This window comes from Carettochelys insculpta, chromosome 20, assembly GCF_033958435.1.
Source record: "Carettochelys insculpta isolate YL-2023 chromosome 20, ASM3395843v1, whole genome shotgun sequence".
In the NCBI taxonomy this organism is placed as follows: Eukaryota; Metazoa; Chordata; order Testudines; family Carettochelyidae; genus Carettochelys; species Carettochelys insculpta.
Genome location: NC_134156.1, coordinates 164,442 through 1,074,687, shown reverse-complemented (window position 1 = coordinate 1,074,687; position 910,246 = coordinate 164,442). Strand labels below are relative to the sequence as shown.

Sequence of the window (910,246 nt, the reverse complement as noted above, 5' to 3'; positions counted from 1 at the left end):
AGCAATGTCCTGCTACCCCACCGCATCAGTCCCTGCAGCTTACGTTTGGGAACATAGCCCAGCTCACCCTGGCTATTAGCCACTGATAGACCCATACTCCAGGAATTCTTCTAGTTTTCATTTGAACCTTACCATAGCCTTGGCCCTCCCAACACCCTCTGGCAACTCATTCCACCCCAATGACATTTCTGCCCTTTTCCGAACCTCTTCCGATTCCAATGTCTCTCTGGGAGTGGGTAGATCACAACTACACACAGTGCTGAAGATGTGGGAGTGCTCTTGAGTTCACACAGAGACAATATGCTATTTTCTGCTTTATTATCTATGCCTTTCTTAATGATTTCCAACATTCTGTTCACTTTTGGACTGATGCTGCACATTGAGTGGATGCTTTCAGAGAACTACCACAATGACTCCAAGAGCTAGCGCTCTCTCTCTTTCTCTCTCTCTCGGGAGTGATTACCTTAGATCCCATCGTTTTATATGCATAGCTGGGATGATGTTTTCCCATGTGCACTACTTTCTATCTATCAACTTTAAATTTCATCTGCCATTTTGTTTCCCAGACACCCAGTTTTGAGAGACCCTTTTGTAGCTCTTTGCAAACTGCCTGGGACTTAACTATCTTGAGCAGTTTTGTATCATCTTCAAATTCTGCCACCTCTCTGTTTACCCCCTTTTTCCAGCCTATTTCTGAATGTGTTGAATTGGACTAGTCCTAGAACAGACCCTTGCGGGGCATCACTACGTACCTCTCTCCATTCTGAAAACTGAGTGTTTATAAACCAACCCTTTTAACTACTTACCAGACCCTGAAAGGATCTACCATTTTACCCCCTAGCTGCGTACTCTGCTCCTCTTCAGAGCTAGCAATCTGGAGGGGATACTGGATCCCAGCTCTTGGGAGATGATCATAAACCCTGTAGCATTTGTGCTGTGCAAGTTCATTTGTGCTGGACTTGTCAGTTTCTTTTTGTGGGGTGAGGAGCTTGTTTCTGTAACTCCTGCTGTTATCACTGGAGATTAGAGTACTGCAGAGCACGCTCAGGGGCTTGGCCTTAAATCAATCCAGAAACCGAGACCAGCGCACAACACAGTGCATCTTGGCAACAGGGCCTGACATCAGTGCTCTGGGAGCTCTATGAGCTGCCTACTGGCTTCCAGGCAGAGTGCAAAGACTCAGTACCACCCTCAGTTAAGGTTAGGACAATTATCCCTCCCATTTTTCACAGGACAGTCCCTTATTTAAGCTATCTCATGGGCATCCCAACTATTTCAAGAAAATGGACAGGTTGTCCTGTATTTTGTGGGGTTCCTATTCCCTGGCACCTGATGTCTCAAGGCAGCCGCTTTGACTGCCAGAGAGCTCCTCTGCTGGGCAGCTGCCCAATTCCCTGGCACCCCACGGAAGCAGCCCCCACTGCTGGTGAGTTCTGCAATGGGGCAGCCCATCCTCCACACCCCCTCATCAGGAGGCTGAGGAGCCCCCACCCCCATGCCTCACCCTGGGGTAGCAGCCCCCATTGCCAAGGAGTCCTGACCTTGGACAGCAGACCCCCCCATCCCCCGAGGCCAGTGTCCTGTTTTTGCCATAGGGCAATGAGGTCACCCTGGTGAAGGTGACCTTCTCTAAATGGTCACCACCTCAAGTTGTTATCAATAGGGCTGAAGCCATCAGTTCCTCTTACCAAAGATGGATGCTTAATCCCACTCTTCCCAATGGGAGCGAAGCCAGGCTGGAGTAGCCAGGAGCAGCAGAAAGCCGATGTGGGCTCACTGCTAGAAGCAGCCTGTGGCTTCAGTCCCAATGAGAACAAGAAACAGCAGCTACTTGAAAAGAGGATGATTCTTAATAAGTTTCTCGCAGCAGAACTTTATTCTTCAGTCTCTGCTGAAGGAGAAACTTTCACTTATGAGAACTAATGGGTAACGTTACCATTAATCCTAAAGACCTAGGCCTCCAGCTAGATCTTCAACACAATGAATTATTGCACCCTAGTTTCCCAAGATTCACCCCTCTGCCAATTTCTGTGCTAACAGACAAATGACTGAGTGGAAACTAACAAGCTGCTGAAGTTCTTAAAGGACCCATCCTTACATTAATTTTAATTCATTAATTAATGGATTTACATTTAACTTCTCTGACATACCATGTGAAGCTCCAGGAGCAAGTACTGTGCTTGTGGGGAAGGTTCAAGAAAGCTGTCACACATAACAAAAAAACTGAGCCTTTGTCACTGGTTGGAAAAAAGAAAACCTTAATTGCTGAGCAGTGACCACCATCTCTGCATGGGAGGAGAAGGAGCCTCCTTGGTCTAGTCTTTCTGAGCCTGCCTCTGTCTGCTAGAAAACCAGGAAATTCAAACACAAATGACACTGTGAAAAACCATCTCAGAAGGGGTTGCCATGCAAGGCTGTAGCTTCACAAACAACAAGCAGTCCTGTGGCACCTTAGAAACTAACAAATTTATTAGGTGATGAGCTTTTGTGGGTAAAACCTGCGAAAGCTCATGACCTCATAAATGTGTTAGCCTCTAAAGGTGCCAGAGGACTCCTGCTTATTTATGAGGGGGGAAAAGTTCAGGTGGCTGAGGGACAGCAACACAAAACCCAAACAAACAATGCAAGGAAACAGAATAAAGCCCTTAATCTACATCCATCCCTTTTCTTTCACACACACACTGCTCAGTCCACCAGCCAACCGGTCCTTACTGTCAGCTGTCATCACCCTGGTCAGACACTTAACTCGACCCTCCACAGAATGCCCCAAAACAATGCTTACAGCTCCTGGACAAAAGGCCCTGTAAATAAATGTGCAGAGCAGAGATCAGCACACACACCCTAGTCACAACACATGACCACATCAGTCTAAACCCATTCGTTTCAGGCACAGCCCCAAAAACATGCATAACAGCTGGGGTTTACAATTCCTCTCCTATGTTACCTGCCACCATCTACAAAGTCACATCACACAAACATTGCAATCTGTGCAATTATAACTTACCAAACTGCAGAACTCCGCAAAAGACAGAGCTGTCATATCGCTCCACACAAACAAATATGCTACCCCACAAAACCAAAATGACTTGGCTGGCAGCCCACAACTGTGAGCTGAAGGTTCAATGTCTTAATGTAACAAAGCCAGGTACAACGTGCTGTCACATTTCCGAACTTCAAGTCTTACTGACCACACCCAAATAAATGTTTATTTTTAGAAAAACCTCAGGAGGCAGCACCCGGCCTGGCCAGACCACTGGGGGCACACACTCCTGCACAGGAGTGATTACAAGCAAAGGGATACATCCATTGTGATTCCTGCCAGTTCCGAAACAGAAGTAATCCAGGAACACTGGCACTGAACAAGCCCTACCTAGAGCTGTGCTTTGGGTGTGGCAAACACCTCCCTCTGGGCTAGTCAGGGCTATAGGGCCAGAGTTGAGGTTACCTGGGCAGGCTGTGCGGCTGTGGGAGCGGCTGGTGTGTGGGAGCCGGGATGCGGGGACAGGTGCACGGCGCTGCACGGCCTTACACTGCTCGCTGGGGCTGCAGGTTTGCGCTGCTGGCCCTTGGGGACTAACGTTACTTACGTGGGCCCCCCGCTTCGCCGCTGCTTTCCCCGCTGGGCCCCCGACCTCCTGCTCGCTGTTGGCCAGGCTGAGCGCGGGGGGAACCAGACCCCACCCCCGCCAGGCCGGCCCCTCACCTCCTGCAGCAGCGCGGCGAAGTGCGGCAGGGCGGCGGCGGGCAGGTCCCCGCACAGCAGCGTCCCGGGGCCCGGCGGGGTGCGGAGCGGCCCGGGCGCGCCGCGCAGGAAGAAGATCGCCTTGCCGGGGCCGGGGCCGGGGCCGGCGGGGAGCCCCGAGCCCAGCGCCAGCTGCCCGGCCGGGCTGAGCGTCGCCAGCAGCAGCGGCGCCCCCGCGCCCCCCAGGAAGGCCCGCAGCAGGGGCCGCGCCTCGGGGCTGTGCGCGCAGCGCTCCCAGCGCCCCGGCTGCAGCCGCAGGCTCCGCGCCACGCGCTCCCCGAGCAGCCGCGCGCGGGGGTCCGAGCCGGGGGCGTCCTCCGCCGGGGCCGGGGCCGGGGCCGGGGCCGCGGCCGCGTCCTCCTGCGGGCCGGCCATGGCCGGGGAGTAGGGGGCCGGGCCGGGCCGGGCCGGGCCGAGCCGAGGGGAGCTGGGCTGGGCTGGGCTGGGCTGGGGCGCTCCGCTCCGCTCCGCTCCGCTCCGCGCTGGAAGACCGCCCCGGGGCTGCCGCCGAGGCGCCTTGGCGACCGCGTGTTGCGGCTGCGGTTGCTCGGGGGACGGGCCGGGGCGGGCGGCGAGGGAGGGGCCTGGCTCTGTGCCGCAGCGGGGCCCGGCCGCTACCGGGGCGATCCGTGTCACCCCGCGCAGCAGGGGCCGGGCCGGGCCGGGGGGCGCCTGGCTCCGCGGGGTCCCGGCGCGGCGCTCGGTGCGGAGCCGCGGGCGGGCCTGGGGCGCGGGCTCGCCCGGCCGCGTTCAGCTCCCGGGACAGCCAGGCCGGCTCGCCCGGAGCCCAGCCGGGGACCTGGCGCCTGGACGCCGACAGGTGCGGGCTGTTACAAGCGGGAGCCCCGATTCCTGCTTCCGGCCCCTTGCTCGCCGGAGGGCCCTGCAGAGCCTGCGGTGGGTACCCGGCCCCCAGGCGCACCTCCTGAGCGCCCCCGGGCCCTTGGGCAGTTAATTACCTGCTGGAGCCTCCTCCCAGGGCTGGGGACGGCCCAGGCTTCAAGGGGCTCCAGGCGGACCTACTTGCCTTCATGGGGACCGGCTCCACCAAGGGTCATGAGGCGGGCTGGGTGGCCCCCGCCACCGCCGCCTAGAAGCGGCGCGGGGATGGATCAGCTTCTGTTACTTCCCTCGGGAGCACCTGGCGCCCTTGGCAGACGGAACAGGCCAGGCTGACCCTCGGCTTTGGTCCTTGCCTCGCCCCCTCAGAGTTAGGGCCCCTCCTTGCTCCCTGTGCCTGCAGCAGTGGTAGGGGCTCAGGCAGCAGCTCCTCGTGGGGCAGCTCTTTGGTCTGAGCCAGAGGGGAGCCCTAGGCCACGCCGCCGGGCTGAGGGAGCAGGGCTGCCTGGCAGTTAGGGCTCAGCTCGACAGGCAGTGCCGCAGAGCGCCACGGAGCCCAGGGAAAGGCAGGCAGGAAGTTGTTTATGGGGACAGGATAAGCCAAAGTCAGCGTCCCAGACAAGGCCTGGCACCCCAGCACAGCACAACAGACACAGTATTGTGGAGGAAACACTGGCCACCCCCAGCGTTCACTAACTCTTTCCATCCATGGGGGAATAAGCTGTTAGGAGCAGCTGTGCCCCAGCCCTAGACACTGTGCTCTGCTCATCAGCCAGCTGGCACCTGAATGGCTGTCACTCCTGTGCTTCCATGCCTGGGCAGGGCTGGCTCAGGGAGCCACGGGAGAGCAATCCCTCTCCTGGTGAAGGCATTAGCCCAGCAGCCCTGGAGGAAGGTCCCACAGGAGCAATTCAAATGTGCACTGCAGAACAGCCCCAGCCCTTTGTCATTCCACCAAGGGCCGTGCCCACCCCACCCTTCCCCCCTACAGCTTTCCAGGGGTTCTGGACCACAGGAGCTGTGAGGGTGATGCCAGGGTTGGGACTGTACCCAGTGACCTGCTGCCCTCCATGCCCGAGGGGCACATGGAGACTTGCCATGGCTGTAAGCTGCTGGCAAGGGCTCCTGGGGGTGGTGTGACCAGGACCATGGCAGGAATACAGATGGCCTGAGCACACCCCTGCCCAGGGGCCATTTTCCTTAGGGCCTGGCCCTACAGGGCACCCTGAACTGGAGTAAAAGGACCAGGGCCACAGGCTGCATTTTGACCACCCCCCTTCCACAGGCTTGTGAAACAGGTTGTACCCTCAGTCAGAGCCTTCTTCAGTGGCTGGGTAAAGATTTTTCAAGCAGCTCCTTTGCCTTCATTTGAGTAATGGCATTACCTAAACCAGCTCTGTAGTACTGCCTGCAACTCTCAGCCTGCTCACCCCCATGCTATTGCTCTGCCTGGTCAAAGAGCAGGTATTCAACACCACACAAGGCTGCAGACCCACCCAATAATAAACAATGCGGATTAGGTTACAGCAGACGATTTACCAAACAGGAGCCATGGAACAGAGGCACTAGGTGACTGTTTGCAATAATGAGTTATACTGTCAGTACATGTTCACACCTGAAACCCTGTTACAGCCCATCTGCTCCACCAGTGACTTGTCATTGAGTCAGTTTATTAAAATTGTCAGGCTGAGTGAAAACCGCAACATGCTTAAAGCTTTGCTGCCACCATTCCTGAGCACACTCTTCAGGATTATTTGCTAAAATGTAGCTTTCAGTGCATGAAAAAACCCAATTAAACCAGGCAGTTAAGCAAGGTCTGCACCCAAATGCGGACAACTGTTGCTGTAACCAGCCCACTGAGGTGAGCAAGAGGAACACCGCTAGTCTGATGGCACAGATGTAGAGGTTCAAGGAACCACTATGATCTAGTGTGACCTCCCATAAACCACAGATCACAGAATGCCCCCTCCCTTGAGCTACGGCACGTTTTTTGCAAAAAGCAATAATCCTGCTTTGAAAGTTGTCAGTGATGGAAACCCTGGCCCGTGACAAACTGCTCCACTACTGAGCAGAGGCGAGCTCCTCTCAGTAGCACACCTGCTGGTGGGTTAGCTCACTTGGAAGCCTTCCCTTTCCCCTTCTCCACTGCCTAGATGGGACTCAGTCCTATGGGGTCCAACCAGCCATGTTGTCCTACTGCACACTTGGGTCTCTTCCCAGTGGTGCAGTAAAGGAGAAGCATCCACCTTAGGCATCACCTCCTTCTCTTGGACGCCTGAGCTACTCCGCTACTCCCAGCATCATTCACATCTGTGTGACGAAGACAACATCAAGGACCTGCTAGAGAACAGAACTTATGGATGCAAACTGAGAAAACCCACCCTAGTAACAAACACTGCAAAGCTACTCAAGCCCCAGAAGAAACTGAATTGGGTCCATTTTATTGCAGAATTACCTCCTCTTGCCAGCCAGGTTCAGACCCTTTTTTACATTGTTACATTCCCAAAATGGCAAGCAGGAGCTTTCCCAACACACTCTGGAGACTCCACTGCACGCTCCCCCCACCCCCCGGGTTCTGTGGGCCACAGCTCCAGCATCGTCCTGTCCTGCAACAGCTGTTACTCTCGACAGCTCCAGTCTAAAACCAAAAATAAATAAAAACCCTTGAGAGGGAAGAAAAGCAGCTGCAAGTTGACAGGTGGTCCAGTAGCACTGGCGAGAAACCAGATTGGTTGTGGCAGAATGACCCAGGGGCCTGGTTGCTTACTGTAGGCTTGTAACATCAGATCCCCAAGGATGCAGCAGCTGCAGGCGCCAGCCCTTCACCACCAGTACCCCCGGTCCTCCTGTGGGGGTCTGCAGCACTCCTTGCTCCCTAAGACCAGAAGGGAGCACGGCACGTGGCGCGCAGCATGTTCAAAGCCACCTTTCCACACATGCCACTTGTCTCAGTTCGTGGTTTTAAGCTTCTTGCTCAGCCCTCCCTGATGGTTCTCATCACGTTCTCGTTTATTCAAGGCTTGGCTCGGCTTGCTGGCCTTGTTTCCACTGTCTGCCAGCTTCTCTGAAGCCATGATGGCCTCTTGCAAGATGCGCAGCTCCCGCTTCTCCTTCCGCTCCTCCATTTCCACGATCTCGTCAGCAAAGAGAGCCTTCAGGGGCGGGATCAGCCTGGGGATTGCTGCAAAGTCCCCAAAACGCACCTGAAAGGCAACCACTCAGTGACACTCAGTGGGCACATGGCAGAGGAACAGCATTCTGCTCTGTGCCCGGGTTTCCCTTTCACTCGGCATCTCATCCATTCACACTGCACACTTTCTAGACCAGGGACTCCAGTGTTGTATCTATCCACCACCGAGTGCAGGGTGTATTTAGGGCAGGGGTCCTCCCCTCTCTGCCCCATTTATCTTGGAAACCCCACTGTCTAACAAGACCTCTTCTGTGCACAAGGCAGGGAAGATGCAACATGCACTAAGCCTTCAGGCCCTTAGCACTTGTCCAATTCAGTGAGGGCAATCAGTCTCCACTGAATTGCATTTGCCATGTAGAGAGGCTCCCCGAAAGGAATCCAACAAAGTGGAGGGTGGCACAGGGCACACATCCCACCAAGCAGCAATTACTCTTTGACATGCAGGGGCACACTGAAGAGGACAATGACCCACTGAGACACACGCCGGGGAGCATGTCCAGAGGGGCCCAATGCATGCAGAGGCATCTTCCTGGGTGATGCACTGACCCGCTTGGAGGCGGTAATTGCTACACAAGTGCTGCGCTGGCAGCTGAAAGCACTGGAAGTGGAGACAGGGGCCATGCTCTGTAACAGGGCAAGGCTGGAGCAGTTTGCTTTGCTATCGGAAACCAGAGGCCTTTAATCCCAACCCCGCTGAGGATTAGGTCTGTGTTACTCCCGGTGCTGCCAGCACAGCACACAATGAGATTAAGGTGACGGCGAGTGTGGAGGGACATACTGCCGGCCCCACACATGGCTCCTGGGAGATCACCGAAAGCCAACCACCCTGGGTTCAGCCTGGGCCTGGTTCTCCGCCCAGCCCAGTCCCAGAGAGCAGCAGCCAGGCTCCCAACTCACCCGCATGTGGTCAAATGCGATCCCGACTCTGTCCGAGAAGTCGCCACTGAAGAGCGGGATCTTGGCGTAGCGCTGGCTGAAGTGGTTGAGCATGATGAACTCTGCGCCCATCTGCATGCCGACCCCGATGGCCTGGGATGTGGTGCTGCAAAGGGAGCAGGGACCGGGACAGTTACAGAACTCTGGTCCCTGCCCCTCCACAAGGCACCTGGAGACAGCATTGTGAAGGGCCAACACCCCCGGCCTCTACCCAGCACATGCACAGCGGGCCAGCCAGAGCAGCTCATTTTATCAGCTAGCACCTGGAGGCAGCTCATCCCTCAGCAGACCCGGTGCACGGTGAGCAGGTCGCACTCGAACACCAGCAGGGAGGAGACTGCAAAGCTGCTATGAGCTGGGCTCACCAGTTTGGGGAAGGATTCTGGGAGCACGGGGCTCAACCGTATGCTGGTCACTCATGGGGCCAGCTTTTCGCTCCCTTTCCCACAACCCAGCATCATGCCCACGTCCCTCTGAGTCGAGCATCCTGAATGCACAGATGGGTCCAGGACATGCTGCTCACATGGGCCCCAAAGTGAACTGAGCCAAGGGCTTGCCCCACTACCAGCCAAGTGCCCCTCCAGCAGAGCAGCCTCCTCCAGCCAGCCCACCCAGACAGTACCAGCTCCCTGTGCTGAGGTTGCCAGATCAGTTAGTTCACAAGAAGAGGCCAAACCATCTAACAGGGATTCTCCAGAGCTCTGTGCACACCCAGAGCAGCATGGGATGTAGAAATCACCTTCCTCCAGAGGGCAAAGCCCATCTCTGTGTCTCACTCCTAAGACGACAGAACCTGTGTCCCAAAGATACTCACCTGTGCATCTTCTCCACTGCCTCTTCTTCCAAGCCATCCTCTAGGGTTGCTTCGTGGATCAGCAGCGTGGCATCTTTTCCTGCATAACATCAAATATTCCTTCTGTTGGAACATACCAGGGTGAGGCAGGAGCAACAGAACTTTATCAAGTAAACGGGTATTATGTTTATTAGGGGAAGCGTGTTTCTCTGCCCCCATATTTCCAGCAGTGAACCCACAAAGAGGCAGAAATGCAACCCAATGCTTGTCTTTCTAGCTAGGGCTACTTATACCGGTAGCCCATGGGTTAAGGTACAGGGCTACGCCGCTGCTCCAATTAACAGTTTCTACTCGGAGCCCCACAGCACCGCCCTGCAGCAGTCTGACACAAGACACATTTACACCTGTAAGAGCAAGTTGGGGGGTGGGTGGGGTGTTTATTCAGATATGTTTCACTCAACTAAATAGGCTAGTGGCAAAGCCATTCCCATGCACTTTCAGCCAGCTGCATTTCCCACTTACCTATTTTGACCAAGGCCTCACAGGGCATTGTGTCACCGGAATAGACAATCTTCCAGCCAGATCTGTGTTCCAGCAAACAAGCAAAGGCGTGTCTACAGTGCCGGACCTCACAAGTCTGGAACTGAACAAGACCACAGTGTTATCCACCGCAGGTTACCCTACACTTCACTCAATGCCTTCTCCTGGCCGACAGCCAGCTCACCTTGGCCAAATCGTATTTCTTCAGCAGCAAGTTAATAAGCTCTTCAACTTTAGGCCCAATGACTTTTGCTCCTTCCACCAGAAACTTGGCAGGAATCAGACTGCACAGCAAAAAGGGGAGACGTTTAGGAAGTCAAGATGACAATGAAAATTGTTCTCCATGTTAGCTTAGCAGCACACTCCACTTGAGAAACAGCAGCCCAGTGCCAGGCACTGAGCTCTCCCACGACATGTCTGCTAGGTCTGTGCTGGGACATCCACGTCAGGAAAGACTCCTCCACCAAGTGCCTTCTTCCCATCTTCCATTTAATTTTTCCCTCCTGGAACCCTTGCTACCCCATTCTCCTACCCTCTTGCCCAGGCGGTTTCACACCCATCTGTTTGACCTCTATTGCACCAGGGCAGTGGTGAAGCAGTGGAAAGCTTAACCTAAAGAGTCCTGGCTGGAATAATTTAGTTGGGGTTGATCCTGCTTCAGGCAGGGGGCTGGACTAGATGGCCTCTTGAGGTCCCTTCCAGCCCTAGAATTCTAAAGGTCTCTGCCCAAGTCTTGCTGTGCTGCTGGAGGGCCATGGAAGTTTTGAGCCATCTCATAAATGGCTGGGTACAATTCAGCAATCCCAAGCCACATCTGCCCTTTCCAAACTACAATAAAGAAACATGCCCTGGGGACAGGGCAGAGCATCCTGTGCTGCGTTAATGCAGCAGTCAACAAAGCAGACATTCTGCAAACACAGTGGCCCTACCAGCAGGAGCTCCATGTCTGAACAGCTCTAAAGAGCGCCCAGGGCTAGGAGGAGCCAATTCCAAGCAGATCTCAGCAGCTTCCAAAGCCATACCTTGTTGGACTGCTTCTCCCGACCCCTAGTCTGTGTCACAAGTCCCTGGAACTCCAGGCAGCCTCCAAGCTCACAAGGGGAGCCTGGCTGACAAAAATTGAAGTCTAGCTCCTGGTATGAAATGGCCAAACCTGAAGCAATCCTTGGACATAAAGTCTTGGCATTTACACATCCTAGACACGCAGGGATTTCCGAGTGCTCTGCATTGGCTTGAAGCTGCCCCTACTGAAGTGCATGGGGATTTGCTCCTAGCTGTTGACAAGGGCGGAAGTAGGCCAATGCTGGCAGTCTATGAAAAGCCCGCCCAGTAGAACAGAGCAAGGAAATACTCCACACAGCATGGCGAATCACATTCTCAAGTTGTGTTCACCAGTTATATACTAAACACATCCGGGAGGTTAAATCCCCCAGCAGCTCGGCCCAGCCAAGGGGTGGGTAGAGCCCCAGGAGCTATTGGCAGGCCTTTACACTCATTACTGGCCTGGGCTAGCGAAGGGGAAGGAGGAGAAGTACATCAGACCTGTATCGCTCAATGCCACTCCAACCCGCTAACCAGTTCCATCATGGCAGCGCTTTCCAAACTTCTTGGGCTGTGTACCCCTTTCCAATAACCCTACCGCCTACCCTCAACTGAGACAGGCAGAAGCAACGTGTTGGGGGGGTGTTACAGAATCAGCAACGCCCCCCCAAGATTTCCACTTTCCACTTAGCAAGAGCCCCCAGAGGTTTTCAAACCATGCAACACTCCCCCGACCCCCCCATGGGGGGCACAGAGAAACACTGAGAGGGCAACAGCAATGCAGTGCAGCAGGACTTAGAAATGGAGCATCACTTTCACCCCACTGAGATGGGGCAACCAGCCTGTCTGGCCAGGGGGTGGTGGAAGGAGGAATTATACCAAAGGGAGGGGAAGGCGCTGAGCTCACAAAGTGAGAACACAGCAGCCTGGCATCACTACTCACTCCCCCAAACATTCCCCACTCCCCACAGTCTAAACGCTTCCATTTCAGAACTGCACAGTGGAAAGGAAACTTTTGCCAATTTGGTTGCAGTTTGATTGAGAGCAGATTAATGTTGCCGAGTCCAACACCACGCACTACCCACCAGGGCAGGGTTTCTGACCAAGGTCCGTGTACCTGTTGGAAAACCATTGGATGAGAAGCTGTCTACAGAGCAGGCTGTAGGGCTACATTGCAGGGTCCCAGAAATCTACGCAGCAGTGGAATAGCCCTGCAGCCTGAGCCCCATGAACCTCAGCTGGCCAGCACAGACCAGCCAGGGGTGGGTGTCTGCTGTATAGATACATCTTAAGTGAACTGCCATGGGGCAGGATTACAAGTCTGGTTATCAGTTGTTTGGCCCATATCACAGCATAACTATTACTGCCTGTGGGCCAAGGCTGGGACTTGACTTGCACTGGGTCAGGACACAGGAAGTAAGGGCCTGCTACCAGAGTTATTGGACAAGAACTTGCACATGGACCCCTGGGGACAATAGCCGCGTCTACACGTGCACACTACTTCGAAGTAGCAGCACCAACTTCAAAATAGCGCCTGTTACGGCTACACGTGTTGGGCGCTATTTCGAAGTTGAAATCGACGTTAGGCGGCGAGACGTCGAAGTCGCTAACCCCATGAGGGGATGGGAATAGCGCCCTACTTCGAAGTTGAACGTCGAAGTAGGGCACGTGTAGACGATCCGCGTCCCGCAACATCGAAATAGCAGGGTCCGCCATGTCGGCCATCAGCTGAGGGGTTGAGAGACGCTCTCTCTCCAGCCCCTGCGGGGCTCTACGGTCACCGTGTGCAGCAGCCCTTAGCCCAGGGCTTCTGGCTGCTGCAGGTGGGGATCCATGCTGCATGCACAGGGTCTGCAACCAGTTGTCGGGTGTGTGGATCATGTGTTGTTTAGTGCAACTGTGTCTGGGAGGGGCCCTTTAAGGGAGCGGCTTGCTGTTGAGTCCGCCCTGTGACCCTGTCTGCAGCTGTTCCTGGCACCCTTATTTCGATCTGTGCTACTTTGGCGTGTAGACGTTCCCTCGCAGCGCCTATTTCGATGTGGTGCTGCCCAATGTCGAAGTTGAATGTCGACGTTGCCAGCCCTGGAGGACGTGTAGACGTTATTCATCGAAATAGACTACTTCCATGTCGCTACATCGAAATAAGCTATTTCGATGTAGCGTGCACGTGTAGACGTAGCCAATAGGATTTCCCTCAGAGAACCCCTGCACTGACAGTTGGCAGGCCTTCGTAAGGACCTGAGATGCAGCAATAAGCAGAGCCCCCCCCCAGTGGCACACCATGCTATGCGTACACACTCAGCGGAGTGAACATTCAATGCCAGAACCTGCTGGAGGGCATCAAAGTTCCTCTGCGCTTATGCAGCAGCCAACAAAAGGAACAGTCTAACTGCCAGCATCATCCTGATCAGGCCCAGGGGAACGCAGCCAGATACACTGGCCTCATGTGCCAGAGCAGCTTCAGTGTTACCCTGGGCATTTGCACTGCAAGGATCTGTGCTTGATGCTAGTGCACAGGCTCTCGGGGAAAGCTCCCAGTGCCCAGACTCTTCTGCTCAGGTTTGGCCCAGGGGGCCCCATAAGGTACTGAAGTCATCAGGGGATTTTGTTTCATTATCCACGCTTCGGGCCCCACGCCTGCCCAGCTAGTTACCACCCATTTCGAGGGGCTGACGTGACTAGATGTGGCAGATCCTCTTAAACGGATGTTTCTTCGCAGCCACGGTTCCCAGAGCTGCTCTGGGCAATGGCTCAGACTCAGAACCTCTCCCTTGGGTTCCCCAGACTCCAGGCTGCAACTGTGATTGGTTGGGAACAAACAATGCTCTGTGAAGGAAAGTCAGCGCTCTCCTGCCCAGCTGCTAATACGCACCTCCCAGACATGCGCCTTTGGTATATACACACACACACCTAACACTACATGCTGTCCAGGGGAAGACGAAGAACAATCACCTCCAAGTACTCTGACTCTGAGCTACGTCCCAGCCCCATCAGCGTCTGCCGCAACCTCCCTCAACCCCCCATGCGCGCTCAGGCCCCAGGGAAGGAGGGGGCATGAAGAGAGCAGTGTCCGAGGGGACGTATTTGAGATCAATCCTTCTGTCTGGTTAGTTTTTGCACAGAGGTGACATTCTGCTGTTAAGATTCTGGGACCTGCTGCACTGAAGTGCTTGTCTATTGCAAAGATACACTGAAACACGGCAGATTTGGCCTGTACAGCTACTGTGCTGCAGCAGGTGCAAGGGAGCAGTTTGCCCAGACCTGGGAACAAGGACACAGCCAGAATATTTCCCATTAACTCAACTACCTGTGACAGCCCAGGAGCACTCACTTGACATGACCAAGAATCTCTTGGCAGTTGTCGTGGTACTGGTGTAGCCATGTCATGATCTGCGTGGGCGCTATCAGCAGCAGTGGGCTGGCGGGTCGGCCAAGGGACGCCTAAAAGAACACAACAGGCAAGGAATTGTCAGGACTGTGAGACACCTGACACAGGGCAGGACTCAGTCTGGGGAGGAGGTGCTGCTCCACTGTCACCAGAACCACACCCACCTGCACCAGCCCACACTGCTTTAAATGGCAGCGAAACCACAGCGGTACTTACGAAAGCTCGTTGTCTCTGCAACAGAATGTTCAGCAAGCCCTAGAAGAGAGAACACAGATGCACCTTTGTCGGTCAGGTGCAGTGTGACAAAGCCACCTCACTGAAATGGGGCCATTTCCTAACAGAGCCTACTTCCCAGCCATTCCACCAGCTCAGTGAAGTGCCGGGCACGGCTCCAGAGAGGAACTCTCCTCATAGCCCTCCCCACCAATGTTACCCTTGCCTAGACAGCCTCTGCTCCTGACAGCAGCTGAGAGGAGGTGATCCATTAACCCATTCGTCATCAATCTGTGCCCTACAACCTGATGTCTGAAAACTACACCCTTACAAAGGAGGGGGAGGAAGAAGAGAAACGCTGCAGCTACAGCAGCTTCAGCCAGGAAGGAGGAAACTCATAGCTCCTTTCAGAGTTCTGCGTCACTGCGCTGGCAGCAGAGAAAACTCAACTTCAACACTCTGTGGTTTGAGAGCGCTCTGACAAATCCCTGAAGTATGAGACGTACCCCGGTTCTGTTGTCCCTTCCCCACAGCCACTGGAGAAAGGGCAAGCTATCAGGACCTGGCATGAACTTGCCTGGAGTGGGGCACCTGCACATTCCAAGCAGCCATGAGTGCTGAATTTACACCCCAGGGAGCTTGAGTTCCCCATAGAAACAGGTACTGCAAAATTCGAAGTCTTCTCCCCCAGCCCCAGCCACAGGCCTGAACCCAGCTTGCAGGAACCACGGCTAAGAGGAGACAGGGTTAGTAGCTGAGCACAATTCTGCAAGGCTTGGGTGCTCCACAGTGGGCAGACTGGCCTGAGATACAGCTGGGAGGCTACAACCCACACTCCAGGAACAGGCAAGACAATTGCACAAGCAAGGCAGGACATTTGATGGGGACACTGGAGGAGCCAGAGCCACAGACATGGAACGTTTACATGGTGGCACACTCTGCCATCCCCGCAGTGGATACAACCCATGCCCAGCTGGGATAATGTCTTCTTTAACTCCACTCGCCGCCGCTCACCGTGTGATGATCGGCATGCAGGTGAGACACAAACACGGCTGCTGTGTTGCACAGGATTTCATCCACCTGGTCCCCATAGTGGCGACAGAGCTGGCCAAATGTTCCCTCCCCACAGTCCAGAAGCAGCGACTGGGTGGAGCTGCAGAGAGGAAAAAGCAGATGTACTGCTGGCAGTAGCCAGGATGCACACCAGGAGGATGAACTTTGCTCTGGGCGCCACCTCAAGGGGAGTGATCCGGGAACGAGGCAGCTGGAAGTGCCTCCGCAGGGGCCAGTGCTGAAAGTTCAGGCTCCATCACTACTTTCGCTCTCCTCTGCCCAGAGGGTGGCAGGAACGGGGACACCTGACACCAGTCAGAGCAGGGTTTGAATTGGCCCTGCAAAGGCAGTCACAGAATCATATGCAGGAAGCACTTTGCCCTACTACAGGGAAACTCTCAAGCACCATTTGAACTAGTGACCTCGGTTCAACACTGCCTGGACCATTTCCAAGCCCTGCAGCACCTGCAGGGCTAACAGGTCCATGAACTCCAAAGTGAGGGGGACACGGCAGGACCTGGCTTCCACATGCCTGACAAAGAAAACTACAGAACGCCAGCTCTCACCTGGTATTAATCAACGTGGAGCTGACATTCCGGATTTTCATTGGGATTGCAGAGCCTGTTCCTAGGAAGACTATTTCTGGGTAAGGCTCAGCTTTGCCTAGAGAAAACGTGACATGCTTTGCATTAATGTTGGCAAGAGCCTGCTGCTTTGCAGTATGTTCAGCTCCCAGCCAGGTTAGTAGTTCATTATCTGAGCATAAAACCTCCAGATCCTGACACAGGCTCACAGAAAGGGGTGCTGACCCCCAGCTTCGAAACTGCCCACAGCATGAATGCTAACGGAGTGAGGGTGGGAAGGCAGCAACAAAATCCTCTGTGAAACGACAGGGCGCCTTGCGCTGCACCTCCACCAAGAACGACGGTGGGCACGGACTGGGCTCGGTGGCCACTGCCACAGGCTGCCATCCAATGAGGAGGGACACGCCCCATGGCAGGACAGTGGACAGGCTGTGCTGGTTTAGATGTTGACTCGCTGCCCGCGTCCAACACCTAATGGCATTAGTGCACAGCCGGATGTGAATCAGATGCCGCTCCTTCCACACTCTCACTTGGACAGCCTATTGGAGGACGAGCCCTGAGCAGAGCGTGAGCACAACAGTGATGCAGAATTCAACGCAGGAGCTTGCTAGGGATTAAATCTTGCCCCCCTGGAGTGCTGGAGTCCCAGGCCCAGTATCCTCCAAGATCCAAGGCGGCAAACTGGCTTGTGTCATGCTGAGTAATGAAGAACCCCCTGAGGATGAACCCATACTCTGATGGGCACTTGAAGTGACCCAGAAATAGGTAGAATTCATTAGCTCGCAGGGTAATGGGAATATTTCACCCAGGCGGCATCCTCTTTCACCCAAGCTCCCAACCAACTCCACCCACCACCCCTATCACGCTAGGCCTATCTGCTGCCTCAGTCAGAAGCTTTGCACAACATGCTCCTCACCTGACCTGACAAGCCCGGCCTGCAGACTCTCTCTGCACTCCTTCACACAGTCCTCAAACCCAGGCAGCTCCAGGGCTTCAGCCACGAATTCACTGGAATTGCAGACAGCAACCATATCCCTGAAACAATCCACAGGCCACAGTTCAGGGTACGGGGGGGAGGGGCAGCTAAAGAGAGTTTAATTTAAGGGGCAAAGCATCAAACTACACATTGGACAGGAACCTAGCACAAGCATTTCCTCATTAGTCCCCAGAAACATCTGCATTAAGACTACCACCCTCCAAAGCACAGTGCAACTCCTCACATCCAGGACTGTCAGCAGACTACAGAGGTGGATGGGCTCTGGGAAATGGGAATGAACTCCAAAAAGAGGAAATCATTGCACAATCCCAGGATTCAAGGGCTACATGCTCCACTGGGTCCCAGTGAGCCCTGTGCAGCTCAGGGGCAGCCCAGAGCACCATTTGCTGAAAATCTCTCTCCCCCATGCCAGTTTCAGAGTTCACCATCTTGCACCTACAGGAATATTTTGACAACTCTCTGAAACCTTGCCATGCAGACAGACAGACTGAAGTCTAAATGTTTAAACAGAATCCCTTCCCCTTCCCCACAACTAAATTTTAGACTTCCCCCCTCCTCTAGAGCCATCAGCCATGGGCCACAGCTGGGAACAGGACATGAGACAGGGAGGAAGAGAGATACAGAGGATGCCTGGCAGGCGGGGCTTGGTCCTAACAATGTGGGGCTTGGAAGGAATTCTGTCCCCCTCCTCATCACACTGACAGGCTTCATAAAATGCACTAGCAAAGTCAGTACAAAGTAACATTCCCTGTGATGGCTTGTTTCTCCAGCTCTAGGTACTGTATGCTGAAATGTAAGTGCCGTATTTCTATTCCAGTGGGTTTGATTTATAATTAGCTGGTCAACACGAGAAAGTCAGTGACTGGTCAGTATGTGGCAGTGTAAGCTTGTGGTTTCTCAGGGATATGCAAGACAAATCAGACTTCCAAAAGGGACAGTGCAGTCTGGACAGACAACCACTGGATTAGATGATCTAATAATTCCTTCTTGCCTTAAAACTAGGAAAAATCTCTGGCAAAGCACATACATTTGGACATCCACTACCTCCCAGTCTTAGTGCAGGACAGGCCAAATACACACCACAGGCCAGATTGGGCCTGCCAAATCACCATCCCGCGGGTCAGCCAGAGCTTTGGAGAGGCTCCTTGCCTGCCAGACCCCGCAAATTCACTCAAAGCAGCCGGCTGTGGGGGCCTCATGCCTCAGGCAGTGGGGGCTTTGCATTCTGCTCCCTTTGGCCAGTTTCAGGAAGCCTGACCGATGGTCCTGCTGGCTAGGCTGGGAACCCCCTAAGGTTAGCACCTCCCAGCCAGTGCCTGTACCTGGCACCCCACCTGAGCCTATCCTTTCCTTCAAGCCTCAGCATACCTGGTCCTACACCACAATCCCCTGGCCCCAGGTCACAACCCTCTCCCGCCACAAGGAGGGGAAATGCTTACCACACTCCCTGGTACTGCCCTTCGCTGCTCTCATTGGCTGAAATCTGGTTAACGGGTGTAGCAGGGAAACCCTCCCCATGAGGGCTTTTCCAGTACGGCATTTCCCCACAGCTGGGAGAGGGAGTGGCAGCGCACAGTGCTCCTCCAACACGCAGCCCTGGGAAGGCCAGATGTGACCTGGGGGACTCAGAGCTGCCCCCTGCTCACAGTGGGAAGCTGGTGCAAGGAGCTTATGTGGTGGGGGGGAAGGGGACACCACAGGGCTGGAACACCAGCATGGGCTCCCCGCTGGGGGACAGGAGTGGGGGTGAGCCCCAAGCCGTGCAGCCCCTCTGCAAAGCAGTCATGGGCTGCAGTTTGTGAGTCAGTGTACGAGAAATCTGCGTAGCACTCAGCAAAATGGGGCCTTGAGGTTTTAAGGGACAGCACAATGGAAAACCACCCCACCCCTGTGCCCCACAAGTAGAAGGGGCAGTCCCAAGTTTCTCCAAGGGTCTGTCCCTGCACAGGCTGGCCCAGAATAAGAGCCTAAGGATGACTCCAAGACACCTTTGCTGCACCACCATTCAGGTGCTGAATGCTTCTTAGTCCCAGCTTATTATCAGATCTTCTAAAAAACCTGCTCCCATACAGGTGCCCCAGAGCCAGGAGACCAGATCTCTCTTTAGTTTACATATAACCAAGGGTATCAACCTCTGCCACTGTGGCTTAGGTCTCAGCTGGTATTTCAGGAGAAATTCTCCCCGTACAACAGGAACGCTGAAAGTGGCCTCTTCTTCCTGGAGATGAGACAGAAGGAGCAACATTTAAGCGTGTGCAAGCTCACCTCTGCGGACCCTGCACCGCAGCACAGCCTCTTACCCGATGCTGACGGCTGGCTAGAAGTGGGAAGATTTCTGAATGAATGAGATTCAGCTGGGTTTGGATCTTGTGGCTGCGCAGGCAGTGCACAGTGTTCGTATTTTCATTCAGTATCAAGTGTTGAGTTGTGGAGCCAAACCTGGAAAAAGATGGAATAGTAAGAAACATGTCCAAATACAAGATTACTTCAGCTCCAACCTACTGCTGGGGACCTGAGGCCATTAACTAACCACTGCTTTCTGACCCTATGCATGCCCAGGCCCAGAGCAGTTATTAGCCAGAGATCACAGAGAGTTTGTGACTAAATAACCTTGAAGGAAGCGTAAGTCAATGTAACTCAGAAGTCACATACCTTTCCAGCCACTCTTTGTACCGGCTGTCTTGAAGCACTGTCTCTGGGGTGATGTGAACAACCAAGGCCACACGACCCTCAGCCTTCCCTTCTTGGTACCTAGAAGAGACAATGAAGATCAAAGATGACAACAGTACTTGACTTCTATTACACAGCGATCTCGCCTCCTTCCCAGACATGACAAGGTTCCCCTGCAGAACTTATTTACTACTAAGCACTCCATGAAGCACAAATGATTTCCTCCAGGAAGGAAGCCCAGCGAAGAGGTTACAGCACTGACCTAAGAGTCACAGAAGCTGGTTCTACTCCAAACTCACCCAGATCAGCCTCGAACAAGCCATTTATCATAGACCCCATGGCCTCCCTCCATATGAGGATGACAATTCCTCACAAGCAAGAGAATGACCAAGAACAGGATAGGCCCAATACTCAGTGAGCATGGGGGTTGGAGGGATACGAGTGTCAACAGAAAACACAGATGTGGGAGAAGTGCTAAATGACTTCTTTGTTTTAGTAACAGAGGGAAAGCCGTGCTAGTCTATATGCTATCAAAACAAAAAAAGCAGTAAAGTAGCACTTTAACAAAATAATTTATTAAGTGAATGTTCGTGGGACAGACCCACTTCTTCAGACCATAGCCATACCAGAACAGACTCAATATTTAAGGCACAGAGAACCAAAAATAGTAATCAAGGCTGACAAAAATCAGAAAACCAAAAATACCCAAACAAATTAGAGGTCTTCAAGTTACCAGGGCCTGATTAAATGCATCCCAAAATACCCGAAGACCTGATGGAGGAGCTAGCTGAGCCATCAGCAATTATCTCTGGAAAACTCAGGGTCGATGGGGGAGATTCCAGAGGACTGGAAAGGAGCGAACAGTGCCAGTTTGAGAAAGGAGAGTAAGAACAGCCCAGAGAATGACAGACCAGCTAGCTTAACTTCAGTACTAGGAAGATAAAGGGGCAAATAACCAATTCGCAAACACCTAGAGGATAAAATGTCTGCCTGTGCTGGGGTATTGTGCTGCACTCCAGAAGTGGCCAGCAAGTTCAGCTCCTGGGGACACAGGGAGAAGGTGACTATGCGGTGCTGCATCATTTCCCCACCTCGGAGCCAGGCCTGCTGCGATGGCCATCTCCCTGGAGTTGATGACATCTAGAGGTGCCTTCCAGTCCTATGATTATCTTTGCAAGGTGGGTGTGATATTCAGAACAGCCCATGTTCAGCCAACTGCACTGAAAACAACTAAATAATTTACATTTTAGCAGATAGCCCCAACAGGGAAAGAAGCGATAAGATACATCCTTCAAAGCAGGCTCCATGTTGCCTGCCCCTAAGCTGAAACCTTCTGAACAATCCACTTCAAAGATTCAACAGACAACTTGGGATTCCAGTCCTTTCTGTAGTCTGTCTGTCACCTCAGACAAAAGGACCAACTTTTCCCCTTGGAAGGTAGATCCTAACCCAGGAGCTTGGTTAGCGATACTGATAGAAACGTGGTGAGGGGATTTTACCTTGAACCCAGCCTAGTCTGTCAGGTTTTAGGTTCCAGGAAGTCTCTTCTCTTGTAACCTTTTCTGACTTTAATCCCCACACTCAGGTAAAAATCTCTCTAGAAGTCAAAAAACTTAAATATAGAGCAATCCAGTGCTGAGTTTGAACTGAGCTGTTTGGTGACTTTAGTTACAGCAACAAACTGCTGGATGTTAGTCCTACATAAGCAACAAACCTTAATTCCCCCTGATTGTTCCAGGAGAGGGCTGGACACTTTAGAACACATTTTGAGGAAGTGCAGGGCTGAGGAGTCACTCCTTACTTGTTATTACCCAAGGCAGACAGAGACCAGTACGAGTCTCATGTGCTCCAGTGTTGGACCAGGGCTGCTGAGAAAACTGACCAAGTACAGGCTTGTTGCAAATTGCAGGCATCCCAGACAACAGGTCAGCAACACATTAAGACACTTGGAGTAAGAGGTGGTATCATCATCAATCTGGATCACACCTCGGGAAAGTAGGAGCGAAGCAGCTCATTGTACGCAAAGACCTTTGAAAGCTCAGTTACTAAGATGTGTAACAATCCACAACAAAGATGCATATTATTTAGTCCAGTCACACGACTATCTAAAACTAAAGTAGCAGAAATCCTAAAAAATACAGGAACTGACGACATGCTCCAGAGAGAGCATCATAGATAACTAGAATTGGAAGAGACCTCAAGAGGTCATCAAGTCCATTGCTCTGCCCTCACAGCAGGGGCAAGCACGTTCTATAAATCATCCCTGTTATTTAAGAACAGATTGGATAAATACGTATCGCCAGTGACGGAGATTCTACGACCACCCTAGCCAATTCATTCCCGTATTTATCCATCCTGACATTTGCAAAATTCTTCCTTAATGTCCAACCTAAACCTCCTTGCTGCAATTTAAGCCCATTGCTTTTTGTCCTATCTTCAGGGGCCAAAGACAATCATTTTTCTCCCTCCTCCCTGTAACACCCCCTCTTATGTCCCCTCTCAGCCTTTTTTCCCCCAAAACTAAACAAACTCAATTCTTTTAATCTTCTAGACCTTTAGTTATTTTAGTGGCTCTTCTCTGGATCTTTGTCCTTATCGAACTTTTCATCCTATTTTTCCACAAGACCATTTCTCCAGTTTGTTCACAATTTGAATTCTGACCCTATCCTCCAAAGTAGATGCAGCCCCTCCCAGGCTGGTGGTAGCTGCAAACTGGGTAAGCGTACTCTCTATGCCATTACCTAACTTGCTGATGAAGATATTAAACAAAACTGGCCCCAAAACTATTCCCTGTGGGACCCCACTTGTTGTTTCCTTCCAGAATGACTGTGAACCATTAATAACCACGCTCTGTGATCAGAGTAGCCCCATCCAGGTTGCATTTCCCCAGTTTACTGATAAGGTCATGTGATAGTGTAGCAACTGCCTTACTAAAATCCAGGTATACTACATCTACTTCTTCCCCTTTATCCACAAGGCTCGTTATCCTGTCACAGAAGAAATACCTCCTTCTCCAGAAACACCCCTTACAAGATGCCTTGTATATAACATATCCAGACTGGGGAGGAATGAGTTCTAGAGTCATGCACCCTACACAGAGCACACCCTGCCACAGCCCCACCCCTCATGCTCCAGCTTCTGTGCCTCATCTGATCCTTTTCTGGGGGCTCTGGATCTCGGGATGCTATCTGCAAGCTTTGTCAACAAGTACATTCAGTCTCTGGCCCTGCCATGGCCCGCGAAGCACACCATATTCCATTTGTAACCAGGCTAACGATTTTCACTGTCATAAAGAAGTGCTGAAGCTTGATACCCCACAGCCCCATATTCCAGGGAGCACCCTCCCTTTCCCATCACCCCACCGTACCTGCGGAAGATGTCGTTTTCACAGACCGCATCCACAAAGCCTTCATGAGGACATTCTACTACCATGAACACAGGGCCTGGCTCAGGAGGGGTACAGACCTCTTCGGGCAGGATCTGCAGTGAGGCACACAGGGGTTATTCAGTGGTCAGACCATAGTACAGGCTGTCAGCAAGGGCCCGGGTAGGCAGCTCCCCTTTGGCAACAGGATGCAGCAGCACATACTGTGGATCCCCACCTCACTTCACTGGCTGGGGACATCACAGAACTTGGCCCCCGCTTTCCCAGTCTTGCAATTACTCCAAGAATTGATTTTGCTGGATCACAAGGTGCAACGTCCCTGACAATGGCCTAAACAAAGCAGGATGCAACTCAGCTGCGGGAAGTCCAGCTGCTTCCTCACTGGGCACTGGGGTATGCTCACACGAGTGCCTATAGGGAGTGGGGCCCTGAGGGGCACCGATTTTATTTATGGATCTACCAGAAACACCAATGGCTGGATCGATCCCCCTCACCAGTCACTAGCCTGGAAGACTGAAGTCTTTATCTGTCCCCCGACATCAAAGCCTTTCAACCACCCGGGGAGGGGGCCCCCCACAGATGGCAAATGAGCGTGATCAGTGATAACTGCTGTTCATAGTGGGTCAGGTGAGGACACTCTGGGTCTGGGACAGACACACCTCTACTGCCAGAGTGGACTGACCATCTCCATGAGCTCATGGGCTGTCAGACTCAAACTGCTGTAACTGGGCCAGCGTTGGCATGGGATACACATGGAAATAACCACATATTGCCTACACTTCACCTGTAACAGCAGATATTGAATGGACCCCACAAGAAGCTAGGGGATCCTGGGACAAAATGCTAGCAGGAACAAGCCTGGGAAAGCTTGAAACTGGAACATGCTGCCAGGAAGGTGAGGGAACCCAAGGGAACATGCTTGGCTGGCACTTGCCACTATGAGGCGTGTTAAGGGACAGTTCATCACTCCTACCACACAGCAGGAGCAATGGGAGGATTGAACTGGTCACAGCTGATCCAAGAGGGGATGACTGTGGCTGGCATAGAGCAGCATTTAGTTACAACCTTCTGGGTGAGCTAGACCCCATGAAGAGTACTGGTTACAAAGCCTGCCTGCAGCCTGGCTGGGATAGCCGAGACTGAAGTCGTACCTCTCTGCCTTCAAACGTGACACTCTTCCCATCTTTGACAGCTGCAATGATTGGGCCAATGGCTGCAGTTCCACTAAGGATGAGAACACAAGGGCCACATTAGCATTTGCACAAACCGGAGCCCACCCCCACCCAGCACCCCGGCAGGGCTCTCTTACTTACACTGGCAGGCCCAGCTCCTTTGCTTTAGCCACCAAGAAGTTCCCTTTCTTTGCGTGAAGCTGACAGTAATTGAAAAGAAAGAAGCATTTCATTCAAAGTTCCCATGTAACAAGTCACACCTCTTTATAATGTTTAAGCATGAATGGAAAAAAAAAAGGGGGGGGCCAAAAATGTGGCTCAAACCCTAGGTGGTTCTGTACTAAGCCATGAAAAGAGACAGCAGGAGAAACTTTCCTCCAGATTTATTTTTTTAAGTCTCAGATACATCAAGTTCCTTTCTGCCCTGCTTCAGTGGCTCATCTGCCCAGAGGTCTGGCTCTGGCACTCCCATCCATAGAGGTGGAGAGTCAAAGAGATTTTCCTTCAAGTGTTCAGCAAGAGAATTACAACGTAGTCTCAGAACCCTGCCAGTTCTCTAGTCGCCGACAGAGCCTTCCAGGAAAAACAAGGAAGACAAGTGTAACAAGCAAGCAGAAATACCACCGTTCTGGCCCTCAGGAAGGAGCAAATTAAAATGTTTTTTTCTTTTGTAGGTAACTTCTCAGAGTCAAGTGCCAAGGGGAACCATTCCAGCCCAAATTCTCCATGTCTAGATCTGAGAGCAAGGTTACTGAATACCAATGTTGGCATAGAATAACTGACCCAAACCCCCAACTCTACTACAAGGTGGTATTGGTAATTAAACTGGTCTAGATAAAAGAATACGAAATTCCTATTCCATAGGACACTTCTTACTTTGCAGATGAAAGCCACCACCAGGGTTGGGTCTCTGCTGCCAACTCTCCTGTTGCCATCTTTAAAAAAAGTTACATAGGAGAATGTAGTTTGAACATCTTTTTCCTTAATACAAAAGGGGGCAATTTCCTGCAGTGTCCCATCCCTGCTCTTCCTGTGATTTTATATGCACGGCCTCTCAGTAAGGTATTATCAGTACAAGTCACAGACAGGCAACAGGCAGTAAGAAAACACATAGCCTGTAGCCTGTCTATGACCTGACTAAATTTTAGCTGCCGAAGGCCACCCAGGAAATGACTAGCTGCAGAGCTGCTGAAGCCCCATGTTGGTGGCTCCAGACGCCCTGGGGATCACAGAAAACCATGGAGTACATGACCTCTGTGACAGATATGCAGCTTTAGTCACAAGTGACCATTACGACCATTTAACTCCAACCTCTTGCACAGTTCATGCCAAAGATGACCAACCCAGGGATTCCTCCATCAAACCCAAGACATCTGGACACCCTGGACTGCTTTCACAACTTGAGGGAACAGAATCCACTCAGTACCAAGGGAATTAAACATTGGAACAACTTAAAACCAGCCTCTCATTTCTACCCTGAATTGTTTAGCTTCAGCAGTCAGCCACTGGCTCTCATTTTCCCCGATGCTCAAATAATCCCTAAGAGATATTTCAGCAGAGTGTACCAGCCCTTTCTTATCTGCGCCAAGAATAACTGGGTAGGGAAGAAATTACACCAATATATCAGTTTTGCTCTGACTACGTGATGAAAATACAAGCTCCTGTACCTGTTTTCTTTGAGGCTTCTCTACTCTTGCTGTCCTCTGGACATTGCTGCTCAGTGGTGGGAGATCCAGTCTCTGGAGCACTTTTATGGCTGACTCCACCTTGTACTGACCTCTCGGGACTCTGATGCAGCAGGTGCTCACTGGCTAACTGCCTTCCTGTCCCAAACACAGGGGTGGGGGAGAGAGGAAAAAGTCTTGCTCAGGAGACAGACATGAGAAAACACAAATGGAGTTTATTCAGAAAATTTCTCCAAAACCCCCTGAGCAGTTTAAATGGGAACAACGGAGCTCCTGCTTCCTTGTTTGTGCACATTGCACATTACTCATTTCAAGAACTCGCCTCAGCAGAGTCTCCAAGAACAACATCTCATCAAGCTCAAGTACGTACTTAAAGTACAGTCGCTTGCACGAATGCACTTAATCACATGGATCAGAGATGCAGCCTTGTTAGTCTGTATCTGCAAAACAACTGTAAGTCCTGTGGCACCTTATAGACCATCAGATTTTTGGAGCATAAGCTTTCATGGGCAAAGACCCATTTTCTCAGATGAATGTAGTAGATATTCCAGAGGCAGGCAGAAAGCCAATCACTTCCCTTCCACAGACTATCATCGGAAGGAAAACACCAGAGTTCTAGGCCTGGTCTACACTAGGAGATAAAGTCAAATTTAAGGCTCTATGGTTGATTTTAAAAACTCTCCATCTATTCCCCTGCACTCAGTAAGTCAATCCTAAGTGGCTGTAACACTGACTTCTATATTGTTGACTTCCCAACAAAGTTACTGAAAAAAAAATTGAATTTGCAATGTTGAGCTAAAACACTGTGGATTAACCAGGGTTAAAATCGATTTTATTAGCCCAGGAAACTGTCCTACAATGCCCCTCTAGGTGTCCTTTCAGGTCACCACTCCAAGTAAGCAGGAAGTAGGAAACTAGAAGCCCAGCATTTTGTATTAAATTTCTTTACAATCAGCTTGGCGATGGCATGTAGCTACTTTACAGAGCTCCAGCACGGACCCATTAGGAGAGCCAAGGACTCATTTCACCTTGTGGGCAAGTCCCTGCCCCAAGACAGCACGTGGCGGCTCAGCTGTGAGGACCAGGCAGAGGCGCATGGGACAGTTTCCTACCATTCAAACCAGATCTGTACTCACCCACAAGAGGTACTTGATAGACAGTCAAGGTCTCGTCTTTGTACTCAGGCTCTGCATGGGACCGCACAGCTGAAAACAGAACAGTCAAAATATGGGAGGTTAGCCGGGATATTCACCCCTCTAAATCAAGTATTAACCGTTACTACAGACAGATGCTTCACACACCAGAGCTGTTCACAAAGAACCCTAGAAATCAAAGACATTAAGGAGCATGCATCTCTCATGTGAGCTACTCATCATGCAGTTCCCTCAGGCCAGACACTGAAACTCTACTACTGCAGAGACAAATACACACAACTTCAACAAAGAGCAACTATAGTACACTTCTCTAAGCAGCAGAGATTAAAGCAATCCATCACTGCACGTCTCCAAACAGGCCAGGGCTTCTGTGGCTGCAGGATTCTTACAAGTTTCCATTCTGCCTTTATACAACCTCAAGGAAGCGCTTAAAGCAGGAGCAGCATGAAGTCTGGCTCCATAGGGAGCAGAAGTGTTACATATTTATGAACCACTGCTTACACTGTGAAGAATAAAATAGGCAATCAAGTAACTGCAAGATGGTTTTTAGTATGACGTCAGTAAACGCAAACTACACTGCAGCCCCAAAAGGGTTGATTTATTATAACCAGCTAACATTTTATCTACTTTAAACAGTACATTACACTAGGAAGTTGTATTGTCTGTAATACATGTAATGAATTTGCTGCAACAGGACCAGAAACAGATTTGTCACAAGACAACATAAAAAGGAATAATGGAACTCTGCAATGCATCCATTCGTCCAGAAGGGTGCTAGTTACAGCAAGGGTGGTTTAGGCCATTAGAAAAAGCCTTCCAGTCAAGATGGAGAAACACTTGAATAAATTGTCCAAGAAGTACGTGAAATCTTTGTCACTGAAGATTTTTTAAGAGCAGGTTAGATAAAAGCCTGTCAGGGATGGGTTTGATAATACATAATCCTGCCATGAATTCAGGGGCTGGCTTTAATGACCTCTCGAGTCTGTTCTATGATAGGACTGGAAGAGAGGTCCTATAATATCATGATCAACAGGGACAGTACTTCAGATGTGTTCCCCAAAAGGGAAATCTATGATGTGGGTATCTCCAACTCAGACTCAGCAGTAAAGATTAAATGAGTTCACTTAGCTTTTCTGCAATGGCCTTATCATACTTAAGTGCTCCTTTAACTCCTTACACATCGTAAGACTACTGTTCAGAGAAACGTACACACAACAATATATGAACATCAGAAACAGCAAGTACACACAGATTAATGTTGTACATACTCAAGTCTATTCCTTTCAGGGGTCCAGAAAACACTTTGATAGCTTCCAGGTAGTTTTTCTGGGGGAAAAAATAAATAAAAAAAAAAATAAAAAAAAAAACCACCACCTTAAGAGAGATCATTGCCTACTTATTATTCAGATCAAGTATCTTTTTCACACAAAGATTTATGTTTAATGAAGTAAGATTCACACTCAGGTGCAGAGAAGCCCATAAGCTCTACTCCCTGTTAGGAGAAAACTGGACACCACATTAAACTTTGTACCTTGTAGTTTGATCAAGGTATAACTAGCCGATCACTCTCACCTTATTTTTAAGAGAAAACAGTATGTTCCTGCCTCATCTTTGAGATGTTTATACCATAATTTTGTATTCGGTGTTCTGGCACCACCCTTCTGGAATATATTTACAGGGGTATCCAGTGCCTTGCACTTCTTAGGAGTGTTTTTGCAACATCAGCCACGTTCTTGCCAAGTGCATGTACCAACAGTGAATCTGCTTTGTCACAAAGCCTGACATTGTGCATGTGTTCTTGCCAAGTGCATGTACCAACAGTGAATCTGCTTTGTCACAAAGCCTGACATTGCATTCAGACTCTTCCTAACTTTCCATGTCAGCAGGACCTGCCTGTAAGCCCTATGCCACACCTCAGGTTCTTTCTACTACAGGGGGACAAATGGCCCCTACATTTCTTCTTACTAGATCAGTCAGAAATACCTTCAGTTTTGTACACTAGTAGTTTAGTGCAGTATCTCTCTGAAACGAACAGTTGCAGAGTGAGCAAGCTGGCCAGAGAGTTCTCCCTCCCAGCAAGCGCTCTCTTTTTTGGTCCAGGGATCAGGAAAATAAATACCAAAGTCAAGGAGAAGGGCACCTTGACAAGCAGACAATTGGTGAATGCTCATAGATACTGTAAGAAAAATTCACTGCTGATCAGTGGAACCAACAGCCCAGATACTGAGACCAGCACTCGAGCTATATAACTAGTGCCTCCTGCCAGGCCTAAAACTTGTTCAGACACTGGCAGAGAACACCAATTGCTGCTTTAAAAAGGAATATCGTGAAGAACTGCCCTATCAAACTGTTTAGGGAGACAGGTGGAGAACAGCTGTTTCACCTATGAGTTGAGACAACAGCAACCCAAGCAGTGGCAGTTTGCTGCTGCCCAAAGCCAGTTTCAATTTGGACAACTCACAAGTGAGCTGTGCACCACATGAAGCCAACTCTGAAATAAGACTAAAACAATTGCAGGATGGCCCTTAACAATGCCTCCTGGAAGGAGCACTTTACAAAGTCACTCAGCACTTAGCAGCAGCTCTTTACCCACAGGTTAAGGTCTTGGATTTTCAGAGGCTCCCCACTTTTCAAATCAAACAGCTACTCACCAGTTGTGGTGGTCCAGAGAGCACACACTTTGGGAGTCCTATTTCCTTTAATGTAAGGATCATTCCTGGAAGAGAGAGAGGGAAGAGTGAAGCTTTGGAAACAGCTCATGGGAGCATCTCCACAGCAAAGGCTGTAACTACAGTCCTTAGCAGATACAAAAATTGGGATCCATACTTGCAAATTGATCTGTGGATATCTGCATCCACATCTGCAGATGCCTGTCGCTATGCAAGAGATATCCACAAATTTGAAGGGCTCTAGATAGAGAATTTGTAGCCACATCTTTAGAGACAAAAGCAAGTAACAGACATCCACATCTGTGAACGCAGATAACCTCGACTACAAAGCAAATACCTGCAGATTTGCAGGGCTCTAATTTAACTCGCTTTCTGCTGTCTGTCCAATTTCCAGCTTTCTTCATAAAGAGGTGTAACATCCTCTAAGGCTCTTGGTCAAGTCCTTGGTTCTGCTTTGAGTGATCTTGAATAAGCCACTCATCTCTTTGCACCCATACCCCTTCCAATTTTGCAAAACCAAGAGTACCTCATGAGGACAGTGGGAAGATAAATCCACAAGCACCGGTAAAGCACTCAGGTACCCACTGCAGCAATGCAAACTATATACCCAATCAACACTAGAAAAACAGGCTGTAGTAGAAAGTACTTCCAAGTCCCAAATTTGGGGAGTTTACAAATATTTACTTCTAAAATACCTTTGTGGTCTCTTTTTTGGGTTGGTATCCCTTATAACCGCATCCTCCCAGAGCTGCATGTTCTGCAGGAGGCAGTAACACAAACTCTGTGCCTCTGCTAGGGGAGACAAGAGCTTCTGGCCCAGGACAGGGAAGCCCCAGAGGGTAAGGTGGCAGCCATCAGGGGCATAATCAGCCATCAGGGAAAACTTCAAGGGGACATCGGTGATCTAACCACTCACATAAGCAACTACAGGAGGAAACTTTAGGAAGACATGCCTTTTTGAGTACAATTTACACCTTAGCTGCTCTGATACAAGCACTAAAGCTACGTTACAGAAACAGGATAATACTATATTACAGTTGTGCACTCAGTAAAGAGGAGACAACAAACCAACACATAAGGAACAAGGCTGGCAGCAAGTGTTTAATAACAGACTCTGCCAACACATTAATTGACCAACCTTATGAGTCCAGACGCTCCACTTAAAAGTGCTTCTCTGTCTATAATACATCACATTTTGACCACCATATGTGATCAAGTTCAAAATTTCAGAGAACATTCTAGTCGTCAATAAGCAGGAACCTACTGATGACGGAGGAAGACGAGAAAATGGAAAGTGGGAAAACAGGGAACACATGAAGCCTCCAATAGCTTTTAAGTAGAGCCACAGCTGATGTCACCCACTAATACCTTCCAGCTCAACAGTACAATATTATTTTTTCTCGCACTACTCACCTAACAGAGCTTAATTAACATGGTGATAGCCTTGCTGCAAGTTAGGCAGGGTCAGATGGTGTGCGAAGAACATACAGTCCTCTTGGCATAGGATGAGAACAGGGCATCCGGGAAAAGGTGGAGGAAACAATGGAAATCAGACAGAACCACTGGTGAGGAGTGGTGCCTGGGGGACTCTGGAAGGGGAAGAGGAAAATGGAGCGCAGACAGCGCTGCTGCCATGGGGGAAAAGAGGGGACACACCCTGTGACAGGAGAGAGATTAGAAGAACCTGAAAAGGGACGGGATGCATATTGGGACATTGCTATGAAGGGAAGAGCAAACAGATACAGAATCCCTTGTACAACAGGGCAAGGATGGACCCAGATACATGGGTGGGGACGCTCACTCCCACCACAGGGAGACTGGAGGAACTGCAAGGAGACCCTGAAATAGATGGGGCTATGAGAAATGCATACAAGAGCCTTTCACAGCAAAATGGAGAACTGCAAGGAGCCGTCCTCTGATGCAATACACTTGGCCTAAACAAACCGTGCAGCATTCACCCCCTAGTTGCACTTACCAGATAGGCCACCAACATTCGCCCAGTTCATGCTGGTGAGAAAGATGTTGTCTAGCCGAGCCACTTTTAACCTGACAAGACAAAGGTTTGGATTTTGGAAAACTGAAGTTCGGCCTGTACGTTGTCACAATTCCTCTCGTTTAACACGGCGGGAAGGGCGCTTACCGGTGCTCCTGCATGTGGCGCTGGACCCCTTCCCCGCAGTTAAAGAGATACCTGGGATGGGATGAGCACACGTATTAGCTGAAACTCCATCCCCTTTCTAACGTGGAAGTAGTTTAGCTTTCCTTGCCCGGCGTCAGGAGACAAGCTCAGCACCAGCGCGTGCGGAGGGCCTGCAGCAGGGACCCGGCTGGTCGCAGAGGAGCGTCCCGCCTTGGGAGGCGGATGGAACAGCGAACGCCCACTGCGGGGCTCCTGCGCCGCCCCCCGCAGCGCGCGGGCCAGGGCTCCGCGCGCGCAGGCGAGACAAGGCAGCGCGGCGCGCAGGGCGCCAGGCGCGGCCGGCAGCAACAGCGGCTGGGGAGGGCGCCGCCCCGCAGGGCCCCGCCGGTGCCTCAGGCGCTCACCAGTTGTACTCGGAGTAGACGCAGAGCGCGGCGCCCGCCTCCCGGCTCCCGGCCGCCACCACCTGCGCGCAGAGGACGCTGGGCCCGGGCCCGGGCCCAGGCCCGCCGTGCTCCGAGCCGCGCCGCTTCTCGCGGGTCCGCAGGTGCCGCAGCGGGTCCTTGGGCGGCCGCGGCCGGCGCGGCGGAGCGGGGCCCCCGGACATGGCGCGGCGGAGCGGGGCCCAGCGGCAGCCCGCCCGCAGCCCTAGCAGCCAGCCCCACATTCAGCCCAGCCACCGCGCGTGCCCCAGGCCCGCCGCACGTGACACGTGCCGACCAATCGCGCGCCCCTCCAGCCAATAGGCCCCTACGCCTGAGACAGGCTTCCCTCTCATGTGACCCTACCACCCAATGGGAATCGAGCATTAGGGCCCCCCCTTCCCTCACGTGACACCGAGCGCTAATAAAAATGGCGCCTCTGGGCCTCGCTCCATCTCCTGAAAGGGGCTGTGGCGCGGGCCGGTAGTGGCTTCCCTGTCATGTGACGCAGGCTGGCCAATAGGGCGTGTCGGTGGGATCGGGAGGCGGGGCTCGCTGCCTCGTGCGGCGAGCTGGCGGCGGCAGCTGCCTGTGAGAACCGCTGCGCTGCGGGCCCCGTCCCCCTGCGGTACTGGCAGCGGGGCCCGCCCGCCCGAGCGAGCTACACCGCGCGGAGCCGCCGCCGGCCCTCAGGCGGGTCCCCTGGGCGGTGCCCACGTCATGCCTGTGTCGCTTCCCGCGCTGCCAGCGGCCCGCCGCGCCCGGCCCCGCCGCTCTGCCGGCCGCCCACGTGCGAGCCGCGCCCGGCCGCCACCGACGCAGCCGGAGGCTGAGGGCGGGGTGGAACAGACGCCTGCCGCGGGGGCCGGCCCTGGCCCTGGCCCTGGCCCTGGCCCTGAACGAGCCCAGCAGGGCCGCTGGAGTCGCCAGCGAAAGGGTTTGTGGCTGGAAGCGGCGGCGCGAGGGGGAGCGCGAGGGTGACTTTGACTTTGAGGGGCCCGGAACGGAAGAGGGAAACTGAGGCAGGGTCACTGCAAAGCAGCATCAGATTACACGTGCGTGACTGGGGGAGGAGTCGGTCTATGACTTTCCTTGGGGGGGGGGCGCATTTAGATTAAGTGGCTGAAACTGTAAAACATTAGTTTGGGTTATTGAGCCTGGGAGCACCAACTTCCAAGTCTGATGTGGGTTCTTATCAGGCTAATAATTAGAGTAGAATTTCTCAAATCAAGGCATTTGCTTATTAAAAACAATTCTTCATTTTGCTCGGAATCCCCTCAATATGTAATCAGCAGTTCACACTCAATTGTGCTGTTCTACACACACCATGCAATGCTGCAAGCCACTTGAACAGGCTAAAGTTGAGGCTCAGTAATTATATTGAAAACTAAGGCAAAATTGCCATGATTTCTTCATCCATTTACTTATGATCAACAATTCTTTAGTACCAAACACATTATCACACTTCCAAGGGTCACTGTCTTTAAAGCTCTTGGAAGAGGTGTGAGTACTACTTTGACTAGATTTGGCCCAAAAGGGACAAGATTAGAACGTTAAAAGCAATTGCTTACCACAATTCGTTTCAATCCTTTTTAGGCCAATTTGCTTAGACATATAGGGTGCGTCTACACTAGCTGTCTACTTGGAAGTAGCTGGCACAACGTTGGAATAGCACGCGTTGTGTCTACAATGGCAAAGTAGGGCGCGTGTAGATGATCCGCATCCCACTACTATGAAATAGCTGGGTCCTCCATGGCAGCCATCAGCTTGGGTCGAAAGACGCTCTGTCCAGCCCCTGTGGGGATCTGTGGTCACCGCGTGCAGCAGCCCTTAGCCCAGGGCTTCTGGCTGCTGCTGCTGGGGGTCCATGCTGTATGCACAGGGTCTGGAACCAGTTGTCGGCCCTCTGGATCTCGTGCTGTGCAGGCTGTGTGTGTCTGGGAGGGGCCCTTTAAGGTAGCGGCTTGGGGCTTTGCTGGTCCCTTATTTTCACGGGGCGCTCTTGTGTGTGGGGACGCGCCGTATTTCCTTCCAGGGCGGCTCCTTTCGACGTTCTCCATCACTACTTTGACGTTGAACATCGATGGCACCAGCCCTGGAGGAAGTGTAGCCGATATGCATCGAAGTAGCCTATTTTGATGTCCTTACTTGGAAATAGGCTGCTTTGACGTAGTGTGCCATAAAGAGATTAAAATCTGAAATATGGTCATTTGAGTCTCACTAGAGAGTGCAGACTCAACAAGATCACCTGTGGTTATTTACACTAAAGACTAGAAAGGGAAACTATTTCACATGAAATCTCACACTAAATCTTGGGCTGGAGGAAGAGCCCTGTCCACATGGCTGGACTGGGTGGTAGATACACTTAGTATGTCACATCTTTTTGTGTTGGGTTCAGCCCACTCTCCAGAGCACAGAGTTGTGCTCTGCATTATTTCTTTTCCTTTGTGCCCAACAATTCTTACTACTTCTACACTGCAGCAACCACTTACAATGAAAACCAACGGTATCATGATAGCCATGTGAATTTGAAGGCAATGCTCCACACAGCCTTAGGTTGTACCTACACATTTCACATTATTTAGGACTTAAAATAGAGCAGGAGATGTTTTGCACATAACAAAGGAATGTAGGTCTGACTCACCAGGCAAACACTAGCAGAGAGGTAGCTGTGTTAGTCTGTATTCTAAGAAAACAAAACAGCAGAAATGTAGAACTTTAAAGACTAATAAAATGGTTTATTAGGTGATGACTTTTCGTGGGACCGACCCACTTCTTCACATCTAATGAATTTCCAGTCCAGACACAGATGTATAGTGCAGAGGTCCAAAAAATTGCAATAAAAATAAATCAAATACATGAAAACTAACAAATCAAATACAGGCAAACAAATCTGCAGGTTCTAATTTGGGGTGAAAGATTATCCACAGCATGTGTGATTTATAAAGATCACGATGCTAACTTATAGTTGGTGAGGGGCAAAAATACTCTTCAAAGGAAGCTGCTTTTGACGTGTGTGGTAATGGAGTTTTTAGTGAGACTGGGAGGAAGAAAGTGGATTATTTTAGCAAAATAGGAGATTCTTGCCTACTTGATTGCCTGTATCCTCTATTAGCCATTTGAGTTTCTGTGCTAAGAAGGGGAATGTCTGACCACTACTCTAGTGCTCTTTAGACACTTCAGACAAAGTGTCTCACCTGATGTGAACAATTTTCTGGACCCTCTAGGACTGGGCTCAATTTTGGGATAAGCAGAGATCAGAGCTTGTGAGCTGGGGAGAAGTGGTAGAGCAGGGGTGGGATCTTGGGGAGAAGAGGTATAGCAAGGTCAGAGTCTCGGGGCGCCAGTTACTAGCCATTAGAAAGGTGGCAGCTCTGCTTGCCTGTGCCCACAGCAGGGCTGCCTGACAGGCAGACGGATGCTGGTGCTAGCATCCAACCCTGCCTGCCAGAGCATGACAACAGAGGAGGCAATCTGAGGGCTGGGCAGTCCCTAACGGGTATGTTAGCAGGGGCCAAGGGATTACTTGCTGCCAGAGTTGGCACTGCAGTGCGAGCTCTCTCTCTTCTGGTCACAAGCTGGATTTACAACCAGCACTTTGACCACTTACTCGGCATGTTCTCCCTGCACCCACATGGCGGGTGCCAGTGCTACCCATGGCATTGCAGGTTTTCAGGCTCCAGAGGAAAGGCCTAAGGGCCAGAGCATGTGTGTTTCCATGTGTTGGGCTCTGAGTCCTGGGGTTCTGACAGGGTATGTCGTGTGGCCAGAGGACATCACGCTGACATGAGGCTTCTCACCCAGGGCCCTCTACAAGCACCAGGTTCCCTTTCAGATGTTGGACAGTGGTGCTAAGTGCAGATAAATACTTATGGTACTGGTGTCTGGGTCTGGTACTGCCATTGCCTTTCTGGCCCTCATGTGCATTTGGCAAGCAGGCAGGATGCATGCTATATGGGTCTAGTGCTGGGCTGCAGAGAAGAGTAAAGGCCGGGCCCCTGTGCTGTGTACAAAGGGGAAGGAGAGCACCAAGCAGGCAGGCGCTTTCTGGAATCCAGGTGCTCAGGGCTTTGCTTGCCTCTGATGATAATACTAAATTAGTCTAGTTTCTCCCTACTGCTTCCCCTTCTCAGCAGGTGAGCCTCACATACTATAGTCAGCCCCAGCTCAGGGCGTTGTTAAGGACCTCAGAGGGCCAGATGTTGCCCGAAATTAGAAGGGTAAGATTTGAAATAAGCCCCAGCTGGGTCATTGGTGCTTAAATCCCACACAGTAATGCCAGGTTCGGTTAGTGGCTGTGATGGCAGTGCAGTGCTCATAGAGAGAAGTAGTAAAAGCACTATCCCACTCCACATCATGAGTGGCCACACGGGAGAGTTAACAGTGACACTTTCCCCTAGTGATGCTGATATTTCTGTTTGTTGCTGACACAGAGGCAGTTTGGGACAGTGGTTATCTCCTGTCCCCCTGAAGTTTGGGCTTTATTGGAGGAACAGATTTCCGTAGAAATTAAATATGACAGAGAACAATATAAAGAGCCTAAGTGGCTCAGGCACCCTTTGAACCCCTTATGAAATTGCTCTTACAGGCAATTGACAATGTGAGAAGCAACAGGAGCAGAGGAGAGAAGGGACGTGAAAGCCACGCAATAGCCACAGAGCTGTTATGGGGGACCTCCTGTGGGCTCAGAAAGAGCAGTAGAGAGCTCAGAGAGACGCATAACTCACTTATTCCTGGTGCCAGTACCACCAAGGCCACCTGGCTTTCCCAAGAAGGAAGTCATGTCCCTGCTGGAATGAAGTGTTTCTGGAAGATTTTATCAGAGTTGCCTCAATTGCTGCTTTTTATTTTAAACACTTTCATTCCTAAATTGATTTTATTCTAATACTCAAGGTAGTGGCCTTCCCTAGGGACTTTCCAGGGGAAAGCTGCTAATGAAAGGCCAGCTTGCTGTCCCCCAAAGGACAGATTCACGCTTCTGATCAAGGACTGGAACATGCAATATGTTCTTCAAAACAAAAATCATATTTCTTTAGAAGTAAAATTATAATAAAAGAGGAGCAATAAGTATTATCATTACCGTTTAAAAGAAAGCCATGCAGTAAATAGACTCAACACAGCAATAACAATTTCCTTTAAAACATAATTTATAACAATGTCTATTACATATAACAATTATGCATTTAATATTTTATAGCAATGGCCCACCTTAACAAACAAGCATATTGCACACTGTTACATCTACCAGGACAGTATAGCAATTAAACATGTAACAATATCGCTTTCAATGTTAGTAGCAATGAGAAATCTTGTAGAATATCGAATTTTTTCTTGGCATGGATGGAGTGATGATATCCTGCAAACTTTTTCCTTCTATCTGCAACCTCTGTTTCTGTTCTTAGTTTATTCCCGACACTGTGCTGTACTTCTGCTCCAGGACTTGACTGGTCATAGGGCACATTTATGTACCTGAGGTTTCATCATCCTAAGATCCCTTGATGCTGTGCCAGGTATGGCTGAGGTTTGTAGAAATTTTATATGCAACACCATCTTATGGATCAACAATATGATAGAGCCAAGGGTAGTCATTTTTTGTCAAGGTCCCAATTTCTTGGTCAGTGTATAGTTAAGGTCTGGGCTCCCTCCAGGGAAACATTTTTCACATCAGAAGTGCTTCTGTTCAATGAACACATAAATGCTGTGACATATACCCAAGGCCTATATTTAGAACCCTGTGTGGGTATAAAATTTTCACCTGCAAATACAAAAATCTGCATCTGTAGCCCCAAAAAAGAGCCACAGATAGCCACATTGATGTCCTCAGCTGTTGATACCACTACAAAGACTTTCAGACAGCTGTTTTAAGTTTTGAATGAGCTTTGTCAAAGACAATCATTGACGTATCTGCAGGTAGATAATATATTCAAAACTTCTCAGACTTTTGTGGTTTATTTAATACAAAGATCAGAGTTTAAAAGAAAATAACAGTACAGTACACAAGTATCAGAGAGGTGCCAGTGTTAGTCTGTATCTTCGAGAACAAGAAGTCCTGTGGCACCTTATTGACTAAGATATTTTGGAGCACAAGCTTTCATGGGCGAAGACCCGCTTCATCAGATGCATGTGTAGTACAGTATACAAGAACCTTTTATGATCCAAGTCTTTTCAATAACAAATATCCACCACACATGTATTAAGCAAAGAATCAGGAATAATTATTGTGAAATAGCTGTTAAAACTTAACTATCCCTGCTGAAAATGCAATTTGATACAGCAACACAAATTTAAAATAAAAGATGCGTGAATAAAGTGTAACAACTCAGCATTGGGGGGGAAAGTGACAGGTCCTCTGCTGCACAAGGCCCTTGAAGTTTGGCATGAGCTCAGTCAAGGCAAGATGAAGGCAATTGCACAGATGATTATCAGTCAGAATAGAGTGATCATTTGATTTAGTGTTGTTCTTTGTCGAAAATGCTGATTCAAACACACATGTCAAGCCAAACACACGTGTTGAGCCACCTTCCTCAAGTGTGAACACCTGAAGTCCAGCACAAAGGTTGTCCAGAACGTTTCTGATGCAGTTCCCATGTGCCACATCTGAAGCACTTCACACGCTTGTCGATCAGTAAGATTCAGCTGTACTTTTGTTTTTTCAACATTTGGAAAGGATGCTTTTGTTTGATCACCCAGCATGCCATTTTCTAGCTCCACAGATGGGTAAACTGAAATCATGTCTTTAAGACTCACATCCTTAGAACCTCTGTTTCAAGTTTGGAAGAAGCCTGTCTAGGGATGATGCCATCTGATTCATATCCGTAGTGCCCCGGCAGCTTAACAGCCTTGGGAAATGCAGCATCTTCCCAGTTTATAAATCATTTTTGAAGAGAGTGAGTTTGTTTGGAATAAAGTGATACTCTTGCGGAGATTCACTACATTGCCATTTCACCCTTGTAACTTTAAGATGAAATCATTTAAATAGCCTTTTAAATCAACAAGTAAGGTCAGGGTGCTCATGCTTGTGGCATCACTCAAAAATGCACGTAGTTCTGCATTTTTCCCTGGAATGTTATGTAGATATTCTTCCACATGAACTTGAATTTCCCACAGTCTTCTAAGCACTTGACCTCTGCTTAGTCAGCCAATGGCATTATGAACCAACAGCTCATAGTAATCGGCAGACACTTCTGAAAGAAAGCTTCTGAACTTTCTATATTGCAGTGATGACTTGGACTGAAGTAAGTCAATGAGTTTAATCACCACTGGCATTGCATTAGCATAGTCACAGCTAAGGTTTGTACAAAGTATGGTTTAGTGGATTAGACAGTGATGGGACATCACATTTGGGTACAGATCTTGCAATTTCTCACAAGTCTTTGGTAAGTACTAATCATGGCAGGAGCATTAGCTGTTGTAATTAAGACAATCTCAGTCATATCAAAACTTTAATTAGACAAAACAGTTTGGACACAATTGAACAATGCCCCTCCCGCCCCTTTGTGCAACTGTCATGCAGTATGGGGACAACAACTTTCCAAATTTCTCTCAATTTAAAATGGACGTGCAGTGCTAGATGCACTGTCCCTGATATCACAGGATTTGTCCACTGCCATGGAAAATTCTCCAATTTTCTGTTTCTCACACATCTGCCCATGGCACCACCTCTATGAGCCTAACTGATATTGTGTCCAAGAGCAGCAATTGTCTGAAGGCATCGACAGTATCTCTCTTTTCTGCAAAAAGTACGTCAGCTAATGTCCACGTCTGGAAGTTTTTCTGAGTTTTGTAATTACACATACACGCCTCAATGCAGCTTCAGCTGCCTGTCCCTGAGCACAAACAGCCTATGAAATAATATTTATGCTCTGAAAAGATGCATCCTTTAGTAAAGCAATCTTGTCAGATTTTAAAGGGGAAACCTGTGGATATTTGTGGGCAAAATCCATGTGCTTCCTTTCATAGTGCCAGCTGATGTTCTCACTTTTAACTGCAGCGATGATCTCTGTACAAAATAAACCTATTGATTGTTGTGGCAAAATAAACAGTAAATAAACATCTTCCCACTCTTCAAGTGGATGCTTTCCAGCGTCAAGCACATCTGTAAGCCTGGGCTGGCTGGACTGTGTGTCCCTGGAGTTAGGTACCTATGCAGTGCCCTTTGTATCCCAGCTCTGCCCATCACTCGCTCCGTGTCAGGCCATGCAGGTCAGCTGGCGGTGGCATGACCCTGGGCAGTCTGGGCCCTGATGTTGTGGGCTGCTTGGAAGGGCTTACAAAGCTCGCTTCATTCCCTTGTAGGCATCCAGACTCTGCTCTAGGTGGCAGCATTTACCACTTGTTCTGGCAGAGCCTCTGCCAGCCATGCCGGCACCACCCTGTTCCAGATGCTCCTGAGAGTTGTACATACACATACCCTGAACCCAGGTATCGCGCTGAGGGCCCAGTGCAGGAGGTGTCCACATTCCCATAGCCACACAGCCAGACAGGGAATCTGACACTAGGCCCGTGCTGGGCACTGCAGAAGTCACTGGCCCCCAGAGACAGAGGAGGAGCCCAGGGTCAAAGAGCTGGGCTCATGGGGGACCAGCAAAGCCCCACAGATGGGGGCCCAGAACCTGACTTGTCCCCACAGCTGGAGGTGTCCATGGCAGTGGCTGCCATGTCATGGGGAGCTGTGGGCTCTGCCTGGCTGGCCTGTTAGTTGGGGTGGGCACTGCCCCGGCAAACAGCTGCTCAGACGCAGTCTTTCTGAGTGATGCTGAAGCCTCCTCCCCAGCCCTTGCCCTTCCTTCCCTCCAGCTCACAGCATTTCACCCCTCGACCCTACAGCACTGGTGCCAAGCAATGACTGAGCCCTGCCAACAAGCAGGGCCGCTCCTCTCTGGTGGGCAGGCTGGGGCAGCCCCACTCCCTGCAGCTCTGTCTCAGGCAGCCTTGTGTCTCCAGGTCCTGGGTTCCCAAGCTCCATGACTGGCAGCACTTGGGATGGCTCTTGCTGACACTCAGCCTCCTGGGTCCTGCTTTTCTCCAGGCCCAGCGATTTGGGGACCCCCCCAGTGACCCAGCAGCTGCTCTTGTTTTCTCCCAGCCCAACAGGCAGCAGGCCCCAGCATGACCCTGGGACTGACCACCTGCCCCGCGAGAGGGTGAGCGTGGGGGTGACAGACAGTGCTGGAGCAGGAGGTGAGGGGGTGCTAGTGAGCCTAGAGCTATAGGAGTGTCTCACACAGGTGCTGGCCCACTGCCTCCAGGCTCCCTCCTGCCCCTCTCTCTGCCAGCCTGAGCGCTCAGGCACTTGTGCACTGGGGGTGGATGTGGGGGTGCAGGAAGCAGCAACCCAGGGCAGATCCCCTCTCACTGCAGTGACAGGGAGCTGCCTGCCCAGCCTTGCCAGCTCTGCTCACTCACCTCCCTGTGCAGGCCCTGGCATTCATCAGAACAGGAGCCCCTGGAGACTAATGCCCCAGCTGCCCCCTTCCTGGGGTGGGAGTCACACACAGAGCCATAGGGCTGTACTGGCTGGTTACAGCACCAGGCCCCTGCAGCCATGGTGCCTAGGGTCACCCAGGTCCAACTGCTGATGGGAGTGGCTGGCCGAACAGGGAACCTCACAGTGTCTGGTCAGGTGCCTGAGGGATCCAGGGCAGAGGGCCAGGGCAGCCTGTTGCCTAGCCCTGAAGTGGCAGTTCCTGCAGCAGCTTGGGCAGTCCCTGTGAGGAGCAGAGGCCAGTGGGTTAAGGGGCTCCCAGGGGGCCTGGGATGTTCCTGGGAGAAAGGAGCTGCCCCACCTGCGCTTTCCCTGGCTGCACTCCCAGGCAGCACCAGCGCAAAGGGGCTGGAGCCACGGAGGAAGGGGGCTGGTGGGAGGCCAGAGTATCGTGGCCTAGCTCCATGGTCAGTTCCTTCCTCCTTCTCATGTACTGCTGGGCCTTGGTTTCCAGCATGTCTTCGTGCAGTGGACCGTCTGTGCTCACGTCCTTTCCCTCCAGCACAGGGGCCTCCGCAGCCACGGCTCCCTGCACCGTAATGCAGAGCTCAGACACAACCCACGACTCCCACCCTGTCTGGGAGTCTCAGCACAGGAAACAAGACTAAACTATTTTGGGATATTTTTCCCTTTTCCTCATACTTGGGTGCTTTCCCATGTGGCTGAGTCGCAGCGCCCTGGGGAGGGAGAACCTTAGACACTGTCCCAGAGCTTCCCCTGAGCCAGCCACACAGGTTAACCCCACGCTGGCCAAGGCTTTGTCCCACACGGGGTGCATGCTGGGCACCCAGGAAGTAAGCCAGGAAGCAAGTGTGAACATGGATCGCACTTTCTCCTTGTCCGGATGAGCCCCCAGCCCCGAGGTTGCTGGGCTGCGACAGGCTTCCCCCTGCGTTATTTCTGCCCTCCCATAACCTCGGGAGGAGCTGCAGGGTGGGATGGGCCAGAGTCCCAGGGCATTGCTCTGTGTGCTCCCTGAGCCCAAGAGAGCCCAGACTTTGCAGGGAGAAGTCCCACTTTGGACTGGTTCTTACTGCACAGTACAGCCTGCCTTTGCAGCCAGGCAGACTTGGTGTCATCGTGAGTCAACAGCAAATGTTGGGCAGTGGGTGCAGACTTCTCCTTGACATGCCAGGCTCCCTGGCACGCTAGTGGTAACTCAGCTCTCTGCTGCCAAGCCCCTGCGAAGCTGGGCTGGGGCATTCTGGGGTCTGGCAGCTGCTGTTCGCTCCCTGCTGTCAGGGCTGAGCTCCTTCACTGTTCAAAGAGAGAAGTGGAGACCTGCTAAGCAGCTGCCCTTTGACTTTGGCGTGTGCAGCGGGCAGGGAGCAGCACACACAATGATAGAACATGTCTGGGCCACCATGCAACCTGGCCACGCCATCCTGGAGGGGCCCTGGCAGCCAAGGGGTTCATGCTGAAGTTTACTTAAAAAGCTAATAAAAATTTTAAACTGGAAAAATCTTGAAGTGGAGGTTTCATTTTGTTTAGAGGAAAAGACCAATAAAGATAAAGCTGAGCACGAGAGTCACTCTGTTCCCCGTGCCAGCAGCGACGGGCCGGGCAGCACCGCGCTACGCCCCACGGCGGAGGAAGAGCTTGTTTGCCTCACGAGAAGGTTGAAGATTAAAGGGGAAAAAGTCAGCCCCTTGGAATCCTCCACTGACGCTGCAAATACCCTTCGGAATAGATATGTCTCACTTTGTTACCTCATTTTAATTAATCATTACACGACAGCTGCCAAATTTCAGCCCTGGCTCTGAGCCCACAACTGCCTCAGAGCCCTTGAAAAATAGACTATTTATGGTGCCTGGGTTTAAAACTTAAATGTCTTGTGTAAACTTTCCCTTTCCTAAGAATAGCTCAGGGAGCGCACTGCTGGCTCTATCTGCAGTGCCCGGCCCCGGCCCCAGCCCCGGCCACGCTGCCGGCTGGGTGAGCCCCGATAAGGCAGGAAAGAGCCAAGTGGCCTTTCCCCAGGAACAGCCATGCAGTCACTTCCACAGAGGGAGAGGCTGGTCTGGGGAGGGGTAACAGTGTGGCTGGGCTGGGTGTGCTCTGAGCACTGCCGGGGCCCATTGGCAGCAGGGGCAGGAGGACAGGGGTCCATACCTGGGTGTGTGGAACCCACCTGGTCTCTGCTGTGTGTGAGGTGAGGGGAGCCAGAGCCCAGGTTCCCTGTCCCTGGCTGGTGCAGGGCTGCCTGCAGGCGGCAGTATGCTGTGCTCCTGCTGGGGATGTGGTCATGCCCCCGTCTGCCATACTTGGAGTGCCCTGCCTATATCTCCTTGCAGCTTCCTACTCTTTGTGGGGAGTCAGGCTGGTCGCCCCCATCCAGGCACCAGCCCTGAGGCTGCAGGGGGCACAGCAGGCTCCTGTGGCGACGGGCGAGAGCTGCCCAAGATCTGGCAGGCTTTGATCCCTAGCCAATCCCCTGCCACGGCTGGGAGGAAGTGGCAGGGCCCTGGGGCTGGATTCCTGCCGGAGGCTGTGCACCAGGCAGGCACCCCAGGGAACGTAAAGTCAGCCACCACTGAGCTCTTGGGGACTCTGTTCATGAAACTCATGGAACCGCTGAGCCAAGCACACGGTCCCTATGTGAAACGCATTGGGAGGGCCGCAGGTGCAACTGGGTTCCATAAAGAGTGAAATATGTTAATGCAGGAGAAGTCCATTTGTGGCTGTTAGCTCAGATGGTCCAGGATGTAACCTCCTGCGCGGGGTGCCCTGACCCTCTGACTGCCACAAGCTGGATGATGGATGGATCACTCAGGCCCCTGAGCTGGATGGATAATGAGGCTGGGTCAGTAGGGCCAGTCTTATGTTCTTACACTTTTCCCAGGGCCCCCGGGCACCACCAGGTAACCAGGAAGTACCTTGCCATGGTGGGCAGTGCCTTCAGGTGGGAACACCAGGCCACACTGCACAAGGGAGGGCTTTGAAGCAGCTCAATACAGGGGGCCCTTGCTGGTGCCTTAGGACAGATTTTTGCATTTTTAAGTCCCTGGATGAGCCACCAACAGCAGCGACCCTGCTCGCTGAACTGCAGGCCAGAGCTGGGTTAACAAACTCCCCTCTGCATTGTCCAACCATTAGAGGGGATGGACAGCCCCCACTGTGCAGTCCGTGCTAGTGGCCACTCCAGGTATAAAGGTTTATGAGCCTGGTCCCGTTCATGCCCTAGGGTAGCCGGACTCTCCAGTTCGAGAAGTAGAGGCTTGTGCTTTGAGGGCCAAAGATCCAGAGTCATCCCTATAAACACCCTGCATTGGGACACTGTGTTACCAGCACACATCCCTGCCTTTACCCAGCTGCCCCTGCACACACCTGAACATTCCAGGGGTCATTTCTAAGCCTTGGGCCCTGGCTCTCTGGACCTTCTTTGAGCACCAGACAGTGCCTGAACCAGCCTGAGGCTGTCTGAGCTGACACAGGGCAGCTCTCATGGATGGCTCCCTGCAGTGACTGTGCTTGAAGTGAGAAATAAGCAGGGCTGTCTGGGCTCTGCAGGCTGCTGCCACTCGGGTCTTCCCTGTTCCTTGGCTGACCAGGGCCAGATACAGCTGATCCTGGGTGGGGTGGGAGGCAGTGAATGCCCAGCAGAGAGGAGTCTGGTGGCAGAAGAGCAATTCCCTAACGCTGCCTTGGGTGTGCCCCTCGGGACGGACTCCCCATTTTGGCCAGGCCTCGACCCTGGCTGTCATGGGCAAGAGCCCCGCCTCAGATGGCTGAGACTGAGAGAAGCCGGTGCTGCTTGTGTGTGAGGTGAGGGGAGCCTGGTGCAGCCAGAAGGGCTCCGTCAGTGCTGGCAGAACCCCCTGCCTGTGCTTCCCTGCATGCGCCCATGGCTGTCTCCTGCGAGACCCGTTGTGCGGCTGACTCCCGCCAGGAAGGGCCAGGGGCAGACCTGCCTGTGGGTTGTGTCACCTTTTGGGCCCCATTGTGCTACACAGGCTGGTCATTGATCAGCAGCTGGGGCCCCCACTGGGTACTTAGGGAGCCACCTGTAGTGCAGTGAGCTCACCACAGCTGGAGGCTGGTCCTGGGACTGGCCCTGCTTCTGTCTGTGGTCATTCTGCCCCTGGTTAGGATCTAAGCCCTTCCCCACCGCCCAGTCTGAGTCAGAATGGTGCAAGGAACCACTGGAGCATACTCCTCTATCCCTTAGCTGCATGGCACGGTAAGGGGCACAGGCTGCCTCCCTGAGCACAGCAGCGAGTGAGTGCTGCAGACAGCACAGGAGCACCAGGCGCAACAGCAGCCCAGGGGTTGGGACATGGCTACTGGCCCCTGAACAAGGGACACCCACCAGAAGAAAGGCTCCTCAGGGGCAGCTCATGGTTTGTGGCAGGCACAGACTCGAGGGTGACCCTGGAACACAAACGCAAGTTGCTCACTAGACGCTAGTGCAGTCTGAGGGTGATTAGGGTGGCAGCGGAGGAGGTTCAGGAATGGTGGCTGCTGGAGCTGTGTGGATCAAAGACAAATCAAGACCGATTTGGAAATTCAATCAAGAACTAGATCCATAACACCTCCAACAAGGAAAGTCAGTCCAAAGTGAGGCAGGCAGTCTGTTCTGCTGGGGCTGGCTGCACATCTGAAGGGCACGGCTGCAGCTACTGCTGTTATCTGAGCCCTGGGAGCGGAGACTCCTCCTCTTCCTTAACTCTTCCCGAGCTGGGACAGCTGCGGGTACGCCTGCCATGCTGCTCCAGTCTGCCTGTACTACCAGCGGTGGGGCACTGGGAGCCTTGTGCTAAGCGCTTGGTTGTCACAGTGCATGGTGCAGTGAGGGATTACAGCTCTGATGCTGCAGTCTGTTGTGCATGGTGCATTCACACCCCTGTATCCGATAAGACAGACTGTTGCTCTCCCTGCAAGCTTGGATGTGTTCCCCATCCCTCCCCTGGTGAGGTGGCTCAGCAAGGTCAAGGGCACACAGACAGCCCCCACTACAGCAGCGGGGAACCTGTGCCAGGTGAGTCCTGGACAGCCCTTCGCCTGCACTGTGGGCTGCAAGAAGTTAATTTATTGTTTGAAAAGCAGCTTCCAGAGTTTGTCTAATTCCACCCGCACCAGCTCTGTTCATTCTATTTTAAACCAGTTCTTACTCTGCTTCAAGTTTAAAAACCATTCCCTGCTCCCTGATAAAACTGGCCTTACGCCTTGGAGAAATCGAGGAGTCACAGCTCCAGCACCTCGGCCAGGAAGCAGTAGCTCATCTGAGAAGTCTGCAGGTAATTTATGTTTAATACTTTATCATCTTTCTGTTCTTCCTGTTGCATGGGTAGTTATCTGCACACATAATGCCTGAATGATGTAACAATGGGTTTGATAGATAGATAGATAGATAGATCTTATTTCTATCTTGTTTAATATTGGGCTATCCCAGAGATAGCAGTGCTAGCCAGTGCAGCTGGTGGAAGCTGGATGAATTGCATCCACACATGGAGCATGTGGAGATTTGGCAGTCATTTAGGATGGAGAATATGTTGTATTTTGCACCTTTAAAGAGCTGCTAACTGAAGGTCGCAGACACAGCCATCTGCCCATCAAGAAGCTGTATGGCATCGAAGGCTGAAGGGACTCCGCAGCTGGGTTTGTAAAGGAAAGATGACAATGATGATGATACATGTGACATCCCATAGGAGTCTAAAAGCTGTTAGGAAAGTTAACTTAACCCCCAGCATGCCACTGTGCTGGCTATTCAGAAAATGTCCCTCCGAGAGGGTTGGTCTAGGTGTGATGGACACTGGAAGGGGCTGGCCCAGCTGGTATTGATCTAGTTTACCTGTTAATGTCTTCTATGAGCTCGGGAAGCAGCGGACATATGGATAAGGCCACAAGATAATATTGACCTCCCATGGTCCTGCAAATTTTCCGGTTCAGCACCCATTGGGTCCCGAGAGTGCCAGACTACAGAGGCTCAATCTGTAATGCAAAAGGCTGGTTGACAAAACTATTGGTCTCCCTTGCTCAAGACAAAAGCATATGAAAACCGCTCCCTCCCAACTGCTGTTAACAGATGACTGAGGTTTTGGGCAGTCCAGGGAAATCCTTGTTGAAACTCTGTCTACACAGCTGTTGAGTAGCTACTTTTTGCAAAGGGTAAAGTGGATGGAGCTATGAGTGCAGCACTCCTGAAGCAGCATGGAAAGTGGAGGCTGCTGGCTGGGCACCCAGCTCTGAAGGCAGCACCACCACAAGCAGCAGAAGTGCAACAGTAAGGATAGCAATAACATATCATGCGACCCTTCTGTCTGATCTTTGTGCTGGGAGGGGTGGCTACAAAGGTGCCAATGTGAATTTTTGGGTGTCTGTAGCCCCGAAAAGCACCCCCCTGTGCTGCCCCTGTCTTCGTATGGCTCCGCCACAGTGAGGAGGGACTAGTCTTGGTTGCTGCATGCCTCGGAATTTCAGTGTCCTTGAGTCCCTTGGGCTGCAGATCAGCTTTCCTCCATCTGCTAATAAAGCTTCCTTGTGTGCAAACACCTTCCAGGAAATGGGGGGTTCTTCCCCCAGCTGTGATTAGCAGGATTCTCCTGCAAATGCCTGCATGTCTTCTGGTCCAAAGGCTGGGTGAACGTCTGGTGCTCAGCAGACACACACCAATACGTCTTCTACCACTGCCTTGCACTGCATTCTAATGTCAATGGCGGTTCAGTACAATGGAGAAGCCTGTGTTGGCTCTTTCGTGATATCTATAGGCTACCGTTCCCCGCCTTTGCTCCACAGAAATGACAGCCACAAGTTACTGCTGAGAGACTTGTCGGAAGCTCACTTTTAAATGTCAGAGAGAAAATATCTGAGTTCTGATTTTCTTCTTTGGCTGACAATCGGAAAATATCTAAAATATCTAACTTTGTTCTCTCATTTTCCCAGATTTGTGTAAAGATTCACCCAAAATCACATGCCAACAGTATTTCACAAAACATGTAACTGGTGAAAAACATTGACCCTCATGCTGTGATGTGACGGGGTTAGACGGGCGGCTCCGTGGAAGTGTCTCCCAGGCATGTTCCCACTACTGCTCCAGGCCAATGGCTAGTCCTAGTAAAAATGTCAACTACATTTTTCTGGTCACTGCCCTAGAGACATGCCTGGCATATTGACCAATTGCACCCTATGGGCTGGCTGGCTCTCAGGGCTGGTTGGGCCTTGCTGAGCCCTTCATATTGCAATGGTTGGAGAGTGCAGAGCTGAGTATCACAGCAGTACCAGGAGGTAGCTGCATTGCTGGTTCTAGCCTAGCCTGAGTTGGTCACAACTCAAGTTCTCCCTGAGAGCCATGTGGTAGACTCTGTGACGGACACTCCCATTCCTATCGCAGTTGCAGCTCGAAGCTCATCAGCCTGGGCCTCCTTGAATGAGGCCCTGTATGAATGTATGGAAGATGACAGCTCCTGCCAAAAGAGCTGAGAGTCAGAACGTGATGGGAGAATGAGGATGAGCAACCAGCTGGGGAGCTGTTCCTGTGTGTGCAGGGCAGCTGCGCTGGCAGGAATTCAGAAGGGGCTTGTAGGGAAAGTCGAGAGGAAGAGGATGCAGAGAAGCATCAGGGTGGGCTGAACGGATCTGATCTGGGAGTAAGATGTCAGCGAGGGTAGGCTAAGCTGTTGGGGGCTGTAGCAGGGAGGAGGCGGGGTTTGTGTCTGATGGACAGCTGTGAAGGTGGAGCTGCTGGTCAGACTGAACAGGGGAGCCAGTATCCAGAACCACTAGCTCTGTGAGGGAGTTAACACAGAGACTAAGAGGCATTGCAGAGTGGAGGTGTGAGGGGGCTTGGGCGAGGCTCATCTCCAAAAGCTTTTTCAGCCCACAACCTGATGCCTGGCCCCATAACTGGTCCCCGCTCAGGAGAAGCTAAGGGCAGGATGGGCCCTGGAGTGGGAGCTCTGGACTGGCCTGATGCTGCCCCCACATTTTCTGCAGTTGAACAGGAGGCTTCCTTCCCCAGGGTCTCTTAATCAGGCACCTTTTCCCACTCTAGAAATGCAGTGATTGGACTCTGCAGCAGGTGGGGCCCGGGAGCTCGGGAAACCCTGTGTTACTGTATGCTCCCCAGTTGAGCTGCCCTGCCCTAGTCCCAGGCCAGGGCACACATGGTGGGTAGCCAGTCTTGTTGAAAGTTCAAGGCACTAAACTTACACTCCCTCTCCTGTGTGGCAAATGTGTCGTCCGAGGAGTCATGGCTGGAAGTGATTCATGCAGTGTTTGGTGCATGAGAATTTTTGGAATGTACCTGCTTTATTTCTTGGCTTTGTTGTCTACTGTTGGAGAATAGCCAAGTTTCAGTGAAAGACACAAGAAGGCCAGGAGATCCATACAGCCTGCCCCACCTGCAACTGGGCAAACATGTTAGTAAACGGGATTGGACGAAACTCCATCACCGATTCAGATTATGTTGGGATCTTGTCCTTAGAAAGAGGCACTGCAGACACTTTCCAGTTCTTCTTGTTATTATCTGTTTGATGGTAGGACCCCACAGCCCTGTTCCTGGCCACATTGTGCCAGGTGCTGTGAGAAAACCACATAGAAGAGTGGTCCCTGTCCCAGACACTCACAATTTCAGTGTCTCGTTCTTGTGATCTTGCCCTACTAGACATACAGAAAGAGGAAGCAGGTTTCTTTGGTTAGGGAAGGCTCTGGAAAAGCTATGTGGCCTGGAGATAAAGTGCACAGGTGAAATGCAACACTGCATCTGGAGGCTGAGCTAGGAGCCTCAGGTCCACCCAGTGTTTGGAGGCTAGTTATGTGGTCCAGGTGTCATGGCTCTGGCAGGGCAGCCAGGTGTGAGAGTAGCAGGAACTACTGTCACCAAAAGGGCCGTCTGGGATGCTGCCCAGAAGATGGCCCTGCGGCACTGATGATCCGCACTCAGCACCACGGCAGCAGCTTCCCAAAGCATGCTGCAGACACCGACTCTGCCTAGTGCTGCTGTGTACACCAGCATCCTCCTGCCGGCAAACACGGAGAGCAGGAGGAGTCCACCCTACTGAAGCAGCTGTGCAGCTGAGCCCTCTTCCCTGGGAGGCTTCTTCAAGAAGCTGGGACACAACTAGAATTTTGCGAAGGAGAGGGCTTAGCTTACCTGTTTGACCACCCCACATTTGAGCAGCATTGCCCTGTGCACCCAATCACCATGCCACTCACTCAGCTTTGGCCCCCAGCACCCCTTCCATCACCTGTACCGAGGTCAAAGGGGGGCCTGCACCACTGCCAGCTGGGCAGGGCTCACATGCTGGGAAGCTCTACATGTCTCTTAGCTATTGCTCTGCCTTTAGTTGAGCACTCAGGGCCAAGGGTTGTGTATCTGTCCCTGTGGGGACAGACTAGTGGTTTCCTCATCTACTCCCCATGCCAGTGGCAGCTGGCTGCTGAGCTGACAACATGTATTGGGCACTGCTCCTGCTCCGTATGAAGCTGTGAGTCAAGTCCCTTGTCCCCTGACGGACTCCCGCTGCTGGGAGGCTCTTGGGTGCCTCACCATACTCATGTGATGGCACCTTGCCGCAAGGAGAGAAAGGCCAGTTTGCCCCACTCCATCCCATGTGGGGCTCATTCGCTGCTGGGCTCAGGGCGGGGCTCTGCACATGGCTCAATGGCTGCAGTGCAGAGTGTGAAGAGCAGGAGTTCTCAGTTCTACCCTGTGGCCAGAAGAGCTCATGTGATGCTGGGAGGCGTACACAGGCATCTCCAGGAAGAGCAGAGAGGAGATTTTTCCCTCTGTGCTTAGCACCAGGGTAATGGCGGCTAGAACCGTGTGCCCAGTTCTGGAGGCCATGATTCAAGCAGGAGGCTGGTAAATTGGAGAAGGGCCTGGGAAGACCCACAGCAATGATTAGAAGTTTAGAAAACCTACCACGCAGTGCCTGTTTCAGCAAAAACAAGGAGCTGCGTGACCCATGAAAGAACCTTTTGTGAGTTGCAACTAGCGTCCTTAGATGCCACGCCTACTCTGAGTTAGCCCTGACGTTACTCCCACCTCTGTATCGCTGCCCTCTGTTTCTTTCACTTCCTGCATGTGACAAAGTGAGTTGCAGCTCACCAAAGCTTATGCTCCAATACAACTGTTAGTCTTTAAGGGGCCTCCAGCCTCCTTGTTGTTTTGCCTATAGTGATGGGCCCTAAACACACCCTATACTGATTGATGCAAAAAGCTCAGTCTATTTAGCTTAACAAGGAGAAAGTTAAGGGTGATGTGGTCACAGTCAGTCTGTAAGCACCTTCTGGGGGAACAAATATTCACTAATGGGCTCTGCAGTCCGGCAGGCAAAGGCCTAATATAATTCAATGGCTGGAACTTGAAATTAATCAAACCCAGACTGGACATAAGGCATAAATTGTTACTAGTGCCAGCACTTAACTGTGGGACCAATTAACCCAGGATCACGGTGATTCTCCATCCCTGACCATTTTAAAGTCAGGCTGGGATGTTTTCTAAAGGATCTGCTCTAGAATTGCCTGTAGGGCAGGCTGGGACCCACAAGGGCTCAGCCTCAGTGATCACACTGGTTCCTTCTGGCCTGGGAATCGTTCACTTACCTTCTCAGCCCACAACCTCTTGGGCAATAGCAACATGTGCCCGGTAAGTGCCCCTTCCAGTCCTACCCCGTGGCCCTGCCCAGCCCACGTGCCCTCAGTTAGGACCATGTTGGTACATGCTGTGCGCAGCAGTTAATGACCCCAGGCCAATGTCTTCCCGAACTGTGCACGCTCTCTTTTCTGTCGATGTCTGCCGCAAACTAAACAAAACAAAATGACCCTCTAGTTTGAGTGTCCTGAGAGGCAGAGCCTCGGGGCTTATCTGCTGCCAGCACGGGGCTTCCTGGTTCATTCCCGGGGTTAGCCTGGTCTGTGACTGTGACAATCCTGGAACAGGGCTGCGCTCCGGGTGAGTCCCAGCCTCCCGCCAGCAGGACCACAGTCCCATGGGACTCGTCCGGAACAAGCTGATTACACAAGGGGCTGCTTGTAAAGATCTGTGCTGGGGAGGCAGCCCCCTGCCCACAGAGATGTGGGGATCTAAGCCCTGATTCTCAAAGACAGCTCGGACTTGATTGGAAAGATTTCTTGGCTAGCATGGAGGACTTCGTGTGTTACCATCACGGCAGGCACATGCCATGGACCAGCAAACAAGTCCTCTGCTCTGAGAAGCGTTTGTCACTCACAAAGCAGAGCACCCTGTAGATCAGGAATGGACAAAATATGTCCCACGGTCCGGATCCAGCCCGCAGCACAGCAGGAGTCTCAGCCAAGCCCCCTGCCTGCCCCACCCCCACACACAGCTCAGGGAACCCGATGGCCATGTGCTTCCATGAGCACTGCCAGCCTGCGGGAGGGTGCTCAGAGCATGAGCCCAGGCTGCGGGACGGAGAAGGGACCTTAGCCCCACAGTCCCCACTCCTGTGAGCAGAGTGGGGCCAGTGTAAGCCAGTACAAGCTGGCCCCTTCCCAGTGGGCATGCTGGCCGTTGTGGCTCCTTCAGATCTAGGAGAGAGAGTTGCTGCTGCCAGCAGCTGCTGAGCTGGGGCATCTACCACTCCTCTCCCAGGGCCACTGAGTAACACAGCTGTTGTTCTTCCCCCAAGGAGAACATACCATGGAGGGGCCAAGGGGACAGATAGATAGAAGGTGCCGTGGGGCTGATCTCCCTTACCCATGGAGCTGGCCCTTGGCAGAGGCTGGGCGAGGGGAACACCAGAGTGGCCAAGCCACATCTCATGGAGCTGGACAGTGGAGAATGCTGCACATTCAGGCAGACAGGAGTGCGCGGGAGCATGGTGGGACCTCTTAGCCCTGTGTCCATCAAACAGGATCCAGGAGAACAGAGGTATACCTCCACAGCAGTGGTAGCATGGGCTGCCCCACAACTCAGCTGAAAGTGGTCCACCTGTGGGTGGTCGCTCTCTTGTAGCACCCTGCCCTACCCTCTGAGCTAGATAGTCTGGCAGTAATAGGCTCAACATCTTTCAGCATCTCACAGGCTTGGGAGTGTTTGTCTCAGAGGCCATTGGTCACATGAGCCTGGGGCTTCCTCAGCAGGGAGGGAACACAGAGAAAAGGCCCGTGGCTCCCTGATAGGAGTGTCCGTTTGCGTCACCCATGCCAGTGCTTGTGGCACCTGAAGTCTCTGGGGTGGTACAGTGGGCCAGAGAAGCTCTTTGAGGTGTCTGTTCCTTTTGCAAGTCCCTCATCTGATTCTACCTTGTGCTGTAGTTCCAGCCTGCCCTTATATCCACATTTGGGCTTGTTTCTGCCCCTCTGGGGGACCCCGGGGTCCTGCCTGTGAATAGAGTGCCCCAGGTAGCGTGGAACTCCGGTGAGACTGTCCCATGCCACAGGCCTAAAGCTCTGGGGAGGTCCTGCTCACAGCAAGGGAATCACAGGCTAGAGGTGAGACCCTCTGGAGTAAGAGGGTCACTCCTGGCTTCGGAACCTGGGTGCTGTGTGCAGCTGTACAGCAGCTCTAGTGGCTGCTGGAATCTTGTCTCATTCCTGCCGGGAGGCTGACAGAACCCCTGGAGAACTGGGGGCTCTTCTGGCTCCTTTGACAAGGGCTCAGCCACTGTTTCATGTTCTGCAGTAGGTATAATGAGCAATCTTTGGCCTTTAACGTCATTTCTTGCCGAGGCCTTTATATGTATTAACAGCACATGTCTTCTGATCTGTCACTAGCTTGACATTATCCAGACCCTGAAAGTATCTAGTGAATCTCTCACATGCCCATATGTTTGCCAGACATTTCTCCAGTTGGCTGGGATCTTGGCACCTGATAGCCATCTCTTCAGAGCAGCATGTGGTTTGCTCACAGGCACTTCCATGTAACTGCAGAAGCACGTGCCACAGCATAGCTGGGGCGTCTGCCAAGAGGGCTGTAGGCTTGCGTTGGTCATAAAATGTCCACAGGGTCAATAGGTTCTGTAAACCCTCAGTTGTGCCTCCAGGGCTGGGTCCCAGTATCACATGGTTTGCTCTAAGCAGCACAGAAAGAGAAAGGGCCAGGACAGACAATCAGATAACTTCTGTGCCAGGAAAGATAGTGGACCAAATAATGAAGGGATTCATTAGCAAACATCTGGAAGATTTTAAGGTGATAAGTACCAATCAGCATGGATTCATAAAGAACAAATCATGTCAAACCAACCTGATAGCTTTCTTTGATAGGAAAACAAGCCTTGCGGGCAAGTGGCAAGTGGTGGATGTGATATACCTAGACTTTAAGTAAAGCATTTCATACAGTCTCACGTGAACTTCTTATAAATAAACTAGAGAAATACAACATAAATGGGGATATTATAAGGTGGGTTCATAACTGACTGAATAATCCTTCCCATAGAGTAATATCCATGAATCACGGTCATGCTGGAAGAGTATAACAAGTGGGCTTCTGCAGGGATCAGTTTGGGGACCAATTCTGTTCAATATCTTCATCAAGGATTTAGATAGTGGCAAAGGGAATTTGCTTATAAGGTTTGCAGGTGATACCAAGCAGGGAGGGGTTGCAAGTGCTTTGGATGATAGGATTATATTTCAGAATAATCAGGACAAACTGGAGAAATTATATGAGGTAAATAAGATGAAATCCAATACGGACAAATGAAAACAATCAGTTTCACAAATACAAAATGGGAAGTGGCTGTCTAGGAAGGAGTACTGCATAAAGGGATCTAGGGGTCATGGTGAACCATAAGCTAAATATGAGTCAAAAGAGTGAGAGTGTTATTAAAAAATACTATCATCCAAGGATGTATTAGCAGAAGTGTTGTAAGCAAGACACAAGAAATAGTTCTTCCATTCTACTCCATGCTAATTAGGCCTCAAATGGAGTACTATGTCCTGTTCTGGGCACCGCATTTCAGGAAAGATGTGGACAAATTGGAGAAGGTCCAGAGAAGAGCAACAAAAATTACTAAAGATCTAGAAAACATGACCCATGAGGGAAGATGGAAATAATTGTGTTTGTTTAGTCTGGAAAAGAGAACACTGAGAGGGGACATGATAAAGTACCTAAAAGGTTGTTACAGGGATGAGGGAGAAAACAATGTTCTCTTCAACCACTAAGGATAGGACAGGAATCAATGGGCTTAAATTGTGGCAAGGGAGGATTAGGTTGGACATTAGGAAAAGTTTCCGGTTGGGCAGTTAAGCACAGGAGTAAGTTGCCTATTGATGTTGTGGAATCTCCATCACTGGAGATTTTTAAGAGCAGGTTAGACAAACACCCATCAGAGACTGTCTAGATAGTGCTTGGTCTTTCCATGAGTACAGGGAACTGGATTTTATGACCTCTTGAGGTTCCTTCCAGTTCTAGTTGGATAAGCATCCTCTGAAGATCCATGAGACATGTCAGGCAGAGTGTTGCCCAAGAGCCACCAGCCTTCACAGGCCAGGGTGGTCAATGTTCATCAGTGGCACTCAGGACAACATGCCCTGAAAACTACGCATTCCAACATAAACATTCATAAGGACTCCACAGGCCCTTGTATTTTTGTGTTTCATAACCAACATCCTGTGTTTGATGGTGGACAGGTCAACACAATGCTAGCTTTAGTGAACCAGTCCTGCAGCACTAATGCATGTGCAAGTGTGAAAGACGGTTAATTTTATGAATTGCCTGGTGCCAGTTAGATTTTAATAATGGAATCTAACAATTTAGAGTTGCCAATTTGCTGAGTGGTATAGCCAATACAGAGTGCTAGCTGGAAGGAAAACCTTGTTTTATTGAGTTTACTAGTTTGTGCTAGGTTATTTTCAGCTCATCTTTTATCTTGAACAGTATTTCTCAATTTGGGACACTTGGCTATTCTTAACCAGTTAAGAATTTATTAATTTACCCAGAATCATATCAATATACAGTCAACAGTTCACTACTCAAGTGCAGACATAGGCATTGAACACACTAATACAGCCTTACAAGCAACTGTCAAAGATTAGGGCTGAGGGCTCAGCAGTTACACCAAGGAACAATGCAAATCATCAAGATTTCTTATGACATTACTTATGACATGGTCCCACACCAAAGGCTTTTATGTAAATTAGGTGGTCATGGGATAGGAGGAAAGATCCTTTCATGGATCGGGAATTGGTTAAAAGACAGAAAACAAAGGGTTGGAATAAATGGTAAATTTTCACAATGGAGGAGGGTAACTAGTGGTGTTCCCCAGGGGTCAGTCCTGGGACCGATCCTGTTCAACTTATTCATCAATGATCTAGAAAATGAGGTAAGCAGTGAGGTGGCAAAGTTTGCAGATGACACCAAGTTGTTCAGGACAGTCAAAACCAAAAGGGATTGTGAAGAACTACAAAAAGATCTCAGCAAACTGAGTGATTGGGCAGCAAAAGGGCAAATGAAATTTAATGTGAGTAAGTGTAAGGTAATGCACATTGGAAAAAATAACCCAAATTACACGTACAACATGATGGGGTCAAATTTAGCTACGACAGATCAGGAAAGGGATCTTGGAGTTATAGTGGATAGTTCTCTGAAGACATCCAGGCAGTGTGCAGCGGCAGTTAGTAAAGCAAATAGGATGTTAGGAATTATTAAAAAAGGGATAGATAATAAGACAAAAGATATCATACTTCCCCTATATAAAACTATGGTACGCCCACATCTCGAGTACTGCGTGCAGATGTGGTCTCCTCACCTCAAAAAAGATATATTGGCATTAGAAAAGGTTCAGAAAAGGGCGACCAAGATGATTAGGGGTTTAGAACGGGTCCCATATGAGGAGAGGCTAGAGAGACTGGGACTTTTCAGTCTGGAAAAGAGGCGATTGAGGGGCGATATGATAGAGGTATATAAAATCATGAATGGTGTGGAGAAAGTGAATATAGAAAAATTATTTACCTTTTCCCGTAATACAAGAACTAGGGGACACCAAATGAAATTGATGGGTAGTAGGTTCAAAACTAATAAAAGGAAATTTTTCTTCACACAACGCACAGTCAACCTGTGGAACTCCTTGCCGGAGGAGGCTGTGAAGACCAGGACTCTATTAGGGTTTAAAAAAGAGCTCGATAAATTTTTGCAGGTTAGGTCCATAAATGGCTATTAGCCAGGGGTAAAGTATGGTGCCCTAGCCTTCAGTACAAGGGCAGGAGATGGATGGCAGGAGATAAATCACTTGATCATTGTCTTCTGTTCTCCTTCTCTGGGGCACCCGGCATTGGCCACCGTCGGCAGACAGGATACTGGGCTGGATGGACCTTTGGTCTGACCCAGTATGGCCATTCTTATGTTCTTATGTTCTTATGTTCTAAGCTCCTCAATTATTCGGTATCTAGCACACTGCTCACTCTTCTCCCAGGAGTACAGAGGTACTTGGCTGTAAGGCACTTTTAAAACTGTGGTGCCTGATGGTGGAATATCCAAAAGGGACAAGCTTAGAATTTTAAAAGCAATTGCTTAAAGTAACAGGTCAGATGTCTCTGAGGGCAACTGGCTTAGACTTAATGGAGGGCATTCATATTGTATTCATTCAAAACTAAAATGTGGTTACCTCAAGCTGCAATGCAGACTGAAGACTCAGCCAGATAACCTACAGTTATTTATATCAAAGAATAGAAGTAGAAATACAAATCTTGGGCTATGTCTACACTAGCCCCAAACTTCGAAAAGGCCATGCAAATGGCCATTTCGAGGTTTACCAATGAAGCACTGAAATACATATTCAGCACCTCATTAGCATGTGGGCGTCTGCAGCACTTCGAAATTGACGCTGCTTGCCGCCGTGCGGCTCGTCCCGACGGGGCTCCTTTTCAAAAGGACCCTGGCTACTTCGAAGTCCCCTTATTCCTATGAGCAGATGGGAATAAGGGGACTTCACAGTATGCGGGGTCCTTTCAAAAAGGAGCCCCATCTGGACGAGCCGCGCGGCGGCAAGCCGCGTCAATTTCAAAGTGCCACGGATGCCTGCATGCTAATGAGGCGCTAAATATGTATTTCAGCGCTTCATTAGCAAACTTCGAAATGGCCATTTGCATGCCAATTTTGAAGTTTGGGGCTAGTGTAGACATGGCCATGGAAATGAAAACTCCCCACTTCTGCCATGTTTACCCTGGGCTGAAGGGAGAGTCCTCTCCACATGCCTGATTTAAGCATCTATCACACCCCAAGATGCTGCAGCTTCATTATATGCCCAGTCAGCTCTGTTTTACATGCCCTCTTCCTCAGGCTCCTTGAGACTGTTCTCTAATTTCTACAGGGCATGCGCCAACTGCTTGCTGAGCTGTCACACTTTCTCTGCTGCTTCCAGATGCAGCAGATGGTGCTGGTGTATGACATATCTCTTCAAGCCTTTTCTTATCGGAGCCTTTTTATGTTTGGTCCAATTCAAGGGCTGTATTTCAGTATCAGCCCACATGGTTAACTTGACTTTCCTCCCCTTTGAACAATTTCTTTTACTAATTCAAAGTTCTGTGCTATTTTATATCTTTCAATATTCCTTCTTCCTTATGCCACACATTCCTATTACTTCTAGAGTATCACAATTATTTATAATAGTTAACAAAGTCCCTAACAATCTTCCAATTTGACAGACATAATTCATACCTTCTTTGCATGCAGGAAAGCATTTCATGTTATCCACAGTCTGTAACAGAACAAGAGACGTTACCCACATATAGAGAGATGTTGCTCTTAGAAGGCAAACAGATGTGCGGTTTCTAATGATAATCTAAATAGCACTATAATTTCTGGTAAAGAAATGTGGTTTGGATTTCTGCAGGGGTAACATCTAGTTTGCTCTGTTTGACCTTCTATCTCACAGGCAAGTTCACAGAACCATAGAATCATAGGGTTGACAGAGACCTCAAGAGGTCATTCAGTCCAAGACCCTGCTCACAGCAGGACCAACCCCAACTAGATCATGAAGGTTATTTATAGTGTAATGCCCATCTGCCCTGCCCTGCCCATCTCCTGATCACCTCACAATGTGCAATTGGCCACTTCGCACAGCAACACTGGGTGTTACCCTTGCCAGTTCTTTTTACGTAGGTTGGCAGGAAAATGAGATTTTCTGCATGTGCAAATTAGGAGAGATTTCTGCCTAGGTGAGTACACATCATTTCATGTAAGTATTTTATCTTTAATTCTCAGGAAGCAGAACCTATCTGATCTGTAGGTCCTTAGGCAAAGTGCTTCACTCTTCTCTGATTGTCTTTACTTCCTTGGTGGATTCTGTTTTGAGATAAACAGCAATGGAGAGCTTTTCTGATTGCTCAGGGGCAGGTGGAATAACAGTTATTAATTATTCAAAGCACGTATTCACTATACTTTACACATATGATGGAAGCCCCTACTTTTGGATGTGGGGAAAGGGGAGTTGTATTTTGTTTTGTAGCTTTTATGTAATGCTCTAGAAGTCCAATGAAGATAAAGCTGAATGTGAACTGACTGTGAAAGCTTTTTTTAAAATTTTATTTTTAAACAAGAACCCTGTGCAGGAGCTGCAACCACTAACAGAATACTTTCTGTGTGTGTGTGTGTGTGTGTTGGTTGCACCTGTGTGCAGATGTGTGTGTACATCTGGAAACAACAGCACATCTGTCACCTATTTTAAAGCTATAGAGCTGAAAATCAGTTTCTTCTCAATTTGCCTTGTGGAAGTCTGTTTTCAGTGGCTGACTGAAGACAGAAACAATGAAGGAGCAGGACTCTATTTGTGGGAGGTGTCTGTTGTAGGTGTCGTCAGGTAAACCCAAATTAGTTTTAGTTAAATATTAAACAGCTGATCTCCTGATCTTTCTGCTGATACAAGCCCCTGGTTGATTTGTGGGCTTACATCACTTGTTACCAGTGATGATTCAGGCAGCTGCTGGGTATTTATGAGACTGTTTCTGAATCCCAAATATTTCATGGTTTGTAGTAGAAAGATTATTTGTTTGGAAACTCATGCAGGGAAGTGTGTTATTCTTTATGGGTCAACTGGCTACACCAGGAACCGAAACAATGCTGCGTGATGTAGAGGACCAACCGTATAGCCTGAAAGGAATGAGCAAACAGCCAAAGGAAACAGGTCACATCTGGTCAGCCGACTACTTGGCAAATACTTATGTACAGCCAGTGCACCCACAGACACTGCAGACTGTGTGTGACCAGCAAAAGCATTATGTTCACTGAGTATTACCCCCAGTGGATCAACAGAGCAAGCTGTAGCTCCTGCCTTAAACGCCCGGAAATGAAGGAACAGCACTGGAAGGCTGCTTGGTTCTGATATAGAGCTCTCAGCCAGCGCTGGACCACGTGTGGAATTTAATTAGCTCAGGCCCACAGCAGCTTTCGCTGCCTCAACTCAGGCGCTAATTTACCAGGGACAGGAGCAATAGTAGTTCAGTGTCTCAGTGCCATGTGGGACCCCTCTGAGGCCCAGCAGATGTTCCTGGGAAAGGCCTTTCCTTCCCAGTATTATAAGGGTTTAGGGTTTGGTTTCATTATTAGCACAGTTTGACCTGGAGCTGGGTTATAGCTATTCAGAGACACCTCCCCCCCACCCCAAAGGCTATGACTGACATGTAACAGTGAGCTCCAGCTCTGACTTCCTTGCTTTTTTCTGCTGGTGTGAACCCTTCAGCCAGTAACAGATGGGGGTAATTTCTATAGGAACACATGCATTGCTGCATGAGATCTGGACAGGTCCCTCTGGCCCAGTGTCCTGTCACTGACCATATCCAGCACCAGCTGCTGCAGAGGCAGCTGTGAGAATCCTGCAGGAGCAGATGGAGGGCAATCTCCTCGCTTGTTGGGTCTCATTGTCGTTTCTGATGATGAGACACTGGCTGAAGCCCTGAAGCAGCAGGGTTATTAACCTTTTCACAAAGCTAGAAATCATTAAGGGAGATAACACTGGATATCTGAGTTACCCACAGAAATGACCAATCCTTTTTTCAGTCTCGCTAAGTTCTTAGCATCATTGATTTTCTTTGGCAGTGAGTTCCACAGGCTAATTAGGAAAATATATGTCCTTTTCCAGGTTTGAATTTACTGCCCTTCAAACTACAATGACTGTTCCTGATCCGGGCCAGGGAATGCAGAAATCCCTGACTTACCTTCTCCAGATCTCCGTATTTTAGACATTTTTATCAGGCTCCTTCTAATGTGCCTCCTCTCTAGAGTAAATTACCCCAGTCTTTTCAATCCCTCTGCATGGGAGAGATTTCTGAGGCCCCGATCATTCTGGTCTTTGGAAGAGGGTGTGACCAGCGCTGTACAGGACCAGCTGAGGCTGCACCACTGACTCATACAAGGACATTACCACATCGCCTGTATTCTCCCTCCTGTTCCTCAGGTATCCTAACAGTTGGCTCTTAGTGGTTTCATTGCTGTGGAATTCTGTGGGACTTTCTGGTAAGGTGGGGTCAAGGCTACATTCAACTCCCCCTTTTTATTCCAAGGGCACAAGAATGGTGAGAGTTAGCAGGGCCATGGCTCTTCCCTGAGTGGGGGCGTGTTACTGAGCTCAGCTGTCAGACACATTTGGAACACAGTGGAACGTGTGATGACAAAGGAGGCCATGTCCAAGAGTGCCTCCAGCCTCACAGGCCACAGCAATAAGCAGCCAAGCTGGCTGGAAAGCTGTCCCTATGGGCAAGAATTGGCTCTTGTCCATGTTTGTGCAGTGCCCAGCCCCACAAGACCCTAACACCAGAACAGAAACATCTAGTAACTTTCACTCCTGCTTTGAACGGTCAGAAATGGCTTTCAGCACCAGCACAGCGCTGACCACTGCCAACTAAGCCCTGCCCACACCACGTACAGTGAGCTGCACTGAAGAGGCTGTGGCAGAAGCATATACCTTCTCCCCCACGCCAGCCAAGTCCCACATGCTGTGGGGGTGGGGTATCAGTGGCCTCTCTAAGGACACAGAGGGGAGCTGCCTGTTATGGAAGTGTTTCAATAACCCATCTGGCAGGGAAGGTTTATGGCCCCCCTCGAGGGATGGGAACCAAATTCTACCATACTCTCCTATTAGGTCACAGCAGGATGAATTCTCTTCTGATACACCAGAAAGAGGGGCTAACTGTCAGGAGCACTAACCAGGATTTCAAGTCACAGGGGTAGCCATGTTAGTCTGTATCTGCAAAACTACCTTAAAGATTAACCAATTTATCTGGGCATAAGATTTTGTAGATAAAAAACAATTTGTCAGATGCATGGACTGGAAATCACAGTGGTAGGGAGATCGAATGATGGATCTATCTATCCCCATCCTCTGCCTCTCTCTGTCTCTCCCTACCTCCCTCTGTCTCTCTCCTCCTCCCAGGATATCCCCTTCTTAGCATGTCAAAAGAAGGGAGGCTCTTTTCAAGTGTCGGAAAATAACTCTTGGAAAGTAACACCTTTCTTTAGATATGCTCATATACTTATGTAATATAACCTCACCTCTGTGAGAAAAAAGCTAGATACGAAAGCTTAGGCCCAAATAAATCTACTAATATTTAAGGTGTCACAGGCCTCCTTGTTGTTTTAACCAGGGTTTGAGAGTCAGAGTGTTTTAAAGCTGAGAGAGGAGAAACACGGCAGTGACACAATGAACGCCTGTGCGCGTAGCTGTGAGAGGCACAGTGGTATACACTGGGCATGCACAGTTAGTGTAACACACACTGACTGGGTGTTCTGTCAGGCTGTATGGGTTATATTAATGCTCTGTACACTGTCTGAGTGTCCTCCCAGGAGGTGTGGTTGTAACAAATTGAACCTGTGTTGTGTTGAGCTGCAAAGGTTACATCAATATAACACATACTGACTGGCTGTTCTGTCAGGGTGTGATGGTTACATATACTGACTGGCTATTCTGTCAAGGTGTGAGGGTTACGTAATGGTTACATATACTGACTGGGTGTTCTGTCAGGGTGTGATGGTTACATATATTGACTGGCTGTTCTGTTGCGTGTAAGGAGACTGTATGTAATGTACACTGTGTGGCCATTCTCTCAGGATGTTTGGGTGATACCAGTGTAACAAATCGAAGGCATGTGGTGTTGAGCTGCAGTGGTTATATCAATATCACGTACACTGACCGGGTGTTCTGTCAGGGTGTGATGGTTACCAATACTGACTGGGTGTTCTTTTGGGTGTAAGGAGATTATATTAATGTAACGTACGCTGCCTGGCCATTCTCTCAGGATGTTTGGGTTATACCAGTGTAAGAAATCGAAGGCGTGTGGTGTTGAGCTGCAGTGGTTATATCAATATCACATACACTGACCAGGTGTTCTGTCAGGGTGTGATGGTTACCAATACTGACTGGGTGTTCTTTTGGGTGTAAGGAGATTATATTAATGTAACGTACACTGCCTGGCCATTCTCTCAGGATGTTTGGGTCATACAAGTGTAAGAAATCGAAAGCGTGTGGTGTTGAGCTGCAGTGGTTATATCAATATAACATACACTGACCGGGTGTTCTGTCAGGGTGTGAGCGTTACATATACCGACTGGGTGTTCTGTCAGGGTGTGATGGTTACATATACTGACTGGGTGTTCTGTCAGGGTGTGAGGGTTACATATACCGACTGGGTGTTCTGTCAGGGTGTGATGGTTACATATGCTGACTGGGTGTTCTGTCAGGGTGTGAGGGTTACATATACCGACTGGGTGTTCTGTCAGGGTGTGAGGGTTACATATGCTGACTGGGTGTTCTGTCAGGGTGTGATGGTTACATATACCGACTGGGTGTTCTGTCAGGGTGTGAGGGTTACATATACCGACTGGGTGTTCTGTCGGGGTGTGAGGGTTACATATGCCGACTGGGTGTTCTGTCAGGGTGTGATGGTTACATATGCTGACTGGGTGTTCTGTCAGGGTGTGATGGTTACATATACTGACTGGGTGTTCTGTCAGGGTGTGATGGTTACATATACTGACCGGGTGTTCTGTCGGGGTGTGAGGGTTACATATACCGACTGGGTGTTCTGTCAGGGTGTGAGGGTTACATATGCCGACTGGGTGTTCTGTCAGGGTGTGATGGTTACATATACTGACTGGGTGTTCTGTCAGGGTGTGATGGTTACATATACTGACTGGGTGTTCTGTCGGGGTGTGAGGGTTACATATACCAACTGGGTGTTCTGTCAGGGTGTGATGGTTACATATGCTGACTGGGTGTTCTGTCAGGGCGTGATAGTTACATATACTGACTGCCTTTTCTGCTGGGGTGTGATCGTTGTTTTAGTATAACTTACATTGAGTGTGTGTTCTGTTGAGGTGTGAGGGTTCTATTAACGTAACATATGCCGACTGGGCATTTTGTCAAGGAGTGAGGGTTATACTAATGCAACATACACCAACTGGGTGTTCTTCTGGGATGTGTGACAGGTTATATTCTGCCCTGGTATAAGCAAGTGCATTTCGATCACTGCTAAAGCAAGAAATAGGTTAATATTAAAGATCCTGGTGGCCAGAAGGTGAATGATTTGTATATAGAGAGTCTTACAGTGACCAGCCCAAAGAGCACAGTAAGAGCCTTGATAAAAGAACACAGGCAGCTGAGGAGCTGCACGTGGGATAATATCACCTTGGGCAAAGGTGGGATTTACGTGCCGAAAGCACTTGCTTTGGGGGACCTGATGGTATTGTTGGTCCTGTTAATAAATCCATGGAGATTTTTAAATGGGGTCTTTTCCCAGTGTCTATTCTTCTGCACTGCATTCCCCATGACTATCTGACCAGGGCACTGGCACTCTATGCAGCACAAAGCTCTGAATGTTTGTCACTAAGAAATTTAACTTTCTGAGGTCTGCAGGCCTGCTAAGAATAAACGTAATAAATTAGCAAGCGTATTGAAAGTGCATCACTGCGGACTCATCTGGCATTTTAATCTGCTTGTGAAGCTATCCAGAGGGTTTGCTCAGCGTGTGGCCAAGTTCTGAAGTATTTGCATACTGCTTTTGTCAGTACATCTCCTGACCCTTTGCAGAATGATGGCAGGCAGAGTGAATTTATAAGAATCTTCCACTGGCGAAGGTAGCAGAGCTGTTCCTTCTAACACACTCAGTAGAGTTATCTCCCTTAGATCATCATCCCCTGTTATTCCGATCTGGCTGATGAGATGCTATTAAACAACACAGCTGTATTTTATGCTCTGCAGGGCTGCAGATCCTCCTTGCTGACACAAATTCTTTGCAGGTCAGTTGTAAAACATGCTGGAAGTTGGCACAGATGTTGCCTGAGCAAATCCAAGCAGCTTTCTCCATTTGTACATGGCAACATTTTAGAGATGGCTAGTGCAGCCTCTGCCCTGCTCTGCCAAGCCAGGTCTGCCACCCTTATGGTGCCATTTCCATCTGCAAGCTGAGGTCTTGGTGCTGGCATGTGGATGGAAGGAAGAAAGAGAAGCACCCGTGTTTAATGCCACTGGAGCTGGTGCCAGGCTCTACACAACCCATTGCACATTCACAGCCCTTGGTGTGCACACAACACAATGAGAATGAGAGCACTCATGGCCCCATTAACATAAGCCCCTGCCTTTGGCGACACCCATGTGACTTGGCCTTAATTCACCACCCATTCCTGTGGTCTCACTGCGTCCCTGTAATGAGGAGGAAGGGGGCCTAGGCCACCAGGGTGACCTGTTACTATGATCACTGGTCTTCTTGTTGCTCTTTCAGTGTGAACGGCTCCCTCACAATGTTCACCCCCTCCCCACCTCTGAGCAGAACTTCCTTCTTTTTGCATGTCTGCAAGTAGGAGCCAAAATGTAAAGCAATTCATGGTTATTGACCAGCCAAGCCCTGCAAAGCATTATTAGACTTTTCTACACACAGCACAGAGAAGTAAAATGAGCTTGTTATATCACAGAGCTTGGTGACAGAGCTGGGAATGGAACTTAAGAGTCCTGTGTGCAGCGAATGGCCTTTTGTTATCACAGCACACTGGGAGCTGCCTCCTCCTGGTAACACTTCCTCGGAGCCACCCAGGTTCTATGCTTCCTCTCCTCCAGTGCACTCAGTTTGGGGCACAGCCTTCCAGCTGGCAGGGTATCAAATGGGAATGTTAGTGTTACTGGAAGGTGGAGTCAGACACCGTGTTGCGCAAGTGCCAGGCCCAATCCTCATGAGTTGGAATTATTTGTGCTGCAGTAGTACTTCATAATCCACTCAAGGATCACGGCCCCACTGTGCAGGGGGCTGCACACAGAAATACCAGTGAAAAGTGTCCCTGCGCTGGGGGCATAGAGTCTACATCTCAGCCAGGATGGACTGGGTGGGTGGATACAGGCAACAGGGAGGGAGGGCAGCGGGGAGGATGAGAGAACAGTAAAACAGAGCTAAGTGGTGAGGCAGGAGTGGCTCGCTGTCCCTGATGCCAAGCTGATCTGATCTGTGGGCATCCCAGCAAAGGGAGATTCTAAGGAGGGATTTAAAACAGGGGAGGTGGCAGCTTTACAAACACTGACAAGCAGTTGTTCCCCCGCATAGTGGCTGACGCAGATGGGCGTGGTGACTAACGAGGAGATGCCAGCACAGCCATGGCAGGACTCCATGGCTCTGTCAGCTAGTAGAGCTAATGGGAGCAAGGCCACAAAGACAAAGGGCTGGAACATGCAATGGAGGAGGCAGGGTAGGGGGAGGGAGCAGAGGCAAGCTGCACACAGGCAGGTGCTTGAGTCAGAGCAGTGAGTCAGGGAGGGAGCCCAAGGGCAGCAGCTCTTTGCAGGGAGTCGGTGTGGCTGGCGTCAGGGCCAGGGGAGGAGATGGAAGTGGTTGAGGTGCAAGGTGATGAAGAGCTGAGCAAGCTTTGGCAGCCTGACCACACAAGAGGCCAAACCGGAGAAGTTCTAGGAAGGTGGGAATTGCAGGACCTGATCGCAGCTTGCAGCACTGGAGAGAGGTCCAGCCAAAGGTGACAACCGGAGCCTGGAGACTCATGTAGACACTGAGTTGCTGCGTGTCAAGCCAGGCTGTCAGTCTGTAGTGTGCTTGCTTGTCACGCAGCAGCATCCAGTGTGGACACTGCCCTAGTGCAGTCACTGTCCTGCAGGGCCCAGAGGAGGTCTCTGAAGGCCCTAGCGAAACCAGTCTTAGGTGAGTGAAGAGACAGAAATTAGATCAGATCTTCTTCCTGACATGGACATCATGCCACTGACTTCAGGGCAGTTAGTCCCCACTTACACCAGGGTCCCCAAGAACAGAAGAATTAGGCCCCTAAAGATTTGGGTCAAAATTGACACTTTATCAGTGTAACACCTCCTCCCCGCCCACACACACACTTTCCTCCCTGGGTTACGTGGGAGTGGGCAACGCTCACCATGTGCATGGCCACTTGATGTAGTTGATATTACAGGAGACCCTGAGTCTTCCAGTGGTGTTGGATAGGTGGGGATCCTCTGTATACCCCTCTGCCTTACTTCTAAAACAGCTCATAATCAGGAGGCTTCCACCTGTCTGGCTCCTGTACACACTCGGGGCATGCTTTGGAACCTCCAGAAATTAAATGTATCTAACTGTCATTGCCCACCCCAGCGTGTGCCTGGTTTGGGATATCTGAGTCCCAGACACTTGTGTGGGCTCATTTGAAGATCTACAGCTGCAGACAGCACTGTGCAGGTTCTGTGTATCCCCCCCATCCCTCTGAAGACGAGCTGGGATCACCAGTGGCCAGCAGCTCTGGGTCCCGCCTCATGGGAAGATTGTTCTGCCTCTCCTCAGACTCAGGCTCCATCTCTGCTGCGCTCCCTGCCTTTCAACGACCTCCTCAAACAACAGTCACACCTGCTTGCTGTCCCTTCCCTGCAGGCTGGCCTCAGTCAGCTCCAGGCCAAACAACAACCTCTCCCCTGGCTCCAGAGAAGCCACCAAAAGCCTCTGAAGCTCTCAGATCCACCAAAGCTCCCCTGCACTTTCAGCAGCAGTTACTGGTCTGGACAGAGCTCTGCAGCAACCATCTGGCTCCTCTCCCCAAAACGGAGACCCTGCCTGCTCTGCCTGCGCCACGTGGAAAAGAGCAATCTCCCACCCCAACTTTTCCCAGAGCCTCATGGCAGCTGAGGATCTTCTCCAGGAATGACATAGGCTGTTACAGTAAGAGGGGCCTTCACCAATAACAACCTGAACATCAGCCTAACCTTTCTCCACCAGCCTGGCTGCTCCTCAGGCTTCCCTGCCAAAGCTCACTCCTGTCCCAAGTGAGGCACCCCCAGCACGCTGCCCCCCCAGGCCCAGAGCCAGCTAAAAGTACTGAATCAAACATACCTTGGCAGCTGCGCCCTGGGCACCACAGCACAGCCTCATGGATCTAGCCATCCTGCTGCAGAGGGGAGGCCAATGAATAGGGTGAACATCCATCCTGGTTTCGGTGGGACAGTCCCGTATTTGAGATGCCAGGATGGTGTCCTGATTTATTTTGTCAAAGGTGCTAATTGCCCTGTATTTTCAGGTGGCTGCCCCCAGCTTTCCCCAGCTGTGGGAGCTGGACCCGGCTGTGGCTACCTCACCTTCAGCTTCAGAGCTGGACCCACGCGGAGGTCCAACTGCCCCCCCAGCTTCCCTTAGCTCCCCAGTCATGGTGCAGCTGCCCCCCAGCTCTCTCTGGCTGTGGGAGCCAGGAGTTGGACCCAAGATGTGGCTGCCCCAACCCCCAGCTTCCCTTGGCTGTGGGAGCCAAGAGACGGAGCAGCAGGACAGTGGTCCCCCAGCTGGGGGAGCCAGGAGCTTCACTGACAGGGTGAGAGCCCCCACAGCACAGCCACCTCCTGACTCCCAGATAGGGAGACCATCTGTCCTATTTTGGCTGGGACGGCATCATTCCCCTCATCCCTTATTTGGGCTGGGGAGATATGGTTACCTTCCAAATGACGAATCTTTGTGGGCAAAGATTTCCAACTTGCTGTTCCATTTAAAAGAGTTTTGGGGAGGCTGCTGGGCCCTACGAGTGTGTCTGCATGTAGTTAGACGCCCCCGGCTGGCCTGTGCCAGCTGACTCGGGTTCATAGGGCTCAAGCGAAAAGTCTGTCGAACTTTGGGGGAGATGTTACAGTTGGGGCAGCAGCCTAAACTCTGGAACCCTCCTACCTCTCAGGGCCCTAGAGCCTAGGCTCCAGCCCCTTTGCCTGAGCCTTGTCAGCCTAAGTCAGTGGGCACGGACCAGACGCAGCTTCCAAATGCAGCTCAAACACATTCTAAGAGCCCTCCTGGCGGCATGAAGCCAGGCTGTCCCCAGGGGCCTGGCTTCCTGCACTGGAGCCAGTTCCTTGTACAATTAACAGGAAACAACTTGTCAAACCGATTTTCACTCCTAAAAAGAGCCATCACTTGGATGAAAACAACCTTCCTCCTCAAAGCCAAAGTCTTTGGCAGCAAGCTGGAGTGGGGTATCTATAAGAACATAAGAACATAAGAACATAAGAATGGCCATACTGGGTCAGACCAAAGGTCCATCAAGCCCAGCATCCCATCTGCCGACGGTGGCCAATGCCAGGTGCCCCAGAGAAGGAGAACAGAAGACAATGATCAAGTGATTTATCTCCTGCCATCCATCTCCTGCCCTTGTTATGAAGGCTAGGGCACCATACTTTATCCCTGGCTAATAGCCATTTATGGACCTAACCTGCAAAAATTTATCAAGCTCTTTTTTAAACCCTAATAGAGTCCTGGCCTTCACAGCCTCCTCGGGCAAGGAGTTCCACAGGTTGACTGTGCGCTGTGTGAAGAAAAATTTCCTTTTATTAGTTTTGAACCTACTACCCATCAATTTCATTTGGTGTCCCCTAGTTCTTGTATTATGGGAAAAGGTAAATAATTTTTCTATATTCACTTTCTCCACACCATTTATGATTTTATATACCTCTATCATATCGCCCCTCAATCGCCTTTTTTCCAAACTGAAAAGTCCCAGTCTCTCTAGCCTCTCCCCATATGGGACCCTTTCCAAGCCCCTAATCATCTTAGTCGCCCTTTTCTGAACCTTTTCTAATGCCAATATATCTTTTTTGAGGTGAGGAGACCACATCTGCACGCAGTACTCGAGATGTGGGCGTACCATAGTTTTATATAGGGGAAGTATGATATCTTTTGTCTTATTATCGATCCCTTTTTTAATAATTCCTAACATCCTATTTGCCTTACTAACTGCCGCTGCACACTGCGTGGATGTCTTCAGAGAACTATCCACTATAACTCCAAGATCCCTTTCCTGATCTGTCGTAGCTAAATTTGACCCCATCATGTAGTACGTGTAATTTGGGTTATTTTTTCCAACATGCATTACCTTACACTTACCCACATTAAATTTCATTTGCCATTTTGCTGCCCAATCACTCAGTTTGCTGAGATCTTTTTGTGGCGAATCCCCCAGAGAGTGGTGCTGGAGGAGAGTGAGGTAGGACCCAGGCACACCAGGGGCAGCAGGCTGAAGCTAAGCCACGGTTAATCAAGCTCCAGCAATGTGTGGCAGGCAGGCTGGTGTGGGGTGATGAATGTGTAAGGATCAGTTCTGCTGCCTCTTCTGCTGTAGACATCGGAATGTGTTTTGGGAAGAAGGGGCTTTTGAAGACTGGGCGGCTGTTTTGAAAGGCCCCCGCCTACACGGGTGGCGCGCGATTTGAAAGCTGCACTTTCGAATCACTGTGACTGCCATTATGCTAACAAGGCACTGCATATTCATGACAGCGCCTCATTAGCGTATTTTGAACTCCCTCATTAACATGCCCCTTCTGAAAGGAGGGGGCTCATGTAGACCCAGCCTTAGAGCGTGGACTATTGAATATATGGACTGCACAGAAGAGCCACTCTGAGAAAACCATTGAAGTCTGTGGGAACCTGCATGGGTTCAAGCCCATAGAATCAGTCCTAATGTTAACCTACATTTCCACTCCTGAGGCCAGTTGCTTCCTTCCAGGGGTGACTACGAAGACTGACTGATCCCTCTTCTTTTAAAACAGCCCTGTACCCATTTGCAGGCAGGTGTGTGAATCTGTGGGATTCATGGCCAGTTAGATCTGGATATTTATGTGACACATGAGCTGCGTCTACACGTGCACGCTACTTCGAAGTAGCGGCACCAACTTCGAAATAGCGCCCGTTGCGTCTACACGCGTCGGGCGCTATTTCGAAGTTAACTTCGACGTTAGGCGGCGAGACGTCGAAGTCGCTAACCTCATGAGGAGATAGGAATAGCACCCTACTTCGACGTTCAACGTCGAAGTAGGGACCGTGTAGATGATCCGCGTCCCGCAACGTTGAAATTGCTGGGTCCTCCATGGCGGCCATCAGCTGGGGGGTTGAGAGATGCTCTCTCTCCAGCCCCTGCGGGGCTCTATGGTCACCGTGGGCAGCAGCCCTTAGCCCAGGGCTTCTGGCTGCTTCTGCGGCAGCTGGGGATCTATGCTGCAGGCACAGGGTCTGCAACCAGTTGTCAGCTCTATGTATCTTGTGTTGTTTAGTGCAACTGCGTCTGGGAGGGGCCCTTTAAGGGAGCGGCTGGCTGTTGAGTCCGCCCTGTGACCCTGTCTGCAGCTGTGCCTAGCATCCCTATTTCGATGTGTGCTACTTTGACGTGTAGACGTTCCCTCGCTGCGCCTATTTCGATGTTGGGCTGAGCAACGTCAAAGTTGAACATCGACGTTGCCGGCCCTGGAGGACGTGTAGACGTTATTCATCGAAATAGCCTATTTCGATGTCGCAACATCGAAATAAGCTATTTCGATGTTGGCTGCACGTGTAGACGTAGCCATGGAGTCCCCTCTTCTATTTGTGTAGTATCCATAAACAGGTTTCCACCTTTACTAAGTTGTCCTTCAGGATTACCAAGCCAGTGGTTTATGGTGCCCTGTGTCGACTGATGGGTCACTCATGTCCCTGGCTGTGAGTATTAGCTGTCCATAATGTGTATCACATAACTGGACATTAAGTCACACACAATTGTTTGTGCTCTCTGTCTGGCTGATACCTAAAGACACAAAGAGCTGTCAGTCTGGCCATAAAGAACACTTCTGCCCTGAATACTTCTCGGGTTCATGCAGCGAGGAATTCACACAAGCATGCACAACATATTCTCTTTCCACAAACATTTTTATTAATGAAAGTTCCTGCTTTCAAATGTTGTCTGAAAGTTCCAGAAGGAGATGCAAACACCAGCTAAATGACTCTACCACTCACTCATTCAAAGGAGGGTTCACAACTCCCCTGGAGTTTTTACTCCACTCTCTTATTGCTCAGACCCCCACATAGACCCCCATGTAGTACAGACACCATCAGGTAACCAGTTTACAGACCCACAAAGCTTTCTCTGGACACAGATTACTCACAACATCTGGGGCAGGATTTCTCAGGTCAAAGGGACTTGTGATCCCAAGCCACGGGGGCACTTTGGAAAATCCCAGTCTATATGCTTATACAAAACAAGTTGATTCCAATGCCAGAAGGGATTGTTGTAACCTCCTGCCCTAATGCAGGCTAGAGAACATCACCCAGAGATTCCTGAATCAAACCCAGAACTTCTAGTGCAGTTAGAATATCTCATTTAGAAAGAGTCATCCAAGACGTGTCAGAGGATCCACCATGCCCGTAGGCAAGTAGTCCCAACAGTTGATAACTCCCAGGGCTAAAAATTTGTTCCATATTTCTAGTTGAAATTTTGTCTAGCTTATGCTTCCAGTGGCTCTTGTTCTGCTTTTGTCTGAAATGTTAAAGAGCCAGTGCCATCAGAAATAAAGCTCCTCTGATGGGAATTAACAGACACCAGCATACATCCATACCCAGATCCAAGCTTACCGGGAGAGGGCTCTTAGTCCACCCAGGCACATAGAGTTCTGGAGGCCCTGAACTATCACCAAGGGCAGCTCATCCAGGGTTCTCAGTCTTCCTCCTGTCTCTGCTGCCTGTGGGAGTTTTGCTTCCTCCAGTACATGGTGCAGCAGAAGAGGCTATTGCCTCCAGGGTCACCAGAACACCCATTGACATCTCCCCGCTCTTCTCGGGGAGAGGGGGACCTGCTCATCTTGGAGTGGTTGCCCCACCCAAGCATTCATTGTTGCCTGTCCCACCTCTTGTTTAAACTGGAGCCCAAAGGTGAGTACAGAGCTCCAGACAGGGCCTGCTCATTGCAGGCTGAGAGAGACAAGCGTGAGGCTGTTTCTACACAGACTACCCTGGTAGCATTCAGCTTCCTGGCAGGAGCAAGGCAGGACTGGCTCATTCCTTTTATCAGTTCCCACTGTACTTCATCCTCCTGGCTGCCAGTGGGACCATTCCATTGTGGGGGCCAACACAGACACCAGGCCAGGCTCAGGCTTAGCCACCTTAGCCAATTTGGCCTTTACTTTAGATACCGCAGCCAGTTCCTGTTTACTGTTGGAACTCCTGGAACCTCATGTTCTGGACAGCCAGGTGCAGCGCTCAGAGGGGTGGTGTCACACTTTGGAATGCTCTGGGCAGGGGTGAAGCAGCATGACAATGACAGGCAGATGTGGATGGACATGGGAACCTGCTGGCTGACCCTAGTCCGTGGCAGGGTTTGGGATATGCCAGCATGCTGTTTCCTGCAGCGGGATCAGCCCATTGCTGCAGTGGGGGTGTTTCCTTCTCCTCCCCTCTCCCAGCACCCTTCAGTCACGTAACCACTCACTCTTGGGGCAGGCCAGACAGACTCTGGCAGACTCTCTGGCATCACTTTCTCAAGCCTGATTAATGTGGCCAACGCTCCTCCAGTCTGAACTGAAGAAAATACCATTATCTCTTGTGAAATGACTCAGATATTGTGCTGCTGCATCTTGCTGGTAATGTCAGATCTGAGGCAGCAGTATTAAAAATGAGCATTTTACCCTGGGCATGGTATTAACTATGAAATTAAAATGGTATTTATTGCCTTTAGCCATCAGTCTCTAGACTCTTCCAGAATAAATGTTTTTAGTTCCATGCAGGAAGATTCTGGCATTTAAGGGGGCCAGACATTTCTAAGTAGAATATATACGCTGCGTGTAGCGAGAGAGTCTGAGGGTGTGCACTGCCGTGCCATGTGATGTCATGGGAGATAAGGTCTTACACCTCATTAAGTCACACTGAGATGGAATGCCCACCAGGCCCTGCATCTACAAGGAAAACATTTGTTTCCGAGCAAGTATACACTATCAATATGGAGCCACTATCTTTGCCTTAAAACTTTTGGCAAAGACCTATGAAAGCCAAGTGTGTACACTTGTGAATGGAAAGGCAGTTAGTGGAAAAGGCTCAGCATCCCATTAGCCCTGTATCCGGGCCTGGCCTACCCCATGGAAATGGGCACCACCAGCCTTCAGCTCCAGCATCTGTCTGCTTGGAAACATAGGGCTGTCTCCAAAACTGGGAGGAGTCCTGTGGCACCTTCAAAGCTCACAAATGTAATTGGGCCTAAGCTGAAGTCCACATTAATGCTCTAGGCACCCTGTTCTTCTCCTTCAAGCATGGACCAGCTGGGTGCCAGGACAAATAGTCTCAAAGAAGTGGCCATTTCTAGGTCCTGCTCTGCTGGAATCAAAGAGGGAGCCGTGCTAGTCTATACACTATCAAAACAAAAAGCAGTCAAGTAGCACTTTAAAGACTAGCAAAATAGTTTATTAGGTGAGCTTTCGTGGGACAGACCCACTTCTTCAGACCATAGCCAGACCAGAACAGACTCAATATTTAAGGCACAGAGAACCAAAAACAGTAAGCAAGGAGGACAAATCAGAAAAAGATAATGAAGGTGAGCACATCAGAGAGTCTTTAAAGTGCTACTTGACTGCTTTTTGTTTTGCTGGAATCAAGGGTTTTAAACAGAAGGTTCTCCAACAAAATGCATCTGACGACATGGACTCCAGCCCATGAAAGCTTATGCCCAAATACATGTGTTAGTCTTTAAGGTGCCACATGTCTGCTTGTTTTTGCTGAAACAGATGAACACAGCAACCCCTGTGAGACTTGTCCCAAAACCAAATTCATTGCATCCATTACAATTACACTGGAATCCCTGATAACAGTGCATAATAGCGCTTCAGTGACCAAGCTCAATTTCCCCAGAAAGATCCTGGCACCCGCTGAAAGCCTGAAATTATAAAGGTCTGGTTACACAAGAGCACACCTGAACCTTCTTCTAAACCCTGCGTCTTGGCTTAGACTAGAGGCCCTGTGGTCCCTCCTGACCCTATGGTTCTATGAGTATCTGATCAGAAGCTTCGTGGTTCGAGAAAGTTCTGCTTAAAAACCTTGACTGCAGCAGGGCAGGAACCAGAAATGGCCCTTTTACAGAAGCTCAGCTGCAATGCTGCAGGGTGTGTAGCATTACAGGAATGCAGGACTGCACCAAGCCCAGTGCAAAAGCACCTGAGAAGGGTGACATTCAACCTGCATGAGTGTCTGCACACAGCCTCATCATCATTGCATTGATATGCTGATCATGCAAATGTGACATGACCCTTATGTTGGGCTTCTCTCCAGGGAACAATGGGGCACGTGGTACTACAGGTTGAACTTTTCTGGTCCAGCACCCTCAGGACCTGACCAGTGCCAAACCAGAGAATTTGCTGAACTACCAAAGGTCAATCTTGTCTAGCAGCATTACCAGCTCCATTGCTTCATGGGCTCTTAGAAGACATTCAGGGGTGAACTGGAGCTAAATAACAGCACAGAACACTAAGAGGCAGGACTGATGGCTGTAAACAAACTTTATGGGACCATGGGAAACTTGACCACACCCAAGGTAGGTGGGTCTCTGGCTAACTAAAATCTTGCTGGACTGGACATGGGGACCAGAGAATGCAGGACTAGAGAGTTTCAGCCTATACAAGGGCCATGGAGCCACTCGTGCCAGGGGCTGCCTGGCCTGGGTTACTCTCTATTTCACAGACAACATGGTGTGGGGGGCAGTGGATATGAGAAGCAAAGGGAGGCAATGTGTCCGCTTGGTCTTAGTGATCTTCCTGTCCCTATTCTGACCATTCCTGAAGGCTCCCACAGCAGTCTGTTGCAGCCCTGCAGCCTGGTGACTCTTACCCCAAAAGGGATCTGTTAACTTAAAAGTCAAAACCCTTCCAGCTTGCCAGACCTATTAGCATAACACTGAACCAGTGAAAGAGCCATTAAGTTAGGGCAAATATGGGACAGGAAGATATGGGGAAAGGAGCAGCTCCTCCCAGCTCTGTCAAGCCCCTGGGGAGCTGGGAAGGAGGCAGCAGCCACCAGCACTCCCCAGGAGCCCAGGGAAGTGGCAGCTGCCCATGCTCCCCGAGTGTCGCCAAGGCTCAGGGAAGTGACTTCCTCCAGCTGCTGGAGGAAAAGCTCGGGGGGGGGTGCTAAATATGGGACTATACATCCCATTTAAAAAAATTAGTTGGGACACTTTTATCATCCCAAATACAGGACCATCTCCCCCAATACGGGATGGATGGTCACTCTCCAGTAAGTGGTAATGAAACCATTTAACAGGCATGTGCCAGCCCTGTTTACTGACAAAACCAGTTGTTCATTACCATGTCTGCAGGAACTTAGTTTAAAATGTGCTTTAAATATTTCGTTATTTTGTGGCTGACGATTAGGAAATCATATCTCTAGAAATCCTTGTGAAGATATTTAAATGCACAATCTCCTTATTCAGCTTTAGCTTCTAATGCTTGAATCATCAAACATGCAGTTTAAATTCTTCAGAAGACAACTCATCTAAAATACTAATTTTAATTGCTAGAGTACAAAAGCTTATTTCCAAAGTCTTCCTGTCCTTTCTGTCTACCCCAATCTCCTTCCACTCCCTTCTTGAAAAGAATCCTGAAAGGGACAAAATTCCTTTTCTTTCAGATAGCTGGACAAATGAGTTTCCCTTGTACTTCTCAGTATTTGATGAATGAGCTTTAAGAGAACCCTGCATCAAAATCAGTACCTTACCAAGATATTAAAATCCTTTGATATGCCTAAAATCTTTGGAAACATATTTTAACATAAACATATAGTAAAATTTCAAAACATGTCTCGTTATGAAAATCACACAAAATAAATTTTTCCCTTTTTCTAAAAGCAATGAACTTTGTTATGAACACACTAAACTGCTCTGATGGATTAATTTAAAATAATGTACTTTGTTTGCAGTAAGTTTAAATATGTAGTAATCTGGAATGATTATTTTATGAAGGCTTAAGAGCACATTTAAAACATAAAAATCAGCTTAGAACTATTGATGAAGAAAATGTATAACAGAGAAGGTCTACATCATGTATTCCATAGTATTTAAGGTTGTATTCAGCAGGACAACTGACCTCTCCTTGCTACACAGCTTTTGCAACTAAATCTTTGACAAACTTCAGAGTATATCAAAATATCTGTGAGTGACACTATTAATTCCCAGGTATAGTGCTTTAATTAACTACCTCCTTCATGTCCAGTCTTCACAGTCTGGCAAGCAGTGAAAGACATGCTCCATTCAAAAGAACTTTTAGAAGAGCTATTTTTTCCAAACTTCATTTGCTACGTTTGGGCTCAGAGATTTGGTAGCTCAGTAGAGAGGGGACGGAGCAGTGGGGAGGAGTCTGGGGAGGGGGGCAAGCTTGAACAGAGCAGGAGTGGAACATGGGTGAAGCTACAGGCTGAGCAGCTTGCCACCCTGTTTTTTCCAGGTGCTGCTAAGTGAGCCAAACCATGTTAAATGGCTTAAAACAGGGCTACCTGCATCCCAAGTCTGAGGGTCCTCCACTATAAGGCACCAAACCAGTCACAGAGAGTGTTCCTGTTGCCACACTGGCCAGCAGGAAATCACACAAGCAATTCCCTTGCATTCTGTAGCTCCCCTTGCATCACCACCAGTACCCTCCTTACACGGATGAGAGGTTATGAAAACCAGTCTCACCAAATCTGAACAGGTTCTTCTGCATCCAAAGGACCAGCCACCTCCCCAGGTCAACACATACCTCCGATCTTACCCAAAAGAGCACACTGTTCCCATCCTTCAGAATCTAAAATCTAAAGGTTAATTAATAAAAAGAAAGAATAGGCTGAGAGCAAAGTTGTTAATGCAATCAAATTACACACATTAATCACAAAATGCTTGGTGCAGGCTTGCAGCAGAGGTAGAATAGGCTGCTAAGTTAAAAGTCTCTGGAGTACATCCTTTATTAGGATGGGTTGTCAACCCTTCTGGGCTCAGTTCATAGCAGAGATCCTCCTGAAGTGATGAGCCTAATTGAAGACAAAGATGGAGGAAACTCAGGGCCTCCTTTATACCCTTGCTCATGTGGAGGGAATTCCATTGTTCCTCCCTGTGTGGAAGCATATCCAAAATGGAGCCTGTCATGTGAGCAGGTTGCCTGGCCATGTCCTCTTTAGGCTGTCACTGGCCCTCTGTTCTGTTGCATGTTCAAAGCCAAATTCCTCAGATGTCGATTGGAATGTGATAAAGCCGTTTGTCTGTCAGGTACTGCTTCCTTTGACTAGGAACCCTTTGCCCCACCTCCTATTGTGGTCTCCCAGAAAATAAAATTTCAAATACAAGCACAGATCCAATACTTATAACTCCACATATAAAAATAATACAAACATATAAGCAGTATAAACAGATTCAGTGAATCACCAGCTTCTGATAGACACCTTATTTGACCCAAGATTTGGTACAAACTTAGGACAGTGGTTGCAACAATGTTTTATGTGTTCATTCAAAAATCCAGTAGGCAGCAGCTTCACCCACTGCCCCTGCCAGAGAAGATCATTCCCCTACACTGTACAAAAGAAGCAGGATTTGGGATCCTGGGCTGTCTGGCTCCCATCATGAGAACACCCAGCCTATGGTACTATGATGCTGCTCCACCTTGGAGCAGCCAGGTTCAGAATAATTGTTCTCTCAGAGCATGCTGCTCTGTGTCCTAGATTCTCTGTTAGACGGTCAAAGATTTGGTTTCAGGATGGTTTCCCTGAGACTGACACTTTTCACAGGGAAATGCCAGTTCTGGCAAGAAACTACGATTCCCCTCAGGAGATGTCAAACGAACCTCATTACTCCTGATTGAAAGTGCTGCTGTGTTCCAGCCTCTTAGCTGACAAGCCTCCCCAGCTGGCCTGTGGTACAAGATGTCACCTAATGCCTCAGATGTTTGTAGGTCAGGAAGTGGGGACTGAAGCCCTACAAAATCAGCCGTCTGATGAAGCTTCCAGTGCTACATTGGATTGGCTGGGTTGGAAATGTAGCAAAAATGGCTATTCTCACCCCAGTTTTAATTCCGCCAAGCAGTGGCCCCATGAGGAGAAAGAAAATGAAGGGAAAAAAAACAAAAAAAAAACCGACCAGTGTGTCTTTACAATTCAGTTTCATCCACTCCGGGTCCAGAACACTAAAATGCTTAAATCATAATGGCATGATTCTTGCACAGTCTCACTAGGGGGCTGAATTAAGGTATCTTTCTGCTCAAGGAGACACTTCCAGTTTTCCAGAATGGATGGGAAGTTACCATTCATCTTTTTAAATGATGCCTTTGCACAAGGGTTCAGCAGTCCAGGATCTGGGAAGTTTGTGTAGCCTGCTTAGAGACGAGAGCTAAGGTTCTTTGTGCGCCTTAACTTTGCATTTCCAGAACTTAACATGTTTGTATTTTTTATGTAGAACCATGACTGTCAATTCTGTGGGTTTAAATCTTGCTTTTGGCTTAAGTGCAACATCCCTCTAATGCAGTGGTCCCTAAACGACTCAGATGTATTTTCAGCCTTCATTCCATCTTAACGTCGTTTTGTCTGGCAGTTTTCTCTTTTTTAATTAAAACATGAATCCATGACCACTAAACCAGACACGGAAAGAGAATGTTCCCAAACACAGAGAGAATGGCACTGTGGCCTATCTCTAACAGTTCAGCGACACGAAGCATCCGCAGTAAATCTCTTCTTTATTTTACCATTTATGGATTCCCTGGTTCACCTGGCTGCTTTACCCCACTAGAGAGCAGCACGAAGTAGCTGGTTAAACTGGCTTTACATCTCTGTTTTGTCAGCATACTGCAAAACAACAGCTGGCACGTGCACTGCTGTTCCCTTCTCTCCCCTTTCTCCGCTGCCCCGGTCTACAAACGACTGGAGGTTGATGCTAGACAAATTCAGAATGGAAATAAAGAGAAAACACTTAACAGTGACAGTAATTATCCATTGGAACAGCTTGCCACAGGTCATGGTGGATTCTCCATCATTAACAACATTTTAAATCACATTGGAATGATGCTAAAAGCTCTGCTTTAGGAATAATTTTGGGGCAGTGCCCTGCCTGTTCTGTGCTGGAGTTCAGACTGGATGATCCTAATGGTCCCTTCTGGTCTTGGAATCAATGAAATCCTCACATCATCTTCCCCATATTCCACCCCATGTACCCCTCCACGCTGCACCCCTACATTCCCACCCCTCAAATTGCCTTCACTCCTATATTCCCTAAATTCCACTACATGCCCTAATTCCCCTGTTTCTTGCACCCCTACATTCCACTGCATGCCCCCCCAAATTGCCTTCCCTTCTGTATCCCTACATGACACCCTCCCTGCCCTGGGCCCCCCACCCACCCCCATGGCTGCCAAAGGACATGGCAGCTCAAGGCTGTGGTTGCCATGCTGCTCACAGTGGAAGGTTTCCCTGAGCTCAGTTCTGCCCTGGCTGAACGGACACATGGGCCAACGCCTGGCCCACAGGGCAGTTGGTGGCCCCTGGCAGTGGGGCAGAGTCACTCCAGCCTCTGAGAAATACCCTTGTTGCCAACACAGGAGCTGTGGCAGGTGCGGGCTGGCCCCAGGAGCTAGTCACTACTGTGGTGGGGGGTGGGAGGGGTGAGAGCTGTGAACGCTCTTCTGTCTCCTGCTCGTGCCGTGGTCATCTTCGAATAGCGTCCCTGTGGGTGTGGTGCTGCAAGTGCTCACACCTCTCTCCAGCCCATGAGGGAGGACTGCTAGCGGGCGGTCTCCCTTCTGCTCACACCTCTGCCCAAAACCTCCTCCTGGCAGACACTGAGGTTTTGGGAGTGCTTGGGCAAACTGCTCGATCTGCTGCCAATGCTCCTGCCAGGCCCCCCCCACTAATACCTACCCCTGGGTTCCCACAGATTCTGGCCCTTCTGGCTGCTGATCAGCTCCTTGCCCCTCCTGTCCATGGCCCCCTTGTGTCCTCCACATATTGCCCCTGAATCCAGCCCAACATGTTGGCAACGACAGCATACTGTAAACCTCAGCCAATGCTTCCCGTACCTCTTGTAGGACTGGCTATTGGAGAGTCTGAGAGTGGCAGCCACCCTTCACCAGCCTGGCCGTCTCCCCTCCTGCAGGCTGCACGTTGCTGGGAGTGTGCTTTCTGCTCCAGGCTCCCACAGTTTCACTTTCCTTTAGTTGTCTTTGGCTCCAAAAGCGTCTTTGATGCTGGGGTGAGGTTTGCATTCATCTGCTCAGAAGCCCAGCAACCAATGATTCCAGCAGAGAATTGCAAGGTGTATTGGGATGTGTTAGCAGTTTTCAGTGTGGATTGATCATTAATCACATCCTGTGCTATTGGTCGTGTCTCTTCCGCCACCTCATTTGACTGTTCATAATGAGACCCTGAGTTAACATCTGAAAGACAATGTGCCAAAATAAGCGACGCCTGCACATGGACCATTATCTCCTAGTAACTCATCTGGACTCTCACGTCCAGCAAGCTGTGATTTACAGTGTGTTATTCCATTGCTACTTCATGCATCATTCAACAGCTTCATGTACAAACAAAGCAGAGCAGTTGTCTTTGCCTCAGAGATAATCTTTCCCATTTAATTCCAAGAGAATGGATGGGTTTGGAATCTCAGGCACTTTTGGTGGTTCTTTAACTTTGTTTCCCCAGTGTTTAGTGACAGTTTCACCCTTGGATTCTTCCCTTTTATGCCTGGCCAGAAGAGAACATTCTGGCACTGGTGTCTCCTGGCTCAGTGTGCCGATGGGCCCGGTGCCTCTGTACTATCGCTGAACATAGCCCATGTGGTCAACTGGGCCAAACAGTTGCCTTCACGTAGAATTTCATCATTGTAGTCCCCATTAATTGCTAGGCTTAAAGGCACCTGGGCTTCTTCTACTGCCCAGGCAGTCAATTCTCCTTTCCTCTGAAGCTGTTGCAAGACTGAGCTGGTGTTTGGTCTTCGGTTTTGCAATGGGTAGCTCTTACATCAAACGCTTCTTTCCCCCTGCACCTTCTTGCTCTTGAGAGTTATAGGTAGGGTTGAAACCAAGTTTTTCATCAGAGACTCCTTACTTGCCCTTGGGTCACCAGCCCTTTGTTCCCAGAACAGTTCCTTCAGAGCATTGTGAGTGTGGCTGTTGTCTTGGATGAACATTGCACAATGGTTTCTCCAGTTCGCCCACCAGCTGACCAATGAGCACGCTGGCCAGTGTTTCATGTTCAATATGGGCATTGTGCTTGCGTCTTTCAACCCATGTTGTGGAAGCACATGTCCTTGAGCCACCATCTCTCAGAAGGACAGCCCTGCAGATGTTCCTCAGCTGAGCGCATAGGCTCTGGGTGCTAGTGGGAGTTTACACCGTGGAAATATATTTACAGCAACACACTAAAGTCTGCCCTACTGTTGTAATTGTGTCACTTGTGCGTCCCAATCTGGGAGTGGATATTCAATACCTTAGGAGCCTTCTGCATTACATTCAGTAGGAAAGTTATGCCACCCATTGGAGCTTGGCCTTGGCAGACTGCTATTCAACCCAAGATTTCCTCCTGTGGCTCTGTTTCAAATTCTGCTGAGCGGTAGTTTTTCTTGCACGCACAAACCAGTAGCACCTTGTAACATGGCTTCATTTTGTCTTGTTATAGGAAACAAACATCAGTGTATTGTGCACCCAAGGCAGAGTCACACATCTGTGTGTTCACTATCTGTATTTGCATTGCACTGGTCTCCAGACAATGGTAACGGTCTATTACTATATGAAAACAGCCACACTGGATCAGACCAAAGGTTCATCAAGCCCTGTATCCTGTCTTCCAACAGTGTCCAAAGCAAGAAATGGTAGAATTATCAATAATAATGCAGAAAAAGCAGTTATGTTCAATAAATATTTCCATTATTTATTTCAGAGAAAATAAATGATCAACATTTTTAAATCAATCATCATCATCGTCATCATCATCATCATCAATAACCGTGGACTCAGATAGGTCCAGCTAACTTGCAACCAAGAGTTTTGAAAGATCTGGGTAAGGAGTTTGCTTGTTCATTAATGCTGATTTTTCAATAAACCTAGGAGCACTGAGGAAGTTTCAGGAGCCCGAAAGAAGGCTAATATTGTGCCATTTTTTGAAAGAGTAAGCAGTATGACTCGGGTAATCATCAGCTGGTCAGCCTAACATTGATCCTAAGCAGGATAGTGAGTGGCTGATATGAGACTTGATTAATAAAAAGTGAAAGGAGCATAATACAACTAATACTAATCAAAATCAATTAATGGAAAATAGATCATGTCAAAATAACTTGATATCTTTTTTGTTGAGATTACAAGTTTGGTTGAAAAAGGTCATAGTGTTGATATAAAATACTTCGATTTCAATAATGCATTTGTCCTGGAACTGCATGACTTTTTTTTTTAAAAAACAAGAGCAATATAAAATTAACCTGGCACATATTGAATAGATAAAAATTAACTAATTGATAGGTCTAACATATAACTGAATGGAAAATCCTCATTGAGAACCTGTTTCCAGTGAAGTCCCAAAGAGGTTGGTTCTTGTCCCTATACTGTTTTTTTCAAACCAATGACCTGGAAGAAACCAGGAAATCCTTAGGGATAAGTTCAAAGATGACATAGGAGTTGGGGAAGTGGTAAATAACAAAGAGGAGAGGTCAGTGAGTCAGAGTGGTCTGGATTGCTTGGTAAATTGGGCTCAAGCACACAATCCATATTTTAATACGGCTACATGTAAAGGCATACGTACAGGAACAAAGAATGTGGGCCACACTAACAGGATGGGACCTCTACCCAGAGAAGCAGGGACTCTTAGGAAGGTTGGGGTGTTTTGGTGTGTAATCATCTGAACGTGAGCTCCTCATTTGACACCAGAGCCAAAAGAGCTAATGCAGTCGCTAATGCAGTCATTGTAGACAGAAACAGGAGGAGCAGAGAGGTAGTTTTACCTCTGCATTTGGCACTGGTGCAATGGCTGCTGGAAGTGTGTCCTGCACTTGTGCCTACAGTTCAAGACAAAAGTTGATACATTGCAGAGGGTTCAGAGAAGAACCATGACAAGGATTGAAGAATTAGAAAATCTGTTGTATAGTGACAACATTCAAGGAGCTCACTTTGTTTAGTTTAACAAAGAGATCACAGTATTTGGCATATTTTTTCTATTTTATATCTATTCATCTTTTCGTAGTTGCACATTATGAATTATAAGCCTTTTTTCAATTTGTAATCATTTAAATTTTACAGCTGTGCAAAATTATGGGCAGACCAGAAAATAGGGTGTGAGTCAATAAGGCTGAAATGATACAAGATGCTGAGATTCAAAAAGCTAATGCTTTGTAACTGGTAAAACACAGATTGTCAACGTCACTTGTCAAAAATGCAACTAAAATAGCCTTCAACCAAACTGTAGTAAGCATTCATGCAGCAGTTTTCTTATTCTGTCTATCTGTGAATTACAAGTGGTACACAGGGCAATATTTTTTCATTCAGCCCAATGAGAGGTTGTGTCTCCGCTTGCCCTGCAGCTCTAGGCACCTGAAATGCTGTGCTGTGGAGCTCACAGCTGAGCACCAATAGCTGGCAGACAAGTGCGTAATTCCCTGAGTGTCTGTGTGCAGTGCAGTCCAGCATCTGCTCTCTGACCCCAGCAGCTTGTCTACCACACCATGGCCCCACCCTGCTCTCCACCCATGTGGGTTACTCCTTGCAGTCTGGCTCCAACACACCCCCAGTCCTGAATTACCTGAAAACCATCTGTGCTGAACTGTCCATCCAGCTCCTTGAAAACACAGAGAGATAATGAGGTTCATTAAGCAGGTGGTGAGACAGAAGTGCAGCTTGTCACTTTAACTAGAGTTCACAATCATTTCAGTTCAGATGCAGCACTGACTTGCTTAATATTAAAAGTAAAAGTAGGTTGTTAAAAGAAGCACATAGGTTATGTGATACCAGGTTGAAGGGCCTGAACTGGCTGCAAACAAACAAAAGGAAAACATGCTTTCAAATAGCTCAAACCTAATGTAACAACCTAAAGACTTTGCTCAAGATTGTTTTCTTTCCAATCATTCTTTGTCCAGCCTGGCTGATCAGACTCTTTGGCCTGGACCCAACACACATAATGCACATGGTTTCTTTGTCTCTTCAGGTGTCGGTTAAAACATAGTGTCTCTCTGTCTCTTATATTCCTAAAGGAATTGTCTTTGTCCTAATTCTCTGCAAGGCCCCCTGGGAATTCAGATTCCTGTGTCTCTTCGGAGTGCAAGAGACACGTTAATTCTCAGTCTCTCAAATTCAGTCTCAAGATAATCCCTGCTGGTTTTGCTCCCTGCCAATCTTTAAATGGAGGTAAACCCACATTTCTGGTCAAGGACAAATTGGCTTAGTCCTATCACCTGTGCTAGGCCCTTGAACTTTAAACACGCTCTAGTCATATCACACAGGTAGAACCCACAACTTTACATATCACTTTGTTACATGTAAAACGTTAGCACCCTCCTGGCCATGTTATACAATGGCATTACTGACTGGCATGCTGTTGTTTCCAACGATAGCTCACAGGGCCTAGTTTGTGCAAGCGTCACTGCAGCTGTGCGGAGCGTGTGAATATGGGGTACTAGGCCTGATGCCCCACGTCAGGTAAACTCAAGGGCCCCACTGGCCCCTCCCTCCCTGGCATGCCCTGCTGAAGCAGGTAGAGGGACAGGACTAAGGGGGCAGGCAAAGCTGGGTGCTGCCCCATTCTCCTGTTGGCCAGGGGAGGGGTAGGAGAGCTCCCTCTGCCTCTTGGGATAGCTAGAGAGAGTGTAGCTGCTGGGCTATCTAGCTGGGCTGGGCTGGGCATGGATGGGGCAGCGTGGGTGCTACCGTAGGCATATGTTCATGGTGCTTCAGCTAGCGATCTGCTCCCCTCTGCTTCAGGCCGCAGCCAAGCTTGGAAAGCCATGTAACTCTTGGGGGCTTTTCAGACACGCCTCCCTGTGCATGACCCTGCAGGTGGTCCAAGCCCCCAGCTTTGCCCTCAGGGTCAGGCCTGAGTGACTCCAGCCAGGCTGGAGACAGCTGCTTTGGATGGAAGCTGTGGAGGCTCTGGTTCCTTCTGGAGATTGGCCAGCCTGTAAGGACTCTGAGCTGCCTCAGGATTACTTCTCTGTGCTCGCTATTGCAGAGTACAAGGGGCCCAGTGTTCCTCCAAGGTCCCTCTATGGAGGCACCCACTGCTTATGGTCTCTCCAAATCACTGGTGAGGATTCTTCCACTTCCGCCTCAGCATCTTGCTGAGATCTGCATGGGCAGGGAAGCTCTGGGAGGAGTGGGGAAGGTGTACGCAGTCCCCTACAAGCCCAGGAGGGCTCAGGGCAGAGGGAAGGTACAGAGCACAGCAGATCCATCCCAGGAGCTGAGCTCGAAGGCTCCAGGTGATCCCATCTGCTAGGGACTTGTTTTCCTCCCAGGGCCAGGCCCAGAGTCATAGGGCAGGAAGGTGTAAGTTCCCTGTGGAGATTAGAGCCTGGCACAGCTCTTGCCTCTGGATGGCAGGCTCTTGAGCAAGCCCCCAACCTCTGCTCTAGCCGGGTCCCTAGCCAGCTGGCCCTCCCTGCAGAAGGCAGCCACATCCCACTCACCTTCACTGCTGTGCTGCTAATGCCACTAGCTCAGTGCTGAGCTGCTGCTGTAAGCAGTGGGCTGTAACTGGGGTGGTGGCTGTGGGGAGGGGCCAGCTGGTAAGTGGGTAAGGGCAGTCCCATCCCAAGGCTGGTGAACCCCTCATTTATAATAATGCCGCAGTGCGTGTGCTATCAGTTTGCGCTTGGGATCTCTTCCGCCCTCTCCCAGCCGGTTGAGCTGTGCTGCTAGCCAAGCCCTGCTCTCCCACCCAGACAACACCACTCACCATCAGTCCTGGCCATTGCCCTTCCCAGCTTCAGGGGCAAAGCAGTAATGCACCAACCAGTGGAGACTCCTCTCTGGAGAGCACTTATCATGGTGTAGCCTGGGCCAGGACACTCTTCTAGCTTTATCTAGGACAGGGCATTTCTGAATAACTCCTGCTTTCCTTATGCTGGGAGGCACCAACAGGCAGTGAGGCAACATCGCACAAGTCAGTGCTGCCGTGCACATGCTTGAGAAGAAACAGCCATGGAAAAACTCTGTAACATTCCTCGGCTGGGCCATGGCATTGATAGAGCTGATATCAAAAGCTTTTCCTGCACCACTTCCACCTTTGAATCGTAATCCAATAGCTTTGGAGGAATTCTGGAAAGGAGGGGAGGGGGAGGAAGCCCTGCTGTGGGCTCAGTAAGTAGAAGCTGGAATGGCTGAGCTGAGTCATGTTATCTTTGAGACAGGAGGGGAGGGAGCCCTTGGCTGAGTGGGCCTGGCTCTCCAGGAGATCTATCACCTGTGATGCTCATGCCACATTGGGGCTCAGCGTGCTGGTTATCAGAGCCAGGGCAAACCTCTGTTAATGGCAGCCGTGCTCCTTAGGGAAGCACCATAGCTTATCGCTGGCCCTCAACCCAGCAGTCCAAGAGGTGATTCCCAAGTGTGCAGCTGTGTTTCTGGGCTCGGTCTGGGCCAGGAACGCTGTGCTCCTCTGAGGTTTACACAGCTCTGTCTTCGTAGGGCCACCCGGACTGTTTTCAGCTGGCCCAGCCAGGCAGGAACTGAAAGCCAGGGGCTTATTGTCTTACTTCCGATGCTGTTTGTTAGTAAGAGAGACAGCGGCTCTTGGGGGGTGCAGCTGTTCAGCATGGTCAGCCCTGAGTGCCAGCTGGGCCCTGGAGTGAGCCCTGCAGCCCCCGGGCAGGCAGAGCACTTGCTGGTTCCTGGTGGGGCCTGGTTCAAGACAGCTCAGGATGTGGGCTTCTTGGATCAGTGGATACTGGGCCCTTTGGTTTGTGAGGACCCTCAAAGGAACAGACTTTCTGTTGGAAAATGGGGCCTTGTGGATCTGGGAGGAGAGTGGCTGGAAACCTCCAGCCCTCTGGAGAGTGACCTGCCTCTGGAGAGGCAGCTCCCTGCAGGGTGCCAGGCAGGTGTTGTGGAAGGAGTGTGGGTGATGGGGCATCATCCCCTCTTCCATAGGCTGCCACCCTCACTAAACTGCACTCAGCACCTCTGCAGGGCCTCCCAGGGCCCCGCTTTACAGAGCCTTTTCCCCCTGTTGTGGAAGTGCTTGGTGGGATGGTTGAGAAGCAGTGGGCATGTTACTGTGGATATCTGCAGTGCACGCCAGGTGAAGGCTTGGGTGCTTGCATGTCTTGAAAGGGAGTGGGGTGGTTTGGGATCCGCCTGAAGAGCTGGCTGTATGCGCTGGGTTCTTTGGCACTGGGGAGGTGAGAAGGACTACAGGGACTAGGTTAAAGGCTTGCTGTAGCTCTCTCATGCATCTGAGTGGGGCATATGACCAAGTCACACAGCTGCTGTGTTCTGACCCTTTTCCCAGACCTGTTGTGTGGGCTTTGGGTGGTGACTTGAAGAAATAGTTCAGGCTAGCACAGAGGGTTTGTGTGTGGGTGTGTGCGCACATGTTCTTCCCAAGGCACTGGCTGTACCACTCACCTGGACCTTGCCCACTAGTGTGCCATGGACATTTCCTCCTCCAGGTCTGCAGTGGGGAGGGCCCAGTGAGGGCCAAGCCACCATGAGGTTCATGCTCCCTCTGCCTTCCCTTTCCCTCTGTCTCCCTATCAACTCCTCCATGGCCATTTCATCAGGAAATACTAAGCTCACAGGACTCAATGCAATACTCCCAGACCAGAGTGTTACCACTGTAAAATGGAGATCTGAATCAAACCAGCTTGAGCTCTGGGACATGGGTCCCAGGTGGGGGAGTACAGGCAGTAAAATGTTTCCTGCTTGCAAATTTGGGGGGGGTCTTTTTTTTTTGTGGTTTCATTTGGTTTTTGGTTTTTTGGATTTATAGTAAGTAACGAGGATCAGATGGTGTTCAACCAAGAGTTCTGAAAGAACTCTAATGTGAAATTATGAAACTACTAACTGTAGTTTGTAAATCATCTTCTGTACCAAATGTCTGGCATCACATTAGCTATTTTCCAATCTCTGAAATGTTTCTAGCAGTGATCTTGGCAATTACACGCTGGTAAGTCTAACATCAATGACCAAATTAGTTGAAACTGTAGTATTGAACAGAATTGTCAGCTACATGGGTGAACATAATTTGTTGGGAAAAATTCAACATGGTTTCTGTAAAGGGAAATCATGCCTCACTAATCAACTAGAATTCTTTGAGGGGGACAACAAGCATGTGGACAAGCGTACTTAGATTTCCAGAAAGTGGTTGGCAAAGTACCTCACCAAAGGCTCTTAAGCAAAATAAGCCATCATAATATAAGAGGTAAGGTCCTTGCATGGATTGACAACTCATTAAAGAAAAGGAAATAAAGGATAGAAATAAATGGTCACTTTTCGGAATGGAGAGGTTATGGTGTCCTGCAGGGGTCTGTATTAGGCTCAATCCTATTCAGCATATTCATAAACTATTTGGAGGAAGAGGTAAACAGTGAGGTGGCAAAATTAGCAGATGAGGCTAAATTGCTCAAGACAGATCAGTCCAAAGCAGATGGTGAAGGGTTTCAAAAGGATCTCACAAAACTAGGTGACCAGGCAAAAAAATGGCAGATGAATTTTAATGATGATAAATGCAAAGTAATGCATATTGGAAAACAATCCCAAAGATACATACAAAAGGATGGGGACTGAGTCAGCTATTACCACTCACCAGAGAGTCATTGTGGATAGTTCTCTGAAAACATCCACTTAATGTGAAGCAGCAGTCAATAAAGCAAACGGAATTTTTGGATTCATTAAAAAAGGAATAGAGAACAAGACAGAGAATATTTTACTGCCTCATTATAAATCCATGTTACACCCCCCTCTTGAACACAGCATACAGATGTGGTTGCTTCATCTCAAAAGAGATATCTTGTCATTGGAAAAGGTTCAGAGAAGGGCAACAAAAATGACGAGGACTTTGGAATGGTGCCACATGAGGAGAGATGATAAAGACTGGGACTTTTCAGTTTAGAGAAAAAGAGACTAAGAGGGATATGGTAGAGCTCTATAAAATCATGACTGGTGTTGAGCAAGTGAATAAGAAAAAGTTATTTATTTGTTCCCATAACACAAGAACTAGGGGGCACCAGATGAAATTAATAGGGTGCAGATTTAAAGCAAACAAAAGGATGTATTTCTTCATACAACGTGCAGTGAACCTGTGGAACTCCTTACCAGAAGATGTTGTGAAGACTAAGAATTCAAAAAAGACAGAAAAAACTGAGGATTTTCAAAAAAGAGCTAGGTAAATACCTGGAGGATAGGTCCATCCATGGCTATTAGGCAGGAGGGGCAGGAATGGAGTCTGTAGCCTCTGTTTGCCAGAAACTGGGAATGGGTGACAGGGGAGGAACCACTTGATGATTACCTGTTCTGTTCATTCCTCTGGTACACCTGGCATTGGCCACTGTCAGAAGAGAGCAACGAAGGGTCCTGTGGCACCTTATAGACTAACAGAAAAGTTTAGAGCATGAGCTTTCGTGAGTTAACTCACTTCTTCAGATGTCAGAAGAGAGGACACTGAGCTAGATGGACCTTTGGTCTGACCCAGTGTGGCCATCCTTATGTTACAAACAGGCAACATATTTGTGTTGGGGACACACTGATATTTCAGGACACAATCCTGGAGCAAGCCACTTAGCTTCTAGTTCAGGAGACCGATTCACCCCTGGGCTCTGCACTAACCTACTGAGGGTGAGAGTGAGGCTCTGTCCTTGCAGATTTGATAGGGTTCAATGCAGGCACATGATTGAAGCTCAGACCCGTCGCTCTGCCTAGCAGTCCCTCACTCACAAACATGCCTATATGCCCAAGCGTGCCCCAGCATTCCCCTGGCTCAACAAATGATTAAATCTGCTGGCCTGTGCCCAGCAGCACGGCATCCTTTCTGGGCTGCTGCAAATGCCCCAGGAGGCTCTGCTCTGCCACCTCATCCATTAGCCAGGCCAGCTTGCTGAGAAAGTGCTGACTGCTATTTATTACCATGTGCCTGGAGGGTGACATTTAGCCCCTGCCAGGCCACACCAAGACGCTGCCCGCTGGCTTCATTATCTGTGCAGATTCACTCTCTGAGTCACTTTGCAGCTTGATGCATTATGGCCAGATAAAAGATACTTTATCCCTATGATAAAAATGCATACAGATGATGTCAAAATAAAAGAATGTTTTTTCATCCAGCTACAAGGAGAAGTTGTGGTTCTGGGGATATTTTGCCTGAAAGCTCCAGAGAAAGCAGGACTTTGAGTTTTTACCATTTATAGTTAGCTTCAGAAAATGCAGCCATGTACATTTGCTATATTCCCTCCCCCGGCTCAGTAGGAGGCATTTGTAGCCTGGCACAGTTTGGGGGGAACAATGCATGTGCTGCACCTAGAGAACCCCACCAGTGACGTATGCAGAGAACTCAGGGGTATAGATCCTCCTCCGATATCGGAACGCTCCTGTGCCTGGGCCAAAGGCCTGCAGCCTGAGCCCCATGATGCTGGGAGCATTCTGAGCACAGACACACCAACCAGCGCACTCCACACCATGTGCATCCAGTCCACTAGCAGTGTCTGATGAGGTGGGAACTCGAGTGGGTGTCCCCAGAGACAGGGATGCAGCCAGCACAATGTCAGCTCCAGTGGGGGCGTTCAAGAGCTCATCTGAATGTCTAGAGCCAGCTCCAACCCCAGAGATGCAGCCTCTTCAAGGGAGGAAGCCCACATCTAACCAGGTTCTCATTCTGGTTCTCCGGTGGACTCTCTACCAGGTTTGGACCAAGACTCCTGCTCCTTAAGTCAACGGACCTGCAGCTCGCTGTGTGCAAAGCACTGAACAGCTGCTGTTAGTTGCAGCTCAGTGGGCTCCTCTTGGTGGCAAGTCTGCGGTGGGACTGAGGGGAAGTTCTGGGCAGAGTGCAGCCAGTGACTGCTGGAGATGCCAGCGATACCGCACGATATGCACAGATACCAGGGGCCTCCAACCAGCACTAGAAACCATGTAAATGTTGAACTTTGCCATCCGGTCGGCACATGGTAACATGGGCCCATTGGGCTTCAAAAGCCACGTCCTCACCATTGCTGCATGCCCTGCACCTCCGCTGGCTGCCCAGTGCTCCCACTGTGCCGCGAGGAGCAGCACCACCAGCCGAAAGGGAGAATCTGGTTCCTGTGATTGTCCTGTCAAGGATGCAGGCACAAAGCCTCAGTGCCACTCAATGCCCAGGCAGGGCTCTGGCATCATAAGATACAGACTGGTTGGGAGGTCGTCTAGTCCAACCCCGCAGACGTCAGGGCCTTCCTCGCTGTCCCCAGCCCTATCTCTCCGGGTCTGCCCTGGGGCAGAACACGTCCAACGGTGGAGCAGTCTCCCAGCACAGAGCTGTTTGTCTGAGGGGAGCCAACACCCTCTGCAGGCCCCTGGGCAAGGTGTGTGTGTGTTTGGGGAGGGGGGTGGGGGGGGTCCATGATCCCGGAAGGGGCAGGGCTGAGGGCAGAAGGGGCGGGGCCAATGGCAGCCAGCTCTCAGCTCCGCCCAGAGGCCACCCTGCTGCCCCCCAGCCCTTAGTGCTGCCTGGAGCGTGAGCACGGTGCTCCGTCAATGATTTAAAGGGCAGCAGCAGCAGTGGTCAGAACCTGGCCCCATTGAATTGCCAGGCCCCAGGGCAACTACCCCCTGTACCTCCCTCTACCGCCATCAACAGGCCTGGCTCTGCGTGAGAGTCACACAGCTCAGCCTGTCTCTGAGACTGAGGTACCAAGAGACACCATCCTCTCCTTGTGCCTGGCTGCTCTAGACTGCCCGTGGCTGGTTCGTTCCTTGGAGGGAACCTGCCCCCCACCGTGGGCTTAAAGGGCAGGACCAGAGCTTCACTGCTGCCTCATCTGCCGAGTGCCACCCCTGCTGGTGCTGGCGCCACCACCCTTCCGCAAGGCGCCTGGACAGGACCTGTGCCAAGGACCTTCCTGGCTCTGCAGGCTGTGACGAGGATCTCACGGCCAGATCACACCAGGCCTCCAGCCACCCCCTCCAGCCCCAGGGTGCAGTCTAGCCAGCAAAGGTGTACGTCGGGGGGTGGAGGTAAAACGTCATCAGAGGTGTGGAGACGCCGCCTTTCTGCCCCGGGCAGCACTGCGGGGGCTCACAGGTGGACCCTGCCCACGGGGCAGGCTTTGCAGGGCACTAGGGTGGCCACGGCACGGCAAAGGGCTGTGGTTCCTACTCTGTACCAGCACTCCCAGCCCCAGGCCAGGTGCTGCTGCTATTCTCTTAGCCCTGCTGCAATGGGAGGGTTTCCTAGAGCAGCCATTGGAGGCAGCTCCCATGCCCTGCAAGCATCAATACAGGGGACTGGCCCCAAGGCCCATAGACCAGCCATGAGCAGACTGCGTCAGGCCTCAACACAGGAGCATGGGTAGGGGCTGCAAGGGGGTGTTGGCTCCCACCCCCCCAGGGCACAGATCACTCCTATGGCATGGGGGGAAACAGCCCCTCCCACACCCCTGTGTGGCCAGGGACTCCTGTGCAGGGGGCAGGGCACTGTACGACCCCCCCCCCCCGCCCCGCTGCAGGCTGGGGAGCTGGAAGGTGCACACGCTCCCTCGGGGAGCAGGAGTGTGCCTGGGTGAGCAATGCCAGGTGCTCAGGAAACAGCACATAAAGGCAGCATGCGTTCAGGGACCTGGTGTTCCACACCCCCTGGCCCACACGTTTCACCTGTGGCCCTCACGGCAGCTAGCGGGCAGGGGGCCTGGGGGCGAATCGATCCCCTGAACCGGAAGCTAAGTGGCTTGCTGCAGGATCGTGCCCTCAAATATCAGTAGGGTTCCAGCCAGAAGGGGTTTGTTGGCAAGCAGGACGTGCAGCTCTGCATCTGTAACAGCTAGAATAAAAGGCTTTAGCAGCTGTGGGCCCCCAAGCTTGAGGACATAGGCCAGGTACTAACTCTTGAGGCCATGTGGGAGACTCCCCATAAACACGTTACAGCACCGTCCTGTGCAGCGTCTCCTCCTGGCCACTGCTGGTGAGAGGATCCCAGACTAGAGGGACCATTGGGGTGACCTGGCCTGGCAATTCCTACCTTCCTAGGCCGTAGCAGGTGACGTAGGGCTGGGGGGACAGACACCTTCATGGAGCTAGCAGACCAGAGGAGGTGATCAGAATGCGTCAGACATTGGACCCGAAGAGCCTGAAATCTAGGCACAGCAAAGCCTGGCGGCTGGTGAGGGCAGAAAGGGTTACAGGCCGGCTGGAGCTGGGCACTGTTTGCGCTGCGCGTACAGAACCATGCAGAGGGTGTTTGCCAATGAGGAGCTACAGGAGACTATGAGGAAGAAACAGTCACAGAGGTTTAGCTCTGCCTCAGCCTGGAAATGAAGCCGACTGTTGGCAAGCGCAGAGGCACACGTGCCGAGCTGGACTCGAACGGCCAGGCAGGGAGGGGTGAATTAGACAGAACGAGAGTGAGCGGACGCTAACTGCTGTCTTAGCCATTTCAGTGGAGGCCTCATAAATCTGCACAATTAGGAGAGGCTGCTGAAGAGCCCAGCACAGTTGTGCTAGAGGCGAGGTGAGATCAGTGGCAACACAGCACTTTCCAGCACCAGTCTAAGCCCGCAGGAGTGCGGTGTGACTGACATTAACCGTCACTAGCGGCACAGGGAAGGGCCAGCGACTGCTGAGGGGGCTGGAAGCGGGAGCTCTGGTAACTCAGGAGCCGCAGCCTCAGTAACTGCTCGCTGGAGACATGCCCTGCACGCTGGCTGGAATTTGGAAGAGCTCAGCCCCTGGCCAGTGCTGTGACCACCAGGCAGCTTCTGTGCAGCGTGGGTCTCCATCCAGCTCCTAGTGGAGAGCCGAGCCCAGCCCAGCACAGCTGCTGCTGACTGAATTCCTTGTTCCCCATCAGCTGCAGGCCCCAGGTCCACAGCCGCACACACTGACTCTTCCTCCCACATCCAGAGGCCGCCTTTGGCCAGGCGTCCCTGCTGCACAGCAAGCACATTTCAAACGGGAACAAGCCACAGCCCCGGTGTGGCTTTCACCGCCTGCTTCCAGTCTGGGGAGGAACAGGGCCAGGGAGTTTGTAAGGCTGGAAACCTGCTAGTGTGTAGGGTGGAAGGGGGCAGTAGGGTGTGCACACCAAGTGGGTGTGTGAGCTGTGTTGTGTGTGTGTGTGTTCAGTGTCCATGCACATGCAATGTGTGTGTGGGAGTGCGCGGTGCACAGAGAGTATATGGAGGTGTTAGAGGTGAAAATCTAACCCAGAGAGGTTTATCTGGAAGCTGGTGGAGCCAGGCTGGGTCTCCCACGAGGCACCACCAGCCTGTGCCAGGGCCGCACTCCTATCGTGTGATGGGGTCAGACCTCCAGCTCTCGTTTTGGCCCCAGCTCTTAGGGAGCCACAGGAGACGTTTGTCAGCGTGGTGTGCAGGAGAGCTGCCGGACTCTGCGGGCAGCTGGAACCAGTCGCTCCAGGAGCTATGACCTGCCCCAGGCCTGATGGACGAACTCTGCTAGTGCCACGGGGAGGACAAGGTCCAGTGGTGGGGAGGAACGAGGACACGGGGGCACCCTGGGGATTGTGCCTGGGGCCCTGGATGGCTGTGCCCAGCCTGGGCTGGCGCCTGCTGTCTCACCTCTCTCTGGGAAGGAGCAAGGCCCAGCCCCAGGCCAGGCGCTGCCTCCTGGGCTCACACACCTCCCTGGCTGGCTGCCAGCGCAGCGTCCCCAGGGGTGCGGCTGTGGCCGGATGTCCGAGGTGCAGAGGGAGCAGCAGACCTCTGGTTACTGGGCCAGTGTGGTGGAGGTCTTACAATGTACAGCAGAGGCCTGGCCTGGAGTCTGGTCACTGGGCAGCACAGCACAAAGGGGCATGGAGTCCCAGGGGACCAGTGCAGCAGAGCAGGCTTGGGTGTTGTGTGTGGTACCTGCTGGCGCTTTGTTCCCACCTGTGAGCTGCACAGTCAGGCCAGGGGACAGGGAAGCCAGCTCACAGGGCACTGACTGCCGTGTCTCACCTTAGCCAAGCGGGCTTTGGCTCCAGCTAGGAGCGTGGCGTCAGCAGCCTGCTTAGCCGCTCGCGTACGTAGCCAGGGCCCAGGGGTACTTCCTCTGCAGCTGCGCCTTGGGGGGCCCCAGTAAAGCCAGCTGGGGTCTGTCTGTCTGCACCTGCTGAGTGCGGACAGGCCCCAGTGGCCAGGGCTGGGCCTGACAGAGTGAGGTCCCATTTCCAGCCAGCCACAGCCAGAGGTGGGACTTCAGAGGTGCTGCACAGAGAAGCCACAAAGCCCCAGGCCTTGCAGCAAAACACTGCAAAAAGCAGTGTGACGTCATGGCACCAACGGAGGAGCTGGCTGGCCCCTGCGTTCTTCCTGGCTTGGAGTGCAGCTGGCAAGCCTGCACTTCCGCCCCAGCTGCAGCCCCCAAGCTACTGCTTGAGCTTTCCTGGGCCACAGTCTGGCCCTGGAGGGGGCAGGTTGATGAGAGCCAGGCGGAGGCAACTGATAATGCCCCTGTCCTTTGAACACATGGCAAGAGCCTGCTGGGGAGTTAGAGGAGCTGTCTCCAGCCAGGGTCATTCATAAATGGGAGGGGGTCTCCAGTCAAGGTCTACGAATGGAGGCCTTGGTGGCAGGCAGAGCCTGTTCCTTTGCCCTGCCTCACCAAGCCGGTGTGGGGCTCTGAGCAGCTGCAGACCCTGGCCCAGCAGTTCTGCAGGAGCTCTGGCTGCTAGGGACCATCCCCTGTACTCATACAGTGATTGCAGCCTCCCACAGAGCACACCCAGGGCATTTTCTGCTCTGTACCTTTGGTCAAGGAAGTTTAAAAGCAAATTTGGCCACTGGCTTTGAGGACTTATTCTATTAATTCAAACACCTTGGACAGAGCAGGCCGGGGCAGGCTTACCCATGACATTTCCCTAAAATGACTTACAAACAACGTGCATTACAAGTTTGTTCCTTCTCTGCAGAATGTTGGCTCCGAGGTGCGTCTCACAAGCCATCTGCTGCAGGCGAGCTGCTTATCTTTGCTATCAGAGCCCTCTTCTAAATATTATGACCAAACAGAATTCCAAGAACAGCATCCATCGCACTGCACAGCAAATGCACAAAGCTGATAAACTGTTTATATATTATCAGCTAAATAAGTTGGGTTTATCTGGGAGAGTGGGTGGAAAAATCCTGTCTGCCAGGGGTGAGGAATGCTGCGGGCAGTGAACATTTGACAGGGCCATCGAGGCTAGTCAGGGCACTGCCCTCCAGAGAGCTGTACCTGCAAGGACTGCTCCTGACCCTGGAGGGCCAAGCCAGGCTGCCGGGAAAGCTGCCATGTGCCCTGGCCCCCCAGAAGGCTGGCCAGTGGCTGCCAGTCCCTCAGCAGAGTAGGAGCTGGGACTCAGCTGGCTGTGCCACACTCAGCACATCTGTCACGGTGACCCGTGGAGGGTGGTGGTGGTGTTAGCTTTGAGCTAGTGCATGAAAAATGGCAGCGTGGCCTCTGCGGTTCCGACTGGAGGTCAGGCAGCTCGAGAGCCCAAGAGGCAATGCCCAGGCAGCTGTTTTTAACCTTAAGTAGAGTTTGTGTCCCCTGGCTGCAAGGCTGATGCCCTGCCACAGCAGTGACCCCCGCAAGGTGCTGGCCTGCCCTTCTAGTCCCACCCTCTCTGCTCCAAGAAAGGACCCTGTGTGTCAGCCCCCCGGCCAATCCCTCCAGGGCAATGTACGTCAAAGCAAACTGCTTGAGAGAAGAAAGGCTGGTTCGTCCTCCGGGCTCCAAAACCACAAATCTGGCTTGGTGAAATATTTGTTATGTGAAATTCCATGAAAAAGCAAAACAGTGCAAACCCCCAAATTCCAGCCACATAGGTCACACCCACCCCTGCCCCATCCTACCCCAACAGCCCAAGCCTTGACCCCACCGAGCTCCTCAGCCGAAGAGCCCACCCAGCGGGAGGCCCCTGCAGACAACGGAGCTTCTCCATTGATTCTACGAGGCTTGGCTTCAGATCATACTGAGAACCTTCCCAGCGTGCATTACTGGTGCAATAGGTTTCCACCAGGCCAAGGTCACAATCACACCATACAAAATTCTTACCCCGGCCTCCCAAGTCGGGGAGTGGCTGAGTGGTTGCAGCAGGTCTCCGTCTGCTGGGCATCTCTGCTGCTCTCCCAGCCAGGGGTGGTACAGGTGGCAGTGCTCATGTGGTGATGCTCCAGCAGCGTGAGGAGCCACAGCTGTGCCAGGTTTCACACCAGTGTTCGCCATAGCAGGCTGTAGGCCCTGCAATGATAGATAAGTATTTCCATGGGGTTCAGTGAGAGGGAAACTATCAGGGCTCCTTGTCACCTGGTCGCCCGTCTGCCCGCTGGAGTTGCCAGCAGCAGGGGCAAGGGCAGTATCTGAAGGTTTCTCCTAACAATACAACTCAGAACCAAGCTCCAGCCTGCACCCAGAAATCTGGGAAATGGAACCCCGCCTGCCCGGGGCCTCTCCGAAGCAATACTTCCCTGCCCTGCCTTGAGGTTGGGTATGACAGGAGAGACCTGTTCTGAAAAGGGAGGGAGAAGGAGCTCAGCATCAATAGGGGAAACCACCACAGTAACGGAAGCCATAAGTAACCACCCCTCCCACGCACACACACGCAGGTGCAGCTTCCTCTGGGCCCAAGTGTGCTCAGCCCCCTGCCCTCCCCAACCCTTTCCCCAGGCCTCCAGTCCCGTCTTGCCTTCTTCTGTCCCTGCTTTCCCCACCTCTCTCATTCTCTCATCAGATCCTTCCTCAGCTTCATTGGCTCTGCACCCTGCTCCCTTGCCACGCCCCCACCCTGCGTAGCCTCGCAAGCCCTCTCCATTGCATGCACAGGGTTGTCTGAGAGCTGAGTGTTTGCTGGCCTGCTGACTCAGGTCGCTGTTCCTTTGGGAGTGCAGCATGCCGGGGAGCTGGGTGGCTCAGCTGGACAATGGTTCGTCTTTCGGGACTGCACTCTTGGCATTCACAGGTAGAGGGAAAACTGGTAAGAACTCCCACCCCATTTCCAATGTGTGCCTGGTCTCGGGGATGCGTTGTCCCTGCAGGACTTGGGAGCACAGCAACGTGGGTGGGCAGAGACTCCCCGGGAGCAGAAGACACTTCTGTGGGTCTCTGCCTGTGGTTCAGCTCGTGCCAGTTACACAGCTGTCTCATTTAAACAAAGCTAATCCAAATGTTACTCAGTGTTCTGAGCACGGCTCCGCCAGCGAATCGCTCAGCTCCAGTGGGTGACCTTTAGCACCTGACTAGTTGGGGGGACCCAAACTGAGATGCTAAATCCGCAGGGCTGGGCTTTGGGGCGGTGTGGAGAGAGGTCAGTCCCCAGCAGGTCCCAGGCACTGGTAATGAGAGAGTCTCCACAGGTTTCATGGAAACCTCAAACCCTCAGTGGTTGATCTCACCCCTTTGCTCAGTGCCCCTGCTCCCCTTAAACACCTGTTCCTCACCACCCAGCTCCCTGACCCCCTGTCGGGGCACCCTCCCCGCCCCCGCCATTTGGCCTTTTAGTGGCACCAAGTGGCTGTGCCCCCTTGGCAGGCTCCAAGTAATGGCTGCTGCCCCCAGTTCTTAGCATGGTCTATGGCAGGGTGGGACAGTTGCACCTGTCCCCACAGTGCAGCAGGAGGCAGGAGATGCTTCCATTTTCCCTGGCTCCCTGACTGGAGGGGAGCTGAGAGGGGCCCTGGAGCCCCTCGAATGTCAGCTCTAGAGAGTGTGGCAGAGCCAGGGTGTGGGTGCAGGAGAACCCACAGAGATGCACTGTGCTCTTGGGGGAGGAGTAAACGCCCAGCCTGACTCCAAAGACCCTCCTAACAGATGGGAGAAGCAGGAAGGAGCAAGGAAGCTGACTAGTGGATTAGAACCCAGCTGTGGCATGAGAGCCTCGGCCCTGACAGCGTTTAACTCAAGGCGGGCTGGCTTCTACAAGCCCTGCCGTGGTTCAAGCCGGAGTTACGGGGGTGGGGTCAGGTGTGTGCAGTCCTGAGGTCAGAGCTCCCGGCCCTGCCTGGCAATGGGATCTAGCTCCGCTCTGGGAGCCCCAGGGGGAGGTGGGGGATACTGGACGATGTCTGCAGGTGAAGGCTGGGTCATTCCTCATAGCCGGTAATGCTCACAAAGTCTTCCAGCTGCAGGGCTGATGTTTACCCTCAGCACCCCAAGAGAGCCTCAGGACAGGATCCGTGGGATGCTCTCACCAGCCCCAGATGCACTGATGCTCAACAGCCTGCATGTGCACCCTGCTGTCACACCAAGCATTGCCTGCGCTCCCTCATGCCCTTACACCACATGGAGCACAGGCACCGCTGGCTTAGAGGGCCTGGTGCGCTCTCGCTCTGTGAGCATTGCCAGGAAACAGCGGGTTAACATATTCGTGGAAAAACAGACTTTCCGATGGTCCCCGAATGAGCCAGTTGCAGAGCCCAAGCAGAACCACACCAAGCTAAGGTTCCACCTGCTATAGTCCTGTCATGACAGCCAGGCTATCGTCAGCTTCTAACCACTGCACCCCACTTTGTACCGTTCAGCATCAGGCGCATCCATTCCGTACTGAGTGGCAGCTCCACTGGGGACCTGTTTTTTAGTGAGGACCAAGGCGACTGCTAAACAGACAGAGAACAGTGTTGGAGCAGAAACACTGTGAATGGTTGGATCACAGACACCCACATTAAGACTACCACCTGATGGGCTCAACCTACCCCTGAGCACACCTGGCCAGCTAAGGGGCACCCCCCGCCTCCGGAGCTAGAAGCTGTGGTCTCCCCACACCAAAGACAGCCTTGCTACAGCCAGGCAGCCAGACACTGAGATCCACTCTGGGAAAGCTCAATCCAAGGGCCCAGACACAGCATACAGGCGTGTAACTGCCCACAAGCAGACTCAAACCTGGGACCGCTGGAGCTTAATGCAGGTACCTCTGCAGCTTGAGCTAAAGGCCAGCTGGCTCGCAACCAGGCTGAAGAGGACACTCGTTCTTCCTCTGTGCCGTGGCCTAAGTGCCACAACATAGGTGTGTGGGTTACAGGTGCACAGCCTCAGTGGGGCCAAAACCTCAAATAAATCCATCTTACTGGGCATAAAGTTTATACAGAGTGAGCTCATAAGATGCTCACTCCCTTTATGAGTGAAAGAGAGAGATGCACAGCTCCCCCTCCCGCCCTGATAACAGGTATTTACTTTTGAGGCATAAAAGGGCTGAGATAATGACCAAAGAAAATAAAAGAGAGAAGTTCATAATCTAAATCTAAACCTTATTACTCCTGGTGGAATTTAAATGAAGCACTTTTCTCACCCCGCTGAATGTTATGGGCTTCTCTTTGAGCCTGGATCAGTCTCCTCAGTTGAAGTCTCTTGTCTTTCCAGTGATCCTGGTGCTCTCAGGTTAAGTGCAGGAGGAGAAAGGCCAATGCAGGCCAGCCCTGTCTCCTATGATACCGTAAACTCTTTCCTATCCAGCAGCCCCAGGACCAGGAGGCTGCCGGACATTCAAATATTCTGGATAATAGAGAGGTCTACCTAGCAATGCAGATCACTAAAGAAAAACAAGATTAGATATTAAGAAACAAACAAAAACACGTATGTTGAGTACTTTATTGACCAACAACAGCAGTATGGTACACTGTAAACGTATACAGTGTTTGCTGTATTTATTTGTATTTACTTTCACTGTACTGTACTTACGAAAATGTAAGTAACATTTACGTAGGGTTAAAATGCTGGTTATTTGAGAGTTCCAGCTAATAGAATGCCGGATATGAAAGAGTCTCCTGTATGTCCATCGTCCATGTGCCTTAAGTCATTGGCCCAGGCGTGTCCGGGTGGTCTCTGCTGAGTCACAGGATTGAGCAATCCCTCTGGTGGGATTGTTTGCAACTGAGTAATAGAGTTGAGCAGCCTCCATTGTGTAGTGCTTATATAATTGTCACTGAAGTGTAAACCCCTTGATTACACCCCCCCACTGATTAATGGTTCATTAACACCCTCCTGGTCTTAGGTCACACTCTTGTAATACAGACTGTCACATTTACCATATATTTCACTAATAACCATACCGCAAACCCTCTTAACTTCATACACACTGACGATGACATACATATTTGGACAGAACAGCAGGTTTCAGAAGATCATGACATTTCATACAATAGCTTATATGGCCTGCTCTGCAGGAAACATTACAAGCATCTATGAATGATGAGTATAGGGTTTACAGGGTGCTGTTTTGAGGTACAGTTTGTCACAGGATTACAAGGGGTTTATGGTCTCTTCTCAGTGTAAACAAACCCAGTCAACACAGATATCTGTAAACGTCAGTTCACTTGCCAGGCACTCTTCTTCAATCTGCACGGATCCCCGTTGAGCTTGTGTAAGTGTGTGAGAGCAAAATGCACCTGGCTTCCCCTCTGAGCCTGGCTGTTGCAACCAGACATCACTTAGGCCTCAGCTGCTTGCATCTCTCCTGACGACTGCAGGTTTGTTCACATCACAGCACTGGAGAACTGGAGCTGCTAGGATAATGTCTGTTACTTTTTTGGAGCTAGTTTCTTGATTTGACCACCACAGTCAAGAGGTGTTTAACAGTTCATTCAGGGGTTTTGTCACTGTCTAAAGATCTTGAAGGTATAAACCAAAATATTTAACTTCCCCATTATAGGTCTCAGTTATGGCACTTCAATAGGTACATCCAATTCTTGATGTGTGTCTCTTTCTGGGGCTAGACCTTCTTTACCTCTCTCCCAAGCCCAATTTGGGGTCAGCAGCAGATGTTTTTTAAAAAAATTAAGCTTCAGTCCAGACTGAGTGATTTGGCTTTAGACTTTGTTAAGGATTTTGGTTTTTAAGTCCGTCCAAGATCCACGTATCAAAATAGTGTCCATGAAAACTACAACTCCATTTGTGTCCATTAACAACTCTGCCATTTTTCTTTGGAAAATATGAGATGTGCTGTTAATCCCCCAAGGTAATCTTTGAAAGCAACATCTCCCAAAGGGGGTGGTAAATGAAGCCAGTTTAACACTTTCATTGGCTAAAGTAATTTGCCAGAATCCGCACAAGCCTCAAGGTTTCAAGAACACAGTAACTACTCTCAATGTGCTGAGAAGTCAGCCAGCGCTGGGAGGATACAGTGGTGTCTGATCAGTACCAGAGGGGTAGCCGTGTTAGTCTGTATACGCAAAAACAACAAGAAGCCCTGTGGCACCTTATAGACTAACAGATTTTTTGGAGCATAAGCTTTCATGGGCAAAGACCCACATCAGCAGAAGAATCTTTGCCCACAGAAGCTTATGCTCCAAAAAATCTGTAAGTCTATAAGGTGCCACAGGATTTCTCATTCTTTCTCTGATCACTGCTTCATGAACCGCTTTAAAGCTCCCCACAGATTCACATTTTTCCATTTTTCTTTACAACGTGTGCATGTGGTGCATCCGCTGACGTTGGCTCAGAGATCTTTCTCTGTGACAATCCACTCCATACCATGCTTTGTAACACCGTTTCCGCTCTGTGAAGTAAGGGGATGGGAATCCCCTGAGGCTGATGTGCACTAGATGAGTGAGTGTTGTCGTTTAAGCTGATTTGGACTGGAACTCCATTCAGAAGTCCAGTATCACCACATATTCCATGAAGGTTGCTCCCTGTTTCCCATGAGGGTCGTCCTCACTGCCCCGCAGGAGCTGAGAGGGCTATTGGTCTGAGATCCGTTGATCACATACATTGTGAATGCACAGCTTCTGGTTTTGTAATTTGTCTGTGTGGCAAGCAGGCTCCTGAACTTCAGAACTCCCCTGGGATGAGTCAGAGGTGTGTCAGGTGCTGTCTGCGATGGGCAATCCCTTCTGAGATGACAAAGACATCAACTCCTGAGTCAATTTTAAAGTTAACAGTCTTGTGCTGAATATTCAAGTTCACTTTCCAGGCATGATGCATATCTGCACAAGTGCCAGATCCCAGAACTAGTATCTCCTGATGATCTGTAATATGAGTGAACTTCCTGACTGCTTTGGTGCAACAAACAGCTGCCTAATATCCATATTTCATCCACTTTTTGCATCACTCTCCTAAGGCTGGACATGCCTCATCTCTTGGGATATGACTTTTTCACACCTTTTGCATGTAGGCTGAAGTATGTCCCCCTAAACCTGGGAGATCACTCTCACTGCCTCAGGGGTTTTATGACAATATCTTTTAGTGCTCCTGCTGCATCTATTAATGACTTTTAATATAGCATCTTGTTTTTTCAATTATAACAGAGAGATAGCCATGCTAGTCTATATACTATCAAAACAAAAAAGCAGTCCAGTAGCACTTTTAAGACTAAAAGAATAATTTATTAGCTGATGAGCTTTCGTAGGACAGATCCACTTCTTCAGATCATAGCCGTACCAGAACAGACTTAAATATTGAGTCGGTCTGGCTATGATCTGAAGAAGTGGGTCTGTCCCACGAAAGCTCATCACCTAATAAATTATTTTGTTAGTCTTTGAAGTGCTACTGGACTGCTTTTTTGTTTTGTTTTTTCAAGTTTGGCAAGTTGCTACTGCTTTTGGTGTCTCACCAGCTCAGACTGCTTTGAATAGTGAGGCTCAGGTTAAATCTCTCTTCAATAGTCATTGCTGTGAAAGGGTTTTATTTGTTAACCCGCTAGTCAGTCTGTCTCTGACATTTTCATGGTTTGCATGCCCAAAATCACAGTTTGCAGCTAATGTACGAAGAGCTCTTATACAACATTTAACATTTGCCCCGGGTACTTGATTTCTGTGGTGAAAACTTATTCTTCCATAAACCAAGTTTCTCCTGAGGTATACATAAAACATAGGCAGAACGCTTCCTAGTCAGCTTTGTGACTATCTTCTGTAAAGTGGAGGATTTAAAGACCTGTGCTGCTTGTTTCCCCATCGTGTATATTGAGAAGACACCTGTGTATTGCCACTTTCTTTTCAGACGTTGTTTGTGATCTGGGACTGGATGCCCAACTCCCATTAGTTTCAAAAGTGCTTCTAGCGTACACTGGGCCTTTCTTGCATAGACCCTGTAATTTCCATGCTGGCCAATGATCTGCAGGTTAATTTGACAAAGTATATCTAAGAAGGGAGCTGCAGTGAGTGAGAAGCAGAGACCAGGAAGCTTTTCCTTTGTAATACAATATACAAAACTTGCCACTGAAGTGAAGGGCTCCTCAAAGTTTGGGTAGTTATGGGTCCCATTCTGCGAAGTCTGCTTATGTGAAAAGATCCTGTTCAGAGTCTTAAAGAGTAAATGGGGCTTAACTTTGCTAGCCTGATGATTTCCAATGCCTCTCATAACCAAAGTCAATGGATGAGCAAACCTCTATCTAGAATGGCATACAGAAGATGCTTATCAAATTTGCAAATGATCCCAAGCTGGGAGGAGTTGCAAGTGCTTTGGAGGACAGGGTCACAATTCAAAAAGACCTTGACAAACTGGAGGAATGGTCTGAGATAAAGAGGAAGAAGTTTAATAAGGACAAATTCAAAGTGCTCCACTTAGAAAGGATCAGTTTCACGCATACAAAACGGCTGCCTAGGAAAGCATGCCACTGTTCCCAAAAAAAAAACATTAAAAAAAGCAAAGCAAACATGATTTTGGGCATGCATGAACGGGAGAGTTGGTGAGCAAGACATGAGAAGTAATTTTTGGAGAATTGTGTCCAGTTTTGGGTACCACATTTCAAGAAAGATGTGGAGAAATTGGAGAAGGACCAGAGAAGAGCAACAGGAATGATGAATTATGAGGGAAGACTGAAAAAACTGGGTTTGTTGAGTTTGGAAAAGAGAACACTGAGAGAGGACTTGATAGCAGCTTTCAAGTACCTTAAACGGTGTTACTGGGTTATTCTCCGTAATCTTTGATGGTAGGGCAAGAAGCAATGGGGCTTAAATTGCAGCAAGGAAGGTTTAGGTTGGACATTAGGAAAAACTTCCCATCACAGGGGTTAGACACTGGAATAAATTGCCTAGGGAGGTTGTGGAATCTTCATCACTGGAGATGTTTAAGAGAAAGTTGACATCTGTTGGGGATGATCTAGATGGTGTTTGGTCCTGCTGTGAGGGCAGGTAATGGGATTTGATAGCCGCTTGAGGTCCCTTCCATTTCTAGTACTTTATGATTCTATGGCTGCGTCTACACGTGCACGCTACTTCGAAGTAGCGGCAGTAACTTCGAAATAGCGCCCGTCACGTCTACACCTGTTGGGCGCTATTTCGAAGTTGAAATCGACGTTAGGCGGCGAGACGTCGAAGTCGCTAACCCCATGAGCGGATGGGAATAGCGCCCTACTTCGACGTTCAACATCGAAGTAGGGACGTGTAGACGATCCGCGTCCCGCAACATCGAAATAGCGGGGTCCTCCATGGCGGCCATCAGCTGGGGGGTTGAGAGATACTCTCTCTCCAGCCCTTGCGGGGCTCTGTGGTCACCGTGGGCAGCAGCCCTTAGCCCAGGGCTTCTGGCTGCTGCTGCTGCAGCTGGGGGTCCGTGCTGCATATACAGGGTCTGCAACTAGTTGTTGGCTCTGTGTATCTTGCACTGTTTAATGAAAGTGTGTCTGGGAGGGGCCCTTTAAGGGAGCGACTTGCTGTTGAGTCCGCCCCTTGACCCTGTCTGCAGCTGTGCCTGGCTCCCTTATTTCGATGTGTGCTACTTTGGCGTGTAGACGTTCCCTCGCTGTGCCTATTTCGATGTTGGGCTGAGCAACGTCGAAGTTGAACATCGACGTTGCCAGCCCTGGAGGACGTGTAGACGTTATTCATCAAAATAGACTATTTCGAAGTTGGGTGCACGTGTAGACGTAGCCTATGTGTGCGAATGCTTGAGTCCTAAGTATGGAGACTGGTAAAGGTGAGTGCCTGCTATTAAATGGGGATATCAATATAATCAACATCAAAGAAACTTGGTGGAATAATGATAATCAATGGGACATGGTAAGGCCACAGTACAAAATATAGAGGAATGACAGAGTAAGTCATGCTGCCTCTAGGGAAGTGACACAATGTGTGAAAGGAAGCATACACTAAAATACAGGAATATCTGAAATGACTCGTATTGTACCAGAGAATCTCTGTGAATAGAAATTCCATTCTTGAATAATAAAAAGTATCACAGGGGGAATGCTCTACCGACCACTTGACTAGGATGATGATGGTGACTGTGAAACACTGAGTGGAGGATTTCATGTATCTGCACACTGACAAATTGCCATTGGATGGAATGCAGAAATAGCATTTCTATGCATTATTAATGATTGCTTCTAGGAGCAGCTAGTCCGGGAACCCACAAAGTGAGATGTCGTTGTTTTAATCCTGAATGGCACACAGAGGATCTGGCCCAAAAGCTGCTCAGTAATAGTGACCGCAATGTAATTAAAAGTAACATTCCTGGAAGGGGTAACACCAAAGAACTCACAGTACTATTTAACATCAGAAAGGGGAACCACACAAAACCAAGGAAGCTAGTTAAATGAAAAAGTGACCTGAGTGAAATGCCGACAAGTTGCATGATTTAAAAGAAAAAAAAAAAATAAAGCACCACAATGGAGACTCAACTTAAAGGTTTATCCTGCATAAAAATATAGCAAGAGGACCAAAAGAGTGCTGCCATGGCTAAACAACAGTATAAAAGAGTAAAATAAAGGCCAAACAGCATCTTTTTTAAAAATGCAAGTTCCTGATGAGGAAAATAGTAAGGGGCATAAACTCTGGAAAGACAAGTGTGAAGGTATAATTAGGCAAACCAAAAAAGAATTTGAAGAGCAACTAGCAAAAGACCCAAAAAGTAAAAGCAATTTTTTTTAAGTAATACAAATTCCATTTGCCATTTTGTTGCTAAGTCACCCAGTTTTGTGAGATCATTTTGTAACTCTTCACAGTCAGCTTTAGACTTAACTATCTTGAAAAACTGTATCACCTACACAATTTGCCACATCACCTTTTTCCAGATCATGAACATGTTGAACGGCACTGGTCTGAATACAGATCCCAGCTATAATGGGGCCACTGGACAACTGAGGTGCTGGTGGAAATATCAGGCCTTTGAAGAGACGCTAAATCAATTCTTCACGTCTTCCCTACTGAGGCTGTGAGGGAGCTTCCCGTACCTGAACCCTTGTTTTAGGTGACAAATCTGAGGAACTGTCCCAGGCTGAGGTGTCATTAGAGGAGTTTTTGGAACAAAGTGATAAACTAAACAGTAATAAGTCACCAGGACCACACAGTATTCACCCGAGACTCCTGAAGGAACTCGGATATGAAATTGCCGAACTGCTATGTAACCTATCATCTCTGTTTCAGATGACTGGAGGACAGCTAGTGAAATACCCATTTTAAAAAAATGGATCCAAAGACAATCCTGGCGATTACAGATGGGTTAGCCTAACTTCTATGCCAGGAAAACTGGTTGAAACTATAACATAGAACAGAATTATCAGACACATGTGTCAACATAATTTGTTGGGGAAGAGTCACCACAGCTTTGTTCCAGGGAAATAATATCTCACCAATCTATTGGAATTCTAGGGGTGTGGGTCAACAACCTTGTGGGCAAAGGAGATCCTGTGGATATAGTGCAGCTGGACTTTCAGAAGCCATGAGATGCAAAGGAAGGTCTTCTCATGGATCAGTAACTGGTTAAGACACAGGACATAAAAGACAAGAATAAATGATCAGCTGTAACCCTGGGTGGGCACTTCATTGCCCTTCTCCAGTGCCTTAGAAAAAAAAAAAACCACAACTCCCCTTGAAAAGTAGCTGGAGACCCAGAGTTCAGTCTCTAAAGATTTTCAGCTGGTCATCCTTCTGACACTCAAACTTCCAAAGGATCTAAAGAAATAAACTGAATCACATAACTTTATAAAATCTTATGATGAAGAAACAAATCAGTCTAATCTTTTCAATGTAACTATTTTCTAACCCACAGACTTTATCTTCCCAGTTACAATAAATATAAACAAAGATAAAACAAAAGTAAAACTTGAACATTTCAGGCCACACAAAAGACAGTAAGAAGAAACTGAGAGATCCCAAAAGCTTAGGATTAGCTCACCAAAGTCTCAGTTAATGTCTTTGATCACCAAATCTGCACAATTTGCTGAACCTGACCCTCTTCCATCCACTTGCTTGTAGGAATCCTCCTACATAGTTTGGCCAAAATCAAAACAACCTTCAAAGCAGACAGCTAAAACAAAAAAGTTATTTTCCCTTCCAGTTCCTCCTGGCGCTCAGTAACACTGCCCCTGTTCCCTATTAGGGGGTTAACATCATCACTATCTGCTGCAAAGTGCTTCAGAGTGAAGGGCACCAGCCAGCTGCCTGTTCCTGAGCTCAGCTTCTCCCAGCTCACTCAGAGCACATGGCCTTAGAACAGCAACTTCTCTCACTGCTGGCCCTCATGGAGTCTGACCCCACCAACAGACACAGCGCCTACTGGAGGAGACCCCCCAGCTATTACCCCCAATTCCAGAAGCGTCTGAGTATGGAGAGCTAAATCACTTGAACAACAATGACCAGACACAACTCACCCCTATTCTTACAGAGATACCTCCTTACTGGGTACTTGGGTTACATTATCACACTGTGGAGAGGCAAATAGCAAGGTCCCCCCAGGATCTGTACCCAGGGCAGTGCTGTTCAACATGTTCACGATCTGGAAAACAGTGATGTAGTAAATTATACAAATGATACAGAGCTACTCAAGATAATTAAATCCAAAGCTGACTGTGAAGACCTACAAAAGGATCTCACAAAACTGGGTGACAGGGCAAGAAAATGGGAGATGGAATTTAATGTTAATTAAGGCAAAGTAATGCACATAGGAAAACATCATCCCAGCTTCCTCTACGGAATCAAGGAGTCTGAATTAGCTGTTACCACTCAAAAAAGCAGTCATTGTGGATACTTCTCCATGTATTCAGTGTACAGTGGCCTTCAAAAAGCAATGAAAATGTTAGGTACCATTAGGAAGAGGATGGATAAGACAGAAAATATCATAATGCTATGAGATGAAGTAATGATACCCACACCTTAAAGATTGCATGCAATTCCAGTTGCTCCATCTCATAAAAGGTGTATTAGAAATGGAAAAGGTACAGAGGAGAGCAAGAAAAATTATTAGGAGTATCAAACAGCTTTCTTGTGAGGGGAGATTAAAATGTCTGGCACTTCTCAGCTTGGAGAAGAGATAGTGTAGTGAGGATATAATTAAGGTCTATGAAGTCACAAATTGTGTGGATAAGCTGAATAAGAAAGTATTATTTATTCCCTCATATAATACAAGAACCAGGACCTAACCAATGAAATCAATAAGATAGAGATTTAAAACAAACATAAGAAAGTACTTCTTCCCGCAATGCATAGTTAACCTGTGGAACTCATTGCCGGGGGATGCTGAGAACATCAAAAGTTTAACTTGGTTCAAAAAATAATTAGGTAAAGCTCATGGAGGATCGATCCAGCCAAGAGCCAAAATGGTCAGAGATCATGCTCTGGGTGTCTAGATTCTGGGACTGGGTGACAGAGGTGGATCACTCAAAAATTGCTGTGTTCTTTTCATTTCCTCTGAAGCCTCTGACATAGGCCAATGTCAGACAACAGGCTGATGGAGTAGACAGACAGGCTGCGGGGGTAGATGATTCAGTACAGCTGTTCTTATGTGTTGAGTTTGAGTCTGGAGAAGGAAAGCCAGTGTGCTGGGAGCAGAGAAATTAACATTTCATGCCCTTGCTTTTGTCGTTTGATGCAGGGCTATTGGGCTTGTGGCACCCATAATGGTGCACAAGGAAGTATTCTGAGTATGAATACAGATATAGGTGTGCGTGTGTGCACACGCTTGCATACGTGTGTCTGTTATACCACCATCTATGTGAGAAAGCACAGGATGTTTGTATGCTTTTATGAATACACATATATAAAGAGGGAGGGAACCAAAATATGTAAAATCATTTCCCATAATTAAAGGATGTTTTAGAGCAGAGTATTTCCATTTTAGGCGTAGGGACATCAATTTTATAAATACAAGATTAAAATAAACATTAACATGATTACATCAACTGACACACACACGTGCACACTTAAAATAGGCTCCCACATGACCATCTGAAATAGCACAAAACAAATGCATTCCCCAAAAGTTGTTTAAACTGGCACAGGGCTTTATGATGTCAGCTCGGGAGTAATCACAACTTGTTTTCCTGCGGTAAATAGGGCTGTTTTTCTCATTAGCAATTGATTAGATGTTTCGGTCTATGCGCGAGTAATATGGCCGTAATTGCTGCAGGCTCCATGCTAGCGTGGGGGATGCGGTCAGTGAGTGCTACGCTTTGCTTATCTTTTCACTCTTGGCACTTTGGTCTGAAGCAGAGTTGAGATCTCTGCGGTGTGTGGCTGGATTCCCAACAGGCGGCTTGTGAGTTTTGCCATCAACTTCCCTGTCCCCAGAAAAGCTGCCTTTGGCCCAGAGCCACTCACTGGTTACGTGTTTTCCACTAAACTCTACCTCATGTCAGCTCATCAGTTAGCAATGCCACCTACATCCGTGTCCCCAGTGAGTGCTATTGTCTCCAAAACCCACTGTGACCTGGATCCCCCGCCTACCCCATTTCAGGCACTGCCTAATTTGAACAAGATGCTTCAGAGCTCAATGGCATCAGCTCCTGGAATGTACGATGCACACAACTTTGAGGGCTATTGTGGGCCCCTTGCCAGATTGCAGGCATGCTGGTCCCTCGCCTGCTCCCTTTGGAGTCAATGTGCAGGAGCAGACCTTTAGAGCCTGAATCAGCTGCTCTGCATCTCGCATGCCAATTACATCAGGCAAAGGGGGTGTGCGATGCTGCAAGTCTGAAGGGACACACGGGGTACAGTGCCGGGGGGAGCAAGCACAGTGCCTGGAGCTTGCTGGAGACCCAAGTGGAGACACAGCTCCTCGAGCTGTGCAGAGGGATGGTGCTAGTTCTGTAGACAGCTTTGCGCTGAATCGCAATGTGCAGCTTCTCAGTTATGGGGGCCCGTGTTATCCCGTGTCCTCATATGCCCTCTGGTAGGAAATGCCATTCTACCGCATGGGCACAACTTAGAGTCGTGTATTCAGTCACAATTATTACACTAAGGCACCCATGTCTGTGAATGACTTAGAATGATATTTGGAAAAATCCATGTTCAGTTTATTAGCCCACTAAACCTTTAAATCTTTACAAGGGCCTTAATTCCAAGGACTCTGCTTTGCATATGTGCCCCGGGTTGAGCAATGCGGTGACATGCAGGCAGCCAAGTTCTTACAAAGCCCTGTCCCACTGCCTTTAAAATGCTTAAACAACATCTCCATGCTGGCAATCTGTTTCTGTTTAAACGGTGAGCCAAGGGGCTTCAGAGCCTGAGCAGTGGCCTCCTGCAGGGCAGCGCCTCCAATTCTCAGGCGTGGCATATTCTGGGAGTTATTAAATGATGTCTCCCTCTAATTAGATTCTAAGCATATTTGTAAGGTTTTTATGAAGGAAAAAGGCTCGTCTCATTCCTGCGGCAGTGTGCCAAGCAGCTTCTCATAAATTGTCTGTCCTAGCGCTGCTCTCTGTGCCCCAGAGGACTCTGGCAGAGGAAACCAAGCAGGCAGGAGGATGCTACATAGAGGCACATAACTAGGAGCAATGGCACACAGTGAAGCCAGAGAAGCTGCAGCTGGACAGCCCACAGAACTCCCGTCGGAAGCTCGACTCACATGCTGGACACCTCTGCCCATGACATTCAGGGCTAGGTCAGAGCAGGGAAGGTGGGAAAGAGCACCTCCCTCCCTCCCGCCAGGAGGTTGATCTCCTCAGCAAGGGGACTAAGGAGCGGATTCCAGAGCCGCCTGTGTCTCTCACAGCTTTCTCACTCGCTGCCAGGGCAATGGTTCATCTCTTCTCAGTGAGGGGAAGTATGGGCAGGGTGTGGGAGCCCAAGGCATAATGATCTGTGCAATGTCCCCTTGAAGCTTGCCCAGGGTGTACTGGCTCCTGTCTCCTAGGGAGCATAGAGGGCCCTCCAAAGGACCGGTGTGGCCGGAGGGTCAGAGAGTCAGTGGGCCCTGGGGCTAGCTGGGAGGGAGGCAAGGGCAGAAGAGGTGGGGCCAAGGGCAGTTAGCTCTCAGCGCTGCCTGGACTGCCCCCCACCCCCAGCCATGCACAGCCAGAGCAGAGCTGCTGCAGCTCTTGCAAGGCTCCAGACATGTGCAGCCCTTGAATGAGGGTTCACCGTCTTTGCTGCTGGGGGAAGGGGGCACCTCTGTCCTGAGGAGCTGTCCCAGTGACAGGTCTCCTCACTCTAGCAGGCAGCTGGAATGGTGGGCATGGCCACTGCCCATCAGAGACCCTGAGCATGTGCCACAGCTGCCCTGTTAGTGGGTGCTAGGTTGGTCTGAACTAGCCCAGCTTTGTCCCCAAGCCTGCCAGGCTCTGGTGCACACGTGGCCAGTGAGTGGCACCTGCTGTGCTGGGCATTCACAGACTAACTAGCCTTCTGCCCAGGACGCCTGAGCCAGCAGGAGAGCACCCAGAGCCAGTGAATTTGCAGCTTGTCACAGAGATGCAGCCCTGGGCAAAGGTGAGAAAGGCCAAACAGTCTGGCAAGGCCGGCACATCTTGGCACCAGAGTGAGGCCCTGAGAAGCTCAGCACTGAAGAGGCAGGGGCAGCATCTTGGCTCATAGGCAACACAGAGTGGGTGTGAGGTTTGGGGTGACAGATGAACTCCTGTCAAACCGGCACTGCATGCTTGTGAGAAGATTACCATGTGACTAGGAAAGACCACAGTGCGGGTGTAGCAGCCTTAGACTTCTGTCAGGCCCTTGGCTTGAGCCCATGGGACATTTCACATAACAATATACACAGCGCATGGCATGCCCTCCTGAATTAAGCTTTAGCTAGCTCATAGGCCTCAAAACGTAACTGTAAAGAGGGCACCATCACTGAACGGGTGTTTCTAGTGGGTCTCCCAACACTCGTTGGCACATTCATCAATGACCTGGAAGAAGGCATATAATCAGCACTGAGAACATTGGCAAATGACACAAAAATGGGGGGATGGCAAATACTGCAGAGGCCAAGTCACTGACTCAGAGCGGTTTGCACTGTCTGGGAGCAAGCAAACCATGTGTAACTTAACGTGGCAACGTGTGAATGTACACAGCTAGGAACAAATCATTTAGGCAACTTGGACCGGAATGGGGTCTGCGTCTTGGGAGGCATTGACTCTGTCAAAGTTTGGGGAAGAGTGTTTGTCACAAGGGGTAGTCAGCTGAACATGAGCTCCTACTGCAATGCTGGGGCCAAACAGGTGAACGGGAGCCTGGGGTGAACAAACAGGGGAATCACAAGCAGAGATGAGAGGTTCTTGTACTTACGTGTTCAGCATGGTGCGACCACCCTGGACTACCCTCTCTAGTTCTGGTGACTGCAGTTTGAGAAGGACGTTGGCAAATGGGAGAGAGGTTAGAGAAGAACCCAGGGAAGGATTAAAGGGTTAGAAAGCCTGCCTTAGAGTGACGGCTTCAGGAGCTCAGTCTGTTTCGCTTCACAAAGACAAGGTGACTTGATTCTTGGCTCTTTGCTCTCACAGAGAAAGGTCTAATGCAGTCCAGTGGCTGGGTGTTAAGCTAGATGCATTCACACTGGTGATGAGGGTGTAAATTGTTAATGGTGAGCATCATTAACCACTGGAAGAACTTACTGAGCTTGTGATGGATTCTCCATCACAGGCAGTTGGAAAAATGGGATGTTCTATTCCTGAAAGCTCTGTGCAAGGAATTGTTTGGGGACAGGTCTCTGCCCAGCATGATATAGCAGGTCACACTAGATGACCGCAACAGTCCCTTTTGGTCTCAGAATCTATGAATGGCAGACGTAACAAAGATGGAATGTGCCAACATTTCCATGCCAATCTTTGGGAGAAAGATGCTTGTGGAATTTTCCACTGGGAAATTGGCAAACCCAATTCCCACTTCTCTGTAAGAAGTGGGTGGTTAATTAAACTGGTGGAACTGTTTTGCAACATCTCATCCTCTTCCTCATGGGAAATTCAGGTGGTTTCTTCTGGGCAGCCTTGAGTTGGGTATGGGAGGGGTCATGTTTCCCAGCAAATCTCTCCTGATTGTCCCTGTCCCTGCCCCTGCACTGGTGGGCACCCCCGCCCTGCTGATCCTGTACCTGTAGGAAGCAGATCTGTGCTCAGGGCATTTTGCTCAAAGCTTTTGGGGAAGGGGGCACATTAGTTCATCTGGATCACAACTGTTGCACAGAGCAAAAGGCCATTTCTCGCCCGCGTGGCTGTGGAGGAAACATGGCCCCAGTGTAAGCCACAGGCTCAGAAACCGGACTGCGAAGAGAAAGATGCCAGTTTGTTTTTTCGAAATCGGAAGGGGTTTAGTGGGGCCTGACTCTTGTGGCTGACAATGCCGCCTGCCCCTCCGCTGCATTGCACTCCACTCAGCACAAGCATCAGGCTGCTGTCTGTATTCGGAGGTATTCTGTGGGGCTCATCCTCATGGGACATTTCCATCTCCCTAATGTTTGTAATTAAAGCTTACAAGACCCAGCCAACAGGGACAGGGGACATGACTCGCCCAAGGTCACACAGGATCTGTGACAGCTGGGAGCAGAAGCCAGATCCCTGTCTCCCATTGCTGTGCTTAAACCACCAGGAACAGGTGAGTTCTGCAAGGAGATAAATTGCACCAGCACTGGGAAAGATTTACCAGAACTTCTGCACCCCTGTCCTCTGCACTGCAAGAAGCTGTCCTTCTCGATGTGAACACCGGGTCCTTCTACAACCACCCTTCAGCAACAGCACTATTATTAGTGAAGTTAGGCTGTGCATTTGGAGAGTAGTAATGCTTTACCCAGACACATTAGGTCAAGTGATCTGAACTTCTGGAAGCAGCAGAAAATACCCCAAAACAAGGAGAAGGAAAATAGCTGTGATTTGCTGTGTTGTCTGCATGTGAATATTTTTGCACTGAAGGAATGCAGATGCAATTATTGCTTTGTTACTGCACAGCCTTCGGCAGCCCAACAATGAGACACTGTAAACAGACCATATGAAAACACAAAGTCCTGCTAAATCTTTCCCCCGTTTTCTCAAGATAGTTATGTTGTATGTCTCTGCACATGCTTGGCACAGCCGGTAAATAGTGCACCTCCCAGTGCATGAACAGCAACGTGGTGGCATTTATCTTAGAAGCTCTTTATTTAGCAATATCGCTGGTGACTGCCCTCAGCCCGCCTGGGCTTGCAGTGTAGTCGTGCCCACTGCAACAGTAAGGGGAGCGGAGGTACCAGTGTGTTCCCCAGCCATGCTGCTGTGTTCCAGTGGGAGTGACTCTGCCAGGCCCGCTGCGGGGAGAGGGGTGGTGGTGGCAGAGAAGCAAAGGGAGAAGTTGCCCTGGGGTCTGTAGATTCAAAAGGGCCTGGGACTCCCAGCCACCATTGCTGTGGCTACTGCGGCAAAGGCAACAGCCAGAGCCCTGGGCCCTTTAACCGGCTGCTGGAGTGCCGTGTGGGGTGCTCCAGGCAGCTCTGAGGGCTGACAGGGGAAGGGGAGCAGCGTGGCATGGAGCACTCTGGGCAATGCTGTGATCACTGATCCAGAGTGGCCTGGAGTGTTTGGTAAACTGGGTGCAAGCAAACCGTGTGCTTTTTAACGCAATAGTTGTAAATGTCTGATCCGGGCACAAAGAATTTAGGCCATACCTCAGGCTGGGGGATGCTGTGCTAGGAAGCAATGACCCTGGAAAAGATTTGGGGTTGAGATTATCACAGAGGATTGTCGGCTGAACATAAACTCTGCCTCTGCACTTGGCAATGGTGTGACTGCCGCTGCAACACTGTGTCCAGTTCTGGTGCTCCCAGTTCAGGAAGGATGTAGCTAAGTTGGAGAGGGGTCAGAGAAGAGTCACAGGAATGACTAAAGAATTAGAAAACCTGCCCTGTTGTGTTAGACTCCCAGACTCAACCTATTTCATTTAACAAAGAAGGTTTAAGGGGTGGCTTGGTTTGTAACAGCCCTTCGACCCAGCAGAGGAAGAAAAGTGTAACAAAACCAATGGCTAGGAGCAGGCACTGGCCAAACTCAGACTTGTAAACAAGGCATATGTTTTTAATAGTGAGACTAAGGGTTGTTGGCAGAATTTACTGAGAGTTTTGGTGCATTTTCCATCACTGACAATTTTGAAATCAAGGTCAGATGGTTTTCTAAAAGTGCGGCTCTAGGAATCAGTTTGGGGACCTTTTCTGGATTGAGATAAAGAAGAGGTCAGGCTAGGTGGTCAAATCCATCCATTCTGAGGGGAGGGGGCAATGGAGCACTAGAACCCACATGGGGCAGGCCTGAGATCGGTCCCATGGTGAGAACGCTGTGCCCTTCAACATGCTCTGGAAACTCCAGCAGGAGCTGGCTGCAGAGATCACAGAGTGGGCCTGGCTCAGCGACTGCAACATTGATTCACCCAGACAAGTATCTGCCTGGGGCTCTCCAATGTGGGGAACCCCGTGTAGCTGCTCCCTGAAGTTGGGGCCCAGGGAGCTCCATGGAAGGCCACTGATCTCCCTTTCCCACCACACAATAGCAGGATTTGTTACAAACAGGCAACCAGCTGCAAATGGAGCAAATACCCAGATTTGTCAAAAAAGGTGGGAGAACCCAGAATGGACTTCAGAGTGGACCGTCCCAGCCAAAGCCATCACCTTCACCATCTCGCCTTCCAGGGTGTGCAAACTGAAAAATGTGGCCAATTTTCTGAACTTTGAACTTCTTCTGAAAAACAAAAAAATCCATGGAAAATTTAAACAAAAACAATTTCCTTCATTTTCCCCCAAATTTTCTTTGTGAAAATAAAATGACTTTGACCAGCAGTAGACCCAAGGTGTGGAGACCTGCAGTGACTCCCCCCAGAACACACAGAGCTAGGGGCTGCCTGCAGACCTAGGAGTCCCAGGTCAGTGTTAAGACCACAGGATAATTCCTTCTTCCTCATACAGGTGCTTTAGGCTCAAGTGGGGTGAAAAGTGTGCTAGGGCCAGTGGTGTGGTTCTGTCCAGCCCCAACACACAAAGAACTTGCCATTTTCTAGAACAAAATGGAATCTTCTGCACAGCATAACCCCACACACCCCTACGCGGGAGGCCATGTTACACAGAGATGCCGTTTTGTGTGTGAGTGTAGCATTGCATGCCTGACTGGAAATATGCCTCTGGCGACCAGCTTTAGATGAGGATATTGCTAATCAGGGCTGCGGAGCTCTTTTGATTGGTTTACTCTCCTGTACAGGATCTAAGACTAGCTTTGTCCAGCTAAGAGTTACTAGGAAGGCGTCACAGGGCCATGTGTGATCAATATCGGACTGTCTGGTATACAGCAGTGTTGTGTGTGTGTGTCACCCTTCCCAGCTGGTACCCTGCAGTCATACAGATAAGAAGGTAAATAAAACAAATCCAACTATGCAATATTTTTAGCAGGGTCTCGGTCAACTTAAGGGTACTTAGGTTGCTTGCACAATCAATTTTCCCAGGTGTCCTGTGTTTGCAGAGGGCAATATGGTCACCCCAGGCAGGGGAGTCCCACTGCGCAGCCCTGGCGAGACCCAGCCAGAGCACTGTGTTCATGAGCCATCAACAGACTGAAGGAAAGTCAGAGCCGGGAACAAAACTGTCGCTGGGTTGGAGCGAGGTAGGGCTGACCCAGGTGGTGGAGGTAAACGTGTAATTCAGCTAAAGGACTGCAACGGAGCTTGGGCGGTCTGCAGTGGGGACAAGGTGAGGACCAGCCTGTGGTGTGACGGGGAGGGGCAGAGGCAGAAGCTCGGCAAAGGAAAAGGTGGGCTGGACCCTGGGGAGATCCTGTTCTCCTAGCTGGGCAATCGATGCACATGGGGAGCTGGGTCCTGGGGAACATAGCAGAAGCCGTGTCGCAAGAGCAATTGAATGGGCTGGCGCGCGTGGGCACCTGCTCTAGACCGAGGCGTGGAGCTCCAATAGGCTGGGGAGGTAACCGTCCGCTGGATAGGAATTGATCAGTACATCGCTTGAGCAGATAAGAGAGCAGGGAGGCCTTTCTCTCGAGGAGCATTTCATGGCACAGGGCCCAGGCCCTGCTGGTGTAGCCCCAGAGAGGACTACTGCAGAGTGCGATTCCAAAAGGCTTTGCTGAAGAATGCAGCTGCAGGACGCTGCTGCTCCCAGAACCCTGCAGACTGAGATATGGGGTGCTGCTGCTTATTGACAGAGTTTAGAGCCAAGTCTTGATTTATTAACTCCCAAGCAACCCCAGCAGCACAGGCTGTGACACAACACAGTCAGCACGAGGGGATGCACTTGGTGTCTCTTGCTCTGCTAAGGGTCCCACGTTACTGACCCAGGGGCCCGCTCTGCCAGGGACCTGCCCCAGACCTTACTCCTGTTCCGCTCCTGCATCTCTAAGGAGAGCAGATGGCTCTCTCGCTTCCTTCGCCCCCTGGTTGTGTGTGGGCTGCTCTGTGCGGGAGCGTTTCTGCAGCGCTCAGCCAGCCGTCCCCACCATGATTTACAGCATTTTGCCCAACAGCTTTAACCTTCAGGCTTCCTCTTAAAACAATAACAATAAACATCCCAGGCTGGAAGTACTCTGCAGAGCCACAAAACCACAGGCGGGTGTGGAGTCAGTCCAGCCCCGGGCAGGGCTTGCACATTGCTCCAGGGGCTATGTAACGCCACGTAAGCCCCTGAGGTTTGCCGTGGTTCATATGCATGTGGCCAGGAGGCTTTGCGCCTTTGAACTGTCAGAAGTGTGACCAGCTGGCCTCCCTCCCGGCCGGCAGTGCCGAGCTCTTGCTGTGGCTGACGAGTAAGAGGCTGTGAGGTGTCTGAGCTGGAGCACTGAGCGGGGGGGATGTGCACTCCCCACTCCCCAGCCCTGAAGGGCAGTGTCTCCTGCACACCCAGCCTGTGATATTTGAGGGGGCCTAGGGCATGCAATGGCTCTGATGGGCACTGGGGGGAGCTGTGAGTGCCCTACCAAGGGATTTCTCTGTGGAGCCTGGAGACTGAGCTGCTACCTTCCAGTAAGAAAACAAATTGCCTCCTGCCCAAATGTTCCAGCCACACCAGATGCTCACTCACATCCAGTGCTCCCTCTAATTCTTTCCTTCACGTGCAGAATAAATTTTGTTACGTGTCCCAAGGCATGTGTGGCTTTGCAGCACCAGTAGAAACACTCACCACCAGCTGTGCACGGCTGTGGGTGCTCTGCTAATCAGCTGGGCGGCACCTGAATCTCTCCTGGGCAGCCGCCCAAGGGCTCAGCTTGCAGGGAACCCTGCTCGTGTCCCAGCACAGGGGTGGGATGGCTGCTCTTCTGGAGGCAGCACTGGGCTGTCTGTGCCCTGCCTTTCTCTGGGAGGCACGTGCCATGTCTCTGACTTTCTATCCACATGTGGCACCCTCTCTACTCCCTCCCTGTGGCACTGAAGGACCACAGTGTGGGTGCCCCACAGTGACAGACTAGCTCCTCCTCCACAGCCTCAGCCACCCAGGGCTTGGCATGGCCTGAATAGTGGAACTCTGGAGCTCCACCATGCAGATGGCACCGTACACTATGTGGGTCCCAATGGCTGGAGGCAGCAGCCCCTGGGAAGAGGAACTGCTGTACACAGCCACTGTTTTAACTCTGAATCCTTCTGCTTGTTCCATTTCTCTAAACCAGCACCGCACCGGGTACATGCTGGAGCTCTCCTGGCTCACTGCTTCTCATGCTGCTCACCGCCCCACAGACCTGGGACAACTGCGTTCACAATGGGTGAAAGAGGGTGCCAGGACCTGGTGAGCCAGCTGATGTGGGGCAAACTGGGGCCTGTCGATTGGAACGAGTGGAGGCAGAGACAAGGACAAGCTTTCAAATGCAGCTCGTCCCAGTACTGGAATAGCATCTGCCCCACTAACAGTTCCGGTTTTGTCCCTTAGGTTGCTAATCTGCAGCCATTGTCCTGTCTCCTGCTGGCCCCACTGTTAAAATAAAGCAACGCACACAATAGCAAGTGCAAGGCAGCGTGCACAGTAGGGAGTGCTGGGGAGCAACCCAAACCACTGGGAACACGGCAGTGGTCAGTAAGATTGCAGCATGTCCTTTGGCATGTGCCTTGTGTACACACCCCGATAGCCCATAGACCCAGCAGCCAGGTCCTATATGGTAGTTGTACGTGAGTGCCGGTCTGTTCCACCCTTCGTGGCTGGGTGCTATGCATAGGCTCCCTGCTGGCTGTCGGACTCTCCTGGACACCCACTCTCTTCCAGACCTTGGTAATGGAAAACAAGGCCTTGCTTTCGAGTGGACGAGGCCTCAGCAGGACGTCTCTCCTGGTCCAGGGTGTTGTCAGGAACTGCTGTGTTCCAGAAGCATCCAGGCAAGCAGCAGGCAGAACAGACCCCATCCAGGAGGAGTCCTCAGTCATCACAACAAAACAGCAAATGTGCAGCCCTCTCTTGCCACCAGTGGGAGAGCAAGGCAGTGACCAGCTGACAGCCTGAGCCTGGGATGCTTCACCAGTAGCCCCATCAGCCCGGGCCGTGGGCAGGTCCACCTCAGAGGGCAGGCTGTGTGCCTCGCTGAGACGCCTGGCTGTAGGCAAAATGAGGGGGCCCTTCTGGGTAGGTCATGCTCCATTTCTGCAAGGGTTGTACATGTGGGCATACCTGCAATACCCGACCGGGGGTACCTGCACTAGGGATGTCAAAATGGTTAACCAATTAATGCTTAACCAGTTAACTCTTTGAATTTAGGGCCTGATGCCCAGCCCTCTACCCAGTCCTGCCATGGCCATGGGGTCCTGCTGCAGCTGTGGGATCCCAACAGAGCCCCAGGATTCTGCCACATATGTGGGGTCCTGCCACCATTCCCTCCATGGCTGTGGGTCCCACTGCCCAGCCCAGTGCCCAGCCTGCACAGAACTGCTGGGTCCAGCAGCCTGAGAAACTCATTTGCAGATGATCAAAGGCTCCACGAACAGAGCTCTCGGTCTGGACTAGATTTCACCAGTGCACATTAGTTATCTGTGGGCCAGGAGACAATGACTGTGGTCTGGCGGAGGGCAAAGGTAGCACCAACATCCCTCAGAGTCATCTGCAAATCCCTTGGCCTGGTGCATGTGACCCTGTGGCGCTGGTTGCAGTGACTGCACAGCTGGGTATTTCTGGAAGTGAGAGGCACACTCGTGGCGCAGGTGTTGGTGTGGAAGGGCCCAGCTGGGAGCATTCATGTCTGTATGGGCCTGTCACTGCTGCAGGGAAGGGACGGCTATCGTGGAGGTAGGGCCAGGATTAACACGCCTCCCTGTCCTGTGGGCAGGCGTGTGAGCCACTAACAAAAACTAGAAATGAATGGAAAAAGTGAAGTGTTTTTTCCCTAAGGCAAACAGCTTGCTGGGAGGAGAGGCTGGAGCGCGCCTGGGCTATTAATACATTCCTCATCCCTTCAAAGTAAACAGCTGCACTCCACTCCAAGGGCATAGAAACAGCCTCAGGCCCAGGGCAGGGCAGCATGTCGGCCTGGAGAGCTGCCTGTGGGAGGGGAGGCTGCAATGGCTCCTGGCTGGTGTGAAGGGCCAGCAGCCCCGAGATGCTGCCTAGCAAGTGGGCTCCCCCTCCCACCCCGCAATGTCCTGGCTGGGATGCACCCACAGAGGGGCAATGGGGAGGGGTTACTGCCCAGGAGAAGCGGGAGGAGGCACTGGGGGCACAGCCAGGGGCTGCCAGGGCCAGCAGTCTCTGTTCTCTGGGTAAACCCCAAACAGCTGCTCTTCTCCGGCTCTCTCACTCCCTTCCCCTGCCCTCTGTGCAGCAGGGCTGAGCTAGAGGTGAGGGCAGCAGCTGCTCTGAGCCTAGTTGCTGGCTCTGGGACAGCGAATTGGGGCCTACAGCCAGACCTCACACCTGGTGCTGCTGCTCTGCCCAAAATGAAGGGATGGTTGGGGGACGGGGAGGCTCTGACCTGCCTCCCCTGCCTGTGGGTGCCCCCTGCTCCAGTAACGTCCAGGGCTCTCACCAGTGTTGTGACAGGCCCTCTGCGCACCCCGACTCTTGGCCACTGACTGCCTGTTCCTGGGCCAGGTGGGCTGGGCTCTGGCACCCAGTGTTCTGGGGAAGCCCAGGGGCGGTGCCACCTCCCTCTGCTCACGCTCACACCCACACCCCCACGGGGATTTCCCGGTTCCTGGCCTGGGTAACTAGTGCAGAGTGCGACAGCTGCTTGCCAGATCCACACAGCTGTGTGAGCCATCTGCAGCGCATGCTGCACACCAGCAGCAGCTGACCGGAGGGAGAACCAGTAGCACGCTCAGAAACACTCTGGGAAACACCCTCTGCCCAGCATGCCCTGACTGGGCCGTGAGGACGTGGCAAAGCAACAGCACGAAGTGGGGAAGGAAGCAGCATGGCCTCCAGCTCAGTGACACACGCCGGGCTCAGGCCTGGGTAGCACACTGCACACCCATCCTCAGAGCAGGGGATGAGCGGCACCCTGCCCCCCAACTGCCACCCTGCAGCCGTATCCTGGGGCTCAGAGCAGGGGACGAGCGGCACCCTGCCCCCCAACTGCCACCCTGCAGCCGTATCCTGGGGCTCAGCGCTCCTGCCCAGCTGGCGCGAGGGTTCTGCGACAGACCGAGTGAGTGCTGCCCTTCCTGCCCTCTGCTATGGGCTAACCCTGGCGCTGGGTTTTCCTCTGCTTGTTTTTGCCTTGGGCCTGGCCCAGACAGCGCCTGTCCTCGCATCGCTACGTGGGTTGGAGGCTTAGTTCACAGCAGCCAAGCTGAAGTGGCAGAAGTCCTACTGTGGAGCCTGCTCCAGCCCCACTTTCCTGAGCCAGGGCAACCAGTGCTGCAGGGGCTGGGACACAGGAGGGGAAATATGTGCCCCTGGGCCCAGCAGCTGCCTGAGAGAGAGCCCAGCTGGGGAGATGATGGCAGCCCATCCCTCTGAGCCCAGGCCTGGCTGCTGGGGATGGGGCCAAAATGAGCTGGCCGCTGGGTCACTCCTGATGGTGTCTGTGCTGAGTTCTGCTAGAGGCGTGGGGCTTTTCTCTTTGCAGTCTCTGGGCCTGGCTTTGAGCCCCTTGGCCAGAGCAGACAGGGAATGCTGCCCCCGGTGTTGACCTGTGCAGCGCCTTGTGCTGTGCCGCACAGACCCATACACAACGCACCAGCAGCTAAGGGGGGAGTTAATGCAGCAGGTGTCTCTTCTGAGGGAACGTGGCCATTTTCCTGAAAACTTATTGGTTATGCTTCTAGCTTTCCACTCAAACAGAACCTGCTGGTTGGTTGGTTTGTTATTTGTCAGGTTTCATTACCATATGCCAGATAAAATTCTGTAGACAAAAAGAAAATACGTGGCATGAAACTTTTGAAAATTTTAAAATTTTTGCAAGTTAAAAGCCCTGAAGCAATGTAAGTTATACTAATGTTAATTGTCTACAAAGAGAAATAGCAGCCCAGGGCTCAGCCTGAGGTCTGCAGCATGGTGTTTACTCATTTCTGTGTATAGACATGAGTTGTGCTCTGACCCAGAGGCCAGGTGAATATATTTATGTTCCCAGCTGCAGCTGTAAAACCACTCTGCTGACAACTGCAAGGCAGGTAGGATGTGCTTCACTCCTGAAACCCCTTCACTGTAACATTTCTTTTTCATTAGCTATGCGTTCAGGGCCAAAATCTAATCCATTTTGTGAGCCAGCAGAGGTTGGCTGTGTTCCTTTTGGGCGAGTTTATTAGGAACGCAGTTTGTGATACACAACTTGCACCAACATACTGTCAATTAGTATTTGGCTTCTCAGAAATAATGACTCATGCTTTGGCTGTATAGCAATGTACCCAGAACATAACCTCTCAACCCTTAATGCCAGACAGCTCAGGATGAGCATGGACTCGGTGCTGCCTAGCTGGCTGGCACAGCAAGCCAGATATGGAGCAGCACTTTGAACTCAGTCATGTTGCACTGCGTGGGAAAGACAGACCAGGGTAGGGTATATCCCAGAGGTCACTCTGCTCCCAGACCACGATCTATCAATTCATCTGTGATCAGTTCCTCCCTCCATCCCCCAGAGGAGTCATGCTCCTGGGTGAGGCAAGGACCTGCATGTATTAGCAAGAGGGGCTGTGACGAGGATTCCTGCAGCTCTCGATTACTCTGCAAAGTGACTGTAATAATGGCCCACAGCAGCCATGGTTATCACAGCTCAGAGGAAGGTTTTGCAGATGGCTGCCCTGGCAAACCCTGTGGACTGTGTTCTGGCTCCTGCATCATCACCAGCAATAAAGGGAGACCGTTGACTAGCCAGGCGCCCAGCTCCGAGGGCAGAGCCAGAGGTTCAACAACTCCCATGAGGCACTGCAGGGCCCTAGGCAGATGCTTTTTAATGCCAAATTGGCTCAAGAGGCAACATTTTGCTTTTCCCGAGCTGGACTTTTCCAGAACAGTCATTCTGCAAAAAATCGACACGTTGATTTTTCAGTTCTCTTTGGGACAACAGAGTGTCAAAATTCCAGACCCCAGGGCAGGATTCTATCCCTCACACGCACTACAACGCGCTGCAGGCCACTCCCAGCTCTGTGACAGCCATGCGTGAGCACCCGTGACAATGAACCAGACTTGCTAGGGCTAGGCTAAGGACTGCAGACTGTGCGCTGGATACTCGGATGCTGCTGAGAAGGTTTTGGGCCTGCATTCAAAGATGGAGTCCCTGCACCCTGTTCCCACCATGGCTGTTCTGAAAGCCTCCTGCAAAATCAGCCCATTTTCCCTTTTGATAGCATGAGCCAAGATCCGCTCTCTCGCCCTCTAGCCCCACATGTGGGGTTGCCGGGCAGAGCAGGATTTCAGCATTGCCATCCTCACACACTCACAACAGATGGGCCCAGCCTTTGTGTTGCTGGCCAGGAACTGGATGCTCCTTATCTCCTGGAGCCCATAAGCACTGGGTGGCTGCCTGTTCTCCTGTCCTTGCCATCACCCTGTTCAGAACCCTGATGTAGTTGGGTTCCTCAGCAGGAGCTGTGGGGTGCTGAGCTCATTGAAACCCCTCTCCAGCCCCTGCTTGGGGCTGTCTGTGCAGCTGTAGGGCTCATGGTGCTGAGCATCAGAAATGCCAGTGAAGAGATGGCAACTCCAGTGTTCTGCTCAGGGGTTGGAGAGAGGCAGTTGAGTGGGGAGGGGCTGCCCATTGGATGGAAATGGGGAACTCCTGCCCCATTCCCTGAGCACTGTCCACTCCGTGCAGTGAATGAGGCAGAAACAACAGTCCGTGTGTTGGCAATTGCAGACTGGCTCAGAATGCACAAGTCCCAGAGACTGGGCCCAGGTCTCAGGGGCAGCCCCTGTTTGGGCATTTCCTATTTACTTTGCAGCCCAAATGTCACGGGGTTTGCACATCTCCTTTTTGCGTGTGGATGTGCAGGGAGGTTTTTACAAACACAAACTGAAAATTTCCACCCTGTAGGGGCCACATGCACCTCCCGTGGGCCCCCCACAATGGCAGGGCACATAACCCTACACACCAGCCTAGGTGCGCATCGTAACTCAGCCAAGGTGGAGATGACTGGCCAGGCCCCTGCAGTTCCCAGGTGGCACAATGATAGAAGCCATCATCAGACACCCCCCCTCACCCCCCGGGCTGCAGGCCAGGCAGCTCCTCGGGGACCTGCACAGGCTCGAGAGCTTCCCCTGTGCAGGCTGGAGGTGGTTGAGAGAGAGAAGAGGGGGAACCTGCGAGGCACATGCGTGTGTTCACACACAAGCACGAGCACATAAACACGTGCATACAAATGCACACTCATGGGCACATGCACACACACACGCTGCCCCCTCCCCCCCGGCCTGTGCGGTGCCAGGCAGAGCCCAGCAGAGGATGACGGGGTGGGATGACAGTCCCATTCCTGGCTATAGGGGTCCGTGTGGGCAGAGGCTTGTTCTAGCACAATAGCTCCAGGCAGGTTATGGGCAGGTCAGGAGAGGGGATAATGTCAACCAAGCAGTCCTCAGTAACAAATATAGACTTTTCTCAGTACATTTGCTTTGCTGCCCGGCCTTGGCATGCCCCAGCACAGGGCCCTGACGTCAATCCAGGTTATTCTTGGCCAAGAGAATTCCCAAGAAGATTGCCAGCTTCTGACTAGAACGGCCATGGAGACGGGCCTTCAGCTCACTGGCGTGAGGAGATGTAGACTGCTGCTGTAGGCAGTGGTTTGGCCTGGAGCACACATGAGACTCAGGGCTGGATTCTGCTCTCCCCCGCAGCAGTGTAAAGCAGGAGCGACCACACTGAAATCTATTCACAGCTGTACAGCTGAAGGAAGATTCAGAATATTAACCTCCCTCTGGACAAGAAGCAGCTCTCTTCCAGCCCCCGCTGTGATGAGTCACAGGGGTCCCAAATAACCACCACTTGGAGGGCAGCAGGAGAGAAGCCTGCAAGTCCTGAATTTCAATCAGCAGAAAAACTCACTAACCCCCTCCCCCCCCACTCAGGCAGAGTTGAGTGTTGCTGTGAACATCAGGTACCTGCTGCCTGACGAACAGAAGCTATTGCTCCACAGCATGTTCTGCGTGCACCCGCTGCCCTCCAGCTGTGTGACCCTCACAGACATCTGGAATGGAAATACTCAACAAATGACTTGTCCAAACCCCAGCAAGGCCTGGCTTCTGCTCTCTCATTCCTCCTCAATTGGATTTTCTAAGTGTCAGGAGATACATTTGATTCGTCCATATCCCAAGGGTCTGCTGAGCCCCAAGCAGGACTCCTGACTGTGGGGCAGGGCCCAAAGGAAACTTGCTTCATCCCGGGCTCTTCCGTGAATGGGGAAAGACAGCAAGGCTATAGCTGTTGAACACACCACTGTGAAATGCGACATCTCTCATTGGGCAAGTTCTTCTGGCTACTCAGAGCTCGTGCCAGAAATCAGAGTGGGGAAAACAGAATTTCAACGTTTGGACATTTGGTTTTGTCCCAGATTGGCAGGAAAATGCTGAAGTAGCACAATTTCTTGCAGAACAAAACGTTCCTCCATAACCTCATTTCAGAAATGTCAAAGTGTGACTCCCTTGGCACTCTGTGGTGCTAGGTCACAGCGGCACAGCAGTAAATCATGGGAGATGTAGTTCAGCAAAGGGCCCGGGCCTGTGGGCTACAGCTGCTGTTGTGCAGAACAGAGGACTCACACCACTTGCCCCTTCCACATTTAGAGCTCCTAAGTCCATCTCTCTTGTGTCACTGGCTCTGCATGGACTGCAGCCATGAGCTCTCCACACAGTCATTGAGCGCACCCATATCACACAGGCTTCCTGGGAGTTCTGATTCCAACACTGTTTGTCTTTTCCATGCCCGATTAATTTGACACCACATGCAGCACTGAGATGAAACCCAACATTTTTGTCTCTGTGCTATTAATCAGTAGCAGCTTGGGAATCTGGAAGGGCAGCAAAAGGGCCATTTCCTACAGGGCTTTCTGTGATGCAATGCGGCCTGGTTGATCAAAGAGGCCTTGAGGACTGATGTGCAGCACATTAGGGCTACGTCTACACGTGCAGCCAACATCGAAATAGTCTATTTCGATGAATAACGTCTACACGTCCTCCAGGGCCGGCAACGTCGATGTTCAACTTCGACGTTGCTCAGCCCAACATCGAAATAGGCGCAGCGAGGGAACGTCTACACGTCAAAGTAGCACACATCGAAATAGGGATGCCAGGCACAGCTGCAGACAGGGTCACAGGGTGGACTCAACAGCCAGCCGCTTCCTTAAAGGGCCCCTCGCAGACACAGTTGCACTAAACAACACAAGATACACAGAGCTGACAACTGGTTGCAGACCCTGTGCCTGCAGCATAGATCCCCAGCTGCCGCAGAAGCAGCCAGAAGCCCTGGGCTAAGGGCTGCTGCCCACGGTGACCATAGAGCCCCGCAGGGGCTGGAGAGAGAGCATCTCTCAACCCCCCAGCTGATGGCCGCCATGGAGGACCCAGCAATTTCGACGTTGTGGGACGCGGATCGTCTACACGGTCCCTACTTCGACGTTGAACGTCGAAGTAGGGCGCTATTCCTATCTCCTCATGAGGTTAGCGACTTCGACGTCTCGCCGCCTAACGTCGAAGTTAACTTCGAAATAGCACCCAACGCGTGTAGACGCGACGGGTGCTATTTCGAAGTTGGTGCCGCTACTTCGAAGTAGCGTGCACGTGTAGACGCAGCTTAGATGGTCTGTGGGATTCCAAGACTTCAGGCTTTGGCATCATGTCAGTGGTGCTATGGGAATGTGTTGGGGCCTGGAGAAGAGAACAGGCTGCAGAGCATGGATGCCAGTGAATCACACTGCAAAGCATTTGGTTTCAGTTTGGTGGCACAGAGCTTCTGTGTAAAGATGGTCCTGGGCAGATGTTCATTCAGAACCATCAACAGCAGGAGCAGGAGAAATCTAGCCCCCAGGGCCGCATGTGGCTCATCGGGGTTAGTGGCCAGTAGGCTGCAAGACAGTTCGTTTTCCTGAGCCTCTGCAGGTACAGAGCCACGCACCTCCCGTGTCTGTGGCTTACTGTTTCCAGCCGATGGCAGCTGCAAGAGCTAGGCCACCACTTCATGCAGCTCCCATGGGAAAGGAACAGTGACCTGCAGCCACTGGGGGCTGCGCAGCTCTGTGCCTGTGGATGCTCAGGTAAACAAACTGTCTTACAACTCACCAGCCACTAACCTGACGAACCACGTGTGGCCCACGGGCCGGAGATGCCCCAGCACTGATCTCTGGGGTAACAGTCTTGGATATCAGACACTCTGCACTAACAATGGCTGGGGAAAGTGTCAATGTTTCTTGGGGAAACTATCAAACAAAGGCAAAGGATGCAAGCAAATCTCTGATATTATGGGGCAATGCTGGCGGTCTCAGGGCAGGTATCCAATGGCACAGCACAATGCTGGCAGGTTCAGGGCAGGTATCCAATGGCACAGGACAATGCTGGCAGGTTCAGAGCTGGTATCCAATGGCACAGGACAATGCAAAGAAGGCCATTCAGTATGGGTCTCTTATTCCTTGTGGAATGGAAAGACCCAGAGTGAGCTGTGTTTAAAGACTGTTGCATGTGCACAGCTCGTCTCCACAGGAAGGTCTCACTGCCCGGGTTCCTTCTCATGTTTCAGTCCATGTATGGAGTAAATTTTACATGCGCTGAGGCGTGTGTAGATGTCCACCACCCATAGGAGTACACGCAGCCAGCCATGGGCAGCTCTGGGCGCTCTGCTAATAACCTGGGCAGCAGCTGAATCTCTTCTGGGCAGCTACCCACGTACTCAGCATACAGGGACGCTGCCCACTGTCCTGCTGCCCAGACACAGACACAGACACAGACAGACAGAAGCAGCTAGCACAGCTACCGCCGAGGGTGCCTCACTCACAAGCAATGCCCACGGCAAGCACGTGCTCACGCATTGGACTCGTGTTGCAGCTCATCTCTAAAGCCATGTGGAACATGCACAATGGTCCAGTGGGCAGGAAGAGAAATGTGTTGTAAGGAGCCATGAACGTGAGACCGTGCGTGAGGTGGTTCTCGTACTGGATCAGCTTCTACACAGCTCCGAGCAGCTCGCAAGCTTGCCTCTCGCACAAGGATGGTACCTCGCCCACCGGGGCACTCTGACATCCTCGGCCTGATACAGCTGCAACATCACTGCCTAAGGTGAGGCTCCAGGGCTGCACCAGGGAGCCAAATGGAACCTCTCGGCCGAGCAGAAAGCCCCCTCACTTGCTGTGAACTCAGGCTATCTTAACAATGAGTGCTTAGGCACGGCTGCTGGGTGGCTGCCAGTAACACTTAGGAGCCATGCGACATTCGGCTTGCTCCTGTCCAGGCTTGGCAGTGAGGCCTGCTCTTTGTTGAGGCCTCCCTGTTTTGCAAGGGCCAGTCCAAGCGGGAGGTCTCTCCGCATTATTTGCAATGTATTGTTTTACACAGCTCCATGCATGTTGCTTTTCGACATCCAGCGTAATGTTTAGTCACATTTAATAACAATAAACGTCTCCTTCATAGTCTCACCCTGGAAAATGGGGCTGATTAGACTAAAAACAAGGAATGTAAATAGTTCATGGTCTTCTCGCATTACAGGAGATTTATCACATCTCTTGCATAATTTAATCTCTACATCTGTGGGACACGAATGTTTTACATTTCTAACATTTATGGGCAGACATAGAAAACATCTGTGCAGACCCAAAGCACAAAACATCTGGAAGATGTCTCTGCATTTTTATGGCACGTGTACCATGATCTTTGCCTGGAACAAGTGTGCTGCTAGTAGCTCTCTGTGTTTGCACTGGGCTTCCTGTTGGACTTTGACAGGCACAGGGAAGTCCAGGACTGGGTCTGATGTTAACCTCTCACTGCTAGTCAGGCAGCCGCTAAGGAAAGTTCCCACCCCACCTGTGCAGAAAGAGTCGAGACTGGAACTCAAGCAAACCACAAGGTTTGCTGCTCAGCCTGTGGAGTGAGCAATATCTGAGGGAGCTAAAATTTGGTCATTTCTGCTGAGGACCGCAGCCCTGGTGAAATGGGTGGTGTGAGACTCCAAGCCCCTGGGGCATGGGCAGGCCGTGCAGGGCCTCTGAGGAGCTGGGATCCATTATGAGGTCTGAGAGCTGAGTTCCAGCCTTATCATGCAGCAGGTAATGTATTTGCAGAAAATCACTCCAGCTTCCCAGGTAGCTGGTCCACAGGCTACCTGAAACTTTCCACCCATCCAGCCTGATGCTGGGAGAATCTCTGCAAGCTCTGAGCCTTGTCTGCATGATAATGTTGTACTACAAGAACTTCAGTCAGTGTTTAGGTGGATTCACTGACCTGCTGTCATCTCCAGTGTAGACAGGGACATTGTTCTGGTGTCCATTCTGGCTGTTCCGGTGACCCTTTTCTGGTGTCTCACATCAAGAACCAGTTTAAGCTAAATTGAAACAAACCAAAATAAGTAGATCCACACAGGACTTTGAACCCGCCAATGAACTCAATCAATTTAAAATCACACCTGATGTCAAATTCGTGCAGCTTCTGCCTCAGACCACCTACAGATCCTGGTCTTCAACCAGGACCATCATCAAAGCTACCCCACTTGCTGGATCTGTGGGGGGGCGGGGACAGGATGGGCTGTGTTTCCCAGCCCTGCTCCCTGACAGACCTGGGTGTGGTGCCATCTAGGGCCCATTCTAGGGTTCTGTTACTGGGGGATGAGGGGAAATCGGTGTTTTGAATCCCCTCGATGATGTTAATGTCAAACAACCAACCTTCCAGGAAGCCAGGAGGCAGTTAGAGCCCTGAGAAATCCTAGATGTGAAGAGATTAAGAATTAAGATTTGGGTCTGGCTTCCAGGTTTTGCTGTGATTTGTAATTCATACAGAGAACGGTGACTCTCCGAGCTGCTGCTGCTGCTCCGCTCTTTACCCACGATCACTTTACATGTATTTTGGATTTTCAGACAGTAGTCTGGAGCCCTTGAAGACCATTTGGGGGACAAATCTCCCCTTTGCCTCCCACCTGCAGTGCTGGACTCACACACCAGCCAGGTTCCAAATGGAGCTCAGGGCATCGTGTGTTTTTCAAATTCTGGGGCCAAACAATCATAAATAAATAATTGTTGGTTACATGAAATGTTTTTATTGGAGAAAACAGCAGTCCTGTAGCACTTTAAAGGCTAACAATAATTTATTAGGTGATGAGCTTTCGTGGGACAGACCCACTTCTTCAGATCTGGAAAATTCTGTTCGGAACAGAAGATTCTGTCCAATGAAAGCTCATCACCTAATGGGTCATTTTGTTAGTCCTTAAAGTGTCCAGGACTGCTTTTGTGTTTTGTGAAGATACAGACTAACACAGCCACCTGTCGAGTTCCATCTGGGACAAGCCATGGGAGAACATGCCTCGGACACTGTGCTGCCAGTCCAGGGCCTGGCTGGGGCTCATAATGTAGCCACTTCCTCCATTGATTGAAGGGGGTTTCCACCCCCTGTAGGCAGCTCTTTTCATCCCGGCAGCCTCTGTCTCCCTCTTTTACCCTTCACCGTTCAGTAGATAATCTGGCTCCAGACGCTGCTCCTCTCCCATTTTAGATGAGTTCCCTATAACCAGCCACCTACAAACACCACGCGAAAGAGAAACCAAAAAAGAAAAAAAATCCTAAACTAAAATGAAAACATTTCATCCCACCCAAAGCAATGTTCCCACTGTTTTTTTCCACCCATGGGCAGAATACAGTTTGTTCTGGGCAGTAAGGCCTGCGCGGCTGCGTACCACCAGTAGAAACACACGCAGCCAGCTGTGGGTGCTGTGGAAGCCGTGTATAGCAGTACATGCAGTAAGGCACAGGTGTGTGATCACAATGAAAAATGAGCTGCTGTGCTGGTTATTATTAGAGCCCTGCCACATCAGGTCCACCCTGCACAGATACCTACGTGGGGCCAACAACATATTAATCCAGCCCTCATCAGAAGGGGTTGTGGTGCAGTGAAGTTTGAAATCCCCTGCCCAATGGACAGGAATGCATCTACCTAGACAGAGGTCTGACTGTCTCAAACCCAGACCTACTCAGATCTTGGGAACTAGCCTGGGCCAGCACCTCTAGTTACCTGGGAATTCACAGACTTGGGTGGGCCAGCTTCAAGTTCCACTACCTGCTTCCTGCTTGGCCACGTGGCCGTGACTCTGAATGGCTCCCGCCCATCTATCCACTTCCTTCTTCCTTTTTGGCCTTGTCTGAGCAAGAATGCATTGTGGCTAGTGGCTGCGCAAACCCTGCCTTGCTGCCTGGCCTAGCCCCACTAGCAGCTTCGCTGCATGTTCCCCTGGGATTGGATATCCTGTTTACTGCTCTCCTCTATGCCCGTGAAGAGGGGATATGTAGGTGGACTAGTCCCTTCAGCTTGAACTCCAGGGGAAGGGAATGAAAATCCCTGACAAGAAGAAAGTGCATCTTTGTGCTTTTAGAGGGAATGATGACCAAGTGTAAGCAAGAAATCACCAACTGCTTAGCCTAGATCAGTCTCCCTGACATCTGTTGGGTCTTCCTGGAGTGACATAGAGAGGACCAGCTCTCTAGGGCAGGGGGCCCTTGCCCTGTGGCACCACTCCAACATCACTCAGCCCCTGCACTGCAAGGCCTAAGTCTTGAGCTCAGACTCCCTCTCTGCCACAGGCTGGGCTCCTGTCCAGCCAAAGCCAGTGGTACAACTTTTGGCTCAATGGGAGCTGAGTCAGAAATAACGGGTTTTTGCCTGCAAAGTTACCTGCGGACAGCAAACATCCCGTCTTTCTCATCCACCCTGGGCAGGTTTCACACTTTGCTTCTTGGGGTTTGGCAACTGAAAAGAGTTTGTGTTTCAAGTTTTCAGTTTCTCAACACCGGCCCCACTCCTGATGTTTAACCAAAACGGAGGTTTGTCAGGCAAACCCAGGCGTGTTGAAACTTCCCTTTTCTAGCAAGAAAACACTCTGACAGGAACAGTTTGCCCAGGCATAAAAGCCAGTGCAGTCTCCTGACAGCGTCAGTGCCCACCCAAACCTCTGGCCCAGACAAATGACCCATAACTCCCACATTTGGGATGGTCTTGGAGGCTAGCAAGCGGGGTGGCTCTGCGCCATTCCAGGAAGCCTCCCCCAGATTCTTGGCTGAGGCCAGCCCGGTGATCTGGCACTGACCCCCTGGAAGGCACATGGAGACTCATTACCGTCTGCTGACCCTACTCCTGTTTTCATTCCTCATGACAGCAATCTGTACAGTGTTTCATCCAAACCGAGAAAAGGCACTCATTGCCCTTTCTACAGAACTCTGATGTTACAACGCCACATTCAGAAAGGCAGCGGGGACTCGGGCTCTCTGTTTCCACAGGATGGACTCAGAATCGTATGTGTACTTGGGTTGGAAAGACCTCTCTGCAAACTCCTTCTGAGGAGACAGCTCTTTTCTATGAGCTGGACCTACGTGGAGAGGTTGCTGGACAAATATCAGGTCAGGCAAATGATTAGTTCACGTGAACAAAAAAGTTCCGTGCGGAAAAGAGCTTTTCTGCTGTTATTTGCTTGGTCAGAAAACAGCGCTGGAAACACCTCCCTCTCCCAGCCAGCGGCTCCTAGACTGACATGCAGATGCGGCCCTGTCGAGACTGGAGGGCACCTCGGGCTGGCCACCTCCAGCAAACTCACTAGCGAATGTTTTTGTGACATCTTTACCTCCATCCGCTGCCAAGCAGTGCTAATTAGTCAATGTCAGCTAACACCTCAGCTTCCTAGCCTAGACCGGTTGATAATCTTGTAGATGCCCCTCTCCTTACCTACATCTGTGCACAGATTCACGCACACAGCAAATGGCAGCTTGTGATATCCCCATGACAGCCGCTGGCGTGGGGCCCAGGACAGGGTGACCAAGGAGAGCACAGCTCTGACAAACACGGGCTAGTTCATTGTTAGGGGAGAACGTGACCTGCAGCAAGAAAGCGACTTTGATTTCCAAGGGCATAAGACAGCCAAGGGGGGAAGCTGAGTACTGGGGGCCCGGCGGCTCTGCTGCACGAGCAGAGCGTGTGCTATGTGCAGGGCTGTGCAGCACAAAGAAGCAGGTGTTGCCGTGGGTCAGTCAAATAGACCCATTCCCCTCATGAATAACTTCTTAGCACCCTGGTCCCAGGTTCCCTGCAAGCTGAGCTCTTGGGTGGCCACCCAGGAGAGATTTGGGTACTGCCCAACTGATTAGCAGGGCGTCACAGCACACATGGCCTGCAGCAGGTGTTTCTATTGGTGGTGGACATAACAAAATTTGTTCTGCCCACCCATAGAAAACAATTAGAGAGATCCCTGCTCTGGACCACAATTAAATCCCTGCTTTGCTCTGAACCTTTCCAAGCACCATGGATGTGCTCCGATTGCTAGGCAGAGTGGCTCAATGGCTCCCCCGCAACAAACACCTGTACACTTCCACAGGGGCTGGCTAAAAAGTTCTTAGCTTAACTCCAGAGTTAGTTCAGGCTCTGTCCACAAATGAAATTGAGGTTAATTTCTGTAGTCATTTTCTGAAGTCCTGCTGATGCTGACACTGGGCAAGCCTTTAACTGCCGTGGTCTGAATGACAGGAGGGCTTCCTTTTCATGCCCACTCTCACCGAGGCGGATGGGCTGGACCCTTGGGCTGGGGCACTTTGACTATTTCACATGGAAGGGTTGCTATTCTGTTGGGGGTTTGCACAGGTGAAGGGACAAAGGTGTTTTCAGTGTAAGTCTTCTCAGGTGTGTAAATTACTGGTTCACACATAGTGGGCCTGATTCTAACCTCACAAGGCTCTCACACTGGTGCAGTCAGTGCCATTGGCTCCAGCTGAGTCACTCTCACTGGTGCAAATGAGCTCCAAATGCAATCTTGAGAGTGAGCACAAATGTGCTGTAAACGAGTGAAATGGTCTCTAGCAACCAAGAGCGCTGGAGCAGAGGCAGGTTGCTGGGGCTGGGGCTTGGGCTGGGGCTGCCCATGGGACTGGCCTCAGGGATTTGCACTTTGAAGCGAATCTAAGAGGAAGATGGTATTATTTTAATCAAATTAATGCTCTGGGCAATGCTGCTCATAGTGCCTTGCAGGGTAATGCATTATGATGGAGGCTCTTTACTGCCATAAGTGCAGTGAACTGTTAAACCGTGTCAGAAAACCCATTCTGAACAGCTTCAAACACAGCTGCCAGTCTTAAGAGTGTCTCAATTTCAAAAACATCATAGCAGAGCGATTGGCATTTGCTTCCTTGCAAAATATCAAGGAATATAGCTTAAATATGCAGCAAGTAAGGCCAAGCCAAAACGATCATTTCTGCCACAAAGAATCACACCCATGCTCTACTGCTGCAACAGCCTGGCTCTGTGGTTCCTGCTGCACAGCTCACGTTTCTGACTAGGGACAGTAAAAGTCATTACTCTGGTAGCACGTAGTTTGAACTGGTCCCAGGTGCCTGACCATGCAAGATGGGTAGTATAGAAAATACTTGTGGAACACATGCAGGTGACCAAAGGTCCCAGTTCAGGAAAATAGAAAGTTAGTAGCTTTGCTTAACTATTTTCCCCAAGTTCGGTATGGCTGCATGTCATCACCATTGTGTTGCTCACTGGAATGCTGAACTTCCCTTCTCTTGGTCATGTTGGTAGCATTTTGTATAACTGAAGGGGTGTACATCGCCAGTTCCTCAGTGAGGGGCAGCTTTGTAGCCCCTGGTGGCAGAGAGCTACCCCACCGATGTTAGGAAGAGACCTGGAAACATAGACCTCACAAATTTTGCTTCTTCCCTTAAGGGACTTACATAGCTTTTATGAGCCACAGATGGAACAAAACACTGTCACAACTCACCTGGATTCAGAGTTGCACCCTGTCCTCAAAGTGTGTGCAGTGCATTGTGGGATACTGTATCTGTGTTTTGATTTTGTTGCTAATAAAGTCTTGATTTTGAAAAAGAAAAGGAAGCTTGCAGCATTCCTGCTGTGAAGGGCAATGTTCAGTTTAAGAAAGAAAACTGAAATTAAGCATGAAGTAAAATTGGCAGAATTAAAGTGGGTTCAGGAGTGGAAATCGGGAAGATGATACTACAAACACATGTGAAGTGTGAGGAAACAAAGTAAAAAATGTGTGAACCTTCTGCAGCAAACGTGTATCGCATTACAAATCATTGTGTGTGCCCTGTTCTTAAAATAGGAGTTACAAGAAGCATGATTTGATGTTATTTATTAAGGAGCATCTCGTATTCACATGCATTGCAGCTCTTGAATTATTGAGATTTTTATTGAATTGGAAAAAAATGGCTCTTCTTGCTATTTTGGTTGCTGACCCCTGGCTTAAGGGAAGCAGTTATAATTCAAGTATTTAAGTAGGTGCCTGTGTAATTGAATTTCACGCTCATCCTGTCCCTCTGAAGTGGTGAACACAAGCAGTCATTTGCTCAAGCCCTTGGGGAGCTTTCATGAATTCGGCAGAGTCTAATCCTTGGCTGTGGCAGTTGCTGCAGTGGATGTTGTGGGGAAGAAGACATTATACAGAGATCACTTTCAGAACAAGGGCTCTGTGCAGCTCTTATGCCCAAATGACCATGAAATGTTTTGCACATGTCAGAAGTGTTGCACACATGTAAATGAACTGCAGCCTACACTGTTGCTGAGTAGGCAATAGAGCAAAGAGGATAAGCTACTCTTCCCTGCCAGAGTGGCCTTTGTAACATGCTTTGATGTCTTCAGATGAAAGGCTCCATGTAAGTGCAACGCATCACAGTTATTTGTGATCAAAGTGTGATCGTTGTAACCACGGAGCTGAACAATGAGATGGGATCTGCTCAGGACCAGGACTCCACCGCCAGTGCACAAGCAGTTGCAAAGGAAGCCCTGTCAAGCTCAGGCCAGCAGATCCAGCACAGACAGGAGTGCTGCTGGTTTGAACATTCCCTACCTTTTGGCACTCCCCCTCCTCTGACAAGACCCTGGGCCTGTGTTTTAATGGCGGCAGCAGCAGCAGCAGCCAGTTGGAGCTCAGTGCTGCAAGGTTGTTCTGATTGCAGAATGAGGATTAGACATGCTGAATGTCCTGCCCAAACAGCCTGCAGCTCCAGAGTCGCTGCTCCACATTTGCTTCCAATTATTTGTATGAGGGATTTAGGTAATTATATACCACAACCTTCATTATCTTCAAAATGGATGGAGGACAGCCAGCGCTGTGACTGGCACATTAAAACATAAGAACTGCCATCCCGACTCTGTCCAGTGGTCCATTTAGCCCAGTATCCTGTCTCTGTTCATGGCCAATGCCAGATACACCAGAGGGAATGAACAGAGCCAGTAACCATCAAGCAGCCCACCCCTTGTAGCCCATTCCCAGCTTCTGGCAAGCAGAGGCTAGAGACAGTCAGAGCATGGTGGTGCATTCCTGCCCATCCTGACTTGTGGTCGTTAAGGGGCCTATCCTTCATGAACGTATCTACTTCCGTTGGGAACCGCATTATATTCTTGGCCTTCACAACATCCTCTGGCACGGAGTTCCACAGGATGACAGTGCTGTGAGAAGAAATACATCCTTTTGTTTGCTTTAAACCAGCTGCTTATTAATTTCATTAGGTGACCTCTGGCTCTTGTGTTATGAGGAGCAGTAAATTGCATCCTTATTCGCTTTACCCACACCAGTCATGATTTTATAGACCTCTAGCATATCCCCTCTTAGTCATCTCTCTTCCAGCTGAAAACTTCAGATCTTTCCATCTAGCCTCATATGGAAGCTGTTCCATTCCCCTGACCATTTGGGTTGCCCTTCTCCTAACTTTTCCCAATTCTAATATATCTTTTTTTGAGAAAGGGAGACCCTGTCTGCACACAGTATTCAAGATGTTGGCATATCATGGATAGAGAGAGGCAAGATGGTATTTTCTGTCTTATTAGCTATCTCTTTCCTAATGGTACCAAATATTCTGCACGGGGATGGTAACAGCTAATTTAGACCCCATCATTTTGTATGGGTAGGTCGGATTTTGTTTTCCAATGTGCCTCGCTTTGTATTTATTAACACTGAACTTCACCTGTCCTTTTGTTGCCCTGTCACCCAGTTTTGTGAAATCCATTTGTAATTCTTTGCAGTCTGCCCTGGACTTAACTATCTTCCATATTTTTTTTTATTGTTTGCAAATTTTACCTCCTCCCTGTTTATCCTTTTTTTCTAGATCATTTATGAATCTATTGAAATGCCCTGGTCCCAGTCCTGGCACCTGAGGGACATTGCTACTAGCCTCTCTCCTTTCTGAAAAATGACCTTTCTACTACCTTTTGTTTCCTGTCTTTTAACCTGTTACCAATCCAGGAGAGGAGCTTCCTTTATATCCCATGGCAGCTTACTTTCCGTAAGATCCTCGGTGAGGGACTTTGTAAAAGGGTTTCTGAAAATCGAAGTACAAAATATCTGCTGGATCACTGCTGTCCAATGTGTGTTGACCCCCAGAAAGAATCATAGCAGACTAGTGAAGCATAGTCTACACAAGCTATGCTGATTCTTCCGCAACAAATTATGTTCATACCAGGCAGTCATAGTGACTTATTAGTCTTTAATTTATTAATTAAATTAAATTGGGCACTAGTTAATCACTGTACTTGGAGCCTTCATCCATTTCACAGGGCTCTTGAAAAGCGAACATATGCAGACATGGGGCAAGTCATGGACCTTCCCAGGGATGGCCTGTGAAATAGCTCTGCACAACGACTAGGAGGAAGTGAGTTAATTCCATCTTTGCTTTGTGATAGAATCAGACCTGCGAGGTGTCTCATCAGTGATGGGGAAAAGCTGTGGGCGTTTGGAGAAGTACCCACAAGTCCTAATATTTTTCCCACCTGTCCCAGACACCTGGATCTGCCTCAAAGCCAATAGGAACACTGCAGAACTTGTGACTCTAGTTGCTGAAGGGCACAGTTCTGTACACCTGGAAACAGTTCCTGGAGCCTGGTGAAGCTTGGGAAGGGTGAGGGTTGAGGTGTGGACAAAAGCTGAGGGGTGAATTGGTGAGCTGGCTTAGTTTGAGCCCTCAGAAAAATTAGGATTTATCTGCTTAAAACATGAGGTACCATATGACTGGCACATTCAGTTTCTAGAAGTCTAGTCAAGGATTTGTGGGAAAAGGAGACAAGCTGGAGCTATTTTCTGAAGGCAAACCTGGCACAACAAGTTCCTGTGCTCTCCCCAACTCAGGAGAGGAAGCAGTCAGATGCAGCAAGCGATGCTACAGAGACCAATGGCCCATACAGCCCCATCTCCTGGGCTCGAGTCTGCAAGTGCTGGCTCATCTGCTTTGGAAAAGGAGGGTTCTAGCTAAGCAGCATTGCAGGGGTGGTACTAGGGAATACGGCAATGGAGTCCCACTGGGAGAGCAGCCACCCCTGCTCCTCAGCACAAGGCTCCCGCTACCTCAGGGGGCCAGGGAGAGCGCAGGACAGATTGTCAACTGGGATAAGGGTGAACTGCAGAAGGATCTTTGCTAACAAAAGAACATCAGGTGATTGCAGCTGAGGCAGGCCTGCCCAAGAGCCATGCAATCTTTGGGTGTGCTGAGCTGTGCTGTTCACTTTGGTTTCTGTTGTCACCATGCTTTTAAATGGCAAAATAAAAGTTGCTTTTAAGATAGAGCAGCTGACTGGTATGGGAGAATTCACCCAGCCAGCTGGCAGCTTCACACTGCATCCTGCAAGGGATCAGCTGTCTGTGCACTTGGCTCCATCTTCTGTTCTCAGCCTGCCAGTGGAGGAATCACAGGGTTCAATCCCAGTGAAAGGTGAGGCAAAGGCCCTCACCCGGGTGACTCCAGGAGCCCCCAGAAGAGCTAGAGATACAATTCCCTCAGAAAGGGTAACAGACCTGTTCACAAACCAGCAGTTATGTAGCACTTTAAAGACCAACAAAATAATTTATTCGCTGATGAGCTTTCGTGGGACGGACCCACTTCTTCTGATCATAGCCGTACCAGAACAGACGCAGTGTATAAAGCCCATCTCTCTGATAGAACACGTGAATCTATTTGCTGAAGGGCACAGTTCTGCACACCTGGGAAGAGTTCACAGCTATCTCTGTCCCTAAACCCATTCACCTCTCCCTGTGCCGTCTGCCCTCTTGTGGGGAGGTGTGAGATGCTGGTTCAGAGTGGAGCACTATGGCTGCTGAGACGATTCGGATGGGTTTGTGGGAGAGCTCTCTGAGAGATGATCTTCTGATCTAGCAAAGCTTTTCAATTATTTATTAATTTTCTTATCCTGAATTTGCACAAAAAGTTTGAAGTTGAAAACGCCCATGAACCAAAAATCTGTTTCTGTTCAAATCAGTCAAAAGGGTTGTTTCTGGGCTAATCGCATCATTTTGAATTCCACCATCTATTTGTTTTTATAAAGTTAAAACCAAAAAAAGCCCTCCAAGCCAGAAAACCTGAATTTCTGACTTCAAACCTGGCCAAGTATGTTTCAACAATAAAAGAGAAAAACCCTTTTAAAAAAAAAAATTGAGCACACGACAGAACCTGGTGCTTTCCCAAGCACAGTTTTGGTTTTGACAAATTGGCATTTTCTTACCCCAAAAAAATATTTTGCTCAAACATTCCTAACCAGTTTTACTTGCTGAATTTTGCAAACTGTGGGCATGCGCTGAAGCCCAAGTGGAAGGCATGCGTTTGTGATCGGCCACTGGTGTTAGAAAAGAGCCATTGGACAATGCACATTGGAGATGCACTTTGTCCACCTGGAGCCAATGCTGAATTTTTACCACCTGAGGATTTTCTGGTGTTCTGTCTACTAGCTCTAAATGTTCCTGTCATGTCTGGATGAAGATGTTTTATATTTGATCAATATTTTATCTCCTCATCTTCCCTCATTCTGCCCACTGCTTCTGTTGCAGCAGATTCCCAGAGCAGCACCCGCTCAAGGCACTGGCACTGCCAATGCCCCTGTCAGCCAGGCACTGCTGCAGGCAAAGCTGAGAAAATCAGACCATTAGAATAAGAAGCCAAGGGGCTAGTACAAATCTCTGCTCCGGCATGATGGCCCCAGTGGTCAGCGATGCCGTGTGGAATGTCCCTGGCTGGGGGCCAGGAAACAAGGGCCAAGGGTTTCTCTCGGCGAGACAAGATGGGGGAAGTGATATCTTTCATTGGCTCAACTTCTGTTGGAGATGAGCTTGCCAGTACACGGAGGACCTGCAGAAGTGCTCGGTGTGGCGCCAAAGCCTGTCTCTCTCGCCACAGAAGCTGGTCCAATGAAAGCTCTGACCCTGTCTCATACCCGGGGCCTGACACTGCTCCAACCAGGCTGCAAACCGCCTTCCTCTCCTCAGTCCTTTGTGTGCATTAGCCAGAATCACGCTGCTGAGTTCTTCTCCCCGCAGCTGTACTGACAGGAGACGTGCCTGCTGACATGTCGCCATCCACTGGGCTGGAGCTGTGGTTTGCAAACATACTCCTTCAAAAAGACTAGCCAACCCCGGCCCACCAGGTGTGCAGCCAGGCAGCCGGCTGGACCTGTGCAGGCATCTGCTGGGAAAGAAATCCTTCTTGTGGGCTTTCTTGCTCTTTGCACAGCCTTTGCCACAAGAACTAGTGAGCTACGGATGGGAATAGACAGTGGCCCCACAGCACAGACCTGTGCATTGGGAGTCTACGTAACCAGGCGAGAGCACCCTGAGGGACGCCTGCTCACAGCATGGCTCCTCAGTAAAGGCCAGCAATTTGCAAATGCTATGCCAAGGAGCATCTAGGCCCAGCACCCCAGTACTCCCGGGGCTAGGTGAGCTGGGGTGGGGAAGTGGAAGGGAAAGTGTCCCGATTTGCTTCATTGGTCTCAGGTGTTATTTTATCCTCTGGAGTGGCCATGGGGTTTGTAACACCACCTTGCACATGGAGCTGTGGAAGGACATGGGGCAGCAAAGGGTGGGTGGAGGGTTGTGGTGAGCAGAAGTCCTGCGATCCCAGCCTCCTGCTTTCCCATCACAAGAGGATGTGCAGCACCTACATCTCCACGGCCCTCCACGAAGTGTAGCTGCTGAGGTGGCTCCGGCTGGCCAGCCACTCCTGCACTGCCAGCTGGTGCAGTCACGTGGAGCAAGTCTGCGCAGACTCAGCCAGCCCTTCTCACTCCAGAGTATTGACAGAGTCTCAGCTGCAGCAATTCCCACAACACAGGAGGTTAGACGAGGCCACAGCAAGCGGCTCGCTCCGAGCAGTGGCTATCACTGGCTGGGCAATGCCACACGCTGAGCCCTGGGCCTGATTCTGACTGCAACACTTTCTCCTGTTCCAGCTCATCCACTGTAGTAAAGAGTGTGCTTCCCCTGCAAGGCCCAGAGGGAAGGCTGTTTGCTGCAAGGACTAGCCACCTAACCCAATGGCTCAGCTGATATTGTTCCTTGAGGAAAGCAGAGCGTCCTTGTGCCCAGAGCTGGGTGATGCTGAAGGCACAACTGAGGTCTGCATTGTGTTGTTTCCAGTAGACATTTGACCGGCACCCCTACACATGACATTTGTTTGTTCGAATGTAACACAATTCATAGGCTCTGCGGGAGAGTGTTGATGCTGTGACATTAAGCAGCAGATTACTCTGGGGCTTGGCAGGCTCTCAGGCCTGCTGCGAGATGGCTTGCAACCAAGCCCTTCCCCAGCGAAGTGCGCTGGGATAAATATGCTAGCAATGCAGGTGACAGGCGCTGGGGCTCTGGCTCAGCCCCATTGCTTTTATGTAATTTATGCTCTGAAAGTAACTGTGCTCAATCTTGTCTGTGTACTCGAGTTCTTTCATGTGGTCTCTGCGCTAAGGAGATTAAATCAGTTTCAATAGGCACCGTTTTAATGGAGATGATAAACTTTTATTGAACTCGAGCACATTAAAATGAAATGTAAGCAATAGGTGACTTTAGCATCAGTCCAGAGACTCTTCCGTTCCCGACCAAGACAGAGTTCCTTCCCTCTTAATGCACCGCCATCACCCCAGCATGTGTCATAAGCTTAATTAAAAGGTATTGAAACCTCTTATAAAAGGCCCACAAATTCTTCTCCTCTGCATGTAGCAATTCCATTGAAGACTACAGGAGTATATTAATAGGAACGACTTCATGACCCACAGATGTGGCTATGAAATGAGGCATAAACATGGCTAAGTAGAGGACTTTACATCTCACACAAACAGGAAAGCAGAGGGATGGGTAATGTGGTGTTTTACAGCAGCTCTGTCTGCTAATCTGTGATCTGTTTGGTCTGCCAGTAGGGTTATTAGGGTGGGTTTATTGAAGAAGTGCCAAAAGCGATATTAAATAAACTGTTTACACAGGGTAACTACAGGCTGAAAAGCCAAACGCATCCCAAACTCAGCCCCACTGCAGGTTGGAACAAAAATAAACTGCTTGACACTTTGTGCTGGATATTGCTGCTTTGCAGAGGCTGCTCTGTTTGTTGAATACAAAACCAAAACATTAATGTGTTTCCCCCTCTCCCTGGGGCTCCTTCCAAAGGTCTCTGGGCTGGAAACATGAGCAGAACATTCTGAGCTCCCTGGCTGTCCATAGAAATGGCTGTGATCAGCGTAAAATATTCACTTTTCAGAATCCCAATAGAAAACAATACCATTCTGTAGAGGTGAGCCGTGTAATGATATTTGAAAGGCGCATCGCTTGTTCTTCAAGAGGAGAAAAGGAGTAAAGGAGGTTATGGGTGAAAGAGCAAGGCAGGGTACAGCACACAGGCTCCAGTCTGGCACGTGGAGAGGCTGGGCTTGTGCAGAAACACCCCGTGGCATAAAACTATTGTCATATTTACCTACGGGTTACTAAGCCAGGGACAAGATCCATCTGGTAACACAAAGGCAGGCCAAGGACACATGTGATTTGTTACCACTGCTCTACAGTTTTACTTGAATTTGAGTTGACGACGCTGAGAGCTGAGCAGAGCAGTCATTCAAACGCACAGATGAATGAATTTAGACTTGTTCATGAGACACGCCTGATTGCTGTATATTTCTGTAACATTGACCCAACAGAGCAGACAATTTTCAGACTACAGCTGGTCACAGGCTCTCCCCTACAACTGTTACTGTTTGTGGCATGCAGTTGGGCCTGTGGTATTGTTTCTGCTTCCTGACTGGCTGACAATACCTTTGTAATAGGAAAATGATGAATGGCAAAGAGCCAGCAATAAATACTAATTAATTGTCCTGTGGTATAGAATCATAGTAGCTTAGGGCTGGAAGAGACCCCAGCAGGACATCTAGTCCAACCCCTGCTCAGAGCAGGACCAACCCCAACTAAATCATTCCAGCCAGGGCTTTGTCAAGCCTGGTCTTAGAAACTTCTAGGGATGGAGATTCCATCACCTCCCTAAGTAACAGAGAGGAAGTAAGTAAGTAAGTTACTCCCTAAGTAACTCATTGCAGTGCTTCATCACCCTCCTGGTGAAATAGGTTTTTTTTTTCCTAATATTCAACCTACACCTCCCCCTGCAACTTGAGAGCATTGTTCCTTGTTCCGTCATCTGCCACCACTGAGAACAGCTTAGCTCCGTCTTCTTGGAAGCCCCCTTCTGGTAGTTGAAGGCTGCTATCAAATCCCCCCTCATTCTTCTCTTCTAAACACTAATTAACCCCAGTTCCCTCAGGCTCTCCTCACAAGTCCACTCCACTGCACTCAGGTCAGTATTAAGTATTATCTAGATCATTCCTGACAGGTGTTTGTCTAAACTGCTCTTAAAAACCTCCAATGATGGAGATTCCACAACCTCTCTTTGCAATTTATTCTTGTGCTTAACTATCCTGACAGGAAGTTTTCCTAAAGCCCAAACTACACCACCCTTGCTGCAATTTAAGGCCATTGCTTCTTGTCCTATCCTCACAGGTTAATGAAAACAATTCTTCTTGCTCCTCTTTGTAACAATATTTTTTACTGCTCTTCTCTGGACTTTCTCCAGTTTGTCCGCATATTTCCTGAAATGCGGTGCCCAGAACTGGACACAATTCTATAGCTGAGGCCTAACCAGCAAAGAGTAGAGCAGAAGAATTACTTCTTATGTCCTGCTCACAACAGTCCTGTTAATACAGCCCAGAATGATATTTGCTTTGTTTTGCAACAATGTTCATTGTTGACTGATATTTAACTTGTGATCCACTATGGCCTCTAGATTCCATTCCACTGTACTCTGCAGGATGTGTTTGTTCTCTGAATACATCCCCTCAGAGTGCAGTGGTGGCCAAAAATGTTAACCTAATGTTAGCAACTACTAGAAAAGGGATGGATAATAAAACAGAAATACTCGTTAGAGTTTGTCTGTCTGTTTGATCAAGAGCTCCTCCTGAACGGCCAGAGCTAAGACTGCCAAACTCAGTATACACCTTACTCTTATCATAACTGAAAGCAACATAAGGGTTTGATTGTGCCAGGAAAAGGGGATGTGCCTGGAATGGGATTGCTTCTCATCATCGAATTGCTTCACCTCAAAAATGACATAGCAAAGTGAAGGCAGAAAGAAACAGAACCAAAATGAGCCAGAAAATTAGGGTGATCCTGGAATAGGATTGCTTTTCAATAAATCTTATGGAAAAGAAATAAAATGGAGAATTTTGGAGTAGTGCTCTGTTTTGGTGCAGCTAAATCCATGCTTAAAGTTTGAAAACTAAAAAATGTTATTGGAAACTATATTGACTAGAGACCTTTCTTGGTAAATCATAGCAAATGATAAAAATTTATAAGTATAAAGAAAAATACAGTTGATGCCATTCCCATTTTAAATATTTACTCAAAAAATAAATGGAAAAATATTAACAATAAAATGTACTTCATAAAAATAACACTGTACTTTTGAAAAATAAGATTATTTAAATGATTCATGTACATTTTCCTTTTACTAAAAGAGAAACAAAAAACCCTGAATTGAGTTAAAAGCCCAACCAATGCTGGGTAAATCTGCTACTAGATAAAACAATGGTGAGCCCACAGTTTGAATACTGTGTGCAGTTCAGGTCACCTCATCTCCAAAAGGTATTCCAGAATTGGAAATGGCAGTGAGGAGGACAATAAAAATGACAAGGGTATGGAACTGGACTCATATGAGGAGAAATTTAAAAGACTAGGATTGTTCAACTTAGAAAAGAGACAGCTACGTGGCCTATAAAATCATGACTGGTGTTCATAAAGAAGACTAGAGAACCATAGACTTGGAAGGGACCTGAGAGGTCATCAGGTCCAAGCCCCTGCACTCATGGCAGGGCCAAGCACCATCTAGTCCATCCCTGAAAGGTGTTTACTTAACTTGCTCTTAAAAATCTCCAGTGATGAAGATTCCACAACATCCTGAGGCAATTTATTCCAGTGCTTAACCTCCCTGACAGGAAGTTTTTCCTATTGTCAAACCTAAAGCTCCATTGCTGCAATTTACACCCATTCTTTTCCTATCCTCAGAGGTAAGAAGAATAATTTTTCTCTCTCTTCCTTGTAACAACCCTTTAGGTACTTCAAAACTGTTATCCTGCCCCTCTTTGTCTTCTCTTTTCCAAAGTAAACAAACCCACTTCTTTCAATCTTCCCTCATAGCTCATGTTTTCTCAATCTTTAATAATTTGTGTTGCTTTTCGCTGGACCTGCTCCAATTTGTCCTCATCTTTCCTGAAATGTGGCACCCAGAACTGGCCACAATACTCCAGCTGATATCTAATCAGTGTGGAGTAAAGCAAAAGAATTACTTGCATCTTGCTTAGAGCACGCCTGCTAATACATACCAGAATGATGTTTGCTGTTTGCCTTTTTTTTTTTTTGCAATGGTTATTTAGCTTGTGAGCCACTGTGACCCCTAGCTCCCTTTCCACAATACTCCCTCCAAGACAGTCTTTCCTATTTTGTGCTTGTGCCACTAATTTTTCTTTCCTAAGTGGAGTACTTTTGATTACTTTATATAAGCCATAATGTGCCAACAATGCCCTGCCACTATGCACGTTGGACAGACTGGGCAAAAACTTCACCAAAGAATAAATGGACACAGAGCAGACATCAAGAAACTCAGTATACATAAGCCTGTCAGCGAACACTTCAATGGAGTTGGCCATTCCATTAAAGACCTGAGAATTTGTGTCCGAGAGCATAAAGAATTTAAAAACAGATTAGAGCAAGAAATTTGTGAGCTGGAGTTCATGTTCAAATTCTACACCTTAACACATGGTAGGAACAGAGACATCAATTACCTCACACATCACAAGGACTGCTTCCCTTCCTTTGATGCTCATAATTACTTCAGGCGGGACTATTAACACCCCCCCCCCCACCCTTCTCCTTCAATCCTATTTGATTTGTCAGTTTTTATTGCAATTTTTTTTTTTGGTCCTCTGTACTTATAAATGTCAGTCTGTATTGGAAATGAGATTGATCTGATGAAGTGGGTCTGTCCCATGAAAGCTCAACACCGAATAAATCATTTTGTTAGTCTTTAAAGTGATACATTTCTGCTACTTTTTGTTTGTTCTTATTGAATTTCATCCTATTTGCCTCAGACCATTTCTTCAGTTTGTCTAGGTCATTTTGAATTTTCATCCTTTCCTCCAAAGCAGTTGCAACCTCTCCCAGCTTGTAATCATCTGCACACTTCATAAACATACTCTTGATGCCATAATCTAAACCACTGGTGAGGATGCTGAAGAGAAGCATTCCCAGAACTGATCACCACAAAACCCCGCCCATTATGCCCATCCAGGATGACTGTGAACTTTTGATAGCTACTCTCTGGGAATAGTTACGCACCCAGTTATGCACCCATCTGATAGCAGCCCCATCTAAGTTATGTTTCCCTAGTCTGTTAATAAGATGGTCATGTAAGACTATATAAAAAGCTTTATCAAGTCTAAGTATACCACATCTACTACTTCCCCCATATCCACAAGGCCTATTACCTTGTCCAAAGAAAAAGCTGTCACCTTAGTCTGACAAGATTTTTTTCTTGACAAATCCCTGCTGACTGTACTTGTTACCTTATTATCCTCCAGATTTTTTCAAATAAATTCCTTAATTATTTGTTCCATTTTCTTTCCTGGTACAGAAGTTAAGCTGACTGGTCTGTCATTCCCTGAGTTGTCCTTATTTCCTTTTTGATGGATGTGCACTGTATATGGTTATTCTGTCTTTACATCATCCCAAATCTCTCCTGTCTTTCATCACTTTTGAAAAATAGTTGCTAATGGCTCAGATATATCCTCAATTAGCTCCTGAGTATTCCAGGATGCATTTCATTAGGCCCTGGTGACTTGAAATGATCTAACTAATCTAAGTAACCTTTAACTTGATCTTTCTCTAGTTTATATTTGGTGAACCTACCCCAATTCCACTGGCATTCCCTATGTTAGGAATCCAATCACCACCATCCTTCTTGGTGAAATCTGAAAAAAAGAAGTCATTAAACACCTCTGCCATTTCTACATTACCTGATATTATTTCTACCTCTTCACTGGTTAATGGGCCTAGCCTGTCCTTGGTCTTCTTCTTGCTTCTAATTATTTGTAGAGTGGTTTCTTTTCACCCTTTATGTCTCTAGCTCATTGGAGCTCATTTTGTGCCTTGACCTTTCTAATTTTGCTCCTATGTACTCGTGTTATTTGTTTATATTCATCCTTTGTAATTTGACCTAGTTTCCACTTTTTATGGGACTCCTTTTTGATTTTCAGATCATTCAAGACCTCCTGGCTAAGCTGGGTTGATCGCATCCCATGCTGCCCATTTTTCCTACACAGTGGAATAGTTTACTCTTGTGCCTTTCATAACGTCACTTTGAAAAACTGCCAGATGCCTCTAAGGCTCAGCAGCCTGGGCTCAGGTTGCTGTGGGGTCCAGAGCCCTGCAGAAGAGCTGAACTCCAGCCCTGTCCACCAACAGGAGTCTGAAGGCTGTCAGTGTTTTCCTTCCTTTCCAGACAGCATCACAGCTAGCCTCACTGCGGTGGCCAGCACGTGCAGGCCCTACCCACAGGCTGCTTCAAAGCAGCTTGGAAACCATGTAATCTGCAAGATCAGTGCAAGCGGCTGGGCTGGAGCTGCTCAGGAGCTCATGCTGGGAAAGCAGCCTTCCTGGAAATGGCTGTCAGCAGGTGGCCAAGTGAAAACCTGTCACTAGCCAGGCTCCTGGGGAGGCCCTCTGGCCAGCGCTGTGCAGGGCGTCAGAAAAGAGCTTTCCAGCTGTCAGCCCTTGGGCCAGACTCTCTCTGGGTAAACCTTTGTGACACCCCAGAGCTCCAGAGATCTGCAGCCCAGCCTGGCCTCACCGCTGGCAGCCCTGCCCTGGGGGAGCTGAAGGTGAGGGTGAGGAGCCAGGTGTGTGGGAGGAAAAGGGGAGGAAGGTCTGTACTGCACAGGGGGTCTCTCTCCGCCCCATAGCCTCTGTTCCCTTCCTGCCCATCCCAGGACTGGGGCTGCTCCTGCCCTGGGGCCAGGGCAGGGATAGTTGTTAGCTCTTTCTGCTCCCCTCAGCCCCCAGAGGCAGGGAACTCTGAGGCTGTCTTGCCAAGGGCCCCCGTGCCACTTTGTCACCACACCTCCAGCAATGCAAGGCAGGCCCAGGCCATGTGACTGGCTTCACAATCACAAGGGCTCAGCACTCTGCTCTCCTGTGGTCTGGGCCTGCTCTCCTGTAACCCACCTGCTCGTCTGCCCCCCACCCTGGTCTGTGCAAGAGCAACTCGGGGACAAATGGGCCCACCCTCTGCTCCATGCGCCTCTTGGGCAGAGCCATGCACAGGCTTTCCCTGCTGTTCAGTCCAGCCTCCAGGAGAACTGTGCACCTGTGCTCTCAGCTTCACCACTCCACCACATGACAGGGACGTGTGGATTCTGGAGAAGCAGAGGTGGAACCAAGAGCCATTGCTAACAGAAAAACTCATGGCAGGAATTAGATCTGTTCCCTAAAATAAGCAGCATGAGTCTCTGATTTCTAAACAAGCCCCAGCAGCTTTTCCCCCTCCCCTGTTGCTGATCAGCTGTGACCAATCATCCTGGTAGGTGTTGGGTCAGACTCAGCAATGAGTCTCCACTAAGGTCATTTACTTTCTTTGTTTATATGGGTAATTTTATCCCTGCTCAGAGTGGCTGATGTGTTCATTATATGCCTAGCAATGATAAATGTCGGTGCTGAATGAAGGCTTCCTGGCGCAGGGCAGGTTGCGGGCTGATACGGCAGACCCAGAACATTATCAGCAAAGGAATTAACATAAGAACATAAGAATGGCCATACTGGGTCAGACCAAAGGTCCATCCAGCCCAGTATCCCGTCTGCTGACAGTGGCCAATGCCAGGTGCCCCAGAGAAGGAGAACAGAAGACAATGATCAAGTGATTTATCTCCTGCCATCCATCTCCTGCCCTTGTACTGAAGACTAGGGCACCATCCTTTACCCCTGGCTAATAGCCATTTATGGACCTAACCTGCAAAAATTTATCGAGCTCTTTTTTAAACCCTAATAGAGTCCTGGCCTTCACAGCCTCCTCCGGCAAGGAGTTCCACAGGTTGACTGTGCGCTGTGACACCCCGTGACAGGTTTTCTTCTCTTCACCAAGCTCTGCACTTAGGAATGGGAAATGGTGTTACCATCCCCTGGCAGGCAAGCAGACAAATGGCATACGGTACCATGCTGAGCTGTGCAGGGAATGGGAAGGCAGCTTGCACCTGGAGGGGCAGAGGGAAGGCAGAAGGAAGTCCACATACACCTGTACTCTGAGCCTGGAAGGGAGCCAGCGCTCAGACTTGTACACCTGAGAACACAGGGCTGGTGGATGCTCACAGCATGCCAAGTGCAGGGTCTCTGCTGATCTTGCTGGACACAGGTGGATGGCTTGTGTCTCCCTGCCTCATCAGCTCCTACGCTAACAGAACAGCTGGTCACACAGGGGCCCCCTAAGTGCTGGCATGGAGCGAGCATCAAAGATGGCACTGCTGAACAAGGGGGAATGACAGGAATTGCACCCACAGCTAAGCAGGAAACATGGGCATTTTCCAGGGAGAATTTTGACTTTTGTTAAAAATATTGAAAAACAAGTTTGATTAAATGGTTCCGATAAAAAATGAACATGTTGATTTAGAAATGCCACATGCAGTGCCTCAGGGGAGCTGGCGTTCTGGTTCTCATGCCCCTGTTCTCCTCAGTATCAGAGGGGCTGTAGTGTTAGTCTGTATCCACAAAAACAACAAGAAGGTCTGTGGCACCTCATAGACTAACAGATATATTGGAGCATAAGTTTTCATGAGCAACCCACATCTGACGAAGCGGGTCTTTGCCCACGAAAGCTTATGGTCCAATAAATCTACTAGTCTATAAGGTGCCACAGGACTTCTGGTTGCTTTGATTGTCCTCTGTGGGTTGGGCTCCCTGTTGGATGACATCTCCCGTGGTGGGCCCTGATCTCCCCTTGTGCTCAGCCATTTCAGCCCATTCAGCAGCAGTGGGGAGAGGAGTGGGGCTAGCTGTGCTGCATCATGAGATGTGTAACACAGGGAGGAACCTCGCCCTCAGAGGGGACTTGGGACATGAGACATGCTGCACTGGCATTTCCAAATCAAAACGTTCAGTTTCCAGGGGCCTGTTTGTCCATGACAGGCAGTAACTGTCCCCAGAAAGCAGGCGCCCTGGGACAAGGGGGTGTAGTGGAAAATGGAGTTTTCTGTTGAAAAGCAGTTCACATGGAAGTTTTGACCAGCCCTCCGCATAGAAAGAAAAGTTACTTTGGGAGGTGCGAGGAGGGGAGGGGGAGAAGGCGGGTGAGTCAGGGAAGGCAGGCCAGGATGATGCACCAGCGGAGAAAGCGTGGGAGGCCAGGAAAGCCTTGGACCGCGTGGCTGTGTATCTTTACGAGAAGCAGAGCAGTGTCAGGATAAACTCTTTGTTATGAGCAGGAGCCCTGTCTAGAAAGAACTATCCCACCCATCTGTGTAGCTGCAACAGCCTTGTCCTGCATCTCTTTGTTTCATGCCCTTCAGGAAATGTCTCAACAGACCGAATGCGTCTCCTACCAGGTCTAGGAAGTGCAGCATCTCTGCACATCCCAGAGCACTCTCTACCCTTCTGTACAGCCCTTTTACATTTCTTTCCGCAGCGTCTCCCAAAGTGTGGTCTGCGGCCCAGTGCCAGCCCTTAGAACATATACAAATTATCACACGCAACCCTCTTTATTTGCTACATTTCATATCTTCTCATGTAATTAAGGTAATAACAATAAATTAGGCACTTAAGTATTTTATATCAAGATTTATATTATTATGTACTATAATTATTGTGAATAAATAAGAAACAGTGAAAGTTTATTCATTTCTCATTCACTGTTTTTTTGTTTTGTTTTGTTTTGTTTTGTTTTTTTATATATGTGCATTTATATTTTTGGGCCACAAAAAAGATACTGAAAAAAACCGGGTTCCAACTATACAAAGTTTGGGAAACCCTGTTCTGCGGAGCTGAACCACCACTGAACCATCACAGTGACAGTGACTGGCTAGTGCCCTCCTGCCACATTCGTGCACAACTTTCTGTGCTAGCGGTGGGAGAGATCTTTCTCCAAGGGTGCCGTTTCACACTTGTGGGGAGGGGGCAACCAGTGCATGGCCACAACAGGGAAGGGGCAGTGGGGAGACTGAGGGCAACGGTGTCAATAGCGTTACTGAGCATGCTCACTACAAGCCAAGCAGCAAATCAGCGAGGAAGGGGACCGACCCTGTCTACCCTCCACCTACATCACTTCTTTCCAGAAGCTACTAAGGCATTTGGCAGATAATCTGCCAATTAGCTGACAGTAGCGCTGTATCTAATTCCTGTTGAACAGTTCTAATACTAACATATTCTGACACCTTGTGGCAAGTCACTTAAGAGACACTGGTTAACCTTAACATTTTAATATATATTTGTATTTTTTATTGACTCTACAGGGAGAACAGCAAGAAGTCTTGTGGCACCTTTATAGACTAGCAGATATTTTGGAGCATAAGTTTTCATAGGCAAAGACCCACTTCATCAGATGCGTGAGTGAGGGGGTTTCACAGGAAGATTTAAAGAGGGAGTCTCAATAAAGCGGGGGGGCAGAGCTGACAAGGTCTATTCAGTCAAGGTAGAAATGGCCCATTATCAGTTGCTAAGTGGAGGTGTGAACATCAAGAGCGGAGAAGCTGCTTTTGTAATGAGCCATCCATTCCCAGTCTCTGTTCAATCCTTGGTTGATGGAGTCAAATTTGCAAATGAATTACAGCTCTGATATTTCTCTTTGCATTTTATTTTTGAATTTTTTTGTTGTTGTAGGACTGCTACTTTTAAATCTGTTACAGAATGTCCAGGGAGATTGAAGTGTTCTACTACAGGTTTTTCTATGTTACCGTTCCTGATGTCTGATTTATGTCCATTTATTCTTTTACGTAGAGACTGTACAGTTTGGCCAACATAAATTGCAGAGGGGCATTGCTGGCACATAATGACATATATTACATTATAGAAGTGCAGGGAGAGGGACACACTGTCAGGACTCCTGAGCTCTGTCTCAGCTCTGGGAGGGGAGTGAGACCTACTTGGTTACAGCAGGAGACAGATACCTGCCTTCACTCCTAGTTCCAGCACCTGTCATCCATTTCCAGCTTCTGGTAAGCAGCAGCTAGGGTCACTATCCCTGCCCATCCTGGCTAGTAGCCATCAATGGACCTGTCCTCCTCGAACCTATTTTGTTCTTCTTGAAACCCTTGTTGAGTTTGGGCTTTTCCACTGTCCCCTTGCAAAGAGTGCCACAGGTTGACTGTAAAGAAATCATTTCTTTTGTTTAGTAACAAAGAAGCAGCCGTGCTAGTCTATACACTATCAAAACAAAAAGCAGTCAAGTAGCGCTTTAAAGACTAGCAAAATGGTTTATTAGGTGAGCTTTCGTGGGACAGACCCACTTGAAGAAGTGGGTCTGTCCCACGAAAGCTCACCTAATAAACCATTTTGCTAGTCTTTAAAGCGCTACTTGACTGCTTTTTGTTTTGATTTCTTTTGTTTGTTTTAAATCTGCTGCCTGTAACTTTCATTGGGCGACCTCCTCGTGTTATGTTAGTGAAGGAGTAAATCACAATTCTTTATTCAATTTTTCCACCCTAGTCATGATTTTCTAGACCTCTTAAATGTCCTCCCACCCTTAATCATTTCTTTTCCAAGATGAAAAGTCCCACTCTTTTTAATCTCTCCTTCTGTGGAAACTGTCCCTTACCCCTACTCATTCTTGTTGCCCTTCTCTGTACCTTTTCCAAATCCAGTATATGAGGGGGCAACCAGGTCTGCATTCAGTACCCAAGATGTGGGCATACCATGACTTTGTCCTGAGGCAATATGACAGTTTCTGTTTTATTATCTATTCCTTTCAGAAGGATTCCCAATATTCTATTAGCTTTTTGGATTGCCACTGCACATTGCACGGATGTTCTCAAGGAACTATCCACAAAGGTTACAAGATCTCTCTCTTGAGTGGTAACAGCTACTTTACACCCCAGCACTGTGTATGTGTAGTTGGGATTATATTATTCTATGCGCATTACTTTGCATTTATCAACACTGAATGTCCACCTGCCCTTGTGTTGCCCAATGACCCAGTTTTGTGAGATGCCTTTGCAACTCTTTGATTTAGTTTTGAATTTAACTATTTTCAGTAATTTTGTATCATCTGCCAATTCACTGTTCACCCCTCTCTCAAGATCATTAATGAACAAACTGAACAGCACTCATCCAAACACAGACCCTGGAACGCACCGCTATTTATTCCTACTTTTTTTTCCCTGAATAGTGACAGAGAGACACCTGGGCTAGTCTGTATTCTATCAAAGCAGCTAGGCAGTCCAGCAGCACTTTAAAGACTAACAAAATAATTTATTAGGTGATGAGCTTTCGTGGGTCTGAAGAAGTGGGTCTGCCCCAGGAAATCTCATCACCTAATAAATGATTGTGTTAGTCTTTAAAGTGCTACTGGACTCCCTTTTTTTTTTCCCCTATCTTTTTTTTCATGGTCATCTTGTTATTCAAGGAATTGAAGGGTCCTTCAGTTCCCTGAATGACAAGCCCTTTGTTAGCTTGACTACCCTGCTGTCTCTCTCTGTTTATAAACAAACTCCCTGCCCCAAAGGCAAAGCTGGGAGCAGCACAAGTTCTGTTGCAGTTCAGAGCTGCTTCTGAAGCTATACCAAGTGCTTTAAGCAGGACTCAAGTGTGAAATCCATGGGTTCAGACTTTTGGGGCAGGGGCTACAGACCCCCCTAGTCTCCCTGAATGGTGCCTTTGGCTCATTCATTATAATACCTTGTGCCAACCAATTGTACTAGGATTAAAAAGTAACATTTTACAAAAGGTAGATTATACCAGACCATTCCGAGGGCTTGGTTTGAGACGGTAATCCATTTCTAGACAAATTAACTGCAACAGGCCTAATCGGCTTGGATTTCAGTATGGCATCTAACACAGTTCCACATGTGAAATTATTAGTGATATTAGAGAATGTAATATGAGATTTGAAAGGTGGGTAAGGAAGCGGTTAAAGGGGAGAGTAGAATAGGTCATGCTGAAATGCGAACTGTCAGGCTTGAGGGAGGGTACGAGTTGAGTTCTTCAAGGATTGGATTTAGGTCCAATCTTATTTGACATTTTCATTAAATATTTTGGCATAAAAATGGGAGTATGCTAATAACATTTGCAGATAACGCAAAGGTATTGCCAATACAGAGGACAACCAGACTATCATATAAGAGCTGGCTGATATTGAAAACTGGATTAATGGAAATTGGATGAATTTTAAAATGAAAAGTGCAGGGACATGCCTTTGAGATTGTGGAGGTCAATCACAAGACAACAATGATGCACCAATGGGATGCAGCTGTGAAAAAGGCTAATACAAACCTAGGTGAGGTATTTCCAGTAGAGGAATACCATGTGCAATTCTGATCTCCCACGTTTAAAAGAGAAAAACTCAAAGTACAGCAGGTGCAGAGAAGAGCTACTTGGATAATCAGAGGAACAGAGAACATACCTTAATGGAGAACCTATCTTTAGCAAAATAAACAGTCATGGATGTGAAGGAAGGTCCTTTTGAGAATCATATTAAAAGACAGAAAACCAAGACTAGGAATAAACGTCCGGTTTTCAGAATGGTGAGAGGTCAATAGCAGCATCCTTCAGGGAAGAGTACTGGGCCCAGGGCTGTTCAATCAATTCATAAATGATCTGGGAAATGGGTAAACTGCATGGTTTGCAGATGACACAAAATTGCTGAAGATAGTTGAGTCCAAAGCAGAGTGCAAAGGGCTACAAAAGGATCTCACAAAACTGGGTGAGTGGGCAATAAAATGGCAGCAGATGTTCAGTGTTGGTAAATGCAAAGTAATACATATTGGGAAACATCATCTCAACTGCGCATATAAAATGATGGGGTTTATTGTAGTTGTTACCACTCAAAAGAGAGATCTTGGCGTCATTGTGGATAGATCTCTGAAGACATCCACACAGTGAGCTGCAGCAACCGAAAAAGCAAACAAAATCTTAAGCTCTACTAAAAAGGATCTTAGGCTAATAGGAGAGTAAATATCATCATGCCACTGTAAATCCATGGTGCACCCATGCCTAAAAGTTTGCCTGCAGCTCTGGTCACCCCATCTCGAAAACAATGTATTAGAAATGGAAAAGGCACAGAGAAGAGCAAAATGAATTAGGCTAGGGAGCATCTTCCGTAGCAGGAAAAAGACTGTGACTCTTCAACCTGGGAAAGATTTGGCTTAGGGGTGGCATGATAGAGATCTATCAAATCATTAGTGGTGTGGGGCAAATGAATAAGGAAGTGTTATTTACTCCCTGCACATACTGCGAGAACCAGAGTAACTCAATGAAATGAACAGGCAGCAGGTTTAAGCCAGGAGGCAGTATTTCTTCAAATACTGCATTGTCGGTCGGGGGGACTCATTTCCAGGGGAGGTCACGATGGCCAAAGGTGTAACTGGAATCGGAGAAGAGTGACAAACACTTAGAGAACATAAGTCTATCAGTAGCTGTTAGCCAAGATGTTGAGGGATGCAGTCCCATGCTCTGGGTAACCCTAAGCCTCTCCCTGCCAGATGCTGAGGCTGGGCAGCCTCATGATTGTCCTGTTCTGTTCACTCCCTTTGAAGCAGTTGGCGTTGGGCGCTGCTGGAAGACAGGACACTGGGTGGATGGACCATTGGTCTGAGCCAGTCTGTTCTTAATGCTGTTACCTTCTGAAAGAATAATGAATGGGCTCGGCTTGTTCAGCTTAACCAAGACAAGGCTGTGGGGAGATGCGATTACTCTCTACACATACATCAGAGGGATAAACACCAGGGAGGGAGAAGAGTTATTTAAACGCTAATGTTGGCACAAGAACAAATGGTTATAAACTGACCATCAATAAATTTAGTCTTGAAATTAGAGGAAGGTTTCTATCCATCAGTGGAATGAAATTCTGCAACAGCCGGCCAAGGGCAGAAGTCAGGGCAAGAAACCAAGCTTGTTTTAAGACTGAGCTTGATAAATTGGCCGAGGGGGTAGTATGATGAGATTATCTCCAATGGCACGTGGCCCACATTAGCAAATATCTCTAACGCCCGGAGATGGGACACTAGATGGGGAGGGCTCAGAGTCAGTACAGAGAATTCTTTCCCAGGTGTCTGGCTAGTGGGTCTTTGCCCACACTCTCAGGGTCCAATTGTGCACCATATTTGGGATTGGGAAGGAAGTTTCCCCGAAATGAGATGAGCAGAGGCCCTGTGGTTTTTGCCTTACTCCGCAACACAGAGTCTCTGGCTGGTTTGAACTAGACTGACTGGAGGATTGTCTGTAACTTTGTAGTTTTCAGAGCTAGAGTTGAGGATTTCAGTAACTCGGTCAGAGGTTGGGGGTCCATTAGAGGAGTGGGCGGGCTAAGTTCTGTGGGCAGGATGTGATGTGCAGGGAGTCAGACTAGGTGATGACGATGGTTCCTTCTGGCTTTAAAGTCTGAGTCTAAGTCTGTCTTCAGTGGACATGGAGCTCAATTAATTACTATCAGTTGTTACTGGTTTTTAAAAACAGACCTTCACCTGTCCGAAGCCGTTATCAGATCCCTTCAACCCCCCTCATCTTCTTTTCTTGTTTAGTTTATTAAGCTGTCCTCAGTGGGCATGTTTCCTAACACTTTGATGATTTTTGTTGCTGTTCCCTGGATTCTGTCTTCTTTTTCTGCATCTTTCTTCAAGGTCGGCCACCAGGGCCAGACACTACTCGTGCCATGGCCTCACCAGTGCAGAGTCAGGACAGGCAATCCCCTCCCTCCTCCAAGTCTTACTTATGACACCCCTGAAAATATACCCGGAGTGAAATTAGCCTTCTTCACAATTGCAGGACACAGCCCTCACCACCTCCCGTGTCTGTGCCACACTCTGCAGAGCTCTTATAGGTGCTCAGTAACAGTAGCAAAGTAGCTGATTTGTTCCTGGCTGGGCTCCTGGGCAGCAGGTCCCCTTCGCCAGATGAGGTCTGAGCCTCGCCTAAATCCTGAGAGCCATAAAGGCATCCCAAGTAGAAGAGCCAATGGAATTGTGTTGTAGCCTATCCGTTGGTGGGGTCGCAAGAAATTCTCTGCTTGTACAATACCTGCGTTCTTTACATTGCACCATCTGTTCCTAGAACTAAGGTGAGATCCACTCCAAGCACTCAGCCCTAGGGTCTTCTCTCTTGCTGTGGCTCTTGATCGGACTAATCAGTGAAGTAAACGGACCATTCATAAAAAGGTCCCTGCCCAGTGTAGCCAGTTTCATTGTGCTAATGGGTCTGGTCTGCCCTGGGAGAACCAGCTCAGACACAGCTCCTCTGGCAGGTTTGCTACGCCGGTTGTTGAGCCCGGCCTGCCTCGTGTCATTGCAGTCTGCAGCGGAGAAAGGCAGCGGCTGTTTCCACACATCACTGTGTTCTCTACAGGCTTTGGGGAGACAGTTCAGCCGTTTGTCACGTAACTGTTTGCCGTTAGGAATGTGCTGGTGTTATTTTCAGGGGATTACTTGGTCTTTCCTGTCTTATTCTTCCCTGGAAAAGCCCCTTCTGTCTGCAGGGCCCAGCTCGGCTCTCCAGGCGGCGTACAGCCTTGTACTTATGGCAGTGCGCGCAGCCCTTGTACCTAGCACCTATATATCCATGTCAGCAGAGGCAAACTCTGTGCGCTGGCTGTGAGTAACTATCCTCCTGGAACAAGAAGAGACACCTACCAATCAGGCTGATGCCTGCTTTGTATAACCGAGGCCGGGAGGCCAGTTTGCTGGCACTATCACTCTCTCGTCAGGTCATCCACTGGCTGCATGTGGGGTTCAACACTCGGCAGTACCGGATGAGACCTTTCATTCAACAGCCATGTGCGGCATGTGGCGCTGATGCGTTGCTGCTGCAGACAGGGGGAATTACTGCACTCGGGAGTACCACTACACCCAGCTGACTGCCCAGGAGCATGCGAATGAGGTGCTGGACTGCCCAGGCGCGCTGACAGTGAGAGCTCGGCCCCTGTCAATCTGTGCAGGTGGGATCATCAGTCCACTTTGCCTCCCTGCAGGCAGCACCTTTGTTAATGGCACACTCTGAGCTGAGCACAGTGTCCTGGCTTATCAGTGGGGACAGAAGCCCCCAAGCTACATGGTCGGTTGAGACAACAGTTCCCTCTTGGAGAGTTTCAGGCCTGAACCAGCAGTGAACAGGTCTGAGAGTGCTGTCTTTGGGGCTCCCTAGATTCTAAAGCACTTTGTGACTGGAGGGGATGGGAACACAGCCCCATCCATTGCAGGAAGCTGCACCGTGACCGAGCTTTCCCTTCCCAGCATGCAGAACAGGAAGCCAGTGCTGGGTGATATTTGCTGGGACTGCAGGAGATCTCCCATGCTTCCCTGGGGCCATAATTGTCATTGCTGCTGGCTTGCAGTTACCCTTCAGTTCGCTTTGTGTGATGTGGAACTCAAGTCTGCCTCGCTCACCTCACTGGAAAGAGACGATGTCAGTAAATGGAGTGACACTGCGCGCTCCATAGCACCTAGAAAAGCTCATTATCACTCAATGTATTCTGGGAAACTATAAGCAGAACCCTGCTGGGGTGGGATGGCCGGACTGGGGGTAGGCAGCTGCTGGGATGAGGATAGGATAGAGATGGGACAGAACATTCAGGGGCTAACCTGTGCCACATCTAGAGGTGACACGTGGGAGGGGGACACTAGATTTTAATTGCCGAAGCTCTGTGCCCTTGCTCTGTCCCCACTCTCTGACCTCCTTTCCTTCACAGGCATGGGTCACCTCTGCCCATTTACCACAACAAGTTACAGCCACAGGCCTAATGCAAACATGTGGTGATCTGTAACAAAGAGGAAGCCGTGCTAGTCTATACACTATCAAAACAAAAAGCAGTCAAGTAGCACTTTAAAGACTAGCAAAATGGTTTATTAGGTGAGCTTTCATGGGACAGACCCACTTCTTCTGGCTATGGTCTGAAGAAGTGGGTCTGTCCCACGAAAGCTCACCTAATAAACCATTTTGCTAGTCTTTAAAGTGCTACTTGACTGCTTTTTGTTTTGATGTGGTGATCTGTCTCCTTTGAGGATGAGTGGCTGACCTAGCTGCATCTCTCTTTAGGTTTAGGAATACTTGAAAGGTATGTAAGACACCTTCTAATGTAGCCTATCTGCTCTGTCCATCTAGTCTCAGGGGATCACCATGTTAGTCGGTAGCTTCACAAAGAGCAAGCAGTCCTGTAGCACCTTAAAGACTAACACGTATATTTATTAGGTAATGAGCTTCCGTGGGTGAGACCCACTTTTTCTAGTTACGTTTTATCCCATCCCCATGGTATCAGGACTCTTAAAGTTCCCTACTAGTAACTCCTCTGAAGGAACCCAAAACACAGCCCTAGTGCTTCCAAAGGCCATCATAACATATGGCCGTTGAGTCCACTCCCACCTCATGTTAAGCCTGTGCAGGGCCGGAGACTTCATTGGGGTTGCATTGATGTAACTCAGGTTAGAGTGACTCAGACTCCACCTGTTCTGAACGGCTGCTCATTCTGACCTCTTCCCTAAGGCTTAGGTCTCGCCAGACCATGTCCCCAGGTCTGCAGGGCTGGCATGCTTCTGCCGACAGCTCTAGCCCGTGCAGTCCAGCTCAGAGAGATTGGGAGTGGAAGGGTCTGGACAGGAGGCAGGACTGAGTTCTAGGCTTCCTGTGACGCTTTCCAGTTTTTCTCTTGGTTTCTCCATTTAGCAAACAGGTTGCCTTTCTAGATCCTTGTACCATGTCTAGGGAGCCTGCAGCTGGACTGTGTGTACCTCAGGGCTCCAATGGTTCCCATACTGGTCAGGGAGCTCTTGGAGGTCCCCTGTGCCCTGCTGAGAAGTGCATGTGAGCACACGTGGCACATGGGGAACGAGGGAGCATCTGAGGATGAGTGTGGGTCCTGCTGAGGAACTAGCCTGTGCCACACACATCAAGTCCATTTTCCCAGGGCAGGACAGCACAGCTCAGAGATCCACAGCAGCAGCCCTTCGTTGGCCGCTGTGGTGCTCCTCAGAGCTTAGTTTAAGGCTTGGGCGACAACTTTTTCCAGGCCATTAAAAAGCCTGCAATTGCCTGGATCGCCCTACGGGGATGGCTGCCACTCGATGTACCTCTCATGACTGCCAGAAGTGAATGGCCATCAGTCACTCCTAAGGCTCCCTCCCAGTGCCTTTCCTTCCTGCAGCATGGGCTCAGCAGTGGCCAGCCAGCACAGAGAAGCCCATGCTGGAAGGACAGCGCTTGGTTCAAAAGTTACAGAGCTAACTCAGGCTGGGCTCTGCATTGTGTTACGGGATTTGAAAGCCAAGCGTTTCGGCTGTTTCCTCCTATGCAGCGCAGAAGACAGATGACTGTATTATGGTTGTGTCTAGCGCAGTCCTTGGCCTGAGGCCAGTGGATTTACAAGGGCAGGGTGAAAAGTCTAAAGGGAAGGCCATTCATTTTTCTGTGGACAGTTCTTATGGGGTCTTTGAGGACCGATGTAACAGCACAGAGGAGGCTCCGTTCAGCTCCAGGAGGGAGTCCTGCCAACAGAATGCCGCTGGAGAAACCGTTTGCTCTGTGCCTGAAACATGAGGCCAGCAGGACTCCCTGTGTCCCAGCCAGCGCTGCGGAAGGGTGAGAGCAGAGCTCTCTGTTGGGCTGGGGAAGGGATCAACGTTAGGGCAGTTTTTTAGCACAGAGGTGGTTATATGGTACTTTATGCACAGGAGAAGCAAAGCCCTGTCTCAGAATGGGACAGCCCGATGCTCCCCACCCAGTCAGCTTAGGGAGGGTAAGCCAACTGTCTCATTCACACCTGCCGTAGGTCTAGTGGGCTGCACATTCAGGACAGGGGGCCTGTCAGGTCCAGGGGACACCCCCCTTTCTTGGTCACTTCACCTGGTGCACTGAGACCATGCCAGCTCCCAGCTCCAGAAGCAACCCTCCAAATGCTCATGGGCCTGGTGACCTCCCAGTGCTTCCTTAACGGCAGCTCTGTCCAGGCTCAGAGCAGGGACAGAAGAACTAGCGAGCCACAAGGCCCACTCAGCAACTCCTGGCACCAACCCCCTTCCCCTGACTCCATGAGGTGCTGGGACATCCTGCAACAGGAGGGAAGAGCACCCGAACACTGGGCGTGAAATGGGGCCCAGCCCAGCTACATGACAGCACAGAGCACTACTCGGGCAAAGGAGATGCCAAGAGGTGGCCTCCTCCTCTGCCCCAGAGGCCACTCGGTCACACCCACCCAGTCTGTTCCAGGCCATGGATTGCTTCATCACCTCAGAAGGTCTTTGCTCAGGTTCGAACATAGACACTGGCCACACTGCATCCTGAGGGACCTGCCTGTCTTGTCCCTGAGTGCAGACATAGAGCTGGAGTTCTGCAAAGTGCTTGATTCCCCAGATTCCTGGCTCCCCTCTTGGCTATGTCCCCTGTGACTCAGTCAGGAGGATGCAGAGGAGCCTTGGTTAGAGCTGCGCCAGCTGAGCCGAGGTGCTGGAAGCTAGGTTGGTGGGGCTGCAGGAGAGGGAGCACCAGTGGGAGGGGACTGGGAAGCAGTAGCTACAGAAGCAGGAGCAGAAAGACCCTTGTGTCTGAACTGTGGACCTCAGTAGTCAAAGACCTGGATAATACCAGCCAGCGCCCAAACAGCTACCTGGCACCAGAGGCGAGGCGCTGCCTTGCAGGGCATCCGAACTATACCATGCATAAAACCAGCCACACCAAGACTGAGCTGCTCATCCAGATGGGCAGAGTGCAAGTCAGGGCTCCCTGGATAAGCCTGGTGCATCTGGACAAGGTCAAAGGCTGGTCCCCTTCCCAGTGGCCACAGCTGTTGAGATCCACAGGGGCCAGGAGGAACTTGCCTTTTGCAACTAGGTTTTCCATCCTGTGTGAAACGTGAGAGACCAATTGCTGCGTAACCTCCCTGTACAGCAGCAGAGAAACCAAGACAGGAGCCGCAGTGGGAAGGGTGTGACCTGAGCACTCTCACGGTGCTTGCTCATGTCCTGCTTAGCAGAAGGCTTTGCACCTCTGTTCCCTTATCTCCACGAAGTCTAATGGTACCTGGACTGCTCTATGGATGTCACCCCCTTGCCATTATCTAGGCCCAAGGCTAGAATGTAAGATGACTTGAAATGTCCCTAAATTACTGGTCAAGTCTTACTTCCCCAGGGGCAGGTGCAAGCTGGAGGAAAGTCAGCAGAATTCATCATGCACCTGGGAGCAGAATGTGGCCCTGGGTCGGGATGCAGCATTTCAGAGGTGAGGGGGCAGGAAGATGGCCCTCCAAAGGCTGAGGCAGGTGGGTTAGGACTGGAAGGACTGGCCACAGGTGTGATCCCTCCAGGGGGCTGTCCCAGAGCCCAGGGTGAAAATGGCATCAGCAGACGTGCGGTTTCCTGTGATAAGAATAGCTCTGCTGGCTCGGAAAAGTGCGAGCAAGCCCTGAGTTGCATCCAGCTCCTCAGGAAGTTTTATAGCACTCGAGGGGGGGTCTTGCCCTGCCTCCCCTCCACCCCCGTTTTATTGGCTAGCGATCGCATTAGAAAAAAAGGCACCAGGAGAGATTTCTGCTGTTCATCACTGTGGAACATCTCTCATAAATCACCGACTCCTTGGACCCAGTAACATTAAACACCGCGTGTCTCACTTCAACCTGGAGATGTCAGGGAATTCCGGGACCCAGCCAGCGTTCCCCTGTAGCTGACCCTGTTGGGCTGCAAACGGCATCAGACTTCCCCGCAGACACTGCAGCCCACACAAACAGGTATCATTGGCACCTTCCCCACTTTCCGGCTGGGATCTCGCCACTGGGGCACAACGGAATGCGGAGCCAGTAGTGTCTGAAGGAGACGCTGTGCAGGAGTAGCTGGGAGCTTTCTAGGGGCCAGACTGGCTCCTGGATCCCAGGAGCAACGTCCTGTCTTAGTGAATGCAGGGCATGAGGGTGGCTCCAGTCCCTGCTCTGATGCTGGCTGCCTTACCAGTGCTGAGAGAGCTCATCTGGCCGGCGTGCCCGGGCTTCAGTTTGTGGAGGCTAACTCCTTGGGGCCTGGGGTGGAAAGTCCCCAGCATATCAAGAACTTGTGCCTAGTCCAGGCCAGTGGTCAGAATCCCTCCCATTTCCTGACCACCCTCTTGTGTCTCCCTGTTTGGATTCTGACCTGGCTTTAGGGACTGCAGGAACGAGAGCATCAGGGAGCACAGTGCCCCTGCCCTGGGGCATGTAAGGAGGCTGTTCCTGGCACCACTTCTTCAGGCCAGTCTGCTGTGACAGTGGCATGGACCTGAGGCTGGGAGGAGGGGACTCCCTTACCCTCCCCACCACGTTGCTGGTAAATTGCCCTAGTCGACAGAGCAGAAAGTCACACTCCCCCAGTCTCCACGACTGCACCTTCCTGCCTGTCCCCACAACTCCACCTCATCTGGGCTGCTCCACGCAGCACCCTGAAGCAGGCAGGACACCAGTACCAGCTCTCACAGGTCTGGGCAAGCACCCTTCCCTGCCACCCCCGAGCACTGCTGTGAGGGGAATCCAAGCCTTGTATTGTGCATTCCAAGGGTGTTTCCAGCCTCTGGCACCAGGATGGAGCTCAGCATTGCTCCATCTCTGGCCACCTGGGCACACTTGCAGGGGGCACCCCGTTTGCCTGGCAGCCCATCACCTCACCCACGGGCCCTAGTAGACAGGCTGTGGTTCATTGCATTGGTGCCCCCACCAGGGAGAGCCGGGGATGGGACAGGTTGTGAAGGTGGCTTCTAGGAACTGGCTTTTCTAGGGAGGCAGGTAGAGAGCAAGGAGAGGAGCTGTGCTGGTGAGCATCTGCCTGAGACAGCAGCTCCTAAATCCACCGATTACTCACGTTAGCCTCAACACAAGAGTTACTGCCCAAGGAAAATCTTCAATGGTCAAGAGCATGAGTAATAACGAAGCTGGCATTTAGCGGTTCAAACAGCAGATAAGTGCTAAGGCCGGCTTCTTCTGGGCCTTGTTTTATCTCCTTCATATATGTCACAACCAAAGAAATGAAGAATATAAAAGTTATTTATTAGCATTTTGTTCCTGCAGTACGTTAAACATGTGCCTTGTGCCGTGACCCCACAATGCCACTGCTCTGGAGCAGGAATTCACATGTTAAGGAAAGACTGTCTCAGTGGGGTGGGCACGGGGGGATTGTTCAGAACAGGGCCCATTTGCAGCCCCATCACATCTACCCTCCCTACCCTTCACCCCCAGGGTTCTTTACAAACCGCCCCCACCCACCGCATGTCTCTCTGAAACAGCAAAAAAAAAAACCCAGCCTTCCTCTCTGCCACATCCTTTGTTAAAAATTGTCCTATTTACCCCCCAAAATGGCCTTATCTGTGCAAGGGGAGTTCAGAGCTGAACAACTACACAGCCCTAGAAAGTAGTAGTGCTGAAGATGACTCAGGATAATTGAGGGACAGCAAATTATGAGCTAGATTTTCTGCTGCAGGTAGCATCTGCTGATTGAAGGGATTGTTTATTACAAGCTAGTTTGGATTCAACCTGCTTTATGTTCCTGTGACAGATATTGTGCAGGTGTCATTAAAAGCAGAGTGACAGTTCAGCGTACAGCGTTGTCAGTCTACACAACCTGCAGATTCATAGATTCCAAGGCCAGAAAGCACCACTGTCATCATCTAGTCTGACAGCCAGTGTAGCGGACTTCACTGCAACGAAACTGTGTACATTAATTCCAGTCTGAGTTTGTTTAGCTTCAGCTTCCAGCCATGGCATTGTGTTATGTCTTTCTCCAGTAGACTGAAGAGCCCTCTTTAAAGATATGTTCCCCATCTAGGTGCTTACAGATTGTAAACATTTCATCCCTTCACCTTCTTTTTGTTAGGTTAAGTAGATTGTCCACCTTAAGTCTTTCACTATCACACACGCTTTCAAATCCTTTAATCCATCTTGAGGCACTTCTCTGAACCTCCCAAATTTACCAACATCCTTCCTGAATTGTGGACACCAGGACAGGACACAGGATTCCAGCAGGGTTTTTTTTATGTATATATATATATTCCACTTGTCTTCACTTCCTGCCTGAATGATATTAATTTTAACAGCATAGTCTTCTTCCTTAATTGTGGAATTGTGGCTTTCAGGGCATCCAATTACAAATTTCTTAATGGTTCCCAATTATCAGTCACATTTCTCTAAAAATCAAGGAGCAACCCAGCATTTGGAGCATAAGTTCTCATGGTCAAAGACTCACTTCATCAGATGCGTGACATGCATTTCACAAAGTGGGTCTTTTCCCACAAAGATTATGCTCCAAATGATGGGTTAGTTTATAAGGTGCCACAGAACTTCCCAGTGTTTTTGCAGATTTAGACTAACACTGCTACCACTCTGTTACTTGTCACATTTTTCTGATTAAATTCTTCATTTCAGATTAATTGGATCATAATTGTTTTCAGCTTTATGAACTTGGTCCTATTAAACCACCAAACATATTCATTACTGGTCTGGACTTTATTCCGCTTACACATTATAATTGTGATCATATGATGATGCCTGTATCCAAGCTACCATTAATTTTAATTCTGTAGCTTGTTCCTCTTTAGGACAAGGTCCAATATAGATTTCCACCAGATTGACTGCAACAATTTTGAATTCAGAAATTGTCATCTGTAAAGTTTAGAAATTCCAAGTTTAGAAATTCACTATATGCCATTCATACTGAAGGCTTCCGTGATCCCACTGCTTTTTTCCCTACAAATTGTAGGTAGGTGCATAAGGAGCTTGTCCTCATGTTCCGTAGTATGATTTGGTGCCTGTGGAAGACACCAGGTAACCCCTCTTCTTGTGGTTTAGTGTTCCCATCACGCGGACTATTGCATGGTTGTCTGAAGACACCAAATTATCTTACTGGGAGCCCTTTGATGCAGGCGCAGAATATTCTTGCCTTGATCTGAAGGTGCTCAGAATGGTGGAGACAGTCATGCAACGGAGACAGTCACATGCCAAGTTTACCATTTACTTACCTGCTTGCAGATATTTGGCCAACAGCCTGTTGTGCACAGAGATATGCGGTGCAGAAAAGGATCAGGCAGGCAGTAGGGTCCTAGAGAGAAGACACTGCTGATGACTGTGATGAATCAATGTTCTCACTCTGACATGTCAAGGCTCACTTCTCTAGGGTTACCAAAACCCAGTGTCACTTTATGTCAGCAATGCAGCCCAGTGTGACAGTAAAATTTTAAAACATTCAATTCTAAGCATTGTCTTGAATTGACACGTTCTGGGTTTGTTGTGTGTAGTACCGCTGTGCATAGAGAGAAAGCACTTCCAAATGATGCTCAACTCAAATGAATTCCGGAGACCTTAGCTGTGTCTACATGTGCACGCTACTTCGAAGTAGCGGCACCAACTTCGAAATAGCGCCCGTCGCGGCTACACATGTCGGGCGCTATTTCGAAGTTAACTTCGACGTTAGGCGGCGAGACATCGAAGTCGCTAACCTCATGAGGGGATCGGAATAGCGCCCTACTTCGACGTTCAACGTCGAAGTAGGGACCGTGTAGACGATCCGCGTCCCGCAACGTCGAAATTGCTGGGTCCTCCATGGCGGCCATCAGCTGAGGGGTTGAGAGATGCTCTCTCTCCAGCCCCTGCGGGGCTCTATGGTCACCGTGGGCAGCAGCCCTTAGCCCAGGGCTTCTGGCTGCTTCTGCGGCAGCTGGGGATCTATGCTGCAGGCACAGAGTCTGCAACCAGTTGTCAGCTCTGTGTATCTTGTGTTGTTTAGTGCAACTGTGTCTGGGAGGGGCCCTTTAAGGGAGCGGCTTGCTGTTGAGTCCGCCCTGTGACCCTGTCTGCAGCTGTGCCTGGCACCCTTATTTCGATGTGTGCTACTTTGGCGTGTAGACGTACCCTCGCAGCGCCTATTTCGATGTGGTGCCGCGCAACGTCGAAGTTGAACATCGACGTTGCCAGCCCTGGAGGACGTGTAGACGTTATTCATCGAAATGATGTTGCTACATCGAAATAAGCTATTTCGATGTTGGCTTCACATGTAGACGTAGCCCTTGTGTGTTAAAATTTCCAACAACCCAAGGACTTGGAGCTGAGAGCTGTGTGGGGGAGGGCAGCAGTGAGTCCCTCCTGCCACACTGCAGCAGGAGCCACCACTGAAATTATGACTGTAGACTTTTACCAATCCAGTGACACCTCCCTGCCCTTTCCATCCACACCAGGTATGCTCCAGCTTCAGGCTGCAGGGAACTGACCAGGGTTCTCCTAGTGACTCCTGCTGCTGTGGACCATGCCTGCCCCAGGTCTGGGCACTGGAAGTAAAGAGGTGGAAAAAGGCTGAACCTGGTTGTCGGAGGTAGATTGGGAAAAGGAGCGTGGGAAAGGAGACTGGACTGGCAGGTGACAGGGGCAGAGGGGAGCTGGGATTGGGCACTGGCATGGGGAGAGATGGAGACAAGATGGGAAACAGGCGGTGGAAATGGGCCTGAGTGCCAGAGAGTGGGGTGGAGAGGGGGGCTGCTTGGTCTGGCACTGACAACCAATGTGCCTTGGCAAGGAGATGAAACAGGGTGGAAAGGCAGATGTGATAAGGAGCCAGGCTGTGACTATCACAGCAGAGACACTAGCAGTGACATCAAGAGTGCCCAAGCTCCAGGCTGGGAGATTGAGACTGGGAGCCAGTGACGAAGGAAGACTGGAGGAAGGAGGAGGAGGAGGTGGACCTGGGGAAGGCAGATCAGATGGGGACATGGGCGGGGAAGAGCAGGTGGGCTGGACAAGAAGACTGAGGGCATAGAGCTGGGGCAGGGGTAGAGGTCTGGAAGCAGTAGGAAAGACAGGGAGTGGGGTGGAGACTAGTGCTGGCAGGGCAAGCAGAATGATCGTGGGAGGAGAAGCCTGAGAGCTGGAGACTGGACTGCTAGGGGAGGAGAACAGGACAGGGAAGAGGAACCAGGGGCGGGGGAGAGACAGGCCAGAGACACAGACAGGCTGGAGGGGACCAGGCACAACAGCACCACTTTAGGGGAAGTGGGCAGAAGAGCTTGTGACCACTAGGGAGCACTGCCCTTCAGAGACAGGGGTGGGTGTCATGAAGTTCATCGTTCAGCTCTGCCAGCAGATAGCTGTGCAATCCACTGTGTTGCTCTAGTGCTGGCCCTTCTGGAGCATGACGTCTGCCCCCAGTTACCCTCTCTGTGGGAGTGGCAGACTGCTCTCATGGGAGCTCCCCGTTCCAGACCCTCTGACCGCGCGCGTGGGTGCTACAGGAAGGACACTCTGCTTCTCACTTTGCTTTTTATGACATTTGGCAATTATCCCAAAAAGCTGCATGGGAACGTCACCAGTGAGGTGCAAAGTCAAGGAAGTGCCAGAGCCAAGGTGGCTTGTGTGACATTAGCCCCACCCATTGGTCATTTGCACATCACTTTCTTTGCCATGTACAGTTTTAATACCCGGGACAGGGCACAGAGGTGTGTCCTGTCATGCTCAGGGCTTCTCCTCTAGGTGGCTGGGGCCTGGAGTGACTGACCTCGTGTCCAGGAGCAGCAGGGCAAGTGGAAGGCCAGGGCTCAGCGCCGTCTCCGCAGTGTGGTAGGGACAGGAGGTCCCCTGCATGGCTACGAGCAGGGCTGTGGCTGTTGAGCCTTCTGTCACGCCACCTGATCAGGTGCAGTGACTAGCGCTGGCTGGAGAAGTCCTGGCAGCAGCCTGGGGCAGTACCACCCCCTCCTGGAGTCCGGCTTTGGAAAGAGATCCCTGCCCCCACTGGCCCCCTTGTCATCTGTGCCCCAGTCAGCACCAAGGCAAGCGCTGCCTCAGTCACTGAGAGGGAGAGAGCTCCGGGGAGCGGGGCTTCTGCTCCATTTCAGAGGCTACTGGGACCCTGAATCTGACCCTGCTTACCCAGGGGAGGACAACTCCCGCTAGTGGAGCTTGATCTGGACAGCAGGTCCCTCACACCCCCTCCTCTGCCCTGCCCCGGCTGCTGGCCCTGCTCTTAGCCGGGGTGCCCTGGGTTCGTCTGGCTGCATGGAACAGTTGGCACCTCGATCATGGCCATGGAGCCCTGAGGCAACTGTCAGTGCTGTGTGGTCGGGCCTTGAGCCGCTCGGTGCACCCCTACCGACGCAGGGCAGCTGCCTCACTTTGCGCTTGGGGCCCCAGCTGCAGACATCTCACAGCCTGAAGCCCTGGCTGTTCAGGCGGAGTCCATTGTGGGTCCCAGCCCGGCATCATCAACGGCCCCCGTTCCCTCAACCACCGTTCCTGGTGAGAGGGGCTGTGCTCGGGGACTTGCTGGCGTGGGAGTGCGGTTCCGGGCCCATCCCCACACCTAGTTCTGCACCTCATCTCAGACCCAGTCCCATTCCTGATTCCTCCCGTCCACCTCTCAGTGTGTGGCTGCCCCTGGGGTTGTCGTTCCCTGTCCAAACAACAGTCCTCAGGAGGTGGCTTTCCTGTGCCCCTCTCCTGGCCTCTCAGGACTCCTGTTTTCTCTCTGCCATCCCCGTGTGTCCCCACACCTGAGATGAGCTGTGCACCACTGGCAGAACAGCCATTGCGTCAGAGAGCTGCCCTCGGCCTGCCCATCTCAGTAGGCCATGGGAACCCAAGCAGAGGACATCCTAGGTTCTGTGAGCCCAGCCCTTTGATGGGCTGCGAGACAAGCTGTGCGTCTTTCCCCTGGACATCCATGGTGCCCAGAATAAGGTGCAGCTCACTCTCTATTACTGGGGGTATTTCCACTGTGTCCTCTCCCGCCATCCTACCCACACACCTTGAGCCAGCTGTGTGACCTGCAGCTGGCTTGCTTCCAAATTGCACCCAGGACACATCTGTACACGCTGATGACACATGCTCTACATTTCAGACCTGCGTCATGCCCCAATGCTAAATGGCAGGACCTTTGACTACTTACTAAGGGTGAGGAACTGTGGTGGCCCAGCCTCCATCCCACCTTGGTTCTACGGCCCACCAGGAATACTCGTAGGTGTCCAACCAGCCCTAGCGATAAGCAAGTAAAACCCAAGACTTGGTGTTCTACAATGGAAAGCACTGGACAATCTGAATTATATAGGCAGCATATATCATAAACCTTTACCTTTATATGTCAACCCTTCCAAGCCCCTTAATCTTTTCTGCTGGTTTCATGGTGCTTTGCTTTGGCTCTTTTGCCCACATTCTTAACTCAGTTACCCTTTCTCATTTTTCTTACCATTTATGTCTAGCTGCTTCCCCTTCTGCTCTTCTTCATCAGGCACTGATGGAAATGGCGTGTGTCTGTAGCTGAGTGCAAGCTGCTTCTACCAACCTGGGTGATAATTCACGAAGAAGCACACCCACTAGTTGGAATCCAGCACTTTGCTGCCAGAGCCCTCCAACCCAAACAGGAAATAGAAGTTTGAGAAAGTTCCTCTCCCTGTGCCGCCACTGGGCCAGAAGCACAGCCCGCACTTTAGTTTTTCACTGATTTTCTGCATTCCACCTTGTGGCTGAAATGTCCAAGGTCAGCAAGGTCCCACTTAGATCCTGTTTAGGGTCAGATTGTGTCTAACTCTCACAGAGGTGCTCCAGGCCCAAAGATTTCTCCACCCCATGCAGATCTGCCAGACACAGTAGCAGTCCCTGTGCATGGGACAGCCTGTGCCTTCCTTGTGCCTTGGGTGGGAGGGGAAGCTCCCAGGTGGGAGGAAGGCATATGGTCCTGATCCCTTCTGTGCTAGCCCGTGGTGTGATGTATCTGCCTGCTCTCTCCCTGTGTCTCCACTCAGCCCTGCATTCTGGTCAGGAGCATGGACTGCAATGAGGGCAAGGACTCTCTGTGCTCATGATAATTGTGCTGGCAGCTCTAGGAAGTGTGTGACACAATCTGTACCTCTGGATTTATAGCTGCTCTGCTGAAGCACGCAGAGGCTGATATGAAGCATCCTTTCTGCACAAGAGTTCAATGGATCCATAAATTCACAGCCCCAGTAAAAGGCACGACTGCTCTCATATCTGCATCCTGACCCATCTGGGATGGTGTTATTCAGCAGAAAGGCTACTAGACTAAACTATGCTACTCATAAAGATAGTGCAGCCTGCTGCAAGAGCGTGCTGCCACCGTGCCAGCATTCTCCAGTCAGGTTGGCTGTTCTGAGTGCGGTCTGACCGGAGATGAGTTGGGTTGTATTTACACACCAGGGGTTTGCTGTAGAATTAAAGGGCTGGAGTGTGAGGGAAGGAATTCGGAACACAGTCTGGATGGACAGCAGGCTTACCTTGTGTCAAATTGTTTTTAGAGCTCTCAGCACCTCCGTGACCAGTCAGACAAGTGCAGTAAGCTGTGTCCGGTGCTGGACAGCAAAGGCACATACCAGTGCAGTGGCACTGGGCTCTGCTCTAAAGCACTGACTCCTGCTGGGAGCTGCTGAGCCCCAGGACTAGTCCCTCTCAGTTCAGTCAGACACTAATGCTGAGTCCTACTGCTGAGCACCAAGAAAGCTGCAGGAGTGGGCCCATCGTTCTCTCTGCCGTCAGCAGAGCAGCCAGGCTACCAACAAAACAATGTTCTTTTGTTGTGTGAGGAAACCTCACTTTCACTTAATGGGTTCAGTTTCTCTCCTTTTCATGCTCCCCAAATTGCTTGAGCACCTTCTGATAATGAGTTATGAACAGTAATATAGTCTGACCTGATATTTCTAATCCATTTCACCTGCAAAGCAAAGCATTGGACACCAGGGAACACAGCCCATGGACCAGGGATTCCACAGCCTGGTTCCAGCTGGGCAGGCAGAGGGGTTCATTCTGAAGGTGCATGGATTGTAGATGGTGCCCCTTTGCTGCTCGTGCCATACCAAGCTAAGCCATGCTGTGTCAGGCATTTACCTTGAGTGCAATCTGGATGATGCTTTTTGGTAGCTTTTCATAGTGCTTTATCTTTGGGGTTCCCAGGCAACTGGTCAATATGTGAAATACAAATCCGCCATGCCAGCTGCTCTCTCCTGCAGGAATGCTGAATTTAAGCTAGTTGCTTCTTGTTCTATGTTCAGAGATTAAGGGGAACAATTTTCCTCCCTCTGCCTTATGACAGCCTTTTAGGTACTTTTAAGCTGTTATCTTGTCCCCTCTCAGTCTTCTCTTTTCAAGACTAAACAAACCCAGCTCTTTTAATCGTCCCTCACAGGTTGTGTTTTCTAGAGCTTTAATCATTTGTGTTGCTCTTCTCTAGACTGTCTCCAGTTTGTCCACATCATTGCTGAAATGCAGTGCCCAGAACTGGACACAATACTCCAACTGAGGTCTAATCAGCATGGAGTAAAGCGGAACACTTACTTCTTTTGTCTTGCATATAACACTCCTGAGAATACATTCCATAATGATATTCACTTCATTGCGGCCACGTTACTCTGTTGATTCACATTTAGCTTGTGGTTCACTCTGATCCCCAGATCCCTTTCCATAACACTCCTTCCTAGGTAGCCATTTCCCATTTTTATGTGTGTCATACATTGCTCCTCCCTAAGTACAGTACCTTGCATTTGTCCTCATTGAATTTCATCCTATTTACCCCAGTCCATTTCTCCAGTTTGTCCAGATCATTTTGAATTCTGACCCTGTCCTCCAAAGCACTTGCAACCCCTCCCAGCTTGGTATGATCTGCAAACCTTATAATATGCTCTCTAAGCCATTATCTAAATCATTGGTGTAGATATTGAATGGAATCAGGCCCAGAATTGATCCCTGCAGGTCCAGAAAACTTGCATCCAAAGTTTTACAAGAGCAGTCTGGGGAGCTGACTATTGATTTTCAGTAAGTCTTGGAACAATGGGGAAGTTCCAAAAGACTGGAAGAAAGATAACATTGACCCAATTTTTTAACAGGGTAGATGGGATGACCTGGTAAATATGGGCCTGTCAGTCTGACATTGATCCTGGTCAAGACAATGGAGCAGCTGATAAGGGTTTATGGAAAACAGATTTTGTTCGACTGAATTAGTATGTTTTTCATGAGATTACAAATGTGGTTGATAGAGCTAATAGTGTTGCTGTAATAAAGAGACTTCGGTAAAGCACTTGATTTGATAGCACAAGACATTTTGATTAAATGACTAGAAAGATATAAAATTAACGTGGCAGACATCAAATGGAATAATTACTGGCTAACTGATAAGTAGTCTCAGAAAGTAGCTGTGAACCAGGAATTATGACTGAAGGGGTATGTTTCAAACGGGATCCTGCTGTGATAGCCTGTTGGCCTTATGCTTCTTGTAATTTTTTATTAAAGACTTGCAAGTCAACATAAAACCACCACTGCAAAAGTTTGCAGAGGGCAGAAAAAAGGTGGGAGTGGTAAACAATGGTGAGAACAGTCACTGCCACTGAGCAGTCAGGAGTGCTTGGTGAGCTGGGCACAAGCAGACGGCCTGTGCTCTCATGTGGCCAATGGAAATGTGTGCATCTGGCAAAAAAGAATGCGGGCTGGACTCACAGGGCTGGGGACTCCATCCTGGAAACTGAGGCTGGATGAGACTTGGGTGTCATGATGGATAATCAGCTGAACATTGAGGAATCCTGGGGCATGTTAAAGACTAACAAATTTATGGAGGCATGAGCTTTTGTAGGCTGGATCCCACTTTCTTAAGGTGCCACAGGACTTCTCATTGCTTTTGCTGAAACAGACTAGCCCAGAGACCTCTCTAAGAGATAGCTGAACATTAGCTCCTTGTGCTCTAAAATGTTAATGCAATCTTTGGATGCATAAACAAGGGGACCTCCATGAGATGTAGAGCAGTTATTTTACCTCTGTGGTTAGCAGTGGATTGAGTGCCACTGAAATACTGTGTCTAGTTCTGGTGCTCACAATTTGAGAAGGATGTTAAAAAATGGGAGAGAGTTCAGAGAAAAGCCCTGACTATGGTACAGGATTAGAAAACCTGTCTTACAGTGATAGGCTTAAGGAGCTCAATATGTTTAGCTCAATGAAAGTGTTTAAAAGTGACTTGATTACAGTATCTAAGTATCCACATGGGGAACATTTATGTAATAAGTGGCTTCTGAGTGTAGCAGAGAAAGGCATGACATGATCTAATGGCTGGAAGTTGCAGCTAGATAAATTCCAACTGATAACAAAGAATACCTTTTTAACAGTGAAGGTAATTAAGCACTGGAACAAATTTCCCCGGTCATGGTTGGTTTTCTATCACTGGCTGTTTTTCAGTCAACGTTGGGTGTCTAGAAAAGTTCTTCTCTATGAAGCCGAGTGGAGAAATTCTCTCACCTGTGCTCTATGGAAGTCAGATTACAGGAGCACAAGGCCCCTTCTCACAAGGGAATCTATGAATCTACTGAGTCCGATTGCTTACAATTGGTATTCTGGTGGAGCTGTGATGTTCTGCTTGTTAGTGTTTGTGAGGAACTCAGACTCAGTGACGGAGTGCCATAGAAAAACACACACAAGGAAAGTGCTCATATTCGTACAGGTTCGAGTGTGTGGATTAAGGTAGCCTGGAACCACAGGTCAAGTGTGGCCAACACAAAGAAATCCCACCTATTTGCCCGTTCAACAAGCACTGTTCCTCCCATGCATGACAATAGCTCCTGGCCATGTCATCAGAGACGGTATCACAGTAAGAGCCAGAGAAGGGTCCTGAACAAATAGTGTCAGTTGATCCTGAACTACTCCCCACTTTACCCCAGTTCACAGCTAGTTTGGGCCCCCACGTTATTTCAGATTGGATTTATGCGGAGGCCAGAGGAGGTGCTGCCCAGGTTAGAACCTGTAGCCCAGTGGTCCAGACACACAGCAGAACGTGGGAGACCCAAGGCCTGCTGAGGCCCAGGGATTTAACCCTGACTTTCTGACCTCCTGACTCTGGGCTATTCAAGGGCAGGCTTTCCTCAGCCTCTCTTGATGATGCTGTACCACTGTAAACAAAAGCCTTGGATAGCCAGTGGGCCAGTGCAAAGGAGGGGGTGGGACCGACTCTGTCGCTTGGAGGGGCCAAGCGCTGGGCTCCCCTGACTCTGGCTCCAAAAAACAATGCAGAGCCATCAGCTGTAGATCAGCCATTCAGCGACTCCAGGGACTGGATGGATGCAGCAGCCAAATCTTGCCCTTAGCCTGAGAGGGAGAGTTTTACACAGGAATGAGTTTGCTTCCAGCTAGATGGGCCCCTACATTTAGCATGAGCTGGGAAGGACAGGCAGTGATGGGACTGTGAGAGCCCAGCCTAACAGCTCCTCCCCAAGTGGTGCAAATCAGCATCCAGATCAGTCTGCTTTTCACCACTAGTTTGGGGTGACTGCATCGCTTTTGCTCAAGAATTTGTCTGCAGGTACCCCAGTGTCTGCCATCCAGGAAGGTGGGGAGAAGGACGTGGGGGGTGAATTGCATATATGCCCAGGGCTGCATTAGATCCCGGGCAGCGACCATTCAGAAAGACCTCCCGATGCTGAGCCTGCTGTCTATTGAGAAAAGCCAATACCCTTCTGTCTGTCAGATGGCACTTAGCTGCTGCCGTGAGTCTAGATGAGTGAACACTTGTGTTACATTTTCCAATAGCAAAACCTGGGGTCACCAGGGTGTCTGCTGTTTTAGCCAAATCCAGATGGGGTTTTCCTATAAACAAGTGCACCCAGAGTATTTATATAGGCAATGGCACCTGACGCCTTCCCTCTCAGGGCATTCTATTGAGTAGCCACTCATCCTATAAGTCACTGTGGAGCACTAAGTAAATATTTTAATATCGTCATGTCACTGTTTATTATATAATGGCGTGGGCCCAAATCTTGCCTAATGCTTGGTTAAAAAGTCAGTTTACACCATCCTTTACAGTGAATCAAAGAATGCATAAACGGGGCCCTTTTGTTACTCAGAGCTCTGTTTACTTTACTTTTCTGTAAACCTTTTGAAAGACTTGCTTATAAGAGCTGATAGAACCCAGATTTTCCCTGGCCCTGAGGTGTTCATGATGTCAGGAAGGTAGCGCACAGAGTAATCAATGGACTTTCCACTCCACATACCCCAGCCTCCTGGGTGATGTATCTCTCGCCAGCACTGTTGCGCAAACAGCCACAGGGCGACATGAAGACACAGCCTGTGAGCGAAGGGGGTAGGAACCAGGAACAGAGTACACCCGTGCCCGTTTCAAGCACACACCAGCAGGGACAGCGCATTGCTTATCTGACAGCAACCGGCACGTGCCGCGGGCTTTGTAAGATTCTCCATGACTGGTCGTAGGATGCGTTGCTGACAGATCTGCTCTGGTTCCAGGAGGGGTGAATTCCAGGCAGTCCTGTGGCCTGTGTCAGGCAGGAGGTCAGAGGAGGTGGTGCCGGGACCCATGGAGTCTACGGCACAGAATCAGCATTTTGTGGTGGATGAGTGTTCTTTGTGTTCCTGAGGGGCTGTTGGAACACAGGAGGGCTTCCTTTCTTGGGGACCGTGTCCCTAGCCCACAGGCCTGGGGGCACAGCTCCCTTGGCCAAATTTCCCCATTTTTCTTCAGCAGCTGCCCTGGTTTTGCAGCTCAGCACTGCCCAACACTGTGCTTGGCCTTCTCCCGGTGGGGTGTCAGATAAGGGAGCTGAAGGCCTTGGTTCACCTCCCCTTAGACTGGGAGCCCCAGAGACATTGTTTTCCCAAGGCAGGCCTGAGCATGGGGTTTCGTGCTCCCATGGCTGCATTCAAAGGCACCTCTGACAGGATAAAGGCTGCAAGCGCTGCAGCTTATGCCTGGCAGCCTGGCACTGACCTTATCAGCTCAGCTAATGGGCCTGCCACTCCCCGCGTTCCCAGGCCCCCGCATGCTCTGCTGTGCGTAGCCCAGCGTGAGCTGGGCCAGAGCGCGTGATTCCTGACGGTGACTCTATGGAGGCATCTGTGGGAGCTGCCCCCACGTCCAGCTCACTGCGCCCCCCCACCACTGCTGGAGCTCTCTAGTGGGCTGGTGATGAGCAGTACCAGGGGAGAGCCATGGAGCAGTGCTGCCCACACTGGCACTTGCTGGTAAGCGACCTCACATTCAGTTCTTCTTGTATGTCTAGAGCAGTCTGGGCCCAGCGGGGCAGCCACTCACTGCAGCACAAAGCTGGTCTGGTCTGGGTAGAGCATACGGCCCGTGGTTCATGTTCTCACTTCCCTGAGAGGGCTTTTGGGGCAGACTGTGCTGGGGTGCACAGCACGGAGGCAGGGGCCGTGGTGCAGGGCTGGGCTGGACTGGACTGGGGCAGCTCTGGAAGATGGCGCCTCCTGCAGAATCCTAGTGCACAGGCTGCCCCATCCCATGGCATGCAGGACGAGCTGCCTGGCTGAAGTGGCAGGTCCAAGGGGGACGTTCCCCACTGTGAGCAGAGGAGCACACACCCTAAGCCCCTCTTCAGTCCCATGTCAGCTGACCAAACGAGGTCAGCAGTGCCCAGGCCTCCTGCTGACCTCTGCCCAGGGCAACTCAGCTGGAGCGAAAGTGCTGGAGAAGGTGCCGACGGCAGCCCCTCCTGTGCCCAGTCCCATGGTGCTACTAGAGGCAGGGGAGTCTCCACTGAGTTGTCAGGTGCTGAAGGAGGCAGGGTCTGGATCTCTGCCAGAGCTGTCAGTGAGGTGCGGGCCAAAGGAGAAGCTGTGCTTAACTTCAGCAGAGGTACCCGCCATGGGAGAGGGAATGCTGCAGCTGGCTGGGACTGGGACCTCCCTCTTGCCCCCTGGGATGGCCCAGGCAGTCGTGAGCAGGTGCTGTACAACACCTGCTGCAGCGGGACACAGTGAGGCATGCAACAGGCAGGGAATAGCTCCGGGCACACGGCTGGGCAGCTAGCAGACGTTCCCAAACACGTTTCATCCCTTAGCACGTCTTTGGAAGCATGGTGCATTTGCAGGGCTGCTTCCCATTCCCTGTGCCTGGCCCAGCAGAACGGCAGCCATTTTACAGTAGCACTTCCAAGAGAGCAGTGGGCTGACAGGGCTGGTGGAACCTGGGTGGGCAGAGAGGCAGCTGCAGGGCTGTTTCTGCGGATGGTAACCAGCATCTGGTGAACAGAGCTGTGTCACTGACACGCCAGCTTTGAACCTCACAAGTAGTTTAGGTAGCCAGAATATATTCCCTGTTATTAGTTCTCCTTTTGTGCAGGGCTCTGTGTGCACACAGGGAGTTCTTACGCTCCCTCTGGCTGCTCCTGCCAACATCTGCTTCTGCTTACGCTGTGCAAGCTGCAAGGCCAGATGTAACTTTCCAGCATCGGTTCTGGATTTGATCTGAATCAGGAAATCACCCTGGGGTTCTTCAGGTACTGCTGTTTGTGTCTCCCTCATGCACGCGGCATTGGCTGTACTCGCTTGCACCACTTACACCACACAGGCACTGGGAGGGACAGCGCACAGACACCGCAGGCTCCAGTGGCACTTGAGTCTTCGGAGCGGGGAGACATGGGCTGCAAGCTGCAGACAGGGAAAGTGAGGTGCTGCAGTCTGTGCCGACCTCCCGCTCAGCCCAGCCCAGCCCAGCCCAGCCCAGCAAGCAGCTCTGAGAGCAGGAAGCCACAGTGCTCTTGGCCTGACCTGCTCTTTATTCACAGTCCCCGTTGGCCTTGGTCTGCCAGGCTCGTTCCCTTCCTCACAGCCCTTTGCCTAGGTGCAGAACATCCACTCCCGGGCTCGGTGCGGTCCTTGGGTAGAACTTCCTGTAGTGTGCAATGAACAGCCACCGGCAAAGGCACAGAGGAGGATGGGAGCAGGGTCCCATGGCGTCAGGGCCACACCACCCTCCAGAGCTACAGGCACAAGATGGAACAAAATAGTACAAATAACTCTGTCCTTCCCCCACCCCATCTCTTCCCCAGCGCCTGTCTCAGACCAGGAGGCAGACTGCTCCCTGCATGAGGCCAGTCCCACCTCCATCGTGAGCATGACCTTGCTTGCGTTCCGCAGGGCACCACTCTACACAGGCAGGGTGAAAGCAGTACCACCTGCCCAGGGTGGGCACAGCTGTAGTAAGCAGCAAGAGCGCCATTTACGGGAACGCCAGGGGGCTGTAGTGCCCCCCTCCCCGAGTTTCCAATCACAGCAAGAGGCTGTTCTCCTCCCTCCACTTCTGCCTGGCTCCCAGCTGACAGCAGAGCCAGGAGGGTTCAAATCACAGCTCCTGGGATACAGGCTCCATCTCCGGATTGGCACGAACACAACAGCAGCAGCAAGCGCACAACACAAAGGGGAGCACATGCTGCTTGCTGCCTCCCTCTGCTCACTCCTCTCCTCTCCCCTCCCCAGGCAGCCGAAAGCTAGCCACACGCTGTGCTCACCCTCACCCCACTCAGGCTCAGCCATGCTGCTTTAAAGGGCAGCCCGCACCCCACACTCCTTGCTGTACCCAAAGGAAAGCAGAGGCGTATCAGGCAAATCCAATAGCTGGGCCAGTGACTTCTGCAGCACTTTTTAAAAATCCATTGCAAGAAGCTCCCAGAATGGAGGGGAAGGAAGCACCGTGCTTAGGGCGGTTGCTGCACATTTCATGAGGATCTGCCCTTCTCTTCACTGTTGATCTATTACAAAGGCTGTCAGGAGCAGCCCTGTGTGACACCAGTAGACACAGGGTGGCTCCGGCAGGGGACATGGCTGCTGCCCCAGGCACATTCAGCTCAGGCCAGCATTGGATGTCTGAATGCTTCACTCCAAGAGCAGCAGAGCTAAGGAATGACCCCTGGTTTTTCCCTGCTGTCAAAAAACAAACAGGAGCTGTCAGGCCACACCCATTACTTAAATTACACTGAAAACTCTCCCGCTCTTTTCCAACTCTCTGCTTTTGGGAGGAATGACAGTACCCACGATGACCATCTATTCTTCCAGGCAGTGCCACTTGTCCAGGAGAGTCTTACCGCTGATGGCAAGGCTCAGGCCCCTGCTGACTGTTACACACAAATGCTGATTCCTCAGCAAGGTTGCAGTTGCACTTTTCAGTTCTAGGACTTTTTCCCAGAACAGCTTTTGAGGACCTGCTTGTTCTTTACGTGTGCAAATACAAACAAATGTTGCCCTAAGCAGCCAGCCATTTTATAGCTCTGTGTCTGCTGCACTGTGTGTCCTTCTCTTCCAAGTAATTTTATCTCATGCTTACTCATTCTTTAACTTTTCAGAGGATGGTGGAGTCTCACAAACTTGAGTACTGTCAGTGAATGTCATGGAGGTGATATTTACGCTCTCAGTTCCTTACATCAACACACGGGGAACCTCCTTCCAACCCGCTGTATTTAGTCATAATTATTTGCATAAACCATTCAGTGCACATAAGCCCAAGCCAAGATTTCGCTGACAAAATTTGTTTGTTGCAGAGTTATGCTGCTAGCATCCATCATTTAGTTACACTCAAGATAGTGGGTTCTTTTTAAAGATATAGATCGGGGTTGGGGAACATGCAGCCTGTGGCTTGCTTTGATCTGGCCCGCCAGGCTCAGGGCTTGCCAAAATTCGATCATGGGTTCTGTCCAGTGGCAGGAGGATGCAGGAACCATGGCCAATGGGAGCAGTGGGGGATGATGCTTGCAGCAAGCACTTCCCTGCAGCATGCAAAGGCACACGAAGCCACCTGTGCTCCCCTAGGAACTGCACGAGGTAGGCGCCCCGTCCTCTGTCCTCCCCACCCAGATCCCCCAGCCCGCTTCTGTGTCCTACCACCCACCTGGACCCTGTACTCCCCAGGATCCCCTCCTACAAACTAAACCATCTATTTTTGGCCCCACACCAGAGCTGGGGGGGGACAAAATCTACCAGCCCAGGGCCCCCCCAAAGAATTAATCCAGCCTTGGAGGAAAGCCCGAGGCCTTGGTCCCCCCACCCCATGGGGATGGAATATGGGGGGAACCCTGGCACCCCAAGTTGCATGAGTGAGGTGAGTATCTCTCTTTCTTTCGGCTTATCAGCTGGAGACCACATCCACAAGGTGGGTTTTTCTCATTTGCATGTGGCCGCTGACTGATTTTTCCATGGGTAAGTTGCCCCCAACTCCTGGTAGAGATCAATGTGGTAATGAAAACATTTACACAAGAAAAAAGTTGGGATACTTTTAGTAAGTGACTACGAAACATTGATTCAGAAGAAATCTATTTTTACTGTGGGTTTTTTTTCCTGCTATTTTATTTACAGTTGAACATTCTTGCGATAAATGAACTCTCTCATTCTCCTCTTCACAATTTGGCCCATAAGACATTTTAAATACAACAATAATTAGAAGGATAAGCAGGCTTTCAAGCAGATTTTATTTATCTCTACCGCACGTACTGCACAAAGTATCAAATGCATGTGTCAGACATCAGTGTTCAGGCTACAAAACTCACCCCTCAAGGTTAGAGATTAGAAATACCTTGCTGTTGATGGTCTAAATTTACAAATAAACTTAAAATATGGCTTTAGTTCGTGTTTGTTATAATTTTTTCTTTCTTTATATAGAGTTAGGAACAGATTTCTTGTCAGCTAATTTCTAAGTTACCATCTGCCTAACACACCACCCACCAGTTTTGAGGTGCCTCGGTAGCCCCTGGAATAGAGTCGTAGTTAAAGTGGCTCCTCTCACCACAGTCCGAAATGGTGCCCTGGTAGTAGGACTTGTGCCAGGGCAGACGTTCTGGGGCACAAAGGGGACAAGCCCTGCTGGTTTATGGCCCCGTTTCCCTGGGCTAGCAGCAGGCTCGTTGCGGGGTGCTACCATCACATGTGTATTTGTAAAACATTACCCCCACCGCCAGCCTGGTGCAAACCCTGTGTGCGGAGCTGTCTGTGTGCCCTGGACGTGGGGCTGGCAGCCTTCCATTCATTGAGCACTAACACTCAGGGGATAGAATTACTGGCCCACAGCTGGCAGGGGTGGCAGGGAGGGGAGCAGAGCAGTAAATTGGGCCCTTTGTGCACCCCACTGCCTGGTGGCTGACAGCCATTGTCCAGGGGAAATGGAGCATTCCGGACAGGAGAATGGCACGCTGGATCACAACAGGGCCTAGAGGCCCTGGTTCTGGCCCATGACACTGTTATGCTAGGCGCTGCACAAACATGCTGGACACAGGGCTCCAGCTGAGCCTGGCAAGCAACTGTGCTTTTCCACTGCCACAGTGCTCCATGCGTTGCGACTGACTCTGATGTCTGACAGCAGCTGGGGGCAACGCTCTAGTCACCCACTTTCTACCACAGCTGTCTGCAGATGGCTCTGGTTGTAATTAAAGCTGTGAATGCCAGTGTGAGGGGTGTAGGAGCCAGGGTCCTCTGGCCTGCCCCTCCCTGTGACCCTCTTTTCCCCATCTCCCTTGCACTGTGCCTACTCCCAGTTCAACCCCCCACCCCCAGTACGTCCCTGCCCTGTGCCTTGCCCTCCCCGCATGCCCTCTCCACCCCTCACCCTGTGGTTCAGGGCCTGCTGAAGCCAGTGCTGCACAGGACACGGGCTTGTCAGTGCCTTTTATTACTGCTGAGTGTCACAGAGGCAGAATAACAAAGGCAAGGCAGTGAATATGACAAAGACAAGCTAACCCTGTAGGCTACGCCTTTCACATCAGAGCTCAAGGAAGCCAGTCACTCCTGCTCTCTGGGCCACCCAGCTAGGCACTGGGCTCAGGCTCATGGTGGGCTTGGAGCCGATCCGGCCTTACTGCTGGTTCCAGCGCACAGCGCTGAAAGGAACAGGGCATTGCTGCTGCAGGGGCACGGCACTGGCTCAGCTCTGAGCCTTCCGGCACTTTGCCCTGCCAGATAGTGAGCACTTCTGGGGGACTCTTGTGTGTCCTCTGCACATCACCCCTCCTCCATGCTGCTCCTTCTTCTGCAATCTGTCCAGCAAGCCTCCGTTCCAGCCAGGTCCTGATGCTGCCTGCAAGTAATCAGTGTGCTAGTACCACAGCCAGGCCCATCAGAACCTGGCCAGGGCCCCGCCATGGGGACAAGCCATGTCAGTGACAGGTGCTCTCACACCCAGCTGAGTAAGCTACATCTCTGTCTCTCACTGTGTGCTTTGTTTGTGCTTGGGAGCAGAGACCTGTTATGTATGGGTTTACCACGAAATGCTAATATGTCTGTATGCCTCCTGACCTGGGCATGCTGCCAGGACACAGCTGCAATGGGCACAAATTAGGGGCATTGCCAGCAGACCAAGGGAAGTGATTATTGTCCCTCTTCTCAGCAGTGGCGAGGCCTCGACTGGTGTATTGCATCTAATTTGGGGGGCCCCCACCACTACTGCAAGGATGTGGATATATTGGAGCAGGTCCAGAGGAGGGCAACAAAAATGATGAGGGGGCTGGGGAGCTTGACTTATGAGGAGAGGCTGCAGGACTTGGGCTTATTTAGTCTGCAGAAGAGAAGAGTGAGGTGGGAGTTGATAGCAGCCTTCAACTACCTGAAGGGGAGGTCTAAAGAGGATGGAGCTAGGCTGTTCTAAGTGGTGACTGGTGACCAGACTAGGAGCAATGGCTCCAAGTTACAATGGGGAAGGTCTAGATTGGATATTAGGAGAAACTATTTCTTTAGGAGCGTGGTAAAACACTGGAATGGGTTACCTAGTGAGGTGGTGGAGTCTCCATCTGAAGGTCTTGACTGGGGTGATTTAGTTGGGATAGGTCCTGCTTTGAGCAGGGGGTTACACTCAACGACCTTTCTGAGGTCTCTTCCAACCCTCATCTTCTATGAGACTCTGACCCTACCAATATGGCCCGTGTGCTTTGCATACGCTGGGGAGCAGACGGGGAAAGGGAAGCTTGGCCACCCGTGGGTGCTGAGCACCCCCAGAGTCAGTGCCTCTGAAGCATGCCCCCCCGCCCAAAGCATGGGCCATTGCTCCGATTCACCCTACCGAGGGGACGGCTCGGCCACTGGGGATCGGTGGGGCTAACGGCAGCCCTAGCGAGGTCGCCTAGGTGGGCTCTAGGGACAACGCTATGCACCTCCCCAGCCCCCAAGGATCCTGCACATTGGGGACCTGCCTGTGGCTGCCATGCCAGCTCTGAGAGCATGCTGTACCCATGGTGCAGGCAGGGAAGCCTGTGAGCTGTGGGGTGAAGTGTGAGTGCTGGGAGGTGCTTTGTGCTCACGCAGGGCCACGTCTGAGTGCCGCTCCTTGTGCCATGGCCAGGTTCAGGTGCAGGGCCCCAGCACTGTCCGTCGCACCCTCTCGGCATTCAGACAATTTACAAAATCACTGATGCAGCCAAGCAAGCTGGCTGTGCGCATGACTTGCCCCTCACTGGGTCGCTGAACAGCTTTCCTTAGTGCGGGGCCCAGGGAGGGCTCAGCCCTGCACCGGACGCTCTGTACATGGCCACTACCCTCGCAAAGGTCTGCCAGACCCTGGCCCTGTGTGCCGCAGAGCAGCACGTGTGCAGCCGTCTCTGGGCTGGTCGGAGGCAGGCCAACAGGCAAATGTGTCCTGAGGAGGTTGTCTTCCCTCGGGCTGCTGGGGCTCCAGCTAGGCTGCTGCTGGCAGAATCCTGTTCTTTATACAGTAAACTCTTTCTATCATCCACAACTCTCAAATAACCAACATTTTAACCCACAGTAAAGTTCAGTTACGTTTTCCATAAGTACAGTGCTGTGAAAGTAAATGCAAATAAATACAGCAACCGCTGTATACGTTTGCAGTGTACAGTACTCTGGTTGTTGGTAAATAAAGTACTCAACATGTGCTCTTGTTTGTTTCTTAATATCCAGTCTTGTTTTTCTTTAGTGTTCTGCATTGCTAGGTATCTTGGCAGTCCGTCATGTCCAACGATGGCGTCAGTTGCTAGATAGACCTGTCTATTATCCAGAATATTTGAATATCCGGCAACCTCCCGCTCCAAGGGCTGCCACATATGAAAGAGTTTACTGTAATACCTTTTCCCACATTGCCTGAGCCACCCACCCAGCCCTGGTGCCAGGCAAGCCTTGGTCTGAAGAATCTCTTCCCCTTGCCCATGCCCAGGGTCCAGTTATGCTCTCGCTCCATCTCACCCTTGAGACTCTGGTGGCATTGCCCCTCGAGTGGCACCGCTCAGGGCTGTCCTTAGGTTAGACAGAGCCATCCCCCCACATGCCCCCTCACGTGACTTGTTCCTGTACCAGCCCCGCACACACACCCCTGTGTTCTCCCCAGCCCCTCCTCATGGCACGTTACCTGGTGCCAGAGCAGCACAGCAGGAAAGGGGGTTGCAGGCCTGAGTGCTGGGGAGCTGCGACTGGGCTCTGCAGCTTGCTTGGCGTCAGAGCTTCTGCACAGGCAGCAGGCACCTGGTAGCTCCCTCTCCCCAGCAGGGCATGGGCAGTTCGCCATTACTCAGGGCACAGCAGGTAAAGTGGGCTCACTCCTGCCTGAGCCAACCTGCTCACAGCTGCACAGGCTGTGTACACGAAGGAAGGGCATTGGAACTGGAGTCAGTGAGAGCAGGCACAGACTCCTTCACCCGGTGGGGGCGATGCAGGTCCCAACTCCCTGGCAGGCATGGCCCTGGGCTGTGGTGATGGAGCTTTGCCAGCTGACTGTTGCTGTGGTGCTGACAATGCGCCCATAACAGTTAATCATAGACCCACAGCAGAGAAAGGGTGGAAGACACTCCAGGAGGTCTCTAGTCCACGCCCACTCAAAGCAGAACCAGCTAACCCACTAACTCTTTCCAGCCAGGCCTTTGTCCAGCCAGGCCTTAAAATCCTCTAAGACCGGAGACTCCCCCGCCTTCCTGGGGAACCCCTTGCAGTTCTTCACCACCCATGTGAGCAGCTGGCAGAAGGAAGTTAATTACATGCCCAGCAGAGGGAAGATGGCAGGGGAGATGTACTTGTGACTTATCTTAGGCAAGCTGGTGCCACCTGCCCTAGTGTGAGCACTGCAGTGCCATTCATGTTACGGGGTACGGTGTCTCCCATATGGGCAGGAGTGTGTTGACAACTGCGCTGCTCTCAGGACCCGTACCTGTTTTTCACCAGAGTTAACACAGCACCTTCCCCTGTGCCTTTGGCACCTTGGGGCCGGCTCCAGGAGAGCCAGGGAAATGAGGGGCACCCTGGCTTTGGTTCAGAGGGAGAGCTATAAAGTGATCACACCATTAGTGCTCTGTCAGAGTTTGCTGAAGATTACTTTGAAAAGCGGGGGTGGTCTCAGGGCTGAGCTGACTCAGTGCCAGTTCCATGAACTGTCAAACCGAGACTCAAGTAAATTTTCTGTTTCTCAGTGATCGTTTCCCCTGTTATTGTCTAGAGCACACGCTGCCAAAAATTCAAGTGCAAGCAGCCACAACAGGTACAATTCTTAAGCTGTGCTGGCCCCACGCCAAACAGTCCACACCCAGCACAACTCAGCTCCTAAATGTAACAAGCCGGATGCAAGAGCACAACGTCCCATGGAATGGCATTGCCCTTCCATCACCCAAGCTCCTTCGCCTTTGCTGGCATGGCAGGGCTTGCCCTGGTTATGGCTAGTCACTTGCATGCCTGTTGCACACAGGCTGGCTGAACTCCCGCCTCAGCTTCTCCTCAGCTGCATCCCACAGTACAGGCATGTCCTTGGGGAACTCCTGGGCTCTGACGTTTGGTGCTTAGCTTTCTGGCACAACACGTTAAGGCCTCTGATTTTGTCTGGGCACAGAGATCCTGTTTGTTAGACTCCTGACTCGGCTGTTTTCTTCAGAACCTCGTCACATCTTGGCTTTTTTGGTTCTTGTCCTGAAATCCTGGGCCCTGTTGCATTGCTCCCGAGAGCACCTAGTACACTGGTGTCTGGCCAGCTGGCAGCACAGCAAAGTCTTCTCAGGGGCTCTGCTGAGGAGATGGAGGACGCAGTGGCCAGGACTGGAAGCATCATGAGTGAAGGGCAGCACACTGCAGGCCTAGCTGCAGTGACAGGTGACTCCGGCTGGGAAAGAGAACAGCGAGATGAGAACAGAAGGGTGGGAGGGGAGGGGAAGGGACCTGGGGGAGGAGGCGCAGGGTTGGGCGTTGGTTTTGGAGAGATGGCAGCCCTTGATGATTGGATCACAGCCCTGGTCTATGGGCATGAAGTGAGAGAAGGGTCACTTTAGCCACTGTTGTCAAGTCAGTGACTATTGATGGAAGCTGGTTCAGGGTCTGCCATTGAGCCAGACTTGCTGGCTAACACCTGTTGGGCTACGTCTACACGTGCAGCCAACATCGAAATAGCTTATTTCGATGTTGCGACATCGAAATAGTCTATTTCGATGAATAACGTCTACACGTCCTCCAGGGCCAGCAACGTCGATGTTCAACTTCGACGTTGCTCAGCCCAACATCGAAATAGGCGCAGCGAGGGAACGTCTACACATCAAAGTAGCACACATCGAAATAGGGATGCCAGGCACAGCTGCAGACAGGGTCACAGGGCGGACTCAACAGCAAGCCGCTCCCTTAAAGGGCCCCTCCCAGACACAGTTGCACTAAACAACACAAGATACACAGAGCTGACAACTGGTTGCAGACCCTGTGCCTGCAGCATAGATCCCCAGCTGCCGCAGAAGCAGCCAGAAGACCTGAGCTAAGGGCTGCTGCCCACGGTGACCATAGAGCCCCGCAGGGGCTGGAGAGAGAGCATCTCTCAACCCCCCAGCTGATGGCCGCCATGGAAGACCCAGCAATTTCGACGTTGCGGGACGCGGATCGTCTACACGGTCCCTACTTCGACGTTGAACGTCGAAGTAGGGCGCTATTCCTATCTCCTCATGAGGTTAGCGACTTCGACATCTCGCCGCCTAACGTCGAAGTTAACTTCGAAATAGTGCCCGATGCGTGTAGACGCGACGGGCGCTATTTCGAAGTTGGTGCCACTACTTCGAAGTAGCGTGCACGTGTAGACGCAGCTTTGTTTGCATGGGGGACAGGAGGCTCATGTAAGGACAGAGGTGAAGTCAATGAGGACATGTTGTGCTGTGTTAACTCTGGTGAAAAACAGCCTGGAGCCTATGCCCTCCGGAGGGAGTGAGGGGTCATTTCTGTGTACTCCCTGCTCTCAGCTTCACTATGAGCAGCCCTCCAGCCACTGGTCCTTTTCTTAACGCCTGGGGACTACTCCAATTTTCCTTCTTCCTGCCCGGTTCTAGAGCAGAACGTGTTCGACCACTGTCACTGCTATCAACCCAGCAGGCGTGCTCTTGCTCCATATACCCTCCACTTTCTCTGCCTGTCTTCCTGGGGCTGGGGGAATGTCTCAGCAGAGTGCTGGCTTGCAGATACTCCTTTCCCTGGACAGTGGCAGTGCTGGCGGCTGTAGCTCTGCCGATAGAGAAGAGAATTCTCTGGGAGGGCTGATGGGGCTTTAAGCTCTGACATTCAGCTCTCAAGCTCAGTGCAGGTACATTGGTACACAGAGTCGTGTGCCTGACTTGCCCAGAGGAACAAGGTCTGAGGCTGGTAGTGACAGCTGTGCTTCTAGCACTGTGCCTTTGTGCGTGTGTGTGTGTGTGTGTGTGCGTGTGCGTGTGCGATGAGTGGCGTGGGGAGGGGCTGATGCACTGCACGATGTGCCTCACAGGTGTGATAAATGTGTGTTGCAAGAAAGGAAGAATTGCTGTGAGCCAGGATCCTGCTCAACACTCAACGTCAGGTCAGCCGGGAACAAGCAGTAGTGCCCACCAAGCCCCATGCGGACACCCATCTATGAAACTTTTGATTTCTGGGCTGGATCTATTTACCTGAAGCTGCTTGTGCTCTGGGTTGGATCAGGCAGTTGGCGCTGGGCACCAGCCTGGATTCCACGCAGATGTCAGCAGAGGGATTTTCCATAGCCCAGGCCTCCTCCCAACATCCCCCAGAGAAGCCTCATTGTTTAACAAAGGTTTCAAGCCATTACCTTTGGGAAGGTAAATATTTAATCATCTGGATTTCTCCAGCCATCAGGGGGTCTTTTGGGGGCCCCATGCATTAGAGAGCACTGCGCAAAGCTGAAATAACACCAGCTTTTCACACAGCTGGATTCTGAACAGCTAACAGACTCTTCAGTCACCAGAGGTATTTTTGTTATGCACCATCTGACAGGCAGCAGGAACATCTGGGGCCCCATTAGTGAAGCCAATGCACAAGGGACCACACCCTGCCGCCCCCCACCAGGTCAGCAACAGGGCCAGAAATGGGAAGCTGCCAGAATGGAGCCCTTGAGGCTGTAGGAATAAGGGCAGTGTCTGCACTGAGGCTGCATTAGCCCAGCCTGAGGGGAGTGGCGTGGCTCAGGCACAGGCTGAACCTCGGAAAGGTCCCATACTTACTTACCACACTTTATCAGATGTGCACATCAAACACGCTGGTTCTGTGCCTCAGGTCAAGGCCCTGGGCCCCCAGTCTGTCCACGTCACATTCCTCCATGGCTTCCCCCTTCCCCATCAAAGTCTCTCCCAAGGCCTTTCTCAGTTCTGCACCTGCCTGCTCATCTCCCTATCTCGCATCACATCACCTGTCTGCTCAGCCCACACGCCCCTCCTGCCAACTGCCGAAGCACACAAACCCTGACACCCTGCCCTGCCCTTTCTCTGAGGCCTGCCTGACTCACTCCATCACCCCACTCCGCAAGGGTTGGGATTGGAGGGGGCTCACAGCTGGGGCACAGGGTTGTGTGGGAGGGGGGTGAGCGGTGTGCACCCCTGCAGGGAGTGCTTACCTTGGGCAGTTCCCAGGTGGCATCACAATGGAGCTAAGGAAGGCTCCCAGTCTGCCCTGGACTTTTATTGGCCTAAAATATCCTGGTTTGGCTCAAGTAGCCTCCAGGAGACCGGGCCCAGTTCTGGGAGACACCCAGGGAAACAGGATGGCTGGCAGCCCTAGGCCTCTGAAGCTTCCTGGGGGACCTCACCCTATCTGCCCTTGCTGTGAGAAGGCTTTGTCTGTGTGAGCTGTGGATCAGGTCCCCAACTCCACAGCCTCTGGCGACACAAACACAGCCTCCCCATCCTCCCAGGCCTCACTCGCTCTATGTTCAATAGCGACAGGTGCACAGTAACGTCAGCTCCTCAGGCCCTGTTCCTCTGCCCGCTCAGAGAGCACCCAGACTCGCTGCTCCCAAAGGAGAAGTACACACCAACATGCTAGTTAACTCAGGGTCACCGCGCTGCTGACCCGACAGCACTAGAGAGAGAGAGTGATAAAAAAACAAGAACTAGTTTATTGTCAAATATCAGAGATTCAATTGTTCGTAAGATGAATTGAAACAAGTGGCTACTTACAAAATAAGATCACAGCGCTCTTGCTGCATTTAATCACGGGCCATTCAGTCTCTGATGGGATAGTTACCCCAATTTCTTTTCCCAGCATTTTTATCCAGGATGGCTGAGACTAAACGCCGGTGCCTTGTCCCACATCTTGCAATTGCTGTGGTGTTTCGTGTGACCTGGGTTTTCCATAGTGACCTTCCATGGCCCGCTTTGTGAGTCTGGAGATCCCTGTGCCCCTGTGTGCCCACATGTCTTCTTCTGGTAGCATAAGGAGATCCAGGGGTCACAAACGCCCACTCCACTTTGGTGTCTTCACTGAGCTAATGGGCAAAGCCCTTCCCGTCGTGCCTGCTGCTCCCTCCTCCAGTCCCATTTCCACTGCGCCGGCTGCAGCCCGCCAGGACGTGATGGCCAGAAGGGGTGACAGCAGGACTGGGCTCATCACATTTTATTTATAATCTCCTTCTAAAATCCTTGAGATGCTGTGTATCCAAGAGGTGAGGAGAGCAGCCGTGGGCCCATTTTACAGCTGCTTGTTGCTAGTTAACTCACCTTGGCGTGAGGATAAGGAGCCGCAGAGCCAGCCCAGAGGGGCCAGGCCGGTGGGCGGTGGATGCTATAGTGAATTGGACCATGGGGCCCTGAAGGTATGGGATCCAAGGCAACTGCTCTGCTCACCTGTGCGTATGTACAGCACTTAGCACAAAGGAGCTCCACTGCTGGCTGGGTCCTTGGAACGCCAGTGCTCTGATTTCAGCTATGGGAGCACCGGCTCTGGCTCCACAGGTTAGGCTGAGGTGCCTTTTGCAAGGAAAGCAGGAATTCAGCTTCATTGTTCAGCATGGAGACTACAGTGTGTCCTTCACAGAATTAAAGCATTTACGCTTTAGCCATGGAGTGAATTGTGGGAGAATTAACCAGTAAATCTGTTTATTGTTAGTTAAAATTAATTTTAAAGTGGGTCTTTTAAGGAATTTAGCACCCAGTGTCAGGCTGTTTTCATACAGTATGAGCTCAGTGTATTGACTCAAAACTTGGCAGAGAGGTGAACCTCAAGCAGATCTGATATAACGGCTAGTTTTGCAAAACAGATTTTTAGGGTTAATGGTAATTTTTTCCATTATTTTTAACATCTAAAAGCAGATGTTGAGGGATAATATTCTTCAGATAAACTTCTGCAAACTTTCCCTCTTTGCAAATACCCTCCATCTCCCACTGTTTTCACTGGGACTGAGGCCGCAGGCTGCTGTCAGTGAAGATGGCCTTCTAAAAACGGACATCATCTTCCAACAGCCTCAAGGGGATGGAGGCCACAGCCTACTCAACCACCTTTATTCACAGGCTCACCATAGAGCCCTTCTCTACTTCCTAACAATACAGGTGACCACCATAACCCCTGAGGGCAACTTGGCTTTACTTCCATTGGGTCTCATGGGAGGGAATAGCCACCTATTGTGAGAATATGTGGGAAGAGGAGCTGCTGCGCTAAAGTTTTGTTGAGGCACATCAAAAAATGTGGTGACCTTTGGGCTCATAATCAAACTTGGAAGTGGACTCATTTGCCTTGATTTGGGGCTTTTTTGCTGCGTGTTCATGGAGTTCCACTCAGTTGTCCTTGGCCCCAAAACAGTGCATGGTGCAAAGTGATTGTGTGCAAAAGCCCCAGTGGGATTCGGGCTTATAACAGGTTTGCTCCTGTCTTTGTTTCCCATCAGCTGTGGAAGTATTGTGACTTTCCCAAACAATCTCGTGGAGCTGTGGATCCTGGTGCAGAGATTGGGATAGTGGATGTTCACCCACCGCTCAGGCTGGAAAGAATGACCAGCTCTGTGAGAAACAGCGTGTAACTGCCAGACAAAATGGCCCCATTCCACTCATGGCCACTGCAGAGCAGAGCATTGCGCCCCTTGCAGGAGGCACCAGGGAGTTCAGCAAACAGTCATCCACACGTAGGGTGCCAGGCATCCTGCCCTGTGCAGGACAGTCCCAGATTTCCCTGACAAGTCCCGTGTCCTGCTGGGCATTTTTGCATAAATGGGGGATGCAGGACTTGGCAGGGAAATTCTCTGCCCCAGCCAGGGTTCCCACAGCTGGGGCTGCCTGTCCTGCATAAGTTTTCTAAATATCCAGCAACCCTATCCAGACAGGACAGTATTGGAAAGAAAACCGAGAGATTAAAGCCATTCCAAGGCATTCCACGGTGCCCCAGAGGGGGTTGGAGCAGCAGAGTTCACTTGTTATTCCAGGTAAAGAAACTACAATTAGCAACCATGGAGCTGTTTTCTCCCTTCCATACAGGGCTCCACCAATGCCAACATGTTGCTCCTTGAAGCACATATGTAACAGGGTCTGACCAACCTCCTCTCAACAAGCAGTTACAATGTGAATTACAACTGGCTCCCTCTCGGCATCTGCCCACTGGAATCCAGAGCTCCTCTTACTGTCTAGTGCCCTGCAAACATCAGCTAAAAACATAAAAATCCATGTTTAGCAAGGCTGATTTATCAGCAACATTCTTGTGAGCAGAAGCCCACGACTACAAACACACCACAACAAACATGTGAAGAATTTGATAAGGCGGAATTGCATCTGTGTACATGTCTCTCCTGGCTTTTCTCCAGGGGTATTTCAAGTTTTACAGCAGGACAGGATTGCTTAATAGCCAGGCCACAGGCAGTGGCACTAACCATGTTTACTTCCACTTGAACTTTTGCTAAACAAACAGGGACACGGGAGGCTTTGGAGAAACTCGCCATCAGACAAAGTGAAAGCAATGTTTATTTCCCTCTTGGTGCCCTCAGAAGGCGTAATAGGGAAAGAAACTGAGCTGGCAGCAGGAGAGTAATATTCGAAAACCAGCTCTGCAGAGAATTCACGAGACCTGGCTCCCCTCTCCGTCCCATGGGCCTAAGGCAGGAGAAGGACCACTGAAATCCACTGAGCTCCACAGGTCAAACCAGGGTGAACCCTTCGAGAACCAGCCCCAGAATGGTTGTAATTTCCCAAAACGCTTCCCCCCACAGTGTGAGGTATGAGTTGGGGTTGGGAGCTGTGCTTGATCCTACATGTTGGAGCACTGAGAAATGCAATGGTCAACTTTAAAAAACAGGACAATTCTCTTTGAATGGAAGTCATGTTCACAGTCTGTGCCAATTGTTATATGGGAAGAAGGGATACATGAGTACATCAGTCCCAGCACCGCAGCCAGCGTCACTATGAGTACAGTGGAAGATGTAATTTCCACCACTAGTAGGCATGCCCATGCTAGCTCTGGCGTGAGCAGCTAACCACCCTGAGCACCCACCTAAGGCGTGGGGTGGCCTCACATTTGGAGCTCATGCTGCAACAGCTAAACTTGGGGGTTTGGCATGCTAACTCAGACCCAGTGCAGCATGTCTGCCTGACCTGGGATTACCTTAAATGTACCCCGGTGGCCCTTCCCCGATGCATGTGCGCAAGGGGCACCACGCCATTGGCAGTCCCCAACTGCCAAGTGAGTAACTTTGCCAGAGTAGTTCTTCGTATGCCCCTGTCTCTCCTCTACCTTACCCCTAAGTAAGACTGTAACCCCCACCCTAGAAAACACCCTTCCCTTTTATGAGTAAGTGATCAGAGACATCACGCAATGCCACTTCAGTCACAGCCGGGGAAAGGATGCATCTCTCTGACATGGCAGCTGCAGGTCCCAGTCATTTGCCTTTCAGACTGACCTTTCCACATATGTGGAGCCTGGTTAACCTTCCTGTAGCTGGCTTCCCCGAGCCAGGGCAAGAATCCAGGATTCCTAATGCATATTGCTGTCTAGCAAAGGCTGTGCCGCCCTCTGGAGCAGCCTGGGTAGGGTCTCGCTCTGGCAAGTGGTGCAAAGGGAGGCTGAGCATCAGTGCTGTGGTTTGTGTGGTAGTGGTCTGAATTGGGAGCTAGAATTCAAATCTGGCTGGCACCCAGTGGGTGGAGAGGTGTTATGGGTGCCCATGAAGAGGCTGCTATTCAACAAGAAACCCTAGTGTATGCCCGTCACACAGGGAAAAACCTTTGCTGGAGCAAGGTAATCGTCGTACAACCCGTCACAAGCTGTAAGGAGGTGTGGGACTCACCCGTGCAGGGGTCACATGTCAGGCTGTGGCCTGAATAGCTGGTAGGTGTCACACTGGCAGATTTGCAGATGTGGGTGGTGGGATTTACTCCACAGAGAATGGGTGACCCTGATGAACAGAGCAGTTGTTAGACAGCTCTGTTGCTGCTGCCAATCCAGACTGTACCCAGGACTGGCTGCAGCACACCTGGGAAGGAGCGATAGCTGAGCCTATAGGGAGGCAGACAGGCCTGACGCTGGAGAATATGGCACTTTTTTTGTGCTTTATGTGGGAAATCTTATACAGGGTGAACAATTGTAGAGCCGGGCTGGGTAACTGCACTCTTTTGTTGAGCTAAGGCCTAAGCAAGTCTGAAATGGGCCAGGCGAGCCAAGTATCAGCCTGCCCAGCTGCAAAATCTAGAGCAGGCCAGGAATTTTCCAGCTATCGATGTTTTACGGGCCAATGCCTCTTTGTCAGAGCAGCCCTGCTGGTGGATGGGATGGCAGTGATGAATATGCTGGTCCAAACATTTGGAAAAGGGGTTTGGAGGGGCTACAATGCTGGGGTTCCCCAGATTCTGAATGGCAAGTTTCATTTCCCAGTTCAGCATGACTTATTTCAAAATTGTAGTTTATTTATAGACAAAAGTATTTTAAAAGGTTGAAATTGAAGCAAAACATTTGCAAAACATCAGGACAGAACATTGTCCTGATCAGAGCTCGTTTGTTGTCCGATTATCGGCTTATAAAAGAGTTTGAGATATTTTATTTCTCTTCCTGAATTTGAAATCTCCAAAACTCTCAGAGCATGGAAAACCATTCTCTGCCAGGCACTAGCAAACGGCCAGCAGACTGCAGAGCCAGGCATGAAAAGCACTTGGGCTGAGAGGGGCTCTGGAAAGCTCACTCCAGTTTAATCACATGGGTGATTTCCCAACAGCTCTTCTCCAAATCCTGCAAGGCACCAGCCACCCGAGCCCAGGCCGTCCCCCGCATTGCGCTGTGAACAGCCAAGCCTTTGAAATGGAGACAGCGTGGGTTTTCCCAAGGCTCTATATTCATACCCAGTTTAGTGGAGTGATTTATACCCTTATTGGTAGGAAATCTTACATCTGGTCTGGGAATCTCTCAGGACAAGTCTGGGCCCAAAGCTGTAAGATAGGTTGTGAAAACTGAAGCTGATCAGTGCTGAGCACAAGTGTTAGGCAGCAACACGGAGCCAGGCAGCGATCGCATGGAATCACAGCCCACTTGGTCACCGCATGGCCTGTCCCTGCCATGCTAAATGAAATGTAGGTGCCAGGGCACTGCAAGGGAGCCTGCCTGTGGCTGGCCAAGGGGCTCAAGTTACTTCTTACCGCTGCCACGGCTTTTTTTCTCGGTGAGGGCTGGCCCACTAGCCTGGGGCACTGCCATTGCACAGGGACAAGTCCCGTGTCTGGTGTCCATTGGCTGGCCTGGAGCTTGGGGCCGTCAACACAGCCAGAGGATGGAGGCAGAGTTGGTGCCTTGTGCCTGGGCTGTCAGCAGGGTGTCAGTTGGACACTATTCAGGGGAGGGACAGAGTGGTGTCAGAGTGTGGAGGTGGAAGAGGGAGAAGGGAGACCCCGCGGGGTGCACACAGATCTGGAAGAAGTCTGGGGGTTGGGCATGCTCCAAAGCAACTGATGCTTCTGGTTATGGCCCCACACTGTCAGGTCAGGATCCTGCCCCCGCCAACCAGCCCCCGCTGCATTCCAGGGCCCCATCTCAGCTGCTTCAGCAGTGCACTGATGGGTGGTTACTGCAGCCTGCCTGCAGTGCCCCCACCAGGACAGGGCTGTGGAGCAGATCCAAGGGATGAAGTGGCGTTGAGGATGCTGTTCAGGTCCCACCGACATGGGACCAAGCCCGGCTGCACAAGGAAATTGGCTAGTGAGCAGTGAGCCTCTCCCCGGCACTTGCTCCACAGGTCGTGCCCGGCTGTGGTTTGCCATACCTCCAGGTGGGCCAGGAGTGCCCCCTTTCTAAGCCCTGCCCTGCCCTGCTGGCCCGATGAGCTGGCGAGACCCAACAGAACAAAGGCCCCTTTTGTCAAAAGAATGGGGTGCAGAGGAAAGTGCAGGCAGGGCAGTGGACTGTCAGGCCCACGTGCGAGGCGGGGAGAGGAGGCAGGGTGTGAGCAAGCAGCAGTGCCATCCCCAGGCTCAGACGCGGGCAGTGCCACTAGCTCCACACAGGGAGGGGCTGGGTTGAGTGACTCGGTCAGACGGGCTCAGGCCAGTGGCTGGGGCCAGCCCTGCGTGGGGGGAAGGGAACTTGGGCGAGGCCCACACAGTGTCCCATTTCACTTTGGGAAATACGGCACAGTGGTGGCGCCAGGGAAGAGGGGTTTTGGCGTCGGAGCCAGGGGGCGGTCTCCAGTCTGGGGTAGGTGGGTTGGATGCAGGGTCCAGATGACACTTACGGCAGCTCCCAGGAGGCAGCAGGAATAGGTGGCCAGAGAGGCACCATCTGCCCTTCGGCCTATAGATGCTGCCCCTCGCAGCTCCCACTAGTTCCTGGCCAATCAGAGCTATGGAGCCGGTATTTGTTGGAGACAGTGTGAGGAGACCCCTCTGAGCCCAGAGGCCACAGGCACCCGGTGGCTGCATCTGGGAGCAGCACAGACCCAGAACAGGTAGGGAGCCTGCCTTGGCCGCAGGCTCCCGCTGTGCCACTGATCCAACTTTTACCGGCCCATTGGGCAGCGCTGACCCTCACCGCCTGGCTCCCTTTGCAATGGGGTGTTCCAGTCTAAACCAAGCACCTGGCCATGGTCTGTGGTGCCGTGCCAGCAACAGTCTGGGTTCCCGAGCTAGATGTCTATCCTGCGGGAGTCTCTGGCTGCGTCTACACGTGCACGCTACTTCGAAGTAGCGGCAGTAACTTCGAAATAGCGCCCGTCACGTCTACACGTGTTGGGCGCTATTTCGAAGTTGACATCGACGTTAGGCGGCGAGACGTCGAAGTCGCTAACCCCATGAGCGGATGGGAATAGCGCCCTACTTCGACGTTCAACATCGAAGTAGGGACGTGTAGACGATCCGCGTCCCGCAACATCGAAATAGCGGGGTCCTCCATGGCGGCCATCAGCTGGGGGGTTGAGAGATACTCTCTCTCCAGCCCTTGCGGGGCTCTGTGGTCACCGTGGGCAGCAGCCCTTAGCCCAGGGCTTCTGGCTGCTGCTGCTGCAGCTGGGGGTCCGTGCTGCATATACAGGGTCTGCAACTAGTTGTTGGCTCTGTGTATCTTGCACTGTTTAATGAAAGTGTGTCTGGGAGGGGCCCTTTAAGGGAGCGGCTTGCTGTTGAGTCCGCCCCGTGACCCTGTCTGCAGCTGTGCCTGGCTCCCTTATTTCGATGTGTGGTACTTTGCCGTGTAGACGTTCCCTCGTTGTGCCTATTTCGATGTTGGGCTGAGCAACGTCGAAGTTGAACATCGACGTTGCCAGCCCTGGAGGACGTGTAGACGTTATTCATCGAAATAGACTATTTCGATGTCTCAACATCGAAATAAGCTATTTCGAAGTTGGGTGCACGTGTAGACGTAGCCTCTGGGACCTGGGTCCTCACCAGTGTGGGCTGGCAGAAGGCTCAGTCTTTTTCTTGGGACAGCCCTTGGTTGCTGTGGGCGCGTGCACTCTGGGCTGAGGAGAGTGCACCGGTGTGGGAAGCAAAGCGGTTTAATGCCATGCTGACAGCAGGCCTTCTGCGTACGTCTGGAAAGCAGCCAGCCTTGCAAAGGAGAGAGGGAGCTTGGAGGTGTGGCCTCCCAGGACACTAACTTCCAGAGAAGGGCCAGCAGGGTGCAAAGACTCCATGTGACTTCTGCCCACGGGAAGCCGTGCCTGCTCCTCTCAGAACAAGCTGGGTAAAGAAGGACCCACGACAGTTGCTGGGCAGGGAGAGACAGTGAACCCAACTGAATTGCAACAAAGGGGGCAGGGTGGGTGCCAGTGTTAGCAAGAGGTCAGGGGCCTGCAGATCTCAGCCTGTAAGTGGGGCATGGTCCTTGTGTCGTCCTGTGCGAGTGTGAGGGCTAAGGGGGTCAGCAGTCCGCCACACCTGCACCGCCATGGCCCAGCAGAGGGCACCACGCTTGTGCCGCATTGTGTCTGATTCCACTGGCTGCGACTGGGCAAAATACTTGTCCGGGTCCCAGCCGGCTCATGAGCAACAGCCATCCCTACCGTGCACCCACTGCAGCTGGGCTGCCCTGCTGTGGAGCTGCTGGGCTGCTCCCAGGCCTAACCCTGAGAGGTACTGCCCCACGTGTGCTGACTCCAGCCTGGGGTCCAGCCGGGCCACATCTACACAAGTGGCGTTGCAGCTCACAGCTGGGTGAGCAGTGCCACGTGCCACAGAGGGATGAGCACAGCCAGCCTGAACACAGGGAGCGGGCTGCATGGCTGTGTATAGGGTCCCACGCCCCTCTGCATGCAGGTCCCAGGCGCATGCCTCATTTGACCATCCCAGAGCCAGCACCACCCTGCGGGACCAGCTGACACATGCGTACGCTCCCGGTTCCAGTTCACAGATTCTTTTTACATCGGGGCTGCTGAGAAGTCTGCAGGCCTTGGATGAAATGTCTGGTTCAAACCAGAGAGGTACCCAGGGCAGCCCCAGCTCCAAACCCTGCTCTGTGTGCTTCAGAAGCCATCTCTTGTGTCCCAGGCAATAGTCAGTCTCCTTCTGACTGGCCCAATGACCTAGTCATCCACAATGGAGACACTGCAATGGGAGAGCCAACCAGCAGCTGACCCACCCCCCAGGTGGCTGGAGCCCTCAGCTGGGACAGCAGAGCCCCTAGTTCCAACCCCTGCTCCTCTCTCCTGGCACAAATCTCCCAGTGTCCATGGAGCTACCTCAGCTGAGACACGCTGCCAGGCAGAGGGAAGGCAGGCCAGGTCCCTGGGTGGAACTGCCCAGGCATTGTGCTGGCACACTAACCCACCAGTTAAACACCCTTGGGCTGAGTTTCAGTGGGGATGTGGTTGGACTGATTTTCAGGTGCTTCCTTGCTCCCTGGTTTTAGGAACGAAACTGTTGGAATCGAGCCTTGTCTCTCCAGAGCCCTTCATCTCTCCGGGAAGTGCCATGGAAAGCTACCAGCAGAAAGACTGTACGGATTTAGTGTTTATGGGCAGAGAGAGACAGCGTGTTGCCTGCACTGTGTATTGGCTTGCAATTTATGTGCTGGCAGCCGCAGAGGATGTGTTCCGAGGCTCGAGCGCGTGCTGACGCTTTGTAAATACAATTGGTTCAAGCTGAAGCGAGTGAACAATGTGGACTGTTTTGAGGCCAAATCTGACTTTATGAAAAAACCACCACTGAGCCAGTGCTACTAGACTGCCTTGTGAAAGCATGTGGCCCTACGGTCAAGACACAGCCTCCTGGCTCAGAAATCAAGGAGCCCAGCACACAAACTGAAAATTAAAATGTTGCATCTGCTCACAGTGCAAAACACCCCCCAACTGTACACAGAGTAAGGAGACCTGCTGAGCCGCACCATCCTATGCTGGTGGTCTGCAAGCAGCAGCCTGGCTTTCTGGCTCACTCGCCCTATTCTACAGAAACATTAATAACCATAATCCATATAAAACTGTCATTTCGGTTCAACATGGACGTCACCAAAGCCCTGACTCATTTATCAAAACTGAGCATTCAGTTGCACCAAGTCTCGTTTTTGTAAGCAGATGCAGTGTGATGGAATGTCTTGTCATCACCCACAAGTCTTCACTGGAAAAATGCATCATAGCAGCAACTTCTAAACATTAAAAATGTGCATTCAAACTAGTGAAGTGAACAGCTTGTGTGAGTTCAGTGCCACTTATTAATGAAATAAATTGCACTTTGGAGCCACTGCTGTGTGTGCTGAGGCAGGTCACCACTACTGAGCTGTGGCTGCATTGCACAGTAGGTGGTAGCGTAGCTGCAGAATGCACCTTTCCTGACCTCATGGCAAACAATGCTGATAAATGATCAGTCACTTAGCCTAGGGTTCCAGCCTACTTTGTCTGTAAAGCCTCCCCTGGCTGTAATCACAGCCCAGGTACTGGCATGGAGCAGTTGGTGGGCTGGGAGGTAGGGCCCCAGAGAGCTGGTGAACAAGCAAGCAGTGCTTGCTACAGCTGGCCACTCTGCACAGCATCAAGGGAGCTCTGTTCCATGCCTTGGGGAGGAATGAGCCAGTGACGTGCAGAGGGGCTGGCAGGAGGAGACACAGATGGCTGGAGTGTGAGTGAGTCGTGGCTGGGCAATGGCGTGGTGGCCGGTGTGAAGAGGGGGAGAGGAGATGGTGGAGGTAGCAGGAAGTGTGTCTGGGAAAGGAGGAGAGATCCTGGGAAGGACATGGTGTGTGCAGGGAGCCAAAGGGGCATTGTGGGGCATGGGGGTTGGTGGGCTGAAGAAAGTGGGGAGTTTGGTGAGCTGAGCTCACACAGCTACAGAGAGCAGAGAACTTGGGCTCCAGGATGGTGAGAGAGGGGAAATGCCAAGCATCCCTGAGAAGGTCATTGGGCTGGGGGAGCTTTCCTGGTATCAGGGAGAGGCTGGTGCTGGTGTGGCAGGGAGGGTTCAAAGGCTGGCTGCTGCTGGCTGCTGTTGGCTGCTGCTGGCTGCCACAAGGAGGTGGCCAGGAGTCGGAGGTCCTGCCAGCGTGGTGGGTAATGGGAATGGCAGTGGGGAGAGGCAGCACTGTGTCTGAGGCATCCCAGGGGCCTGGTGCAGTCAAGCACCCAACACTGCCCACAGCCAAGGGGGTTAAGAGACTTGGGCTGCCAGGCAGAGATTGCTGGCTGGGTGCCCAGCACAGGCCATTCTCCACTGCGTCGGTGGAGCAGAGGCCTGGTCGATAAGCCCCAAAGAGGCTGAGAGGTCAAAGAAGAGCCTGAGGTGCTGGTTGGGGGCAGATCAGGGAAAGCAGGGGAGATGTGGTCACAGGCCATGAGCAGGGCAGGGGACAGCCACATCTGTGGGGAGGTCCTGGCTGGGGTCTTACACACCCACCAGAGGACTGTGCTTGTGGTGGCTGGAGCCCCTGGGCTGGGCGGGGGAACCAGGCAGCACGGCTGCGTCCAGGTGATTGCTGCAGAACTGGGACTGTCGGCTTGAGGAGAAGGGGCGGAGGGTGTCTGAGGGATGGGCCGTGATGTACCCAGAGAGGGCAGCCATGCTGCTGTCTGCTGCAGTGAATGGGGAACAGGAACCGAGGCTCAGGCAGGCTTGTCTCAGGGCAGGTGCCTTTGGGCTGAGACAGCAGAGAAAAGGGCCAGGGCAGGCCGCAGGTCACCTGCACACATTCTGCCTAAGCACTGAGGCTCTGCTGAGCAGCCCTCGCAGCTGGCAGCATTACCAAGAGGTACGCAGCTGCTGAAGCACAGTGGAATTGGTGGCATGTGGAGGATCCTCCCAGTGGGAAGAGGGCTGGAGGTGAAAGTGGTGGGAGGGAGCAGGGCAGGAGGGAGGCAGCAAAGGAAGCAGGGGCCTAAGCCACTTGTCAGAAGGACCCTGAGCGCGTGGTGTGGAAGAGACGATGTCCTGTCCAGTGTGTTATTCTGACTTCCTTATAGAGTAACTTGTAATTGTTAGGAACTTTTTTGTACCAAACCAGCTTTTATCACTGATTCAATCTTGCACTTTTATATTCTTGTTCTCCACAAATGCCCTTTTTTAGCTTTCCTCATCTTTTTCCTGATGGGACTCATTAGGGGCTGGGGCTGATTCTTGCTGGCATTCAGCTTCACTTATCGTCTTGGGAGTTTTTGGCCACCGCTTTGTTAAAATGTCCTTGCAGCTTTTTCTTCCACACTCAGTATCCTCCGTTCCTGCCGATTCAGAGGTCTGCATCCCACAGAGCACATGGGCTTCTCTCTTCAGGCTCAGGACCCAAGCAGCTCAGGGTGCAAGGGGCTGAGAAGCACCCACAAACTCAGGTGCTTATTTGAAGCAGGCCTGAACAGCCAGTTTCTTGGGGTTGCAGGATTTGCCAGGGTGTCTCCTAAAAGCCAGCTTTCTAGGGTTCCCTGCTTTTGTCCAAGCTGAAGGCAGGAGCTGAGTGTCTCATGCCAAGGAAAAGCTGCCTAACTAAAGCCACTCAAACCCTGCCTCAGGGAGAGTATTATCTGCAAACAAGCTGTGTTTCTTGTTCCTAATTGCTGAGCGCTCACTTTCTGTGCACATGTTGTAATCCCTAGATTGTTTGTGAGTCATGAGTAATGCTGTGCGGCATGCGACCAGCAGCCCTCTGTAAGACTCCTGGCTGACTTCTGTTACCCAGTTGGCTTGGCCAACCTGAGCATTGGAAAGAACTGAAGTCTCTTGTTCTGTACCTGTTCAATTAACTGACTTTTGTGCTCCAGTAGTACATGTTCCCGGCCTGACCAAATGATCTTGCCTCAACAAACTTTCCTTGCCTGTGGGCACAAAGAGGGTCATCATCTAGGGAGCCATCAATATAGCGGCTGCAGGGTCGAATGAAGCCAGTGTGCAGGCGCTATTCGCCCAAATTTTCACACCTCTTGATTACTGTATGTGCCCTGCACTAGGACTGCAGGCATCTGTGTTCATCCTAGAAGGCTTTGGCTGCGTTTGCAGTGTGACATGGCAGAACCCTTAGCACTATTTTCATTTAATGTGAGCAGGCTCCCCCATCTCTCCAGTACTTAGAAATCCCATGGCAGGGCAGGGCTGGGAGGACGACACACCACGCTGCTAATCTGGTCCTGGCTAAATAGAACAGAAGGTCCAAATGGTGAACTGGTGTAACTCCACTGAAGGCAGTGGTGTTACATCAGGAGTGCGTATGTCTCAAAATATCTCCATCACACAGAGAACTATCAGCTCTTTTGTATCACAAGGCTCCACCTTTGTTCGCTGTCCCTATGAAACATCAGCTGGTTTAGGGTCTTTCTGTGTCTGGTCTTTTCCAGAGCTCTCTCTGAGTTCGGATCTACTGGAGACTTCTCTTCCACAGTGGAGCAGCAGGACTCTGGATCAGTCCTTTCAGGCATGGTAATGAACAGTGTGATCCAACAGGAGCCCTCAGACCAGAACAGTGCACCACCTGGGAGCGAAGCAGAAAACACACACAAAGAGAAGGGTGTAGATGAAGCAAAAGACTTAACTGTACACACCAGTGTCCAGCCACCCCCCTTTACCAAGAGGCAGAACGGTGAGTCCCTTTTACATGTTAGTTGGATAGGGAGAACTGTTGTCCGAGAAACCTCATACTTGATGACAGCTGTGGAATGTGGCTAACACAGGGCAGGGTTTAATTGGGATGGAAACTGTTTTACTCTGGTGCTTTAGAAGACTGTGCTTTAAACCTGCACGTAAATGGGAGAATGGAAATTTCTGTTACATTCAGTACTTCTCTGGAAGCTTGAAATGCCACCATCAGATTGTCCCAGACCTGCAATCATTTTGGTTGTTCTTCCCTATATTTTACCTAATTTTAATATATCTTTTTAGAGTTGGGGTGAGCAGAACTGTAGGAGTATTTGGTAAGTGGGCATACCAGGGACCTGTACAGTGGCTATAGAGAACTATCTACAGTGGTTCTAAGATCTCTTTCTTGAATGTTACCTGCTACTTTAGACACCATCATTTTGAATGCACAGTTGGGACTATTTTTTCCATTGTGCATCGTTTCACATCTATCAACACTGAATTTCATCTGCCATTTTGTTGTCCAGCCACCCAGTTCTATGAGATCCTTTTGCTGCCCAGTTTGGACTTAATTTTCTTCAGTAATTTTGTGTCATCTGAAAATTTTGCCATCTCCCTGTTTACCCCTTTTTTCCAGGTCATTTTTTCTGGGAGGATTATTTTATCTCCTTCCTCTGAAACCTCAGGGGTGGCCACAGCTGAGACAGGACAGGCACCCAGGGTAGGCCAGGGTTCTGAGATGGCATAAACCAGTGGTATGCAAATGGAAGAGTGCTCTCTTCAAGAGGGTCTCAGGATGGGTACGAAGAAACTTCAGCATTTCACCCTTTTATGAAATAAACAATCAAATGTCATTTTTCACAGCTGACTGTAGAGCCCTGCAGCTGGACAAGGATCCCTGAGTGTGTCAGGACCCTTGCTCTGATATGACAGCAGGACCAAGATAATCATTCAACAAAGAAGCTGGGGACAGGGGAGTGACACTTGAAAGGCTGGACAGGAATGGGGTAAAATGGTCCTCCTGTGGCTGCTCTCCTGTGGTCCTCCTTCTGTGGCTGCTCTCCTGCTGCCCAGCTCTGAAGGCAGCACCGCTGCCAGCAGCAGCAGCAGCAACAACACAGCAACAAAGCTGGCAATGGACGGGAGGTGTGACAAATTCCCTGAAAAGTTAAGGGTGGGTGGAGAGCATTATTGGAAAAGTTTGCATACCAGTGGCATAAATGGTTCCATCTCCCAGGACCTCAGCTGGCTGGTTCACGCTCACACGTTCCAGAGCTAAGTCACCTCCACATGTGCCATAGGGAAGTGCTTTTCCTCAGGCCAGACTGGCAGTGACCTCTGCTTTTCTTGACTTCTTCTTCAGTACATGGGTGTAGGTCACTTGCCAGGAGTCTCTGGGTGTAACTCAACCATTTCCCTGCCCTTGCAGGGTCAGCGAACCCTGCTGCTCTCAGTACCTCCTATTTAATGCCTGCGCACATGCTAGGCTAGTCTCCTGCAGGGTCACTAAGGACAATTGGGTTACCCTGAGGTCACTGAGTGCCATGTCTCCCCTCATCTCTTCTCCAGCCCATTTCATGCCCCAGTGGAAGAGCCCTTTCTCCCACATCCACCTCTCTCTGTCTTCTGCGTCCAGTTTTGACTGCATGATGCTGCTGCTGTAGGTCAAGGTTTAGGATGGGGGTTGTAGGACCAAGGCTTCACCACGGAATCTGCAAGTTTGGTTTTAGACTGAGATCTCCAGCAATGATGTCATTGTGTCAGCCATTGTCAGAAGAACTCACAGGTTCTCAGGCCTTGTAAGTGATGCACCATGTCAGACAGCTTCTTGGGAAGCTCTAAGTGTTTCTTGGGTCTACTCAGTGCAAGAGGAGTTGGGCACATCACACCAATTAAGAAGGGAAGGCAAAGTCTCTGGTACAGATTTGCTTTCCCTTGTGCCCTGTTCCCTGCCCTTCCTTCTCTGGTCAGGCCATGGGTGACCACACAAGCTCTGCGGCCTTTTGCCTAATTGTGTACAACATCTTCCAAGCCGGGTTTCCCATTGCACGTTATGGGGAGAAATGCAATCAGATTCTATTGCTTATTTGTCTAGTGAAATAGACCCTTGGACTACCACACAAGCTCAGCCCCCTGCACCAAAGAGGAGAATTTGGAACTGCTCATCTTGTTTGTGTTTAGCATAATGTGCAGAAAGGTTGCACATTTTCAGGGACCTTGTTCATAAGCAGTAGATTGTACAACTGTTTATTACTCAAATGAGGCTTTTTATTGCTGAGCTTTGTTGAGCTGCCAGTTGGTATATCGAACACAATGTGCTACATGGTCCGGATCAAGGAAAACTAGAGAGCTTTAAATTCTGCTCAAACTATCAAACATTAGCGAGCTGGTAATCCAATCCAGGAGATGCCTGCTGATGGAGGGTCAGGGCTGTCTTGATAGTGGTGCCCTTCCCCTTATTAAAACGTTAGAAAAATATACATAGACCTCTGACCCCACAACACAACACAAAATGATAAGCCACGGGCAAAAAGGATGTGGTCCCTGTTAGTTTTGAGGTGTAACCTGATCCCCTCCTCCCCTGAAATCTAGTTGCTGATTCCCTGGTGAACAGCCTGTTCTACATGCATGTGTTTCAGTTTAAAGTTATATTGGAATCCATGTGTGGTTATTAAGCTCATACTAATTCCCCAGGTAAGAGGTGTCTCTGCAGGAACATTTTCCAAATTAGCTTTAGATCCAAATCAAATAAATATTACACACAGTGTATCGAACCCAAGTGATCCCCAATGAACTATCAGCCTGCCGTCTTGAACCTCACAGCCTGACTTTAATGCCACTTCAATCTGAGTGTAAGAACTGAAAGAATTCCAGGAATCCAATGATATAAACTGTATTTTTAGAACTGCAAGTGACTTGTGAGACTGAAACCCGGCAGTGACTAAAGATAGCACAAGTCAGTTTTTCCATGATTTATCACAAGAATGTTTGCAGCAAGTTAAAGCCACTGAAAGTTGCGATAGCAGCACATACATGTTGGCATGATTTCAAGGCAAGTCATTCATAACATATTTGTCACAGAACAAAATTTCCGTAATAAAACTTTGAACTGCCTCTTATTTGTAGAGGCACCAGGCGAGCCACTGAGAGGCTCATTTGTTTTCAAGTACGCTGTCTCTCCTCAGCCACAGCCAGGAGGTCAAGTCACCTGACTGCAAGTTCCAAAATCTTCCAAAATGCTGCTCCTGGTAGGGCACAGCTGAGCCTGTGCCAGGATGGAAGAGTCTCTTGACATTTTGGCTAAAAGCTTAGGCCAATATAAAGCTACCCCGTTACAAGGGAATGGATGAGACGCTGGCTGGCTGACAGGACACACAATGTGAAGGCCACACTTAACGGATGCAGCGCAAGCTGCTTGCCACAGTCCAGCTACATGGAGTTCATAGCTCCCCAGGCCAGACGGCGCCAAGGAGGTCACCCCTTGACTGAAAGTGATCAGAGATGGAGACTCCACCATGCTCCTTATAAGTGGTTCCAAGGTTAATTGTGGTCACCATTGCACATCCACGCCTTGTTTCCAACCGGTACCTGTCTAGCTTGTGTCTAGCCATTGGCTCATGGCAGACCTCTCTCTGATGGACTGAACAGCCCATTTCTAGACATTTGCCTGTCATGTTGGTGCTTGTAACCCAAGGGCAAGTCGCCGCTTCACTTTCTTTTTGGTGAGCTAAATATTGAGCTGTTTGGCTATGTCTACACGTGCAGCCAACATCGAAATAGCTTATTTCGATGTTGCGACATCGAAATAGTCTATTTCGATGAATAACGTCTACACGTCCTCCAGGGCCGGCAACGTCGATGTTCAACTTCGACGTTGCTCAGCCCAACATCAAAATAGGCACAGCGAGGGAACGTCTACACGTCAAAGTAGCACACATCGAAATAGGGATGCCAGGCACAGCTGCAGACAGGGTCACAGGGCGGACTCAACAGCCAGCCGCTCCCTTAAAGGGCCCCTCCCAGACATAGTTGCACTAAACAACACAAGATACACAGAGCTGACAACTGGTTGCAGACCCTGTGCCTGCAGCATAGATCCCCAGCTGCCGCAGAAGCAGCCAGAAGCCCTGGGCTAAGGGCTGCTGCCCACGGTGACCATAGAGCCCCGCAGGGGCTGGAGAGAGAGCATCTCTCAACCCCCCAGCTGATGGCCGCCATGGAGGACCCAGCAATTTCGACGTTGCGGGACGCGGATCGTCTACACGGTCCCTACTTCGACGTTGAACGTCGAAGTAGGGCGCTATTCCGATCCCCTCATGATGTTAGCGACTTCGATGTCTCACCGCCTAACGTCGAAGTTAACTTCGAAATAGCGCCCGATGCGTGTAGACGCGATGGGCGCTATTTCGAAGTTGGTGCCGCTACTTCGAAGTAGCGTGCACGTGTAGACGCAGCTTTTGAGTCCATCATGGAGGGGAGACAGGTTTCCAACACTTTCACCATTCTCATTGCCCCTCTCTGACCGTTTTATCAACATCCTCCTTGGATGAGGGGCCCCAGACCTGGACAGAGGGCCCCAGCGGCACTCACACGGGTACCAAATCCAGAGGTAACATACCCTCTCTGCTCCTCCTCAGTTTTCCCTTGTTCCCCTGGTCAGCCAATCCTTGGCCACATCTCTTTCAGAGTCACTGCTGCCCAGGGCAGAGCCCTGCACCTTGTGAGCCCGGCCAGGATTCCTTGCTCCCGCAAGTAAACACATTGCATTGAAATGTGTTGTTTGCTCGAGCCCCGTTTACCTGGCTGTCCTGTTTATTAATCCAGCAGCCTGGCTTCTCCCGCAGCTGCCGCTCCGCCCATTGTTGTGGGGTTTGCACATTAGAGATGATTTTGTGTTCTTCCAGGTGATTTTATAAAAATATGAAATAACATAGGGCCAAGAACATCTGGTCCCTAGGGGACCCCACTGGAGACACAGTGCTCAGTGGAGATCCCCCTTCTACAGCTACTTGGAGATCTCCTGCCTAGCCAGCCTTCACTCCTATTGATGGGGGTATGTAACAGGGTGTGCTCACCACATGGCACCTTCACCTGGGTCTGCAGTCAATAGCACCTTCCACAGCCAGTGCCCCTTTCTGCCATGCCTTTGTAGGCCCACAGCCTCAGTCTCCTGTAGCTTGGGGTGCTGTCTCTTCAAGGCTTGGCCCTCCAGCCATATCCCTGTCTGTGCTTCCCCTTCCAGTGGGTGTCTCTGGCTGGCCTTAAAAACTTCCCGTTCACTGCCTAGCATGTGCCATTTCCCCGTGGCTGCTAGCAGAGCATGGATTCAGCCTCTGCTCTGGGTTCCAGTCCAGGGTCCCTCTTCCAGGGACCAAGGTGTGCACCACCATGGACTTTGCTGCCATTTGCCTGAGCCTTTTCCTACCCTTTGCAAGTCTGCAGGGAGGCAGCAGATCATCTGTCCTGCAGCCCTTCTCAAACCCCTGGCCTTCCAGCTCCTCAGCCTGCCCCCATCTGGCTGGACTTCTCCTCTCGTTAGGGCTTGTCTGGCCGGACTAGTTCTCCATCAGGTGGCCTACTGGCTTAATTGGCCCCTTAAGTCTTTCAGGAGTGGAGGACACCCCTGCCAGTGTGCAGTGCTCATTTTATAACTCTGTTTTGATGGCACGTGCTACCAAGTCACATGGCTTATGGAAGTTAAAGTGAGTTACTTCACCATGCTGCCTTTTCACAGCCAAACATGTACTTTTGTCAACATGAGATAGCAAGTCACTTGCACAGCAGGGTCTGTTTACCATATACACATGCTGATTGGCATTAATTACATTATCCTCCTTTAATACTTCATCATTCGCTACATTAGCTTAGTTCCAGTCTCCTGGAACTTACCTATGGTTCCAAGATTTATTAAAATCCACAGTCCGTCTCTTTTGAAACTCTTGGATGCAAATTACCTGGATGTGCCAATTTATTAGACTCTGTTTAAAATCAATCCATCAGTCAGTGCCTCCCTTTGGGCCCTTTCCATTCCCCTGGGCAGGAAGCCAGGGCCTGGCCCTGCTACCCACCTGGCTGGGCTCTGAAGCCCCATGACAGGGCAGGTAGTCCAGCCAAGAGGTAGGGGTTTGGCAGCTTCACTTACTTGGCAGCTTAGGCTGGGCCAGGGCAGTGTGGGCAGGATATGGCAGTTTGGAAGCAGGACAGGGACCAGTCAGGGTGCAGAGACAGCTCTCTCTGTGCCACACTGTCTGGAGCAGAAACATCTTATTTCAAATATCCCCCAGATGGAAGCCAAAGGATGGAAAAGGAGGTCAGTCCAGGAGAAGCCGAATAAGTGGTAACCCTAGATATGACTGCCTCATCTGTTCTTTCACTCAGATACGGAACAGAAATATTTACCTTTTCTACATTTTTATTGATAATGCTGCCATTTCTATCAAAAAAAGGGACCGGGAGCATTGTCAGGCACTTGTTATTCCCTATATATTTAACAAACTCCTTTTTATTGTCCTCAGCTCTGCTGGCCATATTTCCTTCCTTGGGTCCCTTTGCTTCCCTTATTAATTTTCAACAATTGCTGACTTCTGATGTAAGCTCATATCTATCAACATCACCTTTCTTTCATTAATTAATTATTATTTATTTATTTTGTATCGCTGCCTTCACTGACTCTGTAAACCCAGTTAGCTTTTCAACTAAGACAGCCTTCTTCCTCAGCTATGGGGCTGTGGGTTTGGGGTAGCTGGGAAAGTATTCCTAACATTTCCCCAACATCAGTCATGTTTTTCTGATTAAATTCTTTCTCCCAGCTGATTTAGCTCATAACTGTTTTCAGCTTTGCAAAACTGGATCTTTTAAAGCACCACGTACGTACATATATGTCTGACTAATCCAGACTTTATTCTTCTTGCACATAATAAATGTGATCAAGTTATGATGGCTTGTACCTAATTGCTGTTCAGTGTTCACTCTGCAATCAGTTCCTCTTTAGCTATCAGGATGACACCTAACCTGTACTTCCCTTTGTTGAATGAAACACTTTCTGCAGCTATCTCTGGCTGCTTTTGTTGTCTGCCTGTGGCTGCTCACACTCGCACACATGGAGGCCCACCAAAGCAACACCCAGGCCTCTGTGTTCACATGCAGCCCACAGGGAACGCCCACAGCCAAGCTCTCGACCAGCTTTGCATGGCCTGTGTTCTGAGCAGTGGCACCCATCGTTCCAGACATCGTACCCCAAACGGAGTTTAACTGCAAAGGCTGCCAACAGAGGGTCCACGGAGCATCCAGACTGGCTTTCTCTGGGCACTGAGATGAGGCTAATCAGTCTGTACTTCCCTGGATCCTCCTTCCCTTTTCTGGAAGATGGGTGCTACCTTTGCTTTTTTCCTGGCCCAACTGTCATGAGTTTACAAAGATTGCCAGTGGCTCTGCAATCACATCAGCCAACTCACTCAGCAGCCTCGGTGCATTCAATCCAGCCCCATGGACGTGTGCATCCAGCTTTTCTAAGTAGTCCTGAACCTGTTCTTTCATCTCACTCATTCCCATACTGTGCTGCCCAGTGCAGCAGTCTGGGAACTGACCTTGTCTGTGAAAATCAAGGCGAAAGAGCATTGAGTTCTTCAGCTTCTTCCACACTGTCTGTCAGTAGGTTGTCTCCCCCATTCAGTAAGTATTCAGCCACTTTCCCTGACCTTCTTTTTGCTAAGAAACCCCTCTTGTTACCATTCACATCATCTGCTACCTGCAACTCTTTATTGCACTTTGGCCTTCCTGATTATACCCCTGCGTGCTCAAGCAATATTTTAATGCTCCTCTCTAGTCATCCGGCCAAGTTTCCATTTTTGTAAGCTCCTTTGTATTTACGTTCACCAACGATTTCTCTGTTAAGCCAGTTTACAGAGCACTGCCTACAGCCCTGAGCTAAGGGGATCTTGCACCAGTCTATAAAGGTTCTGCAAAGAACAGGGGTCAGGGATCCTTCATTAGCAGTGACAAGATTTAAGGCAGTGCCACTGGTGTAACTTCACTGGGAAGGAGGAGGCGTGACTGTCAGTGTTATCCGTCCTCTCTCATTTGCTGTTGATTCTGACGAAGCCAGAATTTCAGCCCAGTAAAGCCCACGGCAGGTTTTGCTTTTCATTGGTTCTGAGGCTCCGCTTGCCTTATTATCCACACTTGACTGGATGGATCACATTCCTGTGCACTCTTGGGCAATTGAACAGTCAGTCAAACCCAGCTGAAAATAGATTTCTGTGCTATCAAATAGACTATCAGGCTGGCGTGAGTCCAAAAGAATATTAAAAATAGCTTACTAAGTTACACTGTGAAAATCACTAATATAAGATGACTTGTGTGTCGTATTCCATTAATAAAGGATGTCTAATGCCATGCTTTAAGATGATACTCATACAAAGCACTGAGGAACATTTCTGGAAAAACATAATTGCTGGGGTATCACTTGCCCAACTCAGTAGAAGTGATTCCCACCCTTCAGACTTTGGTGCTGGTGAAAAACAAAGCGAGAAGAGGAGGGGTTGGCGTTTGCTTCCCCAGCTCCTTCCTTCACCATTTGCCAGGCCCAAAGGTGAACAGCGCTTGCTACAGAGAAGGGCTTGGAGCCACCTCCTGGCCACGGCCTGGCACATATTCAGAGCCATGCTGATGTTCCCACTTGGGCTCCCAAAGCTGGGGTGGGAGTGGGCTTCAGCAGTCAAGCTCCAGGTGGAGCGAGAACATCTACGCAGCTATTTTTAACACCACAACATGAACCTGAGTCTGTAGAGCTGGACTCCTACTCTTGGAGCCAGAGGCCTGCTCGTGTGGAACTGTGTGGTTCCCTGGGGTCCAGCCCCCTAACAGGGCCAAGGGCCTGGTTACCGATGGGGATGTAGCCTGGGCCCTGTGAATCGGTGACACAAAAACGCAGCAATATTTAGCCACAAAGACTATCTCCATTCCTTGGGAACACCTGCACCCCTCCTACCTACAGACATGCAGACCTAGGCCACCACACCCCTGTAACTGAGCACATCAGCCACCAGTGGATTTACTTTCCAACCTCCAGGTGACTCAGAGACACGCAGACCCATCAACAGGTGGGAAAGTCAGATATGGCAGATTCAATGCCTTGCCCCAGCTCAGACAGGAAGCCTGTGGCAGAGCCAGGAAAAGACTCCCGAGCTCCTGCTCTTGAGCAGGGCCTTGACCACCAGACTTGCCTGCCTACTCTGCCTGAGAGGAAGGGACAGTATCAACCTGGAGGGCTTTTCCCGGGGAGATTACCCACCACTGCCTGCCTACCAGATCTCCAGCCTTTCGCTGTTGGATGTTCCATAGCTACAGGCAACTGCCGAGGCTGAGCCCATATGACACAGGCCAGAGAACCTCCCCAAGACACTTCCTCATGCAGTGCTTGGAGCACAACAACCTCTGTCAGAGAATCCTCCACAACCCTGGACAAATTGCTCTAGTGGTGATTTAATGTGCACCTGGTTTCCAGTCAGAATATGTACAGCTTCAGCATCCAGCTACCGCACCCTGTGAGACCTCTCCCAGCTAGGGGGACGAGCTCTTTGTCAAACATTTGTTCCCCATGTAGGTCCTTGTAGACTGTACGCAAGTGGCTGCTTCCCTTCCTCTTTGGGAAGCTGTGAGTGGCGCTCTTTGGGAACACAAGGCAGGTGTGCTAACCCTTAAATCATTCTCACGGCTGCTGTTCATCTTATAACCACATTCTCGAATTGTGGACACCAGACCGGCCACAGGGCTCCAGCAATGGCCATGGCTTTGCTGGCTCTGCCGAGGGCCAGCAGGGACCCTCACTGCTATTCTGGACAGCTGCACACAGCCTTGCAGGGAGCCATCAGTCAATATGCACAGGAGGTAGCCACAGTGTGCATCACCCTGGCCCAGGCTTCTCTGTAGGAGTGAGCAGGAGCCAGAGTGCCTGTAAGTGACAGTCCTAAATGCCCCGTCAAAACAGAAACCAGGGCAAGGAGAAGGCCAAACGTTGGGCCCTTCCTGTGGCCTGGACGGAGATGAATGTGTGTCTTTCGTGCCAATGCCAAGATGCTTCTGCCACATTTCCTTTTAAACACAGCTGGCCAGACTGGCCGGGCGAGGGCTGGTAACTGTGATGGGCCAGAGCCAGAGGGCAGCCAGCTCAGCAGCCACGTCTTGGCGGCAGGGTCATTCTTGGGGTCATCCAGTAAGGAAGCTGTTAAGCCAGGCTGGGATCTCAGTGACATGCCCATGCCATGCTGACATCTCAGTACCAGACAGCAAACCTGGCAGCAAGCAGGGAAAGGAGCAGGGTAGTTCTCAGAAGGGTTTGCATGAGCTGTGGTGCACATCACAAGCTTAACTCCCTGCTGTTGGAGAAGGCTGGGAACAATTGGCTGGCGGGACAGTGACACGCATTTCTGACCTTTCCTGGAGAAAGCACAAGCATATGAGACATTAGTTACAGGCAGAAGCAGCAATTGCTGAGGAGACATTCCCCAGCGCTATCTGCTCAGCAGGGAGCTGGAAGGGCAGGAGCTTGTGAAATAAAGTCTGCCCAGGTGAAACAGCTCACTTCAGAGCCAGGAATATGTATAAATTGCACTGAGAGAGAAGCTGTCATTCGTGTAGAATTCCCTGTGGGGCTCCAGTCTCTCTTCTCTGGGAGCTCACATCTTGCTCCTCACCACAGCAGCTGACCCTGCCAGTCACGCACTCAGCAACACGCCTCCTGCTTTGTTGTCCTTCTCATTGTCTCCCTGGTGTGCAGGGGTAAGGGGTAGATTTGTTTTGCTTTGTTTGATGTACATGCAGCTCTGCGTTAACACTCTTGTCCCTTTAGCTACAACAATTGCCAGACACATGAAACATTGCCCAGCTACAACTATCACTGCTGCACCAAACAGAAATTTGGTAGCCAACTTAAGAGGGTGCATGGTGCAGCTCAGTGCAGCGATCTGGTTCTTAAGGCCCTTGTGTCCTCCAAGTTCTGGTCAACTGCTAAAAGCACAGACCACTAGGTCTGGGTTCCATTCCCAGCTCTGCCATTAACTGCTGGTGGGGATCAAGCATCATTTCCATCCCTCTGCCCCATCAGATGGGGATAAGTCTTCCTTTCCTTGCAGCGGTTTGGGAGGGACTCAGACCTGGGGAGGGACAGCCCAGGGAGCACCACGTCTCTGGACACACTGTCAGGGGAAGTGCACAGGGAGATGGAGCAAGAGGAACCCAGAGGGGTGTAGGAGAGTGCTTGAGAAAAATCCTATGGCTGATCTTGCAGCCCAACCCACTTACCTTCCAGAGGTACCAGTATAAAAGCCAATAGAGTTACTGTGTGATGTTGCTACATATGCAGAAGTTGCCTTATGGATAATGTACACTCTTGAAGAGTTAGCACACATGAAATTTACGAGTGGGTCCCAAGCACAGCACATAGGTCAAGCAGAGACTCGAAGGAGATTTAAGATCAGGTAGATGATAAGGGATAGGTTTGCAGTCTGTCATTGTGCCTTCTGGTCACTTCCAGTGGGATAGCCCCACATGGGTAGGAAGAAAGAGCAACCAGTCCAGGGCTATATCTACACTAGGTAAAGTAAGGCAACCACAGATAAACAACTCTAGCTATGGAAATTGCATAGCTAGAATAGAGCTATTTGCACTTGACTTACTTGGTCTTTGCTACTGAACAAGGTTGATGGCGAATTTCTCCCATTGACCACCCTTACTGCCTGCATCTCACGAGGAATACTGAAGCCAACTGTGACCCTTCAGAGGTCGATTTTGCATGCCCCTATTAGGGCCAATCTTCCAAACTAGTGTAGACATAGCCTAAACCTTCCCACCTCAAGTCCCTTGCTGACTGTCGTATGGGAATCCCTGGCCTGGAGGAAACTAGGAAGGAGAGACATATTCCAGACTCATCTTGAGCTGTGCGAAAGCTTTGGAAATATTTACACCCAGCTTTGTCAGGTGGAATGACCCAGCTTAGGTGCTGTGAGAGAAATACAGAAGTGACAATGAAATGTGAGAAAGCCAAGGAGGAGAGGAATCGCTCCACAGAAATTCTTCGGTGAGGAGGACCAACATGTTTGAGCAGCGCCCAAGCCTCAGCTCATCTATGCTGAGGTTTCTGTGTTATTGGGAAGGAAAAGGGAAAGCAAGAAGGAATGGAGGCCTAATCTAGATGTGTCAGAAGAGATGGCAATTCCCGTGGGATGAGCTCTCTCTCTCTGTCAAGGGGAATACTGGAATCTCCAGCTGATGAGGGCTAGAGTGCCAAACCCCTTGGCTCAGGGGCATGATTGCACCCGAAATAGAAGGGCCAAATGGGAAGAAAGAAGAAGGGTCTATGAATTAAACTATCCTCTGTACACACAAAAAGGAGGCAATGGCGTCAGACTGAAAAGGTGCCCTGGAATTCTGCCTGGGACCTGGGAAAGCCAAGGGGAAGCTGGGCTCAACCATGCAGGATTTCAGACAAACACAGTGTTTAGGAAATGCCAGATTTGCAATACTGCACTGAGCAGAACACAGAACAGTCCTTTGGAAGCCTGCCAGCTCTGGCAGGATTTACTGTTCGATTTCCAGAGATTGATACATACCCTGCCACAGCAGGTCGCAACAACATCACTCAGATTGCATTACAGATTGCAGTTTGACAGTGCAAACATGCGAAAGGATCTGGGAATCGGCTGTTGCTCAGAGACGAAGGAGAAATGTAAGCTATAGCTGGACATGGAAGGAATTGGGAATATTTGAAAAACCTTCATAGAAGCCTAAAAAGCCACAATGCTACACTTAAGGAGGAAACCCACACTGGCTACCAACTTGGTTTGGAGGGGAAGTGAAGACAAGTATAAAAAATTAAAAGATATTCTATAGCAAATGGAAAAAAGGGAAAACGAATAGCGTGGAATATAAACCAGAAGTCAGGAACTGCAGAAAACTGAGAAGGGACCCAAAGGCAAACAGAATTAAGTACAATAAGAAGTTTTTAAAATGTATTAGAAACTAAAAGAACCCTGACAATGGTATTGGTCCATTACTAGCTGGAAATGAGAGAATTATCATTAATAAGGTAGCAAAAGGCAGATGTGCTCAATAAATATTGATGTTCTGTATCTGAGGGTAAAACAAATGGTATAATTTCATCATATCATGATGATAACATATTTTACCATTCCAGTAGCATGTCTGGAGGATGTTAGACAGAAATTACTAAAGTTAGGCATGTGCAAATCAGGAAGTCCAAATAAATTATATCCAATAATTTTAAAAAGAGCTGGCTAAGGAGCTCAGAAATGCCTACATGGGGAACAAAGATTCAAGAATCACCTCTTCAGTCTATCAGCGACAGGTCTAACACAATCCAATAGCTGGCAATTGAAGCTAAACAAATACAGATGTGAATTAAGAAGAAAATTGAACAATTTACAAAGGGCTGTGGGGGAGTCTCTGACACTGATCAGGTTTTAATCAAGACAGGATGTTCTTCTGAAGACCTGCTCCGGGGAGGTGCTTTGGCCATTTAGTGGGTGACAGTAGCTGAGCACAATGGTCCTTGAGAATGGACGAGTCTTTGACCCTGAGGGAAGAGGGCCGTGAGTTTTTCAATACTTACTTCTGTGCTTTTATTGCCACAGGCGACACATGGGGGAGCCAGGGGGCCACACACATACCCAGCATCCTCCTGCAGAGTGGTACAGTGTGAGAGCAGACCCAGCTACTCCTTGGTCTCACCGCTGCCGGGGGGCAGACAATGACGCACTCCTCCATGTGCACTGGAAGTGGTGGGTGGCAAGGGGCATGGCTGAGGAAAGGGCAGAGCGGGCGCATGTGGCCAGCTGCCCCCTTCAATCCCTGAACCGTCTGTCTCTGTTTATTGCTATTTCTGCTCACAGGCCCACCAACAGCAATTCCGGGCCCCAGGGCCGGACAGTCCATGGGCCCCAGGCAGGCACAAGTTGTGCCCACAATCCGCCAGACATTTGGACCAGGTGTGGGAGGGAGGTGACAGAATGGGTGGGCTCCTGGGCAAAGCAGCCCCTTATCCATGCTCCCAGAGGGGGCGGAGCCCTCAGGCAAAAGGGGCGGGGCAGAGCAGCCAGCCCTCTGCTCCGCACTGTGCCATGACATGCTGCCCCCGAAGCCTGCCCACAGAGGTGCCCAGAGAGTGCAGGGCAGCACGCCAGCAGCAATGTCAAGTGCACGGGCTCCAGCCACTTCTGCTGCCACATTAGCAGTAGCAGTGGCTGGGAGCCCCGGGCACATCTGAGTCTCTGGAGCCCAGAGCAGTTCACCCCTTTGCTCCCCTATCAGCAGGCCTGTGCCGGACAGTGCTGCACCTGCCCTGGCTGGTGTGCAGCGAGCTGCCAGCCGCGCTGCTGGCACATTCTTCCTGTGCAGCCAGGGCTGCACTAGGCAGGCTGGTAGGGTTCCCAACTGTCCGATTGCACAAACCCAAAGGCCGTTGCCCCACAACATCCATGAGGACACGCTGCTGTCCTAACCCCTCTCTGCAGCCCTGCCCCAACTCACTCCATCCTTCCTGCCTCCCTCCCTCTTTTCCCAGGCTGGGGCAGGAGGTGGGAGCCTGCTTTAGCCTGCCTGCTCTGCTGGCAGTGGCTGGGGGACCCTGCGCCCTTTAAATCACCTGGGTCTCTGGGCAATTCCCGCTTTGCCCTGCCCCATCAGCAGGCCTGTCTATTGCCAGGCTGAGGCGGGGGGCTTCTAAATTAGTAGTTTGCAACAGCCAGCAGGTACTTTATAAACACACTGAAGCTGTGATCAATATGTAGGTCAAGCACAAAAAATCCTGGGAAAAGAAATCAGAAAAAAAACCCTTTTTTAAAAGACAGCTGAGGTGGCTCAAAAGCATATTCCAAGCACTGATCCAAAACCTTAAAAGTGCTGCATTGTAGGGAACGCCCAGCTTATTCCACAGAGCTGACCTTATTCATAGTCAATAGGTCACTGCCACAACCCGCCACAGAGGGGCCTCCACTGAGAAAGAGCAACAGATACGCAGCACTGGCCATGCTGTAAATTCTTGCCCCTATGGTAGCATCAAGAACATGGTCTTCGAACATGGACAAGGCTCAGCTCCCTGCAGAAGGTGGGAAAATCTCATGAGGACAGCATGATGTCAGAGCAAGCACCAGTATCAGCCTTGATGCTGCATCCCAGCACCCCACTGTACAAAAGAGACCTTGTACATTTGCAAAGAAGCCCATCACCTGCCTTCTCCTCTTCCCAGGCTATCTCAAACATGGACACACAAGACTAGGTCATAGTTTGCTCCAGATGTATCTTTCATAGGGTGGGGCAGGCCATGTTCTGCCCTGAAATGCACCCTCTGTTTCCAATGGAAATCTAGGCAATAAATCAGTTCCATGAGGTGTGAATCTGAGTAGAAATTGAGCCAATCCCAGGGATGATAGTGGAGACAGACACCTGGAGTCTGTCCTTAATAGATAATGTGTAACCATGGAAAATAAGTATGTGGGTGGGGGTAAAGACAGTCTGGAGGAAAACGTGAATGCCTATTGCAACGGCAATAGGAAAACCAGCTGGGACAGGAACACACAAGTTGGTCTGTTTCTCCGCATGGCCAGTGAGGCTTTGAAAGGTGGCTGTTCACCATGGCTGAATGCCTCAGTGGGTCCCCTCTTAGAGGGATCAGCCGGTGCAAACCTGAGTGGCAAGTGGGCAGAACTGGCCTGGAGAATGCAGGGAGGCTGCCCTAGACCTACAACCAGCTGACCTGGCCACAGGGGCTCAAGAAAAGAGAGCTCTGGAGGCCATGCGAGTAGCTGAGAGGCTGAGCCAAGTGGTCAGAGGGCAGAGATTGGTCTCTGGAGAGGTAAGCAAGACACATTCCTTTGACCAAGCAGAGAAGGCCTTGTCTGGCTGAGCCTGGGAGGAAGGGAATTACAGATGAGTCCAGCAAACCCTTTCTTTGTTTGAATTCCATTTCTGCTGTAGTTGACCCATCTTGATGCTTTAAGGTTACTACCATCTGGGTACTCTCTGGCCAAGGTCCCCAAGGGAAGAGAATCCCACAGCCTTCTCAGGGAGCTGCAGAAGAGGGTAGAGCACCTAGACTCCGCAGCCCATCACGGTTGAGCCTTGCAGACCTGCTGCCAGTGGGGTGTGTTGCCATGAGGCTGTAGCAGATGAACAAGAAGGGAGGAAGCAAACAACCAGCAAGACGCCAGTGCTGGTGCTGACCCCTGTGATGCACTCAGAACATGAGCTAGCCCAGAGAAAGCCACTGGTTCTCACTGCGCTTCTCGTCCCACACTCGCAGCATCCCATACCCTGTGTCACACTCTCAGCCAGCTCCCACAGCTCCACTTTGCAAAAGTCCCAGAGGATGCACACCCGACTCTCCTGTAACAGGCTCTGTAGAAGGAAAGTAAATGCCCTTCTCCTGGAACAATGCTTTAATTACCGAACAGAGGTGCAGGCACAGTCTTCGGCCAGCCTTTATGCACTTCAACCCGACTTCACACTGGTGGAGGCGAAGAGGCCAGGTTAGCCTTAGCTACGTAGACATCCTCAGTGTGTACCCTGGTATCACCCCCTGCAGGGCAGCAGGTATCTGCTCTCTGCTGAGAGCCAAAGGCTCTGCAACCAAGACAGAGGAGAAGGGACCAAGGGAAACTTCATTCACCATTGTTGTTACATGCAACTAATAGCTTCTGCTCCTTGTTATCGCTGGTCTTTCTCCATTATCTCCCACCCCCTTAACGCCCCCTACCCCCAGATGCTTGGGCTCAGCAAGGGGCAGTGGCATGCTAACAACCAGGCATGAAGCTTCTCCACTTCTAAAGAAAATCACCCTTCCTTGATGTGAGCTAGCGGCAGCCCGTGGAGGAGCGAGGGGCACTGGCCATCTGATTCTAGCAGAACAAAACAGACATCTTGGCACCCCCAGCCTCTGACCATATATAGGCTGAAATAGCCTTTGGATGACACGGTTGATAGCTGTGATCAGTACAGCGCAATGAGAGAGCAGAGTTGTTATGAAGTGACTGTGTCACTGGTGGTGTACAGACCAATCTCTAAATGTGCTTTCCCGGGGCACTGCGGGGGAGGGGAGGTCAGCTCGCAGAGCCAGAGAGGAGGCAGTGGGTTAGTTTTGAAAAAGGTTCTTACACTGAGATGCCCCAAGCTCTGAGCAGTAATCACACACTATGAGCATGCGACTGGCAGAGCGCTTGTTCCAACCTGAGCACACAGCTCACTGTGCACCGGTCACACTAGCCTAAGCACACAGCAAACTCTTGAGCCCGTGCCCTGCAGAAGGAAATAAAAGGAGGGCAAGGGACTTGGCTTGGGTGCAGGCTTCTCTGGGGTCGGTACAAGCTGAGCTCCCATATTACAGCTTAAGCATCCATATGTTTGCTCTGTGCTAGCTACTTAGGGACATATTTACTATTGTAAACTGAGCAAACCAATGACCAACTCCAAGCAGCCTCCAACCTTGCTAATAACATGACCATCTGCAGCTAGTACACAGTGGTCTCATCTGGCCTCAGTCATTTCAGTGCCATTCCTTTTAGTAGCATAGGGCCTACGATGCAGAGGTGAGCTGCTCTGATCCCAGCCAGTAAAGGGCAATGAGTACCCATGCACATTAGCAGAACTATCCCAGCATTCTCCCCTGGGATGCCAAATTTTGTAGGACTGCTCAGGCATAGCTGATTTTTCAACTCTTGTGCCTTGCCATATACAGGACTGTGACAAGGAAAGTCTCAGCCTGAAAGTGCCTGGTCGTGTGGGTGTCATTCACACTTTGTTATTGGAGCAGGGGAAAAAACATAAATAGTTTATTCACAGAAAAAATTCAGTGCTAGGTCAAATAAAACTATTAATAAAATTGGGTCAAATCTGGGAAATAATTTCAGCTGCAAAAAGTGAAAAGAATTCTAAGTCAAATTATTTACTTTGAAATGTGGCTGGATTTATTTATTTCTGAAAGGGTCAGAATACATTTGAAAGTGACACGAGACTTGGTCTTTAAACCAAAAAATGGTTTAGTTACTTTTTCATTTTAGCACAAAAACCCAAAACACCCGTCATATTGAAAGACCAGTTTGTTCAGCTCTGTTTGTGAAGGCTTTAGAGTCCACACTTGAAAAGCTCAACATGTGTACAAGAGCACAGAAGGCAAATAGCGATGGGTTGCAAAGGGCTGAGACAGGTCAGAACGGGACAGGGCATAAAGACAGCAGTGCAAGAAATGAAACCAGGGGTGGTCCTGCTGCTATGCTTAGGTTTGGACATGGATTTTCTTCTGTGAGTAACCCACAAGTGCAGTATAGTACAACATGTTCAGCCTCAAACCAAAACAGCAATTTGGTCTTGCAAGTGAAAACTGCTATAGTGAGGTTATCATCATTTCACCATGTGAATTGAAAGCATGTGCCAATTAACTAAGAGCAAAGGCCTATGCCTTGGATGGGGCATCCCTGGAGAAGAGCCATGGTTTGGAAATTCCCATATTCTACCGTTGGTTTCACTAGTACATGCCAGTAAGGGGCGCACCCACCGGAAATTCCAGTTAAAATCATAGCACAGTAGACAAGATGTTTGCTGCGGATCCCCTCTCTGAAGTTCCTGTAAGCATGATGCTTTGTGTGTGGGGTCCCATGGCTAGACTAGCATTTCTCTCTGACCGTATTGGACAGCAGCCCAGGAGCAGATTTGATATCAAGGATTCCACTTGGAAAAAGTGTGAAAGCTAGCCTAGCCAGGCATCAAAATCCTCAAGCCAGGATGAGCAGAAGAACGGCTTGTTTTCCAAAGTTCCACAAAGAGAAAATTGTGGTTGATGAGAGTTCTCAAACGTGCTACCCGCACGTGCAGCTGGTGGTTGGTTTCCCTTGCTTTCAATGGTGAAGCCAGCTCAGTACTACAACTGCAGAAGTTGACACAATTCGTGTTGGAAGTGTTGTTTCCTGCCATGTGATAAGTGGTTTTATATTAGCAGCTGGAAAACACTCTTGGTTTTTATACGTCATGCACCTACTGCTCAGCGAAACGAAACGAGACGAAACGAAACGAGACACCTTGGTTTTTATACGTCATGCACCTACTGCTCAGCGAAACGAGCCTAGGGCTGTGGAGTTAAACCACACAATGTTCTCTGGCAAATTGAGCTGGCCGCTTAGTTTGATATAGGCACTGCTTCTTTGTAGTGGTCTATAAGATGGCAGGATGAACACAGGATGTTATCGGGGACTGCCACAACTCAGACTGGCACAGGACTGGCAGACTGGCACAGCTAGAACTGGCATTGAAAGACAGGGATCTGCACCTGTTATTTAATAATATTTCAGTCTAGTTGCACCCAAATACATGCACCCCGCTGGTACGGATCTCAGGAAGAAAAGCTGTAGAACATCTTGACACATCCCATGACTCTAAAAGCAGAATGCTGGAGCAAGGTAACATCACTGCTGCGGGTCTGAGTATTTCTTTCAGCCAGTCATGAATCTGGCTTCTTGTCCAGTCAATACGAGCCGCAAGGCTCCAGTGCAGAGGTGTTCATGAAGTTAGTTTCTCTCCTTATGTCTATCTGTTCAAACATCTTTTTGGCACCCCTGTGCCTGCTGCCAGAACACTATATCAATTTCTGGAGGAGGGCCTTGGTAAATTGGGGAGGGATCAGAGAAGAGCTGTGGGAATGATTAAAAGACTAGAAAACCTGCCACACAGTGAGAGATTCAGAGATCTCAGCCTAGTTAGCTGAACAAAGAGAAGGCTAAGAGGTGACTTGATCACAGTCTATAAGTACCTACATGGGACAAATATTGAATAATGGGCTCTTCACCTAGCAAGCTGAGGGTTAACCCTGTCCAGTGCTGGAACGGAAAGCTGGACACATTCAGACTGAAAATAAGATGTATATAACCATTGGATCAATGTCCAAAGAGTCCTGGAAGATTCTCTGTTGTTGACAATGTTTAAGTGAAGATTGGATGTTTTTCTAAAAGATCTGCTATGGTTCCAAATGAATTCTTGGTGGGAAATTCTCTGGCCTGTCTTACGCAGAAGGCCAGACTAGCTCATCGCCACAGTTCCTTCTGGTTTTAGAAACGATGAATCTAGGGACACCTGTTTCAAGAACTGCTGTCTGTCCTACGCCAAGAGTATTAACAATGAATTCTCCATCATGTCATGGGGACGGGAGAGGCTATCCTTTCAGGTAATTCACACTTGGTACTTATCTGCCTAATACAATGCAGAGATTAGCTTTCATTACACTTCCACCTTCACAATTTACATTTCATTTAAATGGAGCCACCACAACAGTCTGCATTAGCTTGTGTCCATGTGTTCCTAATACATTGTATATGCTGTGATATCAATGTTACTTGCTGGGCCAGAAAGCCTGATCCTGTGAGGTGCTTGCTGCTTCTTAGCAGGAACAGACCTTGTTGGGACAAGCTGGTCCTGCACTCAAGGAGGGTCAGCTTGCTTCTGGTTCATTCAGCAGCTCTGAATAGCAGTGAACTCTTAGGCTAGAATAATGCTGCAGAAAGCCTTTTCAGCTTCCTTGATGTGTATTCAGAAAGTATTTTTGTTTCTGAAGTGCCTCTAAATTAAACTCCCTCCCTATGTTTGCTGAATCCCCATGGGTGAGGTTATGGTGTAAGTACTTCCTGAGCTGAACAGAATTCTTTACTTGACAGCCAACATTTCAGATCTGGACACTCTCAGCCCAGACTGACATGGGGACTGGCATTTCTTCTCTGCACCATTCTATTGCTGATTGTTAACTGAGACTATTTCAGGTATGAAACCCTAGGAAGGGTATATTCACAGTTAGAAAACTGAGCAGTGTAAGTTACTGATGGACAATATTTCTTATTTACTGTTGCAACACAAGACAAAAATACAAAACCTTCCCAAAAGATGGCTCTCAGGGTCATTTGTTACTGACTGGCACCAAAGTGTAATTTAATTTTAGCAGATAGCGGTATTCAATGTGAAGAGTATTATTTTCAGATGGAGAAATGTTTGCTTTTTGCAGACCAAAAACATTAACATAATACAAGCTTTCACGAATAGATAGATAGAGGTCATGGCTACACTAGCCCCTGCCTTTTGGAAGGGGTATGCTAATAAGGCACTTCGGCAGATACTAATGAGGCACTGCCATGAATATGCAGTGCCTCATTAGCATAATGGCAGCTGCACATTTCAAAAGTGCCACTTTCAAAACACACACCACCTGTGTAGACCGGGACCTTTTGAAAAGACCTCCCCCGAGACTTTGAAAGCCCCTCTTCCCATTTGGTTTTGGGAAGAAGGGGCATTCAAAGTCCGGGGGCATCCTTTTGAAAGGCCCCTGTCTAACCAGGCAGCATGCATTTCAAAAACAGCACTTTCAAAATGTGCACAGCTGCCATTATACTATGAATATGCATCACCTTATTAGCATCTGCCAAAGTGGCTCATTACCATGCCCCTTCCAAGAGGTGGGGGCTAGTGTAGCCACAGCCAGATAGATAGATAGATCAATAGATATATTTTAAGGTCTACTGACAAAAAGCACACATAAGATATCAATGTATTGTTGTTGTTATTAGTGAAATGCCTGCTGTTCCATTTAACTGCATATATAAAATCTTTGAAGCTCATTTTGATCTAGATTAAATTTCACATGTACAGACTTACAGAACTTCCTTGTTCTACCTATGGAGGAAATACAAGATAAACACTCTGTCCAGATGGTCTTAAAGGATTTCTAAAGGTTCTGTAAGGAATGTGGCAGCAAGAGCTCAATACTGCTGAGGGATTTGAGGACTGTGTCCTTTAGAGATTATTTGCATGAAAATGCAAAGGTGTGCATAGGTAAAGCCTTGCAAACAAAGCCTGATGGGTAGCAGGTGAAGCAATGTTGTTGTGTCTACTGTAAATAACGTGGTGTTGTGAAGTCACAATTTATAATCTCATCCAGCGTAACAATTGTGGAGTCTCATCAAAGCATGAAGTTTTTGTGGGGGGCACAGGTTAGTCTTTATTGCTGTGTAAGATATGGATCGCACAGGGCTCCCCTCATTTGAGCCTTATGAGACAGCAATTGAGGAGTGGTTACCGATTGTTTTAGTTGGGTTGAAGGCCAAATTGATCCCTGGTTGTATTGCATAAGCCTGGTTTGACTAGTCCTTCCCACTGCAGGTCAAAGATAGTACTAAATACTGGATGCTGCAGTCTGCATGTTTTTGGTGGAAGAATCCACCCTGGGGGATACTGAGATTGAGAGCTGAAATCACAGGGTTTTGTCTCCAGACAAACCCACAAAGCAGTGGACAGGTGGCTAGCAGGCAGGAGGTGGCCAGTGGGAAGCCACAGACAGGTGGACAGCTAGCAACTCCATGGTGATGTACCTGTGGATTCTGGGGTCTGGACTGCATTGTAAAGAGGTATACCCTATAAGTGGGGTGTGTGCAGATAAAGTGCTCTAAGCATGAGACTTGGTTCAGCAAACTCTGGAGAGAGCACCTTGCTTAATGAGGGTTACCTCTCCTTTGTTTAGGCATATTGCATCTGCCACTGTGTAAATTTATGTTAGGCTACTGTCATTAAACAAGGTGGTTCTACCTCTGACTCTGCTTGTGAGAGGGCAAGAACTGCCTTTACAGGCACCCAGCAGGTGGGTGGAGATTGTCCCAGGTTACTGGGTGGGGGCTTGAGCTGGTTGGTTGCATTATTAATGGAAACCTCTAGGAACTGAACCCAGCCCTTCTTGCGGTCACCTGCCATTAATAGAAGGGTTACAGTTTCACAGGTCCTATTAAAAACAGGTGACTCCCCCTCTTTTTTGCCCTTCTTTCCCCTCCCAACACCCCTACTATATGAACCCTGGATTCTTATATCTGCTCCATAGCTGAAGAAGTGGGTCTTACCCATGAAAACTCATTACCTAATAAATACATTTGTTAGTCTTTATGGTGCTACAGGGCTGCTCCTACTGCTCTCCTTTCTTTTGATTTCACCCGCTTCTGTCCACAAGGGAACACAAGGGACGTGTTCATTTCTGCCCCGTGTAAGGCTGCACCTACACAGCAGAGAGAGTTCCTACAACTGATCTCTTGTCAACAGCACAGCCTGGTACAGACTGGGTGGTGAATAGGTACAGAGAGATTCCCAACCCTTGGCTGAGTAGGAGAGATGTGGCTAAATCCCCAGGACATCTGGGAAAATCCCACCCACCCTTGCTTACATGAGGATCATTTCCAGTGAAACGGGCTTTGCTGTAACCCGTCCCTCTCCCTAAACCATTTCTTACAATGCCTGAGAGGGGTCAAATGTTTAAATAGCTGGTTTGAGTGGGGTCCCTTTGCAGAAGCACTGACCCAGGCCTGCATTTCAACCCTTTAAGGTACCACGGGCATGCAATGGATGTCTCAGCAGATGACTTCACTTGCTGCCCTCACAGGCTCCTTCCCATTCATGCAGCTGCCTTTGGAGAGGGGAAATAACAGCTCCTGTCCCAGTAGGATTTCATAAATCATGGGAGTTCACAGCCTGTCCCTCAACTACCACACACTCACTGCTGCAAACAATCACCCTCCGTAGTCTGCTGTCCCTTCGGGCCCCACTGGGAAACGCAGTAGCTCAGGGAGGCTACACTGTTTTTATTTCAACCACACAGTCCTACCCTCTCTGCCGCCGTGCGGGAGGCAGCATAATGCCCCAAACGGGGATATGACAGTTAAAACAGCGCCTCCTCTGGGAGACAAGATTAGCAAATTAAGGGAAGCCAGTGAAAGGTCACTTGGGCAGGAGTTGTCGAAGCTTCACCCAACACTGCATCAGACACTTCCCGGTCCCATTGGTCAGTGATGCAGGCCAGGTTCCCCGGCACTTATCACTGCTTTATACTTCAGGAAAAATCGACTGGCTCCTTGTGTCCACAATGTTGCATCAACTCAGAACGAAAATATTGTTTAGGGGCAACTTTGTCTTCCAATTAGCAGGGGCCAGTTCTACAAGAACAGGGCATCATTTCCTAACCCTGCGAAGTACCTGCACCTTTGAGCGGGTGAACTGAAGTCTTCTGCCAAATAGAAGCAGCAGGGAGCAGGCTCCATTTTCTGCCTTTGCCCAGCCCACTGCTCTGGGTGGGGGACTTGGGCAGGATGGGCAGGACACATCCTGCACTGCCAGGGAGATGTCCTGAATACACAGACCCACCTGGGAGAAGAGGTCAGAGCCACCCCTGGTCACTGTCTCTGCCCCTGCTATGCTTCTGCTTGTGGTGCTGCGGTGTGTGGATCCCTGCAGCGGGAGGGCTCAGCACCAGCATGAGCAACCCTGGGGGCTCCACAGAGTGCAGCAGATACGTACTGCCCATGTCCTTGTCCACTGGCTACCACACAGATTTCCCACAAGCCCCAGCAGCTGGCAGCTCAGCCTGAGGGAAGCTAGCCCAGCCCTGGTGCTCCCAAGTAAGTACTCCGGCACAGTACATGCACCATGGAACACGTGCACTGCCCACCCCTGAGCAGAGCCCTGTGCCACAGGGGGCTGTGTCGTCTGCTGCATTCTGCCAGCAGCCTCAGGTAGAGCACATCTCACAGACCCAGCCTGCAAGGTGCTGAGTGCCTCAGCTCCTGCCGATTTCAACTGGAGCTGAGGGTCCGCTGCACTTTTCAGGATCAGGCCTTCGTTGCCTTCTGGAATGCAGATACGTGTTCTGGACCTGCCTGGGGCTGACCCAAACCCACAATTCCTTGGGGTCCTTTCCACTTACTTTAATGGGCCTGACCAAGCGGACATAAAGAGTTAGGTAATCTGACCTGAAATGACCTCAGGAGCCAGGAATAACTTCACCTGGGTAGCTTCTCTGCCTTTTCAATATACCCAGGCTGAGCCCATCCCCCTGGGGCAGGGGACTTGGCAGAGACTGCACCTCATGCACCAGGTGTGGGACTGCAGCCGTGCCTGGGCCTCGCTCCACTCAAACCTCAGGGATACACTGCCCCTGCAATCTCCTGAGCCTCCTTCTCACCTGTCTCTGTCCATCTCCACGGGGCTGGTCTCAAGGGTCGCCACACGGCTGGAGCTGTTCTGGCTGACTCACTTGTGTAACGCTGCCCTCCCCTAACTACCACACAGAGAAGCCCCGGAGCACCCCAGCTTTTCTTACCAAACAGAAGTATATGACCTGCTGCCAAAGTCACGCCCCCCCCTTTCCCCCCCCCACAGAGCCCCCCTGCCACTCCCCTGAAGTGCAACGTACTCACTTGGTGTCCTGGAGGATTGCTGTGCCCCTCAGGAGTGTGCTGCAGCTGCCCCAACTCTCCCCCGCCAGTGTGTGCTCTGTCTCTAGAGGATGGGTTCTTCCTGACAGATTTAAATAAAAAGAGAAATGAATTCCTCTCTAGGACTGTCTTCCACCCTGATACTCTGGAGCCCAACGCCAGCTCTGGAATGAGCCTTGTGGTTTTTTCTTATTCCTTTAATTCTGGAGACTCGGGGTCACAAGACTAGAGGTCTGGGGCACTGCATGGAGTCACCTTTGCACGAATAGCATTTACCAAAGATCACTAGAACCCACAGCAACCTGACACAGTCCCGTGGGACTGAGCAGCCACCAATGGCGCTTGGGCCATTAGCAGTGCCAGGCCAAAGAATCGCAATAATCACCACTGGGGAACTTGGTCAAACTTCTTATTTCAGCTGTAGTTGACCAGACCTTGGGGCCCAGCTTGGACTGAGATCCCCACTGGGGCTGTTCAGAGCTTGGACATGGCCCAGAGCTGAAAGTCAAATCTCTATCAAAGCCTGATGGAAACCGGCCTGGGCTGTGACCCACCCAGCATCCTGGGTGGACTGGGAGAGCGAAATTCCTCCCCAGGCAGACAGCCGAGGTTTCTGTTCCACTGATGTCAGATGTAAACAGCAGCAGAGCCCAGCAATAACAGGCGAGCCCCATGTCATGCAATGTGGTTTGAGGGAACATGGATCAATTTTCATGTGGTGCTCAGGAGTCATCAGGACCCAGCCTGAGCTGCAGAAGCTAATGATCCAATCAGTGGAGCATAGCCTGTGACAAATCTATGTTGTACATACACTCAGAAGTAGGTCAGTCCCCACCTTCATCATGGAGAAGTTGCATGCGGTGCCAGCTGGATGAGACAAAGGCTCCTCCAGGGAAGCTCTGGGGGAAGCTGCACCATTGGCAGGTCCAGGCACGCAGCAGGCAGCTCTAACTGGAGATCCCGGATGGGCTTATGTACCACAGAGATAGCAGGAGTCAGACAAGGGAGATCCCCCCAGATCTGGGAGGTAACATGTCCCAAAAGAGCCAAGAACATGGACTGATGGGTGGCCCCATCAGACAGCTGTACTAAAGATGTAACGTGCAATTGTAACCTGGCCGAGAGCTCCATGAGAATGAGGGCCCAACAGCAGTGTGTGCCAGGTCATCGCCACTTCCAGGTCAGCAGGACTGTCCTGTCTGGGTCTGATGGTGGGTGCAAGATGTTCCAACCTGTCCGATGGCCTTTGTGAGAGAGCCTCACGGGCTCCCTGGAGCTCCAGTGAGCTGGGGTCCGGAGCCCCAACCCATCATTGTATTTGGTACTGTTTGCAGGCTCTGGTATCCCACAGCTGCTTCCAGAGACAAACTGAGGTTTGAGTGGCCCCAGCAAATTCAAGCAGAGTTGGCAGATGGCTCCAAAACTACAAGCCCCACTGCACTGACCCAGACATATGACCCTGACCCTAGTTCAGAGCACATGAATGATCTGGCCCACAAGGAAGCAGCTGGCAGAAAAGAGTCCCGTGCTCTAGAAGCCCATCCCTAAGGCACGAAGAGGAGGAGAAAGGTGGCTGCTGTCCTATGCAGGTGGCTTCCATCCTCTCCCTGTACTTCATGCCCCATCTGCTTTGGGTTTGTCCACCATGAGTACAACTGCTTCCTTCCCTACTGTGTGTTCCCTTCGAGGAAGGGCTAAGCCACAGAACAGCATACGGAAGCTGGCCTTGCTACGTGTCCTGTACCTGTTTTGCAGCTCACATGAGGATTTCAGTTGTCAGCACTGGCATTCCAGCACCTTCCACCAGCAATAAATTCACTACAAAATAAAGCAAAGTGATCCAGATCCATTGTTACACATAAACCCTGGAGTTCTACAATGTCCTGCAAACATCAGATAAAACAATAACTCAGAAAGGGTCGTAACAACACCAGCCATGTCATGAAGAGCAGCTACAAGTAGCAGTCAGTGACTGATTCAGTCTAAGATGAGAAAGATGAAAAGATAGAAATGCTGTTGGCTTTAATCCTTTTGTAGTATGTTCCAAACAGCTTTCAACTGCTGAAAATTCCAATGTCCAAGACCTCCCAACGGGAAAGAAAAGCTTTGCAATGACCAGCTTCAAGAAAACATCAGATCTGAGAAGAGGCAACGATGGGAAAAACACAAGAAAATTCAGCCGATAAATTGAGGGTTTGCCAAGCAATGTCCTCTAGATAAGCCTGTACCAGTGCTTTAAAGTCATGTGCTTAACGAGCCCTAGGTCATTAGATTATATAAATCAAAGGGCTGGATATGGAAAGAAGTACTAAAGGAGTAAATAAATCAATCAATAAATAATAAAACACTCTAGGGAAGAATAAATTTGCCATAAACAATGCCTGTAATGTATTTGACACAAACGAGACCTCCTTTAGTGTCATCCATGCTGTTCCCACTGTCTTAGTCTACCACCAGCACCCCATGAGAGGTTTGCTCTGCCCCACAGTTACAAGTCGGAAAGGCGCTTTAGACCAGTGGCACACCCAATGGGCAGCATGCCCCTCGGGGGGGGGAGGCAGAGGGGTACAAGAGGTTCAGGGGGAGGGGGCAAGGCTCCCATGGGTGCTGCAGGATCTGTTGTCATAGCAGCAGGAAGGGGATAAAAATAGAGTAGGTATCACACCACAGACAATGTGAGTGCCCTGGTCAGCAGCTGCCCCCAGGCCCATCAACAGGAGCATGGAGGGCAAAGTGGGCAGTTGCCACTGGGCCCAGCATTTCAGAAATATTCAGGGGTGGGAGTGAAAACCTGCCAGGTCTATGGCTAACCCCCCTTACACTCCCCATCCCCATGATGGACACACCCTGAGTCCTGCAGACACCAAGGGCAGCTAACTGCTGGGGTTGGTGAGCAATGTGAGGGAATCTGTAAGTTGCCAACTCCTGGCACTGGGCACATCCACCCCTGGAAAAATCATCCAGAAATAAAGATCTGAGAGCTTTGCAGATGTGGGTCTAGTCGGCACCATAACGCTGTGAAGCAGGCACTGAGTGGGGCATTTCTCTCCATTAGGCTCTCAGCTCACTGTAAGAGAGCGTTTATACCTAGTTGCTTGATCCTCCATCACTGTCCTGACCCCCAACACAGCTCAGAGCAGCCACGAGGGGCTCAGCTAGCAACCCTGACCACCCCAGCCCCTCAAAGCACTGCCCAGAGTAGGGTTTGTCAGTGCTGTGGTGCAAGAGCCAGTGTGTAGCTCTGCACCACCACGAGGGATATAAGGGGGTGGAGGAGGGCAAGGAATCTGCCCAATGAGTCCAGTGAGTCAGCTGAAAAGTAGAAAGATGTTTGCTTTGTCAGAGCCACAAATGTGGCCTGTTCTCAAGGAGCCATGCTAGGCTTCTGCCAGCTTCTCCACTGTCAAGAATGACAATCACTCTTTGGGACTCCTCAGCCCCGAGGTCAGCTCCTGTTTTCCAGGGTGTCTATGGTGCTAAGCATCCATGTGCGGCTGCTGGGTGCACAATAGCTGGGTGTATTTTATCTGCTCCCGTTGCACCATCCCATGGATCAAAGCACACTCCAGAACTTTTCATGCCAGCTGCAGGGTCCACCCAGACAGTTAGTCCCCAGCAGGTTTGCGTGAGGTAGCGAATAGTGCTTTCTGTGCATTCACTGATCACTTGGCCAGCCAGCAGTACCCAGGTATGGCCCTCTTCCTGCATCTGCCCTGGGGAGGATGGAAGCAGGACCTCACACAGAGCAGCCTGACTTGAGCAAACAGTTCTCTGGAAGAGGCATAAGAAGGAACAGGTGGCGGGGTGGCAGTCAAGACTTGATGATGAGCTTTCGTGGGACAGATCCAAGACTTGACCCCCCACCACCACCTTCTGTCCCTCTACTCTCTGATTTGATCACCTTGATAATATTTTTCTGATTTGTCAACCTTGATTATTATTTTTGGTTCTCTGTGCCTTAAATATTGAGTCTGCTCTGGTACGGCTATGGTCTGAAGAAGTGGGTCTGTCCTACAAAAGTTCATCACCTAATAAATTATTTTGTTAGTCTTCAAAGTGCTATTGGACTGCTTTTTTGTTTTCATAGTATATAGACAGCACAATTTTCCTCGACTGTATTATCCCTCAAAAATGTGAGGCATAACAATCTCTAGACATAGCACTGTCGCCCAAAAGTGCAGTGCGGGCACTTCTGTCAACAGAGAGGGGTTCCAGTTGCGGAGCAGCCCTCTTTGCAGAGCTGCCATTCCGTTTTCTGGCACCAGAGGGCAGTGCAGCCTGGCCATTCTCTGTCGACAAAGCAAGTTGCACGTAGACGCAATCCATCGACAGAATACTGTCGAGATTTCCCTGTCGACAGTACCTTTGGCAAGGGGTGCTTCTAATGTAGACATAGCCTACACAACGTGTGCTGTCAACAGAGAACTACCAGGCTGCACTGCCCTCTGGTGACAGAAAGCAGAATGGCAGTTCTGCAAACAGGGCACCCGGCAACCATAAGCTCTCTTTGTTGACAGACGTCTCTACACTGCATTTCTGTCGACCACATGCTGTCGACAGAGTGTTATGCCTCAAATTTCTGAGGGCTAACACTGTCGAAGAATACAGCGTTCTGTTGAGAAGTTTTGCAAAGACTCTGTAGACAGGACACTTTAGCCGCATCTACACTAGCCCCTTCCTTTTGGAAGGGGCATGGTAATGAGCGAGGTCAGAAGATGCTAATGAGGCACTGTCATGAATATGCAGAGCCTCGTTAGTATAATGAGTGAAGCTTTCGAATCACATGCTATCTGTGTAGACAGAGGCCTTTTGAAAGGACCCCCAGGACTTTGAAAGTCCCTTCTTCCTATTTGCTTTTAGAAATAAGGGGCTTTCAAAGCCTAGGGGATCCTTTCGAAAGGTTCCCATCTACACAGAAGGCATATGAGCAGCACTTTCGAATAGCTGCAGCTGCCATTATGCTAATCAGGTGCTGCATATTCATGGCAGCACCTCATTAGCATCTTTCAACCTCGCTCATTACCATGCCTCTTCTGAAAGGAAGGGGCTAATGTAGACATAGCCTTTATGTTGGTAGTGGCTCCCTGAGTTATGTCAACAGAAGGCCCCTTCTGTCGACAAACCTCTCTAGTGTAAACACAGCCAACATGTTTAGGTAGGATCCTCCTACATCTTTTACTGATGTGGATTTGGCAGCCCAAAGGGTGCAGCTTAAACCTGCATCTTGGTCTGAGGATGGTGAAGCACTGCACTGCGTTAATTTAGAGATGGGGTGGAATCTCCATCCCTCGAGGGCTGTAAGGCCCAGCTTGACAAAGCCCTGGCTGGGAGAATTTAGTTACAGTTGATCCTGCTTTCAGCAGGGGGCTGGACTTGATGGCCTCATGAGGTCCCTTCCAGCCCTAGGATTCTAATTCCTCTCCACATCTGTTGTGGGAGGACCCATCGCCAGGCCTACTCACGTAGCTCACTGGATGCCAATGACCCACAGATTTTTCCTAGGGAGAATATTTGGCTCTTGGAACCTTGCTGTACTGATGACCTGTTAGAACAGTGAGAACTTCTCCTGTTTCCAGCTGTCATTGACCTGGCTCCTTAGGATCTTCTCCACAAAAATAAATAGCAGGAGGGAGTTTTGGGGCAATCTTAAGCTATGACCAACAGGGAGACAGAAAAGCTCTTTCCTCCCTGTCTCTCCAGGCAGTTGACATGGGAGGTTGATGATTTAACTGATCCTGGTTGCCTCTACGAGACACAGTCGGTCACAGAGCACTAGCTGGTTTTGGGGTGAGCTCGGAGGGAATAAATATGCTGGCTATTTCTACATCTGTCCATGGATTGCACCTACACAACTTGCTCTGTCAACAGAGGGCTGCCAGGCTGCACTGCTCTCTGGTGCCAGAAAGCAGAATGGCAGCTCTGCAAACGGGGCTGCCCAGCAACTGGCACCCCTCTCTGTCGACAGAAGTGTCTACACTGCACTTTTTTCATCAACGGTACTCTGTCTAGAGATTGTTATGCCTCAAATTTTTGAGGGATAATACTGTCAAGGAGAATGCAGAGTTCCATCGAGACTGTCGACAGAATGCTTTACGTGGGTGGACGCTCCCTGAGTTATACCAGAAGGACCCTTCTGCCGACAAAACTCTGTAGTGTAGACCCAGACACTGTGTTCTCAGGAGTAATTCCAGCCACTGCATTCAGCAACAGGCTAGGGGTGCTGAGGAAGTTCTGGGCAGCAGCTGGAGCCCACGCTGCAGGGACCAGTGAAGAGCAAAACAGTTTTGTATTAGTCCTGGGCCAGCCCAGTTCCAAGTCACCCAACTAAGCTTCCATGGTGCTAAACCAGGGGCTGCATAATAGGCATCCCCAGGACATTTTTTCAGTCAAAACTTCCCTTGGCCTAATTTCACCACCTCCCTGCTGCGTGGGCCTTCTGGAGTGCACCAAATAAGCCTTCTCCTCTGCCACTGTAGTGTTGTGTCATTGAAATCAGGCCAGAAGCATCCTCACTCCCAACCTGAGAGAGGGGTTTCCTTCTGCACCTGTGTATTGCACAAGCTGTGGGAGTTTGACAGTCCTGCGCCATAGGGATAGGTGTGCACTGAGAGAAGCTGTCATGTGTTCTCCATCGGAGTCGTGTGCATTCTGTTTGGTCTGCTTGGTTACTGGCACAGTCATTTCTCACAAGTTTCACAGGAACTGATGAAGTCAGACAGCTGGATGAAAGCAAGTGAATACACCAAATGACTCAGGAGCTGAAGAAAGGACATAAATAACTGCACTCTTGCTTTCTCGGACAATTAGGACAGCAGCATATTTGGAGTAAATAGTCTCATATCTGAACGCAATACGTGATGGGAGTTTACCTCTTGTTATGTTTTGAATAATTACTCAGGAATTGCCATATTTCAGAGAACCCCAACTCTCATCTTCCCCAGAAAGGAGGCTGAGCTGGAACGTTTGGGAGATAGCCTGGAAGGCTATATTTTGTATTTCTGAAAACCCACAGACCTCCTTTGAAAGTTGGGCAGCATAGTTTCTCAGCCAGGCTTCTGACTGCATCTCTGCACGTGAGTGTGCCACAAAGAGCAGCTCTTCAAAGCCCTGCACCCAAACACCCCTCAGCCATGGTCTGTGGTGTTATGGATGTGACCTGCACTGGGTTGCAGATACAGTCCCATGCTGATGGCCTGGTATCCATCTCTGCATGCCCCCAGCAGGCTGATGTCCAAGGCTGCTCATGCTGATGGAAAGGTTAGCATGGCCTTTTCTGTGAGGGGACAAGAGGGTGGTCATCACGTGTGGCCGAGTATGATCATATTCCATGAGCGTTGTGGATCCTCAGGTGTCTGGTAAGGCCTCTCCCTGAAGCACAAGTTCTATTACAGTGATGACAGATGTTTCCAGGTATGGCCAGAGGCTGTTGGCCATGACTGAAAGCCAGTCTCTCCTTCCTCCTGCTCCTGTTGTCCTCCTCAGCTTGTCAGAACACGGAAACAAAAATGATAAGGGGTTTGGCATGGGTGCCATATGACAAGAGATTAAAAAGATTGGGACTTTTCAGCTTAGAAAAGAGGAGACTAAGGGGGATATGATAGAGGTCTATAAAGTCATGACAAGTGTGGAAAAAGTGAATAAGGAAACGTTATTTATGTGTTCCCAGAGCATAAGCACTAGGGGGTGACCGAATTACATTACTGAGTAGCGGGTTTAAAACTAACAAAAGGACGTTTTTTCTTCATGCAGCCCTCAGTAGGCCTGTGGATCCCTGTGCCAGAGGATGTTGTGAAGGCCAGGACTTTGACAGGGTTCAAAAAGAGCTGGCTGTATAGAGCCAGGATGGTTAGGAATGTGGGCCTTCGCCTCTGTTTGTCAGCGGCTGGAAATGGACGACAGAAAAGGGATCATAGATGATTACCCGCTCTGTACGTGCCCGTCTGGCATTGGTCACTGTCAGAGCCCAGGAGACTGGACTAGATGGACCTTTGGTCTGGCCCAGTGTTGCCATTCTTATGTTTGTGATTTGGGAAGAGTTGCTGCTTCTCCTGGGCTGCTGCAGAGTTCCTCAGCCCAACCCTCGCCTGCTACCCTGCTAGGGACACTAGAGGTAAGACACAAGGCCCCACGCCTGCATTTTCCTTCTGGGTATGCAAAGCATGCCTCTGCTAGGGCCCACCGCCATGCCATGGGCAGGCCAGGATGCCATGGGGGGCTTTCCCAGGGTCTCACCAGAATGCTAATTTATTTAACACTTCAGTGCTGGAGCCTGCCCTTTTTTGCAGCTTCTGCCTTTGCCCTGATCACAGCTCAAAAGGCAGCAGGAGGTGGAGCAGGCAGCAGTGACAGAGAAGTTGGGGGCGGGGGCGGGGGACAACACCAGACTTTCACTCTCAACTCAGTCTGTTTCCATAAGGGATCCTTGACAATGATCTGGGAAAGGGTCAGGAATTACCACTGCTCCCTTGGCTCCATCCTGCATTCAGTGCAACTCAGTCCCAGCAGCTCATGCAATTCAGAGTACAGCGTTCTTTCCCTGCAAGGAACTCACTCAAACATGCAGGTTGCATTTGTTGACACATCTGAAAAAGATCTAACTGGTAATGTGCGGTATCTTTGACACAGGCTAAGAGCATGAAATCCTGAACAGGGCTTAGCTCAACAGTAACATCATAATACACAGATGCTGTGTTCCTGAAATAGTAACTGAGCTAAGAGACACAATCACATCAGTAGTCAATTCCCTGGCCAGTTGTGATCACCTTTTCATTTTGTTGTGGGGGTGATGGGAGGGGGTGGTTCCCAGTGCAATTTAAACCTTCCTTAATGCCTGAGGGTTGGAGCCAAGCTCTCAGCCTAAAGAGGCACTGTCACTTTCAGGGTGATGTCTCACTGGGTACTTCCAATGACTCTAGCACTTTTTTAAACAGCAAGAGGGTCTCAATTGCTGCCCACGTAAGTAAGACATTGCAGATGAACAGGAAGGTCTGAATGTTACTTTTCTGGCTTTTGTCCACCTGTTCTGCTTCCCTCTAACCTGAGGTTAGTTACGGAGAACAACAAGGTTGTCATTTATGAGTCTGATCAGGTGGAAGAGCTCACAGCATTGCACTTCAGGTAGCAGAGAAGGGGGTATGTGTTGAGTGGGGCAGATAAGGAATTGTTAGCTGGTGATGCTTGTCTCTCTCATTTGTGCTCACTTTGTAACACTCCACCCCCTGAAGCAACAGCGGGTAAATCTTCTCGTGAAGATAGAGATACATGAAACAATGAACTCTTACTACTTTGGGGTAATGATGATCACTGATTTGGCTCCTGAACAACTGAGGGCTGAATATCACTGTTCTAAATCATTGCTGAAAGTATTGAACTGAACTGGACCCAGGACTGACCTCTGAGGGCCCCCACTCAATATTCTTCCCACTTAACCGTGAACCACCAATAACCAAACAGAAAAAGCAAAAGCAGTTCTGTAGCACTTTACAGACTAACATAATTTATTAGGTGATGAGCTTTTGTGGGACAGACCCACTTCTTCAGATCTGGAAAATGCTGAGCACTGATAACCAGTGCTCCCTCTTTTCCATCCATGGGTGGAATAAATATTGTTATGTGCACCAAGGCATAAGCATAGATGCACCACCAATAGAAACACATGCTGCTAGTTGTGGGCATTGAGCAGCACCTGAGTTTCTCCTGAGTGGCTGCCCAAGTGCTCAGTTTCCAGGGAACGCTACTGCTAACTACTCTGTGGCAACAGTTTGCCAACCAGTTGTGGGTCCATCTTATAGCAGCTCCATCTAGACCAGGGATTCCCAACCAATGGGTCAGGACCCAAACATGGGTCACCGTTAGATTTTCTAAGGGTCACCATCTGGGCAGCTCTGAGCTTCTTTAAGGAGCCATTTGCAACTCCTGCAGCTGCCACTGCTCACTCCTCCGGCATCTAGTTCCTGCCCTGCCACACTGAAAGAGAAATCAGTTTAAATGGTTTAATGGCCAGCAGAAGGGATCTGGCCATTAAATCTATTAAACTGAGTCCCATTTCAACCCAGCAGGGCAGAGAAATGCCCACACTGCAGGTGGGGGAAGGGAGTAGGACAGCTGTGGGGAGCCAGAGGAGGTGGAAGTGGCCTGGCTAAGGAGCAGTGAGGGGCAGTAGTGGCACTTGTGTGAGGTAGGTGTGCAGGGCGTTTTGGGGCTGCAAGGGGTTCAAGTCTGGGGCAGGGGGAGGAGGCTATGACGGGTTTAAGCCAGTGGAGGGTGCAAATCAAGATTTATAGAAGTATTTTTCCGGGGGCAGGGAACCTCCCCAACCCAGTTTTGAATTGCCTTGGGTCACCAAGTCCTACTGAATTGTCAAAATGGGTTGCTGTCTCAAAAAGGTTGGGAACCACTGATCTAGTCAGTATTTCCCTAGTTTGTTTATGATGATGTCATACAAGATAGTATCAAAAGCCTTATAAAATCAAGATATGCCACATTTACTACTTCCCCCATCCACAGGGCTTGTTACCCTGTCAAAGAAAGTTGTTAGGTTGGTTTGACATGATTGGTACTTGACAAATCCATGCTGACTGTTACTTACTACCTTATTATCTTCTAGGTGTTTGCAGATTGATTGTTTAATTATTGCTCCATTAGCTCTGGTCTGTAATTCCCTGGGCTGTCCTCATTCTCTTTTTCACAGGTTGGCATCATATTTGCCCTTTTCCAGTTTTCTGGAATCATTCCCACCCTCTGTGGGTTCTCAAAGATAATTGGTAATGGCTCAAATATCTCCTCAGTCAGCTCCATGAGTATTCTAGGGTGTATTTTATCAGCTCCTGGTGATTTGAAGACATCTAAATTGCTGGAATCATTTGTGTCTCGTCCTTTCCCTATTTTTGTTTTAGTTCCTACTTCACTTTCATGGGAGTTTGCCATGGCACACTTCCCATCACCACTAAATTTTTTGGTGAAAACTGAAACAGAAGACTCATTTCACTCTTCTGCCATTGCCATATTTTTCTGGTATTTGTTTATTCCCCGTCACTGAGTAAAAGGCCGATTCTGTCCTCAATTTTCCTCTTGTTCCTAATGCATTTGTGGAACATTTTATTGTTATCCTTTATAGCGCCAGCTAATTTAATCTCATTTTGTGCCTTGACCTTTCTATTTTCGTCCCAGCTTACTTGTGCCGCTTGTTTATATTCATCTGTTCTAATGTGAATTGGTCTCACGTTTTGTAGGATTCTTCACTGAGTTACAGCTTACTGGAGATCTCCTGGTTAAGCCAGGGTGTCCTCTTGCTATGCTGCCTCTTCTTCCTATACCCTCGGACACTTTGCTCTTGTACCCTTGATAATGTCTCAGAAAAAGTGCCAACTTTCCTGACCCATTCTGCAACAGTGCCATTTAGGGAGGGCAAGAGTGGGCTGAACACACCCATACCCACACGCCCGCTTTCTGTGCAGCTTCCACACCCCAGCAGAGTGAGACCAGCACACACACACACACACACACACACACACACACAGAGCAGCCAGGAGGAATGTGGTTCACTCTTCTCCCTCCTTCCCTCCACGGACTGGCAGTTTTTTGCTCAGCCAACAGGAAAGCAGAGATGTATTTGGCAGAGCCAATAGCAGGGCTGGGAACTTTTGCAGCACTTTTTCCAAATTCATTTTCTGGAAACAAACTGGCCTCGTGGGAGTGTTGGGGAAGTTGAAGCTCAGGGCTCACGTCAAAAGATGCTTGCTCCAGATTTCAACGTGCTCTGCCACTCACCTTCACACGATGACATGCTGGTGGCAGGAGCCAGCCCCTTGTGTCACCAGTAGACACAGGGCTGTTTACTGGGGGTGGATGGCGGCTGCCCAAAGCACAGTCAGGGTTGTTCTCTGCACAGACAGCCCAGCTTTGGGACTGTCAGGCTGCAAGAGCCGGGCTGCAGCCGGGAGCTTTCCTGAGAGCTTTCCTATGGTCAAGAAACAAGCGTGTGCTGTCACACTGCAAATATGGTTTAAATTACACTGTGAATTTCCCCCTTCTTCCAGCTCTCTACATTTTGGGGACTGGCAGTACCCCAGTGCGGCATTTACTCTACAGCTCTCCTACTCACCTGGGAGAGTCTTTCTTTGCCTACAGTGGGCTTGGGGTCACACTGACCGTCACACACAAAGGCTGGTTGCTCTGGGAATGCCTCACTGTTACCAAATCTCCCCAGAGATGCATTTTTCTAAGACTTTTTCCTTGAACATCTTTTGAGGACCTGCTGCTCCTTTACCTGTGCAGGTACTTTACTGCAGCCCTTCAGCAGCCATTGTCTAGCTACGTTCTGCTGTGCTGCATCTCTTCTTCCATCAAGTAAATCATCGGAGCTCCTGCTCATGTACTCTAATATTTGACACAGTCTCACAAACTTGAGTGCCATGTCTGACTGTCATTGCAGTGATGGTTACAAGCTCAAATCCTTCCAGCAACTACTTCTATTAACCCTTCAGTGCACACAAAGCCAAGCCAATCTGAACAATGTGGAACCCAGAATCATACAGCCAGGCTACTAACACCTGTCATTTAACTACACTCTATATAGTTACTTTTAAGAGATTTTTTTGAAGTTTGGTCCCTGTGCTACTTTTGAGTCATCATTAATTTCACCCCTTTCGTTTGTTAATTAATGCATATACTTTGCCTGTAATACCACTTCCCCCCAACAAACTTTTAAATGTTAATCTTAAATCCTGCAGTTTAGCAACAGATCTTTTATGTCAGTGGGGAAAGATCAAGTTACAACATCTACCTGTAATCTGAAAAAGAATTCATGATGAATCAGAAAGCTCTCCAAAAGCATCATGTCCAAGAGCAGTGCAGCGATCATTCAGCCAGTGTGCTGGCCTGTAAGTCATGGAAACCTCCATCAAGCCAGAGGGGGCTGTAGCCCTAGCTCCGGCTTATATAACTTATTTTTTAAAATAACCTACATTTATAAGCATCGACTCCCAGAAGGCTTTTCCAACTCTTTCTTAAAGGATTAAGTATCTCACTGAAAGTAGTTCTAGGACCAAGATTCCTGGGCAGCATTTGAAACCCAAACATTGGAACACCAGGCCACTGAATGTGAAAGTGAAATGATTTCAAAATGGTAGAATGGATTTTTTTTCAGTGTGCACACTTAGATACAGGGGGTGTTGGGGGGCAGGAGGGGAAAAGGGGGCAGTTGCCCAGGGGCCAGGGTGTTTCAAAGGGGCCCAGTGTTCCAGCCATCACTGCTGCTATTTTGGGTCCCTTTGAAAGGCTGGGGCAGCACTACTTCAGCTGCCCACAGCTGTGAGGGAGCTGGGGGTCAGGTCCTGGCCCTGCCCTTTCCAGGACACGGAGGTGGGCCCCACTCTCCCTCTCGGCCTGGGGCCTGGTTGGGTACGTGGAGAAAACAAAGCACAGCCCGGCTGTAGAAGCGGAGCTGCAGAATAGAAAACCTTTCCCTGCCCACCTTCCCCCAGGCAAATTCAAGGGCAAGCACTGGTGATGGCTGGTTTGCCAGGACCCTCTCTGTCCAAGGCACTGGCAGTTCCCATGGGAGTCTCTGAGCCATGGAAGGCAGGTTCCAACTGCCAGCCCACCTGGAAGGCTCAGCCTGCTGCAGCATGTCTTTTCCTCTGGACCAGGTAGGGTGGAGTCTGGGGCTAATGACACACAACATCTCACACGTACACAGTGCTTTTCCCCTGCTGTCTCAGCCTTTTACTGACTCCATAGGCCCCCCACACAGAGCGACAGTAGCCATCCATGAAGGCTGACCACCTGTTCCCCACTGCCAATCTCAGCTGTGAGGAGAGACTGCAAAATCCAAAGCACAGGTGCATGAGGTACCCCAGCCTTCAGCTCTCTGGCCAGCACCCCCTGAGGCTGCACGGCCATGTGCACGTGGGCCTTTCTGCTATGAACTCAGACTGGAGTCCCCAGCCCCCACCTCCCAGCACCACCATCATCTCCAGGAAGCTGCCTCCCCATAAGACTTCTCTTGCCTGCTCTGCAGCAGAAGACACTTTCCCTTCCCTGGAGGGGCTCAGTGGAGCTTGGAAAGCCCTTGGTGGGGTGGGATGTGGGAGTCTGTTGTTGATGTACAGAACAGAATTGGGTGCATCTAGTACTCGCTGTCATGGGGAATGAGTCACTCAGCCTGTTTAGGGAGAGCTGGAGATAATTTCAGAATTCCTCAAGTCTTCAGACCAGCAGGGGCAGCTGGTGGGGACAGAGGGGCATCAGCAGAGCTGTTTGGGGAGGGGAGCCCAGAAAAGTGGGAGACTGCAGACAAGGGAAATTGGCAGAGCTGCGAGCTGGGAAGCCAGGCCAGAGATGGAATAGGAGGTCATGGGTCAGGCATGAGGGGCACAGAGCCATGTTTTTGGAGAAGTCCCCAGGGTTCCCAGTGCAGGGGCTGCAGGTGAGGTCTGAGGGGCACAGTGGTGTTTGTTGAAACAGAGAGCAGGGCTAGAATAACAACCGGGTTTGGGTCTGGACTGAGGGGCATGAGCAGAGCTGTAGGGGTTAGGGAAGCCCAGGGCATGGTGTAGGCCAGGTTGCAACACATCACAGGTCACAAAAAATGTCTAAGACGGGAGCCATGGGATGGAGGGGCCCATTTCAGTAATGTCTGGGGAAAAACCTCTGATTAGCAGTCTGCTCCATGGCCCTGCCTCCTCAGGAAGATCAGCCACTGAGATGTGCTATAGGCGTTAGGCAGTGTTAGATGCTGTATCACGACAGTCACACCTCATGGTTGGAGCAGAGGGTGGACCCGGACATAGGGTGGGGACTGGGCTGAAACCAGGGATCAGAACCACGATCAGAGTCCATGGACAAGAAAAATCAGTCTGTAGCCAGAGTCCAGCTACAGGCCAATGGTGAAAGCTGGCTGGCAAGGGCTAGGTCATGGAGGCAAGGTCAGAGCAGAGTCGGGAACAGGAGCAGGGTCATTGTCAGGCCCGGGAAAAGGCTGGAGTAAGCTGGGACCAGCAGCAGGCAGGGAGTCTGAAGAGTTTGTCACATTGGGAGGCAGCAGGAGGATTCCCAGTGGGTAGTGCTGTCACACAAACTGGTGGGCAGCCCTGCTGGGGTGAGGTCAGCACCAAAGCCTGGAGGTCATCCAGCTGGAGCCCTGCTCAGGCATGGGCCTCAGTGATGAGTCACTGCAGGCCCTAATGGAAGGGAGAGTCAGTGCAGGTGGGCGAGAAGCCCAGGTCAGGCTACGGATTTGCCTCCCCTCCTCTCCCATGCTGACCCTGCCAGCCAAGAGCACCTCCAAATGTCCCTTGGATGTGCTTGTCAGGGTGCACTGCTGGATCTCACAGAGCAGCTCTGGGGCATGGATATTGCTTCTCCATTCCCATTAGTTCTCCTCTGGTCTGTAACCCAGATGAATGTCCAGTACTGCAAAACCCAGAAGGCACTGGATGTCACAGATGGAGCTTCACAGGGCCCCGTCTGCAATGGATAAAACTCTCCTTGGTGCCATGCTAAGTCTCTCTGGTAAGAGAACATCACCTGGGAGATGAGCAGTGGGGCAGTCAGGTTCTGGCTTAGTGTATAGGCCATATTTCCTAGGGCATTCCAGCATGTGTCAGATAATCCAGTTGAGCACAGCCTAGCTCTCTGCAGAGCTGAGAGTGCCATCCAAGCAAATCCCAACAACTGGTCTAGGAGAGGCTGGAAGATCTCATTCATGGAACACGGGCACATGGCTAGGATGAGGGAAAGGCTGAAGGACGTAACCAGGTGCTCTTGGTGGGCATATGTGGGGCAGCAGAATGTCTTCTGCTCCCTGCCCTCCCGGGTGCAGACCCAGCTGTACCCACTTCCCAGGTTGAACCTGATGAAGTTAGCCCCCTTGGAGGGGCTGTGGATTAAATGCCTCCCATTGCCAGCCACAGAAGAAATTCCTTTATACTCTCCCAAGCAGTAGACTTGCCAGTGGAGGGGGGGGTGGGTTTCATCTGGATCTTGCTGTCACTTAGAACATAAGAAACATAAACTCATAAGAATGGCCACACTGGGTCAGAGCAGAGGTCCACCTAGCCCAGTGTACTGTCCTCCAACCATGCCAATGCCCCAGAGGGAGTGAATCAAACAGGTAACCATCAAGGAATCCATCCCATGTTGCCCAGTCCCAGCTTCTGGCAAACAGAGGTGAGGCCACCCTCCCCAGCCACCCTCGCTAGTGGCCAGTAGGGTGTCTTCACAGAAAAGGAAGTGTGATTGCACAGGTTGGCCTGGTTGTGCCAGCTTGTGCTAGTGCAGACTCCAGTGGCAGTGAAGAGGTGGCAATTTTTGAGGGGTGCAGTTTGGCTGGGGAGGAATGGGAAGGCCTTCTAGGCCCCAGGAGCAGGATGTTAGGGTCATGTGAGAAGGGTGCCGAGGTGTGTCAGGAAGGGAGTTGGCAAGAGGCTAGGCCACAGGAAGGACATTGGAGGAGACGTGAACGGAGTGACATGGGAAGGCACAGCGATGGGAGGAGACAATCGTGACAGAGGTGCACTCTTGGCTGGCAGCGTCTGGTCCTGCTAGGTGCAGGCCTGCACCGGATTTCCATGGTTGTTGGCTGTCTGTGCCTGTTCAGTGGAGGGCCCCAGTAGTGCACTGAAGGGCATTTGTTGTGTAACTGTGCTCTTGTACATCAGAATGGCCTGCGTAGCAAAGCTATCACTCCCCCGTGGCCTCCCAATACAATGAGCCAGTTGGGCCTTTTCCAAGGCATCGGCAAATCTAGTCTAGGTTTTAATTATTTAACTCTTCAGTCAGCATTCTTCCAGGGCGATAAAGGGTGAATGTCTTCCCTCGCAAACCTGTCCCAGCGCACACCCCTGTATGTGGGGAGCAGTTTGACCAGTACCTACATGGTTTCACGTGTGAAAATGGCATTTTTTCTCTTAGACCCCAAAACAAATCAAAGCAAGCGTGATGCTGCCCCTGGCATGGCAGTGCCTGTTCCTGTGGGCTGGCCGAGATGGGGAAGAGTAGGTTTGCTTGCGGACAATTTTTCAGCATCTCGTACAAGGATTCTCCCATGTCTCCTGCTCTCTCCTCAGGGACTCATTTGTCCTTTTCTTTAGCTAACTTCTTACTGGTTTGTCAATTACGTTTGTCTTTAAGCACAGAAACTGAACACAGAGCTAGTAATAAGAAAAACTTGGTTTCAAGCCAGACCCTCGTTCTTGTCAAGATTCCCATCTATAAATATCTCAGGAAAGGACAGGGAAGTTTAGCTTGGCATGGAAATGTGGGTGCCAGGAGGAATGCCAGTGTGAAATGTTACCCAACCTAGCCCTGCTATGGATGCATAACATCCTGCTCAGAGAACAAACCTGCCTTACTTCAAGTAAGGCACCTTGCCCTGTGCACAGCAAACCCAATGGGGGCAGGGGGGTGATTGGCCATGTACCGACAAGGCAGCAGGAGCTTTTCACGCTGAGACCCCCCGGCACACAGCTGAGGAGGGGAGGTGCTGATCCCATTCTGCAGAGGGAAATACAGAAGGGCTAGAGAAGAGATGTATCAGGACAGCCATACAGCAAGTCATGGCCAGGTCCAGGGTTAGGCCCTTAGCTGTCCCCCGCCTAAAGCTGCCCTTTCCATTTTCCTGTGACTGTCACCCCTCAAGGTCACCCTGCCCCAACCAAAAGGAGCCCCCTGGTGCTGGGCACTGTGTTGACATATAGCCCAGGCTGCCCCCTTCCAGAGCACCAGGGGCAAGACCGGACAGCAACAGCAGGAGATAACTGGCACACACCATCCAGCAAATCCGTGGCAAAGCTGAAACTCAAACCCAGCTGAGTGATCACAATGAGCAGTGCCCTGGCCATGAGCCCACCAGCCCACTGCTGCCTGGGCACTGCCACCCTCCAGGTCCATCATGGACCACAAGCAAAATATGAGTCGACAGTTGCAAAAAAAGCCAACATCATTCTTGGCTGTGTTTACAGGAATGTTGTAAGCAAGACACAAGCAGTAATTCTTCCACTCTATTCAGTGCTGATTAGGTCTCAAGTGGAGTATTGTGTCCAGGTCTGGGAGCCACGTTTCAGGAAAGACGTGGACAAATTCATTGGGAAACGTCCACAGAAGATCACCAAAAATGATTTAAGGTCTAGAGAACATGACTCATTGGGACAGATTGACAGAACTGGGTTTGTTTAGTCTGGAACGGAGAAGTCTGAGAGGGGCCATTAGAACCACGTTTAAGAGCCTAAAAGGTTGTTACAAGGAGGCGGGAGAAAAATTATTCTCCTTAATCTCTGAGGACAGGACAAGATCCAATGGGCTGAAATCGTTGCCAGGGAGGTTTAGGCTGGGCATTAGAAAACACTTCCAGCCAGAGAAGCACAGAGGCATTTGTGTAGTGCTTTCTCCTCGGTCACATCTGACAGGTTCATTTTGCTTTTGGACTGTGATGTCAGGTGAGCTTTGGGCAGTTCTCACCCTCCATGATATGGTCTAATTCTTAGGAGTGGGGCTTAAGCCCCCCAATGCTGATACCAAATGCCCTCACCTCCCTCCTTCCCACTGCTGCTTCAAATTGAACAGATGTCTGCTCTGCCTCTCCAAGATGATCTTTCTAGTGCATAGCATTGGAAGCCAGCAACTACCTGGCAGGTATCCCTAATGTCTGGGTTACAGGTCACCATCCTGGAGCAAGACATGGGGTATTCCTCAGCATGGTCTCTTGGGGATGAACTCCACAAGCTGATGGGAATAAGGGGACTTTGAAGTAGGCGGGGTCCTCTTGAAAAGGAGCCCCGTCTGGACGAGACGCGCAGCGGCAGCAGCGTCAATTTCGAAGCGCCACTGCCACCCGCATGCTAATGAAGCGCTGAATATGCATTTCAGCGCTTCATTAGTAAACTTCGAAATGGCCATTTGCGTGGCCGTTTCGAAGTTTGGGGCACATGTAGACGTAGCCAGAGATACAAAAAAATTGAAATAAAAACTGACAAATCAGATACATAGGACAGAAGGGGAGCAAAGAGGAGGAGGAGAAGGGAAAAGAATTACAAGGTGTAATTCTGAAGAAACGAGTCTGCCCCACAAAAGCTCATCACCTAATAAATTATTTTATTAGTCTTTAAAGTGCCACAGGACGGCTTTTTTGTCTTGTTAGGTTACAAACTAACACAGCTACCTCTCTGTTACTACATACGCAGCTTGTCAGTGACTGTCCTTAATCAGCAATTTAGTTTCTGAATCCAGCCTTAAGTTCTCCTTGCAACACTCACATCACCACCCTGAATGTCTACTGCATCTGGCTTCTCCTGGGCTCATCCCAGATCTCCCGGCTGGAGTCAGCTGCTCCCAGGTCGGTTCCCTGGGTCAGGCCCTGGGCCGCAGGTTGCAGCAGTCCAGCTCCCTGCTCTCGTTGTAGCACCCACAGCCCATGCTGTCTCCGGTTGCCCACCCTCACAGGAGACCTTGCCCCAGGGGGCTAACAGAGCATTTCCTGCCATCTCTACTCCAGGGCCAGGCATAGCTTTCCCAGTGCTGCTGCTGCTGCTCTGTGACATGGGAGTTCCCCTCACCAGTGGGCGCCACACTGCAAATGCTTTCAAAGCCAGCAGAGGCGATGGGTCCACCTGTGGCCTGGCACACGTGCCTTTAAGTCAGGCCTTGCTGTAGCTGAACAGAGCTATCCTCAGCCATCATGCTCCCCTGTGTCCGGAGGGGCCAGTGCACTAGGCGAAGGCCACTGAGTTACAGGGGCATATTGCGCTGGGCCTTCTGACAGTGTGTGCTGGCATGCAGGGGAGCTCTCCAGCCACTTGCCTCTTTACTCCACCACACGCAGAGGCCCACCACAGCTACAAGGCCTGCACTGGCCCATGCTGCTAGCCACTGGCCGACCCAGTAGGATCAGGAAGGAAGTGGACCGGCCTCTCCCCACACACTCCTGTTTCTGCAGCTCTGCTCCTGGAAGTCACTGCACCAAGGTGCCCATTCCACAGGACTTCTTGGGGAGTGTTGTGAGTCACAGAGTCAATCTCCCTTTAGCAGGTCGGATGCCAGGGACCCACACAGTCCATGAGGCAGGCCATGGGCCTCCACAATGCCAGGACTCGTCTGTGGGCACCAGCAATTCCCGTCTCTCTGGGTGGCTCCCTGCAGCAAATCAGCCCAGCTGGACTCCTGCAGGAGCTTGTCCTGCCCCTTCAGGGCACAGGGCTCATCATGATACAAGCGGCCTTTGCAAAACATCATCTGAGGATAACCCAGTACAAGGACTCTTTTACATACTTTGATGTTTGATCTAACACTTACTGCCCCCCCCAATCCTGCTCTCTCTGCTCTTCTATCTGATTTGCTGACAATGATAACAATTTTTTCTGATTTGTCAACCTTGATAACAATTTTTGGACCTCTGTGCTTTATACATTGAGTCTGTTCTGGTAGGGCTGTAGAGCTGCAGAAGTGGGTCTGTCCCATGAAACTCATCACCTAATAAATTTCTTTGTTAGTCTTTACAGTGCTACATGGCTGCTCTTTTGTTTTGATCATCTGATGAAGTGAGTCTTACCCACGAAAGCTCCTGACCTAAGAAGTCTGTTAGTCTCTAAGATGCCACAGGACTGCTTGCTTTCTATAGAACAAGGCAGCCTTCATTAGTCACCCGGCTACAGACTCTGAGGTCAGGACAGAGGCAGAAGGTGAAACACAATCCATGCTGGTTAGCCCAGTGCTCAGCCAGCTCTCGTGAGCCCATGTCCAAACCCTCCTGCCCACTCTCTCATCGCATCTCAAGCTGGGACCTTTTCTCAGGTTCTCTCAAGAGCAGCAGAGAAATCCATCTCCCTCTACGTCACTAGTGGCTACGTGGGTTTGCCACTGAATTCTCAGATTTCCCATTGATGTGGAGTTATTACTGGGCCACTCTGCTCTGGCAGCCACACACAAACACACCTCCTGTACTGAGAACAAACTTAGTCCTTCCCCCTACCCACCATGTAGCCATGCAAAATACTGGGGAAACTGAGGCACGCCTAGGGTTTATAAGGATATCTCCCAAAATTCCTTCTTTGTCCAGGCAGCACTAAACCACCAGAGTCCAAAGCTCTGGAGCCCAGCGGCCAGTTCCACAGCCAGGTGCTTGTCCTGAGAGTACCTGGAGAGGAAGCAGGTGTGAGGCCCATGGCAGTCTGGGCACAATACAAGCAGCAACCACAGCAGAGACAACACTGGAGTGAGACCAGCAGTAGGCGAGGGTCTTCAGGAGGCCACAGCCAAGCACTCAGCTGTGGACAGCCCCTGCTCCCCGCACACAGCAAACTCACCCTGTGGCAGGCGACACAGAAGTCAGGATATTTGAGAGAAGGGCCAGGAGGACAAAGCTCCTGTGAAGTGGCAACCAGCTCATGGTTCAAGCAGTGGAGTCATTTCAGAGACAGCAGCTCCATTCCTGACAGCACCAGGGAGCCTCCGTGATTGCCCAGCAAAAAACAGACTCTCACTGACCTGCAGTAGGGAAGCCCATAGAAATCTGTGTTTGTTCACCGCCTCTGTAGAGAAAGGCAGGGCCGGGCCATAAGCTAATACTGGCTGTCAGTGCCCAGAACTTCCTGGACTAGACTGCTTTGAGGAAGAACATTTCCAGGAGAAAATGCTGGGATCTCCTATTGGAATTTCTGCAAGTGCGAAAGCTTAGCTTCAAGCTGGAGTAAGTTACGGAACCCTGAGAACCGTTTTTCCTTTCTTCTGTCTTTTGTTTCCCCAGATAAATGAGACTCCAATGGGAACATTCTGATGGCAAAAACAAATATGCTACCGTCAAACAAGGGAAGTCCATTCCTCCCACCCAACTAGCCCCTCTGGGTGGCACACCCTGCAACCCCTCACCAGACCCCACTGTGTCTTGGTCAGAGGGAAGCTGGGGGTGCCCTGCACAGAGAGAGGCACGAGCTGCCCTGTCCTCGGGTGCACACATGCCGCTGAACTTGTTTGGGGAGCACAGCACCTTTCTCCCATGTGCCAGCCAGAGGGCTTCAGACCCTGAGCCCAGCTGCCTTTCCCTGGCTGCCTCTTCAGAAGAGCCCAGCCTTTATTCTGGGAGATTTCCTTCCCCACTCACCACTCTGCCCCCACCTACTGACTAAGCAGCAAGTTGCCTTTCCTGTTCCCCCTTCTCACGAGGGGTTACCTGGGCCACAGGGCCAGGGAGAGTCTTTGGGCCCACAAACTGGTGAGTAGAGGGCTGGTGCGTTCTCCCAAAGAGTCCCAAAGACACGGGAGCTGTGTCTCCAGCACACCTTGGGCACCAAAGAGCAGAGGCCCTGGGTTGTGGTGAGGAAGAGCAAAGCATGGCCCATCCTTTTTCTTATCACGGGGGCCCTCTGGGAAGGGCTGCAGCTTTGACGGCTGCCGCTGGTGTTAGGGAAGTTTGGAGGTTGGAGCATTTCTGAATAAAGCCTGGTGTCAGCAGCCGAAAGCTTTTCCCTGCAGAGCCCATGTGCCCTAGGCAGGAGCCGTGTTTGGCTAATCTCCCTATTAAGGACACCGCCACTAAAAAGCACAGCTGACACCCGTCAGAGATAGGAGAAGGAGGTTCCCAAGCAGCCTCTCCTTGAGACCCTCAGAGGCTTGGCAAAAAGAAGCACATCCCTTATCGTCCAGCCGCCCCAGGAACCTGAGGTGTGTGAAGGCAGGTTTATCTCAGCAAGTGACAAAAAGCCCTGAGTAAATAAGCTACTGGGGCAGGAGGGCTGGCAGCATATTTCTGGGGCTGGAGGGCCAGGCCCTGGGAACAAGGCAGATCAGTGCTGAACAGGGAGTAAGGAGCAGCAGGGGCCACCCCACCCCACATATACATCATCCAGCTGCTTGCCCCAGATCCACCCAATCACATGCCAGTGATATTGCTCCAGCCTGCTCCTGGCTACAGGAACAGAGAAGCTTGTGCTGCACAGGGACTGTCATAGTATGTGTACCTTGGGGCATGTGGGGGCTAAGCCACTGAAATGGGATGGGGAGGAGGTGGGGCCCTGACTGTTTCCTCCCGACTTTGCACTCAGCCGCTCCCCAGAGGCCTGGACCATTACATGACAGCCTGCTCAGGTAATCGCTGGAGCCTGGCTGCAAGCAGGTCAAGGCAAGCGCTCTCACCATGGAACCATGAGACAGTCTCATCTGGTCCAACGAGTCCTGCGGTGCTGGGGAAGTCCTGCGGCCCCTGGGTCACAAGGACTTGCTCTCATCAGGAGCTCAGGCTGATGGGATTACCCATGGCAGGTGTTCACTGAGACCTGGGGAAGCATCTCCCCATTCATCTCCACTTCCAGCCAGAATCTCCAAACGGCAGACCCTTCAGAGTTCCCCATCAGCAGTGTCCAATATGGACAGAGTGCCCCAGGCTCCAAACCCAGCATCCTCACACTGGCCTTTGAGATGCAGGCCAGCCTGTAGTACCAGGCAGTGAGTACTCCTCTAGGTCACTTTTACTGCCCACAAAACGTAAAAACACATCCCCAGAAGGCAGCAGCTCTGCCTCCCACCACAGCCCTGAGTTACTCCTCAGCTGGCCTGGGCTGCACCCCAGGTTCCTGACTGTGCACGGGTTACTACTCCAGAAGTGACTAGGAACTGAAAACCTGTCAGTGCCAAGTAGCTGTGACTGGCACCGCATTGCCAAGGCAATGCTTGCCCTCTGTTATTTCTCCCTAGTGCCACTATCTTTTTCTTCTGAGAATCTTCCCGGGCTGCAAGGTCAGGGTGGCGCTCAGGGCAGCCAGCCCTGCAGTGACCTGAGTTTGTCATTCCGAGGCAGAAAGAAAACTCAGGCTTTTTACTTTTTCCCCTCCAAAAGTCATTTCCATTATGTCATCTATTTCAGCCAATTCAGGCTCCTATCAGAATTCCCACCAAATTTTATATCCACTATTTTAAGGAAGAGTTTTAAAAAGTAGAAGAGTTTTACTAAAATTAAACATGACTTTCCCAGGGGACCCTTAGAAAGCACACACAGTCAGAAAACCTTTCCCGTTTGAGGAGCTCAAAATAACATTCCAGAAGACATCATCTGAAAAATGTCCCTGTGCCGGTCCCCTTCCCTGCCCAGGGCTGGGCCAGTGCCATTTAATACCCACATTTGTTTTTTAATTTCGCGCTCCAACCCACATTAAAAATAAAATCTCAGTAAATGAATTAAACCAGCCCGCATGCTTTCATTTTCAACACAGTGAGGGCATATTAAAGAACCAGAGCCTTTCCATTCGCACTCCCAGGAAGTTCAGGCTCAGCAGTACAAGGGTTCGAGCTCAAAGCCCACCCTTTGGCCCCATCACACTGGGAATCAGGGCCAGATGCAGCGTTTGCACACCATAAACAGTAACTGGCAGTTCCAGCCCCTGAAGCTAGAGCTGGCAGGAGTGTTTGCTCTCGCTGTGACCAGCACACCAGGGCTGTCCCATTCCACCTGCACCAGGGAAGACCACCAGCCTTATTCATTTGCCCTAGGAAGAGTCAGCCTGCCCTGGGATGCAGGGTCTCCGGCTGGACTGGCTCAGAAGAGAATCCCTGCCCCATTCCAGGGCTCCATGGCAGGTTGCCAACCTCCTAATTGCACAAAACTGAGCACCCTAGTCCCACCCCTTCCCTGAGGCCCTGCCCCCTGCCACAACTCTTCTCTGAAGCCCTGCCCTTCACACACACACACACAAACACACACACACACACACTGGTTCTCCGCTGCTTGCTCTCCCATTCTCAGTTTCACCCCACTGGGGCAGGGAACTGGGTTCTGGAGTTAGTGAGGACTCCAGCTGGGAATGCCAGTTCTAGGGTGGGGCCAGAAATGAGGGGTTCTGGGTGCAGGAGGAGGCTCCAGGCTGGGGCTGAGGATGATCACGCTGGTTGGGGCTGGGAGGAGGACTTTGGGGTACCAGAGGAGGCTCCAAGCTGGAGCTGGAGGTTTCGAATACGGCAAGGAGTGTATGGTGTGGTGTGGAGGCATGTGCCAGCAGTTCTGTACAGTGCGTGCTCCTGTTGCTTCGGGAACCACCTCCGCAGCTCCCAGCTGGCCACACTTCTGAGCCAATGGGAGCTGCAGAGGTGGCACGGGGCGGGGTTGCTGAGGAGGGGCAGCACACAGCGCTCCCCTGATTGCCCTGGGCCTAGAAAGCCAGGGCTGGCAGGGACCTTCCTTAGCCCCAATGCACCTCCGATCGGACTTTTAATGGCTCAGGCGAAAACCAGATACCGGGCAGCTCTATCTCCATGCCCTGATAAGCCCCGTTTTGCTGCTCTCCTGCTGGGAGCCCTTTGCATGACTGCGGTTTATCTCCTAGTGCAGTAGCCCAGACTGAACTATATCCAAAGCAATGCCCAGGACAGTTTGATAAGTGGAGTGTTTGGGGGGTTGCTGCATCTGGGACTAAGCATCAGCCCAGCCAGCCTTATCAGCATCACGCAACACCAGCAACTGTGTCCCTGGGGCTGCTGAAATGGCAACCGCTCCACCAAGCCCTCTGGACAGAGCAAGAGAGGGACAGCTGCCCTGCCACCGGCTCCGGGGGTGAGCAAGCGGCACCCTCAGGACTTATCGCTCACAAATGACAACCCCCAATCCCCACGGCAGCCAATCAGAGCCCAACATACCAGTCTAGCATTATTAGAACAGAACAGAGAGGCAGCCCTGAACTGGGCTCTCTATGCAGTGTGAACTTGGGTGGCTGCTCTGAGCTCTGGGGTCGAGCCGCAGGCCTCAGGAGCACCCCTGATATTCATGGCAGAACAGGTGGAGGTCAAGTGGCTGGAACAGGTGTGCGCTGCAGGAGTCCGGGGCTGTTTGCCTGGGCAGAAGGGCAGTGCCAACCAGCCTGGGGAGAGGGGATCAGTCAGAGCCCTCCAGGACTGCGTGGCTAGTCTGAGCAGCAGGAAGGCCAGGCTGACTCTGTGACTCTGCATGGGCCACTGACCTCCTAAGCCCCAGCAGGGGGAGGAGGGGTGGGATACAGACACACTCCGGGGCCAGCACAGCCAGGCAACGGCTCATGCTGCAGTGAGATGATGCAGCTAATCCTCTGAGTAACTCTAATGCCTCTAGTGTGTTTAGAATGTGGGCAAACAATTGATTTAAAATAATTGGTAAATTATGATAAAATAAAAACATTTATACAAAGAGTTTGTCATTGATACAGTTAAATAAATATTTGTAGAAGTGACTTATGCTCGGCCCGGTGCCGGGGCGATGCTCTCTTGGATTGGCAGTGGTCGCATTTTAATACAGACCAGAAGGCATTCCAGAGAGACACAGCGCTCCCAACCCGCCCACACTACAGCAGGGGCTTTTGTGCTGTTTGCCAAGAGCCCAGGCCTGGCTTCGCTTGGCATCACTGAGTACTGCCGGTCACAGCCCTCTGGGACCAGGAAGCCCTTCCTGAGGGCTGAGCCCCAGAACGCACAACTGACAGGCTGGGGTGGTGTGGGAGTAGGAGGGCCCAGGGTACTGGTTCTTTGGCAGGGTGACTGAATCTTCAGACCAGCACTGCCGTGCTTAAGGGGGAGGCGCTGGGGCAGTGAAGTAGTGCTGTAGTTATTGGTAGGAATGGCTTGTGCTCTACTCTGCCACTGCACCATTAACACTTGGGTCAACAGCACCCTTCACGTGCCCTGTGTAGCCTCAAATAGCTTCACCATTAACCAACCAGAGAGCAGAAGTGGAAGGGAACTGAGCAGGGTCATCTGAAGGGACAGAAGCCAGCCCCCATGAACCCTGCCACTGCAGGACATTGGATCCTGCCTCTCCTCTACCCAGGAGTGTGAGGAACTAGGACACTATTTATGTATCTCTGGCTCAGCTGTTTCTCTGAGGCGCCCTACCCCCACCCCACCAGCCACACTGATTGAAGAGCTTGTGCACTCTTCTTGCTCCTCATGTTCTCCGCCCCCGAGTCCCACGCCAGGCTGGCTATTCTTTGCTCTCGCCCTAGGAATGCTTCACGGTAAGAGCAAACAGAGCTAAAGAACCACCACGTGCTGGGATCTTTCCCTGCTGGCAAGGAACAAACATGCTATGGCACCACAAACAGTGCTTCACTTACACTTACCATTTTCCTTTTCTTCCCCAACTCTCTGATTTTGGGGAGAATGACAGTACTCCAAGGTGTGGCATCTGTTCTTCCCTTTCACACGTCTGCAAGACTCTTCCCTTTCCAAGGGGCTGAGTCACACGGCCAGGTGGGGCTCAGACCCCTAGAAACAAATGTTGATTCCTCAGCAGGCCCGCAATCCACATTTGAACCCTAAGGACCTTTTCCCAGAACATGTTTGCTTCTGGTTACTGTGCAAATACAATAACTCTTTGCCCTAAGCAGCCAGCCATTTTATAACTGTGTGGTGTCCCGTGCGACCCCTCTTTTCTTGCTGGTAGGTAATCTTAGTGCCTGTCCACTTTCAATATTGCTGAGGGTCGCAGAGTCTCTCAAGCTTGCGTACCATCAGTGAATGTCATGTGATGTTTATACTCTTGCATCCTTAGAGAACCATTAGGCTTTGTATCTCCTTCATTCCTGTGTACTTTTTTATAACCAGGGATAAATAATTAATTTCTTACAGGTAATGTGCTATCGATTGAACCTCTCTAATCCAGAACTCTCTTGTCCAGCAACATACATAATCCAGCATGATTTTAGTTAGCTGCATGATCACTTTTCATGGGTGTGACCAAGTTTCCTGTGGTCCCATAAAATTTTTTTACAACCACTAGTCCTGGCTCTAAGTGCTCTGTGCTGTTATTTAGCTGTAATTTACCCCATGTGTCTTCTGATGTGTTGGTAATGCTGCTAGAAAATACTGACCTCCCGTGGTCTGACAAGTTCTCTCATCCGGCACCAGTCTGGTCCTGAGGGTCCCAGATTAGGGAGGTTTAACCTATATCACAATCTATCCCTCCTCCTCCCTTATGGAGGCCTGTCAGCCTGGTTAGCCTGATGCAGCCAAGGGGCAGCAGCTCCTAAGACCAGCAGCAGCAGCAGCAAACAAGACGGCCTTGGCACCAGAGGTAGTGCGCGTACATGAGCCAGACAGTGCAGGGAGAAAGGCAGAATGGGGCGTGGTGCTGGGTCCCAGATGACCCCAACCCTGTCTCACACTGTGCCAGTCAGTCAGCACACTGCCCACTGGCCCAGCCCCAGCAGGATGAGTCTAACATGACAGGCACCAGCAGAATGCTCCCCATTTAAATACCCACATGCCTAACCAGGAAAATGTCTCTCGCTCTCTTCCCCCAAATCTATGCTTTTCCACCCAAACGTTATATTGGCCCAAAGCGCACGATGGGCAGTGTAAGTCCCTGGACCAGGGAGAGGGATAAGCCAGATGCTACTCCCTGAACATTTACCCCCTCCAAATAATGATTGTCAGATTTCCCTGTTGTCTGGTTCCCCCACAACCACCACTTCATTTCCTGCAACTGTGAACAACTGTGAATCAACAAAAGGGGGGCAAAGAGCTTAAAATAAACGGACGCTATGCATCAAAATGATTTTCACAAAGAAAAGGGAATTCTGCCAGGCCTAAGCCTGGGCGATAGCTTCGTGTGGCCCGGAGCAGAGCTGACTGTGTTCTTTAGGATACCAGTGTTTGTGCACCCTAGGCAGTACATCTGAGCCTGTGGCCTGGCACAGGAGTTTCTTTTGCATACACTGGGTGAAGTTGCAGGACTTGCTGCCTCCTGGCTCGAGTGCCTGGCCGGGGGGTTAGGTAGCAAAGCAAGGTGAGGTAGGCAAAGGAACCTGTGAAATGGGCCTGCAGTGCATGCAGTGACTGGCCTCACACCAGTAAGCCATACTGAGGAGCTGTAAGCCAGTTACTGGAGTAGCCGGCAGCTGTGGCGTTTGATGGACAGCACTGTGGGAGGTACAGCACTAGGCCGGGCTGTGGCTCATCCCAAGGCGCTGCAGTGTTGACAGCTCCAGCTTGGTTTGTGCAGGGCTGGATGCTGCAGCCAGCGTGCGCAGAGCAGGGCCGTCCCAGCCCAGCTGCCACTGGGAAACCACTCCCCGGCGTGTCAGTTCTGAGGAATTAAATCCCTGGAAATCTGCCTACCCAGAACACACAGACTGAGGCAAAAGAGGCGCAGAAGCAGCCAGGGCTGGCACCGCAGATGTTGGCTTGGCCCATATGCCCCCATATTCACACACGAAGGCTTTGCCTCCGCATCCTGTGCCAGTCCCCTCAGGGCCAGGCCCCGTATCACCATTTCGGCCTTCTGAGAGGAGGAGCCCACAGGCCTTCCACCACCCTAGGATCTTCTGGGGCGGGTGCAGCTGGCAACTGCTTTGAGTGCAGCCAGATTGGGCTGTCCCCTCCCTCCCCGCCCCGAAATGCAATGAGATGCGGTGGTCCCAACAGCAGCAGCCATTGGAGCCTCCACCCTTCTGAAAGGGAGCACCCGCAGATTACCCCATGCTCAGTCCCTGCAAGGCAGAGGTGGATTAAGCTTCTGTGGGGCCCTGGGCCAGTGCAGGTGGGGGCCTCTCCTCACCCCTTCCACCTGAGGTCCCCCCTCACTCCCTCCAGCACTCCTCACAGGGAACAGGGTCAGGGAACAAGGGCGCCCATTTTTGCATTACCCCACCGTTGGTCAGGGACCCTAAGCATGGATTCCATTGGCCTAGTGACTAATCTGCCCCTGCCGCAAAGGCTGTCCTTGCCCCTGGGCTCAACCTCCAGCACCTGTGGCACCCCTGTCCCTCTGATCTGGAAAGGGGAGCGCTGAGGAGCCCAGGGAATGGGTGCCCCTAAAGCAGCACATTGAACTTTTTCCAGCATAGCTTGTCTGGCCTCACAGAGTGCTCGAGCCAGAGCTGCTTGTGGCAAGACCCTGCCTTCCAGGGGACACATCCAGGCCCAGATTTCGGAGCCCCCTCGTTCTTCAGAACCCAGCACAGCTAACGTGAATGCGAGGCCTTTGCTGTGCCAAAGGGGCTCCGGCTTTGCCACTGACGCTGGCTCAGAACAGCGCCATTGAGCGAAGCAGCCAGAGCATTTTGACTGCCTCGGCCGGCTCCCATCCCCCTGCACATGAGCTGTGGAGCACAGCCCAGCTTGGACGTGTGGGCAGCCCAGACAAAGGCTCCACCCTGCCCTCGCACCCCCGGCACAGCCCTCCTCAGTAAACACAACAGACTGAACATTCGACAATCAAATATTTATGCTAGTGGAAAACATTTTACATAATCTTTAAACAGCCAAGTCATCTCCTCAGTTTCATTCTCTGATCTTTCTGTTTTGAAACAGGATTGGGGAATTTAGCCTATTTACAAAGAAGTAAATATTATGATGAAAACATCAGGCAGCTTAATAGTAGTGTTAGGAGACGTATTTTCTGTGAGTGTTGTGAATTGCATCGCATCCCCTGGCCTATCATATATCCAGGGGACCCACTCAGACACTCCTGGCATTGGGATTAATAGTTCTCTGCTCCAAGTCATGGGAGGGCTGGCTGCTGTCAGCACGAGGCCGACTGTAATATCGCTGTTCCCATTGTAAACTCCTCCTCCGATGGGCACTGCTGGCTCCTGGAAAGGAGCAAGACCCTGCCCAGGCCTCACTGATCAGCTGGTCCCATGCGTGCAGCTTGGTGAGCATGAGAACCAGGTAAGCACCAGGCTCAGACATCAGATCGCCCATGTGGTTAGAGTGGAAGCGTGAGTGTGTTCTTTGCTGAGCCCCAGATATATTCCCTGCTCATCTGCTCAACTTGGCACTGCACTGGGCTCTGTGCACACATCTCTTCCACACATCCCCACTACCCCAGGAGAAGAGACCTGGCTGCTTCCCAGAAGAGCCCTGCAGCCCGGAGCCCATCCCCAGCTTGTAAGGAGAACAAGGCAGGTTATTTCCTGCAGCTGTCCCAGGGAGACTCCATGCAGCAGACCAGTGCCAGGAGAGGGCGGTGGCAGCTCAGGATCTTCCAATTCACTGTTGTAACCAACACCAGAAGCAGAGCTCTGAGCCCATGGGCTGTGGGGGCAGCCTTGGCACGTCCCAATGCAAAGGGTCAGGTGGGTCTCCCGAGATCTCCACAGCTCCTGCTCCTCATAAGCCTCAAGCCCAGGTTTTACCCAAGATACACATAAGTTGGGCTGTGCAGAGCCATAATGTGCACTGTCTAGGTCTGTTTTTCTGTCTGCCCAGCGCACAATATGGAGCGTCAGCAGAGGAGAAGGTCACAGACATGCATCCAAAGGTGCTGCCAGGAGCTAGTGGAAGGAAACCAAAACCAAATGCCCTCCCAGAAAAGTTGGCAATAATGGGCACAGCTGGGAGAGGAGGCAAACTCCAAGTCTATACGAGAAGCTTTTGCTGGTGTCACTACATCAGCTGGAGGGGAATTTGGTCATTGGCACAAGTCTCAATGTGTAGGCACAGTTGTATTGGGAAACAAGTGCTCTTGCTGGCCAAAACCTCATGGAGATCCTGACTGACCGGCAGAGTGCACCTCTCAGAACAGAACTCATAGCTGGTCTAATACACTCATTGTCTCCACTCACTGCTGCCAGACTCTGTATCTAACCAGTGTCAGGTCAGGTAAGGTGTTGGATATAAGCTGGCAACACACGGATCGTTAATTTTACCTGTGCTGTACGTACGGGCAAGATGTGCTGAAAAAACAATCTCAAAAGGCGTCTCTCAGGCCAGGACTGCTACCCAGTCCAAGACAAAGGAGTGTGGTTCTTTCTGCTTGGACACATCTTAGGTCAGTCTTAAGGAGGCTGCAGACTATGTGTTCGGTTTCCAAAGGGGTCTGCATTTCCATTTGAAATGTTTGAGGGGTCCACAAATGAAAAAAAGGGTGGAATTGATAACGAACCCAGTAACTATGAGTCATCTGCACATTTTGCAGCCTCACTACTCATGCCCCTCTCCAGCTGATTAATACCTGTATTAGACAACACCAGCCCTAACAGGGAGCCATGAGGTCCAGGCCGTTAACCCTGGGCCAGGCTGAAGATTGACTGTTCATTCCTACCCTTCCGTCTGGGCTTTTAGCCAGATTTTGCCCCTCATACAGGATAACTTAGTTTCTTTACTGACCTTTTGCTCAGGACCACAACAAATGCCTTTTGATTACCTTGTCAAGGTACATCACCCCTTTGTTGACACATTCATCCTCTTCCAATGGGTTGGTGGGACAATAGTGATCTTTACAGAACCTGAAAACCTTGTGCCCTGAGCACCTCACAGAGTAAATTATCCCTTTAAGTTTTCAGCAAGCTCTGTTCTGCAGAAATGGCACTGACAAGAGAACGCCATGTTCCTGCCATGTTCCAGTGAGGCTGAAGTCCCCCCCGCCCGAGCCCCACAGCTCATTACCCACAGGAACAACTCTCCTCCGCCTCACAGGCTATAATGCAGTCCCAAAGACCCCCTCCCCTCAGTCTCACAGCAGAGGGAAGAGACATTCAGCCACCCAGACTGGTATGGGAAACTTCAGGTAATGCTTTTGGGGAGAAAGAATCTGGAGCATTGAAAGCTCACCATAGGCCAAGAAGCAAGGCAGGCTGGGAGTGCCAGGGGCCATAAAGTAAATATGTGTTTATAGCACAGTGAAGCTGGGGGAGAGATGTGCAATACTGGGTTGCCGATATTGAGAGATCCTGGAAGCAGCAGGATTCCAGCTCCACTCTTCATGGCTCTCCATTCACATCAGGGCACAGCAGGATGACAGAGCAATGGAGCAAGGCAGCTTTGGGGCAGTGCAACACAGAGGGTAACACATGAGGAGCTGGGGAGGAGGAAACATCCAAAGAGGCAACCACAGAGTTTAAGGGACCATTAGGTCCTCTAGTCTTTCTGCCTGCATCTCACTGGCCATTGCGTTTCACTCAGGTCCCCCTGTGCTGAGCCCAACAGCTTGTGGTCAGCCAAACATGAGCAGTTTAGTTAGGAGATTAGACACTGACAGAGGAGATGATAACAGAGTTCTGCCTCTGGGAAGCGTGTAAGCAAGTCCCATGGGAGGGTGGAGGGGAATTCCTCTGCGTGAGGAAAAGTGAGGGAGAAGTCTGGGGAGCGTATTGAGCTGCATTTTTAGGCGGGGGGATGGCCGTTCCAGAAGGGAGGGCAGGGGGCTGTGGAAAACACCCTAGGACAAAGCACCAGCAAACATACAAGGAACAAGCTCCTTGGAGCACAGAGCTCTCCTCGCTGATTTCCCATTCTGCGACATGCTTGGCAAATTTATCACTTCACCAGTCTCACTCTGGTCAGACACTGAAAGCAAAACCTCCCTTCCAAACCCTGGTAGGGACGTCTGCCTGCCCTCTTTTCCATGGCACAAACTGTGCACAGATTTGGACCCAGCTCTGGGTGCTTGAAAAGGCACTGCCAAGTCTGAGATGGCAGACAGGAGTTGGGGAAACACCAGCGCGGTTCTACGTGGCCAATGGCAGTCCCTGCTGTGCCTCACCTCGATCTCTGCAATTGCTGTCTCGTTTGTCCTAAATACAAAGTGGCATTAAGCTGCTGTATCCTCAGCACACTGCACAAGTCAACTCGAGACCAATTTTGTTCATCAGACATTTAGGGCCTGGAGGGTCAGATGACCATGTAGTTACTGGCAGACTGTTTCCTCAACAAGCTCTGGTTTTGGGTAGTTCCTCTTATCTGCAGTTTATCGGTAGCAGAATGAGATTGCTCGGGTTGAGCCTGAGCATAAACCGACCCTACTGCGCAGGCCACCAGCCTGTTACTGGGAGCCCCAGCAGAACCATGCTCAGGAGACACACCAGGATACTGGCAGTGGAGTATGATCCATAGGGACTCTTGGACTCTTCTCAGACAGAAAAAGGCACAACTTGGTACATCAAAAACCATAAAAACACAACGAATTAACATCTCATCCCATCCCACTTCCCGCCGAAGCAGATGGGACTCCAGGTAACGTCCCTGAGTGTCAGAGAACAGGAGTCCCCGATTATTTTCCAGTTGCAGCAATTAACACACACACACACACAAATCCTCTAGGTCCTATGCAGTTGAGTCCCCTCACGCTGCACTTCCATGCTGGAAAGAGTTAAGCCCTATGTCTGTTGATATTTCAGAGCAGCCCTGAAGCCAGCAGTCTGAGACAAGGAGCCTCCTGATTGGCCAAGTTCCTGTTGGTAGTAATAAGGATCAGATATCAAACTTGTCTTCCTTAAGACCCTTTAGTGATAGTTGCTGCTCCCTGCTAGACTATGACATCAGCCAGGACACCCAGTGATGCTGCTGATAGTAAACTCTGAGCAGGAGGAGGGTCCTGCTAGCTCCAAGTTATTTAGTTCAACCCAGCACAGGGGAGAGCAGTTAGCTTCTGTGGAGGGACAGTGCTGGATGGGACCAAATCTTTCCAAGTCACTTCCTGCTTTCTACAAGCCCAGCTCTGGAGAGCCGGGTGACTCCTGGGGCCCTAGCTGTGGCCAGCTTGTCTGCGGGGAGCCAGTTCATGCTTTCAGTGCAGGGGCTTCGGGACCTGTTCGCAGAGAGTCACCATGACACTGCTGGGCTCTGAGCATTCTTTGCTGATTCGGAGCAAGTTCAGATCAGGTAGGGCTAAGCATCAAGAATTTCATCTAAAGCTTTCCTCTCCTGCAAGCCTCAGCCGTATGCTGGTTTTCATTAAATGTTTGGAAGCCGCATGCAAGTAAAATAATCAGGGAGTTGTAAAGCTGTCATGGCTTTGCTCTCATAGAGTCTGTTCTGCAAAGGAAGAAATGCACTTTCCTTCTCGATTACATTTTAACTGCTTTTTCATTGCTTTCAATTTATGTCTGTGGTGTGTGTTGGTAAAGCTTCACTTCCCAGTTTTCTTGGCCTGGGCCCTGTTGGAAAGGACTGGGTCAGAAATCCAAAAGAGCAGCAGTGAAAAAACAACTTACCTAACCCCCACCATACAGTCTAGGTGCTGTCCTATACTTGCATGCTGGTCAGCAGGAAGACAAGCCTGACATTTACTCTGACATCCAGGCAATTGACTTTGTTCCATTAAGTTGTGACTAATCTGATAAAAATGAATTTGCAGAAATGCGTCATTTTTAGAAGTAAAAATAACAAATGGAACATGCAAAATATTTTAAGTGACATCATCAGAGCCATAAAGCCAGAGCCGCCCTGCTGAGTGCCACTTTTACAGGGTTTGCAACTAAAAACATATCCCATTCTTGGGAGTCAATGGAAGCCCCAGGGAGGGGGCTTCCCAGAGGGCATTTTGCGTGGGTGAAGGTGAGTGAAGATGAGCTTTGGGATGGTCATTCTGACTCAGCCCCTCTGCTGGACACGCTTGACTTTATCCGTGGTCTGTATTGACAATAAATAAAAGGTGGGTGGATGTGGGAGTGTTGTTCATTCTTTTAATTAATTGATCATGTAAATGAATTGATCATAATGCTAGAAAAATGTATTTGACAACTGGCTCTTAGCTTCAGTGGGAGAGTTCTCTATAGTTCTACAGTACGTGGGAACATAGGGACAAACTATGTTTGCACGTACCATATACAATCTTGTAAAGCCCATTCCAGACCATAACCCACTCTTGTTTTGCCTTTGTGAATGCTGTGGGTAATAAGGTCAGACGCTTCAGATACCAATGCTAGACGTGTGGTGTTATCAGGATCTCTTAGATAGCTGGGTGGTCAATTTAAACCATGTTCTCTTAGCAAATACAAAGTTGGCAGTTGGTTAAAAAAACCAAGTGTGTGGGGAGGACAAAACATGGGTCCTAGTCTAGCTAAGTTACACACAACTTGGGGCCAGGACTTTGGTGTGGGTTCCATATAACTGTGATCTGACATTTCATTAGATTAAGGCGTTCCATAGATTTTGTTGGTAAATTAATTATGGCACATTGCTGTTTATTTGAAGGAAGTCTCAGTTCCTACCAATTCATGCAGCAATTCCAAAGCAATACTGCCACCTTTCTGAAAAGAGGGGGATGGGGATGTGTTCTGTGTCACCACATTCTTTTCAAATGAACCATTTGTGTTTTTAAGACTCATTTCTGGGTATTTGTAAGGGGGTTTCTTATGGTGCTGAGCGCAGAATTTCAAAATATATTTTGCAAATCATGTAAACTTTATGTGTCTTCCCTTCCATAAATCCTCATGGCTTTCAGCAATGCTGAAGCAACTGATTTATGGCGCATTCTTCATTTTGTGGCTTTTGTTCCCAGAACAGCTCTTTGGCTGTTGCAAGTGACAATGCTGATTTGCCAATATGTTGCCCATTTATTATGTTAGTGCAAATCTCCCCCAGATCCCAGCTTTGTGTAGAATGGTTTTAGCCATGATGCAGCTAAGTGCATGAGATGCTTCAGGGCTGGCATTAACAGCAGCCCAACCCCAGCTGTTGATACATCCCTGAAACCAGAGGGAGGGGGTGGGGGCAGAAGGTGAATGTCGGCAGAAAACAAGGAGTCCTACTGACAGGGTAAACTGGCGCATGACGTGCACTAAAGGAAAAAAACTGAGTAAATGACAGCAGAAATGGTCACTCTCAGTTTGGTACAAGTCATTTATAGGTCTGACCCACCATATGCACTTGCACAAAACTTGCTCCCGCTAGCTGTAAAATGCTAGTGCTGGTGTTAGAGAGTAGAGTATGCGGCCTGTGTTGGGCCACACATCCAATCTGCACAGGTATAAATGACAGACAGGCAATGGTGAACCAGGCCCTAATGGGACTCTACTGCCTTGAAAATGGTGCTACGCAGGCCGGCATCAGGTGAGAGGCTGTGATGATTTCCTCCAGTTCTAGAAAGGATGACCCATGCTTTGTGACTCTTGACCTCGGATGTCTTTGGAACAGTTCCGTGCCGCCTGGCTAAGGTGGGAGTATGAGTGGGTTCCTGCTTTATGGTCTGAGCCAGGCCAGGCTCACTAGATAGTCATTTATAATATTGCCTTGTGTCCTGTGCCCAGAGCATGAATGGCAAGTTTCTCCTTTTCCAGCAGCCCTCAGTGGAGGGGAAGGGCTCGGCCCAGAGAGATCATCTGCAGAGCCTGCAGCAGTCCTCATGCAATGCAATGAGTAGCTGCGCCAGGTGGAATTTGGGAACCCTGGCTGTGGTTAAAGATGCAGAATAATCTACATGTCAGTAATCCCAATGTGTTGCAGGCACTAAGGTTTTTCTCTCCTCCCATTTCCTAGGAGTAAGAGACAAGGCTTTGTCTGTATGCTTATTTTGTCTATTTTGCCAGAGATGAATATGCAAACCTGAGGTCATCCTGACAAATTTTGCAGGAACAATGATTCTACTCACTTGCCTGGCTGCCGTGCTGTCCTTCAGGCTCCAAGTATCAATGGGATCACATTAAATCAGCTGGGATGCTCAAGCGGGCATCCCAGGAAGTTTTCTCCCTGGATGCTTTTAACTCTTCCCAGAACCAACCATGCCTATGGACAGAGCCATTGCTCCAGATCAAATCAGAGGCACTCAGTCATTGTCAGAATGCCATAGCACGTGCTGCATACAAACCTTGGCTGCCGGAAAACACAGCATGAAACAACCTTCACTCCCAATCTGTTTCTAGAGCCAGGCTTGAATATAAAATGTGCATCTGAATCAGACCTGTGATCAGCAAACATGGCCCATGGAGGCAGATCACTATGGCTATAAAGTAGATATCTGCAAATTTGTACAGTTCTGCTCGTTTCTACCTTCTCTGGTCAACCAATGAGGAAACATTGAAAAGGTCCTACGCTGATAGTACCGCAGTTCTGGGACTGAATGTATAACATTCTAGACGCAGCTCAGCACAATGGACCCCAAAGAGTGGGCAGCTGTCTTGGGCGGCCAGGCAAAGGTACCAGTGAGCATTCTTTGGGTGACACTAGAGAAGCAGGAGGCATTCCAGTCTGACTGTAGCAGGTGAAGATGTCTTGAGGCCTCCAGGTTATAGTGCAGCGGCACACAGGAAAGATGTTTTCTCTGCACTGCGCAAGCAGAAGGTCCCCATGAGTATCTGAGTGAATGCCTGACACTAGGGCTACATCTACACTAGCCAAAAACTTCGAAATGGCCATGCAAATGGCCATTTTGAAGTTTTTGGCTAGTGTAGACACGGCCTAGACTAGGCAGAGGGGGAGAGTAGATGAGCTATGGGAACTGAGAGCAAGGTTGTTTCTGGTGATCGTTTGAAGATGGGTAGGGGACACAATCCCTCTTAAGGCTGTTCATGGAATCTTGGCTGGCCATTCCCGGGTTTTTCAACTGTGTGTTTTAGTTTAAATTTCAAGTAATTATTTTTTAAATCCATGTATGAGTTGACAGTCAAAGCCTCTCTTCATTGTTGCCTGAGGGTTCCCTCTCCCTGGCAGTATTTAAAAACAGACTTGTGCAAATGCAAAGTATGTTGGTTTGTGTCTTGTTTTCTCTTAATATGCATCGTGACCCCGATGGATTTTTAGCTGATGGATCTAATTACCCCTCTCCTGCAGTGGGTGGGAGGGAGGTGTACACATCCTGGCACTGACAAGGTTAAATGTATTGATTTGGGACTGGGGAGCAAATATGTGAGCTCTGGGAGGAGATGATGATATTACCTACACTCCAGTGCTGAAAGGGTTACGCCTGGCCAGGAGCTTCAGTAATGTAAAGGGTTAACAACTGTAGGATTAACAGGTGACACTTTCAACTCTGCTGAGCTCTGGGGGAGAAGTGGATGAATGGAAGAGGGGCTGACGCTCCGCAGAGTGTAGCCCGCTGGTACCTTCCGAAGGGCAGGCCTGGCTTTCCTGGAGCTGTGAGGGACACCCACAGCCCAGCAAGGCTCCTGCAGGCCAGGACGGCACAATCTTGTACTCCGTGCCTGCCCTCCACAGCTTGCAGGGCCAACATTCGTAAGCCAGGGAGGGAGATCAGCAGGGGTTGTCATCTCTGGGACCTCCTCCGCAGGGAGCCCAGGCCCCAGATGAAGGGGGTGTCTGGCATTCCCCCTTCAAAGTCTTGGAAAGCTGCTGAGGAAGTGACTTACAGGAAGACTAGAATGAGAAATACTCCTTGTGGAATGGCTGGGTGCACCCTTCCTTGGGGTCATGCCCATCAGCAGTGAGCCAGGCAGAGGGTTTGAGGGGAGCAGATGATCCCCCGAGGTAACCCCTGTCAGCAGGCTGGGCAGCCCCCTGGGACTTGGACAGGTGGGATGGGTCTCGTGCCCTCCAGCAGGGAGGCAGGAGCGAGGCTGATGGAAACACTCATCCTGGGGCTGACGTGCACTCCTCCCGGTGTTGGTGAAGTCGGTTCTCAGGCAGTCACAAGGATGGTCTTGGGCAGGGTCATGGACGTGGGACAGATTTGTCCCCAGGACAAAGCAATTGCCTGCAATGCGCCTTTTAACTCCTTATTCAGCCTGACTGGACGTGGGTGCAGAGCATTGAAGAGTTGAGCTCTGTACCTCACCAGGCCATGTGGGTCCCCTGTGCTGCATGCTCCATGAGCCACCACCCCGGCAGGCAACACTGACTGCTGCTCCCAATCGAGAATGTTGCTTGGGCCAAAAAGTACAAACAATAGGTGCCCAGACTCAGGTATGCGCAGGTACAAGCCTGGCCCTTGCTTCTGGTGTCTGGGTTTCCCCTTCAGAGAGCAGGGACAATTTCACTTAACTGTCTGGACGGAATGTAACTGGACGATAGGTGAGAGCTGTGGTGATGGCCTTTGTGTTCTGCACGAATGCTTAGCACCATTATGTTATGTGCCATAGTCCCAGCGTACTAGCTCCACTGCACTGCTTGGCGTGCAAATGGCTTTGCCTGCTACTCTGAGCTGCCCCGGCCACATGCACACCATTGGTAACAACAGACCCAGGTGAGCTGCCGGGCAGACCTTTTGCATGCAGGAGCTGCTCCCAGCTGGGCGTCTTCTCCCAGCACAGTCACTAGGAGCTGTGCTTAGCTGGCAGTCTCCCCATAACAGCTGCTCTGGGCTCTTGAAGGCTGGGATTCTGGCTGAGGCCTAGTTGCTGTTCCCAAAGCAGAGGGAGCAGGAGTAGATCTCAATCTGGTCTAAGCCAGGCTGAGGCGGCAGGAGCATGTGGCACTGCTGGGAGCAAGGAGTCACTGTCCTGGATCCACACCAAAGAGGGCACTTTGGCACAGGACTGACTCTGACCCCTAGCTCCATCACTGCCCCAGAGCAGCAGGTTCTGCCCCTCTGGCTGTACCATGTTTGGGACCTCTTCTCATAACAGCTGCTGCTTGTGATGAATGTTGTACCAAGTCCCTGCTCTGTGGCAGGCTGTGCGTCTCTTGGTGGGCCTCAGGCTGGGGGAACTGCTTACTCTCTACTGCCGAGCTACAACCTAGCCAGAGCAGCTCCTGAACAGGCCCTATGGACACAGTCACCCCAGGCCTGGCCCAAGCTGAGGACAAGCTGAACGGCGGCAGAGAGAAGGCACTGAGGTCTCCAGCCAGCCAGCATGCTCAGGCAGAAACAGCCCAGCTGCAGATGCCTTTGGGCACAGCCCTGTTCACAGCAGCCTGCTCCTGTGCCTGTGCCCAACCCTGTCTCTCACCCTCCTCCCAGGGGTGGCAGCTCTGATGGGAAGTGTGCTCCAGCCCCTCAATCATTTTCATTGCCCTTCGCTGAACCCACTCCAATGCATCCGCATCCTTTCTATACTGGGGACCAGGGGAGAAGAACTGAACGCAATACTCCAGATGAGGCGTCACCAGTGCTGAATAGAGGGGGATAATAACTTCTCTAGATCTGCTGGAAATGCTCGTCCTAATGCACCCCAGTATGCCATTAGCCTTCTTGGCTACAAGGGCACACTGCTGACTCATATCCAGCCTCTCATCCACCGTAATCTCCAGGTCCTTTTCTGCTGCACTGATGCTTAGCCAGTCAGTCCCCAGCCTGTAACAATGTTTGGGATTCTTCTGTCCCAAGTGCAGGACTCTGTGCTTATCTTTGTTGAAACTTATCAGATTTCTTTTGTCTCAATCGTTCAATTTATCTAGGTCGTTCTGGACCCTATCCCTACTCTCCAACATATCTATTTCTACCCCCTAGCTTAGTGTCATCTGCAAATTTGCTGAGGGTACAATCCATCCCCTCATACAGGTCATTAATAAAGATGTTGAACAGTACTGGCCCTAGAACCTATCCTTGGGGCACCCCATTTGAAACTGACCACAAGCCAGACATTGAGCCATTGATCACTACCCCGTGGGCCCAACTATCTAGCCAGCTTTCTATCCATGTTACAGTCCACATATCCAGTCCATACTTCCTTAACTTATGGGCAAGAATGTTGTGGGAGACTGTATCAGAAGCTTTGCTAAAGTCAAGGTGTATCACATCCACTGACTTCCCCGTGTCCACAGAGCCAGTTACCTCATCATAGAAGCTGATCAGATTGTTCAGGCAGAACTTGCCCTTGGTGAATCCATGTTGACTACTCTTGATCATTTTCCCCTCTTTGAAGAGCTCCAAAATGGATTTCTTGAGGATCCCCTCCATGATTTTTCCGGGGACTGAGGTAAAGCTGACTGGTCTATAGTTCCCTATATTTTTCTTCTTTCCTTTTTTAAAGATGAGCACTACATTTGCCTATTCCCAAACATCCGGGACCTCATCTCCATGAGGTTTGGAAGATAATATCCAAAGGCTCTGCAATGACATCTGCCAATTCCCTCTAACCTTGGATGCATGAAATCCAGATTTGTGTGAGTCTAGCTTTTCTAAATAGATCTTACCGCATGTTTATCTCACCAAAGGCTGCCCACCTCCTTCCCATAGTGCACTGCCTACTGCCATAATCTGAGAGCTGACCTTGTCCATGAAGATTGAGGCAAAGAAAGCATTGAGTACTTCAGCCTTTCCCACGTTATCTGTCACCAGGTTACCTCCCGCATTCAGTAACAGCCCCACACCTTCCCTGATAACCCTCTTATTGTTAACATGCCCGTAGAAACCCTTCGTGTTGCCCTTCACATTCCTTGCTAGCTGCAGTTCTAATTGTGCTTTCACTTTACTGATTACTCCCCAGCATTTTCCAGCCATATATTTATACTCCTCCTTAGTCATCTGTCCAAGTTTCCACTTATTATACACATCCCTTTTGAGTTTAAGCTCACCAAGGATTTCCCTTGTAAGCCAAGCTGGTGGCCTACCATATTTGCTTTTCTTACTGTGCATCAGGACAGTTTGTTCCTGTGCCTTCAATAAGACGTCTTTAAAATACTGCCAGGTCTCATGAACTCCTTTCCCCTTCATATTAGTTCCCCAAGGGATCCTGCCCGTCAGTTCTCTCAGGGAGTCGAAGTCTGTGCTTCTGAAGTCAAGGGTCTGTATTTTACTGATCACCTTTCTTCCTTGTGTCAGAATCCTGAAAGCTACTGTCTCATGCCTTGCTCAGCCTCTGGTAGCAGCAAAGAAGCCCAACAGATGTGGGATGGTTTAACAGGTTAAGCCAAACTCTCCAGAAGGCTGAAAGCTCCAGAAGCACTGGGCTGGAATTAGGAGCCTGGCACAAGGACCCACACTGTCTGCAGGGGCAACACCAGGACTGGGTTGTGGGCACCAGCAATTCCTGCCTCTTGGTGGCTCTCTGTAGCGAATCAGCCCAGCCAGACTCCAGTGGGAGCTTATCCTGACCCTTCAGGGCACAGGGCTCACAGTGATACAAGCAGCCTTTGCAAACCAAGGCAGCCTTCATTAGTCACCTAACTGCAGACTCCACAGGGCCTTTGTTCAGCACAGAGAAGAGGAACTAAGCGACACCGTCATTCACTCTGGTTAGCTCAGAGCCCAGCAAACTGTCGTGCACCCCAGGATCAAGTGCTGTCTTTCTCTCAGCTGGGTCTTCTTACTTCACAGACACCAACCCTCATCACTCACCTCACACCTGCCAGTCTTTGGTCACTCAGGGGTTGACTGCTTGCCTCACTCCCTCTGGAGCTCCTGGCATTGGCCGCTGTCTGATGACAGGATCCTGGGCTGGTGACACTATTGATCTGACCCAGTTTGGCCATGCTGGGGGTCTCAGGTCTATTGTTCTTGAGCTGGGGGTCTTTGCTCAGATTCCCCAGTGGGTCATTGATTGCTGGATGTGAATGTCCAGGGGCTTGGATTCTCATAGCTTGTCTGGGGAAACCACACAAAATACATGGGAAACTGAAGCATGCCTAGGCTTTGTAAAAATTGTACAGGCAGCTCCCACTTTGCCAACGTGGCCCCATCTGGTGGGTGTTCTCAGGGCATGCCTGACCCACACGAGTGTAACGTAAGACAGGCAGCGGGAAGGGAAACTGCTCCAATACCTGCTCTGGGTAATGTTTCAGCATTTGCACACAATGGTCCAGCTTAAACAGGAAAGCTTGTTTAGGAGTTCTCCGCCTTCACTCGGTGGCTGGGGCACTCTCTGGGATACAGGCGAGCTGGATTCAAGTCTTACATGCCCTGCAGAGTCATAGCAGCCATTGCTTACAGGCTGCCTGGCACATTCTTAGGAAGGAGGGGAATGAGCTTCTCCTAAGGCTTACTGGTTTTTCTAGGGGCCTGTTACCTTGCCTAGGCTCTTCACAGCTGACTATCTGACTGGAAACCTGCCTAGTGGGTGTAACTACATTTGAAATCCAGACACATAGTCAAAGTTCATAACGTCAGATGCAAAACTGATACATCTCTACAGCTAGGATAAGCCTATTCAGCAAGTCATATCCTTTGACTGGCAGCTCGCATGACAGCTTGTACAAAATGCATCCTAATTATGCCATAATCATATCAGGTCACTGTGAAAAATACAAGTCCTGATGTCACACCCTGTTCTCCCTGAGCAGCCTGGCGCCCTCCCCAACAGATCCTCCAGGCATGGGGGATCAAAGGCTGGCAAGCTAGAGCTGCATTAACGAGCTCTCAGCCCTGCTTAGCAGGACTTTGGGCTCAGGACATAACCCCAACCAGACCGCACTATAACTTCAGTCCGGCAGCACATGGCTGCAGCTAGCACCCAACAACAAACGATCAGATGACCAACTCACTCCAGGGCTCTGTAGTGGCTGGCTCCAGTTTCACTCGGAGAATTCCCTTGCAAAAGTCCCATTTGCTGTCCCTGTTCACTGGCCAGGTGAGCACTTATCCTTGACACCTCCGTCTAGGCAGTTCTACTCGTAGTCTGCAAGGAACAGACCGGCAGAACCAGAGCTGGCTGTATTTTGTGTGGAGGAAAAGGCTGTTGTGTGGCTCCTGCTATCACACTCCTTCTTCCATGTGCGAGCGTGGACTGACGATAGCGTTAGTTAGGATGGATGGTCTAATGGCACTAGACTAGAACTTCACCGAGCTGGGTCTGTTGCAGAATTGCTGTGCAGCTCACCCTACCCAGTTCCTGGTCTGTTAAATAGGGGCAGTGCTTCTCCACTTCCCAGAGGTCTGGGAGGTGAAAACGTATGAATTGTTATCAGCGCTCACATGCTGTGGTGACGGGGCCTTGCTAGACTCTTTCTCTGTGACAAGAACAAGTGTTGCTTGGCACAGTGGTGTTTTCTGGTTAAGAAACAGGATAAACTTACATGGGGAATACTTGGATCTTTTTGCATAGAAGAAGTCAGTTTCACATTTGAGTGTACTAGGCTAGCCATGTGTATATGGACTGGCTGTGTGCTGAGACCACATAATTACTCTCAGAAACAATCTAATGTGGGTTTCTGAGGAAGGCTGGAATTTGGCAGGAAACCATCCTCCCATGTAGGGTTTTCACGAAATATTTACTTTTGAATGTATGATGCCACTTGTTTCCAGAGCATGGAAAAGTACAAAGTGCTGACATTTCAAGTAAGAGCATGCTAAGGAGCATGTGGAAGCACTGGTATTATGTGGCTTCAGTTCCCTTCTGGATACTACCAGTTGCTGGCAGAAATCAAGGGCTAATGAAGAGGAGAGCTGAGCTGGTCTGGACTCCCCCAGCATTATGGAATCATAGACGTTTAGGGTTGGATGGGACATTGAGAAGCCAGAGAGTCCAGTCCCCAAAGCTGGGGTAGGACCAAGTAAAGGTAAATCTTCTGTGTCAGGTATTTGCCCAACTTGTTCTTAAAAACCTCCAGCAGCCTCACTGCCTCCTAGACCACATTGGGGTGGGCAGGTGGTGTCCAGTTCTCCTGCTTCAGACCATGAGCTGTGGTCAGTGAGTCCAAGTCAGACAGAGCCCTGGTACAGACTTTTACCCACTGCAGGACTCATGCAGCTCATCCAGCATTTGCTGGACACCCAAACAGTCAGGGTTATTAGTCAGCTGGATACCACATTAGAAGTTGTCCAGGTAGCCTGGAGAAAGGAAAGTTAAAGTGTAGCCCATGTCTGCTCTGGTTAGCCCAGAGCCCAGCTGGAGTGAACTCCACATTCAGGCTCTGTCCCTCTGTCAGTCTGACCTCCTTGGTCAGTGCCCAGTGGAAAACCAAGGCATGGGGCTGAAGTACCTTCGGAAAAAAATAGTGGGTCCTCAGCATCCGATGGCAACCCTGTTAATCAGGTCCTCCCCTCTCCCCAGCACCTCCCACAAGCCAGTGATCAGCTGTTCATCAGTATGAAGCTGGCATGGGAGGGGAGGGTAAGGAGAGGGGACAGGAAGAGGGAGGTCAGTAAGACCCAAGGTGGGGATTAGGCCTTGGGGGAACCGATGGACTGAGCAGGGTGTAGAGCAAAGTGGGGGTTGAGCACCTCCAGGGAAATGAGAAAGTCAGTGCCGACCAGTGACAGCCACAACTCTTTCCAGCTGCCAACTCTAATGTCCACACCTCGTACCTTTCCAATCCTTTGATCTTGAGGGCTCTTGCCCTGGTTCTGTGAGGAGAGGTGGGAAAATTCACCTACCTCAGGTCTATTAGGAGTGGCTTTGCCACTGTCTTCTTGGAGTTTCCATTACTATGGGCCAGTTATTTGTACTATTTAGAGTCAGACAGCCCAGTGGCACTCAAACCCTTGTCTCTCAGCCTGTCCCACCTCTAAACCTTTTCTGCCACGCTGGGTATCCATGGGGACGTTCAAGAACACACCAGCTTCATAAACATATTACACCAGTTCTCTGTGTATCACATGGGGAATCCGTAACTTCCCCAGTGTTCATAACTTCTGATACAAAGATGATACCTGCATATAAACAGGACAATCATATCTAGCAGTTCATAACTTTGGTATTGATGCCTTACATGACATACTTTATACTAAGATTGTGTGCTGGTGGTAATAACAATGACCAATGGCCTGCTTTCTTACACACAGCATCACACCTCAGCACAGGAGTGACGCAGGAAAGGCTGTCCAAGACACTGCTGAATACGTCCTAGAAAATTTCCATTTTTGACAATGCATTATTCTAACTTCCAATCCCATATTAAAAGTATTACCGTGTAGCAGAAATGGTTTATCAAAATTATGTCTAACTACAGTGGGCTCTTTCATTTGTGGCAAATGACCCACACTGCTGCTGCAGGTGCTTCTTTTTTGCTGTGGTGGGTCAGACTGCTACCCCATGCCCCATTTGTTGCACATTGTGGGTTCCACTACTGTCCTGTCGGGTCTGTTTTCCTGCTCTGGGTCCCAGCCCCTGTAGCTTTGTGGGCTCCCTAACCTCTCTCCCTTTGTGTTTCCTTCAGTTCTCTGGGCTGGAGTTGTCCTTCTGCTCTGCTTGGGTAGGTTGTCTCTTCCCCTGGTCCTCTGGTGCACAACATTACACCACCAAACTCCACTCAGCTCTCCTCCCCTCCCTTTGACTGATGCATGGGGGTTTTATTAGGCCTTGGATGTGGCCTTAATTATCTCCAGGTGCTCCAATTACCTGGTTATAACTTTTCCCTAGTCCAAAAGGAATAAGGCCTTGATCATCCTAGGATTTACATACCTCCCACTGACCTCTCTCCTGCATTGTGTTCTGCCTGGATGATAAGTGGCGGGACCTTTTGCCAGCTATGGAGAGTGGGGAACCCGAGTGGGTCAGCTTGTATTCTATCTTAGTCCTGCTGTCCTCCAGGGATATCAACTGGCAGCTCCGACATGGAACTGTGAGCATGGATGTGTACCTGACACGTGTAAGCAATCAGAATTAGTCACAGCAAAGAAGCCATTACATGCAGCCTGAGGGAGACCCTGGCACCTACATCTCTTCAGGATGCCAGGATGCAGCCTCTTTTCCAGCTCCTCCAGAACCTCTTATTAAGGTTCTGGCTTCACTTTTCCCCTCACTTTTTCATATGCACCTATCCACGGCCCGCAAATTTGTGGGACCTCTTTTTGCAATCCTAATATATCATTTTTGAGATGGAGCAGGCATATGTGCATGCAGCATTCAAGAGGTGGGCATATAACCAATGGCTTTTACCTAGGATAACCATAGTTCCCTATGTGAAATACAGGATACCTGTTAAATTGCTTGGAATTAGGCCAGTTCAATGGCAATCCATTAGAACTACGCAGTGCAAGCATTCAGTATAACATTAAGTTGACTGAACACCCACTTAAAAGATATACTGCATTATTATAACTGAAACAGGTAAAAATTAAAAATATATATCTACAAATAAGTGGTTATTGCTTATGAAAGTGCCTGCCTTGTCCTAATCTTGCTGTCCTTCAGAGTGTGGGGTGGTAGTGTGTGTGAGAGAGAGGTGCAGGAGACTGGGGATATGTGAGTGAGCTGCTGGAAATCAGTGCTGGATGTGTGGGCAGGAGTCAGGATAGGAGGCTGGAAGTGGGGAGGAACCCTGGGGGTGGGATCTAGAACAATGTGAGCTTTTTGATATTTTTGCAACAGTATAAAAAGAGAATTAAATCTACTAAGTCGGTTTCCCTCCTTTCCCCACCATTTAATTTCACTGGAGTCAGTGGATTTACAACAGATGAACCCTTAGCTTTCAGAGCAAAACAATATATTATGCCATACCTGATATCTTTCAGTACCTTAGTGTGTTCAATACAGCCCAGCATATCTTCGAGCCCTGGCTCAAAAAGCTATATTACAATTACAAAAGGTACAGAGAAAGACAAAAACAATGTTTAGGATTGTGGAACAGCTTCCAGGAAGGGCAAGGTTCAAAAGACTGAGACTTCTCAGGTTAGAAAAGAGATGACTTAGGGGGTGGGGTTACTGCAGCCTATGAAATCATGAAAGGTGTGGAGAATGTGAAAAAAATGTTATGCCCCCACCCTTGGCATAGCACAGGAACCAGGGGTAGTCCAATGACATTAACGGGCAGCGGATTTAATGTAAAGAGAAGGCACTACTTCACACAACACACTGTCAAACTGTGGAACTCCTCGCCAGAGGATATTGTGAAGACCAGGACTTTGACAGGGCTAGCTAAGGTCCCTGGATGGCTGTTAGCCAGGATGATCAGAGATGCAGCCCTGTGCTCTGGGTGTCCCTTAGCCTCTGACTGTGATAGAGAACCAGTTATTGAATCGTTGCTTTGTTCTCTCCATTCCCTCTGAGGCACCTGACACTGGCAACTCTCAAAAGACAAGTTACTTCCTACAGTACAGGCTTTCCTGTTCTTATGTTGCAGTTTTAAACTGCATCACATCAGAGCCCAGAACTGACCCCTCTGGGCCTCTGCTAGATATGCCCTCCCATTCGGACAGTGGGGAATCACTGGTCCTGACTTTTCAGGTTTCCCCTTCCTAATGGATGCCCCCTTTGTGTCCCCCTAACCAGGGCTTGACATGCTCCAGCAGGCCCCACGCTGCTGGAAGCACTAGCACACACTGCGAATGGCAGAGCAATGGGTACCATGAGCCAACCCTGATTTACTGACTGGGGCAGCTCAGAGCTCAGCTCCGTTTCAGGTTCTCTGCAGCCTTGAGGGTCGTTGAGGTGTCTGGCCCATTTGGAAGGTTTTCTTTCAAGCATTGAGGGCTACTGAAAACAAACTGGAGAGCAGTTATGAGGCTGTGACTGTGCTGTGCTCGCTCTCTCTCTCTCTCTCTCTCATTGGTCCTTCTGCCACCCCCCCCCCCCCCCGCTCCCCACACACACACACACCAGGGAACGGTGCACTGCAGACAGCGAGGAAATAACACAGATCACCGGGATGCCTCAGCACCTGCTTTTCAGGAGCTCCTGGGCCATTTTTCAGGACCCCCCCCCAGAGGGGATTCCTCACTCCCCTCATGCCAAGGGAAAGCCCAGCTTTCCTCCTCCATGACTGAAAGGCTTTGTGCATGTTGCTGAACTGCTTTTCTGGGGCTGTCTGCAGAAAAATTCGTTCACCTCTTCCTGACATGCTTTCTCTAACAGTTTTACAGTTACGGCTTCAGCAGAGAAGGACGCGTGAGCAGCTGGCGGACCAGGGCATCATGCCACGTGAGTATCCCACCTGCTGCTCTCTCAGGGGCCCTGACTGTAAGTGTGAACAGTCAGGACGAAGTGGAGGGGCAATGGTGGTTACATAGGACAAAGCCCCAAGTATCCAGACAGTCCCTATAACTTCAGGACATGTGATCACCCTCCCATCTCTATGCCAGACACAGCAGAGGACTAACGCATGGCCGCCCTTAGTGCCGGCTGCATTAGTCCCCTGGTGCTGACCGAAAGCTACTCTCCAGTAACGCCCCGTCCCCACCAGCTGGGTTTCACTCTATGCCGTGGTTGGTAGGCTGGGCTCTTGGTGTTTCCACCTGCTACCTCCCAGCTGCCCCAGCTGGTATTTAAGCGCTGTGTCTGAGTAGCTGTCATATGGGTTCCAGTGCAGACAGCTCAAAGTGAGTGTTGCTGCTCCAGCTTACACTCTCTGAGGCTCTGGCCCACTAGCCATCACCCTTCATGAAGTTGTAGTCCCACTCTCTTGTTGTGTATTGCAGATCACCCACCTGTTCTGTCTGAAGTCTTCATTGTAAGTTAGCACAGGTGTGGCGGGGCCAACAGTTTGCTGCATGATCAGAGCTGGAGTCTGATAGCACATTTGAACCTGCAGAGTGCTGGGTCTCTGCTGGAGGTGCTTATTATCTAGTAGGGTCAGGCCCAGTGGCGGCATAGAGGCTGGAAAACCACTCGCAAGCTGCTGGGAGCTGTCTGGGTTGTCTGCTGGAATGAACTGCCTTGGCAAGGGGAGACGGGGTGAAAGTGCTCCTGATTGTTCTCCACACATCAAGGGCAGCACTGTGCAGTCACAGCCGACTGGCTGGCTGTTTGATTTACAAGAGGCAAGAGTCAATAAAAGCAGTGAGCTACATTCTCCAACCTCAGTGTCAGGGACAGCCCATGAGTGAGCAGGGACTGAGCTTCTCCATGGGACTAACATTCAGCCCTTTTCCCAGGTGCAGCCAGAACTCCCCATCAGGTGCATTGCTGAGTCCGTGCATTTCCTAGGGGCCACACCTGCTCTGCAGCCCCCACCTAAGGCTGCCCACATCAGGCCTCGGGATGAGTGGTGTTTTGCCCTGCTCTGAGTCCCCAACCTCCTAAGCAGATTTCCCTGCCCAGGGTCAGTTGTGGGATCCAGTCTAGCACTGGCAATAGCCCACTGGCTCAGAAAGCCAAAACCAATGGCGCTGTGTTAGCATGTGAAAGGCAGGAAGGGCAAGAGCAAACGGGGCCAGCCTGCTGCACCAGCACTGCCTCACAGCACAAAGCTAGAATGTGATCCTCCCTTCTGCTGTCCTAACAGACATGTTTCTTCCCAGTCTAGAAGAGCCCTCCACGTACAGGAGCTGCACTGTTAACTGTAACCCAGGGCGTGGCTTTGTCTCTTCATGGCCCTTTTGAATCATTGCTAACGACTACAGCTTCGCAAGGCCTAGTGCACGTCTTACATGTTCCTTTTGCTCTCTGTTTTTGGCTACTGTACTTTATAATATGGACGCCCATAAGGACCTTGCTTCCAAACAGCTCTTAAACCCCAACAGAGGGTAGCGATAGGGATGCTGCACTCCAGGACCAAAACATTTCAGCACTAGCATGTCTGCAGCATTCCAGTCAATCCCTTGGGTACCTCTCCCACCTTCTCTTTCTCGTTCTCTTGCTTTCCTGAGTTTGTAACCAGAATGGTTAGCAGCAGCAGGTCAATTGGTGTAGTATCACCATCCTCAAGCATGCAAAATTCAGAAGCCAAGCTCCAAATCATGAACGTGTCACAAAAATCATGAGCTTTTAAAACATGCAAAATGCTGAGTTCCTTTGATTTGCAGTCTGTCTTCTGAGCCTATTGGCTTATACTTTCAAGCTTTTCTCTGCAAACAGGATGTCTAGATATTTATTTATTTTAATTTTTAATGGAATTTGAGATTTTTGTGTAAATCCAGGAGCCTGGGGCTTTCAGAAAAACACCTAATATTGTCAGACTTGTGACTGAATTGCAAGAGCTGGTGACTCAGTTTCCTGTGTAACAACTCCTGTTACCTGATACGTCCACACTTTAAATGGGACACACTCAAGATGAGAGTGCAGAATGTTCCATTGCATGTGTGTAAACTGGAGTTCTGTGCACATGGAGATCCCCGAAGGAGTGGGTGCGTGGGGTGCCTGCACTCGTGCAAGTGGAAATGTAAAGCTTTCTAAAGCATTCCTGCATTGCACAGAGCACCAAATTGCACAGCACAGGCACCAGCACTAGTGCAGAAATGTCGGAGGCCTTTTCCTCTTGCTTAGTGTTTGGTCACACTCTCATCTTTGGGACTGGCATTTTGCAGGCTTGCATCCAAGTGGGTCGTGCGGTGGGAGACAGGCCACAAAGAGTTCCAGCATTTTCACAAATGAAGACAGTAAAGTACACCTTTGCTATAGTCATATGTGCACATTTCTTAACAGCACCGTTATATCACAAGGAAGAACAGAAACTAGCTGTCTGGCAGAGAGCTTGTTGCTGCATCCTGCAGGTGCCTTTCAATAGTTCAGCAGGCAGAGAGTTTAAACCTTGCTTTGGGCATATACAGTCTGTGTGTACTAACAAGAAGAATCTGTTCCTAAGGCTGTCCCCCTGTTCTGCTGGCACTGATCAGACATATGTAAGTTGAATTCCTGAAGGTGCCTGTGGACTGGATCCCTATTCCACACACTGAGGTGAGTGTGGAGTGAAGTGGGGTTGTTAATGCACAAAGTGTGAGGCCTATAATAGACCTGCATCTCACAGAGCTGGAAAGGACCCAAGGAGGTCATTGAGTCCAGTCCCCTGACCTCTTGGCAGGACCAAGCACCAGCCCCTGACATTTTTTTTTAAATCTAGTTGCCCCAAATCCCTAAATGGCCTCTGTCAAGATTGAGCTCACAACGCTGGGTTTAGCAAGCCAGTGCACAAACCACAGAGCTATCCCTTCCCCAATCAACCTGCTGTTCTTTAAATCTGGGTGTCATGATGTTAGCATTTGAGATGATCGCATAAGTCACCCAGCTGGATATGATTGATTTACACAATACGTTAGAAAGCACCTCAGTGTGATACAACACACTTACAGAGACAAGAGATAGCAGCCCTTAATTCAAAACTGTCCAAGAGTGGACATTGTGGCTACGTCTACACGTGCACCCAACTTCGAAATAGCTTATTTCGATGTTGCGACATCGAAATAGGCTATTTCGATGAATAACGTCTACACGTCCTCCAGGGCTGGCAACGTCGATGTTCAACTTCGACGTTGCTCAGCCCAACATCGAAATAGGCACAACGAGGGAACGTCTACACGGCAAAGTAGCACACATCGAAATAAGGGAGCCAGGCACAGCTGCAGACAGGGTCACGGGGCGGACTCAACAGCAAGCCGCTCCCTTAAAGGGCCCCTCCCAGACACACTTTCATTAAACAGTGCAAGATACACAGAGCCAACAACTAGTTGCAGACCCTGTATATGCAGCACGGACCCCCAGCTGCAGCAGCAGCAGCCAGAAGCCCTGGGCTAAGGGCTGCTGCCCACGGTGACCACAGAGCCCTGCAAGGGCTGGAGAGAGAGTATCTCTCAACCCCCCAGCTGATGGCCGCCATGGAGGACCCCGCTATTTCGATGTTGCGGGACGCGGATCGTCTACACGTCCCTACTTCGATGTTGAACGTCGAAGTAGGGCGCTATTCCCATCCGCTCATGGGGTTAGCGACTTCGACGTCTCGCCGCCTAACGTCGATTTCAACTTCGAAATAGCGCCCAACACGTGTAGACGTGACGGGCGCTATTTCGAAGTTACTGCCGCTACTTCGAAGTAGCGTGCACGTGTAGACGCAGCCTGTCAGTCCTGGATTGTGAGCAAGGATAATTTTAAATTCCTGGGTCAGATTTTCTGCTGGCATAATTGTATGGCAGAGAATTTGGCCCCTTCTTTATAACTGAACCATTTCTAGATTTCCACCCAGAGAGGGCAGAGAGACAGATTCATATTCACAATAATAAAAAAATGTCTGGGCAAAAGTGTTGCGCAGTTCCTGCTGGGTACCATGAGTTATGAGCTGTGTTCCATGTAAGCTGTGCACTCAGGCAGCCACCCCGGAGAGATTCAGATGTCACCCAGTTGAGTAGCAGAGTGTGTGTTTCTGCTGGTGGTGCTGCACATCCACATGTGCTTCAGTGCACGTAACAAAATTTATCCCACGCAGGGATGGCAAAAAATAGAGGGAACACTGGTTATGAGTGCGCTCAACAGCAGCTGGAGGTGCTGAACACCACCGTGGTCTTTAACTAGTTACTGAAAGATCATTAAAGTGAAAGCCTCAAACAAATACTATGAAACACACTGAGCTGATGCATGTTGGATAGGATGTAGCATGCATGTCTCTTGGGGCAGCGGAGCTCACACCAAGGGTGGGAACAGCCTGATGCTGTGAGAACTCGGTCTGCGCTCAGTGCCAAATGGGATGGCTAAAGCCAAGACTAGCGTCTGCCTTCCATAGCCTGTGGGGTGGACTGTGACTGAAGAGCAAGGCAGGCTTGCAGCCCAGCGGAGAGATGGTGATGGCGTGGGTGAGAATAGCACAGGATCAAATCTCAGCCTTGCTCAGGGGCGAACAGCTGAAAGTGAGCAGAGAACCAGCCTCAGCACCATAGCTCTGGATTCACACTAAAGTAACAGCCTAGTGAATGGGAGGACCAGAGCAAGAGGATGTGTTACTGAACAGCTTGTCCAGATGCTATTTTATTGGCTTCATGAAAACGTTTCAGACCTGATTTACTGGGCAAATTCACCCTGGGAAGCATGTGCCACAAAGCCAGGAGCACGGCAAACTGCAAATCTTTCATGATCCACCCACAGGCAGACTGTTTGAGTATGTGTCAGACCAGGGAAAGACTTCCCCTAGCGACCCTGCCCAGGGGTCAGCCACAACCTACAAGCCAGACTCTGCTAGCTGGCCCAAAAGGGAGGCTGGAACTGCCCTGCACTGCACTTGGTTGTGGATTCCCAGGAGCTCCAGTAGAATTCTGGCCTAATTCTGCTACACGTAGGCTCCTCCTCTCCCTCTTGAAAACAGGGCTGTGCCTTAAAGGCAAAAACCTAGTCTTAAAAGTGGCATGTCAAGCCCAGCAGCAGCTTCATCCATCTTCTGGACTGGTTGCACTTCCAGACTGGTGAACCGCATCACTGGTCTGTCCTGACATTGTCTGAAGAACTGGTTTTAGCAATGCCTTTATTTGTTTTGCAGACTAATACAAGCTGCAGCAGCCACATAATTCCTCCAAAAGCTTGGTAAATGACTAACTTCTACAACGCTTTCATTATGAATAGCATGACATGACGTTTGACCTGGTCAGTTCCTGCCCACAGAAACCTCATAACACTAGGACTTCATAGTGAACTGGGCAATAAATGTAACGTCCCTTACTTATTTCATTTTTTGTTGACTCATTTTACTTTGCTTTTGACTAAAAAGGCTGTCACCATCCTCATGGCTGCTCACCACAGCACAGCACAAAAATCCTATGAGCATGTCTGCCTGTCTGTCAGCACCTGAAATGCTGGAAGCAAGAACAGGTTCCCTGTCCCTTTCTACTTTGCTGTGATCCATCCCGCTTTTTCACTGGATCCATCCCCTTCCACGAGCCGAACCACCCACATTCTCCTTGGCCACCAGCCCCTTCCCCTCCATGTTTATTTGTTCTGTCCAAACTCCCCACTTACTCCCACATTTCTGGGATTTAGACTGGCTGCTAGCATCTGATCCCTGTACAAAATGAATTTCTATCCCCTTTTTTGTTCCTCTCAAGGATCAAGCCTTAAGTTAGCTAAATGAAAGGTGCCAAAAAAAACCCGACCCTGGAACCCCTCACTTTAGAATGTCCCCACCTTTAGTGCAGGCACCCGAGGAGATGGTTGAGTCTTTTTTCCTTTTCTTGCCAAACAAAGACAGCAATTCCCTGGAGACCCTGAAAGACTGAGTCTTGCCTATAGATGTCACGTGCAGAACCAAACGCTCTTGTTTGTGTCCTGCAAATGGCGAATAATTTGACACGGAGCAAACCATGGCCTTGCTTTTGTCCACAGCCTTTGTTTCTGCACTTTGGAAGCCATGGGTTTCAGCCACCAACATAACTAAGTGATGGCAGAGCATTGACATAAAGCTCCAGATATGGGCTCTAGAGGCTTTGAGCAGCATTGGAAACAGGCTCCATATGCTCAGTGCTCAGAAGCTGCTCCTGACACAATACTACCATGCTTATTGCTGAATAGTATTTGGAAGTACCCAGAAATAACAAAAACAGCGCTCTGAAATTACCCGTATTTTCAACCCACGAGCTGTACATCATCCCTAGAGCTGTGGGCCTTAGCATGGGCCTCAGGAGCCCTCATCAGCCAGGATGGCCTCCCCTGCATGGAACAACATTCTGAAGAGGGAGCACGGATTTGTGCAGACGTCTTCTCTTGGAAACCCCTCCCCCAGGGAAACCAAATTCCCATGGGAAGTGTCTGAGTCCGGTGGCCAGGGCAACCTGCTGGCTTTGTCTCCCAGGCTGGGTCACAGGGCCACCTAGTGCTACCCCTAGGCACGGTTCAGCTGCCCAACACCTTTCCTGGGGCTCTGGAACAGAGCAGCAGGGAACCAGTCAGTGAGTGTGGGATGCTGCAGAGAAGGGACAGTGTGAATGAAGGTTGGTGGGCAGTAAGGGGAGGAACTGGGGAGGAGAGCAGAGAGGAAAGCTGCCATGTCCTGTGTTTCGTAGACACTTGCAGCCCAAGTGATGAATGATGAGATACAGCTTTGTCTTTCCATGTTCCTTGGACTTGGCCTCCCAGTCTGAGCCAACTGCAGGCCCACTTGCTGGCGGAGTCCCGTAACTGAGGTCTCCTCTCTTTGGGCCCTGACCCTTTGCTTTCTACTCCCCACGCTGTCCTGAGGCCTCCTGGTGCTGTAACACACAGAGAGCTCACAATGGAAGAGCCTCCAGGAAGAGGAAGTGTCCCACTGAGTACTGGTTGCACATCCTGCACCATCTCTCCACCTGCGTGGCTTCTGCTCTCCCCGTGCGCTCCTTCCCCTCTGCTCTCCTGCCACGGCCTGGCTGGGAGACTGGGATTTCCCACAGCCTTTCCCGAGTTTTAGTTAGCTCAGTAAAGACACTGGCTCCTTTGTGTTGCTATTTTTACACCACTTGTTAAAATTCTATTACTGCATAGGCCAGTGGCTGCTTGCTTCCTGGGTTGTGCTGATTGTGCCTCTGTTTCCTCTTGCAGCACTGAAAAGCCCCTCTGCATTCCATGAACAAAGGGAAACCCTGGAGAGAGCCAAGGTAACGTCTTGCACACACGTGAATGGAGGGTGTATGTATTAGCCTCCAAGCTTGGGCACACTGCTGGAGACCCAGACAGGGAGTTGGCATTAAAGCAACATTACAATTGTGGGGCATAATACCCTGCTTCCACTGAAATTAACACCGCTTCATTTACAGCAAGTGTCTTCCCTCCCACCCGCAATGTGGACCTCAGCAGCATATTGCCTAGGGGAGAGGAGTGCAGGAGAGACCCCTGGGTGGAAAGAAACAAGACAGGGATTACAGAGCTCCTCCAGGGTGGAATGGAGAGACCCCTGAAGATCACAGGTATCTACTGGGTGGATCTTCAGACAAAACAACCAAGAGTCTGCCTTCCATTTACAGGCATTTGCATAAATTGATTCAGGCTTTGCCTGGACAGTTACAGACATTGATGTATTTACAGCAGCGCAACACACAGGGTAGACAGGCAAAATGGCTAGTGGCATCACGGGCTTGTACCCACTTACACCTGTACCAAGTCCATCCACGCAAACAGCGACTTTCTGCCTAGAGCATGGTAGCATGAGCACAGGTACCCTGCTGACTGCAGTCAGGACACAGCCCTGCTCGCAGCACATCCATAGCAGGCTTGCCATTGGTGGAAGAACCAGCAACCCCACCAGAGAGGACCTGCCATGTGCTCCCACACTCTAGGGCCTCCATGCAGTGGTCCCTGCAAGCTGATCACTTGGGTGGCTGCCCTGAAGAGCTTAGCAGAGCACTCCCAGCCATACACAGTCAGCAGCAGATGTTTCTACTGGTGGTCCACATCTACACATGCCTTGGTGCATGTAACAACATTTATTCTTCCCAGGGATGGAAAAAATTAGATGGGGGATTGAGCGGGACTAGGGGATGGGGAAGGAAGTCGATTGTGCTAATAAGGGGAGCAGGAGTTGGTAGACAGGACTGGAAGGCTTTGGGCTGGAGTCCTAAATATTTGACAAGTGTCCCGGGAGCAACTGAAACGCCCTGTGCTGTCTGAGTGAGCCGTCCCCAGGCAAGTAGTACTTTCATCACCAAGCAAGGCCCCAACCTGTGGTTATGCGGCATGTCCCAGGAGCCCCCTGGCCTCGCACAGCCTCTCTGGCAGCTAAGGACCTCCTCAGAATGGGCTGTGCTCCCACTGGCCCCAGCTGCCCAGCCCGACTCCAGCAGGTCGCAGGGCAGCTAGTGGCAGAGGTTAGATAAATGGCCATTGCCAGAGAAGTTTGGCACTGCCTGGGACTAGATCAGTTTTGGGGACCCATGCCAGCTTTCCAAGCCCCCAACATTGTGCACTGTGTCCCAGCCAAGCCTCGGGTGCGTCCATGTCTGGGGCAGAGGCAGTGAGTCAGACTCAGGGAGACATGCCGGCACTAGCTCAGAAGGAGGTAGGGTGCCAAAAATAGAGTGCACGCAAGATGGAGGAGCGCACTGGGTGACTGGAGACCATAGACACGAACTCCAGGTGGGCAGCCCCTTCCACCAGGCACGTTGCCAAGACTGCACTATTTTCACTCACGAGCAGTAAGCGCAACCCAGCCCCTATCTGGCTGCAACCAGGCTGCTGTTTTCTGCATGCCTTATGGAAGAAGTGAGTTTTGAGGAGGGCCCTGTGATGGCCTTAAAAAAGTGACCAAGGGATTTTCCTTGCAGCGCAAGAAGCATGGGAGAACTCATAGGGCAGCAAGAGGGTCCATAAGATCTAGGCAGTATTGTGTTATGCTGTGGGTACCACAGTCACACTTCTCCGATGCGATGTAACTGGATGCTCTCATTATTCAGATAAAGCCTCGTCCATTTTGGAGCCCTCTTTTGGAAGCTCTTGCAGTCAGCCATTCATGGACCTGTATTACCCCTCTGTGGCCCACCAAAGGCTCCTAGCACCTCAGCCGTCAGCTTTCCTGGGCAGCGACCCATGTCGCTGTCCCTCCTGACTGGCTTTTCCAAGCTGCACACTCCCCTGCCTTCAGCCTGAGTTTCCCAGGAAACCAGGTCCGCAGCATTCCCTCTCTTTTTTCCCCGCTCACTTGCAGAATGAATTTGTGTGATGTGAACCTGTATGGAGGTAACGTGGCACATGGAAAAACCTACTGGTGCACATAAGGATACTCGGGGCCAGGGGTGGGGCCAAGGGGGTTTGGCATGTGGGAGGGGGCTTGGGACTAGGGCAGAGGGTTGGGATTCAGGAGGAAGGGGCTCTGGCTGGGGATCTGGGCTCTGGAGTGGGGCTGGGGATGAGGGATTTGGGATGCAGGCTGCTCCAGGGCTGCGACGGGGAGAGAGGACTCCCTCCAGCTTCTCTTCCTGCAGTAGCAGCAGGGCTGAAGGGAAGCAGTGGCCACTCCCCAACTGCAGCAGCTCCGTAGCTGGCCTGGCCTGGCCTGGCCTGGGGGAGAGAATTTCTTCCTACTGCAGCCCTGAGTTCCTGCACAATACTTAACAGACTGCTACAGGGCCACACAGCTTACAGGGGCCTTGGTTCAGGTGGCCTAGGCAAGCCAGCTTTGCCTTCCTTTCACAGAGGCTAGAAACAGCTTAATTGCCCTCTCCATTAAAAGTCACCACACAGCCCTTTCTAAGCAAGCATACTCCTTCCTAAGGTGAAACACTAGAGAGAAGATACTACTCTTGACCACTACAAGAAGCTACACCCATGATAGAAAGGGATTCAGAAATCATCCCCATTCCAGCAAGGGCTCTGGCAGGAGTCAGTAGTTCAAACACCACCAAGACAGTTTTCTGTAGTTAGCTGAAAACATCTGTAAGCCCAGAACAAGCCCACCTATGAATCTGTGTGTCTTCCCATTACACAGCTTGGGCCTTTGAACCTTACAAACCAGCAACATATAATCAGCAGATAATGATTGTTTCCACAGGGCATAGCTTCACTTTTGAGTGAAGTGGTATGATTGCATTCATCTATCCCACCTAACTTGGCTTGTCCCAAAACTTCATTCTTGTCTGCCCCATTGTTTCTATGGTCCCTTTAAGTTCATAACACTGCCCAGGGTTTACTTTGGCCCTGTCTCCACATACATTACATGCAGTTTCACAAATAATACATGACCTTTGCATTATTAAAACAATGGCCTACAAGGTATTTAACCTTAACTCAATAAGATTTTTCAAAGCTATTACAGGAAGTTACTATCTCTGGCACAACACCTTGTTGCAGACAGTTCCCTAGGTTACTGGTGCATTATACAGAAAAACATTTTCGTTTATTCATTTTGAATTTACCAAGCAGTTTCACTGGCCTCCCCTTGTTCTTGTGTTATAAGACCTCAGTAATTCTCTGTACCACCCATGAGTTCATATCACCTCTTTTAGTCACCCCCGTACTACCCAGTCCTGTTCTTTTCACTCTCGCCTGATAAGAAAGTCTTCCCATACCTCTCATCATTCCCACTGCCTGCCTCTGAACCTCTCTCTTTCTGCTAGCTACGTTGCTAGATAGAGTGACCAGAATTTAACACACCATTCCAGAAGATCCATCCTGTATTTATAGACCTGCAGAATTCTGCCCAGTGTTATTCTCCATCCCTTTTTTTAGGGATTCTTGATGTTATGGGGTGGGGGTGGACAGCTAATGCCCACAGTGACACCCAGGTGTTTTCCCCAAGTGTTTACAGGGGATTTAAAACCTAGTAAGGTGAAGGATCAGCAGAGTTTCTTCTCTCCAATGTGCATTACACTGTCTTTGTCAATGCTGAATTTCATCCACATTCCTGCCACCCAGTCTCCCAGCCTGGTTAAGTGCCTCTGAAGCTCCTCACCACCTGTTCTCATCTTAACTGACCTCAGCATCACTAGCTGTGTGAAGATTTTTCCACCTAACTGCTCCCACTTTTTCAAAGTGCTCAAGTACCTGAAATAACACCACCCTAACAGAGGAAAACTTTGTAGCATCTCACCCTCTGCCTTCTGTTAAATGACAGATTGACTCTTTCTTCCTGTGGGCTGATTTCTACCTTTATTGTTTCTAATCCTCCCTTAATGGTGGCAAATTTAGTCATGTTGGGATCACTATCACCGGGCAAGTCAACTACAGCTGTTTCTGGAACCCCCGGCTGTGTTACTTAGGACTCAGGGTAGCATAGTCTCTCCTGTTCACATTCTCAAGGATCTAAAGTGCAAAGAAGTTGCTTCTCTACATGCAGATTTGAAAGGCCAGATTTTCAAAGATATTTAGAGCAACGAAGGGTCCTGTGGCACCTTATAGACTAACAGAAAAGTTTAGAGCATGAGCTTTCGTGAGTTAACTCACTTCTTCCAGCATCTGAAGAAGTGAGTTAACTCACGAAAGCTCATGCTCTAAACTTTTCTGTTAGTCTATAAGGCAGCATCTGAAGAAGTGAGTTAACTCACGAAAGCTCATGCTCTAAACTTTTCTGTTAGTCTATAAGGTGCCACAGGACCCTTCGTTGCTCTACAGATCCAGACTAACATGGCTACCCCTCTGATAAAAGATATTTAGGTGTCTGAAGATGCTGATAAGCTCCCAGTAGGAATTTCAAAAGCCCTTAGGCATCTAATTGTCATTGACCTCAAAGGGAGGTAGGCATCTAACCTGCTAAATGCCTTTTGGCCATCCCAGCTGGCACCTCTCTGCATCATTAGGCACCTAACAGCAACGAAGGGTCCTGTGGCACCTTATAGACTAACAGAAAAGTTTTGAGCATGAGCTTTCGTGAGCACAGACTCACTTCATCAGATGCTGCTTCTGAGTTTGTGCAAGCTTCCTTGCGAGGTTGATAGATTTCCACTCCATACGACTAAATGCAGTGCCTTGCATGGTGTCAAGTACCGGAGGGGTGAAAATAGGGCCATTTGGTCCATGTTTATGCAGGTCTCCCTCAGCAGTGTGCATTCAATTGCATTTTCTTCAGCTGGAGATTGGTGGCATCACTGATAGATTTGTATTCCTATCATCTGGGATTCAGCTATGTGGGCCTCTCTACTCAGAACTGGTGTCTCACGAGGTTCCATGGAGTCTTTCAGATCAGGTGACTCCCTCATTTATTTGACTTAATCGTGCCTTCCCGTATACTTTATAAGCAGGTATTACAGCATCCCATTGTTCATGGTCTTTCCAGCCTGTTTTCAGAAATGCCGCTTGTGTCACTACCTCTTGCAACGTGCATCCTCTTGCACCTGCTTTTGCTTACAAGTTTCTTCCATTGATAGCCAGAAATCTGTATCTGGTACACTGCTGAGTGACAGAATGGCCTTTAACTAATTGTCAGTTAGAACTCTCTTGGCTCTGTCTGAAGGTCAACTGGACAACAATGACAGGCTGGGGGTGGGGGGGGGTACCATACATATAATGTATAATGTGTACTGTAATAATACAGTTCACTATGTGTGTGAGTAGGTGTGTATTCATTAGTACACTCAGGCCTTTGCTGTACCCTTCCTATTTGCCTTTATATCGCTTATGTAACAGATATAATTTCTTCTTTATTTAGATAGGATCTGGCATTTTCTGGGCATTCTATTTATAATACTAGCTTGTCTCTCAAGTGCTGTGCTCAGTGAAGGTCTCACTGTAGAACAGTATCTAGCTACACAGCTATTGCTAAGGCTGGCTGTAGCTGTGATGATGTCAAGATATCAGAGACATCAAAGGTGGAGCAGGAGTTGGTCCAGTAAAAGATGTTGCCCTCACCTCCCTTGACTAGCAAGTTCTAAGGCATGTATCACCTTGGTAAGTAAGACAAGAGCCTGACTTTGTCACCCTGAGCTATTCACAGGTGGAATTCAGCTGTTAATCAAGTGCAGAGCAGTGTGCTGCATCCTCTGGGAATTGGGAGGGAGAATAGCCAGCATTCCCCTTTCTTGTAAGCAGTGTTGGAGAATCACTATAGAGGGGTCAGGCTCCTTGTTTTCTATCTCCTCCAAATGCTGGCACCTCCAGCAGCAGGGCACCCTCTCGCACCTTGCAGGGGAGTTAATTCAATGCTAGCTCTGCAAAGGAAATGTGCTGAGCTGTCCTGTGGGGAGAAGATCCAGGCATGCACCATGCACAATCCTTATGCAGCAAACAGGGCTCCAGTAGACTTCACATGGGACAAGGCTACACTACAGCAGAAGATTGCATTAAGGTACATAATTCCAGCTGTGTTAATTATATAGCTGGAGTCGATGCACCTTAATTCAGGTTTCCACACTATCTCCACTAAGGCAGGTCAACAGGAGCCTTTGCTCCCATCAACTTCCCTTACTCCTAGTGAGCAGCAGGAGTACTGGCCCTGATGTGGGCACCGGATAAGTTCGATTTAGCACATCCCACCAGGCGCAGAGAATAGAACTCTGGAAGATCAACCGACTGGGTCTGTTTTCCCAGTAATGAAGACATACCCATACTGTCAGCCTGGGGGGCCTTCAGGACACACCTTACAAGGGCCCATATGTTGAACTGTCGACACTGATTCCAAGAGCATCACAGTGCCTCATAGCCATCTCATGTCCAGGTGCTGGTTAGTACCTGGCTGAATAAGGTACCACTTAGCTCATGCAGCGGAGATAAGCAGTTTTTCCTTCTTCCTGGGAAAACACAATTCCAACAGCTGCGCAGAAAACGCCAGCAATGTATAATTTACTGGAGCTGATGGATCTAACATTCTCTGTATTTCCATTCTGCAGACTGAGGATTACCTGAAGCACAAGGTCAGAAGCAGACCTGAGCAATCGGGCCTGGTCAATATGCACATTTTACAAGGTAAGGCTGAATAAACTTCTCCTCGTATATTTGTAGATTTCTCCAACACTTCATCTTTCTTGTTGCCCCAGATCCTCTGCTGCTTTCCTGTTCCTCTGAGAGATGCACGCCTAGGGTTACTTTGCCCCAGCTGTTGATGGCAAGCTGACTATGTTAGGGGCTTGTAGCATGCGGAATTACGTGCCTTGCCCAATGCAGCCCCCGTCCTCCCCAAAGAGGGAACGTAGGCAAGGACAGACTGGATCAAACCTGCAATCCACCTCGCTCAGCCTCCAGTGACTAATAGTGGCTCACACCAGGTTCAGCAGAAGGATTCAATGTTTAGAAACACAGATAACTGGGTTTGTGATGACTATGGAAACGGCCTGATAACATGCTTACCCAGTGCAAAGGGCACAGATCTCCTGAAATGTTTTAAAACAAAAAGCAGTCAAGTAGCACTTTAAAGACTAGCAAAATAATTTATTAGGTGAGCTTTCGTGGGACAGACCCACTTCTTCAGACCATAGCCATACCAGAACAGACTGTAACAGACCATAGCTATAACAGAACAGACTGTCCTGGTATGGCTATGGTCTGAAGAAGTGGGTCTGTCCCACGAAAGCTCACCGAATAAATTATTTTGCTAGTCTTTAAAGTGCTACTTGACTGCTTTTTGTTTTGATAGTGTATAGACTAGCACGGCTCCCTCTCTGTTTCTACTGAGACGTTTTAGATAGACTTCAGTGTAGTGCTGAGGTGGGGCCGGTGCTCATGGTACATGTAGGTAACGGTGACATAAGGAAGAAGAGGAGAGAGGTCCTGAAGGCAAATTCAGGCTGCTGGGTAAGCAGAGATAAGCATTCTTTGAAATACTACCAGTTCCACATGCAGGGCTAGGTAGGCAGGCAGACCTGCAGGCTCTCACTGTGTGGGGGAGACAATGGTGTAAGGAAGAGGGGTTTAGATTTATTAAGAACTGAGGAATCTTTTGGGAAAGGAGGCGCCTGTGCAGGAAGGATAGACTCCATCTCAACCAAAATGGAACCAGATTGCTGGCACTGGCAATTAAAGAGCAGGGAGCAGTTTTTAACTAAGGGGTGGGAAAAAGCTCACAGAGTGGCACATAAATTGGAACAGAGGCATCCATTATTAAAGGAGCTAAGAATGGAGATTCTCTATAACCCCATAAAGAAGAGGCTGGAAAATAAAATGGTGATTTGGAGGGAAATGGTGAAATGATCTGACGAGAAACGGTTGAACAAAAAAGAGCCCTATTCAATTACACCGTGCACCAGCAAACAGCTAAAAAGTGATGCTTTAAAGTGCTTACATACAAGTGCTAGAAGCCTTTGGAGCCACTCCAATTCAACATGGTCATACTCTTTTTTTGGAAAAAAAGGGTAGAGGTGGCAAAATTTGCTGGTGATACAAAACGGCAGGTGAAATTCAATGTTGATAAGCACAAAGTAATGCACATTGAAAAACAGAATTCCAGCTATACATCTAAAATAATCGGGGCAGCCACTCCAGACCCTGCGATAGTGGGGCTGGCCTGGCAGCATCTGCCCCAGCCATCCTATGAATGGGAGGGACCCCCAGGATTACAGGGCTTGGTGTGGTGGCAGCAGCAGGGGTTGCCTCCCATCCGCTCATCATGGGGGTGCCTGGAGCCACAGACCCTGCAGCCTGTGCCACTTGGCCCCCACTGCCCTCTCCTGGCTCACTGTGCATGTCATCTCCGTGGCGTGAGGAAGCAGAGCACTCCAGCCCTGGGGGTCTCTGTCTCCTGCCACTGTGGGGAAGTGGGGCACAATGGGCGGGAAGAGTGGCAGGGCAGGGCAGAGCAGAGGACAGCAGCCTGCCAGGCCTCCTGCTCCTGCCACCCACATGGAGAGAGGTCGAGGGAAGCCCCTGCTGTCTCCACACCAGGCCCTGTAGCCCTGCAGGCCACGTTGCTTGGGGCAAGGGGTGGAACGGTGTAGGGGAGGAAGTAGGCTGCAGCACAGGGACTTGCTCCAGGCCCCATGCCTGCGACACTGGGTAGGAGGGTGCCCCAAGCCCTGCAGCCCCCTCCCCTTGGATTATCTCTGGGGATAGATAAGACGACAGAAAATAAACCCATAAACCCCTGGGATGCCCACATCTTGAATACAACATGCAGATGGGGTCACCCCATCTCAAAAACGATCTACTGGAGCTGGAAACAGTTCAGAAAAGGGCAACAAAAATCATTAAGGGTATGGAACAGGTTTCAGATGAGGAGAGATTAATAAACCTCTTTGTAGCTTAGAAAGGAGGCGACTAAAGGGGGAAGTGATAGAGATGTACAAAATCGTGACCAATGTGGAAAAAGTAAATAAGGAAGCATTAAGAACTCCTTCTCGTACCACAAGAACTAGCAGGGCCGTAGCCTATCACAAACACACAGAGCAGTCTGGGCAACAAGGCTCCCGGCCCAAGGCTGGGCCAGCTCAGCCAAAGCTGCCAGAGCAGCCACTGCTTGGCAGGTTGAAATGCTGGCATGTTCTGCGCAGTCAGCAAGTTCTTCTCTCCCTTTGGTCTTAGCCCTTCCTGGGCACTTCCCTGCTGCCTCCTGCGTACGGGGAGCTTTTTTTCACAGACCCCCTACAGCCTCCCAAACACTGTCCCATGGGAGACTCTATCCCCTCTCTGATGCCCCCACTCAGGACAGGGCTTGGGCAGCAAAGGGCAAATGTAGGACTGTTACACTGACTGCCACGGGGGGCGGGGGCAGATGAAGTGGCTCCTCCAGGGTCCCAGGTGGGCACAATTCTCCTCTCCTCCTCATGGGGCTCTTTCCCTCCAGGAGGGTTTGAATTCTGAGTCCCCAGCTGTTCACACCTCTGATTGGACTTTGTCCTCCTCAGCCCTGCAGAAAGTCCCCAGCTCTCTGGAGCTCGGCTGGGGCCCACAGCCTTCCAAAAGAGGCCCCCCACAGCCCCCGGTGACACCTCCTCCTGGCCTCTCACAACAGCCTCCATGTCAGCAAGGCTCTTGTGCAGCTCCTGTTCCCAAAGCACCAGGAAACTAGTCCCACTCCACACACCCCATCCCTGCCTGCTGTCCTCACAGAGACCAGGCCCTGTGGAGCCCTCGCGGAACAGCTCCCATGGGGCAGAAGGAAGGAAGGAGCAGACATGCTCCTCAGCTCCCCTCCGCCTGGAGAGAGAAGAGGCATTTGACTCTGTTATGGCCACCATTGTTAGCGCCTTGCTCCTTGCGTGGGAAGAAGCAGAGAATGACCCTTCCCCCAGTAATGGAGGCCCACAGATCCCAATACAGGTGATTGTCCCTCACGTTCCTCGGCAACCTCCTATCAGGGATGTGTGTCTGAGAGCACCATGAATAGGGACGACATCTCAGAGGGAGTCCTCAGCTTTCCTTGTTCATGTGGCTAATCACCCTCCCTGTTAACATTTGTGCCTACTCCCAGTTTGAATTTCTAGCTCTAGCTTCTGTCATTTGTGGCTGTTCCACTTTTCTCTGGTAGAACAACAACCCTTTAGTATCCAGCGTTTCCATAGGACCCACAAGGGAATTTCTCCACTTTAATCGAGATAGTGTCAATCCTCCCGTTGAGCAATGGAACAGGCTGAGCTCTGCACATCTCCCCCTGTACAGCGAGAGCTTCCCCAGCCCTGGAATCATTGTTACGGTTCTTTCTACGCACATTCTGATACCGCAGCATCCCAAGAGCCAGTCTGCTCCCGTTAACCAGCAGAGCCAGCCCAGCCTGGAGAGAGGAGCTGGAGGCTCTTCTGCTCCTGCATCACCCGCACAATTTTTAATTACATTTCACTGCAGACTGTTTATGGATCAGACAGGACCCGGAATAACTCGAGGGTCCCTGGCTCAGTTTGCACAGCTGGAAGCTAGGGGGGAAAATTCTCTTATTTGGTAACTGAGAATTTTGACCTGGAAACCACATGGAGACACACTATCCGTCCCACACACAGCCCTGTGCCTTGGGATCAGTTTAACAGCTAGCGTTCTAGGCCCAGACCGCTGGAGCTGCTCTTGCTGCATTCACTGCTCCAGCCTGAAACGCGTTTTGTTTTAGCTGCCACCCTGGAGGGGGAATTTCCTTACCGCTGAGCATTCTGTATCCAGAGCACAAGTTCAGCAGGACATGGAACTGATGCTTTCCATGTTGGCCTTTTAGACTCAGCTGCAGAGGGCTCCATTCAAGCTACTCAGATGAAGCTGAAAAGATCCCGACTAGCCGATGATCTCAATGAAAAAATTGCTCTCAGACCGGGCCCATTGGAGCTTGTGGAGAAGAATATCATTCCTGTTGACTCTGTTGTGAAAGAGGCAATAAAAGGTAAGTCCCAGGAGCGGCTCCTCTCATAGCCTGCATGCGTGCCTGGCATGCGGTACTGAGCACCTGGATGCGTAGCGCACAGAACACAGGCCTGAGTCCCAGCGGGACATTGCCAATGTTAAGTGAAGAGCCATGGCAGCACCTACGCTAACCTATGTTATTTCCCCCCCAACCAGCCTCAAGGGCAGCAGGTGTGTTCTCCTCAGCAGGTCTCAGAGGAGAAAGGGACTTTGCCTCCCATGAGTGTCACCCATCAAGTTGCCTTGCTAAGAGATGAGCATTTTCAGTCACCTCTGCCTGGGGTCAGCATCCCCTCCGCAAGACCCACAGCAAGCCCAGGACCTGCCCTGTGGCTACAGGCCCAGAAGAAGCAGCTGCTTCCACCAGGCTGAGCTGGACAGCCTCAGTATGGCTGGGCTCTTCCTGCCATCCCTGCACCTCACTTCCCCTGGGCAGTCTGTTTCCCTTCTTAGTGAGCCAGAGGACAACATAGATATGGGCAGCCAGGGCTCGGGAGGCACACACTACCACCCCTCCTCTGCTGCAGCAGTGCACAGCTAGCCGTTGCTTGTTGGTGGCTGGATTTTATGCCTCTTCCCAAAGTGCCTGTCTGCGAAGAGGCAGGCTGGGGGAACATCTGCCTGGGGATGGGGACGGGGACGGGGACGGGGGGTTGGGCTGTGTGTTTTGGGCGAGCCTGGTGCCCACACCTCTCCCTCAGGTGGCATTTCCACTTGTGCAAAGCAGAGGTCAGATGGGGGTGCTTTGCACCCACTCAGCACTGGTGTAAACAGTCTCAAGGCCGCAGCTCAGCAGTGCCCCAGGCGGGAGCGGCCAAGCTGTGGGGCTGTTCTCTGACACAGAGGTCAGAGGACGGACGTTAGGCTTCCCTTCCTCAGGGGACAGGAGACACACACACTGCTGCCCCTACCCTTCCACCCTCCTGCCCCGCCCCAGTGCCTGCCTCTCCGACTCACCTGGAGACTTGGGAGGGCCAGCCCAGGCTGTGCAGTTAAGGCATGAACTGCTCGCTCCTGCAGACTATGCTGCCACGCTGACTCACAAGGGGACCGTCATTTTACTGTAAAATGGACAGGGCCACATTGCACAGCCAAATGGCTGGGCCCCACAGAGTTCTCTGGGACGCAGAGGGGAGGTGCTGTGGCACGGCACGGCCCCCTGACTCTATCACTCTGTGTTGGGACTGGGCACTGGCTGGTGGGACTGGAGGAAAGACCCCGGATTCTGCAGGCCAAGCAATGCAGGGTGCAGTGCTCAAGCAGTTTCAGGGTCAGAACTGCTACAGCTAGCAGCTGTGAGGGATGGAGTCCAGCCCAGCTGCGAGTATTTCTGCCTGGGGCTGGCACTTTTCCAGACACCCACATGACAATCTACTGGTAGCCTGCTTGGCTACAAGGGCACACTGCTCAGTCAGTCCCAGGTCAGTGTCTGCAGCACTGCTGCTTTCAGTCCTGCCAGGATCGCTCCCAAGGCAGGGAGGGATTTGAAAGAGAAACTGGGAACTCAGCAGCTCCCGGCAGGGATGGGCTACGGCAGCTCATCAGGACAATATCTAGGTCCATTCACGGAGGGTTGGATTCAGCACTCTTAATCAATAGCAGTCTTGCCATGACCTTGAGTGAGGCCCTCAGAGCTGGGCCCAGGCACCCTAGGTTCCTCATTCATGGCCAATGGCTCTGCAGTCACTTCAGCCAATGGTCCCAGAGCCCTCGGCTGCTGTAGCTCTGACCCCCAGATGTGTGCATGACCAGCTTTTCGAAATCATCCTTAGCCTGTTCTTTCTCCACTGCGGGCTGCTCACCTCCTCACTGTACTGTGGTGCCCAATGCAGCAGTCTGGGAGCTGATCTTGTCTGTTAACAAAGGCAAAAAAAGCACTGAGTATTTCCATTTTTTCCACAGCACCTGCCAGTAGGTTGTCATCGTTCTCTGTAAGGGCCCCACACTTTCCTGACTTCTTGTTGCTGACACACCTGTAGAAACCCTTTACATCCTCTGCTAGCTGTGTCTCCAGCAGCACTTTGGCCTTCCTGCTTACACCCTGCATGCTTGAGTAACGTTTTTTATACTCCTCCCCTAGTCATCCAGCCCAGGTTCTACTCCTTGTGAGCTTCCTTCTTGTGCTGAAGCTCATCCCAGATTTCTCAGTTAAGCCAAGCAAACCACCTGCCATATTTGCTGTTCTTTCTGCCTGTTGGGATGGTTCATTCCTGCCCCTGCAATAAGGCTTCAGTTGAGCTGGAGCCAGTGGCAGGAGTTCTGCTCCCCAGGAACGTGGACCACATGGCTATTTTGACATTACAATGAGCCAGGAAGAAGTGTGAGAATCACGAAGCCCTTTGACTCCGGGTTCAGCTAAGAACCCAAGATATCACAGCCCATGCTGAGTCAGCTAGGCAGAGCGAAGGGAAGCCTGCAGATATTCCATTCTGTCCTGTGCAGAGGTTTCCTTTCTGGTCCCCAGCTATTGCTGCTGTCCTGGGCTTGGCATATTCTGCCCTGGTGAACTGCAAGGTTGTGCTTTTAAGGCTCAGTGTTAACCAGGACAAATCACTATAGTTCAGGGGCCCGTGTCATGTCACGCTATCTCCTGCCTGTCACTTTTCAGTCCACTAGACTTTGAAGCTGACATGTTCCAGACCTGGTGCCTACTTCGAAGGGATTTTTAAGGAAAGTTTAAGCAGAATCTCTTCAGCCATCTTTAAATGATTGAAGAGTGCAAAAATACATTTCCTGCTTTATAAAAATCTCCAGAGCCCTGTCTTCGAATGTAGCCAAGTCACAGAGAGCTGAGCTTTGGCAGGAGGAGTGCTTGGGGGCCTTTGCTGACAGGAAAACAACCTATGGTAGGCACATGTGCAAGGCATCCTGGGCATGGCCTGTGCCCACTACCCTGCCTGGGGAGCAGGGAGCCCAGAAGACCCCACAGCATGAGGGTGGGGGCAGAATAGGGCCCTGAAGGACAGAGGCAGCGTGCGTGGCCAGTAGTTTGGGGAAGGTTGTGTTGGAAACCTGGGATAGAGACCAGTGACACCTTCGGGCTTTGCTCAGTCCCTGACTCTTCTCGCCCACCAAGCACCACTAGAGTGTACAATAACCTCAGGCCTTAGAGCGGACCCACAATGGGCAGGAACAATTTGCGCTCTGTGCAGCAGCCTGCATGGTTTGTCTTCCCCAGCATTTTCTGCTCGCAAAGCATCTGTCATTGCACGGGTTTTTCTGCCCTTGCTGAGCGAACCTTCACACTGACTCCAGCCTGCATCAGCAGTAAGTGGAGCTAGCAGAGTGTAAACGTGGTGTGAGCTCAGAGTCAGACTTCTGGCCTAGGACTTTCTGAGCTCAAGTAACCTGGGCAGGCGTCTCTGAATCTTTAAGAAGGAGAGCCTTTCTCCTCAGGGCTCGTTAGGTGCTTGAATTAAATAGGGATTAACAACCAAAAGTTTTATGCTGTCTGACTGAAAATGTCTTCTCCTGTGAGAAGCTTGGGAGGCCTTGCAGTGACATCATCAGGGTAAAAGTGTGAAGAAGAACAATGTGTCCTTAGCCTCAGTTTAATCTATGCTAGGCCCACCCACACCAAAGCACCTGATCATAACTCTATGGTTACTGTAGATATCAGTGTGGGACAGAGCTTGGTTGTGCCTTACCTGTGCTTCCTCACATCTCAGTGACTTTGAAATCCTACAGAGTATTTCCTGGGTTTATGACACTATATTAGGCTAATTACAACATAGTGGTAATGGATTTTTGCCCTGATTAGTAATCTGTGCTCTCATCCTTAGCTCCAGATGAACATGGCTTGTGTCTGGAAATTAATACCTTGTTATTTGAGAAATCATCCATGGCCACATCATTCGAAGTGTGGACTCCAGCCAGCCTCAGTGCCTGCCAGCAGAAATGCAACAAGCCTTCCTGCTGCAGGCTCAGAAGGGTGGAAGGTGCCTACAGTCCTTACGCCAAGGAAGCTTGCAGCTAACTGATGGGATAGCACAGCCCAAGGAGAGGTGTGATTGCGGCTGTCTCCCGGACAGCTTCCCTGCCATGGATTTAAGGTGTCAGTCCCAGCAGAACAACCAGCAGCAGATTTGCCTCCCATGTGCAAGAATCTCACCTGGGCACAGCCACCTTGACTCTACCCCTTGTTTGCTGTTGATACACATGGAGGCAGAGCCAAGGGCACATCTTGAATAAACCTTCTGAAGTTCTTGACAGATGAGCAGTGAGTTGTGCGGCCAGAACATGACACAATGTCAGTTCTTGCATTTAGATTTATGTAGCAAAGTGCCTATGTCAAAGGAGGAGCGTGGTGTGTTTGCCAGGTCTGTGATTCTCTGGGGCCTGCAGCCCCGGCCCAGATACAGAGCAGCAGAACATTTATTTCTATTTTGAAACTTTGAGTCTTTTGTTTTTGCAAAACCAGAAAAATGATGGGATCTAAAATCATCTTCCTGTAACCTTGGAATTCTAAATGTTTACACAGCAGAAAGTACAGCTGACATATTCCTCCAATCTCTTCCAATGGGGCGAGAGGAAAGTGCTGAAACCAGCTTAGATCCCTAACGTCCTAGCAACAGGCATCAGGAGACTGGCCGTGCCCCACATAGCCGAGGGGTGAGCTAATAGCCTTCTTTTACCAGGTCCCTGTCATCACTCTGTCCAAAGCACTCAGGAGGACAATAGCCAGTGCACTAAAAACAGCCCCGGGCAAACACCTCCCTGCCAGAGATTACAGCAGAGACATGGGATCAGCGTCAGCTTTCTGGGAGCGCAAGAGAGATAAGCCCAGCATTTCCACTCCACGCCCTGGGCAGGCCCTTGGCATCAAGCAGGGAAGCAAGAGGCAGCACATTCCTGTGGTGCTCTGAATGCAGTGCCCTGGTGGGCCTGACCAAGGGCCCTACTGCTCATTGGTTTGCTGTGGAGGGGGTTTAAATGCCCCTAACTGCCAGCCCAGCTGTGCTCTGTAGCCGAGGTTAGCAATGTGCTGTGCTGCGAAGGGCTCAGGGAGGCTGGAGGTGGATAACCAGCCCTCTGCCACACTCGGTTTCCTGGCTGTCAGGACAGTGCCCACAAGACAGCAGCTGTCACTGCCTGAGCACCCTGCCCTTGGGCCAGCACTCGTGTCACACAGTGCACAGCACTTGTCGCCTCGGCCAAGGTTTGGCATACGTTGCTGTTGTGGTGCTCCAGGCCCCTGCCTGAACACCCTTCCTAGGCCTCCCAGCGTATTTTAAGACCAAGATGTGCCCCCCAGAAAAGGTTCCTTTCCATGGCCTGCCCAGAACCACAGGTGGTTTCATCAGACCGAGAGCAACTGTTCAGTGCGGCACGATCCTGATGTGGGTTGCTGGGTGTCAATGACTCCTGCAGCTTCCCAGGCACATTAGTTCAAAAGGCTTTTGGTGATGGAGGGAGTCTTCAACCAATCACTGTCTCAGACAGGCTGCCAGGTGCCACGGAGTATGTGAGCTGCTGGCAGAAGAGAGACAGGCAGACCGTGCCTTCTTGTGGAGAGCGGTGCCCATCTGCAGCCTAGAACGTACACCCTCACCTCCTGGAGAAGGGTGTGCAGACCATCGCTGGAGGAACAGAGTAGCAGCTGCAGCAGGCAGAGCCAGTGCAGAGCCCTGGAGGCAGGGGGATGGCATGGAGGGAAGCCCCCACGGGGAAAAGTTTACCCTATTGTCCCTCTCCTTGGCTGCCCTGGAGCTGAGGTTGAGGGGTTTATTCCAACCATCAGAGCCCTAGTGCTGAGGGTATTTGCACCCCGAAGTCCCTGGCAGCCCTAGCAAACCACTCATGTGTTACTCGTGATACATGAGTGTTAGTGGCGTTAAGCCCTTAGAGCCCAGTCTTCAGCGCACTATGGCTCACTGCACAGAGAGCAGCTCCCAGACTGCTCGGGGGAGTGCCTGGCCCAGCACTCAGCTGTACTCTGCATTGCAGGACCTGTCACTCTGGTAACCAGCCAAGCTCCTGTGGTATCTCCTCCCACCATGTGCCTTGGGCAGGTGGGCTCAGATTCCAGGAGCTCCTCCGGTGCCTCCCTGGGGCCAGCCAGACCAGTGACTGAGCTGGCTGTCCCACCCATGGAGCAGGTCTCTCGCCTCCGGAGAACACCTACCAGAGCACAGCCAGTGGGTGATCACGTCCATCTGGTCAGAGAGAAAGCAGAGGTCAGAGTCCATTCAAAGGGTGTTGGTGAGAAGCTGCACACTGGAGCACAGACAGGTGGATGCTGTCCCCAGCCTGCTCCCTGCCTCCAGTTATCCATCCCTTTGCTATCTGAGTGCAAAGCTGCAGGATAAGACTGAGTAGTAACGTCTGAAGCAGCAGTAACCCTTCAGTTACCCACCCTCCTGCCTGCAGCCTTCCTGGGGGCTTGCACAATAGCCTTCCTCTCTCCACACTTTGCTTATCTGCACTACCCGGGGCCAAGAACCCGTGTGCAGCGACAGTGGGGCACTGAGCTGGGCATCCAGAGGAGTAGTGCCTGGCCCAGGCTTTGCTGGGATCCCGAAACACAGATGACGGTTTGGAACATTTCTTCGGACTCCTTGTACTTTGTGCTGAGAAGCCCACGAAGGATGGGGCCTGGAGATTTGAGGCCACAGTTCCATTCAGTCTTTGACATCTCTGCAGAGGCTCCAGCCAGGCTCTGGGCCTCCCTGGGTTTCATGATTTAGACATTTGTCCCATGGGAGGAGGACTGAGACCTCACAAAACTCATTTCACTCAAACCATTAGCCCCTCTGCTGTGAAGAGTTTCATATACCCTGGAGTGGAGCCAGATTCAAACCAGCCCGTTCCTGGAGCTCCTGCCAGAGACGCCCAGTCCCTGTGTTCTTTGGAGATGAACAGCACACGTGTAGTTGCAGTTAAGCACCACTCCGTGTCCAGGCACAAAGCCCGTGGCCTGAGATGCAGAGATGCTTCCAGGGGCTCCACATCATCCCATTCATGGGAGGGGAGCAGTCACCATGCGGCATTTGTCCAGCCGTGTGCTGCCACCACGCAGTGCTGGGTCAGGCCAATGAGGGCAGGCGCCTGGGTCGCCTAGGATTTGCACAGCCATGTGGGGAGCACAAATATTGGGGCTTACTGATTGGAACGCCCCAAGTTTCCAGGGCCTGGTCCCCGCAACCTGCTCTGGGGCAGATGGATGCAAATGGGAAACAGACAAATCTCAAATAAAATTCGCTCAAGGGACAACAACCAGGAGAAGCCATGCGGCCTCTGCAGCAGAGACCAGGACCAAGATTTCAGTGGGGCAGGCTTGTCACAATCACCGCCTATTGTCCTCTTTGAGCTCTTCCCTGTTTTGTACATGAACCTGCACGGCCTGCTCCTCTGGAGCTCCAGCCATCCGTCTGAGCCGCTTGCTGACCTCTCCCGTCATGGGCTCTCCCGCTCAGCTCAGATCTCAGCTGAGGGTCTGTGAGCCCCTTACTAAGCACCTCCTCCCCTCCGGCTCCCTTCCTGGTGCCATCTCAGGTGGATGGTAAGCCAGGGCTGAGGCCTGAGGAGGTGCACTGCTGATTTGTGGCACTGGCTGGCTCAAGTAAAAGCCCTATGGTTTTATTAGGCCCATAAAATGGGCCCAGAGACACCAAACCCTGAGGTAGTTTTCTGGGAGTTGTTTCTTGGGCATGTGCATGGGAGGCCCATGTTCTCCCACCCACCTGGCTGAGCCCTTTCTGAAGCAGCAATCAGAGCATTTGTACCAAAGATGGAGCACAAAAGGCTCGACCTCCCAGCCAGGATTACCTGAAATGCCCATAGGGAGTCAAGGCTCTGTTCTCTGGGGCTATGGCTCATTCCAACAAAATTCTCCGCACCTCCTCAGCTGTGCTCAGTGTGCTCCCACGCCAGGAGCCAGGGGCTGGGCTCGTGTACCATTCGGGGTTGGTAAAGATGCTGAGTGCTAAGACTGTCTCTGTTTACACACACTGACCATTGCCTCTCTTTCACTCATGAAGGTGCCCAGGAGAGCTTCTCTAAATCAGCTGATGCCTTTTCCTTTGAAGAAGACAGTAGCAATGATGGCCTGTCTCCTGAGCAGGCCAGGAGGGAGGATTTGCAGGGCTCCACAGAATCGCCAGCAGGCACCAAAAACTCAGAGGCAATTTCCTCCACCACATCAGGGACAACTCAGGTAAGAAAAAAGCAAGTGTTCTGTGGGCAGGCCAGGGGAACCAGCTTGGGGATGCCTGTCCCACTGGCCCAGTGAGGCGCCCACCCCACACTGGGAATGCAGGAATAGTCTCCTTCCCACGGAGCTGCCCATCCCCTTGAGCAGGTGCCTTCATGCGCCAGGACTCAGGGACTTACTGCTGGGTTACTATGCAGAACCCTCCTCAAGCCCCTTGTAGCTCTGAATACAAACTCTTCTCTCTCTCCCTCACACGCACCCTTCAGCAGGGGTGGGGTCACAGGCCATTGAACCCAGAGAACCCATCAGTCGTGGCCCACACACCTGTAAAGAGCAACTTAATTTGGGGGGCGGGGGTCAGAGAGAGAAATATAAAACGTTCAGCTCACCGCTGTGGGCTTGGGTCTCCCCACACAGCAATGCAAGCTGGTGCTTGCATCTGCAGCCCTATGGGGGCACTGAAGCGCAGGGTGTCCCAGCTGCAGCATGCCAGGCCAGCACTCGCCATTCCAGTCCCTGGGCCAAGACTTGCCACGGACTGTGTGAAATGAAGTGACAGGCCAGATCCAGCCTGTGGGCCGTAGGTTCCCTATCCCTGCTCTGGAGCAGCCTTCAAGGGGAGGCTTTAAACACCTGAGGTCTCAGTGTATACAGAATGAGCTCCTCCCCACACGCCCACAGGGCCTGGGGGGGCAGGTGGCTACTAGGGAGGGGCCTCAGGAGACCCTCCCTATGCCTTGAACCCTACAGATGGCCATGAGCTCAGAGAGTCCCGCCCCGGGTGAGCAAGAGAGGCAGATTCTGGCTGTGGGGAGCTAGCATGGGGCCTCCCTCCTCGGAGTGGAGCCAGGGCAGCAACACCTGGGCTGACCACCCCTGGGAGCAGAGATGAGCCCTGCCAGTCCCAGCCTTCCTCAGCCAGGTTTCAGGGAGCTGCCAGGGGAGCTAACTGCTTCATTGCTGCCGTTGGCCTGCTTCTTTCCTTGAAGAGACAGAGTGCGAGCCTCTAGCTGGATGGCGCAGGCTGTGGCAAGGCTCCCAGCCCAGCCAGCCCTGGCCAGGGACAATCAGGTCAGAGAGTGAGAACGGGGGCTGGTGGGCAGTGTGGCCATGTGGGCGTGGAGGGAAGAAGAGAGGCCCTGTGCTTGGGCAGGCGTGACAGCTGTCCTCAGAGAGAGGCCTTGCGGGACCTGTGCAGCGGGAAAGCCCAAGTGCTCTTCTGTAGGTGCCAGATGCGTTCTGGAAGCTGCTGAAGCAGAATCCCACTCACTGAGCATCAGCAGCCTCCACTGTGAGGGTGCCATGCGTCTACTTCAGCCCCTGCCCTCACGCAGGAGGGGCGAGGCCACACACATGCATTTCTAAGCCTGTCAGAGCCTGGCTGTAGAAGGGCATATCTCCCTGTCCTCTAGTGGTTTAGACAGCAAATGCCTTTGCTGTGGCTTCCCCTCTGCCCTTTCTCTTGCTCATTCAGCATTTCGTGTGAGTAGAAGTTATTTGTATCACCGTGGCACCCACATTTCCTTGTGGCTTTGGTGACCTTACGCTTATCTGCAGCTTTTCCATTGGAGCCCACAGGCAGGAGAGGAGTCACAGCCAGAAGGCCATGAGGTGGCACACCAGGGTGAGGCTTTCCAGGTCCAAGGCTCAGCAGGGGCCATTGAGAGTGGGTACAAGCAGACAGTAGGACTGGCGAGCTGTGGGACTGTAGGGCACTTCCCCAGGCAGCTCAGCTGGAGAGCTGGGATTTGGTATTGAGAACAGTAGCATCACTGTAAGCTGGGTGCTGGAACAAGCAGGTTGGCAGTTAGCAGCTCCCCCCTGTTTGGCATTCCTGGGTCATGGTGCACCTCCGTAAGTGCAGCCAGAGAGAGCAGCTGTGCACGTGGCTTCCACTTTCTATTTACATCCACTTGTGAGGCATGGGCTAGTGCAAGAATTTGGGTGAGACCCACTCCGAGGAAAGCAGGGGGCAGCCAGCTCTGGTCATCCCAGAGAGCACTGGGGTGTTCTGCGCAAGATCCTGAGCAGCGGTTAACCTGCCAGTGATGGATTCTTGGCTCAGCAGCCCTTCGCCATTCCCGTGTCTTTGTTACACAGCGTACTTGGCATCGGGTACCTCCATTTTCCAAACACTTATGGCAGGTAGCCACGTGATTGTCCATTTGGTTTGCCTAATTGTATCAGCCCAGTACAACACTCTTACATACACCAAGGCAGGGCACAGAGAAGACTCACACTGACTCCCCTGGAGAAACCCCTGTGTTCCAAACACACGTCTAGGAAAAGCTGGATATGATTGCACGTGCAAGCTGCCCATGGGAGACACTCCATGAGCGTGACGGCAGCCAGGGCGCCAGGGGGACACAATTTCATCCCGTGTCTTTGTTCATCTCCTCTGTTTGACAAACGAGGCTTTAGTGGGTTGAGTGATGTAAATTGCCCCGGTCAGACTCTGTTGGTGCTCGGGGTGCTGGAGCATTTCATTGCTACTGGCAGGTCACCACCAGCTGTCCACATACAGATGCTAGTGTAGTGGCCGTGTTTGGGTCTCGAATGAGGTTTGACAGTGAGCAGCCTCAGGCCTCATCCGCTCTCCCCTTTACTCCCAGGCTGGAGCATGGGCAAAGGACAGAAACGTCTGAGGAGACACCAGCCTCAGCCGTGAGATCCAGGCTTGGACCTCACTTCTGATACAAGGAGCCCTGGAGGTAACTAGTGGCTCTGCAGCAGGGCTCTCAGTAGCGCAGGGCCAGGGGCCTCTGCCTGGAGGGCTGAGAGCCATGCTAGCTCAGAGACACCCACAACTGCCAACGCAAGCAACACAGCCGCTGTGGCACGGGGAGAGGAAGGGGCCGGCCACCCCGAGTATGACCCATCTGAGATGCTAGGTACATACCCAGGGTGACTGGACCCGCCTGCCATCTCCTCTGCTATGGCTACGCTTTGGTTTCCAGTGAGCTAGAGTGAGTATGTTCACCTGCTCTGGAAATGATGTCCCTGACTCAAAGAATAGCTCCATGCGCCAGAGGACACAGCCCACATGGCCTCTGCCCTGAGGCAGGCAGCTAATGCACGTTCAGGAGGATCCCCATCGACACCATGCCAATCAGCCACAGACCATGGGGGTGCTTTCACCTCTTAGGATGCTAGCTCCAGGACTAGGGAGGGAAAGATTTCCCACACAAGGTTTCTTAATCCTGCTTCATGTACTCCTCATCTCTACATGCCGCACCCTAATGGAGACTAACTCTCACTTTCAGGATCATTCCCACAGCTCTGAAAATAACATGACTGACCTGCCGTCTGTGCCAAACAGCCAGTGTGAAAGCCCAAGGCAGATGAATGGCCATCAGAGCCCACCCCTCCCAGTGCCTGCAGCAGTGAAGGTAACATACCTACCCCATCACCTTGCAAAGAGAAACAGCACAACCAGCTGAGTTTTGCTGATTAAAGTTTAGCTCTGTTTTCTTAATGCATTTTTGCAACCAGTTCCAACCCCACATTAATGAAACCCTGCCCATCCCCCAGCTGCATAGTCCTTTCAGAAAATGCTGCTGCCCACAAGGAGAGGAGCTTTGGATACTGCTGTGCATTTCACACAATAGCGGGCAGGTGGGCGGGCGGACGGCTTACACCTCCTTTCTTGCCTTCCAGTGGTTGCTATCACTAAGATTAGGAGTGGCTTCTCACTCTCTTCACATGGGCTGGGTCCTGGGTTATTTTGTGGCACCTGGTGTCTCTGCCCAAGGTGCCTCTGCACTGTGAGATCTAGCTGCATGGACCTGGCAGCTCCAGCCCCAAAGGGACAGCATCCAGTATAGAGGTCTGGCCAAGGTACTGAGAGCCAGCTGAGACCCCGGGAGGATCCCACACCACGGAGCAGTGAGCGGGGTAGGAGTCGGCAGACGGTCCTGCCTCTCCCAGTAGTTAAAAATAAAATCATAGGACTTTTATTTAAGCCAGCCAGTGCTACAACTCTGCTGCGCTCCTCCATGGGACTTAGCTAGATGCATGCTGGGAAATGGTATCCAGAAGCTCTGGTAGCCATCCATACACACGTAGTTGCAGTCCTTTTGCTAGGGCCCTCTCGTGTATGCCAGGCCTATGTGTTTGGTGTTTCCAAGGCCACCCGTGAGCATCCATGCTGCTTTGTAAATCTGGGTTTACAATTGCGGTGTCTCAGCAGGACTCAGGCTTTGATTAACCCCCAGCAGAGTCCTGGATGCCAGGCGCTTTCTGACCAAGTCAGACTGATTTGTAAGGTGGTGGAAAGGAGCTGGTGCTGTGCAGACGCACCCCTAGATACTCAGTCAGATATGTCAGGAGCTGGCAAAGCCAAGAAAATGCTCTTCCCCCACCCACCCTCCAGATGCACGACTCTCAGCTCCACACGAGTGCATTGTCTGTTTGTGGCTTCTGAGCCAGAGGGAGGAGGGGGCTACGACCAAGCCATGGGACAGATTGCCTCTGCCCCATCCTGAAGAGCTTGACGAGGAAACAAAGGCAAGGCAGACCCCTGGCCAGCAGACCTGAGCTGGGGATGGGAGGACTCTTGATGAGGAGAGGACACAGGAGGCTGACTGAAGAGAAGGGTGTTACGGGAGAAGCTCTGAAAGGGAGGTTCTGGACAAGTAGGCTTTAAAGATTAACGCCAACACTCTGAACAGCAGAGAGCAAGGAACTCCTGGGTGCTGAAGAGCAGGCAGGATGTGCTTACTGTGCCCAGCAATGCAAAGAAAGCAGACAGCCACGTTCTGTACCTGGACCAGGTTCTGGGTGGTCTTTGAGGGGACCCCCATACATCAAGGACTGCAGTGATCTAGTCTTCAGGTCCCCAGCAGAGATACCACGCACCATCACCCCATCAGCCATAACAGGCCCTTCTGGTCACTTCTCCCAGGTGGGAGCATAGGAGAAATCCCAGCTCCAGAAAGGCGCTGCCTGGTGCACCTCACACAAGAATTAAAAATGTACTGTGCTCCTAAACGCAGATCATCAGTCGTGGGATTCCATATGCTACCAACGAGAATCTTCTCTGCCTTGTCTGGACTGAGCTTTGCTTAGCTTATTGCCAGGCAAGGAAAACCTAGAAAAATTTGCATAAACATTCCCCCTGGACTCACTGCCAAAGACATTTCTCACAGCACATGCTGCTGCCCTGAAAAAGCACTTGCCCCTTCATGCTGGGATCATATCATCATGGTCATTGTTTTATTAGCGCTATCAGCAATGTTCCCACTAATCTTTTCCAGCCATGTGTGGATTTTTCCATCCATGCATGGAATAATTTTCATGAGCATTGAGGCAGGTGCAAATGTGCACCACCAGTAGAAACAAGAGGCCTATTTGTGGGTGCTCTGCTAAGCAGCTGCACGGCGTTTGACCCCCCCCCACTCCCGAGTAGCCATAAAAGTGCAAAGCTTACAGGGAGCCGTAGTTATCAGCATGCCAAGCCTCCAGGATCACACAGAAGAGTTTAGTACAGTGCATTAGAGGGCAGTCAGAACAGCATGATGAGTAGTGACTGTGCAACTTCTCAGTCCCCCATCCACGCACTGAATTGGAGTAAGCAGTGTAAATGGGTAGGTAAGAGGACTGGCCTCAAAGGGACATTTTAGTTGCTTTAGAAAGAGCAGCTTTTGGTGCCTCTCTGAGTAGGATTTATGCCATGTTGTTGTAGCTGGATCAGTCCCAAGAGATACGATTAGACCTGAAGAAGAGATCTGTGGGGCTCACAAGCTTGTCTCTCCCACCAACAGAAGCTGGCCCAATGAAAGATGCCACTTCACCCACCCTGTCTCTCCAGGCCAGATGTAGGCCTTTTGGACTAGCAGCTGTGAGAAGAAAGAATGTTCATTATTAAGCCATATTACCTCTTCTTACGTTCAGTTCTGTTCTGCTTAGGCAGATCTCCCACTGCAACAAGATTAGTGGACACATGGTGGGAGATGCATGAATGGAAAGAAAGCAGAATATCAAGGTCACAATCTGCCTTGCTGAACTGTAGCCCCAGGAATGCAATTTAGCAAACGTTAACCGGGTCCTTGGTGCACATGTTATCTCTAGTGCAATGAAATGCATTAACTCAGTCTGTCAGTAATCCCCAGGGCCCAAGCGACTGATGGAAAGCATGTTTGCACAATCAGAAATGACAGTGAGGCCTGTCTGCCTAGTTGTTGCAAGTCCGTTTCATTTCCCATTGACTCTAATCACTTACATAATTGCACACAGGAAGTTTTAACAGATGGCTTAATCTCAAAAGAGTTCAAACCCCAACTGTCCTGCTCCACAAAGAGGACTTGAGGGTCCAGTGTGCTGCTCTCTCTGCATATTCCAGTTAACAGCTGCCATGAAGGTCAGGAAGTAGGCTTGTGTGAGAGGCCCCATTCTGACACTGTCCAAACTGAAACTATTCTCTAGGTCCTGAGTATTAGGCAGCTACAGGGAGAAGAAGAAGAACTCAAACTAGGAATGCAAAAGTGAAGGTACAGGGACAGCTACTTGGATGCTATTGGTACATCTCACTTAGCTTGTGTCTATACTTGCTCAACAAAACTTATCATTCGCTGGTGCTTAACTGCACTCTTCTCCCCCAACACATTAGGAACATGGCAAGTGCGCATGTGAGTGCTGCTTTGCCAGCAGGAGTGCTCTCCAGCTGAGAGAGCAAAAAGGTGGAATATTTTGTTGGTAAAAGTACTGACGGACAGTGTTCATGCCTGCCAGCTGTCAGCCGCGGGACAGAGCTGCTGACACAGCCCTGTCACTAAGAGTGGTGTAGTGTAGACACACCCTTAGAGAAAGATGTGGTCTTCAGATGTGGACCTAGGCATATAGGAAGAGCCCTGGAGGGAAGGACCACTTAGGGATCACCTTTAGGGTTACATAACTGTGATGGGCTCGGGACATGCCCATCCTCTGGTTCTAGGCGTCTAAATTGGCAAAGGTGACTTATTCATCAGTTAGTAACTCCAGCTCAAGACCTGATTTCTCAGCTAACCCTCACTTTTTTCTCCGTGTGACTCAGACAAAATCATCCAGTGACAGCAAGAACCGCCACAAAAAGCCCAAGGACACCAAACCAAAGGTGAAGAAACTGAAGTATCATCAGTACATCCCACCTGATCAGAAAGCTGAGAAGTCGCCCCCGCCCATGGACTCCGCCTATGCTAGACTCCTCCAGCAGCAGCAGCTCTTCCTGCAGCTACAGATCCTCAGCCAGCAGCAGCAGCAGCAGCAGCAGCACTACAGCTACCCTGGAATCCATCAAGCCCATCACAAGTGAGTCAGCAGCCTGTAAGGAACAATGTCTGCCCCATAGTCTGAGGCTTTCTAAGCACCCCAGCAGGTCCCTCCTCTGTGCCTGCATGCCCGCTGGTGCAGAACTTTAGGGATCTGGGACTACATTTGGAAAACAGGCCTGGGCACATCCAAAGCCATGTTCTGACCGGCCAGATGGAGGGATGGCAGCCACATAAGGCCTCCTTTGATCCCCCTGAAAATGGGCAAGGAAAGATAAGTACTCTCAGTCCTCTCTCTGCATCCCCTCCCAGGGCCAGCAAGAGGGCTAGCATTGTACAGGCTCTTGCTCAGCTCCATCGTAAGGCTCCCCATGCCCTGCTCTAGTGTCGCCAACATTTGTTGCAATCACCTCGAGATGGAGCATTGTACACTGAAGCTGTGGGTCATCCCTCTAAATGAAGGAGAGCAGCCTTGATGTAGAAAGTCACTGTGTTTTAGATGGACAGGGATTTTTTTTTGGTCACCTTCCATAGAACCACAGAACATTAGGATTGGAAGGGACCTCGAGAGGTCATTGAGCCCAATTTCCCTTCCACAAATTGGTCCCATTTCCTATTAGCAAATGTGGCCAGATCTGGACATTGTTACCAAAAAGCTTCCTTTGGTCATTGCAGGCAACCAAGTGAGCAACTGATCAAAAGTTCAAACTCTTCATCAGCTCCAGTCACCAATGTGCCCCTTTCTCCAGTGAAAACCACCTTTTCTGGACAGACTTGTGTGCCATCTATCAAGCCAGGCCCTCTGCCTTCCAACCTGGATGATCTAAAAGTGAGTGCAAACGCCCTGTTAATTAGTTGCTCACAATGACACAGCACCTTACAATGACAATGCTTTGGACAGGGCCAGGAATGCCAAAGTGAAAGTGCATCAGACAAAGCAGGTCTTTGCCCACAAAAGCTCATGCTCCAAAATATCTGTCAGTCTCAAGGTGCCACAGGACTTCTTGTTGTTTTTAAAGTGAAAGTGATGAGCTGGCAGGAAAATGAACTTGCATGTTACTGAACAAGTGAATGCAGCAAAACGTGCAAGGCGTGGTGAAAGTGTAAGTGCCTCAGTGTTTCATAAAGGCTGTGTCTACACTTGCACACTACTTCGAAGTAGCGGCGCCAACCTTGAAATAGCGCCCGTCACAGCTACATGTGTTGGGCGCTATTTCGAAGTTGAAATCGACGTTAGGCGGCGAGACGTCGAAGTCGCTAACCCCATGAGTGGATGGGAATAGCGCCCTACTTCGAAGTTGAACGTCGAAGTAGGGCACGTGTAGACGATCCGCGTCCCGCAACATCGAAATAGCAGGGTCCGCCATGGCGGCCATCAGCTGAGGGGTTGAGAGACGCTCTCTCTCCAGCCCCTGCGGGGCTCTATGGTCACCGTGGGCAGCAGCCCTTAGCCCAGGGCTTCTGGCTGCTGCTGCAGCAGCTGGGGATCCATGCTGCATGCACAGGGTCTGCAACCAGTTGTCGGCTCTGTGGATCTTGTGTTGTTTAGTGCAACTGTGTCTGGGAGGGGCCCTTTAAGGGAGCGGCTTGCTGTTGAGTCCGCCCTGTGACCCTGTCTGCAGCTGTGCCTGGCACCCTTATTTCGATGTGTGCTACTTTGGCGTGTAGACGTTCCCTCGCAGTGCCTATTTCGATGTGGTGCTGCCCAACGTCGAAGCTGAACGTCGACGTTGCCAGCCCTGGAGGACGTGTAGACATTATTCATCGAAATAGACTATTTTGATGTCGCTACATCGAAATAAGCTATTTCGATGTAGCGTGCACGTGTAGACGTAGCCAAAGTGTCTGATGTGGCAAATGATGCAGTGGGACTAGAGAATATGCTAGGCAGGAGTCCCTTGATTGCCATCAGACTGGAGCTGGGGTCAGTTGTGCACAAGGTTTGCAGGAGAGCCCAAAGCGAGAAGCCCTTGAGGAGCTGTCTGTGGGGAATAACTTCTAGTTGAACAGCCTGAGCTCCTACTGCGTGAACTTCAGCACTAATCCTGCAGCCAGACCAGCCTCTGCTGAGAAGCCTTTTGGGGGAGGGAGGTGTGTGTGAAGCCTCCCACTGGGTTAATGTGGGTGACGTACTCTCACAACTCTTTCAATAGTCACAGAGATGGCCATCAAAACAAAAAAGCAGTCCAATAGCACTTTAAAGACTATGTTAGTCTGTATCTTTTTTGTTTTGTGAATTCTTTCAGGCTTTCTTACTTACACTAAAACATAACTGAAGTCCCAGACCAGTGTCTTGCAGAAGCAGGGACGTAAAAGAACTCCTATTATGCAGAGCCGTGGGCAAGTCACCCGGGAGACCTGAGCCATATGGGTCTAAAAGCACTAGGTCCTTTGGTTTAGCTCATGGCTGATAGCTGACACAAACCTCACTAGGAGGGCCAGCTGCTAGCAAGGAGACCAAGCCCTGTCAGCCTGCATTGCAGGTGAACTGCTGCGCTCATCACCCATTCACAACTCTGGCTGGTGGGAGGAGGAGGGTGTCTCCTCTGCTAGGACACAAGGAGGCTGGTAGACTGTGCATAGTGCCTCTAGTGACTGTGAGTAGCAGTGCAGGCTGGTGCTCAGCCCCATTAGGCAGAAGGCCAGGCGAGCACTCATTGGGGAAACAGCTGCATAAGGTGTATACGGCATATGACAGGAACCGTGTGTGTGTGTGTGTGTGCGTGTGCGTGTGCGTGTGCGTGCGCGCACGGGAGTGACTGTCACTGAGTGGCTGCTCTGCTTCTAGGTGTCTGAACTGAGGCAGCAGCTCCGAATAAGAGGCCTCCCTGTATCTGGTACGAAGACGGCACTGATGGAGCGTCTGCGGCCCTTCCAGGCCTGTGGTGGAAGTGTGGGACCAAACTTCAATGAAATAACGACAGTCACCTTTCCAGTCACCCCAGCAAACACGGTGTCTGGCTACCCATCCCAGCCGCCGCCCAGCATGCTGTCCAGCAGCTTCTACCAGTTTGGCAGCACCAGCTCCACCCCACCCATCTCCCCAGCATCCTCTGACCTGTCTGTCAGTGGCTCTTTGCCAGACACATTCAATGATGGGCCACTGACTTCACCCCAGTTTGGTCTCCAACCGTCCCCGGTCCAGGGCAGCACTGATGAGAGCCTGCTGGGCAGCCAGAATGGGGGGAACGCCCCACTGGAACTGGAGGGGATCGACACAGAGAAAGACAAGATGTTGGTGGAGAAGCAAAAGGTCATCAATGAACTGACGTGGAAGCTACAACAAGAGCAGAGGCAGGTGGAAGAGCTGCGGCTGCAACTCCAGAAGCGCAAAAGGAGCAGCAGCCTGGAGGAGGAGCAGCCACCGCCCCAGCATTTCTTTGGGGTTCCCATCAAGCAGGAGAACCCAGTGTCCAGCTGTCCCTTCTCAGCCAAACAAACTGCCTTGGAAGCCCAAGCCAACGGCGTGGACAAACTAAGTAACTGTGGCACACGTGTGGTGAGTAGCCATTGCCGGGAGTCAGCGGGCCAGAGCACCAGCACCTCCTCCTCGTTTCTAAGCCCCCAGTGCTCACCACAGAATTCTCCACTGGGGGCTGCAAAGAGCCCCCAGCACATCAGTCTGCCACCATCTCCGAACAGCCATTACCTTCTGGCCGTGTCGCCTGGCTCGCAAGGAGAGGGACGCAGCATTTCCCCACAGGCCAGCAACCGACTTCGCCCAGCACCGGTAAGTTGGGGAGGGACCAGGCTAAGGCCATTCTGCCCTTGCTGTGGTGAATGCACTGCTAGACAAGGCTGCTTCGGGGGCTGCTTAGCCACATCCCTGCCCTGGGTATGAGGTTGGGCACAGGCCATCCAATGGGCTCTCCAGCGAGCTCTGGCTTTGACTACCCTGAAACAGCAGAGGAACAGCTGCCCTGCAGCACTTCCATGGCCTTGCTCCCTGTCCTGCCCAGAAGCAGAGAGTGCAGCTGCCTCTAGAACGCCTCTCTCAGCAGCCTCTTCTCTGGCAGAACTCCAAGCCAGCCCAAGTGAGCACAGCAGGGCCACACAAAACAAGCCTGAGCTTTGCCTGGAGCTCAGCGCTCGCAGCTGGGGCAGAGTAGCTGGCTGCAGGAGCCCAGGCTCAATGCACACGTGCAATGGGAGGAGTTCTTTGGCAGAGCCAAAGGTTCCATCCCAGGAGCAAACAGGGCTGTGGTGAGTGGAGCAGCACTGGCTCCATGGCTCCTTGCCAAGCTGCAGGCTGCATCTTTGCATCTCTACAGACAGCTGCACCCCAGGCCAGGAATCCTGGGTTCTCCTCTCCAGGCCAGGCCAGCCGGCACACTACCCTCCTCAACAGCCCAGCAGAGAGCCGCTGGAGCGCTCATCCCCTAGAGCCTGGGCGTGCTGCCCCCTGCCAGCTGCCTCCGTTGTGCCTCCAGCAGGCAGGCTGAGCTCAGAGTACCTGGAAGGGCCAAAGCCAGAGCACATGCAGTGAATGGCCCCAGGGAGACTGCCAAGAGCCCAGAGACACTGCTCATGTTCACAGAGCTGCTCACTGACCAGGCACATTTAGGAATGAAATCACTGGGGGATTAGCCAATGCAGGAGCCAAAAAGAGAAGGGAGCTCTGGGACTTGGGGCCATGGGCAGGACTAACCCCTGGGGGCCCTAAACAGGAATATTTTGGGGTCCCCCAAGCAGCACATATTAAAAAGCAAACCGTGACACTGGCAGGGGGAGGAGCACTGTGGGGGTGACAGGCAGGGAAGGGAGAAGCTGTGGGGGTGACAGAGACAGGTAGAGGGGCACTGTGCAGGTGACAGACAAGTGGAGGGGTGCTGTTGTGGTGATATAGGTGGAGGGGGCACTGTAGGGGTAAGCGACAGGGGAGGGGGAAGGTGTGAGAATGACATGGGGACTGGCAGGGGATGCTATGGGGTGACAGGCAGGGAAAGGGGTGCTGTGGGCTAGCATAGGCATGAGGTGCTGTGGGTGTGATAGGCAAAGGAAGCTGGGTTCTGTAGGGGGTGACAGGCACTGGGAGTGGGGTAATATCTGAGGTGATACAGGCAGCAATGTCAGGGCTGTATTGTGGGATGTCACAGGGAGCTGAGTTGCACTGTGGCAAGCAACAAGACCACACCCTGGAGCAAGTGTAGTTATGGGGGGTTCCTCTGCACCCAAAACTCATGGGGTGCTAGCAGACTGCCAGCTGGACTGCAGCTCAGCGTCAAGCTGCTGTTGCTAGGCCTCGACGCCTAGCCCTGGAGGTTCGCACACACGCACAGGCTGGTGGCTGAGGGGAAGGGTGACCTCAGGCGGGCAGGAAAGGGCCACAGTTGCAAATAACCAGCTAGGGAGGGTTGTAACCTGGGGAGCCACAGGGTGATGGCACAGGGTGCCAGCTGGTATGCAGGGAGCAGTGGTGGGAGGTTGGTGTTAGCCCAAGGAGCAGTTGGGTGATGGCACAGGGAGGTGACAGGTGAGGTGATGAACCCTGGGGAGCCATCAGGTGAGGGCACAGGCAGGAGAGGCCTGGTTTCACTATTTTTATTGCCAGCGTGGCCTCTAATAATGGCCTGTGTTTTAGGCCTCTTGCGTTGGCCCTCAGGTCAGCTCTGCACCCAGCTATGGGTATAATTTGGAGTGCCTGACTCTCCCGCCTTGCATGGGCAGATACTAGCATTGGGGGCAAGCCCAACATTTCTGATTGAACTCTTTGGCAAGGTGGGCAGAGAGAGCTGCACGTGGGGGCGGTGGGAGCCCCTCTCCCTATTGCAGGTGGCTGGCCACATTCACTTCCGGGGGCTTAAAACCAGACAGTCTTACCCCAGGCCCAGCGGCAGATAATGTAATCAGAGCCACTCTTCTGCTCTCCCAGCTCCGTGTCCCACAGCAACCCCTTCCTCTGCGCTGAGGGGAGCAAGGCCCTTTGGAAAATTCAGAGCCTCATTCTTCGGGGAGTGAGTCCTTCCCAGCTGGGGTTGCCTCTCAGACTTCCTGTCGGCATGTCCCAGCCATGACAGAATTGTACGAACAACTTGTGCTCTGTGTCACCCAGGGAAGGAGGCACTCCTACTGCTGCTCAGCTGTGTGGGCTTCACTCCCATGTTAACGGACACCCGGAACTCACACGGCCCACCACAGCCGTGCTGCGCGTTGCCGTGATCATGTCATGGGAGCAGGCAGGGAGGGCCAGCCAGGAGCACAGCAGTTTTGCAGGGAAGTGGAAGGAAAGGGAAAGGAATTCGTTATCTGCAGGGAGGGGGTTGGCAGCTAATCTCTTCACACATTCCTAGTTCTTCAGGCCAGAAGGGACCATTCTGACGGCGTCTAGCCTGCTGCATGACTGGCCACAGATTCAGGGTATCTGTATTTCCCAAAGGGAAAATGGGGCTGGCCCAAGCCCCCCAGCACCCTCCTCACCACTGGCCCCAGCCACTCCCCCAAACCTCCACCCACCCTCCAGTGCAAGGCTGCTGCTGATCGCTCAAACTCTACTGATCCCTCAGCATAAGGCTGTCAATGGTTCCTGGAACCCCCAACCCTGTCTTTCTCCCTGTGGGTCTGGCATCTCTGCTCACCTCTCCCGCAAGTCTTGTTGGCAAGACCAAAAAATGTTAAATGCTCACTTTTGCCAACCAAGTTAGGACAGCTGGGACAGAGCTTTAAAAGGGGTATCCTGGCCAAAATAGGATGTCTGGTCGCCTCTCATTCACCCAGTACAAAAGGAACAGGTGTCCTGGCAGTCCCTCAGAACCTCTGCCAAGAAACTCACCTTTCAGTTGTAAGTCCATCAGTTTTTCCATGGCTGCCACAGGTGAAGGGCAGGAGATTTCCAGCTGAGAGGTATCAAATGTGAGAGTTTTGCAAGGATGCTCTGATCCATGTCAACCAGATTTCCAGGGAAGCCCATAGCATTGACCCATGGTGCAGCTGGCGATCTTTCAGCCAGGGGGATCAAGTGGAGGCAGAAAGGCTGCACCTTCTCACTGGCACATTGTCCAATGCTGCAGCCAGTCGAATCAGACAGCTGACTCTGGGCTGGGTGTCGAAAAAACAGCCTTGTACCAATTAGTCCCAGATCTGCTGTGTGAGAAGAGCAAAGGGCAGGGGAGGTGGGTTCACAACATCATTCATGCCCTATCTTTGTGCCCTTGCCGTCTAACTTTGCCTGGTATTTTTCACCAGCATATTATTTTGCCTGTTTTTGCTCTTCCTCTCAGTCTGGTGTAGGGATGTTCAGAGCTGAGCTGAATGGGGATGCTGAAAGATAACCTGCTCCAGGCCACTGCCTGTTAAAATGAGCAGGAACTGTGCACACAGAGGGCTCTGAATGAATTTCCCCAAGCCAGGGGAATTCATGACCAGTCTCATGGAGCCATCTGGCCTCACTTAGGCTGGTTTGGCACTGGTGTTCTACACTTGACTCCAGTGGAGTTATTCCTGGTTTTCACTGGGCTGATTGGCAGTTTGGGCCCCAAATGAAGGCAGAGGGGAGCGTAACCATGTGCCTGTGGATTGATTATTTTCCCTATATTTCCCCCATGCAGATGGCTACGCAGGCAGGTCAAAAGTTTCCTATTCCATCCCCAAGCTTTTGTAAGTCAAGCCCAGCCCTCTCAGAGGGAAAGCAGCCTCCGTCTTATGCGGATGCAGTGAAGCAGGTAACTGCATGGTTTTTACTTTCTACAGGAATAGCTTTTACCATTTGGAGCTGGTTCTGTTCTGACTGAGTTTAATGCGGCTAGTGGCTGTGCGACTGCAGCAGCTCACCTGGTCGGAAGCAGCACGTTTCAGAAAGAGGCTGAACTGACATCTTAGGCTGAAGTGCATAAAAGGTGTTTTTGTGCCTAGAAAAATCACTGGGACCCACCAAGTCAGAGCTGGGTGCCCTGACTCCCTCGCCACTGCATGGGGAGAGTTAGGCATCTAAGGCGGCAGTCTACAAAAGCCAGCACACTGGGCATGAGTTAGCCAATAGGAGAGGCCAAAGACAGAGCACATGGCTCAGAGTAGGTGCCAGCGCTCTCTTGGAGGTAAGTGCCCATGCTGTCAGCAAGAATCCCCAGGAAGGAGAGTACTGATGTTCTGTAGAACCTTTAGCCCAGTGGTTGGGGGCCTCACCACTGATGTAGAAGGCCCCTGGGTCAAGTCCCAGTGGCACCTGAGGGAGGTCTTCCTTGATGGGAGCTCACTTGAGGCTCTGTTTGGCAGAAGTGGGCTGCCTCTGAGTGCACCTGCCAAGCTGGGCCTCTCTTGTGACTTAGAGGCAGCCAAGCACCTCTCTCTTCCCCCAGTTTATGACTTTGCTCCAGGGCTTGGACAGGATCCTGGTGCCCCGACACACACGGGGCAGATGTCCATGCTTGGGGGGCAGGAAATTTTACTGCAGATTGTTAGGCGCGGAGTGACCCTAGGCACCTACAGAAGCAGCAGGAGTTTTGTGCATCACCATGGTCTAAAAACTGCGCCGTAGCTGCCTGACTCCTCCTGAGCGCCCAGGCACTGTACCAGTGTGACAGAGACACATTGGGACTGATTGTATTTTAAGTGAATACTGGGCTCGTGAAAGCTGCTAGGCTGACAGCACTGCACACTGATGGGACTAGTGACACGGGAACTCCAGTTTTTGGTGCTGAGATTGAGACACCTCAACTGGATGTGAACTCCAGAGAGGGACACAAAGCCCCGTCTGGAAACCTGGCCCCTCAGGAGGGTGCCAGCTTGGGGAGCCCAAGGCACTAGCTGCTTTGGAAAATCTTTTCTCCAGTGGTTAGTGCTGGTGTACGTGCTACGCCCTGACATAGTGCCTCAGCCTTGAGCCTGGGAGAGCTCCCCGAGATGGAGGGGGCAGCTCAGGCTATAGCCTGTTTCATCCCTGGCATCTCATGAGGCTACAAACAGGGTGAGCCTTGGTGCCGGCTCCGATGATGGGAAGTTGTTCCTTTGGTAATTGGACTGAGACCACCAGACTCACCCCACATGAGTCATTAGGCAGCACTAAATAGTGGCAACTCAGGGCTAGAAGAAGGGGAGTCATTTTCTGTTTAAATCAAAGGAAACAATAGGAAAAGTCCATTGTGTCAGTCAGGCTCCATTGAGCAGCGAGGGTGGGGCCATGGTGGAGCAGGTATTCTGCTGGGACAAGCGCTGGGTGTGCTGGATACAGGAGTCCCAGGGGGGCCAGGTGCATCAGACTCAGTCCTCAGGCTCCCAAAGCCCAGCTGCAAAGCAGAGATGGAGTTCAATGACTCTGCAAGGTGGCAGTGTGGTGCCCATGGTGCTGGAGAGCTCAGGTCTCCCTCCAGGGAGAGAGTCCTGCTCGCTGCCCCTGAGTGCAGCAAGTTAGGAGATCAGGAGCCAAGTACATCCATGCTGCATGGAGAACCCTCTTGGTCCAGGCATCCCCTTGGTCTTCTCTATCCCTAGCTGCCAATATGAGTCCCACCTCAGGGTTTCAGCATAGAATGGGAGCTTACCTTTCCTGCACTCCAAGGATAGCAAAGCTGCATCTTGTGCTCTGGCCCTGGTCTGAGAAACTGCTTCTAACCCCTGATCTCCTCTGTGGTGTTTTGCTGCAGCAGATGACGCGAAGTCAGCAAATGGACGAGCTCCTGGATGTGCTGATTGAGAGTGGAGGTAGGCAGAGATTTGATACCTTACACACAGGGCCCTTGCTGGAAAAGCCTGCTCAGCACAGCGGTGATGAACATGGGCCCTGCAGAGCCCCTCTGGGACACCTCTCTTGGAGGGTGCCATTGGCTGTCCCTGAGGAAGGAATGGCTGAGGCTGGCTTTTAAACTTCCCGTTACTCAAGCAGATCAGTGCTCTGGAGATGCCATTCAAATGTCCGCCGCTGTTGGGGAAATTTCCAGCGAACAAATCCCCATGCCCTTTTTATTATCCTGTAGTTATGAAAATACCCTTCCCTTATTGTCAAGGCTGCTCCCCACTCAGACACTCCAAGTGCAAACCTTTAAATCCCTTGCCTCTAGAGGGTTCTGCTTAAAAGCTTCCCAAGGTCACAGATTAACTGACCCTGGGAGGTAGCTGCCACCCCCCATATGACAAAAAAACATTTAAAGCCAAATATCAGAGGGGAGCTACGTTAGTCTGTATCCACAAAAACAACAAGAAGTCCTGTGGTACCTTATAGACTAACAGACATAGTGGAGCATAAGCTTTCATGGACAAAGACCCACTTTGTCAGATGCATCTGGCAAAGTGGGTCTTTGCCCACAAAAACTTATGCTCCAATAAATCTGTTAGTCTGTAAGGCGTTACAAGACTTCTCGTTTTTCAAACCAAGGAAGACACACTTGGCGTGTCTCCCTGTGGGGTAACCCGAAGCTCTTAATCCTCCCTTAGCAGAGAGTTTGAAAACAAAGAGGAAGAAATTAAGCTGCAATCTGACAACTGACCTCTCAGGCATGCATAGACACAGATCCTTCTCAAGGGCACAGGAACCAAATCATTGCCTTTAAACCAAAAAGTGTGATTTATTAACAAAACAAGAGTTATGTGATAAAGCATACCTGGTGTTACAGAGCAACTGGAAAAAAGAAAAAAAAAGGCAGGTTAAAGCACAGAGAATAGCTTCCCTGGGATTCAGTTTAAAAGTTACAGGGTAGAGGGGAATGGTAACAGAGAATTGGCTGTGTTAGTCTGTACTCCAACAAAACAAAGCAGCAGAAATGTAGCACTTTAAAGACTAACAAAATGATTTATTCAGCGATGAGCTTTCGTGGGACAGATCTGAAGAAGTGGGTCTGTCCCACGAAAGCTCATCACCGAATGAATCATTATGTTAGTCTTTAAAGGGCTACACTTCTGCTGCTTTGTTTTGTCAGGGTAGAGGGGAGTATATCAGTTAGCCAGAGAAGTCCTGCACCAAACCCAAAATAAAAAAATAACCTGATTGCATGTGACTAAACATACCCTTTCCACTTCAAAGCCCAGATCTCCTTGTGGCCTGGATTTTTATTGAATTCCTTAAGCCCTGCTCAGGCTTACACATCTCCGTGCTTCTCTCTTCTGGCCACACAAAAGAAAGACCCCTCAGCAGGTAACTGCTTCAGTTCAAAAGATGCCTTTCTCTCTTCCCATTGTGTCACCTGGCTGCTTGCCAACAGAGACCCCACCCTCTCTGGATTGAACCCTTTACAAGCACTCATTCGTGTCGCTTCAGGGAATGTCCCACCCACATCCATGCCTTAGAGCGGGGGTGAGCAAACCTTCCGCATCAGGCCCACTTTTTGTCCCTGCAACTAGCAGGCTCCCCACCCCCGCCCTGCAACCTAGCTAATGTAATCCAAACGAAAGGGGAAAAAGTGGCTACAGAGACATAAAACCAGTCACACATTTCAACATTTTAATGAGATGGATGAGCCTGAGACCTAGCAGCCAATCACGCTGCGCCCCCTTGCGAAATGTTATGTCCCCTGAGGTAGTCTGCCCTCCCCTGCCCACTTCGCCCACCCTGCCTTAGAGTGCTCTGTCGGTGCCCATTCCTCACCCAGTACTAGGATGCTTTCTCAGGGGCCCCAGGACAGCTAGTCACTCTGTGACCCTTCTGCCCCAGTCAGAGGGAGATGTGCTGATGCTAAGCTGTTAATCACACAAGACACACTTCTCAGGACTCTGCCAGACCTTACTTTGCCTTATAGGTGACACTTGGTGTAGTACCCCAGTGCCTGAACTCCCTACAAGTGCTTTCCCTTGGAGTTTGCAGCCTCTGCCATTGACCAAGCACAGAAATTACAAAGTTTACTATCTCCAAAGAAACGGTGAGCTCACCAGCCTCTTTGATTCAACTAAAATGCACACTTTGCTTAATATTACAGCCCCGAGAGCTTCGTGTGATCTAACGAGTTTATTAAGAAAGGCAGAGATTCCAACAATGTAAAAATGGACAATGGAAATAGAAAAGGTTACAAATAGAGCAAAGTGTAGCACTCCTCAGAGACAAACATAACGTTAGCAGGCAAACTCTTGGTCTCAGATAAGCAACTCACCTAAAGCAACTTCTCAGCATCTCCAGCCACCAGGGATAGAATCCAGCTTTCACAGATACAAGAAGTTGTGCTTTTTGCTCAACAAAGGGTGAAGCCCTTCTTAAAGTGCAGTAAACCTTGGCAATGTAACCTTTGAAAGTGTGCCCTGGCCCCCATAAAGTCCTTCTTTGCTGCTGCATCCTCTCTGGGGAGCTGAAAGCCTGTAGCTCCTGTTAACATCTTCATCCTGTTTGCCTCAGATGCAAATGTAGTTCCCACTGACGTAGGCAGGTGTTACACCTGAGACACATGGAGCCAGTAAAGCAACATTTCTTTGACGGGGAGCACCTGAGTTATCGGCCCTGCCTGTTTACCTTGTGCAAACCTATTTTTAGAACATACGCACAGCTTCTCGAATAACCCCTGCCAAGGCGTCCCATGATGCTTATGCGGATCAGGAGGATGTAAGTTTCCGTTTGGCAGCTCCTATGACAGATCAATACTATCCCAGCAGTATGCTGGCTAAAGAGCCTTTGTCAGGCTTTGCTCACACAGCGCAGTGAACCGCTCATGGGTTGTGTGTCGCACAGTGCCCATTCCCCATGGCCCTAGCTGGCAAAGCATTGCCTAGGCCCATGCGTTTGGGAAACATTGGTTTTGCCCCTTGTCCATGCAGCCCATCTGCAAAGAGGCAGCACCTGCTGTGATGATGGCCTATGGGGCCACTGGCTGCACCCGTCCTGTGACAGGTTCCTTCTGGGATGCCACCTGAACTGGGGTACCACTGAGCCCCCAGTACACCAGCCAAGGCTCCCTGTTACTCTGTACTGCTCTGACAAGCACTGCACCTGCCTACATACAGGTGGGGGGGACCCTGCTGGAGTTGCATTCAAGTATGCTCTTTGACGAGCCCCTGCATGGGAAGGCTTCAGCTAGGAGACCTTCCAGTTTCTGTGGGATACACACCCCTCTGGAGTATAAACCAAACGTGAGACCATCTTGTACTGCACAGGGACTGGTACAAAGTGAGCCCGTAACACGTGCCCCCTCCCTCAATGCGAAGAGGAATATGCAACAACTTTCTGCCCTGAGTTATGGTTTCCACAATAAACTGGACTAACTACTAAAGATAGAGTTTACTTGATTATAAGAAAGAGAAAACTCATTAAAGCAGGTTACCTAGCAAATAAACGAACGCCACAAACTAATACACTAATTAGACTGAATACAAATAGCAGCCACTCACCCTCAGCAATGATACAAGCAGGCTGCGGACTCTGAAGGGACCATTTGCACTTGCCTTCAGCTTGGAATCCCCAAGTGTTCCATTCACAGACTAGAAGGCCCTTTCGCCTGGCTCCAGCACTTGCCTGCAGTAGGCTTTGTTCCACCTCCTCCTCTTTCTCAGGCAAGTCTTTAACATTTCCCTGGGCGCTCAGATCTTTACTAGGATGCCATCCTGTCTTAAAGAAACGGAGATAATTTGCATAAGTACATCAGGAACAGCATTTTGCAGAAGAGATCTGGCCTGGGATAGCCCCTGTCCCCTTCTCTTTGTTCCCAAGAGGTCAGTTTGGGACTGTGTCCCATCAGTTCCCTCTGGACACCTGAGCCACAGGTTGTGTTCCTGGGAGCACAGACTCTCACCCAGCAAACCTGCCCTGGGAAAACTTCCCATGTAATCAGTGAGGGACATTCACATGCTCCTCCAACTTCCTTCTTAACTTTCTCTTGTGTCCCCCTCGAGGACGCACCCTCTGTGCTCTCTAGAGAGGGATCTAGCCCCTGCTCGGTTGTGACGAGCTCACCTATGAGGGGAGGGGCAAAGAGACAATTGCCCCAGGGCTGGCCATTCATTTGGACCCAGAGCTCCTGGCCGCTGAGCCACAGGCCCCTTTGAAGAGCTGCCAGAGCGCCAGCTGTGTGCTGCACAAGGGGGCTGGGGGAGGCAGGCCCGTGCAGCAAGGTGCCGCAGTCTGGACAGTGCGAAGGGCTGACTACCTGAGGCCCTGCCCCTTCTGGGGGCACATAGCCAGAGCAATCCTTTCACTGGCAGGCACTGTACCCTCCTTCCTCTCTGCACTGGGTTGGCCTCCAGCCATGGAGCCCAGGAAACCCTCACCCATCTCAGTGATCTCTAGGAGTCCATGACCTCCTCTGGGCTTCCCGCTAGGGCACATCTCCCTGTGCATGCTAGAAGGGAGTCTGCTCCTCGCTCCTCTTCAGCCTGCCGGCAGCTAGCCACCTGGGCAGGCAATACATTCCACGCCTGGGGACACCCTACCTTTAGTTACTGAGCACCAGAGCTGATCTCAACTATGCCCACCCCTGGGAACGTAAAGCTTCCCACTGCAGGCAAGGCATTAAAGAGGTGCACTTCCATTCGGCCAGCGGCTCCTGAGACTTTCTCCTTTCCCCTGGCCCAGCACAATGTTCCTCTTGGCTGCAGACAGGCCTCTTGACAGCCCAGACCACACTGAAACAACCATCCCCCACCAGCACTGGTGGTGGGTTATTGGGTACCACACTCACAGACAGCATAGGTGCCAAAACTTCAGTCCGTGGGTTGGCACTAGTGTAAGATATGAGGGTTTTGTGACGATCCGCTAACAAAAGCTCTGCCACCTGTCCTGGCAACATGTCTCTCTCCTGAACTGTGCCTCTCCTAACCACAGAAATGTCTGCCCCGGGGGCCCTCCACCTGAGTGTTCCTTGCCATTAAATTCTGGCAGCTGTTATGTGCCTCCTTCCTGGCTGTTCAGAGGCTGCTTTTACACTCCACGTGATCCGTGGCCATTGCCTGAGGTGCCTCTGGGCTCTGGGTTGCAGCCTTTCCATGTGTTGCTTGTGCGACAGGGCACTGATTCCTCAGGTGCCCTGTGGCATTACAGCGCTGGCCCCTGCTTGGTGCCTCTGTGCTTACAGGTTTCACCAGGGTTTCAGCCCTGCCCATCTGTTTCAGCAAAACCAACAAGAGTTTAAGGCATGACCTGCCATGACACAAAACTCACTTCTCCAGATGCAGCACAACACTGTATGCCCTAATACATCTGCTCCTCTAGGGGATCTGGGATGAGGACTAGAGTCATGGGCATGAGTACCCAGCCTCCCATTCCCTCTTCTTCCCAGGGGTAAAATGGGAACCCCGCTTTTCACCAGCTTCAGACCCCTCTGTCTACGATTTACATCTAATAGAGGCTTATGTTCATTCAAATGCATCAGCTAGCATAGCCCATTCACCAACTCTTTTCACCCTTTTATCCCATAAGCACTGGTTCAGATCATGGTTGCATATCCTCAGGAGTTATTCGTGAGCAAGAACATCACACATTTATCCACACTTGTAATACCCTTTCTCCTTCCCAACTTACCCATCAAAGCTTTTGAACTGAACTCTGTATGTGTCGGGTGTAATGTGTAATGGGTGCTCAGGTAAACAAAGAGTCTGGCAGCCCACCAGGAGCTACCTGTGGAGACCCACATCCAGCCCACAGGCTGCTTACTGCCTGCCTCTGTTCTACTTGCTTCAGTTCCAAGCCTCTTTGTGTGCCACTTCTTGCGCATTCATTTCCAGTGCTTTTAATTCTGTTTGTCTTTTGCGTTCATTCTTCTCATCTTCCTGTAACCCGCACAGCTCTGGCTTCTTACTGCGTTTACCTTCATTCGTGTTCCTGCCTTTCTGTCTCGCCTTCCTTTTCCCCAAATAAGGACACAGGAAACGACCAGTCAGTCACCTCGGACTGTGTGGAGCCACCACATTTAAATCTCACTTAAAATCACCACACCCGCATGACGTGCAAATCTCTCTCAGAGCCAAAAGCTGTGCATATGATGTCACTCGCTGCACCACTGTGACGGGTCCCCCATCACCCGGGCTCCACCCAACCCACCAGCCTGGGCTCTCCCATACACTGTGCTGCTGTGACAGCCTCCAGCCTGCCCTTTCACCAGCACACACACAGGCAGGGATACAGAACAGTGGCACATGGGCACAAATTGGGGATCATATTCAGCAAAACAAAACTCCCCCAGTGACACCTCACATCAAACACATCACAACTGTGTCATGACCCTAGCTTAGGGCTATGGGTGCCCAGGCCACATGCCATTGCCTATCAGGAAAGCATCACTGATTCTTTGTCGTTAGCTGCCTCCCTGAGAGGTCATCGTGCTTTAAACGCATCTCCTGGCACCCACTCCTGAGTTGGGCTGGCTCCTTCTTCTCGGGCATTGCTGATTGGGATGTTCAAGGAGTGGGCCTAATGAGGCTTTTGGATGCTGAGCGGTTGTGCCATGGACCAGTCAGGCCACGCTGGGTTTTGGGGAGATTTGACAAGACTGCCCAGGCCCCAGCTGCCTGCTGACACCCTGAGTCGCCCCCACCTACAAGTCCATCGGCCCCTCCACGCAGTGCCGCACTCTCCTCGGGCTGGCTCACCTTTCAGCAGCAAGACCGTGAGATCAGTGATAGGTTTTCAGAGGTCTCTGGGGAACTCCTCCCAGGCACAGGGGCAATGTGGGGCACAGCACATAGGCTTGTATTGGGAAATCCCACTCACAGACTCCTTGGCCACAGTATGACTGCAGAAAAAAGTATAGATCAGTAAGCCAAGAAGGGCCCGACACCTAAAGACAGGCAGTTTGTGTTTGAGGAGCTGGACAAAAGGGAGCCGGTCCTTACATGCAAAGTGGGGGAGGGGGGGCGGAGGCGGTTCTGGGAGGAGGGAGGTCTTGTTGGTAAACAATGCTGGTTTTTGCCCTGATAAGCCTCTGGGGCACCAAGTGGAGCAGAGTCGAGAGACAGCTCTGAGGGAAAGCAGGTTATCACAGGGCTGTTGCCAGTGCAGATGGCTTGGGCCTAACCAACCCATTTCCTTTGGCAAACAGAAATGCCAGCCCATGCCAAGGAAGAGCGGTCCTGCCTTCAGAAAGTACCTCAGATAACAGTGTCTTCAGGGAACTCTGGCACGTCACTTCCAAAGGCCTCCACTCCTCTGGACCATGTTTCCTCTACCCAGCTCTCATTTGACCACTGCACAGGTGGCAGTGAGACTCACCTTGAAGTCCTAATAAATTCCCAGAGTCCCCTGGGAAGGGTCAGCGAAATCTCCCTCCTGAAGCTGGGAGGTGAGGAGCCCCACTTTGATGGGCTGATGGATGGGTTTTCCAGCAAGGTTGCAGATGAACTTCTGACCTCCCAGGAGATTCCCCTCTCGCCCATGGAGACCCAGCTGTCGCCCTCTCCTGCAGGCTCTGCCTTACAAATGAGTTTCACTGAATCACCCTGGGAAACGATGGAATGGCTGGATCTCACCCCCCCCAGCTCAGCCACATGCTTTGGTTCTCTGACCACCACGGGGCCCAGCCTTTTCAACATCGATTTCCTTGACGTCAGCGATCTCAGCTTAAACACCACCATGGACCTTCATTTGCAGCAATGGTGAGAGGTGGTGGCAGGAGAGATGGAAATGGTGCCTGCATACTGTACTGCAAACACAACAAACCACAAGTGCCTTCATTCAACTCTAGACACACCAGGGACTGAATCCTGGCCCAAAGAGCTTGTGTGCCAACCAGTTAGGGCAAACTGGAGTCCTTTCCCAGTACAGCATTTCTGTCCTTTTTCAGTGACTGAGAATTGTCAGCACAATGACTCTGACCCCTTATTTTTCACACCTACGTGGCTACTGGTGCCTTTGAAAAATGATTTCTCTAAACCAAGACTTTTCTTGACTTTTGATGTTGTTTCAGTTTGAGTGGCCGTTCGCATGAGAACTGGAGTAGCTCGTGACATAGTGTTTGGAAAGGAGACTGCAACAGGGAGGAAGCATGCCAGTACCCAGGGCATTGCTCCTGAAAGCTGCCTCATCTCCTTAGGAAATACTGCACGGCACACCTTTGCCATAGAGAAAGGCCCTGTCTAGTTGGGGGTGGGAAAGGGAGGAGGCCTTCTGGGCAGATGGGGCCATGCTTTGCCCAGCACAATGCCAAAGTGCACTGCACTGGGCACCTCTGTCCACCTCACAGAGCTGCCTTTCCCCAGCCCCATTAGTCACTGAGCCACTGAAGCCAAGTCCTTAGCACAGACCCAGCTGCTGCCCAGCCGCAGGCAGTGAGCACTGCCGTGGCAGAGATTTGCCAGAAGTCACCACTATATCCCACCTGGGCACTCCGAGGGAGCCAAAGCCACAGCGTGGTCCATGCTGCAGAGGCCCATTTTCACCTTTAACCCCAAGAAGGCCCAAACGACAGATGCCCTGAGGGCAGCTCTAGCTGCTCAGAAAGCTGCTGAAAGAACCTGCTACCCTCTTGCTGCCAATTTCCTTCTTGTGCTGTCTAGCTAACTCCATAGAGATGGCACCAGCGGAGGGTAAGCAAAAGTGTTGACTTGGGAGGTAAACAACCCACAGCTGGAGAGGATCCCTGGGGCTGTTCTCTGCAATGAGAACCGTAGAGTGAGTGACTCCTCAACCTGAATATGCAGGAAGCCCTGAGAGGAGGAGTGGGAGAGCCACAGAAATTACACTGCAATACATAGGCCCACGTGTGTGCTCCCCAGGAAATGATGCAGGCTGGAACAGGCCCCTCATTGTGCTGGAGTCCCTGTGACCATCTGCTTGTGCCATCTCTGCCCCCTCTACTAGCTGTCCCTCACCCTTTTTCTGTGTTCACTGCTACGCCACAGCTGCTCGGTACAGAACAAGGCCATCTGGAGACCAGCTGTGAATCCACAAGGCTAGAGGAGCTTGTTCTTCCCCACTGATCAGAGATGGGCACTTTGCTACTGCTCTGGCTGCAGCAAGAAGCCATTTGCTTTTCTCCTCTAAATCGCAGTGCAATATTGTTTGCAGGGCTCTCTGGTGAGACAGGGCAGTGATGTCACCCTTTGGCTTCCACCAAAAGATTTACTGTCTGCTGTTTTAGGGCTGCATCTACTTTTTAGGACTTACCTTTCAGCTGTTTGCAAAAGTAAATATTGTTGCGGACAAAGATGGTTAAAATATTTACAGCCTGTGTGTATTTAATATTTTTAAGTCTTTACTCTTTGCATTACTGGAAGGGCAGTAAACAGGCCATTCAGTCATTTGGGGACGAGCGCTGAGCAAAGGGACTGTGGGTGGCGTTCTCCCAGGTGGGAGACTTGCTGAAGTTTTGTTGGAGCCTGAGAGGAGTCTCTGCAGCCTTCTTTGGCATCCAGTGATGAAGTATTACGTTGTTGCATGTTGTATAGAAGAACACATTCCTAGTTTCTTATGGTCACTATTTAAAGCACCACTTTTCTAGTGTACAAGTGTTCACTGGGCACTAGTAGTTAGAACCATCACAAGCTGAAATTCATTAAAAGAAGTGAAAGACTTTAGAAACCATTCCCTGGCGAATTTTAATAGCACTTGACTCCAGAGTCGTTTAGCAGCAGCACTGCCTAAATGAACAGAGCTTTCCAGAGAGTCTTCTCCTCTCGACAAATGGTTTTTTCTTATTTCAAATGATGCTGTCAACTTAAAACTTGTAAACAGACACGGTTCCTCAGCTATGTTACCAACACTACCTTCACTATTAAATACCTTCTTGTCATTCTCTCTGCTCTCAGGTTGCTGCTTCATTATGCTTAGCTGGGACAAGGACAGCCACTGAATTAATGTAGTGTTCTGCTCACCGTGCATTTCAGACCTGAGGGGCTGTGCATTTATGTAAACTCCACATGGTACCTGGCAGGTTCATAACAAGCTCATAGGAGCATTGCATTTGGTCAGAAGGTTGCAAGAGCTTTGGAGCTTTTAGCAAATTGTCTCTCTGGATCAGACTGGTGCTCCAAGGGCTGGCCCAAACACCTTCCCCGGCATGCTGTGGAAGCCTCAGGCACTAAGCTGCTGGTACTCAGCGTGACCAGCCTCTGTGGCAAATGTCTGCTGGGTTCTCTCACCAGGTCAAGCTGTATTCTGTTATGCCCTGACCCTGGGTTGCAGCAATGTGCCGGGGGCGCCCTGCCTGCCAGCTTTGCCTGAGTGCTCCTGGCTTCCTTGGACACTGAGAAACGGGGAGAATGGCATCGCTTTGCCATGAACCCAGCAAAGCCTTTGACATGTTCCCAGGCCCAGCTAGAGACTGGATTGTCAGGGAGCTCTGGGTCCAATTCCCTGATCATGGTGCAGGCTGGAAATACTGCAGTCTTGGGTTATCATTTACTCATGCTGTGAGTAGATTAGACAATCAGAACCCATCCATGAATTATCAGAATTACCCTTATTAGTTGATGATAAAAAGTGAAGGTTTCTCTTGGAGATGCCAATGCAATCTCTGAACCCTCTGCCTGGGCCTGGCTCTTCCAAGGAGATCGGCTTGATGGCAGGCCAGCATTCACACCAGGCCTTAGGCACCTAAATTCCAGCAGCTGGCCTCTCTGGGGCTCACCAAGGCCCCACCCAGCTTCCCTCGAACGCTCACTTGCTGCCTGTTTGCAGCAGGTGCTCCGTCAGTGCCTTGGCTCTGGGCCTGCTCTCTGCAGCCTCACGCCAGGCACCAGCATGAGCCAAGCGCCACAAGGTGTCCCCTGCCTACCGCAGCTGCAGCCCAGAGCTCACAGAAAACTGCAGGGAGGGTGAGGGCAGAGAGCGAAGCCTTAGCTCCGGCATAATGTGTCACTTAGTGAGTGGAGCATGGGGAACTGCTGCTCACTCTCACTGCTACTTTACTGCTTTTTTGTTTTGATATATCCCAGGCCTTTACCCTCCACTTGCACTCACTCACCACCTAGGTGTTTATCCTCCACTCACACACACACTCGTTCACACTCACATCTCCCAGGCCTTTACCTTCCACTCACGCTCACACCTCCCAGGCCTTTACCCTCCACTCACACTCACTCACCCCCTAGGCGTTTATCCTCCACTCACACACACACACTCATTCACACTCACGTCTCCCAGGCATTTACCCTCCACTCACACTCACTCACCACCTAGGCATTTATCCTCCACTCACACACACACTCAATTCACACTCACATCTCCCAGGCATTTATCCTCCACTCACTCACCGCCCAGGAGTTTACCCTCCACTCACACTTTTTGTACACAGACCCATAACTGCAAAACCAAACTCATGTACTGACCCAGCATACACCCTGTGTCTACCCACAGTTCTATGTAATGACTTCATGACCTCTGGACAGAGGCCCAGGACCCTCACCCTTGGCAGGCTCCTGCCAGCTCCACCTGCTGCTCTGCTTCTGCTGTTCAATTGGGGTAGATCTCTTCAGTGTGAAAGAGCCAAAGCTCCACCATGCCTTGAGTGGCCCTCATTTCCTCCCAGCACCGGGGCTCACCTAGCTGCTCCTCTGGCAGTAGCCCGTGTAAATGGGTGCCTGGCCCTGGCACACACTGAGCGGATGGGGTTGCTCGCCCTAGAGCATGTGACTGCACAGTCAGCTCTGGTTTCCGCCTCCTGATGTGAGACTTTGAAGCTAGTGAAAAAACCAGAGCCCAGTGGCTGCTACAGGAGGGTGGAGTGCCTAGTCACCCCACACAGATCTCCAAGAGCAAGTGCTTGTGCCCAGGCCAGCAAGCCATGTTGTGCACTAGCAGAATGCTCCTTGGCCCCTCAAGGCAGAGGAACGGTGCCAGCTGAGAGCACAAGAACACGCAGGTGGCCATCCTACTTCAGGGCCTGTGGGAGGAAATTGCTTCTCCTTTCATCCACTGCACAAAGCAAAGAACAGTCACGGCATTTCCCAAGGGCTTTGTCCTCTCCAGGGAAAGGGCCCGTGCTGTGTGAACATCCAGGGAGTGGAAGTTTCTGTCCGTGGCAGGCAGAGAGCCTGAGACATGAGCCCTCGTACCAGAGGCCTGGGGTGAGGAAAGACCTGGTCACACAATCCAGTAAGGGCAAGGCTGATTTGGCAGAAACACACATGCCAAAGAGGTGCTAGGCATGGCGCACTAAGCAAATGCACCGCAATATCGAGTGATACCAGAACATCCTTATATTACACATGATACAAAGATATTCCCCAAGAACAACAGAAGGACACTGGCCCCTCCTAAAAGATACCGTCAGGATGACAGTACATAATAGAGATCTTTTTATTCTACTAACACATGCGAGGTGATGGGTGATAACTAGTCCCATCAGGGAGCAGTCACTAACTACATCAGAGGGAACTTGTTTCTATAAGGGTACAAAGCTGTGTAAAGGGGGAGAATTTTGGACCAGCTGAGGGGAGAAACAAAAAGAACATGCACTAACTGAGCTGCATCCGTTACCATGGGCACACCTGTCTCAGTATCCTCCTACAGTCTGGCAGGTGTTAGTACTATACTTCGCCAATAATGAACCTGGCCTGGTGCCTTCATATCTTGATGGTCATTGTGCTGTTCACTTGAGGTCTGCTGCAGGTGTGTGTGTGTGTGTGTGCACACGCACACACACACGGGAAGAACACACATCAAACACATGCTGCCCTCTCAAGTGTTGTGCAGTTTGGGGTGAATTGTCTGATGGTGGTGAAAAGCCAAGGGAACGTTGGCAATGGTCAGGGCTGCTCCCCATTCCACACTCGAAGTGCAGAAAGTGAGGTCTTGCAAAAGTCTTTAAAAATACCTTGCCTGTAAAAGGTTTTTGCTCAAAAAGCTCCCCAAGGTCAAAAATTACCTGACCCTAGGGGAGTAGTTCACCGCCACCACCTCCGTGGGACATCTTCCGGGGGGGGAAGGGGGTGCCCCAAGCTCTTAACCCTCCCTCAGCAGAGAGCTTAGACACAAAACTGTAATTTAGCAGATGACCTTTCAATTTAAGGCAGACCCTTTATTCACAGAACAAGAGGAAATAAATCATACAAGTTATAGCACAGAGAATTACTTCTCTGGGATTCACCTTAAAAATTACAGATTACAGGGGAAGGAATCAAATTATTAACCAAAGTCACTGAAAAAAAAAGATTAGTCAGCCCACACCAAATTGCAAATAACCATAGCCTGAGCATGGCTAATGACACATTTCCCTTCTGCTTACACATGTATGGCAGATTTTGAGACAGGATATTTATTGGATTCACTCCAAATGCTTGGGCAAAACCATTGCTCTGTCCTCCGCCTCAGACAAAAGAAGCCTCAAACTGCACTTGTTCTCAGTTCAAAAAAGTTTATTTTCCTCCCATTGGCTTACCTGACTGCCCCCTGCTGAAAGCCCTATTAATCCTTTCACAGGCAGGCATTCATTCAGGACAGCAATAAACGTGGGATGCAACCTCAAAGCACCCTTGTCATTGTGGAAGACACTCTGACAGAAGGGGCCTGAACTCACCTACTGCTCGGCTGAGCTTATCCCTGGCAGAACAACCACTTTCTCTGATAAACACAAGAGGCAGTAGGAAGCCAAGGGGTCATAGGTGCTGCGAGCCCTAGGCTCAGATCCCACAGGGACACAGGTGTTGATACTGGCCAAAATATTCCAATGGTGCCTTTTAAGAGGCTCCCTGGTTTTGGGGTGGAGAAATTTGAGCAATTCTCTACCACCAAGTGCAAGTTGTTCATAACAGTTATGCATACCTTTAATGTGATGATGTCAATGACAGCAGATAATCCTAGCTTGGGGGAATCCCAAGTTCCTCTGTGAAAGATGCTACTGCTGGCGCCACATGGAAATGCACTTCCTCTGTCAGTGTACCAATTCCGTGTAGGAGTTTTCCCTGCTGCTGAGCAATATGTATTGGACCGCCATTGAGCAAGGCCCTTCAATGACCGCTGCCCATCCAAAATCCAGGCTGCCAGGTGGAAGGATACCAGGCTGGGATGACTGGTTTAGCCCAGCTGTTCTGCAACTGTAGGCTGAGAAACAGACATACGTGACCACCCCAGCAAGAGACAAGTGGAGTTTTCTAAATTTACTTGATGAGTCAATGACTGGCATTAGTTTAGTAGAGTGGTGGTCACCCCCTCCTACTCCTCCCACAACTCCTCATAGGGTTGTTTGCAGAACTGCTTCTACTACCCACTCTCTTTGTGCTGGATGGATAACTACATAAAGAGATGTGTCTTTCACACTGAGAGCCACAAACCAATCATGTTCATTCAAGGAGGGGATCATGGCAGTCAGAGTAATCCTGAATCATGTGTGGTACTGGTTCAACTGCTGAAAATCCTGGATGGGTTATCAATGCCATCTTTTTGGGGACCCAAAAGTATTTGGAGTAAAAGCCTTGCCCCTTGTGTTCAGGATGCATGGCCTTTATTGTTCCTCCTTGTAGCTGTGGGGCCACTTCCAGCTTAAGGCTCCTCTCCTGAGAGGAGTCCCTAAGGAGGGATGGGAAAGTGGCTCTGGAGGCAGAGCAGATAGGAACTTCGCTGTGTGGATGGTAGAAGTGACTTCCAGAACCAAGTTTTTGGAGGTTAAAAATTGCCACCTGAGAAGAAAATGGGCACGTGGCCATTGAAAGGAGGTCAGATTGGTGGTGCAGGAGGCAGCAGGGTCTGGAAAAGGGAAGATGCTGGAGCAGTGTGTCCGCCTCACTGTACTCTCGGGTGCTTCCATGACAGTTCGCAGGCTGCTGGTGGTAGGAAGGTTGCAATCTAGACTCATTACCCAATACACAGTGAGTTCAGAGGTAAGTGGGGAAAGCTCCCTGGGCTCTCAACTCAGTGCTGCCTCCTGTTCCTGATGCTCTTGCAGACATTTTCCAACAATAAGATCAAGGTGAGGCTTATCAGCTTGTTGATTAGAAGGGGCTTGGCTTGGGCCTCCCCACTCCTTGAGAAGTCCAGTCCCTCTTGAACAGGTTTGCAGAACATTCCTTGCAGTACTGGTGATCTTTGATGATTTAAGTTGTACATGTACCACACAGGCTGTTCCCAGCCTCCAAGGCACGATGCCAGTCAGCTACCTGCTGACATCCAATGCCTACAATCAGGGACAGAACGGGATGAGGCTGCTCGGCGTCATCATTTTTAGCATGGTCTTTATTGCAACATTACAGATGAGCTAGCTCGGGTAAAGATTCCAGTCGGCCTGGACACTTTTTATCAATATGTGCATTAAAAAATGACAAACGCCTATCTGAAACCTGCTAAGAACGGAGGGTAACAGCAACTTTGACAGCCCCAAGCAGTCAATTTCCTGTGCCCATCTGCAGCCCCAAATCATGTAGGTCAACGTGGCCCAGATCCATGTCTCTGAAGGGGCAAAGGGTCAATGCTAGGCAGGAGTCTTTATACTGTGGACAACCAGACCATTTTGCTTTGTCTTGCTCAGGTCTCAGGAAACACCATCCACTGGAGGAGACCAGAGCTGGGCCAGTTTCCCCCACATTTTAGCATACAAAGACTACACCTGTTTTAGCAACCAGTCAATGGCCAACACCTCTCCAGCTTCTGCTTTTTCTGTGGCCAAGTAAGAGGTCAGTCAAGAAAGGCTGGTCACCTCCAGCACCTTTATAAACTTGATGGACTTGAAGTTTGCCTGGGTCCATAGGATTCCAACACGGAAAAGGCCATTCCTCATCTCATGGAATCCACTGATGGCTCCTGCCTCTCATCGGGCCTGGCCATTTGAGAGATAATGCCATTGGAAGTCACAATCTTTCAAGTCCATCACAAACTTCTGCAGTTCAGCCTGGTTCACTCCCTGCATTTCCCAGCAAAATTTCCTTGGAAAAAAGTGAATAATAATTGGGAATTGTTTGAGAACATTTTACCCAATGTCCAAAAAGCCACGATACCATAGAAGCATGAACAGCCATGTGGAGATGTGAAGAATGTTATCTTTATAAATTTGGCAGCTGTTTGACTCTTTGTCTACTGTTGCCACACTGTCTACTTCATGGGTGCAAAATGTTAATTCTGTCTGTGGTGGCTTTTGCAGGTACCTACTGTTCATTGCTGTAGATAGCTCAATCACTGGAAGCTGTAAACCAGCATTAAGTAACAATTCCTTTGAAGCTTTACCCCAACAGTGACCTGATTTTGAAGGCTTGTTGGTATAGTCCTGTATAGTTAGTTAAGGAAGAGGCTGTCAAGAGGGGAAAAATGAAACAAAGATTTTGGAAGGTGGGTGGCCTTAAAAGCCTGAACCCTGAAGCTGAGTGGACATTAAAAGAAAGCAGTGACTGCTGTGGAAATAAAGCAGCAGAACTGTAGCACCTTAAAGACAAACAAAATGATTTATTTGGTGATGAGCTTTCATGGGACAGACCCACCTCATCAGATCCATGAATGATCTGATGAAGTGGGTCTGTCTCACGAAAACTCATCACTGAATAAATCCTTTTGTTAGTCTTTAAAGCGCTACATTTCTGCTGCCTTGTTTTCTTGGAGTACAGACTAACATGGCTACCCTTCTGTTACTGTGGAAATTTTGAGCCTCTCTCAGGTGTTGGAGTACAAAGGGTAAGTTGGGCCTACCTAAATCAAGAGAGAAATCTCGGCTAAGGTCGGTAATACCTGTGTAGGCCTTTTGGCATTTTAAATCCATTCTTTATTTGCTATGTTGCTATGGACAAATACATAATACTTTGTTTTCTCAGGCCCTAAAAAGAGCTCAGAAGCTTGCATCTCTCTTGCCAATAGACATTGGTCCAGAAAAATACTTTAGCTCAACCACTGATCTCTCGTATCCTCGGACCAACACAGTTATAAGAACACGGTGTACAGCTTTGTTTGAAAGACAGATTTCAGAGTCACTGATTTTTTTCGTACCGGTTACAGCTCACAAAAGGAAGTCTATGGCAGGTACCAAATTCAGCTGGAAGTGCTGGGGAACTGTGGAGAGTAAACAGGAGTATTGTAACCTGGAGACCCAGCCTGAAAGTTGGGTGCAGTGCAGGTTTCCATGCTGAATGAAGCACAGGAGCTGAGCACGTTATTTAGATAGGCAAAGCTAACTGAGGGCTCAAACCACAGCTCCCCCTAAATCACAACCACTGGCTAAAAAAACTCGGCATCTGTAGATCCATATCTAACACATGGGGAAAAGGGGATGTTGATAACTGTCAGCCACCAGGCTTAGTCCTGGAGCCTGGGACTGTGCTCGGGCTTCACTAGGTCCATGCCCTGGTTCTGGGCAAGGCAACAAATAGTAGTTCACTGCAGAGTCACTAGGCTCAGGCCCTGGGGCAGGGTGGGACAGCAAAGAAACAGTTCAGTGTACGTCCCTCACATGACAGAGGGCTGGATGCCCCAGGCGTATGCCTAGAACAATGGGGGTGAGGACTGCCATCCACAGGTTGAGGGGAGGTGGGGGGACACTCACAAGCCTGCCCACTCCAGTGCACCCCAATCCAGGGCCCTATTGACAGCAGAGCCATCTGCTGCTGGGGTCAGCGGGGATACACACCACAACGCACTGATCCTGGGCCACGCCCAAAACTCCCCCTTGGATCATACCTTGCTAGGTAGCTGGTCACGTTCATCTGGGTTTGGGCAGAGTGGGGTCTCTGTCCTGGCTGGCAGCTCCTCCGCAGTGAGATCTATCTGTGGGTCGAGCAGTCTGGCCAGACTTCACCTTCTTGAAGGGAGCATCAGCATCTGGCTCCTCCAGTGGCTGGGTTCCAACTGGGCTTCTGGCTGTAGCTTTTATACCGGTAGTTGCAGCCCCTGCCTTCGGGTCATATGAGGGGGTGGGGCTAGGCTCAGCCCACCAGGGTTCAGGGAGGGTTCTGCCCCCTCTTGCTCAGTGAGTGGCCCTCCTGCTCACTACAACAACAAAAGTAAATTAGTGATGCAAAATGGTAAAACATTTATCCTAGAAGCAAATGGACCCAAGGAGAAATCGATGCCCAGACAAGTTAAATACAGTAAGAGGTAGTCTTTTCAAGTGTATTTGGAACAAAAAGAATCCCAACAATTGTACCGATCTGTTACTAGATGGAAATAGTAGAATTGTCACTGCTGTGGCAAAGGCAGACATGTTCAAGAGCTATTTTAGTTCTCTCTCTGGGAAAGAAGCCAAATGATCGAGTTATATCATATGATGATGAAACATTTCCCATCTAAGTTTTCAGCAAGCTGGCAGAGCAGCTCTCTGGACCATTTATTCTGATTTTCAGTAACTCTCAGAACACTGGGGAAGATATAGAGGATGGAAGAAAGCAAATGTGTTAATAACAAAAATGCACAAATGGGATGAGTCAGTGCAGGCCTGGCAGCCTGACATCAGTACTGTACAAGCTAATGGGACCATTGACATGGGACTCAATTAATGAAGAATTAAAGAGGGAAACAGAATTCATGACAATCAACATGGCTTTATTGAAAATAGAACTTGTCAAATTAAAGAGATGAGAAAAGCAGCATATGACAGCTGTACCCACAGAGGAAGGCCACAGAGACAACAGTGGCAGCTTAGAGACCAGAGTGCTCACTGCAGTGTGTGGGAGGGGCAGATGGTGCATCACACGATTTGAGATACAGGAAAGAGCTCGGAGAACTGGTAGTTGCCAACACACCCACAAAGAGCGTGAAGCTGTAGAAGCTATTGAGAGGAGAATATCATCAATATTCACCAGGAAAGAGGGAGGCGTGTACAGCTCAGAGAGACGCACAGGAACCATGTGTTACTTGGTGGTGTCCCTTGTATCAAGAGCGCAGCAGAGAGCAAGTCAAAGCAAAGGGCTGCCTGACTCGGCACTGGACAAAACGGAGACGCTGCAATTGTCAACAGTCAGAAAAAGGCACAGCACTGCTAGGAAAACACAACAGGTAACCAGGATCCTCATGAGCCACATGGCCATCAGCTGCCACAAGGTCAACCTGGAGTGGTGCAGATGAACTTCCTAGACACTGACGAACCTGGGGCTTTACTGTGCCATTTTGTGGATAGACAGGCACCCACCCCACTTGCATGAGGTGAAACTTCAGTCTGGAGCCCAGTCTGATGTAACTAACTCCAGAATCCGATGTTCCTGAAGACCTGTGCAAAAGGTGCTCAAGGCCAGAGGAGCAGCACTATGGTTGCCTGTAACAGCCAGGCTGAATGAATGCAAACACAAATCACACCCATGGGGTGAGTTTAATAAAAGACAGGGTAGGAATCCCTCCTTGGGGTGAGGAGGAGGAGGAGAGAACTAGAAAGGACTGAATCTGCTTCTGCAAAGGGAGTCATGGCTGGCAACTCAGCACTGGACAGAGGCCAATAATCATGTTTACAGCTAAAATCACTCTGATAATACAACGGACCATGTAAATTAGCTGTTAAGTGTAGTGCAATTAGTAGATATACATCCGGTTACACCGTATGAGAGATCAGAACTGGGCCCATAACATAGCCAGGCATGTTATGCTGGAAAATGCGAATAGCTGAGTTGGGGGTTTTGATAATGAGACAAACACGTGCACCCTTCCTTGCAACTAAATGGAGGGAGCAAGGAAGCCCGCTTTACCTCACAATTGCTGGAAAAACACAAGAGATGCCATCCAATTCAAGGGACCACATGCCAAGGCCTAGCAGGAATTAATCCAGATGAAAAAGAAGGGTTTCCTTGGGACTGGTTGCAAATGCAGGGGCTTAACAAATGCTGGGTAAACAGAGAGAAAGAAGGCAGGAGACAGTGAGCAGACACTGAGAAACATGCAGGGCTTCTGGGCACAGAACGGGCTGGAAAGGCAGCAGGAGGATTTCTGAGCAAGGAAACTGTCTGCTACTGATTGCATCTTTCACACATAGGGAAACTGGATTTCACATACATTCTTTGCACAGGATCGTACAAAAAATGACCCTGATTCATGATACTAACCTCTGCTCCAAACAGAAAGAGCCCGTCAAGGCCCCAAATTGTTGCTAACTGCTTGGCAACTATAGTTGATAGGCAATCTACAGCAGAGGTCTGACCCTGTCCTTCTGGGGAACACATCTAGTGCCTTAAGACAGCAAAATGGTTTATGGGAAAGCAAACAGGAACAACTACCCAGTTTGCTACCCAAAATCCTTAGAGTGGCAGCTGACAGCACACAGCAACTGCTGGGCCAGCTGAGCCCTGTCTGACACTGCAGGTGAAGCAGAAAGACCAGGGGAGCCCTGGACACTTGAGATTTATTTGACAACAGATTTAGAAACAAAGGTTGTAACATATATGAGTAAACATCCCCAGAATCCAGCTGTAAGATAGTGATTTTTATGTGTCAATAGCATTCACTAGATCTTCCCACTGTGTCTCTGACTCTACAAAATAAAAATAACAAGGTCACAGTCGCATCCTAGTTTTATTACAACTGACCTGCAGGCAAAAGTATAGAACTATTACATAGACACTCTGATTCCAGATATAATATCTTAAATAGAGGAGGAAGTCAAACCAGAATATAGGAGAAAATATTCTGAAGATCTTTGAAGCAGTTTACGTTACTGAGCTCCATGGTACAGACAATAAGGCAACATCCCTGCACATCAGCTTTGTGATCATTTTATACATTTGTCTATGGTACAAGAAGAAAAATAACCAGCGCTCACAATATACAGTTCTTACACTATTTTCACAGCTTCTGAACACTATACACCTTTAAAAAAAATAAAGATACATTGTAATAAATGCTGCACCCTTTCGAGTTTATAATAACCTATGATTAATACGTTAGATTTGCCCTCTGGACAGCCATCCATGCCACAGCACATTTCAAACCTGGCTTTAACCCTGGGAATTGAAAGCATCTAACTTCCATTTCCCATCAGCCGCAAGGAAACATGATGATACTGCTAATGAAGTTGGGATGTGGTTAGGACAGGGAGCAAGGCGGTGCATGGTTGCAGGGGATGGCTACAGATACTGGGATTTGCCTACTAAATGTGTGAAAATTTCCTAGTATGAGGGTTCAGGGAGAAGTTGTTACCACAGCAATGCCAGGGCAAGAGTAGATGAAAGGTTGCTTTGCTCTCTTGGTATTTTGCATGGCTAATACTTTCAAGCTAGTCGTATCTGATTAATTGAAGGTGTACTGTAGGAAACTAATTCATTGGGTAAGAGAATTTGGTTTTGCCCTCAGCAGCAGAGTCAAAGCTTTAGCTCCCCACCCCACTGCATGATGTTCTGACCACACAATACTGAAGGGCTTCAGGAATGCAATACAATGAGCTTGAGCCTGTGCAGGGATCAGAACCCTCACTTCCTAGTAGGAGCTGAGGACATTCTGTGCCCTGGAGAAGCAGGCCCAACATGGTGGCTGTGAATACTCAGCAGTGTGAGACAGCAAGGGGTCAGGAAGCTAACACATCAAGCTTGGAACAGAGCTGTGCCTCAAGGCCACACACAGATACATCACTGAAGAGTCTGGAGAAGTGCTGTGAGTCAAGGACGAAAGTACAGTCACAGTCCAAAAAGGACAGTGTGCTGCCTTTTCTGAGCTGAAAACATATGGAGGACATGGGGTGGGGGCTGGTTTCTAACTGTCTTGTCGGAGTCTGTGTGTTTGGTGGAGCTGGTTGAAAAGTGGGGAAAACATTCCACAATTCTGGCAATGTAGCAGTTTTCCCCATTATGTTTCTTACCCTCCAGGTTTTGTTCTCCAAATGTTTCCAAGAAGTATTTGCAAAAAATGGACCATTCTGATTTTGAGAAAATCGCCCTAGAGCGGCTGGGCCAAACAACTGGATATTGCAAAACTGGGGACACTTTTCCAGGCCCAGCCACAGGTTCTGGTTTGTAATTTCTGAAAAACAGCACATTTTAAAAACAATCAAAATGTCTTCATGAAATTATGTCATCATTAAAAAAGTGATCAAATTTCAAAAGCTGAATACTCTAGAGTTTAACTGGTGGATAGAACAGCATATCTGGATGGATTTGCTATGTGGAGCTAAAAGCCAGGCTGATTTTCAGGGTACCCAGCCCTCCAACATGCACTGAACAACTTAAGTGTAATTCAGACCTGATACAACAATTAGACCCACTCAGAATCACAGAAGAAATTAATGAAATATTAGACAAACAACACAGAATAAATTATTTAAAGCAGCCTGCACTGCCACAGCCAAGTTGAGGACGACGACTCTGGATCCTAGTCTTGGATACAGGTGGCTGGAAGCAAAGCCGTAGAGATCAGGTCATGAGATGGATACTAAGCTGATAAAGAGAGTTGGGCGGTCTAGGGAAGGTGATAGACTGTGGTTTTGGAACAGGAGAGAAATTCTAAATATTTACTGAATAACCACAATTGATTAAATTGTGGCTTATCTAAATCAGCTGGAAAGCCTCTACACTGCACTTTTTGGAGTAAAAGCAAAGCCAGCCAGTGAGCATTGTGCAGCTATAAATCAGGTCACAAGCGGGTTAAATTCAATCGAGTAGTTTAATAATTTTTCAGGTCAAAGGTTGTATCTTAGCAGGTAACAATTTACAGGATGCCTAGTTATAATGAAAAGTGGCTGACTTGGTAAAGGGAAGAAAAATACATTATGTCCCAACTCTGAATATTTTAGAGTTAGCCTCTTTCAATGCAACATGTTTTTGGTAAAGACATATTCACTGTATTTAACATGATCTCTCTTTAACAGGAAGTTCAGCTGAGCACTGTCCCAAAAAATACACTGTGACTGTAAAGCAACAGAATTTCATAACAGTAAATCTATTGCACTTTGTGAAGAATAAAATCCTCCTTTGCCTTTCCAATTCTGGGAGGTAAAGTATCTCGTTGGTTATGCAAGAAGTTCTTCTTCCAGGCAAAGTCTCCTCATGTTCAGACACACAATGCCTAACTTTTTATTATTATTACTTGAAACAATAATTGGAAGAGTTTGAGAGAAAAATCTTTCCAGTAGCCTCTGAGAAGTCTCCAAGTTTTGAGTCTAGAAATGAATTTTAGGTGCTGTCCAATCACGTTCAACAAATAAATGTATTTATCTCCACATTTCATGAGTATGTCCACAAAAGAGCAAGACGAGGTCTCTCTTTGACCAACACTAACACTGTGTGATCAGGTATTACAGGGATGCACTTTATATGTGACAAAAGTATACAGATAGGATGGAAATAACACCAATATTATTGCACATGGTGTCTGGGCGAGCATTAAAAACACTGCAATATGTGATGAAAATTCTTTACAGCCTGTTTTCTCTCAGCCCTTTCTCTAGAGTTGGATGAAGCAGCAGTGTCAATCGACGTACATCGGAGAGCTGGGAGTTGTTGGCATCTGATCCAGGATTTTGCAGACGTAGCATGCCACATCCACAACGCGCTCCTCGTACATCAGAATGAAGGGATGTTTCTAGAAGCCAAAAGGGAAATAATAGCATTCGTTTTACTTTGTTATGGAAAAATGAGGCCCCAATAGAAACTCATTCAGCACAGGCCCCAGATACAGTGGGGGCTGGGTGGTAATATTGTTGGACTCAAGGGACAGACTGCTCTGGTGGCATTTAAAGGATGGGAACTCCACTTCTGAAACCCACAACATAATTAATTCAATATGTTTCTGAGGCAACTTACAGTGGGATGGTGATGGATCAGGAAATCCTGACTCAGAAGCAGTAAACTGGCAATAACAACAACAATATTACAGTAGCATCTCAGAGTTCTAAACACCTCATGAACGGAGGCTGTTCAAAACTCTGAATAAAACATTATGGATCTGTTAAAAGTTTACAACTAGACAATGACTTAATATAGCTTTGGAATGTTACGATGCAGAAGAAAAACACAGAAGAAAAACACTTCTTTTAACCATGCTAATTTATATGAAACAAGCACAGAAACAGTTTCCTTACCTTGTCAAACCGTTTTTTTTTTTTTTTAATTTTCCATTTAACTGTTTACATTTAACACAGTATTGTACTGCCCTTTTCTTTTTTCTTTTTTTTGGGTGGTGAAAGGAGAAGGGCAGGGCCTCTGTTGCTCCCTAATTGCATATTTCCACCGCCAAATGAAATATGTAGTTGACTGGTCAGTTTGTAACTCTGAGGTTCTGCTGTAACACCTATTCCTTGTTTCCCCAAACCATTTCAAAATGCATTACAAAAAAGACCAGTATTAGTTCTGCTTTACAGATGAGAAAGCTGAGACACAGAACAGAAAAGGCCAAGAAGTAACTAGGAGGAGAGTCACATGAAACTGGCCAGGTAATTCCAGGAGAGTGTAATTAGCAGGTTGCTAAAAACCAATGATTTCTTTAAAAAAATTAAAATAAAAATCGGATTTTTATTTAAATTGTATTGCTTTGATTTTTTTAATTGTCAATAAAATACTAAATTTCTCATTTAAAAATAACAGTTACAATGAAATCTCATCACCAACATACTACACATACACTTACAGTCTCATAAAAATGAATTAATGGTCCTAGTCTGTCTAGCCTAACTACTAGCTCTCACTCTGGAAGCTCTAGGGTGTCATTTTCTGTTTCTCAGCAGACTAAAAGCTAACATGTGCAAAGAAAGGCACACGCTGGATAGGATTTGTTTCATTCTGTGGTTATTTGGTGATGGACCCTGGCCAAGAATGGCAGAGGAGTTAGTTAAGACACTGTCGTAAAGACAGAGATGCTATATAGGAAAGGACAGAGGCAGCATAGAAAGGAACAGTGGAGTGGGCTGGAAAGAAAAAGGGAAGACATTATTCAGCACACACAGCTTCCTATATTCCCCCACACGTTTGCCACAGAAAAAATCATCATGGCTTCTGAGCAGAAGAGAGACCATAAGTGGGAATATTTTGAAGAAACACTTTCCAAGGGTAAAAAAGGAAAATGTGACAACTATCATCACTGCAGGAAGACAGTGCAGAGCCTAGCTGCAAGGATGAAACATCATATGGAAATCTATTTCTTGGGAGAAAGTGAGGTGGACAAAGATGTGAATGTGGCTGAGTGAATCAACTGGTTAGTAACTTAAATAATTTACTTCACAATCCATCATTCTTCAAGACTTTCTCTATGCCTTTTAGTAAAAGTGTGATTTGACAAGTAAATTCCAAAACCGTTTGCAGTGTTGGATATTGCTAGAAAAAAGATTTTTCTGATTTGTCAACCTTGATTACTATTTTTGGCTCTCTGCGCCTTAAATATTGAGTTTGTTCTGGTATGGCTATGATCTGAAGAAGTGGGTCTGTCCCACGAAAGCTCATCACCTAATAAATTGTTTTGTTAGTCTTTGAAGTGCTACTGGACTGCTTTTTTGTTCCACAGTTGCCAGTTGCCACTGAGTGTCATTTTCTTATTTTATGTTACATAATACATGCCCCTTATTTTGGAATGTCATGGCTCCAGACCATAACTGTGATGCCATCAGTCTAGTCCCTATTTTACTTCAGCAAAACTCAGCTCTTCCAAGGAAACCCCATTCCATACTTTTTCTCCCAAAAAAACCACACCCAACCAGAAGTACCAGTGAGTTCAACTGGGCTCCAAGCACAGTCAGTTTTAGTTTTTTGGGTAACTTCATTTAAATCAATTCGTCCTGGGGGCCAGAGCACCCTCCCCACCTATGGACAAACTGTGGGTGATTGTTAGTGACTTCCAAAACCAGACTTGCCATCCAGAGATGCAGATTCCTGAAGCCAATGCCCCAAATGCTCTGTTGGAAGCTTGGCACTCATTCAACCATCTACTGAGTCACCTGCATCTCTTAATGCAGCAACGTGAGCTCCCCTTGGGAGAGAGAAAAGCCTGCTCTCCAATTATCGCCTGGAGAAGAATCCACTTGTAGCAGTTGTGATTTGGTTTGCTGTGCACTCATCATCAAATCATGGGACCCCCATGGTAAAAGAAACCTGCATTTTACCAAGTTCCCCAACCTGAATGGAATTGTGGTGCAGACGACTTTAACAACATATTCCTGAGTGGTGTAGCCATGGGACTGTGTTGTACTGTACGTTTCTTGGGGCACACCAGGACTATTTGATTTGTGACAGTCTCCCAGCCACGGTGGTATCCTGGGGGCGGGGGTCACATTTCTGTTTGAACCTGTGTCCAATTCAGTGTTAATTCAGTAGAACCTGAGTTCCGTTAGCCGATTTATTATAATATGATAATTTGCAGAACTCTGACACCACTAACATGAAAAGGGGTGCTGGTTTGCTTCCAATATTCCTATTATTTATTGCACCCCTGGAAAAGCTGCATGGGATAAGTTGATTATTACCTGGAAATTAAAACTGATGGACGTTTACACAAGTTTTGCTGAACAGAAGTTTTACCTCTCCAGCTTCCTTTATGCATCAGCCCTAAAACTGGCCAGTTAGTGATCTGCTGCTGCAGAACCACTAGGGGACGTGCCAGACATTCTCCAGGGGACTTTTTAACTTGGCACTTAAATGGATTTATTTATGGATTTATTCAGCATTTAGGTCCTGATTCACCAAGTTAGGTAAACGTGAGTCTAGCTGGACCCAGGGGCACTTCTCACTGATGTCAATTGCAACTGCTTAAAATTAGGCACATGCTTAAATACCTTTCTGAGACAGGGCCTTGGGATCCAGGCTTTTTCAAGGCAAAGCAGTCACTCTGGCAGTGACCAGGATGCAGTAGATACTGGGTGGACATGGCACCTGGAAGCTTCACACACGAGAGGAGGAAGTCCCTGTAGCTGGGAGAGGCGATCTAAGCCCATTTCATGCAGCTACTCAGGCACCACAGTGCTCCCCACTGAAGGCAGGTGAATGGCATTTACGGAGCTAGCTCCCTGTAGGTGCAGAGCCCACACTGTGCTAATCACCCAAGAAAACAACACTTTCAGACGTAAGAATTCAGCCTTGAGTCCACTGTTTGATATCAAGCAATACGGAGCAGCCACACGCCCTCCGTCCCAGCAGCTGCCCACTCAAATCCCTTGACTCACCAGGAGCTCTTTATACTTTGGCCTTTTGGACTCATCCTTCGTAAGGCTAAAAAAGATCAAAAGAAGTATTAGGAAAAGGCAGATTTGTAACCACCTTCCAAAGCAATTGACCTTGGGACACGACACTGGCCCCACTACATAGACCCAGGACCCGGCCAGCCGCACAGGAAGCCCCACTCAGTACCAGAGGCTTTCTCAGTCTAACAATTTGGCTCTTGGAATATGCCCAAATGCTAAAACTCTACACAATACTTGCCTCCTATCGACGGTATGGGTAGCACGTTGATACTGCACAGCTAGGCTCCAACCTGCACTGCTTGAGGACCTTTCAGGGCCAGGAATGCAGGGCAGAATTTGCCCATGCGTTATGTGCAAATGCAATGTACTGAGCCCCAGCAAGGCAGAGCATTGTTTCCACAGGCAGAGTGCTAGCACAAAAGACAGCTGGGCACAAGACCTATTTCTTCAGGAGGCAGACTGGGAAGGTGCCATTCGTTAACCACACATGCCCAAAGGGCTAGAAAGATGCCACCAAGCCCTGCAAACAGACTGCAGAGCAGCAGCACTAAACACACCCTGCCAGAGTGAGGGCAAATGGGGCCTGCAGAGGTGTGTGCGAGAAAAGAGGTGCCAAACCCACAACCCCTTTCCCAAGAGAGCCAGAGTGGATCTGAGAGAATGGACAGACACCCCACTCCCCACCCTGACCCTCAGGGAACCTCCAAGGGAAAGAGGCACAGTCACACAAGGGACCAGCAGATGGCAGCAACATCCTCCACAAAACAGTTCCTACAACAGCATGGGAGTGAGTCTCTGAGGGAAACTTGACAAAGTCTGACAACTGACTGTCTTTGGAAACCAGCTAAAGGGACCAGAAATGCACAGCTTTAGTTAGGAAGGGGAGCCACACACTGGCAACACAGGTTTGTTGAGGCACATCAACAACCGACAACGTAAGCTACCAAGGAAAAACAACCCTGTGAAGAGAAGCAGTCACAGGAGACCCCTTGTGATGTTCCCTGGTATCTAATCAGTCCACTGACACCCGCCTTCTTGCTCTGAAGGGCTACTCAACACCTGTCCTGCCGAACCAGATCCCCTGTCTTCCACAGCCAAGGCACAGAGTTGGTGTTACCATGCTCCTGCAGAGCAGTGCAGGAGCTGTTTAACCAGAGCTCTGGGTGGATGCAGTTCTAGGGCACAGCACCCACGGAATCAACCCTCAAAGGGATTAAAACCCCAAATATATGTCTCTCTGTGCAAAAGATTTGCACAGGGAGGACTCTTTAGGTAAGCCCTCTTTATCAATGAAAGGGAGATATGCACAGTGGTAGCCATCTTCAGGTAACAACAATTTACACTGGGCTTAATTATATATGAAAGAGTTTTTATTAAGCAAAGCAGTACGCTTTAAGTGACTATAAGGAAAAAAGGCAGATCAAAGTGAGTTACAAATTAAAACAAAAAAAACTGCATGGCTAGTTTTATTCCACTAAAAATCTAGTAACTTGTGAGTTCTTACCCTAAACAGCTGTCATTATATCAAAGTGAAAGCTTCCAGTCAGAAAAGATCCTATCCTGACCTGGGTCTCCAGTAAATTGTAAAGCACTTCTGTTTTTCCTTAGGGTGTCTCAGGCAATTTCCAAGGCAGGCTGAAGACAAAAGATGGGGGAATTCCAGAGACCTCTCTATAAGTTTCCTCTGTGTATGAATTCTATTATTCTCTTTGTGTGAAAGTAAACTCCAAGACGGAGATTGTCATATGAGTGAATCACCTGTCCCTGTCCTTTGTAGGCAATCAGCCATTGCCTACTTCCTGGTCAGAAGGTAGACAGCAAAGTTCTACACGTGTGGATTGGCCCCCATTGTTAGTTAAATATTTCTAGCCACTGACAAGTCTTATTCTCACAAAAGGGTAACCACACCTCCCTTTGAGGTCTTCACATAGACATTTGGAACACAACTATGTAGACAATGCTTATAACTTCAACTACAGAAATGACACATGCACAAAAATAGAATTTACAGATCCAAAATACTACACCATCGAAAACAAAAGGTTACAAGAGGAAGTTTGTCCAAAGCACCTCTGAATTGTGCATATTTATATTCATAATTCAATTTCCATAAAGCAAGGAGGGTGTCCATTACCTATCCTGACTGCATATCAGACACTGAGCTGCCAGCCACACCTATTTGTTAAGGCTGCCCAATACTTCCATTTTAAGATCCTTTCCCCCTGAGGCTCAAATACATATATTTATGAAAATGACCAGATTAAGAACATTTAAAAAAACAAAAATAAATTTAAGGTGACTGCTCTCTGTAGGTCTCCTGCAGGCTTAATGTGGCTTCTGGGTGATAACCCTGAAGGGGTTTATGCACCTGCTGTGTGGCACCAAAAACTAGAGTTCAAAAAAAGATATAGAAGACATGTACCGCATTTCAAGTAGCATTACAGGCAGAGTGCAGCTGCCACAGCGTTACTCACATGTCAACACACACCACATCTATCTCATCAGACACACATGGCCGCAGGGCCACTGAAGGGACTGCCAGGTTCCTGAGCAATAGAGAGAGGGTCTCTCCACGCTCCCAAAAGCAACAGGGCTCTGGAATGCGCTGCCAGGTGTTCTGGTGGCAATTCTAAGGGGCACGTTCTTCTGTCTCCACATGAAGCCAACACCAACACGGATAATTTTAGCAAGAGTTAGCTGTCTCCCAATTTCATGGATTCTGTGTTCACATATGCACCCGCAGAACCGCAGGAGAAACAGTCCTACTGCAGGCACAGTGTGCAGGGAAAGCCTCTATTGATCGCTCTGATCAAAGCACCAAGCAATCTTCACATTCAAAAGAATTTTCCCTTAAAAAAAAAAAAGGGATTTCAGGTGCTCTGCTCCCTACCATGAAAAGTTATCACAGAGAGGAAACTAATGAAACTGGAAAACCTGGAACAGAGCTGAACTTGACTGAGCATCAGCTACCGGGGGACTCGTCCTCATGTTTCACACAGACCAGCTGCCATGGTGCTTGTACCTTGCCATACTGATGCCCTGCCTGCCATAGGCCCCAATGATGGCTGTTCGGAACCCCCATGTGGCACAGGGCCTGGCCCTCACTATATAAACTGGTGGACCCGGGACCTGGACAGCACAAGTCCAACAGGCGGACGATCCTGCGGCTTGATCTGACTACCTAAACAGGCTGACTGACATGGGGTATGGCTGACAAACCATCGAGACAAAGCATCTGTCACAGAAACTGACTCTCTCCACCTAGCAAGACCAACTGCCACAGAGCACAATAGTTGTCATGCACACCAACTGCCAGAAAGCCCAGCCCTCAAAATCCTGACTGCCATACTGACTGCCACAGGACCACACCACAGACCTCCAGGAAAATGAACTGCCACGAGGCCCAGCTCTAGTTGCCACACACACAGACCGAGTGCCAAAGGGCCCAGTCACAATCCTCCAGACTGACTAGTTTTCATGGGGTCCATGGTAGCTGTCCCAAACAGACCGAACGCCCTGGGGCCTGACCACAGCCATCCAGACATACCAGTTTCCATAAGGCCTTACTGCAGCCATTCAAAGAGAGCCAGGGACACAGGCCCAAGCCCTGCCATACAGACGGACTGACTTTCCTGAGCCCCACCCCCACTACGAAGACTGACTGCATTGGCTCTCAACAGCTGCCATAACATCTGACTGACTGCCCTGGGTCCTGACTCCATCCACCCAGACAGATAGCAGAGAGAACTGGGTCCCATCTCCCTCTGTACAGGTAGACTGACTGTCTTGATTCCCAGCTCCCTCCAGACAAGTATCCATGGGTCTCATTCCCTGTTACACAGTTTGTCCTAAATCCAGATGCCCACTGGCCAGACTGACTGTCTGCTACTAGTTCCAGACACTCCCATACACACAGGCAGGCAGACTGACTGCCCTAGGTCTCAACCCTTTCACACAGGCCAGCTGCCATGTGTCTTATCCCACCTTCCTCTAAAAGAAACTACTCAGGTCTCTCCCCGCAGCTTCTCTGGGCAGACACCATTATGGGTCTGTCTTTAATCCCTGCCTCTGGACAGAGACTGATATGAGTCGCCCCTTGCTTTCCCAGCAGGGCAGTCCCTAATTTTGCACACCTAAAATACTCCATGTAAGTTAAATCAAATATAAAAATGTTGTGAGCTTGATTTCAGCCAGTTGAAAAACATTCATATGATTATTCTGCTCCAAACCTCTAAAGCTGGAATCACTTACCACAGGTTGACAAAGTTGATAAAACTTGGGGAGAATTCCCTTTCCTCTGAGTTATTCAACTGTGGTGGGTCTCCTTTTACTACTTGTGTCAGCTGATCAAATACACTGTTCCATTTGGGATAAGGAAATCGCCCCGTGGCCAGCTCATACTGCAGAGACAGCAAGAGTGCAGGCAGAGTTAATACAAATAACACAAGGGGTTCTTGCAAAAAGGGAAGAAAGATGTCATCCCCTGATACCTAAGGAACCCCCACTAGTTCTCGAGCCTCCCAGACATGAACCCCACCTTTTTAGTGTCCTACGGACAGTTGGCTGCATGAACATTCTACCTGCGAGAAAGAGCATTTCAGCCTGGAGGGCATGGGGCAGGGGAGAGGGCACATTTGTATAGCTCATTCTACAAACGCAGTAAGCAAATTCTACTTGCTCCTTACTAGTCACTCCCCGAGTCACCAGCTCCACTCTCCTATGGAGTAAAATGGTGCTCTCCAAGATCACAGATGCAGACACCACAGTAACATGGTTAGCTACGGGGGAGCCAATGGGTAGAATGAAGAACTGGTTGAAACTTGCTGAGTAATAAAGGTCCACCCAAAGCCAGAGCTGCCGTTTGGGTTATTCAGGCAGACCCAATGCCATGGCCCTCTAGCAGGCCACAAGGGAAAACAGCATTCAAGATCCACGCCCTTCCTAGTGCTCTCTTGTCTTTATGCTTCAAGTTGTTGTTTCCATTCCACAGCGAAGTGTGGACTGTAAAGACTGAGGAAAGCCATCATTAGTTCAGGAAATAAAAAAAATATTTAATAGCTATGAGGTGTCTATTTCCATATCAGAGTGCAAAGGGGTTGGGCCCCCTAGACCCTATTCGTAGCCAAGGCAGGGTGGGACTGGAGCATCAGATGGACAGGGACCCCAGCCTCTTCCACACACAGAAGAGTTGGACTGGTACTGGAGCATCACATATATGAGCAGGGCAGCTCAGAGCAAAGGGGTTGGATATTGTCACTATGTGTTTGCTTGAGAAAGCTGGCCAACACTCACTGTGTAAAGCAAGCCCATAACATTACCCAAAATTACAAACTTATACTACAGAACAGTTTAAAGCACTCACATACCAATGTAATTCCCAAGCTCCAGACATCTGAACGTACATCGTAGCCTTGTCTCGAGGCACTGGGGTCTATCCTTTCAGGCTGAAACAGAAGAGGAGCCACAGTTATGCAGTGTGCAGCACAGGAAGGAAGGGATTCATGCCTGCAAGTGTAACGGATAAATAGCTATCCAGGGACAAACACCACGCATCCCCAGCAGAATTCAGTGTGACAGACACCAGCCCCCAAGGAGGAACAGATCTCTGAACATAGCTGCACTGAAGATGGAACAAGGTGCCCTGAAAAGGAAATATAATGGAGCTTGGTCTCTTTTAGCATGCAGAAAGGTGGCCTTTAAGCTGTTTTATTGTTTTACTATTTGAGGTCTTGTACCCTCAGAAATTCTCTGGCTTAAGTCTGGCCTTCCTGGGTTTGCAGGAGGACTCCTTGGAGCTGACATGAGCACCTCCTCAGCCCTCTGTTGTCAAGGCCAAGGAGCACTGAGCATATCCGTTTCTTTCTGCCTGTCTGCTGGACAGTGAGTCAAATGGATGTTAACCAAAAGCCAGATCAAAAGGTTTTATGCTGTCTATCTACAAATCCCTTTGCTATCACTGTCCCAGACTCACTTTCAGGTGTTTGGGAGACCATGATGCTAACAGCCCTGCCGACATCCCAAAACAGAGTAACCAGGAGCTGAATGTGTAAAACTCCAGTAGAATTACACAACACCTAGAAGGCAAACAGACACAAGCCCATCTTCCCCCCGTCTGCAAGGTACCCTACTGAAAAACTCTGACTTGATTTTCTCTTTCTGAGCAATAAAAATGCCAGAGGAGGCTCTCACACAGATTCTATTACAAGGTTAAAGCTAGATATCATTTCCATTTGAACACAACATCAAAATTACAACCAAATGCTTATTTATCAGATACAGAACTGAAACATCAGAGCAAGAGGGTAAAACAAAGCTGTTAGCCAGCAAGAAGTGCATGGCTCAGACAAAGAGGTGGAAGGAGCCTACAAAGCTCTTCTGGTAGTTAGAGGCATATAATAGCACCAAGAGCCTGTTCCAAAGCCCATGCAGTCCCTGGGAAACTTTCCACTGGCTTTGTAGTGCTTAGGGATTAAGACCTCCTGTGTCTGTGGATTGAAGACCGTCTGAAATGCACTGCCTGCCACACTTCAATCCCCACTACCAATCAATCAGATTGCGTAGGCGGAAAACCAGGGTAGAAGGTTAGCTTGAAAGCGTTTTCAGGATTATTTTTAAAATTCACTTCCTGATGCACTAACACACGCTGCAGAGAGCAAATGCACTTACAAGTTCATGTGGAAAAACTACCAACTCTACCTACATCAATCCAAATGTTCACAAGTTATATTTCAAATCCTGAAAATCCGAGGTGGAAGAGATGACATTCCGAACCTGTTGCTAGAGCCTACAGAGGAGGCGGCTCACTTGGAAATCTAAGCTCAAATGTGTATTCAGTTTGGGTTCTTGAGAGGGTAAATGGTGCAGGGATCGAGAACAGTGCTAGGATCAGGACCACATCGAGACAGAGTGAGTGTCAAGGCAAAGCTCCATGCTCCGAAGAGCGGTGCCAAGGCGAGGCTTTACACTCAAAGACTGGCACCTAGAAGGGTGGCACCAAGGAGAGCAAAAGCTCCAAGTATGCCCGTGGCGCTTGTAAGAGTCAGAGCTCAAACAGTGCTGGGGTCTCCAGAACCATAAGGTGCTAGTCACTGTGAAGACAGCCGAAAAACTCTGCAACTAGGCCAGGGTCTGCTCCCCACAGTGCTCTTAAGTGGGAATGGCTCCAAGTGGACCAGCTGTGAGAAGGGTGTCATGTGTCAAACTGACATCATGAGTCAGACCCATGGCGCTCTTGGGAGCTGAGCTAGGGCAGCAAGCAGAGCTGGGATTCCAGGCACAGATGCTAGGACCAGAGTGTGTGGACTCAGCATGGCTGGTTTCCCCTGTGAAGACTTGGGGGAGCTGGTGGCCTATCCTTGGGAGAGGACCAAGTCTTTTTTATGAGGCGCCAAGCAGCCTTGAACTTGTCCGGGAAGATGGGCCAACCAATACTGCTTCTAATCTTGGGGAGTACAGAAGGACAGGACTTGGGGTGCAAAATGAGCATGGCACCTCTGTGTCTTGGGGCTACAGTTTGTTAGGACCTCCAGATGCAGCTGGTGTGGATGAAACTGGGGTGTGGTTGGTGCTGACAAGGAGGATTTAGCTGTTCTTGAGGACCGCGCCAGAGAAAGTGACTGGTGCTAAATGGAGGCCTATGGGGAGCACTGGTGCTGGGAGGAATCTTTCTTTGGTGCCAATCCCTGAACTGAAAGATGAGAGCTATGCACAAAGATATGTGATATCGGACACTGACTCTGAAGCCGAAGCAAATTCCATAACGAGCTGCTTCAGATGAAAGTCCCAGTTCTTTCCGGTGTGCGGTTTGAAGACCTTGCAGATTGTGCACCTGTCTGTCTGATGAGCTTCCCCCACATGCATCTACACATGTAACCCAGCTGTAGAAGCACCACATCTTAAAACTGAATTTATTACCTTCCAGAGGTGCCCTGTATGTAACCCACAATGCCACTCAGTGCTTCGCTCTGGCTGCTGCTCTCGGGTGTGCAGGAATTAGATAACAAGAAGATCATGACTTTCAATAGGGACCAGAAAGCCTGTGGCTGTGGGGTCATGTTTGTATGAGAGCCTGAGAAGTGTTTCTTTCTTTCTTTGCTATTAGCACTGTGAGTGCATCTACCCATTACAAACAGCCCCAGCACGGAGCTCATGGTTCTGTCGCTACACTTAGGTTACATCTATACTAGCCCAAATCTTCGAAATGGCCATTTCGAAGATTACTAATGAGGCACTGAAATATATATTCAGCGCCTAATTAGCATGCTGGCGGTCGCGGCTCTTCGAAATTGCCATGTCTCGCTGCTGCATGGCTCGTCCAGACAGGGCTCCTTTTCAAAAGGATCCCGGGAACTTTGAAATCCCATTATTCCTATCAGGAGATAGGAAAGGAGACCTGTCTGGAAGAGCCACGCGGCAGCGAGATGTGGCAATTTTGAAGAGCCGCAGCTGCCAGCATGCTAATGAGGTGCTAAATATGTATTTCAGCGCTGTATCAGTAATCTTTGAAATGGCTATTTGCATGGCCATTTTGAAGATTTGGGCTAGTGCAGACATGGCCTTACGTGACACAGAATTTCTTTTCAGAGTTATGGGTTAATCCATTCCAGATTACTGATCTGGAGCAGGAAGACCTTATCAAAAACATTGGGTTCAACAGGCAAATGCTCTAACTGCTTTGCTACCCTCCCCGCCCCCCCCTCCTTATAAAGAGCAAATCATTTAGACAAACAGATTGCACTTGGAAAAGGGATGCTTGCTTCACACAACAGGGGAAAAAGGGAAATGAAATCTAGGAAAATGTTGTTAGATACCCACAACCACTTGCCAGTCATTTTTTTCCCCATGCTACTTCAGTGAAAATACCCAGAATGCTGCGGAGCTCCCACAATTTACTGCTGCAACAGTTGATGTTTGGCGACTTGTGTGTGGCAGAAGTAAGTCGAATTTGTGGGGCGCCTGTGGGAAGGTGAGAATGCTCAAATTCAAATTTATAAAACCCAGCATTAAAAAATCAATTTTAATAAAGTCGAGTATATCTCATAGTGTAGCTGCAGCCTCAGTGTTGACAAAAGCAGTATAATGCATGCTGAAAGGCAGAATCTGCACTCATCATACACAGTACTAAGTTCTAAATTAACCACCCAGAGAAGACACCTGGGTGTGTGGTGAGATCTATGCCTTGAGCTAAATCCACAATGTGCCACCATGTTGATTACTCGGCTCAGTTCAAAGTGCCCCTGAGCCAATGCCTCATTGGGCTGATGAAACTAAGGCATACCAGTTTCATAGTGAACAGTACACAAGCTACTCAAGGGGGAATTCTGTAACAGTGTGCAATGCAGCATTTGTGCAGAATTAAGGTTATGTGCAGAACCATTTTTTTTCCACATAATTGATGCTGCAGAGCAGCCAGCTGCCATTAAGGGACACTGGACTCCACAGACCTTGGCTCTCCAGCTCGCTGAACATGGTTTCCCAAACTGGGGGGCATGAAGAAATTCCAGGGTGGGCGTGAGGCAACTCAATCACTCCATCATTCCCCCCACCTAAAGAAAGAGCCAGTGCCCCTGTCATTTTATGTCGGTGACCCAGCACAGACACTAGAAAAAGCAGGCAGCTGGTAAAGACCCATGTGCAAAGGCAAGTGAGTGTGGGTTGTGGGGGAGGAGGAGGAGGAGGAAGTTAGACGAGGGGATGAGGGTGCCTGTCTCGGGTGAGGCGGATGTGGATCAGGTAAGAGCAAGGGGCCGGTGGTGCCTGGCTTTGTGGGAGAGAAGGGGCTCGGACAGGTGGCTTACAGAGCTTGTGGGACTTGTGGGGCTTGGGCAGTTGGCCCTGGCTTTGCAGGGCTTAGGCATCTCAGGCTGGTGGGGAGGTGGCTGGCCCCAGCACCACAGGGCTCAGGCAGATCGGGCTGGTGGGCAGGTAGCTGGCCCCAGCATCACATGGCTCAGGCGGCTAGGACTGGTGAGTGGGCGGCTGGCCCCAGAATTGTGCGGGTTGGGCAGCTGGCCCTGGCAGCACTGGGCGCGGGCAGCTCGGACTGGTCGGCAGGTGGGCTTGTTCCAGCATCGCAGGACTCAGGCAGCTTGGGCAGACCGGCAGGTAGCTGGCCCCAGAATTGTGGGGCTTGGGTGGCTCATGCTGGAGGGTGGCTGGTTGGTCCAAGCAGCATGGGGCTTGGGCAGCTTGGGCTGGCAGGCAGGCAGCTAAACCAGCATTATGTAGCTCAGGTGGCTTGGGCTGGCAGGTGGGCGGCTGATCCTGACTGTGTGGGGCTTAGGCAGACAGCTTGCCTACGCTGCGGCTGGTGAGTGGGCAGGTGATCCCGGCAGTGCGGGGCTCGGGTGGCCAGTGGGTGGGCGGGGAGCTGACCTCAGCAGCACAGGGCTCTGGCAGCTTAGGCGGGTGGCTCAGGCAGTGTAGGTCTCAGGCAGGCAGGCGAGCAGCTGGCGTGGGCAGCTCTAGCAGTTAGCATGGGGCTCAGGCAGCTGATCAGCTGGGGCCGCACCAGGCACCCACAAGGGCCAAGAAAAACTATTTGCACTTATTTTTAATTTTAAATAACATTTTAATATCAAGTTTTTGTGTTTATTTTAAATTACAAATTGAATTTTTTGTTAAAAGGGGGGGGGTTGGATGATGGTAAACAAGAGGTGAGGTGGCGGGGGGTGTGAGGGTTTCTCAAAAATCAAAAGGAGGGCACGATGCTGAAAAGTTTGGGAATCACTGGGCTAAGAGACGCCACTTCCAGGGGAAGAAGGGTCTGAAGGGTTGGAACTGCAGTTCCCAGCAGGGCTTCAAGAAGGAGGTAGTGTACAGGAAATTCCATATAAACCTGAGAGCCAACATCAGTACGTCTCGGTCTTTGGATTCCTTGTTGCAATGGGAAGGGGTAATTAGTGTCTAGTTCCACACCTGAGTTCTGGGGAGAGGGTTTGTGGACACTTGGGTTGAGGTACCCCACAGCTGAGTTCTGGGGAAGGACAGGGTCCTGGTGTAGGCATAAGTAGGTGTGTGGGCCACAGGACCCTCCCAAATATCCCTCCAGACGCTGCCAATTGTACCCTCCTCCAGCCCCTTTTGCCAGAACATGTAGGTTAGGATGGGGGTGTGAAGCACAAACTCCAAAAGGGACTTATGAGTCATACTGAATAACTGAACATGAACTCCCAGTGCAATATTGTAGATAAGAGTGCTAATGTGGTCCTGGGTTACATAAATATGGGAATATTTGGTTGGAGTAGGAAGATGCCATCACCTCTGTACATGGCACTGGGGAGACCTTGTCTAATTCTAGTGCACAGTTCAGAAACACAAAAGGGTTCAGGAAAGAGCCTGATCTAGCTCTGGAATGTGCTGGGAGTGAGAGACGTAAGAAGCTCAATCTTGTTAGCTTATGAAAGAGAAGCTGAAGAAATAAGCATACATTTATCCCTTTGCACTATGCAAGGTAGCTATTCTTTACAGAACCCTGGGAGCCTAGACAGCTGCCCAGAAAGCCTGACTATGGTGCACTAGCAACATCACTAGAAGGCAATGGCCACTGAGACAACAGCCCAGCAGACGGAGGTGTGATATGCCAATGACACAGCCCCAGCTAAGGCCTGGGATGGAGTGACTACAGCAGGCTGGGACCTGTTATGTTAGCCCAGTACCTGGGGCTGTGCTGAGGCAGGGCGCACCTAGAGCCTTGCATCCCTTGATGTCACTCAGCAAGGTGGCTTTGTGGAATGAGGGTACCACAGAGGCTCATGAGCCTTGAACTAACCCCAGTGGGGACAAATGTGGTGAGGACAGTGACCTTACTAAGCTCTCTATTCCTATTACTCAAGTCTATACTGCAAAACGATAAACTGGAAAGAATTCAGGACAGAGCCACAAGAATTCTTTGACATCTGGAATGTTTGCCTTGCAAGAGAGACTTCAGGAGCTCTGTCTATTTACTCTATTCAAAAAAAAGTTACCGGGAGATGGGATCACAGTTTGTATGTAGGTACCGAGAAAGCTGAGGGTGATCATTCTGATCGTGGATAGTGCTCTATACCACACTGCGTTCTGAGTGAGCACAGGGCCTGAAGTGCAGAGTTGCATCACACTGAAGCTGAGGCTGGTAAGGTGTAGAGGGCCTCCACTAGCAGGTCAGAGCGGCCTGCAGACAGCCCTAGCTCACCCTTCCCACTCCTGTAGTCCCTCTGGGCATCACTGTACCAGGAGATCCTTGTCATTAAGGCTACCTTGGCCATGATTTCTCCCCGTCTTTGATCTGCCACAGAACACCCTCTACACCACAGTAATCCTAGGGTGGCACAGAACTAGTCAAGTCAGCTTTGTGCCTGTCTGAGGGGCATGCTGTGTTCACCTGGTGGAGCCATACAGCCAAGTCCAGATTCACCCCCATCTGCATACCCAGCAGGTGTGCACTCTCTCTGAGCAGGAGACACTCACCTGTACCAGAGAGGAATTTCTTTGTGTCTTTGACTCACTTCCTTGGACAACTGAACATAAGAACATAAGAACATAAGAATGGCCATACTGGGTCAGACCAAAGGTCCATCAAGCCCAGCATCCCATCTGCCGACGGTGGCCAATGCCAGGTGCCCCAGAGAAGGAGAACAGAAGACAAGTGATTTATCTCCTGCCATCCATCTCCTGCCCTTGTTATGAAGGCTAGGGCACCATACTGAGTCTTTGACTCCCTCAGGGAACTGATGTGCAGCATCCCCAGGAGATTAATATGAGGAGAAAACAAGTCCAGGGGAGCTGGCTGTATTTTAAAGAAGCCTTATTGAGCGAGCAGGAACATAGCACCCCACGGAGCACAAAGAACAGCAAATATGGCAGGTGACCAGCTTGGCTTAACAGAAATATCTTCAATGTGCTTAAACACAAAAAGGAAGCTTACAAGTTGTGGAAACTTGGACAGATGACTATGAAGGAATATAAAAATACTGTTTGAGCATACAGGGTTGTACTCAGGAAGGCCACGGTGCAATTAGTTGAAGCTAGCAGATGATGTGAAGGGTAACAAGAAGGGTTTCTTAACAACAAAAAAGTGGTCAGGGAAAGCGTGGGACCCGTACAAAAAGGGGGAGCAATCTAGTAACAGGTAATGTGGAAAAAGATGACGTACTCATTGTTTTTATTGCCTCAGTCGCCACACAGAAGGTCAGCTCCCGGACTGCTGCACTGTACAGCAAAGAATGGAAAGGAGGTGAGCAGCCCTGTGTAGTTAAAGAACAGATTAAGGACTATTCAGAAAAGCTGGCATGCACAAGTCCATGGGGCCCCACCTAATGCATCCAAGAGTGCTGAAAGAGTTGGCTGTTGTGATTGCAGCACCATTGGCCATTATCTCTGACAATTCTTGGTGATTGTGGGAGGTCCAGGATGATTGGAAAAAGCCAAATGCAGCACCTATCTTTAAAAACAGGAAGAAGGAGAATCTGGGGATCTATAGAGCTGTCAGCTTCACCTCAGTCCCTGGAAAAGTCATGGAGCAGGTCCTCCAGAAATCCAGTTTGAAACACTTGGAGGAAAGAAAGGTGATTGGGTGAGAACAGTCAACATACATCTTCTTTCTCTTACACACACACACACATTTGGCCAGGAAACCACCCTAGCCAGCCGCAGTAACCATGGTCATGCCCAGGTACCCTTAAACCCGCCCACTATGTAATGCTAACATTCCTGTGGGACTAAACCAGTTTGTGGTTTTAAATCGGACATTAGTCATCTTTAGGCATCTTCAACTCTTTCAAATGAGTGGATATCCCCACTAGCATGTGCAGTGTGCTGTCAATATTCATATGTAACCACCTACTGTCTACATAGAGGTGGATAACACCTCATCTGAACTTAGTCACTGTCCTACAAGTTTGGGTGCTGGAGCTGCACGAGCCCATATGCCTGATAGTGAACATCACGTGGATGCTCTTGGGTCATTCCCAACCTTAATTTACATAAAAGGAACATGAATCACCATCAGAACACTGAACTTCCTATTCTTGTAAAAACATGGGCTGCATTTATGGACGTGGCAGTGCTTTTGTAGAGTAGCTATTTCTAGGAGCCAATTTTTACACACTGCGCCTGGCTCTCAGTGACCGAGCAACATCTTGCCTCTGCAGAGCTCACACCTTGCCCTAAGCGACAAGGTGCTTTGGGCTGAATGGCCTGCCCATGCACACGGCTGGCAACAGTCTTGTTCATTTTGTGTAAATTCTCTCCACAGAGTGTAAATGTACAGAGTGTAAACAATGTTCCTGCTTTCTTCCCCAGAGAGAAACGTGGGGCAACTGAAATGCAGATGTGTCCTGTCTCCAGTGGAAGCCAGTCAGTGATGGCTGCGCACCAAGTGATGCTATGAGCTAAGGTTAGACAGGAGACACTGGGCTAACTGCAGCAACGTTTTTAGCTGATGAATGAGTAGGCGGAGGTATGTTCTCAGCCTAAATCACTGTAGTATGCAAGTGACATCACTGGCATGCCTTTGACCAAAAGGGTTTGCTCAGAGCTCAGGAATCTCCCGAGTTATTCACTACGTTGCTTCTGTCAGATGCATGGAACCATGCCATGGTACTCCAATCAGAATGTCTTCTACTGCATGTGTCTTAGGTCCTACCAAAAAATAAAGTTATTAATCATAGAGCTGTTGCTGGCTGCATAACTTCAGAGAAATAATCATTTCATTCAAAAGCATCTGAGAGGATTTTAGCTGTCTGGCATATGATCAAGAAACAGCCTGACTGCTGTTAAGTGAACCACTGAGTCCAAAAAGAACCAGGTGATCAGATGAGGAGTGTGAAGCTGCTGCTGCTGCTGCTCAAATGTAGAATCTTGCTGCAGCCAATGCTGCTGCTCTGTCCATACAGATGCATCACAGAGTTCAGACATCAGGCACATGAAAAATCATGGGAAGTGCACTACAGAGGCTTCACTGTTATCAGTTGAGGAACTTGCCCCTTTCAGTGCTTGTGCTGAACTCTGTCATACCCAGAGTACCAGCTATCTGAATGCAGTGGCAGGGTTTCCACGTGGTCTCCTCCTTGTCAATGGAGAAATGAGATGCTGCAGACAGAGACAGTGAATCCTAGTCTAATTTCTCTCTCAGGAGGTACGTCTCATGTGCCTCACACTGCAGTGTTTGGCTGTCTTTACTCCCTAGTAGTGCAGAACATTGGCAAAAGCAAAATGCATGTGATAGACCACAGATACAATATCCACATGCAGAAATATCCACAGAGGCAATATTCACCTGCAGCTTTGTAACCACACCCCCCAAGCCAGGTCACTCCCTCTCATACTGTCACCTCTGTCCCCTTGTTGCAAAAATCTGCTGGCTGTGCAGGTATCTGCTTGCACATCCTTTGACCTTGATGGCTCTGCAACAAGAAAGGACCACCACCTTAATTCAGCTATCAAAACCTCTCCCTCTCGACAGGAGTGTGACAACTGGATCAACATGTTAACAGATCATACTTGATCTTGGATTTCTATAGGATTGTTTCACTGGAATTAAGAAAACCCTCTGTTGTCTTTAAGAATGGGATTTTGAGTCTGTGGACCTCAAGACTCTACATTGCAGCCTTCACAGTGGACAAATCAATAGGAAAAGCAGCAAGGGGCACTTCCTTTCCAGTTGCCTCTCTCTGAGGTACCAGGAGCAGCTCCAGAGTGAGTCCAAAGCTCTCTGAGCAGCTGCTATTCTTTCCCTGGTGCCTGCTACACCTCTCAGATGGGAGGAGAGTAGTCTGGTTGGTCCATCGTGTGCCTCCCTGCCAGACTAGGAATCCCACGTAGAACAGGAAGGGAGCTGGAGTCTAGGGAAACCACTAACAAGGGACAGTTTCTTATGCCATAGCCCCCAGGAAGTTCATAAAAAGACAGGAGAAACTAGAGTAAAACAAAGCCAAACAGTTTCAGTTCCAGGTCATGCACAGACTACAGCCACCTGGATACAGCTCTAATTTGTGCCAGCTGGCAGGTGCAACATACAATGTAGTGCCGCCACTCTCCAACGTGACTCATGTGTCAGGGCCCATGGTGATGCATAGACTGGCCCCACAGGTATTGGTGCCTGAGAGGCACAAAGAGAGCCAAACCAGACCATACTCTTTCCCAAACACTCACTGTGTCCCTCTGATCTTTTTATCTCAGGTCAAAGGGCCCAGAAACCCCTTAGCTCTGCTGTTACTGACAGGAGAACAGTAGTAGTAGTAGGCATCCTTCAGTCTGTATAGACTATGGATTGCGCCCTTTAAAGTTTCAATTGAGGACTTCATTTACAGCGTCTATTGTGACTATGAAGACCCACACGAGAGTGACAGTCCTTGCTGCATCTCTTGCAGATGTAGTGGGTGTCTGGCAAGTCCTTATTGTGTTTTCTGTGCGCTCGCTTCTCCTCTGCCAACTGTCTGATCCTCATCTCGCCCTTCTGAAGTCCCTTGTGTAACCCCTGCCTCCATCTGCTGCAGTTGTCTGCTAGTTCTTCCCAGTTGTCCAGCTCGACGTCTACCTCTCTGAGGTCTCTCTTGCAGACATCTTTGTAGCGCAACTGGGGGCGTCCAGGAGGTCTTTTGCCAGAGGCTAGCTCACCATACAGGATGTCTTTTGGAATCCTTCCATCGTTCATCCTGTGGACGTGGCCAAGCCAGCGGAGTTGACGCTGCCTGAGGAGGGTGTGCATGGTTGGGATTCCAGCTTGCTCGAGGACAGCGGTGTTGGTCACTCTGTCCTTCCATGATATTCCGAGGATGCGCCTGAGGCAGCGCAAGTGGAAGACGTTCAGCCTCTTTTCCTGGCGGGCATACAGGGTCCAAGTCTCGCTGCCATCAAGGACGGTGCTGAGGATGCAGGCTCTGTAGACTTGCATTTTGGTGTGAGTGTACAGCTTGCTGTTATTCCACACTCTCTTGCTGAGTCTGGACAGAGTTGTGGCCGCTTTTCCAGTCCTCCTATTTAGCTCAGTGTCCAACGACAGGGTGTCAGTGATGGTGGACCCGAGGGAAACGAACTCGTGGACGACCTCTAACGTATAGTTGTCAACGCTGATTGATGGGGATTCAGCAACATCCTGACCAAGTACGTTTGTCTTCTTTAGGCTGATGGTAAGCCCAAAGTCCTTGCACGCTTTGGAGAACTGATCCAGTAGTTTTTGAAGCTGGTCTTCTGTGTGAGACACTACAGCAGCATCGTCTGCGAACAGCATGTCTCTGATGAGGACTTCTCGCACCTTAGACTTAGTCATTCCACAAAGACTTGAGAGGAACCATCCAATATGATGGCGCATTATCGGATGCTTTCAGAATCAGGAGCGGTGTCAAACAAGGATGCGTGCTTGCTCCGACATTGTTCGGGATCTTCTTCGCACTCCTCCTGAAGCATGCCTTTGGATTTTCAACAGAGGGCATCTTGCTGCACACAAGATCTGATGGGAAACTGTTTAACCTTGCAAGGCTGAAAGCTAAGTCTAAGGTGCAAGAAGTCCTCATCAGAGACATGCTGTTCGCAGACGATGCTGCTGTAGTGTCTCACACAGAAGACCAGCTTCAAAAACTACTGACAGGAGAACAGGGCTCATTTTAATAGTTCAAGGAGAAAGACAATGTACACCCCAGGGGGAAAGCTAAAGAGAGCTCTCCTGGGCAAATGTAAACAGGACAACTCCCATGGTGACATGAGGGATCTGAAGAAACACATGCCTGGAGTCTCTCCAGATATATGGGGGGGGAGGCAGAATACCAGAAAATGAGACCCAGCACTGGGTAGCGTGAGGGCTAACGACAGAGTGAGACCAAGAGGCGCGGCAATGATGAGGGGCCCTGTGCACAGCTCCCCTCAATGTTCCACTCTTGGAAACATGCTGTAAACTGAATCCTGCTAGATGAAGAGTCAGCTCTGCAAACTTAAGGGCATCACTTTGGACAGCCCTGATCCTTTGCTTTGCATTTCTTGTGTGGTTTTCTTCTCAAAGAACTAATGAAATGCAAGTTTCTGCTCATGGCAAGAGCATCTTTTCTATTTCAACACACTGGCCACGTGGAAAGCCAAAAAGACAGATGCGAAGAGTCCTTTTCAGCACAGGAAACGCAGACTCAGATCCTCTGCTGGTGTAAATCAACATACCTCTGCTCACTGCAACAGACCTACTAGGCTGGCTGACACCACATGAGGATCTAGCCCTCAGGGCCTAAATCCTCTACCATTCATTTACAAAAAAAGAACCTTTGGTTAATAATGGCAAGGGGAGTCCTGCTCATTAAAGCACTGGTTTACAGGCTGTTAACGTCAGCAGTCATCCAAAGTTATTATGTCCACTGCCTGTTTGGAAGCCTAGCAACAATGCCTCACCCTTTCCTGCCCCTGGGATCAGGTGCCCACAAAGCAAAAATGGCACAATTGGAAGAGAAACCAAGGGCTGGGTGGGCCACGGAAATGAACTTTTTTCCACCTTCAGAATGGGCCCTTCTGGGGAAAGCTTATATTGATGTGGTCATTGCTGTACCCTCTTAAAAGACATCTACAGAACATCCATCTCGAGAAATGCAGTCTCAACCTGTGGGACAGAACTCCAAAGTGGGCTGCAGCCTCATTTTAATGGGGTGACCAGGGCTGACTTAGGTTTGCTGCCCATTTTGGTTGAATGTCTTCTTAGAGATTTTGTCACCTAACTTAATCTTTAAAGATTAATCTTTAATTCCTGGACACTCCAGGACAATTCTGGAGGGATGGCAATCCTACCCATCACCTGCAGTCAAAGCAGAAGCATGAGGCTTTCAGCCCAGGGTGGTTTGGCTTAAGTTCCAGGTCTTCTGCAGGGGACTGAAGCTGCTGGACCCAGGGTGGAGGGAGCTCAGGGGAATTCACGATTTGGTCCTGCCTCCTGGGGTAATGTAATAGTCAGAAGGGGGTCATGGTGCAGTGAAGTCCAAGAGCCCCTGCTCTACACTAAATGACCTTCCAAAAGGAAACAGGAATGAAATTTGAGCCGGCACACCCGCTCCTAAATAGAAGTCCCTGAAGTACAGGTATGGCCACAGAAACAAGAGCAAATCTTGAACTGTATCCAGACTAGGGAGCACGGCTGTAAACCCACCTCTACCATCATGCAGAATATTGGCAGTAAAGCCCAATTCCTGAAGTTTCCATTACTTGCCTGCCCCCTCAGCTCCCAAAGTATTATTGAACAGAGCAAGCCCCAGTGTGCTGGCCTTTCCCCCAAATTACAAACCATGTGAAAGCTCTTACCAATGCCAACTACTTTCTACTGTTTTTTCTCAACAAATGTGCAACTGCAGGCCTGACCTGCTTCTAAAGAGCTTGCCAGAGAACACAGAGGTGTAGGTGAATCCTTCTCAACATACCTCATGATGAGGGAAATGAGGCAGCAGAAATACAACAACCACGCCTTTTATCTTTAAAAAGAGCTACCACGCCAGAAGCCTAGAGTACGCTAATGCTGTACCACCTTTAAGAGTAAAATAATAGCCCACTGAGCCTCACTTCACGATAATGAAAAACAGATAAGAAAATAATTACAGAACAAGTTACAGAGCAGCTAGGCATGCAGGATATGGGAGGGCCAAACGAGCACAACCTTGCTAGCAGTGAGCTGTGCAGAACGCCCAGAGATTGTTAAAAAGATGCACAAGGACTAAGAAGTGGACACAACTAATCTGACAAAGACTGACTGTTAAGGATACAAGAAAGCACAACGTAAAGCCCCCTGGAATTCAGTGTAGTAAAGGGAGGTGCTTTGGAATCAAAGTAGCAGTGACAGCCACGATCCCGGTGGACAGGGTTTCACGCAATCACAGAATACAAGAACAGTAAGGACCTCAAGAGGTCAAAAGGCTTCATCTCTCATGGCCACCCCAGTCCATCAACAAGACTCTCAAGTCCCACTTACTGCCATGTATGGTCTGCATCCAGCATCTCTTGTTTTAGCGATGGAGTCCACAAGTTGTCCACTAATGCCAAAGTCACAGAGTTTAATATTCCCATTTCTGTCCAGAAGAATATTGGAAGGTTTGATGTCTGTGAGTGAAAGAGAGAGAGAAATACCATTCTGAAAGTGAATGCATGTGGTGTTACAGACGGGTGTTCAGAAGTAACTCTGTTTCAGACAGACGAACATACTGTGAAATGCCAGGAAATTGAGAGTAGGGCCTTATGTTGTCCAGGAACAACCCTTGTTCAACACAGTTGAGGCTGCAAGAATTTACGATTAAAGCAAACAGATAAACAAATGAAATAAAACTTTCAATTTTCTAACAAAAACACAAATATTAGAAATTCTGGGAAATGCAACATGAACATTCCTCTCTACAGCCCTGCTCCAAACATGTGACAGTTCACAAGGGTACAGCTAAAGTCATTCACATGACCTTCTCTCTCCCTCTAGAGCACAACCCCTGAGAAAAAACAAAACTGTGAAACAATTTGATCTACCCATTAAACAGGCTCCTCATCAGAGACCACAGCCATGAAAATCTTGTAGAGAATGTGCAGACACAGGCTTTTTTTCAGCCACACAGTGCCCCCAGAAGCAACATGCAGCGCCCCCAGAAGCAACATGCAGCATCAGCTCCCAGTTAGACACACAGCAAGCTGGCACACACTGCACACCGTTCAGAAAGCTTCAACATTCTGACAATGATTCCAATGGCATTAGACACAGATAGAGCACATCTGCGTACAGAGAACACCCAGCTAACACGGGGTGCTGTGGTAACTTGCTTAAAAAAGAAAAACATAGATTAATATGGGAATGATGCATCCCACTTACTACTCGACATGTGTTTGTATGAAACAGGTTCTACACCCAGAGATCCACAGTTCTCATCCACATCACCCCACACATGTCACGAGTATACAAGACAGGTTTTCCCCTTTAGAATGTCCATAGACTACAACTGTGCACTTCCTAAACCTCTTCTGAGATAGATAATGGGGAAATAGGAAATACTGGTGCTTGTCGTCATTGTATCAGGTCAGTGGATTTTCCAATGGAAGATGTTCCTAGCAGCAAGTCAGTCACATATGTAAACAAGCCCTAGAGCATGTGGCTAGGTTCCTGGGTCTGCCTTTGCTGAGCTGTTCTGTGAAGACGGAGACCATCCTCCTGCTTTCACACCTTTAGTAATACAGAAGAGCTGCCTTTACTGAATCAGACATGTTTGCCCTCATCTCCTCCACGCTGACCAACTCTCCTGAGGCTGCAGTTCCTCTTCTCCCAACACCTATGTCTGAGAATCCCAAGACAGGAGGCTGGGGCTCTCAGCTAAGTGCTAGGACCCAAGGGAAATGAGGAAAAGTGTGGTCAGGGGATGGTCTGTTCCTCTTCTCTTGTGCTGTTGCAATACTGCACCCTTGGTGATGAAGTCAGCTAAACTGACCATTGGCATTTAGTGCTCACACTCTAGACTCCTTGTCCTTGCCCTGGCACAAAGCACAGAGCAGGCAGGCAGGAACAGAAAGGACAGCGAAAGGAAGAGCACCAGCACATCTCCAGCTCTACTCATGCTTTCTTGTCACAACTCCATAGGAGTGCAGGGATTGAAGTCAAGGCAAAGAACTGCAGCTAGCTAAGGTGTCCAAGGTGAAGACAAGCTGAGAACTTCGGAGCTAGGTTGACACCCCTATTGAGCCTTAGTGATACAGGCTAGAACAATGGGTTAGTTCCAGAACATTGGAAGAAAGCTAATCCTGTGCCAACGTAAAAGAGGGTAACAGGATAGGCTTGTCAGCCTGGCATCAATCCTGAGCCAGAAAACAAGGTGGATAATATGGCTCAATTAACAAAGATTCAGATGGTTATATAATTAAGGCAAATCAACAGAGGTTCATGCAAAACAGATCCTCTCAAATAAATGATTTTTCTTAATGATACTACAAGCTTGGTTGACAAAGGTAACATATCAATGTAATATACATCTTCCAGTGTTGTTTACAGTATTGGTCCCATGGTGCTAGGGAGAGAAGGTGGGCTGTGTAAGCTGGAAAGGTTGTCTCTTTCACCAGCGGAAAGTGGTGGTGATAAAACACATTACCTCTTCCACCTTTCCTCTGAGGTAACATATGCAAATTGCAGGAATCTGTTTGACTTATTACCACAAGACATTTTGTTTTGTTTTTTTTAAAAAAAAAGATGTAAAATTAACAGACCACATATTAAATGTATTACACAGGGAGACTGTTAAAATTCAAACTGTAACCATAAATAGGGAATGATCAGCGAAGAGGTTTTTCAAACAGAGTCCTACACAGAATGTTTCTTGGCCATAGGCTATTTAATATTTTTTAATCAGTATCCTAGAAGAAAATACAAAATCCTGGCTGATTAAATCTGTAGGTGATGCAAAGGACAGGAGAACAGAAAATAATGATAGTCATTGGACACAGAGTGATATAGACAGCTTCACAAGATGCACACAAGCAAGCAATCGTGTATCTAGGAACAAAGAATACAGATCATACTTATAGGTCTGTTTGTAGGAGCACTGGCTTAGAAAGTCTCAGGAGACAGCCACCATTTTGTACAACACTTATTACCTCCAGAGTCTGGGCCATGCTTCAACTTAGTTAATAACATAATGCCTTCTCAAAATCTGTCTACATTTTCAACTGGACAAAGCAATCTTCATACCCTGCCATTAACTGGGGTGAACTTGTATGAAGTCATATTACAGAGTAACATTGTTCTACCTCAGCAGTGGTTTCACTGGAGTTGTCCAGAATATGGCTCAGTTTTCTAGACTGTGTATAAAATGCACAGCCAAAAATGTGCATCCACATATATAAAAGGAAGCAGCAAAATGACTTTGCAGTTGCAATTTAAAGGCCAAGTTGAGAAGATTGGTATAATTTAATTTGTAGATAATATGGTGCCTTTGAGATGAAAGGTGCTCTGTACAGATGTATGTTCTCATTATGTGTATTTATATACTTCAAATGTTAAGGGAGAACGAAAGGCAAAATGACTGAAACCATCCCAAACAAAATATTATGAATGCTAAGTATTTGATATAGTTATAGAACTAATGTTAATTATGCACAATTATAATTTTACTGTAAATAGGGACCAACCATGACATTTGAAGAACTTTTTATTGTACTTAAGAGGAAACAACTGAACATATCTTTACAGAAGAAAAAACCTACAAACTTACCTCTGTGAATGATTTTCAAGTTTTCTTTTAAGTGGTTTAGTGCTTTCACAGTCTAGGAAAAAAGAGGCAGATTTTATGGATGAAAAACAAGCTACTGCAATCAGATTTCTGTGCTCATTAAACAATATGAGCAACACGAACCAGAACAATAGGAAAGGACAATGAGTGTCTGAAAGGAAACAATGTAAAGCTCTCTATACCTGTCATGACCACATCACTCTCAAATCTTCTTTTTGGACACAAAGACTTTTCGAATAGGGGCCATTTTGAATTTTTCATGGGAGCATTAGGACTGCGTCTGTCTGTGCTTTTTCACATTTACAGCTATTTTTAAGATTTTAAGAAAAAACAGGCTTTTACAACTATTAAAGTTTAGTAAACAGAGGGATAAAGTGTTAAGGCAAGTATGTTAGCAGACCTTTTTGCATATTTGTATGCATTTAACACCTTTATTTCAAAAATATTGGAAACAGAACATGCATGATTAGAAAAAATAATTTTATGTCTTTAGCTTGTTTAAAAATAAATACTAAAAAGAACTATTTAAAATAAAGATATTAAATATTAGTAACAGATTTCGAGAAAATAAAGTGTGGTAGGTTTTAATACAATACAGGGAGAGGCTACAGAATGGCCAAAAAAAGTAAAAGCTTTTTAGCCTGACACAGAAACTCCACAGAAAATCAATTTAGAGGAACAACAAAAGAAATTTAAAACAACACAAAAGGAAGAAAGCCATACTCACTGACCAAGAGGCAGAGTGAAAAGAAAAGAGCTTGCACTGTTAGCTGCCCAACAGTCAGCCAGTAATTCCATGACAATCTGCCTTGGACAGGCCATGTCTTTTGGCTGAGTCAGTCAGAAGCTATTCTTTAGACAAACCATAGAATCATATCTTCCACAAGCAATCATCACATCCCAAGAGACACAGCTTTTGCCAGCTGGTCTGTTTAAGGATGGAGGTCTTTACTATTCACTCCCCTCTCCCTGCTCTGCTATTATAAAAGATTGTGTAACACAGTGGGAAAGTGGTACTTTGCAAAGGCTAGTGAGGGGTGTGGGGTGGGGGCCTGCAGTGTGCAAGGAGAAAGCAGGACAATATAATTAAGAGTTAACATGAGGCTCTAGACCACCTGTCCCCCCTATGCCCTTCCATCAACCTCACACAGAGAGGGGACTCCACATCACTCAGCTCACTGGTAAAAAATCTTCCTCTCAAGGCTGTGGGGCTAGTGAGGGAGAAGAGTTTAGGGGGCAGTTCAATGTGTCCACAGAAAACCAGTCTAAACCAAATCAATACTAAGCACAACCAGGAACACACCTTCCTTTTGTCCGTACCTCAGGCTTTCTGGTACTTCTAGGCTAGAGGAGATGCGGTGGATTTCGTGTGAACCACTCTTCCCTGCTACAGAGGAACAGTCAGAGAGGCATTTTAGGTCAGTTTTCAAACTTTAGCTCCTCAGGCCTGCACCAGCTGTCTGCACTCCTGCCCAGGGACCCAGTGGCTGCAACGTCCATGCCCCGGAACCCTGGGGAAGCAGCCGCTCATGGCTGCTTGCGAATAATTGACTTTGTGAACCTTAGGTTTGGGAATGCTGAGACCCTACTGTACAGAATTACAGGCTTAACTTTGGGGACCGAAGTTTGAAAACTGGCTGGAGGAAAAACTATGCACACTCAGAACTGGGGGCTCATTTTAAATGCGAGAGGGTGAAGTGCTAGATCCACTGCAGCAGCAGGCTGCAATTCAGTCAACCTCTGAAAACAGTGTACTTTGGCACTAGCGGTAGACTAGCACTTATAAACCTCTGGAGCTACTAATGTCACTATGATTTTACTATTTTTCCCCACCCAATCCCCTTCTCTCACAGATACACAAGGTAACACTTTTGATTAATGTGGATCATATGGTCATGTTAACTACCTGACTATCAAGCTACTTCTCTCAGCGTGGCTAGTGAAATATTCTTCCAACATTTGCAAAAGGAAGGTCAGTAAAGCCCTGCAAATCTGTGGGGATCCACAGACCATGTTTATAGATGGCATGGTAGATGCTAATAACTGTGATATTTTATGCATACAGCTCCTGTTACCCCTGGTTCTTATTGAGCAGCATCCAAGGCCCTAACAAAATGACACATATACACAGGGTTCTCCTTCTGTTACTGTCCAACTGTTCTGCAAGGCCAGCACCTGGGTGTGCATGGTGGGGGCAGGAGCTGGGGAGAGCTGTTTTTGCTTGTGTCACTGTCCTATGCTGCTACTGTGGAAGGCTGTTGAAGAAGCCAGTCGTGTAACTGGCTGAGGTTCACTGACCTCCTGATTCCATTCAAATGATGCCTCAGTGCTCTTGGAACACGGGGAAAGATTCAGAAGATGCCAGCTCTTCCATGCAGCCAGCATGCCTCCCACTGTGCCCACAAATCAAGCAATGGGTACTAATAGTTCTCTACACCAAGTTAATCATTGCTAGGGTACGAAGGAGAAATTGTCCTCACGCCATTGCATTAGGTGAAATGCAGTCTCTGTTGCCCATGCAGTTTTTGCCATCCCTCCCAAAGCTACAAACAAGTCCCACTGGCCCTGTACTGACAGCATGGCTCTGGAGACAAGGATCCTAAGCTCATGTGCCTTAAATACACAGGTGCCAAACACAGCTCCAAAAGCTCGACTTATTTTTGAGAATTTGCAGTAACAATAGCAAAAGAGAGAAAACCCTGTGAACTGGATACCAGGTGCCCATTCCAATACATGCACACACCCCATCACTTCTACTCTGTCCTGGACTGGACTTCCCTTTTCACTCACAAGTTTAATGCAATGGAGAATGTAATCAAGTGCGTAACTCTCGTTTACCTGAGTGGCCAGTATAGGTGGAAGAAACAATCAGAAGAAAACACAAAATGGCCGAAATTTTGATATTTTGTATTTCACTGAGGATTCAAAATCCATCTTACTATTCTTTTTTTTAATGAAACTCAGCAGGTAAAATATGATCACTGCCACAAAAATATTTTCACTTCAAAAACTTGCTTTTTTGCGATTTTTCAGCCAAATTACCATTTTCATGAATTCAAGATGCACTGAAAAACTTGGGAGCAGCATGAAAAGAGGACAAACTAGAAGAGTTCAGGTCTCCATTGGCTCTGCCTAGAACAGGAGCCTCCTGCTGAACACTGAACTAGCCTAGGCTAGTGTCATCTGCTAACATGACAATCCAGAGTGAGCATTACTGTACTGTCAATGAACCAGCACAAAAAGGGCCTTCAGATTCAGTTTGAATTTTAGACTAAATATTTGGGGCATTTTTTTCAGTGAAGCCTGTCCTCTCAGGACCGCTGACTGAAATTTGTCCAATCAATAAAGGGTGAACATAACAATAAAACAATGGTAAAACCTGAAGAGAAAAGTTACTCACCGTAGTAATGATGGTTCTTCGAGATGTGTCCCTGTGGGTGCTCCACAATAGGTGTTGGGATCGCCCCGGCGCCGCAGATCAGAAACTTTCCAGAAGTTTCTCCTGGACCACGCATGCGCCGGCGCGCGCCGTTCCCTTGCGCATCCCTGGCCACGTGCGCGATCCGGTCCCCGCCAGTTCCTTGACCAACTGCCTCGGATGCTCCTGAAAAACACTAAACAGAGATCCGAAGCGGGGAGGATGGGCAGGTGGTGGAGCACCCACGGGGACACATCTCGAAGAACCATCGTTACTACGGTGAGTAACTTCTCTTTCTTCTACGAGCGTCCCCGTGGGTGCTCCACAATAGGTGACTACTCAGCAGTAACCCAAGTAAGGAGGTGGGTAATCAGTTTATGTGCAGCTTGCCCTTGAAAGGACTGCTGTCGACAGACGGGTATCCTCTTCGAATACCCGGTGCAGAGCATAATGCTTGGCAAAGGTGTCATAGGATGACCAGGTCGCCGCTCTACAGATGTCTTTTAACGCGATGCCCTTGAAAAAGGCTGTTGACGCCACCACTGCCCTGGTGGAGTGAGCCCTAGGCGGGGCCAGCAAAGGAGTCTTTCGAATTTCGTAGCACATTTTTATACAGGACACAATGTGCTTCAACATTCTCTGTGAAGAGAGACCCTCTCCTTTTGACTTGGGAGCGAGAGAGACTAGAAGTCTGTCCGTTTTCCAGAAGGACTTAGTTCTGTCTACGTAGAAGGCCAACACCCTCCTCACGTCCAGGAGATGTAGGCGTGCCTGCTTGCTGGAGCTGTGAGGCTTCGGGTAAAACTATAGGTTCGTTAAGGTGGAACTCTGAAGAAACTTTTGGAACAAAGGCCGGGTGCAGCCGTAAGGTTACCGCCTCCTTTGAGAATACTGTGCAGGGCGGCATTGCCATAACTGCTGCGAGCTCGCTCACCCTGCGAGCTGACGTGATTGCAAGAAGGAAGGTTGTTTTTATCATAAGGAGATGTAGGGGAACTGTGGCTAAGGGTTCAAAAGGTGGGCCCGTTAGCGCGCTGAGCACCAGGTCCAAGTTCCACAATGGTGGAAGCGGTTTCCGAGGGGGGTACAGGTTTACCAGCCCCTTCAGGAACCTGGTAACAATAGGATGAGCAAATACCGTGGGCCCCTCCTCTTCATGCCGAAAAGCAGATATAGCGGCGAGGTGGACCTTTAGCGAGGATAGGAAAAGCCCGCCCTTCTTGAGGTCCAGTAAGTATTCTAATATTACAGGTATAGGAACATCAAGGGGAGCTAACTGCTTGGCAGAACACCATGCAGTGAATCGAGTCCATTTCTGCTTGTAGGTCTTCCTGGTGGAGGTCCTTCGGCTATTCTCCACGACTTGCTGTATTCCCTCCGTACATGTGCTCTCTAGGGAGCTGAGCCATGGATTAGCCATGCTTGTAGGTGCAGACCTTGAGGGTGTGGGTGCACTATGGACCCCTGGGCCTGCGTGAGTAGGTCCGGCGCCACCGGAAGGGGGAGCGGTGGGCGGTCCGACATGCACAGAAGCAAGGGGAACCATTGCTGTCGATCCCACGTTGGGACTACTAGAATCATGCAGGCTCTCTCTCTTCTGGCTTTCTGCAAGACCTTGTGGATGAGCACTGTGGGGGGAAACGCGTAAAGTAGGGGCCCTTCCATGAAATCGCGAATGCGTCCCCCAGGGACCCCCACCCCAATCCTGCCCTGGAGCAGTACTGGGGGCACTTCTTGTTGTGCTGAGTGGCAAACAGATCGATCTGAGGAAACCCCCATGTATGAAAGATCGGTCGTAGCAGATCGGAACGGATCTGCCATTCGTGCGTGAGTGCAAAGCGCCTGCTCAGCTGGTCTGCTTTCACGTGAGCGCCCAGCAAATACGAGGCTTTCAACGTTATATTGTTGGCGATGCACCAGTTCCACAGCTGGACTGCTTCCGCACATAGGGCACGGGATCGAGCTCCTCCTTGTCGATTTATATAAAACATGGTGGAGGTATTGTCTGTATTGATCCTGACTACTTTGCCTTGTATGTGGTCTCGAAAGTGTTTGCAGGTGTTGAACACTGCTCTGAGCTCCAGTATATTTATGTACAGTGACTGTTCCGTAGGGGACCATAGTCCTTGAGTCACTTTGTCGCCGATGTGAGCTCCCCATCCTACGTGGGAAGCGTCTGTAGTAAGAAAAATAGAGATTTGTGGTTGGTGAAAGGGTACCCCTGTCAGCATGTTCTTGGGGTTTACCCACCACTGCAGGGATCTGCGCACCTCTGTCGTGGGCGACACCCCCCTGCGGACAGTGTGGGATGCCGGCTTGTAGACGCTCGCCAGCCAATGTTGCAGGCTGCGCATATGCAATCTGGCGTTCTGCACCACAAACGTTGCCGCTGCCATGTGGCCTAGCAGCTGCAAGCACGTTAAGACCGGCACCGTGGGGCTGTACGTAATGACTTGCACCAGCGAACTGATGGCACGAAAGCGGGCGTCAGGTAGATAGACCCTTGCTGTAATAGAGTTTATACGTGCCCCTATGAACTCTATGTCTTGTGTGGGGTCGGTCTTGGACTTCGCGAGGTTGATGACCAGGCCCAGCGAAGAAAACGTGTCTGCTGTTACGCGTATCATGAGTAGTACCTCTGCCTTCGAGGCCCCTTTCAGTAGGCAGTCGTCCAGATATGGGAATATAAATACCCCTTGTCTGTGCAGGTAGGCTGACACCTCTGCCAGGGTTTTGGTAAAGACTCTGGGGGCCGAGGAGAGGCCGAACGGAAGAACCTTGTATTGGAAATGCTCCTTGCCGACCATAAAACGGAGAAAGCGTCTGTGTGCCGGGTTGATCGTTATATGAAAATACGCATCTTGTAAGTCGAGGGCTGCAAACCAATCTCCATCGTCCAGTGCCGTGAGTACAGAGGCGACTGTGATCATCCGAAAACGCTGTTTGCGCAAGTACCGGCTGAGGCCCCAAAGATCTAAGATGGGCCTCCAGCCTCCTGTTTTCTTCTCTGTAAGGAAGTATCGTGAATAAAAACCTTTCCCTTGGAATCGCTCCGGCACTCTTTCCACCGCCCCTATGAACATAAGGTGGTCCACCTCCTGTTTGAGTCTCGCCTCGTGGGAAGCATCCCTGAGGTGGGGCCTGGGGGGAGGTTTCGGCGGTGGAAGCGACTGGAAGGGGATCACGTAACCCATGGCTATGATCTCCAGTACCCATTTGTCTGTGGTGATCTTTTGCCATTGGGGTTGGAACGGTCGGAGGCGATGATGGAACATTAGCTGGGGATGGCATTGCGCGATGGTAGTGATAGTGCAGCCCTAGACCTGCCCGTCAAACTTTTTGCCTTTGGACCTGCCCTGAGGATGCACGGCTTTGTTGGAAACGTCGCCTAGGAGTTCTATATTGTTGCTGCTGTTGATGTCACCCTTGGTCGTAGCCCCGTTGGTACTGAGCACGCTGTGGTTGGTACGGGTATCGTCTTTGCTGAGGGTAATACTTTTTCTTCCTGTATGGAGGGGTATAAATACCCAGGGTTCTGAGTGTAGCTCTTGAGTCCTTACTGGAGTGAAGGACCAAATCGGTTGAATCTGCAAACAACTTCTGCATGTCAAAGGGGAGATCAACAATCTTTGCCTGCAGATCCCTCGCGATACCCAATGTCTGAAGCCAGGATTCCCTGCACATGACCACTGCTGTAGCCGTTGAGCGTGCTGCCGTGTCTGCCACGTCCAGGGCGATCTGGACTCCTGTCCTCGAAGCTGCATAGCCCTCTTGCACAATCGCCTTCAGCACCGGCTTCTTATCTTCCGGAAGCGAATCCATGAGAGAAGGAAGCCTGGAGTAATTGTCGAAATTATGGTTCGCTAGATGTGCTGCATAATTTGCCACTCTCAACAGCAGGGTGGAGGAGGAGTATACCTTTCTGCCAAACAGCTCTAGCTTCTTGGCATCTCTGTCCATACCCCCCGCTTTGTACTGGGAAGTCTTTGATCTCTGCTGAGACGATTCTACCACCAATGAATTTGGTTGTGGATGACTAAAAAGGAACTCCATGCCCTTCGCCGGGACAAAGTATTTCTTATCCGCTCTCTTGTTTGTAGGTGGAGCGGAAGCCGGGGTCTGCCATATGGTGGTGGCTGACTCCATGATGGCTTCGTCGAGCGGGATAGCGATTTTGGATGAAGCCAGGGGTCTCAGATTTTTGAGGGGTTTGTGATGCTTCTCCTGTACCTCTGCTGTTTGGATGCCTTGCGTGAAAGCCACCCTTTTAAACAACTCATGAAACTGTTTGAGGTCGTCCAGTGGAGCAACATCCCCGGGGGCCGTAGCCTCGTCGGGGGAGGACAAGGAGGAACCACTAGGTTAAGCCTCCCTCGAACTCTCAGGGTCTTGCGGTCGATGGTACACCCGCTCGCTAGAAGCTTGTGAAGGAAAGTCTCAGGGTTCCAAAATCAACTCCCCTTGAGACAGCTGCGTTTCCGTCCCCGTCCAAGAGTGTCCGCGGGGGTATTGGACGGTCAGGGGGGACCTGCCCCTAGGTGTATGCCTGGGGTGTCTGTGCCCAGCATGGTGAGAGCGACCATGGCAGCACGGGCACGGTTCCTGGGATGGAGACCTGGACCACTCTCGGGGTACGTACCCCCGGTGTCTGGGAGAGCAAGATCTCTGAGATGATTCAGACAGTGGTGAAACTGGTTTGTGATAGTAGTCCAAGGGATCCAATCCCAGAAAAGGCGAAGGTGGCCCAAGCCATGGTGATGCTGGTTGGAGGAACGGAGAAGGAGGCTCTGGGTAGGCTGGAGGAGACCCATGTCTTCTGGGTGGCGTGCGCAGCATAAGGGGAGGGCTTGTTGAGAGTAGCATTGCAGCCCTGTCCGGAGAAGGGCTGCGGTGCCGGGTTTTTGCTCTTGCCTTACCCCTCTCCTGCCGGGGATCTTGGCGCCGCGCTCAGCACACTCAGCTGCGGTGCCGCACGGATAACGCCCTCCGGTGCCTGCAGGCTGCGTGCCTGTTGGCCCTGCACCGCTGGTGCCACGGGGGTCGGTGCCGCCGGTTCCGGCGCTTGCCTGGCCGCCGCTCTGGGAGCTGCACGTGCCGGCTGTTTAGTAATCTGAGGCTCAGCCTCTGCCACGTGCGCTGCTGCTTGTTTGGATCTGCGGCTGGGGGCTGCGTGCCATGCCCGTCTCGCTTGCTGTGACCACCGACAGGGATTGGGCTGGAGAGAGCTTCCTCCGTTTCTGCACCGAGGGAGTGAGGGAAGCAGCCTTCCTTTTATGGAGCCCAGGGGGTCCCTCCAATTGAGGCCTCTCCGGCACGTCGGGCTGGAGGGCCTTATCAAACGACAGCATTTTCAGCCGCATTTCTCTGTCTTTTCTGGCCCTGGCTGTGAGCTTTGCACAATGGGAACACTTCTGGGTGACGTGTGATTCCCCCAGGCACCTAATGCATTGACTATGGCCATCGGAGGCTGGCATAGCTTCGCGGCAGGACTCACACTTTTTGAATCCTGAAGAGGACATCGCGGTGAGTCTTTGAGTTGTTAATAGGGTACTTAGCAGTAGATTTGTGCCTGTTCCCCTTTCGCAGCCCGCAGCCCGCAGCGGCCGGAGGCCTACTGGCCTTCACGTCCCCGCGTCTTCTCCGCTCCTCTCTCTCTTTACTAAATCTTTATATATATATATATATATATATATTTGTCCTTTCTTCTTTTTCTCCCTTTTTTTTTTTTTTTTGCAGGAAAAAACCCAACAGTTTACACTAAAAAAACTCTAACTAAGCTGACTCTGGCCGTAGCCTGAGCGGATTCCGTCTGCAGCCGATGGCGGCTGAGAAGGAACTGGCGGTGACTGGATCGCGCACGTGGGCGGGGATGCGCAAGGGAGCGGCGCGCGCCAGCGCATGCGCGGTCCGGGAGAAACTGCTGGAAAGTTTCCGATCTGCGGCGCTGGGGCGAGCCCGACACCTATTGTGGAGCACCTACGGGGACACTCGTAGAAGAACAAAGATTCTACAGAATACAAATAAACCAGAGGGAACAGGTCTAAAAAAGTACAAACTTTTTAAAAGATCTTTAAAAATATGAAGAAAGGGAGCAAAAAAGTCTAAATACTTACAGCTAAAGTGATTTTGCCTAAGATTTCTTCTGGAATAACGTCATCTAATACACTATATACATATTTGTAAAACTTATCAAACGAGGTAGACATGAGCTCCATACAGATCCAACAGTCACCCTAATAAAAGAACAAACATATATCATGGTAAAACAATACATAAGAATCAACAGAATGCAAAGACTTTGTGAATTTGATCAGGTTCATGAACAGGCAACATTTATTATTCTCCAACAGTCTGGCCCATGAGAGGCCTAACACCATGTTGAAGTCTTGGATACACCTTCTATGGTGTACAGTGAAAACAGAGACGTTCCCTTTCAGTTTATGACAACCTTGGTCTACCAGAAAAAAAGACGACCACAGACAGGAGAGGCAATTCATTCCCTCCTGTGTGTTAAGGTCCCAAGCCACTGAAAAGGATTTGGCTACATGAGCCACTTTCCATGATTTACACCATTTTATTTAAAAGACAGAATGGCTAAAAAACAAATTACATACCACACAGGACACCAGATAAAATATTCAACCCCAGAACTGAAGCAATCCTCCAAGAAATATTAATATCCCTGACTTGCAAACAGTACTCATGCCCAGGCGCAGTTACATGAGTACAGAGAGATGGGAATCTTTTAAGGTAAAACAAAAAAGTAGTCATGGAAATTTCCAGATCTGAAGAAGTGGGTCTACCCCATGAAAGCACATCACCTAATAAATTATTTTGTTAGTCTTTAAAGTGCTACTTGACTGCTTTTTTGTTTTGTGAAGATACAGACTAACTTGGCTATCTCTTTGTGACTATCTTTAAAGGTGATTTCCTATTTCCTATTTTGTATTTTCATTCATTATATCAAATATAATGATAACAGCAAAATGTAATCTGAACTGGGTTACACAGGTGGGGCTGCAACAACTACCAGAGAAAAAGGTGTTCATAAAACAAAGACTTTGAGGCTGCATCATTGTACTAAGTTACAGCAAAACACTTAAGGTATTTATACTCAAGTTATTTTAAATTGTGATTAAATTAGACTCTTTAATTGGAATAAAAAGTCCAGAATCTACCAACTCTCAGTCCAAACTAAGGGCTATTGCTCCAAAGTCTTTTGTACTATTACAAATGGCAACAGTTTCAGCTGTTTATGGTGGATTTTGGCATTCGGAAGGCACATATTCATTGCTGAAAATATAAGAACAAAAATTTTCCCTCCAGCAGCACTGTGTTCTTGAGCATAAACACTTTCTAGGATAATAAATCATGTATGCATGTGAGCCCGAACCATCAAATAGGCACAGAGCCCAGGTAACGTTATTTTTACGCATTCTGGTTAAGCCCTGTACAGAGCAGGGGCAGAGGCAGCACAGCTACAAGGCAAACTCGTCAGAAAAGCAGTTCAGAGCGCTGGTCACACTGAGGTCGTAATTAAAAGGTGAGCAGTTGAGTCTATGCTTATAAATATTGTGCGTTGCTGCTACAAACGGGTACTGCAACGGACATGCCTACCGTCAGAGGTTTAGGACCTTGGGCCCACGACTGGCAATCAGAGTACAAGCATGGTAGTGTGTGGTTACGAAGAGGGTACAGCTCTTTTCATATATGTCAATTACAGTCCAACAAATGTAGGATATTCCTCCAAAGAAGCCTTCTCAATTCTGTGGTAGAGTTTTCTTGATTATCCCTCAGCAAAGCTCTTGCTTGCTAACATATGGGGAGGTGTCCAAGAGAACACTAGAACTTTAAGTTATTGAAAATTCAATTTTTTTAATCTCAGGAGGGAAAAAAAAATCTGACGTGTTGTAACTCTCTTGTTCCCACTTCACAGAACTGGGACGGTGTTCACCTGGCCAGTAACCCCAGGGGTCCTGCAGGGATTTTGAAGCTATATCCAGATGTTCATATTTTTGTATGCTGATTCATAGATTTAAAGACCAGAAGAGACAGTTATGATCAGTTGCTGCATAAACAGGCCAGAAGCTTTGCCCAGTAATTCCTGCATCAAGCCCACAGCTTCTGGTTGCGGGAGGGATCTAGACCATATTCTAAGAAGTCCCATGATAAAGTCTTAAATGATGTTTCAACAGCAAGGTTTGCTAGGAAATGACAGGATCAACCCAATGAAGAGAGGAAAGAGCATCTTTGCGGGCAGGCTTGCAAATCTAGTGAGGAGGGCTTTAAACTAGGTTCTTCGGTGGATGCTGACCCAAGCTCTGAGGCAAATGGGGAAGGAAGAAGGCATAACAAAGGAGGACCACTCATTCAAAAAGAGTAGGCCAATCAGCTTATTATCTAAGGTGTTTGTACACAAATGCAAGAAGCCTGGGAAACAAACACGAGGAATTAGAAGCCCTGGCACAGTCAAGGAAGTATGAGGTGATTGGAGTAACAGAAACTTGGTGGGATGACTCGCATAGCTGGAGCACTGTCACGGAAGTGTATAAACTGCTCAGGAAGGACAGGAAGGGGAGAAAAGGAGGAGGAAGACTTGTGATTTATGTGAGAGAGCAGTATGATTGCTCAGAGCTCCAGTGTATGGAGGGAGAAAAGACAGTTAAGTGTCTTTGGGTAAAGCTTAGAAGCAGAAGCAACTGAGGCAATGCAGTGTTTGGTGTCTGCTATAGGCCACCAGAACAGGTAGATGAGGTAGACTAGAACTTCCTCAGACAACTAAGAGAAGCTTCCAAATTAAGGTGCTGGTTCTCATGGGAGACTTTCAGCACACAGACATTTGTTGGGAGACCAATACAGCAGCACACAAACAATCCAGGAAGTTTTTGGAGAATGTTGGGGATAGCTTCCTGGTACAAGTGCTGAAGGAACTGACCAGGGGCCATGCACAAATTCACCTGCTGCTCACAAACAGGGCAGAAATAGTAGGAGAAGTAGAAGTGGTTGGCAACCTGGGCTGCAGTGATCATGAAATGGCAGATTTCAGGATTCTGATGAAAGAAAGAAAGGTGAGCAGTAAAATACAGACTCTTGATTTCAAAAGAGCAGACTTCAACTCCCTGAGAGAACTGATGGGCAGGATCCCCTTGGAAGCTAATACAAAGAGGAAAGGAGTTCAGGAGAACTGGCAGCATTTTAAAGAGGTCTTATGGAAGGCACAGGAACAAACCATCTCGATGTGCAGTAAGAAAAGCAAATATGGTAGGCAACCAGCTTGGCTTACAAGTGAAATCACTGGAGAGCTTAAACTCAAAAAGCACGTGTATAAGATGTGAAAACGTGGACAGAAGACTAAGGAGGAGTATAAATATATGACTGGAGAATGCCGGGGGTAATCAGGAAAGCAAAAGCACAATTGGAACTGCAGGTAGAAAAGAATGTGAAGGGCAACAAGAAGAGCTTCTACAGGTATGTTAACAATAAGAGGGTTATCAGGAAGATTTTGGGGCTATTGCTGGATGACGGAGGTAATTTGGTGGCAGATGATGTGGGAAAGGCTGAAGTACTCAATGCTTTTTTTGCCTCAGTCTTCACGGAGAAGGTCAGCTCCCCGACTACAGCACTAGGCAATGCACAATGGGAAGGAGGTGGGCAGCCCTGGGTGGGGAAAAAACGAGGTAAGAGCTATTTAGAAAAGCTAGACGCACACAAATCAATGGGTTTGGATTTAATTCCTGCCAGGGTACTGAGGGAATTGGCAGATGTCATTGCTGAGCCTTTGGCTATTATCTCTGAAAACTCACAGAGATTGGGAGAGGTTCCAGATGATTGGAAAAGAGCAAATGTAGTGCCCATCTTTAAAAAAGGAAAGAAGACAATCCAGGGAACTATAAGATTGGTCAGCCTCACCTCAGTCCCTGGAAGAATCATGGAGGGAATCCTAAAGAAATCCATGTTGGAGCAAATGGAAGAGTAGAAAGTTATTAAGAGTAGTCAACATGGATTCACCAACGGCAAGTTCTGCCTGACCAATATGATTAGCTTCTATTACGAGGTAACAGGCTCTATGGACATGGGGAAGTCAGTGGATGTAATATACTTTGACTTTAGCAAAGCTTTTGATACAGTCTCCCACAATATTCTTACCCATAAGTTAAGGGAGTATGGATTGGATACATGGACTATAAGATGGACAGAAAACTGGCTTTACAGACAGACCCAACGGGTAGTGGTCAATGGCTCACTGTCTGGTTGGCGGTCAGTTTCAAGTGGCGCGCCCCACAGACCAGTTGTAGGGCCAGGACTGTTCATCATTTTTATTAATGACCTGGATCGGGGATGGATTGCACCCTCAGCAAATTTGCAGATGACACTAAGCTCGGGGTCACGTAAATACATTGGAGGGTAGAGAGTGAGCCTACAGTGACGTAGACAAATTGGAGGATTGAACCAAAAGAAATTTGATGAGGTTCAACATCGACAAGTGCAGAGTCCTGCGCTTGGAACGGAAGAATCCCAAGCACTGTTACAGGCTGGGGACCGACTGTCTAAATAGCAGTGCAACAGAAAAGGACCTGGGGATTACAATGGATGAGAGGCTGGATATGAGTCAACAGTGTGCCCTTGTAGCCAAGAAAGGTAATGGCATATTGGGGTGCATTAGAAACATTTCCAGCAGATCTAGAGAAGTTATTATTCCCCTCTACTCGGCTCTGGTGAGGTTTCATCTGGAGTATTGCATCCAATTCTAGGGCCCCCAGTATAGAAAGGATGTGGACACATTGGAGAGGGTCCAGCGGAGGGCAACAAAAATGATTAGGGGTCTGGAGCACATGACCTATGCGGAGAGGCTGAGAGATTTGGGCTTATTTAGTTTGTAGAAGAGAAGAGTGACGGGCGATTTGACAGCAGTATTCAACTTTCTGAAAGCGGGGGATGTCTAAAGAGGATGGAAAGAGACTGTTCTCAATAGTGACAGATGACAGAATAAGGAGCAATGGTCTGAAGTTGCAGTGGGAGAGGTGTAGGTTGGATATCAGGCAAAACTATTTCACCAGGAGGCTGGTGAAGCACTGGAATGCATTACCAAGAGAGGTGGTGGAATCTCCATCCCTAGAGGTTTACAAGTCCCCGCTTGACATAGTCATAGCTGGGGTAATTTAGATGGGGATGATCCTGCTTTAGGCAGGAGGCTGGACTAGATGACCTCCTGAGGTCCCTTCCAGCCCTAGAATTATGTATGGGGAGAGAGGAAAGTGAGGGGCATGAGCAAAACATACAGATTTTGAAGCTCAGTGACCGGGGTAGCCTAATACTGGTAATGGAGCATAGCAATGGGGTGGGGAGGTAATTCCCTGAGATAGGGAAATCTAGCCATTAAACTACTTACAAAATATATACATATGTATTTACACATCTAAGAACAAAAGACAACAAAGCTCCAGGCACTGGATGTTTCAACCTGGGCCATGCTGCCTTAAGAAAGAAATGAAGAAGCAGTCAGTGTCCTTCACGAACCATCTCCTCAGCTGGAGGCACAAGGAAAGCAAAAACACATGCGTGAAACCAACAGACACTGTCCTCTAGAATGCTCTGGCCCCAGGTACATGGAATGCATGTGTCTACACCTTGGACATGCATCAAGACCACAACTCAAAGAAGGCTGACATGCCTCTAGCACAGTGATTCAAGTGAATTTCTCCAAACCTGTGTGGCAGCAGAGGACAACTTAGCATTTCTCCTCTCTTTTTCTCGTAGCAGCACCCTTTCCTTTAAAAGGTTATGAATAACATGAAGGAAGAAGCTAGGTTCTCTCCAAAATAATGTCCCTCATAGCTCTTAAAATGTATGTGTTTGTCATGCCCCCCTCCATACTTTCTGAAAACTGCCTTATGAATATGAATTTGCATAATTCAAAGATCCTTTATGTAAAAAAGGTTATGTAACATTTTTAAAGTTACAATCTCCCTTTGTATGTGCTATTTTTGTGCATATATCTTACTTGTACGTAAGGTTAGGAATATGACTATGAATTTGTTAAATTCTAAGTGTGCTAATGAAGGCCATTAGAGATCCTTTAGGAAATTAAAGGCTCAGTACTAATGGCCCATGAATAATTTTCTTCTTCCTGTAAGCTCAAACTGTGGTTGGTCCTAGAAAGATATGTGACCATGCCACATGGTACTGGTATCCATCTTGAATCTGGTATGTTTCCATGTGGATGGAGAGTCCAAAACAAACAATTCCTGCCTTGGGGAAAGTATTTAAGGAATGGAAAGCAATCGGTCTTTTGTCTTCAGTTGGCTTTTGAAACTGCCACCCCACTCTATGAAAATACATATGAAAAGACCTGAAAACAAAGAACTGTAGCAAAAAGGTGAAAGCAAAGCTGCTGGGCTCAGGTCAGAAAAAGATCAACTCTGGCTTGAGATAAGAAAAACTGTTTAGGGAAGAATTTACATGTAACAAATTTCTGAGGGTGTTAGAATTAGTTGGTGTCTTTTATTTATTTTAAATTTAGTAGCTTACTTTGTTCTGTCTTTTCACTTGCAATCACTTAAATCCTACTTTTTATTTACTTAATAAAAATACTTTTGTTTATTATCATGCCCATTGACAAGCTGATTATAAAACTGTTTGGCCAAATCCAGCATTGTGTCTAGCCTGTTGAGTGATAGCAAAGTAAGAAGCATTCTCTAGCCATGTCTACAAGTGCACGCTACTTCGAAGTAGCGGCACTAACTTCGAAATAGCGCCCGTCACGGCTACACGCGTCGGGTGCTATTTCGAAGTTAACTTCAACGTTAGGCGGCGAGACGTCGAAGTCGCTAACCCCATGAGGGGATAGGAATAGCGCCCTACTTCGACGTTCAACGTCGAAGTAGGGACCGTGTAGTCGTTGCGCGTCCCGCAACGTCGAAATTGCGGGGTCCTCCATGGCGACTATCAGCTTAGGGGTTGAGAGACGCTCTCTGCAGCCCCTCAGCTCAATGGTGGCCGCGTGGAGCGGCCCCTTAAAGATCCCCTCCCGCTCCCTTCCTGTGCAGGAAGCTGAGGGAACGTGCAGGCAGCAGCCCAGACACGTGGCCAGCCTGCACGTCCCTCAGCCACCCAGAACAGGGCCAGCACCTGCCATGGCTGCCCGGCAGCCCCCCCAGCGGACCCCCCCCCCCAAGGGGAGCCAGGGCAGCCAGGCTGGCAAGCGGCAGTGGGGCCCCTCCTGGACGGAGGCCGAGCTACGGGACCTGCTGGGGCTCTGGAGCGAGGAGGAGGTGCTCCAGGTAATGGGGAGCAAGAGGCGGAACGCGGATGCGTTCGCTCGGCTGGCCGACGGCCTGGCTGCCCGGGGTCACCATGCCTGCACTCCTGATCACGTCAGGAGTAAGGTGAAGGAGCTGCGGCAGGGTTACTCCCGGGCCTGGGATGCAGCCGGCCGATCTGGGGCCGCCCCCGTCACTTGCCCCTTTTACAGGGAGCTCAGGGACATCCTGGGCCCCTGGCACACCTCCTCCCCTCCGGCCACCCTTGATACTTCGGCCGACGAGCCCCAGCAGGACCTTCAGCCGGAGTCCGCCCCGGAGGTAAGCCCCGCACCCCAGGGGCACCCCCCCGGAGCCCACCCCCGGGACATTGCGGCAGGAGGAGGAGGAGGAGGAGGAGGGAGCTCCTCCTCCGCAGAATCTGGGCTGCAGATCCTCCTCCTGCCATCCCGGAGCAGCAGCCGGGCCTCCGCCCCCCGGGGATCTCCGGACCGTGGGAGTGGACCGACAGGTATGTACCCCCCTCTGGTGTACACCCCTGGGCTTGAGGGGCGGGGGGTAATAGATATGTGTCCAGGGCCCCCCACATGCTCACATGGCCATGGCCCCAAGGACAGCAGGGCCATGTCCCTCACAGCAGTGCACCAGCCCCTGCCCCCGCCCCCACCCCGCACGACAGTGCCATGCCCCATCCCCGGGGCAGGGGGGAGCGGAACCTCAAGGGGCCCCCGGGAGGAGGGGGTGGGACACCCCGCAGCAGCAGCAGCATGTGATGGAGTGGGGGGAGTGCAAAAGGGAGACAGGCTAGATATGAGCAACAAGAGCCGAATAGCTCCCAGGGGCAAAGGATGATCGTGGGGCTACAGCTGGCAGGTGACACCTCTGCCCTGAACAAAGAGGAGGGAGGAGCTGAGCTGGCTTGGAATTGGGGGGGGAGGGCAGGGGCCACAGGTAGAGGCTAGGGGAAGGGAGAGCTGGAAGGCAGTCAGCCTGAGGAGGGGGAAAGCTGCATCCCAGAGGGGCACCCCTTGGGGTCTTCTCCCCAGGACAGGTTGGAAGGACTGTCTCTTCCGACAGCTGGTGCTGTCACTCCTGGGAGAAACTGGGCATCTGTGGCCTAAGAAACCTCTCCTGTCAGACCCTGCGGAGTGAAGTGAGAGTCGCTCCCACCAGGGGACGGGGTGCAGTGCAGGGGGACCCCTGAACCCCATCCATCACAGCAGCATCTCCCGGGGACGGGGATGGGGAACTTGCAGCACAGGGCTGGGGGGACAAAGGCCACGGCTCGGGGCCCACACTAACGCCTGTCTCCATTCTTCTTCCCCCCCTCCTCTCCTGTGTCCCCCACCTGCACCATTGGAAGGACCGGAAGAGAGCGCCGGCGAGGCATCAGTGGTCCCGGAGACGCCTCCGGGGCCATCGCTCCAGGCAAGCCCCTCGGCCGAGGACCGACCGGCCCCACGGCGGGCTAGACGGCGGACCCCGCGCCACCACCAGCCGACGGCGACGGACCCCCAGCTGCTGGCCATTCACCATCGGCAGCTGGAGGTCACGGAGCAGCACCTGCACCTGCAGGCGCGGGCGCTGGCCTGGCGCCAAGAGGCATGGGGGGCCTACATGGAGACTTTCAACTGCCTGGTGGACTACCTGGCCCCGCATGCCGCGCCGGCCGCTGCAGCGTCCGCCCTGCCTGCTCCACCCGCTGCTCCGCACGTCGCCGTCCCGTCCGCCGTCGCCCCGCCACCCACCGCTGAGGGCTGGAGCGCCGAGGGACCCCTGGAGCCAGCTGAGACTCACCGGGCATATCTTCCGGTCCGCCCCGCCCCCAGCCAGCCCCGGATAGGGCTGCGGCCGCGGCGGGGCTCCCGGCCGCCCACGCCCAGTGCCGGACTTTAGGGGCGAGGGGCCCAGGACGTGGCCCCCCCCTTGTATATAGTTGGGACTTATTATTTTGTGCCCCCCCTTTGCCCCATCCCCCCCATGTAAATAGTTCTCCCCTTTATCATCCCCTGGTTTTCTTTTTATTACTGAACACACTTTTTTATTACTATTGTTTTATTTGTACATATTACTTTGGTTCCACACGTTGTATATAGTTTGTTCTTGTTTTATTTATAGTTAAAAAAAAAAAATTCTAAAAGAAAAAGCAGTTTAAGTTCAGCCACAAGTGCGTGCTGTCATTTGTCCAGGAAAAATGGGAGGGGGGTGTGGTTGGGTGCTCCATGGTGTGGGAGTTGGGGCAGGGAGTGTGGTGGAGGAAGGGGTGGGCAGTGGGGGGCCTGGCAGAGTTCACCCCGCGGCCTCATCATCGAAGTGGGCCTGCAGGGCCTCCCGGACCCGGGTCCCTTCGGGGTCCACCTGCCAACTGGGGGCAGCGGGTGGCTGCACGTCGGCCCTGCCGGCCTCCACAGCCCAGCCCTGGAAAAAGGCCGCCCCCTTGCTCTCCACCAAATTGTGCAGGGCGCAGCAGGCACCCACAATTAGGGGGATGTTGTTGGGGCCCGCATCCAGGCGGGTCAGGAGACATCTCCAGCGTCCCTTCAGGCGGCCAAATGAGCGCTCCACCACCTGGCGTGCGTGGTTCAGGTGCTGGTTGAAGCACTCCTGGCTAGCGGAGAGATGGCCCGTGTACGGGTGCATGAGCCAGGGCCGGAGGGGGTATGCCGCATCTGCGATGACGCAGAGGGGCATGGTGGTGTCCCCCACAGGGATCTCCCGCTGGGGGATGTAGGTCCCCGCCTCCAGCCGGCGGCTCAGGCCCGAGTTCTGGAAAACCCGGGCATCGTGGGTGCTGCCAGGCCAGCCCACATAAATGTCCTGGAAACGGCCCCAGCTGTCCACCAAGGCCTGGAGGACCACAGAATGGTAGCCCTTGCGATTGATGTAGCGTCCTCCACTGTGATGCGGGGCGCGGATGGGGATGTGAGTCCCATCCAGAGCCCCGAAGCAATTGGGGAAGCCCAGGGTGGCAAAGGCCGCGATGGTGGCATCTGGGTCACCCAGCCTCACGAGCCTGTGCAGGAGCATGGCATTGATGGCACGCACAACCTGCAGGGAAAGCACATGGGACAGCATCAATGAGGGGTGAGCAGGGTGTGCGTGGCCCTCCCCTCCCCTCCCCTGCTCTGCCCTCCTCTGCCCTGCCCTGCCCTCCTGTGCCCGGGGGCCCCCCTCCCCTGCCCTGCCCTCCCCCCGTGGGTTCTCTTACCTCCATGAGGACAGCCCCGACGGTGGCCTTGCCGACACCAAACTGCTGTCCCACGGATCGGTAGCTGTCTGGAGTGGCCAGCTTCCAGACAGCGATGCCGACCCGTTTCTCCACTGTGAGGGCACGCCGCATGGCGGTGTCCTGGTGCCTGAGTGCCGGGGTGAGCCACTGGCACAGCTCCATAAATGTCTGCCGGCTCATCCTGAAGTTCCTGAGCCAGTGGTCGTCGTCCCACTCCTCAAGCACCAGCCGCTCCCACCAGTCGGTGCTGGTGGGGTAGCTCCACAGCCGCCGGCATGTGAGGCGGGGGTGGGGGCAGGGGCGGGGTGCTGCAGGGTTGGGGGTTGAGCCCTGCCGCCCTGGGGGCAGCTCCTCCTCCGGTGTAGCATGGAGGTGCTCAGCTGCCTCCCGCATGGCATGGATCAGGGCAAGCCCTGCTACTGCTGGGAGGGCTGGGTGGACCTCTGGCTGCTGCTGCTGCTGCTGGGGGTCCATGCCTGCGTCGCCCGGGGTCTGTGTGCCTATGGCTCCTCAGACCGCGTGCTGTGCAGGCTGAGTGTGTCTGGGAGGGGCCCTTTAAGGGAGCGGCTAGCTGTTGCCCCGGAAGCGCTAGTCGGCCCTGTGACCCTGTCTGCAGCTGTTCCTGGCACCCTTATTTCGATGTGTGCTACTTTGGCGTGTAGACGTTCCCTCGCAGCGCCTATTTCGATGTTGTGCTGCGCAACGTCGAAGTTGAACATCGACGTTGCCAGCCCTGGAGGACGTGTAGACGTTATTCATCGAAATAGCCTATTTCGATGTAGGCTTCACGTGTAGACGTAGCCTCTGTAAGCTGAGCACTCAGGTGGCTACCCAGGAGCATTTCAAATGCTGCCCAGCTGATTAGCAGAATCCCCACACTGTCTGCAGATGGCAGTAGGTGTTTCTAATGGAGGTGCACCTCCTCACATGCCTCAGTGTTCATAACAATATTTATTCCACACATGTACAGAAAGAATTAAATGGAACACTGATAATGAGACACAAAAGTGTGAAGTGGCGACCATATTGCTGCTCTACAAATGTTCTGGATAGGAACCTGTGCAACAAATTGAGCCAAAGATGCTTGAGTCTTTATGGAATGTGCTGTCAGGGTAGGAGCAGTGCCCTTTGCTAGACTGTAGCATGTGAGGATACAGGAAGTGATCCACAATGAAATTCTGTGGGCTGAGACTGGAAGACCTTTCATCCTGTCTCTAACAGCCACAGAAAGGTGAGTAGTTTTCCTAGATGATCTCCTTTCTACGTAGAAGGCTAATGCATGTCTATGCCCAGTCAGTGAAGCCTCAACTCCTTTGTGTTGGCTTGTCATTTCAGATACAAGATGGGAGGAATACATCCTGGTTACTATGGAATTGTGAAACTGCTTTTAGGAGGAGGGCTGGATGAGGACACAGATGAACATTGTCCTTGAAGGATAATGGGTACAGAGGTTCCAAAGTGAGGATTCCAATCTCTGAGACCCTTCTGGCTGAAATAATGGCCAGCTTTCAGAACAAGAAGAGCAGAGATCACACTGCCAGCAGTTCACATGGTGGACTCATGAGCCTCAACAATACCAGGTTGAGATCCCAGGGAGGAACTGGTGGTCATACCTGGGAGTGTAGCCTGTTAAGTTCCTTTAGAAAACAACTACAGGTGATGTTTGAGAACATGGAAGGGTTGTTCACTCCTGGTGAAATTCTGAGTTTGCAGCCGAATGGACCTTAATAAATAGCACCAATAATCTGTGCTGCTTCATATGTAGGTAAGTAGCCTGTAATGAATGGTACTGATAATTATGCAGTGAGACATCCTTTTGCACAGACCAAATTGAGAACCTTTTTTCACTTTTGATGGGTAAGCAGCTCTAGTGGATGGTTTTATGCTTCCTAAAAGAACTTCAGGACGTACCCCTGAGCAAGTTAAATCTGAGGAGTTCACCCATAGAACTTTCAAGCCATGGGATGCAGGGGCTCAGGGTGTGAATGCCACAGACAACTAAGGCCCTAGGATATCAGGCCTAGAATCCGAGGTAGGCAGGTTGGTGTTTCCACTGACAGGTTCAGAAGCATGGTGAACCAGAGCTGTCATGGCTAGACCAAGGCTTATAAGAATGACTCTCACCCTATCCTTTTTGACCCTCCACAGCACCTTGTGTATGACTCAACATCTGCTCCATTAGTTGGATGGTGCCATGTGATGGCCTGATGCAGGTGACACCCTGGTAGCATCTCTCTGTCCGGCCAACCTCAGGGTTGGCAATCAATCTCTGTCGGTCTTTTCCCGCTTCTCTCTTAGCACTGGTGTTGGAGATTAGTACTGAGGGTCTCTCACCAGAGCACCTTTTTCAGCATCGAGAATGATGGGTGCTGCTGAGAATCTCTAGACACAGCGAGAACATCTTTTCTCAAAGCTGGATATAAGGAACAACATCATCATCCCAAAGAATAGCAGGGACACTCCTTACATCAAAGCCCAAGTACTTAGTATTGAGTCTGAATGACCCTGCTCTGACAGAGGCTGAAGAGCTACCTCCATGAAGACAGATCTGAGTCTAACATCTCTATCCTTTTTGGTGTGGGGCTTAAAGTCTCTGCAGATCTCACAAATGTTCCCACCTGTGAGTTCTCCCCAGTTATCCGAGGCGGCTGGAATGGGAATCACTCAAAAGCACACGTGTGACAAGGAGCACGAGGCTTAAATCTCACAGATCAAGACATGCCCCAATGCCAGGCAGGGATTAACCCCACTTACTATTTATCTAACAACTGACCTGACATTTGACTACCAAGATTAAGATAACTACATACAGTAAGTTTGTAAAGTCCACTGAGCAGTTCATGCAAAAACAAGGTAGTTCTTGTGACTGCCACAGGTGGTAAGAAGGAAGAGTATTTCAGGTGGGTGAGTCCCTTTATGACAACACTATAAGCATGCAACTCCAGGGGGCACCAGAGCCGACCCAAGAGATAGCACTGAGGAAAAGCTTTCAGTTAAATAGAGATAAGCAAGCACTCAACAAAGGAAAGCCCACTTTCCTTTCAAGCAGTTGCAGATCTGCTTCTGCCAGTATCAGATTCTTATAATCTTCTTTCACAGCTATTGCCACCTGATCCTAGGAGCTGCCCATCCTGGAAGTAAACCCATGCAGACTAGCTTGCAAGGAGGCTGGCATTTCAAAATACTTTGACTTCACACTGGTTGTTAAATTCAGGGCAAGTTCTTGCATTCCTCTGTCATTTCATGCTGATCCTGTGCACCATTCACATCTCGAATATGTCTTGGTCTGAGTCTCCCTTCCACAGCTCTGTGCTTCATTTCAGACTCAGAATATTTCAAGTAAGCTCTTGTTTGAAGTTTAGATTTCTATGGAGAGCCCAAAATATTAAAGAGTCAAAATCTGACAATTCCTTTGACTTTTCCTGAAGTGAGGCCACATCCTGCTAAATCATGCTGTGGTCTGAGGCACATGGCTAGGAGAAAGGGGGAAGTGGTAGAGTCTTCTCCCTGCTTCTCTGGCTGGACTGCACTTTGCCTGGCTACTGGCTGGAGACCAATAGGCTAAGCAGCAATTCTGCACAAAAGGATGTGGGAATTACAGTGGATATTTTATAATGACATGTAGAAGCTGTCAACCAAGACTGAGTCCCACTGTGCTACAGCTTGTACCACATACATAGTAAGAGAATCCTTGCCATTAAATGTTATGAGACAGAGAAGACAGGAGAAAGGATACTCCGGTTCTAGTGTCTTCTCTTGTCATCACTTCCTGCATCTAGAGCAGGGGTTCTCTATCTTTTTAACTCTCCCTCTTCACCCCCCCAAAGGATGCTATAAAAAAAGTCCACAGCCCACTTTTGCCACAACTGTTTTTTCCACATATGCAAGCCAGGGGTTAGCTAGCAGGGCAGTTGCTTAAGGCACCAAGCCACAGGAGTCACCACAAAAATAAGTTGTTCAGACTTCGGTGTTAGTCCCAGAGAGCAGGGCTCAGGGCCCTCAGCTTCAGCCCTGAACAGTGAGGTTTTGGCTTTCTGCCCCAGGTTCCAGCAAGATTAAACTGTCCCAGTTGGTGAACCCCATGAGACCTGCTCACAGCCCCAGAGGGGGCCCTGATTCCCTGATCAAGAACCAATATACTAGAGAATCTAAATGAGAAGATAAAACTCATGGCACATCTAAACTATGCCAGCATAGCTACATTGCAAGGCTGGATTGTGCGAAATGGAACACGCCTGTTCAAAAAAAGTCAGCAACGAACAGGAGCAGCTAACAGGGAGTTTGCCTGGGAAAGCATCCTCAAGGAGCTCAGGTGAGTATGGCATTTGGGGGGCTGCATTGTGAGCTGGTGGGTTGAATTTCTTGTCTGTGCATTTGTTTGATTTTGCAGAGAGGGGCAGTTTGAATAGCTGCCTATGTGCCTGAGCATCTGTTTTGCAGAGAGGGGCAGCTGGAAAGCGTGTTTGGCAGTTTAACAAGTCTGCAAGGTGTGAATTGGGAGAGCTTCCTTCCAGGTGGGCCTTCAAGAGCTGATTAGATTGAAGGCAAAGGCTTTGAGCCAGGCCTAACCAGCTAGCAGCTCTATAAGGCGGCAGCCCCAGCAAACCCTGTGAGCAGTGAACAGGAGCAGCTAACAGGGAGTTGGCCTGGGAGTTTGCCTTCAAGAGGAGCCCCATACCTGTTTTCCCTTTCTTAGATGGTGTTTCTCTTGTGCCCTTCAAAGCGGCACTAGAAACAAACAGGGGATCTCTGAAAAGGGAAAAAATGGACAGCGACATGGCTGGTGAGAGGTCTGTTGTTGTGACCTGCATGTCATGTGCCATGTTTGTCTTCCTCCCGGACGATAGCATGGATTTTCTATGTACCAAGTGCAAGCTGGTAACCATTTTAGAATAGAAGGTTAAAGGACTTGAGACCCAAATATCAACCCTTGGGTCCATCAGAGAGGGTGAAGACTTTCTGGATAGAAGACAACAGATCATACTGCAGAAACAGCAGACTGCCCAAAACAAGGAGGAGAACTGGAAGCATGTTACCTCCAGGAGGAGAAAACCAGTTCAGGTCTCTCCAATTCCAGTGAAGTTAAGTAACCACTTTCAGCCTCGCTCCACAGGTGATACAGCAGAGATAATTGGGGCTGATACCTCACAGGGTTTGGATCTGAAAGAATCCCCATGGTTTCTAAGGCATTGGATGTGCAGTCCTAGGGATGGGAGTTCCATGACCACCACCCCTAAGAGAAAAAGACGGGTGGTGGTTGGGGACTCCCTCCTAAGAGGGATGGAGTCATCCATCTGCTGTCCGGACCTAGAATCCCAGCAAGTTTACTGCTTGCCTGGAGCTGGAATCTGAGATATTACAGAGAACCTGCCAAAAATTGTTAAACCTGTAGACTATTACCCCTTCCTACTTTTCAACGTAGGAACTAATGATATAGCTAAGAGCAACTTTGAAGAGATCACGGCGGATTATGTAAGCCTAGGAAGGAAGATCAAGGAATATGGTGGACAAGTGGTGTTCTCGTCTGTCCTCCCCGTGGAAAGAAGGGGTCCGTGTAGCGATCGTCGAATCACAGAGGTAAACGCATGGTTGCATAGGTGGTGTAGCAGGGAAGGATTTGGTTTCTTTGACCATGGGATTCTCTTTTGTGAACAGGGATTGCTGGGAAGAGATGGGATCCACCTAACAAAGAGAAGAGGAGCATCTTTGTGGGCAGGCTTGCAAACCTAGTGAGGAGGGCTTTAAACTAGGTTTGTTGGGGGAAGGTGACACAGGGCCTGAGGTAAGTGGGGAAGGAGAAGGGAACAATCAAGTGGGTTTCCTGGGTGAAGAGGAGAAAGTGGGCCAATTGGCCCCTTCTCTAAGATGCTTGTGCACTAATGCTGGAAGCCTGGGGAACAGACAGGAAGAATTAGAGGCTCCGGCACAGTCAAAGAAGTGTGAGGTGGTTGGAATAATGGAGACTTGGTGGGACGATTCGCATAACTGGAGCACGGTCATGGAAGGTGATAAACTGTTCAGGAAGGACAGACGGGGAGAAGAGGAGGAGGAGCTGCGCTCTGCGTGAGGGAGCAGTGTGATTGCTCAGAGCTCCAGAATGAGGAAGAAGAAAATCCAGTTGAGCGTCTTTAGGTTAAGCTTAGAGGTGGAAGTAACAGAGGTGATGTTGTAGTTGGTGTCTGCTATAGACCGCCAGATCAGGGAGATGAGATAGATGAGGCTTTCTTCAGGCAGCTAGGTCAAGCTTCGAAATCACAGGCTCTGGTTCTCATGGGAGACTTTAATCATCCGGATGTTTGTTGGGAGACCAATACATCAGCACACAGACAATCCGGGAAGTTTTTGGAGAATGTTGGGGATAACTTCTTGGTACGAGTGCTGAAGGAACCGACCAGGGGCCGTGCGCAACTTGACCTGCTGCTCACAAACAGGGAAGAACTAGTAGGAGAAATAGAAGTGGGAGGAAAAGAGAAGTTACTCACTTGTGTAGTAATGATGGTTCTTTGAGATGTGTCCCCGTGGGTGCTCCACAGTAGGTGTCGGGCTCGGCCCAGCGCTGCAGATTGGAGATTTCCAAGCTGTATCTTGTCGGATCGTGCATGCGCCAATGTGCACCGGTCCTTCATGCACTTTCAGTCACGTGCGCAATCCAGTCCATGCCAGTTCCTCAACGAGCCGCCCCATGTGCTCCTGAAAAATATAAAGCAGAACTCCTAGGAGGAATGGGTGGGTAGTCAAGCACCCACAGGGACACATCTCAAAGAACCATCGTTACTACACAAGTGAGTAACTTCTCTTTCTTCTTCGAGTGGTCCCCGTGGGTGCGCCACAGTAGGTGACTAACCAGCAGTGACCACAGAAAAATGGAGGTGGGTACCAGACTTATACCCAGCTTGCCCTTGAAAGGACTGCTGTTGATAGACGTGTATCCTCTTCCAGCATGCGATGAATCACGTAGTGTCTGCCGAAGGTGTCATAGGACGACCATGTTGTCGCTCTGCAGATGTCCTTTAGGGAAACTCCTTTAAAGAAGGCTGTCAAGGCCACCATCGCTCTGGTAGAGTGAGCCCTGGGCGGAACTAGCAGGGGGGTCTTACATACTGTATAGCACATCTTTATGCAGGATACAATGTTATTTGAAATTCTTTGTGATGATAGCCCTTCCCCTTTTGATCTGGGTGTGAGAGACACCAGTAGTCTGTCTGTCTTTCAGAAGGGTGTACTTCTGTCTATATGAAAGGCCTGTGCTCTTCTCATATCAACTGAATGCAGTCGTACTTCCCTACTCGAGGTGTGTGGTCTCGGGTAGAAGGATAGTAGAATTATTGGCTCATTAATATGGAACTCTGAAGAGATCTTCGGAAGGAATGCTGGGTGTAGGCATAGAAGGTTGTATAGGGTGGAGTCGCCATTACTGCGGCCAGCTCACTCACCCTGCGAGCCGATGTAATCGCGAGAAGAAGGGCTGTTTTCATGGTAAATAGACAGAGGGAGACAGTGGCCAGTGGTTCGAAGGCTGGCCTAGACACTGTGTCAAGGACCAGATCTAAGTTCCATGAAGGCATCGTTAACAGCCATTCTGGCATGCACACTTCAGGAGGAGAACTAGGAGAGAGTGGCATGATGAAAAGATCTGGAGATGGACTTCAGTGCCAAGTTTTAGACCTTGCCGTTCCCGGTTCATGAGACTGCTTAGTTGGTGCCAATGCATGTGTTATGTCTGGTGCCTGAGATCTTGGTGCGGGTATCGGTGCTGGCAGTGCCGCACCCGGTGCCTCTGCCTGTAGCTCCACACACATGGCGGTCTCCGGCACCATTGGGTCCCGTGCCGGCGTGCCCGGTTCCAGAGTTCTCGGTGCCGCAGTCTCTGGTGCCTGCAATTTAGGTGCTTGCGTGATCCTCAGTGCAGTCTCTTTACCAGTCTGAGCGCCAGGCACTGTCTTATGACCTCCGGCCTTTGCACTGACCTTAACAGCGAGCGCTTCCAGGATCTGTGCCTCACTCATCCTGCTTGCAGGTAGTACCAGCAAGGATCAAGTAGGGGATATTTTCTTCCTCTTATGCGCCGAGGAGGTCAAAGAGGTTGCCTTCCGCTTATGTGGCCTCGAGGGTCCTTCCCTCTGGGGTGTCTCAGACGGCTCAGACTGAAGAGCCTTGTCAAATAAAATCATTTTCAGTCTCATTTCCCTGTCCCTTCTCGTTCTGGCCATCACCTTAGAGCAGTGAGGACATTTCTGTGGGACATGGGTCTCTCCCAGACAACGAATACACTTGCTATGGCCGCCGGAGGCAGGCATAGCTTCGCAGCACTGAGTCTCATTTCTTAAAACCCACCAGAGACATCTCCTTCTTAGAAATACTTCGCAACTGTACTTTAACGAGGGTACTTAACAGCTACTAACCAGATAAGGTTCAACAGTCTACAGCAGAGATAAGCAGGCCACAGAAGCGGCTGTCCTTCTCTCTCTTTTTCTCTCTCCTTCCTCCTACTTTAAAAAAAAAAAAAAAGCTGTATACAGGAATAACTTTAAGAATAGTTTGTAAGAGAAAGATTTTTAACAAAAGGAACTAATAATGGTAACTAATAACGTATTTATCTGTCTTAGGCGTTGGAGCCGAAGCGAAGTCCATCTGTAGCTGCTGGTGGTTGAGAGGAACTGGCATGGACCGGATTGTGCATGTGACCAAAAGCGCGCAAAAGACTGGCGCGCATCGGTGTATGCGTGATCCAATGAGATACAGCTTGGAAATCTCCGCTCTGCGGCGCCAGGGTGAGCCTGACACCTACTATGGAGCACCCACACGGACCACTCGAAGAAGAACCTGGGCTGCAGCCACCATGAGATCATAGATTTCGGGATCCGGACAAAAGGAAGAAAGATGAGCAGTAACATACAGACCCTTGATTTCAGAAGAGCAGACTTCAACTCCCTGAGAGACTGGATGAGCAGGATCCCTTGGGAAATGAAGATGAAGGGGAAAAGAGTTCAAGAAAACTGGCAGTATTTTAAAGAAGTCTTACTGAAGACACAGGAACAAAACATCCCGCTGCATAGTAAGAAATGCAAACATTGTAGGCAACCAGCTTCGCTTAATGGGGAAATCCTTAGTCAGCTTAAACTCAAAAAGAATGCATACAAGAAATAGAAATGTGGACAGTTGACTAAGGAGGAGTATAAACATACAGCTGGAGAATGCCAGGCAGTAATCAAGAAAGCGAAAGCACAACTGGAACTGCAGCTGGCAAGGGATGTGAAGAGTAACAAGAAGGGTTTCTACAGGCATGTTAACAATAAACGGGTTATCAGAGAAGGTGTGGAACCGTTACTGAATGAGGGAGGTAACCTAGTGACAGATGATGTAGGAAAAGCTGAAGTACTCAATGCATTTTGTGCCTCAGTCTTCACATACAAATTCAATTTCCACATGACGGTCCTAGACAATGCAATATGGGAAGATGGAGGGCAGCCATCTGTGGGAAGGAAAAAGTTCTGAGCTATCTAGAAAAACTAGATGTACACAAATCCATGGGTCTGGATTTAATGCACCCCAGGGTACTGAGGGAATTGGCAGAGGTCATTGCTGAACCATTGGCCATTTTATCTTTGAAGACTCTTGGAGATCGGGGGAGATATCAGATGACTGGAAAAAGGTAAGCGTAGTGCCCATCTTTAAAAAAAAGGAAAGAAGGACAATCCAGGGAACTATAGACCGGTTAGCCTTGCTTCAATTCCTGAAAAAATAAAGGAGGGAATCCTCAAGGAATCAGTTTTGGACACTTGGAAGAGGGGAAAGTGATCAAAAGTAGCCAGCATGGATTCACCAGGGGCAAGTCCTGCCTGACCAATTTGATTAGCTTCTATGACGAGGTAACAAGCTCCGTGGACATGGGGAAATCAGTGGATGTGATATACCTTGAGTTTAGCAAAGCTTTTGATTTGGTCTGCCACAACATTCTTGTCCATAAGTTAAGGAAAGAGGGTTTGGATCCCTAGACTATAAGATGGATAGAAAGCTGGCTTGATGTTCGGGCCCAACGGGTAGTGGTCAATGGCTCAATATCTGGATGGTGATCTGTTTCAAGCGGAGTGCCGCAAGGCTTGGTTCTGGGGATGGTCATATTCAACATCTTTATTAATGGTCTGGATGAGGGACTGGATTGCACCCTCAGCAAGTTTGCAGATGACACAAAACTAGGGGGAGAGGTAGATACATTGGAGGGTAGAGAGAGAATCCAGAGGGACCTGGATAAATTGGAGGACTGCATCAAAAGAAATCTGATGCGGTTCACCAAGGAGAAGTGTAGAGTCCTGCACTTGGGACAGAAGACTCCCAAACATTGTTACAGGCTGGGGACTGACTGGCTCAGCAGCCGTACCATGGAAAGGGACCTAGGGATTATGGTGGATGAAAGACTGGATATTATTAAACAGCGTGCCCTTGTAGCCAAGAACACTAACGGTATACTATGGTGCATTAGGAGGAACATTTCGAGCAGATCTAGAGAAGTAGTTATTCCCCTATATTTGGCAGTGGTGAGGCTACATCTTGAATATTGTGTCCAATTTTGGGCCCCCGAGTATAAAAAGGATGTGGATTTGCTGGAGCAAGTTCAGCTGAGGGCAACAAAAATGATTAAGGGGCTGGAGCACAAGACCTATGAGGATAGGCTGAGGAATTTGGGTTTGTTTAGTTTACAGAAGAGAAGACTTAGGGGTGATTTAATAGCAGCCTTCAACTTCCTAAAGGGGAGCTCTACAGAGGAGGGTGAGAAACTGTTCTCAGTGGTGTCAGATGGCAGAACGAGGAGTAATGGTCCAAAGTTAAAGAGGGAGAGGTGTAGGTTAGATATTAGGAAAAACTGCTTCACCAGGAGGGTGGTGAAGCATTGGAATGCGTTACCTAGAGAGGTGGTGGATTCTCCATCCCTCGAGGTTTTTAAGTCCCGGCTTGACAAGGTCCTGGCTGGGATGACTTAATGGGGTTGATCCTGCTTGAAGCAGGGGTCTGGACTGATCACCTCCTGATGTTCCTTCCAGCCCTATTATTCTGTGATTCTGTGTGAAGGACTGGGGTGGGAAGCGTGTGAGATGGAACACCCCTGCCATATGTGAAGGGGTGCATGGTGTGTGTGTGAGAGAGAGAGAGAGATGGAACACCCCTACCATGTTGTGAGAGGTCAGGTGAGGTGCACGGTTACAGGGAGACTTTTTTATTCAGTATCTGTGAATGGTTGGCAAGGTAGATGCCGTGGGATGGTTCTAAAGATGTTACTCGCCTGCTGTGAAATGTGCTACATAATCTCAGTTCTACTGGTTTACTCTCAGTACTACTACAGTGGTTTTAGTTAGATGAGTTGATGGCAAAGGCAGATCTTGGAAATAATCTTACTGATAGGGCCCTACCAAATTTGCAGCCAAGAATTAAGTGTCATGGACCAGGAACTTGAGTCTCGTGTGCTTTACCCTATACTAAAAGGATTTCACAAGGGAGACTAGATTTTCTCAGACTAGTGGGCCTGACCCAAAAGGGATAGCAGGGCAGTCATGGTATTGCTGTCCCTACTTCTGTGCTGACTTCAGAACTGGGGGGCCAGAAAGTGACAGCTGCTGCCTAAGGGCCCAGCTTGACAGGCAGCAATGCAGAAACAGAGATGGGAATGCCATACCATGCTACCCTCAGTTCCACGCTGCTGCTAGTGGTGGCTCTGCCTTTAGAACTGGGCTCCTGGTTAGCAGCTGCTGCTCTCCAAATGTCCAGCTCTGAAGACAGTGCCATCACCAGCAGCAGTGGAAAAGTGAGAGCACCATTACTGCAACCTCCCCAACGTTAACCTTATGAACTCCTCTCCTTTTTGGGTCAGGATCCCTATGATTACAACTTTGTGAAATTTCAGACTTAAAAAGCTAAAATAATTAAATGTACGATGTTTAAAATCCTATGATCATGAAATTGACTAAAAATGGACCATGACTTTGGTAGGCCATATTTATTGAAGACGAGGCTTTTGTCTACTCTCTCTTGGATAGGTTAGGGGTCTAGGCATGTTGCTTATGTTTACCGATAACAGGGTCTGCAGGCAGAGAGAGTTGAGTCTGCTAGCTGTACAATGCTCATGAAATGGCAGAGACTGTAACAAAGTCTGTAGCGATACAGGTGTTCTGTGCACCAGAGTACAGAGCTGCACACACTCATGCAGCAGGCCTCCTTCTCTGTTGCTTTTATGCTCACCAAAGAGTGGATTCCCTTGACACCTGTGGGTACAGGACATGGAGCAAAGCTAGAGCTCCTCACTTTTACATCTCTATTGTTCTTCTCTACACCCGGGAATTACATTGCCTGAAAACACATTAACTACGGTGATGGTAAACACTCAACATAGTCAGGACTCGTAGCGTTTAACTTCTCATTGCCATGTGGGGGTGAACACCATGCTCTGTTAACCTTAACCAGATGACACAGTAAGTAAGGCAGTCCTTACCCTGGTTACCCAATATGATGTAAATGTGTTCTACATGATGGCATCTCCCAGGGCAAACAAGCCCAGCTGTAGGGAAAAAGGTAATTACGGGCCTTAGACAGGGAAGAACAGAACTGGCACCCTACTAGTGCCCTCCAGTGCAAATCATTACAAAAAATGTGCCCTGGTCAAGAGGGTTTGGCATGTCCATGGTGCAGTATGCTTGCCCAGCAACTTTAGCAAGGACTACGTCTCTAAAGCACCACACCCTCCCTTCCCTGCTGTAGTGACTCCTGTTGCTTTGCAGCTCCAGCCCTCCCCAGCACAAAGCAGTGTGAAAAGCACAACAGCTGTGACAGTCTGTGTGGTGTGTGTCTATAAATCAGGAGCACAGAATGTATCAGATATCTGAGTGCCATGCAACGGTCTAGACAGTCAAACCACTGAAATGCCCCCAAATCCTAATGTGAGTAAGATAGATTTGACAGGAAAGCAGCAATAACCATGGCAGTGATCGCATAAATGAACACAGCAAAAAATATACATGGCAGCAATGAGACCTCATAGTCTTTTCCCTTCTAGTAAAGTGTTTGACTACAACTTGTGATACAAAAATCCCACTAGAAATTAACTCCTTCCTCTTACAGTAAACTGAAGTCTTTTGTAAATTGAATTTTAAATTAAAATACAACCTCTGATACCAATGAAACAAGCTCTGAGTGCCCACCTCTCTGAAGAGCGCTCCATAAAACTGAACAATATAAGGGCAGTCACTACTCCGCATCACTACATCCAAGTCCATTAGAAGCTGTTTTTGTTCCTTTTCATCCACTGTTGACCGAATTCTCTGAAAGAGCAAGGAATGGCAGAGATTTTATCACCAGTATGCTACTACTACATCAGCAGCAGCCAGTTTAAGAGAAATGACCAGGATCCCAGTCTTACGGTGGGCCATAGAGTCCCAGAGACATGAAAACAGTATGCTTTATAGAAAACTAGGCCATATTTTTAAATGAGAAAAACATTACAATCAATAAAAACCCAAAGCAAGATAATTCAGATTATGAAATCTCTGGCCAAATTTTACATCAAATCTCAGCGTCATCAGGTGGAGCATCATTAGGCAGCGAAAGACAAAAGATTTTCTTTATTCTCTTTAAAACCCACAGCAAAACAATATCCAGGGTAATGTACAGTGGTTAGTTAGCCACAGTTCTTATTGATGCTGGGAACTTCTTTGAAATGTAACCTTCAAATATTACGTTCAAATTTGCTAAAGGGAAGAAATTAAAACAAAGGCACTCCTAGACTGTGCATCCACCACAGTTTCCTTACAGCTATTTCAGATCAGTTGGTCATTTCATGCCATGGTTTATACTGTACATACTAGGCCAGCTACATAACCAAACAACTTTGCATTTCTTGCCTATTAGTGGCCACTGTAGTTAAAGATACATAATGGGTTGCTTTCTATTATAGTTTTCCAAAACATGTGTTTCAGGATAAACGGTTTCCATGCTCAGTTTCTGAAGGAAGATTTTTCTTTTTTTCAAAGCTTCAGCACATACAGTTCAACTGTTTTCCAGCATGAGAGAGGGAAAAGGGAAGGAACCAATTAATGCCCAAACCTGTAGAAAACCTGTGATAGTAGGGCTTTATCCTACCAACAATACTGAGTATTGTACTCACTACTGAGTGTAGACCCATGGATATCAGTGAGACTACTCATTACTAAGTACTACACATGGTTGTAGAATGTGTTTTCAAGGTGAGGCTCTTCTACTGCACTGTCTGAGAAATAGCATATGATCATGTAATAGCACACTGTCTCATAATGATACTTACACAGGGGATAGAGTAGCTATTGCATAATTCTTCTTACCTTAGACATTTCCTGATATTCTGAGTGCTTCACCATGCAGCCTTAATGTTCTAGTAACTTAAGTTTTAGCCTAGAACAATAATTCCCTCCTTTCCACATGGATCTTACAGTATTCTGCAAAACTGACAAGCTAATTGCAAAATATACACAGGAATCACCTCTCACACACCACCTAGTGCAGTCAAATGGGTGGGATACAGCAATTGTAGGCACAGAGAGTGGACGGCTCAGGGGATTAATAATGAAGCTGCAGAAATTTTCATGTCTAGGTCACTGGTTCAAATCTATTGACAGCAGTTCAGTGGTGTAAGTGAAATGAGTTTGGTGAGTCTCTACCATGCATCATCAAATGTACACATCATAGAAGACATGCCTGCAACTGTCAGTATCCTGACCCCTTGTAGGCTGTCCCTAAAGGGGCGCCAGGTGCTGAAAGAATTCAACATCTCTCTCCCGACTCTCATGTGATCAGGGTCTGAAGAAGCTGCAGTATTGCTGCTTTTGCTCTTAGCTATGGTGTTGATTGAGGACATTAGCAGACAGGACTGTCACCCCAGCAGCTTTGAAGAACACTGAATGTACTGATCTCTTTGGGTGGGCAGCTCCCAGGCCAGACAGCTATTCACGTAGAACACAGCCATATCACGCCACTGCTTGGCTCCAACAGGACACTACACAGCAGATGAACAACTGGGGCTCAGGAATTAGTTTTTCTCCAGTTGGAAACTTGGCATCAGAAGCCACCCCCTCTGTCTGCATTCTCCTTCAACAATGATGTCTGTACTCCATATTTGTTTTAACCCTCATTCATAGCTCCCATCCCTTCCATACTACAATACACTTCTCAATGGGCCCCAGTTTCTCCTGGCTCTAGCACATACACAACGTTGTGATCGGCCTTCCCACACCATGAAAGGTCAGCTGTGTCTTTCCATCCCATATAACAACATGGACTTCCTTGCAGACTACCCTTCTTGTTTTTAAAACCTTCCTTGGATTCAACCCAGTTACAAAGTGTTCTTTTTAGTCATCTAGTACTGGTCTCTTCTTGTTCTGGTGCACAATCCCATCAAAGGAAATGGAACAACCTCCTTTTCTACAGTTCGTGCCATTCCTGTATATCTCTGCCTCTGGCCCCCCACTGCACTTCAAACTCTAGCTCATAATAGCTCCTTTCCCAGCCCTCAACTCCTTTGCTGCTATTCCTCACTTATTACTGTAAATCACTTGAAAATGTAGTTTATATGGAAGATACTATTGTAATAGTAAACTGAAATGAATGTCAAGACCAAGAACCCACTCTGCCCAGCCTTTTCCAAATACATTCTCACCAGGAAGGGAGGAAGAAGAGACAGACAGTAGGTCCAGAGGAGGGAAAGTGTTTCAGTTATATTGGAGAACTCTTTCCAACAGACAAACACATTACAAGAAAACCCGAAGAGACAGCAATGGTATTTTAGCGAGTGCAAAGGAAGATCTGATGATGGGACCAGGAAGAGCTTCAAAAAAAAAGTGCTGGAGACTGAAGACAGGTGATCCCAATGGGGGAAAGGAAATGTTGCATCCAGCACTGCTTTAGGCCATGTGTGGGCCTGGCCAGAAAGAGACAATCCCACTTAGTCAAAGTGCACTAGGGATATTCCACCACAGCCCAGTAGCCTTGATTAACTAGCTGAGGAGCAAACATTTAACATGTAACAAGAACAAAAGAAACTGTCTGAATATGCAGCAGAATCTTGAGTGATCATCAGCCCCTACCCAACAGCATGTGAAGGCTGTACTAAACAGCTGCCACCTAATACCACACCAGAAGTGCAACATGATGCAGCCTCTTCCCTCGGGAAAACCCTCATCAGCTCAAAAGTAACAGAGGGGAGAACAAGGAACAAATCCAAGCCTTGTGGATGGGGAGAAGCAGTAGAGCTGGTATATATTGACTTTAGTAAGGCTTTTGGTATTGTCTCACATGACCATCTCAAATAAACTAGAGAAATTAAGTCCCAACGGGACTACAATCAAGTGAATGCATAACTGGTTGGCAAAGCATTCGCAGAGGGTAGTTAGCATTGGTTTGCAGTCAAGCTGGAAGAGCATATCAAGGAGGGTCCCAAAGTGATTGGTCCTGGGTCTGGTTCTGTTCAGTACCTTCATCAGTGATTTCAATAATGTCATACAGAGTACACTTAAAAAGTCTGCAGACAATACCAAGCTGGAAGGGTTGTAAGTGCTTTGGAAGATAGGATTAAAATTCAAAATGATCTGGACACAATGGAGAAATGACCCGAAATTCAGTAAGGACACATGTAAAGCTCTGAATTTAGGAAAACAAAAAAGCAGTCCAGTAGCACTTTAAAGACTAACAAAATAATTTATTAGGTGGTGAGCTTTCATGGGATAGACCCACTTCTTCAGACCACAGCCATACCAGAACAGACTCAATATATAAGGCACAGAGAACCAAAAATAGTTATCAAGGTTGACAAATCAGAAAAATTGAAATCAAGGTGGGCATATCAGAAGAGGAGAGGGGTGGCAGGAGCAGGGGGAAGTCAAGAGTCAGATAAAACGAAGTATGTAAAAGAGTCCTTATAACTTAGGAATTTTGGAAGGAATTTAGGAAGGAACTATCAGTTGCATGCGTACAAAATGGGAAATGACTGTCTAGGAAGGAGTACTTTAGAAAGGGATTTGGGGTCAAGTGACTCTCCAGCTAAATAAGTGTCACTGGTAAAGCAAGACATGAGAAGTAATTCTTCCACTGTACTCTGCCCTGGTTAGGCTTGAACAGTGTATGGCATGGACAATGCTCAGCACTGATGAGATTATAACCCAGAGATGGACTCAAAAACAGAAGAGGCTCCATCTATTCTTAACATAGAAGAAAACTGTTTTAACTGTGCAATGTAAGCAGCTGCAAACGCCAACAAATTAAAAACAATGAACATGCTAAACTGAATGACAAACCCATGCAGGGCTACTTACAGCAGCCATCTTGGATTACTTCAGCGTGGAAGAGAAGATCAGAAAAACACTCATGCTGGGGCAATGCATGACAGAGAGACAGACAACATCTGAAGGCTCCTCAAGTTGTCAATCAAACAAAGTTTTTGTGGGTGGGAGGACTTTCTGAACTGTCAGTTGACAGAGGGATTCAATGGCAAAGAGGGAATGGAATCCTTGACACACACACTGATCCAGAAAGATAACTTCTACTTACTCAGCCATAAGTGTGCCTTTTCTGAAGTGGACACTGGTTCTCTGTGTTCCAATACAACTGGCTCGAGGTTCCTCATGTTCCAAGGATAGAGATTCCTTCCTCTGTTTTAAACCTCTCTCTAATTTGCTTTGTTCTGCCAGCAGGTAGACCTGCTCAGAAAATTGATGTCCTCTCTAACTCCCAGCCAACTGTGCAAGTGAAGACAGCAAACTGTAAATTCTGATTAATCCATGTAACAGATCAGCCATCTCCAGGCAAGCTGTTTTATTGGCTCATTTATTATAATACAAACAGAATAATGGAAATGAAGACCTGAAGCATAATGATTGCAATATGAGGGAATCCTAAGATTTCTCCATTTCTCTGTAGGAATACTTTTTAAAGGGGAAAGATTGAGATTTTCCCCCCACCAGCCAGTACTGAATATAAATCTGGGGACATCCTGGGTGGGCTGCACGGAGCACTATGTTCTCTCTTCAGAAAAGGAAGAATTGCAAATAGGTAGTACATTGCACCATTCTCTCGCCAGAAAATCTGGTGCTCTGTGGTCTACTTCAAGTGGCAGGTATCCAGCAGTAATACAATCCCTATGAACAGGAGCAGAATGTAAAGCATCTATTCTAAAGTGAGGGCAAAATTACCGTGCGTGAAGCCACTGCACTATTCTGTAGTGAAGTGCCTGATTAGGTCGGGCTTCACGCAGCGAGCATTTGTAGGTCTAACTAAATACTAAATGTACCTTCTTGCAATAGCGAACATGGACCCCTTCTCTGATCTAATAAAAAAAATCCTAAAACTGTATTTGATTTTTTTCAAGGATCATTTTCCATATACAGAATTTGAATGACCTCACCTCATCTAAAACATGCAATGGGCTTTCCTAGTCATGGAAGGACTTGGCAAAGGGGGCAAATAAACAGATTGTTTCAAGTGAAAAACAATGTTGGGAGACAGAAAATTATGGTGCAGGCACCAGAATGTATGGGATCATATGATCACTCAGCACAAAAATCAAGATGTGGAACACAAAGTTAATCAAGGAACCAAAAGACATGAAGAGAAAGCATCCTTCTATTATCTATGCTCCAGTGCTTAAAGCCTGGGTAACCAGAATGAGCATAAATTTGATTGAGTTGGTATTACTGAAATGTGGTGGAAAGATTTCTGTGACTGGAATTTTAAAATCATTATTTATATCCTATTTAGGAAGTACTGAGTGGGAAAAGGGAGTGACACTCAATCAAAAATGACATTACCTGTTTCTGAGTTGCTGATAACTTTGAGGAAAATTATCTAGAATGCTTAGACGCTTGGGGAGCAATGTATGTTCTTAGTAGTAACAGATAAAAAACAATATGAGGTGCCATTTAGTCTCTGTTAGTGATCCCATTTCCCACAAGGGAACAGGATGACTGATTCCTGATGCCTCTATCTATAATGGGTAAGAAAAAAGCTTTGAGCTCATGAGGGCTTAAATCTGAGTGACATATACTGGCTGTCTCATGCTGTGAATATTAAAGCATTCTTAGAACTTCTAAATATAGCTGACAATTTCCTACCTCAGAAACCACTGTATTCAACATGGAGGAATTGTAAATTAGACCTCATCTTGACAGATAAAGAGGAACTGATCACAGACCTAAATATTAAGAATAACTCACATACAAGAGCTCATGATTTGATCATGTTTACAATGTGCAATCAGAATAAAGTTCACACAGTAATATACAAACACTTGGTGATTTAAAAAGCTGGTTTCACAAAGCTGAAAACATTTATGAGTCAGATCAGTTGGGAGGAAGAATATGATGTTTAGGAATTGTTTAAAAATATCTTCCTAAATGACAAAAAGCCACAATATCACAATGGAGGGAGAAGGCTCTGACTGCTTTAAAAAAACAAAAAAAAAGCCCTCACCTGGTTTAGAAGGGAAGTAAAGTCAGCTATACAAATAATATACATCAAATGAAATAATAGGGAAGTAGATCATTATCATCAATCAGATGACAGGGACGAGAAAACTGACAACGGAAACAAGCACAAATCTCTAGTTAGCAGAGTTAAGGACAATAAGAGGGCATTTTTAAAGTACATTAGAAAAAACTCAAGTATGGTAAAGGAGTATTACTAGAATTATCATGAATAATGAACAAAAGGCAGAAGCGTTCAATAACATAGCTTTATCCCATAGCATACCTTCCATCCCATTAGTATCGCAGGAGAACGCTAAAGAGCAGTTACTAAAGTTAGATATTTTTAAATCAGCAGGTTCAGATAACCTGCATTGAAGAATTTTAAAAGAGTTGGCTCAGGAGCCTGCTGACAGTTAATGCTTATTTTCAGTAAGTCTTGGCATATAAAAGAAGTTTCAGAAGAATGAAAGAAATATAATGGTGTGTCAATTTTTTTAAAAGGGAAAAGGTGATAAAATAAGTAATTGTAGACTGTTGGTCTGATCCCAGACAAGATCACGGAGCTACTGATATAGGACTCAATTAATAAAGAATAAAAGAAGGTAAACATAATGAATGTTGGTTGATGGGTTTATGGAAAATATATACTATTGAGCTAAATTGGTATCATTGTGATTAGATTACAAGCTTGGTTGATAAAGATAATAATACTGATGTAAAATATAACTGAACCTGAATGACATTTCGTTTAAAAGTATAAAGATATAAAATTTACATGGTATACAATAAATGAATTTAAAGATGGCTAACCAGTAAGTCTCAAAATGTAACTACAAACATAAAATATTCATCAAATGGGTGTGTTTCCAATGGAGTACCACAGGGACTGGTTCTTAGCTCATATTTTCTAAGAAATGAAAGAAACCATAAATTTATCATGGATAAAATCTGCAGATAAACTGGAGGAGTCATACGTAAAGACTCTGATACAGATACATTTGGGTAAATGGGTAAACCGGACACAAGCAAACTATGTATTTTGTTACAACCAAATGTAAATATTTGCATCTAGGAACAAAAAATGAAGGTTATACTTACACGGCTGGGGAACTCTGAGACTGAAAAAGACTTGGGGGAGCCAGGTGGAGAATCAGCTGATAAAATGCAGTGGTCAAAAGGGCTAGTGCAGTCCCTGAGTTCACAAAGAGTGGAATTTCAAGTAGAAAGGAAAAGATTACTTAATCTCTGTATATCTATTTCTACTTTTAGCAACTTCTGCTAGAACAATATGTCCAGTTCTCGTGTTCACAATTCAAGGGTCATGATAAATTGGGATTCAGAAAAGAGCCCTGAGGTTGATGAAAGGATTATAAAACACTGACTGACTCAAAGGACTCAGTCTATCTGATGCCTGGTTTATAGTTTATAAATATCTACATGACAAACAAATATTTAATAATGAGCTGTTCAATCTAGCACCAAGAAGTACAACGTGATCTAAAGACTGGATGATGAAGCAAAACCGTTTCTGACTAGAAATATGACAGTACCCGTAAATAATTATTAGAAACCAAGTGTCATCGTAGGTTCTCCATTACTGACCATTTTTAAATCAAGACCGGATTTTTTTTTAAAGATACATGCTAGAAAATATTTTTGGGAAGTTCTCTGGCCACTGGTAAGCACAAGATAGAGTAGATGTAGTCTATGAATCACCACATGAGCAAAAGAACTGTGGAAGGATTTCAGTTTCCAACCCTTTCCTCTAAAGAGGATGGAGAGAGGCTGTTCTCAGCTGTGATGGATGGCAGATGAAGGTACTGGTCTCAACTTACAGAGGGGGAAGTGTAGGTTGGATATTAGGAAAAACTGTTTCATCAGGCGAGCGGTGAAGCACTGGAATAAGTTACCAAGCAAGGTGGTGGAATCTCCATCCCTTGAGGTTTTCAAGTTCCGGCTTGACAAAGTCCTGGCTAGGATGATTTATTTAAGGTTGATCTGGCTTTAGGCAGGGGGCTGGACTCAATGTTCTCCTGTGGTCCCTTCCAGCCCCAGGATTCCATGAACCCTACTAAGTCTCCTGGTGAATGCAACTGCAGTCAGGAAAACCAGTTTACAGGAAGACTGGGGAAGACTCCGCCATACATTTCAGGGATTACCCTAAGTAAACTTCATTCTACTAGTCTTCCAACAGCATCTCCATACACATGTATCTTCAAGGAATCAGGAAACCTGAGGTTGCTGCACAAAAGGGCTAGAAGCAGAAGTAATGTGCTACAAGGCTTTGATTTGGATCTAGAAGGAGCTTCAATACATGCCTGACTCTAAGACAAAAAAGTATTCTTGTTCTTTTAAGTGTCCCATAAAAATCATTCTCTGAACCCCCTGAGAACTCCAGATATGTGAACAGTTTTTGGAACAGAGGAAAGAAAGTCCCTGAATATTCTTCAGAAGGTAAAAGGGCCTCAAGGGCAAGATCCACAGGTACTGTGGGTCTGGGAGTCTAAGAATACTACAAGAAAAGTTGCCCCACTCCAGGAAGTTCAAGGATACTGAACTGACACATGTAGGAACCTCAGAGACTACAGGTGCACTGAACCATTAATTTCTGTCAACTGCTTAAGGGGAAGGCTCAATAATTTAGTTCTTATTCTCATGTGCCCAACTGTTGGTGCCTACTTAGTCGACCTACAGAGCCGGTCTTTCGCTCCAAGGTAGATTGTTTTAATCAACAAATGCCTTTATTGTGAGCACCTCTCAGTAAAGAGACAGTCCTTATTAAGAGCTTGAAAAACAATAAGCAGTTTGCAATTATTTATTTTGTTTCTTTATAGTAATCCACAAAGCTCCCTGCACTGAGAACAAGATATTTCTCAGGTTTCACTCAGGATCTGGAACTTGCACATTCCCATTCCATCTGGAAGTGTTAGTGTCCCACAAAAGTCCTGTTCCTTAGTGCACATAAAGAAATTTATTCTGCACATGGATGGAAAGCATTAGAGGGAACATTGGCTATGGCTCTTCCTGGAACAAGTGGGCAAAAATACCTGGTAAATGTGTCAGCCTGAGTCCTGCAGCATGAATTTTTCCTGGCTTTCTTTCAGCCTCTCACAGATTCACAGCTACAGCCCTATCAATTTCACAGCCATGAAAAACGCATCATGGCCCATTAAATAAGCCCTTTCCCATGAAATCTAATGTCTCTTTGTTCCAAGGAGCACCCCAGAAATGGGGCTTCTTAGATCTGACTAGGCAGTGAGTTATCTATCTTCTGCATAGCTGCAGGGAGGGAGAAACCTAACAGGTCCACCTCTGGGTACCTCCCTCTACTGCAGGATGCTTTCTGTGACTGGGACTCACGCAGCCTGAGGTTCCTGCAGCTGAGTGTTGAGTCAGGGGCTGCAGAGCATTCAGAGAGCAAGTATTGTCCCTCCCAAACTGGTCAGGACTAATAGTGAGAAGTCCCACACTGGGATGCTAGACCCACTTCTATGCCTTGGAACCTCCTGCAGTTGCTTCCTTTAAAATTCAGCTCTGAAAGCAGCAAAGAAGTAAGAGTAACAATCCCATGACCTCCCTACAACAGGTTCCCCACTTCCCCCCCAGCAATCTCCCTTTGGGTCAGGACCTGATCATTACAGTGCTGTGAAATTTCAGATTTAAACAGCTGAAAATGTGAAATATACAAGTTTAAAATCTGATGGCCATGACATTGGCCATAGTGCACTGTGAATTTGGTAGGACCCTACTCATAGACATTAAACCAGAAGGGACCATCAATACCATCTAGTTGGACCCCCTGCACGCTACAAGCTACTCAGCCCTGTAATAGACTCTTCACCTCCGGCTGAGCTACTGATGTCCTCAGATCACAGTTTAAAGACGTAAAGTCATAGAGAATTTCCATTTATGGACACATTCCTGGGAACTACTTCACCCCAGTCAGAACAGAAGACAACAGCGATAAGCCTCTGGCTTACTGCTTCCACGCCATGTTCTGCAGATTAAAGGCCTCTTTGCCCCATCACTGCTATTGGAGTTGATGCTTTCCCGTGGTTTGAAACACCAAGCAGCTGAGGGTGCCTGGCTTGGAGAGCCTGTGAAGCCAACTCCTGCTGCCTGCCACCCTGTTGTAAAGTGGAGGATGTGGCACATTGCTGTGTAGCTAGGCATGTGCAGAGCACTTTGATCTTACCTGGCCCAGCTGCCTTGCCATGTTTTCTCTTGAAATACAAGTTTGCTGTTCTCACGAATCCTCTTCCTGTCATGGGCGGAAATTGAGCAGAGTGATAAAAAACAAAATATAACAGGAAAGGCTCTTGCCTGCTGACAGAAAGTGGAGAGGCTTAGAACACCATCCCACTTGTTCCTTCAAGCAGAGGCAAGACACTGGGAGTTGGATTTGAGTCAGCTGCTGGTGTTACAAGGTGAGCTAGGGAGAGAGGAGCCTCTCTCTAGGTAAGGAGGGAGGGGAGAGATAAGCCAGTGGTGACTGATCATGGAGCACCAAGCACCCATGTGTCACAAGAGGGTCTAGCTGACCTGAAGAGACAGATCCACCTCCCAGACTGCCCAAAGAGCAGCAGCCACAAAAATCAGAGAAAGCCTCATGCCACACCCTCCCCAGCATTTAGCTCAGGTTTGACTTAGTGTGGAAAGCTAATTCTAAAAAGTCCGATGTCACAACTCATTGTCCTGAGATAAGTTTTGGATTGATACATCTTTGTCATTTTTCCATCCAAGTTCCCCAAGCTTAATTTAATCTCTTTCTGACCGCTTAGACCATTTGAAATAGACCCCTGCCTCCCTGCTTTTATCCTGTTCCAATGCATCTAGATGGTTCCCTCAAACCTCTAAAACCCAACTAAAAAGCAAAGAAAAGAAGAGCTACAATCTTCACTGTGTAAACTGAATGGAGGTGATGCACCAGATGGACAGCAGGAGGCACCAGCCAAGGCCTGGACCACAGCAAGGGGTGGCCACCAGCATCTGGGAAGCATTCTCTCCTTTGGCATACCAAGATTCACTCACTGAGAAACATAAACGGGCCAGTGAGCCAAGCCCAGCCCAACTCAGCCTCACCAGGCAGGGGATACCAGCTTATGTCTCACAGCAAGACGGGTGGCAGAGAAACATGGCACACAGCCCACCAGCTGAGCCCAATGGTAAGGGGTGCCTCACAATGCCCTCCAGCGTCTCCTTCCATCCACTACTCACTGGGCTTGATGAGGCCAGGAGTGCTGCAGCTGTACAAGCTCTGTCGCTGAGTAAGGGAAAGGTGCCAGGCTTCAGTTTGTATGCTCACGCCAGTAACTCCAAAAGGCGTAACTGACCACTCCCCTGCCAGAAGATGGATGGGTGTCCCAGGCAACAGGGGACTACAAGAGCATTTTTGTTGTTCCAAGAGGCAGCACATACCACAAATCTCAGGCATCTGTGTCTTATCCACCTCTCTTGCATACGGAATGATTGCTAGGAAGAAGGCTGCAACACACCTCCAAACTGGCTCCAACCAGTATATGAACCCAATGGAAATCAATATATCCAGACCCACTTAGACTGTGTTCAGAGAGAGAGAGAGAGACCGAGACCATTAAAGAGCGTGACACGTACTTCTAAGTAGTTTGGGTTCAGAGTTCACTTCTACTCTTCCAGTGAAGCCAGTAGAACATGTGTCACTATTTTGTACCTGTAACTAGATTTAAGAGGCGGATATCATTAACTGTTACACAGCACAAGCACAGAAGAGAGAATTCATCACTTCCAGAGTGAAACAAAATCCAATGCCCACTGCACCCGATCTGGACTGTCAAGTGACTCACCAAAAATCCCCAGCTATGTGCAGTGTTACAGCAAAGACAAAGATTATTTTATGCTACACAACAACTTGGAAAACAAGATTTAAAAAACAAACAAACCACCTGTGAGTTTGGTGCTACTATAACACAGCAAATGGAAGGCTTGGGAGGTAGATACCTTCTGCATCTCCAGACCTGGGTCAGCAGTGGTGGCACTCTATGCTGTCACAGTAGGTTGAGAGTGAGAGAGCAACATGCTCTTTAAACACATGCCCAGCCCACTCACTTCCTGCCCTCTTTAGTGAGGCTGTGAATTTCTGCAGCATGGATACACATTCACTTGGAACTAGTCTTTAGTCACTAACTCATTTCACACAGGACACCAAGCTGCCATTGGAAGTTAAATTGTGCTTACTATCAACCTACGCTGGATTTGAACCAGTGATCAGCAGGTGAAGGGCTCATATCCCATTACCAGTCTCCAGGACCATGCCACCCCAACCCTGCAGCAGTTGCCTTCTGAGAGACAGAGTTAGTTCTTTTAAAGTGCACAAGCAAGGTATACGACCTTTACATTTCACTTGACAGATAACCCCATTATATACTGTGTTTTCCAGCGCAAGTACCCTTTACCCTGGAGATAAACAGAACAATAGACGGGTGACAGACGGATGAACATTAATTCTCCATCACGTTCCATCCTTAATGAACTGAAGTACAAACACAATTATGGGCATCACCTACTTTAACTGCCATAATTTGCCCACTTGGTTTGTGGACCATTTTGTTGACTGAACCATAAGCTCCTCGTCCAATTTCTCCAAGGTCTTTCAAGTCCTCTGCAGTAAAATCCCAATGTTGTTCAGGGGAAATCTTCAATTTTCCTGATGATTCAATGCTGTGTGTTCTCAGTCTCTCTCTGTCAAAAATATTGGGAAGCAATTTTTCCACATTTTAAATTGGTTTTAACTTTCTCTTTTCAGCAGCACTCGATTAAACATTAAAAGAGAGGGGTTCACATAGGCTAAAGCAACAATTTGATTCCAGGGAGGATTCTGGTTGAGGATGCAGGGCTGAAGGAGAATATTAAATAAAAAATAAATTAAAAAAAAAAAGAAATACATTTTGGTCACAGCTTTAATTAGCTATATGTTTTAGCTGCAGCCTAAGGCTTAATATGTCTCTTAGATTAGATTCATACTAATTACTCTCATTTACATGGCTAATTTCTATTGTGCATAAAAGTACGTCAGGCTTGTAGCAGGACTTGGTATGGCATGCAGAACAAGGATTCTTGTGAGCACCTCCAGTGCCCTGCACAATTAGCTACGTGCGTCACCTCCAATGCAGTACTGCACTTGCTGTCTCACTTTTGCACCTCATGTTGAACAGACATTAAACTAAATCTCCTGTTTGTATTGGCAGGTTTATGAAGAGTCTGTTGATCTTAACAGAAAACTGTAACTTATTTCAAAGACAATATAATCACTTCAGCTGGTTGAAAAAGGCACTGAAGAGCCCATTTTTATTATAAAATATTGTGCAAATTGACTATTACTGAAGAAACCAGAAGCTGCGAGACCAAACGTTTCTTAACAAAGTGCCTGAGCCTGGAGTCATCAGGCAAAGATAGGCCCACAGCCTGCAATGGGAATTTGTCTGTATAAGGAATTCAGGATGACGCCCACAGTTCATGGCAGAAGCTACAGACTTCCACAGCTGTTTTAATGTGCTTCCTATTACCTGTTTTCAAGTTTTGTTTTTAACACTGATTTCACAGGAGAAGTGTGTGGATATTCTACACTTTGTTCCTAGCAAATAATAGTGTTCAACTTACAACAATTGCAAAAGTCTCCACTGTTTCTCCTGCATTCATCTGCTGATTTGCACTACCGAGGTCATAAATTATGCCAAGAGACTGGACTTCCCAGTTTAATCACATTGATCAAAAGGTTGCTCACACCATAACTCTCCAGTGTTATGGGGGGCATGAAATCAGAAAGGCATTTATAAAAACCAAGGAGATCCCGTTATACTAGTCACCTGGACACTGAACATATCATTCTGGCATTTGATCAAACAACTGACAATTCCAGGATTTGGTCAAATGAGTAATAATGGAAGGAATAGACCTTTGAGCCAATGCTCAAAGATTCTCAAATTAACCAGCCAAAGGAATAAACATACTCCAGTGTATGTTTAAACATACTTTCATGCTGTTAAGTACACTAGAATATCTGTCAGCCAGCTCCTGTACATGCCACATACTATGGAAACTACTACAGGCCCGCTCCTGAACTCCTTGGGTATGTTTGCATAGCTTCTACCAGCAAGTTGTTCAGATGATGTTGACAGACTAGCGTTAATTGGCTCACTGTAGCATGCAAAAAACAGTAAAGTGAACATTTTGACTTGTGGTGGTGTTTCGGCTCTAAAGTCTAGGGATGGAAATTAGCTTCAAAGGCTGAACTTCAGGCCAAGCCTACGCAGCTATTTGAAGTACACCAGCCCAAGGCCCACCAGCGCAAATCTGTTGACTGGGCTGAAAGACTCGCTCCCAGCATCTGTGTGAAATACTCCTTCGCACTTCACTGGAACACAATTCAAGGGAGGTCACGCTGAGGATGGTCTTGACATTCCTTGAATTCTGTGTCTAACTCCTCAAAATAAACATTGCATTAGCATAAATTTTATGTGGAAACTGCTTAGCACAAAGCAAGTAGTGAAAAAAAGGAAACAGAAGACAAGAAAATAATTAAAAAAAACAGAAGAACAGAACAACAGAAGAAACCTCACCTCAGACTGACACCAGCCCACATCAAACAAAGATAATTTACCCTGGGAGGTGGATTATGAGAGCTGGAGCCTTCCCTGCTGCTCACACATTTTCATTTGACAGCAATCTGAAAATGGGTCTGCTTTTGCTGGAAGAAGCTAACAGATGAGAATTACTGCTTTGAAAGGTACCTCCTACTCATGTCTTCTCAGCCAGAGCAATAGCAGAAGGGAATGGAAGGCAGAAACACAGTGTGTGGACACCAAACCCTGCAGGTGGTGCTCTGTTGCTGTGGGGGTGGAAAATTTTCTGAGGGAATGTTTTCCCACTGGAAAATGCCTTCATATCATAAAACTGGAAGAGGCCTCACAAGGTGATTGAATCCAGTCCCCTGCTCTCACAGCAGGACCTATTCACCATCCCCAACTTTTTTTTTTTTAATCTAACCTACCCCAGACCTTTGAAGGGCCCCCTCAAGGACTGAAGTCACAACCCGGCCAATGCTCTAAGCACTGAACTACTCTCTCCCATGCCAATTCATCAAAAGAGAAATATGTCAAATATGATACAATTTTGCTTCCAGGGGAAGGTCACTAAGATAAAAATGTTCAATTTTTTAAAACAAAAAATGCTTTGATTGACTTCAACTTCCTTTTTTTGTTTTCCCCAGAATTCTGTTTGGAGGCAAATTTCATTTTTTGGGGGGTGTTTTCATTCCTTTGTGGATTGAGAAAGGAATTCAAACTCTCAGAATTTCCTGCAAATTGGAAAACTAAGATCCTGTTCTGCATCAGCCAAAAGCAAATTGTGCTACTGTCCCTCCAGCAGCAGGGGGAACCCACAAGCATTGGGGGTGGGGGTAAGAAGTCTTAACAATCCCTCTCTACCTACAGAAGGGACTACAGGTGCCAAGAGAGTGGTATGAAGCAAGAGCACACCATGGAAATATAAACACAAAGCAATTTGCTCTACTTTTAGTGAAACTCCACTAACAGTCCTGATATATTATCAGCTTCTCAAATGCCAGCATGAAATGGTCATTTGGCCAAATGACATGTTTAACAGAGTGGCACACATCTTATACACACTGTTTTCATGTAGGTAAGGTCTTAGAAGTAAATATTGACATTTTCCGGTAAGCAGCATGGTCTGGATCTCAAACACTCCTTTTCTCATTAAAATGTTATACTTTTTACAGTGATTTATTCAGTGTAAAGGTAATGTAGGACTTGCCTTATGCGTGACCTCTATGCCAGAATAACTGCACACAGATGCATACCCCTGATTAAATGCACTGCACAGGTGTCACATGGGAGTGTGCTGGCATAAAACCAGGATAAATACAAACCCCACATAACTCCAGTGCAATGCATCTACGATAGGGTTGCCCCATCAGCTATATCAATGTAAAAACCCCATAACGTAAACAGGCACTTAGAGACCACATGTTCAAGTCTGCCCTAGAAAGCCAACACAGTGAATTGGCAATTAAAGTAATAAAAGAGTAGCTCTAGAGAACAATATGAAGGTCAGAAGTAGTTAATACCAGATTTCTGCTTCATTGCTGAATGTGGGGATTTCAATCTTTTGCTTAATGACTTTATATGCCAATTTTCTCTTCCCCCATTCAATTCTACTTTCTGACAGTGCAATCAGGGGTATCAGGCCAGGAAATTGGGTATACAGCCATTTCCAAACAACCCTTGCAAAATCAAGATGAACTCCAAGGATGCCCCAAGATGCACTTTGGAGTGGTTATTTTATTTATTTAATACTATCACTTTTCATACCTACACAAGGGGATAGCTTAACATTTCAGTCTCAAATAATTATGGATGGGATTTTTAAAGTAGTCCAAGAGGTCTTTGTAGTTCAGTTCTCAATTGAATTAACTGGAATTTGGGCTCCTAACTCCACTTAGTGTCTTTGAAAAGTCCAGTCTAGAATATCAATCTAAAAATATTAGAGGCCTGGCAGTTCCAGGGGGTTCAACAGAGTAGACAGCTAGTGCTATATGGAGTGTTGCATTTGTAAAATGCCAACATATAGCCCTTACTACAAATGGTTATTTTACTTTGTCACAGCAATTATATTCAAGGGATTAGGAACATCACCCAAGGCAATTATTCCTCTCAACAGCTGCCTTTTGACATAAGGCAAAACATTCATGGGTCTAGCTTGGCATGAGCCACAAAGACTGCTGGAGCCAGGCACCACCATTGGGGGCCAAGGGGAGTGTCACAAAAATTCAAGGCCTGAAGTATTCTACTGTAAACTTGGTGATCTCGACCAACACTCGAAAGCTTCCCATGTCTAATAAGCCTACAAGACTCCAAAACTCTACTGACAAATAACCACAAAGATGAGGGCCCTCAATTAATCACAGTTAACACGAGTAAGTCAAAAAAATTGTGATAAAAAATCATGACTCATCAGTTTTAATCACACATAGAAAATAACAAAATACCAACATAAATGTATTTAATATTGTATTAATATTGTATATGAATGTATTTAATATTTTGCATGTTTCTCTACATTTTCAAATATATTGATTTCAGTTACAAGACAAAGTGCTCTCTTTATACTAGTATTATTACAAATATTTGCACTGTAAAATGACAAAAATATTATTCTTCATTTCTCTGTGCACAAGCATCATATTGCAATCTCTTTATCGTAAAAGTGCAATTTACAAACGTAGATTATTTTTGTTACATAACTGTACTCAAAAACAAAACAGCGTAAAACTTTAGAGCCTAAAAGTCCACTCAGTCCTACTTCTTGTTCGACCAATGACTAAGGCCGAATCTACATGGGCAGCTTTTGTTGACAAAACTGGGCTTTTGTTACCAAAACTCACCAAACGCCTACACGCTTAAAGTATTCTGTTGAGAGTTTTGTCAACAAAACTCAGCTATTCAATCAACAATGTTATCCCTGTTCCTGATCAGGTATAATGCCTCTGTTGACAAAGTGCCCCTGCAGATGCTTCTGTCGACAGAGAGGGCTTCCAGCTCCCCGGGCAGCCGTTTGCAGAGCTTCCAGTCAGCCATTCTGTCAAGAGAGGGCAGGGCAGTCTGGCTGGTCTGTCAACAGAGAGCCTTGCTCTTTCAATCCGCAGTTGAGTGTAAATGCTACCTGTCGACAGAGGTACTGCCAAGGTTTCACTGTCAACAGAGACTGCCCATGTAGACGTGGCCTAAGATAAACAAGTTTGTTAACATTTTGGGGAAATACTGCTGTGCACTTCTTATTTACAGTGTCAGCTGAAAGTGAGAACAGGCATCTGCATGAAACCTTTGTAGCTATGTTAACCATTTGTATGCCCCTTCATATTCCCACCATACCAGAGGACATGATTCCATGCTGATGACACAAGTGTTAATTAAATTTGTGGCTGAATTCCTTGAGGAGATAATTGTGTTTCTCCTGCTCAGTGTTTTACCTGAATTGTCCCATCTATTTCGTGGTAGGGAAGTCTGAGATGATGACTGAGCACACATTATTCGTTTAAGAACACTGTCGCTATAGATTTGACAAAACACAAAAAAAGTGTTAATGTGAGATTTTTAAAGATTGCTACAGTCCCCTACCCAAGGTTTAAGAATCTGAAATGCCTTCTTCCTAAGTCTGAGAGGGATGAGGTGTGGTGTATGCAATGGTCTGATGCGGAAACTATGGAACTCAAACCACCAAAAAAGAAAATCAACCTTCTGCTGGTGGACCCTGATTTAGATGATGAACACCTGTTTTCATTTGAAGCGACACTGCAAACAAGAAGTAGACAGTATCTTCTCCCACAAATACAAACACACTTTTCTCAGCAACTGTCTGAATAAAAGGTAGGATAGGGCAGACTTGAAAGCTCTAAAGTTTCACACTGTTACTTTTGAGTGCAGTTTTTGTTCATAATTTTTCATTTGTAAGTTCAATGTTCATGATAAAGAGACTGCACTAAAGTACTTATATTAGATTAAATGAAATACTCTTGTTTTTGTTTTTACTGTGCAAATACTTGTAATCAGAAACAAATATAAAGTTAGCACTGTACTCTTTCTCTTCTGTGTTGTAACTGAAATCAATATATTTCAAAACTTGGAAAACATCTGAAAATATTTAAAATGGTATCGTATTATTTACAGCACAATTAATCATGTCTAATTTTTTAATCACGTGATGAACCATGATTAATATTTTAAGTGCTTGATTTCCTTAAAGACATTGCACATGTTTGGAAATGCATAAGTTGTATAGCCGTAATTAAGATTTACCATTAGTATCTTAACATAGTATCTTAACATTTGTGTGGTGTAGGTGAGCAGCCCTATAACAGGCAAGTACAAAGACGGGGTAATTTCAGGCAAACCTGAATGTCACATGACAGCACTAAGGCCCTACATAACAAAGCAAGGTGGCATACACAACTAAGTGAATCTTCAGCAAGCTCCTGTCCGCTATTGTTGGTAACAGCACAAATAAACGTAAGATGGAAGGGATGAAATATTGTGGTGGGAACATAAGAGACGACAAAAGAAATTCCATAAAGATGTCAGACATAAAAGAAAGATTAAGGCCAGTGTGGGTTTGTTGCCCCATGGAGAAAGTGACCCGGAAGGAAGGCAGAGCTGCTCAACGTCTCCTTTGCTTCTGCCTTCTCACAAAAAAAGAGACAACTAGTGAAGTTCCCATAAACAATAAAGGGAAAGGCGCAGCTCAGGATAAGTAAAGAACATGCCAGAGATATTATGACTAATTTGAATTACTTCAAGAGAGCATGGCTTAATGATTCATCCCATGGTGCTGAAGGTACTAACTGAAAAAATCTTGGAGCCACTAGCTATCACATGGTTTCCCAAACTGAAGGGAATGCTACCCTGGGTGAGGGGGTGAAGAAATTCCAGGGGAGGTGCAAGGCAACCCAACCGCCCCATCATTCACCCCACCCAAAGAGCCAGCCTTTGCCTGTGGCTCTCAGCCCCTGCCATTTTATGTGGATGACCTGGCCCAGCTGCTATAAAAAGCAGGAAGCCGGTAAAGACCCACTTGCAAAGGTGAGTGAGTGTGGGTTGGGGAAGAGGAAGAGGATGAGGTCAGATGAGGGTGCCTGGCTTGGGTGAGGGGGATGGGGTAAGAGTGAAGGGCTGGTGGTGCCCAGCTTTGTGGGAGGGAAGGGGCTCGGACGGGTGGCTTGCGGGGCTTGGCTGGCTGGCTTGCAGGACTCAGGCAGCTGGCCCGGGCAGCTGGCCCCGGCATCGCAGGGCTCACTCAGGTGGCTCAGGCTGGAAGGCAGGTGGCTGGCCCCAGCAATGTAGGGCTCAGGCTAGCGGCTGGCCCCAGCAATGTAGGGCTCAGGCTAGCAGCTGGCCCCAGAATTGCGGGGCTGAGGCAGCTGGGGCTGTCAGGCAGGCAGCTGTCCCTAGCAGCACAGGGCTCAGGTGGCTCAGGCAGAAGGGTGGGTGGCTGGCCCAAGCAACATGGGGCTCGGGCAGCTTGGGCTGGCAGGCAGGCAGCTGAACCCAGCGTCATGGGGCTCGGGCTGGTGGGAGGGTCGGCGGCTGGCCCTGGCAGTGTGGGGCTTGGGCAGGTGGCTTGGGCAGCTGGCCCATGAATGGGGTGGGCAGCTTGTGGGTGGGCAGCTGGTCCTGGCAGTGAGGGGCTTGGGTGGCTGGCGGGTAGGCGGATAGCTGGCCCAGGCAGCAATGGGCTCAGGCAGCTCAAGTGGGTACCTCTATCAGTGCAAGTCTCAGGCAGGCGGGTGGCTGGCACAGGCAGCTCCTGTGGCTAACATGGGGGTCAGGCAGCTGGCCAGCTGGGGCTGGGCCAGGCACCCACAAGGGCCAAGAAGAACTATTTGTGCTCATTTTTAATTGTAAATAACACTTTATATCAAGTTTTTGTGTTTATTTTAAATTACAAATTGAAGCTTTTGTTAAAAGGGGGGTTGAAGGATGGTAAAGAAGAGGTGGGGGGGCATGAAAAAATCAAGAGGAGGGTGTGATGCCGAAAAGTTTGTGAACCACTGGGTTATAATGTCTGCAAACTCTTGGATGATGAGAGGTCCCGGAAGACTGGATCAGAACGAACATAGCGCCCATCTTTAAAAGAGGGAAAATGGAAGAACCTGGGAACTACAGACCAGTCGGCCTGACCTCATTAACTGGGAGGCTATTATAGCAATGTATAAGATATTCAACTTGTGAATAAATACCCGGGAGATGAAGGGGTAATCACTAGCAGCCAGCATGAATTTTCTTGTTTGACAGGGTGACTGGTTTGGTGAATCAGGGAAAAGCAGTGGACACAGTGGGACTTAAAAGCTTGCTGGGCCCCTGAGCAAGGTTAGGGGAAGAGACAGGGAAAGGGAGGCAGCTCAGCACCCCCAGAAAGGTGGGGCCTCCAGCAAAAGGGGTGCACTTGGTCTATCTTCCCTGAGCTCTGTCAGGAGCATGCTGTGTGGGGCTTTGGTATTGATCTGAAGAGCCCCAAATCCTTCTGAATTGCCAGACCCTGGGGCAATTGCCTCTTTTTAGACATCCCCCCACCTGGCCTGGGTGAACATAATATACCTGGAGCTCCACAAAGCTTTGGACATAATCCCATGTGACAATCTGAAAAATAAACTGGAGAAATGCAGGCTTCACAGAATTACAATTAAATGGACACATCATTGAATAAACAATTGCAAACAACGAGTAACAATTAATGGAATGATGTCATATTGAAGGGAAGTCTGAAGTAGGGTCCACAGGTATATGTTCTGGGTTTGGAGGTCTTAATATATTTATTAATAACCTGGGTACAAGAAGAGAGAGCTTCTTGATCAAATCTGCAGATAACACAGGGGGTGGGGAGGTTTCCAAACACATTGGAGGATAGAGCTAATATTCAAAGGAATCTTGATAAATTGAAGAACTGGACTACAGACAAGGAAATGAAATTTAACAAAGACAAATGCAAGGGGCTATCCTCAAAAATAGACAATAGAGGATAACAAGCTCAGCAGCAGCACTGCTGAGAAGGATTCAGATTGTTGTGAATCACAACCTTCATATGAGTCAGCAATGTGACACTAAAAATAAAGCAAATGCATTTTAGGTTGCCTTAGCAAGCAAAAGCTGAAGGAACTAGGTAAATGGAAAGAAAGAGGAGATTAAGCAGGGGAGATGATAGTGGTTTTCAAATACTTGAAAAGCTTCCATAAAAAAGGAGAAAAGTTGTTCTCTCTTGCCACAGAGAGCAGGGCAAGAGGCAATGCATTCAAGCTACGGCACAGCAGGTTTAGATTAAATCTGAGGAGAAATTTCCTAATTCCAAGAACAGCAAGACGATAGAACCAGATGTCTAGGGAGGTCATGGAAGCTCCTTTGTTGACATTTTCAAAAGGAGGCTGGAAAGCCATTTGTCTTATATAGTTTAAATATAACAAATCCTATATCTTGGTGGGGCAGGGGAGGAGGAGGGGCTTGACTAGATCAGCGGTTCTCAAACTGGGGGCAGGGAGGATGGATTCTGGAGGAGCATGAGAAGTTTTATGGGGGCAAAAATACCTTAATGTGCATATTCAGAGCTGGAGGGCCAAAGAATGGCACCTGTTGGCGGGATGCCCAGCACTGAAGGCAGTGCCACCTCCAGCAGCACAGAAATAAGAGTGGCATGGTATTGCAATCCCAAGTTCTGCACTGAGGCTGGAGGAGGCACTGCCCTCAGAGCTCCATGTCTAACCAGCGGTCACTGATCTCCAGCCACACAGCTCTGACAGCAGCACTGCCACCAGCATAAATAACAATGTTAAGATGGCAATAGCATATCATGCCACCCTTACTTCTTCACTGCTGCTGCTGCCCATGATACTGCCATTAGAGCTGAGCACCTGGCTGGCAGCTGCCATGCATCACTCTGACTTCAGAGCTGGGTGACTGAAGTGCGACAGCTGCTGACTGGGTACCTGGTGGTGTGGGCATGTAAACTATGACAGGCACAAAGAAAGGAGGCATGATCAAATTAGGTTTGGGAACCACTGACTAGATGACCCTTGTAGTTCCAGCTAACTCTGCTGCTCTAAAGAGCCTCACAGACATATTATGCTTCACAAATTGTTCTGAAGGAAGTCACGAACTGGTCAGAGGTTAGTGGACATAATACACGTTTTACTTCTCCCCATGCCTAGTAAAAAGATGCTATTCACGATGATATTTCAGAAGCCAGTTTCTGGACACTGTGCTGACAAGCCAAATTGGTGACCAAGAGTAAACCCTCAAACTCACAAAAAAAATCTTTCACCCTAAGATTCAGCTTCTAATAAGGCAGTTTGGATTGTTCACACTTCATATGTAAAAGCAGGTTTATGATTCTGGCTGATCAATATGCACTGAATCTGCTGCGCATTTCTGTAGGCTGTTTAAATGTAGCTTTCTTTACTGAGCAATCTATAACCAGGGAGGCCAACACACATTACTTAAATGGTAGCCATGTTTTGTAATGTATGGGTGGAGAAAACCTCCAATAGCAGAGCTGCAGAATTATTTCAAGTGTCCCAAAAATGTCAGCTCCCCAGTGAGTTTTCATCAGAGTCCTAAAAACAATATCTTCCTTACACTGAACAAGCCAACAGATTAACAGGGATTTCTGCCTCAGGAGAGGACACAGAATACAATGGTTTTGCTCCTACTTGTTCATTTATAAGTCTTTCTGCTACTTAGCCTACTGTTCTATGTCTACAACCCACTACTATAGCCTTACGTGGATACAAAATTTGTGTCCATATCCACAAAAATGAGCCATGGATATTCTCACTGATATCTGCAGATAGAGATACCTGTGGATATAAAGTAGATAACCACAGATTCACAGGACCGCTCCAATCACTGATTAAGAGATTCAGCAAAAGCCTTAAAAGAAGGAATTAATTCCATTCAGCATCCCTCACCAACTAAAACAAATTAAAAAACAAAGGCTAGGTCCCTCATTTTCATCATGAAGAAATAGCAGAAGCTCAACTGAAGCCTATTCTGGCTCTTCGTATTCCACCAACATTATTCAAAGCAAAGATCTCAGCAGTGCATGGAACACTGTACAGAATGTATCACAGATCTTGCAGCTGAATTCAATGTCCATTTAAATTCACAGAAAACTCCCACTGATTGAAGTGTGAGTTGGATTGGGCCTTCAGAAGCACCAATATTAAACTTTTGAGTGTATTTAGTTAACTAGCTAGATTCTGTCCTCAGTTTACACTTGTGTAACTCAGATTCCAAGTATCTTCAAGACACCTGAGCCCTCCCAAGTCACTGGTGTTAACTCACACTAGAATCTAGCCCTACATATGGAGCCCCAGAACACCAAACCAATTTTTGTTTGGAGTGAAACATGCAGCCAGCCTTGTCCAGTCTACCAAGGATGGCCAACCCCAAACTAGTGTTGGATTAAAGCACTGTAGGTTAATATGAAAAATCTTTCAGCTAGCTACTTTAACAACTCTTCCTCCTGAGCCACTGCCAACTATCAGAAAGAGAACAGAAATGAGAGATATAACACATCATTCAGAGTCAGAATAAGAATAAGAAGAAATAATATATATATATTTAAAAATCATACTGAAATGTGATCATATCATTATATAGAAATAACTCATGGAATGGCACAGTATTGCTGAGACAAATTTCATTACTTTATAGATGTCATTTTTGCTGACATGGAAAATATTTGACAATGGCTAACAGACAGTTAATCTTACTGTAGCCTGCTGGAAAGTTTCTGGATGAGGTCCGCTTCTCTCCTTTTGAAAGTGAACGGGACAATGTGATTACTACCCAGTGTTGCTTGTGTATCACTTCAGCCAGGAAAAGAGTTGTGAAAATGACAGGAAAACATGATGCTGTTATCACATGACACAATAACGTATAACAAACTCATCTAAACATACTGCCTTTGCCATAGCTAGCATCAGAAATTAATGCACATTATATTTTTCTTTCCCATTAAACCTAACACAGCAACGCACTAGTTCTTGCATTTGAAGATCTTTGAGCTGCACTGTTACTATTAATTCATTATATTGTACTTTTTTTTTTTAATACAATAGAAATATTATTTTCAGTTGAAATTTTAAAAACTCCAATTGGAATCAATTTACTAACAAAATACCTCAATATTGATATCATTCAGACGACACAGATTCACCACATTGATCACGATCACATAGTTCCTCTTGACTCTGATAAAGGAGTATTTTTTACCCTAAAAATGCGTATACCTTAAGAGTGATGGTCCCCTTTAGGTTTGTCAGTCAAAGTGAATCAGCCTATCTACTTTTGAATACTATTTTATGGCTTGGGCACTCTATACCCAAAACTTTTATTTCCAGATCTTTGCAGCTAATAGAAGAGCCCAAAGCTAACTACTCCTGTACACTGAGATCAGGCTTTGGATTAGAGCTTCTCACAAGCATTCCAGGTAAGAAATTTCCCTTTCCCATGACTAGGATACACACTTTCAGAATTGATGGATTCTGGGTTGTACACTTTACTAAGGACTATAGGGAGGACAGACAAGAAATGATCCCTTAAATACCTGTATATACAAATAAAGCAATGACCAACAATGTTCAGAACAAATACATTCCTTTGCTCAGCTCACCATCTGCAAATGCCCTAGAACTAAGATTGTCTGTTATGACTGCTTGCTAATGTACCCCTTGTGACATTTCTTACATGCTTACATAAAAAGTTCTGTAAGGTGCTCAAGCAAAGGAACTTTAACAGCTCTGGTTTCTCTGTCTGAACAGGATATGGAAGGTAATGACACTTCATGGCTAAGTCAAATTCAGTGCAACTTTGGAGGAAAACCTAACCCTGAAAGTAACACACTGCTATCTGCTATGGAAAAGGACATGTCTGAAGCAAGGGAAGCATCCAGCCAGGAAAGAGAAGAGGGATTGCTTACCCAGAAGACTGTACTAATTAAAACTAATACAGTGATTGCAAGAGAGGCCATAGCAATACCAACCGGAAGATCCTAGTACAGCACCAAACATAACATGTATTTTGAAGGTAGCCCTCAAATAAGTCATGGAATTGTGGAGGTGACTGACAATCAAATGTATTAATGCTCTGTAGTCCAGTACTATTGTGACATTCTTTAAATGTGGGTCCATCTAAAATGACTGTGTCTGCTTTATTTCAGATCTACAAAGTACGTCAGCTAAGCAGCAATGGGAGGATCTCCTGGAGCAAGGCCAACAGCTGCCAGAATATCATGTTCCCTTTTTTAATCTATGAGGACTATTACTAAAATGAAAAGGGAGAAAGCATCATTCCTGAGAGAGATACCTGTTTGGAACATGAAAGGCAATGCATACGTCCACTGGATTACACTGCATCCCACGTCCCCCTGGAAGTCAGCTGTCACCCCAAACGAAGCTGTCCTATCCTGGCAATGAGAAACTATTTTTGGGGAACACTATTCATCTCTCAGGCATTGTGACTACTTGCCAGCCAAAGCTAAGTATGAAGGAGAAATGGTCTGTCCAGCTCTACTCCAAATAATGTAGTGGTTCCACAAAGGAGGGCATCAGGCCTAACTCAAGGAAAGATCTTCCCAGTACTGCATGATATCTATTGGAGAGCGGACTGGGACATCTGACTCTGAGGATTCCCAACATGCAAAGCCTTGATGATGAAGCATAGTTTCACCTCTTTGAGATTCACAGAGTCACCTATAGTCACCTAATCACATTACATAAAGAACCTAATTAATTTTAGTTCCATTCTGAAATCTATTTCCCCACTGTGTGGCCTGGCTAAATAATTTAATTATGCTGGCCAAAAAATAAATCCATCCAACTACAAAAAAGCTCAATAAAGAGCTTGTTGTGTTACTATGGCAGAACAGCTCTTCTGCATGGGACCTTTTTTTCTGATACCACTGCAGATTTTTCTGGTGCATCTTTTCCATCCAGCTCAGTTTATTTCAACCTCTCACACAACAAAGAGCAAACATAACATAAAGAGAAAAAAAAAAACTAGCAAAAGTGGCCTGGAGGAGTGGGACATGGTTCTTAGAGTGTGTAAATTTTTGTTTTTCTGTTGTCCATTTCATGATGCCTGGCACAAGACAAAGATAGGACTTCAGAGGAAACAACCTGTCAGTTTTGAATCTGTGGACCAAAGGATTCAAAACAGCTTTGAGTAACAAAACAAAACAAAACCAAACTACAAACTGCTGCTCAAATGACAATGAGATTATTTGAATGTTTAAAGAATGAAGTACTTGCTTTCTGTTTTGATTAAATTCATCAGGACCAGAATATCAGACTGTCAATGACAAACTTTAATTCTTAGAACAGCATGGGCATACCTTTGCTTTATATAGAGACAATATGGTATTTTCTGCCTCATTACTTATCCTTTTCCTAAGGATTACCAACATTCTTAACTTTTTTCACTGCCACTACACATTCAATGGATGTTTGCAGAAAACTATCTACAGTGATTCCAAAATCTCTTTGCGTGGTAACAGCTAATTTAGACCCCACCAATTTATATGTGTAGTTGGAATTATCGTTTTCCAATGTCCGTTACTTCGCATTTATCGACACTAAATTTCATTTGCCATTATTGCCTAGTCACCTTATTTTACATTCTGCTCTGGATTTAACTATCTCAAGAATAGTATCTGCAAATTTTGCCACCTCATGATTTACTCTTTTTCCAGATTCACTAGCCTTCTCTGGAACCCTGGGTATCAAACCATCTTGCGTACAATGCTTACAACCGCGCTCAGACTGACATTATCGACAAACAATACCAAATGAGACACAGCGTCAACTATGCTGAATGTTATGCTGTCCAGAATCTCAAAAATAACCCAGACATTATAATCAAACCAGCTAACAGAGGGGGTGATCTTGTCATCATGAATAAGTCAGACTATGAACTGGAGGCAGCCAGACAACTCTCCAACACCAAATTTTACGGACCTCTCTCCGCTGATCCCACTTTGGAATTCCAAAAGAAATTACAACAACTACTTAAGGAACTCCCTGCTGCTACTCAGCACCTTATTCACTCAGACACACCATCTGAGCCCTAGCCTGGATTATTCTATTTACTTCCCAAAATCCACAAACCTGGAAACCCGGATGCCCTATCATTTCAGGTATTGGCCCCCTTACCGCCGGACTATCCAGTTACGAGGACTCCCTCCTCAAACCCTATGACACCCACACTCCCAGCTATCTCCAAGATACCACTGACTTCCTGAAGAAATTACAAAACATCGGAAAAGTTCCTGACAACACCATCCTTGCCACCATGGATGTAGAGGCTCTATACACCAATATTCCACACAAAGACGGATTACAAGCGATCAGGAATACCATCCCTGATGTCACCACAGCCAATCTGGTGTCTGACCTCTGTAACTTTGTTCTGACCAACAATTATTTCTGATTTGGGGACAATTTATGCCTCCAGATTAGTGGAACTGCTATGGGCACTCGCATGGCCCTGCAATATGCTAATATATTTATATCTGACCTGGAACAACAATTCCTCAGCTCTTGTCCCCTATTACCCCTCCTCTACTTACGATACACTGATGACATCTGTGGTACAGAGACTCTTGAAGAATTCCACAGAGACTTTAACAATCCGCACCCCACCATCAACTTATGCCTTGACTATTCCACATGAGAGATACGTTTCTTGAACACTACAGTACAAATCATGGATGGCCTGATCAGTACCACACTCTACTGGAAACCCCACTGATCACTATACTTACCTACACACTTCTAGCTTCCATCCTGCACACGCAGCTAGATCCACTGTTTACTGTTAAGCCCTTAGGTACAATCGCATTTGCTCTGATCCAACTGACAGACACCAAAAATTACAAGATCTTTACCAAATATTCATAAACCTGAATTACCCACCAGGAGAAATAAAAAAACAAAATCAACAGGGCCAGATGAATACTCAGAGACCAGCCACTCCAAGATAAGCCCCAAAAAGCCAAGAACAGAACACCACTAGTCATTACCTACAGCCCCCAACTCAAACCACTGCAACGCATTATTAAAGACCTACAACCTACCCTTAATCAGGATGCCACACTCCAGAAGGCCCTAGGTGACAGGCCTGTTCTCTCCTACAGACAACCTCCCAACCTTATGAGGATTCTCACCTACAACCACAGTTTATACCATAGGAACACCAGTCTTGGAACTTTTCCTTGCAACAAAGCCTGACCTGGTTATTCACAGAATCAGGGGCACATTCTCATGTTCCTCAACTAACATCATATATGCTATAATGTGCCAACAATGCCCAGATGCTTTGTATATTGGACAGACTTCAAACTCTCTTAGACAAAGAATTAATGGGCATAAAACAGACATAAAAGCACCACTGATCCATGAACTGGTCAGCCACCAATTTAATGGAGTGAGCCATTCTGTTAATGACCTGAAAGTTTGCGTCTTACTAAAGAGGAATTTTCACAACAGTTTGGAAAGAGGCTGCTGAACTCGCTTTCATATTCAAATTTGATACATTAACACATGGTTTGAACCAGGATGCGAATTTTTTAGTCATTATAGAGGCTCTTTTGCATACTTGACTTAACTTAATTCTTGACTCTCCCTCCACCCCACCCCCATCCCTCTACTCTCTGATTTGCTCACCTTGACAATATTTTTCTGATTTGTCAGCCTTGATTTTTGGTTCTCTGTGCCTTAAATATTGAGTTTCGTCTGGTATGGCTATGGCTGAAGAAGTGGGTCTGTCCCACGAAAGCTCACCACCTAAGAAATTATTTTGTTAGTCTTTAAAGTGCTACTGGACTGCTTCTTTGTTTTGATAGAAAGGAGTGAGAGTTTGAAGTGGAGGGTGTCCCAAGACAGCTGCAGTCTATCCCTCTTTTCTGTGGTTCTGAGTGCAGATAACTTGTGGAAGCACTTACGACATGCACTGACCCCTTAAACACCTGCCAAAATTTGAACTGCTAAATGGGAAAACCTCACATGTGTCCCTTGCCCCCATAGGAGACTCATGGTAGCACACAGGGGTTGCACCTCTTCCACCATGCCCTCACCAAAATTTTAATTGCTAAATGGGATGCTCCGTCATGCCCCCTCCTGTTCCTCTGAGTGGCCCTCTATGTACCCCATCCACTTTGCAGGCACAAAGAATGTCAGCAAAAAATGGGAGGGAAGTTACCTTTGAATGTATCTATTCCCATCTACAGTAGATGTGGACTTCAATCTCACAGCTAGGTTTGTAAAACACCTAACCATGGGGATAATTTCTTCATGTCCTTCCACAGCACGAAACACATTGCGGGCACTCAGAAAGTAACAAATAATCAGCAGCAAGGAGGAAAGATTCCCACAACCTCAGACACTCATTTCACCCCAATCAAAGAACACATTGAGCATCTGCTGGTTTATCAGGGAATGGCTAACCTCTACGGCACTGGACTGGCACCCATTTACATCATGTAACAGTAATGTCACTATGATATGCAGGATACACACTAGGCAAATGTGATTTCTCTTTTGATTAGGAATACACACTTGGTAGCAGAAGGGAAAGCAGCCGTTCTTACTTACCTGGTAGCTCTCTTATAAGCTACATCTACACTACAGAGTTTTGTCAACAAAACTTGTGGAGCGTCCACACTAAAAATGTGTTCCGCCAAAAGTAAATTGACAGAATGCAGCACTTTTTGTTGACAGACTTTTGTCTCTCCCCCATGGCGCAGAATGCCCTTCTCAAAATATGGACGATTCAGGGGGCTCTCTGTCGACAGACAGGGCGTCTGGGTCACTGCACAGCCCTGTCTGCTGTGCTTCCAGTTGGCTATTCTGTTCAAAGAGCGGCCAAGCAGTCAAGCTGCTCTGTCAACAGAGTAGATCGACAGAGCAATCCACTTGTGTGTGTGGCTGCAATCTGTTAACAGAAGTTTTTCTGGAAGATGTCTTCTGACAGTAACTTCTTGCTGACAGATCGCTCTAGTGTAGACACAGCTCTAGAGCACAATGTGTTTTTATGCTATAAGACTCAGGGTAGTAGGAGAGGGCCTAAGGGATGGGAAGTTGACTTCTCCTCCAGCCCTGCTGTTGCAGCACCATTTCAGGCCCTTTTTTAAAAAGGGAGTAAAATACCTTACCAGTGTCACTATTCACCCCTGCTTACAATCCATGAATTCCTATATTTATGATTAATGAAATTTTTTCACTGCTTTTCAACATTTTTGAGGTAGATTGGCAAAACTTAAGAACATAAGAAGGGCCATGCTGGGTCAGACCTAAGGTCCATCTAGCCCAGTATCTTGTCTGCTGTCAGTAGCGAATGCCAGGTACCCCAGAGGGAGTGAACTGAACAGGTAACAGATCTCTCTCCTATCATCATTGAGCTAATGTAATCAATGTGAGCAAAGATAGGCTTTGTAAAAGTAGTCAGCATTACCCTGCCCTTTGTGTTTTTGCTAACATATTGCCTTTACAATTGTTCCATAAGGTCATGTCATCTATTCAGCAGGTCCTTCACACAAGAGACAAAGATTTAAAAAAAAATCATGGAACAGTGCTTCTACGATCATAAATAAAGGCAGAAAACATATAGGCTGGCCAAAAATTACTGATAAGTAATTTTTAGTAAGTTTCAAGGTTGGGGTGTCCCTTTAAGAATCATGATACGGTGAACCCTCGAGTTTCGCAGAGGTTACGTTCCTCCAACCCCCGTGTATCTCAAATTTTCACACAAGTCAGGCAGGGAGATGGGAACCAGTCTGGTTTACACTGCCACCGTCTGTTGACAGATCATAGCCACACTTTCAGCTCTCCCACTGACAAACTTCAGGGAAAAATATTTAACAGGCTCCTCATTCTGGCAGAGAAAGGCATAACACAAACCAATGGCTGGAAGTTGAAGCTAGACAAATTCAGGTGGAAAATAAGGCATATCTTTTTAAACACTGAGAGTAATTAACCATTTGCACAATTTACCAAGGGTCATTTTTACATCAATATTGAATGTTTTTCTAAAACATTTGCTCTAGAAATTATCTTGGGGCAGGTCTCTGGCCTCTGTTACATAGCACATCAGACTAGATGATCACAATGGTCCCTTTTGGCTTTGAATCTCTGAATCTTAAGTATATTATTGAAACAAACTTTTGGGAAAAAGTGGGGAGTAGCAGTCTTGTCCATCTCCCTTCCAGAGTGAGTTATTATTTTGGAGTTAGTATAACCTCTCCAATATTCCTTCCTCAACATGCCAACAAGTGATGGCTCAAAGACATACTGTGCAGAATTCCATGTCACAACTTTTACAGCTTTTGACAATTAACAACCATTTTCCAGATCTCTCTCAGCCTGCTGGAGATGACTGCACCCACATATCTCACTGCTAGTTGGTCTTGCCTGTGACTAACTACACCAGTGAACTTATTTCCTCCCGCTAACAAAAATACATTCAGCATCTGTTTTTCCAGTCTGCAACATACTTAATTGACCTATCTTATCACTCAGTGCAGGGCAACTACTCAGAAGTAATGAGATTCAACAGACAGACTCTGCTCTAAGTCTGATGTACCGCTCCAATTCTTCCAATAAGTAAGGGAATAATCATTCTCCATGACTCACTCACTCTCCAGTTGCTTTTTCACTTTGCAGAAAAGCCAGAGGACAGACCTGGCAGTCACACTGTAATTCCACAGCTCAAGGGCAGACATTAGTCTTCAAGGTAATAACTGCTAGATCATATGCCCACCCTTCAACTATCCAGGTTTTGACTACCGTAATGCAAGCTGGGCTCCTAACTACTGCAGACCCAAGTAATTAAGATTAGGGTCTGACAAGCCAGCAGTTAGGGCGCTAACTTGGAACTCTGGAGATCTAGTTTCAATTCCCTTCTTTTCCACAGACTACCAGTGTGTCCTTAGAGGTCACTTATTCCCTTTTGTAAAACGGGATAACTAGCATTGCCCGAGCCCTTTGGAGTTTGAGAGGATAGAGACATTGAAAAGAGAACCAAGCATTCACGTGATAGAAAGCAGATTGGTACCTCCTATCACATTACGTTAAACTTAGGCATCTGAATATGTGTCCAGATTTTCAGGTGTGACAAGGTTCCATAAATCGTACTGGAGTGAATGGAAACTGCAGATGATCATCTCACAGGTGAAAAAACCAACTGGCAATAGAGCAGAAAGACCAGAAGTTCTGGCAGCATTGTGCTTTGTGATATTTATAAGTCAAAACCAGTGAGAAAGAAGAAAACAGTCCTTTCATGTTAATGTTGTTGCTAGAGCCATAAGGATTTCTGCAGCAAAACACTAAGGCATAGCAAACACCAAGAAGCAGGACAACAGCAGAGAGCTCAGAGACTCACAGTAAAAGAAGTTAAACAGCATACAGAGTAATTTAATAAATAAAAAACTATTAAGCACCACCACTCCCCTGACATCCCTCCCTATGTTAACACCAGTGCACTATCTCTGCTCTGTAAGGTGGCCGTGGTAGAGAGAATCCTAAAATTTAGGAGGAGGAAGAAAAACAGCTACTAGAAACAGCTTCAGGTAGCACTTGCAATCCAGACCTCTAAAGAGGATTCAACAATATCTTCCTCAAAGAGGAAGGCCAAAAACACTAAATAAGGGTGTTTTGCGCACCACATCAGCTTTTCACAATCTTTAGCCAGAGAGGCCTTGGCAACTGATCTGTCACTAGAGAGATGCAACTACCCAGATGCAATTCAGCAACTTAATCAGGAAAAATCTCTCTCATGAAGAATGAAAAAAGGGAAGATTCTACTGATTCAAAAACTGCTGTGAGTTCTGCTTGGCCCTTCAGGGAACAGAAAGGTATCGTATGACCTGTGCCCAATTAACAGCACCCAATTAAAAGTATTGGATTATCAAGTACATGTGAAAAAATATTGCAGACTAGCAACAGACCCAGCATTATTTACAAGCAATTTTTGGCAAATTATTTTGAATCAAAAAATTTACAAAAACCCCACTTACATTCTTGTACAATTTCTAAATAGAGATGAAATTTCTCTAATAATTTACCCATCAAGATTTATTCACTCAGATGCAGGTACCTCACCTACAAAGCAGCTGGCAACCATGTATTAAAAAGCCATGAAGAATGCACAAAGTATGAGCTTTGTGACACTTCAGCGAGATTATGGCCCTGGGCACAAAAGACCTCTCCACCTTAATAATAACCTCCTTGGTATCTCCTTAAATTGAATAACAGAGAAGAAGGATGAAGAATTTCTCTCATAAGAGCATCTGAATTTGCTCAGAAAGGATTCTGGACGATCTGGTTGACCCTTCTGGCCTTAAACTTTCCGACTCTAATCTTGCATCACTAGAGGAGGCTGTGACAGTGACTACGGTTCAATCGGGTAGCCAGCTGCAAAATCTCTTTGTGAGTGCTCCCAGCTTCTGTTACGGGAGAAGGGGGACACGGTGCTGCCAGAAACCTACATAAGGATGAACTACTTCAAGTTCGACATCGAAAATCAGATGCTCAAATAAGATGATGATAAGCAACAAGAAAACTGACAGGCAATCTAACAGGTACATCAGATGACAGGCTCACAACTTTTATAAGAAGAGACTTAATGCTGGCAGCTTTCTACACTAGCTTGTAATGGCACATGTTCAGATACCCTAGTGACAGAGGGGGCCCAGAATTGCAGGTAGCACACAAAGCACATTGAGGATTTCTATGCTGAAGAAGAATCAGTAACAAAGCACAGTCCTTGCACCTATTCTTTTATTGGTACACAAGGATAAACTGTGTGGTGTGAACCTGGTACCAGAATACCAGTACAGTAAACTCTTCTCTATCCAGCATTCTATTATCCAGAACTCTCAGATAACCAGCATTCTAACCATGAGTAAATTTTAGTTACATTTTCCATAGGTACAATATAGTGAAAGTAAACACAAATAAATACAGCAAATACAGTGCAAGTTTACAGTGTACAATACTACTGTTGTTGGTAAAGTACTTTACACACATTTTTGTTTGCTTCTTAATATCTAATCTTATTTTTCTTTAGTGTTCTGCATTGCTAGGTATACCTCTCTATTATCTACAATGTTTGAATATCTGGCAACCTCCCGGTCCCCCTGGCTATGAAAGAGTTTACTGTAAACTGCATGAATAATAACCCTGCATAGAAAGCCTGTACCAAAACCTAAATCACTACATTCAAAAATAAGCTACTGAATCTGTTCAACTAAGCTATTCAGCTCTAACAACTCTAAAAAGAGCTAGGTATAGTGCAGACAGATGTAACGCAGTAATTCCATACACCATTACACTTGTCAAAGGCCTAGTCTACACTACATCTCCCGCTCCCGGTTGACCTAAAATACACAACTTCAGCTATGAGAAACATGTAGCTGAAGTTGATGTACTTACCACGGGGTCTTCCATGCAGTAAGGTCAGTGGGGGCTGCTCTCCCATCAACTTCTCCTACTCTTCTTGTCCTGGTGGAGCATCGGAATCAACAGGGGAGTGCTCAGAGGTTGATTAATCACATCTAAACAGACATGATAAATCGACCACCAGCAGACCAACTGCCGCAGTGTTGATCCACTACGTAGTGGAGAAGAGCCCAAAGAAACCTTCCTGTATTAGTTCTATTTACAATTGTCTTCAGCAGGGACTCTTAATCGCACGTTACTGTAGGTCTTATGTAATGTGTACTAATAATCACTAAGTATGTGGCTGAGCTGACTACATTAATTTTACTTGTGCCCTAAATCATATTTGGATACAGAAGACAGAAGACAAAAGAGGCCACACCTTGCATTAAGGGTCCATTTATAAACACTTTAGAAAGAAAGAATACTGGATTTGTTATTTTGTTATGGGGTCCAACAGACTGATAAATTGGTTATAATCTTGGCTAATAAAACATTTCTAACACCTACCAACAATGCTTATAATTATATGTAATACATATTACAAACATCTGTTACATGTTGTAACGTGGTGCACCATCCCCACACTGGCCAGGAGGGAGGGGGCCAGGCTTGCTGGGTGGAAAAGGCCCTTCCCCTCAGGCCCTGCTGGGCATGCTCCAACTGCAGCCCAAGTATAAAAACCAGGAAGGCCAGCTGGGGTTGGTCACCAGCGGAGCAGGAGCTCCTGCTATAGCTTCGGAGCACCAGCAGCTGGAGGTGGACCAGATGCTGGAATCCATGAATTCCATAAGCTCCATGATGAACACTAAGCTCTACTTATGATCCAACAGCCTTGCTTGGCAGTAAGAACTAGAATCCATCTTCACTCTAAAATTCTTCATTCTAATCCCTTCCATTAGATGCTTCATGTTGATCCTCTAGCTGGACTTCCCATAAAGCAGCCACACCAATGTCCTCTAGAACAAGAGCAATTATCTTGGTTTCCCAGAAGCACCCAAGCTTAGCAGCCACAGGCCCTCTATTCAGTGGAAGAAAGTTTTTAAAAACAAAATCCACACCACAAGCTGTCCATGAAAGACCAGCCCAACCAACCCAACAGCACTTCAGAGAAATCCCACTCTAGCCAGCCAATCAACGGGAGCTAGATATTTCAGATGAGCTGCATCCCCTGCCCTCAAGTCAAAATCCAGCTTCTGTCAAACCAGGGTGATGACTTCTCTCCTCCCTCCGATGACTGCATTAAGGTGGTGTTGCACCATGGATAATACAGGGGATTCTGTGAGACAAGCTCCAAACTTTCTAGGGCTTTGTTTTGCAATACCTCCCAGTCTGTAATCTCAGTCCAAGACACACTGAATCAGGCTCCTATTTAAAGGTGATTCTAACTCCTCCCAGATCCTAACAAATTCACCCCAAATTTAGAAAATGTTTAAGATCAAATTCTGGCTCCACTGAGGTCAATGCGAGTTTTGCCACTGACACCAGTAGGTACTACCCTCCATTTTCTGAACTGAACAGGTGCTCAGTGTATTTGGTTATTCAGCAGCCTCTTCTCTCAACTTTCTGGTAACTCCTGCAGCAGTACCCACACTGACTGCCCCAATAGGCTAGGAGCAAGAGCAAGCTCCCTCTATCTGTGCACATAGACTCCTGTTTTGGGGCTTGTAAATGCTGACGACCCCCTATTTTTAAAGGTAGTTGGGCATCTAAATACCTCTGAAAATCCCATACACAGTCAATTTTCAAAATAGAACTTAGGTGATTTTGAAAATTTTACCCAAAGTCACATGCTGGAGTCCCTCCAAAAATCTACTCTCTTTCAAAAACAAACAAACAAACAAACAGACACTTTACTTACTCTTAAAGGAAATTATTGGCTACTCACAGTGAACTGAGCCAAGCACAGCACAGCTGTCACGTTAGCTTCCCTGTATTCCTCAAACCTTTAGCTGAAACACTTTCAGCTGGTTTTGTGCTGATCTTTCTTCTCCCTCTGGTACTGTTCCACCAATGAACATAGCTACTGATCTGCCGCAAGATCACAAAAGCTAAAACCCTGCAAATCTTTTCCACGCTGTTCTCCATTGTTTTAAAACAAACAAGATGACAGGAAGAGATCACAGATGGAGACTGTAGGGGAGGGTGTCTAAACTCTGCCCAGTGGTAAGAGTAGAAAGGCCACACCTAGGCTGCATGAAAATGGACTGGATTGCAGCCATCCTCATATTCTATAGAGCTATGGCTTACAAAGACTGCAGAAATTGACAGGCAGCTCCGTCAGATCATTTGGCTCAATATGTAGCACTTCCTGCTAAGAACTGTGGTCTTTGGATGGCGCTGCTCTGCATGAAACACAAGTGACTTCAGACTCCACTGTGGAATTCGGAAGGATTCATTTGGCCTGTGGAATGTTCTTCTGCAGTGGCTTCTTTGTTTCAGTAGCAGAATTTATATAGACACTTCCTCCCTTCTGACAAAAGCCTGAGCAGAACAGAAAACCCCCTTCATTACCCTTCTCTCCAAAATAAGAAATCACAATTTCTTACCTGAAAATCCACCAATCCAGCCTGATCAGTTCCCCGATCACAACCTGTCAATCAAGCAAAATATAGCTAATAGGCAATTACATTTTGTGGCTCCATCTGGTCACTACCAATCACTCCCTCTGTGCTTTCCATAAGTTATTTCCAAATTTCAGAGAAGAGAAAAGATAAATAATAATAATAATGACAACAGAAAATTCTGCCCTTTTTGAAGCAGATACAATGGGACAGCCTCCAGACTGGTGGATCCAAGTCACAGAAACCTAAATTTCACGCAAGAAATTAACCTCTCTGTATATTCAGATCCACCCATCTGGACCAATGTGGCCTATACAGCAAAATCCATCAAGATGGGAGAGGTCAGTGATACTGTGTTGAGTCAGCACTGACACATGAAAACAAAAAGCCCACCACCATTCAATCCACCAGGCTTGGAAAAGAAGTAGTATAACATAATAAAGAGAAAGCAACCTCAGTAAGGATGGCTTTTGAAAAGTGGGAGCCAGATGGTCTGAAATAGCCAATCCATATCAATCATCTATTAATCTGTTTGATGAAAAGAGAGAAAAAAAAAAACTTCCAACCCATCTCAGGGCCAGGAGAGGTGTCTCCACAGAGGAAAAAGGGAATTCAGAAGCACAGGACTGTAGCCCACCAGTGTTTACAGGACCATGGACCTGTGGAACGAGTACAATCACAAGACAAGAATGCTGTCTCTGAAAAGCCAAAAAGGAGCAAAAACTTTTTTTTTCCTTAACAAAGATGTTCTCTCAGCTTGCCCAGACCCCCCACAGCAAGAAACAATCCAGAGAACACAATCAGAGATGAGGCAGGTCACGCACTATGTCCATACAAATGAGCTATCCCATCCTTTAAACAGAAAGGAGCATTACACCTCTTATTCTTGATGCAGACACATCATAGAATCTTCCCCTTCTGTTAGTTTAACTCTGTATCTGACCCTAAAGAAGTCTAAATTCACTGTGCTCCAGAGAACATAGAATCATACAGCTGGAAGGGACCTCAAGAGGTTATCAAGTCCAGCCCCCTGCCCCAAGCAGGATCAACCCCATCTAAGTCATCCCAGCCAGGACCTTGTCAAGCCAGGACTTAAAAACCTCTAGGGGTAGAGATTCCACCACCTCCCTAGGCAATCGATTCCAGTGCTTCACCGCCCTCCTGGTGAAGTAATTTCTCCTAATATCCAACCTATTTCTTTATTTCTGTAACTTCAGACCATTGCCCCTTGTTCTGCTGTCTGTTACCACTGAGAACAGTGTCTCTCCATCCCTTTTAGAGCACCCCTTCAGGAAGCTGAAGGCTGCAATTAAATCAGCCCTCAGTCTTCTTTTTCACAAACTAAATAAGCCCAAATCCCTCAGCCCCTCCTCATAGGTCATGTGCTCCAGCCCCTGAATCATTTTTGCTGCCCTCCACTGAACCTGCTCCAGCACGTCAACATCCTTTCTATAGTGAGGGACCCAAAACTGGACACAATACCCCAAATGTGGCCTCACCAGTGCCAAATACAGGGGAACAACCACCTCTCCAGATCTGCTTGCAACGCTCCTCCTAATGCACCATAGTATGCCGTTAGCCTTCTTGGCTATAAGGGCACACTGTTTACTCATATCCAGCCTTTCATCCACTATAACCCCTAGGTACCTTTCCTCTGTACTGCTGCTGAGCCAGTAGGTCCCCAGACTATAACAATGTTTGGGATTCTTCCGTCCCAAGTGCAGGACTCTACACTTCTCCTTGGTGAACCGCATCAGATTTCTTTTGGCCCAATCCTCCAATTTATCCAGATCACTCTGGATCCTATCTCTACCCTCTAACGTATCTACCTCTCCCCCTAGCTTGGTGTCATCTGCAAACTTGCTGAGGGTGCAATCTTATCCCCCATCCAGGTCATTAATAAAGATGTTGAACAACACTGGCCCCAGAACCAAGCCTTGGAGCACTCCACTTGAAACTGCCTGCCATCCAGATACTGAGCCAATGACCATTACCCGTTGGGCCCGATCGTCAAGCCAGCTTTCTACCCATCTTATAGCCCATGTATCCAATCCATACTTCCTTCACTTATGGGCAAGAATGTTGTGGGATATTGTATCAAAAGCTTTACAGAAGTCAAGGTATATCATATCCACTAACTTCCCCATGTCCACAGAGCCTGTTACGTCATCATAGAAGCTAATCATTTTGACGTCCAGCCCCCTTTATAACGGCAATGTGCACATCACCACCAGAGTATGCTTACCGAAGAGCAACATTACCGATATCATTTGCCTAAATATGGAACTTAAGATATCACTGCTACTGGCAGAAGATTCTTCCATGTTTGCCAGGAGCAATTATTTCCCAGACTACAAGAGAGAGCACATTGGTGGTAGGTATATTGTGAAGGCAAGCTATTAGAGATGACCCTCTGGGGAGACCAAATACCTGATGAGGCAAGTTCGAGAGAGGGGCTGAAAAACAAAAGGCTACAAGATAGCCTACTTTGGAAAACCATCAGAGACTGACACAAAGAAACTGTAACTGGAAAAGTCTGGTCTCCTCCACTCAAAGACACAATCTGTTTGTGTTTAAAAAGGGAGGTTCTAAATGTAGGGCATTTTAAGGAAAGAGAGCAGGAGAAAACTATCTTAGTTCTGGGAGGATGATGTCCGTGAGATTTGCTGAAGTGCTCACAGAAAGTTTCTATACTTTTTAACCTACCAGCAACAGCTACTTGGGTTTCTGAAATATCTTCCTAACTCAGCTGAAACTTGCTTTAAAAACTCCAGAACATAGGGAACCATCAGAGACAGGAACAGACCTCAGGGAAGATATTCTGGGGAAGCAGAAGGCACTGAGCTAAAGAAAGGATGCAGCAACATGCAAAGCAGAAGCATACTAAAAACAAAATCACCACCAAAAAGCAACAAATACTGCTAGGAAAACTCCAGGGAAAATCTCTGCAACTGAAACCTGAGGAGGAAAAAGTAGGGACATCTTTGCACACACTAGCTGAGCTAAGTCACTCTTACCAGTTGTGGATGGGTCACTCATCAATCCAAAGTGATGGATCTGAGGATACAAAGCTAGTATTTTCTATGAAATTTTATCATGCTTAATGTCAGAAGCAGCTCTGTTCTCCACTTATATTGAACTTTTACATAAAACTCTCCCTCACTAGCTTGTTAGGAAAGTCATTGAGATCTGATCAATAAGTAATTTTCCAAGATGTGGATTTTGGTACAATTACATTCTTCAGTTTACTATTTTTCATTTTAATGTTGTACAGTATGTCACACATATGTCTTTCACAAAAAAATAGAGGAACAAAAACTTGTCTTTAACAAAAAGCACTAAATAGAGAAAAGGAAAATGACAGCGAACAGAGAAATTAGTCACAGGCACAACCTGCTTGTAATCAGCTATAATTTAACTGACAGCTCCCTGGTCTTATTCTGAAAGACAGTAACCTCAGCTTATTTTTTTTCTAATTTATTAAATATTATTAAAATAAACCCTTTTACATTAATTCAAATTTGCATTTTTGAACAGCCTATAGTATAAGTGAACAAATGAAACAGCTTTTCAATTAAGATTACATGTTTGCAGAGTAATTTCAGAATTATTTCATTATTGGAGCCTTGATATTATACTCACATGTGAGGATTTTGGAAAGGAACTCCAGATGTATTTAGAGTAAATCTTGCTGTGGATTTGAAAGGTGGATTTGCAAAATTCAACTTCAGTGCTTTACGTTTACCTGGGAGAAATGAACAGAAAGTAAAATTTTGCAGACAAAAAAAATCCTATTCTGCACACATCTGGAACTAACCAGAACGAAAAAATTCCCAAAACCATACAATGTAAGAAAAGGGAAATGCATTTCACATTGGCACATAACACTAGTAGCAAGAAAAGAAGAACGAAGTCAGAATTCCTGCCCTTTCTCTCCCCAACTCACTATATGACTTTGGGTGCTTCACTTTGCCTCTAGAACAAGAAGTCTTGTGGCACCTTATAGACTAACAGATATTTTGGAGCATAAGCTTTCGTGGGCAAAGACCTGCTTCATCAGATGCATGAGTGAGGGGTGGTGGTTTCAGAGGGGTATTTAAAGAGTGGGGTCCCAGTAAGAGGGAGGGCCAGAGCTGACGAGGTCTATTCAGCAAGGTGGAAATGGCCCAGTATCAACCGTACTTATCAAAAGAGGAAAAAACAAGACAGATCAGACAGGGGGATGTGACCCTTTGTCACCTTTATTTTCCCCCTCACTTTGCTTCTCTGCACCTACGTTTCCCCCCTCTGTAAAATACACATCACAAAATTCTACCATGTCACAGGAATGTTGAGATGCCCAGTGACACCTATGAAGCACTTAAGATCTGTGAATGAAATAATCTATAAAAATAGTGCAACTCTTATTCCTTCCTGCAATGCGCTCCAGCAACTTCTAGAAAAAAAATGCTAAAATAGAGTTAATGTTGACAATACATCACAAAGGTCAAGCTTCCTCTAGGACATAACTTCCTCTACAAACTCTGGAACACTAACTCGCTTCCTTGGAACACCATCCTCACCAACCCAAGGATGTCACTTCTTTACATACCACTATCCCTCACAGTGACAGCATACTTGCCTGCCTCAATGATTATTTACAAAACAACAAACACTCATATATTCTCACCAACACATATCACCAGAATCATCTATTTCATCCTCACCCACAAATAATGAGCTCAGTGGCACGTTAAAGACTGACAAATTTATTAGAGAATAAGCTTGGGTAAGATACACCACACTTCCTTGGACGCTTGACGTGAAAGAAAGGCTTGGATACATAGATGGGAGTGCAACATCAGTGCTAATTAAATCAGGGTGGATGTAGCTCACTTCCAACAGTGATGAGAGTAACAAGCAGTCCTGTAGCACTTTGAAGCAAAGTGGGTCTTACCCATGAAAGCTCATTATCTAATAAATAACTTTGTTAGACTTCAAGGTGCTACAGGACTGCTTATTATTTGTGACAGGACAGACTAACATGGCTACCTCTCTACACTAGAGGGTTTTGTTGATAAAATAGCTGTTTTACCAACTAAACCTGTTGAGTTGGGCTCCCTACTTCAAAGTCCTTACTCCATTCCCAGGAATGGAATAGTGCCCCGCTTCAAAGTTTAACTTCAAAGTAGAGCGTGTGTAGGCGCTCAACTTTGAAGTTGCTTACTTTGAAGTTGTATTTCAAAGTAAGCAACTTAGACATTATTTCTGTAGTTTAGACATAGCATAGATCTGCTGGAAATGCTTCTCCTAGTGCTCCCCAATATGCTGTTAGCTTTCTTGGCTTCAAAGGCACACTGTTGACTCATATCCAGCCTCTTATCCACCATAATCCACAGGTCCTTTTCTGCTGCACTGCTACTTAGCCAGTTGGTCCCCAGCCTGTAACAATGCTTGGGATTCTTCTGTCTCAAGTGCAGGACTCTGCACGTGTCCTTGCTGAACCTCATCAGATTCTTAACTTCGAAGTAAGGGAAAAATGTGTGTTGACTCTCTGCTGGCTACTTATAAATTAACTTCGAAGTCAGTTCCTAGGGTAGACACACCCCTAGAGAAGTTATTATTCCCCTCTATTCAGCACTGGGTACCCTCTTGAGTACTGCATCCAGTTCTGGGCCCCCGGTACAGAAAGGATATGAACAGATTGGAGTGGGTTCAGCAGAGGGCAACAGAACTGACTGGGGGCTGGAGCACATGACCTATGACAAGAGGCTGAGGGATTTGGGGTTATTTAGTCTGCAGAAGAAAAGAGTGAGCGGCAATTTGATAGCAACCTTCAACTTCCTGAAGGGGGCTCTAAAGAGGATGGAGAGGCTGTTCTCAGTAGTGACAGATGGCAGAGCAAGAAGCAATGGTCTGAAGTTACATAAGGGAAGGCGTAGGTTGGATATTAGGAAAAACTATTTCATCAGAAGGGTGGTGAAGCACTGGAATGTGTTACCTAGAAAGGTGGTGGAATCTCCATCTCTACACATTTTTAAATCCCAGCTCGACAATGTCCTGGCTGGGATGATTTAGTTACAGCTGATCCAGCTTTAGGACGGAGGATGGACTAGATGCCCGCTTAAGGTCCTGTAGAATGATAGAGTCCTAGAATTCTATGAATCTAAGTCATTAAGCACGTCAGCCATATCCAAGTTTCCTGATATTGTTTCTCCCTCCTTACTGAGGAGTGGACCTACCCTGTCCTTAGTCTTCCTCTTGCTTCTAATATAGTTATAGAATGCCTTCTTGTTACCCCTTATGTCTCTAGCTAGTCTGAGCTCATTTTGTGCCTTTGCTTTTCTAATCTTGCATACATGTATTATTTGCTTATTTTGATCCTTTGTAATTTCTCCTAATTTCCACTTTTTGTATCACTCCTTTTTAATTTTGAGACCATGCAAAATATGATAGCATCTTTCTATAACTACAGCAACCATACATTTAAACACAATATTTGCTTAAAGGCACTATCATATTATAGATGACATACATGAATGTATTTACTCCAATAACTCTCAGTAGCCCTCTCTCTGCAGTTTTCATAAATGATGCTGTAGGCGTTTACAGGAAACGAAGAACCTTGACATCCGAATTTCTTCCCATTTTACACATGAATCAAATTCTTCTTACATTTATCACAATTAAACTTCATGCCATATATTCTATATTAATAACTTTCCAAGAACCTGCAGAACTTGAATGGTCTTCCATAATACTAGCTTTGCCCATTAGCTTTGTATTTTCTATGAATCTGATTAACATAAGATAGTAACCTGGGACATTTCTATCCATGACTCAAAACGAGAACAGAATGGCTTACTGCTGCCTGCCAGGTGCTAGGACAAATGATTTTACAAGAAAAGCAAAGGATATCCTGAGGAATGCTGCAAATTTCCACTTACCATAGATCACATGGACACCAACATAACAAACAGAGAGACACAGGACATAGCAGATTAAGATGCTAACTGAAGACAATGCAGATGGTCTCCTTCTGGTGCTAAGCACAACCAAAAACAGAAGGCTAAAACTAGAGACCAACCGATGCAGAAATCAGTTGTGGGGGAGGATTTTGGATCTGAAAGTAGTTAGACTTCCTATTTGGGATGCAAGTCTACACTTCCTGTATATATGACATATCAATTCCAGGGTTTAAAACCAGCTGGGCTTCTTACATGGGATAAGTAGAAAGATCATAGACAGAAACTTTCACTCAAAATTCTGGGATGCACTTATACACTGAGGCTTTGACTGTACTTCTAAAACTGCTGAACCACTACTGCAGCACTTTTAAAGTGTGGCCACATCAGGAACACTGGGAAAGCACTCTATGGGCTTGTCTACAATGGATTTTTTTTTTCCTTTCGAAAAACCCCTTTTTTCCTGAACCCTCCCCCCCCCCACAAAAGCATTCATGCAGCCAAGCAGGATAATTCGAGAGAAGAGGGCTTTTCCCTAAAAATAATTACTCCAGTTCTGCAAATGACTTTTGTGGACCCCCACTTTCAAGGTCAAAAAGGAATGTTTGAGCAGAGCACAGCTATTATGTAAAGACTCCTTCTGCAATGCTGTGGCTGTGACCTGTGGCTGTAAACAAGAACACTCCCTTTCACAATGGTCTGGCCACGCGAACACAATTTTCCAAAATTACTTATTTAGACATCAGAACGTCAGTCCATACTGTAGTTTCACACTCCCTGAACCAGAAAACTGCAGCACAGTAAAGTGGCTGTGTATAAATTAGGCTCAATAAGTCAGAGTCTAAAAGTAAAACTCAGAGAAATAACAACCCTCTGTCACTGAGTCCATCTGGCACCACGCGCTGCAGTCAGGTTCTGTTCTCTGCCTTCGATTACTGTATGTTATATTTTTACTTCCGCCAATATTTCAATATCTATAAATTTCTGCCTACAACTTCACGTTTTAATGTGTATTTATTATTAGTCCACATAAAAATTTTATTGGCTGCAAGAGAAGACTTTGTGAACAATTAAGACATCACTGAAAACCAAAAGATAGGCAATGAAAAATTAACAGTTGTATTACAAGCACATAAGAAACATAACATTCTTCTGTACTATGTCAATAAAGGGATAGCAATTATTCTCTGTAAAATATACAAATTAATTAAACAAGAGGTAGATTTAGCTTTAACTATGGTGCTTGAAGTCAATGGAAAAACCCCTGTTGACATTAATGACACGTGACCAGGCCCCTGCTGATATGCAGTTTATTCCACGAGGAAAAAATATAAAATTTATATTAGTTAGGAACACTGTTAAATACACAGTATCGCTGCTTTTTTTTTGTGGCAAAAAAGAGGAACCAGTATTAAGCAGGCTCCCCGCCATGGGGCTGCCAGAGATCCCCACCTCCTGCCAGGGTTGCTACAGCTGGGGTTGCATGCTCCAGCTGGCTCCCAGCAGTGGGGATGGCAGGGTCCCCTGACATCCAGCTGGGAATCTCATGGCTGGAGCTGCTGAGGTGCCAGTACATACAGGCACAGAAAAAACACTACACAGTATTATGTGAGTTGCAATTGTAGATAATTTGACTTATATAGTGACATAAGTAGCATACAATATGCATTGTAATAGTAATTAAAACATTTTCTTTGCAATTCATTACAAAATATATTTGTAGAATTTGCACCAGCAAACAACTTATCAGTGGCAAGGCTGCCTCTTACTAATGCTGTGTCTTTTAGAATAAATTCCATTTTGTTCCTTTATATACAGAGAGTAAAAGTAACTTAACCCGACCAGCATGTCATACATTTCTCATTCACATAACTTGACTTTTCATTGCTCATATTTTAATTTTTCTCCAAACAAATATAGGAAGTAAAAAAAAAAATCAGTAATGTCCTTGTTGGTCAACCAAATTTACTTTTAACCTAACAAGTTTTTTTATTTGAATTACATTTCCAAGAGTTAAATCCTGACCCTGTCCGTGTCAATGGAAGATTTGCCATTCACTCTGACAGAAACTGGAGTTTACCCGACATATGGCAGGGAGGCATAGTTCAGTGGTTAGAACACTGGCCTGGTAAACCCAGGATTGTGAGCACAATCCTTTAAGGGGCCATGTAGGGGTTTGGGGCAAATGAATGAAAAAAAAACCCAACCTGTCAGGGATGGTAATTGGCCCTGCTGTAAGTGCAGGGGACTAGGTCCCTTCCAGCTCTATGAGATAGGTATATCTCCATCCTCAGAGGTTTTAAAGGCTTTTTAAAAATCAAACAACAGTTTCACAAAATGGGCGCAAGTATATATATCTGCAGGCAGAGAGTCTCAGTGAGGTAGCCATGTTAGTCTACAAGCTTCATTAAAAAACAAGCAGTTCTGTAGCATCTTAAAAACTAACATGTATTTATTAGGTAATGAACTTTCATGGCTAAGACCCAGTTCATCAGATTTGGATGCTTCAGATCAGGCAGAGGGCAAGTTCTGTGAACCAACAGATTTCCACCTTAGACTAAGCCCATCTTCACATCTAAGTCCTCTCTCTTGTCACTTCCTTTGCAGGAGGAGGAAAGTCTTGTACCCTTGTTTGCCTTTGATCAACCTAAAGATCAGCCTTTCCCTGTGTCACTAACAAAAGCAAGGCCTGGCTGAGGTTTGCAGACAGGAGAGTTTTAAGAGGGTGTTTAATAGAGGGAGAGTGACAGAGGGGGATCCACTATGAGTAGGAAGAGCTTCAACACCTCTGCCAGCACTGCTCCTATCTCCTCCACTTGTGCCTGTAATCAGACAGACCTCTGACCAGGGATGCCTCCACCCAGACCCTGTGTGGTTTTGCAGGGATTGTGATTTGCAATGCCCACTTACCGAAGTCCAGGCTGGGGGAACCATCACTTCTGGAAGGTGTCTTCTGATGGAATCTCTCAGGAAGAAGGTGCGAGAGCTACAGGAGGAGGTGGCTAGGCTAAGGAGTATCCATATTCACAAGCAATTTCTGCACAGTATTCAGGTGGAGACAGGTGAGGTTAAGACAGCTGTCCCACCACAAAAGAATACTGACAGACCATTGGTGGAGGAGGAGATGGCTCCGGGGGTACACTGGCAGCTGGTCACTTCTGGCAGCAGGCAGTGCTCCTCTCCTGCTCTCAACCCTCCTACCATGGCACTGGGAAATGGTTATGCCATTCTGGATACAGGAGATAAGGAATCACCCCCTAGAGCAGAAGCAGAGAAGCCTTGTACCCCCAAGGTTGTGAGGTCTGCTGCCACCACTACGAGGAAGAAATGCAGCACAGTGGTAGTTGGTCACTTTCTTCTAAGGGGAACAGAGGCACCCATCTGTCACCCTGACATGTCATCCCAGGAGGTGTGCTGCCTGCCAGGAGCCCATATCTGAGACATTACGGAGGTGTTATCGAGGATTATCCAGCCTACTGACTACTACCCCATGCTGCTCATCCATGTGGAAACAAATGATACTGCAAGATGTAACCTTGAGCAGATCAAGCGTGACTACAGGGCTCTGGGAGTAAGGGTGAAGGAATTGGTAGCACACGCAGTGTTCTCCTTCATCCTTCCTGTCAAAGGTAGGGGTCCAGGAGAGACAGGTGCATCCTTGGCTAAGCCAGGTGAATGTCTGGCTTCAAGGATGGTGTCACCAGAAGCACTTTGGTTTCCTCAATCACAGGATGCTGTTCCATGAAGGACTGCTAAGCAAGGATTGAATTCACCTTTTGAGGAATGGAAGGACCGTATTTGGATACAAACTGGATAACCTAGTGAGGAGGGCTTTAAACTAGGTTCGACAGGGACAGGTGACCAAAGCCCACAAGTAGGTACAAAACCTGGAGACCTGGGAGCTGGGTTGGAAATGGGAGGGATCATGGGCTATAGTAAAAAAAGAGGGCTTAGGCTGAACTGGGAGGCAAAAGCAAATCAGTATCCTAGATGCCTATATACAAACGCAAGAAATATGAGTAATAAGCAGGAAGAACTTGAAATCCTAATAAACAAAAACAACTATGATATAATTGGTATTACAGAGACTTGCTGCGATAATACACGTGATTGGAATTTTCGTAAAGAAGAGTACAACTTACTTAGGAAGGATAGGCAGGGTAAACAGGGAGGAGGTGTTGCCTTATATATTAAAAATGTGCACACCTGGACTGAGGTGGAGAGGGATGCAGGAGACAAAGATGTTGAGAGTCTCTGGGTTAGGTTAAAAGGGGTAAAAAAACAAGGATGATGTCATATTAGGGGTCTACTATAGACCACCCAGCCAGGTAGAAGAGGTGGATGAGGCTTTTTCTAAACAACAAACAAAATCATTCAAAACACAGGATTTGGTGGTGATGAGGACTTCAACTTCCCTGATATAAGCTGGGAAACTAACACAGTGAAGCACAGACTATCCAGAAAGTTCTTCCACTGCATGGATGACAATTTTTTATTTGAGAAGGTGGAAAAAGTTACTGGGGGGAAGCAGTTCTAGATTTGATTTTAATGAATAGGGAGGAACTCATTAAGAATTTGAAAGTGGAAGGTAGCTTGGAAGAAAGTGACCATGAAATCACAGAGTTCATGATTCTAAGGAATAGTGAAAGGGAGAAGAGGAAAATAGAGACAATGGTTTTCAGGAAAGCAAATTGTGGTAAACTCAGAGAACTGGTAAGTAAAGTCCCATGCGAAGCAAGACTAAGAGAAAAAACAACTGAAGAGAGTTGACAGTTTTCAGAGGGACATTATTAAGGGCCCAAAAGCAGGCCATACCACTGCATAGGAAAGATATAAAGTATGGTAAAAGACTGCCTTGGCTTAGCCAGGAAATGATGAGCTATGAGAGAAAACTGAAAGAACTGAGCTTGTTTAGTTTAGAAAAGAGAAGACTTAGAAGGGACATGATAGCGGTTTACACGTACCTTAAAGAGGGTTACAAGGAGAAGGGAGAAAAATTGTTTTTCTCAGTCTCTGAGGATAGGACAAGGAGCAATGGGGCTTAAAATGCAGTAAGGGAGCTTGAGATAGACATTAGGAAAAACTTCCTAACTGACAGGGTGGTTAAACACTGGTATAAATTACCTAGAAAGGTTGTAGAACCTCTTTCACTGAAGATTTTTAAGAGCAGAGTAGACAGACACCTATCAGGGATGGTCTAGACGGTGCTTGGTCCTGCCGAGCAGGCACAGAACTGGACTCGATAACCTCACGAGGTTCCTTCCAGTTCTAATGCCCTATGATTCTGTGACCCTTAGGTGTTTCAAGAACTGAATTGCAACACACTTAATAAGGCATGTACTCTGCTCTGCACATCATATATAGAACATGACATATCCTCAGGCCTGCCCCTTCCATCTGTGGCTTCACTTCTTCAGGGTGCTTGCAGTCACTCTACCCAACTCGCCCAGGAGCCTGGCAAGTCTGCAACTCCACTGTTTTCCCATAACTCTCCTCATCGTTGTATTCTCCTCACCTCTTTTTTCTGCTCCCTTGCCTCTGCAAGAACAACCATGTTTACTACATGTCGGGAAACTGGTTTGGTTGGTAATACCATCTTCAATTAACACTGAGTCAAAGGAATGCTGAAAACCAGCTTCACAGAACAGGGTAACCTGAAATCTTCCATTATAATAACTACTGTTGGGAAACTGCTCAACCCCTTTGTCTGAAACATGGGGCCATATTAATTTCTGTTGTGAAAACAGTGTCACTTTTGAAACTATATAAAACACTGAATTTGCCATTGCTAGTGCAGTAATCAGCACGTAGAGGAGACAAAAAAATGAGAGCAGCAGAATATCAAGATATTAAAGATTGCTGAAGGGCTCCAAAAAGAGTGAGAGACCTCATTCAAAATAATAAAATGGTATTATTCTGTGTGCATGACTTGCAACAAATGAATACAGAAAATTCAAATTCTTTGACAATGTTAATGTCTATGTTTCATTTATGGCCACTTTTTAGACAGACATTCTTTTTCTTTAGATATGTTACATACTTATTTTTGACTGGACAGTTAAAGTCAGTGGTTGTGATCAACTGATCAATCCCCAAGTGTATCCCAGTCCATTGTGGTGGAGCAGGACCACCCCTAAAGAAGGCTCCCTTCTCACCCTATCCCCATGCCACCAGCGCATTCCCAGAAGTGGCCAGTGCTGCCCCACAGCCTGGGTGGAGCAGAATGAGTCCTGGCATGCTGCTTCTGCCTGCAAACACCATTCCTCTCCCCTCCCGCCAGCTCCCATTGGCCAGGAACAACGAACGGTAGCTGTGGGAGCTGATGTCACATGCTGGCAGAGGAGCCACATACCCCCAACATGGGGAACACTTCCTCAGCTGAAATCTGTATTCATACCAGGATCACTCCCTGCCGTAATTACATCAGCTCCCTCCTACATTCATCCAAAAGTTCTACTTTTGCAGTTCTGGTGCAGAAAGGGGTGTCGAAGAGCCTGCACACACTCTAAAAGAGAGGTCCCCAAACTGTAGGGTTATGCCCCCCAAGAGGGGCTCAAAGACATGTTTGGGGAGCCATGGTAGTGGATAGAGAGGGAGTGCAACACAGCTCCACTCCTGTTCCTGACTGCTGGCCACTCACCAGAAACTTGCTCCCAGTCCTTCACCCCCGCTGTCAGCCTGTCACCAGTCAAGGTTCCTGGACACAGTCATGCCATCAGCTGCAGTCTACACCCTCTATCATGGGGAATGTGTGACTAGGGAGTCAGGAGGTAATAAGTTTGTAAATCTACTCTAAAAGATGAGGCTAATCTCATGTCCCAGTCATTCTAACCACTGACTGACTCCAATTTCTCGCTCAGACTTGCCTTTATATTTTTCAGAGCTCCGCCTGCCACAGCTTCTTGGTCTCAGTTGTTTCCCAGAAATTGTCCAGGTTTGGCTGCTTAATTTTCAATTGCTTGTTTGTTTGGGGGTGAGAAGCAGAGGGAGGAAATTGTTCCTGTCCATTCTACTTGCAAGGTGGAACCACCAACCTGATTGTACACAGAATACAGTAACCTAACAACATGGAGCAACAGTCTACAATGGTTTAGTACTGGGAATAAGATGATACCATAAGCATATGAAAATGGAATGCATTGAGTGTAAAATGTAGTTATTCAAATGGGGACACTAATGTTAACCATTACAACTCCAGCAGAAACATATGAGATTCATAGTGATTACAAACATTAAAACAGTAATGGACAACTTGCAGCCCGGCTCTACATATGACCCGCTAGACAATTTGTTTACCCTTTCCCACATGCAGGGTTGCCAGATTTTGCTGGTGTTCATCTGCATTTTTTCCCTGACTTCTTTCCGCAACTGCAGTGACAGGCATGGAAAGCAAGGACACAGGAACTGAGGTGTGGGTTGACTGCACTTAACAATGAGTGAGAGCTGTGCAGTCCACAGCATCTGAAGTACCGCTACTATTCAATCAGCAAAACCTGCAAATTCTAGGTAGGTAAGCACAGGTAGCACAATTGCCCTCTCCCAGGAAGTTATCTTCATTATGACTGAGATGGAAGCGGGCTGCATGAGGAGTCCCACTGGCGCAGGTTGTCCACTGCTGTGGTAAAGGCTTTGTTTTTAAATTTCAACCCCAAGACTTCACTCAGCTTGGCTCCAACTCTACATGGAAACATTGCTCAAAAGTAGCTCCAGGAAAGGCTGTCATTACCTACACAGTATGCTTTGCTATATCCTGAGGTGTTCTTGGAGGGTTCCAACCCACACATGTACCTGGACCCTCCCTGTTACAGCTCTGAAACAAACCACCCTATGATGTATCTAGTAGACGTGTTTCTAGTGGAGTCCTACAGGGATCAGTTCTTCACACTATGCTACAATATTTCAATGACTTGGAAGAAAATAAAATCATCTGACAAAATTTGCTGATTTTGTAGCCGTGTTAGTCTGCAGCTTTACAAAGAACAAGCAGTCCTGTATCACCTTAAAACCTAACAATTTTATTAATTAGAAGTGAGCTTTCAAAGGTACGACCCACTTCATCAGATTTGGAGCAGATAATAAGAATCCAGGGTTAACACGGTACAGGATTGGGGAGCGGGGGTAGGAGTGGTGCTTGTGGTTGCTTGTTCCCGCTTTATGGCATATGAAATTGTGAGAGTGTGTTGCATGGTTGTCACTAAAACATGCTGTAAGTTGGGGAATCAACCAGATGTTAGCTCTCTCAAGACAACAGCAAAGAATGTAACCAATGCCACAACAGGTGTCACACAAACATTAACAGCCAGTATCCAGCACAGGAGCTATAATTCAATGACTCACCTGCAAAAGATCACAAGAGAGGAACTGCTCAACCTTGTCTGGGGATTCAACAATGCACGTCAGAAATGCCCAGACATATTCTACAAGCACATGGTCTTAGGATATAAAACAGAACATATAGAACCTACAATGGACCTCTCCCCACAACTGTGCTGCAAGCAACAAGAAACCTGAGAAAAAGACTGAAGACTCCAATGGGGAGGCTGGCTAGACAGTCTAGATATTACCCAGCCAAATAAGTCTGAGAATTGAGACTCCAACATAGACTCACCCCTCGTTAAATGAGTACTTTACTTATGAGCATGCGCTTAAACGAGGGACACGTATATCTACCTTAGTTCGCTAGATGAGTGAACTCCCCCAGCTAATACGAGCCTAACCCCCTCCCTGTGGCCCCAACCCACTATAGTCTGACCCCTGCCAGCCCCAACCCACTGCAGCCCGACCCCCGCCGGCCCCGCACACCCCAAATGGCCACAGCCTGAACCCCCCGCTGAACCCATGGCCCCAAACCACAGCACCCAGACCCCCCCCGCCAGCCCCACTGCCTGACCCCCCCCGTCGGCCCTGCAGCCCCAAACTGTGGCAGCCTTAATCCTCCAAAGACCCGCAGCCTGACTCCCCGGCAGCCCCAAACCACAGCAGCCTGAACCCCCTGCTGCCCCCGCCCCATGGACTCCATGGTCCCAAACTGCCGCAGCCTTAACCCTCCAAAGCCCCGCAACCTGACCCCCCACCAGCCCCAAAACACGGCAGCCTGAACCCCTGGCCCTGCGGCCTGACCCCTCCCCCACCAGGCCTGTGGCCCGAAACCACGGCAGCCTGACCCCCCCACCCCCACGCCACCCAGCCCTGCAGCCCCAAACCACAGCAGCCCTTAACACCCCCCCCCCGGCCCTGCAGACCTAAAGCACTGCAGCTTTAACCCCCCTGCCAGCTGTGCCACACACCCCAAACGGCTGCAGCCTAAACCCCCACCAGCCCTGCACACCTAAACCGCTGCAGTCTGAACTCCCTCCCACCTGTATGCCTGCCCACCCCACCCCTCCCCTCACGGACCGATCCCGCCACCAAATTTTAACCTTCTTTCCCACTCACGTCCCCAAACTGCCCCCAGCCTTTAACCCTTCCCAGCTCAAGGTTCACTCACCTTTCACAAGCAACGCCACCTGCTGCCACTCCTTCCCCAACTCAGGAGCCCTACGAACCTATCAGAGACTTTTTCATGTAATTTAATAGGAATTTAGTGTCGCTCTTATGAGTTTTCACCTACAAGCAGAAAGTTGGGAACGAATTGTGCTCATATAGCAAGGGATGAGTGTAATATTTTATTCTGGTAAACACTGTTGACTTTTTCCTATCACTTACAGGCACATAAGATCCATCCTTTGCCATCAATGAACCTGTCTGACTGTTTATCTTTCATCATCATCATCATCAACTGTGGGCTCAGTGCCAGGAAGTTTTCCTGAAGTGTTGGATAAACCTGCTCAAATTTACAATGGCTGGTGTACACCCACTTTCCATTGATGAAGTGGTGAACCAATTAATGTGTTCTACTCTTCTTGAGCAATGCAATACAGTATATTCCTAAGGTACAAGTCTGGAAACTGAGGGGATCTGGCTGGTGTGTCTCTCTGTATGATTCATGAATGGTTCTGTGAGCATTCATGAAATCTAGCACAGGTGACAGGGGCTCTCTGTGTTCTGGTGCTGAGTAATAACAAGCTGGAAGCGGACTTTAATAGTACCCTGGAAGGTAAGAGAACTTTAATATGACATGTTCAAAGGATTAAACCACAAAGAGGAAAACACTGCAGCTTCAGGAGCAAGAAAGTCACTGAGTGAGTGAGTGAGCAAGTGAAATGAAGAGCTGAGCAACCACAAGAAGGGGCACCAGACCAGGTGGCAAGCTAATGCCCCATATGGACCACGCAGAGGTGCCACCAAGTGGTGTTGCACTCAAGTACCCAATGCACAAATAACCAGAGAGACAACGTCTCCCATCTCTGATCTGGCAAAGTTTAGCTCAAGGCACACTACCTTTGCCAATCCTGCCTTTAACTTCAAAGCCTGGAGAAATGGACCTTACTTACTGCAACTGTAAGTTTTTCAAGATGTGTGGTCTCTACTCCACATGTGGATATGCACATGCATGAACCTTACCCCAGAAATATTCAATGGCATGTCTGTTGACCACATGTACAGTAGATGCCCTTTATCTAGGATATAAAAGGCAGTGTACATCACCACCTCTCTAATTCCTCTTTTTACTGTAATCCAACCATATCTGAGGAGCAGTTATGGAGGGCAGGTAGCGGAATACAGACAGGGACCATATATCTTGGAAAAACCTGCAGTTACAGTTAAGTAACCCCTATTTCTCCTTCAAGTGATGGTCCTTATATGTATTTCAGCCAAGCAGGATTCACACTTGGAGGAGAGTGTGAGCAGGATAGCAGCAGAGATGCTTTTATTACTGCCATCCCTATGTCTACATCTTCAGTTGGTGCTTGGACTATAGTATAGTGTCTTGTGAGCATGTTAACAGAACTCCAAGTTGCTGTCCTGCAGATATCCAGCAGCAGAACATCTGATAGTGGTGCCAAGAAGGCAGCTTGTGCTCATGAGAAGTGAGCTGTAACAGCCCCGCAAAGGGGAATTTTTGCTTTTTTTTTCATTCAAAGGTGAATCCCAGAACCCATTTAGAACCCCACTAGGAAGATACGGCTCAGTCATACAATCTTTCTTCTATAGCAATAGAGAGTTGTGAACTTTTTCCAGTGGGTTTGGGTTTTTTGCCATCAGAACACCCAGACATGCCTGACATTGAGGGAGTAAAGTCTAGTGTCTTCAGAAGAAGCATGGAGTTTCTGGAAAAACACAGGCAAATATACTGTTTGAAGTGAAATTCAAAAACAACCTTGGGTAGAAATCTGGGGTGTAACCTAAGGAAAATCATTTCTTTGTGAAACACTGTATAGGCAGAGCCTGACTTAAGGCTCCTAGTTCACTGACGCTGCCCAAAGTAATGACACTCAAATTATCACATTCGTGGCTAGGTGGCTTATGGTGTAAGTTGACATAGGTTTGAAGGGAGGACCTGCAAGTGACGACAGAACATGGTTAAGTTCCTTTTGAGATGCAGGTTTAACAGGTGTAAAGGTTCTAATCAAGTTGTTAATAAATTAAACAGTTGCTGGGTGAGTAAAGAGAGAATATTCTTCTATAAGAGGGAGAAAGGCACTAATTGCTGCTAAGTGTACCCACAGCAAATGAAGGGCTAAACTTGCAGTCCTTAAGGACTTAATCTTTAGTTCTGTATAACTGGAATGCTGATGAGATCTCGTAAATTTTGGTGGAGTTGTGTCCAGTCCAAAAAGCACTTCCATTTCCTTTCTACTTTGACTAAGAACACCCTGAATGAGGTGGAGCATGAATGTTTTATTTCCAATATCCACCCAAATGTGAGCCCAGGCACTTTTATTTCCAATATCCACCTATTATGTGAGCCCAGGCAGGGAGTTTGATTTTTCCAATTTTCTGGGCTAGGAAATCCAGGAAGTGGTAGGTCTCAACAAGTCAATGTACGGACATTGCTCGAAGTTCTGTGGCTGTGTTGCAACTGATCATCCTTATGACTTGTGACAGTAGTGGAACAGGAGGAAAGCTGTATGTGAGGCCATCCATCCGGGAGAGTGGGAACAACAGAGCTGAAGTTCTCTGTTCATCTGGGACATAGAGGTCACGTAATGGACTAGTCCACTGCATAAGTATCTTGATTAGTACTGTATCATAGATCTCGCATTTGAGAGCTGAAGACAAATTTCTGCTTACTTTCTCTGCCAGGGAGTCGTGACCACCTGAGAGGTATGCAGCCTGTACTGTGATGAGATTTCTGACACAACAGTTCTGAAGTCTGACTGCTTCCAGGCAGTAGAGAAAAAAAATCTCATTCCTCCTTATTTGTTTATATATGCCACCATGGTGATGTTGTCCAACATTATCTATCCACAGATTGTATGAGGGAATGGAGAGGCTTGCATGCAAGGCCAACTGCCCTCACTTCTAATAAATGTATATGTAGCCTGGCCTCTCATGGGATCCCCATACCCTGAGTAAAGTGGTAGTCTAGGTGAGTTCCCCACCATGACTTTGTTTGGATGCAACCTCCGAGAGAGAGGTGTGATCATCGACTCCAAGGCGGTTGTTTCTATGCGAGAAGTCTCTGGCCAGTAAGCTGAGAAGAGCCAGGCTTGCAAGCACTGCAAGTGGAGTTTAGTGAACGAGTAAAGTTTGGAGTAAAACATTAGTAGGGGTGAATTTCCTAATTAAGGTGGAATTCAGATGAAATCTTGGGAAGGAAGCAAGGGCATGGATACAGACACGCCATATCATGGTAGAGCATCTTGTACAGTAAGTTTGCCATTAGATTTGCATGCTTGTACCTTATTTTGGGTGGTCAGGATAGGTAGGATGTTCTACTTGTATATCATTCACCTTCTTATATCACAGATGCTCTGCCTGAGCTGGCCAAACTCAGACATGATGTTGAGGACCTCAAGGCTTTTGGTCTTGGGGACTTTAATATTCACATTAAGGCTGTCCTGTCTGGTCCAGCCCGAGATTTTATGGATATTATGACAATGTTAGGACTATCCCAAGACGTAACTGTCCCCATGCATGTTGCAGGTCATATGCTCAATTTGGTCTTTTGGACTAAGGGTGACAGAGTTCTTGGGATAAGGGAAGTGGTTACACTCCCTTTGTCATGGACTGATCACTACATTCCCTACACAGAGGTGGGGGACTGACAAGATGGTTCGCCCTTAGAGGCTGATGGACCCAGAGGGCTTCTTGAGGTCCCTGAGATATTACTCAGCTGTTAGGGCAAATGGTCCTGTCGATGCACTAGTTAATATATGGAACACCAAGGTAGCCCAAGCAGTTGACATCATTGCTCCTCAGTGCCCTCTTTGAGCTAGTCAAGCCAAGTTTGCCCCCTGATTCTCTGGGGAACTGATGGCAGCAAAATAATCCATGTGACAGAGAACCAGGACTGAGTCCAACCAACTGCAGCATAGAGCTGAATTGCGAACTTACTCTGTAGCTGTGTTGACAACAAAGAAAAACTATTTTTCGATACATATTGTATCTGCACAAAGCCATCCAGCAGAACTGTTTTGAGTGGTGCAGGGTCTGTTACAGTCCGGCACTTATGACAAAATGGAGGCACTTTCGGCTTCCCACTGTTTGCAAAGCACTTCACAGGTAAGATCACTCACATTTGGTCTGACTTAGACTCTGGTTGCTGTGTAAGTGGGGTACAGAATGTGTTGAGCACACCATCCATTCATTCTTCTTCAGAAAAGTTTCAGTTATTACAGACCGAGGATGTGGGCAAGGTGCTTGGAGGAGTCATCCGACTACATGCTCGCTTGACTCCTGCCCTTTCTGGCTTATTAAATCCAGCTGGGAAGGGGTCACTGGCTGGGTCCAAAGGATTATTAATACTTCTTTTAGATGTGGTATAGTTCCAGCTGCCTTGAAAGAAGCAGTGATAAAACTGCTACTTTAAAAGCCTTCTCTGGACCCACATGACTTGAATAACTATCATTCAGTTGCTAATATTTCATTCTCAGGCAAGGTGTTTGAGCAAGCAGTGGCACTGCAACTTCAGACATTCTTGAAGAAACAGACTATTTAGATTCATTTCAGTATGGTTTTAGGCTGGGCTTTGAAACTAAAGCCATCTTGGTCGCCCTGGTGGATGACCTACATTGGGAAGTAGATGGGGGAGTGCATCCCTGTTAATTCTCCTGGACCTCTCAGCGGCTTTTGACACCATTGACCATGGTATCCTTCAGGAACCCCTGGAAGAACTGGGTATTGGAGGCACTGTTTTATGGTGGTTCTGATTTTACCTCTCAGCACGTTTTCAAAAGGTGGAACTAAGGGGCTGTTATTTGAACCCATGGCAATTGTGCTATGGAGTCCTGCAAGGTTTCACATTGTTCCCTATGCTGTTTAACATCTGTATGCAGCCGCTGGGAGAAGTCGTAAGGTATTTTGGAGGACGGTGCCAGCAATATGCAGATGATATCCAAATTTATTTCCCTGCGACACCGGAACCAGGTATGGCAGTGACTGATCTAAATCTGTGTCTGGAACTGGTGGTGGACTGGATGAAGTCTAATAAGCTGAAGTTGAATCCAGGTAAGTATGAGACCATGTAGATCGGGAAACCATGTGTTTAGGAACGTGGCACGGTGCCTGTTTTAGACAGCATTACTCTTCCCTGAAAGAACAGGTATGTGGCTTGGGAGTCCTCCTGGACTCTTTTTTTTAACATGCTAATGGTCTCTGGAAATCCCATTTATCTCGGCCATGGAGTTTTAGAGATTCAGCACATAAGAACTAGGTCCTTGCCCCTCCTTGCAGATTGATATATTGGAATATTGTTCTTTTGGCCAGCATTCTTCTGATAAGTTAGCCCTTGATGCATGGTAGAAATCACTGGTAAGCATAATGAACAGCTCTGGGCTCCTCTGTGTCGATATCAAGCTTTGCCTCCTGCGGACTATGTTTGCCACTGAGCTCTGAGATTCTAGAAGACTGCACCCCAACATACTGAGGAAGCACCTACAGTGATAATCCTTGTGGAAGAAGGAGGTAGGAATGCACTGTTTGTGAGTCCTTACAATTCAGAGAAATGAGGACCCTTGGAAATACAAACACCTGCTTGTAGAGACAGCATCTGTTGGGCATGTAGATAGTTCTCAACTGTGCTTGAAGACACAGAGTGAAGTCTTGATAACACAGATGTGACAGGCACCACATAGTCCAATAGTTGTAGGCAACCCCTTCGGTTGTGGGCTCTTCTGAACTGTTGAAACAAGGTTGGGTATTGTGGTGAATCTGTCCTTGGGGAAGTATGTTGTAGGAAAAGAAGAGAGTGGAATGGACCTGAGGAAGTCAGCATCAGTCTGTATAGTCAGTGTTCGGGTGGACTATTCCACATTGAAACAAAAGTGAAAGACAGTGACTTGCTAGTTGCATTCTGTGTTTCAAGAAGTGAATGACCCTTTAAGGAGCCAATTGTCTAGGTAGGGGAAGGTGATTATGCCCATTTGGCAAAGCTGACAGATCTTTCATAAAGACACCTGCAGTGGTGCAAAGCCTAAATGGTAAGATACAACATTGATGGTGGCCCCTGACTACTACAAATCATGAGAGAGATGAATGGCAACGTGAAAATAAGCATCCTGATGGTCTAGAGAAATAAACCAATCTCTTGGCTCCAGAGAAGAAGTTGACATTGCTAGGGTTACCATTCTGAACCACTGGTAGTGGACAAAGATTTAAAATCCTGAGGTCCAGAATTTCTTTCCATACAAGGTGGCACAGATAAAGTCTGATGAAGTCCTTTGGAATAGATTTGAATAGCCCGCCCAAGAGATATCTCTTGCCTTAAGAGATCTTTGTAATAGGGATCCCGGAAGAGAAATGTGGGGAAAGGGAAAGAGTGGGGCTGGTATGGAACTGAACTGTGTAGTACCTGTACTAGAATATGACATCTCCTGCGACTCAGCTTCAGTAGGTGCCTTTCCCTTTTCTCTTTCTGAAGAATGAGGTCTTTTCATCTTGAAGAGAGACTCACAAGTTGGTGGCTCCAATGTATATAAAAGGAAGATTTGAAACCTGCTGGTCTCATAGAACACACCATAAGCAGATAAGTCTGTCTTCTTTCAATTTTTTATATATGCTTTTAAATCCTAAGCAAAACTTACATTTTCAAAGAATGCCTCTCTCTCTCTCCCAGCCAGTGGAAGCACTTCAAAAACTATGGATATGGAGAACTATGGCAAGCCTGGCAGGGTTTGAAGCCTAATGTCTTGGCTTTCACCTGCACTCGCACCCACGGTTCTGGTCCAAAAAAATGTATCTAAAGTCCATGATGAGCCAGGAAGGGTGAGAGTGTATCTGCCTCAAAGCACAAACTGACAAATAAATAAAAAGAAAAACCAATAACTAAGAGAAAAGGTAAAAAAAAGCAAGGCATAGAAAGACTTGTTACTCAACCACAAGACCCCGTGATGCCCCATCTCAAATCACAGGTAATTGAGAAGGTACTGGAATGACAGTGGACCCCTCTGTACTCTTATATAGGAAAATGAGAGTATTTAAGGCACGTGCAGATACATCTAACAAAACTCTTTCATCCGGGGTGCACATATCTTGATGTAGAGCATCCACTGGACCATTACTAAAGAAAATTTTTTTTCCAAAGTCATTGGGGGTAAAATTGGGAATGCCAGTGTTGTCCACCCAAAGTGATACATTACTGACAGTGAAATACGCAAGTGCAACAGAAATAGCACAATGGATAACAATCATTAAGTTTTTTCTTAAAAATAAAAATTACATTATTTTTTTAAACTGGATCTTTTTTGCTTTTAAATCTTCAATAAAATACTAACATTTCTCATTGAACAGTTACATCTTATCACAAACATGCTACAGCTACACTTACAATCTCACACAAATGAATTAATGGCTCTAGTCTGTCCAGCCTAACAACTAGCTCTTGCTTCCTGAAAGTTTCGGGCTTTCAATTTCCATTTCTAAGGAAACAAGTAACATTTGCAAAGAAAGACATAAGTATATTTCCAAGCTGTTTGTTATATTGGCTGTTGCTAAGAAAAAAAGCTAAACCCGATGGCTTATTTAATTAGTTAACTAGGTTTAGAATCTAACATCCAAGTATACAGTATAGAAAGCTACAGTAAGAGCAATCTAGCATTGCCAGTGGCCACTGTCATTCTCTTATTTTATATTACATAATACATGCCCTTTATTTTGGAGCATCACTGCCACAGCCCATAATGATAGGGTAACGACATTGTGCTGTGGTGGATATGGGACACCGGCTTCTGGGGATGGGGGGCTGCTGTCCCATGTCAGGGCTTCTTGGTGATTGGAGTTGCTACCCCATGGTAAGGCACCAGGAGTGGGGGCTCCGCAGCCTCCCAATGAGAGGGGAGCAGAGTCTGGGGGCTCCACAACCTTCTGGCGGGGGGAGTGCAAGAATAAGGACTTTGCAGCCTCCCGACGGGGGGACAGAGAACATGGCAGCTGCTCAGCAGAGGAGCTTCCACCCAGCAGAAGCTGCCTCCTCAAGGATGGGATGCTGGGAAACGAAGCAAGCACCTCATGAAGGGGATCACTGGCAGCAGAAGGTGCCCTCCCTAGGTATGGGATGCCAGGGAATGAGGCAGCTGCCCTGTGGCAGAGCTTGTCGGCAGTGGGGGTTGCCACCAGGGGTGCTGGGGAGGGGGGCAGATGCCCCAAGGAGAAGCTCCCCCGCAGCAGGGACTGCTGCCCCAAGACATAGGGCACTGGGGAACAGGGCAGCTGCCCTGTGGAGGGTGCTCTCTGGCAGTATGGGCTGCAGCCTCAAGACACAAGTCACCAAGGAACAAGAGCCCTGCAAAATACAGGACAATTTGCCTCTTTTCTTAAAAAGGTCAGGTTGTTTATGAGACAGCTTAAATAACGGACTGCCCCAGTAAAAACGGGACAGATGGTCACTTCATATAACGATAGTGCACTAAGTCTATTCCCTATTTTACTTCAGCATAACTCAGCTTTCCCAAAGGAACCCCATCCTACATTTGTTTTCAATGGGGCTTACTCAAAAATTAAGCGCACTGTAAGCAAAATCAACCTTCATTTTTTTGGCAATTTGGAATCAGATCTACAACAAAATGACAGAGACACTGCGGTAAAAGAGCGCTAGCTGTAGAAGTTTCAATAACGCTGTATATTTAGTGTTCGGAGGATCTGTCTCTGAGGCCTTGTCTACACTAGCCAAAAACTTCAAAATGGCCATGCAAATGGCCATTTCGAAGTTTACTAATGAAGCGCTGAAATGCATATTCAGCGCCTCATTAGCATGTGGGCAGCTGCGGCACTTCGAAATTGACGCGGCTCACCGCTGCGCAGCTAGTCCAGATGGGGCTCCTTTTCGAAAGGACCCTGCCTACTTTGAAGTCCCCTTATTCCTATCTGCTCATAGGAATAAGGGACTTCGAAGTAGCTGGGGTCCTTTCGAAAAGGAGCCCCGTCTGGATGAGCCGCACAGCGGCGAGCCGCGTCAATTTCGAAGTGCCGCGGCCGCCCGCATGCTAATGAAGCGCTGAATATGTACTTCAGCGCTTCATTAGTAAACTTTGAAATGGCCATTTGCATGGCCATTTCGAAGTTTTGGGCTAGTGTAGACGTAGCCTGTTAGAGTTAATAACATATGAAAACTTAAAAAAAAAAAAAAAAGACAACAGCCATCAGCCAGCAACTCAGGAAACCACTGCAACTGCAAAGGTGAAACATTTATGCCATATTTAAGATTTCATGAATTATAAGTGCTGTTGTGCTTCTGTGTATGATTTAGGTCTTACCATTCTTAATGTACTGCTGCTGCATCTGCATCTTGGCAACGGTAGTGAATATTATCTACCATGTCCTAATTAATAAAAACCAACTTATCTAAAAAAATTGCACAAAGCATACCCTCTTAGATGTTGTAAAATGCTGTAGTGAGCTGTAAACTAGCGTATTTTAATGATCAGATTTGCACCATTGTTTGAAGAAGCATGTGATGAAGAAGCAGAAAACAATTTAAATCAATGTGGGCTTTTTTGGTGATTTAAATCAATTATTTAAATTTTAATTTAAAATCAATCCACACCGATTTTGAAAGGTGAAGGATGCACCTCTGCCACTTGGCGTGAAAGATGTATCTCCCTTCCTACTCCTTCCTGTAGGAATTAATGACACAGCCAAGAACGACCTTGAGCAGATCACTGCAGATTATGTAACTCCGGGTAGAAAGATCCAGGCAGATGAAGCACAATTTGTGTTCTCATCCATCCTCCCTGTTAAAGGAAGGGGTCCAGGTAGGGACCGTAGAATCGTGGAGGTAAATGTGTGGTTGTGCAGGTCATGTCAGAGAGAGAGATTTGGTTTCTTGAACCATGAGATTCTGTTTCAGGAACAAGGATTGCTAGGAAGAGATGGGATCCACCTAACAAATAGAAAAGCATCTTTCCAGGCAGGCTTGCAAACTTAGTGAGAAGGGATTTAAACTAGGTTCATCAAGGGATGGTGACACAGGCCCTGGAGTTAAGTAGGGAAGGAGGAAGGAACAAAAAAGGAGAACCCCTGATTTGAATGAAGAATGTAGGCCAATCAGCTTATTACCTAAGGTGTTTGTACACAAATGCAAGAAGCCCGTGAAACAAACAAGAAGAATTAGAGGCCCCGGCACAGTCAAAGAAGTATGAAATGATTGGAATAATGGAGACTTGGTGGGATGACTCGCGTAACTGGAGCACAGTCAACAAAGGGTATAAACTGTCCAGGAAGGATAGGCAGGGAGGAAAAAGGAGGAGGAGTTGCACTGTATGTGACAGAGCAGTATGACTGCTCAGAGCTCTAGTATGTGGAGGTAGAGAAGCCAGGTGAGAGTCTTTTGGGTTAAGCTTAGAGGCAGAGGCAACAAAGGTGATGTTGTGGTTGGTGTCTGCTATAGACTGCCAGATCAGGTAGATGAGGATTTCTTCAAACAACTAAGAGAAGCTTCCAAATCACAGGCCCTGGTTCTCCTGGGAGACTTTAATCACCCAAACATTTGTTGGGAGACCAATACAGCAGTGCACCGACAATCCAGGAAGTTTTTGGAGAATGTTGGGGATAACTTCATGGTACAAGTGCTGAAGGAGCCAACGGGGAACCACGTGCAGCTTGACCTGCTCCTCACAAACAGAGAAGAACTGGTAGGAGAAATAAAAGTGGGTGGCAGCCTGGGCTGCAGCAACCATGAGATGGTAGATTTCAGGATCCTAACAAAAGAAAGGTGAGCAGTAAAATACTTGCTCAGACTCAAAAAGTATGCGTATAAGAAATGGAGACTTGGACAGATGACTAAGTAGTATAAATATATGGCTGGAGAATACCATTTGAGTAATCAGAAATTTCTACAGGGAAGATAACAATAAAAGGGTGATCAGAGAGGATGTGGGGCTGCTACTGGATGAAGGAAGTAACCTGGTGACAGATGATGTAAGAAAAGCTTAAGTACTCAGTCTTTTTTTTTTGTTTGTTTGTTTGTTTTTGCCCCAGTCTTCATAGACAAAATCAGTTCACAACTATGGCACTTGGCAAGGCAGTGTGAAAAAGAGGTGGGCAGGCTCGGTGGAGAAAGAACAGGTTAAGATCTACTTAGAAAAGCTAGATGTACACAAATCCATGGGTCCGGATTTAATGCATCCCAGGATACTGAGGAAATTGGCAGATGTCATTGTAGAGCATTTGGCTATTATCTCTGAAAACTCATGGAGATCAGGAGACATCCCAGATGATTGGAAAAAGGCAAATGTACTGCTCATCTTTAAAAAAGGACAATCCAGGGAACCACAGATAGTCAAGCCTCACCTTAGTCCCTGGAAAAATCATGGAGGGAATTCTGAAGCAATCCATTTTGGAGCACATGGAAGAGTGGAAAGTGATCAAGAGTAGTCAACATGGTGGTTCACCAAGGGCAAGTCCTGCCTTACCAATCTGATAAGCATCTATGAGGAGATACCTGGCTCTGTGGATGTGGGGAAGTCAATAGATGTGATACACCTTGACTTTAGCAAAGCTTTTGATACAGTCTCCCACAACATTCTTGCCCACAAATTCAGGAAGTATGGACTGGATACACAGACTGTAAGATGGACAGGAAGCTGGCTTGATGGACGGGTCCAACAGGTAGTGGTCAATGGCTCAATGTCTGGTTGGCGGTCAGTTTCAAGTGGAGTGTCTCAAGGATCATTTTTACAGCTGGTATTGTTCAACATTCTTCTCTCTCCCCAAGAGAATCCTATTGAACACTTTTCCTGGAATAGACAGCAATGTGATGCCCCTCCAGTTCTTGCATTCATTCAGGTTGACTTTCTTTGGAAACTTAGTAAGTTAGCCATGTGTCCTATCTTGGGATCTCCTCAGTGTCCCAAATTTTCCCAGATAGATTATACATCATGTTGACTTATGTCTCACTAATTGCCTTGATTGCTTCTGCAGCAGTGTTGTCTTCTAAGAGCCCAATAAGCAATGGAAGTGTTGGTAATGCTGCTAGACAACACTGACCTTCCATGGTCTAGGAAATTCTTTAGTCCAGCATGGGTCAGATACCAAGGGTGACAGATTAGAGACGTTCATCCTGTATCTAATCTTGATTTAAAATTTTCCAGGGATGGAAAATTCACTTCAACCTTTGCTAAATTGATCCATTGGCTATCTACCTTCAATGTCAAAAATACTTCCAGTCTGTACTTGTCTAACTTCAGCTTCCAATCACCAGAGCAAGTTCTACCAATGTCTACCAGATAGTAGTGGGCTCTTTAATCAAAAATCTTCTCTCCGTGTCGCTATTTATAAACTATGATCAAGTCACCTCTTAACGATCTCTTTGATAAGCCAAGTGCAATTGAGCTCCTTGCATCCACCATTAGAAGGAGTGTTTTCTAATTCTTTAATCATTCTCACTTCTCTTTTCTGAAATTTCTCCACTTTATCAACAGCCTTCTTGAACTGTGAAAACTAGAATTGTATATGGCATTCTAGCAACAGCTGAAACAGTTCAAATCCAGGACTACAATAATATCTTCACTCAAGTATCAGAGGGGTAGCTGTGTTAGTCTGTATCCGGAAAAACGAGAAGCCTGTGCCACCTTATAGACTAACAGATTTTTTTTTTTTTGGAGCATAAGCTTTCATGGGCAAAGACCCGCTTCATCAGATACATGTCACATGATTCTCCTCAAGATTCAGAGATCACATTAGCTCTTTTGGTCACTGCATGGCAGTGAGTGCTTATGTTCAGCTGATTATCTACCAGGATCTCCACATATTTTCAGAATCCAACTTTTCAGATAAGAATTATCCAGTATGTAATAAACCCTACATTTTTTGTTCCTCAACATAGTAACTCCTCACTTAATAATGTCCCAGTTGTAGTTTCCTTGTTATATTGCTTATCTATTAGAGCACATACTCGTTTAAAGCTGTCCAATGCTTCCTTACAATGTCATTTGGCCACCTATTTTTTCTGCTATGCGCAAGATTTTCTGGAAAAGCAGCCTGTCCTTGTTAGGGTTTGGAACAAGGGTAGAATGGCATCCCCCACATCAACTCCCCTAAGTTCCCTGTAAAGTGCGTAGCTAGGCAGCTGCAGTTCAGATGCCCCTCTCCCAGCTGCTGTGCTGCTTCTGCCGTTGCCTCAGAGCTACTTCCTGGAGCCTCCTGCTTGCTGTCTATGGGTGGACCCCACTCTGTAGCCCATCCCCACAAAAGAGAATACCATTACTACAGAGTCCTGTGGCAGGACTGCCTTGGTCAGAATGGATTGATTGAAATCAAAGCAATTTAAATCACTGATTTAAATCACCAAAAGAAAAAAGGGGGGCAGGGGTGATTAAAACCAAGTTACCAAAAATGCTAAGACTGACTATGGTTAGAGCTCTCTTAATTTTGAAGTAAGACCTACTGAACTCACTGGTACTTCTGGTTTTTTGAGGAAAAAGCTATAGAATGGGGTTCCCTTGGAAGAGCTCAGTTATGCTGAAGTAAAATAAGGTCTAGACTTATGGCATCACCATTATGGTCGGTAGCCATAATAGTCCAAAATTAGGCGGCAGTTGTTATGTAATGATACATTACGAAGTGAATTATTGAAGTTCATAACCAGTTGATTCATTCAGCCACAACCACATCTTCATCCACATAATTTCTCAAAATAAGTTTTCCTTATGAGGTTTCATCTTTGAAGCTAGGCCCAGCATCATCATCTTCCACTGCTTATATTTGACACCCTCTCCTTTTTTATCCAGGTAAAGAATTTTTTCAAAATACTGCCAGACAGGGTGGGTCTCACTTATGCTTCAAGAGCATAAAAGAGACATTATATTTGGACAGTTTTTTCTGTGGCAAAAGTGTGGTGCATATAGGAAGCTGAACTTTTGAGAAGCAAGAGCTAGTAGTTAGATTGGACAGACTAGAGCCATTAATTATATGCGTAAAGTATGTGTGATGAGATTTAGTTGTAACTGTTATTTTTAAATGAGAAACCTAGTATTTTATTCATTTAAAAAAATTCAAAAAAATCCAATTATTTTTTTTTTAAAATAATAGATTTTTACCCACCCGGTTTCTGGCCTACTTACAAGGGTAGTGTACTTGAAGTTGAGTCAGCATACTTAAAGGAGTATTATATGTTTCCGTGCCTCTCTCAAACACAAATACACATAATGTGCATATCTGTATCGGTCTCTCTCACACACAGTGTGCAGGTCTATGCCACACACACAGATACCTTGGCACTATGCAGCCAGGTACATACCCCTTTGGAGGAGAGAGTAGTGCATTCCAGGAGGACAATGTGGGTTCATCATCATGTTCAGTTTCTGCAGGGCAGAGTTTCCAGCCTCTGCCACATATCCATCGTGCTTCCTCCCTCCTGCCTCAGTCCATGCTGCCTCTAGAGCCTGAGGCTCAGAGGAGTGCTAGTTCATCACTAGACCAGGGTGAACAGGGCTAAACAAACATTTTAGGTCGCGCCCCTACCTTTTCAGTCTTGCAATTAGCCAGGGCTCCCCCAACCTGTGGGAGGACCACAAGAAGGGATGAGGGGGAGGGTGCTTCAAAAGGGGGTGGGACACTCAGAAAGGGGCTCACGCACTGGGCAACTGGCAGCTCCTCCAGGGGAGGGAGAGAAGCGCCGTGGGGCCAGGCCATCTGCAGTACCACAGGGGGAGCCTTAGCACTGGACACCTCCCCACCCAGCCAGCCAGCCTAACCCCCACTGCTGGGAACCACTTGCCTCAGCCCAGTGGGGCAGGCACAGAGGGCTGGCAACACAGCAGAAGCTGCAGCGGATGGAGTGGAGCCCCTCTTACAAAATGTCATTTCCCCTACTTTGTGCACCCCTGAGCTAGACACTCATTCCCTGCGGAACAGTCCACCTTCTCACTCCACCATCTCAACCAAGCTTCACAACCATCATTGCTGTGTACAGTATTAAATTATCTATAACTTATTCTGTGTATGTATATACTTCCATTTGTCTGCTGAAAAAAAATTCCCTGGAGCCTAACACCCCTGCTCTCCTCCAGTTACATTAATTCTTAAGGGGAAATTGGATTTGCTTAACACTGTTTCATTTAAAGTAGCATTTTTCAGGAACATAACTATAACACTCAGTGAGAAATTGCTGGATAACTGTACGTTCAGCTGTATTACAAAGGGTTTTGTTTGCATGTTCTCTATTTACCAAGCAATCTAGAACACACTCTATTAGGGTATGTTGTCACTATGCAGAAGATCAACCAGGTCAAGGTCGATCTTCTGTAATTCAATTTTGCATGTGTAGTAGGGACACGCAAAATTGAACTATCTGGGGCCAGCAGTCAACCCCTCAATATTGTCTCTTCCATCGACCTCCCTCTGTGAGGACGGCCAGGTAAGCTGATTGTAGATAAGTCAATTCTAGCTATGCAACTGCCATAGCTGGAATTGCATATCTACAATCGACTTTAATGTCTAGTGCAGTGGTTTTCAACCAGCATGCTGTGCTTTTCCTGTATTTTTCTCTCACTCTTGTCTTCGTACCTTCTCCCATGCAGCCCCTTGTTCTTCGGGCACACCCTCCTTGCTTGGAAGTCAGGAAGCTATCTTTTCTTCCATTTAGACCCCACTCCCACAACATGCACTCTTTCCAAGAGGCCTCTCAAATATGACTCCTCCCAGCTCCATTACTCAATGAGCAATAAGCTACATTACAACACCCTTCACCTCTTGGAGCATGTACTCTTGGAAACATTGTCTGTCTTAGAAAGTAAGCTCCTTGGGGGCAAGGACTATGCATTCTTCTGTGTTTAGCTGACACTGAGCACAGTAAGTAATATCAAGACACAACCGGATATTCATCACCAATAAAAAGAAACAGTGCACAGAGCAAAACTAAAATCAAACAGCCTCAGATGGATGCAAAGATACTTCGGTGATTAGTAATTTATAAATACTATACAACGGGGTGCGAAACTTTTTAGGTCGTACCTCCCTTTTCGGCCTTAAAATTAGAGGAGCCTCCCAGCCTTCCCTCAACCTGTGGGAGGACCACAGGAAAGGATGCAGATGGGGGTGCATGCTGGCCAGAGGATTCACTTGCTGGGCAAGTGGCGGCTCCTCACAGGGAGGAAAGGGGGGACCACTATCGGGCTGGGCGAGCTGCGGTGCCCGGGGGGGGGGGGGGCCTTAGCACCATGCCAGGACAGCCCCTGCTGGAGGGAACCAGCTGCCTCAGCTTGACAGTGGGGCGGGCACCACAGGTGTGTCGATCAGCTGCCCACCCTCCCCACCAGCTTCCACAGTGTCACAAGCCTTCTGATACAGCAACAAAGGGTCCTGTGGCACCTTATAGACTAACAGAAAAGTTTTGAGTATGAGCTTTCGTGAGCACAGACACACTTCATCAGATGCTGGTCTTGGAAATCTGCAGGGCCAGGTATAAATAAGCCAGAGCAAGGGTGGGGATAACAAGGTTAACTCAGTCAGCAAGCGTGGGGCTTACTACCAGCAGTTGATCTGGAGGTGTGAACATCAAGGGAGGGGAAGCTGCTTCTGTATTTAACCAGCCATTCGCAGTCTTTGTTTAAGCCAGAGCTGAGGGCGTCGAATTTGCAGATGAATTGTAGCTCAGAAATTTCTCTTTGGAGTCTGGTCCTGAAATTTCTTTGCTGTAAGACAGCTACTTTTAAGTCTGCTACTGTGTGGCCTGAGAGATTGAAGTGCTCTCCTACGGGTTTTTGTATATTGCCATTTCTGATATCTGATTTGTGTGCGTTTATTCTTTTACGTAGAGACTGTCCAGTTTGTCCGATGTATATAGCAGAGGGGCATTGCTGGCACATGATGGCATAAATTATATTGGTGTAGATATGTGGCAGAGCTGGCAACGAGGTTTGTTGCATGGATGGGTCCCTGAGTTAGAGTGACTGTGGGCCGGTGTATAGTTGCTGGTTAGGATTTGCTTCAGGTTGGCAGGTTGTCTGTGGGCAACAGGAGGAGCTCAGTGGGGTCCTGAACCAAGCATTAGGGGTAGCTGGTCTTTGACTTACGACTATAGTCAGCTTATCTCAAGAAAGGCATATGACGTGTTTGCAGAGCCTTTGCATAAACCATATATGAAGTGTCTGGGGGTAGAGATAGTGATCCTACACAACTGCACAATCTGGTGCTGAAACTCATTCCATGCTTTCAGGAGGTTAGAAGGGGACCAGATAGCACTGTAGCCCAAGCAGATCTCTGGAGACACCCTGGCTCTGTCTAGACATGCCACTTCTTCTGGAAGTGACATGGTAATGAGCTGTCTGGAAGATGCTAATGAGGTGTGGATGTAAATGTCCTGCACCTCATTAGCATATGGGCACGTGGTTCAGAGTTACACGTGCAGATCCACCGCCTGCAGGGATCTTCCAGAAGCCCCCTCTTCCTCAAAATTTACATCCACGCCTCTTTTGGCATCTTTGGGAAGGCTCATTACCATGCTGATTCCGGAAGTGACATGTGTAGACATAGTTGCTGGTTAGGATTTGCTTCAGGTTGGCAGGTTGTCTGTGGGCAAGGACTGGTCTGCTTCCCAAGGCCTGTGAAAGTGGGGGATCATTATTCAGGATGGGTTGTAAATCCCTGATGATGCGCTGTAGAGGTTTTAGCTGAGGACTGTAGGTGATAGCTAGTGGTGTTCTGTTGGTTTCTCTCTTGGCCTACAGCCACACCATCGTGGGTTCATTCAGCTGCACATCTACCAATATAATTTATGCCATCATGTGTCAGCAATGCCCCCCTGCTATATACATCGGACAAACTGGACAGTCTCTACGTAAAAGAATAAACGCATACAAATCAGATATCAGAAATGGCAATATACAAAAACCCACAGGAGAGCACTTCAATCTCTCAGGCCACACAGTAGCAGACTTAAAAGTAGCTGTCCTACAGCAAAGAAATTTCAGGACCAGACTCCAAAGAGAAATTTCTGAGCTACAATTCATCTGCAAATTCGACGCCCTCAGCTCTGGCTTAAACAAAGACTGCGAATGGCTGGCTAAATACAGAAGCAGCTTCCCCTCCCTTGATGTTCACACCTCCAGATCAACTGCTGGTAGTAAGCCTCACCCTTGCTGACTGAGCTAACCTTGTTATCCCCACCCTTGCTCTGGCTTATTTATACCTGGCCCTGCAGATTTCCAAGACCAGTATCTGATGAAGTGAGTCTGTGCTCACGAAAGCTCATGCTCAAAACTTTTCTGTTAGTCTATAAGGTGCCACAGGACCCTTCATTGCTGTTACAGATCCAGACTAACACGGCTACCCCTCCGATACTTGAAGCCTTCTGATGTGGAGACAGAGGGCTGGCAATGAAGGAGAACCTGCAGGGAGGGAGGGGGCAGCTGATTACACTGCGCCCCTCAGTTTGCGCACCCCTGCAATACAACACACTAGATCAGGGGTCTGCAACCTGTGCCTCCAGAGCTGCATGTGGCTCATTAAGGACTTCTTTGAGGCTCCTGACTCTATAATTGCAAAGTTAAAAAAAAAACCAACAAAAACAAAAACCTCCTGAATATTTTTGATAAATGATGAGCATCCTGCAGTAAATATGTATTGCGTTACAAATCATTGTGTGTCCACTGTTCTTGTATGAGTTACAAAAAGTATAGTCTGACAACATTTATTAAGGACTGTCTTGTATTCATGTGCACTGTGCCTCTTGAACTGAGTTTTTTACTGAATTTAAAAAAAAATGGCTCTTCTTGCTATTTTGGTTGCTGACCCCTGCACTAGATAATATGGAAAAGATGATGTATTAAAGAAGAAACCTACAGAATAGCCAACAACTGAAAACAGCTAGCCAGAAAAAGAATTCTTGATGATAATGATGATGTTTCTAACAGCTATGAGTAAATGCCTCAGCTTCTCACCCCAAAAATATAAAGTTAAATTGGAACATACCTTAATTGTCAAAGAAGAGGTACTACAAATTGTTTAAACAATCATCCCAGAAACAGAGAAAATGCAGATAAAAATATAAAAGGTGATTTGACTACCTTCCTGGCTGTTGAAGGCAGACAACACTTTTCCTTTTGGCTTTCCACACACATATGCTATCAGCAAACAGTGATTAACGGAAAATGTGTGTAGAAGAAGCGGACTGGGGAACTCCACCAACAGTTTTCAAGAAAGCAAACATATCAACTTTTAAGATATGAGGCTATGCACTCAGCCACAAATGAAACCCCTGAATTGGTATTTAGAGGATTTTAATATTTTGGGTATCGTCTTTGGAGAAAAATACAAATGGAAATAAGTTAAGCTATATTTCTCTGGGGAAACAGAAGTTGTATGCTCAGTCTTGCATTCAGTTACTCCCTGGAGATGTGCCTAAGTGCACTAGACAGAAACTGCTGGCACAAGTGCTGGGAAAAAAGAAGTTGGATTTATTTTCTTGGAGATCAGGACATTGATTGCACTGCAGCCTCTTCCCTCATGTACTAATACTAGTAATAAGACTGGTTAGCACAATGGTGGTCCACACACAGCTGGGCAGAAAACCACGATTTCATCTGCCCCAGTCAGCAACCCACAATCAACAGTTTAAATAAAGCACCATAAGTAGGCAAAAAGTTAGGAGTGTAGCACACCAATTGAATTCAAGAAACAGATCTGCAAAAAGATTGTGCAGAACTTAAGACCAAATATTGCAAGTTCCATTAGTCTTAAAACAATAATTCAGGCTTCTGCTTCGCAGATTAGAAAGGGAGAATATGCAAACAAACTCAGATTGCATAACTTTTGCCCAGAACAAAATATCAATACCCATTTGCTTCAGCTTTCCACCCACAAACATGCAAAACTGAGAGAACATCTGCAACTAAACAATCCAACTTGTATTTCTTTGGCAGAAAAATAGATCTGCCCAATAAATAGATGCTCATCTGCAAGGAGGCAAAGGAGAAGGGGAAGCAGGGTTCCCTGCTATTCAGGCCTAACAAGTCAAAGTAAAATGCTGCAATAGAATTGTAAATGCAATTTGCTTTCCTCCTACTTAATTCTTATATTGTATTCAGAGAAATGTAGGGACAGATTTTTAAGTGTTCAGAAGCCAACAGCTCCAGTAACTGTCCAGGGAAGCTGCTGGGTGCTGAGCACTTCTGAAACTTTTGCGCACAAAGCCAAATAGCCTTTGATTAGGTAAACAATATCGCAGAATGTTTTCATGGTCTCTCAATTCTAAAAGGACATTACATTTGTGACAAATATGCAGGCAAAATATTCAGCTAATATTTCTGCCAACATTCTTCTAAACCCAACTGTGAAGAGAAAATACATATGGAAATGACTTTAATAATAAGTTTAAATGAGCAAAATTTTTAAATGGTAGCATTTGGCATTTACACAGGGAAGCGCTCAGAAGCCTGCCACTTTTAATACACACTAAACTTCTCTGCTGAAAACTTCATTTATGATGACAAATTCTGCTGGTCAGAAAGTTCCCTTGATATTGTAACTACTCCGCTAATTCATCGATTAAAATATTCATCTTACAAACTCAAACTCCTTTCAGCACAAAATACTCCTCAGATGATAAGCAATGATTTGCAAGAAGTACTGCAGATATTTATTCATAAGTATTTTTAACCATCTTTTCTCAGAGGGCACGCTGTGCTAACAAGTAAAATGTCTATCGCAACAAAACACATTAGAGATTTCCCTCCCCAGTCTCTACCACTGAACAATTTTTCCCAATTCTGTTATGCAGATTTCTAAAGCGGAAAAGATGGTATACAATTTATTTAGAAGTCTATAAGCATGGCAAAATTTAGACTCTTCTAACACTTCCCTCTGAAGACTACTGAACCTTCCACTTTTTGTCACTCTATCACAACAATTAGAAACTGAATTATGAAATCAAATGAATTCATTTCAGGAATGGACACCAGCAACAGTCATAATATAAATATTTCACTTTACCTGAGATCACAATCATTTTCAGTTTTCCTAAGACTGATCAAGATTAGGGAAGCATAAAAACTCATTTGTGGGCCTTGCACTTTTTGCCAGATGTGACACGCTCATGGGGAAGTTTTACATGTCACGTTTTCAGTTCAAAATTATTTTTACCAACATTTCCTGTAAATGCAATAATTGAAGCAGATGAGTGTGCAGGAACCCAAAGGTCTACATGCACAGTACCTCATTGGCAAAATGTTCTGAATACTGATCAGTTATTTTTAGTTCATTTCTATTATTTTACACCTGCATTTAAAGATGAACAAAGCTGCTTTGCTAAATGGTAAAGAGGTTTGAGTTCAGGCCCTATGAATGCCTCTGAATTTCCTGATAGATTCTGATTCTGCAAAATCTTTACATGTGTAAACAGATTCACTGACTTTAATGGGACTAGTCTATTAAAGTTTAAAGTGACATACACGTTTGCACAGCTGGACCACTGCCTTGTAACTTTTCCACTCAGCAACTTCAAGAAATTCACAACAGATTCCCTACATCCTTCATTTCAATCATATACTAGGAAAACTGTATCCATTATCCAAGGTGAGTGCACATCACTGCCAAAGAAGGTTGTCCTAAATCACATTTCAACCTTCAGACACACAGATAAAAAAAGATAAAAAAGAGCTTTCATCCAAAATATAGGCCTCAAAATACACAGTAATGACTTCAGAGAAAACTTTTGTTGGCATCTCCACTGGCTGGTTTAGCACAAGTTTCCTGGGATGTTTGACATACTTGGTATATGGATCTTCAACAGAAACACAGCACAGATGACTTTTTCCCAATCTCTTAGATTATAGGTATATTTTATCCCACTGACTTGTCAAAGATGTCTCCCTTTTCTTCATTGATTTACTGTGTTCTTAGCATATTTGTACCTGAGAAGGCTTCAGAAGGCACAATAACAACTTCCTTGCTTTGTGGTGCTGTCATCAACTCTCTGTCAGAGATCCTTTTCTGCATGCTTGTGCTTCCTATGAAATTTTGGAATGATCCTTCTTTTGTACACAAACCATTCTTCTGGCAGAGCCCATAGTTCGGTTTCATTTCATGACCCATACTCTGTTTTAAGAGTTCAACTGCATATTCCCTTCATAAAGCCAGACTCATCAGCCACAGAAGAAATGCAGGTCATGGAAAGGACTCTGTATGTCCCTATGAACACAGGATTCTGGCTGCAGATGGGGAGTAAGAAGTTGGAGCAAGTGGACTCAAAACAGATCCTAGTTTTATGCAAGAGTCCTAGTGCAGACAGACAGACAGGGACAGGCATATATAAACAAACTTCGCAGAAGTATTTCTGATCAGAAAGCTTTCAGTGTCCATGGGACCAAAAATAATCCGTAAGAGCCTGACACAAGATTAAGGACAGCCTTCTGTACTAATATTATGGAATATTATTGCTACTTTTCCAATAAGATCAACTTTGAAGGCAGAGTTTAGCATGCCAGCTTTTCTCAGAAACAAATTCCCTATGTAACAACCTCTTTCACCTGGGGTCTAGGAACATCCATTTATCACCACAGCAAACTAACTCTATACTATGCTTGAATGGTTTTAAGAAAACATTTTTTGATCTCAGCAACAATCAACTAGGCATTCACTAAAGAGCTGAGGAACCCCCACCTAGCCCATGGTCCAGTTCTGGACTGCAGCTTGTCTGGATCTGGACTCCGAGGCTCAGGGCTCCTTCCATAGCATCCAGCCTGCAGGGGACTCGGGTGTGTGGAACTCTGAGCCTATGGGCTAGATCAGGCTAGATGGGGCCAGCTAAAGACCACAGGCTCTGATGGGAGGCAGGGGGCAAGAAGCAGCTCCAAGTGCTGTTGCTGCTGTTCTCCCAGCCAGGCACAGAGGAGAGGAAGCAGCAGCAGCTTTTGCTGGCCAATCAGAGCAGCAGAGGGTGGTTCCTGGGAACACAGGGAGGGGGTACAAAGTTGTTTGCATCCCTGTCACCTAAACCCCATGGTCCTTGACCTCTCCTGCACCCCCTCCTCCCCACCCTGACGCCTTCCTTCTCAGACCCCGCATCCCAAACCCTCCAACCTTCTCACCTAGACTCCCCACCTGCACCTTGCTCCTGTCCCTCCCAGCCCGAATCCCTCATTGAGACCCTGCACCACAAATCCTCCTGCACCCTTCCTCCCACCTTGACCCACACACCATTTTTTTCTTTTTATTTCTCACTTGTGTGGCCCCCAACTGATTTGTTAAAGGACACATGCAGTTCAGTCTCACTGGTGCAGTCCTGACAAATTGGCCTGCAATACACCAAACTTTTGCAAGTAGACCTCTTGTGAAAGTTTTCTATACAGCTATGTGCACTGTGTGTCTGTCAACAGAAATATAAACCCTGTCATCCTACAATGCAGGATATTCTCATTAGAACATCTCAAAATAAATTAGTTTATATTCATTTTCTAGTGAACATGTACATTGGATATCATTCTTTAAATTCCAAAGCACCAATTATTGAATATTAGCAGTTAACTCTAGACATTAAAATTCAGTTAAAATAAATATCCATATCCATCAAATTCAATAAAAATATTTAGAATGCAAAATGAGATGTAAAGTGTATTTTTACTGAGCTACAGAACATTCACCAAGCAGCAGGAAGATGTGCCATCAAAACTATGTTTTGGTCTTCAATAAAACTTCACTAACTCAAGACAGGCAATTGTGAAGGGTACTGTAAATTGAGTGAAATAGCAATGCAAAGTATGAAAAGCCATGAGAGAAACATTAACAAAATTAATCCTAAAGAGCTTCCATTAGTCATTAAAACATTACTTTGCAATGACTGATTTTAACCTACCCTTTCAAGCATCTAGCCTAATTTGAAATAGCCACACAAGTGTAGAAAGCTATCTACACTGCTCCCCTCCTCCCACAGAGGTGCACAGGTAGTAACAATAAGCCAAAGCAATATCAGTGAGACCAATTCTTACAGAAAGAACTTTTTTCAGGTGTTCAGACCTAAGCATGTTGCACTCTCCAATGTAATTCATTTTCCTTAATATAAAGTTATATAAAAAGCAAAGTGTTCTCCAGGAAGTATTTCTAATTTAAAGCAGCTGCCATTCAAAAAGTCAAGTCCCACCTGATTCATACTACACTGGAGGTTAGCAGAATGTGGATCTCCAGTAAATAATATGACTATCTGTGCACTTCTAGTTCATTAATCACTTGTTACAGACATGTAAGTGTAAAGGACATGCACAATTTTTACAACTGATGTCCTAATAGAAAACCAACTGCATGTGCTCTTGTTTTACATTTTAAACAATATGAAAAATGGAAGCTCAATCAATGTATAATTGCCATGGTTGGTTAGTTGGAATAACAGAGGATACATTCCCAGAACCAAGACTGATATAAACATATTAAAATAAAAGTAACATAATACTATAAAATGTGTAGCTTACTTTGTGCCTTTTCACAGAAGTTTATCTGAAAGCCTAAAGCAAAAAAGATAAGTTCTAGTTCATTCACTGGAAGTCACAGAATTGCATAACTAATACAAGTCACATCTTTCAATGATCATTATTAAAGTCTAAAAATTCTGAATTAAACTCATTTCAGAGGCAGAGTCTTATCCTGAGAAATTAACAAGTATAGTCATCTCACTCTTCCTCAATTACAGCTCAAGCATTTTCAGCAGCTCTGCCTTGTCCAAAATGCCAACAGAGGAATCAATGCATTACCAGATCAGGTCAAGAGGGAATTAGCTTATGATAGTACTAGTTTTGTTGTTATAGTAATAAAAATAAAAGTCATAACTCCTTGGATTCCTTTGCAAATCCATTCAAACAATTTCACTCGTATAGGTCTTTTGTAGCAGCAAGTCACGTTCTTGACAATTATGACATTATGGAGATACTGTGTGCTAATTAAGCCAATTTTTAATTAGTTTCTGAGGTAAGCAACATTTGAAAATATTTCATCAAGTCAAAGAAGGTTTAAGCTTAGCATTCCCACCAAGTGAACATTCTGCTTGTTAATATCCAAGCAGCAATGAAGGACAAGGTCTGTTAAAACCTGCATTAATAAAAATATCAGACTAAATCAACAAGAAGTCCTGTGGCGCCTTATAGACTAACAGACATTTTGGAGCATAAGCTTTCATGGGCAAAGACCCACTTCATCAGATGCATGAGTGGGTGGGGAGGTTTCAGAGGGGTTTTTAAAGAGTGGGGTCCCAGTAAAAGGGAGGGCCAGAGCTGACGAGGTCTATACAGTCAGGGTGGAAAAGGCCTTTATCAGTAGTATGTATGAAGAGAGGAAAAAACAGGTCAGATGAAGCTGGGGGAGGGAGTATGGCCCATTCTCAGTCTAATGTGGAGATGTTAACACCTAGGGCAGAGAAGCTCCTTTTGCAAGGTGCGAGCCGCCGCTCCCAGTCTCTGTTTAATCCTTGGTTAATGGAGTCAAATTTGCAAATAAATTACAGCTCAGAGATTTCTCTCTCCATTTGATTTTTGAAATTTCTTTGTTTCAGGACTGCCACCCTTAAATCTGCTACTGAGTGTCCAGGGAGATTGACGTGTTCTCACACAGGCTTCTGTACATTGCCATTCCTGACCTCTGATTTATGTCCATTTATTCTTTTAAGTAGAGACTGTCCAGTTTGGCCAATGTAAATTGCAGTGAGGCATTGCTGACACATGACGGCATATGTATTATATTAGTAGATGTGCAGGTAAAGGAGCCCCTGATGGTATGGCTGGTGTTAGGTCCTATGATGATATCACTAGTGTAGATATGTGAGCAGAGTTGGCAGTGGGGTTTGTAGCAGGGATTGGTTCCAGGCTTAGAGTTACTGTTTTGTGACCTATAGGGGCTGGTGAGGATTTGTTTAAGGTTGGCAGGCTGTCTGTAGCCAAGGACAGGCCTACCTCCCAAGGTCTGTGAAAGATCACCGTTCAGGATGGGTTGCAAATCACTGATGATGCATTGGAGAGGCCTTAGGTGGGGGCTGTACGTGATGGTCAGTGGTGTTCTCTTGTTTCCCTTGAGAGGCCTGTCTTGTAGCAGGTGGCTTCTGAGTACCTGTCTGGCTCTGTCAATCTGTTTCCTCAATTCCTTAGGTGGGTACTGTAGTTTGAGGAAAGCTTGGTAAAGGTCTTGTAGATGTTTGTCTCTGTCTGATGGATGAGAGCAAATATGGGTGTACCGTAGTGCCTGGCTGTACACAATGGATCATGTAGTAGGCCCTGGATGGAAGCTGGAGGTGTGTAGATAAGCATAGCGGTCTGTGGGTTTTTGGTATAGGGTGGTATTTATGTGACCATTGCTTATCTGCACAGTAGTGTCCAGGAAGTGAACCTCTTGTGGGGACTGGTCCAGGCTAAGGTTGATGGTGGGGTGGAAACTGTTGAAATCACAGTGGAACTCTTCAAGAGCCTCCTTCCCTTGGGGCCAGATGATGAAGATGTCATCTACAAGACCTTTACCAAGCTTTCCTCAAACTACAATACCAACCTAAGGAAGTGAGGATACAGACTGACAGAGCCAGATGGGTACCCAGAAGCCACCTGCTACAAGACAGGCCTCACAAGGAAAACAAGAGAACACTACTGACAATCACATACAGCCCCCACCTAAGGCCTCTCCAATGCATCATGGTTACATCTACACTAGCCAAAAACTTCGAAATGGCCATTTCAATGTTTGCTAATGAAGCGCTGAAATATATATTCAGCGCCTCATTAGAATGCGGGCGGCTGCTGCACTTCGAAATTGACGAGGCTCGCAGCCACGCGGCTCGTCCAAACGGGGCTCCTTTTCAAAAGGAACCAGGCTACTTCGAAGTCCCCTTACTCCTATGACCAGATAGGAATAAGGGGACTTCGAAGTAGCCAGGGTCTTTTCGAAAAGCAGCCCCGTCTGGACGAGCCACGCGGCTGCGAGCCGAGTCAATTTCGAAGTGCCGCAGCCGCCCTCCTTCTAATGAGGCACTGAATATGTATTTCAGCACTTCATTAGTAAACTTCGAAATGGCCATGCAAATGGCCATTTTGAAGTTTTTGGCTAGTGTAGACATGGCCCATGAGTGATCTGCAACCCATCCTGAAGAGTGATCTTTCACTCTCACAGACCTTGGGAGGTAGGCCTGTCCTTGGCTACAGACAGCCTGCCAACCTTAAACAAATCCTCACCAGCCCCTATAGGTCACAAAACAGTAACTCTAAGCCTGGAACCAATCCCTGCTACAAACCCCACTGCCAACTCTTCTCACGTATCTACACTAGTGATATCATCATAGGACCTAACACCAACCATACCATCAGGGGCTCCTTTACCTGCACATCTACTAATATAATACATATGCCGTCATGTGTCAGCAATGCCCCACTGCAATTTACATTGGCCAAACTGGACAGTCTCTACTTAAAAGAATAAATGGACATAAATCAGAGGTCAGGAATGGCAATGTACAGAAGCCTGTGTGAGAACACGTCAATCTCCCTGGACACTCAGTAGCAGATTTAAGGGTGGCAGTCCTGAAACAAAGAAATTTCAAAAATCAAATGGAGAGAGAAATCTCTGAGCTGTAATTTATTTGCAAATTTGACTCCATTAACCAAGGATTAAACAGAGACTGGGAGCGGCGGCTCGCACCTTGCAAAAGGAGCTTCTCTGCCCTAGGTGTTAACATCTCCACATTAGACTGAGAATGGGCCATACTCCCTCCCCCAGCTTCATCTGACCTGTTTTTTCCTCTCTTCATACATACTACTGATAAAGGCCTTTTCCACCCTGACTGTATAGACCTCGTCAGCTCTGGCCCTCCCTTTTACTGGGACCCCACTCTTTAAAAACCCCTCTGAAACCTCCCCACCCACTCATGCATCTGATGAAGTGGGTCTTTGCCCACGAAAGCTTATGCTCCAAAATATCTGTTAGTCTATAAGGCGCCACAGGACTTCTTGTTGTTCTCGAAGATACAGACTAACACGGCTACCTCTCTGAGACTAAATCAAGTTTTCCTGGCTGAAATAAAGTAAATTAAATTTCCCTTTTAAGAGGTGGACACTGATCCCCCTGGTTTTGATGATGTAAAAGTAATTTACTTGGCTTACATACCCATCATTTGTGAGAAATATATCCTATTTTTGATTTTCAGAATACTTCTCGATACAGACAACTGCTGTCTTTCCTCTCCCTCCACTCTTACTGCCACACCACCCTCACCCCCTCCACAACTAGGCTTCAACCAGGAATAATTCACAGTACTAGTGATTTGTTAATATTTTTTGATTATATAAATGGAAAGAACTTGAGAACTAATGTTACTCCAGTTCACTTTCACCAAACAAAATATCTAGGGGACACACAGCATTACCACAGCCCAGATCTGACTTAGTAGGGAAATATGGCACAGCAACTGACTGCGACGTATGCACTAGAATTTAGTGCTGAGGCACTGGCTGTAAATTAAAAAGTTGCTTTTGTAATCTCTATCTTTCCAACTGAAAACTTACAAAGTATGGAAGACTATAGGTATTGCTGTAATTGTTAACAAGGGATTCTGACATCACAGCATATTCTGCCATCACTAGAGTGACTATCTGTCCCAAGTCTGGTGGGATGGTCCAGTATCTGGGATGCCAAAAAGGTGTCCCTACTTATTTTTTAAGAGGAACTAATTGTCCTGTATTTGGGTCCTTCCCCCACGGACCTTTTCTGCCACCAGCTGCACAGGTGCAGCTGCGGGCTGGAAAACACTAGGTCACTTCCCCGAGCCTTGGGGAAGTGGGGGATGCATGGGCGGCTGCCGCTTCCCTGGTGCTCCCAGGGAGGGCTGCCGGCCGCTGCTTCCCCAGGGCTCCAGAGGAGTGCTGGGGGCTGCTGTTTACCTGAGGAGGGACAGCAGCTGCCACTTCCCCAGGTTCCCAGGGAGGACCGGAGGCTGCCACATCCCCAGGGCTCCCACAGAGTGCCAGCAGCTGCCACCTATATCCCGGCTCCCCAGGGCTTGGTGGAGCCTGGAGGAGCTGTCCCTCCCTCCCCAAATCTCCCTGCCCTGTATTTGGTACAGGGAGATATCATCACCCTAGCCATTACCCCATCAAGGCTCCTGCCAACAAGGAATCCTGGGCATGTGATGGAAGCTAGAGAAGTGGTCATCACCACATGTTGAAGAAGCTGCATATCAGGCATCTTGTAACCAGAAAGAGAACTTGACCCCAACAAGACTTCCATGATCCTTTCAAGCATTGCCTGTGTCTGACCTCCTCCCCAGATGAGAGAGAGACAAGTATTCTTCTGAGTTTTGGAGAAGTGTTTAAAACACCCTCACCAAGTTTTTCACCCTGGCCGTTTCTACACAGACCACTTCCGAAGGAAGTGGCATGCTAATACAGGGAGCAAAAGATGCTAATGAGGCACGGATGCAAATTCCCCACACCTCATTAGCATAACATCACATGATTTGGAGTCTGGAAGACTGTTCTTCCGGACTCCAAAATGCCGTGTAGAAGCACGGCCGCCGGAGGGGCTTCCGGAAGGAAGTCCTCCTTCCCCAGGCCCCTTCTTCCCGAAAATTTTTGGGAAGAAGGGGCCTTCGGAAGGAGGACTTCCTTCCGGAAGCCCCCCTAGGGCCATGCTTCTACACGGCGTTTTGGAGTCTGGAAGAATGGTCTTCCTGACTCCAAATCACGTGACGTTATGCTAATGAGTCATGGGGAATTTGCATCTGCACCTCATTAGCATCTTTCGCTCCCTGTATTAGCATGCCACTTCTGAAGGAAATTGCCTGTGTAGAAGAGGCCCCTGAGATTAGGATTCCAGCAAATATTTCACATCCATGCTGTCATATGAAGGAAAAGCTGTCTGAACAATAGCAAGCTACATAAGGCTCCCACACTACCCTATGAGGCAGTAGGATACAAGCTATATTCCACACAGCCACACCATCTTTAAGAACAAAAAACAAACCCTCACTGCCAAACAGCTGGTTCAGTTCAGACAGTAGCAAAAGTAAGCAGTTAGACTTCATCTTACAAGCTAGCAGCCACATCAGAAACATTTTCAAAAATGCACACTAACCTCGTATCCTCAGCGCCTGACAGCACAAAATACCACCTTCTTGTAACTAAGCCACAGCTTGGAATATGCACCCCAAATTCTGAGATTTCATTGCTCAAATTAAATCTGGCATTTAAGAACTAGAATATCCTCAATCCCCTGCTCATTTATCCTTTAACAGTTAAACATTTATGAAAGCACAACTATTCTTGGACTCAAATGTGAGCAACAAGTCACACAAAGGCAACATATTCAAAATATTGAGGAAGTCAAAGAAAAATCTGGAAACCACAAATGTTAGGTCGATTCACATTATACCAATCATGAACAGTACAGCCAATCTGCACTGTAGTAAATACCTGTTTTGTAACATTAATTTCTCAGCATTGCCTACGAACAATTTATTGTGATTCTTGCAATATTTGACACTTTTCTGATAACCCCAGCTTCTAGAGCCCTGTAAATAATTAAAAGTCTCAGCTTTTCCCCCTAGTCTTTATAATTTCAGAGAAAACCTGGAAACCATGACCCCTAAAAGGTTTCAAAATCTCAAAGACATAAAAGGAATAAACAGTTAAGCTCAAAAATCTCATTATTTTGTGGAAAAGTGGAGGACTGATTCATTATTTTTGAATACTTGACATTTGCAATACTGTATCCCCAAATAAGAAATATAAATCCCTAATACAGAAGTGCAGTCACTTTTACTATGCAGTAAATAAGCTACTTACCCACATAACAACAACAAGTCCTGTACCATCCTATAGACTAAGAGATATTTTAGAGCATAAGCTTTTGTGGCCAAAGACCCGCTTCGTCAGATGCACGAAGCAGATCTTTGCCCACAAAAACTTATCCTCCAAAACATCTGTTAGCCTATAAAGCGCCACAGGACTTCTTGTTGTTTTTGGAGATAGAGATTAACACTACTACCCCTCTGATACTTGTTACCCAGATAAGATTCACTGAACACTAAATAATCAACTATACTACAGTGTTAAAAAGCTGAGCACGTGGAATTATCAGTTAACTATTTGCAAATTAAATTTCACACTAAGTAGCTGAACTCTCCAGGATCAGCTGACATTGTGCTTGCCCATTCTTCCAATTCACTAAAAAGATACAGTAGCAGCTAAAAAGATTCAACAGGTGCAAGTTCTAAAAGAAATCATGCTAACAACACTGACACAAACATAATAGGGTATTGTTAATGTTGCAATCAGGATAAAAACTGTAGAAATCAAAAGTAAACAGAAAAGCCAGAGCCACCCATCCGTGCTATGGAGGAAGGTGCAGGGGGAGGGGAAAAGCCTCCTAGAGGACAGCTTAAGTCCCCATGGGGCCGGGGCCAGCGCCTCCACCTAGGCAATGCAGCCCCCTCCCCCGCCCCTCCTCGCTTCACAGCAGCCGCCAGAGCCTGGAGCTGTGTCCAGCAGCGCAAGTGCAGCTCCCCCAGGACCTGGCCCAGCTCTCCACCTACTGGGACCCTTCTGGCCTGAGAAGTCTGGGGGAGGACCCAGAGCACACGCAGTGAGAGAGCAGCAGGTGGGCAAGTAAGATCCAGATTCAGTGGGCCAGCTGAGGCAGGTTAAACCTGGGAATGGGGGATGTTGGGGCTGAGAGGGGTTAAGCCTGGAGATGGCGGGGGCAGGTTTGTGGGATGAAGGTAAACCTTGGAGATGGGGCAGAGTTGGCGACTCAGGTGAGTAAAGCCTGGAGATGGGAGTAACACCTTTCCAACTGGTACAAATCATTGTGCTTGTGCACTGTTCTTAAAATAGGGGTTACAAAATGTACAGTTTGACATTATTTATTAAGGATTGTTTTGTATTCACATGCATTTCAGCTCTTGAAGTATTGGTTTTGTAAATGAATATGAAAATATGGCTTTTGTCACTATTTTGGTTGCAGACTCCATTTCTGGGCCCTCTAAATCTTTGCCTGAATGCCCAGTCCAATCACCTAGGCCTGCATTTCCCAGAGCTACTTGATAACTCCAGATCCTTTCAGTTCAGTTTCAGGGTTTTTTTTCTTGCACTCACCCATACTGAAAACTGAGCACCTCTTTAATTCCATTTCCCGCTGTGTCGTTTCAAGCTCCTGAGCCTGCCATGGTTCTGCTGGTCACTTATACAAGACCTCAGGTTCTCAAAATCCCGGGCTGTGAGGAGTCCGAGTGTCTCCTTTAATGAATGCACATTCTAAGCACTGCTGCCATTTGCCCAGTTTGGATGTTTGCTCCCAGGACTGTCTCTGTTTTGTCTGTTCCTGGGACCACAAGCCCATTTGCCACTGTCCCTCTTCCCAAGGGCGAAGGCCTCAGTAGGTCTGCAACTTTTAGCATGCGCTGCCTTCCCACAGTCAAGACAAACAACATGGGAATTTCTCTGACTTTCCAAAAGGCCTAGCCTCCCTCTAAGACCTGTTGTACACAGGCACTGTGTCTACACATGCCACTTTCAGAATCAGCATGGTAATGAGCCTTCCCAAAGATGTCAAAAGAGGCGTGGATGTAAATTTTGAGGAAGAGGGGGCTTCTGGAAGATCCCTGCAGGCGGTGGATCTGCACGTGTAACTCTGAACCACATGCCCATATGCTAATGAGGTGCAGGACATTTACATCCACACCTCATTAGCATCTTCCAGACAGCTCATTACCATGTCACTTCCAGAAGAAGTGGCATGTCTAGACAGAGCCAGGGTGTCTCCAGAGATCTGCTTGGGCTACAGTGCTATCTGGTCCCCTTCTAACCTCCTGAAAGCATGGAATGAGTTTCAGCACCAGATTGTGCAGTTGTGTAGGATCACTATCTCTACCCCCAGACACTTCATATATGGTTTATGCAAAGGCTCTGCAAACACGTCATATGCCTTTCTTGAGATAAGCTGACTATAGTCGTAAGTCAAAGACCAGCTACCCCTAATGCTTGGTTCAGGACCCCACTGAGCTACTCCTGTTATGGGTTCTCTGAACCCACAGTGTATGGTATGCCTCAGTTTACCACTCTTTATAGAAGCAAAATCACTCAGGCCTAGTGAGGCTCCTACCTTGTTGCTCAGAAAGTGGATCTTACTCACAGCTCCTTTGTGTCACTGCCCATTACTGATCCAACCATTGTACTGACGTGGGGTAGGTTTGCTTTTGGTGTAAAGCTGCTACTGCTATACTGGTAAGTGCTGGATATCCATCCCTAGCTTTGGGGAGTGCAGTGTAGTACACTATTTTATTTGCAGCTTATGGTGTACATTACCTTATAATTGATAACTATCTGGAGCTAAGGTCACAGTTTTCATTATTATTAATTAGAACAAAGAAGTACACACAGATCATTCATGACTGGGGGCTCATGTACACTACCAGCTGGACTGATGTGCCGTGATTGTTCCTGCAGGGTCGATTTATTGTATCTAGTATAGACATGATAAATTGACTGCTGACCACTCTCCCATTGACTTCACCAGAACAAGAAATGCAGGCATAGTTGATGGGAAGGCAGCTGCCATCAACTCATCATGCTGAAGACACTACAGTAAGTAGATCTAAGTACACTGACTTGAGCTACCTTACTATATAGCTTAAGTTGCATACCTTAGACTGATGGCCCACAGGGGTGTAGAACAGGACAAAGATCTTGCAAATGCTAAAAAAAATACCCTGTGGCCACTAAAATATTTGCTCTCCCTCCATCAACTGGAAAGCTCATGCTGGGTTTTACTTTTGTGGGGCAAGGCAGGAGGCACTAGCTATACATTCCAAACAGACTGAATTTTCAGTGTTAAGGAACAAGTGACCCCAGATCATTTCCTCAGTTTACACAAACTTGCCTCCATAAAACTTTTCAAACAGTCCTGCCTCCCAGGGAAAGTGTGCTGAGAAAGAAAAGCAGAGCTGCCAACTTTACCCAATGTTTCAGCTTGCAAACCACCTCCAATTCACTGTCTCAGCAGCCCCTGCCTGATTCTTTTCCCCTCCTCCCAAAATCAAATTTGGTCCCACTACAGTCCTATAGCATTGTAAGTACATCACTTGGGATGTGAAAAGTGAAAAGTCCACCTCCCCAGCAACATAGTTATATATAGCTTAGATCCCATGCAGGCTGCACTCCATCAATAGAGGAGATTTTCCTGCCAACACAGCTACCAGCTTTTGGGGCGGGGGACTAACTATGCTGACAGGAGGGATCTTGCCCCTGAGTGTAGGAAAAGCTTCACTTAGCACACCAATGGTGCAGCTGCACTGATGGAGAATTTTTAGCATATCTCTGCCCTCAAAACAAAACAAATAAAAATTGCCATCACCCTTGTCAGTAGTCTTAGCAGAGAGGCTACAGATTAAATAAACTACAGAGCTGAACTCTCTTCTGATTCCTAGAGGTGTTCTGAGTTAGACCTCAGGCACAATGGCAAAGCTTTATATGCAGGAAACTTATTTTGTCACCTGCTGTGTTATAACCAGTTATGCAGACTAATCAGAAAATTTTAGACTCCAGCATTATTAATTCAGCTCCTTTCACTAACAAGAGACCAATCAGACTTTATGTATCCATAACCTGATTAAAAAAAGTCTTCTTATGCCACACCTGAGCTTGGTACCAGTTTGCCCAAAGTGCTGGCATAAGCATTTAGTCTTCATGCTGGTGCTAGGAAAACAGATCCCTGGAAAGCTCAATGACTAGGGCCCTACCAAATTCATGGCCACAAAAAATGTGCCATGGAGCATGAAATCTGGTCTTCCCCTGTGAAATCTGGAGGGCAGAAGGTTGTGCACAAACTTGGGGGCCTTATTTAAAAGGGTGTTGCTATGGGGCACAAAATTACTTTAGCGGGATCATGGTATTGCCACCTTTACTTTTGTGCTGCCTTCAGAGCTATGAGGCCGCAGAGCAGCAACAGCTGGTGATGGCTCTGCCTTCAGAGCTGGGCTCCTGGGCAGCAGTCGCTGCTCTCCAGCTGCCAAACTCTGAAAACAGCACTGCAGAAGTTGAGCAGCAGTGGCACAACATCCCTCTTTGCTCCCCTTGCAACCTCTCCCTCCACCCTCTCCAACACCTTTTGGGATCAGGACCCCTACAATTACAACACTGAAATTTCAGACTGAAATAACTGAAATCATGAAATGTATTACTTTTAAATTCCCATGACCGTGAAATTGACTAAAAATACTAAGAATTTGACAGGGCCCTGCAAATTACTGGGCAATCCAAGTTCTCAAACACACATCTAAATTATACTGAGCATAAAAAATTGGGAAGCATCTAATGAAAAAGACACAAAAGTTGCAATCAGTAACTGGGGACACATTTTAGAGAAGACAACTGGTATAGAATTTGATTAGATGTAGAAATATTTTTATTTACATGCACAGGGAAACCAACTTTTAGACAAGTCCTCTAGGAGTGTATCTACACAGCATTGTCATTTGAGCATGAGCAAGCCTTTTAGCTCAGTTCAACAGACTCAGGATAGTGGAGCTTGCCCTAGTACAGTAAAAAAATATTCTTCAGGCAGCACTTTGAAGCTGCAGCTTTGCCTCTGAAGCCTAGGAAGTGGGCTCACTAGGATTCCCAGGTTGTCTGTCTTTACTTCCATCAACGGTCTTCTTTTCTCTTACAAATGTACATTATTAGTTTTCTTGGATGCTAAGGAGAATTTTTGAGAAATCTGCAAGAGATTCATGGACACTGTCAAGGGCCATTTCCTGGCACACCTATGAAAGAGGGCCAGACAAAAAATGTTTTCGGTGCATTAGTTCTTGCTATTTCAACTCTCTTCTCACTGTATACGATACAGAAGGTGCCAACTGCCATCTTCAACAAAATGCGAATACAAAGGCTCTGATTCGAAAAGGAGGGGAATCAATGTAGCAAAAAAGAAGCATGTGTAAGGTAAATAAAAACTTCTGTCTTCCCTCGTGCTTATTCAGCAGCAGATAAGGTTCCTACCCTGCAGAGGTGTAAGACTGCTTAGCTCCATTCAAGGCAGGGACAAGGGCATAGAGGTGGAGACAAACTGTGCTACACACCATGCTGTCAAGTAACTACAATTGCATTAAAAACAATAGCGGGTTATCAAAATGATTAAGTCTGGGCCCCTGCACCAGCACAGACATTGTGCACATTGACTTAAACTTGGGCCAGGCTCATACTGTGCAGCGCAGTGGAGGGCGATGCCTGGGAGCAGGTGGTAGGGAGCACAAAGCCATGTGCACTCAGGGGTGCTACAAAGGCAAGCAGCACCTTTGCGGCACCCCTGTTACCCAGCTTCTGCACCTCCCTTCCATCGAGACCCCCCTCTTCCACCTGTTCCTGACACCTCTCTCCCAGACTCCACAACCCAAGCCCTCCAACACCTCCCGACCAGACCCCACAGCCCCCTCCTGCAACCCTTCCCCACCCAGACTCCCCACTCACACCCAGGTTCTGCCCCCGCTCCCAGACCCCTTATCCCCACCCTGACCCCTCCCTTCCAGACTCCACACCCAAACCCTCATGTACCCTTCCTTTCACCTAGACCCACACTCCTAGCCTGCTCCTGCACCCCTGCTGTCCAGACCCCCATCCCTCCTCTAGATCCCCTTTCCACCCAGATCCCTCACCCACAGCCTGCTTCTACACTCCATCCCGGCCCAGGTCACCCACCCCCAGCCCACTCCTGTGCACTCCCTCCTGCTCAAATTCCAAATCCCTGGCCCTCATACAGTCAGGGACCACATCCATGAGGTGGGTGGGTTCTTTTTGTTGCTCACTTCTGTGGCCCATGACTGATTTATCTATGGTCAGTGGCCCATGACCCAAAAAAGGATCCCCACCCCGGCTCTACAGTTCTACATTGTTTTATTTTGAATGCAGCTTTTATTTACATAATTCTACACTTGTAAGTTTACCTAGCATGATAAAGAGATTGCACTACAATCTCTATCACTACAATGGTAGAATCGAAAAATACAATTTTTTTTTATGGTGCAAATATATGTAATCAAAACTAAATATTAAGTGAGCAGTTTACATTTTGTATTGTGTTGTAATAGAAATCAGTATCTGAAAACATAGAAAACAGTATATAGTCTATTTTCGTATAGTCCAAAAATACTAAATAAATGATACTTTAGTACAGTGAGTCCTTGACTTAAGTTGCTCTAATATAGGGTGTTTTGCACTTACACCATTAAAACTTTGAGTCACATGATATAAAAATTCCTTGCACTTATGTCGTTTAGAAAACAGAAAATTAGCATACCCTGCCAGCATCCTCTGTGACTTTCCTTAGTCTCGTACAGCACATAGGATAAAAATGATTTAAAAATTTATTTTGAGTTTGGATCATTTCTTTAAATGTTGCTTAAAATGCTTTAAATTTTTGGTACCATGTGTAGTACATTAGAATTTAAATGGTCACAAAGACAAAATTTACATTCTTACAGTCCCTCTCCTCCTCTATTTACTTTATTTCTTAGGAGGGAAAATTCCTCAGTACAAGTTGTTTTGCTTTAAGTTGCAGATTTATAGTCACTACTGCTGAGTATACGGAGGACCCCAATTAACAATTAATTTTTAATTGTGGAATTAATCAAATTACAATACATTTTTTAAATTGCTTAACAGCCTTTGTTTAATTACAACAGTGGCTATATATGAACCTAAGTTAAAACAACTTAACTTTGTAGTGTAGATATTGTACAAGCCTCTAATTTTTGCAAAGGTAGAGGGTCAACCCCCAGACACTGTCAAAAAAAAAAAAAAGTCACCTACCCTATAACAACATTACAACAACCTTATGCAACACTGAAATCATGCATCTGACAAAGTAGATCTTTGCCCACAAAAGCTCATGCTCCAAAATATCTGTTAGTGTATAAGGTGCCAGAAGACTACTATTTTTTCTTTTTTATTGAAATCTTAGCCGCAACCAAAATAAGAGATTAATATTTTAACCATGAGTTATCATTGAAGTATTCTTGATCAATTTTCTCAAAGCAAATATTAACATAACAGACAAAAGAAATAAAAGCAATCAAGAAATAAAGAATTTCTCGGTGACTGGGGATGTAGTCACCAGGAGCCAAATCAGAACTGCTCCTCCCGAATTCAGCAAGTGGCTGGCTCATAACACTTGACTCACGACTTGTTGACTCACAGACCTTGCACTAATTTAACTGCATCCATTTCCATTTGGTTTGTTACTGAATTAACATACAAGACGCTACAGCATACATTCAGAAACAAACCAGTAAAAATATTTTGGGTTTCTAAAACACATTAGATAGTGCAAATTTTAAAAGAATGTTGTACCTAGTGCAGACAGGCTATGTTTAAGAACATACTAATAGTCTATGATCACCTATGGAGATAACCCAGCATTTACAAGGATCAACTAACATTTTTAAACATTGCTGCCTTTGTATTAGGTACTGTGTGTAAATACCCATTCCTTAAAGCACATTATCCAGTGTGTCAAACACAACCTTTTTGCCTACACTAGACATGCTTGGAAAGTGATATTTGGGTAGAGTCGCGGAGTCACCACTTACAATTTACTAGGATTACAGTTTTTGCATCAACTGACAGACCTATGCTACATCTAGCTCTTCATTAAGTAACCAGTTCTAAACAAAACTGTATCAACTACTAGACGAAAAATTTTCTGAGCCCTTGTGTTAAGAAATTCGGGATGCATTGAGCCTGGCTGTTCATACTACTAGTTTCCAACTATGCTCATAGAGGGTCAAAAATCTATGCCTGTCATTACCTTCCAGCCACAGAGTTTGTGTTGCAAACACACTGCTGGAAATTCTACAGGAAGTCACTCCAGTCTAAACGAACACAACAAAAGTAAAGCCTTATATCCACTCTTCCTCAGCTCACCCTAACAAAATTTTGAGAGATCCCAGTTCAGACCTCTGCCCAGAACATTACGCAAAGAACAGCGAGACTGGGATAAGTCATTTGCACAAGAAATTATTAAGAAGTAGTCAGAACACTGATCTAATAAGGTATAAAATCCAGACCAAAACTTTCCTATTCTTGGCAAATGTTCACTTGTTTACATAGTTTAGCTCAACTACTCTTCTGATGCAGATCTTACATATGTTAGTAAGTAGAAAATGCAGGTCTCACATGAATATAGCCTGCTATGAAAGAACAGTAAAAAGAAGGGAGCAATATCTAACCTATAAATTCATGCTTAAAAATCAAGAACCTTTTTGCTGCTCATATAGTTGCCTAATAAAAGCTTAAGGGTCTGAAATCAGAAGTGATTGTCTTCCCAAGAATGTATGATTTCTTATTCTGTTTGGAAATCTTCAGAGACAGACAAAATACACTAGCAGGATCTAGTCCCTACAGAGGAATATATTCAAGTATATGTAACAGTTTTTTATCTACATTAAATGTATATTTCTCAGCCTTTAGCACCACCCACACAGAAGCCAAGGCTCCAACCTCAGCTCAGATTTACATGGTACAAATAGGTTTTTTTTTTCACCCATGCACCTGACAAAGTGGGTCTTTGAACACTAAAGCTTATGCTCCAAAATATCTGTTAATCTACAGGGTGCTACAGGACTTCTTGTTATCTTAGTATTTTTTCTGCTAGTCACTACAGTGTGGAAGGCAAGTGGAAGCATCAAGCAGTCTCTGAAAAGCACAGCACTGCCAGCTTACGTATCTGGACATCCCCATCACTTCACAGACTAGTCACCAGACATAGCTATGAACTGCGTCCTGTGTGCAAATACCCCCAGCCCCCAGGAAAATAGAACCAAACACCTATCATACTCGCCCAAACCCAGCCTGGCGCACCTGTCCTAGGGATGCAAAATCTCTTTTAATTAAATTAGGGTGGGGAGTGGGGGTACAGTTGAGCTTCCCCCACCCCAACCCCTCCAAACTCTCCCAAAAGCCAATGTGGACCCAGGCTGCCCTGGCTGGGCTAGAGAGCCCTCACCTGTGGCACATCTGGGCCTCCCACGCTCTCTTGCTCTCTCCACTCCCCAACAACACATGCTGGGGCGACACTCCTGATGCCACCCAGACACACATGGCTCCCCCACAGTCCTGCCACCCCCACCAAACACACACACCATCATGCCATACACACACACATGCTGTGGCCACACTCCTACCCGCACACACACATGCACACGCATTCCCACCACTCCCCTGCACACAAACTCCCGGCACCCCCTTGCACACACACTCCTGTCACCCTCCTCATCATCCCTTCATATGTACACTCCCAACACCTGCACACACAGAGTGAGCACACTCCCACCATTCCCCCTAACATGCACAAACATGACCAGCACACTCCCACCCACCACCACAGGTACACTCCTGCACCTACCATATGCACACTCTGCAGGAATACACCTGCCCCCTCACCACACATACAGGGGGAATGCTCAGCCCAGGACCCTAGAATGCAAGAGGGGCAAACTCCCAGTTCTGTCTCTCTCTCACACGCATACACTCATTCACTGTGGACACACTCCCAGCTCTCCCACACACAACAGTCACACTTCTGGCTTCCCCCAACACATTCCTACACCTTGGACACACCCCCAGTCCTCCCCCCACACACAGAGCAGGCACACACAAACCTCCTACACACACACACACACACTGCAACCACACTCGTGCCCCTTCCATACACATCGCGTGAGCACTATCTCACCCTTTACACACACACCCCCCCACAGGTGCACTCCCATCCCTCACAATAGAGGCACACTCCTGCCACCAGACACACATACACACAATGGACACACTCCCGCCACCAGATACACACACGTGCACACGGGCAAACTCCCACCACCAGACACACAAACATACAGGCACACTCCCAGCTCCCCCATCTCCCACACACACCTTGTGGGCACACTCCCATGCCAGCCCTCCTACACACACCAATGGCAGGCACACTTCCTCCTCATCCCCACGCTGCAAAAAGCATACTCCCCACACACACACTGCAGGCACCCCCACACTTCTCCCTGCACATGGCAAGCATGCTCCCTCTACACACACATTACCAACACATGCACAAATTACACACACACACTGTGGGCAAACACCTGCCACCTCCCACACACACAGCAGGCACACACCCAAGTCCCTCCCACAGACATGCACTACAGGCACACTCCTAGTTTAAAGACACACACTCCCCATGGGCACACCCCCAGTTCCCCTCACACACAAACCCTGTGAGCACTCCTCCAGCTCCCAGGCATACATACACCAATAAGCACACTTCCAATACACATGCACACCATGGACAATGCTACTCCCTCACATGCACAGCCTGTACACACACTCCCCAACATGTGCAGCCTGTAGGCATACTCCCCACTCCCCCACATGCAGGACCTGCAGGCACAACTCCTGGCTTCTCCATGTGCACCACCTGTAGGCAGACTCCCAGCTTCCCCACAAGTACTCACACTGTAGGAACACTCCCCCTGCACACACTGTGGGCACAATCCCAGCTCCCCCCCCACCAGACCCCACAGGCACACTCCCACCACACACACACACTTCCCCAATACAAACACCTTCTGGACACACTCCTATCTCCCGACACACACCTTCTGGGCACATTCCCACTCCCCAGATGCTCTCATCCTGCAGGCACACTCCCCATAAACATACACACTACAGACATACACACCCTAAGGGAACACTCCAGTCCACAACAACCACACATAGCCCGAAAGCACACTCCTGCCCCCACACATCACAATGGGCACATGCCCCCACCAACACCATACCTGCAGGCACACTCCTACTCCCCTATGCAGATCCAGCTCTCTACTAAGTTTGATCTGGCCCACAGCAGTTCATACCGTGGGCTGGAAGCCCCAAGCCAAGTCAGCAAGGTTTTGTTTTGCTTAACTTTGCTTTGCTTCTCACTTGGAAGCCAGGTCAGCGACGGTTATTTTATTATTTTGTTTTGTTTTCCTGGATTTTGATTTTTGGTTTTTTGCTTCTCACTTGTGTGTGGCTCGCAACAGATCTTTCTGTGGGTCAGTGGCCCAACTCCAAAAGCGCCCCGACCCCTACTACACACGCGCACAGCGGGTGCACACAACCCCACCTGTACACTGCAGCAAACCCTCAACTCCCTCCAGACACGCCGTGGGCACACTCCCCCTGCAAATGCAAAACCCGCGAGCACACTCTTGCCCCCCCCCATGTCCAGACTGATGGCACACTGCCCCAAACGTGCCCTGAGCACACACGCACAGCCCTCAAACCCTGGGGGCACACTGTTCCCCACGTGCACCCCCTGCGGGCACACACCCCACGCAACCCCTGTACTCACTCCCCCCACACGCACCTCTTGCGGTCACCCTCCTCCCTACCCCCTCTCCCCACGCGCCCCCACAGGCACGCTCCCCCTCACGCGCAGCCAGGGCCGGGCCGGGCCGCGCCGTGCCGCGCCTCAGGCCTGTAGACCGGCGCGCCGCCCCAGGACCGGAGCCGGCAGCTCTCCCGCGGGCCCCTGGTCGGGCGCTGAGGGGAAGCTCGGCGCTGGCGGCTCCAGGGCCCGGCCGGGGCCTAGGCGCAGCCGGCTGGCGGCCGGAAGCTGCTGGGCCGCGGCACTGAGCGCTGGCCGGCGCCGCGGCGGGGGGACCGGGTTGGCGGGCGGGGCCTCGCGGGGGTCGCTCACCCTGCATGCTGCTGAGCGCCGTGTGCGCCTGGGAGCCCGGGGCGCTGCCGCCGCTGGAGCCCGAGCCCGAGCCGGAGCCGCCGCTGGGGCTGGGAGCCGCCATTGTGCGCGCCGAGCCCGAGCAGCGCTGAGGCTGCAATGCAGCAGGGACCCTCCCAGGCAGGACACCTAGAGCCCCGACTCCGTATAGCAGGCGCCGAGCCACGGGCCGGCCGCGCCGGGCTCCTCTAACCCCTCCCAGTGCCCAGCAGGGCAGGGCCCGAGCCGGCTCCGGGCTGGGGCGACGAGCCGAGCCGTGCTGCTGCTGCCGCCTTGGCGGGGGAAGGGGGGGCTCGTCCCGCCAGCTCGCTCGCGCCGCGCTCTGGGCACGGCTGGCGAGAGGCGCAGCCCGGGCTCCGAGGGCTTCACACCTGGGGGAGTCACAACCCAGCAGCGGACCTTCGGATTCCGCCGCCCTCCCACCCCTGGGTCCCTGCACCCCAGGCCCCCTCTCTGTCCTGCACCCCTGCTTACTCCCTCCCCGCCCCTTGCTCGGCTCCTTCGGAACGGCCAAACAGCTCCTGTCAGCCATTCCCTATTCGCTCGAGCTCCCAGCCCTCCATGGAAACCTGAAACACTCTCGCTCGCCTACCATGTCACCCCAGAAAGCCTCTGCGTGGGTGCCAGACATCTGCCCCGCTCCTCCCTGTCACTTCCAGCCCCCTTGCTCCATCTCGTCCTTCACTGCTTTGGAGCAACATTTCAGCAGAGTCCCTCACCTCTTCCCCCTTACTCCTCCTGGGACTGGAATGTAAGAACAGCCCCACTGGCTCAGACCAAAGGTCTATCTAGTCCAGGGTCCTGTCTCCTGACAGTGGACAATGACGGGTAGCCAGAGTGGACAGAACAGGTAATCAAGTTAATCCATCCCATCACCCATTACCAGCTTCTGATAAACAGCAGCTAGGGACACCTTCCTTCTGGTTATCCCTTATCCTCTTAGTCTCTCATCTGTGTTGACCCCCATCTGACCTAGTCCAAGAGGTGCCTGGTTCCTTGTCCTCATCTCCACTACAATTTTTATCCATGTTCTCCCTTCACAGCATGTTTACTCATCAAAATGGCCACTCAGCTTTCTTATAATCATTAAAAAAATCTGAATTCCTTTACTGTTACAACGCATTCAGCTTCCCTCTCCATCAGACCCTCCATAAGATCCAGTCTCCTGACATCCCTTACTTCTGGGCCAACCTCACACTTTCCTGCCAACCTCATTCTTTACTTCATTCTACTGTTATTCATTCCTTCAGGGCCTTCCTAAGGAGGAGACAAGGCCTGGGGCAGTCAACCCACCACCGCAATGCCCCAGGTGCAGGGCCCAAAGCAACCTCCCCAGTGCTACAGGCCTTGCCACTCCCTGTCCCTTTCCGCCCCCCCAGACTATGAGACCGGGGGATTATTTGGGGCTGAGGGCCAGGCACACCAGAGGCAGAACAGGTTACTTCCCCTCCCTCCTGCACTCACCATGATGGCAGTGGGAGCAGCAACCTGCTCCTCCATGCTGCATCTTGCTTCTCTGCAGGCAGGTGGAACTGGAGGGGCGCTCCACTTCCAGCTCCTACAGAGAAGTGATACACAGTGGTCTGGGAGAGTGCAGCAGAGCGGAGTAGGCTGCTTGGTCCCACTGCCCATGTGGGGAGAGAGATGACCCCTGCTGCCAACCCACAGCTACAGGTAATTTCCTATCCCTCCCCTCCACAGGATGGTGGGGGCAGTCACCACAGAGCCCTCAAAAACACAGGACCCAGGGTGGCTGCCCCAGTTCATCCTATGGACAGGAGGAGTCTGTACTCCCTCCCCTCTGACTCCCACATGATTTACTCACTGTAACATATTCCTTGTTAGCCCATAGATCTATCTTGGGACCACAGTGCAGCAGAGGTGTGGCCAGGAAGGAACACTTGTGTGGGCTCCGACTTCAGATGGGTGGGCGATAACGGAGGTGAGCAAGAGAGGGCAGGAGGGGTTAGGACTGGCACCTTCCAGCTCCCTCCAGCCTTGTGGAGGTGATTGACTGTCTGGCCAGGGCCTCCTCGAGACTGCCCACCCAGCACTGCAACTGTTGAGTGGGGTCTGGATACAGGGGCTTGCAGCAGTGCAAGTCCTCGCACACTGACCCTGCTCCTCGGTTGATGTGTCAGGCAGGAAGACAGAGGTGGGCAAGCCTCCATCCCCACCCCCCAGCTGGAGTGCTGGGTGGGCAGATGGAGCAAGGCAAGCACTGGAGCCAGAGCAGAGCTAGGACTGCATCAGAGAATCAGAGCTCACCCATTGCTATGCCTCTGTACAGTGGCCTAGTAACTAAGGCATTGGACTAGGACTGAGGAGATGTATGTTCTAGTTCCAAATCTTCCCCTGGATAATTGTAGGCAAGCCCTTCCATCTCTCTGTATTTCCATCTCCCATTTATAGGTGCAAATATGCATCCCCCTTTGCAAAGCACTTTGAGATTCACTGTTGAAAAGTGTTATAAAAGACCTACATATTATTAATATTAACTCCCAGCACCCTTTTCCTTCACTGTTAAGGTATCTGCAGAAAGGGAAAAAGGGAACTGAGGGAGGACAACAAGGTGAGAATGATCAATGGTAGTAGTGGGAAGCCTGGACTCAACTGATTAAAGGGGGACACTTACCTCCCTTCCTGACCACAAGAGAAAGAACAATACCTTTTCTGCAACTCTCTATCGTCTTTCATAATCCCCCCAATCCCTGGAACCTCAGCATGCCACTGCCTTCCCCTTACTCACTGCCTGAGAGAAGCAGGTCTTCACCTGAGAGACTCTTCTCTTCTCCCTTACCAGGCCAGAGGGCAGCACCAGCAGGGTACTTGACAATCCCCTCTTGGATAGGGACATGGGCACAGGAGTGCTGGGAGCAAGCACAGGAAGAACCGAGCAGATCAGATCATCCATGCTCACGCCCGCTTTGCTCCTGTGGAGTGAGGATGGGCCTGAGATACACACTTGTCCCATGACTGGAGGGAGGGAAAGGGAGCAGAATGAATCCTAGGCCACTGGCCTTTTTCTTTTCCTCTCCCTGTGTACCCCCCCTCCCTCCCAGTGACAATGTTAAAGACCAATCATCCCCCCTCACCTATCCCCATCATACATTGCCTTGGTGGCTCTGGCTGCCTCTTGAGGAAGTGGGGATGCTGCCACAGCAACAAGGCATCAGAAATCATGAGTAATGCTAAGACTGTCACAATTTTAAAAAGTCATGGACGAGATCCTGGGCAATAATTAAATATATTCATGACAAAAGGGGAGCCTGGATAGCTATCAGTGGGCTCCAGGATCGACTGGTGGCTCTGAGCTCCAGGGGCCCCCCTGCTCCCATGGTGGCAAAGAACTCCAACAGTCCCCACTTCAGCACTCAGCAGTGGGGAGCTGCAGGGGCCCCCCAAGACATTCAGGGATTAGCACCTGTAGGGGTCCCACTGCAGAGTCCTGTACATAGGATGGATGGGGGCAGCTTCCCCAGGCTCCTTGCTTTGGTGAGTTACACAGCGACAGCCTCAGCCATGCTATGGACAGGGCCCAGGGAATTACCTGGGGGCAGCCTGGCACAGGGTAGCAGCAGGTGGCCCTCCCACACTCAGCACAGTAGCCTGTTCTGATGTTCCCAAATGCCCTCTCCCAGCTTACTGTGCTCAGCTTCACAGCAGCAGGCGCATCATTTCAGGTTTTGGTGTTAGGGCTGGGTAGTGTGATTGATAATCAAACTGGGCTCCACAGCAAGGTGGGATGAGGCCCAGATTTATACCTCCAGAATGGATGGGACTGAGAGCAGTCAGCCCTCAGTCCCCCTTCCCAAGTTGGCAGGGTGACAGTATGTATGTGGCTGGGCTGGGGCTCCCTCCTTCCCCACTACATGCATCTGTGGATGTGGCTGGCCGGGGCTCCTCCCTTCACTAGCGTGTACATAGCTGGGACTCCCCTCCTCACTCCAGGCATGTATGTGTGGCAGGGCTCTCCCCTTTCCTCTGGGTGTGTGCACGTGTGGGTGGTCTCCCCCCATCCCTCTGGGTGTTGGAGGAGGTGAGGGCTAGGACTGCCTGCCCTGTGGGTGTGTGTCTGTGTATGTTTGGGCTCCCTCTCTTGGAAGGTATCAATGGACTGTTTGGGGACAATGATTGGGTCCCCACTAGAATCCCATGCAGCTGCTCACAAAACTGGCATGTTTGCCACGATGACCCAGAATGTCCATTTGCTTCTTTTGTCTTCTAGTATGCCTGCCTGAGCTCCTTTATTTTCATAGTGCTTTGCTGGGCATCCCTGGCACATCCTTTTTCCACCATGCCCTGTGTGTTCTTGTCATAAATGTCTGTATGGATTGATTGCTTAGAAAAAAATCAACCTAAGTCAGCTAAATTCAACAACCTCCTAACCCTAGGTAACTTGATCTCAATGGTGTCCCATCTCTGCTCATCTCCTTGCCTTCACTGCCTGATTGGATTTAAAGTAATGTAACAATTCTCCTACTCACCAAGGTGGCCACTTATTCAAGCCTCTCTCAATTAAGCACTATTTCTTTTCTGGCATCTCAGTTTCTTTCTTCCCTGTGTCACCTCCTTCCTTTTTAATAGTATCTACCAATCCCTTTTTCCACCATGCATATCCATGACTTATCTCCACTCTCTGTTGTCTCCCAATCTCTCCTCTCAGGGCTAGATTAACAAAATGGCTTTAGAGGCTGCTGCTTCAGTCCCCAGACTAAGGGGCACCCTCAGAAAAATAAACTCATAAATTAGTGGTCAACAGCCATCAATTGTGATTCTCTGCCAGTTGGTTATGATCTCCAGACTGCTAAAAGTCCACCAGCACAGCAGACTTCAGGCAGCCTGCCTGCATGCTGTGGCCCCATGCTGCTCCCAGGGGTGGCTGGCTGCTGGCACATCTTTGGGGGCCCCTGGCAGCAGGGGAGAGCCAGCTCTGCATGCTGATCCCATTGTAGGTGCATCCCCAAATCTTCCCTGCGCTGCCTGCAGCTTGCACTTCCTCCTGCACCCATGGCCCCCACCCCATGTCAGATGCCCCTCTTGACGCCTGCACCCCAACACTCTGCCCCAGCACGGAGCCCTCTCCTGCACGCAAGATCCCTCCCCACGAGGAAGTAAGGTAGCCGCCAGGGCACGGAAAGAAGCAGGCGCTTTCCAACGAGCTTTACTCGGTACGTTCGGGACTGAGCTGTAACCACCGATCGGCTTTGAAAGGACAACGCGGCTTCCTCACGGCTGCCATCGCCTCGTTTCCAATTAGGAGCCAGTCTTGCATCCCGGGCTCCGCGAAACACCACCCACAAGAGCGGCCGGCCCACAGCCCGCGCTCCGCACCGCCGCTGCCTCAGAGCTGGTCGGGCAGCCAGGCGCGCAGCCTCGTCGACTGCGCGACCACGCCGGCTCGGAAGGGCCCCCGCCCCGCGCCAGCAGCCGCACGACCGGCTCTGCCGCTTCCGGTAGCGTACAGCAGCACTTGCGCGCCGAGCCTGCTCCGCCCCGGGCTAACGGCCTCCCAGCAGCGCCCGCGTCTTCGGCGCGCCCCGCCCCAGGCTAACGGCCTCCCAGCAGCGCCCGCGTCTTCGGCGCGCCCCGCCCCGCCCCGGGGAGGAGCCGCACCATGGCGGGGAGCTGCCTCGCGTCGGGCCGCCTGTGGAGATTCTGCAGTCTCCTCATGGCCGTCTTCTTCGGGCTGGCGGCAGCCGTGCAGGTGAGGCCGGGCCGAGAGCGCCTAAGGCGAGGGGCGCAGGGCCCGAAGGGTGAACGGGGGCGGGGTCGGTGAGGTGAGGGGGCGGGCGCGGAGTCAGTCAGGCTTGGAGAGGGGTGAATGGGGCGGGGTCACTCAGGTGAGGTGAGGGGGTGGAGTCAGTCAGACTTGGAGGGGGTGAATGGGGCGGGGTCAGTCAGGTGAGGGGAGAGAGGTGGGGGCGGGGTCAGTCAGGTGAGGGGAGGGGGCGGAGTCAGTCAGACTTGGAGAGGGGTGAATGGGACAGGGTCAGTCAGGTGAGGGGAGAGGGGTGGGGGTGAGGTCAGTCAGACTTGGAGGGGGTGAATGGGGTGGGGTCAATCAGGTGAGGTGAGGGGGTGGAGTCAGTCAGACTTGGAGAGGGGTGAATGGGGCAGGGTCAGTCAGGTGAGGAGAGAGGGGTGGGGGTGAGGTCAGTCAGACTTGGAGGGGTGTGAATGGGGGTGAGGTCAGTGAGGGATAGCTTAGTAGTGTGAGTACTGTAGTGGCCTGCTACCCCCAGGGTTCTGAGTTCAATTCTTGAAGGGCCCGTTTCAGGATTTGGGGCAAATACTTTGGTCCTTCCCTTTACTGAGACCTCCTCTGAACCCCGCCCCCCACTGAGGAAGGGGGTCTTTGCCCATGAAAGCTCATGCTCCAAAATATCTGTTAGTCTATAAGGGGGACTTCTTGTTTGTTTTTATTTTGTTTTTGTTTTTTAAAAAGGGCTGGTGCTTGGTTCTGCCAAGAGGGAAGGGGACTGGACTCAATGACCTCCCAAGGTCTCTTCCAGTTCTATGTGATGTGCAGATGGGGGTGGTGTCAGTGCAGAGGGGGAGTGAATGGGGTGGGGTCAGTCTGGGGAGGGGCTGGTGGAGAAGTTAAAGGCCCTCAAAAATAAAACAATACTGTATTTGTAAGTTGCATTTTCACCATCAAGTGCACTACAGTGCAGTACTTGTATTGAGTGACTTTAAATAGTGAGGGTTTTGTTTCTTTTTTACAATGCAGATATTTGTAATAAAATAAATAGAAAGTTAACACTGCACATTTTGTGTTCTGGGTTCTGATTGAAATCAGTACATTTGAAAATGTAGAGAACATCCAAAATATTTAAAAACATGGGATTCTGTTATTGCTTGACAATGTAATTAAAACTGAGGTTTTTTAAAATCTTGATTAATCACAATTATTTTTTGTAATTGTTTGACAGCCTTATTGATAACCTGTTCCTTAGGATAGTAACTGAGGGAAAGCCATGCTAGTCTATATACTATCAAAACAAAAAAGCAGTCAAGTAGCACTTTAAAGACTAACAAAATAATTTATTAGGTGAGCTTTCGTGGGACAGACCCACTTCTTCAGACCATAGCCATACCAGAACAGACTCAATATTTAAGGCATAGAGAACCAAAAACAGTAATCAGCGTTGACAAATCAGAAAAAAATTATCAAGGTCAGCAAATCAGAGAGCAGAGGGGCGGGGGAGTCAAGAATTAGATTAAGCCAAGTATGCCAAAGAGCCGCTATAATGTCCCAGAAAATTTGCATCCTGGTTCAAACCACATGTTAATGTGTTGAATTTGAATATGAAAGAGAGTTCAGCAGCTTCTCTTTCTAAAGCAGACTGAAAATTTTTCTTCAATAAGACGCAGACTCTTAAGTCATTAACAGAATGGCCCACTCAATTAAAATGTAGACTAACTGGTTTGTGGATCAGGAATGTTTTGATGTCTGTTTTGTGCCCATTAACTCTTTGTCTGAGAGAGTTTGAAGTCTGTCCAATACACAAAGCATGTGGACATTGTTGGCACATGATGGCATATATGATGTTAGTTGAGGAATATGAGAATGTGCCCGAGATTCTGTGATTAGCCTGGTTAGGTCCAGTGATGGTATCGCCAGAATAGATACGTGGACAAAGCTGGCAGCGGGCTTTGTTGCAAGGAAAGGTCCCAGGACTGGTATTCCTGCGGTGTAGACTGTGGCTATTGGTTAGAATCCTCATAAGGTTGGGAGGTTGTCTGTAGGAGAGAACAGACATGTCACCTGGGGCCTTCAGGAGTGTGGCATCCTGATTAAGGATAGGTTGTAGGTCTTTAATAATTCATTGCAGTGGTTTGAGTTGGGGGCTGTAGATGATGACCAGTGATGTTCTGTTCTTGGCCTTTTTTGGGCCTGTCTTGGAGTAGCAGGTCTCTGGGTATTTGTTTTTTTTATTTCTCCTGGTGGGTAATTCAAGTTTATGAATATTTGGTAGAGATCTTGTAGTTTTTGGTCTCTGACAGTGGGATCAGAGCAAATGCGATTGTACCTAAGGGCTTGACTGTAAACAATGGATCTAGTTATGTGTGCAGGAGGGAAGCTAGAAGAGTGTAGGGTGTAGGCGGCTTTTTTGTTTTGATAGTATGTAGATTAAGTCAAGTATGCAAAAGAGCCCCTATAATGACCCAGAAAATTCACATCTAGGTTCAAACTATGTGTTAATGTGTCAAATTTGAATATAAAAGAGAGTTCAGCAGCCTCTCTTTGCAGATTGTTGTGAAAATTCCTCTTCATTAAAACACAAACTTCAGAGGTTTCAGAAGGGTATTTAAAGAGTGGGGTCCCAGTAAGAGCACACTGTGGCGTTTGTGATGACTGGGGCTCCAGGCCAGAGGCACCTGAGAGTGTTTGACTCTCAGGGGAGAGCTTACTTTTGCAAAGCTAGAAAATCATTGACTGAAATGAAATCTGGAAAACTAAAAGTCCTCTGAAGAGGTGATGTGTTTTACAGATGGAACAATTGAGGTACTGAGAGGGGAAGTGACTTGCCTGAGTAAAGTTGGGAACAGAGCTCAACTCTCTTTATTCACAAGCTAGTACTGAACCAAAAGTACTGTATGTTATTTCTTGACTGAGTCCAAACACAAGCTGGCTCAGATTGGCGGTTTTGTTCTAGTGTTGACACTGAAAGCTTTCTCCAGTTCTTATACTTTGATGTTATCAAGTGTCATGCTTAATTCTGTTTAAGTTGTTGACAGGGAAAATGTGCTCCCTGCACAACAAAATTTTGATCTCTGGATTCTCTGCAAGCGTGTCCAGATGATGACGGCAGCAGGGTACCTATGCATGCATGCTAGCTCTAACCAACTCTCTTCTCCAAAATAAGAGAAATTTGAGCCAGGAGAATCCTTTAAATAAAGTAATTGTTATTCTTGACCCAGCTGGGAGGACAAAGGTAGGTTTGAGATTCCTGATACCAGGTGGAAGCCCATGAGATTTTTGGCTGAGTGCTCATTCTGACTTGTTTGTCATTCCAGATAAATGACCCTGATGCAGAACTATGGATTGTGAGTATGACTGCAGACTTTCCTAGTTGCTGAAGAATCTGGAGCATTTTATAGGAGAGAATCCTTAATACTCTTCTTTGTTGTACATCTGTCCCTTTTTCTGTTATGAAAGTTTAGCAGTGGCTTTTCTAACTTTGACCTGACTTGTGGTGCACAAATTCACAATAAATGTATGATTTCAAACCACCTGAATGGGCTCCATAAGTTTGCCTGGAGCAGGTAAAACCTGAAGCCTGATTTGATTTGGGTTTTACATCCATTTTCTGGATAAAATAGGCATCTTTTAAGAACTACAGCTTTTGGAAACATAATCTTCTTTCTGAATAGTGGACAAGTTATCAAAGCAGTGGACAAGTTATCAAATTGAATTACCTTCATGGCACTTCCCAGGTTTTTATTTCACTTTACTTGGCCCCACCCCTTACCATCTTTGTCCTGGGCAAGCAGCAACTTTTTCTTCTCCTCCTTACCTTGGGTTCATGTCTCCTGACTCCTCCCTCTGGGCTCTGCATCATGTCTCTGTATTGTAATTGCTCCAGATTACCTACTCTGCTGCAGTGTGTAAATGATCTGGAAGGGTTGTGGCTGCTTTTCTGTACTCTGCCCTCTCATACGGAGTGGACTTCGTATATCTCACTAACAGGTGATCTACGTTGTACCTGCTGTCCTTACACTGCTTGTTGGCCTTAACCCATCAATTACAGGTATGATATTGACATTCTGAATGGACTCACTGGTCAGATCTTTACCCTAAAGAAATTGGTTTTTCCTTTGTGTCATGGCAAATCCAGGGTTGCATGGAAATGTGGTCAGCTGCCCAGAACTGCAGGCAGTGAGATGTCCATTCCCAGCAATGATGATGACTGCTTTCCTGTTTGCAGGTGTACGTCCTGGAAATGGATGTAGTCCATTGTCTCTGAATAAATTCCCCGTCCTGAGATTTCCTTGTTTCTATACCTATGCTACACCAATCTGGTTCTAGCACAGAATGATGATCAGTTGGGCTGAGCATGAAACTGAGCCAGAAACTTTCATGTTCTAATCTTTGGCTCTGCCACTCTAACTGGCAAGCCACAGAACTTCTCTCTGTTTCCCTATCTGTAAACTGTTGCAAAACACAATGTGAAATTCTGTGGCACCTTAAAGATTAACAGGTTTCTTTAGGCATAAGCTTTGGTGGGTAAAACTCACTTCATCAGATGCATATTTTCTTTTTGTTTTTAATCCTTGCCTGTTGCCTAGAAGGGCTAAAGTTAATATTTTTACCATGTTCGGAAGAGAGAGGGATATAACTACCATAGCGTAGAATGCAATTACCAAACAAGTGCACATACAGTAGTCTAATATTCTTAGTAATTATAATATGGCATGGGAAGGCATTTTAAAATTGTACAGTCAGTGGGAGATGGTATGTGCTGGTTGAGATTGGTGTATATACAGAGACCTCCTCAGGCCAAATTTAGCCCAGAAAATAAAAGTAAGATTTATACAATCAAAGATCAATATATGTCTTTCCTTGATCTTTTTTATTTAATTGGAAAGAATTTTGAAAAAATTGTTTTCTGGATGCTAATTTACAACTTTGTACACTGAATAACTTTTATTGTGGATTAAAGAAAATCCAGACAAAAACAATATAAAATCTCAATGAAAGAGCTCAGTGTTTTTTCTGTAACATGCTGCATTAACTCTACCTCTCAAAATGAGGGCTGTGTTAAATACAAATGTAGCAATTTCTGCTCATAAAGAAGCCAGGCTCTGCAGTGTTTGCACCCTCAACATTGCAGCATTTTACTAGTGCATGAGAGTCTGAAAGTGAAACAAAGTATATTTTCAATGCCCAATTTGAGATAAATGGCAAATGTAAACAAACAGGAATGTTAGAAAGTGAAATAGCTTTTCCAGATTCGTTTTTGTTTATACAGCCTGAAGTTTATTTTCAGCATACTTATGCATTAGAAAGACACTTGTTTTTCCTAATTATTTTTGTCTTAATACTGCCAAATTAATTAAGAAGAATTTCACATTAGGACTATGAAAAACCCTGAGCTGTCACCAGTTCAACATAACCATCAGCCTTTTATGTAGATCTATTGCAAACTTAAAAATAATTCATAGCTCTCTTCTGTATTGGAAGCCTGTAATGGTCATTCTTGCCTGGAGCTTTCCTTCCACTGGAGGGTTCAGCCCTGAAGACATTTTGTTTCATTAAGCCTTTTGATTTATTGACTTGTCATTATGGAGGTCAACCAGAGACCTATTTGTCATTCACTCACCTCTGCCTCCCATGGCTCCCTATCATGGACCTGTAAGTGTCAAGAGCCTGTGTCTGGGCCCCTTCTAAACTATCCTGGAATATTTTGTCTTGCTTGAGGCAGGGGCATCTCATGCCTTTAATGTCACTGCCAAGAGCTTGACAGTGGGCACAGAGTTGGAAAGTCCTGCTCTTGCTGTATGGAGACTCTGTGGCCTTTTTGGAAACCATTGAACAGTGGAGCATTTTTGTTTTCTAGGGAGGATTTGTTACAGCCTTCATCGCTGTGGACCTGACAAGGAGTTGAATTCTTGGGAAGTAGAATCTGAAATTGACCCAGAGCTTGTGTTTGTCAACAATATTTCTAGACCATCTTTCCTTCACCATTCCAAACATTTGGATACTTAAAAAAACAAGTCCTGCCTAGTATTTCAGCAGACACTCCTACAGTTCTCCTTCCTAGTGCATGTATGTTTGTTAGAGTCCACGTTCATGGAGCTTCTTTACAGTGTGAAACTTGTTAATGGGATATGTTCTTAGACATATAGTAGCTCCAGTCTGTTCTTCCCCAGATAACATTGTGTGGAGGAGCCTGTCCAATGTGTGTTCAGCTGTTTGTTTACTTGGGACTGTTGCATTGGGGTTCTCCTTGTTAACTTATGCAGAAAGTAACATCTTGCACGAAGAGGAAGGAAGGTGAGTAACTAATTTGTTCTGTACTAACCCATACTTTGGGTTTAAACTGCATCAAGGGATGTTTAGGTTGGACATCAGGAAAATAATAAATATAGTCAACCCCGATTTGGAGTGTGCTTACAGTTCACTCACTCGTGAACGTAGCACACGTGGCCAACAGTTGTTGGTCCAGTTATCTGGGAAAGTGATCAATCCAACTGATCTACATAAACTCCTTTCCCACAACCAATGCTGTGAATCCATGGAGATATGGTATCGTCCTTGACTATGACGAAGGCGTCCTGGGTTCGAATCACGCTATATACAGTAGTTTACACACATCTGACGAGTTCCAATAAGAATGAAACCGGTCACATGCTAACGTGGTTTCACTGGAACCTTATTCTAATTAGGAAAAACTTCCTGTCAGGATGGTTAAACACTGGAATAAATTGCCTAGGGAGGTTGTGGAATCTCTAGCTCTGGAGATATTTAAGAGCAAGTTAGATAGACATCTATCAGGGATGGTCTAAACGGTGCTTGGTCCTGCCACGAGGTCAGGGGACTGGATGCGATGACTTCTTGAGGTCCCTTCCATTTCTATTGATTCTGTACAGGCTACGCATGAAGCAGCTTGTCCTCTGGCAGCTCCTTCCTAAGCAGGGCAAGCATCTCTTCTTTGGTTGATGTAGTGAGTAGGTTGGGTCTCAAAAGAAGAGTTAAGCTAGTGAGGAATTCACCCAGGGCGTTGGTAGTCCAGCAGTATTTTGGACAAGCAATTGATGAAGGGGTCAATAAGCCAAGTTGTAACTTGGCTGAATCCTCTGTTTGCTTTGCTTGGATCAGTCCTCGACGATGTTAGGGTTGGTTTTGGCTTTCAAAACTCCCCAGACTGGCACTGTGCACCTTGTAAGCCCCCTTTGTTCTGACTCCAGAGCTTTAGAGGCAGGAACTGGGTAAGTTTCAAGTCTTGTGTTCAAGGCAAAGTGATGATTTAAATCACTTTATTTACATCATTTTAATATACCTTTTCCATTTAGACTTCCTTTATTTTCTGAAGAAAGGTGCACTCTCATTGGTTGAGACAAGCATTACAATATGTTGATTTGTAACTAAATAGAGCCTTTTTGCTAGATTTGTTAATTCTTTTTGCCGCCTCATCGAGTGAACTATTTAATTTAATATTTTTCAAATTCTTATAAACCATACATTTTAGTATGTCAGAAATGGTAGATGATATACTGTTGCTTGTTTATAGGTGAACTTTTTGATCAGGATCTACCTAACTTCATTAGGATGCTAACTGGAATTTAATTAAATGCACACAGTAGCATATAATGTTCATTTTTACTAAAACAAACTTAAATATTTGGGGTACATAAATTTCCATTGGCAAAACATGTTTCACATTTACAGCTAAATGATTCATTAAACAAAAGGATTAACTGTGGTCAGTGAATTAAGAAGATTATTTCAGGTCAGTCTGGGAAAGTTTTCAAATAGGCCTGTATAAAAGTGACAGGATATTAAATTCTGCAGCCTGCTTAAGACTTTTGAAAATGAGACCGTCTCCTAAATTAGTTAATCTGAACTATTGTGCCACATTTATAAAGCTTGATCTCAAAAGTTAGAAGCACGGTAAAATATATTTCTCTATATAGAAAAGCAGGCATACAGGCTCATGGATTCAGTATATAATTGTTTGTTTAAATGTTTGAATAATAAATTTAGGCCTAAATATATTCCATATTAAATTCAGATTTCATTTCAAACTAGTTTGTTTTTAATAAGAAAAACTTATTACACAGTGAACTCTGTCTTAAGCGGCATTCTATCATCCAGAACTCTCAAATAAGTGGTATTTTAACCATACATAAATTTTAATTGTGTTTTCCATAAGTATAGAATAGTAAAAATAAATGCAAATAAATACAGTATAAGTTTACAGTGTCCAGTACTACCGTTGTTGGTAAAGAAAGTATTTGGCATACTTTTTGTTTGTTCCTTAATATCCAACCTTGTTTTTCTTTAGTGTTCTGCGTTGCTAGGTATACCTCTGTATTATCCAGAATATTTGAATATCCAGCAACCTCCAGTCATGGGGCTGCCAGATATGAAAGAGTTTACTGTAATGTACATAACAAAATAGATTTTTTTCCCCCAGAAAACTCATCAGTTGCTATCCCTCCTGCTTTTGTTTGGATGGTACCATGTACCTAGTATTCTGGGCTGGCATACTGTCCAACTACTGGAGACATGATGGCATAGTCCCCACTGCTACCAAGTCTGGGGTGAAAGGTTTGAAGGTGGTGGAGGAAATCTCCCCTGAGGCAAAACCTCAGAGATTCCTTTCTTTGAGTAAGCAAAGTGCTTGCTTGTGTACAAAGGGATGTTGGGTTATGCTGCTGTTCAAATGGACAGTGGGCACCATCAGGTATATCTTATAGGATTATCTGTATTTCACAATTTCAGTCCAGCAGCCATGGTGTACGTTTGTTCGTATTCAGCTATCATGTCATTATATAAATGCAAAGTTAGGAGTGCAGTAGAAAACAAATGCAGAAGTCTCTGTTAATTCTGTAGATAGGTTGCGTGTAGGTAAAATGAGGGGCAGGAATTCCATTCAGAGTTGTTAGCTGAGACCCTGATTTAATAATAAATCTAATTTCTCTTGGGTACACTTGCATGCTACCTTTTTTTTTTTTTTTTTTTTTTGGGCAAATAATTTGTCCTTTGGGTAAGCAAATGCTTGTGCACATTGTACTCAGATTTTTTTCTTGATTTGTTTTGTATAGGGAATTGTTTGGTCTGGTGATTATTACAGTATGGATGAGTCTTTGCCGCAATTCAGCAAAGTAAGTCTTTTGTATATTCATGGTAAATAATGATTAAAATGGTACAGTAAACTTTCATTTCCAACATTCTATTATCTGGAACTCTCAAATAACCAGCATTTTAACCATAAGTAATACCAGAGAGATAGCTGTGTTAGTCTGTAATCTATCAAAACAACAAAGCAGTCATGTAGCACTTCAAAGATTAACAAAATAATTTATCAGGTGATAAACTTTCATGGGACAGACCCACTTCTTCAGATCTATAGGCCTACTAGAACAGACTCGATATATAAAGCACAGAGGTCCAAAAATTGTTATCAAAGTTGACAAATCAGAAAAATTGTTATCATTGCTGGCAAATCAGATAGAAGAGCATAAGTAAAATTTAGTTACGTTTTCTGTAAGTACAGTATAGTGATAGCAAACACATAAATACAGAAAATACAATATCAGTTTACTGCACATAGTACTACTGTTGGTAAAGTACTCTGCATACATTTTTGTTTGTTTCTTAATATCTAATTTTGTTTTTCTTTAGTGTTCTGCATTGCTAGGTAGACTTCTCTGTTATCCAAAATAGTTGAATATCGGGCAACCTCCCACTCCCGAGGCTGCTGGATATGAAAGAGTTTATATATACTACAGGGCTCGCTGCAGCCGTTTCCCAGTCCATAGGTGATTTTGGTTTTGTGTTACATTTTTAGCTGGCTGGATCCTGCCTGCCCTGCCCTATCTCCACTTTATGTTCAGAACAGCTTTCTGAATGCTGCCAGTCTGAGGGAGGAGGGGGAGGCTTCACATGCTGCCCCCATTTTTGGCCAATAGGATCTGCCTGTTTGCAGGACAGACCACTTGTGAAGTACCCCTCTCCCCTCCTGTCTTGGCATTCAGAGTCAGCCCCAAATGGCCCCTGCAGCCAGTGTTGGGACATGGAAAGCAAGGACCCTTGTGAGGGCCCAGCTGGGCTCTTATCTGGGAGTTGCCCAAGTAAGTAAGAGCCTGCCTCTGGCACCCTAGCCCCTCTCTCTGCCCAACCCTCTGCCACCTTCTTACATCTCTACCCCACATAACCCAAGCCATTTGTGCCCCAATCCCCTACCCTCATCACAACCCAAATCCCTGCAGCCCTTCTGCACTCCTACCCATGTCACAGCCCCCTCTTTCTCCCCAACTCCCTCCCAGACCCCACAGCCCCTCCTGCACTCCAGTCCCTGATCCCAAGCTACCTTCTGCACCTAACCTCCATCCCACACTCCACCCCTCCTTCACTGGTATCATGGAAGAGTGTGGCTCTTGACCACTTTCAGAATTCTTGGAGAAGTTGAAAGTTCTTTTGCAAAGTATTGCCCACTGAAAATGTTTATAACAACTTGTTGCATTTCTGGAAGGACAAGGTCTGATGGTCATTTGCAGCATAAAGGGCTGGGGTGGGGAAGTCTGGATCTGGCCCACAGCTTGTCTGGATCCAGCCTGTGAGGTTTGGGATTCCCCTTCCCTGCATCCAGTGCACTGCAGGGTGGGGTGTGTGGAGCCCCAACCCTCATAGGCTGCAGTCAGGGAAGTCACGGCCTGGATCTGGTCCCCAGTCTCTGCCTGGTGGGGGCCAGAAGCAGCTCCATATGGTGCTTGCACTCCCACTCCCCGCTCCCACATGAGGGAGCAGCAATACCAAGAAGCACTGCCTGGAGATGCTTTTTCCCTGTCACTCTGACTGGCTGGAATTGTGGCCAATTGGTGCAGCTTAGAGCAGTGCCTTGGAGTGTGTGCCCCTGTTGAGCTATGACAGGTAAGCACCCCACCATTGCCCAGACCCCAACTCCCTGATGGTGCCTGCACCCCCACTTGCTAAGACCTCCAGCATCCTCCTGCACCCCTCTCCTGCCTGGACCCCACACCCCAAGTTTGCTTCCTGGCAGCTCCTCCCACACTGTCATCTTTTCATTTATTTTCTTTCAGTCAGGGACATCATCAGTGAGGGGTTTTGTATTGTTTTTTTTGTTTCCTTGTTTTGATTCTCATTTGTGTGGCCCCCAACTGGTTTTTCTGTGGGTCAGTGGCCCCCAACCCAAAAAAGGTTCCCCACCCCTGCCCTAGGGGGACATACGTACCTCTGTTTCAGAACCACTGTCCTAGAGAGTGGTGCGTGATGTCCAGTAGGGGTCTTATCTTGTGGTCTGCCACATTAGTACTGCCCTCTTCCATCAGAAATCTTTAAGAACTAGGACTGTTCTATTAGAACTGAAAAGAGCAAAGATCCTGGAACCCTGCAGAGATGCTGTCTTTAGAGAGCAGTACCTGCATGCCATGCAATGCAAAGAAACAGTGTTTGTAATAGGCCAGACGCCAGTATTTGAAAGAAAATAGCAAAAGTGGTTATCCATCTGCTTTATTTGTCTAGAGAAGGGTTAAATGACAGTGTTTACTCAAAGCTTTTCTGGTGAGTTAAAATCAAATCCAGACCCAGTACAAATGTGGTGATCTCTAGTTATGCAACTAAATCTCAGTGTAATTCCACAAATCAAGAAAGGCCAGGTCCTGGCATAGTAAGGGGTGCAAAGAGTATGCTTGCTGTTATGGAGTACCATCAGCTCTCACTTTAAAGATTAAATTATAGCTTTACTTCAAAAAGAAGCACAAAAATGCTCTTCTGTGTCTTTGTTCTTGTGGTATTTGCTTCCCCCAGAAGTTAAAGAGGCAGCAATGGACGTGCAGCATGTATGTTTGCTGTGTTTATACCAGGTCATTAAGAATTATACTTTGGTATAGGCCTACTGAAAACATAGTCTGAGGAATCTTTATGTGGAAGCTGAAAAAAAAAGTACATGCAAACTGTGAGTCTAACAAAATCTGGCTGCTTGAATCCCTGTCTCCATTGTGCCCGTTAGCTGAAGTCCCAGCATTTCTTCCCTTCAGTGCCCTGATGCTGCCTGGATTCTTACTTGCTGAACAGAGATTTATCTTTGCTGTTGCTGCAAGAATGGTAAGGGAGTCTGATGTCAGTAACTGAAAGTTGGGTGGCTATATGTATTTGGTACAGCTGAGCAGCTCTTCAAAGCAGATGGAAAAGGAACAGAGAAGAGGAACAAGTAGGCAGGATTGTGGACACATGTTGCTGCCTGCTCCATTTTCCAGTCACAGTAAAGAGCAGGGTTTGGGAGCAGGCACAAAAGTTTCAGAGAAGACACCAATAGTAGCAGCAGCCAGGGGACTTCTGCGGCAGCTGTAGCTTTAGGCAGCTTCTCTGACACCTCATTGTTCTAGGTGGCAACTCATTAGCACTGCTTTTCTCTAGGTTCCCCCTAACTGATGATGAATCTTATCCCAAATTAAGGCACCTCTTCTGCTAGCTGGGTTTGATCTGAAGTAACACCACTGTCTTTTGTTCTTTTTAGAAATCCCCTGTGTGGAATTAGTCTGATGGTTGCAGTTTCTCTCTCTCTCTTCCCATTTGTAACATGGCTATACATTTACATGAACTCAGAGATGCGATCATCCTGGCCCATTCACTGCAAGACTGTGATTTAACCAGGCAGGACCAAACAGGCACAATAAGTATTGGATTTCCAACCTACTTGCCTTCAGCTTTTGATTCTTAGTTGAAAACTGTTAGTGAACCAATAGGAACTTCAGCTATGGACCAGCAACATCTTTGCTACCTCAAAGAGTGCAATTTCAAGATTTTTTCTTATCATTATCCAGCTATCTGCTCCATCCATGGACCAACCCCTGGATTTCTAATCATGTCCTTCATGTAGCAATGACACCACAGCTCCTGTATTGCTGTCTCCTTCAGTAACACAATGAACAGGAGCAGAGTAGATTCCAGTAAATATGTGCCTTATGTGGATAAGCAATTGTACAGCAGCATCTGCTAGGTATTCATAGAAAGGACAGAGGCATTCAACTGTGGTCCTCCCCTCCTCCATCAGATCGTGCAAGTGTACAATCATAATTGTGTGGACAGTGCTGTCAGTGGCTGCTGGGATATCTGAAACAATTACCGTGTTATCTGTTCTCTCTGTCCACACAATGAGAAGAGCTCAATCTCTGTCATTTTAGGCTGAGGTGGAAGGTGGACAAGAAATTGAGAAGGTTTTTGATTGATTGACTGTAGAGTTGCTTCTCAGATGAGTCACAAATTTCTTAGAAATCTTTTCCACAAAGTATTAAAGGTGTCAAGCATGCCTGTTGTGGTCTTTATTACTCACGGGCCATCTAAGTGTATGAGAAGGATTGACAGGTATCATGGTCTAAGAGCTAGAACTCTGGTCTAGGAGTCTGACACCTGCATTCTATTCCAAATGCTACCAGTGACCTGCTGTGTGACCTTACCCAAGTTGTTACATTAAGTTGTTCTTTTATTTCTCTTCCTACTCTTTGTCTGCTTGTCTATTAGGGCATACCAACTGCAGTTTTATAGTTGGGATAAAGTTTGATTTTGTACTAAGAGCAGGGATTCGGCCTCTGTATGAAAAATATAGTATGTGCTCTCCAGGCCTGATCATTTGAGTATCGAATGAATTTTTTAAGAATTTACAACTAGGGTTAAAATTTAATGGGTGTGTTTAGAAATTCAACATCTTCTATCAAGACTTTCCTCCCTCATTGATCATGTTAATGGAATAACATGGGTTCTCTGTGCAGGGAATTTTAGGGAGGTTGACTGTGAAGTCCCACCATTTCCAAAATGGTTATCTCAGTCTCACTAAAAACAGAAGCTGCCCTTAGCAAATATGGCAGTACTACTACTTCTCATGGCTTTTCTGTCTGCCTCCCAAAAGCCTGCATATTGTCTTCCCTGAGCTTTGGTTTATTTTATTCTCACTTGGAAAAATGGGAGGCACTTGCCATTTTAAGAGAGCACGTCCTGATTGAGGACGTTTGTTCTTGGGCCTATTGAAAATAACGAAAGATGATGGGTATTTTGGAAAAAGGAGCAACTCTTTGTGAGCTTCTCTGAAGGAGATTTCAGGTCTCACTCCCTACTGACAAACTTCCAGCTGTGAAAAATAATAGCAAACAATGACCATTAAACTTTAATATTTTATTTTGAGGGACAAGCTCTTTTCTTGCCCCTCCTTTTACCATTTGGCTGTATCCTCCAACCATTTGCTCCCCTCCTTTAATTTTGGAGTTGTCTGAAAATCAGCATAGCTTAACTTTCAGAAAAGAGTCACTCTGCAAAGAAGGTTACAAACAGTTCTGCAGAAAGGGGGCTAGGTCCTTTTAAGTTATTCTTGAAGAGCTGGGAAGCCAGAGAGGCTCCTGGTTTGGGCTGCACTTACCAGGGAGATTCACACACTGGCAGCTGACAGTCTGACCCAGCTGTGGTGTAGTTTCCCCTGCTGGATGCTCTCCAGAATGTTCTTTGGGCCTCGTGCTTAAGCTTCCCTTGGTCTGGGAATGGTCCAGCAAGCTTTGACTTTTGATTCTTTGGCCCTTTGGTCATGCTTATTGGGCACAGGCATTGTTAAGTGGATCTTGTGGTCAACGCACCTAGCCACACATCCGGCTATTCCTGGCCCTACAAGATACACTACTATAACCCCAGTAAACCTTTCCTAGTGCACCAACCTTATGGGCAGTCAGGTTTATTATTTATCCCTTTGCATAACACAAGAACTGGTCTCCCAATGAGTCAGCATGTTTAAAAAAAAAAAAAAAAAAAAAAAAAAGGTAAATCTTCACACAATGCTCAGTTAACATGTGGAACTTGTTGCCAAGAGATATTGTGAATGCCAGAAGTCCACGTCTACACAAAAGGGCAAGGTTGAATTAAGATATGCAGCTTCAGCTCCAGCTTCATTAATAATGTAGCTGGAGTGGATGTACCTTAATTGGAGCTTCAGCTCCAACTCAACTGTGGGAGGTCGATGGAAGCAAATGTTCTTACGAACTTCCCTTACTGCTAGCACTGGGTAGGAGTACTGCACCAATGGGGGCGCCCCATACGTTCAATTTAGCATGTATTTACAAGATCTGCTACACTGAACTCCACAAGATTGACCACGGTAGCATCGATCTTCCTCAGAGTGAAGACATGCCCAGGATTAAGAAGAATTAGGTACGTTTGCAGAAGATAGGTCCATCAGTGCCTAAGATAGTCAGGGACACAGCTGCATACTCTAGATGTCCCTAAACTCTTCCTGCCAGAAGTGGAGATTAGAAACGGTGTGAATCACTTGCTGAGTGGCTTGTTCTCTTCATTCCCCCTAAAGAAGGAGAGTTCAAAGTGGGGGGCATAAAATTTTGTAAGCAGGGGCACAGAGCGATCAGGGTGCCCCTTCTCCTCCACCTCCTATGCAGACTCCGTTACCTTCCCCACAGCCACTCTGCTCCTATTATGCTGAGCTCTTTCACGAGCTGTCTCCTAGTCTTTCCTTTCTCCCTGCCACCCAGGCAGCAGCTTGCTCCATGCCTCTTTTCTGGGGGGAGGGTGTGACCTTGCTGCAGGAGAGCAACTTGATTAATCACCCTCTTGTGGAGAAGTGAGCAACGGCTGAGTGTGCAGGAGAACTCAGGCTGAGCTTCCCACAGCACACAGCCAGCCCCACATCTTACAAAGGGCTCTGCTTGCAGCTGCTATCAGGAGAGGCTGGGGAACAGTGTGGTTAAAGAAACAGGCAGGCTTCAAACTATATGCAGACTAGACAGCTCAGCTCCCAGGCTAGACCAGATCAGTGGTGTAGGTTGCATATTAAGAAAAAATATTCCAGCAGGAGTGGTGAAGCACTGAAATGTGTTACCAAAAGAGGTGGCGGAATTTCCATCCCTAGAGGCTTTTAAATCTCGGCTTGACAAGGCCCTGGCTGGGATGATTTAGTTGGAGTTGATCCTGCTTTAGGCAGGGGGCTGGACTAGATGATCTCCTAAGATTCCTTCTAGTTCTAGGATTCTGTGAACACTTGCCAGCTGCTCCCACCAGGCAGGGCCCTCAGGAAAAGTAAGTCCCCTTTCAGCAGCATGCTGAGATCTCCCATGCACTGGCTCTGGGCTCAAGCTCCCTCAGGGGCTTTGCTTTACAAATGCTAATTCTATATTGTAAGTCCTGTTCAGCCTTAATTCCTTGAGGCACTCCAGGGCTGTGCTTGCTTCAAAGCTTCTGAGAGTCTGATATAAAGAGAGAGGAATATATTTTGTTTAAAGTTTCATTGCTGCTGTGACTTCTTTACAATAAGAAGCAGTGTAACTTACAAAACAAGCACAGTTAGTATAAACTGCTTTCTGCTTAGTTGCAGGGTCAGAGAAGTGATCCCATTGGTCCAGTCCCTAAAAGAGGAAATGTATAAAATTTGTTGGTCTCTCTTCCTTGAATAAACAAAAAATGAAAGCCAAGCTTTTCAAAGGAAAAAGTGGCATTTGGATAGCTGACTTATCCCCTCCCTCCCCACTTGGCCCTGGGGCCTCTGCTGCCACCATTGCTGAGAGAGCACAGCACCTCGCTTCCCAGAAACCACCGGCTGCTTCCAGGGGGGTGGAGGAGTTGCTATTTGCAGGGACAAAAATGGGGCCCAATGTAAAAAACTTGCTCAACCCTGCTCTAAAGCACCTGACTCTGGCTACTGTCAAAAGACAAAATACTGGGTTAGATGGATGACTCCTGCTCTGAGCCAGTATGGCCATTCTTATGAATTTGTGGCTAAATTGAGGTACCTTGTTTTGAACTTTGTTGTCTTTTTGGACAAGAGCATTAAAACCAGAGTTCTAGAACAGAGAGCCCTAGAGGGACATAGGGCATCACTTTTAGAACTGGGAGGGTATAGCTCTCTTTACTAGCAATGGAAGGAAAGGATGGGCATGGAATGGGAGAGGTGGGACTTTCTTCTGTGCCCAGTCATGGTCCTGCCGTGCTCTGCCCCTCATGGACCCCACTAGACTGCACCCACTGAAGGAGGGGCCCACCTGCTCATCTGGACATGGAAAGTGTACCCCCAGGGCACAAGTGGGAGGGAGAGCATGTTTCCCCCATCCCTTATCTCCAGTTGCTCCCAGCTCTTTCACTAGAACTCCCAGAGTGCCACAATAAACAACAAATTGTTCACTCAACTATTTCAAGCAGAAGTTGTCCAAATCAAATTGCATTTATTACATACTGAGTTGTTGGAGATCCCTTCTCTGCCCTACAGCAGGAAGATGGACCTTGCTTCTTGCAGAAGTATGCCTCTATGATACTAGCTCTGAAAGGGGAAAGTAGGCAGCACTGAAGCTCTATGTATCAGATGTCAACCAGTATCATTGTGCAGATTTTCTATAAAGGGAAACACCGTAGCTGCAATGATCTGATGTTATTACTCATTTTTGGAGCATTATACATATCATGCACAGTTATGTTTGCAACCCTCCTATTTTGTGTAATACATTACTTTGTCTGGAATTCTACCTCTTCCCTTTAATACCAGTTTATCATTATAGACGTATATTGTTCCAAAGGCATGGCTCTGTGGTGGAGTTTCAACAACCCCTTCCAAAGTAAGATGATGGACTCCATGAGAGTCTAAATGATAATGACCATCATGGAGGTGCCCTGCGAGAAAGCACACCACACACTGATGAGAATGAATGACGGAAAGGGCATCTTTATAATTCCAAGCAAGGCACGTACTCTCTGTAGAACCTGGATGAACGGGAATGTGACCTGCAGTTGGGGGGAAAAAGGCAGAATAATGGTAAGAGAAATCACTGGTGACAACCACAGGTAAGTGTATTTTATATTGTCTCTATCTGAAGCTGGATTATGGATGCTGGAATCTTAAGGGCTTGGAGTGTAGTGAAACCCCTAAAACCTTTCTTTAAGTTCGGTTTTGCATGCAAGTTGTAATGTCATATGGAACTGGAAATAGACCATCACTTGACCTAACCACATCAGTTACACGACCGGGGGCTCCCACTCCTGCACTTCCACCAATGTGATATATGCCATCACGTGCCAGCCATGCCCCTCTGCTATGTATACTGGACAAACGGGCCAATCACTTCGCCAAAGAATGGACACAAATCAAACATTAGGAATCTGAATAAACATAAACCTGTCAGTGAGCATTTCACTCTAGCAGGTAAGATGTCCAAAATTTGAACCTGTGCATTCTAAAACAAAGAAACTAACACCAGATTAGAAAGGGAGATCTCTGAGTTGGAGTTCATTCTCAAGTTTGATACTTTTCACTTCCAACTCAAAGATATCAATTAACTTACTCATTACAAGGAGAGTTTCCTCACCTCTGATATTTGTATTGATACCAGGCAGCCCGCTTAATAGACACGGAGAAACTAACTTTCTTCCCCTCTCCGCTCCCACTTTTGTGTAGCTGATTTGTCAGCTTTTATTTCATTTTCTCCTCTCTTAAATTGTCTGTCAGTTATCGTTCATCAGGATTTTCCAGATCTGAAGAAATGGGTCTAGCCTATGAAAGCTTAACACCTAATAAATTATGCTGTTAGTCTTTAAAGTGCTACAGGACTTTTGTTTTGATTTCCAGAAAGCCTTTGAGATTTCCAGAAAGCCTTTGACACGGTCCCACACCAAAGGCTTTTATGTAAATTAGGTGGTCATGGGATAGGAGGAAAGATCCTTTCATGGATCGGGAATTGGTTAAAAGACAGAAAACAAAGGGTGGGAATAAATGGTAAATTTTCACAATGGAGGAGGGTAACTAGTGGTGTTCCCCAGGGGTCAGTTCTGGGACCGATCCTGTTCAACTTGTTCATCAATGATCTAGAAAATGAGGTAAGCAGTGAGGTGGCCAAGTTTGCAGATGACACCAAGTTGTTCAGGACAGTCAAAACCAAAAGGGATTGTGAAGAACTACAAAAAGATCTCAGCAAACTGAGTGATTGGGCAGCAAAATGGCAAATGAAATTTAATGTGGGTAAGTGTAAGGTAATGCATGTTGGAAAAAATAACCCAAATTACACGTACTACATGATGGGGTCAAATTTAGCTACGACAGATCAGGAAAGGGATCTTGGAGTTATAGTGGATAGTTCTCTGAAGACATCCACGCAGTGTGCAGCGGCAGTTAGTAAGGCAAATAGGATGTTAGGAATTATTAAAAAAGGGATCGATAAGACAAAAGATATCATACTTCCCCTATATAAAACTATGGTACGCCCACGTCTTGAGCACTGCGTGCAGATGTGGTCTCCTCACCTCAAAAAAGATATATTGGCATTAGAAAAGGTTCAGAAAAGGGCAACTAAGATGATTAGGGGCTTGGAACGGGTCCCATATGGGGAGAGGCTAGAGAGACTGGGACTTTTCAGTTTGGAGAAGAGGCGATTGAGGGGCAATATGATAGAGGTATATAAAATCATGAATGGTGTGGAGAAAGTGAATATAGAAAAATTATTTACCTTTTCCCATAATACAAGAACTAGGGGACACCAAATGAAATTGATGGGTAGTAGGTTCAAAACTAATAAAAGGAAATTTTTCTTCACACAGCGCACAGTCAACCTGTGGAACTCTTTGCCCAAGGAGGCTGTGAAGGCCAGGACTCTATTAGGGTTTAAAAAAGAGCTTGATAAATTTTTGCAGGTTAGGTCCATAAATGGCTATTAGCCAGGGATAAAGTATGGTGCCCCTAGCCTTCAGAACAAGGGCAAGAGATGGATGGCAGGAGATAAATCACTTGATCATTGTCTTCTGTTCTCCTTCTCTGGGGCACCTGGCATTGGCCACTGTCGGCAGATGGGATGCTGGGCTGGATGGACCTTTGGTCTGACCCAGTATGGCCATTCTTATGTTCTTATGAAGATACTACTTCTGAGACAACTCCCTCATGTATTTCTAATATATCTATGTACTGCATCCCAGCTGAGTTATACTCAGATTCTCAAAAGATCACTGCCTTTAGTCAACTAAAACTGTGCACTGAAGTTATGTCTACATTACAAATTACACTGGTCTAATTTACACCACTGACATTTGTGAATTACCCACACCTGAGTGATATGAGTTATACTAAGTGCCAATGGAGATAGTGCTATGTCAATGGGAAAGCTTCTCACACCAACATAAACTATCACCTCTCAGAGGCAGGCGCTATTAAGCTTTAGAGCAGGGTGGGCAACAATTTTTGATTGTGGTGGACAGAGGTGCTCCAAGACTTCAGAAAGTGGCAAGGGCTGCACTCTTCCATGATATTAATGGTGGGGGTGTGGAGGTCTGTGATGGAGATTGGATGCAGAAGGAAGCTTAAGGGGAGGGACTGGGGTCTGAGAGGGAATTTGGGTGAAGGAGGTGGTTGTGACCTGTGGCAGAGGACTGAGATGCAGGAGGGTGAGCAAGGGTTTGGGCTGTGACCTAGAGCAAGAGGGAATGTGACTTGGGCAGGGAATTGGCATGCAGGGGGTTTGGGCTGTGACCCAAGGCAGGGACTGGGACACAGGGCAGAAGGGGGTTGTGGCTTGGGGCAGGGGACTGGGGTGTAGGGTTGCAACCTAGGGTTAGGGGGGTTGTGACATGGAGCAGGGGATTGGATGCAGGATCTGGGATTGGGTATGGCTGCAGGAGGGGCAGAGAGTTTAGGTTATGTGGGCTAGGGGAGACAGAGGGTTGGGGGAAGGAAGGTCTAGAGTACCAGAGGCAAGCTCTGGCTGGGATACTTACCTGGGCAGCTCCTGGCCAGCAGGACTCTAAAAGCAGGTTCTCTGCATCTCCAGACTGCTCAAAACTGCTTCCTGGTTCATGTAGCTCTCTGTTCCAGACCCAAGGGAAGGGGACAGATTCATGTGCAGCCTCCACCCCCACCAAGAATCTCTTAGCTCCCATTGGCCAGAAATTGGAAACAAGACAGTTGGAGCTGAGATATTTTGCAAGGGGTCAGGAACAGAACAAAGTTTTCCCCCTTCCTTCTGGTGCCTGGAGTAGAGAGCTACGTGGGACAGGAAACTATTTAAAGCATTGACTGGCTGCTCTGTGCCTCAGATGGCCCATGGGCTGGACCTTGTGACTTGGAGGGCTACATGTGGTATGGTGGGCTGTTAACTTGCGCACCACAGGTTTAGAACATCTTCATCACTGTAAATACGCAGTGAAGACATAGCCTGAACAACATAATGCCAGTCCCCAAAGGGGTCTTGCAACACTCAGTACTGGAAGAACATTCTGATTTACATTTCTATTCACAAAGCTCGCATAGCGTAAAATGATTCTTTACTAGGTGCAGTCATGCTGTTCCAAGAGTAAATCAGGTATATTCTTGTGCCAGTTATGAAGTGTCCTCAGTGACTATACCTGTTTTTGCTGTGCAGCCAGCTTGGTTGCCATACCCTTATTCTGGCTGTGCAGCTGGCTTGGCACACAGCACAGTGCCATGGCTATTTCAAAGTGTCAACTGAAGCCTAGGGAGAGGAGGAGGAAGATTACTCCAACTGTAGCTACTGTTGTTCCCCGGCTCAGTTGTTCCTGTACTTTTGATGTATTGCCTTTTACCACATGGGGCACTTGGCTCCAAGAACAATATTCCTGCTATTTGAATCAAGGAATTCCAAGATCTAGATGCCTTCAAATACCAGATCTTTCCCCTTCCCAAATTTCTAATACACCCCCCCACCCACCCACCCACACAAAATCCCAGCATGACTGCTCTAACACAGCAACTTCCAATACAGGGTAGTAGCCAACTGCCACCCGACTAGGATCCCCTCAAATCTGCAGATCCCTTTCTTGTTCCTGTCCAGCATAATCTCTTCCTGTTGTGGAAAAAGTACGTGTGAGGGAGAAACTGAATGACTCTCGACTATAAGATATGGTAGGAAAGCCCATGAATGAGGAAGACTGGAGTATGTGCAGCATCCCATCAGGCTATCACTGTGGCTTATTCCTTCACAGATCTCAATTCACATTCATTCACATACACAACAAGCAGACCTACCTACAACCACAACTTTCTCTTGATTTGTGTCACAGAATGTAAGAACCTCATTGAGCCAATCCAGCTGTGCTTGGCTAAATCCTCCATTGAACGCTACAAATTGTGGTTCAGGAAGTCCTGTAATGAAGACAGGTGGTCAAGCATGCACACGAAATAACTAAAGCAGGTTGGAAGCAGCTTTCTATGCAGGTCTTATGTTTAGGATAAAACAGCTTCCTTTCCCCTGAGAAGCTCTTATATGCCTTCTGCCTCCAAAAATTCACAGCTGCCTTGAGTGAATGAGAGAAAGGGATTCACTAGTAATTTTGCTTTGGCATTGCCGCACGTGCAGGTGTCCAACACTTGCCTCACAGCAACTAAGCAGGACAGAGGCCAAACTTTGTGAGTGGCATTCTGAGCTAGCAGTTGGACATGAGCCCCTTGCATGTGTTGAGTTCCATCTGCCACTGCCTCAGTTTTGTCTAGTACCCTCTACAGGAAAGTAGTAAGGGCTCCTCCAAAATGCAAATGAAACAACAGCATGAGTGTGAATTTTTCAAAAGAAAAAGACAGCTTTCAGGATCAAAATAACCTTATAGTGTGAGGCAAGACTGCCCCTCTGCCTTGGCACACCTGTGCAAAACTAGGGAAGGTAAGGGTAAACCTGGTGTGACATAGTCAAAGCAGCAGCTCTACAGGTAAGTCAGTCGCCCATCTTTAAAGACGCATAACAGGATTCCATTTTGATCAATAAACAGCTCGAAGGTGTCTCCTGTTAAACTGATAAATGTACTTCACGGCTACATCTACACTAGCCAAAAACTTTGAAATGGCCATTTCAAAGTTTACTAATGAGGTGCTGAAATACATATTCAGCGCCTCATTAGCATGTGGGCAGCTGCAGCACTTCAAAATTGACACGGCTTGTCGCTGCGCGGCTCGTCCAGACAGGGCTCCTTTTCGAAAGGACTCTGGCTACTTTGAAGTCCCCTTATTCCCATCTGCTCATAGGTGTCACCTAGATTACAGTTGCCCCAAAGTCTGGCATGTAAGAAGCTTTAGAACAGATAGTATTCAGTTGCTGAAATCTAGCTGGCAGACAGCTCCTGACCTCTATATAACTTACGTCCTGTCAGCAGGATCACCTCTGCTACTCCCCTCCAAAACACTCACTGAAACAACTGGCCTGCAACTGAAAAAGCAGGCTAGCCAATTTAAAAGGTACAAGGGGGCACCACAAAGACCAGTCCTGGACTGGTAAATTCACTGGTGAACTGTGCTCTCAACACTCTGAATGAAAATTTGTAAACCATACAAATTTATATTATTTCATTCTGCCTGGGAAGACAGCTCCTGTAAAGTATAGAAATGGGATTATCCGAGAAATGTTACTTTACGCTTTCAGCCTCTGCATGGGCCTAGAAAATGTCATAGCATAACCAAACCAAGGTATTGAGGTTTAGCAGAATAGTTCCACCTTCACACCAGTCATAAGAGGGTCTGTCAAGGCATATCCCCAAAGACCCTCTACGGTCTTGTGCTTTAATACTGATAAGCCCATGAGGTTAATTGATGGAGAAACCCCACAGAAGACCATGACATCATGGAAGATAGCGTGGAGTTGCCTAAAATAAGACTGTCTTAAGGAGCACTTGAACAGCACTGGGTAAGAAACATCTGTTGTGCAGATTATGTGGGGAGCTCTTTTGCTGACTCTGTTCAACAAGAGCCTCAATGATAAAGTTGACCTAAAACTTCGAGAAGAGACTTGTGCCTAATGGTCAGTAGATCACAGGACAAAATAAGATGAGTTAAGATCTTTCTAATTTGCCTTGTATTGAGAAGTTGATGCCCAGAGATGGAATTCTAAGTATATACTTAGAGGAAACAATGAACTTTACCCAGTGGTATGTTGAGTCAAGAGCAAGGAAGCTCACACTAATTTACTATCCAGTAGCATTTCTTGCATTAATTATAATTAATTCTACTACAATGACATCTGAAGCAGAATATTGGGAATGCATGTTAACTTCACTCAGGCAGTACGATACCTGTGGGACTGTTCAGATTCTCATTGGGGTTTTTCTCCTTCAGCAGCTTCAAAGAATCCCGATATTTTTGGGTGGATTTATCCCTCCCAAGGATACTTAAATCATAAGAATCAAGTAAGATGAACCGAAATTTTGGGACTGGGCTAAAGTGATAAGCATAGTAATGTTCTGCAGCTGTGTCTCCAGGAGAGACCTGGCCCCAGGCCCCAGAGCCAAGGAAGTGCTGATCTTCTAAACACTTGCTGTTAAGTTCAGATTGCATTAAATAGTCTCTAGTAAAGTTGTACAATTCATGATTTCCCCATGTGTGATGGACTGGGACACTAAGCTTTTTAAACTCGTTCATAACTCTTCTCAGAGCACTTTCTGATATGTTATGTTGAGCATTAAAACCATCAATAATATCACCAAGCTGCAGCACAAACTCAAGTTGAGTGCCTTCCTTATTCCACTCATCAACTGCACTCTGGAGAAGATGAAGGCTGTGTCTGTAGTATCTCCTCCGGGATCCCCAGAAGTCATAACCATCCGCTAGATCAGCATATTGAATATCTGCTATGATCCCAAACGAAAAGCACAGCTCAGAGTTCCCTTTGAAAGCATCAGGTCTCCCTGTAGAAGTTGTATCCATAACTGTCAAACCAGGCTCCTGAAATCTAATGCAGGAAAAAGACACACAAGGCTTAGTTCAAACAAAGCTCGTTGCTTAACAAAGAAATCAGCTGCAGCACCCAGAAGCACCAATCTCTCCAAATTCCCCCCCAACGCCCCCGCCGCGAGAGACCTGCAGAACTCCTTGGCATAAGCTGTCACTTTCAGAGAGCAACAGACGCCTGCTACTCTTGCAAAAAGCAAAGGGCATATTTGCACAGTAGTAAGGCAATACTCCTTTAACAGGCAACACTGCCAGGCGAAAAGTGATGGGGAAGAGTTGAGCTTACACCTGTAACGCAAAGCTACGAACACGGTAAGGATGCTGCGATTGGCCCCAGGACGCGTACTGCCAACCCAAGGAATTCAAAGCAACGGCCGATTTAAAAACAAGCCCTCCTAAGAGCGCGCTCCCCGCCTGGTCTAAACCAACATGCAACGAAGCTTCGCCCTGGCAGTCGAGGAGAAGAGCGTGAAGCCGGGAATCCCCGAGGCTCCCGCATCAGGAGGCGCAGAGACCCAACTTCTGTTTAAAACCCGCGTGGCTTTTCCGCCAAACTGCTATTCCCCGCGGTCTGGCTCCTCGGGCGGGGCAGGGTTCCGGACCGCGCTCGGCACTGCTGCCGCCCGGGCTCTGGCGATGGTCCGGGAAGGCCCGGCGGGGGCAAGGCTCGCTGCCAGGCAAGCGCGAGGCAGCAGCAGCCCCGGCCCCTCTTTCGGGACGGTTGGGGCCATCACGTGTTACCTCATTTCCGCGCTCTTTGCCATGACGTCATCTCCCTCAGAGGGTGGAACACCCTCCACCCCGGGTGTGCGGCCGGGGGCGGGTTTGCCCGCAAAGGGGCGCTGCGGCGCATGACGGCCGCTTCCCGCGCCAGCGTGCGCTCGTCTGCTGACCGCCCGACGCCGCTGGATTGCGCGCGCTGACCGGAAGCGAGGGAGCCGGGCGGAAGCGCCGCGTGCTCGGCTGTGGCGGCTGCAGGATGGTGGGAGCTGGGCGCTTCTCCCTCCTCTGGGCGCAACGACTCCGGGCTCCGGGACGCTGCGGCGCGTGGAGGGGCCCGGTGAGAGGCACTTCCGGCGTCGAGAGCGGGCTGAGGAGTAGTCCGCGGCCAAAGTCCCGACCTCTCACCGGCCCGCCCCGCATCTGCCTTGTCGCGGCCGGTCTGAGCCTGTGCTCCGCCGCCTTCAGTCTCCTCCTTCTCAGTCTCCCCACAGCCCGTCCGCACACCCAGCTCTCCCAGCCTCGCGTCCCTCCGCCGGCCTGCGCCTCACCCTTCCCGGCTGGCGGCTCCAGGGCCAGGCCGGACCCGAGTACGCCTGACGCTTTAACCCAGTCCTCTCTTGTCCTTGTAGGAGCTCGCTGTCAGCGTGGCTCGCCGCTCACCGCGCCGGGAGCTGCCCCCTGCCTTAGTCCTGACTGCCCACCTGGCTACCACATCTCCCAGAGATGCAGCGAAGACGGGCCCCTCGAAGCCCGGGGTAAGGAGGCCCGGTCCTTAACGTCAGTTCTAGCAGGGCTTGATGGCTAAGGCCTATGTCTCCCACGTGACCTGGCCTGGTGAAGAGGGAAAGGAGGGTGGCAAAGTCCCTCTGTGGCTGCCAGAGCTGGAATTTCTTCCTTGGGGTAATAGGTTTATGGAAGTGTTGGTGCTCAGGAGCTTAAGTCACTTCCACCCACGTGCCTAAGGCTCTGGAAGGGGCTTTGGGTGCATGGTACAGGCCCTTGGCTGGGGATTTGGTGACAGGAAAGGTGTGGGCTGCAGAAGGGTGTGAGGCAGGGGTCAGCAACCCCATCATGGGTGCCAAGAGTGGCATGCAAGCCAGGAGCTCAGCCCTGATCTTCCCCCATACAGCTTGGAGCTTGCTCAAAGCCATGCCATCTGCGGGTTACAAAAGATCAGCTAATGCTACCAACCACCACCTAAATGGTAAAGCTCTGCATCTTCATTTGTTTATTAATGAAGCTGTAGTAAGTAGGACTATGGATGACTTTAAAAAGTATCATCAGTATTTCGACTGTACATTCAAGTCAAGAGGTTAGATTTCAGCATTCTGCCCCAGAAGGTTGCTGAACCCTGATGTGAGGAGTGCAGACTCTGACCTGAATTGGGGTCGGGTTCTGGGGGCAGGCTGTGGAAGGGAGTTTGGGTACAGAAAGGGATGGGGGAGAGAGGGTGTAGACTCTGGGCAGGAGTGGGGGAGTGCAAGAAAGTGTGGCGGGAAGGGGTGCCGCACTTACCTGGGGCAAACTCCCCTCAGGCAGTGGTTTCTGTGAGGTGAGGAACCCCACATGCTGCGGCCCATGTCCCCCGTCTGCCTGCACGCTGCATCCCCCAACCTGCCTTCTGCCCTCTGGGGGAAGCACATGGAGGCACACGCTCCCTGGAGCTTCAGGGAGGTGAGTGAGCCACAGGAAGCCACCCTAGCCTCACTGTGCTGGCAGTGGGTGCCCACAGTATGTTTTAAATTGCTTGGGGGCTAGAGAGAAAACAATCCCTGAACTTCAGGCACATATAACACTACAGATCTGGGCCGCATAACTGGCTTCCTATGTCTGTGTAGTGGCTGTATTTGTATGAGTAGAGGGATTTGGTTTTTGCTGGTTGTTTCTTAAATAGGATTTTGATTAATCTCACCTGTTGGTATTCTGTCTTTCAGTAAGAGCTGGGTGTTTATTTCATGAAACCATACTGGCATCTTTGCCTGTTTAAAACAAAAAAACAACAACACTTAGTTGAAAATGGTGAAATTAATTTTTTATGGAATCTTTTTCCTAGTAGCCAGTTTCCTGGAAGTCTTTGGCGATCACATTTGCGATTGGTGGAGCTTTGCTGGCAGGAATGAAATACTTCAGGAAGAAAAAGGAAGAACGTATGTACATGTCACATTATCATCCCCAAATTTTAGCAATTCCCCATCCAAGTCTTTATATCCATGCAAATGAAAACAGAACTAGTATGGCCGCAAGATGGAACTGTGGTTCTGAAGGGTGGCAATTGAGACAGAGTGCGTGGGCAGCCTGCTAGATACTTCATGAACATACGAGATGACAGCTCCCTGCCCAAAAGAACTTCTGGTTTAAATATACATGGAAATAAGATGCAAAACAAGGGGTTTTTTTGCAGATTGTCTTCTTCTGTTCTGCCTGTTTTACTCAATGGCTATGGTTACACTAGCAAGTTTTTCTGGCAAAATCCCAGTTTTGTCTACAATCTTGTGGAGTGTGGTGCACACACAAAATACATTTTGTTGACAGTATCTGGACAAAACAAAGCATTTTGCCGGCAGTGTTCTGCCTCAAAGCTTTGAGACAAGACGCTGCTGTTGACAGATTCTGTTAACAAAAAAGCTGTGTGTCTGCTCTGGGGGGACTTCTCTCGACAGACAGTGCATCCACAACAATGGGCAGCCCTGTCTGCTGTGCTTTGGGGGTGCCTGCTTTGTCAAGAGAGCAGATGGGCAGTCCAGCTGTTTTGTCAACAGAGCTGAGCATTCTCCCAGTTGGTGCGTGCGCGCGCGCGCGCGCGCGGTCACACTCTGTAAGCAGAAGTTTTATTGGTAAATCTCTCCTGACTAACTTCTGTTAAGGGTGCTGTAGTGTAACGGTAGCCACTTAGTTTTATTACCCTTTTCCTTTAGCTGTTGAATTCAGGGTCATATGCTCTTTGTGTGTCAGTCTGTATTTTTACCTTGTATGTACATATATATGTACTTACATATTTTATATTCTTAGCTGTTTTCAGTTTATTCAGTATTTTATTTCTTTCCTGCATTTGTTTTAATTTATCATCTTCTTGCTACTTCTAATTTAAAATTTGTATTGCACCTTAGTGTGCCTTTTTTAACCACATACTATTTAATGTGCTGTGAAAACTTACTTAGTTCTTTTCTTTTTGTTTTGATATTCATAACCAGTTAGACTGGTAGATCAGCAGTTTCCTTCCATCTCTAAAAGATGCTGACTCCTTAACTGCAAATTTCCCATCCCAATTCATATTTCCTAACTTCAGCATGTGAGGTCAAGGCCATCTTGATGATTATAAACCACTGTTGGAGCACGATAGGACGTAGTTTCTATGAAAAATGTCACAAATATTTGTTTTCTAAAAAGTTGTCTTTTCCATGTTGTCATGTTTCACTGTGGGCTTTGAAATTAGAGGTGTTACATTACTGTTGACATACTAAGCCAATGGTTGTCTTTGAAAGCCTTGTGACTCAAACTGTCTTTGGTTTTTGAGATCCTTTCTTCTCTTGTGTGTGGCGTACATGGTAGTAACCCTTCCATTGCTCCCTTGTTTCAGAGCTGGAGAAGGAGAAGAAGCGAGCTGTTGGGAAGGCATTGCTTGGAGGCCCTTTCTCACTTGTGGATCACCAGGGACAGCCCAAGACCAACAAGGACTTCCTGGGCGAATGGGTGTTAATCTATTTTGGCTTCACACACTGTCCTGATATCTGTCCAGAGGAACTGGAGAAAATGATTCTAGCAGTGGATGAAATTGGTAAATCCAGTTAGAATCCTAACTCTATGTAGCAGGAGGTTATCATTGTTACAGAACAGCACATTTATATTGATTGAGAGCAGTATTACTCAAAAAATGGATTTTTTTCAGCAAATTGCTCTATGTTTTAAAAAAACAAACAAACAGCATTTCATGTAATGAAATACTCTAGTGCAGCATTTCTCAAACTAATTTGGCCATGGACAATATTTGAGCTTGGAATATATGAAGGAATACATACCTACTGGCTGGAAGGGGAGAAGGGAGTGGAGGGTTTCATATTGAAAAACTGCCATACGTAATGCTTAAAAATTGATTTAAGAGTTTAGTTTTTTTTAGCTGTCTTTCATTTTACCAAGAATAAGAGAAAATCTTCTGAATGAACTGATGTCCTGATAGAAGAGAGCCATCGACAGCATTGCAGCAGGAAAGGCCCCTGGTCAGGATGGTATACCACCAGAGGTAATCAAATGTGCCGCGGACACACTCCTGGAACCCCTACATGAGCTACTGTGCCTGTGCTGGAAAGAGGGTGAGGTTCCACAGGATATGCGCAATGCTAACATTGTAACGTTGTACAAGAACAAAGGAGACAGAAGCAACTGCAACAACTACTGTGGAATCTCCCTCCTAAGCGTCACTAGTAAACTGTTCGCTCGTGTCATCCTTGGCAGACTCCAGAAGATTGCTGAGACGGTGTACCCCGAATCACAGTGCGGATTCCGCACAGAGAGGTCTACCATAGACCTGGCATTCTCTCTAAGGCAGCTGCAGGAGAAGTGCAGGGAGCAGAGAGAGCCACTCTACATAGCCTTCAACCTGACCACGGCCTTTGACTTGGTCAGCAGGGATGGTCTGTTCAAACTGCTCCACAAGATAGGCTGTCCTCCACGGTTACTCAAGATGATCCAGTCGTTCCACGAAGACATGAGAGGAACCATCCAATATGACAGCGCATTATCAGATGCTTTCAGAATCAGGAGCGGCGTCAAACAAGGATGCGTGCTTGCTCCGACATTGTTCGGGATCTTCTTCGCACTCCTCCTGAAGCATGCCTTTGGATTTTCAACAGAGGGCATCTTGCTGCACACAAGATCTGATGGGAAACTGTTTGACCTTGCAAGGCTGAAAGTTAAGTCTAAGGTGCGAGAAGTCCTCATCAGAGACATGCTGTTCGCAGATGATGCTGCTGTAGTGTCTCTCACAGAAGACCAGCTTCAAAAACTGCTGGATCAGTTCTCCAATGCGTGCAAGGACTTTGGGCTTACCATCAGCCTAAAGAAGACAAACGTACTCGGTCAGGATGTTGCTGAATCCCCATCAATCAGCACTGACAACTATACGTTAGAGGTCGTCCACGAGTTCGTTTACCTCGGATCCACCACCACTGACACCCTGTCGTTGGACACTGAGCTAAATAGGAGGATCGGAAAAGCGGCCACAACTCTGTCCAAACTCAGCAAGAGAGTGTGGAATAACAACAAGCTGTACACTCACACTAAAATGCAAGTGTACAGAGCCTGCATCCTCAGCACCGTCCTTGATGGCAGCTAGACTTGGACCCTGTATGCCCGCCAGGAAAAGAGGCTGAACGTCTTCCACTTGCGCTGCCTCAGGCGCATCCTCGGAATATCATGGAAGGACAGAGTGACCAACACCTCCGTCCTCGAGCAAGCTGGAATCCCAACCATGCACACCCTCCTCAGGCAGCGTCGACTCCGCTGGCTTGGCCACATCCACAGGATGAATGATGGAAGGATTCCAAAAGACATCCTGTATGGTGAGCTAGCCTCTGGCAAAAGACCTCCCGGACGCCCCCAGTTGCGTTACAAAGATGTCTGCAAGAGAGACCTCAGAGAGGTAGACATTGAGCTGGACAGTTGGGAAGAACTAGCAGACGACCGCAGCAGATGGAGGCAGGGGTTACACAAGGGCCTTCAGAAGGGCGAGTTGAAGATCAGACAGCTAGCAGAGGAGAAGTGAGCGCACAGAAAGCACAATAAGGACTTGCCAGACACCCACTACATCTGCAAGAGATGCAGCAAGGACTGTCACTCTCGTGTGGGTCTTTATAGTCACAATAGACGCTGTAAATGAAGTCCTCAATTGAAACTTTAAAGGGCGCGATCCATAGTCTATGCAGACTGAAGGATGCCTACTACTGATAGGAGGATGTTTAGCAACCCTATAATTAACTGTAAAAATTAAGTACAAACCCAAAACAAAACATCAATATAACAGCTGAAGGAAAGGTGATTTGTGGTTTTCTTCTGTACAAAAATAGAAAGAACAATATTATTCAAAAAAGGACTGTCCTTCCGTACAGCTTAAAAATCATTTTTATAAAAAAGAAATGCAAAACAATTTAGGTATGGAAAATTTCTTCAAATTTTGTCGTTTTATAAGTTTGTTTCTATAGAAAACTATTGGAAAATAAAGTTTAACAGTTTTTATAAATGGGAAGATTGTTTTTGTATCTTTTGATCACAAATCTGCTTAATATTAGGAATGATGCTGAAGAGTTGGATCCTCATATTAGGTGTAGCATCAGGTGATTTCTCTGAACACGACTCATGCCAAAACAATCCAAATTGACTCTGATTGTTTTGTTTTGAGTCATATAGCAACTACTATACTATTGTTAATTCATTATAAATATTAATGTACCTACAATCTAAGTACTATTCAAATGCCTTAGTATTTTTGATACACAATTTCATATTTAATATTTTTAGAAGGAAAAATATCGCTAGCATCAGAATTTCTTCATGGAACACCAGTGTTCCACTGAACACATTTTGGGAGCCACTACTCTCATGTTTCTCTCAGCTTACTAAACGGCAGTGGGACCTGCTGCTTAATGTATGTGAAAATGTCCAACTTTTTTAGGTGCTTTCTCTGCATCATATCAAAATAGATGCAAAATTATAGCAGCCCAAGTCAAACTGCGCCTCTTGCTTTGATCTTGGGGAAGGACTCATATGGTGAGTCATTGTTGGGTTCCTTTAATTTTTGTACTTGGCACTACTCTTTGGAATGTGGCATGGTCCTGTTAGAAGAGAGTTTACTTGTAAATGAAACCTTGGAGTGACTGCAAACCAAGGCTACCTGTTAGTTAAAGGGCAGCTAAATCTGTTCTGGGTAACAGAAAGAGAGGGAGAGCTTTGATACCCTAGGGTGTGATTGTAGATGGAAGATTGAGAGAGGTCCACATCTGTTTCTTGAGGAAGGAGGTATGGGCTGTCCAGCAGTACCTTGAGTAAAGGAAAAAAACGTGGGAGGGTAACTGCCAGCAGACAGTAGGCTTTCCTAGCAGGGAAGAAATTAAAGTGCTCTGGTCGAAGCAGTGGGGGGAAGGAAGAAGGCAGAAAGATAAGTCCAGCTCTTGTGACAATGACAATAGTTGAAAGATGGCCTATGGATCAAGTGGGATATAGGTTTTATTGGTGACAGGTTTTCCAGTTTTCCCAGAAGTAAACCTAATACATTAAGGAGAATGAGGAGAGGCAGATAACTTTTCGTCCTCTAGGAATGTGCAATGCAGCAGCAGAAAGTAGGTTTTGCTATTTATTCTGCTGCTGTTCCAGGAACCTTCCATGATCTCAGTGGTGTGGCATTGGTCACTGAAAAGTGTGGTGCACAGGATAGGTGATCCTGTATTTTGCATTTCATCTCCTTTCAACAGGGAGGAGTGCTTAGTTTGGTTTTTTTTCCAGCTGCCTGGTCTTGGGTACACCCTGAATTCTTTGCATTTCAACTGACCTGAGGTGCAGGGCCTCCATGTGAAGAGCAGGGGCTGCCAGAGCAGACACCAAAATTTGGAAAACTCCGTTTTATCTCATTGCACTTGTTCCATGTCCATGTCCTTTAAAAAAGTCCTTTAACCTTCCCAGTATCATTCAGCATTTCAATCTGTGCCAAAAAGGGTCTTCTGGGCTTTGACGATGTGTATTTGAGTTTGTCAAAACCCTCACTGTATGGGAGACAAGCTGTGGCATTGGGCCTGCTGAGAGCAATATTAATTCTTAATCTTTGTGATGGCAGACAAGATCCCATCTCTACCAGATGTCACTCCACTCTTCATTACAATTGACCCAGAGAGGGACAACAGAGAAGCCATTGCCAGATATGTTAAAGGTACCATTGCCTTTTCCTTGCATTGTGTATCTGTTCTGTCCTCATTGTTTCTTTTGTGACTTAAAAGATGGCTCGGCTCTCCCAAAGCTGGTTCTGGGTGGCGGAAATTTAGTATGGCTGATGTATTGCATTTCTGTTTAGAGTTTTCTCCCAAACTGATTGGACTGACTGGTACCAAAGAGCAGATTGAGCAGGTGGCAAGAGCCTATCGTGTATATTACAGCTCAGGCCCCAAGGATGAAGACAATGATTACATAGTGAGTAAAAGCAGGGCCTGTGCCCAAGTGCTTTATTATTCATACATTCCTTCACAGATTTTATAGTACAAAGAGAGAATTCTGGTAATCGAATTTAATATCCTACATAAATGCTTGCTTATATTTATTGCTGCAACTAAATGTTTAAATTAGAGGGGTTAGCCTCAGCGACCTAAATTGGGACCAAGTTACCATTGTGCTGAGTACAGTATAAACACAGGTAATGGGTACGTCTACACAGAAAATTAAAACCCATAAATGGCCCGTGGTTGCCACTGTACTGGTCTTGACGTCATGTCTTGGACACTTACTTTTAAGCAAAACTCTGCATTTGATATAGCCTGTCTGTTTTTCATAGCATAACTCTTGCTCTCTTTGATTCATGCCTCCTGCCTTACACCAGGCCTCATGCTTCGGCTCTATCATTCTCTTACGTCCTTTCTGAACATTGGGATGATCTGTTCCTGCACACTCAATAAAGATTCTTTAAAATACAGCCAGCTTTCCTGGATTCCTTTCTGCCTCATATTTATTCTCTCAGGGAATCCTGCCATCAGCTCCCTGACAGAGACAGTCTGCTTTTCTGAAGCTCAGAGTCTTTGTTCTGCTGCTCTCCTTTCTTCCCTTAGCCAGGATCCTGAGCTCAACCATCTCATGGTCACCGCTGTCCAGGTTGCCACCTACTTTTACTTCTCCTACAAGTTCTTCCCTGTTTGTAGGCAGATGGTGAAAAGGAATATGACCTCTGGTTGGTTCCTCCAGCACTTGCCACCAAGAAATTGTCCTCAGCACTCTCCAAAAACTTCCTGGATTGTCTGTGCACTACTGTACAATAGGGTTGCAACATTTGTGAGAGTTGGGTGTTGAGAACCCTCGCGAATGTTGAATTTCATGAATATGGTGAAGTGGCAGCCACTGGCGCTCCCTGCCTGGAGCCCCGGTGAGGCAACCCACTTCTTCAGATGTGGAAGTAGTGCGGAAAGTGAAAAACTTCAAGTTCATCCTGTTTGTTTCCTAGGCTTTTCATGTTTGTGTCTTGGCACCTAAGATAACTAGCCGATTGCCCTACTTTCTGAGCATGAATCAGGAGGCTTCCCCTTTTGTTTCCTCTTGGTAGTCCACTTCCCGACTTACCTCAGGACTTCCGTCACCATCCCCTGGAAAACCTAGTCTAAATCATTTACACCTTAAATTGCAATAGCACATTTTAAATCTTTGCTAGCACCGTATAGCCAGCAGAGGGAGCCTCATATCAAGGCACACATGTCTGTCCCTTTACACACCTCCATACTCACTCACTCCATAGCTCTCTGTTTTCAGTAACATTATTGCCCTTGCTGTCTGCTCTGAGTGTTGAGTTTGAGTTACTGGAGCCTCCCCATCATCCTAACCTTTTGAGTTACATAAGCTGAAACTCTCTCTCCTGAGTACCTGTCTCACTGCAGGAGCCAGGGTTGTAGCACAGTGGGAGGTCAGAGATGTTAGGCTGACAGGCACTTAATCCAGGCATCAGAAGAGTTAAGGAGGGAAAAGTTATGGGAAAACAGGTCAGGTCTCATCTTTTCATCCCATCTTGTCCTCTCCGCTTATTATGCTTGAAGACTGGAACAGAGGGAAGCTGCCTGCAGCTTCTGCAAGGCTCCCCTACTTGCGGTGTTTCTTCACTCTGTTTACAGCTTCAGAGAGATAGCTGTGTTAGTCTGTATCTTCACAAAACACACAAAAAGCAGTCCTGTTGCACCTTTAAAGGCTAACAGTATTATTTATTAGGTGATGAGCTTTTGTAGGATAGACCCACTTGTTCACATCTGGAGAATACTGATAACTGAGATGATGGGAATTTAAAAGCAATATAAATAAATAAATAAATAACTGACAAAGTAGCTAGATAGGGCCAAAGGAAGGAACGGGAGGGGAAGGGGCAAGAAAAGAAGCCTCTGCAAGTGTCATATTAATTAGTTAAATGGAATGCCTGTGGTCACTATGAATATCAAAGGTGGGGAAATTGTTCTTGTACTGCATAAAGTGATTGATATCTTTGAGTCCAAGGTGATAGGTATCAAACTCGAAAATAAATTTCAATTCACATGTGTCCCTTTGTAATCTGGTGTTAAAGTTTCCCTGTTCTAGAATTTCCTCCTATTTGGCCTATTTCTAATCTGTAACTAGAGTCTCTTCTTTGTCGTAATTCTTCAGGTACAGATAATCGTATTGAAAGGCTAATGAGAGCACTAACCTTTGTCTTCCTGAATGGCACTCAGAACCTGCACCACCAATTTGCTCCCTGCTGTCTTACAGGTGGATCACACGATTATTATGTACCTCATTGGGCCAGATGGAGACTTCATGGACTACTATGGCCAGAACAAGAAGAATTCTGAAATTGCCTCTTCTATCGCTTCACACATGAGACAGCATAAACCCAGCTAAAATTTAAAAGCTGCAAAGGATGTTGCAAAGTCCAACTGTAAGGCAAGCTTACAGCTGCAATGAGCTTTTAACAACATGCCCTTATATCACATTTCCTCTCCAAATAAGAAGGTATATTATGTTGATTTCTGTGAAATGTAGCTGCTTTATCAGAAATCTGTACATAACCCTTCCCATCTGGCATTAATGGCAGCAATTAGTTTGGGACTCTTAAAATTTTTACATAACTTTTTTTGTTGGTGAAGGTACCTTTGCATCAGTTACGCACTCATTCAAGACCTTTTGGCCAGAGATAAGTAAGAACTGTTCTCTTCAGGGAAGGCTGTTCTCTGATTATGTTGAAGACTTGGCATACCAAAGGGCTCTTCCCCCTTTTCTTGTCTGCAGTGCCTTTATCTCTTGCGCAGGTAATGAGCTTTAATAGCAGTCCTAGCCTGTGGCTTACTGGAAGGTGAAGGGCGCTGAAGGCATGTCCTCTTCCAATTGTAGGACCAGCCCTGTACAGTGACTGAGTATCGTTTGGCTTCAGCCAGGGGATGAGGCATCACTTGTAAGCAAGATTTTTTTCAATGATTTAGAACGGTGTTACTCTCACTAGTAATCAAGTAGCTTGAGTTGTGGGTGGGTTTTCTCCTGGTGTAATCAGTCTTCTGCAGCTTTAGTCTGACAGTTTTGAAGCACTGAATAATGGAGTGGAGGAGTGATCAGGGATTCGTTTGTGTGTCCTGGTTTGCATACATAGGGCTGTTGATCAGGTAAAATGTATGCAATGCTCTGACTGTAAAATAAAGGAATTATTCTTACATTGCGTGCAGTTGATTTCTGTGGACTTGCCAGCAGCTAGCAAATCTGAATACTGCCTTCAGAGCGAGCAGAGTGTCACTTATATCTGGTGCTGCACACTGAGAGTAGAGAATCCAGTGGTTTCTCACACTGTCTTGAAAGTTGCTTTGGGTAGGGTAAAATCCATATTTACATGGGCATGTGAATAGTCTTTGTGAGAGGTGCTCAGTGCAGCCTTATAGGTAGTAAAGGATCTGGGGAAGTAGGTCTCATCACCTAGCAAATTATTTTGTTAGTCTTTAAAGTACTACATCACTTCTGGTTTGTTTTATTAGAATACAGACTAACATAGCTACCTCTCTGTTACTATTCAGTGTGTTGCTTGTCACTCTGGCACATCCATGGTAGAGAGGTTTTCCTCTTAGCTTGGCCATCTAGAGCTGTCTTATACGGTTACTAGGTATGAAGGGTGAGGGAGTAGGGTAGGAGGTGGGAGGAAGATGAAGGTGGAAGGAAGGAAGATGGATAAGGGCAGGATGGGTGAGAGGGTGGAGGAAGAGGCAGGGGGAGGAGAATCACAAGGGCAAGCAGGAGACTGGCAGCTTAGCATCCTTTTTGCAGCAGCTAGTTCTCCCACATTAAGTAGGCCCACTGAACCCTCACCCTGGTAAGCTTACCCTCTTGAACCCCTCTGCTGAGCCCGCCACACCCAGTTCCTCACCCTACTAAACCCTAGCCAGATGCTCTTGCCCCCCCACATCAAACTCCACATTGGTTAACTTATACACACCCACACACCAAGCCCCTATACCCAGGCACCTGTCTCTGAGGGCCATTTACTATCACCTGGATTCCCTATGGAGTCCCATTACTTCTGCACCCAAAACACCCTCCCAGGAGCCTTTGTGGATCCAGACATCCCACTCAGCTGCTTGCACCCAGAAACCTTTTATCCCATACATGGGTTCCCTCGCACTGAGCCCTTTACTTGGATTCTATTTGGCTGAACCCACCCAGACAACCCGAACCTCACAGGTCTGATCCAGGCAAGCTGCAGGATGGATCTGTCTTGGGAGGGAGAAGCAGCTCTGTGGCTGGGGGAATGGCAGCCCAGGGAAACTGAGTGGCCTACAACCCAAATAATGTTCCCGACCCTGGTCTAAAGGTATTATTGGTCCTGCCCAACCATGCAGGACAAAATTTGATTTTTGAGATCTTTCAGCTCTACATTTCTATGTTTCTATGTACTTCTTGTACTGGGCCTAGGAAGATGGCTAATTTTCTGATCTGTGGGGAAGCTGCTGTGGTTAATATATGTTTTTGTTTTGTTTTTCCATCTTTCAATAAACCTGTATAACTGGATGAAAACTAAGCTTGGAAAATAGAGGTGCCATTACAAAGCTTTAGGAAATGGTAATGTGCACCCGAGGCCTACTTTTTCTCCAGCAGTTTTGGGGAACAATTAAAAGGTTACTTTGTTTACAACAAGTTGCACGTCAGAAAGGAATTTCAGATCTGACAACAGATTGTTGTCAAAAGGGTGTATTCCAATGTAAGAAGATTCTTGTGGCACTCTTTTCTGCCTCTGAAATGCCAGATAGACAGATTAAAGAAGATTTTTTTTTGTCCTGTTTTAAGTGTTCACCAAGAATATGCTTGGCTCAGTTTGAATTGTGTGTGTTTGTGTCTTGTAGAGTTTAGCCTTCATTCTCAGCTGTTGAGGTATGGTGGCAGGTCTAGTAGAGGGTGCCATTCGTAATATTGGAGGTGAAGAGATTTCCAAAGGCAGTCTCATGCTTTAAATCTTGGATCAGTCCTAGGATCTGTTTGTAGACACTGACTGAATTCAGACTGATATTGCTAATGAGAACTGGACAGGAGATTTACTTTGAGTGCCTCCTTGTGTCAGTCCCATTCTAGGTGTGCACACACCCATATGTGTAGTAGTCAGATTTTTGTTTTGTGCTTTCTCTGCAGGATCAGATTCAATAAAGAAAAGTGGAAGGAGTTACACTTAAAAATAAACAATTGAATGCACAAATGGGGAATAACTGACTAGCCATACTACTTCTGAAAAAGGTTGAGGGACGTTGGGCCTGTAGTAGATTGTAGGGGGCATGCTTTGAAATGGCTGGCCAGTGATGCAGCCGCTCGCTGCGCTCAGAGGAGTATCTGGCCAGTGTTCTCAGTCTCTGCAAAGGCTTTGCTTGAGGGCTAAAAATAATTGTCCCTTACAAGACTCTTGAGCTGACTCGTGGTTGCTTGTGTGAGTTACACTGTTCCCCTAATAAACATAGAAGACATTCCTCAAGGGCCAGATTATCTCCTGTATCACACTGAAATGTACCATGATGTCAAGATGTTGGCAACTGTGTCATGCCTTAAAATGGCAGTCTATTCTTATCTCAGTACGAGGTGCAAGTTAACAGTTCCTTTCTCAGCTAAAGTGTGGTGTAAATTAGCAACAGGCCTGGTTATGCTCTCACTTCCAACAATGTAAGTCGGGCGTAATCCCTTTGGAGTCAAAGGAATGACCCCCACTGTCAGTGCAGAATATCATGAGGACTCTATTGATGCTGTCTTCCATATGATCACAGAACTGTCCATCCATTTCAAAGGCAGAAAAGCTGCCTCAGTATTGGAGACAGCTGACCCAGAAAGCACCAAAATAGAAGGGACCTTGGTGGGCCATGTGCAGAGTTGGGGGTGGGCCTGTTTGGTGGGGCTTTGTGTAGTCACCATCACTGGCAGTTTTTAAGAGGAGGTCTAGAGCAGTGTTTCTCAGTGACTGGGCTATGGGCTAGTACTCGTCTTTGAGATCTCCCTTATGCAATCTGGGATGGCAGCAATCTGGTCCTGGCGTCAAAAAAAATCTGAAAAGCACTGCTCTAGATAATACTCTTACCACAGTGCAGAGATCGGGGTGAGCAGAATTGTTATGTCTCGTCTCATTTTTCATCCCTGCAGTTCACAGCCCTCTTTCCCCCAACCTGGCTAATGTAATCCAAGCCAACAGAAATTTTGGTTGTGTTCATATGAAAAGAAATCCCTTTCGGCCCACGTGAGAAAATAAGTATGTAATGTAAAAACTTTATTAATTGGTATATACGTATGAATGCACATACATAAAAACAGTAACATATTTCAATATTTTAATTAGATGGATGAACCTGAGACCCAGTAGCTGATCGTGCTTGTGCCCCCTTATGAAATTTCAAGCCCCCCACTGGGCCCCCTTGTTCTAGGCAATTGGTTAGGCTTTAATAAACACTCCCACCTGTCTGTTCTCATTCAGTAGCTTTTCCCCCAGAAGAACAATTATTATATTTGATGCCACCTAAGAAACTGTCAACCAACATTATGGGTTTTCTTCCCCGTTTAAAACCTCTCTCCAGCTATACTGAAAGACAACAAGTGCTGTTGTTGAAGTCTTTCCCTTCCTTTTGTGTATCATTGATAAACAATTAAAAAGATGCTTCCTAATGTGTTTGTCATAGTTCTTAGCAGGCTGAGGTCCCTGTAGAGAGAACCTCAAACCTTGTTTCAACTCATTTAATGTTGGACAGTAACAGGGTCATGTTACCACCTTTTACAGTTTGGACCTACTTACTCAATCTGAACTAACACAGTAGTGCTCTGGTGGTAATAGTTATTTTTTCACTTGAACAATTGTTACTGTATTGCAGAAGGACACCAAAGGCCAATAAGAATTGGGATCCCACAGCACTAAGTGTATACAAACAAACTCCCCTGTCCTAAAAAAGGCTTAGGAGATAGGGAAACTAACAATAACAGGTGGGCATTGAGAGAGAGGAGAGGGGAGCCAGGTATTGGTGATGGGAAGGTGGGGGATGGCAGGGAGGCTGCAGGTAACAGTGACAGGAAATTGGGGGACAGGAAGGTAGATGCAGGTAAAAGTGAGAAGCAGTGAGGGGTGGGGAGGAGGAGGTGGGTAATTGTGACAGGAAGACATGCAGGGTGACCAGAAGGATTGTTTCATGGGACTAGCATCGGGCATTTGCTCTGAAGACTGTTTGTAAGGCAAAAATATAAAATTGCTTTAGTGAAGAGAGGCTGCTACATTTCATTTACAGTGTGCACATTGGAGACTTTAGCTTCTCATTACTGGATTATACCTTAGTCTGATAGATTAAAGGTCCCGCTAGTGTCAGAGATGATCTTCCTATGTAGTTATTTATAGTCAATGCGTAATCTTCTCTTTTGTAAAATAAATGGTTTACATTGCTTTTGCTTCTTTTTGTAAGTAATGTTTTCTAGACCTTGAAATTATATCACATTTAGTTTTCATCTGTAGCTGTGAAATTTGTGGAATTGCTACTGAACTCATATAAGAAAAAACGATGTGAGTCTTGTTTAGCTTTAACTATATGGGTATTTTCTATGAAGCACACCTTTAAATGTACGGTAAACACACTAGCTGGTCTGCGGGGCATATCTTGTGGAATCTCCATCTTGAGAGGTTTTGAAGGCCCCCCTGGACAAAGTCCTGGCTGGAATGATTTAGTTGGGTTTGGTCCTCCTTTGAGCAGTGGGTTGGGACTAGATGACCTCCTGAGGTCTCTTCCAACCTTGATGATCTATGATTTGAGGAGCTTCTGAGTCTGTTTAAGTTGGCTTCTGTAACAGAGTGAGTCCCACACATCATGCTCTCTCCCAAAGATTTAACATGAATTTTGTTTTGTTGTTCCTTTGAATCGAAAAGGAAAAAAAATTCTCGTGAGATGCACAGATTTGGTTTTGGTCTGAGGAAGAAACAGCAAAAACAAAGAAATTATGAAGTTCACGTATAGTTCTCATTTCAGGGATATGTTTGTTTAGCTGAATGCAAAAGATACTGATTAAAGTTCAAGAAATACATTTAGAGCCAAATTAATTCATGTTAATTTTGGATAACATTTTAGTGGTCGTCTGGAGTCGATTCACTGACAGATATGACTTCTCTTTAAAATGATCTTGAAGTCTGTTTGGAAATATTTAGCTTCTGTTTTCCAAAATGATTATTTTAGAAGAATTTCATTCTTATTTTAAACATGAAACTGTGAACTTTGTAGTTTATCTAATCTGAGCTAAAAACCTAAGTCAAGGTATTTTATGCTTAATTGTCCCTTTAGGAAATTCTCCCTAGTCCTGTGTATTTTGCTGTGCTGAGCTGGTTATGTCACTGAATGGAGGATCTTATAAGCATGCTGTAGTATCAGAATCAAAGTGAAACGTTAATGAAAGGGAAATGGAAAATTAATTTCTCCTCAGGTTGTGATTTGCTGCTATACATGGAGGACAAGAATCATTTTGTATCAACAACTATTTCTGGACTCATCCTGCCATAATGATCCATACCGACCATAAAGGAACATCACCAGGAGAAAGTTTAAAATAGATGTCGCTAATGTGCTACACCCAAAGCTGCTGTACCATTTGCACTACAGCGGCTTTTAAATTCTCCAATGTGAGAGTAGTGTATATTTCTTATTAAAATAATGAGAATTTATGCAAAATAGCCTATGGTTGCAGAAAGACATTTTCCTTCAGAGGCTTCCAGTCTACAAAGCCAAAGTCAATGATTCAGTGTTCTGTACACTTTCTAACGGTCTGCTAGTACCTTAGCAAGTCTGCGTGTTGGAAGGTTGAAGTCTCTCTTACGGATAAAAGAAAGAACAGAGGAATGAAAGAAAGGCAGGGTTGTCAAGCAGTTGAAGTTTGACTTTGGGGTTTGTCTGCTGTCCCTACTCATTTTGGCAGCATTCACACTTGTGAGTGGTCCCTTTGAAGTCAACAGGGATTGTGGTGTGAGTAAATGCTGTTTAGTATAAGCAGTGCTTACTGAATCTTTCCTAACAGACAAAGTTGAAGGGAGAAGTGTGTAACGGATAGAATCCAGGAATCTTTGGTAACTTCTTCCCATGGGATCACCTGTGTCTAAGAAAGTGCCTACATCTTGCTCTCTGTCTGTACGGTCATTCTGACCCATTATTTTATTCCCATTACCATGGAATCATAGAATCTTTGACAACTAGGGACAGAAGAAACCTCATGTGAATCATCTAGTCCAGTGTTGCCCAATCTTAATATCTGCATACCCCATTCAGGGCTTTGGCCTTTTCAGTATACCTGCTCCCAGTGCTTATCTCCTGATTTTTAGTATTTTATTTTCTGCCGCATACCCCTTGAAATCCTTTCTCGTACCACCAGTTATACTCTTTGGGAAACAATGATCTAGTCTCACCCTCTGCTGAAATAAAAACTGGGCTAATGCTAACTAAATTATCTAGCCCGGGCTTTGCCAAGTCAGGACTTAAAGACATCTAGGAAAGCAAATTCTACCACCTCTTCTAGATAACCCATTCCAGAGCCTCGCCACCCTCCTGGGCTACTAGTTTTTCCTAATATCCAAATCAAATATTTCCCCCATCACAACTTGAGACCAGTGCTCCTCATTCTGTCATCTGCCACTGCTGAAAATGGCCTGTCTCCATCCTTTTTGGAACCCCACTCCAGGTAGTTGAAGGCTGCTATCAGATTTCCCCTAGATCATGATATGTAGATTCACATTGTGCCTTCAGGTGAATGGTGTCTTTAGAAACAAAGGTGGTTTCTGAATGTCTGCTTTCTCTTGTCATCAGAGACGTAAAAGCACATAATTCCTAATTTTCATTTTGTGTCTGAGCAACAAACAATTCAAGGCCACTAGTTAGAGGAAAATCATGGGCAGAAACTAATAAAATGAGAGTGAGCCTGCCAAAATGAAAGTAATTTATTTGGGGTGTGTGGGCAGAAGTAATTTGGAGGACACATACCCAATGGGAGGTAGGAAGTCTGTCAGGAGGAATACCTGAGAGATGCCTAGAGTGGTGATAGGCAGCAAATTAGATACAAGTTTCCAATGTGATCATGAAGAAGAAAGGCGAGTGTGTTACCATGCTCATGGGTTGTGGCTAACCCCAGGGCTTTGGAAGACAAGGACCCCCAACCCTGCCCCCGACGATCCTCTGCCCCCACTGTGGCCTCTGGCCTCTGCTCAGCCACCCCCACATATAATGGGGTCACTGGCCCCCAGCCTGGGATAGTGCAGCCTTGGAGCTCTGGGGAGCTGGTGGGTGGCACAGCTGCAGCCTCCTCCGGCTGAGCCACCAGTCCCAGCACTGGGAGGATAAGTAGCATGGCACAGTCCTCATCCTGCCTAACCCAGCCTCTTGCACTGCAACAGCATGAAGATGCCAAGTGAGGCAGTTTGGGAAGACCACCACCCATGGCCGTGTTTCACACAGAAAAGCACAAAGTCATAGTGTTCATAGAGCACAGGACCTGACGGGACCACTGTTGTCACCTTACCTGGCCTTCTGTATAACACAGGCCTAAATTAATTTCTGATTTACAAATTGACTGTGATTAATCACCACCACTGTTCAGAAATTGCTCCTTATTTGCTTATCTCCATTATCCAGTTTTTGTTCCTCAGGTAGCTTCTGTGATCAGGTCAACCTTTAACCTCTTCCTTGCTTAGCTAAACTGATAGAGCTCCTTGAGTCTATCCTTAACCCTAATCGTTGAATCATTTCTGTATCTCTTCTCTGAAACTGTCTCCAGTTTATCAGTGTACAAGTAATACTGGGTACACTTGGCAACAACAGCTGAGCCTGCACTCTGGTCGCAGCAGCTTCAGTCAAACACTGCAGAACTGACCTGCTGGACCAGAGCTGTATCAGATTGGTGGGTGGAGTGGTGCTGGGAGGTGAATGATGCCAGCAGGCAGAAGCTGCATATAGGCACAGAAACACAGTAGAAAGGACAGAAAGCAGGCAACAGAAAAGAGAAATGGAGACTGATTGCTCTTCCCTGCTTATTGCAGGAGATGGGGGTTACTGTGGCCTCTTGGAAGATAGTTGTATATTGTACAAAGAGGGTGAGAACCCACATTATAAACAAACTGCACATCAGTTTGTGGGCCTGACCAGAGACAAGAGCAAGAGGGCCCCAGCACAGGGCTCTTCAGTCTAGCGGACAACAACGTAAGATCCAATGGCTGAAGCCAGACACATTCTGATTGAAACTGATTGAAACTGGATGCACTTTTTTAACAGTGAGGGCAATGAACCATTGAAGCAACATACCAAGGCTCTGGGGGATTTCCAGCACAGGCAATTTTTAAATCAAACTTGGATGTTTTTCTAAAAGTTCTGCTCTAATTCAAAAACTAATAATTTAATGCCTATGGCCTGTGTCATGCAGGGAGTCAGACTAGATCGTTACAGTGGTTCCTTCTCACTTTGGAAAGGGAGTCTATGAAGCATCCTTCTGGGGCTGAGGCAATGGGTCCTTCACTGTGCTGTTTTGGTGTGGCCTCAAATGCAATATTAAACTCAGTAGTACTAGGCTCAATCTTCCACAGAGATCATGACAACATAGAGGGAATTCAGAACAGAGCACAACCAGGCTATATGGTAGCAAGCCACATTGGCAGAGGCTAATAAGGCACTTCCATGAATATGCAGCACCTTATTAGCATAACATCAGCCGCACGTGGTTTGAAAGTGCAGCTTTCAAATCGCACGCTGCCTATGTAGATGGGGGCCTTTCAAAAGGACCCCCCCAGACTTTGAAAGCCCCTGCTTCTTAAAATCAAATAGGAAGAAGTAGCTTTCAAAGTCTGGGGGTTCATTTTGAAAGGCCCCTGTCTACGTAGGCAGCATGTGATTTGAAAGCAGCGCTTTCAAACCATGTGCAGCTGGTATTATGCTAATGAGGCACTGCATATTCATGGTAGCACCTCATTAGCATCTGCTGATGTGGCTCATTACCATATCCCTTCTGAAAGGAAGGGGCTAGTGTAGATGTAGCGCCAGAGGGGCTGATTCAGAGGAAAGGAGAAATCTGCAGCTTGGCAAAGGGATGATTAAGTGCCCTTGCTTGGGCACTGCAATTCTTTGGTTACACAATGAAAATAGTAATATGAAGTTAAATAACGACCTTTGAAGCTGAATGCCAGAGGATCCCGCTTGCCATTGTGAACTATGAAGCTGTAAATGAGTTTTCCAAAGAAGTGAGAGAGCCCCATTGCTTGAAACTGTAAAAGCAGACTGTAGAAAGGGCACTGTAGGGACCAGTGTATCCTTGCACTCCAGAAGTGGCTGGGTAGTGTCACAGGTATTTTCCCTCTAAGATTCAGTGTGGCCAAGTGGATGTTAAAGGCTGGGACGAGTTGCAGTGCAAGTACATCATCCATTAGCAGCATCCACAATGAGACTCCAAAGCTCAACCAAAATTTTTTCATCCCACTATGGAGTGTCAGGGAAGGGACATGTCACCTACTCACACTTTTTCTAGAAGCCAGTTGACAGCACTTGCTGTTGCTAATATTAGACCCCTACCCTACTTCGCTTCTTGTCACCTCAGTGTCCCTCTTCTCCTCCTCCTGCTCCCTCTCCGCACTCCCTCTCCTACCCATAGGCTTCTCACTCACCTGTCCTGTAACTGGAGCTTATCAGCTGTTCTGGCCTGTGATTGAAAGGACGCTTTGGAACTTCATCCTCTTATGCTAGGACTCGTTGCCCAGACAGCTTCCTCTAGAGTTTACTGTAGAGGTAGGAGAAGTTTGATTAACCAGAAAACTCTGATGCATAATCAAAAACTGCTGCTCCTAAAATCCCACTTATCTGGGTTGTTTACCTGTTTTTCTTCTGTTCAGCAAGTTGCCTCTGGACCTTCCTGCCATTTCACTCTCTCTCATTCTATGGTTCACAGCAGAAAACCCCTCAGATGACATAACTGGAAACAGACAACGTCACTCACATGAAAATCCTGCACCCACCTGGCAGTGGGGCCAAAGGCAAAGTGTTCATGAGCCTTTCTAAGAAAAACACTGAGCCAAGGACAGAAAAAGAAGCCAAGAAGGCCTTGTCAGTCTCCTTCATGCCCAGAACCTGTGACACAGGCAAGGGTTCAACAGCTACACGCTTAGCAGGATTACATTTAGTCTCAAAAACCTTAGCTTTCATGTGCCATGAGTCAGAGCAAGGGCTGGCCCATACTGCTCTTTAGCCAGGACAGTTGGTTCATTAGCTTAAGTCTCTTGTTAGTTATGTGCCTCAACTTATTGTCCTCTGAAATCAGTTAATGTTTCCAGCCCCGCTTTCAACCCACTAGCATGGGTCTCTGCTCAAATGTTAAGTCAGACCCCAAGGACTTTCCTTAACCAGATTGTATAGTATTCTGGCAGCAGACATAACAGTCTGTTGCCTTATGGAATACAAAAAGCACATTTTGTAAGACTTAATCTGACCCAAGACATCTCAGCAGCATAAATAGAGCCTTTTAGTATGAAAAATGCATTCTTACCACTTCCACATCCAGTGCCCAGCAGTGTCTTAGCAGGAGTGTAGGGATGAGACGTTTTGCTGGCAGGATCACGATGCCAGAATTTCTGCTTTTCTGATGCCAAGATTTCTGGTGGCTCTTATATGACAGAGAAAGCAGAAATGCTGCTGCAATCTGAGGCTGTGCATTCATCTTTGCACTTTCCATAGGGGAGTTGCAGGGCACAGAAATCTCTCCAGGAATGCCCTACTAATACTGATAGCATGGCAGACAGCAGCATTTGCAAACTGCAAATCCCACAGGGAATGTTTTTAGAATATAATTAATATACCAGCTAAACCAAAAGCTGTATGGATTCTGGCCAGGGTCTCACAGTTTGCTTGGAAACCTCAGAAGTTCTGCTTTGTTTTCCAGAGTGTTTTAGTGTATGCTGATAAAAGAAGTAATGATGCCCAGTTTCTGCTCTTAGTGGATTATGGTTTTATTCTTGTATCTGGGAAGCACCATACCCTGATCCCATTGCTCATGGAACGAGTAATTCCATCGATTTCACTGGCATAAAATATTTTCATGTCAGGAAGAGTAGTAAAATCACTCCCAAATTCAGACTTTTTGCAGGTTGATTTCACTGGGATGTTTGTATTGCTGGATCAGTATCAAAGCACTGAAACAAAATGATAGTTTTCCATATAATAATAATTTTAAAATCTAACATTTTTGTAGAGGTGTACCCAGGCTCAGGTTAGATGTTTAAAAACAATTCTTGATCATATTAACTACAATCTGGACAGACTGGTGAGGGCTGAGGCTGCCATGGTAACCTAGACTGGGGGTGAACAAACTGTTTACATCAGGCCCTACTTTTCATCCCTGCAGTTAGCAGCTCCCCCACTCCCCATCTCTCTGATGTAATCCAAATTGATGGAAATTTCAGTTATGTTCTTATGAATAAAACCCTTTTGGCACATGTAAGAAAATAAGTATGTAGAATGTAAAACCATTATTAATTGGTCTGTAAATGTGAATACACACCCATAAAAACACAAACATATTTCTACATTTTTAATGAGATGGATGAGTTGCAGACCTAGCAGCTGATTGTGCTGCATCCCCCTTACGAAATTTCACACTTCTCCCCCCCATGGGGGCCTGCCCCCCACTTTGCACACCCCTAACCTAGACCCCGTGTACATTGTTGTGCCACTGATTTTCTTTCATTTTCCTTAGAGAGAAGCCTGAACCACAATGTGTCTCTCTGAACTTGGGGACAATACAGACTCGGGTCCAAGAACTCTATCACAGCACTGAACTAAAACTGCTTCAGCTGAAGCTGTGCCAAAGCCATTGAGGACCCCTCTGCTGACAAGCCTCTGGTGGATGGATCTCTCTTTACTCTGGTTTCATGTAGGCTTTCTGTTCAGTAGGAGTAATGAGAGTGGTAATAACACAGTCTGGCTGCCAGAGAATCGTCCCTGTTGGAGTTCAGACTGACGTAATGACTGGTCAGTTGAACTATTATTATTAGGAGCCATGGAACTTTTTGTAAGTTTGTCAGGGTCGATGCAGCCTTAGAGAGCTTTTCATAGGATAGATGGTGAAAGCTTTTTAACAGTGTCGGGGGGCTCCAGTGATTCCCCAACCACGGCCCTTCCCTCTTACCACCCCTTCCCTGGAGACTCCACCCTGCACTATCTGTCCCCTCAAAGCTCCTATCCCTGCTGCTGCTTTTAAAAGTGGTGGGGACCTGGTCCTTCCTGTTTTGCCCACCGCTGTGCAACCTGTGACCTGTGGGCTGCATGGGGGTTCTGTGTGTGTCCCATACACGTATTACCAGATTCTGTTGCTTTCCATCTACCTAATTTTCTTCCTACAGATATCACTAGAGTGGCACACATGTAAACAAGGGTGTGTGAAGAGCAGTGCTTGCTGACTGCACACAGCATTGGTTGTGAGCACCCCCTCCTCCATCCCACAGGACTGACCTGAATCAATTCCTTGGGAACTAGAACAGATGTTTGAGAAAAACACCCTGGCCGTGTCTGCGCTAGCCCCAAACTTCAAAATGGCTATGCAAATGGCCATTTTGAAGTTTACTAATGAAGCGCTGAAATACATATTCTTCTTCAAGTGGTCCCTGTGGGTGCTCCACAGTAGGTGTCGGGCTCGCCTGGCGCCGCAGATCAGAATTCTAGCAGTTTCCACTGGATTGCGCATGTGCTGATGCGCGCCGCTCCCTTGCGCACCTTCGGTCATGTGCGCGATCCGGTCCCTGCCAGTTCCTTCTCAACCACCAACGGCTGCAGACGGAATCCGCTCCGGCTAAAGCCTGAGACAGACAAGATAGTTGTTTTTCTTGTTAGTTCATTGTTTGTCACTATTATACAAAAAAAAAAAAAGAAAAGACCATACAAAATAGTAGAGAGAAGAGGAACGGAGGAGAGAGGGGCAGACAAAGAAGGCTGTTAAGCCTTCCGCTGCCCTGAAGGCCGTGAATGTTGTTTTGGGTTGTAGAACGCATTGATTAGCGGCTAAGTACCCTATTAACAGTAAGTGAGTGCATTCGTTGCCTGGGGGAGTCTCATGTTACCCAGAAGTGTTCGCATTGCGCTAAGCTTACAGCCAGGGCCAGGAAGGACAGAGAAATGAGGCTCAAAATGATCTTGTTTGATAAGGCCCTCCAGCCTGAGCCGCTGGAGAAGCCTCACACAGAAGGGCCCTCTAGGTCACATAAGAGGAAGGCAGCCTCTTTGACCCCCTCTGTGCAGAAGAGGAGGAAACTCTGCCAAGCTCGATCCTTGCCGGCGGTCCCAGCGAGCAGGATGAGCGGAACGCAGAGCCCCCAGCCGCGAGCTGATGAAAGCGGCAGCGCAGTAGCGCACGTGGCTGAGGCCAGGCCTCCGACTATACAGCAGTCGGCACGGAAGGCACCGCGAGTGCTAGCGTGGCAAGCGCCGGAATCGGTGTCGCTGCCACACGTGGCACTGGCTCCTGCGGCGCTGACGGCGCAGGGGCACCCAGCACGGGCCCTACCGGCGCTGGAGGAAGCTACCCGCGCGGCACCGCTGTTGACGGTGTCGAGCGCGGCGCCAACAACGGGGCCGAGATCCCCGGCACGGGAGGGGGTGGCACTCACCCTGCAGGGGAGGGGGAAGGCTAGAGCTAAAACCCGGCACCTCAGTCCATCTCCAGGCAGGGCTGCGGTGCCCTTATCACCCAGCCCCCCTCCCAAGATATAGACGCCGCACCGCTGGGCGGCAACTCCACCAGCTTATTTTGGGCCTCCCTCTCCGTTCCTCCAACCACTTTCACCGTGGCTCAGGCCACCTTCACCATTTTTGGGCATGGATCCCCTTGAGTACTATCACAAACCAGCTTCACCACTATCAATGTCGTCACGGAGATCCCGCTCTCCCAGACATCATGGGTACACTCCCCGATCGTGGTCCAGGTCTCCATCACCAGGCCCTTGCCCATGTTGCTATGGCCGTCCTCATCATACGGAACACAGACATCGCAGGTCCAGATCCAGGGGCAGATCCTCTCCCACTACTCGTCAATACTCCCGTGTACACTCTCGCTCTGGGACAGGAATGCAGTTGTCCCAGGGGGAATTAGGTCCAGAGTCCCAAGACTTCCCTTCACAGCCCACCAGGGAGCAAGTATACCAGTGAACTCGGGAGCCAGAGGACCTGGGGGAGGCTTACCCCAGCGGTTCCTCCTCATCCTCCCCAGATGAGGCCATTGCCCCCGGCGATGTCTCCCCTCCGGATGACCTTAAACAATTCCAGGAGCTGTTCAAAAGAGTAGCTTTCACGCAGGACATTCAAATAGCAGAGGTGCAGGAGAAGCACCATAAACTCCTGAAAAATTTGAGACCCTCGGCTTCATCTAAAATAGCTATCCCGCTGGACAAAGCCATTATGGAGTCAGCCACTAACATATGGCAGACTCTGGCCTCTATTTCGCCTATGAACAAAAGGGCAGATAAGAAGTACTTCGTCCCAGCCAAGGGCATGGAATTCCTGTTTAGCCACCCACAACCCAATTCTTTGGTGGTCGAATCGTCCCAGCAGAGGTTGAAGACGTCTCAGTACAAATCAGGGGGGTCGGATAAAGATGCTAAGAAATTAGAGCTGTTCAGCAGGAAGGTCTACCCCTCCTCTAACCTATTATTGAGAATGGCAAACTACGCGGCACATCTATCAAACCATAACTTTGACAATTACTCTAGACTCACCCCTCTCATGGATTCACTTCCGGAGGACAAGAAGCCAGTGTTAAAGGCAATTGTCCAAGAGGGCTACGCGGCATCGCAAACGGGAGTTCAGATTGCCCTGGACGTGGCGGGCACAGCAGCACATTCAACAGCCGCAGCAGTGGCAATGCGTAGGGAATCCTGGCTCCAGACGTCTGGTATCCCCAGAGATCGACAGGCGAAGATCGTGGATCTTCCTTTTGACAAGCAAAAGCTGTTTGCAGACTCAGCCGACTCGGTCCTCCACTCCAGCAAAGACTCGAGGGCCACACTTAAGACCTTGGGTATCTATACTCTCCCATACAAGAAAAAGAAATTCTATCCTCAGCAAAGACGCTACGCTTACCAACCACAGCGCGCTCAATATCAGCGAGGCTATGACCAAGGGCACCATCAACAGCAGCAGCAGTACAGGGCCCCCAGGCGACGTTCTCAGCAAAGCTGTACACCCTCGGGGCAAGCCCAGAGGCAGCAAGTTTGACGGGTATGTCGAGGACTGCACTATCAACACCATTGCTCAATGCCATTCTCATCTCATGTTCCATCATCGCCTCAAACCGTTCCACTCCCAATGGCAAAAGATCACAACAGACAATTGGGTGCTAGAAATTATAGCCACAGGTTACACGATCCCCTTCCAGTCACTTCCACCAACGAAACCTCCCACCCGGCCTCCTCTCAGGGACGCCGCCCACGAGGCGAGGCTGAAGCAGAAGGTAGATCACCTCGTGTTCATAGGGGCGGTGGAAAGAGTGCAGGAACAATTCCAAGGGAAAGGTTTTTACTCACGCTACTTCCTAACAGAGAAGAGCACAGGAGGCTGGAGGCCAATTTTGGATCTACGGGGCTTCAACCGTTACTTGCGCAAGCAGCGCTTCCAGATGATTACAGTTGCCTCCATACTTATGGCACTGGACGATGGAGACTGCTTTGCAGCTCTCAACTTACAAGACGCTTACTTTCATGTAACAATCCACCCGGAACACAGACGCTTCCTCCGCTTCATGGTTGGCGGGGAACATTTCCAATACAGGGTTCTTCCATTCGGCCTATCCTCGGCACCCAGAGTCTTTACCAAAACCCTGGCAGTGGTATCAGCCTACCTGCACAGGCAGGGGGTGTTTATTTTTCCATATCTGGACGACTGCCTACTGAAAGGGGCCTCAAAGGCCAAGGTCCTACGCATGATACGTGTCACCGCGAACACGTTTACTTCACTGGGCCTAGTTATCAACCTCGCAAAGTCAAAGACCGAACCCACGCAAGATATAGAGTTCATAGGGGCGCGCATAAACTCTATCGCATCAAGAGTATACCTGCCCGACACCCGCTTCCGCACCATCAACTCGTTGGTGCAAGTCATGATGTACAGCCCCGTGGTGCCGGTCCTAACGTGCCTGCGACTGTTGGGGCACATGGCGGCAGCTACGTTTGTGGTACAGAATGCCAGGTTACACATGCGAAGCCTGCAGCATTGGCTGGCGAGTGTTTACAAACCGGCGTCCCATACCATCCACAGGGTAGTGTCGCCCATGATGGAAGTGCGGAAATCGCTAGCGTGGTAGGAGAATCCCAAGAACCTGCTAGTGGGGGTGCCCTTCCACCAACCACAAATTTCTATTTTTCTTACAACCGATGCCTCCCACATAGGATGGGGAGCGCACATTGGCAGCAAGGTGACACAAGGGCTATGGTCCCCTGCGGAACAGACACTGCACATAAACATACTGGAGCTCAGAGCAGGGTTCAATGCGTGCAGACATTTTCGGAAATACCTGCACGGCAAAGTAGTCGGGATCAATACCGACAATACCTCCACTATGCTCTACATCAATCGACAAGGAGGGGCACGATCCCGTGCGTTATGCGCGGAAGCAGTCCGATTGTGGAATTGGTGCATTGCCAACAACATAACGTTGAAAGCCTCGTACTTGCCGGGCGCCCACAACGTGAAGGCAGATCAACTGAGCAGGCGCTTCGCACTCACGCACGAATGGCAGATCTGCTGCGACCTGCTACGACGCATATTTCGTGCCTGGGGGTTTCCCCAAGTCAATTTGTTTGCCACCCAGTACAACAAGAAGTGTCCCCAGTACTGCTCCAGAGCAGGAATAGGGCGGGGGTCCCTGAGGGACTCATTCATGATCTCATGGAAGGGCCCTGTACTCTACGCGTTTTCCCCCACAACACTTATCCATGAGGTTCTGCAGAAAGCCAGAAGGGAGAGGGCTCGCATGGTACTCATAGTTCCAACTTGGGACCGGCAACAATGGTTTCCCTTGCTTCTGCGCATGTCGGATCGTCCACCACTCCCCCTACCGGTGGCGCCGGACTTACTCACGCAGGATCAGGGGTCCATAGTGCACCCGCACCCTCAGGGACTATGCCTACAAGCATGGTTAATGCATGGCTCAGCGCCTTAGAGAGCACGTGTATGGAGGGAGTACGACAAGTCTTAGAGTGTAACCGAAGGACCTCCACCAGGAGGACTTACGAACAGAAATGGACACGCTTTACAGCCTGGTGCTCTGCCAAACAGTTAGCTCCCCTTGACGTTCCTATAACTGTAATACTAGAATACCTATTGGACCTCAAATGAGACGGGCTCTCTCTATCCTCGCGAAAGGTCCACCTCACAGCTATATCAGCTTTTCGGCACAAAGAGGAAGGACCCACCGTATTTGCCCACCCTATCGTCACAAAGTTCTTGAAGGGGCTGGTAAACCTGTACCCCCCTCGAAAACCGCTACCGCCGTCGTGGAGTTTGGACTTGGTGCTCCACACGCTATCGGGACCACCCTTCGAACCATTAGCCATGGTACCCCTCCGAGTCCTTACCAAGAAAACAACCTTCCTTCTTGCAATTACGTCAGCCCGCAGGGTGAGCGAGCTCGCAGCAGTGATGGCAACGCCGCCCTGCACAGTATTCTCAAAGGAGGCGGTAATCTTACGGTTACACCCAGCCTTCGTTCCAAAAGTTTCCTCGGAGTTCCATCTTAACGAACCAATAGTCTTACCGTTGTTTTACCCGAAGCCTCACAGCTCCAGCAAGGAGGTGCGCCTGCATCTCCTAGATGTGAGAAGGGCGTTGGCCTTTTACATAGACAGAAGTAAGTCCTTCTGGAAAACGGACAGGCTTCTGGTGTCTCTCGCTCCCAGGTCAAAAGGGGAAGGCCTCTCTTCCCAGAGAATTTCAAAGCACATTGTGTCCTGTATAAAACTGTGCTACGAGCTTCGAAAGACCCCTTTGCTGGCCCCGCCTAGGGCTCACTCCACCAGAGTGGTGGCGGCATCAACGGCCTTCTTCAAGGGAATCGCGTTGAAAGACATTTGTAGAGCAGCAACTTGGTCATCCTACAACACCTTCACCAAGCATTACGCCCTGCATCAGGTGTTGGACGAGGATACCCATCTGTCGACAGCAGTCCTCTCGGGGGCAAGCTGCACACGAATCGAGTACCCACCTCCTTACTTGGGTTGCTGCTGGGTAGTCACCTACTGTGGAGAACCCAGGGGGACCACTCAAAGAAGAAAGAGAAGTTACTCACCTGTAGTAACGATGGTTCTTCGAGATGTGTCCCCCTGGGAGCTCCACCACCCGCTCATCCTCCCCGCTTCGGATCTCTGTCCGGTGTTTTTCAGGAGCATCCGAGCCGGTTGGTCAAGGAACTGGCGAGGACCGGATCGCGCACATGATCGAGGGTGCGCAAGGGAGCGGCGCGCATCGGCGCATGCGCGATCCAGTGGAAACTGCTAGAAGAATTCTGATCTGCGGCACCGGGCGAGCCCGACACCTACTGTGGAGCACCCACGGGGACACATCTCGAAGAACCATCGTTACTACAGGTCAGTAACTTCTCTTTCAGCACGTCATTAGCATGCGGGCGGCCACGGCACTTCAAAATTGACACAGCTCGCCTCCGTGCGGCTCGTCGCAACAGGGCTCCTTTTCGAAAGGACCCCGGCTACTTTGAAGTCCCCTTATTCCCATCTGCTCCTAGCAATAAGGGGACTTCGAAGTAGGCGGGGTCCTTTCGAAAAGGAGCCCTGTTGGGACAAGCCACGCGGCGGCGAGCCGTGTCAATTTCCAAGTGCCGCGGCTGCCCGCGTGCTAATGAGGCGCTGAATATATATTTCAGCGTTCATTAGTAAACTTTGAAATGGCCATTTGCATGGCTGTTTCGAAGTTTGGGGCTAGTTTAGACATAGCCTCTATCTTGATTTTAAAATTTCCATAATGGAGAAGCTACCACAGCCCTTGGTCAGCTGTTCCTTGCTTTATAAATCTGACACTTATTTCCAGTGTGAATCTGTCTAGCTGCAGCTTCCAGTCACTGGCTCTTTTTACATGTAAAAACACCAGAACAGCCAAGCTAGGCCAGACCAATAGTCCATTTAGTCCAGTGTCCTGTATACCAACAGTGGCCACTACTAGATGCTTCTGAGGGAGTAAACAGAACAGGTGATCCATCCACTGTCACCAGTCCCAGGTTTTAGCAGTCCGGTTCAGAAGACATCCACAGCATGGGCTTGCATCCCTGACCCCCTTGGCCTATAGCTATTGATGGACCTATATTCCACTAACTTAGCCAATTATTTTTTTAACCCAGTTGACCTTCACAACATGCCCTGGCAATGAGTGCCGCAAGTTGGCTGTGCCTTGGGTGAAGAGGAATAGCCTCATGTTTGTTTTAAACCTGCTACCTATGAATTTCATTGGGTGATCCCTGGTTCTTGTGTTATTGTTATATACCCTTGTTTGCTAATTTGATTTGAAGAGCCTCCATTTTCAAATTCTGTTCCCAGGTGGGTACTTACAGTCTGTGATACTCATCATCCCTTAACCATCTCTTTGTTCAGCTAAATAGACTAAGCTCTTTGCATCTGTCACTATAAGGCATGTTTTCCAATCTTCCAACCATTGTTGTATCTCTTTTCTGACCCCTCTCCAGTTTGTCAATATCCTTCTTGAACTGGCCACCAGAGCAGGACACAAGATTCCTGCAGTAGTTACAACAGTGCTAAACACAGAGGGAAGATCACCTCTCTGCTCCTACCTGAGATTCCCTGTTCATATATCCAGGACTCACATTAACCCTTTTGGCCACACCATCACAATGGGAGCTGCTTTTGGAGTGGTCTTTTGGAGTTTTGTAACACCCCCCACTCCCCAGGAATAGTCTTGGAGCCACTACAACTCGGGCTTTGTAGCCCAGTTTAATTAGGCTTGTTAGGGTGAGAAAAATCCACCCTATTGAGTAGCATTGTTAAGTCAACCTCTGCTCCTGCTTACACAGCACTTGAGGCCTGAGAGCTGGAGGAGATGTGCTTAAACAGACCAGGAGGGATCAGATGTACAGTTTGCCTGGATTATACTTTCTGATAGGAGACCTTCTCACTGGCGTAGGTAGTGTCTACAGTGAAGCACTGCAGTGGAGCAGCTGCAGTGCTGCCTCTGTAGTGTTGAAGGGTAGACAAGTTCTCAGAAGCCCCTCTCATGCAGAGTTCCCTTCCCTGCTTCCCCCTTGCTCCAGGGTCAGGTAATTTGTTGCTGCCCTCACATAAATTCATGGCTGTCGCTGCACAGAGGTACGGAGAAAAAGTAGTAAAGTTGTGTCCATTCCCTGCCAACTCTCTGCTCTGGGGCTGAGTGGGGAGTATGTGGGTGCAGTGCCCCTGGACTCAACACATAGGTGCAAAGGGTTTTTATTTTACCCCGCTCCCCCATTTATTCCCATTCTGGTGCACAGTATTTTCTGCCCCAAAATCTCAGAGTGAAGGCGTGATGCCCGCATGTCTCTTGAGGCAGGGAGGTAAGTGGGCTGTCATTTTGAAATAAAAAAACGTTCCAAAGCATTTTTACCTCGTTACTGTCCATTAAATTCAGGGCAAGGACAATTTGGCAACAATTTGTCTCTGGCATTAATATTATCTTTAATAGATAATTATATTACCTTTCTAATTACCACTAGCCCAACATACTGTACCGCTCCCTGGTCCTCAGTAGAAGCTTGCAGGGGTGGCATTTTCTACCCTTCTCAAATAAAGAAAATAAATCCTGCTGATATTCGAAGATCACTAGTCCGAAAATGTCTGAATAAGATGTCTTCTGCTCATGTCATCCCAGGAAGATGTTCCCTGTGAGATAAGGTACATGCTTCCATTCCTAAGGCTAGTTTTGGACATGTTGTTTAAAGCATTCAGCTAGGAATGATGAATGGGGAACTGAAATGGAGAAATAAATTCAGCTTGTCATTGGTGCTGGCCTACAGTGAGGAATCTTTGTTGTCTGAAATGTTTGTTAAGAGATTTCTTCCTCAACTAGGCTCTGCAGTCTACATCACATAGCAAGCTCTATTCAAAGGAATATTTGGAAGCCTTATAAATGGTGGAGGAGGAGGTGAAGAGAAACTCATTACTTAAAAAGAACTTGAAATGTTTGCAACAAATGTATAAATCCCTGAGTTCATATATTTATCCCAGCTCATATTCCCTCTGCAGTTGTCAAAGCCATGTGCTGCTCTCACTCACTTCCCTGAGAGGCCCAAACTCCCCCACAAGTATGAAGATGTCAGCGAAAAACAAGCTTCTTTCTGCTGAAACCTAACCCCAGGGGCCATGGATACCAAGGCGCATAAAAATAGCATGTCTGATTCCTTTGAGACATGCTTGTGAAGGAATTGCTGATCCCAGGATAGAACATGGATTTTCATACCAAATCAGATCTTGGTAGGTCCCTCTGGTCTGGGATGCTTCCTGAGGGGGAGATTTCTGCATAGCCCTCAAGCTGGGGACAGAGGGGTAGCTTTCCCTCCTATCTCCATGTGCACCCAAGTCAAAACACTGGTGGTTCTGGGGCATGCTTTGTCACCTGTCCAAAGAAAGTGGGCTGTTGAGAGATATTATTTCCCTTGAAAATGGTCCTGCTGCTGTTACTATTAATCTTTTTCTTTTTGGCAGTCACTTGATAATGAGTTGGACATCTTCATGTCATCTTCCTATTTGTAAGCCTGTTGGTGGCTGATCAGCCCAATTCTGGAGCAGCAGGTCTTATCACAGAAGGAGCAGGTGTTGGCAGCTGTCTGAGGGGTGTGGGGCAGTTTTTGCCACTCTTGTTCTCAGCCTCTCCTTGTCTGCTTCATTGCAGGACCTCTCAAATTGCACCTCCTGCTCACAGATTACCATTCTCCACTGGGGACAGTCCAGGCCAAAATTCTCCTAAGTGTTGACACCAATGTTGCACTTAATATTACCATTAAGTCTGCAGCAAGTGCTCAAAGGCCGCTTCTCAGGATCAAGCCCCATTGCCAGTCCTAGGCCCTACACAAATGTAGCTAAAAAGACAGACCGTCCCTCAAAAATGTTAGGATCTATTCGCTGCTGGTTCCTAAAGCTGAAGAAGACATTGCTCAACTGGGCTTCAGACAAGGACAGAACGTGCAGCCCCTGTGAGGGGCATGCAGATTGGGCAAAAAGAATAGTTTGATGGTAACGAAGGGCTCCAAATGAGGTGTCAACCACTGTGAGGTGGAGTACATGAAGCACAGATCTGGGGGCCGATAGCCACTTGACTCCAAGAGAAAAACAGGGCAGAATTCTCTTGCTCTCTCCAACTGCATAACGTAGCTAAGCTGTGTAGGAATTCCTGCTTTCACAAGGACAGTGACGCAGCAGATGCTGAGCAAATGCCAATATATCGGTATGTTTTCCCATAGCAAATACTTTGTGAAGAATTCAGGCTAGATACTTCTACCATCACCTCTCACTCTGTCAGAATCTTAGCCTCCTCTGTCTTTACTTTGGGAGCCACAACTATTTGATTGCGTCAGTGAGAGCGGGACATTCAGTGGTTCCACACATGCATGTAGGTGTGTATGTGAGGGCACCTTTCATCTCTGGTCGTAAGATCAGATACACTGGCTGTCAGCTAACTGTGCACATTAGACATTACTTCCTCCTCCAAAGAAGGGGCCTCTCTGACCTGCACTGAGCAAGCATCTCCATGCACTGAAGGTAAAATGAGAGGAGAGCTACAAAGGAAAATAGAGCTTTATGCTTCTTATTTCTTCCCAGTTGTGTCTGCTGAGTGAATGGATTGTAAAACCAGCCTGTTTGCATCTGACCTATGTGGGAGAACCTGTGGCAATCTGATGCTTGGAGTGCAGGCTGAGGCAGGAGGGGTAGAAATTGTGATCCCACTAACACCTGGTGGCTGGTTGGTTTCTTAACACCTATTGAACTACAGGGCCCAGGGGAGGTGAGGATGACATGATGGCTCAGAAATATTCAGCACCTCTCAGTTGTGCTGTAGGGGAGGTCCCAAGAGCATCCTTAGAGAACCAACAGTAGCGGGGGCTTGCTATTTGGGAGAATCCCAGTGCAACTCAGATAGACTGTCATGGTTTCACCTCTTCCTCCCCATTGCCTTTCAGCCCCTTTTGAGCAGCAGAGAAGCAAACCAGGGGAAATAACCCATGGCCCACCTGGGTCTCCAGACATAAGGGATGTTTGCATGGCAGCTGGGAACCTGGCTCATGCTCAAATAGCAATGGCTGATCTAACTGAGGCTGGAGCCTGGCCTGGGTTCTTAAGCCCACTCCACTCCTAGTCAGCAGTCCCAGCTGCACCATCCAGACTGCTCCTCTGTGCTCCAGCTCATACCCCACCAGCAGTCATGCTTCCGTCCAGCGAGCTGGGAAGTTCACGCCCCCTAGCAGCGCACCCCCCAGCTAATGGGCAAGGCAATTATAGTCTATCCCACGCTCCTTTGGGCAGGTGGGGACATTCCACTCTGTGGAGAGCAGGTGGCACTAGCCAGTATCTTCCCTGCCGAGCAAAGGCAGAGCTCCTCTGCTAGCATCTGGGTTCAGAGGAAATCAATCCAGGAGCCAGGCACCCCCTTACCAGTCAGAACCAGGGGCCTTCTCATGGAGTTAGGGCCAGAGAGGGTCACTAGACCATCCTGTCTGACCTTCTGTGTATCACAGCACCTGCATACGGAACAACAGAAATGAAACCCAGCATTGCAGACTGCTGGAGGCGAGGCTAGGCTAGGCTAGTATGTGCCACAGGCAGTGAATAGGAGGTACCAAGAGCAGCAGAGTCTGTCAGGGAAATGGTTAAGTGAGATCAAGCTGGAAAATGACTCACAACCCATGCTGCACATGAGGGTGGACTCCCTCACCAGCTGAGCCCACGGGCTCTGAACAGTTAGACCCCGAGTACAAGAGAAGAACCAGCCAAACACCTAGGAGAGCGACTGCTCAGTGCCAGTTGAGAGCCCTGGCCCTCCTACACAGTTCCCTGTCTCCAGCCATGGCCATCCCTGGTGCTTCAGAGGAAGAAGATAAAAAACCTTCCCAGAAAGCCCTGAGGGGAGGTCCCTTCCTGACCCTGGCTGGTGACTGGCCAACACCCTGAAGCATGAGCTTTAGAAACACAAGTACACTGCTCCCACCATCATTATAAATAACCCTGTCAAACAACTGCACTAAAAATTCACCCAGCTTTCCCTCAAAATGACTTAAGCTGTTTGCTTCACAACTGCTACTGACAGGCGGCTCCAATACCTCACTCCTCTGATGATTAGAAGCCGCCTAATTTGTTCATGGCGAGGAGATATTTGTTCTTGTGCCAAGATTGATCTTTAGCTGAAACAACTTTTACCCTCCCTGCTGGTGTTTGCCTTCCAAGATTATTTCTAGCAGGCAATCCCATTTCCTCTCAACCTTTTGGCCAGGCTAAAGAAACCCAGCTCTTCCAGATGCCTTTCCTCCGAAAGGTCCTCCATTCCCCCGACCATCCTAGGAGTTTTCTCTGCACCTCTACCAGTTTGAATTCCGCTTCTGCATGTGCTCAGACTGCCTCTCTGTTACACATACACCTCCTGATTGTTCGCTAGATGACTGATGGATTTTGCATGTGCAGCTGGGAGGAGGGTGGGCCTGTAGCTGTGGCAAGGAGTAGTTCCGTCCCAGAGTTCGGGCTTCGTGCTGAGTTTTCAGTTTCATGGACCAAGCAGGCTGTGGTGGAAAAGAGTGCCTGGAAGCTATAGCTCTCCTCTCAGGCTGAGTGTGATCTTCATCTCTTTCTGCTTTCTTGTTAAGCAGAGTTCCCTGCATGTCTGTCAGCCTGTGCAGGGAAGAGCTGTCACAGAACAGAGAATGTGCTTGTTTCATACTGGAAAGGCACCGTTCATTTATTTTTCTAACTAAGGCATCCCACCATCTGTCTTGAGACCACCACCTGCCCTGTAGCTAGGTAACATCTGTCCCCTTCCCTCCAGCTTCCTGTGGAGGCACCAGAGCTAAGCTAAATCACTCCTCAGCTGCAACATGGTCGTTTCACCCTCTGGCAGGCCCACCAAGGCAGGGCAGGAGAGACACAGGGGGCAACTGCCCTAGGGCCCAGCAATTCAAAAGGGCCCAGGGAACCTTTAAATCACTGCTGAGCCCCAGGTGGTGCCCTTCAGGTGGTGCTAAGGGCTGTGAGTGGCACAGCACAGTGTGTAGTGCTGAGGGATGTATGTCACCAGTCCCACCCCTTCTGCCTGAGTCTGAGCCCTTTCTGGGAGCACAGAACCAGCTCCCTCCTCCCCACCACAAGTCTCTTGCTCTGATACCCTGCAGGTTTGTCATCCCCCTGTCCCCATCGCCCCCTGGCTCTGGTTTGGGCTTTGGTTTCATCATTTTCTGTTTTGATTGATGGGTAAGCAATGGATAAAAGCCACTTGGCCTTGTTCCCAGCTGAGAAAATTGAAGTTTGCTGCTAGTTATTCTGTAGCACCATCATGCCTACTTGGGTGGCACAATCCACTTGCACACAAAGGAAGGGTGCACTATTGCTCAAGGGAATAGAAACAGCAGGTAATTTCTGTTCCCTTGGACTAAAGGTGGGAAGCATGAAGATTCAGGACAGGAAATTGTGGGAGTGACTGTGGGTAGAGGAGAACAATTCACTGTGTCATTGCTACATCTATATCACAAAGTGAGCAGGTACAGAAGTGGGTCAAATGCTGATGCACAGTCTTGCCCAAACCCTGGACAGTCATCTCCTTTATGTTCTACACACCCCTGAGGGCAGGGAAGAGGCTTCCACTGTGGCTGCTGAGCAGGTAGGAACAAAAACCTGCAGCTCGCCACATCAAAAGCTGGAAGCATAGCTAGGCCTTGCAGGGAGGGGGATCACATTATCTGAACCCAGAATCTGGAAGCCTGTCAAGGAAAATACAGTTTATCCCTTCTACCTTCTTACAACTGGAATCAGCTTCTCTGATGGTGCTTAGGGCTGAGTCTGTCACTGCCCTATGTGTATGGATGAGGGCAGCCATCACAGACCCTAGTCAGGCAGAGAACTAACCTCTGCAGCAGAGGCATGCTTTATCCCATGTTTGCCATCCATTGCTCAAGACAGGCTGATGGAGAGTCTAGCAGCCCCAGGGCTCTGCACAACAGGCATAGTTTAGGTTGGAATGCAGCTTCCCTTTACTTTGATGCAGAGCAGTGGCCCTTAGATGCTGTATGTTTCAAGCTGATGGCAAACCTTGATCCAAAGAGATAGAGCTAACTGCATCTCCTTTACATCTGCATTTGGTTTGTATAGTCACTGACCCCTTCCAAAGCTGAGTTCCTTACTCATTCAGACCCATGCCAGCCTTTCCCAGGCACACGGTAGAGGTGGCAGTACCCACCCTCACTCTTGGGCCCTGAGCGCCAAGGACCTGACATGTGTCAGAGATGGGAGTAGCTCCAGCAAAATGGGAAAACTCTGCAAGGTGCTCCTGGGCTGGGATGTCTTTGGAGAGGAAGCCCAGGGAACCTGGGAAGGGGAACCTGCCCATTCAGGCACTGGAGGAAACAGTCCTGAAAGGAGCAGGCTGCGTTTCAACACTTCCTTCCTCGGTTCAGGGATGATTTTCTCCTACCAGATGAAACTTTTCTGCAGGCTCTGGAAGACCCTCAGACTCCAGCAACTGCCTGTAGGGAGGGCAGCACAGAGCTCCTGAAGGTCACAGACATGCAGCTTGCTCACCAAACCGGGCAGGCTCCTGGCTGTAGGGAAAAGTCGCAAGCATGCCTCAAAGGGCAAGAGCCCTGCTTGGGATTTATGTTCCTTGAGAACTGGAGATGGGGCCAAGTTCACAGAAAGGAAACAACCAGCATGACACATGGGCTCCCACTTCCTTTAGAACAACCAGTGCTGTCACCAGGTACTACTCAGCTGCTCCAGATACTGCATCTGAGCTAAACCCCTAATGGGGCAAACCCCAGACCTGCCCTGCACCCCCATCCCTGCCCCTTCACTCCCTTCCCCACAGTCCCTGCCTCCCTCCCACACTGCCCTTTTGCTATCCCCCACCCCATCACTGCCCCCTCACCCCCTTCCCCACAGTCCCTGCCTCCCTCCCACACTGCCCTTTTGCTATCCCCCACCTCCATCACTCCCCCTCACCCCCTTCCCCACAGTCCCTGCCTCCTTCCCACACTGCCCTTTTGCTCTCCCCCACCCCATCACTGCCCCCTCACCCCCTGCCACACAGTCCCTGCCTCCTTCCCACACTGCCCTTTTGCTATCCCCCACCCCATCACTGCCCCCTCACCCCCTTCCCCACAGTCCCTGCTTCCCTCCCACACTGCCCTTTTGCTCTCCCCCACCTCCATCACTCCCCCTCACCCCCTTCCCCACAGTCCCTGCCTCCTTCCCACACTGCCCTTTTGCTCTCCCCCACCCCATCACTGCCTCCTCACCCCCTGCCACACAGTCCCTGCCTCCTTCCCACACTGCCCTTTTGCTCTCCCCTACCCCATCACTGCCTCCTCACCCCCTTCCCCACAGTCCCTGCCTCCTTCCCACACTGCCCTTTTGCTCTCCCCCACCCCATCACTGCCTCCTCACCCCCTTCCCCACAGTCCCTGCCTCCTTCCCACACTGCCCTTTTGCTATCCCCCACCCCATCACTGCCCCCTCACCCCCTTCCCCACAGTCCCTGCCTCCCTCCCACACTGCCCTTTTGCTCTCCCCCACCCCATCACTGCCCCCTCACCCCCATCCCCACAGTCCCTGCCTCCTTCCCACACTGCCCTTTTGCTCTCCCCCACCCCATCACTGCCCCCTCACCCCCATCCCCACAGTCCCTGCCTCCTTCCCACACTGCCCTTTTGCTATCCCCCACCCCATCCCTGCCTCCTCACCCCCTTCCCCACAGTCCCTGCCTCCTTCCCACACTGCCCTTTTGCTCTCCCCCACCCCATCACTGCCCCCTCACCCCCTTCCCCACAGTCCCTGCCTCCCTCCCACACTGCCCTTTTGCTATCTCCCACCCCATCCCTGCCCCCTCACCCCCTTCCTCACAGTCCCTGCCTCCCTCCCACACTGCCCTTTTGCTATCCCCCACCCCATCCCTGCCTCCTCAACCTCCGCCACACAGTCTCTGCCTCCCATCCCAAAATCCCCATTACTATTCCCCAGTCCCTGCCTCCTTATCCCTTCACCCCCCCCGTCCCTCACCCCCAGCCAGTGGCCAAAACTGCCTCATCATCCCCCCTGCCCCAGACTCTGCCATTGCTTCCCGTCCCACTCACCTCCCATCACCACCTCCTCCTTCATCTACCTCACACTGCCCCATTGCTGTCTTCTCACCCTCACCGCTTCCTCTTCTCCCTGTCCTACATACCTCACACCACTATTCCTCACCTCACCCCCATCACAACCAGCTTATCCCCTGCCCCACACTCCATCACACACCCCACACCGCTATCCCTCACCTCACCCCCATCACAACCAGCTCGCCCCCCTGCCCCACACCCCATCACCCACCCCACACCGCTATCCCTCACCTCACCCCCCATCTCAACCAGCTCACACCCCGCCCCACACCCCGTCACCCACCCCACACCGCTATCCCTCACCTCACCCCCCATCACAACCAGCTCAACCCCCACCCCACACCCCGTCACCCACCCCACACCGCTATCCTTCACCTCACCCCCATCACAACCAGCTCATCCCCCACCCCACACCCCATGACCTGCCCCACACCACTATCCCTCACCTCACACCCCGCCCCACACCCCGTCACCCACCCCACACCGCTATCCCTCACCTCACCCCCATCACAACCAGCTCACCCCCCTGCCCCAAACCCCATCACCTACCCCACACTGCTATCCCTCACTGAGGAGCTGATGAGTTCTGCTCCGAACCCTAAAGAGACTAGGGGTGGATGGCGAGCATAGCTGGGATAAGGGGGCCCCCTTTTACCTGTATAATATATTGTATAGTGTGTTACCAGGTTTGTCACCCTAATGTAACTATAATTGGGGTTTCCGAGTCAGGGATCATGGGTTCTTTCCTGTTTATCAGTTTTGAGCTGAGGGTAGGGGTGACAAAGGTCACAGACATAACCTGCAGGCAATTTAGCTGATGTGACAAAAAATAGTTTAGGCCTGTCTCTCCTACATTTTGGTTCCTCATTTCTTGCCCTAAGGATGGCAAATATTGCGGGGTTGCTTTTGTATGCTAGGTTAGCCTCCCTTGTATATACTGTGTTTGTCTCCATCCCGTGCACCACCCCCTATCTCGCATACCCCACCGTGTTGTTCAAGTGCCTATGCAGTTCACCCTAACATGCCCAAGCGTGGCTGTTCACTTCAGGGTCACCAGGTAATTTTGCACACTCACCCCACCCCCATCACAACCAGCTCATCCCCTGCCCCACACTCCATCACCCACCCCACACCACTATCCTTCACCTCACCCCCATCACAACCAGCTCATCCCCCACCCACCACTCCATCACCCCCCCACACCCCATCCCTCACCTCACCCCCATCACAACCAGCTCAACCCCCACCCCCACCCCACACCCCATCACCCACCCCACACTGCTATCCCTCACCTCACCCCCATCACAACCAGCTCAAACCCCGCCCCACACCCTGTCACCCACCCCACACTGCTATCCCTCACCTCACCCCATCACAACCAGCTCAACCCCCACCCCATCACCCACCCCACACCGCTATCCCTCACCTCACCCCCATCACAACCAGCTTAACCCCCACCCCACACCCCATCACCCACCACACACTGCTATCCCTCACCTCACCCCCATCACAACCAGCTCATCCCCCGCCCCACACTCCATCACCCACACCACACCCAACTCTGCTATCCGTCACCTCACCCCATCACAACCAGCTCCTTCCCTCTGCCCCGCACTTCATCACCCACCCCACACTGGTATCTACTCACCTCCCACCCCTCGACACCGTCTCCTCAACCCCTGCCCCACGCTCCCTGCCAACTATCCCTGTCACCCACTGCCATCTCCTTACTGTGTTCTTGTTCCACACTCACACCGTCCAGCCTAAATATTTTGTCATTGGCTCCTCATCCCCATCCGCTCTGCACTGCCCCATTGCTGCCCCAGCTTTTTACCCCTACTGACGCCACATAGCTTCATTTTCCCCTCACTTCCCATCCACCTCTCATTGCCACCCTGCCTACACCTCCACCCTCCCCTCTTACCTGCCCTGCAGTCCCCCATTGCTACGTGTGATGCTGCAGTCAAAAGAGTTAATGAGATCCTTGGACCCATAAACATGGGAACCCTGAGTAGGAGGGAAGCGGTTATTTTACCTCTGCATTTGGCACTGCTGGGATCCCAGGTCCTGTTCTGGTGTCCCCAGTTCAATATGGGCCTTGGTAAAGTGGAGAGGGTTCAGGAAGAGCCTTGGAGATGATCGAAGGGCTAGAAACCCTACCTCAAGGAGCACAGCCGATTTAGTTTAACAAAGGGAAAGTTAAGGTGAGACTTCATTACAATCTGCAAGCATCTGCCCAGGGAACAACGTTCACTCACAGGCTCATTGCTGTAGAAGAAGATGCATAACATGATCCAATGGCTGGAAGAGGAAGTCAGACAAATTCAGGCTGGAACTGAGGGTAATTAACCATTGGAGCTTTTTACTCTTAATGGAGCCTGTAGCTAGTCCAGGTGTCCACACTTCAAAAAGGATGTTCAACTGGAAAGCGCTCAGAAAAGAGCAGAGACCCCACCTGACTTCAGGACTGAGCTTGATGTGTTTGTAGAGAGGCTGGTAGGATAAGACTGTCTGCAATAGTATGTGGCCTGTCAGCGACTGCCAGTAGCAAAACTCCCCAGCAGCTACAAATGGGACGTTAGGTGGAGAGGGCTCAGAGTTACTACAGAAACTTGTATCCCATGTGGCTGCCTGGCAGGTCTTGCCCACATGCTCAAGGTCTAACAACCACCATATCTGGTATCTGGAGGGAGAATTCCCCAGACTGGGACACACTGGGAACAGGGGGCACTTTCCCCCACAGCATGAGATGTAGATCATTTGCAGATCTGAACTAGAGCAAATGGTGGATTCTGCATACTTTGAAGTCTTTAAATCAAGATTTGAGGTGGCTAGTGACTCGGACCAGAAGTTATGGGCAGGGAGGCTGACTGATTTCGCTAGGCCTTGGGCAAGGTGGGTGGGGCTGGCTCCAGGCCCCAGAAGGTGTGGTACCTCCAGTGACAGTGGTGGGGCTAGGGCTAGCCTCCCCCAATCAGTGCTTCTGCATCCCCTGGCTCTGGCAGCAAGTTAGAATGCAGGGGACTCCAGCTGTTCCCATTGCTGTGGTAGTGGCAGTGGCCAGGAGTAAGTTAAAATCACTGGGACACCTGCCCTTTTTGCCCCCTCCCTGGCAGTGGGCCTGGTTATGGGCTTATAACAAGAGCAGGGGGCAAGGCTCTGGGGCCTGCAATGTGCAGGGAATCAGACTAGCTGGTCCCAACTGAGGTTAATGTCTGTGAGTCCAAAGTGGGGAAAATTAACCACTGGACCAGCTCAGCCAGGGGCTTGCTGGGTTCTCCATCAGTGGGAGTCCTTGAATGATGGCTGCATGCAGGGATCTCTGGGGAGGTTCCCTGGCCTGCCTCACACACAAAGTCAGACTAGAAGGGCGCAGTGGTGCTCTTCAGCCTTAAAATGCAGTGACTTTATGAGACCACTGTAGGAGAGCTGGAGAGATGACATAGCATTTACTTCCTTGCTTCATAAGAGATATCCAATGGTGTTAAGGAGCCCCCCGATTGCCTAGCATGCAATGGAATCTCCTGCTCTTGCTCCAGACAGCCACATATATCTATCTTCATGACTTGAAACCTGGCAAGTAAATCTACATGAGTCAGCAGCAGGCAGTGGTTCACTTTGAATGGTCTTCCTACTGTGCCCTCTTTCTAATGTTCAGCCTGTTATGGGCTCACTGCAGCACCTCCAGCCCTTTCCTGGCTCTGAGTGCACCCAGACCAGGCCCTCGGGGCTCTTGCCCTTCCCTTCCTGGTGTTGGATCTTGTGACCCTTCCACTCTGCAACCAGGACTCAGGCCTGGCTCTGCAGCATGCCAGGCACGGACCAGTGCAACTGGGCTTTGGCACCCTATTGCTTCCCTTGGGTACCTGGGAAAAGCAAGGCTCCCCTGCCTTGGAGACCTCCCCGCAGAACACCTGCGGTGGATCAAAGCCTAGGAATCACCACACACATTATTTTAGTGGCAAATAAGGCTGAGCTAGGTTCTTTAGTCCCACTTGTACACCTGCTTGTGCAGTTGTTCTTTCCTCTGTTCACACTCTTACCTCCAACACTCTTCAGCATCTGGGGCATGGTGGCCTTCCCCTGGCTTCACAGGGATGGGTGGCAGCCACTGGGAGAAGCCCTGTTGTATTCCCCTTGGGGAACCATCAGAGCCCAGTGGTAACACCAGGTATGGTGAGCAAATTACCCATGGAATCTCTCTGCAGAACAGGAGTTGCATTCCTGACACAGTTTCCCCAACAGGAAATTCAGTGAAGCTTTTACATAGTGTACAGTGCCCCTTTAGGGTCTACTTTATTTGATCAAAGGCCAAACTGTGACACACAGGCATTTGCCCCCGCACCCTAATTTGGAGGTGGGAGAGCTAAACTTTGCCTGACCACTTTCAGTGAACCCACCCATCTCCTCCATCTAGGCATCATAGCACACCCAACTCCACTCAGACTTTCTCAGGAACCAGGTCTCTTGCCATCCAGTGGGAAGGACTCCTACAGAGATCAAACCACAACAGCTCTCCTCCAGAGCACTGGATAAGTCCACTGTGATTTGGACTATCTTCTGCTCTCTGGTAAGGCCCTTTTACTAGCACCAGACTTCCCTATGGGCTTGGCATTTATAGCTCTCCCCTTTCAGGACCTTGTCACTCCAGATGGACCTCTACTAGGTGTCCTTTGCTAATAAGCTGCCCAACCAGCACCCCCAAGAAGACCATCTTCTCAGGAGCACCCTGTCTTCTACAGGCGTTCTCTCTGAGCTCTCATGATGATTCCATTAAGCCCAGGTGTTCCTTAGGTACTTGACCACTGACCCAGCCATCTAGGCAATTAACTACTCACAGGTGGTGCTGGGGTGGCTCAGCACAGCCTGCCTATCCCAGATAGGCTGAGAGCTTGTTGGCTTGGGTGAGGGAGGTATGATAGTTGTTGAGCTGGAAGACCAATCACTGTGCAGTTGTAGGGTGGTGGGGGATTTGTAGGGAAGGCCTGTCCTCCCCTGCAAGGCCCTTGGTCAAGGGTGGTAGAGGGAAAGACAAGACAGAGGAGCACTGTGAATGGTGAGAGTAATGGAATGGCTCAAGGGGAGGTTATGCAGTAAGTTTGGGTCAGTGTCAGAGGTCTGGGGAAGGGGAGAAGGTACCTAACACCAAAGTGGGGAAAAAGACTTCTCTGGGGAGCCTCGTCCTGCTGCCTCTCCAGGATAGTTCTTCCAGCCAGTACACCAAATGGCTCCTAAGAACAGTGAGTATGTGATAAGCCAGGGTAGGGTGTTGGGGCTCAGGAGGATCAGCAGTCTGGAGAACTGTGGTAGTAAACTGGGGAGAGGTTGAAGAGCTGATGTGCAGTAACAGCCCCAGGACTAGAGTTGGGAAGACAGTGGTGTTGTGCAGGGCTGCTGCTCTGAATGCTATAGAGCCAGTTAAGCCAAACTTACTGGCCCATCAAGCCATATGTGACATGCTTCAGAAGCCCAAGAGTGGGGCACACCTGCAGGGAGCCAGGAGTTGTGCAGCTCCAGCTCAACTCCCACTGACACTCAGACTTCCCTCCCTACAGCACAGAGGCTCCTACCTCACCATCCTGCTACAAGGCAGAGGCCCTGAGCACCCCTTCCCCACTCTGGGAGCTGGAGAACTGGGGAGCAGAGGACTTGTGAGCAGAACTTTAATGGTAAAGAAGCTGCATATGGCTTGTGAGCCCCTCTTTTCCCCCAGTTATGGAGCTAGAGTCCTGTGGTTTGGCAGTAGCAACAGATGCTGATGAGTGAGGAAGCAGCAGGCAGCAGTGGCAGAGGAGACTGATTTGCAAGGTCAGTGCAATGGCAGAGGCTTGGGGTGCACTGAGCTGCTCCCTCAGTATCTAATGAATCACATCTGGTGGGGGGGGGCCCTTTAGGGGCATTGGGCTGGAGGCAGATGGTACTCCTACAGAGCTTGGTTTGAGGACTGCACTGAGCAGAGATGCAGATGTGAATAGTGGAAGCCCCAGGTAACACTCCCAGGAGAACCATCATGGCTACCCTATAGTCACCCACAGACAAACCATGGAAACCCAGGAGTAACTCCTCAAGGGAACCCTGTAATAACAGCCCCTTGTAGTCACCACCTGCCCAAACCATTGGAGCTTGGTAATAACACCCCCAGGGGAAACCGTTTTAAAATGCCACATCTGTCTCAAAAGAACTAGTTTAAGGTACTCTGGGTCCAGAAGCACAATAAAGCCTTAAGCATGCAGTTACAGTAAACCCTCTAAATATTTGGCTTCAAGTTGCATGTAACTCACTTTAATGCAAGTTAAGCACAACTTAAAGCTGCTCTTTGGCTGTCAGAGCCCCTTCTCTCTGCCTTCCCCTAGCCCCAAAAACAGCCCTGCTGCTGGGGGAAGGCAGGGAGAACCAGCAAGGAAACTGACCTGCCCTGGTGGGCTGTTCAGTTTCCCAAGTTCCACAAGTGGCAGGGAGCCAGGAACCAAGCCACAACCTGGTTCCTGGCTTCCCATCCCAATGTGCATGGAAATTTGAGTTACGAAGGGGTTTCAGGAATGCAACCCAATGTAATTTGAGGTTTGTATGGTATTGCATGGCCTCACTGTAGGAGAGAGTTAATTTTGCCTGGAGACCCCAACTAAGTACTTCAGGAGCTTAACTTGCTAGGGTTGCTTTTAAGTGTAGCGCTAGGCTGAAGTTTCCTGACTCTGTAATGCTTCTTTTGCGATTAAAAAAAAAACCTTTACAGGTATATATATTTTAAACCCTTCAGTTATTGGTAAATTCTCTCAATCTTAACAGATGCAGTGATGCCTGCCTGAATCTGCAGAGAGCCTGAAACTACAGTTACAAGAGATTTGAACTGCTCCATTCTTTCTATTCAAGTGCCTGTGGACTCTGACACGTGGCATTTTTCATCCATGTGACACTGAGCATTCCTTCCACCCCCAAAGGAATGTGTCACTTTTCTGCAGTAGGAAACCCAACATTTAGGTTTGTTTCCCTGCCTTGCTGGGACTGGCCTGCAGTCAACTCTTCCCACAAGGTGAGTTGACTACATTACAAAGCATGTTCTCTGCATTGATCCATGAAGCCAGGAACAGGGGGGATAATCTTACTCTTTCTTCCCTCTCCTTTAGTGCCATTGGACCAGAACCACAAATGGGGCATTTATTCTCCTAACTTCCTTGAAACACATAGCCTCATGGGCACCAAATTGCCATTGATTCTAAATACTTTTGTGATTTGGGTCTGCCCTGGAGGTCTGGAGCAGGGGAGATGGTGCCCATCTGCTTGCAGTCTGGATTAATACACCTGAGAATGCTTGTCAGCTACTTCAGAGAATTAAGGTGGTAACTGGTAAAGGAGGACATGTGTGCAGCTGTTAGAAGGAGGGACACTAATTCATTTCGGATCATGCATCTTGGCATTAAAACCCTGTGGAATTCCTCTAGTGAAAGCTTAAGATTTACAAAATCAGGTGACTTTTATTGTGGCAGTGATGCAAACAGGAAAGTCCTTTGGCCATGAGGCCTGGTGTTACTGTGGCTGCTAAGAGCCACTAATCTGAGCGTAATTAGGGCAAGCAGTGAGATGAGACTCAGGACCTAATTAATGTTATGCTACTGGTCAAGGCACATCAGCTCCCCTCTTCAAAGGTGCCATCAGGTGACACACTGATGCCATAAGTACGGTTAAGGGGTAGAGCCAGTACTTCTCCATGCATTGGGTGAAGCTGCAGATGTCTTCTGCTGCTTGACTTTGAATGTTGGTCCAGTATGAGTGGGATAGTCAGACTCAGAGTTGCTGTTCTGCTGTCACTCATGGGGTGGGGGTCCTGAGAAAGAAAAGAATAGTTTTATGAAGTATTTGTGCCTTTCCCCAACTTGCATCCCAGAAGGTTTTGATGGGATGACGGAACAAGATCCTGGATGAGGCTAGGTGAGCCTGAGACATGCCACTACTACACTACTCTATAAGCAGAAAGGGGTGCTCATTGGTGGCTCCCCTTCCACACAGTGCGGGGAGTGAGTATATGTCATGGGGCACAGTCTTGAACCACATACTTGAGCTCAGGGAAGGTGCAAGGATTTCCCTGTCTGAGGGAGGATCTGTCCTTGATAACTGCATCACTGACAAGTTCTGGCTTACTGCCAGCAAAGACTAGCCCACTGGGTTACAAACGAGTCAGAGTTGTGACTACCCTGCCACTTCCCCGGTGCTAAATGGGATGGAGGTCCTAGTTAGAAGAGCTGGGAACACCAGTGGGTTCAGGGGTGGAGAATCACTGCATTAGCTCTAAGGCACACAAATCCATCCCCTCAGAGCCTTCCATTATCAATAGAGAGGTTCCTTCTAATGATGGGAATGGTATCTAGCAAGCACAGACTGGGCCAGGGCTGAAGGGAAGGCCACAGACTGGGAGTCTGCAGATCTATCCACCTTCCCTTTTAGGCTTTATCTCCACATCAGTAAGTGTTACTGTCCTCCAGCCTCTCTTGTACTCCCAGGGCTCGGGGAGGGGGAATTCTCATCTTATGGCATGCAGCAAGCAAAGCAGCTGGCTGATCTCCGTCTCAAGAAAGGATCTATTTTCAGCATATCTGAATCCCCTTCTCCTCTGTGGAGAATGTCAGCATGCCAGCCACATGCCCACACAGTGTGACTTTGCAGGACATGCTGTAGCTGGACGTAGCTCTGCTGCTGCTTTGCGTTCGATGTTTGTTGTGCTGATTTAGACAGCTAGGAACAAGAATGGGAACCCAAGCAGTGGCTGTCCAGGTGATGGCCACTTCTGTGTTTCATTCCCTTTGCTACCTAAAAGACAAGCCTGGCAGTGACTGGCCCATGCCCCACCTGGATACATTTTGTGGGCACACTGGGACAGATTCTTCCCTGTAGTACCTCCAGTGGAGTAACTCCAGAGCAGAATCTGGAACAAGCCCTGCAGCATGCAGAGCTTTCCTGTCTAAGAGATCCCTGGGCCCTGCATTGCCCATGCTGCAGATGTGAATCAGCTGGCCTGCCAAAGAGGTCTGTGCACCCTGGCAACCCAGGGGATGCTCAGTAGAGTGGCCACATCACAGAACTCCCTACTTTTTGTGGCACAAGGTTTCTGATCTGTGGAATAAGGACTCAGCACAAATGCTGCCTGCAAAGATTCCTGGCAGTTTTCATTACTTTCCAAAGAGGAGTATCATTTATGCTCACTGTAGAGGATAAGTGTACTTGTATCTTCCCCCACTAGAGGTACTGAACTAAGATCTCCTTCTAGTATTTGCCTCTGATATTTTACTGTGGAATCCCCTACCATCTCTTTGTGCACACCTAGAGGTTTGGAAGCGTACAATCTACCTGAGCTTTTTCCCTGCTAAACTGCAAAGCAAGCTCATATCTCTCTTGCTGTTGACACCAGTCCACCATCCAGAGTCGTCCTCCCAGGGATGCTGAGAAAAGCTAGTTGAAAGATGTTTCTTTTCTCTGGAAAGTTTCAATGTAATCAATTTTTTTGTTTGTCAAAATTCTCAGTAGAAAATGTTTTCCTTAAATAGTCCTTTTTTGTGTTTTTTAGTATTCCAACAAAAACTCAAGATTCAAGGAAAGCAGAGACTTTCTGTGAGTAAATATTTAGTGAAAATCCAATTTTTTATCAACAAAATATGGTAATATTTGATCAGCCTTAGCAATGAGGTATTAGGTGAATTTTCAGGCAGAATTTCGTTTCATTATTTTTTTCTTTTGTTCTTTCTTTCTGTCTGTTTACTACCATGGCCAGTGCACTAATGAGTGTGACTACTCCCTGGGGGCCTTTTCTACACTAGACCTGTTTTTCCAAAGTTTCCAGAACTCTCAAGTACCCAAAGCTGCCTCCAACGGCTGAATCCAGAGAGCTCGACTTGCTGCTGCTGCTTCACCAGATGCACAAAACCAAACTCTGGAAGATTGACGTCAGTGTGTTGATCTTCCGGTAAGTATAAACGAGCCCTAAGTTGATGATCCTGGTACTGCCCAGTTCCTTCTTTCTCTGTGGATGACTATGCACTGCATGGTGGACCACAGTGGAGAGTCTCAAAGCTGAAGACCACTGGCTGGCAGGACAGAGCACAGCGTTCAGACTTCACACAGACATGCTAGATGGATGAATGTTCTTTTTGAGTAGAAGACATGGCACTTTTATAAACCCAGTATATAAGTATCTCAGACAGATACACAGCCACAAATGCACCTGCATGAATGTTAGATGGAGTACTTGACCAGATTCTGAACAGTTACACTTCACTGTCTCTTGAGCACCTTGTCCCAAAATTCATTTCCTCTCGCTGTTCATTGAGCCAATGATTTCTCAGGCTAATGGACGGGCAGGAGCTTCTAGACATCATTTCCTCTGTAGGAACAACCGAAGGATTATATTACTCCAGCAGTTCATAGGCAGCATAATCTAACATTGAGCTCTGTATCAAGAAAGGAGCTTAAGTTTTACCACACCGAACTTTTAGGCACCTTGAAAATTAGGGGGATCGGTAAAGGCTGAGATAGGGAACCTGGGTGCTTATATAATGCATGGGGCAAGAAAGAGGTGACTGAGAATTGACTCAAAAGCTAGCCAACATAAAATAGTGAACTGGCCATGAAAAAAGTCATGTCATATGGCCAATTATGGTGCATGGAGGCATGATATTCACAAGCTTGTGGGCCAATGAAGATCAGCTGTCATCTACATAGAGATCAGTCTCCCAGGAGGGGCCATCACCAAAACGGACTAGCTCCTGGATTTCTTCAGAAAACTTGAGGTGAACTGACTAGATTGGGGGAAATGGGTAATTCTGCTGCTGTGGTTCTCTTCCAAAACCAACCTCATGATACTCCAAGGCATGATAGCCTAAGATCTTCGTATTTAGAAGGCTTCTGCTGTACCAATGTCTGGTAAAAAATTAGCTTAGCCAAAGATGAGCTAGCGCTGGCCCAAAGCAGATCCAAGCTGATCGGGGATTTGTCTTACTACCCACTAATACTGCATTAATTTCATCCCAAGAGAATCTGAACCTCTGCTGGCCAGAGGCTGCTGAGCTAAATGGAATTTGGACTAAACAGCTGTATAGTCACTTGCCCTGACCACAAAATTTGTGCCTGCCTAGCCACCCATGCAAATAGTCACAAAGGAGACAGATTTGGTATTGCAATGCCTAATTTTTAGATGGAATCCTTAGCCCCAAGTTAGCCACACAGGTGCCTCAGGCCATGTAATGTGATGTCTAGGTACCTAAATGAGGGGTTCATAGAGTAGCCAGGAGGAAATGCTGAGGAGGGGAGGACAAAAGGAGTTAGGTGCTGGAGTTTGGGCAAGAGGGGGACCCACCACTAACATGGGATTCTCAGCCATAAGCACTCTCCTGGAAGTAGACACAAAGCCAGATCAATCTTTTCTGATAAGAACTGAGATCCAGGTGCCCTTGCCCCCCTTATGCCCAATAGCCCATTGATTAAAGCATTGCCTGTGGGATGTGGGAAACCTGGGTTCAAAACCTCACCCTATCCGATATGGAGCAAGGGACATGACCTCTCAGGTGAACATGTGAGCCCTGGTCAGTTTTGTTCTGGCTTGAGGAATAGTTCATTACCTATATAAATTAGAACAGAGCCCCATCCCTGAATAGTTCCCTCCACCACATCAAACAGGGGATTTGGACCTGAGTCTACTGGTGGCTTGGGGCATGCACTAGCCATTGGGCTGGAAGGGTTGTGTGTTTTGTTAGGCCCAGCCTATTGGGAATGCTCTGAGGTGGCCTTTGAGCTTGACTACCAGATTCGGCCCTGCTGAGGAGACCAGCAGGGGTGGGCTAGTTTGTGAGTTGCATGGTACAGTTGGAATTTAGGAAGATCTGCATTTGCCCACCAGCAGGAATTTAGGCATCTGGGAAAATTTACAGGTAGCAACTTCAGCACCTAAAGGCTTGGGTAGTTGCTCACCAGGGCTTTTGTGAATGTGAGTGGCACTTAATTGTGAGACTTAGGCAACTAAAAGGGCAATTAGGTACCTAAGACTCTTGTGAATCTGGAGAGTCCAGAGAGATAGCCATGCTAGTCTATATGGTATCAAAACAAAAAAGTAGTCCAGTAGCACTTTAAAGACTAACAAAATAATTTTTTTAGGTGAGCTTTCATGGCACAGACCCACTTCTTCAGACCATAGCTATACCAGAACAGACTGAATATTTAAGGCACAGAGAACCAAAAATAGTAAGCAAAGTTGGCAAATCAGAAAAATATTATCAAGGTGAGCAAATCAGAGAGCAGAGGGGCTGGGGGCGGGGAGGAGAGTCAAGAATTAGATTAAGCCAAGTAGGCATAAGAACCCCTATAACAACCTAGAAACTTCCTATCCTGGTTCAAACCACATGTTAATGTGTCGAATTTGAATATAAAAGAGTTCAGCAGCCTCTTTCCAAACTGTTGCGAAAATTCCTCTTCAAGTAAGATGCAAACTTTCAGGTCATTAACAGAATGGCCCACTCCATTAAAGTATTGGCTGACAGGTTTGTGAATCAGGAATGTTTTTATGTCTCTTTTATGCCCATTAATTCTTTGTCTAAGAGAGTTTGAAGTCTCTTCAATATACAGAGCATCTGGGCATTGTTGGCACATGATGGCATATATAATGTTAGTTGAGGAACATGAGAATGTGCCTGTGATTCTCTGAATAACCTGATTAGGTCCAGTGATGGTATCTCCAGAACAGATATGTGGACAAAACTGGCAATGGTCCTTGTTGCAAGGAAAAGTTCCAGGACTGGTGTTCCTATGATGTAGACTGTGGTTGTTGGTGAGAATGTCTGTAGGAGAGAACAGGCCTGTTACCCAGGGCCTGCTGAAGTGTGGCATCCTGATTAAGGGTAGGTTCTGGGTCTTTAATAATACATTGCAGTGGTTTGAGTTTGGGGCTGTAGGTAATGACCAGTGGTGTTTTGTTCTTAGCTTTTTCTTTGTTCTTACAGTTTTCGATCTCTACAAGATCTTTACCAAATATTCATAAACCTGAATTACCCACCAGGAGAAAAAACGAAACAAATCGACAGGGCCAGATGAATACCCAGAGACCAGCTACTCCAAGATAGGCCCAAAAAAGCCAAGAACAGAACACCACTGGTCATTACCTACAGCCCCCAACTCAAACCACTGCAACGCATTATTAAAGACCTACAACCTTCCCTTAATCAGGATGCCACATTCCAGAAGGCCCTAAGTAACAGGCCTGTTCTCTCCTACAGACATTCTCACCAACAACCACAGTCTATACCGTAGCAACACCAGTCCTGGAACTTTTTCTTGCAACAAGGCCCACTGCCAGCTTTGTCCACATATCTGTTCTGGAGATACCATCACTGGACCTAACCAGGTTATTCAGAGAATCACAGGCACATTCTCATGTTCCTCAACTAACATTATATATGCCATCATGTGCCAACAATGCCCAGATGCTTTGTATATTGGACAGACTTCAAACTGTCTTAGACAAAGAATTGATGGGCATAAAACAGACATAAAAACACTCCTGATTGACAAACCTGTCAGCCGACACTTCAATGGAGTGGGCCATTCTGTTAATGACCCGAAAGTTTGCATCTTACTTGAAGAGGAATTTTCACAACAGATTGGAAAGAGAGGCTGCTGAACTCTCTCTTATATTCAAATTCAACACATTAACACGTGGTTTGAACCAGGATAGGAATTTTCTAGGCTCTCTGATTTGCTCACATTGATAATATTTTTGATATGTCAACCTTGATTACTATTTTTGGTTTTCTGTGCGTTAAATATTGAGTCTGTTCTGGTACGGCTATGATCTGAAGAAGGGTGTCTGTCCTACAAAAGCTCACCCCCTAATAAATTATTGTGTTAGTCTTTAAAGTGCTACTGGACGCTTTTTTTTGTTCTGGAGAGTCCAGTGTATTCAGCTGCTTTCCCCTCATGAAAAAAGGTAAAGTCCTTTTGTCCCCTGGTGCCTTCTAGGTAGCCTGGTTGGCTGTGGTGTTACAGGTGAGGTGGAGAAGTGCCATTCTTTCTATTGCAGCTCCTGATGCTTTTGTTCCAGGTGTTTCTTTTAGGTTGAGCTATTTGGTTGCAATCCCAACTGAATTACTCAAGAAAGGTGCAATGGAATTTCCTGCTCAGAACCCAATTGTTCATGCACTGTACTTTTTTCTCTCCAATGGTTAAAGAGTGACTTTGCCTTGAAATCTCACTCAAGAGTGCAGTCTTTGCTAGGAGTACAAAGCATCAGCCTGGAAATAAAGTTCTGAACATCTGACAGCACAGCTTGCATGTTGTGAGTAGCAAGTTGAGCATGTGCTGTTCTAGCAAGGTATTTGTGTCCAGCAAGGAAGTCTGTGTAGTGTAAAACAGGCAAGAGACTTCATTCAGGTATCAGGTAGTATGGAAAGGATGAGAGAGATCATGACAGATTCTGCATCTGGTTGCTGGGCAGCATAGCTTTGAGTAGGTTTATCAGTGGCAGGAGAGAAATGGGGTGGGAGCCACATCATGGGTTTGTCACTGGAGTAGGAAACAATTAGGTTGCAGGAAGAGTCAGACTGTCCAGTCCTTAAAGAAGAAGTTGTTTTCCTTCTCTGCAGTGAAAACATTAAAGAAATCCTTTAACCATGTTACTCATTTTTCTGATGGGTTTGGAAGTAGTTTTCTGGAGCTTTTAAAGATATTTTGAAATAACAGCTATTCTGTTCTGGTCTGTTTCAAAGTACAGTAAACACTTTCATATCCAGGGGACTGGGAGGTTGATGGCTGTTCAAATATTCTGAGTAATAGAGAGGTATACTTAGCAAAGCATAACACTTAAGAAAATCAATATTAGATATTAAGAAACAAACAAATGTATGCAGAGTACTTTATTTACCAACAACAACAGTATTTACTTTCACTATACTGTACCTGTGAAAAATGTAATTAAAATTTACTTATGGTTAAAATGCCAGTTATTGGAGAGTTCCAGATGATAGAATGCCAGATATGGAAAAAAAATTACTGTACAATGAATTGATAGGTATAGATGGTGTCTTCTAAATGCATTTCCATTAGTATTAGATCAATGGTGCAGCTGCTAAAACATCAGCTTCTAGTTAGTAGGTGTAGTATTTGGAAATGAGTAACTGATCTAATGCTATTACTCAGTTACTTTATCACAGCGTGTGCCAATGCAAATAATTATGCTACCCGAAGATGATACTGAACTGCTACTGCACTGTGTTGCTGTTCTTAGAGAATGAAGGCTGCCTTGCCTCCAGTTTCCCTACACGTTACCCCATCAGATGTGGCCTTGCGTGTTTTGCTCAAAGAGTGAAGAGATTCTATCAGAAGATTTTCTGTAGGGTTATAAATTGGCTGAAAACATTCAAAGCCCATAGGCTTTCTATGTAACTTGGCTTTTGGTAACTTGAGCATAGCCACTGACACCGTATCAGGTGCATCATAACTTATAGCTCTTTGGTGGGAGACACTGACAAGGAGCTAAAATAAATTTTCAGTTTTAAAAGGTTGAGAGCACACAACCAGGAGAAGTTCGATGCTACTGACAAAACCATAAGTTTCTCTGTTTGGAGCTACTTAAGTTTCCAGTGGGCAGAGAACAGCTGCCACGGAAACTAGTAGGTAAAACAGAATGTAAAATGAGCCTTATTTACTATGCATGTGTGTAGTGATCACTGTGGTCACGGTACTTCAAACACTTAAGGACAGTCCCTGCTTTGAGATGTCACAATCTCAAGACACTGCTCAGGAAAGGGATAACAATAGGCAGGTTATAAATGACCTATCTGCAAATGAAGCAGCATCAGTAGCACTGTAAGGCTACGGCCACACAGCCAACTTATTTTGAGATAACAGCTGTTACTTCAAAATAACTTTACTGTCGTCTACACTATGAACGTGCTATTTTGAAATAAATTCAAAATAGTGGGTGTGTTGTTTTGAAATTGGTAAATCTCATTACAAGAGGAGTATCACTTATTTCAAAATAGGTGCTGTTAAGATACGGGATAGAGCTTATTTTGAAATAAGTGCTATTCCCTGTCTTAACAGTACCTATTTAGAAATAGCCCTTATTCAAAATACGTGCTGTGTGTGACAAGGTGAGGAGTGCCGTGTTTTATCATTTGGTCACTTAAGTATATGATTTTATAGTAACCTGAGGGTAGAAGTCTAAATTACCTACAGTCACACCTGCTGGTGCATTGCAAGATAACGTGGAGGTGGGTTTGTATCCCCCAGTCCTTGAAAGATTTACATGTGCTTACCTGTATGCATTGACTTCAGTACTGTACTCATGCATAAAATGCAGCATGTGCATGAGACTTTGCACGCTCTGGTTGTAAGTGAACAGCTGGAGATCGTGTGCAATGATTGTGCAGACAAGGGAATGAGAGCACCTGGGCTCTGTGCGATCCTCTTGGGAGGCAATGCTGATTAGTCTGCGTGCCAGTCATTAAGTCATTTAATTTCTAAAATTCTAATTTAGTATTTCCTTTGGTTTATCTGTAACTGACAGTCTCTTTACTTTTGATTAAGATAAAGTATGACTGGCAAATCCATGCCAGCCTGTATTAAAACTCCATAACTTCATATTGGTAACAAAATGACCTCTCCGGAGTCAAACAGTGGCATGACTTTACCACTGTGCTAAAACTTAGGGTTGCTGTGAATTGAGCAGTTAGTGCTTGACACAATTTAACAGTCATGCAGCTTTTAAACACCATAATACAACCAACTTTATTTTCTCTTCTCAAATTTCTTGTTTAACTTGATTTTCTGAGTAATAATACATAGACTTATCAGGATTTTTGTGCCTGCACTTTAGTTAAGTCCCCTGAAATATAATGAATGTGACAATAAGTACTAACTGAAATTGCATATTAATTTTTACTGTTGTAAAAAGTACTATTCTTGTACTGGTGTTGCTTATTAATTTTACTGTTGTAACTCCAGTGCTTTTGCACCAACCTGATTTTCCCCTCCTATACTTTATTCTATTACAATTAAATCCCATTGATCTCATTACATTCTTCCTCTCCTTCCTTTGGATTTGCAACTGTCTAATACATTGCTGGCAGACTGGCATGACTCTTCTTTGCTTGTTGCTCTCACAAGCTATTTTTAATCTTTAAATGCTTTAATTTTTCAGGTGATCTTTGCAGGAGTATGAGAACTGGGACAGGAAAGAAAGCAGTAGCAATCACTTGATTTCTTAGCATTGGCATTTAAATACCTTGCTAGTTGTGTATTTTTCACATGTTTAAGAAGGTAGTTTAAACTGGAGTTGTGCTGTACAACTGCAGCAGTGCATGTGATTGGTAGTGGGGTCTCAATGGAGAAGAGGAGGAGGTAGAGTAAAAGAGACTGGGGACAGAAGAACCCAGCCTGGTGCAGGCAGCACACAAGGGCATATAGAAGCATATGTTGTTTCAACAGGAGGAATAGACATCAAAACACTCCTGATCTACAAACCAGTTAGTCTACATTTTAATGGAGTGGGCCATTCTGTTAATGACTCGAGTTTGCGTCTTATTGAAGAATTTTCACACTGCTTTGGAAAGAGAGACTGCTGAACTCTTTCATATTCAAATTTGACACATTAACGTGGTTTGAACAAGGATGCAAATTTTCTGGGACGCTGTAGGGGCTCTTTTGCATACTTGGCTTAATCTAATTCGTTCCTTCCCCCCTTGTTCCTCTGCTCTCTGATTTGCTCTTCTTCATAATTTTTTTTCTTATTTGTCAACCTTGATTATTATTTTTGGTTCTCTCTGCCTTGAATATTAAGTCTGTTCTGGTATGGCTATGTTCTGAAGAAGTGGGTCTGTCCTATGAAAGCTCACCTAATAAACTATTTTGTTAGTCTTTAAAGTGCTACTTTACTGCTTTTTTGTTTTGATTAGTATATAGACTAGCACGGCTTTCTCTGTGTTACTAACCGATAGGAGGAAGTGTCTTAAAGCAGAGTTGTGTGCCAAGTGTCCCATGAACCCTGCATTTCATGGTTCTCCTAGTGGCTGTCCAGGCAGAGTGAGTGTTCGAGGGGTGATGGGAGACCTCTGAACGCAGCTAGCAGACATTTGTCCTGGGGATAGCCTGGGGTAGAACACTTGTGGAGAAGGTGAGATGCAGGAGTGGCTCTGTGGGCACGTCTGACTCTCCTCTCCATGGTGGAGCTAAAAGTCAAGAAACCCCCAGCATTGTTCAGTTTAAGTGTAAACCTAGCTATGTTGCGCGCACTAATTTTTTCTTACTCCATTTCGTCTCTTTTCACTAAGTCGTCTTTTTGTTAAGAGATGCTGGGGGAGGAGGGTGTAGAAACTTCACTCAGTCCATCCTCAAGAAGAGAAGTCGCTGGCAACTCTAAAAGAGTGGAAGTGGAGCTAAGAGGTTCCAGAGCCCAAATCCTCACACTCACTTTAGTCTATAAGGTCTAGGCCAGTGGTCAGCAACCAATTTTTATTGGTACACAAGACAGGAGTTCAGCCCCACCCCTACTCCCTCATGATGTCAGGAGCTTGCTCAAAGCCGTGCTGCCTGGGGATTAACAAAAGACCATCTAATGCTACCAACCACCACCTAAACAGTAAATCTCTACACCTTCATTTATTTATTAATGAAACTGTTGTAATTATGACTATTAGTGACTTCAAAAAGTATCTTCTGCACTCGGACTGTGCATAGAGGTCAAAAGATCAAATTTCAGCATTCCACCTTGGAAAGGTTGCTGACGCTTGGTCTAAGCAACAATGCACAAGTTCCCATGAGCTCAGTGTTCCCCATAAGCTGAGCACTTGGGCAGCTGGCCAGGAGACATTCATATACTACCCAGCTTTAGCAGAGTGCTCACTGCCAGCAGCATGTGTTTCTATTGGTGGTGGTACATCTGCATATGCCTTGGTGCACATAACAAAATTTATTCCACCAATGGATGGAAAATTTGGAACACTGCCTGAGGTGTGTTACTGCTGGACAGTAATAGGCTAACACCTGGGAAAATGCTGATGGGACTAAGGAAGAGAAGAGGGTTGGAATGTGGGTTCAGGGCACAGGAGGAAATCCTATTGGCAGAAGGGTGTAATAAGTGGTTCTGACTTTTGTGAAAAAGTATCTGAAAAGACCCTGCTGTTGCAATTCCTTTAGTAAAGCTGGTTGCTTCTGCCAGCTGGGCCCATGTGTCATCAACAAAGCAAATGTCCTTTCCTACAAATATTTTTGTTCAGTAGTGTTACATCCACCTAGGATGCACTGCTCTCACAAGCATGGTGGTTACTGCAGGGTAGACTCATGCACTGTAGATTCACACTCTGGCTTGCCGTGCTCTAACCCCCATATAGACAGGACCTTATATGCTACACATGTAGCCAAGAGGTATGCAGATTTACAAGAATATCCGGGCCTTCTTTGGGAGGAGAGTTTAACCAGCGAGATAGTGCTATACTAGAAATCAATTGTTCCTATCTCCCAATCTGAAGAAGTGGGTCTGCCCCATGAAAGCTCATCACCTAATAAATTATTTTGTTAGTCTTTAAAGTGCTACATGACTGCTGTTTTATTTCATCCAAATCCATTTTTCTAGAAGAAAGTCCATGAAGGAGAGATTCCAGAACATGCAGAACAGAAGGGATACATTGTTACTTATGAGCAGGCAAGTGTGTTAATTACTGTGCGAAGGCAGCAAGACACTGAAAATTAGATCATTAGCTTATATTGCTGATTTTGGTGAGTCAGTGATGATTTTGTTTATCCTCCCATGGGAGCTGTCAGATGTTAACGGTGAGAACCACAAAGCAAAGAACGGCCTCCCCTAGTGAGGCAAACAGTGAGGCAAATAGAAAGGGGAATAAAGTCTGGCAAGTGACTTGTAAAAAAAGAATTCGAAGAACAGTTATCCGAAGACTCGGAGTAACAGCAAAAAAACTTTTAAGTTGATCAGAAGCAGGAAGCCTGCCAAATAACCATGGGGCCACTGGAGGATCAAGATGCTAAAGGAGCATTCCAGGATGATGATACCATTACAGAGAAACTATTATTTGCAATGGTCTTCATGGCTGCAGATGTGATTTAAATTCCCAAAGCTGATGTATTGTTTTTAAGTGATAAATTTGAGAAACTGCCCCAGACTGAGGTTTCGTTAGTGGAGGTTTTAGAACAAAATGATAAACTAAACACTAGGAACTCACCAGGACCACATAGTAGTCATCCAAGAGTTCTGAAGGAAATCAAATATGAAATTGCAAAATAATGCATGTTTGAAAATAAAATCCAGCTGTGCATAGAAAATGATGGGATTTAAATTAGTTGTTGCCACTGAAGAAAGAGATCTCGGAGTTACTGTGGATAGTTCTCTGAAAACATCCTCTCAGGATAGAAAATATCATATTGTTTCTCTATAAATCCCATTATATGTTCATATCTTGAATACTGTGTGCAGAGGTGGTCAACCTATCCGAAACAAGATACTTTGAAAAAGGTTCACAAGAGGGCAACAAAAATGATTCGGGTTATGGAACAGCTTCCAAATGAGGAGTGATTTAAGATTGGGACTTTTCAGCTTGGGAAAGAGATGAGTAAGTGCCGGGGGGATACAACTCCGGTCTGTAAATCATGGAGAAAATCATGGTGTGGAGAAAGCAAGCAAGTAAGGAAGTATTAATTCCTTCTAATAACACAGGAACTAGGAGTTACCAAATGAAAATAACAGTAGGTTTCAAATGAAGAAAACGAAAAATTACTTAACATAATGTACAGTCCACCTGTGTAACTTAGCCAGATGTTGTTGTGAAGGCCAAAACTATAACAGGGTTAAAAAAAGAATTAGATACATTGATAGGTCCATCAACACCTATTACCCAGGATGGGCAGGAATTATGTTGCTAGCTTTTGTTTGTCAGGAGCTGGGAATGGGTAACAGGAGGCATCACTTGATGGTTACTTGTTCTGTTCAATCCTCCTAGAGCATCTGGTATTGGCTACTGTAGGAAGACAGGATATAGGACTAGATGAACCTTTAGTCTGTCCTGGTGTTTCAGTTCTTAAGTTCTTGTAGTCTATTAATGAAATAATGGACTTTTGTTGAGACTATATTGGCCAAGATTTTGGTGGGAAGTACAAGATGCACATTTCCTGGGAAACTCTGGAGGGGCTGGCTACAGCTTGCATTCAGTATAGCTGGCAGGTGATTAATATGCTGAAGGTTGTGCGTGAACAGGCCAGGTGTGGTTGCTTTCACAATGAAGCAGTGTAAAAGGCTGCAGAAGGTAGGGGACACAGCTGTTCACCAGTCCAGATTGTGCCCTGGGTAGTAATATTGACTCTCCCCTGCATTTCCCTTTGGTCACTGACCAACTTCTGCAAGAAGGTTCAGAGTGCCACATGCCATGGTAGCATCCTGGCTAAGTCTTTTAGCTCCGAGCTCAGTCTCTGGGCATCTCATGCCGTCTGTGCCCAGATCCGGCTGCTTATTTCATTCAGCCCTCATGGTGTAACCCAGCAAGTGCCATACTTCAGGATCAGACCCCAAAGATCACATAGCCGTGCACAGACTGAGGTTTTTGAGGGTAGGTGGATCTTGTACGTCCTTTGCAAAGCCACCTTTGTTGTCTTAGCTGAGCCCAGTTTATAGGTCTTTCACAACACACTGAGCTAGCTGTATACACCACATTCATCTCCAGGTGTGCATCAGTACACTATACCTGTGTTCTATAGCTAATTGTTCCGTGTGTATTTTTTTTCCCTAAACTGGTTTAATAACCTAATGTTTAATGAGCCAGGTAACAACTTGTTTGTCGTTAGACAGGAGTTAAAACTCCACAAACAAGGCTGCCATTTTCTTAAAACTACACCAGTATGGTCATGTTCTGGCTTCAAGTCCTACCTTTCTTATGGTAGTAGCTTTTATAACTCTCTTCCATTCACTGATGCTGCTCTCTAGATAGCAAATGCATGCAATATGGCAAGCATTTTGTGTGCATATCTTTTTCTGGGTGTGTATGCAGTTGAGAGTAAGTCTGCCAGGTCCATGTGATGGTTGGTGGGAGTGTTGGCTGGAGGGCAGAGTAATACTGGGATCTGTATTTTCATGTGGTCTTTGTGTGCATGCACATAGGAATGGATGAGGTGTGAGAGTGTTGGGTTTTTGATTTGCCTGAGTGAGTTGTTTGTGTGGGTTAAAAGTGGGACTATGGATACAGGAGATAGAGGTTTAGGGAACAGGTGTTTGTGTGTGTTAGGAGGTGATTGTTATTTGTTTGTGGATTAAGCATGTGTTTGGGGACTGTACGAATGCATGAGTCACCTTCATGCTTCAGTCAGTTTCCTTCTGGAAGGACAATACAAGGAGAGAATAAAAGGAGAGGCAGCTGAAAGAATTTTGACTGATATGGGCCCTGTGTAACACCCCCTAGGAGTACATAACATGAGCTGTTAGGATGTGATACATTTCTATGGTCTGAGCTCTGTATCTCAAGCATTTGCTCTATTTGCTGTCCAGGTCACCAGGAATGTTTGAGGAAAAAGGACAAGGGGAAGAAAGAGGTCCCTTTCACAGTTGTCCAGGAACACCTGATTGAATATGGTTGTGAGGTTGAGGTCAGAAAGGTCTTACAGCATTTCTTCATAAACTTCACAACAGCCTTGAGGTGGAAAAATACCATTATGACAATTTTATAGCTGTGAAGAATTGAGGCAGAGTAATAGTGAGTAATCTGCCCAAGGACATTCCAAGAATTAGTGGAAAGCCAGCAATAGAACTTTGGAGCCCTGGATCCAGTTCTCTAGCTGACCCATTAGGGCAAATTCCCTTGTCAAATTATTTATAGGAGATTAATTCATATAGCCGGTAAGACATCAAAATTTTCTAATTATATCTAGTCATGTCAAATGACAATTATGCCTTTAGTTAAGTATGCCAAACAATACTTTGCCAGAGAAAGGTTAGCCAAAAATGCTTTGACTAAAGATCTGTTGCAAAGGCAGACCGGACCTTATAAAAGGACCCCTGGGAAAAAATTTGCCTTGGCTGTGCACAGAAAGCTTCAAGGTAAGCGTATGGAGGGACCTGGGCTTATGGACAAGGGAAGCTTTCCCCCTGCTTTCCACTCATCCACTGCTAGTAGTAATTTCCATCAGGGATTGGATCTGTTAGCAGTGTTTTTAAATCTACTTTTCAAATTGCCTCTATATTTTCAATGTGTAATTTGTTACTGGAGTTCCATGCAGAAGTAAGAAATGAATTTCTGTTTCTGTTTTACAGTAGTGTTCAGTTTCTAGACTGCATACCATCCGTCTGGTGTCACAAGAGGTAAATTCCTGATTTATTAATTTCAAGGGATAGTGAGAGACTATTCGGGTGGGATTTCTGTATAGCTGAATGGGCAGTTGATTTATCCTCCAATATTTATGCCTGTTGTGCAGATATATTGTGTATTGTGCTTGAGCTGTGCTGCCTATGGCAGGTCATGTCTCCAAAGGGATGGAACTTGAAGCCACTGATGACTAAGGCTGGGACAGCCAGTGCTATCCTTGATTCTCACTTCTAACCGATCTGTTTGATCAGTTCTAGACTTTAAATCTTTAATGGGATTGTATATGAAGTGGCTAGTGCCCACCAGCTGAGAGAATGTTGCAAAATCTTACTCTTTTCCTGAGTATTATTACATCTACTGTTACATGTATTATTACAATTATTATTTTGTCAAGAATTTCGTATGTGAAATGTTACTGAAAAAATTTGCCATCTGAACATACAAGTAAATTTGTAATGGACTACAAAGGCTTCATTCTCAATACTGCTGGGAACTCGGCTCTTCCCTGTTGTTAGAAATCCATAGTTTATCTAAAAGCCTAGGAGTGGTTAAGAATTCCAAGTCCTATTTTTGAAAATCTTGGCCTTAATTGTTTTGGTACATTTTACTCCTGTACATATACTAGTGTTCTAATAAATTAAAATTGAACAATGACATTTCATTATAAAGTTGTGTTATTCATGTTTTTTATTGTTCACTTTCATTGTTTGAGTCACTGAATACATGCAATTCAGTAATTCACAATGGGTTGCCAGTCATAAGTGCAACATACCAAGGATTGTCATTGTTTGGGCCCAGATCATTATACCATTGCTCTGCTCTGCAATGCCTACCTGAGTTAGAAGTCAGACTCCAGCAAGTCAGTGGATCAACATCAGGCTGATATAGATAAAGCAGGTTGGTTTTATAGCTAGCAGTACACAAGGAAGCAGCCTCAGGTGTGGTTACTCCAGGGAATGGGGAGCCAGTCTGCAGCTAAGTGAACTCAAGGTGGCCTTTGTCAGACAGCAGGGATGACTCAAATCTTCAGGACTATAGTTCATCCGCTGCCTACTCATTCTCATGCCAGAGAGGAGCTTTACTCCTGCTGATTTTCAACAAATGCTTTTGAACAATTTACCCCCACTAAGCCATCCAAAGTGTAGAAAATGGCAGAGGTGTCTGAACTGATGCATCGGTATAATGTTTTCTCCTCATCAGAGCTCACTGCTGAGCTGCCCTAGATAAACCGCAGCCATGTCTTCAGACTCTGAGATGGCCGTTTTTGGGGTGGCAGCTCCTTTCCTCAGAAAGTCTGAGAAGGAGAGAATTGAGGCCCAGAACAAGCCTTTCGATGCTAAGACATCAGTCTTTGTGGTGCATGCCAAGGAGTCCTTTGTGAAAAGCACAATCCAGAGCAGGGAAGGAGGGAAGGTCACAGTCAAGACTGAACAAGGAGAAGTAAGTAAAACGAAGGAGTAAAGAACAGCATCTTGCATCTTATTCCTCCTGTGATCTCAGCTGATATCAACGATCCCTTGTTTCCTTCCAGACTTTGACTGTTAAGGAAGATCAAGTCTACCCCATGAACCCCCCCAAGTTTGATAAAATCGAGGACATGGCAATGATGACCCATCTCCATGAACCTGGTGTCCTGTATAACCTCAAAGAGCGTTATGCAGCCTGGATGATCTATGTGAGTACACGCTCAAGCCTTCCCTTAGCTCACAAACTAACAGCTACACTAACCCACGTGGAATTCAATTGCATTATCTCCCTTTCTTTCAGACCTACTCAGGTCTCTTCTGTGTCACCGTCAACCCCTACAAGTGGCTGCCTGTATACAACCCTGAGGTGGTGCTGGCCTACAGAGGCAAGAAGCGTCAGGAGGCCCCTCCACACATCTTCTCCATCTCTGACAATGCCTATCAGTTCATGTTAACTGGTGAGTGGCTCAACTCCTAAAACATGATTGTATGGTTAACAGTTTTATGGGAGGAATCACGGTCACTGAATTTCAATCAAAGTAGGTGCATACACCTGTGAGCATATGTCTGTGAGCCTTATTTTCTTCACAGCCGTGATCAGTATGAGTACAAATGCAAATGACGTATTTCTGCACCTACTCTGGCTATATGTTATGTGTTTGATTTTTAGAAAAAGAGATGAAAGGGGTTAATAGTAATAAGCAATGTGGTTCAGATTAAACAACTCATCCAAACCTGGACTGAAACTAAAGCCTGATTAAACCTACACCTGACCCAATATTTCACATACATACTTTTTGATAACTTATTAGACGGTGAGCTTTCGTGGGACAGACCCACTTCTTCAGACCATAGCCATACCAGAACAGACTTGATATTTAAGGCACACGCCGCCTAATAAATTATTTTTAGTTTTTAAAGTGCTACTTGACTGCTTTTTTGTTTTGATCATATATAGACTAGCACAGCTTTCTTTCTGTTACTATACTTTTTGATGTTCTAGAAAGTTTTATTACTTTTTCTTAAAAACCAACCAATCAGCCAAACAAAAAAGTCCGGTTAAATGGGTTCCCTGGTTTCAATCAGACCTAGAGCAAAAGTTTAAAGGTTTTGATCAGATGTTTGTCTCATAGTATTTTGCAACATAGTTGGGTGAAGACAGTACAGTAGGGTCTCAACAGAATTGAAGTATTTGTGCGCAGCCTCAGCAGCTGCTTCCCCAGGGCTCTGGGGCACAGAACGCCAGCAGCCGCTGCTTTTCTGGGGTCTCAGGGGTGGGGAGCTCCAGCAGCCAACACTTCCCCCAGGGCCCCGGCCAGGAACGCCAGCAGCCAGGCTCCAGGCAGGAGCGGCATTTGCAAAATTCAACATTTGCAAGGGTTTTCAGTGCAAAATCTGCACCCCCCCATCACCTCCCCCCAGCTCTGGTTCAAACCCCCTGCAGCTCAGCTCACCACCCCCGCACTTGGCTGTGCCTCAGTCCCCACGCACGTCTCCGGCTCCAGCTCAACTGCCCATATGCAGATCTGTCTCACCCCCACTACCTGCAGCCCAGCTATGGGTCAACAACCCCCTGCAGCCCTAACCCACCCCAGGTTTAACCCCCTGCCCCCCTCCTACCGCCCCAACCTACCACTAGGTTTAACCCTCCCCAACTGTACACCCCAACCCCAGGACTTATCTTTCAAAAGGAACTTCAGGGGTTCCTGCTGCTTCCCTGCCTGCAGAACCTGCATGCTGCCAGGGAAAACACTGTCCCCCAGCTTATGCAAAATTTGAGTCATACGAGGGTGCATGGGAACACAACCCTCACATAACTCGAGGGACTAATGTGTTTTTTACATAATTATTTGCCCTACAGAGATTTAAGGCATGTGACTGACTTTCTGAATAATAGAATTTGGTGAGAGAAAATGTGTATAAGTTGGTCTAAAGTCCAAGTACCTCATGGTTCTGTCAGTCCATATGAGCTTAACTCAAAACTTAAATATCATGGAACTGATACACTGATTGAGACAAAAAAAGATAAAATGGCTTCAAAATGAGATTTGTTTCATGAACTATTTTATTCTAAAAGTAAATGAATTTCAAATTTTGATTTTAATTTTTCCTTTCTCTCTTGTCCTTTTACCAGGGAATGCAAGAGTATGGGTGGCCTCCTTAGCTTTGGTTTACAGTCACATTTTCGTTTCTTTTTTCTATTTTGATGCTGTAACTTTTAGAATGTTCCTCAACTCTAGAAGGTTACAGAGAAGTTAAAATGAAGGGAAGGGAAAGACTAGTCCTAAGGTGAACAAAAGGAGAAAAGAAGATGAAAAAAGTGATGAAAAACCCCTCCAATCCGTTCTGGTCACCAGACAGTCCATTGCCTTCCGTTACACAAAGGGGAAAAAGTAGGAGAGAAAGGATGTCCTCAAAACTCAAAAATTTCCAGTGCTGACAAGAAAACAAAAATCTCAGGAAATAGTAAGATACTAACTAGAGAAAGTGTCTAGCTTCAAGAAAAGGCTAGTTTTTATTGAAAAAAGTTTCAGATAAAATTTTTGGCAATCTCGTATTTTCTTGAAACACATTTTAGTGAGGTCAGTGTTCCTCAGTACCTCTTTTAAAAGTCTCCTTTTGTTTTGTTTTTCGCAGATCGGGAGAATCAGTCGATTTTGATCACGTACGTATATTTCACTTCTCTGGTTCATGCTGCCTTTGCTGTGCGTTGCAGGAAGAATTCTTTCGTTATGCTTTCTCTCCTTCTCTGCTTGATTTGACAGTGGAGAATCCGGTGCAGGAAAGACTGTGAACACAAAACGTGTCATCCAGTACTTTGCAACAATTGCAGCTAGTGGGGAGAAAAAGAAAGAAGAGCCAGGCAAAATGCACGTGAGTTGGTAACTAGAGATGGGATTAAATGCTCTGTTCTGCAACTGCCATGTACATACTGGTCCACAACAACACAAATTTAACAATAACTTTTGCTTTGTAGGGGACCCTTGAAGATCAAATCATCAGCGCCAACCCCCTGCTGGAGGCCTTTGGTAATGCCAAGACTGTGAGGAATGACAACTCCTCACGCTTTGTAAGTCTTTTTTGACAAAATTGCTCCTAATCACAAGTGCAATGCAATGGGCCATTTACGCCCCTATCATAGAATGTGATAATGTAAATCTAGCATGAGTTTTCAAACCTGTTGAAAGGACCCAGGGCAGCTTTGCAAATCCCACTCCTGGAGTCTGCCTCAGAGGGTTCTAAGATAGATGACTTTTTTCTATTAAAGGGTAAATTCATCAGAATCCACTTTGGTGCCACAGGGAAACTGGCTTCTGCTGACATTGAAACATGTAAGGCGCCTGCTTTGAAAGGCCACAATTCTCTATTCCTTTTTCTTTCTCATCATTTTTTTCTGGTTTGTAACTGTGCTTTACCTGCCTTGCCAGATCTGTTGGAGAAATCTAGAGTCACTTTCCAGCTCAAGGCGGAAAGAAGCTACCACATATTTTATCAGATCATGTCCAACAAAAAGCCAGAGCTTATTGGTAAGAAAACAATACCTCTGTCCCTAGAGATTTTTAAGTCCCTGCTTGACGAAGTCCTGACTGGGATGATTTAGTTGGGATTTGTCCTGCTTTGGGCAGAGGGCTGGACTTGATGACCTCCTGAGGTCCCTTCCAGCCCTAGTATTGTGTGAAGTGTTTTGACTCCTTTGGTGGAACTGAGTGCTGAGTAACACCTACTAAGGGGCTTCATTTCATGGGCAATTATGTGCATGTCTGTGCTGCATTGCTACCCCAGGCTCGGAGTCAGGCTTTAGCTCAACCCCTCCCATAGAATTCACAAGCAAAATCTATCTGACTTCATTCAATATGTCCTCATGGCCAGGTTCTAGGACCCATATCCAACCCTAAGTCCCATTGTGACTCTGAGCCAAGCTTTGACATTTCACAGTATGGATGCAGCCCAAGCCTGGGTCCCTCACTGAAGTGCATTTGCATCTGTGAGCATTATGGATGCATCAGCATAGTTCTGAGAACTAGTTTATCATCTGTAAAGTGCATGCGCACAAGCTTGGAAACATGGAGTCTATAGATGTGGGGCCAGAGAGTTAGGTTTACAATGCAGTGTAAATATACCTTTAAAGTCCTGTGTTACCTTGAGCAAGGTTGGGAATGAATACATGACCAAAGGCCAAATTACACAGTCGATATCTATCCTTGTTTTCAGAGATGCTTCTGATTACCACCAACCCATATGACTACCCCTTTGTAAGTCAAGGTGAGATCACTGTTCCCAGCATTGATGACCAGGAAGAGCTGATGGCCACAGATGTGAGTAACTCATAAGAATTATTTTATGGAGTATTAACTTTACTAGACAAGATCTTTACTTTAGTGATTCTGTTGGTAGAGTGCCATTGACATCCTTGGCTTCAGTTCTGAGGAAAAAACAGCCATTTACAAACTGACAGGGGCTGTACTGCACTATGGGAACATGAAGTTCAAGCAGAAGCAGCGAGAAGAACAGGCAGAACCAGATGGCACGGAAGGTAATCAACAGAATTTACATTCTCAATAACGCAAGCAATAAATCAATCCATAGAAGATGAATTATGTCAGAATGTTAAGCTTCGGTTTTCTGTTCTGTTTGCGAAGTCTTTTAAAAACATCCTTTATTGTTAGATGCTGTCACAGGGTCAGGCCAGCAGACCCCAGCTGTACAGGTGAAAGGCAGCTTCAGTCACAGCCTGGGTTAGGGGAAGAATAAAAAAAGCTAGTTAAGCTCCCAAGTGGAGGCAATAGGGTGTGGCAGCAGGGAATCAATGAGGACCAGCTGACCTCACTGCTGGCAAGCCAACAGAGCTTAAGAAGCAGTTCCAGCCAAAAGAGGGAGGACAGAGTAAGAGAGGAGGTGCATATGGTAGGGACATGGAGGAGATGGAGATAAGAGAGATCTGTGAGGTGTGGGGAGTAGCCTGGGGGAGAGTGCCTGGTGTCCCCTCCCCCCAGTGATACTGAAACCCTGGGTGTGTCCAAGGGGGAATGGACTGACCAGCCAGCCCAGACCGACAGAGGAGGGTGCAGCCTAACATGCCTTTTCCACCTTCCCCCACAGAAGAGAGAGGCACGGGATCCTGGCAAGACCCAAGGATACCCTGCCACAATGCCTAGAGGTACATTCTCAAAGGCACTGGGCACTTAAATCCCACTGACTCTGAGAAAAAAATTAATTTTGAATTTTCATTGATTTTATGTCTAAAAAAAATCTCCACTATCAGATAAGTAGTAGAATTTCATTAATATGATGTTAAAAGTTCTGTTTGCTTTTGAGAGCCTCTCATACACCACAGTCCATTTGTCATCCAGTAACTGATACTGTGTCCATTTAGTGGCTGACAAAGCAGCCTATCTGATGAATCTGAACTCAGCTGACCTGCTCAAAGCCCTGTGCTGTCCTCGTGTCAAGGTTGGGAATGAATATGTGACCAAAGGTCAAACAGTGCAGCAGGTAACAGTTGTTGATCTAGAACTCATGATTTGAATTAACACAGCAGGGCTTCTTTCTCTGCTTTGTATAGTAACTCCAGTCCTCCTCCTGCTGGTTTAGGTGCACAATTCGGTGGGTGCTTTGGCAAAGGCTGTCTATGAGAAGATGTTCCTGTGGATGGTCATGCGTATCAACCAGCAGCTGGATACCAAACAACCCAGACAATACTTCATTGGTGTCCTGGACATTGCTGGCTTTGAGATCTTTGATGTAAGGAACAGAGATTTGAAGGGAAGGGACGTACGATGGTTGAGAAAATTCAGAGAATTTTTTTTTTAGCTCTTAGAATATTTGAATCATTCAGATCATAAGAACAGCCACACTGGGTCAGACCAAATGTCCATCTAGCCCAGTGTCCTGTCTTCTGAAAGTGACTAAAGACTGGTGCCCAGAGGGAGTGTACAGAAGTAATCATTGAATGATCCCTCCCTGGTCACCCATTTCCAATCTCTGACAAACAGATTGTAGGAACACCATTCCTATGCATCCTAGCTGATAAGTAATGATGGACCTAATCTCTGTGTTTATGTCGAGTTCTCTTTTCAACTTGAATAAAGTCCTGGTCTTCACAACATCCTCTGGCAAAGAGTTCCATGGATTGACCATGTGCCATGTGAAGAACAACTTTTTTGTTTGTTTTAAAACTGCTACCTATTAATATCATTTGATGACCCCCTAGTGCTTATGTTGTGGGAACAAATAAATAACTTTTTCCTTTTCCTTTTCTCCATAAAATCTCATGATTTTACAGACCTCTATTATATTCCCCCCTTAGTCTCCTCTTTTTACGATGGAAAATCCCAGTTTTTAAAATTTGTCTTCATATGGCACCCGTTCCAAACTCCTAATCACTTTTGTTGCCCTTTTCTGAACCTTTTCCAATACCAATATGTATTTTTGAGATGAGGTGACCACATCTGTGCACACAGTATTCAAGATGTAGGCGTTCCATGGATTTATGTAGTGGCTATAAGATATTTTTTGTCTTATTCTCTAGCCCTTTCTTGTTGATTCTGTTGCTTTTTTGACTGCTGCAGCACATTGATATTTTCAGAGAACTATCCACAATGACTCTAAGATCTCTCTCTTGGGTGGTTATTACTAAATTAGTCCACATAAATTTGTATGTATAGTTGGGATTAAATGTGCATTACTCTGCATTTATCAACTTTAAAATTCATTAGCCATTTTGTTGCCCAGTGACCTAGTTTTGTAAGATTCTTTTGAAACTCTTCACAATTTGCTTTGTTCTTAACTATCTGGAGCAGCTTAGTCTCAGCACCAAATTTTGCAACCTTTCTGTTTACCCCTTTCTCCAGATCATTGATAAACATGTTGAATAGGATTGGTCTCAGTACGGACCTTTGGGGGATAACACTATTTACCTCTGTCCATGCTGAAAACTGCAAATCAGTTTTCCAGAAGAGCCTGCTATTTCTGGAAAAGTGCCTGTTTTAATTACTGCAGATCATGATGCTCCACAGTTTTCACTTTTAAAAAGATGGATTTAGGACATCACCAGCTCAGGCCTAACCTACAGGGCCATCATAGATTCACACTGGCTGTTCCATGTTTCATATGCACATTTATTTTTCCTTCTCTGCAGTTCAACAGCCTGGAGCAGCTGTGCATCAACTTCACCAATGAGAAACTGCAACAGTTTTTCAACCACCACATGTTCGTGCTGGAGCAGGAGGAGTACAAGAAGGAAGGGATTGAATGGACATTCATTGACTTTGGAATGGACTTGGCAGCCTGCATTGAGCTAATTGAGAAGGTATCTCAGTTCAAATGCCCAATTCATTTAAGATTTCTTTAGTTGCTGGGGTTATGTTGAATTTTAGATGGACTTTCCTCTGTTCAGTTCCAGACATTTGGCTCAAAGTATTTTTAATAAATAAAGCCATATTTTAATATATTTTGGAATAGAGACATTAGTTATACAATCATGGACATGAAGGGCTGGAAGGGATCATGAGCTGTCCTTTAGTATGGCTTTCTGCACTGAGGCAAGACCAGTGATGGGGGCCTCCCTTGGAAGCCTATTCCACAGCTTGAATACTCTCATATTTAGTAGTAGTAGGCATCCTTCAGTCTGCATAGACTATGGATCGTGCCCTTTATAGTTTCAATTGAGGACTTCATTTACAGCGTCTACTGTGACTATGAAGACCCACACGAGAGTGACAGTCCTTGCTGCATCTCTTGCAGATGTGGTTGGTGTCTGGCAAGTCCTCAGTGTGCTTTCTGTGCGCTCGCTTCTCCTCTGCTAGCTGTCTGATCCTCATCTCTCCCTTCTGAAGGCCCTTGTGTAACCCCTGCCTCCATCTGCTGCGGTCGTCTGCTAGTTCTTCCCAGTTGTCCAGCTCAATGTCTACCTCTCTGAGGTCTCTCTTGCAGACATCTTTGTAGCGCAACTAGGGGTGTCCGGGAGGTCTTTTGCCAGAGGCTAGCTCACCATACAGGATGTCTTTAGGAATCCTTCCATCATTCATCCTGTGGACATGGCCAAGCCAGTGGAGCCGACGCTGCCGGAGGAGGCTGTGCATGGTTGGGATTCCAGCTTGCTCGAGGAAAGCTTTCATATCTAACTTAAATCTCCCTTGCCGAAAATTAAGCCCATTATTCTTGTCCTATCTTCACTAGACATGGAAAACTATTGATCACTGTCCTCTTTGTAACAACCCTTAACATATTTAAAACTTATTTTCAGGTCCCCCTGCATCTGCTTTTCTGAAGCTAAACATGAGATCTTTCTGAACCTTTATCATGATTGTTGCTTTTCTCTAGACTCCCTCCAGTTTGTCCACATCTTTCTTAAAGTGTGGTATCTGGCTGAGGCCTCACCATGCTGAGTCAAGTGGCACAGACAGTAAATAGTTACCTCCCATAGTTACAGACCACACTCCTGTGTCTTACATATGACAGTCCAGAATATTAACTTTTTATCCAACTGCATCATATTATTGATTCCTATTCAATTTGTGACCCGCTATAACCTTCTCTGGAGGACTACTAGCTAGCCAGTAATTCTCAATTTTATAACTGTGCATTAGATTTTTTCTTCATAAATGTAGTACTTTGCACTTCTCTTTATTAAATTTCTTTTGTTGATTCTGGATTAGTTCTCCAGTTGGTCACAGCGATTTTTAATTCAATCTTGTCCTGCAAAATGATAGCAACCCTTCTCAGCTTGGTGTCATTCACATATTTTATAAGGATGCTCTTCAATCTGTTATCCAAGTTATTAATGCTAATATTGAACAGTACCAGCCCCCTGGCTGGGGTCCACTGGCTACATCCTCCAAGTTTGATAAGGAATCCTTGATAACACATTATTCTGGTTTGGTTACAAGTATGTCTTGGGGACTAAAGTCAAAACCATTCTAAAATCAAGATATATTCTGTCTACAGCTTCCTCACTATACTGCATAACCTATTCTGTCAGAGAGAAATGAGGTTGATTTGGCATGACTTGTTGTTGACAAAGCCATATTATCTATTGATTATTGCCCTATTATCTTCTCAGTGCTTACAAATTGATTGTTTAATAATTTGTTCTAGTATTTCTTCCAGGTATCAAAGTTAAGTTGACCGTTTATGAATTCCCAGATCCTCCTGGGCCCCCTTTTAAAACTAGATAGTGTGTTTGAATTTCTCCAGTCTTCTGGGACCTCATTTGGTCCTCCATGATACCACATATAGATTTATGGTGGTAAATCTGCAATTTTCTTCTTCCAAGAAAGGAGAAGACCTAAATTACCTTGGACCAGGGCCCTTTTCAGAAACCTAGACACAATGTCCAATTTATAGCATGTTACTGTACTCTTTAGAAAAGAAAGACTTCATTCTTCAAAACAAATTTGAGAAAAAGTATATTTTGCTCTCTTAGTATTATTGCCCAAATAGCATGAAGATTATGTCAGTATGATTTCGTTAAAGGAATGCTCTATGTTGGTGCTCAGCAAGCCATCAGTATAGTATCAAATCAATCATTTCCTGGGTAGTTTGGTGAGAAAGCAGAAATGTAATATTCTGATCAATTTGACACCATCCTCAATGGTTGAAGCTAACAAATTCTGTGCACAGTGAATGTATAAAGTGGAAAAGTACAGTTCTGGCCAATGTGTTCTCTTTCTAATATATGCATCTTTTGAGAGAAATGGTGATTTTGGATGTAGGACATGTTCAGAAAATTTGCTGGAGATTCACTTGAAGAATATTTTTTTCTGAACTGCATCTCAATTTCTAGACTCCGTCAGTATTCTTTTGGTTGAGGGATGGCCACATTGTCCAGGACAGTTGTTTGTAATCAGGCTCTACCTCCCTCTACTTGTGTGTGTCTGTTCCTTTCAGCCAATGGGTATTTTCTCCATACTGGAAGAGGAGTGCATGTTTCCCAAGGCAACTGACGTTTCTTTCAAGAACAAGCTCTATGACCAGCACCTTGGCAAGTCCAACAACTTCCAGAAGCCCAAGCCTGCCAAAGGAAAGGCTGAAGCCCACTTTGCCCTGGTGCACTATGCTGGCACCGTGGACTACAACATCACTGGCTGGTTGGAGAAGAACAAGGACCCACTCAATGAAACTGTGATTGGTCTGTACCAGAAATCATCAATGAAAACACTGGCTTTGCTCTTTGCTACATATGGTGGAGAAGCAGGTATTCATGTTCATCCCCAATACCCAATATACACTGGGCTCCTTTTAGAATCACAAAAGGGAACATCAAAAATTCAAAACGTGTTTTCTTTCTTTTTTTATTCTGCAGAAGGCGGTGGTGGCAAGAAGGGAGGCAAGAAGAAGGGCTCCTCTTTCCAGACAGTGTCTGCTCTTTTCAGGGTATGGTACCACAATCATTATCATTTTCTTGATGAAGACAATAAGATAACGCCCTGTAGTTCTGAAGAAGCTATTTCCCAAGTGACTCAGGCATGGTAAACATCCCTTGAAGTCCATGGCTAAGATTCTGTTGGGAAGTTAACCTCCAATATCTCCATTTAAGCTCCATTTCTCTGTGTGCAGAGTCTGTTGTTTATCTCCTGCATGTGACACTGAAATGGAGTCACTTCTCCCATCTGGTTAGGTATCTGCTTCCTCAGTTTCCCTTACTCTGCTCCCTGAAGAATGCATTTTCGCTTTTGTGGTTTGGGTTCATCTCCTTCCTGATGTGGTATTTAACCAATCATTTCAACTCTACTCATCAGAAACCTTCCCCACAGACTGTACAATTGCTTCCCCATCCCAGCCCCATTTGTCTCGCCTTTCTTAAAGGCTCTCCCCACACAGCCTCTTTTCCTTCTCACTGCAGATATCTCCTGCCAGGTCCTTCTCCTGACCCTGGGTCACACTCCACTGTGTGGACTGGCTCCTTAATTATCACTGATAGGCCACCATCATATGATACTTGGTCCATACACTGGCTAAAGTCTTGAACCAGGGTACATGGAGCAGCCCAATTTTACAGGTCCAGTCTGATTTACATTTAAACCTTCTGAAAAATTAAGTGCCTCAGTTCCCTCACTGCTCTGCCCGTTTCCATTCTATATGCTGTGTTTTCTCGCACATATTCCTCATAAAACACACAGGATCTCCAGGGCCCCCTGAAGAGCACTCTCACCCTTTTGTCACCCATGGCCTGTCCTGCTTTCGTGAACATTTTCTGCATTGCCAACCCAAGAATGAGTTGGGACACCAAGACTAATGAGACTGAAATATAACTTCAAGAAGTAGTGCCCTCTCATTTTATGATCTTTAGGAAACTTAGCTCACATTTTCTAACTCTTCCCTACAACCCTGAGGTTCAGAAAGATGTAATTTTAAATTGAAAATTGAGTCTCCTAAAATCAATGATTTCAGGAACCGGGGCATAAGAAAATCACCAAATATAGCAAGACTGATGATAAAATGGTGAGGTGTGAACATTGCATTTCCCTCTGTTAGGTAGTGCTATTTCTGCAGTTTTATATCTCACTTAAATGACTGTCTTCAGGATCCAGAGGAAGAGGACACCTCAGGTTAGAATGACTCCAACTGGCAAGATTTGCAAGATAGTTTGTTTACATTCGTTAGGTGCATGATCCTATTATAACAGGTTTACCCCATCTGTAGGTGTATATGCAGAGGTCACATTGGCTAAACCTAAACCTTTGCTATGGTGTCACAGGAGAATTTAAACAAGCTGATGACCAATCTGAGAAGCACTCATCCTCACTTTGTGCGGTGCATCATTCCCAATGAAACAAAGACACCTGGTAAGAAGCTCTGGTGCACAGAGATTTTAGTTAGATGTAACTGTTCCCTGTGGGCTGCACAATAACGTACTGACTTATGCTGTGATTTGTTAAGGTGCCATGGAACATGAACTTGTACTACACCAGCTAAGGTGTAACGGCGTGCTGGAAGGGATCAGAATCTGCAGAAAAGGATTCCCCAGCAGAATCATTTATGCAGATTTTAAACAGAGGTCAGACAGCTCCACTATAATGTCCCATTATGTTTGTTGAGTAGCTTGCATTTCCTAATTATTTCAGGTACTATATTCTTTACAGTATTCAGCATATATTCTCTTTACTCCGATGTAAATATCAAATTAAAGTAATTTAGAGTGGGCTGCTAATGATGTTGATGTCTTTGGAGTCCGAGGTGCTGTGTCTGGAGAACATGTGATAGGACATAGTTGCAGTAGCTTTCTCACACAATCCTAAAATTGTGTCTTAGTTTGACAGTTTCTAGGCATGAGAACTGGTCCAGTCAGTCCTCCTTCTGGCTTCCAGTTACAATATGGGAGGTAGTTAATGTGAACGGTGATGGTGGTTTTGCTGATAGAACATCCTTGTACTCTGTTTTCTCCTACAGATACAGAGTTTTAAATGCAAGTGCCATTCCAGAAGGACAGTTCATTGACAGCAAGAAGGCTTCTGAGAAACTACTTGCATCCATTGATGTTGATCACACCCAGTATAAATTTGGTCACACCAAGGTACAGGCACTCTTTGATTCAAATGCTATTTGTAGTATATGCAGGATGAAAGTGATGTTCTGTAACACTCTCTTCCTCAAGGTGTTCTTCAAAGCAGGACTTCTGGGTCTTCTAGAGGAAATGAGAGATGATAAATTGGCAGAGATTATGACCCGCACACAAGCCAGGTGTCGTGGCTTCCTAATGAGAGTGGAATATCAAAGGATGGTGGAAAGGAGGTAGCAATATGTTATCTTGCATCACTGTATTTGGGCTATTGCAGCTGTATTCATCACCCACAAAGACTTAATATGTTTCTGAACTACATTATAGAGAGTCCATCTTCTGTATCCAATATAACATTCGCTCATTCATGAATGTCAAGCACTGGCCCTGGATGAAACTGTTCTTCAAGATCAAGCCTTTACTGAGGAGTGCTGAAGCTGAGAAGGAGATGGCCAACATGAAGGAAGAGTTTGAGAAAACAAAAGAAGAGCTTGCTAAGTCTGAGGCAAAAAGGAAGGAACTGGAGGAAAAGATGGTGACTCTGCTGCAGGAGAAAAATGACCTACAGCTCCAAGTGCAGACTGTGAGTATCCACAGTGAATTCAACCCTTACTGCACTTTGGAACTAAGCCTGCAATTTCTAAATGCAACTTTCCCAATAAGAGAAGCACAAACAAAGGGATGGTTACCTTCCATTAGAGAAACATTGGAAGACAAATTGAGATACCGGATTTAGATTCAGCATTTTAAAATTTAGGCATGTTTAGTTGGGTACTATCAAAAATGTATGTGTCCAAGAAGCTAAAGTATACACATATGTAAGCACATAATGACACCACTGGGTAAGTCATCTCTGGGGATGAAACTAGAAGTTCCAAATCATTTGTTTGATTGATCTTAATCAAGAAAACATTTTTTAGATGGTGTAGCTTTCGTGTGTGTGTCCTAGATTTTCATGCATCTGCTGTCCTTCTATAGAGCAGTAGTGGGCAAACTGCACCCCATCAGGATTCTATATGTGGTCCACAAAACATTTTGTAACGTAGAGCGTTGCTGGATTCTGGGGGGTGTGTGTGTGTGTGTGTGTGTGTGTGTGTGTGTGTGTGTGTGTGTTCCTACTGGTATTACTAAAGTGACATGCACATAAATCCAGGGCACCTGAATTGAGGCACATGCTGATGGCTCACAACATTAACTGTGACAGCCATGCACTCCCCCTGCAGCCAATCAAAGCACTGCTATGGTTCAATCAGCATACCCTGGAAATGCTAAATACTCAAGCATGGTTAGCAAAACCACCATGTTCCAGGAAACTGTCTTGGTTATGGCTACCTTGCAGTCCACTGAGATGGAGGGCTACTCATGCAGCCCACTCACTAGTCTATTGCTGCTGTAGACCATGAGACAAATATAGTTTTGAAAATTAAAAGTTTTGTTTATCCAAGAAGAAATGATTTGCTTTGTTCATGAGTGACATAGCCAAACTCTTTAAGGGGTTTAGCATGTAATAAAATAAAATGCCTTGCATTAATAAACTGAAGAGTTCAAATCCACCTTCCATCCTATAAAAACTACATACTGGGGGCATCACATGTAAGTAAGTGGCTAAAAGACAGTCACCTACTTCAAGTGTGTTAGACAAACAAGGTAGGTGAGGCAATATCTTCTATTGGACCAACTTCTGTTCACATTCCTTTTCTTCAGGTCCCTCAGAAAAGCTGTGTGTAAGTTTAAAAGCTTGTCTCTTTCTCTTTCACCAACAGAACTTGGTCCATCAAAAGTTATCACCTGACTTACCATGTCTCTGTAGTATCCTGTTTTCATAAATGGACACCTCATTCGACTATAAGAATGATCACATTGAGTCAGCCCAGTGATCCATCTAGCCAAGTACTCTGTCTCCTGACAGTGGCCAGTGCCAGATGGTTCAAGGGAACGTACAGAACAAGGATTACTGTGTGTTCCCATCCCCTGTTGTCCAGTCCCAGAGTCTGGCAGTTAGAGGCCCAGGGATACCTGGAGCATGAGACTATGTCCCTTACCATACTGGCTTATGCCCATTGATGGACCTATCCTCTCAAAATATGCAAACAAAATCAATTATACTTTGTGCTGGGATGAAATGTAAGAATGTGATATTTAGTGCGATATAAATTAGAACTAAAAGTCATCAAACAAACTAAAAAAACTGCATTTTTGTCCCAGGAAGCTGAAGGCTTGGCTGATGCTGAAGAAAGATGTGACCAACTGATCAAAACCAAAATCCAACTTGAAGCTAAGATTAAGGAGCTGACTGAACGTCTAGAGGATGAAGAGGAGATGAACGCCGAGCTGACAGCCAAAAAGAGAAAACTAGAAGATGAATGTTCAGAGCTGAAGAAAGATATTGACGACCTTGAGTTAACATTGGCCAAGGTTGAAAAAGAAAAGCATGCTACAGAAAACAAGGTAAAGGAGATAGATATGGAAGATGGGGAATGTGGTCAGGAGGAACAAGTGGGCCAGGGAAAGGCAGATCAGGGGAAGATCTGAGAAGGCAAGAACGCGGACTGTCTGTGGAATGAGACAGTGTATCGTCTACTCTCTGAACTGAATGAAGCAGGGGTTGTAAGATGGTACTATAATTTAAAAAAAAAAAGCACATAATCATGTAATTGAAAACTGTATCATAATGATTATGTTGCACAGGCAACCTTAATTCAAGAATTTCCTAACCTTCAGAGTGCTTGACTTTGAAACGTTAATTTTCTTTTAACATTTTTGTTTGAGATAGAATTATAAAGATACATAAACATACACTTTCCTCATTTACATATCTATTTTATACTTTGAATTAATTTAATAAAAATGTAAGTATTTGATAACCTATTTACCTTTGTTTATTCTGCAAAATAAGGAATAATAAATACATTAAACCACTCACACAATATGATATGCCAGCAGTTGAGTAGGTTCCTTTCCAATTTATATTTCAGTGATAATCAGATTTTCAAAGATGCCTAGACACCAAGTGGAGTAGAAATTTCTATTGTTCACATAGTGCTAAACTGTCCAATGGAAACAGGTTGTTGCTCTAGACATATTACTTTGAAATAGCTGAACACACATTTCTGTGCCTAAAAGTTGTGAAATGACCTCCAATGAAAAGTGAGCGTTAAAGCTTTTATCCCCTCTCTTAATGTGGAGGGGCAGCTCTTACCTCACACAGAAACTGAACAAGCCAGAGCTTAGTTGGGCAGATGTGTGAGTTTTCAGTTGTAAATGACTATGGATTCATGAGAATCTCTTTGTAGCTTTTTCTGAGTACAACCTGAGAAAAGATGATGATGAAGCTACAGTTTCAGATGTCAGTTCTTTCTGTTAATTATATAAATATATTTCTATGCCACCAGAATCAGCTGCTTGAATCTTACAAAATCTTGATAAAAACGTCAAATGTAATAAATCTAAATGTAAACGAAACTATCATTTCACCAACTATTTTATCCATTTCCTTCATTTGCCTTTGTTCAACTCCAAAGGTGAAAAACCTCACTGAGGAGATGGCCGTCCTGGATGAGACTATCGCTAAACTGACAAAGGAGAAGAAAGCCCTCCAGGAGGCCCATCAGCAGACCCTGGACGACCTGCAAGCAGAAGAGGACAAAGTGAACACACTGACCAAAGCTAAAACCAAGCTGGAGCAGCAAGTGGACGATGTAGGCACAATAACATGTGGAGAGAATACAACCAGTCTGAAGTCAGGCTTTCCTAGCAGTGATTTTTTATGACCTTTTTCTCTTTAGCTTGAAGCATCATTGGAGCAAGAGAAGAAACTCCGCATGGACCTTGAAAGAGCTAAGAGGAAACTTGAAGGAGATTTGAAGCTGGCCCAGGAATCCACAATGGATTTAGAAAATGATAAACAGCAGCTGGAGGAAAAGCTGAAGAAGTAAGTTTGGTTTGCAGGGGGCATCATGGTGCTGTGCAATTGTTTGGATTTGGTTCTGTTGCTAACTTTGTTTTTGTGTGTGAGAAAAGGAAAGACTTTGAAATCAGTCAGTTCCAAAGCAAAATTGAGGATGAGCAAGTCCTGGGCATTCAGCTGCAGAAGAAGATCAAAGAATTGCAGGTAAGTCATAATTTATCTCTCTTGCAGACAAAATATGAGCTCAGTTTAAAGGAAGGTATCTGTCTTAATGTTTCTTGTTGTTCTCTAGGCCCGTATTGAGGAGCTGGAGGAGGAGATAGAGGCTGAACGTGCCTCTCGGGCAAAAGCAGAGAAGCAGCGCTCTGATCTCTCCAGGGAACTTGAGGAGATCAGTGAGCGTCTGGAGGAAGCTGGTGGGGCCACTGCAGCTCACATTGAGATGAACAAGAAACGCGAGGCAGAATTCCAGAAAATGCGCCGAGACCTTGAAGAGGCCACTCTGCAGCATGAGGCCACAGCCGCCGCCCTCCGGAAGAAACATGCAGACAGCACAGCAGAGCTTGGGGAGCAAATTGACAACCTGCAACGAGTCAAACAGAAGCTGGAGAAGGAGAAGAGTGAACTGAAGATGGAGATTGATGACCTGGCCAGTAACCTGGAGGCTGTCACCAAAGCCAAGGTGCATAGATTTATAAGGTGTAGCAACATAGCTGTCTCTAGCTATGTTTATTGCATTACACAGACTGTACCATCAGATTTGGACTTTGTTGTAGTAGTCTTAGATGATAATAAAGATGAAAAATTAACTGAAGTTATTACTGTAATGTCACCTACATAAGACAGTTATTACTTTGCTATTTACATAATATTTGGTTTTAGGAAGGGTGAGATTTCCTCGCTAATTGAGCCCATTTGTCATCACAGAGTTCCCACTGATCTCAGGGAACTGGAGATCCCCTGTGTTCACCCTCTCTTTTTGGTCCTTTTTGCACCTTGCAGGCAAACCTTGAGAAGATGTGCCGCACTCTGGAAGATCAGCTTAGTGAAGTTAAGACAAAGGGAGAAGAGCATCAGCGTACGATCAATGAGCTCAGTGCTCAAAGAGCTCGTCTACAGACAGAATCAGGTCAGAGACACACATATTGAGTGCACAAAGGAGATGTTGGGATAATAGACAATGGCCATCTTATGCATATCTGATCCACCATACTGTTTCACACCTGCTGCTAGCATGTTTATTACGTCAGATAACATCCTCAAAAGCTTATCCTCCAATGTTTTATCATCTGTTTTAAAGAAATAAATTACTGTCTTATGTGCAGTTAACTGTAGGGTGACCATCTGCCCAGTTTTGGCGGGACAGTCCCATATTTGGGACGCCAGGATTGCATCCTGATTTATTTGGTCAAAGGGACTAATTGCCCCGTATGTTCAGGTGGTTGCCTCCCCCAGCTTCCCCCGGCTGGGGGAGCCGGACCCAGCTGTGGCTACCCCACCCCCAGCTTCCCCTCGCTGTGGGAGCTGGACCTGCACAGCTATGCAGACACACCCTAGCTTCCCCCAGCTCCCCCTCAGTGGCGCAGCTACCCCCACCAGCTTCCCCCAGCTGGGGGAGCTGGACCCACGCAGCAGCGCAAATGCTCCCCAGCTTCCCTTGGCTTCCCCACCATGGTGCAGCTGCCCCCAACTCCCCCCACAGGGGAGCCAGGAGCCAGACCCTGCCGCGGCTGCCCCACCCCCCAACTTCCTCCAGCTGGGGTAGCCAGGAACTCCCCAGCTTCCCCCAGTTCCCCCACTATGGTGCGGCGGCTACTCCAACTTTCCCCCACTGGGGGAGCCGGACACATGCCGTGGCTGCCCCCCTAGCTACGCCCGGCTAGGGGAGCTGGGGGGGGAGCCGGACACATGCCGTGGCTGCCCCCGCAGCTACGCCCGGCTAGGGGAGCTGGGAGCTGGAGTGGCAGCACAGTGTCCCCCCAGCTAGTGGAAGATGGGAGCTTCACTGGGACTTCTCTCCTGACTGTCAGACAGGGTGACCATCCATCCCATTTTGGCCAGGACAGCATCATTTCCCTTGTTCCATATTTGGACAGGGGAGATACGGTCATCCTAGTTAACTCCTATTTAGCACAACCTGTCTGGAATCTCTCTTAGGTGAATTTTCACGCCAGGTAGAGGAGAAAGATGCTTTGATTTCACAGCTCTCAAGAGGCAAACAGGCATTTACCCAACAGATTGAGGAACTGAAGAGGCAACTAGAGGAGGAGATAAAGGTCAGGATTTTTCCAACAGTCTTTTCTGTGTAGCTATATTCCTGTTATAGTTTTATTTGTGGTTAAAGCACCTTTTCATAACACCCTAGAGAACAGAAGGAAAACGTCCCACTGAGTCAGATAAACCTGCCCCCAACCAATGCAGGAGCATACCGCAGAGTATATCTATGAATGTTTTGTTCAGTTCCAGCTGTATATTGGCCATTCATCATGCCTAGCACCACTGTCCTTGGATAACATTCCACACTCTGATGTAGCTCACTGTCAGGTGCTTTCCCAGAATATTTACCTACATCATGGTGCTGCTCCTCTTGTTTCTTCAGGCTAAGAACGCGCTGGCCCACGCCCTGCAGTCTGCTCGCCATGACTGCGACTTGCTCCGTGAGCAATATGAGGAGGAGCAGGAAGCCAAGAGTGAGCTGCAACGTGCCCTGTCCAAGGCCAACAGTGAAGTTGCCCAGTGGAGAACCAAATACGAGACAGATGCCATTCAGCGCACAGAGGAACTGGAAGATGCAAAGTACGTGCTGGGGTAGAGGAGAACTGGGAGAAGCCAAGAACTAAACAGGAAAGTTTACAGAGGCCATTGATACGCCAGAAGGTGACCAAAAGAGGCCAAGAATGTGGATTTGGTAGGGGTGACTGGAGGAGATGCACTATATTCCATTAGGGGGCTGGGTTGGCATATTGGGGCTCCAAAAGCTGAGAGAGGCTGTTTATTCCAAAATAATATACATGTGTTTTGAGGGCAGAGGGACTGTCAGAGAGAATATACTGTATGGCTACGTCTACACGTGAAGCCTACATCGAAGTAGCCTATTTCGATGTGGCGACATCGAAGTAGGCTATTTCGATGAATAACGTCTACACGTCCTCCAGGGCTGGCAACGTCGATGTTCAACATCGACGTTGCACGGCACCACATCGAAATAGGCGCTGCGAGGGAACGTCTACACGCCACAGTAGCACACATCGAAATAAGGGTGCCAGGCACAGCTGCAGACAGGGTCACAGGGCGGACTCAACAGCAAGCCGCTCCCTTAAAGGGCCCCTCCCAGACACACTTGCACTAAACAGCACAAGATCCACAGAGCCGACAATGAGTTGCAGACCCTGTGCCTGCAGCATGAATCCCCCGCTGCAGCAGCAGCAGCCAGAAGCCCTGGGCTAAAGGCTGCTGCACACGGTGACCATAGAGCCCCGCACGGGCTGGAGAGACAGCGTCTCTCAACCCCCCAGCTGATGGCCGCCATGGAGGACCCGGCAATTTCGACGTTGCGGGACGCGGATCGTCTACACGGTCCCTACTTCGACGTTGAACGTCGAAGTAGGGCGCTATTCCTATCTCCTCATGAGGTTAGCGACTTCGATGTCTTGCCGCCTAATGTCAAAGTAACTTCGAAATAGCGCCCGACGCGTGTAGACGTGACGGGCGCTATTTCGAAGTTGGTGCCGCTACTTCGAAGTAGCGTGCACATGTAGACGCAGCCTATATGAATTGGATAGGACTGACTGAGGAAGGACCTAGATGATTTATGCACTGAGATCAGAGCCTTGCAGAGATGACTTGTGCTGTCACAAATGTGGGAGCAGCTGCATTCAGTTTGCTTCCCATACTGCACCCTAAACAGGAGTTGGATTTATAATCTTCCAGGAAGAAGCTTGCCCAGCGTCTGCAGGATGCTGAAGAACATGTTGAAGCTGTGAATTCCAAATGTGCTTCCCTTGAAAAGACGAAACAGAGGCTGCAAAATGAAGTGGAGGACCTGATGATTGATGTGGAAAGATCTAACGCTGCCTGCGCAGCTCTAGATAAGAAACAGAAGAATTTTGATAAGGTATTTCAGGCTCCAGCCTTGTGGGTGCCGGATGGCACACCCTCTTGTGATCACCCTTGCTTAGACTAAGGTCTGGTTGTATTTCAGGTTCTGGCAGAATGGAAGCAGAAATATGAGGAAACGCAGACTGAACTGGAAGCTTCCCAGAAGGAGTCTCGCTCTCTCAGCACAGAGCTGTTTAAGATGAAGAATGCCTATGAGGAAACCTTGGATCAACTTGAAACTCTGAAGCGGGAGAATAAGAACTTGCAGCGTAAGTGCCCCCCCACCCTTTCCTCTATTCACATGGGGCTTCTGGAAAGTTGGGCTGCACACCTGCTGAACCCGTCTGTGTCTGTGGTGTGGCACTGCTAAGGAGCGGTTCTCCTTGGGCCCTTTGCTTGACTATGTTGTTTGCATGCTACCCAACAGAGGAGATTTCTGACCTCACGGAGCAGATTGCAGAGGGGGGAAAGGCTCTCCATGAGCTGGAGAAAGTGAAGAAGCAGATTGAGCAAGAGAAATCAGAAATCCAGTCCGCACTGGAGGAAGCTGAGGTACACACACCATTACTCACTGCCTTCCAGAGAGCAGAATCAGAAAGACTTGGAGCGGTGTCCTGTTGTAACATGGTGGGATACTTGACAGGGACACAGCGACATCACGTGCTGCGCTGCAGGCTATGGACTCCGTGTCCCAGCTGTACACAGCACTACGTTCCGGTTTTGGGTAGCATTTAACACTGTATTTGGGAGGAAAATACTGTTTTTGCCCCTTTGTTGACCCTTCACTTGCTCTTGTTAAGGCTTCACTCGAACATCAAGAGGGCAAAATCCTCCGCATCCAACTTGAGCTGAACCAGGTGAAGTCAGAAGTGGACAGGAAGATTGCAGAGAAAGATGAGGAAATTGAACAGCTGAAGAGAAACCACATCAGAGTGGTGGAGTCCATGCAGAGCACCCTGGACGCTGAGATCAGGAGCAGAAACGAAGCCCTGAGGCTAAAGAAGAAGATGGAGGGAGATCTGAATGAAATGGAGATCCAGCTGAGTCATGCCAACCGCTTGGCTGCAGAGGCGCAGAAGAATCTGCGAAACACACAAGGAGTGCTCAAGGTACATTAAGCCAAACATGCCTGGTCCATAGCTCTGCTGATCTTCTGAGTGTGTCCAGGGCTGTCCACACCCCATTGTCATTGCTCTCACTCCTTTCACAGGACACCCAGATACACCTGGATGATGCTCTCCGAAGCCAAGAAGATCTGAAGGAACAGGTGGCCATGGTGGAGCGCAGAGCTAACCTGATGCAGGCTGAAATTGAGGAGCTGAGGGCAGCTCTGGAACAGACAGAGCGGGCCAGGAAGGTGGCTGAACAGGAGCTTCTGGATGCAAGTGAACGAGTGCAGCTCCTGCACACCCAGGTCAGGCCCTAGTGTGAAAAGAAACCTACCAACACCAGAGCAGGAGACTGCTACATAGATACTAAAGAGCACATGCTGGGTGACGCTTAGCAGAGGCTTGTTTCTGAAATGACATTTATCCTATTGTCTATAGGATGGACCTTGACTAAGTGTAAAGCATGAAGCTGCAAAGCCATCCTTGATTTTCCTCCTGTTGCTCTGCTGAAAGGGGCATAGGGATGACAAGGTTATAAGTACAGTAGTATGGGGTTGGGGGTTTGGCAAGTGTCTCCAAGGCTCTGGCAGTGCTTACTGGCCTCTCTCTCACAGTTTCCATCATTTGATACTTTTCAGTCATTTCTGCCGTCCCAAGGGGCACAGGGAATGTTTCTAAGCAGTGAATATTTTGTTTTGGAATGGACCAGATTACAGCAATTGCACACGAGTAGTCCCCCATTGGAGGGGGACATAATGTTTCTGAGAGCCCTTCAGATATTCACAGCACATCACTGACCAGTTGTCCATGTCCTGTAGTGATGATTTGGAAGCGAATTCTAATCTAGCAGAATATTAATTGTAATCTGTGCACAAAATACAAATATTGAGCCAGGCCCTACAGCCAATAGTTTGGGGCTAACAGGAAATACATTGTCTCTGTTGTTATGAAACAGAACACCAGCCTGATCAACACAAAGAAGAAGCTGGAAACAGATATTTCCCAACTCCAGAGTGAAATGGAGGAGACCATTCAGGAAGCACGTAATGCAGAAGAGAAGGCCAAGAAGGCCATCACTGATGTGAGTTTACGGCTCCTTTCTTTGGAGAACATGATCCCCTTTTCACCTGAAATGGCTGGTTTTCTAGACTAGTTTCCTTTGTTTGTGCACTAGGCAGCCATGATGGCAGAGGAGCTGAAGAAGGAGCAGGACACCAGCGCCCACCTGGAGAGGATGAAGAAGAACCTGGACCAGACAGTGAAGGACCTGCAGCACCGCCTGGACGAAGCAGAGCAACTGGCACTGAAGGGTGGCAAGAAGCAAATCCAGAAACTGGAGGCCAGAGTGCGTGTTTCCCATAGTTGTGCATGTCAGAGCATTTTCTACATGCAGTCCCAGTAAAACACAAAGATGTTTTTCTCATTTCAGGTGCGTGAACTGGAGGGTGAGGTGGATAATGAGCAGAAACGCAGCACTGATGCAATTAAGGGTGTTCGCAAGTATGAGAGAAGAGTAAAGGAACTGACCTACCAGGTAAGGAGGGAGACCCACTGGGCTTTTACGTCCTTCTCTAGGGAACACAAATTGTTGGCATGTGGATCTGGAAGTGAGATTTTTATTTTATATGGTTGGGAAATGAACTAATCACTGCCCTACTATATTAACTGTTTTTAGTCTGAGGAAGACCGGAAGAATATTCTCAGACTCCAGGATCTGGTAGACAAGCTACAACTGAAAGTGAAAGCTTACAAGAGACAAGCTGAAGAGTCTGTAAGTATCATTTGGAGGAGCAATGATCGTTATTTGCCAGTGAGTTGGGAATTGTACTGACTAGTTGGCTGTAAGAAATTATGAAGCTGTATTTGTTCAGCACAACAAAGTTTAAGGATCAGCAGAGTCTTGAAAATTCACACTTATATCTGAGGAGCAAATTTCTGATAAAGTAAGAAAAAAAACAATGCAATGTCATAAAAGAATAATATATGTAAGTATATTTGACAAGCACAGTTTGTCAATGTTTAGGTTGGTAGTACATTATATACATGATTTAATAAATGGTAAGAAATCTGAGTAATACAAGAATTCTACAGCATTTTGCAGTTAAATCTTTGCTGATTTTGTATATGCCAGCTAAGCACCACTGCCTAAATCACTAATCACTAATTCAAACAGCTGAAAACAGGATGTTCTAGGTAGATACGTTTTTTCATCTGTCCTCAAAAGAGATTTCATCTAATTGAAAATTTATTTTTGCTATTCATAAACTTTTCAAAATCTTTTCAACCTTGGAAAAGTTACTGAATGGAAAGTTACAGAATGCCTTGTGCCACTTTTCCAAAGTTGAGAACAGTTTGAAAAGTTACCAAATGCCAAAAGGAAAAAGTAAACAAAGAAAAACACAATGTCATTAATTGTATTACATTCAATTTGCCGAAGAGAAAAGGGGGAAGAACACAAATGGAAATGTTTTGAAAATTCAAAATTTTGAAATGTGCAGTGAAAATGTTCAGTGTTTGAAAGATACCTGTGAAATAATTTGTTTAAAAAAAAAATAAGTAATTTTTACTGAAATGTTTGGAATGAAAAAAATTCTGTCAACTCTACTTTGTCTAGCTCTACTAGAACTCAATAACAGTTGTAGAAAAAGTCAGCCAAATTTAGCATGTGCTTAGTCTGCCATGAGGCAGATTCTTCTTTCTGGTTTTGGGCGGGGGGGAAGATTAAAATTAGGTGATAAGCATCTGAAAGTGCACACCAGAGTCATCTGGCAACAGCTAAAGCTGTTAGTGTGGCCTGATCAAGCCTAGCATCTTTGTGTTGCCTGTGCTGGCCCAGTGTACAGATAAGGATGTCTAGTTTCTGCTGAAGGGACAACTGCAAGAGAGAAATTGTGAAATGTCTCAACTTCTCCAAATCTCTCCCTTCCTCTCAGGGACAGCAGGACAAGAAGGTTGAACAGAATGGGGACATCCCATGGTTTAAACTCTGATCATTTTTTCTACATGTCACAATTTTCTGCCAATCCTCAGCTTTCATTATAAACAGAATCCAATTTCATTGTCCTCTGTAAGGATCCATCCTTCTAAGAAAGAATGTTCCATTGCTGTCCTGGCAACACAGAGAGCTGCTTGCAGGACAGGGAGGGCCTGAGAGGAAAGCTGCCTAGTTGAGAGTGAAGGCAAGACAGAGGACGCTGCCTGATCTGAGTCTATGCTGCTTGACTAGGAGAGGGAAGAGCTTCCTCTGGGAGTATGTGATTCAATACCAGGCCAATGCTCAAACCACTGAGCTATCTCTCCCCTGCTCCAAACATCTCTGGAATTAATATCAAGTCTCCACTTAACTTCAGTGGTCTTTGGATCAGGCTTTTAGAATGGAAGTTCCTACTTCTCTTTTGAAACCGCTCCTCGTTTTCTGATTCTGTTCAGGGCAAGCTGGCTCCTTGAATATCCCATAATGATTCTGAGTACCCAGACTGCCAATCAAAGGATCACTTTCATGAACTGCAGTTGTGTGCCCATGAAACGTGGCATGTCTGACCATGTAGCTCAGTAGTAGATTAATAGTGCTAATTCTACATCTTGCTCACTAGAATGCATGTCAGCAAGGTTGTGCCTCCTAGAGCTCAGCTACAGGATAGGTGAGATGAGCTGGTGTTTGAAGCTGCTATGCAATGAAAGCTAGGTTGTTCATGGTCCAGTCCTGAATTGTAAGCATATGAAATGCAGGCCTAAAACTCACAAGCTAGAAGAGTTAGTACTTCTCTTCTGGATTTTGTCACTGCCCAGTCCCCTGGTCATGTTTTTCCCCCTCATAAAGTAGACTTTCTATAACAGCAGCAGGTGCAGCATCTTTCTACATTTACAAATAATTTCTCCTAATTTTTAACAAACTTTCTAACTGAGAAAGCAGTGAGCAGGAGAGGGTGTGTTCTTAGTTTCCAGATAAGAAATGGCAAGAGGGTGACAGAGTCTGGGCCTTCTCCGGATCATGCCCTCGAGAAGGGTGTCGGTGAGAGGAAAAAGCACAGACCCGTCTAGTGGCCAGAGCAACAGTTAGACTTAGTGGTAAGACTGCTCACTTCCAGCCAGGAATTGGAACCCAAGGTCACAGCTGCAGTTAGAGTCCAGATGCTGGAGCCAAGGGCCATGACCAAAGTCAGCGATCAGAAATTGCAGCCCAGGGTAGAACTGGCTTACATGGGGTGAGGTAAGGCAGAAACAAGACTGGAGTCAAGGCAAGACCAGGATGGGAACAAAGCAGGAGCAGGCACTACCACAGCCATGTGCATGTGCGTTGAGCAGTTGTTGAATTGCTGCTGAGTTCAAGAGCCAATGAGCTGAATCTTCCAGCCAATCAGGCAACCTACTATAGGTCAGCTGTGCTTGTTACAGATTGTCGAGATACTGATTCTGCTTCAAACCCTGCTTCTTGGTAGGGTCTGCTGCAAGCCCTGATTCCTGACCAGACTTTGAGGGTACCTTCTAGGGAGCTGGGGGCTGGTTTCTCAAGGTACTACTGAAAACTCTTGCAATCGCAGGTTGCAGATGTTCTCTCCTGGTTCCCATGACCACTTCTCTAGCCTGTAGCCTTCCCAGGCCATCAGGTACTGGAGTCTTCCTCTAATTTGCAAGAGTGAAGATTTAGTGGACCAAGTATTCTGCCTGTCCATGGATTTTTATGGATGGCAGTAGGGGTCTGAGTGGTTTGTGTATGAGTTCTTGATGTAGGGCTTTAAAAGAATTGTGAAAGATGGGAAGTATCTTCAAGGACCTGGGCAGCTATAACCTGAAAGGTATTGGATTTATGCATTGTATAACCTTGAAGGGGCTTGGGTACGGATTGTGTAGTTTGGCAGATGGGCAGTTAAATTTAGGGTTCTGGGCAGAGAATTGCATCTTGTCCCAGATGACCAGACTGGGAGTAGCACTTATTGTCTTAGTCATTGTGATATTTAGTGGCAGATTGGAAATGTTCCTGAGTTCCTGGTGTACATGAGAGTTTTAATACATAGCAGCTGGTCCTGAGGAACTCAAAAGCAAGTTGGGTGGAGCAGGGATGAAATCTATGTTTTGCACAGAATGAGCTATCTTGGGAGTTGATTGCATTGTCTTATGTAAATTTGATATATCACAGTAGGGAAAGCCAGTCATTCTGGTGATAATTCAAAAACAGTGAAGATATTGCTCCAAGATTTGACTGTCCCTCTCTGTTTGCCCATTAGCCTGTGGGTGATAGGCAGATGAGGTGAAGGATTCAATACCAAGAACTCTAAGAAATTCCCAGGAGAGCTGGGAGAGGAACTGGGGATGCTGGTCCAATATAGTGCCCTTTGGGTAACTAGTGGTAATAGAGAATGTATTTTCCAGGAACAACAAGGCCATCTTGCCTGTGGAGAAACCATATGAAACAACATCACGTGTGCAGTTTTGTTAGGCTGATGATAACCAGGATTCCTGAGTGTCTCCAAGTACAGGAAATCTGCAGTGAAATCCGTTGATACAATACAACAAGGCTGCAGAGGAAAAGGCAGCAGCTGACAGAGCTCTAGGGACTTTAGTTGTAGGTTCTTGGTCCGAGAGCAGAGGTTGCAGGACCTTAGAGTCTTTGATGCCAGCTTATAGGCCTTTGTACCAGAGGCTGCTCAAGACAAGATTCCAGCATTTGAAATGGCCAAAACGATCCACTAGTGGTGATTCATGGCATACTTTTAATACATGACATCTGTGTTCTTCCTCCAGAACACACAACCCTTGCACAGATGAGAATACGATTGACTAGATGATCTTTAATGTCATTACTGAGGCCAAGTGAGAAATGATTGTGCTGTTGTTCATGTTCCACTTGTCTACAACCAAATGTCAGGACTTTGCTGCACACATAACTGCCTGGCATCCTTGCCATAATATCTGAAGGCAGCATAGTCCTTAAGCTCAGGACAACAATCAGCACCAGAGCTTTAACAATGTCCTCAAATTGTCACAGAAGTTGGATTGATTTTCCAGAAGCAGAGGCACCCAAGCCCCACCAAGTTGACTGATAATCAACCTGATTAGGCTTTGTAAGGAGAGTACAAGTGTGGGTGAAGCAGAAATGGGAGCTGACGCAGATTTAGAAATACACAAAACTGGCTGCAACTGCCATTGACTTTGTCACGCAGGAGGGAGAGGGGGCTTGGTCTCTGGGGCTTTGTGGGGGTCAGACCTGAAGACAGCACAGCTTGAGCTTGCAAGGTAAGATTCTGAACCTAAAGGATGTCAACCTGTTCCTGCAAGTTGCAGGGCTCCTTCTGGCTCAGTCAGAGCACTGTTGAGTTTTGGGGAGTTCATGCATTCTGTATCAGCTCTAGTTCTCATATTGTTTTGTGTGGGGCTGCTGAAAATGTCAGTGATGGAGGCATGGGCAGTTGTCCTTAGTGCTCAGTGCAAGAATCAGGTCTACTAGTTAGAACAGCTTTTAATAGTCAGGAATTGGAGCCCAGGGTTTGAGCCAAAGTCTGTGGTTAGAAGTCAGATGTAGAAGTCAGTACCAGGTAACCAGGAGTGAGGCTGGGCAGGAGCAAAGGTGGGAAAGAACAAGAGATATGGCTGAATGCGCTGAGCAACTGTTGGACTCCTGCTGCTGGACTTAAGAATGGATCTGCTGATCCTTCCAACCAGTCAGGGTGTTAGCCAATTTGGAAGCCTGTATTAGATCAGCCACATTCATTACAGTTGCCAGGAGACTGGCTCTAGTGCAGTTACTGCATCCAGAGTGGATCTCCTGCAGGCCATGATTCCTGACAAAGGGGACTTTGATTTTCACAACTCTCTCCATCTTCAGGAGGAACTATCCAACGTCAACCTCACCAAGTTCCGCAAGATCCAGCACGAGCTGGAAGAGGCTGAGGAGCGGGCTGACATCGCAGAGTCCCAGGTTAACAAGCTGCGGGTGAAGAGCCGTGAGATTCACAGGAAGATTGAAGAGTGAGGATGTTACCATGCTGCAAAGTGACTGAAGAAATGCACAAAATGTGAAGCGCTCTGTCACTTTGTTGTATTTATTGTCTATTCTGTCCTCACTGTCTAGGAAATAAAGATTGTAGAGACCTTTGCATACAAAAAACTAGTGGCTTTTGTTTTTTACAGATTCTTTATTCTTATTAATATTTTGTGTGTTGTAACTTTAACTCGTCCCTGACATGCATCCATTAAAATACAGTATTTATCTGATCAGCTGGCATTTCACCATTATAAATTATTACATTATTTGGTGAGAGGAAAAAGAGTGTTCACTGTGATGAGAGAGTGCATGCTCAAGAGTAAGAAATTCCAAAAATTAATGTTGGAAGTTCAGTGTATATTTCTATTCTATTCTATGCTACCATTCACATTGTCATGGTTTCTGAGCACCTCCCAGTCATGTATTATGTGATAGGATTAACTCTTGTTACAAGTAGTTTGTTCTTTTTCTCAGTCTCTCTCCAGGAAGAACAGTCTGTGCAGAGGAGTGTTTACTTTTGGTTGAGCTAGTGAACTGGAGAGCTTGGTGAGGGAGTTTGCCAGATAAAGGAGGAGAGACTGCATGACCAGTGGGGCATGTGCAGTCCTAGGGATGGGAGTTCTTTGACCACCACCCCTAAGAGAAAAAGACAAGTGGTGGTGGTGGTTAGGGACTCCCTCCTAAGAGGGACGGCGTCATCCATCTGCTGCCTGGACCTAGAATCCTGGAAAGTTTGCTGCTTGCCTGGAGCTAGAATTCAGGATATTACAGAGTCACTGCCAAAAATTCTTAGACTATTACCCCTTCCTACCTCTTCATGTAGGAACCAATGATACAGCCGAGAACAACTTTGATGAGATCATGGCAGATTATGTAACCCTCGGGAAAAAGATCAAGGAATACGGAGCACAGGTGTTCTTCTCGTCTGTCCTCCCTGTGGAAGGAAGGGGTCTGTGTAGGGATCATCGAATCACAGAGGTAAATGCGTGGTTGTGTAGGTGGTGTAGCAGCGGAGGATTTGGGTTCTTTGACCATGGGATTCTGCTTTGTGAACAGGGATTGCTGAGAAGACACGGGATCCACCTCACTAATAGAAGAAAGAGCATCTTTGCGGGCAGGCTTACAAACCTAGTGAGGAGGGCTTTAAACTAGGTTTGTCGGGGGAAGGTGACACACCTGGCGGTAAGTGGGGAAGGAGGAGGGAACAATCAAGTGGGTTTCCTGGGTGAAGAGGAGAAAGTGGGCCAATTGGCCCCTTCTCTAAGATGATTGTACACTAATGCCAGAAGCCTGGGGAACAAACAGGAAGAATTAGAGGCCCTGGCACAGTCACACAAGTATGAGGTGGCTGGAATAACGGAGACTTGGTGGGATGATTCGCATAACTGGAGCGCGGTCATGGAAGGTTATAAATTGTTTAGGAAGGGCAGACGGGAGAGAAGGAGGAGGAGCTGCGCTCTGTGAGGGAGTAGTATGAAAATCCAGTTGAGTGTCTTTGGGTTAAGCTTAGAGGTGGAAGTAACAGAGGTGATGTTGTAGTTGGTGTCTGTTATAGACGACCAGATCAGGGAGAGGAGATAGATGACGATTTCTTCCGGCAGCTAAGTGAAGCTTCCAAATCACAGGCCCTGGTTCTCATGGGAGACTCTAATCATCTGGACATTTGTTGGGAGACCAACACACAGCACACAGACAATCCAGGAAATTTTTGGAGAATGTTGGGGATAACTTCTTGGTACAAGTGCTGAAGGAACCGATCAGGGGCCATGCGCAACTTGACCTGCTGCTCACTAACAGGGAAGAACTAGTAGAAGAAACAGAAGTGGGAGGGAACCTGGGCTGCAGCGACCATGAGATCGTAGATTTCAGGATCCGGACAAAAGTAAGAAAGGTGAGCAGTAATATACAGACCCTTGATTTCAGAAGAGCAGACTTTGACTCCCTGAGAGACCAGATGAGCAGGATCCCTTGGGAAATGAAGATGAAGGGGAAAAGAGTTGTATTTTAAAGAAGTCTTACTGAAGGCACAGGAACAAACAATCCTGCTGCGTAGTAAGAAAAGCAAACGTGGTAGGCAACCAGCTCGGCTTAACAGGGAAATCCTTAGTCAGCTTAAATTCAAGAAGGATGCACACAAGAAATGGAAACGTGGACAGTTGACTAAGGAGGAGTATAAACATATGGCTGGAGAATGCCAGGCAGTAATCGGGAAAGCGAAAGCACAATTGGAACTGCAGCTGGCAAGGGATGTGAAGAGTAACAAGAAGGGTTTCTACAGGCATGTGAACAATAAACAGGTTATCAGAGAAGGAGTGGGGCCATTACTGGATGAGGAAAGTAGCCTAGTGACAGATGATGCAGGAAAAGCTGAATACTCAACGCTTTTTTTGCTTCAGTCTTCATGGACAAAGTCAACTTCCCCATGACAGTCCTAGACGATGCAGTATGGGAAGGTGGAGGGCAGCCAGCTGTGGGGAAGGAACAAGTTCTGAGCTATCTAGAAAAACTAGATGTGCACAAGTCCATGGGTCTGGATTTAATGCATCCCAGGGTACTAAGGGAATGGGCAGAGGTCATTGCTGAACCTTTGGCCATTATCCTTGAAGACTCCTTGGAGATCGGGGGAGATACCGGATGACTGGAAGAAGGCAAACGTAGTGCCCATCTTTAAAAAAGGAAAGAAGGACAATCCAGGGAACTATAGACCCGTCCTCCTTTCCTCAATTCCTGGGAAAATAAAGGAGGGAATCCTCAAGGAATCAGTTTTGGAGCACTTGGAAGAGGGGAAAGTGATCAAAAGTAGCCAACATGGATTCACCAGGGGCAAGTCCTGCCTGACCAATTTGATTAGCTTCTATGATGAGGTGACAAGCTCTGTGGACATGGGGAAGTCAGTGGATGTGATATACCTTGACTTCAGCAAGGCTTTTGATATGGTCTCCCACAACATTCTTGTCCATAAGTTAAGGAAATATGGATTGGATCCTTGGACTATAAGATGGATAGAAAGCTGGCTTGATGGTCAGGCCCAATGGGTCGTGATCAATGGCTCAATATCTGGATGGCGGTCTGTTTCAAGTGGAGTGCCGCAAGGCTCGGTTCTGGGGCTGGTGCTATCGAACATTTTTATTAATGACCTGGATGAGGGACTGGATTGCACCCTCAGCAAGTTTGCGGACGACACAAAACTAGGGGGAGAGGTAGATTCATTGGAGGGTAGAGAGAGAATCCAGAGGGACCTGGATAAATTGGAGGACTGGGCCAAAAGAAATCTGATGCGGTTCAACAAGGAGAAGTGTAGAGTCCTGCACCTGGGGCAAAAGAATCCCAAGCATTGTTACAGGCTGGGGACTGACTGGCTCAGCAGCAGTACGATGGAAAGGACCTAGGGGTTATGGTGGCTGAAAGGCTGGATATGAGTAAACAGTGTGCCCTTGTAGTCAAGAAGGCTAACGGCATACTAGGGTGCATTAGGAGGAGTATTTCAAGCAGCTCTAGAGAAGTAGTTATTCCTCTTTATTCAGCACTGGTGAGGCCACATCTGGAATATTGTGTCCAGTTTTGGGCCCCCCAATATAAAAAGGATGTGGATTTACTGCAGCAGTTTCAGCGAAGGGCAACAAAAATGATTAAGGGTCTGGAGCACAAGACCTATGAGGATAGGCTGAGGGATATGGGCTTGTTTAGTTTACAGAAGAGAAGACTTAGAGGTGATTTAATAGCAGCCTTCAACTTCCTGAAGGGGAGCTCTAAAAAGGAGGGTGAGAAACTGTTCTCAGTGGTGTCAGATGGCAGAACAAGGAGCAATGGTCTGAAGCTGAAGAGGGAGAGGTGTAGGTTAGATATTAGGAAAAACTACTTCACCAGGTGGGTGGTGAAGCATTGGAATGGGTTGCCTAGAGAGGTGGTGGATTCTCCATCCCTCGAGGTGTTTAAGTCACGGCTGGACAAGGACCTGGCTGGGATGACTTAGTGGGGGTTGATCTTGCTTGAAGCAGGGGGCTGGACTAGATGACCTCCTGAGGTCCCTTCCAGCCCTCTTGTTTTGTGATTCTGTAAGTCTGTTGTCTGCTGTGTGTGTGTGTGTGTGTGTGTGTGTGTGTGGTATGCTTGCTGCTTGACTGAAATATGGTCTATTGGGAGAGCATGTGCTGATCCTAGAGGTCTTAAAGGCAAGGCTAAAAGCTTCTTAATGAGGCTTTAATCTCTAAGCTCTTTAGCACCCATTATCCCTTAACCAGAGGGTGGGGCTGCTCGAGATGAACAGGGCTTTAAAAACCCTACTCCTAAGTGGCCAGAGGAGCTAGGGAGCAGGAGACATTTGCAAGGGGGCTTAGAAGGGGAGTGTGAGTGGTTGAGGGAAAGGGGAATAATACACTTAATGTTGTTACAAGAATACAAGTTTTTTGTCTGTGTCATTTATTGGAATCTCCCTGTCTGTTAGCAAATTGGACAGCCAGCTGGCGGTGGTAGTGGGATGGGACACGTGGGGAAGGGAGGAGTTGAAGGCACAAGTCCATCTGAGACTCTGGGTTTCCTGGAGACTCCTGGAGCTGGGCTCCATCGCTAGGCTTCCCAAGCAGACTTCTAACTCTGTCATTGCTACTGATAGGCAGTGACTTCTTTGTCCCGTGGGAACTCAAAAAGTGGCACTATAGTGTGATATTCCCAGCCATGCAGAGGGTGTCCTGCACATGCACTAGTGGCTGTTGCAAGTCACAGAGCCAGATGCTGGTTTTGGAGAAAACAATCCCAGCAAAATCCCTGCAGCAGGAAAGATGCATACTGGTGGAGGAGGCTGAGAGAGCAACTCCTACTGGTGGGAGTAGCTCCTGCAAGTCAGCAAATCCAAGCTGGGCATCTCGTGTGCAACAGAGGTCACTGAGTGATGGGCGGGTGGCCCGAGAGGAAATGGTTTCATTCACTCTGAGCAGATGTGGCACAGGAGGAGGGCAGAGGACATGTGGGGAGGAGGGGCAGGGAACTGCTATTCAAATTATGGAGCAAATTTGAAGGAAATGTGGGTGTGGGGAAGCCCTGCAGAGCCTGGACATTTGTGTTCATACAGAGTAGTAGTTAAAAGTCACACAAGACCTTCAAACACACCACATGACAGCAGAACCTCCAGGTTTTCTGTCTCATCTGGCAACATGGACTGTAAATATATTTTTGATGTGCATAATTAGCTGATTTTAGTGTGTTTTGAACAATCATCAGTTACTGCTAAAAAGCTGTCCTGGTGCAGGAGGGGATGTGAGCAGTAGCTTCCTCCTTGGCATTTTTGAGTCACTCCCGTGCCTCATGGTAAGGGAAAAGCACAGCTCTTATGACTGAGATGGAAAGATAAGAAAGTCTGAGGCTCAATAGAGAGCAGTGTATCATCAGCCTTGGTGGGTATTAAGGTGCAGTCTTTCTGCTGTTTATGTAAATAAGAGCAAGCATATTCTCCAAATATGTAAATCAATACACCAGGTCATTTGCATGAAATCTCCAGATTTCTGGACCTTCAGCACTAGCAGGCATGGCTGCAGATGGAAGAGGGCAGAGAGCTCCAGGCTGCCAGTGCTGAGCTCTCAGGCCAGGGCTATGGCATAGCTCACAGCAATGTTTCCTCAGTGGTGGCTGACAGGGACGATGGTATCTCCAAACCCCTGACTATCCTGACAGGCCTGGGAGGGGAGGGTAAGGAGTGATGGTTGTGCGTGCAAAGTCCATGATAATTGTAGAGAGACAGCCAAGGCCAAGACTGAAAAGAAAACAACCATCACCACAGGCTGTAAACTGTTTCAGAGAGACAGACATAAAAAACCTAATTGAAAAAGAACCAAACATCATGCCAAGTCCTCAGTGGGAGCCAGCATTCCTATGCGACAGCTGTTCATGACCTTGCTCCTTACAGATCAGACCGTAGAGCTCAAGAGAACACGTGAGATGCCTTAGTGGCATAGTTGGATAGGATGGAGCTGCACCATATGCGGAGAGGTGGGAGTCTTGGGAGAACACAAACAGTGCTTTCATTCTGGGTTTAATTTCAGAAAGACAGAATGGAAAGAGGAGAAAAGACTAGCTGGGTCTGATGAGTTATGTATCATCTTCTGTAGTAGGAAATATGAGCCCTTGGGATTTGATTCTGTTTCATGGGCTGTTTGCAATGCAACTCACTACACAAGCTGACATCTACAATGTGAGGCATAATGCCTGAAATTAAACAAAGTTACAATCAGCCATTGCAGTATCCGTGAGCGGCTTCCAAATGCAGCCAGGCAAAAGGAGTCTACCCAACCGTATTTTTGGCACAAAAGTGCAGCTTCCTTGACACCTAAACATTTTGTGAATTCATGCCAATATTGCTGAATTGTTTTGGTCAAAAGAAAACTGTAAAATCTGGAATGTTTAGGTTTGAAATTTACTAGCAAAACATTTTAATTTTTTTGTTTCAAAATTTTCTTTGATTTTGAGAAAATAAAAAATGTTCAAATTCTACCTAAAATGGTATTACTGTCATCATCATTATTAATTTATCTGGGTGAGACCCTAGGCATGTGTGTGGCTGGCTAGTCCTTCCCACTGCTTTTGATGCCACAGCTATGCTGCAATGGTTAAGGCATTAGCTGAGCTGTAGGTATAGTGCCTTGAGTTGGAATCTGTAACTCCAAATCAAAGTGCAGACATACCATTTGCCATTACAGGGATCAGGGCTATTCCAAATTTATCTCCTTTTGCTTTATTGCAAGCTTCCCAAGACCACAGTTGTCAAAAAGCCATAGTAATGACCACTGAATCTTTACTGAGGTCTGTGACACAAAAATCTGAAGTGTCAAAATGTAAGTCAGTGGCAGAGCCAGAACTAGATGCTGGCAGACCTGAGTGCTCTGCTCTAACTACTAGAGATCACTTCCTCTTTTCAAATTCCGAGTCATAATATTTATAGGAGACTTATTCACATAGCTGGTAAGACAACAAATATTTCTAAATATATCCATGTCTTATATGAATGACAATTATGCTCTGAGTCAAGTTTGCCAAACAATGCTTTGCCAAAAATGTCTTGACCTAAGAAAGAGGAGGAGGCATGCTACATGTGCAGATAAGACCTTATAAAAGTGCCCCTAGGATGAATCTGCCTTGTCCTTGCACAGAAAGCTTTAAGGTAAGTGTATGGGGGGGCTCTGGGCTTGCAGAGAGGAGAAAGTACCCCTGGATTCTACACATTCCATTGCATTCCTGCTGCTACTAGCACTCATTTCCAGGAAGGACTGCCTGTGCCAGCCGGGCTTTTAATCTTCTCAGGGTACCTATCCATTCTCAAGCTATACTTATTTACTGGGGTTTCATGCAGCAGTAAGAAGGGAAATTCTGTTTTTATTTGACAGTATTGATCAGCTTCCAGCCTGCATACTGTCATCTGGTCATCTGAAAGAGGTAAGCTCCAGATTTAATGAATTCCAGTGGGGGTAACTGACCCTCTAGTGTGGCATACCTGTATAGCTGCATGGCACTCAGTGTCTCCCCAGTACCTATGCTCACTGTATATATTCACTGCATACTGTGCTTGGGCTCCGTTGCCCATGACACCCAGCTCCCCAAAATGGCTGCACTTGAAACCAGAAATCACTAATGCTGGGCCAGCCAGTGCCCTCCACAAGATACCTCCGGTGAACGCACATCTTGCACTGCAATAGCCCTCAGTGTGCTCCTTCCCCCGCTGCTCTTAGGTCCCTAACCATCCAGGCCAGAATGGCCCAACAGAAAATACCTGCCAGAGAACAGAATCTAATGACGTGTCCTGAGAATAAATCTGTTCTTTTAATGATCAGGTAGCCAGAATTTCCTCCCCCTCCCCTCACCCCAGACATCACTGAGAATAGTTGTGCCCCAGCTGAAAGTGACACACGTTTCTATGGTAAATGCCAACAAGCATTTCATCCCTTACCACCCTGCGTAGCTTAGTGTGTGCCCCGTAGGTGTTGTGAGTGAGCTGCCTTCAGAAGAGGGTTCTGGGCGGATTTTAAGGCAGCTGGTGGCCCATTCACACTAACCCTCTGACCAGTCTGACAGCGCCACTAAAGCACTGCAGGGCTGTCCTACGCACGCTGAATACCTGACCCTGCTTCCCCATGCGGAGGGCTGTGCTCAGGGCTGTGAGGTAGGAGGTGGGGGTGGGGCGGACAGGAACAGACCAAGGAGTCTGGAAGGGAATCAGGTGGCAGGTGGGGAGCAGCACAGGTGGATTTGCGAGCTGGGAGGTGAGCAGGGGGTGGCTGCACAGCTGGCTAGACATGGACTGAAGAGGAAAAACACCAGTAAGTGATGGCTGAGCGAGGCCCATACAGGGTCAGGGATGTGGCACTACCCACTTTAACTACTTGATGTCTGGTGCCCATGGTGGCCCTATATAGGTGCCCTATCCAACTGGAATTGCATGACCCTAGTTATAGAGATCTGAAGAGGTGAGGTGAAAAAGGGGAGGGACTGAAAAGTTTGATGAATTGAAAGACCAAAGAAGTGTCTGGGTCTAGTGTGTGTGTGTGTGTGTGTGTGAGAGAGAGAGAGAGAGAGAGAGAGAGAGAGAGAGCCTCTCACTCATCTGTGGGGTTTCTTTTACTTAAATACCTGATTCAATAACGTCACTCATTTTCTTCCGATCAGTATTCATTGCTGAGGGGTCCTAGATAAACCGCAGCCATGTCGTCAGATGCTGAGATGGCTGCCTTCGGGCCAGCAGCTCCTTTCCTCAGAAAGTCTGAGAAGGAGAGAATTGAGGCCCAGAACAAGCCTTTCGATGCTAAGACATCAGTCTTTGTGGTGCATGCCAAGGAGTCCTTTGTGAAAAGCACAGTCCAGAGCAGGGAAGGAGGGAAGGTCACAGTCAAGACTGAACAAGGAGAAGTAAGTAAAACGAAGGAGTAAAGAACAGCATCTTGCATCTTATTCCTCCTGTGATCTCAGCTGATATCAACGATCCCTTGTTTCCTTCCAGACTTTGACTGTTAAGGAAGATCAAATCTACCCCATGAACCCCCCCAAGTTTGATAAAATCGAGGACATGGCAATGATGACCCATCTCCATGAACCTGGTGTCCTGTATAACCTCAAAGAGCGTTATGCAGCCTGGATGATCTATGTGAGTACACGCTCAAGCCTTCCCTTAGCTCACAAACTAACAGCTACACTAACCCACGTGGAATTCAATTGCATTATCTCCCTTTCAGACCTACTCAGGTCTCTTCTGTGTCACCGTCAACCCCTACAAGTGGCTGCCTGTATACAACCCTGAGGTGGTGCTGGCCTACAGAGGCAAGAAGCGTCAGGAGGCCCCTCCACACATCTTCTCCATCTCTGACAATGCCTATCAGTTCATGTTAACTGGTGAGCGGCTCAACTCCTAAAACATGATTATATGGTGAAAACTTAATAGGAATATAGGAATGGCCACATTGGGTCAGACCAAACGTCCATGTAGCCCAGCATGCTGTCTTCTAAAGTGGCCAGTGCCAGATGTTTCATGGGGAATGAACAGAAGAGGTCAATTTGATTTAGTTGGGCTTGGTCCTGCTTTTGATTAGAAAACTTCCTGAGATCTCTTCTACCATAATCTTCTATGATTCTATGAGTTATTGATTGATCCAAATTCTTTCATCCAGTACGAGCTATTTGCAGCCAGAGATTTAGGTATGTCCAGAGCGTTGGATTGCATGCCTGACCATCTCGGTTAACAGTTACCAGTGAACGTATCCACTATGAATTTACCTATTTCTTTTTTTTGAACCCAGTTAGATATTTTGCCTTCACAACAGCCCCTAGCAGCAAGTTCCCAAAGTTGACTGTGTTGTGTGAAAAGTACTTCCTTATATTGCTTTTAAATAGGATGCCTGTTTATATAATTACATGACCCCTGATTCTTGTGTTATGTGAAGAATTAAATAACACTTCCATATTCACTTTTCATCTTTTGTGATTTTTGGTACCTTCTTAAGGCAAATCAAGATGGTCTAGCCAGGAAATATGACATGCAGCTAAAGATACCAAAAAGTTTCAGGACTAGCAAAGTGCAAACAGGAATTCATCCAAACTCAAACTGAATGTGACCCAGACATTAGCTTGGCATTCAGAAGTGATTCAAAGCTTCAGCAAGAACCCAAATCAAACTTCTTTGTACATTTCAAGCATGTGGCTAATGGAAACAGTACAGAACATCCTTACGTCCTCCTGCACATCCTGGCTTTAGCTGGGCCCAGTGAAGAATCATAGAACACTAGAAATGGAAGGGACCTTGAGAGGTCATCAAGTCCAGTTCCCTGACCTCTCAGCAAGACCAAGCACCATCTAGACCATCCCTGATAAGCATCTATCTAACCTGCTCTTAAAAATCTCCAGTGATGGAGATTCCATAACCTCCCTAGGTAATTTATTCCAGTGTTTAACCACCCTGACAGTTAGGAAGTTTTTTCTAATGTCCAACCTAAACCTCCCTTGCTGCAGTTTAAGCCGAGTGCTCCTTGTCCTATCCTCAGAGACCAAGGAGAACAATTTTTCTCCTTCCTCCTTGTAACCCTCCTTAAGGTTCTTGAAAACCATGATCATGTGCCCTCTAGGTCTTTTCTTTTTTAATCTAAACAAGCCCAGTTCTTTCAGTCTTCCCTCATAGCTCATGTTCTCTAACAAGTCATAACATTCTGTTCTTAGGAACCTTGAATCTCCCTGACTTTCCATGTTGTGTGTCATTTAAACTGGTGCAAAGTGTCACATCAGAGCTGTCTACTTCTCTGCACCATGACTGGAAATTCATGTAGGCTTCATGCTCTTTTTGCACTGGTGCTATGTAGATGGCTGTGAAGCGAGGATGGGGCCATTATTCCATATTTGATTTGCTGTGCAGAGGAGCTGCTTGATCAGATTTCCGAAAGAGGGAATTCTGTGAAAGGGAAGTGGCCACAAGTATCCAGTGATGGCTCTATTGATCTACACGAGTTTATATTTATCATTTATTATAGCCAGGATCTTTAAAGGGGTGTGAGGGAAGATTACCAATTCCTATGGTTTTTAGCTAGTTGTCTGATGATGTGAGGTCCTTTGCAAACCTCAGCATTTATTGGTTTCACTCAGTTTTCAATCAGTTCAATGTTATTCAACAACTCTTTTAAAAGTACCTTTTGGTTCTGTTTCGTTCACAGATCGGGAGAATCAGTCAATCCTGATCACGTATGTACATTTCATTGCACTCATTTATACTGACTTTGCTGTGTGTACTAGAAGAAACATTTCGGTTATGTGCTTTCTCCTTCTGTGCTTGATTTGACAGCGGAGAATCCGGTGCTGGAAAGACTGTGAACACGAAGCGTGTCATCCAGTACTTTGCAACAATTGCAGCTAGTGGGGAAAAGAAGAAGGAGGAGACAGGCAAACTGCAGGTGAGTTGTCACTAGAGATGGGTGTACGAGCAAGAGAGCCTGAGTCATAAGCCCTTGTATCAGAGGCACAGTATGAGGCCAGAAGCCTGGAATAAAGTAGCTTCCAAGCTTCACTGATATAAATCAGGTCCTGCTCATAGAATTTGGCAAGAAAAAGGCTGATATTGCAGAAGGACATATACCTCAGAAGTGCTAGCCAAAGAGCACTCACAAAAATCCATTCCAGAAAGATGGTCCCAGACCACCCTAATAGCAATGCATTCCCCAGAGATAACAGGAACACCCTGACCCGTATGAGGACAGAAGGACAGTATGATTTTTTTATTGAACCAACATGTATAAGGTAATGGATGTCACTGAGAGAACTCAGGGGGTTTCATCTCACCATGTCAAAGGAGCAATACCTAACTTGTTTGTAACTGGGTACGAAGATATATCTCAGAAGGTGTGTCTTTGGCTGACTTAAGGGATAAGGGAAACTCCTGCCATTAACCAAGATAGACTATTGCAATAGGCACACATTAGTGCAAATGTAGACATTGACCCAGGGCATTTGGACTCTGCTTTATTGACAATAAACCTGACCAAGTGCATTTGATATGAACAGAGTCTGCTTATCAAACAATTCAGCTGAGATCTGCTATGCCAATTATCTGCACAGGGCTGAGACAGCATGCAGAGACAACATATATAGAGCCCAACATCTAACAACAATGGCATCAAATGGTCTTCTCTGAAACTACCATGTGATTTAAAACAAACAATTTGAAAATGTAACAGAGAGATAGCCGTGTTAGTCTATATTCTATCAAAACTGCTTTTTTGTTTTAATTCAACAATGATTATTACATTGTAGGGGACCCTTGAAGACCAAATCATCAGCGCCAACCCCCTGCTGGAGGCCTTTGGTAATGCCAAGACTGTGAGGAATGACAACTCCTCGCGTTTTGTAAGTCTTTTTGATAAAATTGTTCTTATTCACAAGTGCAATGCAATGGGCCATTTACACCCCTATAATAGAATGTTACAATACAAATCAATCATGAGATTTGAAACCTGCTGAAAGGACCCGGGGCAGCTTTGCAAATCCCACTCCTGGAGTCTGCCTCAGAGGGTTCTAAGTGAAATTATTTTTTTCTATTAAAGGGTAAATTCATCAGAATCCATTTTGGTGCCACAGGGAAACTGGCTTCTGCTGACATTGAAACATGTAAGGTGCCTGATTTGGAAGGCCACAGTTCTCTATTTCTTTTTCTTTCACGTCATTTTTTTTTGTTTCTAACTATGCTTTACCTGCCTTGCCAGATCTGCTGGAGAAATCTAGAGTCACTTTCCAGCTCAAGGCAGAAAGAAGTTACCACATATTTTATCAGATCATGTCCAACAAGAGGCCAGAGCTTATTGGTAAGAAGTGTTTTAACTCTTTTGGGGGAAGCCGACCACTGAGGAGTGCTTTACATGGTCAATTAAATTATATCCATATGTATCCTACACTTGTTTTCAGAGATGCTTCTGATTACCACCAACCCATATGACTACCCTTTCGTGAGTCAAGGTGAGATCACTGTAGCCAGCATCGATGACCAGGAAGAGCTGATGGCCACAGATGTGAGTAACTCATAAGAATTATTATGTGGAGTATTAGCTTTACTAAACAACATACTTACATTACTGTTTCTGTTGGCAGAGTGCCATTGACATCCTGGGCTTCAGTGCGGATGAAAAAACAGCCATTTACAAGCTGACTGGGGCAGTCATGCATTATGGGAATATGAAGTTCAAGCAGAAGCAGCGAGAAGAGCAGGCAGAGCCAGATGGCACGGAAGGTATTGGCAAAATCTGTATCTAAAGTTCCAAGCAACGGTGTTCTGGATGTTCCGTGCAACTCTAGTATTGCAAATGCAAAATTAATTTGGCTTAAGTAGATAATTTGGTTGAGCTCCCGTCTCCTTTAGATCACTGGAACAGCGCATAACAACCAAAGTTTTCTAGGGGGTTTGTCCTGATGGCTGCACCTATATTAGAAGGTGATTTGCCATGCTGTCATCAATTTTACATCACTGTATAACCACTAATCAGTGGCGTTGCACTCGTGCGAAGCTAGGGTAATGCAGTGAAGAATCCTTCCAAAATACCCACCAGAAATGGTGAAGAAGCAGAGGGTCTGAATTTACATTGCCTCGTAAAGTGAGTTTATAGTTTTGCTTCAAGGATATGATAGCAGAGAATTAGCCAAGTGTCACATCCAACTTGCATTCATTTTGTACAAGATGCCAGGCAGCAGAGACCTTCATTTGGGCTGAGCCTGGAAGATCTCAGGAAAGGCAAGGGGGACAGAACACCGATTCTGCAGCTTGCAAGGGCCACCCTGATAACAAACACAAGCTAGTGTGGCCAGCAAGCTTCTGTAATGTATGCTCAACTTATAGCCACCTTCAAGGGCTCTTATTTCAGCTGAGAATATCAATCATGCAGCAGTGCTGCCACAAAACCTTTTTGTGCGGTACTGCTGGGATGTTCATAGCTTCTGGGCTGCAAGAGGAGCACTGCTTTGCACCTTCCAAGCAAATCCCTTATAGTGAGGATATTTCACATTTCCTGAAACTGTCACGTCTGTGGCTTTTTATTTCAGTAAAGTGATGGTGTAAGGGCATAGTAGCTAGGGCCAGACCTGGGGAGCTTATGTTTGAGAGCCTTCTGTCAGATCCATAGATAGATGCCATGTGTTGTCTTTGAAGAGTGAGCCATCTATGCTTAGCCCAGGATTATTAGCTTCCCCTTGGTGGGATGTGTCTCTCTGGAAGGGAATGCAGGAGTGGTTCTATAAATATACATTATTCCAAGGTCACTTGTTCACTCTGTCAAAAGCTAACTGCTCTTTACAGCGTGAAAATATTGCACTTGCTTGGGGGGTTGATGTGTGAATGCAAATATAAAGGGAGCTATGGCCATTATAGATCTGGTTATGATATAGTCAGTAATAATATCACAGGCATCAGTAACAAAATCATTTGTGATTTCAGCAAACTCTGGAGGCCATAAAGAGATGTGGGAGCTGAACTCCATGAGATTGTATAGACAAGATCAGCACAATATTTCACCACTAACCCATTTCCTTTGGTCATTTAGACACCAGAATCTATGAATAGGTAGCACAATACAGTGGCAAAGAGAGAACTTAAAGCTATATTTTCCTTCTCTCTGTTCATTTGCTTCCTTCTCCTCACCAATGTTCTTTATTTGGCCTTATAAGTTACTTGTGAATAAATTCTTACAATCACTTGTTGTACAAACACTCATAATCCAATGCAAAACAAGACAGTAAGAAATCAAAAATAAAGGAAGCTCTAAACACCATAACTTCTGAAGTTATTAACAGTATGTGGCAGCTGACGAAACACAAACAGATCACATTGCTCTTTTCTAGTCCTTATAAAAGACACCAAAGCCTATCTTTGAGCTACTAAGTCATTCCTCTCACTGTTTAGTGGCTGATAAAGCTGCCTACTTGATGAATCTGAACTCAGCTGACCTGCTCAAAGGCCTGTGTTACCCCCGAGTCAAGGTTGGGAATGAATTTGTGACCAAAGGTCAAACCGTGCAGCAGGTAACAACTGGAGATCTCTGGAGATCTAGAACTCATGATTTGAATTAACACAGCAGGGCTTCTTTCTCTGCTTTGTATTGTAACTCCAGTCCTCCTTTCACTGGTTTAGGTGCACAATTCGGTGGGTGCTTTGGCAAAGGCTGTGTATGAGAAGATGTTCCTGTGGATGGTCATGCGTATCAACCAGCAGCTGGACACCAAACAGCCCAGACAGTACTTCATTGGAGTCCTGGACATTGCTGGTTTTGAGATCTTTGATGTAAGGAGCCAGGACTTGACAGCAGGTTCTTGGAAGGGGCAAGCTTGGGCTCTGAGAACTTTGAGGGTTTTTAACTATATATATATAGATATATATATATATATATATATATATATATATATATATATATATATATACTTTTATTTCAATAATTCCCTGGAAAAGCCTGACTTTTCTGCCCAAACGTGTATTTTGATTTTCCCCGAAGGCACCATGACCCTTCTAAAAGCTCCATTTTTGGAGAGGCTTGTGTGGTACACATAGAAACAGCAACTGCTTTGAAAGTGCCTTTCAATTGTTAACTGGTGGTGCCTAATAGCAAGAAATTATTCTGGATCTAATGAAAATTATTATAGGCATTTACGACAACTAGTGAGAAGTTAGTTACTTCTTGGGCAGACTTGGAGCTAAGTGGTTGAAATGTCTGGGTAAGTCAGACTGCTGACAGCTGGGAGCAGGCCAGTCTCAGATCGAAATTCCTGGTCAGGATCAGAACCAAGATCTGGGTAATTTCTAAACAAGCCTGTGCTCAGAAATATGGGGACAGGCCTGGGCCAGACACTGCAGAAATGTCTAGGCAGAGCTGAAAATAGAGCTCCCCAATCATCTGCTGGCTCTAGGGAGAAGAATTCAGAAATTCTCCTAGGATTTGTTTAAAAATAGAAGTATTGTTCTTCTTACTTCAGCTTTCTCACACATGCATCAAAATTAATCAGTTTCTTTGTATTTGTGCAGTTCAACAGCTTGGAGCAGCTGTGTATCAACTTCACCAACGAGAAACTGCAACAGTTTTTCAACCACCACATGTTCGTGCTGGAGCAGGAGGAGTACAAGAAGGAAGGAATTGAATGGGAGTTCATTGACTTTGGGATGGACCTGGCTGCCTGCATTGAGCTTATTGAGAAGGTATCTCCTCAAGTCAAACACCTGATTTGTTAAAGAATTCTCCAATTATGGTGGATTGCTGTGAATTTTTAGATTGATAATCTGCACTGAGGGCCATAAATAACCTATAATGCACTATTTTTTCTTTTTGAAACATGAAGACGACCACAAATAGGTTTATGGCAACAATATGGCATGTTCTTCTTTCCTAGAGCATAAAGATGGCAGAGTTTACAGTTAGCAGGATTTTCTCAGAATTCTGGACATTTTAAAGATTACCCAGAGAGCCCTACTATCATATCTGAGAGTATCCTAGAAGCAAAATTTCTCTTTCTGTCAGTAGAATAGATCATGTTTCTAAGGAAAACCAGAAATAATTCCTCAGAAAGATATAAATTGTTCTTTCATGATAGGATTATTCTACACGTACCAGTTCTGCTTCAGTGTATTGTTTCAATAGGACATCAATCCTGCTGAGCACACACTTTTCACAGTGAAATATATGTTGATTATTTTGATGTCTTTCTTAATGGACAGTGTAACAGTTTTTTATAAGCTGAACATTTGTAATGCACATTCATTATTATTCATCATTACTATTTGTAGTTCAGGAGTTCCTAGGACCCTTAGGCTACGTCTACACGTGAAGCCAACATCGAAATAGCTTATTTCGATGTAGCAACATCGAAATAGGCTATTTCGATGAATAACGTCTACACGTCCTCCAGGGCTGGCAATGTCAACGTTCAACTTCGACGTTGCACGGCACCACGTCGAAATAGGCGCTGCGAGGGTACGTCTACACGCCAAAGTAGCACACATCGAAATAAGGGTGCCAGGCACAGCTGCAGACAGGGTCACAGGGCGGACTCAACAGCAAGCCGCTCCCTTAAAGGGCCCCTCCCAGACACAGTTGCACTAAACAACACAAGATCCACAGAGCCGACAACTGGTTGCAGACCCTGTGCCTGCAGCATGGATCCCCAGCTGCCGTAGCAGCAGCCAGAAGCCCTGGGCTAAGGGCTGCTGCCCACGGTAACCATAGAGCCCCGCAGGGGCTGGAGAGAGAGCATCTCTCAACCCCCCAGCTGATGGCCGCCATGGAGGACCCAGCAATTTCGACATTGCGGGACGCAGATCGTCTACACGGTCCCTACTTCGACGTTGAACGTCGAAGTAGGGCGCTATTCCGATCCCCTCATGAGGTTAGCGACTTCGACGTCTCGCTGCCTAACGTCGAAGTTAACTTCGAAATAGCGCCCAACGCGTGTAGCCGCGACGGGCGCTATTTCGAAGTTAGTGCCGCTACTTCGAAGTAGCGTGCACGTGTAGACACAGCTTTAGTCACTAACTGGGACCCTAGATACTGAATACCTGTTATGCATAATGTGCATGATCGGCCTGAGACACGAAAAAGTATTTTTATTTACATGGCTTCTTCTATTCTTTCCATATTTCCTTTGCACTGAGATAGCTTACAGTTGTGCTTTTATGATGTCTCCTTGAGAAACAGCCTCCTCTCTGAACTCCTTTACCTCTTCCCATGGGATCCTTATCTACCAGTTCTCTGAATCTGTTACTCTGCTTTGCTAAAGTAATTTATTCTTATTCTGCTGTTTTCATGCCTTCCTTTTCTTCAAGTCATGAAATCTGTCATTTCAGGATCACTTTCGTCTAAACTGCATTCCACTTTCAGATTTGCTACCAGCTCCTTTCTTTTGATTATAATCAAGTCCAAAATAGCTGCCCCTCTGGTTACACCCTCCAGTTTCTAGAACAAAAACTTATACGCAGCACATTCCTAGACCCTACTGGACATTCTGTGTGCTGCTGTGTTCATTCACTTTTCCAATAGACTCGCGGGGGTGGGGTGGGGTGGTAAAATCTCCCATTATTACCTGATTTTGTTTTGATTGTCTGTTTTTTGTTCTACAAATGCCTCATTCATCTCATCTTCCTGATTTGGTGTTCTATAGTCAACCCCATGTCGTGACATCATTCCTATTTTTATCCCCTTTATTTTTACCCAAACACTCACATTTGTTTGTCTCTGATCTACTTCGGGACTTCAGATCAAGCGTATATAAATTTTTGATGTGTAATGCACTATGTCCTCCCTTTTTTCTCTGCCTGTCCTTCCTGAACAAGTTATACCCCTCTGTACCCATATTTTCAAGCATGAGGTTTATCCCTTCAAGCCTCTGTGATTCAATTAAGTAATAATTTAGCTGTTTTATTTTTCAAACATTTCTAGCCTAAATTAAAATTAACTGTCATGAGCCATTAATATATCTATGGCTGATTGGAAAATAGAAAATGAATAATTTATAAAAACAAATCTTCATTTTTCAAATTAATAATTTGATTTTAAAAAAGTCTTCGCTCAGCTCCATTAGTTACATGCAAAGCTGAAAATATGTAGTATTCAGTTGATTTAATTTTGCTGTGTAAGTAAGGGTAAGGGTTTAATTGAATTTAAGTTCATAGAGTCATAGATTACAAAACCAGCAAGGACCATTGTGATGATCTAGTTCAGGGACAGACAAAATATGGCCGGCCAGCCAGATCCAACCCACCAACCCTTCTGATTCGGCTCACCATGATACTCTGGGCTGCCTATGTCTGAGCAGGACCCTCAGGCAGGCTCAAACTGGCCAGCTGCTGTGGCCATATGCCCCATGTGGGGCTCTGCTTGCTACTTGCAACCCCACCACAACCTTCACAGCTCCTGTTGGCTGAGCTGGCCATGCTAGCAGTGCAGGCAGTGTGCAGTACCCCTCCCAAGGGGCGCACAGCGCAGAGACACACATGATGGCCATAGCAGCTGGCCACTTTGAAAGGCATGTGAGGCTGCAGTATGCAGGAAGTCTGCCAGAAGGTCCCGCTGGGCTTCTGGTCAGGATTTGCCTACTGTGGTAAGTGCCTCCAAGCCAGAGTCTGGCACCCCACCACCTCTCTCCCCGCAACTCCCTGCCCCCTACCACAATCCAAACCCTCTGCACCCTCTGCTGCATCCCTGCCCCTGTCACAACTCCTTCCCAAACCCTGCACCCCCCACATACACCTCCTTCAGGTCAGAATCAATGTTCCCTCTGCTTTCCATCCATGGGCAGAATAAATTTTGTTATGTGCGCTAAGGTATGTGCAGAGGTGCACCACCAATATAGATACATGCTGCTCACTGTGGGTGGCTGTGGGCACTCTGCTCATCAGTTGGGCAGCACTCAAGTCTCTCCTGAGCAGCTGCACAAGCACTCAGCTTACAAGTAACACTGGTCAGAATCCTCTCCCTCACCCTTCCCACCTCCCAGACCATGAACCTCTTCCTGCTCCCCAATCCCCTTCCCCAGGTCACAACCCCCACTTCACCCAAATTCTCTTCCAGACTCACAGCACTTGCTTGTACCGAAGTCAAATACCCAAGCTCTCCTTTGCACCCAGCTTCCATCCCAGATCCTCTACCTCCTCCATTAATATCATAGAAAGTGCAGCCTTTAGTTTACAGAAGAGAAGACTTAGGCATGATTTAGTAGCACCCATCAGCTTCCTGAAGGGGGGATCTAAAGAGGATGGAGAGAAACTGTTCTCAGTGGTGTCAGATGGCGGACCAAGGAGCAATGGTTTGAAGTTACAGAAGGAGAGAAGTAGGTTGGATATTAAGAAAAACTACTTCACCAGGAGGGTGGTGAAGCACTGAAATGCATTGCCTAGAGAGGTGGTGGAATCTCCATCCCTAGAGGTTTTTAAGTCCTGGCTTGACAAGGTCCTGGCTGGGATGACTTAATTGGGGTTGATCCTGCTTGAAGCAGGGGGCTAGACTAGATGACCTCCTGAGGTCCATTCCAGCCCTATGATTCTATGAACTACTCTCTTCTCTTATCCCCCTTTCAGCCAATGGGTATTTTCTCCATCCTGGAAGAGGAGTGCATGTTCCCCAAGGCGACTGACACTACTTTCAAGAACAAGCTCTATGACCAGCATCTTGGCAAGTCCAACAACTTCCAGAAACCCAAGCCTGCCAAAGGAAAGGCTGAAGCCCACTTTGCCCTGGTGCACTATGCTGGCACCGTGGACTACAACATCACTGGCTGGTTGGAGAAGAACAAGGACCCACTGAATGAAACTGTGATTGGTCTGTACCAGAAATCATCAATGAAAACACTGGCTTTGCTCTTTGCCACATATGGTGGAGAAGCAGGTATTCACATTCATCCCCAATACACACAGAGCTCCTTTTAGAATTAAAAAAAGGGAACATCAAACATTTTAACCATGTTCTCTTTCTATTTTCTTATGCAGAAGGTGGTGGCGGCAAGAAGGGAGGCAAGAAGAAGGGCTCTTCTTTCCAGACCGTCTCTGCTCTCTTCAGGGTACAGAGTTCACTATCACTTTCACTACGAAGTTGTGTAGGAAATACCCTTTAAATCAAAAAAGTCTATTTTCCCAGTGGTCTCAGTTGTGAACTTTTTAAGTCAAAATAGCCTCTTTCAGTTGCCTCACCCAAAGCCCATCAAAATCAGGAAAGGGCACCCTGTTTTGAACAACGTCTAAAGTACTTGGACCAGATTTTGTTCTTTCACACAGAAGTAAATAAACAGGCTCACATTATGCCCCCTACCGCAAGTATTAGTGGATTTGGCTGCGCATCTGAGGCTGGCTGGCTCCCTCGCATAGGGGAATTTGCAGAAGAAGCAGGGCTTCACAGTGAGCCAATACCACCTGCTCACCAGCAACTGACACAGGGGATATGGCAGAGGGACAGAGACATGGTCCAGATGATGGAAATTCTGGAAATCAGAACAGATTGTGTCTCAGACCAGCCTTATAGACAACAATGCCTCCTCTCTCCTAATTTGTGCCAAGTGCAGCAGAAGCAGATTGGAGGAGGTGGCTCACAGGAACTCCATTTTGTTCTGTGGCGTGGTTACTCTGAATATACATAGGTGTAGTGGAAAGCAGACTGTGTCCTTTTGTCTCCTTCCCCTGGATGAAGATGTCAGAAACAATTACATCAGACCAAACCAGTCTGAAGAGAAAACCCCCTGAGAGGCTCTTAAGGGGTTTAATATCTTCCTGATTCATTCACTTTCAGTGGAAATTGTATTAGGGCTATGTGAACCCTTCCACTTGGCTATGGATTAAAGGGAGGTACAAAGAACATATTGCCTACCTTTCAAACACCTGAGAAGACACAAGTGTGTCATTTATTACTTACTTTGACCACTGCATTTGCTGCCTTCCTCTCTGCTCTCATTTTCTACCTGTAATAAACAGAAATAAATGCCTTATTCAGAATGGCAGCCAGCTGTTTGCAGATAATAATCATCCTTTGTCTTCCATGACAATCTTCATGGCCGTTTCTCACCAGTTTCTGGTCCCGTCTCAAATCCCTTTTCCAGCTTGTTCAAGAGGTGCTACTTTCACAGTTTTATATTTCACATAAACAACTGTGTTCAGGCTCCAAAGGAAGAAGGCACCTCAGATTAAAATGACTCCAATTGGCAAGATTTGCAAGCAAGTCCATTTGTTTGTTTATGTGCATGATCCCATAGCAACAGGTTTACCCCATCTATAGGCGCATATGCAGAGGTAATATTGGCTAAAACCTAAACCTTTGCTTATGATGTCACAGGAGAATTTAAACAAGCTGATGACCAATCTGAGAAGCACTCATCCTCACTTTGTGCGGTGCATCATTCCCAATGAAACAAAGACACCCGGTAAGAAGTTCTGGTGCATAGAGATTTTGGTGAGATGTAACTGTTCCCTCTGGGCTGCACAACAAGGTACTGACTTATGCTGTGATTTGCTAAGGTGCCATGGAACATGAACTTGTACTACACCAGCTAAGGTGTAACGGTGTGCTGGAAGGGATCAGAATCTGCAGAAAAGGATTCCCCAGCAGAATCATTTATGGAGACTTCAAACAGAGGTCAGATATCTCCACTATACTGTCCCATTAAGTTCATGTTGAGTAGCTTGCATTTCCTAATTATTTCAGATATGTTCCTTATAGTATTCAGCATGTATTCTCTTTACTCTGATGTAAATATCAAATTTAAGTAACTTAGAGTGGGCTAATAATGAGATTCATCACTTTCAAGTCCAAGGTGCTCTCTCTGGAGAACACATGAAAGGATATAGTTGCAATAGCTTTCTCACACAATCTTAAAATTGTGCCATAGTCCGACAGCTTCTAAGCTGTCAGTCCTCCTCCTGGCTTCCAGTTACAACATGGGAGGCAGTTAATGTGAAAGGTGATGGTGGGTTTGGTGATAGAACATCTTTGCTGTTTTCTCCCACAGATACAGGATTTTAAATGCAAGTGCCGTTCCAGAAGGACAGTTCATTGACAGCAAGAAGGCTTCTGAAAAACTACTTGGGTCCATTGATGTTGATCACACCCAGTATAAATTTGGTCATACCAAGGTACAGGCACTCTTTGATTCAAATACTGTCTATTTTTAGTGTATGCAGTACAAAAGTGATGTTCTGTAACACTCTCTTCCTCCAGGTGTTCTTCAAAGCAGGACTTCTGGGTCTTCTAGAGGAAATGAGAGATGATAAATTGGCAGAGATTATGACTCGCACGCAAGCCAGGTGTCGTGGCTTCCTGATGAGAAAGGAGTACCAGAAAATGCTGGAAAGGAGGTAGCAATAATGTGTATCTCGTCTCTGGAGTCTGAGGTGAAGCCACAGAGGTGAAATGAACAGAACTGTAGGATGCAATTCCTTTCTCTCAGGCTGGTTTAGTTCTCATTAAGCCATTAGATGAGACTTTGGGAGGAGAGGGGGGCAAACATGTTCAGACAAATAATTTCTATGCTGACAAATGCAGCTTCACATGGACCAGAAATATTTATGATTTTTCTAATAGATTAGGCCCAAGAAAATGTCTAAGCAAGATTCAAAAGGCGACATGGGTGCCCTTCATCAAACAAACTGACAAAGACCCCACAAGTGCTTGTCAATAGAGCACTTCTGGGAGGTAAGGGATCTAGTATAATCTTCAGTTGGGAGCATCAGCTTGGATGGGATCTTCATACTTACTGCTGAATGCTGGAGCCACCAGGTTATAGATAGGGGCCTCTCAAGTTCATGGTGCATTTTGGCCAATTTCATGGTCAGAGGATTTCAAAAACCGTAACTTTAATGATTTCAGCTACTTATATCTGAAATTTCACTGTGCTGTAATTACATCGGTTGCATGAGTATTGTAGGGAGTATTGCAGTAGTGCTACCTTATTTCCACACTGCTGCTCACGGTGGAGTAGCCCCTAGGGCTGGGCAGCTTGAGAGCAGCAACTGCTAACCAAGAGCCTGCTCTGAAGGCAGAGTCACTGCCAGTAGCAGCAAAAAAAGTAAAAACGGCGTGGTATCATCCTGCCACACTCACTTCTGCACCGGTGGCTGCAGAGCTGGACCCTCAGTCAGCAGCTCCACTCTTCACCTGCCCAGGACTGAAATCAGCGGTGCAGAAGGATGGGGTGGCACAGTATGATATTGCTGCCTTTACTTCTGTGCTGCTCCTAGCAGGCTCCTGCCTTCAGAGCTGTGCACCCAGCCAACAGCTGCCACTCTCTAGCCACCCAGCTCCGAAGGCAGCACAGAAGGGTGGCAATATTATGACACATACACCCCTGGCAAAAATAACCCTGTGGTCCCCACGTCAGCTCTCTTTTGGGTCCTCACCCCCAACTTGAGAAATACTGGCCGCCCTTGTTAAATATAGGTAGCTTAGGGTGAAAAAATGAAGACCAGATTTCATGGGGGAGACCAGATTTCATGATATGGGATGCATTTTTCATGGCTGTGAATTTGGTAGGGCTCTAGTTATAGGCTATTCAAGTGGGACAGAGCAGATCTCTCTGTCTTGCTGAAACTTTCCATCTAGTATAACTAATTAAATTGCAACAGAAATAGAGACTTGAATCCAGCTCTGCCTTCTTGCAGCTAAGAGCAGAACCATCAAGTTCCAGAAGTGTTGGTGGTCTTCATCTGTGGTCTAAAGACTAGTCATGTTTTTTAATACAAAATGTAACTACTTCAATGGGAGTATCAATTGGCAGCAAGTTACAAATCTTGCTGGAGAAAAAGACAAGGGTTCAAATTCCTGTTTCGTATCCATTAGTCTCCTTTGCTTTCAGATGACAAAAGACTGAAATGTCAGCTAGCATAAGAAAGTGATTTGTTCAATTCAAGAGGAAATTTTTTGACTTTTTCCATTCACTGAAAATTACAAAAAAATTCAGGTTTGGCCAAAACTGATTTTATTTTATTTTTATTTTTCAAAACTGCTAGTGAGCCAACAAATTAGTAATTTGTCCAGCTCTCTCTGGGTGTGCAAACTGCCAAAACTGATATGCCAAGCAGCGGGAAGATATAGGAAAGTGTGATCTAGATTGGGGTGGCCAGCATTACCTTATACTTTTCAGTTCCATACTTGTATGCAAAAATCTTTCTGGCTACACAACATGTAAGTTACATCACCCCCAACCTACAGAGTCTCCAAAACACTTATCAGAGAGTGGGGTCAGTTACAGATATGGTTGGTGTATGAAGAGGGAGTGAAATTTCAATCCCAGTCTAAGCATGAATCTACCGAGAACATACATTAGTTCAACATGCTCACTGAGGACCTCAAAAGTAGAGTTTAGCACACCCTGCTTAGACTTTAAGACACAACTAACCCAGATTCTATAGTTCTGAGAGTAGTCCTTTTTAATTTGAGGCTACATATGACTGGATAAATAGTACTGACAATTAGTAGCATTGCAGAATCTGGCCTTTGGATTCATGCAATTTAGCCAATAACATCAACCATATATTTTGATTACATTATAGAGAGTCCCTCTTCTGTATCCAATACAACATTCGTTCATTCATGAATGTCAAGCACTGGCCTTGGATGAAGCTGTACTTCAAGATCAAGCCCTTGCTGAAGAGTGCTGAAGCTGAGAAGGAGATGGCCAACATGAAGGAAGAGTTTGAGAAAACAAAGGAAGAGCTTGCTAAGTCTGAAGCAAAAAGGAAGGAACTGGAAGAAAAGATGGTGACTCTGCTGCAGGAGAAAAATGATCTGCAGCTCCAAGTGCAGTCTGTGAGCATCCACAGTGAATTCAATCTTTATTAGAAACCCTCAGTAGAAAAGTCCCTGCTTGAAAGTACCCTTTGCCATGAAGCATCATATTAGCAGCATCAGGCAGTGGAGCTAGAGAAATTTGTAGAGTGAGGGGTGTGTGTGTGGGGAGGGGGGTGAGAGCTACTAAATCAAACTCTAAACCCTGGCTTGGCAAGGGTAGCATATGTGCTTGCATGCCCTTCAGTTATGTCTGTTCTGTAGATCCTTACTCTGGGCCTCCCTGTCTGCACTGCTCTTGTTTGCATGTTCAAGGGAACCTAGCCGGGTATGTATACTATACACAGCAGAAAGAAACATGCTGTCTAGGTACATCCTCACAGTGGCAGTCACAGTATATTCACAAACCATGCTGCATGTACACACATGCTGTACTATTTATATTTATTGTGTTAGTGATGTTACTATTCAGGGCTGGAGTAAGGCAGTTGGGTGCCCTACCCAGACCATGACATGGGGCCTTCAATGCTCCATCCCTACAGCTCTACTCCGTAATGTGGTCTTTCCACATAAATACACAGAGTGGCAGTGGGGCTACTCCCTGGGGACAGCGTCTTTATTGCCCACAAGCATTGTATGTCTTGAGGCTTACACCATATATAGACAAATGGGGCCAGTCTGCCCTTTCAGAGGTATCATTTTAAGTTGTCTGCAAACTCCAGCAGTTGATATTGCAACAGTTATGCCTGAGTCACATTTAAACCTGTTCTTCAAAACTGAGAGAGCTAGAAAATTATTTTGTTTTCTTGTGTGCTGTGATTTTGCTGTACTCACATGACTTCAGAGTAGAGGCAATATGCATGAATTTACAGTTATGTCTTATTGTGTATGTGTTACCACCAAGTGAAAATGATGAACCATACAGAATGTTGTAGAGCATGAGTGGTTGGATATGTATAAAAGATTAAGAAAAGTAGATCAGTGCATGCTCAGTAGCTGATTTTTGCATTGGCTGCACCCTGTTATTAGGGAAGAAACAAGATGACTATTCCTTAGACAAGTTAGATGTTTTGAAGTCACCAGGGCCTGATGAAACACATCCTAAATACTCAAAGAGCTGACTGACAAGATAGCTGAGCCATTAGCTATTATCTTTGAAAAGTCATGGAAAGCGGAAGAAATTCCAGAAGACCAGAAAAGGACAGCTTTTGTGTCCATCTATAATAAGAAAAATAAGGACAACCCAAAGAATTACAGAATGGTCAGTTTAAATTCTGTAGCTAGAAAAAATAGAGCAAATAATGAAGGAATTCATTTAGGATGATAAGTAATAGAATGGATTTGTCAGAGAAAGTAACAAACAAGCCTGATAGCTTTCTTTGACAGGGTAACAAGCCTTGTGGATAATGTGGAAGTGGCAAGTGTGGCACACCTAGACTTTGAGTTCTGATACATTCTTGCAGGACCTTCTCATTAGCAAACTGGAGAAAAATAACCTAGATGGAGCTACTGTAAGGCGGGTGCATAACTAGTTGTATGACCATTGCCAGGGAGTAGATATGAATCACAGTCATGCTGCAGAGGCTTAAAGAGTGAGGATCTACATGGATCAGTTTTGGTTCTAAGTCCCTTCAATATCGTCATCAATAAGTTAGATTTTGGCATAGAGAATATGCTTATAAAGTTTGCAAATGATAGCAAGCTGAGAGGGGTTGCAGGTGCTTTGGAGGATAGGGTTGTAATTCAAAGTGATCTGGATGAACTGGAGAAATGGTCTGCGGTATATAGGATGAAGTTCAATAAGGACAAACTCAAAGTACGGCTCTTAGAAAAGAACAATCAGGTACACACATACAAAATGGGAAGCAATGGTCCAGGAAGGAGTACTGCAGAAAGGGATTTAGGGGTCATAGTTAACCACAAGCTAAACATGAGTCAACAGTGCGACAATGTTGTGGGGGCGGGGGGAAGGCAAATATAACAGGAAAGTTGTAAGCAAGACACAAGAAATAATTCTTCCACTCTACTCAGTGCTGATTAGGCCTCAAACAGAGTTTTATGTCCAATTCTGGAAGCCATGTTTCAGGAAAGATATGGACAAATTAATTAGGAAAAGCCCAGAGAAGAGCAACAAAAAAGATAAAGGTCTAGAAAACATGACCTGTGAGGGAAGATTGAAAGAACTGGGTTTGTTTAGTTTGGAAAAGAAAAGACAGAGAGGACATAACATTCTGAAGTACCTAAAAGTTTGTTACAAGGAAGAGAGCGAAAAAATATTGTCCTTAACCTCTGATGATAGGACAAGAAGCAATAGGCTTCAATTGCAGCAATGGAGGTTTAGGATGGACATTAGGAAAAGCTTTCTAATTGTCAGGGTGGATAAGCAGCCTTACATTCGCCAAGTATCTTCATCATACATCTGGAGAGAGCAATGGACAAGATCAAAGAAGAGGTAGAAGGGATATCTGTGCATGTAAAAGAATTAACAACTTGAGGTTCTCAGATGATATAGTTATCATTGAGGAAGATGAGGAGAAGCTAGTGAAAACAGTGCAGGTGCTAAACAAAGAAGGGAAACAGCATGGACTGATTATGAACATGGGTAAAAACAATGGTATTTGGAGAAAAGGAAGTAGGAAGGAAGATCAGCATAGATGGCATTGAACTAGAAAATGTAGAGAAGTTCATATATCTGGGGAGCAACATAGTGTATGATCTAGACTGTAAAAAAGAAATAGTGACTAAAATAGCGAAAGCGAGAGCAAGTTTGAAGGCAATGGGTAAGATCTGGAAAAGCAAAGCACTTAGCTTAGGAACGAAGCTGAGCGTCTTGAAAACGTATATTCAGCAGCATGTTGTATGGATGTGAGACGGGTGATAAGAAAAGAGTCAAAAGGAAGAATACTGGCATTCAAAAGGAGTTGTTATAGAAAGATCCTGAGAATAGGATGCATGCAGTAGGTCACCAATGAGAAATTATATAGAAAGATACAGCTGAAAGAGAACCTGCTGCAAAAGGTTATAAAATGGAAGCTACAACTATTTGGGCATATTTGCAGAATTAATGACTAACGAAAAATCAAGACCCTAGTATTCGACATAATGGATGGTTCAAATAGGAGGGGCAGACCCCAAAGAGAATGGATAGGTGATATAGTAGATTGGTGTGGAGCTAGTCTACAGAAGCTAAGCCACTCTGCACTGAACAGGGAAAGATAGAAAGGAATACTGAGAGAGGCATCAGACACCAACGGGCACTGAGCCCACAGTTATTGATGATGATGATAAGCAGTGGAATAAATTATATAGAGAAGTGGTGGAATCTTTGTCATTAGTGATTTTTAAGTGCAAGCTAGATAAACACCCATCAGAGATGGTCTAGATGGTGCTTGGTCCTGCCAGGAATTCAGGGGATGAGACATGACTTCTCAATGTTCCTTCCAGTCCTATAATTCTATGCTTATGTGATCCTCAGACAAGCTCCTTGAAGGATTATTCCTTATTTTTAATACCATGCAGATCCAAAAGAAGCTATGCCCTGCAAGAGTATCTGGCAACATGAAACCTCAATAACTTCTGTGGGGCTCTGTCTGAGTGCAGAGTTCACCTGTATGGAATCATATGAAATCATGGTCTCCAGCTGAGTGGATGAATTTGCAGGATCTAAACACAAGTTTGATACTCAAAGCCTAAAGATATTTACCAAATATGTCATTTATGGCGAGATATTTGAGAAAATATTTGTTCTTCATTTTGGGGTTGTGTTAAAGAAAAATTTCAGGTTAAATGGTTGTTTATTGGAAAAATATTATGAGTGATTGATAACAAGAGTTACAAAGGGAAGGGCCATCCCAGCAGATGCAGTGAAAAACAATGAGACAAGCAACTGTGTGTGTGCGTGTGTGTGTGTGTGTGTGTAATATAAAAAAACGTCTAGAAAATATCCTAATAATGGTTCCCCTATAGGAAGCTGATGGCTTGGCAGATGCTGAGGAAAGATGTGACCAGCTAATAAAAACCAAAATCCAACTTGAAGCTAAAATTAAGGAATTGACTGAGAGAGCAGAGGATGAGGAGGAGATGAACGCGGAGCTGACAGCCAAGAAGAGGAAACTTGAGGATGAATGTTCAGAACTAAAGAAAGATATTGACGACCTTGAGTTAACATTAGCCAAAGTTGAAAAGGAAAAGCATGCCACAGAAAACAAGGTATATGCCAAAAACCTGAGCAAACATTCTGAAATATGGCACTGTCGTTTCACAAACAAAAATATTTGTTTTCCATTTTCATTAATTACCTTTGTTCAACTCTGAAGGTTAAAAACCTCACTGAGGAGATGGCCGTCCTGGATGAGTCTATTGCTAAACTGACAAAGGAGAAGAAAGCCCTCCAGGAAGCCCATCAGCAGACCCTGGACGACCTGCAGGCAGAAGAGGACAAAGTGAATACACTGACCAAAGCTAAAACCAAGCTGGAGCAGCAAGTGGACGATGTAGGCACAATAACATGTGGAGAGAATACAACCAGTCTGAAGTCTCTTGTTAGTAGTGATTTGATGGCCTTTTTCTGCTTTAGCTTGAAGGGTCATTGGAGCAAGAGAAGAAACTCCGCATGGACCTTGAAAGAGCTAAAAGGAAACTTGAAGGAGATTTGAAACTGGCCCAGGAATCCACAATGGATTTAGAAAATGATAAACAGCAGCTGGAGGAAAAGCTGAAAAAGTAAGTTCGGTTTGCAGGGGGCATCATGGTGCTGTGCAATTATGTTTGGATTTGGTTCTGCCACTAACTTTGTTTTGTGTGTGTGAAAAGGAAGGACTTTGAAATCAGTCAGTTCCAAAGCAAAATTGAGGATGAGCAAGTCCTGGGCATCCAGCTGCAGAAGAAGATCAAAGAATTACAGGTAAATCATAGTTTCTTTCTCTTCTGGGCTTCAGAATGAGTTCCCTTAGATTTCGTCTCAGGTATGCTCAGCCATATTGGCCAAGGGTTTGAAAAAACCCACATCCACGACTGATGCAGGGAGGCTTGTTGGTGGAAAAACGCTTCCATCAATACAGGGTCATGAGAGGAGGGAAAAAGGAGTGACGATTGTACAGAGTCCCAGAACATCTTTAACCTCTGTAGAAATAAAATGAAATAGAAAAAGGTGGACAGTGCAAGTGATGTACCAGGGATCTAAATTTCTCTCAATGGGCTTGGATGTGGCTATCCTCTTTCAGGGAAGTGTTTTTCCTTTGCCACAGGAAATCCCTTGTATCGGTGTAGGCTGCATCTCTTCTGAGCTGCTGTGACAACATAATTCTGCTGATATAGCTCTAGTGGTGTATTCCCCGTAATGATGTCTTAGTGTTTTCCTATGTTCTCTAGGCCCGCATTGAGGAGCTGGAGGAGGAGATAGAAGCTGAACGTGCCTCTCGGGCAAAAGCAGAGAAGCAGCGCTCTGATCTCTCCAGGGAACTTGAGGAGATCAGTGAGCGTCTGGAGGAAGCTGGTGGGGCCACTGCAGCTCAGATTGAGATGAACAAGAAACGCGAGGCGGAATTCCAGAAAATGCGCCGAGACCTTGAAGAGGCCACTCTGCAGCATGAGGCCACAGCTGCCGCCCTCCGGAAGAAACACGCGGACAGCACAGCAGAGCTCGGGGAGCAAATCGACAACCTGCAACGAGTCAAACAGAAGCTGGAGAAGGAGAAGAGTGAATTGAAGATGGAGATTGATGACCTGGCTAGTAACATGGAGACTGTCTCCAAAGCCAAGGTAGACCTATGTATAGAAAATACTCTTTTCAGCCTAAGTGTTATTGTAGGAGAAATGAATGCTTTTAAAGAAGGAAATGCTTTTAATCATTATTTTATCATGTTTAATTATACAACGTTTTGCAAGAGCAATTGCAAAAACAGAATTATTTACAGCTTGATTATTATAAGATGTACGAGAACTTTCAAACAGGAACAAGAAGCTCATTAGGTCCAAACATACTTATTACTGAATTAACAGCCATCACTTTTAGGGGATGATGAGAACTCCAGTTATACTATTGAATTGAATTATTAAAACGTATATGAAAGAGATATCTTTACCATAAAATACTGAATACTATATGTTGGTTCACACATATAGTTTATTGATACCTGTTTAAACTACCTTAAAAGAATATTAAAGGTGCAGAATCAAGCATAAGCATACAACAACAATCAATATGCCAGAATTAGGGCTGCCCATGGACAGGCAAACTTAATTCTGGTATCATCTAATTTTGGAGTGCTCACTTTGCAGTCATAAATCTCTTTTAATGTAGGAAGTTGATGTTGAGCAAAATCTTGGATTTTTATAAAGTTGATTGAAAAATCAGAAATAATATTATGCAGAATCATGTTGATTCTTTCTTTTTCCCCAAAATGTTCACCAGCAGGTTTGAAATCTAGATCCACAGCAGTCTGAGCTAAATGAATAACTTACAGTAATACCAGGCTCTTATTCTCTGTGACTACATCTGCATTTACAAAAACTTCAAAATGGCCATGCTAATGGCCATATCAAAGAATACTAATGAGGTGCTGAAATGAATATTCGGCGCCTCATTAGCATGCCGCCAGCCAAAGCACTTCAAAAGTGCCGCAGTTCACTCCTGTATGTCTCATCTACAAGGGGGTCCTTTTTGAAAGGACCCTGTGAACACTGAAATCACCTTATTCCTATCAGCTGATAGAAATAAGGGGATTTCAATGTTGGCAGGGTCCTTTCGAAAAGGACCCCTTTGTAGACGAGCCACAGTGGAGCGAACTGTGGCACTTTCGAAGTGCCGCAGTTGGTGGCATGCCAATGAAGTGCTGAATATTCATTTCAGCATCTCATTAGTATTCTTCAATATGGCCATTTTAGAAGTTTTTTGTAAGTGTGGGCCAGCCTCTAAAGAGGGATGAGACACACATTTGGGTCATACAACTTCATTAGCTAACCAAGGAATGTTAGGTATAAAGAGGCATGGCAGAATTAGATTTTTATTTTTATATAATTCAGATGGATAATGTTGATGTATATTTTGAAGCATTTTTCAAGTTTTTTTTTATTTCTTGCATTTTTCACAGTTGTACAAAACTGTGGGACATAAGCGTTTTGTAGGTATTTTTAAATTTTCACAATTGCATATAATGATGGGCTGATCAGGCAATTGTCTAATGACTGGATGTAGAGATTCAAAAATGTAAAGCTTTTACCTGTTAAAACACAAACTGCCAGTATCACATGTCAAAATATACTGTCAGTAGCCTTAAATTAAACTCAAATAAGTTCTCAATAAGTATTTTCTGACTTTTCCTATCTGTAAATTTCTATTATAACCAATGGAAATGTTTTGGTGGGTTTGTGTGCATGGTGATATGGATGATTATCGACATTTACTCATAGAAATCTAATCCTTTTCAGTCTAGGTGTAGAGTGGAAGAAGCTTGGATTTTTTCATATTAATGCACCACGTTGCATGTTGAGGTCTGCTTGAATGATTTGTGATGCCTCATGATTCCCATACGTAAAATGGGGGAAATGTTTACCCAACTCCCAAATTTGGAGTATGAATCTTGGTTCAGTATTAAGAGCTACAGAGTTTTAATCAATCCATAAAAGACCTGGAATGGGAACTCCAGACATGCCCCAAAGATCAGCAGCCCCCCACTCTATACACCTAAGCACAGATGTCAAGCTCCATGTAGCTCCATGAGTAGGAAATATTGACTTATTTGTCACTTAGCTCCAAGGCACTCTGCAGCAGTGGGAGCAGAGTGGAGGGAGGGAGGAGCCTACTTTTCACATTGGAGGGCATAGCTGGAGAAGTCTTTCTGGAGCAGTCTGCAGAGAAGAGAGACCAGGGACCTTCATTGGATGGTGATAGTGCTGAGGTAGATTCTATCATCCCATGTCTACTTCCTATGACCATGCTTTCTGCCCCATTCTACTAGGTTTCTAGTCCGTCCCTTCTCCACAGACCCATCTTACCTCCCCTTCCCGACATTGTATCTCTCATTTTAATTTTGCACACTTTTTTTTGATCAAAGATATAGGAAGGGTGAGGTATGCTCATTAATTGAGCCCAGATGTGTTCATCATGACAGGGCTCCTACTGATGTCAAAATCCTGGAGAACACGTGTATTTATCCTCTTTCTTTTGTTCACTTCACTCATTGCAGGCCAACTTGGAGAAGATGTGCCGCACTCTAGAAGATCAGCTTAGTGAGATTAAGACAAAGGAGGAAGAGCATCAGCGTATGATCAATGACCTCAATGCTCAACGAGCTCGTCTACAGACAGAATCAGGTGAGAGACAGACATTTTCTTCTGTAGAAATGTTGACTGTATGGAGGATATATAAGGTACAAAAGGGAGAAAATTCCCATTTCGTGGGAAAACTGCATATCCTTCATGCTGTTTGACATCCGATATTAGGAGATGTTTGTACAAACAGAGAACTCAAGTTATTTCCTTCTCTCCAAAGCATCTCCGTTTGCAGTTAATAAATGGCTGTTACTTTCTGAACTACAAGAAGTCCTGTGGCACCTTATAGACTAACAGATATTTTGGAGCATAAGCTTTCGTGGGCAAAGACCCGCTTCATCAGATGCATGAGTGGGGCGGGTGGTTTCAGAGGGGTATTTGAAGAGTGGGGTCCCAGTGAAAGGGAGGGCCAGAGTTGACAATCTATTCAGTCAGGGTGGGAAAGACCCTTTATCAGGAGCATGTATGAAGAGAGGGAAAAACAGGTCAGATAAGATGGGTGGGGGATATGGCCCATTCTCAGTCTCATGGGTGTCCAATCTTTTGGCTTGCCTGGGCCACATTGAGTGAAGAGGAATTGTTTTGGGCCGCATATAAAATATATAATATAGTTAATGTATATAAATCACATAATAATGTTAAAAGTTTATGATCTTGTTGGGCTACATTACTAGCTGTCCAGGGCTGCATGCGGCCCACGGGTTGGACATGCCTGCTCAGTTTAATGTGGAGATGTTAACACATAAGGCAGAAAAGCTCCTTTTGTAAGGTGCGAGCCACTCCCAGTCTCTGTTTAATCCTTGGTTAATGGAGTCAAATGTGCAAATAAATTGCAGCTCAGAGATTTCTCTCTCCATTTGATTTTTGAAATTTCTTTGTTTCAGGACTGCCACCCTTAAATCTGCTACTGAGTGTTGAGGGAGATTGAAGTGTTCTCCCACAGGCTTCTATACATTACCATTCCTGACATCTGATTTATGTCCATTTATTCTTTTACACAGAGATTGTCCAGTTTGGCCAATGTAAATTGCAATGGGGCATTGCTGGCACATGCTGGCATATAATATATTAATAGATGACATATAATATATTAGTAGATGTGCAGGTAATGGAGCCCTTGATGATATGGTTACCTGGTAGCTGACACAGCTACCGCTCTGATACTTGTTACTTTCTGGTCAGTCAAATTAAATTTCTCCTGTTCCATGTTGACTTTTTCAGGTGAATTTGCACGCCAGGTAGAGGAGAAAGATGCTTTGATTTCTCAGCTCTCACGAGGCAAGCAGGCATTTACACAGCAGATCGAGGAACTGAAGAGGCAATTAGAGGAGGAGATAAAGGTGAAGATTTTTCCAACAGTCTTTTCTGTGTAGCTGTATTCCAGTTATAAGAGAGATGCTTGAACTACAGCACCCTAGAGAACCAATGAAAAAGGTCCTTTTGGGACACCTAACCCTGCCTCCCACCAATGCAGGACAGTTTCCCACAGTATATTTATGAATGTTTTATTCAGTCCCAGCTGTATATTGGCCATTCATCATACCTAGCATCACTGTCCTGGGATAACATTCCACGATCCAATGAAGCTCACTGTCAGGTGCATTCCCAGGATATTTAGCTACATCATGGTGCTACTCTTGTTATTCTTCCCAGGCTAAGAATGCGCTGGCCCACGCCCTGCAGTCTGCTCGCCATGACTGTGACTTACTCCGGGAGCAATATGAGGAGGAGCAGGAAGCCAAGGGTGAGCTGCAACGTGCCCTTTCCAAGGCCAACAGTGAGGTTGCCCAGTGGAGAACCAAATATGAGACAGATGCCATTCAGCGCACAGAGGAACTGGAAGAGGCCAAGTACGTGCTGGGATTGAGGATTAGGAGAGGCCAAGACTGAATAGGGAAATTTGAAGAGGCCAATGATATACCTGGATGGGACTGGAACAGGCCAAAAATGTGGATTTGGTAGGGGGAGTGGAGGAAATGCACTATATACATTTAGGGGACTGGGTTGGAAAATAGCAACTAGGCACATCAGGTTTCAAAAGACTAAGAGAGCCTTTTTATTCCACAGATAATGTGTGTATCTTTTGAGGGCAGAGGGATTATCAGAGACAATATTCTGTATATGAATTGGACAGGAGAGACCAAGGAAGGACCTAGATCAGGGTTTCCCAATCTGTGGGTCATGACCCAAACGTGAGTCGTGATTAAATTTGAAAAATTTGAAAAGGGTCCCTGGCTGGGCTGAGCAGCTCTGCAGGTGGCTCTGAAGAAGCCATTCACACTGAAGTGGTACTCAACTTCGTAATTAGCTTAACAGTTGTCAGGCAGTTAAACCAACCATTTAAATTGAATACCATTTCAGCTGTGCAGGGCAGGGAACTTCCCACCTGCGTGGGAAAAAGGTACAGGGCAGAGAGCTAGGGAGCCAAGGGGCAGCACTCAGCTCAGGTGATGGGGGGGCAGGTTCAGAGGTTGGGGGTTGGGAGGCTTAAGACTGGGAGAGAGGGCTGAGAGCTGGTTAGGGCTCCATGCCCAAGCCAGCTTCCAGTCTCTGCTGGGGGTTGGGGCTCCCCTGCTTCTAGACAGGGTTCCTGTGCCCACACACAGGGTTCCGACAGCTGGCACTTGCCAGATAGGTCTGTGCCCTGGCCATCTTCCAGCTGCATTGGTTGGGGAGCCCCCCTCCACTCTTAGCCAGGGTTCCCACAGCTGGTACTTGCCGTCCAGGGCTCTATGCCCCAGCCGGCTTCTAGCCATGGGTTCTCCACCCACCCCCAGCTGGGGTTCCCATGGCTGGCACTTGCCTGTGTGAGTGTGACTCTCCTAGCCCCTGATTGTGATTCTCCTACCCATGAGTGACAATCCCTTAGCCCCCTCCAGCCCCTGAGTGTGACTCCAGCCCCAACCCACAGCCCCTGAGTGTGGGGTTTAAACCAGGGGATGAGTATTTTTCCCCAACCACAACTCTGATTTACTATAGTAAATATAGTGTTATTTTATTATTTAAGTATTTCCCCTTTTTCTATGAAATAACTACTAGGAATATATAAACGTAAGTGGGTGCAATTTTATATTCTTGCCTCAGATGCAAAATTAGCTAGTTATGGCACTGTTCTCAATCCCTGTTTTGGAATTGCTTTGGATCACCAAATCTTCCTGAATTGTCAAAATGGGTCCCCATCTGGAAAAGGTTGGCAACCATTGACCTAAATGATTTATGCACTGAGATCAGAGCCTTGCAGAAATGACTTGTGCTGTCACAAATCAAGGAGCAGCTGCATTCAGTTTGCTTCCCATACTGCACCCTAAACAGGAGCTGAATTTATAATCTTCCAGGAAGAAGCTTGCCCAGCGTCTGCAGGATGCTGAAGAACATGTTGAAGCTGTGAATTCCAAATGTGCTTCTCTTGAAAAGACGAAACAGAGGCTGCAGAACGAAGTGGAGGATCTGATGATTGATGTGGAAAGATCTAATGCTGCCTGCGCAGCTCTAGATAAGAAGCAGAAGAATTTTGATAAGGTATTTCAGGCTCCAGCCTTGTGGGTGCCGGATGGTACACCCTCTTATGATATCCCTTGCTTAGACTAAGGTCTGATTGTATTTTAGGTTCTGGCAGAATGGAAGCAGAAATATGAGGAAACGCAGGCTGAACTGGAAGCTTCCCAGAAGGAGTCTCGTGCTCTCAGCACAGAGCTGTTTAAGATGAAGAATGCCTATGAGGAATCCTTGGATCAACTTGAAACTCTGAAGCGGGAGAATAAGAACTTGCAGCGTAAGTGCCCCCACACCTACCACACCCTCCCCACCCTATGTCTTCTGCTAAAATGGGGCTTCTGGAAAGTTGGGCCACAAACCCCCTGAACCCATCTGTGTCTGTGGTGTGGCACTGCTAAGGAGCTGTTCTCCTTGGGCCCTTTGCTTGACTATGTTGTTTGCATGCTACCCAACAGAGGAGATTTCTGACCTCACGGAGCAGATTGCAGAGGGGGGAAAGGCCCTCCATGAGCTGGAGAAAGTGAAGAAGCAGATTGAGCAAGAGAAATCAGAAATCCAGTCCGCACTGGAGGAAGCTGAGGTACACACACCATTACTCACTGCCTTCCAGAGAGCAGAATCAGAAAGACTTGGAGCGGTGTCCTGTTGTAACATGGTGGGATACTTGACAGGGACACAGCGACATCACGTGCTGCGCTGCAGGCTATGGACTCCGTGTCCCAGCTGTACACAGCACTACGTTCCGGTTTTGGGTAGCATTTAACACTGTATTTGGGAGGAAAATACTGTTTTTGCCCCTTTGTTGACCCTTCACTTGCTCTTGTTAAGGCTTCACTTGAACATGAAGAGGGCAAAATCCTCCGCATCCAACTTGAGCTGAACCAGGTGAAGTCAGAAGTGGACAGGAAGATTGCAGAGAAAGATGAGGAAATTGAACAGCTGAAGAGAAACCACATCAGAGTGGTGGAGTCCATGCAGAGCACCCTGGACGCTGAGATCAGGAGCAGAAACGAAGCCCTGAGGCTAAAGAAGAAGATGGAGGGGGATCTGAATGAAATGGAGATCCAGCTGAGTCATGCCAACCGCTTGGCTGCAGAGGCGCAGAAGAATCTGCGAAACACACAAGGAGTGCTCAAGGTACATTAAGCCAAACGAGCCTGGTCCATAGCTCTGCTGATCTCAGCATTACTGAGGCTGATCGCACCCCCATGTCACTGCTCTCACTCCTTTCACAGGACACCCAGATACACCTGGATGATGCTCTCCGAAGCCAAGAAGATCTGAAGGAACAGGTGGCCATGGTGGAGCGCAGAGCTAACCTGATGCAGGCTGAAATTGAGGAGCTGAGGGCAGCTCTGGAACAGACAGAGAGGGCCAGGAAAGTGGCTGAACAGGAGCTTCTGGATGCAAGTGAACGAGTGCAGCTCCTGCACACCCAGGTCAGGCCCTAGTGTTAAAAGAAACCTACCAACACCAGAGCAGGAGACTGCTACATAGATACTAAAGAGCACTTGCTGGGTGGTACTTAGCAGAGGTTTGCTTATGAAATGGCATTTATGCTATTGTCCATAGGATGGACCTTGACTAAGTGTAAAGCATGAAGCTGCAAGGCCATGCTTGGTTTTCCTCCTGTTGCTCTGCTGAAGGGGACATGGGGATGACAATGTTTATAATTTCAGTGATGGGGATGGGGGGAATGTCTCACAGACTCTTGGAGAGGTTTTCCTGCCCCTCACACAGTTTCCATCATTGGATACCTTTAAGTCCTTTCTGCCATCCCCAGGGGTGCAGAGAGCGTTTCTAAGCAGTGAATATTTTGTTTCGGAATGGACCAGATTACAGCAATTGCACACACAGAATTTGCCCCATATTTGGTGTGGTGGTATTGGGGGATGTAATGTTTGTGAGAGTCCTTCAGACATTCACAGGACATCACTGACTAGTTGTCAGTGTTCTGTAGTGATGACTTGGAAGATCATTCTAATTTAGAAGAATGTTAATTGTAACCAGTATATGAAATACAAATATTGAGCCAGGCCCTACAGTCAACAGTTTGGAGCTAATAGGAAATACATCATCTCTGTTGTTGTGAAACAGAACACCAGCCTGATCAACACAAAGAAGAAGCTGGAAACAGATATTTCCCAACTCCAGAGTGAAATGGAGGAGACCATTCAGGAAGCACGTAATGCAGAAGAAAAGGCCAAGAAGGCCATCACCGATGTGAGTTTAAGGCTTCTTTCTTTGGAGAATATGGTCCTCTTTTCACCTGAAATGGCTGGTTTTCTGAACCAGTTTCCTTTGTTCGCTCACTAGGCAGCCATGATGGCAGAGGAGCTAAAGAAGGAGCAGGACACCAGTGCCCACCTGGAGAGGATGAAGAAGAACCTGGACCAGACAGTGAAGGACCTGCAGCACCGCCTGGACGAAGCAGAGCAACTGGCGCTGAAGGGTGGCAAGAAGCAAATCCAGAAACTGGAGGCTAGAGTGCGTGTTCCCTGTAGTTTTGCATGCTGGAGCATATCCTATATCCAGTCCCAGTAAAACACCACAATGCTTTTCTCATTTTAGGTGCGTGAGCTGGAGGGTGAGGTTGACAGTGAGCAGAAACGCAGTGCTGAAGCTATTAAGGGTGTTCGCAAATATGAGAGAAGAGTAAAGGAACTCACCTACCAGGTAAGGAGGGAGGCCCATTTTGCGGTCAGATCCTTGTTGGAGAAACACAAATTGTTTGCATCTGAACCTGCAAAGGAGGAGTGTAGTGAGATGCCATTACTGGTGGTGTCCAAACGTCTTATCTGCTCCAGGTTGTGTTGCTAACTTTTGGCCATGTGCATATTTGCCCCCTCTGAATGCCAGTTCTGGCTCTGATCTGTGAGCCTGCTCAGCAGACTTCTGAGGGCCCCCAATAACCAGAAACCAAGTGAAGTACAAAGGAACTGGAACCAGGTTTATTGTTGACACATGGGCTTTAGTACCCTGGGTGTCCCCATTTGGATGCCAGCAGTTTTACACTAATACATGCATGTGCCTTGATGATGGATGTGACTCAGTTATGGAAAGGGGGCTCTGTCGCCCCTAGGTTGCACGATATGGCCTCTGTTACACACACTTTTACACACAAGTATAAAAAAGTTATGTATTTGTGACGTATCTCAGGTACAATCCCTGATTATAATATGTTATAATATATTGACACCCTTCCCCCTTCAGGGTGGGATAGCTCAGTGGCTAGAGCATGGGCCTGCTAAACCCAGGGTTGTGAGTTTAATACTTGAAGGGACCATTTAGGTATTTGGGGTAAATAGATTTTAAAAGAGAAAAACCTGTCCGGGGTAGCAATGGGTACTGCTGTAAGTGCAAGGGACTGGACTCAATGACCTGTCAAGTTCCCTTCCAGCTCTATGAGATAGCTATATTTCCAATAACTAGATTCTCCTCATTACCTTGTAGATAGTGGTACCATCAAAACAACACTATCCATCATGTTGTCATAACAACTCTGTACTGAACCTGGGTCAGAATGTACCTGGTGCTCTCGTCTATGAGAGGGTCCTACCAAGCAGACTGTCCTGTTATCTTCCTAGAATGTGTTTGTGTATTAATTAGTCCTTTTGGATAATGTACTGATCAGACTTGTGTGCAGAGTCTACGTAGTTCACAGTTTTCGCTTTAACCCTATGTTGTTCAGGCTTGAGGTGCTTTAGCTAGGTATTGACCATTGTTTAGGCCCTTAGCCTTACACCAAGCCTGATTGTCAGGTCCTCTACAGGGAGTTTTATTGTCATTCTCAGGGCACGTCTTCACTATTGAGAAAATCGATGCTGCTGCAGTTGATCTTCCAGAGTTTGATTTCATGCATGTGGTAGGGAGCTGCTAAATTGAACTCATAGGGTGTCCGCATCATCTCTGGTACTTTTGTGCCTTGCAAGGAGGAAGGGAAGTCAACAAGAGCATTTCCTGCCATCAACCTCTCGCAGTGGAGATGGTGCGGAAGTTCTTATTAAGGTTTGTCAATTCCAGCTACATCATTAACGTAGCTAGAATTGTGAATCGTAATTTCCCCATTAGCATAGACCTGGCCTAAGATAGGAAGACAGTTTACAGTAGTAGTACAGGAAAAAAAAACAGTACATCAGGTAATCATTTGAAAGACAATGCTAAAGTTAAGTTGTATTATTATATTATAATCTTTGTATCCATCTTTCATATTTACCAAAATATTGTATATGGAATGTGTCTTTCACTGTTTAAAATGAAGAAAAATAGACAAATGATTTGGAACTAAATTGATTCTCTTCCATTGCAAACTGTTATTAGACTGAGGAGGATCGCAAGAATGTTCTCAGGCTCCAGGATCTGGTTGACAAGCTACAATTGAAAGTGAAAGCTTATAAGAGACAAGCTGAGGAGGCCGTAAGTATTGTTTGGAGGAAAGGTTTGGGGATAGCAGAATATACCATTCCTGTAAAAATGCTTGGCTTTCATCTCATTAACACACACTTAACGTGCTGAGCTTAGAGAGGAACTCTGTTTCTCTCTTACTGTTTTCTAAGCTTGTGAAATTGTTGATCTGAAAGACTCTCAAACTGGAAGGCTGTACTTTCCTAAATTGTATCTTTTTCATTTCTGTATCTATCACACAGCATATTATTGGTAACAAATAAACATTTACTGTCACTTATCTATATTTAAAAAGTACTATTGCTTTAAAGCAGTGCCTTTTTCACGTGTGTAGATAAAAAAAAAAAAAAAAAAAAGAGGTGCTGGTACTTAGACAGCTCCCCATGCTGTCCCTCCTACCAATCCCATGGCTGGGGCTGCAGAAGTGCCAGTACTCATTACCAGCAAGTACCAGCACAAAAACACACTGCTTTAAAGTGGTCTGGTTAGGTAAAGGGAGTTATAATTTAACGCGTAAATCTAAAGGAAAAATTGCTCTAAAATCTTTGGAAATCTATTTTCAATTTGTTTTTAAAGATTTAAAATAAATTTTAAGAGAGCAAAAGTCAGAAGATCTGACCTTAAATTTTAGATAAGAAATAGTCAGTGAGGGACTGTTCGGGCCTTCCCATTTCCCTCTGCAAACAAACACATGCTAGTAAGTCTCAACTGCAGGGGAAGGGGAATGATCTGGCTGTCTTCACAACTCTCTCCATCTTCAGGAGGAACTATCCAACGTCAATCTCACCAAGTTCCGCAAGATCCAGCATGAGCTAGAAGAGGCTGAGGAGCGGGCTGACATCGCGGAGTCCCAGGTTAACAAGCTGCGGGTGAAGAGCCGTGAGATTCACAGGAAGACTGAAGGAGAAGAGTGAGGATATCACCATGCTGCAAAGTGACTGAAGAAATGCACAAAATGTGAAACACTGTCACTTTGTTGTATTTATTGTTTATTCTGTCCTTGGTGCCTAGAAAATAAAGATTGTAGAGACCTTTGCACACACAGAATCTGAGGTGGCTTTTTGTATCAGATACATCTGCACAATCAAATATACACTTGTCCCTACATTTTCAAATAATTGCTCAGGTTTTAGGTTTGGAACGCCTATTGTCTGAATGGATCAGACTTCTTGTATGGAGAAAAATCCCAAAGCCTTCTGAGATCATTAATGGCTTTATTCTTTCAAGCCCAAGAAGCATTCTCTGGCTGAGTGAAGAGTACAGAAGAATCAAAAGAATGTTCTGCAAAAGATAGGTGAAGAATGGAACTGTGTATTGCCTTCCTGAAGCTGTCTCTCTAAGATTTAATAGGGTCCAGAAGCTGACAGGCAAGTATCTATTAGTGGGGTGTCTTGAAGATAGTAGTTTACTTCAGAGGATTGTGACCAATGCTGAATAAGAATACCCAAACAATCTTCTCAGGGATCTTTCCTGTCCCATGAGTGAAGGAAGACAAGCATAAGATTCTAGAAGTGAAGTACTGTAGGATGGAAGCTTTGATTTTGTGGGACATTGGTTAACTTTGTATGCAGAGAGGGAGCTGCACATTCTGGATGGACTCCACCTCACCTGGAAGGGGACCAATGTTTTGAGGGAAAGGTTGGCTGCAGTAGTCAGGAGAAAATTAAACTAAAAGGAAAAAAGGGGAGTAAAAAGAATGAAGATAGGAGTACTTAGCTCAAAATTGAGATGTTGAGGAAAAAATAAATCCAGAAACCAAAGAATATGAAGAAGACATTTTTGAATTTCCCCTACGTCATGCTAGAAGCTGGGTAACGCATAAGAGGAACTGGATTTGCTCATATATGAGCATTAGTGTCATCTAGTTGGTATTACTGAAACCTGTTGCATGCTTTGCACAACTGGAATGTTAAAATCAGTGGATAGAACTGTGACCCATATTGTTGGGATAGCCCACACTGAAAAGTCCAGCATCAAAGCAGGTTGACAAAAGAAAGCATTTGCTTTCACAACTAGTAGTTAATACTGAATTTAGATTCATCAGTAAGCCGCAAAATGCTCCTAATCCTCCACACTGCTTATCAAGAAGCTGAAAAAAGAACTCTCACAGCCCCCTTTATTGCATGCCAGTTCTCTGGACCCCACAAGTAGCACATAAGTACAGGAAAGCAAGAAGTTATTTATAACTCTGCTCACTATATACAGTCATGCCCCGAGATACACCCATTCAAGTTACGAGAATTCGACTTTACAAGGAGTTTCATTTAATACCCCCTACTTCAGCTTATGAGGCATTTCTTCGCATTTATGAGGACCAATCTGGAGGATGGTGGCTCTCGTAGGCAAGCAAGGAGGGGCTGGAGTCGGCTGTGTTGGTCTTGACGAGGCCGTGCAGAGGGGCGGCGGTGCCCTGTGAGAGGGTGGCAGTCTGGTGCAGGGACGTAGACTCGTCCGAGTCCCGGCAGTAGATCACATCGCTCTGCAATACATGGATGCTGGGCACGCAGCCCATCCAAGCCCCGCTGCTGCCGCTCACCCCCTGGGCAGCCAGGGGGCTGCTGTCACCCGCCCTGTGAAGCTGTGCCTCGGGCGCCGCTCGCCGTTTGTGGCGCTCCCTCCCATTTAGCTCCTGGCTCACCCACCGCTGCTGCCTCAGCTGCCCCTGGTGGGGCCTCTCTGCCACACAGCCCCGCACGAGAGAGGCATCACCCCTCACCAGCCGGGGGCCCCATGTGCCTGCCTAGCTCCCCACGCGGCCAGCCCCTGGCAGCACCCCCTCCCCACTTAAGCTAAGCTAAGCTGCGCTCAGGCCAGGCTGCCTCTCTGTGCCCTGCTCTGCCCTGCCTGCCCCCTTGCACTGGATTTAATGGGATTTGGTGGTGTTTTAGCATAAATGGGTGTACATTTTGGGGCTCAGGAATGCATCAAATTTTTTCCCATTGAAACTAATGGTAATTACATTTTTGACTTACGACAATTCACCCTAAGAGGGGTTTTTCAGGAACGAATTACCCTTGTAAGGTGGGGAAAGACTAGAAATTGTTCTGATACCCAAAAGGCCAGCGACATTACCAGATCAATACTAGTTTGGAAATTACCCAAAATACCACATTGTCAGCCAATACTTTAGCATCTTAAATTAAAACTTTTTTATAAAAGGAAAAACAAGAACAAGGAAAGAGTTGTCAAATGGTAAAGCACTCAGACACATACATAAAACTGTCTTAGCAAGCACCTCTGGAACACATCCAATGCTTTGATAGGTCATTCAGTCCTCTGCTAAATTATTCAATTTGTAGAGAATTAGTGCCAGTGGTAAGAAGCAGAATGGAAGAGAAAATGGAGATGATGCAGCTGCCTTTTATATTATTTGGTTGTACATCTGTTGGCCCACACACACATTCAGCACATGGGCACAGAAGATCCTTTGAATCACCTGATCAGAGGCATACCCTTATATTTCTTGATGTATATATGAAAATAGGGGTAACCCTTGCTTTCCCTCAGTGGGTGCATTGTACAGTTGATTGCCTTTGGCGTTACTGACGCCTTGAACAAAAATGGTCTTGAATGCGTAAGGATTAATATTTTAAAAGATAAAGCAGAAGCTCAGGTATTAGCTGATGTCTGCAACAGACTATCAAGTCATGCTAGAGAACAAGATGACTGTGCCCTTATGCACCTATCTATAATGGGGAGAGAAAAAGACTAAGTGATCATGGAAGATTTCTACTTATGTGGCATCTGCTCTAAGTTTAAATTCTGCCAATACTAAAACATCCTTGGACGTCCTAAGCATAACAGATGACAATTTCTAAATTCGAAGAGTTTTGCAGCCAACAACGGGGAATTATACTTGTCCTAGAGGTGCAGGAAGTAGGGCCCATTAATGTGCTGAAGGACCCCCAGGTTTTACGCCTGGAATTCTGACTCCACATTTCTGCTGCCATGTGTCCTGGTCACTGGGCCCATTGCTGCTAGGTCAGCAGCCCTTGAGCTCCGCTGCCGACCCTAGAGTCCTGGCTGTGGCTCCACATGTGGGAGTCCTGCCCGCCAGCACTGCTGGCCCCAGGGGCTCCACTGCCACAGTAGCCACCTGGTTTGCTACATTGGACCACAGTCCAACATAGCCACCAGTCCCGCGGTAGGGGGTTCTGCTGCTGGCGACAGGGTCCCACCCAGCCACCGATCCCACATGTGGAGTCCCAGCTGCCAGCCCCAGTCCTGGAGAGTGGTGAAGGGGTTTGGATAGGGGCAAAAGAGAGATGCAGCTCAACACCTCCACTCCACAAACTATTCCATTACCGCTTCCCTCTCTTAACACTTAAAATGGAACTGATCACAGAACTAAAAATTAATTGTAGGCTAGATATGAGGTTACAACTTCCTCACATTTATAATGTAATGCACAGGCACACACAGTGGTTTACAACCAGTTTCAGAAAGCTGAAAACAATTATAAGCTCAGACAGCTGGAACGAAGAATTTAATTAGAAAAATTTGAATGATAATTGGGAATAATGTAAGAAAACCATGCTAGATACTAGAGTTGTCAAACAATTAAAAATTAATTGATTTAAAAATTGCCTTTACTCATAATTTTAAGTGCACTGTTAAACAATAACGGAACACCAATTTAAATATATTGCAAACATTTTTGGAAGTTTTTCTGCATTTTCAAATACAGGTTGAAATTCCCTCATCCGGCAACATGCCTCATCTGACAAGAAAATGGATGATGTTGGAGGAGAGTGAGCACCTGGATCAGAGAGCTCCTGCCGTGCATGGAACAGCGAAGCCCTCCTGGTTTCAGGGGCCCTGCTGCAAACCTGCTCTGGGCAGCCCCAGCACAGGGAGCTGGTTCGAGGAGCCCCACTACCAGGAACCCAGCTGCGGCTGGGGAGCCCCACTGTTCTTTATGGTGTAGAAAGTCTGGCATTTAGCCATGCACGCAAAATGGTGGTTTGCTTCAGTTTCCCTTTTCATACCATACATTAGTCCTGGAATGTCCTTTCTCATGTGAGAAGTTGCAAGGTAGTTACAGGTACCAACTGTAACAGCAACAAAGGGTCCTGTGGCACCTTATAGACTAACAGAAAAGTTTTGAGCATGAGCTTTCGTGAGCTCAGACTCACTTCATCAGATGCACCAACTGTGCACAGGTACCAACTGTGACATTTTAAAATTACAAAGTCTTTCAACATACAATCTGTGATTATGTACCAATTTTAACACGTTTCAGGGTTTTTTCCCCCCAAACATCATGCACAAATACACAAACCTGTCAACCCACACTTCAAGGGAGTGGGCCATTCTGTTAAAAACCTGAGTTTGTGTTGCGGAGAAATGAGACTTTAACAACCCTCTACACTACAGAGAGAATGTTCAGAACTAACACATTCAAATTTGACACATTAACACTTGGTTTGAACACGGACAGCAATTACCTGATCCATTAATAGGACTCTTTCACATACTTTGATGTTTGACCTAACTCTTAACATCACCATCCCACACCCGCCGCCTCCTGCTCTTCCATCTGATTTGCCAACCTTGATAACAATTTTTCTGATTTGTCAACCTTGGTAACAAGTTTTGGACCTCTGTGCTTTATATACTGAGTCTGTTTTAGTAAGGCTATAGATCTGAAGAGGTGGGTCTGTCCCATGAAAGCTCATCACTAATAAATTATTTTGTTAGTCTTTAAAGTACTACATGACTGCCTTTTTGGTTTGATAAAATACAGACTAACATGGCTATCTCTCTGTTACTGTTCATCATGCACACTGAACATGTTTAGTTTGTGGTATCGGCAGCACATAAGTTACAAAAGTTAACATCATTAACACAAACAAATGCATTGCAAGTGTACATTTATAATTCTTCCTGTCATGCCACACCTTTTGCTCAATACAGTTGGGGTTCTGGCATTTCAGGGTTAAACTATGGCTTCCCTTCGCAAACCAAGTTTTCTTCCTTTCTCCTGGCCCTGTGGGCTCAGATACTGACCACCTTTGCAGGCTGGTATCAGAGAGGTAGCCATCTTAGTCTGTATCTTTGAGAACAACAAGAAGTCCTGCGGCACCTTATAGACTAACAGATGCTTTGTAGCATAAGCTTTTGTGGGCAAAGACCCACTTCATCAGATGCAGGAGGACCCCGGACTTCTTGTTTGCAGGCTGGGTGCGTCCTCTCTGCTAACAATGGCCCTGGGAATGCTAAATGCCATGGCTTCTTTCTCCCCTCCAGTCAGGTCATTTGCATCAACACAGGCTGCTCCTTTCCTCAGTTTTCAGGTTCTTAACTGTTACTTCTCTAAAGCTTCAAAACAAAAAAAGCAGTCAAGTAGCACTTTAAAGACTAACAAAATAATTTATTAGGTGATTTTGTTAGTCTTTAAAGTGCTACTTGACTACTTTTTGTTTTAATAGCATACAGACTAACAGGGCTCCCTCTCTCTCACCGTTCCCTAAAGCTTGTCTCTGTCTGGAGGAGACAGGGTCCATTTTCACTGGCCTGGTCAGACGCAGGTCTGTTGTCCTTTCATCACCAACTTCTGCTTCCACCTGAAATTAGATGTTCAGTTTACTAAACAATTACAAGTGTCCACAGTGTCTGGAGATGGGAGTTTACCTGCCTCCTTCCCCTGTATTCTAGAGAGATTAACTGCACAACTACCATCCAGACTGTTCCCTGAATCTGAGATACAGTCTGTCCACTTACAGAATCAACATGGAACTATTCCTGTCCCAACAACACAGTCTTCCCAGTAAGCTGGGCAAACACAGACACTTGCTCATCATAGAGCTGCTCAAATTCCTTGACAGTTTTAGCTTCATTTGAAATAATTTTCAATTCATCTGAAACCTCCTCTAAGCTGTCCACACTGGACCCTTCTAAACCAAAGTCAGTGGTTTTACACATTACAGAAGACTCATGACGGTTAGGAAACAAAACAGTCTCTTAACAGAAAAGCTTCTGAAGACAGACATTTCTCCCGAGCTCTCTGAATCAAATCACTTCCACTCCCTTCAGCCACAGCAAAAGTGCTTGCACAAATGACCATTTGGCATCTCTTCCTTAGGAGCTTCTCCAAGAAACAATTCACCTTCACCTGGCTTTACAGGAGCACTGCTCTGGAGTGCGTCAACCAGCTCCTGCTGAGTTTCTCTTAGAATTATCTCTGGCCCATCAGGCATATTTCTGCACCATCCCATTGCAGGCAAATAGTCAGATTCACTAGATAAATGGTCAAAGGTGCTCTCCTTCCCTTTGTAGCCTTCCACATCTCTGCAATGAAAGTTACAGGCACTTCCTTTTTCTTTGCAGCTTTCCTTGCAGGCAAAAATGCAAGTTTCCTGGTTCAGCACACACATGAACAGGAACCACTTCCCCCTTGCCACAAATTTCCACAGTCTCATTAGGTGCCACAATCAAATCACCCCTTCGCTCTCCTTGTCCCCTGGCTAAGGTATCACTTTTATTAGGCAGGGTTGCCTCATTTCCTCCTAGTAACATACAAGCACCAGAACTGTTTGGTCTCTGGGATTCCATCATGACACTTAACTAGATGTAACTGAGTTACAGTGTCATTCTTCCTAGCAGACATAAACTTAGGACCATTCCCTTCCTGGGCATCCGTTGTATCCACAGCCAACTCTGGTACAACTGCACCATCCTCAGCAACCACAGGCTGAGAAGCACCTTCCTCAGACAAAGGAGTAAGAAGTTTGTCCTCCACAGGCATGCTGCTGCTGCTCAACACAGACAGACAATTCGAGACAGTCGCAGTACCCATTGCTAGTTTCAGACATGCACACCTGGAAACTGAGCCATCTTTCTTCACAGACAACATGCTACACCCAGCAGATAAACGTCTAGTCTCCACAAACAGGCTGATAACACTAAGCTCCCTTAAACAAATTATTCTTTCTTTGTTCAGGTTCACTTTCACAAGCTTTGCTAGCCAACAATTCATCACTATCAAAACTTTACTCTTTCCTTCAATAAGATTTAAACCTGATCATCAAATCTCATCTCATCAGGCAGCGTACAGATTTAATACATCTCCTCTCTTCTGGCTTGTGCACTTAACTGCTAGAAGTTATGAGGGAGGCCTTCTCCTTCAGCCCTTTTGTGTGAATTTCAGTCCACTAACTGGCCTCTAAGCACACTTACTGGATCATTGTCTTCGGTTCACCTCCTCTGGGGCACCTGCCATTTGCTACTGTCGGCAGACAGGATACTGGGCTAGATGGACCTTTGGTCTGACCCAGTATGGCAGTTTTTACATTCTTATGAGTCCCGCCATGACTTAGGGGGCACGGGCTAACCAATTGTCTTCTCTGGTTTGTGCATAACTCTGGGGCTTAGCTGGAGAAAGCCATCCAGACACCCACAGAGAGAGAGCACCCTCAGAATGTTCATTTCAAAACTTTAGGCACCAAGTGAATATAGGTGGGTTCTGCAGGAATTGTGTTGGTTGCATTGGAGCCAAAACTGTTGTGTGCCTGGCAACTAAATGCTTTTATGAATCTAGCCCTCTGAGGGTTTAGCTCAGTGGGTGGCTGGGGCACAGCTGGTGTGGAAAGGGAGAGTTGAAGAGCATACAGAAGAAGGTGTAAAGAGCTGGTTAAAAAGTCAAAATTCTGTTTCATGAAAGATGTTGAAGATGATTCTATTTTGCAGAATTCAAAATTTTTAAATTGACTTTTGTGCAATATTTTATTGAAAAATGTTCAACATTTTAATTTAAAATTCCTGAAACATTCCAATTTCAACCATTTCATCCCCCCTGCTTTTTTTTTTGTGCCATTAATGCAACAAAAAAAAATGGTATCCAGGTTCTGCCCTTCCACCATTTAATATTTTACTTCCTCCTAGACTCCTGCCACTGTTTTTCATTTTTCTACCTGTAACTGTTCACAGTTTCTCCAGCTAAGTTGGAGAAAATTACAGGGAGAGTTTAATTTTTCATTTTTGCCATTATGGAAATTTTCCAGAGGTGCAAAAAAAGAGAAAACCAAACAAAAAGCCCCAAGTCCCAAATCCTAAGCTTTCCGGTATGATTTATGTTAAGGAATTCAGTGGTGAAAAGCAGGGGAAGTGGCAAAGGATGAAGGGCCCAGAGGAGAACAATCCCAAAAACTCAAACTCTTAATTTTCAAAATGTTATTTTGAAGAAAAAAATAGAAACCCTTTGAAAATCAGAAACCTCTTTGTGTAAGGTTTAGCTTTGAAAAAAGTAATTGTTTTATTTCTATATAGAGGTCTGACAGAAGGATTTCCTCCAGTTCTAGGTTTTATGCAGGTGTGGGAATTATGGAGATGGCAGCAGTGTGTGTGCTAAGATACACGTGAGTTATTTGGTTTTAATCATTTTCATTCCAGCACAGGAGTGAGGACAGCTCATCGTGATTGGTATGCTGTCTGAAATCGTACACCTTTTCTAGGCCCATATTCTCAGGAGGTGCAAATCCATTACAGTCAATGAAGCAATACTGATTTACACCCACTGAGAATCTAGCTTATAAGCTGTAAGGTATTAGAGCTCAATATCTTCAGCACATTTTCAAGATGGTTTACACCAAATGTGAAACTTGATCTCTGCAGGGCACTTAAGGACCCAACCTCCACTGCCAGCACTATTGTGCTGTACCAGCAGACAGCTGGCTTGAAGAAACAGAGGCAAGAATTTCCTTTTCCTCATACCCGGACATGTAGGCTGACCTCTGTAGTGGGGTGTGCAGCCCAAGCCATATGTGCTAATGGGGGTGTCTGCTGTGATCCCCTTAGCGGTACCGTGATATGGTTCCAGGCACTGATCCATGTCATACAACAGTTTGCCTGGGTTCAGGCTAGACACTGCCACCTACTGAAGGACAGATAGGAAAGAGAAGACCTGTCAGTCTGTGGTACATGCAAAACTAGACCCAGAGCTCCTCTGCATCCAGGAGTGGTGTGGGATACATCTGACCTCCCAAATGTTGTGGAGTGCACTTGGTCTCCCCATAAAATAGCCAGAGAAACCTCTTTCAGGGTTGGATGCACACAACCTCCCACAAATCCATGTAAGCTGTTACTGTCCCCGCCCTACTCCAAATTAGTTTGGTGTGCCTCTTCTCCATCCATAACAATACTGTGAGCATATGCTCTCCCTCTATCTGGGGTAGTAGAACCTAGCTCCCTAGAACAGGTTGGGGTAGCTGCATGTCACATGGTGTCTTTTAAGGGGGGGCGGGTGCTAGTCCTTGTCCCTTTACAATTGAATGTATGTACAGTAGTATCTGTCTAATGCTCCCCATCCACACTGTCCCCAGGGTCCTGCCCCTTGAAACCACTCACTTTGTGACCACCCTCTTCAGGACTCCTGCCCCCTCCCCCCGCCCCGACTGTGGACATCCACTTCTTTGCTGCTTCCCTTCCACTGGTCCCCATCTCCTACCTGCTCGAGGATCCTTGCTCCTTCTTAACTCATGGATCCCCTTCTGGCCCTGGATTCAACCCTTTTGCCCCTCTCACTGCCCCAAGGATCTCTGTTCTTTGTTTCCCCAGCCCCAAAACTTCAGGTCTCTTACAACCCAGACAGCCATCTCTTCTCTGGTGCCTTGCTCCTGTCAGCTTTGGCCCATTCCCAGACTCCCTCCTGTTAGACCAAGGGACCTGCTTCCACTCCTAGATCCCTGTTCCTGGTACCCCCATTTCCTCTTCTGCAACATACCCTTGGACTTCTCTCCCCTAGTGGTCTACCTCCTCTCTCCTTCTGCTCTGAGTTGTTTCCTATTACAGGAACTGGCTTCTTTACAGTCTCTCTTCTTGTACTTAATGTCAGGATCCCCAAACCAAAAACTCCAAGTAGCCCCTTTCACCTCCCCAAACACCCACATCTCCAGCTCCCTTGTCAAAGTATTTATAGGTGATTGATTCATGGACCTATGTCTAATTATATCCATTCACAGCTAATATGAATGGGAATGATTTTCGGAGATAAGATTTCCAAAAATGCTTTGACCTAAGAAAGAGGAGGCGGCTGCTGCGTATGCAGCTCACTCCCTATAAAAAGCGCCTCAGACCAGTCCGTCTTGTCCTTTCACAGAAAGATCTAAGGTAAGAGAATAAGAGCCTTGGCTTGGAAGGGGTGTGGGGGGGCATCCTGCATTCCATGCATCCCAGTGCATTCCTGCTGCTGCTAGCACTCATTTCCAGGAGGGAAAGCCTCTGCCAGCTGGGTTGATAAAGCCACTTCTCAAGGCATCTGTCCTTTCTCAACCTTTACTTGATTACTGGAGTTTCATGCAGCAGTAAGAAGAGAATTTCTGTTTCTATTTGACAGTACTGACTAGCTTCCAGCCTGCATAGTACCCGTCTGGTCATCTGAAAGAGGTAAGCTCCTGATTTCCAGTGGGGAGGGGTGACTGACCCTCTAGTGTGACATAGCTGCATGGCACTTGGTGTCTCCCTAGTACCTATGCTCACTGTATATATTCACTGCATACTGTGCTTGGGCTCTGTTGCCCATGACAACTAGCTCCCCAAAGTGGCTGCACTTGAAACCAGAAATCACTAATGCTGGGCCAGCCAGTGCCCTCCATGAGATACCTCTGGTGAACATACACCTTACATTGCAATAGCCCTCAGTGAGCTTCCCCCCGGCCACCCCCGGCTCTTAGGTCCCTAACCAGCCAGGCCAGAATGGCCCAACAGACAATACCTGCCGGAGAACAGAATCTAATGATGTGTCCTCAGAATAAATCTGTTCTTTTAATGAGCAGGTAGCCAGAACTTCCTCCCCCTCCCCTCACCTCAGACATCACTAAGAATAGCTGTGCCCCAGCTGAAAGTGACACACGTTTCTATGATAAATGCCAACAAGCATTTCATCCCTTATCACCCTGCGTAGCTTAGTGTGTGACACTTAGGTCTCATAAGTGAGTTGCCTTCAGAAGAGGGCTCTGGGCAGAGCTTAAGGCAGCTGGTAGCTCTTTCACACTGATTCCCTGACTAGTCACAGAGCCATTCAAGCAATGCCCAGTTCTTATATAGTTACATAATGAAGTTATAAAAAGGAGTAAAAGCAGAAAAGATATATTGGTAATATTCGGTTAACTGACATGAGAGAGACAGGCAGACAGAATAACTCTTAAAATCAAATTGCTTAAATTGGCAGCAATGCTGACTTGTACCCAAGTGTATGAAAAGAATTGGCTGACGACCACTCTGAACAATTCATGATGATTTTTAACAAATCTTGGAAAACTGGAATAACTTCAGAGGAACAAAAAAAGCCAATATTGTGCCAATATTTAAAAAGGATCATAGAGATTAACTAGTTAGTCTGATGTTGATCCTATGCAAAACCATAGAAAAGCTGGAAATATAGTCTATTTAAAATATAATTAATAAACATTCATTAATACCAAACAATCTGTTCTCATGGTAAACAGATCTTGCTAAACAAACTTTTGATTTTTAAAGAGCTCATGAGTTTAGTTTAGAAAAGAAACTGTTCACATAACAAAGTCTTTAGTAAGGCATTTGAGTGAGTCACATAACATTCTTACAATACAAAATAGCACTGTCTGTAGCTCATCTGAAATGGTGTAAAAACAAGTTACCTAGTAGATTGCAAGCAGCAATTGTACTTGTTGGCTCCTCACTCAGGACAGATTTATGACAGAGGTGCAGGGGAACTGTTTTTGACCCAGTGCCATCCAATCTCTGCCAATGCTCAAGTCTGCAGACGACAATGATGAGGACAGTTTTACGGACCAGACTGGATCACTCGTAAAGCTGGACTCATTTGATCAACTTGTGTTTTAATACAGCCACACACAAAGAATGGATACACGAGGGAAAGAATTCTGTATTCCTGGATTCCAGGAAAAGCTTAAATTACATCCAAACTGATACCTTTATTATTCAATACATAACAATACTAGATCAAAACAGTAGTTTCTGTCTTGGCCCTCTCGCCATGCCCACTTGCCACTGCCCCCAGTAATCCTTTTCCTGTGACTACAACACACCATCTAAAATGTCCTCAGAAAGAGGACCTAAGAGGCCTTTCAAAATTCCTGCAATGTTTTGGCTCTTTCTAATCACTCCTGTAGGGCTCTCTGTATCCTGTTCCTATCAACCAATGTCAGTGGACAATGGTAAGCATGCCACTAGAACTGTAGGCTTCTGGTTTTAGAGATATGAATAGGTAAAGTATAAATAGGAGAACGAATTAATGTCTAGATCTAAATGGGCGAGAGAGCCTCTCACTCAACTCTCTTGAGGTGCTGTTTAGAGTGACATGGCTAGTTAAACAAGGGTAAAAAATGGACAGGACAGAGTATTCTAAATGAACAGCATGTGGTTCAATGTCACACAGTTTCTCCCCATCAGAGCTTGCTGCTGAGCCGCCTAGATAAACCACAGCCATGTCTTCGGATGCTGAGATGGCAGCCTTTGGGCCGGCAGCTCCTTACCTCCGAAAGTCAGAAAAGGAGAGAATTGAATCACAAAACAAGCCTTTTGATGCTAAGACAGCAGTCTTTGCGGTGCATGCCAAGGAGTCCTATGTGAAAGGTGTACTCCAAAGCAAGGAAGGAGGGAAGGCCACTGTCAAGACTGAACAAGGCGAAGTAAGTAAAACCAAGGAGTAAAGAACAGTATTTTCCATTTTGTTCCTCCTGTGTTCTTAGCAAACAGCAATGATCCCTTTTTTCCTTCCAGACTGTGACTGTTAAGGAAGATCAAGTCTTTGCCATGAACCCTCCCAAATATGATAAAATTGAAGATATGGCAATGATGACCCATCTCCATGAACCTGCCGTTTTATATAACCTCAAAGAGCGTTATGCGGCCTGGATGATCTATGTAAGTACACGCTGAAGCCTTCTCTTGGCTCCCAAACTAACAGCTACACTAACCCATGTAAAATCTAATCACATTATCTCCCATTCTTTCAGACCTACTCAGGTCTTTTTTGTGTCACTGTCAATCCCTACAAGTGGCTGCCAGTGTACAACCCAGAAGTTGTGACTGCCTACAGGGGCAAGAAGCGTCAGGAGGCCCCTCCGCACATCTTCTCCATCTCTGACAACGCCTATCAGTTCATGTTAACTGGTGAGCACCTCAGCTTCTGAAAAGTGATTATATTGTGAGGAAATATGATGTATAGTTAAGGACACAGAAAACATTCAATACAACAACATGCTAACAAGAATTTATGCAGAAGCAAACTGAACATGAATCAAACATTAGTTCATCTCTCTGAAAATCCAAATCAATTCTTTTTGGGAGTTTACAAGTGTACGGTTAATAGAAAAAGTACTGAACATCCTTACCTCTTCCTTCACATTCTGGCTCTAACTGGACTCAACGAAGAATTATCAAACAAATATTAACACTCTGTTCACAGAAGACCCAATTCTCCCTGACTTTGCATGTTGTGTGTCATTTACACTGGTGCAAAGTGGTGCATGAGAATTCTCCACTTCCCTACATCATGAGTGGAAACTCACGTACACGTCACACTTTTGGCACTGGTGCTAAGAAGTGAGGATGAGGCCATTGTTCTGTATTTGATTTGCTGTGCAGAGAGTTGCTTGATCAAATTTCTGTAAGAGGGAATTCTGTGAAAAGGAAGTGGGCATGAGTATTCTGTGATGGCTCTACTGATCTACATGAGTTTATAGTTCTCATTCATGATGGCCAGGACCTTCAAAGGGGCTCGACAGAAACAAACGCCTGATTCCAATGGATTTTAGTTAATTCTCTGATGTTCCAGTGTTCTTTACAAATCCCATAAGTTACTTGTTTCACTCAGTTTTCAATCAGTTCAATGTTATTAAACAACTCTTTTAAAAGTCTTTATGGTTCTGTCTCTTTCACAGATCGGGAGAATCAGTCAATCCTGATCACGTATGTGTATTTCACTTCTCTGGCTTATGCTGGCTTTACTGTGTGTTGCAGGAGGAACTCTTTGCTTATGTGCTCTCCCTGTTTGTTTGATTTGACAGTGGAGAATCCGGTGCTGGAAAGACTGTGAACACAAAGCGTGTCATCCAGTACTTTGCAACAATTGCAGTTGCTGGGGAAAAGAAGAAGGAAGAGCCAGGCAAAATGCAGGTGAGTTGGTCATTAGAGGTGGAATTAAATGCTCTGTTCCAAAACTGCCACATATATTTGACAATAATTATTGTTCTGTAGGGAACCCTTGAAGATCAAATCATCAGCGCCAATCCCCTGCTGGAGGCCTTTGGTAATGCCAAGACTGTGAGGAATGACAACTCCTCACGCTTTGTAAGTTTTTTTTGCTCCTACTCACAAGTGCAATGCAATGGACCATTATTATTACACCCCTATTATGAGAATGTGATAATATAAATCTAGCATGAGATTTCATATTTGCTGAAAGGACCCCTGGGCAGCTTTGCAAATCCCACTTCTGGAGTCTATCTTAGTGGGTTCTAAGTAAAATGACTTTTTTTTTTTCTGTCAAAGGGTAAATTCATCAGAATTCACTTTGGCACCACAGGGAAACTGGCTTCTGCTGACATTGAAACATGTAAGCCACCTCCTTTGGAAGGTCACAATTCTCTGTCTCTTTTTTTCTTTCCCATCATGTTTCTTGTTTCTAATTGTGCTTTACCTGCCTTGCCAGATCTTCTGGAGAAATCTAGAGTCACTTTTCAGCTCAAGGCAGAAAGAAGCTACCACATTTTTTATCAGATCATGTCCAACAAGAGGCCAGAGCTTATTGGTAAGAAACGGTACAACTGTTTTGGTGGAACTGAGTGCTGAGTAACACCTACTGATGGGCTCCATTTCATGGGCACTTATGGGTATGTCTATGCTGCATTGTTAGCCCAGGCTCAAACTCAGGTTTCAGCCCCATCCCTCCCATAGTGTTCACACCCAAATCTCTCTGACTCGGGTCAGTATGCCCTTCTGGCTATATCCATCCTCAAGTCCCTTTCTGACTCTGGGTCACGCCCTATCATTTTGCAGTGTGACTGCAGCCCAAACCTGGATCTCTAGGAGCAAAATGTCCAACTCAGCTCTGAGAGCAGTAGGGATGCATCAGTATGGTTCTGAGAACTAGGTCTATGAATTGTAAACTTTGGTTTACAGTGCCGCATGATGCACCAATGCCAAGTGGAATATATGGAATCTGTAGGCATGGGACCCACAAAGCTGGGTTCATAAGGGAGTGGGGATAATGGAGCAGGTGATTAAACAAATCATCTGCAAGCATTTGGAAGGTGGTAAGGTGCTAGAAAACAGCCAGAATGGTTTTGTTAAAAACAGATCATGTCAAACCAATCTAATAGCTTTCTTTGATAGAATAACGAGCCTTGCGGATAAGGGAGAAGCGGTGGGTGTGGTATACCTAGACTTCAGTAAAGCATTTGACACGGTCTCACATAATATACTTATCAATAAACTATGCAAATACAACTTAGATGGGGCTACTATAAGGTGGGTGAACAACTGGCTGGATAACCGTACCCAGAGAGTAGTTATTAATGGTTTTCAATCCGGCTGGAAAAGTATAACTAGTGGGGTTCCGCAGGGGTCTGTTTTGGGACCGGTTCTGTTCAATATCTTCATTAACTATTTAGATATTGACATAGAAAGTACACTTATTAAGTTTGCAGATGATACCAAGCTGGGAGGGGTTGCAACTGCTTTGGAGGATAGGGTCATAATTCAAAAGGATCTGGATAAACTGGAGAAATGGGCTGAGGTAAACAGGATGAAGTTTAATAAGGACAAATGCAAAGTGCTCCACTTAGGAAGAAACAATCAGTGTCACACATACAGAATGGGAAAGGACTGCCTAGGAATGACTACAGCAGAAAGGGATCTGGGGGTTATAGTGGACCACAAGCTAAATATGAGTCAACAGTGTGATGCTGTTGCGAAAAAGGCAAACATGATTCTAGGATGCATTAACAGGTGTGTTGTGAACAAGACACGAAGTCATTCTCCCACTCTACTCTGCGCTGGTTAGGCCTCAGCTGGAGTATTGTGTCCAGTTCTGGGCACCGCAGTTCAGGAAGGATGTGGAGAAATTGGAGAGGGTCCAGAGGAGAGCAATGAGAATGATCAAAGGTCTAGAGAACATGACCTATGAAGAAAGGCTGAAAGAATTGGGCTTGTTTAGTTTGGAAAAGAGAAGATTGAGGGGGGACATGATAGCAGTTTTCAGGTATTTAAAAGGGTGTCATAAGGCAGAGGGAGGGAACTTGTTCTTCCTTGCCTCTGAGGATAGAACAAGAGGCAATGGACTGAAATTGCAGCAGGGGAGGTTCAGGTTGGACATTAGGAAAAAGTTCCTAACTGTCAGGGTGATCAAACACTGGAACGAATTGCCAAGGGAGGTGGTAGAATCTCCATCACTGGAGCTATTTAAGAAGAGGTTAGATAGATGGCTTTCAGGGATGGTCTAGAAAGTGCTTGGTCCTGCCATGAGGGCAGGGGGCTGGACTCGATGGCCTCTCGAGGTCTCTTCCAGTCCTATTCTTCTATGATTCTATGACATACCCTTAAAGTTCTGTGTTACTGTGAGAGAGGCTGGGAATGAATACAAGGCCGAAGACCAAAGTGCAGCAAGTGAAAATTAGTAACTATGCTTTTTTTCAGAGATGCTTTTGATTACCACCAACCCATATGACTTCCCCTTTGTAAGTCAAGGTGAGATAACTGTCGCCAGCATCGATGACCAGGAAGAGCTGATGGCCACAGATGTGAGTAACTCATAACGATTACTATGTGGAGTATTAGCTTTACTAGACAACATACTTACTTTACTGATTCTGTTGGCAGAGTGCCATTGACATCCTAGGCTTCACCACTGATGAAAAAACAGCTATTTACAAGCTGACTGGGGCAGTCATGCACTACGGGAACATGAAGTTCAAGCAAAAGCAGCGAGAGGAGCAGGCAGAGCCAGATGGCACAGAAGGTATTAGTGGAATCTGAGCTAAACCTCAGCAACACAACCAAAAACTGAAGCCTCATTCATCACTTGTACTGAGCTCAGTGCTAGCACAATTTGAGGCATGGGGCATGTGGCTGCAAGGGCTGATCTAAGTTCTATCAGTTGGCATTGTCCTCTGTGAACCATTATGCTGGTAATAAAATGCTAGTGTACAAAGGGCTTTGGTCCCATTCCCTCCAGGCCCCAGCATAGTTTCTCTGCATCCCTAAGATGCCCTTAGCTCTACCCACACCAACTTTACACCACAAAAATCACAGACCACCAGTTTAGGGCACCTTTCTTGGCTTTGGGTAGCCTGAGCAGTCAGAGATGGGACCAAAGAACTACTTCTTGCTCTACACAAGATAAAAGTGATTGAATGCTAAAGTTTAGATATTTACATTTAGTGCTTCTGAGATCATGCATCTGATGAAGTGGGCCTTTGCACATGAAAGCTTATGCTCCAATATATTTGCTAGTCTATAAGGTGCCACAGGACCTCTTGTTGTTATTTGGGATACAGACTAACATGGCTACCCCTCTGATACCTGAGATCTATTCAGCAAATTAATAGAATAAAATCCTTAAGGAGCCTATTTTTGTTTTGAGATGGAAACGTCCATAAACTTCAACAGAGTATGTATACTGGTAACCAAAGGTAAAATGCAGTAGATGAAAAACAATTTTAACACAGTTCTTCACTTGTGTGCACACTTCTTTGTTTAGTCTTTTGGGAAACAAGATTTACAACCTATTCCCTTTTAGTGTTACAGTAAACTCTGCAATATCCTGAAGCCCTGGGACTGGGAGGTTGCCAGATATTCCAATATGCAATATATTCCAATATGCTCTCGGTGGGATGCCGCATGGTGATTCCCTCTAGGCAGCTCATGCATAGCCATGCTGTAAGCCACTCTGGGTTGGGCACCATACCGTGAGCCACTCTGGACAGGGCTGTGCTCAGTGTAGGTGCAGTGCTTGGGTGGTTTGCACATGGCTGCGCCACATGCCTCTCTGGTTGGACGGGGCACGAGGGACAGGGCACCGTGCCATGCAGTGAGCCATTGTGGGCGCTGGGTGGGAGAGCAGTGGACTTGCCAGTTGCTCGCACAGGCCAATTAATTGACAAATCTGGCTATTCGAATATTGGTTAAAACAGAGTTTACTGTATATTGCAGTGACAGAGATGCTGTAGTTATTCTTGAAATGCATTTTTTTTGTCACTTAGTCTCAGATTTATAACTGTATTTAGACACCTAAAGATTCAGATATATGCCTATGAAACTTCAAGAGTGCCTAAACACGGGAGGCCCCTACTTCCCATTGAACTCAATGGGACCTAGATACATAACTTGCAGAAGTGGTTTTGACAATTCCCCCAGGAGCTATCTTCACTTTTGAAAATCAAACCCTGGTACCACTTCTAACAGGTACCCCTGGAATTGCAATTTATCACTTTTGTCTCAGCCAGATGCTGAAGTTGTGGTGCTGGGTCAGCAGAAACCTCCCTTTTAGGTCACATTTACACAGAAGCCTATCTCTGAGCTACAAAATTGAAACCTCTTACTCTTTGTTTAGTGGCTGATAAAGCTGCTTATTTGATGGGGCTGAACTCAGCTGATCTGCTCAAAGGCCTGTGTTACCCCCGAGTCAAGGTTGGGAATGAGTTTGTGACCAAAGGTCAAACAGTGCAGCAGGTAACAGTTGTTGATCTAGAACTCATGATTTGAATTAAAACACCAGGGCTTCCTCCTCTGCTTTGCATAGTAACTCCAGTCCTCCTTCTGCTGGTTTAGGTGCACAATTCGGTGGGTGCTTTGGCAAAGGCTGTCTTTGAGAAGATGTTCCTGTGGATGGTCATACGTATCAACCAGCAGCTGGACACCAAGCAGCCCAGACAGTACTTCATTGGAGTCCTGGACATTGCTGGCTTTGAGATCTTCGATGTAAGGAGCAAGGATTTGACAGCAGGTTCTTGGACAGGACAAGCTCGAGCTCTGAGAACTTTGAGAGTTTTTTTTTTTTTATTATTATTATTTATTTAAATAGTTTCCTGGAAAAGCCTGAGTTTTCTGCAGAAACGGCTTTCTCTTGTTCATCCCCCATAGTAATATGACTGTCCAATGGCTTCATTTTGAGGTAAATTTGGTGTGATACACATAGAAATGGCAATGTCACTGAAACTGCCTTCAAATTGTGAACAAGTTGTGCCTAATAGCCAGCCTAATCCTTCATCTAATACACATTATTTGTAGGTATTTATAGGACCTAGAGCATAGCTCACTAATTTCCAGGCAGGCTGAGGGCTGACTATCTGCATGTGTCTGAGTAGGTCAGAGAGCTCAGAAGAACCTGTGCAGGCCCACACTCTATTCTGACTAGGATTAAGAGTCTGGATCCCAGAGCATAGAAATGGTTGGACAATCCTGCTTCTCACATGGCAGAAATGTCTAGGCAGAGCTGAGAACTGAACTCCCCAGACATCTCCTGGCTCTAGAAAGAAGAATTCAAAATCTTACTGAAGCCATGGTTAGTTACACAGACCTGATGAGCTGACAGAAGAGCCATTTTTATGTATATTGGAAGGCTCAGAGTAGGAGTGCACATAATTTTACAAGTAGATAAATCTCCTTTTTGCCTTTGTGCAGTTCAACAGCCTGGAGCAGCTGTGTATCAACTTCACTAACGAGAAACTGCAACAGTTTTTCAACCACCATATGTTCGTGCTGGAGCAGGAGGAGTACAAGAAGGAAGGAATTGAATGGGAGTTCATTGACTTTGGGATGGACCTGGCTGCCTGCATTGAGCTTATTGAGAAGGTTCTTATGCTTTACATGCTCAAGGGTTCTTTAGCTTCTAAAAGACTTTTGCAAGCTCAAGGCAATGAATGGATGCATGCTCAAGTGCATGCCACTCATTTCACATGCTCTGAATAATTAAATACACTGGACATTGAGTATGGAAGAAGTCTCAATCCACAATTAATGAATTTTGGCATAGGTCCCAAGGTAGCAGCACATAACTGTGTGGCAACACTCCATGTCCCTGCTCACTCTCGTGGAGTAAAGGGTAGTTTAAGCTTTTTAGAGCTCTGTTCAGCAACTGGGACATATTACCTATTTGAAGGATAGCTGAATAGTTGCACTTCCTCATCCCCAGACATAGCAGGTTTTGAATTATTCCTGTTTCATTCACTTTATCTTTTTATCATACAGAAAGCATGTCTAGAACACACGAGGTGAATTCCCAGGAGCTCTATCTTTGTTATTTTAATACCTACAAATAGATACAATAAGTAGGCTGGCCTAATTTCATCTTTTAGAATGCACATCCACACATGCATTTTTCCTTCTGAACACAATCAAGAGATGCTCACGCTGCCCAGGAGGCTGCTTTGTAAAATCTTTTTCCTCTCTCCTCTCATCCATTGCTGTTCATTTCAGCCAATGGGTATTTTCTCCATCCTGGAAGAGGAGTGCATGTTCCCCAAGGCAAGTGACACTACTTTCAAGAACAAGCTCTATGATCAACATCTGGGCAAATCCAACAACTTCCAGAAGCCCAGGCCTGCCAAAGGAAAAGCTGAGGCCCACTTCTCCCTGGTGCACTATGCTGGCACTGTGGACTACAACATCACCGGCTGGTTGGAGAAGAACAAGGACCCACTGAATGAAACCGTAATTGGGCTGTATCAGAAATCATCACTGAAAACATTGGCTTTGCTGTTTGCCACATATGGTGGAGAAGCAGGTATTCACATTTATCCATATCTGGTATACGCAGAACTCCTTCTAGACACATAAAAGGGAACATAAAATTTTAAATCTTATTTTCTTTTTCTTTTGTAATGCAGAAGGTGGTGGCAAGAAGGGAGGCAAGAAGAAAGGTTCTTCTTTCCAGACTGTCTCTGCTCTTTTCAGGGTACAGTACCATGTTCATTATAAATATCTTTTAAAGGTTATGACTACACTGACCCAAACTACCAGCAGCAGTATGCAAATAGGTGGTCTCAGAAATGCAAATAATTGCATATTTGCATATTTGCTTACCGGCAGACACTGCTGCTGGCAAAAAATAAAACAGTGTAAACATGGTTCTGCTGGTGAAACACCCCTGCTATCGGCAGCCACTTATGTTGAACCAGACCCAGAACCAATCCTTGGGGTACTCATGCCAGCCACCATCCAGACATAGAGCCATTGATCACTACCAGGTGAGCCCAATGTTCTAGCCAGCTTTCTATCCACCTTACAATCCATTTATCCAAGCCATACTTTAACTTGCTGGCAAGGTAGCTGTGGGAGACTGTAACAAAATCTTTGCTAAAGTCAGGCTATGTCATGTCCACCACCTTCCCCATAAAAGGCAAAGAGCTTCTGTCCCCAGTCAAACAAAACTTCCAGTCAGGTCACTAGGAGCTCTGCCTAATCAGCAACAGAAGAATAAGAGGAGAGTCACTGTCTTCTCTGGATGATGTAAAAATGATATCAAACAAAATCCTTCTCTGGTATAGGGCTTACTGTGTTCCTTCCCTCTACTTACCCTTTCAGAGAAGATTGATTTGGGATCATAACGTATGCAGTACCCCCTACACATGTGGACATTTATTGGGGTCAGGTCTATAGGTGGCCCATCATGTCTAATCATAACATCAGAGATCAACAAATTATAAGCCTGTCATTTGTATCTCACTTCTCATCTGCCTCTCACTTCCTTCATTTCTCATCCTCTCAAGCATCCTGATTCCCTCAACTTGATACCTTAGGTGCGCCTTTGAATGGTGCACAGGAGTGCAAAGAGAGTGTACAATGCTCCCAAATCAGTATTCCTCCTTCCCTCACATGAGAGGAGACCCACCTTGAGCTCACCTTGTTCAATAACAAGATAAGGTCATGTGAAATGCAGAGTTGGCATTCAGGCATGGGTTTTATCCTCACATACAATCCATTCTCATTTAAGTTCAGAGGAAAATTGTTCCAGATATTTGAAAATTGCTTTGTTTCAGCAACTCCAGTCATTATGACTATTGCCCAGAGGTTCACTTGTGCTATTCTTAATTACGTCATTTCAATTTATTAACAGTTTCAAAATTACAAGAAAGAGGGAGGTTTAGGTTAGAATTGCTCCAGCTGGAAAGACCTCACAGCTAGTTTGTCCGAATTTCATACACTGGTCAACACTTTGCTACAAATCATGATCCCATTATCAAAATTTTACTCTATCTATAGGAGCATTTGCAGATGTAACAGTGGGGCTACGTCTACACGTGCACCCAACTTCGAAATAGCTTATTTCGATGTTGCGACATCGAAATAGCCGTCTACACGTCCTCCAGGGCTGGCAACGTCGATGTTCAACTTCGACGTTGCTCAGCCCAACATCGAAATAGGCACAGCGAGGGAAAGTCTACACGCCAAAGTAGCACACATCGAAATAAGGGAGCCAGGCACAGCTGCAGACAGGGTCACGGGGCGGACTCAACAGCAAGTCGCTCCCTTAAAGGGCCCCTCCCAGACACACTTTCATTAAACAGTGCAAGATACACAGAGCCAACAACTAGTTGCAGACCCTGTATATGCAGCACGGACCCCCAGCTGCAGCAGCAGCAGCCAGAAGCCCTGGGCTAAGGGCTGCTGCCCACGGTGACCACAGAGCCCCGCAAGGGCTGGAGAGAGAGTATCTCTCAACCCCCCAGCTGATGGCCGCCATGGAGGACCCCGCTATTTCGATGTTGCGGGACGCGGATCATCTACACGTCCCTACTTCGATGTTGAACGTCGAAGTAGGGCGCTATTCCCATCCCCTCATGGGGTTAGCGACTTCGACGTCTCGCCGCCTAACGTCGATTTCAACTTTGAAATAGCGCCCAACACGTGTAGACGTGACGGGCGCTATTTCGAAGTTACTGCCGCTACTTCGAAGTAGCGTGCACGTGTAGATGCAGCTTGGGTAACCTAAACCTTTGCTATGGTGTCACAGGAGAATTTAAACAAGCTGATGACCAATCTGAGAAGCACTCATCCTCACTTTGTGCGATGCCTCATTCCCAATGAAACAAAAACCCCCGGTAAGAAGCTCTGGTGCACAGGGATTTTAGTGAGATGTAACTTCCCTTGGGGCTGCACAACAAAGTACTGACTCATGCTGGGATTTGTTAAGGTGCCATGGAACATGAACTTGTACTACACCAGCTAAGGTGTAATGGCGTACTGGAAGGGATCAGAATTTGCAGAAAAGGATTCCCCAGCAGAATTATTTATGCAGATTTTAAACAGAGGTAAGACTCATTTCATAACAACTTTATCTAGTCATTGCAGCACCCAGCACATTCCGTATTTATAGAAAAAATTTAGGCTCAGATTGGTGTAGTCCAAAGAGAAGAAAACAGACTACACTTGTTGTGGGGAAGGGTTTGTACTGGGAAGTGGAGTGGCCATGCCACTTGACTTTCATGATGGGTCTGTTAGTGAGAACTCTCAACAGGGAATTCATGGGAGGAAAAAGTCATGGACAGAGACATGACTAGTGCATCAAAGAATTGTAAGCGATGTGAGCATCTTCATATTTTGTTTTCTCATACAGATACAAGGTTTTAAATGCTAGTGCTATTCCAGAAGGACAATTCATTGACAGCAAGAAGGCTTCAGAGAAACTGCTAGGGTCCATCGATGTTGATCACACCCAGTATAAATTTGGTCACACCAAGGTACAGGCACTCTTTGGTTCAAATACTGTCTATTTGTACTATATGCAGTATGAAAGTGATGTTCTGTAACACTCTTCCTCAAGGTATTCTTCAAAGCAGGACTTCTGGGTCTTCTAGAGGAGATGAGAGACGACAAACTGGCACAGCTGATCACCCGCACACAGGCCATGTGCCGTGGCTTCCTGATGAGAGTGGAGTTCAAGAGAATGCTGGAAAGGAGGTAGCAGTAATGTGTGTCTCATCTCTGGGGTCTGTGCACAGGCCACAGAGGTGAAATTAGCAACATTGTAGGTTGCACTCCTTTTCTCTCAGGCTGACTTACCTCTCATTAATCCACTGGATGAGAGTGTGAGAAAATGTGCACACAAATAATTTATTTGCCGACAAATGCAGCTTCACATTGACCAGGAAAATGTTGAGCAAGATTCACAAGGGGACAAAGGTGCCCTTCACAAAACAGAGGAAGACCCTGAATACCGGGCAGGTAAGAGATCCAGGTTATAATCCTCACATTGGAGCATCATCCTGGAGCCCAACTTGGAATGCAGAGCCACCACAAGGAGCAGTGCAGCAATAAGGAGGGCATGGTATTGTACTGCCATACTTCTGCTCTGATGCCTGCAGAGCTGGGCCCTTCGTCAGCTGATGCCACTCTCCACCTACCCAGCTCTGAAGGCAGCAAGGCAGAAATACAGTATTGCTACCCTTGATTCTGTGCTGCTACAGTTGGACCTCCCTGGTCTGGCATCCTCTGGACCAGATGGGTCCCAAATATTGGAATTTGCTGAACCAGATATGGTTCCCTGCTGCCAGTTGCTTGGACTGCCTGACTCAAATTCTGTCTGGATGTCACCATGCCACTAGTCCCAGCCAATCAGGCTGCCTGCTAGGCTGCCTCAGCCAGCCAGGCTGCCCTGGTACCCAGCCCTGGTGAAGGCTGCCGCAGGCCCCCGGTTCCACAGTAGTTGCCGCAATCCTGGCTGCCATGGCAGGACCAGGGGAAGGGGCCGCCACAACAGTGCAGAGGGCTGGGCTGCCATTCCCTGGGTGTGGGTCCCCAGCTCATCAGCCATACTGCTTAGCTGCTGCTGGACTGCCATTCCTTGGCCCTTACTGTGGTTCCCTGGCTGATGTGAGGCAGCTCCCCCATCACTACCTGGCCCTGCCAGCAACTCCTCTGCCACTGCTGGGCTGCTGCTCCCCAACACCAGTGGCAACTTCCCAGCCCCAGCTAATCCAGGGCCACTGAGCTCTCTGGGCTAGCAACATCCATGTTCCTGCAGGACAAGAGAGTACAAGATTTCAGAGGTGATACCTGTACTAGGAGGCCTCTGCCTCCAGAGGTGGGTGTCCAGCCAATAACTGCCACCCTCTGACTGTCCGGCTCTGAAGGTAGCATAGAAGGGTGGCAATACTTGACCACTCCTAAAATAACCTTTTGACCCTCTGCAATTCCCCTTTGGGTCAGGTCCCCTAATCTGAGAAATGCTGGTCTCCCTGTGAAATCTGTGTAGTATAAAACCCCACTGAAGACCAGATATCAAATAGGGGGAGACCAGATTTTTTGGCCCAGAATGCACTTTTCATGGTTGTGAATTTGGTAGGGCCCTAGTAATAAGCTATTCAGGCAGGAGACAGAGCAGGTCTCTCTTGCTGAAATTTTCCATTTAGTATAATCAGATAAATCGGTACAGAAACAGTCGCTAGACTCGAGCTCTGCCTTCTCCCAGTTGAGCAGAGTCATCAAGCTCCAGAAGTGTTGGTGGTCTTTGTCTGTGGTCTAATGACTAGTCACACTGTTAAAGAAAAAGTGTAATTGCTTCAACAGGAAGGAATAAGAGCATCATTTAGCTGCAGGTTACAAATCTTGCTGGAGAAAAAGACAAGGGTCCAAATACCTGCTTCATAGCCATTTGTTTATTTTATTTTCAGTTGAAAAAAGACTGCAATTTCAGATAGCACATGGAAAGAAGTGTTTTATTTGACTCAAAAGGAAATTTTCTGACTTTTTCCATTCACTGAAAATTCAGGTTCAGCCAAAACTGAATGATTTTATTTTTCAGAACGCCAGTGAACCAACAAAATAAGTTATATGTCCAGCTCTGTCTGGGAGTCTGAACTGTTGAAACTGATGTGCCAAGTAGCACAAAAATATAGGAATGTGTGTTCTAAACTGGGGTGGTCAGCATTAATTTAAACTTTCAGTTCGATATCTGTATGCTAAAATCCTTTTGGCTCCTCAGCATGTCAGTTACTCTACCCCCAACTTACAGAAACTCCAAAACACTCATCAGAGAGTGGGTCAGACAAGATATGGTGTACGAATAGGGAGTGAAAATTCCATCCCTGTGTAAGCATGAATCTACCGAGAACATACATGAATTCAACATGCTCATGTAGGACACCAAAAGTGGGTAGTGCTTTTTCCCTTTGAGTGGCCCCATTTGAACTCAAATGAAGCTACTTGACAGCATAAATAGTACTGACAATTAGTAGCATTGCAGAATCTGGCCTTTGGATTCATGCAATTTAGCCAATAACATCGACCATGTATTTTGATTGCATTATAGAGAGTCCATCTTCTGTATCCAATACAACGTTCGCTCATTCATGAATGTAAAGCACTGGCCCTGGATGAAGCTCTACTTCAAGATCAAGCCCTTGCTGAAGAGTGCTGAAGCTGAGAAGGAGATGGCCAACATGAAGGAAGAGTTTGAGAAAACGAAGGAAGAGCTTGCTAAGTCTGAAGCAAAAAGGAAGGAACTGGAGGAAAAGATGGTGACTCTGCTGCAGGAGAAAAATGACCTACAGCTCCAAGTGCAGTCTGTGAGTATCACCAATGAATTCAGGCCTTTTTGCACAGTAGAAGTTCAAGCTGAAGGTTCCAAATGCAACTTCCCATGAATCACCACATTAACTGTATTGGGCAGGGACGCTGGAGCGATTTACATAATTTACATAAGGGAGATATTATGGAAACCACTTCTGCCCTGGGGGCAACAGAAGTACCCTCCTATGCTCCAGTTCCAGGACCTCTGGCACTGGGATCAGTTTTTGGCCAAGATACAATATTTCCCATGTTTAAAATGTGAGGTATAAGAGAAAGTTTAGGTGTAGAAACAAAAGCCTATCATAACACTTCCAACCACGCATGACAGGTCATGCCCCACAACAATATAACAAGTGAATTTGGACAAGCAAAACTATATTCTTTAAACGCTCCTGCCTCTTGTATGGCAACTTAGGCTACATCTACACTACAGACTGTGGTTAGTGGCATGTAGGGTACAGCTTGTAGCTACATTGTGGAGTGTAGCTATGGGTGTCAGTGTAAGATTCTGGCAGAGAAAAGACAGTAGGAAAATGTTTCAGCTGACCTTCCTCTGCCAAAGTCTTACACACATCTGAAAGAAGTGTGCTGTGTAGATAAATCCTGGTTTAAGGCAGTTGTAGATCAGCCATCAGTGGAGAAGATCCCATGTTATGGTCTAGGTAGGGCTGCTCCACCCCTATAGCTCTACTCCAAAATGTAGTCTTTCCACACAGTCAAGGAAGCGGCTCCCTGAGACAGCGTCTTTGGTGGCCACCAGCATTGCAGGTTTTCAAAACGCACATTGTATACAGATGAATGAGGCCATTCTGTCCTCTCAGAGTTATTGTTTTATGCTGTCTGCAAATTCAGGCAATTGACATTGCATCAATTACACATGAATCATGTTTTCAACATGTTTTTTTATAACTACAAGGGCTAAAAACTTACTTTAATTTCCTTTATACTACAATTTTGCCATAATCCCATGATTCAATAATAGAAGCTTCACACATGAATTGATAGTGCTTATGGTTTCATCTGTCTCTGTTGTCACCCCCTAAAAATGATGAACTGTTGGGAAACTCATGGAGCAGGAGTTGCAGGATATGCATAAAAAGTTAAGAAAAGTAGACGAGTGCATGCTCACTAGATGATTTTTGGTTCTATGAGTCTGATTATGAAACAAGATCTTTGAAGGACTAGTCCTTAGGCTCAATTCATTACAAATGTCAAAAAAGCTACATCTTGCAAGAGCATCTGTCAGTAAGAACCTCATCGATTTCTGTGAGGCTCTGCGGGTGCAGAGTTCAACTATGTGAAGTCATATGAAGTCCTGGTCTCCAGGTGAGTGGATCCATTTGCAAGATATAACCACAAGTGTGATATGCAAAGTAAAGCCATAAATGAGCTACCTGAGGCCTAAAGATATTTGCCAACTAAGTCATTTATGGCTAGATATTTGCAAAATATTTGTTTACATTGCTGTGTTGTGGTGGAGAGACAGAAATTTCAGGCCAAATCGTTGTTTTTTGGAAGAATATTATGACTGACTGATAATAGGACTTAGAAATGGAAGTGTCATCCCAGCAGATGCAGTGAAAAACAAAACAATACGAGACAAGCAACAGTAAGTGTGTGTGTGTGTGGGGTATTATATACAAACCTTCTAGAAAAGATACTAATAATGGTTTCCTGGTTCCTCTGTAGGAAGCTGATGGCTTGGCAGATGCTGAGGAAAGATGTGACCAGCTAATAAAAACCAAAATCCAACTTGAAGCTAAAATTAAGGAATTGACTGAGAGAGCAGAGGATGAGGAGGAGATGAACGCGGAGCTGACAGCCAAGAAGAGGAAACTGGAGGATGAATGTTCAGAACTAAAGAAAGATATTGATGACCTTGAGTTAACGTTAGCCAAAGTTGAAAAGGAAAAGCATGCCACAGAAAACAAGGTATATGCCAAAAATCTGAGCAAACATTCTGAAATATGGCACTGTTGTTTCACAAACAAAAACATTTATTTTCCATTTTCGTTAATTACCTTTGTTCAACTCTAAAGGTTAAAAACCTCACTGAGGAGATGGCCGTCCTGGATGAGTCTATCGCTAAACTGACAAAGGAGAAGAAAGCCCTTCAGGAGGCCCATCAGCAGACCCTGGACGACCTGCAGGCAGAAGAGGACAAAGTGAATACACTGACCAAAGCTAAAACCAAGTTGGAGCAGCAAGTGGATGATGTAGGAACAATAACATGTGGAGAGAATACAACCAGTTTGAAGTCAGGCTTTTGTTAGCAGTGATTTGATGGCCTTTTTCTGTTTAGCTTGAAGGGTCATTGGAGCAAGAGAAGAAACTCCGCATGGACCTTGAAAGAGCTAAAAGGAAACTTGAAGGAGATTTGAAACTGGCCCAGGAATCCACAATGGATTTAGAAAATGATAAACAGCAGCTGGAGGAAAAGCTGAAGAAGTAAGTTTGGTTTGCAGGGGGCATCATGGTGCTGTGCAATTATGTTTGGATTTGGTTCTGCCACTAACTTTGTTTTGTGTGTGTGAAAAGGAAGGACTTTGAAATCAGTCAGTTCCAAAGCAAAATTGAGGATGAGCAAGTCCTGGGCATCCAGCTGCAGAAGAAGATCAAAGAATTACAGGTAAGTCATAGTTTCTTTCTCTTCTGGGCTTCAGAATGACTTCCCTTAGATTTGGTTTCAGGTACTCTCGGTCATACTGGCCAAGGGTTTGAAAAAACCCACACCCATGACTGATACGGGGAAGCTGTGCTGGTGAAAGCATAATTCTGCTGACATAGTTCTACTGGTGTAGTCCCCATAATGATGTCTTAGTGTTTTCTCATGTTTTCTAGGCCCGCATTGAGGAGCTGGAGGAGGAGATAGAGGCTGAACGTGCCTCTCGGGCAAAAGCAGAGAAGCAGCGGGCTGATCTCTCCAGGGAACTTGAAGAGATCAGTGAGCGCCTAGAAGAAGCTGGAGGGGCCACTGCAGCTCAGATTGAGATGAACAAGAAGCGTGAGGCAGAATTCCAAAAAATGCGTCGAGACCTTGAAGAGACCACTCTGCAGCATGAGGCCACAGCCGCTGCCCTCCGGAAGAAACACGCGGACAGCACAGCAGAGCTTGGGGAGCAAATTGACAACCTGCAACGAGTCAAACAGAAGCTGGAGAAGGAGAAGAGTGAACTGAAGATGGAGATTGATGACTTGGCTAGTAACATGGAGACTGTCTCCAAAGCCAAGGTACAAAGCTGCTTGTAGAAAACAGCGTCATTGGAGCTGAAAAGAAAAGAGGATTTATTTAATTATATCCAATTTAGATGTAAAAGAAGGGTAAAAGGTGTACATATAGTTCGATGGGTTGATGTTTAGTAATAATATAATGACAACAAATGAGTACTTTTTGTTTGTAAGCCAAGAACCAAATGCAGGTCTGAATACAATCTGAGGTTGACAGTCAATGTTTCGGTAGGAAAGAAGCCTGCAAATCAAAGGTGTCTCTATCTATTTGTTAAATTAGTATCAGGGTAGCATGAAAGACATTCAAAATTATTATTACACTAAAACTTTATTTAAATTATTAAAATTTAAATAATACCAGAAAAAAATTAAAGCTTTTGGCAGATTTATTGTCTCAACTTGTGATCTCAGAATAGAGCAGAGCCAGACGTGTAGTCTCTTTTCTTTATTTCATTTCACACCTTGCAGGCAAATCTTGAGAAGATCTGCCGTTCTCTGGAAGATCAGCTTAGCGAGGTTAAGACAAAAGAAGAGGAGCACCAGCGCCTGATCAATGACCTGAACACTCAAAGAGCTCGTCTACAGACAGAAGCAGGTGAGACGCTTCAAGATAGAAATTTAGTCAGTCCATGCTTGAGAATTGAGATGCTTCTGAATGGTGGACTTCCTGCTGTATGGTTTAGAATCGACCTTAATCTATGCTAAGTCCAGTTCTGCTGATCCTGGGCTTCATTGTATTATGGACTGACCTCTAATGGATAAGTTGTTATTCCTGAGGTCCACAGTTATATGGGAGGAAAAAAATTCTAAGTCCTATGGCGTCCAAGGTTCTGAAGACAACTTTATTGTCAACAGTAAAAGGAAGCAACCAAATCTCACTGCAGAGGTACCATGTTATTTGGGCATGTATAGCACAGGCTTGCATTTTAGTACCACGAGGTTGAGCTGAAACTTGCATGGCTGTGTAGTAAGCTGCAAATTTCCACTCAACCCTGAAACGCAAATCCATGTTCTACACTGTAATCAATATAAGTACAAGAGGGAAATGATTGTGATACAGCTACAATTTCCCCATTTCTCAGACATCTGTCTATATCTCTCCTTCTATACATAAGTATAAAGTCATAGAACATGAGTGTGTCTACACTAGAGAGTTTGTTGACAGAAGGGGCCTTCTGTCAACATAACTCAGGAAGCGTCTACAGAACTTCTCAACAAAACTCTGCATTTGCCTCGATTGTGTTTTCCCTCAGAAATCTGAGGAATAACACTGTTGACAGCATACTGTCAACAGAAGCGCAGTGTAGACATGTCTGTTGACAGCAATGGCTTATGGTTGCTGGGCAGCCCTGTTTGCAGAGCTGCTGTTCTGCTTTCTGTCACCGGAGGGGAGTGCAGTCTGACAGTTCTCTGTCAACGGAGTAGGTTGTGTGCAGCAGCAGCAACCTGTCGACAACGGTTCTGTCAAGATTTCTCTGCCGACTGTAACTTCTGTCAACAGATCCTTCTAGCGTAGACGTGGCTTAGAACTGGTTGGACACTCAAGAGGTGAAGGAGTCTAGTTCCCTGCCTTCTCGGCAGGATCAAGCATCATCTGACCATCCCCGATAGCTGTCTGTCTAACATGCTCTTAAATATCTCCAGTGATGGAGGTTCCACAACCTCTCTAGATAATTTATTTCAGTATTTAACCACCCTGACAGGTAGGTAGGTAGACATTTTTCTTAATGTCTAATTTAAACCTCTTTTGGTGCAGTTTAAGCCATTAATCCTTGTCCTATCCTCAGAGGCCCAGGAGAATAATTTTTTCCCTCTTCCTTGTAACCTTCTTTGAGGTATTTGAAAACTGCTGTCATGTTCTAAGTCTTCTCTTTTCTAAACTAAACAAGCCCAGTTCTTTCAGTCTTCCCTCATGGCTCATGTTCTCTAGATCTTTAATTATTCTTGTTGCTCTTCTCTGGACCTTTTCCAATTTCTGCACATCTCCCTTGAAATGTGGTGACCAGAACTGGACACAGTACTCCAATTGAGGCCTAATAAACACTGAGTAGAGCAGAAGAATGACTTCTCGTGTCTTGCTCACAACACTCCTGTTAATGTATCCCAGAATCATGTTTGCTTTGTTTGGAACAGTGTCACACTGTTGACTCGTATTTAGCTTGTTGTCCACTATGACCCCTAAATTCCTTTCCACAGTACTCCTTCCAAGACAGTCACTTCCCATTCTATATGTATGAAGCTGTTTATTTCTTCCAGAGTGGAGTACTTTGCATTTGTCCTTATTAAACTTCATCCTGTTTACCTCAGACCATTTCTCCAGTTTGTCCAGATGTATTAATAATCATTAGAGTCTTGGCACAATGTCCAGATGGCTGAGATACTATCATATACTGACTGTAAACCACATGCTATGTCTAGTTTAAGGAAGGTAAGGGGCCCCAGTTTCCCCGGTGCACAGGCTCCCAAAATCCTTTAACCCAGTCCTAACCCAAGAGGCTGAAGGAACAAATAATGAGAAATGACTTATATATACGGAATATGAATATTTGAGTCTGTCTGTGAATCTGTCCATCTTTAGAGTCTATTCATTCAAGAATTCTTCCAAAATGATAAGAGGTAGGATCACCAAATTCAGTGTGCAACTTCCTCCTATCATAACTTAAATCAAAGTCGGGAAGGGGGACAGAGTTCAAGAGCAGAGTTCAAGGGGGACAAAGGGGGGGAAGAGTTCAAGAGCAGGGACAGCTATGCTCCGAAATGAGCACTGGAGACAGCAGGTGTGGGGAACAGTTATACTGCAGAGTGACCACATGGGTTCAGCTGCATCATTAAGAGAGTGGCCAGCTGGTGCCATGGCTCTCCATATTGTTGGCCACCAGCCATAGGTAAGGGACCTCTCTGCTGCAACCACTCCCCACCCTCAGGCAATGCTGCAAGGAGGTTGGAGCCCTGCTTGTCAGCAGCGCTAACAAGTCAGCCCCCTTGGGAGAAGCATTGGGGCTGGGCAGCACAGGCATGCACGTGGGCATGCACGCGGGCACACACACACACACACACACACACACACACACACACACACACCCTGCACGAGCTGTGGGCCAGGGCTAGAAAAAGCTACTAGAAAAGGTAGGGAACAAGAGATTGGCAAAGTTTGGTTAACACAACAGGAGTTTCTTGTAATCTAACACAATATTTGTCTCATTTGTTAAAACAAAACATTGTGTACACCATTTTCAGTTGAACCACATTAAAGCACTCTTATTTTGTCCTTTTCAGGTGAATTTGCACGTCAGGTAGAGGAAAAAGATACCTTAGTTTCTCAGCTCTCAAGAGGCAAGCAGGCTTTTACACAACAGATTGAGGAACTGAAGAGACAACTGGAGGAGGAAATAAAGGTGGGTATTGTCTTGATGTTGAGGTTGGAGGTTTCATTTGATGTCTGATCCGTGGTCTACAAAGGTGTATACACTTTAACATAATATAAAATTATACAAGTTTGGAATCTCGAGTGGGATAACACCTACTAAGTCACCCAGCACAGTTGTTGACAATGCAGGTAAATTTTTTTGCAGTGTATTTATATACATATATCCATCAACTTTAAATGTCCCCAAACACTGCTGTTTCTAGGACTCCTTCCACTGAAGGAGCTCACTGTCGGGAGGATTCCAGGATATTTATCTACATCATTCTCCTACTCCTGTTGCTTCTCCAGGCTAAGAACGCACTGGCCCACGCCCTGCAGTCTGCTCGCCATGACTGTGACTTGCTCCGGGAACAATATGAGGAGGAGCAGGAAGCCAAGGGTGAGCTGCAGCGTTCCCTTTCCAAGGCAAACAGTGAAGTTGCCCAGTGGAGAACCAAATATGAGACAGATGCCATTCAGCGCACAGAGGAACTGGAAGAGGCCAAGTACGTGCTGGGGTGGAGAACTGGGAGAGGCCAAGAACTAAATGAACAAATTTGAAGAGGCCAATGACCTACCAGGAGGGGACCAGAAAAGGCCAAGAATGTGGATTTGGGAAGGGTGACTGGAGATGCACCATATCCATTTAGTGGGCTGGGTTGGAAAATAATAAATAGGCACACTGGGTTTCCAGAGGGTGTTTATTCCATATATAATGTGTGTGCGCTGAAGGAAAAGGGATTATGAGAACCAATGTACTCCATATGAATTGGATAAAAGTGACTGAGGAAGGACCTAGATGATTTATGCACTGGGGTCAGAGCCTTGCAGAGATGACTTGTGCCGTCACAAATCTGGAAGCAGCTGCACTCAGTTTCCTTCATATAGTGGTCACTAAACAGGAGCTGAATTTATAATCTTCCAGGAAGAAGCTTGCCCAGCGTCTGCAGGATGCTGAAGAACATGTTGAAGCTGTGAATTCCAAATGTGCTTCCCTTGAAAAGACAAAGCAGAGGCTGCAGAATGAAGTGGAAGACCTGATGATCGACGTGGAAAGATCTAACGCTGCCTGCGCAGCTCTAGATAAGAAACAGAAGAATTTTGATAAGGTATTTCAGGCTCCAGCCTTGTGGGTGCCGGATGGCACACCCTCTTGTGATCACCCTTGCTTAGACTAAGGTCTGGTTGTATTTCAGGTTCTGGCAGAATGGAAGCAGAAATATGAGGAAACGCAGGCTGAACTGGAAGCTTCCCAGAAGGAGTCTCGTGCTCTCAGCACAGAGCTGTTTAAGATGAAGAATGCCTATGAGGAAACCTTGGATCAACTTGAAACTCTGAAGCGGGAGAATAAGAACTTGCAGCGTAAGCCCCCCAACCCCTCCCGCATCCCCACTGAACCCACAAACCCACTGAACCCATCTGTGTCTGTGGTATGGAACTGCTAAGGAGCTGTTCTCCTTGGGCCCTTTGTTTGACTATGTTGTTTGCATGCTACCCAACAGAGGAGATTTCTGACCTCACGGAGCAGATTGCAGAGGGGGGAAAGGCCCTCCATGAGCTGGAGAAAGTGAAGAAGCAGGTTGAGCAAGAGAAATCAGAAATCCAGTCCGCACTGGAGGAAGCTGAGGTACACACACCATTACTCACTGCCTTCCAGAGAGCAGAATCAGAAAGACTTGGAGCGGTGTCCTGTTGTAACATGGTGGGATACTTGACAGGGACACAGCGACATCACGTGCTGCGCTGCAGGCTATGGACTCCGTGTCCCAGCTGTACACAGCACTACATTCCGGTTTTGGGTAGCATTTAACACTGTATTTGGGAGGAAAATACTGTTTTTGCCCCTTTGTTGACCCTTCACTTGCTCTTGTTAAGGCTTCACTTGAACATGAAGAGGGCAAAATCCTCCGCATCCAACTTGAGCTGAACCAGGTGAAGTCAGAAGTGGACAGGAAGATTGCAGAGAAAGATGAGGAAATTGAACAGCTGAAGAGAAACCACATCAGAGTGGTGGAGTCCATGCAGAGCACCCTGGACGCTGAGATCAGGAGCAGAAACGAAGCCCTGAGGCTAAAGAAGAAGATGGAGGGGGATCTGAATGAAATGGAGATCCAGCTGAGTCATGCCAACCGCTTGGCTGCAGAGGCGCAGAAGAATCTGCGAAACACACAAGGAGTGCTCAAGGTACTGTAACCCTAACTTAACATCAACCTTACCATCAGGGGCTGCTTTACCTGCACATCTACTAATATAATTGATGTCATTATATGCAAGTAATGCCCCCCTGCAATTTACATTGGCCAAACTGGACAGTCTCTACATAAAAGAATAAATGGACATAAGTTAGACGTCTAGAATGGTAATGTACAGAAACCTGTGGGAGAGCACTTCAATTTCCGTGGACACTCAGTAACAGATTTAAGAGTAGCAGTCCTGAAACAAAAAAATTTCAAAAATCAAATGGAGAGAGAAATCTCCAAGCTGCAATTTATTTGCAAATTTGACTACATCACCCAAGGATTAAACAGAGCCTGAGAGCGGCTGGCCTCTTTCAAAAGCAGCTTCTCTGCCGTGAGTGTTAATAGCTCCCCATTAGACAATGGGTCACATCCCCCTGTCTGATCTGCCTTGTTTTTTCCTCTTTTGATACATACTATTGATAATGGGCCATTTCCATCTTGCTGAATAGACCTAGTCAGCTCTGGCCCTCCCTTTTACTGGGATCCCACTGTTTAAATACCCCTCTGAAACCCTCCCCCCACACTAATGCATCTGACGAAGTGGGTCTTTGCCCATGAAAGCTTATGCTCCAAAATATCTGTTAGTGTATAAGGTGCCACAGGACTTCTTGTTGTTCTTGAAGGTACAGTAAGTCAAACATGCCTGGTCCATAGCTCAGCTGACCTCCGCATTACTGAGGCTGATTGCGCCCCCATGTCACTGTTCTCACTCCTTTCCCAGGACACCCAGTTACACCTAGATGATGCTCTCCGAAGCCAAGAAGACCTGAAGGAGCAGGTGGCCATGGTGGAGCGCAGAGCTAACTTGATGCAGGCTGAAATTGAGGAGCTGAGGGCAGCTCTGGAACAGACAGAGAGGGCCAGGAAAGTGGCTGAACAGGAGCTTCTGGATGCAAGTGAACGAGTGCAGCTCCTGCACACCCAGGTCAGGCCCTAGTGTGAAAAGAAACCTACCAACACCAGAGCAGGAGACTGCTACATAGATACTAAAGAGCACATGCTGGGTGGACCTTGGTTAAGTGTAAAGCATGAAGCTGCAAGGCCATCCTTGATTTTCTTCCTGTTGCTCTGCTGAAAGGGACACAGGTGACAAAGGATATAATTGCAGCGATGTGATAGGGGGGCTCTCCAAGGCTGTGGGAGTGACTTCTGTGCCTCTCATAGAGCTTCCATCTTGTTTTGGAATGGTCCAGATTACAGCAATTGACACACACAGTTTATCCTGTCCTGGAGGTTAATGTTTGTGAGAGCCCTTCAGATATTTACAGCACATCACTGACTAGTTTTCCATGTTCTGTAGTGATCATTTGAAGAGAATTCCAGTCTAGGAGAATATGAATTGTAACCTATACATGAAATACAAATATTGAGCCCATGTCCTATAGTCAACAGTTTGGAAACATGTCTTTTCTGTCGTTGTGAAACAGAACACCAGCCTAATCAACACAAAGAAAAAGCTGGAAACAGATATTTCGCAACTCCAGAGTGAAATGGAGGAGACCATTCAGGAAGCACGTAATGCGGAAGAGAAGGCCAAAAAGGCCATCACTGATGTGAGTCTAAGGCTCCTTTCTTTGGAGAACATGATCCTCTTTTCACCTGAAATGGCTGGTTTTCTGAACTAGTTTTCTGTGTTGGCTTACTAGGCAGCCATGATGGCAGAGGAGCTGAAGAAGGAGCAGGACACCAGCGCCCACCTGGAGAGGATGAAGAAGAACCTGGACCAGACAGTGAAGGACCTGCAGCACCGACTGGATGAGGCAGAGCAGCTGGCACTGAAGGGTGGCAAGAAACAAATCCAGAAACTGGAGGCTAGAGTGCGTGTTCCCTGTAGTTTTGCATGCTGGAGCATATCCTATATCCAGTCCCAGTAAAACACCACAATGCTTTTCTCATTTCAGGTGCGTGAGCTGGAGGGTGAGGTGGATAATGAGCAGAAACGCAGCACGGATGCTATTAAAGGTGTTCGCAAATATGAGAGAAGAGTAAAGGAACTCACCTACCAGGTAAGGAGGGAGGTCCACTGTACTGTCCCACCCTTTTCTGGGGAACACAACTTATTTGCACCCGAAGCTTCTGGAGGTGTGGGTGGAGGGAGTTTTACTGTCATTCCCAGACAGGTCAACAGTTCACAGTTGTACTATGGAAAAAACAAAGATTTCACCAAGTGGTCATCTGAAAGACAATGTTAAAATATCAATGTTATAATCTTTATTACTCATCTTTCACATTTACCAAAAGATTTCATATTTCTCTTTAATATGAATGAAATAGACAAATGAGTGGTAAATTAATCACTTCTCTTGCATTGCAAATTTTGCAGACTGAGGAAGACCGCAAGAATATTCTCAGGCTCCAGGATCTGGTTGACAAGCTACAACTGAAAGTGAAAGCTTACAAGAGACAAGCGGAGGAGGCTGTAAGTATTGCTTTGAAGCTTTGCAGAAGGAAGATAGTCATCCTCTGATGGGGTAAAAACTTGGCTACCTGGAGCAGAATCATATTAAATAGTGCTTTAATATTTCTCTATATGTCACCCTATCTGAATCCCTGAAATTTGTTTGATGTCTTATGGTTTCTTTTTGCACAGCAGCTCAAATGCACAGAGAATTATTTTTTATTTGCCATTATAACGTCCCTTATGGTCACCTGGACAGGTTCAGAACACCATTTTTGGGTGAGGGCTTCCCAGACACAGTGCTGAACCCAGAACAATCAATCTGGGAGGTACAGTAAGCAAAATCTCATTCAGATACAAATAATGCTTTAAACTGAGATTTGTGAGAGCCAGAAAGTGCTATCACATTACCAAAGAACTCTTCTTACCCTGAGGCAGTAGCTGATGGACCTTAATCATGGAATAAATCAGTATTTGTGTATTCCAAGCAATGAGGAAGTTACCACATTTGTGTGTGGTCATAACAGCAGAGCTTGCATAGTCTTTGGCCTGAACCTGTTCAGTTTACCATTCTTATAAATTCTTTTGCATGGTAGTATTAATCTGGTGTGGTATTTACACTTATCTGTTTTCCAGGGATGCCTGCACACTTCTTGAATAACTGCTTGCCGGGTTTAAATTTCTACTTGGCTCACTAACAGTGCCAGTGGTTATTTTGATCTATAGCTGTTCCGCTTCATGCCTTATTTAACCCATTTCCAAGCATGATCTTCTGAATCCAGGTGTCTTAACATGGTTAATGCAACTTAACTGAGATATCCTCACTAAAAATGGTCAGTGAATGACAAAGCATGGGTCTTCCCCTCAGGAAATAATCACTTCCCCTCAAGTCCCAAATGTGGGGGAAAGGGAACTGTTAGCTTTTTGGTTTTCACAATACTCTCCATCCTCAGGAGGAGCTATCCAATGTCAATCTCACCAAGTTCCGCAAGATCCAGCATGAACTAGAAGAGGCTGAGGAGCGGGCTGACATCGCGGAATCGCAGGTTAACAAGCTCCGGGTGAAGAGCCGTGAAATTCACAAGAAAACTGAAGGAGAAGAGTGAAGATGTCACCGTGCTGCAAAGTGATTGAAGAAATGCACAAAATGTGAAACTTTGTCACTTTGCTTTGTAATTATTGTTTATTCTGTCTCCTATGTCTAGTAAATAAAGCTTGCATACAACAAACTGGAAGTAGCTTCTGTGTTTCACTAGCTACGTCTACACGGGGATGCTACATCGAAATAGCTTATTTCGATGTAGCGAAATCGAAATAAGCTATTTTGATGAATAGCATCTACACGTCCTCCAGGGCTGGTGCCGTGGACGTTCAACGTCGACGTTGGGCAGCACTACATCGAAGTAGGCGCTGCAGGGGAGCGTCTACATGCCAAAGCGGCCCACATCGAAATAAGGGTGCCAGGAACTGCTGCAGACAGGGTCACAGGGCGGACTAGCACTTCCGGGGCAACAGCTAGCCGCTCCCTTAAAGGGCCCCTCCCAGACACACTCAGCCTGCACAGCACGCGGTCTGCAGAGCCACAGGCATGCACACCCTGTCGAAGCAGTATGAACTCCCAGCAGCAGCAGCAGCAGCAGCAGCCAGAGGTCCACACACCCGCCCCTGCAGGAGCAGTGCTTGCCCTGCTCAGTGCTATGCAGGAGGTAGCTGACCACCTTTTACTCATGGAAGAGGAGCTGCCCCCAGGGGAGGAGGAAGCAACCCCAGACCCTGCTGCCCTCCGACCCCCTCCCCCTCCGCCACACACGCTGCCAGCTGTGGAGCTACCCCACGAGCACAGACTGGTGGGAGCGGTTGGTGCTCGGCAAGTGAGACAATGACCGCTGGCTCCAGAATTTCCGCATGAGCCAGCAGACATTCCTGGAGCTCTGCCAGTGGCTGACCCCTGCCTTACAGCACCAGGACACCTCCATGCGACGTGCCCTCACGGTTGAGAAACGGGTCGGCATCGCTGTCTGGAAGCTGGCCACTCCAGACAGCTACCGATCCGTAGGGCAGCAGTTTGGCGTGGGCAAGGCCACTGTTGGGGCCATCCTCATGGAGGTAAGAGGACCGGGGGGGGGAGCTCTGGGGGAGCCCTGGGGGGGGAGGGAAACCCTGGGGTGGAGGGCCAGACACACCCTGCACACCCCTCACTGGTGCTCTCTCATGTCCTTCCCCTGCAGGTCGTCCGCGCAGTCAATGCCCTGCTCCTCCACAGGCTCATGCGGCTTGGGGACCCGGATGCTGCCATCGCGGGGTTTGCCAGCCTGGGCTTCCCAAATTGCTTTGGGGCTCTGGATGGGACCCATATCCCCATCTGTGCCCTGGAGCACAGCGGAGGACACTTCAACAGGAAGGGCTAGCATTCGGTGGTCCTCCAGGCCTTGGTGGACAGCCGGGGCTGCTTCCTGAACATTTATATTGGCTGGCCTGGCAGCACCCACAACGCCCGGGTATTCAGAAATTCGGGCCTGTGCCGCTGGCTGGAGGCGGGGACCTACATCCCCCAGAGGGACATCCCTGTGGGGGACACCACCATGCCCCTCTGCGTTGTTGCAGACGCGGCATACCCCCTCCGGCCCTGGCTCATGCACCCTTACATGGGCCATCTCACAGCCAGCCAGGAGCGGTTCAACACACGGTTGAACCACGCGCGCCAGGTGGTCGAGCACACTTTTGGCCGCCTCAAAGGGCGCTGGAGGTGTCTCCTCACCCACCTGGATGCAGGCCCCACCAACATCCCCCAGGTTGTGGGCACGTGCAGTGCGCTCCACAACCTGGTGGAAAGCAAGGGAGAGGCATTCTTCCAGGGCTGGGCTGTGGAGGCTGGCAGGGCCGACGTGCAGCCACCCGCTGCCCCCAGTTGCCAGGTGGACCCCGAGGGGATCTGGGTCCGGAAGGCCCTGCGGGCCCATTTCGACCAGGCTGCGGGGTGAACGCTGGCAGACCACCCACTGCACCCCTCCATCCTCCACAACACTCCCTGCCCCCACGCCCACACCACAGAGCACCCAAGAGCACACCTCCCCCCACTTTTCTTGCAAATAAATGGACCTGTTTTTTGAAACCAAAAACAGTGACATGTCTTATTAATACAAATATATATATATATATATATATATATATATATATATATATATATAAAGAAAAAAAGGGGGGAACTATTTACATGGGGGGCAGGTACCATAACAGAACAGGGGTCCAACACAAAGTATATACAAGTAACGGGGCATATGTACAAAGGGAGAGGGGGGGGCCACATCCTCAGCCCCACACCGCTACTGTCCGGCGCCCAGGGTTGGAGGGCGCAACCCTCGCCTCGGCCGGAGCCCTGGCCGAAGCTGGGTGGGGGCCGGGCAAACTGGCAGATACGGCCGGAGGGTGTCTGCAGGCCCCAGGTCCCCCTCGGTGGCAGGCCCCAGGGTGGCAGACGGTGGTCGGCGTGGCGGGTGGAGTGGCAGGCAGAGCAGCGGGCGGCGCAGCATGGGGGGCCAGGTGTTCCGCTGTGCGCTCGAATGTGCACATGAAGGCCCCCCATGCCTCCTGGCGCCAGGCCAGCACTCACTCTTGGAGCTCCAGCTGCCGCTCCTCCACCCGCAGGCACCGCTCTGACACCTCCAGCTGATGCTGGAGGGTCGCGAGCAGCTGGGGGTCCGTGGCCGTCCTCTGGTGGCTCCGCTGACAGCACCGTCGTGGGGCTGCTCGGTGCTCCGCCAAGGGGCTGGCCTGCTGGGATGGCCCCGGTGGGCTCTCCGGGACCACGGACACCTCACCAGCGCTCTCCGGGCCCTCTGATGGTGCAGCTGCAGAACGCAGGGGGGAAGAAGAGTGGAGACAGCCATTAGTGTGGGCCCTGACCTGTGGCCCTTGTCCCCCCACCCCTCTGCTGCTGGTTCCCCATCCTCGTCCCCAGGAAATGCAGCTGCTGCTGCTGCTGCTGATGGCTGTCCCACCCCCCGCCCCCGGGGGACCCTAGGTTCCGCTCCCCCCGTCCCCAGGGATGGGGCATGGCGCTGTCCTGCTGGGGGGCAGGGGCTGATGCACTCTTCTGAGGGACATGCCACTGCTGTCCTTGGGTCCATGGTTATCTGGGCATGTGGAGGGCCCCGGTCATGTCTCTTGTCCCTGCCCCTTAACCCCGGGGGTACGCACTGCGGGGGTACATACCTGATGGTCCGCTCCCACGGTCGGGGGACATCCTCTGGGTGGACGCCCTGCTGGAGCTCCAGGACAGGATGGCGATCCAGAGCCCCCGTCGCTGGAGGAGTCCCCCTCCTCCTCCAGCATCCCAGGAGTGGGCTCCTGGGGGGTGCCCCTGGGGTGCAGGGCTTGCCTCCGGGGCAGACTCCGTCCCCGGGGCCTGCTGGGGCTCGTCGGCCGAGGTGTCAAGAGTGGCCGGGGAGGAGGAGGTGTACTGGGGGCCCAGGATGGACCTGATCTCCCTGTAAAAGGGGCAAGTGGCGGGGGCAGCCCCAGATCAGGTGGCCGCATCCCGGGCCTGGGCGTAACCCTGCCGCAGCTCCTTAACCTTACTCCTGACGCGGTCAGGAGTGCGGGCAGGGTGACCCCGGGCAGCCAGGCCCTCGGCCAGCCAAGCGAACGCATCCGCGTTCCGCCTCTTGCTCCCCATTACCTGGAGCACCTTCTCCTCGCCCCAGAGCCCCAGCAGGTCCCGGATCTCAGCCTCCATCCAGGAGGGGCCCTGCTGCCTCTTCCCTGGCTGGCTGGCTGAGAGCCCTGGCTCCCCTTGGGGGGGTGCCCTGGGGGTGCTTGGGGAGCTGGCGAGTGGCCATCAGTGCAGGGTGGTGGATTGGGGCTGCTGCGGGCGTGCAGGCTGGCCGCATGGCAGTGCTGCCACCTGCATGCGCTCTCAGCTTCCTGCACAGGAATGCAGGGGGCGGGGAGCTTTAAGCTGTGTCTACACGTGCATGCTACTTCGAAGTAGCGGCACTAACTTCGAAATAGCGCCCGTCGTGGCTACACGCGTCGGGCGCTATTTCGAAGTTAACTTCGACGTTAGGCGGTGAGACGTCGAAGTCGCTAACCTCATGAGGGGATCGGAATAGCGCCCTACTTCGACGTTCAGCGTCGAAGTAGGGACTGTGTAGACGATCCGCGTCCCGCAACGTCAAAATTGTGGGGTCCTCCATGGCAGCCATCAGCTGGGGGGTTGAGAGACGTTGTCTCTCCAGCCTGTGCGGGGCTCTATGGTCACCGTGTGCAGCAGCCCTTAGCCCAGGGCTTCTGGCTGCTGCTGCTGCAGCTGCAGCGGGGGATTCATGCTGCATGCACAGGGTCTGCAACTCGTTGTCGGCTCTGTGGATCTTGTGGTGTTTAATGCAAGTGTGTCTGGGAGGGGCCCTTTAAGGGAGCAGCTGGCTGTTGAGTCCGCTGTGTGACCCTGTCTGCAGCTGTGCCTGGCACCCTTATTTTGATGTGTGCTACTGTGGCGTGTAGACGTTCCCTCGCTGCGCCTATTTCGATGTGGTGCTGCGCAACGTCGATGTTGAACATCGACGTTGCCAGCCCTGGAGGACGTGTAGACGTTATTCATCGAAATAGCCTATTTCGATGTCGCCACATCGAAATAGGCTACTTCGATGTAGGCTTCACGTGTAGACGTAGCCTTAAGGGGCTGCTGTACGCAGCGACCATAGAGCTCAGGGGCTGGAGAGAGCATCTCTCAACCCCTCAGCTGATGGCCGCCATGGTGGACCCCGCTCTTTCGATGTTGCGGGACGCGGATCGTCTACACATGCTCTATTTCGACGTTCAACGTCAAAATAGGGCGCTATTCCCATCTCCTGATGGGGATAGCGACTTCAACGTCTTGCCACCTTACTTCGAAGTTGACGCGGCTACTTCAAAGTAGCCTGCCTGTGTAGACGCGGTTACTGAGTGCCTTTTGTGTTTAAAAAAAAAAAAAAAGAGGTGCTGGTACTCAGCCAGTTCCCCACCCCCTCCTCCCAGCTGCTATAGTGCTGATACTCACTACCAGCAAGTACTGTCACGAAAAAAGCACTGGCTTTACTCAATAAGTCTCATGTCTTATTTAAGTTTGCACACTTACATTTCTCTAACTACACATCTACTAACCACCACTACTGTACCTGAGATCGGCACCTCTGTAAGAGCATTTGCAAGACGGTGGACAAGGAGGAGGGGAATAGGTAGCCGGAATGCAACGCAGGGAGAAAATAAATTCTCTGAAGTTCATGCATCATGAAGTGGAATGCCTGAAAGCTCATCATCAACCCATCATCAAACTCCTATTATGAGGAGTTTTACCAACTGACCTGTGGATATTTGGAAAAGCAATGGACATGCTATGCCTTGACTTTAGCAAAACTTTTGATGAGGTCTCTCACGGTATGCTTGCCAAGAAGTTATAGTAGTATTGCTGGATGAATGGACTATATGTTGGATAGAATGCTAGCTAAATCTCTGGGCTCAATGGTTAGAGGTCAACAGTTCAATGTCTAATTGGCAGCTGCTATCAAATGGCATGTCCCAGGGGTTTGTTTTCAGTCAAGTTTTTTTCAGTATCGTCATTAATGAGCTGGATGAGTTGATGCACTCTCAGCAAGTATACGGATGACGCTAAACTGGGGGAAAGAGGTAGGTAAGCTGGAGGTCAGGGATAAGGTCCGAGTGACCTAGACAAATTGGAAGATTGGGACACAAGAAATCTGAAGAGGCTCAACAAGGACGAGTGTGGAGTTCCACACTTAGGACAGAAGAATCCCATGCATATCTAACCCAGTATCCTGCCTTCCAACAGTGGCCAATACCAGATGCCCCAGGGAGAGAGTGAACAGAACAGGTAACCATCAAGTGATCCTCTCCTATCATCCATTTTCAGCCTCTGACAAATTAAAGCTAGGGACACCATTACTACCCATCCTGTCTAATAGCCACTGATGAGCCTAACCTCCATGAGCTTAGCATGTTCTTTGAACCCTATTAAAGACCTGGTCTTCACAGCATCCACTGGCAAAGAGTTCCCAGGCCTGTGGTGGGCTGCGTGGAGAAAAGCTTCCTTTTTTTAGTTTAAAACCTGTTATCCATTAATTTCATTTGGTGACCCACCTAGTTCTTATGTTATGAGAACAAGCAAATAACTTTGCTTTATTCAATTTTCCCCCAAGTCATGATTTTATAGACTTCTATTATGTCCTACACTCTTAGACTCCTCTTTTCTAAGCCAAAAAGTCCCAGTTTTTTTAATCTCTCCATCTCTTCTAAAAGATGAAAAGCTGAATATAAGGAACAGTGTGCACTTGTTTCCAAGTAGCCTAACAGCCTAGTGGGAGCATTACCAGCAGATGGAGGGAATTGAGACCACATCTGGAGTACTGCATTCAGTTTTTTGCCCTTCTCCCCAAAGGATGTTGAGAAATTGTGGGGTCCAATGAAAGGGAATGATAATGATTAGGGAGATGGCACACGTGACTTATGAGGCGAGATTGAGCGAACGGGTTGTTTTTTAGTCTACAGAAGCAAAAAGTCACAAGACATTTCACAGCAGCCTTCAACTACCTGAAGTGTGGGGTTCCAAAAAGGATGGAGGCAGGATACTCTTGGTGGCAGATGATAGAACAAGGAGCAATAGTCTGAAGTTGCAGTGTGGGGAGGTCTAGGTTGGATATTAGGAAAAACTATTTCCCTAGGAGGGTGATGCCTAGGAAGGTGCTGGAATTTCCATCCTTAGAGGCTTCTAAGGCCCAGCTTGACAAAGCCCTGGTTGGGATGATTTAGTTGGGGTTGGTCAGGCTTTGAGTATGAAGTTGGACTACATGACCTCCAGAGGTCTCTTCCAGCCCTGATCTTCTATGATTCCAAACTTTTGAGCTACAGACCTGAGGAGGCGCTCTGTGGACAAGGTAGTCAGAGTGTCTAGAAATAAATGCATTGCATCTTCCATCTTCAAAAAACAATTGCAGGTTGGTGTTGCTGTCTTTTCACAATACATGAGATTTTTGGAGCCACACAAAAAAAATTGGACAATATTTAACTGAAAAATGCAGATTTGCATTAATTGAAATATTTCGTGATGTCATACTGAATTCACTCTGTTTCCATCAAAACTATTTTAAAGGAAACATTTCATTTTTGCATGTCAAAGTAACTTTGTTTTGAATTTTATTTTATTTAATTTTGAATTTTATTTTATTTTATTTACACACGCGCGCGCACACCATGACTGCTCTGGGCAGTGGGCTGGGTGTGGGGCAGGCAACATGTAGTTGAATCACATGCCATATTCCACTTAATGTCAACAAGTGGGAACCTTTAATCCTGTGGGCAGAGGCAAAAATCCCAGCAGACCCCTGAACTTTTCATTCAGTCCTGGTGGTGGGTGGGTTGGAGTGTAATGGCAAATGTACATCTTGTGGCCTTGGTTCAGCTGAGACACCTAAGGAAGTGTCTGTTTCTCAGCATGTCTCCCTGAAGTCAGTGCGGGTACCTGTCTGCTTGCAGTTAGGCATGTTCTGAAATGCTTTGCTGAGCCCAAGCCAAGCAGGATGCTATGGAATTTTGTAGCTGCTTGTTTTGTAATGTCTGTGTGCTGCACCTGGGGAACTCTGGAGGATCATATCATCCAGGCCAACCTGCTCCTGGAGGCCTTTGGCAACTCTAAGACAGTAAGGAATGAGAACTTGCACTTTGTGAGTTCAGTTCAGTTTCCTGTTTGAAATAGGATGCCCACGGTAGCTGCTCAGCCCACACCATCTGTGCTGATTCAGGTTTGCATAATTCAATAGGGCAAATTCATGCAGATCCACTTTGGGACCAGCGGGAAGCTGGCCTCAACAGATATTGAGATTAGTGAGTGGCAGCAAGCAATTCTGGGCAGCATTTGAATAGTCAGGGTAAAGAATTTGCTTGACACAATAACTCTGGCTCTTTTCCCATGAGCTCTCCTGGAGAAACCCCTAGTAACATTTCAGCTGGCTAGTGAAAGAAGCTATCATATTTTTACCAGATTATGTCTAATAAGAAGCCTGAGGTCACTGATGAGTGCTGGCCCTGTGTTGTTTAGTTGGATAGCATTAGATCCATGGAACCATTTTCCTGGGCCTGGGGCCCCCTTGTAGGATCCCAGCCTTGCCCCCCAAGCTGCAGCCCTGCTTCTCTCCTGAGCGCTGACGTGGTGGGAGGAACAGACAAGACTAAGGGAAGAGAGTGGGAGGTAAAACATTGGGTGGGGCCCACTGGGTTTCAGCACTGCCACTGTAAAAATGTCACAGCACCTGCACCCACCTCACTTCCAGCCTGCACCTCGCCCGCTCCCTCCAATCACTCAGCAGCCCGATAACCCTCCACACGCCTGGAGGAGCTCAAAGTCAACCTCGCCTTGAGACACTGACCCCACTCACGCATCTGAGGAAGGGGGTCTTTGCCCAGGAAAGCTCATGCTCCAAAATATCTGTTAGTCTATAAGGTGCCCCAGGACTTCTTGTTGCTCCCCCAAGTCACTCACCGCCAACCCTGAGACCCACCCGTGACAAGCCCCCGGTCACTCCCAGCCCCCCCGCCCCCGGGACACCCCACGCTGGCGAGTGGCGCAGGCCGGCCGGCTGGGGGCGCGGCTCGGCTCAGCTCTGTTCGCTCCCGCTGCAGCGCCCGGCGGCGGCATGTCGGGCCGGCGCTGCCAAACGCTGTACCCCTTCTCGGGAGAGCGGCTCCGGCAGGGGCTGCGCTTCGCCGCGGGGGAACTGCTCACCCTGCTGCAGGAGCCGGACGGCGGCTGGTGGGAAGGGCAGACGGAGGACGGGTTGCGCGGCTGGTTCCCGGCGAGCTACGTGCAGCTGCTGGAGGTAGGAGACTGGCGGGGGGCGCGGGTCTGGGGGGCAGCGGTGAGGGGCAGCGCGGGGTGGTGGTGGTGGTGGTGGTGGTGGGGAGGTTGGAGGGTGCCGGGGTGTACGTGGTGTTGGAGAAAGTGGGAGCGGGGTGCATGTGGGGAGAGGGGGAGCGCGGTGTTGGGGAGGAGCGGAGGATGCTGGGGCCAAGGGGCTCCGGGGAGTTGGGGAGAGGGTGCCAGGGCGTATGTGGGGTTGGGGGCAGCACAGCCCCGGCACCAGGACAGTAAGGGGTGCACAGGTGAGCCCTGTGATGGCACACCCCTACAATGTGCCAGTGCCTTATGGAACAGTAACCGCGTGGGGGGCTTGCTCAGGGCTGAACTGTTGCCTTCCTCAGACCTGTGACACTGGGTCCTGGCTCTGCTCACTTTGCCTAAGCTGTGGGTAGAGTTAGTGAAGGGATAGCTCAGTGGTTTGAGCATTGCTCTGCTAAACTCAGGGTTATGAGCTCCACCCTTGAGTGGGACACTTAGGGATCTGGGGCTTAAAAAACAAGGAACAGTGCTTGGTCCTGCCAAGAGGGTAGGGGTCTGGACTTGATGACCTCTTAAGGTCCCTTCCAGCTCCATGAGATGTGTATCTCCATATATTAATTAATAGTAGAGTTGAGCCCAGGAGGAGCTGTGTTTTGTGGGCCATTGTCCTTCCCAGGACAGATGATGGGAAGCAACTGAGCTTTGGTATTCCTGAAGTTGCTGATCATCAGGTGTAGCCTCAAGGGCTGTTTGCAATATGACCAGACTCAGCCCTGGCCAACTGGCAAGCCAGCTTGCTGAGCTGAACATTGCACTGACCCCCCACTCCCAGGGTCACAGCTATCCTGGGGTCTTTGATGCATACAGGCTGCAAAGGACAGTGAGCACCAGCTATGCTCTGTGGATCTGGAGAGTCCCAGGCTGGAATTCCAGCTGAGGAGTCTGGAGCAGTGTTCCCTGTAAGGTGAGCACTTGCGTGGCTGTCCAGGAGCAATTCAGGTGCCACTCAGCTGATCAGGAAAGCTCCCAGAGCACCACAGCCAATTCGTGTTTCTACTGGTGGTGCGCATATACCTTGGTGCACATGATAAAATTTATTTGGCTCATGTATGGAAAGAATTACAGGGCAAGTTGGTCTGGAGACTCAAGTTTTCATAGCTTCTAGTGCAATGACAGCTCCTGTCACTCTCACATGGATGGTTGCTTCCATTTCACCCAGTTTTATTCTGTACCAGATGTCTGACTTCATTGAACAGCTCCCTGGGCATGTAAATGAGGGAGGTGAAGCTCAGTTGAGACAGTGCCACAGCCAGTTGTAACTGCTCTTTCACTTGCTGCAAACAACAGCCTTGGAGAGCTTCACAGCTGGGCCAAACCCCCTGATGCTTGAGCTAATGGGGAACCTGTGCTCGCTGTGAGCAATGTAGGGCTGGTGACAGCCAGGGGAGCCACCAGTAGTACACGGTGCACCGGCAGACCAACCTTTTCTTTACACAACCTGCCTAGGCACACAAAGTTTGTTCTCAGAGCCAGCTCTTCTGACATTGGTGTCCTCAGATGGAATCAGAATTGTTCAGCTGTGGCTTGCCATTGCACTACCAGATCAGTCTTTGTGTCAAGTGCTTCCACTGGTAATTTCCAGAGCCATTGCTTGTGCCAGAGGAGGTCCTGGGAGCTGTCATCCCAGATTCAGAAAATTCTCCCCTCGAAACTTTGGGCCCCTCATTGATTGTGGCACCCCCTCCTCACTTGGGACTTTATCCTGGCCATGGGGATTGAAATGGACCCCTACCATTCCCAGTGCACAGGTAGGGAAGGGGCCTGTTGCCCTGGGATCTGATGCTTCAAAGGGGCCCAGCATTGCTACTTTGGTGGTAGCGGCATCTGGAGATCCATGCTCTTTTGAAGTACTGAGGCAGAGCAGCTCCATGCAGCTCTGAGGGGGGAAGGCAGGCCCAGGTCTGGATGGCACTGAGGGCTGACTGCCTTAGGCCTTGCCCCTTCCACTCCTGGCCCCACCCTCCCAGGGCAGGGAGCTAGCCTCCCACACCTTGCCTCAGGGTCTGCAAGAGCTGTCTGCCCAGCTGCCACCAACGGAGCCCAATGAGGGTCTGAATAGTTTAGTAGCAGGATACAGCGTAACTGTTCTGATTTCATCTGTAAATATTCCTTTTGACATCTATGTTTGCCTAGAGCAGCCTGCTGGATTAACCCAGCTCACCCCAAAGAGGTATTGTCTTTAGCTGTGCCCCAGAACCTGGGAATGCTTCGGAGGGAAGAGGCATGTCAGGGCTTTGCCCATAGATTTAGTATCACCTATTTGTTCTTTTAGTTCAAAGGCAGAAAAGGGCTGAATGGCATTTCTGTTGCTCTTGTTGATCTGCAACTCTACATCTAGGGACAGCAGGGATGTAGGATGCCAGCCTCTCTCCCAAATGCTCAAGGAGCTCCTGGTCAGTGTCAGATCCTCACCTCGAGACCACTGCCAGGTTCAGGCTGTGGGAGCTTTATTTCTGATAGGGCTCTTCAGCTGTAAGCCTCTCATCCCCCTCCCAACCCTCTGGTGGGTTCTCATAGACTTCACAGCCAGAAGAGGCTACTGTGATCATTTAGTCTGACTTCCTGCATGTTGCAGGCCACCGAACCTCACGTCCCCAGCCCTGTAATAGACAACTAGTTTCTGGCTGAAGTCTCCAGACTTCCAGTTACAGAGAATCCATTGATTACCCTATAATTCTACAAGTGATCCGTGCCTCATGCTGCAGTCAGTGGAAGCCAACCTCCCACTGTCCCCAGTATCTGCCAGTGCAACGTAGGTGAAAATTCCTTTCAAATCCCAAATATGAGCATAGGAGCAAGACACCCTAGCCAGACACCTGGGAAAGAATTCTAACTCAGGCTGCTTCTACACATATGCCACCTCCCATCAGAGGTGGCAGGGTAATGAGGCAATCCGAATCAGGCTAATGAGACTCTAATGTGCATATTCACCACTTTATTAGCATAATTGAGACCAGGTAAATTTCAAAATGCAGACTTCGAATTGCAGATTGACAGTGTAGATGGGGGCAAGTTTGAAATAAGGGCCCCACTTTGACATTCCCTTACTCCAATCTAGTTTTGTGGGAGAAAGGGAATGTCGAAGTGGGGCGCTTATTTCGCAGTTGCCCCCCTCTACACTGTCAATCTGCAATTTGAAGTCTGCACTTTGAAATTCGTGCAGCTGCCATTATGCTAATGAGGTGCTGATTATGCACGTTAGAACCTCATTAGCCTGCTTCAAATTTCCTCATTACCATGCCACCTCCGATGGGAGGTGGCATGTAGAAGCAGCCCTCCTGTCTTATGTCCTGTCACTAGTCATTGGAGATATTTGCTGCTAGCAGTCATACATTAGGTATATGCTGTGTCATCATGCCACCTGCTTCATGAACATATCATGCTCAGTTGTGAAGCCAGTTAGGTTTGTTAGGCCACTGAACACTTGTAGTTTTACATATTTCTAAATCTTTACAATTCTCTCTGGGTCTCGCCCCATCCTAGGAATCAGTCACTAATATGTGCTGAGACAAACTGTTGCCAGTAAAAGGCAATGGTTTAATCATTCCTCTAAAACCCTGCGATCTACGATGTGTTCCTCACCCTGCTTAAGTCACTAGTTGGAGCCATTGTGCGATGGATGAAGTGATCATAGCACCCTGGTAATACAGTGCTGGAGTTCACCAAAGCCATTCATTCTGCAGTGTGAGGCTGTGTTTCACCACACTCTTGGGTTAGGCAGTACGTTTACTGCACAAGTAAGTACCACTCGCTGGTGAGCATGTTTGCATCCAGGGTGTACTGATCCACACCCTGAGGGCAGACTGGATTTGCCCTAGATTCGTTACTGTGTTATATAGCATCTTGGTGCCCAGGTGACCACCTACTTGCTGAGAAATTTGTCCGTTTCTCTGGCTGGTGCTGCATATAGTGACAATGACGACCTGCCACTAACATAAGAGTTCTTTGATGAATGGAAACACCTCCTTTGTAGGAGGAATTTCCATTTTTGTCACTAATATGGACATTTGCTTCCACCAGCAGATCTGAGCTGTCTTCAGGGCAGTTCAGCTTCAGATTTTAGTCCTCCATTGAAACTCAGCCTGAAGTACAATTTAACCACCAAGCACTTGTGTCTCATTTGCAATAGCCAAAGAGCTGCTGATAAATTCTCTGAGATGTGTCTCCAGGTGTGGTGTGATATAAGAGCAGGATAAACTTGTACAGCCACATGTAACCCTGAGAAGCTCCCTCCTCTCCTACAGCTTGAGGTAGGCGCAAGCTGAGAGAAGAAAAAGGAATGGCCTCAGGACCACTTTCATGCCAATGTCTGTGATAGCCTCTGTAGCAGCCCACCCTATGTAGGGTGTTAAGACGACAGGCAGTGCTTGCTCTGATATGTCCCCAGGAGCTGTCACCTGTTGTGCTGGATTGTTTTCTAGGAGCTGACTAGCAATGTGCCTTTGGAGTAGAAGAGTGTCTCCTGTTTGTGTGAGTTTCGTAAAGGAGAGGTGTCTTCAAAGGCTTGTTTAAAAGTCCATTTCAGGGTCTGCTTTTCTGATTTGTGGTTAGTCAGAAATCCCTTATATAAGCAGCAGCATATGCAAATTCTGCTTCACTGAAATGTGTCAGAACTTTTTATAGCTACTGTCATCTCTCCTAGCTGCAGAGTTGTGTGGGGCACAAAATGTGCATTCCATCAGTGCTGGAGATGGGGCAGGGAGTGAGCTGGCTGGGACAGCAGCCACTTCACCCAAGAACTGCCCCAGTTTTTTGCCTTCTTTGTGTGGCAGGTGGGGAGGTGCTGGGAGGGCAGCACAGGGGGAGACACATGGCGGGATGCCATCTGGGGAGGCACCGGGAGGGGTGAGCTGGAGGGGTATATCGGGGCTGTCACAGACTGCCCAGTAGCTGAGCCTGGCAATGCTGTGCTGGCAAGCTGCAGGGAGCCCCTGCATCCCAGCTGGTCTCTGTGTGGGGCAGGAGCCTGTTACCCCAAATGCCCTCCTGCTGTCCCAGCCTCGGGTCAGAGCACTGGCAGTCGGCCTAGCTGCCTTCTGCCTCTCCCTGGTGGCTGGGAGTTGCTGTTGTTTCCTCTTCTCTATTGGCTGAGCGAGGAGTAGTGCCAGGTACGTGGGGTTTGCAGCCTCTGCCCTTCCCGCTTGCTCGTGAAGGATGTCAAGAGTGCAGTGCTCTGTGGTGGATCACTTGGGATGTGTCCCCTTCTCTCTGAGCTGTGCCTCTTTGAGGAGGGATGGAGGCTGCATCTGCTGGTGGAGTTATTTTGGCAGGACTGTGGCCTGTGCTGGAGGTCGGACTACTTGATCACAGGGCTTCCTTCTGACCTTGGGATCTCCAAACGCTGTTAGGTGAAGGAAAGATCCCCCTGGTACAGCCGGAAGCTGGTGGACATGAACAGCTGTGCAGTGGGATTTTGGAGAATTTGGGAGGCCTGGACTTGTGAGCAGTACTGGGCAGCTGCGTTGTGTCTTGCCGTAGGCTCACGTGCTCAGCTTTTGTTTTTCATGGCTCTTATGTGAGCTAATCATCCCCCTGCCACACAGGGAAGTCCATAGAAGAGGGAGTCAGGGCAGGGATATGATATTCAAGTCAATATAACCTCTGCAAAGCAATGAATGCCTCTGATGTCACTACATAGTTCACTAGCTTTAGTTGTCAGGCTCAAGGAAATGTCCATGTGAAAGTGTAGAAATGGAAAATCACTCCAGACTGAAATTCAGCCTTGGTATTTATGCAACAGAGATCCGCAGAATGTTGATAAACCCAAAGGAAATCATTTTTCTAAGAGCCATGAGCTCCTGCCCCCCTCCCTGTCCCTTTGCCAAGAGGTGGAGAGTGGAAAGGGGCATAGGGGCCTCCCTGATCTGCACTTGAACTGCAAAAGAGCCATTGCTTTACCATTCTGACTCTGTGCACTAGAGCTTGCTGAGCTGCTTAAGCAGGTGGTGGCATAAGGTCATCAGCACTATGATTAGCTGCTCCTGACACTACCAGCTTTATTGCAGTTAAGCTTTTTTGCTCAGTAACAATGTGGGTCTACAATCCATGGCAGGTTAGAAATGCTCTCATTTGCATAATCAGTTCAATGCAAGGAAAAGTGAAGCATCAGCAGATCTGGGTTCAAATCCCTGCTATGCCACTGACTTATTTCATGAATTGTCCAAAACATTTGAGTTACAGACTTTTAATTTTCCTCTCTGGAAATATGCCCAGTGCCTTTGCTTCCCTACATCTGCTGTGGATTTATAAATCAAGGAGTGTGTTAGAGGTAAGGTTACCATCCTGTTCTCAGGACATGTGTGGTTCCCAGCTCCTTGATAGCACTGCAGCAGTCACACCTTAGCTGCGTCTACACGTGCACGCTACTTCGAAGTAGCGGCACTAACTTCGAAATAGCGCCCGTCACGTCTACACGCGTCGGGCGCTATTTCGAAGTTAACTTCGACGTTAGGCGGCGAGACGTCGAAGTCGCTAACCTCATGAGGAGATAGGAATAGCGCCCTACTTCGCCGTTCAACGTCGAAGTAGGGACAGTGTAGACGATCCGCGTCCCGCAACGTCGAAATTGACGGGTCCTCCATGGCGGCCATCAGCTGGGGGGTTGAGAGACGCTCTCTCCAGCCCCGCAGCTCACTGGTGGCCGCGTGGAGCGGCCCCTTAAAGGGCCCCTCCCCCGCCCTGACTGCAGGAGGCTGAGGCAACGTGCAGGCTCGTGCCTGCACACACCCTGAGCCTGCACAGCCCTCAGCCCCTGAGACCAGCCATGGCTGCCCAGCAGCCCCCCCAGCGCCCCCAGGGGACCCCCCCCAAGGGCAGCCAGGGCAGCCAGCCCAGCCAGAGGGCCACGCAGTCTGGGAAGCGGCAGCGGGGCCCCTCTTGGACGGAGGCCGAGCTGCGGGACCTGCTGGGGCTCTGGAGCGAGGAGGAGGTGCTCCAGGTAATGGGGAGCAAGAGGCGGAACGCGGATGCGTTCGCTCGGCTGGCCGACGGCCTGGCTGCCCGGGGTCACCCTGCCCGCACTCCTGACCACGTTAGGAGTAAGGTCAAGGAGCTGCGGCAGGGTTACGCCCGGGCCCGGGATGCGGCCAGCCGATCTGGGGCCGCCCCTGTCACTTGCCCCTTTTACAGGGAGCTCAGGGACATCCTGGGCTCCCGGCACACCTCCTCCCCTCCGGCCACCGTTGACACCTCGGCTGACGAGCCCGAGCAGGCCCTGCAGCCGGGCTCCGCCCCGGAGGTAAGCCCCGCACCCCGGGGGCCCCCCCTGGAGGCCATCCCCGGGACATCACGGCAGGAGGAGGAGGAGGAGGAGGAGGGGGGCTCCTCCTCCACCGATTCCAGCCTGCAGATCCTCCTCCTGCCATCCCGGAGCAGCAGCAGGGCCTCCGACCCCCGGGGATCTCCGGACCGTGGGAGCGGACCCACAGGTACGTACCCCTCTCGGGTGGACACCCCGGGGCTTGAGGGGCGGGGGGAACAGAGATGTGTCCAGGGCCCCCCACACGCTCACATGGCCATGGCCCCAAGGACACCAGGGCCATGGCCCTCACAGCACTGCAGCCATCAGCCCCTGCCCCCCGCCACCCTGCATGACAGTGCCATGCCCCATCCCCGGGCCAGGGGGGGAGCGGAACCTCGAGGGGCCCCCGGGCGGAGGGGGTGGGACACCCCGCAGCAGCAGCATGCGATGGAGTGGGGGGAGTGCCAAAGGGAGACTCAGGCTACATATGAGCCACCCGAGCCGAGGAGCTCCCAGGGCCAAAGGAGGATCCTGGCGCTACAGCTGGCAGGTGACACCTCTGCCCTGAACAAAGAGGAGGGAGGAGCCGAGCTGGCTTGGAATTGGGGGGCGAGGGCGGGGGCCACAGGTAGAGGCTAGGGGAAGGGAGAGCTGGTAGGCAGCCAGCCAGAGGAGGGGGAAAGCTGCATCCCAGAGGGGCCCCCCTTGGGGTCTTCTCCCCACGACGGGTTGGAAGGACTGTCTCTTCCGACAGCTGGTGCTGTCACTCCTGCCAGAAACTGGCCATCTGTGGCCTAAGAAACCTCTCCTGCTCTCAGACCCTGCGGGGTGAAGTGAGAGTCGCTCCCACCAGGGGACGGGGTGCAGGGCAGGGGGACCCCTGAACCCCATCCATCACAGCAGCATCTCCCGGGGACGGGGATGGGGAACCTGCAGCACAGGGCAGGGGGGACAAAGGCCACGGCTCGGGGCCCACACTAACGCCTGTCTCCATTCTTCTTTCCCCCCTCCTCTCCTGTGTCCTGCACCTGCACCTGCACCATCCGAAGGACCGGAAGAGAGCGCCGGCGAGGCATCGGTCGTCCCGGAGACCCCTCCGGGACCCTCGCTCCAGGGCAGCCCCTCGGCCGAGGAACCACCGGCCCCGCGGAGGGCCCGACGGCGGACCCCGCGCCTGCTACCGGCGGCGGCCACAGACCCCCAGCTGCTGGCCATCCTCCGCCGGCAGCTGGAGGTCTCGGAGCAGCACCTCCGGCTGCAGGAGCAGGCGCTGGCCTGGCGCAGAGAGGCATGGGGGGCCTTGCTGGATACCGTGAACCGCCTGGTTGATTACCTGGCCCCCCATGCCGCGCCGGCCGCGCCACCGCCCGCCATGCCCGCTCCTGCAGCCCCACCACCGGCTGCTCCAGCCGTCGCTGGGCCGTCCGCCGTCGCCCCACCACCTCCCCGCGAGGGCCACCGCGCCGAGGGACCCCTGGAGCCACCCGAGACTCGCCGGCGCCAATACCTTCCGGTGGAGCCCGCTCCCACCCAGCCGCGCACCAGACTTCAGGCCCGCCGCAGCTCCCGGCCGGGCACGCCCACTGCTGGGCTCTAGGGGCGAGGGGCCCGGGACGTGCCCCCCCCCTTCTTGGACTGACTTTGGGGACTGGGTGGGGGGTGTGGGTGTTTCCCCTGTTTGCCCCGTCCCCCCCTGTACATAGTTCTCCCCGTTCTCCTCCCTGCTTTTTGTTTTTCTTTGGATGGCGCACAGAGCTTTCATTTTTTTATTGTTGTACATAGTTTTATTTGTGCCCATCTTGGTTTTGTTGAATGTTTGTTCCTCCTTTTTGGTTTCTGTTTCACATACATATATTTTTTTATTTAAAAAAAAAAAATTCATGAAGACAACAAAAAAAACATTAACGTTCACCCACAAGTTCGTGCTGTCATTTCTCCTGGACAAGTGGCGGGGGGGCGGTGGGGTGCTCCATGGTGGTGTGGGCGTTGGGGCAGGAGTGTGGGGGAGGAAGGGGCGGGCAGTAGGGGGGCCTGGGCAGAGTTCACCCCGCGGCCTGGTTGTCGAAGTGGGCCCGCAGGGCCTCCCGGACCCGGGTCCCCTCTGGGTCCACCTGCCGACTGGGGGCAGCAGGTGGCTGGAGGTGTGCCCTGCCGGCCTCGGCGGCCCAGCCCTGAAGAAAGCTCTCCCCCTTGCTCTCCACAAGGTTGTGCAGGGCGCAGCAGGCACCCACAATCTGGGGGATGTTGTTGGGGCTGGCATCCAGGCGGGTGAGGAGACATCGCCATCGTCCCTTGAGGCGGCCAAATGAGCGCTCCACCACCTGGCGCGAACGGTTCAGGCGCTCGTTGAAGCGCTCCTGGCTGGCGGAGAGGTGGCCCGTGTAGGGGCGCATGAGCCACGGCCAGAGGGGGTAGGCCGCATCTGCGATGATGCAGAAGGGCATGGTGGTGTCCCCCAGAGGGATCTCCCGCTGGGGGATGTAGGTCCCCGCCTCCAGCCGGCGGCACAGGCCCGAGTTCCGGAACACCCGGGCATCGTGGGTGTTGCCAGGCCAGCCCACGTAAATGTCCTGGAACCGTCCCCAGCTGTCCACCAAGGCCTGCAGGACGACTGAATGGTAGCCCTTCCGATTGATGTATCGGCCTCCACTGTGGTCCGGGGCGCGGATGGGGATGTGAGTCCCATCCAGAGCCCCGAAGCAGTTGGGGAAGCCCAGGGTGGCAAAGGCGGCGACAGTGGCACGTGGGTCCCCCAGCCTCACGAGCGTGTGCAGGAGCATGGAGTTGATGGCACGCACGACCTGCAGAGAAAGCACATGGGACAGCCCCAATGAGGGGTGAGCAGGGTGTGCATGGCCCTGCCCTGCCCTGCCCTGGCCCCCCTGCCCTGGCCCCCCCTGCCCTACCCTGCCCTGCCCTGCCCTGCCCCGCCCTGGCCCCCCCTGACCTGCCCTGCCCTGCCCTGGCTCCCCTACCCTGCCCTGCCCTGGCCTGGCCTGCCCTGCCCTGCCCTGCCCTGGCTCCCCTACCCTGCCCTGCCCTGCCCTGGCCCCCCCTGCCCTGCTCTGCCCTGCCCTGGCTCCCCTGCTCTGCCCTGGCCCCCCTGGCCTGCCCTGGCCTCCCCCTGTGGGTTCTCTTACCTCCATGAAGACAGCCCCGACGGTGGCCTTTCCGACGCCAAACTGCTGCCCCACGGATCGGTAGCTGTCCGGAGTGGCCAGCTTCCAGACAGCGATGCCGACCCGTTTCTCCACAGGGAGGGCACGCCGCATGGCAGTGTCCCGGTGCCTGAGTGCGGGGGTGAGCCACTGGCACAGCTCCAGGAATGTCTGTCGGGTCATCCTGAAGTGGCGGACCCAGTGGTCGTCGTCCCACTCCCCAAGCACCAGCCGCTCCCACCAGTCGGTGCTGGTGGGGTAGCTCCACAGCCGCCGGCGTGTGAGGCGGGGGGTGGAGCGGGGTGCTGCAGGGGTAGGGGCTGAGCCCTGCTGCCCTGGGGGCATGTCCTCCCCTGGGGCAAGAAGGTGCTCAGCTGCCCCCAACATGACAAGAGCCAGGGCAAGCCCTGTTCCTGCCAGGAGGGCTGGGTGGACCTCTAGCTGCTGTTGCTGCTGCTGGGGGTCCATGACTGCGGCGCTCGGGGTCTGTGTGCCTATATGGCTCGTCAGACCGCGTGCTGCGCAGGCTGAGTGTATGTGGGAGGGGCCCTTTAAGGGAGCGGCTAGCTGTTGCCCCGGAAGTGCTAGTCCGCCCGTTGACCCTGTCTGCAGCTGTGCCTGGCATCCCTATTTCGATGTGTGCTACTTTGACGTGTAGACGTTCCCTCGCTGCGCCTATTTCGATGTCGGGCCGCGCAACGTCGAAGTTGAACATCGACGTTGCCGGCCCTGGAGGATGTGTAGACGTTATTCATCGAAATAGCCTATTTCGATGTCGCAACATCGAAATAAGCTACTTCGATGTAGGGTGCACGTGTAGACGTAGCTCTTGTGTGCAGAGCACAAGCAGAGCCAGAGCAGAGTGCAGAGCACAAGCAAGCCAGAATGGGGCATACCAGAGTATTACTAGGGTGACCATCCATCCCATCTTAGCTGGGACTGTCCCTTTTTTAGCTCCCTGGAGAGTGTCCCAACTTTGTTTTGTTTTTAAAACAGGCTAATTGTCCCCTATGTTGCAAAGGGGGCATTTGAAATTTAAAGAGACAGCTGCTTAAGCAGCAGGGGCTCTCTGTTTAAAGAGCTAGCTGGTGAGGCTGGAGGAGGCGAACAGGCAGGCTCTATAAACAAGATGTTGCTGGCTTGCCCGCAGCCCCGGAGGCAATGGGAGGGGGGATGGAGGAGGGGCAAGAGGTCAGATTGGCTGGCTGCTGTGCCCTCTATTCACACTGCCTGAGAAGGACAGATTAGGCTGTGTCTATAGTGTCTGTATAGTCCATAGTGTCTGTGTAGTCCAAGGCTGTGTCTCAGATATCCCCCGCACCACACTGCTATCAGGTAATAGGATTGGGGTAGGGAGGACAGGGCCGTATGAGGTGGGGAATGGGGGGAGCCGCTGCTGGTCGGGGGGGTTGCATTTAGCTTGGTAGCCTGCAGGCAGCAGCAAACAGAAAAGTCTCTGGAGTAAAGGACAGCTTGACCCAGGCCCAGGGTTAGATGGGGGATCAGGGGTTTGGAGGAGTCCCATGAAGGGTGGAAAACAGGACTCAGGAGGGAGCAGAGACAGGAAAAAGGGGACAAGAAAGGTAAATCATGGAGGAGGGTTGGTAGGGTTGGTTTAACTCTTCTGGAGTTCAATCCTCAAGGGGGCCATTTAGGGATCTGGGGCAAATACATTAAAAAGAAAACAAAAGCCATCAGGGATGGTGATAGGCCCTGCTGTGAGTGCAGGGGACTGGACTTGATGACCTCTGAAGGTCTCTTCTAGTTCTGTGACATAGATATATCTCCTGGAGGTGGGCATCTCCCTGAGGACCCTCCTTTTGGTCAAGCTAGCTCTTCTGAGGCATCTACTTGTCAACCATTCAACTCCAAGCCCCACTGCAGCAGCTCTCTGCGCAGGTGGTGGTGACCAGGAACCCTGCTATCCTCCCCTGAGCTTTCAGGGTGCCCAATGCTCTGAATTGCAGCTCTTCTATCTGCCTGAGGTGGCTGGATAGGCCGAGTCTGCTCTTGACTGTCTAGCTCCTAGATGTGCTACTAGCACACACAGACCTTGGGAGGCTTCTCGCAGGTTACATGTGCTATCTGCCTTTGGGTGGTGTGTAAATAAAGCTTTCTGAAACAGAGGGAGGCAGCTGCTGGGTGCTGATGAATCCTGTTTGGTGCAGTTGGTTGGAATTTGGAGGGGTTTTGCTTTCTGGCTTCATTTTATTTATACTTGTGTGGTAACTGGCCAATCAGCATTAATGAGATATAATACTGATAGACTACTGGGATCCATTGTACATCTGTTTGCTTAGGTTAGCATTTATTTAGTTTGCACAGCAATGGCAAGTTGTCAGGGCCCTGCTTTCCTAAGTATGAACTTACTCGGCTTGTTTTTATGAGCATGCGGTGTTTTGGGCTGCATTGGCTGCTCTCAGCTAACACTGAGATTGCAGAGGTAAGCTGTTCTTTTATTAGGGCAAGCTCCCATACTTCTGGTTTTAACTCTGCATTACAGTAGAATGGTTTCTGTGGGAATCTTTGGGATGGTTTCATTGGGAATTTTGCATTTGTTTATACTGTGGAAAGAATCAGGCCTGTAACTTAATATGCTGAGGAAAACAAAACAGCAGTCATGTAGCACTTTAAAGATTAATAAAATGATTTATTGGGCGATGAGCTTTAGTGGGACAGACCCACTTCTGTAGATCTAACTATGCTGAGGGAGTCAGACTATGCTGTTGATTTCTGTACTTCTGTTGGTTTGCAGTAAGGTGTGGTGCCTGGGGTGCATGACAGCTGCTATGGAGGTCATTCTTACGGCACTGCTAATTTGCATCTCACTGATACTTGATGGGCTGCTAGATTCTCCGTTGCCCTATACCTTGTGAAACTCTTTACCAGAGTGCAAACTGAATGTTCCCATCTTGGATTTATAACCAACTACACAAGACTCCGGGCAGCTGACAATCAGGACCAGTAGCAGTTCAGCAGCTCACTGCACCTGCTTCCTGCCATTGCAGAGTAGCATAACACAGCAATATGCCTCTGTCTTGAAAAATCAGTATATGACTTAATATAACTGTAATTTTTTGGTTTGGTAACTGTGCTGTTCAGTGTGAAACACTTCCCATGAAAGGTGTCATTGTGCAATGAGCTTTGTGTGCACAAGAGACCTGAGATGGTAGCTACTGCCAGCTCAGACCAGTCCTATGTTGAACATTGCTGCTGGCACAGCTCAGTTGGGAGTGGAGGGGTGACTCTGGATCAGTAGACCTGTGCCCGTTGATCTCTAGGGGAGATGCAATTATAGCAGCAAAACTGCCTCTTTGTAGCTTATTTCCCTTAAGCGCTTGCAATAAATTTACCTATAAAAAGCAGAGTGCTTTGCCAATATCATACACCTATATATATATATATAATTTCCAGGGAACAGATTCAAGGACTTTTAGCTACCCCATGCCACCATCTCTAGCCGTCTTGTGATGAGAAAAGCCTCGGCAGCAGGCATTCCCATCCAACTGTGCACGCGCGCGTGCATGTGTGTGTGTGTAAGTGCATATATATATATATATATAGGTGTATGATATTGGCAAAGCACTCTGCTTTTAATGGGTAAATTTATTGCAGGCGCTTAAGGGAAATAAGCTACAAAGAGGCAGTTTTGCAGCTATAATTCCATCTCCCCTAGAGATCAACTGGCACAGGTCCACTGATCCAGAATCACCCCTCCACTCCCAACTAACAGAGCTGTGCCAACAGCAATATACATACTGGCAAAGCAGTCCCTAGTAAGGGTGCAGGTTATAGCAGGAAAATAGTCTATTGTCACAAAAGTCCGATCCAGTATACCTTATTGCTTTTGTTGGATGGGAATGCCTGCTGCCGAGGCTTTTCTCATCACAAGATGGCTGGAGATGGTGGCATGGGGTAGCTAAAAGTCCTTGAATCTGTTCCCTAGAAATTTAGGTGTTCATGGATACATCTCTCAGGGGTGGGGATTTTCACACCTCCGGGGGACACACATAAACTGATTTAAGATGTAAGTTCTGGGGGACATATATACACTGATGGGACAAGTGTTTTTGTTTGTAGTAGATGTGCATTGTAAATTACCTGAATTATTCTGTATGAATTCCAGGGGCTCTGTGGTCATGGCAGGACTAGGCAGACTCTTATTTTCATGGATGAGGGTTCCTGAAGAGAGTGTAAGTGACAAAGGAACTCATTGCGCATCTAAAGTATTTAAGCTGGTTGTTGAAGGAAATGGTATCAAGCTTGTCACATCAGCTCTTCACCATCTGCCACAAATGGGTTTAACTGAGGAAAGATTTATCCAAACATCCTACCAACTGATTCAGGCCAGATATGGTAACTTACAACGCACACAAGGTTATAAGAATGCAACCTTTGCTACTAAAATCAGATGCTAGCCAGCCATGGGGATAAATTGCCGAGGGAGCTTGTGAAATTTCCATCATTGGAAATGTTTAAGAGCAGGTTAAACCAACATCTGTGAAGGACAGTCTAGATGTTGATTGCTCCTGTCATTAATTCAGGAGACTGGACTTGATGACCTCTCAAGGTCCTTGCAAGTCTCATGATTCTATATTATATTGAGTACCGTTTAAGATCTTGCAGGAACTTAAGACCTGATGTAAAGAGGGACAAAGTTAAGAAATAGGGGGATCAAATGGCCACAGTCATCCCTGACTGAAGGCATGAGAAGCACGTGGGCTGTTAGGAAGGGAAATGAAGCTCACTGCAGTGGAAATCGCATAGAATCATAAGGCTGGAAGGGACCTCAGGAGATCATCTAGTACAGCCCCCTGCTTCAATGGATCAACCCCAGCTAAATCATCCCAGCCAGGACCTTGTCAAGCCAGGACTTAAAAACCTCTAGGGATGGAGAATCCACCAACTCTCTAGGCAACGCATTCCAGTGCTTCACCACCCTCCTGGTGAAGTAGTTTTTCATAACACTCAACCTACTCCTCTCCTTCTGTAACTTCAGACCATTGCTCTTTGTTTTGCTATCTGTCACCACTGAGAACAACTTCTCTCCATCCTATTTAGAGCTCCCTTTCAGAAAGTTGAAGGCTGCCATTAAATCACCCCTCTTCTCTTCTGTAAAGTAAATAAGCCTAAATCCCTCAGCCTATCCTCATAGGTTGTGTGCTTCAGCCCCTGAATCATTTTTGTTGCCCTCTGCTGAACCTGCTCCAGCACATCCATATCTTCTTTATACGAGGGGGGCCCAAAAGTGGACACAATATTCTATATGTGGCCTCACCAGTGCTGAATAGATGGGAACAATCACTTCTTTAGATCTGCTTGCAATGCTTCTCCTAATGTATGCCATTAGCCTTTTTGGCTACAAGGACATGCTGTTTATTCATATCCCACCTTTCATCCACCATAACATCTAGGTCCCTTTCCGTTGTACTGCTGCTTAGCCATTTGGTCCCCTGCATATAACAATGCTTGAGATTCTTCCATCCCAAGTGCAGAAGTATACTCTTCTCCTTGTTGAACCACATCAGATTTCTTTTGGCCTAAACCTCCAATTTATCCAGGTCACTCTGGATCCTATCTCTACCCTCCAACGTATCTACCTCTCCCCCTAGCTTATTGGTGTCTGCAGACTTACTGAAGGTGCAATCCAGTCCCTCATCCAGGTGATTAATAGAGGTGTTGAACAATAGTGGACCCAGAACCGAGCCTTGGAGCACTCCGCTTGAAACCAACTGCCATTCCGATATTGAGCCATTGACCACTACTTGTTGGGCCCGACCATCAAGCCAGCTTTTTATCCATCTTACAGTTCATGGATCCAATCCACACTTCCTCAACTTATGGGCAAGAATGTTGTGGCAGACTGTATCAAAAGCTTTGCTGAAGTCAAGGTATATCACATCCACTGACTTCCCCATGTCCATAGACCCTGCTACCTCATCATAGAAACTAATCAGATTGGTCAGGCATGACTTACCCTTGGTGAATCTATGTTGACTATTCTTGATCACTTCCCCTTCTCCAAGTACTCCAAAATGGATTCCTTGAGGATCCCCTCCATTATTTTCCCAGGGATTGAGGTAAGGCTGACCGGTCTATAGTCTCCTGGATTGTCCTTCTTTCCTTTTTTTAAAGATGGGCACTACATTTGCAGTCATCTGGGATCTCTCCTGATCTCCAAGTGTCTTCAAAGACGATGGCAAAAGGCTCAGCAATAACATCTGCCAATTCCCTCAGTACCTGTGGGTGCATGAAATTCAGACCCATGGATCTGTATAATTCTAGTTTTTCTAGATAGCGCATAACTCGTTCCTTCCCCACCAATGGCTGCCATCCCCCTTCCCATACTGCATTGTCTAGGACTGTAGTGTAGGAGCTGTCCTTGTCCATGAAGACTGAGGCAAAAAAGGCATGGAGTACTTCAGCTTTTCTTGCATCATCTGTCACTAGGTTACCGCTCTCATCCAGTAATGTCCCCACACCTTCTCTGATAAACCTCTTATTGTTAACATACCTGTAGAAACCCTTCTTGTTACCCTTCACTTCCCTTTTCAGCTGCAGTTCCAATTGTATTTTCGCTTTCCTGATTACTGCCTGGCATTCTCCAGCCATCTATTTATACTCATCCTTAGTCAGCTGTCCACGTTTCCATTTCTTACATGCATCCTTTTAGAGTTTAAGCTGGCAAAGGATTTCCCTGTTAAAGCCAAGCTGGTTGCCAACCATATTTGCATTTCTTACTATGCAGCGGGATGGTTTGTTCCTGTGCCTTCAGTAAGACTTATTTAAAATACTGCCAGTTGTCTTGAATGCTTTTTCCCTTCATCTTTGTTGCCCAAGGGATCCTGCCCATCAGTTCTCTCAGGGAGTCCAAGTTTGCTCCTTTGAAATCAAGGGTCTGTAATTTACTGCTCACCTTTCTTTCTTTTGTCAGGATCCTGAAATCTGCCATCTCAGGGTCACTGTGGCCCAGGTTGCCACCCACTTCTATTTCTCCTACTAGTTCTTCCCTGTTTGTGAGCAGCAGGTCAAGTTGTGCATGGCCCCTGGTCAGTTCCTTCAGCACTTGTACCAAGAAGTTACCTCCAGCATTCTCCAAAAACTTCCCTGTTCCAACCACCTCATACTTCTTTGACTGTGCATGAGCCTTGGTGTGTTCAGTTTGTGGTAGCAGTGGGCCGTGCAGATGTGTGCCTGAATAGAGTGGAAGCTGAGACTTGGAACAGCCAGATACTCAGCTGATGAACACAGTGCTGATCATACTCCTGGAGAAATCTGCCTGTGTTTCTAGGGTGGGGATGGGGGTGGGAGGGAAAGTTAGTTGAAGAAATCTTTCCAGCACAGTTGGTTGATTTCAGCTTTGCCAATGCCTAAGCAACAGATTTGCTTTCCCTGCACCAGCTGTTTTATAATAGGAACTTCATTAAGTCATTATCTAAAGCCAAGTAATCACTTTGAATATCAAGACTTAGATGTGAGTCTGTGATTTTTTTTTCACCCTGCTACAGCATTGCCACTGGTGTTTACAGTAGTAGCCTCTCTTTAAGATTGGGTTACTGCTATCAGCACTGCTCAGATACACCTTTGTCAGGCTGGATAATTGCTTTGGGAAGCCACCTCTTTGGCATGGCTGTGCCAGAAGGGATAGTGATAATTGTCTAGACTCTGGATGAAGGTGGAGATGCTGATGCAGACATGGCCTCTTTGGCAGTGGGCCTGGCAAGGGTCATGCCAGCATCGTGATATTGTCAGTGGGTGGATGTTGGACATACCTGTCAGCCCCCAGCAAGCAGCTCTTGGTCGCTTGAAGGCTGAGAGTTAAGTGAGCTGAGCGGTCTTTCCTCTGAGCAGATCAGTCAGCCTTCTCGGTTCTTCCTTAAGAAACACTGGGTTCTGAAGTCTTTGAGAGCTGGGGCATGCTGCTCTCTGGATCTGGGTTGTTTTCTGATCCTATGGATTTTGGTCCAAAGGCCTTTGAACTGAAACTGGAAGAGGTGCAGGGCTGAAGTTGGCAGCCCTCCAAGCCAGGAGTCGCGTGGGGCTTAGGCAGGCATCCCCATCTCCAGCCAGGAGCAGGTTGGAATTGAAACTGGGAAATGCAATGCCTCCCTGCCAAGCAGGGAGCCACTTTGGGAGGCCCCCACCACACACATGCAGCCCCTAGCTACCCCCTTCCCTGAATTCAGAGTTGCTCAGCTGCCTGTACCTAGCTCCTAGTTTACCCCCTGCCCACACCCAGTGCCTAGCTTCCCCCTCCCTGCATCCTGAGCCATTTTCAGCCATTTTGCATGGAGCCCCTTCTGAGTCATATTTTAGGTTGTGTCCTTCCATGGGCCCAGAGGGCAGGGTGGCCTTCAGGATAGAGGTGATGCTCCTCCCTGGTCCCCACTGTGCAGATCTTGCTCAGGCCTTGCTAGCCCTCCCCTTCCTCCCACACAGAAATAAAACTATGCCTAGTCTCCAGAGTCCAAGCCACTCCCCTGACCCACCCATCTCTGCCTGGAGCCCTAAGTTTCCCTTCCTGGGCCCTGAAGATTGATAGCATGTTGAGAGTGGCCTCAGCAAGGAAAAGGCTAAGAACCAATGTGTGGGGAGAGGTTAGGACATTTGTCCAAGGCCCTACAGCAAGTCGCTGGTTTAGTGAGAAACAGAGCCCAGGAATCCTGATACCAACCCCCTGTTCTTGGCACTAGACACAATTCTGCTGTATTACTGCCAAGCACAGTTTGCTGTCTATGACTGGGAGCAGCACTGTGCTCAGTGTTAGAGCTTTTTAAGTTGTTCTATTAAACACGTTCTTCAGAGGAGTTTTGTAAAGAGCTGTGATGCCTCCCTGGTTGCAACAGAACTTTGCCATTTGGCATGGGGTGGTTGCGGCTCAGGGAGGTGCAGATCTGGATGAGATGAGCTATAACAAACCACCATTTTTCATCTGTGTTTTCATCCGTGCAGCCACTGTGTGGCTTGTTGTCCATTCTGAGCACAGAAGAAAGGAGACATTAATTGTCAGGTTGAGTCAGAAGCACAGATGTGGAGAGGCATTAGAAACTGAAGGTGGCATTGAGTCATGAAACCCCAGAACCACTAGCAGCTCCTATCAAACAATTTGGGTAAATGTATCACAGGCCCCTGTTTGGGGCAAGGCACTGCAGCTGAGGTGTGTTGCTTGCATGTGCAGCTTGGGCCCGCAGTGCTTCATTATTTGACTGGAGGTGGGAGGCCCATTTGAGTAAGTCCAGTGCTTCTGGTGGCTCCATCTCTCTCACGCTTGGCTTGACTCTGCAGCGTTAGTGTGCTCTGACGAAGTTGTCATGGCCAGGTCCTGGGCAGCCAGAGTGAGGGGTCAGAGCCAGAATCCACAGTCACAACACAGAGTCAGCTGGATCAGGGTATCAGGTAGTCAGAAGACAAACTGGAGATCAGAACCAAGCAGCAGGAACCAGACTCAGGCTGTGTCATATCAGAGTATTGAAGTAAGGAGACAAACTAGAGGTCAGGAACCATGAGTTGGACACTAGGAGCCAAGCTGGGGAAGCAGGAGCAGGACCCACAAGATGTATAGTCAAGAGCAGGGTGAAGCCCAGTTGTTTGAATGACTTCCTATTCCTGCTGCCAATCAGCCCTCCTACTGGGGCTGGGGTCCAGGGTTTGCCAGCAGTTTGCCATGTGGAGAGTTTGGGGCAAGTCTGCTCCCAATGGTTTGGCTTAAAATCTATGGCCCGTGACAACCCATTAGAAACACGTGGCTCAATGATTCCTCTTTGATGGTTACATGTTGAGACTGGTCAGCTAGCTGTTTTAATCTATTCAGTGTGTGCCTTGTTGATTTCATGTATGCAATGTAGTTCTAGTAATGCCAGTCACCACATCGCTGAAGTAATAGCTTTTATTGGAACAACTTCTGTTGCTGAGAGAGAAGAGTTCGCATGTTAATTTTATATCTTTTTTGTTTTTTAATCAAAATGCCAGAAAGTCCTAAGTCAAACAACTTGCAGCCATCTAAATATTTTACATCAACACGGTTATCTTTACCGACCAAACTTGTAATGTAATTGAAAGAATAGCTCAAGTAAGTTTAACAGGCTCTATTTTCTGCACACCCATGTTGATTATGTTGTTCTCATTTAATTCTTTATTCCTTGAGTCCCGTATCAGCCATTCCATTGTTTTACTAGACATAGTTGTCAGGCACATAATTACCCAGGTGTCCTGTATACTCTTCTAAGTATTGTTACAAGGGTTGTCTGGGACTTGCATGGGGGTTGCAAAGGCTATTCACCACCACCATGAGTGGTCCTGTAGTCCCCTCACCCTGCTTTTTTAAAAATCTCGGATGCGAATTATCTGGTCCTGCTGATTTTAAAACGTCTGCTGTTAGTAAATGCTGTTTTACATCTGTAGTATCGTGCAAGCAAGGTACTGTACTCACAAATTTCCACAGGACTTTATTTACAAACGTGAAACTATTTACAGCACTGTAGAATCATTCTGTAGCTCTCCTAAACCCCCCAGTTAATCTCTTCCCTTCTCCTTCCTGTTTCCTGTGCTTCCAGACTCCCAGCAGCCAGTGCTGCCAGTTCCAGCAATTACAAACAGTATGATATCTAAAGACCACAACATCCTTCCAAGTTACTAGTGGAGTGGAAACATTTTGGCATCATTGCATCATATGATTACTTCAGGGGTCAGCAATGTTTCTGAGGTGGAGTGCTGAAATTTGACCTTTTGACCTGTATGTATGGTCCAAATGATGGTGATAAGTCATTAGCAGTCCTACTTACAACAGCTTCATTAATAAATAAATGAAAATACAGAACTTTTACTGTTTAGGTGGTGGTTGGTAGCATTAGCTGGTCTTTTATTAATCCACAGGCAGCACGGCTTTGAGGAAGCTCCTGGCTGCATGGGGGAGGAAGGATGGGGCTGAGCTCCTGCCACATGTGCCGATGAAAATCAGTTCATGTGCCAGTCTTGGCCCCTGTGCCAGGGTTGCTAACCCCTAGATTACATCATGTTTGTTTCCCAAGTACAAACCAGAATTATTTATAGAATACTTCTGATTTTTTTGCATTATTTTTCACAGTTTATTTCCATGTGGTAATGGGCCAACATTACTGTTACGATTTTGGTGGTGACGATGATTTTTTTTTTTTTTTTTTTAAAGCAAAGTAGCCTTCTTTCTTGATTGTGGCTCTTTGGCCATCTAGTAGAACGTTCACAAATAGTTCCCAATTATCACTCACATTTTTCTGTTTACAGTCTTTGTCAACTGATTTGGCTTATAATTATTTTTATCTTTATGAAATTGGTGCTTTAAAGCTCCAAACATATGTATTACACGTTATTCTCTTTGTAAAAATGATCCGTCATGATCACTTGTACCTAAGTTACTATTGGTTGGTTGGTTTGTTTTGTCCTGCTGCACCACTTAGTTAGAAAACTGTCATCAGTAGAAATTCCAAGGATGTTTCTCGCCTTGTGGCATGAGACTTCCAGCATATGTCCATCAGACTAAAGTCTCCCATGATCACACAGAGGTTCTTGTCGTCAGATGTCACCAATATGATGTCCTGACATAGTTCTTGCTCTGTTGACTGTTGATAACCATTCATCTGCATGCATGTGCTCCCTCTGAATGCTGCCCCGGCTCTGCACCAGTACTTAGCACAGACAACCCCAAGAGAACCCCCAATGACCACACAACATAAAGGCACGTGGCCAGGTTTATTGTGAACAAAGCATGATCCTAGTATTCAGCATACTCTGCCAGGCCACTAACACATGTATGCCTATGCCATGGATGCAGCTCAGTCAGTGGTAGGACTTCCCACTGCACCCTAAGCCAGACAAAGACAGTTCCTGTGAAATACATCTTTATATGTTGATACAAACTAGTTACATATCACTCCAAATGTCTGAGTGCCAGCCTCTGTCCTATTTGGGTGCCACCCATTCATTATCTTGTACCTGTTGATTTGATACAGACATCCATATCCATCATGCTGACATTCAGAGAAATCCTGTTCTGAGTCTGTGTGTGTTCTTGTTATCCAGTGCTTTTTCCCTAGAAAAAAAGGTGCTGGAACTCCCCATACCCCCAAACTGCCCCCTGCACCCAGGTTTAACCCCCTCACCGCCCCAAACCATCCCCAGGCTTAACCCCCTCACAGCCCCAAACAGCCTTGCCTGTCCCCAGGCTTAGCCCCTCGCAGCCTCAAACCTTCCCACTCCCAGGCAGCTTACTTCCTCCCCCCACAACTCCAAACCGCTTAATCCCCTCCCACCACCAAGAAGCTTAAACCTCCCTGGAACCCCAAACCACTTTCCTCTCACCTCCGGGGGCTTAAACACCCTCCCGCCCCACAGCCCCAAACAGCTCCCTTCCTACCCCCATGTGGCTTAACCTCTCACCCCCTGCAAGGCCCAAACCACCTCCCCATCTACCTTCAGGCTGCTTAAACCCCCCCACTGCAGCCCCAAACTGCCCCCATCACCCTGAGGCTCAACCTCTCACTGCTCCAAACTGCCCACCTCCCCGCCCCCTGGCTTAACCTGCACCCCTGCAGCTCCAAACTGCCCTCTCCCAAACCCAGAATTCAGTGACTTACCTTACGTAGCTCAGGATCTCCGGATGCGGCTGGGCCATCTGTTCTTCACCACAGTTGCATGGCTTCCCTCAGCCCTCTGATTCCCCCCACATAGAGTGTGGCAGGGGCAGCTTCCAGTGGCCTGCCATGCTGAAATGACTCAATTTAATTGGTTTAATGACCATTAAATCAATTACATTGAGTCTTCTTTCAGCATGGCAGACGGGGAGCGAGAAGAGAGCAGCAGCAGCAGCGGGAGCCACAAACAGCTCCTTACAGAGCCACATACAGCTTGTATCTGCCCAGCTGCCTTCCAGAATGGTGGCACCAGAAAAAAGAAGTGCTAGAATGCCATTTGTTGGGATTCTGGCAGAGAAAAAAAGCCCTCCTGTTATCTATGGGGAGCGTGCTGGTGTCAAAGTAGTCTAGTTCTACTCTGGAATGTGTGTGCATGACTTGTGCAAGTATCCCTTAGGTATGTGTGTATTTGCAGTATCAGCCCTGTTCTTGCCAGATTCTGTGAGCAGGGCCTGCCTGTTGTTTACAGCTGAACTTTGCTTAATAGTAGCAAAGCCTGAACTTCTTTCATTCAGGCCTTACCCCAAGTGTGTGATACATGAGCTTATTTTTCTGACCCTCTTCTTACGATAGTGATAAGACTACTGCCTCACAGGCAGTCATATCATTCACTGGCCAAGTGTCTCACATGTCATTCTCTAGGGGCTAGCTGCCCCAACGCTTGTCCGTTCTGTGCTCAGAGGGGGTTATTTTAAAGCAGAAGTTTATGGATGTATGCAAGTTATTTGTGAATATGCAAATTAACTCATTGAATAATGCATATGCAATGTGACATGTGGCACTGGCAAATTACCACAGAGGCTTTCAGATGTGGGCTGTTGAATGGGACTGGACGGCTGAGGCACAGACGAAGGTGCTATCTTCATACCAGTGCTATTCTTGATGAGCTCTGCTCTGCCTGATCATCTTCTCCCAAATTTTCAGTTGAACTCAGTGGGTTTTGGATCAGGCCCAAAGATTTTACCCTCAGTGGGTTTTACTAAAATGTTCTAGCTGGCTATGAACAGGCTTTTCATTGCTCCCGCACACTGTCTCAACAACCAGCATTCCAATACAGGTGGGCTGGGCAGTGACAGGTGCTGCTTGTGGGTCTCCGTTTTTATGTACCCATGCAGCCATCTTCATAGGGAACTAGGGCTGGTTCCAGTTAGTGAAATGATTTGACCGGGAAGATGGGAGTTTTGATGACAAGTCTTTGAGATGGGGACATGGCCGGCTTAGTGCTCCTGTGTGGGTGTTCTATGTTTCAACAGCTGTGTGTGGGAGCTGGGACTGGCTGTGTTAGGTGGTAAGCATCAGGATAAAGGCTCTGAGCCCTTCCAAGCCTGAGCTGCCAGCAATGAAATCAGACTGCTCCAGTACAAGCCAAGTTTCATGATACATCTGGAAACCCTGCTGCTACTCTGCCCACTTCCCCATTCTCACGCAGGATGCAGTGCCTCTGAAGTCTCAACAGAAGAGTTTCTATTGTGCTTGGTAGAGGTCCAGCTTTGCCTTGCATCTGGGCTCAGGTTCTTCCCCATGCCCTTTTTCACAGCCATGCTCCTAGCAGGGCATCAGCAGGTTGTAACTTGTAGGCTGGAGATGGTAACAAGAGAGCCTGGCTCATTCAGCTGCCCATGTCAGTTGCCCACCCGCTGTTTGCAGCTGTTCACTTAGTCTACTCCAACTCCTGCATTTTTAGGCAGGGAGTCTCATATTTAGGCTTTCTAGGAACTCGTGTGAAGCTGTGCAGGGCACATGGATGTTACTTTGGTACCCAAAGAGACAGTGAATTGTGGGACTTCTTTACTTACCACAAAAGAGCAGCTGTTGCAGGGTGTTTCTGGGGAATGCCTGTCACATCTAGTGCTTCCAGGCATTTCACCAACAGTGTGATGAGCTGGGACCCACCTTCTCTGCCTCTTTTGGGGTTCTTGGCCACTGCTTGCCTCATTATCTCCAGCAGGCCATTTCCTCTGAGGACTGGGTGACTCTGAGAAGGGTTATGGAGCTAGTTAGGTTGTGTTCCCAGAACTGACAGCCCTTCCTGGGACTCGGAGGTCAGGCATCTGCTCTGAGAGGTCTGGAATACCAGGCCTGCCTAGACAGGTGCCACTGCACATGACTGACTGAAGAAGCCTGCTTGCTCTAGTGAGGTTCAAAAGGCCTGTTATATGGGTTTGTGGTCTCTGAGTGCTGCCCAGAAAGCAGACAAAGGGTTTGTCTGATTGCAGACCTCCAGACCGTGTAGACATACCAGAACTTGTTTGCATCTACCTAGCACAAATAACTGTAGGAGTAAAAAGCTATGAGAACATGAATGGTAGCACTGGCTAGCCATCCCTCCCCTGGACCCTGGGTATGGACTTAAGTGGCTAGCCCATGCTGCCACCCCTCCAGCACTGATTTCATGGCAGTTGTTACTGAAGCTAATGAGAGGAAAGCTGGCTTGGATGTATCTCACTTGATAATTGAGATGATTAAGAATATCAACCTGCTTCAGGCCTTCTGCATGACTTGCCAAATCACCCTCAAAGCTGAAAAGAGAGAAAAGAGGAAGGAAGAAGAAAGAACTTTCTCCCAGCAGGCAGCTGGCCTGCCACAAAATGTCTCTGTAGCAACTGTAGGTGGATTTGTAGTTCCAGGATTGGACTTCAGAGTCAGCTCTGGACCCTTGTAAGCATCATGGTAGAGATCATCCTCGAATTGAGGGATTGGCAGTGATGAATTAATTAGTAAGTCATCGGAATGTGAGAATTGTCATCTTCCTGACTTTGGCAGCATCTGCCCTCAACACAGTTCTGAACCAAAGCTTTATGATAGGGACCATTTATGCTACTGGTGGAAGATTAACGTTTCCTTTAATTTAGGAAAGGTTTCCATTTTAAGTACATACCTTCTTTACTTCTCAGCAGAGATGACCACACAGAAAACTCACTGTGACTCTATTTAGTTGCTGGTTTATTGTTGAGTCTGGAAGCATGGAATGTGTTTGCATGGTTTTATCTGGTTACTCCTGTACTTCAAAATACTTCAAAAGATTTAGTTCCCTGATCACTGGCAGAGAAGTGGTCTGCAAGAGGGAATGTGATAGCAGTGATCAAAGCTGCTGCATGTAAACTGTGACATCCTAGGGATTTGCTGCCATTCGTTTGGTGCGTGTGGTCACCGGGTACCTTCTTCAGGAGCCCTCTGTGCCTAGCATCCCTAGCACAAAGCTCAGGCATCAGATGTGAAGAGCGTGAGTAAGCACATAGCAGAGGGAAAACTGAAACAGACAAACTGGCTGCAGGATTCTTTTGACGCTAACAAGCAAGTATCTGAGAGGTAACCGCGTTAGTCTGTAGCTTCGAGAACAACAAGAAGTCTTGTGGTACTTTATAGACTACCAGATATTTTGGAGCATACGCTTTTGTGGGCAAAGACCTGCTTCATCAGATGCATGAGTGGGGGTGGTGGTTACAGAGGGGTATTTAAAGAGTGGGGTCCCAGTAAGAGGGAGGGCCAGAGCTGACAAGGTCTATTCAGCAAGGTGGAAATGGCCCAGTATCAACCGTACTTATCAAAAGAGGAAAAAACAAGTCAGATCAGACAGGGGGATATGAGCCTTTGTCAGAGTCTAATGGGGAGATATCAACACCCAGAGCAGAGAAACTGCCTTTGTAAGCTGCGAGCCACTCCCAGTCTCTGTTTAATCCATGGTTAATGGAGTCAAATTTGCAAATAATTTGCAGCTCAGAGATTTCTCTCTCCATTTGATTTTTAATTTTTTTTTGTTTCGGAACTGAAACCACCCCCGACTCATGCATCTGACAAAGCAGGTCTCTGCCCACGAAAGCTTATGCTCCAAAATATCTGTTAGTCTAGAAAGTGCCACAAGACTTCTTGTTGTTAACAAGCAAGTGTTCACACTGAAGGTCCAGAAGTAGAATTTTTGAGCAGCTGCAGCTGCCATGAGCCATAATTAAAGATCCAGTCCAAAATTTTAAACAGCCATCAGCAGTTTTAAAAGCCTCCTTTTTTTGAGAGCCCAGAAGGAGACACCTTCAGATGTCTAATTTTCAGAGGCCCTCTGAGAATCAGGCCTGGTTAAGATGTCTTGAAGAGAGCATCCCCTAAATCACTAGCCCTTTTTGAAAATTTGAGCCCCAGACAAAATCCTTTGTCTTGCTTTAAGGGTGTTGTCTAGGTGAAAACTTCACACATTTCTTACTGAAAAGAGAAGCCCATCTTCTCCTCTCCCAGCTGCTAAGGCTAGCAGGAGTATGGGCTCATCCCCACTGCTGCCAGGACTCTGACCCTGTCAATGACAATGTAGCCTAGATATAATAAACATTGGTGTGCACTGTGGTATGCCATGGTCAGAGTTGGGTTGGTTTAATTCATTAGTGCTTCTTCATTATGAAAGGGAGCCCACTCATGGAAAGCTTCCTATGGAGAAAACATTTGTAGCAGGGCTCTTGAAATATTAGCCTTCTTTTAACTGAAAGGTGAAGGGTCAGATCTTGATACTGGAGGACTCATGAAGGGCCCATGTTGCACAGATAGCTGCTGTATTCGGACCAGTAGACACTTCCCACCCCACTGCCTTGTTCAGATGTGTGGGTGTAGAAGTGATTTACATTCTCAAGACAGAGATACTTCCTTGCTTGCCATAACTCTCCCCCTTTGATTTATGGCTGTAATTTGTTTCCACATTTTAGTTTGGAGATCAGATTTGTACATCTCTGCAGAACCTACATCCTCACGTTTCCTTTGCACTTGCCCTCACTTCTCCTTCTGTCTGTGCTCTGCTGCCTATCAGCTCCTTTTCACAGGGCAGGTGACAACTAGCAGTCAGATAGCAGGGGTTAGTAATGTAAGGGAGTTAAACCTATCAGCCAGTAACAGAGAGATAGCTGTGTTAGTCTATATACTATCAAAACAAAAAAAGCAGTCCAGTAGCACTTTAAAGAGTAACAAAATAATTTATTAGGTGGTCAGCTTTTGTGGGATAGACCCACTTCTTCAGACCATATCAGCCAGATGTGTGAGGTGTGCTGGCTCTGAACTTAGACCTCCTGCTTTGTGAACAAAGCATTTTCTCTTTCAAAGAAGATCATAGCATAAATTGTCACATTTTCAGTTGCTCACCAAATGCAGGAGTAACTGCTTTCTCTTCTCTAGCCTCGCTGCCCCAGAGGAGTGAGAGGCACAAGTCACAAAGCAAGTTGAAATGCTACATGCTTATTAAACACTATTCTTTGGAGAACAATAATATTAACTGTGTTGCCATGGTTTAGTCTGGGCGTGGCTAATTAGAGAGTCAGTGTGTTCCGATATCCATGGTAACAATCAGAACAATAATACAGTAACTCAGAATAACTTTTCTCATATAATGTAGTTCTTGTTTTCCCTCACATTGTGCAACATTGCAGCTGCATCTGACAGAGTTCCCACTCAATGGAGACAGCTGCAGTCAGCCTAGAACCTCCCCCATCCCAGCTGGTGAAAACAGGCATAGGGTTACAACAGAGTACATTTGCACTCCAGAGCTCCCTACCTGAAACACAGATGGAAATGGAGCTGCAAAGGTGTGTGTCTGTGTGTCTTGTCCTCCCTGTGGGAGAATCAAGCGCTGTTCATGTGCCTGTGAGTGTATTTGTGTTTGTGTATTTGTGGGTGCGTTTCGCTGTTGAGGAAGTGAGAGCTGTTTGTGTGTCCTGAAGGCAAAGTGAGCCCTGCACAGTCTGCATGGGGGGGCAGGAATAGCTCAGTGGTATGTGCATTAGCCTGCTTAAACCCACGGTCATGAGCTCAGTCCTTGAGGGGGCCATTTAGGGGTCTGGGGCAGGGCAGGGATGGTAGCTGATTCTGCCAAGAGGGCAGAGGATTGGGCTTGATGAGCTCCCAAGGTCCTTTCCAGTTGAGATGTGTATCTGCACATAATATTATTGTGTGTCTCCCTGTTAGTGGAAGTGAGCCCCTGGTGTATGTCTCCATCTCTCTGCAGAGAAAGTGAGCACTGGTGTGTGTGTGTGTGTGTGTGTGTATGTACATGTGTGTTGGGGGGGTGACTGGCACAGCAGGGAGTGTGCTCACAGGCTGAGCAGTAGTCACTTTTCCTTTGTTCCTTGGCAAGACCAGTTTGCATTAAAGCCCAGGGTGTGGTCCCATCCTCAGTCCAAGGCTGCAAAAGGACAAACATCACCCAGCCTCAAGAAGGAATCTCTGCTATCCGGCGTCTGGAGTCTCTGTGGGTTCCAGGTGGTACAGGGGCCACTGAATTTCCAGTTGGGAACGCCATATCTGTCATGCACTGGCCATCACCGTATTGTGCTATTTTTAATTCAGAATCTCTATTTTAGTTACCCTATAAAGCAAATCTAGGCCAAAATATTCAGGGTCCCACTGATCCTGAGTTCCTTAGTGCTTTGGGGTCCAACCCAAGAAGGCTGTGGCCTGACTTTCAGAGATGCTGAGCACCTGCATCTCCCAAAGAAATCAATGGAATTGGGGATGCTCAGGTTTTTGGTAATACAGAGTGGTCAACCATCACTGAGGAAATCGGAATCAGTGTAATAACATGACCCTCCAGGCCTTGTAAAGCTCCATTTCCTACTAATAGTTTTGACAGCAAAAGGCTTGGAAGAAACTATTATGAACTCGTGTTTTGAACCTGTTGTCCCTTCTGGATCTTGCCATTAGGCTGGAGGTGTTTGGTATAACAAGGAAAGTGAAGTTTCAGGGCCCATCAGAGCAGGGATCAGGAGGGCCTTTTGACCTTGGCCTCAAGATCAAAGGGAGCCTCAAATTTAGACACTTGTTAATATTTTGGTATTTGATAAGTTTCACTTGTTTTTATGCACATCCCTGCATAATTAGTGCATTTGCATAGAAAAAGCTAGAAAGTATTTGTTAAGTAAAAATATTCAGATTATATCTCAATCCATTGTAGCTGGGGGCCTCAAGAGCTGGAAGTGGCCCTGGGCCTGAACATATGCATTTGCTCATGCTATGGCATGGCTCTGATTGTCACATTCTATCAAGTTCTTCACACAAGGCTGCTGTAAGCAAGTGTTAGGGATGTGAGGCCAGTGTGCCCAAATCTGGAAATGACTCTGCAGCGCAATCACTTTGTCAGCACCCACGCTCACAAACTCTCCTTTTTCCAGGCAGCAGCTCTGCCTTCCCGGACTACAGCTAAGGGGGCAGGACAGTTTCTGAAGCAGCCAGAACCAAGCCTGTGGAAGGCTTGGAGAGTCAAACTATGACTTGGTCTGGACTCATGTTCAACAAGGAGTCAAGCCAATGTAGAAAGCATTGTTCTCTGGGCAAGTCAGCCAGCTCCCAGGGTGGTGTGCCAGGCAGCAGAGGTGGCAAACTGGTGTGCTCAGACCATTTTGGGGTCCATTTTTGTGTCTTGTGTGTTGAATTGCTGCACAAGTATGTACAAATTGTGTAAATGGCTGTGCAAATGGTCAAATCAAGGAAAGAGAGAGCTAGGGTCACTGCAGAAGTTTTTCCACCATTGTGGGATACTGAATACAGTGATAGCTATTCCGAAGCTGAGCTACTTCTCTCTTGATGCCTGTGTACCCTACCCTTGGGGGATATGGGGCCCAGGACAACTCCCTCCTCCACCTCAGGTCCCATCCCCACTCCACTCTACCCCCAAGTCTCTGTCCCCACCATGCTTCTTTCCAGCTTCCACCTCCTCCCACAAATGACAGTGGGAGCTAGTGGGGCATGCTGGGGCACTTGCTGCTGCTGGCACCAGGACCCCCAATAACCCCCAGGCTACCCTGAAGCATAGGCCCCCCCAAAACTCAGGGTCCAGAGTGGGTTCCCCAGTCCTCACAGCTCTGCCTGCCATTATTAGCAGGAGAGCTGCCAGCAACCAAGGGTAGTCCACGTTTTTGTTATATGTAGTCCCCAGACCACAACTGAGAACAGAACACAGCCCTCTCCACAGGGTGAGTTTGACAGACTAGGTCTAATGCAGCCTTCTACAGCTTTGATGTGCAGATGCCACCCAGCCAATCTTTTTCCCGGCACACACTAGTAATCCCTGTGGTGAGGTGCCCATGGGATCTCCGGGGGAGAGGAAGATTGCTTTGGATTGCTTTTTGGAGTGCAGGGGAGTCAAGTAAGTGGGATGTGCTGTCTACAGCGAAAGGAGCAGGCGCTGGAATTGGTTGGGGCTGGGGGACGGGAGTCCCCTTAAGGCAAGCATATCAAACGTGGCCATTGACTTTTTTGTGGCCCTGGGGCTGAGAGCCAACTGGGGTGCAGAGCCTGGCTGTCACCTCCAGCCCAGTACCTGACTGGGGCCAGGAGCCACTGTGGGTGCTGAGTACCTTAAATTTATATTTAAATTAAAAATTATTAAATATGAGCAAATAACAATTTTACATATCAGGTTGTATGAACTATTAGTTAAATTATAAAACAATAACATTCATATTAAGTACTAAATTCTCAATTAAAATTATTCTATTATATTCAAACAAGACCTGAAAAATATTATAAAATATACCTAAAACATAGTGTATAATAAAAAATAATTGAGACTTTTTGATAGAAGTACATTTTCTTTGGTGGCCCTGAAAGCTATCAGAGGCAGGGTGGCTGGGTCCCAGCGCAAAGGCCAACATGGGCTTGAGAGAGGTGGAATGTGGACTGGGCTTGAAGAGGTGGGGCCTGGGGGGGAGGGGCATAATTAGATGAGGCTGTCCTGCCAGGTGACCAGGTTCCTTGGCTCTGCCAATGGAGCTGCAGCCCAGCTTGTGCGCAGGATGTCACTCATTGTTTATCAGTGTAAGTCTAGCTCAATTATAGGTATTGTGAATGGCTTGTTAAGACCCAGGCTTGGTGCCTATTCCCTGGGTCCAGCCTAGGCTCTAGGTGTGGGAAGGTCCAGAATGTCAGCCAGTGTCTCTTCTGCCTTGGTGGGCAACCAGGAGACTGGTGCACGCCCATTGTGTCCATAGGAGGCTAAGTGCAGTGAGATTAATCAAGCTCCCGACACCCTCAGCCCAACACCAGTGCAGTAGGTCCCTTTGTGGAGCTCAGACACTGCGCTACATGGGCGAGCACAGCAGCCAGGCCTAGTCCAGGCGTGAATGAGCTCCAGCAGACACACAGTGGGGACCATTGGGATATCCCTGGAGAAAGCCAGCACAGTTGGGCTTAAGGCAGTGCCAGGGTTGGGCACAAGGAATCCTGCAGCCTTCTCCATAACAGCACAGACTGTGGTTGATGCAGGGTCCCTGTCTGCCTAACATTAGAGGCAGAGATATGTCATGGTCTGGTCATGGTGAAGTTTGTCCTGGAGGAGTCCCCTTCTCTACCAATATGTAGCCAAACTGCTGCGTGCCAGTCATCTGGGGTACCTCTCCTACTGGCAGCATGACCATTGCATGCAGGCCTCCTAGATATGCTCCTGAGCTAGGACAGCCCTGCAGCCTCTATCCTTGGCTCCTGGGAGGGACTCTCAAGGCTCTGAGTAGGCAGACAAAGCTGCCTTCTCCCTCTGCTCCACGCTGACCCTCTGCTGCCTCCGTGGTGTTTGTGGGCCACACAGCATAGAGGTAGGAAGGAGAGAAATTGAGGGCTGATGCTGTGCTAGCTGGCCATGGTGGAAATGGCCATAGTATCACACTGGTCTTCAGAACTTGCTTCCCCAAGCCTTGTGTGAGAGCAGGGCTGGGCTGAGTCATTGTTTGAGCCGTCGACAAGACACAGTCCAGCAGAGTCCATCCAGGGAGGAGGATCATCTTCTGGGAGCCCACGAGCCCCGCATCCTTTCTATGCTGTTCTTCTTTAGCTTCTTTACTGCAAGTTTTCCTGCCTTTCCTCAAATCCTGGTGGCTTGGGATGGGCAGGGGCCAAGCTCCTGGGGCTGCATTAGAACCTCTGCTGAGCATTTCACTGCTGTGTCTGGTCTGTGTCCCATAGTGGGCTTTGGTCTTTTGGTGGTTACTTAATGCAAGGCCTTACTCCCGCCCACTGAATAGCTGGCTTTCCTTATTTTTTCCCCCAGCAGCATTTTTCCAGCCTGAATCTCATGTTGTTGTTTTCTGCCCTGGTTTATGACCTCCCTGCTTTGCTGTGCAGTGTATGGTATGTCTATCCTGACTGGAGCTCATTACTTTACACCTCAGGATCATCCAGGACGGTTTCTCCCAGCCACACATGAAGTTCATTGTGGCCTCTCCAGGCATATTCCCCTAGTTTTGCCTTTAATCTTCCCTGTTGCCTAAAGCCAAATTTGTAGACTCTGCTAGTGCTCCCATTTGTTCTAAGCCAGACTGAATAATTATGTACTGTATGAAACTCCAGACAATCACTGTTTTTCCCTGTGGCAGCAATTCTGCCATTGATTAAAGCAATAAAGAAAATGTATCTCGTATAAACTTCTGCTTTATAAACTTGTCTGCAGCATGCATTGGAGAAATTGGGTCTTACCCTTTAAAGCTCAGTATTGACCATCTTATGAAAGCAACTCCTCCTAGGGACAAGCTTCTCCTGTTGGGTGACTTCAGCGCCAGGGTTGGCAAGGACTGTCGGACCTGGAAAGGAATGCTGGGGCATCATGATGTTGGTAACATGAACACCAATGGCCGCCTTCTGCTAAGCTTGTGTGCAGAAAATGACCTGAGGATTACCAACACTCTCTTCAGGCAAGCCGATAAATACAAGACCTCATGGATGCACCCGAGATCAAAACAGTGACACCTGATTGACTATGTCATCAGTCGCAGGCGGGAAAGTCAAGATGTTAAGATCACCAGGGCCATGCGGGGAGCTGAGTGCTGGACTGATCATAGATTCATCAGATCAGTCCTTATGCTGCACGTCACACCACTGTACCTCAAGAAGCTCAAGGTTGTCAGACCCTCCTTCAGCATCGGGAAGCTGCAACATAAAGGTCGTCATGAGAAATTCACAGCCTGCCTTGACAAAGTGCTGACATACCAAGGACCTCTGACTGGAGACCCAACACAAAAGTGGGACCAGTTCAAAACCCTGGTGACAGAGTCAGCCAATTCAACACTAGGGCTGAAAAAAAGAGTTCACCAAGACTGGTTTGATGAAAATGACGAGGCCATCATGAAGATCTCAGAGGAAAAACAGAATGCATTTCTGCTATGGCAAAATTATCAGTCCTCAATCTCCAAACGTGATCGTTTCAAAAACCTTCAGAGCCAGGCACAAATGGCACTTCACAAAATGCAAGCTAAGTGGTGGGAGAGTAAAGCTGATAAAGTCCAATACTACGCTGACACCAAGAACTCCAAGATGTTCTTCAGTGCTATCAAAGCTACATATGGACCTTCAAAGCCAAGTACTACACCTCTCCTGTCTGCAGATGGCATGACCCTTCTGAGGGAGAAGAACAGCATCAGCAATAGGTGGAGAGAGCACTTCAGCAACCTTCTCAACAAACCCTCCATTGTCGACCCTGTGGCCCTAGACCAGAAAAGCACAACAGGCAGTCTTGACCTGCCCCCTACAATGGATGAGGTCAAAAAGGCAAATCAGCCAGACCAGCTCTGGCAAAGCCCCTGGGATGGACAGCATCCCTGCTGAAACTTTCAAAGTGGCAGGACCAGTGTCACTTGAAGCCTTTCACAACATCTTGATCAGCATCTGGGTAGAAGGAGACATGCCCAAAGACTTTAAGGATGCCACAGTCATCTTGCTGTTCAAGAACAAGGGCAACAAAGCTGACTGTGGATATTATTGGGGCATCTCCCTTCTCTGTACTGCTGGGAAGATCTTGGCTCAAGTAATCCTCAACCATCTGATCACCAGCATCTCAGAGGAGAACCTACCAGAGGCACAGTGTGGTTTTCACCCAGGCCGCAGCACCATTGACATGATCTTTGCTGTTTGTCAGGTCCAGGAAGAATGCGTAGAGCAGAACTTGGATCTGTACGCAGAACTTGGATCTATACGCTGTCTTTATAGACCTGACCAAGGCGTTTGACACCGTCAACAGAGAAGCCCTGTGGATTATCCTGTCAAAACTTGGCTGCCTGAGAAGATTCATTAACCTCATACGTCTGTTCCACAATGACATGACTGGCTGTGTTCTTTCAAATGGCGAGTCCTCAGATCCATTTGAGATATCCAATGGTGTGAAGCAAGGATGCATGCTGGCTCTAGCGTTATTCAACCTCTTCCACGTGTGTCCTTGGCCACGAAGTTAAGGACCTGGACCACAGAGTCTACATAAAATACAGACTTGATGGGTCACTTTTCGACCTTTGTTGTCTGAATGCTAAAACCAAGATGCTTGAGAGGCTCATCCTTGAAGCCCTTTTTGCTGATGACTGGGCACTTATGGCACACAAGAAATTTGATCTCCAGCTCATCGTCAACAAGTTTGCTGATGCCATTCGCCTCTTTGGTTTGACCATCAGCCTAGGAAAGACTGAGGTACTGTTTCAGCCTGCTCTAGGATCTGCTGTTCTCCCCTCTTCAATCTTTATTGAAGGAACAAAGTTAAAAACGGTAGAGCAGTTCAAGTACCTTGGCAGTGTGATAGCCAATGATGGCTCCCTTGACAAAGAAATCAATGCCAGAATCTGCCAGGTCAGCTGGGTACTAGGATGTCTGAGAGCGCGAGTGTTGAATCAGCACAATATCCAACAGTCCTCTAAACTGAAGGTGTACAAGGCTGTAGTCCTGACCAGTCTCCTGTATGGCTGTGAAACCTGGACCTTGTACAGAAAACATATAAAACTGCTGGAGCGCTTCCACACACGCAGCCTGAGGTCAATACTGCACATTCGATGGCAGGACAGAGTTACAAACCTGGAAGTCCTGGACAGAGCAGAAACCACAAGCATCAAAGCCATGATTCTGAAAACCCAGCTTTGCTGGACAGGGCACGTTGTATGAATGGAGGAGTCAAGAACCCCTAAGCAACTCCTCTACGGTGAACTGTCCCAGGGCAAAAGGAGTCAAGGTAGGCCTCACAAGAGGTATAAAGACTGCATGAAGGCCAACATTGGTCATGCTGATTTAAAACCAGATCAGCTAGAGCAGCATGCAAAAGCCTGAACAGGCTGACGTGCTCTCATATGACACACGTATGACAACTTTGAAGAGCAGCGATGCGTACGCCTCATTGATACTCATGAGAGGAAGAAAGCAACAGCAGCAGCCACACCAACAGAGCCAGGACAATTCCCTTGCCCCCACTGTGAACGCCCATGCCGTTCAAAGCTTGGACTCCTCAGCCACATGCGAGTCCACAACCAATGAACTTGTGCAAGCTCAAGACGTCATCATCGGACTACCTATATATATACATATATATATTTATATATATATGTAATAAAAATTTGTTAGTCTTTAAGGTGCTACAGGACTGCTGTTGTTCCTTCAGTGGATAGTTCATGATTCTTTGTTGTTCACTGATGTTTCTCTTAGTAGTTATTCTGTTGTGTTTCTAGGCTTGTTTACACTGAAAGTTAAGGCAAATTAACTAGAGGTGTGCCTTGAAACTGCATTAGGGAAGGTCTGTACTAAAACATTGACTCAGCTATGTTGCTCAGGTGTGTCAAAAATCCAGATCTCTGAGGCATACTTAAGCAAAGCTATACAACCCTCCCCGCATCGTAGACAGCAGTAAGCTGACATGATCTAAGAATTTTTCTGTTGACCTAATTACTGCCTCTTGGAGAGGTGAAGAGCCTACAGCAATGGGAGAGCTCATGTTGACATAGTGAGCATCTACCCCATGCTCCTCAGTCGGTGGGTGGCCTAATCAGCATAGGGTTGCAGCCCATGTAACAGCCTCTGGGCCATACAAGTAGTATATGTATGTAACACTGAGAGAGCTGTGTATGTGGCCCACAATGATAAGTAAGTTGAGAACTGCTGATCTACACTGATGCAGTTCAGCAGCATATTTAAGGCCTATCAGAGACAGAACTTCAGCCTGCCTGGTAGGTAGCAGACAGTGTGCTGCTGCCACTATAGCTATCTTGCCCTCTACTGCTTGTGGCTAATGCTCAAATTTTGTCATGGATAATTTTAGTAAAAGTCTCAGACAGGTCAGGGGCAGTAAAGGAAGATTCACTGATGTTCGAGGGCTTTCCCTTTACTCTTTCCCCTGGTTCTTGTCACACACAAAGCAGAAGACCAGAAGTCTGAGATGCAGGCAATGCCATGCTCATTGGGGGGTTATTTCCAGCAAGCCTATCCATCTCTTTGCTACTACAGAGCTTTGCTTCCCAGGGTTCCAACCCTTCCTCCTCCACACACATAATTACACCCAGAATGCATGCTCACAGGCCCATCTCTTGTAAATTATACTCAGGTTCTGTTTGCGGGGCTCGAGGATCAGGAATCTTTGTCTCATCTCTTTTGTACCCCATGTATGGGGGAAGGAGAGTGATTGTGCTTAAGCAGGGGTGGAGAACCTTTTTTGGGTTGGGAGCCACTGACTCATAGACAAACCAAACCTCCCTCACTGATGTGGTTCCCTGGCTGAAAAACAAAAAAAGCAAAATAGGAGACATTCCCCTTGCACACCAGCCTGAGCGTAGGGGGGCCACGGCTACTATATTTGTGGTAGGGTGACCATATTTCCCTAAGTTAAATGTGGGACACCTGGTAAAATTGCTTGGAATTAAGTCAGTTCAATGGCAATCCATTTCAGCACCTAGGCATAAGGTAATTGCTATCTCTAGTGATAGAGACAGCTGCTGGAGACGGCAGCTATCTCTATTGTTAGATATCTGCCTGAGGCAGTAGTGGTAAGAAACTGCAAATGGCTTCATTAGCAGCCACATGGAGCTGGGAACTGCCCAAATGGCAATCCTTAACAAATCTAATGGGGACCCATATTTGGGGCCCAACCCATATGTTGGGAATCCCTGGAATAGACAGAGAGAATGGAGCAGATGGTGAGTGTTCTCAAAGGCTGGGTGCAGGGGGCAGTTCTACCTGCTTGAGCAATTTAAAAGGGACTGGGGCTCCCAGATCCTTTCAAGTTGCCTGTGGTCCTGGGCACTTGCTCTGTTTGCCCCCCAGCCATCAGTGGACCAGGCTGAGCCCCCTCCTATACTCCAAACCCCTGGGACCCAGCCTGGAGCCCCCTCCGTCTGCACCCCAAGCCCTTCATTCCAGGTTCTACCTCAGGGCATGCACTCCTAGCTGGAGCATGCTCACACCCTCTCACACTCCAGCTTTCTGGCCCAGCCTGGAGCAAACCCTCCCATATTCTGAACCCATGACTTTTGTGCTCACTCCATATGGGGAACCACAAAATCTAATAACCCTGGCCTCCAGAAGACTTAGTACAGCCCTACCAGCTCTCCCCCATGGTTTACCTTTATTGTCCCCTTTTTCCTGTCTCTGCTCCCACCTGAGTCCTGTTTTCCACCCTTCATGGGACTCCTCCAAACCCCTGATCCCCCGTCTAACCCTGGGCCTGGGTCAAGCTGCCCTTTACTCCAGAGACTTGCCTGTTTGCTGCTGCCTGCGGGCTACCAAGCTAAGTGCAACCCCGCCCCCCAACAGCTGCTCCCCAATTCCCCACCCCATATGGCCCTGTCCTCCCTAGCCCAATCCTGATAGCAGTGTGTGGGAGGAGGGGATATCTGAGAGACAGCCCTGGACTATACAGACGCTATAGACGCGGCCTACTCTGTCCTTCTCAGGCAGTGTGAATAGAGGGCACATTAGCCAGGCAATCTGACCCCTTGCCCCTCCTCCATCCCCCCTCCCATTGCCTCCAGGGCTGGTGGCAAGCCAGCAACATCGTGTTTATAGAGCCCACCTGTCCGCCTCCTCCAGCCTCTCCAGCTATCTCTTTAAACAGAGAGCCCCTGCTGCTTAAGCAGCTGTCTCTTTAAATTTCAAATACCCCCTTTGCAACATGGGGGACAATTAACCTGTTTTAAAAACAAAACAAAGTCGGGGCACTCTCCAGGGAGCTAAAAAAGGGACAGTCCCAGCTAAGATGGGATGGATGGTCAAGTGCAGGAGAGGTCAAGGAACGTGGAGTCTGGGCAAAGGAGGGTGCAGCTTACTGGACACACATGGCTCTACGTCCTCCCACCATTCCCAGGCTGACCTCCATTGTGCTGATTGGCTGGAATTCTGGCCAATCAGAGCAGTGGAATGAAGCCTCAAGAAAGTACTACAGTTGCTGCTTCTCCTTCCTTTTTCTTGGCTGGGGGAACGGCAGTATGGAGCTGCCTCTGCCCCACTCCACCTCCTGGCAGAGCCCATGGGCTGGATCTGGCACTGGTTTGCCCGGTCCAGCCCTCAAGGCTTGGGGCTCCCCATTCTCCTGCTTGCCTTGGGTTGGATGCTGGGAGGGGAGCCCCAAGCCTTGGGGTGCAGATCTAGAAAAGCCATGGTCTGGATTCAAACTACAGGCCAGGATCCCACTCATGTGCTTAAGGATGTTAAATGGTGCTTCCTTTTGGTAGATTCAGCTATTGGCCGCATATAGCCACAAGTTACAAGAGGTGAGCCTGGAATGGTAGACAAGAACCAGGGGAAAGGGTGAAGGGAAAGCCCTCGACCATGATAGATCTACAATGGCCAGCACAGCATAAACCCAGCAGGACAGAGGAATTTCCCAGTTATATGAGAGAGCAGAAACAGGAGGAAAGGCATGACATTAAGCAAGGGAACAGATAGAGCCAGGATTGTTTTCCTACTGTTCAGCCTGGAAATAACCTCCAAACAAGGGGTGACAGCTGCTGCAATGCAGATCTTTGCAGATCCCTGGACACAGCACTAGAAAGTGAGATGTAGGGGCTCAAGGAGGAACCCGCAGACACTAATGATGCATGTCAGGCTACTTTCAGTAGTGCTTACCCTGACCATTAATTGGCTGTTGGCTCCCCTCCCAGCCCCAACAAGTCCCTGCCAAAGGATTTAAACAAATTACATCACTTGTGTTTGCCATAATCCCACCAATTGGGCTGCTTGTCTAGTTCATCCCTTCTTTGATTGTGTGTCGCGCATGTCTGTGTAGACTGTAAGCTCTTTGGAGGCAGAAACTGTCTCACTCTGTACATCCTGCAGCAAAATCAGGCCCAGCTCCCTGAATGCCCCAAGGCCCAGAGGCAATCTTAATGGAGGTTTTTCGGCTCTTATTGTACATGGGGCAATATGACCTAGAGCAGTGGTTCTTAACACATTTACCACCACAGGCTGTACATGCAGCTTTCTGTGTGTTATATGGACCACATCCACACAATATATATATTACCTGTATGGGCCTGATGATGTCACAGGGGACTCCACCGGTGTCAAGGCTGTGGCTGCAAGCTGCCCATAGACTGCGAACCACTGACCTGGAGGAGAACTCAGGAGGTGATAGGGAGGCATCTAGAGTTCTGCTTTGGACACTGACACACTGTCTAACGCAGTCAGGCTCACAGTGTCGTCTGGCTGTAATTCCCCCTCAGGAATGGGGCAGGAATGTATCCTTTCCCTGGAACTTACATAATGTGCTGATGGGTGATGTAGATGACACCACACAACTACAGGAGGGAGGGAGCACCCGAAGGGTTGTAGTACACCTCTTTGACAGTGGTGAGTGGCATATATCATTATGAACCTCTGTGGAGACTCCATCTGCAGTTAGTTGACAATATAAAACAGCCAAGAACGAAGCCAAGTGTCCTTGTGGATTTTCTGAAGGCTCACTCTGGTCGAGATTCTTTCTTTGCTGTCCACATTAATGGGATTTCAGAGGGGGTCATAAGGACAGAATGAAGCTCCTCTAAATGCAGATGCTCAGCTGAGTGTGGGAACTTGCTTTGTTCAGCCCTGGACATCTGCCAGAAAAGTTTTGCCAGGGTCCCAGAACTCAGAACCCATTTAAAACTCAGCTATTTCTCAAAGCATCAGGGTTAGCTGCCAAAACATAGGGAGCTCTTCCACACAAAGTGTGGGTCAGGAGATATCTGTGCTCCAGTTCATGGGTGTGATTCTGCTGTCCGTCTAGCAACTTTTCATGTGAGTTCTGCCATTTCAATTACTAGTACTTAGGACCTTTTTCTCTCTTGGCTTATATTCTTTCCAAATTTTGTATACAAGCCAAAATCCATGGTTAACATGCTATAATCCACTTAGAAGTCCAAAAGGAAGGTAAGGAAAGTGGGAAATGTCAGAGTAAAAACATAGTGCCGTCCCAGAAAAACCAGATGATAGTGCAGAACACAGATGTCAAGTTAGCACTATTGTGAGAATAATGGCACCGACTCAGCACACCCAGGTATAAATCTTTTAGTGGGTTCTACATGCTAAGCATTGCACAGAGAGTCTGGCATGTATTTCATACTGCCACTGGCCTGGGAAAATTCATTGATCACTCCAGTATGTCATGGCCCTTTATTCGAAGCATTGCCTTATTTGTAGACCTGTGCTTTGCAGCTTCCCAAACATGATGCCCACAGCTTTTAGAGGTTTCTGCAGGCCAACAGCCATTTACTACACAACCTTATTCTTTCTTATCCTACTACCAGGCTCACAGGATTTTAAGGCTGACTTTCTGTATTTTAAAACTCCATTACAGGTATTTCAAAGGGACTTCATCAACTTGAAATCTAAACAATTTTTTTAAAATAGTGAAGGTAAATTCGGGTTCAACACCTGCCAGCATACTTCAATTCTACTTTCTCACACTTTAAAATGAGATTTTTCTTTCTCCTATTTCTGTGCAAAAGACCCACACAAACAAAGAGGGAAAATGACTATGCAGGGAAACAATAAACTGACCAGAAACAAAGTACTATCACATGCACAAAGCAAACAGGATAAAGAGAGGAACTGCCACCTGAAATCTTTCTTGGTCACAGGCATCAATTGGTGCGTGGACCATGCATAGGAATAGCATTTTCAGACAAATGGGATACTTAACATTTTATTTGTATTGCTGTAAAATGATACAGTGCATGGATCTGTATGCTGTTGGTGTCTCTTTACCAGGCACCAGATCAGCAGCTTTGGCTTTTATACATTAAAGTAAATGTGTGTTTGTATGCCCTGTGGTCCTTGTCCCCCTTTTTGCAGTGGCAGTTTTCCCATCTTGGAAAATCCTTTCACCTGAGAGGCAGGAGACAATGGCAACAGGAAAACATGTTCTCTCCTGTTTTTCCCTGGCCTGGCAGAGGTTTCTTCTTTCCAGTCCTACTTGGTAACTCTGTTTACTGGGTAAATGCAATAAAAGGAAAGCACGTGCCCCTCTGGGTCTGACCTGTTTGCCTGCCTCGTTTTGGAGCATGTGTTAATAACACCATAGAGTGGAATCTTGTAACTCCACACACAGTGTAGCCCCACGTGGTTAAACAAGACAGAACAAATTATGAGTTTTCAGGTGAGACTTCACAGGGCATAATTTGTACAAATGTTATTACAACAGCATGTAGGGTGTGGACTTCAGTACATTTTGTTACATCCTCCCTAGCAAATCTTGCCATGAAATACTGACAGGCTAAACCACTAAGGCCAAAAGGAAGTGTCACTTCTTGCCACCTCCCCTGCCCCTGCCTTTTAACCATACTGAGGCTGCCTTGCTCATCTAGGGTCATCGGAAAGAGAGGAATCACACTCAGGTCTTCTGCATCATGAGTCAAGGGTCCTAACTACAAGGCTAACATCTTTCAAAGGTACTGGGCTCCCGCCACAATAATTGAGTGCCTGATGTGTGTATGTGATATTAGACACATGAAGAGGCTTACAAGAGGATGCGGGGGGTAACATTTGAGGTGACTTGTGCACCAGAAAGTGAGTTTTTAACATAAAGGGGAAAATATTTTTATATGTACATACCAAATTACTATTTCAGATTTAAATCTACCAGATTTGCGTGTGTGTGTGTGTGTGAGAGAGAGAGAGAGAGAGAGAGAGAGCACAACAGCCACCACTGGGGTCCGGTGATCCCAGCAAAGAGTGCTGCAGCCACAGGGAGTTTTCTTCTCCACTGTACCTGTGGCACAGGCATGCCACAGCAACTATGAGTAGGCTGAAGCACTATTGGATTCTTTGTCCAAGCTCCAGGCTGTGTTGTGCTCTCACTGCCCTCGGTGGGCCTACTCTATGGCACTAGAATGCACCAGCAGGGTTTATTTGGGGAAGCTGGGGCACAACATAGAGCCTGTGGGTTGGGTGAAGAATCCAGCACTCCAAGCCCCACTGAGAATCACCAAGGCTTGGCTCCTAGCAGACCTCTGCTACACAGTCTGCATGGAGGAGAGGCAGGAGTGGGTGCTGGAAGAGGATCTTCCCAGGAAGGCTGTTCAGGCCCAGGACTGGCCAAGGTAATTGTGATGACTCCCAAGAGGAACCAGGGCTAGCTATTTCACTATAACCTGCCTTTAGTGTGAGAAAGTCTTGTCTGTGCCCACTGTGGATCAGATTCCTGAACCACCCATCTCTGACAAGGCAAGCCCAGGCCTTATTCTCTCTCAGAGGTTAGTGACTGGTGTACACCATCAGCTCAGCATCCCTCTGGAGTGCACAGTCCCTGTTCCATTAAACAGTCATAGAACTCTGATCTCTGCTATTCCCAAAGAAGAAGGTCACAGCAACTTAGATGATTCAAGAGAGGACCTGCACTTCACTTAACAAAATGCATTTAAATAGATCTATAGTTAAAACAGGTGCTAATTGAATTATAAAAGAGCAGAGATTCAAGTGGTGACGTCAAACGAAATGACACGTTTTCTAGAGACTATACTTAACTAATATGTTGTTCTATGTTTAGAAAATCTTATCTTGACCAAAGCTTAGCTTGCCTTTTCAACAAAGCCCAGGTGAGACTCCTTTTTTGTGAAGCAAACTCGCTGCCTGTTTAACTTCTTAGGTGAGGGATACCAGTGTGGCTCTTTTGCCCCCCAAATATACCACGACTAACTGCAAGATAGTTTTCTGGCCCCTGGTCTGCTACCCCCTTTTACTGTCTTTCCAAAGTCCTTGTAAGCCCTTCATTAGTATTTGACTTAGAATGGTAATGGTTACTTATTATGGACAGGTTATATTCAGTGTACCTGTAACCATCTCAGGCGTGGAGTGAAATCTGCTTTCATCTCTTCTGGTGGCCCACTTCTGCTGCATATCCTAAAACCAAATTTCTAGTCTACAAACATAGCTCCTTGCACAGTGTCAACATGTACATTTCTCAGTTATACTGAGAACCATTGTGACACCAGCTTTCCATAGTGACCTCACATTGCACAGTTGGATAAACTAGCATGAAAGTATGAGACCCAGGAGTTCTAATAACCTTCATGTATCTCTTATGCCCTTTGCCAGTTGGCAGCAAGAGGTCTCTGGTCTCAGTAATGAAGGGCCCTAGGTGGATAGATGGTTAGGTTTCCTAAGGCTGACACTTGTCTCTCCCTGTTTGCTTCCCTTATTCCTACTTCCAGTGAAGTGGAGGCGTAGGGAGTCCAGCCTTCTAGCTGTAGACAGGGAGGGACAAGATCTTGGTTCCTCTGGGAGAAGAAGGAACACAGTGAGTTCCAACCAACTTCTTTAATGTTTTTCATAAACATCCTAAAAGTGTCAGACCAAGGCTGGCATCTTCTTACTAGGGCACTCTCCCAGGGTGGGGTCCTTCTCCTTGGCCCCTCAGCTCTGTCAGGCAGAAAGCAAGTCCTGCGTGAGGCTCAGCTTGTCCCCAGTAGGGGCTGCAGTGAATGGGGCTGAGCCCTAGCCCCAGGAGTGCGGAAAGCTGGAGATGAAGCAAAGTAGTGGGGCCTGCACGGGATGCCTGAGGGAAAGAGAGCCCTGATGGATGGAGGGGAGAACAGGACAATGTCCTGTGGGGTATATGTGTGTGTGTGTGTAGAATTGGCCAGGAGAGAGGCCCCAGAGTGTGTGGGGTGTGGACACCCTGGGGCTGGGAGGCCCTGTGGGGAGCCATCCTCTTTAAAGGTCAGGTAGGCAGAGATGAGCACATATTCATTCAACCCACTCCGCACACATGCAGCCCACCAGGGAGAGCAGTCACCCCAGTAAGGGCACTCCTGGAAGGTGTTCAGGTACTGCAGAAATTAGGTGGTCAGGAAAATCCAGGCAAAATGAAGGACAGCACAGACTCTTGCAGGGAAGGGGAAGGAGGAGCGTCTTGGATGGAGCACAGAAAGGGGCAGAGGTGACTGGGAGGAATGGAGACTGCAGGGGAGGAATGAGTCTGGGCTGGGCCCAAATGGTTTAACAGGAGTGTGATCCTGAATTGGCTGGGGCAATTGCAGTACACAGCTTAGCCCAGATTCCCAATGGTCAGAGGTTTGAGTCTCTGAGCATCAGGGCCATGGCACCTGCAAGGACCGGTCTCAGCTCAGCATGCTCTGGGGTAATGACAGGTGTGTATGAATGGGAGGCACTGCTTAGCACCCGTGGGCTGTGTCCTGCTGTTTGTGGTGATGGTGCCAGGCCCCATTCTGGCCCTGGAGCCCATACTCAGGTAGCAGTTTCCCTTTTCCTCACATTACTGATACAGCCATTACTGATACAGCCCTAGTTTCAGCAGCTCCCCCATTAGAGTAACCAGTACCCCAATCACAGCAATCATCTGGCCACCCACAGTGCAACACAGATGTCTCCCTTCTGGTCATGCCATTGCTCCACTGCTGAGGCCAGTAGTCTGTGTCACAGGCTGCTTGGCACCCCACATTCAGCTCCATCTTTTCCCTTTCCTACAGTTCCACATGTTGACTGCCCTTCAGGCACACACCAGCTCATCCCTCCCCACGCAACAGCTGCCATGCAGATTGTCCTCATAGGAAACAGCTTTATCCTGGAACCCTGCCCAGAGGCTTGTGATCAGATATGAACGCAAAGGATGTTTGATTCCCTGAAAACAGGAAGGGATAATAAAAGGGGGCAAATAAGCCTGCTTGTTTTATTGAACAGTGATTTGAAGATCTTTCTGTTGAATTTTCCTAATCTAGGTACTTTAGCATGTGGGTCATAACAAAGAGCACTTTTATCTGCCTGTCAACAGGACACATCATATGCCCCTAAAGCCTCAATCCCACAACTGAGAGAAAAGACGGTGCTGGTTTAAAAAAAAGACCTGGTTTAGAGAAGTAGATAGAGCTAAAAAAAACATATAGCACAGGGAGAAAGGGGAAGCTGATAGCAATGAAAATCGGAAGCTAGGAACTGTAGAAAATTGATAAGGGACACAATGAAAAGTGTTGGCCATCAGAATTAAGGACAATCAAATGGAGCTTTTGAAGTAGATTAGAAACAAAAAGCCATTATTACTGTTTGATTTTCCACTGTTAGCTGGTTGGGGCTAAGAGGGAGCCCAGGGCAGATCGCAGGGGCTCCTGTTGTCAGCCCTGGAGCAGTCAAGGATCCCCTTGTCAGCCCTGTGTATGGCAGGGCTCCCACTGTCAAAACAGTGCTGGAAACACACACATTGGACGAGTGGTAAGTGATGAAGTGAACAGTCATTGACACAGAGCAATCTTGTTTCCTTGGTAAATTGGGCCCATGCAAACAGTACATGTTTCAATACAAGGAAATGTAAACAAGTATCTCTAAGAACAAATATTGTAAGCCATGCTTTCAGGGTGGAATACTATCCTGGGAAATGGCCATGCTAGACAAGATTTGGGGCTTATGGTGGACAGTGTGTTGAACAGGAGCTCCCAGTTTGAATCCCTGGCCAAAAGAGCTAGTGTGATCCTGGGATATAGAAACAGGGAATCTGGAGTGGGTATAGAGATGGTTCTTTCCCTTCTGTCTTGGATGCTGATGTGTTCGCTGCTGGAATCCTGTGCTCAGTTCTGTTGTTCACAGTTCATGAAAGAGCTTGATAAATTGGAGAGGGGTCAGAAAAGAGCCATGGGATTGATTAACAATTAGAAAACCTGCCTTATATTGATAGGTTCAAGGGGCTCAATTCATGTAGCTTAATGAGCAGAGGGTTCCAGAGTGACTTGTTTATAGTCTGTAAGTACCTGCATGGGGAAAAATCTTTACCATGGTCCAGTGGCTGCAAATTGAAGTCAAACAGAAATGAGGTGCAAATTTTTAACAAAGTAATTAACCATAGCAACAATTTACCAGGGGTTGGGTGGATTCTCCATCACTGGCAATTATTAAATCAAGATAGGCTGTTGTCATCTGAAAGCTCTGCTCTAGGTTGGGGAAGTTCTCTGGCTTGGTTTATACACAGTGGTCCCTTGTGGCCCAAGAAGCTCTGAGTACCATACATGAGGGGATAGCTCTCCACCAGATTGCTAATGAGACTTGGCAAGAGCTCTGGTAGGAGGCTGTATGCTGGGCCTGTTTAGGTTATAGAAGGTCAATTGGTTTTCATTCTGGAAAAGCCCATTGTGCCCAGCCCATCTGAACTCCTGCATTACCCAGCCAAAGAATGCAGGCAGCAACTCCTGCATCCAGCAAATATCTTGTGATTGAGTGAGCACTTATCCTTTAGAGAGACATCCAGTCTTGCTTTAGAGATTGGCTGTGCTGGAGGGTCTGCCAGGTCCCTTGAAACTCTGTTTCAGTGGCTTTGAGCCCACACTATTAGCAGTTTGCATCATATTTCTAGTTTGAACTTAGCTTCCATCCATTGACTCTCATTCTGCCTTTGTGAGATGAAATAGCCTGTTGCTGTCAGACACCTCTTCCTGTTGTGGTGATACAAAGAGGATGAGGATGAACCACAGAAGGGTGAATGGTGTTCAGTGTAGGATGCCTGGAAATGACGCCCTGGGCATCCATGGCCGGTGCTAGAGCAGCATTTGTGGCTTCTGAGAGGGAGGTGAGGTTTCCTGGCAGCAGGCAATGTGTGTGGTAAGGCCAGTGGTCTAAGTCAGGCAGGTTGGAGAGTGAGGTTGGGCTCTACTTCGGGGTAAGGGGGTAGGGTCAGATGGGCAGAGGGGCTTTGAGGAGCAGTTAAGCTTCCCAGTGGAAGTTGGGAAGGGAATTGCTCGTTTGATGCAAGATGTCTCTGTTGCTGTGGTTGAGCAAGTGGATTCCCAGCACTTTGTAGGTGAACAGGCGCTGCTCTGACTAATGAATCAGCTGCATAAGGAGAAACGGAAGTTAGTTAGGCAGAAAAAAATTAAGAAGAGTTGGAGGAAGATGGCCATTGGGAAATCCCCAAGGCTGTACACAACAAAGTTTCAGTGTGGATAGTTGAGGATAATGTGAAATCATGGGGCAAGAAACCGAGGCCTCCATTGCTCTGTGAACCTGGCCTGGGGCATTGGATCAGGGCCTCCATCACTCTGTGAGCTAGGGTGAGGGACCAGAATGGAACATCTGTGAGCTTGGCCGGAGGCTGGGTGAACAGGCTTGGGCATGGTCTAATGTTTGGCAGGGGAGGGTGGGGTGGGAGCTGTATTTTTTTCTTCCAGTGGCATCTGGAAGGGATGACATGGTGTAAATTGGGCAGGGGTTTCAGTCTCTTGCAGCACTTGAAGGTTGGGTGCAGAGCCAGTCTGTTTGTTTCTCTGGTCTGGTCGTATCACACTGCAGCCAGAGTATACCAAGAGCCACAGTGGGAGGCCAATCCCAGCTCAGGAATCAGAATCTATTGGGCTTGTAGTAAGTAGGAGCTATGTTGGTTGTCATAGCAACAGCTCCAGTGTACTGATGAGCTCACATGACATGACCCACTTCACTTTCTAAATATAAACCTGCTTTCACACAGCTTATGTGAGACACAGGGCCAATTACTGTGCCTGAATAGGAAAGCAGGGGAAAGGAGAAATGCAGAATGGAGAAAAACACAGCGGGTACCCTGTTCTGGGTGTTGTGGATGCCTAAAGCACTAGCTGTATCTGACAACCCCCACCAGGTTCTGTGGGTGCCAGGGCATTAGCTGTGGCTGGCACTCATCTCAGTGTCTACAGATGCCCAGGATGCCAGCTGTGGCTGGCACTCCACACTGGGTTCTATGGGTGCCCCAGGTAGTCCTCCTCTTCCCCCTCTGTTGCTTGTTGCCACAGTGGATTGCACTGGCTTGTTACTCTCTGAGTCCAGGCAGCGAATGCTCCAGGCTGCATGGCCCTAGAGCAGGCAGCAGCAAAATGGGCAGCCTGCTCTCCTAGCCCACTGGCATTGGTGGTGGGGCTCCTGAAGAGGAGCAGACTGCAGGGCTCCTCTTCTTCCTTTCCTTCTGACGCCTTGCCCACTGTTCTGGTGACATGAACTACTTTTAGCTTTGCTCTGGGTCCCCCCAGGGCATCTGATCTTTCCTTGCCTGCATCTGTGAGCTGGCAGGATATCAGGAGCTCTCACTGCATATCTGCTATAAGTACCAGTGTGAGTGTCCCCATGTTCCTGGGATGAGGGCAGGCAGCCTGAATGGAGCCTGTGATTCAAGTGTGGCCCAGCCCTGTCTGTGCATGGAGATTCTCTGCCCTTTGCTCTGCCCTGGCTGAGAGCACTGCTCCCTGTGGCTGTGTTTGCTGCCATTCCATAGCTTTTACTTTGAATAGGGTGGGTTTCAGCTGGTCCCCCACCCTGAGGTGGGGCATTAAGAGAAGGAATTGCAGGCAATGCAGGGGTCTCTCTGCTGCTGTGATCTCCTTCCTTCTGCCTTCACACTACTACTTTCCCCCAACACTGGTGCTGGTGGTGTGAAAATACCCAATGCCTCCAGCTAGACCCTGCTGCCCCACTCCTCTTTCTGCTGCCCATGTGTCTGCCCTCATCTCTGCTGCTGCTGCCTCCACACCCAGTTGTCCTCCCTTTCCCTCCGACCTCTGTTCTTCCAGTGCTCCATGTCTCTCACTGCCATGCCCATCTCTGCCTCACTGCTGCTACCATTGCTCAACTCTGCCCCTGTGCCTGGTTCAGCAGTTCCTGCAAACCCTGTGCTGTGCTGTTTGCTTCAGTGATCTCCAGGCACAGAGGTCAGTGATGGAGTGGCTCACCCTGTCTGCTGTCTAGGGGCAAGGTAGGGTTGGACCCTAGGATGTGCCTGTGGCTGGCATGTTCTCTTATTCCATTTGATAGGCCTAGGAGCTGTGCTGGGGCATTGATTCCTTCCATAGGGCCTCCCCTTCCACACCTAACACACCTCCAGCCTGGAGGGGACATGTCCTCATTGAGGTTTCCTCTTCTCTAACTTTGTCCTGTCACGGGGCAAGTGGTGCAATGGGAGTGCCAGGCCTGCTTTGTACTGCTGACTCTGCCTCATGCTATTTTGAGCCAGCCAAGCAACACCCTTGAGCCTGGGGGATCACAGGTTTCATCTACACTATGGCCATAGCCCTGAGGCAGCAGGCCTCAGAGACTGGCACAGCTCTCTGGGATTTGTGGGGCTTGTGCTAAAGCACTAAAAACAGCAGTGTAGACATTCCCTCACTCCGCAAGATACCCACAGCAACCTGTCCCAAAAGGCTGTGAGTGGCAAGTCCTTCCAGCTCCTCGTCTGGGATGGGGTAGAGACAAGTGCCAGTGGGCAGTTCTTGTTACTCCTAGTCCTACTCCTTGAGTCCCCAGACAACCCCTCTCCAGCCTGCACTGTACCTGCAGCTATTTGTCACAGGCTCCAAGCTTGACAGCTCCCCTGGTGAGCAGACCAAACTGCCTGAGACAATAGGGGCCAGGGACTAAGATCTGTTTCTTCAGGTTACTTTGTGTATCTGCTGCCTTTCTGTGAATTGTTCCCATGTGGTCATTATTTTCCCAGCCATGAGTTGCCCAGAACAGACCCCAGAGATGCAGGTTCACTTGCACGCAAACCCTGTTCAGAGGAATGGATCTGTTCCCCGGATGGCTGTGTATTGCAGCTCAAGTATGCATTTACCCTTGCGTCCTATCGCATTGCAAACTCATGTCTAATTGGATCACCGGGATCCCTGCTGCTGCCTCAGCTTTCTGCCTCCCATGCAGCAGGTGCAGGGGGCCTGTTACCTTCAGAGTGATCATCGTTGCTTATCAGATGACACTGCTGCTTGCGGGGGTGTTATTTGTATTGTTTCTCAGTTCCTACCGAAGGTCTCAGATGCTTGTAACTTAGTTCCCTGTGCAAATGTCACTGATGCCTTCTCCTAGCTGAGTTGTGAACATGTGTCATCAAGTGGAACTTAGCACACGGGAGCAGGTCTTAGTTGCATGCCTCTGGCAAAGCCCTAGCCCTGACTTTACCAACATGTTTTGTGAACTACCACAACTCTGGTGAGTTACACAGATGTTTCCTCTCTAGGATCCCTCATTCCAGTGTGGGTTTTCCTGTTGTTTGAAAATAGGAAATGATTTTTCTCTCTTGAGTAAGCTGAACTCAGCTCATAGGGTGGCCCAGCTTGGAAGGGCTTTGGGGCCTGTGCAGCACTTCCGTGGGAAGCCTTTGCTATGTGAGCCACCTCGACCTTGTCATGGCTTCAAAGGCTGAGACTGGCAGGTGGGCTGTGAAACCCTGCTGAATGCACCAAATTGCCTGGCATTTCTGGCTCCCGGCAAACAAGGGAAGAGTAACTAACAGAGCACCCTTCAAGGATTCCTGAAAGGAAGAGAGAGTTCTGCAGGAAGCCTGCTGAACCAGCTGCTCAGTATGCAGGCAGACTCTTCTGTAGGACTGCCCACCTACAGCGCAGCCAAAGCTCTAGGCGCGAAGGGGAGATGCACAATTTTCACTGTGGCAGTTTCTGCTCCATAAGAGATGTTCTTGTTCCAAAGGAATAACTGTGGGGCAGCTATTAGCAGTATTCCCTATAAGCTGAGTGCTTGGGCAGCTGCCCAAGGGAGATTCAGGTGAGGCCTAGCTGATTAGCAGAGCACCCACAGATACCAACAGCCAGCAGCACGTGTTTTTATTGGCGGTACATATCCACACATACCTGAGTGCACATAACAAAATTTATTCCATCCATGGATGGAAAAAATTTGAGGGAGCACTCACTCCTAGTCCGGTACCCAGGAAGTCGGAATGTTAGATTACATACAGGTGTGCACAAAATACAGCCCATGGGCTGAATCTGGCCCACCAAACATTCAGATCCAGCTGCCATGGTGATCTGGGACACCAATGTCCTGCAGCCCACCAGGACCCTGAGGCAGGCTCGCTGGCTGCCGTGTTCCCACATGGTGCTCAAAGCAGCTGGCTGCTAGGCCATGTGCATCTTTATGCCGCCTGCCCCATGGGGGAGGCTCCATGTGCTTACACCAGCCCAGTACAATGCTCACAGCTCCCATTTGCTGGTTATCAACCGATGGGAGATGCCTCGGCTCTGCTTGTAGGCACGTGCAGCACATAGAGATCCCTTGTCCGCTGCCTCCCCATGGATGTGACATGCAGAGATGCACATGTTGGCTCCAGCAGGCAACAACTTTGAGTGGCTTGTGGGGCTGTGGCAGCTGGAAGCCTGTCTGAGGGTTGTGCTGTGCTGCTGACCAGGAGGTGCCTATGGTAAGCACCCCCCAGCCACAGTCTGTGCTTGGTATCCTACCCCCTGCTGCACCCCAACTCTCTGCCCTAGGTCACACCCCAAACCCTCTGTACCCCATCCTGCACCACAATCCCTGTCCCCACATCACAGCTCCTCCCTCCCAGACCCTCTGCTATACTCCAGTCACTTACCCAGAGCTCCCTCCTGTACCCAACTTCCATCCAGACCCTGCATCCCCTCCATTAATATCATAGAAAAGTCTAGCCTTTGACCACTCACCAGATTCTTGGATTTCCCCCACCCCGCCATTGCCCAGCCCTAGACTCGGAGGTGACAGTGGTCCCCCTGGGCCTTGGAATCTATGAGACTCACTTAGTCACCTTCTCTTGCTGAGCTTCTAATACTGGTACTGCAGGTAGGGTTGTGATGTTACTGGAGGGTTCATTCTCATAGTTCCCTGCAAGATCTCCCAGGGCTGAAACTTAGGGGCTCAGGGCTAGAAGTTTCAAAATAACTTTTTCCAAAGACACTTTAGCCCTTTTTCAGTTGTGCAAGTGCAGAAGGGAGTAGGAGGTGTTCCTGCAGTTTCCTGTTCCTACATCTTTCAAGTCTCCTTTTTTTCTTTGCAATAATAAGCTGCACCCAGTTAGTTCCTCTATGGGCCAGTACATTCGGGTATTCCTCTGCTGGAGCTACTTGTCACTCCCATACATTGGAGAAAGAGGCAGAGTGTCTGTTCTCCTCGCAGCTCTGCCACAGCCTCGGTGTCATAGCCAGAGATTTAAAGGCCAGAAGGAACTCATCAGGCTGACTTCCCACAGAACACAGGCTGGAGAATCAGTGATTCCTGCATGAAGCCAAGAACCCACAGCGAAATCAGAACAGAGCTGTTAGAAAGAGACAGCTTGTATTGATTTCCAGACTGACAGATGGAGGATACACTAGGGTCCTGGGTAAATGTACCATTGGTTAATTACACAAATCAACAATTTGTGTCGTTGCTCCGGTCTCAGCTTCCATACATTGGCTCTTGTTCTGCCTTCACTGGATGGACTGAAGAGCTCTCTGCCTTCAGAAATGTTCTTCTCATGTAGGTGCATCTAGACAGTAATTTAGAATTCTCATTAATTATCTTGTCAGTAATTGTCCTGCCAAAGAGGAATTCAACATATAATAAAAGCCCTGAAAAATCATAGGTGTGAAAGTCATATTGTCAGGAACCACATCTCCCACCTCCCCATGTGCCTCAGACAGGGTTTCGAGATACCAATAACACTAGCTGTTGTGCGTTTTGTACCCATGAGTACAGAGGTAAAAGTAACTTACAATTTCTATTGCAACCTGGGTCCCTGCCAGTTCTTAAAGTAGCTCCCTGTTAGCAGTGCTGGGGGTGGCTGAGGCGGCACAGCGGGGTACTCAGGGCTAGCTGCTGTAGCCCCTGCCTTCCACCTGAAGCCCCTCCCACTTTGCCAGAGCCAAGCCCCACCCACCCATCCACATTGCCCAGAGCCCACCAGCCTGGGTCATAGCTGGAATGTGTGCTGAGCAAGGGAAATCATTTCTCTTCCCACACTAAATCTGTCGTTTGTAGAGTTTAAATTCAGAGCAACTTTCTAGCTTTGTTATGAGGCTGGTAGCTGTGGGCTTATTTATGTCATTTAGAATATTTGTTTGACTCTCAATTTAGTCCTAGAGCAAGACAAAAATGATATGCAAGGCAAGGGGAGTCTGTTGCTTCAGTTTGGAATTCAGAAATGAACAGAAGAGAGTAATTGACAGCACTAAAAAATTACTCCACAGAATCTTTGCACAGGTGTTAGGGCTGGCAGTACCCAGTAGTTTAGGGAGGAATACGTTATAGGCATGATGTCATCACCCAAACACAGGCATATTGAACCCAGGAGATTCAAAGACACTCAGACACTGTGAGGTCCAGAAATTCAGGTAAGGCATCCAGGCTGACAAAATACTGCTGTGCTGTGACAGCATGCGGATTGGAGGGGGCAGGGAGAAAATATGTTTTTAAAAATCAGGTTAAAGCTAATCTGGGACCAGGCCACAAATGCAGTTTCATCGTGCTGTGATTATTGCTTGCTCTCACTAAAGGGTGGACTTCAGGCTCCAGGGTAGTTGGCAGCAGAGGGCCTGAAGGTTCCCTAAGTCCTACAGTGCATTCTCCTTCATAGTCTGGACTGGACCTGGACCCTTGGGTCCAGCATTCTTTTCTGTCAGCAAATACTGTGAAAATATGTCTCTTCCCCCTTAACTGCCTGGTTTGCATAGAGCATAACAGCCTACTGCTGCTACCAGTTGGTAATTCACGTGGCTGATAGCTGTGCAGCAATCTAAAACTCCCAGCTTTGCTGATGACAAATAGTGTGGTCCTACCATTTAAATTTGCTAGGGTGGAGTTTTGCTGCAAGGGGATCAGCTCAAAGGAAACAAGGGAAAGAGGAGGGGGCATAGGAGGGAAGAGCTGGGGTGGGGGCAGCCCAGGAGAAGCAGAGAGAGGGAAGATGAGGTGAAATGACTATGAGGGAAGGGGTCAGCAGGGGCTGGAGCAAACAGGCAGTCAGCACAGGACAGAGAATGACCAAGATGCAGCAAGTGACCTGTGGTAATTGCTGCAGCACCTTCTGAGTCAGCCTGCTGCTGTGTCTCCTCTTCATGCCTCATGTCTTTGGACCCTGGGTCTGGCTCTCCCTGGAATTCATTCTCCCTCAAACCCAGCTGGCTTAAAGGAGGAAGGCACTGTATGGACCCTCCTGGGCTGTTTCCTATGAGATGAGGATAAGACCTGATCCTTATGTGCCCATGAAAAACTGCTCTGGAAACACAGTGTTCCGCACATGCACAAGGAGCAACACTGAGTTGGGGTGGACAGCTGTACACTGGCATTGGTTACCTTTGCAAAGGTCACAGCTTTTATACATTTGATACGCATCCCTGGAGAGTCACATGGGCTGTGCAACCCTGCAGTCTGCTGAGCACGCATGCACACACATACACACATTCCTGCCTTACATCTGATGCATCTTCCTGCTGACTCCCTGCCTAGCCTTCCCCACTCTCCTGCCCTCCTTGTCAGTACCAGTGGCAGCTCTGGAAAAGGAATATGAGGACACACTGATGTTTTGTCCATAACCAACAGCATGAATTCCTCCTTTGTGTGTAAAACCAGCTGGTGAGTAGGGAGCCTGTTCAGGACTGAATCTTTAAGGGCTAAACCTGCAGCTCCTGCCCTCATGTGTGATTTTAATGTGTTGTTATGGATCCCCCTTGCCAGGCTCACTGATGGGGGAGTAGGAGGGAGGAATCATCCGGGGTTAGGGTTAGACAAACTAAGAGGGCCCTTGCTGTTCCCCAAAGTGGCTGATACATCCTTAACACCCCTAGGGCGATGTCACTGTGCACTGCCCTTGCCCTGAGCACTGATTCTACAGCTTCCATTGGCTGGATGCCTGCTTCCGTCCCCTCACGTAGAATCTGCTGCTGCCAGAGGGGTGAGGCAGCGGCTATCAGGACCTGCCTAAGATAAGCCACCCCCAACCCCTTTCTGTACCTCAAACCACCTGACCCAGTTGAGAGCATGCCACCTGCTGCCAAACTCCTTCCCAGAGCCTACAACCATCCCGCTTCCACACCCAGACTCTCCCATAGCCCAACCCCTGCTTCCTCCTACACCGAAACTTTCTCCCAGAGCCTGACCCCTCACTTCTTCCTGCTCCCAAATGCCCTTACAGAGCCTGACCCATTCTGGTGCCAAGTGAGTGAGGGTTGGGGAGAGAATGATGGAGGACATGGGGGTGGGTTGAGCAGGGCCACAGGGAAGGGCTGGGGCAGGGCCAGACGTCCTTGAGTTTGCACAATTAGATAGCTGGCAACCTTCCTGTGCAGGCATGGGGAAGCCCTGACTGTCTTGGAAGAGTGCGGCCAGCAGCACTGCAGACCACATGCACATGGTTGTAACTTCGGGGGGGGAGGCTGTTGACTGTTCTGCTTTGGGAACCAGAATTCCTGTTTGTCAGGGCTGCTCCTCACATTCCTGTGACTGTTAGCAGTGCCCATTTGTGAGTCTATAATACTCCCTTGCACGTAGTGCAGCCCTTGTGTGTAGTACAGCCAACGCAGCACATTAATTCTTGGCTATGGGAAGTGGCAAAGCTGCAAGAACTTACTTCTGCCTAGTCCTTGGCCGCACTGCACTGGGTGCACGTGTTTGTGTGTGCCAGTGTTAGTGAGGGCTTGGCAGCATGAAGCAGTCCTGCTTGCCCGGCCCAGCCCTTTCCACACCCCCACTGTGTCCATGGTATGCCGCTTCCACCTCTGCTCAGCATTTCACAAGCTGCATTTTTTAAGCAAAGTTGATTCCTCAGAGTTTCAGGTGAGAAATAACCATTCCTCTCCACTCTCTCTGGCACAGGATGTTTCCAGCATATGCACACCTCTCCTTCACAAGTGGGGATCATCTCTGAATGAAGGGAGGGGTCAGAGGAGGTGCCATCACTCCTGTTTTCTTGCCCTGAATTAGTTGTGCAATCACAGTGCCACTGAGTTTGAGTTCCCTCCACCAATAGCACTACCATCCTCAGGCACCTATTACAGTATCCTCTGTGCTTTAACTACAGCAGGAGTAGAAGCAGAGGTCTACCTTGAGGATGCCATGTGCAGCTAGCCCTGCTCCTCTCTCTCTCTCTGGCGCTTCCTTCCTGTGCCTCTTTATCTGACTTGGGCTGATGGATTATTTATCCCACCCAGCCCAATTAGCTAATTACCCCACTCAGCTTCCTGGGGGAACCGATGGTTAGCAAAGTAACCAGGATTAAAACTCCTTGTTGCTAACACATGCTTCAGAAATGGAAGTAGTACTGTACTCTTTATTGCCTATAGCTGCAGTGTGCAATGTGTTCACCACTCACCACATGTGGTGAACAGAACACTGCAGTATGGCAAATATGGCTCCTCCTAGAGCCACAGGTGGAAAGTGCTGGCTGCCCGTTCTGCTTATGCACCCCACCACTTGGTGGGAGAAGCACCTGGTGGTGGCTTTGATAGGAGCCCATACAGCAACTCTGGTGAGTCAATGGCATTAAATTAGAATGGGGGAGGCCTGCGAGGCCTGAGGCGGGGTCATTCCGTTAGAGCGAGGGGAGCTAGAGTTGCCTGGCTCTGGGGGAGGGGGAGGGCATTTATTTAGAGGATGGGGTGAATGTGGCAAATATGGAAAGAACAACCACAAGTGTGGTGATCTGTGAATTCGTATGGACACTGTTGGGCTATAGCCTTATAAGTTAAGGAGAAAGAGAAGACATGTCAGGCTCCAACAGGAATACAACAATAAGATATATACAATCCTAGCTTACTCAGACTATAGTGAAAGTGTTTGTTCATTTTGGTCATCATCTCATCTAATCTACTCTGTACACAGTTGCTGCAGCATTGGTAGACATCTTAATATCCCAGTGTTTTCCAAGCTATGTGTCTAACACACAAGTTTCCAGCAGATCCTTCACAGCTGCAGCTTCACCCTCAATATCAAATCCAATATTTTTGTTGCCTTCTTGATGCACTGCATAAAGTTTGGAGATACATTTATAGCTTTTACTCCTGAATTTTGTGCTAGGGCTACAGGAATGGCTTCAAATGACTGCAAATTTCTTGATAGTTTATTGGTCAAGCCCAGGGCACTTCTCTGCATAAGATGTGATGTGCTTGGCCAACTCAGTCTGTGTTGCACCACCACTAGGAACAAAATGTCTATCCTTTGTAAGTACTTTGCGAGTTTTAATGCTTTCATCTGCAGCTATTGCTACATCATCCACTAGATTTTCTGCTGATCCACAGACTACTATGGTAGAAATGGCACCATCTTCCTTTTCATGCTTAAACAACAAGGCTGGTCTACACGTGCCCCTTCCTTTCAAAAGGGGCATGTTAATGAGCAGGTTTGAAAGATGCTGATGAGGCACTGCAATGAATATGCAGCGCCTCGTTAGCATAATGGCAGCTGCGGCAATTCGAAAGTGCAGCTTTTCGAATCGTGCACTGCCCGTGGAGACAAGACCTTCCGAAAGGACCCCCCCCCAGTTTTTGAAAGCCCTTCTTCCTATCTGGTGATCGGAAGAAGGGCTTTCGAAAACTGGGGGGGGTCCTTTCGGAAGGTCACGTCTCCACAGGTGGCGCGCAATTCGAAAAGCCGCACTTTCAAATCGCCAGGGCTGCCATTATGCTAATGAGGTGCTCCATATTCATTGCAGCGCCTCATTAGCATCTTTCGAACCTGCTCATTAACATGCCCCTTTCAAAAGGAAGGGGCATGGGTAGACCCGGCCCAATTGTGTATCACAAACCTCTGACAAACACTATCACAATGACCTATTTCTTCTAGTGTAGGTGGAATCAATTTGGGAAGAGCGGTAGCGCCCACAGTTTCTCACAGCCACCTGGAATCCCATTTTGAGTTTAACTTGAGTAACATAAGATTGTGTTTGTTGAAGTGCTATGTCTGTTGGTTTGTCACCTGTTACTACAACATTTGCACCAGTATCAGCAATTGCCTTGACTTGCAGATCCATTAGATTTTCTTCTCCTTTGCTGAAATGCTTAAGTTCTTCAGCATTTTTGTCAATACAGTGCCCTTAGTTTCAGTTGTCATGCCATCAAAAGGCCAGGAATACACAGCTCTTTTGGCATCTTTGGCAGAAGTAATATCTCCTTCAATTTCCTTTTTAAAACTATGCCATGCAGGACTGAAGAAGCAGAGATACCAGAGCCCAAAATTTTGCATAGTCTGATATTGGCAGCACTGAAATGACCAGAATCAGGAAGAATAGATACACATGCCTGAGCAATGAGCTTTGCCAGGAAAATTTCATTGCCATGTTGTTTGCTCATTACTCTGGTGTGCAGCAAAGATGTCACTTCAGCATCTGGACAAAGCCTGGGTCTTGAGCACATGCAAACACCATGTCTGCTCTGAGGAGTGAGACTGGCTGCACTGCGATATATAAGCTGAGCAAACCATGGGAGGCTGGAGAGAAAGAAAGCCTTTAATAGTCCTGCCAGTACCACCTGCTGAGAGGCAGATTGCTTGCAGCTACTGAGCCAGACTAAGCAAACTACTGCATCTTGCCTTTCTGCAGACTGCTTTAGCATGAGAATCTGTGTGCTTCTCAGTTCCCCTTCTTGACAACACTGACCTTGCCAAAGGTGGAACATCTGTGATTACACAGGATTTACTTGTCCGTGAGGAGGCTTTTTCTAGGTAGAGCTAGTTCTTGGCAGACTGGCTGGATTTCATTTTGTGGCTACCTGCTTCCCTCTGCCTTGTGTGGCCATGGACTTGTTCTGGCTGAGGTGTCAGAAGGCTCCTTGGGATCCCACAGCACACCTGTCTGAAATGCACTGGCAATAGCAAGGTGAGGTGTGCTGCTCCACAGCCTGGAAATGGAAGGCAGCTGCCAGCCCCATGCACGAAGAAAGAACATTGGGAAGTAGCCTCTCAGACTGCAGTCTCCAGTTGGGAGCACAAATGTTTTGCCTTTTGGGGATGGTGTTGCCTCCAGGCCCCTTGACATCCCACAGGTTGCTCCTAGTGAGGCAGGGGACAGGCCGAGTTGCTGTTGTCTTGTGAAGGAGCTGCTGTGGAGAGCATGGCTGGCAACACTTTCTGGATGTCCTGCCCATGAGGTGGGAGGAAGGCTGCCAGCAGGGTCACTTACTGTGTGCTGCTGAGAGTGACCTCTGTCACTGAGGAGATGGGAGGAGCAGTGTGTCTGCACAGTGCCCAGAACAAGGTGTCCCTGCTCTAGGGTGGGGCTTGGAGCCGAGTAGTCACTTGAATAGCACACAGCTCTTACCTCTGCGTGGCAACAGGAGGGCAGAGATGCTCTAGAAGTGCTCACTTGCAGTGTTACATTTTAGCAGGCCAGGCAGACAAGGGACAGGGGGGAGACAGTTCCCCACCACCACAGGAGACCCAGAAGGCCACAGCAACTGACAAAGCAGCCCTTGTTTGCTTGGCCTGTTGATGGAAAGCATCTGGTCAGTGGCACAGAGATGGCCATTGTGCTCCACCATCAGCATAACCACTGCCAGGCTCCCAGAGGCTTTGGATCTGGGCTGTTTCCAGTGAGTCCTTTGGATTCTCAGCCAAGAATAAGGCAGTGCTCAGAGTGTTTCACACAGCCACGTGACCACAGAAGCAGGCCCCCATCTTGCTTGAGGATTCGACAGTGGTTGTGTAGGCTTTCCACACCCGGGGGAGAGGGTAGTGAGCTGGCTTCATCTGACAAAGAGGTCCTTTGTCCTTTCTCTGCCCGATCCCTGGGCAGTGCAGAACTGCAGCCAGCACCCACTCAGAACAGATTCCCACTGGGGAGCCACTAGCTCCCAGATTGTGAGTGTAGGAGAGACTGGCTTTAAGTAGGAGGAAAGCTACTCAAAGGGCTGCTCCTGGCAGTGCTCCCCATGGTTCACCTGGAAGCCACAATGTAGTCAGAGCCTTGTGGGAGGGGCTGGGCAAGGAGGCTGGATCTTAGCTGGATGCTGACAGTCAGTGCAGAGGCTCAATTTGCTTGTCAGCCAGAGCCAGGGGAGCTCTTGCTGCGGCTGCCTGAAGCCCGCAGCAAGTGTGAGTCCATCTGCAGAAATGGGTAATCTGGCAAAACAGAACCCAACTAGCAGAGTATGTGCCAACACAGGAGTCTGCGCCTATCAAACAAGACATGCTGGCCATAGCCTGTTCAGAAGTCTGTCTCCTGTGGGGTGCTCCTGAGGACTGTCCTTCCAGCCACTAGCAGCAAGGACAAGCATAGGACACCTCAGCATCTGAAAGCCAAGATTGCTGGAGGAGGTGGGAAGTCCCCTCTGAGCCATGTCTGGGCAACCTTTCTGGCTAAGTAAGAGAGCTGGTGAGCGCAGCAAAGCACGGAGCAGCACATGGTGCATGGCATGGAGATACTGCCCCCCTTTCCCCAGCTACAGGGACTTTCATGTCGGTAGCTTCAGGGAGTGAACAGCCAGAACCTGCTCTAACTCCACTGCGCTGCTCGTGGCAGCAGGGCCCTTCCTGGGTGTTTCAGATCACTCAGGGCTGGCAGGCAGAGGGATCAGGTGGGAGACAGGCAGTGGCAGGCAGCAGCAAGTTTGGTGGAGTCTGGCCCTGTGTCAGGAATATTCCTGGTGTGTTGGAGCACCACAGGCCAATATAATTCATTGTCTCTGGGTGTGAGAACACATTGCACTGACAGTAAGGGCAAGGCAACTTAGTCTAGGGAGCTGAGCAAACTGGGACTCTATTGCCAAGCTCCTTTAACTTTTAGTGGCCACACAGGTCCTTGTAAGATCCATTTAAAAGCCACCCAGCCAGGGAACTTCATCGTTCCCTGTGCTCATCATGGGCTACATGCGCTGTGCAGCCAGCAGATGCTAGCGGGGTGTGAGCTACCAGCCCTTGGTCAGTCTGCAGAGATCTACTAACCAGTTCTTCAGGCGTGTACTGCTTTCCTGAGCTGCTTGAAGTGGAGACATTCTGTCCAAACAGCAGGATGCTAAACTGCATCCAAGCCTGTTCCTGCTACAATCAGGAGACGGCACAGGAGAGAGCCCCCTTACACAGCTGATGCAAAGGTGCCTGGCAGCCCCAGAGCTCACCTGGGAATTGTCCGTCTAGGAGAAAAGTCCTGGCTTGTCAGACAAATGATGTGTCATAGATTTCCTTTGAAACATCACTGTTAGTTATGCCAAAGAGGCTGCTGTAACTCCCAGTGAGCGTAGGAATGCCTCTGAGCTTTTCTAAGTAGAAATATTTGCGGACTCGTTACATATGTGCTGGTGCCCACCAGCGCTGGGAGCACCTTAGTTCTTTTCCAGACCTCCGCTGGTTGCATTCACAATGACTCTCCAGGCCAGGCTGGAGAGGGCTTGGGGACAAGGCAGGAATCCTGCTTCCTGACATCTCACTACCCAGTAATGCATTGGTTGTTTGGTCTTGCTGGCACACAGGTAGGATATGAGGCTCATCACTCCCCTCCAGATCTCCTAGGATTGCTGTGGGGCTGGGCCTTAGGCATCAAACCACACTGTGGGAAAATGTAGACATATGCAAGTTAGTATGAGTTCTATGACTGACTGCAGGATTTTGTACAGAAAAGCGATGTATTTCTGTAAACAACTGTTGTATTGCAACATGACAAGGGTCAGTCCTATTGTTTCATGCAGACTTGGAAGGGGCTGAGGACTATGGTACTGAGGGCAGGATAGGCATCTGTATCGAACATACAGAACACTTGGCTTGCGGGTTTGTTCCCGGGAGTTGCCCCTTTAAGAATAGGGTAGAAGAGACTATGCCTATATTTGCAGCTGAGTACAGTGTAGGCAGATGGTCCTTGTGTATTGAGACCACTGCACACCTGCCTGCGCAAGTGCCAGGAAGGTTAGACCTTGATTTACTGACTGGCTGTTTCCAGGCAACTTCCTCAGCCTCCACACTGTTTTGTTAGTGCTTCGGAGGACTGGCTGCCTCCAGCTCTTGCTTTACACTGGAATACATATTTTGTAGGCTGGGGCATTCTCTCTTTGTGTATGTACAATAGAGCCCTGCAGCAAGGGCCAAACACGCCCCTCACTATAAGTTGGCTTGGCAAAAGCTGATTCATTTGCAGTTTCAGGATTAATATTGTGTTTTAGTTTTTCTCACAAAACAAAGCAGCAGAAAGGTAGCACTTTAAAGACTAACAAAATTAAATGAAATTTTGGAAACTTTGGAAATGAAATTGATCTGAAGAAGTGGGTCTGTCCCAGGAAAGCTCATCACCGAATATATCATTTTGTTAGTCTTTAAAGCGCTATATTTCTGCTGCTTTGTTTTGTTGGACTACAGCCTAACATGGGTACCTCTCTGTTACTAGTTTTTCTCAGTTATCATTTGAATTTTTGTGGTTGTGGGAAATGAAGGAGGGTAGGGTTGTAGCACAGTGCTGATAGCGGGGCTGCAGTAGGTTTTCTGCACCGTTGTGGGGCCAGTGACAGCAGAGACTGCACTTGTACCATGTGTTACTGATAGATTTTATTTTGTTAGTTTCAGTGCGCCAGTGGAAAGACCATGGATTTATGGCTTATTACAACAATCTGTAAGACAGTAAGACCGCTTTTGTGTCCTGTGACTGGAGAGCAGTTAATGGGCACGTCTCCTTGAACGGTCTCTTACAACATATGCTGATTACTGTGACTTGTCTTTTGCTGGGACACTTAGGTGGGTGTACATGTAAAACTCTACAGTGGCCTAGCTGTAGTGCTGGAGATGTGGGCTGTCCTGCTTCGATGTAGACCCTTGCTAAAGCAATGGGAGGCTTTCTCTTATAGTTTATCTACCAGTGATTAGGTTGGTGAAATGAAAGCCATGGGCAGCAAGTATAAGACGCAAAGGAAGGCAATGCCTCCCCGTCTTAGTGCTCAATATCTCCCCACTCCATATCGCTCTTCTGACAGTTCCCATGGGCCCCCACAGAAGGCTGTTGAAGCCTTACGAGTCTTCTTTTGCACTCAGTGAGTCTAGTAGCATAAAAGTGAGAAGTATTCCATCTTGTCAGACCTACTTGCATAACACTGAACCTTTGCAAGAGCCATTAAGTGGTAATGAAGCCATTTAACAGACAAGTGCCAATTCAGAGGTATACACTGTCAGCTTCTGAGCCTGCTGACAAAACCAATTGTGCAGTTGTTTATTGCTGCAGATTATAAAAATCACATCTCTAGATTTTTAGATGCAAAGTCTGAGTATTCAGCTTTAGACTTAAATGCTTGGATCTTCAGACATGCAGTTTTTAAATATTCTTAAAAGACAACCCTTATTTAAAATACACATTTTGATGCTTATAGTACAAAAACTTGCTTCCAAAATCTTTCTATCCATCCCTGCTCTCCCTTTTAGCTGCTCTTGAGGAGAGCCCTTTAAAAGGACAACATCCCTTTTCTTCCAGATAGGGAAACTCATTTGTCCAGCTTTCTTTACTTCTGAATGTTTGATGAACTTCTTTTAAGAAATCCCTTTACCAAAATCAAGACTCTAGTAAGACATAAAATCCTTTGTTATGCCTAAAATGTTTGGAAATAATTTTTAACATAAGATAACATTTCATAAACATATGTCATTATGGAAATCACACAAAATAAATTGGTTTGTTCTCTTTTTCAGAAAGCAATGAACTTTGTTATGAGCACACTAAATGACTCTGGTTGATTAATTCAAAATAATGTCTTTGTTTTGGTGCATTAGATATGTGTTAATCTGGAATGATTATTTTATAAAGGCTTAAGAGTACATTTAAAATATAAAATCAACTTGAAATATTAAGAAAATGTGAAAGAGAAAACAGCTGCCTTATGTATTCCATAATATGTAATGTTTTATTCTGCAGAATAGCTGACTTGCCCTTTCTTACCAAGTTTTTGAAAATAAATCTCCAATTTCAGGGTATACCAAAAAATCCTGTGATTGACGCTGTATCCCCAAATTTAGAGCTTTGAATTGGGAATTTTCTGCATGTCCACTCTTCAGAGTCTGGCACACAGTGGAACACATGCTCCTTAGAAAGAAATTTTAGAAGACTGTTTTCTTTCAAATGTCATTTGCTACATTTGGGTTCAGGGATTTGACTGGAAGGGGCTGAGCAGAGCAGGGGAGGGAGTGCAGTCTGGGCAGGGCCTGGTCAAAGCAGGAGTGGTGTGTGGGTGGGGCACAAACTGGGAAACTTGCTTTCCCAAACAGCTTCACCCATGCCCCATGGTAGAGGGACTCTTCTGTCTGCACTGCGGGTTAGGTCGGCATAGCTATGTCTCTCAGGGCCTGGATTCTTCACGCTCCTGAGACAAGTAGTTATGCTGTTGTAAATTTTTAGAGTAGACCAGCCCAGAGTAGACCAGCTCCCAGACCTGAAGAGAAGCTCTCTGTAAGCTTAAAAGCTTGTCTCTGTCACTAGCAGAAGCTGCTCTAGCAGAAGCTATGACCTCACCCATCTTATCTGTCTAATATGCTGACGCCAACATGGGTACAACAGTGCTAGAAACAACAATGTGCCTATTTAGTACATTAGATCTCATTGCTTTAATCTCAGACTGGAAGTTTCTCCCATTGGAGATGCAGTGAATTCAGCTCAAAGACTGTGGGGCATGAGCAGGTCTGGAAGCAAAATGAGAGCCCAGTGGCAGGGCAGCTCCAGAGCTCAGAAGGAGCAAAACTGTCATAGAAAAGAGATTATCAAAATCTCACTGCTGATAAAATTGGAAAAAATGAAATGCTTGGCTGAGGAGGACAAAGCCAGTGGAACGAACAAGTACTTTTTTGTTTTCCAAATGTTGTTTGTGCCCTTTTGATCTGTCTCCTCACACCAGCTTTTCTTCTTCTTCCCTTTGATGAGAAACATTTCAAGCAAAATCAATCCAATATTGGTAACAATTCCAAGAATGTTCTTGAAGAAAATTACTGCACTTCCCACCAAGCATTGCTGAGGCTGAGCTGTGGTGCTGGCCACTGGAGTATATGCATTCCGACGGTTCTTGCCCACGTACTATTATTTCTCCAGTACCTCGGCCCAAGTTCAAGAGTGAATGAGGCAGGGGCTAGGGGTCTGTGCCTCATTTGGGGTCAGAGTCTCTGAAATTTGTATATATTTTTCTTTCTTTACATAACAATTAGATGCAATGCTTCTGTCAGCTAATTTATATTGTTATTTGCAAAAAACCCAACAGTCTTCAGGAGCATATGTAGTTTCTGGAATGAACTGAGTGCCTGGGCCACCACTATCAATCTGCCCCAGCAGTGCTTCATTTGTGCAAGGGTGGGAGGATCCCAGACCTCAGGCTGTGCTCCAAGGCTGGAAGTTTACACAGCAATTAAACAGCTACACAGCCCAACTCAGCTGCCACAGGCCAACTGTGAGGCTTTCATTGCTGTGCAGGCAGACTCTAGAGGCATAGACAGGGTGTTTTCCTGTCACAGATCGGCCTGCTCAGTGCCTGCTTAGCACCTTGCTGTTTGATGGGCTTGTCTGCATTACCGCCTTTCTTCGAAGGAAGGACGGTAATCATGGTGTTGGGAATTTACTCAAGAAGTCCTGTGGTGCATAGGCAGCACTTCATTAAGCAAATTCCCCCTTGTGGCAACTTGGAAGTTTTACACTTTGAAGTACCGGCACACACCTAGCTGCAGCTCACCCGCCAGTACTCTGAGGAGTAAAGGGACTTTGAAGTTGCCCCGGCACTTCGAAGTACTGGCAGGTGAGCTGCAGCTAGACGCGTGCCAGTACTTTGAAGTTTAAAACTTCAAAGTTGCCACGGGGGGAATTTGCTTAATGAAGTGCTGCATATGCACTGCAGCACTTCATTAGTAAACTCTCAACACCCTAATTACCATCTTTCCTTCGAAGGAAGGTGGTACTGTTGACAAGCCTGATGTGTCCCATTGCTCCTCCCAAGAGCGCCCCTCCTCACAGACTCCTCCCAGAGGCATGTGTTTTGCCCGCACATTGCATCAACATGAAACATTGAAACCCTTATGCTCTGGGACTCTCTGGGAACATCTCCAGGTGATGAACAGTCTTGTTAGAATCCAGGATGCTCTTTACAGTTTGCAGATGGGCAAAAATTGGGGTGTGGGACTGGCAGTTATGAGCTGTGTAGCCCTCTTTCCTCTTTGCCTTGTCTGAAAGCCAGCTTAACAAACCCTCTGTCTTCCCAGCAGAAACCCAGGAAGGTCACTCCTCAGACAGGAGAAGATTCTCTGAATTGCCCTCTGCCCCCTGGCTGGCAGAGCTATATGTCTCCTCAGGGCCACTGGTACTATGTGAACACCTTCACCAACGGTAAGCCCCATTCACTGGAGATGTGCTAACAGCACCTTGATCTGCTGTAAGCAAAGGTTGCGCAGGCTGTTTCTGGGAGTTTTGAATTCATCTCTTGGCTGTTTGTGCTGGTTTTCAGAGAGACAATGAAAAGAACAAACGCATGTGATTGGTACAAATAAATTTCATTGACAAGTTCCGACAACATCAAGAGCAAGGCTAAGGGAGCACAATTAAAGACTCACCCCAAAATGCAGAAGTGCCAGAGTGAGGAATGTTTATAACACCTGAACTCTGACCCCTTAGTGTATGCTTGAGTTCCATGGTGCTTCTCTGGAGTACAGAATTCAGTCTGGTGCATGAGTGATTTCAAACATGGCTGACTATTATATTTTGAACCAGAAGCTCTTATGTCCTTCAGCTGACAAAAATGTCTGTATAATTCCAAGTGCGATGTTTCCGTTGCATAAGACAGTGATAATGGCAGTCCAAGTATCTTGGCTTTTACAGGGTCCATGTGCTGTGGAGATAGAGCTTTAGATGGGGAGGTTCTGGGGTCAGGGTAGAGAAGAGTAAGTGGCGGGTGGTGGGCACAAGAGAGGGTCAGAAGTGGGTGAGGGGTTCTGTGGGTAAGGGTATGAGAAGTGCAAGTGGTGGGTGGGCAGCATGAGGGAGGGGGCAGAGGTGGGGAGTTCTGGGGGTAAGGGGCAAAGTAGTATGAGTGGCAGATCAGGGGAAGATAAGGAAGAAGAGGCAAAGCAAGGAAGGGAAGAAGAGCAGCATGGGTTGTGCCCAGAGGAAGACCAGGACATGGGAGCAGGAGCTTAGGGCAGAGTGTGGGCGGGGCCATGGCTCGTGTGTCTCTTGGGCAGTGGTCCAAAAGTGGCAGGCCAGAAGTGTGCCACCCAAAGGAGCTGTGCTACATCCTGTTCAGGGAGACTCAGGGTATGTTTACGTAGCAAAGTTATTTCAAAATAACAGCTGTTATTTCAAAATAACTTTTCTAGTGTCTATACAAAGCAACTGTTGTTTTGAAATAATTTTGATATAGCATTTGGCATATTTTGAAATAGGTAAACCCCATTCCATGAGGAATAGTGCCTATTTTGAAACAGCTATTTCAAAGTAGGGGCAGCTAAGACAGGGAATAGAGCCTATTTCAAAATAAGCCATAGTGCATCCAAGGGCTCTATTTCAAAATAGGCACTACATGTGTAGGGCTATATTTTGAAATGGCTGAGTGCTATTTTGAAATGCATTTTGCGTGTACCAGGGTTATTTTGAAATAAACTATTCAGGAATAGCTTAGTTTGAAATATCAAAGGGGTAGCCATGTTAGTCTGGATCTGCAAAAGCAATGAGGGGGTCCTGTGGCACCTTATAGACTAACAGAAATGTATGTCTAGTTTGAAATAGTGCTTCTGTGTAGACATACCCTTAATCTCCCCTTGCCCGTTTTACCCACCATCCATACCTCTGGCTTCTTCCGCAAGTGGTGGGGGCTTTGGAGATCCAGGCCTGCAGAGCATGCCAGCTGGGGTAGGAGCTTCAGCAGGTATAGGAATGAAACCTCAAGTCCCCTCTGCCTTTGGAGCTAAAACCTTGAAGCCCAGCAGGTGGTTGGTTCGACCATCCCTGCCACAGGGAATCAAAACAATCATACTCCTTCTGCATGGAGGGCCCAGCATCCAGGGCAGGCACTGCTGTGCTCTGCCCAGCTTTGGCTTCCTGCCCTGATCTGTCTGATACTAGTGTAGCTCTACAAAAGGTAGTGAGAAGTATTTTACCTGGGGACAGTGCATCTGAACATTCCCAAAATGCCTCCCTTGGTACCACTGCTGCCAAGGTGGCTGCCAGCTGCCTCTTCCCCTCCTTTCTGGCACTGGGCTTCTGCTCGGCATTTTTGCTTATTTATCATGTCCTGTGTGGGTTCCCTGACGGTGGAGGAGGCACCTACTACTCAGCATCCTGGGTCCCTTGGTCACCCACAGGAGATCATTGACAAAGCCCAGTCTCAGCAGCAGGGTTGGTGGCAGCTGTGCCAGTTGAGGCTAACCCTCCCTTGGCCTATTATACTCACCATCCAGCTGGTGGGGCGGGCAGGTTTGATTTGTACATTCAAACAAATACAAAACAATTTTCAATCTTCTATAAATCCTGGGAAGTTAATAGGCTTATTCCAAGGTCACTTCTTTAGCAGTCTCAAAGGGCCAACAGCTGGCTAGGTTCTGCCCAGACCCCCAAAACTGCCAAGGGCCAGATTACTGGATCCCTGGACTTGATGACCAGAAGAGGCAAAAATCTCTCCCTGCTGTGGGGCCCTCATTCTGATTTTTCACATACCACCACGAGCCTCATTCTTGTAACCTACCTGAACTGGAGCATTAATCCGTTTCCTGCATATCATGGGGCTGTGATGCAGTGGGGGATATGTGTGTGTCTGTGTGTGGCTCACAGAGGGTGTGGGGCTCCTGCTGAGGGTAACCTCTCTTAGACAAAGAATTAATGGGCATAAAACAGACATAAAAACACTCCTGATTCACAAACCTGTCAGCCAGCACTTTAATGGGATGGGCCATTCTGTTAATGACCTAAAAGTTTGCATTTTACTGAAGAGGAATTTTCACAGCAGTTTGGAAAGAGAGGCTGCTGAACTCTCCTTTATATTCAAATTTAACACATTAACACGTGGTTTGAACCGGGATGGGAATTTTCTAGATCATTATAGGGGCTCTTTTGCATACTTAGCTTTATCTAATTCTTGACTCCCCCCCCAGCCCCCGCTGCCTTCTGTCCCTCTGCTCTCTGATTTGCTCACCTTGATTATATCTTTCTAATTTGTCAACCTTGATTACTATGTTTGGTTCTCTGTGGCTTAAATATTGAGTCTGTTCTCGTATGGCTATGATCTGAAGAAGTGGGTCTGTCCCACAAAAGCTCATCACCTAATAAATTGTTTTGTTAGTCTTTCAAGTGCTACTGGACTGCTTTTTTGTTTTGATAGGATATAGACTAGCACGGCTATTTCTCTGTTACCAGGTGACCAGGTGACACCTCTGCACTGCAGACAAAGGGGGAGGTGGAGCCTGAGGGGTTTGAATTGGAACTAGGGGTTGGGAAGCAGTTAGTCTGGGCTGGGGGAGAGAGAGACAAAGAGGGGGCAAGGTCCTGACTCCAGGGGCCCCTTGGGGCCCCCTCTCCCCAGCATGGATTGGATTGGCTGTCCCTGCCTGCTGCACTGGGTGTTCTGTAAGATGCTGTGTCCTGTCAGCTAATAAATCCGCTGTTCTGCTGAGTGGGCGTCACTCCTGCCTGCGGACGGGGTGCAGAGCTTGGGGACCCCTGAACCCCATCACAGGGGCACTGTGTACCTTCCATGCCTCAGGACCCACACTCTCCCCTTCCATAGGGCCCTTTTCCCACTGCCCTCTCTCACATGAGGCCCTCATCCACCCCCACCCCCTACTACAGGGCCCCTGTACCCCTTCACTCTCCACTGTGACACCCTTATCCCTCTGCACTCCATGCCATGGTCCTGCCTCCTGAGGCCCAGGATGGGTGAGGCTCTGGCTGTCTCAAAGAGCAGATCCCCATTCCTACACTGCTGGGATAGTGGCCTACAGCTGGGTGCAATGACAGTCAGACTCTGCCTTCCTGACATCAGAGCAGAGGCCATGGCCAGCCACGCTCTTAGAGTGTCCATCCAAATGTGAGTACAGGCATGTCTTTTGGTGAATATGCTTGTGGAGATGGTGAGAGAGAAAGGAGGAAAAAGAACCTAAAAATACAGCACAGCAGTCTAACATCCCAGGGACAGGGAACTAATTTGTTTGGGCTGTTAGCTGTGCTCCTCAGTGGTGCTGGCTGCCTGAATACCTTGGTGCTTCTAGGACAGGCAGCAAGTAGGATGTCAGGACTGATGGATAAGGGGCTGTTCCCCTGCAGAAAACCTTACCTTCCTCTTTTGCAAACATCCAAAAATGGCTCTTACTAAGGGCTATTGTTATGTAAAATAGGCAACATGTTTGTTAGGTTGCAAATAAAACACAACCTTTGATTTTTGCTTTGCAAAATTAGGCAAAAAGCAAACACTAACGTCTCAGAGTATGCGACCCCGCTCTTACGTGGCTGACCCCGATTCCTATAGTAAACCCTGTAGTGCGATTTCCAGTTGTGCTTAACTCACTCCCCCCATCCTGGCTCAATGCCCCTCAGTTCCGTGTGGCCCCAGCCAGCCCTCCCACTCCCCCCAAGCTCTGCTCACCACCCACACATAGTTCTTTTTCACCCCCTCACCCCTGCCTCTGGTTCTAGTTTACCACCCCTCAGGCACAAATCCGGCTCAACCTCCCCAGCCCCGGTTCAAACCCCCTGCCAGCTCACCACCTGTGCGCAGCTCCAGCTTTCCGCACACACCCATGCCTGGCTCTGGCTTACCATCCCTCACGCATGGCTCCAGCTCACCCCCCATTCCCCACCCTGGTTTAAACCACTTGCACTGGTTCAAACCCCTCGCATGCACCTCTGGTTCCATCCTCCCGCCCCACTTTAAATCGCCTGCATCCAGCTATGGTTCAAGCCACCAGCTCTGTGCAATTCAGGTTCAGTACCCCACCCTCCAGTTCAACACCACTGCCAGCTCACCATCCATGCCCGGCTCTGGTTTCTGTTGAACCCCCCCCCGGGGCCTGGCTCACCACCTGAGCAGGGCTCTGGCTCACAACCCCCGTGCATAGCTCTGGCTCAACTCCACCCCCTCGCCCCTTGCAGCCCTAATCCACCCAGGTTTAGGCCCCCTGCCCGCCTCCCATGGCCCCAACCCACTGGTAGCCTTAATCCTCCCCAACTGTCCCCCCACCCCAGGACTTACCTTTCTGCTGCTTCCCTGGCTGGAGAACATGTGTTCCGCTGAGGAAAAGGACAGACCGCCACTTACACAAAATCCGTGTTTACATGAGGGTGCACGGAATGGAACCCTTGTGTACTCTGAGATCTTACTGTACTTTGTTATACAAACTAGGCAACCTACTTGCATGATTTGTACTTTCATGAATGCATGGAAAATTTGTCAACAGCTTGGCTCATCTTGTCCAGTGCTATGTGCATTTCAGTCTAAAGCATACAGCTAGAGTTTCAGAAACATCAGAGAACGTTACTGTGCATTCTGAGTACATCAGAAAGCAGTCTATGTTTTCATTTATGCTGGTCATAGTCGTAAGAACAGCCATAGTGGGTCAGACCAAAGGTCCATCTAGGCCAGTGTCCTGTCTTCTGACAGTGGCCAACACCAGCTGCCCCAGAGGGAGTGAACAGAACAGGCTATCATCAAGTGATCCATCCCCTTTCGCCCATTCCCAGTTTCTGGCAAGCAGAGGCTAGGGACACCCTTCCTGCCCAGCCTGGCTAATAGTTACTGATGGAACCATCCTCTGTGAATTTAGTTGTGGGGTTTTTTTTTGTTTTGTTTTTAAAATCATATTACAGTCTTGGCATTTTGAACATCCTCTGGCAAAGTCATCCATGAGTTGACTGTGAGTTGTGAGAAGAAATACTGGTTTTCATTTGTTTTAAACCTGCTACCTATTAATCTCATTTGGCACCCCTCTCCCCTCCAGTTCTTGTGCTGTGACAAGGAGTACATAACATTTCCTGATCTACTTTCTCCACACCAGTCGTCATTTCACAGATTTCAGTCATATTCCTCTTTAATCTTCTCTTTTCCAAGCTGTAAAGTTCCAGTCTTATTAGTCTCTCCTCATATGGAAGTCAGTCGCTGCATATACCTGATAATTTTGTTGCCCTTTTCTGAACCTTTTCCAATTCCAGTATATCTTTTTGAGAAGGAATGACCACATCAGCATGCAGTGTTCAAGATGTGGATCTGCCATCAATTTAAAGAGAGGCAGCATGATGTTTTATGTCTTATCATCTATCCCTTTCTTAATGATGCCCAACATTCTATTAATTTATTTGTTTTTTGACTGCTTCTGCACATTGAGTGGATGTTTTAAGAGAACTATCCATAATGACTTCAATATTTCTGCTTGAGTGGTAACAGCTAATTTCGTCCCCATCATTTTATAAGTATAGTTGGGATTATGTTTTGCAACGTGCATCGCCTTGCATTTATCAACATAAAATTCATCTGCCATTTTGTTGCCCAGTCATCCAGTTTTGAGAAATCCTTTTATAGCTCTTCACAGTCTGCTAGAGATTTAACTATCTTGAGTAGTTTTGTGTGATCTGCAAAATTTGCCATGCTTTTGGGAAATCTAAGTACAATGTATCCACTGAATCACCCTTGCCCTCCTGCCTGTTGACCCCCACAAAGAATTCTAATAGATTGGTGAGGAAGGATTTCCCTTTACCAGAAAAACATATTGACTCTTCCCTAATAAATTAGGTTCATCTATCTGTATGATAATTTTGTTCTTTACTATTGTTTTCCATCAGTTTGCTCAGTACTGAAGTCAAATGTATCAACCTGTAATTTCCAGGGTCACCTCTACAGTCCTTTTAAAAAGTGGCATCACATTAGCTGTCTTCCAGTCATTTGGTACAGAAGCTGTTTTAAATTATAAGTTGCAGACTACAGTTGTTAGTTCTGCAGTTTCACATATGGGTGAACTCTTTGGGTAGTCAATTTCTACCCTCCTTTCATTCTTATGGACAAAAAAGATAATGAACTAATGCAGAATTATGGGCCCATTGTATAGCATACAACATATCACTACATCAAAAACCAACCCCTTTCCCCAAATAAATCACACCTAATCATTATTTAGATTGCAAAGTCAAGTGATTAAGTCAAGTGCCAGATTTAAGATAGCTCTCACAGCCTTCATTTGTCCCTTTATTCTATGTATTTTAAAGTAGATTTAATTACACGATCACATTATTTCCTCCATGGTTGGCAGCAAGTTTGTATCAAGGAGCTTCAAATCGTCAGAAGACTTCTGAATAGTAACAGAGAGGAAGCCGTGCTAGTCTCTACACTATCCAAACAAAAAGCAGTCAAGTAGCACTTTAAAGACTAGCAAAATAGTTTATTAGGTGAGCTTTCGTGGGACAGACCCACTTCTTCAGACCAGTCTGAAGAAGTGGGTCTGTCCCACGAAAGCTCACCTAATAAACTATTTTGCTAGTCTTTAAAGAGCTACTTGACTGCTTTTTGTTTTGATAGAAGACTTCTGCTACTTGAGCTAAATGAGCAGTAGCCTGTTGTGTGTGGCTACTAGAGAACATGCTGCATTTCTCAACTATTTACTTCTGAAAGAGGTGGAATGTTGAATATCAGGATTTCTGGGTTTTAAACCTGTCTTTACGAGTAAAGTGGTTAGAGTTCTGCCTGCAGCCACCATAGCCAAGATCAGAGTTAGTGCATTTATTCAGAACCATCAAAGCATGGCAGTGAAGAGCAAAATCTCCAGCATACCTTACTGCTGGCCTGTCACCCCAACTGCAGTCACAGTACACTACAGAGCCTTTAACTCTGACTCCATAGAATCCTAGGACTAGAAGGGGCCTTCAGAAGTTTTCTAGTACAGTTCCCCACACTCACTTCAGGAAAAAGTATTATCTAGACCATCTTGAATAGCTGTTTGCTGCAATTTAAGCTCATTGCTTTTCATCCTATCCTACAAGAACAAATTTTCTCTCCTTATAACAGCATTTTATGTACTTGAGAGTTGTCCCCTGAGCTCTCCAGATTAAATGCTCTCTTGGATCCAGAGCATGACTCTTCCATGAGTTATCACATGTGTAATAGTCATCTGGTTTAACACACTGGAGGTTGCTGCTGTAGTTTTGCACTGGGGTGTGAGATGGATTGATGCTGGGGTGCACAATTGATTCTTGTTGTGTGTTTCATTAGTGGCTCTAAGCAGATGGGGCTGTACTGTCCAGGCTCCTGGGCGTAGTTAGGACGGAGGTCCTATCTGGGTTCTCCTTGCCTCTCAGGCAAGGGAGGAGGGTCCCCATCTGTACCATCCAACTGACAATTCAATTCACACTGCCTGTCCCCAATTTACAGTTCGTTCTCTCCGTTCTCCTGCCTGTACACACATACTTCCCATACAAATGCACATGAATATGCACACAAACTCATGCCAGCCTGTGCATGCAAACTTCATACAGACAGAGGCCCCAACCTTTGGGGAAGGCTGGCCCCCTCCCCTACTTAAAATCCCATCTTACAGTCTAGAATGCTGCATGGAGCAGTTCTCTTAATGTCTGCCTCACTTGTGGCATTGGTGAACCTTGGCAGCTCCTTTCTGAGGGGCTTCTGAGCAGTTCCAGCCTGTAAGTGTCCTAACCTGACCTTACATTTCACAAGCTCTTCTCCTGTTCCCTCATCTGAAAAGAAGAGACATTCCATGGCCAGTGCTGTTTGTGTGAGGCCCTGTGCCTGGCCTTGACCTGCCTCCAGGGGCGAGTTCCATACCCTCCTGTCACACTTGGTACTACCTCCTCATCCACCATGCAGAGCTGACATCCCAGCATCTTCTACTCATGCCGGTGGCCAGGGCTTTCCCTGGCTTTCATCTTGTTGTTGGCATTTAGTCTTTGAGGAAATGAAAACTTGACAAAGATGTGTTACCACATTTGGGGGAGGGTAACTGTGGTTTCAGAGGCAGATTACAATACAGCTGTTTTCAGTCTTCAAAATATGCTGAAGCTGGTCACTGAGAGAGAGAAAGAAAGACAGAAAGAAAGAAAGAAAGAGAAAATATTATCCTGTCATCTGGTTCCAGCACAAACAAGCCTCCTGTTCTTCCATTCAGGCTTAGAGTCCTGGCAACATTTCTGACTGTGTGTGTTACCCATAAGACTCGACGGCTGTGCTGTGGGCGGGGGTTTCTGAACTCAAATGCTTGTTGTCTGAAGTAGGAGATGTGAGGAATCAGGCACTTAACTGGAAAGAATGAGAATTGCTGTGACACTTTCTCCTTTAGAAGAAGCTTTATGGAAAGCTCTGTAATTTGCTGGCAGGAACAGCTCCTTGGGACAGGCTCTCACCAGCATAGCCTCTCTGGCCTTCTCAGCACCAGCCCTTCATGGTTGGCCTGGGATCTGCTGGGTGTTGGAGCTGGGGGTGGGGGGGCATCTTGATGCCATTCCAGGGCAAGAACTCCTCCTAGTTCCTGTCTGTGCAGTGTCTGAGGAGCTGCTTCAGTGGGATCCTGGTTTGACTCAATTCTCCAATGTGGAAGGCCCATTTGCTGCTGTAGCAGGAGCTGCAGTTGGGAGGCTGGTTCTGCACAAACTCCAGCTCCCTCCAGCTTGGTCCAGTACTTGGCATCTCCCTTGTGTGACATTTAGAGATGGCTAGCCATTCTGAAGAGCTTGCACCAGGCCTTATCCTGCAGCCTCACCAGTCCTGCTTTTGGGAAATAGAGGCCCAGTTTGCAGTCCTGCTACATGATCCTGCTCTTCACTTAAACCCAGGGGGCAGGTGTGAGTGATTGAGAGACTGGCAGACAAAGACATGTCAGAAGGCTGGTGTCCCTGCCATTGTGGCCATCCAATGGGCTAGAGCACAGCTTGCTTCTCCACCTGGGACAGCTTCTAGAGACAGCCTGATGCAGGGACTGGAGGGGAAAGGGAGCATTAGCAAAACCCCATCTGTTTTACACTGGTCACTGCCTGGGACCGCTGCCCCTACCCGTCCTCTGAACAGGATCTTCATTCTCCCCTCTCTCATTCCCACCAGACACAATCTCTTCTTTAGCATCCCCTGCAGAGGATGGGCTATCCATCTTTACACTTTGTCAGTACAACTGCTGCAAAAATCACACACATACATGCACACTTACTGCAGAACAGAGGCTTTAAGGCCAGAAGGGACCATCATGATAATTTAGTCTGATCTGCTGCAGATTGCAGGCTACAGAATCTCAGTCACCCAGTCTTGTAGAGTCCCATAACTCCTGGGCTACGTCTACACGTGCAGCCAACATCGAAATAGTCTATTTCAATGAATAACGTCTACACGTCCTTCAGGGCCAGCAACGTCGATGTTCAACTTTGACGTTGCTCAGCCCAACATCGAAATAGGCGCTGCGAGGGTACGTCTACACGTCAAAGTAGCACACATCGAAATAGGGATGCCAGGCACAGCTGCAGACAGGGTCACAGGGCGGACTCAACAGCAAGCCGCTCCCTTAAAGGGCCCCTCCCAGACACAGTTGCACTAAACAACACAAGATACACAGAGCTGACAACTGGTTGCAGACCCTGTGCCTGCAGCATAGATCCCCAGCTGCCGCAGAAGCAGCCAGAAGCCCTGGGCTAAGGGCTGCTGCCCACGGTGACCATAGAGCCCCGCAGGGGCTGGAGAGAGAGCATCTCTCAGCCCCCCAGCCGATGGCCGCCATGGAGGACCCGGCAATTTCGACGTTGCGGGACGCGGATCGTCTACACGGTCCCTACTTCGACGTTGAACGTCGAAGTAGGGTGCTATTCCTATCTCCTCATGAGGTTAGCGACTTCGACGTCTCGCCGCCTAACGTCGAAGTTAACTTCGAAATAGCGCCCGACACGTGTAGACACGACGGGCGCTATTTCGAAGTTGGTGCCGCTACTTCGAAGTAGCGTGCACGTGTAGACGCAGCTCTGAAGTCCTCAGATCATGATTATAAAACAAAGTTACAAAGAATGCACCATTTACTCTAGTTCAAATCAGTAAATGATCTATGCCCCATACTGCAAAGGAAAGTGACCCCTACCCTCAGGGTCTCTGCCAGTCTGACCTGAGGAGAAATTCTTTCCTTACCCCAAATATGGCGATCACTTAAATTCCAAACACTTAGGCCCATTAGCCAATCAGCTGGGGACAAATTTTCTGTAGTAACTCTGTGTCTTCCCTATCTAGTGGCCCATCTCTGGCCATAGAAATATTTGTTGTAGCAGTTGTGGATGGGCCATGTCATTGCAGGGTAGGTAATCACACTGTACCATTTCCTTCAGAAACTTATCAAGCTCAGTCAAAATACATGTGATTTCTTGCCCTCCTCCGCCACCATTCCCCTGGAAAGGCTGTTCCAGAACTTCACTCCTCTGAAGTTTAGAAGCCTTCATCTAATTTCAAGTCTACACTTGTTGATGGCCAGTTTATAACCATTTGTTCTTATGTCAGTATTGGCCTGCAAACTTAAGTAACTCCTTTCCCTCCCTAGTGATTATCCGTCTGTGGCTGTGTCTACATTTACCAAAAACTGCCAAATGGCCATGCTAATGGCCAAATCGAAGAATACTAATGAGGCGCTGAATTGAATATTCAGCGCCTCATTCGCATTCACATGCTGCCGGCCGCGGAGCTTCGAAAGCGCCACTCGGTGCGGTTACATGGGGATCCTTTTTGAAAGGATCCCGCACATTATGAAATCTGCTTTCCTCTTGGCTGAGAGGAAGAAGGGGATTTCGAAATGTGTGGGGTCCTTTCGAAAAGGACCCCTGTGTAGCCGTGCCAAGCTGTGCGCATTTGAAAGTGGCACTTCCGAAGCACAGCAGCTGGCAGCATGCACATGTTAATGATGCATTGCATATTCAATTCAGCGCCTCATTAGTATTCTACAATCTGGCCATTAGCATGGCCATTTTGAAGTTTTTGGTAAGTGTAGACACAGCCAGCATGTATAGACTGTAATTGTATCCCCCTTCAGTCTTCTTTCAGTCAGACTATGAACAAGCCACTATCCTTAAGTCCCCTCTTGTAAGATAGATTCTTAGTTTTTCTGATCATCCTAGTGGTTCTTCTCTGCATCTGTTTGAATTCCTCTCTCGTACATGTGAGACCAGCACTGAATTTGGTATTCCAGACAAGGTCTCACTCACTGGCAATAGCACATCTCTATCTCACCTGGAAATACCTTGCTTGAATCATTTAAGGACTCCTTTAGCCTTTTGCACAGCCACATCACAATAATGGCTCATAGTCATCCTGTGATTGAACAGCAAACTCAGGGCTTTTTGCTCCTGTGTCACTTCCAGCTGATACATCCCAGCTTATCACATCATCTCACACACACACACACACGTGCTTGCCTGCACACACACCCATAGACACACATCTGGCTCCCACTCTGCACATACCACCCATGTGCACACACAACTACTCCCTGGTATTGAGAGTCTACAGGCGGGGAAGCCATGGAACAAAGTGAAGTGCCTGGAATAAAATGAAGAGCAGGAAGAGGGAGGCCAGACACAGGCAAAAAGTGAAGTTCTGATTCTCTTAGAGGCATAAAGATCAATAAAGTAGGTTTCCTGGGTGAAGAGGAGAGAGTGGGCCAATCAGCCACTTCTCCAAGATGCTTATACACAAATGCCAGAAGCCTAGGGAGTAAACAGGAAGAATGAGAGGCCCTGGCACAGTCAAGGAAGTATGAGGTGGTTGGAATAACAGAGACTTGGTGGGATGATTTGCATAACTGGAGCACGGTCATGAAAGGTTACAAAGGACAGATGGGGAAAAAAGGAGGAGGAGTTGCGCTCTATGTGAGGGAGCAGTATGATTGCTCAGAGCTCCAGGATAAGGGGGGAGAAAAACCAATTGAGAGTTTTTGGGTTAAGCTTAGAGGTGGAAGTAACAGAGGTGATGTTGTAGTTGGTGTCCACTATAGACCGCCAGCTCAGGGAGAAGAGGTAGATGAGGATTTGTTCAGACATCTAAGTAAAGCTTCCAAATCACAGGCCCTGGTTCTCATGGGAGACTTTAAGTATCTGGACGTTTGCTGGGAGACCAATACAGCAGCACACAGACAATCCAGAAGGTATTTTGGAGAATGTTGAAGATAACTTCTTGGTACAAGTGCTGAAGAAACTGACCAGGGGCCATGCACAACTTGACCTGCAGCTCACAAATAGGGAAGAACCAGTATGAGAAACAGAAGTGGGTGGCAACCTGAGCTGCAGCAACCATGATATGGTAGATTTTGGGATCCTAACAAAAGGAGGAAGGGTGAGCAGTAACATACAGACCCTTAATTTCAAAAGAGCAGACTTCGACTCCCTGGGAGAACTGATGGGCAGGATTGCTTGGGAAACAAAGATGCAGGGGAAAAGCATTCAAGACAACTGGCAGTATTTTAAAGAAGTCTGACTGAAGGCACAGGAACAAACCATCCTGCTGCATAGTAAAAAATGTAAATATGGTAGGCAACCAGGTTGGCTTAACAGGGAAACCCTTGGACACCTTAAACTCAGAAAGGATGCCTATAAGAAATGGGAACATGGATAACTGACTGAGGAGGCGTATAAACATATGGCTGGAGAAGGCTGGGCAGTAATCAGGAAAGCGAAAGCACAATTGGAAGTAAAGCTGACAAGGGATGTGCAGGGTAATGAGAAGGGTTTCTACAGGCATGTTAACAATAAGCAGGTTCTCGGAGAAGGTGTGGGGTCATTACTGGATGAGAGAGGTAACCCAGTGACAAATGCTGTAAGAAAAGCTGAAGTACTCAATGGTTTTTTTGCTTCCATTTTCACAGACAAAGACAGCTCCCACACTACGGTGCTAGACAATTCAGTATGGGAAGCTAGAGGGCAGCCACCTGTGGGGAAGTAACCAGTTATGGGCTATCTAGAAAAACTAGATGTACACAAATCCATGGGTCTGGATTTAATGCACCCAAGGGTACTGAGGGAATTGGCAGACGTCATTGTCGAGCTTTTGGCCATTATCTTTGAAGACTCTTGGAGATTGGGAGAGATCCCAGATTACTGGAAAAAGGCAAAGGTAGTGCCTATCTTTAAAAAAGTAAAGGAGGACAATCCAGGGAACTATAGACAGGCCAGCTTTACCTCAATCCATGGGAAAATAATGGAGTGGATCCTCAAGGAATCCATTTTGGAGCACTTGGAAGAGAAGAAAGTGATCAAAAGTAGCCAACATGGATTCACCAAGGGCAGGTCCTGCCTGACCAATCTGATTAGCTTCTATGATGAGTCATCAGGTTTTGTGGACATAGGGAAGTCAGTGGATGTGATAAACCTTGACTTTAGCAAAGCTTTTGATACAGTCTGCCACAACATTCTTGCCCATAAGTTAAGGAAGTATGGATTGGATCCATGAACTGTAAGATAGATAGAGAGCTGGCTTGATGGTTGGGCTCAACAACTAGTGGTCAGTGGCTGAATATCTGGATGGAGGTTGGTTGCAAGTGCATGCCCCAAGGCTTGGTTCTGGGAATGGTGTTGTTCAACATCTTTAGTAGTGATCTAGATGAGGGACTAGATTGCACCCTCAGCAGGTTTACAGACGACACAAAGCTTGGGGGAGAGGTAGATTCGATGAAGGGTAGAGATAGGATCCAGAGTGACCCGGATAAATTGGAGGATTGGGCCAGAAGAAATCTGATGTGGTTCAGCAAGGAGAAGTGTAGAGTCCTGCACTTGGGATGGAAGAATCTCAAGCATTGTTATACTCTGGGGACCAACTGGCTAAGCAGTAGTACAACAGAAAGGGCCCTGGGGGTTATGGTGGATGAAAGGGTGGATATGAGTAAACAGTGTGCCCTTGTAGCCAAAAAGGCTAATGGCATATTAGGATGCATTAGGAGGAGCATTGAAAGCAGATCTAGAGAAGTGGTTGTTCCCCTCTACTTGGCATTGGTGAGGCCACATCTGGAGTATTGTGTCCAGTTTTGGGCCCCCGGTATAAAAAGGATGTGGATGTGCTGGAGCAGGTTCAGTGGAGGGCAATAAAAATGATTCCGGGGCTGGAGCACACGACCTATGAGGAGAGGCTGAGGGATTTGGTCTTGTTTAGTTTACAGAACAGAAGAGTGAGGGGTGATTTACTAGCAGCCTTCAACTTCCTGAAGGGGAGCTCTAAAGAGGAGGGTGAGAAACTGTTCTCAGTGTTGTCAGATGACAGAACAAGGAGTAAAGGCCTGAAGTTGAAGAGGGAGAGGTGTAGGTTGGATATTAGGAAAAACTACTCCACCAGGAGCGTGGTGAAGCACTGGAATGCATTGCCTAGAGAGGTGGTGAATTCTCCATCTCTAGAGGTTTTTAAGTCCTGGCTGACAACATCCTGGCTGGGATGACTTAACTGGGGCTGATCCTGCTTGAAGCAGGGGGCTGCACTTGATCTCCTGAGGTCCCTTCCAGCCCTGTGATTCTATAAAGATGATAAAACTGAGCAGCTGTGCATTCTGGGTCAGGGAAGGAAACCAGCCTGTAAACATCTCCTATGTGTAAATGTTGTGGGGGATAGAGAGACTGTTGGGTGTGGCGCATAGAGCGGGGCTAAAATGATTGGGGTGAAGAGCTGAGCATAAGTGGGATACTTGGACCCATGTGATCAGTGCCCTGGCCCCATACTCCATCCTGAGGCTCAGACCCTCCTCAGTCACAACAGCCTCCACTGGAGGGGGCACCTATGTTGGCTCTTGTTTGTGGCCTAGCATATCTGCAATGATGTGTGCTAGAGGGATGCAAGTGCGGAAAGAGGGTTCATCTAGGATCGGTCCCTGGACAGAAGCTTCATTTGTGATGTTATGCAAAAATCACAGTTGCAGATATGCTTATGTTATTTCCTCCCCATCTAAACTGCACCAGAGGAGCCACTACCTGCACTCATTCTGTGCCACACCAGAGATCTGCATGGTTCTGATCTGGATCCTCCAGTCAGCCCTGGGCTGGCTTTAGATATCAGGGGCTGATCTTGCTCCTCTGACACAAAGTGAAATGAGGCCTTGGGGAGTGGTTAGTTTCTTTAAGGTTCAGCCTCTTAATAAGTACCATTCAAACTGTGAACTGAAAAGACCTGAGTTTGTATCCAGCTGGGAAGAGCAGAGATCCCTGCTTTTTACACCCACTCACTCCTGGCTGGCCCTCAGCCAAATGAGGTGTAAACTGAGGCGGTGCCTCCAGCCTCGACTGACAATGGACACTTTTCAGGACTGTAGGCAACTGTTCTGTCTCTGCAAAGTGTTTCAGAGACCTGCTTGCTTCTGAGACACAAATGTACAAATTTACTGACCATCTGGGTCTTTGGCTGCTTCTGGGTACACCAAATGCCTTTTATGTTCTGTGCAATGTGAGGAGTTAACTAGAAACTCAGTTGTTCTGCTGGAATTTCAGGAAATAAATCTTCCCAGGCCGGTTTGGACTGCAAAAATAGTTTCATTGTGAAGCATTCAAAAGGTCCTGCATTCTTAACCTAATAGGAAGAACACCTGAGGCAGACGTGATTAGCCTGAGAGTTGACATTTAGATTCAAACTTGGGCACATCTCTAGATGTGGTGGATCTTTGGGGGCAAATCTACGTAAGCAGAAACCATTTCTGTTCTCTCTTGTTTTCCTGATACCTTGCCAGTCTCAGTGAATTAAAAAATAGCATGACCACTGGATGCACAATTTGTACAATCAATGCTAGTTTCAGCTAGGAATTTTATCTGAGCCCAAAGGTGGGAACATGGTACCATGTCCACCATGGTATAAGATTGGGGACTGTTGTGGAAAAAGACTCGAGGCTGTAGTGGATAATCAGCTAAACATGAACTTCCACTGCAATGCTGCAGCCAAAAGGGCTAGTGAAATACTAATATTAAACAGGAATCTTGAGTCAGAGCAGAAAGCTTAGGTTACCTCTGTGTTTGGTACTGGTGCGACTGCTGCTGGAATCCTTTGTCCTGCTCTAGTGCTCACAATTCAAGAAGGGGGTTGATACACTGAAAATGGGTCAGAGAAGAGGCATGAGAATGATGTAAGGGTTGAAAAGCCTGCCTTATCGTGAGACTCCAGGAGCTCAGTTGATTTAGCTTAACAAAGGAAAAAAAGTTAAAGGGTGACTTGATCCCAGTCTCTGCCTGCCTCAGGAACAGAACAAACTCTAACTAGATCCAGTGGCTGGAAGACATTGCTCTGTGAGGGTAATTAACCACTGGAAGAGTTTACCAAGGGCCTTGGAAGAGTCTCCATCTCTGATAATTGTAAAACCAAGACTGGATTTTTAAAGGCCTGCTGCAGTTCATGGTAGGGGTGTTATCTCTGAAAATGTCTGGAGGGTATGAGGGGATCAAAAATAGCAAGTAACAAAGCTGAAGGGTTAACAGACAAGACAAGAACGAGAACAAAATGGAGGACATAATGGAGCATATAGACTCATGAAAAGGTGGGAAGGGCAAGCCAAGGTTGGGGGGCCAACTACTTCCTTTTCCCCTAGGAAATGATACCCAGTTAATTCACTCTTGCCTGTGTTATGAAGGAAGTCAGACTAGATTGTCTTTCCAGCACTTCTGTCCATGAATCTGTGGCAGGGAGGAGGGGCCAGGCAAGGGGATATGGGAGGGGAATGGAGCCAAGTGAGGGGATATGAGGGAGGAGGTAGGGAGGAGCAGGAGGGGATATGGGTTGGGCAAAAGGATGTGAGGGAACCAGAGTAACTGATGTACTGGCTCAGGGTATTCTGTACCCCAGTTGTTCAGGTACCCTCCCCTGCCAAATCCTCTCACCCAGCCCCATGTCCCCTCTCCCATCCCCTCTCACACAGCCTCACCTCCTCGTCCTGTAGCCCCATACCCAGCCCCACATCTACTCCTGTGCTTTAACACCCCAATGTACTTTTACACAGAGTTGATTCTCTTAATGCAGAGAGAATCTTTTGTGTGCTGGATGAGGCTGTCTATGCCCTTGTCTGAATACTGCATGCAGATCTGTGTGGGGACGGGCCAGGTGCCCAGAATGTGGAATAGTGCTCAACTCTGTGTGACTAAAGTGATTAGCTGTATGGCTGCGTCTAGACTTACCCTGAAGGTTGACAGCTGTTACGCAATTGCATACCAAAAATCGACTTTGCCGCCATCGACTTTTGTGCCTGTCTTTGCTGCAGAAGGTCGATGGGAGCGCTCATCCCATCGACCTGCCTTACTAGCATGTGGCTCAGGAGGAGTCCTGGGGTAACACTAACCCTGGAATGTGCCATTTCACACATGAGTTAACCACACCTAGGTGTGTGAGTTACACATGTGTGAAACGGCACACCAGAAGATCGACCTGGAACAGTCAATCTTCTCTGGTAAGTGTAGATAAGGTCAAAGTCAGCAGTTTTCTACCAGTGTGCAGCAATATGCTGGTGTGCCATGAGAACCTTCCAAATATGCCCTTCCAGTGGCTCTTTGCAGAGCCATCTGAGGGGAGGGAAATGACAACCCCTCGCCAACTGGGGCTGAAGCAGCAAGGCTGCCTGTGTCCCAGCTGGCACAGGATTAATCAATTTTCCCCCAACCGTGAAAGAGCCACCGGCAGGGAAAATTCCAACTCTGTGGGATCCCATTCCTGCCCAGAGGCAGCTGAAATGCTGCTTCCTGGCCCAAACAAGGTGGCAGGGAGTCCTTCCCCACATCCTACTGTGGCAATGGGGAGGGAGGGAGAGAAAGAGAGAGGGAGCTTGTTGGATCTGGGATGTGGTTTAAATGCCATATCCTGGCTCCAACAGGCTGGCAGGGAGGGGAGCCTGCTTTCTTGAGTCACCTCCCACACCCTGCATTGAGCCAGTTTTGAAAATGTGTATGTGCCTCCTAATACCATGTATTCTGTGGTGGAATTGAAGCGTTAATGCTTTTGATCCTTGTGTAGATTGTTGTGTTCCTTACTGTGTTGCAAACCTCTCTAGTAAGACTGTAACCACAGTAAATGTGGTGTTTATAAGCAACTGATTCAGATGAAAAAAGTGTGTGTGTTGGGGAATTGTTTGTTTCATTGAAGTGTGTAGTGTTATCAAAAAGGTTGGAAAACACTGCTCTGTGTGATGATGCCCTGATTCAGGACAGCTTTAAAACATATGCCTGGGCCTGTCCCTTCTGAGTAAAGCTTTCAGTCTGAAGTTTAAGCATATGCTTAAGTGCTTTTATAGTGAGTGGTGCTTTACCCAGCTGGGCCTCATGGGTGTGTATATGCTGCAGGTCTGCATGGTTAAGCCATCTGTGTAAGCAGTGCTGGGGAGCTGGCATGTTTTCTACTCATGTGGGTGGTAGTTTCAGCTGGAAGGTATTTGCCAGCATGTGAAGGGCTTTCTTGCTATTGCTCTGCTGTGATACTTCCCACATCAGTCAAGTAATAATGCTCTATAAACTTTGTCCAGCCTGTATTGGAGGAGGAGTCATATGGTTCTGACAAGCAAAAGTGTACATTGCTGCTGTCTTGTGTTCTGGATTGAAATCCAGTTAGATGGTGCCTCCTAGTTTTTGTAGATTTGCTTGAGTAGGAAGTCGTGTCATGTTTTCCCACATGCTAGTCAGTTGAATCTCTGCCAGAATCTGGAAACTCTGCTTTCATTTGCCTTGATCCTCATTAAGGTCCACAAATGTGCACCATACCAAAGTAGACTCATAAACTGTAGCCCTGGAGGAATTTCTATGGTTTACTCCATTGAGGACTGGGACATAAACCTTGAGACAGCCTGGAAGTGTGTGCCTTCAAGCAGTCGTTCTCTTTGCAGTAAACTTCTGCTATCCCTGTAGGTCATCTTGGGCACATTTTTGTCAAGCAGAGAAACACTATCCTAAAGCTGCCTCCTGATACCACAAGTCCAGTCTTCCTTCCTCTGCCATAGAGCATTGCTTTCCCGGGCACTATACTCTGTCCTTCTTCTTTCTTCAGCTACTGAGCTGGCCTTGGGCTTTTCTTCTGCGGCTGCCTAATTTTAGTCTCAGAATCAGATGAACAATTTTCACTGGAATTTTCCAAAATGTTCCAGCCTGAGGCAGATGACTCACAATATGGAAAATTACAATCCAAGCAGTTGATGTTTGAGAAAGTTACTAGCTACTGAAAAACTTATAATGGGAAGAGTTGGGCAGACTTAACAGGCAGCCCCGGGAGTTCCACTGACAACAGTGAAAAGTCCTGAGGTCAAAAGTGATCAGTCTGAGTGAGATCCTTGGATGTTACCATTGTGAGTCAGTGGACTGACCTGGCCCCAGCAGAGCAGGAAGAATACCCACTCCACTGCAGGAGTCACTCCGTGCTACATGGGCTCAGAAGGGACCCTTCTGCCCCTAACTTCTGCAACCTCAGTGCAGGCTTTAGGTAATTTTCCACTAACCAACCTGCCCTTCTTTTTCTCCCACCATTTTTCTCTGCTCCAATTCACTGCAACCAAGGGGGCTGTAGCAAGAAGGGGGGAGTGGAAACAGGATGAGAAAAACACAAACAGCACTTTGTGTTCTGGGACCTAAACAAGAAGTGCCTTTTCTAGAGCCACTTTGGAGGGGCTACTTCAAAGATCTCCCTCCGGGGCTAAAAAAGCTTTTCAGGCCTGGCACTAATTCCATCCCTTCCCTTTCTGTTTACAAAGAAACCTTCTTTGCAATAACAGGCTATTTGAGCTCACCTGGGTACATGGTTGTCACGAAGGGCAGACAGCAGCATACCTAGCTATTGTGTCAGAGCGATGATACAAAGTAACATTTGTGGCAAATGGCAGACACTATTCTGAAGGGTCCCACAATTTTCCTTGGTGAGCTGGACTAGGGGACCACCCCAGCTCCTATTTTTGGGCTCTGCTAGTGCCCTGAGGGGGGAGTGAAGGGAAGCGTGGAAGGCACCCTAGTCTATCCCCTTCCCTCATTACAGAAGGGATGTTAATGTTTAACCAGTTAACCGATAAGCCTCACCCTAAACAGATAAGGTTTGCTGGTTATGGTTAACCAATGGGGGCTGGAGCAGCCATGGCAAGTGGGGTGTTCCAGCGTGGCTGGATCAGCCCTCTTCCACAGCAGCCTGGCCCAGGAGAACCACGGGTGCCAGTTCTCCAGCACAGCTGGAACAAAGTAGGACTCCCCTCTCTTCAGAATGGCCTCTGGAGACAGGGACTATAGAAGGGCTCCAAGTAGTGTAGAGACCTTGAATGCTAGCCACACCACTTTTCCATGGCAGCAGCATTGCAGGAGATATGTTCTGACTGACAAAGCCAGACTCTCAATAGAGAAAAGAGGAGAAAGAAGGTGGGAAAGGAGAAATAGACCATTTGGGAAGGAGGAATAGCTTATACCTCAGCTCCACATCCCATGTGTTACTCAGGGTTCAGCCAAACCACATAGGGAGCTGGTTCCCTCCCCCCATCTGCAAAGACTTGGTGGGGTGGTAGTAGATCCTAGGGTCACTTGAGAAGAGGGCACCCATGATGGTGACACTTGCTTCCCCTTCCCTTTCTTTTTACAAGCTTAAACAAGCTGCCAGGTGACCCTGGGAATAGCAGTGTCTGAGACGGGGTTAAGGTAGTTTGTTCCATTAAAATTATCCTTCAAAACATTGTGAATGGCTGGCTAAATACAAAAGCAGCTTCCCCTCCCTTGGTGTTCACACCTCCAGATCAACTGCGGGTAGTAAGCCTCACCCTTGCTGACTGAGCTAACCTTGTTATCCCCACCCTAGCTCTGGTTTATATATACCTGGCCCTGCAGATTTCCAAGATCAGCATCTGATGAGGTGAGTCTGTGCTCACGAAAGCTCATGCTCAAAACTTTTTTGTTAGTCTATAAGGTGCCACAGGACCCTTCGTTGCTCTTCAAAACATTGTTATTCAGTGATGGTCCTTTCTGTTCCCAGGGCCTTTTTGCTGTGTGGCTCTAGCAATCTGTGCCTTCTGCAGGCACCTTGATGCCTCTATATTAGTTTTTAGCATAACATGCCCAGTTCGTACCAGTCTCTTTTGCTGCTTATTTAATTTTCCTTAAGATGCCCAGCTAAGCATTTTTGCCTTTTGCCCACCTGAACATCTTGCCACATAGGTCTCTGTAGCTTCTCCCTGTGATGGATTCGGTCACAAAGGTCCCCTTAGGACTTTCACTGTATGTACTGGAATACCAGTGAGCTCACCTACCTGCCTTTTGGGGTGCCCCAACACCCTGTCCTTCTGAGAAGACCCTCCAGTCTCCTCCAGCACTGGCACAGAATTGGGGTAGCAGCCCACAAAAGAGTAACACAGACACTGAGATCAACTTGGTGTTGAGAAGGCTCAGTAATAGGGACTTGACATAGCACTCGCATGTACAAACCCAGTGGCACCCAAAGCCCAGATAAATCTGTCTTACTCTGTATTAAGATTTAAACACAGCAAGCTCATAAAATGTCCACCCTCCGGCTTTATCAAGGAAAGAGAGGTACGCATATCTGTTGCCTCCTCTCAGCAATTATTTACACTGGTTTTATTGATAAGCAAAAGCATTGTATTAATAACAATACTTTATATTAAGTATAAAAAGTAAAGTGGTTGCAGTTGGTACCAGACAGGTCAAAGTTAGTTACTAAGAAAAATAAAATACACCAGCTAAGTCCAATACTCTAAGAAACTTGTTAACGTACAATTTCTTACCCTAACCGTAGTTCTAAAAATTGTTTCTCAAGCTGGAAAGCCTCCCAACTTGGGTCAGAACCTTCCTCCTTTTCAATCATAGATGTTTCCAGCAGTCATCTTAGGTGGTAAGCTGGGATATCCTGATATCTGGGCACAGCTCTTACTTGCTTTCCTACCTTTGTATCACTTTTGCCAAAATCAGGAATCTTTTGTTTAGTTTAAACTTTTCACACTTCCAGGAGAAATGTACAGCATCCAAAATGGGTTCCAGCATCAGGTGACCTGGCAACATGTCATGGCAAGACCAACCATGGTCCAGGCTTACAAGAAAAACAAGACTTTGCAGATCATTGTTATGGGAACTGGGCCTTTAAGCTCCTTCATGAATGGCTCACTTAGCACATCCAGATTAGTAAGCAGGTTATACTTCATATTTCTATCCTCAAATATAGGAGTGATACATGCACTCAAATAAAATACATACATTCAACAGATTGTAAGTCATCTAATAATTTTTTACAAGATGGAGTTTACATAAAGCATCTTCCAGTTATACATATTAATATTCAGAAGCATATTTCCATAAAGAATATGGGGTGCGACTTCACACTCCCATCTCTCAGTCAGAGGATGCTTTTGGAGTCAATTGCTTGTTCTTGCTCTATAACTGGAAGTTATGTTCTCCAGCTTCCTTTGACTCTCCAGAACCTTCAGATTGTCTGGCTAGCTTTGTACCTTAGTTCGGAGAACATCAGTCCCTTTTACTGCTGTTGGTTAGTACAGTACTCTTCCAGCTCTGTTGGTGGAGGCCTATTTTCTGGTATTAAAAGACCTTGGATCCGTCCTTATTGAGTGCTCATGCAGGGGGGATTACAAAGTGAGAGCTTGTATGGAGATTTCAATTCAGGTGAATGTCAGAAAACTGCCGCGAGTTTCCCCAGATCTGCTGCTATTGGCTCAGGTGTTACATCTACTGATTGCAGAGCAGCTGCTTTTGGAATGAGTTTAAAGCCTACCTTCATCTGCACAAGGAACTTTACTGTAGCAGGGTTAGTTTTGTTGTTGATTTTTGTTTGTTTGTTTGTTTTGGCTTTGTTTTTTGTTTTTTGGCCGATGTGAATTTCTGGAATCTCCAAATTTGTGATGCCCTTACGTGTCATTTGGCTTCCTAGTGTATCAGATGTAGAGTGAACTTTTGTCACGAAAGTGCCACCAGTTTCCTCTTTTTTTCAGAATACTTTGCTTCAGAAGGAAATGGTTGGCTGCCAATGTACCTAGCATCTTCTGACTTGTTAGCATTGGTAATCGACATCGTTAGTTATTTCCCTCTTACTGTACAAATGCAGTCTGGGAAGGCCAGTCTCCAATTCCTAGCTTGTAATTTCCAAATATCTGCCCTGCTGCCTCAGTTACCGGCAGAGGCGACCAGTGCAGAGATTCTGGGGAGAGCATCAGCCATGTGCCTCTGCCCTGCCCCGTCCAAAGCCCTCCCCTCCAGTACCTGCTCTGCCTATGTCCCACCTCTTCCCCTCCCATGAGCTCTCCATCCCGTCCACCTCTTTCTGTGGAAACACTTTGCCACTATTGTTGAGTGCAGGGCAGTCCCTCTCTCCCCTGGAACGGCGCAGCCTAGGAGTAACGTGAGCTAGGAAGCTTGTGCTGCTTTCAGACTGTGCTGCTCTGAGCAAGGAGCAGGACTGCCCCTGCACTCATCACAGGTGGTGTGGTACTGACGGTGAGCGTGGAGGGGAGGATGACCAATGCTGAGGGTGCTTGTTCCCCCCCAAGCACTTCCACTCATTGCCTGTGGTTCCAGGAGTCATTTCTCTCTTCAGTGCTTCTCTTAATTGTTCACTGGATGTGAAGGAAGCTTTTAAGAGTTACTTCAGCTCACAGACTGGATTGTATAAATAGCATGATGTGGATGGTGGTTTCAGATGACAGACTTTTATCTATTGTAGTGGCTTTCCATCTGTGGAGCCCTGGGGTTCCACAGACTATATCTGAGATTTCAAAAGTCATCTGCACTGCCAATCAATTTTTTTAGACACCTACAAATGCAAAATAAAAATAAAAATAAAAATAGAGATGCTGTTCTGTTGTCAGTGAGCTGGCAGACTTGCTGTGTCCCTGAGCAAGGTTGTGGGGAGAGGCTGGCTCTGCTGTCCCAGAAGGGACAGGAGTCTTGGACGGAAGGGCAGGGCTGGAGCACCCAACTCTTAGAGCCATGTGGAGTGCACCACACAGTGCTCCACCTGTGTTTGAAAGGGTCTGCTGCTCTAGGCGCCAGCACTGCTGTGATGGTGATGGCACTGGCACTGGCACTGTCTGGGAGCCCCAGCCTCTCTTGAATTGCTGAGCTCTGGGGCAACTGCTCTCCCCTCCCCGCTCCCCCATGTCAGCAGATCTGTCTGCTGTTTTGCTTTATAGCTCTAAAGACTTGTCCTGTATGTTCTAAATTACTGCTTGGTGACAGAACCCTGACATTTTCAGCTTAGAGTTTATATGCTGGTTGCATCTCCTGGTGGGTTAGTGTACATCTTGTAATTTTGGACATTCTTAACAGCAAAGAAGACTTCCTTTTTACAATATTGCTCAGATTTTCAAAACACAGGTGTCAAAATTCATTAATGGGGGTATTAGGTGTCATATGTTACTCACTTTTGCCATCTAACTGTAATCTTATGTGCAAGTATGTGTGTCTGAGTGGGAATAACACTCTTTCTTCAAGGCAGATGCCTCCAGGGAATCTTTAAGGCTCTTTTTGCTGACTTACTATAGTATCTTGTAGCTTTCAGAAATTTCAAGCAGATGTCACTGTGACTGTTATTGGTGGGAGCCAATTGTCCAGTCACTTCTGAATCGGCACAATAGTGAACTAGCCATTATTCTGAAAAATATATGAATTGATCAACTCAATTAACCACTCTTAACTGGCCAAATAGCCACATGTGGCTAGTGTGTTGGGCAGCATGGATTAGCCCATTTATGAACAAGACCACTGAGGTGGTTGTAAAGGGGGTGGCTGCCCCAGGGCCTCATGATTTAAAAGGGCCTGGGTCCAGGCTGCTGCCACTGCCACAAGCTCTTTAAATCACTACTCTGCTGCTGTAGGAACTAATGATACAGTCAAGAGAGATCTTGACGAGATCACGGCAGATTATGTAACTCTAGGACGAAAGATCAAGGAATGTGGAGCACAAGTGGTGTTCTCATCCATCCTCCCTGTGGAAGGAAGGGGTCTGGGTAGGGATTGTTGAATCGCAGAAGTAAATGCGTGGTTGTGAAGATGGTGTCGCAGAGAAGAATTTGGTTTCTTTGACCATGAGGTTCTCTTTCATGAACAAGATTGCTGGGAAGAGGTGGGATCCACCTAATGAAGAGAGGAAAGAGCATTTTGCAAGCAGGCTTGCAAACCTAGTGAGGAGGGCTTTAAACTAGGTGTGTCAGGGGATGGTGACACAAGCCCTGAGGCAAGTGGGGAAGGAGTAGGGAACAATAAAGTAGGTTTCCTGGGTGAAGAGGTGAAAGTGGGCCAATCAGACACTTCTCTAAGGTGCTTGAACACAAATGCAAGAAGCCTGGGGAACAAACAGGAAGAATTAGAGGCCCTGGCACAGTAAAAGAAGTATGAGATGGTTGGAATAATGGAGACTTGGTGGGGTAATTTGCATAACTGGGAGACCAATACAGCAGCACACAGACAATCCAGAAGGTATTTTGGAGAATGTTGAAGATAACTTCTTGGTACAAGTGCTGAAGGAACTGACCAGGGGCCATGCACAACTTGACCTGCAACTCACAAACAGGGAAGAACCAGTATGAGAAACAGAAGTGGGTGGCAACCTGGGCTGCAGCAACCATGATATGGTAGATTTCAGGATCCTGACAAAAGGAGGAAGGGTGAGCAGTAACATACAGACCCTTGATTTCAAAAGAGCAGACTTTGACTCCCTGGGAGAACTGATGGGCAGGATCGCTTGGGAAACAAAGATGCAGGGGAAAAGCATTCAAGACAACTGGCAGTATTTTAAAGAAGTCTTACTGAAGGCACAGAAACAAACCATCCTGCTGCATAGTAAAAAAATGTAAATATGGTAGGCAACCAGGTTGGCTTAACAGGGAAACCCTTGGACACCTTAAACTCAGAAAGGATGCCTATAAGAAATGGGAACATGGACAATTGACTGAGGAGGAGTATAAACATATGGCTGGAGAAGGCCGGGCAGTAATCAGGAAAGTGAAAATACAGTTGGAAGTAAAGCTGACAAGGGATGTGCAGGGTAATGAGAAGGGTTTCTACAGGCATGTTAACAATAAGCAGGTTCTCGGAGAAGATGTTGGGCTGTTATAGATGAGAGAGGTAACCTAGTGACAAATGCTGTAAGAAAAGCTGAAGTACTCAATGTTTTTTTTGCCTCCATCTTCACAAGCAAAGTCTGCTCCCACACTATGGTGCTAGACAATTCAGTATGGGAAGCTAGAGGGCAGCCACCTGTGGGGACTAGTGGGATAGAACTGGGCTGTGCTGGGGTGGAGCTGGGCTGGCCAGCTGTGCGAGGGTGGGACTAATGGGGTAGAACTGGGCTGTGCTGGGGTGTGCCAGCATGGAGATGGGCTGGCCGGCTGTGCGAGGGTGGCACTAGTGGGGTAGAACTGGGCTGTGCAGTGTTGGAGCTGGGCTGGCTGGCTGTGCGGGGGTGGGACTAGTGGGGTAGAACTGGGCTGTGCTGGGGTGGAGCTGGGCTGTGCCAGGGTGGAGCTGTGCTGGCCGGCTGTGCAAGGGTGTGACCAGTGGGGTAGAACTGGGCTGTGCTGGGTTGGAGCTGGGCTGTGCCGGCTGTGCGAGGATGGGACTAGTGGGGTAGAACTGGGCTGTGGTGGGGTGTTCCAGGTTGGAGATCGGCTGGCCAGCTGTGCCAGGGTGGGACTAGTGGGGTAGAACTGGCCTGTGCTGGGGTGGAGCTGGGCTGTGCCAGGATGGAGATGGGCTGGCCGGCTGTGCCAGGGTGGCACTTGTGGGGTAGAACTGCGCTGTGCTGGGGTGGAGATGGGGTGGCCGGCTGTGCGAGGGTGGCACTAGTGGTTTGGAACTGGGCTGTGCAGTGTTGGAGCTGGGCTGGCCGGCTGTGCCAGGGTGGGACTAGTGGGGTAGAACTGGGCTGTGCTGGGGTGGAGCTGGGCTGTGCCAGGATGGAGATGGGCTGGCCGGCTGTGCCAGGTTGGGACTAGTGGGTTAGAACCGGGCTGTGCTGGGGTGGAGCTGGGCTGTGCCAGGATGGAGATGGGCTGGCCGGCTGTGCCAGGGTGGCACTTGTGGGGTAGAACTGCGCTGTGCTGGGGTGGAGATGGGGTGGCCGGCCGTGCGAGGGTGGCACTAGTGGGTTGGAACTGGGCTGTGCAGTGTTGGAGCTGGGCTGGCCGGCTGTGCCAGGGTGGGACTAGTGGGGTAGAACTGGGCTGTGCTGGGGTGGAGCTGGGCTGTGCCAGGATGGAGATGGGCTGGCCGGCTGTGCCAGGTTGGGACTAGTGGGTTAGAACTGGGCTGTGCTGGGGTGGAGCTGGGCTGTGCCAGGATGGAGATGGGCTGGCCGGCTGTGCCAGGGTGGCACTTGTGGGGTAGAACTGCGCTGTGCTGGGGTGGAGATGGGGTGGCCGGCCGTGCGAGGGTGGCACTAGTGGGTTGGAACTGGGCTGTGCAGTGTTGGAGCTGGGCTGGCCGGCTGTGCCAGGGTGGGACTAGTGGGGTAGAACTGGGCTGTGCTGGGGTGGAGCTGGGCTGTGCCAGGATGGAGATGGGCTGGCCGGCTGTGCCAGGTTGGGACTAGTGGGTTAGAACTGGGCTGTGCTGGGGTGGAGCTGGGCTGTGCCAGGATGGAGATGGGCTGGCCGGCTGTGCCAGGGTGGCACTTGTGGGGTAGAACTGCGCTGTGCTGGGGTGGAGATGGGGTGGCCGGCTGTGCGAGGGTGGCACTAGTGGGTTGGAACTGGGCTGTGCAGTGTTGGAGCTGGGCTGGCCGGCTGTGCCAGGGTGGGACTAGTGGGGTAGAACTGGGCTGTGCTGGGGTGGAGCTGGGCTGGCCGGCTGTGCGAGGGTGGCACTAGTGGGATAGACTGGGCTGCTCAGGGGCGCTGTGAGGGTCTAGGGGAGAGAAGCTGCCCTTAAGCTTTTTTTGGGGGGGGACGGAGCTGACCTGTCCTCCGCCCTCTCCATACGGTGGGGGTCGGACAGCTCTCGCCCCGCCCCCTGCTTCCATTGGCCACTTTCCAGCCAATGGGCTAGGAGCGTGATCAGCGCTGGAGGCCGCGTGCTGGTCTGAGACCCTAAAGCCCAGAGGCCGCCAGGAGCGGTGGTGCTGGCCTGCCAGGTGAGTGGGGAGGATACACAGGGTCGAGTTCCCCCACTGCCCGGAATGGAATACCCCGTGCGGGGAGCGCAGTCGCAGTGCCGCTTTGCGTCACGCGGACTGTTGCACAGCAACCAACCGCCCCCAGCTGTGAGGGTCGGGGAGGGAGGCCTTACGGCCTCGATCCCGGGCTCTGCGGCTAGGGGGTCGAGGAGACGGCCGTTGGTCAGTGACACGCTCGGCTAACGGCGCAGATTGCCCAGGCTTGTTTCCCCATAACCCGTTCCGCCCGTGGCTCCGCACAAGGCAGCGCAGTCTGCGTGGCAGGGCAAGGCGCCGGCGCCGGCGCCGGCGGGACGCAGGTTAGCGGCTTAGAAGCGCTGCTGCGCGGACGGAGATGTGGGGTGAGGGGAGTCTCTTACAGAGTGCGTGGAAGGAGCGGGTGGCGGCGATACCGCGCTGGCTGGGCGGGGGAATGAGGCCGGGTCGTGGGGTGGGCGTTGCGTTGCCTGGGCGGGGTACTGGGGCAGGGAGAGTGGGGAGAGCTGTGCTGCCTGGGCGGGGGACTGGGGCCAGGTGCGGGGTGGCAGTGCACTGGCTGGACGGGGGACTGGGGCGGGGTTGTGGGTGGTGCTGCATGGGCTGGGCAGGGATCTGATGCAAGGGATCTGGTAGTGCACTGGCTTGAGAGGAGACTGAGGGAGGGCATTGAGTGGCACATCAGTGCTGTGCCATGCTTGCTGAGCCATGCTGCACTGATTCTCCTGTTCTTTTTGGACAGAAACCACTTGGGAGCGGCCGAGCAGTGTGCCTGAAAGCCCTGGGAGCCAGAAGAGTTCTGTGTCTGCAGGTATTGCAGCTAGTGAACAGAGCAGCTAACAACAATTTTGTGAGGGAGATTACAGGATAGTTTAAGGGGGCTTGATACACTTAATGATTATTAAGCTTCTTTTAACTAAAATGCAAACCACCTGGTATAAAAAGGAATTAGAGAGAAAGCAATCAGAAGCTAAATAAGAGAATGGGGACTATCCAGTTTATTGCACCCAATATAGCATGTATGAGTACATGACCTATAGGCAGATAGCATGTGTGCATTTGTTATAAGGAGCCCCTGGCCCTCAGAAATCATGTAAGGGGGTTGGAGACCAGGGTAGCTGTACTGGAGGAGCTAAGAAAGAGAGAGAGACACACAGATGAGGCTTCCTGGGACACAGTAGAACAGTCCAACCTCCAGTCAAGGAGCCTCTGTGTTTTTGGAGAGGTGAAGGTGTCAGGGAAGCAGAGCATCAGACTGGAGTATTGGGAAATGATCTTGTAGTTGGGACCCTCTTTCCAGATGATGTCATGATATCCTCTCATACTGAGGATACCTTCCAAAGTTATTGGGAAGAGTCAGGTGTGAGTAATGAGGTATTTAATCATTAAATATATAGACAGTTGGGTTTGCAATGACTAGGAGAATTGCATGGTTACTTGCTTGCTTTGTGCAAGGGTTGCAGATCTCTTGAGGCAACTAGATCGATGTATGTTAGTGCTGCAGAGGAGCCAGTGGTCGTCACTGGTGGATTAGAACTGGGCTGAACAGGGGTGGAGATGGGCTGGCTGGCTGGGCAATTGTGCCCAGGTGTCACTAGTGGGGTAGAACTGGTCTGGGCAGGAGTGGAGCTGGGCTGGCCAGCTGTGCCATGGTGTCACTAGTGGGGTGGAGCTAGGCTGGCCGATTGTGCATTGGTATATGTAAGTGCCAATGATAGAGAAGAGGTCCTGTAGGTCAGATTTAGGTTTTTAGTCCAAAGATTGAGATCCAGGACTTCAGTAACGGGGTTCTATGAAATGCATCCAATTCCATGCATAAGGCACTGTAAGGTCCCAATGCGTTGATGAGCCAGTGATGTAGGGAGATGTAGATTTATTAGCAACCAGGGAAACTTTTGACAAAGAGGGAGCCTATACAGGAAGGATAGGCACCACCTAAATCAAAGCAGAATCGGATTGCTTGTTCTTAAAAGGGTCATAGAACATTTTTTAAAGTAAGGACTGGGGAAGACCCAACAGGTGCGGAGAAGCACGTGGATCTGACAGAGGTATTACTTAGGGGAGTGTCTATTATAGAGATTCTCTGTGTCCTAGTAAACAGGGTTATTTATATACATGAATTCCTCCCTCACTTGAGGCAGGACCAGTATGTTCTTTCCCCATTTCTCAGACTCTATGCAACAGGCTACTGGGGACATCCATCCTATAGGGAGACATTAGGATTTCAACATGGAGTCAAGCTAAATGCTCTGAAAAGGAGGATTTATGATGTACGTGATCCTGAAAATGGAGGGTGCAGAAGCCTTTTACATTCATTATTTGATGCTAAGACTGGCTTCTGTGTTATGCTTAGTGTTGGCTGTTCAAGAAGCAGCTGCAGTTTCAAACCCCAAGCTGCTAGAAGCCAGGCCTAAAAAAATGGGGGGATGGATTTTCAAATCACGCAGTTTTAAAATATAATCAGAATTGGATTGTTGTCCTTTTCCTCTGGCTTTCAGGCTGCTGGTGTTGTGTAACAGAAGGGGAATTAGTATGTGCTACATAGGAACTAAATCAGCTAGTGAGAATTCCAGCTTTAGGGTGTCTTCTTTGGACCTTTTCTGCAGCAATCTAACTTTGCAGAATTTAGTCTGCCCTCAAGCAGCGAGAAGAGGCCTAGGTCAAGGGGCTAGATATGCTACTGAGTTCTGGGTGGGCATTGCCCCATCCAGTTACAGCAAGTTAGTCCAGGCCTCTTCAGGAGTCTGTTCAGGCACTTCTGCGGTATCATCAGTATCTTGTTAGAGGGTTCTGTGAACTTACTGTTATGATAAAGTGATCAAGTATAATTGAAAGTCTGTATTTAAATAGTGGATGCCTAGAAAAGCTCTTCTCACCTCCTTTGTGCGTTTCTTACAGTGAATGGATATCATACCCCTGTGAAGCCCATGTATCAAATGGAGCCTAGTCATATGAGTCTGCGAAAACTCAGCGGGGACCACCAGGTACGTTTTGAGGTACGCTCTAATTCAGAGATGTAGAATTAGTTTGTGTGCCTTTCAGTGACAATTCCAGTGAGCACGCTTTAGAAGCCACTAGAACCCAATCAGAGCAGCAGTCTGTATATGGAGCTGGATCAGATATGTTTGCATATAGGTAGTATACATGTGGGCAGCCAGGGGGTCACTGTGCACTTACAGTATCCCTAGCACTATCTACTTCAGGGACAGTATGCAGAGCCACCTGGCTGCTCCTGAGCCTAGGAGCCAGGATATGCTGGTCGCTTCTGGGACCCACCTGAGGTAAGCAGTGCTGAACCAGAGCCTGCACCTTGAACCACCTCCTGTCCCCAAACCTGTCCCAGTCCTGAGCTCCTCCCACACCCAAACTCCTGTCCAGACTCTGTGCCCCAAACCCCACTGAACCTCTGTCCCATACCAAAGCCCACTCCCACATTCCAAAGCTCTCACTGTCAGACCAGGGCCTGCATTCCAACCCCCTGCTCCAGTCCAAGGAAAGTGAGTCTGGGGAGAGCAAGCATAGGGGGAGGAAGGATGAAGTAGGTAGGGGCCAGGCCACAGGGAAAAGGCATGGTCTTGGGTAAGGGGCAGGGCAGGGATGGAACAAAGTTGTTTGGGTTGATGCAATTAGACAGTTGGAAACACTAGAATTAGTAGAATTCTCCAAAGCGACAAACCACTCAGAATCAGTTCAGTTCTGCAGGAATTCAGAATTTGGTATTGTGTGTGGTGCATGGCATGAAGGAGCGCAGTGGGTTCAGAGTGTCTGGGCAGGGCGGCGCTGCAGTAGGACCAGTGCTTCTGTGGATTGTCACAGGAGGTATAGTCACTATGGTGGCGGGGCACAGTGGAGGAGTGCAAGGGCTTAGTGGATGGATGCAGGAATACTATGGCACAGTGAAAACACACCAGTTGGGAAGGGGCTTAGGACTCAGTGAAGGGGTACAGCCAGGAAGAGGCTCAGTACTGGTGCAGGGACACAGTGGAGTGGTGCAGGGGTGCAGTGGTGAATCACAGCTATAAAGAGATTCAGGACTTAGAGGAAGGTCAGCAGGGAGTGGCACAGGAGGAAGTGTGCATGGGGGTGCACTGGATGGGCACAGCCAGGAAGCCATACAGTAGGAGGCAGGTGTTGGGGCTTAGTGGAGAAGTAGGGGCTGGGAAACAGGTGCAGAGCTTTGGTGGAGGGACTGAGTGGGGAAGGTCACAGTGAAAGGTGCAACAGGGAAGAAGTGCAGAACCCGGTGATGGGGACATGGACAGGAAGGGGCTAAGGAGGGGTATAGGGTTTCAGGGGGTGGTGAGGGCTACAGTGGAAATGTGCAGTGGGAAGTGGTACCAGGACTCTGTAGTGAGGGTGCAGTGAAGGGGCATAGCTCAGAAAACATATGAGGGTTCAATAGTGAGGGTGCAGTGGAAGGCCACAGCAGGGATGAGGCACGGACGTTCAGGGGTGGGGTACACTGGGGAAGGGCTCAGCAGGGAAGGGATGCCAGAGCTCAGTGGAAGTGTGTGGGTAAGAGCTGGGAAAAAGGCTCATGGTGTTTGTGGAAGGGCAAAGCTGGGAAGGGGCAACAGGGTTCAGCGGTGGGAATGCAATGGAGGGCTCTCCAGGGAAAGGTTGCAGCACTCAGTGGTTGGGGTAAAGTGGAAAGGCTCAGTGGGGAAGGGGCATAGGGGCTTAATGGGTGTCCAGGGCAGCTCCATGGCCTGGTGTCATTCCCTTGCCTGCTGCCTCCACCTTCTTCAGCTAGACATGCAGCTTTCAGTGATTTGCTGCACAGCTCAGGCCAACCATACCCACAGACTCTTCCGCCATGGAGGGAACACATACAGTGCCTCTCTCTCTCTCCACAGAGTCCAGGGTCCCCACGTGTGTCCAGGAGGCCGGCCAGGGAGAACTCACAGACGGTAAGGACAGCTGGCTGTGTTGCGGGCAGGGTCTGGGCAAAGATCCCTACTGTTGTGCTGAGGGCTTGCAGTAGGTGAGCCAGCTGCTGGGGCAGGGCAGAGCATTCTGGGATGGCAAACAAAGCTCCCCAGTGAGTGGGGTAGTCCTGGGGCAGCCAATCCAACCAGAAGGCACATTTCTAAAGCTCAGTCCAGAGAGACTCTGTTGTGTTTTATGGGGAACAGAAGAAAAAGCAACTATAATAAAATAGCCTTAGTCATATGTGTTGATGATGTAATTCCAGATGATAAATATAGAATTGACAATAACTGCAATCTTCTGCATCCTGCCAACAGAGGCACCAGTGTCAATGAACAATAGACATTTAGCTGCTGGGAGCTCTAGCGGTGCTACCTCCAAGCAGGGACAAGGAACGCGTTAGATAAGCCTCTTCTGCTTGAAGAGAGCCCATTCTGTGAATGAATGTAAATCTTCATTCTGCAAGGCTAGTAGGCCACTGTCATTCACCAGCACTTGAAAGTCTCATGCTGAAAATCAATACAAATCAAAATGATACAGTGATGCAAGAGAGAGCTGTGCCATGTGCTATCATCTGTACCTACTCTGTGAGTAATTCTGCTAAGAATGGCCTATATGGCTTCCATTCTCTACCTTTTTTTGCCATTGTATTTGCTTCTAGGTGCTAAATACCCCACTTTTAGAAGGAAAAATTTGTTTCTGTTCTAGCAATGATAGAGTTGAAATAGAGCCTTATAAGTAATTAGTAAGGAATGCTGACTCTGCCCACCCAAGCCCCCGCACTGCCAGGGCCAGAAGCCTGCCCACCAGCTGTGGGTCAGCTGCCCTAGCTGCCAACTTGAGCCCTGCGTTGCTGGGGCCAGCCACCCAAGCCCTTGTGCTCCCAGGGGCAGCTGCCCAAGGCGCCTGCCTGAGCTGCGAGCTGCTTGCCCGAATGAGTCAGCCACCTGAGCCCCTCCCCTCCCCCAAAGCCAGGCACCACTAGACCCTCATCTAACTCCATCTTCCTCTTGTCCCTAACCCACACTCACTTACCTTTGCAGGAGGCAGCGGGCTCCACATGGGCCTTTGCTGTCTGCCCGCTTTTTATAGCGGCTGCTCTGGGTCACCCATGTGAAATGGCAGAGGCTGAGAGCCGGAAGCAAGGGTCAGCTCTTACTTGGGGTGGGGGGAATGATGGAGGGGCTGGGTTGCCTCACGGTTCCCCCGGACTTTCTTCACACCCTCCCGGAGGGGCAGGCCCCCCGTTTGGGAAACCATATACTATATCATTCTGGGTGGCATGTCTAACAAGCTTACTGAATCTCTGCCATTTCTTTTTGAAAAGTCAGGGACAATCGGATGGAACTAGATATTGGAGAAGTGGGAAATTAGCACTTTATTTTCAGTGAAGAATGATTCTGGCAAATATTTTCCTACAAGTGGAACTTCCCTTTCTGACTGAGAGTATGTTTACACTGCAGGGTTTTTATGGAATGATTTATTTTTACTTAAAGTAGAAATAAGTTATTTCTGAATAGAGTGTCCACACTTGAAGAGCATTTCCAAAATGAGCATTCACAGTACAGAGCCCTATTCAGAAATGAGAGCAGTGCATTTTGGGTGTGTATCCCATCATGCCTGGCCTTGCGGGATGTGAACAGGAAATGCAAGGTGCGCTGGGAATTGGGAAATTGTTGCAGGAGCCCCTTCTCTTCCTGAATCTTCCCCCACAATTCCCAGTTCCTTTGTACCATTCAGAGTACTAGAGGGGGCCCAGTTCTCCTGCATATGCAAGGAAGGAGCAATGCAGGATGTCTGCATTGCAAGAACAAGATGTAGCAACAGAGCAGTCTCTGGTCTTTAATGTGACACAGGAGGTGACGGTAGGACTGTGATTTGATGACAGAGTACAGGTATCCAGCGGGCCTTGAGTGCTGATGTGGGGAGTGCCCCCAGTATTGCACCCAGCTGTTCATAGTACTTGCAGTTGAAATACTTGGGGTAAAGCAGCCATGATTAAAAGCAGGAAATCCCCTCCCCCCCACAAAAAAGGCAGAGAGAGCACCCCACTGTGTGCTGAAGTATCTGATACTGCATGTCTAGTGCTTGATTAATTTGAAATAGAGCAGGGGAAATGCTCATGATAGGTTTCCAAAATATTGAAGACTGCGGGGGTAAAGACAGTTGAGTTCCTGGCTAGCAGAGGGAGAGATCCAGTGCCTGGCTGGGGACAGCTAGTTTGTGTATGGGGAGAGATCAGTGCCTGGCTGGGGGAAGGGAGGTAAGAAATTTGAGAGAACCAAGGAAGAGATCTGGTGAGTTGGACCTGTCACTGCATCCAGAGCCAAAACTAGGGCAAGTGGCTCACTCAGCCTCAGGGAACCCAGTACCAGGGCTGGAGGCCTGTACAGGTGGACCAGAGCCCTACTGCAGCCCCAAAGTCCAGTAGCCAGGTGTGCAATTTGATATGAGATGTAGTGTCATAGAATCATAGGGCTGGAAGGGACCTCAGGAGGTCATCTAGTCCAGCCCCCTGCTTCAAGCAGGATCAACCCCGACTAAGTCATCCCAGCCAGGACGTTGTCCAGCCGGGACTTAAAAACCTCAAGGGATGGAGAATCCACCACCTCTCTAGGCAACGCATTCCAATGCTTCACCACCCGCCTGGTGAAGAAGTTTTTCCTAATATCTAACCTACACTTTTCCCTCTTCAACTTCTGACCATTACTCCTTGTTCTGCCATCTGACACCATTGAGAACAATTTCTCACCCTCCTCTTTAGTACTCCCCTTCAGGAAGTTGAAGGCTGCTATTAAATCCCCTCTAAGTCTTCTCTTCTGTAAACTAAACAAGCCCAAATCCTTCAGTTTATCCTCATAGGTCATGTGCTCCAGACCCTTAATCATTTTTGTTGCCCTTCGCTGAACCTGCTCTAGCAAATCCACATCCTTTTTATACTGGGGGGGCCCAAAACTGGACGCAATATTCCAGATGTGGCCTCACCAGTGCCGAATAAAGAGGAATAACTACTTCCCTAGATCTGCTCTACATGCTCCTCCTGATGCACCCCAGTATGCCATTAGCTTCCTTGGCTACAAGGGCACACTGTTTACTCATATCCAGCCTTTCATCCACCATAACCCCTAGGTCCCTTTCCATCGTACTGCTGCTGAGCCAGTCGGTGCCCAGCCTGTAACAATGTTTGGGATTCTTCCGTTCCAGGTGCAGGACTCTACACTTCTCCTTATTGAACCGCATCGGATTAATTTTGGCCCAGTCCTCCAATTTATCCAGGTCCCTCTGCATTCTCTCTCTACCCTCCAATGTATCTGCCTCTCCCCCCTAGTTATGTGTCATCTGCAAACTTGCTGAGGGTGCAACCCAGTCCCTCATCCAGGTCATTAATAAAGATGTTGAATAACACCGGCCCCAGAACTGAGCCTTGCAGCACTCCGCTTGAAACAGACCACCATCCAGATATTGACCACTACCCGTTAGGCCTGACCATCAAGCCAGGTTTCTATCCATCTTATAGTCCAAGGATCCAATCCATATTTCCTTAACTTATGGACAAGAATGTTGTGGGAGACCATATCAAAAGCCTTGCTGAAGTCAAGGTATATCACATCCACTGACTTCCTCATGTCCGCAGAGCTTTTTACGTCGTCATAGAAGCTGATCAGATTGGTGAGGCAGGACTTGCCCCGGTGAATCCATGTTGGCTACTTTTGATCACTTTCCCCTCTTCCAAGCGCTTCAAAATGGATTCCTTGAAGATTCCCTCCATTATTTTCCTATGGATTGAGGTAAGGCTGACGGGTCTATAGTTCCCTGGATTGTCCTTCATAGAACACTAGGACTGGAAGGGACCCTGAGAGGCCATCGAGTCCAGCCCCCTGCTCCAATGGCAGGAACAAGTACTATCTAAACTATCCGTGATAGACATCTATCTAACCTGTTCTTAAATATCTCCAGCGATGGAGATTCCACAACCTCCCTTGGCAATTTATTCCACTGTTTGACCACCCTGACAGTTAGGAACTTTTTCCTAATATCCAACCTAAACCTCCCTTGCTGCAGTTTAAGTCCATTGCCTCTTGTTCTATCCTCAGAGGCCAAGAAGAAGAAGTTTTCTCCTTCCTCCTTATGACTCTCTTTTAGATACCTGAAAACCGCTATCATATCTCCCCTCAATCTTCTCTTTTCCAAACTAAACAAGCCCAATTCTTTCAACCTTTTTTCATAGGTCACATTCTCTAGACCTTTAATCATTCTTGTCACTCTTCTCTGGACCCCCTCTAGTTTTGTCACATCTTTTTTGAAGTGCAGTGCCCAGAACTGGACACAATACTCCAGCTGAGGCCTAACCAGCACAGAATAGAGCGGAAGAATGACTTCTCGTGTCTTGTTCCTAACACACCTGTTAGTGCAGCCTAGAATCATGTTTGCTTTTTTTGCAACAGCATCACACTGTTGACTCATATTTAGCTTGTGGTCCGCTATAATCCCTAGATCCCTTTCTGCTGTAGTCATTCCTAGAGAGTCTTTCCCCATTCTGTATGTGTGAAACTGATGGTTCCTTCCTAAGTGGAACACTTTGCATTTGTCCTTATTAAACTTCATCCTGTTTACCTCAGACCATTTCTCCAATTTATTCAGATCATTTTGAATTATGACCCTATCCTCCAAAGCTGTTGCAACCCCTCCCAAGTTGGTATCATCTGCAAACTTAATAAGCGTGCTTTCTATGCCAATATCTTAATCATTGATGAAGACATTGAAGAGAACCGGTCCTAGCACAGGCCCCTGCGGAACCCCACTTTTTATACTTTTCCAGCAGGATTGAGAACCATTAAGAACTACTGTCTGGGTACAGTGTCCTTTATTTTCATTGCAGTTTAGAGGGAAAACTGAAGAGATTTTTATTGTCACAGTTGTCACTCTCCCAGTTAGCACCCTGGAACACTTTGTAGTTTGTCCTTATTCCCTGCAAGCAGCCAGGTTTTCCACCCCATAACACAGCAGCACATATAGAGTAGATTACTATCACACATACTTGCTTTCTGGGAGTTGACTTTATTTAGCTTCCTCCATTTCAAACAACGGCCTTGAAAGCAGGACTGTATTTCAAAACAAGTCAACTGAAACTTGCAAGTTACTGCAGAGACTTACCTTGTTATTGGGACTTGATATGCTTGCATATGTCCCTTCACTAAGTCTTTCTAGCTCTACCTCCACTGAGGGGGATTTAATGAGACTCACTTGGCATGACTGCCTTTGTGAATCAGCAGAGTAACCTTCTGCACCTGCCTGCAGCTGCTGTTGCTCCCAGTCCCTTTAAAAGCAAAGGCACAGGAGCTCTTCCACAAAAGACCCAGAGCCTTAAACTCTACAAATACTCCATCTTTCCTTTGTTTCTTGCTCATTGATTACTTGTTCATACTACTCATTAAACTCGTTCATTGTTCTACTTCTAACTTGAGTGACAAGAGTATACAACGTAATTTGGCCTCCTATTTCAAATACATATATGGTATTCTAAATTCTTTCCTACAGACTGTGTACTGCTACAGTGAGCCCTTAAACCGATACTGCATTCCAACGCAGGCAGAGATGACAACAGATTATTATATTCTGTTCTGAAAATGCTTTGGGGTGGGTAAAATAGTATTGTTATATTTAAATTAGAAAATGAGCACTGATTCGCTAGAAAAGTTTGTCAACGCTACTTCGTATAGGAGGCAATAATTCCCGATAATAGTATCAAGCAAATCATATTCCAGTGCTCTTTACTCTTAACATCAACGCCAAATATAAATGTGTAATACATATAGGCAAAAAATTTTCATATGAGTTTTAAAACCTTTTTATAAAACTGCTTGGTCTTAGATATTCTAGATTACGATTCTATTTATCCTACAGTTATAACCATTTGTTCATCGCATATTACTGTTCATACTGCAAAACCAGGTAATGATCAACTCTTTTTTTATTCCTGAGATATATTTTATCATAAATGCAGCTACAAATGTCTTTCCCCAAAATGACCATGTCTGAAACGAAGTTCATTTCAAATCATACCATCAATTAAGTAAAAATAATTAACGGCTCTGAACAACTATGGATGTCACGATACAGCCCTGGGTGCAGAAAGGCAACAAAAATAATGACAAATTTATGCCAAATGTGAAATGTACATTGATAGATCCTATTACTAAAAATATTGCTCTGGTAATTTGATTAGGAGGAAGCACGTAGCAAAGCTGATGCATTGCATACAATGGACTAAACCAGTGCTTGTATAATTTTCAAAAGACCACCTAGCACGTGAAAGGAGTGTTGCCACCAACTTCAATGAATCATTTTTCAGCCCAAAATTACTGTAAAATTATTATTAAAGTCACTGACAATAAGAATCTGACCAGGGCTAGACCACAGGGCCAGCAGGGAGACCAGCTGCTGCTGCTGCACTGAGACCCAGACTGGGGAGGAAGGTCAGCGCATGGAGCTGGCGGTGAGACCGACTGCAGCCCTGCCGAGCCCTGGGCTGGGGTGGAACGTTGGTGCATGAGGCTGGCGGGGAGAGCTGCTGCAGCCATGCCAAGCCTTGGGTGTGGGGTTGGTGGTGAGCCCCACTGCTGCCCCATGGAGCCCTGGATCAGGGCTGGCAGGGAGCCCTGCTGTGGCCCCCCCGGAGCCCTGGACTGGGGATGGAGCTTGGAGAATGGGAGCTGGCGTGGAGACCTGCTGCAGCCCATGGGGAGAACCAGAGCCCCAGGAGGTGGAGCTCTGTTGAGCCAGCGTCAGAGTCCCGAAGCAGCCAAGTGCCAGAGCCTGACTGCAGCAATTTGGGATACCTGCAAAAAAAGGTGGTAGAATTTGCAGAGCTGCATAGAGTGGCTGCTAACTTGAGTTTCATGGACAGCCTCCAAGGAGGTCAATTAAGCTGTAATTAGCTCTGCTTTGTACACACAGATTCAACTGCAGAATTGAAAGAGAGAGTGGTAAAAGTAATTTGTTTAAGTGGAGTTACTATTGTGTTAAATGCCCTGTTATTCCTGAATAACAGGCTCAGCTGTATCAGAGGGGTAGCTGTGTAAGTCTGTATCTTCTAGAACAAGAAGTCCTGTGGCATCTTATAGACTAGCATATGCTTTGGAGCATAAGCTTTCATGGGCAAAGAACCGCTTTGTCAGATGCATGAGTGGGCCCACTCATGCATCTGATGAAGCGGGTCTTTGCCCATGAAAGCTTATGCTCCAAAGTATATGTTAGTCTGTAAGGTGCCACATGACTTCTTGTATGTTCAGCTGCATGGTGGCAAAGTGTTTTCTTAGGGAAGAAAGGTGTTTTTACGGAAGAAAAATCCCAGTGTAGACAAGCCCTGAAAGATGATAATGCCAGAACATTAATATTTCAGAAGGCATCCAGTCATGGGGAGGTTTCTCAGAGAAAGTACAGGCAGTGGAGGTAAGGATCAGTGTTAATTAACATCTTAATTACTGAGCCACCTTGCATAGTTTGCAACTTCACATTACAGAAAAGGGTATTCTTAATGCTCCTGTATGAAACTGTGACTGAATACGGGCTTTAGTGTTCAGCTCTAGGCACCTTGATACCAGAAAGATATTGAATAAAAGAAAGACTTTAGATATTGGGACTAGATGGTGTTTACACAAGAGGAAAGATTAAAAGAACCAAATGAGCTGAGCACCAGCTAAGGGAGAGGGGAGGGAGCATGCTCATTGTCTCCAAACACTGGAATGGTACTGAGCCCAAGGGATTTTACAAGTAGTCCCGTGGCACCTTAAAGACTAACAAATTCATGTATTAGGTAATGAGGTTTCATAGGTAAGACCCACTTCCTCAGATTTCTTGAAAAGTGACTGTTGTTGACTAGTGATTGCAGAAGAGTCAATGTATAGTACATTTCTTCCCATCTTTAACTATATTATAAACCCTTGCTTGCAGACTGTTTCCTTTTATGTGTACGACCAGCACCTGGCATCCTGGAGTCCTAATCTTACTTGAGGTCTTTAGGCACAAAACAACGGTTGCAATATTAAATAATGGGGAAGTATATGTGTTATTGCATGTTAGATGTGTACATATGATAACAAATGTATATCTGCATGTAGGTGGGGGAGTCAGTTTCTATAGATTTATATATGTAAGTATCTGGACAGGTGCATTTCTGTGATTGTACTCTGTGGATTTGTGTGTGGGCTTCAGGTGTGGGTGTGTAATTGCCTTATTACAGATGTGATAAAGTGTGGCCCTAATTCCACACACAAACTTACAATAACTTTAGTGAACAAAAAACATGGAGTTGGTTATGAAAAATGGGAAGAGGGGAAAGAAAGAATCATGAATTCATTTTTTTAAATAATTAACTTCTTTAACTATTTTGCTGCCAGCTCTAGTGTTCTGTAACAAATTAAATCTGAACTTTACATATTCTGTCTGTCAAAGCAGCAACTATGCTTGCTTGGGCCTTGCAGTGAAAATGAGCTCGAGAGATGATGTGGGGGAGCTGAGCAAGGGATGGAGGGAAGGGTAATGGAGTGAGCAGGGGTGGGCCTTGGTAAGGGGCATGGCAGAAGGTGGGACAAGGTTGTTAGGTTTTCTGGAATTAGAAAATTGGAAGTCATATTGCAGGAGCCCAGGGCTGAAACCAAAGCTTGAACCTCACTGCCTGAGGCCAAAGCTTAATCCCAAAACCAGGTCCAAAACAAAGTTCCAGTCCAATTATCCTATTGCTGGGGTCCCGAGCTGGAGCAAAAGCACAAGCACTTCAGCCCTGGATGGCAGGGCTCAGGTTACAGGCACCTGCTTTGGGCTGAAGCCCTGGAGCTTCAGCTTTGACTCCTCTCCCAGGCCATCTGGGCTCAGGCAGGCTCAGTCTTTGGTCCCTGCTCCGGGGGTCATGTAGTAAATTTTGTTGTCAGAAGGCGGCTGCAGTGCAGTTTGAGAACTGTTGCTCTAACCCTGGGCCTTTCTTGCACTTTCATAGTTGCCTTAATTTCTCTGTCTTGGAAACAGCTCTGTCTGTGAACCTATACCTCCTTGAAGCCCAGTTTAATTCAAGACTGTACTTAAGCTTTCATTTGAATGCTCTTTGGGCACATGTAAAACATCCTTTGTGGTAGGAATAACAAACACCAAAGAAATGACATTTGTCTGAGGTGATGCAGTCTGTAAAACCCTCAGTGCTGCCTGATGCTTGTGGCTCTGTTAGTTTATTTAGATATTTGCAGTTTTTCTTTCAGTGTTTCATTAGAGGTACTGCTTAAACACACTGGTTGGCAGCTGCTAGAATCCGGCTTCTTTATTTCTTTTTCAAAATTAGTGTCAGATTTGCTTTCCTCCAGTGTTATTACCTCTTTAACCCTGTCTCTTTCCGCATATCTTTGTCTATAACTCAGCAAATACAACAGCTAGTTCTCAAACAGAGACGTGGATTTCATCTAGGTTTGCTGTTTTGGATTTCCACACGTTTCACTCGCTTCTTATCAATTCACAAACTTTCATTGCTTGTTATTTGCCCTGTTGACAGGCAGTTTGCTTGGTTTTTGCAGATAAACTGTGTGACTTTTCCCCACCCAGACGCAATGCCAGAACAGCAGTTACTGAAACCCACTGAGTGGAGCTACTGTGATTATTTCTGGGTAAGTAGGGAGCCAACCTACTGCATACCATTACATTGCAGCTTCTGAGTTTCAGGAAGAGCACAACAAATGGCTAGGTATGCATTAAATCAGGTTGGGGTTGGGAAACTTCTGGGTCGGGGGCCCTGACCCACAGAAGAATCAGTCGCAGGTCACAAAACTGAGAAACAAACAAAAGAAAACAAAACCCCTCACTGATGTGGTCCTCAACTGAAAAAAAAAAATGGAGAGGCTGCCCTCATTTCCCTTGAACACCAGTCCCAGAGCCTGGGGGGGCGGGGGACAGCACTAGTACATTTTGTGGGCCCTGCTAGGCTCTGGGGTGGGGCCAAAAATGAGGGGTTCAGTTTGAGAGGTGGCTACCAGGAAGTAGGCTTGGGGTGTGGGATCTGGGTGAGAGAGAGCAGGCTGCAGACTGGGGATCTGGGAGAAGTGCAGGAGTGGGCTGGAGGTGGGTGATCTAAACAGGAGTGGAGTATAGGCACAGCCTTCATGTGGGGTTCTGACCAGGACAGGGTGCAGGAGAAGGGTGGAGGTCTTGGCAGGAGGCAGCATGGGGTCCAAGTGGGAGGAAGGATACAGGAGGGCTTAGGGTGTGAAGTCTGGAAGGGAGGGGTCAGGGTGGGGATGAGGGGTCTGGGAGGGAAGGGACAGGAGTAGTGTGGAGGGAATGAGACGGGAGGGTGGGGTCAGTAGCATAGTTGGAGTGAGGGTCTGGGTGGGAGGAGGTTTAGGGGTGTATGTCTGGGCAGTGTGTGGGGGGAGAGGGGTGTTACCTGTGCAGCATCCTGGGACACACACTGCTCTGCACACACCCCAGGCACTGCCCTTCGCTTCTCTGATTGGCTGGAATTCTGGCCAATCAGAGCAGTGGAATAAAATCTCCAGGCTGTGCTGCTGCTACCCCTCCCTTTTCACTGGCGGGGGGAAAAGCTGCAAGTGGTAGCAGTGCCACACAAAGCTACTTTCTGCCGCCTCCTGTATCACTGCTGCAGTGTCCTTAATAAAGCACACAGCACGGTGTGGTGCTAGAGGCACTCTCCGGAGCGGGGAAACAAAGGAAAGGCTCAAGGGGCAAGAGAGAGAATACAGCCCCTGCAGGGAGAGAGGAGGGCTTATTAACCTCAGCCCAGAGCAGATTGCTCTGAAGAGAGATGCAGCAGCTAAGGTTCTGAGACAGGCTTGAGAATGCAGGAAAAGCTCTAGCTGGATGGACAGAAAGGGGGGGGTGAGAAAAGTCAAAACTCCAAGTAAGTGGAGTCAGAGTAGTTTCGCTCAACAGAAAAACTGGATGTATGGGAGTCCTCACCCCCTCCCCTCTGAACATTACCTGGGTATCACTGGGATGTAAATCTCAGTGTGCTGAAGCTCAGCTAACAGACGTGCAGAGAACAAAGTCAAAGTCACTCCATCTGAAGACTTGAGCCAAAGAGTGGAAACCATGTCTAGCTTGCACTATGCTCCTAGCTCTCTGTCTTCCACCATCCCCAGTAATTGTGGGAAGTGGTGTCAGCCTGCGGAACTGAATGCCAGAATGCAGCAGACAAAGAGCTGATTTGATAGCTTCTGTCAGAAAACGACGTGTCAACCAAATCAAAATGTTTTCAGCTTTTGAATCAATTTCATCATTGTTTTTCAATTGAAAATTATCAACGTTTTCTCTTGACTTTATCATTTTACTTGCATTATAGAACAAAATAGCTAAAATTAGAAATGAAATGTTTCAGAATATTTCATTCTGTGAAAAATTCAGACTTTGACTATGTATCCCCATTTGAGGTAAAACAAAATTTCAAAATCTCAGCGTTTCCTGTGGGATAAGAATTCCATTATTTTATGTGCTCCAATAAAAACACGTAGTGGCACAGATCCTGAGGCGATCCCCAAAATAGAACAGCCATTGCCTGTGGATGGCCATGCCCACAACCATGTACAGGACTATAGAGATTGCCTTGCAGATTTAGTAACAGAGTTGACAACGGCTGACAGTGGTATAGCTCAAACAGCAAGGAACCATAGAAAGGTGCCTCTGACGTGACAAATGGCACAGAGCCCTCTTTTGATTGGTAAACGAAGAAATGACTGATATCCAAATGACAGACACTGAAAGCTGTTAAATACTGAGAATTTTTTCCCTTACCTTCCAGGTTTGTTTCCTAGAAGTGCTAGATGCAAGTCACAAAGCTTTTAAGTTAGTTTCTGAGATTTGTGTACAATACATTGCTACACCAGCAAGGCAATAGACAAGCAAAGAACCCTACAGTGAGAAAAAAGCATAGCAGTGCTGAAAACTTTCCCTGTTTCTGTGCACCAGAAAGATGGGTGTTGGAGTTAGACATTATTCAAAAGTGTGGGGAAGAGAGAAAAAGAAAAGGTGAAAATGAAAAAGGGAGAAGGCACCAAACTGTTCCAAAATTAGGGGAATTATCCCAGGAAGGAACAGGGCCAAATAATACACAAACAGTGATTGGAAGACTGAGATAATGGCATTACTATTAGTCCATGAAATAAGGCTGTTTTTTGCACGCTGAAAAGTGAATCACACCAGTTATATTCTTTTAAGCACTGAAGGGTTAGATCAAAACAAAAAAGCAGTCCAGTAGCACTTTAAAGACTAACAAAATAATTTATTAGGTGATGAGCTTTTGTGGGACAGACCCACTTCTTCAGACCATAGCCATACCAGAACAGACTCAATATTTAAGGGACAGAGAACCAAAAATAGTAATCAAGGTTGACAAATCAGAAAAATAAAAAAAAAAAAAGATGGGTTAGATGTTGATTAGAAAGGAGGAAGCCATTTAATGTTCTTCCAAGATGCATTTCAAAGTGTCTTTCATGTTCTAATCAGCAGGTTAGATCCCAGGAGGAGCCTCTTGGTATGAAAATCAGCTGTTTCCCATACCTGAAATGCCCTCTTTTGACAGTATTGCTGTAGTTAGAATTCTAGGAGCTGTGATATGTCTCTTGTTGTACGTGACCTAGCTGCCATTTATCTTCCAGGCTGATAAGAAGGATCCACAAGGGAACAACACAGTATCAGGATTTGAAATTCTACTCCAAAAGCAACTCAAGGGAAAACAAATGCAGAAAGAAATGGCAGAGTTTGTTCGAGAAAGGTAATTAGAATCTTTCTGTTGAGTATTTCTTGTACTCTCTGTATACAGTAAACTCTTGATTAACTGCTATTTGATTAACCAGCACACTCTAATAACCAGCATGACTCACAGGTGGGCAGATCTGGTTAGTGAACACTGAGCAGCAGTGCGGAGAAGCGGCATCAGAGCTGAGGTTTGTGCACAGAGAAGGGAGAGCAACACCCCGCTACCTGGGGAGCAGATGCAGGCCCCTCAGTGCTGCCCTGTGTCCCTCCTGCTGCATCTGAGTGCACCTTGGCCAGATCCTCTGCTCTCCCATCCAGCATGAGTACTCTTGCTTATCCACAATATTAATTATCTGGGAACTCCTGGTCCCGTGGATGCCAGATATCAGAGTTTACTGTATTTGCTCAATGTATAAGTCTTGAAGGATCGCATCAGATGAAGTGACTTCCAGATAGTGCTCCAAAGGAAACTGCCGACAGCACATCTGGAAGATGTGAAGAACACAGGTGTCAATTGAAAAATGCCATCATTGGAGCTTGTGGGGAAACCATTGGCTATCAGACCAGGAAGCATCAGAACTGGTTTGATGAGAACGATGTGGAAATTGAACACCTGATTAGGGTAAAAAGGAAAGCTTTTAGGGCCTGCAAAGTGACATCAACTGTACAGAGAGAAGCGTATGCTCAGGCAGCAGTCCAGTGTAAAACATGACCTCTAAAAACCACTGGTGGACTGAGGAGGCATGAGAACGCCAGCATGTCATAGACATCAGCAATATAAGAGGTTTTGTCAATGCCACCAAAGCTGTGTAGGGACTGAGTAACCATGGAATCAGTCCCCTGAGATCAAACGATGGTACCCAGCTCTTGAAAGACCATGAAGAATTGCGTCTCACTGAAAAAAGCACTATAATGAGCTTTTGAACCACCTCTCCACCTTGGTCCTAGAATCCCCTGATAGTCAGTCTCTTCAAGAAGGGTGACAAGTGGGACTGTAGAAACTATCATGGCATCTCCCTCCTGACAATGGCAGGGAAAATCTCAGCTCAATTCCTTGCAGACTCACTCCTGCCACTCTCAGAAGAAATTCTCCTAAAATCCCAATGTGGTTTCTTAATGTTCAGAGGAACAGTGGACATGATTTCCACCACTCGGCAACTGTAAGAAAAACGTTGTGAACAAAACCAGACCTTATACATGAGTTTCATCCACCTAACCAAAGCGTTCGACTCAGTTACTCGTAGTGCCCTGTGGACATCTGCTCAAAAATTGGCTGTCCCAAAACATTCATTAGCCTATTGAGGCTGCGTCAAGACAACATGAGTGCCAGAGTACTGAGCAACAGCAGATCCCAAAGCGAGCCCTTTGAATTCAAAACGGAAGCCAAACAAGGTTGCATCATTGCACCATCACTGTTCTGCTTCTTCATCACCATGACCCTTCACCTCCTGGGTGGCAAGCTTCCAGATGGCATAAAGATTGTTTATAGAATGAATGGGAAGCTTTTCAATCTCAGGAGACTGAAGGCTTAAAAGCAAGACCTCCATGACCTCAATCATAGAGCTCCCATACATGGATGACAGCATGGTTGCTACTCTTTCTCACAGAACTCTTCAGACCATCTTAAGCACCTTCACTGAAGCTGATGAGAATCTCTTCCTCACGCTGAACGTCAGAAAGACCAAGATGCTCTACCAGGCCTCGCTGATGGGACAATTTCACGTACCTTCTATTGAAGTCAACGGAGAGCTGCTGGGAAATGTGGAGCATTTCCCATACCTTGAAAGTCATCTGTTCACTGAATTTGACATTGATACAGAAATCCAGCATTGTCTGAGCTGTGCAATCTCTGCTTTTGCCTGCCTGAGACAAAGGGTCTTTGAAAACCAGGACATCTATGCAAAGACAAAGTTCCTTGTTTATTGTGCAGTGGTTATTCCAGTGCTACTATATGTGTATGAAATCTGAACAACATACAAGCGTCATTTGAAAGCACTTGAACAATATCATCAACGCTGCTTCAGGAGAATCCCGAATATCTCTTGGGAGGGTAAGTGTATGAACACTAGCATCCTGTAAGACTTGAACATGACCAGCATTGAACCTATCATCATTCAACAACAACTTTGTTTGACTGGTCATGTGGTTTTGATGTTTGATCAGCACTTCCCAAAACAGATTCTTTTTTCTGAGTTGAAGGAAGGACAGAGGAGTGTTGGGGGCCAGAGGAAGCAATATAAAGACATGCTGAACGTGCACACACAAAGTGCAGCATCGGTGTTGACACTTGGGAAAACCTTGCCCAGGACTATCCCCAGTGGAGAGCCGTAATCCAGAGGAGGTGCCACAATTTGAGAGGTCCTGCCGCAGTGCACACGAGGAGAGGTGGAGAAGAAGAATGAGTGTCAAAAACTGCTCTGTGGCCCTCCAGCAGCTATCAACACCTGCCCCTTCAGTGATAAGACCTGCGGCTCCAGAATAGGGCTGATCAGCCATCAGTGGATGCTCAAATAGGAGGGAGACATGAAGACGTCCTACTCATTGTCAATTGACTGCCAAGAAGAAACAATGAGAAGTCCTGTGGCACCTTTATAGGCTAACAGATTTTTTTGTAGTATAAGCTTTCATGGGCAAAGACACACTTTGTCAGATGCATGACTTTTCCTGCAAAAGCTTATGCTCCAAAAATGTTAGTCTATAAGGTGCCAAAGGACTTATCATTTTTTCAGATACAGAATAATACAGCCATCCCTCTGATACTTGCCAAGAAGAGGATGACTTCCCATGTCTCTCTAAGGTTTGTTAATTTGGTGGAATGGGGATAATCACCAGGATACAATATCATCAGGCTAGGAAATGTGTTGGAATGATAGGTTCTTTCACATATAGTGCCCCTCCATGTGAAAGAAAATACAGAGTCAAAGTGAAAATCTTGAATAATTCAAACTGTACTATAGGATATCTATGGATAGAATTCTAGGACATTTTAGATGCTGAATGAGCACTCAAGGAAGATAGAATCCTTTCAAGAATCTAAATGAAGTCTTCGCATAAGGCTTTACTTCAGAGGATGTGGGTGAGATTCACACAGCTGAACTATTCTTTTTAGGTAACGCATCTCAGACACTGTCTCAGATTGAGGTGTCAGACAAAGATATTAAGCTAGATGGACTATTGTCTGACCTAGTATGGCTATTCTTGGTGGTCAACGATATCTTTTATCAGTGAGCTCCGTGGGTTAATTATAATAGGAGGTAAAAAGGAACACTCATGAGTGAAGGCCCACTGGAAAATCTGGTAATTTATTTTGTAGTGTGGTGTTTTTTTCCATCTTTAATATATTTTCCCTGTCTGTCTTCTGTAGGATAAAGATTGAGGAAGAATATGCCAAGAACTTATCCAAACTATCTCAGAATTCATTGGCTGCTCAAGAAGAAGGGTAAGGAGCCTTGTACAAGGCATTTCCTCTAATTTAGGCACATGCTCTTCTCTTGACGCCTTCCATAGAGTGATGAGTGCTTACTCTGACCCTCTTATTTGGGGTAAGACAAAGTAAGAGGTGTGATTCTCAATCATTCAGTTACCTCCTGAATTCTTTGGAGGTAAATTAGGGTCTTGTGTAAGTATATCTCTTGTAATCGAGTACCGCTTTTCACCGAAGAATGTAAGTCCCACGGTGTGGCACGTAGTTCATGTGATGAGTCTCTTTTAGCTGGTGATGTTCATATAACTAGCAGGCGTTGCACCCTTTTTGTTCAAGGAGCAAAATTGTGTATTTGTTCCTGGCTGGCAAACATGCTTATGAGCATGTTTCACTTAGCTGACAATGCCTGGGTGTGAGGCATGAATTTCGTGCTTTGCATCCTTATGTAATGAGGCAGGGATAGCAGCTGTCTGGCCTCAGAATATGATTCCATCCTGCACAGTCAGTTCATCCTTAATTTGAAAATATTAATCTGTTCCTACTTGACTTTCTGTCTTCTGGGCACTCTGTTGTTATGCTCACTTGACTGCCTGTAAATGGATGTCCCGTTCCATAGCCTCCTTCCATTTCCACCACTTTCACTGTATCAAGTGGGACATTGTGTGCACTTTAATGGTTTGTCTGGAGATGTGATAATGTCTGTGGCTGCAGATATCTTTAACACAGACCTGAGGGCTCTGAAGCAGACACATAGCTAAACCACATTTGTACGCAGGGTTTCAGGCTCAGGGGTTCTAAACATTGTGGAAGATGATAAAGCAGCCCTGTAGCATCTTAAAGATGAACAATTTTATTTATTAGGTAATGAGCTTTTGTGGGTAACACCCACAATTTCCTGTTGAAATCTGGAGAAGCAGGTCTTACCCACGAAAGCTGATTAGCTAATAAATAAAACTGTTTGTCTTTAAAGTGCTACAGGACTGCTTCTCTTTTTCATTTTTTTGGTGACACTACAGGCTAACACAGCTATCCCTCTTACACAGTGTCCAGACTTTGTTCTAACAGTTACTATTGTGTATGATAGTTTTAATGATTGAACACTTTCCCTTAGTGTGAGGGAATTCTGTTGGGAGGGGGCCGGCCAGGTCTTTATGTATGAGATTTGAAAGGTGCAAACTGATGCTACTGTCTCAACGCTGGAGGAGACGCACTCTATGATTATGCTGGATGGTGCATACATCAGCATGCTGAATATCATGCAAAGCAGGGCCTGATAACAGTGTTTACTGCACAAAAAAAAAGGTGGCTCTTTTAGTGATTGCTCATGTCCATTTCAAGTTGAGTGTGCGTGGGTGCACAGCCAGTCACTGGAAGCTTTTTGCCCTAGCCAGTAGCCATATGGTCAGTGTGGCACCCCCTGGAGTGGCGCTGATATGGCGACCGATATATGCACCGCCTGACATCCCCCCTCCCTGGTTCCTTCTTGCTGCGTTGCTGGTCGTTGGAGCTCTTGCTTTTTCCTTTCTAATTAAGTAGCTAGTAGCTTATGGTAGTGTAAATAGTTTGAGTTTAATAGTTTAGTCTTTCGTGTCTTCACTGATAGCTGAGGCAGGGCTGTCCCAGCCCCTGTTCTTCCAACTGGTGCTGAGGAATGCCTGGCTCCCCAGCCTTTAAGACTTGTTCAAAGTGTGGCAGACGTATGCCCAAGAGTGACCCCCATTCAGCTTGTCTGATTTGTGTGTTGGAAGGACACTTGCATGACTGCTGCTCAATTTGTAAGGCCTTTAAGACCAGAACTTTGAAAGACGGGGCCCAACGCCTTAAAATCCTGCTAACAGAGGCAGCTCTTAAACCTCAGGAGTCCCTAGCAGGAATGGAGAGTGGAGGCTCCTCAGTCCAAAGTGCAGTGGCACCATCTACCAAGGTGCTGTCCAAGGACTCTCGGCACCGGAAACAGGCACCGTCACCGTCTTGGTGCCATCGGAGTCAATCTCCAGTGCTGAAGAAGAAGAGAAGGCATGAGAGGCATAGGTTACTGACATCCAAGCATGGCAGCCATAAGTCCACAGCTCTGGCTCTGCTCGAAGGGCAGAAGATGCGAATGTTGCAGCCTGTATGGAGCAGGTTCCCTCAGGTGCAGGACTTGCCCTCAACCCCGGAGGCGTTTCAGGCAGCACAAGGCCTTCTTCAAATAACGGTACGGAGTCCCTCCCCATCGGTAGAGGACTGGCACCATAGCAGCGAGACTGAGCAGTGGGAGCCTACGGATATTATGCCAACACCAACCCACGCACTCACGTCAATGCCGGCACTGACACTGTAGTCAGTACTGAGTGGTCTGGTGCTGCCCCATCAGGGAGAGATTGTGGGCCAGTTTCAGGTGCCCTTTGCTCCAGCACCTGCGTAGTCATTGATGCGCTTGACATCAGCGCCAACTCCAGTGGCTCCACCGTGGTCATTGGCTTCTGAATCAGCGTCGGAGTCGGACTCGTTATACTTGAGCTCCAGGCACAGTGGGAGGTCAAGAAGGTTGCGCCATAGCTGTTGCAGGCACTATAGTTGTCATTTAGACTATACGGGTTGGCCTCTGGCTTTGTAGGTGGCGCATCAGTGGCCCTTCTGGACCCCATGGGCATTTCACGAGGTGCAGAGCCAGAATGTGGGCTTCACTTCAGTAATGCCGGGTGCTCTGCCAGTCGTGCACTCAGCACTGTTAGCGTTGCTGGGAGCCCTGTTGCCGCACCGTCAGCAGGAAGTGGCGGGCGTTACAGAATCACCGGCGTCTATCTTGTCTGCACTGGTGTCAGCACCACCACAGTGTGACTGGACCTCAATGGTGTTGGTGCAGTTGGTGATTGTACCTCCAGTGCCGATAGGGCAGGCACTGGTGCCGGCTCAAGTACAGGACACAGTACCAACACCGCCTGTTGGTGGTTTTTCTGGTCAGCTGGTACCAGTGTCTGCTCCACCCTCAGTTCCTCCCAGTTACCCCAAAATTCCTGGGGGGGGGGCCATTTGACGGGACAGGTCCCCGCTTCCCTTCCCCTCTAGATGGAGGTGCAAGGGATGTCATCCTCTTCCTCCTTGGATAAGGCAATGGTGAGCTCGTCGGCCTCACTGGTGTTGGAGGATGGTAGGGCGTTTCAGCAGCTACTCAGGAGAGTGGCCCAAAACTTGGGAGTGCAAACAGAGGAGGTCCGTAATCAAAACAATTGCCAATATGGCTAAAACAGTTTGGCAGACCCCTGCTTCTGCTCTTTCTACGGCCCATAGGAATGAGAGATGGTACTTTATTCCATTCCAGGGCAGTGAACATCAGTTTACCCACCTCTCTTCCGACTCCCTGGTAGTGGACACTGCAAGCCATAGACAGCACTAACGGTTCCAGGGTGTGTGTTGTCCGTGTCCCTCTCCCCCCCCGCCCTGAAAAAGAGATGCTAAGCACTTGGACCTCTGTGAGAGGAAGGGTATCACAGCAGTAGCCGTGTTAGTCTGTATGTTTGAGAACAGCAAGAAGTCCTGTAGCACCTTATAGACTAACCTGTTTTGGAGCATAAGCTTTCGTGGGGTTCCATGAAAGCTTATGCTCCAAAATATCTGTTAGTCTGCAAGGTGCTGCAGGACTTCTTGTTGTTATGGGAGGAAGGTTTACTCAACAGGAGGGTTACATTGGAGGGTTGCAGGCCCTGGTTAGCAAGGATGCATACAACACAGTCAGTGCCGTATCTAGGTTCTCTGAACTGGTATCACCCGAAGCGAAGCAGGACTTAGCAGCAGTGGTAGAGGAGATCAAACTGGTCTCAAGGCGGCCCTGCAGGCCTCACCAGATGCCATGGACACGGCTATGAGGGTTATCGCTTCTGGAATGATGATGCACAGGGAGGCATGGTTGCAAGTTTCGGGCCTACCACTGAGGTTCAGCAGACAATCCAGGACCGCCCCTTCAGTGGCCCTACCCTGTTCTCAGACAAGACAGATAAAAAACTGCATAGTCTGGAAGACTCCAGGTCCACCCTGTGCTCATTGAGCCTTCGTACACCTGCCAACCAATGCAGGCATTTTAACACCCATCCACAGCAAAAACAGTTTTCACAGCCTCAAAGGGACAGTACTAGAAGGTGGAACAGGACAGGCAGGCGACGTTCAGGCCAACAGCCTCATGCCATCAAAAGGGACCACAGGCCCAAGCTGCAGTTTTTATGGCACAGTTGGGAGTGTCAAATTAATCTCACCCACTCAGCATCCCCACTTTTCGTTCTGCCTGTCCCCCTTTTACCATATGTGGTGCAGCATCACCACAGACCAGTGGGTGCGGTGTATGGTAGAGAGGGTATACGCCATTCAGTCTCTTCCTATCCCTCTTCAGGGACCCCTCTTATGAGATCCTTTTACGGCAGGAAATGCAATCCCTCCTGGGTTCTGGGGCTGTAGAAGTTCCTCATAGGTTCAGGGGTTTTATTCCCAGTATTTCCTAATTCCAAAACCAAAGTGGAGCTTGAGACGCATCCTGGACCTAAGAGGTCTCAACGAGTTCATGAGGGAGATAGAATTTCGTATGCTGTCCCTGGGTTTCATGCTCCTGATGCTGGAGCTGGGGGGGGGTTGATTTTAGATTACCTATGGGACCTGGTACAGAGGAGGGCTTGTCCCTCTCCTTGGTTAGAGTGCACTTAGCTGCTATCTTAGCCTTTCACCCAGGTCATGGAACCTCTTCTGTGTTCTCAGACCCCATAGTCAAAAGGTTTCTGAAGGGTTTACAAAGAATTACCCTCTTGACTTACAGGATGGGTATTTCCATATTTCGATCTACCCTCCTCACAGGAGGTTTCTCAAGTTTTTGGCAGTTCACAGACCTGCCTTTTGTTCTGCTGTGGCCCCAAGGGTCTTCACCAAATGCATGGCAGTAGTAGCAGAACACCTATGCAGCCAAGAGGTGCAGCTGTTCCTGTACCTGGGTGACTGGCTAGTCAAGGGTCATTCCAGGAAGCAGGTGATTCAGCATGTACAATTGATCCGTCAAACCTTTGTAAGCCTTGGTCTCTTGATCAATGAGGCAAAGTTGGTGTTGGTGCCATCTCAATCAATAGAGTTTGTAGGGGCACAACTGGATGCCAGGTGTGTCAGGATGTTCCTTCCAGACAAGAGGTTCCAGTCCGTGGGGGCCATTATCTGAGACATCCTGGCAGTTCCCACCATGATGACCAGGTGTTGTGTGCATTTGCTGGGTAACATGGCAGTGTGCAGCTTCGTGGCACAGCACGCCAGGTTAAGGATGCGCCCTCTATGGCTATGGCCATCATCGGTGTGTTACCCTGTAAGAGGCAGTTTAGACTTTGTGGTTACGCTGCCGACGTGGACTTTGTCGACCCTGCACTGGTGGTTAGACAAGGGGATCATCCCCACAGGAGTCCCCTTTGCCCCTCAGCAGCCCTCACTTTCCCTAGTAACAGACACTTTGGACCAGGGGAGGGGAGCACACCTGGGTCAACTATGAACCCAGGCTCTTCGGAGTGTCTCGGACCTTCAGCTCCACATAAATGTGAGGGAGATCAGGGCCATCAGACTAGCATGTATGACTTTCAGGGCCAATCTAGCAGGACATTGTGGCTGCGTCTACACGTGCACGCTACTTCGAAGTAGCGGCACCAACTTCGAAATAGCGCCCGTCACGTCTACACGCGTCGGGCGCTATTTTGAAGTTAACTTCGATGTTAGGCGGCGAGACGTCGAAGCCGCTAACCTCATGAGGAGATAGGAATAGCGCCCTACTTCGACGTTCAATGTCGAAGTAGGGACAGTGTAGACGATCCGCGTCCCGCAACGTCGAAATTGCTGGGTCCTCCATGGCGGCCATCAGCTGGGGGGTTGAGAGATGCTCTCTCTCCAGCCCCTGCGGGGCTCTATGGTCACCGTGGGCAGCAGCCCTTAGCCCAGGGCTTCTGGCTGCTTCTGCGGCAGCTGGGGATCTATGCTGCAGGCACAGGGTCTGCAACCAGTTGTCAGCTCTGTGTATCTTGTGTTGTTTAGTGCAACTGTGTCTGGGAGGGGCCCTTTAAGGGAGCGGCTTGCTGTTGAGTCCGCCCTGTGACCCTGTCTGCAGCTGTGCCTGGCATCCCTATTTCGATGTGTGCTACTTTGAAGTGTAGACGTTCCCTCGCTGTGCCTATTTCGATGTTGGGCTGAGCAACGTCGAAGTTGAACATCGACGTTGCCGGCCCTGGAGGACGTGTAGACGTTATTCATCGAAATAGACTATTTCGATGTCGCAACATCGAAATAAGCTATTTCGATGTTGGCTGCACGTGTAGACGTAGCCTGTGTGTCAGTCCGTGCAGACAAGACGACAGCAATGTACTATATCAACAAATGGGGGTGCACGTGCCATTCCCTGGTATCACAAGGCCTTGATGCACACAGCACATCATCATGCTGCAGGCCCTCTACCTGCCAGGTATGTGCAATTCACTGGCGGACCAACTCAGCAGGTCCTTTACAGATCACAAGTGGTCTCTCCACCTGGAAGTCATTCATTTTGTTTTCCGGAGGTGGAGGTATCCCCAGGTGGACTTGTTCGCCTCCCACCTGATTGCGAAATGTAGGACGTTCTGCTCCTACCACAATCAGAGCCTGGGGTCCTGTGCGGACACCTTGAGTGTTCCCTGGTCAGGCAGGCTGATATGTGCATTCCCTCAGATCCCGCTAGTTCACAGGGTCACCCTCAAGGTTTGCTCAGTAGGGGCGTTGATCATCTCGGTGGCACCGGCATGGGCCTGTCAGCACTGGTATGCGGCCCTCCTGCACCTGTCAATCCACTAGCCTCTGACGTTGCCGATCCACCTGGACCTGCTGACCAGCAAAAGAGGAGACTGCAACATCCCAGTCTCCAGTCACTGTATCTCACAGTGTGGATGCTCTGTGGCTGAGAGACGTGAGCTGGCCTGTTCAGATCCCATAAAGGAAGTATTAGTAAATAGTAGCAAACCCTCCACGAGGGTGAGTTATTTCGCTGTGTGGAAATGGTTTTCGGTTTGGTTGTCTCGTAGAGGGCTATCTCCCTTGCAAGCCCCCATCCTGTTGATTTTAGATTACCTATGGGACCTGGTACAGAGGAGGGCTTGTCCCTCTCCTTGGTTAGAGTGCACTTAGCTGCTATCTTAGCCTTTCACCCAGGTCATGGAACCTCTTCTGTGTTCTCAGACCCCATAGTCAAAAGGTTTATGAAGGGTTTACAAAGAATTAAGCCCCAGGTTCGGGTACCACTGCCCCCGTGGGATCTCAATTTGATGTTAGCCAAGCTTATGGGGGGCCCCCCTTTCAAGCCCTGGGCACCTGCTCCCTGCTGTTTGAGTTACAAAACAGCATTTTTGGTGGCTGTCACCTCAGCCAGGAGGGTATCTGAGTTGAGGGCACTTTCAGTGGACCCCTTGTACACAGTTTTTCACAAGGGTAGGGTTAGGCTGAGACCTCACCCCATGTTTTTCCCTAAGATGGTCTCCACATTTCATGTTAACCAAGACATTTACCTACCGTTATCTTGCCCAAAGCCTCATGCCTGCCTGAGGGAGCAATGTCTGCATATCTTGGACATTAAAAGGATGCTGGCCTTCTATATGGATAGGACTGGGCCCTTTAGAAGAATGCAGAAACTCCTTGTGGCAGTTGCTGATAGGATGAAGGGCCTTCCAGTCTCCTCCCAGCGAATTTTCTTCTGGATAGTGATGTGCATCAAGGAGTGTTACAAGATCGTGGGGGTTCCTTCCGCACCGGTTAGAGCACACTCCACAAGACCGCAGGCATCGTCTGTGGCGTATTTGGCGCAGGTGCCTATCCAGGACATCTGTAGGGCAGCCACCTGGTCCTCAATTCATACATTTACAGCACATTACGCTTTGATACAGTACGCAGAGGAAGAAGCTGCGGTGTGCAGGGCTGTCCTACAGTCCGTTCAGGGCTCTGACCCCACCTCCTAGGCATTGGCTTGTATTCCCTCAACTTGGAATGGACACGAGCAATCACTCGAAGAAGAAAAGACAGTTATCTGTTCTGTAACTGGTGTTCTTCCAGTGTTGCTCATGTCCATTCCAAAACCCTCCCACCTTCCCCACTGTTGGAGTAGCCTGCGAGAAGGAACTGAGAGCGGGGGCGCGGGCGGTGCATATATTGGTCACCATGTCAGTGTCACTCCAGGGGCCGCCGCACTGACCCTGTGGCTATTGGCTAGGGCAAAAAGCTTCCAGCAACTGGGCATGCACCCACACACACCCAACTTGGAATGGATATGAGGAACACATCTCGAGGAACACCAGTTACAGAACAGGTAATCTCATAAATTCCAGTGGGAGCTATATATGGATACAAGCCACAGATCAGGACTCTAACCAGTGAGACATTGTGTTTTTCAGCACCCTAGGAGAGGCCTGGGCCCAGCTGAAGAAGAGTCTGGTTGATGAGGCAGAGGTTCATCTCAAATTTTCCTCTAAGGTAATCTGCAAGCTCCGGTGCTCACAAAGAGCATTCTCCATGAGTTTGATAGTGGCCTTGGAGGCTATTAATAAGGAAAATATTCATATACCGTTGTGGCCCAAAAGGCAAACATCTGAGAGTACTAAGGAAATCCGTCAAATCTGTTTGCCTATCTATAATCTGTGTAAACACTGTTCTAACCTATTAGATCACGCTCTGTTGCCGGAACTGGGAACAGAACTTCCTGTATATACTCATTCATGAGCTCATTCACTTATAAGGTGACCTTCGCCCCCGCCCCCGATGAATAGGTAAAAATTGCAAAAATCTCTTTTTTTTTTATAAGTTGACCCTGTGTTTCAGGGATTGGCAAACTTCACTTCCCAGCCCATCAGGGTAAGTCACTCATGCACTGGGACATTTTGTTTACATGGCCTGTATACAGGCTTGGAGTCCTGCAGCTCACAGTGTCTGCAATTTGCCATTACTAGCCAACTGGAACAGCGAGAAGTGGTGACCAGCAAGTCCCTCAGCTTGCTTTGCTTTCCACAGCTCCCATTGTTTGGGAACAGCAAATCACAATCACAGGGAGCAGCTGGCCCTGTCACGGCAGCCAGCCCTGCAGGAGCCAGACCTGTCCTGGGCAGCTGGCAGCCAGCCCCCACGTTATCCAACTATTTGGGTTATCTGACTATCCTTCAGTTCCATTTAGGTTGGATAGTAGGGGCTCTACTGTACTTGAAGGGAGGTCACCTTGTGCTCCACTGAGCAAGTGGATTCCAGCCCTCTCATCAATTGTGCAAGAGGCAGACAGTGCATTGGCCTCCTGTGAATTTCTTGCATGTGAGCTGGCCACACCTTGACCTGCAAAGGGAAGTGGGCAGAACCATTGTTCCACTTCATTTCTGCCCTCCCTCTTGATCACTGTAGTCCAGGACCACATGAAGAGCAGGCTGCACTGACAGTCAGTGTGGTCCCCAGCTCACTGGAGAACTCAGGACATGACTGTGAGTTGCTCCTGAGAGATGCAGCTTCTTGCTGCCTTTGAGTTGGGGTGTGGGACAGTCTTGCGCTTATGGCACAGGAGGCTTAGGTTTTATTCCTGGTCCTGCCACTGGCTCCCAGGGTCACCTGGGGTAAGTCATTCATTCTCTCTGGGGCTCAGTTCCCATCAGAAAATGAGGATAACGTCAGCACTGTTCCTGCAGGGCATGGGCAGGGGAAATTCATGCATGAGGCAATGTGAGGGTAGCAGTTCAAGCATCTCCATAGGAGATTCAACGGTTCAGATTTTCTCATGAGAAGAGGGCAGAAAGAGCCTGAGAATCTTGCAGCCTTTGAGAAATTTCTCCTACAGTCCTTAAACTGATGGGCTAATGCAGAGGCAGCTTTGGCTAGGGCATTCTTTGGGGAGGGAAAGTTTCCCCAGCCCATTCTGCTGTCATACTACTAAAATTTCATTTTTATTTAAGTATGAGTACTGTATTATCATCCATTGTGAGCAAGCCTTACGGGACAAACAGGTCACTGCAGCCAGTTGTGTTCTAGTCTCGGCCAGCATGTGGCTGTTAGCACTTCCCAATGCCCCTTTTTGTTGTCATTCCCAGCTCCAGAGTGAGGTGGAGAAACCACTGCTCAATTTCAGAGAGAACTTTAAAAAAGATATGAGGAAATATGATCATCACATCTCAGATTTACGGAAACAGCTGGCTAGTCGCTACACTGCAGTAGAAAAGGTAAGAGCAGAGACTGAAGCAGAGTGAATTTTGTTGGGACACTAAAAAAAAAAAAAAAACTCGTGGCATGCTTTTCTTCAGCTTCTAGCTATGCAGGAGAGGGTTCTGCTAGGGTCTGTGTGTTGTCTGTTTTGCTAGACTCCTTAAGGCTTGTTCTGTTCTGGTGATTCATAGAAGACCAGGGAAACATGTCATGTCTGGGGATATTGTTTCACTGAATTGTATCTCTAGCCCTATCCTTCCCACTCTCTAGGTCAATACATTGCTAGGGCATCAGGTAAAAATATCCATCCTCATGTTCTCAGCAGTCACATTAGTCATACAGGTCCTATCAGGAATATCAGTGTAACATTGATCATCCAAGGTCGCCAGCAAAGCCGCTGCTAGTTCTACCCACACCTTCAGCAGACAGCTGAGGTCATGCACCATCCCCTGTTCTACACCCCATGCCTTCACCTGACTGACTCTGAAGAAAGGGCAGGAAAAGCGAGGTGTCAGCACTCTGCATCCTGCTGGAAGCTGAAACATAATACTGCTCATTAAGCCTGGTGCTGGTTAAGTGCTAGCTGAGCATTCTCACAGAAACCAAAGTATACTTTGGAGTGGACATCACATGGCTTTCCTGGACAGCCAGGGGGACAGCCCATGGAAGACCGTCAGGCCTGGTCTACACTAGGGGATAAAAATCGAATTTAAGGGTCTTAAGTTGATTTTATAAAGCAGCAGTGTCCAGTAAGGATTCAAAGCTCTCCACTCTTGTGGTGGTGTTTCCATATTCACCACATTATATTATATAACATTTTATAGAGACTCTTTCCGTGTTCACAACATTATATTATACAACACTCTATAGAGCCAGGCACCACCAGCTCCTCCCCTCCACCGCCAAATAAATGCCCTTCCCCTCCCCACAGAACCAGGCTCCCACTCCCTACCCCTCCAGTTTTAATTCAATGCCACCGACTCACTGGAGTCGCTGCTGTCACGCACTTCTCCCACCAAGCTGGGGTGAGGGGGGATACTCCCCATGTGTAGCTCTCAGGAGGAGCAGCAGGTTGTCCACCCTTGTATTTGCTACAAGGCCGTGTCCTATTTGCCAGATCTGGTGAGTGGTGGACATATTGGACACCCCTGTTACAAGCATCAGTCTTCATCACAGAGCTAAACAGGTCCATTTTAAGAGCCTCTAATGCTAACTTTTGTAAACCTCATGTCACTGGGAGTAACACCAAAATCAGTTTTTCAATGTTGAGCTAATGCTAGTGCAGATGACAGTGCACCCAATGTGTCTTTTCTGGTCATTGCTTCGCCTCTGCTGCTCGCCAGGTGAGCTGGAAGTAGGTGACAGGAAGCGGGGGTCATCAGCCCGGGAATGTTGAATTTATTTCCTTTTCTTTATGACCAGCATGGCGAGCAGACTATCACTCCAAAGCACCTACTATTTGTGCTGGGATGACTTAGTTTGGAGGAGCCAGACTCAGTAGATGATGTGAGGCAGGTAGAAGTTATTCTCCTGTAAGGCATATGTGTTGTGCTTTATTTATTCAAGGCCCGGAAAGCACTGACAGAAAGGCAGAAGGATCTGGAAATGAAAACCCAGCAGCTGGAGATAAAGCTCAGCAACAAGACAGAAGAGGAAATCAAGAAAGCTAGGCGGAAGTCCACTCAGGCTGGTGAGTGGGTTTGTATTCATAAATTGCTGAAGGGCAGCCAGAGAGAGGAGTATGCTGCCATAGAGAAGGTGGGGTGCACAGGGGCCAGCGTAGCTGCGTCTACACGTGCTGGCTACTTCAAAGTAGCCGCGCCAACTTCGAAATAGCACCCGCCATGTCTACACGTGGCGAGCGCTATTTCGAAGTTGAAATCGATGTAAGGCGGCGAGACGTTGAAGTCGCTATCCCCATCAGGAGATGGGAATAGTGCACTACTTCGACCTTGAACGTCGAAGTAGGGCACGTGTAGATGATCCGCGTCCTGCAACATCGAAATAGCACGGTCTGCCATGGTGGCCATCAGCTGAGGGGTTGAGAGACGCTCTCTCCAGCCCCTGTGGGGCTCTATGGTCACCGTGTGCAGCAGCCCTTAGCCCAGGTGTTCTGGCTGCTGCTGCTGCAGCTGGGGATCCATGCTGCATGCACAGGGTCTGCAACCAGTTGTCGGCTCTATGGATCTTGTGCTGTTTGGTACAAGTGTGTCTGGGAGGGGCCCTTTAAGGGAGTGGCTAGCTGTTGCCCGGGAAGTGCTAGTCCGCCCTGTGACCCTGTCTGCAGCTGTTCCTGGCACCCTTATTTCGATGTGGGCCGCTTTGGCGTGTAGATGCTCCCCTGCAGTGCCTACTTCGATGTGGTGCTGCCCAACGTCAACGTTGAACGTTGATGGCACCAGCCCTGGAGGACGTGTAGACGCTATTCATCGAAATAGCTTATTTCGATTTCGCTACATCGAAATAAGCTATTTCGATGTAGCATACATGTGTAGACGTAGCTCATGAGAGATAAAGCTGCTGGCATAGGAAAAAAAGGATGTTCTGCTGAGGTGATGAGGAAGCAGTGGCAGCATGTGCACGTAACAGAGAAGGTTAAGGAAGGAGTTAAAATTAACCATCAGGTTGTGAACCTGAGTGATGTGGTGGATGGCCGTGCTTGACAAGGAGAAAGTAATAAAGATTTGGGAAAGAGTAGAAGGTGCTTGCTTTTGGCTGTGATAAGCTAAACGGATGATAAGACATCCAAGAGGAGATATTGGCGAGACAGGCCAAAGTAGGAAATTGGATAGAAGGAGAGATGTCAGCAGCATAGAGCTGATACTTGAACCAGTGAGCTAAAGACAGACGGATTCAAATGAGGGACAAAGGGCACAATATTGGGATACACCACTGACAGGGTGGATGATGACCCACCAGAAGGGAAATGGAAGAAACTGTCAGACAGGCAGGAGGAAAACCAGGAGAGCATGTTATTTTGGAAAGGTGGGAGGAAGAAGAGTTTGGTAAAGAGAGGATGGCTGACAGTGAAAAGCAGCAGAGGTGGAAAAAAATGGAGTAAAGGCCAAAATAAGGTCACTGGGGACTGCAGTGAGAGCCATGTGGGTGGAAAGGAGAGGGTCCAACAGATCTTAAATTAGACTCATAAACCTATTGAAAGGTAGTATGGCCTATGATTTCTATTCCACCCCTGGAACTGGCAGCAAACCATAGTAAATATTGGCCAATACTTTCATCCTATGGCCTACACCCTTATAACTTCACCGAACTTTAATTGTTCAGGGTAAAATTCCCTACGTCTGGTGCCTTTCTCCACTGAAGATTTTTGTAAAGTATAGCCATTTCCAGGAATAAGTTGTGGGGAAAATGCATTGCTTTGCATTTTGCATTGCCGGTGTTAACCATTTTCTGCTACTCTCATTGAGAACCTAGAATGCATATGTGCTTTGGACCCAAGCTCATTGATGACCCTTCTGGAGGTCAGTGTGGGTGAGGTTTGTGGGTTGCTAGCAGGCAGTTGGCGTCAGAAGTCTGGATCAACATTGCACAGTGACAAGACACCCAGGATTCCAAGGCCGACAGTGACAGAACAACCTCCTCCAGCCAGATTTTGAATGGGTCCCAATCTGGTAGTCAGTCTCTGAGGACACCTATCAGACCAGCCTTCACAGGCTCTTCTTGTGGGTGTCTTTGCCTGGTCTGTGGATCACAGGAGAGCTTAGGCAAGAGATAAGCAGAAGTGTGCATACCCCAATGCAGAAATGTAGGTTGCTAGGTAACAGTTACAGTAAAAAGTTAGGTGCCAAGTGAATTTAAGCACCAGCAGCATTCATTGACAGCCAGGTTGAAGTTTTGTAGACTCAGTAGGGGTTTTGTGGAACTCTGACTTAGGCATGTAAAGCCCTTTGAGTATCTGGGATTTACTCTTCATCTTTTCACAATTACTAGCCTTTACGAAACTATGAATATGTTGGTTGATTCTGTCCACTAAGTGGCAGGAGAGAGTCTTGGTGTGGTGCCCTTGAGACAACACATGCTCTGAAAACATCACCAAAACAATTTTTAAAAAAGTAGTTTATTTTTGCCTGTCTGTAAATCAAACAGATACCAGGGTCCTCTGGCTCATGGTAGAGTTGATAAGGAGCACAGAGGCAGCAGCAGAAACTGTCCACAGACAGCCTTACAAGGAATACAAAGATTGTGCCTGCATCTCCCAAAACTTGCATAAATCTTTGACTCTTATGTCCAAAATAGGTTGCACAGGTGCAGGTACCACTTGTTCTAAACTCTGCAGATTGGCCATAATTCTGAGTGAAACACTAGAACACTGCCATGGGGTGCAACTGTGAACTGCTTGGCCAGAAGAAGTGTTCGGGGAAAAGTCCTCCCTTCCCCCCACCCGCCACTTACCCTTTAACTTGTAAGAATGATGAATGGGGAAACTGTACAGAAAAGGAGTCAAGCTGTCGTCATCCCTCTGTGACCTCTCACTGCTCTGTTTTTTCCCAGCCTAGTCCAGTCCTCTCTCCTCGCATATAGATCTGCCTTGTTTCCTGTCTGCCAATCCACTTTCCGTCTCCGTTAAAAGTGCAGAAATCATGAGTTAATTCCAAGGGGCATCATTTCTAAGTTACATTAAGTCCAACTCATGATCTCACAGTAGAACTCTCAAATAGCAGGACGTTGGTGGGCCACCCTGGGTTGCCAAGGACCCACCCTTGGGTTGTCAAGGGTCTCCCAAGGGCAGGCCACCCTGGGGATGACATTAGGAGCCCTGCCTTATTAAATCAGCTAACAGTAGCAGCCCTGCCCTTCTGTGAAGAGAACTTCCCACTGTCAGCTGGCCATGGCTGGGTGGGGTTAATGCTGTCAGGTCCAGTCCAGTTAGGGGCTGAGGCTGCAATCATCAGCCTAGGAAATGGGAGAGGGGAATCCTACTTCAGTCCCCCAGGCTCAGCATGGCTGAAGAACCCTAAGAGAAGTGGACATGAGGCAGGGGGCCGGGGGGATGGTGCTGAATGATGGCCTGGGTGCTGCAGTGAGGAGTGGGTGGCTGATGGGGTGGGGGGTTGTGTTGATGGTAGGTTCTGGGCAGATGAGAATGTACTAGGGGTGTGCACTGTGGTTGATGGGGGTGATGGAGCAGGGGGGTGAATCTCAGGGGAGCCAACAGCCTCCACTGGCCCTGGGGCAAGGTTTGTGTGTGGGGTGGTCTTGTACTCCCAGAAGGGGCAGAGCCAAGGATGGAAAGGGTGGGGCTGAGGGCAGCCAGCCCTCAATGTTGCCTGGAGCACACCTTGCCATCTCCCCTGCTAGCCCTTAGATCTGCAGTGATTTAAAGGGTTTGGGCCTCCAGTTCATGCTACCATGGCCATAGTAACAACCAGAGTCGTGGGCCCCTTTGACTCGCCAGCCCCTGGAGTAACTGGCCCTCTCACCCTCCTGTCAGTGAGCTTGGCTGAACTGAGATGGGGGGCTAAGTGAGGGGGTTGGGTGGGATGAAGCTAATGGGAGTTGGGGGACAGGGATAATTACTAGGAAGGAAAGGGAGTGAGATGTGTGGGTGAGAATTGCAGCAGAGGCCAAGAATCCCCATACCCAGGACATGTGGGAGAGTGGGCATCGTGAATTGCTGCATGCATACACCCTGGGCATGGACACAGGCATTTCAAACATCAGGAGGCTGACCTAAAAACACTATAATTTTGTTTTAAAAACAATCTTACTGTTTTGGGGGGCTTCAAGTCATGACTTTTTCTCTCTTGAAGTTGGCAGTCCAGCAAGTGACTGTCTCTCCACAGCACCCATCTCCTGGCTCAGAACCTCAGCCCCAACCCATTTAGCACAGTTCCCCTGCATACAGCTGGGCGCTGTGCCAACAACTACTGGCTTGAGCTATGCAGCAGCATATAGACCAGTGCTGACTTTGGTAACCTCAGGGGAATGTACGAGAGCATCAAGAAGGCATTAGGACCCACCCAGAACAAGATGGCACCTCTGAAATCCAAATCTGGTGAAATCATCACTGACAAAGCCAAACAGTGGAGCGCTGGGTCGTGCATTACTCCGAGCTGTACTCACATGAGAACATTGTGGTCGACTCAGCCCTCAATGCCATCGAACTTCTACCAGTAATGGACGAACTGGACCAGGAACCAACTGTGGATGAACTGAAGAAAGCCATTGACAACATTGCAGTAGGAAGGGCCGTGGGCCAGGATGGTATACCACCAGAGGTAATCAAGTGTGCTACAGACACTCTCCTGGAACCCCTACATGAGCTACTGTGCCTGTGCTGGAGAGAGGGAGAGGTTCCGCAGGACATGTGCGATGCTAACATCATAACCTTGTATAAGAACAAAGGAGACGGAAGCGACTGCAACAATTACCGTGGAATCTCCCTCCTAAGCATCACTGATAAACCGTTCGCTTGCGTCATCCTCAGCAGACTCCAGAAGATTACTGAGAGGGTGTATCCTGAATCACAGTGCGGATTCCGCACAGAGAGATCTACCGTCGACATGGTCTTCTCTCTGAGGCAGCTGCAGAAGAAATGCAGGGAGCAGAGGAAGCCACTCTACATTGCCTTCATCGACCTAACCAAGGCCTTCGACTTGGTCAGCAGGGATGGACTGTTCAAACTGCTCCACAAGATAGGTTGTCCGCCATGGTTACTCAAGATGATCCAGTCTTTCCACGAAGACATGAGAGGAACCATCCAATACGATGGCACATTATCGGATGCTTTCAGCATCAGGAGCGGCGTCAAACAAGGATGCATCCTTGCTCCGACATTGTTCGGGATCTTCTTCGCACTCCTCCTTAAACACACCTTTGGATCTTCAACAGAGGGCATCTTTTTGTGCACAAGATCTGACAGGAAACTGTTTACTCTTGCAAGGCTGAAAGCTAAATCTAAGGTGCGGGAAGTCCTCATCAGAGATATGCTGTTCGCAGATGATGATGCTGTTGTGTCACACACAGAAGACCAGCTTCAGAAGCTGCTGGATCGGTTCTCCAACGCATGCAAGGACTTTGGGCTCTCCATCAGCCTAAAGAAGATAAATGTACTTGCTCAGGACGTTGCTGATTCTCCATCAATCAGCATTGACAACTATACGTTAGAGGTTGTCCACGAGTTCGTTTACCTCAGGTTCACCATCACTGACACCCTGTCCTTGGAGACTGAGCTAAATAGGAGGATTGGTAAAGCAGACACAACTCTGTCCAGACTCAGCAAGAGAGTGTGGAATAACAACAAGCTGTACACTCACACCAAAATGCAAGTCTACAGAGCCTGCATCCTCAGCACCCTCCTTTACGGCAGTGAGACTTGGACCCTGTATGCCCACCAGGAAAAGAGGCTGAACATCTTCCACTTGCGCTGCCTCAGGCGCATCCTTGGAATATCGTGGAAGGACAGTGTGTCCAACACTACCGTCCTTGAGCAAGCTGGAATCCCAACTATGCACACCCTCCTCAGGCAGCGGTGGCTCTGCTGGCTTGGCCACGTCCACAGGATGAATGGTGGAAGGATCCCGAAAGACATCCTGTATGGCGAGCTAGCCTCTGGCAAAAGACCTCCCGGATGCCCCCAGCTGCGCTACAAAGATGTTTGCAAGAGAGACCTCAGGGAAGTAGACATCAAGCCAGACAGCTGGGAGGAGCTGGCAGATGATCGCAGCAGATGGAGGCAGGAACTATACAAGGGCCTTCAGAAGGGTGAGTTGAGGATCAGACACCTAGCAAAGGAGAAGCGAGCCCACAGAAAGCACAGCAAGGACCTGCCAGATGTCCATTACATATGCAACAGATGCAGCAAGGACTATCACTCTTGTGTGGGTCTTCACAGTCACAGCCGACGCTGCAAATGAGGATGCCAAACGGAACTACGAAGGGCGCGATCCATAGTCCTACATAGACTGAAGGATGCTGCTGCTGCTGCTGCTGCTGCTGCTACTACTACTACTACTACTACTACTACTTGCATACTTGTCTCCCCACTGCTGAGAACTCCTCCAACTTTTTCCGCTCTCAACCCAATCCAAACCGTGCATGCAGTCACACATGGCTGAGTGAATACACACATGCTTTGGGACACTTTCACAATTTCGTGGTGCCTACCACCAGACTCTGCAGCCCCCAGATCTTGCAAGATCTGGCAAAGCAAGAGAACAGGCAACCAGGGAGCTGTCTCACAGAGGCCTGATCTCTCTACTCTGCTTGGGATCTATGCTGCATGGCCAGGAGCCTCATAGGCAGCCAGCTGTGCTGCAGTGTCAGGGGAGCCAATAGCAAGATGTGTGTAGGGGCTCAGTTCCACACTCTCAGAAGCAGCAGTGCCTCAGGTGGAAGGGTGAAGTCCAAGGCAGCCAGCCCTGAGCACCAGCCTGACTGCGTCATGTCCCCCAAGCCCTCAGAGCCACACACAACATGTGGCACAATACTCTGGTGGTGATTGTTGGCAGCTACTGCAATAGCAGGGATGGCAGTTGGGTGCTCTGGGCCCCTTTGAATCTCTAGACCCTATGGCAACTGCCTTCTTTCTCTCTTCCTTCCCTACCACTGCTTCCATGGGCCCATGCAGTATGGCAGCCACTCCATAGGGCATGCAGTGCAGTTGGTGGGGAGACTTCACCACAGTGACCCCAAATGGCTAATGAACAGCTTGATCCTGGAAGCAGAATTACTTGTTCAAAGAAATCTCCGGGCCCCAGCCCATCTAACCCAGGATTTTTGTAGTGCTCAGCTCCAAAATGTCTGAGAGCGCCAAAGTGGGAGAAGGTGCAGAATACCTCCAGCACAGGCTGAGATCTGCTGCCTTGCCAGAAACTGAATTTCAAGTAAAATCCATCATCTGGAGGCAGCTAGCTAATTGTCCATGGAATGCTGCTCCATTGCCAAGGCTCTGGACACTGTCTGAGACGCAGCATAAGGAAAATGGAGTCTAAAGTACATTGATAGCAGCATATTAATTGCTGTGTATAACAATTCAGTGCTCACCCCAGGGTCTGTGCCCTTTGATGTGTCACAACCAGAAATAAGATGGAGACTTGTATAATACATTGTTTACAAGCTGCCCATCTTACCCTTATAATTAAAGCTATGGCTGTCTGCCAGTATGTGGACGAACATCCCCTTCCATCAGTCTCCAAATGCTATGGGAAGAAAACAGCTCTTACTGTGTATCCAAAAGTCAAAAATTGTAAGCTCTTCTAGAGCAGAGGAAGGAATTCCAGAGATTATTGTTTTCACGTAGAACTTGCTGCCCTTGTCCCCAGAGCTCCGCTGCTTACAAACAGCAGTTTGGCACAGGAAAAAGGGAATTTCCAGGCTCCAAACCTGAGTGCTTGGAAAGTCCAAATGGACACTTTGATCTCTCTATGGAACCCACTAAGCAATCAGTACAGCTTACGAAGCATATTAGTAGAGGCATCAAGCAGGCTACTGTATTTTTGTACAAGCTTCGTTTTCTAATAATTCCTGCACTCTGGTTCTCATACAGAGGATATTAGTTTAGTCTTCAGCTCTTAGAGCAGCAGGATGGTCCAGTGGTCAGGATGCAAGTCGTAAATTAGGCAGTTTCAAGTTCTGTTTCTTGCTGTGTTACAGGCCCTTGTGTGACTTTGGTTTAATTAATTAGTGTCCCTGGGCAGCAGTTTCTGCTATATGGGAATGGTGGGAATTTCACTGCCCTCCCTCATGGGAGTTATGTATCTGCCTTGGTCAGAGATTGTGAGGCTCTTTGGTCTGCACATGAAAGGAAAAAGAAGATTCACTTTAACAAGCACAGATGGTGGGGAAAAAAAGCACACTTACGGGTCTGCAACACTTGAGCAGCAGTTGCAGTGTGTCCCATAAATACTCTAGTTACAAACATGTGGCAGCTGCTGCTACACTACCATTGTCCTGTCGGAGGTGCCATGGTAATGAGACAATTCAAAGCAGGCTAATGAGGTGCTGATGTGCATATTCAGCGCCTCATTAGCGTAATGATAGCAGCACAAGCATACTTCAAATTGCAGATTGACAGTGAAGATGGGGGCAGCTTCGAAATAAGCGCCTGGCTTTGACATTCCCTTACTCCAATCTAGTTCTGTGGGAGTGTAGTCCGTTGTGAAGGAGTGATCGCTAACAGGATTCCCAGTGGTGCTTACCAGTGGAGAGCTGACCAGCTCCATGAGCAGTGTCTCATGAAAGGGTTTCCTGGGGGGGGACAGCAAGGGGGAAGTGGTGAGGAGGGATGGAGAGGAACTGGACAATGTAATCTGGCTGTGCCTAGGACCTTGCTGTAAGAAATACTTAATATCAGAGAAATATCAGAGGTACCTGTGTCATCCTGCATGCTGACCCTAGCCCCTGGTTGATCCATGTTCTTCCTGCACACTATGTCCCTCCTTCTCACTCCCTAACAGTGATGAAGGGGAACAACAAGCAATGTTGTGGTATGAAGCCCTCTGCCAGCCTCCTTAAATGATGCCCTTTCTCTCCCTTCTGTACTCCCACACACACAGCCCAACCACCTGCCCAATCCCCTCTTCATGCCCCAACCTTATTTCTGAACTCCCAGTCCCCTGCCTTGAGCCCCTCCTCGCACTCCCCAACCTGGATTCCTGTATCCACTGAATCCTACATCCTCAAGCTCCTGCCCTGATTTCTGCACTTTCAACATTCTCACCCCCTGCCCTAAGCCCCTCCCCAAGGGATGCAATACAACAGTACCTGTGATAAATTTAAGTAACTTTTGTTTTTCACCATATGCGCACGTTCATGCATGTGGTTCAGCTTGCCAGAATGCAATTTCATCTTCACCTGCAGATGCATCTCAGGGCAGTTTACCACTTAACTCTACAATATTTGGACAGTTTCATCTGCCTCCCTCCATTGATCCTGGACTCCTGGCATTAGCAGATGGTTCAGAGGAATGCATGCTTTTAATTTTTTTTTCTTTTGCCAGTGAGGACAGTTGTCACTGACAGTGACATCCAGGTTGCTGAAGATACAGGTTCTAGGGTCGGAGCAGGAAGTTTCACTCCATATCAACAGGCTGTAGTTTCGTGACATCTACAATGCTTGTCATGCTTTTCTTGATGGCCTGAAAGATGCAGTGGATCACATACTTACCAACAAACGCACCATGATGCTTTTTCTGTGAAAAGGTATTAAAGAACCTGCTCCAAGGTGCTTAACTAAGAAGCAATCGGGCTGTGGTAGTTCTATACCCGACAAAGGACCAATCTGAGAGTCAATCATTTGTTCCAGACCCCGAATCATCTCATTACCCCCTAAGCAGGATTTTTTTCATGAGTCATCAGTGCTCTTATGAACCCCAGGCTTCTGCAAATCATATTCGTGCCTTGGGGCATCCAGGCAATCAATCTGTTCACTGTCAGGGGAACACAGGAAATGTCATCGGTTCTCCTCTTGATCCCCAATTGACACCTTCCACCTCAGTGTGCAGTCAACAGTATTTGCTTGTCCTTCAGTCTTATGTCACAGATCAACACCAGGCTGAAAGTGAGCTTTCAGTGTAAAGAAACTGATGGGTGGGGATTGATTGGTTCAGCCACATATACCCAGGGGAAGGCATGTGGCCAGGAGTCACAAATGCCACCCTAAAGGTATTGCTAGGTAAAATGCTCTGGCTCCAGTTGCTCTGTGTCTGTGCACACACAACATGGCTGCATCGTATATTCAAGAGGCACAGTTACAGTAAATAGTCATTTGTTCCTGATATATTTTTAAAATTCTGAGACCATCTACTTGATGCACACAATAGGGGTTATACCTCATACTAAATCCATTTAGAAATGCACTCTTACCTGGCATTGCTATCAGGTCTGTCTGTAATTCGTTGTTTTCAAATACACTTGTGTCAGTTTGTCATAAGTTGTTTAAAAATAAGATATATGCATATTTCATAGAGCTGGAAGAGACCTTGAGAGCATCATCCCTGTTGGGTTGTGTTTTTTTTTTTTTTTTTTTTAAAACCTATTTGTCCCGGACCTCTAAATAGCCTGCTTAAGGACTGAGCTCATAATCCTGGGTTTACGAAGCTAATGCTCAAGCCACTGATCTATCCCTCCCCACCGTCAATCTGATGAGTTGCCAGCAGGGTGCGTTTTGTTTTTGTTTTTTTTCGTGGGGGTGGGGGTCTGTGGCAATCTTTTAATTTCCATTGGACACTGCTGGTGTGTTAGAAGTTTTCAACTTTTTAAACTGCTGCTTTCACTTTTCATCTTAACTAGGAGGTATTTCTAAATTACATTGCCTTTGCTCATGACTGCAGAATTACACCTTTTTGGTCATCTTATACCACTATCTAATATGCTTGTCATTGACAACATATACTGAACTGGACACCACAATGTAGTGAAATGTGGCTCCTTAGAGCTGCACACATGGAACACTCTCCACCTGCTCCGCACACACACCCCACCACTTAGTGGGACAAGTGTGCGGCAGCCGTGGTGGCACCTCTGCGGCTCCAGCCTGGAGCCACAGGGCTCCTGCAGCCACAGCACAGCTGCAGCCACAGCACCCGGTGCAACTCCAGCCACGGCGTCTGGCATGGGGTCCAGTGCAGCATCCAGCACAGCTCCCGGTGAGGCTTCAGCCCCAGGGCCTGGTGCAACTCCAACCCCCGGCCCTGTCTCAGCTCCAGCAGCAGTGGAGGTTCTAGTGGGTCACCAGCAGGCTTTTTTGGAAATGGAAGAGGCAGCATTTATTTTGAGCAAAAGGGGAGCTGTGGCGATCCTTTAATTTCTGCTGGACAGCACTGATCTAGCAAAATGTTTTTAAAGGAGTCCCAATTACCATTCACATTTTTATGTGTAAATCATCCGAGTTAGTGTTGCTAATAAGTGCTTTCAGCTTGGGAAACTGTCCAGTCAGCCCTTTTCTAGCACTGAATATATGGTTGAATTGTTTTGTTTACATGTAGCAAACCTAATGCAGACGCACTCTAGATCAAACAGCAATTGTGGTTGTTCTCTGCAGGATGTCGAACTAGATGATCTAATGGCCTTCAAATGTATGATTCTGTAAACGAAAAGTAACCTGTCACTTCCCAGTCCACTACTTGATAAAGACTAAGAGGATGACTTATGACTGTCTTGATCTTTCAAGGAGATGACCTGATGCGCTGTGTGGATCTTTATAATCAAGCCCAGTCCAAGTGGTTTGAAGAAATGGTGACCACCACTCTGGTATGTATCAGTGTATAGGACTTTGTATTTGTAATGCTGCTCTTTTTTCCTTTCTCTTCATGGTGGAAGGCCTTCAAGATAATCTGTCATGATGACCACCCTACTTTCTCTCTGTTTACAGCCACAGTACAGAAGAGATAAAAGACTTTAACCTGCCACTATGTTGCCCATGCAGTGAATCAATTGTAATGCCATTTGAGGAGGGAAAAAAGAAAACATTTTCCTTGCTGTATGAGTATAAAGGGGCAGTAGTTTGAACTGCTCAGGGGTTAGAAATGGTAGGAGTAGGTCAGGAAAAGTGGGGTAAGTGGGAAGAGGGCAGAGCAGAAAAGGTTGCATTCTAAATTGTGAATATGTTTATAAATTAGTAAGATTTGCAATATTTTTTTTATCCCATGGTTTCTCAATTTACCTCACAGGTATCCTCAGTATGTGCATAGCCTGAGATAATTCTTAGTAATTCTGCTTTTATGAAGGCATCATACGACAGACCTCTCGCTGTTGGGACTTTGAGGATTAGTCATGTGGGAAATGTCCTGGCACTTAAGTATTTAATGCTTTCTGGAGCACCTGTAAGTGGGTTCCAGGGCTCTTCTCCAGTATGCTTCAAACAGCAGTACCTAAGGGGCTTTGAAGACTGTAGATATTGCTCTCAAGAATGGGAAATAGGCACAATCCTGACAGGCAGTTAAAACTTTACCTCTTTTTTTTTTTTTTTTTTTTTTTTTTTTGCTTCAAATGCAAAAGAATGGGCCATTCTAGATAAGGCCTGGGCAGTTGAGATCTGAGTTCTCTGTGGGCAGGCTCATCAGTCAGTACTCAAAGTCCACTAACTTTCAGGGAAGGCAGGTGGGTGAGCAAAAATCCTCAGAGGTGATCTCTTCAGAGAAGCAGAATGACTGATAGTAAAGAATTTTCTTCTTTGAGGAGTGCCCCCGTGAGTGCTCTGCCTAGGTATTATGATAGTAGTTCCCTTGGTGCACTGTGGGCACAGGACAAGAGACACACACACCGAATGTGATGGCTACTGCGCGCACACAGTCTGCCAGCCCCTCAGTTCCTTCTGTGCTGCTGCTGGCACCAGTCGGCACCCACTGCTGTTCCCTTAGAAATTTTTCTTTGTAGTTAGATACTTTACCTGTTTTAATAGTTCTAGTTTTAGTTGATGTGGTTAGTGTTAGTTCATTCTTCTACGTTAAAAAAAAAAAAAGATTTTTCTTCTAAGTTTATTGTTCAAATTAGCATGCCTCGATCACCAGAATTTAAACGATGCCTGACATGTAGAATGTCCATCTCGATGGACATCCTGATGGTCATTTCCAGTACATGAGGTGCTTGAGAGAAGGACACTGTACCTCCAAGTGTACCCACTGCAGAAAGCTCACAGTCAGAACTAGGAAGGCTAGAGAGCGCCCGCTAAAATACTCCCTCACACAGAAGTCTATGAGGCCAGTCCTGGACCCTGAGCATTCTCCTCCATCCTTAGAACCTTCTCTTATGGCTACATCGGAACCACCATTACCACTCCTCCAGTCTTCACCGGCAGCGAGTTCCACAGGGGCTAAGAACAGACCATTGGACTTGTGGGACAAATTGCCTCATAAAAAGCAATCCTATAAGGAGAAAGCTATCCCATTACCAGCTCGTAATAAATTACCACACCATGAGGTTCCAGGCACCAAGGTGATCTGAAGAGCTATAGTCCCATCTAGGTCTAGTTCTAAGACTCCAGCATACAAAAAGCCAGAATCAGCACCACCAAAAGCGTTGGCAAGGACTCATACACCCTCAGTAATGACTAAGACATCTTCACCATGGAGCATGCTGCCAGAACCACCACTGCCAGCCGTCCCTATGCTGCCACCGTTGACACTGAAACCACAGAATAAGGCACGTACACATAAGACGGACTCTCCACAGCAGTGCATGCCAAAAAGACAGCACCAGTACAGGTATCTCATACTTCTGCTGCACTGGCAACTATGTCTTTTTTCCTCCGGGCATCATGCTTTTTCCTACAAAAGATGACCTGATGGTATCCTTGGTACTGGGCACCCCTCTGTATGGTACTAACAACATGCCACTCTCTCCTCACCTCAGTGTCCTGGCATCACCTTCGGCCTTTAGATGGTTTTACTGACTCCATCCCCATCTCAAGAGGATACATGAAAACACAGGGAAACAAAAGGACTGTAGTGACGGCGAGCTGCTGGGCCTACGTCACAAAGGACATCTCTGGCCCAAGAAGGACTTTGCCTGAAACAAGAGTTAGGTTGAGAAATTACGATTTGTAAAAAGTTCTCAAAGTATTAGGCTTAGCAGGCATGTTTTGTTTTATTTTGCTTAATAAGTTACTTTGACTTGTCTGCTATCACTTGCAACCACTTAAATCCTACTTTTTTGTGTAATAAAATCACTTTTGTTTAATAAACCCAGTGTAAATAATATTTACCCAGAGGGACAGCATCTCTTTCATTGGTAAAAGGGGGTGAACTATATGAGCTTTTTAAAACTTCTATACAAAGTAAGAGATGGATTTATTTGGGTTGCAGTCCCATTGGCCTGTGCACCTGGGTGCTGTCTCTAGTGCCAGCACTGAGCTGATCTCGTCTGTGTGGCTCTGCTGTGAGGCTGTAACCCCAACTCTGTGCCCTTGCTGGGGGAAACTGGAGGGTCTGGCTCAGTGGGATAAGGTGGTGGGTCACCTGAGAGGGCAGGTAAGCAGGCTCAGTGATATTCAAATGATAGTCTCAAGAGAATCTCTGTGATCAAACCCACCACAAACCCATAGTCAGATTTTGATTTTTAAGTTTCCGTTTACCTTCTGCAGAGAATTTTCTGCATAAGGGTATGTCTGCATGGCAGCTAGAGATGTAATTTCCAGCTTGGGTAGCTAGATGTGGGAGGGATAACTCAGTGGTTTGAGCCTTGGCCTGCTAAGCTCGCAATTGTGAGTTCAGCCCATAAGGGGGCCATTTAGGGATCTATGGCAAATAGATTTAAATAAAAAAAATCTGTCAGGGATGGTGATGGGTCCTGCTGTGAGTGCAGGGGACTGGACTCAATGATCCCTGCCAGTTTTATGAGATAGGTTTGTCTCCATATATATGCACTACTTTTGATTCACTTAGCATACTAAAAACAGATGTGTAGCCACCACAGCGCAAGCAGAAAGATGAGCTAGCTGCCCCCAAGCCCTGGGCAGAATTGTAGTCCGGGGGGGGGGAGGTAATTGCCTCCCTTTCAGTGTCATAGCAGTTACATTGGGCTTTATGGTGCACTAATTCAGTCAAAGCCAGCATGGGTATTTCTGTCAAAGCTGAAAATTATACCTTCAGCTTTAGCACAGAGGTGTACTTAACCATGTGCAAATCAGCGGTGTGATTTTTTTTTTTTCCCCCCACAAAGAATTGTTTGACTCCTCTTTGATTGATGGTCCCTGTTATATTGAATTGAGGGTTTACAGAGCCAAAGAATTTGAAAGTAGTAGAGCCCACTGGTCCTTGCATGCACCCTTACTCAGCCTGATGATTTCATCTGAGATGATAAAGGGTGGATTGGACCAACTGTATCCTCATTTACGTCTCTACTCGCCACATTCAGAGCTGCTAGTGTCCTCGTAACTCCCTCTGACACATTTTTTAAGAAGTCTTAGAAATGTTGATAGTCGTCTTGTTTTTACATGTAGTTTTAGTGTTTTTGGTGTTCATTTGGGGAAGTAAGAGATTTTGGGATCTGTTTTTTCACCAGTTTCCTCCCAGCACCCACACCTGAGTCACGAATTATTCTGAAGATGCCAGGGTTCAAGACCTGTGCCTCCTTTCTGCATTTGTTCTTGGACAGCAATTAGTGCCAACACTGTCTCTACTGCTTGAGAGATGCCTACATTTCATCCAGGTGCAGTATCTACCTCTCTTTCCCAACCTGTGCCCAGGAGGGCTGGGCTCTCCACTCCTGTGAGATCTCCATTAGATCCTGACAGTAAGTTTTCCTCTGGGCTCAAAAAGGGTGATGCCAGTGAAAGTTGCAACCATGGAGAAATGACCCATTGTAAATACTATAAAAGTTTCATAGGTTGGCAAATCAGTTGGTACAAACCATTGAGCCACACGTGTTTCTGACAACCATCAGTTTCAAAATAACCTTCCATTCTGTCTGTGATTCCAACTGAGGAGTGTGAGCCACTGACACTGGGGAGACTGGGAATGGCACCTCAGCCTCATGAACTCTTTGGGAGATGTGAGGTCTCCACTGATGACTCTACTATTCGTGCCTAAGGAGGTCCAGTCTGTGACCATGAATTTCCATCAATTGAGTTGTGCTCCCACTCACTCAAGTACAGATTTGTATAGTTCCACCGGTTTTGATGGCCTCTGCATTTGATCCATGCAGCAAGATTTTGCCATTAGAGGATTCAGATGGAGAACAGAGGTCACCTGTTCCCTACGGCTGTGAATACCACAAGGGACTGCCAGCTTCAGGGCAGTAGTCTCCTTTGCCCCAACAAAAGAGCCACAGGTATCCCACTGCATGGCACACTTCACAGTGTGTTGGATCCACTCTGTTGGCTGAACTGTGGGTGCTAGGCTGAATATGTACTTTCAAAGCCTTCCCACTGAGTAATGAAGGAGTCAGTGTTTCAGACATCCTCAAGTAGATACACAGAACCAGTTCAGGAGGATGAACTGACCAGTCTGCCTCCAGTGATACCACCAGAACAGGATCAATTCCCATCATCTTCCCAATATGCAACTGTGTCCTTGGCTCCTTCCTCACCTGCAGATCAATTTTTTCAGTTCCAACACCACCTATGTAGAGTGGCTGAAGACTGGAGGAAATACAGGATGAACAACATCAACTTCTTGACAGTCTTCATGCCTCAGTACCACTCAGGGCTGCTCATCTCATCAACAATGCTACTGTGTCGCTGACAGCTGACTCAAACTGTTTGGTCCACTCCAGCTACTTGCACACCTATTTCAAATGGCAGAAAAGAGATACAGTATACCTGCTGTCAGGGTTTCTGTTCTCTCACTGCATTCAATTCTTTTAATTCAAGTGGCAACAGAATGGGCTAGGTAACAGCCTCCACATTGTGCCCTTCTCCTGGACTACCTCCTGTCCTTGAATGCATCTCATTATTGGGTCTCACTCCTAATTCCATCAGGGTCCAACTACTGGTCATCGGTGTGTTCCACTGCCGTGCATCCACTGACTACCAGATTTTAGAAGGGTCTCCTCAGAAACTTTCTGTCAATTCAGTCTATCACTTCCCAATGTGCATTCAACCTCATTCTGTGAACATTGATTAAATCACCCTTCAAATGTTGGCTTTGTGTTCTCTGTCCCTTCATTCATGAAGTTTGCCTTCCTGTAGCTATTACTTCTGTGAGAGTGTTAGGTGAGCTGGGGTCATGACTGTCCTTATAGAAAGTAGCAGAAATGTAGCACTTTAAAGACTAACAAAATGATTTATTGGGTGATGAGCTTTGGGTCTGTCTCACGAAAGCTCATCACTGAATAAATAATTTGTTAGTCTTTAAAGTGCTACATTTCTGCTGCTTTGGTTTGCTGGATTGCAGACTAACATGGCTACCTCTCTGCTACTTATAGAAAGTAGTGAAAGAAGAGTGTACAGTCATGGACCCCATCTTACCTAACATTCTCACAGATATAATAGTGGACCCTCGAAGAATTCATGTCAGGGACTTCAGGGTGGGTAGGCAATGGCATTTTTTCATCACAGTGAGGGAATGTCAGCCTTCTGCTCTCAGAAGAATCCTTGGGAGTGGAATACAAGGCTGTCCTTTATTTTCCCCCTCCACCACATTGTGGGGTGCCGAAGGAGGAGGATAGGGAACATGGTGAAGAGAGCATGTGGTTCAGCAGGGACTGCAATGGGTGTCTGGGCTTCTGAAGCTAACACTGGAGGAGCTCTGTTTGCTGCCTCATCAGCTGCTACATTTCCTCCTGGGTCTCCAGTTCATGCTGTCTGATGACTCTCCTTGCCTCGCGATCTGCTCTTCTTTCTTCCCAGTCAGCCCACCTCTCCTCCAGCATGGTTCTCCTCCATGCATTTAACTGTGCCCTATCCATGCAGGAAGCTTCCATGTTCTTCATGAACATATCTTCTGCATTCATTTTCTCCTGTGGATCTGTGCCACTTTTAACTGCTGGGGGAGGAGGGGGTTGAGCAGTGGTCAAATAGCTTGCTGTTGAGCACATTGCAACAAAACATAAGTGAAGGCCAGACGTTAAGGAGCTACATTAAGGAGTTTTACAACACACAAAGGAATTTCATGAAAGAACCTCTGCAGAACGCCGTAGGGATGTATTCCCTGCAAGGACAAATTATGGCTTTTAAGTGTCCTCTTGAGGCAGTTACAACACAGAGATTTTAAGGGACCTGCTTGACTTGATTTGTTTCTAGCCATGGTAAGGCACAGATTAGGAGGAGCTTGCTTTCAAGCCTGTGACTGCAAAAGCAGTTTCTGCAACTGTGCACGTTGCAAGCATGGGGCAGGGAAGAGGCTAGAGTCTGTGGCAATGGCAGTCACCATGTGCTTCTCCCCCTTTGCTGGGGTATTGCACCTCTTCTTTCCACCTGAAAGGAAGGGAGGCATGGGGGGGCAAGCAGGGCAGTGCAGCATGTGCTACTGGGGTTTTTGTGTCTCTCTTGCAAGCACCAGGTGCTTCTACTCACCATTCTGCTGAGACTGTAAAAGTTTCCCTCCCTGCAGAACCCTGGGAAAGGGAGGGGGTGGTCTCGGCATAGCAGAGCAGCCTGCATTTACCTCCCAGTGGCTGTGTGCCTGGCTCTCTTGTTTACCACATGGTCTCCTCCTTTCATCCCCGTCCTCCCTGACCCCAGCTGGGACAATGAAAGTTTCCCTTCTTCAAGAAGTTTACCAGTGGGTGTTCCATTTAAGACATTTACAGTGTCCTTGCTCTTATGGTCAGAAGGTTTAGCAGCAGTGCCCCACCACAGGCCATCTACTGTCCCACAGTTTCTTCTCTACCTCCCTTGGCTGAGGTTGGAACTCCAGCAGCTGTTTTTCTTCAGAATAGCTTAATATGTCAAAGTTAGTTATTAGATCCAGATCTTTCATCTACATCTTTATACCCCTTAGTTCTTTTAAAAAAAAAATTAAAAAATCCTCTTTTCCCTTTGATTTTCTCCAAGTTATTGTTTTGGCTGGTGTCCTTATACACACAACTGGTTTTTTTTTGCCCCTCCTTGTTGCATTTAAAAAATTCTTTTCCCTCATTAATAGGAGAAAGCCAACTATGCCAGACTCACCAGGATTCAAAAGATGCTCTACATGCAGACTCTGAATTCCAGTATCAAATGGTCATTTTTGATGTATCTGGTGTCTAGGTGAAGTATATGTCACCTAGAAGTGCTCACATTGCAAAAAAAGGCTCTTGACCAGATCACTGAGGATGTGGGATCTACAACTTAAGTTCCTTCTTATGGAGGAATCTTGAATACCTTCCTCAGACCCTGAGAACAGAGCTTCCCCAGTACAGGCGCTCCCAATAGTGGCATCAGAGCAATGGATGACAAAAACCAAGCAGCCAGCAAAACACAAGCAAAGTCTTCATCCCAGAGAGAATGATTGAAAAAGAGGCCTTATCGACGAGGCTCTGGGAATAGTGAAGGTACCAGTGTCCTGAGAGGAGAAGGCAACTGCTAAACCTCTACCTGCCATCAATATGTAGCTGAAGAAACATGCCATCCACTCCAGCTGTTCTGTGGAGTGTGCACATGGCACAAGGCCTGTCAGTTCCTTTTCAGCCATCCCTGGCTGAAGATGGACTTCAGAGCTGCTTTTCTTTCTGAGAGGGGGAAAAAAAAACAAAACAGAAATTTACTATTATTTTTAGTCTTTCACCTCATAGACTTAATTGTGCTATCATCTCAACACTACTACCAGAACAGACAAACAGGCAGCTGCTGCCAGAGCAGTGGCTTTTTTCCTTTTAACTGGCCGAATTCCCCTGGCTTTAAAAATGTGACTCGTAGAGAATCAGTGCCTATTTCAGATGGTCATCCCTCATGCATGAAATGCTTAGGGGAATCTCATGCAACCAACAAGTACCCTCTTTGCCTCAGCATGTTGGCAAGAGCCAGGAAAATCTGTGAAATGCAGCTGAAGTCTTAATCTCTGGGAAAAGTCTTTTCTTCCACAAAGGGACAAACCAGATGAGATGTGGATGTTGCAAAAGCTCTCTGCCAAAGCAGCTTTATCTCCCCGCAAGGGCTCTCAAGCTGTTAAGTCTTCTCCGGCACGCTCTTCATCAGCATTGCCTAGAGCTCCGCATTTTCTGATGCCATCGGTATCTGGCACCGTGGAGGAATGCAGGTCAGCCTCAACCAGGAGAACTGAGGCAGAGACCAAAATAACCATATCGGATGGTGTTACTGAGGCACTGACTTTGGAGAAAGCTGCATATGCCTCCACCACCAGTTCCAACATGTTCCCCTTCTGTACCAGAACAACCGGCACCACTAAGAAGGCTCAGCACAAAATGCGGCACCTGCAAAAGTCTACACAGCCTGAGATAGTAGCAGCAGCAGCTTGCTCACCACACTCTAATGCGCAGGGGCGTACTGATATATATGTGAGAGTGCTCCTTACCCATCTACACTACTATCCCCAAAATGTCATTAGGGTAGTGGGCATAAGAGCAAGCACTCATTTCCTTCTCCATTACAGGCTTCATGGTACTCATATAGGGACTATTTCCTTCAGCAGGATACCATGTGGGTCAACCAGCCATGGTTGTATGCCCCACAGCAGTTTCCACCACACTGGGGCCCCTGGGGTGCATGACAAGGCTACCAACCATATTCTTCCCATACCTACCATTCAAAACGCACTATTGCTCAATGACATCACACCTCCAGGCACTCACCCACAATCTCTGTACACTCCTCACCTGCTTATCCATCTTCAGTAATCTCCCAAGTGGGTTCCAATGATTGTGATGACTTACCTCACTTAGACTCAGAGTGCTCCTCACATGCTCCTAGATCCACGCAGAACAAAGCGTTGTTCCAGATCTCACCCCCTCCAATAGGAGATGGTCTGAAACCTGTTCAGGAGTTATTTAAACAGGTAGTCTAGTCACAAGGTATCACATGACAAGAGGTTCAAAACAAACAGTATAGATGACTCATGATTCTACAACTCTCAGCATCCTTGAAGATAGCGTTGCCCATCACCAGGGCTACCCTTGAACCTTTGGATGCTCTCTGGCAAAACCCAGCCTCTGTCCCGCCCACAAATTGCAGAGCCAGCAGAAAATATTTCATCCCTGCAAAAGATACAGACTTTCTCTTTGCACATCCACAGCCAAACTCACTTGTTGTGGATTTGGTAAATCACAAAGCTAAGAATCCACATTTTAAATCTACCCTCAGTCACAAAGAGCCGAAATGATTGGACACTGTTGGCTCTAGACTATACGCTTCTGCTATGCTCCAGTTTCGTACATCGAATTATACAGCCCTCCTGGCCAATTATGACCGTGCCAGTTATGCTAAATTACAAGACCTGATACAGGATCTCCCTTATAATAAACGACGACTCCTCCAGTCCATTATCTAGGAGAATTTATCAATAGCTAAAACAGCTCTCTGGGCGGCTATGGATGTCACACACACCGCGACTAAAGCCACAGCAGCAGCCATAATAATGCATACAGAGACATGGCTACAGTCATCACGGAGCTACACACAAAGGTGGAGGATCTCCCCTTTGACAGGAAACAACTTTTTGCTAATAATGCAGGTGAGATTTTACAGTATATAAAGGATTCTCAGACAACACTCCATACTTTGGGGCCATATGCCTGACCTAATAAGAAATGTAAATATAGTTCATATCCTAGACCTAGGGACTATAATTATAATCGTTACAGGCAACAACAGAGGCCATATGATAACAGGCCCAAGCAACATTCAAACAGGAGGAGGACACAGCAAAACCACTCTACCTTTCACAAACAACAAATTTGAGGTTTTGGTCAGGGGTCTCAGCAACTACCCCACAGCTTCAATGCATCCCAAGGCTTCTTTTCATCATCACCTGAGACCTTTTTGTCAACTATGCACCCAAATCACCACAGACAAATGGATCATAGAAATTATCGGATCAGTATATCCTGTCCCCTTCACATTTACGTCCCCTACCCAGCCCCCTACACTGTCCCTTTTTGGGGAGGCTCTCATGGGCCTCTCTTACAAGCAGAGTTACAAAAATTGCTCACTCTAGAGGCAATAGAACCCACCCCCAAAGCACACTGGTGGAAGGGGTTCGACTCCAACTGTTTTCTCATAACCAAAAAGATGGGGGTGGAGACTGATCTCAGGAAACTGAACAGATGTATTTGCAACACAAAGTTCAGAATGGTGACCTTGACAACCATCATACTGGCATTGGACAAGGGGTACCAGTTCTCAGCTCTTGACCTCCAAGGTGCATATTTCCATGTAACTATCCACCCATCCCACAGAAGATTTCTCAGATTCATTGTGGGCCAAGACCATTATCAGTACAGTGTTCTCCATTTTGGCCTCTCTAGGCCCCTAAAATATTTTCAAAGACACTTTCTGTAGTAATGGCATTTCTCAGAAGACAAAATGTTATCTTCCCCTGCTTTGATGATTGTCTAATCAGGGGTCCTACTTATCAACAAACTACTATCATGACAACTACCACCAAAGAATGGCTTTCTCAACTGGTTCTTCTCATCAGCATGCAAAAGTCTACCATGTAACCCACGCAAAAGATAGAATTCATTGGGGCAGTGCTAAATTTGATCACAGCAAGAGCCTGCCTACCACCACAAAGATTTCAGGCTATCTGCGTTCTTGTTCATCTGGTCAGGCAGTCCCTTTCTACAGGGACTGGATGTGTCTCCAGTTATTGGAGTACATGGTTGCCATAACATTTGTAATTCTGTTTGTAAGACTACACATGTGCTGCCTATAACATTGGCTCACATGCAATTACATACCAACATGACAGCCTCGAGAAGTTCCTCATGCTTCCCCGACTAGTGCTGCAGTCTCTTGAATAGTGGATGTTCCCAGCCAACCTCCTTGTTGGTATACCTTTCCACCAACCAGACCCTTCAGTGATTATAACAGATGCATCACTCATAGGTTGGGAGGCTCACTGTGGTGCAGCATCAATAGAGGGAACATGAGCTCAAGATGAGAGACACTTTCACATCAGTATTGTAGAACTCAGGGCCATTTGCAGGGCTTGCACCCATTTCCTTCCCCAGGTAAAAGGCAGAACTACGTTTTATGTCAATCAACAGCGGGTGCCCAATCACACATACTATGTGCCGAAGCACTCAGATTTTGGAACTGGTATATCAAAAAAATAACTCCAACAGCAGTGTACATATCAGGACAACAGAGCATGAGGGCCAGCAGAGTGAGCAGATATTTCTCAGATCAGCACAAGTGGGAGAGCAAAACCGATATCCTCCTCTCAGTTTGGAGAGGAAATGAGGTTTCACAGCTATAGACCTCTTTGCAACACCTCACAACTGCAGAAGCCACAGATTATGCTCCTGAGTGGGACTAGGCAAGAAATCAAAAGGGGATTCGTTCACCATTCGATGGACAGGCCACCTACTTTATGTATTTCCACCTATCCTGCTCATCACCAGAGTGATCAACAAGCTCTTGTGTTTTATGGTATGGCTGCCTGAGTTCCTTTATTTTCATATGTCCTTTGTGTATCCTTTTTCCTACACGCACTGAGAGATCTTGGCATAGATGTCTCTCTTTCTTTTTTGGCTTTGTAGCTTCACCAGCACAGATTCATCGCCACACACAGCAGTGAGGTCTTGGATCTCCTGGACACTCCATGCTGGAGCTTATTTTGAGCCTTGGAATTTGTGGTCAGATTTGCTGCTGAAGTGTGCTGCCTACTCCACTTGCCCCATTGGCCAAACAGGAATTGAATTCATATTTTCCTGGGGCATTTCCTGCACACCTGAAGAGCAGCACAGCTAAAATGGTTGCCAGAGTGGTCGCTTTGGGACACCATGGGACACCTTCAGGAGGCCAAGAACGTTTAGTTTCACGTTCCATGTACACTACCCTAAGGTCAGATTTGGCATCACTTCTCATGAAAAGCGGGAGTACACAAGTCAACCTGAGGAGCCATTAAAGTCAATGGAACGGATCCTGTAGTGTGGACTGATTCTTTAGAAATTCAGCTTAAGTCACCTACGTGCAACCTAATCCCATAGTGTAGACCAAGCCGGAGAGAGAGCTTTCTTCCTCACAGAACAGGACTGGGGAGTCAGCCTGCCAGCTTGGCAGGCATGTGGTGGTGCTGCTAAGAATGTTTTTACTGTAGTCTAAAAGTCTGACAGCTCTTACTGGCCAAAGTCTACCAGCAGCTTCAAGAAGCAGGCAGGCCCCACACTCAGGTGCTTGGATACATCATCAGAATCCAGGAGAGACAGTGGCCTAGAACTCAGCTAACTCTCATTGAGGGCAGAAATTTTTAAAAAAGGGGGTCAACTGTCAACTGTCAACTAAAACTTTGCTTGTGTCCACTCATTCTGGCTGGTTAAGTTATGGGAAGCTATGGAGGAACATATTGACATTCCTCCAGGGAATGAGTTCTCTGGTTATAGCCCGTGTCACTAGGCCTCCAGAGCAGTGCTTCCTGGGTAATTTCTGAGTAATTTCAGCACAGTAAGCAGGGCTGCAGCCAGGAAACAGTGCCTTTTTGTCCCTATCCTTCCCTGCTCTCAAAGGCAGCAGCCCTTCACAGACCCTCTAGCTCCTGCCTTTCTCCATCTTGTCAGGAACTGCACAAGCCTCCTTCCCTGTTGCACTGGCTCCTTCTTGGCTCCCCCACAAGTTGCACAGAACACAAGCCAATCCTGATGCCTCTGCTCCTGCACTAAGTGTCCTTATTGGAACACTATGCACACAACCAGGCTCTGAAGCCCAGACTTTGGACAGTTGCCCCAGCTGTCTGCAGTGATGGGTACCTCGATCATTAACATACTATAAGCTGGGCTTGCGTGCAGCACTCTGGACTCAGCTACTGGTCTAGATATGGGTCTTTTTTCCTTTCACAGGAGTTGGAGAGGTTGGAGGTGGAGCGGGTGGAAATGATTCGGCAGCACCTTTGCCAGTACACGCAGCTGCGGCACGAGACAGACATGTTCAACCAAAGTGTGAGTCTTCTCTTCTTTTAGCTCCCTGTGGTTCAAGATCTGTAGTGAGGCTCTTTTGAACTCAAGCCTGACCTTATATACAGTGAGCTAAATTCCACTGTCTAATGGAGATTGAGATATAGTTGGTGTCAGTTTGGGAGTCTGGTTGTGCACCTACCACGGGTCTCCAGACACAATGAAAAGTGCTATGGCACCTTATAGACTGACATATTTTCTGAAGCATAAGCTTTTGTAGGCAAAGACCCACAAAAACGTATGCATGTGATGCCGTGGGTCTTTGCCCACACCTCAACTGAAATATTTCATCATGGAAGCCCCACGGTGTAGGGTGTGGTTGAGAAGCGCTTGACAGGAGGACATGTCAAGTTTTTACACCTCTCCTAGCTGTATGATTCTCACTCTTCCAGCAGCACGTTTCCCCACACAGTCCTTTATTGTTGCAAGAAAGATGGTAATCATTGCAATTATTATTTCAAAATAAATATAAAATCTTGTAAAACTGGCACCTTTTCAAATACTTCCATATGTGATATGTATTCTGATGTGTGGTATTCAGTGTCCTGTGTTATATTTTGGATATATAGTCACATTCCAGAGATCATATATTCATAGCCATATACATTATAAAGTATATTGATAATTGTCACATGGGAAGTTATCCTGGTGCTCCCCTCTGCACTAAGGTATGGTATCATGGGTGAGCCCTGCCTTGGTTTCCCCTCCTCCAGGCAATAAACAAGTACAAATAGGCCTTCAGGAGCCATAGAGCAGCTTCTGAGGCAGGTCTCATTTTTATGAAATAGAAAAAGATGACACAAAATATAAGCAAAATCTTCAGTTGGCTCTAGGTGTCACTTGTCTTACATCTTGGCCCTTTAGCTACAGAGACCTTGCAGGCTGAATTTCTTGCCTGGGGCATGAGCCTCTGAACAGCTGCTTTTTGCTGGCTGCCATGCAGACCATGTGCTCTTTACCAAGCAAGTCCCTGCTGGCTACCTAAGAGGATTCGTGCCCAGGTCATTCTCCTGAGCTGCTCCTGTACCTTCCCTGGGAGATACTTTTCCCTGGGACTGCTCCTCTCTCCATAATCACCTCTGCCTGCAAGTAGCTTCCCTAACTGAATTCAGGTAGCCTTTTTATTAGGTTCAGGTGCTTGTTTACTAACTAACTACTAAGCAGTGACCTGGGACAGTGACTTACTCCCAAGCCTTCAGAAGGCACTCGCTGGGCAGCAATGCTCCTTAAAGGGCCAGTTGCCCCGTGACAATAATATTCAAAAGAAAATGTTACAAGAATGTTTTGGTTGAAAAGTCAAGCACCTAAAAGTTCAGAAATATGTGAGATACAGCTGACCGTGGAACCCTAATTTAGATCCTTGTTCATATGCATTATGATAATCTCTACCTACATGATCACGTTTTATTCACAGGATGATATTGTAATTTATCTTCAGCATTCAGTATGTGCCTCAGTTACTACAAACCATCTAACCCCTACACTGAATAAGGTTTTTATTTTTTCACAGCTCTTACTGGGGTGCTCATCACCATGATGATTGAGCCTTGCAAACTTTAATGAATTTACCTTTAAAGCACTGTGTAGGCAGGGAAGGGTTAGTAGTCCCATTGCACAAATGGGAACATAGGGCCAAGAAATTAAACTGCAAAAGTTCACAGTTATTTGGGGTGGCACAGTGACTGGGTGATGGATTGTTCTGATTTGTTGAGCTATTGAATTCAGTTGCAGTTGCAGGTCTTCAGCGCTAGTTCAAATCAGGCCTTGGATGTCTCAGGCTAGTCTCCCACAAAACAGGAACGCATAATTAGTGACCACTTCTGAAAATGTTCATTGTAAGTAGTTAACCTAATATCACACAGAAATTCTGTTGCAGAGGTGAGAAAAGAACCCAGATTTCACAAGTCCCAGAAACAAAGATAAAATCCTCTCTCCTATTTCTGCAGTTTACTACCATACATACTGCATAATTTCTGCCTTCTCCTTCAGACAGCCTTATTCGCTACATAGCTCTGACCCTTTTAACATCCATCCTGTGTAAAGTATGATGAGGCAAGTGTCCTGTGAAAATAATAGTGTATAGTCATGCAATTAAGTATTTTCCATAATGTAAATTCCCGAAGGATCAAATTTAAGGTTGCACAGGCAATTTTAATTCTGGGATTGGAGTCTTTCATTTTACAGCTGTTTGGCAATTATTTTAAAATAGTTTTTGTATGCAGTTCCCTAGAAAGGAAAGGAGAGAAGCCTGGTCTTGTGTTTTAAGAAAAATAGATCAACACAGGTGCAACTATTTGCTAAGGAACAGAATGCTACCAATCATGTTTTGTTTCTAGCTCTTGGAGGGAAGTATGATCTAGTAATTAGATCAACAGATTGGGACTTAAAATTCCCATGTGCTGTTGTATCAAATGCTGCATATATTTATCAATGAGTTTGTAATGATAAGCAGAAGGAGAATTTTATAGAAAGCAAGATGAAATACATAAATGTGAAATTCTGTTTGTGAGAAGTATAAGTAAGGATTGGGGTTCAATTCCAACCTGTACCAGAAGCCGCTTTTTAAGTCTTTACTTATCCTGTCTGTAAAATATGGGAAATAATTCTTAACTCCCCATTCATTACAGAAAGGAGCTTCTCTTGCCATAGAGCAAGGAGTATTTTGTTATGTAAGAACAGGGATTCTCCCAACTCCCACATGGAAACTCTTTTTACGCAATCAGTCCAAAACAATACAATGTGGGAAGATTGAGCAGTCATTGATCAAGTTCAGCCTCAAATGGTGATTTTTCACATTTAAGAACTTGGTTAAATTAAAACCAGTTTTGAGGTGGAGAGTGTAAAACATTTCCCTGCCTCTACAACTCTCTCTCTGAAAATGCCATGTTCCTATGCCAAGCCTATGAAGATCTGGAGGTATTCGAACGACAGTTTACTTTATTTAATTGACAGGTTTTTCTCCCTGCTAACTTTATTCTCACAAAATTGAACTATTTTTGCTCAAACATTCCCAAAAACACAACTGCACCTCAGGAACTGTGGGTTCTGAATCTAGCTCTACCGCACATTCTCTGTGAGACCTTGGGTAAGTCATTTATGCTACCTCTGCCTAGAGTTCCCATCTGTAAAATGGGGGCAGTAGTACATCCTTCCCCCACCCTTGTCTGGTTGTCGTTTCTGTTTATAGTTTGTAAGCTTTTCATGGCAGGAACTGTCTGATCAGCATCTAGTACAAGGGGAACCCTGGTCTTAGGTCCCATAAACACCACCATAATACAAATAATTATTTGTAATAACAGGGTGATAATGCAAAATGTTAGGCAACCTTCACTTAGGTGACAGCACTGATTGCGTGCATGCATGTGTGTGTGTTTGTGTTGGATGCGATTGTTTTATGTTTTTGCTTATTTGATGAAATAATTCTGAGGGCTCTGGCAAAATGATACAGCTGTATCCATCCCATGTTGCTATCTGGCTGCATATTGACCCTGCCTCGCACACCATATGATGCATTCCAGTTTTGTAAGATTTAACATAAATATTCAGTGTCCCCATGAAATTTGTGTTGGCCTCTCTGCTCTCTCTGGTGATCTGTGCATGCCTGCTGCCTCTAGGACAAGACGGGCTTCCTGGCTGACCTGGCCTGGTGCCTGCCTGGCTACTCTGAACACAGTGCCTTTCACCATGCTCTGCTGAACAGATGTCAGATATGCTTGGGGCCAGAGAATGAGTGACCTTCTCAAGGAAAGGGGAAGGGTCTCTGTGGACCTGTACAGACCCCATCCCCGTGTAGCCCCTCCCTACTGCTGAATACTTGGGACAGCCCCTTGACACCCCAGGAGCAATCACGATCGCAGTTACAAGAGGAGAAAGAGAGACTTTAGGCCTCAGGAGGAGAATTCCATCACTCCATCCCTTCCCTGGCTTGAGGCCAAACATTCCTGGGTCCTTCCTCCACACAGCCCAAGTGTATTCCTAGGTTCCCCCCCACCTCCAGCCTAGACTCCATGGTCAACATTCCTGGGCTTTTTCCTCCCTGGACAAGCAGTCCTGGGAACCCACAGGAACAACACTTCTGCCCCTCACTTTGTGTTCAGCCTGAACGCAAGCATTCTTGGAGCCCACCTCCTCCCCACATGCTCAGGAAGAGAATTTCTGACCTGGACTTTTGGGCCAGTACATTGTAAGGGGTTGGTATGCATTCCTCTGTGGCACTAGGAAATGGATGTGCTCAGCATTTGCATACACTGGACTTGGCTCGTCAGAGGTCTGATTCCTGTTGCACAGCTTGTGTTTTGTTTGATCTCCCATTTACGGTTCCAGCTAATGGAGAAGTAGATGTATTCCTGTGACAGTGACACAGCTGATTCAGCTGCATGGATCTCTTGCAGCAGGGCTTGCTCTGTGCTCTGATATATTCTTTTGATAATTTCTCATTCTGCTCTTTTTAGACAATAGAGCCCGTGGATCAGTTACTTCAGAAAGTGGAACCTGCCAAAGACAGGGAACTGTGGGTAAAAGAACACAAAACTGGAGATATCAGACCTGTGGACATGGAAATATAGAGTGGTATGCGATGGGTTTGCTGGTTTATCCCAGCTAATGGATTTTGTAAAAGGTCAGAAGAGGTAAAGGACAGGAAAAGAGTTGTTCTGCCTGGATACTTTGTATTTATTGCCAGAAGGGAGTATCTCTGTTGCATATGATCATCACACCAGTCCCCATTGTGCTATGCCTTACGTTCGTGACATTCCAGGTTTAAGAAGCCAGATGTGTCTGTTCTTCCTGTCAGAGGTTTCCAGTTCCCAGTGATATGCTACTTCCAGGAGAAACTGAGGACCTTGCTTCCTGGTTTGAAGAGAGCTCTGTTCTTCAATGACTGTGCACTATACTAATTGTTTGACGTTCTTTGTGTAGAATGTAAGAACAGTTATGCCACAGGCCTCTGCCATGGGAGACAAATGAGTTGACCATGGATGTGAGTACTGCCACTGTTCAGCTGGATAGCCTTGTGCACATCACACACTTTTTCTGGTTCCCCCACTTATAATAGGGGCTTATAATACCTACCTCACAGGGATGTTGTGAGGATACATTGATTTTGTATAATACTTTTAAGCACAACTTCCTTGATACTGTCATAGATCTGAGTGCAGAGGGGCATGGCCTTTTTTCCAATGCAGTAAACAAGGCAAAAGCCTAGGAGAAAACTCCACAGACGAAATACACCTCTTAAGCCCTTCCTATTTTATACTCCCACTCAGATACATATAGACCTTCTATCATCTCCATTTCTCTTTAAGGCTAATAGAAAGTAAGAGTGAAAGGGGCCTCTTGCAGCATCTGTTTACCAGGAAGGACTCAGGTGTGCTGTAGCTACCTCATTAATTGTCTGGTTGACTTAAGAGGTAGAAAGGGAACGCTTGCCATGGAATAAATTAAATCTTCAAGCCCATTCCTGCCTATGCAGTGTGATGTCCAACAGTCTCAGCTTTCTAATACTCCCTTGGGGAGGTAATTTACTGGGCAAATAGATCCAAATTTAAAATAGCTCCCTGGTCTGTAGCCTTTTGGATGTGCATCCACCTCTCTCTCTCCACCTGTCTTTCTCTCTTTCCTTGGTATTTAAATCCATGAGACATCTGCAGATAGTTGGGACTATTCCAACCTGTATAGGTTTTTATATACAGCATTCATCACTGTAGCACTGCTGGAAAGAGCTGAGATAACTGTGCATCTGTTACATGTTGTTTGGTCTCTCATCTCCCCCCCCCAGTCTTGTTTTGGTAGTTTTAAAAACATTCTTATTTTTTAAATATCCCTGTCACTACGTTTTATTTTATAGAAGACAAGCTCAAAGTAATGTGCCTTGCACTTGAAAGTGGTGAGGTTATGATAGTCACTAGTTCCTGGGACAGTTCATGCCACAGTCTTGGACTGGCCCCTGAAAAAATTCTGTTTCCTGCACAGAGAAGTTTTACCCTCATTATTGAGATTTCTACTATACCACAAGAATATAGCTGACCATGGGCTTCATCCTGGAGCTTTAGATGGTCTTATAGGGTTCAGGCCGTGCAGTACTGTGAAAATAAGGACCAAACCATGATTTGAAATTTAATGGGAAAGTCACAGTGTAGAGCATGGGAGACAAGTGTAATATACTTGTGATGGCTTGTGTTGCTAAGGAGTTTCTCAAAGTGGAGTTTCCAAACAGCTGAAGACTTCCTGGCTAGGTGTATCATATTGTTTTAGTCCAGCAGCGATGAAGGCACACATAACTGATGCCAGAGTTTCCTCTGCCAAGATGAGACAGAGGTTACTCACAGCTGGTGTGATGTGAGAGCTCAGCCTGAGCAAGGAATCCAAGAATACTGCTAGAGTAGATTATGGACTGACTTGACCAGTTGTGAATACAAGCCTTCTCATGAAGGCTTCATCAGGGCTACAGATTCTTCCACATACTTTCCTCTGCCCACCAGAGTCATGTCTGTTTTGCTTGGGTTTGTTTTTAGCCAGCTATTCTTTATCCATAAGCTGATCTCATCCAATTGCCGAGCCGTCTTGGTGGTAATGGTATGGATATAGTGTGTCATTTATATATTCCTGGCACTTGAGTCCATGTTGTCATACTGGTTCATCTAGCTGTCTCCTGTAGACGCTGAATAGAGTTGGCAAGAGAATTCATCCTAGGGTCTAGTGATGGAGGAGCAGTTTTCTCCTCACTGCTTTTTGAGTGCGTACCTCCAGGAAGGACTCAGACCACTGTAGTGCATTTATCTGGACTCGTGCCTCCTCTCTTAGGTTGTAGTAGTAGGCATCCTTCAGTCTACATAGACTATGGATCATGCTGGAGTACCTCTCCAGGCATGAGCCTGGGCAGTTTTTTTGGGGGGACCCTGGGCTGCCCAGATGCCAGCGTCCCCCTCTCAGCTTTACTGATATAGTCCAAAGGAGAGGATAACCTCTACATCTGGTACCAGGTCAGCTGCAGGAGTTTCCGGGTCAATGCCAGAAGTTGGCGCAGAACGGCCTTAGGTCTCCCCTCCGGATTTTCTGTCAGGGTTCACTCTTAGCCTTGCTCCTTCCCAGGATAACCCACAAGGTAGTGGGGCCCTCTCTTAGGTGACCCAGCACTATCTCATTGTCAACAGGGCAAATGCTAAAGAGAAGGAACAGAATGATTGTCTCCCTCCATTAATAGCAGTGGATCATATGTCAGTCCTGTTAAAGCAGTCTCAAGTACATATCCTGGGTGAGTTTTGTAGCTGGTGTTAAGCTAGCATCTTTATGAAATTGGCTAGCTATAAGAGGTTTGGCACTGGGTAGTAGTTTGCTGGGACTGAAGTATCCAGTGCTGGTTTCTTTGGTGTTAGCCAGACTTTTGTGGTTTTGAAGAAGAAAGTAGTGATTCCTTCTCTGACATGTAATTGGCTATTTGAATCACGAATGACACCAGTTGTTTATGGCTCTCAACCTAGGAAGGGTGTGGTTTTCCGTTCGGGGTTTTGTCACTGAACTGTACAGACTGTGTATTTTTGAGGCCTTGTGTTTTAAGGCACCAAGCATGTGCATAACCAGGTGACACTCAGTGGAGCTGAGGATACCTGGTACTGTTCATGGTAGAAGAGAGTTGGAAGTTGATGGCTCAATAGTGCGTGAAAAATGATAGCTCCTGTAAACATTAGGACACTTCCGACCATGGCGCTTCAAAAGCACCGCTTTTGAAAGCACGCAGCTCAGCATGGCTACACCGGGGGGTCCTTTTCGAAAGGACCCGCACCTTTCGAAATCCCCTTATTCCAATCAGTGAGTGGGATAAGGGATTTGGAAAGGTGCGGGGTCCTTTCGAAAAGGGCCCCCCGTGTAGCTGCGCCGAGCCGCGCACTTTTGAAGGCAGCACTTTCGAAGTGCCGCAGCTGGAAGCGTGCTAATGCTAATGAGGTGTTGAATATTCAATTCAGTGCCTCATTAGTAGTCTTCAAAATGGCCATTAGCATGGCTATTTCGAAGATTTGTGCCTCTGTAGACACACCCTTAGGGATTGGGGCAAATAGATGTCAGGGTGGTGCTTGGCCCTGCCAAGAGGGCAGAGGACTGGACTAGATGACCTCCCAAGGTCCCTTTCAGTTCTAGGAGATGTGTATAATTATTATAATTTTTGTTTGCTTTTTACCTGATCAGTCTTTTCTCTGACTGAAGAACTGTGGATTTTGGGACTCATAGTAAAGCATTCTTAAATGAGTTTTTTAATGCAGGCATTTCTATTCATTTCTTGTTACCAATCAGTTTTACTCATAATTAATTATGTCTTTTCAGAATTTGCCTATTTAAAATGCTAAGTGTAATGCATATTACTAGTTGGGCTTGTATTCTCTTTTAACATAAATATTTCAGTCAGCTATGACAACCAGCACCTGTTCAACAGTTAAATTTTTATGTCAGGTCCAAATGAGGGCTGCAATACTTTGTTTTAGAGAATTGCCATCCATAATTTAAAGAGACTCCAAAGAAGTTTACTGTTGGCACTAGAAGATATCCAGTTCATGATTAGTGTATTTGTTTCCATATAAAGGACAATTAGTAAGAATTTTCCAGCACTTCTCAGGATGCTGTTTGTTGCATGCCTTGTTTTTCTCCTGAGAGGTGATACACTGTTCTTTTCTCTACATCTAAAACAAATGCTGGTATTTTGAGCCACATCCCTCAGCTGTCACTTGCCTTTTCTTTCTTTCTGGTAGTGCTAGTTTACCCTAGCTACTGCCTGTCTAGGCTTCTTGTGTTCATCTGCCTGTCAGTCTTGGGTTTTCAGTAGTCAATTTTCTCAGCTTGATTGTCTTCTAGCTCACCAAGAGTAGAATATTTATTCTCACTGTCTACGCTGAATAGCTTTGTATGCTTCCCTTCCTTTCTGCCACATAGTTCGATTTCATTCATACCTATTTCATCCATGGCCTCAGACACATCCTTTCTCCACACAGTTATAAGATAATCTATCTGTTAACTTCTTTATATTGACAGCAGACTGAGTCCTTCTCATTCTGCAACAGGATGCCTGTCAGTTTGCATGTCACAGACTCGTAGCCTTTTCTGTCTTCATACAGAATTAGAACATAATTTGTCTGTCACAGCAGCCTACTGTACATTTTTGAGGTAGCCATTTATTGATGCATCTCACTTAAAACAAACGGTCTTTTTAAGGACCACCTTATCTTTGAATTACTTGTGGAGCCAACACGTTTGCCATTTACAGTTCATTGCTAGCTGGATATGCCCTGCGTTAACACGGGTCAGATCTGCCTCTTCAGTAACTGACAGGCCCGCAGCTGCTTTCACAGATTCAGAACTCCCAAAAAGGCTGCTGAAAATTTCCCAGCCACCTCTAAAAGTTCTTAATTCCACAATCAACATTTGTGTGTAGCCACTGAGCACTCAGGTATCTGAACCTGCGAGAAACTCATCCTTAGGAATACTGGTCTCTGACTGTGACAGCCTGAAAGCTCTAGGATCTGCATTTAAGATGAGTGAGTTATTCTAAAAAGGTCATGAAGTCATGGAATAAAATCCTATAGAAATAACTCTGTTCTTCCAGAGTAATATTCTCATATATAGCTCTGTCTGAGTGCACACCTAGAGCAGTTTCCCTGGAGCAACTGTGACTTTGTATGCAATGAGCACTACAGCAACCTTCTCCATTACAGTATGTACAAAATGAAAATGTGTGCTTGCTCTCAGGATTATTGTTTCATTGTGTTTGTTTACTTTGCAATGTGTCAGTGCTTTGTTACTGCTTTCCATTTACATGTTTCCCACACAACAGTGTTACCAGCGTGCTTAATTTTTCTCTCACACAAGGTTACAGTCCCAGCATACCAGTATAACAATATAGCAGATATTTTCAAAGATTTTGGAAAAGATTGGACCAATGGATTCATACGAGCATTAGTAATGACTGATCGAACTGCCTGAGGTTTACTACCCAAACTTTGCTTTTCAGCAAGGTTTTAAAAAACAACATATAAGCTGGACTCCTTAGTCTACATATGAAAATAAATGATCTCCTTTCCGAAGTACTATGCATGCATAAATCTCTTGGAAGTAATGAGGACTAATAAGTGAAGAGAATCTTTGGAAACTGAACTACTGATCTAGGTGTCTAAATAAGGACTTGGATCTAATTAAGGCTTCCATCTGAATAAAAACATCTTGACTTTTCACATATTTATAGTGTCTAAGCTCTCAAAAACAAGAGCCCTAGATAACTGAGTGTGAAAGTCTCCTGCTTATTCAAAGAGTATTAGCGTCACGATCTGCTGAAAGACAAGGACCTTGTTGGGCTGGAGGTGACCCAGTTACATTCTGAGCTGTGAAAAGTCTGTGGGCTCCATCTACCATTGCACCTGAGCCGCTCCATCAATGAAAACAACTTTTAAAATATACTGAAATCTAAACATCCTTTAATATACCTGCCACCACCGCTGCCTCCTCCTCCTCTACACCATAGACAGAAAGCTCAGCTTCCATATCCATAGAGTCCTGCTGTGCTCTGATTCCAGGCTCCGTCAGGACAGAGGAAGGGGCTTACCACTCTCCCTGCCCTGCAGCCGACAGGTGAAAGCACACACCTTGGGGCAAACAGCAAGAGTGAACTTTTGGAGCTCTACTCCCACAGTCAAACAAAGGGGAGAAAGACTGCTGCTCACACAGCTGGCTCTCTAGCTATCAAGACCCTCACAATTATAAACATCCCTTGAAGATGCTCAAGGTGGATAGCTGGCTAGTGAAGCAATTTGACCACAGTGGGTCACTCCATTCAAAACACCAGCTGCTGTATTCTGCACTTGGTGAACGTACTCAGTCCTTTTCCAGAAGCTCAGGAATTCAGGGTGTCCATGAGTCTTATGGAGCTGCTACCCACATGCGCCATAAGAGCAATGTCTGCCAACAGTTTTGGTAAGAAAGCAGAATAGATTTCTCTGTTTATGGGATACAGCCATGGGACAAGCTTCTAGAGATCAGGCCAATCTAACCTCTGACCAGCACTGGGAATTGGAGGGAGTAGGAGCTACTGGAACAGAGAGAGAGAATCCACAGATGTCTTCCAACAGTGATACAAAATAACTGCTCTGCTATGAATTAAGAATGAAATTATGGCCAATGTTGGGAAAAATTCAAATTGTACAGGATATCTTATGCATCTACAAAGAAATTCCCTGCTGTTTTAAGCTCCTTTTCACTATGGCATGTGAGCTGGCTTGCCAACGTCAAATGACTGCTTTTAATAGAGGATTCAAAATGAAAATGAGCACATCTGGTAATAAAAATGTTTAACTCTCTGCATGCCATTTTAGCCATAGACATTTCAGACTCAAGCCCTAAATGCAGACCTTTACCAAGACTGTGGAAATAGTGATGTTAACGGTACTCTCCCCTCTTTCTCCCCTGCTTCAGTTTTCCTGGGATTTAGGAGTGCAGTGACAAAAGGTTTCCTGATATTCAGTAACACGTGACTCAGTAATACAATGACTTCATGGTCCCTCCTCAAAGGTTCATTGGGTACTGATTGTATGGCAATTCCCAACTCATGTCCAATGATTTCCCATGTTTCTGGGGGTGTGCTGATGTCCAGGCCACTCCATGACTCAGGGTCTCACATACACAAATTCTGCACAATGTACTCTCCGTGACTTGGGAACACATGCATTTTTCCAGTGACATAATGAAGGCATGTTCTTTTTTGTGGGGATTTCTTCTCCCCACCTGCTATCTTTGTGATGGCCATTACCTCTTTTTTTAAAGTACTATAGGTCTTACTCATAAAAGTTCTTAATTTTGTTTCTGAATGTCCAGCTCATAATTGTTGTTTTAGTCACATTTGTACCAGAGGCATGTCTGTTTCCAAACATTTTGTTCTTGAATTTAGATTTTCCAGTGTCACGGGTATGTTTGCACCAGTGTTCAAAATAACATTTCATGCTTCTTGGATACATTTCTGAGAGTGACTGGTGCTCAAACTGCTGTAAGCTGATGCAGTTGGAATTGCAATTACTCCTTTTTGTGCTGGATGCCATAGACTACACTAATGCATTCTAGTCTCTTCACCACTGAGATCAATATTTGGCATAGTTTAACTTGTAATTTCTAATCCTATCCATTCCACAAGGTAGAATCCTTTTTTGCCTATCTAAATATAAGATCCTAATATGTGCAGATTACTAAAGTCTTGTAAAAGAAACCTTTTAAATAACTTTTCAGGTCAGTAGCCTAAGAAACAGAGAAAATATTTAGTCAAATCTGAAACAGAAATATACAAATTTAAATTCTCTTAACTTACATTAAGTTGGACTGTTTTTTAAATATGATCTGAAAGAGAAACTCAGTAGGAATATAAGAACAGCCATAGTGGGTCAGACCAAAGGTCCATCTAGACCAGTATCCTGTCTGCCGACAGTAGCCAATGCCTGGTGCCCCCGAGGAGGTGAACCGAAGACAATGATCAAGCGAATTGTCTCCTGCCATCCATCTCCCGTCTTCGACAAAAGGCTAGGCACCATACCTTACCCCTTGCTAATAGCCATCTATGGACCTGACCTCCAAATATTTATCGAGCTCTTTTTTAAACTCTGTTAGAGTCCTGGCCTTCACAGCATCCTCTGGTAAGGAGTTCCACAGGTTGACTGTGCGCTGTGTGAAGAAAAACTTTCTTTCATTAGTTTCGAACCTGCTACCCATTAATTTCATTTGGTGTCCTCTAGTTCTTGTATTATGGGAACAAGTAAATAACTTTTCTGTATTCGCTTTCTCCACACCATTCATGATTTTATATACCTCTATCATATCGCCCCTCAGTCTTCTCTTTTCTAGACTGAAAAGTCTGAGTCTCTCTAGCCTCTCCTCATATGGGACCCGTTCCAAACCCTTAATCATTTTAGTTGCCCTTTTCTGAACCTTTTCTAACGCCAATATATCTTTTTTGAGGTGAGGAGACCACATCTGCACACACTACTCAAGATGTGGGTGTACCATAGTTTTATATAGGGGAAATAAGATATTCTTTGTCTTATTTTCTATCCCTTTTTAATTATTCCTAACATCCTATTTGCTTTACTGACTGCCACTGCACACTGCGTGGGTGTTTTCAGAGAACTATCCACTATAATTCCAAGATCCCTTTCCTGACCTGTTGTAGCTAAATTTGCCCCCATCATATTATATGTATAATTAGGGTTATTTTTCACAGTGTGCATTACCTTACACTTACCCACATTAAATTTCATTTGCCATTTTGCTGCCCAGTCACTCAGTTTTGCTGAGATCTTTATGCAAAAAAGACTGATCAGTTACTGAATTCAGATACCCAGAGTTTCCAAGAATATAATTTTCGTGAATTGGTTTTATTGCTGCCGATTTTGTAGGTAACAGAGCATGAATAGGATGACTATCCATGCCATTTTTGGCGGGATGGTTCCGTATTTGGGATGCCAAAAAGGTGTCCTCACTTATTTTATAAAAGGGACTAATTGTCCCATACTTGCTGCACAGGCGCAGCTGCTGTCCTGAAAGCACAGATGTGGTCACCCTATGTTTGAACCTCAACTGCAGTTTCACAAAAATACAATAACTCCCCCAAATATGAAGTGCCTCTTTAAATTGTACCGTCTATAGCCACATAGTATAAAAATGCCATAAAAACACCTCATGAACTTTCACAGCTCTGGAGCGGCCAGTGTACAGATCTCAGAAGCTGCCTGATTTTCCCTTTTTTACTCCCACATTGTTACTTGGTGCAGATTCAAACCATCTGATGTTATTTTACTGATTATTAATGTCAAGTGTAGACATTAGAAATGCTTACCACGGAAGCTGACTGGATAGCAAACTTTAGCCATGTTAGAGAGATGGCCCACCCATTCATCTTGCACTATCCTTTGCTTTCTTCTCCTCTGCTTTTTTTATGTCTGTGCCTTGCTTTGGGAGCTATCCTATGAGCTTGCCAGTGCACAGTGATTTCAGTGGAAGTTGAAGTCATTCAGGGGCTTTGTCACACTTGCCCTGAAAGGGTAGCATCATTCATGCCATTCAAAGAGAAATTACGCTGTCCTAGCTGTAGATAACCTTATGACAAAAGTTTCAGAGATGACATTAAAACAAGCAGTGAATGTCACATCATGGCTCTGAATAAAGGTTACCCTGGACCCAAGTATATATGGTTTTCTGATGAGGTCCTTGTGAATGGACAGTTTTCCCATTGGGACTCTCACTATGCCACAGTGACCATGTGTATTGGCTGAGGATTGGGACTGGCATTTGAAGAGTAATTCTAGGCATTCCCAGTCTGGTAAGGTATCACTGTCTTGTCATTTGGCTTTAGGGATGGTTTTCCTGATGTTTGTGGGTCCTTCAATAATGGGTATTAAGGCTGAGATTTTTAAAGCTGTATAGGTGGGTTATCCAGTTCTCATTCTCATGATCCTACACAGAGATAATGCTATCTAAGCAACAGTGTCAGTCTGTTCTGAACAGAGCAGGTGGCAATATCAGACAAATAGAATCTCATCTGTTTTAAATTGCTTTCTTTGTTTCCCCAGTCCAAAAGAAGGTAGGAAATACATTGAATAGTACAGCAGACCGTATGGTAGCAGTTGTTCAAAAGTAGAGCAGGTTGGTGATGAAGCCTGTTGTGAAGCAGTTTTCTAGTAAAATGAAGTTACCTACATGGTCCTTTTGCTAAATACTTTCTAAATTTTTAAAGTAACAGTTGTCTTTTGTCACAACTAATGATCCCTATTTTAAGTGTTTTTAACCACAATTTTATATCTTTCCAGAAATATAGTCCGAATAGACCTTTAAATAAAGATCTATGTCTGAATTACAACCGTACATTTTTGATCAATGTGAAAATTGTAATGTGGTCATTGTCCCATGAAAGCATATGCTGTCTAAACAACATTGTCTAAAGAATTGAAGGCTCAAAAGTTTTAAATGCCAGCTCCTCAGCTGAGTTAACTGGCATAGTACAATTGAAGTTAATAGGGTGGTGCTCATTTACACCTCTGTGCATTTGATCGTTAAGTGTTGGAAGCATTTTCTATACTTAATGTCTTATTTCTTATTGCAAGAAGTTAAAGTATATTTTCCTGCATTATTCTGCAAGTGTATATGCACCTCTGTGCTTCGTCTCATCCTTTGTAAAATAAATTGTACAGGTAAGCATTGGCCAACCATCTTGTTGCATTTACTGAATTGTTGTTTTAAATCAAAAGCAGCAATGCTTTTGATCAGTCATAATAATTACACGCAAGGCTGAATCTCCTCCCCCTGACTTACTCTATTGAATTTCTGCTATAAGATCAGATTCATCACTTGAAAGCGGTGGAGGAGGAAAAAGACCTGGATGCATTACTATGAACCATCAATATGATGCATCTGTGAAAAGGCAAATGCAATCCTAGAATGTATACAGCAAAGCATATCCAGTAAAAATACTCACTTTGGTAAATCCTCTTCTGGAATACTGTGTACAATTTTGGTCACCATGTTCAAGAAAAACTAGTTCAAAATGGTACAGATGCAGAGAAGAGCTACCAGGATGGTCAAGAATGGCAACACTATCCCATGAGAAAAGGCCAAACTAACTAAATGAAGGCTGAGAACAGATTTCATTGCTATCTATAAATACATCTGGGGAGAAGATAAACATGAGGGAGGTTAAAGAGCTATTTAAATTAAAGGACAGGGTTGGCACAAGAACCAATGGGGATAATCTGAATATCTTTGTTGAATATGAGAAGATTTATCCCACAGCTTAGCAAAAAAGTTTCAGTGAGTAGTTTATTTGCTGAAATATGCAGTTTCAGTTAACTGAAAACTATTTGTGAATTTGTGTAAAGTTCACCAAATAGTTTCATCTGAACCAAAAAATGTAAATATTTCAGTAATAGCCAAATAAATCATGTTTGTTTTGATCTTACTAAAGCATTTTGATTTTTTTGGGCTAATGTAATGAAACAGCTGCAGGAGACAGCTGTGCTCTTCTTAAAACTTCTAACCCAGTGGTTAGGGCTCTCGTTTAAGATGTGTAGGATCCAGAGTCAGTCCCTCAAAGCCTAAACTGCAGAAGAGATTTCAACTTATGTTGCCTACTCTGCAGGCAAATACCCTCACTGATAAACTGAGGGATAATCTAGCTTCACAGGGGTCTTTCTCCATGTCATGTGTTGAGGCTCTTCCACTTTGTAAAAATAATTAATAAATCATGGGAGCTAACACATGAACTTAGGCCTCCTGGTTTATAGGTGAATACCTTGAACACCAGGCTGTGGAGTCATTCTTGTTTTTCTGCCTAGGCTGAATGAGCATTTGTGGTCATTCATATGGTACAAGTCATAATGAAGTTCTATGTTAGATTATCTCATACACCAGTGGCTAGGATGCTCTCTAGAAAGGTGGGATACTTCAAGTTCCTTCTCTGCTTCATGAGAGGCTGTCCATGAATGGCTCCAGGTCTCCCACCTGCAAGGTGAATGCTCGAAACACTGGGTTAAAAGCGATCAAGAAACCTCTGCACTTGCCTCCTGTTCTAGCCATTCTGTGAATCTAGGCCTCCTTTGCTGTTGTGAAAACCCAAAAAAACCAAACAAAAATTGTCACATCCAGCTTGTCACGCAACATTTTTCATTTTGATTTTTTCAGTTTGCCAAATGTCTTGAAAGCTTTTGTGTTGAATTTGACTCAGAATTAAACCTGTTTGAACTTGCCAGGTGTGACAGTCCCTAAGATGCAACATGGGCCATTGAATTGCTGTATGTCCCTTAATTAGACAGCCTGAGTTGTCTTTCATGCTGTTTTGCTGGTGAACAACAATCTCCTTCAGGCCTACTCTCACACAGCCACTAGCATGTAAAATCACTCCCAGATGAATACACAAATACTGTACTAGCCAGCCACGAATTACATACAGGGCAACAGTAACAGAGAGGGAGCCCTGCTAGTCTACACAGTATCAAAACAAAAAAGCAGTCAAATAGCACTTTAAAGACTAACAAAATAATTTTTTAGGAGAGCTTCCGTGGGACAGACCCACTTTTTCAGACCATAGCCATACCAGAACAGATTCAATATTTAAGGCACAGAGAACCGAAAACAGTAATCAAGGAGGACAAATCAGAAAAAAATGATCAAGGTGAGCAAATCAGAGTAGAGGGGTACAAGGGGGGGGAAGGTCAAGAATTAAACCTCCCCCCCCTTGTACCCCTCTACTCTCTGATTTGCTCACCTTGATCATTTTTTTCTGATTTGTCCTCCTTGATTACAGTTTTCGGTTCTCTGTGCCTTAAATATTGAATCTGATCTGGTATGGCTATGGTCTGACGAAGTGGGTCTCCCATGAAAGCGCACCTCATAAATTATTTTGTTAGTCTTTAAAGTGCTACTTGACTGCTTTTTTTGTTTTGATACAGGATAACATCTGTGTATTCTTAGTACCAGCCTTCAACCCTAAAAGTGGGTGTCTAAAACTGCTCAGTGAACCTCTGGGCAGTATAAACTCATAAATGCTGGCATTCCAGTGTACAATGTGTATGTATCAGTCTTTATTATCTCAAACAGTGTTTTCACAAACACTTCAATCAAACATGCTGATGTAGGTAAAATAATGGAACAAATGTATTAATTAGATTTTAAGTGGTAAAACATAAAAGTCAGAATTGGTGACAAAAGAAACAGAGGAAACTGCAGTCTAATTCCTAATCTTTATCAAAGTTAATTGCTCTAGAAGTAAAATAATTGCCTTGTCATTAGCTGCAATACATTTTATAAGCTATGTGTCCTCCTCTGTTCTTCAGATATTTATTGGTATCATGTAGAGTGAGAGGGGTGGTGGCCAGAGGCCTTTTTTTTCCCCTCTGCTCATACTCAGACCTCTTGCACTAGAAAATTTTGCTAGGTCATGGGTTAGGCAACTGTCCATCAACTGAATTGTAAATAGAATCATAGAAGATCAGGGTTGGAAGTGACCGCAGGTTATCATGTAGTCCAATTCCCTGCTCCAAGGAGGACCAATCCCAACTTCATCAAGCCAGTCCTTAAAGATGTCTGAGGATGTTTATATATGTTCCCCCACCCCTTGCTGGGAAATGTTAAATTAAGTAGGTAATAGATCTTTAGCACGTGGCTGACATGCAATTGTTTTTTTGTCTCTGAGAAATCGGCTTATGGGGGTTACCCAGAATTACAACATGTTTCACTAACACTCATATAGCAACATCTCATAATTTATATGCAGTGGTGTTATACATGTTTCAATGGGATAATATACAGTAGACTGTGAATTTTCAGATGATACCTCACAAGGCACACATACAAAATACATCATAGCCATATGGGGTCACAATGCAGCACACCAGCAAACTGAAAAATCCATTGTCCTGTTTCTAGTGTCTCATAGTTGAGTAACGATTTGGAGCATCCATGCAATAATGGTGGGGTTTGCAAACTGCATAGCTTATTTTGAGTTGATTTTTGAAACAGGCTATTTTGAGGCATCCCTGTACTCCTCCTGCAATGAGGTGTATAGAGATGTTGGACTAGCTTGCCCGTTCTCTCGAAAACTGTTTTGAGGCAACAGGTGCATCGCATAGACACGGGCAGCTATTTCAAGATACCATGCTGTGTAGACATAGCCTTCCAGTCCTAAGTTCCTCATGGCCAAATGGCAAGGAACATCATGTGTGTCAGCCATGCTGTCTTTCTAGATGCAGATTTTCCTATCAGCAGCTCCATGGAAATGATCACTTGAAAGGTGGAAACACTGTCATCTTTTGCTTTTCTAAATTGACATCTCTGCCATGGTACAAATGAAAATTAAGTTTTATCAACTGGTCCTACTGAAATATTTACACCAAAGACCAGTAATTCTGCTGAACCAGTCAACATCCATGCTTTCCTGTTTGTAATGATTTTACTTTCACAAGTTGCTATGAAGAGAGGACATGAACTTTCAACTTCAATTTTATTTTCCTTTCGTGGTATCTAGTGCAGAAAACAAAACACTCAACCCTTTTGCAGATACTGTATAAATCATACCCTTTGTATATACAGCGCTATGACTGACTTTAGACCTCATAAATACATTACTACTACATCAACTTTAAACAACTTGTGTCTTTAAGACTTAAATTGTTACTTAGTTGTCAGTTGTTTACATATGTCCTAGCTGACCTCTCCAGTGTGAACTGTTGCCTCAGATGATATAAGCATTTGATATGCACTTCTCAGAGGCTCAGGCCTCACTATCTTTTCCCTACAATGAGGTCACTTTTTAGAACATCTTTTTTCATAAATGCGAGGGCAGGAAAGGATATTGCTGTGGTAGAGACATAGGCAAGAGACAGACACTCACATTCCTTGTGAGAACCACTTCCACAAAGTAATAAGTGCAAACTTTTGCATATCTGTAATTGCAGGTGCATGCGGCCCTTGCAGGTTCTGATTGGTGCAAATACAGCTGAATACCTAATTGTATTAATAATTGGCCAGTTTTCAGCTGCTGTTGTAGTAAAAAATACATAGCAAAGAAAGGTGTACAGACCATGGGCCTCTCATTCTGAATACTGGCCCATTTTCTCTCTCTACCTCATTTTAGGCATCGATATTGCAAGCTTGTCTCTTTCACCAACAGAAGTTGATACAATAAAGTATTATTTCACCCACCCTATGGCTAGAGAAATTCCTTAATGATATAAACCCTGAAGTGAGTGGGAATTCTGAGTAAGTGCTTGCCCCCACAAACAATGAGATTACAACAAACCGAGGGTGTAACTGTTCTGAACTGTACATTCTCTAATGCACTTTGAAGCTGAAGTAGATTAAAATGCACTAAAAACCAGCTACTGTGCAGAAGCAGGGCCCCTATAGCCAGTTAGAGTGCAACCGGTAGAGTTACACCCCATCAAGCTGTAAACTAAATGTTTGTGTAGACAAGCCTTGAATAACATGTTACTGATTATAGGGTATGGCTGTGATGTTCATAACGATTTTGCAGGGTCTTGACTGGAAGTTGCTCTATGTGTGAATGTTTGACCATATTTTATTTTTCAGCCCCATAGTCAATGACATAATACTGTTCGTCAGTGGCCACATCATCTCACTGGCACCAGGTGTGAAGGCTGGATGTTGACACTGGCCTTTTTGAAATCAAGACAGACGAGCCCATGAGTAGTATGGCAAATCAAAGCCTGGTACATGCAGAGGCCAGTGAGTTATAAGAAACTGGTTTCTGACATCTGTATACCACACTTCTAGGAACATCAGTGGTACAGAGAAACCTGGTCAGGGCAGGTAAGCCCACAGTGGTCAAAATGATAGGCTTGCGTTTGCCTTGAGCAGCTCAACTAATATCTGCATAGTCCACCATTAGTTCAAACACAACAAAACTAGATCTTCCCTCCTAGCACCTCTACTCTCCCCAGTTCGCTGTTACTTTTAATATCACATGCCTCCTCATCCCTGGCTCATGCCTGGGAGTCATCTTCAGTACTTTCAGAGTTCTTCCTCCATAACATTGCTTTTATATGACTGCTGTCACTTCCTGCTCTCCAGCTGCTTCAAGCCCCTGTCCATCCCAGGAAATACAACCCACCAAAGGTAGCAGAGCCAGTCCAAAAGCAGGGGTTTTCCCTGCTCCTCTTCCACCTGAGCTCCTGCCCCCAACCAGAGCAGAGCGCCATGAACCCCTCACTTGTCCAGTGTCGGAGAGTGGTTGAGAACAGCCCCCCCGCCCCCCCAACCTGTGTCCCTGCCCCCATGCCTCTTACCTAGAACAGGTGGAGGTCTGTTGCAGAGCTCCTCACTGCTGCCCATGTGGCACTTACCATGGCCAGGCCCAGCTAATTACTGAATAAAATGAGTGGGGAAACTGTGGACCCTCTTGCTCTGGGGCGGAGCAAATGGGACAAAGACAAGCTGAGGACCGCTCTTGACCACAGCCCCATGCCCGCCAGCCCTTGGCAGGTAGAGGTTCTGTGGTAGGATACCCACAGCTTCTGTGGCAACCTGGCCAGGCTTCAGTGCTTGTGCTAGGGAATGTCAGAGCAGAAGCGGGGCGGGAGCAGAATTTCTGGTGAAGCGTGGACATGGACTGGCCTATGCACTTTCAAAAAGTGCCGTGTGGGGGGACGGGGCTGAATTCCTATTCCAGCAACCTGCTGCTATTGAGTTCATCTCCTTACCTGTCTCTTTGACTCCACCCATCTTCCCACTTTTAATCAGAGCACATAGGCCTGTCATGCAGTGCAGGACTCGCTGACTGAGCCAGACATTCCCACTCCACAAGCAACACCTCATGCCTGTGTTTTCGAGCACAAGACATTCCCTAGCACAATCACTGAAGCCTGTGGTGAGGGGCATCAAGCTACCAGTCACACACCCTGGTGTGCTAATTCCTGCTTGTCTCCCAAGTACTTCTGGACTTCATACAACCCTTTTAAACCAAACCCTGTAGTTGGGCAAAGGACTGCTGCAGAGGCAGGGCAGCGCTGTGCAGTGTTGCTGGCATGAAAGGGACACCTCCACACAGGTAGGGACTGGGGTTGTGACCAATTGGGGGGCGGTCCTCTGAGGGTAGCACTTGGGGGGGGGGGCTCTGTCTGAAGAAAGATGATACGCGGGGGGGGGGAGGGGGGGTTGGAAATCTGTGCTGCCCTGGGACATGGAATTCCTGTCAGCAGGCCTGCACACTCTTACGCCAGTTCCTGTGTGCGCATTGAGCAAGAATATGGGCAATCTTTGTAAGTGACCCAAATAGCCTCATTGCAGCTCTTGACTATATTGTTGCCAAATGGCCATTCTCTGGACATAGTGGCAGGAACAGGTCCCAGGATGCCTGACCGGTGTTGGTGAAACCATTAGCAATGGAACGCAATTTTGTCACAAAATGTGCTTTGCAGAAAGGGACACCTGGGAGAAAGAAGCCAAAGGGGCTGGGGTAGGGAGGGTGATGACCAGAATTGCTTGGGGAGGGGAAGGTGTCATAGGACCATATCATTTTGATGGTCCCTGCCAAATGGATTGTTTCACCTTTATTGTTTTGTTCTGCTAAAAGCAAAATAGTTTATTATGCCTTTAATGTATTGCTTTGTTTGTCCATTTAGCTATTAATAGACTGGTAAAGTAATAAAATGGTATTTTTGGTGTACAGAAAATGGCTGTCTCAAAAAAAAAATAAGATTACGCTGGCATTAACAAAATAAAATATTTTTATGTTTCCAAGCTTTTTTTTTCTTTTTCTTCCCTCCAGAATTTCAGTTCTGCTCAAATTGTCACATTTCATTCTGGTTCATCATGAAAACTTTTTTTTTTAATGTGTCAGAATGCCCCGTTGTGCAAAATTCTATTTTCTGTCCTACCGTATTCTGTCACACAGCATTCCTGTGCACCCTCACCAACAGTTAGCTCAGTGACTGTGTGTTGTGGACCTGGCTTAGTCAAACGCTCAGGGCCTGTCCTCCTCCCAGCAGGCCACCACTTGATTGCTTTGTCTCTGCTGGTGCACTGACTACAATGGTTGGGGAAGGTATTTGTGCTTTGGGATTTTTTTTTTGGCCCACTCTTGAAAGTCATTCCAGCTGAGACCTGGGAGCCACAGAGCACCCATATGGAAGGACAGTATCTGCTCTTATTTTCCACGTACTTGAACGCGTTTGTCATCCTTGATTTATCTGTTTGCATCTTAAATGTCCATTGTTGACCACGCTTTTACCAAAAAAAAAAAAAAAACAAAAACGCAGTTCTGTAGCACCTTAAAGCCTAACATTTTTATTTATTAATTAGGTAATATTCTTGGGTAAAACCTAAATTCAGGGTCTGAAGCAGAAACTGAAGATGAAGAACTGGGGTCTTACCAATGACAGCTCATGACCGAACTACACTTAGTCTGTAAGGGTGCTCAGGACTGCTTGGGTGGTTGTTCTTGTGATGAGAGCCACTAACACAGCTATTCATTGCTGACACAGTCCTTTGTTTAGGCTCAAGTTAAAAAGAAAACAAAAAAGGAAGCCTTGATAATGTTTGCCACCTTCTGTTGGGGTAGGGTACATATGTTAGTAACATCAGATGGATGGAAAATATAACATCACACGTTGTACCAGGATGGTACTGCTCAGCAAGTTAGCAGTTTCCCGCTGGTTGGTTACACGTGCTACTTCGTGCAAAGAGTATTACAGCAGTTGGCGCGGGGGGGGGGGGGGTGAGTACAGTGGTGTAGTCTGTCATATTGCAAGCGGGGTGGGGGGGGGTGTCACATTACAATATTACAGAATGTCTACCTAGAGGGCATCAGCTCGAGGCCAGCTTAGCCCAGCAGGAGCTAAACATTGTTCCCATCTAATTTGTGTTCTGTGGGCTTGAGTGAGCTAAATTTGGTGGGTCTCACATCAGTCAGTTTTGCACGGGATCTCCCAGAAGCAGACTCAATTTTTCCAGAGGCTCCTGAACCCAAACCAGTTGTGCACTAAAAGTCCAGCAGTGCAGGCTCTCTGCCTGCCTTGGGGCTGGTCTATGCTCCGACTAGCCCAGCGTAGCCCTTGCTATGTCTTCCCTAGGTTGTGGGGGCAGGGTCTATGTGCACTTGCCTGTCTCCAAGTACTGACGCCATAGCTCCCATTGGCCAGGAACTGTGGCCAATGGGTGCTGCCGGGGGTGGGGGGGGGGGCAGTGCCAGTGGTCAGGGCAGAAAGCTGAGCCACCTGCCCATGCCTGCACCTAGGGGGCCTCAGGCAGGCATATACTGGCTATTTCCAGAAACTGCACAGTGCCAGGACTGGAAGGGCGTGTGACATAGCCCCACTACACTACCAACCAGGCTGCAGAATCACCAAGGGTAAGTACAGCCCAGCCAACAGCTGTAGCCCTCCCTCACCTCTGCTCAAGCCCTGAGCCCCGCCACCACACACACACAAATGCCCACCCAGAGCTTGCATCCTTCACTGCCTCGCCCAAAGCCCTGTGAGCACTAATGCCCTGCTCCAGCCCTGAGACCCCGCCCTCTGCACCCAAATGCCCTTCCAAAGTCTGTACTCCTGCTTGAACCTCCCCCGGCACCCAACCCCAGGCCCAGCCAAGAGTCCCCTCACACCACACCAAATCAGTTAGTCACCATCCCAGCGCCCTCATCAAAGCCCCCCCAACCCAACCTCTTGCACCAACCCAGTGCCAATGAGGAAGGAGTGAGGGGGGGGGGGCAGCACCTCAGCAACAGTAAGGTGCCATGAAGCAGGCAGGATGGATACAAATGTTTGGATTTGTGTGATGAGATAGTTGGCAACCTAATCAGCTCCCATGCCTCAGCCTCCCCCACTTTGCTTTGCCTTAGTAGACCAACTCAGCCATGAGGCCAAAAATGGCTGGGGGGCGCGGGGGGGCATGTGACACCGAGAGTTGCAGTTCGCAGCTTGAGATCCCGGGCCGGGGGCGGGGGGAGGGGCGTCAATACAGAGTTTCGTGCCCCACTGATCAGTGCCTTCCACTCCCTTCCTGGGCTGCCCTCATGCTGTGGGCCGCTGGGCAGCAGTGGGAGGGAGGCCGAGGGGCAGGGATGGCACATACTTAGGGGAGCAGGTAATGAGAAACAGGGCAAGGCTGGGGGGGGCGGGTGATGAAGGGTGGAGGCCTGGGACTGAATGAGGGGATGAGGGGTTAGCACTCCAGGGAAATGAGACACTCTCTTGATGGGATGGCAGGGGTCATCCCCTGACAAAATTAAATCAAAAGCGGGGGGTGGGGGGGGGTCCTTGCTTTGCTTGTGATTTGAGGCCAGCTAGCCTACACAAGTCACCTCAGGCCTGACTCTGGGCCATGCTAGTGGGGCAGGGAATGGAGCAAACAGACCCTGTAGCGGAAGGGCTTCAGTCTTGTGGCTGCACAAACGCTACAGTCATACACTAGCTGGAAAGCCAGCCTTCACTCTTAGCTGCAAATTGATTATACATAAGCAAATTAGACAAAATTTTTGTCTCATTGTAGTGCTACCAAATAGTTGGTGTACCAACCTCAGCTGTCTCATGCCGCCTCCTCCCCCGCCGCCTTTTTTTTTTTTTTTTTTTTTTTTTAAACTTTACTTCTTCCTCGAGTGTCCCCGTGGGTGCTCCACGATAGGTGTCAGGCTCGCCCCGGTGCCGCAGGTTGGATCTTTCCAGCAGTTTCTGCCAGACCGCACATGCGCCGGCGCGCGCCGCTCCCTTGCGCGCTCCCGGCCACGTGCGCAATCCGGTCCCCGCCAGTTCCTCTTTAATCACCATCGGCTGCAGACAGAATCTGCTTCGGCTATGGCCAGAATTAGCATATTTAATGTTTTTAAAGTGTTTAAGAGTTTCTTTTTCTGTCTTTTAGCTTGTTATTGTTTTCAAAAAAAAAAAAAAAAGAAAAGCAAAGCGAGTAAAAAGTAAAGTTTTACAGCCTTAGTAGCAAGCGGAGCAGCGGAGGCCCAGGGACACAAGGCCATTAGGCCTCCTGCCATGGCAGGCTGAGTCTGAGAGGGGAACAGGCACAGAGAAGGTGCTAAGTACCCTATTAACAACTCAAAGACTCACCACAATGTCCTCTTCAGGATTCAAAAAGTGTGAGTCGTGTAGCGAAGCGATGCCGGCCTCCGATGGGCACAGTCAGTGCATTAGGTGCCTCGGGGAATCTCATGCAACCCAGAAATGCTCCTTCTGCGCAAAGCTCACAGCCAGAGCAAGGAAGGACAGAAAGATGCGGCTGAAAATGCTGCTGTTTGACAAGGCCCTCCAGCCAGAAGTGCCGGAGCGGCCTCAGCAGGAGGGACCCGCAGGGGCCCATAAAAGGAAAGCTGCTTCCCTAATCCCATCAGCGCAAAAACGGTGAAAGCTTTCACCAAACCGATCCCTGCCAGCAGCCACAGCGAGCAGGATGGGTGGAGCGCATAGCCCCCAGCCGCAGTCACAGCTGAGCGGTGACGGCGCGGAGATGCACGTGGCAGAGGCTGAGCCTCCGATAATCAAACAGCCGCCCCGCACTGCAGGCAGGGCGGCGGCCAGGCAAGTGCTGGAACTGACGGCACCGCAGCTAGCGGCACCGACCCCTGGGGAACCGGCGGTGCAGAGCTCGCAGGCACGCGGCCTGCAGGCACCGGGGGAGACCACCCGCGCGGCACCGACAGCAGGGCCGAGATCCCCAACGTGGAAAGGGGCGGAGCCAGCCCCACAGGGGAGGGGAAAGGCAGCACAGAAAACCCGGCACTGCAGCCCTTCTCCAGACAGGGCTGCAGGGCTACTCACGCGAAGCCCTCCACTTATGCTGCGGACTCCAATGAGGCAGCAGGGGTCACCTCCAGTATACCTGAGCCCCCATCCCCATTCCTACAGCCAGCATCACCATGGCTTGGACCACCATCGCCCTTCCTGGGCTTTGAACCCCTGGAGTACTGCCACAAATCAGTCTGTCCATTATCTCAATCACACAGACGATCTCGCTCCCCCAGACGCGGGTGGGGGGGGTATGCGCCTCCAGAGTGGTCCAGGTCTCCATCTCCGGAACAGTGTCCGTGTTGCCATGGTCGTCCCTATCATGCGGGGCATAGACACCATAGGCATACTCCCAGGGACAGATCCCCCCAGATGGTTCAATATGCCCGAGGGCAATCGCAGACGGGGACGGAAATGCAGATATCTCAGGGGGAGTTGATTCTGGAACCCCGAGATTTTCCCTCGCAAGTATCTAGCAAGAGGATGTACCACCGTCAACAGGACCCAGAGGGGGTCCATTGAGGCTTACCCTAGCGGTTCCTCGCTATCTTCCCCTGACGAGGCCACGGCCCCAGGGGACGTCCATCCTCCGGATGATCTCAAACAGTTCCAAGAGCTGTTTAAAAGGGTGGCCTTCACGCCAGGCATCCAAACAGCAGAGGTGCAGGAGAAACACCATAAGCTCCTTAAAAACCTGAGACCTCCGGCCTCTTCCAAAATAGCTATTCCACTTGATGAAGCAATCATGGAGTCCGCCACCACAATATGGCAGACCCCTGCGTCCACTCCGCCTATAAACAAGAGAGCGGATAAGAAGTACTACATCCCGGCGAAGGGCATGGAGTTCCTGTTCAGCCACCCGCAACCAAATTCTCTGGTGGTGGCATCGTCTCAACAGAGGTCGAAAACTTCTCAGTACAAGACAGGGGGGAATGGACAAAGATACCAAGAAACTAGAGTTGTTCGGCAGAAAAGTCTACTCCTCCTCTACCCTACTGTTGAGAATGGCGAATTACGCAGCGCCTCTAGCGAACCATAATTTCAACAACTACTCCAGGCTGACTTCCCTCATGGACTTGCTTCCAGAGGACAAGAAGCCGGTGCTCAAGGCCATCGTGCAGGAAGGCTACGCAGCCTCGAGGACAGGCGTTCAGATCGCCCTAGACATAGCGGATACGGCAGCACGCTCAACAGCTACGGCAGTGGTCATGCGCAGGGAGTCCTGGCTCCAGACATCGGGTATCCCGAGGGATCTGCAGGCGAAGATCGTTGATCGCCCCTTTGACACGCAGAAGCTGTTTGCTGACTCAACCAACTCGGTCCTTCATTCCAGTAAAGACTCAAGAGCTACTCTCAGGACCTTGGGGATTTACACCCCTCCATACAGAAGGAAAAAGTATTACCCCCAACAAAGACGATACCAGTATCAACCACAGCGTCCCCAGTACCACAAGGGCTACAAGCAAGGGCGACATCAACAGCACCAACAGTACAGAACTCCCAGGTGACATTCTCAACAGAGCCGTGCGTCCTCGGGGCAGGGCCAAAGGCCACAAGTTTGACACACAGATCAAGGGCTGCGCTATCACTACCATCGCGCAATGTCATCTGAAGCTACTATTCCACCATCGCCTCCGACCATTCTAGGACCAGTGGCAAAAGATCACCACAGACAAATGGGTACTGGAGATCATAGCCACGGGTTACGCAATTCCCTTCCAGTCGCTCCCACCGCCACGACCTCCACCCAGACCCCACCTAAAGGACGCCTCCCACGAAGCGAGACTCAAGCAGGAGGTAGACCATCTTATGCTTATAGGGGCAGTGGAAAGAGTGCTGGAGCAACTCCGAGGGAAAGGGTTCTACTCAAGATACTTCCTCACAGAGAAAAAGACAGGAGGCTGGAGGCCCATCCTAGATCTTCGAGGCCTCAACCGGTACTTGCGCAAGCAATGCTTTCGGATGATCACAGTCGCCTCTATACTTACGGCACTGGACGATGGAGATTGGTTCGCAGCCCTCGACTTACAAGACGTGTATTTCCACATAACTATTCACCCGGCTCACAGGCGTTTTCTCCGGTTTATGGTAGGCAAAGAACATTTTCAGTACAAGGTTCTGCCGTTCAGCCTCTCCTCGGCCCCCCAGAGTCTTCACTAAGACCTTGGCAGTGGTGTCAGCCTACCTGCACAGACAGGGGGTGTTTATATTCCCATATCTGGATGACTGCCTACTGAAAGGGGCCTCGAAGGAGGAGGTACTTCGCATGATACGCGTCACAGCAGACACGGTCTCTTCGCTGGGCCTGGTCATCAAACTGGCAAAATCAAAGATAGACCCCGCACAGGACATAGAGTCATGTATAAATTCCATCACAGCAAGGGTTTATCTACCAGATGCCCGCTTTCACACCATTGGTTCCCTCGTGCAAGTCATCACCTTCAGCCCTACGGTGCCGGTTCTGACGTGCTTACAGCTGCTGGGCCACATGGCAGCAGCAACGTTTGTGGTACAGAACGCCTGATTGCATATGCGCAGCATGCAGCACTGTTTGGCGAGCATCTACAAACCGGCAGCACACACTGTCCACAGCGTGATGTCGTCCATGACAGAGGTGCGCCGATCCCTGCAATGGTGGGTGAACCCCAAGAACATGCTAACAGGGGGTGCCCTTTCACCAACCACAAATATCTGTTTTTCTCACTACCGACGCCTCCCACATAGGGTGGGGAGCACACATGGGCGAAAAGGTGACGCAAGGACTGTGGTCCTCCATGGAACGGTCACTGCACATAAATATACTGGAGCGCAGAGCAGTGTTCAATGCCTGGAAACACTTTCGAGACCATATACAAGGCAAAGTATTCAGGATCAGTACAGACAATACCTCCACCATGTTTTATATAAATCGGCAAGGAGGAGCTCGGTCCCATGCCTTATGTGCAGAAGCAGTCCGATTGTGGAACTGGTGCATCACCAACAATATAACCTTGAAAGCCTCGTATTTACCAGGCGCTCACAATGTGAAGGCAGACCAGCTGAGCAGGCGCTTTGCACTCACACACGAGTGGCAGATCCGTTCCGATCTGCTACGACCGATTTTTCACGCATGGGGATTTTCCCAGATAGACCTGTTTGCCACTCAACATAACAAGAAGTGCCCACAATACTGCTCCACGGCAGGACTGGGACGGGGTCCCTGGGGGACGCATTCACGGTCTTGTGGAGGGGCCCCCCTGCTCTACGCATTTCCTCCCACACTGCTTATCCACAAAGTCTTGCAGAAAGCCAGGAGTGAGAAAGCCCGAATGATCCTAGTAGTCCCAACGTGGGATCGACAGCAATGGTTCCCCTTACTCCTGCGCATGTCGGACCGTCCACCGGTGGCGCCGGATCTGCTCATGCAAGCCCAGGGGTCCATAGTGCATCCACACCCCCGAGGCCTGCGACTGCAAGCATGGTTAATCCATGGCTCAGCTCCCTAGAGAGCACGTGTACGGAGGGAGTGCAACAAGTCCTAGAAAGCAGCAGGAGGACTTCCACCAGGAAGACCTATAAGCAAAAATGGACTCGATTCACTGCATGGTGTTCTACCAAGCAATTAGCCCCCCCCTTGCTGCGCCTATACCTGTAATACTAGAGTATTTACTGGACCTCAAGAGAGGCGGACGCTCCCTATCCTCGTTGAAGGTCCACCTTGCCGCTATATTGGCTTTCAGACATGAAGAGGAAGGGAACACGGTGTTTGCCCATCCCATGGTTACCAGGTTCCTCAAAGGGCTGGTAAACCTATACCCCCACCCTCGGAAACCACTTCCACCTTCGTGGAGCTTGGACCTGGTGCTTAATGCGCTAACGGGACCACCGTTTGAACCCTTAGCCACGGTTTTCCCTCCGTCTCCTTACGATAAAGACGACCTTCCTTCTTGCAATCACGTCAGCTCGCAGGGTGAGTGAGCTTGCAGCAGTTATGGCAATGCCACCCTGCACAGTATTTTCCAAGGAGGCGGTAATCTTACGGCTGCATCCAGCCTTTGTTCCCAAAGTTTCTTCAGAGTTTCATATTAACGAACCTATAGTTTTACCCTCGTTTTATCCAAAGCCTCATAATTCCAACAAAGAGGCGCGCCTACACCTCCTGGACGTGAAGAGGGCACTGGCTTTCTATATAGACAGGACTAAGTCCTTCCGGAAAACGGATAGACTCCTAGTCTCTCTAGCTCCCAAATCAAAATGAGAAGGTCTCTCTTCGCAGAGAATCTCGAAGCACATTGTATCCTGCATAAAAATGTGCTATGAACTTAGAAAGACTCCTTTACTGGCCCCGCCTAGGGCTCACTCCACTAGGGCGGTGGCGGCATCAACAGCCTTTTTCAAGGGCATTGCGCTAAAAGACATTTGCAGAGCGGCGACCTGGTCATCCTATGACACCTTTGCCAAGCATTATGCCCTTCACGGGGTATTCCAAGAGGATACCCATCTCTCGACAGCAGTCCTCTTGGGGACAAGCTGCGCATAAACCGATTACCCACCTCCTATCTTGGGTTACTGCTGGGTAGTCACCTATCGTGGAGCACCCACGGGGACACTCGAGGAAGAAAGAGAAGTTACTCACCGTAGTAACGATGGTTCTTCAAGATGTGTCCCCGTGGGTGCGCCACCACCCGCCCATCCTCCCTGCTTCGGATCTCTGTTTAGTATTTTTCAGGAGCATCCGAGGCGGTTGGTCAAGGAACTGGCGGGGACCGGATCGTGCACGTGGCCGGGAGCGCGCAAGGGAGCAGCGCGTGCCGGCGCATGCGCAGTCCGGCAGAAACTGCTGGAACTATCCGACCTGCGGCGCCGGGGCGAGCCCGACACCTATCGTGGAGCACCCACGGGGACACATCTCGAAGAACCATCGTTACTACGGGGAGTAACTTCTCTTTATTGCCTATTTACCCCACCTATGCACTCAATACCACAACCACTGCCCCATGAATTTCAATAAGGGCTAATAGCCCTTGCCATTATGTGGCTGGAGAAAGCAGCATGCACACTGGCCACTCTTCTGGCTTGCTACAGAACTAGTGCTGCACTCTTTCTGCACCACCCCTCCCCCCCGCCCAGCATTGGTGCAGTCATAGAATCATAGACAGTGAAGGTTGGACGAGACCGCCAGAGTTTATCTAGTCCACCCTCCTGCTTAGGCCCAATCCCAACTGTCATCCCAGCCAGGGCTTTGGCAAACTCAGCTTTTTTTTTAAAAAAATCTCTCAGAATGCCCACTACCACCTTAGGCAACCCTCTGCAGTGCTTCACCACCCTTCAGTGGCCTGATTCGCTGTGCCCTATCTCCAGCTATGCTGGCAGCTCTCCTCTCCTGCTGTGCTAAGTGCCATCCCAGGTACATTTTTTTGTAAATTGGAGCTATGCATTTTACAAGTTACCCCCCGCCCCCCACAACCGGAGACAAACCACATTAGAGTTTTAAAATGATGCTTGATCTAAGACCTTATTTCTAAGACTGTGATTTCTAAGCTCTTACTTGTGAGAGAGATAGTTCCTGTGGTGGTGCAGTTAAACCTAAGAAACTTATAATGGGTTTGACGTGCACTGTCTTCCTTTTGGGGGCCGGGGGGGGGGGGGCGGGGTGGTAATATGATTGTACTCCAGTGATTACATTTGTTGATTTATGTGGTTGCTGACTCGGCTGTTAACTGAATCCATGTAGTAATGAAATAGTGTAAGTGCTTCTTTATAACCAGGCCTCCTGGGTCTGATTATGTACGATCACTTGAGTTCTATAAACAGAAATATGCAGAAAGCTTACACATGCATGAACAAAGCCATGCCACTCAATAGGCTGCCTCCTTCCAAAGGGAAAACAGCCTGCTCCAGAGAAATAGTAGAAATCACAGTTTTTGATGAAAAAAAAATAATATGCTCATAAGCATGTGATTTCTCAGGAGCATCTCCTGTGGTACATAGGTAAAATACAGTCATGAATGGAATGCTTTCCAATGTCTAAAACCACATGTAGGGGCAATCGGCTTTTCTAAAGCGCACATGTACTGAAATCAGTGGCAGATTTGCATCACCTCGGGTGTCCTTCAAAGGCAGGGCCTCCCCCCCCCCCCGGGGGGGGGGAGGGCGGGGGCATTTGAGCACACACATCCATGTAGCTAAAGCTCCTTTCATCTCCCTAAAGGCTATGCTTTCCTAAACACTTACAGGTGAGTGCTCCTTTTTGATAGGTACCCCTGAAAAAGCAGGCATAGAGGCACTTTATGGCTGTATGGACTTCTTCCTCTCTGGCCTCGAATGTTAGGAACCAAGGACCTCTAGAAAGCCTGCACATAACAACAGGCTCAAGACAGTCACAAACCAAGCTGCCTAGTAATGGCTTCAGCACTCACGTTAGACCACAAGCACTGAGGTTCAGCATCTAGTTTAGAGTTGGCCCATAAAGCGTGAGCTTTGTGCGAAACCAGTAAGGGTCGGCCAGGCGTGGACTGCTCCCTTGTGACCATCCCTTATGCCAAGGGTCATGCGGTGAGGGGTGGATGGGAATGGGATTTATGTAGTTTCAGTGCAAACACACATCCAAATTTCTCTTTACTACCAGGTCTATCCTGCAGAGTGGTTGCTCTCGGTTTGTCTCCCTGCTCTTCGACATTTTCCTTTCTATATATGAAGTCTACACAATATGAAGACCACTAATGACTGGGGCATTGGGTTACATATATTTCTGTATTTGATCTGAATTTTAATTTTAGTAAAATCTTTTATTAAACTGAGTTGTAAAATGGCAGTTTTCAAATGATATCACAGAATGCACTGGTTGTATAAATATCACTGCAGAAATGTACACACTGCATGTATAGGGGTGTTTTTGGTCTCACCACTTTTTTCAGTAGGCCAGTTACACTGTCAGAGAAGGAAAAATAAGTTGTTTTGGCAATATCTGTTTTTGACAAATCCATGCTGGCTATTATAATCATGTTATCCTCTGGTTATTAGAAATTGCTTGTTTAAAAAAAAAAGTTCAATTATCTTTCCAGGTACTGAAGTTAATGTGACATGTTTGTAGCTGTCGCTGCCCAATTTTGAAAAAGAGGTACTGTGTGTACCCTGGCTGATCTACATGCAGGAGCTGTGTTGCGAAATTCTGAGATAGCTTCATCTTACTCCTTTAGTAGCCTAGGATAAATTTCATCAGACCCTGCTGATTTAAATACATCTAATTTAAACAAATATTCCTTAACCTGTTCTTGCCCTGCTCTAGCGTGTTTTCCTTATCCCTTGACAATATTAACTGGGTTGCAATTAACCTTTCTAGCGAAGATTGAAGCAAACTAGGCATTAAACACTTGGGCCTTGGTACTGTCATTATCCTTCCCAGCTAGGGCGTGGACCGGCACTTTCTCTAGCTCTTAATGTACTTACAGAATTTCTTATTTCTTTTCTTGCCAGATAAAACTAATTTTCTGCTTTAGGATTGTTGCTTTTGTCCTGAAGTGCTTGGCCTATTCTTTCACATTTGTTAGCAATTTATACACTTTTTGATTTTTTTCAGGTCACCAAGGAAGTTCTGATGAAGCCATATGGGGCTCTTCTTATTTTTCCTATCTTCATGTCAGGATAGAATGCAGTTGTGCCTTTAATATTGTTTTCTCTAAAAACTCTCAGAAAACTGGAAGTACTACGTCTCTTAAATGTTCTCCTCATGGAACCTTACTCACCAGTTCTCTGAATTTGCCAGAGTTTGCTTCTTTGAAGTCCATTGTTCGTATTCTGCTGCTGTCATGCCATCCTTGCACTAGACTCATGCCCTCTTATTTCATGATCACATTCATCCAATTGCCTTGAACCTTCAGATTCCTCCCAGTTGTCCAGAATCAGCTATAAAATGGCTGTTCATTTGGTTACGTTTGCTGAATTTTGGAAGTTTGCCTTGTGTTCCCATCCCTACATACTCATAGACACAGTCTTTTTTTCTGGACTGCTTTGAGCTTTTTGCAATATCAAGACTCATAAGCTGTGGCTCTTTTCATTTACTGTAATTATAGGCAGGGGTGCTGTAGCAATTTGCAAAGTGTGCGGGGGGGGCGGGGGGGGGAATCGAGTACTAGATAATCAAACTCTGAACCATGTAGCTGATAAAAACCCCTTCAAGCCAGGGCCTACAGCAGCTCCACACACTCCTAGTTACTTCATTTCTTATTACAGTGTTACCATTTTATCCCATGAGTGAGTAAACATAAAGTATACACATTTAGAAGCAATAGTAATGTTGAGCATAGCCAGAGTGCTCAAAAGCTGGGGATTCTATGTATAAACTGTTTAGAAATACTTGCATAAACAAGGTTGCTTTAATTACTTTAACATTAACATGATTTTAAATACCATTATACTGAGTCCTTGAAGCTGAAGCTGCAATGGTAGGTTGTTAAAGCCAGCAGCATCTGCTTTTCTCAGGATCTCTTACTCTGTGAGGTCAGTGGAGTTATGGGGCTGGAATTGTTAGAAATGGGAATTACATTCCTGGAGCATGGTGGGTTATTTCATGGAAAATGGACAAAAATGAAACAATCAGCTACTGATGGGCCAGCTGAGCAGACTTGCTGAAATTTGTTTTCAAGTTGATTTAGCAGTGACGCAAAAGGGTAGCAGTGGGTGGTGAAGCAGTTATATATGGCATTCTGCTAGAAAGTGATTGAAGAACCACCTCAATATTTAAAAAAGGAACTAGCTGGAAGTTTCAGATTTTTTTCCTCTTTTAGCATTGGATTGGTTTGTGAACTACTGTACCATAAAGAGGAAAATATGCAGGTGTTTACAACGTTCTTTTCCAGAGCACAGTGAAAGTGTATCTTGCATCAGTATTACAGGATTAATGCTCTGAGCTTCCAGCCTGAGCACCTGTCATATAATTCTCTTGGGCCTCTTTGCATGTGAGGAATTAGGCTGTAACTCAAGTGCAGGCACTGAACTTGAATAGCTGTAGGCTTAACTGTCCATCTGTGTGCTGCAGAGAAGACTACCTATTGCAGCTGTAAATGTTGCTCTAGTCTTTGGTATTATGGTGAATATTAACAGGCAGAGAATGCATGGAGCATCTTCCTCTTCTCCTGGATGGCTGACTGGGCAATGTACCCGATAGAAAGGGAAAAGGAGATAAGTTCAAAAAGAGGCAGACACTTGCTCCATGTGGACTGCTCCACGTAGAGACAGAGAACAATGCAACGTGGTGCATGCTGAATGTTAAAAAAGGGAAACCTCTGGACAGTGAGCGGGAGACATGAGCAGGACCTTCTCACTTGGAACCCCCCCACCCCCAGTCAAGGTCTGCAGTCTCCTTATATGGAGCTACCCAGGGAGTTCTGCACAGTACTCTTCTTTCTCCACTGCTGCTAGTGCTCTGCCAGAGGTTCTCTGAAGTAAGGGGACATACTCAGTGGTGCCAGTCTCCTGCTACCTGCACCTGTCCTTCAGTGAGGCCACATCCCTGATACCTTTTGAGCTCTGAGTGGCTGAACCTTACGATTCTGGGAGCTTTGCAGAGCTGCCTTGGGCCCAAGATCAGCACTCCCGCTAGTGCTGTACATCTTTTTGTTGGCAGCCAGCACCCCAGAGCATTGTTCTGGGCCAGCACAATGTTCCAGACTTAACCCGAGGGCAGGCTCTGCCTGGGAGGCAGCCAGTTACAGTGTAGAATTTCAGAGCATGTATGGAAAGATGAGGGGATTAGACATGCCCCATGCTGTCCTGAGCCTCTGGCACTGTATCTCACAGGAAGACATCTTCTTCTTCCCTTCCAGACCTTAGTCATTGCCAGGTCCTTTCCTGGGCTAGACCTTGCACCCAC

The 910,246-nt window shown here is 47.8% G+C and overlaps 10 protein-coding genes, 1 long non-coding RNA gene and 1 pseudogene across 45 annotated transcripts; 7 read left to right on the top strand and 5 right to left on the bottom strand.

Annotated features, from left to right (window-relative positions):
• Window positions 1–6,199: 6,199 nt before the first annotated feature.
• ELAC2 (elaC ribonuclease Z 2) lies at window positions 6,200–32,880 on the bottom strand. 3 transcript variants are annotated; one of them, XM_075014378.1, is made up of 24 exons: window positions 32,597–32,880; window positions 32,193–32,243; window positions 32,028–32,098; window positions 30,035–30,099; window positions 28,652–28,709; window positions 27,366–27,434; window positions 26,212–26,367; window positions 25,421–25,479; window positions 24,686–24,744; window positions 24,524–24,596; window positions 23,355–23,467; window positions 19,970–20,068; window positions 19,618–19,756; window positions 19,450–19,535; window positions 17,237–17,355; window positions 16,303–16,399; window positions 15,698–15,836; window positions 14,687–14,725; window positions 14,414–14,523; window positions 10,226–10,325; window positions 10,024–10,144; window positions 9,523–9,601; window positions 8,670–8,814; window positions 6,212–7,785 (listed from the first exon to the last, which is right to left on the bottom strand). In XM_075014378.1, exons 1-24 carry the CDS (start codon window positions 32,857–32,859, stop codon window positions 7,531–7,533), a joined length of 2,565 nt encoding a protein of 854 aa, XP_074870479.1. In that variant the 5' UTR covers window positions 32,860–32,880; the 3' UTR covers window positions 6,212–7,530. The 3 variants fall into 3 exon arrangements, with proteins under 3 accessions (XP_074870480.1, XP_074870479.1, XP_074870481.1); XM_075014379.1 differs by lacking the exon at window positions 19,450–19,535 and having other exon boundaries at window positions 6,200–7,785; window positions 19,583–19,756; XM_075014380.1 differs by lacking the exons at window positions 32,028–32,098; window positions 32,193–32,243; window positions 32,597–32,880 and adding an exon at window positions 31,466–31,484 and having other exon boundaries at window positions 6,220–7,785.
• Window positions 32,881–46,862: 13,982 nt separating this feature from the next.
• MYOCD (myocardin) lies at window positions 46,863–342,212 on the top strand. 15 transcript variants are annotated; one of them, XM_075014382.1, is made up of 16 exons: window positions 46,865–47,335; window positions 207,542–207,783; window positions 282,304–282,369; window positions 289,651–289,706; window positions 296,361–296,436; window positions 300,602–300,763; window positions 308,763–308,938; window positions 312,199–312,324; window positions 315,966–316,219; window positions 316,855–317,008; window positions 318,968–319,909; window positions 323,724–323,837; window positions 325,758–325,812; window positions 327,128–327,238; window positions 327,840–327,959; window positions 333,054–335,598. In XM_075014382.1, the coding sequence occupies exons 2-16, from the start codon at window positions 207,621–207,623 to the stop codon at window positions 333,608–333,610; spliced, it is 3,132 nt and encodes a 1,043-aa protein (XP_074870483.1). In that variant the 5' UTR covers window positions 46,865–47,335; window positions 207,542–207,620; the 3' UTR covers window positions 333,611–335,598. The 15 variants fall into 15 exon arrangements, with proteins under 15 accessions (XP_074870489.1, XP_074870488.1, XP_074870483.1 ...); XM_075014381.1 differs by having other exon boundaries at window positions 325,755–325,812; XM_075014392.1 differs by lacking the exons at window positions 46,865–47,335; window positions 207,542–207,783 and adding exons at window positions 267,574–267,619; window positions 287,624–287,667 and having other exon boundaries at window positions 325,755–325,812.
• Window positions 79,024–89,627, bottom strand: LOC142023448 (uncharacterized). The gene is made up of 2 exons (XR_012648240.1): window positions 82,238–89,627; window positions 79,024–81,099 (listed from the first exon to the last, which is right to left on the bottom strand). It is a non-coding gene; the product is annotated as an uncharacterized LOC142023448 (long non-coding RNA).
• A 4,123-nt stretch (window positions 342,213–346,335) lies between the features above and the next one.
• Window positions 346,336–506,555, bottom strand: MAP2K4 (mitogen-activated protein kinase kinase 4). Of its 5 annotated transcripts, XM_075014398.1 has the most exons (13): window positions 506,251–506,555; window positions 487,977–488,009; window positions 450,737–450,839; window positions 433,812–433,907; window positions 422,044–422,218; window positions 409,217–409,336; window positions 385,655–385,774; window positions 376,106–376,157; window positions 372,844–372,971; window positions 358,301–358,378; window positions 357,186–357,334; window positions 352,917–352,962; window positions 346,336–349,351 (listed from the first exon to the last, which is right to left on the bottom strand). In XM_075014398.1, exons 1-13 carry the CDS (start codon window positions 506,351–506,353, stop codon window positions 349,238–349,240), a joined length of 1,317 nt encoding a protein of 438 aa, XP_074870499.1. In that variant the 5' UTR covers window positions 506,354–506,555; the 3' UTR covers window positions 346,336–349,237. The 5 variants fall into 5 exon arrangements, with proteins under 5 accessions (XP_074870499.1, XP_074870501.1, XP_074870500.1 ...); XM_075014400.1 differs by lacking the exon at window positions 433,812–433,907; XM_075014399.1 differs by lacking the exon at window positions 487,977–488,009.
• Window positions 506,556–511,773: 5,218 nt separating this feature from the next.
• TMEM220 (transmembrane protein 220) lies at window positions 511,774–525,293 on the top strand. Its single transcript, XM_075014786.1, has 6 exons — window positions 511,774–511,996; window positions 515,314–515,343; window positions 515,987–516,047; window positions 518,170–518,293; window positions 521,068–521,127; window positions 524,502–525,293. Exons 1-6 carry the CDS (start codon window positions 511,907–511,909, stop codon window positions 524,632–524,634), a joined length of 498 nt encoding a protein of 165 aa, XP_074870887.1. The 5' UTR covers window positions 511,774–511,906; the 3' UTR covers window positions 524,635–525,293.
• Window positions 525,294–529,169: 3,876 nt separating this feature from the next.
• On the bottom strand, window positions 529,170–537,562 carry ADPRM (ADP-ribose/CDP-alcohol diphosphatase, manganese dependent). 5 transcript variants are annotated; one of them, XM_075014279.1, is made up of 5 exons: window positions 537,411–537,562; window positions 536,015–536,670; window positions 533,985–534,101; window positions 531,192–531,256; window positions 529,611–529,744 (listed from the first exon to the last, which is right to left on the bottom strand). In XM_075014279.1, exons 1-4 carry the CDS (start codon window positions 537,431–537,433, stop codon window positions 531,207–531,209), a joined length of 846 nt encoding a protein of 281 aa, XP_074870380.1. In that variant the 5' UTR covers window positions 537,434–537,562; the 3' UTR covers window positions 529,611–529,744; window positions 531,192–531,206. The 5 variants fall into 5 exon arrangements, with proteins under 5 accessions (XP_074870376.1, XP_074870378.1, XP_074870379.1 ...); XM_075014275.1 differs by lacking the exon at window positions 531,192–531,256 and having other exon boundaries at window positions 529,170–529,744; XM_075014277.1 differs by lacking the exons at window positions 531,192–531,256; window positions 537,411–537,562 and adding an exon at window positions 536,958–537,379 and having other exon boundaries at window positions 529,170–529,744.
• A 36-nt stretch (window positions 537,563–537,598) lies between these two features.
• Window positions 537,599–552,257, top strand: SCO1 (synthesis of cytochrome C oxidase 1). The gene is made up of 7 exons (XM_075014280.1): window positions 537,599–537,729; window positions 538,022–538,147; window positions 539,449–539,539; window positions 540,970–541,167; window positions 545,212–545,304; window positions 545,446–545,561; window positions 547,860–552,257. The coding sequence occupies exons 1-7, from the start codon at window positions 537,649–537,651 to the stop codon at window positions 547,989–547,991; spliced, it is 837 nt and encodes a 278-aa protein (XP_074870381.1). The 5' UTR covers window positions 537,599–537,648; the 3' UTR covers window positions 547,992–552,257.
• Window positions 552,258–599,957: 47,700 nt separating this feature from the next.
• LOC142023674 (myosin heavy chain, skeletal muscle, adult-like) lies at window positions 599,958–630,498 on the top strand. Its single transcript, XM_075014874.1, has 40 exons — window positions 599,958–600,030; window positions 600,244–600,291; window positions 601,496–601,735; window positions 601,827–601,970; window positions 602,063–602,219; window positions 604,399–604,426; window positions 604,527–604,635; window positions 604,739–604,831; window positions 605,030–605,093; window positions 605,190–605,288; window positions 605,974–606,077; window positions 606,157–606,295; window positions 607,136–607,254; window positions 607,354–607,503; window positions 608,900–609,070; window positions 611,650–611,956; window positions 612,065–612,135; window positions 613,460–613,547; window positions 613,642–613,759; window positions 614,152–614,275; window positions 614,357–614,493; window positions 614,588–614,843; window positions 616,466–616,708; window positions 617,782–617,958; window positions 618,046–618,191; window positions 618,281–618,371; window positions 618,460–618,849; window positions 619,170–619,296; window positions 620,325–620,443; window positions 620,767–620,963; window positions 622,098–622,281; window positions 622,369–622,534; window positions 622,693–622,817; window positions 623,066–623,374; window positions 623,476–623,679; window positions 624,330–624,455; window positions 624,549–624,719; window positions 624,804–624,908; window positions 625,050–625,145; window positions 630,198–630,498. Exons 3-40 carry the CDS (start codon window positions 601,532–601,534, stop codon window positions 630,342–630,344), a joined length of 5,805 nt encoding a protein of 1,934 aa, XP_074870975.1. The 5' UTR covers window positions 599,958–600,030; window positions 600,244–600,291; window positions 601,496–601,531; the 3' UTR covers window positions 630,345–630,498.
• Window positions 630,499–637,422: 6,924 nt separating this feature from the next.
• LOC142023672 (myosin heavy chain, skeletal muscle, adult) lies at window positions 637,423–672,814 on the top strand. 2 transcript variants are annotated; one of them, XM_075014869.1, is made up of 40 exons: window positions 637,423–637,506; window positions 637,730–637,778; window positions 639,006–639,245; window positions 639,337–639,480; window positions 639,569–639,725; window positions 641,531–641,558; window positions 641,659–641,767; window positions 642,624–642,716; window positions 642,914–642,977; window positions 643,073–643,171; window positions 643,272–643,375; window positions 643,455–643,593; window positions 645,256–645,374; window positions 645,484–645,633; window positions 646,369–646,539; window positions 650,410–650,716; window positions 650,818–650,888; window positions 652,151–652,238; window positions 652,333–652,450; window positions 652,824–652,947; window positions 653,033–653,169; window positions 655,363–655,618; window positions 659,564–659,806; window positions 659,914–660,090; window positions 660,174–660,319; window positions 660,410–660,500; window positions 660,968–661,357; window positions 663,784–663,910; window positions 665,090–665,208; window positions 665,522–665,718; window positions 667,204–667,387; window positions 667,475–667,640; window positions 667,819–667,943; window positions 668,192–668,500; window positions 668,599–668,802; window positions 669,461–669,586; window positions 669,680–669,850; window positions 669,935–670,039; window positions 671,684–671,779; window positions 672,529–672,814. In XM_075014869.1, exons 3-40 carry the CDS (start codon window positions 639,042–639,044, stop codon window positions 672,679–672,681), a joined length of 5,811 nt encoding a protein of 1,936 aa, XP_074870970.1. In that variant the 5' UTR covers window positions 637,423–637,506; window positions 637,730–637,778; window positions 639,006–639,041; the 3' UTR covers window positions 672,682–672,814. The 2 variants fall into 2 exon arrangements, with proteins under 2 accessions (XP_074870970.1, XP_074870971.1); XM_075014870.1 differs by lacking the exon at window positions 637,423–637,506 and adding an exon at window positions 637,629–637,647.
• Window positions 672,815–682,778: 9,964 nt separating this feature from the next.
• LOC142023673 (myosin-1B-like) lies at window positions 682,779–711,778 on the top strand. Of its 2 annotated transcripts, none has more exons than XM_075014871.1 (40): window positions 682,779–682,873; window positions 683,100–683,149; window positions 685,143–685,395; window positions 685,487–685,630; window positions 685,723–685,879; window positions 686,650–686,677; window positions 686,776–686,884; window positions 686,966–687,058; window positions 687,260–687,323; window positions 687,420–687,518; window positions 689,405–689,508; window positions 689,588–689,726; window positions 691,320–691,438; window positions 691,538–691,687; window positions 692,390–692,560; window positions 693,185–693,491; window positions 693,595–693,662; window positions 695,721–695,808; window positions 695,901–696,018; window positions 696,324–696,447; window positions 696,531–696,667; window positions 699,018–699,273; window positions 700,967–701,209; window positions 701,317–701,493; window positions 701,580–701,725; window positions 701,816–701,906; window positions 702,119–702,508; window positions 702,974–703,100; window positions 705,782–705,900; window positions 706,221–706,417; window positions 706,837–707,020; window positions 707,108–707,273; window positions 707,414–707,538; window positions 707,787–708,095; window positions 708,873–709,076; window positions 709,579–709,704; window positions 709,798–709,968; window positions 710,053–710,157; window positions 710,475–710,570; window positions 711,503–711,778. In XM_075014871.1, the coding sequence occupies exons 3-40, from the start codon at window positions 685,192–685,194 to the stop codon at window positions 711,653–711,655; spliced, it is 5,808 nt and encodes a 1,935-aa protein (XP_074870972.1). In that variant the 5' UTR covers window positions 682,779–682,873; window positions 683,100–683,149; window positions 685,143–685,191; the 3' UTR covers window positions 711,656–711,778. The 2 variants fall into 2 exon arrangements, with proteins under 2 accessions (XP_074870972.1, XP_074870973.1); XM_075014872.1 differs by having other exon boundaries at window positions 682,795–682,873; window positions 685,157–685,395.
• Window positions 711,779–720,194: 8,416 nt separating this feature from the next.
• Window positions 720,195–881,876, top strand: GAS7 (growth arrest specific 7). Of its 9 annotated transcripts, none has more exons than XM_075014664.1 (14): window positions 720,195–720,415; window positions 787,614–787,734; window positions 817,149–817,217; window positions 819,305–819,390; window positions 821,263–821,316; window positions 830,896–830,985; window positions 833,989–834,104; window positions 837,453–837,527; window positions 845,915–845,993; window positions 847,583–847,711; window positions 849,261–849,384; window positions 860,823–860,902; window positions 874,028–874,126; window positions 878,593–881,876. In XM_075014664.1, exons 1-14 carry the CDS (start codon window positions 720,233–720,235, stop codon window positions 878,704–878,706), a joined length of 1,419 nt encoding a protein of 472 aa, XP_074870765.1. In that variant the 5' UTR covers window positions 720,195–720,232; the 3' UTR covers window positions 878,707–881,876. The 9 variants fall into 9 exon arrangements, with proteins under 9 accessions (XP_074870765.1, XP_074870763.1, XP_074870764.1 ...); XM_075014662.1 differs by having other exon boundaries at window positions 819,305–819,402; XM_075014663.1 differs by having other exon boundaries at window positions 787,611–787,734.
• On the bottom strand, window positions 778,282–779,830 carry LOC142023631 (T-complex protein 1 subunit theta pseudogene; annotated as a pseudogene).
• Window positions 881,877–910,246: the final 28,370 nt, after the last annotated feature.

Bases quoted from the DNA above. Each gene is read 5' to 3' on its own strand.
- ELAC2 (XM_075014378.1), bottom strand. From the start codon at position 32,859: ATGTGGGGCTGGCTGCTAGGGCTGCGGGCGGGCTGCCGCTGGGCCCCG. The intron at 20,069-23,354 runs GTACGGTGGGGT...TGTCTCTTCTAG, and splicing joins GAAAACGACATCTTCCGCAG to GTACCAAGAAGGGAAGGCTG. The intron at 8,815-9,522 runs GTGAGTATCTTT...CTCCCTTTGCAG, and splicing joins GCAGTGGAGAAGATGCACAG to CACCACATCCCAGGCCATCG.
- LOC142023672 (XM_075014869.1), top strand. From the start codon at position 639,042: ATGTCGTCAGATGCTGAGATGGCTGCCTTCGGGCCAGCAGCTCCTTTC. The intron at 639,726-641,530 runs GTGAGCGGCTCA...TTTCGTTCACAG, and splicing joins CTATCAGTTCATGTTAACTG to ATCGGGAGAATCAGTCAATC. The intron at 660,091-660,173 runs GTAGGCACAATA...TTTCTGCTTTAG, and splicing joins TGGAGCAGCAAGTGGACGAT to CTTGAAGGGTCATTGGAGCA.
- MYOCD (XM_075014381.1), top strand. From the start codon at position 207,621: ATGGTAATGAACAGTGTGATCCAACAGGAGCCCTCAGACCAGAACAGT. The intron at 289,707-296,360 runs GTAACGTCTTGC...TCCATTCTGCAG, and splicing joins AAACCCTGGAGAGAGCCAAG to ACTGAGGATTACCTGAAGCA. The intron at 327,239-327,839 runs GTAACTGCTTCA...TTTGCCTTATAG, and splicing joins AAAGAAAGACCCCTCAGCAG to GTGACACTTGGTGTAGTACC.
- SCO1 (XM_075014280.1), top strand. From the start codon at position 537,649: ATGGTGGGAGCTGGGCGCTTCTCCCTCCTCTGGGCGCAACGACTCCGG. The intron at 545,305-545,445 runs GTACCATTGCCT...ATTTCTGTTTAG, and splicing joins CATTGCCAGATATGTTAAAG to AGTTTTCTCCCAAACTGATT. The intron at 545,562-547,859 runs GTGAGTAAAAGC...GCTGTCTTACAG, and splicing joins ATGAAGACAATGATTACATA to GTGGATCACACGATTATTAT.
- ADPRM (XM_075014275.1), bottom strand. From the start codon at position 537,433: ATGGCAAAGAGCGCGGAAATGAG. The intron at 534,102-536,014 runs GTATCGTACTGC...TCTTCATTACAG, and splicing joins GAATCTGAACAGTCCCACAG to GACTTCCTGAACCACAATTT. The intron at 529,745-533,984 runs GTAGGTCTGCTT...CCCCAACTGCAG, and splicing joins AGAGAAAGTTGTGGTTGTAG to GTCACATTCCCGTTCATCCA.
- MAP2K4 (XM_075014398.1), bottom strand. From the start codon at position 506,353: ATGGCGGCTCCCAGCCCCAGCGGCGGCTCCGGCTCGGGCTCGGGCTCC. The intron at 422,219-433,811 runs GTAAGATTAACT...TATTTTTGACAG, and splicing joins AAACTTTCCAGCAGGCTACA to AGAGAGACTGAGAACACACA. The intron at 357,335-358,300 runs GTATGTGAGTGC...CTGTCTCTGCAG, and splicing joins GGAGCTTGGGAATTACATTG to TATGAGCTGGCCACGGGGCG.
- TMEM220 (XM_075014786.1), top strand. From the start codon at position 511,907: ATGGCGGGGAGCTGCCTCGCGTCGGGCCGCCTGTGGAGATTCTGCAGT. The intron at 511,997-515,313 runs GTGAGGCCGGGC...TTGTCATTCCAG, and splicing joins GGCTGGCGGCAGCCGTGCAG to ATAAATGACCCTGATGCAGA. The intron at 518,294-521,067 runs GTGAGTAACTAA...TGTTTTGTATAG, and splicing joins TTGCACGAAGAGGAAGGAAG to GGAATTGTTTGGTCTGGTGA.
- LOC142023674 (XM_075014874.1), top strand. From the start codon at position 601,532: ATGTCTTCAGACTCTGAGATGGCCGTTTTTGGGGTGGCAGCTCCTTTC. The intron at 602,220-604,398 runs GTGAGTGGCTCA...TGTTTTTCGCAG, and splicing joins CTATCAGTTCATGTTAACTG to ATCGGGAGAATCAGTCGATT. The intron at 607,255-607,353 runs GTAACAGTTGTT...CTGCTGGTTTAG, and splicing joins AAGGTCAAACAGTGCAGCAG to GTGCACAATTCGGTGGGTGC.
- GAS7 (XM_075014661.1), top strand. From the start codon at position 720,233: ATGTCGGGCCGGCGCTGCCAAACGCTGTACCCCTTCTCGGGAGAGCGG. The intron at 834,105-837,452 runs GTAATTAGAATC...TGTCTTCTGTAG, and splicing joins GCAGAGTTTGTTCGAGAAAG to GATAAAGATTGAGGAAGAAT. The intron at 837,528-845,914 runs GTAAGGAGCCTT...TGTGTTTTTCAG, and splicing joins TTGGCTGCTCAAGAAGAAGG to CACCCTAGGAGAGGCCTGGG.
- LOC142023673 (XM_075014871.1), top strand. From the start codon at position 685,192: ATGTCTTCGGATGCTGAGATGGCAGCCTTTGGGCCGGCAGCTCCTTAC. The intron at 701,494-701,579 runs GTAGGAACAATA...TTTTCTGTTTAG, and splicing joins TGGAGCAGCAAGTGGATGAT to CTTGAAGGGTCATTGGAGCA. The intron at 709,705-709,797 runs GTGAGTCTAAGG...TTGGCTTACTAG, and splicing joins CCAAAAAGGCCATCACTGAT to GCAGCCATGATGGCAGAGGA.